The 1,101,786-nt window shown below is 38.2% G+C and overlaps 5 protein-coding genes, 2 long non-coding RNA genes, 1 other non-coding gene and 4 pseudogenes across 20 annotated transcripts; 6 read left to right on the plus strand and 6 right to left on the minus strand.

Annotated features, from left to right (window-relative positions):
- Positions 1–8,545: 8,545 nt before the first annotated feature.
- FBN2 (fibrillin 2) lies at positions 8,546–294,383 on the plus strand. Its single transcript, XM_033181363.1, has 65 exons — positions 8,546–9,434; positions 10,309–10,391; positions 16,037–16,135; positions 19,026–19,121; positions 28,085–28,180; positions 87,958–88,155; positions 105,391–105,516; positions 142,060–142,185; positions 155,871–156,023; positions 156,683–156,916; positions 158,214–158,351; positions 171,688–171,807; positions 172,716–172,841; positions 173,728–173,850; positions 176,255–176,377; positions 181,906–182,058; positions 184,730–184,783; positions 186,407–186,532; positions 189,260–189,385; positions 193,869–193,988; positions 200,551–200,688; positions 201,566–201,616; positions 202,099–202,224; positions 206,006–206,233; positions 207,125–207,250; positions 212,568–212,696; positions 213,541–213,666; positions 215,529–215,654; positions 216,074–216,196; positions 216,356–216,481; positions 216,803–216,928; positions 218,606–218,728; positions 220,966–221,088; positions 222,830–222,955; positions 233,455–233,577; positions 234,170–234,292; positions 239,646–239,807; positions 240,493–240,561; positions 241,023–241,148; positions 242,641–242,766; positions 243,355–243,507; positions 245,559–245,627; positions 246,812–246,937; positions 247,124–247,249; positions 247,673–247,798; positions 255,722–255,838; positions 257,383–257,511; positions 257,977–258,096; positions 261,222–261,347; positions 261,969–262,121; positions 262,899–262,964; positions 263,591–263,716; positions 264,286–264,405; positions 265,418–265,540; positions 265,999–266,130; positions 272,214–272,339; positions 273,666–273,872; positions 274,859–274,984; positions 277,678–277,800; positions 279,118–279,234; positions 279,831–279,959; positions 281,663–281,782; positions 288,636–288,867; positions 290,375–290,546; positions 292,465–294,383. The coding sequence occupies exons 1-65, from the start codon at positions 9,181–9,183 to the stop codon at positions 292,837–292,839; spliced, it is 8,739 nt and encodes a 2,912-aa protein (XP_033037254.1). The 5' UTR covers positions 8,546–9,180; the 3' UTR covers positions 292,840–294,383.
- Positions 294,384–372,632: 78,249 nt separating this feature from the next.
- Positions 372,633–478,339, minus strand: SLC12A2 (solute carrier family 12 member 2). Of its 2 annotated transcripts, XM_033181364.1 has the most exons (27): positions 477,424–478,339; positions 449,026–449,145; positions 447,698–447,773; positions 447,303–447,398; positions 431,404–431,543; positions 428,476–428,586; positions 426,927–427,035; positions 424,049–424,176; positions 423,865–423,949; positions 420,843–420,994; positions 414,875–414,982; positions 413,720–413,843; positions 412,509–412,610; positions 411,163–411,318; positions 409,800–409,899; positions 404,512–404,623; positions 400,110–400,250; positions 393,980–394,086; positions 389,989–390,068; positions 387,106–387,231; positions 384,658–384,705; positions 383,099–383,221; positions 381,119–381,230; positions 379,253–379,339; positions 377,708–377,843; positions 377,361–377,428; positions 372,633–375,778 (listed from the first exon to the last, which is right to left on the minus strand). In XM_033181364.1, exons 1-27 carry the CDS (start codon positions 478,168–478,170, stop codon positions 375,643–375,645), a joined length of 3,630 nt encoding a protein of 1,209 aa, XP_033037255.1. In that variant the 5' UTR covers positions 478,171–478,339; the 3' UTR covers positions 372,633–375,642. The 2 variants fall into 2 exon arrangements, with proteins under 2 accessions (XP_033037255.1, XP_033037256.1); XM_033181365.1 differs by lacking the exon at positions 384,658–384,705 and having other exon boundaries at positions 372,640–375,778.
- LOC117065927 lies at positions 450,551–452,562 on the minus strand (annotated as a pseudogene).
- A 31-nt stretch (positions 478,340–478,370) lies between the features above and the next one.
- On the plus strand, positions 478,371–629,474 carry LOC117065928. 5 transcript variants are annotated; one of them, XR_004430104.1, is made up of 5 exons: positions 478,371–479,142; positions 489,614–489,671; positions 502,402–502,505; positions 506,043–506,117; positions 627,555–629,474. It is a non-coding gene; the product is annotated as an uncharacterized LOC117065928 (long non-coding RNA). The 5 variants fall into 5 exon arrangements; XR_004430103.1 differs by lacking the exon at positions 627,555–629,474 and adding an exon at positions 561,379–561,859; XR_004430106.1 differs by lacking the exon at positions 627,555–629,474 and adding an exon at positions 527,775–528,233.
- LOC117065929 lies at positions 479,964–487,191 on the plus strand. Its single transcript, XR_004430107.1, has 3 exons — positions 479,964–480,182; positions 485,311–485,458; positions 487,138–487,191. It is a non-coding gene; the product is annotated as an uncharacterized LOC117065929 (long non-coding RNA).
- CCDC192 (coiled-coil domain containing 192) lies at positions 627,262–868,558 on the minus strand. The gene is made up of 7 exons (XM_033181366.1): positions 868,398–868,558; positions 863,684–863,735; positions 826,681–826,788; positions 773,774–773,905; positions 772,885–772,941; positions 695,334–695,466; positions 627,262–627,593 (listed from the first exon to the last, which is right to left on the minus strand). The coding sequence occupies exons 1-7, from the start codon at positions 868,514–868,516 to the stop codon at positions 627,307–627,309; spliced, it is 888 nt and encodes a 295-aa protein (XP_033037257.1). The 5' UTR covers positions 868,517–868,558; the 3' UTR covers positions 627,262–627,306.
- LOC117065924 lies at positions 787,121–789,570 on the plus strand (annotated as a pseudogene).
- Positions 846,404–846,480, plus strand: LOC117066317 (annotated as a pseudogene).
- Positions 868,559–914,043: 45,485 nt separating the features above from the next.
- CTXN3 (cortexin 3) lies at positions 914,044–966,403 on the minus strand. Of its 6 annotated transcripts, none has more exons than XM_033181367.1 (5): positions 966,311–966,402; positions 954,921–955,412; positions 923,272–923,624; positions 919,230–919,336; positions 914,044–915,252 (listed from the first exon to the last, which is right to left on the minus strand). In XM_033181367.1, the coding sequence occupies exon 5, from the start codon at positions 915,151–915,153 to the stop codon at positions 914,908–914,910; it is 246 nt and encodes an 81-aa protein (XP_033037258.1). In that variant the 5' UTR covers positions 915,154–915,252; positions 919,230–919,336; positions 923,272–923,624; positions 954,921–955,412; positions 966,311–966,402; the 3' UTR covers positions 914,044–914,907. The 6 variants fall into 6 exon arrangements, with proteins under 6 accessions (XP_033037258.1, XP_033037259.1, XP_033037261.1 ...); XM_033181368.1 differs by lacking the exon at positions 966,311–966,402 and adding an exon at positions 962,679–964,020; XM_033181370.1 differs by lacking the exon at positions 923,272–923,624.
- A 50,692-nt stretch (positions 966,404–1,017,095) lies between these two features.
- Positions 1,017,096–1,050,004, minus strand: PRRC1 (proline rich coiled-coil 1). Of its 3 annotated transcripts, none has more exons than XM_033181373.1 (9): positions 1,049,807–1,050,004; positions 1,044,020–1,044,141; positions 1,042,681–1,043,070; positions 1,040,774–1,040,934; positions 1,036,788–1,036,890; positions 1,033,594–1,033,757; positions 1,027,911–1,028,014; positions 1,024,299–1,024,401; positions 1,017,096–1,020,481 (listed from the first exon to the last, which is right to left on the minus strand). In XM_033181373.1, the coding sequence occupies exons 2-9, from the start codon at positions 1,044,120–1,044,122 to the stop codon at positions 1,020,272–1,020,274; spliced, it is 1,338 nt and encodes a 445-aa protein (XP_033037264.1). In that variant the 5' UTR covers positions 1,044,123–1,044,141; positions 1,049,807–1,050,004; the 3' UTR covers positions 1,017,096–1,020,271. The 3 variants fall into 3 exon arrangements, with proteins under 3 accessions (XP_033037264.1, XP_033037265.1, XP_033037266.1); XM_033181374.1 differs by having other exon boundaries at positions 1,049,796–1,049,960; XM_033181375.1 differs by having other exon boundaries at positions 1,049,918–1,049,956.
- A 4,954-nt stretch (positions 1,050,005–1,054,958) lies between these two features.
- Positions 1,054,959–1,056,150, plus strand: LOC117064611 (annotated as a pseudogene).
- Positions 1,056,151–1,082,094: 25,944 nt separating this feature from the next.
- LOC117066277 lies at positions 1,082,095–1,082,198 on the minus strand. Its single transcript, XR_004430255.1, has one exon. It is a non-coding gene; the product is annotated as a small nucleolar RNA U13 (small nucleolar RNA).
- Between the last annotated feature and the right edge of the window lie 19,588 nt (positions 1,082,199–1,101,786).

Genomic DNA, 1,101,786 nt, shown 5'->3' on the forward strand with positions numbered 1-1,101,786 from the left:
TAAGGGTCCCCTTTTAGAAGGGAGGGGGAAATATGTCAGAGGTGTTTGAATCAGAGCAACTCCATTCTGAATAGAGACTGGATAAAATGAGGCTGAGACTTGCTGGGTTGTATCCCCAGGAGGTTAGGCATTCTTCATCATAGGATGAGATAAGAGGTTGGTGGAACTGGTTTCACAAGATACAAGTCACAAAGACCCAGCTGGTAAAACAGGATGCAGTAAAGAAGCCAGCCAAAACCCATTAAAACCAAGAGGAGGAGAAAAGCAACCTCCGATTGCCCTCACTACTCAGTATATGCCAATTATAATGCATTTGCATGCTAAAGGACACTCCCACCAGCACCATGATGGTTTACAAATGCCATGGCAACGTCCTGAAGTTACCCTATATAGTCTGAAAAGTGGAAGAATCCTCAGTTCTGGGAATTCCCTATCCCTTTCTTGAACAACACATGAACAATCCACCCCTTGCTTAGCAAATAATCAAGAAAGAACCATAAGCATACTAGTTAAGCAGCCCATCCTGCGCTGCTCTTTCATGAAGCAGCCATTCGTTTCTTTCTTTATTTCTCTAATAAATTTGCTTTCACTTAAAAACAAAACCAAATAACCAATATTTTGTCTGTTGATTTTCTCTATTGCTTTCCTGTTTTCAATTTCTTAATGTCTGCTGTAACTTTTATTTCTTTTCTTGAATTTATCTTGTATTAATTTGTTCTTCTTTTTCTTGTTTCCTAATGTGGAAGCTTAGATCATTGATGTTAGATATTCCTTCTTTGCTAATATATGCGTTAAATGTTATAAATGTCGCTCAAAGCACTGCTTTCTCTGCATCCTGAAAATTTTATTTTATTTTATTTTATTTTTTTGAGATGAGTGTCACTCTGTCACCAGGCTGGAGTGCAGTGGCACGATCTCGGCTCACTGCAACCTCTGCCTCCCGGGTTCAAGTGATTCTCCTGCATCAGCCTCCTGAATAGCTGGGACTACAGGTGCGTGCCACCATGCCCAGCTAATTTTTGTATTTTTTTAGTAGAGATGGGATTTCACCATGTTGGCCAGGATGGGTCTCTATCTCTTAAGCAGATGTCTTGATCTGCCCGCCTCGGCCTCCCAAAGTGTTGGGGTTACAGGTGTGAGCCACTGCACCTGGCCCTGAAAATTTTAATAAGCTCTATTTTCATTTTTATTTAGCTTAAAATATTCCTTAATTTCTCTTGAGACTTCCTTTTTGGCATGTTTGTTATTTAGAAGTTTATTGTTTAACCTCCAGATAGTTAGGGATTTTTCCAGCTCTATTCTGTCTTTTGTTCCTAGTTTAATTCTATTGTGATCTGAGAGCATACTTTGTATGATTTCTATTCTCTTAGATGTTGTTAAGGTGTGTTTTATGGGCCAAGTTGTGGTCTATCTGGGTGAATATTCCATGCAAGCTTGAGAGCGTATTCTGTAGTTATTAAATGAAATATACTATGAATGTCAACTAGATTCGGCTGATCGGTGGTGGTACTCAGTTCAACTATGCTGAGCTATGCCCTCATTGGTTTTGTCTGCTGGATCTTTCAATTACTGATAGAGTTGTACATACAGTTTTAATAATTATCAACATTTTGCCATTTCATTTCATCTATTAACCGCCTTTTTTTAATTGCATGGGATGAAATATCTCTACTTTACATTGACAGAAGATGGGTAAGAATCTCTCAAATTTCTTTAAAAGGGTTTTATCATTAATATTTTAAACGTTTTAGAAAGCATAGATTCACAGAGAGTTGCACAGATAGCACACAGAGATCCTGTTTACCCTTTAACTAGTTTCTCCCAATGGTTATTTCCTATGTACAATATGAAACCATGAAATTGACACTGGCACAATGTGTATGTATAGTTCTATTCCATTTTTCACATGCACAGATTTGGGTAAGCACCACCAAGCAGTTAGAGAATTATTTCCTCATCACGAAGGTCTCCCTGTGCTACCCCTTTAACTTATCACAGTATACTAGTATTAGTATTTTGCCAGTATAGAAGCCTTACCAACTTTTATGTGTCTTTACCTTCCTCTATTTATAAAATAATTTTCTTAAATATTTCTTATATATACCTGAGACAATGTTATAATTGTATGTGAAACATCAAGCACAAATTAGAAAAATCAAGAGAGATAACATTTATCAAAACTACTCATACTTTTCCATATATTCCCTTTTTTGTTGTTCTTTCTTCCTTCTTGTTTCAAGAATCCTTTGGTTAACATTTTATTTCTGTTTAAATAATTTCCTTTAGCCATTATTTTAGGGTAGATCTGATGGAGACAAATTCTTGTTTTCCTTCATCTAAAAGGGTCTTCATGTGTTCTTTATTTCTGAAGGATATTTCCACTGGGTATAGAATTCTGGGTTGACAGTTCTTTACTTTCAGCACTGAAGAAATGGGTGCCACTCCCTTCTGGCTTCCACAGTTTTTGATCTGAAATCTGCTATCACTTGAATTGTTTTTTCCAGAAAGGACAAGTAAAGTGTCCTTTCTTTTGCTGCTTTCATGATTTTTTCTTTGCCTTTAATTTTCAAAACTTTGACTATGATGAGTCTTGATGTGAATGCCTTTGGGTCTATTCTGTTTGGGACTTGTTAGGCTTGTTGAATCTGTATATTTATGCATAGTACCAAATTTGAAAATGTTTCACCATTATTTATTCTCCAAGTAATTTTTCAGCAGCTCTATCCTATTTCTCTTCTTTTTAAACTCTGATAATCAAATGTTAGATATTTTGTTATAGTCTCACAGCTCCCTAAGGCTGTTTGATTTTTCAGTGTATATACTCTTCATTGTTCAGTTTGAGTGATTTCTATTTTTCTATCTTCAAGTTCACTGATTCTTTCCTCTGCTCTCTCAATTTTGCTGTGACACCCATCTACTAAGTTTAAACATTTTATTTTATTTTTAAATTCTAAAATTTCCGTTTATGTCTTCTATTTCTGTGCTGATGCTTTCTACTTTCTTTCTTTTATCACTTGTTTCACTTGTTTCAAGAGTTTTACAATGGCCAACTGATGCATTTTTATCATAGTTGCTTTAAGAATATTGTCAGACAATTCTAACATCTGTGTCATCTTAATGTTGATGTGTATTGATTTTCCTTTTCGCATTTAAATTAAGATCTTCCTGGTTCTTTCAGTGATAAGCGATTTTCAGTTGAATCTTGGAATTAAAAAAAATTGTGGGTAAATAGTAGGTGTATATGAATCTTGGACATTTTTGACTTTATTTTATGAGACTTTGGAGTATATTTAAATCATTTGTTTTAGCAGCCTCCTCTGATACTGAAATGGTGGGCAGACAGGGCAACAGATGCCTCATTACTGCTAGATGATGGTAGAAGTCCAAGATCTACATGCAGCCTCTGTTGACACTCTTGAGGGGAGGAGTAACTTGTTATTACTGGGCAGGGGTAACAGTACAGGGTCACTACTCAAGCTCTTCTGTACCACCCTGGCTAGGAAAGTGGTGTTTCATTACTGCTCTTAATGTAGTTTCCCAAGATATTCCATGACACCTGGTGGAGGTGGGATGGCTTCATTACTGCTGGGCAGTGAGAAGATTCCTGACCGTCTACTAGGTCTCTTCTGATACCATCCCAGCAGACAGGGGCATCTCATCACTGTTAGATGAAGGTGGAAGTCCAGCTTCTCCACTGACACCACTGGGAGAAGGTGGCTCATGACTGTGCAGAGGGATGAAAGTCTGAGCTTTCCACTTGGCTTTCTCTGACACTATCCAGGAGAAGGGGAGGGATACCTCATTACACCCTGGTAAGGATGAAAGTCTAGGCTCCTTACTTGGCCATAGTTGGTAAAGGTGACTACAGTTTTTCTCTGTGGTTTGGTTAGGGCAGTTATTGTCTAAAAGGGTTCTGTCTTTCTAGGCTATTCCTTTCTTGTCTTTTGGCTAGAGAGGGGAGGCATTCTTTGGAGGCTTTCTTTGATCTGTTGCCAATGGCATTTTCAAATTGCCAGCTTTCCTAGCACCCATTCTGGAATACGTAAAGCAAAAGGCAACTCAGGAATACCACTATCATGTCATTCCTCAGGTCCCAAGGTCACTAGCAGGGTAACTAGTCTGCCTTCTCCTCCCTACCATTTACGGTCTTCTTATGCGTGCATGCTCTCTCTCTCCACATATACTTATTTATGTTTAGTTAAGTATACTTGCCAAGAGGAATAAAGTACATCTAATCCACTCTGCCTTTGTTCTTCTTGCAGTATTTTGAATCAAATCCAGGCATCCTATCATTTCATCTATAAAGACTTTAGTAAGTATAATATTAGCCAGTATATTAAAAATATAACCGTGATATCATTGTCACATCTCCTAAAATTAAAAATAAATCTTTAATATCTAGTAACCAGTGTTCACTTCAGTGTTCTATCACTACATAACAAATTACCCCTAAAGTTATAGGTTTAAAAAATTATTTTGCCTTAGCCTTTTATGGGTCAGGAACTCAGAAGAGTTTGCCTGGGCAGTTCTTACTTGGGGTGTCTCATGCAGTTGCAGTTATATATTGACTGTAGCTGCAACCATATAAATAAGACTTACTAGACTGGATGATAGCATCAAAAATGTTATTTTACACTAACATTCATATCAAAATCCCAGAGAAGGGGCAACCATTGCTTTTGGTGGTTTGGCCATAACAGTTCCCCTCTCTCTCCTCTACTGATGTCATTTATTTGAAGAACTTGGTCTTGTGGTATGTCTCATTCTAGATCTGGTTACCTATATTCTTAAGGCATCATTTAATATGTTTCATGGTCCTCTATTGTTCTTAAAAACTGTGAGTTAAATGTGAAGACATGGTTACAATCAGGCGCAGTTTTTTTGACAAAGGTATTTCATAGGTGGTCTGTGTACCTCCTATTGCACCACATAAATAAAAACATAATGTCTGGTTGTCTTACTTTTCAGAAGTTAATAATCAGTAGGTTCTGGTGGTAACAGCTTGACACATTCGTTAAAAAGTTCCCAATTGACTTTTCAACGCACGGCTACTCAAGTACATTTATATTTCGGACCAGATAATGCCTTGTTATGGGAGACTGTCCTGTACATTGTAAAATGTTTACCAGCATCTGATACTCTCATCACCACTCCCACACGCTGTCTTGTTGTGACAATAAAAAATGTCCCCAATTATTGCCAAATACACCCCGAGGAGAAAATGGCCACCAGTTGAACACTTCTTAACTAATGGTTTTAGCGGTTGTTGAAAACCGTTGCCTAGGTCCATTATTTTATTAGAGCTTACAAAGCAGTGATTTTTCTAATTCCATCTTTCCTGCATTTACAACTGTGACTTTTTTTTCAAAAGAAATACTTTCTCTGAGTCTTTCTAGCAAAGGAAGAATGACTGGTTAATTTTATTTATCAATGTGTTTAGAATAGTGAACTGTGCCCTAACAAACTCCAAAAATGGCCAACTAATTTTTGTTTGGAGTATCATTTGGAAATCTTGAATATTTACACACTTCATATATTTCTATCTTTTGCTGTCATTTTTTTTCTTTTTTTTTTTTTTTGATGCTCAAGTTTCCCCATCCTTAACCAGTGAGATCTCTTTCAACATAGCTCAGGTTTCCGTTTGACATGACCTTAATAGTCAGATAATTTCTTGCTTTCAGGCATGACAAGACAGATAGTCCATACTCACTTTATGCATTTCCTTTCCCAGACTTGGAATCCACCACTTGCCCAAGGAACCCTGATTCCTTTTACTTTGGAAATGGTATTTAGGACCCACAATCTGGTCACAATGACCTTATGCTTTTGGTTTGTCACTATTTCTAGGTCTTTGGAACATAGTTCCAAAGCTAGAACTACAAAACTAAGTATATTTAGAAAGGTTTAGCTTCCATCATTGTTTCTTCCCCCATGGTCTCCCCTTCCCCTACAGATAACCATTTTTTATTAGATTTAGTTTATACTTCTCTTTTGTTCTGTTAAATCTATAACACACACATATTCCTAAAAGGTGGCATACAATATTATACAGCTTTTGTTTAAAAAACCATGTAAAAATAGACGTAACACAAAATTTACCATTTTAATCATTTTAAAGCATGCAATTCAGTAGCATTAAGTACATGCACAATGTTGGACATCCGTCACCATTTTCCATTTCTAACTTTTTCATCATCCTAAACAGACCACTTCGTACTCATTAAACAATAACTCATCCTTCCCATTTTCCTGGACCTCCTGGTAACCTTTATTCTATTTTCTGTCTCAATGAACTGCCTAGTCTATCTGTACCTTGCTTTTTTTTCTTACTTTAGTAAACTGTATATGCTAGAGATCACTCTCCAAGAGCATACAGAGTTTTTCTTCATTCATATTTGACAGCTGCATAATATTTCACTGAATAGATGAAATCTTACACAGCAGTTGCTTATTCATGGGACGTTTGTGTTTCTAGTCTTCCATTATTATAAATAGTGCTGCAATGAACAGTCAAATAAATGCATTCACCATTTCATTTTGTTTTTAATCTATGTATCTTTTATATAGATTCCTAAAAGTGAAATTGCTGGATCAAAGGGTGAAGGCATAGGCAATTTTAGAGCATTTAGATTTAATGTGATGGACAGGAATGAACCATGATCCCATGTAAGTGTTAAAAAACGACAACAACAACAGATGCAGGATGTTTTAAATGGTATGACTAAAACACTGCTTTAAACCAGGAGATAGTTATGTTAGCTCTTTTAGTTAAAATAATTTTACTTATTTGAAGCAAAGTACACGAAAATAACTCTATTGCTCTTTCTTTGGATTTTAACAAATAGATGTCTCACATGAAATTACGTAACTCTCACCTTTTCTTCTGCTTTATGAGAATATTGTAACAAGGTGTACTACCTTAAGACCCTTTGACTACATGGAGAAATAAAGGAGGGAGTTATGCCAATTACTGGGGAATTTCGGCTGTCAAACAGAAGATCTGGGCAATTTGGGCCAGAAATATATATATAATATATATGTGTGTATATGTATGTGTGTATACACATACACACACACACCTCTATATATATGTACAACATTTTCCCCTTTAAACTAAGCTTTTCTAGGCTTGAATAAACCAGACACTGTTCTCTCGTACTGTTTCGCAAACTGTGCTTGGATGCTCTCTCCTTGTTTTCAGGAGTGTTTTATTTTTAAATTACGATATTCCACTGAATGAGAAATGACCAGGGCTTCACAGAGATTTCATGAAAGGAGGGCCACAAAGGAAAACCCCAGGGCAGGCCGGTGCAGAGGCACTCTAAGAGGTACAGAGGGTTGCACCAATTGCTAGGATTCAATCATTAATCTGAAGGGGTCCAAGCCAGGAACCAAGGGTATGCCCCAAGCCTCATTTACCCGCCTTGTCATCACCCTGCCCGCTAGTACATTTCAGGGTCTCTAACCCCTCCCTGCATGCAGGCCCAGGCACAGTCCTGCCAGGTCTCACACCAGAGCACACCCCAGTACGAACTCCCCAGGACCGCGGCGCCGGCTGGCTGCCTCGGTCCCCCGCGGCCGCGTGAGCTCCCTCTTGGTGGCGGAGGGCGCATTTCAATCTGGAAACGCCCAGCCCCTAATTTGGTCTCTCAGACTGACGCCGCTCCCGGTGGGGCGGTGTGGGTGGGAGGGCGATGGGGAGGGTCCGTCCTTCTTGGATTGAGGCTGCAACCAACAGCCCAGTGAGCCTCTATTCCTGGCTGACTGCGAATCCCCCTATCCCGGGTCAGGGTCCGGGACCCTACAGAAAGACCCGTTCTCATCCTCAACCTGGCGGCTTCTGTCCGGCGGGGAAGTTCAGCTGCGGGTCAGCTCAGCTGCGGGCCAGTCAAGCCTGGTGCGCTTAGGGACCCTAGTCCCTGGTCCGCGGCCGGGCTAGGCGGAGGGGGAGGGGGAGGGGAAGGGGCTGCCTCCTTTCCCAAATCCGGTCCCTAATCGCCCCATCCCCCGCCGTCTGCTCGCTTTGTACAGGCAGTCAAAACAGAGCTAGCGGCCAATTGACGGGGACGGGAAGCAAAGCCGCCTAGCGCCTCGCCCCCTCCAGCCGGCCCCCCGGGCCCCTCCTCTCGGCGCCCAGACCTTGGCCCTCCCTCCCCTTTCCCACTTCTCTCTTTGCCCTAACCTCGCCCCCATCCCCCGCTCATTTCCTCTCGCACCCGGGCTCGCCAATCCCTCTTTCCAAGTCCCTCTTCCAACCTGGCCTTCCTCTCGGGCTCGCCCCCCTTCTCCCCAATCTCCGTCTTCTCCCCTCCTTTCGCCCTCCTCCCCTTCCTTCCTCTTCCCCTCACCCAACCCTCGCTCCCCTCGTTCCTCGGCCCCTGATCTCTCCCTTATTCTGTCCCCGCCCACTCTGCGCCGGCCTCTCAGTCCGGGTTGAGCCCCACGTGTGGACGGCCGCGCCCCCACTGACAGCCACCGCCCGCCGGCCCGCCCAGCGCCCCGCCGGGCCTCTAAAACCCCCGCGCCGCGCCCTCCACCGCCGCATCTTTTCCAGCGTCCAGCGTCCCGCCCTCTCTCTTGCTGGCCGCACGCCCCGGCCCCGCGCACCTCCGCCCGGCTCCGCAGCCGCTGCCGGCGCTTCGTTACCCTGTGGGACTCCGAACGAGCCCAGAGGGAACCCTCCTCTTCTTTTGGGGACCACTTTTGTTTGCTTGCCTGTTTCTTTCTGGTGACTTTTGCAGCTTTCCAAGATCCGTGCCCGAAGCGCACGGGAATCCGCCGAGCTCTGCGTGCAGGCCCTTTTTTCTTTTGAGGTTCACAGTTTTTTAAATTTTACGCCAGGGCTTTGGTAATTTCCTCCCCCGCCCGCTGGCGGTCCTGGAGTCGCTCGGGGCTTTAGGCCGGTTATGCAACGTGTACCGCTCAGGGCTGCGGGCTGCACCTCTGCCGCGCCTCGCCGCCCACTGCGCTAGACCCGGCGCCCCGCGTCTGGCTTCGCGGGCAGCCAAGGGGCCGGTGCTCTGTCGGGGTCTCCAGCTAGAGCAGGCACCCCGAGCCCAAGGGAGTCCCCGGAGCCGACGAAGGGCTTATTAGACCTTGACTTTTTTCTGAGCATCGCAGATTTTGTCTTTGATCACTCTCTCTCCGCGGGTCTAGGGCCGCGCGCTTTCAGCGCCGGCGATGGGGAGAAGACGGCGGCTGTGTTTCCAGCCCTACTTCCTGTGGCTGGGCTGTGTCGCGCTCTGGGCGCAGGGCACGGCCGGCCAGCCTCAGCCTCCTCCGCCCAAGCCGCCCCGGCCCCAGCCGCCGCCGCAACAGGTCCGGTCCGCTACAACAGGCTCTGAAGGCGGGTTTCTGGCGCCCGAGTATCGCGAGGAGGGTGCCGCAGTGGCTAGTCGCGTCCGCCGGCGCGGACAGCAGGACGTGCTCAGAGGGTAAGTGGGCAAGCGGCCCCGCACCTAAGGCTCCGACTTGGGGGAGGGGGGAATCCTCAGTTTGGCGGCTTTCCGGCCCACTCGGTCCCTGACCCTTTTGCTGGAGCCTAGAGCTGCAGCCCCCTTCGCCAGGACATCCAGGAGCCAAAGACCCCCAGGAGCGCGTCCCCCTTTTCCGTCCCAAAGCCGTAGCTCAGCAGGCGGAAAGCTCTCTCTCCGGGGGTCGGGCGGCGGATGGTTAGGGGGGCCTGGGGATGCGGATCGCAGAGCGTGCGCAGAGCCCGCGGTGCGGGAACAGGTTCTGAATGTCGGGCGGAAGGCGGGCCTGGGTCCGCCTGCTGCAGGGGCCGGAGGAGCCTGCTTGCTCTCCTCCGTCGGGGGCGCAGCTCGTGAGCCTTTTGTTTGAGGACTTGTGCAGGGTTCACAGCTCACCTTCTAATCGTCAACCCGAGCGCTCCACCTTGCGACGCGCTTTCCTTGACACGTCGGGGCCAAAGTAACAGTTGATCAAGAAGGAATGGATTCGGAAAGGAGGGCAAGGATTCTTTGGAACGCAATGGTCCCTTTGTTCTCTGCATCTGGAAGCTAGAATAGTAGCAAATTATATGTTTCCATGTCTCTTTTCGCCCTTTAAAAAGGCAGGCAAGGGACGACAGATGAAAGGCAGTGTTTAGACGTTTCTGACCCTCCTGCATTCCAGCATCTAGCTCTTTTGCTTCCACGTCTGCCTCCCAATCCCCAAGAATTTGAAGTGTAATTTTGATTTGTTTTTTTGTACTGAAATCTACTCGCTCGGGGCATTGCTTACGAAGACCGTTTATATGTTACTGCACCCCTCTCCGTATCTATGTGTGACCGCGCTTGTCCATCACAGGCCCAACGTATGCGGCTCCAGATTCCACTCCTACTGCTGCCCTGGATGGAAGACGCTCCCTGGAGGAAACCAGTGCATTGTCCGTGAGTGCTTGGCAGGGATCGCAGCTTGGGGCAGCGAGCTCGGCCCTATCTCCAGCCGACCTCTTGCGCTCAGCCATTTGGACGCACAATTGCCTTTAAAATCAAGTGATCACATTGCACCGATAATCGGGACGCGGTCCCATTTGAATAGTGGGGAAGACTCAACCGGTTTGAGTCAGTTGAGACTTCACTTCTAGACTCTGTTGAAGGGCAATAATGATAAAGGTTTCAAAGATAACTGAAAGTTTTATCTTTCTGTCTATTAATACAAATTGGAAGAGGAGTGGAGCAATTATTGAGATAACTCAAAACCACTTTTTCCGTAAAAAAATCCAGATAAGACCACATGTTGTTATGCAAATTATCAAGCTTTTAACTCCGAGTGAGGTTTAGGCCTTATGAAGATCAAGGTTTCTTAGGCATTTATATAAAACCGCTTTCTTATTTCTGGTTTTATCTCAACAACTACATAACCTAGATAGGAAAGGAGCATTCTCACGGATTTAGTGTTGACCTAAGTTAACAAACTTTTAACTCTTTCAGAGCGGCTTGACTGTTTTTTTTGTTTTTTTGTTTTTTTTTTTTTACTTTTTGGAAGACATTTGAATTTTAGAGTTTCCAGACCCCAAACCTCAATAGTGTGCAGTAGATTTCCAAAGTATGAATCTTAGACCTTGAAAAATTCTGTATCTCTGACCTTAAAAGTTTTGATTATTTTATTCTGTTTCCAAAGTGTATAACCAATTCTCCACTTTCTAATTGGAGAGCTCATTAGTTATTAGCCTCATAGCTGTAAATTTGTGACTTGCAGTGTGACTGGCCTTCTCCTGTGTGTTTATGTAGCACAACCACATTTGTCTTATTGGGAGGAGAGCCAGGTATCATAGACAGCACGTTCATTTAGATCCAGTCTTGACTTTAGATTGACCTCCATGTTCTCCAGGGAAAAAATAATTATGCAACTGTGAACAGAGAAAAAGGGCAAGCCGCACTAACCAAGGGATAATAAGGATGTAGTAGCATTTCTGACTCTATATTTATTGGTTTTGTGGGTTTGAGATAGATACTTAATGTAATTTCTGGGCAGTTTTTTAAAAAGGGATGAAATCTCAAGTGTCATAAAGACTAATTTCTTCTTATTTTTTCTACCTTAAAATCCCACTATCTCCAATGGCAAAAATAGGAAAAACCTGTATCATTTAAAGTGACTTATAAATATTTTAAACAAATCTTCTGATTATCATAGGCCTTTGCTTTATTTTTTAAAAGAAAAAGTTCTGCATTCTTTTCTTTCCAACACAGAAGTCATATGTGAGGCATTAATGGAGGGTGCGTTTACTCTTTCAGGCCAGTAGGGCATTACCATGGCTGCTTTAAACTTACACGGTTTTTTAGAATCCTGAAACAGCTGACGTCACTCATCGCACACCTGCCATACTAGCTGGGAGTGACTTAGGCACTGCGGAAAGTCTGACTCACTAAATGTAATGAGTGTGGCTGCCATTATTGAGTTGGAGAGCAGCCGAGGAGGACGGTTTGGTTCATGGTACGTGTTGAAAATCTGTAAAGTCAGATTTTATTGGATCAGTGTGGAATGGGAATTCCAGAGAGCACAGCCTTCCAGAATATTTGCAGTAGAAATATATGTATGGCCCACTGATCATTGGTAGAAGATCAGCTTTGAAAATCTTAGGGTAACAGTGACTATTGTAATCCGCATTTTCCGATACTGGAAATATTTGGATGCTTGTGAGATACATTGGAATTTGCATGTATCAGAGATCTATAAAAAGAGTAAACTTTGAAATGATCTTTATATCTACAAGAAACATTTATAGCACTTGTATCAAGAAGTGTCTACAAAAATACTTCTCATAAGCACATCTAAAAATTCTAGTACCTAAGATTATTAAATAGTGCGCAAAACAGGAAGAATGTAATACCTTTATATTCTATTGCATGAGTCTCATTTAACGCTAGCAGCCTGCATTCAATTCAGTAGTTCATTTAGTCTGACATTTAAAATGATCATATGTAGAGGTAATAAATGAAATAAACCAATATAAACTCAAAATCAAGAATTTTAATTCCAGGCCTTCCTGATGATAATGAATTAAATAAATTATTATATTTATTGAACTTATCTGTATCACGCCATTTAGCAAAATAAGTTATCTGAGACAATTTACAAAAAAGAAAATAAGTAAAATACAAACAGAAAATCAAAACCAAATATTAATTTTCTCATACATTTGTACCTCAGCATTCTGTTAATATAGAAAAATAAAAAATGGTCAACTTTTTTGACCATTTTTTGACCATTAAAAAATGGTCAACAGAATTTTAATGTTTGACTTTGACAGGCTTTATAAGGAGAAGATATTGAAAAGAAACTATAATTCTCCAAGTTCTGGAAACCCAATGCATTTTGATTTGAGTCTCTATGTCTTGTTGGTATTGTTCTTAGTTGTAGCCTAGAAAAATTGCTGAAGTACTTCCAAACTTGCAAATATTCATTTCCAAAAGCGCGGAATTGACTTTCTCACCTTTTTTTTTTTAATCTTCTTAGAATGTGAAGCAATGAAAAAATTTACTTATTTATTTATTGTGAAATTATGCAATGAATAGTGTTTTGATCAATATAATAACAGTGGGATGAGGTTGGCTGGATTAATAACATTTGAGACCTGAGGAAATGTCAGAGCATTCCAATATAACTCCCTTATGTTATGCTACCAAATGAAAAAACTGGACTCAGAAAGGCTGTGGGTTTTTCTGGAGCTCACAGTGGATCAATGGCAGAGTGACAACTCAACTTCAGACCTTTTGGGTGCTATGTATTCTTTACCTGGCCATGTGACTTCTCACAGCATCACTGAAGTCTCAGCCCCGAGGTCCTGTCTCCCTCTCCCTCTGGCATTTCTAGGTCTCATCATTTTAGTAATTGTGGGAGGGAGAGATACTCAGTTAAGTGTACCATAGTCTGAGGCCTGTGTGGGGCAAAAGGGCCTCAGCATTCTTGCTTCTTATTGGCTCACAGATACAAAGTGTATACCTGTATCCTTGACGGATAATTGCCTGAGAACGATCAGTCTGCAGCCCGTTAAACCTTCATTTGGTTTGGAACCTGGGTGGGGGTACTTTGAGTCTCCTCTCTTAAGCCTAGACTAAATATTGGCCTTCTAGGGGAGGAGAGAAATTTGAAATAAAACAATGTTTTAACGCACATTTGTCATTGGAAAGTTACTGGTGATCAGAAACTGTAGTATATTTTAAGAAGTAAGAGTCGACTCCATGGCAGGAAACGTATTCTTACCTAAAAGATTTTTATCTTAAATCACAGTATTTGACACATTCACTTTTTATTAATTTGAGACAGGATCTCGCTGTCACTCAGGCTGGAATGCAGTGGCATGATCACAGCTCACTGCAGCCTTAACCTCTCGGACTCAAGCCACCTTCCGACCTCAGCCTCCTGAGTAACTGGGACTGTGGGCACATGCCAATGTGCAAGGCTAATTTTGTAAAAAGAATTTCGTAGCGATGGGGTCTGCCTATGTTGCCCAGGCTGGTCTGCAGCTTCCGGGCTCAAGTGATCCATTTACCTAGGGCTCCCAAGGTGCTGGGATTACAGACATGAGCCACCGTACCCAGCCCACTATTTTCATTGATAAGAAGTACTAATGCTGGTAGTAGTGTATGGATGTCAGAAGGCATCTTGGGGAAGAAAAACAATTAGTTTACTTCTTCAGGAAATGCTCTTTACATTGTTGAGGGTCCTAGACCTCTTTGAAAGTTGTGGGACCTTTTCCCTAGCTACAGCCAGTTTCAGGGCATTTCCAGACTTTCTTCTTGTCTTTATATATCCAGTCATGGCATGAGCGTTAAAGTACACAGCTCTTGTGCTGACAGAGAGAATTCAATTATGGTTATAGAGATAAATCTCTCAGCTCCTAAATGAACTGTCTCTAAATATGGGAGAGACTTCCCATTCGAAGGTACTTGCCTACAAGTTTGGAGTATCTGTGGTATGTACTGTGTCAGTGGGCCTAACATTCTTTGCTGTGATGACCCTCATACCTTTCTGTTCATTGGAGGTCACAGCTGCAGGAGGCTTTGACTCTCCCCACCATAAAAATGCCACAGAAGCTTTTCTGAGCAGCAGGAGTAAGCTAGGTTGTGGAGAAAATATGGAAGGAGAAAGGCTGTAGGAAGGAGAGAGGAAATTATTGAGGGGACCAAAGATTGATCACAGGGTACGTCAGATACCAGCCCAGAAGGAATGTGCATGGAACGCTTGAGGCTTGGCCAAGTCATTAGGACCAGAGCCTCTGGTTCAGCCAATTTCATGTTCTCTGTCTCCTGTGAAGGCTTTTGCATAGTGGGCTGTGGTTTCTCTGTTCCTGCAACTCTCCCAACTACCTAGAATCAAGACTGTCTTCTCTGGGTGAATTCTGCATTGTAAACTCTCAGTCTTTAATGAAAGAGACAACCTGTATCGATAAGACAATTGAAGATTTAGGATTATGCAATTTTTTTCCTTATTGCAAAGCTTTAAATGTTTATTATAAAAACAATAATCCATACATAAACCCATCATGCAGTGAGGTCCAGGGCACTATTTGGTGAAAGTTCTTTTAGACCTTTTAAAGTCAGTAAATACATACACACACACACACGTATTTTAAACTTAAAAGCCTGTACTTTATTTTATTCTACCATGTTTTCATTCTGTAATGTTTACTTACGTATGAATTTATTTTTATTTATATTTTTCCATAAGTTATTGGGGTACAGGTGGTATTTAGTTGCACGAGTAAGTCCTTTAATGGTGATTTGTGAGATTTTGGTGCACCAATCACCTGAGCAGTGTACGCTGCACCATATTTGTAGTCATTTATCCCTCACCCCCTCCCACTCTTTCCCCCAAGTCCCCAAAGTCCATTGTATCATTCTTATGCCTTCGTGTCCTCATAGCTTAGCTCCCACATATCAGTGAGAACATACAATGTTTGCTTTTCCATTCCTGAATTACATCACTTAGAATAATAAGTCTCCAATCACATCCAGGCCTCTACAAATGCTGTTAATTCATTCCTTTTTATGGCTGCATAGTATTCCACTATATATATATTATATATTTCACAGTTACATATGTGTGTGTGTGTGTGTGTGTGTGTGTGTGTGTATGTAACAGTTTCTTTATCCATTTGTTGATTGATGGGCATTTGGGTTGGTTCCACAATTTTTCAATTTTGAATTGTGCTGCTATAAACATGCATGTGCAAGTATCTTTTCTGAATAATGACTTCTTTTCCTCTGGGTAAATACCCAGTAGTGGGATTGCTGGATCAAATGGTAGTTCTACTTTTTCAGCCACTGTGGAAAACGGTGTGGAGATTCCTTAAAGGATTTATGCAATTTGAACCAGCTTCATTTGTTTACATGTTATCATAAGGATACCTGTGAGACTTATTCCCAAGTCTACAATGGGTAATTTTATTACATATCTGAAGTTAGACATTTACATCATATATTTTATCTTAGTTTTTCAGACTTTTTACTTTTAAATACAGCTTTCTTGTTTTGTAAACTATGGTTTATTACATAGTTATTCATTCATTTTCCTATTGTGCTTTCTACAGCGATTTGTAGAAATAGTTGTGGAGATGGATTTTGTTCCCGTCCTAACATGTGTACGTGTTCCAGTGGGCAAATATCACCAACCTGTGGATCAAAATCAAGTATGTTTCTTACTTGTGGCCTTTTCACTGCATTTTTCTTGAGCTTTGGAGTAAATGCTAAAGGTCCTTCTCAAAAAGGATATAAATCCGTGATTATTTTCCTCACATACTAGGTGTGTATTAATCATTAATCTTTAGAGTAAAAATCTTCAGTGACTTAATTGTCGCCTTAAGTGGGTGATGGTTTTCAATAAGAAAAATGCTTTAATTCTGGTGCAGGAGCCGTATGTCTATGCAGAAACAGTTTAAGAATTCAGTGAAGAAGTAACTCTTGGTGAATAATAGCTATGACCTAACTAGGTTTTTACTCTGTGCCGGGGGGGAGGGGGGGGGGGGGGGTTTTAAGTGTTATTATTTTAGTTAATCCTTACATCAACGTTATGAGATACTGTTAATACCCCATTTTACAGAGTAGCAAAGTAAAACACACATAATTTAATTAACTGGCCCAAGGAAACACAGACTTGAATCCAGGTATTCTGATGCCTAAGTGTGTAGTCTCAAACACTAGGCTATATTTGTTGCCTTTGCTTAACAGGTGTTTTGTGGGCTATCTAAGGGGGAAGGAGAAGAGAACTCAAAGGCAGCATATGTTTATTGAGTACTTACCAGACACGTTACACATATGGACCTATTTTGCTTCACATGTATTAACTGCCAACACCTACATAAGGTAATTATAACTGTGGACTATGATTGTGTGATTCATGATCCAATTAGAAATTGTTGGGTCCTTAAGGTTGAAGATTAATCTTTTAGCCTGGTATTTAAGATAACATTATAACAAGGCAGAAGCAAGATTGTTTATTTAATTGCTCAATAATTAAATAAATGCTTTTTAAAGTCTTGCCTCAAACTAGTGTGAAGTCATTATATTTTTAATATGTATTTCTTCAAATTTTCCCTTAACGAAGGTAATATAGAGTATGTCTGACTCAGGAATAAGATTCAAGCTTCATACAACAAGTGTCATTGTCTTCTGATGAAAACTCTCTTAATTTCACTTTCTTTGAATCTGCCATTTCCCTAGCTTTTTAAAACCTATCATTCAAATTCATCATGATTTCTTGACCACTTTAACCAGAACATTTCATCCCCAACTTAACCTGAACCTTTCTCTCTTGCTTGATTGCCTACAAGATACTGTTGCCCATATATTCATTATCCTATCCTTAGTTTTCTCATATTTGCCTTTGGCAAAAAACCCAATCCTAGAGGAATTTTAAGATTCAGTTTCTTAATTCCTCTACCTGGGAGCTGGGACATTCTCTGGGCCACTCTTTGTGGTATATAATTTAGCATGGAATCTGTGCATTCATTTGGCCTTGGGCAATGAGTTCCTTCCATTTCATCAGGAACTTTTCTAACCCCCTCAATCATCATCCTGTGGGACCTTGTTAAAGCTTTTGGCACTATGAATCACTATCTTTTTGAAATGCTGTTTTTCATTTTTCTTTGAAACACCCTTGACTTTTGTAATTCCAGTGGCCCTCAGTGCTCCTTTTCTTGATCATTACTTTTTATTCTCTTTTCTGTATCTTCATCAGTCTTTCATTCGAGGTTTAGTATTCCTGAGTACTGCCCTCCCTGGGTGAACTCATTGACATATATGTTTTCAATACCTACCAATATGTTGATAACTCATAATACTTATCTACACTGGAAATCCCACCACTGACCTCCACACTTATATGTTCTCCTTCCCGTTTGACATCCCCCCTCAAGAAATAGCAAGCAATTGAAACTTAGTAGCATGTCTAAAAGGAAACTGAATTTATTGCTGACCACAGGCTACTTGAACCACAGTTCCTCCTGCCTGGGCAAATGGCTCTGCCATCCAGCCGGTGCTTAAGTAACTGCTGCTTCTCTTTCTCTATGTCGACTCTTTGAACAAGTCCTGTAGGCTTTATGGGAAAATAATTATCTCAGATTTACCTTTTCTTTTCCATCTCCACTGCTACCATGTGGTGCAAGCTGTCCTCATCCTTCTCCCAGACTCTCGCCCTCTTCAAATCCATTCTCTGCAGAGCAGCTAGAGTCATCTTTTAAAAATATAGATTACATCACTTCACTCCCTCATTTAAATCCTTTCAGTGACTCCCTGTTGCATTTGGGATATAATGAAAACCCTTTGGTGGCCGAGGACGCCCTGTGTTAGCTGATCAGCCTCTGCCTGGGTCTCCAAGATCTCTTCCCTGTCTGCCTCTTTTTAACCACAGGAATCTCTCTGTTCTTCAGAAGAAACCTTTTACCATCCTAAGGTCTTTTGATTTGCTGGTTCTTCTCTCTCTGAAGTTCCTCCTTGGTACTTTTAATATCTGGCTCATTCTCATCCTTCATATCTCAGTGTAAATGTCTCCTCTAAGTGGTCTTGTCGGGTGCTGGTATCTAAGCTCCTTCTTGGCTCCAGGCTAGTCTCCTTCACAACGGTTTACTTCAAACAGTTTATCACAGTCTATAATTACTTTGTGGTATTTGTTTACCTGTGTTTTCCATAACTCCCTGTCGGAATTTCAAGCTCTGTGAGGATAGCCTTCAAGTCCATTATGACAGTACTGCACTGAGCTGGGCACTCAGCTCCTGCATTCTGAATGGAGACAAAAGTACCTCCTGCTTGCCAGAAACTATGCTGCTAGTCACCTTCTGTTTATTTTTTTTTAACATTGAAAGTGTTTTAAATGCATCCTGAATAACATGTTATCACAGATATGCCCATGTGTGCACTTATAAAGAAATAATGAATAAAAATATGTTTGGGTCATAATATTTCCTTCTGTAAGATATAATTGTCATTGAATTGGATAATTGAGTTTATAGTTTTATAATCTCTCACATATACTATAGTTTTGGTGACTGATGTTTTTACTTTTTTTGTTATTGCTCTTTGCAGTTCAGCAGTGCAGCGTGAGATGCATGAATGGTGGGACTTGTGCAGATGACCACTGCCAGTGCCAGAAAGGATATATTGGAACTTACTGTGGACAACGTAAGGGACATTAGAATCAACTTTATTTATTAGAAATCATTTGATTTTCTGGATATTTCCTATTAAGTTATAATTTAAGGTCTCATAAATCCTGTGATCTTTTGGAAAAACAATTTTATGTAGTAAACCTTACCTTAAAACTGAATTTCTAATTTTTATTCTGTAAGAATTTTTCTAATTCTTTTAGAATTTTGTGCTTTAGAGCAGTGATGTTCTTGAATAGTAACCAGTCAACAACTGGTAACTAGTGCTTTAGCAAATGTGACAATCTCACAGATTTTCTGTGATTTATTTGTCTTCCTTTATCTGGCTCCATAAGACATGTATACTTTCCTGAAAAAAAAAAAATGAGCAAGTTTTCTCTGATGTATCTCTTTCCTTTTTACTTCTTCTTTCCCTCCCCAGTTCTCTCTTTATACCTATGATTTTTTAGAACTTCTCAAAGTTAACCACAGGAGAACCAATCTGATGAATTATCCTTTGTTCAAATATGTTTAATACTAAGATACAGGGTGATGAAATGATTTTTAAAAATCAGATGTTATTGTGAAACAGGGAGCTTTAACCCAGCAAAGCTGGTCCCTTCACTGGGGAATGCCCTGTACGAATCAAGAAATAACCTTTTAGCAAGAGTGTAAGGATTGTAGTTTCTGGATTGTGACACATCACTGGGGAACATTTTGGGTAGTATTCTCTAAACTGGGATATTTGGGGGAATTCACATATTTTGAAGTAATGTCACTTTATATGACATTAAAGAAGTGTGATTTATGAAATTGAATCACAAATAATAAGTCCCTTTTTACTTTATTTGCATTTTTACCTGATTTAGACTGTAGGTTCTGTGCTCATCTTCAAGGCTTCTTTAAGGATTGCTGGTCTCTTTTTCAAACATAGAAAAACCAAGTCTTAGGTGTAAAAGAATATCTAGCTTGTTTTCAGTTAACATTATTTTATTTTTGTTGCAATAAAACATTTTTTTAGATTGTGGTAAAATATACGTAACAACATTTACAATTTTAACCACTTTTAAGTGTATAGTTCAGTGGCATTAAGTCCATTCACACTGTTGTGTAACCATCATCGCCATCCATCTCTAGAATTCTTTTCATCTTGGAAAACTGAAACTCTGTACCCATTAAACAATAACCCCCATTTCCCTCTCCCCTGCCCCTGGCAACCATCATTTACTTTCTGTCTCTATGAATTTGACTACTTCAGTTATTTCCTAGAAGCATAAGCATGAAGCATTTGTCCTTTGGTGACTGGTTTATTATACTTAGCATAGTGCTCTCAAGGTTCATCCATGTTTTAGCATGGGTCATTTCATATTATTTCATTATATGAATATACGACATTTTGTTTATCCAGTCATCTTTTGATGGGCATTTGAGTTACTTTCACCTTTTGGCTATTGTGAATAATGCTGAAATATATGTTTGGGCCCTTGCTTTCAGTTCTTTTGGGTGTATACCCAGAAGCGGAATTGCTGGATTACATGATAATTGTATTTTTAATTTTTTGAAATGCTGCCATACTGTTTTCCACAGAAGCTGCACTGTCTTCCATTCCCACTAGCAGTGCACAAGGGCTCCACTGTACATGCTTGCCAACCCTTGTTGTTTTCTTTTTTTCTTTGAATAATAATAATCATGCTAATGAATGTGAAGTTGTATCTCGTGGTTGTTGCAGTAATTTCCAAGGTTTTCTTCTAGTTAAGGTGATTATGATGATTATAGCTTTCTATTTATAAGTCCTATAAAGTTTTCTTTAGAATAATTTTATGTAAAATAGGAGTATCCATTTAAAGAAAAATATTCTGTTAAGGTCAGGGGTAGGCCAACTTTTTTTGTAAAGGTCAGAGAGTATGTATTTGATACCTTGCTTTCTCCATTGCAAATACTCAACTCTGCCATTGTAGTGCAAAAGTGACCATAGAAAATACGTAAATGAAAGAGCTAGGGTGTGTTTCAGCAAAATTGCATACTTTATAGATGCTGGAATTTGAATTTCATACAATTTTCACTTGTGACCGAGTATTATTTCTTTGATTTTTCAACTACTTAAAAGTGTCAAAATTCCTCTTAGCTCATGGGAAGTACAAAAGTAAGCAGTGGCCCAGATCCAGCCTTTGGGCCATAGTTTGCAGATTCCTTGTGTGGGTGATTCTCAAGTATGACAAGAGGAGATTGACTGAAGTTTGAGAAATGGAGGATGAATAGGAGGCAAGAATAGGAGGGGACCGATGTATTAACTTCTGTAGGGTAGGGTTGGCCAGGGGAGACCAAGAAAGAACTGGACAACAGTGGAACAGATAAATGCAGCAGAGTTTCTTGTTCCATGGATGATTCTTCTTCTATATTTTCTTTGTACATTCAAGTGTTTCCTACATTTTCTACAACAGTCTTCTATTTATAACCAGAAAAGAAAGACAGAAGTCTATCACAAACACAGTATTCATAAAAAGATAGATTGATATATATTTTTAGGCCTTAGAAAAGTGTTAGGAGATCTGATTGTAACTCTGTTTTGCAAAGTTCCATAACCAATGAAGAGACACATCTATCCTTGTTGAAACACATCCTTTTGCTCTGTAGAGGGAAAAGTGAAAATTAGAATCACAGCAGAAAGAGCCTTGCCTTACCTCAACTGATCTTCAGAGTATTTGCTCAAATCTATCCTGAAATTAGCTGTCTTCCGTCTGAATTAAGCTGCTCTCCGTGCCTTGGGCATACATGTGTACGTATGTATGAGGGTTGTACAGAACACGCTCTAGTGGGTGTGTCTCTTGTTCTTCACACAGGAATGGGAAGGCAGGGGATGGAAAGGACTTTACTCTTCTAAAATGCTTTGATGTTCTTCCACCCCTGTGTCAGATCATATTTATGTTACCACATTTTCCAGTGAGAGGAAAGGCAACGTAGAAAATCAGCATATACTGAACATTTGTTCTCTAGATTTCTTGTGGGATGACATCTTCCTTGTCTGATGTTTATCTCAGGGGTAATAGAACATATGGGGGAAGCAAAAGGTGTAACAAGCATAATTTATTTGTCAGCAATTAAGAAGGTAAAGGTCGGTGAAACCCCATCTCTTCTAAAAATAACAACAACAAAAAATTAACTGGGCATGGTGGCGGACGCCTGTAGTCCCAGCTACTTGGGAGACTGAGGCAGGAGAATGGCGTGAACCCGGGAAGCAGAGCTTACAGTGAGCCCAGATGGCGCCACTGCACTCAAGCCTGGGCGACAGAGCGATACTCCGTCTCAAAAAAAAAAAAAAGAAAAGGAGGTAAAGATGTGATAACTAATAGATTATCAGCTCAAGGAATGGTGTAAGGAAGATGTTTTCCAAGTCGTCTTATATGGAAAGAGTGTTACAGTACTGAAAGCAAAGAAGCAGATGAAATATTTTTCAATTTATGAATCCAGAAAAGTCTTGGAAATAGGATGCTTGCTAAAATGAACATTATAACACATTTAGACTGCTTAGCTGCTTTCCTGGAAACAGACAGCACTTCTTAGAAAGCATTTTTCCATTTCATTCAGCAATGTTGATTAACTACTGTGAACAGGTAAGATGATACCCTGGCCGCATATTCTGGTAGAAATGACAGTGAATACTAAAAAGGTAAATACCTAATCCACATTTAGATAGTGAGAAGTTTTAGGAGAAGAACAAAGCGGGCTAAGGGGGAAGAGAGTCTGGGTCAGGATTAGCAGTTGTCTGCTATTTTACATCGGGGTCTCTGAGAAGGTGACATTGAAACACAGACCGAGTCTGTGCTTTTAAATCTATGGGAAAATTATTCTGGACAAGGGAAAAGTAAATTTAAAGGACCTGTAGTGGGAACAGACTCCATGTATTTTGGAAACAGTAAAATCCATGTCCCTGGAGTAAAGTGGGGAAAGGGAAAATGGTAAGAATTGAGTTTGGAGAGGGAGTTGTAGGGCCTTGTAGGCCAAGGAACAAAATTTGGACTATAGCTTAAATATTATAGGAAGACATTGGAGCATTTTGAGCAGTGGTGTTCTGTGATCTGGTTGACATAAAAAAAAAGTCACCCTGTCTGCTGTGTTGAGCCTGGATTATAATAGAGAAAAGGAAAGGGCCATGTAGGAGGCTACCACAGCGGTGCTAGTGAACGATGCTGCAGCTGTAGTCATTGAAGATGTGGTAAGTGGTTGGATTGAGCTTGTATTTTGGAGGTATACTCTGATGGACCAAGCATGGTGGATTAAAAAACATAGAAAAAGTAAAGATCAACAGTGACAAGGAGAGAGTTTTGGTGCAACTCCTGGATTAATAGCGATGTCATTTCCAGATATGGGAAAGATTGTATAGGGAGTGGGTTGGGTAAGGAGTGGTGGGGCTGAGGGCAAGAGTTTTGTTCTGGATTCATTATATTGAGAAATCTGTCAGACTTATAAGTGCAAAGATCTATGAACTCTGATCTTTCGAGAGAGGCTGGACATGGAGATAAAAATTTGGGAGTGTATAGACTGAATTATTATATAGATAATATTTTAACCATAGGCCTAGATAAAGATCATTAGGAAGTTTTTGTAGCTAAAGAAGGGAGTTGAAAACAGAGACCCAGTTCAGTCCAACATTGTGAGATGGAGAAGAGGAAAAGAAGCCAGCAAAGACGAGTGAGAAAGAATGGACGTGAGGATGGAATGAAAACTGAGAGAGTGTGGTATCCTAGAAAACAAAGGAAGGAGGCAGCACAGATAGTAAAGATTTATACCTTCCTATGTCGGACAATAGGCTTTTGTTTCTTTCCTCTTGTTAACATTTTAACTTGGTTTAGAATGCTATTTTTCTAACACATTTGTGTAGAAATTACAATCATAATTTCAGACTTGACTTATGCCCAAGTGTCTGCATCTCTGCTGAGTTGTAAAGTAGTCTAATAAAAACGTGTACTTGACGTGTTACCTAGCACAAAGTAAGTGCTCAGTAAATATCTGTTGAATAAAAATGTTCTCTAAATATCTGAGCTTCTACAGTATGCAACCAACCCACACAGGGAAAATAGTGTGTTTTCCCCTTCGAAGATTTTGGAGGGCAGCTGAGAAACCAGCTCATATTTCTATCTGTAGTACATCTTTTGCTCTCTTGCCTTTCACGCCACGGTCATGCTAGGTGTAAGCATAGTTTTCTTCCTGAGTGGTCAGCGTTCCTTCTGTGGTGGAAATTTAGGCATTTTCAATTTTTTTTTTCTGACTCCAGTTGAAATGTAAGTTGCTGTTTCCATTCTTTTTTGTTACAAAAAATTTTATTTTGTAAAATACCTTTCATCATAATTTATTTGAAAAAAGAAAATTCACTATTTTTGTTTTTTTCTTCTACTTTTATCTGTATTTCCTGCTTCTCTTCTTTTGCTCTTTAATGTAAACTTCGGCTGCTGCAGACATCTTGTCTTACAGAACATTTTTGTACAAATGTTCTGTAGTTAAAAGAGAAGGGAATTAAGAATGTAGAACACCTTCAGCGTGCAGCCACTATGCACTTTGTCTCATATGCTATTTTATTTAGTCCTCAAACGTCTGTAGGGAAGGAACTGTTAAGTCCCTTTTTGCAGACCAGGAAGCTAACAATCAGAGAGATGGTGTGGTAAGTAAGTGCTGGGGACAGCAGAGCTCATTATCTGTTCACTGCACCATTCTGCCTCACGAAGTACTTGAAAAAATGCTGTGAAGTGTTGATGTGCGAGAGTTTGCTGAGTTTGTGCAGTCTATCAGATACCACAGTAGGTGACGGGGATTCAAAGGCAAACAGATCTGGTCCTTGTCCTGGGGGAACCCACTCTCACATGAGAGACAGAAATACAAGCAAATGGTTATATCAGTGGCCCTTGATCTTTTTGTTCATAGGATCCCTTTACATTTTTAAAAATTATTGAGGTCCTCAAATGTCTTTTGTTTATATGAGTTCCATCAATATTTATAATGTTAGAAATTAAAATTGAGAAATTTAAAATATTTATTGATTCATTAAAAAAACAAGAAACCCATATTACAAGTTAAGATAAATATTTTTTATAAACAAAAACTATAATTTGCAAACCTCCAAAAATCTTTTTTTTTTTTTTTTTTTTGAGACGGAGTCTTGCTCTGTCGCCCAGGCTGGAGTGCAGTGGCCGGATCTCAGCTCACTGCAAGCTCCGCCTCCCGGGTTCACGCTATTCTCCTGCCTCAGCCTCCGGAGTAGCTGGGACTACAGGCGCCCGCCACCTCGCCCGGCTAGTTTTTTTTTTGTATTTTTTTAGTAGAGACGGGGTTTCACCGTGTTAGCCAGGAGGGTCTCAATCTCCTGACCTCGTGATCCGCCCGTCTCGGCCTCCCAAAGTGCTGGGATTACAGGCTTGAGCCACCGCGCCCGGCCAAAAATCTTTAGTGAAAAGGGAGGCATTGATAATCTAACCTAGACAGATTAGATTAGCTTTAATTGGTAATGGGCCAGCTCTTTCTAGGAGAAGCTCAAGGTTCATCCAGCCTTGTTCTACCTGGGAATTGGAAACTCTGTTTTGGAAAACCTGGGAGAAGCCCTTCCTCCATTTACCGGAGGTTGTGTTCTGAGTGTTACAATTAGTGTGTACGGCTCTTCCCCAAAGGCTGGCATCGTGATGAGTGATGAGAGAACACGTGTGGGAAAATGACTGTAATATAAATTTCCTACAGCTCAATAGCATTTAAAGAAAATTCCACACATTTTAATTGATCGTATTACTTTGGACTTAGTATTTTGCAGTGTATGCTTTTAACAATTGATTTTTTAAATCTTTCTTTTAAAAAAATTTAATTGTATTTTAATTTCTGGGATATATGTGCAGGACATGCAGGTTTGTTGCATAGGTAAACGTGTGCCATGGTAGTTTGTTGCACCTGTCAACCCATCACCTAGGTATTAAGCCCTGCATGCATTAGCTATTTATCCTGAAGTTCTCCCTCCCCCTGCCCTCCCCAGACAGGTCCCAGTGTGTGTTGTTCCTCTCCCAGTGCCCATGTGTTCTCATCGTTCAGCTCCCACTTATAAGTGAGAACATGCGATATTTGGTTTTCTGTTCCTGTGTTAGTTTGCTGAGGATAATGGCTTTCACCTCCATCCATGTCCCTGCAAAGGACATTATCTTGTTCCTTTTTGTGGCTGCGTAGTATTCCATGGTGTATATGTGCCACATTTTCTTTATCCGGTGTATCATTGATGGGCATTTGGGTTGATTCCATGTCTTTGCTATTGTGAATAGTGCTGCAATGAACATACGCGTGCATGTAGAAATCTTCAAATCCTGGCAATTGTTTCTAAGGAATTACTGCACAGAATGCTCTGATAGGTTTTGTTTTTTCCCACCTTCGCATCCATCTTTATTTTTTCATGCTCCTTGTGGCCTTTTTTCCTTTTCTTTTCTGCTTCGTATTTACTTATATTTCAAGTCTGCCCATATTTCAAGGCAGTGATGAGTGGGAAGTGCTATATGGGACTCAGCTGGAGACAGATGAAGAAGCAGAAAGATGTGGTTCCTAGGGAGCTGTACTCGTGCAGTGACACACAGAATCATGCCTTTAATTAAAGTGTAACTGTCAACAAATACCTCTGAGGCCATTGGCACAGTGATTCTTTAAGGTCAAGATCATCTTTTATTTCGAAGTGCGTTTTGGTCTTCTGACCATTATCAGCAGAACAGAAATCACTCCATGCATTCTGGAGATGATAGGCAGTCTATCTGGTTCAACATACCTGATAAGGAAATAGCAGCATTACTGTGCTACTGGATATCAGTATACTTATTGAGTTTCCCATTTTTGATATGTACCTCACTTGAAGTGCTTTGCCCCCCACTTTCCTTTAATTTGAATAATCAGTGTCCTTCATCTCCATTTATGGACACAGGTCATAGAATATAATCCTCTAATTCATTTGTGAGGACAAATGTTTCAATTGGGTGGGTAGATTGGGAGACATACTCTCAGTATCAGTATTTTCTCCTGGAGGAGACATGATTCTTGAATTCAGCTCTCTTCATTATGGATCATGGGAATACTAAGGTTCCAAGGATTCTAGGGAGTATGATCTTTTAGGCTGAGCCGAGCTGCAGTGCAGAGCAGTGCAGTGCGGAGAGAGGAGTGGTTCAAGTTGACTGGCTCCCTCTGAGCTCATGGAACCCTAACTCCTGATCTCCCAGATCACAAGGCTAAAGGAGCAAAAGAGAGTGTGTGTTGCGTGTTTGTCAGCATAACTTTGAAAACATTTGGATTGTGAGTTAATTTTATATGAAAGAACATATTATGCTTACACAGTTTTTTTTTCCCTTTCTTTTCTTCTATGACCTGCACATAGTCTACACATTGGTTACTTCTTTTGGCATTTTATAGCTAACATTGATGGCATTTCCCCCCCTTTTCTTGGTTTTGCCCTTCCAGCTTTACCTTTTTCCCCCCTTTGCTTCCTTCTCTGAATTTTGCTTTTTCCCTTTATTAGCATATCATTTTTATTTTTTCTTACTACATTTTCTCCTCCTGCTCCTTTCCTGTGCTGCCTGGATCAGCCTCTTTCTTCCTTCATTTCCACATATTTTATTCATTCCTTACCGGTGAAAATATAGATTATAGGGTTAGTAGATGGAAATTGAGGGTTGAGTAGTTACATTCTCACTAAATGAGCATGAGAGCCAGTGAATATGATTCTGATTTAAAAAAAAAAAAAAAACCTTTTACCAAACACTTGCTTAACAGTGTGATTTACATGATGTGTGTAAGCTTTTGTCTGAATATACTTAAATATATTTACTTAAATTTAAGATGTGAACTTTAACCTGTGTAATTTACACAAGTTGCAGTTTAATTTAATGTAATTTACTGTAATTTAACATAAGATCCTTTATGGGCAGCATCACTGCACTACTATATTGTGCTTGGGGACTGGCTATATAATGAGCTTCTTGCTGTTTTTGTATGCAGCTGTCTGTGAAAATGGGTGTCAGAATGGTGGACGCTGTATCGGACCCAACCGCTGTGCTTGTGTTTATGGATTCACTGGTCCACAGTGTGAAAGAGGTAAGAAGACAAATGAGAACCTCACTTTCTGAAGAAGTCTATTTTATTGTACAAATGTGCAATTTTTTGTTATTCAATGAAGATTCTGCTAATGAAATCGTATTTTTACTCTTCTTTGATTATGTCTCTAAGTTGAATGGTAAGATTTTGAGACGTAACTAATAGTGGCAGAAGCATGTCAACTTTTTCCACCAGTGAACTCAGTTTGGGCAGCCAACTCTGGTGCTATGGCTCTAGGGTAATTTTGAGTGAGTGGCTGATGGCAAATTCTAATAATGTGCTTAATTCAAATTAGGAGGCATTGTTGAAAGTACTGCTTCTGTTAAAAATGAAATAGTGTCAGAATATCCTTGGCTGCAAACCCTACAAAATCTGACATAAATTGTCCTAAGCAATAAGGAAATGTATAGCATTTCACAACAAAAAGTCCCAAGCTAGTGGGCCTCAGGTAGGATGTAATCAAGGCTTTTACCCTGTTACTCTGTTTCTCTTGACCCCGCCCTCCTTTATGTTTCACTTTTTATCCTACCGTGAAGTTCTTTGTGCTTGTAAGATGGCTGTCAGCAGTCACTCAGGAAACATGTTTCCTTTTCACCTCTTGAGACAGAAAACATCACCTCCAACTGTGGACCAGCAATAGCCTCCAGAGATACTTTGTATGCTGCATGGCTTAAGCTTGAGTTTTAAAATGGTTCATGGCAAAGTGGGTGGTGGTGGTGGTAATATGTTTGATGTAGACTTACCAGGACCTGTCCTTGCAGCAGATGATTTAAGCTTCGCCAGATTCACATGGAAGGGATGATTGGGTATCTGAAGCCAATAGAGCTTCCTTTGGATAAGAGAAAAGGGGTGGAGGGATGGATGCTAGGTAGGCATCCCACATTGTCCAACTTATTCATGTAAATGGTCAGTCAAGCCAATGTGAAACCAATTTACTTTGATTTGAATAGCAGTTAAACTCATGACCTATAGACTGCTGAAAATCTCTGGCATTGATCCCTCATTATGGATCATGGGAATATTTATGTTTCAAGGATTCTAGAGAGTGTGATCTCTTAGATTGAGCTGAGTTGCAGTGCAGGGCAGTGCAGTGGCGAGAGGGGAGTGGCTCAAGTTTGCTGGCTCCCTCTAGGCCTGCGGAAGCCTGACTCCTGGTCTCCCAGGTCACAAGTACAAAGGAGCAAAAGAGTGTGTGTGCTGTGTGTAAGCTACCTAAAATAATGTCTTGATGGTAAACAGCTTCATGACATATCAAAGAATTTAAACGTTATAAAATGTGATCAGTAATTAGCGCTGATCCATAACAGTAAAAACAAGGTTGAGCTAAAAGTAATGTTACATAATCATTCATTGTTATTTACATCCTCAGTGCATTTTTCCAGAGCTTGTTGTGGCATCAAGTTGTACAGAACTTTCTTTATTGTGAAACTAGAATATATGAAATTATGTCAATTAAATATTACAGATAAGTAGGGGTCAAGGTTTATATATGTATAGAGGCTTAGAGTTGTGAAATAAGCCTTATATTTTAAAAATTATACTCATTACCCTGACAAAACTTCATCTTGCTTTTCAAGTTTAATCTTGAGAAGAAACTGAGAAATTACAATTATATGGTGAAGTTTGAAAAGTAAAATATTTTTTCACATACACTTGGATGTATATATACATCAAGGTATTTTTATTAATTTTAATGTAATTGAGATTTCTTGGAACTGAAGTACATTCCACAAATGATAGAGTTTAATGTTACATTTAGGATGAATTTAAATGTCTTTACCAGATGCTTTTATTTGGGAAAGAAAAATTAATTATGAAATGTTAGCATGAAAAGATAAATTATTCAGAATGGAATAACACACATTTCTTAGATAACGCTAAGTTTATTTGAACATCGTAGAATGTAGAATAAATTTAAAATTTCAAACATTAATTGGTAGAGATGATCTTCATTTTTCTGGGAGTCATGTAAACTTTGTAGCTCTTTCATCCTGAAGCAGATTTCAAAGTCAAGTTGTAATTGGCAAAGAAATTGGGTGAGTAGTTTCAACTCAGAGGCTTCCAGGAATTGCGTCATTATTCTTCAACAGTTATTCATTCATTAGATTTGTTAGTCCTCATTAATTTCTGAGAATTCAATAAAGACTTCCATATATTTTACATGTACAGTAGCATGTTTTCAGAAAAAAATGTAAGATTAATTAGCTAATGGATTACCCTTAGGGATATTTTTTAAATGTTGGTTTGTTTCTTAAAAGTCTTACTACTTACTACCCTTCAGATGCAAGTTCTAAAGCTTCGTTTCTTCCAAAGGAATTAGCAAGTTCCACTCTTAGATAGCAACCATGAACTTTAGTATTTTAAAGAGATGTTTTACATTGAATTTATACATGTGTAATAACCCGTTCTACTGAAAATGAAGTTCATAATTTTTTTCAAGAAACATTGTGTCTGTGTAGACACAAAAAGAGTAACTCACTTATGTTGAAGTTAGTGAGTAAGCTCATGTGCCCTATTAATGTTTGAAGTTTACATATATATTTTAAAATTACTGAATTTCAAAATATATATTCTTTGTTCTCTTAAAAAAAAGACCCTTGTAAAATCAGAGATATTTGTTCCTCCTTAATGTAGAACACACAATTTCCCTTTAAATTGGCCTCCTGGGATCAGTCATATGATAAAACGTGGCTGCTTTTTCAGCTATCTGGGCTTTTGGCAGACTGGTATCTAGACCCAGAGACTGACTAGTAACCAATGGCTGGCATGATTATGGTATTTAACTTGAGTCTGGGTACTGGGTAACCTGAACTTCTTTGAAGTTCTCTTTTCACACTTGCTAATATGTACAATGACCTTTTATACTTAGCATCAAAAAAAAAAAAAAAAGAGTTCTTGTGACAACAGGCTAATTGTAAAATGCAGGCAGCTCATTTGTGGCCATGGCATATGAAGGTACTGAATTCTTTATGTATCTCTTTCCAAACAAATGTAATTTGAAAAAAAGATAAATATCTCACTTAATATACACTTGAGATTAAACAGAAACGGAGTCAGCATTCGATGTTGAGACTCGATGGGTTTTTTTCCCTGATACTTAAAATGTACCTAATGTTTTATCAGTAGAAACTTGGAGGGGTTGGGTAGACAAGAAATACATTTACCTAAGGAGTTTCTGAACCAAATAGATGATTACTTGATCACAAATGTGGCCTGTCTAGAGTCCTGCTTTCAACTTTTTTGACTTAAAAGATTGTTGAAATCTTCTTTTGTAATGGAATTTTCCTTGAGGTTTATATAAGGCCCATCTGTTAGAAGTATATCCTAGACCCTTTTAAGTTATACATAAATTACTACTACAAATGGTTTTTATCATGTAAACATGACTTCCCTAAAATAGTATGCAAATTGTGTAAAATTTCAAATAATCTGGTGTTTAGTAACATTTCCTTTAAAGTGTACATTTTTTAGTACAACTTAAAGGAAACAAGGACTAGAAAATTACTTTTTAATTATTGACACTTTAAAGAAAAATGACTTTTGTTAATCTGTATCTTCAGTGAAAAAAAAAAGGTGAGATCAAGTTGCAAATGTTAGAGTTCAAAACATCTAAACTTTCAAGCCTTCATGTAAAATGAACATAGATTGATTTCCATTTAGGTTACCTTTTATGAAATCATCCAGTTATAGAAACTAATGCGTGAACCCAGGTCTAAAAGCGTGCTGAGAAGGAGTCACTCCATCTCTGCCTGAATATCTCTGGTCAGGGGCTCTCACTCACTCACCCCATCACAAAACAGTCCTGCTCATCATCAGAGTCCTGCTTGCTGGAACTATGCATTATTCTGCTGCTGTCCAACGAGGACGTTTAGCAGATGTGTAAGATCCCATATAGTCTAATTTAGTGGGAAGATGATGATGACAACTTCTCTAAAAGGAGTCAACCACCACCTGCCACTCAGGTGTCCATGCTGGCAACTTGGCATCTAATTGTAAACTCTTCAATTATTGCATAGGTTTTTATTCACTCACCCACACTTCAGGAAGTAAAGTAACTGTAGTAGCCACTAAATCTACTTAGACCTTACCCAAATCCTCCAAGAGTAGTTGTTAACATGGACAAATTTTGGTTTTCCTTAATTCTGGTAATACTGTAGACCCAGACTCAAGTTTGTTTAGAAATAACTGATATACTTGTTAACCCAAAGGACTTGGAATGTATTATAAAGTATACAGGGTGATTGTACAGCTTATGAATATTCAAGTAACATAGCAAATTAGTAGTATGACCAGGAATATAGGGAATATGGTGAAGAGAACAAGCTGGTATTACATAGAATTCTGTACACAGTGAATTTGATACTTTCAAGAAATGGATAAAGAATGTTTTTAAGAAAATACGTTCCATTGTAGTTTTCTGTTTTAAAATGTAATGCATGTTTATTATAAAATAATTTAGAAATAAAACAAGATGAAAGACGAGAATCCAATTATTCATAACTCCTACACTTAGGATTAATACCATTAACATCTTGGAGACTGTAACTTGAGCCATTTTTCTACTGCACATGCATGTAGTGTTTACAAAAAATGGGATCTTTCCATTCTTACTAGAATTTGCTCTTCTGTAACGTGAAATGTCCTTATATCTTGCTTCTCCTTTTGTGTTATTAAATATGCTACAGATTGTTATAGTTGCACTGCACGTTGTAATAACCCAAAAGGAAAAGCAAGATATAAGAGTAAGATATAAGTGCTTTGGAGTGTTTGTTTACTTCTATTTGCCTTTTTAACCACAGATTAGAATACACCAGAGTGTAACTAAACTAATTTTTAAAATATTTCATATTTATTCATCCAATATTTGTTGAGTACTGTTAAAGTATTAGGCTAAGTACTTGGAACTTGAATTATAAGAAAAACCAATATATACTTCTTTTTTTTTTTTTGAGACGGAGTCCCGCTCTGTTGCCCAGGCTGGAGTATAGTGGCCAGATCTCAGCTCACTGCAAGCTCCGCCTCCCGGGTTCACGCCATTCTCCTGCCTCAGCCTCCTGAGCAGCTGGGACCACAGGCGCCCGCCACCTCCCCCAGCTAGTTTTTTGTATTTTTTTAGTAGACGGGGTTTCACCGTGTTAGCCAGGATGGTCTCGATCTCCTGACCTCGCGATCCGCCCGTCTCGGCCTCCCAAAGTGCTGGGATTACAGGCTTGAGCCACTGTGCCCGGCCTGAAAAACCAATATATACTTCTTTTTTTTTTTTTGAGACGGAGTCCCGCTCTGTTGCCCAGGCTGGAGTATAGTGGCCAGATCTCAGCTCACTGCAAGCTCCGCCTCCCGGGTTCACGCCATTCTCCTGCCTCAGCCTCCTGAGCAGCTGGGACCACAGGCGCCCGCCACCTCCCCCAGCTAGTTTTTTGTATTTTTTTAGTAGACGGGGTTTCACCGTGTTAGCCAGGATGGTCTCGATCTCCTGACCTCGCGATCCGCCCGTCTCGGCCTCCCAAAGTGCTGGGATTACAGGCTTGAGCCACTGTGCCCGGCCTGAAAAACCAATATATACTTCTTATTAATGAGAAACAAATTATTGAAAAACTAGTCATCTACTTTACACACGAGGATGCAATAAGACACAGTAAATACCATAATAGGAGTAGGAACAAAAAGTAGGAGAGCTCGGAAATGCTCCCTAATGCAGGACAAATTACAAAAGTCTTTCTTTCAGTCAAATGAATGTAGAATGGAAAAACATAGCTTACTACAGTGGGAAAAACAGTATCAGACTAATTCCTGTGATATATCATGATTAAATCTTATACTAACATTATTTAAACTCCATAATTCATGACCAATTACCTTAATTACTAAGCTGATATTTATTTTGCAGAAATAAAATGTCTCTCTTTTTCTTGCGCTCTGAAGTTTTAGTAGAATGAAAATTACAATAAGCAGAAAGAGAATGTTACCAACTACAGATGTCAGACTCACATGTACCCTCAGGCACACACACACACATATTTCTGCACTTGTGAGGCCGTTAAGAAGAGCACTTTATAACCTTGCACTCTCTAAGCTAAACTTAGCCTTAAATGGGCATCAGAGAAATACCAAAAGATCTGTGGGAACTTAACTTTTTGGCACTGACTCAGATGATACCCTTATCTTGAGTGCCATTAAGAACAGAAGGGAAAGAAAATTAGAGAAGAAAAAGCGACAGTGGGAAGTGGAAGAAAAAGAGGGGAAGAAGAAAATGAAGACTTGATAAGAAAAGAGAGATGTAATGCTAGATGAGAAGTGGAGACGCTTGGTGTTGTATAAAGGAAGGACTTAAATCTGGGAGAAAAATCAATTCACTGATTGATCTATCTGGGAGAGGCCAGGCTTTCACTTCTTAATCCTTGATTTAGGCTTTTGCTGTTTAGATCAGTAAAATAAGATTGAACTTTTGGCAGCCCAGTAGATCCTGATATTTTATTCTCTTTTGAACAAAAGCAATGTGTATTTCATTTATTGCAGCTCTTTCTTTGATTTTGGTTTATCTACCTAGAGGCAGGGAAACCTGCAATATGAAATACAAAGGCTAGAATATTTTATATTTTTATCTCCATAAATATTTTTTCTGTTTTCCTGTTCTAACATAAGATTAAAAGACATTAGAGGTTAAAAAATTGGTGTAGAAACGAGGCAAAACCACCAGACACACAAATTAAATGTAATCAGATGTGATTATATAGAATTTACTCAAAAGTAATTAAATCAGATGTGCATGTATATGGCGGAAGTGATGTAACAAATACCATATATTTCAAAAATTACAAATTCTTAAATAACACCTGTCTCCAGGGGTTTCAGATAAACAGTTGTGGGCCCATAATCACCTCATAGATTCATTGGAAAGATTAAAAGCAATAATGTGGTAAACACCAGACACACAATAGGCAGTGTGCCTGACACATGGTAAGCTTCCACCAAGTGTTACTTGTTGTATTTTTAGAACGCAGGCTGTAGTTGAAATCAAAGCTTAATATTAAAACCTGTGTAACTTTAGAAATGTGATTGCCCTCTCTGATGCCTGTTTGTACATATATAATACATATCTATTATGTTAACTTTGAATCATTTTTGTGAAGATTGAATGATATAATGCCTGGCATCCAATAAATGATATAAATAATGGTCATCAATGCTAATATCTTTTTAAGAGGATTCCCCCGTTATCAAAATGATAGATGTGGTGGCTGGTTATTAGAAATAGAATATTTGAAAATGGACTCTCAAGGGAGAGACAAAAGAATGTTATGACCTATTTAAGTCGTACAAATAAGGCTTAATGATGTTTTTATTGACAGTGGAAAGACTTGGAATAAAGTGGATACTTTAAGAGAAGTTCACAATCCTGAGATGAGATTTAAATGAGAAAGGAAGTGCCGTGGCCTGTGTCCAGCACCAAGTTAACTGCTCAATAAATGATCAGCTATGATTTAAAAAGTAAAGCTGAGATCTGATATGCTTTTTTTTTTTTTTGAGATGGAGTCCCGCTTTGTTGCCTAGGCTGGAGTGCAGTGGCGTGATCTTGGCTCATTGCAACTTCTGCCTCCTGGATTCAAGCGATTCTCCTGTCTCAGCCTCCTGAGTAGCTGGGATTACAGGCTTGCGCCACCACACCTTGCTAATTTTTTTGTTATTTTAGAAGAGATGGGGTTTTGCCATGTTGGCCAGGCCGGTCTCAAACTCCTGACCTCAGGTGATCCACCCGCCTTGGCCTCCAAAAGTGCTGGGATTACAGACGTGAGCCACCGCGCCTGGCTTGATATGCTCTCTTAGATAACATAGTCCTGTTGGGAGAGAGAGACTATTTCAGGATCTCTGGGACATCAGTTGTGAACAGCATAAGTTTCACTATTTTACCTTTTGTGGGATTTTTGGTAACATTACAGATTGACTGGAAAATATTGTATATCATTATCACGACCTTGCTTTTTATGCAGTTGAATTAGACCCTACTTGTTTTGACATGTTTTTATTGTAAATATCAGTGTTCCTATTAGCAGTTACTCATTACTTAACTGGTCTTTTGAAAATGTTTTAGTTTGCCCTTTTCCTCTACACAAGTTATTATGCTAAGCATTTTACAATGTAACTTATATATATGTGGAGTTTACTTAAGCCAAGTAGTTGTAATCTATAGATTTGCATATTGCTGAATCCGAATGAAGAAGTAGGTCAGAGAGTTTTTCAAACAGTACAGAGATCAGTTCATCTGTGATGCTTTCCTTGACCACCCTACCTTCCTACCCCCATCTTATTTATCTGGCAAAAATAAGGCAGTCTGTCCTTTTACCTGCCATATATCCATTCCTCTAGAATAGCTCTCTTCATTGCGTTGTGACTGTGTATTTGCATGGCTGTGGGCCTCTTAAGAGCAGAGATACTTATCTAAAATTGCCTTTGTGTGTCTTATACTCCACACAGTGCAGCATAATGGAAGACACATCATACCTGTGACTGCATAAGCATGGGGGATTCCAAGTAGAAGAAATAGGATGAAAATAAGTATAGAGATAATAAAGGTCCTTGAATGTTCACAGAGACTTAATCATTTAGTGTGGTTGTAATACACAGTTAGTGAAAGGAAAGAGTAGGTGATGAGGCTGGAAAAATAGACACGGACCTTAATTTGCAAAGTCTGAAATTCTGGAGTCTAGAGGCTGCCCTCTATACCCTCAAGTAGACACTGAGTAGAGGAGCTATGAATGACTTGTATACTTGAAAGCGGTTCTCCACAAACGTCATTCTGGAGTGGCAAGCAAAATAGAATGAAAGTTGGAATCTCTTAGGGAACTCACTGCATGTCTGCTAGATTAAATGTATATAATATTTCACTGAGATTATGATTTATGTGTACAAAAATTAGATGTTTAATATAAATTGGAAATTGTATAATTTGGAGGGAAGATAACATTTATTGGACTTTTACTATGATAACTACTTTAGAGGAATTAATGTTTTTAACAACCCAAAATATTTTTTAGCATAACACTATGAATAAAAAAACGGAGGCCTAAAGAAGTGAAACAGTTTTCTCATGTTCACTCGGCTAATAAGGGAAGAAAGTAGGATTGGCACACTGGTGGTATAACCTCAGAACCTATATACTTATTCTCAACTTTGATTCTGGTGAAACAAGACATTGCACAAGTAATGTATTTCCAGTCTTTAGAACTATATTGTGTCAGTTCAGTATGAGTACTGATAACAAAGTACATGATGCCATTGAATTAAAGGATGGCTTGCCGTTTAGGGATTATTTTCTTATCTAGTCTAGGCAATACACACACATGTATGTATATTTCAGACTATGACTCTGAATTCATAGGCTCAGAACTTCTTTATGTATATAACCTAAAATGTTCGAAACTCATAAAGCTTAAAACAAAATTCAGACTTCTGTGTTTAGCCAAGATAGACTAACAGGAATAAATTAGCCTTACTGCCTGAAAAGAACAAAATACACAACAGAACATATGAAAATGTGGTTTTCATGATATTGGACACTAAGCAACAAAAAACAGTGACGCGTGAGAGAAGGGGAACAACAATGTGAACCGTTTTGACTTCCCCAGCTTGCTGCCTGAAAGGGTTTTTCCAGGCTGTGCTACAACCTGGAAGTTTGCCCCACCTGTGGCCCACGGGCTCATGCAGCCCAGGAGAGCTTTGAATGCAGCCCAACACAAATTCGTAAACTTTCTTAAACCATTATGAGTTTTTTTTTTTCTCTTTTTGGTCATCAGCTATCATTAGTGTATTTTATGTGTGGCCCAAGGCAGTTCTTCCAGTGTGGCCCAGGGAAACCAACTTCTGTGCTACGGAGTGAGAAAATCCAGGCACAGCCTAGCAGACTTCCTAAGTTCTGGGGAGATCAAGATGGCTAGAGTTCTCAGGGCAGAATCCTGGAGAGGAAACAGGTATATAGAGAGAACTCTGGACATACACAGAGGCTGTCTCTCAAGTTTTCAGCAGAGTACTGACAATCACATTCATGTGAGGAATCTATCTGAGACTGGAGAAGGAACTGCTTGAAAGGAGTGAAAAGAACAATACTCAGAGTGCACGTAAGCCTGGAAATACTGCCTTCCTCTCTAACCAGATTACAGGGTCACATAATTGGTGGGGCATTGGTTAGAGTACTCAGAAAGGTGTTGCCTCAATAGTGGAGAACAATTAACTATAGACTAAATGCTCCTCTGGCTGTGGAGAATACATTTTAAAAGCAACAACTAAAAGGATTAAACATCTATCTAGAAAGTTTAAGAATATTTATAAGAATACAAAAATATTAAGCACTAAAGTAAAAAAAAAAAAAAATCCCAGTATATGTTATCTAATCAACTATCTCCAATCAAAAATTTTGCATAAAGAAGCAGGAGAGCGTGATCAAAATGGAAAAATGAAATCAACTAAAATTCACACCAAACTGACAAAGATGTTAGAATTAACAGATTGGAAGATGAAAGTAGTTATTGTAAGGTATTCCTTATGTCTCCAAAGTTGGAGGAAAGATTAAAAACGTTAAGTAGAGATGTGGAATCCAAATTGAACTTCTACAGATGAAAACTACAATGTCTGAGGTGAAAAATTTTCTCTATGGGATTAATGGGAGATTAGACATTATAGACAGAAAAACTAGTAAGCCTGAAAACATAGCAACAGAAATTATTCGAAATAAAGCACAAAGAAAAAAAGGCTTAAGAATATAGGAGAGCATAAGTGAGCTCTGTGACAACTTTCAGCAAACTGAATACATAGAGTTAGCAAAATAATAGATGGCAGAAAAAATATGTTTGAAGAAATAATGGTCAAAGTTTTTCCAAATTTAATCAATGCTATAAACTGACAGGCCCAAGATCAATGAATCCCCAAACAAAAGAAACTTGAAGAAAATTAAGATACATCGTAATTAATCTCTCAAAACCAGGGATACAGGGAAAATCTTAAAGTAGCCAGAGAAAAGAGATACATTTTGTATAGAGGAAAAAAAGATAACAATGACAACAAATTATTTGTACAAAACAGTACAAGTAAAAAGGAGAGTGGAACAGCGTATTTAGAGCACTAAAATTGAAAAAGACAATTCTGCCGGGCGCGGTTCAAGCCTGTAATCCCAGCACTTTGGGAGGCGGAGACGGGCGGATCACGAGGTCAGGAGATCGAGACCATCCTGGCTAACACGGTGAAACCCCGTCTCTACTAAAAAAAAATACAAAAAACTAGCCGGGCGAGGTGGCGGCGCCTGTAGTCCCAGCTACTTAGGAGGCTGAGGCAGGAGAATGGCGGGAACCCGGGAGGCGGAGCTTGCAGTGAGCTGAGATCTGGCCACTGCACTCCAGCCTGGACGACAGAGCGAGACTCCGTCTCAAAAAGAAAAAGAAAAAGACAATTCTCTGCCTAGACTTCTATATTTAAGAAAACGTCTTTCAAAAACAAAAGTAAAATAAAGTTTTTTTCCATTGTGTAAAAGGGAAGAATTCATTTTTCCCGTCACCTGCGCAGTAAGAACTGTTAAGGCAGTTCTTTAGGCTGAAGAACAATATTGCCAAATAGTTTTGAATATTCTTTGAAAAATATTGAAAGGAATGAAAAGTATCAAAAAACATAACTATGTGGGTAAATATATAAGACTTTTCCTTAGTATTTTAATTCTCTTTAGGAAACAATTGACTGTTTGAACAAAAATTGATTATAATGTCCTGTGGGGTGTATAGTAGATGTGGTGGTAAAATATATAAAACAATAAATAGCACAGAGGCTGGGATGTGCCTATACTATATGTCAAGAATTATGTTACTTGAAGATAGACATTGATAAGTTAAAGATGTGTAGTGTAAACCTTAGAGTAAGCACTAAAAATACAGAGTAATGATTAAAAAGCCAACAAGAAATGATAAAATGGAATAATAAAGAAGAAAGCAACAACAGTAGGTAAGGAGAACAAATGATAAATGGATAGCTAGAAAACAGACAGTGGTAGATTGAAACCTAGCCATGTCAGTCATCACAATAAATGTAAATGGTCTCAACACTCCAATTAAAAGATAAAGATTGTTATGTAGGATTTAAAAAATCCAATTATATGCTGCCTATAAGAAATCTATTTTAAATAAAAGACGTTAAAAAATTAAGACCTAAAAGATATAAAAATAAATAATTGGCTAGTAGTAATCAAATTAAAGCTGGAATAACTAAATTAATATCAGACAAAGAAGATTTCAGAGCAAGTAACAGTATCAGGTATAAAGAAGGCCATTTCATAATAATAAAGAGGTTAGTTAATCAAGAAGATGTAATGATTCTAAGTGTTCTCTCACTTAATAGCATAGCTTCAAAATACATGAAATAAAAACAGAACTGCAAGGAGGTGCAGACAGGTCCATAATTAACGGAGATTTCAGTAGCCCCTCTCAATAATTGATAGTAGATAAGGAGTCAATACGGGCATGGAAAACTTTAGCACTGCTGTCAATCTACTTGACTTATTTAATATTTATAGAATACTTCGCCACACAGTAGCAGATAATATACATTCCTTTTTATTGCACATGGAACATGTAGCAAGAAAGATCATATGAAATGAATATGAAGTAGATAATGAACAACTCTAAAGCAACAATAAGGTGAATAATATCTTGGAAGATATATATTGCCAAAGCTCAATGAAGAATATAGTTGGCCTTTTGAATTCATGAATTCCATACATGTAGATTCAGTCATGGATCAAAAATATTTGAAAATAACAATAAAAATTACAATACAACAAAAAATAATATGAACTAAAAAAGTTTAGCAGTAAGACAGCCATTTATATAGCATTTGCCTTGTATTATGTACTATAGATAATCTAGAGATTAAAGTATATGCGTGGATGTGTGTATGGTATATGCAAATACTACATAATTTTTTATCAGCGACTTGAGCCTCTATGAATTTTGGTATTTCTGGGCATCCTGGAACCAATCCCCTGCAGATACTAAGTGACTGCTGTAAATAACATGAATATCCCTGTATCAGTCACATAAATTGAATGCGTAACTTAAAGCCTTCTCATGAAGAAAACTACTGGCCCAAAAAGCTTTACTGGTGAATTCTACCAGACATTTAAGGAAGCAAAAATACCAATTCTATGTAGATTTCTCTAGAAAGTTGAACAGGAGTTAAAACTTCCCAGCTGCTTCTGTGAGGCCAAATTACCTTGATACCAAAACCAGAAAAAGACATATCAAGAAGAAAACAACATATAAATATAGATCATGATATAAAATTTCTCAACAAAATTTTAACAAATGTATTAATAATATGGTAAAAGGATAATAGATCATAGCCAAGTGAGATTTATCCTATGATACTAAACAACAGCATGTTTCACTATATGAACAAATTTTTAAAAATCAGAGTATTCATCTAAATATAGCAGACAAAGCATTTGACAAATTCTGATTCCAAAATCCGTTCCCAAAGCTGTCAACATGATAAAGAATAGAATAGAATTTCCTCAACATGAGAAAAGGGCATTTCCAAAAAAAACTGTAATACAGCGACAAAGCAAGGATAGTCACTGTCATCACTTCTACTGAACTTTGCACTGTTTGGTCCTAGCAAAGGCCATAGGCAATACAAAGAAATAAAAGTCATATATATTGGAAAGGAGGAAGTAAAATTGGTTTACTTGCAGATGACGTGATTGTCTATGTAGAAAATCCGATAGACTACAAAAATCTACTGGAGCTCATAAGTAAGTTCAGCAAGGCTGCGGGATACAAACTAGTGTCAGTTGCATTTCTGTATCTAACAATGATCAGTTGAAAGTCTAAGTTAAAAATGATACCATTTACAGCATCATATTTATTAAGTAATACTCATGGATAATTCTGCAAAAGATGCACAAGCCTATGTGCTGCAAATTGCAAAACATTGCTGAACAAAATTAAAGAAGACTTAATAATTGAAGAAATACACTGTGTTCATTAGTTGGAAGACTCAATATTGTGGGGTGTCTCTTCTCCCAAAATTGTTGCATGAATTCAGCATAACACTGATCAAAATCACAGCAGAAGTCTTACCAGCAATGTATGAAGTCCAGTAGAGCAATATCTCATTGTGATTTTCAACATCATTCATCATTAGGGAAATGCAAACTAAAATCACAATGAGATATCACTCTACTGTATGCATTGCTTGTAAGAATGTACATGGTACAACCATTTTTGAAAACTGTGTAAAGTTTCTTAAAAAGTTAAGTATATGCATATTATATTATTAGGCTATTTCACACTTTATTTGCCCCAGCTAAATGAAAGCTTATATTCATACAAAAACTTGTACTCAAAGGCTTGTAGCAGCCTTATTTGTAATAGTGCCAAACTGCAAACAGCCCAAATGTCCATCAGTGGATATATCAAGAAACAGGTTGTATATTCATACAATGGAATACTTTTGTTCATTGAAAAAGTAATGAATTATTTATATGTACATTATGAATGAACCTTAACGTATTTAGGCTGAGCAAAAGAAGACAGTTGAAAAAGAGTAAATACATTATGGTTTCATTTTTATATAATTCTAGATAATTAAAACTATTATGATAACTTGCAGAGTAGTGGTTGCCTAGTGATGCAAAGGTATGGATAGGCAGTATAGAACAATGACAAAGGAACTGGTGGAAACTTGTAATAGTGAAGGATATGTTGTTATGTAGATTGTAATGATGATGGGTTTATACATGTGTAAAACCATACATGTACACTTTAAATATATGATGCTGATTGTATGTTAATTATACCTCAGGAAAGCTGTTAAAAAATTGAACAATGAAAGTAATTGTTTCTCCTTTTGTGTAAGTTGGTTTAGGTTTTGGGATTAATGCCTCTGGCCACATACACTTTTTATGTACTTGTGGTTAGGGAAACACAGTGAGGGATGCTTCCAGAATTGTTGTGCACATCTTTTTGGGACTTGTATTTGGGGATATTGAGAAAGCAGTATTACTAATTATTGTCTGCATAATCAGTATGAATTTCTCAAGAAGCAGATGGCCATTGTATTAATCTGTTCTGCCACTGCTAATAAAGACATACTCGAGAATGGGTAACTTATAAAGGAAAGAGATTTAATTGACACACAGTTCCACATGGCTGGGAGGCCTCACAATCATGGCAGAAGGCAAATGAGGAACAGAGTCAGATCTTAAATGGCCTGTGGCTTTTCTAGGCACAAAGTACAAGTTGTTGTTGGTGAATCTACCATTCTGGGGTCTGGAGGATGGTGGCCCTCTTCTCAAGCTCCATTAGACAGTGTCCCAGTGGAGACTGTGTGGGGGCTCCAACTCCACATTTCCCTTCCACACTGCCCTAGCAGAGGTTCTCCATTAGGGTTCTACACCTGCAGAAGACCTCTACCTGAACATCCAGACATTTCCATACATCCTCTAGAATCTAGGTGGAGTTCCCAAACCTCAATTCTTGACCTCTGTGCACCCACAGGCCCAATACCATGTGGAAGCCGCCAAGGCTTAGGACTTACAACCTCTGAAGCAACAGCCTGAGCTGTACTTTGGCCCCTTTTAGCCACAGCTGGAGCTGGAGCAGCTGAGATGCAGGGCACCATGTCCCAAGGCTGCGTAGAGCAGGGTTTGAGTGTGGGGGGCCAGGAAACCATTTTTTCCTCCCAGGCCTCCAGGCCCATGATGGAAGGGGCTGCCATGAAGGTCTCTGACATGCCCTGGAGACATTTTTCCCATTGTCTTGGGGGTTCACATTTGGCTGCTCGTTACTTGGGCAAATTTCTGCAGCTGGCTTGAATTTCTCCCCAGAAAATGGTGTTTTTATTTTCTATCACATTGTCAGGCTGCAATTTTTTCAAACTTTTATACTCTGCTTCCTCTGGAATGCTTTGCTGCCTAGAAATTTCTTCCACCAGATACCCTAAATCATAGCTCTCAAGTTCAAAGTTCCACAGACCTCTAGGGCAGGGGCAAAATGCTGCCAGTATCTTTGCATATCAAGAGTGGCCTTTACTCCAGTTCCCAAAAAGTTCCTCATCTCCCTCTGAGACCATCTCAGCCTGGACTTTTTTTTATCAAATCCATTCAACAAGTCTCCAGGAAGTTCCAAACTTTCCCACATCTTCCTGTCTTCTGAGCCTTCCAAGTCTCTAGGAAGTTCCAAGCTTTCTGACATTTCCCTGTCTTCTTCTGAGCCCTCCAAACTATTCCAGCCTCTGTCTGTTACCCAGTTCCATAGTCTCTTCCACATTTTCATGTGTCTTTACAGCACCACCCCCTATCTGATAACAATTTACTGTATTGATAGTCTGTTCTTATGCCACTAATAAAGACATACTCGAGACTGGGTGATTTATAATGGAAAGAGGTTTAATTGACTCACAGTCCCATATGGTTGGGAGGCCTCATAATCATGGCAGAAGGTGAATGAGGATCAAAGTCATGTCTTACAGACAGCAGTCAAGGGGGCTTGTGCAGGGGAACTCCCCTTTATAAAACCATCAGATCTCCTGAGATTTATTCACTACCATGAGAACAGTATGGGGGAAACTGTCGCTATGATTCAATTATCTACACCAGGCCCCACCCTTGAAACATAGAGATTATTACAATTCAAGGTGAGATTTGGGTGGGGAACAGCCAAACCACATCAACCAGGAAGTCAGGAAATGTAACTAGAAAAATAGTCGGGATATATTTTTTATAATTTCTTGTCCTATCACTTTTTCTCCAAGAGTTAAAAGCTAAATTTATGTTGAACAAAGAAAGTGTCATAGTGTATAAAGGAGAAGAATTTTCTGCCTGCTTATTTTTGTTCATTAAAAGCTTTTGTTCTTACAAAAATTAGTGCCAATTTTTTAAAAAAATTTTTATTTAGTCTTTCAATATTACATAAACTGCTTTCTAATCTTATTTATTTTGTAAAATTTTAAAATCTGATTAAAGTATTTAGGCCACCATTTCTTGATTTACCAACATTATACAATCTCTGTTAACTCTCCACCATAAGGGGAGTAAGTATGATATCTTTAATTGTTGCTTTTTTTTGCCTCACCTATAGATTGATTCAATTTTTGTCAGTTGATTTTTCTAGGCTCTGCTTGAGTGTATTCTTATTGTGTATAATGTTGACTTGTTGCTTTATACTTAAATTCCAACTTGGATAGGTTTAACTTGTTTGTACCTTTTTCCCTTTATATTTCTATATATATGATCCAATTATTTTCTGGCATTGAATGTGCCATGAAGAAGTCTGACTCTAGCCTGATTTTTCTTCTCCTAAGTCACTTGCTGTTTTTTCCTGGATGCTCGAAGAGTTTTTACTGTATAATTATGTATATTTTTTGTTCTGTACAAATTTTAGTGAAAAGCATGTGATCATTTGATTGGAGTGATAGTCTTCTTCCTTAATTTCGGAGAAACGTTCTATTATTTCTTTGAGCTGTTTGTACCTTTTCCCCTCCATATTTCTATAGATATGATCCAATTGTTTTCTGGCATTGTATGTGCTATGAAGAAGTCTGAGTCTAGCCTGATTTTTCTTCTCCTAAGTCAATTGCTGTTTTTTCCTGGATACCCAAAGAGTTTTTACTTTATAAACATGTATATATTTTTTTGTGTACAAGTTTTAATGAAAAGCATGTGATCATTTGATTTGGAATGACAGTCTCTTCCTTAATTTTGGAGAAATGTTCTATTGTGTCTTTGAGTCATTTTTCTCCATTTTTAGGTTCTCTACTTCAAGTATATTGATTTCTTTTTTTTAGACTTTTGATCTTTTATCCACTCTTTACTTCTTTTGATCTTTATCAGTAACTCTTTTTAGCTGTGTCTGTTCTGTTGTTTTTGCCAATTAATGTAATGATTTTATAATCATATAAGATATCTTACTTTGTTTTTAGTTTATTTAGAAGCTTCTCTTTTATTTCACTCTTTTGTTTGATCATTTAGACTTCATTTAGCTCTTTTGTTACTGAATTTATTTCCTTATGTATTTATTAACAAATAGTTTTGTAATACAAAGAAATCATGCAGGAAATCATTTTCCTACAGTGGAGTGTTATTTTCTCAATCTGCTTTGTGTATTAGGAAAAAATTATAGTATGTTACATAGTTCCTGACCCATTTCTTTTTGTCTTTTGCTTGCTCGAAATGGGCATTTGCATTAATTTGGTAAAGATAAATTTTTCATTTCTTCCTTTCAAAATTACCTAGGGATTGTTTTCCTTCCTTAGCTCCTGTTTGAGAGCCAGGAACTTCAGGTGCATTATGTTCTGAGCCCCTGTGAGGAGAGGAAGTGCTCAGCTGGGATTTGGGCAGCAGTGATGAAAGGATCTGAGCTCTGCACTTTCTCAGGTTGTTCTTCACATGTCTTGGGTCAGGATCACTCCCTCCTGTCATGGAAGTAATCCTTTTCAAAGAGGATATCCGTGAAATTTGAATGATTGCTCCAATTTCAGCTACAGTACCTGATGCACCATTGCTATCAGAAAATCATGCTTGGTGTTAGTTTTCTGTATTTGTCTCATCATTCCTCAGCATTAGTGTCTCTCTTCCTTATTGTGATTTTAAGGGGCTTCACCCCAGCCTGCTGCTCCCTGAGAATCCTTTGTTCTTATGTTTTTTGTGCTTAATGCTGAGGATCACTAACCCTGTGTGATGATGATCTTTCTATCTTCACGGTCCAGTTTTCTCCCATCTGGTAGAGATCACAATGATTGGGCCTTTCTATTTTGTTTGTTTTTTCTAATGTGATGTTATGTGGGTAGGTAGGGATTTTAGTCCTATACATTTTTCCTAATTTATCCATAAGCTAAAGATGAACTCAGCTCTCCAGAAAGACTTGTGAGATTTCTCATGATTTTGACTGATCGTCCTCATTCCCCATATCATTTGAGGGAAGAGGGGTTATGACATTCTCTTCTCTTTCATTCCTTGTCTGTTGTTTTTCAAACATGTCAGAAATTTGGGCCTACTTCTTCTTTAGGTGCTGACAGTAAAAGTGTTGTTACTTTCATTTGACCTTTGTTGTTGTTGTTGATATTAGCTGTGGGAAAGGGAGATTCTGTGATATAGTTTTACTCTACTGTATTTTCCAGGAATTTTTTTTTTTTATCACATTTAAACAGTTTTTGACCTGAAATATATCTAAAGTCACACAGGAAACCAGGAGGAGGGCCTTCCAATCACAGATGATATATTTTGTGATACTGCAGCTGACATTTAAGACTCATATTGTTGCAGTTTAGTAAGTGCATGTTACTCAATCAAGAAACATTAATTCTCTGGGTGCCTCATCTTCTGCGAATTAAAGACTGTGTTTCCCATGACCATACTTAATGTCGTAGTCTAATGCATGCAAACTTCTTCCATATGGGCAAAGCTTTATGTTTGTGAATGTCTTCATCTGATTTAGAAATAGCATACAAAGCACATTCCAAATCTTGGACAAGATCATTTTCATCTTAAAAAAAAAAAAAGAATTAAGTTCTGAATGTCACAGTAGAGAGTTTAGTTAGAATTTAACAGATTACTGTGTTCTTGAGCATGTCAATTTACAAGTAAATTCATGTTTGAAAAATGCGGACATTGGGCTAGATCAGTGTTTACTCATCTTTCTTGGTCATAAGAATCACCTGAATATTTTCTTCAACAATATTGATTCCCACATCTGTTTCTTGGGGATTCAAATTCAGTATTCAAATCACTGAATACAGTGATTTGCAGCCATGATTGCTTATTATCATCACCAGGGAGTTTTAAAAAATCTTGGCACTTTAGGCTTCATCCCCTAACAATTACATAAGAATCTCTGGAGCTTTTTTAAAGCCCGCAAAGTAATTCTACTGTAAGGTGAAGTTTGTGAAACATTGGTATAGCACGAGGCCCTTACAAAGTACCCCAGGGTATTTTTTTATAACTAGCTAGGCTTAAGAAATCATTTATTAAAATATCTCTAATATTTTATCCAATAATTCCATTTTCACGTTGAATAGTGCCTAAAATGAAGCCACCCGGGATATAATTTACTACTAGATTATTTTGAAAGATTTATAATGTCTTAAAATTCTACTACCAGAATAGATTTTGCCTCTCTCTGATGAGGCAACATTGGATTTGGAATAGACAACTTTATGTTAAGGTTTTCTCCATAGCTCATGCTTTTAAATCCCAATGATCTCAGGAAGAAGTGCATACTCCCGGCAGGGGGCAAAATTGAGCCAACAATGTTTATAATAGCTTCAAATCTTGGCTTGGTTACTATGTGGTAAACTAAGAAATAACCCAAATAAACTTTAAAAATAATATGTAGAATGACTTGTAGATGAATGGGAAGCTTTATCTAGTTTTTTAAAAAGGAAAATCCTACTTGTTTGAAGGAAATTAATGACAAATCTTGCTAAAACTAAATCTATATCTTAATCAGTTATTACATTACAGATTTGTAGATTATAGTAAGATTGTAGAGATCATAGTGAAATATATAAAGGAATGTAACCCTACACACTTTTTTCATACTACTTATATTATATAATAACTTCTCTTTTTTAGAATAATTACTGACATTCATAAGTATTCATTTCTTACTTCACAGTTACGTATTTTCTATTGTTCATGACTCTACAAAACTATAAATAAGTATAATTTATTTCCCTGCATTTGAGTGAAGCCAGAGGAACTTGATCTCTGTCTTGTAATTATGTCAGGAATGATTTGTGAAGGAGGTGGTATCTGAAGAGTTGTTTGATAAAAAGACAGTTTGAGGGCTTGGTTGGTGCTGGGGAATACCAAGGGCCATTTTTTCAGGCACAGAGCACTTGACGATAAAAACCTAGAGCTGAACTAGACAAGATCAAAGAACAACTGGGCAGATAATGGAGAAGGAGTTGGAGGAGTGAGGAAGGTACTTTGGGGAATCCCAGTGGAAAGTGCTGTATTCATTAATTATCCCATGACTGGTGAGATGTTGGGGATTTTTACTTCCATTGGCTGTTATGCATGAACAAAAAAAATGTGGGATTTTGCAAAAGCCCTAGCCAGGCTCTTCAGTAACTTCCAGGTCCCTGTGGGGACATGCAGGAATCACTTTGGTGGTGTCAACCTCCAGAATGGTTTGAGTTTGAATGGTCATCTCTTTCTGGAGTCCCCAAAGGAAGCAAATGTGCCCTGCCCTCTGCATTCCCAGTAATGTGTCTTACACACTACTCCAACTCTGAATTCTGTCGTGCTACTCTCCTCTCTCCATCTGATGTCTCACAGTCTTCCTCAGGACAGAGGGGTCGGACTTCCTTTTGCTTTTGCTTTTCCTTTTCCTGGTGTCAGAGGGTGTCAGAGAGGGATAAATTGGTTGAGGCATGAGGGGTTCTAAATTGGGAGTTATTTCACCAAGTATATTCTGGCATATATATTTGGTACAATGCATGGTACAAACGGCTAATAAATTTTTTTCTGTTACTTGGTAACTAGAATTATGAGACAGACTCACCTAATCATTCAGTTAAAACTGGAGATTTTGTGTTAATTATTTTAACTATCACATTACCAGGGATATTGAAATATGGCTCCATCCTTTCCACCAGCTCAGAGACATCACTGTAAACTAGAAAAAACACCCCCTTTTTAAAACCCTTTACTGCTAGAAATTTGTCATAATAAACATAGAAATCTAGATTGACTGTACTTTGAATCAACTCTACCTGGAGACTGCAGTATGCCTTTCCTTTTACACGCTGGTTCTGGATGGTTCAGGCCACCTTCTTGAGTGTTACGATGACAATAAAGCAAATCCTTAAAATTACTTAACCACTTTGTACAAGTTTGAAGTATACTGGTTGCCCCCACTGCTCATCCATTTGGGATTAGATTTGTGATTATTATCAAACCAGATATTAGAAATTCAGCTCTTAGTTCAAAGTGGCCCAAGAAAATGTAATCCACAAATCTCTGAGGATCTAGGACTTTTGGTGTGTACTCATCCATGGCACATCCACGTGTGTCATTGTTAAGTTTTCCTAAGTCTGGTGGTGTTTGGTATTCCAGGTGTTGACATGTTATCAGGCTGCCCTAGAACTCCTGACCATCATGATAACTCAAAACAAGGAACCTATTTCTATACCTCACTCCCAGCTGTTGAAGACACTTAGGAAAGGATAGCCCTCAGTCTTAAATCATTGTTTAATTTATTCTTTTTCTATTTCTTTCTTTCATGGAATATCTTTTTATTTATATTTTTAAACATTTATTTCAACAATGTCTTATACATTTCAGAGCATAGTTTTGTACTTCTTTTGTCAAATTTATTTCTATTTTCTTTATAGTGCTATTGTAATAGAATTGTTAGTTTTATTTTTGAAACATTTATTGCTAGTATATAGTAATACAGTTGAGTTTTTTGTATTGATGTATCTTGCAGCCTTGCAGAACTTGTTAGTTCTAATAGTTTTCAATGGATAATTTAGGATTTTATATGTATTATATATTAAATATATTTTTTCATAATATATTTTTTATAATATATATGAAATATGTGTGTGTGTTTGTGTATATATATGGCATGCCATCTACAAATGGAGATAGTTTTACTTCCCTCATTCCAACATGGATGCTTTTTCTTTTCTTTTCTTGCCTAATTTCCACTGGCTGGAACCTCTAGTACAAATGTTGAATAGAAGTGGCAAGATCAGATTTCCTTGTCGTATTCTGATCTTAGGGGGAAAGTAACAAGTATTTCACCATTAAATATGATATTATCTATGAGTTTTTTGTAGAGGCCCTTTATCATACTGAGGAAGTTCCCTTCTACTCCTAGTTTTTTAGTGTTTTTATCATGAAACTTGTTCTTTTCTGTGTGTGTTGAGATGCTTGTTGTCATTTATTCTGTTGATATGGTGTTTTACAATGATTGATTTACATATCCTCAAATTCCTTGGATTAATCCCACTTGGTCTTGGTATATAATTTTTTTAATATATGGTCGGAGTTGGTTTGCTAGTATTTTGTTGAAGATTTTTTGCTTTTGTATTTACATATAATATTGTCTGTAGTTTTCTTTTCTTTTGATATCTTTGTATGATTTTGGTATCAATGTAATTGTGACCTCATAGAGTGACTGAGGAAGTGTTCTTCCCTCTTATTGTTTTGGAAGAGTTTGTGAAAAATTGATATTAATTGTTATTTAAATGTTTGGTAGAATTCACCAGTAAAGCCATCTGGACCTGGGCTTTTCTTTGTGGATAGTTTCTGTATCCCTAAGTGAATCCCTTTACCTATTATAAATTAGTAATTAGAAAATAATTACTAATTAATTGGAAAATCCAATTTTCTAATTACTGTAGAGTCACTTTTGGTAATTTCTATCTTTCTAGAAATTTGTTCATTTCATATGTCTGATTTGTTGGCAGACTTGTTCACTTCATGTTCAGAGTATTACTTTATTATCATCTTTATTTCTGTAAAGTCAGTAATAATGCTGCCTCTTTCATTCTTGATGTTGGTATAAATAATTTTAGTCTTCTCTTTTTTGTAGGTATGGGGTCAGTCTAGCTAAAGGTTTGGCAACTTTATTTGCCAGAGAACCACCTTTTGATTTTGTTGATTTTTCTCTTATTTTCTATTTTCTATTTTATTAGTATCTTCTCTGATCATTATTATTTGCTTCTTTCTGATTGCATTAGGTCAAGTTAGCACTTTTTCCAGAGTCTTAAGGCTTTTTATCCTCAATTGTTCTAATAAAAAGTCAGCTGTTGACAATTGTCTTTTTGTCTTTAATGTTTTTACTGTGATATGTCTACATTTGGATATCTTTGCATTTTTACTACTTGAACTTTGTTAAACTTCTTGGAGGTATAAATTAATAATGTGTTTCATCAAGTTTGGAAGTTTTCTGCTGTTTCTCTGAATATCTTTTTCTGTTCTTTTCCTCCTCTTCCTCTGATACTTCCATTATTGTATATTTTTGGTGTACTTAATGGTGCCCCACATTTCTTTGAAGCTTTGTTCACATTTCTTCATTCTTTTTTATTTTTTTTCCTCTGCTTTTCAAGTTGTATACTCTCTATAGATCTATCACCAGAAAGTTCACTGATCCTTTTTTTTGTGAGTTCCAATCTACTCTTGATTATCTCCAGGGAATTTTTTATTTCAATTATTGTGCTTTCTAACTCCAGAATTTCTCCTTGTTTCTTTTTATAGTTTGTCTTACCATTGATAATATTCTCACTTTGACAAGACATTGTCAGTAAACCTTGTTTTTTCAGCATGGCTTCCTTTAAGTTTTGGGACATATTCATAATGACTACTTTGCAGTATTTGTCTGTTAAGGCTGGTCCTATGAGTTCTCTTTAAGGGCATTTCTATTGCTTGCTTTTTTTCCTGTGTACTGTGGACACACTTTTCTGTTTCTTCACATACCATAGTTTTTTGTTGAAAACTCTACATTAAAATAAGATACTGCAGCACCTTTTGGTACTGCCCCCACCCCAGGGTCTTGATACTGTTGTTTAATTATTTTGTTTAGTGCCTTGGCTGGACGGTCTTAGTGAAGTCTGTTTCTTCTGCAGTGGAAAGCCTCTTATGCTGCCCCCCAGAGACACAGTCTTGAACATGTGCCCAGTTACACTGGGATGACAGTGGTTTTAACAGTGCTCTTTTTTACTGTTCCTATCCCTGATCTCTCTGTTAAGCTGTTGGCTTATATTGGTATCACACCTATCTGTTAGGCCTCACTAATTTCTGACTGATTTCTTAATTGTTTTTTTTTTATAATGCCCTGGGGCATAAATTGCTCCATAGTCTGATCCAGTTAAATCCAGGACCCTTTGCAGAATAAATTTTTGGGGCCAGTCTTTGAGCCTCTGACTCCAGAAAGACATCTTAGCTGTCTCTTTGTCTAAACTAACTGGCCATGGCGTAGCTGAATGCCCTCATAAAGCTACCAGCCTCCTTTTAATTGCCTACCATCAAAATCTCCATTTCCAAAGCACTTTCAGATTTGAACTTCCCTACTTTATCTATTTTAAATAAAATCAGTTCCTTTGGAAAGAGTTTTGAAGGTCTTTTTTCTTATGGCTTGTCTTTCTCTTTGGGCAAAATCTCTGAACCACTCCTCTGGACTGAAGGTGGAGACAATGGTCTGTCTTGCAGTGACACTACTGCTTTAAGAATAGGATGCAGGGTAGGGCTGATCACCTCTAGTCTTCTTGGCTTGCCTCTCTTCTGAAATATCTGTGTCTCCAGCTTAAACTCTGAGTCACAGACCCATATTTGCTATTGCTTACCTAAACAAAGCTGTCTGTCCCATAGAAACCTTGCATATGACATGTCTTACATTGAACCTGCTGTCATCCCCTGGTTTTCCCTCTGTATTCCTCATGTCAGATAGGGTCATTAGCATTCACCCAGTCATCCAAGCTAAAAATCTCACAGTAATTCCTGACACTTCTCACTCCACCGCCATAACAGATCTGTCACCAAATCTTGTTATCCTACCTCTGAAATGTCACACTAATGCATACCCTCCTCTTCAGTACGATGCTAATTTAGCCCTAGTTCAGGTCTTTTTTTCTTTCTTAGGCCATGTAGCAGTCATCCTTCCAATATCATACAGCCTTCAGAATTTATTTTTTCCTACATCCTTCTCAGTTAAATAATTTTTGAAAGTGCTAACATAAAATGTTTTCATGGATCTCCTGTTAGTATGTAATAAAGTCCACATTTCTTAACTTGATAGAGAAGGCCCTTTATGAAGGATTATACCCCATTAATATTTCTGAACCCTAGATTGTGAGGATAATATGCATTAGGGGAGTTGTGAGGTTTCGATGGCATGATATATGTCAAGTGCTTACCCAATGTCTGAAACACTTGAGTGCTCAGTAACTGTTAGCTGTTATCATTATTATTATTCTTTCTCTCTCATAACTGAAAATTCCTTCAGCCTCCCCATCCCTAACACATACACCACTCCAGCCACCGTAAACTGATTTTTCGTTTTTTCCAAATACACCTCTGATTTTCACCCCTTAGCCTTGTACTTGGTGCCATCTCTGCCTGGATTTCCCACTGGAGTGCATCATGTTTGTAACTAAGGATTGAGAGTGAGTCCCTGTCTTGGAATCCTCATTACACTTACTGTGTACATTTGGCATTCAGTGTTTCTGTATTTGTCACTGTTCTTGCCTTAACAGACTGTGAGTTCATTAAGGCCAGTGGTCATGTTTTATTTGCCTTTGTATCCCTAGGTCTTTACTAATTAAGATGGATAAAGCCTTGTAGCACTTGCACAGGAAATTTTGGTTTAGTGTACATTTATTTTTATTGCTAGTCTTTGTATTCTTTCTCATTACATGGTTTTGCACTGAGCATTGATTTTGATTTTTTTTTTTTTTTTTTTTTTTTTTTGTTTTGGAACGGAGTCTCGCTCTGCCCCAGGCGGAGTGCAGTGGCGCGATCTCGGCTCACTGCAGCTCCTCCTCCCGGGTCCCGCCATTCTCCTGCCTCAGCCTCCGAGTAGCTGGACTACAGGCCCCCGCCGCTACGCCGGCTATTTTTTTGTATTTTTAGTAAGATGGGTTTCACTGTGTTAGCCAGGATGGTCTCGATCTCCTGACCTCGTGATCCGCCCGTCTCGGCCTCCAAAGTGCTGGGATTACAGGCGTGAGCCACCGCGCCCGGCTGATTTTGATTTTTTATGCTTTACACTTTAATTTTAATCAAAATAAAATTTTATCTAATCTGCCAGTTTCCCCCATATACCAATAGGTACATCAATCTTTTCTCTCTTTCTTCTTTCTTTCTCTTTCTTTCTTTCTTTCCTTTCTTTCTTTCTTTCTTTTTCTTTCCTTCCTTCCATCCTTCCTTCCTTCCTTCCTTCCTTCCTTCTTTCTTTTTTTTTTTTTTTTTTTTTTTGAGACAGAGTCTCGCTATGTCGCCCAGGCTGGAGTGCAGTGGCGCGATCTCGGCTCACTGCAAGCTCCGCCTCCCGGTTCCGCCATTCTCCTGCCTCAGCCTCCCGAGTAGCTGGACTACAGGCGCCCGCCACCGCGCCCGGCTATTTTTTTGTATTTTTAGTAGAGACGGGGTTTCACCGTGTTAGCCAGGAGGGTCTCAATCTCCTGACCTCGTGATCCGCCCGCCTCGGCCTCCCAAAGTGCTGGGATTACAGGCTTGAGCCACCGCGCCCGGCCCTTCCTTCTTTCTTTCTTTCTCCTTCCTTCCTTCCTTCCTTCTTTCCTTCCTTTCTCTCTCTCTTTCCTTTTCTTTTCCTTTTCTTTTCTTTTCTTTTCTTTTCTTTTCCTTCTTTCTTTTCTTTTCTTTCTTTCTTGATGGAGTTTTGCTCTTGATGCCCAGGCTGGAGTGCAATGGCACGATCTCGGCTCACCACAACCTCCGCCTCCCAGGTTCAAGCGATTCTCCTGCCTCAGCCTCCCAAGTCGCTGAGGTTACAGGCATCTGCCACCACACCCAGCTAAATTTTGTACTTTTAGTAGAGACAGGGTCTCGCCATGTTGGCCAGGCTCGTCTTGAACTCCTGACCTCGGGTGATCCACCCACCTCGGCCTCTCAAAGTGCTGGAATTACAGGCGTGAGCCATCACGCCTGGCCAGTATTTCTATATTTTAACAAAATTTTGACCCTGTTTATTAAATGTTGTAAAAGGTCTCTGACATCATAGAAATATTCCCACGATAGTTATGTGGCTGCCTCTTTGTATAGAATAGGTGTGCTCTAATTCAGAGGTCTCGTTAATCATATGTATTACCTACATGGCTCATTTCCTTCTGACTTTTAGAAATAGTAGGCTATTGGACAGTGAAAAAAAAAATGATTCTTGGGTCTGGGTGTTTACCCTCTTTTAATGAGGATTATGTTGGGTTACAGTGAGTAATAAAACTATATTCAAGGAAGAACAAGAAGAGTTCTGGGAGAAGAAAATAGATTGAATATATATTAATACTATTTTCACTAAATAATTGCAGAATAATCTGCAAATTATGAAGACACATAAGCACCCTCAGAAAGGCACTGGAATGCCTTTCTAACTTTGACAAAGTGAGAGGGAGGGAAAACTTAACCCTCATTTAGGTATGAATCTCAATATCTGTAACTGATTTTACAAGAGGAGAAACTTTATTCAAATTATAGCATAATAACTGAAGAGAATTTAAAAATCATAGATCAAAATCACAGAATGGTCATACTGTTTATTAGAAGGAGTACGAAAAAGAGAGAATAGCTCAAAAAAGTATTTTTTAAAAAGGTCTTTCATTAATTGCCCCAAGCGAATATAAATATTTGAATAATCGTGGTTCTGGTTGAAGAAAAATACCCTTGATTCAAAGATCAGCCATTAAATTTTAATATGGTGGTAGATTTCCTTTATTTATCAAGGTAGACTTTTTGTTGACTTGTTTTTGTCATTGCATTTTTCCTCTTTATGCTTATTAACATGAGAAAATTACCCTCTTCAGATTTTGGAGCAGCTATGGAAGAAATAAAGTTAATTCTGCTAAAGAGTAAGGAAGCTTTTCTATCAACTAAATGTCAGCATTGTGTCAAAGCCATAAGCTTACACTGGGTTGTGGTAATGTGAGTGACAAGATAGCCCTAGCAGTCTTCTGTTGCTCCACTTCCTGTGTGGACAAAACGTGGTTACTCCCTAAGCTCGGATACCATCTGACCCTGCAAGGAAGGATACCAGCACTGTTTTTGTCAGTAACCTGCTTTTGTTCTCTGCCAGTCACAGAATCTCCAGGTCTATCACTGCCTAGAGAAAAGTTTACAATGTTCTAAGAAGCTTTTATTGCATTACCGAAAAGTTGTCTGATAAGAAAATCCCAATTATACTTTTGAAAGTAAATGGCTTGCTGTCCTTTTCAAAAGTTTTTCAAGATTTTAAAAGCCAGTTTTAAAGCTAGTACAGACTGTGTGTGTTCTTTATTAATTGTAACTCAAAAAAGAAGTCCTTTACCTTTTTAGAAAATTAATTTTCTCATCTCTCTACCTGAAAATCTGTAACATTAAGTTTTCTCTGTTCACCTCGTATTATTTTTCTCTGAACCTAAGATGCTATCCTCACAAGTTAAACATTTGGAAAAATTACATATAATGAAGGCTTTTCTGAGCATTGGATCAAATAACAATTATGGAAATAGATCAGAGCAACTCAGGAGCACTCTGTACTTGGAAGGAAAAAATGCATTCCAAAAATTCTGCATTACTAGTGGTTAAGAAATTGATGCGTAACCTCTTCGTTTCTCATACAAGCCACTGATCAGTAAAGTAGAAATTTTACTATTTATTGTTCATATATTTGTTACTGCTAATATTAGGAACAAAAAAGAGATGAATTTATTTTTTAGATTTCAACATTTATTAAGAATTTATTGAACATGTACTATGTGCCAGAGACTTTGCTAGATGCTCAATATTTTCCTTGTTCTAAAGTTAAATTTTAAAAAATTGTATTACCTGGATGTAAATGGATAGAATTCGAAATAAAATATGTCTCCCCTGGGGACATAAACCTGTACAATCACATATGCATTACTGTATATACTTGATACTACAATATGAGCGTTAGAGTTGATGTTTTCACTTCCTAGTACATAAAACGTTTTCGATTATAGAGGTGTAAACTCTTGTTTTACACTTTTCATTTAAGAGAATAAGTTGTGGAATTTTGAGGAACAGGTTGGCTATTTTTATGATTCAGTTATCTTGGTTCGCTTTGCACTTGCTGTGGCTTCCATGATTTATGCCAACAGTCTTGGTTTTGTCTCCAGCAGAAATGCCAGGGGAAGTTCTCATGACCTCTCTCACCATCAGTATGGCTAACATCTGTTAACACAGAGTTGATACGAAGTTGGATAGTTTTTCTTTTTAATACTTGATCTGAGTACGGCTCTGATCTCAGATTGTTAAAACAATAAAACTACTTTTTATATGATTTATGTTTTTTCTTATTATAAGAATAATACATGCTTGTTGTATACCTTGTGGAAAGTGCCGATCAGTAGTGGGAAATGGTTGAATTCTTATCTAAGTACTATAATACCTTTCCTTTAATGAGCACCTTCTATGTTAAGGCTCTTTCCATGAATGATTTCACTGAATTAGTGTCAAGCAGCTAGTAAATGATTGCACTGAGATTTAAACCCAGGTCTGCCTCACTCCTACATATGTGGTCTTTATACTGTAGTCTATAGTACATCTGTGGATGTATGCTCCTATATCTGTAGTCTTCATCTGTAGTCTATGCAATATTGGCTTCCTGGTTATAAATTATAATAAGTGAATAATCACAAACACATCCTTTTCCTTTATGTTGCTGTATTGCTTTGGATATACCATCTAACCTCTGAGGTCTTCTATTTCCTTAGGGGTTGATTGAGTATAATAATTACACTTTCTTCCCTGTACGGAATTAATGAATCATTTTTCACAGAGTGGTTAGAACAGGGTCTGATGCATATAAGTATCTTATAATTGTTTCCTAATACTTTTATTATTACAAAGAATCATAATTCCTTTCATTTAAAAAATCATGTTATCATTTCTCATTCATGAATTCAGGACATACTTACAAACACATTTACCAGAAAGCCTGAATACATTACAAATTCTTAAGTAGACTAGAAGGAAAAATGTTTAAGTGACAAAATACAAAAATAAGACCCTAAAAGCATGTAAAAGAGAAAAACAAATTCAAATAAGAAGAAATAGCTAATTAATTTCTATAAAGACAAAAATTCCAAGTAAAATCTGACCAAAAGTGTTTTGTGGACTGTCATATACTTCTTGATGGGTGGGAATCTAAACTAAATTTGTAACAAGTGTGATTGCCATTATTGACTTCGATCTAGCGTGACTGCAAAGAAATATTCATTTCTAACAAACTTGTCTTAACTTGCTTCCTAGAACTGGCATTTTGCCTTGTCTAAAGGTAGAACTTGAAATTTTATTAAGCTGAGACCTCCAGTCATGCTAAACTCTACCATAAGATGTATGGTAGACTGAAACTTACTGACATTTCATGGTTGATATATAGTCCCTGGCAAAAGGGTGGCAGCTGACCAAGACTGTGAGCACAGCAAACCTTAGTACCTTACACCCTGGCAGTTGGACCAGAAGATTTAGTGTTTCAGTGAATGCCAGCTTAAAATTCATTTTTGTAATAGATTCTTGAGTCTGGGTTTATTGAAGCATGAACTCCCAAGGTTTTATCCTGGCAACAAAAGATACGTGGAAAATGAAATAGTCATAAATATGACTGAAACATTTATTAAATTGCCAGTAGGAAAGTAAGGACCCTAGCTTAGTATATGTGTTCTTTACGACTTCAATAAAATATCATTTTTTATAACTCCTATGACTTTTTATATGTTGGCTAAATTTAAGTCTAAATTCTGTTTACATGAACTGTATCTCTGAGTTTATCTGAAATGGATTTTTGTTATAAATCAAGAAATCTCCTTTAATGATCTCTAAATTTAGGGACATAAGGAGTTATGACTGTAATGTAAAATATATAGTTTATATGTCATATGAATGCTCAAATTTGGAAATTTTACATTTGTTATAAGAAGTTATTGTGCTGGCTAACTTTTTATTATCGTTGGGTTTTCTTTGCGTAGACATGTTGTCTGTGTATCAAAATTTATAAAGTACTTAAAGTATTATTTTAAATTAAATAAAGTGAAACATTCATTGATTCTTCAAATTTACTAAGAAGCTATCATCTGCTAGTCACTGTGCTAGGTGATAGAGAAACCACAATAACCACATTTAAAATCCTTTCTATATGTACTTATAGTCTTTTGGGGAAAATTTAAAACAAATATATTTTTAAAATGTATATTGTGATAAGTGCCCGAATAAAAGAGGGAGGTTTTGGAGATACTGATTTAAAGGTATTTCCAGTGATTGTGTAAGAAATGTCACTCTAAAGAGAGACCATTTAATCTGAGACCTTGTATTAGTCAGTATGGCCTAGGTTATGCTATCATAACAACCAACCATAAAAATCTCTGTGGCTTGTTTTACTTAATAAACAAAGGTTAATTTCAGTTCATCTTACGTAGCCAAGTGTCCAGTGTAAGTTGGCAGGGGAACTTTGATCGTCATAGTTACTAAGGGACTTGGAATGAAGGAGGCTCTATCTCAACACATGCCTCCATGGCTACCAAAGCAAAGAGCCAGATGGTGACTTGCACATTGGTCCTTAAAGACTTTGGCCTGGAAGTGACAGTTCTGTTTTCATATCATTGGCCATAAAAAGTCACATGATATGGCCATACCTAATTTTAAAGGGGGCAGAAATGTACATTGTTCTATGTGCCTGAAAAGAGAGGAAAATTGGATTTTGGGAAGAGCACTAATGACTTGTATAGGCCTGAGGAAAGAGAAGGAACTAGCCATTTTAAGTGTTGCATGAGTTCATGTCCTTTGTGGGGACATGGATGAAGCTGGAAACCACCATTCTGAGCAAACTATCACCACGACAGAAAACCAAACACTGCATGTTCTCACTTATTGGTGAGAATTGAACAATGAGAGCACCTGGACCCAGGGTGGGGAACATCACACACCGGGGCCTGTCTTGGGGTGGGAGTATGGGGGAGGGATAGCATTAGTAGAAATACCTAATGTAAATGATGAGTTAATGGTGCAGCAAACCAACATGGCACATGTATACATATGTAACAAACCTACACGTTGTGCACATGTACCCTAGAACTTAAAGTATTAAAAAAAAAAAGAGTTTCAGGAATAGAGTTCTTGTAAGAACTCTACTTGGTAAGGGGCCCTGCATAGTCAAAGGTTCTGAGGTAGGAAAGAGGTGTGTTTTGAAGACATACAAGAACAGCAGTGAAACTAGACTGTTGTGAACAATAATTTTGTATACAGTTAAATGTTGATTAGGAGAGACATTATTTTGAATATTTTTCTATCTTCCATTAAAATATTAATATGGTAATGGTGACTAATATGCTGGAAATATTTTTATAATTATCATTTACTTTAATTTTATGATTAGTTGTCAATGAGGCTGTCTTTATAGATTGTGGAAGTTTCTTATATTGTATTCCATTTATGATGGAGGTGCAGTGGTGTGGAATGTCATTATATACTTAGTTTCTAAAGGACTCTCATTTAATGTTAAGGCTTCTGCATTTATGAGAATTATGTTTTGTTTCTTCTAAGATTTGACTGGTTTATGATAGCCCTGAGAAGAAAAAGAGGTCTAAGGAGTAAAATTTGCAGGGTAAAAAACTATAGGGCAGATAACCATAACATTCTAAACATACTTTTATATATGGGCATTAGTGAGATATGTCTGATTTTTTTGCAGCTAAACTCTGAGAAATGCCTCCAAATAAATCCTGTACTTAAATGATAAGTCTGATTTAGTCCAGGAAAATAGGACAGAATTCCCCGTGATCACTCAGTTGTTTAGAAGTTCTCTGTTCTTAATTAAGAAAGGGATCTTTTAAAGTATAATACTTTGGATAACTTTAAAAGTCTGGAATATAATAAAGGCCATTTCAAGAAGTCTTTTATGTGCATACCACTCAAATTCAATAAAAACTTTAAAAAATATTGCTTCAGATCACTTCTTGCCCTTCATCCCTTTCTCTTTTAAAAAGAGTATAATAAAAAAATAAATAAATAAAAATAAAAAAGTAAAACTTTAGAGATAAAACAGAAATCCCTATGTTCTTTTCAATTCCTCCTTTTCCAGAGGTGTAACCGCTCTCATGAACTCATAATGTATTTAGTACATGCTTATACATTTACTGTATCCAGTATTTCCCTAAATATTGTATATCATTGTTTTATATTTTTAAGGAGCATAAATGTTATCAGTCTCCATGTATTATCCAACTTGCTGTTTTCATTCAACATTGAGTTTGGGATCTTTTCTTGTTCAAACGTATTAGAACTAATTTATTCATTTTTAACTACTGTCAAAATTCTATTGCATAAATGATTCTATTGCATAACTATACAGCAATTTGCATATTCATTCTTTCACTAATAGACATTTAGATTATTTTTCACTTTTCACGATAAAAAAATACTACTGTGAATATCTTTTTAAGTGTTTCCTTGTGCAGGCCAGTCATGGTGGCTCATACCTGTAATCTCAACACTTTAGTAGGCCAAGATGGGGGGATTGCTTGAGCCCAGGAGTTGGAGACCAACCTAGGCAACATGGCGAGACCCTGTCTCTACAAAAAATAAAAAATTAGCTCTGCATGGTGTTATGCACCTGTAGTCCCAGCTACTTGGGAGGCTGAGGTAGAAGGATCATTTGAGCCCGGGAAGTTGAGGCTGCAGTGATCCCTGTTCGTTTCATTGCACTCAGGCCTGGGCAACAGAGCCAGACCCTGTCTCAAAAAAAAAAAAAAAAGTTTCCCTTTGCATTTATGCAAGAGTTTCTTTTAACTAAACATCTAGAATGGAATGTGCCAGGTTATATGCATATGTATCTTCAACTTACTAGGTATTGTCTGTTTGCTCTCCCAGTCACATGCTCATGGGTGTGATCATATCATCACTGAAATTCGGTGTTGTTAGGTTGAGAAGTTGGGCTACAGAGTGCACAAGAGCCTGGACCCTGAGTCTCAGCCCTGTTGCCACCGAATACTGCATTGACCTTGGGCTTTACCATGCCTTTCTGTGTCTCAGTTTCCTCCACTGTAAACAGAGTATAAAAATAGTCATGCCTTATAAGGTGTTCTTGAGAACTACATAACATAAAATATATAAAGAGCTTAGACTAGTGCTTGCCACATTTTTTGACCTGAGAGATAGGTGTCTAATGAAATCTCATTCTTGTTTTAATTTTGTTTCTCTGAAGATAAATTTGCACATCTTTTCATATACTTACCAACCATTTGTATTCTCTTCTGTGAATGTCTGTAAATATATTTTTCTTTTTTCCTAAAGGTGTTTGTCTTTCTTGTTGATTTGCATGCTTCCTTATGTATTCTTGGCATTAATTTTTATGGAAAACATTTATATTTGTTTCTATGATTCAGCTATCTGCTCTTAGACTGTTGCTGGCCTTTGAAGTTTTAGTTAAGGTAATTTTCTTATACAAAACATTTTAGCTTTAACTAATTCCCGTTTTACTAATTTCTTCCATTATGACTTTTGCTTAGAAGCAAGGATCTAATTTCTAGGTATGTGAAAATAATTAATATCCTTCATCTAAGGCTTAAGTAATAACTTAGAAGGACTTGGTTATCGGTATTACTGAGAGAGATATATGAATGAGAATAAATGTATTCAAGTATGGATGATTTGTGAAAAATAGCTATAATTCTATGAAAATCTGTATTAAAAATGGAATGGAATTCTGCATTAAATAATTGGTTTTTCTCTCATTCCTGTCTCTTGCCTATTCCATATGTAATTCGCTTTCTGGAAGTATATTAGACAGCCCAATCCATCATAGACTTCCATCACATATGTGGTGGAAAATGTTACAACACAGCACTCAAGTCAGACACCAGAGTGGGATTGATATGCTGTTAAGTAGCCTCTACTGGCAACCAGATTTATCTCCTCTATAAAGAGGATTATGCTTTTGAAGAGAATTGCTATATACTTTAAATTTTTTTCCAGCTATTATCACTTAAAATAAAATATTTTAAGAACCATTGATTCATGTGAAATATGAAAATTCCTTGACATTCCACCCCCCACCCCCGACTACCAACCAGACAACTCATTTTCAATGCTTGAAATACTTTTATGGGTTCAAAGTCATTACATTTTATGTGTCCTGTGGACTTACGTGTCCTGAATATTTCATTAAGATTTTAACATAGAATTAGTGAAAATTCAGAGCTTGAAAATGGGCAGACTTTAAGCTTTCCTGAGTCTGCTGCCCCCAGTCTAACAGTTTGCTTTGGGACTGTCAGCCTCTTCCAAGATTTAAAAAAAAAAAAAAAAACTCAGCCAACCTTTGGGAGTTTTCCAAAAGGCTGTCTGTGATTTTCAGCTGGTATCGTTTCTCTCCGTAACTTGTTGGATGTCACCTTTCATAAACTGCTTTTTGTTCATATCAACCCTAAATCAGTGTGGCCCATCTAATTCCCTGTTCGTATCTTTTGTTGCATTATTATTTATTTTTATAATTTCAGCTTTTATTTTAGATTTAGAGGCTACATGTGCAGATTTGTTACCAGGGTATATTGCAAGATGCTGGGGTTTGGGATACAATTGATCCTGTCACCCAGGTACTGAGCATGGTATCCAATAGTTAAGTTTTTCAACCCTTCTTCCCTTCCTCCCTCATCTGTTAGTCCCCAGTGTCTATTGTTCCCATCTTTATATCCATGTGTATCCAATGTTTAGCTCCCACTTGTAAATGAGAACATGTGGTATTTGGCTTTCTGTTTCTTCTTTAATTTACTTAGGATAATGGCCTCCAGCTGCCTTTTTATGGCTGTGTAGTATTTCATGATGTATATGTACCATATTTTCTTTATCCAGTTCAACATTGATGGCCACCTAGATTGATTCCATGTCTGTTATTGTGAATAGTACTGTCATGACCTGGCTGGTCTCACATCTTGGTAAGTTGGTATGAATATGAGACCAGAGCAGTTTTTCACATTATAATGATTATTAAAAAATCTTTACTAAAATAAGTAGTCATACCTTTGTAAGGGTTAAGCCTCATTTAAACATTAATTATTAATATTTGCAGGTGACGTGGAAAAGATAAAAGATGGGACTCTAGTAGAAAATATTAACATACCAATTCTAAATTGATGTTAATATATCAATTTTAAAATTCTAATCTAAATGCAGACACACATGCAAAAAATGATAGCTCCCCATGAACTCCACCTCCTACCGACAAGTGAACAGACTGAAAAAATTAAATTCCTATTGCAAATAATGTGTCACCTGTATCAGTTAAGGGTCTTGGTTGCAAAAAAGACAAAACCCAAATCTGGCTCATTGAATTAAAAATAATAAAAGAATGCATTGGGTAGATCATCGAATCTTCAGGCAGTCTGGAGAAACAAGCTTAGAGAATAGGTGAGAGTGAGGGGAAGCTGCCAGCAGAAAACACGGGAAGCTAGTCCCTGCTTGGTCCTTTACGGCCTTCATCGTCCTCTTGCTGGTGGGGGGCGGGGGGGCGGAAATTTCCAAATGTATGTCTTTGCATCAGTTTCTCCTACCAAGACTCAGACAATGGAAATATCCTCCCGATAGGAGGAAGACTTGAATGCAGAACAGAACTGGTAATATCCACGTTTCATCTCCGTAGCTCATCATATATTTTGACTATGGTTTTTATGAGCTCTATACATCCATTTTTGTTGAGAGTTCAGCTTTAGAAAAGGAAGCAATATTGAGAACAATGTTAGAACAATCCTATGGATCTCAGCTATTCAGACTTCCCAGAAATTGAAGTAGAGCCTTTCTAGTAAGTAACAGTTTAGTTTGCCCCCAAAATGTATAATTACACGGAAACCCACCATATGAGATTTGCCATTTTCTGTCTCTGTATGAAGGCGTGCATTCTGTAATTACCTAGGAATGGGAAGAATCTGCTTATGGAATAGAAACATGGTAGTTACAACTGTTCTGTACCAAAAATGATAAATGTGAGATGTGTGAGATTAATAGAAACTCAAGTGAGGTGTTTCTTCTTTTTCCAGTAAACATTTTCTAGTATTTTTTTTTGTAACTCATTAGGGACAGAAGATATAAATAGATAATACAAAGAATAAGAATCATATTTCTCTAATTTTTGGAGACAAACAGAGACACATACTCAACCTAGCAAACATCTGGTTGGAAATTTAAAAATTTAGTTGAGTATCAGGATGTTTTTCTATATCTGGAATATTAGCGAAGTTTGCAAGCATATGGACGCTCAACTGGGGTTTCTTTTGATGTTTATCAATAGGTAGTCAGAGCCTCTCCCATAAGCTCACATACTGACAAACTTGTACTCTGTGCCACAATCCCTTCCTACCTGGGCCTGCTCTCAGTGGCATGAGGCATAGTCTCCTGGCAAAAAGTTAGAGGCTGCAGGTAGATAATCTGAAAAACAGATAATGTCACGGCTGATCAGAAATTGATGACAGCACTTCTGCTGGCAGGTCAGAGCAGTACTGCTGGAATAAAGGCTAACTGTCATGAATCAAAAGGGGTCTTTTACAGACCACAGAACTGGATAAACGCTATGCTTTTGTATTTGTCCATTGTACTTCCTGGCGAGGTAAAAGGGGAATTTTTTTTTTCCCTGAGTAAAAATTATGTGGGTCTGGTATTTCTCTTTGCTAAATAATTTATTTCTGGCTGCACAGTATTAATTTTCAGGCTGTGAAACCTGGCTTTGATTCCAAACAGATATTTGGGAAGTAGGGAGCTTGAATAATAGAGAAAATAACTCCGTGAGGAAGTATATTATTTCTTGGAAGGATCCTGCTATCCATTTAAGTGGTTTCTTCCAGCTTTCACGTCCAAGAAAGTTGTATCCATATGTAATTATGAGGATCAAAGCCACAGTGAGGTTTATGTAGACTTTTCTGCCTCTCTCATCTTTAGTCTTGCAATGTCACTATCATGACGTAATGAAATAACGCGTAAGAAAATGTTTTGGAAAACCAGAGAGTGCTCCAAAATGTTAGTTTATTATTTTTTTTTTTTTTGAGACGGAGTCTCGCTCTGCCGCCCAGGCTGGAGTACTGTGGCCAGATCTCAGCTCACTGCAAGCTCCGCCTCCCGGATTCACGCCATTCTCCTGCCTCAGCCTCCCGAGTAGCTGGGACTACAGGCGCTCGCCACCTCGCCCGGCTAATTTTTTTGTATTTTTTAGTAGAGACGGGGTTTCACCGTGTTAGCCAGGATGGTCTCGATCTCCTGACCTCGTGATCCGCAAAATGTTAGTTTATTAATGGCCACAATAATCACAACTAACAGGTGCTGAGGATTTATTTATTTATTTATTTGGGAAGGAGTGTCTCTGTCGCCGAGGCTGAAGTGCAGTGTCGCAATCTTGGCTCACTGCAACCTCCTCCTCCTGGATTCTCCCACCTCAGCCTCCGGAGTAGCTGGGATTACAGGCCCCTGCCGTCATTCCCGACTAATTTTTGTATTTTTGTAAAAGCCAGGCATTGTACTCATTACTGGAGAGTTTTATCTCGTGATACGCACACGTCTACATCATACAATATAAGTAAAGCTCTCCTGTTATATCCATATTACAAATGAGGAAACCGACTTAGCCTATTCAAGACCATAGGCATGTAGCTGGTGAAGCTAGAATTCTGGCTGTGAATCCAGAGCTGTCTGACTATAGCCCTGTGCTCTTAGTTACTGTGCTAAGTGCATATGTCTATAATGGCAGAGACACAAAATATGACACCTTACCTGTTGAGATTCCCAGATAGAAGATAAACTGCTTGAAAGGTTTAATACCATGTGGAGTAAACATAGATGCTCCACTTCATTATGATATATATATATACACACGTACATATATACACATACATATATACATATATACACATACATATGCATACATACATATATACATGCATATATATACATACATATATACATTATATATTTTATATATATATAGAGAGAGAGAGAGAGAGAGAGACAAGGTCTTGTTCTGTTGCCCAGGCTAGAATGTGTGGCATGAATATAGCTCACTGCAGCCTTGAACTCCTTGGCTCATGCAGTCCTCCTGCTTCAGCCTCCTAAGTGGTTGGGATGACAGGCACATTCTACCATGCCCAGTTAATTTTTTAATGTTTTGTAGAGATGAAGTCTTACTGTGTTGCCCAGGTTGACTTTAAACTCCTTGCCTGAGGCTATCCTCCTGTCACAATATCCCAAAGCACTGAGATTACAGACATAAGCCTCCAGGTCTAGACCATTAGTAGCTTTTAAGAAGAAACTTATGTGAATCTTTATCATGTTTTTTCAGCTGGTTCAGCCATTTATTAGATTTATAGTCTTAGGCAAGTTACCTTATCTCACTGTGCCTGAGTTTCCTCGTCTCTAAAGTGGGCATAAGGATAGTACTTATTTCATAGTGTTGTGATGATTAGAAAAGTAAAAATACAAAAGTGTTCCTATTTCTCCACATCCTCTCTAGCACCTGTTGTTTCCTGACTTTTCAATGACTGCCATTCTAACTGGTGTGAGATGGTATCTCATTGTGGTTTTGATTTGCATTTCTCTGATGGCGAGTGATGATGAGCATTTTTTCATGTGTCTGTTGGCTGTATGAATGTCTTCTTTTGAGAAATGTCTGTTTGTATCCTTTCCCCACTTTTTGATGGGGTTGTTTGTTTTTTTCTTGTATATTTGTTTGAGTTCTTTGTAGATTCTGGATATTAGCCCTTTGTCAGATGAGTAGGTTGCAAAAATTTTCTCCCATTCTGTAGGTTGCCTGTTCACTCTGATGGTAGTTTCTTTTGCTGTGCAGAAGCTCTTTAGTTTAATTAGATCCCATTTGTCAATTTTGGCTTTTGTTGCTGTTGCTTTTGGTGTTTTAGACATGAAGTCCTTGCCCATGCCTATGTCCTGAATGGTACTGCCTAGGTTTTCTTCTAGGATTTTTATGGTATTAGGACTAACATTTAAGTCTCTAATCCATCTTGAATTAATTTTCGTATAAGGAGTAAGGAAAGGATCCAATTTCAGCTTTCTACTTATGGCTAGCCAATTTTCCCAGCACCATTTATTAAATAGGGAATCCTTTTCCCATTTCTTGTTTTTCTCAGGTTTGTCAAAGATCAGATGGCTATAGATGTGTGGTATTATTTCTGAGGACTCTGTTCTGCTAGTGGGATTGCAAACTAGTTAAACCATTATGGAAAACAGTATGGCGATTCCTCAAGCATCTAGAACTAGAGGTACCATATGATCCAGCCATCCCATTACTGGGTACATACCCAAAGGATCATAAATCATGCTGCTGTAAAGACACATGCACACGTATGTTCATTGCGGCACTATTCACAATAGCAAAGACTTGGAATCAACCCAAATGTCCATCAGTGACAGACTGGATTAAGAAAATGTGGCACATATACACCATGGAATACTATGGAGCCATAAAAAAGGATGAGTTTCTGTCCTTTGTAGGGACATGGATGCAGCTGGAAACCATCATTCTCAGCAAACTATCGCAAGAACAGAAAACCAAACACCGCATGTTCTCACTCATAGGTGGGAACTGAACAATGAGATCACTTGGACTCGGGAAGGGGAACATCACACACCGGGGCCTATTATGGGTGGAGGGAGGGATTGCATTGGGAATTATACCTGATGTAAATGACGAGTTGATGGGTGCAGCACACCAACATGGCACAAGTATACATATGTAACAAACCTGCACGTTATGCACAGGTACCCTAGAACGTAAAGTATAATAATAAAAAAAATGAAAAAGAAAAAACAGAAGGGGGCGGAAAAAGCCTTTTGGTTTATAAGCCATTTGGAAAATTCTATTCATGAATACTAATTAAGGTAATAGCAAATTACATATATAATAAAAATTAAATATGAATAACAGAATAAAACTGCATATATATTATAGTTACAAATTTATTAATATGCACAAAATATACAAAAAATAATATGCCAAAATATTAGCAGTAGTTAGCCCTAGGTGATGTGATTAATTTACTTTTCCATTCTTTATATTTCTTACTATATCCAACTTTTTTGCCATGCTTCTGTAATCAGGAAAAATTACTTCATAAAATAGCAAAACCAAAGTCATGTTAAAATAAACCTGATCATTGCTCACTTGTGGAAAAAAAATAAAAAAGAAATAAAAAGAATTTAGCCTCTATATACCCTTAGGTTTCCTCACTGATAAAATGCAGTCCCATAGGAAAACACAAAGGAATTGGGCATAGAATTGCTGAGAAATACACATACATTAAATACACATACGTGCATAGATGAGTAAAAATCATAAAGTTTATAGAGTGGTCATATGAAGTCTTCCTGGTATAATAGAAAGAACCGTTAGAAATCAGAAGAATTTTGAGTTCTTACGCAAGCAATTTAGCCTCTATTAACCCTTCGTTTTTCTCATTTTTAAAATGCAAACCCATAGGAAAACACAAAGGAAATGGGCATAGAATTGCTGAGAGATACACATATGTTAAATTTACATGCATATAAAAATAGTTTTTCAAACACCTTTTATTTTGAGGATCAGATACAAATATTTTTATTTTTTCTTGACAGTTAAAGTGTCTTGGTCTCTTTCGAACGCTTCATATTTGTGGTTTTGATTCAGTAATTTAAAAGAGATGGGAACTTCCATACCAAAGACACATTGAAGTTGCCATGATGAAAATTGACACTTATTCGCTTAATAACTTTGATAAGTAATCTAGCACTATTGTCCTTTTCTACTTGGGTGGAAAATAGACATTACCTAACAAAGAAGATTCTTCTCTCACTTCTTTGAAGTCCCATCAATTCTCATGATAAGCCATTTAATTATTTGGGGGAACACTGATTTGAAATGATCCATACTCTTAATATAAACACAGGACCTCTAGGAGGTAGGTTTGGTTGGTTATCACATTTCTATATTATTGCAATGTTGCATGCTATTTTAAGCATACTTAAATGAGGCAGACTTTTAATTTAAGAAAAATATGATATAAAAATAATAGAGCCCTTGACTTTGGGAAATCTATCTTTATGTTTTCGTTGTCCCTACATTATTATGAAAATACCAAGCATCAAATAATAATATGCACCGGTCCAATGTTACGGAAAATTGAAAGTACCAAAATACAAAACAATATAAGCAGACTTGATATATTTAATTACCTTATATGGAACTTAGATTAGAAATTTTCAAGCAACATAGCAGCACTGAACCTCACTCTATATACATATATTCATATTTTGTGTCAGACACTTGAGGAAAAATCCAAAATTTAAAATTTAATATATGATCACTCTAAGAAATACATTTCTTTTTAAATAAAAAAATTGTAGAACAAAAAAAAGAAAAGTAAAAATATGTAATATATTTAGAGTAGTGATATAATATTACTATATACATGGATATATGTGTGTATATACATATGTATATGCATACACACGTGTCACTGTTTCCTCTACCCTGCATTGCTGACAAAGGCCTACACAGGAATATAAGACCATGTGCTTTTTAACATCAGTTATAAGACGTCAGATTTTGGGTTCTATGTGACCTTTGGTATAAAGAAGAACAATGCAAAAAAAAACAAAGTACCTTTGGGACTGTAATCACGTACAAATAGTTTCAATACTATTATCCATTTAAGCAATTGTTTGGCAACTGCTAAGAAAGTTTGAGTGCTACGGTCATGTCACAAGATTCCAAAGTTCTCCAAGGTATTTATGGTAGTAGTGACGTCATCTGGAGGAAAGCCAGTTACACAAAAGATATTGTTTCATGAAATCTATTTCAGGCAGCCGTGTTTGAGGATAACAGCAAGGGACCTGATAAAGTTAGATAAGTGTTTGCCAAAGTGTGTTGCATCCCACACTTGTCTTCAGGAATGCTATTAAATAAAACTATTTTATGAGCAAATAAATTTTGAAGGCTGCCTACTATAACCTCCTCTTGGCAGTTAAGAATGCACAAGAGTACATTAAGGGCCCCTGAAAGTCATGTAGTTTCACCCAATTCGGTCTTTTTTCAACTTCTGATATATCTGACCACAGAATCCTGTTTTGGCATAGTTCTCCTAGTATTCTGTAGAACTGATAGTCCATTGACCACATTTTGGGAAATACTGAGTTAGACTATATTTCTGGATCTAAACTCAGCAGGTGCATTTTGTCCTGACAAGACCTTGACAATCTGAGTTAGACCATATTTCTGGATCTAAACTCAGCAGGTGCATTTTGTCCTGAAAAGACCTTGACATATCAGATTCATCAGTTGTAGGCATTTAATAACCATTTTATGTTGTGTCTACAGGAGAATTAGTCAAGAACCCTAAACAGTTATGTCAACTCGTTTTGACTTGGGGCCAGTTGCTGAAACTTTCTGGATTTTATTTCCTTATCTGTTAATCACATATCAGATCAAACAATTTCTAAGGTGGTCCATGTCTAAAGGTTACTAAAAGAAAAACTTACATAATACTTTACATTTCTGAAAATGCTTGTATACATGCCTCATCTAAGATGAGCTAGATGACTTTTTAAAAGCTGATCACAAAGCCCAATGCCTACCCAGCACTGCAGATTATATTGGAACTTTGCTGAACAATTAGAGTTTACCTTCCCTAGGTAGTGTGTGTCTAGCTTCTTAGACACTTGTCCAGTATTGTCTTAAGTCCAACAGCTCCACTGCAACCTCCCTCAGCATTGCAGGAATACTTATTCATAGTTCATCCACTCAGAGAAGAGAAGCTAAATGCTGATAAGATTTGAAGTGGCTTGGGCTGTAATGCCATGAGTACCTACTGAAGAGAATTTCCATAGCTGAGAAGTACTTGCACACAAGAAGTGAAAGGTCTGAATCCAGGACAACATTCAGCAATCTGAGATGTTGTGATTCTATTTAGAGGTTGTATCAAAGTGGCCAGCGAAGCGTTGAATAGACCAGGCTAATTTATCAACTGAATAAAAGAGTTACAGTCTTAAAACAAGAGAAGGGATAAATGAGTACAGTAAAGAACATTTAATTCAGTGCAAGAACTATTGATCAAACGCAGATAAACTCCCCCAAACTCCCTCACATCATGATGATCCATGCCGCTGGGAGATGGCAGAGCGAGATGGTTAAGAGCATGGATTTTGGTGTCAGATACACTTGTACTTCAGACTCTGGGTCTGTTATGCATCATCTGTGTGACTTTGAACAATTTTATTTAACCTGTCTAAGCCTACTGTCATCATTTGTGGAGGAAAGCTATTCATGCTGACCAAATACAGTTATTATACAGATTAAGTAAAATGATGGATATAAAGTCCTACACAAACTTCATGGTTGGTATATATATGTATATAACAAATAATAAAAGAAGTCATTATAGCAGATTCTTGTCTCTAAAACTTTTATCTTTAAGTGTTTTATGGTGCTAGCCAACTTGTAATTCCAGAATGCCTTTTAATTGTATTGCAGTTTCTGTCCAAATCTACCCAGTTTCAACCATAACTCCTTAAAGAATCATTGCCTCTACACCAAATGCTGTGATATTCTCCATTTCTCTGTGGCGTTGGGAGACAAATACTCCAATATGCATTGAAAGAACTTTCTGGGATGATGGAAATGCTCTTTGTGCCGTCCAGGACAGTGGCCACTAACCATATGTGGCTCTTGACCACTTGACATGTGGCTAGTGTGATTGGGAAGCTGAATGTTTACTTTATGGAATTTAAATTTTAAGTTTAAATTTAGAAAACCACATGTGACTAGTGGCTACTGTTTTGGATCACACAGCTACTGTATATGATTAAAAAAAAAACCCACATTAGTGTGAGATTTTATAACTGCTACAATTGTCAATGTCATGCCACATATTCTGCAGTTGAAAAGCTGTTTTTGATGCTTTTTAAAAAGAGAGCACAGGGTGTTCTTTTCTGGTGATAAGTCATCAACCACATTAGTTAAAACATTTCTACACATAGACTGGAAAGTTTCCCATTTTCACACTGTGAAAGACAAAATATTCTGTAGAAACCTCAGGGATCTATTGAATTTCATTGTAATAATGGTGTGCTGTGACTAAGGACTTGATCTCCTGTGAAGCTAAAGGTTCCATGAAAACAGAAGTAGAATATACATTCTCTGTTTATATGGTACAAAGTTGTAAACCTGTCTATTAAGACACGCTTTTTAATTGTGTTCTTTTTTTTTTTTGTCTACTTGCTCTGTCAAATTTGACTTATATATCTAAAAGTTTTTGCTCTTTTTATTTCACTCTATTTTTTAGTTAGATAAATCTTTTATTCTCTTAATGGATTTTAATTTTAATCCCTATAATACTCTTTCTTGACTCAGTTTAATACTTTTGGAATTACCTTTGGAATTCCATTCTGATGTTGATTATTGCTACTTCCACTTTCTTTTGTATTTTCTTTGGTTTTTCTTCGCCCTTCTGTTTATTTTCCACTCATTTTATTCTGATGGTTTTTTATTTATTTATTTATTTATTTTTATTATTATACTTTAAGTTCTAGGGTACATGTGCATAACGTGCAGGTTTGTTACATATGTATACTTGTGCCATGTTGGTGTGCTGCACCCATCAACTCATCAGCACCCATCAACTCGTCATTTACATCAGGTATTACTCCCAGTGCAATCCCTCCCCCCTCCCCCCTCCCCATGATAGGCCCCGGTGTGTGATGTTCCCCTTCCAGAGTCCAAGTGATCTCATTGTTCAGTTCCCACCTATGAGTGAGAACATGCGGTGTTTGGTTTTCTGTTCTTGCGATAGTTTGCTGAGAATGATGGTTTCCAGCTGCATCCATGTCCCTACAAAGGACAGAAACTCATCCTTTTTTATGGCTCCATAGTATTCCATGGTGTATATGTGCCACATTTTCTTAATCCAGTCTGTCACTGATGGACATTTGGGTTGATTCCAAGTCTTTGCTATTGTGAATAGTGCCGCAATGAACATACGTGTGCATGTGTCTTTATAGCAGCATGATTTATGATCCTTTGGGTATATACCCAGTAATGGGATGGCTGCGTCATATGGTACATCTAGTTCTAGATGCTTGAGGAATCGCCATACTGTTTTCCATAATGGTTGAACTAGTTTACAATGCCACCAACAGTGTAAAAGTGTTCCTATTTCTCCACATCCTCTCCAGCACCTGTTGTTTCCTGACTTTTTAATGATTGCCATTCTAACTGGTGTGAGATGGTATTTCATTGTGGTTTTTATTTGCATTTCTCTGATGGCCAGTGATGATGAGCATTTTTTCATGTGTCTATTGGCTGTATGGCAGCAAAAGCCAAAATTAACAAATGGGATCTAATTAAACTAAAGAGCTTCTGCACAGCAAAAGAAACTACCATCAGAGTGAACAGGCAACCTACAGAATGGGAGAAAATTTTTGCAATCTACTCATCTGACAAAGGGCTAATATCCAGAACCTACAAAGAACTCAAACAAATTTACAAGAAATAAACAAACAACCCCATCAAAAAGTGGGCAAAGGATATGAACAGACATTTCTGATGGTTTTAATATAGACAGGATAGGGCTGAGTTTTGTCATTTTAATCAGATCTATTGATGACTTCATTGTTAGATTAAAAGCTAAGCTTATTCATATTTATTGTGATTTCAGTACATTTTATTTTATTCGCCTCATTGTAAGTATATAAATCATTATATATTGTGGTTTTTCTTTTGTCATTTTTATTATCATTTTGGTTTAATCAATTATACTTCAGTTGTCTACTTTTACCACCCTTCTTTAATTAAGAAATTCTGTGTCCTTTATTGAACTAGTGGTTACCTTCTTATCTTTCACCCTTATATTGAAACACCTGTACCTCTGTTACAACTTTTGTATAATGTCTAAATTGTACAAAATGCCACCCCAAGACATTTTACTTATTCACTTATCCTGGTCCCAAACTGAGATGGTAGGAATAATTTACTAACGAGTCTTCATATGGCAGATACTTTTCCTATCTCTCAGTTCCTGTCGTTATCATTTCAGGCTATTATTAAGTTTTATCTTATCACATGGCTCTTTTGTTTCAAGAATCCGTTCTAAGAAGTTAAAAATGTATAGCCTGTGAATGTTATTTCACTGTATTTTAACTCTCAGGATACACAGGAGAAAACGAATGCTAGCCTATTTAATCTTTGTAGGTAGATTATTCTTTCTGGAAATGGAAGGATTTTTCTCTTTTACTTTTATTTTCAGAGTTCAGAAATTCAGAGATCTCATAAAGCTTTTTCCTTGAGTATATCTTTTTTATTATCATCATTTCTGTCTAGGATGCCGTGAACCATTCTAACCTGAAAGTGTGAAGTTATTTTTCATTTAAACTTAGGATATTTTTTCCCATTACATCTTTATTACTTCTCTACTTGTTTTTTAAATCTTAGTTTGAAATTCATATCATTTGTATTCCAGTTTCTAGGCTCTATGTTGTGACCTATTTATTCCCACTGACTTCCAGACAACTAATTTAGCTTAAAGCAGTGGCCATCCCTTTTTCTGCACTTCTGTTGAGTCTAAATATTGAAAGGATTCACTCTCCTGAACTTAAGGGAGACTTTCTTCTTTTAATTTTTGTCTGTGACATGAATTTTCTCACTAGCAATACTAGTAGGTTATATGGGTTTCCTTGACAATAACACATTTACAGCTGTATAAAATAAGGTCATTTTTATTTTGCAAAGCAGGTAACACAGTACTAGGACCTTTCTGTTGAGATGAGACCGGGGGATGTCCTTGCTCTTGTGACTCTCCTGGTGCTAATGTATAAGAGACAGATATGGCATAAACGTTCTAATTCCAGGAGCCAGGAATGGTTCACTTCCTTACAGACCACTGCCACCACTACCACTGGGCCATCAGTGCCAGCAGGGCCACTTGATCATTACTGTTCCTCATGCAGCAAATAACTTGGAAAGGACTTCCCCTGTGCATTTCAAATGGATTTATGGATAGATGCTACCTGTGTCCTCTTAGAATGTCCTAAGGTCTAATGGTCTTCTAACTTGTTCTTTAGCATTTCCCTAGAACTCTCAAGTAACAATAACTCCATTAATGAATCACATGGCATTTGTGGGCTTACCAGGAGAATCTCAGCACATTTGCTTAGACGTTGTACTGGAAATTACATGTCAGGACAGAATCATAGAGAGAGGTTTTTGTTTTCCTAATACACATTAGTTTCCTCGGAAAGGTGTCATTTACTAGGTTTGATTGACTCAGTAGCATGTACTTGGCTGCTTACATCATTCAGGAGGCATTGATTTGGGCAGACATTTCAGTAAGAAAATAGTACACGGAATCCGTGGGCTTTGTCAGCAAAGTATGTGTAACATTTTCATGGCAGCCACCGTAATCCAGTCTTGTGACCTCATTATTTTTGGACCAAAGATATATAAGATCTGTTCAAGCACCTTGTTTCTATTGGTTCTATTTCTGACTTTGTTGATAATGGGTAAATGTTTTCTGAGTTCGTGTCACTTTTCCCTGAAATACATTCAGGCCTACCTAACGATAGTACAGATTTTTCTTAGATACCATAAAATGTGGTACTTTTAAATTTGACTTGCTTATGATCCATCTTTTTGTGTTAATTGTTTATATCTCTGGCCCCCTTATTACATGTCCAAATATTTTCATCTCTTTAACTTTCTTCTTCAAAAGTGACAATATCCTTCTGCTTAACTAATCTTACTAGTTTTTAATCTTCAGCAATTTTTGTTGTCCTGAAAGTAAGTTAATTGGTTTTGCTCTTGGGAGAGTGCACTTTTAGGTTTATAGGCCGTGAATTTGAGGACCACATCTTTGATGGCCTTCACCCTTATGAAATGTGACATCAAAGATAGCAATTTTGTTTGCATCATTGGCCAGCACCTAATTATCATTACGGCCTCTTCATTCTTAAAGTGCCCTTTGATGTCAGCAGTAGCCTTGTGCTTTGAAAGACTGCAGAGAAAGGTGAAAGCAGCCCTTCTTTGCCAAACCCACATTCCACTGAAATATTACATGATGGTATTAGGTTAGAAATAAAATGCAAAACAACTGTGGTAATTAAAGTAATTACTCATTTATTTGCAGAAACGAAAGTCTTTGATGTTTCTCTGAATGCACAGAGATAATTTCTCCCTGATGTAACATGGCTAGATGGAGACTCATCTTTGGGAGAAACCAGAGGAAAAGCAAACCTGGGCACGCTAATTGGGAGTTAGGAAATTATCCATGGGAGGCAGGAGGAGGCATCTGTGGGGTTGTGACAATACTCATTAGTATGGTGAAGGCAAAGTTACCAAAAGCTGAGAATGCAGATAACCCATGTGTTGGGGTGAAGGAACACAGTGTAGGGGTAAAAGCACACAAGCACTTGGAGTGAAATGGATCTCAAAGTTGAATCTCACTTTCACTTTTCTTTAGCTTTAGGAGTCTCCATATATTACTTAATCTGTGACTTCTATTTGTAAAAATGGCAAAAATACTTTTGGCACGTAGGATAAAAGGATATAGTATATTAAAAGGGCCACTACAAAGTCATATGTACCACACTGTTAATTTTTCTAGTTTTCAATAAATGGGGACAATGAGTTGCTGTCACAATTCAACAACAAGATACTGTTTTTGCCCATTAAATGAATAAAAATTAAACTCTTTGCTTCTACTCTGCATTGGAGGCGGCATGAGGGTACAGACTTCCCGGGCACTACAGATGACAGTGTAAATTGGTGCCATATAATTAGAGAGCACTTCTGCAGTATTTTTCAAGCTGGACAGTTGACCCAGCAGTTCCAGTGTCAGGAATTAGATTGCAGAAAAACTTGCCAAAGTATAGTCAATAAGTATGCTCAAGAGTGCCTATGTAGCACTGTGTGCACTTGAAATCAATTGAAAACAATATAAATATCCATCACAAGGGGCGTGGTCAGTGTCACACGTGACTGTTTCCACGCCCTCCATGATGACTCTGCATCCAAAAAATACTCAAAGTTTATTTTTGTGTTAAATATTCATTTAAATATATTGTTAAATATTGCTTTATTTAAATATAGTTTCAAAAGTCTCCTTACTCACAGAGCTTTCTAAATATTTATTTTTAAAATGCAGTAAAACACACATTGCATAAAATTTGCTGTCTTAATCATTTCTTTTTCTTTTGAGATGGAGTTTTGCTCTTGTTGCCCAGGCTGGAGTGCAGTGCTGCGATCTCTGCTCACCGCAACCTTCACCTCCCGGGTTCAAGCGATTCTCCTGCCTCAGCCTCCCGAGTAGCTGGGATTACAGGCATGTGCCACTATGCCTGGATAATTTTGTATTTTTAGTAGAGATGGGGTTTCTCCGTGTTGGTCAGGCTGGTCTCAAACTCCAGACCTCAGGTGATCTGCCCGCCTCGGCTTCCCAAAGTGCTGGAATTACAGGCGTGAGCCACTGCACCTGGCCTATCTTAATCATTTTTGAGTTCAGGGCATGAAGTACATTCACATTTTTGCACACCCATTGCCCTCATCCATCCACGGAAGTGTTTTTATCTTGTAAAACAGAAATCTCCTTACCCCTTAAACAAACAGCAAGCCCTCATTTTCCTCCCACCCCAAACCCCTGCCAACCACCATTCTACTTTCTGTCTTTATGAATTTGACTACTCTGGATACCTCGTGTAAGTGAAATCATACAGTATTTCCCCTTTCGTGACTGGCTTATTTCGCTCAGCACAATATGCACAAAGTTCATACATGTTGCAACATGTGTCAGAATTTTCTTCCTTTCCAAGGCTGAATAATAGTTTTTGGTACGTATATACCATATTTTGTTATCTATTCATCTGTCAGTGGACGCTTGAGTTGATTCTATCTTTGGTTATTGCAAATAGTGCTGCTGTGAACCTGAGTAGATAAATATCTTTTCAAATGCCTATAGTCTTAACAGATTTTAGTAATCACTTTAAGAGATTTTAAATAATATTTGGTTCTATTTTCATACCTAGTTTATGAAACACTTCCATGCCCTTTGAACTGTTTTATTTATTAAATACATCGGATATCTTTTTTAAGTACTTTCTTAGGTACTTCAGTTGTGCACCTTAAAATGTACTCAACTCCTAAAAGCTAATAAATTAAAAACTACATGTATAAATACTCGAACTTATAATTTTGTAAGACCTGAAGCTTACTTAAATGATCCAATTTTATATATATAAACATAGTGACAATCATCATAACTCTAAATAAGTTACTCAGTACTTTATTTAAAATTGTGGTTAAAATTTAAAATTGTGGTTAAAAGGCAGTCTCTCTCATGCATTAAAAAGAGTTGTTGGCCGGGTGCGGTGGCTCAAGCCTGTAATCCCAGCACTTTGGGAGGCCGAGACGGGCGGATCACGAGGTCAGGAGATCGAGACCATCCTGGCTAACACGGTGAAACCCCGTCTCTACTAAAAATACAAAAAAAAAAAAACTAACCGGGTGAGGTGGCAGGCGCCTGTAGTCCCAGCTACTAGGGAGGCTGAGGCAGGAGAATGGCGTAAACCCAGGAGGCGGAGCTTGCAGTGAGCTGAGATCCGGCCACTGCACTCCAGTCCGGGTGACAGAGCGAGACTCCGCCTCAAAAAAAAAAAAAAAAAAAAAAGTTGTTTTTTTTTTTTTTTTTAAAGACGGTTTCATGGAATAAGCCAAATGTTTTCAACCATTACAGATACATAATATTTGCACAGATTTCTTAAAATAAAAATATTAATTTAACGGCTTTGATTCTCTTAAACATTTTTGTACTTAATTCTAAAATTTCTGAGTTTAAAAGATTCTTAACCTCAAGGAAGGCAATTATATCAGTCATCTGAGTTTATTTAATCTAAAGATTTAGACCGAGCATGAAGTCTGGAGCTGTAGACATCCAGGGCAAATCTTACTGACATGAAGGAAGTGTTTTTATTGCCCCGTATAATTTTGGGTACTGCCTTCTTTGCTTGCTCTGTGATTAGAGATTATATTATATCTGTGATTAGAGATTTTAGATTCTCGTTAGAACCTTATCATTGAAATATATGGAATCTCATTTATAACAAGAACAGAATTGCTGTGTCAAAAACTCCACTGCTCGAAGAAATGAGTCTCCTAGCCAGGATCTTCAGATTAAGTTACACATATTGCACAATTCTTTATTTTACATATTTATGTCTGTAACTCCTATACAAGATGATCACTTTATTGCATGTTGCGTTTCTTGAGTTACCAAGAACATAAATACCTTCTTGCCTAAGTTGAAAAACCATGCAAGTTGATAGGAAATCCTACATTTTTAAATGTGCTTTCCAAGATCAGGTAATTCTTTTCTGTACCAAAGTGATAATGATACCTTATGGCGTTACCTGACTTGCAGTTACAGCATAGAAGGTCTCTAACATTGTCATTCCATTGCACAACTCCAGGGAATTACGTTTACATTCAAGTATGTGGGAAGCTTCTAAGTTACGCAGGGCACAATCTATGCAGTGGTACACTGTAACTGCATTCCACTGACAGTCACATAAATGATATTGTAGCCACATGGGCAATTGATGTATTCTTGTCCTGCTGGCTGTTTTCCCATCTCAAATAGGGCCTCATGGGGACATCTAGTCCGTTGATCTCACTGCTTTCTTTCATTTCTTTATCTGGCAGTCCTTTTCTTACTTTCTGCCTTGTCCAGCATAGATTCCATGGTCTATAATTTCAAAATATGCTAACATTCTACCCTGAGCTTCCTTGCCATTCTATTTTTTCCCCCACATCTGACAGATAAAAGCAAAACCTTGGATGAACCCTGATCTCTGAATGAGCTCAGCTGCCTAGAGTTGCTGGAAAAAGTCACAATAAAAACCTTCTTTCTTAACCCCAAACCCCTTACTAGACTCTGTCTGTCTTTACCTTGAGGAAACTTCTCCAAAGGTTGTCTGGTTGTGCTCACTGTCTTATTTCTTCATCTCCAGCCACTTCCTTAACTCTCTCCAACGTGACTGCAACTTCCCATCACTTCACCAGAAGATCTCTTGCTAAGATCACCAATGACTTGCAGATACATGGAACCAGCCTCCTGCTATTTGGTTGCTCAGCAGCATTCAGTACTGTTGAGCCTCCTTTCTACAGCATATGCTTACTTTGTCCTGTTGGAGTATAATCTCCTGTTGCTCTCCCATCTCTCTGGCTGTCCATTTCCTGTTTCCTCAGCGGCCTCATCCCCTTCCAACCCACCAGCAAATGCTGAAATTCCTCAAGGCTCTATCCTAGACTCGTTTCTGTTTTAACTATATTCTCTCACTCCAAGGGATTTTATCCACACCCATTACTTTGAAAACTACCCAACTCACATGACTCATTAGTGTGCATCTTCAATCCATATATTCTAAGTTGTATAACTGCATTGGATGTCTCCTGTTGGGTGTCTAAAGGCACCTCAATGTAACATGTTGAAAAATGAACCGAAAATCCTGATTGTCTTCTATTATCAGTATATCAGGAAATGACACCATCAGCCATCCTCGTAAGTGAACTAAAATCCTGATCCTACTTTTGGTATCTCTTTCTTCCTCGTCTTCCACATTAACACATTCACCCATTTATTTTTTGAATTCAGGAGTTTTTATTCCAAGCTCTGTTCACTTGTACAATTTCTGGTTCCACTGTATCTTGCGTCTTGATCATGGATTTCTAAAAGATTTCCTAGCATCTACTCTTAATACTTTCTGTCTGTTCTTTACACATAAGCCAGATTGATCTTTTTCAGAATACAAATATAAGCATGTCATTCCATGCCAGAAAGAACTGTCCCTCCATTGAACTTTATTTTATTTTTTTTATTTTTTATTTTTTATTTTTTTGAGACAGAGTCTTTCTCTGTCGCCCAGGCTCGAGTGCAGTGGCGCGATCTTGGCTCATTGCAATCTCTGCCTCCTCGGTTCACACCATTCTCCTGCCTCAGCCTCCCAAGTTGCTGGGACTACAGGCGCCCACCACCATGCCCAGCTAATTTTTTTTGTATTTTTAGTAGAGACGGGGCTTCACCGTGTTAGCCAGAATGGTCTTGATCTCCTCTCCAGCCTCATCCTTCACCGAGCTCCTCTCTTATATGAGCCACACATTACCCTGGGTGCACCTTGCTTCCACCGTTTCATAGGGCCTTTGTACTTTATGCCCTGTTGGCCTTTTCCGTTTCCCCCAACAAACTGTAAATTAACTCTAAACGGTCAAAGATGTTGGTGCTCTCTTCCCTCACTTTCTTCTGTATGTCTCCTTTCCCCTCTCTTTCTCATTCACCATTTTCCCCTCACTGTTATAGCCCCAGAGCCCAGAACAATATCTAGTATATACTAGTCACTCAATAAATTCAGTTGTAGACTTAATTTCCAAGTTATACGATTAAGAGAACACTCAAGCTTCAGAACACTGTATATAAATAATTCAAAAAGGTAAATGTAAGAGATGGTTAACTGTGGTTTTATTTAGAAAAAAGTATCACAAATCTCAACATGTTATGAAAAGGGCATTTTATTTTTTCTGTATGGTTTGGATTTTAGCAAGTGTATTATATTTTATTTTAAGAATGTCTAATTTTCTAAACTTACATTTTCTATAAACAATAATGCTCAACTTTGGTTTCCTAGCATGATTTATCATCTCTATATAAAAAGGACTTGTGAAATTACAGCAAAATTCCCAAGCAAATGTGTTTATTTAATGTAAAATGTGAACATAGATTATAATAAAAAAGATAGAAAACAGCAAATATTAACAAAGATGTGGAAGAACTAGAACCGTCATACATTGCTGAGGATAATATAAAATGGTGCAGCTATTCTGGAAAATAATTTGGCAGTTTCATAGAAAGTTAAATGTATATTTGTCAAATAACAGTTTCTTAGAAAGTTAAATGTATATTTGTCAAATAAGTAGCTTCACTCTTAAGTAACTACCAAGAGAAATAAAAACATGTATCCACACCAAGACTTTCATGCAAATGTTCATTGCAGCATTATTTATAATATCCCAAAAGTAAAAACAACCCAGATGGCCATAGACTGGTTAACAGATGTGGTATAGCCATACAATGGAAATTTAGTCAGCAATTAGAAGAAATGAAGTACTGATCCATGCTACTGTATGGTCCTGATGAACTATGCTAGGTGAAAGACGCAAGACAAAAAAAGACCATGCGTTGTATGATTTCACTTACATTAATTGTCCAGAGAAATAAAATGTATAGTCACAGAAACTAGATGAGTGGCTCACGGAGGCTGAGACGGGGAATGGACACAAGCTCTTTTTGGGTGATGAAAATGTTCTAAAACTGAATTGTGGTGATGGTTGCTTCATTCAATGAATTTACTAAAAACCACTGAATTTGACACTTAAAACAGGTGAATTATGGTAGGTAAATTACACTTTCCTATAGTTATTGGAAAAAGCAAAACAATGGGCAGCCAAAGTTCTTGATGAGCTTGCTAACTGCACTAATTGTTTAATGTGGATGAAAAGGGAAATTGCATAAGCAAATTAACATGCCTAGGCCGGGCGCGGTGGCTCAAGCCTGTCATCCCAGCACTTTGGGAGGCCGAGGCGGGCGGATCACAAGGTCAGGAGATCGAGACCATCCTGGCTAACACAGTGAAACCCCGTCTCTACTAAAAAATACAAAAAAATTAGCCGGGCGAGGTGGCGGGCGCCTGTAGTCCCAACTACTCGGGAGGCTGAGACAGGAGAATGGTGTAAACCCAGGAGGCGGAGCTTGCAGTGAGCCGAGATCCAGCCACTGCACTCCAGCCTGGGCACAGAGCAAGACTCCGTCTCAAAAAAAAAAAAAAAAATGCCTTGTTGCACTTAGATATTAGAAAGTCGAACTAGCAATATTTGTGTTTCACAGCCTAATTTTTAACAAAATTTTCTTGGTCACATCATAATGTGGAACATAACTGTTTATAGGTCACTAGTTCCAACATACTAAGTGATAAGCGGTTTTCCCCTTTTACGCTTAGTTAACACGCTGCAAATATGCTTGTGACTATGAATGGTTAGCATGGTATACATCAGTATTTTTCCCACAGTGCAACTTTTATGAAGAGAATGCATGGCCAATCAAAATTGATTAAGGTCTTTTAAGGACTCTTTTGTCCATAATTAAACTGCAGGTAGAGTTTGGGACAGGATGTTTTAACCCTATCAGGAAATTTAAATGCTTCTACAGTATCTAGTATTTGTTCTTATTTTATATGATAGTAATTCTTGAATTAGTAGATAAGATTGTAAGTTTAAATTTTAAAGTATTTAGTTACCAACCAGAAAGCAAATTGTCATCATATACAAACATAAGTTCACCATCCTGGCTAACACGGTGAAACCCCCGTCTCCACTAAAAATACAAAAAATTAGCTGGGCAAGGTGGTGGGAGGCTGTAGTCCCAGCTACTCAGGAGGCTAAGGCAGGAGAATGGCATGAACCCAGGAGGTGGAGCTTGTAGTGAGCCGAGATCATGCCACTGCACTCCAGCCTGGGCGACAGAGCGAGACTCCCTCTCAAAAACAACAACAACAACAACAACAACAACGAAACAACAACAAAAAACAAACATAGGTTCAACATATTTTGTAAGGAGTAAAATGTAAGCAAAGCAAATAAGAAATGGTCAACTCTATTCCTGCCAAGGGGAAGGCTGCCTTAATTAGTGACTTCAACAAGAAAGGTCATTTGCAGAGGACAAAGAGCTGTCCTTGTCCAGATATTCCCCTTCTTCACAGAGACTGTACTGAGAGGACATAATTTTAAGATGTAGTTAAGGGAATGAATCTACTGACAAGTTGGTTTATTTATAGATTTGGTTATGAGGGAGACTCTGCAGACTTTGTTCCTGGAATCCTAAAAGTGCATAGAATGTGAACATGGGTATTCGCACATCAATCTAAAAACAATATGTGTTTTTATATTTTTTTGCAAAAAAAAAGACTTTTCCCCACGTGTTCAGAACTTGATATAACTTATAATTAGGAATTTAATATTTGTTTAAAATGGCAAAATATGTATGTCTGAAGGACAACAGGATAGATTTTAAAAGTTTGCAACCTGACAATTTGCAGTATAGGAAGTGTGCGTATTTCTAAGGTTGACATATCTTCACGTATACTCCAAAGATCTTTTTCAAAAATGAGACTTGCAGCCAGCACATCTGTTGTTCTTATGCAAGGGATTAAGATGAGCTATTTTTGTTGAAGTTCAGCTGCAGAGTAACAATGTTAAAATGGCTTGCCAAAAAATTACCTATTCTCGATTTTGTTTCTTTGTGTTGAACTTTTAAACTGTTCTTTGCTTCTATCCGAGACAGCCTCAGTCTTCTTGAAAGCAAATTGAAGTTTTTTGTGGTTATAAGGTTTTGGTTGTTGTACTGCAGCATTTATATGGTATCTAAGGCTTCCTAGCTTAGCATTTTGGATGTTAAATTATATCCAAGTTTGATTTTCCTAGAAACAGCTTTTCATGAAAATTATACCAACATTATTGACTCTTCCTTCTTTAAATGTCAGATAGTTTTGTTCTCATAAATCTCTGAATTAAATCTGTGTAGCTTTCCCCTTGGAGTAGAAAAATATCATTTGTGTTAGACCTTATCAAGAAGCCTGAGTGGTATTTTGTATTCCCAAGGATTAATAAACTGCATTGATACAATCCCTGTGTGTAAGGAAAAACACACAACTTTTTCACGTATTTCTGTTGTGTTTTATAGCAAATGAGAATAATTGCATTGGTCAGTCCTCAGAAAACTGACCTTTCTCTGATTTCTTGTCTCTCTCAAAATAGCAACAACAAAAAAGCTGAAATTTAAAATTATTTAGTTCATGATTCCTTTCTGTTTTACCAATCATCCAAAATTTCACTGAAGTAAATCCTAGAAGAAAGGAGGATAGAGTAGAAATACCCAGTACTAACTTTCAAACTGCCTGCAATCTAAATCAGCCCCTCTGAAACTCCCAGGTGCATGTTAATGCACTGTCTTGTTAAAAATGCAGAACCCAGGTTAGTGGGTCAGGGGTAGGGCTTGAGTCTGCATTTCTACCCAGTCCCAAAGTGATACTGATGCTGCCAATCCATAGAAACCTTGAAAGGCAGGGATCTAAATTGACTTAATATTCATAGAAGAATTTGTCTATGTATCACACATGCCATACATTTGCTAAGGCTTTTGTTATGACCGTAACAGAGTTGGACAATATACAATCACCTGCTAGAGAGGAGCGATCATATAATATTAACTTACCCATAAAGAATGCATGATATGTGCCTATTCATGAGGTCTTCCTAACTTCGCTACTCGTAGAACTAAACTGACTGACACAGAAACAGAAATCAGATTGTTAGAACTGAATATAGGCAGTTTAGACTGCCCAAATATATGTGATATGGAAGAAGCATATCTTTATTGATTCATTTTAATTTTCTAAATTCTTGTTCACCTCATCAGAAAAGAAAATCTCTGCTAAGTAAAGAGGAGTCATTAATGCTGATGCCTTCAGGGCCCAGGAAGGGAACATCAGTGAATGTACTGAGCTGGGACTTAGTGGGTGACTGGGGCTGTGGTGTCCTGGAGAAAACACACTTCATCCCACCAGTGCTGTGTGGCATGGCAGGTCTAGCATGATCAGAACTTCCAATTTTTCAAGAAAAGCCAGAAATACAAATTTCATGTGGAATTTCCCAAGTTTACAATGTTGGCTACTAATTTAAATTCTGTAAAAGTATTATTCAGGCCAAGAAGACACATCTGTATCCCAGACACAGCCCTGAGCCACCCATTTACAGTGTCTAGTGTGGAGTACATTGAAATCTCTTAAGGTACTTCTCATGACTGGAAAATTATGAATTCTTAACATGAAACTCTCTAGCCTTTTGTCTTTGGACACTTTGGTCAGAAGAAATAGTCTCTGTTTTATGCATTTGGAGGCACTAGTATAAGATTAGTATATGATCATAAAACCTGTCTTTCTTTCTTCTCTCACATTCCAGATTACAGGACAGGCCCGTGTTTCACTCAGGTCAACAACCAGATGTGCCAAGGGCAGCTGACAGGCATTGTCTGCACGAAGACTCTGTGCTGTGCCACCATTGGACGGGCGTGGGGCCATCCCTGTGAGATGTGTCCAGCCCAGCCTCAGCCCTGCCGGCGGGGTTTCATCCCCAACATCCGTACTGGAGCTTGCCAAGGTGAGTCAGCTGTCTGCCTGTGAACACCATCGCAGACATGCCACTTCTCTTTTTACTGGAGTTGGAGAATCTGGCACTGTGGATGGTAGCTTTTAACAGAGTATCGATTTCCAATAGTGGCCTCGTTAACAAGCCTGACCAGAGAAGGTTTGTCTTTTAGCCACCTAATAAATAATTGTTTCAACTCTTGATATTCGTGGAGAAGAGAAAGAGATGAAGAATTGGGGGAAATGTAATAATACAGTGTAAAATATTTAATACAATCAGAGGATGAACCACTCTATTTTCATCTAGATGGCATGACTCCTCCCTGAACTATACACATGTAAATACCCAGGAAAAACCTATTTTTTCTCTCCTTGTCTCATTCAAGTTATGAGAACCTGAACCCAAGTAACAAGGAGAAGAAAACCACCTAATATTTGCCCTCGGTCATTGTGAATAGTGTCTTCAAAGACAAAATGTGAACTCTCTCCATGATTGCAGTTATTACAGAGTTTGTAACCTGGATTGATCGTAATCTCTGGGTTTTGACACTCCCTAACTACGTTCATGACACTGATTTCTATATTAGGACCAGATCGGGGCCCTAAGGATGCTACCTTAGTAGACTACGATCCAAGTAGCCAAACATTGTTACCTATTTGCTGGTTAATTATTTTAATTAATTTTCAGCGGCCGCAATTCTTACCTTTTTCTAGCAACTTCTCTGATATCGTATGTCTTAAATCCATTTTTAGAGCTCGGAAATGGTCTCCTAATGACTTCTCAAATGGCGGTTGCCTTCATATTGCATAGCAGTAAGATCACAGGAAAATATAAATGATTTTTGTATCATTCACAGAAATATTATTATTCATATTTGAGACTTGGAGAGTTAGGGTTATTTTCTATAATTAAAACATGTACAAACTTAGATCCAAAGTCTTTCAAATTGATTTTAGTAAGCTGTGTCACAAGTGAAGATGTTATCTATTGGGCCTGTGCGAATCTTATGTTGTAGAAAGTCTGTCCAGTGTCCTAAATCTTAAACGAGAATTATAGCTTGGGGAGTGCATACGTAACTTTAGTTCGTTGAATAATAAAATGTGAGTGTTCTGCATAACTTTGTACATGTGTCCCTGACAGCAGCATCCACAGAGTTTTGCTAGTGTTGTGGTTTTATAAAAGGTATATTTTTTAAATAGTCTATTTGTAAAATTGTTTTGAATCAGAACTACGGAGATACCTAGGGGATGACTATATAACTCAAAAATTTACCAACTTTATATTTAATCACATATGAAAACTCACTTATGTAGGCTGTGGACTTAGAATAGTTCATTTTAGTGATGAACACAGTTCAGGCCTTAATGATGAAGATTGAGTCAAATGCCATTTTTAATGTGTTGTTTACTACGGATAGTAAAATTCTATCTTTTGGTATGAATATTAGACTGATTATATAGAGTTCCTGATAGTGCAACAATTTCTTCTATAGGAAGATATTCTATATTATATTCTATCTGTCTTTACTGTGTTCCATATAGTCTTTACTAAATCTTAATATGTAGATTACCATGTAATTTACATATTATAATCTATAGTGGATATAGATTATTACTAAAAATAAAATACTATATTGATTTGCTAGTTTAATAATGATTGGATTTACTGTAGTACTAATTTTTGTTTGCTACGTTCTAACATACTAACTGATTTTCTTTGTTGTTTTTAATTCTCTTTTGGCTAGAATGTAAACTGTATGAGTGCAGAAATCTTTTTCACTTACTGATGTCTCAGACATCTAGAACAGTGCATAATATATAGTAGAAGCTTAGCAAGTACCTTTTGAATTAATAAATGACATTAAGATTGAAATACTTCAAAACCCACTATTTCAGAGAAAGAAACAGGTCAGGTTAAGAAAAGCCTTTAGCTTCAACCAAAACATTCCAAATTATTGACTTTCCTCATGTTCTGTATTTATACTTACGCTTTTTTACTTTCATACTTTGTCAGAGGCCTAGTGTTTTCCTAAATATAATTATAAAAAATGTGTCATCTGATCTCAAACTTTCTGAATGTCCTTTAGGCTGTAGTAATGTATGAAGGATTACTTATTTCATTTTGTTTATGCAGCAAAGATAAGTTTCAGGCTCCATTTGCCTAAAAATCTAAGGAATGAACACAGTAACAGGAACAAAATGAAATTTGCCACATGATTAAAATGTCTGGAAAAGCACATTGAAAAATTCTGCTTTATTTCAAAATCGTGGCATAGTCAGAAAGTTCTCAATTAAATACTAATCTATAGTTCAGGCTATTTTAAGACATCTTACTGTGATTTCATTTTTTCCCTTTAAATTCCTAGACTGTTTCCTGAATACTTATGCCAAATTAATTTGGAAGAGATGGGGCATGAAAAAATAACACATCAAAACATGGTACATATATGTCATTAAAAATAATAGTGATCTTTTTTATAGGATGATTGAAAAGTTTTATAGAGTTAAAAATAAATTTCAAGCATGTGGATAGCTGTAAATAGCTTAACACTAGCTCTAAATCATGGTTCTTTTGAAATTCCGAGGATAATGATATCCTGTAGCTGATGCAATTAGTTGTGAATGAAACATGCTCTTGTAATAAACAGGGTAGCTGTGGAAAATGAGGGACAACAGGAAATTAAGATAATACTTAAAGAATTAAGCTGCGAGAAAATCAGTAATTTTATTTTATTTAAAATAAAATAAAATATTTTCCAGAAAAGCAAATGCTGAGGGATTTTGTTACCACCAGGCCTGCTCCGCAAGAGCTCATAAAAGAAAAGAATAGATGTGCAGAACGTGCAGCTTTGTTACAAGAGTATATGTGTGCCATGCTGGTTTGCCACACCTACTGACCCATCCTCTAAGTTCCCTCCCCACACCCCACAACAGGCCCTGGTGTGTGTTATTCCCCTCTCTGTGTCCACATGTGTTCAATGTTCAACTCCCACTTTTGAGTGAGAACATGTGGTGTTTGGTTTTCTGTTCCTGTGTTAGTTTCCAGAGGATGATGGCTTCCAGCTTCATCCATGTCCCAGCAAAGGACATGAAATCATCCTTTTTATGACTGCATCATATTCCATGGTGTATATGTACCACATTTTCTTTATCCAGTCTATCATTGGTGGGCATTTGGGTTGGTTCCATGTCTTTTCTATTGTAAATAGTGCTGCAGTAAACATATGTGGGCATGTGTCTTTATAGTAGAATGATTTATAATTCACTGGGTATACACCCACTAATGGGATTGCTGGGTCAAATGGTATTTCTGGTTTAAGACCCTTGAGGAATCGCCGTACTGTCTTCCACAATGGTTGAACTAATTTATATTTCCACCAACAGTGTAAAAGCATTCCTATTTCTCCACAGCCTCGCCAGCATCTTCTGTTTCCTGACTTTTTAATAATCATCATTCTGAACAGTGTGAGATGGTGTCTCATTGTGGTTTTGATTTGCATTTATCTGATGATCTGTGATGAACTTTTTTCATATGTTTGTTGGCCACATAAATGCTTTCTTTTGAGAAGTGTCTGTTCATATCCTTTGCCCACTTTTTGAGGAGGTTGTTTGTCTTTTTCTTGTAAATATGTTTAAGTTCCTTATAAATTCCAGATATTAGACCTTTGTCAGATGGGTAGATTGCAAAAATTTTCTCCCATTCTGTAGATTACCTGTTCACTCTCATCATAGTTACTTTTGCTGTGCAAAAGCTCTTTAGTCTAATTCAATCACATTTGTCAATTTTGGCTTTTGCTGCAATTGCTTTTGGCATTTTTGTCTTGAAGTCTCTCCCCATGCCTATGTCCTGAATGGTATTACTTAGGTTTTCTTCTAGGGTTATTATGGTTTTGGATTGTACATTTAAGTCTTTAATCCATCTTGATTTTTATATAAGGTGTAAGGAAGGAGTCCAGTTTCAGTTTTCTGCATATGGCTAGCCAGTTTTCTCAGCACCATTTACTAATTACTTTCCCCTATGCTTGTTTTTGTCAGGTTTGTTGAAGATCAGATGGTTCTAGGTGTGTAGTGTTATTTCTGAGGTCTCTATTCTGCTCCGTTGGTCTATATGTCTGTTTTGGTTCCAGTACTATGCTGTTTTGGTTACTGTAGCCTTGTAGTATAGTTTGAAGTCAGGTAGCATGATGCATCCAGCTTTGTTCTTTTTGCTTAGGATTGTCTTGGCTATACCGGGCCTTCTTTGATTTCATGTGAAATTTAAAGTAGTTTTTTTCTAATTCTGTGAAGAATGCCAATGGTAGTTCAATGGGAATAGCACTGAATCTATAAATTACTTTGGATAGTATGGCCATTTTCACAATATTGATTCTTCCTATCCATGAGGACTGAATGTTTTTCCATAGTTTGTGTCCTCTGTTATTTCCTTGAGCAGTGGTAATTGCTCCTTTGTAATTCTCCTTTAAGAGGACTTTCACATCCCCCGTAAGTTGTATTCCTAGGTATTTTATTCTCTTTGTAGCAATTGTGAATGGGATTTCACTCATGATTTGGCTCTCTGTTTGTCTATTATTGGTGTATAGGAATGCTTATGATTTTTGCACACCGATTTTGTATCCTGAGACAGTTTAAGGAGATTTGGGGCCGAGACAATGCAGTTTTCTAAATATACAATCATGTCATTTGCAAACAGATACAATTTGACTTCCTCTCTTCCTATTTGAATCTCCTTTATTTCTTTCTCTTGCCTGATTGCCCTGGCCAGAACTTCCAATACTATGTTGAATAGGAGTGGTGAGAGAGGGGATCCTTGTCTTGTGCCAGTTTTCAAAGAGAATGCTTCCACCTTTTGCCCATTCACTATGATATTGGCTGTGGGTTTGCCATAACTAGCTCTTACTATTTTGAGATGTGTTCCATCAATACCTGGTTTATTGAGAGTTTTTAACATGAAGGGATGTTGAATTTTATCGAAAGTCTTTTCTGCATCTATTAAGATAATCATGTGGTTTTTGTCTTTGGTTCTGTTTATGTGATGGATTACATTTATTGATTTGTGTATGTTGAACCATTGAACCAGCTTTGCATCATGAAGCTGACTTGATGGTGGTGGATAAGTTTTTTGATGTGCTGCTGGATTCAGTTTGCCAGTATTTTATTGAAGATTTTCACAATTTGTTGTTGTTGTTTTAGCAAGTTTGTTGTTGTTATTGTGGTTGTTGTTGTGTCTCTGCCAGGTTTTGGTATCAGGATGATTCTGGCTTCATAAAATGAATTAGGGAGGAGTCCCTTATTTTCAGTTGTTTGGAACAGTTTCAGAAGGAATGATACCAGCTCCTCTTTGTATTTCTTGTAGAATTCAGCTTGAATCCGTCTGGTCCTGAGCTTTTTTTGGTTGGGAGGCTATTAGTTACTGCCTCAATTTCAGAGCTTGTTAGTGGTGTATTCAGGGTTTCAACTTCTTCCTGGTTGAGTCTTGGTAGGGTGTATGCATCCAGGAATTTATTCATTTCTACTAGATTTTCTAGTTTATTTATCTAGAGATGTTTATAGTATTCTCTGATGGTAGTTTGTATTTCTTTGGGGTCAATGGTGATATCCCCTGTATCATTTTTTATTGTGTCTATTTGATTCTTCTCTCTTTTCTTCTTTATTAGTCTAGTTAGCAGTCTATCAATTTCATTAATTTTTTTTAAAACACCAGCTCCTTTTTTTGGAGAGCTTTTCTTGTCTCTAACTCCTTCAATTCTTCTCTGATCTTAGTTATTTCTTGTCTTCTGCTAGCTTTTGGATTAGTTTGCTCTTGCCTCTCTAGCTCTTTTAATTGTGATGTTAGGGTGTCAATTTGAGATCTTTCTAGCTTTCTGATGTAGGCATTAAGTAATATAAATTTTGTTCTTAACACTGCTTTAGCTGTGTCCCAGAGATTCTGATATGTTGTCTCTTTGTTCTCATTAGTTTCAAAGAACTTCTTGATTTCTGCCTCACTTTCAATATTTGCCCAGGAGTCATTCAGCAGCAGGTTGTTCAATTTTCATGAAATTGTGTGGTTTTGACTGAGTTTCTTAATCCTGAGTTTTAATTTGATTGCACTGTGGTCTGAGAGACTGTTTGTTATTATTTCAGTTCTTTTGCATTTGCTGAGGAATGTTTTACTTCCAATTATGTAGCCAATTGTAGAATAAATGGCACTGAGAAGAATGTATATTCTGTTGATTTAGGGCAGAGAGTTCTGTAGGCATCTAGTAGGTCCACTTGATCCAGAGCTGAGTTCAAGTACTGAATGTTTTTGTTAATTTCTTGTCTCATTTATCTGTCTAATACTGATAGTGGGGTGTTAAAAGTCTCCCACTATTATTGTGTGGAAGTCTAAGTCTCTTTGTAGGCCTCTAATAACTTGTTTTATGAATCTGGGTGCTCTTGTATTGGGTGCGTGTATATTCAGAAGAGCTAGCTCTTTTTGTTGAATTGTTCTCTTTATCATTACATAATGCCCTTTTTTGTCTTTTTTGATCTTTGCTGGTTTAAAATCTGTTTTGTCAGAGACCAGGATTGCAACCCCTGCATTTTTTTTTTGTTTTCCATTTGCTTGGTAAATATTCCTCCATCCCTTTATTTTGAGCCTGTGCGTGCCTTTGCATGTAAGATGGATTTCCTCAATACAGCACACCCACACCGATGGGACTTGACAGCTTATCCAATTTGCCAATATGTGTCTTTTAATTGGGGCATTTAGCCCGTTTACATTTAAGGTTAGTATTGTTATGTGTGAATTTGATCCTGCTATCATAAGGCTATTTGGTTGTTTTGCACACTAGTTCATGCAGTTTCTTCACAGTGTCATTGGTCTTTATATTTTGGTGTGTTTTTGCAGCGTCTAGTCCTGGTTTTTCCTTTCCATATTTAGTGCTTCTTTCATGAGCTCTTGCGGAGCAGGCCTGGTGGTAACAAAATCCCTCAGCATTTGCTTTTCTGGAAAATATTTTATTTCTCCTTTTGCTAATGAAGCTTAGCTTGGCTGGATATGAAATTCTGTGTTGAAAATTCTTTTCTTGAAGAATGTTGAATATTGGACCCCAATCTTTTCTGGCTTATAGAGTTTCTGCTGAGAGGCCCACTGTTAGTCTGATGGGATTCCCTTTGTAGGTGACCTGACCTTTCTCTCTGACTGCCCTTAACAATTTTTCGTTCATTTCAACCTTGAAAAATCTGATATTATGTGTCTTGGGGTTGATCTTCTTATGGAGTATCTTAATGGTGTTCTCTGTATTTTCTGAATTTGCATGTTGGCCTGTCTTACTAGGTTGGGGAAGTTCTTCTGGATAATATCCAGAAGTATGTTTTCCAGCTTGTTTCCATTCTCCCTGTCTCCTCCTGGTACTCCAGTCAGTCGTAGGTTCGGTCGTTTCATGAAGTCCCATGTTTCTTGGAGGCTTTGTTCACTCCTTTTCATTCTTTTTTCTCTATTCTTGTCTGCATATCTTATTTCTGTAAGGTGATCTGAAGACTCTGATATCCTTTCTTCTACTTGGTCGATTTGGCTGTTGATACTTGTGTATGCTTCATGAAAGTTCTCATGCTGTGTTTTTCAGCTCCCTTAGGTCGTTTATGTTCCTCTCTAAACTGGTTATTCTAGTTAGCAATTCCTCTCACCTTTTATCAAAGTTCTTAGCTTCTTTGCATTGGCTTAGAACATACTCCTTTGACTCATCATAGTTTTTTATTACCCATCTTGTGAAGCCTACTTCTGTCAATTTGCCCATCTGATCCTTCGTTCAGCTCTGCACCATTGATGGAGAGATGTTGCAGTCATTTGAAGGAGAAGAGGCACTCTGGCCTTTTGTGTTTTCAGCATTTTTTCTTTTCTTTTCTTTTCTTTTTTTTGAGACGGAGTCTTGCTCTGTCGCCCAGGCTGGAGTGCAGTGGCGCGATCTCAGCTCACTGCAAGCTCCGCCTCCCGGGTTCACGCCATTCTCCTGCCTCAGCCTCCCGAGTAGCTGGGACTACAGGCGCCCGCCACCTCGCCCGGCTAGTTTTTTGTATTTTTAGTGGAGACGGGGTTTCACCATGTTAGCCAGGATGGTCTCGATCTCCTGACCTCGTGATCCGCCCGTCTCGGCCTCCCAAAGTGCTGGGATTACAGGCTTGAGCCACCGCGCCCGGCCTAGCATTTTTTCATTGATTCTTTCTCGTCTTCGTGAGTTTGTCTAGTTTCCGTCTTTGCAGCTGCTGACCCTTGGATGGGGTTTTTATGGGGGCCTTTTTGTTGTTGATGATGCTGTTGTTGTCACTTTCTGCTTGTTTGTCTTTTTATCAGTAGTCAAGTCCCTCTTCTGTAGGGCTGCTGCAGTTTGTTGGGGGTTCACTTCAGGCCTTATTCATCTGATTTGCCCCCATGACTGGAGATGGCACTCAAGGAGGCTGGAGAGCCACAAAGATGGGTGCCTGCTCCCTCTGGGACCTCTGACCTCTAGGGGCACCAACCTGATGCCAGTAGGATCTCTTCTCTATAGAGTATCTGACAACCCCTTTTGGAGGATCTCACCCAGTTGGGTGGCTCTGGGAGCAGGATCCGTTTAATGAAGCGGTTTGTCCTTTGGTGGAGAGAGTGTGTTTTGCTGGGGAGAAACCCACTTGCCCGGGCTGTCCAGATTCCTCAGAACTTCCAGGAGGAGAGGCTAAATCTGCTGATCCCCAGAGACTGCAGCCACCCCTCCTGCTAGGGTCTCAGGCCCAGGGAGATCCAAATTCTGTTGCTGAGCCTCTGGCTGGAGTTATTGGAGATCCTGCAGGGAGGCTCCACCCACTGAGGAAGGATGGGTCAGGGTTAGACCTGAAGAGGCACTCTGGTCTCAGACTGCGACAGCCAGTGTGTTGGGCTGTGAGGAGGAGTCTTGGGACCAAGCCATCCAGCCTCCCTGGCTCCAGCAGGGGAAAAGCACAGCTGGGAGCTATAGAAATGGGTGCAGCCCTTCCCCCTACCCAGGGAGCTTAGTGTGTTCAGCAGTTGCTTTTTTTTTTTTTTGCTGCCCCTCCCCCAAGGAGCTCAAAAGGCTTAGAGAGCAGACAGCAGCAGCTGGTGCTGGTTGCCACAACCCTGCCGGGAGCTCCACAGGCTTAAGCAGATTCCTGCTGGGAGGCTGTAATAAGCTGTACCTTCCCGGATTGAGACGGTAGGCCCCTGTGGCGTGGGTTTGCGAAGTGGGATCCTCCGATTCGTGGGTGCGCAGTTCCGTGGCAAAAACAGTTTCCCAGGCTGGGTAGCACACTCACTCATGGCCTCCCTTGGCTGCAGGGAGGGGGTTCCCCATCCCCGTGTGACTATGAGGTGGGCCACCACACCACACTGCTCATCCTTCTCTCAGGATCACGCCAGCCTTCTAGTCGTCTTTGATGAAAGAACCGGGTTACCTTGGTTGCCGCTGAAGGATTCACACGCTTAGTATGTTTTTTCTGATGGGAGCCTCTGAGCGGCGCTACTTCTAGTCGGCCATCTTGGCCCCACGTTTTATTTTAAACCGTTGTCATGCTAACGTTCTGAACTTAAGCAGTGTCAGAAAAGTGTGCCCTCCTAGGATGCTGGGAAGTCAGTCATATCAATTCTTGATGGCTTTAATATTGAGAGCCATTTGAGTTTTAGCCCTTGTGTTTAATCCGCATTTAATCTCCACTTTCTTCCATTTTATACACTGAAGGACCAAAGTTAACTCATATAGGACTTAAAATTTAAGCTATCGTAAAACGAGTGAATTAAAAATGTTAAAAGTGTCATTAAGCCCTTTTCCAATATTATTTATGAACTTTAAATATATCACAAATTGCCATGTGCATGTGATGTATAATTTTCTTACAAAGTTTCTTCTTTTTTTGTCTTTAGTCTCATGAACCTACCCTAATTAGGAGTGATATTTTGCTTAAGATTAGTACTTGGCTTTGGATCTTTTAGGTTTTCAAATGAATAGGGTGCTCCTGAAATTTTTAAAAATATATTAAAATTAAACTGGCATAATTATTAATTTGTGCCATGTGATATTTAGGGATTAGGCTTTTAAACTACTTTAAATGCTTCAAAACTGAAGATATGGCAGAAGAAAATTGCTTGTCATCTCTTGCTTTATCATTGATGATAGTAACATTGATGCCAAGCCCCTGCTGCATTCCAGGTAACATGAAATGCACAGGAATTCACATATTTGACACGGGCCCTAGCTAGGACACAGGATAAGGTCATGAATAAATAAATAGCAAGACAGACCCTAAATCGATTTCTGCAAAACAAATGCTGGTGTGTGTTCTTTTCGTATGGCGTTAGTGTACCAGAAACAATTTCTTTAGTCTCACTGCATGTAAGAAGAGTAGAGGAGTTTAATCTCGGCTGAAATCAGGCACATGTTGCTAGCTCCTCAAATGTCGAATGAGCAGAAGATGCCCTGAGTAGAAAGTTATTTCCAAGCCTTCTACATAGCCAAAGTAAAAAGGAAATTGGCTATTATCTGATTTATTTGATTAGAATAAATTATTAAAGATAGTTACAGCCAGAACAAATTCATCTTGGCTGCCTACATTAACCAAGTTAACGAGATCATTATAAAGTCTAACTTTAATTCATGCTGTATTAACACAAGCTATTCCTATACAATTAAAAAACTTTACTTAAAGCAAACTCAATTATAGAAACTCCTATTTAAAGGTAGCAGAATATTCACCTTCTTCTAACCCCACAAAAAACTAACATGAAAATGAATACTAAAGAACAACACATCATTCTAAAATAAAATCCTGTAACAAAAGCAGTGATGAGTATGTGCGGCTGTTGGGAAGTCACTGGGACAGGGAGGGTTTTCTAAGCGTTTACTCTGAGTATCATAATCCTGAAAGGTGTTTGAAACTACTAAGAGCAGAGAGCTAAGGCTGTGGATGTTCTATTGGAGAGGAGGAGATGTTCCCGTAATAGACAGATCTACTTCAGACCCTCACAGTAACAGAGGGTAATGGAAGGAGAAACTGTGGGGGCAAGCCATTTCTGAGTATTCTCCACCCAGTCTTCCAGCCCAGAGACACTCCTTGAGTGAAGTACAGGAGGGTGGAAGGACAAAGAGGAAGTATGTATGTAAGTGTCACACCAGAAACTGACAGTTGAAAATTTATGCTCAAGGGAAGAAAAAAGTTGGGGGAGGAGTTTGGTGACAAACTCAGGACTATGCCTTGTAGAAGTTTCAAACCAATGCATTTCCTTTGAGCCTTCCCCACTCTGCATTTCAGCAGGAAATGGCTGCATTGAGAGATGAATAATAAAGAGAAAGGCCTGCATATAAAAACTAAAAGAAAAAAGAAAAAAAAAAACAACCATAAGCAAAAGGCAGATAGGAACATGCTTCAAAGAATTACTACCCAAATAAATGCAAAGTTTGTATACTTCTCTCTTATCTCAAGGAAATTAAAAACAATGACGGAACCATCAATGGTGGAACATCAATAGAGAGGCCAGAGTGGATGCCAAGAAGCCAGTTATAAAGTTTCTGCAGTAGTCCAGGTGCTATTTGATGGAGGCTGAGACTGGGTAGTAGCAAAGGAAAGATTTGAGATATTCTTGGAAAGTAAGCAGTTGTTGCTGATGAGGTGATATGACATAAGTGAGGGGAACATGCCAAGTTTCTCTCTTAGGCTTCTGATTTTAACAGCTGGAACATGATGGTAGCATTTGTTGAGATAAGATCGAGATAGGACCATGGTCTATTCTTATTACAATTTCAGGCTCCTGCAGATATCAAGTTACCAATATATACTTGTTTTGATGATCATTTTAACATTTGAATTTTGTGTATCATACATGAGTAGATATTCAGCCAGAATCAAGCCATATTAAATGATTGCCAGGACACCCCATATGTCTCAGATTCCAAATAGAAATAGACCTATTCTTTAGTTGTGCTGTCCTTAAAGTTAGACGTTTTCATAGAAATAAAATATTATGTGTTAATATCTACAGAGTATATAAATAAGAATTTCTCTTTACTAATGGAAATAATAGGCATTGGGGACTCCAAATGTAGGGAGGCTGAGAGAAGGGATGAGGTCTGAAAAATTACTTATTGAGTACCTATTGAGTTTTCACTATTTGGATAATGGGTTGAGTAGAAGCCCAAACCTTACCATTATGCAATGTATTCACTTAACAAACTCTCACTTGTATCCCTGAAACTATAAAAATTAAAAAGAAAAAACAAATTCAATGTAAAAAAATTAAAATTAGAAATGGATCTAATTTGGTAACAAGAAAAGTTAAAAAACACACTATGAAATATAGTAGTAATTTCTATGTCCCACGGTTCCTACACATATAAATTAAATGAACCATTTTTATATGCCTATAATACTGCATGCACATAGTTTCCATATTTGGACATGAACTAAAAATAATATATCATCTAATAATAATTTATGTAATAAAATAAGTTTAATTTTTTAGAACAAATTTACTTGGAGAATTTGGAGAATAAATGAGGTTATAAACTAGAATTATTTCTGCTTTGTTACATTGTTTTTAACCTTAATAGACATGGACTGATGTAATTGCATAAAGTATAAGTTTCAAAATATGTAATTGTGTTCTATAAAATTGTTACATATGATTTGGAATAATTCAAAATTTAAAGAAATAGTAAGTTTTTGCCTGAATCGAAGGAATAAGCCAAGATACATCTGTACAGTCTGGTCACTGGAGAATTAATCAATCATTAGTAGTTGCTTGTGATAGGACTTTGCAGATGTAGAAATTCTTGCATAGTTTGAAGGCTTGAGGCTTGCTTTTTTATAAAGAGCATATCTAATTCCAAATTGGTTATTTCTTGGTTATTTCTATATGATTTCTTTTAAATTTTCTTTTTTATTTTAACTGCTAACTTGATCTAACTAAAAGAAGTTAATTCTACGTAACTGCAGAGTCTAGGAGACTTCAGAAATAAGGGTTTCGTTCTCCTAAAAAAAATACTTTTTAGGCAGTTACAAAATAAATCCTATGATGTTGGATTGTGTTTCTTTTTGAAAAATCACTGAATCTACTACAGTCTGTATGCAGCATACAATTTTATGAATAATATTAGGGTTTTATAGACTTGGTCTCATTTTTCAGCTTTTACCATGATATTTTTTCTCTGATTTATCTGCCAGGAGAATAAGCTTCTAGAGCTCTTTTATACCACACTGTAATGAGAATGGGAGTGTAGTACATTTAAAAATGAGGTTTAAGGCTGTGCGCAGTGGCTCACTCCCGTAATCCCAGCACTTTGGGAGGCCAAGGCGGGTGGATCACCTGAGGTCAGGAGTTCGAGGCCAACCTGACCAACATGGTGAAACCCTGTCTGTTCTATAAGTACAAAATTAGCTGGGTGAGGTGTCTCATGCCTGTAATCCCAGCTACAGGCAGGAAAATCACTTGAACTGAGGAGGTGGAGGTTGCAGTGAGCTGAGATTGTGCCATTGCACTCCAACCTGGGCAACAAGAGCAAATATAATAATAATGTCTCAAAAAGTAATACTAATAACAATAATAATGAGGTTTAAAATGTGCTGAATTAGAATGTGCAGTATATAGATTTCTTGCTATATATTGTATTCATAGTTGATGTTTTGTTTACATCATATATCCTTTAATAAGACACTGAAATCTACTTTAATTCAGTACAAAAATACTTTGGACTGTTGTAATTAGTTCAATAGATATAGCTAATAGGAGGAAGAAATAATTTGTAGGCTTGAATTCACTAATTTACACACTGAGATATACAGAGCTTTTGAGCTTACCAGAAAATAATAGAGCAAATTGATATGTACTGACACAGAGATGTGTTCACGAAATATTTTATAATGAAGAAAAACAAGATGCAGAAAAACACATACTGTGGTTTCATTCTTGTTAAATAAACAAACCACCATTCTGAATATGTGTGTGAATAAAAGTAAAAAGACAGAAGCAAATTTATATCAATGGTTATTTCTTTAATTTTCTGTTTTCTGTATCTTTAACATTTGTTGCAATGAGATATGTTATTTTGTAATTAAGTATATAGCATTAATAAATCTATTATGTAAGCTTGTAACTTTGAATAGATTGTAACAAATTTGTGTAAATTTACATATTTTTATATACAGTGTTTGTTATAAAAATCGACTGATTTTTTACTTGTATTTCCAAAAGCCAGGTTTTATAGTAATTGATTATCTCTATTGTTTGTTTTGTATTTTTTCATCATTATTTTATTGATTCCATTTACTTTGGGTTTAATTTGCTCTTCTTTTTAAAATGTCTGAATATGGAAACTTAAATCACTGATTTAAGAAGTTTCTCTTTTTATACTATAAGCATTTTAATGCTATACATTTACCTCTAAGCACCATTTTAGCTGCGTCCTACAAATTTTGATATGGTGTTTCTTCATTTTAAGTTAATTCAAAATATGTTCTAATTTTCCATGTGATTTCTTCTTTGACCCGTGCATTATTTCAAAGTATATTGCTTAAATTTCAGGTATTTGAGGTTGTTCCAGGTTTTTTCCTTTATTACCTTGCAGTTTAACTCTGCTGTGTTTGGGGAACATATTTTGGATTATTTTAACTTTCTTTTACATTTAATGAACCTTTTACATGGCCTCAGAATATAGTCTTTCTTTTCTTTTTTTTTTTTTTTGAGACGGAGTCTGGCTCTGTCGCCCAGGCTGGAGTGCAGTGGCCGGATCTCAGCTCACTACAAGCTCCGCCTCCCGGGTTTACACCATTCTCCTGCCTCAGCCTCCGGAGTAGCTGGGACTACAGGCGCCCGCCACCTCGCCCGGCTAGTTTTTTGTATTTTTAGTAGAGACGGGGTTTCACCGTGTTAGCCAGGATGGTCTCGATCTCCTGACCTCGTGATCCACCCGTCTCGGCCTCCCAAAGTGCTGGGATTACAGGCTTGAGCCACCGCGCCCGGCTGTCTTTCTTAATAAATATTCCATGTGCACTTGATAAGAATGTGTGTTCTGCTTAAGTGAGGTAGCATTCTATAAATGTCAACTAGGACAAGTTGGTTGAAAGTATGGTTCAAGTCTAATATATCCCTGATGATTTTCAGACTACTTATTCTTAGTTAAGAGAAGAATGTGGAAATTCCACATACTTGCAGGTTATTTATGTTTTCAATTTACCTGCTGAAATTACCCTTACTCCGGGTGTTTAATGCTGTATAATCATGCATAGACAGCATTATCATATCTTCTTGATGAATTGACCCCTTTATCATTATGCAATGTCCATTTTTATCCACACACAATATTACTTGTTGTGATGAGTACTACTTATAGTATTAACATAGCTATTCCAGATTTTTTTTTGATTGAGTTCTTAACATATCTTTTTCATCCCTTTACTTTTTAAGATATCAAAGTAGTTATCTTGTAAGCAACCTAAAATGGGTCTTGCTTTTTAAAAATCTGACAGTCAGACTTTTTAATGGGATTTTTCCTACCACTGACATCTCATACAGTTATCAATTTTATTGTGTTTAAATCTGTCATTTATTATCTCATGTCTGTCTCACCTATTCTTTGTTACTCTTTTTTTGTTTGCCTGACTCTTAGATTAATAGTGTATATTCTTGTATTGCAATTTATCTCCACAATTGGATTATTAACTATACTTCTGCTTATTTTTTTAGTGTTTATACGTATTTAACTTACTACATTCAAATAATATAATGCCACTTTACTTATAATGTAATAACTTTACAATGGTACCATTTATCTCTTCAATTTTTCATGTTATTGTTGTTATACTTTTTACTTCCATGTGTTATAACATCCAAAATACATTATTGTTGTTGTTGCTTGGAAAAATCAATTCTGTTAAGGTTAATTAAAAAATTAGAAAATATACTTTATCAACACATTGCCATTTCTACTGCTTTTCATTTTTTGTGTGTAGGTTAGAATTTTAATCTCACTTTTATTTTGCCTGAAGAACTTCCTTTTACATTTAAAGTCTGAAAATTCTTTATTAACGCTTCATGAATTTTATTATGTCAATACTAAGGATTTCTGTTCCTGCGTGGATGAAATTAATAGGCAGTTTAAAGGATAGGATGATAATTTCAATGTCTAAAACTGAAATTTTAAATTTAGAGTAAGAAGACAACAATTCCAGTATAAGAGTGTTCAAGGAATATAAATAGACAACTTTACATGAGGAAATAAAAAAGCTAATAAGCATAGGAGCTAGTAATTAGAGAAATGAAAAATAAAGTAATAATATTCCTGTACAATATTAGGCCAAAGAAAATTAGGATATTGGAGACCGGAAATAGGATATTACACACCTGTAATCCCAGCATTTTGGGAGGCCAAGGTGGGCAGATCATCTGAGTTCGGGAGTTCGAGACCAGCCTGACCAACATGGAGAAACCCCGTCTCTACTAAAAACACAAAATTAGCCAGGCATGATGGTACATGCCTGTATTCCCAGCTACTCAGGAAGGCTGTGGCAGGAGAATTGCTTGAACCCAGGAGGTGGAGGTAGCAGTGAGTCGAGATCGCACCACTGTACTCCAGTCTGGGCAATAAGAGCAAAACTCAGTCTAAAAAAAAAAAAAGAAAATTAAGATATTGGATAGTAATATCATGTATTGGCAGGAAAGAAGAGATACAGGAGTCTTCATGGACAGTAGAGTTGTATAGACTGCTAGTGGTGTGAAGACTCCTGCAGGCATTCTGAAGGACCACTGAACACTATTCGTATTAGTTACATGTATACCCTATGATCTAGTAATTCTGCTCTGGGTCTACAGCAAAATGGTAAAGAGTCTCCTTGAGTCCTCAAGGTCCATAGTCATTCAGCTCCACAAAAAAATGTAGTGGAGGCATTCACTGTACCATTCACTGAGGTTTTGAGAAGTTAAACTAAGTGCCCATGATCAGGAGAGGAAACATATTAAGAAGTGTTCTGCAGTCAACTGAAGGAACAGATTGTCCACATAACAGTATGGATGGATCTTAAAAACAAAATTCTAAAAGGAAAATTAAGAAACAAACTAAGATATATAACTTGATACCATTTACATGAATTAAAACATATGCATACAAAGGTGTTTTACTTCTCTAACCCCACCTCTTGAGAAAAACTGAGTTTCTTAGAAGGAAGTTTATATAAAATTTTTATAGTAAAAAAAAGTATAGATATTCTGAAAACCAGTGTCATCTGTGTTCAAATTGTTTTCTTCTTGCAGATGTTGATGAATGCCAGGCTATCCCAGGGATATGCCAAGGAGGAAACTGTATCAATACAGTGGGCTCTTTTGAATGCAGATGCCCTGCTGGTCACAAGCAGAGTGAAACTACTCAGAAATGTGAAGGTGAGTCTCTCTACTTTGGGAAACATGCCTAATTGTTGACTTTAATGCAAGAAAAACGTGACTTCATTTGAAATTTTGAAGACTATTGGTCACAAATAAAATTCTTTATCTACTATGAAAGCGTAAGTTTAACCCTAGAGTAGTTTTGTATTTGTGTATTACAGCCTTAGTGGGTTTGATTTGAAAAGAATCAATGAGCATTTGCATCTCCTTTGTTATCTTAATTGTGTTGCAGTGAGAATGGGAGTAATCCAACCATTTATATTTCTCCTTAATAAAGTAGTTTTCCATTTCACTTATGAAGTTATATCAAAAATGAAAATTGAGATAGAGATAAGAAGTCCAAGTGAAATACAGTATATGTGTAAATGATGTGTTAGTAGTTGGTACCATGTCATATATTATAAAATGAAATATTCTAATTGGTATACTGAATATTGTTTGGCCACCACATTTTTTAAAATGGATTATTGATTCAGGAACAGTTTGGGAATTACCACCACAAATATCTTAATAAAGAATAACTTACTCAAATAAAGATATTAAAAAACCTAATACTTTTCTGCAATATTAAATATGGATTATAATATTGAAATGTAAGTTCCATTAGCAGTCCTTAAATAGAATAAATTTACTTGTTATATATATCTGTGATCAAAACCTGTATCATTTTTATCAAATTCAAGAAGTTTCTAAGTGCATGTAGCTTCAATGATCATGGATATTTAGAATAGTTTTGATGATTCTAGTAGTTTTGATATAATGTTTATCTTTTTAGTTACGTTACTTAAATAAATTTATTTCATCTAAGGTGGTTTTCTAAAGGCAATAGAGTATAACTGTTCCCATTTTTTTGTGACAAGCATTATCACCAACTCAAATTAAGTCTTTTGCTCTTTCTCTTTCCAAAAGTAGTTTGAGTTATTTTTTGTTGATTGGTTGTAAACAGCTGCGTTCATCTTTGTAAAAAAGAAAATGGGAAGAGGCAAAATCTAAAGTTTAATTATGGAAGATAAACAGTAATATGAACTATATTATTTCATAGGAGGCAGAATGTGGGTACATACGCCATTGTTTCAACGCCAGAAACCATAATCTTATAAATCCTTGGGACATGTATTATCCTATGCTTTTTTTTTTCATTTGCCCTGGTTCATGTATACTAAGCTCCAAATTAATTGTTATAGTTATATACATTTTACATAATTACAGATTAATTTCATGCTCCCTCTAAGAAGAAAGTTTTTAAAAAGTAGTTGATTATTTTAAGGACCAAATAAATTCTCTGTGAAATTGTTTACAGGAATGCCCAAGTATCTTATACCACTTAAATACACTGTCGATAGTCAAAGTCAGCCTGTAGTGGAAAGGTGAAAGTAATATTTGGAAGACGTGAAAAAATATCTGAATTACCTGAAGAAGCACAAACAGTAGACCAAAAACTCAGGAATCTGTAGAAATTCTGGGTTATGCCGCGTTTTCCTGGCCACTTTTTGTATTTTTTTCTCTTGGTTTTTTGTGACTTGATTGTGTTGCTTAAAAAAAATTTTCTCACTCCCTTTCACTTTTTACTTCTAGACTAATATCTAAACTAGATGTACTTGAAAACAAAGTTTGATTATAGATGAGAAGGCACAGCCACTGACTGATTATAGTAGTTGTGACATTTCTAATGCACATGGAACCATGTATTTCTTCTTAGTTAAAAATGGAATGAGGCTTTTCTGTGTTACATTTCATCAAAGCAACATACAGAGCCAAGCCAGACATGGGAGAAAGACAGTGCAAGTCTTTATTCACCACTTGCCTATGTTCTTTAGGAAAGAGGGACATTGATAGCATATAGGCACCACCCACAGCCCTGAATCCAGTCGTGCCTTTCTTGACTTCCTGCCCAGGCAGCCAAATCCATTTAACCATTGCCCAGAAATAATTATGTGATTTAATATTTGGGATTGGTGGGGAATAGCAGAATTGGAAGAAGTAGTGGTTAGAATTTGAAATATAAAGGTTTTATGAAGGCCTGACTTGTGTATTAAGTCATATTTATTTAAATATCTCTTAAAAATGGCTATTTTCAATTTTCTTTGGGTAATACTGTTTCTTTATATAAAAGAAGTGGTATTTGCTTATATAAAACTATTTAATGTAATCGGTAGTATAATACATCGGGAAAAACTGTGAACGGTTGCCACAGAGGCGGGTTTTGAATTGTAGTCAGTTTTATGGATAATGTAGTATCTGTAAAAATCTTGCCATAAATGTAATGTTTGCTCTAAATAAAAATGTAACTATTGCAATTACTTTTGATCAAGTATCAAAGGTAAAGTATTTTAATTTATTATGTGAATTACAGTGTGAATATAAAACATAGTACTATTGGCAGATTTAAGATGATGTTCTTCCTGTTTTTACTGTAGCACGTTTCATACTTCTGTTCAGACAGCAATGAAATTATCTTAAAAAACCTTTTTTGGTCTTTAAGTTACTAGATCTGTTCAGAAATAAGAAAAGTAAGTTCAGTATTTTGGATCTGAGTGATTAGGAAAATGGTGATATCCTTAACAAGAAACTGCAATTAGCTTATTAATCATTAAACATTATGTTATTGATATTGTATGTGTGTATTTGTTTGTTAACTAGCTCACTCCAACCCTTGAATAAGACCCTTGAGGGCAGAGCCTCTGTCTTTAGTGCTGTATCCCAGAGCCTAGAACAGTTTAGTTGGCTCCAAATAAATATATGTTTTAATTGGGAGTAGGATATATAATAGGTTAATTTATTTGACTTGGGCTGAAAGTCGAAATGCACGGTAAAATGTGGGCCCAGAGTTAAAACTGAATTTGGAAAGAAGCTACTGGTCTTCCCCAAAGGAATTTTTGCTTCATCTTACCATTTTTCATTTTGTTAGTAATTTACTTTTGCTTTGGTTGCCATTGAGAGACCAAGAGCACATACACATTTAAATGCCGTTTGAAATGTTTAGATCTTCTGTGTCATGGTTCCTCTTTGGTCACCTGCAGGTAATGCTTCTGAGGTCAGGGACCTTTGCTTTTTAGCTGAAACAAAGAAATGTCTTCTGCTCATTCACTGGGATGTCTTCTTAACAGAAATCTTATTCTGAAAGGCTTGTTCTGCCAAAAAAGTTAAGTTTGAGTATATATAGTTTTTATTTAAAATGTCATAATGTTGGAGGCAGCATTCATCTCCTAACTTAATGTTTGAAACATATCTGTCATTATCTATCATGGAGGCTTATGTTGTTTCATTCTCCTGCGACTCTTTTTTCCCCTCATATTCAGATATAGACAACTAGGTAAGCTGTAAATCTGAACTCAAAGCAGAAGGAGATACGCACTTCTCCCTTTTCCTGTCTCTCTGTGTGTGTATGTGTGTATATGGTGTGTTTGTGTGTGTGTTTGTCTGTTTTAAGGAGAACCAGTTATTTCCCCCCTTTGCTCAATTAGGGTCCCGAATCTCAAAAAAACCTCTCATGATGCTCACTGCAGCCATGTTTATTTCTGCTGTGCCAGTTTGGTTCCCAAATCTAATTTCCTAATTCTGTATTACAGCGGGTAAAATGATTCTTTGGTGGAATAAACCATTTCTTCACATGCAAAGAGAAGGTTGTTTCAGTTAACTTCCTCTGTTCAAATATCCATTAATTTAAATATCCATTTAATTTAAATGAAGAAGGGAAGGAGAACACATCACTATAATATGAAATGGTACATTAGAAGACGGCTCAGTGTTTTCCTTTTTTACAATAAATTATTTTCGTTTGAATTTCAGTCCATGTGGATAAAGCACAAGCAGGAACCAGATGTCCTTGTGTGATCCCCCCTTCCAGACTATACCTTCGTTAACATTCCTTGAGCTAGTTATTCTTTCCTGGCTTACATGGGAGGCAGAAAAAGAGCATCATTGTATTGGAAAGTTTCCCTTCAATGGCTCTTTATGTGGCAGAGAGTTGTTTGCAATTTATTTTGAAGAATTTTCAGCTTTGTTCCATTAACACAGCATTTTGTTGTTTGAGATTTGTGACAACACATATATTTATTTATGCTCATGAAACTCATAAAAGTTGTTGGCACAGTCTCCTCTGCTGCTGTTCCAACTCTGCTTAGATAAACCATGGAAAATAAACTTTCTGTACTAAACTGAAAAGTACTTGCTCTTATTCATATTACATAAAGTATATTAATTTTAAAATAAATAATAAATAAATAAATAAATAAAAAATCCATTAACATTCTCAAGGGGAAAACTTCACATTAAAATGGAGAGTGAAGCAAGGGGATTGCTAACACTGGAAACAGATAATACTTTTTGGGTCATAAATTTATATACCATGAAAATCATCTTAGCTTAATTTATAACAGTATAGTTAAAACATACGTATTCCCTGTCTCTTGAATAAGAAAGTCAGGGTGGCTATGCTCAAACCTGCTTTCTGCCCCCATCACAAATAATTTATTCCTCACTTATCATATTGTATCTGAACTACTTTTTTTTTTGCCTGACTCTGCCAGCAGGATATATGTACCAAAATGAAATTAATAAAAGCTGTATTGGCCGGGCGCGGTGGCTCAAGCCTGTAATCCCAGCCGAGACGGGCGGATCACGAGGTCAGGAGATCGAGACCATCCTGGCTAACACGGTGAAACCCCGTCTCTACTAAAAATACAAAAAACTAGCCGGGCGAGGTGGCGGGCGCCTGTAGTCCCAGCTACTCGGGAGGCTGAGGCAGGAGAATGGCGTGAACCCGGGAGGCGGAGCTTGCAGTGAGCTGAGATCCGGCCACTGCACTCCAGCCTGGGCGACAGAGCGAGACTCCGTCTCAGAAAAAAAAAAAAAAAAGCTGTATTAATTGAACATCTAGACAATATTTAAACTACTTTACATGAGTTATCTTATTAAATCTTCATCACAGAGCTGTGAGGTTAGTTACTATTATTAACTCATCTTAGAGATGAAAAAACTGAGGCACAAAAAGGCCAAGTAACTTTCTTAGGATTATATGGATGGGAAACAGCAGGGCCAGGATTCCGGTGTGCTAGGTTGACTCCAGAGCTTTTGCTCCTAGCCAGTGCTATTAAGCAAACAAAGGTGTTGGATGACTAGAACAAAGATACTGCAAATGTTTCCATAGTTTTTTTTTTTTTTTTTTTACTGGAGCTACTGGGTTTAAGAATCAAAGCCTTTTTTGACTTTTTCTTATTTGTGCTAAGCAGAAATGACACCACTCAGGGTTACTGTTTTCCTCTCTTCATGTAAATAGACAATTACTTGTAATTCGATGAAAGTTCTTTGCACTAAGGAATCGCTTTTTATGATACATTTATGTTGGGAGGCAGAGCAAAGAGTAGTTTGGAAATTTAGTGCAGAGTCATTTGGAGAATATATATTAAGAGTTAAAGTATGAAATGGAAATGTGAAGTATATGCTTGTGTAAACTATTTGGGAAGGGCATACCAGCAGTGATATTTTTAGTCTGACTTTTAGAAGTCCATGCTGTGTTTCACAAATGGAAATGTCGCCTCCAAGAAAGTGAGACCAGCGGGGAAGAGTGATAGGAACTCCAGAGGGGCAGCCAAACAGCAGCTCAGAGCTGACATACGAGGCAAAATGAGCACTTAGCACCTCCTAACATATTTATCAGAAGTTGCCAATCTAAACTATTTCAGTTTCTTCCCGCAAATGGCGTGCACTAGTAAAACACATGTGTTAAGCAACTTGGACAGCACCTTGACAGTATTAGTTAACTAACAGCAATATTTCATGGGGAATTACTGAAGTGACATCACTCCTTTAATTTCAACCTAAACAAAGCGGTTTACATGGAAAGTTGCATGCATAGGTTTCTATAAAAGTCTAGACCAGAAAGAGTTCTTTATTTGAGGCACAGTGGGTAACATCATTGTCATGAACAAGAAGTCTGTGGAAAAATACATATTCCAAAAGAAAATTATTCAGCAAAAGGTAATCTTTGGCATGTGAAGACAGACTTTGATGTGGATTGTGAATCTGGAGCAAAGTTTGAAATATCCAGATGACATTTTAACTTTTTAAAAATCAATTGTATTTTCAAACATTTTTATCCCAGTAACAAGAGGAAAATTATAGAGAAAAATTGCAATTTAAGTTTTCAGTAAAATTCAGGAAATAAATTTGGGGAGGGAAGAGAACCTGGCCAGCAATCTGAGATTTGGGACCCAAATGTCCATCTGTGCTCCTGCTGCACCCCATAAGAATTGTGTCATCTCAAGGAATTAATGCCTGCATCTTTACAGTAGGGATAATAATGGTCTTTTCTCCTTAAGGTTTTTATGCATAACATATAAAGCATTTGACACTTTGGGTCTTCATTAAAGACAAGGATAGCAAACATTAATTGTGGAAGAGTTCTGATGTCTCATTTCAATGATGACTTTTAGTACAGTTTTTAATAAAGAAATTCTTTAAAGAAGCTAACAGAAATCTTGAAAATAACAAAGTTGACCTACTAGAGCATATATTTGCCTAGTCTGATGAAAGTATTAACAGGTAATGAAATCACCCCAAGTCTATCATGAGATGAGAAAATGTGGAACTAGGGTATCCATTAATTCCTGACTGGTCTCAACCTGTCTTTATTCCCCTGCTCCGGTTCCACCTAAATTATAGCAATGGAGAGTTAAGACCCAGAGGGCTTGATTTATTTAACATAAGACAGTGGTCAGGAAATTGCACTTTGATGGATTCAGGAAAAAAAATCCCAAATGTTGAGAACCAATGTTGTTTCCCCATTGCCATTGTATGTTTAAATTCTTTTTTAAAAATTATGAAAAAAAAAAGTATGGTAAAGTAATTCACATGATTCTTGCAGTTCAGTGTCTGCTAAAGATGACCTGGAAAAATTGAGAGCCTCCAAAACATCTTTCTCAGAGACAAAAAATTAGATGTGTGTTTTTTTTTTTTTTTTTTTTTGAGACGGAGTCTCGCTCTGTCGCCCAGGCTGGAGTGCAGTGGCCGGATCTCAGCTCACTGCAAGCTCCGCCTCCCGGGTTTCCGCCATTCTCCTGCCTCAGCCTCCCGGAGTAGCTGGGACTACAGGCGCCCGCCACCTCGCCCGGCTAGTTTTTGTATTTTTTTAGTAGAGACGGGGTTTCACCGTGTCAGCCAGGATGGTCTCGATCTCCTGACCTCGTGATCCGCCCGTCTCGGCCTCCCAAAGTGCTGGGATTACAGGCTTGAGCCACCGCGCCCGGCCAGATGTGTGTTAATGATAGGAAAACCTATTCTACCCTGAATGAAAGGATCAGATGAACATTTTGCTGAACTTTGCCATTAGAGGAAAAAGGTATCTGCAGTGTTACCTCCCTTTCACTTACTAAATAATTGCTCAATACATTTTTATTTTGCTTAACATATAACAGCCATTTCATAGTGGAAATGAAAAAACAATAATTCAGGCCAAAATAAAATGCAAGTTCTATAATACTCATATGTATCTTTATATTCTGTTGACAAAATGAGGAAGAAAGGAGGAGAGGGACAGGGAAGAAGGGTAGGAGGAAGAGAGAGAAGGAGAGAGAGAGACAACCTCTCTCCATCTCACAAATTACCTTGGCTCAGTGCCTGAAAGAAATTAGTCTACTCTAAAGAAATTCTGCTATAGTCAAATAAAAATGTAACAAAACTTGAAATGTAATACCTAGATCCAAGACTGCAATTCTTGCCAGTGCTGTCACTTACTGCCTATGTATATGTGTGTGTGTGTATATGTATACACACACACACACACACACTTTATTCACTGCCAGGCATTGAAAAATGTATGAAGGTCTGTAGAAAAATGTTATGGGCTGCCATTTCTTTTAGATGCATCCTTGGGAGTATATTATGGCAGGATATAAATAAACAAAGCTGTGATAATGCTTGAATTGCCTTTCTTTCTTAGTCCCAGACTAAATCTCCTTATCTTAATGCAAACTTTTCTTATTTTAATATAGTGTTTCTCATCCATACTTTGCCTTTACTGGATTTTAGTATGAATAATTATATTTTAAGGATAATATGAAGGATTCTGAGAATTTTAGTTCTAGTCACCTGCTGTATTTGTCACAAGGTTAGGTAAATGGTTTCTCCATGTCCCAGTAGTTGTTTTGCCTGCTTCCAGAAGACAGCTATTTAAAAGAGCCCTTATTTCAGAAGACATAAAATCAATATAAATAAATAAATTTAGTTATAGTATGAGACGGTTTCTTTTAATGTCATTTGGTTATTGAGTGAGTTGCTATGTTTTTATGTAAGCTTTAGTTTTCCTAGAGGGCTGTGGTTTCATAGTTTACATATTACTGTGTATTTTCCAGTTTAATTATGAAACTATCTGCGGTATATTTTTGTCCAAGTCTAGCAGCAGCTAACATAGGACAAATGAAGCGTTGGGTTGCAGGTTTGTGCCTTTTGGTGAATGGCAGAGGAGAATTTGGGCATTATTAACCAACAGCTGTATGCTATCAAATTAAATTTTGCATGGCTTGATTTAACTAGCCATATAGCTGATGCTAATCTGAAGCATAAACATATTCTTCAGCTATAGGTTTCATCTTCCAAATTCTCAGAAATGCTACCGGGACTATGTGACTATAAACCAAAGCTTCGCTGTTCCCATTAGTAATAGAGTGTTATAATAATCTATTATGTCTTATTACATAGAAGAAAATTGCTTTTTGTGTTGTTCTTAACTGTTTTAAGGATTATAGTAAAATCCCCTTATGTTGCAAAATCAATATTAAGTATTTGAATGTTATAACAAGTTTGTAAAAGAGAGTGTCGTAAAATGATTTATCTTTTTAGTACTGCAGTCTAACTTCAAACTTGCATGTTGACCGTTATTTTCCAATCCTCTGATAGAGGAAGTAGGCCTTCTTTTAGAAAGTGGTTTCCCAGATAAGTGTTTGGACGAACGGAGGTAAGATGGCGCACTTCCGGGTTCTTCATCACCAACTTTTCCCGTGCGCGCAAAAATGCAGCCAGTGCCCAGGAGGGTGCAGACCAACCGGGCATGCGCCAGGTGATGTCAATCCGAAGAGACCAAGATTTACCTGGTCGCATCTACGGAACGCCCCTGACACGCCCGTGCCCCGCCTATTGCCCTCCCACTCCTAGAAAAGCTGCTCCCGGCAGACGCCCCGAGGGAACTTCCTTAGTCCCCACTCTTGTCGGGACTGCAGGAACTTCGTCTGCGAGCTTCACCGGGCGACTCTCTTGGCCTCCTTTGCCGGAGGCCGACAGACCTCTCCCTACCCACCTCCTTCCCTGAAGCTAGGTGACCAAAATAAATTTGCAGTTTTGCTCCTACCCTTGCCTGCTCGCTGGTTCTTTTGTGCCCGCTCTGGTGGTCTTAGAAAAACAAATCAGTTGGTGCTGAACCCGGGAGGAGACCCCTCCTCGGGCCTCTAGGGTTGAGGAACCTCCTCCTGCTTCCACGCCGTGGACGGACCAGGACCTGAGACCCGCTTCCCTCACTCTCACGGCCTCTCTGGGGAAAGTGCCCTTGTCTCCTCTTTACCTCCCTCGGCCAAAAATCCTGCGCAGGTCCGAGGCCCACTTTTGAGCCACCATGTGGCTCAGGAGACCCGTTCAGGACGGAGACGTCCGCCTGAAGGTAATCTCCACCTTGGCTCCAAGAGCCTCCAGTCTGTCTCTGCTGGTTCCAAAGGACGCTTTGAAGCCAGGCAGAGATCCACTTCCATTTCCATTGTGTCCCTTGTGTAAGTAAAGAGGAAACAAATGGGAAACCCACCCGTCCAAATTTCCAAAGAGCACCCCCTTAGGGTGCCTCCTAGCCAATTTAAAAACCTTACAGCTCGAACAAGACCTTAGGAGGAAGCGGTTAATTTTCCTTTCCACTGTGGCGTGATCGACCTCAGCAATTTCTGCCAGCGGCTAGGCAAGTGGTCCGAAATTAATTACATACGAGGCTTTTGGGCCTTACACTCTCGTCCCGACCTGCCCTATACTCCTCCTTCTCTCCCTGCTCTCTCCACCCCCTCCCTTCCTGCCCAGACTCCTCCTCCTCCTCCCATCCAGACTCCTCCTTCCTCCTCCTTATCTACTAGTAATCCACTTGGTCCCGTACCTCCTTTGGGGCCCCCAACTGGCTGTCTTGAGTCCCCTATCTCTGCTCACACCCTCCTACAGTGTTAGCACCTTTGCGAGAGGTAGCTGGGGCGGAGGGGGTAGTCAGAGTACATGTCCCTTTTTCACTGGCCGATCTTTCCAAAATTGAGAAGTGTTTAGGTGATTTCTCAGCTAATCCTACCATATACATAAAGGAATTTAGATACCTTTGTCAGGCCTATGACTTAACTTGACATGACCTCCAGGTTATCCTAACCTCTACCCTAAACTGACTGAGGTTCTAACCCAGTATACCCGGTTAGATCCGGCCTCCCCCACAGGGACCACCATTTTGGCGTCTTATTTCATTTCTCAATCAGCTCCTGACATTCGTAAAAAACTTCAAAAGGTAGAGGATCGTCCTCAGACACCAATACAAGACCTAGTTAAATTGGCCTTTAAGGTCTATAACTCCAGAGAGGAGACAGCTGAAGCACAGCGACAGGCTCACCTTAAACAGAAAGCACAGCTCCTAGCAGCGGCTTTACAGCCCAGTCGTAACCCCAGGCCAGAGAGCACACACCCCGCAGACTCCAAGGCTACAAAAGGAGCCTGTTATAAGTGCGGCAAGGCAGGACACTATGCCAACAGGTGTCTGCAAGGTCCCCGAGCCCCAATGCAGCCTTGCTATAAGTGCAAGGCATCAGGACATTGGGCCAGTGAATGTCCTAACCCTCATCCACCAGCAACCCCCTGCCCTGCTTACCAGCAGGGAGGACACTGGAAGTCTGATTGCCCCACCCCGAGAACAGGTGCCGCGTCTCCACGTGACCCCCTTTCCCAGGATCCTGGGAGCTCCTTCCAGATCCTATATCTGGACGACAACAACTGAAGGTGCCGAGACTCGGGGACCCCCATCACCCTCGCCGAGCCGCGGGTAATACTCCTGGTAGCGGGTAAGACAATTTTTTAATCGACAGTGAGGCTACCTATTCTGTTTTGCCGTCCTTCTCTGGACCTAGCCTCCCATCCAATATCTCTGTAGTAGGAGTAGATGGAAAGCCATCCACTCCACTCCTTAATTGCCGCCTGGCCAACAACTACTTTGCGCACTCGTTCCTCATTATACCCTCATGCCCTACCCCCTTACTAGGCCGAGAAATCAGTTCAACTTTCCCCCACTCGCCTCAAACTTACTAAATTTTCTTAACTATCTCATACTCCCCAACCTTGCCAGGACCATCCTTCTGGGTTTTGCCCATATTCCAACAAATGCTTCCATTCCTCATTCCTATACTAATACTGTGCCTTATTTTATTCTTCATCCGTACGTCCAAATACCAACCATAGGCCCCGACCTTAACGACGCCCCTTAACAGCAGGAAGTAGCCAGACAGACCACGGCGCCCCTTATCACTATTATCAATAAAAGGTTGGACTGTTTGGACGAACGGAGGTAAGATGGCGCACTTCCGGGTTCTTCATCACCAACTTTTCCCGCGCGCGCGAAAATGCAGCCAGTGCCCAGGGAGGGTGCAGACCAACCGGGCATGCGCCAGGTGATGTCAATCCGAAGAGACCAAGATTTACCTGGTCGCATCTACGGAACGCCCCTGACACGCCCGTGCCCCGCCTATTGCCCTCCCACTCCTAGAAAAGCTGCTCCCGGCAGACGCCCCGAGGGAACTTCCTTAGTCCCCACTCTTGTCGGGACTGCAGGAACTTCGTCTGCAAGCTTCACCGGGCGACTCTCTTGGCCTCCTTTGCCGGAGGCCGACAGACCTCTCCCTACCCACCTCCTTCCCTGAAGCTAGGTGACCAAAATAAATTTGCAGTTTTGCTCCTACCCTTGCCTGCTCGCTGGTTCTTTTGTGCCCGCTCTGGTGGTCTTAGAAAAACAAATCAATAAGATCCTGACCTGCCATTGTTGCGTAAACCTCACCCAAATGCTCTGATTTCCAGTGTCATTTCTTTAAATTGGAGCAAACCTCTAATGTCCTTTTTTTTAAGGCACCTGATATGGTTTGACTGTGTCTCCACCCAACTCTCATCATGAATTTTAATCCCCATAATCTCCACGTGTTGAAGGAGGGACTTGGTGGGAGGTGATTGGATCATGGGGGTGGTTTCCTCCATGCTGTTCTCATGATAGTGAATGAGTTCACACGAGATCTGGTGATTTTATAAGGCAGTTTTCAGTGCTCTTGCTCAGTCTCAGGCTTACTCACCTGCTGCCATGTAAAATGTGCCTCTTCTCCTTCCGCCATGGTTGTAAGTTTCCTGAGGTCTTCCCAGCAATGCAAACTAGGAGTCAATTAAACCTCTTTATGAATTACCCAGTCTCAGGCAGCTCTTTATAGCAGTGTGAAAACAGACTAATATAGCTCCCTAAATGCAGGCCAAAATAAAATACTAGTTTTATTAAAACTTTTTTTCACTTATTACTATTAAAATAAAATTTATTTGTCCACAGACCACCTAAAATCATCTAGCCAGTCACTAATTGCAGTCTTTCTAGATCCGAACACTAAATGCAGTCCTTCTAGATCAGGGCTTCGCAAACTTTTCTGTGAAGAGCCAGATAGTAAATATCGTAGACTTTTCAGGTCATACTGTCTTTGTCACAAATAGACAACTCTGCCAGTGTAGTGCAAAATCAACCATAGACAATACAATGAATGAGTGACACTGTATTCCAGTAAAACTTTACTGACAAAAACAGGCAGTGGGCTGTAGTTTTTCAACTCCTGTTCTTGATTTCACTATTCTTACTCTGTATTTGAAATGGTCTCAATTTTACTTAATTTTACCACTATTTTGTCAGTGACTGGCTAGTTGATTTTAAGTGGCCCATGGACCAGTAGGTTTCATTTTAATAGTAATAAGCTATAAGAAAAAATTTTAAGAAAAAATATAACTAGTGCATCAAAACTATATGTTTTTGAATGTTATTCCTAAAGATATTATTGATTAGCCCAAAGTTCATGTTAAATTTTTTAAGTGAGTATACATGTCGAAATATATTAAGAGAGATGTAATTTAAGTGATTTAGGGTATCACAATAGGTATGGAGGTGAAGTTTTTAAATGATTGGCGTTTGGGACATATCATTGTAAGATTTATCATTATCATTATTATTACAGTTGTCCCCCTCATCTGCAGTTTCACTTTCTACAGTTTCAGATACCTGCTGTCAACCACAGTCCAAAAACCTTAACGGCAAATTCCAGAAATAATCCATATGTTTTAATGCATGCCATTCTCAGTAAGGCAATAACATCTTGTGCTGGAAACGTGCATCTTCCATTTGTCCAGCATGTCCATGCTGCAGACACTCCTTGCCTAGGAGTCACTCAGTAGCTGCCTCAGTTATCAGATTTACTGACACAGTATCTTAGCGCTTGTATTCAAGTGACCCTTATTTTACTTAATAATGCCCCAAAGTGCTAGAGTAGTGATGGTAATGATTCAGATATACCAAAGAGAGAGTGTAAAGTGCCCCCTTTTAAATGAAAAGATGAAAGCTCTTGACTTAATAAGGCAAAAAAATCATATGCTAAAGTTACTAAGCTCTACAGTAAGAACAGATTTTTTTATCTGTGTAATTGCAAAGAGGGAAGAAGAAATTTGTGCTGGTTTTGATGTTGTACCTCCAACTGCAAAAGTTATGGGCACAGTACATGTTAAGCACTTATTTAAAAATGGAAAAAGCACTAAATTTTTGGGTAGAAGACATGAACAGAAATGTGTTCCTGATTGACAGCAGTCAGGTTCAGTACCATGCATGGCTTCAGGTATCCATTGAGGGTCATGGAACAAATCTCCCAGAGAAGGAGAGACTGCTGTATTAGAAAGCAATTTTAATTCTCAAAGTAAGTGTTGTCAAGCAGGAACTCAGGATCTTGTTATTTTTGACAGAAAGTTCCAAAGGGAAAGGAATGGCCTGCTAAGATAACAATAAATTTGGCTCTACTGTTTGTAGATCTATCTTACGTATTCCCAGTTATCACCTCCTATTTTTTCTACTCTTCGTTATATTACTTCTCTTTCTAATCTTCTCTACTATTGTCTATACTGCTGTTAAAACCTGGGCATTCCTGAAATCAGAAGACATGAAATTCTCTCAACATTATCAAAATCATTTCAGATTGTTCTATGTTTATGAGTTTGTCTACCTGTATACTTCATGGGATGTGAGTCAGTGTGGTACTTGAAGAGAAGTTCATGCTATTGCAATCGGTATTTTGTTTTGTTTATTTATTTATTTATTTTTGAGATAGGGTTTCACTCTGTCACCTAGACTGGAGTGCAGTGGCGGGATCTCAGCTCACTGCAACCTCCACCTCCCAGGCTCAAGCAATTCTCCTGCCTCAGCCTCCTGAGTAGCTGGGAATATAGGCCTGTGCCACTACACCCAGCTAGTTTTTGTGTTTTTAGTAGAGACGGGGTTTCACCGTGTTGGCCATGCTGGCCTTGAACTCCTGACCTCAAATGATCCACTCACCTTGGCCTCCCAAAGTGCTGGGATTACAAGTGTGAGCCACGGCGCTGGCCTGTATTTTATTTTTTCAATATGATTTTGCAAGAGAAAACATATAAGCAACTACTGCTATAGGCTTAGACATAAATAGGTTCTGTTTTAGATATGAACGTGAACAGGAAAGGAAGTGCTTTAAACATAGTGCTGTTTGAAATGTGAATGTAAAACATAATAATGAAGTAAGCCAAATATAACTAAAAAGTAAAGACTTAAATTTTAAAAAGATAGAATAATAAATGTACAATAATACAGCATAAGAGAATTCTTTTATGTTCAAAATCCAGAAATTATAAAAGAAAATAACTGATATATTCAACTACATAAAAGTTAAAAAAAAAAGAAAAATGGAAAAACTTCTACTGGCAAAGACATCAAAAAGAATATCTAAAGAAAAATGCCAAAGAGAAAATATTTGCAAGTAACATTGAAGGCAAAGGGCTGAATTAAAGGCAAACTCCTAGAAATAGGTAAGAAAATGGCTAACACCTAATAGAAAAATGACCGAAATATTAGAAGGTAACACACAGGAAAGGAAATATAATAATTTTAAAAAGTGCTTTAAATGATATGTGAAAAAAGTCTCAGAGGTTGCTTTCTTGTTTTGTTGAATTCTAAGGGAACAGATTTGTAGTCCTTGAAGATGTTTTGTAATAGAAAACTTGAAATTTGCAAAAGAAAAAAAGTTCTCATTTATGCTTTAGTGAAACCATACGGTAAAAATTTAATTGTAGGCTTAGAAATTCATTAAGCTTAATAAACTCATAGCATATCACCTTTCACAAATTAAATTATCATAATTTTTCTCCCACATGGAATGCTTTTCTTTATTTACTATGATAGAAAAAAAATTTCTCATAATTAACAAGTAAAGCAAAACAGGAAGTGTAGTATCCTGGCATTAATATGAGATTATACATTTTAAAATATTTCTTCTATATCTTTATTTTCCTTGTAGTTTCAAGATGGAAGATTGTTATTTTGATGTTTCTTTCCATAAAGTATAATGTTGCATTGTTTATAGATCCTTTATGCTAGTATATGTAAACACTATTAGTAGTGGCTAGTTATTAATATTTCTATCTGGAATTAAAAAATGGTGTGGATTTCATGAATAAAATATATTCTCAAATCTGTTTCTCTTTAAGAAGATAATTAAAATTTCATTTGCCTTTTTTTTAGGAATACTACTGTACTGTAAACCATTGACTTTAGTATTTGTATAGCCGGTGGGCAGTAGGAGTGGGAGGAGGAAGAATGGAAATGATGAAAGGAAGGGGAAGACTATTTTGCCTTTAGTAGCCCATTGCTCACCTCCAAGCTGTGTAAAAAGAGAATCCTTAAGGAGATTGAAGAGAACGGTATTGAGGATCTTTTTTGAAAAGTGTCATCCATGAACTAGAGTGTGGGAGAGGGAGAAAGTAGGGAGTACAGCCTGACTCCCACCTGGAAAGGCTGTTCTGTGTTTCCAGAATTTGAAAGGCAGAGGACATGTGACTTTCCTGTCTGCCAGGTGAGGGCCTCACAGAAAAGAGATGAGTTGAATTGTCCTGAGAGGGGCTCTGTCCATGACGCTACCTGGAGGGTGGCTGATCCCAGCATGAGGATGAGATGTCAGGAACCTGGGGTCGATGAGAGTGGCCAGGTAGAGGAGTTGTTATCCCTGGAATCATCTGTGAGAGGTGAGAGACCTGAGGATTGGGAGGATTCTCAAAATATTAATAAAGTGGCAGGGAGGCTTTGGACCTGCCACACCCAGACAGCACTGATACCAGAATCATTCATACAAAAATATATTTATGGAGTTCCGGCACTCTTCTAGACCCTGGGAACAGAGTAATGAACAAAACAAATCAAAGTCTTTGCTCTCATAAAGGCTACATTATAGAGACAAGAGACAGTCAGTGAACAACTAAAGTCTGTACTATGTCAGAAAGAAAATAAAAGAGGATGAGAGCCTATAAAATGCTAATGTGGTATGGAATTTTAAACAGGCAACCAGGGAAAGTCATTGACATGGCCTTATTTCAGCAAAGATCTGAAGGAAGTAAAGTGATAAGCCAGGGCTGAATTCCTGATGGGGTCCAGCAAGCGCAGTGCCCCTGAGGTAGAGGTACCCCTGAAGGGTCTAGGGGACGACATTAGGAGCTCCGCCAGTGCGACTGGAGCTGAGCACTAAGGAGGAGACTAATTAGTAAGAGATAGGTTTAGAGATGTAGTCCAGGGCCAAATGGGGAGGGGCTTTGCCAGCCACGGTGCATACTTTGGACTTTTGTTTGAATTCTCAAGGATGGGAGCCATTAGAGGTTTTCAGTTAAGAAGTATAATATTCTGACCTTCATTTTGGAAGGTTTACTCCAGCTGCTGGATGGTAACAAGATAATAAGGGAACAAGTGGGGAAGCATGGAACCACTTGGGAGGCTCCTGCAATAATCTAAGTGAGAGTTGATGGTAACTTGGACCAGGGGTTTTTGTGGTAAAAGTGATGAGAAGTGGTTGAATTCCAGATGTATTTTGAAGGCTGAGCCAGCAGAATTTGTTGACAGATCAGTTGTGGGGTAGGAGAGGAAAAGAATTGAGTAATTTCAAAGCTTGTAGAACTGAAGGTTGAAATTACCATTAACTGAGATGGAGAACATCTGTGGGGAGAACATAGCGAGGGGAAAGTTATCAGGAATGTTTACCAAACCAAACTTGGGTTCACCTGCCCAGTGCAGCTAAGCCAAACACTGGCATGGAGATTGCAGCAAAAGAAAATGAGGCATTTATTGCAGGGTGCCCAGCAGGGAGAATCAGGCAGCTCGTGCTTCAGACCTGAACTCTCCAACGGCTTGTAGGTAAGGATTTCTAAAGGCAGGGAAGCAGAAGTTACAGGCAAAGTCATAAATCAATACATGGAGCGTATACATGGGTTTGACTGAAAGAGGCTAGGTATCTTGAACCAGGGGCTACAAAACCATAGGTAGAGTCAAATATTTTCCAATTTGCGATTGGTTAACAAAGAGCAGCTTTATTTAAAATTCTGAAATCAGCAGAAAAGAATGTTAGCTCTGGCATGCGGGCATGGCTTTCTCCAGGTCCCTCAAGAAGAACTTTAGAACAAACAATGGCGGTCAGAGTGCAGTCCTCAGTTCCCTTTGGTCTGAGGTCTGTGTGCTAGCAGATCCTTTTGGTGGGGGTCTGGGTTTCTGAAAAACAACACAGGGATATAATGCTAAGGTACTATATTTAGTTTCAATAGAGAACAAAAATCTCATTTTTCTAACTTCCTTGGTTATTGTTTTAAGCTACGATAACCTTCTTTCTTATTAAGTGGCTCATTTACTTCTCAGGACTAGCTATGTGCATGGACTTTCTCTCGAAGGAACTAAAGATTATCTTTTATTTCCATGCTTGGTGGGGTGGTGGTGGGGAGCAGGGACGGCAGAAGCTCAGGCCCCTACAAGGGGTCCCTGCTCCGTCTCAGGAGCTCAGTTTTAGAGGGTTAATTTGAGACATCTGTTAGACATTTAGATAGATATTTGTAATTGCATGTATGAGTCAAATTCAAGGGCAAGGGCAAGGTTGGCAATATAAATTTGGAAGTCTTCAACTTAGAGTTGGTCTTTAAAGCCATGAGACTGGATAAAGTCAGTCAGGGGAGGCATTTTGATAGACAAGTCCAAGTGCTGAGCCCTAGAACATTTCAACATTTAGAGGTGCAGGAGATGAGAAAGCACCAGCAATGGAGTCTGGGAAGGAAAAGTCCAGGAGATAATAGCTCCATAATCAAGAAAGATCTTTATTCCTGGTACCTGTCCTCTCACTTCCTTACTGCAACCTTGAAAGTGCTCATAGTAGTTACCAGCTAGAAAGAAAGGACTAGAAAGATGGAAGAAAGAAGACACCATGCCCCTTTATTACCGAGGGCTTCTGAGCCTGGGGGATGCTCACCCTAGGAAGAAGGGAAGCTTTAACTGAATGAAAGATTAGGCTGTTAGATTTCAGTGGACATTTTGTTTATCTGAAGGGGATGGGAAAACCTTTGTGAATTGTATGAGATTTCCTAGGGTCAGGAGAGAATATGCAAAATGACTGTGGGAGAAATAGTTGCTTTCTGCTTGCACTCTATCAGATTCAAATACCCATTACCATATATTCTCTCAGTTGACATGAAACTCTTCAAAACACTTTCAGCTTCATGACTTACCATCCTAAGTCTACAGGCAGAAGTTTAACTTTTGCATAAATCATCAAACAGCAGGTGCTCATAGTAACTTAAGAAAAAGGGAATTTCAAATATGAAGGTTTTTGAAGTCTCATTGAAGACCTCTGAAGTGTTTGGGTGCACTTGAGAATTGTCCAGATGTGTAATGTGAATGTGTCTGTGCTGTTAGAGCACAGTTAGAGTGTGGTCCTAGTGAGGGTCAGCCACAGAATTGGTAGTCTCCCCGTTCAGCTATTTTGAATTTGTCGTTTTGCACAGAGAATGCTAGCGAATGACTTGTTGGATTTATGCAATTCCATCACCCCACTGGGAAGATAAAAGTATGTGGTTTACACGCAAAGCATTAGGAGTGACTTCTCTCTGCTCATGCCTTCACACATACACAACCTACTTTATGCATATATACATATAGGTCTGTGTAGTTCAATATATGCAGCTACTTTTTAAATTTAAATAGGGTACATGTGAATGTAACCTGTCAAGAGAATAAGGAAATCAATCAATAGTAAGAAAATTTAACTCTATGAATTTGAAGATTAACATTCTTTATAAAAAATTGCACATGTATGTGTTTCAGTGAATGAGGGTACCATTTTCATTGAGTTTATTTCTTTTTATAGTAATAAGTATGAAAAACACAGAGGCTAATGCTCATTTATATGCTAATTCTATGGTGGAATGTAGGACGGATTTCTTTTTCATTTGGTGCCATTTATTTAGAAGATACAAAATAAATGATTTTTAGATGCATCGTTAGAGTAACGATAACAGACCAAGACTTCTTAAATTAATGTTCTTACTGCATTATGCCAAAACTCATTTTAAAATCCTCAGGATTTTATGATTATACTTTCATGTACTGATACTTAATGGGAAAATATTAAATTTTCCCTATTAAATACTACATTCCAAGTTCTAAATTCTTGCAGCTTTGCCGAGTTCAAATAAGTATAGTAAATTTAATTTCCTGACTTTTGCGTTGCTGAATTTTTAGATTTTACCCAACATTAAGGGAGTCTTTCAATTTAACTTCCCTTTATTTAAAATGTTTAGGGCAATTATGAAAAGTGAGGAAGATTGGAGGAAAGAAATACTCTGGAGGACATTATTTTCACAGCTTGCCACAATATATTGTTAAAATATATTCCCCTGCAGAAGCTTAGTGTCATTATGTTAAGTCTTCAGTATTTTAAAACATAAATAACTTGATCTCACTTGTCTTAAAGGTCTGTGTTTTATGTTTGAAGTTTGTCCTAATGTGTCTTAAATTTGGACTAACAAAGGGTGACAAAATACTTCCACTTGAACAAATTACCTCCCCCCGAAAAAGAGAGAGGGACAGAGAGAGAAAAAAAGAAAAAGAAAAAGAGAGAAAGAAAAACTACTGCTGGCAAATGGCTATGCTTTCCAAGAAATATTTGCTTTGGAATGCAGACCAAATATTTAAACTCATATTGTTTGACTATGTTACTAGTAACTTTTATATATTTTGAAATAGAGATAGCTTTCAGACTGTTAAATGTTAAAAAGCACTGTGATGGAGCTGCCTCTTGCCACCATTATTACTTCATGCCTGAGTTACTGCAAATTAGTGTTTAGAAAGATGCAGTATTGATGTCAGGCCAAAAGGGAACCATTCATTACTTTGCTGCAGTAGTAGCCTTTCAAAAATGCAATTATTCAGCCTAAGTGAACAAAAACTCTTAATTAAAAAGTTCCCTTAGTTCCCATTAATGTTAACAAAGACTATTTTCAGTGTATTTCCTTAGACTAATAACAATAGAAAAGAGGGACAAGAAAGAGTATATATTGTACTATAGTAAAATCCTGAAATAATGCAAAAATAATGATATAATGTGACAGACCACAGGCTTTTATCCTCTGCACAACCCTTGGTGTTTTCCATCATTCTAAAAAATACCCTTCCCTTTCTATCTTCTCCTTGGGTAACTGCCCTTGCTCTTCCTTCTTGTTCACATCAAACTTTGGAATTATCCCTAATCATTCTCTGTTTTCTTTCTTCTGATTTACTCCCGAACCCATTCTAATCTAGGGATTATTCTCACAAGTCAAGTGAAACTAATTTCATTGATGTCACTAGATGGACTTTTGCATTTTTTTATCTTACCACAACATCCCTGCGGAGAAATCATGTATAAGCAGCTGTCTCCCAAAACTATAATGCAGCTCTGTCTTCTGAGTTACCTACGTTTGTATGCAGCCAACTGCCAGCCACATATACTTTAAACATCCCACAATTATCTCAAACTCAACATACACAGACGGAGTCTTCAGCTCCACTACACCCACCCCACATGTATCTGATCATCATTTCTCATGTTCATCATGACAGTAATTGGCACAATTATTCATTCCCTTTCCCAAGTTATAAACCTGGGTACAAATCACCCATTTTATCACCAAGACATTTAGATGGAGTCTAAATATATTTCCTAAATATATTTTGAATTCATCCACTTCCCTGCCTTTGTCACTATTGTCTCTCTTCTAGATTTCTGAAACAGCTTTTCTTTAGGACTCCTATCTCCTACATGATCCACTACAATCCTTTCTCTACACTGCAGCGCAACTACCTTTCTAGATCACAAGTTTAGTCATGTCACTTTCCTACGTGGATCTCCTGTTTAAAATTCCTGCCTGATCATTCTGTTCACCTCTCTAGCCTAACTTTTTTCCACTCATTCTGATTCAGACACAGGTAGATTTATTTAGTTCCTTCAATAAATTATGCTTTCTCTTGCCTTGTGATATGGTTTGGCTGTGTCCCCACCCAAATCTCACGTTGAGTTGCAATAATCCCCGTGTGTCATGGGAGGGACCTGGTGGGAGGTTATTGAATCATGGTGGTGGATTTTCTCAGGCTGTTCTTCTGAGAGTCAGTAAGTCTTATGAGATCTGGTGGTTTGATAAAGGGGAATTCCCTTACACATGCTCTCTTGGCTGCTACCATGTAAGATGAGACTTTGCTCCTCCTTTGTCTTCTGCCATAATTGTGAGGCCTCCCCAGCCATGTGGAACTGTGAGTTCACTAAACCTCTTTTCTTTATAAATTACCCAGTCTCGGGTATGTCTTTGTTAGCAGTGTGAGAATGGACTAATACATCTTGCCTTTGTGAGTGCTCTTCCCTCTGCCTGGAGAAGAATATTCCGTTTGATTTTCATGGCCTGTTTATCTGTTTCAATTTAACTGTCAGTTTCCCAGGGAAGTCTTTCCTGGCCCCTTTCTCTTCTGCATTCTCTCACTATCTTGTACTATTTTTGCTGTAGAATTTATCCCACCATGTTATCATCAGGTATAATCCCAGTCTCTTGGCCACCACTGATGGCTTCTGGAGAAGGAGTCCAAGTAGTTTCAGCTTAGCTCACTGCTTTTCAATAGTATTTGTGGTCCAAAGAAATATTTATATTTTATTTTGAAACCAACTGCATCTTTTTTTTGTCTGTTTTTCTCTTGTTATATGTCATCTGTCAGTGCTGTGTGTTTGGGAAAAAAGGATCGTATCAAAGCTCTTTGACTGGAAGTCAAAATCTGCATGTTTAAAAAGCTGTCCATGTGATTCTTACACACAGTAAAATTTTGTAACATCTGTACTCTATTTTACTCTCTTGAGAAGAGTAAAAGATATCTGACATGAACTTACTCAACCTCAGTTCTATTACTACATACTCATTTTCCATTTCCCCTGTCTTTGATGAAGTGTCTTCACATTTTTCCAGAGCAGAATGTTCCAGCTCTGCACATTAATTCCATCACCTTTCTGTACTCCTTTTAACTCTTGCCATTAGTTAGTTCATTTTCTAGTAGGGATCTCTTCTCTTTCCTGACTCTTCCTCTTTACCTACAAAGCCATCCTAAAACACATTAACCACAAAACCACTCTTTCATCTCTTCAGTCACTTTTCACTATACTATTTCTCGCTGCCTTTCTTCACTGCAGATTTTCCCAAATGCTTAGTGTATACCAGTGAGCTCAAGTTTCTACTTATTTCTTATCCTTTTGTAAAATTGCTTGTATTCCCTAGAATCCCTCATTGCATTTGGTGTTCTTGCTTATTGTTTCTTAAATATTTTTCCTTAACATACTAGTTTCCTTTTGCTGCTGTAACATGTTGCCACAAACTTTGTGGCTTAAAACAACAGGTTTATTGTCTTACAATTCTAGAGATCAGAAGTCAGAATGGCCTAATCAAGCCCAAATCAAGGTGTTGGCAGGATTCATTCCTTTTGAAGTGTCTAGGGCACAATCCGTTTTTTTTGCCTTTTCAAGTTTCTAGAGGCTGCCCTCATTCCTTGGCTTGTGGTCTCTTCTATCTTTAAAGCCAGCAGTGTAGCATCTTCAAATCTGTCTCTGAATCTCACACTCCATTTCCTTGTTCTACTGATAAGGATTCTTGTAATTTAATTGGATAGAGGACCAGATAATCTAGGATTTTCTCTGCATCTCAAGATCAGCTGATTAACAACCATAATTCTCTTTGTCATGTAAGCTCACATACTGATAGGTTCTAAATATGATATCATTGGGTGCCTATTATGCTGCCTACTGCTATTGACTTCCTTAAAATGTAATAGCTTTTCAGTAATACTGGTGATGCTGTTTTAACTTTACTTTATCTTCACTTGCTTCTTTTCTTTCATATGAATATGTCCCCTTAGGACTTATCTTTAACATTTTTCTTCTCGTGTGATCTCTTCATTTTATATTATTCATCTCAACTGATTTTATCCATGTTGATGGTTTCAACTGTCTAATATACCCATAGATTCCAATCACCTTGCAAAGACCTCCTCTAGACAGTCAACAGTTTTTAGATATTAGTAACTCAAATTATTGATCAGGAAGCCATTAATTTTCCCAGAATGTATTTTTTAATTTACTGATTTTATTAATATTAGCTCAATAATGAAAGTTACTGCTGTTTTCCCCTATTCTTGCTTTTACTTTCAGGATATTTTTTCATGTATTCTTTTCTTTCCCTGTCCCACCTTCATTAGCTGGAATTGAGACCATGCCATCATCCCTACTGTCTCTGACCTATCAGCCCTAATCATCTTTATCGACACTAATAGATGTCTTTGCCTAAAGTGAAGTTCTGATCACTCCCCTTGCCTGCTTAATGATTCGGTCACTCCTCTTTGCCTATAATGCAAGGACAGATTAAGGAAAATGGCATTGTAGGCGCGTCACTTAACTTTCTGGTTTTATTGTTTTCTAAGTAAATGCCCTCAGGTCATGGGAAGCTGCCCATTTCTCATCCATGCCTTGTAATTGGCTACCTCCGCACTTTAGCTATAATATTTCCACTGTCTGGAAGAACTCCACCCTCCTGTCTCCCCTGCATACCAAAGTTTCACCCCATTCTTTAGGGGCCTTTATCAGTCAGTTACTGTGTCTGCCAAGAACTTTTGCTGATTCTCATGATTGAATTGAGATAGCATGTTGTTAGTCTTCTTTGATGGAATAAATCATATTGTGCCTTGTTTCACATTTAGGTATTTGGTATGTGGCAAATCAAAGGCCTTTCTAATTAGCAATTACTTAATGAGTTCATGAATGAATACTATATGCCCAATCAATATCTGTTTATTTGATTTCTTTAAAGAAGAGAGGTTGAGAGTTTTAAACAATGAATAGCATCATTTTCATTAACTATTGTTTATCTTTATTTCAAACAAAATATTTATTTGAGAGATATACCCTTTTATGGCCATTTAGTTCACATCAGTAAGCTAAATTTTCAATGTGTTTAAATTTCAGTCTGATTCAGCCTTTTTCTATAAAAAATATCTTTGATCAATGATTGTACTATAGGTAAAACTAACATTTGCTTATCGAAGCTGAAGGTAAAACAACGATAATTCAAAAATTTCATAACTATCCTTGCCAGCTTTGTATGGAAAAAAAATCAAAAGAAGATCCTGGGGATTACGTTTGCCCCCTTTCCCACAAACAAATTCTGTATTAGAGGAAAAAGTTTTTATGTTAAGTGGCTGGTCTGGAAAAGTTAGTATGTCAGCTTTCTTGGTTATAATAAGAATGTAATAAGTAAGATCTCTTCCAATGGCTGATGGTTCATGTTAAATTAGAAAACCTGAATTCAGTTAAAAAGAACATGGAATGGGAGGAGAAGGCTTCCAGAATGGTGATATACGTACCTTGGTAGACTCTCTCCCAAGTAAAATGAGAATTTAACTCATGAAATACATTTTTAAAAAAAATACCAACAATATAAAGTCTCTGAAAATTCAAGAAAAAAATCCAGCCCCATATAGAAAAGACTATACATCATTGTCAATTATCAAATTTAGTCCCATATAAAAAGAATTGTACATTGGCTGGGCATAGTGGCTCACGCCTGTAATACCAGCACTTTGGGAGGCCAAGGTGGGCGGATCACCTGAGGTTGAGAGTTCGAGACCAACCTGACCAACATGAAGAAACCTTGTCTACTAAAAACACAAAATTAGCCAGGTGTGGTGGTGCATGGCTGTAATCTATGCTATTCAGGAGGCTGAGGCAGGCGAATCACTTGAACCCGGGAAGCAGAGGTTGTGGTGAGCCGAGATCGTGCCATTGCACTCCAGCCTGGGCAACAAGAACAAAACTCCATCTCAAAAAAAAGTAGAAGAATTATACATCATTATCAATTGAGAATTATCTCAGGAATGCCAGATTGGTTCATCATCTGAAAATTAAATCATGTAATATATTATTTAAGTAAAAGACAAAAGCCATGGTCACCTCAATATATGCAAAAAACCAAAAACATTTGAAAAAAACCCAATACCCTTGTATTATAACAATGATCAGAAAATTAAGAATAGAAAGGAAAAAAAATAAGAATAGAAAGGAACTTTCTCCACTTGATAGAGGGCATCTATGAAAAACTACAACTAACAACATACTTAATGGTGAAAGAATTAATGCTTTCCCTAAGACTGGGCACAAGATGGATGTCTACTCTCACCATTTCTCTTCAACATTGTACTACAGGTTCTAGCCAAGGCAATTATGCAATTAGGTAAATAAAAGGTAACCAGACTGGAAAAAAAGAAGTAAAACTATCTCTACTTGTAGACAATACATGTTTAGTGGACAAAGTAACAACTGAAGTGAATAAGGTATCCACTAAAGTGGCTATGGTGTTCTCTAAAAACTGTTAGAACCAATGAATGATTTAAGCAAAGTTGCAATTGTACAAGATCAATATACAAAAATGAATGTTATTTTTACACTGGCAGTGAATATTCTGAAAATGAAATTAAGAAAAGAATTTTATTAATAATAGGATTAAAAGAATAAATGGATTAGGAATAAATTTAGCAGAGAAAGTGATTTGTACACTGAAATCTGTAAAGCCTTGTTAAATTAAGAATGATCTAAATACATAGAAATATACACCATGCTTAAGATTGAAAGACTTAATACTGTTAAGATGGCAGTACTCTCCAAATCAATCTATAAATGCAACACAATCTCTGTCAAAATTGAAGCTTGCTCTTTTGCAGAAATTGAAGAACTAATCCTAAAGTTCATATGGATCCAAAATACACATTTTTCATACCAGCACATGGAATATTCTCCAGGTTAGAGACCATATGTTAGGCCACAAAACAAGTCTCAACAAATGTTTTAAAAGTCAAAATCATACCACATATCTTCTCGGATCGCAATAGAATAAAACAAGAAATCAATAAGAAGAAAAACATTGAAAAATTTACAAATACATGGAAATTCAACAACATGCTCCTAAATGACCACTGAAGAATGAAATCAATGGGTCAATGAAGAAATGAATAAGGAAATTTAAAAAATTTCTTGAAACAAATGAAAATGGAAACACAACATACCAAAACCTATGTTATACAACAAAAGTAATGCTAAGAGGGAAGTTTGTAGCAATAAATACCTGGGTTAGAAAAAGTACAAATATTTTAAATAAAACAATTAATGATGCACCTCAAAGAAATAGAAAAGCAAGAACAATCCAAACCCAAAATTAGTGGAAGGAAAGAAATAATGATCAGAGCAAAACTAAGCAAAATAGAGACTGAAAAAACAATACAAAGGATCAACAAAATGAGAAGTTGATTTTCCTGAAAAGATAAACATTATCGATAAACTGCTAGTTAGACTAATCAATAAAAAAGAGAGATGACTAACAAAATTAGTTGAGATGAGTAAACAAAATTAGAAATGAAAAAGGAGACATAACAACTGATACCACAGAAATGCAAAAGATTATTAAAGACTATTATGATCAATTATACACTAACAAACTGGAAAGTCTAGAAGAAGTGGACACGTACAACCTACCAAGATTGAATCAGGAAGAAATTGAAAACTGGAACAAGCTAATATAAGCAATGAGACTGAATCAGTACTAAAACATCTCCCAAGAAAGAAAAGCCCAGGATTGGATGGATTCACTGCCAAATTCTACCAAACTTACAAAGAAGAACTGACTCCAATTCTCCTCAAACTATTTCCAAAAAAATTTAAGAGGAGAGTATTGTCCTTAATGTATTCTACAAAACCAGACAAGGACACAACAGTGACAAAAAAAACTACAGGCCAATATTCCTGATAAACATGATGTAAAAATCCAACAAAATAGTAGCAAACTGAATCCAACAGCACACAAAAAAGATAACACAATCAAATGAGATCCAGAGATGCAAGGATAGTTCAACATATGCAGATCCATAAACATTATACATGACATCAACAGAATGAAGGACAAAAACCGTATGATCATCTCAATAGATGCAGAAAAAGCATTTGATAAAATCCATCATCCCTTCATGAAAAATCCCTCCACAAACTGCATAGAGGGAACATACCTCAACGTTATAAAGGCCATGTATGACACACTCACAGATAACACCATACTCAATGGGGAAAAGCTGAAAGCCTTTCCTCCAAGAACTGGAATAAGACAATGATGACTACGTTCACCACTTAGATTAAACAGACTACAGAAGTCCTAGTCAGAGCAATCAGATAAGAGAAAGAAAAGGCATACAAATTAGAAAAGAGGAAGTCAGATTGTCTCTCTTTGCAGATGACATGATCTTATATTTAGAAATCCTAAAAATTGTACCAAAAACTCTTTGTACCAAAGAGTTGTACCAAAATCCTAAAAATTGTACCAAAAATTGTACCAAAAAGATCTGATAAATAAATTCAGTAAATTTTCAGGATAAAATAATCAACATACAAAATCAGTAGCATTTCTATACACAAATAATGAAATAGCTAAAAAAAGGAACTCAAGAAGGTAATTCTGTTTACCATAGCTGCAAAAACAATGACAAAATACCTAAGAATAAATTTAACTGTGGGGGTGAATTCTTCCATAAAGAAAACTGCAAAACACTTATAAAATAAATTTAAGAGGACACAAACAAATGGAAAGACATCCCATGCTTATAGATCAGAAGAATTAGTATTATTAAAATGATCATATTACCCAAAACAATCTTCAGATTCAGTGCATTCCCTATCAAAATATGAATGCCATTTTTCACAGAATTAGAAAAAGCAATCCTAAAATTCCTATAGAATCAATGGAGGCATCACACTCACCTGACTTCAAAAATATATTACAAGGCTATAGTAACCAAAACAGCATGGTACTTGCATAAAAACAGATACTAGACCAGTGGAACAGAATAGAGAACCCAGAAATAAATCCACCTATTTTCAGTCAACTGATTTTTACCAAACGTACCAAGAACACATTGAGGAATGGACATCGTTTTCAATAAACGGTGCTGGGAAAACTGGATATCCAAATGCAGAAGAATGGAACTAGACCCCTATCTCTCACCATATACAAAAATTAACTCAAGATGGATTAAAACCTAAACATAAGACCTGAAATGGTAAAACTACTAGAAGAAGGTATATGGGAAACACTCCAGGACATTGTCTTGGCAAGTATTTTATGACTACGACTCAAAAGCACAGGCAACAAAAACAAAAATTGACAAATGGGACTCTATTAAACTAAAAAGCTTTTGCACAGCAAAGAAACAATCCACAGAGTGAAGAGTTAGTCCTGTTAAGTTGAATAAAATATTTACAAACTATGGGGCTGGGCGCAGTGGCTCACACCTATAATCCCAACACTTTGGGAGGCTGAGGCAGGCAGATCACCTGAGTTTGGGAGTTTGAGACCAGCCTGATCAACGTGGAGAAACGTGGAGAAACCCCGTCTCTACTAAAAAATACAAAATTAGCTGAATGTGGTGGCACATGCCTATAATCCCAGCTACTTGGGAGACTGAGGCAGGAGAATTGCTTGAACTGGGAGGTGGAGGTTGTGGTGAGCCGAGATCGTCCCATTGCACTACAGCCTGGGCAACAAGAGCAAAACTCCATCTAAAAAAAAAAAAAGTGCAAACTATGGAGATTCTCAGAAGGTCATACAAATGAAAAAATGCTCAGTATTACTAATCACGAGAGACATGCAAATCAAAATTACAATGAGATATCATCTTATCCCAGTTAAAATCACTATTATTAAAAAGACAGAAAATAACAGATGCTGGTGAGGATGTGGTGGTACCACCCTGTTGGTGGTAATGTAAATTGGTACAACCAATATGGAAAACAGTATGAATATTTCTCAAAAAATTACAAATAAAACTCCCATGTGATTCAGCAATTCCACTACAGAGCATTTATTCAAAGGAAATTATTATATCAGAGGGACACCTGCACCATCATGTTTATAGCAGCACTTTTCACCAGAGCAAAGATATGGAATCAACCTAAGCATTCATCACTGGATGAATGGATTAAAACAATGTGATTTTATATACACAATGAAATACTACTTGGTTATAAAAAAAGAATAAAATACTGTCAACTGCAGCAACATGGGTAGAACTGGAGGGTATTTATGTTAAGTGACATGAGTTAGGCACGTATAGAAAGTATTTTATGATCTCATTTAGACGTTGATAAAAATTGATCTCGTGGAGTGAGAGAGTAGAATAAGAGTTACCAAAGGTTGGGAAGGATGTTTGACCATAGTGGAGGATGAAGAGAAGTTACTTAATGGGTACAAACATACAGTTAGATAGAAGGAATAAGTTTCAATGTTTGATAACAGAGTAGAGTGACTATAGTTAACAACAAGGTATTTTATATTTCAAAATAACTAGAAGAGAGGACTTGAAATATTTTTAACACACTGAAATGATAGTCAAGATGTGAGGGATACCCTAAATGCCTTGACTTGATCATTACACATTCTATGCATGTAACTAAATGTCACATGTCCCATAAAAATGTACAAATATTATATATTAATGAAAACTTTTTTAAAAAGTTCACATGAAAATTCAGAGGCAAATAATATAACGCGTGGGACATATGTAAAGAATTTTTGTAACTCATTAGTTAAAAACATAAGTAACTTAATTAAAAACTGGGCAAAGGAATTGAACAGATATTTCTCCAAAGATGATATGCAAAAGGCAAATAAGCACATGGAAATGGCTCATCATTATTAACCATTAGGAAAATGCAAACCAAGTTATAATATGATACCACTTCACACCTACAAGCAAAAAGAAAGCAGATAATAATGAATGAAGGTGAGGATGTGGTGTATATGAGGAAAAACCCTCATACATTGCTAGTGGGGATGTAAATTATTACAGCTGCTTTGAAAAACAATTTGTCAGTTCCTCAACAAGTTAAACATAGAATTACCATAGGACTCAGCAATTCCACTTCTAGGTATATATCTAAGAGAAATGAAAACATATGTCTACACAAAATGAATACCTGAATGTTCATGGCAACTTTATTTATAATAACCAAAAATTAAAAAATGGAAATAACCCAAGTATTCATCGACTGATGAATGGATAAACTGTGGTATATCCACACAACAGAATATTATTTAGCAATTAAAAGGAATGAAGTGCTGATACATGCCCCAACATGAATGAACCTTGAAAATATAAACTAAGTGAAAGAAGCCAGACACAAAGAACCACATATTTTATGATTCTATTTATATGAAATGTCCAGAATAAACAAATGTATAGAAACAGAAATGAGATCAGTGGTTGCCTAGGGCTTGGAGAGGAGTAGGAAGAATGATTGCTAATAGGCTGGAATTTCCTTTGGGGGGATGAAAATGTTCTGAAATCAGTTTGTAGTTATGGCTGCATAACTATAACTTGTGACTATACTAAAATCATCTGAGTTTTACACTTTATATGTGTGAATTGTGTGGCATTTGAATCATATCTCAGAAAAGCTGCTTATAAATATACAATAAAATTCTGAGTACAGTTGATACACACCACGCTTTTGAAATCTGAAAAGAGGAAAGCAGACATCAATTTTCCATTGCAATTTATAATATTGATATTGCCTGTTGTCTTTAGAAAAACTGAAAATAGGTAGCAAATTATTGCACTTAACACTTCAATCATGAATTTTCCTAATGTCAAACAGAATACAAATAAGTAGAAGTTCAGTGTATGCAAAAATATACTTCCTTTTTTCTATATCAAAAAGACATTTTACAGAATATTCCAAATATGTATAGTTCTTGGTATCAATGGAAACAAAATGTTCTAAGAACACGTTTTCAAAACAAAATTTCTCGTTTTATTTATACTAAGTTTCTGTAACATAATTGTTACATGGACGGCTTTTTTCTGTGACATGTACCTATAAGAATGGACATGCTCTCTAGGGTGTTCTTAGAATTCAGTGATATCCGAGATCACGTTATCACTACTTATCAAATTATTCATTATATTCTGTTTAGTGTAAGATTTACAGGAAATGTTGGTTGACAAATACGAGGTTATGTGGTTTGGCAGTCAGAAATCTGTCAGATGGTTTTGTTTAGATTGGATTTCCTTTTTTAAAAAAAAAATCTATGTTCAGAGTCTTCACATTACCAAAGACCTCCCAGTCTTTCTCTTTTTTTTTGCCCTTTGAAGTCACACTTGACAATCCCCCTGTTTCCACAGTGATCTTCCTCCGCCTGCATTCTTCACATTCTTCCTCCTTCCTCCATGATCCTTCCTTCCCAGACTCCTGTTCTGCTTTTCTTCCTCTGACTTTTTCTTAGATGTTGATGAGTATCATGGTTCCCTCCTTCAATTCTGGTCTTTTCATTTATCTGCTTTGGAAATCTCATATGTTGCCATAACTTCAAAGGCAATCTTTATACTTGGTGATAAACCACAAATGTCCATCTTTATAACTTACCTCTTTGCTAAGTTTCATACCCAAATTTTTAGCTCTGTAGATTAGAATTTTTACTGGTTTCTTTCAAACATCTCAGGATCAAAATGTCCAAAGCTCAACTTAACTGTAAAACGTGTTCTTCCATTTGTGTTCCATTCTTTGTTAATAGCACTATGTCATCATCCTTGTCAATGAAAATACTAGCATGAGATTTCTTTCTGGTGGCAAAGTCCTTCCTGTTGATTTTTCCTTCAAATTATCTCCTGAATATATGTTCCCTTCCTCATCATAAAGCCTTTACTTCAAGCTCTCGACATTTATCCCTGGACTGTTATATCATCTGTCCACATTAAACACAAGGACTGTCTTTCTAAAATATTGATTTGCTTATGTAATTCTTTTGTTTAAACTCCTTCATAGACACTATTCATCACCTTCAGAATAAAAGCCACAGTCCTTGGCTTGGCTCTTCAGGATTTAGTATAAGCCTAACTAGCTAAGCTTATTGTCCATCCATTTCCCAGCTATTCTGGTACACTCTGCGTTCTTCAACTGTGGTGTATTTTCAGACCCAGTTGCCCATGCTGTTTGTTGTTGTTGTTGTTGTTTATTAGTTGGAAGCTAACTTCACTCCACTGGCCACACAAATTGGTTCAGGACTCCAGGCCTATACCAATCAGAACATTTTCCTGTCCAGAGGAATCATTCAAAAATTAGCATGTGACCCAATTCAAGACATTAGGACAAAAGAGATGATTTTCTGGGGGCTTCTGGAAAAGGTTTTCTTCCTCTCAGGACAGAGCACTGGAAGAGACACTCTCTTCCACTAGATGTCCCAGTCAAAGGAATAGCCTAAACCTGCTGTATGCATTTTGCTCCCATCAGGGAAGGCAGCTCAAGTCAAAATACAGAGGAAGGCCTAACTGAACATATCTCACAGAAACTGAGCCAGACACATTGGTTGAAACCACTTCTCGACTTCAGATATGACAGCTATTAAATTTCTGATTTATATCAGTTTAAATCAGTTTAAAGATATTTGCAGACCAAAGCTACAAACTGATATAGTTTCAAAAAAGGTCAAGGAGAGATGGGTGGCAGTTTATTCAGTGTGCAGAACATGGATGCAACCAATTCCCATTGTTAAGACTCTGCTTTTTCCCATGAGCAGACTTGTCATCTTTAGGCACACTTGTTTATACATAGGTAACATATGCTTTATATTTGTGGAGATACTACTTCCAAATCTGATTATGACATACAGTATTGAAGAACTAATATTCAAAAGAGCTAAATGCATGTATCCTTCTGAACATAAGTGTTAATGCTAAACTTAAATTGATGGATAAACACTGTGGTACAGACAGGAGGCAGGGAAATCCTGGGTCAAAGACAGGGGTGGGGTCCCTGGCAGGGCTCCACCCTCAAGCCTGGACCTGTGACCCTAAATGAGAACATGAATTCCTGTTTTCCTGCCCAAATGTTGCCTTTTCCAAAACCACCCTGGTCTGCCACACCCCCTACCCTGTACCCATAAAAACCCCAAGCTCCACTGGCAAAGGAGCAGAGCAGAGCACCATGGCAAGGTAGGAGAGAGGAAGCGTCTGAATGTTAAGAGGAGAAGAGGCAGCTGGACATCAGAGACTGCAGTTGGAGAGGAGTTCAGGTAGGGATGGCCAAACTGCAGGGGAAGATGATCTTCCCACCCCATCCCCTTTCCAGCTCCCCATCCCACTGAAAGCCACTTCCATTGCTCAATAAAATCCTCTGCATACACCATCCTTCAATTCCTTCACTTGACCTGGATGCCAGACAAGAATTTGGGTCACACTAGGCACTGAGCTTTTTAACATTTAAGCCATCTGTGAATGGCAAAGCTACAAGAGCATTGTTTGTAACAGACACCTTCTGGGGCTCCGGAGGTCGCCAGCAACACCTAGACACTGCCGTGGGCTGGTACAGGATTTGTTCTGCCAGCATCCGGAAACACTCACCCTGGCTCCTGCACCTGCTCACCTATGTGCTCCCCTCCCACAAAGGGTTTGAGGATGGCAGCCAAGTAAACAAGCCACCCCTGTCTCAAGTCCCGCGAGAGGCTCAAGGGAACTCTCCCGCCTCAACTGGGCATCATTGTATTAAAATGCAGGGGTTTTGGTCAGTATTTTGGGGTTTTGTTGTTGTTGTTTTAAAAAAGCACCTTATTTTTTGATTTTTAAAATATGGTAGATGTCTAGGACAAAAATAAAAGCATTTCTATTTTTTATACAAAAATGGAGAGTCTTTTATATATAATTATTTTGAAGCTAACCTTTTAGGGTTCCTACTCAATTATAAGGAGAATTGTGGAACACATAGTTTTTTTTTTTTTGGCACAATAAAATTTTTAACACAAAAACCACAAATTTTATGTCATTCCACATGTTCTTCTGTGTCCCAGATTTTTTTCTCCAAAAAAAGAAAATGCCAAACATCTTTTAATTTTCTATTCTTTTTATTGTCAGGAAGAGTTTTAAGACTAGGGCATAGGGAAGTTCTTTATTATGAAAGGAAATTCCTAGAAATAAAAGCCAATGTTTAAATGAAGAAGTTGAGTCTCTTAATGTTTAATATTTTGCATAAATCCTGGGCTCCATAAGCACCTCGATAATTCATATAATTTTAGATGTTAAGAGAGTGAGAAGGCAAGTTTTAGTTCTTCACTTTTTTAATGCTTGCTTTATCTTGTATCCTTCTTTTCTTTCTTTTCTTTTTCTCTTCCTTATCCAGAGGTGATGATACGTTTATGTTGTAATTAAAGTACAGCTGCTTAGTTTCATCTCTTCTGAATCCATGCTCAGTTGTATTAAGATGCACTGCACTAAGATAGCAACACAGGATGCAACAGGTTCTAATTTTGCACACATGGTTTTATTTTGTTGGATTAAGTCTGGTGGCAGCTCTTTGACCACATTTTGTATTTACTCCTCATGTAGTCAATTCATGTTAGAATTCTGATCTCTCTTGGGAAATTGGTAGATTTTTGATTTGTACCTCTGTGTTTTCAGTGGCTAAGTGTTAAGCCTCAAATGAAGATACTGTTTCAGAGAATGTCTGAATCTGGTAACTTTTTTTATAAGAACATGCCAAGAAAACACACATGTTTTTTATTTCATGATAAAGTTATTTGTCATGATAAAGCTTCTATCATGATAAAATTATTCATCATGATTAAAGCTTCTTTCATGATAAAGTTATTTCATGATAAAGCTTGTAGGCAAGAGTGACTTGTCAGAATAAATGGAAAAAAATAATGAATAGACCAATAAAAGAATGTAAGAAAGGCATTGGCAACCTTTTTCTTTTTAAGTGTGGGATTAAAAATATTTTATGTGTTTGTAATAAGAATATAATTATTTTTCCTTTTTTATTGGACATTTTAAAAAACCAAATGTAACTGAAAAAAGAGAAACTGAAAGTCAGCTTACTTTGACTTTTCAGTAATTATCTATATGTATGGCTCTTATTGTTGTTTGTTCTAGTTACTGGCTTTTGCTACCTCTGTTCCTTAAAAAAGACGGCCACCTCCCAGGATTTTGGCTGAATTTTTCTCACAATGACTCATTTCCTTTTTAAATGTATTAGCAATTAGCTCCCAGTTATCCCTAATTGCACCTTTGTTAGACTTTCCACCTCTCTCTGCTTACTGAACTAGAAGAGAAGTACATTAAAAGTTTATATAAATGACTGGGTTTTCTGCTTTAGGGATAATTTTTAAGAAAGCAGACTTTTCATTAATGGGAAAGGAAATAGACTATTTCCAGCATTGAGTATGCTGAATGGGTAACTGTAGGGAGGTACAACAGGAAAACTGGACACTGCCCAAAGCCTCCCAAGGAGGCTTTTTTGCCTTTTACCATGTTTCTGTATTATTTTAGATTAAAGTTATTCCCAGAATGTCAAATACACCCATATTCAAATGTAAGTACAAAAACATGTCCTGAAGCCAAGTTTTAAAAAAAGTTATTTGCCACTCTTCATTGCTTCAAATAGTGTGAAAATTAGTTATACATTTTCAAATACAGTTATTCTGTATTTTAAAATGTAATCCATTTATGTGTTTTTTAAGGCTCTAGTAGGATAATTCCCTAGTTGATATAGAATGGAAACTAAAACATTGACATCTTTACTTATTTCCAATTTAAATTGCATTTTTAAAAAAGGATATGGAGTTCTGCTTTAGTTGGCCTTGTTTTAACTGCCATGGGAGTTTACTTTCATCTCAGTTCCCATAGATATGTGTGAGAAATTCTTTGGGGCCTGAAACAAGAGTATCTTCAGGGTTATATGATCTGACCTAATCAACCATGAATGCTCTCAGACTCTTAAAAAAAAAAATCTCTTTTAAAAGCTATTTAATGAAGGCCTTTCTCAATCATCTTCTCCTTCTTCCCTTGATTAGACATTGATGAGTGCAGCATCATTCCTGGGATATGTGAAACTGGCGAATGTTCCAACACCGTGGGAAGCTATTTTTGTGTTTGTCCACGTGGATATGTAACCTCAACAGATGGCTCTCGGTGCATCGGTAAGCCTCGCATTTTGAAGGCTCAATACACTGGGTCTTTATAATGACAAAACAGCCCAAACAGGCATGAAGATGGCAATGATTCTAAAATATTGAGGAAATGGCTGAATGAGTTGTTTAATGTAAACCGTACCAGTATTGAGGGACTGATAGACCAAGTATTCTTTGCAAAGACTTCAGTTTCAGAAGCCAACTGAGTTTGTTTTATGTTGTCAGAGTCATTTTGGGAGTAAAGAAAGACACAAAGGCATGAGAAAAATTTTTTAAAATCTGCTTTGGGAGACAGAATACAGTAATTAAAGGTTCTTTTGTTGCTATGAATCATGAATGTAGTCAACATCTTATTTAGTTAGAACTTGTTTATTCTATTGAAAATAGTTACTATACAAAAAAGACACCTTTAATTTTGTGTTTAAATATATTCAAATTAAAACCATGGTATACTCTCCCTTATTTATTTAGAAAGATGAAATAGTCCTTCACAGTCATGGCAAAGGTAATCTGTTATTGAGCAAGGCTTAGACACTTGTCTTATTGTGAGCATAGAGATTATGAAGTGTCTTTTGATACATAATCACAGCACAGTGAGCTAACCTCACATTTCTCTTCCTGAGCATTTAACCTAGTCTGTTCCAATTTTAAGCTGACAATAGGTAGAAAGAGAGGAAAACAGATGCACTGTTAGCTTTACTGGCACTAAAGATTCATGTAGTGCAGGAATTAGGGCAATTAATCCAATACTTAAAGAATGGTGTTGTTTTGTCCACTAGAGGGTGACGGTTTGGGCAGTGTCTCTCTCTCTCCCCAAGCCAGGCAATTAGTATGTCAGCAAGCTAACTGCCAGAATCTCTGTAGGTCTTCATGATTCCCTAATGATTCTCATGCGCCCAAGAGAAATGGGTTGATGAGATGGAAATACAGAGTCGAGGATGTAAGCTAGAAGTCCTAGGCCACCAATAAAAGGACTGTGGCCTGAATGTATTTGATTAAATGTACTGATATATCAGGTCATCCAACAGTAAACATAAGAGATACACATCCTGCCTTCAGAATGCCATATTGTCATCATAAATAACAGTAGAAGCCTAGTAATAGAAGAAACAGTGGTAGTAGTAAAAATAACAGCTATCATTTAAGATATTACACACACCATGTGTGAGGCACTGGGCTTCTCCACTACCTCATTATCTCATAGCTGTGAAGAGTCAGGCAAGCTACCATCTTCTCTATACTTCAGTTTCTTCTAATAAGTGTCCAGTAAAATATTCTTCATTATTATTCTTATTAAGAGGAGCAGGAGGATATGCCTGCTTTGGACCTATATAATATGTCATATGGTCCTTATAGTAGCCCTGTGAGATAAGTATAGTTACTCCAAATTTACAGATCAAAGAAATATGTTTAGAGAGGTTAAGTGACTCACACAGTGTTTTTCAGCCAATAAATGGTGCCAGGATTCAAATCCTGACCTCTCTGACTCCAGCCTCTGTGCTAGTGTGACACTGAACTGCCACTTACCCACTTTAAGGCTGTGGAGATGCTGTGGCCAGATGTCAGGGCCTCCAGCATGAGTGGTTTCTTCACTGTCATGCTAACAGCCTGCTTTGAGAAGTAAGATGTCTGTTGGGCGTCTCATGTCATGTCTTTGAATGAGAATTGTTTGTGTTTTACAGATGAATCAGAGTTCCTATCTTGCATTAGGTAAATCATTTTTTTGTGAAATATTAAGTCTCTGCAACTGAGCAAATAAACTATTCTAGGGTCACTGTGGCCAGTTGGCTCACGGCATAGTAAGTTTGATTCATTTAATATCCTAGTTCCCCCTTATCCACGGTTTCACTTTCCATGGTTTTGTTTTCTACAATTCCCACCGTTATTCAAAAATATTAGCTGGAACATTCCAGAAATAAACAATTCATAAATTTTAAATTGTGCACTGTTCTGAGTAGCACGGTGAACTTTCACACCAGCCCGTCCAGGATGTGACTCCTCCTTTGTCCAGCATGTCCATGCTGTATAGGCTCCACACCCACTAGTCACTTAGTAGCCATCTCAGATTTCACACTGGCTGACAGTATTGCAGTGCTTACGTGCAAGTGATCTTATTATACTTCATCATGGCCCCTGAACTCAAGAGTATTGATGCTAGCAGTTCGGATATATATAAAATGAGAAGCCATAAAGTACTTCTTTTAAGTGAAAAGGTGGAAGTTCTCTACTTAGCAAGGAAAGAAAAGAAATCGTATGCTGAGGATGCTGAGATCTATGGTAAGAACAAATCTACCCATGAAATTGTGAAGGAAGAGAAAGAATTTCATGTTAGTTTTGCTGTTGCACCTCACACTGCAAAAGTTACAGCCACAATGTGTGATAAGTGTAGTTAAGAAGGAAAAAGAATTAAATTTGTGGGTGGAAGATATGAACAGAAACGTGTTCAAATTGAAAGCAGTTGGATTCAGCACCATTCAAGGTTTCAGGCATCCACTGGAGATCTTAAAACATACCCCCCGCAGATAAGGGAGGACTACTGTATAATTTGGCCGTCAGCTTTCTATTAAGGTTGAAAATTACTGCCACTACCTACACTTGACTTGATTTTCTTGAACTCTATAGGAAAATAATATATTTATGCACACGTGCATATGCGAACACAAAATTATCAGCTTGGAATAGGTATAGATTCAACTCTGTAGGAGAAACGTCACCATGGGAGTCATCATTGAACACTGCTGTCTGGGTGCTGTAGAGCCTGGCTTCAGGAAACTTGTCTCCTAGAATATCACTAGAAGAAATATGACTGGAGAAGGAAGTGAGGTTATTATTGTGAAGTTTGGGAAATACCAAATATGGCACATCTATTTTATTTGGTAGTCAATGTGGAGTAATTGAAGGCCTTTGAGAACAAATTGGAATGCGGGGTTGGGGGCTTGAGAATAGAGAGAAATGAAACTAGTTATGAGGCAGAATTTGCCAAAATAAGTTTCAGTGTTTTACTTCCCATTTCTAAATTGTTTCTCTTTATTTTCTCACTTACATTTCAAAATCTTTCTCTAGTCAAACAAAACTTGCATTCATATTTTTGTTTTGCATTGGAAAAGAAGCATGAATCCTCATTTTATTCAGATAAGACTAACATACCTAATGATTTACTAAGGTGGTTTTTCTTCAATGGAAGATTTGATTTACCATGAAATTAAGATAAACTCTTTTTATCTCTTGCCTCCTTATGTTATAAAGTCCTAAGTCTCTACTCAGACATCCAGAGCCCTTTACACCCTGACCTAACTTGTATTCCGGACTCATCTCTAACCACTTGCCTCCTCATACGCATATTTCCCTCATTGCTGTACACGACCACACTGCCATGCCTTTGCCGACAGTACCCCCTCTGCCTGAAGCATCTTGATTTTCCCCTTCTATGCTCATTAAAATCCAGCTCATCCTTTAAGTCCCAAATTAGGTATCACTTTTCTTTTTTTTTTTTTGAGATGCAGTCTAGCCGTGTCATCCAGGCTGGAATATAGTGGCGCCATCTCAGCTCACTGCAACCTCTGCCTCCTGGGTTCAAGTGATTGTCCCACCTGAGCCTCCTGAGTAACTGGTGTTACAGGCATTCACCACTACGCCGGCTAATTTTTGTATTTTTAGTAGAGACAGGGTTTTCCCATGTGAGCCAGGCTGGTCTCGAACTCCTAACCTCAGGTAATCCACCTGCCTCGGCCTCCCAAAGTGCTGGAATTAAAGGCATGAGCCATGACCTCTGGCCAGTATCACTTTTCCTTATAGCCATTTCACCTAACCTGCATTTTCTTCTTGGGCAAAATTAATCAGCCCCACCCATAATATGTTTCCATTTGCTTCATTTTAGGGTTCACTGCATTGTCACAGGTACTTGTGCGTTACTCACTGGCTAGACTGTGGGCTGTGTTAGGCCCTGTCTTATGCAGCTTCATGGACCCTGGGCTTTATGTAATAAGCATCTTGCATAAAAGTTTGTGTTCAGTAAATATTTTCTGAACGAACAGAAAAAAACAATGAATGAATGAGATGATATTGATGTAAGAACTTCGTGTTGATTATGCAGCCTTGCAGCCTTTGGCATCTCTTTGGACATGATGTTGTGCCACTGAATACGGTCCTGGATGCTCATAAGGCAAGAGCTAACTTGAGGTTCGGAAAGCTAAGTCCTGCGCTAACCAGAAGTCCCATTCATTTCACTATCAACATCCTGAACATTAGGAACAAAGGGGGGGTCTCTAGGGAATGGAGAATGGCTCTCCAGAATTACAAAACCAGTGTTAGAATTAAGTAAGCAGCTTAAAAATGTTTTGAATAACTGTGCTATATTTGGAATATGTATGTGTTTTCCATACATGAGAAAAAATTAATCTAACATTTTAATGTGAATGAGATCTTTGATTTTTAAAATTCCGAGTCTGTATTTTCTCAGATTAAATTTATTTGGTTGAATTATATATGTTGGAGATATTCCCACGCTATTTATTTTCTAACCACATGTATGCTAATGATAAAGAGTTGGATGACTTAGAGCTTTTTTCATACTAAACTGTGTGTTATCTGCAGCTTTATTCTGAGAGCTCACATGTGCTGAAAGTAACATTTGCTGAATGTTGCCTTAATTCCTTATTCTAGTTAACACAGACATTCTGAGTGTATACCACATGATAAAGCATCAATAAACTTGATCCTGTTTCTTTTGTGTGCCGGAAAACAGTTTCACTTGGCAGGAGAGTTTAACTGGGCAATTTAATTATAAGACACGATAATTTTCCGCTTTCATTGTATACTAAATATAAAAGTCAAATTTCTGATTTTGTTTATCTATTTAGTGTGTTTAACCATCTTTTTAAATATCCAGGAAAGAACTTTTTTTAGCATAGAGCACTAACATATGCCAGTTCCCCCCCAAAAAAGGAGTTAAAACGTGCCTAATAATATTTCTCTGAAAAGCATTTTAAATAGTAATACTTAATGAGCCTTAAGTAATTTTGGAAGTAACTCTCATGGTCATGTCCAAGGAATGATTAATACCTAATTTCCACATTGTTATATAGGCACAGAAGAATGGCTGGCAGCCAGCAATAAATAACGCATTGGCAAAGAGCAGTGAGCAACTTCTGTGTGCAGGATAATGTGTCTGCTGCTATTGTGTACACAGAGTGAGAAAGGACCCTAAGCACAGGACCCAAAAGTGCCAGTTAGGTTCAGAAAATGAGATTAAGCATTTAGAAATTCTTCCAGTAATATGATGGTGCCGCAGCGTGCTAAGGCATTTCCTCAAGCCTTCCAAACGTGTTAGTGCACAATACTGCTGTGGAGTATTCTTGAAAAAACAAAACCTGGCCGGCACGGTGGCTCATGTCTGTAATCCCAGCACTTTGGGAGGCTGAGGCAGGTGGATCCAGCCGGGCGTGGTGGCGGGCGCCTATGGTCCCAGCTACACGGGAGGCTGAGGCGGGAGAATGACGTGAACCCGGGAGGCGGAGCTTACAGTGAGTGGAGGTCGCACCACTGCACTCCAGCCTGGGTGACAGAGTGAGACTCCGTCTCAAAAAAAAAAAAAAAACCCTGAAAACATAATGTGAAAAAATGTAATACTAATATAAGAAGAAGTTTGAGGCAGAAGTGATGACCAGTGTATTTTTTTTTCATTTTTCAAGAAAAGAGCAAGGTACACAATTATTTATGTATTACGCAGCACTTTATGTAATGCTAGGTGTTGATTCCACATGCGTGTGTGCATTTGAAACAAAACACCTGGAGAACCCAAAATTCCTAAAATTATTTAACTAAAGGGGGAACCAGAAATGAAAGAGTATACTAAATAGTGCTTTAGTTTTAGCTTCAGAATTATATAAAAGCTATTGGTGGGAACGAGGATATTAGTTTTAATTAAGAAAGGAGTAAGTGTCTTAGAAAGAGAAGTTTTCCTTACAGTTAGGAAGAAGCATGTCATTCACTATTTTAAAGGAAGAAATAAACCTGGGATACACAGTGGTTCCTTTTCATTACTCCGAGTTCTGTAGTTACTCTTGAACAATGTAAGCATGAAAGTATTTTCAGAATAGTAAGAATCCGCAGAATCAATCAAGGGGAACCCAGGCTGGAACCAGACCATCAAAGGGCTGAGTGCAGGCATCCAGTCTCAGGAGACAAAGCATGAGACAGTGGCTGCTATTTTTCGAACACCTACTGTCTATCACTGTTTTTCTGACCTGGGCTTACCTCATTGGTGTTTTCTGGCTGAACCCTTCATTTTTTAATGAGCAAACCTCATTCCACAGGGGACATTTATTTCAAGGTACAATCCCCAATTTTTGCCAAGTTTTCATCACATTGTATAATTAACCATTAGTTCTCTAAAATCAAGTTTACACTAAATGTCAAGCCATGAAACAAACTCTGATAAGTGTACCTTTATTACATTTCAAGATAGATTTATATTTTAATCAGAGGAGATGAATTACTTCCTTTTTCTCAGTGCGACTGTAAATATGACTCCTTATAAGCCTTGTTCAGGAAATGTAGTAAGGGCGATAGAAAATGATTAGAGGAATAGACTTGTTTTCATTACTTAGGACACATCAGTTCTACAGTTAAACATATAGCAAGCATTAGATGTTAAACATATAACAAGTTAAACATATAGCAAGCATTAGAAGAATTTTGTTTTTACAGCTTTTCATCTGCCTTTGCCCCTAATGATTCCCTGTCTCAAGGGATAGTGTGCCTGGACAACTCTTATTTCTATCAGGTGACTTTTTTATTTCTAATATTCTTCCACATGATACAGTTTAATACAGTGCTTTCTAAGGGCCATGAAATCTCATACAAAGGAAAGGGGTAATTCCTAGGCTCTGATTTGCTTTGTAATATGCCTTTTTGGAGACCTTAACTATGAGACGCTACACCAGTATGTGTCTCATCCTGGTAGGTTTTGGCTGAAGGAATGAGAAGTAGATTGCTTGCCTCCTTGTTGTTACTAGAAAAGGCTAATTGTGGAATTTATGAAAAAAGGTTACAATTTACTTTGCAATCCTCTGTTGCTGCCTCTTCATCCTCTCACCTCTGGCTTAGTTTCCTTCAGTACATATATTATAGGACTGACCAGCGGTTTCCAAACTGTGTAGAACAATGGTTATTATTATTATTATTATTATTTGAGATGGATACTTGCTCTGTCGCCAGGCTGGAGCACAGTGGCGTGATCTTAGCTCACTGCAACCTCCACCTCCTGGGTTCAGGTGATTACCCTGCCTCAGCCTCCCATGTAGCTGGGACTACAGCAACGTGCCAACATGGTAGGCTAATTTTTTGTATTTTAATAGTGACAGAGTTTCACCATGTTGGCCAGGATGGTCTCTTATCTCCTGACCTGGTGATCCGCCCACCTCGGTCTCCCAAAGTGCTGGGATTACAGGTGTGAGCCACTGTGCCTGGCCAGTTGTGAAGTTTTTTGATTTAAAGACCTCGCTTTAACATAAAAAAATGTACTTCAGATCCCCACATTATGATAATTTAGTATTTGTGAGAGCATACATAATGAAAATGTTCTTGGGTATTTAGTAATAATTGTAAATGAATTTGGAGTTTATTAGCTACAGTGGCATATTCATAAATGTGAATCATGGTAGTACCAATAAACTGCAAAGTATTACTCACGTTGTAATGTTCAATGTAAATATGCATTTGTGAACCCCTCTCAAGATCATTGCATACTCACAAAGTCTCAGGACTGGTATAGAATGGATTACTGATAAGTACTTGCAACATTGTGCTTGACATTTGTATTAGTCTGTTATCTTGCTGCTGAGAAAGACATACCAGAGACTGGGAAGAAAAAGAGGTTTAATTGGACTTACAGTTACACATGGCTGGGAAGGCCGCAGAATCAGGGCAGGAGGCAAAAGGCACTTCTTACATGGCAGCGGCAAGAGAAAATGAGGAAGAAGCAAAAGCAGAAACCCCTGATAAACCCATCAGATCTTGTGAGACTTAGTCACTATCATGAGAATAGCATGAGAAAGACCAGCCCCCATTATTCAATTACCTCCCTCTGGGTCCCTCCCACAACATGTGGGAATTTTGGGAGATACAATTCAAGTTGAGATTTGGGTGGGGACACAACCAAAGCATATCAGCATTTTTATACATATTACCTTATTTTCAATGTGAGACTGTATTTGGTCCATGAGTTGTTTAGAACTATAGGATGTTTTCTTGTTTATTTTGTTATTGATTTCCAACTTCATTTCATACATTGTGGTCCAAGAATATTACCAGTTGATAGCAATTCTTGGAAATATTCTGGTGCAGTATTTGCTTCATGGTTTAGCAAATGATTTATTTTTATAAATCTCCCCTATGGACTCGAAAAAGATGGGTATTCTCCAAAACTGATGGATGCTAGATTGTAGATATATCCATTAGATCAAACTTAATTGTACTATTCAATTTTTCTTTGTACCTACAGAATTTTGTCTACTATATCTATTACCGAAAAAGTCATGTAAATTTTCCACTGCGGAGGTAGATTTCTCAGTTTCTCCATGTAGTCTTGTAAATTTTTATTTTACATAGCTTGATGCTGTGCTATAGGTGATAAATGTTTAAAAGTATCTGTCATATTTTCCTGGTGAATTGAACCATTTTAAAATTATGTATTGACTCTAATTTTTTCTTTATTATTGGTCTATTTCTAACTATTTTCTTTGGGTTTATTTTGTATCACATTTTGTGAGTGGTATCAAAAGCAGTAAGTATATACCTACTATGTATTTTTCCTCTCAATCTTTCCTCTTCCTTATGTTTTAAATGCATTTCTTTTAAACAGTCTGTATCTATTTTTTGTTTTATTTTTACAGTCTGTAAATCTTTGTCTTTTCAACGGAGATTTAAATCCATGTGTATTTATTATAGTACTGATAGATTTGCTTTTATATTTACCATAGTCCTTGTGCTTCCTATTTATCTTGCTTTTTTTTTTTGTATATTTTCTCCTTTCTTGGTTTCTTTTAGATTTATTCAGGATCCCCCCGACCTGCTGCTGTGAACTCGATTCTCTTTCTCCTATTTGTTAAGAAGTTATATACTTTATTTCTGTGGCTTCAGTGGCTATCCTAGCTGTTTTAAGATGCATATTTAAACTAAAGTCTAAAATTAATGTATATGTTTACCTATATATAAACAATAAAAGAATATTTAAGTGATTAAACTTTGATCTTCCCTTCACAACTCTTTAAAATCTAGTATATTGCCATTCCCTATATGTGACAACTTAATCATTATTGTTTAATATGTTAGTACTTATTTATATTTAACCCATAAAAAATTATTTAAAAATTTAATATTTTTTGCTCATCATTTCTTCCTATATTTCAATCCTTCCATTGGGATCTTTTTTCTTTTGCCTGAAGTACCTCTTTCAACATTTTCTTTATCAAAAAACTCTTGGTAGAAAATTCTGGTTTTGTTTTCTTGAAAATGACTATCATTTGCCCCCTGAAAACATGATTTATCACAGTACATAATTTTCAGTTGACAGTTATTTTATCAGAGTATACTAAGATATTATTTCATCATGTTCTGGCATCCATTGGTGCTAAGAAGTCAGCCATTGACTTTTTAAAAATACCATTTCTTAGCAGGTGATCTGTCTTGTTTTTCCACCTATTTTTAAGATCTTTACTTTTGTAGCTCTACAGTTTCACAGTGGTATGTCTAATTGTGGATCTCTCTTTATTTATCCTACTTTGAATGTATTGGACTTTTTAAATCTGAGGTTTTACAACATTGCTAGAAAGTTCTAAGTATCCACCAAATACTGCTTCTTTCCCATTCTGCTTATTACTCTTCCTAGTACTCTTATTAGATGTTGTATTAGTCTGTTTTCATGCTGCTGATAAAGACATACCTGAGATGGGCAATTTACAGAAGAAAGAGGTTTATTGGACTTACAGTCCCACATGGCTGGGGAGGCCTCACAATCATGATGCAGGGTGAGAGGCATGACTCACGTGGTGGCAGACAAGAGAAGAGCTTGTGCAGGGAAACTCCCATTTTTAAAACCATGAGATCTCTTGAGACTTATTCACTATCACAAGAACAGCACAGGAAAGACCTGCCCCCATGATTCAATTACCTCCCACCAGGTCCCTCCCACAACATGTGGGAATTCAAGATGAGATTTGGGTGGGGATACAGACAAAGCATATCAGATGTACACAGGTGTACATCTAATTAGCTTTTCATTCTCACCTTCATATTTCTTGACCTCTTTTTAACATTTCAAATTCTTTGTCTCTGTGTGCTAATTGAAAATAATATATTCGTATGTATCTGCCAACTTAGTAATTCTCTCTTTATCCATGTGCAATACACTTGTGTAATATATTCATCAGATACTTTATATCATTTCATTTATAGAAGTTTGAGCTCTTTTAAGTCTGTTCCTATTCATTGTTTATGGACCTTTTCCTCTTGTTCATATCTTCGGACTTGAATTGCTTTAAACCTATTAAATATAATTGTTATTAATTAATATTTAATTGTTAATAATTTAAAATAATAACTGTCAGAATTGGTCTGACCGTTTCAATATCAAAAATATGCTAGTTACTTAACTAGTTTTTGTTTCGTTATGTTATAGTGTATTTTCCTGTTAGCAGCTCTTTTTTTCTTGGAACTTTATGAGAATTTTTTGAGACTTTTCATTAATATTAAGTCCTCTAATTGTGTTGGCTTTTGTGAGTTGCTTGGAGTATCTCTATCTGAGAACCTCTTTATGTTATATTCTTCCTTTGAAGTTCTTCAGACCAAAAAACCTACTATGAATTGAGCCATCAAAGCTATTGATGTGAGGAAGACCTTGTGGTTACTGATTCTTAGGAAAGATCTTTCTTTTTCCTCCACACAGCATCAAGGTAGAGACAGGCAAGTTTCTTAGTTGCCTCCATTACCTTATCTGTATACTATATCCATAAACTAAGGATATGGCTCTTTGGAACCCTACCTTACGAGGGAGTTTTTTCTGTTATGTATTAGGGAAGAGTGGAATCTGGGCTTTTTATGTCTTATGCCCTGGGCCCTGTGAAACTATCAGAGTTGAAATTCACCGTTTCCAGAGTTTAAAAGTAGCCTAAAGGTGCAATTGGTTGTTCAGATACCTCCTAAGATTCTCATTTCACCTCATTTGGGGACTCTGTTTTATCCTTCATTCCATGCAAGCGGGATGATATATTTTTCAGTATTTTTTCACATTTTATCCAGGATATTTTAATTGAGAGGAACATTCAGAGTAGCTAATTCACCATGAAAGCCGCAAGAAACAGAGCATATGTTGTTTTATTTCATTCTCCCACCAACCATGTTCTGTACAGAGGAAGAGTTAAATATGGTTGAAAATCAAACAATTAATAATATTTGAATGTAAAACTAGGACTCTTGACTCAAGGCTAGGGTTTTGTTTTGTTTTGTTTTCAAATTCTATATTACAACCTCCTTCTTGTAGAAGCCTTGAAGAGATAAATATATTCATCCTAACTTGTAGGACTGATTGTGTTTTATAATGTTAGTGGTTATTGTTAAGAGTTTGGAACTTTCTTATCTTAATTTACATCCTGGTCTTGAGGAGGTAGTATATGATACTTTGGGTTCATAAAATGAATATTCCAAAAACTGTTTCCTTTGATTATTCTTAGGAATAGAAACTTAACTGTGAAATTATTCCTAATGACAGCCTGTCCAAATCCAACTCAAGTTTTTGAAATTTCTGCAGTGCCTTTAAGTATGTATGCATACATCACATTTAGTGCTCGGTTTTGGGTCATACTGGGACTTTGGGGGAGAAATAGAAGGAACTGTTCGATTCTTATACAGAGTATATTAAAGGTAATTCAATTATTTTATGATAGTTTAAAAGCAACCTGAGGCATGCTATATATGGGCCATTAGAGGACATAATATACTTACTTTAGACTCTGTATCCAGTGCTAAAAATTTTAACTTTACCTGTTAATGGAATTATAAGCAGTTAACAGTTTCATCTTCATTATTGATATGCAGATCCTGATTGCTGTGATACATCTTTCTTCTTGTGACCATAGACAAAACAACTTTGAAAGCATCTTGATAGGGTTGAATAATATGTTGTCAATTAAGCTCACTTTTTTTTCCATTGGTTACTGTAAAGGCAGTTTCAGTTAAAACCTGTAGAGTTTACAGATGATATTGATAATTTATCCCTATGCAACTTTGCATTTTATGCAGCCTTTTGCAATCATCAAACCTGTCTTCTAGGCTTTATCTGATCATTTTGATCCATTGTGTATCCTGCTGTCAGAGTGATCTCTATTATAGTCATATTTGATCATGTCACTTCCTTACATCAAATCCTACTGGATAATGCACAGACTCTTTACCATAGCAGCCCTGCCAAACTGCGTACCTCTGAATGGTCACCTTATTTTGCCTCTCAATACCGAGTTTGGCACAATCAGTTTTCCCTAGTTCTTGAAACTGTCTCTTCCAGCTCTGGCTTAGAATGACATATATGCACTGACAATTCACAGATATGTATGTTAAGCATGACTATGCTTCTTCATTCCAGGCTCATTTATTTAACATTCCAAATGTAACATGTTTTAAAGAGGATCCTTGTCTTGTGTTCTCTAATCCTGTTTCTTCCCTTGCCATCCCCATGTCAGCTGTGTAAGTCAAAAACTTAGGAAATGACTAAGACTCTTTTTCTTCCATATCCCACACCCAAGCAAGTTCCTATTGGCTGTACCTTCAAAACATATCTGCCCTCTGCTCAGCCTCATCATCTCCACTGCTGCCACCCTCATCAAAGCCACCATCATCTCTCACCTGAATGTCTTTCGTGTCTTCCTTACTGTTCTCTGTGCTCTCACTACAGTTCTCATAGCAGCCAAAGAGATCTTGAAAATGTAAACCATTGTCTTCTCTCATTGTAACCATCCAGGAAATCTCCAAACCCTCCACTCGAAATCCAAATGAAATCCCAAGGTCCTTTCCTAATGGCCTATAGGACCATCCGTGATAGCCTCTGCTGTCTCTCTGAGCTCATGCTCTTGCACTTTCCTTTCCGCATGCTGTTCCCTAGTCTTAGTGGCCCATCGTTCTTCACATGCATGAAGCACATTCTCTTCTTCCTCAGAAGCTGCTCTTTCCTCAGATACTTCTATGGCTCATGCCCTCATTTTAGTCAGCTGCCTTCTCAAATGTCACTGTTTCATGTTGCTTCTGATCAACTTTTATAAAATAATCAGTCAGATATTGCTGCATTACAGACAACCACAAAATCACAGTGACATAAGACAGTGCGCATCTCCAGGCTGAGGATTGGGACTGGGTGATTGCTTTCCTTCAAGCTTCAGAATTGCCCAACTTTAGCTCTTACTATGGTCTGTCCTCCAATCTGCTCCACCTCTTTCATTGTTCTGTCCCTGGCTCAATCAATGTTTGCTGGCCAAATGAGCAAAGGAAGGAATAAATGGACAGAAATTAAGAGAGTGAAGAAAGGAATAGATAATAGAGATTAAGTAGTATGAGTCACTTCACCTACATTCATCTCATGTGCAGTGATTGTTGTAAGAACCTGAGGTAATTCTGCCATATCTTCTGTTTTACTTTTACATGCACAGATCAGAGAACAGGCATGTGTTTCTCGGGCCTGGTGAATGGTCGCTGTGCACAAGAGCTCCCGGGGAGAATGACGAAAATGCAGTGCTGCTGTGAGCCTGGCCGCTGCTGGGGCATTGGAACCATTCCTGAAGCCTGTCCTGTCAGAGGTTCTGGTACGTGGCTGGCTGTCAGTCTCCTCGGCACAGACACTGTTAGGAAAATTAGTAACAGTAATGTATTTTGCGCTCTGGGAGTCCAAGGCAGGTGGATCGCTTGAGTCCATAAGTTCAAGACCAGCCTGGGCAACATGGCGAAATCCCATCTCTACAAAACATACAAAAATTAGCCGGGCATGGTGGTGCATGCCTGTAATCCCAGATACTTGCGGGGCTGAGCTGGAAGAATCACATGAGCTTGGGCAGTCGAGGCTACAGCCATCCATGATCATGTCACTGCACTTCAGCCTATGTGACAGAGTGAGACCCTGTCTCAAATATATATATATATATATTTTGCTCTTTTTCTTGAAGTCAAGTCATATTTGTCTTCCTTTGTGTGTTTTCAATATGACTTGAGTGTTTTTGTGGGGAATGAGATAGCATTGTTATTTAGGATCAGTTTTGATAATACCTAATATAGTAACATCAGACAGATACCTGAAAGCTGTTTAACTTATTTTTGTCCAAGTGTTGTTTTTTAAATTATTTTGGATGTTAGTATTTCAATTCAGTTTTTAAACCTCCTGATCTTTCATCCAGAGCTCAAATATATTTGCTTTTGTTATGCAGAAAGACATTCACCTGTGCTTAACTTCAAGTTTCTTTTCTTCTAGAGGAATATCGCAGACTTTGCATGGATGGCCTTCCAATGGGAGGGATTCCAGGGAGTGCTGGTTCCAGACCTGGAGGCACTGGGGGAAATGGCTTTGCCCCAAGTGGCAATGGCAATGGCTATGGCCCAGGAGGGACAGGCTTCATCCCCATCCCTGGAGGCAATGGCTTTTCTCCTGGCGTTGGGGGAGCCGGCGTGGGGGCTGGGGGACAGGGACCTATCATCACTGGACTAAGTAAGTGGTCAGTTTTCCTGTGGACTCTTTAGTTTGCTGCCTCAAGTGATATTATAATATCTAACATAATTTTAATCTTTCAGAAGGGTTGTGTGGACATACTTGCACGTATGTGTATGTGTTTGTGCGTGTGTGAGAGAGAGAGAGACAGAGGGAAACCTATTTCAGGGTCTGATACGTAGTAATACTAAATTTGGGGAAATGTAATAGGAAAATATTACTTTTCTGTTCTGTAAACTTTCTGTTAAATTAGAGAAAAGAATGTGTGACCCAGGTCTTTGAAAATACAGAGCCCAGTAATAGTCCAATCCAGTTGACACCACCAAAAAGCATGTTTTTGGTTCCAGTGAATTTCATTTGGCTATTTAAAGCTGCCCTGTTCATGCACCCCTTAACTTATTTTCCAGAACCATTTCTCAACTGAGATAAACTGAATGTCTTGCTCTGTGCCGATCCAAATATTGTAATGTACATATCTTTCCTTTCCTCACCCTTTTTTGTGAAATTGCTTAAGAAATTGAAAACCGTGGTCTTCAGACCAGAGTTGGCATTTGTGTACTTGACATTTAACTTCGTTCTTTTTAAATGCACTCCCTTGCTAATAATATTTAAGGATGTACTACAGTGTTATGTTTATTCTTTTTGGCATATTGCCAATTTGCTATGTCTGAATGTTCAGCAGCGTTACAAAGGAGAAATGGAAAGCACTCAAATATAGGGTAGAACATACCTGTAATTTTAAAAAGACATCCTTATGGGCAGTATTTTCAGATCTGTAACTTAACAAATACAAGTTGCAAGCATGTGTCTCAGTAATATTTTTTAGATTCTACACATTAAAATTTTAATAAAATAGGCCGGGCGCAGTGGCTCAAGCCTGTAATCCCAGCACTTTGGGAGGCCGAGTCGGGCGGATCACGAGGTCAGGAGATCGAGACCATCCTGGCTAACACTGTGAAACCTCGTCTCTACTAAACAATACAAAAAACTAGCCGGGCGAGGTAGTGGGCGCCTGTAGTCCCAGCTACTCGGGAGGCTGAGGCAGGAGAATGGCGTGAACCCGGGAGGCGGAGCTTGCAGTGAGCTGAGATCCGGCCACTGCACTCCAGCCCGGGCGACAGAGTGAGACTCCGTCTCAAAAAAAAAAAAAAGAAAAAAAATTTTAATAAAATAGAAAATAACATGAGCTTATGATATTCACATAATTAATTTACTATTAAATGTCCTTTAAAAATCAATTCAGAAAAGTAATGCATGTTGTAATGATTAAATATAATTGTGCTTTAATTTTCCATAGCAATTCTGAACCAGACAATAGATATCTGTAAGCATCATGCTAACCTTTGTTTAAATGGACGCTGTATACCTACTGTCTCAAGCTACCGATGTGAATGCAACATGGGTTATAAGCAGGATGCAAATGGAGATTGTATAGGTAAGTTTGTGATTCTTTAATAATCCTTCTTAGTTTTTTTAGTAGCCATTAGATTACAGGACCAAATTGGAGTGAATATGATTTTTTTAAGTGTCTTGAAATAAAGCTAATTTCCAAACTGTCTCTTCTGTATGTATGCTATTCAGTGTGCCCCCTTAATCTACGCTGAGCTAGATCACTTCAAGAATTTCCTACCCTTTTAAGTCCTAAATATTGTGATTTCTGTCTCTGACTCTCCCTTTCCTTCTGCCTTAGAATTGCTTACTCTTAATATAAACCAAAAATAAAAAGAAATCTATGTAACAATGAATATATTTTGAAAACAATTCATCGAGCATGAATCCATTTTTAAAAGATGACAAGACACCAATGGACTAAAATCTGATACGTCAGGGCAGTAGTTTTCAAATACGTTGATCTCAGACCTATTTAAACTCTTAAAATCATTGGTTATCTCTACTTTGATAATAACCTAATTAGAAATTAAAGATGAAAATATTAAGACATTTGTTGACTTATTCAAAAATAACAACAATGAATCCATTGCATGTTAATATAAGTAACATTTTTGTGAAAAACTACAGTTTTGAAAACAAAATGTGCGGAAACAAGTGTCGTTGTTTTACATTTTTGCAAACCTTTTTGATGTCTGCCTTAATAGAAGCCAGTTGGATTCTCATAGCTGCTTCTGTATTTAAGTTGTGGTGATGTTTTGTTTTGTTTTGTTGAGGAATGAAAATCTATCCTCAAACAGATACATAGATGGAAAAGAAGAGGAATATCACATAGACTTTTCAGATAATTGTGATTATTATTTGATATTGCACTAAAACTTATAAGGAGTAATTCTTAAAGTTTAGTTAACCGTGTAGAATCTGCAACCATATTAGTACACTTTTTGTACTCTGTTACATAAAGTCCATTGGTTTGTCTAAAGCTTTGAATGGATTTTGTAACATGCATTAGTCATTTGAAATATGTTGATGCACCGTATTATGCATATCTTTCCAAAGTTGACATATTTTACTAGGTATTATCAAAAAATCATATTTGAGAATATCACCATCAGACTCATAAAAATGCCTTCAAATTGCTGGGAAACTGTCGAGCATACAGTGTTAAATAATCTTTCTGAATTCTGTTATTTTTAAGCTTGGATTTTTAACATTAGCATCAAATATACAGTCTGTGGCTTTTCTTAAAGTGACGGGCTCACTGGATTATTTTCAAGAAAATGTCTGCCAGATTAATAACTCTGAATAGCTATAATTTGTCAGTCATTCTTCAAGTAAAAATAGTATTCTGCAGAAAAAGCTGCTAATGGAGTGCACAACTCACACAACTGCACAGAAACTTTTCCTTGAGACAGGCACTTATGGTGCTTCAGTCAGCAACAATGTATAATGCACATTTTGTCACAGAAATATTTTTAAAATGTATATTCAAGGGCCAGGATTATTACTAATTTTATGGCTTCACCAATTATATTCTTCAGTGAAAATGGCTTTTTCAAATGCCCTGTGAGTTCATGGCATTGACTGCTAGGACAGTTTGGTGCCATTGCCTTAATCTGTGCAACCATCATTACTCTTGTGCCATCGGAGCAAGTGTTAACATGATTTTAAAAAAAAGTAAATAGCATCTTAATATGATTGTGAAAATAGTTTTGAATCAAACTCACTCTGAAAGGATCTCAGTGGTCTCCCAGAGGCCACACCTTGCGAACAGCTGCTATAAAGAGTCCCCAACTTTCTTGTAGGTCATATACAAAAAGTTTAACAGTGAGAGTTAGTCATGGTAGGCTTGGAAGTTCTGATTCCTTAAATGCCATTTAAATTGATTTGTGCTCAGTAACTATGATCTGTATGCTAGCAACGTGGTGAAAGAAGAGACCATCAGGAACATCCAATCTAGCAGCAGGATCTGCAGTAGTTAGGGATTACGTTAGTGTCTGTGAAGGATAAGGAATTTTCCCATGGAGTTAAAAAAAAAAAAAAACTCAATAGAGAAGGGCCAAGATGGCTGAGTAGAAATAGCCAGGAAGAGCATTTCCTACTGACAGACCAGACCATTAAGAAGACTTGTACACTCTGAGAGGATCTTCAGAAGGAAGGCATTAAGAGTGTATGGAAGGAGTACACAGACCGGGACTAAAGTAGGAGGAAGCTGGGAAGCCTTCACAGGGATGCCAAGCATCAGGACTCTTCATGACCCCGAGCAGATCCTGGGGAAGGGGTGAGTTAAATAGGTGAGGAGTGGCCCACTCTTAGCAGGGGTCTCTGGAATCTTACGTGCAGGAGATCCCACAACCTCCATGGATATTTGAGCTGATAGGGAGAGCTGCTTGGATAGGTGGCAGGGACAGGATTCCAGCCTGTGCAGAGCCCAGAGGGTTGGCACCAGAGTGGCTATGATGCACATACCCCAAGGCTTGCTATCCTCTTTTATGGGGCTTTGGCCTTGGTTGGCTATTGGACCTGGACAGAGCAGAGCAGTCTTGCCCATGGGACAGGGCCAGTCTGATCTGAGTGTCCCCCATCTGCCAGTCTCTCCCAGTGTCCCTGCATGGCTGTGTCCACTTGGAGCACAGCCTTAGATGCCCATCTGGGGCTCTTCCCAGGGGTCACCACCATAGCTCCTTTGCCAGCAAACCCTGCCTAACCATTGGAGAACGTCAGCAGATGGGCTTCTGCCAACATTCTTCCACCTACAGCCTCTCCCCACAACTTTGCTGACATGCACTTGCCCCCAGCCTTCCCCCATTGTTTTGCTGGCACATGTGCACATAGTCCTCATCACCCCATCACCACTGGCATGTTCTTAAGAAGGAAGCAAACTCATCTGATAGAGCTGAAAAACTCACTACAAGAATTTCATAATACAATCAGAAGTATTAACAGCAAAACAGACCAAGCTGAAGAAAGAATCTCAGAGCTCAAAGACTGTTCTTTAATCAACTCAGTCAGATGAAAATAAAGAAAAAATAATTAGAAAGATTAAACAAAACCCCTGAGAAATATGAGATTATGTAAAGAAACCAAACTTACAACTCATTGGCATCCCTGAAACAGAGGAGAAAGAGCAAGCAACTTGGAAAACATACTTGAAGATACTACCCACGAAAAATTCTCCAACCTTTCTAGAGAAGTCAACATTCAAATTCAGGAAGTCTGGAGTACCCCTGTGAGATACTATACAAGATGACAAACTTTAAGACATACAATCATCAGATTCTCCAAGGTCAACAAGAAATAAAAAATTTTTAAAGGCAACTAAAGAGAAGAAGCAGGTCACCTACAGAGGGAACCCCATCGGGATAACAGTGGACCTTTCAGCAGGAACCCTACAAGCCAGAAGAGTTTGGTGCCTATATTCAGCATTCTCAAAGAAAAAAAAATCCCAACCAAGAATTTTATATTCAGCCAAACAAGCTTCATGCGTGAAGGGAAAATAAAATATTTTTCAGACAAGCAACTGCTGAAGGAATTTGCCACCAGACCTGCCTTACCAAGAGGTCCTTGAAGGAGTGTTAAACATAGAAATGAAAGACTGTTATCAGCCACCACAAAAACTGACTTAAGTACATAGACCATTGACACTGTAAAGCAACTACACAATCAAATCTGCATAACAACCTGCTAAATGCAATGGCAGGATCAAATCAGCATATACCAATATGATCATTGAAAATGAGCAGGCTAAATGCCCCACTGAAAAGGCACAGAGCGGCAAGATAGATAAAGAAACAAGATTCAACTATACGCTGTCTTCAAGAGACCCATCTCACATGCAGTGACATCCATAGACTCAAAGTAAATGGATGGAGAAAAAGCTACCAAGCAAATGGAAAACAAAAACAGTGGGAGTTTTGCTATTCTAATTTAAGACAAAACAGACTTTAAACCAACAATGATCAAAAAAAGACAAAGAGGGCCATTACATAATAATAAAGTTTCCATGCAACAAAAGATTTCCCTATCCTAAACATACATGCAGCCAACACTGCAGCATCCGGATTCATAAAACAAGTTTATAGAGACCTACAAAGAGATGTAGATAACAACACAATAATAGCGGGAGGTTTTAACACCCCACTGACAGTATTAGACAGATCATTAAGGCAGGAAACTAACAAAGATATTCGAGACTTCAACTCAACACTTGGCCAAATGAACTTAACAGATATCTACAGAACAGTCCACCCAACAACAACAAAATATACATTCTTCTCATCTGTAATACAGCACATACTCTAGATTAACCACACACTTGGCCATAAACAATTCTCAATACATTAAAGAAAAGTGAAATTATACCAACCAAACTCTCAGACCACAGCATAATAAGATATTTAATAACTAATAAAAGCAAAGATACAACACAACAGACTCTCTAGGACACAGCTAAAGCGGTGTTAAGAGTACAGTTTGTAGCACTAAAATCCCACATCAAAAGGTTAGAAAGATCTTAAATTAACAACTTAACCTCACACCTGGAGGAACTAGAAAAATTAGAGCAAACCAACCCCAAAGCTAACAAAAGAAAAGAAATAAACAAATTCAGAGCTGAACCGAATGAAGTTGAGATGTGAAAAAACATTCAAAGCATCAACAAAACCTAAAGTTGGGTCTTTGAGAGAAGAAATAAGATTGATAGACTGCTATCTAGATTAATAAAGAATGAAAGAGAAAAGATGGAAATAAACACAATCTGAAATGACAAAGGGGACATTATCAACAACCCCAAAGAAACACCAAAATCCTCAGACACCTCTATGCACACAAACTAGAAAATCTTAAAAATACCTCTGTGCGCACAAACTAGAAAACTTAGAAGAAGTTATAAATTCCTGGAAGCATAACATCTCCCAAGATTGAGCCAGGAAGAAATTGAATCCCTGAACAGACCAATAATGAGTTTTGAAATTGAATCTGTAATGAAAAGCCTACCAACCAGAAAAAGCACAGGACCAGAAGGATTCACAGACAGATTCCACCAGATGTATAAAGAAGAGCTGGTATCATTCCTATTGAAACAATTCCAAAAACTTGAAGAGGAGGGACTCTTTCCTAACTCATTCTATGAAGGCTGAATTAGTCTTATACCAAAACCTGGCAGAGATACAACAAAAAAGGAGAAAACTTTAGGCCAATATCCTTGATGAACATAGATGCAAAAGTCCTCAACAAAATACTAGAAAACAGAATCCAGCAGCACATCCAAAAACTAATTCATCACAAGTAAGCTTTATCCCTAGGATGCAAGGTGAGTTCAGCATATGCAAATCAATAAGTGTATTTTATTAGAGATTTTATCTCTGATTTCTTTCGGAGACAAAGAAGTCAGAGACAATGCAAACAAATGGAAAAACATTCCATGCTCATGGATAGGAAGAATCAATATTGTTAAAATGACCATAGTGCTCAAAGCAATTTACAGATTCTAGCTATTCCTATCAAACTATCAACATTTTTCACAGAATTAGAAAAAACCTGTTTTAAAATTCATATGGAACCAAAAAAAAAAACAAAAAACAAAAAACAAAAAAAACAGCCTGAATAGCCAAATCAATCCTAAGCAAAAAGAACAAAGCTAGAGGCATTACACTACCTGACTTTAAACTATACTACAAGGCAACAGCTACCAAAACAGTATGCTACTGGTACAAAAACAGACATATAGATCAATAGAACAGGTTAGAGAACCTAGAAATAAAGCCACATACCTACAACCATTTGATCTTTGACAAAGTCAACAAGAGCAACCAAGAAAGGACTCCCTATTCAATAAATGGTGCTGCAATAGCTGGCTAGGCATATGCAGAAGATTCAAACTGAATCCCTTCTTTTCATCATATACAAAAATTAACTCAAGATCGATTAAAGACTTAAATGTAAAACCTAAAACTATAAAAATTCTAGATGAAAACCTAGGAAATGCCATTTTGGACATAGGCTCTGGCAAAGATTTTATGACAATGACTCCAAAAGCAATTGCAGCAAAAACAAAAATTGACAAATGAGACCCAATTAAAGTAAAGAGCTTCTGCACATCAAAAGAAACTATCAGAGTAAACAAACTACAGAGTAGGAGAAAATATTTGCAAACTATGCCTCTGACAGTGTTCTAATATCCAGAATCTATAAGTAACTTAAATTAACAAGCAAAAAAAAAAAAACCCTCATTAAATAATGGGTAAAGGACATGAGCAGACACTTGTCAAAAGAAGACATATGTGCAGACAAAAAGCATATGAAATGCTCAGCACCACCTCTCATTAGAGAAATATAAATGAAAACCACAATGAGATACCATATTATACCAGTCAAAATGACTGTTATTAAAAAGTAGATGCTGGTAAGGCTGTGAAGAAAGGAATGCTCATCTACTGCTGGTGGGAATGTAAATTAGCTCAGCCACTATGGAAAGCAGTTTGGAGATTTCTCAAAGAATTTAAGACAGAGCTACCATTCAACCCAGCAATACTGGGTATATACCCAAGGAATATAAAATGTTCTACCATAAAGACACATGCACATGTATGTTCATCACAACACTATTCACGATATAAAGACATGGAAGCAGCCTAAATGTCCGTCAATGGTGGACTGAATAAAGAAAATGTGGTACATAGACACCATGGAATACTGTGTAGCCATAAAAAAAGAATGAGACCATGTGCTTTGCAGCAACATGGATGGAGTTGGAGGCCATTGTTCTAAATGAATTAACACAGAAACAGAAAACCAAATACCGTATGTTCTCATTTGTAAGTGGGAGCTAAACATTCAGTACACGTGAACACAAGGGGACAAGAGACACTGGGGCCTACTTGAGAGTGGAAGGTGGGAGGAGGGTGAGGATCAAAAACCTTATCAGGCACTAGGCCTATTACATGAGTGATAAAATAATCTTTACAACAAACCCGTATGACATGCAATTTTCCCATGTAATAAACCTGCACTTGTACTCCCTGAATGTAAAATAAAAGTTGGAAAGAAAAAAATATATATATGTGTATATATAAAACATATCTTTCTCCCTGGCTGAGTTCTGAGCCAATTGAGGGGTAACTAAAGAACCCATTTCATATGGAGTTCTAAAAATTTTGAAAATTAAAGCTGTGTGTACTGGCTAGGCTTGCTTAGTTTGAAGTCTTAAAGAAGCTGGTCCTGATCCTAAGATGTACTCCATGTTTGCACACACTAGTCAAAGCTGGGATTAATACTCCCAGCTTTGGATCCATGTCAAAAAATCCAACTATAATTTCATCTAGAGCCTTGGTTTTTCCAAGTAGATTTTTGGTCCCCAGGTGCCACTTGAATGTTTTCTCAAGTTTTCCCAGCCCATGCACCCTGTGTTGAAGAATAGAGGGATTCTAAGCCCTTATTTCTAAAAGGCAAGGAAGAAAATGAAGCTCTTAAAGGTATGCCGTAAAATGGCCACAGAGTTCCTCAAACAATACCTTATATCATAGGTTTTCATGACTCCTAAAAGTCTGTAAGCCCAACAAGACAAGGCCATATCTTTTTCTTGGTTAATCATGATGGATGTGTTGTGCAGATTTTTAAACTAGCTTTATTGTGGTTTAATTGACATATATACATATGTAAAGATTTTTCATGTAAAGATTATTTTATCACCCATTTAATAATACATGCTCCATATGTATATATTTGAAGCATGTAACTTGATAAGTTTTGATGTGTATATACCAATAAAATCATGACCACAATCACGTAATGAACATATCCATCAGCCTCATAAGGCTTACTTTTGCCCATTATGATCTCTCCATCTTGCTCCTCCTTTCCTCCATCCCCAGCCCCCATCCTGTCCCCAGGCAATCTCTGATCAGTCACTGTACATTAGTTTGCATTGTGTAGAATTTTATATAAATGAAATCATACTGTTACATATATGCCTTTTGTCTGATTTCTTTTACTCAGCATAATTATTCTGTGATTCATCTGTGTTATCATGGGAATAAATCATTTATTTCTGTTTTTTGTGGAATAATATTTTGTTGTATGGATATAGCACAGTTTATTTATATATACCCATGTTGATGGGCACTTACTTTGTTTCCAGTTTCTAGCTATTACAAATAAAGCTCTTACAAACATTCATGTACAATTGTTTGTATAAGCATTTTAGTTTTGGTATATACCTAGGCGTGGAGTGGCTGGATTATGTGAGAGGAATATATTTAATTACTTACAAAACTGCCAAAATACACTATTTTACATTTCTAGCAGCAGTGTATGAGAGTATCAGTTACTCCATAACCAAGCCAGCGCTTCGTATAGTCAGGTGTTTCCATTTTAGCCATTGTAATAGGTATGCAGGGGTTTCTCATTGTGGTTTTAATTTATATTCTCTAATGATTCACATAAAAAGATGTTGACCATCTTTTCATGTGTTTATTTGATCTGACACTTCTTTGGTAAAGGGTCAGTTCAAATCTTGGTCCATTTTAAAATTATTTTCTTACTGAGTTTGGAGGGTTCTTTGTTTATTCTGGATATAAGTCTTCATCAAATATATGATTTACACGTTTTCTCCTAGCCTGTGGCTTGCCTTTTCTTCTTGTAACATACCTTTTGAAGTGCTGAAATTTGTAACTCTGACAAAGCTTTATTTATTAAATTTGTTGTTTTATGGATCATGCTTTTGATGTTGTGTCTAGGAAATCTTTGCCAAATCTAAGGTCACAAGGTTTTTCTTCAGTGTTTGCTTCTAGAAGTTATCTAGCTTTAGGCCTATGATCCATTTTGAATTAGTTTTTTAATATTGTATGAAGTTTGTTTTTTGTAGTATATTAATAACCATCACCCTTTGTTGAAAAGACTGTATTCTCTCTATTGAATTGCCTTTGCACCTTGTTGAAAATCAGTTGCTCCTATATATTGGGTCTGTTTCTGGACTCTCAGCTCTGACTCACCCACTTAGGGACTTGCTGCATCCTGCCCAGGTTCTCCCTGTCTGAACCATGATCTGAAAACCCTCCTAAAAGCCATAAGCTGAAATAGTCATGATATTCACTGTATTTGTTTTCCATCTCTTAGGAATCTATATTCTTTGTTGACTGATGTCAAGTTTCTTGAAAATCATGATTTCTTATACTTTGTCCATTTGTTTGTGTATTTGAGGAAAGAGGATAAATCTGTCTTGGCTGGGAACAGAAGTGTCCCCTATTTTCTTAGTGCAAAGATTGTGGAATGAAAAAAATGGGAACAAAAACGCCAGCTGGTAAATTTTTATATAAGTCTAGGCAAGAAATTATGACAGTAATGATGTAGAACTACAGAAGAAAGGATTCAACAAGTGCTTGGGAGGTTAATCAGTGGAATCTGATGACAGATTAGTTGTGGGGAGTCAAAGAGTAGAAAACTACAGTGATACACAAGTTTCTGGCTGAGCAAAACTGGACATAGAGTGGTGTTGTTAACATGTATAGGAAGGTGCAGATTGGGAGAAAATAGTTGTGGAGTCTTTCTTGGACATGCTGAGTTTTAGGTGTCTTGGGTATTTAATTATAGAGCTCTAATGCTAAGAGGAATGTCTGGGGTAGAGTTACAGATTTAGGAGTCAACAACACACAGGTGGCCCTTAGAGCCATGAGGATGAATACTGTGTCCCAGGCTGAACAACAGGACGAGTGAAAAGATAACAGGAATACTACAGCTGGAATCCTATGAAACAGCCACATTGAAGGCCCTTAGTCTAGCTCAGCTCAGACGCACCTTGTTCTAGCTCACAGTGTTAGAGAGACAGCAAGAGAGAATTATATTCCTGAAGTTAAGAAAGGGCACACTTTCAAGAGAAAAGTAGTGTCAGGTGTTAAATGCAGTAGAAAAATCAGAGGCAGTGAGGAAAAAAAATCTGTTTGATTTGGTAATTAAGGGGGTTTTATTAACTTTGAAGAGTGGTTTTAGGATGATAATTGAGTCATTTTGAGGTTATTTTATTTATTCATAATATTAACATACATATGTTTCATTAACCAGCTTAACCCTAAATAACAGATTTGAGTTCAGGTCTTCCATTAAACAATATAGATGAGAGGCCAGGTATAGAGAGAGTTAGTATCATTATTTTGCCAAAAATGTCTAAGTACACTATGATTATAAAAGAAAATGTGGGCCAAATACGATGTTTTGGAAAAAACAAGCATTTTCAACTAGGTACAGGGCTACAAGGTCAGAGTTATTAAATTAGGCTTAGCTCAAATTTTGACTGCACAAACCTAGAGGGTATCAAAGAATCTATATGAATGGTATGCCCTATGGTTGTACACTATATAACCATATGCAGCCTACGTAGCTTAGCTGATACCACCTGAAGTTTCTTTAAGTGATAGATATAGCTCATCATTTAGCCCTGCAAAGTTAAAGCCCCAGGAGCAGGCTTGTCTTTCTGACTACTGTAATTCATAGAAACATAACTTAGTAATGGAGCACATTTTCAGAAAATGAGTTTTAATATTTTTAATCCTATACTCTAATGTCAATTTTTGATCACTTTGAATTTATAAACAACAAATTCAGTTTGTAAACAACACATCAGAAAAAGTGAAGAGGATATTAATTAACTAATGCTTTAAATTATAAGAGCCCAAGATAACACTAGTAGCTATGTCAACTGTGCTAATGTTTTGAGGAATAACAAACTGCCATTGCTATTTGGGAACTTTTATGAGATACCTAATGAAGCAGTATAACTTGAAAGGCAGTAGATTTATTAAGGGGTCAATGACAAAGAAAATAGAATTGGGTCTATTTTGCTGTTATGAGAATTGCTCCTGATGCCTGAAAACAGTTACATTTCCCCATTATGTTTTTCTCTCTTTTTCTTGAGAATTCTACTTTAAAATTAAAATTTGTAACTCTCCTAGTATCTGTATAAGTCAAACTGCTATTAGCAATGGTTTTAATTCAGGTCACTCTATTTTGTAGTAGTAAAAAATAATTTAAATTTCTATTGGACTACAGGTAATCCTCGAGCCCTTGCAAATATATATATATTTTTATATAAGTCTAGGCAAGAAATTATGACAATAATGATGTAGGACTGCAGAAGAAAGGATTCAACAAGTGCTTGGGAGGTTTTATATATATATATAGAGAGAGAGAGGAGGTTTTATATATATATATATATAAGCCTTTTCTAAGTTGGCATATAAAGTATTTTTCAGGGGAAAATATTTCTTAACCATATAGTAGTATTTGAGAAATTAACAATTTTGATAATCAACATTCTCCATAATTTAAAAATTTATTTTAGGAGGTTAAGTCCCATGAATTTTGTTTAAAAATACGCGTCCCCCCAGTGAAAACATAGTAAGAAGTCAAAATGTACAGACCGTAGTATTTAAGTACTTTCTGTTCCTGTAAACAAGACAAAACGAACATGATCAGTTGGAGGTCCAGGACTATGAGACTCAGAATAAAGAGGAGACATGAAATGTTCATTTCAGAAGTTGGCAGTGGTCATTTGTGATTAGTCTAAAACTGAAAATCCCAGAAAACAAACAAAAAACAACAAATGGGTTTTAAAGTCATATGGAATTGTAAAGTCACTAATTGGTTTTTTGGTGATTGTTTTCACCAAAATTAAGTGAATGATTACATCTTCTCTGTGCACTAGACTCTTGGTGAGTCCCTAAGGGGCTTAGGAGACAGAAGTGAATTATGGCTGTAATGGCAAAATAGCTGGCAGAGCTGCCATAGTAACAAGGAGCCTTAGGAGCAGACTCTCCAGGGGAGAAAACAGTCCTGCAAAGTGACGTGACTTTCCTGAAACTACCTAAAGAGAGGGGAGTGGATGCGTGGTTTCTCATGTTCTTCAGAGCTTTATGTTGAGGCTTCTGTAAAGATAACAACTACAACACATTTTTAATTGTTGCGTTTCAATTGTGTAACACAAAATTGAAGTGATCTTCAACACTGCTAACTGAAGGTGGTATTTCGTGTTGGAAAGTCTATTTATTATACTTGATATGCTTGCTAATGCTCTCTCTCTTTTCTCATTTTGCTTCGTTCCTTTGGCTCAGTAGAATTGATGGTATCAACCAAAACTTTAAATGTAAGTGAGTCTTTTTGGACTGAAGGGGTCCTTGGATGGATGGAAAAGGATTTAGTCTTGTTATTCTTTGTTGTTTTTATTTTATTTGCTATGAAGTTTATTTCCTTTACCAGAAAGGGCTTAATTGCGTTCAGTCTGAGTGTTTACATAAATGAAGTTGGTGGGTTTGATACAGTACAGTTCCTCTTTTAAGAACATCTGTGAAAGTAGGAATCTGCTTATTAAAATGGTAAACCTGTGAACTGATTTTATTGTTATGTTCTCCAATTTAGCTGAAATTGTGTATGTTATTGGCTTCTACACATATATGAAATGACAAATCATTATGCCCTCACCAACTAGCCAGGCTTTTAATTTGCAAGGATTGAAAATAATATTTAGTGGGCATTGCTGATGAATTAAACTTCTTATACTGGCACACGGGATTTCTCTGGGATTTAACTAGTCCGGACTGTTAGTCTGTCATTTGGTTTTTCAGCCCCTGAATTCTGCAATGGGTTTGCATTTAATTAGGCTTTAGGAGACCTTGAATGGAAAGCATGACTTTCTCACTTTTTGGTCACGACTAGTAGTTGCATAAAACTTCATTTTATGCAACAAATCCCTGTGCCAATTTTAGAATCCTGAAGAAAACTGAAACTGCTAAAAAAAAAAAATAGGCTTTGTTTTAATGTTTTCATTTTCTACTCCCTCATGTTTTTTTACTTCAAAATATTATCCAAGCTTTAGTGTATATATAGTTTTATACATAGATGAGTTCACCAAAAAAAAGTTATACCAAAGACATTCCATAATCCATCAATCTCTTTCTTTAAAACTAATAGCAGTGACAACATGTAACATAAATATGTATCTTTGGAATCCTTTCATTGTTCTTCTGACACTTTACTAAGCCTTAGAGAGGTTATTAACTTGCCCACATTGGTGTAAGCAATAAGCATTATAGCCTGTTTCTCTTTTCAGGGCCCATCCTTTTAATCATTGGCCATTATTCCAACTGAAAAATCTTTAATTCTTGATTAAAGCAAATTCCCATGGTACTCTCTAAAAGGTGATATTTTTGTAAATCTTTAGACTGGCCTCTGAGTGTATTTGAAGAAAGGAATTTTCATTAATTTATAAATACTTTGCTATTTAGACTATTACCACTGACTGGCCTTCTCTCAAATTTTAGAGGGCTAAATGTACTTTAAACAAACCTTTCTACAAATGGAGTGAAGTCTATAATGGTTTCTTTTGCTGCTCACAGATGTTGATGAATGCACATCAAATCCCTGCACTAATGGAGATTGTGTTAACACACCTGGTTCCTATTATTGTAAATGTCATGCTGGATTCCAGAGGACTCCTACCAAGCAAGCATGCATTGGTAAGGCAGTTTGCTTTCACATATGAAAATGTTTCATGAAATATAGTGACCAAGGCTGTTGAGGTTAAAAGCAAATTTATTAAAACATGGAATAAAATAAATGTTGTTACATTATTACAGATTTATTTATAGTACCCTCAGAGATTCTCCTTTTAAACATAAACACTGTTTGCATATGTAACCCAGGCAACATGGTATCTGGCTTCACAAAAATTCAGTTTATCTTCCTTCCTTAGATCAGAGCTTCCTTTCTCCAAGTAACATCAGTAACCTTCTCTGATTAACTGAGTTTAAGATTTATAGTCATTTTCAACTACTGTTTTCTTTGAATCCCACACATAGTCCAACACCAAGTCATGCCTGGTCTTTATTCATAGCTTCAGTGCTACACCCACCACCCTGGTCCAAACGCGCTACCTCATTGCTGATTCATCTCAGAATTCTTTTACCGGATGACTGCCTGTCTTCTTTTTCATTTCCTATTCATCCACAGGTAGTTGCTTGAATCAACTTTCCAGCAGTTTTCATTGTATGACTCTTAATCTAGAAATTCTGTAGTTACTTTACACTTATCCAACATCTTGTTCTGACTTTTAAGGCCTTCATCCACTATGTCAAAAACAGCCGCAACCAGTAATTCCAGCTGTCTTGCCCACCCTTTCTTAGGCTTACTGGAGACCCTCTTTTTTTTTTTTTTTTCCTTTCTCTCTTCAGCTACTGTAAGAGCTGTAAAATTGCTTGCACCTACCTATCCAAAAAAATTAAAAAAAAAAAAAACTGCTGAGAGACAGAAATTTTGCTAAAGAAGCAACATGATTTTGAATATTTAAAATTCCATTTCTTATCTTACTGTGTTTATCTATAAGTATTGTAAAAGAATAATGTTTGGCCATTCTCAATCTTCCTAGATATTGATGAGTGCATCCAGAATGGGGTTCTTTGTAAAAACGGTCGATGCGTGAACACAGATGGAAGTTTCCAGTGCATTTGCAATGCCGGCTTTGAATTAACTACAGATGGAAAAAACTGTGTTGGTATGGAAATTGCCTGCTCCCTTGCAAAAGATTTTAAAAGGATATACATTTTTATTTAGAACAATATACTATTTCCATGAAAGCTCACACACCACGTATGTGAGATCTTCAGGTAACTTAGGTAAAATGTAAATGCATTTAATATAAGACTGTTAAAGCAAAAGGACAGGTTTTTTTGGTGGAGGGGAGAACAGGGTCGGGAGAGAAATGTTATAACAATGAATAATTTACTGCTTCTGAAAATTTCCTGTGTGTTACATGTTAAATTGTAAGTAGCAGTTGTTCTTCATAAGTTTAGACGATTACTAGTCCCTACTCTATTTCAGGTATTGGGGTTACAACACTGACAAAATAGAAGAGGTCTTCCCATCCTCCACTAACTAGAGGAATATAAAAATGCTGGACATATGCACTACACAAATCTCTAAAATTGTGGCCTGTGATGTCTAGCAGTGCAATGGATACCAATATACTACAGAAATATTGTTTACAAAGCAACACACCGTATTCATCTACTAATGAAAGTCCAAATCATTCCATTTGCAGTGAGGTCTGCCATTGCCTTATTTTCTTACAAAATAAACACTAAATTATATTATCTTTTTGGTACACAAAGTAACACACTACTCATGGTTTTTGTGGTTTTAACAGGAACTAAGCACAAAATGTATTTAATTCTTGTCCTTTATATCCGTATACTGAAGGTCCTTTCCACTCTCCACACTATTTTCTCTCATTCCATTGGTGTTCTTTTTTTAAAAAAACTAAAAACCGTGAGCACATGGCTCATTTATGTAGTGGAATTTGACTGGGGGTTGTTTGTGGAAGAAGAAGGAATTAGTTCCCTCAAGGCCAGTGTTCAAAGTCACTCTCTCCTCTTGCGCAGATCATGATGAATGTGCAACTACCAACATGTGTTTGAATGGAATGTGCATCAATGAAGATGGCAGCTTCAAGTGCATCTGCAAACCAGGATTTGTCTTGGCTCCAAACGGACGTTACTGTACTGGTATGTGTGGCTTTCAGATAGGAAAATGACCATGATTGAAACCACCTTTTTTATTTGAATGAACCATGGAAGAATTAACTTCAACTTCCTCATGTGGCTTTCATATTATTCACATTTCTTGCTAATTCAATAAGGCAGGTGTCTAAAGCTTTCTAGAAAAACATACATTGTAGTCTAGGGAACAGTAATATCTTAAATAATAATGGTATAGGAAAAATTCAGGGACTGACAGATTGGTTTAAGCAAGTCTTGTGGAAAACAATGTAGAAATAATTTCTCTCAACTGCTTGGCTGAATAAAAAAGAAGAAGAAAAAATCTTGAAAGGTTTTTGTTTTGTATGCATTCTCAGAACTAGATTTTCCACTGTCATTCATTATGGGTTTAGCATTACATCTTTTCCATAAAGCTAATATACAGATCATTTGTAACTGTATCATTATCTAAAAATCTTACATTGATGTAGTGAAGACATAATCTTAATATTGCAATTAATTATTTTGTTTATGAAGCCATTTTGAAGACCAACCTCTAGTGATAACTTAATAAGCTAAAGATATGCCTCTTGGAAATAAATGAGACCTTATTATGTTTGTACTCACAATTGGAATTTAATAAAGTGAATACATTTTGCAGCTTCTACTTAGAAGCAAATTTTTCTTTTTCTTTTTTAAATTTATTTATTTTTGAGACAGGCTTTTGCTCTGTCACCTAGGCTGGAGTGTAGTGGCACGATCTCAGCTCACTGCACCTTTGACTCCTGGGCTCAAGCATCCTCCCATGTAAGCCTTCCAGGTAGCTGAGACTACAGACATGTGTTCCCATGCCCAGCTAATTTTGTTTTATTTTTTGTAGAAATGAAGTCTCACTATGTTGCTCAGGCTGGTCTCAAACTCATGGGCTCAAGCAATCCTCCTGCCTCAGCCTCCCAAAGTTCTGGGATTACAGGCATGAGCCATCGCACTTGGCCAAATTTTTGTTTTTCTTTGTTTCCTTCTTTAAGACAAAATTAACTCCATAAATGATGTTTTGCCTTCAATTGCACAAACTTAATCTAAGTACCAGATAAGGATCATGCTCAATTCCTATAATTTCAATGAATTACAATGAAATTCTAGGGACATTAGAGATTAAAAAATTGAGACTGAATTCTTATGTTTCTGAATAACAAATAGATTTTTGACTGTCCAAGGAGGAGGAGTACTGTAGTTCTGATGGTTGAACTCATGACTGGGATGTCATCTCAGGGTTAGCTGATTTGGATTTAACACAAGATAGAAAATTGCCATTGTGCTGCAGTGTGTAGAATTATATTACACTATGTGACTTTATTTCAGCCTTTTTAAAGAAGTGGCTCAAGCCTGTAATCCCAGCACTTTGGGAGGCCGAGACGGGCGGATCACGAGGTCAGCAGATCGAGACCATCCTGGCTAACACGGTGAAACCCCGTCTCTACTAAAAAATACAAAAAGGCCGGGCGCGGTGGCTCAAGCCTGTAATCCCAGCACTTTGGGAGGCCGAGACGGGCGGATCACGAGGTCAGGAGATCGAGACCATCCTGGCTAATATGGTGAAACCCCGTCTCTACTAAAAATACAAAAACTAGCCGGGCGAGGTGGCGGGCGCCTGTAGTCCCAGCTACTCGGGAGGCTGAGGCAGGAGAATGGCGTAAACCCAGGAGGCGGAGCTTGCAGTGAGCTGAGATCTGGCCACTGCACTCCAGTCCGGGCGACAGAGCGAGACTCCGCCTCAAAAAAAAAAAAAAAAGAAACTTCAATATTCATCTAAAGATGACTTTGACCTCACCAGTTTCTGCTTTCTGGAAATTAGTTCTTATTAATTATTTAATTACAAATGTTGTGAAGATTTTCAGTATTCCTGAGTTGGCAGCTCTGTGTTTGAAGTCTCCTTCATCTTTTGGGGAAGACATTTAATGCTGGGTTACATTTGATAAATTCAAGTGGATTGAAAATTAGAAGACATACCTCAAGTTATTTTGTTATTATGAAATGACCAAATGAATATCAGCATAGGATCTACTTCTAGTTAAAGTGTCTGTGTGTGAAAAAAGTTACAGAAATTTACCTTAATTTTTAAACAGTTTGTTTTACTTAACTAATTTGAATTATTTAACATTAAATGGGATCACCAAATAAATAATGAAAAAGAAGATTGTGAGGCTTTTTTTTCCTCAATGGGTAAAGTAAAGCAACTTTTACTGTCTTTCTGAAATGTGTTGAAAGGATTGTATTTGCATATAATATCTGTTACCACACTTCTTTGTTCTTCACAAATTATAAAGTTATAAACAAAAGGTTGGTAGTATTGAGCAGTGGCAGCAAGTAAACTCTGTAATAAAGTTATATTTACCCAGTAACTACTTGACTTCTGTCACCCACTGTGCAGATGTTGATGAATGCCAGACCCCAGGAATCTGCATGAATGGGCACTGCGTCAACAATGAAGGGTCCTTCCGCTGTGACTGTCCCCCAGGCCTGGCTGTGGGCATGGATGGACGTGTGTGTGTTGGTAAGTGAAACATTTTACAGTGGCCCCACTGTGCAAAATGACCTTTGAAAAGCCGACAGATATTTCTATACAATGGAATAATATTCACTATAAAAAGAGTACATACTAAAACATGGATAAACCTTGGAAAGATTACGCTAAGGGAAGGAAGCCAGTCACAAAACACCATACGGTATATGATTCCATCCATGTGAAATCTCCAGAGTCGGCAAGTCTGTTGAGACAAAGTAGATTCGTGTTAGGACAGAGAGGATGGGGGTGGTGGGAGGATGGGGTAGGAGCTAAAAGATATTTTTGAGGTGATTACAGTGTTCTAAAATCACCTGTAGTGATGGATGAACACATCAGTAAATATGCTAAAAACTATTAAATCGTACACTTTAAAGTGATGTATTCTATGATACATAAATTATATATTAACAAAACTTTTTTTTTAATGGGCAGGAACCCCCAGATAGCCCCCTTCAGAACCTTCAGAAGTCTCTGATGACATGCAAGTCAAAAATGCTGGAGAAGAAAAAAATATATTTTTAAACCAGCATACTTGATAGTATTAGATAACTGAATCCTTAACACAGTGCATTTCAGTTTTATAATTAATAACAAGTAAGATATGTAATGGGAATTATAGTTATAGATAAGTAAACTCTTGGTTTTGCCCTAACAAAACTTAAAATATAAATATTGGACTTATATCAAAAGCTCGAAATGCTTTTAGTTACTCTTCATCACCATGCAACTAGCTGCAGAAGCAAGAGAATAAAAAGTATGAGCAAGAATATATATTTTATTCTAAGCCTTTCAGATTCCTCCAGGATACTTTTGTCAAATTGATCCCATGAAAAACAATCAGAAGTACCAGGCCCAGCTTTGAAGAGGCAGGCAAAACAGAAGTGTCACTGGTGTTTGGGAACCCCAACAATATATCCCAATGATAAGGATAGCAGAATGAGTGGTAAAAATACATTTAATGCAGTTTTCTCTCCAAAAATGCTTTCATGAGGCTTCTAGGGTGAATTAGCCATTGTATACCCTCTATTTTTCATGTTGTACATTAAAACATAGAAATAGGATTTCAAAGTATATTTGAGAGCTACAACATTCTTAGACATAGTTAATACTTTACTCCTACCGATGAGAATCAAAACATTTGGATCCCAAAGGTGGAGGAGAAAAAGTAGAGAATTCACAGATGGAAATAATCTGTTCACTCAAATTTATCCACTCTATCCAGTCAAAGATTTATTTCACCCTACAAAGTGTCAGCACTTTGTTCAGGGATATTTCAAATACAGCAACTAGAAGAATACAGCTTCTTCCTGCGTACAGAGCTAAAATATTTTCAGTTGCTTTAATATATTTACTTGCTTTTTTCCTTTACCTAAATGATTCTGTTGAGATCTACCATGAGTACAAAGCCAGTTTTGGAGGGAGAAATTATTTTTCTCTTAAGTAACCAACATGTGATTTGTTGCTAGGAATTCAGTAAAACATAAAATTTCATTCTCTTGTTCACATCTAGGAAACACATTGGAAATTGTCATAAAGCCTCCTCCAGTTTTTCATCATTGTGGTCATTTAAACTTTTTAAAATAAAAACATGATTTGTCATGTGTATAAAATTATATATTATTTCTATAAAGTGCTAGATGTTTTCTTCACATCTTTTGACTTGATGTCACTTTTTAGACCCATTGATTCTTTAAGTTTGAGATGAGGTCTGGTGCAGTGGTTCATGCCTGTAATCCCAACACTTTGGGATTCCATGGTGGGCAGATCACTGGAGCCCAGGAGTCCAAGACCAGTCTGGGCATCATGGTAAAACCATATCTCTGCAAAAAGTACAAAAATTCGCCAGGTGTGGTGGTGCGTGCCTATAATCCCAGCACTTTGGGATTCTGAGGTGGGCAGATTGCTTGAGCTCAGGAGTTCAAAAGCAGTCTGGGCTACATGGTGAAATCCTATGTCTGCAAAAAATACAAAAATTAGCCTGGCATGGTGGCACATGCGTGTAATTCCAGCTACTTGGGAGGCTGAGGCAGGAGGATTGCCTGAGCCCTGGAGATGGAGGTTACAGTGAGCTATGATTGTGCCATTGCACTCCAGCCTAGATGACAGAGTGAGACCCTGTCTCAAAAAAAAAAAAAAAGAAAAAGAAAAAATAAATGAATCACTGTTACGAAAAACTATTAGGATAAGCATTTTAATTTTAGATCTCTTTTTGTTTGTTTATTTTTCTTTAGATATTAAGATGTGTTTGGGGTTTGTTTTTTTTTTCAGTTTCAGGTAATTAGGCTACGATTTTAACTAGTATGTTGAAATACAACTCACCAGCAAGTTTATAAACAAAAGGCAATCATATCTTTATCTTTCCCATTGATTCAAAATTTATTTTTAAGTTTATTCAATGATGCAGTTTAGTAAATAAGGAAGAAAAGTCAGGCCACATGATAACTACTGAATATTCTTAAGTGACAAAAAAATTCTAAGATGACAGCAAGATACAGGACCTAGCTGTTCCTCCTTTCCTCTTTTGTTGTTTTGAGAATTAAATAAAGCTTTGAATGGTGTGTAGCACATAACGAATGCTCACTAAGTTAACTACTATTGATATTATTATTATTAAATTAGAATAGTGGCATCATATCTAGGTCATAGTCTTAAGAGTTGCTGCTGTAAGTTATAAATAAAAGTTGATATTAATGAAAGAAGAATAAAATAAAGTTAGCATTTTGCATCCATACATATTTTACTCATGGTATGTAGAATCTGTTAATTACCTGAGGAAATTTTAAATCTTTCCATTTTTTAAGAAAGGCCGGGCGCAGTGGCTCACGCCTGTAATCCCAGCACTTTGGGAGGCCGAGACGGGCGGATCACAAGGTCAGGAGATCAAGACCACGGTGAAACCCCGTCTCTACTAAAAATACAAAAAATTAGCCGGGTGCGGTGGCGGGCGCCTGTAGTCCCAGCTACTCAGGAGGCCGAGGCAGGAGAATGGCGTGAACCCGGGAGGCGGAGCTTGCAGTGAGCCGAGATCGCGCCACTGCCCTCCAGCCAGGGGGACAGAGCGAGACTCCGTCTCAAAAAGAAAAAAAAAGAAAGAAAGAAAAGGGACTGGGCACGGTGGCTCACACCTGTAATCCCAACACTCTGGGAGGCCGAGGCAGGCGGATCACCTGAGGTTAGGAATTTGAGACCAGTATGGTCAACATGGCTAAACCCCGTCTGTACTAAAAATACAAAATTAGCCGGTCGTGGAGTGCACACCTGTAATCCCGGCTACTCGGGAGGCTGAGGCAGGAGAATCACTTGAACCCAGGAGGTGGAGGTTGTAGTGAGTCAAGATCATGGTAGTCAAGATCACTCCAGCCTGAGTGACAGACGAAGACTCTGTCAAAAAAAAAAAAAAAAAGAAAGAAAGAGAAAGAAAGAAAAGGAAGGGAGGGAGAAAGGAAGGACATGCAGAAATCTGCTAACATATGGAAAAGGTGCATTTAGGTCCAGTCTGTCACCAGAGCATTCGTGTGAGCATATTCTGATGGTGCTACTGGTATTGTTCCTCTTACCCTATCCTGTGTACAGTGGTTCAGTTACATTTGAATAGTATACCATGAGCTAGGTTGCCAGTTTGGAGTCTTTGAATGGGAAAAGGTCAGTAGGGAGATAATGAGTTATCTCAATTGATTGTTCACAGTATCAGTTACGGATAGAACTCCTTGTTCTACTTTTCCTCCCTTCTCACTGCTGCACTTTACTAGTCTTAGAAAAAAAATAGAAGAGGGAAATAAGGTGGTCACCACTTTTTTTTTTAAGTACTTCAGGGGTGTCCTAGGCACTGTGCTTAGTGCTTAACAAATATACTTTCATTTACTATGCAAACTGTATCCTTATTTAATGAATAAGGAAGATGTTAAGTAATTTATGTAAGATCATCTTGTGGGGATCTGAACCTTGGGAAGTTTATGTCCCTAAAACCCACGCATAAGTTATGCTACTTTCTTTGTCATGAAACTTCTGGTGTTGGGCACTCTAAAGAGATTAGTTCACCTGCAATGCAAACTACCATAGATAACATGTCTCACTCTTCCAGTGAGCTCCATGGGCCTTTTATCTGCTTGCTTCTAAAAATTCTGCATGGCATATGCTCTTAAACCCAAAAGCAGAAATAACTTTGGCTGTTCATGGATGCCTTCCAAGATCATCAGTAATGCCCAAAGAACTCACAAAAATCATATTGGAAATCATGAACCATGTTGTATTTGTGCAAATTTGCCTTCAAGTCAAATCTGTGCTTGTGTGTAACTCAGAGGATACACTGCCAAACTCAGCCACAGCAGAGGCAGCACAGGGTTCTCTGAGTTGACTCCTCAGGGATGGGGTTGGTGAATCCCATGGCCTCCTTCCATTTAAGCACACACGTATCTCATTTTTAATGCAGCCATAAATCACTGTTTTAATCAAAAATGCCCCCAGGCCATAAGAAATTACTGGATGACCATTTTGCATAACAAGCAGATAAAATTTTTTTCCAGCAAATTGTGAATAGTTACAGGTATTTATAATAGAGGTTATCTCTGGTAAAATTGCCAGGTCAGTATGCTGCTTAAAAATTGTACTGGTTCTTTGCCCTTTATGATCTGAGTTTTTTATAGTTCACCGTTTACTGTCTCATAAAGTTGTAGGATATTTTATGAGAATTAAGAGAGAACTAAGCAGAATATGCTTCTTTGAGGTATAGCATTACTTACTACAAAGAGGAAGAGTTTTGGAAGTCACATAAACTTTGTCTGAACCCCAACTCAGGCACTGGATATTCAAGGACTTCAAACTACATAGGTAGCTGTGAACTTCGTCTTCCTCGTCTATAAAATGTATGTAATGACCACTCCTATAGAGCTATTGACCTGACTGTTCAATGAGATAATGTCTGTAAAGCAATGAGCACAATGCCAAGAGCACATATGGTAATTAACTATTTTTATAACTGGATTTACTGAGTGTCTGAGGTTAAAACAGTCACAAGCAGTATCCTGGGGGTTGAAAAGAAAGGCCTCCTAACTTGGAAAGTGGGAGTAAGAAATCTCATGCCCAAGCAGTATCACCTCAAGGTAGATTAACTTCATTGCACTTCATTGTTCATGAGAACTTCCAAAATTGAAATAAGAAGTGTCATTTTGAATATAGCATAGGCAGTGATTAGAGCTCCAAGTATTCTTTATAACTGTGGAAATATCCTAGGTTCCATGAAAGGTTTGTAAGGATACGTTGGACAATGGATACTGTGTAGCTCATAAAACTTACTAAAGAAAACAAACTAGAGTTGGTGATATGCATCCATTCTTTTCCTCACTCAGAAAACATTTGTTGATTTCCTAACACTATTAGATGTCAAAGATGCACAATAAAAGTCTCAGATGCCCTTGAAAAGCTTCCAATCTAGTGGCCGCTTAGGTTAAAAGAAGCCTTCTGTTTCGAAATCTCTTTGTCTCTATCACTGCCTCAAGTCATTGTTTTTGTATCTCTAGATACTCACATGCGCAGTACCTGCTATGGAGGAATCAAGAAAGGAGTATGTGTGCGTCCTTTCCCCGGTGCAGTGACCAAGTCCGAATGCTGCTGTGCCAATCCGGACTATGGTTTTGGAGAACCCTGCCAGCCATGCCCTGCAAAAAATTCAGGTAGTCATATATGCCATTTTCAGAGTTGATAAAGAATCAAGAAGTGCAACCTTAGATGTTTGGCCAAAGAGAACATCAGCTCTTAAGTGTTTCATCATTAATTTTAACTGAAGAAAAGAAAGCCAATCCTGTATTGATATGTGAGGCATATAATAAGGAGATTTGGCTTGTGTTTATATATGATTTCTAGGCCGACAGAACACAGTGAATAAAAAAATCTATTTGCTGGCTGAGTGTGGAGGCTCACACCTGTAATCCCAGCACTTTGGGAGGCTGAGGCAGGGAGATCACTTGAAGCCAGGATGAGACCCTGTCTTGGCAGAAAAAACAAAAAATTCTTAGTTAGCTAGGTGTGGTGGCACACACCTGTAGTCCCACCTACTAGGGAGGCTGAGGTACAGGGGATCACTTGAGCCCAAGGGTTTGAGGCTGCAGTGAGCCATCATTGTGCCACTGCACTCCAGCTTGGGTAACAGAGTGAGATGCTAACTCTTTAAAAAAACAAACAAAAATCTATTTGCTTATATATTTATGATTATTATAAGAGGTTTTTTTTTTACTTGAACATGATAGCCTCAGTTTCCTTGATCTGTGCTGTCATAGTGAAGACAAATAGCATAAAATTTACTTACCACTTTCAAGGTTATAAACACAACAAGAACTCAATTTGATTTATATATATATATATAAAGATCTCTCTCTCTCTATATATGTCTTGACACCAAGTGGTCTCAAGTCACAGTCTCAGACAGTAATTCCAAACTCTTAGGTCAATAAGATTGACTCTTGTCTATTCATACTCTAACTAAACCCGTATTGAATATATATTGAATATATGTGAGTACAGTAGGGATTCTAACATAAACACAGTCTGTGTTTTTCCTTCAAGTTTTGAGTAGTTGAGAATACAGGCAGGCAAATGTATAAATTACAGTTTAGTGTGATTAGCACCTTAAAAGGTTCATAAACAAGTATGGAGAGAGCACAGAGGAAGGAGCAATTAGTAGCCCAGGGAAGCTGGGAAAGACCTTACAGAAGGGGCACGTTTAGTTTGGTCTTGAAAAAAATGAGTAAGAACTTTCCATGTGGAGGATACAGGAAAGCATTCCTGCAAAGGAAATGTCTTGTAATTCTCCTAAGCATCCCAAATGGAGTCTTCATACATGGAAATAATGATTTGATGCATTTAGAAGAATTACTGAGTGTGACTTTTTTTTTAAAAAAAAGAAAGATAATGAGGAGAACCTGGCTCTAAAAGGTACCAAACTGAATTATGCATACTATCAAAGAAGTTCAAAAATTGGTATAAGACTAGACAAAAAGCTAAGTGAACTAATGAAATGAATCTAGAAACCTGAGTATGAATACGAATTAGGATATAACAAAGCATTTTGGAGCAGCAAGGAAAAAGATTAAATAATAACTATCGTTGATAACTTTTGGAAAAAAATAAGAAGTTAGGTCCCTACATAAAACATTAAAACATAATTTTCTTATAGAATATAAATTATTTTTTATTTTGTAATGGTAGAAGACTTTCAAAGCAGGCCTAAATAGTAAAATACACAAGTAAACTGGAAAAATATTTTTATGTATCATTTCTTAATCTTTATGGAATTTACATTAATCAATAAGGAAAGCTGAAATCCGCTATAGAAAAAAGAGCAGTGTGCACAAGCAGGATTTCAGAAAGTAGAAATGCAAAAGGAAGAATACCATGTAAAAAGATGCCCACCCTCCATAAAATTAAAAATAAAATACAGTGCCATTTTTGTTTAGCAGATTGGTATACATGATTGATTCTTCCCAGTGATAATGAGGGTATTAAAAAAATGAATACTGTCTTATACTGCTGATAGAAGGGTAATTTGGGGACATTTTAGGAGAGGAAGAACTATCTAAAACCTTAAAAGGGGTATAAACTTTGAGAGTTTTACTTATAAGAGATTATCCTAGTGCTATAATTAAACTTCATATTATTTATGATAGTTGCTAAAAGTTGGACAAACCTAATTTCACTAGTAAGAGATTGATCGAATAAATGTGGTACCTCTACATAACTGAGAAAACAATTTTAAATGGCCTATTAAATGGGACATTGACATGACATGCCTGTGATAGAGTACCCAGCAACCAAGTCTGCTTCTCCACTTACAACTTCTGTGACCTTGGTCAAGTTACTGCACTTTTCTGTGTTCCCCTTTTTCTCACTTGTAAAAAAGAAAATACAGTAGTATTGAGTTTGTGGTATTGGGAAGATTAACTAAATTGTTAGATGTCAAGTGTAGAACAATACCAGGCACTTGGTAAGTACTATGACCTACATTTTGGCTGTTATTATTTTATTATGGAGGAAAAAGTTAAATATCAAGCTCTGTAAGACCATTTATATTTTTCTTAAAGTTTCTTTATGTAGAAAATATTAGTAACATTTGTACATATTATTAATATTCAGGATGATTATTACAAGTGATTTTTATTTACTCTTTTATGCTTTTTTATGAGTTCAGAATTTTATAATAATCGTGTGCTAGAAAATGGTAATTTTTTCACTTTAAAAACTAGTGCACAAATAATTCTTCCTAATGGTAGTTTTGGGGTTATGAAATGACTTGTATATGGAATAGGTATAGTTAAGTTTTTAATTCTTCTATTTCTTTTTGTCATACAGCTGAATTCCATGGCCTTTGTAGTAGTGGAGTAGGTATCACTGTGGATGGAAGAGGTAACTCTAGTTAATCTCAATTTTATAATAATGATATGACATAATTGTATAGGTTTATAATTATAATATTAATATGATTATATTTAATATGAAAATGTAATATTATAAAATAATAAGATTATCTCCTAGAGCAGTGGTTATAAGCTAGATGATATTAAGTGATACGTAGATGCACATTTTCATCTTGGATAAATATTTATCTGTTAAATATGCATTGTTAAAAATGTCACTAACAAACTACCCTCCTGATTTCATGCAATCATTGCTTAAGAAAAGAATAGATGTGACATTTAAGTTAAAAAAAAAGAGTGAGTCAATTTTATGAGAAAAAAGTAATGGTGCAGATGGGGTTAGAAAAATAAACAGTATTCAAGAGATATTGGATATGGATCAAGTTTGAGATATACTGGCTGAAATAATTTGTTAAGACTATGTATACCTAAGAATAATAAAATGTTTCCCTCCAAGTAAAGAAGTAAGATTCACTAAAATTTTTCTTGCTTTCAATTTTGTATTATGGTTAACAAAATTCCAATATGGAATCTTGAACACTTAAGTACATATGTGTTTATAATTTTTAAATTCTTGTATATTTTAGTATACATATAGATTCATTTATACATTAATAAAACGGGTGTTATTAATCTTTATATATGAATATGTATATATAAGAAGAATACATATATATATAACTGTATTATATATATGTATTCTTCTACCCTTGTGTTTGAAAAGGCTTTAGTCAAGTTATAGATGGTAGGCAGTAATGTTGAATCTTTATAATAAACATCCAAACCAGAGTAAAAAGTAAACTTTTACAAGGATGTTTTTCCCAAGTATAAAATGAAAGACATTTCCAAAGTATTTAAGGTCTTCCAAATTATTGAAAACAATAGCATCAAAATTTGAGCTTAGTGACCAAAATTTGATTTTGGGCTTACTCTTTCATTATATTCCCTGACAGTATAGCCTCTCCAGCAGAGCCAGTCACTATTGGAAACTACTTGATCATTCATACAAGCACATCAGTGCACAAGTTCCACTGCCCCTCAGTGATACAGTAGTAGTAGTCATGTTCGTGGCTCGTTATGAAACATCATGTTCTGAAGCATCCATGTTTAAAGTGTCCTCTCTGTTAATTTCACATATCAGCAATGAAAAACACTTATTAAATATTACTTGACCACATTAAAAGTAATAAAATAGAAATATCCCATACCTTTGGGGACCATAAAATTATGTGGGCCACCCTAATAAATCCCTATCTTTTAATCAGATAGGTACAATATCTATCGAGTCAAGTTTTCCTTTGGATTTTGAGCCAACCGCCTTTAAATTGTCTTTATTAATTTTATCATAAATGCTGGCATATTTCGTGATTTAACTCTTTGAATTTTTGCCAGCTTCTTTCATTTTTCTTTTGATTTACCAGTGAAGCGTCCTATATCTCTCAGTTTTATTTTCTTACTCCTTGTTTTCAGTTCCTTTTCCTTTCTGAAAGGCAGGCAAATTGTGAGTTTGCAGAGTTAAACACTTCATATGTTGAAGGGTCTTTATTAGACCTGCATTTATCAACAAACAATAACATGTGTAGGAGCATTAAACTTGCAATATTTAATGCAGATATCAATGAGTGTGCTTTGGATCCTGATATATGTGCCAATGGAATTTGTGAAAACTTACGTGGTAGTTACCGTTGTAATTGCAACAGTGGCTATGAACCAGATGCCTCTGGAAGAAACTGTATTGGTAAGTTATTTGTTATATTTATGCAAGAACCTTTCATATAGTTTAATCCCATGGATTATACTAGAAGTAAAAACACAAATAAATGACTAAAACTAAAAACCATACAGTTTTTCTTGTTTTCTTCATATTATACATTGATAGGAAAATATCAGAATCAAACAAATTTTGTTACATAGTAACAAACTTCTTGGTGGTACCTATTCATTTTTAAAATATTCTTTTCCCAAATTAACATACTCAGTTATTAGCCTGTTGTTTTCCTGAATATACTTTAATCCTGTAATTTTTTACTAAGAATTTGACTTCAAAAATTAACAGGTCAGTATGGATAAAAGTAAGTCAAGAAAATAAACTGTTACAGGTTGAGAGAATTTTGACTTCATAAAGAAACAACCAGTTGCCACAATATACCTAAACATGACAACTAAGACAAAGGTATTTCCATTTCTAATTATAAGAGAATGATGGACGAAACTCAAGTATGTAATTTATGTTTAACAAAAGGAAGAGGAGGAGGATGAAAAGGTTTAACAGTCTTTTATTGTTTTCTGTTAGTGCAAGATTTTCCCATAAAGCATTTGGGTGGACTTTTATAAAATAAATGTTATTCAATCCATCATTGTGCATGATAGTTTTACAACTAATCACTGATGGCTTTTACAACCAAGTGTTAATGAGTATGATTAGGAAAGGAAGAGATTTTTCTGTGTTTCTGATAGTGGCTTTTATTACTGAACATATTTGTTTGATTTGGAGTTGAAGACATACATACGATGAATGTAAAAGCTCTATTTATATTATGTGCTATAATAGTACCAGGCAAAGATTATTGACCATTTCTAACAATATGCAAACTATGCCAGCTTTTATTCTCCAGAAGTGAAGTCCAAATTTCCCCTTTTTACATGGACACCAGTTATGTGGTTAGGTGAATCACAACCTACCCTAACAACCTCATTATAACTTGATTATTTCTATAAAAATCCTATTTTCAAATAAAGTCACATTCTGAGATACTGGGGTTTTAGGATTTCACCATATCTTTTTTAAAGGACACAATTCAATCCATAGCTTAGAAAAATGGGTTAAAAAATTGTGATGCAGGCTAAGCACAGTGTCTCACTCCTATAATCCTAGTACTTTGGGAGGCTGAGGTGGGCAGATCACCTGAAGTTAGGGGTAGACCAGCCTGGCCAACATGGTGAAACCCCCCTCTACTAAAAATACAAAAATTAACTGGGCATGGTGGCACGTGCCTGTAATCTCAGTACCCAGAGGCTGAAGCAGGAGAATCACTGGAACCCAGGATGCGGAGGCTGCAGTGAGTGGAGATCATGCCACTGCACTCCAGCCGGGGTGACAGATCGAGATTCCATCTCAAAAAAAAAGAAAAAAGAAAAGAGAAAAGAAAAGGAAGGGAAGGGAAAGGAGAGGGGAGTGGAGAAAGCAAGCAAGAAAGAAAATTGTGATGCAGTCACAATTTGTACAAATATTACACTATTATGGGAAAAGCTATGGTAGTCCAGTGCCTAAAATATAATGTTAATTTTTAAAGTATCAAGATTCAGAGTTGGAGCAAAAACAAGATCAAGAAGGGAAAAGATCAGATAATACACAAAAGAATATTATCAGTGATGATGGAATTACGGATGTTTTTCTGATCTGTTTTCAAAATCTCCACAGTATCAGTATATTATTTAATAAGGGAAAATTATTATTTGCAAGACTAGAAATATAACTTTAAGTAAAAGAGCTCTTCACTCTAAACTACAGTGTTCATATCTTTTTGTCACTACACTTGCAAAATGGAAGGATAGGAAGGTTAAAATGTGAGGCCAGGTGCGGTAGCTTATGCCTGTAATCCCAGCACTTTGAGAGGACAAGCTGGGAGAATCGCCTGAGGCCAGAAGTTCCAGAACAGCCTGGGCAACATAGTGAGATCCCATCTCTAAAAGAAATTATTTTAAGTTGGCCAGGCGTGGTGGCACATGCCTGTAGTCTTAGCTACTTTTGGAAGGCTGTGGCAGGAGGATTGCTTAAGCCAAAATGTTCAAAGCTTCAGCGAGCTGTGATTGCACCATTGCACTACAACCGGGGCAACAGAGTGAGATCCTGTGAGCTTCCTAAACTGGAGGTTTAGATGATATTCTCTAGGCTGTTCTGGACTGCTAAAAGAGTATGCAAAATACATCGTTTTAATTAATAACTAACTTTCTGAGATAAAAGCATAATGGAAAAAGATTAATGAATGTCTTTTTTTTAAACTGCTGTTTAATGCATTTTTTAACCATCTGGGACATGAAGACATAAGGCTTTCTTTTGAAAAATTTTAATAATAAAAAATGCCTTCTGTTACTTTTATTATACATAAGCAAGTATACAGGCAAATAAATTTAACCTTTTGATATATTTTATGAATGCTTTAAAAATGTATCTAATATAATATCATTACAGGACTAAAAGCAAGTGAAGTAGAGATGTGCCTTTCCAAGCTAGCACATACTTTCCAGGGATTTAAAAGCATCTTAAAATTAGCCACTAGCATAAGAATATCCCATTTGAATAAAACTAAATATATTTTGCTTAGGATGAAGAGTGCGCTGTGATACAGACTATGTCACAGAGAAGAAAGAGGGAAATAAAACAAATAACAAAATTAAACATTGCTGCCCACTATAATACATGCTTAAATATGTGTATCTCCTATCTTCCAATGGTTGCTTTCAGACATTGATGAATGTTTAGTAAACAGACTACTTTGTGATAACGGATTGTGCCGAAACACACCAGGAAGTTACAGCTGTACGTGTCCCCCAGGATATGTGTTCAGGACCGAGACAGAGACCTGTGAAGGTAAGAGCTGTCTTCCTTGCCTTATTTGTGAATAGTGAGTACCTGGAGTTGTATAAACATCAATTACAGTGATGAAGCAATGTAGGGAAAAGGATATTGTTTGAATATTTTATTTTATAATCTCGTTTAGCTAATCTGTCAGTTTTTGAAATAGTAAAGACCTAACACAGTTTACAAACACCATCAATTTTGTTCCACTCAGACAAAATATCAACACACATTTGGAACAAACATTTTAAAGTGGATAAAAAAGAAACTAACTGGAAGAAGCCATATTGTTTTACTTGCTGAAATAGAGTGTCAGATAGTTGTTTACTGTGTTTTCCCCTTTTCAGAACCACTCTGATCCATTAATGTAGGAACGTGAATTGTAATGGAAAAGTTAACTCTTAGGCTTTTAATTTATGAAATGATTTATATACTCAAGAGGTTCGCCCACAAAATATTTGAAGCCTAAGTAAAAATGATAACTTTAATGTGTTTTTAGTCTAAGAGAATTGTCCTTTCCATTTGATAATTTAAAAGTTGTCATTTGGGTTTATAGACCATAAACTAGTGTTTGAAAGCTTCTTTGTTTTCTTCTAATCACATATTTTTGCAGTGAAAGTTACTTAAATGAGTTGAATGGTTAGAGAAGTCTTCATTTTCAGTGAGATACTGGCTAAGCAGTGAGTACACTGAATTATGGTTTTGTATCTTGATCAAAGTACTGTATATTTCAGAAAAATCTGTGGTATGAATACTAGTCATTGTTCCTGTTTAAATCTCACTGTGTGGGCCTACAGAAGGGTCCCATAACAGTCTCAAATCCAATTACTACTTTGGAATAATAACTTTTAAGAAAAGATTTCATCTTTGATGATTGTGGAATAGCTCCCCCCCTTTTTTTAATCTGTTAAAGTATTTGTTTTTTCCATGATGCCACAGCCAAGAAAACTGCCGTAGTAATATTATTCAAAAAGATGTTAACATTCTCTCTTCATCTTACTGTTTAACTTCAAAGCATTCTTGTGAACAGAAACCAGTTAGGACTATAGAACAAGATGTCAAAACACAAATGACTCTGCTGAACTCAATGAAATGCAATTACAAAGTGCAGTGCTAACTTTGAATTGAATCGGAGGGGCCACTAGAAAACAATAACTAGCCTAAAGAAAAAAAAAGAAAACTTCAGCATAAAATCCCCTTTTTCTAAACTTACTTCTGGTGACAGTTTCCCCTGTTGTCCAACATCTTTGCAGGAACTCCTCAAAGAGGAGTGTTCATTCCATTCCCACTGAAAATACTTAAAGATTTGTCTTCTCCATAGATGAGAAGGGGACACACTTAAGAGTTTGGAATATCTTTCAACAGATTATGAGAGCCCTCTTTTTAAATCAGCTCTGGCTTCTCAAATGTATTCAACTACAGAGTCTCTATTTTCTAGATGCCACTCCCATCTCTCACACCAATTCTTCGAAATGCTCTGAGAAACGTACTTTATGAAAAAGTATCCTAGCCATATTTCCTCTGTGATTTCTTTGGAAAGATGGAAGAAGGGATTTTAAAGGTTTTTGTTTTTCCTGATTTTCTACACTTCCTTCCTACAGTCTTTTTTCAGTTTTGTCTGTTGTCTGTTGTCTGTTGGAGGATAAGCTTCCGTTAAATCTCAGGAAACTTAGAAAGCAAGAGCAGGGTAGGACGCCATCTTGATTTAACTAGGAAACTGATGATTTTTAGACTGGTTTCCCTGTCTAGGAAAATACTTTCTGATGCTATCGTGTCTCTTACACGATTTAGTTCCTAATGTGGAACTAAATGGATAGTGTCTCTTTCTATTTGCTATGCACACTGAATTACCAATGATTATTTATAGACGAGTAAGATAGAGTACAAAAGTTCTGAGAGTTGAAACACCAAAGAAGTTAAAATCAGAGACTTTCCTGCTTACATGAACAGTTAAGAAGAGTAGGAGCTGGTAGTGTTTAATAGTGTAACATAAGGTGATTATGTAAATATTAAGGCACTTTCATACCAAATTAGGCAAGAGTGAGGGTTAGAAAGAGTAATCTTCACTTATTACAAGCATGCTTATTCTTAAGCTGAGAGATTTATTTAATGAAAAAACAATTTTATGTCTGTCATTCATAGGAAAGAAGTTCATGTTATGTAAATAAAGAAAAAATTATAGACAACTCTTTTGGCTCCAGCCTTATCTGAAGGAAATAAAAATGATTTATCATGGGAAACCTAACCAAATAACTGTTATTTCTACACTTTCTTCCTACTGTTATTTGCATTTCATTAAGAGTTTTGCAAAGAATAGACTTGAAGGCTACTAATCTCTTTTTCCCTTGAGTCACTTTCTCATTTCCACCGTTGCATTCAAACAGTAAATGTTTCTGTCTGAAGCAGTTCTCTTCATTCTCTTCCTTCTGAATTAATTTCCAAAGACTAGACAGGGAATTATTAGCAGATTCATTGCAAATCTGAGCTTTTTCTTGTATATTTGTCTTGTGCACTAATTTTGTTTGTCATTCATGTTTTCAACAGACTATTTTAAATATATAACAAATAGCATTAATAATAAAGAGAGTAAAGTTCTTCTATATTTAAGATTGAAGTTACAGAAACTTTGTTTTTTTTTTTTGTTTGAGCTCTGAGAGTCTGTGAAAGTTAAAATTTTTACAGCAAGCACTGTGGTTTAGATTGTGTTTCCAGTGACATAACTAGTTAAATGTAAACCAGATGTGCTTTGAAGTTTATTTCCAGGAATGTACAGTGAACTGTTTCAATTCCTGGTTCCATGACATTTATAACATAACAACATATTATTTAAAGGAAAACTAAATAGTTGATATTTGTAGTTGTCAGTGCATATGTTTATAGTTTCTGAATTCATAATTGCTTAATTTAAAATAGAGATTTTAAAAACACACAGTATTGAAATTCTTCTTTTTTCAGGCTTCTTACAAATGAAATTAATAGATTTATATGTGGTATGTCCTTAGATTAGTTATCTGCTTGTTTTATGGTTAACTGGTTTCTTTTTTACATTGTGTTTTTATGAAAGAGTTTTTGTACTCTGGGATTGATGTTTTCATTAGAAATCTGTGCTATATTTACAAAATCTCTTCTTTTATTTTTAAGAGGTTTTCTCACTATAAACAACCGGAAAGCAAAATACATTCATATTCCTTCAAACAATTTATATTTCAAGAATTAAATTAGCACCTGGATATTCCTTCAGTAGTGTTGAAGTAACAAAGAAGGAGCTTACCTGTTTTTCACATTGATTTTTAAATTTGCATGTGAAGTCCACTGACAAAAAAAATCAACTGTGAGCCTCACTCTTTCAGGATTAAAGTCTTCTAGCCATTTGTTTACATGCTTTCCTCAGCATAGTAATGTGCTTTATAATAAATTCAAAGAAATATTTAGAGAAAGAAAAAGTATTCTTGTGAACTTAGAAACCCCAGTGTTCAATATAAAATGCCTTAAGAACTATTGACCTGTTTCAGATAATTAACTTAGTAAAGAAAACTGTGTGCCACTTCTTAAAAGTGTACCACTTTAAAAGTGGTTGAATTGACACTGAAAATGTCTTTAATTTTGTTTATAGTACTTTACCTGAAGCTTGTGTTTCTTTTTCATTAACTCATGTGTTAAACTATTCCACATTACAGGCTTGACATTTTCTCTAATCACCACTTGAGAACATAGGCATAGGGCAGTTCTGCTTACTTCTGACCTTCAACAGGAATTGTTTAGATTATATGATTTCATGTATATTGAATTACATTTGATTTGAATATTTCATTCAGATCAAATTAATGATTGTAGAGGCCGATTTAAAGCAATTATTTCTACTTGATCAAGTTTTCTAATTTTTATTTTACCACCATTAGTTGTATTAAAAAATAACTAAGCAAACTAAACATGTAAATGTGAAGAGCTAAAGACAGAGAAGGTGGATAGGGACTAGAGGAGAGTTATGTACCAGAGGAGAGTTATGTACCCACCATGAATGTTTCAGTCCTTATTTTCTGATTCGTACCCGAGAGCTTGGAATTAAAGCAGCATTGTGATATTTTGCTTCTAAGATGGACTTTTTAAGTTTTTCAGAGCCCCATTAAACCATAAATGATCAAAGCAATCCACTTTTGTTTGTGCACAGGATGTTGCACCTGGAATTACATCTTATTCTGTGGGGAAAAAAATCTAATTTATGTAAAGTTGTGATGACGTATTGAAGAAGCATGTAACTGAACTCTTTCCCAATAGGCTGATTGCTGTGGTCCTACTGAGTTCCCAATCCTATAGATGCGTATCCACAATGTAAAATGCATGCCTCCATTCCCCATTCACTTTATGCTTCATAGATCCATATTAAAATTACCAGAGCCAAGTTTACCAGACATTCTGGCATTGCATGGCTTGTTGGAATAATATTTTCCAGAAACACATGGCAGTTCTAACAGAATATTTTCCTTCTGGATTGTAGATATAAATGAATGTGAGAGCAACCCATGTGTCAATGGGGCCTGCAGAAACAACCTTGGATCTTTCAATTGTGAATGTTCGCCCGGCAGCAAACTCAGCTCCACAGGATTGATCTGTATTGGTAAGATTCATACACAATACTGATGCTTCAATTTCACTGCTAAGATCAGCACAGATCTCAGGCCTTACTACAAATAAAAACAGAATATGAGTCCAAAAAGTAAAGAATTACGTATTACATTAGTTGTTTTTACTCAATATCAACATAGAGGTAAAACATAATAGCATTAATTAGGCAGCCTGTTCAATTTTTGTTAGATTCTAGAAATCTTCCTTTCATATAAGTAGATATATTATAACTTATAATCATTTCCATACCACACACATATGCATATCCGTTACCCTAAAAATGCCTTAGGCAGCAATATAATCAAATCTCCACTGCATACTTTTTTTATAAACAAACTTCGATGGCAAACAAAAAATGTGATGAAATTTGGATTCAGTTAACAGGACAAGAATTTGAAGCTTTTAAACACATAGAGGGAATTTATTATTTTTTCTTTTTTTCCATCAATCATAAACTTCTGGGCTTCAAGGAAGAGAAGATAACTGCTTTCTTGCTTTTGGAAATCTCTAGGGGAAATTATTCTAAAACATCTAAACTAGCATCTTTCAATATGTCTCAAAACATTTAAAGTCACTTCTTGATAATGACATAGGATGTATATTAAGGAAGATTGATCTGTTACTGCAAGGAAAAATCCAGCATGTAAAAGGGAACAAAACTGTCCCAGTAATTTTTCCGTACTTCTAGCATCTGTGCTTCCATTCACTAGGCCTACACAGTTCACATCATTAGCTAGTATCCACCTTTAAGGGGAAGTAAATATATATTCCAAATAGGAAGATATTTCAGTTTTACATAGTGCCAAATTAACTGACAGTTTTTATTATCTAGCCAAAATGAATCTTTAGTTTCATATTTGTCAAAGACAATAGTTTTTTCAGTAGCATGTCTGATGTTAACCATATTTAGCTGGATGCTAGAGTGTCTGTTTGTTATATAAAGACAAATGACCAAGTCCAGAATTATCAATGAAAACCTTCTCTTTGGAAACACCAGCTCCTCGTTTCCCAATGAGGTACAGCTGGTGAAATTTGAGCCTTGTTCAGCTCTCCATATTAGGCAATAGACTGCCATCTGCCTGGGGCATTACTTTTTTTCTTATAGAATTCCGGGCTGGGTTGGTGGGGGGGCCAGCGGGGTGTGTGGGTTGGATCCAGTAAAGCAGAAATATTTTTGCTAAGCCACAATTTCCAATTGAGATGGAGTCATTTTATTATGCAAAGGAAATGAATTCAGCATTAATCAATTAATGTCTCAGAAAACTAAATCTGCATGCCACTTGAGCATCAAAGATACTTCGTTTTTGCCTCATCATGTAGACTTCCATTATTTTGGCCTTTTGCCCTTATATTTATTAACCAAAGAAGAACAAAGACTTTTTACCCCCAAGTCTTTATGTCATTCTTCCAATTGCCAACAACTAACCACCACCATATTTTTCTCAGTCAATGTATTGTGTGCTTTCATTTATTATGATTAAATTTGAATAGCCCAGTGTAGAGCTGCTCAAAATGCAATTTCCCTAATATTTTTAAATTTTAGACATTATTTTATATACTTTTTTATTAAAAAGAGAATTCTAGTTGAAAAAGAAAATAACAAATAGTAAAATATACACAGGAAAAGCCAGGAATGTATAATAGGACTGTCAGTGGCTCTCATCAGTGGTTAGCCTGCAACTTTCTCTTCCACAGGGCCCAGGTCATTACATTTTGAAATTTCATGGTATGATTACTGATTTAAAATTACGTTATATTTGAATTAGTTGAATATTATGAATATTTAAGGATTTAGAATCTATTTTTCAAGCTTTCTAAATATAAATTAATCTTAAACTGTTCTGCAAACTGCTTAAGGAAGACTATGGTGTTCTGGTTGAATATGGTTAAAGGTAATAGAATGATGCATTTGATTAATCTTTCATGCATTATACTGCTATGGTTTGATGGTTCTATATAATCCAGACCAGTTTCCCTCATCTTTGGCTTGGGTCTGCACTCTGTCTTCAACTTGCGTGGACATATGGCTGTGACCACTCTGCTGTCAAATCCAATGGTCTCTTCTCATTCCTCACCTTAGATTATTAGCAGTATTTGTCACAGTTCATTACTCACTCTTTCTCAAGAAATTTTGCATTTTTGGCTTCCCAGGCAAAACTCTCTTCTCCTTTGACTTTTATGGCTCATTTTCTCTTTGCTTTACTGAGTCCTCCCTATCCTCCTAACCTTTAACCTGAAGTGTTCCGCCAGTCCGTCTTTGGACCCCTGTTTGTCTTTCTACACTCATCCTCAAGAACCTCTGTATTGAGTCTCACATGTGTCACTCTAGTTGATAATGGAATTCTAGGCCTCAACCTTGTCACTGATTCCAGATTTGTGTTGCCAACTGTCTGTACAGTGTCTCCACTTGGATGGCTCATCAGTATCTCAAATTCCCATGTCTAAAACCAAATTCCTGTGTACTGGCTTGAACCCGAGTCTCTCAGGAACATTTCCATCTCAGCAGATGGCAAATCCGTTCTTCTAGCTGCCACCCCTCAAAACCTTGGCAGCATCCTTGATGTCTTTTTCTCAAGCTGCACATGGAAGTCATCAGCAAACCTATTGATTGCACTTGAAGTTTATCCACATTTCAACCCCTTCTCACCATCACCACACCAACCCCCAATCCAAGTCACCATCATTTCTCTTCGTAATTACTGCTGTAGCCTCTACCTTAACTTCTTTTCCCCGTACTATAGTCAGTTCTCCACATAGTCACCAGACAACCCTTTTAAAACATAAATCAGAGCACATCATTCTTTGTCCAGGAACCCTGTCTAGGAAAACCTTGGCTTCTCATTTCATTCAGTAAAAGCTCAAGTCCTAGCCGAAGCCTGTGCTCCCCTCATGATCTTGCCCCTGCTTTGCCTCCCGCCCCCTCAGCCTGAGCCAGACTGGCCTACTTCCTGCTCCTGCATCAGACACATGCCCACCTGAAGTCCATTGATCTATCTGGCAGGAATGTTTTTCACTCAGATTTGCAGGGTTCTCCTTATGTCTGTATTCAGATGCCACATTGTAAGTCACGATTTCCCTGACCATCCTAGATAAAATAACAGTTTTTCTCCTGTTTCTACCCTTAAGCTAATCACCCTGCTTTATTTTTTGAGAGTTCTTAACTAACTCCTGACTATCTACATCTGTATCTCAGTTGTGTATGTGTATAGGGGCAGGGGTGGGTATATACACACAACAGTGGGTCAGTGGGGAGAGAGGGAGGGAGGATGGAGGAAAGGAATTGGGGAGAGAGAGAAGAGAAGGGTGAGCCTGGAGGGGGCTGCGGGGGACTATCTGGATTTGTAGCTTTTCAAGTGTTGATGCAGCACCAGCCTAAAGAATCACAGTGCTACAGAGTGAGGGCTCTGCAGTCAGACTGCATGGGCTTGAATCTTGATGCTGGCACTCTACTAGTTGGGTGACCTTGGGTAAATTGGTTGACCTCTGTGTGCCTACATTTTCTCATCTACAAATTGTACATAATTCACAGGGTTGTTTTAATGAGTAAATAAATACATACAAAGCCTTCCAGTTCCTGTCACTATCTTGATAAATCTTAGCAGTAACTGTTGTTAATCTTACTTAAAATGATGACAACCAAGGTGATAAATCAGAATTAGTCCGGATCAGTAAAAGATCATTTAAATACACAGTAGCCTTACACAAGCATCTCTGTTTCCTCTGTGCTATGGAATTTACAGGTATAAATCTGTAACAAGCCTGTAGTTTGAGACCTGACACAAATGTTTCTCTGCAGTTTTATCCAAACTCAACATTTCAGCCAGAGTGAAAAAGCAAAGTGACTGTCTAACTCTTTTTCATACCTTTGCCCCATAACTTTTTATTCAGTACAGGAGAGAATTGTTTTGTTTCAACCTCTGTCTTGGTTGGTTGTTGGTAACTTCCTGTGTTGCCTAGAGAATCAGAAATTACTATTTCTCCCACCATAGGCCCATTACAGTTTAATTGTAATTCCCTTTCTATGTTTGTGGGGGATATTTTTGTTGTTTTTGTTGTTGAATTTAGAAGTAAAAACTTTTTTTTTTTTTTGGAAGACAGGGTCTCACTCTGTCACCCAGGTTGGAATACAGTGACACGATCTCATTGCAGCCTCTGCCTACCGGGTTTAAGCAGTCCTCCCACCTCAGCTTCCTGAGTAGCTGGGACTACAGGCATGTGCCATCACTCCCAGCTAATTTTTATATTTTTTGTAGAGATGAGGTTTCACCATGTTGCCCAGGCTGGTCTTGAACTCCTGGGCTCAAATGATCTGCCTACCTCGGCCTCCCGAAGTGCTGGGATTATAGTCATGAGCCACTGTGTCCAGCCAGAAGTAAATTTTATCTGTACATATTATTAAAATGAATTTTCAAATAAATACTGTAGGAATACACTTATTCTTTGTTTTCTTCTAACTCTTAGTGCCACAATATGCTATTGAGGTTTTGGTAAAGTGTTTTCCACATCACCCGCATCAGAATCACCTGAGGAGTTTGTGAAAATTCAGATTCCTGGGCTGCACACCTGGAAACTTATGAATCGGCATTTTAACAAGCGCCTTGGTAATATTATGCACACTTAACTGAGAGCCACTGCTCTACAAGGAAAACATGACATATGATTTGTTTTAGCCAATTAGTATTTGCCATATCAGCTTTGACTGGATTCCTTATCACTGCTTCAAAATCAGTTGTCATTTATTATTTGTTCATTTGAAAAACTTTTCATTGCGCCACCAAAAATATACTAACCATTCATTATTCCCTTTAATCCACATACAATAAACATTTTAAAGTGCATAATATTTCACTGGGTACTCTACCATTCAAAAGGAAGAACTTAAACTTTATGTGGAGTCAGTCTAAAATGTTAGAAATGGTTATCTCTAGAGGATTTCAGGTGATTTTTACATCTCCCCCATACTTCTCTATTTCTTCAAATTGTTTACCGTAAGTATGATTTACTTTTTGAACTAGAGATAAATCTACACACACACGCACATTTTTTAAATGCCTGAAATAAAATACATCAGATATTAGCCCTGGGAAAGCATTAGTGGGGGTTTTGTAAGTGTTTATTCCTTCTTTGTTTTATAGGGGTTTTTTTCTTTTAAATTATTCATCAAATAATTATCAGTTGGAGAAATTTTGGCCTCTGTATAACAGAACATACATTGTGTGTGATTATTTAGTAGGGACTTAAGGGAGAAGGAGATTGAAGGATTTTATACAATAGAATCTTAAATATCAAAGCATTTGTCATTAAGGATAAATCTTACGAATACTTTTCACACAAGTAATGGTCTTATCATGTTGTTATAGTATGTTAAAAAAGAAGAAGGGTGGGGCGCAGTGACTCATGCCTGTAATCCTAACATTTTGGGTGGCCGAAATGGAAGGATTGCTAGAGGCCTGGAGTTCAAGACCAGACCAACAGGGGCAAAATGGCAGTGCTCTATGTTTCTGAGTATCAGCGTAAAATCTTGGACAGCTCCCCTTAGAATATCAATAGATAGGCTGGACGCGGTGGCTCAAGCCTGTAATCCCAGCACTTTGGGAGGCCGAGACGGATGGATCACGAGGTCAGGAGATCAAGACCATCCTGGCTAACATGGTGAAACCCCGTCTCTACTAAAAAAGATACAAAAAACTAGCTGGGCGTGGTGGCGGGCGCCTGTAGTCCCAGCTACTCGGGAGGCTGAGGCGGGAGAATGGCGTGAACCTGCGAGGCGGAGCTTGCAGTGAGCCGAGATCGTGCCACTGCACTCCAGCCTGGGCGACAGAGCGAGACTCCGTCTCAAAGAAAAAAAGAATATCAATAGATATAATTATATTAATTACTATATTATGTATGAGAGATATATGGTACATATTACATATATGTAATAAACCATATTTGAATGCAGGTACATGAAAGTGTTTTCAAAGGATATGCTATTTAAAGTTTTTTTTTTTTTTTTTGAGACAAAGTTTCTCTCTTGTTGCCCGGGTTGGAGTGCAATGGCACTCTCTCGGCTCACTGCAACCTCCACTTCCCAGGTTCAAGCGATTCTCCTGCCTCAGCCTCCTGAGTAGCTGGAATTACAGACGCCTGCCACCACGCCCGGCTAATATTTGTGTATTTAGTAGAGACGGGGTTTCACCATGTTGACCAGGCTGGTCTTGAACTTCTGACCTCAGGTGATTCATCCATCTCGGCCTCCCAAAGTGTTGGGATTACAGGCGTGAGCCACTGCGCCCGGCCCCGCTATTAAAACTTTTAAAGTATCCTTTTTTTTTCTTTTCTTTTCTTTCTGGTGGAGATGGGGTCTTGCTATTTTCCCAGGCTGATCTTGAACTCCTGGGCTCAAGTGATCCTTCTGCCTCAGCCTCCCAACATGCTGGGATTACAGGCGTGAGCCACTTTGCCTGGCCCTTCTTTTTTAGAATACTGTAACAAATGCCTTTTCGTATACACAGATGAATTCTATTTTCATCAGAGGTAAGAGCTCCCCAACCTTTCCTGTTCCTTTTCAGACAGCCTGAAGGGGACCTGTTGGCTCAACATCCAGGACAGCCGCTGTGAGGTGAATATTAATGGAGCCACTCTGAAATCTGAATGCTGTGCCACCCTCGGAGCTGCCTGGGGGAGCCCTTGTGAGCGGTGTGAACTAGGTAGGAGCCTGACTGGGGGGCTTCTCGACTTCTCCTTGGAAAGCTTCTCCTGCCGCTAGGACACATCTTTCACTATGTAGTTCCTTAGTGAAGAAGACCTGAGATCATTTACCTTTGCTAAAATGTTATCTTTGCTGGCTAATGTTTTTTACCTCTTAAAATGTGTATTTGGTTTATCCTGGTACATAAGCAGGCCTTCTAAATATTTTATTCATGGAAAGGAATCAGCTAGAATCTGCTAGATGACTGTATCCTCCAGTATCCTTGTTTGTGTGGTGGCTGTTTTCCTCAAATCTTTTGCTTACTTTTTTTTTTTTTTTTTTTGAGACGGACTCTCGCTCTGTCACCAGGCTAGTGTGCGGTGGCGTGACCTCGGCTCACTGCAACCTCCACCTCCCAGTTTCAAACGATTCTCCTACCTCAGCCTCCCGAGTAGCTGGGACTAAAGATGCCCGCCACCACGCCCGGCTAATTTTTGTATTTTTAGTAGAGATGGGCTTTCACCATGTTGGCCAGACTGATCTCCAACTCCTGACCTCAAGTAATCCACCCATCTCGGCCTCCCAAAGTGCTGGGGTTACAGACTTGAGCCACCGCGCCTGACCTGTTTACTTTTAACTCAGTTGTCAATGTGACAACAAAAAGAAATTGTAGGAAAAATTATGAGAATCTCAATACAGGCCAATACTGATGGAGGTACCAGAGAAAGTCATGTGCCCTACTGAATGAAGTGGGGACAGTGATGTCCTTGGACCCTAAGACCCCGCCTTGCAGTTTGTATTTAGTTCCATTTTGATTCCATTATATTTCTTCTTGAGCATAACATGGTTGTATTTTATTCTATAATGAAGTAAAATTTGTCCTGTTGTTCTTACAGATACAGCTTGCCCAAGAGGGCTTGCCAGGATTAAAGGTGTTACATGTGAAGGTGAGAGTATCCTTCCTTGGAAGATACTATACATCTTTAGAGCAGTACATAAAATTAACATTCACTCTCAAATTTTGGAGATGTTTATCATTTTCAGAAACCTTGACATTTCAATAAAAATACTCAATGTAATCAACAAGTGCTTTAGCATAATTCTCTTAGGAAACAGCTTAGAGTTTCCCATTTCTCCTCTTTATGGAGTTGTGTAAATTTCATGAATACATCGCTAGACTTTAAGGCCCAGAACAGCTGGCAAAGGCACATGTCTGGGCTGTCTTTCATGGAGAGACAAGGCTGTGGTCATTTGCATAGCTGGTGCCTAGGAAAGCGGGTGGCTGGGTTGTGGAATATTTCTGTTTAACTCAAGTAGTAATCCACGTTGTGTTGAATGTGGATTGAAAATGCTATACATGAAGTAGGACCACACCTGCTTTTTCTGTTTGTAACATCTTTATTCCTCTGCTGGCTCCATTTCCCTGCAGATGTTAATGAGTGTGAGGTGTTCCCTGGCGTTTGTCCAAATGGACGCTGTGTCAACAGTAAGGGATCTTTTCATTGCGAGTGCCCTGAAGGCCTTACGTTGGATGGGACCGGCCGTGTGTGTTTGGGTAAGATTCACGCCCTCATGTATTCTATGTGTAAAACAAGCCATGAATTTCCTTCTTTAAGCAGTGGCTAGTCCAACACCACAGAGTTTGTACTTGAGAAAACTTACTTTAAATGAGATATTTAGGGAGAAATCACTAGATGCTGTTTTAAAAGTGAAATGTATTTAAGTGAAATTGTTTCTGTTTCATGCCAAAAGTTGGTACTGCTCAAAAATCTATCTCAAAATCTTCCATTTCTTTAACCAGATAATTAAGGCAGGTTCAGTCTTTCACACTGAGTTAATGAGAGTAAGGATATGTTGAACACAGAAGGAAAGTTGGAGACTAGGATTTTAAAAGTATATATCTGTCAGCTCATTGCAGCTACACTCTGAATACAATGGGTAAAGTCATCGGCAAAGATACGTTGCTTCTGCTTAAAAACATTCAATAATCCTGGTCCTTCCTTTACTGCTATTAGAGTTTACATTTTCTTAATACTTTATTTTTTAAAGATCTGTAGTGATGAATCTCTTTCTTTCAACATAGTATTATAGGAATGGTGATTTGACCTTTTTCTTTATTAGTGTCATGGTTGACTGAACTTGAATTTCATGATTGAAAAATACATTTCTATTAATTTTCATTGTATGTAACAATTTTTCATTTACCTAGAGATTTTTTTTCCCCAATAAGCTACGGAACAGTAAATTTTTAGTTTATAAAAGGACTTTACATAGATTTGTATTTGAAATCAGGCATGTAGACAAAGCATAACTAATAGTGGTGTTATATGCAATGATCTTTAAAGTATTTAAATATCTCAGTGATGTTTAAAATTTACTGGTAAGAAAAAAGTTTGCAATACCATACAGTTTAGTTATTATAATTAAAACAGATTTCATTTTTAACTGAATTTTGATAGCACATTTAAATCTGGGTTGAAAGCATTACTGTAAAATCATACAAAATTATTTAGAAAACATAATATCCAAAGTACAAAAATAAGAAAATTTCTTTCAGATTTTTAAGTATTTTAAAAATTATCTTTAAGTGATCTACAATGTTTAGAAATAAATATCATTTGAAAATGACAAAATATTCCCCCAAAACTAACAAAATTTTAAAAAAAGAAAATGACAAAATAATAATATAATACAGTCAAATGACTAATGAAATCAAGTTATCTTCTATAACAAAATACTGTAATATATGAAGATATATCACTGATTGTAAATTATTATTAGGCAAAATAAAGTTTCAATAACATTGTTCAAAATTGTGACTGGGAGTGTACTTTGGGAAGCTGAGACAGGTTGATCACCTGAGATCAGGCATTCGAGGTCAGCCTGGCCAACATGGAGAAACCCCATCTCTACTAAAAATATAAAAATTAGCTGGGCATGCTGGTTCATGCCTGTAATCCCAGCTACTCGAGGGACTGAAGCAGGAGAATCGCTTGAACCTGGGAGGCGGAGGTTGCAATGAGCCGAGGTCGCACCACTGCACTCCAGCCTGGGCGACGGAGTAAGGCTCCATCTCAGAGAAAAAAGAAAACAAAATTAAAGCATTTTTTAATATTCTAAGATAATATATTGGATTCTTCATCCCTGTACTTTGCTTCAATGCTTTTGTCACTGCTTGAATTATGCTACATTAATTAATTCTGTCTGGGGATGTGAGAAAGTTTCAGGAAACAACTGGCACATGAAAATGTAAAGTATTCTGAGAACTAAAGTTGTGGTAAATGCTTTGACAGAACCTCATGTGAATCAGGCATCCCAAACTCAGATGCTTGCAGGAGCCAAGCATGTAAGATACCCGTGAGTGAGGCGACAACAGGAAGCAGTGGGGACTGCAGCAAACTGCAGAGAACATGGACCATCCAAAGGTTTCCAAATTGATATTTTAATTTCCATGCAAGGACAGTCGCAGCATTGAGAGGCCTTATTGTGGCCAGTGTGCTGACTTTTAATTCCTGATATAAACATTCATAGAGTTCTCAGTAGTGTGCTTTTTAATTCCTGATATTAACATTTATAGAGGTCTCAGTATTAAAGAAAGGATTACTCTTCCTAGCTATTATAAGTTTTTACATGCATAGTTTAAATGCCTTTCCCCTCTCACCCCAGTTTATTCCAATGAGCTTTGAAATGGTACATTTTTAGTTTGTCTTGGGCTTCTTGAGCAGGTTCCTTCAGTAACCTCACAGTGTGACTCAGGCCAGAGTTCTTAGGCCAACTGTACTTATATAAAACTTTCACATCTTGGAAAGATTCTTACTTACCTGCTGACATTATGGGATGGAGCCAGCTATAAGGAGACTAGCCCCTCGGAGCCCTGTGATAATGAGACTCTGGATTACTATCACACTTCACACTGGCAAAGCATGTGGCTTTTTGGTTTGTGTTAATGTAGATCTGTAAGACAGAATCGCCATCTGTGGATCTCTACATTCAGTCTGCTGAATCAAAATAAAAATTTACCACAATTATTTTTTCTTTAAAAATAGTACTTTTTCTCAAGTACCTGGGATTACAGGCGCCTGGCACCATGCCCAGCTAATTTTTGTATTTTTAGTAGAGACGGGGTTTTGTCGTGTTGACCAGGCTCATGTAGAACTCCTGACCTCAGGTGATCCAGCCGCCTCAGTCTCCCAAAGTGCTGAAATTATAGGCATGAGCTACCATGCCACGCCCAGTCTGGGCAACGGAGCGAGACTCCATCTCAAAAAAAAATAGGACTTTTTAATTCCAGTATTCAGAAATGTAACTCTGTGAAATTCTAGGTTAAAGGCAGTTACTAAAGTTGATGTTACCTTTGGTTTAGAAGTTGAAAGAATCAGTATTGACAGTAACTACAGTAGTAAACATTAATTTTTATGTGTACATTTCCATCAGGGATCTCCTTCCTCCATTAAACAGTTTTCAGCCTCTGGAAAGGATTTAATGTCTTAAAATGTTCTTATCAAAGAAATGTTATTTGATTAAGGAAACTTTTCCAAACTCATTATCCATATTTGTAATTAAACAGCCAAGTGCTTTACTATGATTTGAAAATAAATCTATTTGCTAACAGATGAACATGTTATTTATAGACCATGCTGGTCTACTCTACTTTTAGATGTAGGTGACTGTTTATACATATTCTAAGGTCCTGGCTAGCACAGGCTAAGCACTGAAATGCTGTTCTGTTTTGAAGTTGGAGGGAAAATGTGACATTTAAATAAATAATTGACCCCTTACACATAATCCAGGGAAAAACCATGATGCAAAAAGGTAAATTTGGCAGGAGAAAAAACAAACAAACAAACAAAAATACCTTAAATGCAATAATATTATAACACTTCTTTCTTTTGTAGTGATTTTAATAGTTGTAACAAATTGGCAAATAGATTATACCCGATCATTAACTGTTTATGAACGGGATCTGACAGGGCTGCTTAAAAGGCACCTGAAGCAATTCTTTGAACAGGAAAGATTATCATTAAAATGATCTTACTTTTTCTAAAGTGAACAGTACAAAAAAGGAATCAAAACATGAAGTAGTCATGTCACGAGAGGACCTTTTCTTCCTGAGGGTTTCTTGTGAGAATTAAGAAAGACTGAAGAGGGTCTCACCTTTGTTCTCCTTAAATTACTGTCATTGTGGAGTCCATGCCAGGAGGTCAGGGACTGTGTCTTGCCCACCAGTACACCGCAAGGGCCTTGCGTGATGCCTGGTGCTGAGCAGACGCTTGACATGTGACTGTTCGATGGGTGTTTCAGCTCATTCTCACCCTGTGATTTCACTCTCGGTGTAGATATCCGCATGGAGCAGTGTTACTTGAAGTGGGATGAAGATGAATGCATTCACCCCGTTCCTGGAAAGTTCCGCATGGATGCCTGCTGCTGTGCTGTCGGGGCGGCTTGGGGCACCGAGTGTGAAGAGTGCCCCAAACCTGGCACCAAGGAATATGAGATGCTGTGCCCCCGCGGGGCTGGCTTTGCTAACCGAGGGGATGTTCTTACTGGGCGTCCATTTTACAAAGGTAACTGCCTGCGGCCAGCACCTTGGTCCTTCTTCACCAACAGGAAGCCTTCCACATTTTCTGAGAATTGGTTTTGCTTTAAACATTTAACTTCCCACTTTATTTTCTCAGTTAAACTTACGTTTTGTGACCTATGTTCTGTCCCAAGAGTATAAATCCCCTCTATAAGAGGGCATTGAAGTAAAGAAATAAAACAGATTGCTTATCTTGCTCTTCTACCCTTTGTTCCTCTTCAACCTGAGATGTCGCCCTGATAGCTACATCTATAGCAAGGAGTTACCTATCCCCACTTATCTTTATAAAACAAGTAGTGAGAAATAAAGGGATCAGAACTCTTTCTTAAGCATATAGGATCTTTGGCCGGGTGTGGTGGCTCACGCCTATAATGCCAGCACTTTGGGAGACCAAGGTGAGTGGATCACCTGAGGTCAGGAGTTCAAGACCAGCCTGATCAACATGGTGAAACCCATTCTCTGCTAAAAATACAAAAATTAGCTGGGTGTGGTGTCACGCACCTGTAATCTCAGCTACTCGGGAGGCTGAGGCAGGAGAATCGATTGAACCTGGGAGGTGGAGGTTTCAGTGAGCCGAGATCGTGCCATTGTGCTCCAGCCTGGGCAACAAGAGTGAAACTCTGTCTCAAAAAAAATAATAATAATGTGTGTGTATGTGTGTGTGTGTGTGTATATATATATATATATATATATATATGATCTTTTTCACTATATTGAAGGTTCCTGTGTGTGCTAGCAGTGTGATCACTGAAACATTTAGTAGCCCTGTTTTTCACTTGGTGCATTACTGTTGTCCATGACAGATTTTTAACTTAAAGTGATGGACCTAATCATTTATATCAACCAGCTCTACATTCTGGCTTTATTCTGCTTTTAGACATCAATGAATGCAAAGCATTTCCTGGGATGTGCACCTATGGGAAGTGCAGAAATACAATTGGAAGCTTCAAGTGCCGTTGCAATAATGGCTTTGCTCTAGACATGGAGGAAAGAAATTGCACAGGTAAGATGGTTCTGCTGTTTTATTTGATAAACTCTGTCTGTCTTTCCTTTACTCTGTTTGAAAGTACCAGCCTAAAAAGCTCATCCTCTCATTGAGAACATAAAAATTTTTATTTATTTATTAATTTTTTATAGAGAAAAGGTCTCACTTAGTCACCCAGGCTGGAGTGCAGAGACGTGGTCATGGCTCACTGAAACCTCAAACTCCGGTGTTCAAGCAGTCCACCCGCGCAACTGGGAGCACAGGTGTGCATCATCATGCACAGCTGATTAAAAAGTTTTTTTATTGTTGTTGTTGTTTTTTTAAAGAGATGGGGACTCACTTTGCTTCCCAGGCTGGTCTCAAACTCCTGGCTTCAAGTGATCCTCCTGCCTTGGCCTCCCCAAGTGTTGTGATTACAGGCTTGAGCCACTGCATCCAGCTCTGTAAATTTTTATTTTTGTTTCTTTTCCCTACACGTAAACCAGTTCTCCAGATAAACTCGTGAGAGAACTGCAAAATAGCATGAAAATGCTCTTTGTTTTATATTTATATTACAGCATACAAATAATGATTTTCAAAATATATGATGACTAAAGAAATATAGTCATTAAATCCACAAGAATTATATAAAATTGAGTAGTGTTCTCGTAAAGATTTTAAGGTTTGTGACATACAAGTTATGACTTCTTTTCCTCATCTGTGAACAGGTATCTTAATATTAGACTTCAGTCACCATCCATACCCATAACATTCTCTTTTAAAAAGATGAGAAGTTCTAACTTTTTCTATTAGTATATACCATGTTGTTCCAGATGCTTGAGCTGTGCTTCAGGATCTCGTTTTTAGCACTGTCTTTGTTCGTATTCTTTGTGGGATTTCCCCTTATCGCCCTCGCTCCTGCCTGCTCCTTCTTCCTGACCTTACAGCAGTGTCTTTCCTGGCTCCTTCCTGTGCCTGTTCAGCTGAGGCTATCTCTGAGCTTTTCACAACTGTCCATCTGGCCTTCTGAAGTCCTGCTGCCTTGAAGTCTGCTCAAGCCCTGTCTCCAGAGCTTCATCCCCTTACCTCTGTTTTCTCCTCTCTGGCTGCTGCCCTTTGCTGGGAGAGTCTGAGGAGCGCTGCCTGAGATTCCTACATTCTCTTCCCAGTCCTCGAAGCTGCTTGGCAACACTCATGTTCACCTCCATTCATCACTTTCTGAGTTTCTCTCAGTGCTGCATCTAAACCTCTTCCCTGGCTTACATGCCCTCTCATATACAACCTGCCCCCATCCATTCCTGTTCTCCTTCGTTGAGAATAAATCTGATTGCCTGCATCCTTCTCACACAGCCTCCTCTCTAGTGATAAAATCTCCTTTATCCCACTGAGCACAGTGGCTCACACCTGTAATCCCAGTACTTTGGGAGGCCGAGGCGGGTGGATCACCTGAGGTCGGGAGTTTGAGACAAGCCTTACCAACATGGAGAAACCCCATCTCTACTAAAAATACAAAATTAGCCGGGTGTGGTGGTGGTTGCCTGTAATCCCAGCTACTCGGGAGGCTGAGGCAGCAGGATCGCTTAAACCCAGGAGACGGAGGTTGTGGTGAGCCGAGATCGCACCATTGTACTCCAACCTGGGCAGCAAGAGCAAAATTCAATCTCAAAAAAGAAAAAAAGAAAAAAGTCTCCTTTATCCCCCACTCCCTCTCCTCCAGTGACAGAGAATGAGGGGTAATGCTCTACCTGGATTTGGGGTTACCTCCTCTTTTCCCTCCTTCCCAGCTCCTGCTCTGGGTTTTCTCAGCAGGTTCACTCCTCTCTCCTCTTGCTAGCATCTCCTCCTCTTCTCTGCTCCCTATTCCTCAACTTACACACAGGTTCAAAATATCTCCTCAGCCCTTGTTTTCTCGCAAGCTGCCATTCCGTTTTCCTGCTGTTAGGTCTCACCCCCTCTTTCAACCAGCCATTTGTTTTGTAATTTTGACTTTTGCCCTCTGTCACCCAGACACATACACGTATAGTCATCTACTCTTGCAAAACATCTTTGTAGTGTTAAAACATCTCTCCTAGACCTCTCTGCTTGCCAAATCTCTCCTTGAGATTTTCTTTTCTCTTAGTTTCTGCGGTATTTTCCGGTTTTGATCATCCTTCTATCTTGATGACGTTTCTTCTCTAACCTTTACAGATTATTCTTGCCTTTCCCATCCTTGGGTGTTGCCAGAGTCCTCTACTCAGCATTCTTCTGCCTCTCAGAGTTTCATCTGCCATCATGACTTCAGGGATGGCCTCTGCTGAGCTGAATCCCAGATCCTGTCTCTAACTCTCTCTGTTCTTCCTGAGTTTCACTCCCACATTTATAACTTCCTGTCTGGAAAGTTTGTCTTTGTTTTGGTCTTTCTTTGTTCCTCCCCCTACCCTGTACTTTCTCCTACTAGGGACTTCCCTGTATGCATTAGGAGTATAATTTTGAACAGGATTGAAGACCCCAATTGAATTTTGACATCTCTGTCTCCCAAAGTAAAAAAGTTATGCAAATTCTTTTGTCAAACCGGCTATTTCAAGTGCCTGTGATATTTCTTCTAGACTGAGACAGGTTAAGCTCCTCAGGAAACAGACTCCAAGGCAGAGATGAGCATTCAGGAAGTTTACTGGGGCTTGCTCTTGGGATGAACAATGAGGAAGGGAAGAGAGGAAAGCAGAAGTCGGCAGAGAAAGAAACTGGGCTGTGATGCAGCCCCACTGAAGTCCTTAGCCCATGCCACTGGGAGTTCTGGAACTGGAACAGTCCATCAGAGTTGCCTTGAGTAGGGCATGGAAGCCATGCACTTAGGTACCTGCAAGACCAGTCTTGGGATACAGCTACCCAGGGAAGCGGGAAAGAGGTCCTCTTAGGATAGTGGACATCTGAGGGCTTTCTGCCAGCAACACTGCCAATAGCTGATGGGGCGGGGGAGTAAGTCCTTCTTTCCTGAAGAGGGACCTGGGTGACATGTCACAGTATCTACTATATCACAGACTCCTTCAGGATCTCCCAACCTGTTAAGTCCCCACAGTCAAATCCTTCACTGCCACAACCACCAGGTTAACCATCCAAGCAGGGCTGGATTGTGTAACTTCCCACTGAACAACTTCCACTGGTATAGGCAGTCCTGGTCCTGGATAAAGAAATTCGGGGTTCTTCCAGTCCTGACCGCACCTCTTCCTTTGTTGTGAAATTAGTCAAGTTGCTTAATGTCTCTAACACGTTGACAGGGCTGCATTGATCCAGATATAATGTGAAGTTCTGTGGAAAATTGTTGGCTGTCAACTTCACAGCAGGAAAGTCCAGTCTCCTCCCGTGCTGCGGGCTTTTAGTGATCCTATGGGTCCCTCCTGTACCCACACTCATTGTCAGCCTCTCCAGTCCAGCCAGTCTGTGGCTTACTGCTCCCTGAAATGCTTCCTTTCTCTTCACTGGTGCGCTTCATCTCTTGCCTATTTATTCTGTATCTTTAAAGCTAGCATTTCTGTACAACCTTCAAGAACCTATTCAAAAGCCCACACCCTCCAAATTACCAAGTCTTGGCAGAGCAGAGAAGTTTATATAAACAGAGAGAGAGAGACAGAGAGAGAACATGCACTTTCCATGAGACAGACACTGTTCTCAGCACTTAACAAATATTCATTTAATTCTATGAAGTAGATTCTATGACAAATAAGGAAATTGAGGCACAGAGAGACTAAATGATTTTCCCAAGGCCCTGTTCTCAGTAGATGACAGACTGGGATTTGTAGCCAGGTATCTGGTTCTAGAATCCATACTATTTATACTATGAAACTCCCACTACATCACATTAGCCAGAGATTGTCCCTTTTCCACCCTAGAACACATTCCTCATATGGCTCTTAATACCAGTTCCTAGATACTGGTAGATAGAAAGGAAATCAATAGACATATTGTTAGCTACTTAATTGAATCAATGAATTCTGTTAAGATGTTTGTTTAAAAGGAAGTATTTACATTTTTTTCTCATGGCCAGTAACGAGGGAAATAAATAAAGGCTCTTGTAATTGGAGAAATAAATACAGAAAAACTAAGTAAAAGCTGGCAGAAAGCAAAGACTGAGACCCCCCTCTCAAGAGAACATGCACAAATTATGCACTAAATCCTGTGATTTTAAAACTTCAAAATTAAATTCATCAAAATAAAGAGATCGTGGTGGAACATTTTTCCCTAGTGACAGATTTTTAGATTAAACACTTTTGATTTTTGAACTAAAAGGTTTGTAAATAGGCCATGTTTTCTTAAACGTATTTTATATAGACATGACTTCTCTATTAAAAATCTTCGTTATAAGCGTAGGAGATTTCTCAGAGAACCCTGTATTTCAGAGTATAGATGCTGACGATTATTTACTGTAATATATAAAAAGAGAAGACAAACTCACCCACACAGTCCTCACACGATGGTGACAGCTCATGTCACCAAAGGGCTTACTAAATCGATAAGCTCTTTACATCTGAATATGACACAAAAACACAAATTGGGGCACACACCATGGCCCTGCCCTATCTGTGCTTTCTGACTCAGTGTTGGTCCATTGTGGCTGCCTATCTCTCTGGGGTCTGCCAGTCCCTCCTGCACAGAGACGGGGGCCCTGCCTTCACACACTCCAGCCTGGGGTGGCATGGGCTAGTGGAGTAGACCAGCACTGTCTTCCAATCACACCTGAGGTCATGGGGGCCCGGCTGCCTCATTTACCACCTGCCTCATTCAGCCCATACCACAGTTGCAGGGTTCATCCTTCTGTTAACATTTCTTTCTTTTTCTTTTTCTTTTTTGAGACAGGTTGTGTCTCTGTCACCCAGGCTGGAGTGCAGTAGCACATCATACATCATAGCTCACTGTAGCCTTCACCTCTTGAGCTCAAGCAGTCCTCCCACCTCAGCCTCCCCAATAATTTTTTTTTTTTTTTTTTTTAAGAGCTGGGATCTCCCTGCATTGCCCAGGCTGGTCTCAAACTCCTGGCCTCAAGCAATCCTCCTGCCTGGGCTTCCCCAAGTGCTGAGATTACAGGCATGAGCTACCATGACCCCCTCTTCTGTTACTATTTCTAAGCCACCAAAAGAAATCCACAAATCAGAATTTTTGCAGGTGAAAAGGCACCACTTGCCTGTTGGTGTGACAGTTTTGGCAGTTGGGGAAAGGAATGTGCCTCAGGCCCTAGGCCCTTCTATCTGGATCTACTCAAAATATATACCCTTGTACTGTTAGCCACCAATTTCCCCAACATTTCAAGCGTGCAGCACCTTCACGTGGAAGGCCAAGTCTGTCTCATTCAATTTTTAAATTTCTTTTAAACCCTGTGAATTAGACATCGACGAGTGCAGGATTTCTCCTGACCTCTGTGGCAGTGGAATCTGCGTAAATACACCAGGCAGCTTTGAGTGCGAGTGCTTCGAAGGCTATGAAAGCGGGTTCATGATGATGAAGAACTGCATGGGTAAGCACCGTGAGCTCTTCCTCGCCAGGTTGGAGCCATGCTAGCACAGACTCATTCCTGTGCATGACCTTTGCTTATCTTTGGGCTGTGAACGGCATGCGTGGCCAGGATCTTTGGTGAGAGAGAGGCAAGATTTAAATGTCAGATGTGGTGAGAGAGAGAAGAGATTTAAATGTCAGACAGGAAATGCGCTCCTGGACAGCTCTTAGGGAGCCCCAGCCTCTTGGCACCTTCATGGCAATGAGATATTCAGATGGGATCCTGTTTATTCATAGAATCTAAAATCACACAGACTAGTTACTTAGGTGGGACTCATTTAAAATGCATGGCATCATGTGGTGGCCCCAAGATTTGTAGTCAGTCATGCCCATCCCAGGTTATTGCTCTTATTTGTGTACTCTTACAAACCCTTTTGGTATTCCCAACCTTTTAGCCCACTGTTTAATTTTCAGTACAATATAGGACTTAACCTCATAGGATATAGTAGGTTATAAATCTAAGATTTTCCTTCACTCTGATTAGTGTTATAGACACCAGAATAACTGACAACAATATATCATGAGTCTGGGGTGATATAAAGCAAATATTATTTATTTCTACCCCTTATGAGGCTGCTCATTTCATGCAATTAAATTTCTTGAAAGCTTACTGCCTTTAAGAGTAGAATGTTTAGTTTTTCTGTTGGTTGTAGGAAAAGTGAGGAAAGCATTATCCCATCTCCCATGAGCATATCTCTTACACTGACTCACACTCTCCCATCAGATAGTATTCTTTCTCCCACGCTGTATGTGTGAATATTTTTCCCTCAGAGTTCTTTAATGGATCTCACGTTTTTACCTTTCAGACATTGACGAATGTGAACGTAACCCTCTCCTTTGTAGGGGTGGCACCTGTGTGAACACTGAGGGCAGCTTTCAGTGTGACTGCCCACTGGGACACGAGCTGTCACCATCCCGTGAGGACTGTGTGGGTGAGTTTATCTCCTCAGCACATAAACCTGCCCAGCACAACTGGTAAAGGGCAGGGATCAGTTCTGACAAACCTGTTGTTTGAGGAGCACATGAAATCTAGCTTATTAAAAGGTGGAAATTGAGATTCCCTACATCTGGACACAGGCTGTGTCTTTAGTGGAGGCTTGGGTGACACTCTCGAATGAGCTGGCATTCCTCTGGTTGGCCTCTTTTTTTATTGCAAGCCACGTGATTGGTGAGGAGCCCTGTGGATGTCCCTGTGGTGTCATCCGCCATTAGGAAGAAATGGGAAAGCTGCCCTGTGCATTGTACACCTTTGCCCAGCGTCTTCCCAGCTACTCAGGCAGACTCTGCTCTGCGCCCCTGTGCCTGCTCACAGAGCAGCTTGCATGTGTGTGAACACGGTGCTCCCTTAACCCACTTCTCAGGGAAACACTGGGTTCCTTCCTCTGCCCTGAGCTCTGTAGGGATGCCAGAAAGGATATAAGAAGGCTAATGACTGGTCTTTGGACATTGCAACCTATTGCTTTTCATAGTACATGAAGGTCTCTGGAATTACTATGTTCCTAGTATACTGGCTTTAAAACTTTGATTTAGCCAGAAAGCATGTTCTTCACAGGAAATCTTTCTTAAAACCATAAGCAAATAAGACAGCCTAAAATAGAACAGATTGCACACTAAATTTCAAATCATAATTTGAGCACACCTTTCTAATACGTATATATTTATTTATAAGCCATATGTATTGCTTTGCTAGTATATGAGGTGAATTTTTAAATAGATATTTTAAAGTGATAAATGAAAAGGTTTTTAATGTTCTTACTTCATTTTAATAGTGGTATAAAAGGCTTTTTCACACTAATAATTCCAGAATATTTATTCATGGTTGTACATATTGAGGTACAGTGAGTCACAGATCTAAGTTTACTTTGTTACTTAGTTTTCATGGATCTTACAGCTTAAAAGAGTATAAAGGAACAATGCAGAATACAAAATGTATATTTCTGTGTAATATACACTTAGTGATCATAAGCATAAACCCATGCCATATAATCTTGGTTATTTTGAGAATTTGGAATGAATTTCTGGTTATATCTGATTATATTGTCACTGTTTTTTATGTTATCTTACGCCCGACAAGTAGTTTACATAAGGAAGCATATCACTCTGCCATTTTCTTCTGTTATCTTGTGCTTACATTATTGGTACTAGTTTATTTTTAAGGCACCTGCCCATATTATAGGGGTTAGTTTATTTTAAAACAGGCAGTGTGATTTGTTAGATTACTATCCTGACACACGAAACATAACACAGTGTAAGCAGTGAAAGACGTGAAGGCCTTGTTGTCATGCCTCTGTCTTGTGGAACCATCAGTCTTCCATCAGGATACTTCAAATCATGTAGGCAACACTTCACCATCTAATATAGACCAGGTGAGCATGCCAGTGTAAGTTCGTATATTAAGTAGTATTTAGCTTCAGTTCTGGCATGTGTGCAATCTGTGTGGTCTAACATGATATCACTAGCCACATGTGGCTATGTAAACTCAGTTAAAATTAAATAACATTAAATATTCCTTAGTTATACTGGCCATATTTCCAGTACTCAGTAGCACATGCAGCTGTATATTAGACCACATAGATATGGAACAGTTGCATCACTGTAGAAAGCTTTGCTCAACAGTACTGTTGTAGATGGAAATAGAGACTCCAGCATTTTCTTCCAATCCCCCAGGAGAACATTTCACTTCCCCATGAAGTACACAAACCCCTTTGGAGACCACTGCTCTGGTGAAGCACCTTTCTGATGGCTGTAGTGATTCGATATTGTATAAAGCATTAATTCTTTGTATCTTTTATAGATATTAATGAATGCTCCCTGAGTGACAATCTCTGCAGAAATGGAAAATGTGTGAATATGATTGGAACCTATCAGTGCTCTTGCAATCCTGGATATCAGGCCACGCCAGACCGCCAGGGCTGTACAGGTAAGGGGAGACCAAGCAGGCCTGAAACTCATATGTCTCAAATCAGCCTAGGAAAACTTTTGGCACTGAATTATAATGAAGCTTATGCAAATCCTTTGTCCCGAAAATGAATGTAAGACTGGGGGCAGATCTCAGATATTTTGTTGGTCTTGCAGCAGACTCACTCATCTTAATGTAGAAAATGCTCTAATCCCCATAGTTCTTCTATTTCCGAATTATTTAATCTTAGGGTACTGCAGTTAAACATGGAATGCTGCCTAAAATGAAGTTAAAAGAACTAAGAAGGATGATGTTCAATCAGCACACATAGTGGGGAGAAAAATTCAAAGCCACATTAGCATTATCTGTTTAAAAAGAAGAAAACTCCTTTTAAGGAAGCAGACCTAACAAGTAATGTGGTTGCGTTGCTGTTTTCACAGATATTGATGAATGTATGATAATGAACGGAGGCTGTGACACCCAGTGCACAAATTCAGAGGGAAGCTACGAATGCAGCTGCAGTGAGGGTTATGCCCTGATGCCAGATGGGAGATCGTGTGCAGGTATAGAAAGGAAAACACATAGGCTTTGTACATCTAGTTAATTTTTTCTTGAAAATATGGCTGCAGATATTACCAAGTGGAACTAGATAGAAAACGAAAGCATTTGAGATTGATGAATGACATTTTTATTTTCATTTGATGCTAATTTTGTATCATCAGACATTGATGAATGTGAAAACAATCCTGATATCTGTGATGGCGGTCAGTGTACCAACATTCCTGGAGAGTATCGCTGCCTCTGCTATGATGGCTTCATGGCTTCCATGGACATGAAAACATGTATTGGTGGGTATCATAAGAAAGGATAAACATTTATACACACACGTGCATACACACATGCACACACAAGCATGATAAAAGGAAGGCTTTTTCAGTTGTTATTTTAAAAATTCAAATCATTTTACTAGAAATATAAAATCTCAGGAAGAATTACTTTTAAAAATCTCTAAAGGCAGATAGTATATTTATCTGCAATACGATGATTTGCAGATGGATTATATTTTAGATCTCACCTGTGTATTTCAGTATTATGCTATTCAGTGTAGAAGATAGCTTTTAAATTACTGTGATGAACACCTACTAAGATATTGAAAATAAATTTTCTAGATGTGAATGAATGTGACCTAAATTCAAATATCTGCATGTTTGGGGAATGTGAGAACACAAAGGGATCCTTCATTTGCCACTGTCAGCTGGGTTACTCAGTGAAGAAGGGGACCACAGGATGTACAGGTAGGTTTCAAGTTTGTGTTCTCTGTGTTTCAACTTCTCAGATGTCAAAGGCCAACTTTCAGCATCGTTTGTTTTCTGGCGTCCCTTAGGCCGGTTACCTGCCACCAGGCTGTGACTGTGTGTGGGATGAGTGTGTGACCCATAGCATGTGTGATGGATTTGGCTGGTCTCTGTGGTAGCACACTGTCCGAGCCACCCACCGGGAGGCTGACTGTGGGCTGTGACAGAGAGTGAGTGAGTGAGTGGGAGTGCAGTCCGGTTCCCGTGGCCCTGACCGCTAATGGTGGCTCATGCAGCAGCAGTCACTTTCTGAGTATGACTGCTGCCCACATGGAAGGCATTCATGAACAAAGAGCACCAAAAGACCCGGGATCCCAGTTGCCGTTTACCTCTGCACTTCTTTTAAACTAGTAAAAATCAATCTTAAGTTTCATTGAGATCCTTTCCCTTTCTTCCTTTCTCCCATATTTTCCTTTCTTGTTTGCTCTTCTCTGTTTGCTTTTGTCTTCTCCCTGCCCAAATTGCCTTTCTCTTTTTTCTCTCTTCACTTTCCTTCTTTGCTCACTTCACCCACTTTGTCTTTTGTTCCCTTTCTCTACTAAGTAGTTTTAGCCTTTTGTATGCAAGTGGGGCTAGGATGTGCCAGGGTCAAGGTTTTGGGTCATGTATTCCTCAGTTGTCAATTTAAGACTTATGTATGATATTTTTTCAAGGAGGTGGTGGAAGACTTAGAAGGCAACCCAGCCCTTAACCTGACCCCTCCATTAAGGGACAGATTATAAAAGAAGGTGTTCTCTGCATGTTCACCACTGACAGGGTTGATGTGAAGCCAACAGAGAGAGAGACAGAGAGAGAGTGTGTGTGTTTGTGTGTGTGTGTGTGTGTGTGTGTGTGTGTGATTTCAGCATCTATAATATGTAATCGTTGAACTAGATGGGACACATTACTATTTATAGTCAAGAAAGCTTTGGAGAACCAAATCTACATAGGTTATACATACATATATAAGGATATGTGTGTGTGTATACAGACAAACAAATACACACACGCACACACACTGGCGAAAGCATCTGGCTGCTTTCCAGATAACATTCCCAGTGAATATTTTTCTATAATCTCAAATAGAAGAAATAAAAATAAACACCTAAATTATAGTTTTTTAATTCTATAAAATATTTATATTGATTTTTAAAATGACAAATGATCATGTAATTTTAAAAAGAGAATAAACTATTACTTTTTTTAAAAGGTTAGATTCTTCATGAAAAATATGTAATAAATATCAGTAGGAAGGAATAGCACTGTCTATTATTGGAAATAAGATTTCTCTTGATCTGTAATCGAATGTCCTCTTTATGGAGCTGTGTCTGAGTCTGGACAGGGAAGAAGGCCCCAGGATGACACACGTACCTGCCAGGGAGCAACGCTGCTGTGTCTTATCTCTCTTCTACTGGAAAGTGGCTGACAGTTCTTTCTAGGGAAGAACTCATTTTATTAGGATCATGAATTTTCCAAATCCTCTTGCAGTCTACAAAACTTAAGAATAAAAGTTAGGCTACCATTTTCTCCACACAGTTGCATCTTTACTTTAAAGTGTTACCTATACAAAAATATACCTGGAAGTAGAATTAATTAGTTTGTATTTTTATTTTTTTCTTATCAATTATGGTTTCTCAGATGTGGATGAGTGTGAAATTGGTGCTCATAACTGCGACATGCATGCTTCATGTCTGAATATCCCAGGAAGCTTCAAATGTAGCTGCAGAGAAGGCTGGATTGGAAATGGCATCAAGTGTATTGGTGAGTTTGCAAATGTAAAGATCCTTTGCTAAGGCACAGAGTTTTGAAGTCTCTTTTTGGCACAATTGTAGAATCATGCTCTTCACTTTTATTAATTCCCTTATAAAAAGGCTATCTTAGTTGCAAGGTAATTCCTGCCTAAGAGTTTCCTTTACCCTTATCAAAATTTCAACAGTATGCCTTGGCACCTGTTTTTTAATGTGTTGTTGTTCAGTAAAAAATTGATATGCAGCTGGCGATCCAAACACAGCTGTATGATGAAAAATGACTAGTATGTTCCTCCAATCTTTTCAAAGAAGTAATCAGTGAGATTTAAAATCCAGTGAAATAAATAGAGAGCAATAAAATATTTTTTCAGATAACCTAAGTTTGTAGTAAGTCAACAATACCAGCATCTTGTTAGAAAATAGAATTCTTCTTACAGGAAATTCTAAATGCTTTCTCGGATTCCAAGACGTCTTATTTGAAGAAAAAAAATGGACAATTTTTCCAAGTTTTATGGTTCTTGAGCCAGTCTAAGAAGAAGTATTTTATATCTGAGAGGCAAGGGACTAGAATATATCCTGAGTGTCATTCACAGTTCTGTGTAATAAGCTTAGTGTTTCACTTGCCTTACAATAAAGCATTTTTCCAACCGGCAAGAATTTCCAGGTCAATTTAAAAGAGAAAAGAAAGCAAGCTAAACTCATGTCCCCCGATAACTTACAAAAAACGTATAGACCCACAGTAAGGATTAAAAGATAGCTTTAAGATCTCTTACCAAAACTATAAGTTAATTTGAATATATACTTTTTTATCCATTCAAATATTTCATACTTATCAAAAGTTTATGTGCTGACTATAGAATGTGAAGTATCAGAGCTTCCAAATAACTACTAAATAACACTTGCAATGGCTTAGTGAAGCGCCAGCCTCTAGTCCAGCCATCTTTCCAGGGTTACTATCATAGCTTTTCAACCATGCCCTCATTCCCATTTTTGTAGCCCCATGTGCCTACCCCTTTTCTCTTTTCGGCCTCCCATTTTGGTGCTTCTTGTTCATCTGTCATTTTGGCTAACTGTTGCAAAACAGCCTGCCTCTGATACAAGACATTCAGCTGTGTCCAGCCTCCTGTGCTCCAAGATGTCACCCAAATTCATCCTCTTCTTTACATCTTCTTTCCTCTCCTCTAGTCCCAACCAGAGAGAGCAAAGAGAGTCTCTCTGTGCGCTCTCTCTCTCTCTCTCTCTGTCTGTCTCTCTCTCTCTCATGCACCCTCGCTCTTGGTGTCTGCTGAATGTTAAAAGAACCCCCCTCTGGTACGTTGGCTTGTTCCCTCTCTGGCCCTCCTGCAATCCATTCTCCACGTAGCAGCAGGAGCATGGATTCGATCTCTTCATAGTCTTCACTCTAGCCCATTGAATTCAGGATAAAATGCATCTTCCCTCCCTTGACTGTGGGTTTCCATTGTCTTTCTAGCTTAATTGTCCATCACCCTCCATCTGGTGTATTCTGCTTTGCCACTGTAACCTCCTTTCATTTCTTCAGTCACACTGAGCTCATTTCCTCCTTGGTGTCTTACCATGCACTCCTCCTTCTGGAAGGAATACCCTTCCCCACCTCTGTTTAGCAAGTTAAGCCTTTCTCATCCTCAGGTCTGACGTTTACTAAAAACTACTTCCTCAAAGGGGGCATCTTTGTTCCTGCAGCCCAAATAGGATGCCCTTTTTATTCTCTCATGACACCTTGTAACTTTTCTTCATGGCACATGTAGCAAGATTTAATTGTTTTCTGTGTTTAACATCTGTCTTTTCTACTAGACTAAGGGTTCCGTGAGGTCAAGAATCATATATCTGTTTCCTCATCTATTAAATAAACTGGAAAACTCTTTGTTAATTTTCCTGTTCTGAAATTCAGTATCACCTTCAGAATTGATCCTTTTACTGATAAGGAAACCACTAATAAAATTCACCCTCAGTAGAAGTCAGAATGAGATCTAACACTAGTTTGCTTTAAGCTGTTAAAAAAAATTCATGTTGACTATATATCTCACAAAATGCTTGAGTTCATAATTTTGGCCCACATTTATTGTATGGACATTGGATATTGGGTCTGAGAGCTTAGTGAATTGGAACTGTGATCCTGCAAACTGAAACGCATGCCATTTGTCCAGTTTATATGTAAATTAAGGCAAACGTTCCTTCCAGGTGCTTAAATGTTGCATTTTCATTTCTGAACTTTTTTGCTGTGTTCTGCAGATCTGGATGAATGTTCTAATGGAACCCACCAGTGTAGCATCAATGCTCAGTGTGTAAATACCCCAGGCTCATACCGCTGTGCCTGCTCCGAAGGTTTCACTGGAGATGGCTTTACCTGCTCAGGTGGGTGATAGTCCTGAGGTGTGCTCTGATGGGATAGTCATAGAACACTATATGCTTCCTTATTTGAAGAAAATTATAGCTAGAGGAGACAAAAGTAACTACTTCTTTTTTTATACTTGACCTGCAGGTGACTATGTATCTTTCTCTTACATTAAACACAAAAATCTGAATGACTTTCCAGATATATTATTGAAAGTTTTCAAATAAAGGCATTTGTAACAATCATGTACTGTTAATGATTTGCCATTTTATCTTACTTATTTGTAACATGGTGGTTAAAAAAATCCCAGCCTTTGTCTGGATCAGACTACCTGGATTCAAATCTTGCCTATGCCATTTTTTGCCTGTAACTGTAAGTGAATTGCTTAACTTATCTGGCCTGATTTAAAATGAAATAGTAATAATACATTTTCTTTTCTTCTTTTTTATTCCTAAATGAATGGCATGGGAAAACTGTTCAGCTTTTTGAGATAGAATATATGACCTGTCTGATCACTGCTATTTAATGTGTTTATCAAAGTCTCAGTAGTTTATCACATGACATTGAAAGGATTAAATGAAATAATACAAATAAAGGACTTAGAAGAACACATCACAAAATTTCAGTAAATATTAGCTTCTATTTAGCTTCTATTCATTCATATTCTTTGAAGATAAAGCATCCTCTCATTATATGCATGTATAAGACTAGATAATCTTGCTGGACATAAAGTTGAATAATTTTCAATTTATAAAGTTTAAGTGTTTCTCAATTGATTTTCAGTACACATTTTAAACCCATAATTAAAGGATAGACTAAATTATTTTCTAATTGTTGACATCAAAAATGCAGCCTCATCATTTTCAGATGCCTGTTTAAGGAAATGTGTTTATTCAATTGTAAAGCTTCATTACTTGTAGCCCTAGATATTGCATCTTTCCTGGCATTTCGCCGCACTATGGTGTCAAGGAAAGAGCATGGCTTTCAAGTCAGACACATCTGCAATCAGATCCTGACTCAGTCAACATGTATTATTACCTTGGTGTGGCTCTGTCAGCTTACTTGGATGCTCTTAGCCATAGGTTCTTCCCCTCTAAACCTCAGGAGATTGGTGAATTCAGTGAAAAAATGCATGTCAGGCAACCAGCACAGCACATGGCAAATGACACCCTCACTAAACATTGGTTTTTCCTTCCCTCTTATTCCACTTGATATAATTAAATTATCTTTAAGGTCTATGAGTAATGTCTGTTTGTGTAATTAAGATAGAAGTATTTGTCATAAGATTATGACATGAAAGAAACTTTTCCCATTCCCATAGTGTCTCTAGTTTGCTTTAAAACACTTGAACTAGTGAAAAACAAGTTGTTTATTCGAATACTGTAATTTTCTCAAAGAATGATCACCATTTTAAGGTTAATTCCAGTGTTTTTCATATCTAAATAATGTTGGCATACCACTGACAAGAGAAGGCAAATGTGAGAGACGTCTGCATTTCTCCTATGAATAATATTACAATTGAATGTTAGGGTGCAGGTTAAATAGCTTTTCTTTAATTATATTACAATTGAATGTTGGGGGAGCAGGATAAATAGACTTTCTCTCAGGTTGATACCCTCCTTTAAGTGAATGTGATTAACTGTTGTTTCATGTTAATGAGCATTAAGTCAAGCCAGTAAAACTGATCTATTTATAGGGCAGGGAGAAAATATGTCATGAAATTTGGAACTTGACAGAGATGGAATTTCCTTTTTTGTGCAGATGTTGATGAGTGTGCGGAAAACATAAACCTCTGTGAGAACGGACAGTGCCTTAATGTCCCGGGTGCATATCGCTGCGAGTGTGAGATGGGCTTCACTCCAGCCTCAGACAGCAGATCCTGCCAAGGTGGGTCACCAGGATTTCAACTCATTTTCAAGTTGGATCAACCACAGCAAATGAAACCACAACAAGGGCTGGAACAAGCCCCACCTGGAAGCAGAATACGTAGCACATGCTGCACATATAAAAGTCGTTCGTTTAAGCGTGGATTATTTTGCCGAATGAATAATGATGAAGGCAGCTTTCATCTCTTATGAAGTTTTCCTGGCCAAGAGCCAGTAGTTGGAAGTTTGGCTCATTCTTTTTTCTTTTTTAACCATTTTTTCTCTTCTTTCTTTTTTATCACTAACTGAATGACATGTGGAGAAACTATTCAGCTTTTAAAATATGCTCCATTACTTGTCTCAACCACCACTATTTATTGTGTTTATCAAAATCATAAAAAACTCATTTTTGGCATTTACCTTCGTGGTTGAGACTTCTGTCTGTATGTCTGGGAATGGAAGTCCTCTTCAGGGATTCAGCAAGGGCTGTACTTTTGCTTAATACTAGTGGTTCCTTATTCTAAGTGATGGCATCATCCCCCTTTCCTAGAAATGGGTCTTTGTGCCTAGTATGATAGGCAAGAAAGAAAGAATTTGGATTTTCCAAGAAAAAGAATTTGGATTTTCTATTAAATTAGAAACTCAATTCACATTATATATAGTTTGAGCCATCATTGTGTTATGAATAGGGACTATATGAAAATATAAATGAAGAAAGGAGAGATTGAAAATAATTTATACACCATAGGGCTTCAGCAGAATTTATGATTCACAGAAAACCTTTTAAAAAACTCAGTTTGGGCCGGGCGTGGTGTCTCACGCCTATAATCCCAGCACTTTGGGAGGCCAAGGTGGGTGGATCACCTGAGGTCAGGAGTTCGAGACCAGCCTGACCAACATGGAGAAACCCCGTCTCTACTAAAAATACAAAATTAGCCAGGTGTGGTGGCTCGTGCCTGTAATCCCAGCTACTCAGAAGGCAGAGGCAGGAGAATTGCTTGAACCCTGGAGGTAGAGGTTGTGGTGAGCCGAGATTGCGCCATTGCCCTCCAGACTGGGCAACAAGAGTGAAACTCTGTCTCAAAACAAAATAAAGCCAAAATAAACAAACAACAAAGAAACCCAGTTTGCCAGTCATGCAGCCTCATAGAGAAAAAAAAAAAAAAAACTAACTGCTGAGCAAAAATGATAAACTGCAAACAGATTTAAAAACTTCCCCCTACATCGGTATCTAACCAAATGAACAGAAATGGCAAGTACTGGCACACGTGCACGCACTCACACACACACAAACACACAGTTCATCAGTGTCAACCAAACGAGACCAGCTGATACACCCTGCAGTGGTTCAGAGTGGAGCCCAACTCTGCTCCACCATCAGAAGTGGCCCTGAAGAAAGAAAGTGAGCCAGAATGTCATGAAATTCTTCAGAAAGAGCAACAAATGTGGTGAGACTCAGAAAAAGGGGACGAACAGTTGGCCCTAGGGAAGATGAAGTTAGAAACTGAAAACATTCATATTTCTACGTTGACCCACAATATTGGGCAGAATCTAATCCATTTTATACAAGGTGACTTAGGGTAAGTTCCTTTTTTTCTCGGTCCTGGTTTCTTCTAAGCACTGAAGTTTAGTAGTAGAATTAATGGAAAATGTGAATCAATGTAAATGTGGAATGACATGATTTATTATCTACATCAGTTTGACAAGAGTTAGTGGGAGAAGGAACAGGTCAGCAGTAGCCACTTTCACCAACGTAAATTGTTTATACCTAGACAGGATTTTTCCTTCCTAATTGTGTATTACTTTATGGGTGGCACAGGCCCTTTCAGAACTTCCCTTTCCCCCAAGATGGTGCTAAATAGTTACTGTTTACTATACTTCCTTCACATCTAGTTTTCTCATATGTCATTACCACAGAGAGAAACTCGTAACTGACAGGGCAGCTGAGGGTTGGCACACCTGTAGTTCACCCTCAGTTGGACCCTCTGCTCCATTCAGCTGAATGCCATCTTTTGAAATCCAAAAAATGTAATTCCATGGTTCTGGCCATTCCCCTTGTTTTTCTCTCCTCTCCACAAGGTCTGGCTCATCTGGACAGTTTTTTTCTGAATTTGCTAATTGAATCCATTGTTGTCTACCCATCTTATTATAAGTACATGATCCTCCGATGAACATTTTCCACCACAAAGTCTCAGAATTTCTATAGAATTCAAAAAATTATTGAAGTTGGCCATTTCCCAGTAATCTCCACCAAAATGAGGGAATATAAAACCTGGACGAACCCCTGCAGGAACATGATAGAGGACTCCGTTGAATGGAACAGACCTACATACAGACCATTTTCTATAATTTCTAAAGAGAAAGTGAAGGCCAAGTTCATCAACCTAGAGCCCACAGGAGCTCTCCCCATTCTCAATCTTCTCTCCCTCCACCTTATGAAACTTTGGGCGACTGAATACAGCTTTAACGAAACCGAAACCAGCTGTCTTCCACATAAGCTCTGATAAAGAAGGAAAGATACCAAGCGATGTTATTTAAACCGTGCTAAAGTAAACAGAAGCTCTTGAAAGAGCAAGCCAAGTAGTGTGTATACAAGCTGAAAAATAAACAGTAGCAACTATACAGGCATCCTATGAAAACAAAACGAAGAAAAACACAAAAACAGCTAAAGAACCAACCCACGATGGAAGAAAACTCCTCAAGAAATAAAACAAATTTTCCATAGGTACTTTATGCCATATATGATCTTAATAAAATCATAAATGTAGTTGAACAAGCTTATGGAGATTATAAGAGCTATAGAGTAAAAGGGAGATTGTAGAATCAAGGGAAATAAGAAATGGGGACCAATACAGCAAAATAAGAGGACTATTAAATAAAAACAGCAAAAACCAGAAGACATACAGATGAAAATGTAATTGCTAGCATAGAGAAGGGGCCTGAGATAATAACAGTGGAAAAAAGAGGAAAGAGAAATTAACACTATTAGAGAAAAGACAAAAACTATAAACAGTATAATTGGTGTCGCTGAAGAGAGCCCAAAAAATCAACTAGAAAAAAAAAAGTACTAAACAACCAAACATTTTCGTGCAGTCAAACAAAGAACGGAATATACAAAGCCCAAATTGTAAGACAAAGACTTAGATTTACTACATTTGTCAACTTTAGTCATAGGAGAAGGATTGAAGAATTCAGATAGAAAAGGCAACACATCTCATGTGCAAAGACACATAGGCTCAAAATAAAAGGATGGAGGAATATTTACCAAGCAAACAGAAAGCAAAAAAAAGCAAGAGCTTGCAATCCTAGTCTCTGATAAAACAGACTTTAAACCAACAAAGATCAAAAGAGACAAAGAAGGGCATTACATAATGATAAAGAGATCAATGGAACAAGAAGAGCTAACTAGCCTAAATATATCTGCACCCAATACAGGAGCACCCAGATCCATAAAGCAAGTTCTTAGAGATGGCAATCCTAGTCTCTGATAAAACAGACTTTAAACCAACAAAGATCAAAAGAGACAAAGAAGGGCATTACATAATGGTAAAGAGATCAATGCAACAAGAAGAGCTAACTAGCCTAAATATATCTGCACCCAATACAGGAGCACCCAGATCCATAAAGCAAGTTCTTAGAGACGTACAAAGAGACTTAGACTCCCACACAATAACAGTGGGAGACTTTAACACCCCACTGTCAGTATCAGACAGATCAACGAGACAGAAAATAAAGGATATTCAGGATTTGAACTCAGCTCTGGACCAAGTGGACCTAATAGAGATCTACAGAAGTCTCCACCCCAAATCAACAAAATATACATTCTTCTCAGCACAACATCGCACTTATTCTAAAATTGACCACATCATGAGAAGTAAAACACTCCTCAGCAAATGTGAAAGAATGAAAGTAATAACAAACAGTCTCTCAGACCACAATGCAACCAAATTAGAACTCAGGATTAAGAAACTCACTCATGGCCAGGCACAGTGATACATGCTTGTAATCCTAACACTTTGGGAGGCCAAGGCTGGCAGATCATGAGGTCAGGAGATCGAGACCATACTGGCTAACACGGTGAAACTCCCTCTCTACTAAAAATACAAAAAACATTAGCCAGGCATGGTGGCATGTGCCTTTAGTCCCAGCTACTCAGGAGGCTGAGGCAGGAGAATGGCTTAAACCCAGGAGGCAGAGCTTGCAGTGAGAGCCAAGATGACGCCACTGCACTCCAGCCTGGGATGACAGAGCAAGACTCCATCTCAAAAAAAAAAAAAAAAAAAAAACGAAAAAGAAAAGAAACTCACTCAAAACCACACAACTATACAGCAACTGAACAACTTGCTCCTGAATGACTACTGGGTAAATAACGAAATTAAGGCAGGAATAAAGAAGTTCTTTGAAACCAATGAAAACAAAGTCACAATGTGCCAGAATCTCTGGGACACAGCTAAAGCAGTGTTTAGAGGCAAATTTACAGCACTAATTGTCCATGGGAGAAAGCAGGAAAGATCTAAAATCAACACTCTAACATCACAATTAAAAGAGCTCGAGAAGCAAGAGCAAACAAAATCTGTAGCTAGCAGAAGACAAGAAATCACTAAGAGCAGAGCTGAGGAAGATAGGGACACAATAAACCCTTCAAAAAAAAAATCAGTGAATCCAGGAGCTGTTTTTTGAAAAGATTAACAAAAGAGATAGACTGCTAGTGAAAAAAGAAGGGAGAGAAAAATCAAATAGACACAATAAAAAATGATAAAGGCAGAGATATCACCACTGATCACACAGAAAAATAAACTACCATCAGAGAATACTATAAACACCTCTATGCAAATAAAGTAGAAAATCTAGAAGAAATGGATAAATTCCTAGACACATACACCCTCCCAAGACTAAACCAGGAAGAGGTCGAATCCCCGAATAGACCAATAACAAGTTCTGAAATTGAGGCAATAATTAATAGCCTACCAAACGAAGGAAGTCCAGGAACAGGTAGATTCACAGCCGAATTCTACCAGAAGTACAAAGAGGAGCTGGTACCATTCCTTCTGAAACTGTTCCAAACAATAGAAAAAGAGGGACTCCTCCCTAACTCATTTTATGAGGCCAGCGTCATCCTGATACCAAAACTTGGAAGAGACACAACAAAAAAAGAAAATTTCAGGTCAATATCCCCAATGAACGTCGATGCAAAAATCCTCAATAAAATACTGGCAAACCAAATCCAGCAGCACGTCAAAGAGCGTATCCACCACGATTGAGTCAACTTCATCCCTAGGCTGCAAGGCTGGTTCAACATATGCAAATCAATAAATGTAATAATCCATCACATAAACAGAACCAATGACAAAAACCACATGATTATCTTAAAAGATGCAGTAAGGCCTTCAATAAAACTAGGCCTTCATTAAAATAGGCCCTTCAATAAAATTCAACACCCCTTCATGCTAAAAACTCTCAATAAACTAGCTATTGATGGAATGTATCTCAAAATAATAAGAGCTATTTTTGACAAACCCACAGCCAATATCATACTGAATGGGCAAAGGCTGGTTCCCTTTGAAAACTGGCACAAGACGAGGATGTCCTCTTTCACCACTCTTATTCAACATACTGTTGGAAGTTCTGGCCAGGGCAGTTGGGCGAGAGAAAGAAATAAAGGGGATTCAAATAGGAAGAGAGGAAGTCAAATTGTATCTCTTTGCAGATGACATGATTGTATATTTAGAAAACCGCATCGTCGTTGGCCGGGCGCGGTGGCTCAAGCCTGTAATCCCAGCACTTTGGGAGGCCGAGACGGGCGGATCACGAGGTCAGGAGATCGAGACCATCCTGGCTAACACGGTGAAACCCCATCTCTACTAAAAAAATACAAAAAACTAGCCGGGCGAGGTGGCGGGCGCCTGTAGTCCCAGCTACTCGGAGGCTGAGGCAGGAGAATGGCATAAACCCGGGAGGCGGAGCTTGCAGTGAACTGAGAACCGGCCACTGCACTCCAGCCCAGGCAACAGAGCGAGACTCCGTCTCAAAAAAAAAAAAAAGAAAAGAAAACCGCATCGTCTCAGCCCAAAATCTCCTTAAGCTGATAAGCAATTTCAGCAGTCTCAGGATATAAAATCAATGTGCAAAAATCACAAGCATTCCTACACAGCAATAATAGACAAACAGAGAGCCAAATCATGAGTGAAATCCCATTCACAATTGCTACAAAGAGAATCAAATACCTAGGAATACAACTTACAAGGGATGTGAAGGGCCTCTTAGAACTACAAACCACTACTCAAGGAAATAAGAGAGGACACAAAACAAATGGAAAAACATTCCATGCTCACGGATAGGAAAAATCAGTATCATGCAAATGGCCATACTGCCCTAAGTAATTTAGAGATTCAATGCTGTCCCTATCAAGCTACCATTGACTGTCTTCACAGAATTAGGAAAAACTACCTTAAATTTCATATGGAACCAGAAAAGAGCCCGTATAGCAAAGACAATCCTAAGTAAAAAGAACAAAGCTGGAGCTATCCTGCCACCTGACTTCAACCTATCCTATAAGGCCACAGTAACCAAATCAGCATGGTACTTGTACCAAAACAGAGACATAGACCAATGGAACAGAACAGACCCCTCAGAAATAACACCACATGTCTACAACCATCTGATCTTTGACAAACCTGACAAAAACAAACAATGGAGAAAGGATTACCTATTTAATAAATGGTGTTGGGAAAACTGGCTATCCCTATGCAGAAGACTGAAACTGCACCCCTTTCTTACCCCTTATACAAAAATTAACTCAAGATGGATTAAAGACTTAAACGTAAGACCTAAAACCATAAAAACCCCAGAAGAAAACCTAGGCAATGCCATTCAGGACATAGGCATGGGCAAAGACTTCACGACTAAAACACCAAAAGCAATGGCAACAAAAGCCAAAATTGACAAATAGAATCTAATTAAACTAAAGAGCTTCTGTACAGCAAAGGAAACTGTCATCAGAGTGAACAGGCAACCTACAGAATGGAAGAAAATTTTTGCAACCTATCTGTCAGACCAAGGGCTAATATCCAGAATCTACAAGGAACTTAAACAGATTTACAAGAAAAAAACAACCCCATCAAAAAGTGAGTGAAGGATATGAACAGACAATTTTCAAAAGAAGAGATTTATGTGGCCACCAAACATAAGAAAAAAAGCTCATCATCACTGGTCATTAGAGAAATGCAAATCAAAAGCACAGTGAGATATCATCTCATGCCAGTTAGAATGACAATCGTTAAAAAATAAGGAAACAACAGATGCTGGAGAGCATGTGGAGAAATGGGAACACTTTTACGTGTTGGTGGGAGTGTAAATTAGTTCAACCATATGGAAGACAGTGTAGCGATTCCTCCAGGATCTAGAACCAGAAATACCATTTGACCCAGCAATCCCATTACTGGGGATATTCCCAAAGGATTATAGATCATTCTACTATAAAGATACGTGCACACATATGTTTATTGCAGCACTGTTCATAATAGCAAAGACTTGGAACCAACCCAAATGACCATCAATGATAGACTGGATAAAGAAAATGTGGCACATATACACCATGGAATACTATGCAACCATAAAAATGGGTGAGTTCATGTCCTTTGCACGGACATGGATGAAGCTGGAAACCATCATTCTCAACAAACTAAGGAACAGAAAACCAAACACCATATGTTCTCACTCATAAGTGGGAGTTGAACAATGAGAACACGTGGACACAGGGAGGGGAACGTCACACACTGGAGCCTGTCAGAGGGTGGGGATTAGGGGAGGGATAGCATTAGGATAAATACCTAATGTAGATGACAGGTTGATGGGTGCAGCAAACCACCATGGCACGCGTATACCTACATAACAAACCTGCACATTCTGTACATGTATCCCAGAACTTAAAGTATAATAAAAAAAAAAAAAAGAAAAAGAAAGGCAATTCATGAGCTAAACAGAAATATCCAATACCAAAAGACATTAGATCCATGCCCACAAAATTCTGAAGAAATGTGAAAAATATTATACTTAATTATAAAGATAATAAGCACTTTCTTACACATGAAATACGTCAGGTAGAAAACACCTGTGTTTTCATAAAAGTCCCACCCTTCTTGGAAAAAGAATAATCAGTAATGAAACACAGCCAATCAAGAAACAAATGGAGAAGTTGTAATAAAACCATTATTGATCCCTTTAAGTAAATATTTAGTACTAAACACTGTGGAAATTATGGTAAACTGCCATAGACATTGAAAAAGTGAAAATGATAAAAATAAGCATTTGGAAGGATATATGAGTGCTAATTTTCTTATAATTTATTGTATAGAATTCATTAATACTGTCTAAAAATTACATTTCAACTTTAGCATAAAACCAAAATATTTTTAGTATTTTTTATTCTTTTCTTTTTTTTTTTTTTTTTTGAGACGGAGTCTCGCTCTTTTGCCTTGGCTGGAGTGCAGTGGCCGGATCTCGGCTCACTGCAAGCTCTGCCTCCTGCGTTCACGCCATTCTCCTGCCTCAGTCTCACGAGTAGCTGGGACTACAGGCGCCCGCCACCTCGCCCGGCTAGTTTTTTGTATTTTTTAGTAGAGATGGGGTTTCACCGTGTTAACCAGGATGGTCTCGATCTCCTGACCTCGTGATCCGCCCGTCTCGGCCTCCCAAAGTGCTGGGATTACAGGCTTGAGCCACCGCGCCCGGCCTCATTTTTTATTCTTAACGTTAGAAAAGTATTTTAAAACTGTTGAGATGATGGTAAATTTATCTGATGCATACAAATTGTTTTAGCTTCACTTTCTAAATATGTATATAAATATCTGAAATGATCTTAAATGATTCTTTCTAGATGGAAACATTTTTGAGTAATTGTTTTGCTATTTGTTTTGTGTATTATTTGAATTTTTGAATATGTATCTATTTTACAAAGGAAAGACAGTAATCTTTTAAAATACCTTCTTTATACAACAATTACATTACTTAGGTGAAAGAAATTTCTAATAAAGTTCATTTAAAAGTAAAATAGATTGGGCATGGTGGCCCGTACCTGTTAATACAGCACTTTGGAAGGCCAAGGAAGGAGGATCACTTGAGCCCAGGAATTGGAGACCAACCTGGGCCACATAAGGAGACCCTGTCTCTACAGAAACTGTATAAACTAGCTTGGTGTGATTGTGTTTGCCTATAGTCCCAGCTACCTGGATATCTGAAGGGGGAGGATTGCTTGAGCTCAGGAGGTTGTGGCTGCAGTGAGCCATGATCGTGCCACTACTCCAGCCTGTGTGATAGAGCAAGAACCTGTCTGAAACAAACAAGCAAAAAAATGCACACTCAGAAGGCTGATAGTACAATTCCCTTTTTGAATATAAATTAACACAATTCAATTGTAATCTAGCTTAAAGAATTTTTACTCATTTATATAAAGAGAATAACTTTCTTACCCCCAATACAATAAAAAATACCTTTGCACATGGTAAACTGTGAACATGATTGGAACCATACGTTAAATCTAAGATAGTTGAAACCAATATCTTAACTATAATGAATGACCAAAGAAGTCTTGTTTAGACTTAAGATATAACTGTCTGATGACAGCAGTTTAGGATGACTTGTCTAGTCTAGCCTAAAATGACATGCCTGGTCTGCATTCTCTGAGTGTTAGGCAATTTTTATACAAAAATGTCCGTCCTCTTTTGAGAGTAGAAATTCAGATTATTTCCACAGCTATACATACACATTGATTTTCACCTGAGTGAGGAGTGATAACTTCATATTTATTAACTTTGAGTCACAGCCTCATGGAAGACTATCATAAACTTTTCATAAATGAATTTTTAGTCCAATTCAGTAGAGATATTTTAATGAAATTTACTAGAATATGGGGTCAATGGACCATCTTACTAACATGAAATTAGGGAAGAAATTTCTTCTCTGTTTAAAACTACTTTATAATAACAGAGAAGATTGCAAAATAAAAAGGAAGTAAAAACTAAAGAGTTAATTAATATTTATTTAATTAAATTTAATTAAATTAATGAAAAAGTTAATTTTAATATCTCCAATATTTAAAAATAATTATGTATTTGTTTTTTCATAATATAAAACATTTATCAACTATAAAATATCTGCTGTTTGCACTAATTAGTTAGAATCTTTGAATTTGCTTTTATCTTTTTTTACAATTTCATTTCTTTGACATGTTTATATTTAATTTTTGTATTTTTTGTGCTTTGAGCCAACTCTTCTTTATCATAATCCAAGTCATTTAAAATACTAGACACTCATTTTACCAAGGAAACAATATTTCTTTTATATTTTAGTTCCATAGGTGAACATCAGTTGCTTGCCCTTTGCACTTACCTATCTAGACAAAAAAAAAGCTTTACTGAATAAAAACATCTGAGGGGGTAGAAAAATGCACTAATGTTAGACATTACATTAAAATTTTAAAATGTCTTTGTCAATAAGAGATTGCTATTTTTTTTAAATCTTCAGATATTGATGAATGCTCCTTCCAAAACATTTGTGTCTTTGGAACATGTAATAACCTGCCTGGAATGTTTCATTGTATCTGCGATGATGGTTATGAATTGGACAGAACTGGAGGGAACTGTACAGGTATGGTCAGTTATGGGCTAAGTTGTGTTCTGATTCATTGAAATAATATTCTGTGCTAATCATAAAAATTCCTGAGATTTCTGCTTAGCTAATCTATGCATTAGGTTACACATTTTTCTGAAAAAGAAAATTATATTCAGATACGTTTATTTGTAGCTATGGAATTGATGCAATTTTATGTAAATAATATTAATTGTTATCTATATAATTGTCAATATTAAATATCTGAAATGAAACTAGTAAAATGCCTCTTTGTATGTATGTTCATGTATATGTATTATATATACATGTATATTTGTGATTTTTGTTAAGCAAATAGTGACATAATTTTTTCTTCCTCAGAGTTGCAAATTTTAATTAATTACAATGTATTTATCAAGGATACTAAATGCTGTCATAAATACTGTGTGCTTGATATGTGGAACCTGTTTTAGGTATATATCAAAATTTAAGATCTTTATTTTATTGTGTTGAGTCTTTCTAGTGATCTTTAATCTACTAACTTTCAAAAATTCCACCAAATTCTTTGGAACAGCAGTATTCCTAGCAAAAGTAAAAATGGTAACCTGGGCATTTTCAATGCTTCTCCTAGATATTGATGAGTGTGCAGATCCCATAAACTGTGTCAATGGCCTATGTGTCAACACGCCTGGTCGCTATGAGTGTAACTGCCCACCCGATTTTCAGTTGAACCCCACTGGTGTGGGTTGTGTTGGTAAGTAAAGCTATATGAAACAAATAGAATGATCAAGTTGAATATTCAAACTCTCTTGGTAATGAGCTGTGATGAATGTTTGCTATAGTTAACTTAAAAACAAAACATTATATGGTCGCCTTTATTGTGTTTGTCTTCCAAATCAGCTCCACCTTCCTCCTCTCACAGACTTGATATCCAAGGCACAGAGAAGTGCAGTCATTTGTTCAAGGTCTCAGAGCTTGAAAATGGCAGAGCTAAGGCAGTAGCCGAGGTTGCCACCTGGCTCCTTGTCCAGTGTTTGGCCAGGATAACCCAGAGTGGTGGTATAGCTATTAGAATATCTATTCTGCCTACTGGAAGGGTCATATAGCGAAGTAAATGAAGTGATGAGAAGCAAGGAATTAGACAGATGGATTTATGAGCCAAACCATTGGATCAGAAGTTGAGAGATGACAGGGAGGAGGAGGAGGCAGTAAGGAAGGTTCGGAATCTGTGGTCAGCACCTCTGATCTTTAAAAAACAATTGTCCAGCTTTTACTATCTGCACTATTCCTGTGTTTTCCTAGAGAAGGAAATGGTCTGGAAAATTTTCTGGAAGTATACAAAAAAAGGGAGGAGTGGAGAATTCCTTGCTTGAGTAGAAATCTGCCTACTGTCCTCAGTGTCAGTTTTTGGGCCTGCAGCAAATGGGAGGAATATTTACTGCTGTGATTTGTACCCACCTTATATACTGTTTTCAAGTTTTAGAGAATACTTTTAATTGTCATTTATGGCTACTCCAAGTTCTGCGTTTTCCATTCAAAATAATTCATTTGGTAAAGATTGAGCGCTTTCTGTCTAAGGGCTGGAGTTGCAACAGTGAACAGAACAAGCACATTCTCTGCTTTTGTGTTTACATTCTACAGGCAGGGAGATAAATAAAAGCAAGAACAAACAGAATTGGCACTGGAGGTGGTTGGAGGAGAACTGCCATGTTATATTAGGAATGGGGGAGTCAGAGCCTTTAAGGAGGGGACAAGCCAACTGGACCTCTGAGGGAAGCCACCAGTTAAAAGGAGCAGGCAGTACAAAGCGCCTGTGGTAGGAGAAGACTGTGCATTAGAGACATAGCACAAGGCTGTGTGCAGCAAGAGAGGAATGAGTGGAGGGGTCAGGGATGAGGGGAGGAATCAGAGGAGCAGTCACCCAGTTCACAAAGTGATTCTCAACCCAGACTGCATAGTAAACTCCATTTATAACCTGGAAAATATATTGATGCCTGTTACACCCCCAGAAATTCTGACTCACTGGGGCCTCAATATTTCTTAAAAACTTCCTTGGAACAAAGACTGTGAATAGGCAACTCATAAAAGAGAATAGTCTAAACGTTAACAAATGTAAGCAAACAAATGACCAAAATCATTAGGAATAAGAAATCCAATTGAAACAATTATATAAATACCACTTTACACCTCATATGCTGGCAAATATTAGGAAACTTCGATAATGTGAAGTATTGATGGGGACATGGGCCTTGGGAGCATCCTGTTCTGCTGGTAGAAGTGTAGACCAGGGCAGCCCCGCAGAGAATATACTTGCACAACAATACACTGATTAACTGTCAATGTATAATCAATGTTAGTTTTTGAGTTTCTTTTTGGAGCAATTCTATTTGTATGGATTGACACTTTATTGCTTTCATTCATTCTTAGTTCCAAAAAACAAAGACTCATTCTATCTCAAAAGTGCCATAGGAATCTATTGGACCCTTTCATAAGTCTGAAACATTATAAAATGTTAAGAGATCTTGTTTTTCCTTTGTCTTGAAACATTTTGGCATTTTATCATCCTAGCTGTTATTTTTATCATTGTTCACCATTATGCCCAATGGATACAACAAACAGAATAAAATAATAAGAAGTGGAAAATTATGGCATCACCTAGAAGGAACATGCATTAGTGAAATAAAATGTCACTGTTGCATCATCCTTCAGTTTCCTTATTATATTGCCCTAAGGATTGCATCATTTTCTCAAGAAAGTACAAGAGAAGACTGGAGACATCTTACTTGAAATCTTCTTTTAGCATTTATTGAACACAGTTGAGAATTTAGAAGTCTTTACTTTCTGGCCATAATTTTGGCAAAAAGAAAAAAATGACAGTGGAAAATATTTCACAGTTATTAGTTGAGTCAGGTGACTAGAGAGACAGAGAGCAGCTCTTTCGTCTAGATTCTAAAGGTGATGGTGAAATGAATCTAAGCACAATCCCCGACTAAGTGCCTTCAGAGACGAATATCCTAGGTGAATTTTTTCAAACTTCAGAATCAACAAGTGAATGGACAGTGTATTTCTGTAGACAAAGGAAATGAAGTATTCTCATCCACTTAGTCAATAAAAAGAACTTCAACCCACAGTATTTGGTAACAAGAACCTGAACCATCCCAGGTTCGTGGATTCTTTCATATTTTCATGATGTTTCTGTACCAAAATTCAATTGATATGATTCATAAGCAGACAAAGATAAAGGCAGGTATGTATAAAAGGTTATTGGGAGGAAATATGTGATGTAGAAATGCAGTCACTAGATCGATTATTTTAATTGGTGTTGATAAATCTAAAAATGAAAACATTTTCTATTTGGTAGCCTTTAAAGAAGACGGCTGTCCTCTCATCAACAAAATCATGAACTGTTAATGTTTTCAAAAATTCCTTTGGCTATTGCATTTTTATGAAGCAAGAACAAGAATAACCGAAATAATGATAAGCTAGAACCTATTAGAGATGTGTTTGAAACCTGGAATTGGTTTTTACAAAATGGATATATTCCAAGTTCATGAATGACAGTTGATAAGCAGTTAGTTGCATTCAGAAGATCATTTTGAGTAGAATATCTTCAAAACCAAGAAAATACAGATTAAAAAGTTGAGTTAGCTATGATTAAATTCTTATTAATATTGATAATAAAGTTGTTTTCAACTTTTTTCTTCTGTATATTAGTTTTTATAATATACCTTTCTTCTGTAAATGGTTTTTTAAAATTACTTAAAAATAGTAAAAATTAAAGGGTTCATTGGATGTAGTTGGTAAATGATGACTATTTTTCCTGACTGAAGGCTAAGTATAGGCAAACCCTGTAAATCAACAATTCCTTTTGTGGCTCTACGTGCCAATGGCATTAACTCACATGCCCATACAGAGACACATATATGATGTTCATTGCAGCATTCTTTGTGGTGGTAGGGTTTTAGAAACCATTTTTGGAGAGGAGGGGTTTTTTTTAAAGGCAATTATGCACCACGAAGCTGACAGACTGGAGGTTCACAGAACAAGCATGACTAGAAAAGTTACAAAAATGAAATGAGATGTATGACAAAAGACATTTGTGTAAATTTAAAATGAACACATTAAAACAAAAATATTTATTTTGCAGGAGCACATGTAAAAAGTAGTAATGTTAAATACATTTGGATGATCTGGCAGGGAAGGAGAATGGGAATGAAGAATAGGGATAAAAGAGAAAGGGAGGGGGAGGAGAGAGAAAGAACAGGTGAATAAATGAGGAATAAATAAACCTAATTAGGCCAGGCGCAGTGGCTCATGCCTGTTACTCCAGCACTTCGGGAGGCTGAGGCAGGCAGATCACAAGGTCAAAAGATCAAGACCATTCTGGCCAACATGGTGAAATCCCGTCTCTACTAAAAATGCAAAAATTAACTGGACGTGGTGGCAGGCACCTGTAGTCCCAGCTACTCGGGAGGCTGAGGCAGGAGAATCACTTGAACCCAGGAGGCAGAGGTTGCGGTGGGCCGAGATCGTGCTGCTGCACTCCAGCTTGGCAACAGAGCAAGACTCCGTCCCCAAAAAATAAATAAATAAATAAAAATAAACCTAATTAGAAGGGGGACCATGAGAATCTTGCCGCATCTGAGATTCAGCAACAAAAACAAAATGCAAAATCAGAGAAAAAATAAAGGAAAATTAGTTTTTTTAAAAAGCCCAAATGATTCTAACGTGCAGCCAGGGATGAAAATTACTCTGTAGACTGCTAAGAACTCTAGATTTTATTCTGGTTGAGAAGAGAAGCTATTGGAGGTTGCCTGACCTAAGGTAATGCTATTGAAGGGTCACTCTGGCTTACAGAAGGAAAAGTAGACCATAGTTTAGTCAAGAATGGAAGTTGAGAAAAGAGTTAGAAAACTATTACATTAGACTAGGTAAAGGGATAATGACGATGGCTGGAACTCAGTAGTGATTAAAAAAAAAAAGATAGTAGTGATAAGAGGCAGTGGTAAGTAGACAAATTCCAGATATTTTTGTTTGTTTGTTTTTTGTTTTTGTTTTTGAGATGGAGTCTCGCTCTGTCCCCCAGGCTGGAGTGCAATGGTGCAATCTGCACTCACTGCAAGCTCCACCTCCCGGGTTCACGCCATTCTCTTGCCTCAGCCTCCCAAGTAGCTGGGACTGCAGATGCCCGCCACCACGCCCGGCTAATTTTGTGTATTTTTAGTAGGAACAGGGTTTCAACAAGTTAGCCAGGATGGTTGATTCCAGATATGTTTTGAAGGTTGAGTAGACAGCCCTTATTACTGGATTGAATAAGGAGTCAAAAATGATGTCAAAGCTTAGGGCCTGTGCAACTGAAAAAAAAAAAAAAAAAGAATTTCCTTGTATTGAAAATGCAGAAGACTGGGAGAGAAGACAGCAGATTTTGTACATGGAGGAAAGAGCATTGACAATTTGATTTTAGATGTGTTAACTTTGAAATAACTATTAGATGTTTAAGAGAAGAAATGAAATAGGCAGTTGGCAGAAGGGTCTAGAGTTCACGGGAGAGATGAGATACAGAACCATACATTTGAGAGTTCTCAGCAAAAAAGTAATATTTAAACCCATAGACTCAATGGAATGATCTGGATGATAACTGTAGAGATAAAGAAAAGCCTTAGATTAGTTGATCCCTTAAATATCTTCTCTAAGTTTGTTACAGGCTATCTTTTCCAAAATCTGCAAAGTTAACTATGCAAGTTGAAACTAAACCATTGGATAAACTCATGATATAGATTAATTATACAAAAAATGTGTTGTATTCATATTATTGGAGGTCCAGTATGTCCCAAATGAGAAATGTCTTACTATCTTGTCCATTCCATGAGTATAGGAAAATATGGTCTGTGTGGATTTCTAAACATAGGAAAGTCTGCCATAATTGGCTTCCTCTGACTCAATCTTGAAAAAACTTAAAGCAGGTGATTGCTTGATAGTAAGGATTAAAAGGAGCCTTTCATATTAATGTACAGAATTTGAATTTTATCCTTTGAGTGACTTTTCCCTAAAATGGAATCCTTACTATGTAAGCAAGGGCAAGTGTAAGCTCCTTTGTTGCTCTACAGACAACCGTGTGGGCAACTGCTACCTGAAGTTTGGACCTCGAGGAGATGGGAGTCTGTCTTGCAACACCGAGATCGGGGTGGGCGTCAGTCGCTCTTCGTGCTGCTGCTCTCTGGGAAAGGCCTGGGGAAACCCCTGTGAGACATGCCCCCCTGTCAATAGCAGTAAGTACAAAGCTGAAGAAGAGGAAGAAAACCACCTGGTGTCTAAAGATTCGTTGCAATTTTATTCCTGAGCTGGGAGTAAGGAGTGTTTAGTGAGGACAAAACAAAAAAATTGAATTTGGACTACTTTCAGTGATCACACTGAAACCAGCCAAGAGTGTTAAAGGATTTGAATTCCTCTCTTCCTATGTTTTATCATGATATGTTAAAAAAATAATTTTTAACCGTAATCGTGTATGAATAGTACTAATATGAAATCTCCATGATATCACAGATAAAACATATTCCTGATTCTTCTCAAAGGTTATTTAGTTCAGCTTCTTAGGTGTGTTGTATTCCTGAAGTCAATTATAGAATGCCTTAAATTGAAACATCTGTTCTGATATGAACATGAACCAAAACCTGTATTCTCTAAATTTAATTTACTAGCTAAAAGAACTGCAAGGGAATTTTTTCTTTAATTGAAAACAAATGGTTCGTGTTATTCTACTGTGTATGTGATTAATAAAATATGATCTTTTATGTAAAATATGTAACTTTAAATGTATATGAAAGTACACTAAGAAAAATTTGGATACATCCCTTAGGATGAGTATATTGAGCCTGTCATTTGCTGAATGCTTGCTCGTTGTCTCAGCCACTTGGACATGGGTATCAAACCTCTTATTTTTCTATTGTTTTGTAGCGGAATATTACACCCTGTGTCCCGGAGGTGAAGGCTTCAGACCTAACCCCATCACTATCATTTTAGAAGGTGAGCTAATCCCACTGTCACCCAGACTTAAACAAGGTAAAGAGTTAATTTTAGAGAAAAGCTGATGGAAAAGTTAGGGCAGAGCAGTCCCAGCAAGATAATTTAGTAAAATTACAGATGGACTTTAATTACTAAAATGTTAAACAACCACTTTTATCAAGCAGTAATGATCCATCCCAGTGATTTGATGTCTGACTGTTCTGCAGAGAAACTCTTTCCCATTGTCCCCTACCTTGAATAATCCCCAACTTATTTTATTCATTTTCTCAGATAATGGTAAAAGTTCCATGACAAAGCCGAGAAGATACTTGAGCAGAATAAACTTGCCATCTAAATGTGCATTCATTTGGATGCATAGAAGTCTGCTGATTCTTACAAGATCACAGTTTTGAAAGATCTAATACTAACTCTTATCCTTCATGAAGGTGTTTGTTTTAAGTGCACTGTCTCCCCTTTTGTAGACATTGACGAATGCCAGGAGTTACCAGGTCTCTGCCAGGGTGGAAACTGCATCAACACTTTTGGGAGCTTCCAGTGTGAGTGCCCACAAGGCTACTACCTCAGCGAGGAAACTCGCATCTGTGAAGGTGAGATGAATTTGATGCCTAAAATGCTCAGTGCTGTTCCAAATAAAATGGCTGCTGAGGCCTGGGGGGAAAGGCCCATCCTCAAATTCTACAAAAGGCTAAATTAAGACTGGTTCATAGCTTTTTTCTTTTCATATCAATGTGGCTAAGTTGTATGATGATAGACAAATTAATTTACAGCTCATTGCCGTAATTCACTGTATTTTTCTAGGAGACTTGATTAAATATAAGTTGGGAAAATGGGGTAGTGTGAAAACCTACAATATTAAGAAGTAAGTTATTAGTGAAAATACTGATAAGCATTACATTTTACATAGGAAAAATTGGTAAGCTTCAATGTGACCATTAATTTAATATTGATCAATAATTTTTAAAGGTTGGACTATATGGTATGAAGAAGTTCAAAGGTTATGCAGCTGCCATTCTTGCTTCTGTCCCCTCACTTTATCACACGGTATTTCAATTGTTTTAGGGTCCTGTCTCACCACTAAACTGGAGGCTTCTGGAGGCATGGTCCACATCTTACTCATCATTACAGCTACAAGTTCTAGCTTACAGTAGAATCTCAATATTTAATTGTGAAATGAATGAATCCTTCTAACTGAATATTAAGCATGTAGCGTAATTATTTCCATTGTAACTTTTCTTTTGGAACACATTCGATAAATGCATCTGGAAGAAATAGGATATAATAAGGAGAACAACCAGCAGCTGTACTGCTTTAAGAATCTCTGAATTGTTACTAATTTGAAAGAAGCTACAAAGACAAAGGCTTTCCCAACCTGCGTTCACTTTAAAGTTGGCATTAAAACTTAGCCTAAGTGGCCGGGCGCGGTGGCTCAAGCCTGTAATCCCAGCACTTTGGGAGGCCGAGACGGGCGGATCACGAGGTCAGGAGATCGAGACCATCCTGGCTAACATGGTGAAACCCCGTCTCTACTAAAAATACAAAAAACTAGCCGGGCGACGTGGCGGGCGCCTGTAGTCCCAGCTACTCGGGAGGCTGAGGCAGGAGAATGGCGTGAACCCGGGAGGCGGAGCTTGCAGTGAGCCGAGATCCGGCCACTGCACTCCAGCCTGGGCGGCAGAGCGAGACTCCGTCTCAAAAAAAAAAAAAAAAAAAACTTAGCCTAAGTGACATAGGACGAAAGCAGGCTTTAAAGAAATTCCAATTGAAGAATGTGAATTACAATTAAAAAAAAAAAAAATATATATATATATATATATATATATAGGTGCCAAGGAAATTATTTTTTGCCACTTCAGAATAATTTCTTTTGATGATTTATATTTTTTAATATGGGGATTTTTTTCTTTTGAAGAAAGCTGTATCTGTGTTATATAAATGCGTATTTGGCATATTTTCTTTATTTCTAAATTTCACATAAATAGGGATTTAGAGAATCACTTATGCTTTGTTCAGTCATCTAAGTAATATAAATTCATTGAAAAAATATATTTATTAATTAATGGATATTCTTGCCTACTCTAGATATTGATGAGTGTTTTGCACATCCTGGTGTGTGTGGGCCTGGGACCTGCTATAACACCCTGGGAAATTACACCTGCATTTGCCCACCTGAGTACATGCAGGTCAATGGAGGCCACAACTGCATGGGTAGGTAAAGAACTCTGAGATTAATTAGAGCACAGTTGTCGACTTCACACCTAAAGCACTTATGTCTCAGAACTATTGTTCAGGAAGTTTGAAAGTTAAATCTTCGTGAATTGAGATATTTCAGAATCTTGTAAGTTGCTGGCTTAGTATCAAGTTTTTGACCTTTGGATATACATTTATGTTTTTAAAAGCTTGAGTCTAATGTAGAAAATTTCCTCAAATGTTATATATTCGTAAATTTGTCATCTCCATTCATATAGTGTGAACATTAATATACAAATAAAATAACATTTAAATTTTAATGCTTAATTTTTTAAATTAAATAAATGATTTTGAGAGAAAAACAAATATGTATTAACATTGTCTCCAAAGAAAATTATAAGTGAAATCCTTTATCTAAGGATGAAGGAGAGATGTTAATCTAAAACTGATTTATGTTTAAAGACTTACTTTAAGATAACTTCAAATGACTTAGAAGGTTTTCAGAGTTGTGTTCATCAGGAAAGCTTGATGTCTACAGCAGTGTGGGCTTCATTATAAACTGCTCGTGGATACAAATGGCTAGCTTGTTTGTTTTTCTTTATGTAGACATGAGAAAAAGCTTTTGCTACCGAAGCTATAATGGAACGACTTGTGAGAATGAGTTGCCTTTCAATGTGACAAAAAGGATGTGCTGCTGTACATATAACGTGGGCAAAGCCTGGAACAAACCTTGTGAACCATGCCCAACTCCAGGAACAGGTAAGCACTTGGCTCGTGCTTCCGCTGACTGCCGTGTCAGTGGTACATGCATACATGTAACAATATAGTCAAAGTCAATGCGTGCTAAAACTAGAGATGCTCAGTTCCGAAAATATTCAAGAGCATCATATGGCTCTATTTCCCAAGTGGCCCTCTTTGAGATTCACACGCTAACTTCTGAGATATTATGTTGAATAGGCTTGTGAATCCTGAAAATAAGATCCATTGCTGAAGAGTTAGAGTTTATAGCATTAGTCCATTTAAACTCGGTGTCTTAAACTATGCTTGTCAATTATTGATTTATTCATCCAACAAATATTTCTTGAGCAAGTACTGTATGCCACTGTGCTAGACATGGAAGGTGTAATATTTGGAAAAAAACTAAATTCAAAAAGTTCGTTTTTTTAGTTCAGTCATGGAAAATATGCAAAAAGTGTTTTATGAGCAAATTTTACATTAAAGCAACCCATTGTCAAAATGTGCCTTTACGTCTTCTTCCTCAGACATCAATGAAATTTTTAGGCAAAAAATAGAGCTTGTCTTTACTTGGTCATGTGTTTTACAGAAGACAGATTCTTGTGAAAGAAATAGTGAAAGATAATAGAGATAAGACCAAAAATGCTTGTCTTAAAATTGCTGTCCATCAGGTTCTCTTTTATGACCTGTAGAATGGCAACTTTTAATAACTATAGATACTAAGAGTTGAACCAGTAGGCCAAATAAGAAACGGTGATTATATATTTGTTACCAAATATTACTTAGGGTATTTGTATTTAAATGTTTCATTTAATGTGTTGATGAAATGAAATTAAGGAGAGAAATGGTGAAAAGCAGCACATAGACCTTTTTCAGTGACTCGAATTCACTGGTCAAATGGATTTTCTTAGCCTTATCTTGCCATTATTATGTTCCATACAATTAAATAGAAACATTCCTACAATTCTCAACTTTAAAACTCCATAGTTACAAATTGAAGATCATTGATTTGGGGAATTAAAATGGCACTTTCTTTGTGAGAAGAAGCGAAAGCTTAGATTTGAGAGACAGGCCTGTATTTAAATCAAAACTCTTAGGATACTTATTGTAGAACCTCCTGCAGAGTATTTATCCTTTCTGAAACTAATTTCTCATGTATAAAATAGGAATAATAAATAATTGCAGTGACTAATTCATATGGTTGCAGTGACAATTAGGGAGATTATGCATATAAATTATAATTTATACATTGCCAGACAATTAGAAACCATTAAATTGAGCATCTATTGTCTTTCTCCCTGTTCTCAATACTCAGTATATATTGGTGGATGAAATATACAGCATCCCTGACCCAATAGCACTTGGAATATAGTATGCAGTTCAAGTTTTACCTAATACTGTTTTCAGGAGTTTTACTCACTTGTATAGCATTGAGTGTCAGAAGCATTTTTCATCTTGCAGATTATAATTCTTTTAAATTTCCATTGATTTGGTGAATTATGTGTGAGAATACCTCTTATAGTCCCTATTTTATTTCATAATGCATTGTTTTTGATTATTCGAATTTCACATTCCAACCAGTAGACACAGTAAAAAAAAAAAAAAAAGACAAAATTCGTATCTCATTCATTATTCATTGTTTACCTATTTCCCCTCTACAACATTATTTTTGCATGTCTATACCTTTGTGCAATCTGTAATTCCTTTTTCAATTTGTACTTCTCTTTTTTTAATCTTTATATATTGGATTTTTTTAAAGCTCTGCGTATCAAAAGAAAAGGAGTATTTAAATATCTAAATAAACATTTTGAATCTTATAATGATTTACTTGCCTTCAGATATCAGAGCAGTAAAAAGTTAATGAGAGTAATAGAAATAACAATGATAATAATGGTAAAGAATGCCTAGATCCACTCCTAGTAGAAGCTAGCATTGCTATCAAATAAATATAATTGAAACCAAAATGTCTGGTTGTGAATAATGTAAAATATATTTGTTTGTGAAAGTAATACAAACTGTTATTTTGAAGGAATTTGAGAAATTTAAGAGTGCATTGCTTTGTTTATATTTTAAAGCTGACTTTAAAACCATATGTGGAAATATTCCTGGATTCACCTTTGACATTCACACAGGAAAAGCTGTTGGTGAGTTTTTCCAGATTATGTTTGTTTTAATACATACGTGTAGCATTCCGTAAAAATCTATGTTTTTAAAGTTCAAGAGTACCGCAAAACATAATAATCTGGATTCCAATCTAATATAGTTAGATAAGAGAGAAATAACAGGCTTACAGACTCTAACCAAGTATTAATAATGATACTCCATCAGCATAGTCTGGTGATCGGGTTATGGTAGTTATGTGACTATCTGAATATTTGCCACATCCACCATGCTAAAGCTTCAGTTGTCCTTGTCATGCACTTTGTATTACATGACTCTAAATAATCTACCTTATTTTAACCTTTAGTTGCTATTTTTTAAGTACATTTTTAGATTTTTGGTGTATTTTTGCAGTTTCCCTTTTTACTGGTCTAAATATAAATTTGCAGACTTATTTTTCATATTAATTAATTCCTTCTAAATGTACATTGTGTTGCTCACTCTAGTTTCCTTCCTCAAAGATTCGGTAAGCAATATCTTTTTTTTTTTTTTTTTTGAGATGAAGTTTTGCTCTTATTGCCCAGGCTGGAGTGCAATGGCACAATCTCAGCTCACTGTAACCTCCGTCTACTAGGTTCAAGTGATTCTCCTGCCTCAGCCTCCCGCGTAGCTGGGATTACAGGCACCCACGACCACACCCGGCTAAGTTTTTGTATTTTTAGTAGAGACAGGGATTTCACCATGTTGATCAGGCTGGTCTCAAACTCCTGACCTCATGATCCACCCGCCTCAGCCTCCCAAAGTGCTGGGATTACAGGCGTGAGCCACCACACCTGGCCTAAGCAATATAATTTTAAGTCTCCATTATGAATACATGATAAAACAAAATACATGCAATGATGAAAATATAGCTTTTTAAACAAATGACTAGCAGCAGTTAGGGTAACCTGAAGAAGAGGTTTGATTGCCTAGGAAGTTCATTTGCTATATTGACTCTGAAATTACTTGGTATATTTTATCAACTACTTACATTATTTCCATCACTGTTTCTGTTTTCTGGTATATATGTTTTTATAAACCAAAAAAATTATCTATGCCAGTATATAATTGATTTTTGTGACACTGAATATTTGTTCTCATCCCAGGGTACATGTACCATTATTCAAGGTTATATGGTAAGTACATTAAGCAGAACAACATATATTTGACCAAATCTGTTCCGTTTCAGACATTGATGAATGTAAAGAGATTCCAGGCATTTGTGCAAACGGTGTGTGCATTAACCAGATTGGCAGTTTCCGCTGTGAATGTCCTACAGGATTCAGTTACAATGACCTGCTGTTGGTTTGCGAAGGTAATCTGAATAACGTATGTCCTTTATCCAGTATAATTTGGTATACATAAATAGCATTTAGATGGTTTCTGATTTTTACTATTTCTTCTAAAATTTTTCAAGAATTGATCATCAAAGTGTGACATGAATGTAACGCTAATACAATAATAAAAAGGACTCCTTAAAATGGAACTGTTGCTCTTTCAGATATAGACGAGTGCAGCAATGGTGATAATCTCTGTCAGCGGAATGCAGACTGCATCAATAGTCCTGGTAGTTACCGCTGTGAATGTGCCGCGGGTTTCAAACTTTCACCCAATGGGGCCTGTGTAGGTAAGAAAGAGGCTGACTCATTCTTTGGCACTGAGCACAAGATTCCTTAGATTTCCTATCAAAAAATACTTCAAGAATAATTTCAGAAAGATTTTCTCAATCTGTTCATTTATAGTGAACCTATTTCACCATATCTTTTATTTTGTTAAGAAAATAGGTCTCTTCAATGGATTTCCCCAGGATTGGACCTGAAACAAAATAATATCCTTGAGATACCAAAAAAAACATAAATAATTGCATGATTTAAAAAGAGGGTTGGATAAGTTAAAGCCTTGCTCATTTCGATTCAGCTATTGTTATGGTTCATTTTCAGCCTGTCTGTAATAATTAATAGCAGGTTAGAGAAACACAACTGTGAAAAATGAAGAAATCTTAATAAAAATCAGATACATGTAATATGTTTTGTTTGTTTGTTTGTTTTAGATCGCAACGAATGTTTAGAAATTCCTAACGTTTGCAGTCATGGCTTGTGTGTTGATCTGCAAGGAAGTTACCAGTGCATCTGCCACAATGGCTTTAAGGCTTCTCAGGACCAGACCATGTGCATGGGTAAGAAGGACATATGGCTCCAGGGAGTGAAGTGGGGCTGGGACTCCAGAACAGATCACAGTTCCATCAGGTGCCATGAGTAACTACTATGTGTCTGTCAGAAACAATCTTGCAGAAAATTAACTAGGTCAAACTGTTTAAGTCTTGATTCAGTATAAAATTTGCAAACAGGGACATACTGCAATCTGGTCTTCAGTTCAGTGATTCACAGCTTTTTCTCCAGAAGATGTTCACATGGCTTGACATGCACTCTGAGTCACTTGGGCTTGTGTGGAACTTACCATGGCACCCGCTGCCCTTTACCTTCATGTTTCTCCTCAAGACACCATTTTGGAATGCAAGAGAGTAGTAAGAGTGACAGCATTAAACTTAATAAATTTATACACATATGCACATACTTTTTAAAAACAAATTGTTGAATACCTGGGATTTATGTACAGATTTTCTGTTTTATCTCTTAAAAATCACTTTAGGAGCAAATATAGCCAAACTCTTCAAAAATTCCGAGTAGCTAATGTAATGGGTAGTCAAGTGATAATAGTGCTTAGTGAGTTCTTGCTGAGCTGATGATTAATAATTTTTTTTTTTTTTATTATACTTTAAGTTCTAGGGTACATGTGCATAACGTTTATATCATGTATAACTCCCCAATGCAATCCCTCCCTCCTCCCCCCTCCCCATGATAGGCCCCAGTGTGTGATGTTCCCCTTCCCGAGTCCAAGTGATCTCATTGTTCAGTTCCCACCTATGAGTGAGAACATGTGGTGTTTGGTTTCCTGTTCTTGTGATAGTTTGCTAAGAATGATGGTTTCCAGCTGCATCCATGTCCCTACAAAGGACGCAAACTCATCCTTTTTTATGGCTGCATAGTATTCCATGGTGTATATGTGCCACATTTTCTTAATCCAGTCTGTCACAGATGGACATTTGGGTTGATTCCAAGTCTTTGCTATTGTGAATAGTGCCGCAATAAACATACGTGTGCATGTGTCTTTGTAGTAGAATAATTTATAATCCTTTGGGTATATACCCAGTAGTGGGATGGCTGGGTCATATGGTACATTTAGTACTAGATCCTTGAGGAATTGCCATACTGTTTTCCATAATGGTTGAACTAGTTTACAATCCCACCAACAGTGTAAAAGTGTTCCTATTTCTCCACATCCTCTCCAACACCTGTTGTTTCCTGACTTTTTAATGATTGCCATTCTAACTGGTGTGAGATGGTATCTCATTGTGGTTTTGATTTGCATTTCTCTGATGGTGAGTGATGATGAGCATCTTTTCATGTGTCCGTTGGCTGTATGAATGTCTTCTTTTGAGAAATGTCTGTTCATATCCTTTCCCCACTTTTTGATGGGGTTGTTTGTTTTTTTCTTGTATATCTGTTTGAGTTCTTTGTAGATTCTGGATATTAGCCCTTTGTCAGATGAGTAGGTTGCAAAAATTTTCTCCCATTCTGTAGGTTGCCTGTTCACTCTGATGGTAGTTTCTTTTGCTGTGCAAAAGCTCTTTAGTTTAATTAGATCCCATTTGTCAATTTTGGCTTTTGCTGCCGTTGCTTTTGGTGTTTTAGACATGAAGTCCTTGCCCATGCCTATGTCCTGAATGGTACTACCTAGATTTTCTTCTAGGGTTTTTATGGTATTAGGTCTAACATTTAAGTCTCTAATCCATCTTGAATTAATTTTCGTATAAGGAGTAAGGAAAGGATCCAGTTTCAGCTTTCTACTTATGGCTAGCCAATTTTCCCAGCACCATTTATTAAATAGGGAATCCTTTCCCCATTTCTTGTTTTTGTCAGGTTTGTCAAAGATCAGATGGCTGTAGATGTGTGGTATTATTTCTGAGGACTCTGTTCTGTTCCATTGGTCTATTTCTCTGTTGTGGTACCAGTACCATGCTGTTTTGTTACTGTAGCCTTGTAGTATAGTTTGAAGTCAGGTAGCGTGACGCCTCCAGCTTTGTCCTTTTGACCTAGGATTGTCTTGGCAATGCGGGCTCTTTTTTGGTTCCATATGAACTTTAAAGCAGTTTTTTTCCAATTCTGTGAAGAAAGTCATTGGTAGCTTGATGGGGATGGCATTGAATCTATAAATTACCTTGGGCAGTATGGCCATTTTCACGATATTGATTCTTCCTATCCATGAGCATGGTATGTTCTTCCATTTGTTTGTGTCCTCTTTGATTTCACTGAGCAGTGGTTTGTAGTTCTCCTTGAAGAGGTCCTTTACATCTCTTGTAAGCTGGATTCCTAGGTATTTTATTCTCTTTGAAGCAATTGTGAATGGAAGTTGATTCCTGATTTGGCTCTCTGCTTGTCTGTTACTGGTGTATAAGAATGCTTGGGATTTTTGCACATTAATTTTGTATCCTGAGACTTTGCTGAAGTTGCTTATCAGCTTAAGGAGATTTTGGGCTGAGACGATGGGGTTTTCTAAATATACAATCATGTCATCTGCAAACAGGGACAATTTGACTTCTTCTTTTCCTAACTGGATACCCTTGATTTCTTTCTCTTGCCTGATTGCCCTAGCCAGAACTTCCAACACTATGTTGAATAGCAGTGGTGAGAGAGGGCATCCCTGTCTTGTGCCAGTTTTCAAAGGGAATTTTTCCAGTTTTTGCCCATTCAGTATGATATTAGCTGTGGGTTTGTCGTAAATAGCTCTTATTATTTTGAGGTACGTTCCATCAATACCGAATTTATTGAGCGTTTTTAGCATGAAGGGCTGTTGAATTTTGTCAAAAGCCTTTTCTGCATCTATTGAGATAATCATGTGGTTCTTGTCTTTGGTTCTGTTTCTATGCTGGATTACGTTTATTGATTTGCGAATGTTGAACCAGCCTTGCATCCCAGGGATGAAGCCCACTTGATCATGGTGGATAAGCTTTTTGATGTGCTGCTGAATCCGGTTTGCCAGCATTTTATTGAGAATTTTTGCATCGATGTTCATCAGGGATATTGGTCTAAAATTCTCTTTTTTTTGTTGTGTCTCTGCCAGGCTTTGGTATCAGGTGATGTTGGCCTCATAAAATGAGTTAGGGAGGATTCCCTCTTTTTCTATTGATTGGAATAGTTTCAGAAGGAATGGTACCAGCTCCTCCTTGTACCTCTTGTAGAATTCAGCTGTGAATCCATCTGGTCCTGGACTTTTTTTCGTGGGTAGGCTATTAATTGTTGCCTCAATTTCAGAGCCTGTTATTGGTCTATTCAGGGATTCAACTTCTTCCTGGTTCAGTCTTGGGAGAGTGTAAGTGTCCAGGAATTATCCATTTCTTCTAGATTTTCTAGTTGATTTGCGTAGAGGCATTTATAGTATTCTCTGATGGTTGTTTGTATTTCTGTGGGGTCGGTGTGATATCCCCTTTATCATTTTTTATTGCGTCTATTTGATTCCTCTCTCTTTTCTTCTTATTAGTCTTGCTAGCGGTCTGTCAATTTTGTTGATCTTTTCAAAAAACCAACTCCTGGATTCATTGATTTTTTGGAGGTTTTTTGTGACTCTATCTCCTTCAGTTCTGCTCTGATCTTAGTTATTTCTTGCCTTGCTAGCTTTTTTTGAATGTGTTTGCTCTTGCCTCTCTAGTTCTTTTAATTGTGATGTTAGAGTGTCAATTTTAGATCTTCCTGCTTTCTCTTGTGGGCATTTAGTGCTATAAATTTCCCTCTACACACTGCTTTAAATGTGTCCCAGAGATTCTGGTATGTTGTATCTTGTTCTCATTGGTTTCAAAGAACATCTTTATTTCTGCTTCATTTCGTTATGTACCCAGTAGTCATTCAGGAGCAGGTTGTTCAGTTTCCATGTAGTTGAGCGGTTTTGATTGAGTTTCTTAGTCCTGAGTTCTAGTTTGATTGCACTGTGGTCTGAGAGACAGTTTGTTATAATTTCTGTCTTTTACATTTGCTGAGGAGTACTTTACTTCCAATTATGTGGTCAATTTTGGAATAAGTGCGATGTGGTGCTGAGAAGAATGTATATTCTGTTGATTTGGGGTGGAGAGTTCTATAGATGTCTATTAGGTCCGCTTGGTGCAGAGTTGAGTTCAATTCCTGGATATCCTTGTTAACTTTCTGTCTCGTTGATCTGTCTAATGTTGACAGTGGAGTGTTGAAATCTCCCATTATTATTGTATGGGAGTCTAAGTCTCTTTGTAGGTCTGTAAGGACTTGCTTTATGAATCTGGGTGCTCCTGTATTGGGTGCATAGATATTTAGGAGAGTTAGCTCTTCCTGTTGAATTGATCCCTTTACCATTATGTAATGGCCTTCTTTGGCTCTTTTGATCTTTGATGGTTTAAAGTCTGTTTTATCAGAGACTAGGATTGCAACCCCTGCTTTTTTTGTTCTCCATTTGCTTGGTAGATCTTCCTCCATCCCTTTATTTTGAGCCTATGTATGTCTCTGCATGTGAGATGGGTCTCCTGAATACAGCAGACTGATGGGTCTTGACTCTTTATCCAGTTTGCCAGTCTGTGTCTTTTAATTGGAGCATTTAGTCCATTTACATTTAAGTTAATATTGTTATGTGAACTTGATCCTGTCATTATGATATTAACTGGTTATTTTGCTCGTTAGTTGATGCAGTTTCTTCCTAGCCTCGATGGTCTTTACATTTTGGCATGTTTTTGCAATGGCTGGTACCGTTTGTTCCTTTCCATGTTTAGGGCTTCCTTCAGGGTCTCTTGTAAGGCAGCCTGGTGGTGACAAAATCTCTAAGCATTTGCTTATCTGTAAAGGATTTTATTTCTCCTTCACTGATGAAACTTAGTTTGGCTGGATATGAAATTCTGGGTTGAAAATTCTTTTCTTTAAGAACGTTGAATATTGCCCCCACTCTCTTCTGGCTTGTAGAGTTTCTGCCGAGAGATCTGCTGTTAGTCTGATGGGCTTCCCTTTGTGGGTAACCCGACCTTTCTCTCTGGCTGCCCTTAAGATTTTTTCCTTCATTTCCACTTTGGTGAATCTGGCAATTATGTGTCTTGGAGTTGCTCTTCTGGAGGAGTATCTTTGTGGCGCTCTCTGTATTTCCTGAATTTGAATGTTGGCCTGCCCTACTAGGTTGGGGAAGTTCTCCTGGATGATATCCTGAAGAGTGTTTTCCAACTTGGTTCCATTTTCCCCCTCACTTTCAGGCACCCCAATCAGACGTAGATTTGGTCTTTTTACATAATCCCATACTTCTTGCAGGCTTTGTTCATTTCTTTTTCTTCTTTTTTCTTTTGGTTTCTCTTCTCGCTTCATTTCATTCATTTGATCCTCAATCGCTGATACTCTTTCTTCCAGTTGATCGAGTCGGTTACTGAAGCTTGTGCATTTGTCACGTATTTCTCGTGTCATGGTTTTCATCTCTGTCATTTCGTTTATGATCTTCTCTGCATTAATTAGTCTAGCTGTCAATTCTTCCACTCTTTTTTCAAGATTTTTAGTTTCTTTGCGCTGGGTACGTAATTCCTCCTTTAGCTCTGAGAAGTTTGATGGGCTGAAGCCTACTTCTCTCATCTCGTCAAAGTCATTCTCTGACCAGCTTTGATCCGTTGCTGGCGATGGGCTGCGCTACTTTGCAGGGGGAGATGCTCTTATTTTTTGAATTTCCAGCTTTTCTGCCCTGCTTCTTCCCCATCTTTGTGGTTTTATCTGTCTCTGGTCTTTGATGACGGTGACGTACTGATGGGGTTTTGGTAGAGGTGTCCTTCCTGTTTGATAGTTTTCCGTCTGACAGTCAGAAGGACTGTCTGTTGGTCTTTGGAGATTGCTTGAGGTCCACTCCAGACCCTGTTTGCCTGGGTATCAGCAGCAGAGGTTGCCGAAGATAGAATATTGCTGAACAGCGAGTGTACCTGTCTGATTCTTCCTTTGGAAGTTTCCTCTCAGGGATGACTCCACCCTGTGAGGTGTGGGGTATCAGACTGCCCCTAGTGGGGGATGTCTCCCAGCTAGGCTACTCAGGGGTCAGGGACCCACCTGAGCAGGCAGTCTGTCCGTTCTCGGATCTCAACCTCCGCGTTGGGAGATCCACGGCTCTCCCCAAAGTTGTCAGACAGAGTCGTTCGCCTCTGCACGGCCCCCGCTGCTTTCCCTATTGGACCTCAGCTGTGGGCTGTCCCCAGAGGTGGAGTCTACAGAGACAGGCAGGTTTCCTTGAGCTGCTGTGAGCTCCACCCAGTTCGAGCTTCCCAGCTGCTTTGTTTACCTACTTAAGCCTCGGCAATGGCGGGCGCCCCTCCCCCAGCCTCGCTGCTGCCTTGCGGATCGATCCCCGCAGACTGCTGTGTTAGCAGTGAGGGAGGCTCCGTGGGCGTGGGACCCTCCCAGCCAGGTGTGGGATATATTCTCCTGGTGTGCCTGTTTCCTTAAAGCGCAGTATTGGGGTGGGAGTTACCCGATTTTCCAGGTGTTGTGTGTCTCAGTTCCCCTGGCTAGGAAAACGGATTTCCTTCCCCCTTGCGCTTCCAGGTGAGGCGATGCCTCGCCCTGCTTCAGCTCACGCTGGTCAGGCTGCAGCAGCTGACCAGCCCGATTGTCCGGCACTCCCTAGTGAGATGACCCCAGTACCTCAGTTGAAAATGCAGAAATCACCGGTCTTCTGTGTCACTCGCGCTGGGAGTTGGAGACTGGAGCTCTTCCTATTCGGCCATCTTGCTCGATTAATAATTTTTCAAAGACAGATGGGCTGGATGCCATGAAGCTGGGACTGAGTATAACTCCTTAAGTCTGATGTCAGCCATTGGCTCTGCCTCTGCTGTAGAGTTTTCTTTCTGTGCTTTGCGCTTGAAGGGGGAAAATCAAATTTAAAACTTGGCTACTTATAATTAGCATGTTCTCAGTGTAGAAAAGGCTAGGGCTGTTCAGCTACTCTTTTGATATTCAAGATATTATCTATGTGAATATTAAAATCAGATTTCAGTACCACAGGACTGGTTTCCTTCATGACACATTCATACAACAGAGAATACCTGGAGTGTGTCTCCAGGTTCATCCATTGTCTCCTAAGCATCCTCCCTTTGGACTTCTCCCATAATGGCAGGGAAAATTCTCCAGGTGATGCTTATACAAAGGAATATACAGGATCTGGTCTTACTTGCATGAACTCCCTAAGAATGCTTGCTTATACATGCTTCTTCTTGCCATACTCCCAGAGAGAGTGTGGTTTACCAAAAAAAAAAAAAAAAATGTGAGATTTATGATTCGGAAATTCATATGGGGAAGATCTGTCTACTCATAACAATTCTTCCATGATAAAAACTAGTCGGATTCTTCAGTAAGACCTCCCTTATACAGACCTTCCTTCCTAAAGAGCAATACCAACCCCCACCCTTTTTTTGGTGTAGTAGAGTTTCAGCAGACTGGAATTCATAATTGGGGAGTCTGCTGTCTCATATGACAGATGACCTTTCTAAATATTTTCTTAATTCAGTTTTTTGGAAGGCTAATAGTGAATTCTAATAAACTTCAATTTGGATTTCATTACTTCATACAATTAAGTAAACTGAAGTTTATCTTTGTTTTCCTGCTCAAATTAAGGGATTTAAATTTCTGTGTAAGTGTTTATAATGCCTTTTATAATGAAACAAATTGTTTCAATATTTTAGAAGAACACTTTTATTTACAATTATTCAGCAGACCTGCTCATTAATACATCTCTGCTAGGGGGATGCTCTCTCCTAGGCTATGTCTGAGTGTTATCTCACACAGTCAGTACCTGTTAAACTGTATTATTTTCTTATAATTTTACAATTTTGATTTCTTGTAATTTTGATTTTTCCCTATCTCATACTCATTTTCCTCAAGGAGATATGAGTTTCTAGTACTGAATTAGGAAAATCTAAGTAATTCCATAGTTTAAACATATAAAAGGGTTAATAGCCTATTTTTTTCCAGTTAAAAATTTAGTTTTTTGAGCCAATATTTCTTTGTAGATGTTGATGAGTGCGAGCGGCATCCATGTGGAAATGGAACTTGTAAAAACACTGTTGGATCCTATAACTGTCTGTGCTACCCAGGGTTTGAACTCACTCATAATAATGATTGCTTGGGTAAGTACTTCATTCAGTCCTTTATTGCTTCTATTTCATTTCCACACAATGTGCTGAAATAAAAAACAAAACTAAAGACCAAAAAAAAAATTATATTACTAAAATTGCAAATATGTGCCAAAAGATACATAATGTCATTGACTGGTTTCTAGTTAACTGATACCACAGTATTGGCCTAAATTGTCACAAGACAATATGCTCTTGACCCCTTTTGTCAGTCAACCAATCAATTCAGGAAAAAAGGTCCTTCAGATCACAGTAAACGTACTGGGACTGATTGATGGTTTGGGGTATTTGTATTCCCTTAATGAGATCAAAAATAGACCATTGTCTCAATGTTATTATAAGTATTTCATTTAAATCCATTCTGGATTATTTACATTCAAGTACCAGTAGCCTCCTACTTCCACTTGTCATGGCTTGACATTTCATTTTCCGTCAACTTTTGAAGCCAAGATGCCTTCCCCAGCCGCCCCCCCAAAAAAAAAGAAGTGACTAGGTTTCTAGATTAGCCCTCAGAAATCTCTCCTGTGCGCAGTACAGGACTTTAGCCTTTGGCCCACAGCAACATACAAATGTGAAATGGAAACCAATAGTGAGCGGGAGAGGGTCCTGAAGTAGTTGGAGGAGAGAATAAGAGAAATGACAGCAAATGTTTATTCCTTGTTTACCGCGTGGCAGGAACTGCATGGGTAGTTTACAGCATAATGTGTTGTATTTCGCATGGCCCTGCAAGGTATGTGGAAGAACTTAGGTTTTCTACCATTGTGGGACTATATCAGAGCTCATCCCCACCTCCTCATTTAACCCAACATAAGTTCCTCTCTGTTTTCTTTATTTTTCAAAATTCCACAATTGTGAAAAAAAATAGAGCTAATTGGACATTTTATTCAACTGCTGCCTTCTTGACTAGTTTCTTAGAGCCTTTGTACAGTCAGGGAGAACTAAAAAATACGGACATGGCTCTGATCAAAGTACAATCTTCAAACGACCCAGGAAATTACCCAAATGTAATCAACCCTAAACTTAAATGAAAACTTAACAGTTAGTGTCTTTTTTTTAAAAAAACTATGTATTATATCAGCAATTCCAGTGTTTTTAATATCATTGGTTTTCCTGTAATAAATAAGCTCATTTATTTGTTCTCTGAATATGGTCAGCTTGGCTCCAGGTAAAGTATCTGCAAATTAGGCAATCAGATTAAATCACACATATCCCCCAGCCTGTAGGAAAATAAATATTTTTCAGTTAGAAAGAATGGAAAGCTTCACCTTAAACCTTGATTTTTATCTGGTTCGAAATTCATGAGTTATATTAATATCAAAAATGAAAAAAATGTATCTTTATGGTTGAAAAATAGTAGGAATCTATGGGATCCTATTAATTAAATGATCCTTATGATATGTGCCATTTTTCTCTGTTGATGAGGAATTGTAATGTGGGATTTCTTATAAATGCAGTAAGTATGTTTTTAAGTAGTGACTTGTGAAACAATATATGTGTTAAGAGCTCTTTCTGAAAAACGGACTCCTGTTTGCTTACAGACATAGATGAGTGCAGTTCCTTTTTTGGTCAGGTGTGCAGAAATGGACGGTGTTTTAATGAAATTGGCTCCTTCAAGTGTCTGTGTAATGAAGGTTATGAACTTACCCCAGATGGCAAAAACTGTATAGGTAAGTATCTAAATAACAAGCAGTCTTTATGGTGATTTTTTTTTGTTTTTTTTTGTTGTTGTTGTTGAATGATGATGTGTACCTCCCCTCCTTTCACTTAAGAATTCATTAATATTTCATTTAATCATCAGATCACATGATCAAGATAAACTATGATGGAAAATTTTAGTATAAGGTATCAACAATGGGAATGTCTCATAGGCAATGTTTTTACTGGGCACAGAGCTTGAGGCTGTCCATGTCCTAAGAAAAGTAGGCAAAGGAAACAAATCAAGAAAATTAGCCACTTGCCAAATAGGAAATATCCAAGTGTCAGAAGAGTATCTCTGGGAATATGTGTTCATGGTGACCCAGTAGATCACAGGACCCAAGTTGAGTTCATGTTAATATCATTTGGCAGACAGATAAATGTATGCAACAATTATCTCATGCTTAAATTATTTTTTCTCTTCTTTTTCTCTAAAGACACTAATGAGTGTGTCGCCCTTCCCGGCTCTTGCTCTCCTGGTACCTGTCAGAATTTGGAGGGATCCTTCAGATGCATCTGTCCCCCAGGGTATGAAGTAAAAAGCGAGAACTGCATTGGTAAGACTAACATTTATTCTGAGGCCCACAAGTAGCTCAGTATAGTAAGACATGGTGAAGACTCTGGAAGCATACTAAGTGCCAACCATTGCAAGCGTGCTGACCTAAAGAATGAAACATATAGCTGCCTACATCTCTTTTACTGAACCATCAGAAATGATGGTGAGAATAAAAAACTTGGGGATGTAGGATTTTTTCATCACCAGAAGTCTAATGCTAGTCAAAGAATTTTCAGCATATGCTAATCTTTTTTCCAAATGTCAACAGAGACTTTCAGTGAATTTAAAGAGTGTCTACAAAAATTGTAATCTTTGACACCCAGTTTTAAAACAGCTATTAAAGGTGTCTAGAGTCTTAGAAATGTGAAGCAGAAAAATCTCGACAGTGCTGTTGAGACATTCTTTTCCTTGGGAAGACCTCATGTCAGAGCAGAAAATATTAATCCATTTGTCATAACAGATGTTTTTCTGTTGAAACTCTTCCAGCACACATGAACTCTGTAACCGCATCAAAAGTGGGTCCCCGAATTGCCTAGTGGACGTGATGAAGTCCCACCTTTTTTACAGTTCACTTTATTTCACTTTTATACAAATTATTTTTTACAGCCTCGTTGAAATTCAGAAGCACCAGCATCTTAGTGTGGTTTTTCTAACATGAAAAGATGCTAAGGATATTTTTTTCGCCTTTGAGTTATCCGATTTTTTATAATTCTGTCACCCTTGGCAAGATTCTACCTAAAGATATATCATTCTACTCTTCATATTTAAGGGAGTTAAATAGGGCAGAAGGAAGCAGTTTACTTCATAGAATTTAATTATTCTTCAGACCACATAATTAGATATCATGAGTATCCCCTAGTCATTCTGATTTGTATAGTTCATTATAAGATTGTCTAGTGTCTTTAATACTTAAAAATTAATAAACAATAATACTAGAATCATCTCAGTAAGAAGTTTCTTGAAAAGTTTAAGATCCTGTTGTTCTTCCATTTTCTTTCCTCATGCCCAATCTTGATTCTTCTTTGTCTCTATGATCCTTCTCTTTATGGAATGCTAATTAAAGTAGTGTGTGAGCCACTAGGAGGGAAATAGAAATACACATGCCTCCTTGTATGAGGCAGTCTTGGCTACCTTTCCTCTTAATGAAAGTATGGATATATTTTATTAAGATATCACATATTATTATTTATTAAGTTTCAGAAATATTTCCTTTTCCTTTATCTGTCATTAGCAATGACACTAGTTTGCGTCTCTGAAAAAATGGTTCTAATTTATTACTTTTTTTTTTTTTTGAGATGGAGCCTCACTCTGTCACCCAGGCTGGAGTGCAGTGGCACTATCTTGGCTCACTGCAACCCCCACCTCCTGGATTCAAGCAATTCTCCTGCCTCAGCCTCTGGAGTAGCTGGGATTACAGGTGCCCACCACCATGCCTGGCTAATTTTTGTACTTTTAGTAGAGACGGGGTTTCACTATGTTGGCCAGGCTGATCTCGAATTCCTGACCTCAAGTGATCCACCCGCCTCAGCCTCCCAAAGTGTGAAAAAAGGTTTTTTAATTAACTTACTTCACTATAAGAAGATTTTCTTCAGACTAGTATCTTTTCTACCAGTGTTTCCCAGATGACATTCTAACATGACCACACACACACACATACATCAATATGTGTATACATACCCTGCACAGATATAAATTCATTCCTACGTTTAGTGGGTATTACAGTGAACATTTGGCACCTTTCTAGGTGCTAGAAATACAGGAACATCATCTTTGCTTTGGGGTAGCTTGCTACCTAAGGGGAGAGACCTATTTTGTAAATAAACCTGTTTTGTGAAGACGTCCTTATAATACAATGTGACAGACACTGTACTGGAGGTCCATTCAGGAGATGGGAGCACCGCAGGAGGCTAGGGATCATTGTGGTAGTTGTGAGAGGGTAGCAGTTCAAGGAAGCCTGTCACAGAGGATAGATGATTGTCTAGGTCACTCTTAAGTGTTGGATAAGAATTTCCTGATCAACCAAAGAAAGAGAACAGAAGAGGCTATTTGGAAACGTAGGTAGCATGAGCACAATAAGGAGCATAGAATGGCTGGCTCAGAAGACTGAACTCAGGCCTGCGGTCAGTGTGGAGCCATTGCAGGAGTTGTTGTGTTTTTGTTGTTGTTGTTGTTGTTGTTGTTTGAAGGGATGAGTTGGTTTCTGCAGTTTTTTGTCATTTTATAGAAGGGTTGTGATGACTCTTTTGTTAAACTTCTCCCAACATGAACTGAGAACGTGTATGTGCCAGATACCGTGCTAGGAGCTGAAGGTTCAACAGCGAGCCAGACAGACATGCCATGTCCTCATGGAGCTTACATTCTAATGTGCCTGAAAAGTAATATTTTTTTCATTTGGTTAAAACATTCCATTAAATAAGTACTTCCCACAAAAAATGATGAAAAATCACTAGTGAGGCACGCATGCTTATTTATTTTAAGGAAGTGTTCTAGGGAAACGGGGAAATGATAACTCTGTCAAAATATGTCTCAGCCCTCCAGTTCCATAGGCACAGATTTTCAAATGTTATCAGATGGACGTTTTAGAAAGGCACCCCTGGTGGCAAAGTGACAAGAAGACAGGGAGATGTAGACATCAGTTGAGAGACTGGTGGCAAATGATGATGGCTATGGAAATACTGAGAAGATAGAACTGGCTGCCACGTTCTGCTTGCATGTGGAGTGAAAAAAGGAGAGAAATAGGGGTGACTTGGGGATCCCAATTTGGATTACTGAGAGAGAGGTATCAGGGAGACGGGGACCAGTTCGTAGAACATTTGGCCACATGGAGCCTGCAATGCCCATGAGACGTGGAGTTGTTCATGTCAGGTAGGCAGGTAGACATACATACACCCCTAAAGATCAAAGACAGGAAGGTGGACATGGACTTGGGACTCTCTGGCACATGGTTGGTTGAAATTGAATATAACTTTTGACTTCTGAAGCAATAATAGTTTATGAATAAATTAAACATACAACATAATGTCATCTCTCGTCTGAAATATCAACTGGCTGGTGGACTATGAGAGTATGGATAGTTGTTTATTTTCAAGTGTTGAATGACTAATAAATACTCCCCCTGTTCTGCAGATATAAATGAATGTGATGAAGATCCCAACATTTGTCTTTTTGGTTCCTGTACTAATACTCCAGGGGGCTTCCAGTGCCTCTGCCCCCCTGGCTTCGTACTATCTGATAATGGACGGAGATGCTTTGGTAAGATTTGGAATGACTTCAGTGACACAGTTCACCCTTAGAAACTTTAAAGCTGGATTGTAAACCATCACGCTGGTATTAGTCCTAACAAAATACATGTCTATGCTAAAATATATCTGCAAGTTAAAAATTTAGGTCTCAAACATACGCAGGGAATTATTGCCACTGTTTCTACATTTTTATAAATTTTTTTACTAAAAGAAAAATTCTTATTCTGATTTATCAGTATGACTATGTTAATTTTGTTGTTGGCATAGCTTTTTTATATATTGGTGTATGCATTGCTTTTGGTGTGATGTAACTTACTGAAAGTTACCTCAATTGTTTTTCTTAGGCCATCATGCAACAGTGAGAAAAGAGACACTGTGGAAATCATTTTGATACTGAGCATGATTTCTCGAATTTCCTTAGCACATTATAAAAATATTTTAAGCATATTAAAAAATTAAATAATTTTGTAGCCAGGTCAATCTAAATTGGCAAATGAAATCAGCAATTGAAGATTTCCAGACCTGTCTTAACTGTTGATCTAGTCTTCATCGCGTGTTCTACAATGAGAAATGTTCTGTCCAAACAGTGTTACAAAATAATTCCATCTGTAATGTTTGCTTTTTTGATTAGATACTCGCCAGAGCTTCTGCTTCACAAATTTTGAAAATGGAAAGTGTTCTGTGCCCAAAGCTTTCAACACCACAAAAGCAAAATGCTGCTGTAGTAAGATGCCAGGAGAGGGCTGGGGGGACCCCTGTGAGCTGTGCCCCAAAGATGATGAAGGTAAGAGCAATGACATCAAACAGCACTTTGTGTACCAGTTTTTGAATATTTGCCAGAGTGGCTTTAACCATGTAATTTATGAATATTTTGAGGGTGAGGTAATCTCCTTGTATATAAGTTTTGATGGTTCATTGAACAACCTAGCCTGAGAAACTTCTTTCAGCTTTTGAATAAGACATGTCTGAGCACAGGTGGTGTTACCCTTTTATTTCATTGCCCACCTCCAAGGTTAGTATTAGTTGCTTTCAGAAGTATGAATTTGAGAGGTCCAAGGCAGGAGAAAGAAGGGAATGGAAATTATATTCCGAGTTGCTGCAGGAGTCCCATGTGGGCATTGTATCGCAGGCTGTGGCTCTCAGAATGTTACATTAAATTCTGAGAAGCTGAGTCAGCACAATGGCCCTTTACAGGAAAAGATCAATAGCCTCAGATCTCATTGGCACCCATAAATTATAGGATAAATCCCAGCAAACTCCAGCTGGCTTGGCCTCTAGGTTAGGGATAGCTTCTGAGTGTGATGGGCAGGGAAGGTCTCTTTAGCTGCTCAGCTTTAAATGAGCAAACAGAAAGAACCAGGAGCACTGAGCAGGTGGCACCCTAGAAGGTGGCCCTCACTAAATATGCTTTTGAACTAAATCATAAAAATAAAAGACTCTTGTTATAGCCAGCTTTGTAACAGAAACATAAGTATAATTTCATGTATATTGTTCATCCTTTCTTAAGTTCTCTGATAATTTCAAGTCTTCAATAATGGAGAATTTGTATTTTTCTTTGTAGTTGCATTTCAGGATTTGTGTCCATATGGCCATGGAACTGTCCCTAGTCTTCATGATACACGTGAAGGTGCGCTTTGATTTTATTCCTGTATTCTTATTTAATACAAACATATTATTTTACATTTATTTTATAACTCATGCTAACTTTTCTATATAACGTATAGTATATTGTACTTAATGGACATATCTAACCCTTATTTTGTATCATATACATTATACGTATATCGTAAGACTATATCGTGATATATGAAATACATTACATATTTCTCTGACAAAAGAAGTATTTGCAATTCTGTGTTGAATAGACATACACAGTAGTGGCATATCTTTTTATTTATTTATTTATTTATTTATTTATTTTGAGATGGAGTCTCACTCTGTCACCCAGGCTGGAATGCAGTGGTGTGATCTAGCTCACTGCAATCTCTACTTCCTAGGTTCAAGTGATTCTCCTGCCTCAGCCTCCCCAAGTGGCTGTGATTACAGGTGTGCGCCACCACACCTGGCTAATTTTTTTTTGTATTTTTAGTAGAAATAGGGTTTTGCCATGTTGCCCAGGCTGGTCTTGAGCTCCTGACCTCAAGTGATCCACCTGCCTTGGCCTTCCAAAGTGCTGGGATTTGCAGGCAGCCACCATGCCCAGCTGGCATATCTTTTTATATGAGGAAATTAACGGGCAGTTCTATATTTTAGATGTCAATGAGTGTCTTGAGAGCCCGGGCATTTGTTCAAATGGTCAGTGTATCAACACCGACGGATCTTTTCGCTGTGAGTGTCCAATGGGCTACAACCTTGACTACACTGGAGTACGCTGTGTGGGTGAGTGTTGGCTCCACATTATACAATTTTAAAGTTCTATTTTATTTCTCATATTCAGTAAAAGGTCTCTCAGGCACCCTGGGTGATGTTAGGATTTACAAATCCAGGATAAATAGCTAGTAGTGGCACCTTCTTCACCAGTCTTACATTTTCCAGTCAGACCTGATTTACATGAAGATGGAGAGAGTTACCAACCTCTGTCTTCAACCAAACATACAAAATCTTATGTGTCCTAGAGACTTACAATTGCCAAAATCTCTCATTGGACATGAAATCCATTTTACTCTATGTTCTTCCATGCCTGCTTTTGAAGCAGAGGACCACATTCTTCTTCTGAATTTGTCATCTTTAGGGCAAGTGTTGCTGCCTGGGGGCCAGAGCATTGCACACTGATCCTTCAGATCCTCTGCACTGCATAACAGCCAGCCAGCCAAGGCCCAAGGGATGCCAGGGTTACGTGTGCCCTTCTCAGATCCTGGAAATGAGTGAGGGCCAAGCGTGGGTCTTCCTGGGCATGCTCCTGTTAAACTAAAATGTCTTTGTGGCACTTTCTTGTTATTCTTTTTCAGATACCGATGAGTGTTCAATTGGCAATCCGTGTGGAAATGGTACATGCACCAATGTTATTGGGAGTTTTGAATGTAATTGCAATGAAGGCTTTGAGCCAGGGCCCATGATGAATTGTGAAGGCAAGTGATCTATGTCTTAAATATTACTTCTTCTTGACATAGAAAGTTTTTAATGTCTTAATATTTATTTATATAGTTTCTGATATTCTGCTGGTGAGCATATGGTGGGCTTTTTTGTTTTTTGGGTTTTTTGTTTGGTTGGTTGGTTTTTAGTTTTCCTTTAGTACAGTTACAGTAGCTGCTGTAAAGCCTTTGTCTGATCATTCCAGCATCTGGGTCATCTCAGGATTGGCATCTCTTGATTGTCTGTTCCCTTGAAATGGAGTCACGGTTTCCTGCCTTTTCAGTATATTGGTTAATGTTGGATTTATACTCTGGATATTGTGAAAGATACGCTTCAAAATCAGTTATATTACTCTGAAGAATATTGATGTATTTGTCTTAGCAGACAGTCATCTCTAGTAGGCACAATAGCAGACTCTCAGGCTTGAGAAGGGCGATGTCTCATCTATCAGTTTGTTAAAACTTACTCACTAGCATTCTTGATTTTGCCCCACACATGCATAGTACAGTCATGCCACTTGAGCTGACTGGATGAAAAACACGTAGTGTTTCTCCTTCCCTGGCCTTCTTCTTTCCAGGGTTCCCCTCTCTTTAGCAGACTTGGTTGCCCTAAGATTCCCTCCCCTGGTTCCTCTGGATGGAATCTCAGAAAGTTTCTACTGGAGAGTTAGCTACCAGATGACAGCACTGCCAGGCCATGGTCATCTGGAGGGTAATTTCAGAAAGAAAGAAGCCAAATCAATGTGAAATTACTCCCTACTGGTTGTTTGCTCTGAGTTTCAGCTCACCACTAAAAACTTCAGGTAGTTTTTATATTCTTCCCAGTGTTTATAGCTGTTATTTTTGAAAGATGAGTTTGTTAGGTACTGAATTCTGCATACCAGATGTGTAATAAGTTCTACTATTCTATTGCTTTCTGTGTGACCACCAAGTAAATGACATCAACATTTAGTTATATAAATAATTAGAACTGTAAGCTGAGCACATGCCTCTCCATTTCTTTGGTCAGATATCAACGAATGTGCCCAGAACCCACTGCTGTGTGCTTTCCGCTGCATGAACACGTTTGGGTCCTATGAATGCACGTGCCCGATTGGCTATGCCCTCAGGGAAGATCAAAAGATGTGCAAAGGTAAGGCCACAGACATGGGAGTAGTTCGAACCTTATTTGTCATGCTGGAGATACATTTTAATAATTTTACAGTTCTCAACTAATTTCTTCTAGAGCTTTACAGAAATATACATATGACAGCATTTTGCTAGTGGAATTCCATACCTAGAGAACAAGACACATGATGGTATTTTTGTAAAATCAAGTCAGAGATAAGATGGGTTGAGAAGCCCACTATTGTCACACTCTTGGATTCTTATTAAAGCAAAGATTGCCCTTCCCTGAACTTCTTATCACTATGAGCAGTACTGAATCTTACTCATCTGGAATATAGCCAGTAGCTGACAATGGCTGGGCTTCTCCTTTCTCTGTCCCACCATAAGATTACATGTTAAGTGTCAGAAGACCACACCTATGACTTAAAAGTACTAAACTACAGCTTGCTCCAGATAATTTCCTATTTTTGTTTTTTGTTCTAGATCTGGACGAATGTGCTGAAGGGTTACATGACTGTGAATCTAGGGGCATGATGTGTAAGAATCTCATCGGCACCTTCATGTGCATCTGCCCTCCTGGAATGACCCGAAGGCCTGATGGAGAAGGCTGTGTAGGTAAGCAATAAGGGAAGGTGTCTGCTTATATAATGCCTCCACTCCCAGCCTACTTAATGGCACTACTCCCACCTCATCTTAACTGCAAGCGAACTATTTTTCCAGATGTGTTAAGGCAGTGGTACAGCTAGCTTTCTTCCATCTCAGGGTCTCTGCTAATATAATAGGTTCTGGATTGTGGCATTTATGCCTGCTCAAGAATACCTGCCCTTTCGATTTTTCATATTTTAAAGAAAATTGTAAATAAAACTATATGTGTTCTGTAGGTACATATGTAACCAAGTAAATATATAGAAAAACATTTAAAAAGATAAACTAGGGTGGTTCTTTTATTAATTCATAGAAGGAAATACTGCTAGGGAAGACATTGAGATTAGAAGTAACTAGTCTGAGGTGATTTTAGATTTAAAATCTGTCAATTTTAATTTTTTCACAAAAGAGTGAGTTTCTGAACTATTCTGAATTACATGTGTCATATAAAAAATAATATATGCAACAAATTATAATTGGATTTTTTAGTTTCTTTCTTTTCTTCGTTAGATATTTCATTCAAATACAGTACTTAATAAAGTTAAAAATAGACCTACATAGATGTAGTTATGCAGTGGTTCTTTCAAAAACACTATTCTTCCAAGATCTATTATCTCAGAAGATTAACCTAAACTCCTAAGTCATAACGTGTGTTCCTCCAAGTCTAGCACAGGGCAAAATGCTAATAACTATGTATGGAAGAAAGGGAATCAGCATTGTTAATCATCCTGTCTTCTTACTGTACATGAAATTTATTTTCATTTATTTCTCTTTTAATTTATTTGAATGAAAATAATGCATGTATGTGCTGTTTAATCAGAGATTGGCTAAAATACTTAGAAATGTGTTTTAATTTTTGGGCATATAAATTTCTTATTTTTATAACTAGCTGAACTTTATATTATACTATCTTTATTACATTTGAAGATGTGTTTTCGGGGTGGAGGGAGTAAGCACTGTGATCAGATTAAGAACACAGGTTTCTAGTTGCGGATCTGTCATAAATGATCTAGATGACTTGAATGTGATTCAGTTCCCTGTTTGTCAGTTACTTCATCTGCATACAGTGAGAAACCTAGTCTGCATGATTTATAGGAGTGGTGGTGGCGTGTTTTGGGGAAGGGTGTATCTGCTCTAGTTCTAATATTCTATCATCCTCTGAACTTACTTTTTCAAAGAAAAGACCCAGGGCAGAATTCTACACTTGTATTCTTTTCATTGTTAAACAGCACTACAAAAGATACAGGTTCTGAAACTTTTCTGATCCTCAAGCTTTTCATTATACCATGCTGACAGCTGAAATGTCTGTCTGAAAAATTTTTTTGATCATCACAATACTCTTTGTAGAACACTTTCATGCAAACAATATGTTTTCACAACTGGCAATTCCAGTTTAAAAACAGCAAAAATATTATTACAAACAAAAAGTATTTACAAAAGTCAGGATGAAAAATAAAGCCACAAAAACAATCAATAAAAATGCCAATGCATGAAATTGGAATCAAACAGAATTAGCCAAAAAAGTCGATTGCAACAGAAACTAAAAGCATTACAGTTAAGGGAATTAAAGTTATGCAGGAAATCTAAAACCTCTTTAATGAAAACCATAAACCTAATCAGAGACGGAAACTTGACTATGCAATATATTATGCCTCAGTAATTATTTCTTAAACAAATAAATGAATCAAGAAATCTGATAAGTAGAACATTGTTTTACCAAGATCATTAAATTTTCTTCTTTAGACTTTGGCAGACTGTCCCAATTTTTGTAAGTTTATCCAACCATCTTTGATTAGAAGATCATAGACATAAGCAAATGAGAAAAGTATGGAGTGTTTTTGTAGAGACTCATTTCTACACTGCAGTGTGAAGATAGATAGACACAAACGAGAAAATACTGAGATGCTATTTAATTATCAACAAACTAGTCTCCTAGACATGGCAGCTGCCAGAGGTGAGGCAGGAAGAGGAGAAGCAGCAACTATCAGAGATTCTAAGGCTTTTAGAACTTTATCAGAGACACGTGACTCCCTAAATTACCTGGAAGCCCGAGCATAGTGCCCCAGGGATAGAGAGCATGACAGATTTGGTGAGAGGATGTTCATACAACAAATATGAATTGAAACTACACATTAGGCCCAGTGTAGCACCTGTGACCTGCTACACTATTTTTCAGTGAGTAGCTGAACTGGAGAAAATTGTTCAAAGATGAATAATTACACAAGACCAGTGTAGCTGAAGTTTGTGCAGGAGAGTGCCATGAAGTGGGTCTGAAGGTAGGCAAGTGCCTTGGAAAGGAATTTGGTTTTATGCTCAAAGTGTTATGGCAGAGTGACTTGGAGTATGAGCCCTGGGGACGGACTATAAATGTTAGCAATCTAGGTTCGTATCTGCTAGCTCTGTGACCCTGGGCAAGTTGGCTTAAATATGTGCCTCAGATTCCTCATGTAAAAACAAATAGGAATTTTGAGCACAATTCCATAGGATTATTCACGTGAAACCCTTAGTACAGTGCTTGGCATAGATAAGATTTCAATTAAGTATTAGTTGTTATTTTCTATTTTACATTTTTAAAGATATCTGGCTGCCTTATAGGTAATGGATTTTAAGGAGGTGGTAGCAGAAACAAGAGTTTCATTTAGGTGACCGTCTTAAACATCCAGGTGAGAGAAAAAGGAGGCTCAGATTAGGGCTACCGTAGTGTGGAAAAGGAGTGGACAGATTCAGAAAATGTGTTGGAAATAATCAACAGATTGGATTGCTGATGGATTGATTGAATATGTATAAAAGATATGTCCCAGGATTTTTGCTTGAGCAACTAAAGTAAATTAGCTTACTATAATAATTTACTTGATGCTACTATTAGCTGATATGGAAAAGATTGTAAGAAACAGATTTGGTTGGGGACACAGAAGAATGAAAGTTCTATTTTGGTTGTGTTCAGTGTCAGATACGTACTAGCTTTCCAAGTGGGAATATCAAGTCAGCAGACATATTCATGAGCCATAGATGTAAATTGCTAACAAATAGTGTTTGAAAAATTATGGGATTGACTGAGAACACCAAGAGAGAGATCCTGGAGAGTAGAAGGAGCAGGGCTCCTTCCCAGGAGACTGGACTCTGGTTGTTCCAGTATTTAAAGTGACTAAAAATAGTAGGAGACTAAGAAAGAGTAGCCAGCAAGATAGGAAGTTCTCCATGTCCATGTGGTGTCCTGAGAACTAAAGTGGCCATTTTTGTATGATGCTACTAAGATGTAGAGTAACATAGAGTTGTAATTAGATTTGGTGACTTCTTCAGGAAGTTTCAGTGGAGCACACGACATTAAGGAAACAATCAGTGATAAGGAAGCAGAATTTATTGTCATAGATCATTCTTCCAGAAATTTTGTTCTGAAAAGGAGTATGGCAGGAGCTAGAGGGGTAATAGGTGAATAAGAGAGTTTTTTGTATTGTTTCAAGACGAAAGTTACTAGAGAATTTATGCTGAGGGAATGATTCCTTGAAAAGGGAGTATTGTGAAATCTGGGAAGGCAATCTAGAGTACCAGTATAAGAGCTGGCCTCGGAGAAAAAACAAAGATAGTTTAGCTGTTGGAAGAGGACAAAGGGTTGAAAGTGAGGGTACAGCCAGGTGGTTCACAGGGGAGAGATGTCTGATGTGTCTGAGTGTGTGTAGTGTCATTTTAAAAAATGGGAGTGTGAAGATACTAAGAAGCATAGCAGGATTGTTGAGGGAGGATCACGTACCCATTTGAGATTTGAGTCTTGAGTCTTGAGTCTCATTAAAATGAGGCCTGTTTTCCTCTAGCCTGTCATGCTGCACTGGATTAGACATAGAGTAGGTAGAAGTAGGGGCACATTGGACAAGAGTGATGGACAATGGAAAGGTCAGTAATTGGCAATCCTGATGCAGCCCACAAATTGTCAGAGGGTAGAAAGTATAATGCCGGAAATCAACATTATTTAGGTAGAGCAACATCACTCCAAGATATACCCTATTGAAGTTACAAATTTCAACAGGAAAAAAAAAAAAAATCAGGCCTTTTTTTTCAACCTCTTCTCAGTAATTCTTAATGCCAATGTCAATAAAGCAAAATTAATCTAAGAATTTGAAGCACAAATTATGTGTACTACAGCAGAAGCTTTATTATACATAATCAAACTTGGAAGAACTCAGGCAGTATATCCTGAGTTCTTCCAAGAATGCTTTTAGTTCAAGAGCCCTTTTTGAAAAAAAAAAATTCAGACAAATCAAATATAATTCAAAATCAGGGTGAATTACGTTAAGGATAGGATTAGATCAAGGCAACAGACCTTGCACCCTCAGATTCTAGAAATAATAAACTAAAAAACTTTTTAATTCATAACTCATTACTTTCCTATGTACCTTTAATTTCTGAAGTTAAGTGGTTTTTTTCTAAAAGAGGAAAAAAAATCGCAGGAGGCACATCATGGTGAATTTCAAAACACTAAGAAGAAAATGAAAATCCTTAAAACTTCCAGAGAGAAAAACCAGGTTTCCTAAAACTGAACAGTAACACTGGGTTAAAAAAAAAAAATAAATAAATAAAGGAGCAATATTTTGAAAGCATTCTAAGGGAAAATAATTTTGAACTAAAATTCTATACTCAAATCAAAAGAAGACATGGTTGGAAATCTGTTTTAGAATATGTATACCCCTCTTAAATAATTACTGAACTACATATGCTAATTTTTTTAATTAATTCAAGAGGAAGAAATAATGTAAGTGGAACAGTGGTCAGCCAAGAAACCAGTAAGCCTCATTAATTTAAACAGACGCTGATGGCACACTAAAAGTCTAACAAATCAAAACTTCTAGATAACATCAACATGGCAGGTGGTTCAGGGAGAGAGCAGAGATAAGGAAATTTATGCAAAGGTGCTTACTGTGGCCCAGAGCTTTCAAAACAGATACTTCTTGGCATTGATAGAAAATTATTCATTAAGAATGTGTATTGAAGTTGTTCAGTGGTTTCCACTGTAAGAATAGAAAGAAGACTGTAACTTCCAAATATGAGTTCAGAGGGAAAAGGAGGGCATAGGAAGAGGACAATCACACAATAAATATAAAACAATATAAAATGGCAGGTAAAACTCTAAATACATCAGTAATCATGACAGACGTAAGTGGTTTAAATTGCTGGTTAAAAGATAAATGTGTTTTTTAAAATTCAGCTAGGTTCTCTTTAATAGAATTGTAGTACCAAAATTGAAATCTGAGATAGGTTGAAAATAAAAATATTCAAGGCAAATGCTAATAAAGGCAAAGTGCATGCAAATATAAGTGGCAGTAAATTTAAAAAGTGTTTAAGTATAAACATGAAAGGAGCAAATTTTCAAAAAGACGTAATTGTCATGTGCTCTCTTACGCTCCTAACAACATAGCTTTGAAAAAAACCTCAAACAAAATTTACAGAATATCAAAAAAGCACAAAAAGTAAGGATATAGAGAATTTTAATAAAAACAATTTTGTTGAAGTAGGTTTATTTATCACCAACCAAAAGAGCAGTATTACTTAAATTTCCTGTCCCATTAACTACCCTCACAGACCACAGTTGTTCCTGTGATTTTACTCAAAACCAATTTAGGAGCTTGTCCTTTATTCCTGGCCTGTGTGGCTTTTACTCTACCCATCATCCCTACCCAACCTCCACTACCCCTCTCCCCACCCTTTCTCCAATATCACAGAAACTGAATTCTTTTCCCCAGAGTTCCCATCCTTGCCTCATGTCTCAGGGCAATTCTATCCCTTTTGGAGGCCAATTTCCAATTCTATATGTTAAACACCATCCCTCCTCTGCAGAGGATAAAGAAAAGAAAGAAGAAGAAAACGTTATCTTAAGAAAGAACCTACCTAGAAGGATGAAGTAAAGCTAAAAATAAATTAATATTCACACATTCCCATTTTTAATCTCATCATATTAGTATTTTGGCAAAGAAGTGTTAAATAAGATATAACCCATTAGAAGATAGCTTGTAAATTATAATTTTACAGTTTTCTCATTATTCATATTGTTTGTTTTCCTAAAGATGAAAATGAATGCAGGACCAAGCCAGGAATCTGTGAAAACGGACGTTGTGTTAACATTATTGGAAGCTATAGGTGCGAGTGTAATGAAGGATTCCAGTCAAGTTCTTCAGGCACTGAGTGCCTTGGTAAGTTGACATCCAAATATATTATACTTGGTAGATAAAACATCTGTTCGTGATGTCATCACAGAAGAGCTCCACTTATATATTCTTGTCTGCTAAACAAATCCCCCAATCTCAATAATCCACATGCTTCTTCCTAAAGGTGCACAGCTATTAAAATGATATATTTGTACGTGTGTGTGTTATATGCACATCTATGTGTAATGTAAATAACAATCTTAAATAGTCTTTCTAAGATTAAGATTAATTAAGCTCTTTGGAAAATTTGGCTTCAGGAAAACTTACATCAGAGGATGACTTAATTCCCAAAGAAAATATTTGCAATATGAGGTAAGTTCTGCCACAATTAATGCAAAATAAATGCCATATTTCAAAAATGCAGGGAAGGTTAATTTTTATATTGTGGTACAGAAAAAAATGTTTTACAAAACTTCTTTATGGGAAATACAAGTCTCAGACATTATATTGTATTTTAATGCTAAAATGCATGCATTATAAATCAGTGTAGTTAATTATGGCAGCTGTAAAAAGTATGCTATAGTAAAATTCAAGGTAAACAAAGAAATAAGAGCAGTAAACTGACTCATCACTTGATTTAGGAGTATTTCAACTATATCAGATTTTTTTCTGAACGATGTCATATGCTTTAAATTCTAAGAAATTTTTGATCAAGAAAACATTTTTTTGTTTATTGTTATCTCCAATCTATACCTTGACTAACTTCAGTCTTTTAGGAAATAGGAAAAGTAACCTACATATAAAGTGTAATTTTCCGTTCATGTTATTAACAGTTTTGCTAGGATTGTTTATAAAACTATATTAAAGATTTAATTGACTTTTATATCTGAAAAAAAATTTATATTTTTAAAAAATCTACTCAGTCCAAATGTTTGAACAGTCTCTCAGATGTAGAAAATATGAGATATCAGATTGAATAAGTACTACGCTCATAAAATATAGCCTAGAATTTGCTTTCCAGAAACTAATCCTGGCACTCATTTGCTTATTTAAAGGAAAATAATTTAATTTGATTTTCCTTTCCCTTCTATTCTACAGAAATGGTAGTTCACTATCATTTAGTTGGCAATGGATTAGAGGAAAAAATTTATCTATTTCTAAATGATAGTATCACTTTTTGTCAAATTTAATAAACTGTAGTCTGTAGTGAAAGAATATGTTATGAACTTAACTACCAGCAAAACTTTGTCATCATTAAGCTGTCTTAATTATTCCTAAGGAGGAGATTCTTGACTGCCCTGCTTAATTTGAAAGCCAGGATAATGAAATGTCAGTTCCGCATCCTTAACTCTTCCTACTTTGCCATTTCAGACAGTCGACAGGGACTCTGCTTTGCAGAGGTATTGCAGACAATATGTCAGATGGCATCCAGCAGTCGCAATCTCGTCACTAAGTCAGAATGCTGCTGTGATGGTGGGCGAGGCTGGGGCCACCAGTGTGAGCTTTGCCCAATTCCTGGAACCGCCCAGTACAAAAAGATATGTCCTCATGGTCCAGGATATGCAACTGATGGAAGAGGTAAGGAGCTGAGGAAATGTATTCATATAATCAGCACATTAAATTTTATGAATTCAGATAAATGTGAAGTAAAAGTGAAAAATTCATACAGTAAAAAGAATAGCTAAAATGTTTATACTTTGATATTTATATTTGATGTGTGTTTGCATATATATGTATATAGAAAGAATAATCTTTGCTAATGCTTTAAAGATTTTAGGAGTTAATCTTCCTATCAGACCTAAGGGGTAGAATGTATTACTCCCATTTTAACAGATGAGGAAAAGGAAGCACAAAGCTGAGGTAACATTAAGTAATTTTCCCAAGATCACACACTTTTTAAGGTATGGACCCAGGAATGGAACACATCTCTCTGACCCAAAGGCCATGCTTGTAGCCCCCAAACTATACTTGCCTTATTTAAATAAATATCGTTTATTTGAATGCACACAGGGACTTATTCTATCTGCAATGTCTTTAGAGACTAGCAAGTCTTATAACTGATTAGTCCTTTCCATTTCTTGTACAATCGATATATTAATGTCCTAAAAAAATACGACTTTCCTCCATTTACTGTATGAATTCCTAACCTTGTGCATGACAACTTTGCTAACCAAAGCCTTTCTTCACAAAGCTTTTCTTCAGAGTCTATTGCAAATGTGAATTTGAGGCCAATCCAAGGGAAATTATCACAGATTCCAAACTAGTTGGACTTTGAAGGGGTAGCTTTCTAGATTCCCCCCAGAATAATTCATGCTTAGATTGCGAAACGGGTAGTCTTAAACAGGGCTTTCATCAGAGCCTTCCTTTATCTCTTCTCATCACTTGAGATTATTTTTCTGTCACATCCATGTTGCTGTTCACCTGAATGATGAACAGGTGCTCCGGTGCTATTGCGAATGTTTGCAGTTATCTTATCTCCATTTCTTAATTTCTCTTCAATTCTAACCAGTTTTACCCTTGCATATATGTTAACTCCTGATTGTTTTTGTTGTTTTGGTCCACAGATATTGATGAATGTAAGGTAATGCCAAACCTCTGCACCAATGGTCAGTGCATCAACACCATGGGCTCATTCCGATGCTTCTGCAAGGTTGGCTACACCACAGACATCAGTGGAACGTCTTGTATAGGTAAGGATGGGCACCTCTATGTCTGGGGATTTGGGGGCTAATCAACTACTGTTTCCTACAAGTCACTCATTATCAGTAAGTGTCTTTATTGTGGAGCTTTGGAATATACATTTTATTAAAATGATGCCATCCTCTCGATAATGTGCTTCTTAATCACACAGCACTTGGCCTTTGTCCAGTGATGTAGGATGTAGAATTGTTTACGTCATCCAAAAAAAAGTCTGTTCAATCAGGGAAACAAAAATTACAAATACGTACTTTCAACATTTTATATGTTAATTTAAAATTGAAAGTGCACATTTGTTTGTCACTCTTTGAATGAAGGAAAAGGGCTTTTTCTTATGAATATGTGTATGTTAAGAGAATGTTTTCCGTGTTTCTCTTTGCTATTTTTTTGCGTAAAGTATACCAAGTAAGCATTACCTAAATAAAATTTCCAGCTGCGGAGCATTCTCAGTACAGAATCCTTCTACCGTTTTACAATTTATTTTTCTTATTCAATTTGTTATTGTCTCACTCACACCAATTTATGACCATCATGGGGCAGAAAGGACTTAAGACTTTCGCTGAGTCTTTCCAAAGTATCGGGGGAACCCACCCCGGATAATTCAACTTGGGTTCTTTTCTATTTCCCTAAGTGTCGGCTGGTCTGAGAAATAAAGGGAAAGAGTACAAAGAGAGGAATTTTTAAAGCTGGGTGTCCGGGGGAGACAGCACATGTTGATAGGTTCCATGATGTCCCCCAAACCGCAAAACCAGCATGTTTTTATTAAAGATTTTCAAAAGGGGAGGGAGTGTACAAATAGGGTGTGGGTCATAGAGAGATCACATGCTTCACAAGGTAATAAAATAATTACAAGGCAAATGGAGGCAGAGCGAGATCACAGGACTAGGGCAAAATTAAAACTGCTAATGAAGTTTCAGGCAGACATTGTCATTGATAACATCTTATCAGGAGACAGGGTTTGAGAGCAGACAACCAGTCTGACCAAAATTTATTAGATGGGAATTTCCTTGTCCTAATAGGCCTGGGAGCACTACAGGAGACTGGGGCTTATTTCATCCCTTATCTGCAGTCATAAAGGACAGATGTCCCCAGAGTGGCCATTTTAGAGACCTCCCCCTAGGAACACATTCTCTTTCTCAGGGATGTTCCTTGCCAAGAAAAAGAATTCAGCAATATTTCTCCTATTTGCTTTTGAGAGAAGAGAAATATGGCTCTGTTCCGCCCAGCTCTCAGGCAGCCATACCTAATGGTTAGCTCCCTTGTTCCCTGAACATCACTGTTATCCTGTTCTTTTTTCAAGGTGCCCAGATTTCATATTGTTTAAACAATTTGTGCAGTTAACACAATCATCACAGGGTCTTGAGGCGACATACATCCTCAGCTTATGAAGATGACAGGATGAAGAGATTAAAGTAAAGACAGGCATAGGAAATCACAAGAGTATTGATTGCAGAAGTGATAAGTGTCCATGAGACTGCAGTAAAGACAGGCATAAGAAATTATAAAAGTATTAATTTGGGGAACTAATAAATGTCCATGAGATCTTCACAATGTATGTTCTGCCATGGCTTCAGCCAGTCCCTCTGTTTGGGGTCCCTGACTTCCCGCAACACCAAAGTATTCAACTTCATTTTTATTAAAGAAAAAAATGTTCTCCTTTATATTTCATTAGCTTACTTGATATTCTATCAAATTACCTATGTCAATAACAAATACACCTGGCATTAAAAGGTTAAGAAAACCCAGCTGACTTCTTTGAAACAGAAGAGCATGAGTAATAGAGAATAGGCCATTAATCATGAGCATTCAGCATTCTGTGGGCATCAACATCATATGTTATGTGGAGGAAATGGAGATTGTCTGCTATCACTCAGAGTCTGAGTAGGAAAGAGATGGCACATTTCAAGGAGGACAATTCAAGGAGGGTCTAACAAAAGGACTGTCTATACACGTGTGAGCAGCGTATACAAAAGCCAGGAGGCATAGTGCTGTGTGCTGGAGCTGTACTACCCCTGGGCCAAAAAAAAAGAGGCAGAGGTTATTGGAACCCGAAAAAAGAAAGTTGTGCTCAGAAGAGTGCCTTGAGAGGACCTGTGACAGCTGATCCAGGGACTCAGCCAGTCTGAGCCTATCTTGCAGGGAGGGAATTGAGGAAATAAGGGCCAGATAGAAGAGAGCAAGGGAGAGCCTCTGGATGGAGTCCGTAGAGCTCCGACTCCTGGGCCTGAGAGCAGGGTGGACCAGGGTGAGGACTGAATCTGAAGGGGAAAGTGGAAAGTTTCCAGCACCATCTGTGATCCCACAAGATGCTTAAGGGAACCTCCGTAAAGAGAGTTTAAGAGAACTTGTGCCACATCCATGTGTCAAACATACAGAAACTCTTACTAAGTTTATGATTCTCAGGGTTGTAAACTAAAGTGTATTAATCTAAAGAATTTAGTAATTTTGAACCCAGACAGTTGTCTAGACATCATAATATTTACCCAAGATCTGTAGATTGATTTACAAAGTAAACCCGTATGTTACTTTAGAGAAAATCATTCTGTGCATCATTTCTTTCTGGCTATATTCCACTTTAAGTTGAAGAGGAAAAACAAAAAGAATGAAGTGAGAATATGGAAGGCGGAAAGAGTCCAGTTGTTTTTTTTTTAACCAGTAATTTAATCTTCGCATCACTTTTACTTAGACCTTGATGAATGCTCCCAGTCCCCGAAACCATGCAACTTCATCTGCAAGAACACTGAGGGGAGTTATCAGTGTTCATGTCCGAGGGGGTATGTCCTGCAAGAGGATGGAAAGACGTGCAAAGGTGAGTGAAGAGTCTCTGACAATCGTGACCCTTGTCTGTATCTTTTCTTTCAAGTGTAAGTATTAGATTATCAGGGATTATGTTATGTGCATCACCTTCATTAAAAGGTACCTTCCTAGTGGCCATGTTATTGCTCGAAGAAAAACTCTACCAATAGGCTCATTGCAGGAGGCAGAGAGGATTAAAACCCAAGTTAAAACAGTTTGCTTCGTATAGAAAACTACACAAATTTTAAAAAATAAAATATAACAAAAATTTTGGTGTGGGAAGAGATAGAAACAAATCACTGAAACAAGATTTTTGTTGTGGTTGCTTATCTAAGCTTTTATTTTTCTAAGCTACCTTTATTATGGGTTTACTGTGAAAAAAGTGAAAATAAATAGGTAAATTTAAATTTTTTACTCAGGTAGTATCAAAAGTAATTATTTATCCAGCTAAATTAGATCATTAAAATAGCTTCAATACTATACTCATATATTTGATTTTATAGTAAGCCTCATCAGAATGAAATTAATGGACTGCAGAAATTTTTAAAATACAGATTATTCTCAATAAAATGAGGTTTTATTTCCAACGCATATCAAAAAAATAAAATAATAGCAAGCACTGCTTGGATCTGTTTAGTGAACTGATATGGGTCCGTGTTGTACATTGTTTATAAATGAGCATGACTAAAGCGTTTTTTAAGCTGTAAAATAATGAATTAGTCTTGCCTACATCTTATGTGGTACATTTATTTTAAATATAGTTTCCAAATTAAGTTTTAGTATAGCCAAAATCAAATTTTGAGTTTTTTTATTAGTAGAGTCTAAATATCAACACCATTTATGACTAGAATTACAGATGCTGTATTTTGCTTCCTCTAATATTAATGCCCGTGTTTTCATCTGAATGTGGAAACTCTTAGTGTTTGTGTTAGGACCTTCATCAGTTTCTAGATTGTTTCGTTTTTATTTAATCCTTCCTTTAACAGGAATAAGTAATCAGCCATGTACTATACTGCATTCAATGCAAGAATTGTAACCTTTGGATAGTAGCTTTGAGAACAGTTCATGGAAACTGCTATTATTCTGCCATTCAGTTTCTTATGTTATATATTGCCTTATTTGCCCTATCATCCTAGCCCATAATATTTATTCTGCTTAAATATGTAAAAAGAAACTGTTTTCCATACGCCTGTGGAAATCTACGAAGCTTCCAGCAAAAATGTAGACAAAATGCTTCTAATGGAGCATGTGCATCTCCTGTGACTTCACAAGAAAGGAAACATAGCCAGATAATCTCCTGTGGTTTTCATTGGCTTCTCTCTAATTTCAGACCTTGATGAATGTCAAACCAAACAGCATAACTGCCAGTTCCTCTGTGTCAACACCCTGGGGGGGTTTACCTGTAAATGTCCACCTGGTTTCACACAGCATCACACTGCTTGTATCGGTAAGACAAAATTACAAATGGGAAATTTTACAAACTTCCAGTAAATGCATAAAAATTGTATTTAAAATTATAAACAGAAGAATGTCCTGGTGCTTATATTCATAACCAATACCCCATAATGAGTGGTCTAAAGAAGTTGCTCATAATATAGATATTTTCAAGAACAATATCCAAAGGGGGAAAAAAAGGCCTTTGTAGTCCAAGCACAATGCACAGTAGCCATATTTCAAGCAGTGCCTTTATATCACATTCTCAATATAACCATGGTGTTCAAAGTATGATTGAAGGCTCCCTGTAATTTAGAACATGTTAACAAACACACTGAGCTTTTATTTTAGAAGACACATGTTAAGGAACTTTCCGTCAGTGTGCCCTCAATTACCCCAAAATATGCTCTCATCTCAAACCTCTTGAAATACACTGTTTCTTACCACTTTTGTCTTTAATATGATAGTGAATTTTGGTATAAATTTTCCTAAAATGCCATTTTCACATCATGAAACTTAGGTTTTCATACATTGCTTTTTACCTCACATGAAATTTAAGACATGTCATAATTGGAAAGTTTGACGCTCTGCTTCTTGATGCTTTGCCAGACAACAACGAATGTGGGTCTCAGCCTTCGCTTTGTGGAGCGAAGGGAATCTGTCAAAACACTCCAGGCAGTTTCAGCTGCGAATGCCAAAGAGGGTTCTCCCTTGATGCCACCGGACTGAACTGTGAAGGTTAGTTGATTTGCTCAAAAATTCTTAGTCTATTAACAGTAAGCCATATATATTTTTAACTTCCAAGACACTCAATGAGAAATTGGGATAATCTCAAAAAAAAGAAAAAAAAAAAGTATTGAACAAAATAGGACCCAGCAACTGATTCCTGGTCATAAATTTCTGTGTATCACTTTGGGGACAGAGGGAAACTTAGATGCAGTGAAACAAAAATTCTGTGATTACGAATTGACTTTTAAAGTGACTGTTGACTAATCATGGATCTGATAAAGAATTGAGTTGAAAAAGAATTCTGTGCCTAATATGGTTTACAGTAGTGTACAAGCATACCAGAAAAATAATAATAGTTGACCTTTGTTCCATGATTCTTAAATGTATAAGAATTAAATATCAAAAGAATCTGTCACCATAGAGAATTGAACAAATGTACGGAACATGCTAGGGTGAAATGATGGCTGTTTCTATTTTTTATGGCTCAAGCTCCTGCTTCACTCCTTCACTTTCCTACAGTGGACCTTGGTCTCCTCTTCCTGTAAAATCCAAGGGAACATTTAAGTGGGAACAAAATAAGAACATGCTTGCAGTTAAGAAAAATTTCATATAGTACTTCACTATATTGCAAGTGCTAGTGTATGACAAGAAAAACGTGTTAGGATTAGTGTCTTATAAAACACCCATGCCAGGATCATGAGACTGTATTTATTTCCCTTACATTCTTAGATCGTATTGCAATTTATAGTTTTCTTGATTTTAATCACCCTTTTAACATTAACTATTCTTAGAAATATATGATTTGGATCTCTAGAAATATATTTAAAGTATTTAATTTGCTCTCTATAAGTCTTGTGGGACTTTTATATGTATCTCATTTTCAGCAAAGAAAAATTCAGTGTTTAAAATGTCAATTTTAATATTTTATCTTTCAAATCATTGACACATTGAAAGTATTCTGAACCTACAGCTGTTTGTCACATGCGAGTTCAGCCTGTGACCATCCCCATAAGATACCATTTATTAATTATCCATGTAAATTTGTTACACACCTCAGACATGCCAATTTTATTTTACTCTTTATGGATAGATTTCAAAGATTCAGTTGTCATTCCAAAAAAGCATGCATAAATAAACAAATTATTCCACATGTATAATACACCACATCTTGTCTAAAAATAACATATTTAAATCCCCTTAAGAGGGATTTGCATCTAATTAATCTTGAATGGTAATAAAAATTTTTACGTGCAATATAATTATACTTTTTAGGTATCTCTGTAATGCTTCTATCCTCCCCAAAATGAGGATTATATCTTAGTCACTTTCAAACTTACTGGAATATGCAATGCAAATATATTTATATATATATGATTTACCAAATAAATCATACCATATGCAGTTAATTAGTTTAAAAAGCACACCATTTGTAGTTGCTGTGGTTGACTTGCTGAAATTGAGATGTTATTCAGAGCACTGACGTGCCGTGGTCTGGTGGAGAGCAGAAGAATGAGGTGGTCTCTTATCTCAGAACTGTTCCTCCCACCACCACTGACTGATAATCATGTGACCTGGAAAAATGACAGACTCTCTGTGTGTCATGTCTTGTGTGTTTGTTCCCATGATAACAGTTACCCCAGGTTTCGTTGGGAGTGCATTTAAAAATAGTAGAAGAAAGTGACATGAACGTTTTGCTGGGCTTGTTTTTGCAGACGTTGATGAATGTGATGGGAACCACAGGTGCCAACACGGCTGCCAGAACATCCTGGGTGGCTACAGGTGTGGCTGCCCCCAGGGCTACATCCAGCACTACCAGTGGAATCAGTGTGTCGGTGGGTGCACTTTTCTTCCTGAAAGTATCTCTGAATAAGATGAACAAATTGTGAGGGTTGAGGTTTCAGTATAGCCTTTGAATTGTAGACTTTAAAACCAGGCCTTAAGACTGATGCATGGGGACTCATTCTGCTAGTGTGTATGTTTGAAAATATCTACAATAAAAAGTTTGTTTTTAAGTACATAAACGTTAACTAGAGGTTTCTTTATTTTAACTTTCTGCTCATTTTAAGTTTCTGAAGATGATGTTAAGAATCACCATCTTTGTTTGCCAAGGTCAGCCACTTTTTTGTCTGTAATTTGATATCTTTAGATTTCCCATCCATTCCCCTCATACGAATCTAAAGGAATTCATGTCAACTTAATGAGGACAGTCCATGTGTACTCTCCTGTCACATAGATTTAATAAAGGATGGGAAGTGTTTTAAGGTCAAAAAAGTACCTACTTATAGCAAATGCTGTTGGCAACTCTAGACAGAAGTGTTTGTAAAATAAAATACATGGGCTCTCAGCTCTGTTCCTTGCATTGATAATAGTCACTGAAATTCTTTTAAGGAGCGATTGATCAAAGAGAACATTATTCTCTACTTGAATAGCCAGCTGACTTACTTAGCATATGCCTAATTTCTTTGCTCCATTTGAATGCCCTTCACAGACCCTCCAACCAACACATTTTGACACTAGATGCTGGCATAACCGAGCAGAAAGGGGCACTGGGGTCCTGCAGAGAAATACCAGGGTGCTTCCTGTTTCTGTGTAGTAATTAAAATTACTTCCCAGGTTATTCACATATTGAATTATTGTGATCCACTAGATAAATTAGTCTTATTGTATCATTTGTGGTCTTCTCAAAAGAAATTTCTGATGACAGCGTAGTGAATTAAGAACAAAAAATTCAAGATAAATTTCAATGGAGAGAAAACCATGCCAGGTCAAAGACAGACGCTTTACCACACCACGAATATACACTCATAGGAGGAAATGCAAAAACCAATAAGTGATCAAAAGTTAAAGGCAAGACAGTTTCAAAAAATTATTAAAATTACTAATTAGGCAGTCAATCAAAATAACTGTATAAATTTAATTCACTTTTTTTCCTCTTCATAGAAAAAAGAATGTTGCAGAACTCCTTATCCCTGGATTTATTGATTCATAAACAAAGGCAAAGTCTTTAGAATATCAGGAACAGTATTTTGTACATAGCTACTAAAATAATGTAAAACATTCTGTAGGTTGCCTGTTCACTCTGATGATAGTTTATTTTGCGGTGCAGAAGCTCTTTAGTTTAATTAGATCCCAGTTGTCAATTTTGGCTTTGTTGCAATTGCTTTTGATGTTTTCATCATGAAGTCTTTGCCCCATGCCTATGTCCTGAATGGTATTGCCAAGGTTTTCTTCTGGGATTTTTTTTTTTTTTTTTTTTAAGACAGGATCTCGCCCTGTTGCCCAGGCTGAAATGCAGTGGCATGATCTCAGCTCACTAAAGCCTCCGCCTCCCAGCGTTCAAGTGATTTTCCTGCCTCAGCCTCCTGAGTAGCTGGGATTACAGGAGTCTGCCACAATTCCTGGCTAATTTTTTGTATTTTTAGTAGAGATGGGGTTTGACCACGTTGGCCAGGCTGGTCTTGAACTCCTGACCTCAGGTGATCCACCCGCCTGAGCCTCCCAAAGTGCTGGGATTACAAGCATTAGCCCAGCCTCATGCCCGGCCTCTTCTAGAGTTTTTATGGTTTGGGGTTTTACTTTAAGTCTTTAATCCATATCGAGTTAATTTTTGTATAAGGTGTAAGGGAGGGGTCTAGTTTTAGTTTTCTGCATATGGCTAGCCAGCTTTCCCAGCACCATTTACTGAATAGGAAATCCTTTCCCCATTGTTTGTTTTTGTCAGGTTTGTCAAAGATCAGATGGTTGTAGATGTGTGGTTTTACTTCTGAGGTCTCTGTTCTGTGCCATTGGTCAATATGTCTGCTTTGGTACCAGTACCGTGCTGTTTTGGTTACTTTAGCGTTATTGTATACTTTGAATCTATCTGGTCCTGAGCTTCTTTTTGGTTGTTAGGCTGTTCATTACTGCCTCAAAGTTAGAACTTGTTATTGGTCTATTCGGGGATTCGACTTCTTCCTGGTTTAGTCTTGAGAGGGCGTATGTGTCTGGGAAATTATCCATTTCTTCTAGATTTCCTAGTTTATTTGCATAGAGATGTTTATAATATTCTCTGATGGTAGTCTGTATTTCAGTGGGATCAGTGGTGATATATCCCCTTTATCATTTTTTTATTGTGTCTATTTGATTCTTCTCTGTTCTTTATTAGTCTGGCTAGTGGTCTATTTTGTTAGTTTTTTTCAAAAAGCCAGCTCCTGTATTCATTGATTTTTTGGAGGGTTTTCCATGTCTCTGTATCTTTCAATTCTGCTCTTAGTTATTTCTTGTCTTCTGTTAGCTTTTGGATTAGCTTGCTCTTGCTTCTCTAGCTCTTTTAATTATGATGTTAGGGTGTCGACTTGAGATCTTTCTAGCCTTCTGATGTGGGCATTTAGTGCTATAAATTTCCCCTAAACACTACTTTAGCTGTGACCCAGAGATTCTGGTACATTGTCTGTTTGTTCTCATTGGTTTCAAAGAACTAAAGAGCTTCTACACAGCAAAAGAACTATCATCAGAGTGAACAGGCAACCTATCGAATGGAAGCAAATGTTTACAATCTACCCATCTGACACAGGTCTAATATCCTAATATCCAGAATCTGCAAGGAACTTTCTGACACAGGTCTAATATCCAGAATCTGCAAGGAACTTAAACACATTTGTGAGAAAAGTACCAACAACCCCATCAAAAAGTGGGCAAAGGATATGAACAGACACTTCTCAAAAAAGGACATTTATGTGGCCAAAAACATATGAAAAAAGCTCAACATCACTGATTATTAGAGAAATGCAAATCAAAACCACAATGAGATACCATCTCATGCCAGTCAGAATGGCAGTTATTAAAAAGTCAAGAAACAATAGATGATGGTGAGGCTGTGGAGAAACAGGAAAACTTTTATACTGTTGGTGGGAATGGAAATTAGTTCAACCATTGTTGAAGACAGTGTGGTGATTCCTCAAGGATCTAGAACCAGAAATACCATTTGACCCAGCAATCCCATTACTGGGTATATACCTACAGGAATATAAATCATTCTACTATGAAAACACATGCGCATGTATGTCTATTGCAGCACTATTTACAATAGCAAAGTCTTGGAACCAACTGAAATGCCCATCCATGATAGACTGGATAAAGAAAATGTGGTACATATACACCATGGAATACTATGCAGCCATAAAAAGGAATGAGAGTATGTCCTTTGCAGGGACATGGATGAATCTGGAATCTGGAAGCCATCATCCTCAGCAAATTAACACAGGAACAGAAAAACAAACACCACATGTTCTCACTCATAAGTGGGAGTTAAACAGTGAGAACACATAGACACAGGGAAAGGAAGGGAATAAACACATGGCAGGGCCTTTTAGGGGGTGGGGGGCAAGGGGAGGGAACCTAGAGGATGGGTCAATAGGTGCAACACAGCACCATGGCACACTTACAGCTATGTAACCAACCTGTACATTCTGCACGTGTATCCCGGAACTTAAAGTAAAATTTAAATAAATAAATAAAATAATTATATAAAACAATTTTATTATATTGTAATGTTTATAAAATATGAATACCATGGACTTCTTGGTTAATTCCATAGACCTTAATCCAAAAGAATGATTCTCTAGTATTTCATATTGTGACAGCTTAAACAGAATTTTTTTTAAGGAGAACATCAGTAGAAATAGGAACATGCATGGAGTGCCGATTTAATTTCAAAGTTTTTCAGTTTCCTGAAGTTTTTGTTTCTAAACATGTAGCACAAAACTAGCTGCACAGGTTTCTACTAAATGTGGAAGTTCTGTTTAAAATAGTCTGACTTAAAATCAAGATGGTGTGGTGTATCCCAATTCCCCTTTATGAAATCCTGGGGTGGGCACTTTGACAAGGTAGTCACCCCCAGAGCAGCTCGCACTGGAGTCCAGCCGGAAGCCTGTTTGCCTTCTAATCAGGAGAAACTCCATGAGCAGAGGAATAAATGGTTTCAAAGATGAGTCTAAAACTAAAAATACATGAGCAGATATCCCTAATTGCAGGTATTAATTTGTAAGCTTGTTCTACTAAAATGGGTACCTCTAAGCAGCAGGTGCCTGTGTATGACATATCAGGGATTTATTTCAACAGATTCTAGATTCTTCTGGGCAGCGTTGAGGAATCCAGCTTGTCTCTGATAAAATTGCTGACTTTCTTCCCTTGAATTCCTGTAACGCCATTGGATTTTTAACTCAAATATATGGCAGAAATAGGGTGAAATACCCCTTCAGGAAACTAATAAAAGCAACAAGTTAGCCAAAGAAAAAGAATGAGTATAAAACGCAAATTTAAAAGCCACAAACATTTTTTATCTGTCACTACTTGTGTGAATATCTTCAGCCATTCATGTGATTGATGGGGGAATACAGAAGGAAGCATTTCAGACAGATTTCCTCAGGGCTCCTTGTCAGTGGTCAACACTGTTAGTCAATGCATCAGATAGTTTAAACCGGCAAAATTGTAAACCTATTATGTTACTAAACCTACCACCAGTTGGAGAAGAATGAAAGTTCTTTGAAAGTGTTAATGCTGAAAAAAGCTTTCAATTCAAACTAACACTTCAGGGAGTTTCCTGCCAGTTGTCACAGAGAATTTACAACATTCTGGTAGATAGAGTGTACAGATGTAGGGAACATTCTCAACTATTTATAAGCATTAGAGTTATTCCAATACAATTATTCAGAATTGGAAATATGTAAATATTAACATTTGCATATGAAGAAAAATTATGTCTTCAAATATGAAGACTTTGTGTTTTAGTAACTTCCAGTTGCTTCTATAGCCTGTTCACAATAATTCATGCATAGTTTAATGAGGCTTGAATCAGTTCAAAGTATATGTCAGACAGGAATATATTTATTTAAGTCTATAAATTTTAATCATGATACACATTTATAGAATATAAATATGAGATATCATGGTGCTTGCAAAAATGTTACATATTTTTAAATATTCTTGTGATATGTTTAAATGTAATTTATTCAGTTAATTATTTTTGCCTGGTAATTTTTCTTCCTAACATAATATCTAATGGTATATTCATGGCAGGATCATTTTATTAAATTGTAATCTAATTTAGATTCCCTGTTAGGAGAGAAACACTGCATAGGAATGTCAGATCTAATTATAAAAGCAGACGAGCCTTTGTGGCAGAATTCCAAGTCTTTTGTATATAGAAATAAAATAGCAGTTATAGTTACATCATATGTAGCCAAGCTACTGAGAATTTATTTATTGTATCTGCATTCTTCCCCTGCCATAAAGGCTAAGAATTTTCACATATTAGATAATCAGCATCTTTTATATTGAGTGATTAAGAAACCTACATTTAGTGGTCTCCTTTAATTCTGAGACTATCAGAATCATGATACAAAAATGTACCTAATAACATCTACCCTTTGAGTAACTTCTGTCCTGTACTTAACGAAGTTTAATTTCCTGTTTGGGAGGCCTCTTTACTGAGAGCCCGTGTGCATCCTCCAGATCTCACTAAGCTGCTGCAGATCCCTCGCTTCCCCACTAGGTCCTGTGTCCTCCGCGCACGCCTACTTGCACGTGGGCCTGTTTCCCTACGTGGGCTGAAATCTATGCTTGTCACATATTAGGTAAACAGACACTCTTTGCTCCACACGGAGTCACAAGAATTGAAAGAATTCCATGGAACAGATGTGATTTGTTCCCAGGGTGAAATTTGGATTATAAAAAAAGCCCAAAGAAGTCAAGCCGCGTGCTGTGTATCAACCAGACAGTTAAGGCAAAATTATAATCTCCGAAGTTGAAAGCATAATCAGACTTTGATTTTGTAAAAATGATCATAGCAACTGAAAGTATAACCTATAATTATCCAACTACCAGGTATTTATAGTATAGTGTTAGTCATTAAGCGAGTCAAAGCTATGTGCTGGCTGATAGCTGGATGCAAACCTGCCTCAGAAGGCGCAGTCTGCACCCAGTGGGTTCTCAAGCATTTTAAACGGAACTAGTTGTTAGTTCAATTGATTTAATTAAATAGTGTTGATTTCCATTGTTTTCATTTAGGGTTTATGCATTTTTTTTTTTTTTTTAATGCTTTCTCCTCCTATATAATGAAGGTTTGGGGAATTGCTGGGGGAATGGATACAAATACTTACAGGGATTTTAAAAAATTGATATATCATAAACTTCTCCCTTTTAAAGTGTACAGGTAAATGGGTTTGTAGATTCTCACAAAGGTACGCAGTCACTGATACTACCAGTTTCAGCACATTCTCATCACCTCCGCAAGAAACATGGTGCGCAAGAGCGGTCATTTCCCATTTCCCCCACCTGCAGGCCCTGGCAACTCGTTTTCTCTCTATCTCTAAGGATCTGCCTGAGATACAGGCTTTTGGAGGAACCTTCTGTTAAGAGAATAGAAGAGTTATTCACTAGGCAAACTGCAAACATCTGTCCCCAAGGGCTGCAGACATATTTAGAAACAGTACAAACAGAAAAGAACAAAGCAAGGGTTTTTTAAAGCCACAATTTAGGGGAATTATTTTCATTAATATGCTTTGCAAATCAGTTGTCAGAATAAAATAAAATACCGTGTTAGAGTTATTTCTGCCATAAAATCACAGGCACTTGAGACTCCAGACTTGTTCACATTTTGCTCTTGCCGGCTTCCCCGTGTAAGAGTTTCTTTCTCCGTTTCACTAGATGAGAATGAATGCTCCAATCCCAGTGCCTGTGGCTCTGCTTCCTGCTACAATACCCTGGGGAGTTACAAGTGCGCCTGCCCGTCAGGGTTCTCCTTCGACCAGTTCTCCAGTGCCTGCCACGACGTGAATGAGTGCTCATCCTCCAAGAACCCCTGCAATTACGGCTGCTCCAACACGGAGGGGGGCTACCTCTGTGGCTGCCCCCCTGGGTACTACCGAGTGGGACAAGGGTAAGGCGGCCTTCAGCCTCACCACCCAAGGAATACATGGTTCCTGAGTGAGTTCAGGCCACCCACCGCTGCAGGGAAGAGTACAGTGTCTAAAAGCCAAGCCGCAGAAGCATTGATTAGAGCTCTTAGGGTATGCAGATAAACACCAAGAAAGCACACACGGACTCTGCTCAGGGTATAGGATTACTTCCTTTGCGATGAGCATAAAACTTGAATTTGTATGTAAATATCACTCTTTGCTCCTGTTATTAAGGGCCTGAATTGATTCAATCTGACCCAAGGCCAGAGACAAGCAGACGTTTAAAAATCCGGCTCACATGTTGCCATGGATACCTGGGCTATGAGGTAGAAGTGGAAATGGCCTTGCCGCAGGTTCTTCTACAGTTTCTGGAAGGTGCTAGCACAATGAACACTGAGGAAGGAGTTTGTCCCTTTGCTCGTGTGGATTTTCTGTTGCCCAGAGAGAGGATGGTGCCTAGTTTGATGTGGTGCCACTCAGCACAGGCCCGGCCCACAAGACAGGCTTGCCTCCAACTAGGCACACTGTCTCAAGTTCCATGGGCTGTGGCCTAGGTGCTGACCATTTGCATCCTTCCAGGAAGGCCGTGGTGCTCAGTAACAAAGAAGATGGGCATTTAGAGGTCAGTCCAGGTTGCCTTCTTTGAAAGGAGCATTGTGCAAGGCAGGGACTGAAAGGAATGGACCAAGTCTGTCCAACAATAGTGTATGACAATACTTAAAACAAAAGGCTTGGTCTAGACAATGGTCATTTAGAGCCAATTCATTGACTCACTAACCAAAATACAAGTTCAGAAATCTCAGTTTTTAAAGCAGGGAGCTTTGTTATAAGCAGCAAATACAGGCTTCAGGCCCCTGAAACAATGGAACCTCTCTTAGTGTTCTCTTTGGAAATTCATACCTTGCTTTTACCTTCTGGAGTTAATTATGCTCAGTACTTCAGTCTAATTAGGATTGAAAATTGGGGAAGCACGGGGTTCACCCTCAGAAGAATTTCTGTGTCAAAATAAGGGAAAATTTCATCTATTGTGTGTTAAAGAATTATAGGGGATGGTGGCTAATCCCTGTAATCCCAGTATTTTGGGAGTCTGAGGTAGGAGGATCGCTTGAAGGCAGAAGTTGGAGACCAGCCAGGGCAACATAGCAAGACCCTATCTCAACAAAATATTAAAATTAAAAAAAATGAGTTGGATGTGGTGGTATGTGCCTATCATCCCTGCTAATTTGGAGGCTGAGGCAGGAGGAGCTCTTGAGCCCAGAAGTTCGAGGCTGCAGTGAGCAAGATCTTGCCACTCTACTCCAACTTGGGGGACAGAGCAAGACCTTGTCTCTAAAAGAAAAAGAGTTGCAAAGAGTATTAGGGTTTTATGTTTATGAGTTTAGAGTTTGCTCTTTTGGTTTCGTGTTTCTGAAGAATCTGCTCTATCACTGGAAAACTATGGTCAAAGTCAGTGATAAAATCTAACAATACTTTGCTTTTTGCAAATAGCCACTGTGTCTCAGGAATGGGATTTAACAAGGGGCAGTACCTGTCACTGGATACAGAGGTCGATGAGGAAAATGCCCTGTCCCCAGAAGCATGCTACGAGTGCAAAATCAATGGCTATTCTAAGAAAGACAGCAGGCAGAAGAGAAGTATTCATGAACCTGATCCCACTGCTGTGAGTACATCCCACTTTGTGTCGCCACAAAATTTTATCCATATGGAGTCATGTAAACAGTGCAGTTCATGTCGTTTTCAGCCTCATTCAAGTTAATCATACCTTGAATTTAATGGATAAATTAATGGACCCAGTATGGAAAAGACAAGTACATTAAAATGATTGAATTATTAGATCAAAACACAAAGCTTGGGAGAAAAGACTTTAAGATTCACAGTTCCAGAGCATTTTCTTTTGTTGAAGTTTTTGATTTATGCGGGAGGGTATGTCCATCTAGGAAAGAGCTGTTTTTGCGTGATTCAAAAAATGAAATTATTTTTAATTTGTTCAGTTCTGTTTTATAAATGCATAGCATACAAGACTGATTTTAATTTTCACTAGGGAAACCAAGTAGGTCTGATATTCTTTGATTTATTTATAAGACAGCTGTTCCTGCATTAAAAACTTTTGTCTTCCAAATCACTTGTATTCTTTGAGGAACTGAAGTTGGAAATGGCCTGCCTCTGATACTTCCTTTCCCTAATGGTATTTCGGCAGTGTTTAAAGGGGTGGGCTGCAAACTACCTGGTTTTGAACATAATTCCCTGGCCCTCCCTATCTATTACCTCTGTTACATAGGGTGTGTTTATTTAACTTCTCTCAGCCTCAGTTTTTTCACCTGTAAAATGGGACTAATACTTACCTCTGAAGGCTGATGGAAGGGTTAATTGAATTGAAACGCGTGAACTGCCTGGAACAATGCCTGACATATATAACCCACGTGTTCAGTTCCTGTCAATGATGAATATCTCATATCTAGAGATCTTGGTGATTTTCCCAAAGATCTGGGACAGCATGAGGTCATCACTCACCACTCTTTGCAGTTAATATGACTGAGAAATTACCCCACCAAAAAGCCTAATCAACAGCTAGCTGGCTGTGTGAATTGGACGACTTGCTTCAGTTTTATGGGCTTCAGAAACTTTGTCTATATGACCTGACTTCTCTAGCCAAAAAGTTTATGATGCTATTTTATAATAATGAATAAGCCAGTGTTACATTTACCGTAAGTAGACTAAGATACCCAACTGATGTTTAAGTATGACAGTTGAGATATTCATCAAGTTCCCAAACTACAAATCCAGAAGTTCTGCTTATAAACTTTCCCATTGGGGTACTAGGATATAATCCTGCCCTGAACACTGATGGGCACTTCTGGGTCACCATTGCCAAGTTCTTACTTAGCAGGTACCCAATCAAAGCACTGTGGTTTTTATCCTATCTTACTTAAATATCATTTGTACCCCTCGCAACCCTCTGAGCAAAAGTCAGACTTGGTTTATCTGGACCCTGCCCCACTGGCTTTTACCAAAGATGCTGGTTGGAACTGGAGCCCTGAGAAGTCTGCAGATCACTCACTCTGTGTACCTCTGGTAGCTCCCAGTAAACTCACTCATCATTCACTCACCTTACAAATCAAAGCCCAGCCTTCAGCCAGAAGAGTCCCCTGGGCGCAGTCCCTGCTGATGCTCAACAGTAGTACTTCTCATTTTGACTTCAGAAAAAAAAAGAAAAATCATTACCTAAATTTTCTTTTATAAAAAGTATTAATTAGCACCATATTTCATAAACTCATCAAAAAATCTTGAAATGTGAACACTCTGTAGGCCCAGTCCTATAACTTTAATTACGTCGTTAAGGCTGAGTGAGAAGTCATAAAGATTTACAGGGCATTCTCGATGGAATTGGCCTTTTCTTCCAACTGACAAAAATGTACAATAGCCTCTTTCACAGCCACTGCTGGTAAGGAGAGTGCAGAAAGCGGGAGTGGGAAGCCACAGCCTGTCCTTGTGACCAAAACCCCTGCAGCTGATCTTTTTCTAGTCCTCTGCTTGTGCTGTAGAAGCTTGTTCCAAATCATTTCCTGCTCTTCCTCAAGGTTGAACAGATCAGCCTAGAGAGTGTCGACATGGACAGCCCCGTCAACATGAAGTTCAACCTCTCCCGCCTCGGCTCTAAGGAACACATCCTGGAACTAAGGCCTGCCATCCAGCCCCTCAACAACCACATCCGTTATGTCATCTCTCAAGGGAATGATGATGGCATCTTCCGCATCCACCAAAGAAATGGGCTCAGCTACTTGCACACGGCCAAGAAGCAGCTCATGCCCGGCACATACACACTGGAAATCACTAGCGTCCCTCTCTATAAGAAGAAGGAGCTTAAGAAACTGGAAGAGAGCAATGAGGATGACTACCTCCTAGGGGAGCTTGGGGAGGCTCTCAGAATGAGGCTGCAGATTCAGCTCTATTAACCCTTCACAGACTTGGGCCCAGGCTCAAATCCTAGCACAGCCAGTCTGCAGAAGCATTTGAAAAGTCAAGGACTGATTTTAAAGAGGAAAAATAATAATAACTCTGTTTCTGTCCTCCCTGTCTTAGACTTTGAATGTTGACCCTCACAGGGAGGGATAATTTAGACTCTGGTATGGCCAAAGATTTGAGCACAAAGGCAACCGTGGTTACTGTATTTTTTATATAACTTCATTTTAAAATATATTAAAAGAAACCTAAATGTTCAAGATATCAGCATATGGCACTAAATGCACAAAAATAATGTGAGCTTTTTTTTTTTTTCCTGTTAGCAGTCTATAACACTTTGGGTATTTTGCTATAGTTGCTAATTAAAAAAATATAGATGTTTATTTATTTTTAATGCAGTAATATATGGAGAAATGAACAAACTATGTAAACAAAAAGGGAAACTCACTTGTTTTTCTTTAGATTTATAAATTTGAGCTATTTCTTTTAGAGGGGCTTTTTAAAAATCCAATAGATACAAGAGATGTTTCCTTTGGTTTTCTGCCAGTCATCCAGCTGATACACACCTGATGATTTTAAAGAAAGCCACACAGAGCTGAATGGGCAGTGTAATCAATAATTTAAAAGACATGAATGTCATTAGATCCTTTATAACGTAGATCGAAGCCAAAGCAGCTCATTTGTGACAACATTTCACATCACCAGACACACCAGGCAACGGAAGATGAAGCACAACCACTGTAGCAAAATACCTTGACTGCTTGTGAGACCATTAGCATTGCAGGCCAAACCGTACTGTATTTCCTTCTCATAACCTCAAGGAACCACATGTGCTACCCACAACACCTCATTCTTACCCAGGGTGCGCTGCGTACTCATGGTACTGTAGGCAGCTGAAGAACCGCCGTTCCTTTGAAAGGGAACACCTGGCGTTCTGTAGTGTTTCGTGCTGTCTTAGACAATGGTGCATTTATTATGTTCAAGTTATTTCAGGATTGCCATATGTGCAAACAAATCATGCAATGCAGCCAAGGAATATATGTTGTTGTTGTTTTAAACCCATTTTTTTTTTAGAATTTTCATTAATACTGTAGTTATACACCATATGCCTCGTTTTATAGCCTATTGTGTATGAAAGATGTTTGTACAATGAATTGATGTTTAGTTTGCTTTAGTCATTTAAAAAGATATTGTACCAGGATGTGCTATTAAGAGTACGTACCCATTATTCTTCTCAACCCAAGAACCCGTTCCCCTGGACCAGTGACCAAACCTCATATGTGAAATGGCCAAAGCACAGGCAGACTCCCGGTTGTTCCTCTCAAACCTGTGCTGACCAAAGATGAGTAACCAGTCATACCCAGTGTTTTGAGGTTTTATTGTTTTTTTAAAAAAAAACTAAAAAATAAAAGGAACAGTGTAAATTTGTAATCAAGAGTTTGTGAGGAAAAGCTTATGGTTTTTGGTTTTGTTTGTTTTTGTAGGTCTATGTATCAAATATGACACTTTTCTTGCAATAAAGCTTATTTTGGGGTAATTTTCTGGCTGAAAATTTTATGAGACCACAACCCCTGCTGTATTTGTGGAAGGGGCTGGGAGCTTTGCCTGTGGGAACCTGTATGAAAGTAACAGACAGAGAGCCAGACACACAGGAAAATAAAGGAATGCTGGCAAATCTGTGAAGCAAAGCCAACGTGTGTTCAACTGATGATTTTGATTTGAAATTACATTCAAATAGAAGGACATAAAGTCATTTACTTCTGCATAAATTCTAAACTTCCTGGGACCCATCTTTCTGGAAACTTCAAAGAATTCACTTCATGCTAATGCCCCCTTAAAGTATCCATGAGGAAGTGAAACATTCTTTTAGAGAATCTTACTTCTTTAAGGTAGAAATTTCCCAAACTCAAGTTTTTAAGCAAAGGTAATAGTGGGCATACCCCAGGCCAAGAGGCATCTTCAAAAATAATCCAAACCTCATGTCTTAAAATGGTGTACACTTTATTCAGTGGAGAAGTGGATAGATTTAACAAAGTATTTAACATGAACTCTCTTCTGATAACACTGCTGAAACAGGCACAGAAATGTTTCCGAGACTCTTAGAGATTAATACATGGTTTAAGAATTTATGTGCTTAAATTTTTTATCCAAGGAATAAGTAAACAAGGAAATATTGTGACTGATCTTAATGCTGTTCTTTGCCAATCAGAAATTAGCTGCATGGAGTAAGAAAAGTATTTGCCTCAAGGCATCCTTTAAAACTTAACATGCGTATTCAGTTTCATCTGGCATCTATTACTGGTACAGCATGAGCACCGTAATATGAAATTACCTGGAACCAAATTTGACTCTAGCCTTGAGAGTTGAGCAACAACATTGAGTTTATCTTCAACTTGCTCCTAAAGGAGTTTGAGAATCCACATCCTTTAGGTGCCTTACATAGAAGATCAAAACTTGATGAGGGGTTTACAGAGAATAATGACGTAGAAGAAAATGACCAATGCAAGACACTCCCAGGAGGAAATGTCTCAGGTACCTTTGGTAGCTTTGTTGCCATTTTCTTACTGTGAACACTGAGACAATCACGATGAATTTGTCTTTCTAATAATGAACTGTTAATAACACTTTCTGCACTATTTTGTCATTCCCATGAATGTCCCATTTGCCCCAGAAACTACCCTGGCTAAGTTACAGAAAATCTTGCAGGAGAGTAAAGTGTGATATAAGCCCAGACACATAAACCAAATCCACTGGGCACATGCATTAGTTAATAAGCAATAATTTGGTCTTTAGCTGACATGAATTCTTTTTCTTCTTATATTTAAATTTGGAGTTTTAAAAAATGTAGCTCTGTTTAGTACCTTTTGCTTTTGCTACTTACTTGTAGTAGATAAAAGTTGGGTATTTTTGTGCGTGAACATTGAATAAAATTCAGGGACAAAACGTTTAGAGTTACACTAAACTCAAACATCTGCCTTTTTGCATTATCTAGGAATACTAAACAGGATAATTCACACAGTCTTTCTCTTTTAAATACTCCAGGGTTTTATTTTGCATTAATTGCCTTCCTGGTTCACAGAATAAACACTTGGGGTTGAGGATGGGAAATACAACTAAAAATTTTAGAGCATCAGTCTACTGGAGTCCTACAAACATTTAAGGAAACAAGGTAATTCATATATCACATTGAAGCATGTGAATTTGCTGTTATTTGGCCATGTTTCACCTAAAAAATGGCAATTTTATGTGGTTCAATTTAATAGTTCAGAAATACGTTCCTCAAGAATAGACTGGAAATCTGAATATATCCTTTCTCTTCAAAAGACAGTAATCCATTCACTCCTTTCTATGCCATTGTTGGATCATTTGTACTCCTAATTTACAATAGTCCACAAGAAAATATACACAATTTATTCAAACAACCACTCTTTTTCAAGCTCTAAAACATTGGAAAGAGTAAATCACACACTTTCGGGACCTCAGTGGGATTATGGAAGCTGTTCAAAAGACAAAGACAAGTCCATTGGGAAAGGTTGGAATATAGCATAGTGTTTTGTGGTTTTTTGTTTTTGTTTTTCCTTTTAAAAAGTAAAGGAAAAACTTGAGGAACTTTTACTTCTTGAGAGAGAAGAAAAGATGGAGATTCATTGCCACCCAACAGGAAGTAAGGGTGTCAACCATGTCTGCAATCTCATCCCAGCCTGAATATTGGTTCCATTTTTTCTTTAAACACACTTGCTTTCTCAAATAGATACAAAGCCATGATTTTCTTGATCAGCAGGAAGTACATGTTTCTGATCCCATGTCCTTTAAAATTATTTCAGTGTACAGAGCAGTGGAGTCCTAAAATACAATGTGAAGAAAGTTCTCTGAAAAAGAATTTGAAGAAAATAGACTTCATTCCAGTGAATAGTTTGCAAACTGGGAAGATAACAGTTTCAGTGTAAAACAAAGGTGTGTTCCAGAAAACCGAAGATTCAGATTTTATAGTGAAAGGGCGTGCCCAGGTTCCCAATCAGGTTCATTTATGCAAACGAAGTATTCAAAATTGCTTAGTTCTGACTGGTTGACACAGATGAGTCCTGATTTGTCAAAATAGCTGAGCCCTGATTGGCAGGGGGACAGGTGAGCTCTGATTGGTTGGTTTCCAACTCCAAAACCGGAACTCTCTGTCAGATGCTTCTTTCAAAGGGTTGATGGAAGCAGAGTTTCTGGCCACAGGTTATTTTGGCACCTATAAGGTATCCTTTCTGTGTCGGATTGTTTTGCTAAGCTAAATTAAATGATGGGTGTTGATTAAATATCTAGATCATTTCCAGGCAAGATGTAATTCCCTGTATGCCCTGGCCGACAGAAAGCATGGATTACCCATGGATTCCCCATGACTAACTGAAGCGAGTTAAAACCAGGCAACTGTGGCTGGGTGAAGGTCATGTACTTTGTGTTCTTAGAAAGATGTAAATGGATCTCCCTGACTATAATCAAGCCAAACCGGTTTCCGTCGTAGGTGCCAAGATAAACTGTGGCCGGACAACTGATCCCTACTGGCCCTTTGAAAGGAGCAACTGACAGAGACTTATGGTTCTGAGCTCATCTACCCTGGCCAATCAGGGCTCAGTTGTACTGACCCATCAGGACTCAATCAGAACAAGTTTGAATACTTTATTTGCAAAAATGGTCCTCATTGGGAACCTGAGTAGGACCTTTTGCTATTTCGAATCTGAACCTTCTCTTTGTGCTCTGAAACCACCTTCATGTTACACCAAAAGCTGCATCTTCACAGTTTGCAAATTATTACTGGAATAAAATCTCTCCTCCAAATTCCTTTTCAGAGAATTTTTATTCACATCGTCCAATTCAATTCAATCATTCAATTCACCCACTCAAGCAGTATTATCTTGTAGTTAAAAGAAATAAACTTTCAAATCAGGCAGACCTGAATTTCAATTCCATCTCCATGGACAAGTTACATAACTTTTCTGAGACCTGGTTTCTTCCCTAGGATGATCTTTCCTTACACTGTGGCTGAGAGGGTTGAATGAGATAGTGCAGGCAACGCCATCAGCATAGGGCCCAAGCAGATAGCACACATTCAGTAACTGTCAGCTGCTCTTCTTCCTCCTTCTACTCCTCTTACTACCGTCACTATTAAAAGAATGAGCTCACATATCCACACAAAGCTCCTTTCTAAGCATGGCTCGGAACTACTGCTTTGTCATGGAATTGTAGGAACACATCCAGATAAATGGCAATCAGGAAAATTTTCTAAGTGGTCTGAACCTTTAGAAGTCCTGACGTGGTCATGAGTGTTTATTGTCTCCACATCACTCTGCCCTTAACAGAATTGTGGGCAACAGCCCTGATAGGTCAAGCTACAAATGCAGCGGGAGCCCTCCCATCTATAGACCCCCCAGGAAACGAACCAATAAGGAGAATATGGGCATCTGATCATCCCTTTGAGATGATTTAGTGTCGTTCAATGTTGGCACTAGAAAGGCTTTAGAGGGCTGGCACGGTGGCTCATGTCTGTAATCCCAGCACTTGGGAGGCCAACACGGGTGGATCACTTGAGGCTAGGTATTCAAGACCAGCCTGGCCAACATGGTGAAACCTCATCTTTATAAAAATATAAAAAATAGCCGGGAATGGTGGCGGGTGCCTGTAATCCGAACTACTCAGGAGGCTGAGGCAAGAGAATCGCTTGAACCTGGGAAGCAGAGGTTGCAGTGAGCTGGGATCACACCACTGCACTCCAGCCTGGGCAACAGAGTGAGTAAGACTCCATCTCAAAAGAAAAAAAGAAAGGGCTTTAGAAATCCAATCCTGTTTATAGGTTTACAAGTGGGGAAAGTAAGGCCCAGAGTTGTAACACAGTTCATTGCAAAGCTAGCTTCTATTCAAGGTGAGACAAGAATCCTGGTTGCCTAGTTGCAGTCTGGTTCTATTCATATTTCCACTACATGGTAAGCCTATTTGGATCTCTTTTAAACCCTAAGATATAGGCCAATTCCCATGGTTTTGGCTCATCTTGAATCCAAAAATATTTTCCAAGCACGATTCAAGCACTGCTTTTTGTTTTGTCTCTCCCACTGTCTGTGTAACTGCTCCCAATCTCGTATAAACCAGAGATTTGTGTATGCACTGAAATGCCAAGATATTGGCTGCTACATAGTAGGCCCCACCCCAATCCTGTACTTCTGTAAATACATATTAGAGCCCTGGCTCTCAAAGGGTTAAATATTTTATTTAAACCAGACCTTCAAAACTTTAAAAACACATACACATTTGTTTTACTAAGAATGCTTAAGGAAAGTACACTAGTTGCTTGTATTGCTTAATTGTCATTTTTTTTTCCTTTTCCTGAGAGCCTAAAAGAGATATTACTAGATTAAGTTGGCTTACTTTCGAAAGAGCCAAGAACCAATGGCTCCCATTAGTCACCCCCATTAGGGCTGCAGCTTATATGTCAGGATGTAGTATAGACATTTTCCAGAAGAAAACAGGAAAAATGCTTTACATGATTTTTAGAGCAAGCTATAGGGAAAGTTAACATTAATAGCCTTTGCCAGACACCTACTGCTACATGTGTGAGTTCCATTAATGAAATAACAGTAGAAGCTGTGAATGGTCAGTTGCTAATAATCTGTCCAAAAAAAAAAAAAGTAGGCTTTTGGTATGCTTAAGTTGCCTGGGTTTCCACCCTAAGGCCACCCCCTTCCTCCCACACTACCCGACCTCAGCTTCCCTACACTGATGGAACCTACTCCTGTAGGAGAGGATTTAGAGCCTCAGGCTTGTGCGTTTGTGATCTTCAGGCCTAAAGCAGGGTCCTAAGACCCATGACCATGTATTAGAACTTGGGACTTCACCCTGTTATGAGCCTGTGTCTTAGTCATTCTGGTAAACTTCATAGAGCCAAGGACAGAAAATAATAAATGAATGAAGGGAGGGAGAGGATTTTGACTCTCTTCACAGTGAAGACTTATGGACCAACACAGGAAATTGGACCTCGTCCAAGGAGTGGGTGGTATCAGAGTCACGATTTTACTAGAAACCCTCAGAACAGTTTTCTGGAGATCATCCTGGAGGTATCTTCTCGTCTTCTAGAAGGACTTTCTTGATTTATTCTGCTTTTCTCCACCTTTCTAGAGAACCCCTTAGGTCTCCCCCAATATGAGAGAAGATTGAACAGTCTGTTGAAGCAAGCTGGCTGCAATCTTGACTTGTCCCATGAGGATATCCTTGATCCAAACCTGGACGGAGGTTCATACTGCTTCTGTAGAATTTGGGGTTTGGGAAGTGGTACAGTAATTTCTCTTCCAAGAGACATTACACAGTTCTTATTTCTGGAACAACTTGATTAAATGAGAATCTGTTGGGTATTACCCAGACCTAAATGATTTTCCCTCCAAAACCTTACAAATAATCAAAGAAACAAGCAAGACAGCCAGCCACAAAGAAACAAGATAACCACATGTTATAAGATAGCGTGTGCTTAAGGGCCATAGTGGATGTCTCAGACAAATGACCCTGGACTCTTAGAAAATGGAGTGGTCAGTGAAATGCAGAGTGATGGGAGATTTCCTGGAAATGCTGGGGCTTGAGCTGGATCTTATAGAATGAGGTAGTTTTGGATACATGGCAGAGAGTAAGAACGAATTTCCCAAAAGATAGAACAACATGAACAAAATGTTGTAAGTCATAATGTGAATGGTATATTGGAACACAAAGAAGAGTTAAATCCATGGGCCTGGCGGGTGCAGTGGCTCACACCTATAATCCCAGCACTTTGGGATAACAAGGTGGGTGGATCACTTGAGGCCAGGAGCTCCAGACCAGCCCAGCCAACATTGCAAAACACATCTCTAATAAAAATACGAAAATTAGCCGAGCGTGCTGGCATATGCCTGTAATCCCAGCTACTCGGGAGGCTTAGGCAGGAGAATCACTTGAACCTGGGAGGCAGAGGTTGCAGTGAGCCAAGATGGTACCACCGCACTCCAACCTGGACAACAGAGCCAGACCCTATCTCAAAAAACAAAACAAAACCCATGGGCCTTAACTGATGGTACCATGAAGGAAAAAGATGATTAGGAAGGGTGGGGTCCGGGTATGAAGATCACTGAAGGACATTCTAAGCCATTTAGACTTTATCCTGTAGTCCATAGCTAATGAGGAATCACTGGTGTATGGTTGAGAATAGATTAAGGAAAGACAGTCTAGAACCAAGATCTGGCAACTTCCCACATCTAGAAATACAGAAGGAGATTTGTCACAACATCTGAGAGAGAGAGAAAGTAAAGAAGTAGTAGTAAAATCAGAAGACAGGGGCGATGTCAAGGATGCCTAGATAGAAAGATGTATTACTCTGTTCTTGCATTGCTATAAAGAAATACCTGAGACTGAAAAATTTATAAAGAAAAGAGGTTTAATTGGTTTATGGTTCTGCAGGCTGTATAGGATGCATAGCGGCTTCTGGGGAGGACCCAGGAAACTTTCAATCATGGCAGAAGGGATAGCAAGCATGTGTTACATGGCCAGAGCAGAGCAGGAGGAAGAGAGAGAGGAGGGGAGGTGCCATATCATTTTGTTGTTGTTGTTGTTGTTTTGAGACAGAGTCTCACTCTGTTGCCCAGGCCGGAGCACAGTGGTGTGATCTCGGCTCACTACAACCTCTGCCTCCCAGGTTCAAGTGATCCTCCTGCCTCAGCCTCCCAAGTAGCTGGGATTACAGGCATGTGCCACTGCACCTGGCTAATTTTTGTATTTTTAGTAGAAATGGGGTTTCACCATGTTGGTCAGGCCACACGCTTTTAAATAACCAGATCTCCTGAGAACTCTATCACAAGAATAGCAGGAGGGGGATGGTGCTAAACCATTAGAAACCATCCCCACGATCCAGTCACCTCCCACCAGGCCCCACCGTCAGCCTTGGGGATTACGTTTCAACATGAGATTTGGGTGGGGACACAGATCCAAACCACATCAGAAGGTATTTGAGAAAAACATCTTGAAAATTTTTTGCTAGTAAAATGAAATCTTCTCCTTTCCCAACCGTATCTATTTCTCACACCCTCCAATCTTCAACTCTTCCTTCACTTTAGTCACTTTGTTGCAAGCAATGACAGAACAGTGTACGTGATTCTTGCCCATAAATTAAAATGAGAGGTAGCATGGGAGAGAAGGAAAAGAGGGTAGTCTTTGGGGCAAAAAAAAACAATAGAGTTTGTATCCTGGATGCCACTCAGTTGCTGTGTGGTATTAGTCAAGTTATGTTCAGTTTTAAGTATTTTTTTTAACAACATACCACCAGTTTTGTTTTGGGTAACTACTCACCACCATTACATAAAGTCATACTAGGACTAAAGAGCTTCTGCTCTCCTGGGTTGGATTTCTGTATCCCTGGAATTTGAATTTTGAGCAGAATAATACAAGAGCAGATAACAGATCTTGCATTCATCCAAGCAGCACCCTAATCAAACTATGAGTCAGTTCTTGCCATCTAGACCCCAGAAGCTGACCCATTCCATCTTCTTTCTAAGCCTGATTTTTCAGTTTTTACAAAATTATCTGAGCTATCCCACATCCTTGGAATCAATTACTTTTATTGTCAAAATAAGTTGTTGCTTACATCCAAAAAACTCTAAACAATATCTATCCTACATTAGGATTGTTTTGAGGTTTAGAAATATAGGATACTCTGGCCGGGTGCGGTGGTTCATGCCTGTAGTCCCAGCACTTTGGGGGGCCAAGAAGGGCGGATTACCTGTGGTCAGGAATTCGAGACCAGCCTGGGCCACATGGAGAAACCTCGTCTTTTCTAAAAATACAAAATTAGCCTGGCATGGTGGCGCATGCCTGTAATCCCAGCTACTCAGGAGGCTGAGGCAGGAGAATTGCTTGAACACAGGAGGCAGAGGTTGCGGTGAGCCGAGATCACACCATTGCACTCCAGCCTGGGCAATAGGAGCAAAACTATGTCTAAAAAAAAAAAAAAAGTTAAAAAAATTTTTTAAAAAAAAAGTGAGAAATATAGAATACTCCCACCCTCCCACCACGGGACCTAGAATGTAGTGTCATAGACTGCTAGCTTCTCTATTGATGTCACGAAGGAGCCCTGAATTTTCCCCAGTCCCTTCTTCTGTGTCCCCTATTACTGTGAATAACTAAGCCAGGATGGTTCTGCAGTTCACAAGAATTTTGTCACCTTTATTTGTTATTTCTTGCATCCTCCCCAACTCTAGTTTGGGAAGGATGGAGTTAGGTAAGGCTGTGCTCGACTTAGTCCCAGGAGAAGTAACCCACAGCCTGGCCTCCTGTTTCTGGAGCCCTTGCTGGAGAAAGCTGGCCTGTTCTGCCAGGGACTTTGCTCTTTGCATTTCACAAAGGACCTAGGAATGCCAAGAGAAGAACCACTCATGAGCCCCAAGGATTATGCCCAACAGTCCCAAGAAGGGTCAAAATAGCCCAGCTAAGCAGGAGAAAAATAAATCAAATGCTGTAGCTTTATGTCAGCCACTTGAATGAGGTGGGTTTCTTTCCATGCTGTCATCCTTTGCTCTTCCTGCAATACCCGGCTAAACCCTTCCATGGGCTGATTGAGTACATACATGTGAAGCTTTGTGTGGAATAAATAATTACACAAGACATTTTTGGAAGAATAAATGCATTTGGCCTAAGAAAACCAATTCACATCTCAAAGAGCCAGCTTCTCCAAATGCCAGTTCTGTCAGCTAACTTTCTCCAGCAACCTGGCAGTTTAATTCTTCACCCTTGTCTCCTTGGCCACACTACACACAAATGGTTTTCAGAGTAGGGAAAAAAATGTTTTCCAGTGTCTGTTTTAAATTTGCTTTTATCTACTTTGTGTGTCTAACTTTGTCCTCATATTTGTTTTACAGCAAAAACAAAATAGAGGAAAGATATCAACCATGTCCCCAAAAGTTTATACAAGTTCCTTGTTGCTGTTGATAATAAAAGCAATTCTGTTTTATAGCATAGATCCTGTCCATAAACTACAAACATCCGCTTCCCTCTCTGTCTTCAAATCTCTTTCGAGGGCTGATGAAGGGATAGCCAGTGACATTGTGAGGGTCCCTCAGGGTCCTTCTCATAGCAGGCATTTCTATACAGTCTATCTGTGGGACCACAGAGGCTGTGAGGAATCTAATCGCCCACTCACTCTTTGAAGGAGGGAAATGAAAACACACTTTGATCAGAGAGAGCCAGGATGAGATGTTTCCCTTGGCCCAGTCCTGATTCCATCCGTTAGCTGCTCCTCCCTTACAAGCCCTAAAACAAGTCACGCCTCCTCACGTAACATATATACCTGAGTATGAGACAACCTCAAGTATTTTCCCAATTGAGACTATTAAAAAGAGAAAGAAAGTGAGTTTGGGGCTGAATTAAAACTATACATTTTATAAATTGTATAAAATAACTTTTTACTTTCCATGTATCAATATAATTTCACACCTATTTGAAAATTACATCATATCTAAAATAATATGATTTAAAATGTTTTATGTTTCTATATTCATATTTTATAAGCCAATTTTATTTAAAGTCCTTGCATGTATCTTTGACTGATGCCTGTTCTGCACTTTTTAAACCACTTAACACAGATTTCCAAACATGCTATTTCCACTGTTTACTAAATTGTCTGATATACAGCACTTTTCTAGTGAGGCTGTACTGCAATTTTTTCAAGCTACAAGTGCTCATTTGCATAGCATTAGGACAGTTGATTATTTTCATTTATCTTATAGATTCAATATCTTTACAAAGAAACCACTCACCATATTGGCTTTTTAAAATGATCGTTAAAAAGCTTCTGTAAAAGATGATCTGAGACTTGCAATTTTGATATTGTACCATGAGAATAATTACTAAATCGGAAGTAAATTTATTTGCTTTAAAATGAAAATAGACAAGGCCTTTAACAATCACAGTTAGCATTAATTGGGGTCATCTCAGAATAACGTATCTTCTCCAAGACTGCATTTTATTCACAATGAAGTTACTGAGTGAAAACCCCATAAAATAAGGAACTTGTAAAATTAACACATAAAGCAACATCCTGCAATATATGCTTGATCAAATACAGTATCATAAACTTAACATTTATATACATTAACAGGTAAACCAAAGAACAGCAATTAAACATAATGTTCATATACACCAATAAGTCAACAAAGAAACAGTAATTTCATGGTTGGAGGTTATTAATATTATTTCATATGTTTAATGAGAAGAAGGTTTTTTGGCTTATTTCTTTAACCAATCTGAGAATCTTTGATTTTTTAAAATAACATTTGCTGTTCATTTTTAATATAAAAATGACCAAAAAAATTCACTGTAGATTCAGGAAAAAATAAGTTGTGATAGGCAAACTAACAGCCATCTCTCTAAAATGTCCACACCAAAATCTCCAGAACCTATGAATATGTTTCCTTACATGACAAAATGGACTTTGAAGATGTGGTTAAGGATTTTGTGATGATGGATTTTGAAATGAGGATATTATCCTATATTATCCAGATGGGCCCAGTGGAGTCACAGGAGTCCTTAAAAGCAGAGAACCAGCCAGGCGCGGTGGCTCATGCCTGTAATCCCAGCACTTTGGGAGGCCGACGTGGGCGGATCACGAGATCAGGAGATGGAGACCATCCTGGCTAACACGGTGAAACCCTGTGTCTACTAAAAATACAAAAAATTAGCCGGATTAGCCGGGCGTGGTAGTGGGCGCCTGTAGTCCCAGCTACTCGTGGGGCTGAGGCAGGGGCATGGCATGAACCCGGGAGGAGGAGCTTGCAGTCAGCCGAGATCGCGCCACTACAGTCCAGTCTGGGCGACAGAGCAAGACTCCGTCAAAAAAAAAAAAAAAAAAAAAAAAGCAGAGAACCTTTCCTGGCTATGGAAAGAAAGATGTGAGGACAGAAAAAGAATTAGAGAGATGCAGTGTGAAAAGGACTCAACCCATCATTACTTGCTTTGAAGATGGAGAAAGGCGACTGATTAGCCTCCTGTGGCTACTGTAACAAAACATCACAGACTATGTGACTTAACATAATAGAAATTGATTGTCTCACACTTCTGAAGTCCTGAAGTCCAAAATCAGGATTTCAGTGGGGTGATACTCCAAAATCTGTAGGGGAGAATCTTCCCTTGCCCCCTCCTGGTCTCTGTTTGTTTGCCAGAAATCCTTGGCATTCCTTGGCCTGCTGCTTCCAACATGACACCCTTCCTTTGTATATCTGTCTCTGCGCCTCTTCTCTTCTTATGAGGACACCAGTCATATTGGATTAAGGGTTCACTCTACTATAATACAACTTCATCTTAGTTTGCACCTTCATTACATCTATAAAGACTTTGTTTCCAAATAAGGTCACTTTCACAGATACCAAGGATTAGGACTTCAACATATCTTTTTGGAGACACAATTCAACCAACAAAAGGGGCCATGAGCCAAGGAATGTGAGTGGCCTCTAGCAGCTGGAATAAGCAAAGAAACACATTCTCTACCAGAAGATCAAGAAAAGAACACAGCGCTACCAACACCTTGATTAAAGTCCAGTGAGACTCATGTTAGACTTTTGACTTGTAGAAGTGTAAGATAAATTAGTGTTGTTTAAGCCACTGAGATTGTGGTAATTTGTTACGACAGGAATAGAAAAACAATACATAAGTACTCAGAGTTTTTATAAAGAATTATTATGAGGCCAGGCATGGAGGCTCATGCCTGTAATCCTAGCATTTTGGGGGACCAAAGCAGGTGAATCACTTGAGGCCAGGAGTTCAAGACCAGCCTGGTCAACATGGTGAAACCCCGTCTCTACTAAAAATACAGAAATTAGCCAGGCACAGTAGTGGGCTCCTGTAATCCCAGCTACTTGGGAGGCTGAGTCAAGAGAATCACTTGAACCCAGGAGGGGGAGGTTGCAGTGAACCAAGATTATGCCACTATATCATTACAGCCTGGGCAACAGGGTGAGACACCATCTCAAATATATATATATATAGAGAGAGAGAGAGAGAGAGAGAGAAAAGAGAGGCTTTTCAGCAAATAGTGCTGAAATAATCAGATACTCATATGTAAAATATGAACCTTGACCCTTTTGTCACCATACACAAAAATTAACTTCAAATGGATCATGGATCTAAAGGTAAAAGCTAAAACAATAAAGCAAAATCACAAAAGAAAAAATCACACTGCCAAAAATTATAACTTCTGTTCATCAAAAGATACTATTAGGAAAATGAATAGGCACACCACAGCCTGAAGTGAGAAAATATTCACAAGACATTTATCTGACAAGTTTTATTGCCTGGGATGCATAAAGAACTCCTTCAACTCAAAAATAAAACAATAACCCGGCCGGGCGCGGTGGCTCAAGCCTGTAATCCCAGCACTTTGGGAGGCCGAGTCGGGTGGATCACGAGGTCAGGAGATCGAGACCATCCTGGCTAACACGGTGAAACCCCGTCTCTACTAAAAAATACAAAAAACTAGCCGGGCGAGGTGGTGGGCGCCTGTAGTCCCAGCTGCTCGGGAGGCTGAGGCAGGAGAATGGCGTGAACCCGGGAGGCGGAGCTTGCAGTGAGCCGAGATCCGGCCACAGCACTCCAGCCTGGGCGACAGAGCGAGACTCCGTCTCAAAAAAAAAAATAAATAAAATAAAAAATAAATAAAAAAATAAAAAATAAAAAAAATAAAAAAAAAAAATAACCCAATTGTATAAAAGAACAAAAGATTTGAACAGACACTTCACAAATGAAAATATGCAAATGGCCAATAAGCACATGAACAAGTGTTCAACATAATTAACCATAAGTGAGATGCAAATTAAAATTACAATATAACGACACACCGACCTGAATGACTAAAATTCAACACACTGACAACACTAAATGTTGGAAAGAATATAGAACAGTAAGACTTATGTATTGTTGACTGGAATATAAAATGTTAATAGCACTTTGGAAAAAGTTTGGCCCTTTCTTATAAAACTAAATATACACCTATCCTATGACCCACCAATTCCACTCCTGTGTGTTTACCCAAGAAAAATGAAAACATATCCACAAAAAAACTTGTACAAGAATGTTCATTGAAGCTTTGTTCATCATAGCCCTAAACTGGAAAAATCCAAGATATTCATCAATAAGTGAATGGCTGAATAAATAGACATATTTCTATAACATAATTGTACACAGCAATAAAAAGTTGCATACTACTGATAAATACAGCATGGATGTATCTCAAAAATGTGATGTTGATTTAAAGAGCCTTACATAAAAGAGTACTCACAGTATGGCTTCATTTATAGACATCCTAGAACAAGCAAAACTAATCTAATAGGGAAATAAATTAGAACACTAGTTATTTCAAGTTTGGAGGGAGAGGTTGCCTAGAAAGGGGGATAGGGAGTTTTTTTACTCCCTCCAGTGCCAAAGTTCAATATTTCCATAGAGTTTAAATGGGTTTAAATGGGTATATAAATTTGTCAAAACTCAGTAAATGCATGTTTAAGATTTAGGCATTTCATTGTATGGACATTTTACACTTGAGAAACTGTAAATAACTGTTGAAGTGTTTAGGAGGAAGTACATTGAAGTCTACAATTTACTTTGAAATGCATTTTTTAAATGACGCTGGTCTTTCCTAACGTCACTGGAAGTACGTAGCACATGTGTTGCATTCTATTTATGGTGGCTATCACAAAGTTCTACTCAGGCTCAAGGGGAAGGAACATAGACTACATCTTTTAGCAGGAATGTAATAGAAATTTTAGCCATGTTTTAAAACTACCATATCTTGTAATACACCTCAGCAAAGGCAGTGTCTTCAAAGGCAACATAGAATATTAAACATTTGAAAACAATGAGTTTTGGCTGCATCAGTGTGGGGCAGAGGAAAGAGCACTGGCTCAGAAGTAATAGAGCTCTGCTATCTCTCAGCTGTGTGGACTTCAATCAGTCACAGAGCCTCAGTTTCTTCATCGATCCATCCACCCACCAACCCATCCATCCTCCCACCCACCAATCCATCCATCCATCCATCCATCCATCATCCATTTACTTACTCACCCAACCATTCACCCATCCACCACCCACCCACCCGTCCATCCATCATTCATTCACCCATTCATCCATCCACCTACCCACCTATCCATCTGTCCGTCCATCCATCATCCATTTATCTATTCATCCATCCAGCTACCCAACTGACCACCAACCCATCCATCCACCCATCCTTCCTTGCATTGCTTTTATTTTTATTCTTATTTTTATTTTATTGAGATGGAGTTTCACTCTTGTCACCCAGACTGGGGTGCAGTGGTGTGATCTCGGCTCACTGGAACCTCTGCCTCCAAGGTTCAATCGATTCTCCTGCCTCAGCCTCCTGAAGGGTTGGGATTACAGGCACCCACCACCACGCCTGGCTAATTTTTTGTATTTTTAGTCGAGACTGGGTTTCACCATGTTGGACAACCTGGTCTCGAAATTCTGACCTCAGGTGATCCACCCTCCTCGGCCTCCTGAAGTGCTGGAATTACAGGTGTGAGCCACTGCGCCTGGCCCCTTTCATTGTTTTTAGTGGACATTTGTAGGATGGCTTTGGCTGCTCTGCATCTTGATTGGGCAATTCCCTACCACATATATCTGAGTGGAAAGCAAAGAATATCACCCTCTACTGAAAAGGCCTTGTATTCAAACAGACAACAACTCAGCCAGTCAGCTGCACCCACCAGACAGTGGGGAACCCATTCTGGTGGTGGCTACAACAACAAGTTCCTGGAGCAGCAGTGGCCCTTGTGCAAGCTTCAGTGTTCTGATATTTGGTGGAAGGTGGGAGATCCTCATCACAGTGGTTTTGTGGCATGATTTGGCCTGCAGTTCTTACTTCCTAGCCTTCTTTATCCTAGTGATTTTCTAAGCTGGTCTCCCCATCCTTTCTGGTATCTGTAAACTATCCTATATCCTTTCAATGCAGTATTTTATAAAAATATAAGATGGTTTAATGAGTGAATGTAGGATGGATAGATTGACAAATATGTGATGAAGCAAGTATAATAAGTGCCTATGGGAACGTTTAGATAGTGGGTATATAGATGTTCACTGTAAAATTATTTTAAATTTTCTGTACATTCAAAAATTTTTATAATAAAATATTGGGACACATCACCTATAATCCCAATCATGCAGATAAATCCATAATTACTATTTAATGTATGTCCTTCATCTTTTCTTCTATGACATAGCTCTCTTAAAGTTAATATAGCACTTTTCTTTCTTTCTTTTTTTGCTTTTTTGTTTGTTTGTTTGTTTGTTTGTTTCTTTTTGAAACAGGTTCTTGTTCCGTTGACTAAGCTGGAATTCAGCGGCACAATCACAACTCACTGCAGCCTCAACCTCCCAGGCTCAAGTGATCTTCCTACTTCGGTCTCCCGAGTAGCTGGGACTACAGGGAATGCCACAATGCCCAACTAATTGTCGTATTTTTTGTAGAGACAGTGTTTCACCATGTTGCCTAGGCTGGTCCTGAACTCCTGACCTCAAGTGATCTGCCTGCCTCAGCCTCCTAAAGTGCTGGGATTACAGGCTTGAGCCACCGCACCCAGCCACACTTTTTAAAATGGCAATATATTCAGCAGTGTGTACCCACCAAGCCTCACTGTTGGTCGTGATCTTAGAAGGGAAGAAGAGACACCTCCCAAATCACCACCATTGCTTTTTCCTATAGAAGTTAATTGAATGATTCTGACCCTCTCCTGTCACACTTGACTTGAAATGCTGTAGGCACTGCCTTCATTAGGTATGAGCAAGTGACCACTTCTCATCCCTTCCACTGCTAATGCCTTGGATAAACCCACTGTCACTTCTCAAATTGTATTCACCATCATTTACTTCTTGCCCTAAACATTTAGCATTCAAACCTATTAAACCTCAATCAAAGAGGCCTTCTCATTTCTCCAGGAGCTCTCTGTGAGCTACTCCAAACAAAGGTCTGCCCTACTCATCAGGGGGAGGCATGGGAAGCAGTTTTCCCCCAAATCGCCAGCATCCCTTTTGTGCCCATGGTTCAACCTACTCTTCTCTGATCCAAATCCTGCCATTTTTATATGGTGAATTTTAAGAAATAAAAATACATTTTTTCTAGATATGTAGAGGAAGAGCTCTTTTCAGCAGCCCCAATGCCCAGAGAAGCCAACTGAGTCACTGGGCAACTGGTCTTGAATAACATAATAACCCTCCTGGAATTTGGCTTTGTAATCAGACATAAGGAAAAATAGTAAGAAGCCCTCAAAGAAACCTGACCGTGCTACATCATTTTACAGCTGGTGAGGAAGTCAATGTTCCTTTTTACAGTTGGATCTGTTTCAATCTTCAGCTACTTGGAAGAAGAAGCAGACCACAAACAAAGATCATTTTTCTTCTTAAATACTCTAGTTTTAGAATTTTCATTTCTCTGCAAAGAATGAGTCTCAAAGTCCATCAACTTACAGAGATGAACTAGAATAGAGTGTTCCCGTAGCGTACATTGAGGCAATGCTTGTGGTTTGTCACTTTTACATGTTAGAACACCCTCCTTTCATTGAATGAAGATGGAAGAAGTCTCTGGAGAGAAGACTACTAGTCAGGCCCAGAAGGGAAATACTAGCTCCCTCAAATATCTGATAACTAATTTTGAGTTCATATAAAGCTGTGAAGTACTCCAGAAATTCACAAAAAGCTAAGTGCAAAGCTTTCTAAACCAAGGCATCCCACACATCAGGGTAAAAAATTCAAACATAAATTATAGTAAAACAAATTACAACATTAAAGATAGTTTTGTAATGTGTATGAAGTACGGCAAGATAACATGCCACCCAGCTGAGTACAGCATAAGTTGCTGACTCACTTAGCCACTGGTTATTAAAATATTTGCTGTTTAAGACTCTGCATTTTGGGGGGATTTGTTACATAGCAAAGACTAACTCAACATAGCATTAAGCTTTTCAGCAGCCAACACAAAAAGGGAACTCTAGTCCCTTACACAACTCAAAGTGTTAATGCGATAAAGCAATGCGATTGTTGGTGAGAACTTCAAGTGTGATTTCTTGTGTTCCTCAAGCTAAACCCTGTGGTCCAAATGAGTAACTTTGTTTACAAATCCTGGTGCCCATTCCATTTTGCATCAGTCTTTGTCATGTCTATGTATGGAATATGGAACAACAACTTTCTGCTTATTTCTATTGCATATCAGATGCAAAGGGAACTTAGAACTGAATGAGGCCTCTAAGAACATCAGTTCAAAATTCAAGGGGTGATCCTGACTCCTCTCTTTTCACACTCTACGTCAACTTCTGTAGGCACTGCCTTTATTATACATAGTCAGGTGACCAATTCTCATGTCTTCCACTGCCGGTGCCTTGGCTAAAACCACTACCATCTCTAACTCAAACTATTGCAATAACCCCCCAACTGGCTTCTCCTTCTTCCACTCTTGCCTCTGCTATACGCAGTAGCCAAAGTGGCCCACTAAAAATGTAAGTCTGATCACTTCTCTGACCCAAACCTTCTAGCAGCTTCCCATGTAACACAGAGTGAAAACTGAAATCCTTACAATGGCCCACAAGGCCCTTTGTGATCTCCCATCCTTCCCCAACTCTCTAACTTCTCTGCTATTACTCTTCTCCTCATTTAATCACTGCTGCTGTTGCTGACCTTCTTGCTATCCTTGGAATATATCAGGCTGACTTCTTCCTCAGGGACTCTAGATATGCCCCACCTGTAACTCTTCCCACCCATAGCCACGTGTCTTGTTCTGTTTAACTGTTACCTTGTGAGAAGCCTTCCCTGATGATCCTTTATTTTAAAATAGCAAATCCTCACACCTTGCCCAACACTTCCTCTTCTATTAATCTTCATTGTACCTGTAATCATCTGATATCTTACATATCTCATATCTATATCTTCACTCTAAAATGTCATGTCTGTGAGAGCAGAGGCCTTATTTGGTTTATGCTCTACTGGCATGACCTAAAACAGTGCTTAGCACATAGTAAGCAATGAAATATTTCTTAAATGGATAAATTAATGAAAGTTGAAGTTAAAATGTAGCACACCTAGGCAGTAAGACCTTTTCTCTCCAGTCCACCATCTTCAGTAAGTACTCTTGAGTATGTACTCTTTCTTGCTGTCTTCATTTAGTGAAAAACTGAATTCATTTACTGTATTAAGTACCTACAATGTCCTGAGGGAAAAAATTAAGGTCTCAATACTATATAACACATATGCTAGGGGAAGGGTTGATAATAAGAAAAGTAAACAAAAAATATCAACCAGTGACAAGGACTATGATGACAGCAAACTCAGTGATGACTCTCAAGGAGAATTGCTCAGGCAGGGCTATTTTAGATACTACCGAGGAACTGAGACCTAAATGAGAAAAAGTCAGCCATGCAAAAACCTGGGGAAAGAACGTCCAGGCAGCATGAGCAACAACTGCAAAGGATTCATAGTAGGGTTGAACTTGAAATGTCCATGGAAACAAAAGGTGAATGTAGTAGAATGCAGAGAAAAGAGAAGGAAAGAGAGAGAGGGGTGATGGAGAGATGAGAGATGGCAGAGCAAGAATCAAATTATATGAAGGGATATGAGGCCTTGATAAAGAGATTGAATTTTATTGATGTTAAATCTTATTTTGAGTGAAATGGAAAGCCATTACAGGGCTTTAAGCAGGAAATGGATTGATCTGATCTTGGCGTTTAAGGACCCCTCCAGGTAGATCCTCTGTGCCATGGAGAGGCAAGGGCAAATGTGGGAACAAGAGAAGAGATCACTGCAGTCAGTCAGGGCAGAAACAATGGAGGAGGTGGAAAGGAGAAGCTGCTGGATACATCTGACGTGGGGCCCACACAATCTATTAGTGGACTAGATATGGTATATAAAAGAAAAATAAAGGAGAAAAGGTTGACTTGGGATAAGGAGCTTACCTGAAGGGTGACTGAGCCTGCCAAAGACTGCCATTGTTGTCCTCTACCAGGAGCAGAACAGACTTTCTCTATGGGAAAAACCTTTGCTATCATTAACCCCAAGACGTTGTGAAAATACCAGGAAATTTCAGTGTGTTGCTTTTTAGTTGCCCTGGCAGGAGCTTCACAAATGGCAAAGAGTCTGTTGGAACAAATTGCTCTAAACCACCATATATTTCTTGCAAGCTGAACACTTAAATTGTCCCCTCCATCAGATTGCTGAGTCCCATTATGATAAGTTTGCCCACCAGGAAGTCATTGCCCTAAAGTATAGCCTGGTTTAGAAAAAAAAATTGTCTAATAAATGAACAGAAAAAATATTTTCTCCCAATTGCAATTTCCAATGATGATTCACAATATTCGGAAATCATGTGGGCTTTACCAAGCTGAGAAAGAAAATCCAATTCAGACACAAGATTTATCCAGGGGCCACTTTGCTCTCAGGCTCCTTCTGTGCTCTCTACATCATTTCACATGCGAAACATGAGTCAGGCCCTTGGAAACAACGTGCCACACCTCACCCGGTTCCCCACATCCTTTAATATACACAAAGAGAAAAAAGAACATTTAAGAAATTTGGGCCAGTAAAACATCACCAATCATGTAGTTATTATTTCACAAAAGAAAAGGAAATAGGCAAATGGAAAGATCTAGCAATATGCAAAATAAGTTATAAAAATAGTAACTCACAAAAAAGGACATGCATTAGGAAACAAATTACTAATTCAGTACTTAGTAAATATCCTTGTACTCTGCAATTCTCACTATCTCTTTCTCTAATCCTGGTTTTTGAACCAGCAGCAAAATGGACCCCTCCAACCTCCTCCCAATGAAAGAGGCATTTCTTCCAAAATAGATGATCGGAAATTCGCTCCAGCTCTGATAGTCATGAATCAGACCTGTCACAAGGATGTTTCAAAAAACAGAGCTATTCAAAAGCTTTCCTCAGGGGAAACACTGAGTGGAACAAATGAATCTCCAAAGCTCTGCCTGAAAACATAACACTCTGCACACATGCTGTAAGCATAGACCCAGCCTCATGCCAAGCAGCACTTAAACTCAGCAGTCAGGTCAGTCACCCAAACAACCCTCGCATTAAAAGCATGCTGCGGAGAATGCTGGTAAAAAGTGTGGAAAACCACAGCAAGAGCCCTCCAGCTATAGAGACAAGAGTCTAAAAATAAAACTGCACCTATCAAAATGAAGGATGAGAAACAGATAAGAAAATAACGAGAAACAGATGACAATGCTATTTCACGTTGTGGTGTTGCCCTTTCTTATTTTTTTTAAGTTTTGAGTTTTTGCGTTCGAAAAAGATTTTTACATGGGGGGTTTTGAACACTTCTCTGTGCATTCTGCCTCTGCAAAGGAGTCAAAATTATTTGTGAAACTCTGAGAGAAGCTCTTGGATTATGTGTTGTAGAAGACTCAGGCCATCTGACTACATTCAGAGTTCAACTATGAAGAATTCCCCCAAAGGCACAGGAAGGCTCTTTGCAGAAGGGCCAGAGGGAGGCACTTCTGCCAAGTCTTGATTAGAGATCAGATTTAGAAATGATGGTCCTTAAATAAAGTAGCAGAACACCTGGCACAGAACCCCTCAATGGTTTCATGGCTTGCTTTCTTCCCCCAGAGTTAACCATTAAAAAACTCATGTACAAAGATGTTAACTTGTTACCAGTTTCAAGGAGAAGTCACTGTTAAGACCGAAATAAATTGTAGCTCCCCTTTACAAAATCTAAAAGAATATTTTCTCCTGGTTGGCATAGGAAAGTAAAATTTACTTTATTTGCTTTTGGGGAAGGGGGCACACTTCCTTATCATTTCTAAGTGTGAGAACTTTTTGAAACGGTTATTTAAATTTTGAGAAAAAAAGGAATGTGTGGGTTTTATGTGGCTAAATTCTGGGCATTCTAAAAAAAAATGAACTTTATCATTAAGTAAAGAAATTACTATCAACTTCTTAATTAGACATGAAGAGACCTTTCCTATTTCACACCTGGGCTGAACGAGGCCGTGTAAGGGAGTGCAAAGACAGTGAGTGAGCTTCAGAGTTAGACAAGGGTTCAGGGTTCACCTTTGACACATATTGCCTCCATGAACTTGGCAAATTATTTCACTTCAGTAGCAAAGTAGGAATACGATTTACATCCTGAAAACTGCTGTGGGGGTTAAATAAAGTAAAGCATTTAGAACTCCTGTCATGGAGTCAGGTATAGAGAAGGTGCTGGGCACATGTCCACCTCCAGTCCCTGCTTGCTCACCACTGCTTTACCCATATGTAATGCTCTTCCATGTTCAGGACACCCAAATGACAGATTGCATCACTCACTTCTCTCTGGATAGGGAAAGTCTAGGTTACAATATGTGGAGCAGATTCCTTTGGTGTGACCTCCAACTATCTTTAGTGTTATGTGTCGAAATGAAGTTACTCAGTGAGTTGGCTGATATTTTCTATACCTCAGTTATAGGATCATTGCCAAACATCACTTAATCCCACCAACCCAGAAATGTCAGCTCCATTTTCCAATCATGCCAGCCCCTCCCTCCACAAGCCCTTCAGGAAAAGAAAATGTCTTAGGGATGTACCCAAATAATGCCTTGATCAAAGGAAAGCAAAGGATAAGTCTTGGGAGCCAGAGGGCTCTGCTCTGATCAAAAACTGGTCTGGGCTTCCTTCTTCAAAAGTTCATTTTGAGTAACTTTTTAGAATTATGAATTATTTTTCCTCTTGAAATTCTTGGTTCATCATTTTATTTTTATTTATTTATTTATTTTGAGACAGAGTCTTGCTGTGTTGCCCAGGCTGGAGGGCAGTTGCTCGATCTTATCTCACTGCAACCTCTGCCTCCCAGGCTCAAGCAATTCTCCTACTTCAACCTCCTGAGTAGCTAAGACTGCAGACGTGCACCACCATGCCTGGTTGAGTTTTATATTTTTAGTAGAGACTGGGTTTTACCGTGTTTCCCAGGCTGGTCTCGAATGGTTTATTTTTTGTAAAAAGATACTTTTTTTTTTTAAAGGCATATGCAAAAGAAGCCAAAGTTTAATACCTAAACAACATAACTGGCTTGGAAAATGGAGAGTAACTGAATGAAGCCAACCAGTAAAGAGAGTATTGGTATGTACATATGTACACATGAGCTGGGATCAGACAACACCTTTGGTTAAAATCAGAGACAAAAAGAGTAGAGGAGGATTAAGATGGTAGATAAGAGTCAGGACTAGCTTTCAGCTCCCGCTAGGATGAACAGAGCAGCATGTGGAGACTCACATCATGAACTTTTGCTTCAAGAACTACTGCCTCAACAATACCAGGAAATCTGAGAGTCCGCAGACCCTTCGAAGGAAATGGATCATAGCTGCAGGCTCCCTGAAATGCTGAAAACCTGTTGAGTCTGCTTGCATTCTCAACAGGGAGGCTAGTGGTCTGGGGCAAGTTCTCAGCTCTGGTCATTGGCTGCCTGGAAATAGACTGGGTGTTGTTGCAGGGGCACGGTGGGAGTGAGACTGGCCTTTAGGACTGCAGTCTGCATGGGAACAGAGTAAGGCTTGCAAATGCCGGCTTTCCCCCCACTTCCCTGGTGATCTGTATGACTCAACAATGGCAGCCATCATCCCCCTGGGAATATAACTCCACTGGACTGGGAACCACACACCCATCCCTTACAGCCATCGCAGCAAGCCCTGTCCAAGGAGAGGCTGAGCTCAGATACGCCTATCCCTGCCCCCATCGAGTGGTCTCTCTCTATCTGCCCTGGTAGTTGAAGACAAAGGTCACAATCTCTTGAGACCTCTATGGCCCTGCCCATCACCTGAGAAACCTGAATACTTAACCAAGTGTCCCTAGGGCAAGTTTGCATCCTCCTTATAGGGCTGCAGCTGACACACTCTTGAAAGTACCACCTCCTGGCTTGAGGCCAACCAATGCAAAATGAGCACACTAAACAAAAACACAACCAAAGACCCTAACAGAGTTCACCTCACTCCCCTGCTACCTCCACCAGAGTGGGTGCTGGTATCCATCACTGCAAGACCTGAAGACGGATCACAGCAGTCTGCAGACACTTCCCAGTACCAGCCTCAAGCCTGGAAACTCTGCTGGGTGGCTAGATCCAAAAGACATAAACAATCACTACAGTTTGGCTCTCAGAAAACCCCACTCCTAGGGGAAGGAGAAGAACACCACTTCCATGGGGTACCCCGTGGGACAAAAGAATCTGAACAGAATCCCTTAAATCCCAGATATTCCTTCTGACATAGTCTATGCAAATGAGAAGGAACCAGAAAAACAATTCTTAAATAATGTTCTTTAACACCCCCAAAAGATCATACCAGCTCACCAGCAGTGGATCCAAACTAAGATAAAAATCTCTGAATTGCTAGAAAAAGAATTCAGAAGGTCAATTATTAAGCTAATCAAGGAGACATCATAGAAAGGTGAAGTCCAACTTAAAGAAATTAAAAACATGAAACCAGATATGAAAGGAAAATTCTTCAGTAAAATAGATAGCATAAATAAAAAGCAATCACGACTTCTGGAAATCAAGGACACACTTAGAGAAATGCAAAATGTACTGGAATGTTTCAGCCATAGAATCAAATAAGCAGAAGAAAGAACTTCAGAACTTGAAAACAAGGCTTTTGAATTAACCTAATTCATCAAAGACAAAGAAAAAAGAATTTTAAAAAATGAACAAAGCCTCCAAGAAGTTTGAGACTATGTTAAACATCCAAATCTAACAATCATTGGTGTTCCTGAGGAAGAATGGAAATCTAAAAATGTGGAAAACATATTTGAGGGAATAATTGAGGAAATCTGTCCCAGCCTTGGTAGAGACCTAGACATCCAAATACAAGAAGCTCAAAGAACACCTGGGAAATTTATTGCAAAAAGATCATCATCAGCTAGGCACATAGTCATCAGGTTATCTAAAGTCAAGACAAAGGAAAAAATCTTAAGAGTTATGAGACAAAAGCATTAGGTAACCTATAAAGGAAAATGTATTAGATTAACAGCAGATTTCTCAGCAGAAACCCTACAAACTAGACGGGATTGGGGCCCTATCTTCAGCCTCCTTAAACAAAACAATTATCAGCCAAGAATTTTGTATCCAGTGAAACCGAGCTTCATAAATGAAGGAAAGACATAGTCTTTTCCAGACAAACAAATGCTAAGAGAATTTGCCACTACCAAGACAGAACTACAAAAACTGCTAAAAGGAGCTCTAACGCGTAAAAGAAATCCTTGAAATACACCAAACTAGAACTTCCTTAAGGTATAAATCTCATGGAACCTATATAACAATAACACAATGAAAACAACAACAACAACAACAACAACAAGGTATTCAGGCAACAAACAGCACGATGAATAGAATAGTACATCACATCACAATACTAATATTGAATGTAAATGACCTAAATTTTCCACTTAAAATGTACAGAATGGCAGAATGTATAAGAATTCACCAACCAAGTTTCTGCTATTTTCAGGAGACTCACCTAACACATAAGGACTCACATAAACTTAAGGTAAAGTGGTGGAAAAAGATATTCCATGCAAATGGACACCAAAAGCAAGAAGGAGTAGCTATTCTTATATCAGACAAAACAAACTGTAAAGCAATAACAGTTAAAAAAGACAAAAAGGGACATTATATAATAATAAAAGAACTAGTCCAACAGGAAAATATCACAGTTCTAAATATACAAGCACCTAATGCTGCAGTTCCCAAATTTATAAAACAATTACTACTCAACCTAAGAAATTAGATAGACAGTAACACAATAATAGTGGGACAATTTAATACTCCACTGACAGCACTAGAGAGGTCATCAAGACAGAAAGTCAATAAAGAAACAGTGGGCTTAAACTATACCCTACAACAAATGGACCTAACAGATATTTACAGAACATTCTGCCCAACAACTGCAGAATACACATTCTAGTCATCAGTACATGGCAAATTCTCCAAGATAGTCCATGTGATAGGCCACAAAACAAGTCTCAGTAAATTTAAGAAAATCGAAATTATGTCATGTATTCTCTCAGACCACAGTGGAATAAAATGGCAAATCAGCTCCAAAAAAAACCCTCAAAACCATGCAAATACATGGAAATGAATAACCTGCTCCTGAATAATCTTTGGGTCAACAATGAAGTCAAGATGGAAATTAAAAAATTCTTGCAACTGAGCAATAATGGTGACACAACCCCCAAAACCTCTGGGATACAGCAAAAGTGGTGCTAAGAGGTAAGTTTATAGCATTAAATGCCTACATCAAAAAGCCTGAAAAAGCACAAAAGATAATCTAAGGTCACATCTCACAGAACTGGAGAAACAAGAACAATCCAAACCCAAACCCAGTAGAAGAAAAGAAATAATGAAGATCGGAGCAGAACTAAATGAAACTGAAACAAACAAACAAACAAGACATTCCAAAATGAAACAGAAACTTCTTCTTTAAAAAGATAAATAAAATTGATAGCTCATTAGTGAGATTAACCAAGAAAAAAAGAGAGAAGATCCAAATAAGCTCAATTAGAAATGAAACAGGAGCTATTACTACTGATACCAAAGAAATACAAAAGATTATTCAGGGCCATTATGAATACCTTTGCATGCATAAACTAGGAAACCTAGAGGAGATGGATAAATTCCTGGAAATATACAATCCTCCTAGATTAAATCAGGAAGATACAGAATCTCTGAAGAGACCAATAATAAACAGTGAGATTGAAATGGTAATTTTTAAAAATTGCCAACAAAAAAAAAAGTCCAGGAACACAGATTCCTGGCTGAATTCTATCAGACATTCAAAGAAGAATTGGTACCAATCCTATTGATACTATTCCAAAAGATAGAGAAAGAAGGAATTCTCCCTAGATCATTCTGTGAAGCCAGTATCACACTAATACCAAAACTATGAAAAAATTAAAAATAAAAAAAAGGAGTAGAGGAGTCCTTTCCTGAGATTAACTTTAAAAGCCACAATGTCTCAATATTGATTTAGACATTGTAGCTAAATCAATACTGAAAGCTGTAATAACGTGTTCCCTGGGGAATATGGAAAGTATTTACTGTGGGGTTCCAGCAGAACTATGGGGCAATATGAAGTTTAAATAGCATTCCCAAATATTTATTGCATTTTCTAACAGATTCCATAAGCTGGCCCTGCCTGGGAGGAGCTTGTATCCTCATCTGTATATCGCATCCTTTGTGGTATGTGGGATCCTACCCTCAGTGCAAACCAGGGAGACCACCACGCAAGATTCGGAACGCCCATTTTTGGTAGCATCAGCACCCTTCAACTTTTACCAGACTGTGTTTCTAAGTGGGCCTAGTGGAAGCCAGGGTTGTTCGAGGAATTTTAGGGACAATTATTTGTTCCTGGGAAAGTTTAATTTGTTCAATAAGTGGGATTGGAACAATGCCACCTACAACAGATGCTTTAGCAAAGAGGGACAGTAAAACAAATGATTGCTCAAATGTGTGGTGTCTGCAGAGAATCTGGATAAGAATTACTGGTGTTTAATGACCTAATACTGGCGAGGTCAGCCAATAGCACAGTTTGGAAAGAATCAAATGCCAATTCCTTGGTGCAAATGAAGCATAATTAAGACTCAGCACAGTGAGGTCCTGCATGCGTTAATTGTCCCAGGGCTGGCATTAATATCTCTAATAAATGTTCATAGCAGATTTTAAAAAATTATACTTTTAAAGAGAATAGGTAATTGGTGTTAACTAATAAGCTAATTTCACTTCTTTCCCCATGTTTATGGAGGTAAATAAGACCCTAAAAATGGTGCTAAATGAGGCCCGTTGCTGCAGTGAGTTTGGTAGGGCCAGAGTAGGTCAGATGGACAAGAATGCTTCAGAAAGACACAGGCCTACTCAGAGCAGGGATTGGCACTGCTGCCCACCCTCAAAACCACAGACCACATAGGCCCAGGGTGGGGTTAGCCTGGGCCCCACCTACCAACAACCAAGGAGTCATAAGTGTATTAGGAGTCACTGACATCTTCCAGAGGAAGTGAGTCATTCCCCAAGCTAGCCAACAACTTGTAAGTCAGTGGGTCAGCCTTCTTCAAAGAGCCAAAAAAGTAGGTGTAGCTATATTTGTCCATCACCACAGCCAGGCAGGGGGTGCATGTGTATTATGAAGTCATAGAATCTACCAAGTATGTCATTGCTAAGGATTAGTATAGATCAGCTGCAAAATATGTAGGTGGCCATGCTATGTGCCCACTTCTCACACACGTGCAGCACACACACACAGACAGTTGAATGGTCCTTGTGCTAAAATAGCTTGGTGAAGAAGAAATTATAGTGAATTTCTGATTGCTTACCATGAATTCTTCTTTTAGTTCTCCTACTTCTTTGGGTGTGTGACTCTGGCAAACTATTTGTTGTTGTTTTATTTTGTTTGCCTCATATGTATAATACAAGTATTGGCTCCAGATCATTCCTATGGTCCCTTCTAACTTAAGCTGAGTTTATGAGTCTATTTCTTGTTCCAATTATTTTTTGTCTTATAGCTCAAACCTTACAACTATTTAGACTTTTTGCTCATTTCAATAGATCTCATACTATAATATTCAGAGTGAATATGGGTGAAGGGATAAAGAAATGCATATAGGCTACAATTCTTCAAGGGGCTACAGTTCGGCGGTGGAAATCTTAGAAGAACAGGCATGATCCCAGCCAAGGAGTATATTCCTATCAAAGCTATCTAGAATATTTCACTCCCTCCTTATGGCAATAGGCCATACTGCCTAGGTCCCTGAGCATACATCTAAGCATGCCTGTTCCTTTTAGCACAATTCTCCTTCCCAGAAAAGCAGTATCTTCCCTACTTCCTGAAAGGCTAAGACATCCAGCCCCAACACCCTTTAGAAGGTTTCTCCCTTCCCTATCCCACCTTCATTCTCCTAATCTACCTGTTTTCCTGAGCTACCACCACCAATAGGCCAAAGTAGGACACTAGAATGTCTCTCTGTTCCCTTAGCTTTCTTCAGGGGACATTTAATAATGAAGAGTCGCACCATATCCAACTGGCTACAGAAGAGAGGGAAGTAAGGTCTTTATTTTTTCTTCTCATAGTTGAACACTCAGCTCTTTCTTTTTGATCCCTCCTGCCACATACTCTTTCGATTACATGCATCTGTACCATTGTTTTCTTTTAGTTTAAAAGTAAACAAGCGCCAGAATGTGGTGGCACACACCTGTAATCCCAGCACTTTGGGAGGCCGAGGTGGGTGGATTGCTTGAGCTCTGAAGTTTGAGACCAGCCTGGGCAACATGGCAAAACCCTGTCTCTACAAAAAAATACAAAAATTAGCCATGCATGGTGGCAAGTGCCTATAGTCCCAGCTACTCAGTAGGCTGAGGCAGGAGGATTGCTTGAACTCAGGAGGTGGAGGTTACAGTGAGCAAAGATCATGCCACTGCACTCCAGCTGGGTGACAGAGCAAGAACCATGTCTAATAAATACATAAATAAATAGATAAAGTTAACAGGTTTCTCTACCTGGATTTCCAGACCCATTCCATCTACCCAAATTACAATGTTATGTACTGAGCTCTTTAAAGTTGTTGGGAATCTTATAGTTTGAGAAATCTATCAAAGTAACTGTCTTAGTCTCTTGTCTGTTACTTAGAATACCTGAAACTGGGTAATTTATAAAGAAAAGGAATTTATTTTCTTTCTTACAGTTATGGAGGTTGAGAAGTTCAAGATCAGGGGGCCACATCTGGTGACAGCCTTCTTGCTGGTGGGAGACTCCCTGCAGCATCCCAAAGAAGCACAGGGCATTCATTACACGGTGAGGGAGTCAAGTGTGCTCACTCAGGCCTCTATTCCTCTTTTTGTAGTCAGTAGTCCCATCTCATGATTTCCCATTAATCCATTAGCCCATTAATCCATGAATGGCTTAACCCTTTCACGAAGGCAGAACTCTCATGATCCAATCATCTCTTAAAGATCCAACCTCTCAATACTGCCACACTGGGGGATTCAATTTCAACATGAGTTTTGGAGGGGACAGATATTTAAACCATAGCAGCAACTATGGGCATGGAACGAGAAAGAAGGTCAGACCAACAGTGAATGGTAACTAATCCCCAGGCCTGTGGCTGCCTCTGTGAATGACTTCCTTTACTCACCTTGCTAGGGAGCTCCAGGGCTTCCAAGAGGCTCAAATGTGTCAGTGACTTACTATCTGAGTGTCAATGGAGATGCCACATTGAATAAAGACTTGTGGATTGTTGTAATAACTAAAAGGAAAATATTATAAGGATGCCAGTCAGCCTCTCATGGAGATGGGAACCATGAACCCAAAGGCATTCCGTAGTTGGACCTTGACCTCTACCAACATGGAGACTGGTGGTTGAAGGCGTTACTTGACTCTGTGGAATTTCCCTTTCTCAGAAATCAAGGCAAGAACTTGATTTGGAGTACAGTGTACAGCACGCAACTTCCCATGCAGGCTGAACCTGTTATATAAATCTGCACATTGCCAGTGACTTGGCAATTGTTTTCTTTATTCCCTTTCCTTCCTGGACAGATTCTGAGACATCTCTATTGCTGCAATAAAGCATTTTTTTTTTAAATGGAAGTACAATTAAAAGATGCATTCAGGTGAAATGCAGTATTGGAACTTCATAACGCGAAGATTGTTTTTGTTCTCTGTTTCATAAAGAGACTTCAAAGCCACATTATGTCATATTGTGGGTGAAAAGGGGCTGTGTTCAAAAGGGGAATTTCATTATTAACATTACCATGGTTAGCCCAAGTGCCAAGATTAACAAACCAGCCTAACCCTCTGGCAATTCATTGTCATTTAATATATATTTAGAGCCCACCCTCTGTGAAGGAATGGGGAGAACACACACGTGGCCCCTTCTTCACTGGACTTTATGGCCCAAAAAGGCAAGGCCCACATCTGGCATGTCTTTTCCATGAGAATGTAAAAATGCCATACAGGCATGGACCAATCATTTTAAGATCCTATCAGCTTTAACGTTTGATAGGTATAAGCTCTGTCTCTTTCTACTCCACGTTGAAACACTTTATGAAGAATCAAAAAGAAATATCAGTATTCTCCTTTTTGTTTCTCTGGCATTTAATTTACTGTCCCTCCTCAAAAGCCAGTTTCATGACGGGCACTCTGCTAGGCACAGGAATTCAGAGCGGAGAGATTTATGAAAGGAGCTCTCAAAATGCCCAGACTAGAAGGGATATCGTGGCATAGGGCAGAGGTAAGGCAAATAAGGCTACAATGAGGTGTTCTGAGCCAGATCCTGAAGGGAACAGCTATGGAATTTGGATACTGCAGAAAAGAGGATGTTGTGTATAGAGTTGGGGGCAGGGGTGAACTTTGGCAGCGAACTTGGTAAGCCAAGGAGGAAAATGGTCACGTTTGTCATTCGGGTCAAGCTTGATGGATGGGTGGAGGGTAGCTCAGAAGAGCTAAGACAAGAGGCAAGGAGACCAGGGATTAAAGCTGTTGGAATGGCCCAGGCAGAAAGGGGAAGGATTGAACTCTCAGGGGAGAGGAATCTAAGTCTTTTGACGAGCTACCCAGGCAGATCTTCAGCCTCCTTCCATTCTCTTTTCTCAAATTGGCCAGGCTGAGCACTTGCCTGCAGTGGCTACACTGCGTCTTCTTTCACAGTCACCCATTCCTTACTTCATGACAGAAAGGCCTCCCTCTCACCCACCCAGAGCCTCACTATGGTGTCATGTCTCGGTGTGAAAACACTCTGGGGGAGAAGAGAAGATGCCAACAAAGGTACAATCCAAGACATAGGTATCAATCTCATAAAGAGATTTTTCCAAAAACATTTACTTCTGTGTTCTTTAATGCAAATGTATTTTATATAAATTGATGTTTATTAATTACCCAAATTTATAATATATTTATGTTGTTTTGGTTCAATTTGTACTACTATTAATGTCAAAAATAACTCTTACCAGTATTTTAAAATTACATGTAGACTTACGATCATGTAAAAAAATGTTTCTCCCAGCACTTTGGGATGCCAATGAGGGTAGATCACCTGAGATCAGCAATTTGAGACCAGCCTGGCCAATGTGGTGAAACCCCATCTCTGCTAAAACTACAAAAAATTAGCCGGGCATCATGGTGGGCACCTGTAATCCCAGCTACTCAGGAGGCTGAGGCAGGAGAATTGCTTGAACCTGGGAGGCAGAGATTGCAGTGAGCCAAGATCATGCCACTGCACTCCAGTCTGGGCAACAAGAGAAAACTCCGTCTCAAAATAAAAAAATTATTTTTTCAACATTTCAAATTTCAATTTATATACTTTGTGAAACAGAAGTATAATGCGGTGATCAGTAAGAGACTTTCAAGTTTAAAAATATATTACATTGGGGTAAAACTCTTGGAGGGGGTAAAATGGAAATGTGAATTTAAAGAGAAAAAGGAATGATAAAAATCAATTGTTAAAGATGCACTATGTGTGTTGGAGACGGCACAAATGTTTCTTATGATTAGGCATAATTGAAGCCTGTCAGGCTTCAATAAATGAACCTGTGATCAATTAAGTAGCTGACCAATCATTACCTCCTCCTCCTTACGCTTGTTACCCAATAAATACAAAGGGCTGTAGCACCTCAGAGACTGCCTTTCTTCACTAGAAGTAGGGAGCTGTCTTCTTCTTCCCCATGCTAGCCTTTCCTTAAAACAGTTTTTGTCTCAAGTTTTCATTTCTACATTCATCTCTTTGTTCAGTTTTGTAATGATAGTCTCAAGCAGTAACAGCAGTAACTGCTGTAGTGACTGTCTCAAGTAGTAATAGTGGCAGTCAGCCACAAGTGGCGCCTGGACATGGACACGAAGGATGTCAGGGGCAAAAAGAGACTTGAAGAGACCTGAAGGGACCTGAAGAAGCCTGCAGGTATAAATAGAGATAAATAGGAAGAAATAGAGATAGAGACAAATAGAGATAAGTAGGTAGAGATGAGATTAGTAGGTAGAGATTAGGGAGACAGAAGGGGAGAGAGGAGAAGGAAAAGACAGGGACTTGCAGGAACTAACAGGTACCATAGGAACAGAGAGTGACAGATAGAGATAAAGACTGGCAAAGACTAGCAATATAAGGTCAGTGCCCTAAAGAGGTACAAAAGTAGAGGCTAGCAAAGACTAGCAGAAATTTGCAGGGACAAATAGGGTCCAATAGGGACTTGAATGAGGAAGGTCTGCTTGAGCAAAACAAAAACAAAAACAAAAAACTAAAGCCCAGAGGAAAAATACTAAAACCGACTGGATGAATGAGAAACCCCGTTACAAGTCTACCAGCAGCAACTTAAGGTCAGTGTTCTAAGAAGGTACTGGTCAGTGCCCTAGAGGTACAAAGAATGGGAAGTTTTTGAATCAGGGTAACATGAGGAAGAATTTGGTTATTTCTTTTCTTTTTTTTTGTTTGGAGTTTGGTACATACCATCTTGTTATTTCAGGGTTTGAGAGAATTTTTTGCCCCACCTACAGCACCTATCGAAAGTGGTGAACAGGAAAGGGAGAATGGAAATTGGCATGTACTGTTGTCTTTTGTGGCTACAGAAAGGCTAACTGTAGCTTTGGCTTTCGTGGATTGTAAACGTGCGCTGGCACCTGTGAGGTGTGCAGAGGACTTGGGAGGTTTTCTCGGAGCTTGTCAAGATGTGGGAACTCAGCTTCATTGCTCTGCAGTATTGACTCAGGCAATGGCTAATTTGGTAACTGACAGATCTAAAAGAAGCCAAGGGTTAAGCCCTAAAGTAGGGAAGAGTTATTAGTGTAGAAAAATTGGATGTTTCAAAAAAAAAAAAAAAACACTGCCAGACCTCTGGGCAGAGGGGACTTTATAATGCAGCTGAACAGAAAAAAATGCTAGGACTTTGCCCTCATTGTAATAAAGGAAATCATTGGGTGAATCAACGCCACTCAAAACTTCATCAAAATGGCACCCCCCTGTCAGGAAGCGAGAAGGGGGCCTGGACCCGGGAACCTCAAACTCTGAGGGCATTCCCCATCCAGGCCACAACTCCATTTCAGGGGTGGGTTTCCAGAGGCACATGGATTCCCTCTCACCAGGAACACCTGGGAACGCAGGAGTAGCTCTCCTAGAGAACAAACGACATTCATTGAAAGAAACAAACTCACTAAGATTCCCACTGGTATTTGGGGACCTTTGCCAACAGGATACATGGGATAGATTTTGGTAAAAGCTGTCTTAAGTTACAGGCCCAGGAGTTGTTGATTCTGATTGTGAAGGAGAGATTCAGGTAGTGGTAATGTTCCAAGATCTTTGGGTTTTTGAACCGAGAGAATGTGTTGGTCAACTGTTGCTTATTCCCTGTAAATTGTATCCTTCTCTACGTAAGAAGCAAGAAGGTCAGGGATTTGGTAGTGCAACCAGGAGAGAGATTTAGCTATCATAACCCATAGCATCTGGTGGACCCACCTGAACAGTGCAAATGGAAGGTTTAAGGATTGCTTTTTGCTGTACTGTTGTACAAAAAGGATAAGCCTCAATTTGCTTTCTCTGTGCCTTCTGTTAACAAGAAACAGGCTCTTTCTGATTATCAGTGGAAAGTTTTACCCTCGGTAATTAACCAAAGAGGCTTGTTCTGTCTTGTAATGATGGTCTCAAGCAGTAACAGTAGTCACTACTGTAATGAAGGTCTCAAGTAGTAGTAGTGGCAGCCAGCCACTACTCCTCCTTTGTGATTTACACAAATTCCTCCTTTGTGATTTACAGTTCTATGGGTTTCAGCAAATGCATTCACCGCCACAATCAAGATGTAGAACAACTTCACCTGCAGCCTCAAAATTCCCATATGCTGCTGCGTTGTAGACAATTCTTTCCCCTAATCCCAGTCATTGGTGACCACTGATACGCTCTATCTACTTATAGTTTTATCTTCTCCCAAATATCATTTAAGTGGAATTATACAATTTTTGAAGTCTGGCTTCAACCATTTTATTATGCTTATCAATAACTCATTCCTTTTAACTGGTGAGTAGTATTCCATTGGATGGATGTATCAGTTTATTCATTCACTGGTTGAAGGACATTTCAGTTGTTTTCAGTTTTTGACCATTATGAATAAACATTTTCTATAATCATTTGCATACTGGTCTTTGTGAGGACATAAATTTTCATCTCACTTGGGCAAATACCAAGGAGTGGGATTGCTGAGTCACATGGCAAGTACATGTTAAACTTTAAAAGAAACTCCAACTGCTTTCATATCATTTTAAAGGCTCTACAGTTTTACATTCCCACTAGCAATGCATGAAATTTCCAGTTACTTAGTATCTCCACGAACACCTATTGTCAGATTGTTTTTATTTTAGCCATCCTTCTAGCTGTTAAATGGTATCTCATTGTAGTTTTAATTTGTATTTCCCTAATGATGAACATGTTTTCATTTGCTTATTTGCCATCCATACATCTTTTTTGGTGAAGTGTTCAAATATTTTGTCAAAACATTGTGTTTTCTTGCTACAATTTTGAGAGAAACAAGTCCTTTGCCAGATAAGTCCTTTGCCACATATGTGATCTACAAATATTTTCTCTCAGTCAATGGCTTGTCTTTTCTTCCTCTTAGCAGTGCCTTTCCCAGTGCAAATTATTTTCATTTTGATAAGGTCTCATGTATCAATTGTTTTTCTCTTATAGATTGTGTTTTCGTGTCACATCTAAAATCTCTTTGCCCTCACCCACGATTGCAAAGATTTTCTCCTATGTTTTATCCTAGAAGTTTTCGTTTTCGGTTTTACATTTAGGTCTGTGATAATTTTGAGTTAATTCTTGTGTAAAATGTGAGTTTCAAATGTTTTCACAGGACATCCAATGGTACCAACACCATTTGATGAAACATGTATTTTTAAAATGGGTGATGGGCTGGGCACAGTGACTTACACCTGTAATCCTAGCACTTTGGGAGGCTGATCACTTGCAGTCAGGAGTTTGAGACCAGCCTGGCCTAGATATTTGAGACCAGCCTGGGACAAAATGGTGAAACCCCATCTCTACTAAAAATACAAAAATTAGCCAGGCATGGTGGCACAAACCTGTAATCCCAGCTACCTGGAAAGCTGAGGCACAAGAATCTTTGAACCCAGGAGCTGGAAATTGCAGTGAACCAAGATAGCACCACCACACTCCAGCCTGGGTGACAGAGCAAGACTCTGTCTCCAAAAAAAAAGTGATGGTATCAACACTAGTTTTTAAGTTTCATTGGATTCATTTTTAAAGACTAACAATGAATAATAAAGTACTTTTATTTTCAAATGTCAGTATTCATAATATGTTGGAAATTATATCCTTTGTAAATGTTTGAAATTATGATGAAACACTTTAGAGGAAAGTTGGATCATGTTCGGGGTTACAAAATTTTTCATAAGTATTTTAGGAGTTATAGAAGCCACAAAAATAAAAAAAATCTGCAGCTCACTTTTAAGCATTGGCAGAAGAAATAGAGAAAAAGAAAAGGATGTATTAAGCAGTATTCCAACTCCTAAGGCTAGTGCTTTGGCACTAGCAGAGAGGAAGGTTGGCAAGAAGGAAGTAAAAAATGACTCCCTGGTTTCTAATGTTGGTGGACAATGAGTGGTATTATCACCAACCAAATTCAAAAGAAAGACCAGATTTGGGTGGGAGAAAGAAAATAAGCACATGTTGTATTTGGGGTACCTTTGGATAAAAAATTTTATGAGGTTTGAGTTTTATTTATAATTGGGTAGGATGTTTTACTTTCTATTTTTTCTTTATATGTGTGTGGGGATGTACATATTTGCATGTGTGTGTGTGCTGAAGGATTGATTTATGTTGGATTATTTCTTCGAATACAAATTAATGTTTGACTCAGACTAGTAGTATAGAAGTTCCTGTGGTGCAGTAGGAAAGCAAAGACTTGAGACACATACAGTCTTGGACTGTGAATCCTTCTTCCTCTGCTACCCACTAGCTGTGTAGGCTTGGGCAAGATACCTTACTTCTCTAAACCTCAGTTCTTTCATTGGTAAAATGGCTATAATAACCACTTGAAACAAGATATTAAATGGGGCTTTTCCTTTCTTGAGATTTCAATCAAGAACAAAGAATGACAGGTACTTACCCATTCATTCTACTAAGAGGGACAAGATAGATTAGACTGATTTCCATTAGATCGTATGCCATGTAAGTTAGTAGGTCTGGGACTATGATGATGCTCAAGTATAATTTTCAAAAACTTATAAAACAAAATGTTATGAACATATGTCAAAGGTCTTTTTCAAGTTCAATTAATGAGGAAATCAGATGTTACGAACGGTTCAAAGAACACACAAGAAGATAGACATTTACAGGTAATTTAGTAAGGGAACATTAGTATCAAATTGTTCATTCAATACAAGACGAGTTACGGGCCTACAGGTCCACACACTGAGACCTTTGGCATTAACTTTTCCATAGGACAAACTATTTGTGTCTCTCCCAGACAAAAATCTACAAGTTAACCAGTAAATGAAAAGTCAAAGTTGCAAACTCAGTACTACACTGAAAGAGAACATCCTGTCGTCTCTTCTATTTCAAAGTTTCAGATAATTTTTCTGATGAGGAGGAGAAAAACCAGTTTGAAAGAAGCCAGTGGTGCTTTCTATGGTTAAAAGTTGTTAAAAATGCACTTGGGTGTGCAAAAAAAAAAAAAGCCTATTTTTTCTGTAACTCAATTTTTATCTTGAAGCACCATTCTGTGAGATGGAAAGAATTTCACCATGCCACTTCCAGATACAGTCAGCCACTTTGATGACTTTTGTTAAGTTTTAGGTTTAAATTTGGTCAAATACAAGATTGTGCACATATAGACACAAGATCACCCACACAAACTCAGCACCAACACCCTAGCATGGAGATAGAAGAGAGCTGGAGCATACACCCCAGCTTGTGGCATGCTAGAGGAGAGCGGTCCACTTCTTACTTCCAGCTGTCCTGGTTGATTCCTGGCAACAGCTACAACCCTCCTACCATTACCCTTGGCTGCCACCATTCCAGTTAATATTTCACATGGCCTTACATGTCCTGGGATTCTGGCCTCCAGTTGCCAGGTCCATGCAGGTTACTCTGGGTCCTTCCTCCCTGCCAGCCGTGGCCACAAGAGTTGCAGACTCCTTCTGCTACCTTCTACACCCTAATCAAAGAGCTACCAAAAATTGCGGGTGTTTTCTCATGGCACTTTGGTGGTTGGGGCTGAGCCTCCTGGAGCCCTCTGAACTTCCCTTTGCCTATTTGCTTCATGAAGTACACACTGGATAGAATTTCCTCTCAAGGCTGCACTCTGGAAATCAGTCACAAGGTCACTTTGCTCTGGAACCACCAAACCCATTGGAGATACTATTCCTTCCCAATCTCTGGCCCAGGAGATGTACGGATAGGCTTGCAGTTCAGAGTCCCCCTCCCTTTCAGTCACTACCACATGCACACTCAACTTTAACTCTTTTTCTCTCAACAATTTCTCCTCCCTAAGTCCCCAGCCTGAGGGAATCTTTATTTAATGAGGATGGTGGATAAGGGTGGGTCCTAGTTGGGGCTAATTGCCTCGATCTCCTAAGGCTTTGAGATTGAAAGTCAGACTTTGCTGTCCTTGTTTCCCAGATCCCTCTTGACACCCCTCCCTATCCTGAGGGATAGTGCCAGGTTGTGGCCTCAGCCCAACTGGCAAGGATACAGTAGCGGAGGGAGCGGGGGAACCCCAGTGAATACTTCGCATGTCCTCCTGCTGCGTTAGTTTTATGACATACACTCTAGGTGTGACCTGCAATATTCCAGTTTCCAGGAAGACCTGCCTGGCCCACAGTCTAATTGCATCTGGCCCTGAATCATCTTCTAGTCATGGGTTTGTGGGCACAAGCTCATCTGAGCACATTAAAGCTGGCTTAGGAGGCAATGGGCCCAGGCCACAAACCCCTGGCCTAAGGCAAGCTGCTTGGCTCCCACTAGGAGTCTCGGCAACCCAGGCCTTCCTGCCCAGCAGGGGAGCGGGAATGGGGAGTGAGAGCTAGGGGAGGCTGATCTCCCGTGCGCGCTGTCCACATCAGGGTAGAAACCCTGCCAGGATCAACAGCGTGACTCCTGGCCAAACCCCTGCCTGGTTCCCTCAACACTGTGGTCACCAAGGGCCTGTGTTTTCTCTGAGCTATGGGGTTTAAAAATGACCTCCTGAGGTCTGGCACACAACTGAGTTCTTAGAGGAAAAAGGACAGGGAGGTGACGCCTCACTCCGAGGGGTTATGAAAACGGAGCCGGCTGTTACTCCGTGGGAATGGTGCTACAAAACCATCAGCACACACTCAGTGTTCACTCAGTAAGAGGACTCTACAGCCAGTGACATGACATCAATCATGGACATGTATTCTCTGAAAAGACCTGTAGACCATCGAAAGCAAACCTTGCATTTCATGCACATGCACACTCTCCAGGAAATCAGAGCACTGTCCAGAGACCGGCCACAGTGATGCCTCCCCTTCTGCTCTGTCCTTTTCTTTGCGTGTGTTTGCCTTCTGCTGAGCTTTAAAAGGCATGTGGGTGAGGTTTGTCTTATTTAGAAAATCAGTAAACCACTGACCTTCAGGGCTTACTAGTCTGAAGTCTGGACCAGCCTGGATTGCTGCATGTGGCCAAACTGACAAGGAGCTGGGCCTATGAATGGGGTCAGGCATGAGTCAGGGAGCCAGTGGCCCTGGTCAAAGTAAATTTGAAGTGCTCAGTACCACAGCTGAGAGCCTTCATCTGGACCAGGGTGCTAGGCGGAGCCTGACAAAACCATGTGTCCCAATAGTGGGTTTCATGGTGGATAATGACAATCCAATCAGAGTCTCCTTGGAAAAGTTTGCACCTGAGCCATACTTAGAAGTCAAGGTGGAACTTGGCAGAGCAAAGACGCTGAGACCTAAGAGTGAAGGGGCAATGGACTCCTGATTATGAGTGGAAACAAGACCAGAGGCGTCTTGGGTCCAGCCAAGTGGTTGAGACAAGGAGGCCTCACTCTGGTTTCCAGGTGGCTCCTGACTCTTTCTTCCATACGTAACTGAGGGAACCTCCCTGTAACCTCTGTCCCTCACAACAATCATAGCAGCATGATTTTCATGCTTCCAGTAACCAAAATGTTAACCTTGTGACTCTGGGGTTTCATTTTAATAACAATCTTTCTAAAAAATACACCTTTCTGACTTCTAAAATGCTGAGCCCACATGCCCTCCAGGCTACTTTGTTCATCGCTGGTTTCCTTGGCCTGAACCATGCACTTCCATTACCTTCTCCCACCCCTCTGCCTCTGCTGAGAGATAGTCTCTTAACTCCTCTCCTTGCCTTTCTTGTTTTTCTATCTACCACCTCTTGTGACCTTTTCTACAGAGAAAGCTGAACTTCTATACTTTTGACCAAGAGAAAGAAAGTCTCTTAAGAAAACAAGGAGAGCCCCGGCCAGGCCCTGTGTGTTGTGTACTCTGCCCTGGCCGTCCCCTGCTGTCTACCTCTCCATAGAGTGGAAAGTCTGCAGGCTCAAGGGAACATAACCCAGAGCCCTCACCTTATTCCCCATCTCAAACATGATCCCCACAGTTTTTCACTCCAGTGACCCCACAGTCAGCTTCTTCCCTGGGCCCTTCCTCCAGCAGGCAATCACAATGTTAGTATGTGCATTCCAAGGGCCAAGGGGATAGGAGGCAGGGGGCGCTGGTTTGTGAGGGGCATGGACAGAGCCTGGATATGTGGCCTGGGTGTCTGCACACATGCATGTGAGGCCTCTTGGGCAGCTGGGAGGTGGTTCTTCCCGCATGTTTGTGTTCTGGGGTAGAAACTTGAGGGTTCTGGGGACCCGCATTCTTCCCAGGCCATCAGGAAGGCATATTCTTCAACTTAGGAGGATAGAACATATTTTATTCAATAGTTTTTAGCTTGACTTCTTACCTTAAAATGATAAATTATTATACAGGACCTCCATTTATAACTCTTGTTCCAGACCTTGCAAAGCTGAGGGATAGGTCTGGACTCATGTATCAGATTTGGGGTTTTATTCAACTAGGTTTGTCCTCTGTTTTCCTGTGAAGACTCACAAACAATCCTGAAATGAATTCAAGGAGATGTGGAGCAGTTTGATTGGCCTAGACTTAAGATTAAAAAGCACATGCGAACTTTACCTGGGAACAAATTTGCAGCCTCTCCAATTTATCATATACAAGTTCTCAAAGAAAATATGTTTGCAGGCTTTTGGTATGTCTCCAATTCATCAAACTTAAGTTGTCAAAGTCAAGATATTTCAGAAACAACTTTTAAAGGACTTTTTTATACTTTGATCGTTGAGCTTATCTGAAGTATCACTAACTTCACAAGTATATCCTCGGGGAATTCTTTCTACCCTGTTGATGATTGAGAAGGATTTGATGGGCTCTACTGAGTTGTCCTGGATAAGGCACATATATTCGGTACTGCAGAGACTGGGCGAGTTTCCTGGTACTGGTTGTGGATGTGAGTTTATCCACCGTCACCCAAGACCTCCCAGTGGAAGGGAATCCTGATAGTTTCTAATGCCATACATTATTATGGACACACAATAAATAACAGTTTGCCAATTAAAAAATGTATTGCCTAGTGTCACTAAGGGAAAACTGTTTCTATGACATGAACTTAAGGGTAGAATAGCTAAGAAAAACGTATGATTTATGAGATGAAAGTTTGTGAAAACTAGTTTTTTTTTTTTTTTTTTTTTGCCTGAAAGTTCTCTTGAATTTGCAATAATCTTACTAACAGATAAGCAGATAGACCTTTGGAATCCATATGCCATATTTTAAAATTACACACATACACACACTGGATCTGATTATTTGGGGTAAGATATAGGACACTCTAAAAAGAAAGTATTTCCTCCGACCCTAGAGGGCTTCCTTCTTCCGCATTTGTTAAATTTATGTATCTCGTGTAGATTTCGAAGGTTCATTCAGAAAACTAAACTTGTCTTTATCTCGACTGGCTTTAGAAAAGAAAAAAATTTCTTTTTATAGTTCAAGGAGCCAAGCAGGCTTGAAATTGAATTCTGGCCAACCCACTGACTTAACTGTGGAACCTCAGGAAAAGTACTTAAACTTCCTGAAAGTCGGTGACCTCATCTGTAAAATGGGGGTAATGATACGTGTCTCACAGCTGTCTCTAAGAATTAAGTAGTAGCAGCCATACAAAGTACTTGGCACAGTGCCTAGCTCATAGTGACACTTGATCATGTATCTGTAATATTATTGCCATTGCTTTTTTATGATTACTTCTTGAGATTTGCTGCTGTTGAAGTGTATTAACTTTGCAATTTGTCTACCATTTCTTTCAAACAAATATTTGGAGTACATTTTTCAAAACTGATAATTTGGTAGGTTCTTGTCAGTGTCTGCCTGCCTTCTCAGATGAGTATATTGGTGGGCCAGAGCAAATGGTCTTGGATTCGTATCAGTTCCTTCCCCACACCTACTACTCCGGCCATACAGCCTCAACACCCTCCACACTACATTGCTAACACAACGGAATCAAGATTTCAGCCCCGAATTTTCAATGCTTACCACAGTTCACCCGCTTCCAACAGCTGTTTCCTCAAAAACAAGGGCAACATCGCCATCTACTGTTGCCACACAATCACTGAAGAGAAAATTGCTCTTAACAAAGTAAAGAAACTGGAACATTTTTGTTTGACACCTTGTAAAATGAATCATTCCATTTCTACTTCAGCTTCCAGAAGAAGCCCTATTTTTACAGAGGTTCACTGTTTGAACACCTCTTGGTGGGACCCAAAAGTGGCTCCAGATTGAGCATGGGCCCTGGCGGCATTTAGTCAAATTTCTTCTCTCAAATTTTGTATCATGTGTATCTTCGAACTGTCACCCTCAACTTACTTACACTTAAAAATGACTGATGGGTGGCAATTTGTGTGTGGTTTGGCATCTGCACTCTACAAATTGGAAGGACAGTGGGGGCACAGAAGTGGGAGAAGAGTGAGAAATAGTGAGAGGACAATCTTTGCAGTTACTGCTCTAAGGGGTTTTCCTGGATTATCATACGCGTGTAAGAGAGTGAAGTCCACTCCCTGGACCAGTCCCCTCGTGCCTCACTACCAAGTCTTAAACCTGTCCCCACCCCACAGACAGCTGACAGCAGTGTCATCTAAACGTAATTTTTTCCCTCTGCCTCAACTGTGATTTATTATTGCACGCTAACAAATGGCCATCCAAAGCTTTTTATTAACTGTAAAGTGGTTTTGGAAGCAGTTTGTATGAGGCAAACTTTGCAAAAGCAAGCCCTTAGTACTGCACCAAGTCGGAGAAAAGGTGCCCTTTTGTACATCATTTTTGTGTACATTCTTGTCTGGCTTTCTATTTTTCCATCACCTCACTCGGCACAGGAAAGCATCTTTCATCTTGGTATGACTGTCTTCCACACTGCAGCATTAGTTCAGTCTCTGGTGGACTGTTCTGGCCTCTGGGTGTGTTCCTCAGATGCTAAGCAAACTGTAAGACTCCTGTGTAATAAGCTGAGAGGTGACAGTTCATTTTGCACAGACAATAAAATAATATAAACTGCCTTTACGTCATACCAGAATTAGCTGCACACTCCCTCACAAAGAACAAGACCCCCTTTTCATGTCCCAGGCAGGAAGCAAAGTGACTTAGAACAAGTGGGATTTTTTTACATCTTTGAAAGTGTGTGTGTCTCCGCCACAGGACCGGATGCCAGCCCTTAGATTCCAGCTCCTTTCGGGGTCATCTCCCTCTTGGAATCAGGATCAAGGTGGGCAGAGTCTATGGTCAGGCCACAGAACATTCTTGGGAGAGGCACCTTGGATTACTTTAGCACAAGGGACTTTCCAAAACCAAAGTTATTAGGAAAAGCAGAATGGAGAATGTTTGGAAAAAATGCTGTTAACACCTGATCCACACTTTCTTTCCTTCCCCTGTGCCGCTCATAATCACTTACAGACGCTGAGGTGTGTAGGAACGGACAGGCAACCTCAGCCTGCAGAGACCCCAAGACATGAAACTGTGGAAGCCTCACCTTGGATCCTGTTTCTTGTTTGACTCTAATTATGCATTTAAATTTGGGGGGAAATTTTAACAAGAAAAACAAAACATAATCCCACTAGTGTTTTCTTTTTTGCATGCTTCATTGTAGTATTCTGCTCTTTCTTTCAATTACACAGAGACCTGCTAAAATCTGTTGCTATGATTTTAGACTTGTCTATTTCTCCTGGTAGGTCTGTCAACTTTTCTTTATATATTGTGAGACTGTGTAATAAATGCATGTAAATTATTTATCTATTTTCTTTTTTATGGGAGGTTTTTTATTTTCCAGCTTTATTTAGGTGTAATTGACAAAATTGTATAAATGTTAGGTGTACAGTGTGATGATTTCATATGTGTATATATTGTGAGATAATTATTGCAATCAAGTTAGCTAGCTATCCCTTCACCTTGTTACTTTTTTTGTATAATGAGAACATTTAAGAGCTACTCTTTTAGCAAAATTCAAGTGTACAACACAGTACTGTTAGCTATAGTCACTGTGCTGTACATTAGATCCCCAGAACTTATAACTGGAAGTTTGTACCCTTTAACCAGTATTTCCCCATCTCCCCCGGCAGGGCCCTGGCAACTACTATTCTATGATCCATTTCTATAAGTTTAGCTTCTTTTAGATTCTGCATGTAAGTGAAATCATACAGTATTTACCTTTCTTTGTCTTAATTCACTTAGCCTAATGTCCTCGGGTTCATCCATGTTGTCGCAAATGTCAGGATTTGCTTTCTTTTTAAGGTGGAATAATATCTCATTGTATATACATACACAACACAATTTCTTTATCCCTTCATTATCAGTGGACACTTAGGTCTTTTTCATGTCTTGGCTATTGGCTGCAATGAACATGAGAGTGCAGATATCTCTTGGAAATACTGATTTCAGTTCCTCTATCATATATGCTATTAAATGCATGCAAATTTTAAGTTAGTCTATCTCTCCCTGAAACCTTTTATCATTCAAGAACAACTTTATTTTTAAGTAATGCTTTATGCCTGAAAGTTTCTTTTGTCTGATATTAATGTAGCCCACACCAGTCTTCTTTTCTTTATACTTTTATCAGGTATACTCTTTCATCATTTTAATCTCAACTATTTATTATTCATATTATTTAGATGCATCTAAATAATATACTATTATATATAATATACTATTATATATTATATAGAATATGCTATTATATATTATATATAATATACTATATACATTCTATATATACTATATATAATATATACTATATATTAATATACTATTATATATATATATAACATACTATTTATATTTAGACGCATCTAAATAATATACTATCTTTAGATGCATCTAAATATATGATATTATATTTAGTATATATAATATAAATAGTATATTATTTAGATGCATTCATATTCATATTATTTAGATGTATCTCTTGTTAAACAGCATATGGTTGGGATTTTGTTTATCTAAACAAGCATTCTTTTTTCTTTTACTGGAGGATATGACCCATATAGATTTAATGTAATTACAGTTTTGTATTGTGTTTGTTCCTTCCATATTTCCTTTTTGGAGATTGCTTGAGTTTTTTTTTTTTTTTTTTTCACCTTTTTCCTTCTCAATTTGGAAGATACCATTTTTTTCCATAGAGACAGGTTTCACTCTTTGCCCAAGATGGAGTGCAGTGGCTCAATCATAGCTCACTACAGCCTTGATCTCCTAGGCTCAAGAAATCCCCCAGCCTTAGCCTCCTCAGTAGCTGGGACTACAGGCACAAGCTACCATGCCTGGCTCTTTTTTGTTTTGTTTTGTTTTTTACTTTCTTGTAGAGATGGGGTCTTGTTATATTGCTCAGGCTGATCTTGAATTCCTGGCCTCAAGTAATCCTCCCACCACAGCTTCCTAAGTAGCTGGGATTACAGGCATGAGCCATCATGCCCAGTCAAATTTATATGTTAGTCATTGATTTAAACTGTCATTTTCTAAAAAATCCACATGAGAAATTATTGCTAGTTAGGGTCAACACTTAGTAAGTTTTACCCATATATTAGCCATTTTCTTTTCTCTATACGTATTGTCATATCTAAGCCATTCTTTCTGAATTTATATATTTCTATTCTCAAGAACAACAGTAGGGATTTTCTTTTCTGAGGACTGCTGGTGAAGAACTCAGTTGTTTTTGAGCATGCCAGGAACCTTATCTCCTGTTCTGTGTGCCCTTTGAGGTTCAGAAAGAGTTCCAGGAGCAAAGATTATTAGATAAAACATTTTTGTTTACAGGGCCACCATTTACGTTGTGGAGTTGTGCTCCCTGAAACATTGTCAGTTAGATATTCAGTACTATCGCCATCACTTCCTAAGCTGTAGAAATAAGTCAGATTCACTACAAACACATTAGTATATATTATCATGTTATGATGTTTCTTAATTTAGTTGTAAGTGGCACCTCAAATTTGCTTTAATTTGTATGTTTTTGAATTTGTGCTGGGGAGAACATTTTTTCCTGGATACTTTGATTTGCTTTCTTGTATAAATACGTTGATAATTTTTTGAGGGATGTTTATATTGACTCAGCCTTTGGTAATCTCTCCAGACTGTCCACTAGTACCAAGTAAACTTTTGTAGATACCGGGTCTCCCTATGTTGCCCAGGCTGGTGTTGAACTCCTTGGCTCAAGCGATCCTCCCGCATTGGTCTCCCAAAATGCTGGGATTACAGGTGTGAGCCACTGTACCTGGGCCCAAATAAACTCTTAATCAGCACTCAGGGTTTCAGCTAGAGGAGGCAAGAAATAATGTTTTCCTCATCTTTAAAGCAAAAACAGGTAGACATATAAATGGAAAAGCACCACAAAACTACCCTTCATTGTCAGTATCATTGTGGTAAACAGACCCATGAGCATAGCAAAGTTGATTACAGATTCATTTTAACACAGTTCATTGAGAATCAATGATGTGCAAGGAATTGTTCAAGGCAATAGGGAGGCAAGGAGCTTGTTCTCTTGGATATGTGGCAGGAGGAAGGGAAGAATTACCTAAAATAAGAATAGCTGCTTTCTAGCTCTTCATTCAGCCCCATCGGATAAAAGAAAGGGAAAGGGGAAGAATAGAGCCTAAGAGGCTATTCTTAGAGCCTAAGAGGCTATTCTTAGAGAACTCTAACCAGAGTTGGTTAGAGCCAACTATTGGCTCTAACCCAGCTGGCTGCCTCCCCTGGCTGGAGAAGGAGGGAATTGCCTACAGGTGGCAGGTGGGGTCCAGGTTGTTCTAGGCCTTTGTTCTGGTCAAGTTGTACTGGAGAGCAGGAGGGCTGTCCTCCTCAGAACTCTTGATGGGAGCAGGCTAGGAAAGCACTGCAGCTTGGTGGGCCTTGCTGGAAGTTGTTTACCCACTCAATTGGGTGTCACTGTGACATTAGACATTGATACTAAGGAGTGTACTATATTTGCCAGCTTTTGGACTGAGCATGGGTGTCTTGCTTACCTTAGCCTCCTGCTCTGAACTCTAGGCCTCTGAATGTAGTAGACAGTCTGTCTCAATACTACAGACCATTGTCTTCTGAATGCCAGCTTAGCTTTCAACTTGGGTTTTTTGTTTTTTTGTTTTTATTATACTTTAAGTTCTAGGGTACATGTGCACAACGTGCAGATTTGTTACATATGTATACATGTGCCATGTTGGTGTGCTGCACCCATTAACTCGTCATTTACATTAGGTATTTCTCCTAATGCTATCCCTCCCCCCGTCCCCTCCCCACAATAGGCCCCAGTGTGTGATGTTCCCCTTCCTGTGTCCAAGTGATCTCATTGTTCAATTCCCACCTATGAGTGAGAACATGCGGTGTTTGGTTTTCTGTTCTTGTGATAGTTTGCTGAGAATGATGGTTTCCAGCTGCATCCATGTCCCTACAAAGGACACAAATTCATCCTTTCTTATGGCTGTATAGTATTCCATGGTGTATATGTGCTGCATTTTCTTAATCCAGTCTGTCACTGATGGACATTTGGGTTGATTCCAAGTCTTCGCTATTGTGAGTAGTGCTGCAATAAACATACGTGTGCATGTGTCTTTATAGCAGCATGATTTAGAATCCATTGGGTATATACCTAGTAATGGGATGGCTGAGTCAAATGGTATTTCTAGTTCTAGATACTTGAGGAATCGCCGTACTGTTTTCCACAATGGTTGAACTAGTTTACAGTCCCACCAACAGTGTAAAAGTGTTCCTATTTCTCCACATCCTCTCCAGCACCTGTTGTTTCCTGATTTTTTAATGATTACCATTCTAACTGGTGTGAGATAGGATCTCATTGTGGTTTTGATTTGCATTTCTCTGATGGCCAGTGATGATGAGCATTTTTTCATGTGTCTGTTGGCTGTATGAATGTCTTCTTTTGAGAAGTGTCTGTTCATATCCTTTGCCCACTTTTTGATGGGGTTGTTTGTTTTTTTCTTGTAAATTTGATTGAGTTCTTTGTAAGTTCTGGATATTAGCCCTTTGTCAGATGAGTAGATTGCAAAAATGTTCTCCCATTCTGTAGGTTGCCTGTTCACTCTGATAGTTTCTTTTGCTGTGCAGAAGCTCTTTAGTTTAATTAGATCCCATTTGTCAATTTTGGCTTTTGTTGCCGTTGCTTTTGGTGTTTTAGACATGAAGTCCTTGCACATGCCTATGTCCTGAATGGTATTACCTAGGTTTTCTTCTAGGGTTTTTATGGTTTTAGGTCTAACATTTAAGTCCCTAATCCATCTTGAATTAATTTTTGTGTCAGGAGTAAGAAAAGGATCCAGTTTCAGCTTTCTACTTATGGCTAGCCAATTTTATCAGCACCATTTATTAAATAGGGAATCCTTTCCCCATTTCTTGTATTTGTCAGATGTGTCAAAGATCAGATGGCTATAGATGTGTGGTATTATTTCTGAGGGCTCTGTTCTGTTCCATTGGTCTATATCTCTGTTTTGGTACCAGTGCCATGCTGTTTTGGTTACTGTAGCCTTGTAGTACAGTTTGAAGTCAGGTAGCGTGATGCCTCCAGCTTGGTTCTTTTGGCTTAGGATTGTCTTGGCAATGCAGGGTCTTTTTTGGTTCCATATGAACTTTAAAGCAGTGTTTTCCAATTCTGTGAAGAAAGTCATTGGTAGCTTGATGGGGATGGCATTGAATCTATAAATAACCTTGGGCAGTATGGCCATTTTCACAATATTGAATCTTCCTATCCATGAGCATGGCATGTTCTTCCATTTGTTTGTGTCCTCTTATTTCACTGAGCAGTGGTTTGTAGTTCTCCTTGAAGAGGTCTTTACATGCCTTGTAAGTTGGATTCCTAGGTATTTTATTCTCTTTGAATCAACTGTGAGTGGGAGTTCATTCATGATTTGGCTCTCTGTTTGTCTGTTACTGGTGTATAAGAATGCTTGTGATTTTTGCACATTGATTTTGTATCCTGAGACTGCTGAAGTTGCTTATCGGATTAAGGAGATTTTGGGCTGAGATGATGGGGTTTTCTACATATACAATCATGTCATCTGCAAACAGGGACAATTTGACTTCTTCTTTTCCTAACTGAATACCCTTTATTTCTTTCTCTTGCCTGATTGTCCTAGCCAGAACTTCCAACACTATGTTGAATAGGAGTGGTGAGAGAGGTCATCCCTGTCTTGTGCCAGTTTTCAAAGGGAATGCTTCCAGTTTTTGCCCATTCAGTATGATATTAGCTGTGGGTTTGTCATAAATAGCTCTTATTATTTTGAGGTACGTTCCATCAATACCAAATTTATTGAGTGTTTTTAGCATGAAGGGCTGTTGAATTTTGTCAAAGGACTTTTCTGCATCTATTGAGATAATCATGTGGTTTTTGTCTTTGATTCTGTTTGTATGCTGGATTATGTTTATTGATTTGCGAATGTTGAACCAGCCTTGCATCCCAGTGATGAAACCCACTTGATCATGGTGGATAAGCTTTTTGATGTGCTGCTGGATTCGGTTTGCCAGTATTTTATTGAGGATTTTTGCATCGATGTTCATCAGGGATATTGGTCTAAAATTCTTTTTTTGTTGTGTCTCTGCCAGGCTTTGGTATCAGGATGATGCTGGCCTCATAAAATGAGTTAGGGAGGGTTCCCTCTTTTTTCTATTGATTGGAATAGTTTCAGAAGGAATGGTACCAGCTTCTCCTTTTACCTCTAGTAGAATTCGGCTGTGAATCTGTCTGGTCCTGGAGTTTGTTCGGTTGGGAGGCTATTAATTATTGCCTCAATTTCAGAGCCTGCTATTGGTTTATTCAGGGATTCAGCTTCTTCCTGGTTTAGTCTTGGGAGAGTGTAAATGTCCATGAAATTATCCATTTCTTCTAGGTTTTCTAGTTGATTTGCGTATAGGTGTTTATAGTATTCTCTGATGGTAGTTTGTGTTTCTGTGGGGTCGGTGGTGATATCCCCTTTATCATTTTTTATTGCATCTATTTGATTCTTCTCTCTTTTCTTCTTTATCAGTCTTGCTAGCAGTCTATCAATTCTATTGATCTTTTCAAAAAACCAACTCCTGGATTCATTGATTTTTTTGGAGGGTTTTTGTGTCTCTATCGCCTTCAGTTCTGCTCTGATCTTAGTTATTTCTTGCCTTCTGCTAGCTTTTGAATGTGTTTGCTCTTGCTTCTCTAGTTCTTTTAATTGTGATGTTAGGGTGTCCATTTTAGATCTTTCCTGCTTTCTCTTGTGGGCATTTAGTGCTATAAATTTCCCTCTACACACTGCTTTAAATTGTCTCAGAGATTCTGGTATGTTGTATCTTTGTTCTCATTGGTTTCAAAGAACATCTTTATTTCTGTGTTCATTTCGCTATGTACCCAGTAGTCATTCAGGAGCAGGTTGTTCAGTTTCCATGTAGTTGAGTGGTTTTGATTGAGTTTCTTAGTCTTGAGTACTAGTTTGATTGCACTGTGGTCTGAGAGACAGTTTGTTATAATTTCTGTTCTTGTACATTTGCTGAGGAGTGCTTTACTTCCAATTATGTGGTCAATTTTGGAATAAGTGCGATGTGGTGCTGAGAAGAATGTATATTCTGTTGATTTGGGGTGGAGAGTTCTATAGATGTCTATTAGGTCTTCTTGCTGCAGAGATGAGTTCAATTCCTGGATAATCTTGTTAACTTTCTGTCTTGTTGATCTGTCTAATGTTGACAGTGGGGTGTTGGAGTCTCCCATTATTATTGTATGGGAGTCTAAGTCTCTTTGTAAGTCTCTGAGGACTTGCTTTATGAATCTGGATGCTCCTGTATTGGGTGCATATATATTTAGGATAGTTAGCTCTTCCTGTTGAATTGGTCCCTTTACCATTATGTAATGGCCTTCTTTGGCTCTTTTGATCTTTGATGGTTTAAAGTCTGTTTTATCAGAGACTAGGATTGCAACCTCTGCTTTTTTTTGTTTTCCATTTGCTTGGTAGATCTTCCTCCATCCCTTTATTTTGAGCCTATGTATGTCTCTGCATGTGAGATGGGTCTCCTGAATACAGCAAACTGATGAGTCTTGACTCTCCAATTTGCCAGTCTGTGTCTTTTAATTTGACCATTTAGTTCATTTACATTTAAGGTTAATATTGTTATGTGTGAACTTGATCCTGTCATTATGATATTAGCTGGTTGTTTTGCTCGTTAGTTGATGCAGTTTCTTCCTAGCATCGATGGACTTTACATTTTGAGTTGTTTTTGCAGTGGTTGGTACCGGTTGTTCCTTTCCATGTTTAGTGCTTCTTTCAGGATCTCTTGCAGGCAGGCCTGCTGGTCACAAAATCTCTAAGCATTTGCTTGTCTGTAAAGGATTTTATTTCTCCTTCACTTATGAAACTTAGTCTGGCTGGATATGAAATTCTGGGTTGAAAATTCTTTTCTTTAAGAAGATTGAATATTGGCCCCCAATCTCTTCTGACTTAGAGTTTCTGCTGAGAGATCTGCTGTTAGTCTGATGGGCTTCCCTTTGTGGGTAACCCAACCTTTCTCTCTGGCTGCCCTTAACATTTTTTCCTTCATTTCAACTTTGGTGAATCTGACAATTATGTGTCTTGGAGTTGCTCTTCTCGAGGAGTATCTTTGTGGCATTCTCTGTACTTCTTGAATTTGAATGTTGGCCTGCCTTACTAGGTTGGGGAAGTTCTCCTGGATGATATCCTGCAGAGTGTTTTCCAACTTGGTTCCATTTTCCCCATCACTTTCAGGCACACACCAATCAGACATAGATTTGGTCTTTTCACATAATCCCATATTTCTTGGAGGCTTTGTCCATTTCTTTTCAGTCTTTTTTTCTCTACATTTCTCTTCTCGCTTCATTCATTCATTTGATCTTCAATAACTGATAATCTTTCTTCCAGTTGATCGAGTCAGTTACTGAAGCTTGTGCATTTGTCATGTAGTTCTCAGGTCATGGTTTTCCTCTCTATCTGTTCTTTTAAGGTCTTCTCTGCATTGATTATTCTAGTTATCCATCCATTCTTTTTTCAAGGTTTTTAGTTTCTTTGTGCTGGTTACATAGTTCCTCCTTTAGCTCTGAAAAGTTTGATCAACTGAAGCCTTCTTCTCTCAACTCGTCAAAGTCATTCTCCATCCAGCTTTGATCCATTGCTGGCGATGAGCTGCGTTCCTTTGGAGGGGGAGATGAGCTCTGATTTTTTGAATTTCCAGCTTTTCTGCTCTTTTTCCCATCTTTGTGGTTTTATCTGCCTTTGGTCTTTGATGTTGATGATGTACTGATGGGGTTTTGGTGTGGGTGTCCTTTCTGTTTGTTAGTTTTCCTTCCAACAGTCAGGATCCTCAGCTACAGGTCTGTTAGAGTTTCCCTGAGGTCCACTCCAGACCCTGTTTGCCTGGGTATCAGCAGTGGAGGCTGCAGAAGATAGAATATTGCTGAACAGCGAGTGTTGCTGTCTGATTCTTGCTCTGGAAGCTTCATCTCAGGGTGTATCCAGCCGTGTGAGGTGTGATGTGTTGGTCTGCACCTAGTTGGGAATGTCTCCCAGTTAGGCTACTCAGAGGTCAGGGACCCACTTGAGTAGGCAGTCTGTCCATTCTCAGAGCTCACCCTCCGTGCTGGGAGAACCACTGCTCTCTTCAAAGCTGTCAGACAGGGACTTTTATATCTGCAGAGGTTTCTGCTGCTTTTTGTTTAGCTATGCCTTGTCCCCAGAGCTGGAGTCTACAGAGGCAGGCAGGCATCCTTGAGCTGTGGTGGGCTCCACCCAATTCGAGCTTCCTGGCAGCTTTGTTTATCTACCTAAGCCTCAGCAATGGCGGGCGCCCCTCCCCCAGCCTCACTGCCACCTTGCAGTTGGATCTCAGGCAGCTGTGCTAGTAATGAGGCAGGCTCCATGCGTGTGGGACCCTCTGGGCCAGGTGTGGGATATAATCTGGTGTGCCATTTTCTAAGACCCTTGGTAAAAGCGCAGTATTAGGGTGGGAGTTACCCAATTTTCCAGGTGTGTGTCTCAGTTTCCCTTGGCTAGGAAAAGGAATTCCCTTCCCCCTTGCACTTCCCAGGTGAGGCGATGCCTCACCCTACTTCAGCTCTCGCTGGTCAGGCTGCACTCGTGGACCATCAACTGTCTGACGTGCCCCAGTGAGATGAACCCGGTACCTCAGTTGAAAATGCAGAAATCACCCGTCTTCTGTGTCACTCATGCTGAGAGCTGGAGGCTGGAGCTTTGTATTTGGCCATCTTGGGCACCACTTCAACTTGGGTTTAATATTTTTATGCCCTCTCTGCCATCATCTTAGGTTTATAGAAGTGAATATATGTCAGATGTTTCTAAATAATACAAAAACTTCTTTCTTTATAATTTTTTTGCAGTTTAAAAAATATATTTTTATTGGTACATAGTAATTTTACATGTTTATGGGGTAGCTATGATATCTCAATAAATGCATACATTGTGTAATGATCAAATCAGGGTATTTAGAATATCTATGACATCCAACATGTATCATTTCTTTGTGTTATAATCTTCATGTGCAATAATCAATAAACATAAACAGGATTTCTGGTTCTCATATGGGCATGGAATTATTACAAAACATTATTAGTTGTAATAGGTGAGGCTTCTAATGAATGAGGAATTTCCTAATCTCTCTCAACCACAGATTATTATGAAATAGAGTACAGGCCTCCACCTCCATCACTGATACGCCTTCTTTTGGTGAAAGACAAGAAGATTGGCATTCTGCCCTGCCCTGCCCATCACAGGAGATCTGGCAACCAAAAAACAGGTACTATTGGTACTGCCTACTGTCTCCCATCACTATCCGCCATAAGTAAGAACTAAAAGAAAACATTTATTTTTTAAATGGAACTACTTGAGTTTGATTGAGTTAAGAGCTAGATGGAGAGTTTTGGTTCCATTCTTCCTTTTGTGTTGACAGACACTGTTAATACATACAATTATATTTATCATAGTCCTATTGAAGTATGAAAATATGGTTGAAACAGTTTTTAAACTAAAAATGATGACCTACAGCAGAGTGCAATTACGAAGAAGGTTTCAATACCCAAGCCAAGTAATGGCCTTCCCTCTCTGACCTTAATTCCCATGTTTAGAAATAGGCCAAGTGCAGCACACACTGTACTAAATTGCCTTTGACTCAACTTTCATTATAATTATGTTAATTAAAAGAGTTGCAGAGCCAAGTTGGGCTTCTTAGCTCTCAGCCTTGTAAAGTTTATAAAGTCCCTAAAATAGTATAAATTATCTACCACAAATACTTATTTTGGGACGGGGTGGGTGAGGTTTTATTTTCCATATTCTTTAGGATAAACACTTAAAAAAAAGTTTATCTGGTTGATAAATATTCATTTTTCCTTAGGGTTAGCACTAGAATTTAATTACTTGATCTTCTACCTCAGTCATGACTCCTTTTCTGAGACTCTGCTTCTCTATCAAGCATGTCCAACCCATGGCCCGTGGGCTGCATGTGACCTGGCATGGCTTTGAATGCGGCCCAACACAAATTTGTAAACTGTCTTAAAACATTATGAGATTTTTTTGTAATTTTTTTTTTTTTTTATTTACCAAATACTCAGTTTATTTGATGTATGCTATCTCATTTAGTCATTATCTCTTCCTAGGGTGGTATGTTTTCTTCTTTATTTTATTTTATTTTATTTTTTTTATTATACTTTAAGTTCTAGGGTACATGTGCATAACGTGCAGGTTTGTTACATATGTATACTTATGCCATGTTGGTGTGCTGCACCCATCAACTCGTCAGCACCCATCAATTCATCATTTATATCATGTATAACTCCCCAATGCAATCCCTCCTTCCTCCCCCCTCCCCATGATAGGCCCCAGTGTGTGATGTTCCCCTTCCCGAGTCCAAGTGATCTCATTGTTCAGTTCCCACCTATGAGTGAGAACATGTGGTGTTTGGTTTCCTGTTCTTGTGATAGTTTGCTAAGAATGATGGTTTCCAGCTGCATCCATGTCCCTACAAAGGACGCAAACTCATCCTTTTTGATGGCTGCATAGTATTCCATGGTGTATATGTGCCACATTTTCTTAATCCAGTCTGTCACAGATGGACATTTGGGTTGATTCCAAGTCTTTGCTATTGTGAATAGTGCCGCAATAAACATACGTGTGCATGTGTCTTTGTAGTAGAATATTTATAATCCTTTGGGTATATACCCAGTAGTGGGATGGCTGGGTCATATGGTACATTTAGTACTAGATCCTTGAGGAATTGCCATACTGTTTTCCATAATGGTTGAACTAGTTTACAATCCCACCAACAGTGTAAAAGTGTTCCTATTTCTCCACATCCTCTCCAACACCTGTTGTTTCCTGACTTTTTAATGATTGCCATTCTAACTGGTGTGAGATGGTATCTCATTGTGGTTTTGATTTGCATTTCTCTGATGGTGAGTGATGATCAGCATCTTTTCATGTGTCTGTTGGCTGTATGAATGTCTTCTTTTGAGAAATGTCTGTCCATATCCTTTCCCCACGTTTTGATGGGGTTGTTTTTTTCTTGTATATTTGTTTGAGTTCTTTGTAGATTCTGGATATTAGCCCTTTGTCAGATGAGTAGGTTGCAAAAATTTTCTCCCATTCTGTAGGTTGCCTGTTCACTCTGATGGTAGTTTCTTTTGCTGTGCAGAAGCTCTTTAGTTTAATCATATCCCATTTGTCAATTTTGGCTTGTGCTGCTGTTGCTTTTGGTGTTTTAGACATGAAGTCCTTGCCCATGCCTATGTCCTGAATAGTACTACCTAGATTTTCTTCTAGGGTTTTTATGGTATTAGGTCTAACATTTAAGTCTCTAATCCATCTTGAATTAATCTTCGTATAAGGGGTAAGGAAAGGATCCAGTTTCAGCTTTCTACTTATGGCTAGCCAATTTTCCCAGCACCATTTATTGAATAGGGAATCCTTCCCCATTTCTTGTTTCTCTCAGGTTTGTCAAAGATCAGATGGCTGTAGATGTGTGGTATTATTTCTGAGGACTCTGTTCTGTTCCATTGGTCTATATATCTGTTTTGATACCAGTACCATGCTGTTTTGGTTACTGTAGCCTTGTAGTATAGTTTGAAGTCAGGTAGCGTGACGCCTCCAGCTTTGTCCTTTTGACTTAGGATTGTCTTGGCAATGCGGGCTCTTTTTTGGTTCCATATGAACTTTAAAGCAGTTTTTTCCAATTCTGTGAAGAAACTCGTTGGTAGCTTGATGGGGATGGCATTGAATCTATAAATTACCTGGTGCAGTATGGCCATTTTCATGATATTGATTCTTCCTATCCATGAGCATGGTATGTTCTTCCATTTGTTTGTGTCCTCTTTGATTTCACTGAGCAGTGGTTTGTAGTTCTCCTTGAAGAGGTCCTTGACATCCCTTGTAAGTTGGATTCCTAGGTATTTTATTCTCTTTGAAGCAATTGTGAATGGAAGTTCATTCCTGATTTGGCTCTCTGCTTGTCTGTTACTGGTGTATAAGAATGCTTGGGATTTTTGCACATTAATTTTGTATCCTGAGACTTTGCTGAAGTTGCTTATCGGATTAAGGAGATTTTGGGCTGAGACGAAGGGGTTTTCTAAATATACAGTCATGTCATCTGCAAACAGGGACAATTTGACTTCTTCTTTTCCTAACTGGATACCCTTGATTTCTTTCTCTTGCCTGATTGCCCTAGCCAGAACTTCCAACACTATGTTGAATAGGAGTGGTGAGAGAGGTCATCCGTGTCTTGTGCCAGTTTTCAAAGGGAATTTTCCCAGTTTTTGCCCATTCAGTATGATATTAGCTGTGGGTTTGTCATAAATAGCTCTTATTATTTTGAGGTACGTTCCATCAATCCCGAATTTATTGAGCGTTTTTAGCATGAAGGGCTGTTGACTTTTGTCAAAGGCCTTTTCTGCATCTATTGAGATAACCATGTGGTTCTTGTCTTTGGTTCTGTTTCTATGCTGGATTACGTTTATTGATTTGCGAATGTTGAACCAGCCTTGCATCCCAGGGATGAAGCCCACTTGATCATGGTGGATAAGCTTTTTGATGTGCTGCTGGATTCGGTTTGCCAGTATTTTATTGAGGATTTTTGCATCGATGTTCATCAGGGATATTGGTCTAAAATTCTCTTTTTTGTTGTGTCTCTGCCAGGCTTTGGTATCAGGATGATGTTGGCCTCATAAAATGAGTTAGGGAGGATTCCCTCTTTTTCTATTGATTGGAATAGTTTCAGAAGGAATGGTACCAGCTCCTCCTTGTACCTCTGGTAGAATTCAGCTGTGAATCCATCTGGTCCTGGACCTTTTTTGGTTGATAGGCTATTAATTGTTGCCTCAATTTCAGAGCCTGCTATTGGTCTATTCAGGGATTCAAATTCTTCCTGGTTTAGTCTTGGAAGAGTGTAAGTGTCCAGGAAATTATCCATTTCTTCTAGATTTTCTAGTTGATTTGCGTAGAGGTGTTTATAGTATTCTCTGATGGTTGTTTGTATTTCTGTGGGGTCAGTGGTGATATCCCCTTTATCATTTTTTATTGCGTCTGTTTGATTCCTCTCTCTTTTCTTCTTTATTAGTCTTGCTAGCGGTCTATTTTGTTGATCTTTTCAAAAAACCAACTCCTGGATTCATTGATTTTTTGAAGGGTTTTTTGTGTCTCTATCTCCTTCAGTTCTGCTCTGATCTTAGTTATTTCTTGCCTTCTGCTAGCTTTTGAATGTGTTTGCTCTTGCCTCTCTAGTTCTTTTAATTGTGATGTTAGAGTGTCAATTTTAGATCTTTCCTGCTTTCTCTTGTGGGCATTTAGTGCTATAAATTTCCCTCTACACACTGCTTTAAATGTGTCCCAGAGATTCTGGTATGTTGTATCTTTGTTCTCATTGTTTTAAAAGAACATCTTTATTTCTGCTTTCATTTCGTTATGTACCCAGTAGTCACTCAGGAGCAGGTTGTTCAGTTTCCATGTAGTTGAGTGGTTTTGATTGAGTTTCTTAGTCCTGAGTTCTAGTTTGATTGCACTGTGGTCTGAGAGACAGTTTGTTATAATTTCTGTTCTTGTACATTTGCTGAGGAGTGCTTTACTTCCAATTATGTGGTCAATTTTGGAATAAGTGTGATGTGGTGCTGAGAAGAATGTATATTCTGTTGATTTGGGGTGGAGAGTTCTATAGATGTCTATTAGGTCTGCTTGGTGCAGAGATGAGTTCAATTCCTGGATATCCTTGTTAACTTTCTGTCTTGTTGATCTGTCTAATGTTGACAGTGGAGTGTTGAACTCTCCCATTATTGTATGGAAGTCTAAGTCTCTTTGTAAGTCTCTGAGGACTTGCTTTATGAATCTGGGTGCTCCTGTATTGGGTGCATATATATTTAGGATAGTTAGCTCTTCCTGTTGAATTGATCCCTTTACCATTATGTAATGGCCTTCTTTGTCTCTTTTGATCTTTGATGGTTTAAAGTCTGTTTTATCAGAGACTAGGATTGCAACCCCTGCTTTTTTTTGTTCTCCATTTGCTTGGTAGATCTTCCTCCATCCCTTTATTTTGAGCCTATGTATGTCTCTGCATGTGAGATGGGTCTCCTGAATACAGCAGACTGATGGGTCTTGACTCTTTATCCAGTTTGCCAGTCTGTGTCTTTTAATTGGAGCATTTACTCCATTTACATTTAAGGTTAATATTGTTATGTGTGAACTTGATCCTGCCATTATGATATTAACTGGTTATTTTGCTCGTTAGTTGATGCAGTTTCTTCCTAGCCTCGATGGTCTTTACATTTTGGCATGTTTTTGCAATGGCTGGTACGGTTGTTCCTTTCCATGTTTAGGGCTTCCTTCAGGGTCTCTTGTAAGGCAGGCCTGGTGGTGACAAAATCTCTAAGCATTTGCTTATCTGTAAAGGATTTTATTTCTCCTTCACTTATGAAACTTAGTTTGGCTGGATATGAAATTCTGGGTTGAAAATTCTTTTCTTTAAGAAGATTGAATATTGGCCCCCACTCTCTTCTGGCTTGGAGAGTTTCTGCTGAGAGATCTGCTGTTAGTCTGATGGGCTTCCCTTTGTGGGTAACCCGACCTTTCTCTCTGGCTGCCCTTAAGATTTTTTCCTTCATTTCAACTTTGGTGAATCTGGCAATTATGTGTCTTGGAGTTGCTCTTCTGGAGGAGTATCTTTGTGGCGTTCTCTGTATTTCCTGAATTTGAATGTTGGCCTGCCTTACTAGGTGGGGAAGTTCTCCTGGATGATATCCTGAAGAGTGTTTTCCAAGTTGGTTCCATTTTCCCCCTCACTTTCAGGCACCCCAATCAGACGTAGATTTGGTCTTTTTACATAATCCCATACTTCTTGCAGGCTTTGTTCATTTCTTTTTCTTCTTTTTTCTTTTGGTTTCTCTTCTCACTTCATTTCATTCATTTGATCCTCAATCGCTGATACTCTTTCTTCCAGTTGGTTGAGTCAGTTACTGAAGCTTGTGCATTTGTCACGTATTTCTTGTGCCATGGTTTTCATCTCTGTCATTTCGTTTATGACCTTCTCTGCATTAATTAGTCTAGCTGTCAATTCTTCCACTCTTTTTCTCAAGATTTTTAGTTTCTTTGCGCTGGGTACGTAATTCCTCCTTTAGCTCTGAGAAGTTTGATGGACTGAAGGCTTCTTCTCTCATCTCATCAAAGTCATTCTCTGACCAGCTTTGATCCATTGCTGGCGATGGGCTGCGCTCCTTTGCAGGGGGAGATGTGCTCTTATTTTTTGAATTTCCAGCTTTTGTGCCCTGCTTCTTCCCCATCTTTGTGGTATTATCTGTCTCTGGTCTTTGATGATGGTGACGTACTGATGGGGTTTTGGTATAGGTGTCCTTCCTGTTTGATAGTTTTCCTTCTGACAGTCAGGACCCTCAGCTATAGGTCTGTTGGAGATTGCTTGAGGTCCACTCCCGACCCTGTTTGCCTGGGTATCAGCAGCAGAGGTTGCAGAAGATAGAATATTGCTGAACAGCGAGTGTACCTGTCTGATTCTTCCTTTGGAAGCTTCCTCTCAGGGGTGTACTCCACCCTGTGAGGTGTGGGGTGTCAGGCTGCCCCTAGTGGGGGATGTCTCCCAGCTAGGCTACTCAGGGGTCAGGGACCCAGCTGAGCAGGCAGTCTGTCCATTCTCAGATCTCAACCTCCGCGTTGGGAGATCCACGGCTCTCCCCAAAGCTGTCAGACAGAGTCGTTCGCATCTGCACAGGCCCCCGCTGCTTCCCGTTGGTCTTCAGCTGTGCGCTGTCCCCAGAGGTGGAGTCTACAGAGACAGGCAGGCTTCCTTGAGCTGCTGTGAGCTCCACCCAGTTCGAGCTTCCCAGCGGCTTTGTTTACCTACTTAAGCCTCAGCAATGGCGGGCGCCCCTCCCCCAGCCTCGCTGCGGCCTTGCGGATAGATCGATAGATCGCCGCAGACTGCTGTGTTAGCAATGAGGGAGGCTCCATGGGCGTGGGACCCTCCCGGCCAGGTGTGGGATATATTCTCCTGGTGTGCCTGTTTGCTTAAAGCACAGTATTGGGGTGGGAGTTACCCAATTTTCCAGGTGTTGTGTGTCTCAGTTCCCCTGGCTAGGAAAAGGGATTCCCTTTCCCCTTGCGCTTCCAGGTGAGGCAATGCCTCGCCCTGCTTCAGCTCTCGCTGGTCAGGCTGCACAGCTGACCAGCACCGATTTTCTGGCACTCCCTAGTGAGATGACCCCAGTACCTCAGTTGAAAATGCAGAAATCACCGGTCTTCTGTGTCGCTCGCGCTGGGAGTTGGAGACTGGAGCTGTTCCTATTCGGCCATCTTGCTCCGCCCCCGTAATTTTTTTTTTTAAGCTCATCAGCCATTGTTAGTGTTGGTTTGTTTCATGTGTAGCCTAAGACAGTTCTTCCAACGTGGCCCAGGGAAACCAAAAGATTGAGCACCCCTGCTCTATATTATTGTTTGAGGCAGTGCTTCCCTGCCCCACCCTTGTTTCCTGGCAGACATATCAGAAAAGTATCTCGGGCCAGGTACAGAGGCTTATAACTATAATCCTAGCACTTTGGGAGGCCAAAGCAGGAGGATCACTTGGGGCCAGGAGTTTGAGATCAGCCTGAGCAATACAGCAAGATCACGTCTCTACAAAAAATTTTAAAAATTAGCTGGGCATGGTGGCTTGTGCCTGTAGTCCTAGCTACTTGGGAGGCTGAGGTGGCAGGATCACTTGAGCCCAGGAGTTTGAGGCTGCAGTGAGCTCTGACTGCACCACTGCATTCCAGACTGGACAACAGAGCAAGACTCTGTCTCTTAAAAAGAGGAAGCGTGGCAAAAACGTACCTCTGTCAGGCTCTGTGAGCCCCTCAGGAAGGCTTTCATACAGGGGTCAGAAGATTGGGGCTATGGCTACATGAAAGGCTTTGGTACAGGGGTCAGAAGACCACAGTTATGGCTGACTAAGAACCACTTAGTAAGCTTGAGGGTTAAGTAAGTCTTTTAGCTTCTCAAGCCTCAGTTTCCTCATCTTTAAAATGTAGATAAAAATACTATGAACATCTCCCAAAGTAAGTGGGGATCAAATAAAGTCATGTGAAAGCTCTTTGTAAACACTGTCATATATATTTCCAAATCCCAGATTTTGGGGAATCCAGTTATGGCACAGTCTAGTACTGGTTAGCATTTGATATGGTTCGGTTCTGTGTCCCCACTCAAATCTCATATTGAATTGTACTCCCATAATTCCCACATGTTGTGGAAGGAACCTAGTGGGAGATAATTGAATCATGGGGATGGTTCCCCCATACTGTTCTCATGGGAGTAAGTCTCGCGAGATCTGATGGTTTTATAAGGGGTTTCTGTTTTCACTTTTTTCTCATTCTCTCTTGCTGCCACCATGTAAGAAGTGCCTTTCGCCTTCCGCCATGATTGTGAGGCCTTGCTAAGCCATGTGCAACTGTGAGTCCATTAAACCTATTTTTCTTCCCAGCCTCAGGTATGTCTTTATCAGCAGCGTGAAAATGGACTAATACAGCATTCTTTCAGTTCCAAATGCCAAAAACACAATTCAAGCAGAATTAAGGTAAACAAATATAGATTGGCTCAAAATACAAAAATTGTATTTCTACACACTGGCAATGATCTATTCAAAAATATTAAGAAAACAATTCCATTCACAATAGTTTCAACAAGAATAATATAGCTAGGAATAAATTTAACAAAAGAATGCCAAACATACTTTGAAAGCCACAGCATGTTGTTGAAACAAACTCAAGAGAATCTAAATAAATTGAAAGACATCCATGTTCATGGATCAGAAACTTAACATGAAGATAGCAAAAATCCCCAAATTGATCTACAGATTTAACATAATCTCTATCAGAATCCCATGTGACTTCTTTGTAGAAATTGACATGCTGATTTCAAAATGCATACAAAATTGCAAGTCAACCAGAATAACCAACACTATTTTAAAAATATAAACAAAGTACATGCACTCACATTTTCTGACTTCAAAGCTTACAATAAAGCAACAGTAATCAATACAGTGTGGTACTGGCACAAGGATCAGTGGAATGGAACTAAGAGTTCAGAAATAAACCCTTGTGTTTATGATCAACTCATTTTCGTTTTTCAATAAGGATGTCAAGGCCATTCAATAGGGAAAGGAGAGTGTTTTCAACAAATGGTGCTGGGACAGCTGGATAACCACAAGCAAAAGAATGAAGTTCAACTCTTATATACAAAAATTCATTTTAAATGAATTAAATACCTAAATATAGAAGCTAAAGCTACAAAACTATTAGAAGAAAACGTAAGGACAAATCTTCACGGTCTTGCATTTGGCAATAAATTCTTGCATTTGACATCAAAAGCTCAAGCGCAAAACAAAAGGAAAAGTTCTGATAAGAAATTTGTATCTAGAATACATAAAGTAAAATGGGCAAAGGATCTGAATAAACATTTCCCCAAGGAAGATACACAATGGCCAATAAACATATGAAAAGATGCTTGACGTCATTAGTCATTATTCATCAGGGAAATGCAAATCAAAACCACAGTGAGATACCACCACATCTACTAGGATGGCTAGAATAAAAAAGTTGGATATTAATAAGTATTGGCAAGGATATTGAGAAATCAGAGCCCCTCATTACAGTGTGGGTGGGAATGTAAATAATGTAGCCACTTTGGAATACAGCCTGGCAATTCCTCAAACAATTAAACATAGTCATATGAGTCAGTGATTTCATTCTTAAGGTGGAATTCTAGTCAAGAGAAATTCCACTCAAATTCACTCACGAAAAATAAAAACATATCTACATAAAAACTTGAACACAAATGTTTGTAGCAGCAATATTCCTAATAGACAAAAGGTGGAAACACCCAAACATTTACCAACTGATGGATTAACAAAATGTCATATATCCATAGGACAGAATATTATTCAGCCATAGAAAGAAATGAAGTACTGGCATACACCATAACATGGATGAAACTTGGAAACATTATGTTAAGTAAAAGAAGCCAGACACACACAAAAAACCATATTATTCTGTTTATATGAAATATACAGAATAGGCAAATGTTGAGAAACAAAAATTTGTGCTTGCTTAGGGCTGGGAAGGATGGGAACATAGGGGAGTAAATGGAAGAAATGGGGGCTCTGAGGTGAGGAAAATATTCTAAAATGACTGGTGATAGTTCCACCTGTGTATATATCTGTGAATATATAAAAATCCATTGAATTATACACTTGAAGTGGGGAAGTTGTATATGAATGATACATCAGTAAAGCTGGTTAAAAAAACGTATTGGCTTACATTACGAACAGTCCGGGGTCCACAGCCCTTGTCACTCCCACTCCCAGCTCTTCTTGCCTGTGTTGGTTTTCTCACTTGGTGGCAGAGATGATGACTAGTAGCCCCCACCTGACCTTTCACCACTGCGTTAGTTCAAGCTGCCATAGCAAGATACCATTACACTGAGAGGCTTAAATTACAGAAATGTATTTCTCACAGTTCCAGCAGCTGAGAAGTCTGAGATCAAGGTGCCAGCAAGGTTTGGTTCCTGTGAGGAGAGTCTTCCTGATTTGCACCTGGCCACCCACTGTGTCTTCTGTCCGCAGTGCATGCCTTTCCTCAGTGCGTGCATGTGGAGAGGGAGCAACCTCTGGTTTCTCTTCCTCTTCTATGGACACTCATCCTGTGGGATCTAGGCCCTATCCTTATTACCTTACTTTAATTACTTCTGTAAAAGTCCCATGTCCACATATAGTCACAGTGGGGATTAGGGCTTCAACAGATGAATACTAGGGGGTGGAGAGGGTACATGAATATTCAGTCCATGAAAACCACGTTAGCAATCACCGTCAAAAGCACACTTCCACACCAAAGGGGCTAGAAGCTAAAACTAGAAACACACTTCTCTCCCAAAGAGGCTAGAAGCTGCAGCTGCCTGCCCTTAGCCCAACTTAGAGCAAGATTTGTTTAGGGACCAATCACTTTGACAACCCAGGCCAGAGTTATATAAACACCATCAAAACCTGAGTGGATTAGCCCCACCCCAACCAGAGAGAAAGCGGCTCATCCCAAAGGGAAATGTTGAGTCTCATCAAAGACAAGGGGCAAGATGAGGCCAAACAGTAAATTCCTAGCACACAATGCAAGGTCCACAGTCAAGGAACCTGCATCCCAGGCTTAGATGGGGCAGAGACCGCCTGTGTGTCCAATGGCTAGTCACCAAGGTGTATACCCTGTGCATTAGTCCATTTTCATGCTGCTATGAAGAAATGGGTAATTTATAAAGAGACTGAGTAATTTCTAAAGCAAACAGGTTTAATTGACTCAGTTCCACATAGATGGGGAGGCCTCAGAAAACTTACAATCATGGCGGTAAGGGGAAGCACACACATCTTACATGGTGGCAGGAGAGAGAGTGAGCGTGGGAAGGAGGAACTGTCAAACATTTATAAAACCATCAGATCTCGTGAGAACTATCACGAGAACAGCATGGGGGAAACTGCCCCCATGACCCAGTCACCTCCCACCAGGTCACTTTCCTTGATATGGGGGGATTATGGGGATTACAATTCAAGATGAGATTTGAGTGTGGACACAAAGCCAAACCATATCACCCTGGTACCCCCAGATTAGAGCACTAGGAAGATGAGAAACAGATGTGAGAGCACTCAAGATCCAGAACTCACAGAACTGAGGAGCTAGAAGGGAACTTTTGGATCCCCAACTCCCTCATTTGGCAAATTTTTCAAAACTAGTCTACAAAAGTAGATGTAAGACAACTTGATATGATAATTAAAATTGATTTCACACCTAGACCTGAAAAAGACAAATTCATGTACATTTGCTAGCTGTCAGAATTTTAAGCAGGTGACTTCATCTCTTCATTTTACGATTAAATTGCCAATAAAAAATCATCTCATAGGACTGCTCTTGAGAAAATGCAGCAGACTTTGCAAAGCAGAGATCAGAATGCCACACTCATGTAACTCAGATGGGCCATGCAGATGTGAGGTTCCTGGATTTGAAATATAAGCAGCTTTCTCTGGAGCCTGACATCTATCTCCAACCGAAGGAGAGAATTGAGCAGGAGATCCTCACCTCCCTATGATTAGAATGTTTGTGTTCCTTCCAAAATTCATGTAGAAAGTGAATTCCCTGTGCAACAGGATAACAAATGCATCCTATAGGAAGGTGATTAGCACCTTATAAAAGGCTAGAGGAGGGGCAAGTTCGTCTCTCCTTGTCCTTTTTGCCTTTCCTCCATGTGAGCTTTAGGGTTCGAGGTACCATCTTGGAAGCAGAGATGTGGGCCCTCCCTAGACATTGAACCTGCCTCCAGAACTGTGAGAAATACATTTTTGTTCTTTACAAATGACTCTGTCTCGGGTACTCTGTTTACAGCAACACAAACGGACCGAGACGCCCATCTTGTATGAGGTCCTGTCATGCCAAGTATATGGGATTTGGAGTCATTCTGGTCACAGTTTGAACCCTTGTTATGCCATTTTGAGACTGTGGGCCTTGGAGAATCTGTTTCCTCTTCTGTAAAATGAGGTGACAATTCCTACCTAGCTTGGGGTACAGTAAGATTAAATAATGCATGTCAGATGCCTGGCACCTAGCGGGGATCTAGCTCATCTAGAACCTTCCCCGCTCTTTCCCCTCGCTTGTGAGTGGTCTTGGGTATCCTGAAATCATTCGACCCCGCGGTAGGAGTTTGTTTTGCTTGCTTGAAACCGGCCATCAATCAATTCCTCTGCCTGAGTCCATGTTAGCCTGAGACCAACTGGAAATTTTTTGCCTCTGAGGAAGACAAGAATGTGTTAAAAAGGAAACCAGAGAGACTCCTCCGTGGGCTCCGGAGGGCGCGACGCCTGCCTCCTGCCTTCTCAAAGCGCATTATTCGCGTCACTACCCACTCAGGCCACACGGGGGAGCCGCGGGCCGGGCAAAGGCGAATCCTCGCGCCCTCCCAGCGCACACCTGCCTGGCGGCCGCGGATGCCAGCTGCCGGCTGCGGGCTGCGGGCTCCACGCCTGGGCCAGGAGTCCTCACTCTGCGAGTTACACTGAAATCAAAATGAAGTGGAAAGACGTGGCTTTAAAAAGAGAAAAATATTTTCAAGCACGTGGTTTTTTTCCTTCACTCCCCTCTTGTGAAATCTGAGAAATGTCAAACAGAAGAAAGGAATGAAGTAAATCAGGATTACAGTTAAACTCGAAGGCAGGTGGTGGGGGGTAAAAGGGAGGGAGGAAGGAAGCAGGAAGAAGGATGGATGGATAAATGGGTCTATTCTAGGATCCTTCTGTTGGTGTGAACTTGAGTTGGGAGTGACCCGGGTTAAGCAGAAATGGGATTATGCGAACTCTGAGTCACGTGTCTAGGAAAAGGATCTCTTGAAAGACTGGAGGTTTTAACAAATAGGGATTTGTCTCCATTCGTGTACTTTTCGGCACTAAGTTTTCTCAAAACAGCGGACACCTGTGGGACTGAATTGTTCACTAATCCTCAAAGAATAAAAGCAACCTAGAAGCATTCAAAGGGCAGTTAAGATAACAGTCTGAACTTGGACAAGCAGGTGGCCAATCAATTCTTAAGCAAATACTTAGACACCTAACTAAACACTACCTTCCTTTTTTTCCTTGACTTAAGCATTTCGAACCAAGCCCCACCACCTTCCTGAGCCAGGGTCCGCAGGAGCTCCAGGGACATTCCACGTGGTTTGCCCTGGCCTAAATAATAAGTATTCACTGAATCAATAAGCACTTTAATAAATGACCCTCTTCAAATAATCATTCATCTTAATCCTTAGCATGAAGGAAATAAGTGAATGAATTGAAATGGTTATTGTAAGGTCTCAAGAATTCAAGCATACATGAAACATGCCATGCAAGTATTAGTATGTAGTTGTTACAACTAGAACACTCAACCAAATCACATGCTTCAAAAACCTCCAATCCTAATAAGGCTCCTTGTCTATAACCCCTTTGAGCTATTTCCCTGTCACCAGCAGTCTTCCCCCTTTATAGATTTAATCTTTTCATTCATTCCTTCATGAAGAAATCCTGTATTGAAAACTCCAAGGTGCTCACAACTAAGATAAACCACTAGAGGTATGAAAGTGATTGTCAGTTACTCAATCTAATGGGAAAATCAAATAAATGACAGTGGGATGGTCCAACAGATCAGGCGGAAGGGGTGCAGGAGGAGTGTGGTGATGGGATGTTAGAGGAGTTTTACAGAGAAGGTGACTTTTGAGCTGTATCATCAGGAAACAATAAGACTTTGCTAGTTGGAAAAAGTAATAATTGCAGTTTTCCAATTCAAAATGTATAAAAAGCATGGGTTTTTGAGGCACACAGTCCTTAGACACTTGACAAGATAAGGCATTAATAGTGGATGTTCATTTGGCTTTTTCGCAGTGATAAATTCATTTAATTTTAAAATATTTTGGCACTCCCCTTTAGTTCTACAAATGTGCTGTTACTATACTACAGCTATCAGTGAAGCAGCAGCACGTAGGAGTGGGAGCCAGGGGTTCACCTAATACCTTAAATATCTGCCATAATCTCTTGATAGTCCTTCCCTCATCAGTGACGAGTAAGTGGGAAACAAAATTACACGACCCATAGTGTTCATAAGAGAAACCAAGCCAGTTATTTGCTTCATTCATTCACTTACTCATTGACTCAGACATTAAACAATATTAATTGCTAATTATGTTGTGTGCCTTGTCTAAAGTTACTACCCACAAGGAGCTCCAGATTGGTGTAGACCACAGAACAAAACCAGGTAACTCAAGTGTGTTACCAGGTGACACCAGCATAGTGAGGACATGAAAGAGCCAAGCCGGTGAGCACAGAGGGGCACAGCAGAGAGGAGGGACCGTAACCCAGCCCTGTGGCATCAGATCAAACTTCCTGGAGGAGGTCTTTCTGAGCTGCTTCTTGAAGAGTGCTGTATTTTCCTCTAATCTGGTCTGGAGGGCTTTCCCTGGAGAGTGGTTATAAATTCTAGTCCTGCCCTGATGGGGCTACAGGAAAGGCGGTCAGTCATGAGTATTTACAGTGTGCCTTTCATGGGATACTACTTGATTCTGGTCGATGGCCTCATGCCTAAGTGTCTGACTCATGACCAGGTGTCCCTCTCACAGGAAACTTGTTTATATTGGCAAACTCCCTTATGGCTCTTGTCTGACCTGTGCCCAGTTTGTTCTTACCAAGATAGCCACTCTATAGGAGAGCTCTGACTGGGAGAAGAGTTAGGTTTGGCTGTGTCCATGGGGTGAGACACAGGAGGCAGCACAACAAACACATTAATTAACAAAAGCAGTGCATTACTTAAGAGAAGAGGGCAGCACACCTTGCCTCGCAGGGCCAGTGGGATGGGGAGAGCTGCCCAGAACACATGCACTCAACCAAGGAGTAGGGAGCAAGAGAGAGAGAACCTGTGGGACTGAAGCTTTTGTTGGGGACCAGGACATTACCCAAGCAGTTTCCCGTGAGTAGTTCTACTTGGTGGGTTTGGAGCAAGCAGGTACCTGTCTCGTGCAGTCACACTGGGACTGGTCACTACGGCATATCTGCACAGTCCATGTTAGGTACGTGGGTCAGTAAGGGGATTCAAGTAGGCTGCATTGGGAGGTGGTCCCATAGGGAGGTGGTCACCAGGAGGCAGTTGTATAAGGCAATGTGTAAGTCCATTGTCATGCTGCTGATAAAGACATACCTGAGACTGGGTAATTTATAAAGGAAAAGAGGTTTAATGGACTCACAGTTCCACGTGGCTGGGGAGGCCTCACAATCATTGTGGAAGACAAAAGGCACATCTTACATAGCAGCAGGAAAGACAGAATGAGAACAAAGTGAAAGGGGTTTCCCTTATAAAACCATCAGATCTTGTGAGACTTATTCACTACCATGAGAACAGAACGGGGGGAACCGCCCCCCATGATTCAGTTATCTCCCACGGGTCCCTCCCACAACACATGAAAATTATGGGAGCTACAATTCAAGATGAGATTTGGGTGGGGACACAGTCAAACCATATCAGGCAGATATCTGGACTGACCAGGTTGGGAACTGGGAGGAGGTGTAGAACTGGAAACTCTTGTCAAGGGTGACTGAGCCCTGCTTCTGGTATGACAAAGTTTAAGTTTCAGTCCAAGTAGATGCTGCAGTAACATAAAATTATGCGCTCATGACAAGGAGGAAAGTCAAAGACAGGCCAGCCAGAGAGAATGGCATATTCTACTGCCTGGAAGCAAAAGAGAGCACTGTGCAAATGGTTAGTCTGACTGGAGTATACAGCTCCGGGCATGGCAAGTGGTGGCTGAAAATGAACCTAGAGAGGTGTGAAGGGCTCAGTTCATGCTGAAGAACTTGGAACACATCCAGGCAAAAAGGGCAGCCAAGGAATGGTTTTAAGCAGAAAAGTGGTAAGATCAAATCTGTCTTTTGAATTTCAACCTGACTTTAGTATAGAGACAGGTATAACATAGAAGGCAAGAAGACAAATTAGAAACCTTTTGCAATAACGTGAGGGAAAAACAACAGATCTTGGCTAACCAAAAAAGTCCCAGTCTGAGTTACAGGGCCAGAGTGATGATTTGGATTCAGTGTTAAGTGGCCACTGCCTGGGTCTGCTGAAGAGCTAGCAAAGAAGCTAGTAGGGAGGCACAGTATAAAAATGATAGATGTAACCGAATTTCCTGTGGATGCACCTGTCATATTCAGGGGAGGACGAGGGTCCCCTCTGCGGAGGTGGACGGGAGACTTCAGGAGGGGGCTTTGGGAGAGACTTTGAATAATGCCCAGATGCATTATTTGAATCAGCAAAAAGAGCCCACCTCTTCCCTGTGCAGGAATTCTCCCTCTGCTGCCCTAGCTGGACTCTGGACTCCGTTTCTTTCCATCATATTAGGCTTAGGGCAGGCCTGACATGACCAGTCTCAGTGTTGGAACCCTGAACTGATGTCATGGCTAAAGGGTTGGTGAATTGTAGGAAGGTTTAAGATATTGAGGAGAAAAATGTCTAGGACAGGGTGATGAATTGCACATGAGCAGTGAGCAGAAGGGAGGAGCTCTGCAAGGTGTCTGGATTGGTTGAGTGCTGTCCTCTTACTCTAATTCAGGAGAGGGGAAGAAAAGAGTTCATAGCAATTAACACTGACTAGATGCCAGCCAGTTGACATATTTTGACTTACTGAAATCTCACAACATTTCTGAAGGGGATCGTAGTGTCCTCATCTTAGAGTTGAGCAGCAAGGCTCAGAGGGGCTAAGGGAAGTGTCTGATCCTAGGGAGCTGCAGAGTCAGCTTCAGGAATCCACAATCTCTCTGGAAAGCCACATCAACACTTCTCTTGTCTCTCAAAGCTGGACTTCTGGTATTTTTATGCTCAACGTCTTCTCTCAAAAACGCACAGTCTCCTGTAGTAAGCAGAAAATAACCTACTCATTGAACTAAGCTGCTGACTTTTTACCTCATCACTTTTTTGGAAGTTCAAGGGATATTTCTTGTTTATTAACTGCTCCAGTTAAGTTCATCTAACAGAACATGTCAGCTCTGGGTGCAATCTGAGCTTCACATGCAGCTTCCTGCCAATGAGCTAATTTTCTGCCACGGTTAAGAGAGTTACTTTGATGTTTTGGAATAGTTAAGCCTCTTGGAGATACAAGCATGACTTTTCCTTTATCCACAAACTGTTATTTGCAAGACAGTGGAACCTCTTGGAAACCAATGAGTATCTTCATAGATTCATATATAAGTACTTTTCTGAGATTATGAGAAAAATACATATTCCATGTGATTTAGGTCATTATTTCTAACAAGTGGAGAGTTAAAACAGAGCACTGCTTCTCTTCTTTGGTTTCTTCAACCATGACACTTGAGAAAATTAATGGAAGTGATAAATAAATCCAAGAGTGTGTGGCCTCCAGGGAACAGAAACAAATCAAGAAATGGCTATTTGACAGGTTGTATTATTATTCATCTGATGACTCTTATTTCTTGATATACAATGAAGAATGTCAAAGAAAAGGTAGCAAGCTACCCAATTCATGCAATAAAAGCAAATGTAAACCTTATAACTAAATGATAAATACAGCAGTCTTGTTTCAACATTATCGTTATAGTGGACAATATAAATGTTATGTACCAGGCACAGTTCTAAACCTCTTCAATAAATTGTCTTATTTAAACCTTATACTGATCAGTAAGAAAACTATATTCCCATTTTACAGATATGGATACTGAGGCAAAGAAAGGTTCACTTGCAAATGACAAGAAGATGATTAGAATTTGGGCAGTCTGGCTTCAGAGCCCGTGGCTGCCATCTTAAATACACTAGGAATGAACTCATGTATTTTAAGGGTAGCTTGGTTGACCCCAAGGGTAGCCTAGTTTATCTTGGTCTTGATAAAGCAGCTTTTGCCTTTCCTACCAACAAAGTGTTGATAAAAGATTCTTAGTCATTTTTGTGACATGGCAAGGGAAAGAAAGTACCTTCACCACTGTTCTCCCTCAACCCCTCCACACCCCAACTCAGCAACTTAAGAATAAACTTATTGTTAACCCCTATAATCTTCATCAGTCCTTAAGGTGGTCTTATGGCCTGGCTCTTACAACCAAAGATGAAACCAGAAGAGCACCTTTTACTCTTTGGGGAGCTGTCCTTTCCCTACTTGGTGTGTTCAGGTGGACACAGTACCCTATCCCCCGACCTAGGTGATTGGTCCAGGGGTGGACTGATATACCACTTTAGATATAAAAATAGAAATTTAAAAAAAGTTTAGTCATCACAAATAGTAATTAATCCATTACATGTAAATACAAATAACTTTTTTGAAAGAAAATAACTATTTTCCAAAAATGATTAGTAAGAAGATAGGCATTGCTCTGCATGTTTTCAAATCTCTTCAACATTTGGCTTAGTAGAAGACAGCCAGATTCTCATAGCTTCATAGATCCCGTTAACCATTGGAGCAATGAGGTTTCCACATGTCAACTAACTTCTGGAAGAACCACTGTACACTTGGCAGAGAATGAGTGAAAAAGGCAACTAACATCTTAACATTGTAATGAAAGTAGTTTTGACTTTGCAGAATCCCCTGAAGTTCCCATGTCACACTTTAGGAACCACTGCTCTAGGAAAATGTATCCATTTTTGACTTCACTACTTACTATTAAGGGCTTAGACTCTAAGAAGTTACATGTTTTACTGTAGACTTCATCTGCTAGAGATGTAAATATTGTCTGAACAGTATAAAAACCCCACAGGTTAGGATCTGTTTCTAACTCGGCAAACATTTAAAAATGCCATACATCCTATTCCTTTAATTCTCCTTTGAACCAGTTTTGCCTATTGGTTCTCTAATGAGTTGAACATAATCTTTGACTTATTTACTCCTTTTGTATACTCATGTTTTAAACTTTTGTAACATGATAGTTTGACATGCAGTTGGCTATTTCTGGAGGTTTCACCAAGTTTTCTGTAAGAAAAGGTTAAACTTCTAGCTAGGCTGGCCCTTGTGAAAGTAGAAAGGAGACAAGTGATTTTGCTAAAAGAAACTCGCTCTTCAGCTAGCAAACATGACTGGATGAGATTAAACAATCAAAGGCCTCTCAGCATTCAAAAATCCCAACACTCAGTCTTGATCCACAGGAGTAAAGGGTAGATTCAAAAATCATGCACAGGATGGGGATCAGGAGAAGCCTGAGAACCAGGAGACCCCGATCATCCCCTTCTAAGCCCCTCCTCTTATGCATACCCTTCTGGGCAAAAACAATCCAGTGGAGTTGCAACTTACATGTATTGGAGTGAATTATACACGTTCTGTTGGAGAGTAGTGGTGGTGGTGGTAACAAGAAGGCAATGACAATTAAAATACTCCAGTTATTACCAAAAAAAAAAAAAAAAAATTAGCTGGGCATGGTGGCGGGCACCTGTAATCCCAGCTACTTGGGAGGCTGGGGCAGGAGAATGGTGTGAACCCAGGAGGCGGAGCTTGCAGAGAGCCGAGATCGCGCCACTGCACTCCAGCCTGGGCAACAGAGCGAGACTCAAAAAAAAACAAAAACAAAAAACTCCAGTCATTCCGTTTGCCCTGAAGAAAAAAGTGGTATGAGATGAACCTGTCATTCCTGCCAGTGGTGTTGGCTCCCTCACTGTGGGATCCTAGAATTTACTATCTGTAATATTTGAACAACATTGTCCTAACTGCAAGCCAGCTGTCTCAGCTGGTACACAACTTAAGAAATGATGGAAGGAAAAACTAACTGTGCTAGACTCATTGAGAAACAGAACTGTGTGGTTTGGAAGTGATAAGTGATTTTCAAGTGCAATGCTGACTTCCTATGATGACTTTAGAATGTGACTTTGCCTAAATTGCAATTCCACAGGAGGTATTATGACCATCATAAAGTATTGGAGCAGGAAAGAGAATCTCTGCCAGATCACTGCAGTCAGTAAACTGAGAATTAGAAAATAGGCTGTGTTGGTGCTAAAAGAAAAAAAAAAAAAAAAAGAGTTCAGATCAGGGATCAGACTTCCAAGGTTGCTGGAGTTGCTTACCCATCCTACAGTACCCAAAGTCAGTTCAACAAGTAGCTGGCTAGTCAAGGGTGTTGCCACAGAAAACCTCTAGCCTGGCAACAAGCTTCTGAGACTTCCCTAGAGTAGTCCTCAGACCCCTCGGAATACAGCAAGTGTGCGCCCCCAGAATGGGAATCCTTACATGCGGCCATGGAAGACAATCAGTAAGCTGATGATCATAGAGCAGAAGCCAGGGAAGTGGTGACTCACCATGGAACCCACTTTAAGGCCAGGGTTTCCTCTTCTCCCCCTTTCCAAATGAGTGTTCTTTCAGTGACTCTCCTATTTTCTCTCCATAACTATATGTAAGCAGGGAGCAGTCCAGCTGAGTGGTTAAGAGCACAGGGATCAGTGATATTCCCTGACTCTGGACCCTGGCTTTGCATTATATGAACCTGGATTCACTCCTGTTATCTGAGAAATGGGGATTACAGAATCTACCTCCCACTTGTGAGGATTACATGAGGCAGAACATGCCATGTGTCCGGTACACAGAGGCCTTCAATAACCATCAGTCATTGTAAGGTGTTTTAGGGGTAAAAATATCATTTGGCCAATCATAGGTTGCTGGATCATGAGGAGCCACATCTGGATTTGATCATCATAAATATTCCGGACTAAGACAAGTCCCTGTAACTAGAGACTCCAAAAGAGGCAGATGACTCGATTTTCTCTGATTTTTAGTTAAATGTGGGTCAGCACTGTTCTTTAGGGCACTCCCGGGGGTATCTACTGGTTTGGTTTTCCCAACCTCCCTTTAATTTTTTCAGAGACGGGTTCTCACTGTTGCCTAGGCTTGAGTGCAGTGGCAGAATCATAGCTCATTGCAGCCTTGAATTCCTGGGCTCAAGTGATCCTCCCATCTCCTGAGTGGCTGGGTCTACAGGAGTGTGCCACCATGCCCGGGTTATTTTTTTGTAGACACAGGGTCTCACTATGTTGCCAAGGCCAGTACTGAAATCCTGGTCCCAGCGATACTCCCGCCTCAGCCTCACAAAGTAGTAAGATTACAGGCGTGAGCCACTACACCTGGCCTCCTTTCTTTTCAATAATACAGTCTTTTTAAAATGGAGAACCTACTTCAAGTGGGCACAAGATTCATGCCTAATCAATGGCATGGCTGAATTGGGGGGATCCCAAACCGAGCCCATTGGGACCCTTCCCTAGTCTTTTCTGCCAAAGCTTATGAGGAGACACCACCTTTTTACTGCAGTTGTTAAGCCATCAGGACTGAGTATGGTTTTCTCAGAAGCCACAGGGCACACTACACGATGACAGTCTATGGGAAGAATTGTCACACTTAGAAAGACAAAGCAGACAGAAGGAAAGATGAGCCCTAAGGACCCTGTTCAGAGTCCCTGCTTACACTCACTGAAGTCCCTGAGCTCAGCTGCCTTCTACGGCTTCCTTTTTTTGTTAGCCTGCTTTGGGTTCTATTCTTGCCACTGACAAAAGACCTAATATAAAAGGGAAACACTGAGGAATTTGGAAAGGAGATAATCATTTGAATTCACAGCTGGTGTTAAGGGGAGATGGAAATACATGTAAACCATGAAAGAAAGGACAAAAAGAAGTGTAAAGAAGGCAGGTTATATTGAGAAGTAGCCTACGTGCAAGATTTCACGTAGAGATTATGCGGTAGCAGTAAAGTATGTGTTAACAAGCCCTGCCACTGATTCTGAGGCACACTAAAGTTTGGGAACCACTCTTCTAATCAGTGTTTCAATACATAATACACCTGTGCTTCCTTACCAATTTTCTGAAAAAACCGAAGTGCAAAATTTATGTTAATAATACTAAACTCACAGGGGCATGGACAGTAAGCAAAGGATAATCTTGACTGATGGAAAGACCACAGAGAAAACAGACTACCTGAAAGAGGTAGATTATTAGAGCTCTGAGACCGGCACCGCGTAGCTAATAGAAGGTGCTGGTTATGTCAACAGATATAAAAATTCAGAAAAAAACTACTTCCATTCTTCACAGTTCACTATTTCCCAAAAGGAAATATGACACTAAGACTTAAAGGCACGTATTTTGCAATTCATAAACCTTTTCGTGGAGCATCATTTTTCATCTGTCACCAGCCACCTCCTTCCCAAACTGTCCTTGTCATCTTCTAAAGTTCTTAAATAGTAACACTTCTTAGGAACTCAGAGGGGAGTTTTCATGGCTTAAGCAAAAATGTTATAACTTAAAAATAACCTGTGACTTTCTGGTTATTCAAATAAATGCCTATAGATTGCTCCTTTTCAAATTGTGACTTCCTTGAAAAATGGCTCACCTGAAGCTTAATTTAGAATGTAAAAGAGTAAATGTAGTATCTTCTAGTAGTTATACACCTTTATATGTACCTTATATAAATTATGAACAGTGCCTACTTAATTTTAAAACTGTCTTTTTTGGTATATCTTAGAGAGATAATAGCTGGATATAAAGTCACCCTATAAATTGCTTCCTTTCTTATGATGAAGTTAACTCTTCCAGGATAAAACCTCCACAATTCCCTACCTCAAAAGCTTCAGCAGTATTCTAACAAAATTCTGACAAGTATTGAGTCAGGTTTTGGCATTCCATACCAGTGGATCCCGACCCTGTTTTGTGGATCAAAAAAGGAAGCTTATTTTCATTTGTAGCTTTGCGTAGAACACACTGGTAATTTGTATTCATATCCTAGAATAGTGGAACAAATGATGTGTGTTACTAATACACTATCATTTTGGGGAATGAGTTCCTGATCTGTGAGGACAGCAGCCACAAGGCAGGCTGCACAGCAGGAGGGGACAAATGCAGAGGCATTCACATTTTCCCTAATAGTTTCAAACTTTTACCGTGTCTGAAACAAAAGGGTAAGGAGAAAAAAAATGGGCTGAGGTTCTTAATGCTATCATTTAACAAACTATGTTAAATGCCCATCACATAAGTAAAACAGGTCCATCACCATTGCCACCAGATTCCATACAAGACAATGAGACTTAGATTCTTAGGTATTCGAGTACTACCAAAAACAGTATGTCAAGTTGGTAAACCCACCAACACACTATTTATTATCTGAACTAAACTAAATAGTACTTTCTACTGAGCATATACTAGAACTTGTACCATCTTTCCCCAAAAGTTAAACATTAAACTACCATCTATTTCCTCTGGCCCTACAAACTTCCTATAGGTACATAAACATAAAGAGGGAAGCATATCAAATGGATTTATCTTTTCTTCCTGATGAATGAACAGCAGAAACCTGCTGGCTCAAAGATGAATGATGTTCTTGTTTTAAAAACTGTGGATGGTCTGATATTAGAAAATGTCACATACATAGTTGCCTTTAAATTATCTTTTAGCTTTCCAAATAAGTGAATAGTGGCCTGAATAGTGGCTTGAGAATAAGGAAGACGACAAACAAAAAAATGGATATTTACATTTTGTTTTGAACATATTAAGGCAGCCTGTAGCCAACCTATATTTCTAACTATAATTTGCCTTACCTGAAAACACATTTACTCAGCGGACAGGGGTGAGTAATTTGGAAACGACCAATCTATCCCAGCCATCTGTCTTATGGATCAGCCAGCAGTGAATGCACAATGAAGAAATTCCTGGGGATGAAAGACCTGGGCTCTAGACCAACAACCTTCCTTGATTTACCACATGACCTTGGAAAACTCCCTAAACTGCTCCAAGCTGCTTTCTCAAGAGTAGAAGAAAGAAACAGCTGTCCTGCATATATACCATACCTACAGTCATGTGCAGATGAGAAAATGAAAATGCTTTCTAAAACTCTAAATGAGCTTAGATAAAAAATCTTTGGAAGGAAAGAATCAGATGATATTCAGGGACTATGAATCGCTTTTAATCTTCTAGTTTCCTCACTGACAAATGAGAGATTTGGCCCAAAGATAAAGCAGAATTAGAAAAGCCAGGTCACTTAAAAAAAATCCATAATGAGCTGCAGCTCAGATGGTTCAGTCATACTGTAAGTATCAATAGTGATTACTGCAAAGGTTTAGGAATAGTGAACGACTTTTCCGGGGCATGAATATTAAGGTAAAAGCTATTTAAAAAATTCAGAAATGAAAACTTATAAAATAGATAAAATATAAGAATGGACATTAAATAGGTTGAATGAATCCACTTCCTTTATTGCAGTAACCTCTGTACAAAGCAGCAACTGCAATACTCAAGGTTAAAACATTAGAAAAGCATTTGTGTGACAGTTATAGTACAGTATTATCAAAATATTACATTTTCAAACTTAGCAGATAATCATCCACCACAGCTCAAATCTTTAAATTATTTCCATAGTCTTAAAAAATATGTAATGTCAGAATGCATATAAAAAAGAATGTAAAAGGAAACCTAAAATACAAATGGAATAATGTAACAAATAAATAGTTGATTTCAGTAACTGTTAATAATCAGCTTAACACCACCATTCTCTTTAAACTCACTGAATTCTTACTTAGAGGAATAATGAACTGTCAAATGCCATGGCATAATTATTTATTTCCAAGCTATCACCAATGATTAGAACTAAAAAAATTTCGTACAAAAATCAAAATTTAGCATAAATAAAGCTATTTTTAGCTTCAACACTAGCTAGCATCTCTAAGAATTGCTGAAATAAGTACTATAACAACCTTGCAAATTTTCGACCTGATGTCTAGTGTTAAGTGAAAGTAATGCGTTTTTTTAAGTGAAAAGCTTCTTACATTATTTCACAGACAGTATCACCCACCCCACATTATGAATATTTAGATACATTTTATGTACTTTATACACACATGTATGACGCATGACATTTGGTTCCTGTAGTACAGATCACAATGTTGTTTTCCTGAATGGGAAAAACTTAAAAAAAAGTAAGTGTACCTGTGCACATTTCAAGATAGCAGCACTCAGTCCATGCCCTATTATCCATTTTTAAAGTTCACACGTTATTGTTTACTGAATAATATAATATTTCTACTGTCTTTACCCCCAAACATTGCAAAACCTGCAATGGAACAATGCTGTGAGTTAAAATGTAGAAATTTTTTTAAAGAAAATCAGTTACTTCATTTTCTTAATATTCTGAATTCAAGTTATCAGATCTCTATACCTAGCTCATACTCATGCAGCAAAAATGCTGCACACCACTGAAAATAATGTTATAGATGTCTATCAAGATTCATGAAAACCAGCCGGGCACAGTGGCTCACGCCTGTAATCCCAGCACTCTGGGAGGTCGAGGCAGGCAGATCACAAGGTCAAGAGAGACCATCCTAGTCAGTATGGTGAAACCCCGTCTCTACTCAAAATACAAAAATGAGCTGGGCATGGTGGCGTGCACCTGTAGTCCCAGCTACTAGGGAGGCTAAGGCAGGAGAATTGCTTGAACTGGGGAGGCGGAGGCTGCAGTGAGCTGAGATCACGTTACTGCATTCCAGCATGGCAACAGAGCCAGACTCCGTCTCAAAAAAAAAAAAAAAAAAAAAAAAATTCATGAAAGCCTGCATAAATTTTCCATCACAGAAACGTGTATCGACTGACCCGCTTAACAGCACTTTAGGCGAACTATTCTCCATTTTTGAACTGGAAAATTGTGTGAAATTACAGCATGCCCTTCAAATGATCACCTTTGTTCTCTATGAAACCTGTATCTGTTAATCTGATTTTGAACTTGTTTACTTAAACAAAAGTTTGCCTAATGAATCTTGATCACTTTAAAATGCAAAATACCAGCAACATAAATTTCATTATATATACACATATGCATCTGTGTATGCATATACATATATATACACACACACATACAAATATGTAGACATCCCTTGAAATGTTTTCAGGAAATCCTTCCTTGAATTATAAATGAAAAACTTCACATTAATAATTTTATATAAAGCTTTTAGTAACAGTACATATGCACTGTCAAAATTGTACTAGTAGACTATGATGTCAAAACAGACATTTCAAAAGCACAAACTGGCAGTTTTTCTTAACACAAAAGTTTTAAAGTATTAAGAATGGATTAAATTTTAATGTTCAGAATAATCTGTTCAAACCTGAGTGTATTAAGACTAAGTGTACTTGACAATTGAATGAATTAAGCCTAAAAACATTTCTCTAAGAAACCAGTGGTCCATTTAACCATTTGATGAAACATTATTTTAATGACTTATAAAGGACAGTACAGTATACTGAAATTCCACTTAAATATTGAAATATTCTATTAAATGACATTGCTTTGTCTAAATTTCCTCCATAAAATCTGTTAGCATTTCTTAAAAGTCCCTCAGATCTGAGGGAAATTCTAAATTAGGACAGTTTTCTCTCCAAATAAATATAAATGATCTTGAGTATTTCTGTTTAAAGAATGACGTTTTTAAGCATGGTATACAGAAGGATGGGATGAATCTTTAATCTTCCCTAAAGTTTCAAGAGATAATAATATAGTGATAATAGCCAATCAGAGGGGTGAAAAAGGCATTTGGGGGGCTTCTTTTCCTAGCTCTATATTAACATATACTCATATAAACCTTACCATGGGGTCACTTTTTGGTTACCATTTCCCCTTCCCCATTTTTCATTAACCTGCCCTAATTCTCACCTTTAATATCTAACAGATACCTTTATAAAATTAACAAAACACATACAGTACTCAACACTAAATGGTCAATGGAAGAAGACAAGCAGTGTTCATTTTGTTTTAAAGTGGAAGAGACTAGAAATAAAAACAACAGTTGAAGGCAAAGTTTGACATTCTATAAATTTATAAAAGAGGATATATGGATGAAATTTGGTTAATTTCAGAAGGCACCTCAAGGCTAAAGGCTTTTTGTACTTCTTTCATCAATCAAAAAGTTAACACGCTTTTATTGCTATTCAAGTAGCAAAGGAAAACTACTCTCACAAACTTCAGTTCAACAGAGAAGAATCACCATTAAGATTGAGATACGGAATTGACTAAAACCGAAGTCTCCATACACATATCAATGGAGCAACTTTCCTGTGTGCTTTCAAATTAATGAAATCGTGAAAGAAAAGTCACTATTCGCCATTGTGATGTTAATGTGTCATTGAAGATTTCAGTTACTACACTAGGCACTGAAGTACCATTCTGGAGGGCTGTCCACTGTATAGAACATTTATGAGTAGAAGGTAAGGACACTCTGATGATTCCCACGAACTAGGAGGATTGGTGGTAGGTCCTTAGATAGAGCTTCTAACCATGCCATGTAGAGAGCACTAGACACAGCACCTTTTCGTGCAACTGGGAGACTCCTGGTATCAAAAAGAGAAAAAAAACCTGAGCAATGCATTTACAGAATAAAATGTAGCAAAAATTATAAAGTAGATTACAATAAGTTACAGAATATTTCTCAGTGCAGGAGAACTCTGCATATAGAATAACAACCATAGTTGTGTTGCTTAGCGATGGAGACTCATTTGTTAGAACTTATTGTCAGGCAATTTTGCCCTCATGAAAACATCATAGGAGTACTTACATAAACCAAGACGGTATAGCCTACTACACATCTGGGCTATATGATACAGCCTGTTGCTCCTAGGCTACAAACCTGTACAGTATGTTACTGTAGTGAATATCATAGGCAACTGTAACATGATGGTAAGCATTTGCATAGCTAAATATAGAAAAGATACAGTAAAAATATGGTTTTTTGTTTTTAAGAGAGATGGGTCTTAATACATTGTCCAGGCTGGACTCAAAACTTCAGGTCTCAAGCAATCCTCAGTCTCCCAAGTAGCTGAGACTACAGGTGCATACCATCGTGCCCCCAGCTTAACATACGGTATTATAATCTTATGGTACCACCATCGTACATGTGTATATAAAAGACTATAATCTTTCAACAAAGATTTTTAAGAATTTGTTCATAAGAACAGTAAATATTTCTATAAACCACAGTATCTCTGATATATAACACTAAATCCTAGATTTCCCCTTCTTTAATAAGAATAGAATTCTTTTAGGTGAAAGGTATGTTTACTATCAAAATTTAGAAAACGGAAGCTATATATGGTTAAATGCAATTTTCATCTTATCTCAGTTTTAATTTCTATTTATGGATGGTGGTAGCAGTGACCAGTTGCTCTGTAAGTTTTTCTCTAAATTTCTGTTCTAGTGTCTTTTCCATTACAGGTATTTACCATCAGCAAAACTTGAAACTTTCTGATTTATTAAATGCTTGTTAAACTAACAATCTTTTGATAGTTTTTTTCATTATTTGGCTTTGTCTGTGGGGGAGAGGCCTGAGCTTTCCTATCTAAGGACACATGTTCCAGAAGTGAGAAAACGTGGGCTCAAAGAATATCTAGCTAACCTAGTTCAGTAGAGGAAGAGCCAAAGTAGGCATTTAGCATCTGTATTTAACTCAAGGACAATGTGTCGGTATGTAAAATTTGTGTGTGGAAAACATAAGAATGGGAATCCAGACAGGAATCACTATTCAAGTTTAATCTGCCAAATAACATTTTTTGGGTTATTTTCAAGAGGAAGCTGTCTGGGGTCCAAATTTTAACGTAGGACCCTCCTATCCACACATACTTAATGGCTATGCTGTAGTGTTTACAAAGATGAGGAATTTTGAAAAGGTGAGAAGAAGTGTAAACAAAAGGTTCCAATATAACCTATTACGATAAAAAAAATTACTTGGGATTCATATAAGCTTAAGGTTAAAGTTTTTGTCTTTCTCCATATGCTTAAAGCATAGTATATTTTTACAAGTTTGTTTTTTCCTCCTTATAACAACTAAGTCAATATGGGTGTTATATAGATATGTAGTTGGAACAGAAATTAATTCAAAGCATATTATCAGAAACTAGCAAGAAAATCTTTACTTACATGACGATAATATTAGCTGTGCTTGAATGTTCCTTTAATAATTCATTTAACCTGATCTGCCGGTATGTCTGAAATGAAACAGGACAAAGTCATTCCTAGACCATTTGGAAATACGAATTTATAGTTCATAAAACTATAAGGAGACAAAAAGAAACGGAAATGAATTTTAGTGTAATAAAAATATCTGTTCTTTTTTTAAAAAAAATTCTTTCCGCTAACCTCAAATAAATCTATTTTAGAGTTCATTTATACAACTGACCCCTCCTATATCAAATTTGAAGTTCTTGGTTTTCATGTCTTTTATTATATAAAAGATCAATGAAAATAAAGCAGAAGAGAAAGAATACCTTGGTCTTATAAAGTTCAAGTTCATTATCTGTTATTCGCCACGGTTCATCTTCTTTCATTTTATCTGCAATATCCTGCTCTTTATCATCTTCATGAAGTCTGTATGGCTCAATCATTTCCTCAAAAGCTATAATACTTTAAAAAACAAAGAATTCTCACAACTAATCTTAAGTTACATAACAAAGATCTTAAATATTAAATTAAAACTTGCAAAGTTAGTGCCTCTCATTTATTATGCTCCTCTCCATACCCCAACCATAATAATCACTTTGGCAATTTATTTCAAAAACAGCAATTTCTAGTCTCTGAAACTGATGAGAAAATTAGAACCCATATGGACAATACAGACTGTGCATCCCTCATCTGAAATCCAAACTGCTTCAAAATCTAAAACTTTCTAAGCACCAATATGATGTCTAATGGAAATGCTCAGTGAAACATTTTGAATTTCTGATTTTTGGATTAGGGATTCTAAACCAGCATGTATAATGAAAACGTTCCAAAATTTAAAAAAAAATCTGAAATCTGAAACGCTTTTGGTTGATCCCAAGCATTTGGGATAAGGAATCTCCAACCTGTAATAAAATTGCATTTTTAACTGCTAAAGCTGATCTCCCTGTATACCCCTCCTCCCCCTATGGCCATTTTCTCTCAACCTAAATATATTTTACCATAGTAGCCAAAATGATACCTTTGAGCAATAAGTCAAATTGTGTTACTACTATGCTCTAAAACACCCAAAGGCTTTCCCAGTTATCAATGAATAAAAGTAGTGTAAAAAATTGTGGTAGAACATTTTGAAGGGGAAAAGGGCAGACACTAAAAATTTAAGGAAATGAAAAATTAATTTTTACATCCATATACTTACCAATAAAATAACATGAATGGCATTCTAATCCTCTATGAACATGAAAAACATATTTTTCAGTATCAAATCTAGTATGAAGCACCCAGTACACAGTTTTACAATAAAAGCAATCTCACCCTGATTACAACCTTACAAATTTTACCTTACTGTTTCCTATCTAAAAGGAATTCTTTATATCAGCTTCATATTGATTCAACATTAATCTAAGAATTAAAATTATATCAGGTAAAATAAATACAAATATCATTATAACCTGTATATACCATTTTCAGGTGGAATATTCCAAAGTCTTTCCTAGAAGAACTCTGAATGTAACTATTGTAGGCAAATGTTTAGATTTTCCTATTTTAGCAATAAAACAAAACAGTGGAAAGTAATAGGTATGTAGAGCAGGGACTGAGTGGTTATAACGACTGCAGGCAGGGGCAATGGAAATGAACCACCTTTCAGAAATCACATGTAAAGCTGTAATTTAAATCCTCTCTGAATATTGAAAACTCTTTAGACTTTCTTTAATATCTGATATATGCATACCAACTATCAATGTTAGATTTTTAAAATATTGACTTCACATATAACTAACAGCAGGAAAGTAGATCTCTGGGTTTTAATTAAGTTCAATCTGTGTCTGAGTAGGCCATCTATAAAAGGATCAGAAATTTGTAGAGTAACTTACTTTTCTTTCTTTGGTTTGGTATTGATATCTCCTAGGACCATAATGTCAGAAAAGTCTATTCGGAACTTGCTAAGCAAAGTAGCCATCCTACAACAAAAATTAATAGAATTAAGATACAAGTATTTTCATTCTATATTGGGCTGAATCCATATATCTGAAAAGCATGATATACAGAAAAAGTCAGTCTATCATGTGCTAAACAATGTCCATTTGAATTAATTCACACCATTCATTCACAAGGCAGACAAATTCACTGAGTACTTTACTTTCTGAGTAATCACTGAGTATTTTACTTTCTCTGAATCTCTCCTGAGTAATGGACAAAGAAAGACATTAATAATTAAATTTAAATGGTAGCTAATGTTTCTTAAATTTAGTGAAACTATATTGATAAGTACATAAATTTCAATAAAAACTAGTAGACAAATATTTATTTTTGGATTATTCTTCCATCCAAGAAGAATGCTTATCTCAGGGCCCAAATATGACCTGTGGGCCATATTGAAGATATAGTTGATGGCAGATTAAGTTCATAGCATTTTGGGGGAGGAGGGAACTGAAACAGGACATAGAAAAGGAGCATCAACAGGCCTGATTTTTCAGTAAATACCTTTCTGAAGGCATAGCTGGCAATGAAACATTGGTGGCAACAATAGAACAGTTGAAGTGCACATATAAACAAAAAACAAAATGTAATTTTATTTGTAATAAAAATGTTTTTAAATTGAGATATGAGAAAAAAGATCTACAGGTTTGATTATTAAATTTATTATTAGTATTTCTTGCATAATTCACTATTTGAAATGAATAAACACCTAGTTGAATTCCAGGACCTATCAGTTAAGTGCCTACTATAAAACATGCTAAACATAACAGGGCCCACAAAACTTAAATAAGAAAATAAATATAATACCTGCCAGAATGTGATGAGTGGTAGGTATTAAAGTACATTGTGATTCCGGAAGGAAACATAACAACTAGATCTGGGGGTAAGGCAGGAGAAATAGGAAAGGCACTACGAAGAACTGAGCTGGGTTTTAAAGAGTGCAGTATTTAAAGAGATAAAAGGAGAGGCAAGTGAAGAGCTATTTACAGGAGATGAGAGTAGGCAAAGGAGTAGAAGCCTGAAGTCACATGCATGCTTAGAGCATATGGAAAAGTATACTGAAGTATAAGGCATACTGGGGGAAATAGAAAAATAGAAAGGGAATGAGAGGACAGACTGTCAAGGGCCTTGACTGCTACATTATAACAATTAGATTTTCTATGGCAGGTAGCAGGAAAGTCGTTAAAGTATTTTGGGTAGAGGAATTATATGGTCAAAACTCTGAAAAATAAAACTGGGTTTCAATGCTTCTAAGTACCCATGTCTTTGATCCATAATGTGTACAATATACATGTTACATGTCAAAGACAAAACAAGAGTACTTACAGAGCAGGAGAGAAGTACTGAAACAAGAACTATAATTGTGACAGTATATTCAGAAAGAATCGGATGAATGACAATGGCATCCTGCATTTTGTTGTCTCGAGTCTACAACAAAACGTATCCCATATACAAATAGGTAATGTTTGTATATGATTAAAAGAAAACGGTTGCTTAGCACTTTAAAGTTACAAGTATTTAAGAAGGACCTTCTAAAATGTTAATATGTTAAAAAAATTACATCTAAGTAAAATTAAGTATCTACTAGTTAAACATGAAGACTAAAGAGAACAAGGTTATATTTAAAATTTTTAACTTCAGTAAAGAACAAAGCAAGATAATAGACGTTTTCTGGATTGTCTAATTTTTATCCTATCAAATTTATACTGTAACAATGAAGTGCTACTAGACGCATGCCCTTCAATGTGAAGTAAACTTACGCTCTCCGGTCATGGTCTATTCTGTTTATTTTTCCACCAATGAATACTCTGATCTTACAGTCTTTCCATTTTTTCTTGGTAGTCAGAAGGTAAGGTATCAATAAGGTCAAACCTGAATTATAAAAATATAATGAATCATTTACTAAATGCTAATTTCTTAATCAGGAACATCAATTTAGCCTCGAAACACATGTCTACTACACCACCATATAAAACAAAAACATTCTTTCTGTCCTTCCTTGATAATTCAGTCAAAAAGCCATTAGCAGACCTGAGAAAGAAGGGACTCCTAATGGAGTCTGATCCCATTCAAGGAAGGTAGCCAAATGGGATAGTGGCCTGGTAAAGTCAGGAGATTAGTCACGTACAACAGGATTGAGAAAATAAGTGTATTTATTGACCTTAGCAGGAGCCATGTTTAACAATGAAATTAGAAATATGAAAAGGGAGAAGCTGGACTGAAATTGGTTTTTGATCTCCATTTATATCTCCACACACACATATACAAGGAGTTCCTGGCTCTGTCCATTGAGAAGGCCTGGGAACAGTGACACTCTAGTAGACACAAGCATATCCAATGCCCTGATCTTTGTTTCTAAACACTGTTATTCAGTAAAAGGAACCAGCAATCCTTGGATAAAGGGTTACTTTCACGGCTATGAAGGGAAAGTGCAAAACAATAAAACTGAGCCTGGAACATCTTCTTGTGTTGGAAAATAACTCAAAAGAATGACTGGGACATGATAAACAGAAACAAATCAGCCTAAGGAGGATTGTGCTGGCGAAATATGGGACAATTGGAACATCAAAACAAACAAAAGTAACAAATTTTATTCTGGCATAGTTTGGATATCAGCCCCTACTGAAATCTCATGGTGAACTGTAATTAATCCCCAGTGCTAGAGATGGAGCTTAGTGAGAGGTGTTTGGATCATGGGGGTTGGTCCCTCAAGGTTCGGTGCTTGTCTTTGTGATAGTTCTCATGAGATCGAGTCATTTAAAAGTGTGTGGCATCTCTGTCTCCTATGTCTCTCTCACTCCTGCTTTCATCATGTGTTGTGCCTGTTCCTGCTTTGCCTTCTGCTGTAAGTAAAAGCTCCCTGAGGCTTCTCCAGAAGCTGAGTGATGTCAGGACCATGCTTGTGTGGCCTGCAGAATCGTCAGCAAATTAAACCTCTTTTCTTTACAAACTACCCAGTCTCAGGTATTTCTTCAAAGCAACACAAGAACAGTCTAATACATATTCCACTGAATATCAATAAAATAGGAATCAATGAGTCCACACTGATAGAAATAAAGAGAAAGCTCTTCCTTACAATAAAATGCCAACTAATAAATGAGGAAGAAACGATGGAATAGGAAAATCATCATTTGGCAACCACAACAATAAACATCAATGGATGCTAAAGATAGTGGCGAAGGCTGTAAGAATACTGTATTTACATAGTCTCAGAGTAATTCCTCTGTGCCATCCCCAATATCTGTAATTATAAATGTGGGGGGGGGGGGAGGATAACTTTTCAGTGAATAAACGTGGTAAAAATCATATATTACTCAATGGTTAATTTCATCAGTGATGGGACAAATCAACATCCTGTGCCACCTGATGAGATGTAGACAGAAGAGCACAGCATCACTTCTGTGATATTTCTGCCAAAGATAGATAGACAACCTAAAAACTAATTAAAATAAAACATTAAAATAGTGCTTCAAATTGGGTGACAGTCAACAAAACGGTTCATAATATTAAAAGTTAAGGTCATGATGCTCAAGGAAATACTACTGAACAACCTCCGCATTAGGGATACTGAAAAGACCAGACTGCTAAATGCTGTGTCTGATTCTGAAATGAATCCTTTTGCTTTTGGAATTTTGGCAAAATTTGAATGGAGTCCACGAGTAAAGAGTGCCTGCCATTTCTTACTATTTTCACAATTTTACTAAATTTAAAATCATTTTTAAAAAAATTAATAACCTTACCTCCATCATCAAAAAGCCACCAGACATCAATAGTATTCTTTCCTTGTTTTTTCTGAAACTGTGTACTAGCTTCAAGAAGCTTTTGGTCAGCTACATTTAAAGGCACAATAGGGCCTTTGGATTCTAAAGGATTAAGCAAAAAATAAAATGTAAGCAAAGTAAATATTAAAGTCCCTTCTGCTGAATTCCTATCGTTTCCTAATTTTTGTATATTCAGATGTTTATACTACAGACAATTCAGACAATTGTATATGGCATCTACCATAAACTTTCAGTTGTTTATAATAAAAGTTTACTTTATAAATGGCTAGAGAGAAATAACTCCTTACAATAGCTAAACCAATCCAAATTATCTGCCTAATTACTAATATTTTCAAGCATTCTGAATGAATGTAAGAGAATCATAAATAACAAAAAATTACACTGAGCTGCTAGATTTTGTGTTTTGAAAAGCTGTTTTAGTCAAACTGGACAAATCAAGTTTATACTTGTTCTGTGAAACTATTTCTTTGGTAATCTGGTATCTCAATAATTTAAAGCTCACAACTTTTTAAAAGACAAAGTTGTTATCTGTCATAAAAATGAAAGATGGGAGTTGAAGAACATACTAACACATTTTTACAATGATCACAGTGAAACCTTAGTCTAAAGAAAGACTTCTAATTTTTACCTATGTTTTGTCCCCAATAGGTGGAACCCAATTCTAAAGCCATATAACCACCACATCTTTCTCTGAACCACAGAAAGATGGTGGGAGCTCCTTGGAAGGGCACCCATCTGCTGCAGGCCTGAGAACAGTACACCAAGGAGTTCCCATTTATATTCCCAGGAGTCAAAACAAAACGAAACAAAAAACAGCATTGATTCCGTGAGCAAGCAAATGACTACCATGAAACTCCTACACCAAAATTTTAAAAGCAGAAATCCATACGAGGACATCTGATTACTTCTGCAGAATGTCACTTTTCATGCTGCTGTGATATATGCAAACATGACAAATGATTTTGCACGATGAAATAATATGGCTACCAAACCACACTGCTCCATAACTCTCACCTCTATCTCCTTCTCATAAAATTCATGTATGTTGACATGACTGTGTATCTCCCAAACGCAGCACGACTGTGAGAAATATTGTAATTTTTGAAATGAAAAATACATTAGTATCAAAATTGAGGACTTGGCTGGGTACAACTGATGGTAAAGAATGCAAGTGACACTGCAAATAAAACCTGTTTCAGTGTCCCTACTTATCATCTAAACCATGCAGTTTAAATTAAGAAAAAAATTAATACCGGCTGTCTGGGTCTGAATATTTCAGAAATGCTACGAGGATTGAAAAGAATTTGTCTGTGATATAACTCCATTTCCTGGGAAGGCTTACCTCTTTTAGACTAATAATACTTTTTCTAATCTGCATTCACAGAACTGTAACATTACCTCACCATGAAAATAAAAACCAAGGTTAAAAAAAAAAAAAAAAAGAAGGGAATAAGGCTGGAGTTAAAGAGTTTACAGTATGAAAAAGGGATTAAAATAAAATGATGAAAAATGCCTGCCTTTTTTCAACAGTGGTTGAGTTGCAGTCTTGCCATCCTCTTCCTCAACTAGATTATGTTTAAAAAACACAAAAATATGTTAATTGCCTTTATATTAATAAAATAATAAAAATGTAACTAGAGCACATTTATAAACATAGTAGGAAGCAACAGTCCACTGAAAAATAAGACTGAAGATTAATATTTTCTGCACTGAGTGCTGAAGCTTCTAAAAAGCACACATATTTGAGACCCCGCCCCTACAGGATGACTAACACTTCTAAATTTCTGTAAAATTATTTTATAAATTTCAGCATGTTTTTAAAATTTTTACACTTTCATACTTGAGAAGATGTTGAACTGTGGCTTATAAAGTATAAATGACATTAAACATTGATATTGCAGATAATACATAAATTTTAAACATGCCACTGCATCACTGTGCAAATAACCGAAGAGCAATTTTAGAAACATTTAATGGATATTTGTTGTTTGTAAAAAATTAATCACCACTTGAAATATTAAGAAATTTGATCAGAGAAGTATTTTTGCTTTATATAAAACGCCAGGTTATACAGGAGTGATTTTTCTCAAATATATAAATGTATATGTGTATGTATATATTTGTGCATATATTTATCCATTTATATTTAAAAATATCTACAAATATTTTTCTGGCATTAAAAATTTTCCTAATCTCATTCTGTTCCCTTAATATAAGCTTGTATTAAAATATTTGTTTACAGCATATAAAACTCCGGACTTGGACAGTAGAGTATACTGCAGTGGGCTCTGGAGTTAGACTGCAAGATTGCAATCTTCCCTCTACTCATTTTACTAGCTGAGTGAGCTTTCGTTACTGAACGTGCTTTTCTCATTTGTAGAAAGAGGTGTTAGTACCTACCTCTTAAGCTTGTTATACTAATGCAAGTATTAATGCACTAAGCTCTGGGCCTGGCAGAAAGTATTTAAAGGGTGTTCTTTATGACTCCTTGCATGATGTATGCTTCAATAACCAAGACAGACACAGCTAAATACTGCAGATTTATAATAACTACACAGTAATGTCTCTAATTCTGAATACTTTTTAAGATGTATACTTTTCTATAATATCTATGCTGCTGACTTTGAGAATAACTGACTAAACAGAAAATAAGCACAAAGCAAACGCTAATTTCTTAAACTTGTAATGGAAAAAGAATCAACTATATTTAATTTTATAGCATTCAATATTGTTCTTATAAAGCAGATATTTAATGGCATTTGTCTTTGATAATAAAAATTATAACTATGGATATGCTGCATTTGTTTAAAAGAGCTCAGAAATGTCAAGGAAATCTTGACATTTAACAATTATAAAGTAAGTTAAAGGCATTTAGATTTTTACAATAAAAAGGTAAGTAGAAATGTACTGGCTCACTTTCCTGTTCTATAAAAATAATGATTTCATAAGATTGTAACATATATTAATTAGCTAATATATGGGTAACATCCACTATAATGTGGGTGCATGGAGTAGATGCTTGATATGTATTACTTCTTACCCTCCCATTAAACTTCACCTATTAATTCCCAACAGATTCTGTAGAAAAAGAATGTTTGAAGCAAAAGAAAAAAACAAAAAAGAGGAAATGAAAGAATGTATACTGCAAACTAAAATAAATGCTGGAATATAACAGTTATCAGAATCAGTTTATAGAATTTTGAGGACAAACAAAATAAATTATAATCAAGCCAGCAAAGAACCAAAAAGGAAAATGGGTGTGAACTAAACTTTACTAATACTCTATGCCAATAAGGTAAATAAGAAGGAAAGAAATAAAAAGCAACATTACTGCTTCTAAATAATATAGAAGAGATAAACTGCACAAAGACATGATTGGTCCAAGGTTACAATTTCAGAAAAAGAATGGGAAATACTTTGCAGGAATCAAAAGTATGCTATAGTCTGATGATTTACTCTGCAGATTTTTTTCTTGTTGCATGTCAGCTAAGAATAGGACAGATGGAGATACTAGACCGAACAGAGGTAGGAGAGTGAGGGTGGGAGAGTAAGATTTGGAAGTCATCCTTCTTTTCTTCTCAAACATGACACACAGATTTGTGGATGAAATTATGTGAAAGTTTCATGAGTTTGTTACTTTAAAATTACCATATTCTTTCCAAATTCAGATTTAACCTATGCTTCAAATTAAAATGTTTTATTTAAAGCAACTATAAATAAAAACACAGAGGCCATATTAGTAAATATTTGGCATGGTTTCTGTCTGATGATCTACTCTAGTACCTTACACAGCTAGTCATTTTGTAGCCATTTCTGAAAGCCATAAATTCTACCTGACCAGCAAGAAATGACCAGTACAAGTTTGAGAACAGGTTATTTTTATAAGACATATTATATAATTAAAAATATTTCTCCCAAATTAAAACATTACTATTAATAAGACTTATTGTTTGAATGAAAATTACCTTTGTGTGTAACCGGTTTTTCACTGAGTGGTTTGGAAGTATCTAAATCAGATTTTTTACTATACTCCACACTTACTACCACATCCTTGGTGCCAGGTGATTTCTCTTGTGATGACAGTAATTCTTCTGTAGACACAAAATTATTTAAAATAGTATCTAAGTCATATTTTAACTGTTAAATAAGGCATTATGGTTTAGTAATAAAACTATTATGAAAAAATAACTTTGTTATAAATGCCTTCTTAAACAACTATGATAATCTGTTTGAAATGACTATTCATTTAAATACGTAAACCACAACTAGGTTACAGGTTGAATATTCTGATCTGAAAATCTGAAACTTTTTACATACCTAACATGATGCTCAAAGGAAATGCTCAATGGAGCATTTCAGATTTTGGATTTCTGAACCAGAGATGCTCAACTGGTAAGTACCATGTAATGCAAATATTCCAAAATCAACCTCCTCCCTCCAAATTCTGAAACCCTTCAGGTTCCAAGCATTTTGGATATAGATACATAAACTGTATTTGAATTATGAGCTAGAGAATTAGTAATGAGTACAAGTCATAGAACAGTAGAATCTGGTAGACAGTAATATATAGTATGTGAATCAATTCTGCTCTCAAAATCAGTACATAAAAAATGTAAAATGTAACAACTGTCCATAGATATATAAGATGACAGACAATACTGAAAAATTATACCCACTACTATAAAACCAAGACCACCGAATACAGTCTTCCTAAGTTCATGGTGAAAGTACCATTTTTTTCCTTTTAAAGTAGTTTTTCTTCATTTTCTCTTTTTGTCAGTTAGTAAAGATTTAACTTCCACCACACACATATGTATCACAAAGACAAATATAAAACTGATAGTATGTCCATAATCCTCATCACTTTTTTGTGTAAATGAAGAGAGAGAAAAGAAACTACATGCCAGCACTATGCTAAGAGCTCACAGGCCTTAATCTCCTTTTTAATCTTAACAACCAACCTGTAAGGTAAATACATTTTAACAGATAAGGAAACTGAGGCTTGGAAGTCACCAAATTTTCCTAGGCTACAGAACATCTAACAGAAAAGGCTGAGATTTTTAAAGCAGATTTGCCTGACTCCAATGCCTATGCCCTTAATTCTTATGCCCAGTCAAATTCCTGTTTTAAAACTTAACGATGAATAATAAGGTATTCAAAAACATTTCACAATGATTATAAATACATGAAAATACTTTCTAAAAGTTTCAATCACATTCAAACTTCAGTAAATGATAGAACTATATAATTTATTCATCAAACTGTGATATGTGAAAGGGAACACTACTATTTATGTTGAGTTAACAGGTATAAGGCACTCTAAACCTCAATTCTGGTAGAGCAAGAAATAATTGAATAATTTGCCAAACCTACTCCAGATTACTGAAAATGCATATTTGGTTACATGGATAAAGACCTCAAAGTGTTTCTTTCAAAACTGCAGACTGCCCTTAAAGGGGTAAAGAGAGGGAAGATTAAAACAATTCAATACAGAAGCAGATGCCTCTTAAGTATTTAGGCTTAGCTCATTCTGATGATTTGGTTAATTAACTAATAGGCGTAATATGTTATATATGTAAATTTTCTTAAGCTTATAATTTCTTAAACTACCAGAAAATCTTCAGAGAATATAAAAATCTTCACAGTTGGTTTTTTTTTTTTTTCCTGCTTTGTTTTGTTTTGAGACAGTCTTGCTCTTGTCGCCCAGGCTGGAGTGCAATGGAGCAATCTTGGCTCACTGCAGCCTCTGCCTCCTGGGTTCAAGCAATTCTCCTGCCTCTGCTTTCTGAAGCACACCTGGCTAATTTTTGAATTTTTAGTAGAGACGGGGCTTCACCATGCTGGTCAGGCTGGTCTCAAACTCCTGATCTCTGGTCATCCACTCACCTTGGCCTCCCAACATGCTGGGATTACAGGCATGGGCCATGGTGCCTGGCCATAGTTTTTATAAAGTTGGCAAAAGTAGTAATTATACCTTACTTAGGCTTTAATCTTCACTTCCAAAAATGCTTTAAAAGTTACACACTATATTATTTACATACCATTCCTGACATGTCAAAATTATAGTAATGATGGGAGACAAGAAAAGTACATAGAAAGGGGGAACACACAGGGAGACGTCGGTAGTGACAGAACAGTTCTGTATCCTTATTGCAATGGTGGTTACACAAATGAACACATAAGTGGCACACAACCACACACAAGAGTTGTAAAACTGCTGAAATATGAAAAAGGTCCGTGGATTGTTCCAATGTCAATTTCCTGGCTTGGATACAGTACCTTAGGGTAAGGCAAGATATTACCATTGGGGGAAACTGGATGAAGGGTACAGAGGACCTCTCTACTATTTTTTTGCAATTTCTTGTGAATCTATAAATATTTTTAAATTAAAAAATGTTTCTTTAAAAAAATTCATTAGGTCTGCTGAAGATAGAAAACATGACAAAGTTTAGGCTTCTACTATCAATATGACTCTGTATAAAGCATACTTTTATAAATATGAAAATGTCTAATGATTTAGTGGTCATTTAAAAATTTTTCCTCAGGCTATTTTACTTATGTCTTTAAAAAACCTGGCCAACAGACAAACCTAACTAATGTCTGCCTCTCCTAAGCTTATCCTTTGGATTGAATTTTATTCTCTCCAGTAATAATCACTAACCATCATCCAGGCTGGTACAAAGAGAAAACACAAACTTTAGTGGAGCCAAACAGATGTGATCTTAAAATGCCATATAATAAGTCCATGACACATAATTATTAAAAGTAATGACGAGTTTGTGAGAATATAATTTTCTAACAAAGTAGTTTATTTTTTTAATAAAAAACTTATTTCAAGCAAAATTTACCTTGTCCTTGAAGATGAGATATATCCAGACCTTCTTTTAGGCGAATAACCACTACTCCATATTGTATGTCAAAGGCATCACTAAAAACAAAAAACCAAACAAAAACAACAAAAAAAAATACAAAAATTTGTGTTATCCTCTATAAAATAAAGATAATAGTAGATGATCTCTAAAATTACTTTCAGCTGTAAATGTCTGATTTTTAAAACATGCTTTGAAAATCACTAAATCACTTGTTGAGATATGTATGTTAGTTTCAAATCCCACAACATTCCCTTCTGTAATACCCTTGAAAACTACTTTTCAGATCTTTGCAGTACTGACATTATACGTACAGCAGTGGTTTAAAGCAGCAGCAGTATTTTTATCCTTCTAAGTTAAATTATAGAAAAACTACTTTCAGAATCCCGCTATATTTATATTTGGGCTTATACCATTAAAACCAAGAGAAATACATGAAGACACACACACAAAAACCTACATGCTACTGCGAATGATAGCAGGTTCCAGGATATGAAGAAATTCTTTTTGAAAAGACTGAGGGAATTTTAACATAATTTTTAAATTTTTACAAAACTGATTTGAACAGTGGTTCAAAGATTTTACATTCATCTGCAAATACATATTTACCTCTCCCTTTTTTTTTTTTTTTGATAGAGTCTCGCTCAGTCACCCAGGCTGGAGTGCAGTGGCGTGATCAAGGCTCACTACAACCTCTGCCTCCTGTGTTCAAGCAATTGTCCTGCCTCAGCCTCCCAAGTAGCTGGGAGTACCGACACGTACCACCACGCCTGGCTAATTTTGTATTTTTAGTAGAAATGGGGTTTCACCACGTTGGCCAGACTCCTGACCTTGTGATCCACCTGCCTCATCCTCCCAAAGTGCCGGGATTACAGGCATAATCCCTTTCATTTTTAAAAACACAATTGAGAGCATTCTATACACACAGAAAATACATTAAGATTTCCAACACAGTTTTAAAACCAGGCTTAAACCCTGGAATCTCAGTTATGAGCATAAATCTTCATTTTAATCCAAGTTTTTCTCAAATCTACTGAATTAATTTTAAATTTTGAAGCGTCATGTTGTTCTCTGAAAGTGGTAACAGGCTTAACTTTCATCTTTAATTATTATTTTTCATTGCACAAGTAATAAGTATTCACTGTAGACACATTAAAAACGATATATGAAGATATAGCTATATGAAATTAAAAAGGCTAAAATCCAATAAAATGGTCAAATTATTACTCTTAGTGACAAATGGAAGAATGTGTTCAGGATATAATATATGGTTATAAAAGGTCTTTTGTTTTTAAATCATGGAGAGACAATCTGGCCACATTCCTAAGATGAGCTAACTAAAGTTAAAAAAGTCACTGGAGAAAGAAATTTAATAGGCAATATTAAATAGATGGATATATGATAGATGATATAGACAGGTAGATGCATGGATAGATGGATATGGTCTTTGAGAGAAGCAAAACAGAGTTTAAGGAATTAATTTAAGGAATTAATCTTTCTCAGCTGTATCTTGAAAGATCTCATTAATACTAGAGGAAAAAATAACTACAGGTATTTGAAAAATTGGTTAATCGGCTAAATCAAAATCAATTTCTTTAAAGCTAGGGAATATAGCTCCCCAAGTTTACTGTTGATTAAAATGAATAAATGTTTTTGTTATAAGCTATAAAAATTGATTTGCAGCTTCAGATCTTATATACTACTAATAAAAACAACATATAAAGCATACCTAAATTGCACAAGGTATTTAAAAATCACAGCTAAAACATCAGTGGAAGTGCAACAAGATAAAGAATGAGGAGTGTCACTGCTTTGAAACTGCTATTACTTTACATGGTTCTAAAATCAGAAAGTAGTATTTCACCTATCCTTTAACTGCTGCCTGATGTACAGGAGTCATGCTCAGAGTAATACTCAACTTTTCAGAACACTCACTCACTTTACCCCCTAGAAGGTCAGAGTCAGAAAGATCCCTTCCAGTGTTCCATTATGAGCAACTACACCTAATAATGTGACAGGCATATGAAATAATTTGTAAAAAATGTCACTTTTTCTATTTTTTAGGACAATTACTTCATCTCACTGCTCTTAGGTCTTGAGAGAGAAAAAGCATAGCCCACGGCTCATGGGTTTCATGGCTCATGGACCACATTAATCTTTCTGTCCCTAATCCCTATATATACAGAATACAGAATTAGAAAGCCACAACGAGGTTTTGCTTACAAAAAAGTTAATAAAACCAAAGCTCAACAGTAGTGACAACATGCAGCAAATCAGCGGTTTTAATTTTACAAAAAGCATTTAACAATTAGTTGGTAAATCTTGTTTATCATATATATTACTAATCCATATAAAGAGGTCCTTTAAAAAGTAGAGTATGAGATCCAGCTGCTTCCTCAAAGACTTTTCAAATGTCACTAGTAAAACCATCACATGTGAGACAGGTAAATATATGCGGTTATAGCCAAAGATACAACAGGAGTTCCAGCAAGGAAGTGACTCCAGTGAGAAAAAAGGGTGATCAGATCAAAATTCATAGAGAAAATAGGACTTACACTTTAATCTTAAAGCTACTTTGTAAATAAAAGTGTTTTGTTTGTTTTAAAGGACAATTTTAAGAAGTGGACAGTTCTATTTCATCAGTGCCTAGGATGAGAAAAAAACCTCCTCAAATCAAGTATGGCATAGTGGAGAGGGAACGCTTATCTTCAGTATAAACAAGATAAACAGGTTAGGCAAATCTTAGAATAGTAGGAAAACAAGTACTTTTCAAGATTAAGAAGAAAATCTGGCAAAAACAAAACAAAAAAAGGTTGTTTTTTTTTTATTAAATAACTCGGTTTCAAGAAGCATGTGGTAGATTACATTCAACAGACACATCCACAAAAATCCACAAACAGAATACAACCAGAAAGACAAAGTAGCAAAAGAATAAAAAAGAACACACTAAGACCAGGGGTCCCCAATCCCCGGGTCATGGACCAGTGGTGGGTGGGGCCTGTTAGGAACTGGGCAGGCTATGCAGCAGAAGGTGAGCCATGGGCAGGTGAGCATTACCACCTGAGGTACACTCCCTGTCAGATCAGCAGCGGCACCAGATTCTCAAAGGAGTGCAAACCCTTTTATGAACTGCACATGTGAGGAATCTAAGCTGTGCGCTCCTTAGGAAAATGTAATGCCTGATGATTCTCAATTGTCTCCCATCACCCCCAGATGGGACTATCTAGTTGCAGAAAAACAAGCTCAGGACTCCCACTGAGTCTACATTATGGTGAATAGGTAATAATAAAGTCCACAATAAATGTAATGCGCTTGAATCATTCTGAAACCACAGCTCCCACCACTACCCATGTCTGTGGAAAAATCGTTTTCCATGAAACTGGTTCCTGGTGCCAGAAAGGTTGGGGACTGCTGCACTAGACAACCCAAAAAACAGAAGTTACAGTGAACTCAAACTTAACTCTTCAAGATGGTAGAAAAATAAAACATGTAAGTACATTTAAATAAAAGAAATGTAAATAACTTAGTGAATGAACCAAATGATGAACTGCAAAATTTGTTTGGAAGGGGACCAAGCCTAAACAGGGGTGAAACACCCTTCCTCAGCACATTATAATGACAGAGTTTAGGAGGTGATGGGTCTGACATTCGGGAACTCTGCTCAGCAACAGCTGCAGGGATAGGAAAAAGTTTACAAACTTAAATGAGAAGCCAGAGTGTATACATGTATACATATACATACATAGGTATGTGTGTGTGTGTATATATATATGCACGTATGTAAAGAGACAAAGATCAATAAAAAATTGTTAATAGATTATCAATTTAAAACCCAGATGATCTGTGTGATTCTTTTTGTTCTTATATTTCCATTAGAAGAGACATGAGAAACAGGCTCCAAAAATTAGGGCAAGCTTTCAAAATTAACATTTTCTAAATGAACTGTATTACTGAATTAAAAAATACTTACTGAAATAAGTTTATATACATATCCACATCCCTCATATCTGCTTGCAACCAATCTTTCTTAAATCCAAGGACAAGTGTGTTTGGCTTCATACGACCAAGACCAGCAGCCTAAAATATAGGGTCAGTATAACTTTACAGATATATTATTTTCAACAAAATATTTTCTGAAGTGATAAAACTGCCCTCCAAATTGACAGCTTCTATAGACACTCTCAGCAAACATTCTTCAGCATTGCATATATGCATATTTACTTATAAATTACATATACTACTCCACTGATATTACCTATAAGTAAACATACACAAAAATATAATTTAAAAACAAAATACTTGAAAAGTTCTAAATGTACATTTTTGTACTTTTAGGATCTACCAAAATTTTCATATTTTTACTAAGAGAAATAGAATATAATTTTAAAAATTATAATACAGTGGTATTCTCATTTATATATTTTGATAACAGCCATTAAAAACTACAAACAAAAGTCCAAATGAATGCAGTTCTGAATCACATCAATACTAAAATCTGAATTTGTTCTACCAATCATGCAAAAGTTTTTGCTGACATTTGGCTAATTTCCTTCCTCAGTTGTTCCATCAATTTTTCTTGTAACCTCATCAGGATTTGCAACTCAGTATGTTTAACAATAGGGAATCAGTTTCGGGGTCTCCCTTCAGCCCTTCCTGGATACCAAAATCTGCAAATGCTCAAGCCCCTTATATAAAATGGCATAGTATTTGCATATAACCTACATATATCCCCGCTTATTCTTTAAATCATCTCAAGATTACTCATAATAGCTAATACAATATAGTTATACTGTATTTTTAAATTTGTATTATTTTTATTGTTGTATTATTATTTTTTCAAATAATTTTAAGCCATGGTTGGTTGAATCTGTAGATGTAAACCTGCAGACACAGAGGGCCAAAGTATCCCCCCAAATCCACTACAATCTAAGATTTCTAAACACATCAGAAAATTCTGTTTCCAAGATGGTGTGCACACACATTTTAGATTTTATTGTAGAAAAAGAGAAATAAAAAATTGTCATTTTAACCATTTTTAAATGTACAATTCAATAGTATTAATTATATTTGCAATGTTATATAATCATCTATTTCTTATATATCTATGTTATATATCTTATATATATCTATTTCTTATACATCTGTTATATAATATACTATTTCTAAACATTTTTCATCACCCCAAACAGAAATTCTATAACCATTAAGTAATGATTACCCATCCCCTTCTCCCTCCAACCCTTGGTAACAGCCACTTCTGTCTCTATGAATCTGCCTATTCTAGACATTGTATGAGTGAAATAACAGTATGCGTCCTTGGCATAATGTCTTCAAAGTTAATCCATGTTGTAGAACTTCGTTCCTTTTTATGGCTGAATAATATTTCATTTTACGTACACACAACACACACACCCCCCACATTTGCTTATCCACTCCTCTGCTGGGAGACACTTGTACCTCTTGGCTATTGTGAGCGACGCCGCAATGAATCTTTTTTATCTGTCCCTTTTGTTGCTCATGCTTTTGGTGTCATATCTAAGAATTCACTAACAAATCCAATGCCGTGAAGTCTTATTGTTATGTTTTCTTCTAAGAGTTTGATGGGTTTTGCTCTCATGATTCATGTCACTGATTAAATGTGTATATATAGTGTGAGGTCACATAGGATTATCTGTGACATACTTATATCATTTTTTGAAAAAATTAGTTCAAATATTTATCAAGTGTTGACCTGCTACTTGGGATAATTAGGACAGAAGAAATATCCCTAACTCTGTAAAGCTTACATCTGTTTTCAAAGTGTTCCATCCATGTACAGACTTCTTTCAAGAAGTAAATGTTCCCCCCACTCAATAATGAAAGCACCTTTGACTTGAAGAGGCAGATAAAAATATTCATTTTAGTTTTTTAAAACTATCTTAACCACACAGCGTATTTTTAATTGGGGGTGGGGAAGGAATTGGGGAGTAAAAGAAAACCAAGAATATCTTTAGGTTGACAGCTTTTTAAAGAACTAAGCCATAAGATAACCAGTACCTTCTTAATGGTACAAAATACTGTCAGGTCACTCACAGAAATGTGTTATAATCCTGTAATAATTAAAAGGTTTTATTTTTATAAAGTTAACAATAACATCTTGCTGTACTCTGTGTACTTATATTTTCAATTTTGTTATTGCAATAACTTTCCCTTGAATGACTGAAACTTCATATGTATCACTCTCATCCCTAAATCCTTTGCAAATTCCAATCAAAGTAGCTATTCAGTCAGAGGTAATGTTTTCAGTGTCCAAATAACAATATGTTTATCAATGGAGTAATTTACTACTGAAAATATGTCTTCTCCACAACACACTTCTTTACTATGTGATAGGAAAGGAGTTCTTCATGGATTACATAATTGAAACTTATTTAGCAAAATGCAGTCAGTTGAAGCTTATTACACTAGTTTCAAACATTCCCACTGTGTTATTTCTTCAAATCTTTAGCAATGTTTCCTGTGCATCTTAAGTCAAAATTTGCTGACCAAAAAAAAATGTATTTAGTTTTGCTATTTAAATATGAAGGTTTAAAACTGAGTTGATAATCAGGTGGCTATTGCGTTACAAAAAATTTAAAGGGACAAGGAAATTACAAACATACAAAACAAGAAAATTAGCAGTGCTAATGTCCTTTGCTTAAAGAGGTCTTTAAGCAAGCTATTTGGTGATAAGATTGTCTCTTCCTTAAAATAGTGAAGTCTTAGGCTGGGCATGGATGCTCCCGTCTATAATCCAAGCACTGTGAGAGGCTGAGGCAGGAGGATTGCTCAAGCTCAGAGTTCAAGACCAGGCTGAGCAACATGGTGAAACCTTATCTCTACAAAAACTACAAAAACCAGTCAGGCACGGTAGTGCATGCCTATGGTCCCAGCTACTCAGGAGGCTGAGGTGGAAGGATCACTTGAGCCCAGGAGGTCGAGGCTGCAGTCAGCTACAGCTACTGCACTCCAGCCTGGGAGACAGAGTGAGACTCTGTCTCAAAAAAAAAAGTTTTGTTGTGGAAGCTGGATACTTACACGCAGGTTTAATGATAAATAGATGCTTAAGATTATAATTAGTAACTAGAAAGATGAGGGGATAGAGAAAAATTGAGGGTAAGTCCAGTAAAACAAATAACATCTAAAAACAGCAGCTCTACAATATACTAAAAGTTACTGTACAAACAAATTAATGTAAAAAATTCTTTTGACCAAGGTAATAAACAACTAAAAGACATTTGACACTTTGTGTAACAGGTTTCCCAACGGTAGAAAGGAAAGAGAAATACTCTCAGTGGCAACTTACACTAACAATTTCAGTTACTAGTTCTACAGAGGCAACTGGCACCTATTCGTAATAATATTTCATACAGTTCCTCAGACAGCTCTGCTAGAAAGTCAGTCTCCTAAGTATCTTTCTCAAAACAATATTCTTCTATTTATCCTAAAACTTTGCCGCACACTGATACAGTTGTCATGGCCGACTGCAGTAAATATATTAGGCGGATGAGAGTAATTTGGAGGATGAATTCTAGCTCCTGCCAAATTTACAAAAGAATCATTTATACCACTGAGACTTCCTAGAGCAGTGATTCTTAAAGTATAGTCCCTGAACCAAATTAGCAGTATCACCTCAAATTCTCTTGGAAGTGCAAACGCTGGGCCCTCACCCCAGATCTGATTCATTCTGGGGTGGGGTCTAACGATCTGTGTTTTAACAAGTCTACTAGATGATTCTGACGCATGCTGAAGTTTAACAACCACTGCTCTAAAGAAAAATTTTCATTTATTTCCTTCCTAAAATGTATTGCTTCTATAAATTGGTTATCAGAATGTTCCTATAAATTATATGAAGGAAACAAGATTTACCTACTAGAAATAACCATATGACCCAGTGTAGCATTCTACCTATTTCAGTATTTCACATACAAAAAGGAATAAAGTATAAAGTAATAAACACTCATATATCTACCACCCCATTAAGAAACATCAGAAACACAGTAAAGCCTCCAATGTTCTTCACGTTCTCTTTGCATTTTTACTATGTATTCTATCATTTAGGAATTCATACATGTAAAATTTACTACTTTTTAAAATATTTAAATCTTCATATTGTTCCTATACTTTTTAAACTTGCTATTTTTTTTCCTAAGCACTGTTCCTGAGGTGTATCCATGTTGATAGCTCCCCTTCACCACTGCATAGAATTCTACCCTACATCTGTACTGTTTTCATTTCTGTGACTGATGGTTGTTACTTCCAATTCTTTTTCACTATTACAAACGATGTTGCCATGAAGTTTCTTTTTCTTTTTTTTTGAGATGGGGTCTCGCTGTCACCCAGACTGGAATGCGCTGACGTGATCTCGGCTCACTGCAACCTCTGTCTCGGGGGTTCAAGAGATTCTCTTGCCTCAGCCTCCCAGGTAGCTGAGATTACAGGTGTGTGCTACCACAACTGACTAAGTTTTGTATTTTTAGTAGAGACAGGGTTTCACCATGTTGGCCAGGCTGGTCTTGAACTGCTGACCTCAGGTGATCCACCTGTCTCAGCCTCCCAAAGTGCTGAGATTACAGGAGTGTGCCACTGCGCCCGGCCTGAAGTTTCATATAGCCTTCTTCACATGTGCAAAAGTTCCTGTGAGATGCACACCTAAGAACAGAGCGTCCTAGAATATTCAAACCAAATTTGCAGGACAATTTGCCAGGTTGCTTTCATATTTTGGACAGCGTTGTTGTCCAATTTACATTACCACAGCAGTTCAAAGATTTCCAGTTGCTCTATTTCAGGGGTGTCCAATCTTTTGGCTTCTCTGGGCCACACTGGAATAATTGTCTTTGGCCACACACAGAATATACTAACACTAATGATAGCTGATGAGTTTAAAAAAAAATCACAAAAATAGCTCATAATGTTTTAAGAAAATTTATGAATTTGGGTTAGGCCACATTCCAAGCCATCCTGGGCCACACGTAGTCCGCGGGTTGGACCAGCTAGCTCTATGCCACTTCTAACACTCTGTATTGGCAAACTTAATTTGGGGTCAGTCTAATGGATATGGAATAAGAGTATATTGTGCTTTTAATTTTTATTTCTGTCATTTAGTTTTCCTCTCTGTACATATATTTTGCTTTTTTTTTTGTTACTGACATAGTATTTCTGTCTGTATTCTGGACCATATCTTTTGTTGATTACATGTCAGGATCACTATCTTCCCTTGGTCTCTGCTTCCTTTTCTTATTTTCATGTTTTCTTTAGAATCTCAAAATTTTAAACTACAAAACTACTGAACTCAACTTTTGGTGCCTCACTCTTCCCTAGCTCAAGGTCATAAAATTGTTTTAGAATTTTTTTCTATAAACAAAACAAACTGGCCTTTTAAATTTAGGTGTTTAATCCATCTGGAGATGTGTTTTGTGTGGTTTTCATAAGGATCCAGTCTTTTTTTCACGTAAATAATGAATTATTCTGGCCCATGCTTTCAATAGCACCTCTGTCATGTATGTTAAGTTTCTGGTATTTTGTGCCATTCATCTAACTGTCTATCGCTATATTTTGTGCTATTTTTTCTGTTTTGTGCCATTCATCTAACTGTCCATCGCTATATTCAATACCACAATGTCTTAATTACTACAGTTTTTTGACAGGGCTTTCTTTCCTATCAAGCAAGCCTACCCTGTCCGTTCTTCCTGGATTGCCTTGGCTATTCTTAACCCTGTGCTTATCAAGTTCTAAGAAACACACAACAAAAAGGGATCAGAAGACAATACTCTGAGTCTCCCACCTCTACTTTAACAAAGTAGCTCCACAATTACACAGTTAACACAGAACAACACAATATTTCTACGGTCCCTTTAATTCTGAATTATACAAATCCTAGTAGTTTACTTTCAGTGTCTCATGCTCTACTGATCGAACTAGCCAGGCGACCCAAAGTAGTTTACTTTAATAAAGACATAAAAAAAAGATTTATCATTTGTATTAGTATGAAGAATGAAATCTATGAAATCTAGAATTAAAAAGTGTTAAAAAGCTTATACAAATCTAAAATGTAGGCATTTGAAAAGCATTAACAAAGTTACCTGCATCAAATACTGTGCACCTTCTCTCAAGTCATCTGCATGTACTGGAGCGTAAAATGCCTTCATTTTGTTCTTAATAAGCCATCGCTGATATTTGGCTTGATCGATGGACATCTCTTTCATGGCTTGTCTTCGAGGACCCTGTGAATAAAAATATTAATAATATATTTAATTAAAAAGTAATCTACTTCACATTTACATAAACCATTCATCCTGTTATACTGGCTTGAAACAGGTGACTAAATGTAGGGGCGGAAAAAGTATAACAATAGCATTTTATTTTCATGTAGTCTTTTTAATACATAAGATTAGAAAAAAGTAGAGTTGATGGAATAGCTAAGGCACAAGGATGCCAGTAGAAAGAAGAAACACAGACTTAAAAATAAATTAAGTTTCCATTCTAAGTAAATGAAAGAGGTTAGAAGCTATTGAAAATGAAGAGATGGCCGGGCGCGGTGGCTCAAGCCTGTAATCCCAGCACTTTGGGAGGCCGAGACGGGCGGATCACGAGGTCAGGAGATAGAGACCATCCTGGCTAACACGGTGAAACCCCGTCTCTACTAAAAAAATACAAAAAATTAGCCGGGCGAGATGGCGGGCGCCTGTAGTCCCAGCTACTCGGGAGGCTGAGGCGAGAGAATGGCGTAAACCCGGGAGGCGGAGCTTGCAGTGAGCTGAGATCCGGCCACTGCACTCCAGCCCGGGCGACAGAGCAAGACTCCGTCTCAAAAAAAAAAAAAAAAAGAAAAAAAAAAAGAAAATGAAGAGATTATACAGAGTAAAATAACCACCTTCTATTTTTCTACAGAAAGTTTCCCTAGTTTGATTTTCGTTACTCCCAAATGTCTGTGTTATTAATTCTAACTTGAGAATATCACTGAAAATCAAAGTGAGCTATATAATATTAATGCATTTTTCTTCAAAATTCTGTTAAAGGATGAAATAACAGGAGAAACTAAATGAGCTTTGTTAACTCATAACTCTATTTTGATCCTTGTAAGCAATACACAAAATGTTTTATACACAAATATATAAAACAAAAATCTAAAAATAAGCTTAAGAGAACACACCCTAAATGTAAATAAGTAAAAATATAATTTACCTTTTGTAGTAGGGAAATTGTCTCATTTGTAAACGTCTTATGCTCAAGCCTTGATTTAGCTGATCAGCTCAGAGACAAACTAGAAAACTCCACAAGTCCCAAGTGGGGTCAGTGTCTCCAAGAATCCTTCCACCACCCTAGACACACACACACACACACACACACACACACACACACACACGCCCTTTGACTTTGCCATTGTATAAGCAGAACAACCAGCTGGGGATGAGACATGAGGTATACAACACGCGCTTCTAGAACCAAAGCAAGATGAAGAACAGAACTTGGGAGAGAAGCTAATCCAACAAATACCCCTATTTCTTATGCAGCACAGGTAAGCCATCATCCAGTCTGTTCTTAACAACCACAATGCCAAAAACTAAAAACTACTTTCTTATGCAGCACAGGTAAGCCATCATCCAGTCTGTTCTTAACAACCACAATGCAAAAACTAAAAACTACTTTCTTATGCAGCACAGGTAAGCCATCATCCAGTCTGTTCTTAATAACCACAATGCCAAAAAACTAAAAACTACTTTCGGATTTAAAAAGTTCGTCATTTTTAATAGTTCTCTTCTGGCTAAAACAAAAAAGAATTGGCAACTAAGTGTTTGAACTTAGAAATTCAGCATTCATTTTGCTCTTCTTACATACCAGAGATACTACTTCCCCCTGAAGATATTTATCACAATTTGTCTATTTTTTCCAACCCCCGTTTTTTTTTCTGTTAAGTAAATGTTCCCAAGTGTTATTGGGACTTTAAAACACACACACACACACACACACACACACACACAAGTTCTGCAATACATGTGCAGAATGTGCAAGTTTGTTACATAGGTATATACATGCCATGGTGGTTTGCTGCACCCATCAACCTGTCATCTACATTAGGTATTTCCCCTAATGCTATCCCTCCCCAAACACCCCCACCTCCTGACAGGTCCTGCTGTATGATGTTCCCCTCCCTGTGTCCATGTGTTCTTATTGTTCAACTCCCATTTATGAGTGAGAACATGCAGTATTTGGTTGTCTGTTCTTGGGTTAGTTTGCTGAAAATGATGGTTTCCAGCTTCATCCATGTCCCTGGCAAAGGACATGAACTCATCCTTTTTTATGGCTGCACAGTATTCCATGGTGTATATGTGCTACATTTTTTTTTTTTTTTTTTTTGAGACGGAGTCTCGCTCTGTCGCCCAGGCTGGAGTGCAGTGGCCGGATCTCAGCTCACTGCAAGCTCCGCCTCCCAGGTTTACGCCATTCTCCTGTCTCAGCCTCCCGAGTAGCTGGGACTACAGGCGCCCGCCACCTCGCCCGGCTAGATTTTTGTATTTTTTTAGTAGAGACGGGGTTTCACCGTGTTAGCCAGGATGGTCTCGATCTCCTGACCTCGTGATCCGCCCGTCTCGGCCTCCCAAAGTGCTGGGATTACAGGCTTGAGCCACCGCGCCCGGCCAATTTTCTTTATCCAGTTTATTACTAATGGGCATTTGGGTTGGTTCCAAGTCTTTGCTGTTGTCAACAATGCCGCAGTAAACATACATGTGCATGTGTCTTAATAGAAGAATGATTTATAATCCTTTGGGTATATACCCAGTAATGGGATTGCTGGCTCAAATGGTATTTCTGGTTCTAGATCCTCGAGGAATCGCCATGCTGTCTTCCACAATGATTGAACTAATTTGAACTCCCACTAACAGAGTAAAAGCAATCCTATTTCTCCATATCTTCTCCAGTATCTGTTGTTTCCCGACTTTTTAATGACCGCCATTCTAACTGGCGTGAGATGGTATCTCATTGTAGTTTTGATTTGCATTTCTCTCTGATGAGATTTTTTTCATATGTTTCTTGGCCATATAAATGTCTTCTTTTGAAAAGTGTTGTTCAGATCCTTTGCCCACTTTTTGACGGGGTAGTTTTTTTCTTTTAAATTTGTTTAAGTTCCTTGTAGATTCTGGATATTAGCCCTTTGTCAGTTGGGTAGATTGCAAACATTTTCTCCCATTCTGTAGGCTGCCTGTTCACTTTGATGATAGTTTCTTTTGCTGTGCAGAAGCTCTTTACTTTAATAATATCCCATTTATCAATTTTAGCTTCTGTTGCCATTCCTTTTGGTGTTTTAGTCATGAAGTCTTTACCCATGCCTTTGTCCTGAATGTTACTGACTAGGTTTTCTTCTAGGGTTTTTATGGTTTTAGGTCTTACGTTTAAGTCTTTAATCCATCTTAATTTTTGTATAAGGTATAAGGAAGGGGCCCAGTTTCAAACATATTAATGAGAAAAATAACAGTGAATTTTGACTCCATAAGTATCAAAAAGCCAAACCACTCTATAAGGACAACACAGTTTGTTAAAATCTACTCATAATGAATAAGAAAAACAATGAGAGCTCAAAATTCAGTATCTGTTCCAAAATGCTACTTCGAGACCATTTAAGGGCAAAAATATTTTGAAAAAAACAACTACCTGAAAAAAAAAAAAAAAAGGTTTGCTTGTCAAATTATTTCCAATCTAGAAAGCCCTATAAATTACAAATTATATATAGCATAAAAATATTTTAGTATAAAAAAATTATTTCACACCTGTCAGAATGGCAATTATTAAGTCAAAAACAACAACAACAAAAAAACACAGATGCTGGTGAGGTTGCAGAGAAAAGAAAACACTTATACACTGTTGGTGGGAATGTAAATTATACTTCAGCCACTGTGGAAAACAGTATGGCTTTCTCAAAGAGCTCAAAGCAGAACTATCATTTGACTCAGCAATCCCATTACTGGGCATATCTCCAAAGGAACATAAATTGTTTTACCATAAAGACACATTCATGTACATGTTCATCGCAGCACCATTCACAATAGCAAAGACATGGAATCACCCTAAATGCCCATCTGGATAAAGAAAATGTGGTACATATATACCACGGAATATTATGCAGCCATAAAAAAGAATGAGACCACTTCCTTTCCAGAAACATGGCTGCAGCTAGAAGCTATAATCCTAAGTAAACTAACACAGGAACACAAAACAAAATACCCCATGTTCACTCTTATAAGTGGGAGTTAAACATTAAGTACATAAAGATACAAAGGAGGGAAAAACAGACACTGGGGGCTACTGGATGGGAGGAGGGTGAGGATCAAAAAATTATCTACAGGGTGCTATGCTTATTACCTGGGTGACAAAACAATCTGTACACCAAACCCCTGTGTTTAGCTATATAACAAACCTGCACATGTATCCCTGAACCCAAAATAAAACTTTAAAAAACTTGAAAAAGAAAACAAAATTGATACTTACCATATGTACATGGCCACAGATCATCAAACCAACATTTTTTGTGAAATCATGAACAAGATGAAGTAAAGCTGGACGTGAGTTTGGAGCACCTGTCATAACAAGACACTGTGGCCTAATTTAAGATGAAAAGACAAATTTAGATAAATTTGTGTTTCTGGCAACAAGAACATGATTTTAAGTTGTTTCTCTAAGAAGCTTTCTGATTCAACTGTCCTTAAAACGCAGGCCACAGGATCCTCAAAAATAATATTTTTAACCTGGACTTCTTGGTACATGAGAAATGCAGAAACAAAATCCTGGAACAAACATCATGCCAAATGTCCCTCTAAAATAACAGGTAATATTATACATCAAGATTCTGCTAGGTATTACAGAAAGAAATTATCATGCTAGTTAAAAAAATACATAACAATTTTTCATTTTCTGAAGGTAATACTCTATTAATAATTCTTTCAGAGTTTGCGAAACTTCCTGCGAGCACAGCTTTGCCTTCAAATATGTAACAATTTTTCATTTTCTAAAGGTAATAAATATTCTATTAATAATTCTTCCACAGAGTTTGCAAAACTTCCTGCAAGCACAGCTTTGCCTTCACATACAAAACAGGTCACTTTCCTTCTCAGCTTGATCACTTCATAATTACTACTACTTCATGGTATCAGCCCTCTCTAATCTAGCTTAACATTAATCACTGTTGTCACGTGAGTAAAATCACCTATGGTGAAAAAAAGATTTCTACTTTAACTAGAAATTTTAATTCTAGCTATCAATAATGAAAGCCAAAACTGAATTCAATTGCCTTTGCAAATGTGAGACAGTGGCATGCCTTTCATATATTTGTAACTCTTGATTTTCAGTGACTAGAAATGGAAATCACTGATATTTAATGAAAAAAATATACAGGTCTCCATTTGGTAGGTCCAAACAGGTTGGCAAAAATTCTTTAAGACAAGGATTTATATAATCAAAATAAACTATAACAGAAAGTGAACTGCAGACTACAATTTCTGACTTAAACATTAACTTTTAGAGGAGTCCTTAAAATAAGCATGAAAACCTAAATAATGACTTTTCAAAAAATACCATCTTACTTAGAATTTTAGCAAATGAGCTGGTAAAGCAATTCTGTCTGGGAGAGTTGCTTTGAGGCAATCAAACATGAAATCATGCTCCAGGCTTTCTGAGCTTTAGCAAGTTACATAACTCCTTAGCCAGACAGCATATTTCCTAGTCTTCCTAGAAGCTACATGTGGCCCAATGACTAACTTATAGCCCGTATGTTCCTATTTCCAGGGCATGTCCTTTAAAAAAGGAAGCTATGCTGCCTCCATACATTATTCCCCCTTTCCAGAAAGCTAGACTATGGATGCGGTGATGACTCTGACCACATGAACAAAAACAGCTAGGGAATGACAGACTGATAAGGAATGTGGGTCCTGAGTGACCAAAGTACAGCAAATCTGCTTACCTGCCACGAACCATCTCTCTACTTCTGGACAACCATGTGACACCAATGCGTCTCTTGTTTGAACCACTGTATTTTTCAGTCTTTTTGTTACAGTAGTTTAACCCATACCCTAACGAACAGAATCCATTATTGTGAGAAATTAACTTGTAGCCCCTACCTCTACTAAATAATAAACCACAAAGATATAATTTGCTACAGTTTTATCATACCAAAAATGGTACAGTACAAAGTTTATTAGGGATGATTTTGAGTAACAGCAGCAGAGTGCACATCTGCCTTGATTTTATCTCCTTTCTCAAAGCTCTCCATGACATAGAGATTTTTTTAAAGTCACAAACCACAAAAATATCTAGAGCACAAGTGCATTGAAATATTGAAAGCTAGAAAGCAACTGGAAGAAAAGTAAAGGATTTGACAAATCAGGAAAAAATGAAATCTGAAAAGCACATGAGAAAGCTATGAAACTACCTGATTTTACATCTAAAAATCACCAAAATGCCTAGGAGTTAGGAACAGTAGGTCCCTCTGGACATGGCAGAACAGTGTGTTAAAGAAAGTAAAAGTTTACACAAGAAGTAACTAGATGGATCTAAATCATTTCCATCACTGTGATAGGTCACTGTCCCTGTCCCTTCCCAACCCTACTAAGCTGGGGCTTATTTGCTGGAGAGAGCCCCTGGTCTGGGAGTCACCAGCAACAGCTGGGGGCAGAAGTAAGCTACTTTTAATAGGAGAGTTTAAAGAACATGTATATACTGAACCCTGAAACCTTTAAGCTCCTTTCTCCACTTGGCTCCCAGAATGCTCTACCTACAAGCAGAAGATTAAAAGAATCTTTTCTGGAAAATCTAATCAGATCAAAAAGAAAGCCTTTCTTTCCAGCAAAGCCACATTAATCCACATTAAGGATTTCAACTGACAAGCTCCACTCACCAATGCCGAACTTCCCTGGCCAAGTATTAGAGATACTTCATTTCAGACAAGGCTAAATCCCAAAAATTAAAGAAACAGTAAACAGTAAGAAACTACAAGGTGAAGACAACAAAAATCGTTCAGCAAGTTTGGTGAAGGTTAAGACGGTGATGAATATAGTTAAGAAAGAAGAAAAATTATTACTTTTGGGGAAACAAAAAAGCTATGTAGCAAAGAAAAAACAGTAATTTAATTTACTCCATGGCTCAGCTGTTACAGCAGGTTTAAAAGTCTTAAAAATAGAAATATCAAATATGATTGATATAATCAAAATCATGAAATAAAACATACTGGGAGGATGGGGTATAAAGGTAAGGATGCATGCATGTGGTAGGCATATACAGATGAAAGACATCAGTCGATAGTACCCAAAATTAAAAATCAAAAAGTACAGCAGTCCCCCCTTATCTGCAGCTTTGTTTTCCATTGTTTCAGAATATAGAACATTCTATAAATACACAATTCATAAGTTTTAAATTATACATCATTCTGAGCAGTGTGGTGAAATTTCTCAACATCCGGCTCCATCTGGCCTGGGACATAAATTCTCCCTTTATCCAGCGTCTCCGTGCTACAGATACTACCTGCCCAATAATCTGTACTGGTTATCAGATCAACTGTTGCATATCGCAGTGCCTGTGTTCAGGCAACTCTTATTTTACTTCATGATGCCCTCAAAGCACAAGAGTAGTGATGCTAGCAATTTGAATATACCAAGAAAAACTGTAAAATGCTTCCTTGAAGTGAAAAGGTGAAAGTTCTTAGTAAGGAAAGAAAAAACATCATATGCAGAGGTTACTAAAATCTACAGAAAGAAAATGAATCTTCTAACTGTGAAATTATAAGGAAGGAAAAAGAAATTCATGCTAGTTTTGCTTCTGTACTTCAAACTGTAAGAGTTGCAGCTGTAATGTGCAATAAGGGCTTAGTTAAGATGGAAAAGGCACTAACTTTGTGGATAGGAGACATGAACAACAACCACAAAAAGGTGTTCTGACCCATGACAATGAAGTTGAGTACTCTCTGCAGTTCCAGCTATCCACTGAGGGTCCCGGAACATAACCCCTGTGGGTAACGGGACTACTGTGCAGCAACACAAGCATGATATTTATGAAGTAAATAATATGGTTACCTGTAGTTGTGAGACAAAGAGGGATATGAGCAGCAGGCAACTAATGATTTTCATGACAAACCTTGCAGACTAGCTTTTCCTCTTTACACAATATTCATGTATAATTCTCGTAAAAATTAAAAAGCCAAATTGGGCTAATTTTTTTTTTTAGACAGGGTCTCGCTATTGCCCAGGCTAGCATGTAGTGGTGCAATCATGGCTTACTATAGCCTAGACACTTCTAGACTCAAGCGATCCTCCAGCCTCAGTCTCCCGACCACAGGTATGCACCATCATACTTGGCTATTTTTAAAATTTTTGGTAAAGACAAGATCTCACTATGTTGCCTAGCCTGGTCTGAAACTGCTGGTCTCCAACTCCTAAGCTCAAGTGATCCTTCTGCCTCAGGCTCCCCAAGTGATGGGACTGCAGGCATGAGCCACCATGCCCAAAAATAATTTTTTTTTAATGTTGCCTTTACTACAATGAGCCAAAGCAACAGGGTTTTTTTGTTTGTTTGTTTTTTAAATTAATGGCAAATAAACAGACTCTTGGTCATACTCTCAGTTCTAGGATACAACTTTTTACATAAAAAGAATAATTTCTATTTTCTGTTATCTTTGACATCACTATCCAAAATATGCTGAAGTGAAAAGTTTTCCTCTCAGGGCTCTCATTCCTCCTTCTCCATTTCTGTCTACACTAAAGCTGAAGACCTGCGTGTGGTCTCTGAGAACTCTTTTATTCTAGCAAAAAGGAAGAGGGGAATTCGAAAAAGTAACAAAAAAATAAACAATTACTTTGACTGGGAGGGAGACTGGGTAGAGCAATTCTTTTGACACTTATCTATGTTTCAGCGTTTCTTTAAACATAGGAAAGATTTGTGTTTATCATGCAGAAGCCAATAAGGAGGGATTACTCATGACTAAAGAAAGTTTATACTGAGGGTTAATAAACTATTAGAAAGATAATATATTCTTTTTTTGGTTTTTTTTGAGATGGAGTCTCACTCTGTCGCCCAGGCTGGAGTGCAGTGGCATGATCTTGGCTCACTGCAACTTCTGCCTCCTGGGTTCAAGCCATACTCTTGCCTCAGCCTCCAAAGTAGCTGGGACTACAGGCATGCGCCACCATGCCTGCTTAATTTTTGTATTTTTAGTAGAGACAGGGTTTCACCATGTTGGCCAGGCTAGTCTCGAACTCTTGACCTCAAGTGATCCCCCAGCCTCAGTCTCCCCAAGTGCTAGGATTACAGGCATGAGCCACCGTGCCCATCCAAAAAGGTAATATATTCTTAAAGTCATTTATTGAGGAAAATAGTAATAAATGCTCTTTAGTATAAGCACTGATTCTTTGTCACTATAAGTTGCTTCCAGTTAATCATTGATAAGACACAACTAACAATTTTAGTATGTTGGTAATGTACAAAATAAGGCATGTCAAAAAATCTTTATGAATCTCATACAGTTACATAACTTTAATGGCCATGGAGAAAATAAAACTTTGACTTGATGATAAGCATCATTTAAAAGTCTTCAAGTGAGAAAACTCCAAAACCCTCATAATATTTTTTAAGGTAGATGTTAATTTTTCTCTTTGTACAATTTTGTTCTTGAATAATTAAACTGCCCAAGTCCAATTAAAAATGTGAAATGCACATGAAAATGTCACTGAAAAATAAGAACTGACTGGCCAGCAAAAAGAAAATGCTTCCATGTTTCCTTCTTTATCACATACCTAAAGTTTTTCACGTGGTCTTCCACTCCAGTAAGACGAATTGAATGCTGCAGTGCATTCAGGTAAGTCAGGGCTTGTGTAGAGGATCCCCAATTCACATCTGTGGAAAGATAATGTTCATGCAGCATTAACATCAGTAATAACAACCAATCAATAGCGAATCTGAGGCACAGAGAATTAAACATGCTTTCACATTTAAAAAGTCAATTGCTGAAATACACTATTGTACTTTCAATAGTTCACATATACAGCAAGATATTAAGACTGATAATCTGAACTATAATTCATTTAAAGAAAAAGTATAATTTAGAAAAGACTGAGATAGGGCTGCAGACATGCTGTGCATACAACTCTAAAAGAGTTTCACAAATCAATATGTTAAAATTATTGTTTGTATAGCCAAAGGTCTAAAGGGAAATGAGTAAATTTCTAATTGTTAAGAAATACTTGTTTATAGTACTTAACTATCTGGGTTATTTGAACAGGAAAATTTTATTTCTTATTGAATAAACAACTTGAACTTCAAATGATTTTAGACATTTGTTAATTTATAGACTTCATAGGTACGTTAGAGAAATAATTTCTTCTAAAATGGTTTATTTCATTTCTGGAGCTACCATTTTAATCTAAAAGCTCATCATTTTATATCTGGATTACAAAATGTATTCTTACTGAAACTACTCTTGTAATCTCTTCCCAATCTATTCTATTAAGCCCAAATGAAGACTTTCTCATCAGGTCTTTCTTGTGTCACAGGTTATAATGCTCAATACTGGGACCAATCCTAACATACTCTAGCATCATCATCTTACATGGAGATACATTTAGCTGTTATCAATATGACATACTAGGAAATCACTAATCATTGCCCAGTTAAAACAAGTTTGTCCAATTTCCCCTGCTACACAGTATCCTAGTGGGAAAGACACTATGTCTTCCAATATTTTGTTAACTCCATGTTATTCAATACTGTTCTAAGACCACAGTAGGTTATATATATAAATAGCCTAGCTTATTAGGCTATATAGCTACTACAGTACTGTAACTGGATCCTTTCAAAAGATAATTTTAAAATATAGTGAGTGCAGCAAAATGTTAATTATATGCATTTATTATTTTTCTACAAATAGGATCAATTTAATTTATGAGTAAGAATGGAAACCATAAGAATAAAAAATCTCAAAGTAACTGTTTTATTAAAACTACATGTATTTGAAAAAAATAAAACTTTTAAGAGTTTGGAAATAACGTATTTTAGGTTTTATACAAAGTAGCTTTCAAACATCCAAAAGATGATGCTTAAAATGAAAAATAACTTCTAGATGTTTTCTAGCTTGGGATACAAACAAAAAAGGCTACTAACCTGGTTTTTTGTAGGTAACATAAATATACAGCCCAAGGACTATCACATATGTTAGCAGTGCAGCCCACCAGTTAATGACAAACATCACTATGCAACAAAGAATTGCTCCAAGAAGTGATATCCACATGTTGTAGTATTTGAATGCAGGACGCCATCCTAACAATAACAAATAAATAAGTCACGCAAATACTTCATCTGCTTTACATAATGGTACATATGTATTCAAAAAATAACATTCTTTAGGGCTGCCACACTTGAGAGGACTTTAAGCATTAAGTATAAGTCTAATACTGAAAAGTGAAGTCAAAGACTATTATTGATCACAATTGAATTTGACAATTCTTGATGACTATGAAAAGGTAATATCTATTTCCACATTACTGTATCCTACTAGTTCTGTATTCAATAAACTCTTCATTAAAAGAGTAAATCAACCTACCTTAGGTGAATGTTAAAAACTACAGAAGGTTTAAAAAGAAAAAAAAGGTTTCAAACTGAATCCTTAGTAGTAACTAGGCTTTATTTTCTGGTTCTAGGATGACATATCCATCGTCTAATGAATATATAAGACATTTCAAACAAAATGTTCATAAAAATTATTAAAAACATAATCAACATGCTAGAACTAAGAGCCGACTACAGAAACACATACCTTTCCATTTAGTGAAGTATTTATGAAGGAAGCCCACTTTAAAAAATGTTGAAGACCATGTTTTTAAATTTTCATTGGTAAGTAGTTCCACAGGCAAAATTATTTTAAAAGATCATTTCAATAAAATTTATATATTTAAAGTAAAAACCTGATGCTAGAATGTTTGTGTCCAAAGTTCTCATACTTTATCTTCCCTGTTCTCAGACTTTCAAATCTTTAAAAGGAACAATGCTTTTGTTCCTTCAGTTCCTTTCCTGATTTGCAATGGTAGTCACAGTTTATAAGAAAAGTCTCATATATTTACAGTTGATAGAGACCCCTTATGTCAGAATTTTACAGAATTCACTATATTACAACCATTTTCTTACAGGTAACCTACATCATAATGATGTTCTTAGAACTAAAATAGAAATCAGCTAAAAATTGAAAAACTAGTTTTTTAAAAAGTAACAATTTTTCACATTGTTATCAGAATTAGAGATTAATGCTACCAAACGCTTTGAAGACAAACAATATTATCAGTAAACTTACTGATAAAGAGATCTTTGAAGACTTACTTTGAATTAACTATAAAGGCAGACTTGGCATTAATGAACTAATCCCACACATAATATCTTTTAAAATGTGGCAATACTTTTATTTTCTTTGAAATCAAAAATAATATTTATAAACTTTTTTAAAAATGTAAAATTACCTGGAGATTTTGCAAGTGATGCATGGAATACTGAAAAATTGATCAATGCATATGATGCAAGGAAGAAGTTTGAGATAATTGGAGCAATAACATTCAGTTCAGCTGCAAAACAAACGTGTGAGATTTATTGACGTATTAGACATTTAACTTTTTAAAATTATGAAGTATTTCAAACCTTTAGTTAACAACACAGCACCCCATAACTACCATCCAGATTTCATAAACATTTAGATTTTGCCATATATGCCTCATATACTTTACTTTTCAGGAATCCAATCCTATGCAAACTATTGAATCCCCTTTATACTTTATCTCACACTTCTCCAAACTTGGTATATTCTGTCCAGTCATATATAGTTTTATGATATATATAGTCTATATGCATCATATAGTACTGTTCTGCGTGTTTTAAAAGTTATGTAAATAGCATACCATATGTATCATTCTGAAATTTGATCTTTTACATTTATTTTTGAAATTCATCCACATTGAAATATGAAAACCAAGTTTATTCCTTTAACTGCTGCATATTTTTCTTCTATTGATCTAGGTTGTTTTCATTTTTCACTATAATGAATAATACTAGAAACATTATTGTATATGGCTCTTTAAGTATATATACAAGTTTCTACAGGGCACACACCTAGAAGGAAAACTGCTGATCACAGAAAAGTTTACGAGATATTGCCCATTTGTTCTCCGAAAGTGGCTACACCAAATACACATCTAATGGCATCAGATGGGAGTTAGTTTCCACATAGTCCCACAACACTTGGTGGTACATCAGCCTTTTAATGTCAACGAGTCTCAGAGGTTAGACAAAATTCTTTAAACCTTAAAAAGTCCAATGTTGTCTTTAGCAGTGGAAGACCCAACAGAGCTCACTTGTGATCAGAGGCAGAGTGCCAAAAAAATAGATCACCAAAGGCACTGATGTCACAGGGGACATTGGAATCCTTTTCCTTATGCCATTGTCACATTTGTTTTAGGAAAAATAACCTAGGAATTCCCTTTAGCTCTAATGAGAACTAGGTAATGGCAATAATTTCAGCAAATATGTACTGAGTGCTATTAGTTACAGTACTTTATAAAATTTCTTTGATTACAAAGAGACAGTATACCAAGATAACATTGTTAATAATTTAATAATTCAATGTCTAGAATATAGATGCACCAAAAATCTACAATAACACACCATTTATATAACTAACCAATTAAGATAAATCCAAGTGCAATTAAGAATGTTAAGATGTAGCCACGAAGAGGTTCGTTATTTTTCCCATAACCTTTGGCAAACATCTGGAAAGCTGGGTAGATGTTGTCCTTACATAAAGCCTAATGAAAGAAAACATTAAAATGAAATATATTAAAATTAGATATATAGATTTGCTGATAGTTCTAATAGGTTAATCAGGATTGAGACTCAAGTTTCTAATTCTTGGTCATCTCTTTTATCCTGTCCCACATACTGCTTCACCTACAAAATGTAAAGGAAATTCAAACATTTCAAACATCAGAAGGATGCTAGTCAAAATTTCTATCTGCCTTACCCTATCCCCATGTTGAAATTAAATTTTATGAAGAAGAAATCAGAGAAGCAGGCATACAAGTAAAAACAAAGTTGAAAGCTTGATAAATATGATATAGTTGTGACCTATTTTAAGAAAAACAAGCCGAAATCTTAAAGCAGATAAAAATCCTGACTATAAAACTTAACTACCTTTCTTAAAACATTGCTGAACACTGTCTTAAATGATATTTTCTACCTTTAGTATACTCACTGGCTATAAATACAGCATTAAGAACAAGACTGCAGAATCAACATTCATTTATTTGATTTAGCAATAAAAAGTACTTCCCATCAGTATTCAGCTGTTTAATGCTCACTAAAAGGAGATAATGTCTATCCTATACATCATTATACCCTCAAGTAATGTACACAATGTGTAGCACATGTTTGGTACTTAAATATTTGTAAAATAAAATATTTAGGTTGACATCATACTGACTAGAACAAAGATATTTTGCTACTTCCTATTTGCAGTCTTAGACTGCATTCCTATACCTTAGACATCTTGAAAATGTATGCTAAATATGTTAAAAAAGCAAACATCCAGCACTTCTAAAAAGACAACTCAGACTATACCTTGACAGCAGGCAAATGCACAAACGTTTATATAAACAAACATATTCACGTTCATTCATACACGTAAAATTATGTATGTCTTTATGTACACATATATATCATATATATGTATATATATGGTTGACAGAAACAAATAAATTTGTAAATAGCAACAATTCCAAATTAAGAAGCATTACTTTAACTCTCCCTTTAATAAAGCCTGTAATATAAAAACACTTACCTGAAATATTTTGGGAGCACTCACAAGGGATGCTAATGCTGAAGAAAGAGTGGCTGAAAAGATACCTGCAGAAATTAATGGTGTAAATCCTGACACCATACTCATTACCTTAAATAAAAGTGACAGAAATAGAAAAATAAATCTCACAATTCAGAAAAAACACAATATTATGTGGTCACATTTTGAAGGAGGTTAACACTGGGATAATTTTATAGTAATAACAACAATGCTATGTGCATTACAAATATCTGAAACAAATTTACCACTAGCCCTTACCTTAAGAAAACTTTTCCTTCGTAAAATGTTAAACACACACAATGGTAGAGAGAAGAGAATAATGAACTGCTAACACCCACCACCTAATTTCAACAATGATCAATGTAGGGCCATTCCCCACAATATTTTGAAACAAGTCCCAGATATCCTTTAACACATAAATATTTCAGTACATATCTCTAACAGGTAAGGACTTTTGAAAACTTAACTATAATGCCACTGTCACAGCTTAAAAACTTAATAATTGCTTAACAGTACCACAAAAAGGCAAGTCAGCATTCAAATTCCCAAAATTACCCTTTTTTATCTTTCAAAAATAGTCTGTTCAAATCAGGATCCAAAAAAAAAAAGTTACACATTATATTTGGTTTATATGTCTCTTCAGTCTTTTTCAATCAACAGGTTCACATTTCCTTTTCCTTTTATTATGTTTCTATCATTTCTCTCATGGAGATCTCATGCTCTGGATTTTTCGGACTTCATCATCATTCTGTTGCTTAACCTATTCTCATTTCTGTAATTCTAGTAAACTAGTACTATCTAGACAGTTAATCAAAATGAGGTAAAAGTTTTGGCAAGAGTATTGCATAAGTGCCATCATGTACTTCTATTAGGAAGGCTGTTTCTTATGTTAAGATAGTATTGTGGTTAGACTATTTTTTTCTAAGCCTTTATCTTTTAGAGCTAAATGTGGAAATATTTCCAGCTGAAGATATGATCTAAAGTCTAGGGTTTTGCTCTAAATAATCTGGGATAGGAGGAGTTACACAGGAAACAAAATTAATCATGCATTGATAACTGATAAAGCTGGGTATTATAGGTATTAGGTGTATTATATTGCTTTCTCTATGTACATGTTCAAATATTTCCTCTTAGAAAACTTTAAAAAAAAAAAAAAAACACCAACAATAAAGGACTGATCACCAAGCTCATGAATCAGGTAAGTTCAAACTGAGGGGCACAATTCAAAACAACCTGGTTCAAATGCTGAAACTGTCAATGTCATAAAGATTACTGTGGGCTAGAAACTCCCCTAGATTAAATGATTTTAAAATGACACAATAACTAAATACTATGTGTGATCCTAGATGAATCTTGGACTTAGAGAAAATACTATAAAGGACATTACTGGGACAAGTGGAGAAATATGAACATAGGATATATATTTAAATAACAGTATTTCATCAATGTTTAATTTCTTAAGTAGGATAACCATATTGTGCTTACACAAAATGCGTTAAATACTTCGAAATGATTGTCATGTCATGATGTCTATAACTTATTTGAGGAGAAAAAGACTATACACATACACATACAAAGCAAATAGGGTACAATATAAACTAGTAAATATAACTGAAGGATAAGTACACAGGTATTCACTGTGTACTTCTGAATCTGTGAAACTTGTCAAAACACAAAATTAAAGTGGAGGAGTTGTGTGGTGGATTCAACTATTGTCAACTTGAGCAGCTGTGAATGGTATTATAAATTTCCCAGCAGTGAATGGTGATCATCACTCAGATTATTTGCTTCATTGGTAGAGATTTTATCTTTCATTTATATGACTAAGAACATGTCAACTGAGACCAAAGAGATAAGGAAATCAGGTTTTTTTTTTTTTTTTTTTTTTTGAGACAGAGTCTCGCTCTGTCGCCCAGGCTGGAGTGCAGTGGCCGGATCTCAGCTCACTGCAAGCTCCGCCTCCCGGGTTTACGCCATTCTCCTGCCTCAGCCTCCCGAGTAGCTGGGACTACAGGCGCCCGCCACCTCGCCCGGCTAGTTTTTTTTATTTTTTTAGTAGAGACGGGGTTTCACCGGGTTAGCCAGAATGGTCTCGATTTCCTGACCTCGTGATCCGCCCGTCTCGGCCTCCCAAAGTGCTGGGATTACAGGCTTGAGCCACTGCGCCCGGCCGAAATTTAATTGTTTAAACCAAATGAAAAGTTAGCAACAGGTACAATCCCTGTCCACAATGCACAAGCCTGATTTCACGTACACATAAACCACCCTGTTGACTAAACATCTTTCCCTAGATCTTCCATTAGATTTAAGGTTGAATATGAAGAATACATCTCTGAAGTGTTTTAAAGACAGTAGCACAGACTTCTAACAGTGGGGAGAAAATCTGAAAAGATTATTTTCTACTCAGCCCTTTAATAACAATTTGGTAGTTATATATATGCTGTGCATTTTTCATAGTCACTATTTTTTCATGGTAATGCTGGATTACTTAGAACTGACAACCTTATCTTTAGGGAAGGAGATTGTGAAGGACAGATGAGTCAAGATTAAAATGAATAAACCTAATTTCTGCTATACAGCCTCATTAGATCACACAAGATTCTACATCTGTTGTAATGATCTCAAAGTTAAATTAAGTACAAAGAAAGAGGTAAGTAGACGAAAGTAGAGAAAGACTTTATGATACATTCTGCATTGTAGGAGTAAGGCAAAACTGACACCACCAGCATTACTATAACCTCTTCTCTTCCATGTTGAGGAAACAATACATTTTCCCTTCTTCCATCAGTTATAAATTGAAGTAAATTATGATCCAGACTTTTCACCTGGAAATACTATGTTTTGGGGCCTGCTATAATAGTTTTCCTGTTTTCTAGTAAATAGTTGAACAGTTATCCAATAACCTCTGTACTTCTCAACATGTAATGGTAAAATATCAGCAGCAAGGATAATAATATTGAATGTAAATAATATTAGTGTCAACGATATACAGTGGAAACAGATGAAAAAATGACCGTGTTGTCTCTAAAGGGGAAAAAAAGACAAAAGTCTAATAAAAGCTAAAAGATAGCAAGTAAACAAAATGAATGGTAAAAGTCTGTGTGGGGGTGTGTGTTGAAGATGATTTGGGATTCAAGAAAATCTTCATGGAACTAAGTCGCCTTGAAGTCAGGCGGATTTGGACATGGAAAAATAAACCACAGGAGAATTCCAAGCAGAGTGAAGCAATGACTAAAGGAAGAGAGTAGGGTATGTATGTGTGCGTGTACAAACACACTCAGTGCCTGGAGTCCAGTGGGAACAGAATGCAGTGAGGCTTAAGAAGAGGGATGAAGGGCTCTGACTGATTTAGACTAAAGCTCGCATTTTGTTTATTACGCAACAGTGAGTCAAAGGTTTCAGAGGACATTATAATGTAGAAATACAGCAAGCAATATAAGACTATATATACAATTTAAAATTTAAGAGCAACAAGATAACCCAAATAACTTTATTTCCTGAAGTAGGAAAAGGTGATTGTAAAGTGTGACTTGTACAGATCTTATGATGGAGACTCCAACTTACATACTCCTCAGTTAAGTCCTATCCACCATTCTTCATTATCCAAATGCCAAGGCATTGACATTTTCACAAGATTTTCCCTCATGGTGTATCACTTTACAAAGTATTTTTGAAAACTTTACTTACTTTAAATTAGAAAAGCAGCTTTACTTATACCAAATTCATCTTTGCTTGAATGAGTCCATACTAGACTTGATAAAGACAACAAACTTTTCTATCTTAAGGCCACACAGAAATCTGACTGGTATTTTCAGTCACTGGGCAAAGACCAACGTTTGTGCCTTCCATACACAATATCAATGTCAGAATTGGCCTGAATCATTAGCTGGATATGAATACTTTCTTTCATTCCTACAATTCTGCCTAGTCTCATGACTAGAAAACACAAACTTCTATTACATAATTGAGTTCAATATTTGTAACCACTGAAAGTACAGTAAAGTGCTTCAAACTAGATAATAAAAAATAAAAACAATGCCCTTACAAATTTTAGTTAAAATTGTATTGTAAAATTTGCAGACTACATAAAACACAGAATTTTAAATACATTAAAATCCAAATTATTCTGTTTATACAATACTGAAAAAAATTACAAAGCAAAATTTTTATTTTTCTTTGGAAATCGGCAGAACCATGTACTCTATGAATTTACAATAGAATATTTTGATTTAATCTCCTGAATCTACACCTTTGTGTTCTTTCTACCATCCTAGGACTTAACAAACAACTTAAAATTATCCTCCAAATTAATTTTAGTAATTTATTTTCCCCTTACATAATCTTTTCTGTTTCTAAAAACGCATAAATCTGGCAGACTAAAATTTCATTTCATTTTCAGTACCTTAATAGAGGTAACAATAAACAGCAGAACTGACAGCCTCCAAATACTTGAGAAGTACTACTAACCTGTCCAGTTTGTATGTTTTAGAAATTCACTAGCTTTCAAGTATCCATTCAGAATTAAATCCTGTTGTTAAATGTTAAATGGTGATTTCATGCTGAATGACTTTATATGATCCGTATCTAATAAAGTAACACTACTATTGACACCTATCAATACTTTTATAAAGGCCATTTATATATAAAGCAATTATGAAGACTACACTAATTAGAAAACTGAACTCAATTGGTATGGGTTTAAATTGCGCAAAATAAAAATACTTAGTTGTAAACTTAACAAAATACATACAGGACACGTATGCTGAAAACGACAAAATGCTAACTGAGAAAAAATCAAAGACAATACAAATAAATGGAGAGATGATGTTTATGAATTGAACACTCAACATAGTCAATTCTCTCCAAATTGATATACACCAGTTTAATGTAAATTCCTATCAAAATCCCAACAAGACTTTTTAAAAATAAATGTAAGGTACTTGGGTGATAGGTGTGCCAAAATCTCAGACTCCATCACAACACAATTCACCCACGTAACCAGAAACCACATGTAACCCAAAAACTACTGAAGTGATAAAAAAATTAAAAAGTAAATAAATTTACACACACACACACACACACACACACACACACACACAAGGTTATTTTAAATTTTTATATGGAAAGACCAACGAACTAAAATAGCTAAAACAATTTTTTTAGAAAGGCTAAAATGGGAGGAATTAATCTACCTGACCTCAAAACTTACCATTTAACTACAGTAATTAAGAATGTGTGGTACTGACACAAGGACAGACACAAAGATCAACAGAACAGAATCAAGAACCCAAAAACAGACCCATACAAATATGACCATGTGCAAGATGATTCCATGCTTTCTAAAGCAGTATATTTACATACTACATATATAAATACACACACACTCATATATATGTTACATGCTGTTATAAAAACATTAACTTCCAGGGGTTCTTTGCTCTTGAACATCCTCAGATTTTATCCATTCATATTTTAGTTTGCCCAATTAGATATCGACAGTTTTAGGGGAACATAAAGAACAACCGGCCAGGTGCAGTGGCTCACACCTGCCATCGCAGCACTTTGTGAAGCCCAGGCAGGTGGATCACTTGACATCAGGAGTTTGAGACCAGCCTAGCCAACATGGTAAAACCCCATCCTTACTAAAAATACAAAAATTAGCTGGGCGTGGTGGCAGGCACCTGCAGTCCCAGCTACATGGGAGATTGACGCGAGGGAATTGTTTGAACCTAGGAGGCGGAGGTTGCAGCAAGCCAAGATAGCACTACCGTGCTACAGCCTGAGGGACAGAGCAAAACTCTATCTCAATAAAAAATTAAAAATTAAGAAAAATAAAATAACAACTGTCTTTCCTTCTATGCTACGGCTATATTGTGAATGGTCAGATTTGATAGTAGTCTCACCCCTAGATAAATACAGAATGTCTGTATATTACAAAGCCAATGCTCACCTGGAAGTTGTTCATTAGGCCATAGGAACAAGGACTGATTTCACAAGACGAAAAATCAAAGTTTAATTTGCAGGCTGCAGAAGTACAGTTTGTTAACTCTGTGACAATAGTGTCATTAACGTTTCCAGTGGCATCTCGAACAACACAAGAACCTAAAGTTGTGACAAGACACAAATGACAAGAATAATATACTTAATATCTACATTCATTTCAAAATTACATATATATATATTTATAAAGAAACCAAAGTATTGACTATATATCTACTCAATTATAATAGCATACATTGCATTTACAGTTAAGACTTTACCTGGAACAGAATTTGTAAAGCATCATGGTCCCCAATATTTGGTGAAACTGAATCTTTTATAAAGAATAGTATTTACACATAAACACTTAAAAATCATGTAAACAGAGTTGTGGAAAATGGTATATTAGCAAACTATTTCCTAGCCTATTTGGTAAAGATGTCCTTAAGTAAATATGAAAACACTATACTGAAAGAGTTCCAAACGGCAGTGATGTTTTCCTATACTCCAAATATTTATACTTGAATGTGGCTAAAAATCAGACTTCAGGTAATACCACTCTTCTGTGAGGGAAAATAATTTGAATATTAATGAATTATAATTATATTTAAATCTCTGTCTCAAATATGATTACCCTAAAAAGAAGAAAACACATGGTATCTAAGATTTGCTTAAAAATAACCCGTAGAGCAGAGTGACTTGGAAATAGATGAAACAAGATTAAGCATGTACTAATATTTTTGCTAACTGTTTTGAAGCTGCATAATAATTATTGAGCTAATTTGAAAATGCTCCCTACTCTTCCATAAAATTGAAAACTTCTGTAATAAAATATTTAAAAAGTGACCTTGAAGCAAGCTTTATTATTCGGAATAACGTGTAATGCACAACTAATGGTAATTACCGTTCCTTATACTTTAAAGATTTTTACTTTCTGAAGCACTTTTTCAGTATTATTTCATCATATATTGAGGTAAAAATTACATGCATGACAGCAAAAATTGAATAAACAGAACTAAGTATGAGAAGGGAGGATATTTTAATGACTAGGCAGACTATACAGTTCCTTGTTTTTCCATTTTTTCATCTACCATTCAGAACAGTCCTTGAAAAACCATGTTTCCATAAAGGTACCTCTGAAACAACTGGCAAATGAGGGGAGTACAGAGCCTTGCAAATCCCCTCAGCCCTAAAGTAACTGTATTTTCATGTGCTTTGCATTCTGATAGTCTATGCCTGACATTTTTTGGGGAAAAAAGGTTCCACTGCTTTGAACTTAACAAGCACTGGTGTAGAGGCAGCCTTTACTGGCCTAGCTACTGAACATCAGCATCAAGGGGTTACTCCTATTGTTCCAAGGGCTAATGTAGACAGAATGAAATGCGTACGAGGGCTAGCAATGTTAGAGGGTAAAATAAAAATAGAAAATGTTCATTTGCTATAACAAACTATTTTACAAGCTAAAATATAATCAATTATGTCACTTTAAGACTAAATTTACTTTAAATAATGTATAGAAGCATGCTAGGAACTTTTAGGGGAACCCATATATTTTGCTAAACATATATATTCATCTGTTTTTTCAAAATAAATTTCAGATATTTGTCTATGAATTCTAAGGATAAATGAAATCCAAATTCGTTTGTAAATGCCAATTCAGGCTGGGTGTGGTGGCTCACGCCTGTAATCCCAGCACTTTGGGAGGTTAAGGCGGGTAGATCACCTGATGTCAGGAGTTTGAGACCAGCCTGGCCAACATGGCGAAACCCCATCTCTACTAAAAACACAAAAATTAGCCAGGTGCGGTGGCAGGTGCTGGTAATCCCAGCTACTCAGGAGGCTGAGGCACGAGAATTGCTTGAACCCGGGAGGCGGAGGTTGCAGTGAGCCAAGATCAAGCCACTGCACTCCAGCCTGGGCCAGAGAGTAAGACTCCATCTCAAAAAACAAAAAATAAAAAACAAAAACAAAAGGCAGTTCAGCCCACCCTGATATTATTAGTATTTCTGTCATGTAGTGACATTTCCAAATTACATTTAAGCAACTAGAAGCAGAGTTTATAAATATAAATCTGCTATTACTTCCCAGCATATCAGTGAATATATAGCAAAAATGAAATTTTCTTACCAAATCCAATAGAAACCTCATATTGTGTAGCCTATGGGCTTGGAGTTTATGATTCTTCACATTAGTATTAAACTAAGATTTACTTTTGCATTATGCTTAAGAAATTTAACTGTAAAGCTTGACAAATGCAAACCATATGTAAACTAATAGTAATTCATAGAAAATAGCCTTAAAGACTTTATTTAAAACAAACAACAAAAAAACCTTCTTTGCCATGAAAACAAATATCTAAAACAAATGCCACTATCTTTGGTAGTGAAATCTCTGAGCTTCTATTTTCTCATCTGTAAGAAAAGGTTTAGAGAATGACCACTTAAGTCCTTTCAAGCTCTAAAATACCATGATCCCATGAAGTAACAACATGGTTTTGAAATCATTTTCATTCAATCTAGTAAGAATTTAGTAAAACTTAGTATGTCCTATTCTTTGAAACCAGTGTTTTTATAGTAAAAAATTGCCAAGCATTGCTTAATAGCCTTGAAAGAATCTTCATATACTATTAAAAAAAAAACCATCTTTAAAAAAGTTCAGAAATTTGTAGCAGTAAAATTCATTTACTTCTACATATGAATTGTTTTCGATAAGTATATCTCAGTGGAATGAGTTTACAGATGCAATTTCATGTAATTTTCTAATTTACCATAATTAATAAAAATACTGGAAATGCCATAAAGCATTTGGTGGTTTAGATAATGTCTATAGAAGTCATTATTAGTTTTCTAAAAACTGTTTTTGAATTATAACCAATTCCATGTCTTTTTATTGAAATATTTCTGAATTTATAAGTTAGCAAATGTCATAAAAGTATTTATAGTATGTACATCATGAAATTTCTGCAACACATAAAGAAATGTAAAACTATTTACCTACAGATACTGCAATTCCTACGTAAACCAATGTAGTAATTAAAATGGCTAGGAGAGTTCCTTTGGGTATGGCTGATTGAGGATCCTAGAAGACAAGAAGATTTTTTAAAGTCTATCTGTAAAAATAAATATACATATTCCACTTTTAAAATATATAATTGATATAGCACTTTATAATACTTACTGCAAGATCACCTGAGATATTTGCTCCAGCCAGAATACCAGTTGCAGCAGGAAAAAAGATGGCAAATACAGAAAAGAAAGTCTCTTCCTCTCGAAAATCTGGCCCAAAGTTCTCATTAAATATTTCAGCTGTAGAAAACAAAATATTTTCGACAATTAATGGAGAGCAAATTAGACTACAATAATTGAGGTCAAGAGTAATAGGTATATATGACCCCTAACTTTTCTTCAGTTAAAGTAACTAGTAAATTTTTGCATATTTCCTAGTTCAAGTATTTGGTGTTCTTTTCTTGTATGAGACAACGGTTTACAACCAAAATGATCATCTGATCTGATTCATGTACCATTTTTGTATACCTCGCCAATTACATTTCAAGAGCCTCTAACTGAATTGTTATGACTAGCCCAAATGCAAATCAAAATATGGATAATCCCCTAAATCTCTGAGGTAAAAGAAACAAGAAAGGAGGTAGAAAAACAAAAGGGGGCATGGCGTGGTGCCTCACACCTGTAATTTCAGTACGTGGGGAGGCCAAGGCAGGCAGATTTCTTGAGCTCAGCAGTTCGAGACAAGCCTCGGCAACACAGGAAGACCTTGTCTCTATAAATAATTAAAAAATTAGCCAGGAGTGGTGGCACATGCCTGTGGTCCCAGCTACTTGGGAGGCTGGGGTGGGAGAATCATTTAAGCCTGGGCAGTTGACACTGCAGTTACCCATGACCATGCCATTGCACTCCAGCCTGGGTGACAGAGTGAGACCCCATCTCAAGGAAAAAAAAAAAAAAGGAAAACAAAAGCAACATCATAATAATATAGAATCAATTTTTTGATAGCTTCCAACTTACATTACTATCTGTATAGATTTTGGTCCACAGCTTTCTTTACTATCCAGTGACCTATTGATTTTTGACCAATAAAAGCTTCAACTAGACCTATCGTTTTCATCTACGACTCTAAGATAACCGATTAATTGTATTGTATCCATCTATCCATTCGATACTTGAGTAGCTACCATGTGTCAGGTCCTGTACTAGAGCTTTCTAGCATCTCGAAGTACTTAAGAGATGCAATATAAACAAGTTAGACATTGTTCCTGCCTTCATGGAATTTAAGAGTCTCAATAGCAAATGACAAAATAAGAAACAGGTAATTATAAACAGCAGTAAATATTCTGATGAAAACAGGGAGTTGAATAGCAAATGAGAGAGAGAGTCTAATTCAATGTGGTTACAAAAGGCTAAGCAAATATAAGGAAGGAAACAATACTTAAGCTAAGAGTTTGCTGAGCAAGAATCAGTCATGTGATGATCAGGGAAAAAGAGTACACCAGAAAAGAGAAACAACATGTATGAAGACCCCAAAGTAGAAAAAGGTTTAACTCTTTTGAGGAAATAAAAGAAGATAAGACTCTTACAGTAAGGGGAAGAATTAAATGAGAATGGAATGACCACTGAGGGACAGAGTATGAATATTTTATAAAGGTTAAATTTATCCTAAATAAAATGGAAAATCAAAGTAGGGTCATAAACACACAAATGACATATACTATTAAAGTGTGGACAATGGACTGAAAGATTCAACATCTGAAACAGGGAGGCTGATTAGGAGGTTGCTGCAGAGGTTCAATCTAGAGATAGGAAAATAAATGCACTGATTAGAAAAGGATTAAAATTAATAGGAGCAGGTAGGATGGGAAACACTAAGATCCTGGTTTCAGTTACTTAGATGGAAAAGCTTGAGAAGAAATAAGCAGGAGAGACTTCAAATAATCAGTTGGATATATATTTATGTTAGAACTTCAAAGGAGAGATTCAGGAATAGAAACAGGTCAGTCATCTTAATAGCATTTTGAGTCATGAGAATACACACCACCCAAGGGACAGTATATAGTTAGAAGGTCAGCACTATAATAGTTGTACAATTCTGCATTTAAAGGGGGTAACAGGAGTAATAGTCATAGTGACTAGCGAGTTAGGCACCTAGGGTATCTGACATCGAATAAAATAGACGTGCTTCAAGAAGGAGAAGGAATGACTAAGAGAAATGAAGCAGAGTACAAAAAATTCATAGCGGATCTAGCACCATCTTGACTTATTTTGACCAACAAAAGCCAGATGTGAGAGGGGTTAAGGATGAAGCCATTTGGTAGAAGTTTGACAGGGCTATGAACAGTCTCAGAGTATTCTTCCACAGATCACTTATTGACTGCAAAGAAAAAAACAGCAACCTCACAATAGAGAAACTGTGCAGGTAAAACCTTAACTAAATCATCAAAACTAACACCACTAAGTAATGGAAAAAACTGCATCATGCACCCTCCAAATGTGGTGCACTAAGAAGGAGACATGGTTCACTTATGTTCCTGACAAAAATGAATAACCCGAATCTATCTATAAAAACAAATAAGACAAACCCAACTGGAGAGATCTCCTAAAAATCAAATGGCCTGCACTCTTGAAAAATGCAATTATACCAAGAAACTAGTATTTCTAGTTGCTTTCACAATCTTAGGTGCTTCTAAATTACTGTGCTTAAATATGCTAAAAGAATGAAAGTCATATTAGAACAAAAGTTAGAAATTCAGTTACAAATTCCCAAAACTAGTAGAGAATAAAATCTCCTTTTCTTAGTAGCACTGCTTTCTCTATATTCTATTGCCTTTTGTTGCTAATAATGAAAAAGAAAAGATGTAAATAGAAGTAATTTTTACTCCAACTGTACAGCATACATAAAGGGGACAAAACTAAATTGTAAATTAGGATGAATCACCAAACCATAGTCAATTCTGTTACAAAATATCTAAAATGTACAAAATTTAATTGATAACAGAATTCTATAAACAGGTACCCTTAAAAAATATTGAAACTTTTTTACTTACATTTATAGCCAAAAAACCCTTTTGACTTCTTGCTCTCCAGTGGGATAAATGTTCCTATGACAAAGTCACCAATAGCAAGAAGTAGGATCACCAAAAGAACAATCTGAGCCTGCAATTTTAAACATTAAAAATTAAAATCAAGAATCTTGTTTCTGTATCTTGATTCAATTCCCCTAGAATATAACTTCCATGAGGGAAAGAATTTCTGTCTTGTTTTGCCTGATTCCCCAGTGCCTTAAACAATGCCACATGCCAAGTCGCTGCTCAATAATTCCTTGTTTAATGAACAAAGAGATCTTTAAAGAAATATCTGGGGGGAAAAAAAGATAGTAAAAGTGAGATCATGCCGTATTTCTGAAATGAGTTAAAGATGTGCATGCCCTCCCACAAACCAAAAAGCACTGTAAATTCCAAAACACTACAGGCTTTCATTCTAGATCATTCATTCCTGTCTCTTCCACCTTAACATTACAATCTTGACATAGAAAACATGCTGAACACAAACACAAGTCTTATAATGGTCCAAACATAATGTTGAGTGTGTGACTGCTACACGAAAATAAGAAAAAGTACAGAAAGAAGATGACAATATACAGGAGGGAAATTCAAGTAGCAATGGGAATGGAAGGAAAGAGCAATCTATGAAAACTACCATTTCCCCTTCTCCACTCTTAACCTCTCAATAAAACTGAACACTCACGAAAAACGGTGTCATCTGTGGGAAAAGGAAGTACATATACACTAATCATGTCCCAGGTGGTATAAAATTCTATTATTTTCATACAGTACATGTGCAAAATGTGTAAATAAATGATTTAATTTTATACTAATATGACTTTACAATAAAGTACAAGATTGAAAAAATTACTCTTTCAGGCTTTCCTAATTTTTGGTTTGTTAAACATTATCATATCATATATAGCACAAATATGTGACTTTTATAAGGTCTTTAAAGTATGTAACTTTTATAAGGTCTTTAAAGTAACGTGGATATCCATTACTTGGGAAACTACAGCTGTGCTATGATGCTCTAATTCTCAAAGAGACAAAAACACTTCTGGGTGCTCTGCTTATGGGTAACGTGACTTTAGCAATTTTTTCCAGAAACAATGATACTGGCTTTGGTAGTCATAACTTCTGAAATTTCAATAGCAAGAATAACTTCTCTAACCTCATGTGGGCAATGACTTTTACTTACTGCCCATGTTTAAGTTGAACTTTTAAATAAATTACAAAGCCAGATGTTTAATTTGGAATAACACACTGACCTGTGCATTTTTACATACTGCAAAACTGGAGAATGGGCGAGATGGTGGGAAATTCAAAATTTACAAAGTACTGTGTTTAACTAGATCCTAGGTTGAGTGTTATCTCCAAAGATTCTCTGCTTGGTCAAGTAGAAAATAACCTTATATATAAACTTTTGTGAAAATGGCCACCTAGGTACCATTAGAATCTGGAAATACTATCATACGTTAGAGTGTTCCCAAAACATAAGCTCTAAAAGTTCACATACTAAATATTTACAGGTGTTCCTATCATAACTTACTTTTGCTTCCCACTCCATTCCAGCTACTGAGATACCTAAAAGAATCACCACTGTAATGGCTCCAATAATTCGGATATCATTGATTTCATCTATCATAAGTATGGAATGTTCCTAGAAAAAAGAATCATAAATATAATAAGCAATACTAGTTATTTTTATACACATTCACACTCCTTTTGAAACATTTTAGAGATATTATGGTGCCTTACCTGTAGAAGTTGAATAAATGGTTACTTAAGAAATAAATGGAAGACCTGAAGGAACAAATTACTATTTACCACTGAGGTGTCATTCAAGCATCTGATGACATAAATGTGTGATTACTCACACTTCTATATTTAATATAGACTCAATAAATCAAAAAAGGAATTGCTAACAAGAAAGTTATAATACTGCTAATTAGAATTTTAAGTTATATAGCACAAATTTATTTTTTATTTATTGTGATTAGTGAGCTCATGCTTTTAATGGTCTTGTACACTGCAAGAGAGTAAGTGATGAGCACACCTTCCTGCTGCTGTCCAAAAACACACAGTTTCCACTCTGCAAACAAAATTATTTGTAGCTTAATATCAATGGCATTTTTAAAAGATTCTCATGTAGGATAAAATTAAAGATTATGATATCCCACTTAACTAAGTAAAAAGCGATTTATCAATTACTACCACTTCTCAAATAAGGTAATAAAAGGCACAAAAAAACTAAAACATAATTTAGTTGTTTTGGTAACTCAGGATGATATATATATATATATTATGCTGCAACTGACAAAAGTATAGATTATAATAATCCTATAAATTTGCTTCTTTTTAAAAAAAGCAATCTTGTTAATGCTTTTCAAAAGAAATTCTTTCATAAAAATCAACTACAAGGGAGGAATAAGATTGCTTGAATTCCAGATAAATGACCTTAATACAAATATCAGGGTGGAAAACCCCCTAGATCCAAAGATGCTTTTGATAACCGAAGGCATAGAAAGTGTTAATATTTAACCAACACAGTAGGAAAAGTCATTTCCCAACCTTGTCCAACCTTCAAGGGTCCCATTAAATTTCATAAAGTAGTACATACTTTTTACTTTGCAAAAAAAGTTTTTAGTTTTTTGATATTTGATTTCAACATCTCTTGAATTAATCTGATCTTTGAAATTCTCTATAGCATCTGGATAATCATATCTGAGAATTACTTGAAAAAAAAAACGGTACTAGTATTAATACCTATTGACTGGCTTTTAGATTCATGGACCATGATTGCAACAGAAGACTACCACTATACCTCAATATTTTATATAATAAATGTAGTTTAAAATGTTTTAAATTTCGTATTTCTCTAAATTAAATTTTCCATAAAACAAAAACATGCATAAACTCTAATTAAATACTCTGATAAGCATTCACAGAGTAAACCTTAAACTTTGACTCTCAAATAAAAATATACACTAAATTAAACAATGAAAGAATATAAACTCTAACGGTTACATTGCTTACTCATGGTATTATAACCCTTCTTTTTCTTCATCCCTTTGGTGTACACAAGTAAAGGTCAATGTCAACGCAGGTGTCAATCCTTCTCAGATTTTATACTTCCTTATGTACCATTTACTACTGTAGAATAGTTACAACCTAACCTAACATGAGCAATTTATAGGTGTCACTTGAGGTTCCTTTCATTTAATAATATTTGAGGAATCCTATTTCACTCTTACTTCTTTAATTATACTCCAGAGCAATACAGTCACCTCTATTCGGATATACTCATGGTTCTTCTAGTTAACACATGCAAACTAAACTGTCCTGTGTTCTCCATCACATGGCAAATGGCATTATCTTCCATCTAACTCCAAAAGTCAGAAATGTGTGTATACACTTGACATCCTATTTCTCTAATTTCCCACATCCCATTAATTATCAAATCCACTCATTCAAATTTTTTAAAATCGCCCCAATTCGCCCACATCTCTCCCGCTCCACAAGTCACTGTTTTAATATAAGCCACCATCTCCTCTCCCAGGATACCCACAACCTTTGAAATGGTCTCTGTTTCCAGTTGTGATTCCTCAAGTCCATTATCTGTACCATGGTCACATACTTCCCTATGTCCCAAATCTGAGCATGTCACATCCCCCACTCCCAAACAAGACCCTAACTTAAATGGAAATAAGACCCTTCTCCTGATTATTTTTTCTCTCTCCAGTCTTAAATGTCTTGCTGCTTTGTGCTTGAACCATACAAAAATGTTTGTATTTTTCTTTCTTTCTTTCCTTTTTTTTTTTTTGAGGCAGAGTTTCACTCTTGTTGCCCAGGCTTACCGCAACCTCTGCCTCCCTGGTTCAAGCGATTCTCCTGCCTAAGTCTCCAGAGTAACTGGGATTTGGCTCCCCAGTTCAAGCGATTCTCCTGCCTCAGTCTCCAGAGTAACTGGGATTACAGACATGCACCACCACGCCAGGCTAATTTTTTTATTTTTAGTAGAGACGGGGGTGGTCTCAAACTCCCGACCTCAGGTGATCCGCCCACCTCTGCCTCCCATAGTGTTGGGATTACAGGCATGAGCCACCGCGCCCGGCCATATTTTTCTTAACTCTACCCTTTAAAGGCCTTTCTTTCCTTTTCTTCCCTATTCCCCTCATACCACTTCCACCTTTCCAATTTGCTTGCTAACATCTAGACTTCCATCCTTGGAGAGCCCTTCCTTGACTCCCTTGCAACCCCAATTTCTGAAAAGTAAGTTAAGTGCTCCCCACTTTGTGTTGCCACTGCTGACATTCTAATAGTATTTTAATCTTTGCCTATCTCCTGTACTAAACTTTTTGAAGGACGAATCTCTTGGTCATCGTATCACTGCTTTACCACCCTCTAACATGGTGATTGGCATATAATCCCTCAAAAAAGATTTGGTAAACGAATGACTAAAAGGAAGGTGAATTACCTTAAGCAACTCCACCACAGTTTCTGCAAATCCAACCACATACATAGCAACTGCAACAGCGTTGGCAAAGGCGAAGATTAGACCAATTGCACCACCAAATTCTGGCCCGAGACTTCTAGATATTAAATAATACGCTCCTCCTAAAACACAAAAAAAAGGTACTAAAGTTAGAATTTAAAAAGCCAAATTATCCTTTAATTACACAAGAGTTCACAAAGCAGATGCCACCAATAAGCAGAGCAATTAAATAGGCAAGTGAGTGACTATATTTTCAGAAATACTTAAAAAGAATATTTCACAAAACACCTAACAATTCTCAACATCCAGATAATGTTCCCCATATCAAATATAAAATCATCCTACTTGAATTCCCATTTTCTCTTTTAAAGTTTAGATTAAAATGGGTCACAGCCTCCTCCCCCTCACAGATCCCAAGAGATCATTTCCCAATGATTTTCTAATATATTTAATCTTAATGTAACTTTTATTTTTATGCTTTTTTTGTTTTTAGACACAGTTTCACTGTCGCCCAGGCTAAAGTGCAGTGGTGCAATCTTGGCTCACTGCAACCTCTGCCTCCCAGGTTCAAGTAATTCTCATGCTTCAGCCTCCTGAGTAGCTGGGACTACAGGTGCGTGTCACCACGCCCGACTAAGGTTTTTTTTTTTTTTTTTTTTGAGACAGAGTCTCGCTCTGTCACCCAGGCTGGAGTGCACTGGAGTGATCTCGGCCCATTGCAGCTGCCACCTGCTGGGTCCATGTGATTCTCCTGCCTCAGCCTTCTGAGTAGCAGGGACTACAGGTGTGTGCCACCTTGTCCGGCTAATTTTTGCATTTTTAGTAGAGATGGGGTTTCACTATGTTGGCCAGGATGGTCTCAATCTTCTGACCTCGTGATCCACCCGCCTCAGCCTCCCAAAGTGCTAGGATTACAGGCGTGACTAATTTTTGTATTATTAGTAGAGATGGAGTTTCACTGTGTTGGCCAGGCTGGTCTTAAACCCCTGACCTCAAGTGATCTACCCACCTCAGCCTCCCAAAAGTGCTGGAATCACAGGTGTGAGCCATCACGCCCAGCCTTAATGTAACTTCTAAATCACAGTTGGTATGATTTTAATTACTTAATTATGGCAATTTGCTGGAAATGTGAATACCAAAACCAAAAACAAAACAAAAGTCTCACAACAGCATATAATGGTATCCCAAAAAGATATAGTTTGTATCCTAGTAAATCCTGTCTAAATGGCAGAATAAGCAAAGATATTAAACAAGCTATCAAGAAGCAAGTTACTTTTCTAATTTAAATAATAAATCAGTATTATGATTCAGAGTCAATCTAATGCTTACCTGAAGTCTCTAAGAGGTCTTCTAAAATTCTAATTTAAATTTGGCTATTAGGTCATAATCAAAACTTGGTTTTAATACTACTGAAGTTACATAAAGCTATATACATATTTCTATAAACTGATGGAATACTTGAGACCATATAGTGAAATGTCATTAAACAGCTGAATATTTGTTTCTTCACCCAGTATAAAGAAGGTAAATGTATCAACAAAAAAATCCTACAGTTAAAGTACTAAAGATGCAAACTTCATTTTGGAAAATGCCTGTAACAGGTTTTATAGTTGATTCCTATCAATTTGCTCAAAATATTCTATACTTTAAAACCCATCCACTATAAAACTTCCTTAGTTTTCATGACCCTGAAAATTAAAAAAAAAGCAACCCAACCATTTAACATTAGCCTCATGATTTTATGAGATAAAAATGACTTAAAATTTTCTATGAAATATTCTTGAACACTAAAAACTCCAATTAATTTATATAATAATTTTGTCAAAGATCTTAAAATGAATATATTACATCACATTATAATTAATCACAAGGAAAATCCTTATAATAGTATAATTATCAGCCTTTATTTAACATGTTTTCAAAATTAACAAATTATTTCATCTACTCCCAATAGCAAAAATGAATTAAAACAAAGTTTATCCTGATTTTATAGATGAGAAAATGGAGTCACAAAGACAGGTTACTGAAATTAGTCAACACTCCTGTCTTTAGTTGTTGACAATACAAACTTTAGAATCAGAAATATGACCAACAGGACCTATTAGAGCAAGAAATTCATGTTATGTGCCTTAAAGTTTTGATTTTATAAAATGTTAACTGAATTTTCTCAATATTTAAAAGTCTTTCACAAATACAGAAACTTAAAACGTGAAACTCACATTTTAAAAGATTTGTATTGTTTTCAAGAAAAAGGAAGTGACACATGCATAAGAATATAAAAACTACTGCACATCATCTTCTATTATTTCTTATGAAAAGCAACAGTTATTTGCCCTATTCCCTCCCACTTCCATTCCTATTTCCTAGAGGTTATTATTATTATTATTTTTAAAGATCTACCACTCTGAAAGACTGTGGTATTTTTTACTAATCAGCACAGACTAGGTATACACCTTATTTTGTTAAATACTACACATTTAACTTAATTCTACTAAAGTACTGATGTCATCCTCATTTTACAAATGAGAAAATTAAGGCTCAGGGAGGTTAAGTAATTTGGCTAAGGTCATGGAAGCAGCTAAGTAAATAACTGTATTTAAACTCAGATCTCCCTGACTTAATTGCTTACCAGTACAATATGTATGATAAACTCTTGTAAATCAGCCTTCCTGTTATCGCTAAAAATGCTGAAGACATTAATAGAAAATAAAAATTATTTTATTAAAAAAAGCTATTGATCAAGCAAACACAGATGTCAATATGGAAAGAAAGTCCTGATGGGGTCTCAGAATTTGGCCATAAACTACTCTAAACCCTGACTGTAAAGAACATAATTAGTCAGATGCTAGAGATACTAAGTAGTGAAAATACTGAGTTCCATCATTATTACATCTTGATTTGGGGATATATGCCCCTGTAACTCTTATTAAATCTCCAATCAGTAATCAAAAACCTAACTAGGCTAATCAAAAGTCCAACATTAAAAACTGATATCAGTCATAAAATAAGTCTCAATTTCAAAAACCTGAAATGACACACTGTATATTACTGACCATAACAGAACTATATTAGATGCATGAAAGATCCCTAAATGTTTAAATTATGTAACACACTTTTAAATAAATCACAAAGGAAATTAGAAAGTATTTTGAACTGATTTGATAATGAAAGTGCAACATAAAATTAGCGAGATATATCTAACATAGAAATTACAGTAAAATTTGTTTTAAATGCTTATACTAAAAAAATGAGGATGTATCAATAATCTAAGCTTCTACCTTGAGAAACTGGAAGAAGAGTAAATAAAATCTAAAACGGAAAAAATAGTAAGAAGAAAACCAAAATTATTCTTAAATATTAAAAAAAACTGGTAATAGCTAATTAAAAACAAAGAAGAAAAAAAACTATAGGCGCAGATCACTTCACCAGTGAGGAAGAAATAAGATCAATTTTACACAAACTCTTTCAGAAAATAGAGGAAAAGGGAACACATAAGATGAGTATAATACTGACATGAAAACCTAATAAGGTTATTATAAAAAAAAGACAATTCCAGGCCGGGTACAGTGGCTCACGCTTGTAATCCAGCACTTTGGGAGGCCAAGGTGGGCGGATCACAAGGTCAGGAGATCGAGACCATTCTGGCTAACACGGTGAAACCCCGTCTCTACTAAAAATACAAAAAATTAGCAGGACATGGTGGCTGGTGCCTGTTGTCCCAGCTACTTGGGAGGCTGAGGCAAGAGAACGGCATGAACCCTTGAGGTGGAGCTTGCAGTGAGCCGAGATCGCGCCACTGCACTCCAGCCTGGGCGACAGAGCGAGACTCCGTCTCAGACAAAAAAAAAAAAAAAAAAAAAAAAGAAAAAATTCCAGACCAATATTCCTTATGATCATACTCAAAAATGTTAAAGTCTTAGCAAGTAAAATTTGACAGAAAGGATAACATCTCTGACCTAGTGAAGTTTATCCTACCAAAGGTAGGTTGTTTTAGATGCAAGGAAAAAAAAAAAAAAAAATATATATATATATATATATATATGTAGGTTGTGATAATAGAATAAGGGAAGAAAAAATACATACAGTTCAACAGATGCAGGAGAATCATGACAAAATTCACTATCCATTTATGATAAATATGGTCAGCAACTCAGAAATAGAACTCAATCTGACAAATGACATATTTTAAAATCTTATAGTTAACAGTGATATTGAACTCATTCCAAGACTAGGAACAAGGAAAGGATGTTTATTCTTACCACTTCTAGTCAACATGGTACCATAGGTCTTAGCTAGTTCAACAGTCAAGAAAAAGAGGAGAAAAAGTCCTGGAGACTCTAAAGAAAAAGTAAAAACCATCTCTATTCACAGATGACAAATCATGGCTATTGTGAAGAGCGCTGCAACAAACACGGGAGTGCAGCTATCTCTCCAGTATACTGATTTCCTTTCTTTTGGGTATATATACAGCACTGGATCATATGGTAGCTCTATTTTTAGTTTTTTTGAGGAACTTCCAAACTGTCCTCCATAGTGGTTATATTAATTTACATTCCCACCAACAGTGTACAAGAGTTCTCTTTTCTCCAACATCCTCTCTAGCATTTGTTACTGCCTGATTTTTTTACATGATTTGCATTTCTCTGATGACCAGTGATGCTGAGTGCCTTTTCATATACGTGCTTGCCATTTGTATATCTTCTTTTGAGAAACGTCTATTCAAATCTTTTACCCATTTTTAAATTGGATTATTAGCTTTTGTTCCCGGAGTTGTTTGAGCTCCTTATGTATTTAGGTTATTAATCCAATTTTTTGGCAGAAATTGGCATCCTAAATCAAAAATTTATATGAAAATGCCAAAGATCTAGAAAAGCCAAAACAATTTTGAAAAAGAAAAGTTAGAAGACTTAGATTTACTATGAAGCTAATCAATCAAGACAAGATAGTACCAGCATAGGATAAACAAACAAATCAATGCAACAGAATTTAGTCCAGATGACAGACAATTGATTTTTCAACAATGGTATCAAAAACAACTCAATAAGAAACAGTTGTTTCAACAAATGGTGCCAAAACAACTGGATATGTGTACAAGGCTGGGGGCAAAAAGGGTAGGAAGAAAAATTACACTCTCCATCTCACATTATACCTCAAAATTAATTTGAGATTGTCCACAGATAAAAATCTGAAAACTAAAACTATAAAGCTTCTAGAAGAAAATACAGGAGAATATCTTCATGGCCTTGGGATAGGCAAATATTTCTACCATGAACAAAGCACTAGCATAAAAAAAAGAGAGAGAGAGAAATTGGACTCATCAAAATGGTAAACGTCTGTTCACATGATTAAGAAAATGATAAAAATGGCAAGACAAGCCACAGATTGAGAACGAATACACACAATATATGTCAAATCTAATAACATATCTAGATATACAGAAAAATCTACAAATCAGTAACAAAAGGACAACCCAATTTTTAAATTGGCTAAAGATGTGACTACATCCCAAAAGAAGACAGTACAAGTGGCCAATAAATACATAAAAAGATGCTCCTCATCCCTGAACATCAAGGAAATGACCCAAACTCCTCCTCGCCACCTACCACCCTCTCCCTACACTTCCACTGTGGTCCCTATGTGTAGCCTCATAGAATCCTCGTATTAAACTTCTAATTTCACACACAGTAAGGCTGAGATTCAGAAAGGTCTGTGACTTTAAGCCATAGGTGAAGAGTAAAGCTGTGAGAAGACTAAAGCAATCTGTTATTTAGTTCCATAACTATAATCAAAACTAAAACGATTGCCTCACCTATCTCTTATTATCGTTTTAAGAGTTAAGTAATTTAAAAACCTTTGGAAAAAATAAAGCCCGATCACAATTCCATTTTAAACTCCGGCAAAATACTGAAATTATTTTCCTTGCTGTGATGTTGTGATATAAGAAGAGATATGTATTTGGTCTTCATTCAAGGTTACTGCAACAGAGCTTATAAAACCCTTGGAATTTACTGATAAGGTGAGGGAAGCATCTTTTGTTATTTAAAATAAGCCCCTTCAAACCTGAGTTTATGCTAATAGCTAGCTGCTAGAAAAACAACTATGTGATTAGAGGGTTAGTACTTTCAATAACCCCATTAACCACCCCAGCTCCCACCCCTCACACCTCAGGGGGAGAAGAGAAGGGAGAGGGACTAGAAACTGAGCTAATCATTTCATGTGTCTGTTGGCTGTATGGATGTCTTCTTTTGAGAAATGTCTGTTCATATCCTTTCCCCAAGAGAAATGCAAATCAAAACCACAATGAGATACCATCTCACACCAGTTAGAATGGCAATCATTAAGAAGTCAGGAAACAACAGATGTTGGAGAGGATGTGGAGAAATAGGAACACTTTTACACTGTTGGTGGGATTGTAAACTAGTTCAACCATTATGGAAAACAGTATGGCAATTCCTCAAGGATCTAGAACTAGATGTACCATATGACCCAGCCATCCCACTACTGGGTATATACCCAAAGGATTATAAATTACTCTACTACAAAGACACATGCACACGTATGTTTATTGCGGCACTATTCACAATAGCAAAGACTTGGAATCAACCCAAATGTCCATCTGTGACAGACTGGATTAAGAAAATGTGGCACATATACACCATGGAATACTATGCAGCCATAAAAAAGGATGAGTTTGCGTCCTTTGTAGGGACATGGATGCAGCTGGAAACCATCATTCTTAGCAAACTATCACAAGAACAGAAAACCAAACACCACATGTTCTCACTCATAGGTGGGAACTGAACAATGAGATCACTTGGACTCGGGAAGGGGAACATCACACACTGGGGCCTATCAGGGGGAGGGGGGAGGAGGGAGGGATTGCATTGGGGAGTTATACATGATATAAACGTTATGTACATGTACCCTAGAACTTAAAGTATAATAAAAAAATAAATAAATAAATAAATAAATAAATAAAAAAAGAAACTGAGCTAATCATTAATGGCCAATGATTTAATCAATCGTGGCTATATAATGGAAAACTCTATAAACAAAGGGGTTTAGAGAACTCAGGCTGGTGAACACAGAGGTGCCAGGAGGGTGGCACTTGGAGAGGTCATGGAAGCTCTGCATCCCTTCTCCCATACCATGCTTTATGCAATTCTTTTATTTGGCTCTTTCTGTGTTGTAGTCTTTATTATAAACTGATGATAGTAAGCTGTTTTCTTAAGTTCTAGGAGCCGTTTTAGCAAATCATCAAACCTGAGGAAGGGGCTGTGGAAACCCCCAATATATAGCCAGTTGGTCAGAGGTACAGGAGGCCTGGAGTTGTAACTGGCATCTGAAATGGGAGTAGTTTTGTGAGATGGAGCTCTTAACTTATAGGGTCTGCATCAACTCTGGGCAATTAGTGTCAAACTTGAATCGAATTGTTAGATACCCAATTAGTGTCCAGAGAGTTGGGGAATTGGTTTGTGTGGGGAAAACCCACACATTTGGAGTCAGAAGTGTGTAAACAAGAAACAGATCCTAGTCGTATTGCTATTACCTAAAGTGCAGAACTTCATGAATGGTGTAAGAGTCACAAGGGTTTTTGCAAAGATGAATGGAATGGCACAGAGACTAGAAATAGACCCACACTATAGGGTCAATTAATTTCTGAGAAAAGCACAAAGGTAAGTAAACAGAAAAGAGATCATCTTAACAAATGGTGCTGGAATAACTGGATATCCATATGAATCTTGATTCACATTTCACAAAATATACAAAAGCTAGCTACAAATGGTAATACATCTAGCTGAAAACCTAAAGCTGTAAAACCTCTAGAAGAAAACACAGAAGAAAATCTTTGGGACCCTGGGCTAGGGAAAGGTTTCTTAGATACCACTCCAAAAGCATAATCTAAAAAGGAAAAAGTGATGAACTGGACATAGCTAAAACTATGAGCTGCTCTTCTAATGATGCCATTGAAGGAATGAAACAAGCCATATACTCAGAGAAAATAACGACAAATAATTTATCTGGTAAAGTACTTGTATCTAGAGCGTCTCAAATCTCAATAGTAAGAACTCCCAATATAATAAATAACACTTCAAAATATGGGCTACAGAATTACACTTACAGCGCTTCAGAAGACGCCCAACATCTTCAGCCATCAAGGAAGTACAAATGAAAACCATCATAAGATACCACTACGCACATACAAGAATGAAAAATAAAAAGGACAATACCAACTGTTGGTGATGATACAGATATGGAACAAGTGAAACTCACTGTTGGTTGGAATAGAAAGTGAAAATTTTGTGAAAATAAAGTTTTCTTGGTGTAGTCAGGAAAGAATCAAAGGGTGACAACAACGAAATACATTCTAGTACCCTGGTTTACAAATAAAAAATAAAGACCTTGCCTATTAATGTTTGGCAAATTTTCTCTATTTTGTTGCCATTATTTTATCAAACAGGGAAAGGCAAAGTGACAAACAAGGCATCTTCCAACCAGGATTAGGTGTTACCTATTGTAAATGATCACCAGAATAATTCAATTAAATTTTAAGATACAAGAGGCAAAGACATATAACCCTAATTCTGCAGCAAACAATTTTGGAACCAAGCTGAAGTATTAATAATAATAAACTGCATAAACTGGCAAAACTGAAAGATCACCAATGAGTAAAGAAAAAACCCATCCTGAAAATTCCATTACTTGGCAGATTCATATCTGAGCTATTCATAGTATGCAAATAGTGTTTTACTGAACTGAAAACATAATGTTATGTTAAATCTAATAAACCTCATAACACAACTGTGTTGTTGTATTATACAGCTGCTTCCAACACTTCATTGATCTGAAAAGTTACAATTTCAAAGAAATTCGCTATTTAAAAAAGTAACTATGGAGCTGAATTCTAACTTAGAACTCCTTGCTTGATAATTGTAGGAACTAATAGTTATACAATGGATAAAACAAAAAAAATTTGATGATCTATGATAACCTGATTTTTCAAATACAGAAAGCACTTTCTGTCACAGTATGTGGAAAAAGTTTTTCCTTATTTCCAATGTTTTCGGCTTTATCTATTTACAAAAATGAGGAAGTATTCAATTATTTCAGAGAAAAGTAAAACAGAAATGAGTACATAAAAGTAATTGTGACTTATGTAGACATTTTAAAAATTCAGCAGCAGAATGGCATGAAAATTAATTTTGTTAAAAAATGAATATAATTGAGTTTTTGTTCTCACTATCCATGTAAATGTTAAATGTGACTAACCACAATGTTGCATTACATAAGATAATGTATGTCAACACCATGGCATCATGCCTAGCAGTTAGGTCTCAAAAAAATAATAGCTACTATTATTATCTGAACATAAGCTCTCCAAGAACATAAGAACACAGCATCTTGTCTTTCACTGTTAAAAACCCAGTGTCTGTCACAAAATGCTCGACAATTGTCTGTTGATTGACTAAACTACAAGTAACACAAAACTTCATCACGTAATAGGCAAGTTTATGTTGATTTTAGATTTTGGAAACTTCAGAACTACCTATCTGAAGTTTTATGTAACCAAGCCTTTTATCTGAAAAGGTACTGACCTCTGCTTTTAACTAAGTCAACTAAATGCCCCCAAACAAAAAGTGATTGAGGAACCTTTCCTTTCTATTGCTCAGTTCCTATAATACAGTATGAATTAAAACCAAGAATTTATAGTCTTCATCTTATGAAAGGCTGCCTGCAGTTGCCCTCTATTCTGTGAATGAGTCTAAATTCACGGATTAATTAAAGAAGGGACAACTCTGTGTAATCTAGGAAATGCAGATCTGAGTCAAGGTGGCTGCTGGCCAGCACCATTCAAGTTGCAAAACCGGTTGCAAAGATCCATGAAAATTCTATAAAATCCAAGCTCTCAAGAACACTGCCATGATTCGTAGAACAGGAAAGGGCTCTAAAATCCCTGTAGCCTGCAATAATCTGAAAAGCATTAATGTGTCTTGCAGGCAGGGACTATGACAGAAATAAACTCCATCAGTTCCTTGGCACTGCTATTCTTACCCTGTGGAAGGCAGGCAACTTAAGTGATGATTCTCTAACCTGCTTCCAGTAGCTTTAAATACCCCAAATTGGCTGGGCGAGGTGGCTCACGCCTGTAATCCCAGCACTTTGGGAGGCTGAGGTGGGTGGATCACGAGGTCAGGAGATCGAGACCATCCTGGCTAACACAATGAAACCCCGTCTCTACTAAAAATACAAAAAGTTAGCCAGGCGCGGTGGCAGACACCTGTAGTCCCAGCTACTCAGGAGGCTGAGGCAGGAGAATGGCGTGAACCTGGGAAGCAGAGCTTGCAGTGAGCCAAGATCACGCCACTGCACTCCATGGGTGACAGGACAAGACTCTGACTCCAAAAAAATAAAAAAATAAAAAACAGTATCCCAAATCACTACTAAAACTGAACTAGGCCTGAAACTAAGCATCTTTTATTTTCTACATTTTGACTTTTTCAGAAACCTTGCATGTTTCCATTACATGAGACTTCAAAGTTGGACATTATTACATTTGTTGACAAGTTAATAACAAAGTACAACTTTCCTAGATTATCTGTTTAATCTCTAAAATGTGCTGTTAAAGCCAATGTTAAAATTAATTAGTAATATTAAATCTCCCCTATGGCAATAAGTACACAACACTAGGGAAAGTTCACTGAATTCACACACTTCTGCAAAGTTGCAAACATGTAATTTTTGAGATGAGAATAAAACATTATTCAATTAATAAAACATAAATACATGTTATAATTCAGTTAAGAATCAAGATAAACAGGCATTATCTCAAATTAGTTAACATTAATTTTTTAAAACTATGCATCAAGTTTAAAATGGGGCTCTTTGAATGAAAATTACTAAACAGTAACCACAATGTTCCCCAACCCTTGAATAGTATTTTAAGAAAATTTATTTCCTTATTAATTCCCTTAATAGTCAACTTTCAGTCTACAAAAAGTTCAGATGGGTTCACCAGACATCACTTTTCCCACAGCATTTCTCCGTTTCCTTTTAAGACACCAATCCTCTGGGTAATTCTAGCTCTATTACCGTCCTCTCCAAGAAGCCCTTACAAGGTAGGCCGTCAAAATCAAGTCCTCAGCAGTTGAGCTGTAGGAAATCCAACTCAGCGATTCTTGCTACCACCAAGAAGTGTAGTTTATAGTTTATAGCTAAAATGGCAAACAAAACTCATAACTATACATTGAATCTCAAGTTTGTTTTAAACTATTAACTCCCCTCTCCATCTTTTTTTGAGCCTTGAATAAGGATTCCTTGGCTCCATAGAGATTCCCAGTCTGGAATTTTTTGTCATCACCCTATGCTGTCATTTAAGAAGTTCCTTTCGGCCGGGCGCGGTGGCTCAAGCCTATAATCCCAGCACTTTGGGAGGCCGAGACGGGCGGATCACGAGGGCAGGAGATGGAGACCATCCTGGCTAACACAGTGAAACCCCGTCTCTACTAAAAAAAAAAAAAATACAAAAAACTAGCCGGGCGAGGTGGCGGGCGCCTGTAGTCCCAGCTACTCGGGAGGCTGAGGCAGGAGAATGGCGTAAACCCGGGAGGCGGAGCTTGCAGTGAGCTGAGATCCGGCCACTGTGCTCCAGCCTGGGCGACAGAGCGAGACTCCGTCTCCAAAAAAAAAGAAGTTCCTTTCTCCCCTGCATATTCCTGCATATTCTATAAAATGCTTTCTGGAGATACTGGCATAATGTGATTCAGATTTAATTTGCTGGGAAACAACACTTCACAGGTATTCTTATCAAGTAAAAAGCTTTACAGAAGTTGGAATTTAAAAAAAAAATTTACTTCAATAGTTTTTGGGGAACAGGTGGTTATTGGTTACATGGATGTTACTTAATGGTGATTTCTGAGATTTTCGTGCACCCATCACCCAAGCAGCATACACTATACCGAATGTGTGGTTGTGTGGTCTTTTATCCCTCACCCACCTCCCACCCTTCCACCCGCATCCCCAAAGTCTATTCTATCATTCTTATGCCTTTGCATCCTCATAGCTTACCTCCCACTTATAAGTAAGAATATATGAGATTTGGTTTTCCATTCCTGAGTTACTTCACTTAGAATGTTGGTCTCCAACTCCATCCAGGTTGCCACAAATGCCATTATTTCATTCCTTTTGATGGCTGAATAGTATTCCATGGTGTATATATACACCACATTTTCTTTATCCACTCACTGGTTGATGGGCATTTAGGATGGTTCCATATTTTTGTAATTGCGAATTCTACTGCTATAAACATGTGTGCGCAAGTGTCTTTTTCATATAATGACTTATTTTCCTTTGTTTGGGTAGATACCCAGCAGGAAGACTGCTGGATTAAATGGGAGTTCTACTTTTAGTTAAGGAATCTCCATACTGTTTTCCATAGTGGTTATATTAGCTTACATTTCTACCAACAGTGTAAAAGTGTTCCCTTGTCACAACATTCACACCAACATCTGTTATTTTCATTTATTTTTTTAAATTATGGTCATTCCTGCGGGAGTAAGGTGGTATCTCATTGTGGTTCTAATTTGCATTTCTCTGATAATTAGTGATGTTCAGCATTTTTTCATATTTGTTGGTCATATGTATATCTTGTTTTAAGAATCGTCTATTCATGTCCTTTGCCCATTTTTTGATGGGATTGATTTTTTCCTGCTGATTTGAGTTCCTTGTAGATTTTGGATATTAGTCCTTTGTCAATGAGTAGTTGGCAAATATTTTCTCCTACTCTGTGAGTTGTCTGTTTACTCTGCTGATTATTTCTTTTGCTGTGCAGAAGCTTTTTAGTTTAATTAGGTCCCATTTATTTTTGTTTTTGTTAAATTTGCTTTTGGGTTTTTGGTCATGAATTCTTTGCCTAAGCCAATGCCTAGAAGAGCTTTTCCAATGTTATCTTCTAGAATTTCTATGGTTTCAGGTCTTAGACTTAAGTGTTTGATCCATACAAAGTTGGAATATTCTAATTCTCTTTCCTCCTTCACTCATTATGTAGAGTAATTATCTGAAGAACGAATCTCATCGACTTCTTGGTTACCTTGAGTTCAGGAAAGAAAACTTTCAGGAGTTTGATTAAACACTATTTATTTATCAATTTTCATAAGATGGTTCTCTAGTATGTTTCAAAGGTGAAAAGTGAGATTTTTTGGTTTGTTCCACTGTGAACTTATGGATTTACATCCATATTTTCATATATTTTCATCCAAGTCAGTTATCATCATCATTGTTTTTCAAATTATCCAAACTTTAGCCAGTGTTAGCTCCTTTAAGTTGACTCTTAGGTCCTTTTGACATGAAACTAATAGTGTTCAATACTTTTGGATCTGAAAAGTTGTCTAAGCTCATTTCCTAACCAGATAAGGAATCAATCTTTTCTCTGAAGTCCGCTGGTTCTTTTGAGTGGAAATACACAACATGGGCACAAGAATTGCTTATTGCCGCTGAGTTGGTCATTTACTATAGGTCACTTTAATGGAAAAAGCTAAAAAATATGTACTTTCAGGATACATTTTAAGACTAATACTTTCAATTTAGAATCCTGAATACAGGTATAATGTGATCTCCGTTTTATGTTTGCATCTACTTTCTCCCATGTGGAAAATACTTTTTTCAGGATAGCAAAATAAATCATGTTAGGGGTTTCCAAATCTGAGTCAGATACAGGAGACAGAAGGGGCTTGAAGTGAATAAAGAATCTCTAGAGAACACTCATTGCAGACGATGCAGCTCATATATATTCTATAAAGGCCATCCAGATGTCCAAAGTCACTAAGTGAAAAATGAATACCTTCTAAGAAAGCTTTATAGTATTTGGTCATTCTTTAAATTAATAACTTTCTCTCTTATCTTCTATGGGTTTCATTATTTCAGCAAATGTATCACGTTCTCGATTGTATGAACACCTCATAACAGAATTTCAAGTGGTTTTTACCTTCTAGGTTCTTCCTTTGTGAACAGATTTTTCAGGAAACTCATGTAAAATTACAATATAGAGTCATTTTTTGGGACAGATCTGTGTGGGTTCCACATTCTCATACTTTCCCTGGCACTCCAGGACAGAAGACTGTACATGAAGTCTATGAGGGAAATGTATTTGTAAAGAGAGATATACATAGATAGATAGATAGATAGATAGATAGATAGATAGATAGATAGATATGTAAACTACCAATGGTATTGAAAAATGAAATGGCTTTTTGGTCACAATCTTGCAAAATCTCTACCTTCCAAAAGTCTGATTCAAATGGGGGAAAAGTGTGAAGTTAATGTTGCCAGTGGCTTCATGCCCCATTCCTTTTGAGGCTCACAGCCTAGATTCTAAGGTCTGAGGAAAAGGATAAATTATCTGATGATTTGTTGATCCCCTACAAATACGTAACAGCCCAGTCCATTTCTCTCCCCACTTTCATTCCCCAGTTGTGGCAGAGAGAAATGACACATGGAGTACCCAGTTCACGAGAAGCCAAAAAGTATCTCTCAGTACTATCTGACTAACTCTGCTGAACATATCCGCATCGTATATCCCAACATAGCTCAATCCAGGCTAACAGAAGCAGAAAACTTCAGTCAACAGTGATGCATGCTCGGCATAGTCATAATCATATTGATACAAGATACCAGCCTCCAAGGGTCTTAGTGATTTGGATCCTCTGGTGTCTAAAATATATAAAGACGATGGTGAAAAATCAAAAGCTCAATCTGGTTCTCTCTCTCTTTTCCTCCCACACCCAAATACTTGATGCAGGTAAAATGGAAATTGTGTTATATAATGTCAAACAGGGATATTCAAAACAGTTGAGGCAGATGAAACAGATCTTTTCTCAGTTGATTTGCTACCATGACTTTACAGGTGCTGGCAGACATTCTGTCTCCTTTCTCCAGGGATCTTCTTACTCTGACTGAGGAATTTTGATTTGGAAAATGGAATTCTTTTCTTCTTGTTTTCAGGGATCCTGATTCCATTCTCCTGTACTCTTTTAGGTCCTCTTCCTAGGGAGGGTAAAAATCTCACAAGGCAGATCTTGTAGACTCTAAGGAGAGGTCTCATAGTGCCCACAGAAAGCTAGACTTGAAAGTATGAATTTGAAGTCCCAGGGCCAGGTGCAGTGGCTCACATCTGTAATCCCAGCACTTTGGGAGGTCAAGGCAGGCAAATCACCTGAGGTCAGGAGTTCGAGCCCAGGCTGGCCAACATGGCAAAACCCTGTCTAGTACAAAATTCAGCTGGGCGTGGTGGTGCATGTCTATAATCCTAGCTACTCAGAAGGCTGAGGCAGAAGAATCACTTAAACCTGGGAGGCATAGGTTGCACTGAGCCAAGATCATGCCACTGCACTCCAGCCTGGGTGACAGAGTGAGACTCCATCTCCAAATTAATTAATTAATTAATTAACAGTACCAGGTATAGCTCACACAATGCTATTAGATCATGGGGAAGGTAGTACTGCCTCAGTTTCCCTCAATAGGGGATGGAGGTGGGGAATGAGGTTACCCCATTACAATGTTGAATAAATGCCAGGAGCATGTTGCTGAATGATCCAAGGGCAAGCCTTGGAGGAGGCAATTAAGAAGCAGCACAGTGGATAAGAGACCAAAGTAGATGCTCCATTCTTGCTACGAGACACTCTGAATAACTTAAAGCATACATATATGAGTTGATATAAAATTTTACATTCAAATATACTAGTCTGGAAGTGCTCAGTAGCAACTTTCTTGTCTATATAGACTTAATATGTTGCTTCAGTTAAAGTAAAAAATAATTAAAAATACAATTTAGATTTCTGTTTAGTAAGAGTAATCTGATGATGACGATACAAAAAGATTCAATTTACCTCCTCTTACAAATCCATTAGTTGCTATTGCTGAAGTAGACAATCCTGTGATAGTTGTCACAACAGTGGCCATCATTATTACAAGGACTGATAGACCTTTAAGGAGAAAAAAAAGATCGTGAGAATACTTACACTCTTGTTGAAGCCTGTCGTTACCTAAAACTGGTTGGTCTAAGAATGCTGAATTTACATTTTAAGTTATAAATTACCCAATTTTGATCTCATTTTAGAAAAACCAAATCAGAATTATAAAAAAAGGAACATTAAGACAACAATCTGATATACAGGAAAACATAGTTCAAAATGACCCTAATTTCTTGAGTTTTATGAGGTTAAGAGCTCAGACACAGTTATTTTGCTTATTCTTAAATCAAGCAGGATATAACTTCACTTACCTATTCCAGCTTGACCCACAATCCATGACAATCTAATGAAGAGCATCACACCCCAAATGTTTAACATACAACGTACCTAAGAGGGAAAAAGAGGCCATGTCACAGAGGAAGAATAATCAAACATTATGTAGTAAGCATTAAACCAGCCAAAGTAGAAGGACATGCATAGTTTTAAATCTAACTCCTACTCCACCCTTTTCTTTAACAGTTTTTTATAAAGAGCTTAATAAGAGCTTACTTTTGAGCTAATATAAACACAGTGTAACATATAAGAGTGTGTACGAAAATAAATGCACTCATCACAATTGTGTGAAGCAGCAGAAGCAACAAGATACGAGAAATATTTCAAAAATTCAGCCCTTTAAAAAAGTAGTGCACATTCCCTTTTATCAATACAAGTTTAACTTTTGCTTATTCTTTTATAACATCCTCACTTCATGATTTCTTCAGCAGATTTAAGTATTACATAATATTTGTCAATACAAAATGCCAATTGTTCATGTTTTAAATTTTAATTATTTGTAAAAGTTTCCTCTATTTTCACTTTTATTTACTAAGTTCATACACAGAACACAGTCTTCTAAAACACTAAAATCTAAGAATAAGCAAACAATACAGTAACCTGAAGCTTCACATTCACCTTATGGATTAGGCAGTAAAATTACTACTAGCACTGTGATCTTTTTTCCCCTCTATTTCTCCCTGAAATTCCAATACAACCCCTATTAAGTGCTTCCAAAGTCCCAATGAGAAGGCAATCTAGCCTATTTTAGTCAGATGGTTAGTGCCTATTCAAACACAGAAAAACAGAAGTAAATCTGAACCTTAACCACCTAAAACTATGCAGCAAAGTGAATTCAACACTTAAGTATTTCTCCTGTATTCCTTTCTTGCTTGTTAACTTCTATATACTTCTCCTCAAAACATAATGGGGGTAGTATAAAAGGAAGTAGACATATTTCAGCTCTATTCCCTGCTCAGGCTTCTTGATTCTGATGCTCCCAATTTGATAGTCTTCATACTAAATTTCTGAAAAGTGACAGTGCACGAGAATCGCAAGAGGCAATGAAATATAATTTAATACCATCAGTAACACATTATATAGAATCAAGGATAATTTGGCAAAATAAATGGCATATCTCCTTTGCTGAATTTAATATCCAAAAGCAAAGGAGATACAAGCTATTAATTTGGTTTTCCACAGCACTCAGATAAGACAGTTAACAAAGAGAAAAAAAGAGTTCTCTTGAGAACTGGTAAGAAAATTATGACGATTTTATAACCAACAGATATGCTGTAACTACAAAATTAAGTCTATATATACATACTAATACACCCTTGATCCAGCCAAACTTCACGACTCCTTTACTTTCCGCAGTATATGTGACCACAGCATCTCTGGTTGGAGTACTTTCTTCCCCATTTGCAAAGCCATCCTCAAACGGTTCCTGGTTATAAAAACAAATATGGATTATGCTTAACATTTAAAATTTAAAATCACTTGATAAACACAAACATAACTAAACACATCTAACCATATTTAAGAGGGCATAGTACAGATTTCCAAGAATCAAGCGTTTCCAAATATTTTACCCCAGGAAAGGACAAAGCAGTAAGCTAGAAGAAAACCTTAATTACTGAGATTTCTTAAAATTTAAGTCTCCCCATGACAGTAAATCCATTTTAATAATTTCAAATTCTAGCTACACTTTTCATAGTGTCTGGAGGAAACAACGATTCCTGTTTGCTAATTACAGGGTAGCAGTTCAGACCTCATCTCTCAAGCCACAAATTCATATCACCTAGTTGCCAACAGTCCTACAACTGAAATTTCATCATTAACAATTTAAAACTCTTCTTCATCACCAATGAATATGGTTTTTTTTACAGTCCATGACAGCAGGAATCCCATGGATACCAAGATTCCTTCACAGCTCCTCTCTTTACTCATTCCTTGTCTGCAGTGACTCAGTGCTCTTCATTGCTTTCCCTTGTAGTTTTTGTCGAATTCAGATATGTACTGGTTAACACAATGAATTTGACAACTAGTGTTTCCTTTTTAGGTGTTTAGTTTCACATCTGATTCCATAATTCTTTGTTCTCTAACTTCTCTTTCTCTTTCAGCGCTTCTTGAGTTTGTTCTATCCCAACATATGACACATTTTCAAAGCAGTAACCGAGCCTTAAAAAGGTCATGAAAGGAAAGGGGAGATGGTTTAGGAAACAGATGTTCTGGGTTTAGAATTAACTCTCTAACACCATCCTGTGGTTCTTCCTCTACCCACATCTAAAGAGCAGAGAACATAATATGGCTATATTTCAGATGTTCTTTAAATGCAGAAGAACCAACTAAATTTTTAAAACATGTTTTCAGTACTTCAAATCCTTTAGTGAATTCTCTGTCTCCATATATATACATATATTTTTAACAGAAATGAGATGCAGCAAGTTCTGTGCTACCACAGTACAAAATCTACATGATAATCGAAACTCTCTTTTCCGTTAACCAACATCTGTCAGCCAAATAGATTCACTCAATTCCATTTAATGCAATATTGCTATATGCTTTATTAAAGTACTATCAACCTAGATTGGCTCTTAGATTCCATATTTACATGTTAATTACTGTTAATTCTTTGATTTTTGAAGCAATAGAATTAAAAGCCAGATACAATAATTGTGTGTATATATATAATTTTAATAAAGGTGGTTTTATTATAAAATTCTAAAAATGTAAAGTACAGTCATGAGAATATTGAGTAATAAGTAGAAACGTATCTTCATACTGCAAATAATCACACAGCAGATTTTATATTGTCCATGGAGTTAATACTTAAAAAAAATTCTTTTTAGTTAAGAAGAGTCTTCAGAGCACCATTATTTTAATAGAAGTTATTCTGCATATCAGAGTTCATCTTTGGTCTTTTTCCTGTGGCAAGTGCAAGGGAAGAGGTCGTTCTCCGTCTGTGGTTCTACCCTTTTCATGCCCTTTCAGATTTGGGGCTCACTCACTTGTAAATTGGGATATTCCTGGAAAAGTTTGAAATAATAATAGACTATGTTAGCATCCATGAGATTATTTCTTGCAAATTCTTGTCTGGCTTTTGCTATCTTTTTGGCCTTTTCATCATCATCTTTTGCCCATTTAAGTTTTTCTAGCAGATTGCTCAGGTTGCTCTTAACTGGAATGTAGTGTTTCTAGGGCTGCGGCTCATTGTAAAAATGTTCATAGTAGATGGAGTCTTGCTTCACCACAGCACTGTCACTAACTAGTAAATATGGCAGGTGATAGATAAGCTGCTACGGTGCCATCGATATTTATTTGATACTTATGCTCGAAGAAATCAAAAAATGAAATGTGTTTCACAATGGGACCACACAGGCTTTCATCATGTTTAAAGAAGAAAAAGTTGGTGAAAGCAGTGTCTATGAGTTTCGGGTGTTTTCTACGGAGTTGAACCAGCTCAAGTCTCTCTTTGTGACTGTCTTGCCCTCTCTAGACAGCTGTGGAGTTTTTTCCCAGGGAGGACCCATGTTAGCTTGTACAGACATCATACCCAGACTTACCCAGCCCATGGTTTCGAGAACAGAGTCAGTTAAGTCTTAGGTGGGCATCACGATATCCTTGGAATCTGTGGAGCCACATCAGGAAAAGATCGGATGGATGTTTGAACTGGATTTCTTTTTTTCCAAAGCAAAGGCCAGTCTGCCAAATTAACAAAGAACTCCGTATCTGGCATCTTCATCTTTCTAGTCAAAGAAAGTAGTATGGCATCCATGAAAATTCTAAAACCTCCATGTTCGCAGGGCGCGGTGGCTCAAGCCTGTAATCCCAGCACTTTGGGAGGCCGAGACGGGCGGATCACGAGATCAGGAGATCGAGACCATCCTGGCTAACACTGTGAAACCCCGTCTCTACTAAAAAATACAAAAAACTAGCTGGGCGAGGTGGCGGGCGCCTGTAGTCCCAGCTACTCGGGAGGCTGAGGCAGGAGAATGGCGTAAACCCGGGAGGTGGAGCTTGCAGTGAGCTGAGATCCGGCCACTGCACTCCAGCCCGGGCGACAGAGCGAGACTCCGTCTCAAAAAAAATAAATAAATAAAACCTCCATGTTCACCGTGAGTCTTGATACAAACTTTGTTACCTTTTAAGGTGTAGTGACACAGGTTCTTCCTCTGTCCAAATCTTTTTGGGATTTCTACTGCAATCTTTTCTGGATCCACAGTAGGGAAATGTGCCAGATATCTCTGAATCTAAGCAATGGTTTCCGGGCGAGCAGTTCATCCCCCATAGCCAGGCTGCACTATTCTGCAAAGGACAGTCACAATTCTCATGGCAAACTGGCCCTTTTAAAATACATGGGGATTTGGCCCCATTTTGACCTTGGAATTTAACTTCCACCTTTAGATTTTTGTAGCTTGCACACATTCTGTATCTTACTATGAAGGACCCATCCTTTTGGTCTAAAACCTGGACTCTAACTCTAGTGAATTGCTCCTCTGGTGCTGAGACTTTCACCTGGAAGACTTTTTCGCCTGGAGAAGACGTGAAGTTATTCCCTGATGTATCCACTGTCTGAATATAGAAATAGCGGGTGGGAAGGACGACGTCTGCTTTTAGCCCGGGTCTCCATATTTCGCTCTTCTCTTGGCTCAGCTGCCTTTCTCCGCCCAGTGAGTGCTGGAACTGTCCCCAGAAAGAAGCAATAAAGCAGCAAAACGCTAAACATTTACAAGATGGACTCTCGAAATGATCCATGGATAAATGGAGAAGTGTAAGAGGTGGACAGAAGCAGCTGAGGCTTTGGCAGGGGCACACCAGCTGATCGCAGCGACTCCAAAAGGTGCTGCCTGGCACGCAAGGCAGGTGCGCAGGTCTCCGCCACCCCAGGACAATCACAGCCTGTGCCCCGGAACGCCCGGGTAAGGGTTGCCAGGAGTTCTGCTGACCCGGCCAAGAACCGCTCTGCTCCTCTTTCTCAGGACAATGATGAACTTAAGTATATTTTTTGAAAATTATTTTAACTAGGCTTTGTAATGGTGAGAAAATAATTAAATTTTTAATTAATCCTCATGTTTTCATTAATAGACAGTTATAACTTCAGCTATGTGAAATACATGGAAAATGAGTTATTTTAAGATAACCAGGAATTCAAATATGAAGTTTAATGTTAAACATTTATGACAGTAGTTCATACATTTTTCAAGCGATCCTAAAAGACATTAAATATTTTCCTTACAGCACACAGTTTCATAACTATTATCAACCCATGATTATTTTACTATACTAGAAAAAGGATGCCTCCAGGCTTACGGAAAATGGAACCAACCCCATAAAAATTTAAAATTACCCCAAATTTGCAATTGTTTTTAAACTTTATTAAGCTTTATTGAGATATAACTCAAATATCACACAATTCACTAGTTAATCATTTAGTGTACAAGTTAGTCATTTTTAGTGTATCTACAAAGTTGTACTCTTATTCCCAGCATCACTACAATAAACTTTGGAATATTTTTATCACCCCAAAAAGAAATACCTCAATTTCCCCTTCCTTCAGCCCCTGCCAATCACCAACCATTTTCTGTCTCTATGAATTTGCCTATTCTGACATTTCATATAAAGGGACTCACACAATATGTGGGCTTTATGTGTGGCTTCTTTCACTTAGCATGTTTTCAGGGTTCATTCACGTTATAACATGTATCAGTACTTCACTCCTTTTTATTGCCAGATAATATTCCACAGTATGGATATGCCACTTTTTTTTTTTAATTAATCAGTTGGACATTTGGGCTGGTTCTACTTTTTGGCCATTATGAATAATGCCGCCAAGAACAGCTGTCTAAAGTTTTTGGGTGAAAATATGTTCTCATTTATCTTGAGCATATACCTAGGAGTGGAATTGCTGGATCACAATATAATTCTTGAAGTGAGTACTTCTGGTCATTTTTCTCATCTCTTCCTTTGTATGAGACTGCAAACTGTCACTTCCCATTTCAGCAAATACGCCTCCCTATTGTTAGCCCTCTTCCTACTTAAAATGAAGATGCCTATTATTCTTCTGCTTGCTGGTATGAACATAGAAACCAGTAATGGTTAAAGTTGAAGTTGTTAGAAGTATGCATAAACCAGCCAACAAACATATGAAAAAATGTTCATCATCATTGGTCATTAGAGAAATGTAAATCAAAACCACAATGAGATACCATCTCACACCAGTTAGAATGGTGATCATTAAAAAGTCAGGAAACAACAGATGCTGAAGAGGACGTGGAGAAATTACACTGTTGGTGAAAGTGTAAATTAGTTCAACCATTGTGGAAGACAGTATGGCGATTCCTCCAGGATCTAGAACCAGAGACCATTTGACCCAGCAATCCCATTACTGGGGATATACTCAAAGGATTATAAATCATTCCACTATAAAGACACATGCACACGTGTGTTTACTGCAGCACTATTCACAATAGCAAAGTCTTGGATCCAACCCAAATTTCCATCAATGATAGACTGGATAAAGAAAATGTGGCACATATACACCATAGAATACTATGCAGCCATAAAAAAGGATGAGTTCATGTCCTTTGCAGGGACATGAATGAAGCTGGAAACCATCATTCTCAGCAAACTATCACAAGAACAGAAAACCAAACACTGCATGTTCTCACTCATAAGTGAGAGATGAACAATGAGAACACATGGACACAGGGAGGGGAGCATCACACATTGGGGCCTGTCGGGGGGTGGAGGGGTAGGGGAGGGATAGCATTAGGAGAAATGCCTAATGTAGGTGATGGGTTGATGGGTGAAGCAAACCACCATGGCACACGTATATGTAACAAAACTGCACGTTCTGCACATGTATCCCAGAACTTAAAGTATAATTTAAAAATAAGAAGTATGCATAAACAGTAAAGAAAAAAAATATGACTAGGGGCCTGTGGAGCTCAATCACAGTAACAACAAACCTCAGCTGTACTTCTACAACTGTTTAATGTGTTTCAGGCAGCAGAGTCAGGGACAATCCCAAATAATAAGAAATTACTCTGAATAGGGATCGATGATTCAACTGTTCAATTATTCAAATAAAGTCAGAAAAAGGAAGTCTGCCAGTTAATTCAACGAACTTTAAAGAGGAGTTCCTTAGCTTTCACCATAGAATACATAGTGCTCTTCAGTTTTTTAATGAAAGTAGACTTTAAAATATATAACCTCCAAGTATTACAAGAAAATATAATGTCTATAATATACAGAAAAAAGGCATCTCTCCTCCCATCTACGTTAAAAGAAAACTAAAGTTGTATGTACTTAGTACGCTAACTTTTCCAAGGCTAAGATTTCATGTGGGTGTCTTTTTAACAATGCAAAAGTATGCAGGCATCCAAAAATTTCTGCTGTGGGTGTTTACCAGAATTCCAACTCAAAGTTGAAGAGCTAGCAATAATTTTGCAACTAGCTTTCCATCATACTACACACAACTATGTTATAAGAACAAAGTAAAATTTTCCAGTATTTTATTTTAAAATAAAGGTATGTCCACACAAAATAAAAAATGTATCTTCCCTATCATCTTCTGGCAGATCTATTTTTGAAAGTGTTTTAGTTATCTCTAAAATACAATTCAAAAGTCAAAAGCAAATAACTGTTTTTATTTGTAGTTCAATTAGTAGACTTAAATATAATAAAATTGGGTTCATAGTTATACTAATTTCCTGAAATACCAGGAAACCAAAGTGGAAGATACATCTTTTGTTTCTTTAAATTCGTTTCAGAGAAATAGGAGAATTAGCAGGTACGGTATTTGGCCCACACACACACACAAAAAAATTTAATTTAAAAAGTATAAAAACTGTATAATCAAGGAGGTTCAAGTGTGCAATTATGAACTACAAATTATGCTGATACAAAGGTACATAAAAATCTTCACCTGCCATTTTCACAGAAATGATAGATTTTTGGTTTTTACTGTATATTCCACACTAATGGATAAACAGTAGAAATTGGCAACATAAATGATTTTATGGGTAATGTTATATTAAACGAAGCTGTCCAAATTTAGTTCTATTCCAGAAAATAATCTTTCAAAAAGTAGCATTATGAATATTTGAAGTCTCCCAGCAGGGACTGGTAGGAGAGAGAAAAACGGGGAAGAAAGGAAGAGATAAAGGAAACAATGGAAGATCCAGATATTTAGGCCCTCAGTAATCAAAAAGGAAAAGATTCAGTTGAACATGTTGAATTTGAGGAGCTATGGGACAATGAGTCCTATCCAGCAGTTAAAAAATGTATGACTGGAACCTAGGAGAGGAGCCAGGGATAAAAAGCTAGTAGGTAAAGAAGTTATACAAACAGATGAAAAGAAAAACAGAAAACATAGAAAGCTGAACACTTTTCTGAGTATGTGGAAAATACAAAAAAAAGATGGAAACTCTGGTCTCCATGGTCATTACTTCTTTGCAGGATGTAGAGAAAAGGATAATTTTTACACTATGGATGATCTCTTCTCTCCCTAGTACATTCAAATTTCCACCTCAACTTGATCATTCCCTCTCCTTTAATCACAGTTAACTTTTTACTGCCCTCTGACTCTAGCCAAAGTTTCTAATAGTGCAGCACATTCTTAAATGCAAGCCAACCTGGCTTCCCCTCACCACAACACCAAAATCGTTTTGTTAAGACATCCAATGACTTCTCGGCTGCTAAATCTAATGTGTATTTTTCAGTCTCTGTCTCACTGAACTCCTACAGTAGCATCTGACACTGTTAGCCACTCCCTTCCTTGCAACAACACACTCTTCTACCCAGCAATTAAGTGGTAGGCGTTCCTTCAGCACTTGGTCCTATACCCCTCTCCCTTGCTCATGCTGTTATTTTCTATGGTTATCATACCAGACTCATAGCTTTAAATATCATGTATATGTGTTAAGTCATAAGTGATGGCTTAGGTTCAGTCCTCTTTTGTGAGTTTCAGCCCTGGATATAAAACACTGATCTTACCACTTAGGATGTTTCATTACATTTACTACTCTAATCCTCACCAAAAGACAAAAAGAACTTCTCAATGTACTATAAACAGTGACTTCTGTCAAAATGGAGAGGGAAATAATTTTTTCTTTTTGGATCTACTTTTAAATTCCTGATGGTTTCCTTGAAAACACTTAAGTCCATTTTCCAAACGATAGAATTCCACATATTATAATGAGTCAAGGTAAACTATTTTAGGTATCTATTTTTAGGTATCTATTTCCCTTATTCCTTTGTTCCCAACTCTGCAGAAGCTAAGGGCTTCTAACATGGTCCTCATAAAAAGGACAGCAGAAGTTCTGCACTGGATAGCTCCAGAGGAGATTTTTAAAATTCTGTATTTTGCAGAAATATCTCCCAGGGTATGCAGCATCTATGAAACTGCTATACAGGATTGTTACAAACAGCTGTACCAGACTACCTTTAAAGAAGAATTGCTATAGTGTCCAGAAAATCCACCTGAGAAAGCAAACATTTTTTTTTTTTTTGAGATGGAGTCTTGCTCTGTCGCCCAGGCTAGAGTGCAATGGCGTAATCTTGGCTCACTGCAACCTCTGCCTCCTGGGTTCAAGTGATTCTCCTGCCTCAGCCTCCCAAGTAGCTGGGATTACAGGCACCTGCCACCACGTCCAGTTTATTTTGTATTTTTAGTAGAGACAGGTTTCACCATGTTGGCCTGGCTGGTCTCAAACTTTCCTGACCTCAAGTGATCCGCCCACCTGGGTCTCCCAAAGTGCCGGGATTACAGGTATAAGCCACCGCACCCAGATTCAAATGTTTTAAGTATGAAATTGTGTACTAGATAGAGTTTTGTGTTATTTAACTTTGGAAGTTTATTTGGAGGCTATTCTGGTAGAGAGGGTAGGTAAAACAGGCCAATCATTCGGTTTCTACATTATCTAGGATTTTTTTCCAATTAAACAATCCCCATTAGCAGCTCGAGCCAGCATCTCCTTTTAATCAATGTTCCAGGTCAAACTAGGTTCTTTCTTCCCTTAGATATTTTCCCACTGCAACCTCTGGACCCCTGGGTTTACCTGTGCATCCATGCCTTTTTCACGAAGCCTTGAAAAATAGTGTTATCCCAAGGAATTCTTTTGATCTGTCATAAATATGTTGTTACCACACATAGTACATTTTGACATGATTAAAGAAAAGGCAAATATTAGTCTGTCATAGAAGTGACATTCCTATATTTTTCCATAGACCATTTTCCTATTTAATTTTCCTTGAATTTCATAATACCCCACCAAACTCTTATCTTTTAAGTTAGGTAATTGAGGGCTCTAACTAAAATACTTAATTTGATATAATGTTCTTTTCCTGCAATACTGGTTTTAAAGTATTTTCTCCTGAGGGACTTTTGGTTTGCCTTTCTCTCTGCCTGTTAAATGCACTTTGAAGATGGCTGCCTCTTTCTCATCCTTTAGGTCTTAGTTTAAACGCAGCCTTCTCCTTCCCAAAACACCTAACATATTGTTTCTTCTTAGTCCCGTTTATTTCCTTTGTGACACATATCATACTCTGTAGTTTTCTTTTATATGTACTTGGTGTTTTGTAATCTATGCATTCCCTCAGTAAGTATTAAAATGGAAGGTCCACAACAGCACAGATCTTTCCTGTCATTTTTATCAAAGATACGGTAAATGAATATTGAGCTTTCATGAGGAATCTGTTTTCCAAATAATGTCCTGAAATAGTAGAGTGAAATGAGTGTCTGTTCTCAAGTCAGAGATAGGCTCAAATCCCAGCTCTGCTACTCACTAGCAATGTGTGCTTTGGCAAGTTATTTAATCCCTCTGGTTCTCAGTTCCAACATATGCGAAATGGGGATATTATCCACTCAATACTGTCTGAGAAGACGAAGTGAGAAAATACAATAATTGTACAGAATACAAAAACTCTCCTATGTTCCTGGTGAGAATACAAACTGTTAAAACAATTTTGAAAGAAAAGCTTGGGCATATTTTCAAGTTGAAAAAATGCATACCTTTATCCCAGCAATTCTACTCCTCAGCATATCCTTAGAGATATACAATACTTCTATGAAGCAAGATACTTGTATAAAAACGTTTATATCAGCACTGTTTAAAATTGCCAAAAACTAGAAACATCACAAACATCCTTAACTGTAGAGTAAAGAAATTGTAGTATATTTATCCAATCCAAGATAAATAGCAATTGAATGAATTGCAGAGTGGGCACAGCGGCTCATGCCTGTAATCCCAGCACTTTAGGAGGCCAAGACTGGTGGATTGTTTGAGCTCAGGAGTTCAATACCAGCTTGGGCAACAAGGCAAAACCCCATTTCAATAAATACAAAATAAAAAAAAAAAAACAGTTAGCCAGGCATGGTGGCACGTGCCTGTAGTCCCAGCAACTTGGGAGGCTGAGGCCAGAGGATCACTTGAGCCCAGGAGGTTGAGGCTGCACTGAGCCGTGGTCACACCACTGCACTCCAGCCTGGGCAACAGAGTGAGACTGTCTCAAAACAAGAAAAAAAAAAAAAAAAAAAGAGTGAATCACAAAAAGACACAGTATAAATAAATGAGTGTCACAAACTAAGAGTGAACAAAAGATGTCAGATTGAAAATATGCTATACAATTCCATTTACATAAATTTTTAAAGCAGGAAAAACTAGACTAACAGTCTTCAGGAATACACAAAGGTGACAAAAATCATTAAAAAAACAGTAACACCAATACCCAAAGAAGTGATCACCATAAGTCAGGGCAGTGGCTATTTTGTGGAGGAATTAGAAGGGGGTACACACAAAATTTCTAGGATGCCAGCAACATTCTATTTCTTGATCTGGGTGGTGATTACATACATGTTCATTTGATAACTTATGTTATACATTTATATTTTATGTTCTTTTTAGATTCCACAATAAAAAATACTTTTAAAACATTGAGAAAATGTGTTAAATGTTTAGTACACTGCCTGACAACAGAGTTAGCGCTCAATGAATTTTAGCTGTTGTTATAAACAAATAAGCGATCTACTATTGCAACTGCCTATACTGTGAGCTTAAAACTGGATGTTGAAAAAAATACATAAAAATAAATACTGTAAAACATTACTAATCTAGACGCTACTACATAGCTTCTTATAATTTGATATTGGCAAAGTTTAAGATTACCTCTAAAAGACTTTAAAAAAAAGGACTTTCGCATAGAAATATGAAATCACCATTCCGCATGGTGGTGTTAAAGGATTTATCACCTACACCATCTGCCAAGGCAACAGGGTATAGCACAAGAATGTGGATTTAATGACCAATGGTCACAGTACTAGAAATGTTTCACAACTTCTCTGACACTAAAAATTTAATAAATGATAAACTCTTTCCTATTTGCCTTAGTGGCACTGATACACACTTTACAAAAGGAATGTCTAGGGTTAATATGAGATTGCCTAATCTGAGAACAGAAACAAAACTTCAGCGCCCAGCATTATTTCAGCAAATTAAATGATGGTTAATGACAGCCGGCAGAGTGGGGATCTTCATTTTAGGGCACTGTTAACATACAAAAATGTATTACTTTCTTGGCAGGTAGCTTATTGTTGATTTAAATAAACCCAAAATTATATTTCAAAAATGTTAAAGTCCACCAAAAAATGCTATTTATTTACACCCTACAAACTTCTGAATTAAAATGTTATTAAAGATATTTTAAAGATCAAAATTTCTTATATGGTTTAACAGCATCTGCTTAATACTAAAGTAAGTCAAAGTGTTAAATTACTATCATGAATCATAGCTGATTTAGCAACTAAAAATATGTGCATACATATGCAAATTTCGACCCCAAAGTGGCTGGGTTTATTCTAACAATTGTTCTAACAATTTTTGTTTTAATCAAGTACTGGCCAATTATATCATCCCAAAGCTACCAACATTTCCTATCCGTGCTGTCGGTGATTGGTGTATTCAGTGTAATGCTCCCCATACAGACTACTCTTTCAAAACAAAGTATTGTTTTACAGGAATCCAATCTCCTCTGGTTAACAATGCGCTATTAATATCCAGTGGTATTAATGCAAAGCTCAAAACTCAAGTGCCACAGATAAAAGTGGATGGTGTGACCATGTGACTTTACAATGAACCAAGTCAGAACTGCTGATTACAAAGAATTCAGTCCTCTACCTAGCCCATCATGTTCTTTACTAACCATTCAAGACTGAATTACAACAAAATGCATTAGAAATAGCAATGCTTCAAATCCCACACAACTTGCTAATGTCAATAAACTAAAAGCTTGAAAACATTTTAATTAGAGTCACCAGAAAACTTATACCTTCCAGTATCAATTAATAACTGTGCAATTTATATTTCAAACTATTTTAAAGATGAACCAAAAGTTGATAAGAAGATAGAGAAGTACATGTCTAGTAGCATCATATATGGGTAAAACATTGGAAAAGCAGTGTGTATGAAAACCATGTAATTAAAAACTACATTTTAGTATACACCAGGATAGATAAGATACACTTGATTTTTCATGTATTTCTCACAGGAATTTATGATACTTCTCACTATGAATACTGGCTGAGTATCCCTTGTCCTTTTTGCATGGGACCAGAAGTGTTTCATATTTCAGATATTTTCAGATTTTGGAATATTTGCATTACACCTACTGGAGTTCAGCATCCCTAATCCAAAATGCTCCAATGTGCAGTTCCTTTGTGCACCATGTAAGCACTCAAAAAGTTTTAGATTTTGGAGCATTTCAGATTAGGATACTCTACTTCTATCACCTTTCCCATTTTTCATATAAGGAAACTGAGGGTCAGAGGTGAAGTCCTTTTCATAGAGGTCCCACAAACTATTAAGTAGAAATGCCAAGAGTTAAATCCCCTTGAGTGCTACATAATGATGTTTCTGTCAACAATGAACTGCATATACAATAGTCCCATAAGATTATAATGGAGCTAAAACATTTCTCTCCTACTGATGTGGTAGCCATTGCAAGAGTATAGTGCAATGCATTTCTCACGTGTCTATGGTGATGCTGGAGTAAACAAACCTACTAAGCTGACAGTAATATAAAAGCATAGCAGATATAATTATTCATAGTATATAACACTTGATAACAATAATAAATGTTACCAATTTATGTACTTACAATTTTTATCATTTAGAGCTTACTTCTACTTACTTAAAAATAATAATAACTGTAAAACAGCCTCAGGCAGATCCTTCAGGAGGTATTCTAGAAGAAGGAATATATAGTTATTATAAGAAATGACAGCTCCATGTGTTATGGTCCTTGAAGACCTTCCAGTGGGACAAGGTGTGGGGTGAAAGACAGTGATATGGATGATCTTGAACCTTTATAGGCTTAGGCTAATGTGTATGCTTGTGTCTTCGTTTTTAACAAAAAAAGATGTTTAAAATAAAAAAACTAAAATTTTAAAAAACAGAAAAAGGTTTATAGAGTAAGGGTACAAAGAAAATATTCTTGTACACTTGTACAGTATGTCTGTGTTTTAAGCCAAATGTTATTACAAAAGCATCAAAAAGTTTTAAGCAATCTAAAAGTTTATAAAGTAAAAAGTTAAAACAAGCTGAGGTTAATTTATTATTGAAAATATATTTTTAAATAAATTTAATGTAGCCTAAGTTTACAGTGTTTGTAAGTCTATAGTAGTGTACAGTAAGGTGTTAGGCCTTCACATTCACTCACCACTCACTCAGAGTACCTTCTAGTCCTGCAAGTTCCATTCAATAGTAAGTATCCTACACAGGCGTACCATTTTATCTTTTACGTTGTATTTTTACTGTTTAGGTTTTTATGTGTGGATATGTAAATACTTATGTTCCAACCATGTACAGTAACATGCTGTATGAATTTGTAGCCTAGAAGCAACAGGCTATACCCTATAGCCTAGTTGTGTAGTAGAATATGCTCTCTAGGTTTGTATCATTATGCATAATGACAAAATCACCTAATCACGTATTTTTCTAAAGTATATCAGTTGTCAAGCAACATATGACTGTATGTGGATGGAAAAGAAACCAGAGTAAATGAAAAAGAAGCAAAGACAGGAAAGAAAATACTCATGATACATGTAGCTGCACTTTGTCAGATCCCTGACTTTGCTGCTTTTTAACTGAGAGCCTTTCTCAACTGTGGATAGCTTAAATGGCTGAGAGTAAAGTCCTAGTAACTTGAAATATCAGGAAATAGAGCCCAACGTCAACAGAGGAATTGGAAATTAAGTGAAAAGCCTCAGAAAAAGTAGAATGATAGCAAGGGTAAGCCCCCGAATCTCTGCAAGCCACCAAATTACACAAGGGGCCAACCTAAAAATAAGTAGCTGGAAATCATAAAATACAGAGCAGAGATATCAGTTATTATATGGGGAGGGGAGTGGATGGGGTGGAAAGTCTGCAGTTTGAGCCTAGATAAAAAGTGCCTTTTAGAAAAAAAAAAAAAAAAAAACCTAACAACAATAATCTTCAGAAGAATATTTTTAAAAACCAACCCCAAAACCAAAGTCAAATATAATGTAGTATCTGCATGGCCAGTTTCCATCCAAAAAACTGCTAGACATCCAAATAAACAGGAAAATGTAATACACACTCAAGGAAAAAAAAAAACAAAAAAAAAAACAAAAAAACAAAAAAACAAGCAGTCATTAGAAATTACCTCCATGTGGCCCACATGTTAAATTCAGGAGACAAAGACTCCAAAAATAGCTGTAATAACAGTTAAACAAAAGCAAAGGTAAATATATCAATGAGTAACAGAGATAGAATCTAACAGAGAAATGCAAACTATATTTTAAAAGTTAGAAATTCTAGACCTGGAATAAATTTTTAAAGAAATTCATGAAAAGAAAAATTTGAAATGAAAAATTCACTAGGTGGACTTAATAGCAGAATGGAAATGGCAGAAGGAGTAAAGGTGAAAAACATCAACTTATAGATTCAAGAAACTTAAACCAACAAAGGATACACAAAAAGAAAAACTCTTGAGGCACAAACTGCTGAAAGCCAAAGGTAAAAAGAAAATCTGGAAAGCAATGAGAAAAATAACATCTTACACAGTTAGCTGACTTCTTACCAAAAACACCAAAGGTCAGAAGACATTGAAATGGCATACCAAAAAGGCTGAAAGAAGAAAGCTGTCAACTAAGAAGTCTATAACAAGCAAAGCTCTCCTTCAAAACACCAGTAAAATAAAGACATGTCTAGATAAACAAAAACTAAGAGAACTTGTTGCCAACTGTCCTCTATTACAAGAAGTGCCCAAGGAAGGGAAGCAGTCTGATAAATAATGAATATAAATGAAAATATTTTAAAACCATACATATTTTTTCTCTTTTTTTTTAAAGCCATGTAACTGTTGAAAGCAACAAATACAACACATTTATCATCTAGATGACAAGAGCACTAAGAAAAGACAAAGTCCTGTGTTTTAAAATTCCTATATTTCAGCTGAAGAAATTCAATATTCAAAGTAGAGTAACCACTAAAAAATAATGCAAAGATATATAACTAGACATTCAATAGAAGAATTAAATGAAATGCCAAAAAATCTTAGCACAAAAAAATGGCAGGAAAGAAGAATTTGGGAAACAAAAAACAGGTAATAGGAAATAACACGATGTCAGGCCTAATTACAACCAAATCACAATAAATGTAAATGGACTAAAAAGTGTACAAAGAGCATGAAATGGCAAGTTATGGTACACATACTTTAAAGTATTATAATTATATGAATATTCTATAGGTGGCATATGAAACTGATTATTTACAAATGTTACCTAATGCTAGATAGGGAGAGTAGCATATAACATTTTAGTTTATAAATGTACACAAATGCAAAAAGGTTAAGGGTTTGAGGTATTTAAGTTACCTTCCCTGTTTCTCAAACTTTCTATATTACTTCCTTTTCCTCATGAAACAACAAACATTTGAAATAAGCAAAGTACAGTGAAATTCTTTGAATAAAATTTTAAAGCGTTGGTTTTGAAAAAGGTTAATCCTCAGACTCTTAAAATTGAATACTCTAGGAAGGCTTGAGACTGAAATTTTCCTAAATTGTATAGTTCACTGACTCTTTTTTGTATTGAGATTTAAAACATTGTTAATTTTGTTAGCATTATGCTAGATGAAGATATTGCAATGATCAAAATTCAGCTCCTGTCCTTACATCTACTCTAAAGGGTTATCACAGACTGCTATTTTCTGATAACTTTGTTTCTGCTTTTCATTATTTTCTTATCTTCTGTTTCTGCAAGATGCCTTAAAGCCATTTATTATGAACACCTATTTGTTGTTATTGCGGTTATTTTGCTTAATTACCGGTTCTTAAATTTGTTTCTGATCAGCAAATCTGCCTGATAATTGAGACTGATACAGGGGAGGCAGTATAATATTTTCTCTAAACCCAATCTTGGGCAAATCTCTAGAAATTTATAGGTAAGTTAGTACTGAGGCTATGTCCTGACCAGCTTTGCCAAAAATATTTCTCCTTTACAATACTTATTTGCAAATGCTCTGAGTACACAATTCTCGTGACGGTTTCATTTTAAACCAAAATAATGAGATTCAAATTGGTGATTAAATAAACAAAAAGCAAATTCACATTTTAATTTTCAAAGGAAAAAATCCTCCTATAGAATCAGTAATTATTTACCATAACATTAGTTTCTAAAATATCAAGTCTGGTAAGTTATGCCCTAAACCATTAGGTTTTATTTAAAAAAAAAAAAAAAGAGGTTAATATCTAGACCCAACTGTTCCACAATAACTCATCAGGATTTGAACTTATCACTTCGTACTTGTATGTCTGATATCCCTACAACATCTGAATAGGACTGTTAATAGCAACATACCATGTTTTGTTCATACTTAACGAGTAAAAACATAGATGTTTTTCCTAATACCTCATCTTTCCTAATAACCAGTGTCTGCTACTAAATAATTGGGTATTAATATCTATTACCTTTCCTAATAGCCAGTGTTTACCACTTACAAGTTGATATTAGCTTCTGAGTCTGTCCATCTGTCAACTACCTACCTTGCAAGGCTGTTGTGCCCAGGTTACAGAAAACTCCTGAAACATACCAGATGTTTAACAATTGACAACTTAATTTAATTCAGTACACAGTTATCTAACAGTTAAAGCCAGAACTTTGATAGACAGTACTTGTCTATATCAGGGTATTTCAAAATTGAGAATCAGCACATCAATGAAAACAAATGACTCTGCACTCTCAATATGGTAATCAAAGACTCAACATGGTCTAGGACACCAATTCTCAAACCAGGTTATTTAACAATTACCAGGAAAACTCTAAAAACCACAAACACTCTAAGACAGGAGTATCCAATCTTTTGACTTCCCTTGGCCATATTGAAAGAATTGTCTTGGGCCACACAAAATACACTAAAATTAATAATAGCTGATGAGTTTTTCTTTTAATTGCAAAAAAAATTTCATAATGTTTTGAGAAAGTTTACAAATTTATGTTGGGTCACATTCAAAGCCATCCTGGGCCACATGTGGCCCACAGGCTGTAGGTTGGTCAAACTTGCTCTAAGAGGTTGAATACAATATACTTTGCCTGTTTATAAAAACAAAACACTACACAAACTCTTTGGGAAAGGGGCAACAGCCATTTTTCCCCAGGTGGTTCTTTTAGAAATTTTGGAATCACAGGTCCAAAAGAAAAATACAAGGATAAAGAGACCTGCCCTACCGGGTATTAGCTTGAAGGCAAACCACAGCCTTGCAAAATGAGACTGTCACTCCAGGACCTTCTAAAAAAGCCACCTACTCCAACAACTGAAGACCAAACACAGATATGTAACTTAAGAATGCTTTGGAAACTAACATTTCTAACAATACAATATTAAATTTTCACAGGCCCAAAACTCCACTCTCACAAAGAAAACAGATTCCATTGATTGAAACACTTCATTGAGAACCTAATGTTCTAGACATCTTTATTTAAGGAAGGATCCTATGCAAAATTAGAAGAACATTAGATTCTCTGATGACTTTCAACTAGTGGTGACTAACCTGGAAGAAAAGGAATAAAGAAAAGAATGAATGAAGGAAGGAAAAAAGTAATTTTAGATATCACCTCCCTTGACAGCACTGTCTATCCTTCTGTGACCATGGAAATCTTTGGTATCTCAATTGTCCAATGATAACAACTAGCCAAATATGGTTATTAAGTACCTAAAATGTGACTCAAGTAACCAAAGAACTGAATTTTTAACACGATGTTAATTTAAAGTTAAATTTAACAGACACAAGTTACTAGTTACTGCAAAGTACAACCCATATTATATTTAAAAATTTATATCATACTTTTGGAAGATATGGACAGGGGATGGCAGAGGAAATATAAAAAACTAAGATTCCGTGTATAAGAAACTTTCTTATTAATTTTTGAAAATTTTTCTACTAGGAAGAGATACATCCATACACTAGAACTGTGGAGCCTAAATCTTTTCTATTTTATATTCAATGAATATAAAAACATTTGTCATAAGTATTTTAAAAAAGAAAAAAAGTCACCAAAATAACAAGAGCTTACGCAGTATTAAACTATAGGATATTGAAATGAATGCCAACTGAGACTCAGTAATGCCTGCCCCAATTTCCAGTGCTAGTTCTGCATGTCTATGATTTTGGTCAGGTCATTTAGTTCTTTGGGGTCTTAATGCCACATATGCAAAACAGGGCAATTTCTCTGCCAAACATCCTTTACAGAATCTAGACAACAAATATAAGGTAGGTAAGATTCTTTTGTACCACATTAATATGTAAAGAATTAGGCCTATTATTCAGTATGTATCAATTGAGCGTCTACTGTGCCAGGCCTCTACTAGATAACAACGACATAATGGTGATCAATCACAAAGTCAGCTTCTCATGGAGCTTGAAATTAGCTGAAGGATACTCAAGCAACCATGTTAATAGATATACTACCACTAACTAAAGCCATTAAGGGAAAATGAGTTTGTTCTAGACTGGAGGATGAAGGCCTCCTCTCGAAATAAGGACTGAAGTGAAATCTTAAACTGAAAGTTAACAGTGGGTGTATGGAAAGGTGGAAGGGAGAGGAAGAGTCCATGGAGAGTACTATGTACAAAGGCCGCACAACCAAAGGAATTATTGTGCCACTGGGGAAGTGAAACACTGAAGAGGCAAACCAGACACAGACAATGCAGGGAGCATTGGGCAACAATGATCAGTTTTGTTTTGGGCACAATAGTGATGGGAAAGCATAGTGAATATAAGAAGTCCAGTTACAAGGCTATTGCTGCAGCTTTGTTGGTGCAAAAGTCATTGTGGTTTTTGGCATTACTTTCAATGTCAAAAAACGCAATTACTTTTGCACCAACCTAATAGGATGGTGGCATCTTAGATGAAAAGAATATTTAGAAATTCAAGTTGACCGCACTCAGTGATTGGATGGGGGAATGAGAGCAAAGTGGCAAGGATGACTCACAGGTTTCTCACTTTTGCAGTATGATGAATAGTGGTATACCATTCCGAGAGATAAAGCACACACTGGCAGACGGCCTGGATTCTTTTGTTTCTGGAGGGAATGGGAGGAAATACTAAGTTTGTGAACTTGAGTTATCTTTGAGACATTAAAACAAAAATGTCAAGCAAGCATTGGATACCCAGAACTCAGAGAAGGAGTGTGGGTAGAAGACGAAATTTTGGGAGTCATTGGACTACAGATGATGTGGCATAAGGAGAGAAAAAAGAGGAACAAGGAAGAAGACAAGTCCAAATAAAGCCTTGAGGATGTTCAGGTTAGAGAAGGAGGTGACTGCAAAGGATGCCAGGCTGAAAGAGCCAGAAAGGCAGAAGGAAAACTAAGAAGCCAAGGAAGTGACCAAAAGACTTCAAAAGAACACCAAATGCTGCTTGAAAGCCGAACACTGCTTAAGAAAAAAAAAAGACTTTCTGAAATTTGTGATAAGAATGGAGATCACTTGTGACTTTAACAAGAACTATTTACGCAAAATAGAAGCCACACTACAACAGTTTGAGTGAAAGGTAAGGAAGGAAAGACAGTAATTATAATCAATACTCTCAACAAGTCTAGCTGAGAAAGGAAGGAAAGAGCTTGTACCTGGAAAGCAATGAGAGTTACATAAAATATTTTGCTTTTTCTGTCAGATAGAAGCCACTTGAATTTCTTTAAAGGAAGTAAGCTATTGACAGGAACAGTTAAATATGCAAGAAGAAAAATGAAAATCATAGGACCTCAGAACCAAACTGCAAAATACTGTTTACATCTACACTGTCCAATATAGTAACCAAAGGTAACAGGGAGCTACTACTTCAACACTATTGAAATGTTTGTCTGAACTGAGATGTGCTGTACTGTATGTGAAAAACACACACAGGGTTTCAAACTTTTGTACATAAAAAAGAAATTGAGATATCTCATTATAAATGTTTTAATATTCATTGTATCTGCAATGTTTTAGACACAGTGCCAAATAAAATATATTATAAATTAATTTTGCCCACTTCTTCACTTTTTTAAACGACATATATAGTTCATATTATATTTCTGTCAGACAGCACTGAGAAAGACCTTAAATGGTAAAAAGCCATAATCACAACGAGTGCTAGTCAAAACTTGGGATTGAGGTCCTCAGCCCAGTCATGCTCTGTGAACTTTCCTACCTCTTTCCAAGACCGTCAGCCCTGTAGCTCAATTCTTGAATTGCAGCTACAAGTTTTAATCACCCCCCTTCCTCTCATCTCAGCTACTGCAATGGTTCCATTAAGATGATAACGGGCTTTTACCAAAGGGGTAGTGATTGATAGAATGAGAGGTGTTCAGATACTGGATGTGTTTCAAACATACAATTGTTGGGATTTGCTGATAGTTTGGATGGGGGATGTATGGACAGGGTAATACCTATTTAGAATGGAGCTGATATTAATGGAGAAGTCTGTGGGAAGGGCAGGTCTCAGATGATTAGGGTCCTCTAAGTCTTTCCCCACTGGAATACTCAAGCCTGCCCTGCCAAACCACCTATGCTCCCCTACAGAAGTCTCCAAAATGGCTAGCATATCATACCAAATTTTGTTTGAAACCAAATTGATGGAAGAACTAATTCACACTGACCCAACAAAGAACTATCCCACAGGTTTCCAGAATTCTGAACCTAGATGAGTATCTAATTTGTGACTATTCAGAAAAAGCACACAAGTTTTTTTTTTTTTTTTTTTGAGACGGAGTCTCGCTGTGTCTCCCAGACTGGAGTGCAGTGGCAGGATATCACTGCAAGCTCCACCTCCCAGGTTCACGCCATTCTCCTGCCTCCGCCTCCCGAGTAGCTGGGACTACAGGCGTCTGCCACCTCGCCTGGCTAGTTTTTTTGTATTTTTAGTAGAGACGGGGTTTCACCGTGTTAGCCAGGATGGTCTCCATCTCCTCATCTCGTGATCCACCCACCTCAGCCTCCTCAAGTGCTGGGATTACAGGCGTGAGCCACCGTGCCCGGCCAAAGCATAGAATATTTTTAAAAAATTAAGGCAGAGAAATTTCTGAGTCCAATGATACTACCAATGTACTAGCCATAATCAGCTTCTGCTGAGAGTCAACATTCCACTAAGCTATTTTTGCTTTTCGGCTTTTCTCCGTCTTCCAACTAGAAACCTCCAAGTTCTCTATCAGCTCCAAGTTTTTCATAATAGCTTTAAGCTAGCATTGGTAGAGATCCTAGTGAAAATGGAAAAAGACAAAGGAGGCCCTCAGCAGATAGAAGCTTTCATGGTTTAAATGAGACACCACTAATATGTTTTTAACTTCGGTATTTTAAGTCATTTTCCTTGTTGCTCAACCTCAGTGGGCTTTCACTTTGTGGAATCAACCCACTAATTCCCCACCCCTTTGTACAGTATTTGAAAGACTACTAGTTTTCATGGTTTTACCTGAAGAACAAAAGCACATTTTTATGCTAAAAAAATTAAAAGCTGTTTTCTGAAGTTCTACTATTTAACAAACCAGTAGCTGCAATTTTACCTGTGTGCCTCATTGGAGAACTAATTTGTAGAATGAAACCTTGAGTCCATCTCCCAAACCTGCCCTTCCCACAGACTTCTCCATTAATATCAACTCCATTCTAAACAGGGGGAAAACCCTGGTATTACTGTCCATACATCCCCTCATCCAAAACATCAGCAAATCCCAACAATTCTACCTTTGAAACACATCCAGCATGTGAACACCTCATTGTAGCAATCACTACCACCTTAGTAAAAGTCATTATCATCTTAACGGAACCATTACAGTAGGCTTCTAACTGGTTTCCTGCCTTCTACTCTTGCTTCCTTACAGTATATTCTCTACACAACAATCAGAGTGTTATTTTGAAAACATAAGTCAGATCATGTCAAATCTGTGCTCAAAACCCTACAACGCCTTCCCCTAAATCACTCAGAGTAAAATCCTAAGTCTTTATCATGATCTGCAAGGTTCTACACTATTTGGTCCTCACTATACCCTGACTTTCTCTATCACACTCTGCCTCATCGATTTGGTCTTGCTGACCTCCCTGTCTCTCAATCACACCAAGCACACTCCCATCTCAAAGTCTTGGTATCTGCCATTCCTCTGCCTAGAGTGTCCTTTCCCTGGTATCTGCATGGGGGTCACCCCTTTCTAGAGCCTGCTCACATATCAGAGGTCTTCCCTAACAATGCTAAAACAGTACCACCCAGCCATCATTGAGCCACCTTTAATTTTCCTAGCCCTGCTTTAATTTTGTTTGTTTATTGTCTCCTACCACTAGAATGAAAGTCCCATGACTTCGTTTTGTTCACTGCTATATCCTCAGCATTTAGAACAGTGTTGCTGTTGATGTTCAATAAGGATTTGTTGAATAACTGGGTTCACATTTATTTCACTTCAGCATGGAACTATACTATAGACTTCCCAAATATATATACATACATATATATATGTAACATAATGGAAAATCAATGAAAGCAAACACACTCCACACATAAGAACCAAGAAACTCTATTTTGGTCCTTTAAATTCTAGTCTTACAGGATTTTTAAATGTGTGAACATAAATACACATAGAGAAGATATTAATTTAGCAGTGTACTGATTTTCGCTACATTTTAAATCCCAAAATTTATCTTTCCTTCTACCCAGGAAATTTTTATGCTAAAAATTAAAAGCTGTTTTCTTAAATTCTACTATTTATCAAAGCAGTAGCTGCAATTTTACCTGTTCACCACATTGTAGAACTACTTTAGTCAGTGTACACCTGGGGGAATGCATATAGTATTATGAGTAAGCTTGACTTCAGTGGCAAGTGGCACGGGTTTAGTAGGGTAACGCCCCTGGCAAAACTGTGAAATCAGCCAAATTTGACTTTGCCACATGTAAATATTTCTTATCAGGGTCCCACTTTTACCCAGTTCTGGACACTACCCTACTCTTCCCCTCACCCTCAAGAGACACATTCTTGTTCCTCCAGGTTGATTTTCAATGACTAAAGCTATACACTGAAATGATTAACAGTGTGTGAAATTTCTTGACTAGGCATCAACACAGCCCACTCAGAGAAGCAGCTCATGGTTAGAAGAGATACTATAATCATTTAGTGTTTTACTTAAAGTCCTTATTAAGTGACAGGAACTGCTCACCTGATTTGTACATCCCATGAACAAATCTTTATTAAGTGCGTATTCTCTGTATGAAGATGAAAAAAAGACATATACAGATGCTAGTGAAGAAGTCATAATAATCAATATTTACATCATCCCATCTCCTCATTTCTGTCATTTATATAATCATTCAACTCTCAGGAGTTCAAGGTAGAGAAATGGTGGTGGTAATCCCCCAGGGGTCCCCCTCAACATCTTTGTTATCTTAGAACAGGTCTAAGACATAGAAGAGATAAAAAGAGAAGAACCTGCTGTTTCTATGTCCTAGCTTTAAAGTCAGAAAAACCTGGATGTGAAGTCCAAATCCAGCTGTACTACTATTTTTTTTAGACAGGGTCTTGCTGTGTTGCCCATGCTGAAGTACAGTGGCTGTTTACAGGCATGGTCACAGCGCACTGCAGTCTCAAACTCCTGGGCTCAAGCAATCCTCCTGCCTCAGCTTCCCAAGTAGGGACAACAGGGTCTTACCTACCGTGGTGCCTGTCCCCAGCTGTACTTTCTGTAAAAGTGGCTCTTAAGCAATTTCTTGTTTCTTTTCTTTTCTTTTTTTTTTTTTTTGAGATGGAGTTTTGCTCTCGTTGCCCAGGCTGGAGTGCAATGGCACAATTTTGGCTCACTGCAACCTCCACTTCCTGGGTTCAAGCAATTCTCCTGCCTCAGCCTCTTGAATAGCCAGGATTACAGGCATGTGCCACCACACCTGGCTAATTTTGTATTTTTAGTAGAGACACCGTTTCACCATGTTGGTAAGGCTGGTCTTGAACTTCTGACCTCAGGTGATCCACCCGCCTTGGCCTCCGAAAGTGCTGGGATTACAGGGGTGAGCCACCACACCTGGCCAATTTCTTCTGTTTCTATTAGCCCATTTCATCTTGAGTAAAATGTGTATAAGACCTATTTGTTAGGAGTTAATGAAAATCCAACAAGCAAAGTGACACCATGAAAGACAATATAGTTGCTCCCTTGACCTTTCTCCTTGTTAACAAGAAAGGTAAAAATAGAGGAACCATATAGAAACCCTTGACATACCACCAGCAAAAGGCTCTAAAGCCTTGGCCCAAGGACAATTGCAACGATAATGCTACCTTTAAAAACAAAAATACTAGAAATTACAGTTTACTGGTCAAAATAGTAAAACAAAAACAAAAGCAAAAAAAAAAAAAAAAAACAAAAAATAATTTTAATAACGCTTTAAATTCAGTAAGAGCTAGTATGGATTGTCTACCACTCCACTTTCCGCATTTGATGATCTTGCATTCCATCATACATGTTGAAGATGTCCATCAAATCCTTTCTTGTTACCCTCCACCTTTTATTTCTTCCTGTAGGGCCAAAAATCCATACTTTGATTTTTTCCCTCTGTGTGTGTACATATATACATTTTTAAATCAATTCCTGGCATCAGCTTTGAAGAGTTTCTGCCTTTCTAAAAACTATTTTCTCTCAGCTTCCCCCAACACTGCTCTCCAGGCTATTTGACAGTATGGCAGCTCTTCCTTAATTTCCTTTGCTAGTGGTTCCTCAATCTCTAACAGACCTTTAAATAATCTCGAAGTCCAATGCCAGACCCTATTTTCTGTTCTCTTATCTACCACTCTCCCTAAGTAATTTAGTGCATGACTTTAAGCAACTAAACCTTTATATGTAAATATACATGTGTATGTGTGTGTGTATGTGTGTGTGTGTGTGTATCCATGACTCTTGGAATAAGCTGTCTTTGTCTTTACAGGCTACTCAAACAGAATAGTCTCAAATACAAACTTCTCCCAACCACTGAACCTATTCCTCCTCCAATCTTTCTCACCTCAAGCAACGGTACCAACATCTATTAAGTTTCTCAAGTTCAAAATCTAGAAGTCAGCTTCTATCTCACCCGCACATCCAATCCTTTCTGCCACCAACCTTTACTATCTGTCACCCAGATCACAGTAATCACTTGAGTCTCTTTGCTTCCATTCTTGCCCCTGCCAATCCATTCTCCACCCAGAGCCTAAAGATGTTAAAACAAAATGGATCAGGTGGCTACCCCACACAAAATTCTTCAATAGCGTCCCACTACATTTATAATGAAAAACACTGATCTCCTTTTAGTTATGTGAATATACCACTTTTTCTCACCCCATTACCTTCACGTACGCTGTCCTTTTGTTCTGGACTGTCATTCCACCCAATCATCAACTTACCCTTCAGGTCTCAGCTTCAATGTCATACTTCTCAAAAAAAAAAAAAACGCCTTCCCAAAACCCAATTAAAATTAGGTCCTATTACATCTTTACAAGTATCCTTTTCTTTCATAATACTTAAAAAACAGTTATTAACTATGTCATTTGTCCAACTATTTTGTTAATGTCTGTCTAGGCAGAAGCAGTAACTGGTTTGCTAATCACCGTGTAATCCCACAGTGTCACAACCATGTTGTCAACATCTAAGATACCCCCTTCCCCAATAACTATTTAATAAATGGAGAACTCATACCTACTGGTCCTAGAATGGCTATGCAATATAGCAAGATGCACCAAGGATATTTATCTATTCCCCTACAGTTGGACATCTAGACAAAATACTTTTAAAGTCAGTGATGGATAATGAAAGGAATTCAACTGGAGGAAAGACAATCTAGTCCTTTTCCCTAACAAGTTTCTGAAGTCTTTTACTTCTTTTGTTCTTCTACAGTTCCCAACACAGAGTTAGTCCCATGGTAGATAATTACGCACTTAGTAGACCAAAGTAGAGTATATGCCAATCAACCGACTGCTAGATTAGGTGTTATAAAAATTCTAAATATTATAATACACTGAAGGCTAGAAGCATTAGAGGTGTTAGAGAGGTGGAAGTCAATTTAGACAGAGTAAGGGACAACTTCTGGGAATCCAGCCAACTTGTTATCACCCCTACTGTCTGCCCCTCTTTCGACAGTGGTGTATAGTCATAATTGTACTACTCAACACCCATTTCTTTAATCAATCCGCTAAAATTCTAACCAAAATTATCTTCAACATGTAGTTATTAGTTAAGCCAATAAAACAGTGGCCATAAAGCTTATGAGTAGCAGAAGGTAAAAAACTATAAAGAATTAAACTACCTGTTGCATAAATGAAACTGAACATTTTACATACTATATTCATCTAATAACATAAGAATTAAGAGAATGTAAAATTGAGATCCTAGAGTCTTCTGAAGGGCCAATATAAGAGGGAAATAACAACTAGCTATTATTTTCCAGGCACTGAACATGGTCATTTTTATTGCGCTTTTTTTCTAATCTTCATAATAACCCTGAAAAGCTGAAGCTGAGAGGTTGGGTGATTTCTTCAACTGCCGTAAACTAACAATACAGGTGTTGTTTTTTAGACACTTTGAACCAAAAAGCCAAGCAAAAAACACAAAGACACACAAATCTAAAGTTTTGGAGAACTTGAAGTGCTTTGTTATTGAGATAATTTAATTCAAAATAGCAAAAACTTTCATAGGAAGCATATATGCTCAAGATATATACCTTTCAACAGGATGTCTTTCTAAAACTTATGAGTAAATATAGATCACTTTACTGCTCACCTACTTGGCTTTGGTAAAATAAATCTAAAATATATCTGTATAATATTTTCATTAGTAAATACTTCCTAAGAAAAGGAAAATTGCCAGCTTCATATCTACTTTTGTCTACAATGATTTTTGAGTTTTGGAAAGAAAAAATAGACTTGATAGAAACTACAGAAGTATGAATAAAAAATGTTTTAGACATTGTTTTGCTTCTGATTATGATAAAATACCACAATGGAACAAGAATAGTATTATCTAAAGCTAAATGATCTCAGGCTTTTAAACAATCAATAAGCTGTGAGAGTTGGGACCTCTGTAATTACCTCTGTGTGAATGTTACATTATCAAACACTGGGACAAGTACAGTCTTGTATGAAATCACTGTATGAGATCAAATAATCATATCCAAAAGAAATCACATACTGGATTTAAACTTTTCCACACTGTGATCATTTCAACCTATGTGGTACTACGCTCTGGCATTTACAAAATTCCATCAATGTAGTCATTACACACTTGTAAAGGAAGACTTCAAGTAATTCCGGCTCATAAAAAAGTTAAACATTAATGAAATTTCAAAAGCATAAATGTTATCTCAAAACAATGATATCAAACACTGAAGAAATAACAGTCTTATGTGACCATAAAAAAACAGAATTACAAAAATCAATGAGTTTATGGGGATGGTTTTCTGTTTACAAAGTGTAACTGCTTATTGTAAAGACCCCAAAGGTCTTCCTAGTCATCTTCTACAGAAAAATCAATTCTCCCGTTTCCCCTTTTTCTTTAAAGACCACCCCCTCCCTAATTTTTTAAATATACACCTCTCCCAAAACGTTTTCATTGCAAAAAAAAAAAAAAAAAAAAGAGTTATGCCACTATCAGGAACAGAGTGTCCCAAGATTTAAATTTCTATGATCCTTTGCATATTCAAGATTGCAAGAATTGAGCTTTAATAACTCATAGACCATAAACACACCCTGTTAAGATTTTCCTTCCAATACCAACATTCCCACTCTTGGGATCCCTAATAGGCGTACATAAGCCACACAACACAATCTTTTAAAACGACACAGATGGTAGATGCTCTCCAACCTCTTCCGAGAGAGGTCCTCACCTAAACCTCCTGCACATTCTCTTCTCAAGGGCCCACAAACACAACTGTCATTCAGAGGGATGGTGACTGTTAAGCGTGGGTGGGAAAGAAAGTGCACACGAGATACCTAACTGGATGGGGAAGGCTGTTAAAAGCAGCCCTCCAGTATCAACTTAACTAGCCAAACCCGCTACAAACTTTTTAAGAGATGAAGTTACATTCCTCGGCAATTCCACCCTTGACAGCTGAATCCAGAGATGCCAGCAAGTCGTGCGTGTCTACTCCTGCCACCTCAACTCGGGAAGAGTCTGCAGCCACATCCCGCGGTCGGCATGCACCAGGGGCTGGGGAAGAAGGGACGGCCGGGCGAGCTCACCTTTTCCAGCTCGTCGTGGAGCTCCGCCAGGCTAGGCCGGAGCAGCTTCTCGCCCAGCTGCGCGGCTGTGTGCCGGTAGTGATCGATCCTGGGCACAGCGTCCATGGTGTTGTGGCCGAAGGTGCGCAGGTAGTAGGTGTTGGTGTGGGTATCATAATAGTAGTGCTGGTGGTGCCCACTGCCGCCGCCGCCGGAGTGCAGGCTGCTGCCCTCGCTCAGCACCGTGTCCCCGCCGTTCTGGAAGCTCACGTTGGGCCCGTCGCCACCGACCCCGGCAGCATCCGACAGGCTGTCTTCAGCCGACGAGGAGGCAGCCGGGTCCACGAAGTTCACGCGGAAGCGGCCCTTGGCTTCCTCGCTGCCTTTAGCCGGCCCGCTCTCGCCGCTGCCTTCCCCGTCTGCAGGGGTCGGCTTGGCCCCCGCCCCAGCACTAGCCGCCGCTGCTGCCGCCGCCGCCGCAGCAGCAGCGGCCCGCCCGGCGTTCTCGGAAACCAAGTCCACCTGGAAACGGCTCTGACTCGGGGTGGGCCCCAAGGGTCTGCCCAGCCCGTCCCCGGCCGCCGCAGCGCCCTCACCGCGGACCCCGCCGCCGTCCCGACTCGCGGGCGCAGCATCCTCCGGCACCGAGGGCACAGCCGTGCCGGGCAGTTCCACCCTGGCGGCGGCCAGCGCAGCGGCTGGCGGCGTCTCCCCGACCCCGGCCAGTCCCGGGGCGCCGGAGGAGGGCGCCGTGGGCACCGGCTCCATCGCTGCCCGACCCCCGGCGGAACTGCAGAGTCCGGCGGACGTCTCCGGCAGCACGCCCTCCGCACCCCCGGCCGGCGGTGGCCACGGCCGCAAGGCCGGGTGAGGAAGTCTTTCTCCCCGCCGCCTAGCCGGGACGGCACAGACGCCGCTGGCAGCCAAGCGAACGCGCGAGTGTGGCGGGCGCGGGGCGGGCCCCGCTGTTTAAAGCCTCGGCGGGGCTGTGGCTGCTGCGGCTCCGGCAGCAGCACGCGGGAGGCGGGGCCGGAGGCTCATCCGCCCCTCAGCCCGCCCACCCACGGTCCCGCAGCGGCGCGCGGCTGACGCTCACTCAGCGATCCGGCCCTCCGCTGCTCCTGCGCAACCCCACGCGAAAGCGGCCGGTGCCAGGATCGCGGCCACCCAGCCCGCGCCCGGCCTCAGGCAGTGCGGACAGCACGAACGGCGCGATCTGGGACAGGCGCGGCCGCGCTCCGCCTCAGTGATGTCGCCGGGAGGATCTCTGCGCCGCTACCTCCTCTTCCGTCGCCCTCCTCCCACGCCTTCACCTCCCTCCCCCGCCGCGCTCTGCGGCGAAAAGGAGCGGGCTCCCAGCCCGCCTCCCTTCTCTTCACCCGGGGGCCGCGCGTCAGTGAACCGGCAGCCCAGGCAACGGGGCTGCGGACGGCGCGCGGGCCCTGCCTTGCCTCACGCCGGTAGCTGATGCTCCCGCGGCAGCTGCCACCCCAGCGCCCCAGCCGCGACTTCAGAGGCTCTCGCCCGCTGGCTTTTTTTTTTTTTTCCTCGCCTTTGATGAACTCGCAGTACTTGGGTTGAGCCCGAAATCTCGCGAGATGCTGCAGGCGTCAGTGCCGCTTCCCACTAGGCGCGTGGTACCCGAGGCCGGGCTGGAGCCGCAGGCCCGCAGCTATTCCTGCGGGCGATGCTGGGGGCTTTCCGGTCGGGGCGGCAGCAGCTTCCGGAGCCGCGGGCGAGGTGGGTTCTCCACCCGGGTTTGCTCTGGGCTCTGGCACGCCGCCGCGAATCTCAGCTCGTAACTCCGGGCCTGAACCCAGGGGAGGTAGGATTTCCTCTGTGCGGCTTTCGAGCAGTAGACTTGCCCTGCTCAGCAGACCTAGGTTGGCATAACCAGAGATTGATTCCAGTTGTGATGCAGTGGGTGTCTCCACACTTCTGATGACACCTTTATTTTAAAAACTGGTGTTCCAAGGTGAGAAGGCAGCCTCGTTGAGACGTCATGTTGTTTCAAGATGAGTTTTCATTTAAGGCATTTCCAGAAGTGATATGAAGCTCATCTCTCAGAATACAATGCCGGCAATAACTACCCGTGAAGTCCTTACCAGGAGGTTTCTGCGTGATTTGGGTTGTGCAGAATTCCTCTGTTTATATAGAAACAGAAAGGTACTCATCTGCAGGTCTAGTTTCTCTTCGGTAAAATGTAAGGGAATATAACTGTTTTCCCACTTTCTCAGCAGCAGAAATTTTTAAATCTAGATTATGCCCAAAGCCCTAAGTAAAATCAATGAATGGCGTCCTCCAGTCACTTGGTTTTTATTTATGTACTTTATTTGTTTGTTTGGTTTTTTGTTGTTGTTGTTGTTGTTCTTTTTTCTTTTTTTTTTCTTTTTTTTGAGACGGAGTCTCGCTCTGTTGCCCAGGCTGGAGTGCAGGGGCGCGATCTCGGCTCACTGCAAGCTCCGCCTCCCAGGTTCAAGCCATTCTCCTGCCTCAGCCTCCTGAGTAGCTCAGACTACAGGCGCACGCCACCACGCACGGCTAATTTTTTGTATTTTTAGTAGAGACGGGTTTCACCGTGTTAACCAGGATGGTCTGGTCTCCTGACTTCGTGATCCGCCCGCCTCGGCCTCTCCAAGTGCTGGGATTACAAGTGTGAGCCACCGTGCCCGGCCCTTGTATTTTTAAACTTGACTTGATGGAGACGAACGCTATTGTTTGCTGAGCACTTGAAATATGATGAAAGAGCCACAGAGTTGGCAGAACTGTTTGCAAATGCTGTAAGTAAAAGCTGCAACCAGGCAATTTTCAAAAAATTGTCATAAACATTATCTTACTTGAACTTCACAACTTTTCAGCCTATTATCTCTATAAGATGGTGAGGGAAAAACAGCTGTTGCATCAGGATTTTTAAAGCTCCTTTTGAGCTTTAATGATAACCACAAAATGAGGATTTTTAAAGCTCCTTTTGAGCTTTAATGATAACCACAAAATGAGGCCACAAAAATGAGGCGGTCCTTTAAGCAGTGCAGTTTTCTGCTAGGGAATTGCTGCATTAGTAGATGATCTGTGCAGTACCTTTCAACTCCACGACGAATTCTGCCACTATTGGAACTCAACATTAATTTAGTTGAATAAATATTGAACAGCTACTGTGAGCTACTCTGTATTTACGGGATATAGCAGTGAGCAAAACGGACAATCCCATCTCTCATGGAGTTCATTCTAGTGAGAGAAACAATAGACAAGATAAATAGGTAAAATACATAGCATCCAAGTAGTGAGTACTAAGGAAAGGGAAATGGAATATTTGTGTGAAATGGGGATCATACATTTTCCATAGATGGCCTCACTGAGAAAGTAACATTTGAGTGAGGAAGTGAGTGATGTGAATTCTTGGGGAAAAAAGGTGTCCCAAGCCGAGAAAAACCAAAGAAGACCCAAAGGCAGGAGCATGCCTAGCATGCTCACGGAATTGCATGTAAGCCAGTTTGGCTGGAACTTGCTTAAGAGATGGGAAGAAACAAAGGCAGTTACATCAGAGAGCTTAGGATATGTGACGTAATAGATTAGAATGTTTAGCACCTTTTTTGGCTATTAGATACACTTGACTTTGAGTAGAATGGTGTGTTAGTTCAGGCTGCCATAACAAAATACCATAGATTGGGTGGCTTAAACAGTAGAAATGTATTTTCTCACAGTTCTTCAGGCTGGAAGAATGAGATCAGAGTGGCAGCATGATCAGGTTCTGGTTTTCTTTTTGGCTTGCAGACAGTACCTTCTCAGTGTCTCCTCACATGATAAAGAGAGCTTTGTCTCTTCCTTTTCTTCTAAGGGCACCAGTTCTGTGGGATCAGGGCTTTACCCTAATCACCTCATTTAACCTTAATTACCTCCTTAAAAGCACCATCTCCAATACAGTCACATAGATGTGAGGAGAGGATTAGGGCTTCAACATACTACTTTGGCGGGGTGCACAACAGTCCTTGGCAGATGGTAAGTTGTTGGAAGGTTTCAGTAGAGGAATGACATCTGCCATTTTTAAAGGATTGATCTAGCTGTCTTGTAGGTAGGCAAGGGATAAGTGGTTGAGTCAAAGAAGCAAGGAGATGTGTTAAGAGTTGTTACAGCAATCCAGGAAGTGATGGTAGCGCTTTGACCACAGTGGGTTGCAGTGGAAATGGGGAAAAATAGTTGAATTCTGGGGACATAATAGAATTTGCTGATGGATGTGAAGTGTGAGGGTCCAAGGGTTTTGACCTGACCAGTTGGAAGAATGGTATTGCTATTTCCTCAGATGGCAAAGGAGGTTAAAGGAACAGATTTGGGTTGGATGAATATCAGGAGCTTAGTCTGAGATGTCTGTTGGAGGAAACACACAAATGTGTGGTAATAAAAAGTAGTAGTCACTCATATAAATGTGTAACTGCAAACAGAAGTTCTAGGAGGGAGGAACATGGTATAAGGAAAAAGCAAAATAGGCCAGACTTAGTCAAGACGGAAGTAACTTTTTAACAAAGGTCTAAAGAATATTAGGACCAAACTGTAACTTGCAGAGAGTTTCAAACAAGGGAAATATTGTGGTCAAATGCCCTCATGGAGTGAGCAGGGACTATCAAAGAAGCTTGAAATCAGTTTGGTTAAAGCATAGGGAGGGATTAGGGAGCAAAAGTAGTAAGAGATGAGTCTATATTACTATAAAAGCATTACTGGGTTTCCAGATCGATAGGGGCACATGATCAGATTTGTGCTTATTAAAACTCTCTAGGCCTGGCAAGGTGGCTCACGCCTGTAATCCCAGCACTTGGGAGGCCAAGGCAGGTGTATGACTTGAGCTCAGGAGTTCGAGACCAGCCTGGGCAACAATGGTGAAACCCCATCTCTACCAAAAAAAAAAGCACAAAAATTAGCAGGGCATGGTGACATGCACCTGTAGTCCCAGCTCCCTGGGAGGCTGAGGTGGGAGGATCACTTGAGGTGGAAGTTGTAGTGAGCTATGATTGTGCCACAGCATCCAGCCTGGGTGACAGAGTGAGACATTGTCTCAAAAAATAAATAAATAAAAATAAAACTAGTTATATTATGAGCAGAAGAGCGGATAAGAGGAAGAGTAAGCATGGGAAGGCAGGACACAATGTCACTAATCTAGCCGTGAGTTGATAGTAGTAATTTATGTCCTGGGTACTGTCCCAAAATCTATACATTCATAATCTTACTGAATTCTCACAACACTATGAAGAAAATCATAAGATTACATCCATTTTACAGATGAAAAACTTGGTTAAATAAAAAATAAGTAATTCCAACATTAATGACCACATAAAAGACCTACAAAGGGCAGGTGGCCTAAGCGATAAGAAGAAAATCAGATGAAGGCATTTGAAAACAGGATCATCTATGTTAAATTGGGCCAAGAGGCAGAGAAAAATAAGTTGAATATATATTGACTTTAGTAACATGTATTAGCCAACAAAATGAGAGAGTAGTCCAGTAAGGGGAGGGCCACAAACATTCCAGGAGATATCAAAATGTAGTATGTGAAACTTATGAAAAATTTCTCAGGAGAGGTCTCCTCTACTTAATTGTTGGCAAATATTTCATTGTCAGACTTACCAGGTGTCAGTTTAGAGACTAACCTTGAGAACAGACTTGCTGTCAGTGCCATGGTGGGGACCTGACTTTCTTTGCTGTATTTCCTTTTTGCCACAAGGCCAGCCTTTGACATTGTGTGTGTCTGAGTACTTAATCATATGTATTTCATGTAGTTGGAATTTTAGGATTAGAAGTGACTTGCATAGTTATTATTCCAAGCTTCTCAATTCACAAATGCTAAAATGTCCCGAAAGAAGACATAAATTATGTTAGACCTACAACTTCTCGCATCTGCAGCATCAGAATATGTGAAGTGCAAAGCCATGTAGAACCTTTGAAATCAGCTCCCTTTCCCTTTTTTTTCTTACAGTGAGTTTTAGTTAGACATGCTGTGCCTACATTCTGCATGGTTGTGGCTTTGCTGTTTTATTAGATGGCATTCAGAGTACAAATTGAGTAAATGGTATTTCCCTTGAGAAATAATGTGATTCTCCTATTACAGGAAAAAGAAAAAAGTTACCCTAAAGAAGCATTTTTATAGGCCTAGCACAGTAGCTCATGCCCATAATCCCAGCACTTTGGGAGGCCAAGGCAGGCAGATCAGATGAGGCCAGGACTTTGAGACCAGCCTGGCCAACATGGGGAAACCCCGTCTCTACTAAAACTACAAAAATTAGCTGGGTGTACTGGTGCGCGTCTGTCATCCCAGCTACTAGGGAAGCTGAGGCATGAGAATTGCTTGAATCTGGGAGGCAGAGGCCACATTGAGCCAAGACTGCAGCACTGCACTCTAGCCTGGGCGACAGAGTAAGACTCTGTATCCAAAAAAAAAAAAAAAGCTTGTTCTTTTTTTTTTTTTTTTTTTTTTTTGAGACGGAGTCTCGCTCTGTCGCCCAGGCTGGAGTGCAGTGGCCGGATCTCAGCTCACTGCAAGCTCCGCCTCCCGGGTTTACGCCATTCTCTCGCCTCAGCCTCCCGAGTAGCTGGGACTACAGGCGCCCGCCATCTCGCCCGGCTAATTTTTTGTATATTTTAGTACAGACGGGGTTTCACCGTGTTAGCCAGGATGGTCTCGATCTCCTGACCTCGTGATCCGCCCGTCTCGGCCTCCCAAAGAAAAAAGCTTGTTTCTATAGTAGATGTTATGATTTTGCTTTCTTACCTAAGTCCCAGTCACCTTCTTCTTTAATTAAAAATATTATAAAGATTTTAGTCATAGAATTAAACATTAATTGAAATTGTACTGTGCTTTTCCTCTAGAAAATATATAAATTCATATTTTTAAATGTTGTCTTTCAAAAGAGACTGCTCAAGTGTTTTTGCTTACCCAGGTAATAAATTCATGACAAATGCATTTAAAAGACAGTCTTTTTCTTTCTTATCCCTACTTTTGTCTACACATGTATTTGTTGTAAAGCTAGTCAAGGAAATCTTTTCCAATTTAAATTCTTTATTAGAAAAGTTATTTGTGATTACTTTTGTACTTCTGACAGGCTATGGATATTTGCAAACTTCAAAGTTCAAAATTGTTGTCAAATATTAATATTTGAAGGAATTACTTGCATATAATAGCTTAGTGATTACACACATTGGCTCCAGCACCAGACTGCCTGGATTTGAATCTCAGCTCCATCAGCTCCACTATTTGTTGTGTGATCTTGGCCTAGTATGACCTCTGTACCTCAGTTTCCTAATCTATAAAATGAGGTATAACAATGGTAGCTTTTTTTTGTCTTTTTCTTTTTTTTTTTTTAAGGCACGGTCTCGCTCTCTCACCCAGTCTGGAGTACCGTGTTAAGATCACAGCTCACTGCAGCCTTGATCTACCAGGCTCAAGCGATCCTCCCACCTCAGCCTCCTGAGTAGCTGGGACCACAGGTACCGGCCACCATACCCAGCTAATTTTTTTGTTTTTTGTAGAGACAGGGTTTGGCAATATTGCCTAAGCTGGTTTTGAACTCCTGGACTTAAGCAGTCTGCCGGCCTGGGCCTTTCAAAGTGCTGGGATTACAGGCGTGAGCTACCATACCCAGCTTTCTTATGGAGCTATGAGGATTACATTAAGTACTATTCGTAAAGTACTTAGAACAGTGCCTGATAGTATGGTAAAGCCTAATGTATGTAAACATTAAATAAATGCTTAAAACTTAATGTTTTATTCAAAAACCAAACAGTGCTAAGATACAACCTTTAGGTCATATCTTTTCTTGCAAGTATGTCCTGTTTTGTTTTTAACTTTGCTTTTTGTTTTGCTTTTGAGAGATATTTAGGTAATTTTTTGAATAGTATATAAGCTGTTTTTTTTTTGTGTTACAGATTTTTAGGGCAGTTTTTTGTGTCATTATGTTGCTGCTACATATTTGGAAGATGGAACAAGCCCAGACAAAGGATGATTCTTTTTTATTCATCTTAAATCCATTTTTTTTTTCCTTCGTCTGAGCCCCTTAAAACTAATGTGTTACTGGTAAGTTGGTGTGTGCCTGTAGTCCCAGCTACTAGGGAGACTGAGCCAGGAGTATTGCTTTAGCCCCAGAGTTCAAGACCAGCCTGGACAACATAGCAAGACTCCCATCTTTAAAAAAAAAAAAAAATCTGTACAAATATGTTATAGGAAAGTTTTGTCTGCATTCACTACATTGCACTATACTTTAAAAAAAGATTTAAAAGCTTGGGAGGCTGAGACGGGCGGATCACGAGGTCAGGAGATCGAGACCATCCTGGCGAACACGGTGAAACCCCGTCTCTACTAAAAAATACAAAAAACTAGCTGGGCGAGGTGGCGGGCGCCTGTAATCCCAGCTACTCGGGAGGCTGAGGCGGGAGAATGGCGTAAGCCCGGGAGGCGGAGCTTGCAGTGAGCTGAGATCCGGCCACTGCACTCCAGCCTGGGCGACAGAGCGAGACTCCGTCAACAACAACAAAAAAAGATTTAAAATACAAATACTGACATTTAACACACTTGTACTGTCATCTTAATAATTAGTTTAATTGGCCGGGCGCGGTGGCTCAAGCCTGTAATCCCAGCACTTTGGGAGGCCGAGACGGGTGGATCACGAGGTCAGGAGATCGAGACCATCCTGGCTAACACGGTGAAACCCCGTCTCTACTAAAAAAATACAAAAAATTAGCCGGGCGAGATGGCGGGCGCCTGTAGTCCCAGCTACTCGGGAGGCTGAGGCAGGAGAATGGCGTAAACCCGGGAGGCGGAGCTTGCAGTGAGCCGAGATCGCGCCACTGCACTCCAGCCTGGGTGACAGAGTGAGACTCCGTCTCAAAAAAAAAAAAAAAAAAATAATTAGTTTAATTGCTCCCCCTTTATGGAGTCAAATATAACGCATTTCCTAAGTAATTGTATACTTACATTTTCCTCAATATTAATGAAAAATCTCTAATATTTTTATCCTCTTATATTTCTTAGTGATTAATCCATTTTGACTTTTAAAAAGCCATAAAAATAACATTTTTATAATTATTTTAGATGCCTGAAATTTTTTAAAAATCATAGGTACGGAAAAGTTCTTAAAGGGTTATGTAATAAGCCCCTACTTTACACAATATTCTACCTTTGACACTTTTGTTTTAAGAAAAGAATTTTTAGTAACACATCCTAGTGGTTACAAGTCCTTATTACATAGCATTGGACATTAATAATTACTCAAATACTTTTTCAAGAATAAGATGTTCTTCCTAATGACTAAATTAAATTATTCTCATAATAATTCAATTTTTTGGCTTCTTATCCCGTTCTTCAGAGGTTATGGTAACCCATAAAAGTGTAAGGTTATTTTCAGTTTTATTTTCTAAATGATTTCCTCTTGCATGTCATTATAGGACCAAATTTCTAAATATGTAATTACTTTTATTACTTTCCTCTGGGCCCTTTCCAAGTAATTTAATCTTCCTTTAAATGTGGGCCAAAACTATTAGGTTCAATATTGCAGTTTTTAAAAACATGATTATGAAGGTAAAGACAGGTTGTTACAGTTCATGTAATTGTTTTCATTTAAAACTGAAAGTACCAGCTGACTTTGAATATGGCCCTGAGTGTCAGCTCTTCTGATTAGCCAAGAAATGTTTCTTGTTTTTAAGAGATTTGAACTAAAATTCCATTGTAACCAATTTCTTTTTCTTTTTTTTTTTTAGACTGAGTGTCTCTCTGTTATCCAGGCTGGAGTGCAGTGGCATAATCTCGGTTATGATCTGCTCCTCCACCTCCCGGGTTCAAGTGATTCTCCTGTCTCAGCCTCCCAAATAGCTGGGATTACAGGTGCTCACGAACAGGCCTGGTTAATTTTTGTGTGTTTAGTAGAGATGGGGTTTTACCATGTTGGCCAGGCTGGTCTTGAACTCCTGACTTCAAGTGATCCACCTGCCTTGACCTCCCGAAGTGCTGGGATTACAGGCTGAGACACCCACCACGTCTAGCTGAATTGTAATCAATTTCTAAAGACATAAAATTCTTAATATATATTCTATATTATATAGATATTAAATTATTGATATATTGTCCATATTATATAATTCTTGATGTATATTCTATAGCATAATTCTTGATATATAATAGGATATATATCAAGAATTTAATCTCTATAAGAAGTCAAGTAATTAATTTTTATAATGTCTTTCTAATTATAAAGTAATACATGATTAATATAGAAGTCATAGGAAAAAAGCAAAAGGAAGTAACACTTAATAATGCCATCACCCTGAAATAACATTTTCCTGTTTATGGTATTACAAAATGATTTATTGTATGTTTTATAATTTTTAAAACCAGTAATGTGAACATTTCTGCATATATGAAAATGGATATTTTGCAATTGCATGATTTCTAATGGCTTCATAATATTGCATCATGTGATTTATCATAATTTACTGAATCTATCACCTATTTTTAAACCCTTTTTATTTCCTTTCTAAATAAGAGCAAGCAGTGCTAATTGGATATCTTTGTGTGTATATCTTTCTTAATTGAGTATTTCCTTAGGATAAATTATTAGAAGTGAAATAGCAGGGTATGTATATTTTTAAAACTTTTGGCACACATATCAAAATTGATTTTCAGAAAGGTTATTATCAGTTTATCCTTCTCTCAACATTGTGTTTGAATGCCTGCCTTCCACTAACCCTATAAAGTCTGAGTAAAATCTTTCTTCTTAATCTTTGTCAATCTGATTAGCAAAAAAAAGAAAAAAAAAGATAGTTTAATTTGCAGATCATTGGCTCCTAGTGAAATTATAGTTTTTAAAGTTTATTAATCATTTATATATTTTTATTTCTGAATGGCCCATCGATATCTATAGTAGACCATTACTGTATCCTAGAAGTGTGGTTTCCATTCTGGCTGGTTGTGGTAATAGCATACAAATTTTTGTTGTTGTTTTTGTTTGGATTTTGTTTTGTTTCTTTGGTGAGGTGGGGGTAATTTGTTTACTGGAATTACCTCTCTGTGTGTAGTTTTGGAAGGACATAATAGAGGAGCTTGCCTACCCCAGCCAAATTGTGAACATATGACCAAATGTGCCAATCTGGCTCTCATAAGTGTTTTGAATTTTGGGTGATGTGATGCAAAGTCAGAAAAGTAAGTCCAGTTGTGGGACTCTCAGTTGCTTATATCTCACTTCCTCCCTCCCTGGGGAACTGCCTTGCCTGAGGGCAACCCAAGGCCACTGACTGGCTGATGGTAAAAATAAGGGGCATTGACTCTATTTGGGAGAATTCTAAAGAGCTGTTACTTCAAAGAACACCTTGTAGGATGGACTGAGGCTTCAGCTGCATCCTCACTGTGAGTCTGCTTCTTCCTCTGCCCAATCCTGCCTTCCTCATGTCCTTATAGTTGTGTCTCCTGAGAGCACTCTCCATCAAACTTTCTCCATGCCATTTCTGGATGCTTTCTCTATGCCATCTCTATGCCACCTCAGTCTGTTTCTAAGGAACTGCCCATTCCAGTGGCAGTACTCAGGGAAGACTGTATGGTAGTTCCTGCCACTAGCACGCTCTGGAACTACTTCCCTTGTCCTGCATCTGTTTCTTCTTCCTTTTAACTTTCCCTTACTCTCACAGTAATTCACTTCATCTAAGTTAACCAGAGTCTTGGTTTCTGTGGCTTACAACCAAAAATCAGTATTAATACAATGTTCTTTGTCATTTTACCCATTTTAAGAGCTTTTTCATGTATTATGGACAAAAACCCTAAGCGAAATTGGTTTTCTCCAGTTAGTCAGTTGCATTGCAGTTTTGTTTATCATAGTGTCGACATTCAACTATTTAGAAAATTTATTATTGTAAGTATCTTGGTCTTTGTGTATGTGTGATTTTTACCTTTGATGTAATGCAGGGATCCCCAGCCCCTGGGCCACAGAACAGTACCATTAGGAACCAGGCTGCACAGCAGGAGATAAGCAGTGGGCAAGCATGGGAAACTTCATCTGTATTTACAGCCACTTCCCATCACTCACATTACTGCCTGAGCTCCAGCTCCTGTCAGATCAGCAGCGGCATTAGATTCTCATAGGAGCGTGAACCCTATTGTGAACTGCGCGTGGGAGGCATCTAGGTTATGTGCTCCTTATGAGAATCTAATGCCTGATGATCTGTCACTGTCTCCTATCACCCCCAGCTGGAACCATCTAGTTGCAGAAAAACAAGTTCGGGGCTCCCACTGATTCTGCATTGTGGTGAGTTGTATAATTATTTCACTATATATTACAATGTAGTAATAATAGAAATAAAGTGCACGATAAATGTGATGTCCCAAAGTCATCCACCCTCACCACCCCAGTCCGTGGAAGAAAATGGTCCCTGGTGCCAAAAAGGTTGGGGACCGCTGATGTAATGCATATGTAATGCATAGAGAGACCTTTAATGTCACATGATCATATACATAACAATTCATGTGTACATATTTTTAAGATTTTATCTTTATCCCCTAATTCTTATGACAAAGATTTTTGCCTTGACTTATGAAAATCATTCAACTGTTTCCTACAAATAATTTAACTGAGTATTTAGACTTTTACATTAAAATTTTCTATAACAATATCTTCAAATTTCAGTGCTGAAATAACAGACATTTCTGTTTTACTCAGACAGCAATCTAGAAATGACCTGTCTGAAGCTGGCCAGGCAGTTCTGCCATTCTTGTCAGGAGGCTTCTACGTCTGATTTAAAGATGGGAGCCTTCATTTGTTGCTATTATCTAGTCAGTGAGAAGGAAAAAGTAGAGAGTAGAAAACAACTCCCTATCACACACACATGTCAAATCTTATTGGTCCAAATTTAGGCAGTTGGCTGTACATGGCAGATTGGGAAATAGTCTTTTACTGGAATCCCCCATGATGACAAGTTCTGCCCATTGGGAGAAACCTGTGTTTTCCCGTGCTATAAAGGTTATAAAACATTTTTAATACTAGTATTAAAATGGTATTGTGTTAAACATGTAACTGAAACTGTTCCTACAAGTATTAAGTGAAAATTAACACATGGCTAACATTTAAAAGAAATGTTCCTCTTACAAAATGGTTTGTGTGTGCGTGTGTACCTGTGTGTGCATGTATGCTCTAACAATTCAAAACTTCATTCTCCTTCACCACTGCTACCATATGTTTAAATGTGGAACATGAGTTAAGAAGATTTTGGTTTTGGCCAGGCACGGTGTATTAGTTCATTTTCACACTGCTGATAAAGACATACTTGAGACTGAGTAATTTATAAATAAAAAGAGGTTTAATGGACTCACAATTCCACTTGGCTGGGGAGGCCTCACAATCACGATGGAAGGCAAAAGGTACGTCTTACATGGCGGCAAATGAGAATAAGAGCCGAGTGAAAGGGTTTCCCCTTATAAACCCATCAGATCTCATACGACTTAGTCACTGACAGGAGAACAGTATGGGGAAACCGCCCCTATGATTCAATTATCTTCCACTGTGTCCCTCCCACAGCATGGGGGAGTTATGGGAGCTACAATTCAAGATGAGATTTGCCAAACCCTATCACTTGATGTCTCACACCTGTAATCATAGCACTTTGGGAGACTGAGGCAGCAGGATCACTTGAGCTCAGGAGTTTGAGACCAGCCTGCGCAACAGGGTGAAACCCCATCTCTGCAAAAAATACAAAAATTAGCCATGCATGGTGGCACACAGCTGTTGTCTCAGCTATTTGGGAGGCTGAGGTGGGAGAACTCATTGAGCCCAGGAGATAGAGATTTTGAGATTTTAGTGAGCCAAAATCATGCCACTACCCTCTAGCCTGGGTGACAGAGTGAGACCCCATCTCAGAAAAAAAAAAAAAAAGGCTGGGCATGGTGGCTTACACCAAATTCCAGCACTTTGGAAGGCTGAGGCAGGAGGATCACAAGGTCAAGAGATCAAGACCAGCCTGGCCAACAATGGTGAAACCCCGTCTTTACCAAAAATACAAAAATTAGCCCGGTATGGTGGTACACGCCTGTAATCCCAGCTACTCGGGAGGCTGAGGCAGGAGAATTGCTTGAACCCAGGAGGTGGAGGTTGCAGTGAGCCAAGATCATGCCACTGCACTCCAGCCTGACAACAGAGTGAGACTCCTTCTCAAAGAAGAAAAGGAAAAAAAAAAAAAAAAAGATTGTTTTGTTAAGTAGTGGTTTTTAGCCTCTTGACATGCTTCTTTATACTTCTTAGAGGTTTCTTTGTGTGAGGCTAGGTGAATATGAATAATGATGATAGGAAGGATATATTAGTATGGTTGTCTAAGAGTATTTGCAGTTTATGAAATATATCAGGAAATGTTCTTGAAAAGGAATGGCTAAATCTAATTTAGGAATGAATATTAAAGGTTTAATAATGAAGAAGTAATTAGAAGTTCCATCTTCTAATCTAAATGCAGAATCTCTTCTCTGTACTGGTACTAATTTTTATTATGATGGTTTGGACACAGTTCCATATTCAGCATCTTTGTACTTTATTTTTGAGTTATAAATGCCCAAACCTTAAAATTTATTCTACAAGCCTAAGGATGATTCTTTTGTATAGATATACCATTGTACAAATATGCCATAATTAATATAGCCATTCTAATGTGAATTACTATTTTAGTAGTTTCGAAGTTAGCTTTTATTTTTTGCTATTGTAAACACTCCTGCTGTGAACATTTGTATACACATACCATGGTGAATATATGAGTAGATTTCTCTCTAGGGTGTATATTTAGTAGGGTATTGCTGGCTCATGGAGTATGTATATCTTCACCTTCAATAGATAATGACGCACTGTTTTCCCAAGTGGTTGAACCAAGAATGGCATTATTTTAAGATTCTTTACCATAACTTCAAGTATTTGCTTAAAGTTTCTGGAGAAAGGGAAAAAAAAATGAGTTTTACTATGGTATTAGATTTTATTATGAAATGAATTTTAAAATAACATCTAAAAAGAATGGAAACCCATTTTTTTGCAGTCATTATTTTGAAAAGGTATCTCAATGTGGATGATACGAATTCTATACCATACATATTGAATGACTGGGCCCATGAACAATTATCCATGTGGTTTCTTTTCTTTAAAATACTCTATTATTTAAAATTATTTAAAATATGTTATATATGTACAAATTTTTTACATATATGTGGCAAAATAAAAGTTTAAATCAGTCATAAAGATATAAAATGAAAAATGAAGTCTACTAATTCCTCTCCCTAAAGATCTGTTTTAGCTGCGTCATTGTTTCCTTTGTTTCCTGAAAAAAATTATATATATTTCTTCATATAAATAAATGGATCATAATGCAAAAGGTTTTTTTTTTCACTTTTTTAACACCATGTATGATTCTTTCTGCTCAGTGCTAAATAATATTGAATTGATTGGGTATGTAATAATTTATTTAGGCAGACTGATGGAGATTTAGATTATTTTCTGTTTTTTGTTATTACCAGTAATGGATCAGTGAGTACACTGGAAAATGAACCTTGTAATTTTTGAGAGTATATTCATTAAATTCCTAGCTATAAAATTACAGTTGAGACAGTACAAGCATTTTGAATTTTGATATATATGGCAAAATTGCCCTCCAAAAAGTTGTTTTAATTTACATTTCTATCAACTGCTACTTGCCAACATTGTGTGTTATCAGAGTATTTTACCTTTACTGCTCTCACAGTTGAAAAGTATAACTTATTTTAGTTTGCATTTATTTAATTATGAGTGAAGTTGAGCATGATTTCATTCTGTCAACTGCCTGTTAATATCTTTTGCCTGTTTTTCTACTAAGTTGCATTTTTTTCTTAGTGATTTGTAAAACTTGTAAATTAAATAAATTAATATTTTTGTCTATTATGTGTTGCAAGTATTTTTCCCACTTTATGGTTAATTTTTATACTTTGTTTATAACTTTTTGTACATAAATTTTAATCTTTGTGACTTTCAGGTTATATATAATTTCCAAATTGCTTAGAAGCCCATTTCCTGTATTGCCCTTTGTCTTGTAAATGTATAATGATAGGTAAATTTAGTTTACGTATAACTCAGCCTTTTTTCTTTCTTTTTTTCAAAGAAGTCTGTGAGAACACACCTAGGAAAAAATTCACTGTAGACAGATGAATATGATAAATCTAATGAGTTTGGGCTGTCAAAAAAAAATGTGTTTAACATTTAAATGATTCCTATTTTCTTTTTCCTTCAGGCATCCTAAAAGTCAGTAAGTGGGAAAGTTTTATTAGTAAAGAACATTATCTTACCAGACATAAAGCAATCCTTTTCTCCACCCTTCCTTCAAACTGCTGGTTCTTACCTCACCTAAAACACCGTATCAGAGACTAGCAGATGTTCCAGCAGCTCTATAAGATTTATTTGGTTAAATGTCGGCATGTGATAAATGAAATGAAATGAAATTGATTTATGTGGACTTTTTCTATATTCTAAATTTGCCTTGGAAATCATATAATAAATATTTTAATAGAACAGTTAAAATATGATTTTATCAGAACACTTAAGGATGTATAAATGAGTTAGTATATGAATGTATAAAAATAGTCCACGTGAACCTAGCCCATACTTAGTTCTCAGCTAAAATGACTTCTAGTTTAACCCAAACTATAGTAAAGAGACTGAACAAATCTAAACAGCAGCACTAAGTAGTGAAGAGCAACTAATCATGCAAGACTTTTTTAGTTTATATTCTTCCTATATGTTATAAAGTTACGTTAAAATTACTCAGGAAAATTATGTAGTGGAACATCACATCTTAGCTGCAGCTTTTATTCAGTAGTCTAGAAACTCAAAGCTACCAGACCGTACTTAGTTGGACACAAGAGATTCCATATTGTCCCCAAAGTAATCTTGCTTTCTCCAGAGCTCTCCAGCTCAGGCCTATATTAAAGCAACATCAGATCAGTTCTGACTGGATTTCATACTGCGAGTTAAAAAGGTGTCATGTTAGAGAATTCTGCTAACTGTCCCATGTCTGACATTTAAAGATGATCTAGATTTTCTTAAAGATTCCCAATTTTACAGCTGTTTCTAATAGAAGCAGATTTTTAAATATTTAACTGAATGTTACATAGTTTGCATCCTTGTAAACTTTCATCTTACAAAAGAGTTCTTTAAAAAAAAGTCGTAATTTTTAGAAACACTGTTCCATTTATAATGCTGCCAGAAAACTGCTTAGCTGGCTCTACTTCTAGATGTTAAATATCAACTATAATACTTGTTAAATCAATACATTTTAAAATGTTCTTACAGTGTTTAAATTTCTTCTGTAAAATGTGTATTTCTTATTAAATCCTGGGATTGAAATTATTTATTTATTTATTTATTTATTTATTTATTATTACTATTATTTGAGATAGAGTCTCGCTCTGTTGTCCAGGCTACAGTACGGTGGCACTATCTTTTCTCGCTGCAACCTCCGCCTTCCAGGCTCAAGCAATTCTCCATCCTCAGCCTCCTGAATAGCTGGAACTACAGGCGTGTGCCACCACACCAGGCTAATTTTTTTGTTTGTTTGTTTGTTTGTTTTTTGAGACAGAGTCTCGCTCTGTCGCCCAGGCTGGAGTGCAATGGCCGGATCTCAGCTCACTGCAAGCTCCGCCTCCCAGGTTCACGCCATTCTCCTGCCTCAGCCTCCCGAGTAGCTGGGACTACAGGCGCCCGCCACCTCGCCCGGCTAGTTTTTTGTATTTTTTTAGTAGAGACGGGGTTTCACCATGTTAGCCAGGATGGTCTCGATCTCCTGACCTCATGATCCGCCTGTCTCGGCCTCCCAAAGTGCTGGGATTACAGACTTGAGCCACCGCGCCCGGCCTAATTTTTGTATTTTTAATAGAGATGGAGTTTCACCGTGTTGGCCAGGGTTGATCTCGAACTCCTGACCTCAAGTGATCCACCTGCCTTGGCCTCCCGAAGTGTTGGGGTTACAGCCAGCTGTACACTGTGCCTAGCCAAATCCTGGGATAATTTTAAAACATTTTGGACTGTAATAATAAAATTTTGTAGAACATGATATAGTTTATGCATCCACCAAAGAAAATGTCGAGTTACCAAATTAGTTAGAAGATGACTATAGAGTAAGTTATCACCTGGCCCCTACCATAAATCAATCCTTCTTCATATCAGAAGTTTTTAAATAGCTGAATAATAGTTTTTTAAACGTTAAGATTTTAAACTGCCTTTAGAAATCCCTATGAGGTGATGTAACTATTATTTCCTCCACGCTTTAAGATAATACTGAAAATACTTTAGCACTTGGCTCAGATGAACTTTTGAAATGATACACCTCATAAAATCTGAAGGTCATTATAGATACAAATTTAGATTATTGGATCACAGTGCTCCATGATTCTCTTGTATTTCTCTATATCTTGTAATCAGAGGCATTGACTTTGTTCCAAACTATCTTTTCTTAAATATTTGTAACTTGTAATAGCAAACAGCCTTGGAAGATTGAGATAGTGTCTCCCTGCAGAGCAAAGAGCAGGTGTGCTTACTGTCCATTATAAAATATTTGGGTGCCCTAAGCTCCTTATCATCTCCTGTAACGAGCTTCTGTGCATGCTGGTGTCACCTGCCTCTCTTCATATTACCTGGTGGAAATTGGGGCATAAGGAATTGGTACTAATGCTGATGTTCTGATGACTGCTATTGCTGTAAATAACAAAGTCATTTGTTTCTTACGCTGGATTATCCTGTGTCCCACTAGCATCCATGAAATTGTAGCAAGCTAATTTACTAGTCTGCAAGTAGGATAAAACTCTCAGACCTTTACAGGTCTTGGCAAGATAATATAGGATATGCCATCAGCAAACTTTTTCTGTAAAGGGCCAGATCGATAATAAATGGTTTCTGTCACATATGTTTCTTTAATTTTTTTTTTCAACCCTTTAAAAATGTAAAGCCCTTCCTTAGCTTACAGGCCATCCGAAACCAGTCTTTTGGTTATATTTTGTTCATGGGATATGTAGATTGCCGAACTCTAATGTAGATCATGGGATCAAATGACTATTCTCCACCCCTAGCAAGTTCCCCAGAACTTCTCTCAAAATTATGATGGCTTGCTTTTCAAACATGCTTTTCTCATGACTACAATAAAATGAAACATGTTTTGTTGCACGTCTGCTTGAAAATAAAATATGACTGTAAAATTAATTAGATAATAAAAAGAAACAGTAGTATCTTCCTAAGTGATTTTTATATAACCTCAAGATAATTCAGAGGGCAAAATACAATTAAAATTGCATCCAAAAAGAAAACAAGAAAGGAAGACAATATAAACAGAAAGCGCTTCATAAAGTGGTAGATTTAAATACAAATGTATCAATAATTACATTAAATGTAAAAGAAGAAAATCATTAAGTGACAAAGTCAATGTTGTACTGTTTACAAGCATGATGTTTAAATTGTGAGAATGCAGAAATATCAAAAGGATAGAAAAATATGTCAGCACTAGCCAAAGAAATACTAGCATAGTTATATGTCAGATACATTTATAAATGTTCAAAAAAAAGTTTTCAATGAAAATATATATATTTTAAAATTTGATTTCATAAATCAAATTTACATAAAGTTAGATGAAGCAAATGTCTTAGTCTCATTTCTGCTGCTGTAACAATATCATAGACTATAATTTAGGAAAAGAAATATATTTGTCTCATAACTCTTGGGCTGGGAAGTTTAAGAACACGGTGCTGGCATTTGGTGAGGGTCATCCCATGGAGGAAGGCATCATGTGGCAAGCAAGACAGCACTCGAGACAGAGAGGAAATCTGACCAAACTCATCCTTTTATCAGGAACCTACTCCAGTGAAACTAACCCACTTCCATCATTATGACTTTGATCTATTCATGAGGGCTCTGCTCTTATGACCTAATCGCTTCTTAAAGACCTCACTTCTTAATACTATTACAATTGTAACTACCTAATGGGTTCATTTTGCCCACTGTCCAGATAGAGCCTATTTATCAAGACGTGGGAATTGTAATAGAGAGTTTAATACATGTTAGATCAAACTAAACAGGAGATAGGAATTTTATTATAACTTAAATCAGCCACCTGAAAATTTGGAGGCTATTTGAGGATAGGTTGACAGGCAGGGGGTTAGGGATTAGGAAATGCTGATTGGTTGGGGATTCAATCATAGGAGTGTGGAAAGCAGCCCTCCTGCACTGTCTGCATCTGTGTGAGGGCCATAAGACTGGTTGAATCCAGAATTGCAGGTCCACATGGGGCTATCTGGTAGAAGTGCAAAAGCCTGAAAAGACATCTCAAAAAATCAATACAGGAGTAATCGAAGAAGTTAACAAATCTCATGACCTCTGGAATAATGGGTAGTAATCTTTTATACCTGTATTTTAGCAGGATTCAGGCCCTCTCATCTTCCTAATCTGGTGGCCTTTCGTTCATTTTATAAAGGTGGGTTAGTTTGGGGAAAGTGTTATTTTCATTTAAACTGTAAATTAAATTTCTCCCAAAGTTAGCTTGGCCCACACCCAGGAATGATCAAGAGCAGTTTGAGGTTAAAGGCCAGATGGAGTTGGTTAGATCAGATCTCTTTCACTGTCATAAGTCTCTCAGTTATAATTTTTGCAAAGGCAGTCTCACAATGGCAATTAAATTTCAACATGAGTTTTGGCAGGCACATTCGAACCATAGCAGCAAACTATAAGGTAAAAGCATTTGTAAAAATAAAATGTACACTTTATAATGACAAAAATACTAAGCCACTATGAGGGTATAAAATATGTGTATCTAATTATATAGCATCAATGTATACAAAGTATTACTCTGAACTGGGTCATGTGCACACTACGAGGACTCGCTATGGTTTAGAAGAGTCAGGGTCAGCCTCACCAGGAACTCATAGCATAGGAGATAATGATTCTCCAAAGGGATGTATGCTGGTGAACAAACTGAACCACATCATGAAGTCCTTTTCATCTTAGCATCTTCATCTATAGCAGTGCTTTTCAACTTAGGCTGCCTATTAGAATCAACTAGTGACCTTTTAAAAAATACTGATGCAGAGACCTTCCCTAGACCAATTAAATCAGAATCTTGGAGGAAGGGAGGAGGGCATTGATATTATTGTGTAAGATCTCCAGATTATTTTACTATGCTGTTTCAGTGTTGAGAAGCACTGAGTTACTATGTAAATCATCGATGTAATATTTAGGGCAGTAAATAGCAAAAATATTTATACATATTAATCTGTTTTTCCATGTGAGTTCTGTAGTTACCCAACATAAAAACTGTTGTTTTTAAAATTACGGATCGTTACAACCTGTGGTTCCACGTAAAGATTTTAAAAAGAGAAAAGTGTAATCCTGCAACAATTGGTTAACCCTTCTTAATTTAGAGGTACCTTGATAAGTTCTTGATCATCAAGGTAATCAAGTTAACTACATTACCACATGCAAAACAGTCAGCTGGTTCACACAACTGCTTTAAACCCATAGGAAATTGATACATTAGCATTTCCTAGATTAGAAATTGGCTAACACCATTATCAATGATATAGGTGATAGATGGTGTTCTAAAAGGAATTTTCTGAAAGTTACCTACTGTCTCATTAGTTATAACTACATTTTAAATGCTATCTCTTTCTCAAAAGCCAAAGCTACCCTTCTGGAAGTACAAAGGATCAGACTTCAGGCAGGACTTCACGTGCTGTCACGTGTCAAGTTCTATAACTTCAGATAACTTGACATGGCAACAGCCATTTCTGAGTTCTAATACCATTTTAGTAGATAGATGCTATTGTACTAATAGATGCTAATATTGGGTTAATCCAATATGTTATGCTCACCCTTTGTAAGGAGTAAAAATGGCCATTCTCTCTCTTTTTTTTTTTTTTTTTTTTGAAACGGGGTCTTTCTGTGTCACCCAGGCTGGAGTGCAGTGACAGGATCTTGGCTCACTACAAGCTCTGCCTCCCAGGTTCATGCCATTCTCCTGTCTCAGCCTCCGGAGTAGCTGGGACTACAGGCGCCCGCCACTACGCCTGGCTAATTTTTTGAATTTTTTAGTAGAGACAGGGTTCCACCGTGTTAGCCAGGATGGTCCCAATCTCCTGACCTCGTGTTCCGCCCGCCTGGGCCTCCGAAAGTGCTGGGATTATAGGCATGAGCCACTGCACCTTGCCTTTTTTTTTTTTCTCTCTCTCTCTCTCTTTTTTTTTTTTTTTTAAGACAGGGTCTTTCTCTGTCACCCAGGCTGGAGTGCAGTGGGGCAAACGTGGCTTACTGTAGGCTCAAGTGATCCCCCTGCCTCAGTCTTCCAAGTGCCTGGGACCACAGGCATGCACCACTACACCCAGCTAATTTTTAAAAATTTTTTGTAGAATAGGATCTCACTTTGTTCCCCAGGCTGGTCTCAAGCTCCTGGGCTCAAGTGACCCTCCTGTCTCAGCATCCTAAAGTACCGGAATTACAGGCATGAGCCACCATGCCCAGCCCTTTCTGTCTTTTAGTGTTAGTATAACTATACAGTTGTAAGCAGCAGCGTGGCATAGTGAAAAGTAACTTTTAGGATCAGATATGCCTGGAATTAAATTCCATATTTGCTGTTTATCAACTGTGTGGTCTTGAACTGGTTAACTTGTTAATGCCTCACTTTCCTCCACTGTAAAATAAGAATACAACTCATCTTGCAGTGTTGTGAGGATTAGGAATGATAGCTGTCAATCTTCTGCCATTTTGCTTCAGAATTTTACAAAATTGTAAAAAAATGAGTAAATATATTCTCCTTATAAACAAACTTAGAATTACAAAATATGAAATTATTTGCTGACCCTATCCCTTCCCATCTTGCCAATAGTAACCACTAATATTAGTTTGGTGCATACTGAGAGACTAAATATACAAACGGACAAGGACCAGACCATATATGTCAATAGAACTCAGACACACAACCTCTGCAGCAACCAGCCTGGGAAGCCAAACCACAAGCTCTGATACAATTGGTTCAGAAGTGTCAGTGCTTGGTCAATGACTGTCAGCTTTTAACTCAGAACCAACAAGACAAAGCCAAATGTACTCCCCAAACCAACCACATAAGATGGCTCACTTGTAATTACCCACTTCTAGCTTCCCAAACCAACAGTTTCAATTGTAGCATTTGTGAGTCTTCCCTCTTTTCGGTATAAAGCTTTTCATTTCTGCCTTGGCTGCCTGTGAGCATCTGCCAAACACAAGTAATGGTGTTTGACTCCCTTGTTTTAGTAAGTAATGAATAAATAGCCTCTGATTGTTCTCATTTTGGGTGGTCTCTGTTTATTTCCATGGTATGGTTCCAGTCTTTATTGTGCATATACCGATGGACATTTATATGTGTATATCCCTGGGAAATATATACCATTTTGTGGATTTTTAAAAACAAAAATGTTACATGTAATGTTTTATATCTTGATTTTTTTTCTCAAAAATGCCCTAGAAATCTATGCATGTTAATTCATCTCCATTGTTTTAGCTGGAGGGAGGTGGTAGTATTTGTCTTGGCGTCTTTAACACAGCTCTGTGGTGCTGCCTACTTTAGTGCTTGCTTTCCTATCTGTGTCTTTCACAGAGACATTCTTTTTACCTTTACACCCCCATCCTACTTCCCTTTCACCCTCATCCCCAGCTTACTCCTTTAATACATATCCTTTGAACTGCAGTCGACTCACTGTGAGGTTGGCTGGCTGTCTTCTTCTTTCATGGCTGCTAGTAATGACTGTTCAGTGGCTGTTTCTTCAGCTGGGCAAAGTTAGACCATGTCTGGGAGTTCAAAGGCATTGGTCTCTGGTTGGTGTATGTCCTGTGTATTGCCTGATCAATTTCTGCATTACTGACTGTGAGAAACTACAAGTCTTACTCATGCTGGATTCTTTCACCTTGAGTCAGTCTTTCAGTTGTATGTAAGAAATTTTTTCCAATGAATTAAACATACCAACCTTAGAAACTAGCTTGTGAAGGAAGTAAAATAAAGTTAAATGCTCCATTTATCTTTGCTTTTACCAAATAATTTAGGTAAACCTTGCAGTCACCCAAATAATGCCCCTCCTGGTAAATACCAAAACATTCAGAATTAAGACACCTAATTGTAAGGTCTAAGAAGGATCACTTTTAAGATCTGCCCGTTTGCATGCCCGCTAAAGCCTCTAGACCATATAAGAACAATTTAATGAAGTGATACTAGTGTAGACTCTGGGATAATATAGCTTGCATGTGTTTTTTGTGGCTTTTTGTTTTTGTTTTGTTATGTTTTGTTTTGAGACAGGGTATTGCTCTGTCTCCCAGTCTGGAGTGCAGTGGTGTGATCTTGGCTCACTGCAACCTCCACCTCCTGGGTTCAAGTGATTCTCCTGCCTCAGCCCCCAGAGTAGCTGGGATTACAGGCATGTGCCACCACACTCAGCTAATTTTTGTATTTTTAGTAGGGATGGGATTTCGCCATATTGGCCAGGCTGGTCTCAAACTCCTGGCTTCATATGATCTGCCTGCCTTGGCCTCCCAAAGTGCTAGGATTATAGGTATGAGTCACAGTGCCCAGCCTAACCTGCATTTGAATCTTCATTCCTCTGGTTTAATGAACTTGGGCAAATTTTGTAACTTCTTTGAGTCTAAGTTTTCTCATGTTTATAATGAAGATGAAATTACTTACCTTATAGGGTTTGTTGGGGAGGCAAATCTTTTCCTCTCCCCTCTTAGGTTCAGTTCTTGAGGTCCTGGGAATTAAACTTAGATAAAACATAGATTTTTATTCAGGCGGGAGCACACAGAAAAATGTGACTCTAAACTTAGTTGTTAGATGGGAATTTATATACCTAACTTAATAGGGGAGAGGTAACTTAATGAGGGAGAAGAAGGAGGGAGTGAAGTCTTCTATGTAGGGAAGAACAAATGAGTACTTAGGGGAAGAAATGAAAAAGAAGAAAGTTTGTGATAATGTTTGTTTATGCAGGTACGAGTGGTCTTCTCTGTCTTCTTTCTGGCCAGTAAAATTCTCTGGAAGAGGAGATTTATAGCAGCCTCACTCCCAGTAGTTTCTGCATTTAGTGAGATAAGGTAAGTTCTGAGAAGGCGTTTTTCTGCATCTGTTGAATTTCAAATGTCTTTAGAATAATCTTTATATCAATTCTGGGGTTCTCGGTGAGTCCCCACAGGTTGTTGTGAGAATAACTAAGGTCATATGGCAAAGCTGTTAAGTTAGCCCTTCACAAATATTTGCTTTTTTTATTATTTGAAAACTAGTCTTTCTGACTTGACACCAGTAGCAGATGGGAAATTATGGTGATTTTTATTTCTAACATTGATCCATTTTGCAGATCAGCCAGTCTGCTGAATTCCTGAGTCAGCATTTCCTATGTAGTTACCCAAGCGCTGATTCATTGCTTTTTCTCATGTTCAATTAAACTCCTCATCTAACTTTTCCAAATCAATTTCTCCCTGATTGTTGACTTGCAATTGTCCTAAATAATTTGAGCAACTCAAGAAAATTAACATCTGCTGAGATCTGTTTCTACCTTTCCTAAGTTTCTCTTCATTCCCTTTTAATACCCAGGGATGTCACTCAAGGCTCTTTTTAAACCTATATCAGCTTCACCTCATTTGGCTTTTTGCACATCAGAGGTGAAACAAAAGAGTGAAATCTTTGCTTGTGTAATCCTCTCATGTCATCAATTGTTTATAAATGTTTAGTATTTAAAGGGCCACTAAGGGGCAGTGGGGAAAATGCATCTTGTGGATGGATATCATCGTTTTTTGCTACTTAATAATGTCATGGACTTTCATATGAGATTTCTGTAGCTGGAATGAGAAAAATCCTAATAAGTTTAGGATAGGTCAGAAGATTTGTGCAATGGAGTGAATGTTCGTGTGCTTCCCAAATTTCATATGTTGAAACTATAATCCCAGTGTGATAGTAGTTGGTGGAAGGACCTTTGGAAGGTGGAGCCCTCATGAATGAGATTAGTGCTCTTAAGAGACCAGAGAGCTAGCTAGCTGTCTTTCCACCATATGAGGGTACAATGAAAAGTTGACAGTCTGCAACCAGAAGAGGACTCTAACAAGACCCTCAGCATGCTAGCACCCTGATCTCAGACTTCAGTCTCCAGAACTGTGAGAAATAAATTTCTATTGTTATGTCACCCAGTTTATAGTACTTTGTTATAGAGGCTCAAATTGACTAAGATAATTTGGATATTAGGTTATATTGCTTGCAGGAGGTATGTAACTTCTTGAAACATGTAAACTGTCTGCGTTGTGTTCTGCTGCCTAAATCCACCAGATAAATATTTGGTTTACTTTGCTTGGGAATACCGTTACTCAAAAATATCTTAGATGTTCTCTATACAAATGCAGAAGAGTAAAAACAGGCTAATTATTTCCCCATTTTATATTAGTAATTGCTATTTTATTTGTTAGTGTTTCATTATGATTTAAACAATTGGTATAGGTATATTAATATAATTATTTGCTAGTTGCTAAAAAATATATGCTGCATCTTATGAAAATGTATTTAAAAAACACTTGAATTGGTCATTTGACATGAAAGCATCTTTTGATTTTGAATTCAGAGACTAAGTTGCCAAAAGAGGAAAATATTTAATGCCGTTCCCTGAAGACTAGTAGTTTATTATTGGTGGAATCACAGGAGGGAATAAATTTAGAGCTGAAAACGACTCACTGATTCTACAGTATACTTGAATAAAATAAGATCACTGTCCATTTAGCTGGCCAAATAGCTTGGCACAATATGGAAGAAGGAACTAGTTTGGCAGCCTTGGAAAATATGAGTATTATAAAAAATTGTAATATTTTTAATTAAACAAACCATCAATTCGTTTTAAAACCAGGATATTTCCTCATTTGATTAAGTTTTTTAATACTAGAAAATTAGAATTGTGACTATGTGTATCAGAATAGAGATGAGCTTTAGGCTCTTTTTGATATGGAATTTGTTCCTGGTTTACTGGCAGCTATTTCAAGAGTTGGGGTTCTAGAGGACCTTTTTCTTAACTTTTCTCTATCTCCTAGGAAAGAATTTGAACCCTAAAATGTCATTTAAAAGAGTGCCAACTCAAATTAGAACATCATTTACAATAAAAGACAGTAGGTAAGGTTTACAAGTGTAATTACCTGGGTAATTCAGGATAGGAAGCACTAATTTTTCTAAACTGTCAAAGATAATTAAGAGGTTATGGAGTCAGTTAGCCTAAATTATCCCAGTGGTTCACTGTACAATTCAAATATACATGGTGACTCTAACTCCATACTTACAATTTTAAGGCTTATTTTGGGGAAAAAAAAAAAAATGCCTTTGCAAGCTTTAAGATACATTACTTAAAACTGCAGAGCCTCTTCTTGAAGACCACTGAAGCTAACTAGCATATATTTCCTTGCTTGATGAGGTCTTCAAGAGCCTGATGATTATTCCTAGGTTCATGTATTATACACAACTAACCATTTGTCCCATAGCACCTTATTTTCTCCAGCTAACAGATGAATAGTCTAAAAAATCTGTTCTCTTAATTGAACAACTGTCTCGCTCAGAACTCACTGTGATGAAGCCAATTGTTCACAAGACAGAGAAGTCAGGAAAGGGCCTGACTTCTGAATGACTGATGATCCATATCTTAGCACAGAGAGTTTGACATAAAAGGGTCTCATGAACTCTATGTAAGGCAGGTAGGTGGCCTTGAAAGCCTGATCAGAAGTGACACCTGGATGGCCTGTCCCTTCTGGCCTGCTATTCAAGGGGAGAGGTGATGCAAGAGCCCAGTAAGGAGGCCTGGCAAAGGTGAGGCAAGATTCATTTCTCTTGGGGTATTGGAACAGAATGAAAAACAGGACCAAGGCATAAGCTCAGTTAAACAAAACAGCGCCAGAGACTCATAACCAAGATTGAATTATGTTACCACCGACACCAAGTAGCCACACAGAACTCCTCTCCAGCTTCCCCAAACCTGCTTTTCTGCCTTTCCCATTTCAATAAATGATGCCACCATCCATTTTCCCCTGGTCTCCCATGCTAGACCTGTTACTTTTTTATCTCTCAGCTCCAAATATCTGCTGTCTGCTTTCATAATAAAGTTTGACTGCATATTAAAACTGTAGCAAAAAGCATTGGCCGACTAAAAGCTGGTTTCATTTCCTTAAGGGTTAAAAGAACTTAGTTTTACAAATATGGGACCTATCTCCACACTTTGAGGGGGGTCGGAAATATTTGTTTTATGTTCTGAGGTTACAAATAAGGGGTGATACTCCTCCTCATAGATTTATTAGAATCTCCCTTCTAATACTAAAACTAAAAGGGAAAATTCCATATTAAAAGAGGCTAATTGTTTATATCCAGCATACAGATATCGGCTAGAAAACTTTTATTTTTGAAGGAAAGTACTTATGTAATTTCCAAACTTAAGAAAAATAATGGGCTTTGCTCTTTTTTTGCTGGTTAGTTTTTCTAATTACTTGAGCCTTCTGGCAAGAACATTGAAATGAGAATTTTCTCAGTTTAGTCACCTTTTGTCATATGTGAAAAATGAGTTACTGACATTTGTCAATCAGTCTTTGCCTTATTCCTCTGGTTGGTGTGAAACAAAGTGGTGTGGAGAATTTTAGACTGCTGCTGCCGTTTGTGCTCCAAATGATAGCATATTCCTGATTTTCAGTAACCAGGTAAGGATGGACTTTTCTTGCCTGTGCTACCAAATATCATTCCTAATAAAACACCAAAGTTTATTATCACGTGGTAAACATAGAGAAACTCTATTCAAGATTGGTGCACATCCATTTGTAATTAAAATGAGTTAATGAGACTAAGCATTCCAAATGTCCTGCTTCACAGCAGGTACTATGGGGAATTGAGCTCATTTGGTAATATATTTTGTTTGTGTCTGGTTTCTGATGGGACTGATGAACTATCCCCTTAAACATTTTTATTAGCACATAGTATGTGTCAACTCTTGGGGTTGATACCATGAAGAGTAAGGTACAATCTCAGTACCTAGAAATGAGTCTACCCGAATAGAGACTCTTTTTAATGTTTTCAACCCATTAAAACATGTTTGAGGGGATTCTACTGAAGAAGCAATGGAGACATCCATTGGAGGTTAACAGTGTTCCTTTGAGTGGTGTGTTTATATGTGCTTTTATATTTTCCAAGCTTTTAGTTTGTTTGTTTTGCAGAAAATGTATTTAATGTTGTATAAGTGGGAAAATAAAGATTTTTTAAAGTGATAAACAAGGATTTATATTCTTTTTCACAGTAGAATGCTTAGTGAGTATTTGTTAAATGAATGAGTATATTTTTCAAATTCTCTAACATTTTTCCTAGTGTCTTTAAAAACAATAATGGCATTTATTTTAGGTCTAAATAACTCCCCAAATTTCCTTTAAGGGAGGTATTCTGAAAACTCTATCTTCAACATTTGAAAACCCCTGATGATAAGTAAAGAGCCTGATAAATTCTGTGGATGTTATATTGCACCCAAAGGATAAAGAAGGTGAATTTGTTTTCCCCTTCTCATTTTTAGAACATCCTCGGCCGGGCGCGGTGGCTCAAGCCTGTAATCCCAGCACTTTGGGAGGCCGAGACGGGTGGATCACTAGGTCAGGAGATCGAGACCATCCTGACTAACACAGTGAAACCCCGTCTCTACTAAAAAATACAAAAAAAACTAGCCGGGCGAGGTGGCGGGCGCCTGTAGTCCCAGCTACTCCGGAGGCTGAGGCAGGAGAATGGCGTTAACCCAGGAGGCGGAGCTTGCAGTGAGCTGAGATCCGGCCACTGCACTCCAGCCTGGGCGACAGAGCGAGACTCCGTCTCAAAAAAAAAAAAAAAAATCCTCAAAATAAACACTATTTGCATATAGGAATCTAACCTGAACTGATATGAATTGCTAAAGTTTTCCAAACTATCTTGATGGAATAGATTAGAGAAGAGAATGCAAAAAAAAAAAAAAAAAAAAAAAGTCTATCAAAGTTGTAGGGTGTAAAGATAAGTACATGTAATGAAAAGCAACCTTAAGTTAGTGGAACAATTTTATCTTAATCCAGGGATGGAAGATTTCAAAACATAGTCTAGTTTAGATGGATGGACTGTGAGGGCTAATGAGCCCAGTGTTCCAACCTTAGATAGTCCATTCACCTTCTTTATTTTTTTTAGCCAGTGACTGTGTTGCTAAACTGGTCAAACTTCCTACACAGAGGTTCCATGGTCTTGAGGAAAACCATGTAATAGAAACACAATATAATCAGGAGAAAAGAGTTCAAAATATAAGCTTTAATAATGGTGGGTGGGAATGCTTTGACGTCAATACTGGGAGCAGATCCAGAGAGGGCTGGTGGTAGTTGTTGGTAGAATTCAAGAGAGTTAACTATATGACATGAATTTTACTAAATTGGTCAATTTATTGAGAAAATAGAACTGGAAATATTTAATATTTTCACGAGAAAATTGAATGTGAATGTTTGAATGATTCATTTAGCAAGTGTCTTAATTCTGCTGAATGGATATGTGTTACTGAGACAGAGTCCTACTGAAGAAACAAGAGAACCACACAACAAACTAAATAAAAGATGTATTATATGCCTTTTACGAACCAGTCAAGTCCTCTTTCTGCCATGTCTTGCTCTAGAAGCTGCTGTAATAGGTTTGATCTAGCATCTTGTTGATACAACTGGACAACAGTCACCTAAACCCCAAACATTTACCTACCACTGCCCATGTCTTTGTTTTCTATTTGCTTGTCTCTTGCCTGTGCAGAACTTCTCTAATGCCATGGTGAAGGCCAGCAGAACTGCTCAGACTCATGCACGTGCAGTCAGGAAGTTCAGGGGAGGTATTACCAGCAGGGTCATCTTTAACCAATGGAGGCCAGGAACTTATAAATAAATATTTTTTCTTTTCACCTCTCAGGTGGATTTTCTGAGATGCATTTCATAAGATTCATTATAAGGTCCTGGTGAGACCTAGTATCAGTTACCCATAGTGGTGGCCAATTCAATGAGGCATTTTTGAACTCATTCTCCCTCCTTCTCTGTCCTACTCTCTTAGGCTCTCAGTTATGCTTCTTGGGATTATTGCCCAAATAAACTACCAATATGCAAGCTTATATCTTAGCCTTATTTTGAAAGACTAATGTCCGACCAAAGGCGGGAGAAATCAATGTGATAATGAAGCCATAGCCTAAGAACAGTAATTGCAAAGAGAAGTGAAAAGATAGATTTGAGAGATAGAATCTATATAAGAATGGTAGTACTTAGTAATGAAACAATGAAGACTGACAATAGTCTGCTCAGATGGTCCAATAATGAGTTCTATCCTAGAAGAGGCCATAACTTTAGCGGGATGCCCAGTAGGCAGTTGGAGCTAAAATTCAGGAATCAAGTGAGAGTTGAAATCTTGAGGATGAATGAGTTCTTTTTTTTTTTACTTTGAGAAGTGAGTTCAGTGGCATGATCACAGCTTATGGCAGCCTTGACCTCCAGGACTCAAACGATCCTCTTACCACGGCCTCCCAAGTAGCTAGGACCACAGATGCATGCCAGTACTCTTGGCTGATTTTTTAAAAAATTTCTAGAGATAGAGTCTCCCTATGTTGCCCAGACTGGTCTTGAACTCCTTGGCTCAAGTTGTCTTCCCATCTCAGCCTCCCAAGATGCTGGGATTACAGGTGTGAACCACTATGGCTGGCCATGAATGAGTTCTTGAGAAAGAAGACTTTATGAAGAGACAGCCAATGGGCTATAGACTGAATTTCAGACAATGGTCAGATTTCAGAAATCCAGAGAAAAAGGAAAGGACAGCTACTGAGCACTCAGGAAAATAGACAAGTTTAGAGCTATGTGTAATGGTGGATAAGTGGGAAAAACATACAGTTCCATTCCACCATCAGGTCAGAGACCAGACTGAAGAGGCTCAAGATGGAAATAGAGAATAGACAGTGAAGAGATGGAGACAGTAATGGAGATGGTTCACTGAGCAGATGAATGCAGAGGGAGATAGTTCACTCTTGACAAGTAACAAGCTTGTTAGGAATGAACTAAAGGAGAAAAGTTAGAAGCATGTAGATCCAAATGTAGTAATTTTTGTCAGGATTTAAAAAATGGAAAAAAAAAACGAATGGAGAGAACTTTCATATAAAAAAATTCCAATTTTAAAATTTTCAAATAAAATTTACTGAAATTAATCATTGGTTACACAGAAAATTTACACGCTTATGCATTTTTTATACTTAAGAACACTTATTTTTAAAAAAGATGAACACTCAAAAGCACTTCCTCTAAGATGTTGGTCCACAGAACGACATTATTGAAAAGTAGCTCTCTTCTAGAAAATATTGGAAGAATTCCACTTGAATAAATATTGCATAACTCAGTGCCTACTTTTACATACCCATATTTGTGTTAAGCTAATCCTAGTTTCTAAAAAAAGGTTGTTGTACTGTTGAAAAGCATTTCTGAAATACTGCCAACCCCATCTTGTGATTGAAGTTTTTTGGTATAAAACAGGTTGGGGATGAGATGCCAAGCAGGTATTTAGAGAGAGAGTTTGAATTTGATCTTTTTATATATGAATAAATCATGGTTTAGATCCCCAATCCCCAGGCTACAAACTCTTGATCTGAACTGGGAGTCCCCAACACCCTGCTGGTCCATGGCCTGTTAGGAACTGGGCCACACAGCAGGAGGAGAGTGAGGGCGAGTGAGCATTATTGCCTGAGCTCGGCTCCTGTCAGATCAGCAGCGGCATTAGATTCTCATAAGAGTGTGAACCCTGTTGTGAACTTTGCATGTGAGGGATCTAAGTTGTACGCTCCTTAGGAGAATCTAATGCCTAATGATCTGATGTGGAACAGTTTCATCCTGAAACAATCCCCCACTCTTCCTGTCATGGAAAAATTGTTTTCAATGAAACTGGTTCCTGGTGCCAAAAAGGTTGGGGACTTCTGGTTTAGATAATCTGTTTCTGCAAAAATGTTTTCAATATGCAATCTGGTCATTTTCTACTTTTTCCATTGAATATTTTTTTTCTGGTCATTTTTAACCATCTACTTTAAATATAAATGTCATTTTATCATAGTGTGCTTAGATTTTAGCATCCATTATCCTTCCAGGGTGTGTTTATTATCTGTTGGACTTTCACTTTGGATTAAACAGTTACTATATGAGTGAAATTTGAGACAGTGACTAGCTGCCCAGAGAATGAGTGAGCCTTATAAACTACATATTGTTTATTCAGTGCGTTGTTATAAACCTTTTGTTTATCCACATAATACAACTGTGACAAACTATAATTTACAGAAGGGTTTTTTCTTGTTTTACATTCTCATGACTATCATATCTGGTTTCAACTGATACTAAGCAATGGATGAGTTCTCTGTTGCTTTTTAACTTTTATATCAATAAGGAACTTGGATTTCTTGTGTATTAACAAATACTACATAGGCGCCAAGATGAGGAACAAGAAAAAATTAGGACAAATAAAGATTCACACCAAAAAGAAAATTAAAATAATATATGGAATATTTATCAATCTGCAAGTTGAGTAAGCAAAAGTAAGAGATATTAAAGTTTAAAAACAACAGAGAACTCATCCATTGCTTAATATCTATCAATTGAAACCAGATACTATGATAGCCATGAGATCTTTTTTAAAAGGAGGGAGTAAAATGTTCTGCAATTCTATCAGAGAGAACCACTGTTGACATTTTTGTTTACATGATACTATAATTATTTGGAATGCCTATATATAAATAATTTAAAACATGAATGGTATCATTTGGGAAGGTTAGCAAATAACCTTCCCAAACTTGCTTTTTTCATTAACATCTATTACATATGTATAATCCTACCCTAATGTTCTTCTATAATATGATTCATATTCTTAACTAACCCTTTAGGATATAGCACTATGTTATTTCTGTATCAGATAGAACTTTTATTTTCAAGTAATAAAACCCCCTTGAGCTTAACAAATATATTAGAAAAACACAGGAATATCTTGAGGAATCAAAGGACAAAGATGGAGCTGAAAACATTCTCTTGACTTCTATGTATGCTTCTCTCTGTTTCTGATTCATTCCCTGCCTCTTAACCAACAGTTTTCCTCTGCTTCTTACTACATTGATGAAAACATGACCAAGACTGCTCCCAAGTTTATATATCATAGGTCCAATTATCCTGAGAAAAACAAAATCAGTCCCAATCCTTTCTTAGCTCCCTTCCCCACTCACGATTCCAAATTTTCAGAATTATCAGATGTTCACCTTGGCAGAATCAACTGGGGCCAAGGGCTGATGTTTGATGAACGTGGCTGCCGTGTGTTACCCTATGGCCATACAAGTGATCAGGAGAGGCTATTCGGAAGTAAAGGAGAGACTGGACAAACAACCTGTAAATACTATCACATTCTCATTACTTACACTCATTCTTATTTGGAGATATTTGTTGCAATAAATTGGCACAGTTAAACTAGTAAAAGGAAATTCTTTTTGGTTCATTCATTAGTGAGGATAGTTTTGTGTAAGATTAAATTTGCTTTATCTGACAGTGGGCTGTAACTCCTTCCCGTGTTTTTGAACTATGGACCTACAAAAGAGATATCATCTGCCAAAAGCACTCTAGTTTGATTGAACTGGAAAATTATCTATTTTCAAAATCATAATAGAAAATTATATGATGGAAAAAGGTCTTAAAATTTGTTGACTGTTCTCAACTAAACTTACTTCTGTGTAACATCATCTTTCTCACATAATAAATTTTATGGTTATTATAGGAAAAGTAATTCTAGTGTTTAAGAAAAGGACATTAATTTTTACAGAGAAAAAAATCATAACCAACTTAAAGTAAATCCAAATTTTCTGTGGATACTCATTATACAACTAGAAATGTTTCCATAGGAGAGTAAAATCTTCCAGTCAAGCACATTAAAAACTTGTGAAGGGAAAGGAATTAATAGTATAGAAGGCCCAAGGCAAATCAGGTGTTACAGAATTTCATCGGTTTTCTGTTTTCTAGAAATGCCTACATTGTTACCTAAGACTGGAATCTCTACATTTTGTCAGTTCTCCTATTCTCTACTGTAATAGTTACCTAAGGCTGTATAACAAATTGCTCCCAAATTTAGCAGCTTATATGACAACCGACATTTATTACACACAGTTTCTCACGGTCAGGAATCCAGAAGGGAGTTAGCTGGGTGGTTTTGGCCCAGGGTCTTTCATAAAGTTGCAGTTAAGCTGTCAGCTATAGCTACAGTCATCTGAAGGCTTCAAAGCTCACTCATTTGGGTGTTAAAAGGGAGGCTTATTTCTTTACAACATGGGCCTTTCTTTGGGGTTGCTCATGACACAGGAGCTGGGCTTCCCACAAAACAAATTATCTGAGAGAAGAGGGGGTGGAGCAGAAGATACACTGTCTTTTATGGCTTAGTCTTGGGAGTGACAAACCATCACTTTGGCCATTTTCTGTTAGTTGCACAGATCAACCCAAATATAATGTGGGAGGGATGACATAGGATGTGAATACTAAGAGGTGGGAATCATTGGAGGTCATCTTAGGGGTGGGCTCCCACATATACCATCATCAGATGTTAAAAATTGTTCTCATAACTTGAGATATAGTTGCATCTTTAAACTCTGATTCCCTTCTATTATTTCTCTTCTTGGTATTCACAGTAATGTTACAAATCAACTCTAATTTTATAGTTTTAGCACAGAGCCTACTTTAAACAAAAACAGGCCAATTGAATATTTATCTGTATTCAGGCTATTGTTCATTCATTCATTCAACAATTACTTATTGAGCTCAGGGCAATGTACTTTCTTTATTGTACTAACATGTCACCCCTGTGTTGTATCCCCTTCTTTTTTTAATTTTATTTATTTTTTTAATTATTATACTTTTTTAAAATTATTATGCTTTAAGTTCTAGGGCACATGTGCACAACGTTCAGGTTTGTTACATAGGTATACATGTGCTATGTTGGTTCGCTGCACCCATCAACTTGTCATTTACATTAAGTAATTCTCCTAGTGCTATCCCTCCCCTAGCCCTCCACCCGCCGACAGGCCCTGGTGTGTGGTGTTCCCCTTCGTGTGTCCATGTGTTCTCATTGTTCAACTCCCGCCTATGAATGAGAACATGCGGTGTTTGGTTTTCTGTTCTTGTGATAGCTTAGAATGATTGTTTCCAGCTGCATCCATGTGCCTGCAAAGGACATGAACTCATCCTTTTTTATGACTCCATAGTATTCCATGGTGTATATGTGCCACATTTTCTTAATCCAGTCTATCATTGATGGACATTTGGGTTGGATCCAAGTCTTTGCTATTGTGAATAGTACTACAATAAACATTCGTGTGCATGTGTCTTTATGGTAGCATGATTTATAATCCTTTGGGTATATCCCCAGTAATGGGATCACTGGGTCAAATGGTATTTCTGGTTCTAGATCCTTGAGGAATTCCCACGCTGTCTTCCACAATGGTTGAACTAATTTACACTCTCACCAACAGTGTAAAAGCATTCCTATTTTTCCACACCCTCTCCAGCATCTGTTGTTTCCTGACTTTTTAATGATCACCATTCTAACTGGCATGAGATGGTATCTCATTGTGGTTTTGATATGCATTTCTCTGATGAACAGTGATGATGAGCATTTTTTCATATGTTTGTTGGCTGCATAAATATCTTATTTTGAGAAGTGTCTGTTCCTATCCTTTGCCCACTTTTTGATGGGGTTTTTTTTTCTTGTAAATTTGTTTCAGTTCTTTTTAGATTCTGGATATTAGCCCTTTGTCAGTTGGGTAGATTGCAGAAATTTTCTCCCATTCTGTAGGTTGCCTGTTCACTCTGATGATAGTTTCTTTTGCTGTGAAGAAGCTCTTTAGTTTAATTATTTCACATTTGTCAATTTTGACCTTTGTTGCTTTGGTCTTTTGGTGTTTTGGTCATAAAGTCTTTGCCCATGCCTATGTCCTGAATGGTATTGCCTAGGTTTTCTTCTAGGGACTTATGGTGTTAGGTCTTACATTTAGGTCTTTAATCCACCTTGAGTTAATTTTTGTATACAGTTTAAGGAAGGGATCCAGTTTCAGCTTTCTACATATGGCTAGCCAGTTTCCCCAGCACCATTTATTAAATAGGGAATCCTTTCCCCATTGCTTGTTTTTGTCAGATTTGTCAAAGATTAGTTGTAGATATGTTGTGTTATTTCAGACACCTCTGTTCTGTTCCATTTGTCTATATATCTGTTTTGGTACCAGTACCATGCTGTTTTGGTTACTGTAGCCTTGCAGTATAGTTTGAAGTCAGGTAGCATGATGCCTTTGGCTTTGTTCTTTTGCTTAGGATTGTCTTGGCTATGTGGGCTCTTTTTTGGTTCCATATGAACTTTGAAGTAGTTTTTTTCCAATTCCGTGAAGAAAGTCCATGGTAGCTTGATGGGGATAGCATTTAATCTATAAATTACCTTGGGAAGTATGGCCATTTTCAGAATATTGATTCTTCCTATCCATAAGCATGGTATGTTCTTCTATTTGTTTGTGTCCTCTTTTATTTCGTGAACCAGTGGTTTGTAGTTCTCCTTGAACAGGTCCTTCACATCCCTTGTAAGTTGTATTCCTAGATATTTTACTCTCTTTGTAGTAATTGTTAATGGGAGTTCACGCATGATTTGGCTTCTGTCTATTTTTGGTGTATAGGAATGCTTGTGATTTTTGCACATTGATTTTGTATCCTGAGACTTTGCCAAAGTTGCCTATCAGCTTAAGGAGATTTTGGGCTGAGACAATGGGATTTGCTAAATATACAATCATGTCATCTGCAAACAGAGACAATTTGACTTCCTTTTTTCCTAATTGAATACCCTTTATTTCTTTCTCTTGCCTGATTTCCCTAGCCAGAATTTCCAACACTATGTTGAATAGGAGTGGTGAGAGAGGGCATTCTTGTCTTGTGCCGGTTTTCAAAGGGAATGCTTCCAGTTTTTCCCCATTCAGTATGATATTGGCTGTGGGTTTGTCATAAATAGCTCTTATTGTTTTGAGATATGTTGCATCAATACCTAGTTTAGTGAGAGTTTTTAGCATGTAGGGGTGTTGAACTTTGCCGAAGGCCTTTTCTGCATCTATTGAGTTAATCATGTGGTTTTTGTCATTGGTCCTGGTTATGTGATTGATTATGTTTATTGATTTGTGTATGTTGAACCAGCCTTGCAGCCCAGGGATGAAGCTGACTTGATCATGGTGGATAAGCTTTTTGATGTTCTGCTGGATTTGGTTTGCCAGTATTTTATTGAGGATTTTCACATCAATGTTCATATTGGACTAAAATTCACTTTTTTTGTTGTGTCTCTACCAGGCTTTGGTATCGGAATGATGCTAGCCTCATAAAATGAGTAAGGGAGGATTCCCTCTTTTTCTGTTGTTTGGAATAGTTTCAGAAGGAATGGTACCAGCTCCTCTTTGTACCTCTGGTAGAATTTGGCTGACTCCATCTGGTCCTGGACTTTTTTTGGTTGGTAGGCTATTAATTATTGCCTCAATCTCAAAGCCTGTTATTGGTCTATTCAGAGATTCAACTTCTTCCTGCTTTAGTCTTGGGAGGGTGTATATGTCCAGGAATTTATGCATTTCTTCCAGATTTTCTAGTTTATTTGCATAGAGATGTTATAGTATTCTCTGGTGGTAGTTTGTATTTCTGTGGAATTGGTGATGATATCCCCTTTATCATTTTTTATTGTGATTATTTGATTCTTCTCTCTTTTCTTCTTTATTAGTCTTGCTAGCAGCCAATTTTGTTGATCTTTTCAAAAAAAACAGCTCCTGGACTCATTGATTTTTTGAAGGGTTTTTTTGTGTCTCTGTCTCCTTCAGTTCTGCTCTGATCTTAGTTATTTCTTGCCTTCTACTAGCCTTTGAATTTGTTTGCTCTGGCTTCATTAGTTCTCTTATTGTGATGTTAGGGTGTCGAATTTAGATCTTTCTTCCTTTCTCTTGTGGGCATTTAGTGCTATAAATTTGCCTCTACACACTGCTTTAAATTTGTCCCAGAGATTCTGGTACATTGTGTCTTTGTTCTCATTGGCTTCAAATATCATCTTTATTTCTGCCTTCATTTCATTATTTACCCAATAGTCAGTTCAGAAGCAAGTTGTTCAGTTTCCATGTGGTTGTGTGGTTTTGAGTGAGTGTATTAATCCTGAGTTGTAATTTGATTGCACTGTGGTCTGAGATACAGTTTGTTGTGATTTCCGTTCTTTTACATTTGCTGAGGAGTGTTTTACTTCCAATTATGTGGTCAATTTTAGAATAAGTGCGATGTGGTGCTGAGAACAACGTATATTCTGTTGATTTGGGGTGGAGAGTTCTGTAGATGTCTATCAGATCCACTTGATCCAGACATGAGTTGAAGTCCTGGATATACTTGTTAACCTTCTGTCTCATTGATCTAAGATTGATAGTGGGGTGTTAAAGTCTCCCATTATTATTGTGTGGGCATCTAAGTCTCTTTGTAAGTCTCTAAGGACTTGCTTTATGAATCTGAGTGCTTCTGTATTGGGTGCATATATATTTGCGATAGTTAGCTTTTCTTGCTGAATTGATACTTTTACCATTTTGTGGTAGCCTTCTTTACTCTTTTGATCTTTGTTGGTTTAAAGTCTGTTTTATCAGAGATTAGGATTGCAACCCCTGCTTTTCTTTGCTTTCCATTTGCTTGGTAGATCTTCCTCCATCCCTTTATTTTCAGCCTATGTGCATCTTTTCACGTGAGGCGGGTCTCCTGAATACAGCAAACTGATGGGTCTTGACTCTTTATCCAATTTGCCAGTCTGTGTCTTTTAATTGGGGCAGTTAGCCCATTTACATTTAAGGTTAATATTGTTATGTTTGAATTTGATCCTGTCATTATGATGTTAGCTGGTTATTTTGCCCATTAATTGATGCAGTTTCTTCATGGTGTCAATGGTCTTTACAATTTGGCATGTTTTTGCAGTGGCTGGTACTGGTTGTTCCTTTCCATGTTTAGTGCTTCCTTCAGGAGCTCTTGTAAGGCAGGTCTGGTGGTGACAAAAATCTCTCAGCCTTTGCTTGTCTGTAAAGGATGTTATTTCTCCTTCACTTATGAAGCTTAGTTTGGCTGGATATGAAATTCTGGGTTGAAAATTCTTTTCTTTAAGAATGTTGAATATTGGTTCCCACTTTCTTCTGTCTTGTAGGGTTTCTGCTGAGAGATCCGCTATTAGTCTGATGGGTTTCCCTTCGTGAGTAACCTGACGTTTCTCTCTGACTGTCCTTAAAATTTTTTCTTCATTTCAACCTTGGTGAATCTGACAATTTTGTGTCTTGGGGTTACTCTTCTCAAGGAGTATCTTTGTGGTGTTCTCTGTATTCCTGAATTTGAATGTTGGCCTGCCTTGCTAGGTTAGGGAAGTTTTCCTGGATAATATCCTGAAAAGTGTTCCCTTTTTTTTTTTTCTTTTTTTTGATGGAGTCTCTCTCTGTCACCAGGCTGGAGTGCAGTGGCATGATCCCGACTCACTGCAACCTCTGACTCCCCAGTTCAAGTGATTCTCCTGCCTCAGCCTCCCAAGTAGCTAGAATTACAGGCATATGCCACCACATCCAGCTAATTTTTGTATTTTTAGTAGAACCGGGGTTTCACCGTATTGGCCAGGATGGTCTCAATCTCCTGACCTCATGATCCACCCACCTCGGCCTCCCAAAGTGTTGGGGTTACAGGCGTGAGCCACAGCGCCTGGTCCTGAAGAGTGTTTTGTAACTTGGTTCCATTCTCCCCATCACTTTCCAGTACACCAATCAAACATATATTTGGTCTTTCCACATAGTCCCATATTTCTTGAAGGCTTTGTTCATTTCTTTTTGCTCTTTTTTCTCTAATCTTGTTTCTCACTTTATTTCATTAATTTGATGGTCAATCACTGATATCCTTTCTTCCACTTGATTGAATTGGCTATTGAAGCTTGTGCATTTGTCATGAAGTTCTCGTGCTGTGGTTTTCAGCTCCATCAGGTCATTTAAGGTCTTCTCTACACTGTTTATTCTAGTTAGCAATTCATCTAACCTTTTTTCAAGGTTTTTAGATTCCTTGAGATAGGTTAGAACGTGCTCCTTTAGCTCAGAGAAGTTTGTTATTACCAACCTTCTGAAGCCTACTTCTGTCAGCTCATCAAAGTCATTCTCCACCCAGCTTTGTTCCATTGCTGGTGAGGAGTTGCAATCTTTTGCAGAAGAGGCACTCTGGTTTTTGGAATTTTCCACTTTTCTGCTCTGGTTTCTCCCTATTTTTGTGGTTTTATCTACCTTTGGTCTTTGATATTGGTGACCTACAGATGGGGTTTTGGTGTGGATGTCCTTTTTGTTGATGTTGATGCTATTCCTTTCTGTTTGTTAGTTTTCCTTCTAACAATAAGGCCCCTCAGCTGCAGGTCTGTTGGAGTTTGCTAGAGGTTCACTCCAGACCCTGTTTGCCTGGGTATCACCAGTGGAGGCTGCAGAACAGCAAATATTGCTGCCTGATCCTTCCTCTGGAAGCTTCATCCCAGAGGGGCACCCACCTGTTTGAGGTGTCTGTCAGCCCCTACTGGGAGGTGTCTCCCAATCAGGCTACACAGGGGTCAGGGACCCGTTTGAGGAGGCAATCTGTCTGTTCTCAGAGCTCGAATGCCATGCTGGGAAAACCACTGCTCTCTTCAGAGCTGTCTGACAGGGACATTTAAGTCTGCAGGAGCTGTCTGCTGCCTTTTGTTCTGCTATGCCCTGCCCTCAGAGGTAGACTCTAGAGAGGCAGTAGTCCTTGCTGAGCTGCAATGGGTTCCGCCAAGTTCAAGCTTCCCAGCCACTTTGTTTACCCTGTGAGCTACTCAAGCCTCAGCAATGGTGGACGCCCCTCCCCCTGTCAAGCTGCAGCATCCCAGGTTGATCTCAGACTACTGTGCTAGTAGTGAGCAAGGCTCCATGGGCATGGGATGTGCCCAGCCAGGCACAGGAGGGTATCTCCTGGTCTGCCGCTTGCTGAGACCATGGGAAAACTGCAGTATTTGGTCAGAAGTGTACTGTTTATCCAGTTACAGTCTGTCATGACTTCCCTTGGCTAGGAAAGGGAAATCCCCTGACCCCTTGCACTTACCAGGTGAGGCAACACCCTGCCCTGCTTCAGCTCACCCTCTGTGGGCTGCACCCACTGTCCAACCAGTCCCAGTGAGATGAACCAGGTACCTCGGTTGGAAATGCAGAATCACCCATCTTCTGCGTCGATCTTGCTGGGAGCTGCAGACTGGAGCTGTTCCTAAGTGGCCATCGTGGAACCTGACTAGTATCCCCTTCTTTCTAAAAAAACAGGTTTATTGAAAGATAATTCCTGTATTATACAGTTCACACATTTAAAGTCTAAAGCCTCTCTTTTTAAACTTTATTTTTCAAGACAAATGGCCTGACAGTATCTAAAATTGGGGACTGTTCTTGTGAATCAAGATATTTGGCCACTCTATGCACTTCAATAACAAAGTCCAACCTTAAGATTCCATAGATACATGTTCTATTAGGGCACACAGGAAGACACAGATGCCTTCTTTATTCTTCCTGTTATAACTCCATAGAACTCCAAAAACCTAGAGGGATATTGAATATGTAGCAAACAGGATCAAACAAGTAACTTCAGTGACATGCAGACCTATTTACTTTTAGATAAGTTCTCCAATCACATCCCTATCATTTTATCCCTGAGAACTTATAAACCAAGCCCCAGTAGTGACTATAAAAGGCCTGTTACCAAATTATCAGTATACACCCAAGTGCTGCAGCTCCAAATAATCAGGTCACAAGGAAAGGAAATTATATTTTAACTATTGATATTCTAAAAAATTAAAAGATGCTTTCGTATGCTCTTTAAAAACAATCATGACCGGGCACAGTGGCTCACGCCTGTAATCCCAGCACTTTGGGAGGCCAAGGCAGGCGGATCATGAGGTCAGGAGATCGAGATCATCCTGGCTAACATGGTGAAACCCCATCTCATTACTATTAAAAAAAAAAATTACAAAAATTAGCCAGGCATGGTGGTGGGCGCCTGTAGTCCCAGCTACTTGGGAGGCTGTGGCAGGAAAATGGTGTGAACCCGGGAAGTAGTGCTTGCAGTGAGCTGAGATCCCGCCACTGCACTCCAGCCTGCAGCCTGGCAACAGAGCAAGACTCCGTCTCAAAAAAAAATCATAAGCATAAAACAAAGCAGATGTTTATCTTAAGGGAAATGTGATATACATTCTTTTATTTCTCCCTTTGGGATAATTTTTAATTGTTAAAAATTATATAACTAGTATATTTACACTACAAGAAATTAGAAAATACTAAAGCCAAAAGTACAAGAATTATAAGAACTCCTGATGTTATTATTCAGAGATATCCTGTGTATAAGTTCTGGGATATATCCTTCCAAATACTTCTTTTGGTGTATACTTACATAAATTGTAGCTGGTATATTGCAAGCTTAGCTTTAACAGTCTATAATTAAAAACTAGGCTTGTATGAATATTTGACACCCAGATTATTTCCAATTGTTGTGTAGTCTATCTATCCTGATCTCCAACAGGTATCTATCACCTTCTTTCTTCCCTGCCCTGGCTCCCCTGGGTCCATGTTTACTATTGTGGCTCCTGAAGGAACCTTATCATCGCCATTGCTAATGGTGTCCCCTCCCTCTGTGAAGGTTCTTATGGTGCTTACAAGACTGACAAGTATCTTGTGGGCCTCAAAACAGCATTGCCGTGTGCCATGACTCTCCTTTAGCTTCTTAGAGCTCAGTTCCCTATCAGCAATCCTGCAAACAAACACGAATGTTTATTCATAAGAACAAGTGATGTTTTTAAGACCATGAGATCTTAAGCTAAATATATAAAATAAAACATTTGTCTCGAAAAGACTAATACTTGTCACACAATAACAACACTTAGCTTACCCATAAAGCCAGACTCTTATGTGAACCTCTTTGTGCTAAAACACTCAAGTTTTAGGGGCTCACCATCTCCGGCATCTATTCAGATGAGAGATCAGCTTAATACTTACATCATTAAATGGCCTATGGAGGATTTTCAGATCAAACAAGCAATAGTCTACCCTAAAAGCAGATCCAATAACTGCAAAAGAAGCAACAGTAAAACCCAGTTCACTTCTTTGACAATTTTGTAGGTTCTTATCTTCTCCAGCCAGGTTTCAATTGGCCAAGTTTCAATAAAGGTGCAAGTTCAAAGTTCTTGCCCCTGATTAGCTGTCTCAGCTATTAACTCTGGTTCCTCTGAGGAGGGTCTTTACTATAGGTTGGGAATAGCAAAGGGGAAATTTTCCATTTTAATGCTTCAGGCATATGTAGACTTTTAAGTTGTTGCAGTGTGGATATATTTATATATTAGTGACATTGGAGGATCACGAGTTCAGGAGATTGAGACGATCGTGGCTAACATGGAGAAACCCCATCTCTACCAAAAATACAAAAAAAAATTTGCCGGGCGTGGTCATGGGTGCTTGTAGTCCTAGCTACTTGGGAGGCTGAGGCAGGAGAATGGCGGGAACCCAGGAGGTGGAGCTTGCAGTGAGCTGAGATAGTGCCACGGCGAGATCTCCAGCCTGGGCGACAGATTGAGACTCCATCTCAAAAAATAAATAAATAAATAATAAATAAAAATAAAAATCTGCCAGTGTCACCACCAACAAAACAAAAGTAGAGATCCAGCCCCAAACATGTTGAAGCATTCAGAGCAAAGCTCATGGTGTATCTCTTTTTAATGCACTGTTACAGAACTGGTTACCTCTTATAGGACTCTGTAAAAGTAAGATGCTGTTCTTGTTATTCTCAGATCTTATAAAACCCACGTCACTTAGGATTCTTATGGTTGCATATAACAGAAACCCAATTGAGAACACTTAAGACAAATGGAAAATTTATTATAAGACTGTAAGTGTCAGTTATGGAAACCTGCTACTGCAACTTATCCAGGCCTCTAGTATCTTAATGGATGGGAATACTGCAGGTAACTGTATCAGTTAGCTAATGCTGCATTTCAAACCACCCTTATAAAAACCACGATTTACTATTTTTCACAAGTCTATGGGTTGACTGGGCAGTTCTGCTCATCTGGACTAGGATTGGGTGATCTCAGGGGAGCATCTCCTTGTCTCTTTAGTCAGTTGGTGAGTCAGCTCTCTCCTGGCTTTTTAGGATGATGTTGGCTGTGGCTCCATAGCTATGCTTCTTATCCTTCTAGCAAGCTAGCCAAGCATGTTCTTAGGGAGAAGATAAAATTTGTAAATATGCAAGGCTTCTTGTGATCAAGACTTGAAACTGGCACTCTGTCACTATTGCCAAGTCACAAGTCCAACCCAGATCTAAGCAGTGGGCCACTGGTTCCACCTCTTGTTGGGAAGACCTGAGTCATACTGTAAAGGGAGTGGCATACAGGAAGGGGAATAAAGAATTGGGGACAGTTATGCAATCTGTCTCCTGTAGTAACCCAGGGAAGGATTGCTTATTCTTTTACTGCAGACCAGCTTTGTCTTTTACCTGGTCCATGTAGTATGGTAGTAAATGGCCACTGCTACCAGCTTCCAAGTTTACTTTGTTTTGAGATGGAGTCACCCAGGCTGGAATGCAGTGGCATGACCCTGGCTCACTTCAACCTCTGCCTCCCAAGCTCAAGTGGTCCTCCCATCTCAGCTTTCTGATTACCTGGGACTACAGGCTTGCACGACCACACCTGGCTAATTTTTTGTATTTTGGGTAGAGATGGGGTTTTGCCACGTTGCCCAAGCTGGTCTCGAACTCCTGAGCTCAAGAGATCCCCCTGCCTCAGCCTCCCAAAGTGCTGAGATTACAGGTGTGAGTCACTGCTCCCGGCCCACGTTTATATTTTTGCTGTTCAAGAAGATAGTCAGGCTAAAACTGAAACCTCTACCTACACTGTATAGCTTGGCAGAGATCTCAGTGGCTCATCTTGAGTCAGATGCCCACTCGCCATTCAATAAACTATGATCTAGAAGACAGGGTCATGTGGATGTTTCTATTACAGCCATACAGATGGAAGGAGAATAGAGGATAATTATCAGAGAAGGAAATAGCAACACAAATGTTATTCAAATATAATTACAGAACTTACAGGTGGTTCCGATGTGTCTTCAATTATTTTAGGAGAAATATCCTTTTGCAGCTATGCCTTAGGTCATGTACAAAAGAGGAAGATGGATCCCTGTGCTAAGCAAGAGCCTGGTTCTAGGATGAGACTGCCTATGCTGGTATTTCCCGTCTACTACATCCTAACTATGTGACGTTGGGCACTTTCTTGACCTCCTTGTGATGCAGCTACCTTATTAGTAAAATTGGGAAGAAAATGATTCCTGCCTTGTAGATTGTTGTGAGGATTTAATTAGCATATGGATAAGGTATGTGTAACAGTGTCCATATATTAGTAAATGCTCAAAAAATGTTAGCTATTGATATTGTTATTACCATCAAAGAAAAAGTGGTGAACACCAAGTATAAAATTCAGCAGTATAGCACTTATCATTCCTCTCTATTTACCCTCATTGTCCAATGTATTTGCTAGGTGCTAGTAAAGATTCTTAGTTTGAAATTAAATTTGTCACAGGATATCCTTATTGGAAATCCCAGATACGTGTTTGCCATTCTGATTATTAGTCATCTTTTTAAAACATTCCTCCAGGTTTGTGTGTGTATGCTCACAAAAGACACAAAGAGTTAAGTCAAAATGTACGAAGACCAGGAAGGCGAGTCTATCAGTAGCAGCAAAATGAAGATGTGAACCATCAGAAGTTTGGGGATCAGACAGTGACCTTCTGCTTCAGGCTATAGTAAATCGGAAAGGCACAGAATTTTGAAGGAAGAAAAAAGATTCATCTTTATATACTTTTTCCCTAACTGCTACACAAAGCCCCAAAGCCTAGACATGTTAATAATTATATGACCAATAGTCCTAGCCAAAAAGAAAAAGAAAAACATTTAAATATTGAAAGATTAATTGTAGATAATTTAAGTCATATGAAATATAATGCAAATAGAAGCTTAGCAACCACCAAATCAAGAACTTACTTTAGCAAAAATAAGAACTGTCTGTTTAAATTTTTAAAAATTTGTTATGTAATTATTTTGAAGATCGGATTGTATCAGATAAACCCAGTCTAAAACTACATGCAAAATATTATGAAAATGTATTAAAATAGCTTCTTCTGTTTTATTTACCACACCTACATTCTTTGTGCATATTCACATAGGAAGCAGCAAGAACTCAAGCAGGCAATTCCTTTATCTTATCAAAAATAGAAGCCAATAGTTGTAATGACTCACTTGTTTCCTTCTGCTTTCAATCCTTATCTTGGGACCACAGATTGCATTAGTTTGTAAGTAATTATACATCTTTTGTGAAGCACTTTGAAATGGTCTGACCATGTTTAGAATTCCCAAGCAAAACTAAGTTTGTGACTGAGCCCTATCTCTTTAATGCCACACTTCATATGATTTTGAGATCTTGCACAAGTCACTGACAAAAAATCAGAGCCAAGCACTTATCTAAATTGAGATTTTCCTATAGTTCAATCGATTTGTCATGCTTTTCTTCACTTCTAAAATATACTATGAGCATGTCTTACTATAAATTCTCGGTAACGTGAGTTTCATGTGAGTCTGTAAACAGAGTGACAGTCCTGAGCCTTCACCTACATTCTCAATTTCAATAGAAGCAGATCCATCCTTGAAAATACAAAACATTTGTAAACTGATGGTTGCTTTTCAATTGAAGGTTATCACATATCATAGACACTACCCACTGATTTACCTCTGTTAAAGGTGAAAAATGGGAATTGGATCCAAATCATGGCAAGAGAGATTTGTGCTATAAAGATAAATTTAAGGAAGAATTAAAAATACTAAAGATGATTAAAATCTACTAAAAGATCTCAATTTTGATTATATTTGAAAATAGGATAAACAGATGCATTTTGTATTCCAGTTTCTTCAGTCTCCTTTCTGATACAGAGTTGGATGAGTCCCCTACATATTGCATCTATTTAAAATTATAGAAGCACTTTTCTGTGAAAATAAAATACAGTATCTTTTCTTATTTTTATGTTTCTAACGAGCATTACTTTAAAAATTGTATTCACATTCAGACATAAGTAGTTCTTAGGGAAGATCAAAAAAAAAAAAAAAAAACCACAGGCTTACATTTTCATTTTTGTCATGCAAGTTCTTAGGTAGTCAACTAAATATATATTTAATCATATCAAGGCACCCAATTGAGCTATCATTTCTAAACCATTTTCCAGGTCATATAAAGGACAAAGATATCTTCATTGCACACTGTAAATATTTTGTTTAAAACATCAGGTAAGATTGGATATAATTATAGTTTTCTTTATCAAATTTAGAAGACTGTGAACCACAACACACATTCATTCCACTAGTCATTTTAATCAAGTCTGAAAAGCATAGGGCAAACATCACTCCAATCAGTTGTCATCTAGACCCTGGGGACAAATATGCTTAAGCAATGCTGAATTCTCTTGGACGTGAGAAAAGAAACAATTGTGAGAAGAATCTGCACTTCCTTGTAGTAGCCCCTGCAAATTCTTGAATGTTGGCCATCTCCTTTCACTAGAAAAAAAAAAAAAGTGAGGCAATTGATGAATTTCTGTTAATTCTACTACTCCTACAACAATAGCAAAACTGATGCTATTTTTTTGTATTATTACTTGAAAAAACTCCTCTAGAACAACCATATTTCTTTAAATATATCTGGGCAACTGAATCCCAGGTTTTTCTTCTAAGTTTTACAAACACACACTATCAAGATATGATAACCATACCAGCACGTTTCCTGACTCTTTTCTATCTTGTCTCTAATTTTGATTATATTCTACTCATAATGAACATTGACTCAGATAAAACATAACATCATTACTGAAGCATACTTTTAATATCTTACCATGATAGTCTTTATACATTAAAATTTTTTTTTCTGGTGAAGAGAGGAAGATGGACCAGGAAATAGGAGACCTAGATTCAATTTTCTGCCTGTGACCTTAATTTGTAGTGTGACTTTGGGCACCCAGGGTTGCAATGTGCATGACTGTCTTATCAGTACTATGAGGGTAATTAAGCTAAAAGATCTCTGGGATGTTTTCCTCTAAATTACAATATGCTAAAGTTACAATTTAAACAAATGTTTTAAAATATTTGTTTATTTGGTATACTCAGGTAAATATCCCTTTTTTTGTTTTGTTTTGTTTTTGCTTTAAAAACTATAAACCCTAGAAATGGTAGCACTTATGGTATAATTTTAGTGGAACTTTGAAGAGGATCTTTACTGATGTTAAAAAAATTATAACCGTACATCTCTTCTGAAATGAGTTTTTGGATTCAGCATGATTATTTTATACTTGATGAGAATTCAAATATAGAACCAGTAATTACAACTCAGAGTTATACATGGCATAAGTTAAATAATGAACAAGTCTGCAAATGTATTACTAAAATAATATTTTTGTGGATTTTCTTTGTTTGTTTTACAAACCCTACTAATATGCCCTCTGAATTTACCAATGCTTAAACTTTTGGAGAATAAATTTGGCATTTTAAAAAACTTTATTCAGTTTATTAGAAACTGTAGAAGTAAAAACACTCTAAAGTTGAGTTAGATTTCATTGTAATGCAAAGTTTTGACGTTAGCCATTTCTGTAACCTGCAGTGTTAGTTTTCTGGTTCAGTAACCATTAACTTGCCATCTTAAAACTTATTCCTCTTTTTATTCTTATTAAGTCCCCCGCTCCCCTACCTCTACCCAACCACTCACCCTGCCTCTCTGTACCATTGATTTATGATGCAGCTCACTCTGACCTTTCTCCACCAGCTGCTGACCAGGCACTGAGACATCTCAAGGGAATACAAAATACTGGGGGCCCGTGGAATCAGTGCAGTCTGTCTAGCTATCGTCTACCAAATTTCTCTCATCATTGGCTTTAGCTACAGAGCATTCTTTCATTGTCAGGTACATGTTGATGTTGATGTTGTATAATAAATACAGTTAACATCATTTTATATCGACACCAAGTTTCTATTTCTTACAGATTTTACCCAAATCATCATCAGTTTATGTATTCTTTCTTGACCCTCAAACAGTTACCTGGAAACTAATCTAAATCAGAATCGTGCATCAGAAACCTTATAATTTATTAACTTTGCCTCAGGGTTTTTATTACCACTTTCCTTAATTCTCAGCTGATTTATATTGGTTTTACAATTCTGCAGAGAAAATGCCAGATTATTTGGAAGATAATAGCACAGTTTCATCAGCTGCGGCATGAATACAGATAAGGAAAGAAAGAACTATAACTTACAGAGCACCTGATTTATAAGCAAAAGACAAGCACTTCAGACTGATTAGACAACTGTCTTCACTTCTCTGAGGAAAATCTTTGGAATATAGCATCATAGTCTCCTAACTTTAGCATACTGATGTGGACATCAGAACAGGTAACTTTTAGATAAACAAAGGGTATGAAGGGCTAAAAATCAAGGGCATTCTGAATCATACTTCGCTTGAAATTACAAGTTGAGCCATGATGAATACTCTAAGATAAACTAAAAATCTTTGTTGAGAAATGTAGACAAGAAAGGAAAGTTAGGTAATCAGAAAACCCAAATATGTAGACATTGTTCAAAAGCATACCTGAACTAACACTGATGGAGCTGTCTTTGTTTCTTTAATTCCCAGATGTACTTACAAGCTATATACTTGCAATTGGTATCATATTTTATGTGTGACATTCATAGTTAAAACATTGTCATGATGTAATCACTTGCTCTTGGAAAAGAAGCTAGAGAGAAATAAAGTTTTGGGAACTTTATTTCCTTTTTAACTTTTATTTTAGGTTTGGGAGTACATGTAAAGGTTTGCTGCATAGGTAAACGTGTGTCACAGGGGTTTGTTGTACGTATTATTTCATCATCCAGGTATTAAGCTCAGTACCTAATAGTTATCTTTTCTGCTTCTCTCTCTCCTTCCATCTTCCCCCCTCAAGTAGACCCCAGTATCTGTTGTTTCCTTCATTGTGTTCATAAGTTCTTATCATTTCTATTCCACTTATACATGAGAACATGTGGTATTTGGTTTTCTGTTCCTGCATTAGTTTGCTAAGGATGATAGCCTCCAGCTCTATACATGATCCCACAAAAGACATGATCTTGTTCTTTTTTATGGCTGCATAGTATTCCATGGTATATATATACCACATTTTCTTTTTCCAGTCTGTCACTGATGGGCATTTAGGTTGATTCCACATCTTTGCTATTGTGAATAGTGCTGCAACGAACATTCGTGTACATGTGTATTTATGGTAGAATGATTTATATTCCTCTGGGTATATACCCAGTGATGAGATTGCTGGGCCAAATGGTAGTTCTGCTTTTAGCTCTTTAGGGAATCACCATACTGCTTTCTACAATGGTTGAACTAATGTACATTCCAACCAACAGGGTATAAGTGTTCCCTTTTCTCCATAATCTTGTCAGCGTCTGTTTTTGTTTTTTGTTTTTTGGTTTTTGGTTTTTGGTTGTTTTTTTTTTTTTTTTGATGTTTTAGCCATTTTGACTGGTGTGAGATGTTATCTCATTGTCGTTTTGATTTGCATTTCTCTAATGATCAGTGATGTTGAGATGTTGAGCTTTTTTTTTATATGCTTGGTGGCCACATGTATGTCTTCTTTTGAGAAGTGTCTCTTTATGTTCTTTGCCCACTTTTTAATATGGTTGTTTGTTTTCCTCTTATAAATTTGTTTAAGTTCCTTATAGATGCTAGATATTAGACCTTTGTCAGGTGCATAGTTTGCAAATGTTTTCTCCCATTCTGTAGGTTATCTGTTTACTCTGTTGATAGCTTCTTTTACTGTGTGGAAGCTTTTAAGTTTAATTAGATCCTGCTTGTCAGTTTTTCCTTTTGTTGTAATTGCTTTTGGTATCTGTGCCATGAAATTTTTGCTCATTCCTATGTCCAGGATGGTATTGCCTAAGTTGTCTTCCAGGGTTTTTATAGTTTGGGGTTTTATGTTTAAGTCTTTAATCCATCTTGAGTTAATTTTGTATATGGTCTAAGGAAAGGGTCCAGCTCCAATCTTCTGCATATGGCTAGTCAGTTTTCCCAGAACTGTTTGTTGAATAGGGCATCTTTTCCCCATTACTTATTTTTGTCAGCTTTGTGAAGATCAGATGGTCATAGATGTGCTGCCTTAGTTCTGGGCTCTCTATTCTGTTCCATTTGTCTGTGTGCCTGTTTTTGTACCAGTACCATGCTGTTTTTGTCACTGTAGCCTTGCAGTATTGTTTGAAGTTGGGTAACATGATCACTCCAGCTTTGTTCTTTTTGCTTAGTATTACTTTGGTTATTCAGTCTATTCTTTGGTTCCATATGAATTTTAAAATAGTTTCTTCTAGTTCTGTGAAGAATGTCATTGGTAGTTTGATAGGAGTAGCATTGAGTCTGTAAATGCTTTGGGCAGTATAGCCATTATGATTATATTGATTCTTCCTATCCATGAGCATGGGATGTTTTTCCATTTGTTTGTGTCTTCTGTGATTTATTTGAGCAGTATTTTGTAATTCTTGTTGTACAGATCTTTCACCTCTACGGTTAGCTATATTCCTGGGTATTTTATTCTTTTTTCTGTGGCAATCGTGAATGGGATTGCCTTTCTGATTTGGCTCTTCGCTCTTGGTTTGGCTGTTGTTGGTGTATAAGAACACTAGTAATTGGGACCTCTTTTTAAAAACTATGCTGAAATGCAATGCATTTATAAAGAGAAAAAATCAAAATATTGAAAAACACATAATGTTAACCAGCTAATTTCTAGACTTACTTTTAAATTACATGATCACTCTTTTTAGCAAATGTACCACATTTAATTTTAAGTCTGATAGATTTTTGTCACCATACTGCTGTATTCTGCTAGTGAATGCAAATTATTTAATAGCCTGCCATTAAATTCTTTAATGAATTCATCATCTAAGATTAAGGTGCTAAATGTTCACTCTCTTGCTTGGTGGGTTTTCTCTAATTTAAACAGAAAGATTTTACAAACAACAGACAAGTTCCTTCTAGCTTTGTAAATGAGTCAATACATCAATACAAAAATTCCTTGCTTCTGTTGAATTATTCATACTACTGTCATCAGATTAACAATTCTGCCTTAATTTCGTAGCTCAACTCATTTTTTTGTCACACAAAGAATTTGAAAAAGGCCTTTGTTGTAGTAAATGAGTGATGTTGAATTGGTTTATCTTTAAGGTCCTTTTAAGGTTTCTACAATAAAACATTAATATTTTCTTTTTCTTTTTTTTTTTTTTTTTTTGAGACAGAGTCTCACTCTGTCACCCAGGCTAGAGTGATCATACATAGCTCACTGCAGCCTCAAATCCTGGGCTCAAATGATCCTTTCACCTTAGCTCCTGAGTAGTTAGGACTACAGACCCATCCAAACAACTGTGAGGTAGTATCTCTTTGTGGTTTTGATTTGTATTTCCCTGATGATTAGTGATGTTGAGCACCTTTTCATACACCTGTTGGACAGTTTTAGTCTTTGGAGAAATGTTTATTCAGGTCCTTTGCCCATTTTTAAATTGGGTTATTCAGATATTTTTGGCTATTGAGTGTGTGAATTTCATGTATATTTTGGATATTAACCACTTACCAGACATATAGTTCACAGATATTTTCTCCCACTGTGTAGGTTACCTTTTCATCTTGTTGATTGTTTAATTTGATGTAGTTTGTCTTGTTTATTTTTGGTTTTGTAGCCTGAGCTTTTCCTATCCAAAAAATCATTTCCAAGGCCACTATCAAGGAACTTTTTCCCTATTTTATTCTAGAAGTTTCATGGTTTCAGGTCTATGCTTAGGCCTTTAATCCATTTTGAGTTGATTTTTGTGTGTAAGATAAGGGTCCAGCTTCATTCTTTTGCATGTGGAGTAGCCACCATCTTGACAATCCTTAGAAACTCTCTGTAAATTTCAGGGGTGAAGATGAGGGGGTAGGATGGGAGTTAGGATGCAAATTCACAGGCAGGTATCCAGAGAAAATCCTTTTATATCCTTGTAGAGATCCCAACACTGAGACCTTTCCTGGGAAAATTCCCACTCTAAAAATTGTATGTGTTTTAATTAAAAACAGTCAAATCTTATGTATTGGTTTTTATTGCTGCTTTAACAAATTACCACAAACAGTGGCTCAAAACAGCACAAATTTATTATAATTGGTTCTACAGGCCAGAAGCCAGAACCTAGTTCTCACCGAGCTAAAAATCAAGGTGTTGGCAGCACGGAGTTCTTTTCTAGGAACTTTCTAGTTCCTTTCTAGGGGAGAATCCATTTTTTTCCCCCAGTTTCTAGAAGTTTATATTCCTTGGTTCATTTATTAATACATTTTCATACTGCTATGAAGTACTGCCTGAGACTGGGTAACTTATAAAGGAAAGAGATTTAATTGACTCACAGTTCAGCATGACTGGGGAAGCCTCAGGAAACTTGCAATCATTGTGGAAAGCAAAGGGGAAGCAAGGTACCTTCTTCAAAAGGCAGCAGGAAGGAGAAGTGCCAGGTGAAGGAGGAAGAGCCCCTTATAAAACTATCAGATTTTGTGCGAACTCACTCACTATCATGAGAACAGCATGGAGGAAGCCACCCCCATGATTCAGTTACTGCCACCTGATCTGGCCCTTCACATGTGGGGATTATGGGGATTACAATTCAAGATGAGATATGGGTGGGAACGCAAAGCCTAACCATATTAGTTCATGGCCCCTTCTCCATCTTCAAAGCCAGTAACAGTGGGTCTAGTCCTTCTCATGCTGCTATCGCTCTGGTTTTATACAGCCAGCAAAGGTTCTCCACTTTTTTTTTTTTTTTTTTTGAGACAGAGTCTCACTCTGTCGCCCAGGCTGGAGTGCAGTGGCTGGATCTCAGCTCACTGCAAGCTCCGCCTCCCGGGTTTACGCCATTCTCCTGCCTCAGCCTCCCGAGTAGCTGGGACTACAGGTGCCCGCCACCTCGCCTGGCTAGTTTTTTGTATTTTTTATTAGAGACGAGGTTTCACTGTATTAGCCAGGATGGTCTCGATCTCCTGACCTCGTGAAGATTCTCCACTTTTGAAGACTCAGGTGATTAGACTGAACCCACCTGGATAATCCAGGATAATTTCCCTGTCTCAAGATTCTTAAATTTATTCACATATTTTTTTATTTATTTAAATTTTATTTATACAGAGAGACAGGGTCTTCCTTTGTTGTCCAGACAAGTCTTGAACTTGTGGGCTCATGCAGTCCTCCCACTTTGGCCTCCCAAAATTCTGGGATTACAGATGTGAGCCACTGTGTCTGGCCTTATTCACATCTTGAAAATTCCTTTTGCCATATAAGGTAACATATTCACAGGTTCCAAAATTAGGCCATGGACAATTTTGGGGAGGTAATTATTCTACCCAGTACACCTTGGGAGGCATTTATTTGCTAACCTTTTTTCTTTCTTTCCTCTCCCTATCTGTACTGATACCATGGATATTCTATCTTCACTTCACTTCCTTCTCCAGGAATTTCATTTATTCTCATACATTTGACATTTAAAGAGGATGACTTTTTACTACCAACAAATGACAAATTGAGCACTTTTTGTTAAAATTTCAGTTAACAATGTGAAGTCAGTAATCTGTTACTTATTTTCATTTATATGACATGTATGTTAGTTATTAAAGAGGCAAAGGTTTAGCTAATTTAGCAGGTTGTAACAACTATGTATAAACTGTGCTTATTTCCTTATTAGCTAAAAATGTTGACATAAATAAATGAAACTTTTAAATCTAGAATGCCTTCTGACTGGGAGAAGGACTGATTTTCTGTTAGAGTCAAGCTGGTTTTCAAAGTTGCTACTCACTTGACTATCCCTATGTAAAAATTGTACTAAAATTTAAAATTTTTAAATTTAAAAAATATTACAGGGATGGGAGCATGGGATAGGTAATGGAAGGAGATGAGAGTCTTGGGTAAAATTATTACCGTTATGAGTTGTATTTGTCATACAGCCTCTGGTTCATGACTTTTTTATTTCAAGTCACTAAACTCTACTCACTTTAAAGCTAATGTTGCCAGATAAAATTCAGCACATTCAGTTAAATTTGAATTTCAAATAAATAATAAATAACTTTTTAGTATAAGGATGTCCCATGCATTATTGCAATATTTGGTTAAATACTTCTACCAAAATTGCTACTTACCTGAAATTCAAATCTATCTGAGTATTTTGAATATTTATTTGATAAATACGGCGATCCTATTTGTAACTAAAATTTTCGTATCTCTAGCAAAGATCAAGTTAAATTTGTCGTCAATTGTTCTGCTAAATTTCTAAGCACTTGAATTAGGGGTGGGATGATGAAGCCATTCACCATTTAGGGAAACAAGCTGAGTGCCAGCCTTTCTTCCTCTTCTTTCTTTTAAGGAAATTTATGAGCAATAAGTTTTCTGGCTTCTTACATTTCACTTTTTCTATTTGAATCACAGGCTGTCCAATTCAGAAACATTTGCAAGAAAATAGAAGACAATGTACACCAACCTTGGAGTATCATTTTAAATAAAGATGAGATTAGCTTAATGTAGTACAAGAACATATTTTTATCAACTTTTCAAAACTTTATTTTCAAAACACTATTTTTAAAGTTGCCACAGATCAAATTCCATTATCACTACCAGCTCTAAAGAAACTGTATTACTTCAGTTCTCGTCACCAGTTGAAATTTTTGTTATATCAGATGTGGCTTAAAATGGAGAGGTGGCTGGCTTGTTGCTCATACATCCTTGGACTGTCCAAAATGTTAGTTGATTAGGGATTTTTTGGGAGCTCTTGGATCAAATTTCTTTCTTCATTTTACCTTTGCCATCAACCCTAATGCCTTTTACATCTACATTAGTACATTTTAGGCTTCTCCACTTTGAGATCTTTCACTCTCTAATTTTGCACAGGTTCACTTTCCCAACATATTTTCCATATATGGGTGTGGCATTAACCCTGGATTTTATCATCGTAAATTTCCCAGAGTAAATGGAGCCATTTTTCCTTTAGGACCACATTATTATAGCTTCTGTCTTCTCTACTTCTTTTTTTTTTTTTTTTTTTTTTTTTTTTTTTTTTTTTTTTTTTTGAGGCGGAGTCTCGCTCTGCCGCCCAGGCTGGAGTGCAGTGGCCGGATCTCAGCTCACTGCAAGCTCCGCCTCCCGGGTTCACGCCATTCTCCTGCCTCAGCCTCCCAAGTAGCTGGGACTACAGGCGCCCGCCATCTCGCCCGGCTAGTTTTTTGTATTTTTTAGTAGAGACGGGGTTTCACCATGTTAGCCAGGATGGTCTCGATCTGCTGACCTCGTGATCCACCCGTCTCGGCCTCCCAAAGTGCTGGGATTACAGGCTTGAGCCACCGCGCCCGGCCTTCTCTACTTCTCTATAAGGTCACTAGTCTTACTTCACCCAGTGAGTCTTCCTTGACCACCTTGCATTTATTCCCTGCTTGACTTCCATTCTAACCATTCCACACTACAGATCACCTTCCATCATGAAAGTAATGACCTGAGCATCAGTTTCGTGACCTCACCAACTTTCTTCTTTGGCACCTGATCCTTGACAAAAAGAACTCTGTTAAAAGATAGAAGATGCTGTGGGCCAGATCCACTGCAAAGTCAAGTGTGTCATTAAAAGGATTATGAGTATGTCTAGAGTCAGACCAAAGTATGAGAGGCATACAAAATCCAATCAGGACTAAAAGAATGCAAACATTTTGCAGAGTCCTATCAGACAGTAAGGAGATTAATGAAATCAAGTCACAGCATGAAGGAAGTTAATTGCAGTCATAGTAAGGATGCACAATTCTAGCTATCCCAGTTAGGTGATTAAAATTGGTTTGTGAGCTGCATAGACTTGCTGACACAGTTTGTATAAAACAGGTGCAATCTATTTTGTGATTCTGGAAAAATCATGGAAGTATAGATTTCAAGTTCCACTCTCTGGTCTTAAATTTCTGAACAATAAATAACTATCAAGATTTTGGAACTTTGATTTAACAACTTCATTCTATTAATAGTTGAGATGGTAAATTTCCTTCACTAAGTAAATCTCTTGAAACTCAGGAAAGTTTAGAATTAAAATGGATGCAATGAAGTAAAATGAAACCCATGATATTTAGGCTTTTATATAAAAGCATTTTACACAATCATTAGGGAAATATGTGTGTTATTTAATCTAAGAGATTACGCATGTCACTTTCATTTGAAATATGATTTGGTTTAGATATGTGACTTAAGTGAAAAAGTATAATAGAATTTGAATAGATTGTTAAAATCAGTTTCAGAATATGAACAATCATGATTCATATTTTTATAGATACAATTAATTAGCTCTATAGAAGTGATATAGGAGCTGTGGAAGGCCTTACTTTTTAGGGTGTAAGTGTGCCTGTGCAGACACTTGAAATGCTTGCAAAAAATCAAATCTATTAAATTTGTAATTTAAAATGTGGCAAAGTGTAATTAAGTATTTAAACATAATTACTTACATGATTGTAATCTGTTCAACATGAATCACTTGAATTCATGTTCAGTGAAAAAGAACAATAAAAGAACATCTGAAAGTGATTATCCTTATTTTATACAAAAGTATTAGATTTTTTAAGTGAAAGATTTGGATGTTGACCTCAAAGGTTTAAGAAAATCTTACCTTTAAAAGTATCTGAATATTAATTTGAAATCTAAATAACTATAAATAGCCCTTTCTGAACACAAACTGAAACACTCAACCTAACCCTTAACAATTGCACTTCCCTACTTTGTTTCCACTGTCAGAATATGCTAAACACTTTTTTGTTTTACTCCAAATACTTCTTTTTTGTCCAAGCCCAGTTGAGGCTGTGCCTCAGATATTAGAATATATTTCCTAAAATGCAGCTCTCAATGATTGCTTCCTGTTTTGACATTTCAGTACCCTTTTTCTCTTCTTTTATTCAGTTTAGCCTTGATTTAATAATTTTTCATTCAGAACAACTCAACTGTTAATCCACCTAAAGGAATATATTTGCATCTTTATGTGTTGTTGTTTGGTACTGGGTAGACCAGTTGTTTACATCAAATCCTTTACTGAATGATTAAGGTATTTCAACAATTCATCAAATTTTTGCTCTTTACACTTTCTTGAGGTACAATTTGCATGCCATAGTTTTTCCCATTGAAAGTGTACAATGCAATAATTTTTAGTAAATTTAGTAACTTATTAAATTACTAGTTGGGTGCAGCAGTTCAACAATACTCTCAGTGACCATTGCTCTTTATATCTTTCCCTTCTGCCACCCTCAGTGATTTGATTTTCTTTCTAAGGTTTGTCTAAAACAAGTTTGCAGTATACCTGTGATAGCTCCAGGAACTGCATCTTCAAAGTAATGCATTCACAGCCAGAAGATATAGCCCTTCTCACTGTTTCTCTTTTTATTAGGGATCAAAATTCCTTCCAGAAATCCCCATAGAAATTTCCCTTACATTGTTTGATTGATACTAGGTCACATGCTTATTCCTGATTTGGTAACCCAATGGGTTACCATATTCACTTAGACCAATTATACTCTATACCCAGCCTTCCTCACCTAGCACTGGGTGAGAAATAGAAGGTATATTATTTTAAATCTCACTATTATCATGATTCCTTTGACAATCTTTAGAATTCATGTTGGCACTGTCAGTTTATCTTTCTAATCCTCAGTTTCCTGCTCGATAAAACAAAGGGACTGGATTTAGACGAGGGTCAGGAAAATCTCTGAAGATTCCTTCCAGTGCAGACGACTTGCTGATCCCTTAAGAGTTTTTCACAGTTTCCCTTATCCATTCCAGTGGGGCTTGTAGGGAGCCTAGCTCCCTTCTGATTTGATTCCGGGAACTACAATCAAGGTGTAGAGATGAGGAATAAATTTTTCTTTTCATTTATCTTTAGCCAAGTGTACTTTTTTCTGCATCTGACTTTGCTTGGGGCCATAGGCTTGTATTATCTTGTATTATAATGTACTTCTATTTAGATAGCACTGAAAAAATTGAAATCAGGGTGTTCAGTGTTAAAACCCCTGGTTTAAAGTATGTCTTTGTGGTTTGGCTTATCTGTTATTTTAATTAATTTCTTTTTCTTGTTCTTGCAGTCATAGCAATTGTCTGCTATTTTAAAACACCATGATGCTTAAATATTCCAGCTGCTACATAGGACAGGTGTCTGACGATCCTCAGCACAGTAGTCGAAAAATAGAACTTGAGCCTGGAATACATTCTCTGGCATAGCCATAATCAATCACCAGTATAATTAATGTAAATAGACACTGGATAGCTTTTTTTTGAATTCCAACGCAGCACAAAGAGACTTTCATTGTTTCCAAAAAGAAAATGTTTGAGATTAAAATCTAGAGTTTTATGACTTAGAGGAAATTTTATAGCTTACTCCAAAAAAGGGTAAGGCACAAAATATTCTGTGCCAAAGGATGCATATTTGGCATTTTTCCTATGAATCCCTTAGTGTAAGTGGCATGATGAGATTTTTTTGGTTTCAACACAGATAATGTGTTGAGGTAGTGCTGAGGCTGAGAGGTGGGTGGGATGGGTCTTGGAGAAGGAAAATATTTGTTTTGCAAGGTTTATGGAGAGCTGATGCAGTAGTGAGGCTAAGACGAGGGGCGTTTACTTGCTGCTTATATTGAGTTCACTAACATCTGCAGCACTTTACTTGCATTATCCACACCATTACCACGGGAAACCTATAAAGTAAGTATTCCTCTCCTCATTTTACAAATAGGGAAACAGAAGATTTAGAAAATTTTCCAAGCTCACAGAATTATTAAATGGCAGAACTAGGACTCAAACCCAGGTTTGATTAATTTTAGAGACATGCTTTTAACCACTTGGACGCTGGCAACCATGGAATTGTTGGTATGAAAAAATCGTATTCTTGAGGTGTATTATCTATGGTCTTAATATCAGAGAAGTGCAGTTGAGTCGCTATTAAAGAATGTGGTAAAATTTTAAAATGGATACCATACAAAGGTATAAAAATAATTATAAATATTCTGTTTGGGGTTAAAGGTATCAAAATAGCCATGCTCAGTGGAGGGGTAAGGAACTCTTAGCAGAGATTGATTAATTGGGAGATAGTTAATTAATGGGGAGTTAATTGATTAATTGGGATTGATTAATTTGGGAGTAGGTGGGAAGATAGGAAGTTGTATAAAATAAGGGAGAGATAACTTAGTACCTGGAAAAAAAAGAAATGGAAATCGGTAGAAGCTAAGAGTTCAATGGGAAAAAAAAGGAATAAAAGAGATTGGAAAGGAACAATGAATATAGCATGGAAGATCCAAGATGACGGGAGTTCAGGGGCTAATTACAGCAGTGGGAAAAAAGCAATGTGTAAGCTGGAAGCCAGAGATAAGAGCCAGGTAAATGAAGAAGTTGGGTCCAAACAGGAAAGAATTAGAAAGACTAGAAGGAGCAGGAGCCATGTGGAAAAATATCATGTAGTACTTTTAAGCTTGACCTGTCATCTATAGCAAAACCAGCAGGCTTAAGTACCAAATTGACCTGACTGAACTATGTTGAAATGTACTGTGGTTTTATATCCATATGCACTTGGTCTGTGGAGTTGTGGGAAAAGCATCAGTGAGTAGGAAGCCCAAGGATTTGGGTCAAGTGTTAAATATGCTATTTACTGTCTAGCTGTGTGACCTTATATAAGTCACTTGCAGTCTCCGAGCCTTCATGTATTCATCCATAGGATGACTTGTTGTTTATATTAAATGGGATGTGGTATGTTAAAGAGCTGAATGCATAGTGATACAGAAGTACTTTCTGTAATCCTATTTTTTAAATATTTTAAATGAAAAATTAACTTATAAATTAAAAGATTCAAAAGGGACAAAAAGGTATACAATGAAAAGCAATTCTTCCCACAAGTAACTCTGTCCTACTCCTTAGGACATTCACCATAAACAGATATCCTGAATTCTTCTAGAAATATTATATATAAAATATCCTTATTTTTCTTTTTTACTATTTTAAAGGGGATAAACTAAACTTTGCTTTTTTTCATGTAATAATATATTCTGGAGATCATTTTCTAAAAGCACATGTAAATATACCTCATTATTATAAAGGTTTGAAAATGTCAATTTATTTGACCTGTCCCCTCTCGATAGATAATTAGATTGTATTCATCTCTTTGGTTATTACCAACAGATATTAAGAACTTACCATGTACATATAGCCTATTTTTTAGCATTGTTAGACAAAGTAGGCATATTCCTTCCCATCCAGGAACTCATAACCTAGTAATTGTAGTTGGCTGATAGCTCTTTGCCTATACACAGGACCTAACACAACCTCTTGAATAAACATTCCTCTTACTCAGAAATGCCTTTTCCTATTTCCATATTGCAACTTTGCTTACAAATTTCCAATCTGTCTTTCTGTTTACAGAAGATATGCAAAATTCCTTTTGTGTGATCTCTTTATATCTCTTGATTTTCTTTTGTGTTTGCTACCAAAGGGTCTGCACATAGTGAGAAGATTGTGCATGATCTGTGAGCTCTACCGCACCTAGAATTAGGGATCACCAATATGAGAAAAAAAAATTGGAGGTACAAATAATATTATCATATATAACTGGCATATAAATTACAGATGTGTCTATGACTAAAAACCTTGTGGATATAAACCAAATGCAGATAAATATAATAAAATATATAAAATATAATCAAATAATGATAATGCTATTCAAATGCTTCAAATTTGCACAGTGATTTATTTCTTAAAATATGTTAACACGTGAGCCCATACACTCAGATCACTGGAAAAATAAACAGATTCTTGCAAGTGCTTTGAAAATGAAACTTTTTTTATCATTTTAATTTTGAAGAAATAAAGTTAAAATAAACTTTAGAATTTTAGAGTCATAGAAATTTAGTGGTAGGAGGAAATTGACAGTTTAATCTAGTGGTTCTTAAAAAGTTTTATGGGTCTTAGATCCCTTTGAGAATCTAATAAAAGCTATGTTCTCTTTCCCAGAAAAATAAAATTTATGATATACTTTTGAAGAGTCTGTAGATGCCCTGAAGCAAAAATACAGCAGTATTTTGTTTTGTTTTCAAATAGCTTTATTAGGATGTAATTTACATGCCATAAAATTCATCCATTTTAAATGCACAATTTAATGAATTTTAGTATATTTACAGAGGTGTCCAACCACCACCACAATCTAATTTTATAACATTTCCATCACCCAAAAAAAATTTAAGTCCGTTTGCAGTCACTCCCCATTCCAACTTCTAGCCTTACACAACCACTAATCTATTTTCTGTCTCTCTATATTTGTAGCTCAGAGTTTTAAAAACATTTTACTTCTATTAACAATAAGAAATATGTTTAACACCCAACTCACAGATAGAACAAGTTTGTAGACAAATACTCTTGTTCTGTGCAATGTATTCTCACATATTCCAATCCATTACAAAAATTGATTTTATGACCAACCAAATGGTTACAAACCCAGTTTGACCAACCCTGTCCTAGAGAGTCTACCCTAACTGAAAACCCAGCCCAATCTAACCCTGAAGCAGATGGCTCCTTTGTTTAACAGATGAAGAAACAGGTCCAGCAATGTGACTTGCTCAAGACAAAAGCCAGGTCATAATGCTATTCAAATTCTTCAAATTTGCACAGTGGATTAGAATTCAGTTCTTTTTTGTCCTAGAGCACTTCATTATTTGTTCTACTCTTGATTTCCATGACCTAAAAACAAGCGCAAAAGGGGTTTATAAGAAGCCACAACAAATTGATATGTGATCAGGAGAAAAAATATTTAGTGTGTTATGGTTTGAGGCAGGAGAGGAGAAACTTGATTCTTCCTGGGGAAGTTGGGTACATGGATGGTGAAGCAGTATGGGGCTGCTCTGGACCACAGGAGGAAGGCACACCTGCTGCCAGGTGATCAAAAAGCACGCCCTGGAGGCCACAGCTTGAGGCTAATTGCCCTCCATCATGTTCAGGTTATTAGAGTTGAAGCCAAACATCCTTTTCCACTGAGATCTGTCTTGTGGCTCTATTGCTCAGGAGGTTCTGGCATGTTTATAATCTTCTGCAGTGACTCTGCAGTCCCAAAAGAAGTTCTTTCGTTTGCTTTCTGTGGTGCCTGCAGGCTGTCAGCCCATCTGCATTCAGAGCATATGCCTACAGTGCATCTTCATTCTTGTCTGCCTTTGCTGTGGGTTGAAATGTTCTCTCTCCATATACTGCTGAATATTCACTGTGATGCTTGTGAAACCTACTGCCTTCCATTCATATTTTGGATAGCAAGTAGCAAATTGGTGGGTAATGGTAGGTGAGGGGTTAAGAATTCAGTTGTTTAGCAGATAATCACACAAATGATTGAGAATAACAGTGAAGACGTCAATAAAGGAAAGGTATAGGGCCCCCTGAGAACATATAACGGGTACCTGGCCAGGCCCGAAGAGTGATGAAGTCTAAGCTTTTGATCATTATAGTTTATAAGATGGAAGACAGGCATGCTTTACATTTATGAAGGGCCCCAAGACCCTCATTTTTTAATTTTAAAAGTGTCTACATTTTCCAAAAAATAGGTGAAGTACAATGAGAGCAGCTATCAGCTTCTTTGGGCAGAGAAATGTATGATTAACCTTTTTTTTTTTTTTTTTTGAGCAAGGCACTTGTGGAGAGAAGTCACAAAGGTTGAGGATTCCATTTCAGATTTCAATCCTAGATTGAAGAGGAATGGGGCTAAGGGGGAGACAGAGAAAGTACTGTTTATCTTCTTGCCAGAGGGAAGAACCAGACACGTGGGAACTAAATGCAATCTAGCTTGAGCACAGTGTGAAGAGACTTGGGGAATGAAAAAAAGAAAAAGAAAGAAAGAGCATGCAAAGTTCTTGTAGAAAATTAAGAAAACAAGAAAACCAGGAAATACAGGATTCCAGCATGGTGAAAGAGAACTGACAATTGAGTCAGGAGAATAGAAAGTGAATCCCTGTATGTGTCTATATGCAGATTTGGTGTGACCTATTTCTTGTCCTTCCCCAGCACAACAGTTGGTTTGGAATGCCTAAAAAGACTTGCTGAGCTCATTTGTTGGGAAGGAAAGGAATTCTGGAGGATATTTGGGCAATAAGGTCCTAGCGGGGGAAAATCCCAGACAGACTTGAGGCATTGTCATTCTCCTTTTCCAATTAACTTCTCTGACTTTAGATGAGCAATAAGTATTTAAAAGGTTACCAAGATGGAATCCAACAATGGGATGTCTCTGAATCATGGTTGTCATTAATAGGAAGATGAATTTTAGGCTACCAGTGGCACACGTCTTATTAGAATGGAGAATATATTTGCCTGGTCTAGAGTTCTATGAACTGGACATGGGAAGTATGAAGAGAAGATGAAGAGAAACACCCAGACTGTCTATGGAAGAGCTGGTTGACAGGAAAACATTATGGGAGCTTCTCAGGTTTTGACAAGTGAAAATAGGCAGGGAAGCGAAAAATAACACTGAAGCCTTAAACATCCATCCCTTATGTGATATGGACCTAGCAAACAAGATGAACAAAATAAGCCTAAGACCATAATCAGCAAGCATGAATTCAGATGCATCACTTGGTCTACTGTGCCAGAGCCCTCAAGTGGAAAAGTACAGTGGCAGAGCCAGGAGAGGGGAGAGGTGACATGTGTCAGGATGCTACATCCCTGGAAGAAAATCCTTCTACCTGCTGGTGCAAGCACACTGCAGAACAGGAGAAAGGATGAAAAAAAAAAAACAAAAAACAGAAAAACAGTCCATTGTTTTTCAAGTAGAGTGGAGGCTCTCTGATGAGATAGATAAAATGAACCATGCATTCCTGAAGCAGATTCTAAAATTGTCACAGAAAAAATATATATACAGTGGTGATAGAGAGTTTCAGCCAGTTGATCATCTGCATGGATGTCTCAATAGGCCGAAGTTAACCAAGTTCTTATCTGGCTTTATTCACAACTATATTCACCAAAAAAGTCAGTTACGTAAGCAAGTGGTATTATCTGTCATCCAATGTAAATAATTTCATGATGTTAGTCCATTTGAACAGTATGTTGATCTCCTTTCCACCTGGAGAACCATAAGACTAACAAGAAAGTTGCAACGCTCCCAGAATCCAAACAAAACATATGTCTGATGGTTGACTAAAACAATAAAATAATCTAAAATGTTATTTTCCTAATTTAGTAAATTCTTTTCTAATTGTCATTCAGATAGCTCTGGAGTCTTCACTCCCCTTTTTGCCTTGTAATGGAGGAGGTTTATGATTTTCCATTCATATTACATGAAATGCAGAGAAGAGAGTAAGGGGCACTGAAGGAAGGAAAAATGGTGTACAAGACACGATTCTTCGAAATAGTATTTCAGTAAGATGAGAACGTGAAGAAGCCAGTTTGGCTGTAGTTGGCTATAGTGCTTAAGAAGGGAAGTAGTGGGAAGTAATTTTGGATAGATAGTTGGCAGTCAGATTGTGGAAGCCTTGAGCGCCAAGCTAAATTGTTTGAATTTTATATTTGGGGTATAGGAAGTCTTAAAATATTTGAGCAGAAAGTGTCAAAATGAGAATGGTTTTTAGGAGTGCTAATTTGGGTGCAATAGCTAGGAAAAATTTGTGGGCCAAAGTGATTAGGAGATACTAAAAACAGGATAAACCAGATAGGAGAATATTACAGTAGAGCAAGCACAAGTTGAGGAAAGGCTGAACTAGATTGATGATAGTGCCAATGGGAAAGAGAGATTATGCAAAAAAAGAATTGTTAGGGCTTGGTAAAGGACAAAGAGAGAGGTAAGATTATGCTGAAGTTTTGGGCCCAGGTGCTCAGGATAATGAAAGGGATGACTGAAAACATTATTGATATATGACTTCTTGGTGATGTCAGAAAACCCAAGTGTAAAAGTTTAAGAAGCAATTTAAGATATGGGAGGGCAGGTAAGGTCAGAATTTGGAGATATAAATATAGATTTTGAATTTATTTTCATAGGGAGGTAACAGCTGAAGCTACAATAATATGAGCTTCACCTAAAATATCCATGCCATTAGAACTATTTTTACCAAATTATGTTTTCCAGTGAATATGGTCTAAGGTAATTTTTCATGTTTGTTATAGCCAGAGTTCAGTTTTTTTTTTTTTTTTTTTTTTTTTTATTTATTTATTTATTTATTTTTTATTATACTTTAAGTTCTAGGGTACATGTGCATGACGTTTATATCATGTATAACTCCCCAATGCAATCCCTCCCTCCTCCCCCCTCCCCATGATAGGCCCCAGTGTGTGATGTTCCCCTTCCCGAGTCCAAGTGATCTCATTGTTCAGTTCCCACCTATGAGTGAGAACATGCGGTGTTTGGTTTTCTCTTCTTGTGATAGTTTGCTAAGAATGATGGATTCCAGCTGCATCCATGTCCCTACAAAGGACGCAAACTCATCCTTTTTGATGGCTGCATAGTATTCCATGGTGTATATGTGCCACATTTTCTTAATCCAGTCTGTCACAGATGGACATTTGGGTTGATTCCAAGTCTTTGCTATTGTGAATAGTGCCGCAATAAACATACGTGTGCATGTGTCTTTGTAGTAGAGTAATTTATAATCCTTTGGGTATATACCCAGTAGTGGGATGGCTGGGTCATATGGTACATCTAGTTCTAGATCCTTGAGGAATCGCCATACTGTTTTCCATAATGGTTGAACTAGTTTACAATCCCACCAACAGTGTAAAAGTGTTCCTATTTCTCCACATCCTCTCCAACATCTGTTGTTTCCTGACTTCTTAATGATTGCCATTCTGACTGGTGTGAGATGGTATCTCATTGTGGTTTTGATTTGCATTTCTCTGATGGCGAGTGATGATGAGCATTTTTTCATGTGTCTGTTGGCTGTATGGATGTCTTCTTTTGAGAAATGTCTGTTCATATCCTTTGCCCACTTTTTGATGGGGTTGTTTGTTTTTTTCTTGTATATTTGTTTGAGTTCTTTGTAGATTCTGGATATTAGCCCTTTGTCAGATGAGTAGGTTGCAAAAATTTTCTCCCATTCTGTAGGTTGCCTGTTCACTCTGATGGTAGTTTCTTTTGCTGTGCAAAAGCTCTTTAGTTTAATGAGATCCCATGTGTCAATTTTTGCTTTTGCTGCCGTTGCTTTTGGTGTTTTAGACATGAAGTCCTTGCCCATGCCTATAAGAGTCTGGCTTTTTTAAGCTGAAAGATATTTGGCTATTAAGAGGTTTGTGAAATCATTGTGACAGAGGGAGCTGAAGAAACAGGGTCTAGGATGAGCTTCCAGGAATGGCTCTCAAACCTTATTAGAGAACTGGGCATCTGGGTGAGCTGCTGCCACCTCCTCCATCAGGGCCAGGCAGTCCCTGGATCAGGAAGCTTGGGTCACTGCGGCTGACCATGAGACAGTGCTGCCTCCAGCACAGACCTTTCTAGGAATATGTACGTTGAACTCTACCTTTCTCTTCATGCAAGTCCTTCTGAATTTAAACCTAAAACCTGAATGTAAAAGGACCAAGAGATGTGGTTTTTTAGCTTTCCAGCTTCTGCATGCTAGAAGAGTTGACCTAAATATTGAGTAAACCAATCCATAATATTCAACACTGTGTCTCAGCCTCATTTCACAGTAAATATCTAGAATCACGTTGAACTTCGAGAGTTTATATGATTCTCTTAATCAGACCAATGACACTGCAATGCTGATCTTTCTGTGGGCACAATATCATGTTATTCACTGTGTTTTCACCATATTCTTTATAGGGCTAGTAGTTCAGGGATGACAATAAAGACCAAGAATCAGAGGTTGCGTCCAGTCTCAAAAGGAAAGCGTGCCATCATTGATTTATAATGCCTGCCTAGGGTGGGGAAAGGGAGGGGAGGAGGCAGTGACTTCTTCTATTTGCCACCTCCATACTAGATCACTGCTTCATTAGTGACATACTTATTGCTTTGTCTGTCACTGTAGAATACTTTCCTTACATGTTAGAAGAAACAGACACTATAACATTTTGGCGAATAGTTTTTTTGTCTTTTTTTTTTTTTTTTTTTTTTTTACCAGTAGTTTTTTTTCTGGTAGAAAACTAGTAGAACACATACTAAGTCCTGAGTACCCTGAGTGTACTATGTGATCTTAACTATTTTATTTTTTAACTGTAGATTTATCCAATGTTGTCTTCCCCACCCTCTCCCTCAGTTCCTCTATGACTCATCTGCTGATTTTATCTTATCTTTTTCCTAAGCTGCTTCCTTGGAAGGATCAGTCCCCTCAGTAGAATGCTTTTTGGAAATGCCATCAGTGCCAGGCAGTGTGGGGCAAAGCCAGAAATGTGTGCAACTTTCAACTTCCAAGAAAGGGAGCATCAGTGCTTGAGGGGGCGAACTTTTCTGCTGCTACCAGGAGACCTGGGTGATTTAATCTTAACTTTTCTTTTTTTTTTTTTTTTTTTTTTTTTTTTTTGAGACGGAGTCTCGCTCTGCCGCCCAGGCTGGAGTGCAGTGGCCGGGTCTCAGCTCACTGCAAGCTCCGCCTCCTGGGTTTACGCCATTCTCCTGCCTCAGCCTCCCAAGCAGCTGGGACTACAGGCGCCCGCCATGTCGCCCGGCTAGTTTTTTGTATTTTTTAGTAGAGACGGGGTTTCACCATGTTAGCCAGGATGGTCTCGATCTCCTGACCTCGTGATCCGCCCGTCTCGGCCTCCCAAAGTGCTGGGATTACAGGCTTGAGCCACCGCGCCCGGCCTAATCTTAACTTTTCTAAATGTCTCTCTCTTCCCCTCTTTACTCATCTGTCAAGGTTACCTTCTTTCTGACACTTCATTGATGACCTTCTCCCAGCCCCACTCTAGACAAAATTAGCCACTCCTTTCTCTGAACTGTCTTATAGAGTACACCTTCTGCTGTAGCAAATAGCATATTACATTTTGGTTATTCATGTACATGTCATTTTCAAATCGAGCTATTCAAAGGCAGAAACTGTCATCTATAAACCACGATGTATGGAGTATTTTACATATAATATCTCATTCAGTTTTTACAATAAACCTAAGAGGAAACAAGCTCATAGGGGTTAAATATCATGCTCCACTGAAACGTAATTACACAGCAGAAGTAGGGCTTGAAACTAAGTCAGGATTTATATCTATACCTAGCACAGTGCTTAGCATCAGGTGTGTAGAGGGTCAATAAATGCCCAAGTAAGTAATTAAATGTACACACTGTATGTTACAAGAAAGTCTTTTGGCCATGGGATGAAAACAAGTCCTTTCAGTTACTCCCACAGCTGTGAGTATGCTGCAGACTTTAATTCAAACCAGACCTTAATACCTAGAAGAAGGATATATCACAAAGCCAAATTACCGGGAACAATGCTGTAACCACCTCAGTTAAGGTCATCTGCCGAGTTTGGCCTTCCCAATGATGTTGTTGACATCAGAAAAATCGTTTAAAGATTCAATTTAAATGTTAATACTGCATTGTCAGAAACATACAAACATGAAACAAGAAAAAAAAGCCTTCCTTCCGTTGTGTGAAATGAGCTTTGTCATGCCTTGTGTTCAAATGGAAGATTTTCTTTTGCTAAATATTAAGACCCACTTCATAAACTTTGACAGAGCTATGCACTTTTCCAAGTTTACATAGTTTGCATGGTTATCTTTTGGTACCACTATCTCCAGTGTTCCTAAAGGAGCTTCTTGCCATAATTTGAATGAATAAAGATCTTTTCAAACTAAGATGGTTTTAGATCTAATGTTTTATGTCTGCTGGCATTATTCATGAATGGCATCCAGGTGCCTGAGCTATTTTTTGGCTTTCCTTTTCTGCTCCAAAGTGGGTTTTTCCATCAATAGGTCTTCTTCCACATTTACCATCCATTGGGGTGGAGGTTGGGAGTGGCCGTGTGCTTCCAGGGTGCTGTGCTGGGAATGCTGGATACTATTCCCCTGTGTTCATGAGCTCACACTGTTTCCATGTGTCACTGCACACGTGTTGGATCCTGGTGGAAAAATAGTTTGGTTCAAATGGAAATAGCAGGAAGTAGGACAGCTGCATTTCAAAGCTTTTCATTTCCTTTTCCTCAGCATCCAGCATATGGCTCACAATAGGGTTACTGAGTGTATGGTTCTGCAGTTTCTCCCTGTCTTTACTTTTCTCTTTTGCTCCTTTGCTATCACCACTCCTAACCTTAAAGCCAACTAGTGTTCCCAATGTCTGTCTCTTGGGAATATTAGTTTTATCTTAATAAAAATTTTCTTAAAAATCTAAACTCAGGAATTCTACTCATATACCCTCAGATTCTTTTTTTAATGTGATCATCCACTGTAAGACTTAAAAAATATATATTTTTGGGGGGGGAGTGGTGAAAGGTTTGGGAAGAGGCAGTGTGATTTATGACAGTCTTGTGGTAGCAGGAGTGGAGAGATTTGGTTTCTGGTCTTAGTTCTGCCTCTACCTAAATGACTATTTCAGACAAGTCATTTAAACATTCAGGTTCTGTAGAACAAGAGAGTTGAAGGTTAAAGAGATAATCTTTAAAATCCTTTCCAGATTAAAAAAAAAAAAAAAGGCCGGGCGCAGTGGCTCAAGCCGCTGGTAATCCCAGCACTTTGGGAGGCCGAGATGGGCGGATCACGAGGTCAGGAGATCGAGACCCTCCTGGCTAACACAGTGAAACCCCGTCTCTACTAAAAAATACAAAAAAAAAAAAAACAAAAAAACTAGCCGGGCGAGGTGGCGGGCGCCTGTAGCCCCAGCTACTCGGGAGGCTGAGGCAGGAGAATGGCTTAAACCCGGGAGGCGGAGCTTGCAGTGAGCTGAGATCCAGCCACTGCACTCCAGCCTGGGCGACAGAGCAAGGCTCCGTCTCAAAAAAAAAAAAAAAAAAGATTCTGGGATTTTATTCATCTGGTTTTAGATGATTTTTTTTTTTTTTTTTTTTTGGTTTCCCAGAATTTTAGTGAAGTAGAATTTAGAGGAGGTACAAAGTGTGAACAGAACTATTTTTATATGAGAAGAATTTTCTACCATAACACATTCTCTATTGATTTGTGGTTCTATACTTTCTCTGTGAATTGAATTTTTCAAAATTATCCATAGTTCATAATATATTTATAGCCATTGGAATATAATTATATCGATCTAAATGACCCTCAGATTGACCACTAAATTGTTCCTGGAGCTATCCTAGTTTATTGAAAACAGGGCCTTAGTGTCTTCCTGAGAAGAAACAGAATAATTTATTTTAAGAAACTTACTGGAATGGATCAGCCTCAGAGTTTGTGCTCAAGATTCTAGCTTCTCCTCACCTCCTCCCCACCTTTATTTTTATAATGTATTTACTGCTTACCTTCAACAAATCGATTAATCTTTCTGGGCCACAGGCTACCCAGTTAAAGAACAGTGGTATATTTCAAAATTATCTGGAGTGTAAGGGCTACCAAGTTAAACTCTGTAACATGTTTCAGGTAGTCTGATAAAAACCGATAAAGACAATATCTTATTTTAGTCTCATTTTCTTCTTCATGCTATTAAAGACATTCAATATGAGAAATGCTATTTCTGTTTTCCAAGTAGAATTTTTGAAAACGCTGACTATAGTAGCAAATATTTTAAAAGTCCATCAAGCATTTATTGATCATAAGCATTAACATTATTTATTAAACTTCAACTCATTAGCATTGCATTTTTTTCTGGGCACTATCAAATTTCCTTTTATATCTTGGTGATTAAGTGTATCCTATATCTACTAACAAGAGGGTGACTTCACTTTGTGCCAGACAGAAACTCAAATTCTCCCTAGAGACTTTAGATTGTTTCATTTTATGTACAGTGGATCAGAAGGGCCCTTTTCTTCATTTTATAAACATGACTTTTATCCAAATATCTTTATTCCCTGGCCTAACTGAGCCATAGGTGTCCTTTAAAGTTGAATAGTACCCATTATTGATAAATATAATCTTTATGAAGATATTATTAATAATAATATAGGAATCTGTTCTTTACATTTGGATTTCAAATCCACATGTCTTTGCAGATTAAATACCTATATCCTTCCGTGAATAGTTTAAAACATCAAAGACTTATTTTGCTTTGAAATGGCCAACATGTTAACTAACCACATTATTAGCATCTAGATCCTTTATTGTTTTATTTTTTCACGGTTTTCAAATTTTACACCAATTCTATGTAACAAACCTGCACATCCTGCACATGTACCCTGAAACTTAAAATAAAAATTAAATTCTGCTAGGTCAGTGAGATGAGCATTTTACCTGCCAATGTGTGGTAGCACAAGAGTGAATTCTGGTTTAGGGGGACCTGAACCTTACATAATTGGAGGTGGGAGAGGACTCTCTAAGAAAAAGAACACAAAGTAGGTATGATAGTTATGTATATGTAGAAAAAGAAATCACACACACAACTTTAAAAGAGCTGACAAATACTACAAATTAAATTAACTTCCTGAAATTAAACTGTCCTTTTCCCAGTATTTTGGGATGTAAGCTCTTTGATTACCTCTTTACATGTCAACAATTTTTAAATTTTATATCATTTTCTATAAAGAGACTAGAATAAACTTTTCTCTAGCATGGTTGATGCAAATTTGTTTCTTATTGTTAGTTGTTTACAAAAGGTTTTTATTTCTACAACCCATGATTGATTGTGTAAAATTATGGATTTCTGTCTGTGGATTCTGAACCTGAAATTCTATTCACTTTAAGGAAAACCTAACTCTGACCAAGTGCCTGGTCTTTTTGACTTTGGAAATAATGTTCTTTATATCCCTGGTCCAGGTGTGAACATTCCCTTGGGGCACCAGTGCATGGTGCTGATGTGGCAGTATCTGATGTCATTTAGTAGAAGTAAGGCCTCTCTTTTTCCCCCTCCCCATGTTTCCTTTTGTTTGTGGCATCCACAGAGCCTGGCAGTACACTTGGTACACAGCGTGTGGAGAAGTAAAAAGATAGGGTCTTTCCAGGGTTCAAATCCTACTTTTGCCCTTTGACTTTTGGAAAATTAGTTTATGTTTATGAGGCTCAATTGTAAACCCAAGTTAATACAAACCTTTAAAAGTTTCTGTGGGAATCAGAGAACTTATATACGGACGTTGTTCCCAGATAGTCCATGACAGAAAGAAGAATACATGTAAATTACATGTAAATTAGTTAATTTTTGTGAGTCTTGGTTTATTCATTTATAAAGTGAAATTATTAACATTTATCTTGAAAGGTTGTTTTGAGGATCCTAGATAATTCACTTAAATTAATTAGCACAGTTCTTGGAATATAGACAGCATTAATCAATATATCAGCACTACTTGTGGGAAAGGCTCTTAGGGCTCACAAGATATTCTGGTGCTCTTCTATACTTCCCAGCCCACCTAGAAGTTTGGTTAGTGTCATGTGAATAGCTCTAGCCAATGAAATATGAGGGGAAATTAGCATTTCTGGGCCAGGACAATTAAATGCCAGTGTATTTTCTGCATCTCTTTCCACCTCTGCAGCAGGAACCTTGGCGATGGTGTAGCTACAATATGCAAGGAAATTGCATCCCTGAGTCATTATCAAATGGGAACTTCTCAGGAGAGATCCTAGACTGTATTGAACTTTGTATGAACATGAATAAAATTTGATTATCTTACGCCACTATGATTTGAGTTTGTTATTTTATTTTATGGTTACTGCGGTTTGCCTAGCATCATCCAGTCATTATTGTTGTTGTTGTTACTATTGAACAGAACTACTCAAACTTTGGCAATTTTGGTGATACATGGAACTGAAGTGTTGGCACCTACCCTTAGGTAATGGAGACAGTAAAATATTCCTGTTGCAAATCAAACCTCTAGTTCTTTCACAAACATAGATTCCAAGAAAATTAAGTGAAAATAACATAGAAGGGAGAAAAAAGTGTATTAAATTTTCCATTTGGCTTACCAGCTAATCCTCTTTATTAGGCTACCTTATTTCCTTGAAACCCTTACTCTAAGAGTCAATGCATATTTTCATGACTTATAATGTCTCTTTATCAAAGTTTTAGAAATTATGTTTTCTCTCTTCTAAATTTCATTGGTTCAGCAATCCTCCAAGACATTTTTTTTTAAAAAAGGTCTAATCAGAGTTGTGTACTATCTCTTCCAATAGGAATAAATCCTGTAATCACTGATTCTTGGCCAGGCGGCTGGTGAGTTACATTTAGCATTAAGGCATTAGCAAGCACTGGCAGAGTGAATATGTGTGTTTTTGGTTTTGGAGGAAAAACAAAACTATTTGGTAAACCTCTATTAAACACTTTTTAGTGGTTTAATTCTAAATAGGGTTCAGTTTACCCACTTCTCTTTGAAGAGACTACTGGAAATCCTAGCTTGATGTGCTGTTTCCTGAACCCTGTGCAGTTGTTACTAGGGCTTCCAGAAGTAGACATAATTCAAGAGACCAGTGCAAATTATAGAAAGAAAAGTAACATCGATGTCAGGTTGGAAACAGGTATGAGGCTGCAGAGAAGTGGTAAGATCACAGTGCAAGAGGTTGGGAAATAAGGTAGGATACATGATGGTTTAGGAAACAGGGCCTGGACAAAGAAAGTGCTGGATCTTGTTCTTTTTGAATGCTGGTTATACACCTGAAAAGGGAACAGGCAGGTATCAGTACTGAGGGGCAGATCATGGGCTTAAGGTTGTAGAACTAATTTAGACTCTCAGTCTAGTTATAGAAAGATGATAAGACTTGGCACAAAGAAACATCAATATTCATCAACTTGGATGACGTTGTAAAAGAAACATGGCCGTGGATTTAAATATATATATGTTCATGGATTTTTAAAAAATTAGTAACATTTGGCAGCATATTGAGGTTAAGGGGGTTTCATAACCTTAATCTAAGTATAAACAGATGTTTTTGCTGCTAACTTATATATGGACCTTGTTCCCAGATACTCCATGACAGAAAGAAGAACAAAGATTAAAAGAACACACACACACATGTAATGGGGCTCCTGAAATCTCCAGCTGAATCCTTTTATTGCAGAATATTTGGATAGTGATATCAGGCAAGCCTAACTTGAGAGGACTTCTGGGTAATGGTGAGATGAACATACATTCTGAAAGATTTGAGGGAATTGACATAATGAATTGCAAATATATTCCAATATGAAGAAATGTGGAGGAAGAGGCTAGAGAGCAGGTGCTCTGAAAGCAAGGAGGAGTCTTCATGCTGTCTCCTGAGCAGAATTATTTTCCAGATTTCTCTAAAACCCTAGTTTACTAACACTAGCAACAGACAAGTAGTTCCCCAGTCAAATAAGAAATCCTCCTGGAAAAGGAGAAGAAAGTCCTCCCTTGAGGGCTTCAGCAATGTTCCTATCTTCAGGAGCAGCTCCCTCCAGCAAGAGACCTGTCTATGATTCTCCCTTGGGTCAGTGCAGTCTGGTTAACCACCTGCTGGGCCCGCTAACTACCTCTCTGCTGATTTGCATCCTAAGCAATGACTCTCAAACTTTGGCTGGCATCAGTCACTTGGGGGGTTAGTTTGTAAAAGCACACATTGCTGACCCCACTCAGAGTTTCTGATTCAGCAGGTCTGGGGTGGGGCCCGGTAATGTACATTTCTAACTAGTTCCCTAGAGATGCTATTGCTACATCTTGAAGAAATGCTGCTTTAATATATACAAATATTAAAAGTGTTTTTAAATAGTTGTTTATTAACAAATATAGATCATTTTCTGTAATCCTGGGGTACACTTACTAACCACTTTTTACTGCTAGTTGCTGAGTGTTTAAAATGTTTCCAAAGATCTCTGAATCACAAAATCTCAGAAGCTCAAGTGTTGGGCATTACCTTATGGAGCCAGATTTTCTAATTTTATCTTCTTCTTCCTTTCTTTCTTTTTTTTTTTTTTTTCTGAGACAGAGTCTTACTCTTTGCCCAGACTGGAGTGCAATGGCATGATCTCAGCTCACTGCAACCTCCACCTCCCGGGTTCAGGCGGTTCTCTTGCCTCAGCCTCCCAAGTATCAGATTACACGCATCCACCACCATGCCCAGCTAATTTTTGTATTTTTAGTACAGACGGGATTTCATCATGTTGGCCCGGCCAGTCTCGAACTCCTAACCTCAGGCGATCCACCTACCTTGCCCTCCCAAAGTGCTGGGATTACAGGCATGAGCCACCGCACTCAGCCCTTTCTTTATGAAGCTTTAAATACAATTTCACTCTTTATGCTGCAACTCAATATCTCTAAGCTTTGTGGTAAAAAAATCAGTCTTCCTCTCTGGCCAACTGATTATCAGTAAATGATTTGTTTTTTCACCTTTTTTCTTCTTTATAGGTAAGGATGGTGGTCTACAGAATACATTAACTTTTATAAAAAACATTGTAAATGGACAGGATATTTTTAGAATTGGTCCTACTTATGATCATCTCCCTTTTCAAAAATATCACTGCTCAGTGCTAGCTGGCTTTCTGTTCTATTTTTTGATCTTATATTGTTTTCCTGTATGGGTAACATGATATAATTCTTGCAGATGAGGATCCAATTTATTTCTTCTTTTTAGTTCTTCTGAAAATTCTTTTTTTTTTTCTTTTCTGTAAGTTCATAACATGTTAGTATCAGAGGGACTTTCTATCACAAGGTCTCCTTACTTCCTTTTTATCATTTGTTTACATTGTATTTTTAAAATTGTGGCAAAATATACATAACATAAAGCTTACTCTTTTAACCTTTTGAAAGTGTATAATGGAATGTTATTAAGTATATTTTACAAGGCTATGCTATCCATTTTCAGAACTATTTCATCATCCAAAACAGAAACTCTGTACTCATTAAATAATAACTTCCCATTCTCCACTCTCTATGGCCCCTGGTAACCTCAATCCTACTTTCTGTCTCCAATAATTTGCCAATTCTAGGTACCTCATACAAATGGAATCCCACAATATTTGTTCTTGTGTCAGGCTCATTTCATTTCATTTATCATAATGTATTCAAGGTTCATCCCTGCGTGCTCTTATAATCTGTATTTCTTATTGGAGCTTGCATTTTTTCTAGAGTCCTTTTCCAAGAGCAATCTCTCCTTTTTATTTTATAATCATCTTCCCTTTTTTTAAACTTTTTTTAACTGAGTCTACTTATGATAAAGGTATGGGTTCTGGAATTGTTTCTGTTTGGCCTTTACCAGCAGGTGAATAGAATTCTGTGTGCTGATTAGTTATTCTGTGGCTCGTGCAGAGTGTCTCTGAAATCTCTGATGTTATCTTATTCCTTAGCCGGCCACAGCAAGCAAGAGTTTTCCCAAAACATTTTAGGAGTCTCTTAGAATTTCTTCAAGAGGTCTCTTTCCAGTTCCTTCTGGAAGTAATCTGTAAAGCTGAGGGCCTTAGAAATAGGGAGAAAAAAACACCTATTAGATGCTGTATTGAATGGACCTTACCTGCAAGGCAGTTGTTTCTTTAGCATTCTGTCATTAACATGGTTGTTGTTTTTTTCTCATATATTCAGTAAATAAAATAAGTAGATGCTACTGTTATGAAAAAGTTTAAAAGAAAAGGAGAATTTTTAAATCACTAACTTTATTTTGTTTCATAAACCTTTGCCTTACATCTGACAAGGCGGCAAGCACATGACTCTCTGCCAAAGACAAAAATAAATAAATAAATAAAATAAAAAATCAACAATCTTCTGATAGATGTAGTTAGAAGAGAGTGACATCTTTCTGTTACCTATGAATTCAGCCTGCATATCAATTTATAATAGTTGAGGAGAATTAAAGGTTGTCTCCAAGCAAAGTAAATAGTAAAGACAAAACACTGGATCAAAAGAAACCCAATGACAGTGGATTCTTTTTTCATCACTGCAAGTCACACTAACTTACAACTGCTTGAAAACAAGGCTGTGCTCAACTACTACCCAACAATCAGCTGGATAATATCAAGCATCCAACTAATTAAAAATAAAGATCTCATTAGTGTATCTTTGTGTGTGTGTATTTTCTATTTTTAGTTATTTAGTCTCCAGTATACACACACACATATACATCAATATATATACAGACACAGACACACTGTGCACACATGATTTGAAGACATCTAAGTAGCCACTAGTTCCTTCTTTTTACCTTCTTTTAAAACATTGATTAGTACTAATTAGTGAATGATGTTTAAGAAAATAGTATTTTTAAATTTCATTTTGTATATGATAGACTCTATCCAATTAGAAAGAAAGAGACTACATGTTATTTTTACTGGATTTGCAATTTAATGGACCAAGCTTGGATTCCTTTCTGAGTTCAAAATTACTTAAGCAAAATGGGAAGCACAAATAGCATTGTGTATACCTTTTATAGGCAGATAAAATAGAAAGTACTTTTACAGAACCATCAGCCTTACACATACATTTTCCTCAATTCTTGATATTACATTTCCTGTCCAACATTATGCATTCAGAAAGTTATTTTTAAAAAAGGGCTTACACTACAGAACCAAAGAATGAAGAGATGATTATAAGGATGGAGCTTTAACTCCTTTGCCTTACTTGAAACTCTGCTAGTTGAGAACTTGAAGCATCCAATCCATGTTGCTGTTGAATTTTCCAGAATGGAAATTTTTAATTGATATTAAAAAGAAAGTTTTCTATTTCTAGTTATTTATTCTCTAGTACTGTAAGTACCACAAATTCTTTCATTCAAATATAGTCAAACAAATATTTGAAGGAAACTTTGTCATGCCCTGATTCCTAGTTGAAGATTAGTAAGCAGAGTTCCTTCTTGCAAAGTGTTACCAAAAGTAAAAGAGGAATAAGATGAATATCCACATATGGTTAAGGTAAAGCAGAAATGCCAAGGTATGGCACAAAGTTTTAGTCAGGGAAGAGATCAGGTGCCCTTGGAAGGATAAGAAATAATTTTAGGCCAGGTGCAGTGGCTCACGCCTGTAATCCCAACACTTAGGGAAGCCAAGGTGGGCAGCTCACTTGAGGCCAGGAGTTCAAGACCAGCCTGGCCAACATGGAAAAACCCTGTCTCTACTAAAAATACAAGAATTAGCTGTGTGTGTTGGCACATGCCTGTGATCCCAGCTCCTTGGGAGGCTGAGGCAGGAGGATCATTTGAGCCCTGGAGGCAGAGGTTGCAGTGAGCCGAGATGGTGTTACTGTATTCCAGCCTGGGTGACACAGCCAGAGCGAGACCCTGTCTCAAAACAAAAAAAGAAAGAAGGAAAGAAAAAGAAAGAAGGAAAGAAGGAAAGAAAGAAAGGAAGGAAGGAAGGAAGGAAGGAAGGAAGGAAAGAAAAAGAAAGAAAGAAAGAAAGAAAGATTTTAGATGGTAGCATCTGAGATTGGTCTTGATTCTCAAAGTTTAGTGTGCATAAGGATGAAAGAAAGAAGAAAGGAAGAAAGAGAAAGAACGAACGAAAGAGAGAGAGAAAGAATGAACAAATGAACGAACGAGAGAGAGAACGAATGAAAGAAAGAATGAACAAACAAGAGAGAGAAAAAAGAAAGAAAGAGAAAGGAAGGAAGGAAGAGAAAGAAAGAGAAAGAAAAAGAAAGAAAGAAAAAGAAAGAAAGAAAGAAAGAAAAGAAAAGAAAGAATTTAGATGGTAGCATTTGAGAATGGTCTTGATTCTCAAAGTTTAGTATGCATCAGGATTACCTGGAAGACTTGTTAAAACACAGATCACTAGGCCCCATACTTAACATTTTTTATTTAATATGTCTGGAATGGGGCCCAGAATTTATATTTCTAACAAGTTCCTAGGTGATTCTGTTACTGCTTTTTCAAAGACAACTCTTAGAGAACCACTGCTTTAGAGAGATTAAAAAGGAGTGGAGAATGTTCAGCAAAAAGAAAGAAAATGAGCAAATTTGAGAGGCAGGAAACTGAAGGGTACTTTAAATAATAATAATAGTAATGACAAACAACTAAACTTTTTTGAGTGATCTCAATTTTGCCAATGAGGAGATTAAGTTTCAGAAAGGTTAAAGAATGGGCTTGAAATCACAGAGCTAATTATTGGCAGAGTCAACAGTTCAGAACCTTATATCTAATTGCCATGATTAATAGTAGGAGTTAGTACATCTTGATTGATGCTGGCATTTTGTGAAGCAGTAATGAAAGTTAAGGCTTAGGATACAGGTTGCAGTTGTATTTTAGAGGGCTTAAGTGCCAGGGTAAGAAAGTTTATACTTAGGATATCAACAGAGATATATTAAAATGTTTTGAGCAGGATTAATTAATTGAGTAGCAATGAATGTAATCAAGAGAGAGAAAATAATGGAAGCCTAGTTAGAAGCCTTTTATAAGAGCCCAAGTAAAAGGAAAGGAAGGAATAAACTAGGGCATTTGCAGTTGGAATGGAGTAGAGGGTATAGAGGTAAGAGCTATTTTTGTAGGTAGACTGTAGTGGTGATTCCCAATCTTACCACCAACTGTGATTCCGTGATCCAAAAGATTTGGTTTATGAAGCAAACTATATTTAACTAAACAAAGATAAACATGTTCCATTTGAGATTAGTATTTTTCCCATTATGACACAAATCTAGATTGTAACTAACAGTTCATAATCACCAAATATTAAAAAAAAAAAAAGTCACAGCACTGTCCTGGTTGTGATAAGTACCAAACTTGAACAAGGGAGCAGAAATTTTAAAATATTTTACTGCTTTGCGTATCAGATCCTTGTTACTATGCCCACATCCAAGGTCAGTCACGTGATCAACATTTTAGATTTAAGTCTGATCTACATTCATGTTTCAGGTATTCTTCTGATGCTATCAAAAGACATTGTAATGTTTAAATAATCCTTAGGCAATAAGTGTTACCATACTGATATAAAATAATTTCAGGCTGGTCATAGTGGTCCATGCCTGTTATCCCAGCACTTCGGCAGGCTGAGGTGGGTGGATCACTTGAGGTCAGGCATTCGAGACCAGCCTGGCCAACATGGTGAAACCCCATCTCTACTAAAAATACAGAAATTAACTGGGCTTAGTGGTGCACACCTGTAATCCCAGCTACTTGGGTGGCTGAGTCATGAGAATCACTTGAACCCAGGAAGCAGGGATTGCGGACAGCTGAGATTGCACCACTGCACTCCAGCCTGGGTTACAGAGCAAGACTCTTGTCAAAAAAAAAAAAAAAAAAAAAAAAATTCAGCCAAAGCAAAGAAACCCATGTGGCTTTATTGGTAAATATGTAATTTAAAGTAGGTATTTTAAAATTGAATGTATCTTTCCTGTCTTTATGGTTCTAAAACTATAGGATTTTGCTACCTGATAATGTGTGTGGGGTCTAGAAGTCAAGGAAGACTCTCTAGGTTCAGATCTGTTTTGGAAGAGGGTGGAGTGTTGAACAAGACAGGAAGGTCGGAAAAGAACCCCTCTGGGAAGAGTTGGTGCTGAAGATAAGATGGAGGGAGAGAGGCATGTTGGGCTGTGGGTTTAACTCAGGATCCATGGCAGAATATTGCTACCAATCAGCCATTATAAAAACAAGAAGAATTGAAACTTTTTGGAGGCCAGAAAAAACAATATTTCTCTCCAATGTGAAATATTTTAACCTGAAAAACTTCTAGATGCAATTTTCAGATAAAATAGGCCTATTCTAATGGTGAAGTAAAAGCTCCACTTATACTTTCTGTCACTGCTCATGGCTGTAAATCCCACGGGAGGAATGCCATGATTTCCTTTAGACATAACAGTCGTAGCCCACAAATAAGCCGCCATTAAAGAGTCAAGCAACAGGCCTCCAGTAGCTGCAGCTGGAGAAAACACTGGATAAGGTGATCCAATTTCTGCACAACAGGATCTAGTCTCTCCTCCATAGTAGCATTTAGTCTGGAAGATAGTCATTCTCATACTGTCAAAAGCCAGGGTGCCAGAAAAGGGAATCTTTGCAGAAGCAAGTATTTTACAGAGGACCTGAGAGAATGTCTCTCCCTAGGTTTCAGTATCTATTCCATAGCAAATTAGGAACAACAATAGCTAGAGTTATAAATACAATTCATCATGTGTATTTTGAAATTGAATTTTGAGCAATTAGCATAAAAATACTGAATATGCATTGCAAATTAGCATGCCAACCTTGCTAAATGAAATAACAGCCCTGACATGTACTTAAGTAGAAAGTGGAACTACAAAAAAATGGAGGAATATCAGTAGATAACATGTAAACCAGGATGATGAAAAAAGAGGACACAAGTAAGATCACCATGGGTATTATTCTTTTTTTTTTTTTTTTTTGAGACGGAGTCTCGCTCTGTCGCCCGGGCTGGAGTGCAGTGGCCGGATCTCAGCTCACTGCAAGCTCCACCTCCCGGGTTCACGCCATTCTCCTGCCTCAGCCTCCCGAGTAGCTGGGACTACAGGCGCCCGCCACCTCGCCCGGCTAGATTTTTTTGTATTTTTTAGTAGAGACGGGGTTTCACTGTGTTAGTCAGGATGGTCTCGATCTCCTGACCTTGTGATCCGCCCGTCTCGGCCTCCCAAAGTGCTGGGATTACAGGCTTGAGCCACCGCGCCCGGCCACCATGGGTATTATTCTTAACTACATATAGCTAACTGAGTCACCATTCTCTAAGGAGGAAAAATTAGAAGGAGTGCTGAAAGGGAATAACTCCAGACTGTTAATTACTTACAGTGAATATATGTTTGCATATATTTGCTTAAATTAGCTGTTAAGGAAGCTCTATTTAATTTATTCCTCAGTGTGGGCTGAGTCATCAACAATTATACTTTTCACTTTTTACATAGAATCCAGGACAAGAAGAATCTTCCAAGTGTTGCTAACCAGAACTGAGCAGATCCAAGTAGCAACTGCAGCCAAGCCATTAGTCCATGTATGGAGAGACTAGAGAGAGCATCCCCGCGTGGTGATGCCTCAAGCTGCAGGAGCACTCGACCAGAGTCCGTGTAGCCCTTGGCATCTGATGAAGCTGATGAAGCCTGGGACAAATGGAAGTTTTAGCAATGAACCGATAGGTCAAGGCTAACCAGAAAGAATGCAGCTGGGTCATGCAAGCTATCCTACCTTGTAATTAAAAGGGTTTTCTGTGTGGTTACCTGACGTAGTTACTAAATGGCTTGCATGAAATAACATGCAGCATTCTGTACTCACTGTGCAATGACCTTATATCATCACCCTACAATCAAAAGACAAAAAGAAAATTCAGGGTGAAGCTTTTAACCGCAATTTGTAGCAAAGATGTTTGGAATAAAAACACATTGCTTGTTACCACTGGCTCTTGTGTTAATCACCTAATTGCAAATTGGTATAGATTTTTTTTTCTCTTCCCACAGGCATTCAATGGCTCAATTTTTTCCTTCCTGTTTGGAGGCTTGGAAATAAGACTAGTGAACCCATAGTTCAAAGATGGAATATAATATAAAAATGGAAATGTTCTGTAAAGCAGTGTATACGTCTTTATTCACAGAAAAGCCTATCAAAAACTCCACGTTCTGGAGAATACATTTGCTGCCTTTGAATATTGCTTTCCTTTTACCATGGTCCATTCTGGCATTTTGACCCTCGTTTCTTAAAGAGAAGAAGACTTAAATCCACACTTCGCTTACTATATTCTATAGGTGACTGTCACCTTCTACTAATGGAAATGACAGTAACCACTGGTTGTTTGTGGCATCAAGAGAACAGTCTGCATAGTCATCCCTGGCACCTAGATCTGTGCCATTCAAGATACTCGTACAGAACATACAGCCTTCTCAGGTGGATGAGAGAGCTTAAGTAGACTAGTGTGAAGAAAGCTAGTTAGCACAGTGTTCTACCAAAGGAAAGGGATAAATGAACATATGGGGTCCAGGCAGTTATCGTCTTACGTCTTCCTTCCTCCTCCTTTTTATTTTTAAACTTCCCTCAAATGCAAAATCTGTTTGTTACAGAAAATTATATCTGTAGTGATGAAAGGTATAAGGAAGCAAACAAAAATTACCCTTTCCCTCAGCTTGAAATTAATGCAAATGCTATGCATTTTAAAATTCTTCCTTTTTCAAGATTATTTCTATTTTTCTATACTTCTGAATATATTTATTTCATTACATAAAATGAATGTATATGTTCATCAGTCAGGAAATATTTTGAGTCTATAAGAACTAGTTTCGGCAAAGACAAATTTCAGGTCAATACGGTGTAGAGATTACAGATGATCCTTTTATGAGCGATTGGAAGGAAAAGAAAATGCAGAATTGGTCATCTCATCCAGTTGTCACATAACATAGGACCAGGATATGTGTGTGTGTGTGTGTGTATATATATACACATATACATATACATATATATACACATATACATATCTGATTTTTATGTTTTTTTTTGTTTTAGTCTGGTTGAAATACTATGTTCACCTCCATTTTGGCTGTATTCCCAGAATCTTCTTTTTCATAGCTCTGGGTTATAAACTTCAACTAATTATCTTAATGTATTTATTTTATCTTTTAGTGTATTTAATTCAAAGTTTATGTTTGTAAAAAACAAACTTGTCTTATAAAATGTAACCTTGAGGGAAGAGACAACACACATCCAAATAATGAATAAGCAGGGTGAAAGAAAAAAGAAAAAGCTGTGACTGTGGCTTGAGTTTGCAATCTCACCTGCTCAGTTAAAAACCCCTTACTTTCCGAACCACACAAAAAGAACTATTTTTTGTTTTGTTTTGTTTTAAAATCGCAGCTGAACATAACACCAATGAAATAATTTCGTTCCTAGCAGCTAAAAAAAAAAAAAATCTAGTGTGTCTAAATCAAAGATTTTCCTCTTTCCTTTTTATAATGGGCTGAACTTGTCATCATGTTGTAATGCAAAGGCTTTCTAAAAACTAACCTTATTGAGTGGATAAGGTGATAAACCCCATTGGCTGTGGTTGAAAATGTAAAAACTGAAATGAAAATGTTGAAGGCAGGAAACAGGTTTTTGTCGATAAATTCACATGGGATGAATGAATAAATTAAAATTTATCCAGTTTAGGCCTTCTAGCCTTTTGCAAATAATCACAGGTTAACCTGGCTCCCAGACTGATTTTGCTAGGATACCCTTCAATCAAGTGTCTTAGCTTAAGACTAAACCAAATTCACCCAGCCTTTAGGTACATATAAACAGGTCTGAAAAATTTGCAGAGGAGGTAAGGACTATGTTGTGTTCTTGAGTCTTCTGAGCAAAATTTTATTTCTGGAAAAGAGTTTGACCAATACTATAGAAAAGGGGTGGCACTGTGTCTTCCCCCTCAATTTAATCCTTAATACTCAGACTAATCCCTGGTACATATATGTAACAGGTTCAGTAACTTTGCCAGAAAGTGGACTAGCAGCTTCAGTAGATGATAGCCTTGGCTGCAAGTATTGCACTCTCAGCTAGACACGGGTGGTGGCTACTGCCTTTGGTGTCCTCAGTAGGAGGAAATATTACCCTATAAAAAGGACAGGTGAAGAGGAACACTAGCCAGGTGTCACCAAGAACATTAGTTTGTGGAACACAGAGGAAGAAGTTCTTGAGAAGCCTCATACTTCTTAGCAGAAACAGAAGCTGAGTCAGGAAATATGGTTTTGTGATCATTGTTTTGACAATATATTTATTCTCTGGCTGTGATGACCTAGGAAACATGGATTTTCCACCAGCTTAGAGTTTCTGCTAGAATAAAGATGACTGAAGTGGGTGAAAAAAATATCTGTGGCATTGAAACATGATTATATATGCATTTTAGATAATATTTATAGTTGAGATTTAAGTGAATTGGTCATATATGACTGATCTGCATGGTTTAGTTGGATGTTGGGTGGGAAATGTGACATTAGAATGTTTACCAACAGATAAAATGTGATTTATTAAAACTATGTGGTGTGAAGAACATTATTAAATGCCATGGAAGGTTGACATTAGAGGGAAGCAAGACATGTGTGGCAAATTCCTACCTCTACTGAATGTATCCATATTTTTATAACCAGGACAATGCAGTTATGCAATTGCCTTGCTTATGGGCTAAATGACTATCAGTAATCATTAAGGGTTGTTGTAAATGATAAGAATGTCTTTCAAGCTTACTTTGAAAAGGCTCACTATTGCTGAGTCTCTATAAACAAGGGTTTAGATAGGGATTTGGAGCCCAGATAGCTGGTAGAAGAGGTCCAAAGGACAGTGCCATACTTCAGGAAATATAGCTTATCAGGAGAGTATGCTGGATGCAAGGGCCTTGAGTTTTGTTCACTGCTGCAGCCATAGCTCCTAGAACAATGACACTCACTAAGTATTTGTTGAATGCATGAAAAAATGGATATGCAGTGGGGGCATCTCAGGTGGCTCAGGCACCAGGGGAACCAACCAAAAGCAAATTATGTGAGCATGACTTAGCTTCAACTGAAATTAGAAGTCATCAAATTAGAAAAGGCCATGCCATCTTCCCCAGGAAGCAAGAAAGACAGTTCTGGTCCGGGGTTAACTAAGAAATATTTAGATCAAGGGCCACTGAGAAAAATTGGTAACCTAATGGACTCTTCATCAGCTATTTATGTCTGTTGCCAAATAACAAAGTTATCCCAAAAGGTATCAATTTAGTTTGGAACCCAGGAGCAGCTTAACTGGGTGGTTCCAGATCAGGGCCTCTGATGAGGATGCTGTCCAACTATTGGCTAGGGCTGCAGCCATGTCCAGGCTTGACTGGGGTTAGAGAGTCTTCTAAGCTCACTCCAATAGTAGATGGTGGGCCTCAGTTTCTCATTGGCTGTTGGTAGGCTGGCAAGTTCTTGCCATGAGAACCTCTCTATAAGGCTGCTCAAACATGGCACATTGCTCTCTCCCAGAGTAATTGATGACAGAGAGAGAGAGAGAGAGAGAGAGACAGAGAGAGAGAGAAAACCTGAACAGAAGCCACAGTCTTTTATAATCTGATCCTAGTAGTGACATCTCATCACTTCTGTATTCTGTTGCTTGCACAAACCAACCTTGGAACATTGTAGGAAAAGACTATTCAAGTGTGTGAATAACAGGAGGCAGTGATCTTTGGGGACCATCTTAGAGTCCAGCTACAGTAGTAGCTATGGAGACTATTCCAAAACAGTGTGTCCCCCAATAGAGGAAAAGTGAGCCAATCCTAACCCTAAAGGAGTTTATAGTCTATGTTGGGCTATAGAAATTTTTGAATAGTTATTTAAAAATTAAAAAGTAAGCTGTCAACAAGTTCAAAATAAAAACCCCAAATCTCTCTTATAGGTTTCCACTATAATATTTGAACTGGAATTCTGACTGCTCTGAAACCTATCTAATTTGGGGCCTAAAGTCAGAAATTTATTTCCAGTCTATTATCTCTGAATCAGTCTCATCTGCCCAAACTGTCAGGAGAAGCAGAAAGGAGTCATCTTTTCAATGCAGCTTTTATTAGCTAATTTTCTAGGCAGGACTGAGGGTAAATCCTTTTTGTCACTCCAAGCCCTCATTTTCTGGCTTACCCAACCTCTGTTTGACGTTAGGATTATCTTCACTGTAGAGGCTCCCTCAAACCTCTAGTACAGTCTTTATTTTTAAAAAGCTGTATTTCTGTTTAGAGAGCATTACATCCACTCCAGTTTTATAGCTTATGCAAATAATTCAAAAGTCATGGCAAGTGAGGACATGCACCTGCGTCCTGTTGCCACTAGGAAATGTCTGCTTCAAGCAGTCAGGGCTCTTCTGTGGGCCGAACACAACAGACCATCACCTGTGTGGAGTGTTTTTGTCTTCTCAGGGCTTGGTGAGGTGTTGCTCTTGGGGCTGCTGCATTCCACAGAGGGAGAAGATCTGCAAAATAAACAGTTCTGGACTAAGAACTATAAGATCCATATTCGAGCACACCAATAGACTCGGTCCCGGATTCAGCTTGGGTAGCTTCTCCTATGTGGATGAGGCTGGATGAGCAGCACTCCATTATCTTTCACCAGAGCCAGGCTGGCTACACCACAAGGAGTTAAAGCTTTCTCTCTGCACACAGAGAAGCAATACCGGAGCAAGTGAAGCTCTAATTGCTTCTCTAGAGCCAACAGGGGGATCGGTAGATGCAATGACCTAATAGTTTTTTTCCACAGCTATTGTTCTGATCGCATGAGAGCTATTCGTAGTCCTTGTAATACAAATTTTCCAAACCATGGCAATTGTCATGATATAGGCTGAACTAACCTTTAAGCCATTTTGTTCCTTAGATCCTTGAAGCCACTGGACAATGAAAGTGCAGATTGCTAAACTTCAACTGGTTTATAAAATCACATGGTAGATAACAATTACGATGGTCTTTTCCGTTGCTTAGATAAGCTCTGCTGGTATGGATTAATAAACTTGATCTCAGCATTCCAATGAGGGAGTGGCTTTATTAAACCACCAAGTTTGACTCTAGCAACATAATTCTTTACAACAGAGTTAATGTAGGAAAATCTGATTCTTACTTAAAGGGATAGTGAATTTATTTATCAAAATTTTGCTCTAATCTAAATTCTAATTTGCTTAATACATAGTCTTCAATAAACCTAATCATATGGACATTTTCAAATTATAGGTGCTAATTACAGAAGCCATTTCTGCCAACTTTCTGGGGGCTAAGAAAATCATGATTGAAAGGACAGTTTTTACTTAGGTCCCTGATGAGAGAGCATAAGTAATGCCTTCATTTAACACATGGCAAAGAAACAAGTAATTGTGTTTGGTTGAACATATTCTTCTACTTCTCTATTCTTCTTTGTTTCTGATGGTTTATTTCTGACAGTTTTCTCATTGGCATGAGGTAGAAGTACTTGTCAAAAACCAGTCTACTTAGTATAATCCAGTTGCCAAGGAAATTACATGAGGATTGTCCTACCTTTAACAAAATGTACTTAACCGTTGCACATAATGCTCCAAGAATTCTAGCTAGAGTGGGACAGCAAGAGGGTTGCATTTGGGAGTATGGCAGCAAAATATCCCTACAAAGGCTGTCTTGTCCCATGGACAGGTACTTCACCATTAGCACCATGACTTTGAAAAATGCATCACTCGTTTGTTATCAATGCCTTCACAGAGAATACTTTATATTCATCTGCTAACATTTAATAAGCACTTACTGAATTTCTACTTTGTGCCAGGCAGAGAAACAGGCACACTTAACAGCAGATGTGTAGCACAGTTATTAATTGCATGGATTTTGGACAATGATTGCATGCGTTAGGTTCCTATTTCTGACGTGCTAATTGGGTAGTGTTGGGAAAGTTATTAGACTCCTCTGTGCCTTGGCTTCTTCAACTTTAAAATGGGAATAATAAAAGTATCTATCTCTTGGTTTGAAGTGATGATTAAATGAGTTAACAAATGTACTACATATAAAACAGTGTCTTCCATAAAGTTATGCTATATTTTAGTTATTATTGGTGTTATTATTATTAAAAATATAGTCGCAATAAACTATTTTTGCCTAAATTTCTCCCTGTCCACTCTTTCTCACAGTTATTTTTTGTTAAGTTTAAAGTCAGTTTTCATGAGAGCTTCAAGAAGCACAGCACTTTGCAATGTGAGACCCTTATTTTATAGATGAAAACCAGTCCTGGAAAGGTTATATGAATGGCTCAAAGTAAAAAACTTGGTTGCAGTGCCAGGATGAGTATCCTATTGTGCCTCCTATACTTTAATTTTTGCTTAAAAGTCAGTATGGCATAGCTTTGGGGGCCTCTCAGACCTTGGCCAGAGGACCCCAAGCTCATTCTTCTCACGCTACCACCGTCCTCTCAATAAACCTGCATTCTTCCTCTCTCTATAACAGCCAGATATTGTGGCCTTGAATCTCCATTCCAGCCACTTTCCCAGTTCCAGGCATTCTTGTTTCAAGCATTAATGCAAAAACAAACAAACAAAAAAAACGGTGAGTATTTCTGCCCTTTGCTATGCATCAGTCATTACATTGGTGACAGAAACCAATCCAAATTAGCTTACCCCAAAAAGGAGATTTATTAGAGCTGAAAGAAGACATGAGCAACAACCCTTGAGAGGTCTTCAGAAGACTAAAACCAGGAGTTCACATTCCATCAGGATTCTCATTCCATCAGGATTTCTGTCATCTTCTAGAGAAACAGAGTGTTGCCCTAATTATTCCAGACCAGCTCTTCCCACATGCTAGGGACTTGGCCACCAGTAGCTCCAGACTCACCATCTTATGGATTTCTGATTATGTGACACAACAGGTGTGGCTTGAACTATGTGCCCATCATTGCTGAGGAGAGGGGTAAGGTATTATAATTGGCCCAATCTGAGTCATATGTGAATCCCTGAGGCTCTGGGTCTGTTTTGAGTGGAAGGAGGAAAAAGGTACAGGGAAGAGAAAACATATACTCTGATTAGCTTAATCTGAGCGAGGTGTCATTCATGGCTCTTTACAGGATCATGTGATATACATGTCTGTGGAATCTAGGTCTCAAATTAATTTGCTTGAAAGTAGGGAAGATTGAACACATGCTCCTGTGAATATTCTAAATACTCTCTGTGTATTATAGCACGCATCCTGGATTCTGAGATTTCTTTCCTATTTTGAGTGTTCACTGAAATTCTGTGGGCAGTAAAGCAAAGGGGAAAATGGAATTACCAACCATCCTTTTCCATGACAAAACTGTTTTTGGCATCTGCCAATCTGGGGTTTAAGAGACAAACAGAGCCCTCATGCAGCAACTTGCCCAATATTTATCATTGCTTATAATTTTATAAGAGCTTGTATTTGGCCATACTTGCTTTTGGTAACATATTTAATAAGTAATAGAACATGAACTAGAACTGAATCTTTTTGTCTCATTGTCAAATATTCTTTCTATATATTTTGCTAAATTGAGGCAAGCAAGGGTATTTTTAGTTGACAAGCAACAAAGGCATTGAGTACAGTGTGCCAGGAGTCTGGCTTAGTGTATACATCAACATGCATTTGTTGAATGAATGAAAGTATCTTTGCTAATGTCATAGAGTAAAGCCTTAACAAGGGGGAAAGAGAAATGAAGATGTGTGCAATGATGAGGCTCCACTAAATTCTCTTGACACGTGTCTACCAGGGCTGGCATGCTTCTTGAGTACTGGCTGAGGGAAGGTTTTCCTTGTTTTCTTTCCTGATTCAGATTGCCAGATCCTTGTGTTTGATTTTAAATTGAGATGACAGAACATCCTGTTTAATTGGATTAATTCACAATTATTCTTTTTGTCTTCTGTTCTATAATGCAAGAGTTACTTTTTCATACCTGACCGGATGCTAAACATGTCCTTTATGTGTTTGAGTTTGTTTATTTCTTGCAAATATGTTTCGCAACTGTATTTAACAACCAAATCAATTCATAGGATTGGGGTGGAGGAGTAGTGAACAGAGTGAAATTCTACAAGCTCTTTTCTTGGCTATTAATTAAATGATTCATTCTATATTAAGTATTACTGAAAGCAATTCTTACATTGTGATTAATTAGATCAATCATAACGTTCTCACTAGGAGTTTTTGATTTCCAAAATCAGAACTTGACGCAAATACAGTTTTGCAAAGAACCTACTTCTGTGTCAAAACTGGGAAACCGCTGATCAAATCCCAGAGAAATTAGAACATAAACCTTATGCTCCATAGTTATCAGTAAATCCAGTTTTAAAAAATGACACCCCATGACCAAATAGCCAATAATAGAAGTACTTAATAATTGGCAGCAGCGAACCCTTTTGAACTTGGAGATTCCGTCTGCAGTTTTCCCTTTGAGGTCCCAAACCCCTTACAAATAAATGATTGCACTTTTCGTGGAATGGAGGGGCTGGCCTAGTCTATAAGCAGTGAAAAATTCCCATGTGCCATCTTGTGGAGCTGTTGAATTGCTCATCAACAAAATTAATCTGTGACTGCTTACATGGGTCACTCAATGTGCCAACTCACACATTACATAAATGTAAATGTAAACACTGAGCTTACAGATGCTGGCCTTGTACCTAAAAGGTAAAAGGAAAGTTAGTCTACACTTAGGGTCTTATTCAATATTTTATTCTTATGTAAACACATTCACATCTCTTGGCCATCCTTTTGTTTTGAGGAATTTCCCCCTAAAATCTTAGTGTAGTCTTCAGTAGTCTTATCAAAGCATATGCCATGTTTGGGGTAACTTTTGGATTCTTTTTACCGTCTTTGTCTTCCTATATAATTTTACTTTGCCTTTCCTTCTTTGTTCCTATCAGTCTTCTTTACATGAATCATTTCCATAATTTCCATAAATTCCTGAGTGCTCTTGGTTTTTATGCATTCTTTGCATTCTTCTTCCTTGAATCTCATGGCATCTCTAAAGAGATCTCTTTGGATGACAAGTGATGAAAAAGGGAGGTCCTTATTCCCATTGGCACTGTTAGGTTGGCTTTCAGTATCCACTGTCTTAGTTTTTCTGGCAGTCATTCTGATAATACCTCTATGTGTACAGAAAACTGTTTCAGACGCTTTTCAAAACAATGATAAGCTCTATAACCATGTCAGTGTCCCAAAGTGTCTAAGCATTGATTACATTTTTCATGAGCTAGATTTTTCTATGGGCAAAGAAAAGTTTGCCCTCTAGTCTTTTTTAAATCAAGCTCCAGAGCTAACTTATAGTGAGCTGCTTAGAAGTGGAAGACCCTAGCCATTGCCTGACCCTGGGGCCCAAGTAGATCATGCGTGCGTTTGACTGCAAGCCACTTGGGGTCATTAACAACTCCAGGTGTGGACATCCTGTGTATATTCAAGACATTCTTCCCAAAATCTTAGGTAAAATTGCTTGTTGCCCATTAAATTTTATTCTTTTTGTCTGTCTTTTGTGAATTCCTCCACAAACTTGGTATGAAATTAATGCCACCATTATCTTATTCATTTCAAATAATCTTTTTAGTCTCACCTGTTTTTTTTGTTTTTGTTTTTGTTTTTCGTGTGTGTGTGTGTGTGTGTGTGTGTGTGTCTTTCAGGTCTCTAAGAACACTAGGAATTTACTTAGTCCAAAGATTGGGGACAATGGGAGAGTTAGGAGCCTGGCATTAATGTATAAGCAAGGAGAGAATTTGAGTCTGATCAGATTCCATTGCCTCTGGCTGTCACAGGATGTCACTATTGATGACTGCTCTCAAGACAAGTGGTGTGTGTCATAGCTATGATGGTTCTATGGTTTAGGCTGATCTAGACCCTGCCTAGGCCTTAGAGGGAGTCCAGTACCACCCCACCAATGCTAAACTTGCTTGGCTCTTTCCTATACAGCACATTAATAAGCCCCAGGTTTGCTGGGTTGGTCTGGTCTGATATTTGTCCGCTCATAGACCCAAAACAACATCACCCTTCTCTCACTGAGGATCCACTCAGTTTGATTTCGTTCATATTGAGAAGATTTGCTCACCTTCTTTTCTGAGGATGAATACTTTCAGTAACTGAAAAGTGTTTTATCTTCTGAAAAGGATTCAGAAGTGATTCCAGGGTACTGACAGCTACTCTTCCTTTGTTTGGGAAGGATTACTGTCCCCAGGGTACAATCTTCAGTGAGATAAAGGTGGTTGGTGATTTTGTGGTGCTTTTCTAGATGACTTAAATTATAGTTTGTTTGTTTCCTAAATTGTGATATTTTTGAAAGGACACTAAGAATAATTATACCAGAACTCCAGTCATAAACAAGGGAAGCTAGGATGTTTGGTTATTCAAAACTTTTTTCCTTAGAAAGGAAAGAGAAAGAGAAATGTAATGTATGGTGGACCTTCTACTACAAAGGATAAAAGGCTACTAACTTTTTAACATGACAAGAAAAATCAAATACCATTCACTGAAGGAGAACAGGAAGAAAAAATTAAAGTTTGTCTTCAAACAAAAATGGATATTATACTGATAACACAAAGTCCCATAACTAGATTTTCTTTCTTTATATAACCAACATTTATTGAGCACCAACTGCATACAAGGTCATACTGGCCATGGGGGATGCATGTATGAATAAAACATTTCCCATCTCCTGTTTTGAATAAAAAAGATTTTAACTTCTACATCTGTTGTTACTCTCTGAAACTGCTAGTGTTACTTGTATTAAGTGATATTAAGATTGAAATTTGGTCCAGGAATTTATTAATTTCTTCTAGATTTTCTAGCTTATTTGTATAGAAGTCAAATCCCTGAAGAGACCAATTACAAGTTCTGAAATTGAGGCAGTAATTAATAGCCTACCAACAAAAAAAGTCCAGGACCAGACGGATTCACAGCCGAATTCTAACAGAGGTACAAAGAGCAGCTGGTACCATTCCTTCTGAAACTATTCCAAACAATAGAAAAAGAGGGAATCCTCCCTTACTCATTTTATGAGACCAGCATCATCCTGATACTGAAACCTGGCAGAGACACAACAAAAAAACAAAATTTCAGGCCAATATCCCTGATGAACATTGATGCGAAAATCCTCAATAAAATACTGGCAAACCAAATCCAGCAGAACATCAAAAAGCTTATCCACCACAAACAAGTTGGCTTCATCTCTGGGATGCAAGGCTGGTTCAACATATACAAATCAATAAACGTAATCCATCACATAAACAGAACCAATAACAAAAACCACATCATTATCTCAATAGATGCAGCAAAAGCCTTCGACAAAATTCAACAGTCCTTCATGCTAAAAACTCTCAATAAACTAGGTATTGATGGAACATATCTCAAAATAGTAAGAGCTATTTATGGCAAACCCACAGCCAATATCATACTGAGTGGGGAAAAACTGGAAGCATTCCCTTTGAAAACCGGCACAAGACAGGGATGCCCTCTCTCACCACTCCTATTCAACATAGTGTTGGAAGTTCTGACGAAGGCAATCGGGCAAGAGAAAGAAATAAAGGATATTCAAATAGGAAAAGAAGAAGTCAAATTGTCTTTGTTTGCAGATGACATGATTGTATATTTAGAAAACCCCATTGTCTCAGCCCAAAATCTCCTTAAGCTGATAGGCAACTTCAGCAAAGTCTCAGGACACAAAATCAATGTGCAAAAATCACAAGCATTCCTATATACCAATGACAGACAAACAGAGAGCCAAATCATGAGTGAACTCCCATTCACAACTGCTACAAAGGGAATAAAATACCTAGGAATACAAACTTATAAGGGATGTGAAGGACCTCTTCAAGGAGAACTACAAACCACTGCTCAAATAAATAAGAGAGGATACAAATACATGGAAAAACATTCCATACTCATGGATAGGAATAATCAATATTGTGAAAATGGCCATACTGTCCAAAGTAATTTATAGATTCAATGCTATCCCCATCAAGCTACCAATGACTTTCTTCACAGAATTGGAAAAAACTACTTTAAACTTCATATGGAATCAAAAAAGAGCCCGCAGAACCAAGACAATCCTAAGCAAAAAGAACAAAGCTGGAGGCATCACGCTACCTGACTTCAAACTATACTACAAGGCTACAGTAACCAAAATAGCATTATACTGGTACGAAACAGACATGTAGACCAATGGAACAGAACAGAGGTCTCAGAAATCACACCACACATCTACAACCATCTGATCTGTGACAAACCTGACAAAAACAAGCAAAAGGGAAAGGATTCCCTACTTAATAAATGGTATTGGGAAAACTAGCTAGCCATATACAGAAAACTGAAACTGGACCCCTTCCTTATGCCTTATACAAAAATTAACTGAAGATGGATTAAACAGTGAAATGTAAGACCTAAAACCATAAAAATCCTAGAAGAAAACCTGGACAATACCATTCGGTACATAGGTATAGGCAAAGACTTCATGTCTAAATCACCAAAAGCAATGGCAACAAAAGTCAAAATTGACAAATGGGATCTAATTAAACTAAAGAGCTTCTGCACAGCAAAAGAAACTACCATCAGAGTGAACAGGCAGTCTACAGAATGGGAGAAAATTTTTGCAATCTATCCATCTGACAAAGGGCTAATACTCAGAATCTACAAAGAACTTAAACAAATTTACAAGAAAAAAACAAACAACTCCATCAAAAAGTGGGCAAAGGATATGAACAGACACTTCTCAAAAGAAGACATTTATACAGCCAACAAACATATGAAAAAAAGCTCGTCATCACTGGTCAATAGAGAAATGCAAATCAAAACCGCAATGAGATACCATCTCACGCCAGTTAGAATGGTGATCATTAAAAAATCAGGAAACCAACAGATGCTGGAGAGGATGTGGATAAATAGGAATGTTTTTACACTGTTAGTGGGAGTGTAAATTAGTTTAACCATTGTGGAAGACAGTGTGGCGATTCCTCAAGGATCTAGAACCAGAAATACCATTTGACCCAGCGATCCCATTACTGGGTATATACCCAAAGAATTATAAATCATTCTACTATAAAGACACATGCACACGTATGTTTATTGTGGCACTGTTCACAATAGCAAAGACTTAGAGCCAACCCAAATGTCCATCAGTGACAGACTGGATAAAGAAAATGTAGCACATATACACCATGGAATACTATGCAGCCATAAAAAAGGATGAGTTCATGTCCTCTGCAGGGACATGGATGAAGCTGGAAACCATCATTCTCAGCAAATGATTGAAAGAACAGAAAACCAAACACCACATGTTCTCACTCATAAGGGGAGTTGAACAATGAGAACACATAGACAACAGTGAGGGGAACATCACACACCAGGACCTGTTAGGGGATGGGGGGACTAGAGTTGGGAGAAATACCTAATGTAGGTGATGGGTTGATGGGTGCAGCAAACCACCATGGCACGTGTATACCCATGTAACAACTTGCACGTTCTGCAAATGTACCCCAGAACTTAAAGTATAATTTAAAAAAAAGAATTGTTTTGTGTGTCATAGAATCAGCATTGGTGAATTCCTTCTTTGTTATTGTTTTAAATTTCCTTTTAAAACAAACAGCAGTTGAATTAAATGGGTTGAATTGGGAATATGCCAATATTTTATTCTCCTTAAAATTAGACAATGTGGTGACTGAAAAATAGGCATCCTGGCTTAGTCTAAGCATCAGGCATTGATTGCTCTGGCTGCATTCAGTGTAAATCTTGTCTAACCTTAGTCTAGTTCAAAAGACAAAATGCTCTCAGTTAAATTTGACAGAAGAACCTGTAAAAACAGGAGGCTTACATTTTACCTCTGGATAGTTTGGAGTAACTTGTGACATATACTCTGTTCACTTGGCATAATTAGATTCAACATTGTTAAAATGTCTGGATTCATAATCACAGCTCTTGGGAACATTAATAAATTGCGGAGGCCATTTTGTTTGCATTCCACAAAGGATGATCTTTTTGTAAAGCTTGCTGTGCAGGGGAGATTTTTGGGCTCTCTTCCAAGATGACTCAGCTCTTGTCTGCCTGTTCTATGAATTGATTACTTGGAAAATAATGTAAATAACAACTGCAGTGGTAAATTACAAGTAGGGACAGCAAGCATTCTGGATATCTAGCATGCAGAAAAGCCCTGCCCATTAAGGCAGGCATTTAGGTCAGTTGCTGATGCTATGGAGGCAGATGTTATGGGAACATTGTAGTGTACGTGTGTTTGAGCATATCTTGCTCAGGGGTGCTGGATGTGCATCGTGTTGCCTTCACCACAGGCACTGACCACAACCAGGTATCTGGAGAGGATGGAACAAGAGTAGTGCAAATTTATAATCATTTCTGAAAGAAAAAAAAAAAATACCTCAAAGCTCCTCAAATTCTACAGTATACCATGTGGTTAAACAGCTAATTACAAGCTGCCTATGTTTTCCTTAATTTGTTCCACATGTGATAGTCTTAGCTCCCCAAATAGACTGTTACAAGGTATAGTCCCTGACAAAGCTGGGAAGCATGAGGAGCTGGTTTTGGAAGTCATCCCACCCACCCTATCCTGGTGTCCTCCACCACCCTCCCCATCAGCCCCCAGAAATGCTATTGTTATATCCCCTGTCCCCTAATAGGACACCGTGCTCTAGGCCTACCCAGTGTGACGTTTCCAATTAGGCAAATCTGTTAGAATTCCAGCTCAGTACTTACTGTGTGACCTCTGGAAAGTTCCTTATCCCCTTGTTTCCTCCCTGCATGGAGCTAAAAATACTGGATGGTTGTGAGGATTAAACAAAGTAAGGTATTAAAATGGCTTAAACAAGGTGTAGCACATGTAAATAGTGTAATAAATGCTGCTCCTCTTTGCTTTTCCTCAGTTGAATTCTGACCATACTCTACACTCACTGAGACTGACTCTCAGGAGTTACATCTGTAAATGAGAATTATGTATTTTAGAGTAGAAAAGGCTTTAGAAGTGACCCAGGCTGGAAGTTTTTAAGGAGTGTTCTCCATGGCCTTGGGTTCCCCTGGGACATCCCGAGGAAGGCTGCAGTGTTGCCCAAGGAACAGAGCTGGTAGGGCTCTGGCTTTTGACCTCCTTTAACCAGAGAAATACTGCTTTTATCAGTGTAAATAGTGAGAGTTTCATAAGATTTCATTTTGGGAATACAAAAGTGTTCTGTTCCTTGCCCCCACCCCTCAAAAAAAAAAAAAAGAGTTTGAAATGCTGCGTGGGCCAATACTTCATTTTATGGATAAGGGAAATGAAAAAACTCAAAGACGTTACAGATTCAAGCCTTTGCCTTGTTCTTTCTACCCCACCAAGTCCTTGGACTCTCCCTTCTTGGAGCACTTCCTTTAGCGTTTGACCAGACTCTACATTGAACTGTACTCTTGCAAGCTTTGTTCAGTAAAGATTTATTAAATTCAAATTACTGCCAAAAGTTTCACAACTGTTCATGATTGAAGCCCCTTCTGTGACGGCCAATATAATCTAAGTTTCATTTGTTCACTTTTTGAAATCCAATATAGAGAATTACTCAAGTAATACAAAAATATGTGCTATAAACGTTCAAACAATGCAGATGTGTATAGCATAAAAAACAAAAGTGCTTCTTCATCCATCAGCCCTCCCATAAGTCAGGTCAATTAACGTCCTACCCTACTGTGGAACCGCTGTTAAAATTTTAAGACATTGAAGATATTACTCTGAACCTACCTACATTCACATTCACAAATAGTTTCAGTTTTCTCCATATAAAGAAAACCAAACTCCTTATATTGTTTTGTGACTTGATTTTTTACTTCTAAAAAGTCATAGAGATATTTCCGAGTAAGTCCATATATATCAATATTACTCTTTAAAAACTCTTCACAGTATTTCCATTATATTTCTTGGGGTGAATGTTACCAAAAATGGGTGACATTTTCCATTACAAAAACCCCCTTGCAATGAATATTCTTGTATGTATCTTCATGTACACATTTGAAAGTGTTGGGCAAGGTGGCTCACGCCTGTAATTCCAACACTTTGGAAGGCAGAGGCTGGCGGACCACTTGAGGTCAGGAGTTTGAGACCAGCCTGGCTAACATGGCGAAACATGTCTCTACTAAAAGTACAAAACTTAGCCAGCTATGGTAGTGCGTGTCTGTAGTTCTAGCTACTCAGGAGGCTGAGGTGAGAGAATTGCTTGAAGCCGGGAAGTGGAGGTTGTAGTGGGCGGAGATTGCGCCACTGCACTCCAGCCTGGGTGATGGAATGAGACTCTTGTCTAAAAATAAATAATAAAAATAATTAATAAATAATGAAAGTGTATCTTTAGAATAAATACCAGGGGAATTTCACAGTCAATTAAAAATCTTGATAGATGTAGAGAAACTGCGAAATTTCCATATTCATTTATATTACTGTTATTACTCTCAACCAATACAAAATATTTAAACTTATGTATTTTTCTCTTTTATTATATTTTAAATTTTATATCTTTAATTTTTCCAGTGAAAAAGATTAAAGTGATTTATTATTTTATTTTGTAAGTGTTTATTGACAGGGTTGAATGTCTTTGCACATGTTATTTCATTTGTATTTTGTTTTGTAAATTATCTCTTTATATCACTGCATATTTTTCTATTGGGTTGTTTGTCTTTTTCTTATTCATTTACAGCTTTTAAAATGTATTTTTGACATTTAAAAATATACGTAATATATTTTATTTTAATCCTTTGTTATGTATATTACACATTTTTTCTTCATTTATTTTTTAACTGTTAACTTTTTTATGGTCTATTTAATATATAAGATTTATATTTCTATACAGCAACATCTGTCAATCTTTTGCCTTATGCCTTCTGCAAGCCCTGTCAGATTTTCCTTCCTAATTCAAACACTTCACTCTTCTTTCTGTCATTCTTGCCTAAGACACTATTTTCTCTTGCCAAGACCACTGCAAAAGCCTCATAACTGATCTGCCACCTTCTATTCTTGCCTCTCCACAATTCATTGTCCATACCTTTCTTATTAAAAAATATTTATGAGATATTACTCTGTTTAAAATTCTTTAATTAATTCACATTTCATTTAGGATAAAATCCAAACTTCTTGCCCCAGCTTGCTTTCTTACTCTAACTTACTCTATTTTACAGATCCTAAATGGTCTAACCTACCTCTCAGACTTCATCTTATATGGGTACTATGCTTCAGCTACATAAGTATTTAAGTTTCTCAAACAAGCTAAATTTAATCTTAGCATATGTCCTTTGTACTAATTAATTTCCCTTAATAAAAAGTGTTCCTTCCAACTCTTTGAAGGACTTGCTCCTTCTTGCCATTCAAATATCAATTTAAATTTAATGTTTTCAAAGAAAATTTTCAGCCAGAAATAGCCAAAGTCACTCTTGGTCATCACACCAAACTTTGATTCTCACCATAACACACATTTCACTAGTTGATTCTCTTTTTTTCCCAGCTAGTTGTTGGCTGCATGATCAGTCTATTTATTTTATATATATCTAGCCATCTACATATCCATTCATCTACTTCTCTTTCTATCCACCTACTTATGTATCCATCCATTCATCCATCCATCCATCCATCCATCCATCCATCCATCCATCGCTTCTCTTGGATCTTTTGACTAATATTTTTAAAATGTATTTATTGCCTTTTAAGTAGGGTTTGGGGAGGGAGTACAGATACATATGTATGATTAATTGTAGGGTGGCCATATAATTTATCATCCAAAACAGGATACTTTTGAGGATAAAAAGAATTATAATTATACTGGGACAAGAGGTGAAACCTGGTCTCAGGCACGTGATTATCTAATTTAATACCAGCAGTGTCTTTATTTAAATTATGGAAACTTTATAAGATTTTAATATCTGATATGTTTTATATTTCTTTATTCTTTATTTAATAAGGCTATTGACTTTTCTAATAATTTTATTCTTCCTGATGAACTTTACATTAATATTATTAAATTCACATATCTCTATGTTGGGATTTTTTTCTTGGAACTGAGTTACATTTGGAGCAGAAATAATACTGTCCAGGAATATGATATATGGCATTGGTCAGAAAGGACATTTTTAAGAAACATAATATATATCTTTATTTCATTTAAAAAAATCTTTCAGAGCATGTGATAATTTCTTCATATGTGCCCATGTAATTTTTGAACTTTTTTCTAAATTATTTTATATTTTGTAGTGCTGATGTAAATGGGATTTTTTCCACCTTTTTGCATTTTTTTAACGTTTTCATGACAGAGTCTTGCTTTGTCACGAGCTTGGAGTGCAGTAGTGCAGTCACAACTCACTGCACCCTTGACCTCCCTGGCTCATGTGATCCTTCCACCTCAGCCTCCTAAGTAGCTGGGACTACAGGCACACGCCACCATGACCAACTAATTTTTGTATGTTCTGTAGAGACAGGGTTTCATCATATTGCCCAGGCACTGGTCCTGAACTCCTGGGCTTAAGCAATCTACCTGCCTCAGCCTCCCAAAGTGCTGGGATTATAGATGTCAGCCACTGTGCCAGGGGCTCCACTTTATTTTTGTACCTATTACTGTTGCTGTGTAGGAAAGCTCTTACTATTTGTTTAGTTCTTTAACAACCATTTGAAGCCCTAGCTCAGATTTTTTTCTTTTATTTCCCTATTATTTGTGCAGGAAATATATTTGTGCTTACAGTGGAAGATGACGTTTTTCAAAGATGTCCACAATAGCATCTGCCATCACAAATGCTCTTCTAAATGTGACCCTGCCACTTTTCCACCAAGAACCACCTTCCATTGAATCTGGGCTTAGTGACTCACTTGTAGCCAGGAGAATACAGAAGCAGGGTTTCTGTGTGACATCTGAGGCTATTCATCTCCTGCCTAGTTCTCTAGAACACTGTCCTTCTGGATGCTCCCTTTTGGAAGTGCTCCTCAGAATGCAGATGACATGCTGGGAGAGGCCCAAGCCACATGGAGAGGCCACATGTAAGTGTTCTGGTTTAGAGTTGCAGCTGGTGTTCTAGTCATCCTTGTTCAGGCACCAGACATGTGAGTCTTCTTTAAGCGTCTAGATGATCCCAACCCTGGTCATCATCTGTTCTTCCTAGCTGAGGCCCCAGACCTCGAGGGGAAGACATAGGCCATTTCCACTGTGTCCTGTCTAAATTCCTGATGCTTGGAATCTATGAAGTTTGGAGTTGTTTGTTACACAGCAGTAAGTAAATGAAACACTCATAAATCAGTGCAAAGAATAAGGAGTCATAATACCTCTGCTATTGGTTACCCTTAAGACCTTCATCTTATCAAGTAAGCTTTCTTGGACTCAGGTTGCCTTATCTGTAAAGGAGTACAGTGTTATTTGACCTTCCAAAACCAGAGAGAATTGGTGAGAATCAAGTGAGAAAATAATATGAAAGCACTTTGTGGAAATGGATATGAAATAAATAAATAAGAAGAGCTGCATCAATATAAAGACTATCTTTTGAGTCAATTATATGCATATTTTTCTAAATCAAATAGGCTTAACGATTCCCTAGGTAGAGCTGGCCCCGTGCTGCAGGAAAAGTGATTCTGGCCCCTCAGAACATAAGCTGTATTTCCAAAACATGAAAAGAACTCTCTGCTCTTGATAAATGACTGAAATTCCTTCTGAGAAAGGCAAGATTTGTGTAGTTCCATTCAGAATTGAAGAAATCCAGATATCTCAGACATGACCTTAAGTAAAATTAAAACTGCCAGAGAGTATCTCACCCTTGTTGAGGTTTTTCTTTACAATCTAAGGTTAAAATCATCATTAAAAATAATTGAAACTGCTTGTTGAGAGAGCTGCTTACTGTGTTACTCCAAGGCAAACCAAGGCATTGGCCAAAATGGCTTAAGTCTCCAATGTGAAATGCCAGAACCATCAGTGATCAAGCCAAGCTCACTAATTTCCATGCAACCCAAGTAAATCAGAGTTAGATAAGAAAGTGTTTGACCTCTGCAAGGGCACTGAGAGAGATCTCTCTCTCAGTATTTCCACTCTGTTTTCATGTGAGTCTAAGAAAGAAAAGTGTTGATGCAGAAAGTATAAAAATTTGAGCTTCCTGATTTATGCCTAGGTTGTTCTCAAACCCAACCCCTGCTCGTTCTCTTTTTGACACTGTTAATTATCCTGCACCTAAAACAATTTGAGCATCCCTTTCAGTTGTCTGTCTTGTTTTTTCCTTTAAGAATTTTATAGCTGCACGTAGGCAAATGAACAGAATATAGTGCTTAAAGACAGTATGATCTACTTACCAGAAATAACTCAAATTCTATTATGCACAGTTAACAGCATTAACTTCATCTATCTACCTTCTGAAACCCAGAAATGGAGTAAACAGGGATAATAATATTTATTTCCTCATGTTATTGTGAGGATTAAATGGTCTTTCATGTATGGGGGAACAAAGTCATGTTAACATCTTTATCCCAATTTCCCTGGCTCAGATCCTCTTCAAACATTGCTGCTGAACATCTTGACACTCTCCTTCCTCTTTCCCCATTCCCTCTAGGTATTTCTGGAATGTCCTCTGTGTTTTCACACATGCCCATGTGAGGGTCTCAACCCTTATAAAATTTGGAGTAAAAGAGTCCCTTTAACTTCTTCCTTCAACCCTTTAGCCCATAGGCTTCAGGCTGGAGATTAGACATAATTTTCTCTATAATCCTATTTTCCTTCTCCCTCCCAATCTACATTTGTGTTCAGATTTATAACTTAACTATCTCTTACTTGTATGCAAATAAACTCATAAAATATACTCAGAAATCACCATATCTTGCAGTTTCTAAGATTAGCTAGACCCTGAATTCTGATTTGGACTGACTGGGGCACCTGGCATGTAAGAATCTCTCCATTACAAGATCTAATTTTACCTTCAGAGAGGCTCAGTGGCATATCCAAAATCACAGAGTCAGGACTCCAAGTCAGGTCTTGTGACACCATAGAACCTCTTCTGTATGCAACAGCTGGAGTTAGACCCTGGAGCTAGATTGCCATCTTCAAAGCTGGGATCAGTGCTTTCTCATCAGTGATACTGGACCAAGTCTATTCAGGGACAGAAGACTCAAAGTCTATTTTGTGGCTTAGCCTAGCTGTTGCCCTCCATGATTCTGATCTATAAAGGTCGTTCTGCAAAATCTATGATGCCTTCCTACTTAGTAGGAAAAATCCCATCTTTATTTTTCACCCTTGACAAATACGTGAGTGCACTTTTCATGAGTAAATACTAGTTATTTGTGTTAAATTCCTATTGTGTACTCAAAATTTCCATGTATGGGCAGAGTCACAGCTTAAGTTAAACCTGCCTCATAGGATTTTGTATTCAATATTTTTCTCTCTCTTAAACTTTTAAAAAAATCCTGTAATAATTATTGGAGAACACTGGCAGAGACAGCTAGGTAGTGCTGTCACACACATACATACAGAAACATCCATACATACAGAAACATAAAAAACAACAGATTTTTAGTTATTCTACCAAAGGACCAGCCCAGTTGGCATCCAGATTCATGTACAAGTGACATGCAGTTAGTGCTCACGGAAGTCAGCTGAGATAGCCCAGCCAGCTTATTCCTATGGACCACCCCCATGTAATTCCGAAAACCAATAGGTTGAAAATCAATATAGTGTTGATTTCCTGCCAAGAAACGAATAACTGTTTCTTGCATCGTCAAAAGAGATCAACTAATAATGATCTCTCAGAGTCCCTTTTATGAGGGAGGCTTGCAGGCTTCCGCAAGCCACTGCCAGACATTTTCTACCTCTTGGGAGGAGCTGGCCTATAGACTCAGAAAACTATCTGAAGCTCTTGGCTCTGCTCTGTCAATTCTTGAAGAGGTAGGGAAGTCATAGCACATTATTTTGTGTAAGAATAAAGGGGATTCAGTGAATGGAAACATCATATAACTACTAAATTATAACCAAGATTGTCATTATTAGATATGTTTGCTAGAAAATGTCTCCGAAAGAATCCCTTTCTGTTCTTCCTCATTGTTCTTATTTTGATTTCACTTCATTTCTGTGTCTTTTTATACCTCTTGGGCAGGAATTTATACCAAATTGAAACTTGTATCAAAAACCATAACCACCAGACTGTCTTGCTAACCCTGAACCAAAGATAGATCAACAAATAAATATTTACTTAAGGCATGGGCTAAATGAAAGAATTTATTTTTCTTTCTTTCCTCTTAAAATTCTAATGAATAGGTTTGAAATGGAATGACCTTTTTTTCCCCTTAATCGAGAACACCACAAAGTATTCTCAGAAATGAAGTGAACAAAATTTGTGATTTTTAAAATTCCAAAGTCTACAATCAAAGGGAGAGATCTGGGGTCACTGCCTGGGAGATATATTTATTACCTGAGATGTTGGGCAGATGATTAAACTTTTTATAGGCATGTCTCATTTCTTACCCGTCTTCCTTGTCTTGTCCCTTAATTTCAGGAAGTTGATTACTGAAACTTGGGCTGACCCCTATACTCTCCTGGTGCTGTCTATATGGGCACGCATGACCCGTGGAGTCTAGAAACTCCTTGGAGTGGGTAGGAAACCATTAACCAATCAAATCTTTGTTCTGTGCACTATTATTAACTCTTGAACCTTAGAAGGCAGATTAGATACTGCTCCAGCTTTCCAAAAGAGAGAGAGACAGGAAAAAAAAAAAGTCTGATTTTCAAAAGGTATTATAGATAAGCTCTCTCTCTTAAGTTTAAGCTTGGGTTATTTAAAATAATTACTATAACACCTGTACTTTCCTTTATTTTCTGTACCAGGCAAAAATAAACCCGAGGACTACTTTGCACACTGAAATGTGCAGGAAACTGAGACCCTGAATTCAGCCTAACATTTGCATCAGCACTTAAATGAATGGCAGCCTGGCAGCCCACATTAGAGCCTTCTCCTCTCAACTAAACATGACAGGAAATTACTCCCGGCACTTTGGGGGACAATTGTTCCTTCTCACCCCATTTATATATACCAAAACTCCCGCAAATATCACCTATATTGATTTTAGTTCAATTTGTACTAGAGATAAAGATGGGTATTTTAAAGTAAAAAAAAAAAAAAAAAAAAAATCCTAGATTAACTTAGTTAATCTTTAGCACAACCTCATGAGGGAGGTTCTGTTACTTCCACTTCACATGAGAAGGAAGTAGAGGCATAATGTTTTACATTCCCTGACTATGTAGACTCTGTGATGGCCTAATTTGTTTTGTTTACTGCTGTTTTCTCAAAATCTAGTATGGTTGGCACATAATAGGCGCTCAATAAATACTCGTAGACTGAACTATGCATGCATGCATGCATGAATGAATAAATGCACAAACAACCCCAAGGTCACATAGCCAACTGGGACCTAGAGAGCTATTTAACCCCAATGCTTATGTCCTTGGTGACCTCGGCACACAGGTGATTCAGGTGGTATGCCTGCACTGTGACCTCACTCTACTCAAAAGAGGAAGAGGCTACCTGCTCATTGTCATAACTATTATGAAAACACCAACCAAGGAAGGACCAGATTTCGGTTCTCCTAGGGTTGTCATAGCTACTTGTTTGGGTTTGATATGAACAATCTGGTGAAGCAAAGAAGTAGGTAGTGTAATGGAATCTGATAGAACTCTTAACTGCCTAACATGTACCCTCTCTCTGCTCCAGTTCCATCATCTGGAAAATAGAAATAATTATATTTACTTCATGAGGAAATTGTGAGGATTAAATTTTAAAATATAGATAAAACACCTAGCATCAATGTCTTGTACATAGTGGGCATTCAGTAATAGTTTACCTTTTCCTCCACCCATCTAACCTGAAGCTCTATCCCCATTTTTGAATAGGCAACACAATGCTCTGCTCTCTTCTTTCAAGCATAGTGGAGAGGGAAAAAGCCTGGATTTTTAGTACAGACGGGGTTTCACCGTGTTAGCCAGGAGGGTCTCGATCTCCTGACCTCGTGAACCACCCGCCTCGGCCTCCCAAAGTGCTGGGATTACAGGCTTGAGCCACCGCACCGCGCCCGCCGGCGAGGTGGCGGGCGCCTGTAGTCCCAGCTACTCCGAGGCTGAGGCGGGAGAATGGCGGGAACCGGGGAGGCGGAGCTTGCAGTGAGCCGAGATCGCGCCACTGCACTCCAGCCTGGGCGACACAGCGAAACTCCGTCTCAAAAAATTAAAAAATAAAAAAAAATTAAAAAAGCCTGAAAAAGAAGATTTGCCCTAGGGCATAGAGGATGAAAATCTACTCAATTTGTACTGACTGTTCCTCTGCAGGTAAAACATTCCCTTGCAGATATTTCAGCATGTGTTAAATACTCTGAGATAATTCTGGCATTTGTGGATATAAAATAAACGCCAAATTGACGTTGTGGATGCTGAAACAAAGCCTAATTAATTAATATGAAACACTGTAGGTAATATGTAGCTGTTGTGAGGTTAGGGAAGGCAGCCTTTTCAGAATTTTTATTAAGAGAAGGAAGGATTCGAATTAAGCATTACTAAGGATTCAGATCTTAAGAAAACTTGCTTTTTAAAAAACGTACATATGAAGCTTAAAGTATCTTTTACAGAAAAAAAGGAGTGGCTTCCGAAATGGGATTGAAATGCCTTTGAATGGTTTCCTTGAATGCAACATCAGATCCTTTTTGGGACTGAAGAGGAAGGGAGGCATCGGGAAAGAAGTGAAGTGGGGATCAGTGAGGCAGGCCTTAGGAAGCTCACTGGAAGAGTGGAGGCACCTGTGTCGCTGCCTCTGGGTCTGATCTTCATCCCAGCTGAGCCTTGCAGTGGAAAGTATTTTGAAAATATGCTTTAATTTTAAAAAAGAAGGAAGGAAGGGAAGGAGCGAGGGGTTGAGGGAGGAAGGGAGGAAGGGAGGAAGGAGGGAAGGAGGGAAGGAGGGAAGGAGGGAAGGAGGAAGGAGGGAGGGAGGGAGGGAGGGAAGGAGGGGAAGAAGGAAGGAACTGCCTGTTAAAGCACCTGCAGCAAAGTCCTGAGAGCAGGAGCTTGGAGCTGCCACTACTGCTTACAGTGTATTGTTCTGAACTACCAGCACGATGAAGTCTACATTCAGAAAAAAATGTTACATCCCAAACGGGACACTCAGCCAGAACTGAAGCAAAGTTCCCTAGACCGGGAAATAAGCTCTTCCTTGTTTTCTTGTTTCCTTTCCTACTGTCACCCAAAAGTTTAGCACCATTGTTTCATTTCTGTAAAATGTCTTGGAGATTTGAACAATGGAAAGAAGGCCTTTAGTAAAATGTTTTCCCCTTAAAACAAGGGGTAGTAAGGCCAGATTTAGGAATAGGAGTTTAAAGATAAAGCAAATATGAAGTCCCATTTGTCTTCTCTCTTTCTGCCTCCTGAAGGGCCATAATAAGTAGCCATATGAGGATGGATGCCGACTGTGTTTGTATCTCATTTCCGTGGATACTTCGCATGTCTTCCTTTTGCCTGTCATCTTCTTTTATTCTTGTCTTTATTTATCTTTTTTACTATTCCTGCTATTTTAATTTCCATTCCATCGAATTCTGCTCCAGTCTTCTTCCCTTTTTCTGTCTTACAAATACGTTTATACAAGAATTTCTGAGAATGACAGGTTTAGAGATACCCCTTCTTCATTCTGCCAATGTTAAATTCAAGATATTTTTATTTTAGAGTTTATTTAAAAGAATATTTCTCTGAAAACTTTTCTTAAAAACTGGAATGCTCTTTGAGATAATTTGATACAGATTGGGGTGTAGAAAAATGAGGGCTGTGCTTCTGAGGCAGGAGAATAGGGCCTGGAGGCCAGGAACCTAAGGACTTCCTAGAACAAAATCAAATGGAAACACATCAGCTAAGACAGGAAATAGCCTCTTCATTTACATAGGGCATACACTAATAAATGACTTTGCAACTTCACTTTAGCCTCTTCATTTACGTAGGACACATAACAAGTAACCAGTGGAAGCCTCTAGAGGATATTTAAGCCCCAGAAAATTCTGTAACTGGGCTCATGAGCCCCTGTGTTCAGGCGTGCTCCCACCCTGTGGAGTGTACTTTCATTTTCAGCAAATCTCTGCTTTTGTTGCCTTATTGTTTCCTTGCTTTGTTGGTGCGTTTGTTCAAAATGCCAAGAGCCTGGACACCCTCCACCAGTAACACTTCCCAGCACTGAAGATCTTGGTAGATCCCAGACAAAGTAAAATATGTTTGCCTTTAGTTAGAATAACATACCATAATAACTCGAGAGAAGATTGTAGTATAATTTATAGGTGACCTAATGTGTTTTCTGTGTGGATGATAGCAGACTAAATTATGAACCCTGAACCTTCATAATATGATTATCAATCTTAATAAGAATTCTAAGTGTAACTTGGAACTTGTTGACCAACCTCTTCTGGTCCCCTCTCTCTCCTACACTCCCCAGCCTCTGGTAGCCACTGTTCTACCTTTCCTTCCATGAAATAAGCTTTTTTAGATTCCACATATGAGTGAGATCATTTGATGTTTGTTTTTCTGTACCTGGCTTATTTCACTTCACATACTGTCCTCCAGGTTCATCCATGTGCCTTCTAATGGTCATTGAGGTTATAGTTAGAAAGGAAGAGTTAGTTCTAGTGTTCTAGTACACAGAAGGGTGACTATAGCAAAGCACAATGTAGTGTGTATATTTCAAGATAGCTAGAAGATATTTTTAATATTATCACCACTAAGAAATGATAAATGTTTAGGGTGATGAATATGCTTATTACCCTGATTTGATCATTAAACAACATATATATGCACTGAAACAACACACTTGTACCCCATAAATATGTGAAATTATTATGTGTCAATTGAAAAATACACATTAATTTATACAGAAAAAATTCTAAAGATCTTTCTATTATTCCTGTCTCAGTCCTGGGTGCCTAAAATCAACTTTGAATTATTCATGCATGGTTAATCCAACACCATTCCTATTATCCAGCACTCACTTCCTTCTATAACATATTTAGGAAGTGACAATGATGCAAAATTCATAATACGGTCAATATAATATAATTATAGGTCAAATATTATTTTATTGCCAGAGTAACTATCTTTAAGAATCATACCTTTTTTTTCTTTTCTAATAACCCTATTGTCTTCTTTTTTCTACCCATCCTGACTTGTTCATTTATTCCATAAACATTAAGTACCTACAAGTCATTCAGCTATATGCTGGGCCTTAGAAACACAGTAAGTGAACAGATCAACATGGCTAGGTCATCCCAGAGCTTAACATTTACTTGTTTCTTTAAGTGGCTTGGTTTTTACTAGACTTCAATGACTACAAAGAAAAAAAAAGTTCATTTCTTGACTTGAATATTGATACTTTCAAACATAGCAATGCTAGACTCCCCAGTAAATCCTTTTTTTTTTTTTTTTTTTTTTTTTTTTTTTTTTGAGACGGAGTCTCGCTCTGCCGCCCAGGCTGGAGTGCAATGGCCGGATCTCAGCTCACTGCAAGCCCCGCCTCCTGGGTTTACGCCATTCTCCTGCCTCAGCCTCCCAAGTAGCTGGGACTACAGGCGCCCACCATTGAAGGCTGCAACAGTTTAGTTCGTAAGAGTATACCTTGAAATCAACAATTTATCAAGTTTTATGAAGTACCTATAGAGTGTGAACCATTGAATGTAAGATATTCTACAAATAAAACCCAGATGCAATCTTTGAGGAATGTATAGAGATGCACACATTTTCACTTTTTTCTGCTTTTGAGTTATTAAAAAAAAATAGAGGTATCAGCTGGGCACGGTGGCTCAAGCCTGTAATCCCAGCACTTTGGGAGGCTAAGGCGGGCAGATCACCTGAGGTCAGGAGTTCGAGACCAGCCTGGCCAACATGGTGAAACCCTGTCTCTACCAAAAATATAAAAATTAGCCGAGCATGGTAGTGGGTGCCTATAATCCAGCTACTCAGCAGGCTGAGGCAGGAGAATTGCTTGAGCCTGGGAGGCAGAAGTTGCAGTGAGCAGAGATCAAGCCACTGTATTCCAGCCTGGGTGAAAGAGCAAGACTCTGTCAAAAAAAAAAAAGAAAGAAAGAAAGAAAAAAGAAAAAAAAAAAAAACTAGAGATATAATTTACATATAATAAAATTGGTAGACGTTAAATTTTCAGTTTAGTGAATTTTGACAAATGCATACAGTTATGGCACCTACACTTCTGTTAAGATAGATAATGCTTCTATCATCCCAGAAAGTTTCCTTTGTTCCTCCAGTCAATTCTTTCCTTCCCCAGTACCAGAGAACCGTCACTTTTCTCATTTCTCTCACTGTGGATTAGGTTTGTTTGTTCTTGATCTTCATATAAGTGGAATCAGATAGTATGTACTTTCTGTTTTTTTCTTCTAAATATTATTTTTGAGATTCATCCATATTATTGAGTATATCAATAGTTTGTTTCTTTTTAATTCTGAGTAGGATCCATTGTATAGCTATACCACAATTTGTTTATCCATTCAGTTATTGATGGACATTTGGGCTGTTTCCAGGTGACCTTTTGGTTCACTGACCAGACGTCTGCAATGGCTCCCTATCAGAGAAGGAGGGAGAAGGGGTTAGTGTAGAGTTGGGTATTGAAAAGGTGGACAAAATAATAGGACAGGTGGTGGAATCTCAGATGTCAGAAAGACTACCACAGAAATGGCAGACGTAAGTCTATCCTGAGGAGGAAGGAATTCAGGGTCAGAGAAGGGCTGATGGAATGGAAGAACATGGAGCTCCTGAAAACAAATGTGTTAAGTGGTGGTAGAATTGTCTGATTATGGGCAATGAAATGACTGAAGCACCATTTCTTTTTCTATAGGAATTTTTACATAGGTAGGGCTGACCTAGCCCTAGTCTAAGGTTGTGGACATTTTAACTATCAGAAGAAGGATTAGAAATCTATTTTTGGAACCGTGCCAGAGAAGTTGTTCTAGCGTCCTATGAACTCCAAGTTTCTCTATATCTCTCATACGTAGGTCCAGCAATTTTACAAAATTTAATCAACTGTGCTGTCTTGAAAGTAATTGCTTCCTACTGATAAGTTAGTTCTTCTCCTTTGGAAAAATGCTTTCTCAATGGTAACTGTTTTACATTTGGCATGGCTTTCATATTACATTTACTTTCACCTAGAAGCACAGCTCTATATATCTTGTAGAAGATGAGATACCAAAAAATAGAGGAAGAAAGGGAGAGAGAAAGCAAGACATCTGGCATCCCGAAGGGGCTCTGGAGGAATAACATATCCATATGAGCTACCAGAGTATTGAGAAGTCTCATTTCTAAACTCTGGTATCTCTCATATTCCTCATGTCTTCATGGCTTAACTAAAATTTGCCAGTAGTCACTGAGCAAATTTCATCATTTGAAATTCGATGCAGATTCTAATTTTCCCTCACGTTTGCCATAAATACACCCAATTATTCTGCCAAAACACAGTCTCTTGTGGAGATAAATTTAATAAGAAGAAAGAAAAAGGAGAAATTGAACTTACTCTAGCTTTGGCTTGATTTGCAGTAGACCTCTGAATCTAATCATTCTTTAATACTAGCTGACTATGTCAATTCACTACAAAAAGTTAATAATATAATACTTCTGAATCAGTGTTTGACATCACAACTATAACCCAATTGATTACTTGGCTAAATATTTTCACACCTTAGTCAATGGCTATTGTCACATTTTCCATCCTATTTTCTGCTTGGCTTAGGACAAGTGGCTTATCAGTTGTATCTAATTTTAGGCTTTTAGAATCTTCCTGGAGTCTATTATTATCATCTATTATTATCTATCTATTTTCTATTATTATCCTCTAGAGTCTATTATTATCCCTCCAACTTCAATTATTCTTCTTTTAAATTGTTTCAGGCCAATGGGCAAGTCTCCTAATCTCTGGAGAAGGGCATGTTCTTGTGACCTAATTCAGGACTCAGGAAATTGTACTGTTCAATTTAATAACGTTGTAGGGGAATGCATGGTATAAAAAGCACTGCCCTCAAGGCTGTAAGCGTCTAGTTGAGACAAGACATGTGTGTGAAAAAACAGCTAACACAATAGGTTATTAAGTGCCTAATACAAGTACTTGACAATATGTGCTGTGAGAATTCAGAAGCAGGAGAAATCAGTGTAGGCTGGAACACTCAGGAAAAATTTTGTGAAGGGATAGAGACTGGAGGATAAATATGATACCAAAAGGAAGATAAAAGTGGGGAGGGCAGGCCAGGTTGAAGGCACAGCACAAGTGAGGCACTGAGGTGGAAAGACTCATGGTACTTGGGAATGATGGTTAGCAGAGAAGGGTTAGAGAGCAAGCTTTCAGTTCAGAAATGGGAGATAAGTTTGGAAATCTGGGGTGGAATAAACAGTGGCAAATCTTGAATATAACTGATCCAAGGAACTTGGAATTTGTTGTGTGGGATGTAGGAGGCTATGTTTAAGCAGGAAAGAAACATGATAAATTTAAACTTACTTTTTATTTGGTTCTCTATAGAAGAAGGATTGCTGTTAGCTTCTGTCTTCCACATATTAAAATTTTAATGTACTAGATGCTAATTATTAGATTATGTTCTTCTCTTCCTGGAACTGGATGCATCTGTGAATCCATCTCACATTCTTTTAAAGGTACATTCACCTGCACTTTGCCAGGTATTTTAACCACAATTCAGTTACTTGAAAATACACTATAGCCTTTGTTTTTCTGTCAGAGAAGTTCAGGTAAGAGCATCTGACTCAACTGTCAGTCATTAAGCTGACTCAACAAGTCAGTGTCTGTGAAGCATGAACCATGGACTCCTAATGCTCCACATTTAGTTTTCCTTTATTATTTTCCTATAGAAAACATTTTCAGATTTAACAAACTTTATAAGAACATCACAAGTCAGTTTCTTTTGGTGCTGTAAAATGTCTTTCAGAGAGATGATACTAGTAAAACTCAGAATGCCCTATTGAGAACTGCTTGTGTCTTAGAAGCAGTTGAAAATTGTCTGACACTGAGTTTTGACAGGAAGAAGCAGGGCAGTGAAAACAACTACATACACTCTTTGGGACCTGCTATTTTTCTGAGTGACTTCACATTGGGAGTCCTAGAAATAAGCAACCACTTGGTCTCTGCTAGAGAAAGATTCCCTTTTATTTTGACCAGCGCTATACAAACCAGGTCACTGCATGTTGTATTCAGGGCTTGACAAAGCCCTGCTTTCATTCTGATTGGAGGCTGATCTCTATTCAGGACCTTTGTTGTTGATGGCCATCAAATAAAAAGAAAGGGATCTGGCGTTGTCCAGGCCAGGATGGGCAGAACTGGGAAGTGGAAGTTTCTTAGTCCCAAAATGGGGCATTCATCTGGCGCAGGCAGTGCCCCTTGCTTCCTTGTTTCCTAGTTTCCCCCAGCTTTAGATCCCTGAAAAATGTTAATCCTACCGTGTTAGTCAGGGTGTGACCCACTTGTGTAATCTTGTGGGATTAAATCACCGGGATTTAAAATACTATACTATGTAAGGAGGCAATATATTTGAATAGTTGGTCTTTTGTTGCAGGAAAAATTGTATTATGCAAGGAGCCACCTTTCTGCCTATATAATTTATTTGTGTCTAGAATTGTAGAGTCGACTGGGATTTTACAGATTATTTAATTCAGTTATCCCATTTTACAAATGAGGAAATTAAGGTTCAGAGATCGCAACCAATATGGTGACCAACCAATCATGCTGGTTTGCCCTGGGCTAAGTAAGATGTTTCCTGGGATGCAGCACTTTCAGTGCTACAACTGGGAAAGTCCCAGGCAACTAGGAATAAGTTGGTCACCCCAAAAACCAATTACCTAACTCAAAGTTTCACAGCCTTTACTGACACATTGCAAACTAAAACACATGCTGACTTCCAGTACAAAGCCTTTTTTAGGACAGCATAATACAATCAAAATACTTTCTCATTCATGAGCCACATATTAAGACTCTGGAATACTATAATGGTCAGGTCGACTTTATGTTCTAGATATTTATGAAAGTTTTCTCTGACTTCTGATTTAGGCCATCTTATTCCTAAGAACTCAGCATTAGTACATACATTTTTAATCTAATTTAAATTTAATAAGGATAGCAGGCTATTTTTGTCTTTATTGAATGGAGAAAAAAAATAAATGCAGTGTATTAAGGATAGCCAAAGAGAGCATTTGTTTTGGATATTAGTTTAGGACCATAGTTACTAGATCTCAAACATACGAGGCTTCAGTTAAAGGCAAGAGACAATGAATAGGAATTCTGTTTTAATAAAAGTTGGGAAGCAGTGACGTCAATTGATACATGTAGCTTTCAAATTGCCTCGTTAGTTTACAGGTACAACCTGGGCAAAACTTTCTGACTCCTTGTGAAGAGGGTAAAATGCTTAAAAACCCAGGTTGATAAAAATTGCTGAAGCTATCCTAAGACGAACCTTCTTTTATCTACTTCTTAAATATTGGTGAATCATTGGATTCCTCTTGATCATGGTTTTCTTCATATGCTACATGCTGTTTGCAGGCATACTTGACCATGAGTTCAACTCTGTTTATTACAGGGTCAGGCAATGTGCTGCCTGCCTGCCACTGCACCTCTGGCCTAGGCCCATGGCATGTATTGCTGATTTGTCCTGGTACTCTTTCCTGCCCATCCTTGACTTGGCCTCACAGTCCTTCTGAACATGTGTCTTCAATATGACACTACAAACTGATCCAAATTGGCATGAAAGATGAAATCTATTCTTGGACCTACCATTAATCAATCTTAGACCCAGATAAAACCCAAATTGAGGTATCTAATCCAGGCCTCCTCCAAGCTGCCTATCTGAACGTCTGAAGCCCATGTTCCATCTCTGTCTAGATGACTTAGGGATGACTCCGTTTCAACATGTTCAAACATCAACTCGTCTTTACCCTTCAAATCTGCTTCTCTTGTGTTTTCCTTACTTCTGCCATTTAATTAGTCACCAAAGCCTGTACTTTATTCATTATAAACATCTCTAGAATCCTTCTCATGCCTTCTATCCCTGCTGCCACTGCTTTATTTGGGCTCTTGCAAAGCCTACTTGCTGGTATCTCCAACTTCATTCTCCACTCTTCCTTCCTCATATCTACAAGAGGGATTGCTCCCAAAACCACAGATCTGACCGTGGCCATTCCTTTCCTCAGAAATCCCTAGAATGGCTCCCCCGGCCTTCAGAATAAATATAGTTCAGGCCTCATAATTCAGCTTATAAGATCCTGATTGTTCCTTTGTGCCTGTCTTTACAGAAGTGCTGACTTCCCTGTTTGTATATTTGCTGAAGATTTAACTAATTTATTTGTCTTTTAAAAAGACAGTATTAGTTTGTTTTGTTAATCAAAGCCTTATTAATCTTCTAGTTCTCTATTTTGTAGTTATCTTCTTTTATTCTTTATTTATTTGTATTTATTTTCCCTTATTAACCTTCTTAGTTGAAACGTAACTGCTGGAGGGGTTTTTCCTGCCCGCTGCACAAAGAAAGACCATGGCATTGTAGTAGAGAAAGAGTTTAATAGACATGAGGCCAGCCACACCATGTGGGAGATGGAGTTAGTACGCAAATCATTATCCTCCAAAGCCTTTAGGTTAAAAGTATTTCAAAGGCATTTTTGGGGAAAAGGGTGAGGATGGCTAGGCTTGCGGCTGATTGGTTGAGTCAGAGATGAATTCATAGGGGGTGGAAGCTGTCCTTCTGCTTGCTGTGTAGCTTCTGGTTGGGGCCACAGGAGCAAGCTTGGGGGATCCCAAGTGGAGTCGTGGGTGTCAGACATGCAAAGAAACCTGGAAAGATATCTCAAAAGGCCAGTCTCCAGTAGTGGTGTTATTTGTAAGAGTAAATGGGGAAGTTGCATGTCTTATAACCTCTGGAATACCACCTGACAATCGTTCATGTCTGGACCTTAGCAGGATTCAGGCTCCTCTCCCTCCCCAAAGCTGATGGTTTTCCATGAGCTTTACAAAAGCAGTTAGCTCTGATCTCTTTCACTGTCATAATTTTCTCACCGATAATGATTTTTGCAAAGGTGGTTTCACAAATACTTCGTTTTCAGTTTTATTGTTCTCTTATAAATGTTTTTAGGAATGGATTTTCTTCTGTGTATTGCTGACACGAACAGGAGACAGAAATACTGAGTAGAAGAGGGCGGTTCCTTGGCAAAGGCCCCACCCTCAAGCCTGGATACCTGCAGCCCTAAATGAGAACAGGCATTTCTGTTTGGGACCCAAAAAGTTGCCTTTTGACTGGCCACGCCCCCTATCCTGCCCCCATATAAACCCCAAACCCCAAGCTCCAGAGCACACCGGCAGGTGAGGAGACGAGGAGGCAAGCCGACTGACAGCAAAACAACGTAGCAGAGGAAGAGAGAAGAGGAGGGACGCCAGGACACCGAGAGATGTTTGGCTGGGGGCAGTCAGAGCGGAGTCCAGCCCCTGGGCGGCCCGACTCCAGGTGAAGATCACCTTCCCACTTCATCCATCCCCACCCCTCCAGCTCCCCATCCATCCTGCTGAAAGCCACTTCCACCACTCAATAAAACCTCACATTTATCCTTCATGCCAGCGTGTGACCCGATTTTTCCGGGATGCTGGACAAATGCTCGGAATACAGAAAGCTGTACCCTGGTCCTTTGCCCTTCTGAAAAGGCAGAGGGTCCACTGAGCTGGTTAACACTCTAGCAGTCTACGGTGGCCAAGCAGAAAGAGCTTTGTAACACCCACCTATAGACGCTACCCCAAGGCCAGAGTCCAAAGCCCTCACCCCAGCCTCTGCACTTGCCTATCTGCATGCTCCCCCTCTCGCAAGGAGTTTCAGCAGAGGGGCTACTGAACAGGTGAGCCACACCCCTGTCGCAGGCCCTGCAAGGGGAATCAGGGAGCTCTTCCTTTTCATTGCTTTGACCACATCCTATAAATCTTGTTCTCCTTGTCTTTCAGCTCCAATTTGTTTATACATTCAGTTTTTACTTTTGACTTTACTCATGATTTATTATAGAAAGATGTTTAACAATTTTTAAGCAAATGGAATAATTTTTGCTCCTCTTTCGTTGCTAACTTATTATTCATTGGAATTAGAAAATTGTTGCTGAAGGGCAGGGCGCGGTGGCTCACAACTGTAATCCCAGCACTTTGGGAGGCCGAGGTGGGCGGATCCCCTGAGGTCAGGAGTTCGAGACCAGCCTGGCAAAGGTGGTGAAATCCCGTCTCTACCAAAACTACAAATATTAGCTGGGCATGGAGGCGCGCACCTGTAATCTTGGCTACTCGGGATGCTGAGGCAGGAGAATCGCTTGAACCTGGGAGGCAGAGGTTTCAGTGAGCTGAGATCGTGTCATTGCATTCCAACTTGGATGACAGGGCAAGACTCCATCTCAAAGAAAAAAAAAAAGAAAATTGTTGCTGAAATAAATTCTGCATTTTGAAATGTATCAAAAGCGTGTGTGTGAATGTATGTGTTTGTATGCATAGGTATGTGGTCAATTTTTGTAAATATTCTATGGATCTTAAGAAGAATGTATATTCTCTTACTCTGGAGTATACTGTTCTCTTAATGTGTATTAGGTAAAATGTACTTATTATAATATTATATGTATGTGTATATATAATCTTTTAGAAAGGTTTTCTTTTTTTTAATGGTACCTTTTCTGAGTAAGGACACGCTCTCCAAATCTTTACCTGGTTCTTTTCTTTTAGTGAGAGTTTGGCTAGGTATAGAATTCTAGATTCAAAATTCTAGATTCAAAATGACCTTTCTCCAGTATTGTAATGATATTGTTCCTTTATTTTATTTGCAGGTAAGAAGTTCAATGTTAATCTGATTCTGTTTCCTATTGGTATACCCTTTGTTTCTGTGAAGTGTTTTAGGATAGTCTCTTTATTGTTTTTTCCAAAATTTCATCAAGATAAGCCTAATGGGCTTTGTTTTTGGTTTTGATTTGAGGTTTTTCATCTGAAGATCTGATAAGGACATTTTACTCTATTATTATTTTTATTTCTTCTCCTTCATCCCCTCTCTTCTGTTTTTTAGAATGCCTACTAAATGGGTGAATATTCTTCTGGGTCTCTTCCTCATGTTCTTTAGGTTTTCCCCTATATTTTTCACCTCTTTGTCCTTCTGGACTACAGAGTAGGAGAATCACTTGGCTCTATTTGCTGCCTATTTGACTCTTTAGCTGTGTGCATTTTTCTGTGTGAGTCGCTAATAGATTGTGATCATATTTTTTACTTTGGAGATCTCCCTTGTTGCTTTTTCATTTCAATATATTATTTTCTTTTGAACACAGTATGTCTTCAAACCAATCTGAGGAAATTAATTATTCTTATTTTGAAGTTTTGTTTCATTTCTTATGTTTATATTCCTTTGTAGTTTTCTTTCATTTGCTTGGATTTTGTTATTTCCCCCCGGGTTAATTTTTCTACTTGTTGAGTTTAGAACTTTGTTGTTGTTATTGTTATTATAGTTGATATATTTATGGTTGATTTTCCTCAAATATTTAGATATTCTGGTTATCTGTTCTTAGCTATAGATGTGAATCCTAGCCCAAATGAAAATCACTGCTCATAGGCTGGGTGTGGTGACTCATGCCTATAATCGCAGCACTTTGGGAGGTCAAGGTGGGTGGATCACCTGAGGTCAGGAGTTCAAAATCAGCCTGGCCAACATGGGGAAACCCCGTCTCTACTAAAAATACCAAAAATTAGCCAAGCGTAGTGGCATGCACCTGTAATCCCAGCTACTCGGGAGGCTGAGGCAGAAGAATCACTTGAACCCGGGAGGTGGAGATTGCAGTGAGCCAAGATTGCGCCATTGCATTCCAGCCTGGGCAACAGAGCAAGACTCTGTCTCAAAAAAAAGAAAGAAAAAGAAAAAAAATCACTGCTCATGTGACACAGAAAGAGGTTCTGATTACAGGAGCCCTGGAAGCTTATGTAGGGGAAGTATGAATGAGATCATGCCAAGAGCCCCAGTCCCTCACAGTAACCGTAGGTTGTAATACTGCTCTGCTCTGCTTCTCCAGCCTCAGCTACTCTGGAATTTTCTGTGCCCCAACTTTCACTTTAGAGAGGTGTTCTCATGGCTCGAATCTGGAGTGTGTAGCTCTAAGAAGTAACCACTCCCTTCATGACATCAGGGACATGGGTGGACACTGAGGTAAATGTTTTGAAATCCTTTAATTAGTCACCTTACTAACGGTCTTCATCCAGCTCTTTCCCCTAGTTCCCACTGGTTCTGCTCTTTGGATTATTTGGGGGCACAGTTGGGAAAACATACTCTGTTTGACCTTCTGTTTCCTCTATATGAGGTTGTGGCTTCCTCAGCTCTCTTAGTTTCCACTTTCAGTCTAGTCTGAATGACTCTATATCCTCTAGAAATTTGATTGGTGGCATCACTTTCAAATTTCCCACTCTATTACGGATTCACTTTTTATGGGTGTATATATATGTGGCTTTCTGTCATCTTAATGGGATTTCTTTCCCCCAGAGTAAACTTTTGTATCCAGTTAGCCAATGTGAACTGGAAAGCCAACTCTTTGTTTAGGACTTCAGTATATAACCAGGACTTTTCCTTTTTATCGTTTCCTCTGTTGAAGGATTTAGAACAGATGTCTCAAATGAGGTCAGAAGTATTCTGAGCTATGTCCCAACATGCCATTTTCTGCTTTATGATTAGAGTCTCTTGCTGAGGCGCATGTCAGATGTCTTCTACTTCAGGGTGAGAACTTTGGGACCACCTTTATCTCAAAGGCTCAAACTTTGAGCATGTTTCTCAAAATCCACTTTACCTTTATCTCAGGAAGTATCAGAAACTTTATACAACAAGAACTCCTGGTTATTTCATCCCATAGTCTCCAAGGATATACAGATTAGGGCCCCTCAAATTCACTCATGTTTGTGTAACGTTTCTCACCTTACCTAGACTTTCACACTGGTATTTCATTTGAGCTGCTTGACAATTTTCTTGTAGTTATAGAATATTATCCTCATTTGGCACATGAGGAAATTGATTCAGATAGGTTCTTTGGCAAATTATACAAATATAAAATGGAAAAGCCAGTTCATAAGCTCCAAAATTCTTTTTCTGAGTACAGTGTTTTACTTCTATACCTCCTGTGGACTGTGGTATAGAAAGAAAGCTGAGGTGAGATCAGTGACTTTAGACCAAGATTGGTTTTAAATCTAGATATGTATCCTTGAGGCTAGACAGTAATTGAACTAGACTCTAAGAGTTTGATTCAATAGTCACTGAGAAGAATATGTCTGCTGGTGACAGATTAAATTTTTATATTATTTTAAAAAGTCGTAGAACTAGCTACTCCTTAGCTACATAGGAATTTCATGAATTATTTCTTTAAGATGCTTGGTGACCTGTGTTCACTCCATATTTCTGTCCAGGTTTACTTTATTGGGGGTATCAGTTATCTATTGCTGTTTAACAAGCCCCTTCCATGCCCCAGGCTTAGTAGCTTAACACAGCTGCCATTTATTATTGCTCCCAAATTTACCAGTCAGCCTGGTAGTTCTGCTGATCCAGTCAGGCTTGGCTAATCTCTGCTGGGCTCACTCATGTGTCTGTGGTCAGCTTGAGGATTGACTGGAGGCTAGCTGTTCTATTAATGTGTTTGGTCGTTGGCTGGCTTGCTACTGGCCAGGACGATGCCTCTTATCCAGCAGGCCAACCCAGCTTTATTCATGTGGTGGCATCCAAGCTCCAAGAGAGCAAGTGGAAGTAAGCCTTTTGAGCTCTAAGATTAGAAGTGGTACAATGTCACTTCTGCCTTTTGTTGGTCACAGTAATTCACAAAGCCAGTCTAGGTTCAAAGAGTAGACAGGGAGTTGCAAAGTCATATTGAAAGGGCCATGAATACAGAAAGAAGAATTGCCATCATTTTTGTAAACAATCTACCATACCTGGCCTTTGTACACGTGCCTCAGTTGCTATGAGTGTTGGCTGCCAAAGGGTCACAGATGCCTCTGGCTATGAACTGACTTGTGTCACCTCAAAGTACGTATGGTGAATCCCTAATCCCCAAAGTTATTGTATCTGGATATGGGGTTTTCAGGAGGTAATTAAGGCTACATGAGATCATAGAGGTGCGGTCCTAATTCAATAAGGCTGTGACTTTATACAGAGAGAAAGAGAAAGAATTTTTTTTTCTCTCTCTCTCTGCCATGTGAGGACACAGCAAGAAGGCAGCAACCTGCAAGCCAGGAAGTGGACCCTCATCAGAAACCACCTGTGCTGGACCTTGATCTGGGACTTCTATTCTCCGAACTCTGAGGAAATAGAGCTGCCCCGTCTGTGGTATTTTGTTATGGCAGCCCAAGCTAACAAATACACCTCTCCACTTTTGGAGAATTACCCTGTGTTGAAGGGGACTGCCTTGCCCTAGAGATTATGCCCTCATCTCTCATGTGGGAGGAAGGAGGTGCAGCTCATAGCAAATGGCTCATGGATGTGGGAGTATAAAAGGCTGGTTCTCAGTAGGCAACAATTCTGTATGATTTAAGCCCCAGAGCCTTCGTATGGATCAAGGCAAGGCTTGGTTTTGTCTGAGACCATGTCCTTGCTCTTTTATCCCTCTCTAGTCTTACTTTCCTCTCCCTTTTATAGGTTTTTCCTGATGAGGACTCTCTCAGTAATTCATAGGCACCCAATTCCCTGACTCAGGACCTATTTCTAGGGATCTCTACCAAGACAGATGTTTTATGATCATAGGATATTAAAAGACAGCACTTGTCATTAGTACATATTTATAAGCAGAGTTGCATATTTTAGCTTAGTTGCAGTCTGTGTGAGATTTCAAAATGCTATTCTACACTTTGATAAAAATAACAATGCTTATTAACATTTGCTGAGTGCTTACTAGGCTCTCTGCTGAGCATATAACATATGATCTCATTTAATCTTCACCATGACCATATAAGATAGCTATTGTTACTCTCAGTTTTTATACTTTCAGTGTTTTCTAAATCATTTTGTATCTGGGATTTTGATCTATGATTCTTTGCTCTAGCAACAAAAGACTTCTAGGCCTGCATAAAAATAGACTTTGGCACATGACATTCAGGAAACACCTGATAAGTGTCACAGACAAGACAAATTGGCCTTTCTTCAACTTGAAAAATCAGGACTCTCTGGATCCATTATTGAACAGTATTGACGGTGAAACCTAATGGTCTGTGAAATGTTCCTGTTCAAAACTCTATAATTGTGGTGTGCTACTTCGGTGTTTCAAAGTGCTTTGCTAAATAACACATTTGTGGGTCTAGGCATGTACATCTTAGCTTTTAAAAAGTTTTACCCTCTCAAGTTTCCACTAAGTAAGGATCATTCATACAACAAACATGTCTTAAGTTTTTATCACTGCTTGTTAAGTACTTCTCTCTCTCTATATGTGTGTGTGTGTGTGTGTGTGTGTGTGTGTGTGTATGTGTGTTGTGGGCATCATAGGAAGATAAAAAATGAGTCCATAGTAACTGTTCAAGTCAGTGAATCCCTAATTTCAGCAGCTGCAGCAGGAAATAGGAAATCTTATAAAGGGAGGGTCAAGGAACAGGCATCAGTTCTGTGTTAGTTGCGTGGCAATGCTTTGTCTTTTTCAGTTTAGGTGGAAATGGCCTCTGGCTCCAAGGGAAAATCCAGAAAGGAAGATCAGATAATACTGTGTTCAGCATGGTCCTAAGCCAGAAACCAAGGCTTAAAGGACTCTCCTCAATGTTACGCAGCTAGGAAGTGGTGCAATCAGAAATTGAACATGGGTGCACCATTGCCTGCTGAAATAGCAGGAAATGAAAGAGTAAGCAACATAATGGATGTAAAGGGTGCTTCCTGGAGAGCTGCTCATATGGTGCAAAGTTTCTTCTACAGTGAAAGCAAACTCCAACAGGTGGCATTCCATGTAGCTTTCATGATTCCACCTACCTGAACTAGATAGATCCCTGTAAGTTTATTAAGGGGACTGTAGCTGGATTTATAAAATTAAATTAGTTACCCAGAAGTAGAACAGCCATTTGAAGAGAAGGGGAGCTTGAGCGACAGACGGAATAATGAATGTGTCTCTGAGTCTGGTTGGTTTGAAATGTCTGCTAAAACTGATGAGAAAATGCTAAGAGGCTTAAACCTTGGAGTTTTGTAAAGAAAGTTTCTCTGGAAAGTAAATAATAAAGCCATAATTCTTTCAGTGAAAGACACAGAGCCTAATTTAACAGGAGATTGGGTACCTTGTTCTGCAAGCAACCGGAGATTGAAGGCTGCCACTGGGCATTCTATGAATTCCCATGGAGTGGGGGGACTCACTGGCATCGAGCCCATGAGTGGTCCACCTGTTTGCATACCACAGAGGAAGGATCCACATGGATAGCTTAAGTTCCCCCAAACCATTTATTTTATCTAAAAGAAACACAGTCACCCCAGAGGCTTATAGATGTGCAATCTAGTCTCTCTTTTAAAGGATTTTTACGTATCCTTGTGTCTTTAAAGGCAAAACTAGCAACTGCTTTTTACATCTGTCCAAGCTAATCTTTCCCTGCTTTAAGCAGGCAGACAGGAAATGCAGTTTGCCTCTATTACCTAACATGCAGGAGGTATATAAAAGAAAGAAATAAGAAAAAAAAAAGTGAGAGCATAAGGTAAATGGATTGAATGAGATCAAAAAAGGGAAATAGGAGCCTGGTGAGCAATCCTTGGCAGGGGGCCCAGAGCAGCTTCAGGAGAGGGACAGAGCCCAGCAAGAGCATTTCCTGCTTTGGGTTAAAAAAATAAATTCAACTATCCTCTATGAGGTGGTCTATTTATCCTGTGAAGCATTATGTCATTAATTTGAAAATTACAGGTAGTAATAAAAACAGCAGTTATTTTTTTAACACCTAGATGAATGGGCCGCTCTCTGTTTCACCCACTGCACACCTGCGTTATTTTAATATTATCTGGTGTGTGGGTAGCTTCCCAGAAAGTTTCAGCCTGCATGAAAGCTTGAACAGCCTTGTCGCATCTCTAAAACTTCTTACATTTTCTATATACTTCTATTTCCCTCAGCCCATAATCTTCCCTAGAAACTAAAGGATAATCACCATATAGGCTAAGAAGCAGCATTTTTTTTTATAATCATAATAATTGCTGGAATTAACAAAATCCTAGATTGTCTTCTGTCATAGCATACCCAAGTGGCTTCATGTTTTGCCTGCCTTTCAGCAGTCATCACTTTCCCTCATCCACAGGACATTGGAATACACCTTGCTATCATTCCGCCTGGTCTTTCTTCAGGAAGTGGATGAGTCTGGCTTTCTCTTTTCACATTGCCAGCTTGAAAAACCTTGGACTTAGGGGAATTTGCCTTAGATGTCTAGCTATGTGATTATAAACTGTTTCCCATGTCAAAGTTTCCTGATGCTTATACAACCTATAAGACCACAGTCCTTTGAACTCTGGGCAGGTGTATGGTTTTACAGTGCAATATTTTAAGAGAATTTGTTTTAATCTTCCAGCTAAGCCTCTTTATACACACAGGGCTGCCAAGAGAACAAATGCAATTCACTTACAAGTTGTTTGCCTAGTTAACAGTAAGTACGCAAATCAGTTTCCTGTTCACACAAAGGATTTTCTTGTGTTTGAAATCTTTAACCAACAGTACGTTGGCTCGGATTTTTACGGAGAATTCACAATGTTAATTATCTATAGCGCTCTGTGCACCAGGATGTGAGGTGACTTAGTAAGCAACTGGTTAGTACCAAACAAGTAAGTTGCCTGAGTTTTTGAAAAGGACCTTTGTGTGAATGGTGAGGAGGCACCACAAAGGGCCCACATGGAAACAGAGGTTCAGCATGCATTGAAAGGCATCAGGAAGTTGGAAGACAGCACAGAGGAAGGGGAAAGGAAAGCTTTATTGTAAGGATAACATTAAGACAAGGGATTATAAATCATTATTTTTTCTCAGGGTTTTTGCTCAAGGTTTTCCTCTTATGCTTCCTTTCTTGCATGTGTTTCTTCCTTTTTCTTTAAGAAAAATGAAGGCATTCACATCAATAAGCATTTTCAAAGAGACTTTTGAGTCTTGAGTCTTAATGTAATCGGACTGCATTATCATTAAAAGACAAGTTGTATGCCGCATCAGTAACAGAAGCCCAGCAGCCAGAGCCATATGGCAGCATTGCTACTATGTACAGTACAACACAGAGATATTTTACTGTAGGAGCATAACCTCCCCCCACCCATGTATGCATTTATGTACTTTATTCTCATTGCCAAGCTCTTTAAATATTTTCTCTTCACATATTTACCTAAGGCTGTTTCCCTTCAGCCCAGAGAAGTTAGACATAACTTGCACATTGCCCTGGGGTAAGAAAGATGCTACGCAACTAGAATAACAAAGGTAGCATAGTCTTGATTCTTAAGCAAAATATGCTGGTTTAGAAGGAAGACAAAAAAATCAGAAGCATCCTTATAGAACTAGTTTCTCTTATGGTCAAATCTGGGAAATGGGGATATGATGGAACCCTTTCTGAGTGTACATTTTGGAAAATAGAGTGAAACTTATAACCACGGTTTGAACTAGGCAATAACAGTTCTCAGGGAAATGATCCCTTCTCCCACGCCACCCTGATATGGCAGCTGACAGGTATAGATGAGAACTGGTGGCACAGTGGATCCAGGCATGAGAGGGCCACAGTCTCCTCAGTTTTATGTGCCCTTGAAGTTGTGGGCAAAGACATGTGAAAAGTTCCCCCAAACCCCTAGAGCATGTCACTGATCCAAGGTAAGGAGAACCATTGTGCTACGTAGGTCTTGTTGTGGCAGGAATGAGATGTTGCATTGTTAGCAGGGGGTTGAAGCTACCTGCTAGCAGATGGATGCCAGGATGCTACATGGGAGCCAGGCCAAGGTCTGCAGCTCCTCCAGCCACCATGGGAATAAGCACCACACTTCATGTGTCTGCCCAGGACCAGATAGGATGAGTCACACCTGGAGCAGGAGGCCGGCATGGGCCTGACACAGATATGGACACCTGCTGCCCACTGCTGCAGGGCTGCCATCTGCTTACATTCTCTCGCAGCGTATTAGGGTCAGCCCCAGGAGGAGGATACATAAAAACGATTCATAACAGGCTGATTTTTTTCTTCTACTAAATTTTATATTTGAGATAATTGTCGATTCACTTGCAGTAAGAAATCATACAGAGAGATCCAGGTACCATTTACCCAGTATTCCCTAGTGGTAACAGTTTACAAAACAATGTAAACCACAGCCAGGATATTGTCAAGTTATAGAACATTTCCATCAACACAAGGAACTTCACGTTGCCCGCCCCCCGCCTGCCTTTTTTTTTCCAGATAGAATCTCGCTCTGTTGCCAAGGCTGGAGTGCAGTGGTGTGATCTTGGCTCACTGCAACCTTCAAGCGATTCTGCCTCAGCCTCTTGAGTAGCTGGGACTACAGGTATGCGCCACCATGCCCAGCTAATTTTTGTATTTTTAGTAGAGACCGGGTTTCACCATATTGGCCAGGCTGGTCTCAAACTCCTGACCTCATGATTCACCCGCCTCAGAAAGTGCTGGGATTACAGGCATGAGCCACCGTGCCTGGCCTATGTTGCCCTTTTATAAACACATCTGCTTCCCTCTCCAGCACTTACAGCTGGCAACCCCTGATCTGCCGTCTATTTCTATAATTTTGCTTTTCTGAGAAAGTCTTTATTTATTCTTCACTTTTGAAGAATAACTTTGCTGATATAAAATCCTAGGTTGGTGATTTCCCTTGTTCCTCCCATAGGTAAGGTATTTTTTCCTCCTTTGACTTTATTCAATACTTTCTCTTTGTCTCTGCTTTTTTTTTATTTTAATATAATATGCATAAATATGTATGGGCTATTTATTGATTTTTAAATTTATTATTCTGCTTGAAATACTCTGAGCTTCTTGGATATGTGATTTGATAACTATCATTCACTTTGGAAAGTTCCCCACATTACTTCAAATATTTTCAGAGTGTCTAGCTATTTTAGTACCTTTGCCTTCACATATAGATTTTAGAATAATCTTTTAAATAGGTAAAAAAAATTGCTGAGATTTGATTGGCATTGTATTGAACCTGTATATTAATTTGAGGGGAGTGTCACTATATTGGATCTACTAATCTATAAAGACAATATTTCTCTCCATTTATTTAGACCTTCTTTGATTTTTCAAATTAGCATTTTACAATTTTCACCCTACAAGTCCTCTGTGTTTTGTTAGATTTACACCTAAGATATTTTTGTAAAAAGTGATTATAATGACAATGCATTTTTTATTTTTGGTGTTTTTAATTACATGTTCATTGTTACCGTATAAAAATACAATTAATTATTGTATTTTTTTGTATCCTGAGACTTTGTTGAACTCATTTATTAGTCCTAGAAGGCTTGCTTTTTGTTTTGTTTTGTTTTGTTTTGTTTTTGTTTTTGTTTTCGATACTTGGGATTTTCTCCAACTTTTCAAAGAGGGACAGTTTTTTTTCTTCTTTTCCAACCTGTAATCCTTTCCTTTCCTTCCTTTCCTTTCCTTTCCTTTCCTTTCCTTTCCTTTCTCCTTTCCTTTCCTTTCCTTTCTCCTTTCCTTTCATTTCCTTTCCTTTTCTTTCCTTTCCTTTCCTCTTTCCTTTCCTTTCTTCTTTTCTTGCCTTATTGCACCAGTTGTGATTTCCAGCATTATGTTGAATAAGAATGGTGAGACTGGAAATCATTGCTTTGTTCCTAATCTTAGGAGGAAAGCAATCAGTCTTTCATTATTGAGTATAATGATACATGTAAGTTTTTTTTATAAATGCTCTCCAAAAAGAGAGTAAGTTCTTTGTAAGAGAATAACTTGATTAGCTTTCCTTCTATCTCTATTTCTCTGAGAGTTCTTAGTTATAGATATTGAATTTTGTCAAGTGTTTTTTCTTTATCAATTGATATGGTCATGTAAATTTTTTAGCCCATGAAAATGGTAGATTACATTGATTGAATTTAGCATATTGCACCAGTCTTGTATCTCTGAAATAAATTCCACTTGATCATGGTGTATAATTATTCTTCATTATTGTTGAATATCATATATTTTCATTTTACAGAATTTTTTGAGCCTATATTATGAGCTTTATTGGCCTTAATTTTCTTTGTCTGGTTTTGATATCAAGGCAATACTAGTTTTATATAATACATTGAAAAGTGTTCCCTCCTTGTGATGGTTGATTTCATGTGTCAATTTGACTAGCCTAGTCTATGGTAACCAGATATTTGGTCAAACATTATTCTAGATGTTTCTATGAATATACTCTTTAGATTATAGTAACATGTAAATCCGCAGACATCAGGTAAAGCAGATTACCCTCCATAATATGAGTGAACCTCATTCAACCCCCTATGAGGGAGGGAGAATTCTATCAACAGGCTACCTTTGGACGCAAACTGCAACATCAGCTCTTCCCTGGGTCTGTAATATCCTGGCCTGCCTTACAGATTTTGGGCTTGCCAATCTCTGCAACCATATCAGTCAATTCCTTAAAATAAATTCCCTCTCTCTTTCTACAGTAGGTAGATATATTCTGTTTATCTGGATAATTTTGACTAATGTACTTCTCTTCTATATTCTAGAACATACTACATACAAATGGTATTAATTTTCTCTTCAAATATTTGGTAAAATTCGCTGTTAAACCATTGGGCCTGGACATTTCTTTTCTTGAGATCTCAAGCGATTAAACCTTAATATTGGAACTGGGTGGAGCTCACAACAGCTCAAGGAGCCCTGCCTGTCTCTGTAGACTCCACCTCTGGGGACAGGGCACAGCTAAACAACAACCACAACAAAGCAGCAGAAACCTCTGCAGACGCAAACGACTCTGTCTGACAGCTTTGAAGAGAGCAGTGGATCTCCCAACACAGAGGTTGAGATCTGAGAACGGACAGACTGCCTGCTCAAGTGGGTCCCTGACCCCTGAGTAGCCTAACTGGGAGACATCCCCCACTAGGGGCAGACTGACACCCCACACCTCACACGGTGGAGTACACCCCTGAGAGGAAGCTTCCAAAGCAAGAATCAGACAGGCACACTCGCTGTTCAGCAATATTCTATCTTCTGCAGCCTCTGCTGCTGATACCCAGGCAAACAGGGTCTGGAGTAGACCTCAAGCAATCCCCAACAGACGTACAGCTGAGGGTCCTGACTGTTAGAAGGAAAACTAACAAACAGGAAGGACACCCACACCAAAACCCCATCAGTACGTCACCATCATCAAAGACCAGAGGCAGATAAAACCACAAAGATGGGGAAAAAGCAGGGCAGAAAAGCTGGAAATTCAAAAAATAAGAGTGCATCTCCCCCTGCAAAGGAACGCAGCTCATCGCCAGCAATGAATCAAAGCTGGATGGAGAATGACTTTGACGAGATGAGAGAAGAAGGCTTCAGTCCATCAAACTTCTCAGAGCTAAAGGAGGAATTACGTACCCAGTGCAAAGAAACTAAAAATTTTGAAAAAAGAATGGAAGAATTGATAGCTAGAATAATTAATGCAGAGAAGGTCATAAACGAAATGACAGAGATGAAAACCATGACACGAGAAATACGTGACAAATGCACAAGCTTCAGTAACTGACTCGATCAACTGGAAGAAAGAGTATCAGCGATTGAGGATCAAATGAATGAAATGAAGCGAGAAGAGAAATCCAAAGAAAAAAGAAGAAAAAGAAATGAACAAAGCCTGCAAGAGGTATGGGATTATGTAAAAAGACCAAATCTACGTCTGATTGGGGTGCCTGAAAGTGAGGAAGAAAATGGAACCAAGTTGGAAAACACTCTTCAGGATATCATCCAGGAGAACTTCCCCAACCTAGTAGGGCAGGCCAACATTCAAATTCAGGAAATACAGAGAATGCCACAAAGATACTGTCTGAGAAGAGCAACTCCAAGACACATAACTGCCAGATTCACCAAAGTTGAAATGAAGGAAAAAATCTTAGGGGCAGCCAGAGAGAAAGGTCCGGTTACCCACAAAGGGAAGCCCATCAGATTAACAGCAGATCTCTCAGGAGAAACTCTACAAGCCAGAAGAGAGTGGGGGCCAATATTCAACATTCTTAAATAAAAGAATTTTCAACCCAGAATTTCATATCCAGCCAAACTACGTTTCATAAGTGAAGGAGAAATAAAATCCTTTACAGATAAGCAAATGCTTAGAGATTTTGTCACCACCAGGCCTGCCTTACAAGAGACCCTGAAGGAAGCACTAAACATGGAAAGGAACAACTGGTACCAGCCATTGCAAAAACATGCCAAAATGTAAAGACCATCATGGCTAGGAAGAAACTGCATCAACTAACGAGCAAAAAAACCAGTTAATATCATAATGGCAGGATCAAGTTCACACATAACAATATTAACCTTAAATGTAAATGGACTAAATGGTCCAATTAAAAGACAGACTGGCAAACTGGATAAAGAGTCTGGACTCATCAGTTTGCTGTATTCAGGAGACCGGTCTCACATGCAGAGACACACATAGGCTCAAAATAAAGGGATGGAGGGAGATCTACCAAGCAAATGGAGAACAAAAAAAAGCAGGGGTTGCAATCCTAGTCTCTGATAAAATAGACTTTAAACATCAAAGATCAAAAGAGACAAAGAAGGCCATTACATAATGGTAAAGGGATCAATTCAACAGGAAGAGCTAACTATCCTAAATATATATGCACCCAATACAGGAGCACCCAGATTCATAAAGCAAGTCCTTAGAGACTTACAAAGAGACTTAGACTCCCATACAATTATAATGGGAGACTTCAACACCCCACTGTCAACTTTAGAGAGATCAACGAGACAGAAAGTTAACAAGGATATCCAGGAATTGAACTCATCTCTGCAGCAAGCAGACCTAATAGACATCTACAGAACTCTCCACCCCAAATCAAGAGAATATACATTCTTCTCAGCACCACATCACACTTATTCCAAAATTGACCACATAATTGGAAGTAAAACACTCCTCAGCAAATGTACAAGAACAGAAATTATAACAAACTGTCTCTCAGACCACAGTGCAATCAAACTAGAACTCAGGACTAAGAAACTCAATCAAAACTGCTCAACTACATGGAAGCTGAATAACCTGCTCCTGAATGACTACTGGGTACATAACAAAATGAAGGCAGAAATAAAGATGTTCTTTGAAACCAATGAGAACAAAGATACAACATACCAGAATCTCTGGGACACATTTAAAGCAGTGTGTAGAGAGAAATTTATAGCACTAAATGCCCACAAGAGAAAGCAGGAAAGATCTAAAATGGACACTCTAACATCACAATTAAAAGAACTAGAGAAGCAAGAGCAAACACATTCAAAAGCTAGCAGAAGGCAAGAAATAACTAAGATCAGAGCAGAACTGAAGGCGATAGAGACACAAAAACCCTCCAAAATATCAATGAATCCAGGAGTTGGTTTTTTGAAAAGATCAACAAAATTGATAGACTGCTAGCAAGACTAATAAAGAAGAAAAGAGAGAAGAATCAAATAGACGCAATAAAAAATGATAAAGGGGATATCACCACCGACCCCACAGAAACACAAACTACCATCAGAGAATACTATAAACACCTCTACGCAAATAAACTAGAAAATTTAGAAGAAATGGATAATTTCCTGGACGCTTACATTCTCCCAAGACTAAACCAGGAAGAAGTTGAATCCCTGAATAGACCACTAGCAGGCTCTGAAATTGAAGCAATAATTAATAGCCTACCAACCAAAAAAAGTCCAGGACCAGATGGATTCACAGCTGAATTCTACCAGCGGTACAAGGAGGAGCTGGTACCTTTCCTTCTGAAACTCTTCCAATCAATAGAAAAAGAGGGAATCCTTCCTAACTCATTTTATGAGGCCAACATCATCTTGATACCAAAACCTGGCAGAGACACAACAAAAAAAGAGAATTTTAGACCAATATCCCTGATGAACATTGATGCAAAAATCCTCAATAAAATACTGGCAAACCAGGTCCAGCAGCACATCAAAAAGCTTATCCACCATGATCAAGTGGGCTTCATCCCTGGGATGCAAGTCTGGTTCAACATACGCAAATCAATAAACGTAATTCAGCATATAAACAGAACCAAAGACAAAAACCACATGATTATCTCAATAGATGCAGAAAAGTCCTTTGACAAAATTCAACAGCCCTTCATGCTAAAAACGCTCAATAAATTCGGTATTGATGGAACATATCTCAAAATAATAAGAGCTATTTACGACAAACCCACAGCCAATATCATACTGAAGGGGCAAAAACTGGAAAAATTCCCTTTGAAAACTGGCACAAGACAGGGATGCCCTCTCTCACCACTCCTATTCAACATAGTGTTGAAAGTTCTGGCTAGGGCAATCAGGCAAGAGAAAGAAAGAAAGAGTATTCATTTAGGAAAGGAAGAAGTCAAATTGTCTGTGTTTGCAGATGACATGACTGTATATTTAGAAAACCCTATCATCTCAGCCCAAAATCTCCTTAAGGTGATAAGAAACTTCAGCAAAGTCTCAGGATACAAAATCAATGTGCAAAAATCACAAGCATTCTTATACACCAGTAACAGACAAACAGAAAGCCAAATCATGAATGAACTTCCATTCACAATTGCTTCAAAGAGAATAAAATACCTAGGAATCCAACTGACAAGGGATGTAAAGGACCTCTTCAAGGAGAACTACAAACCACTGCTCAGTGAAATAAAAGAGGACACAAACAAATGGAAGAGAATACCATGCTCATGGATAGGAAGAATCAATATCGTGAAAATGGCCATACTGCCCAAGGTAATTTATAGATTCAATGCCATCTCCATCAAGCTACCAATGAGTTTCTTCACAGAACTGGAAAAAACGGCTTTAAAGTTCATATGGAACCAAAAAAGAGCCCACGTTGCCAAGACAATCCTAAGTCAAAAGAACAAAGCTGGAGGCATCACGTTACCTGACTTCAAATTATACTGCAAGGCTACAGTAACCAAAACAGCATAGTACTGGTACCAAAACAGAGATATAGACCAATGGAACAGAACAGAGTCCTCAGAAATTATACCACACATCTACAGCCATCTGATCTTTGACAAACCTGAGAAAAACAAGAAATGGGGAAAGGATTCCCTATATAATAAATGGTGCTGGGAAAATTGGCTGGCCATAAGTAGAAAGCTGAAACTGTATCTTTTCCTTACTCCTTATATGAAAATTAATTCAGATGGATTAGAGACTTAAATGTTAGACCTAATACCATAAAAACCCTAGAAGAAAACCTAGGTAATACCATTCAGGACATAGGCATGGGCAAGGACTTCATGTCTAAAACACCAAAAGCAATGACAACAAAAGCCAAGATTGACAAATGGGATCTAATTAAACTAAAGAGCTTCTGCACAGCAAAAGAAACTACCATCAGAGTGAACAGGCAACCTACAGAATGGGAGAAAATTTTTGCAATCTACTCATCTGACAAAGGGCTAATATCCAGAACTTACAAAGAACTCAAACAAATTTACAAGAAAAAAACAAACAACCCCATCAAAAAGTGAGCAAAGGATATGAACAGACATTTCTCAAAAGAAGACATTCATACAGCCAACAGACACATGAAAAAATGCTCATCATCACTGGCCATAGGGAAATGCAAATCAAAACCACAATCAGGTACCATCTCACACCAGTTAGAATGGCAATCATTAAAATGTCAGGAAACAACAGGTGCTGGAGAGGATGTGGAGAGATAGGAACACTTTTACACAGTTGGTGCGATTGTAAACTAGTTCAACCATTATGGAAAACAGTATGGCGATTCCTCAAGGATCTAGAACTAGAAGTACCATATGACCCAGTCATCCCATTACTGGGTATATACCCAAAGGATTGTAAATCATGCTGCTATAAAGACACATGCACACGTATGTTTATTGCGGCACTATTCACAATAGCAAAGACTTGGAATCCACCCAAATGTCCATCAGTGACAGACTGGATTAAGAAAATGTGGCACATTTACACCATGGAATACTATGCAGCCATAAAAAAGGATGAGTTTGTGTCTTTTGTAGGGACATGGATGCACCTGGAAACCATCATTCTCAGCAAACTATCACAAGAACAGAAAACCAAACACCACATGTTCTCACTCATAGGTGGAAACTGAACAATGAGATCACTTGGACTCGGGAAGGGGAACATCACACACCGGGGCCTGTCATGGGGAGGGGGCAGGGGGGAGGGGGGAGGGATTGCATTGGGAGTTATACCTGATGTAAATGACGAGTTGATGCGTGCTGACGAGTTGATGGGTGCAGCACACCAACATAGCACAAGTATACATATGTAACAAACCTGCACGTTATGCACATGTACCCTAGAGCTTAAAGTATAATAATAATAAAAAAAAAAAAAGAAAAAAAAACACAGAGATACATACTATTTGGGAGGGAAATGGAAATATCTTAAAAAAAGAAACCTTAATATTTATAGGTCTACTCGGATGGTCTATTTAATTATTGGCTGAGTTGTGGTCATTTATATTTTTTGAGGAATTGGTCCATTTCATCTAAATTGTCAAATTTAGGTTTATAGGTTTGTTTCTAGTATTCTCATATTATCCTTTGATATTCATACTGATATATCTGGTTACTGATATTGCACACTGTGTCTTCTTTCTTGTAGTCTTGGGGAGGTTGTCAATTATATTGATTTAAAAAAAAATCCTAGGTCTTTGTTTCATTGATTTTCTTTATTGCTTTATTGTTTTCTACTTAATTGACTTCTTTTTATTATTTCATACCATCTGCTTGCTTTGGGTTGATTTTGCTCCTCTTTTTCTAGTTTCTTTAGATGAAACCTTAACTATTGATTTGGGACTTTTCCTCTTTTATAATATTTACCTTTGGGGCTTTAAACTTCCATTTCAGCACTTCTATAGAAATGTCCCAAAAATTTTAATAGTGGTATTTTCATTTTCTTTTAGTTCAATGTACTTTTAAAATTTTTATTGGGACTTCTTTATCACATGGCTTACTTAGAAGTATATTGTTTAGCTTCCAAGTTGGAGATTTTCCTATTATGGTTCTTAATCGGTTTCTAGTTTAATCTTATAGTGGTCAGAGAACACTATCTATATGATTTCAGTTCTTTTAAATTTTTTTGGCCCCCAAAAAATTTTTGGCCCAATTGTTTTATGGCCCAAAATATGATTTATCTTGGTATATGGTCCATGGGCACATAAAAAGAATGTGTATTATGGCTGGGTGCAGTGGCTCACGTCTGTAATCCCAGCACTTTGGGAAGCCAAGATGGGCGGATCATGAGGTCAAGAGATCAAGACCATCCTGGCCAACATGGTGAAACCCTGTGTGTACTAAAAATACAAAAATTAGCTGGGCGTGGTGGTGTGCGCCTCTAGTCCCAGCTACTCGGGAGGCTGAGGCAGGCGAATCGCTTGAACCCAGGAGGCGGAGGTTGCAGTGAGCTGAGATTGCACCACTGCACTCCAGCCTGGGCAACAGAGCGAGACCCCTTCTAAAAAAAAAAAAAGAAGTAGAATGTGTATTCTTCTTTTGTTGGATGGAGTGTTCTGTAAACATTGATTAGATTTTAGTGATTAATGGTGCCATTAAGTTCTATATCCTTGTTGATTTTCTGTCTAGCTGTTCCATCAGTTGTTGAAAGAGGGGTGTTGAAATCTTCAGCTATAATTTTGGATTTGTTTATTTTTCCTTTTAGTTCTCTCAGATTTTGTTTCATATGTTTTGCAGGTCTGTTTGGTGTATATACCTTCAGCATTGGTATGTCTTCTTGGTCGATTGACCTTTAAAAATCATAATATAATATTCCTCTCTCATGCTAGTGATTTTCATTGCTCTGAAGCCTATTTTATCTCTTGTTAATAGAGCCACCCTTGCTTTCCTTCGATCACTGCTTGCATAATGCATCTTTTTTTATTTAAAAAATTTTAACCAGTCTATGTTGTTACCTTTGAAATGAGTTTCTTAGAACTATATATTGCACATTATATAGTTTGATATATAGTTTTGTCTACTCTACCATTATCTGTGCTTTAATCTGTGTATTTAGGCCATTTACATTTGCATGTAACCACTGCTGTTACAGGATTTAACTCTGCATTTTGTTTCTTGTTTTCTGTTTGTTCTTCTTTTTCTCTGTTTTCTTTTGTCTGTCTTTGTGTTATTTGAACATTTTTGAAATTCAGTTTTGATTCACTATACCATTTTTAAAGTATATTTCTTTGTATAGCTTTTGTTCAGTGATTACTTTAGGTATTACATTCTACACACACAAGTTATTAAAATCTACTGTTGGCCAAGCATGGTGGCTCATACCTGCAATGCCAGCATTTTTGGAGGCCAAGACAGGTGGATAGCTTGAGCCTGGGAGTTTGAGACCAGTCTGGGCAACATACTGAGACCCTGTCTCTACAATAAATTAAAACAAAACAAAACTAAATGCCAGGAGCATGAGTACACAACAGTAGTCCCAGCCACTTGGGAGACTGAGGTGGGAGGATGCCTTGAGCCCAGGAGATCGAGGCTGCAGTGAGCTGTGATTGAGCCACTGCACTCCAACCCAGACGACAGAGTGATACCCATTCTCAGAGAAAAAAGCAATCTACCATTGGAGATGAAAAAGTATTGCAAGATTTCAAATATATATATTTTTCTCATTACAGCCTTCACCTCCTGGGCCTAAGTGATCCTCCCACCTCAGTCTCCCAAGTAGTTGGGACAACAGGTACACAACAAGCTAATTTTTGTAATTTTTGTTGAGTTGAGGTTTCACCATGTTGCCCAGGCTGGTCTCAAACTCCTGGGCCCAAGCCATCTGCCAACCTCGGCCTCCCACAGTGCTGGGATTACAGGTGCAAGCCACTGTGCCTGGCCCTCAGTGAATTTTTAATGTTAGTTCTCTTAATCACGTGTGGATTATTTTCAGGCTGAAAGGTATATCAGTGCCATTTCATTATCTAACCCACTGTGGTTCTGTAAAACTGTTTCAAAGAAATGGAACAGAGTGAAGACTCTTATAAAATGCTCTCTGACACGGAGGACAATTAAGTTGCTTATTTTGTGAAGCCACTGTACTCCACCATAACTCTGGTCACCAGAAGAGAAGGAAGAAGCATTTGTGAGCATCTGATTGCTGTAAGACACAGTATGGGTGTGCTTTCCCAAGTTATCTCACTTTAAGGAAAGTTCTAATCAATCTCATTCTGGGGTAATTTTCACCAGGCTCATAACAAACTTCACTGTCTCAGTGCTGACTGGAAATAATACAACAATTTTAACTCTCTCTTTTCATTTATCCGGGTAAAGTGCGAAAGAAGTTCAGATCAGTAGTGTCCTGTTTAGTCTTTAGCTATTGTAGTTAATCGTGCCTACTCAAGACATCTGGGAAAACTCTAATCAAACATGTAGGACAACTAAAGTAGTACAAAGAAAAAAATAACATGTATCTCGATTTTCCACTTAGTCATGTAACATATGTCATTTCGTCCAATGATTTGCTCTGTAGAGAGCTCACTAAATCAGTATAATGTTTGTTTGTGTGTTGGGACTTAGGACTTACAGATTTACCACACATTTCCCTATGGGAAAAAATCACAACTATCCCAACCTATTAAGGGTTATTATTAGTACTGATGAGAAAAGATGTTTCTTGGGATTGATTCCCTGGAAGATATTTTCCATGCATTTGGTTTGTAATGCAACTATTTTATTTTCCAATTTTAATTACTAAAAAAGGAAATTTACATATAGACACAGGCTCTCTTTTAAAAATTTAATTCCTTTTTCTCAGTAGAGATTGAGTTCTCTAGTTCTTGCTGAAAAAGTAGCAGATGGGAATAAGCTCTCTCAAATTATACATCACTCTAGAGGCCTATTGAATTTCAATATTGGATGGCGTCTCAGGCAAGCGTCACTATGATCTGATGCTTGAAACAACTCCCATCATTATAGTTAGCCCTTCCACAGCCTGAGCTCCTGACTCACAGGCACTCTGACATCTTTACAAGGTAACTACTATATTTCACAACTGTGGAGCAAACACCAAGAAGGAAAAACAATATTCTGTCTTCAGAATCTCAGTTTATTAAAGTATGTAGCAACCAGCAATCTAGAGAACAACCTCATGGAATGGGTCTAAGTTTCTATGGCAAAATAGTATGACTGGGTATCCCAGAGGATAATCGGATTAATTTAAGTTCTTGGCATCTTTGCTACACTGGAGGTCAGGCAGAGAAGAAAGGAAGCCATGGCTCTTCTCTATACCTAGACCGACCTTCAGAAATCTGAATCTGCATACTGAAGCCCTAGACCTTCATCTAAGTGCCTGAATCTGCAATCTACTGCAGATGCTAAATGACCTGGCTCTCTGAAGGTTATCTGCCCCTACAAAGTAGCATTCATTCTCTCCAGAATGTCCAGAGCATGGAGAATTAAAGAAGAGTTCCTTCTAATCACTTTCAAATATATTTGTAAGAGAAACTATGGCATAGAAAACCTCTCCTCCTGATTTCTTTTTACTGGCCATTACTTGAATCTACTATTTAATACACTTAAAATGTATAGTAAACATCTCTGAGGCAATAACAAGAAACTATATGATTCTATGCGTAAATTTGGGCTAAATCTAGACATCTGACATGATTGCTAAAGCATATGATATGTACAAACTCAGAATAAGTATTCAGTAACGGTTTCTTGAGTGAACGAGTGAATATATACTCTGGCTATCAATCTATTTTAAAAAACAGAAAATTTTAACAAAAATGACAGCGTGGTGAGAAGATTTCTACTTCAGCTTATAGTGGTACTGCTCTGTAAATCTTTGGAATAGTAAAGGATGTTATGGCAGAGAAAGAAACTTTGTTTTAGCTTAAACATTCCCATATGAATCCAGGCATGGTGGCTCATGGCTGTAATCCCAGCGCTTTAGGGAGGCCACGGCAAGAGGATTGCTTCAGGCCAAGAGTTCAAGACCAGGCTAGGCAATAAATTGAAACCCCATCTCCGCAAAAAGTAAAAAATTAGCCAGGTGTGATGGCATGTGGCTGTGGTCCTAGCTGCCAGGGAGGCTGAAATGGGAGGATTGCTTGAGGCCAGAGGTTCAAGGTTGCAGTGAGCTATGCTTTTACCACTGCCCTCCAGCCTGTGTGACAGAGTGAGATCCTGTCTCAAAACAAACAAACAAAAAAGAAATATAAAACTTTGATATGAGTTATCAGCAGCTGGATTTCTAGAGTTATGACTTTAATTCATCTTTGAAGATGCCTTCCTTTCTATTAGAAAGTCACAAAAATGGTCATTTAATTATGAGAATGCAAATACCTACTTCTTGAGATGGAAGTCACCATATACCTGAGTACAGATACACAGATTGAGATACTAAGCAGTCTGTAAAGTAGTGTGTATAGAGAACATTTCCTCCTAAATATAGATTTTTATGCGACTTCTGGTATCCCACGGAGGGTGTCATTTAGGCTTGAATAACCCAGGTTCTAGGACATATGGTTGAAATCTGTGAGATCAGGCCACTGACCTTAAAGGGAAGTTATGTGGGTCTCTTGCCTTCAGAAAATGCTGGTTCTGGTAGTAATCACTTACCTATTTAGCTATGCTTGTGATGTGGGTAAAATGACATTTTGCTGTCAGAATTCCCCACCACATACAAAACAGATTGAAAAAGTAAGATTTATAAGCTGTCTTGAAGTCATGAGAATGAGGCAGTGGGCTCTTAGTAACTTTCTTTAGGTTTTCTTTTCCTTCTTTATTATACATGTGGAAATGTGTATTAATGTTAAATGTAGGATGTAATGCACTCATTTTGAATGTTTGTTTTAGACTATAAATCAAAAGTTCACAACCACAGCATACCAAATCAGACCTGGTATACACAATTGAGAGCATTTCAGGCAGGGTTTACACACCTATAGGACCAGGCAGGCAAGACAAATGCCTTAAGCAGCCCTGCATAAAACAATAGGAAATGGTGGGACCTGGAGCAAAACGTAGAGTGCAGCCCCTACCCTTCTTAAAAACATTTCCTTTAAAACAAAACAAAATAAAACAAAATAAGCAAACAAAAAACAAAACACTGTTCTGTGCCAAACCAAACAGCTGGTCAGTTGAATCTGGACCACTTTTTGGACATCTATAGAGGAGCAACATGAGAAAGAAGATACCCATGGAAAACTCTTTTTCTTATAAATGGGATGGAGTCTGACTTGAGAAAGGGGGTATAGGCAATAAATAGCTTTGTTGTCTAACTGCACAGGAGTGGTGAGTGATAAAATGTATACTGGCCTGGGGGCTACAGATCCTGATTCTGGCATTTTCTAGTTGTAAGGTTAGGACTAGTTATCTAGCTAAAATCTTCTCATGATGATCAAATAAAATAATCTATTTGAAATGTTTTAAATTACTGTAAATTGCTGTGTAAATATTAGTTACATTCCTATATACATAGCTGACGGCTAGTAAATGCAGGTCCGGAACAAGATAGTGGGCATCCATGATGGGTGTTTGTTGTTCCTTTCACTATCACCATATCAACTTTATTTCAATAGGAGCTAGGCAATAAGGTGCACTTTTTTATTGCAAGGCCAAAGATTATATTATCAGCATTTTTCTTTTAATAATAACTCACTGTTATCGTTACTTGGACCTCATATGACCAAGGGCTGGTTCAGGGCTAGTTCTTTCTCTTCCATTCTGCTATCATCCATTGCCTGTGATATAATCATGCTATATGAAAAGGGTGATATTAGATAATGAACTGTTGGTGAAGCTTATTTGTGACATTGAGGAAAATGGATTAAAGAGTTATTAGATCACATGCCATGTGATTTTCCCATCCAAGAACAGAAAGATTGGGTACTATTGGAATTGTGCACTAAGGGTCATTCTTTGTTAAACAAAAAACAATAGTAAACTGTAGAGATGGAAATGGTCAGATAATTAAATGTCATCCTGCCACAAGCTCATGTTATTGAAAATGTACAACACCATGCTGAATAGGCAAAAGCTGGAAGCAGTCCCCTAGAAAACTGGAACAACACAAGGATGTACTCTGTCACCACTCCTATTCAACATAGTACTGGAAATCCTAGCCAGAGCAATCAGTCCAGGGAAAGAAAGAAAAGGCATCCAAACAGGAAGAGAAGAAGTCAAACTATCTCTGTTTGCAGATGATATGATTCTATACCTAGAAAACCCCACAGTCTCTGGCCAAAAGCATCTAGATCTGCTAAACAACTTCAGCAAAGTTTCAGGATACAAAATCAATGTATAAAAATTGTTTGTATGTTTCTATACACCAACAACATCCAAACTGAGAGTCAAATCAAGAACACAATCCCATTCACAATAGCCAAAAAAGGAATAAAATATCTAGAAATACAGCTAGATACAGAGGGATGAAAGATCTCGACAATGAGGATTATAAAACACTGTTCAAAGAAATCAGAGATGACGGAAGCAAATGGAAAAACATCCCATGCTCATGGATAGGAAGAATCAATATTGCTAAAATAACCATACTGCCCAAAGCAATTTAGAGAATCATTGCTATTCCTATCAAACTACCAATGATTTTCTTCATGAAATTAGAAATAAGAACTATTTTAAAATTCATGCGGAACCAAAAAAGAGTTCAAATAGCTAAGGCAATTCTAAGCAAAAGGAACAAATCTGGAGACATCACATTACCTGACTTCAAACTGTACTACAAGGCTACAGTAATGAAAATAGCATGGTACTGATACAAAAACAGACACATAGACCAATGGAACAGAATAGAGAGCCCAGAAATACTGCCACAAACCTACAACCATCTGCCCTTTGACAAAGTTTACAAAACAAGCAATGGGAAAAGGGAGCTGTACTCAAAAAATGGTGGGACACTAGCTATCTTCAAAAAATGTCTGGGTGGGATAACTAGGTAGCCATATGCAGAAGATTGAAACTGGACCCTGTCTTTACACCATATACAAAAATCAGCTCAAGATGGATTACAGACTTAAATCTTAAGACCTAAAACTATAAAAACCCTGGAAGATAAACTAGAAAACACAATTCCGGATATAGGCTGGGGCAAAGATTTCATGACAAAGACACCAAAAGCAATTCCAACAAAAACAAAAATTGACAAATGGGACCAAATTAAACTAAAGAGTTCCTGCACAGCAAAAGAAACTATCAGCAGAATAAACAGATAACCTACAGAAAGGGAGAAAAAATTTGCCAACTATGCATCCTAAAAAGGTCTAATATGCAGAATCTATAAAGAACTTAAACAAATTACCAAGCAAAGCACGAACAACTCCATTATACAGTGGGCAAAGGTGATGAACAGGCACTTTTCAAAAGAAGATATACATGTGGCCAATAAACATGAGAAAATGCTCAACATCTCTAATCATTAGAAAAATGCAAATCAAAGTCACAGTAATATACAATCTCACATCAGTCAGAATGGCTATTATTAAAAAGTCAAAAAAATAAGACATGCTGGTAAGGTTGCAGAGGAAAGGGAATGCTTATATGCTGCTAGTGGTCATGTAAATTAGTTCAGCCATTGTGGAAAGCAGTGTGGCAATTTCTCCAAGAACTTAAAACAGAAGTACCATTTAACCTAGCAATCCCATTATTGAGCATATACCCACAGGAACATAAATCGTTCTATCATAAGACACATGCACACATATGTTCACTGCAGCACTATTCACAATAGCAAAGTCATGGAATCAACCTAAACGCCCATCAATGGTAGACTGGATAAAGAAAATATGATACATATACACCATGGAATACTATAGCCATAGAAAAGAATGAGCTCATTTCCTTTGCAGCAACATAGATGAAGCTGGAGGCCATAATCGTAAGCAGATTAATGTCAGGGAAAAGAAAACCAAATACTTGTTCTCACTTATAAGTGAGCTAAACTCTCACTTATAAGTGGGAGCTAAACATTGAGTCCACGTGAACACAAAGAAGGGAGCAACAGACACCAAGGCCTACTTGAGGGTGGAGGGTGGGGAGAAGGAGAGTGTCTGGCTTGGAAAATGATTTCTTTGGGAAACTGAAAAGAAGAGCTGTTTTTTGTTTTGTTTTGTTTTACCATAAAAGTCCTAATTTGATTAGGTGTGGGAAACTTCACGGTGAGGCCTGTCTTTTGCCGTGAACTTTGTCCCAGTGTACTTGTTCTTCTATTTTAAAAAGGTTATTTCCTACTTGAACTTGATTCTCCTCTTTTAGCAGGAAAGTTCTCTTGTGTGTGGGAAATCTTAATAAAAAATGTTGTTGTAAAACCATGGAGAAATAATAATAATTATTTCTTTATAATTTGTCTGTTCTTTTTTGTTGTCTAATTTCAAATTATGAGAATCAGGCTTTGAATCTCAAACATTTGGTTTCCTAAGTCTTTTTAAAATGTTAAAAAAATTTTTTTAGAATAGTTTTGTCTTTGCGGTTCCTATATTTGATAATTGCCAAATAAACATTGTTTTTACTTAAGCCTATAACATTTATCAACAATTCTCTTTTTATTGTATTAAACCAAAAATTATTTATTTCAGTGTAATATAGAAGAAAATGATTGGATTTTGAAATAAGCAGAGAGAGAGTATAGGAGATAATTAGAATTGGATTAGATTCATTCTTTTCCAGAAATGCTCTTAGAAAGTACTATAATTTATCTGCTTTTGCTGAACTGAATACTAGAGCAACCCCTGGGCCAGTTACTCCAATGGCTTGCTTTTCTGCTCATCTTTAACAAGGTTATTGCTATGAGTTCAGCTTTCCATGAAAGTATTTGGAAGTCCACTAATATAATAATGAAACTAAATTGTTAAATCCAACATTTACTTAAATTGGTTAGAAATGTTACATATTTAACTTTCTGTCTGAGAAAAGTTCATGCCTGGTGAAAAAGGAGAATTAAAACTATGTATATAGTTCTGTAAATGTTTTTATACTGTTAGGGAATGGCTTGTGTTACTCTTGTTAAGTACCTTATTTCCTGGATTTTCAGTTATTTTTGAATCAGATATATTACCTGATGATTTGCTCAATTTTCATTAAAAATAGGATCATTAGCATATTAATTTCTTTGTTATATTTATACACAATATTTTAATGATCAGTGTGAACTGCCTCAGCAACCCGATTTGCTCTAAGAAAATGAGATTTGTGTTTACAGTGTCGGCTATAATCTGATTTACAGTTTGTCTGAACCAGGTGTTTAACACAATTTGAAGTTTACTACTCAATTCTCTAGAGGTCCGGCAGAACATAGAAATGAACTTTGGGGCATACGATTGCAAAGAGATTTGGCTGGGAATGTGAATTTTTCCACTTTAAAATTTTTCAGGTTGGGCACAGTGGCTCACGCCTGTAATCCTAGAGTTTAGGAAGGCCAAGGCAGGAGGATTGCTTGAAGCCAGGTGTTCGAGACCACCCCGGGCAACATTCCAAGACCCAGTCTCGATAATAAACGAAAACAATTAGCTGAGTGTGGTGGCTCATGCCTGTGGCCCCAGCTACTCCGGAGGCTGAGACAGAAAGATTGCCTGAACCCAGGAGGTTGAGGCTGCAGTGAGCTATGATCACACCACTGCACTCCAGCCTGGGCTGCAGAGTGAGACCCCGTCTCTAAATGGTATTAAATTAGTAAACAAATAAAGGAAAAGAATAAATTTCTCAGAGGCTAATAACACTCCTCCCATCCCCTCACCTCCAACCCTGCATACTTAAAAATTTCTTGTTACTAAGATGTCCCTAACAGAGATTAGTCTATTCATACCTCTGGGCCAAATTTCCTCCCCACTTCTAATTTGGCAGTAACCTAGACCTGAGTCAAGATCAGCTTCTTGTAAAGATGGTTTTGCAGGGTAATATGACCCTTGATGCTTTCTTCTTCGATGGCTGGTCCTTAGATATTTAGAGGTGATAGGCTCAATTAATTATTAATACCAGCTCTTGCTCTGCTTGTTACTTTATCTCCACTGAGAGGCCGCTTTCCTACGGAGGGCTACTCAGGGCATTAGCCAGGGGAAACTGATCTAGAAGTTGACACACAGCTATCTGGAATGTGATGAAAATTTCTCTGTCTCTCCCTACTTTCCTATAGTGAGACTGGGATATCTCATTCCCAATATCCCACGAGATTAAGACAATCTTTGGTCAAATAAAGAGATGGAAACTTGGTTAGCATAATAACACAGGAAAATTGTGGAGATGACAGTTTATCTTGCAGATGGTCCACTCTTAACAAAGGGAAGGATTTAAAGCTTTCTCCTACAAATACACAGTAAGAACATGCTAACCCTCAGTCTCACTATAGGGTCAGGGGCAATGGGCCCTTCATGACTGCGACAGGGACACCTAGGCCAGAGAGATAGAAAAGATCAGGGAAATCATGGGTTTTGGGGAGGTGAGAAAAAGGAGGGACCAGCGAGAAGGGATTTCTGAAGTGGATTCTGTAGGGACTGAAGTGTACCCTATGGAAAAGATAAAGAGGTATTTTTAACTACTTTCTGGGGTAGTGTACATTCATGATCAGTAAGCTGGTTTCATTTCTGATATGGAACTGCACCTGTACATACTTGTAGCCATTGTAGGCAAAACTGGGGTGAAATACAAATATGGGAAATGCTTGCTCTGGTTGAAAACAGAAGCTACTGATAGGACCCATTTTGGGGTTTTTTTGGTGGTGGGGTAACGAACCTCTGGAGTCAATATCAACAAGTTATCTTGTGTGAGTCAAGAACCCAATTAATTCCTTTTTTGTTTTTGAAAAATCACATTTGGAAAATGTGTTTTGTAGGTAGTCGGGATCCGCAATCAGATTATGCAATAGGTAAATAGTGTAGAAGACTCACCCCAGATTTCAAGGAGAAATTCTGCTTCTGGAGATTGTCTATCAGTCTGGGAGCAAAAGTATAATAGGTCTGCTTGAAGCCATCCTTAAGCCAATGTGGCCTAAAATGTAGTTTCTGGAATAAATTCATCAGGAATACCACATGTATTTATTAAAATGCATATCCCTGGACCCTAAACTAGAGGCCAGGAATATACATTCTTGCTGATTACTCATGCTCAGTATGTCTGAGAACCTCTGCTGAAGCAATGCTGATCACGTTTACCCCACGTTCACCCACTTCCCTTCTCCCATTTCCCATCTCTCAATACAATCAGCCTTACTTTAAGGAGATCCTTGTGTGTCTATGAACTTCTGGATGGTGAAAATGGTGATTCTCATGTTTGCTGTGATTTCTAACATCTATAATTGTGCCTTCCAGATAGAAGAGTATTTGATGAGGATTTGTTGAACTAGTTGAATTAAATTGAGAACTAGCATTATAGTCATACTCATGAGACAGCTAGAGCTATTTGCCTGGGTCATGCTGTACCAGAACAGTAAGAACTAAGGACCAAAGTCTTCCTCACAGTTAGTGCCTAGCTGCTCCCTTTGAGTGGGAAATAGTTTATCTGAGGGGGTTGAGTGGAAAAGGAATATGATCTGATTTCTTTTATTCCATTAATTACAGGGCAGATCTCCATTATTCCTGCCAGTGTGTTGCACTGTTCACAGCACATTGGTACAATCATAACAGAAGATTGTATTTTGCTTTGGTTTTAGTCTTCTTCCTAAGGGAAAAATCAGTGTTGTGTTTTTTCCCAGGGAGATGCTGTACTAGGACACTTTTCCCAAAGGACTGCAGCTTTGATTCACCCATTTTTAATTTTTTTTTATTGCTTTAGTTTTATTTCCTTTCTATCCTTGCTAATGTTAATAAAATGCATGCCATAAAGAAATCAACTCCTGAGGACATGAAAGGACAGACCTCATGGCTATTTACTCTGCTGACGGCTCCTGCTCTTATAGCTCCTGCTAAACACCCGCGCATTCACCAGTTTGAAACTGGCCCTCTGCGACAGCTTTCTGTTCACAATAGAGCTGCATACTAAACGGGGTCGGTGCCACCCCTCCCTTGCAGAGTGACAAATCTCTGGTAAGAGGATAATGCTAAGTTCTTTCACCATCTGTCTAGTTTTGTTTTCTTCCCTCCCCCACTGCTACCAGGAATGTCTAAAAACATAGTATTCTACAGCTGCGTGGTTTACGTGACGATTGCTGTCCGAAGGGGAAACATGCAGTGTTTGCTCCTGAACATTTCCTTTATTTTGTTTCCTTCCAATACGGACATTATAGTATACAGTCAAACGCATGAACTTGAACTTGAGTTTGTCACCTAGGACACTACTTGGGATTGGACTTTACCTGGATGGCACTTAATAAACTTTTATTGTTTTCTTACTGGGAATCTTTACAAATTCTCATCAGAGACCACAGGAGGGATGTCATCAGTTGAGAAAACTGGGGCTTCTGGTAAACATCCTGGAGGGTCCTTGACCTCTTGGGGAGGATGGAGACTCCGCTCAGCTTCCAGCTGCTGAATCTTCCTTTCCTTTTCCTCTAAAACTTCTTTCAGCTGAGTGATCCTCTCAGTCTGAAGGGAAACCTGGGTCGACAGTTCCATTATCAGGCTAATTTTTCTATCACCTTCTTCCACAGGTGGGAGACCTCCACAGAACCCTTCCAGCAAGCTGTCTTCTAAAGCAAACAAGAAAAGGAACGTCTGAGAAGCTTTGATTAGATTTCCCAGAAGCTGAAGTGAGGAAAAATGAAAAAGCTTCATTTCTCACGTTCTTAAAAGAGAGCACAGATGTTGCGTCATCTGGTTAGATACCCTGAGAATAAAATCTGGATCCAGTGAGAGGAAAGATTCTGGGTGCTCATGAAAAAAGAAACAAAACAAAACTTGGGAGCCTCTTGAGAGTGTTCAGAATCAGCTTTTGCCAACTCTTGTTTATATGCATTTAACTTTCAATTAACCATGGGAATGATTCATCCATCCATGAAAATCCAATCTACAAACAACAGCCATCCCAAATTTCATGTTATTCTTTTCCCTCAGAATCTTTCACAAGAGCAATGATCAAGTAGAATTATGCTTTGATTTGAATTTTAATTCAATTAAAATAAAAAATGAGATTTGGGCACAGAGGCTCACGCCTGTAATCCCAGCACTTTGGGAGGCAGAGGCAGGCAGATCACAAAGTCAGGAGATCGAGACCATCCTGGCTAACACGGTGAAATCCCGTCTCTGCTAAAAATACAAACAATTAGCCAGGCGTGGTGGCGGGTGCCTTTAGTCCCAGCTACTCAGGAGGCTGAGGCAGGAGAATGGCATAATCCTGGGAGGCAGAGTTTGCAGTGAGCCGAGATCACACTACCGCACTCCAGCCTGGGCGACAGAGCAAGACTCCGTCTCTAAATAAATAAATGAATAACGAAAAGGTTGCCATGCCCTTTCTGGGGCAAGCAATAATGAGGAAAGACCAGTTTCTTAACCCAAGTCAGCTTTAGAGTCGGCAAGGGTGCAATTTGAGGTGATCCAAGAAAACTCTATTAGCGTGGTATTTCCCATACAGATTCATTTCTTTTAGGCCTGAAGTCTTTTTGGCACTTCTTCATAAAATCACAAATACCTCTTGGACATGAAAGCTTATCCTTTATCAATTTCTATCAGTTAACCCTTCAGATGAGGATAAAGGCCTGAGTAATTAAGGACAGAAAGAGGTTCCAACAAAGAGATAAAAGATGAGTGGCCATAAGGAGTCCTTGAAAACACACCTCTCTAGCCCATCAAAAAATGTAGCTCCTTAAATTCAAGTCCATCTTACTAGCCTTTAGCAGTACCCTACCACTGTCGAAATTTCCAGCATTAAATGTCTCTGAGCTATATAAAAGGCAGACTTAGGTGTAAGTAGGAAGAGATGTCAAGGGCTTGGGTATCATTTCAGCACTAATGGAGCTAATGGCATGTATGAATGAACCTGATGCATGGCCTCCATGGTAGATTGTTACAATTGAGGTCCCGAATTTATGAGATTCCCAGTGAAAACAAATCTCACAGCTTCACCTGAGAGAAACATTACTGTCAGTCTCAGATACAAAAGCCTGCTATTATTAGGTTCCTACACACCTGCTGAAAATGGATCACCTTTGCTGTAGTAGTGCATGCAGGCAAAAGAGCATAAAAATAACCCATTTCTCAACAAATAAAAGTAATTGACAGTCATCATGTTCCCAAGGGATCAAGGGGTAAAATCTTTGGCAGCACATTGCATAGTGGGCAGGGTGCTTTTGGCTTCACAAAAGTGTTAAGAGGAGACAGACATCAAGCTATTCTCTGCTCTTAGAAATTATTGACACCTTACTAACATTTCAGAACCCATGGGGAAATTTTTGTTCTGAATTTCTGTTAGAATATTTAAAATTATAACAATATTGAAGATGTTGGTTTGAAGGCGGGGACTGGTGGCTCATGTCTGTAATCCTAGCACTTTGGGAGGCTGAAGCGGGTGGATCACTTGAAATCAGAAGTTCAAGACCAGCCTGGCCAAATAGTGAAACCTCATCTCTACTAAAAACACAAATATTAGCTACGTGTGGTGGTGCACACCTGTAATCCCAGCTACTCGGGAGGCTGAGGCTCAAGAATCACTTGAACCCGGGAGGTGGAGGTTGCAGTGAGCTGAGATTGCGCCACAGCACTCCAGCCTGGGCAACAGAGTGAGATTCCATCTCAAAAAAAAAAAAAAGATGTTGCTTTCAGTACCTTTCATAAGTTAACGAGCAATGGGAAAACATCTCAAATTTCAAAAGAGCATTCAGTTCATTGCCTCTGCGATAAGCCTGTACTTTCCAGCCTAGGAGAGGGAGTCCATATGGCAGGAGGCCTTTCTCATCTCCAGATATGCCAAGGTCTCACCTTTCCTTTCATTTGGCTGGAGCTGTGCTGTCCAATACAATAGTCACTAGTCACATGTGACCATTAAGCAATGGAATGTAGCTAGTCTGAATAGAGATGTGCTTTAACGTAAAATACACAGTTGACTGGAAGATTTAGTTTAAAAAATGTTAAATACTTCAAATTTTCTATATTGCTTATGCATTGACATATTTAGAATATATTGTGCTAAAGAAAATGTATTTTTAAAATAATTTCACTGACTTATTTTTATGTCTTGAAAAATGTGGCTCCTAGAAAATGTAAAATACATGGCTTGCATTTGTGGCTCCCATTATATTTCCGTTGGATAATGTGCTGGGCTAGCATTTCCTTCCAGATGAGCACTTTCTGAAACCCAGGTGGATATATTACCTCGAGATGGCTCTGGTTAACCTGCACAGATATTATTTGAGAGGGAGGATTTCTGGTTCTCAACCATTGGCACAGAGATCATTTTTCTGTTACCCCAGAGGATGGAGTCATGGAAATCAAAGTTTGACAAAAAGTGATGACTGCCAATTAATTTTATTTACTGAGGAATGGGTGACTTCTTGCCTGAATGCACTACCACAGCAAAGCTGCCCCACCTTAAGCAGGTGTGTAGGTATCCAGGTAGCAAGCTTTTGTATCCGTGACTGACAGCTCAGTCCCTAAGCTACTCCTTAAACTACGTAAGAAACTGATTCAGATGGGTTGAAGTGAGTTTCATCAGGAGTGGGAGAAGGAAAATGGCAGCAAAGTGCCCAGGGAAGATGCCAAGGAGGGGAGCAGTGAGCAGCGGGGGATGCAGGGCCTCGGCAGGGGGCAGGGGTGGAGGGGGGTGCATTGGAGCCTCACTGTGCCTGTCTGACATCTTCCTCTTTGACTTCTCCTTCCATCTTTTCTCTCCCCAGTTTTTCCTCTGCTTTTAGAATGAGTTGTTTTTAGTGGATGTGTACAATGAAGAAAAAGGAGTTTAGTGCCACCCCTGGTCAAACTGGTCAACAAGTTTTTAGACAATGCAATATAGGTAGAGTTCACCCAGCTCTAATGATACAGCAGCAAAAATGCAGCAAAGTGGCATTGCGTAGGCAGTCAGGGTCACTAGCACCACATCCTCCTTCTGGAAGAGAGTATTACAGGGAGACAGTAGAAAGAAAATGAGAGGAGAAGCGGGTGTCTAGGCAGCTTGGGCTGTTATCACAAAGTACCACAGATGGGGCGGCTTAAACAAGAAACATTTATCTTTTATAGTTCTGGGGGCTGCAAGTCTTAGATCAGGGTGTCAGGATGGTCAGGTTCTGGTGAGGACTCTCTTCCTGGCCACCTTTATGCTGCGTCCTTATGAGAGGTGACAATGTGCTAGCAGCTCTCACTCTCAGCGCCTCCTCGGCCTAGGCGTCCACTCTGGTTTCGCTTGAGGAGCCCTTCAGCCTGCCACGGCACCGTGGGAGCCCCTCTCTGAGCTGGCTGAGGCCGGAGCCTCCTCCCTCTGCTTGTGGGGCAGGTGTGGAGGGAGAGGCACAGGCGGGAACCGGAGCTGCGCAGGGCACTCGCGGGCCAGTGCAAGTTCCGGCAGGCGGGGGCACGGGCTCGCCGGGCCCTGCACACGGAGCCGCCAGCTGGTGGTGCCCGCCAAGGGCAGAGAGGGGCTTAGCACCCAGGCCAGTAGCTGCCGAGGTTGCAGCCAGGTCCCCCAGCAGGGCCGGCCCGCCGGCACTGCACTCAAATTCTCAAATTCCTGCAGGGTTTAGCTGCCTCCCTGCGGGGCAGGGCTCAGGATCTGCAGCCCGCCATGTCTGAACTGCCCCCTGCAGTGGGCTCCCGTACTGAGTCTCCCCCATGGGCACCGCCCCCTGCTCCATGGCACCTGGTCCCATGGACAGCCCAAGGGCTGAGGAGTGCAGGCGCAGCTCGGGACTGGCGGGCAGCTCCACCTGCAGGCCCAGTGCAGTATCCACTGGGTGAAGCCAGCTGGGCTCCTGAACTGGATGGGGACTTGGAGAACTTTTATATCTAGACTGAGGATTGTATGTGCACCAATCAGCACTCTGTATCTAGCTAACCTAGTGGGGACTTGGAGAATTTTTCCCTCTAGCATTCTGTGTCTAGCTCAAGGATTGTACATGCACCAATCAGCACTCTGCATCTAGCTCAGGGTTTGTAAATACACCAATCAGCACTCTGCATCTAGCTCAGGGTTTGTAAATACACCAATCAGCACTCTGCATCTATCTCAGGGTTTGTAAATACACCAATTGGTACTCTGTATCTAGCTAAGGTAGTGGAGACTTGGAGGACTAGCACTCTGTGACTCTGTGTCTAGCTCAAGGATTGTAAATGCACCAGTCAGCAGCACTCCGGACGCGCTACCTATAAGAGCTATAACACTCACCACGAAGGTTTGCAGTTTCATTCCTGACAGTGAGACCGTGAACCCACCAGAAGAAAGAAGTTCCAGACACATCTGAATGTCTGAAGGAACAGACTGCAGACACACCATCTTTAAGAACTGTAACACTCACTGCAAGGGTCTGCAGTTTCATTCTTGAAGGCAGTGAGATGAAGAACCCACCAATTCTGGACACACTCACATGGCAGAAAGAAAGAGACCAAAAGCTCTCTCATGTCTCTTCTTATAAGGGCACTGGCTGCATCACGAAAGGTCCATCCAAGCCTAATTATTTCCCGCAGACCCCATCTCCAAATGCCATCTAGGCGGGGGCTAGGGCTTCAACACAGTAATTTTGATGGGGACGTAATTCAGTCCGTAGCACAAAAGGAGGACAGTCAGATAAGGAGTAGAGTAGATGCTGAAAAAAGAGAGATGGCATGAGGATTCCCACTGTATTGTTCTCATGTATTAAATGAAAATGCGAATAGACAACCTAAAGACATACTAAAAATAAAAAAAATTCTCATACAAGTATATTTTACTACTAGTCTATTTACGCATGTAAAATAAATCTTTTGTTCCATTTCTAAACACATTACAACTAACGTGTTTAAAACTCTTCAGCAAAGTAGGGGACTTCAAGAGCCTCATGTCCTATTTGTATTGGAAAGTGCCCAAGGCCACCGCAGTGAGTTTTCTAGAATCGCCCACTAACCATCTCCCTCCTTTCCCCCCATCTAGTCTCCCTCATCTGTAACAGGAAGTGATGTGTGTCCCCAAAGTCCTGACAGCTCTACATGTCCCACACTTCACACAGCTGTGGTCTCTCATAGGCTTCTGCTGGCAGCTCAGTCTTGCCACGGTGGTGCTCCCTGAAGCCTGGAGGTGCTGTTATCTGACCAGATCATCTCAGCCTTAACCTCACACCCACAGGATCCAGGAAACCCAGAGATTGCAACAAGAAAGGCTCTTCTTTCTTGAGACAGGGAGGAAAAACCTGATTAGCAACAATGAGGGTATAAACTCATCACTTTTGCCACTACTGCAGGGGTTTTTACAGTCATACATCATTTTTCATCATTTTCCCTCTTTCTACCATTACTTAAAAGAGATGTAAGGACTGAGAATGAGGGTTTAGCGTCCTTGCAAAAAGGCTACAGGGGATGGCCGGTGGGAGTTCGGCAGGGTTAGAAAGATTTAGTGAGAGAAGAGGCAGTCCCAGCATTCTGCCTTTGGCTGACCCAGGCTGTACCCACTTTTCTATGTCAGCCTTGAAAGACCAAAGGCCCAGTAGAAAATACATTGCCTTTGGCCATTTCTAGCTTCCTGTTCTTCATACCCTCAAAACCTTCATGCTCTGAGAAAAGTGACATGCGCGAGTTACATCAAAAATGACTAATAATGGCTAAATAGATAACAACAGAGGCGACTGTAGTTGAAGGAGTACCTTAAGAGACTGAGAGTTGTGTCATGCGCATCCATGTGAAGAGACCACCAAACAGACTTTGTGTGAGCAGTAAAGCTTTTTAATCACCTGGGTGCAGGCGAGTTGAATCCAAAGAGAGAGTCAGCGAAGGGAGATAGGGGTGGGGCCGTTTTATAGGATTTGGGTGGGCAGTGGAAAATCACAGTCAAAGGGGGTTTTTCTTTTGAGGGTAGGGGCGGGGGTCGCAAGGTGCTCAGTGAGGGAACTTCTGAGCCAGGAGGAGTTTTACAATGTAATATCATCAGTTAAGGCAGGAACCGGCCATTTTCACTACTTTTGTGATTCTTCACTTGCTTCAGGCCATCTGGATGTATACGTGCAGGCTTGGGCTCAGAGACCTGACAAGTTGACTATATTTTTGGGGTGATCCAGTCTCACCTGCTACCCATTATAGGAATTATTTCTGTAACATCTCTTTGATTCTTTTCTTTTTCTGAAACAGTTTCGCTCCTGTTGCCCAGGCTGGAGTGCAATGGCGCAATCTTGGCTCACCGCAAACTCCGCCTCCCCGGGTTCAAGCGATTCTCCTGCCTCAGCCTCCTGAGTAGCTAGGATTACAGGCGTGTACCACAACACCCGGCTAATTTTGTATTTTTAGTAGAGACGGGGTTTCTCCATGTTGACCAGGATGGTCTCGAACTCCCAATCTCAGGTAATCCACCTGCCTTGGGCCTCCCTAAGTGCTGGGATTACAGGTGTGAGCCATCATGCCTGACCTCTCTTTGATAATTTTCTAAGCAAGTGGCTCTCAGTCACTGGTGTCCCTCCAGCTCTTCAGAGGTTGGCTGCCAATTGTAATCAATGAGTTAAAAATCTGCATTTTGTGATCACTGCAGTTGCACACTGTTACAGAGAGACCTGACAGTGGGAATGCCGCCAAACATAGACTGGGAGGACAGTAGGGCACCACTTGTTGCTAATCAGAGCAAGAAGCAGTGGTTTCATATTAGGTCAACAGACCTAGAATAAGTGAAAACATTGCTTCACGAGTCCAAGAAGTTAACATTTTTCTGTAAACAGTGATACTGGGCTGAAAAGTGACCCAATGAATAGGAGAAAGAGTTCTTTTAGATTTTCTAAATACTTCTTGCTAAAAAGGATTGTCCCCGTTTTGATTTCTTTATGGCTGCCACCAAAAAATATGTGTTAAACAGAGAAATGCTGAGAAGCACTAATCTAATTTCTGATCCAACTACTTCTAACAACGGGAAATATACTTGTTTCTAGCCAGATCCCAGGTATCCTCCATAGTCATCTTCTTGTTCATTCATTCATCCAATAATTATGTTTGGGAACCTGCACATAGAGAATAAATAAGATAAAATGTTGGCTCCCAGAGCTGCAGCTTCACAGTGGAGTAGGGGAGGGGCAGCACTGAGTTAATGAAATTCGGGATTAGCCTAAACAAACACCTCAGCTGGAAGTTTACTTTTCTCTCTGCCTTTCAAGCAAATGACTAAGGCTGCCAGGTATTTACTGAACAAGAAAGACTCAACAAGGATCACCGGTGGGTGAGGTGATTAAATACCTCATTCCACCAGAGCCACCCAGGATTGCTGTTTGGCCTAAAGGACAATGTCAGCTTCCTCCTCTGTATAAATGCCCATCACTCTGACTCACTACGCGCTGGTTTCAAAAGTTGTGTTTTATTTGTCAGCAACCACCACAGAGTCCAGGTTCACCTCTTGCCATACTTGGACTTGCACAGTCCACACACCTTTAGGATATATTCTTTAGAAATATATCCCTCCCACTTAAATTAACAAACCTAAACAAAACAACTTTTTAGGTTTTCTATCCTTCTCTAGATTTTTACACTGAAAGTTTGCAAATGGCTATTCTCTGAAATAAATGATTCACTTTTTTTGTATTGTAGTACAAATATTTGTCTTTTTGAAAATCAAATAAGTCCTAGGTCTTGAGGTTTAATCTATCTTACCCCTTTTAATGTTTTTATTTGTAAAGAGGCCAATCTCTGTAGTGCCAAATGACTGACTTCAAAGGTACTTTGATTTCCTTCCACTAAAGCTGTGAACATTTAGGATCCATCTGAAGTAGGCATGTGTTCATTGATTTGGAAAAAGCAAGCAGCATTATAAGAATAGAATTGATTGGCAAAGAGGTTTGGTCACTAAAAAGAATTGAAATGTAGTATAATATTAGCTAGGAATTTTTTATAATATTTCATAATGAAGATCAGTCTTATAATAGTTATATTTTAGAGGAAAAATTTGAAATGCAATGGCACGCTGGAGGGAATATACATTTTCACCTAGTAGCAGGCCCAAACCTGAGAGTTTAAGAAGCTCTGTTTCTGTGAGTGATTTAGAAGGGAACAATACTTAGTTGAGACCATGATGGAAGGGCTGCAGCCTGAATGACATGGGGTAGTGCTCCTGAGAGTAGCGGATCAGAGAGCCTGTAGAACACCCAATGACAAGGAAAACAAGAGGCAAGAGAGACCATGTAGGAAGCAGTTCTTGCTTACTGCTCATCTGGGCCTCAAGAATTTGTGGTGCCTGCATACCTTAGTCTGCTTAGGCTGCCTTAGTTTATAAACAACATAATTTTATTTCTCATAGTTCTGGAGACTGGGAAGTTGAAGATCAAAGTACCGACACGTTCATTGTCTAGTGAGGACCCAATCCTCATAGATGGTGCCTCCCAGCTGTGTCCATACATGGTGGAAAAGCCAACAGGCTCCCTCAAGATTCTTTTATAAAGCATTACTCCCATCCATGAAGGCTCTTCCCTCATGACCTAGTGACCTCCTAAAGACTTCACCTTTTAATAGCAACCCACTGGGGACTGGATGTCAACATGTATTTTGGAGGGCCACAAACATTCAGACCCTAGTACTCCACCAGTCTCCAGACCACAGTGAGGGGTCTGGCTGCTGAAGACACTTCTAGGACTTGTTTACTATTTAGTGAACACATAGAATGAATGAAAAACACTTGTCTCTAACCACTAGCATCACTCATGTGGCAATTAGATGCTCCTACTGTGAGAGGTGTGTGGGAGCTAAGCAGACCAAGAGAAATACAGATTCCTATCTTCCTTCTTATGCTCACTCTGGCGTATACTCACTCCAGTACCTATTCTCATCATTTATTTAAGTGGTAATTCCCTCTCGCCTTGTATTTAAGTATTACAATAGCTTCTTCTCTGGTCACCCTGCTTCTGCTACTTTAGTCTGGTTTCAACTCTGCACAGAGAGGTTCCATTAATATATAAGTCAGGTCTTGACATTCTTGCCTACAATCCTCCAGTGACTTTTCATCTCATGCAGACCAAAGTTTCACACTGACCTGCAAGGTCCTATGTGATCTGGGACCTCTTTACTTCAACAGCACATAACCTATTCCTCCTTCCTCCTCTCCAGTGTAAATGCAACATTTCCTCTGCTACATTTCCACAATTCTCCTTGCTGTTTTACCAGGCCTGGCGTGTTCTTATCCCAGGGCCTTTGCATTTGCTATTTCTTCTGCCTGCACAATTGTACACCTGATGCTTACATGGCTAGCTCTCTCAATTCCTTCAGGTCTTCACTCTCCAAAGTCACCTTCACACAATGAAGCCTTCCCTGGCCATCCTACCTACAATTTCAACCCAAGCCCCATTGCTGAACACTTCACATCCTTGTTTTCTGCCTTGTTTTTACTGACATGCTGCATCTGACTATTCTAGATTTTGTTTTTATCTTGTTTGCAGTCTCTCTCCCCTAGTGGAATGAAAGCTCCATGAAAGCAGAGCTTTTTTTACTGTTTCGTTCAGTACTGTATCCCCTGTGCCCAAAATAGTGCATGGATTGTAGTGGTGGTAATTTGTCAAGTGAATAAATAAACGAAAGTTAAGTGCATATATAATACAAATCACTTAAGAGAGCATCGGTCCAAAGGTTACAATTGCTGTATCATTAGGATGGATACAACAATATCCTAGATTCCCTCCCCAGGAGTGTTTTTCCTTCAAATAATGCTTTCACTACTGCATTACAAAAAATAAACTGGTGGCCAGGCGCAGTGGCTCATGCCTGTAATCCCAGCACTTTAGGAGGTCGAGGTGGGCAGATCACCTGAAGTTGGGAGTTTGAGACCAGCCTGACCAACATGGAGAAACCCTGTCTCTACTAAAAATATGAACCTCGCTGGGCGTGGTGGCGCATGTCTGTAATCTCAGCTACTCAGGAGGCTGAGGTGGGAGAATCACTTGAACTCGAAAGGCGGAGGTTGCAGTGAGCCAAGATCGTGCCATTGCACTCCAGCCTGGGCAACAAGAGTGAAACTCCATCTCACAAAAAAAAAAAAAAAAAAAAGCACACACACACAAAAAAAACTGTTGTCATTTCATTTCATGTAGCATTGCTAAGTTTACTACTTTTTTGATAGAAAACAGAAAATTAGAAAATTGATCCCCTAGATGTCTTCCCAATCTGGGATTTAGATTTCTATAAGCTGTAAAAATGGTTCCCCAAGCCTGGCACTGGGAAATATCTGTTAATATGGAGAATCCAAGATCTCATCCTTGAAATTCTGCTTGAGCAAATCTAGGTGGGTGCCTGGGAATCTATATTTTTACAGAGCTTCCGAAGAAAGTCTGATGATCAGCCAGGTTTCTACAAGTGAATTCCTGCTGACATGCAAGATTTATGGTGAACCAAGATTTGGCTAAATCCTAACAGGTGGGCCAGAAATCACCAGGCAAGCCTATTCTTGACAAGGCTGCCATATGCACAGCTGGAGGAGGGAGAGCACATCTATTGTGTTGGCTACTTGACAAAGCTCTGCCTTTAAATGTTACTAGCTGATTGAATGCATCCATGGTCCTTGCAACCCAGCCCCCCTGCTTTAATTCGCTTACATCCCAACAATATCTCGCCAGTTCCAATTTGGCTAAATTATCTCCAGAACATACAGAAAAAACGGAGTGGTCAGGGGTTTGTTTCTGTTTTTGCTTCCATTTCTGTTTCAGTGGATGAATAGATTTATTTCCTTAGACTCTCTTTTCCTTCCTATGGGTAGTGGGTGGAAAGAAGGGTGAGCCAGAGGGAGAGGAAGGAAGAGATTGGACTTTGGGATGGAAGCACAGTGACTCCCCAGCTTCCATAGAAGTTTAACAGTTACCACCACCATGCAGGGAGGAAGTGAATCCCCTCATCCTGAGAATCTGAATCCAGGCCCTTATTGAAAGATGTGTGCCTACATGTCTTTGCTAGCACAGGTAAGGGTGGCAAGGTGTTGGTCGTTTGTGCGGAAAAGCAAGTGATGATGTCTCAAAGATGATGCAGCAAAATGAATATAGGCTTGTGGGAGGTGGGGGCAGGCCCCAGTGGCCAAACATTGTCTGGTGGGTAGGGTGCAGTGCGTATCCCATCTTCTGTCTACTCACCAGTAGGGCAACATGTTCCATTAGGTTTGAGGGTAGGACACCCTAGGCTAACTTACTTAGCTCATCAGTTCCTTTCTGGGGCAAGGTTCCTTCCCACCCACTGCAAGGTCTCAGGTCACATCAGAATATTTCACAGAAGGGGTTCTTGGTAAGGTTGAGAAGACTGTTAGCATAACCATGTACCTGAGGTCTGCCAAGAGGAAGTCAATCTGAGCAGAAGAAAGGGTTTCTGGAATTTCTCTTACTTCCTCCTATGAGCAGGACCTGAAGTCTCCTCCTATAACTCTGGTTTCTTTGAAGAGAATAATGGATAGAATGCAGTGACTGGCAGATTGGCCAGAAACCACAGGGTAAAAATGGACCCTGGTGGGAGGTCAGGAAATTCCAGGAGGGAGAGACCATGAGATTGAATGAAGGGAAGAAAGACAGAAGATAATAGATGAAGCACTGCTTCTATGTTTATCTGAAAAGGAATCAGTATGGACTCAAAGTCAATTGAAGGTACAAAAGTAAAGATGATTTTACATCTTTTTATTTTTGTTTATTTTAGTTTAGTTTAGTTTAGTTTAGTTTGAGACGGAGTCGCACTCTGTCACCCAGGCTGGAGTGCAGTGGTACAATCTTGGCTCACTGTAACCTCCACCTCCTAGGATCAAATAATTCTCCTGCATCAGCCTCCAGAGTAGCTGGGATTACAGGCATGTGCCACCACACCTGGCTAATTTTGTATTTTTAGTAGAGATGGGGTTTCACCATGTTGGTCAGGCTGGTCTTGAACTCCTGACCTCAAGTGATTTGCCTGCCTTGGCCTCCTAAAGTGCTGGATTACAGGTGTGAGCCACCGTGCCCAGCCATTTTACATCTTTTGGACTGCATGTTGCACTGGTGTCAAATGTGGGACTTTTTCAAGTTTTTCTTCCTGGTGGTGCACAAGGGTTAGTTCAGGATACCTCCTTATGAAATAAGGAATGCCTGAAGTCAGTGTCTTTTGGCCGGAGCTTAAAAATGTGTGCATAAGACATAATAAACTGCAAAAGATACTACAGCAGCGGCAGGTTCACACAGAACTTATTTTTGTTGTTCATTTATTTTGTCCTGAATACTAAAAATGATGAAATCAATTGCTACTAGTACCAGCCAAGTGGGATCATCACATAATTCTCAGAACATATTCTCTGAGTGGTGGTCACTCTATCACTTAAGAATGACATGGCTGAAATTTGTTATTGAGATTTTCACTTATATAAACCATAGAGCAGAGGAAGCTCCATCCATAATCCTCAGCAAACTTGGAAGAGTACTTTAGAAATAGGAAAATGTGGTAGGCAGAATAATGACTTCCTGTCCACAAAGATGTCCAGAATAATACCCCCCAAAGATATCCTCAAAACCTTTGAATATGTTGCTTTATATGACCAAAGAGACTTTGCAGATGTGATTAAGAATTTTGAGATGGGAAGATAGTCTTGTATTATCTGGGCGGACCCAATGTAATCACAAGGATGATAAAAGGGAAGTAGGGGGTCAGAGTCAGAGAAAAATATCTGAAAATGTCACAGTGCTGGCTCTGAAGATAGAGACAGGGGCTACAAGTCAAGGAATGTAAGTGGCCTAAAGAAGATGGAAAGGGCAAAGAAAGTTCCCCTAGAACTTATAAAAAGAACACAATCCTGTTGACACCTTGATTTTAGTGAGCTGACACCTGTTGGACTTTTGACCTCCATCTATAAGAACTATGAAAGATCACCAGCCAGATGTGGTGGCTCATGCCTGTAATCCCAGCACTTTGGGAGGATGAGGCAGGTGAATCACCTGAGTTCGAGATCAGCCTGACCAACATGGTGAAACCCCATCTCTACTAAAGATACAGAAATTATCCAGGCATAGTGGTGAGCGCCTATAATCCCAGGCACTCAGGAGACTGAGGCAGGAGAACCGCTTGAATCTAGGAGGCGGAGGCTGCAGTGAGCCAAGTTTGCACCACTTTACTCAGAGTGAGACTCTGTTTCAAAAAAAAAAAAAAAAAAAAAGGAATTATAAGATCACAAAGTTGTGTCATTTTAAGCTACTAAACTATTATGCTATAATTTGTCATAGCAGCAACAGGAAATGAATAGAGAAGGGAAAAAAAAACAAAGAACATCTGAATAATGAAGAAAATCTACCCATTATAGGAGAGCCAGAAATCTCATTTAGTGCATTGTCGCCAGTGGACTTTGATTTCAACTAAGGGCAACTGAGGGTTTCCCGACATCCAGAGAGATCTGGATTACAGACCCTCCTGCCTCCTCTGGAATCTTAAACCATTATAGTTCCTCTTCTTTGTAAATGTTAATCTTTCTACTGGCTCCAAGCCATGAGCATTTAAACATTTAATTGCTACCATTTTAAACAGGAAATCAAATTCTTAGGCTATTTAATGCCTTTTCAGCTATTACTCTGTCACTCTTCTCCCCTTCACAGTCAAACCTCTTGGATGAGTTGTCTGTGCTGTTCCCCTTTCCTCTACAGTAGTCCCTGCTCATTCTTGGGGGATAGTTCCAAGACCCCCCGTGGATGCCTGAAACTACAGATAGTACCAAACTTCATATATACTATGTTTTCTTCCCGTACACACATACCTCTGATAAAGTTTAATTTATAAATTAGGCACAATAAAAGATTAACAAAAATAACTAATAGTAAAATAGAACAATTATAACAATATACTGTAATAAAAGTTACATGAACAGGATCTCTCTCTCTCTCCATATCTTATTGTACTATACTCACCTATTTTCAGACCATGGTTTACTTCACGTAACTGAGACTGAAGAAAGCAAAACCATGCATAAAAGGGGACTGCTGTATTTTTCTTATGTCAACCTATTACAATCTAATTTTTGTTTTCAAAAGGGCCTTACTACACTTGGCCTTACTGAGGTTACCAATGTCACCAAATCCAATGGATTTGCTTCAAGTTCACCTACTTGACCTCTAAACATTTGCTCTGTTGACAGTCTTCCTCAGAGCACTCTTTCCTTCATTTTGGTAACAGGACACTCTTTTTCTCGAAATTTTCTGCCTACTCTTTTGGTCCCCTGTGAGCTTTTCCTCAGAGCAATTACTGCCTGGAGATTCTTGAATTCCTGGTCTTAAACTTTCTTCTCCCTCTCTATAAGTCATTTCATTGCCCCCTGTGGCCTTGGTTGCAATCTATTGGTATGAATAATGCCAAATTTACAACTCTAGGTCGGACCTGAGCTCTAGACTCTGAAGTCCTACTGAGATATCTTATAAGCACCTCAGATGTAATACGTCAAAAACTGAACTCATTACCTAACCTCTGAAGTTTCTCTCTTACCCAGTTTCTCCATGCTCTTCATCTGTCTTTTCACAAAGTTCTGTTGATTTAAACTTCTAAATACCCTTTAACTTTGTCTAATTATCCCCACCCCCATTAGGTCATGCAACATGCTCCTGCAACTTCCTTCACTTCCACATCCTTATAATTCTCTTTCACAAAGTATGTTCTCAATCTCTGTGCGGTACTAGTTTATCGAGGACATGTCCAAATCCCATGTTTCCTCCTCAGTTTAAGTCACTTTAGGAGATATAATAGCCACAAGGAAGTAACAAGCTGATGAGGAGTCACTTATCAGATTGTTAAAGCAACTAAATGTGGCCTGAGGACTCCATACGTCTACATTTGAGTCCTTGAGGACAAACTGCAACCTAGCTTAATAGGTAGGCAAAAATTGAAAATCTAACTTAGGAGTATGCACCTGTAACGATAGCTGAGTCTTGGCCAATTGCAGCGGCAGTACTTCAACCACTCATGCATTGCCGAGTGTTCAAATTGTGTTCAAATAAGGCAAAGGTGGAGCTGTAACCATTCCTGCTGTTCTGTACCTCACTTAAAATTTCTGTATGTCCCATTTCCCTTTTTTTGTCTATAAATCTTCCACCACGTGGCTGCACTGGAGTCTCTGAATCTGCTGTGATTCTGGGGGCTGCCCGATTCGCGAATCATTCATTGCTCAATTAAACGCCTTTTAATTTCATTTGGCTGAAGTTTTTCTTGTATTAAGATAATACAAATGGGCTTTGTAGTGGCACGCCTGAGCACTTGGGCATTTATTGTTGGAAACTACAGGGTTCAGTTCAGAAGATACCAAGGGAAAATTAGGTTTTGGGGAGAGAGCCATGAAAGTGGTTTGAGTGAACGAGAAGCAATAGCAGAGTTGAAGTGCTGAAAACTAATGTCAAAGTGGGAGGGCCCTTGCACACTTGAGAGGAAGAACTTACAAAAGCAATGACTACTTATCAATCTTCTCCAATATGAACAATCAAATCTAACTTTATTTTTATCAACTTTCTTTCACTTTTACTTTGTGCTACTTGCTTTTAGTTTAAATTTTACTGTAATAAAACAACAGTAAGAAATTGACTCAAGGATGGGCTGAGGGACAGGGATGTCCCTGCTAAGCTAACCTGGCAGCATAAAAATGCCCTGTTCTTGAGGACAGCTTGTGGAATACTCTTCTTTCAATTCCTCCTCCTTGTGGAATGCCATTCCAATTTTATCAGCTTGATTTTACTTTTTTCATATCAAGATACAATTTCATCTTGAAATTACAAAAGATAATTCCAAAGTTATAGAGAAATTCTCCAAGAGGGGACTCAAACAAGCTTTTTTTAGTTAAGGAAATCTTCTGATATTCTACTATAAATGTTAATTTTCATAGGTTTTTTTCCCAATAGTTACCTACTTTATGAGGTAAGTAATATTCCTTGAGAACGTTATTAAAGCTAATGGTAACAGAGCTATTTTCAGGTTAGACTCAAATCCAAGGCACTTTAGAGAGGCATAAAAAATTGTCTAGAGGATGGATGGAATACTCAGCAAAATGCTTGTGTTGTTGTATATAAGTTTCATTGTATGTATTTGAGATGTGTTGTACATTAATAACAGAAAAACAATATAATTTTTAGAGATGTCAAAAACTTCCATGGCTATGATTTTTTTTTCCCGTAGCTTCCTCCCCCGTACTTGTGAGATAGGAGGAAAGGGCGGGATAAAAAGAAAGTGAGGGAAAGATAAACATTTACAGAGCACCTATCCATGTCATTTTACTAAGAACTTGTTCAGCAATTACACCAAAGCCGAGTAAATATTTGCATCTTATTGCTACTATTACAAATGATACCACCAGAATCTTTGTATAGATAGGAGCACCTATCCATTGTTCAGATAGGTCTCAAACATGCAGGCAACTTTTCAACCACATCACTCCATCCTGCCTCTACCGTCAGGTAAATCTATAAGTCATGGAAGTCTTGTCCCATTAGTATCTCCTACTGATATGGGATCACAATGTACCCATGGGGGTCATATGCTAAGCACTTCTCAATTGTTTATGGAATATTCCTGGCTTTAAAAGATAAAGCAACAAGCCAGGTGTCTCATTCTTTTTTGTTTCCATCTATTATTAATTTCTGATCTAGCAAATGCTAAGAATCTTAGGAATTGGCAGCACGGTTACCATTAAGACTTGTGGACATTTGTTCTGGCCGCTTCCCCAGATGACCCTCCCAGGATTTTCTGGTTCTAACCACCTGGATAAACAAAGGCTTAGGGCACACATTCATTTTCAGCAGGCCAATTTTCTATTTCATCTCAGGCTTAAGATATAGAAATTATTTAAATTTAATCTGCATTATGTATTCATTGGTCACCTTAGTTCTTCAAACCACTTAAATCAAACCATCAAATGACCGTGTGCCAAAAATGGTGAAAGTACTTGTTTCCTCTTTAGGACTCAGATTAGCTTTAATCAATTAAGTAACGTAATATTTTACTTGAGGTTAGCCTCAAAGAATCAATATTGTCTGTGAATATATTGGTCAGAGTGATTTAGCTCCAAATAACAGGATATGTGACTATCAGCAACTTATACAATGGGAAGTTTATTATTGTACCTAAGGTGAAACCTGGGGGAATTCCAGGCTTAGCTCATTTGGTAGCTCTGGGGAGCCAGGTTGGCTTCTCTGGGATTCTTTTGTTTCTCCTCTCTATTTGCAAGGTGGTTACATTCTTCACAAGGCATTGTCTGAAAGTTGGAAGAGAAAGTCCTGTCTTGTCTCATCTTTTTAAAAGTTAGGAAAGCTTCCGTGATGCTTGCAACAGAATTTACCTCATATTTTTGTGTGTGTATGTCTATCATATTCCTAAAGCAGCCCTTGACAAAGAAAAAAAAATCATCACTGTGATTGGTTAAGACTAATGAAAATTAGCATTCTGAAATGGGTGGGGGAGGACCCCTAAAATATTGTATGAATGAACTATGAATAAAATTGGAGTTCCGTTGGCAAGGAAGAAGAGTTATCTTTTGTGTAGGTGACTAATAGGGTCTGCCACAGTGAGCAAAACTTTTCTTTATACCAAATGTCAATAATAGTGTATGATTCAGTACTGTTTTTGTTCAACAACCTGAAAGCCCAACTCCAACTGGCTTACCTAATAAAGAGAATGTATTGGATTCAGAGATAGCTTCAGGCAAGTCTTGAACTAGTGGCCTCAATAATGAAAATGTGGCTTCTTTTGGTCTCTTTGCTCTCCCTTTACAGTGCCAGCTTCTTCCTAAGTCTGATACTATTCTGGTACTCAGATGGCTGCCATTATATTCTACAGAGAATTCTTCTCTTTTCTGTCTAGTGTCAAAGAACGTTTCTACCTGTATTTATTGACTACAGAAAAACAGGCAGCTTGTCTTTCCCGCTAACTTCAACAAAGACTCCCCACATCCCATTGGCTCATTTAGATGACAAGGCTCATCTCTGAATAAGTGAGTGAGCTATGTAATTGATGTTTAAGCTTTCTCTCCTCCTTGCTTTGTTTGTCTGTTTGTTTGTTTAAGACAGGGTTTCACCCTATTGCCCATGCTAGAGTGCAGTAGTGTGATGTGTGATCCCAGCTCACTTCAGCCTCTACCTCCTGGGCTCAGGTGATCCTCCTACTTCAGCCTCCTGGGTAGCTGGGACTACAAGCGTGTGCCACCACACCAGGCTAACTTTTTGTCTTTTTATGTAGAGATGGGGTTTTGCCATGTTGCCTGGGCTGATTCTGAACTCTGGGCTCAAGTAATCTGCCTGCCTTGGCCTCCCAAAGTGCTGGGATTACAGGCATGAGCCACCGCACCTGGCCATGTTTCAACTTTCAACGTTGCAATGTACTTAAGCAATGCGATTTATAACAGAAATTAAAGGAAATCAGGAATACGAGTGAATGTAATAATGCATAAATAAATAAATAATAAACAAAGGCCCCTCCCCATTATTACAAGTCTCATTTTGTTGTCATTTTCTTAGTAAGAGTTTTAAGAAACTGAATAATGTTATCTAGAAGATAGCTTAAAATAAAGCAAATCATAAAAATCAAACTTATGGAAAAATCTAGGGAAAGTCACAACTGTATCAAAATTCTAAGCAGAATAAGAAGCTGGTTGTTTTACATGCAATTCATTAATTTTGACGAACATTTAAAAGTTATTAATTGTAACATGTTGCTATTGAGGAAATTTAATCAATTATTATTTGGCTAGAGAACTAACACAGAATCCAATTCGTTGAGATCCAAATTGGCTTTCATATTTATCATCTGAAGAGACTAAAAGTCTCTTCATCATCAATATCAACACAAATAAGAAGAAATATTTTTAGTAGCATGTACTTTTTAGTGCACAGCGATGTTTAATGACAGAAGTGTCAGCATTTCCATCGTGTACTACATACATCACAAAGTTTAAAAAATTATTTATATGTTCTAAGATACACTCTCTGGAAAGTGAATACCATCCGAGAGCCAGGGAATGAATTACACGACCCAGTGAGGAGAGAGAAGGCAGCTCCCAAAAGAAGCAAGAGGAGATTCAGGGCCTACACTCACATGGATGGCCACTACAGTGATTTCCTGAAACCTTGGACAAATCAGCCCCTCCTTGTCTGTCAGTCTCTTCATTTATAAAAGAAAAATGTTAATCCATAAATTAATGAAATACTTCCCTGACTCTACAATTCTATGATTGTATTAGGGACTTTGGACTTATGAGCATTTATTCTAGACTATTTTAATACTTAATGCCTTGTGTTGCTAATGCACATATGGACATTTAAGCTTCTTATGCCTTGTATAACAGCTCACTCTGCATCCATGTTGCCAGATAGTGGTTACATGGTAAGTGCTAAATTCTTGTTGAGTTAAATTGGAGGCAATGATGGTGATTATGAGTGTCTTCTTTAGTAGTTGAATGGGCTGGAGTGAAGTTTATGTAGTATACTAATGTCATCATGGCCCCCAAACTACTTAACTACCTTGTCGGTTCTTTTTTCCTTTCCTTTCTTTTCCTTCCTTCCCTTCCTACTCTTCTTTCTTTCTCTTCCTTCCCTTTCTTCCTCCTCTATTCTTTCTTTCTCTTTCTTTCTTTCCTTCCTTTCTTTTTTCCTTCTTTCTTTCTTTCTTTTTCTTTCTTTCTCTTTCTTCTTTCTTTCTTTCATTTTTCTTTCTCTTTCCTTCCTTCTTCTCTTTTATCCTTTCCTTTCCCTTCCTCTTTTCTCCTTTCCTTTCCTTTCTTTTTCTTTCCTTTTTTCTCCTTTCTCCTTTTTCCTTTCCTTTCCTTTCTTTTCCCTTTTACTCCTTTCTCCTTTCCTTCCCGACAGAGTCTCACTCTGCTGCACAAGCTGGAGTGTAGTGGTATGAGCATGACTCACTGCAGCCTCACCTTCCTCAGCCTCCCAGGTAGCTGGGACTACAGGTGCACACCATGATGCCTGGCTAATTTTTGTCTTTTTGGAGAAATCAGGTTTCACCCTGTTGACCAGGCTGATCTTAAACTCCTGGACTCAAGTGATCCTCCCACCTCAGCCTCCCAAAGTGCTGGGATTACAGGCATGAGCCACCAAGCCCAGTCGCCAGTTCTTCCTTACAGAGAAAAAGGACCAAACGTGAGCAAAAATAACTTATTAATACTTCTTTAGCAGCCAGGCGTGGTGCGTCTTGGGAGGCCAAGACGGGTGGATCGCCTGAGGTCAAGAGTCTGAGACCAGCCTGGCCAACATGGTGAAACCTCATCTCTGCTAAAACTACAAAAATTAGCTGGGTGTGGCGGCAAGCACCTGTAATCCCAGGTATTCAGGATTTGAGTTTGTGGGAGAATTGCTTGAATCCAGGAGGTGGAGGTTGTGGTGAGTTGAGATCGTGCCATTGCACTTCAGCCTTGGCAACAGAGCAAAAACACCATCTCAAAAAAAAACTCTTTAGTTTTTTTTAGCTTCCTAGAAATTATGATAATTGATGATGACAATGATAATCATCATTAATGATGATATATCTGCAAAATATAAATTCTGGGGTTTATATTTTCAGAAACATTCTGTGATTTATCCATTGGTGATAAATCACAGAATTAAGTATTTGTGTATGAGCATAAATCTCTCAAATGGGTAAAATAAGAATGTTGGCAAGTTAGGGTTTTAATTAAAACTGAAAAAAACTATTTATAAAATGGTTTTATATTAACAACTGGTATAAGAAATGTGTGAAAAGCAAATAGGACATCTTAAATTATCAAATTCTCCTCTCTCCACAAGGATGGTATAGGAGTACAGGTGTGTGTATTTCTGCATGTATAGATGTATGTCTGTAGGATCCAAGAATCACCAGAGAGGAAGTATAAGGATGTGCCACAGAAAGTAACAGAGAGTGAGTGGCTGCTAGCCAATGGGTAATCCTTTACCTGGTCTTACCCTACCTGAAAGTGGCATTCTCTGTCAAAATAGTGCATCTATCCACTGTAGTATAGAGCAGATAGAGGGACAGAGGGACACGGAGAGAGATGGCAAGTGATTATCTTGTAAGATAGAATAGCAGAGGAAAAGCTACAGGAAGGAGCAGTCATCTAGTCATTTTGGAGAGGATGCTTTGGAAAAGAGTAACACTCTGAAGTCTCAGCACTTTCCTATGGAGTAGCAAAGTCCAGTTAACTGTAGAAGCTCTGTGAGAATGACGCCGTGCTCTGAGGAAAGCCTTTTGCACAACTGCAGATAGAGATACTGAGAATCTGCTTTGAGTACCGAAGCACTGAGACAAGAGGGTGACTCTACCACTTACGGTCTGAAACTGAGACAGAACAGGATAAGCTGGGAGCCGTGGATCCATGGCAGTGGTGCAAAATATGGATGGGTTCTGGAAGTTTTTCTTCTTATCCACAAATTTCTTAATGAATAAATATTGGACATTAATACTATAAGTACATATTTTGTTCAAGGTAATTTAAAAAAATTCTATGTAGTTCATCCTGTGATATGGTTTCAGGGATTCTCACCTTAATCATCTCGACAAGGTTCTGAGTCAAAGAACTCTTCAGATATTGTCAGAGATAGTCATGGGAACCAGGTGAAAGCACCTGACTCTGGCAGTCAGGTATCCAGAGCAGTCAAACTGGATAAGTTGCATCATTTTCCAAGAGCTGCTGGAATAAGGCCTGATCTAATCTGGAGGTGTTACATATTACGTGTTCATAGATACACACACACACATACACATGCACAATATATACACACACACATACACATGCATATATACACACACATACACACATATACACATACATACATATACACACATGCACACACATATACACAGACATACACACTTATACACATATATACACACAGAAACACACAGACACACACACACAAACATATACACACATATACACATATGCATGCACATGCACATACATATACACACACATATACACACACATGCACTTACATAGATATACACAGAGACACACACACATACACAAACACATATATACACACACACATATAAGCCTGACTAGGAGTCAGGAGGGACCAGCTAAAATAATACATTCAGCTAAATGCAAAGCTGTTAACTACCCCCTCCTCATCAATGCTACACTTTTATATAAATATAAACCAATATAAAAGTTTGAATTTACTAAAAACTAATGGATTAACATCAACCAAGAGAAAAGTGTAAATGGAGTAATGCAAAGTAGCATGTTTGAACAGGACTCCTTCATTGTGGGACTTTTTTGAGGTTGGGACACATTCATTCATCCCACAGAGAGTGTAGTGTATACAAGTCTCTAAGTTAGGCCTTGGGGATAAAACAATGACTAAAAACCAGTCCCTACTCTCAAGGAGAAATGCAAATGCTTGATTCTTTTTATGTTGCTCATGCAAACATGGTTTGTGTCAATAATGTGTTAATTTACTCAGTTTCAAGATACAAAACTTCAGCTGTTCTCAAATAGAAAAGGACACTCCATGATAAAAGTAAGCACCTTGAAAGGTAGGGACATATTTCATTTAATCGGGCTTCACTTTATTGCACTTTGTAGATATTACATTTTTTTTCTTTTTAATTTTTTACAAATTGAAGGTGTCTGGCAACCCTGCATTAGGTGAGTGTATCAATGCCATTGAGTTTGTTTTGTTTTGGTTTTTGCTTTTGAGACAGGGTCTTGCTCTGTCGCCCCAAATGGAATGCAGTGGAGCGATCTCAGTTCACGGCAGCCTAGACCTCCTGGACTCAGGTGATCCTCCCATCTCAGCCTCCCGAATAGCTGGGACTACAGGTGCCCATTGCCACACCCAACTAATTGTATTTTGTAAAGACGAGGTCTCACTATATTGCCCAGGCTAGTCTCCAACTCCCAGGCTCGAGTGACCTACCCACCTAAGCCTCCCAAAGTGCTGGGATTACAGGTGTGAGCCACCATGCCCAGTTTTAGTGCCATTTTTTCAACAGCATGTGCTCACTTTGCATCTCTATGTCACATTTAGGTAATTCTCATAATGTTTCAAACTCTTTCATTATTATTGTATCTTTTATGGTGTTTTGCAATTGATAATCTTTGATGTTACTGTTGTAATTGTTTTGGGGTGCCATGAACTGCACCCATATAAGAAAGGAAACTTGATTTACAAATAGTATGTGGGTTTTTACTGCTCCCCTGACTGACCATTTCCCCATCTTTCTCCCTCTCCTCTGGGCTCTCTATTTCCTGAGACACAACAATATTAATATCAGGCTATTTAATAACCCTTAAATGGCTTTTAAGTGTTCAAGTAAAAGGAAGAATTACACATGTTTCACTTTAAATCAAAAGCTAGAAAGGATTAAGCTTAGTGAGGAAGGCATGTTGAAAGCCAAGCTAGGCCAAAGTTTAGGCCTCTTGCCCTGGTTAGCCAAGTTGTGAATGCAAAGAAAAGTTCTTGAAGGGAAATGAAAGTGCTATTCAGTGAAAACATAAATGATAAGAAAAGAAAACAGCCTTACTGCTGATATGGAGAAAATTTTAGTGTCTGGATAGGAGTACAAACCAGCCACAACATCCCTTTAAGCCAAAGGCAAATCAGAGCAAGACCCTGACTCTCTTCAATTCAGTGAAGGCTGAGAGAGGTGAGGAAGCTGCAGTAGAAAAGCTGGAAGCTAGTAGAGGTTGGTTCATGAGGATTAAAGAAAGAAGCTGTTTCCATAACACAAAGTGCAAACTGAAACAGGAAGTGTTGATGTAGAAGCTGCAGCAAGTTATCCAGAAGATCTAGCTAAGATAACTAATGAAGGTGGCTATACTAAACAGATTTTCAATGGCAACAAAACAGCCTTCTATTGGAAGAAGATGCCATCTAGGACTTTCATAGCTAGAGAGGAGAAATAAATGCCTGGCTTCAAAGGGCAGGATGACTCTTGTTAGGAGCTAATACAACTGATAATGTTAAGTTAAAGCCAATGTGCGTTTACCATTCCAAAATTCTAGAGTCCTTAAGCGATGCTAAATCTACTCTGCCTGTGCTCTATAAATGGAACAACAAAGCCTGAATAACAGCATATCAGATTATAGCATGGCTTACTGAATATTTCAAACTTACTACTGGGATCTCTACTCAGAGAAAAATTATTTTCAAAATGTTATTGCTCATTGACAATGTACCTGGTCACCCAAAAATTTTGATAGAGATGTACAAGGAGATTAATGTTGTTTTCACACCTGCTAACGTAACATCTATTCTGCAGTCTGTGGCTCAAGGAGTAATTTTGACTTTTAAGTCTTATTATTTAAGAAATGCATTTTATAAGGTTATAGCTTCCATAGATAGTGATTCTTCTGATAGATCTGGCCAAAGTAAATTGAAAACCTTCTGGAAAGAATTCCCCATTCCAGATATCATAAAGAACCTTTGTGATTTGTGGGATGAAGTCAAATTATCAATATTAACAAGAGTATTGAGGAAGTTGATTCCAACCCTCATGAATGTCTTTGAGGGGTTCAAGACTTCAGTGGAGAAGGTAACTGCAGAAATGGTGGAAATAACAAGAGAACTAGAATTAGAAATGGAGACTAAAGATATGTATCATGCAATCTCATGATAAAACCTCAATGGATGAGGAGTTGCTCACAGATAGAAAGTGTTTTATTGAAATAGAATCTATTCCTGGTGAAAATGCTGTGAACCTCGTTGAAATAACAACAAAGGATTTAGAATATTCCATAAGCTTAGTTGGTAAATCAGCAGCAGGGTCTGAGAGGACTGGCTTCAATTTTGAAAAAGTTTCTACTGTGAGTAAAATGCTACCAAACAGCATCACATGCTACAGAGAAAACATTCATGAAAGGAAGAGTCAATCAGTCCAGCTAACTTTATTATTGTCTTAGTTTAAAAAATTGCCACAGCCCCCCAAACCTTCAGCCACCCTTATCAGTCAGCAGCCATCAACCTCCAGGTAAGACCCATCTGTCATAGGGGGATCCAATCTTCTGGCCTCCCTAGGCCACATTGGAAGAAGAATTGTCTTGGGCCACACATAAAATACACTAACAATAGCTGATGAGCTAAAAAAAAAAAATTACAAAAGAAATCTCATGATGTTTTAAGAAAGTTTACCAAATATTGCTGGGTGCGGTGGCTCACGCCTGTAATCCTAGCACTTTGGGAGGCCGAGGCGGGTGGATCACGAGATCAGGAGATCAAGACCGTCCTGGCCAACATGGTGAAACCCTGTCTCTACTCAAAATACAAAAAGTTAGCTGGGTGTGGTGGTGCGCACCTGTAGTCCCAGCTACTCAGGAGGCTGAGGCAGGAGAATTGCTTGAACCTGGGAGGCAGAGGCTGCAGTGAGCCGAGGTTGCGCCACTGCACTCCAACCTGGGTGACAGAGTGAGACTCTGTCTCAACCAAAAAAAAAAAAAAAGAAAGTTTACAAAGTTTTGTTGGGCTACATTCAGAACTGTCCTGGGCTGTATGTGGCCTGCGGCCACATGTTGCTCTATTGGCAAAATGATTAGGACTTGCTGAAGGCTCAGATGATTGTTAGCACTGTTTAGCAACAAAGTATTTTAAAATTAAGATATGTTCATTGTTTTTTAAACATGTTGTTGCACACTTGATCAACTACAGTATAGTGTAAACATAACTTTTATATGTATTGGAAAACCAAAAATATTGTGTGACTCTCTTTATTTCAATATTCACTTTATTCTGATTCCCGGGAACTGAGCCTGCAATATCTCTGAGTTATGTCTGTATTATACTAACTTAAAATGTAAAATATATCCCTTAGTTTTCTATTGTCGGGAGTAATGTAATTTGAATGACACATAAGTCCTATTTTCCTTTTATAGGACATAAAATTATATTAATAGTCAGGAAAGGAATCAATTCATGTTCAAACTTGGGCCCTTCCAATTGATTGTTGTATGCATTTGGCAGAGTTACGTAAACGTTCTGTGCCTCAGTTTATTCATGTGTCAGTTGGCCCATCGGTACATCAATACAGTATCTCGTAATGTTGTAAGAGGCTCAAGTGGGTTAATTCATGTTAAGCTCTTAGAATAGTGCCATGACATAGTAGTTGCTCAAGAAATGTTAACTACTGTTATTATTGTCTGTACACTATTCCCAAGCACATTCCCCAAATCAAAGTCTTCCATCTTCCTGTAAATCAACTGATATTTTTTGTTTAGTAGAATAGTCAAGTAAAAGTTTCCATTTGTACAGGTTCACAATCTCATAGTTCTATTTTTTAAATCCTCTGGAAAATTTAAGTTTTTCCAGAGGTCATCTGGTGGCAAAATCTGACCTGACCTAATCTCAATTCATTTGGCAGCAAAACCTGATCTGAACGGATGGGAGGCTATTTATAGTATTTATACATTCATGTAAATATTATTGTATTTGCTGCTAGGATATTGTTCCAGACTGTACCTGGGTTACTTTTCACATCTTAAAAAGTCCACATTCTGAAACATATTTGGCCCCCAAGCTTCAGATAAGACATTATAGACATACTAGTCAGGGCAACAGTATAGAAGAAATTTTCACATGTAGCTCTGCAAGGCAAGATTTATTAAGCAAGAATGTGAGTTTCTCCATTACAAACATCCTGAACCAATCAGCTCTCCACATCCAAAAAATGTAAGCCTGATTTTCTCCATGACATTCATTATCACTAGATCAGTCTTTCCTCCTACTCATTCTCTCTGCTATAATTTCCGAGGAGCATTTATTTTGGTTTTGGACTATTTACCAAGTTATCATAATTCTGCCTTTCTTCTCCCCATTCTTTTAATCTCTACCCCCCTCCACTTTTATTCACATTCATACAAATATATCATAAAATACCAGTCAAAGCAAACACAAACTGTTAGGCATAGCTCTGTATTCCTTCACGCCTGTTCTTGATTGCTATTTCCATCTACCTCCACATGAGGTAAGTCAAGGAATCAGGATGTTTGGGTCTTGCCACGCCTATTAACTCCAGCACATGTACTATTATACATGAACTACTGGTTGGAAGAAACTATCTTTTCTTCAGGCAGTTCATCTGGTTTTATCTCAGGAGGTTAACAACAGATCCCAATCTAAAAGACCTATTCTTGCTAACTGTTCCTAAGATCTCCAGAGATGTCCAGGAGAAAATTTTTCTAAGGCTCTTTCCTCTTTATCTCCAGGGATTCTAAATGTCTTTTCATATATTTTAAAATTTTCAAATAGACTTGACCTCCACATCAGCTTTAACCACAGTAATAGCAGCTGGGTTTAAAAATCTGATCTCACTTCCATTTCTACTAAAAAGCAGCAGTCTAGGTAGAATTGAACCTAAAAATCCCTTTTCCAGGATATTCAGGATATTTTCTTTCTCTATGGTGGTCAGTGAGGCCTCAAGATGTAGAACCACTTAGTTACTAAGGTGGCCAACAATGAAGAGGTAAATGTAGGTTTATCACAGGTGGTAATCTGAACAAATGGAACATTCAAAGCCCAGGGAGGAGAAGACACAATGTTTTGGAAAATATGGTAAAGTGGCATCTGCATTTGAATCCTTCCTAGACCTTCCTTTTCTTACTGTGTTCCTGGAGCTTCTCTGGGCTTTAGTTTCTTGGTCTGTAAACTAGGCATCATAATACATGCTTTTGCAGAATTACCCCAGGTCACAGCTAAAAAATTACAGAGCTGGGACTTCAATTCATATCTGCTTGACCCCAAAACCATTTGTCTTGTCCTTGAATCATGCTATCTCTAGAAAGTTCACATATAAACCAGAACATTTCCTCTACGGCTGAACAATACAGCTAGCTGTCAATATGGCGCAGAAAAGCTTTTGTACAGTTTGACTTTTGACAATGGTACCATGTGTTGGTCGGGGCCAGTGCAGAACACACCTACAGTGTCACCCACCCTAATTAACATCGTGACGGGTAGAGCAATGTGGAACTGACTGTGTTGTACTCTATGATTAGGTGTAAGCCTGGTTTTGCGGTACATACAGCAAGCCATAGGAAGTTTCATTAGAAGCATTGTGGAACTCATTGAGAGTTGAGTGGAAGAGAAAATCTATAGCAGAAATTTCCCATTGCTTCAAATATCTAAACAGAGAGTGAAGAGTTCCTCCTCCCCAGGCAATCTTGCGTCTCTTGGATATAATAGCTCCAACGAACACCTTCTTATCACCACAAGGAATCCACCTGTGATAAGAAGCTGCCTCCCTTGCCGAGAAACCTCCCACTATCACAGAGGCTCAGTGTTCTCCTGTGATGTCTGCAAATGCAGAAGCCTTTGGCTTCCCAGAGTAAGCTCTAAACATCTTTAGTATAACCTCTAAACATTACAGAAAAAAAAAAAAAAAGTGTAAAGTACAGCTAAACCCAGGAACCTATTCTCACTAGAGATAAGGAACACAGCTATACAACCCATTGTTGTACTCTGTTAAGGAGGACTCATAATTTATGCTCTAAGGGGAGGCTACTGGAAGAATAGCCTGAATATACTGTCAGTAGTGTTTCCCTGCTTGATGTTGTTTCCTTGTTTCCTGACAAAAAAAAATTTTTGGGCTGGGAGCGGTGGCTCAAGCCTGTAAGCCCAGCACTTTGGGAGGCTGAGGTGGGTGGATCACGAGGACAGGAGTTCAAGACCAGCCTGGTCAATACGGTGAAATCCCGTCTCTACTAAAAATACAAAAAAAAAAATTAGACAGGCATGGTGACGTGCGCCTGTAGTCCCAGCTGCTTGGGAGGCTGAGGCAGGAGAATCACTTGAACCCCGGGAGGCAGAGCTTGCAGTGAGCTGAGATCACACCACTGTACTCCAGCCTGGGCGACAGAGCAAAACTCTGTCTCAAAAAAAAAAAAAAAAAGGTGAGAGGTGGAAGATAAATAAGTAAAGAACTTAAAATAACCCAAAAACAATTATCTGGGCATGATGGTGTGCTGCCTGTAGTCCCAGCTGCTGAGGAGACAGAGGCGAGAGGCTGGCTTGAGCCCAGAAGCTCAGGGCTGCAGGGAGCTATGATTACACCACTGTATTCCAGCCTGGGTGACAGAGTAAAACCACCCTGTTTGTACAAAAAAAAAAAAAAAAAAAAAAAAAAAAAAAAAAAACCAAAAGTAGTATAAGGCAAAAGATAGAAAATTGTTGTATATTATCTGTCACTGTCTTTTTCAAGTTTACTGTACATTGTTTAGTAAGTTTACTGTACTCTTTTATGGACCTAGAAGGAAAACTTGTCTATTTGTATATCTATATCTATCAATAAATATATCTAAATTATAGAGTGCATGAACTTATGGTGCTGAGAAGAATATAATACATGCTTTTTCAGCTTCCTGTGATCACTTCATAGAAAAGGATGCAGGATTTGTCCATTAATATTACAAGTAACCTGTAATGTCTCCAGAGCCATGAGGATTTCAGAGACTTATATACCAACAGCAGGTTTAGCTCCCAGCTTCTTTTCAGCCATCATAACACCCCACATTAATCTTAGTGTTTGCCTGTCTACATGTCTTAGTGTTTGCCTGTCTACATGTCTGTTCCCCACTCTGGCATGACAATTCCCTGGGGTTAGAGATACTGTGTTACCTGTCTTCATGTCTCCAGGGCTTGAACAATTCTATGGCCCACAATGGATGTTCCACAAATATTGTTGGCATACATACACATATTGTGGGACTCAATGCATGCCTAGTGAAATTTATGCCTAGTGAAAGCAATTTCCATTGCAGGATTTGATAACTGGACTGATCGGAATGGGCATTTTAGGTAGCTATGAATATTTTGTGTTCTTATTGGATAATAGTGTTTACATAGCTTGAAGGTCACATTTTACATAAAAGTAAACATCTCAGTTGGTTAATATCAGTCATTCAGAGGAAGTTTGTTTTTATGTCTAATAAAATTACACAATGCATGAAGCTACAGGAAACTCACATTCAGCCTATCTTCATTTTCCAGCTAAATTAGGCTCCCAGAAAGGAAATATGCTTCTCTCTCACAGTCTGCCACTTTTAAACAACCTCAAAGGCCTATTTCCCATGGGTTATACTTTGGCAGGACACTGCTGTTAGCCTGTATATGGGGTCATGTGAAATACTGTGATCTGGAGAGTCAGTGGTCCTCTACTTGCTACTGAATACCACCTTTCCTGTGGCTCCTGCACGGGAAAAGAAATCTCCATGTTTATTGCAGCGGGGAAATAATGGGACTTTTTGGGGAATTGTGTTACATTCAGTTATTTACACTTCTACATATTTATTCAGTTCTGAACAATTACTAATTCAACACTGGGAGCTTATAGTTGTATGGATTTCCCTAACTACACACCCAACCATTTAAAGCACAGCTGGCAGTTTCCTTTTATATTGCACCAATCACTTGCTAGTAACGATGGATGCACTAACCAACAAATCTGAGAAAGCCAGCCACATTGGTTTTATCTGGATGTGAATTCTTTGTATTAATTAATTTACTTAAGAAGTCAGTCTAAAGAGCTGCCACCCATTCTTGTGTGTTGAACTTTTGCAATTTGTATTTAGTGAAGATGCCAAAAAGCTTCGAAGGACCCATCAAGCCGTAATCTTGTTTAAAGGTTGATAAATAGAGGATTTTAAATTCATCATCTTGACAGCCATAAAGGCATATATTATTTTCAGATGATAAATAAGACAGGAAGAGTCTAGCCTCTAGCTTCATGCAGAAGATGCAGATCTGAGGCTTTGGAGGTTCAGAAAGGTCAACTTTTCTTTGCAGCACATTCTGATTGTTTTCGTCTTCTTATAGGCACTTGGCCTGTTTTGTCTAAGTTTAACATAAGCCTTTTTCACACAGGTGCTTTTCTCGGCATCCACAGAGGAAATGAGGGAACTGTGCCAAATTAAAATGAGCACATTTTGAAAATATGGAAATTTGATCCTTTTATTGATTCCTTTTCATAGAAGAGGCAATAAAAGCCATTGTAGAGATGAATTGAGATTGTGGTCTCCCTTAAGAATTAAAAAATACATATATAAACCATTCTGTCAAGATTTGAACACTTCTATTTATCTATCTTGACCAGAACATTTTAAAAAGAAGAATTTCTCGTTAGTCCAGTAAACTTCGGTGCATCATTGTCTTAGCACTTTGTAACTAAAGCTTAAAAATAAAGTAACACTATTAGAAAGTGCCCTGGAGCAAGCTCAGAAAATATGAATGTTGCTTCTGATGTTTTTTTCCGTTAACTAGCAATGTGACAATGAATGAATTGTCTCACTTTACAGCTGTTGATATTGGAACTATTGTATACTAAGGACACAAAAGACTGCAAATTAGGTAGTCAGTTAAAAAGTAGCAAACATGGTAAAAATAGAAAAAGTTTGCTTTCTTTCTAAATGCAACCCATTATGAAGAACATGTTTATCTAAATCTAGTATGGAATACCTCAAAATTTAATTGATTTCTTCTTTTTATTGATCTCCTATAAGAAGTGAACTTAAACTTGCCCATTTAGGGTAACTCGGTCCTTGCAGTTTGGAACCAGAAATGCTCCTACTTCTTGTAACCAGTCAACATAAGGTATTGTGAAGGGTCTTGAAAAGTCCTCAGGCTCTGTGTGGTGAGGCAGTGAAATTGGCCCCAAACCCACTTGGGTGTGTATCTCCCTGTCCACTGCTCTCGCCCAGGAGTTGATCTTGTGTCTGCCTTCACAGACCTTTCTCCCTATTCTGTCTTTGGCTCCTCCTTCTAGCAACAGAAAGGTAAGCATTTTCTTTATATCACATCACATGACCTCCCTTTCTTCTCCATGCTGTAATCTAGGGCCAATTCTTCAAGCTTGTGTTCTTGATATACATTATAAATTGAACACTAATAAATTTACATTTCATTGGTCAAAAAATGGTTGAATGTTAAAACATTTTGTGCAATTCAACCTATGAAGATATGATTTTGAGAGTCTGAGAAAATCATTTTTTCTCCTCAAAGCCTGATTTTCACAACTATTATTTCCCTACAGAGCTTAAAAATCTCAATTTGAATGCCAAAGTTGAACAGTTATTCTTTGTACTATGCAGTGTTTACTCTTCCCTACCCTGAGGAGTAACCCTCAGCCTCCCTCAAGGTTTACACTTAATGACAAAAGGAAATGTGAGGGAGAAATAAAAATAAAATAAAATTACCAAGTCTATAAATTATATCAGAGGATATTTCAAAATATTAGCGCTCTACCAGTATAAAAATTCAACTCAGGAACAAATATAATAGTTTTAAGTTTTTCTTGAGCACGTGGTGCCAACATGATTATATTTTAGCAGGAAGAAGTGATGTTAAACTTTATTTCTAATCTAATTTGTTTGAGATTTTTATTGTGTTTTGAGAAAGTAAAAGAATGACTTGTAGAATAATACCCCTTTACACTTCTTTGAAAATGAAGATTTAAAAAAACTGTGTTCATGTAATTGCATTTCATTTAGTTCTGAGTAAGAACCTGCAGACTTCTAAATTCCTAAAGGGAGAAATTGATTTGTCCCATATCAAAGAGCTGTTAAATTATATGACCAGGGGAAATAAATGTGTTTGGATTACTAGTATGTTTTGAGCACTTCCCCCTCCAAAATAATCATCTATCTGGAAACAATAAAAGAAGCATGAAGCTAGCTGTCCCAGTGCTGAACAAGCTGTGAGATGTGTGTGGTCAGTGTGTGTATAAGACGAGACATAGATGAGATGGGTCCTCTACAGGTGAGCACGATGATGGCATTTCTTTAATGGTTTATCCCAAACCATTAAATTGTGGTTGTAGTCTTAGAAAGTACCAACCCTGAGTAGGCAATAATCTTCCTTTCTTCACAAATACACTGCTTGTTTATTACAACCTGATTATGACCCACAGAGTTTATGCACCATTTCTGTTGGGTCTAGATAGGCAGAATGCTCTGGGTTATCAAATTAAATAGTTGGATTATCAGTTCATATGGATTCAACTAATTTTACAAAGCGGCTAAAGATTTTTGTAGGTTTTATTTTGAGACAAGAGTCACCAGCATACCAAAGATTTTTGATGATGACTTAATTTTTGATAAATAACAAATCTCGTTATGTGAGCTACATTACTTCTACCAGTTTCGGCCACTGGTAATAGACAGACATAATGAAAATGTAAACCCTTTTGAAGTAAAATCGAGGCAAAAATCCTTAATTACTTGAAATAGCTGATTAAGATAAAGCAAAACCTTTGAAATAGATGTCAGACTTCAACATTTATTTTAAAAGCAAAACTTTGAAATAGATGTCAGACTTTAACATCTATATATATTAGTCTCTCTGCTGAGAAAGGAAATAAATAATTGGAATAGTTTGTTATGTCTAAAATTACTATAATTGATACTAATATTGGGTCACAATAACTGAAGAATTATGCAAATTTTTAAATGTAAATTACTTGAGATAACTTTATTTTTATTTATTTATTTATTTTTTGAGATGTAGTCTTGCTCTGTCACCTAGGCTGAAGTGTAGTGGCATGATCTCTGCTCACTGCAAGCTCTGCCTCTTGGGTTCAAGCCATTCTCCTGTCTCAGCCTCCCAAGTAGCTGGGACTACAGGCACCTGCCACCACGCCTGGCTAAATTTTTGTATTTTTTAGTGGAGACGGGGTTTCACCATGTTAGCCAGGATGGTCTCGATCTCCTGACCTCATGGTCCGCTGGCCTTGGCCTCCCAGAGTGCTGGGATTACAGGCATGAGCCACCGTGCCTGACCTTGAGATGACTTTAAAACCCAAATCTGAGATTTTGAGTTAGGTAAAATAAAACACTTCAGTTTGTTTTAAAACATAAAATTTGAAAAAAAAATACCCCTATATAAATGAATTATGTTATTTATTTGTTTGTTCTGCTTTACAGAGACTAAACTTGCGGCTAACTTGTGGGTTTGTAGGACTTTGTTCACAGATATGACTCCTTGTTACTTTTTCCAATTTCAAAAAAGGTAGTGGTAGAGCTTTGCAGCAGTAAAAAGCTGTGATTTTTTTCGAAACCAAAATGAACTAACACTTCACACCTGTTAGGATGGCTATTGCAAAAAAACCCAACCAAACCAAAACACCAAAAAACAAAAACAAAACCCTCAAAATATCAATTGTTAGCAAACATGTAGAGAAAACTGGAATCCTAGTGCACTGCTGATGAGAATGTAAAGTGGTTCAGCAGCTGTGAAAAATGATGTGCCAGCTCCTCAAAAATTAAACAGAACAACCATGTGACCTAGAAATTTCACTTCTTCCTACGTACCCAAAAGAATTGAAAGGAGGAACTCAAACAGATATTTGTTTCTATTGGGGTTTTTTGGAGACAGGATCTTACTCTGTCGCCCAGGCTGGAGTGCAGTGGTGTGGTCACGGCTCACTACAGCCTCTAACTCCCAAGCTCAGGTGATCCTCCTGCCTCAGCCTCCCAAGTAGCTGGGACCACAGACACGTGCCGCCATGCCTGGCTAATTTTTGTATATTTTGTAGAGTCGGAGATTCCCCATTTTGCCCAGGCTGGTCTCGAACTCATGGGCTCAAGTGATCCACCCACCTCAGCCTCTCAGAGCGCTGGGATTACAGGCATGAGTCACTGTGCCTAGCCTCAAATAGATCTTTGTACACCTGTGCTCATAACAATATTATTCACAATAGCCAAAAGGTAGAAACAACCCTAATGTCCATTGACGGATGATTGGCTAAACAAAATGTGGTATATATATACAATGGAAAACTGTTCAGTCTTTAAAATAATGCAATTCTGATACATGCTACAGCATGGATGTACCTTAACATTTCCTAAGTGAAATAAACCAGATACAAAAGGACAAATACTGTGTGATTCCACTTGTAGGAGGTACCTAGAATAGTGAAATTCATAGAGACAGAAGGAAGAATGGTGGTTACCTGCAGGTGGTGGAGAGATTTTATTGTTCAGTGGGCACAGGGTTTCAGTTTGAGAGAAGGAAAAGTTGTGGAGGTGGATGGTGGTGGTGATGGTTGCACAACAACGTGAATGTACTTAATGTACATTGTATTTGTACAATGTACATTATTTGTATAATGCCACTGTATTGTACACTTGAAAATGGTCAAAATGTGAATTGTATGTTGCATATATTTTATCACAACAAAAAACAGTTGTAAAAAAGAGAAGCTGATTTTTGATGAGATAAATCCAGCTTGCCTTTGACAAAATCGCTGCTTTCTACCTGCACTTAGATTTTCCCTCAGGAATGATATCTCTCTCCCTATTGGCTACCTGGCATAAATTAGTTAATCTCTGCAATTCTCAGTTTTCTCATCCATCAAATAAAGGAGTGAAATTGGGTAATCTCTTTTTTTTTTTTTTTTTGAGCTGTGATTCTCACCTTGGATAATTAAATGGAAAATATTAAGCCATTACTTGAAACAGACTATGCTTTTGGCTTACTTTTTTTTTTGCATTCCAATTCTCTTAGAAAAGAAACATAGGCTGCGAGTTTACTTTTCATGTCAGTCACACCTTTTGATAGCTGTAAGTATGCTATTTTGCTAAAGTTTATTAGTATCTTGTCAAACGTCTTAAACGTGAGATATTTTGAAAAGGGGCAATTTTCATCACATAAATTGTGAACTTGACATGAAAGCTTAGTATCTGCATCAGCAATACCAGTCAATGACAGAAAAAGTATTACTTCTTAATAAAATGCAAAATTTCTTTTTGTTTTCTAAAGTAAAATTCATCATTATATGATGTAAACACCACAAATAAAGGGAATAGTCACTTAAATTATATTCAATGTTTTTTTAAGTGCTATATAAAAGTACGTATCTCCTTATTATGCATAGAGGGAATCCGAAGCCTAAAGATGCGACTTCATAGAATAAGAGAGACTGAATTAGAAATTAGTTTTCACATTACACTTGATAGGTTGAACATTTTGTCTCCTGAGATAGCCTTATTCTAACTCATTAGGATAGACTAAGTTAGTCTACAGAAACAAATCAATCTGGAAACTTCAGTGGCTTAAGACATAAAAATTTATTTTTTACTCATGCAAAATCTGCTGTACTCCCAGTGGTCCTCCAGGCAGCAACTTTTCAGCAGAAGCCCAGAGATTCAGGATATTTGCATCTAGTAGCATTAACTACCTCAACGTGAGTCTTCCAATTTGCCCAGGTGGGGAAAGAACAAGCCAAACGGTTGCGCAGAGGCTTTTCATTGTCTGAGCCTGGAAGGTGACATCTCTTACCTAGGCTCACAATCCACTGGTCAGAGAAAACCACACAACCTTACCTAACTACACAGACACTGGAAAAGGCAGGTGATGCGGATGTATTCAGTGAGCATTAAATGCCTCTGCCAGGCCAGATGCAGAGGCTCAAACCTATAATCCCAGGCAGGCAGATCACCTGAGGTCAGGAGTTCGAGGCCAGCCTAGCCAACATAGTGATACCCTGTTTCTACTAAAAATACAAAAATTAGTCGGGAGTGGTGGTGGGTGCCAGTCATCCTGGCTACTCAGGGGCTGAGGCAGGAGAATTGCTTGAACCTAGGAGGTGGAGGTCGCAGTGAGCCGAGATCGTGCCACTTCATTCCAGCCTGGAGAACAGAGGGAGACTCAGTCTCAGGGGAAAAAAAAAAAAAAAATCTCTGCCAAAATGAGGATCTTCAGTCTGAGCAGTTGTAAGTGGTCTGTACAAACCACGTGCTAAGAATTTAGACGACAGAATGTATGAAGGTGCAGGAATAGCTGGTGTATTACTTTATTATTGGTGCTCTAACAAATGACCACAAACAGCAGCTTAAACAACACACCTTCATTATCTTACAGCTCTGGAGGTTGGAAGTCCAAACAGGTTTCACTGGGCTGAAATCAAGGTTATGGTAAGGCTGTCTTCTTTGTGGAAGCTTTAAGATAGAATCTGTTTCTTGCCTTTCCCATTTTCCAGAGGCTGTCCATATTTCTTGGTTCGTGGCTCTCTTTCTCTATCCTCAAAGACAGTAATGCTGCATCTCTCTGGCCCTTCATAATCTATCACATCTCTCTCTGGTAATAGGCAGGAAAGGTTCTCTGCTTTTAAGGACTCAGGTGATTACACTGGGCCCACCTGGGTAATTTCCCCATCTCAAGATCCTTAACCATGACCACATCTGCAAAGTCCCTTTCGCCATGTAAAGTAACATATTCACAGGTTCCAGGATTTAGGTGAAGACATCTTTCAGGGGACGGTCATTATTTTACCCATAACAGCCACTTTTTGTCATGATGAAATTCACTCTCATTTAAATTTAATGTCAATAACTGGCTGTCACCTTGAACAAAACAGTTTTCAATAAAAGCTTTCATTTCTTTGGATTTTATTTCTTTTTAAAAATTATTGGCTCAAGTTTTGGTCACCTAAAATTGGACTTCAGACCAAGTTTTTGACATTTGTATTTGTGATGAACAGCTATTTTTTGTTTGGTAATCTCCCCTTTTCTGTTCCCAAGCTATATGAGTTGGGAGCAGCTGACCTTATTGGAGGCTCCACTGGTGCCCACATGAAGCAAACATACCCATCCAAAGCTTTTCATCATCCAGCCATAATGATTCCTTCAAAAAATTCCTCAAAGACTGGGTGCGGTGACTGACCCCTGTAATCCTGGCACTTTGGGAGGCCGAAGCGGGAAAGTTACCTCAGGTCAGGAGTTTGAGATCAGCCTGGCCAACATGGCAAAACCCCATCTCTACTAAAAATACAAAAATTAGCTAGGTGTGGTGGCGGGTGCCTGTAATCCCAGTCACTCAGGAGGCTGAGACAGGAGAATCACTTGAACCCAGGAGGCGGAGGTTGCAGTGTGCCAAGATTGTGCCATTGCACTCCAGCCTGGGCAACCAGAATGAAACTGCATCTAAAAACAAAAACAAAAACAAAAACAAAACAAACAAAAACTCCTCCAAAACAGTGAATTACAGAACTTAGGCAGGATTGCTCTGAAAGAGGAGTTCTTATCCCACTGGGGTTACTAACCATGTACAGTGTACATGTGGAGCTGCTGGTGTCTGCCTCTTTACAGCAATGGAAGAGTATGCCGGAAAGTTGAACCATTAGAGAGGAAATCAGGGTTGGGAGACAGATGGATTCCTGACTCCCATTAATCTTCTCCAAGCATCTGGAACTTGCCATGCCTGAGAGTTTTAATAAAAAAGCCTATACATTCCCTTTTTTGTTTAAGCGAGTTTAATTTGGGTTCCTGACACTTGCAACCACATGAGTGTTGACTGACAGACACAATAAAGTTAAGCTCACAGCTCCAGAACAATTCCAGGCAATTAAGAATTTTGACTGACACTCTCAAAGCCATTGCTGAAGCACTAGGGTACCTCACAGGCTCGACCTGCCCAGAGTAACTGGTGTCATCGTTTATAGAAATACCACTGCTAATTGCCCAGGAGGTTACTCTATGACACATATGAATCCAGAAAATTTTCTGTAGCTAGGGCAGGCAGCAATCCTTCTGGGCATTTACTTCACACTTTATAGTCATGCAAGCTGTTGAATGCTAGGCTGAAGACTAGTCCAATATGAGATTCATCTCTTGACTTTCAGTGCCAAGTATGATATCTCATGAATGCATGCAGATAGGAGGTATGTGAAAACCGGGGGTGATGATCAAGTAAGGAACATTTATGTTAGTTAGTTAAAGAACATTCCCTAAACTAAATGAAAGCAGGAAGTGTTTTTGGTTTTGTGTTTCTTTGTTTGCTTTGTTTTCTTTTCTTTTCTTTAACAAACATGTTGTGAATGTTAGGACCCAGATTCAAGAATGGAAAAAAAAAAACAAAACTGTTTTATAGCTTCCTGTTGTTATGCTCTCTCTAGATTATATGGTTCTATTTTATTTTTTTATTATTACTATTTTGAGATGGAGTCTCATCGTGTCACCGAGGCCAGGCTGGAGTGCAGTGGCGGGATGTCGGCCCACTGCAACCTCCCCCTCTCAGGTACAAGCAGTTCTCCTGCCTCAGCCTCCCTAGTAGCTGGGATTACAGGCACGCACCACCATGCCTGGCTATTTTTTATTTTTTAGTAGAGACAGGATTTCACCATGTTGGTCAGGTTAGTCTTGAACTCCTGACCTCAAATGATCCACCTGCCTTAGCCTCCCAAAGAGCTGGGATTACAGGCGTGAGCCACCGTGTCCGGCCTGTGGTTATTATTATTAGAAGAAAGATTTGTGTTCCTCGACAATAACTGTCTTATACACACAATTTATTCATCACAATTTATTTGGGATTTATTTGGAATCCCCGTAGTACTGAAATTTAAAAGATCTTATTAAAGTTGCAGAATACAAAATAGTATTTGGACTGTAAAAACTAGCATAAAATAATACTAGCAGCAGCCTCTAAAATATAGGGAGGACCAGAAGCCTTTAAAATATAGATGAACATTCAAACATGTGTGGAATGGAAAGAGATGAATGGTAAAGAAGGCCTGACTGGTTTGGAGCATGAAGAGAAGATTCTTGGATGCCATACTTTTCCATTATGCTTTCTCTGAAGCAAGTACAAAAATAACTGTCTTCTCTTCTCTCCATCCCTCAGGGATTATTTAATTATTTTTATTTTTAATTATGTTTGCTTTTCATATCTAAACTAATGGGAGGCTCTCTGAGTTTCTCTATTTGTTTTTAAACTATATTTTTTTACTTTTCTAAACCAGTCAAATCCTGTAGGGATGTGAATATAGTTTTTACAAGGTGCTCCTCCCCCTCATATATACAAATGAAAATATAAATGAAAAAGAGGTGTGGTAGTAACTGCCTAATCCTTCCTTTTTTTCCACCCTAGGTTTATTCAAAATAACTGCAAATCATTGATAATTATTATTTAGGAATGATTTTTTAGGATATTACCTAGCAATGTCACGATTTAACAAAACAGTTTAATTTCTTAAGAATATTTCAGTGAAACAAGGTGGAATGAATTTCATCATATAAACTTCATGAAAAGAAAGAGTTCTTTTTTTTGTTGTTGTTTACTGTAAGTAGATACCCAATTGTACTACATGGAATAAAATTGATTATAATTTAAGTCATGTCCCACTGTTTTGACTAATTTATATTTCAACGTATACAGACTTAAACAATTTTTTGACCAAATTATGTGTTCTCTAGGGGAAAAAAAAGTTTTATTCTGAACCCAGATGTTAATTTTTTTCTCAAATTGGTCTTTTCTTCAGAAGAGGGACTGTTTAGTAAGACCCGAGGTACACAGCAACTGTATTTATTTATTTTTCACTCCAAGAGATTCTGATACAACATAGCAACTTTTATCCAGTAGTGAGTTAATGAAAAAGAATTTTTAAGGAAACCAAATTCAATAGGAGAGTTTGCCATATCCCCCTTACTTGTTACCTAGGCCTTTAGGAAGCCAAACCACTCTATCCTTGAGGTCATGGCTCAGGAACATTGTCAATTTAATTTAATTAGAGGTGCATTTGTGATCATGTTTTATAATGTTTAATATACTTTTCTCTTTTGTCTTTTTGAATCAAAAAATCATTTGTGCTAGTCTCATTTAAGTGTCTGGCCAAGGAGAAATTGAAATTTATTACAAAGAAAACACCAACAGGCTATTTTCACTTTCTGACCTTCGAAATTGGGTTATATGGCAAACCACAGATGACAGATCGTATTTTCCAAAGACCACAGTACTATGTCCCATCTCACATGTTTTTCCGGAATGTGAACTTGCCACATCCCATTAACAGATGGAATCTCATCCTATCTCCTTGAATCTGCACTGGCCTTACTGACTTTCTTGTAATAATAGATTCAACCCAATTCCATTTTCCATGTACGTCTGAGTTTAGGAGGCTACCCTGCTTTAAAGGTGTAGCATGTCTAAGAGGAACAGATCCTTCCAGGAAAAGGAAGGAGCACCTGTGGTGCTGGGGATTTCCATATTTTTTTTCAACAAAATTTTGTAATGCTATTGCAGTCTCAAGGCAATGAGAAAACTGAGGCAGAGCCCAAATACTAGGATTAGCAAAGCTGGGATTTGATCCTAGCTTTTCGGATTCTTTCCACTCTGAACTCTTTCTCCTGAGCACGAGATAGTCAAAGGAAGTGTTAACATGTGTCCCACAAACGGTGGTTAAAACTGCACATGATGCTAAACACTGGTGAAGGCAGGGATTTTTGGAATCAGCTTGGCAGTCTTCTTTGGGAATCTGAAGGTATTAGTTAAGCATCAGGGGAAACAAACTTGAGGCAACCACAGAGGACACCTGAGGACCCACACGGAAATCGGGACCTGTGTCCCCTTGTGATGCCCGCTGCCATTCCTATGGGACAACTGTACATTCAGGGTATTTGGGTAAATATTTGAAGATAAACATGCAGTTTGTTTTGAGAATTTGGTGTGATTTTGAAAACACAATAAAATCGTGAGTCTGGTCCTGCAAGATTAAGATCAGGTTTGAGTCTCCATGAAGCTTCCACAAGGCCGCAAATGAGCTTAGAATCAGCAGATTCACTGCTGGGTGATTGGGTTTGAATGGACAGCTATTTAAGCTGTTTTGTTTTGGTGTTTTTCTCATCAAAAAATTCTTTTCCTTTTTTTTTTTTTTTTTTTGGTGCAGTATGATGATGTGTACTTTATGGGTGGCAGTTGAGAGGCTGTGTTATGTTCTTTAAGTTCAGGAGCAGGCCCTCTGGCTTGCCAATCTTGAGGCTTTATGATTAAGCCAGCCCGCATGTTGTTCAAGAAACTCTCCAAACATTTCCTCTCCTGCCAACATGTGCATTGTCCAGGCTGATGAGGAGCTTGGTCAACAGCCTCAGAGCAGGGCTTGGGTTTCTCTTCGGATGGTCCCTTAACCTTTCGACTGCTTTTCTTGAACACATTTCTCTCCTCAGACAAATGTCTATATAGAGAATGGTCCCTGTTTGGTCCTCTTTTCTCCTCTGTATTAGAACATTTCTTTCGCTTTACTGAAAAGAAGCTCCCCCTCTTCACCCCTCCAAAAATGCAAAACAGAGAAATAAAGACATAATTTCTAACTTTTGCTCTGGAGTTCAAAATTAGCAGCATTCTATAACATATGAAACTAAGTTTCAGAAGGTGACTGTGAGGCATTCCTCATTCATAAAATGTATTTTCTTTCTAAACAGCTAGTTGACTCAAAGAAACTCACTTTCACTGTAACCACTGCCCTGAAGCCGGAACAGGTGACAAAGAAAAGGCAAAACTGAGGTTAGGGACCCTTGTTGGCAGTGAAAATCTGTCCTCATTAGATATGACCTGTGTGCTTTAGAGCCACAGGGGTTACTTAGAAAACCATACTTTTGTCCTAAGTACAGAATTACTACGTATTTACCCTTGAACCGTTTCAGTCACAGTAACCTCTGTCTTTCTCCCTCCCTCTCTCGCCCCACCTTTGCTGTACGACACTGCTGAGCACAGAGGGTGCCATGCAGGGATGGGAATGGGCACCCTGGAAGGCTGCTTTATCCATATCTCGGCATTTCATGGAGTCAAAAAACCTTTTTGCATGCTCTGCTGTGTTCATGCTCAGCTCCTTCTCTTGTATTCCACCTCTCCCTTCCTCTTCCCTCCTCCTCACACCTGCGAAGCAGGACCACTGCTAAAAGTAGGGCATGATCTCAGTTTTTCTTTTTCCTTTTTAAAAATTACTGCACCTACAAACAAGCTTTCTATTATATAGGAAACTCTGAATCAAGGAACTAAACCAGCTCCTCTCCTTTATTAACAGATATTTGGGCTGGGCGCAGTGGCTCACGCTTGTAATCCCAGCACTTTCAGAGGCTGAGGCGGGCGGATCACTTGAGGCCAGGAGTTCAAGACCAGCCTGGCCAACATAGCGAAATCCCCTCTCTACTAAAGATACAAAAATTAGCCATGCGTGTTGGCGGGTGCCTATAATCCCAGCTACTTGAGGGACTGAGGCAGGAGAATCATTTGAACCCAGGAGGTGGAGGTTGCAGTGAATGGAGATTGCGCCATTGCACTTCAGCCTGGGAAATAACAGCGAAACTCTGTCTCAAAAATAATAAATAAAAATAAATAAAAAATTTAAAAAATTGGACCCTATTAGGGTCTCTTTCAGGCCATTAAATATACTCCAGCAAGTTTTTAAGCTAAGCAGTTCTTAAGTTCCTATGTTAATCATAAAGCCAAAGTGAGATCTTTCACAGTGATTACTGTTATAATGCCCAGTATGTTAAGCTTCTCATTTGATACCAGGGAGAGTCTTACTTACTGAATAGAATCAGGCCAATTAATTACTTTTGCAGTATAACTTACAGTCTAATATTATAAAGGTTACTTTTGAAGTAAACTACATGAGAAGTTGAAATGTTCTTAAATATTTTCACATTCTCAAATGATTTTTTCAAAAGTGTTTTCATAAAGTAGAACATCTATTCTAATGCAAAATTTTAAAAGAAAAAAAAAAGAGAATCCTCTCTAAAGGCTAATTCCTAAGAGGAAAAATGAAAAAAACCCAAAATGCTGTGTATGCACTTTTTCTAAAATTGCATTATTCCATATATACACAAGATTCTTTTCCATTGAATAGTATTGAAAATCCTCCAAGGTCCTATTTCTTCCTCTAAAAGTGGCCTGATTAGATATGCCTGCTTTTACATCAAGAATTGTTCTGTTATAAGCACTTAGAACCTGAGAGCCTTAACTTTCACCTTCAAAAATATCCTACTGTGAATCCAACTCAATGCTTCAGTGAACTTTCTTGTCCCTTTATCTGGTGCTACTTTTGCAGCGTTTCAATATGAATTAATTGTGGAGAGACATTATATCCCTTTTTGGCATATCCCTCTGTCTTATAAGAGATTGATTTTTTGTTGTTGATTTTTATTTTTGGGGGACTGAATATAGAAATTTTCACTTTAAAATTGCCTTAGGTAAAATAAAGTGATTTTGATATAATGTAGGATATAATATTTAGTTCATTAGATGGAATCAAATAATAGTCAAATGTGAGGAAACTACTGTGTAGCTATTTATTTTGCTTGTCTGGTTATACCAAAGTCTATTTAAAAGGCAGAGAAGATGAAAAAACCTTTTTTTTTTTTTTAAAGAGACATTAGAGAAGAAATACAAAAGTTGACCTGTAGTTTTAAGCTAAAGCTATAAAAACTTCTGGTACATTTGCTCCATAAAGGAAATATTTTTCAATTCCAAGAAAGCATTATTTAGAAGGAAGAACAAAGTCAGTAGAGTCTGTAGAAGATACTCTACACTAGTAACCTAGTCACCATTATAAAAACATTCTGACTGAGCAATTACATTTATGGAATTGGTCCTTTGTACTATACCAGTCATTATATCTTCTTTGGGTTTTTCTTTAATAAACCACAAAACAGGAAACACAGAAAATGAAAAGAATCAGCTGGGCGCAGTGACTCATGGGCCAGGTGTGGTGGCTCATGCCTGTAATCCCAGCACTTTGGGAGGCTGAGGCGGGCAGATCATCTGAGGTCAGGAGTTTGAGACCAGCCTGACCAACATGGAGAAACCCTGTCTCTACTAAAAACACACACATACACAAAAAAACCAATTAGCCAGGTGTAGTGGTGCACACCTGTAGCCCCAGCCGCTCAGGAGGCTGAGGCAGGAGAATTGCTTGAACCTGGGAGCCAGAGGTTGTGGTGAGCTGAGATCATGCCATTGCACTCCAGCCTGGGCCACAAGAGCAAAACTCCATCTCAAGAAAAAAAAAAAAAAAAAAAAAAGAAAAAGAAAAGAAGAACAAAATGAAAAGAATCAGGAGCTACAAGCAGGAATTTTCATTCTTTGAATGGAGGGGAACTGAGTACCATGATTAAGATCTGAAGCTTAAGATGAGAATTGAAAAAGTGAAAGTGACTTTTAATTTTAAAAAATTATTATTATTATTATTATTATTATTATTTGTAGGGACAAAGGTCTCACTATGTTGCCCCAGCTGGTCTCTAACTCCTGGTCTCAAACGATCCTCCTGTCTGGACCTCTCAAAGTGTTGGAATTACAGGAGGGCACCACCACACCCACCTGAAAGTGACATATTACTCTGATGGGTAAGTGTAATCAATCTCTTGTGATACTTACTTAAAAATGCAAATTCCTGCATCTCAACACAGGTGTACTCATTCAGAAACTCTTCAAAAAGGACCTAGGGACTTAAATTCCACCAAGTGGACTCTTATGTATGTTAACATTCAAGATTCAAATAAAGCCAATTTAGAGATTTAAAAAAATTATACAAAACCAATTGCCTGTTAATAATTAGTCCTCCTTCTAAGAACATTCTAAGAACAAGCTAAGCAGCAACTGATATCAGTAATATTTTTGTCTGAGTTGGCACTACTTTTTTTTGTTTTTTTTTTTTTGAGACAGGATATGGCTCTGTTACCCAGGCTAGAGTGCAGTGGCATGATCTCAGCTCACTGCAGCATCTGCCTCCCAGGCTTCAAGTCATACCCCCACCTCAGCCTCCTGAGTAACTGGGACTACAGGCGTGCACCACCATGCCCGGCTAATTTTTGTATTTTTAGTAGAGACAAGGTTTTGCCGTGTTGGCCAGGCTGTCTCGAACTCCTGGCCTCAAGTGATCCACCCACCTCGGCCTCCCAAAGTGCTGGGATTAGAGGAGTGAGTTACCACACCCAGCCCTACTATTTTTTACCTAAGTATTTAATCTCTTGTAAATCATGCTCTAGATTTTACTTTTGTGCTTATTCATTTCTTAGGGAATACTCATTAAAACACACACTCATTCAAGACTTTCTGAAATGGGAAAAGGCATAGTTGGCTTGGAGATCTGGATTCTGGAGCTAGCTTCAATCTTTTGATCTCTCTGGGCATTGGTTTTTTTTTTTTTTTTTCTGTAAAATATGAATTTGGACTAGAGCAGGAGCTATGAAGGCAGTGTCAGCAAGCAGGATCGGCCTGTGTAATCCCATCAGAAGTAATAGGAGATGGGGCAACTGGAGAGAACTCATTGCATTAAAGGGGTGGCCACTGTTCAGCTCTAACCAAAGACTGCCATGCAAGAATTCAGGCCCACTGTCAGAAGAAGGTGGTGGGGGGGAGGGAGACCATCAGGAAGAATAGCTAATGGATGCTGGGCTTAATACCTAGGTGATGGAATGATCTGTGCAGCAAAATACCATAGCACACGTTTACTTATGTAACCAACCTGCACATCCTACACATGTACCCCTGAACTCAAAATAAAAGTTAAAGGAAAAAAAGAAAAAGAAAAGAATTCAGCTCAGAGTTGCCAGATTATCTAACTTTTCAAAGGGAGCTGGAAATCTTGTTTTTAATGTGAAATCTCTTGATTGTTAAATGGTTGAGACTATTGCAAAGTATCTAACATATAGCATGGGCAAATACTTTAAGGAACAAATAAAACACTTTGGTTGGCTGGATTTCGCCTGTGGGCAAATTTGTGGCCTTGTTAACAACCTTTCTAGTTCTAAAACCTTACATATTTCTTCCTTTTCTCAGCTATTTAGATCTTATGTTACCATACTGGTGACTCTAGGTACCTGGAAACAGTGCAAGTAGCAACTTGGAGAAGCTAGTTACTTAGCATTCCTTTATAGATTTAGATTCTCATTCATTTTCAAAGGGACTATCCTGAGAAGGTATTCAGTAGAATCTGGCTGTGGAAACTTACATTGTCCATTCAAATTTAACATGTCACAACTAATGACTACATTTATACAAATGAGTTAAAATTAGATAGGACTAAAGTATCTGAGCAATCAGATTGCCCATGAGTCATTAAGTCTATCCTGTAAGTAGTAGGGCCTGTATTTCCATGTCATATACACCTGCAAGGGAGATAGGTAATTAGAAGAAATAAACATTTCAGCTTTGTCTCACTCTTTTACAAATCATAAAGGCTTAAGCAATTTCCCTTTATCTTTTTGCTATAATTCATTCAGTCTTTAAAGCTTTGGATTATTTTTTCCCCAAAGTTAAGTTAGTTTTAATTTGGCATGATTTTTTTTTTAATTTCAACTTTTATTTTAGATACAGGAGGTCTGTCTTAAATGTTAGATAAATTAATGCGATATTGCTGAATTTTAAAAAATAGGCCATTGTATAACTTATAAAACCTGGTTTGGTATACATATATGCAACATTGACACCCCATCCCCACACATACTTAAGTATGAAAGATTCAGTTCAGAAAGGTTCCTTGGGCTGTATATATAAATGTTTATTAGATTTCTGCCCCTTGTGTTAAACTATCCTTTGTCATGTTGATGTTCTGGAAAAGTTAGTAAGTTCCAGTTGGCATTTTATAAAATACTGACTCATTTGATATTTCCAGATTATCAAAGGCCTACATGTTTATAGAAGAGTGTAATAACTCCTCCCCGCCACCTTTTCGGAAGAGGTTAACTGACTGGGGATCTCTAAAGGTATATTGAGAACACACCTGGATTGTAGTGGGTGTACTTGTTCTGTCACTAATCCCAGGACTATGGGCAGGAAGACCTAGCATTTGTTGATTCTCTATGTGTCAGATGATTTATATGTGCATTGCTCCTAATCTCACAACCACCTTGCAAAGTAGCTATTTTGATTCTGATATTAAAGTTGAGGAAATTGAGGCTCAGAGATAGTAAGGGACTTGTCTGAGTGACTGAGCTGGGATCTGGTCCTAATTCTGTATAATTCCAAATCCATATTCTGTTCATTACTTCCTGGTGCCTGCCAGTGTAGTTGGGTGGAGAGAGGGTTGTCTGGACCCCAGTTTTCTCATCTGTAAAACATGAGATTGGACAAGATGATCACTAAGGTCTGCTTGACTTCTGACACCGATACTGATATTTTAGGGCTTTCTGCTATGGAGACCATGACTCATTCTTAAGCGAAACCCCCTTTGGATGTTTTCAGATATCTCCGATCCTGGCTGAGATTTTCAGACAGGATGTTGACAGATATACTTAATATTAATCTTGTCTCCTGTGATATTTGGATTACTGCCAATTCTGTGTCACTCAAGACAATGGGGAGCACTATTTTCTCTGTTCTTTTATCTTTATACAAACCTACTCTATACTGTTTCTCTTCCTAACCCTGAGCTATGTGTTTCTATTTAACCAGCTCTTGCATTTAAAAATAAAATAAAATATTTATTTGCACATTTGGCCAACTATAACACAGATTTCTGAGTACTTTATTTAAATTCATAATTATTCAATTTATCTCTAGAACAATGTCACATCTTCATAAAACTAGTCAACAATGAGAAAATGATGTCAGAGGACTGCACTGCCAGTTGCCAAGTGAACTATTAGAGCTCATAAAGATAAAATTTAAAATTCCTTCCACATCACCTACATACTTGATGTGTACATACACACTTCTGATTATAATGGAACCACATTTTGAATTCACATAGATTTTTTTTTTTTTTGAGATGGAGTCTCGTTCTGTCGCCCAGGCTAGAGTGGAGTCACGCCATCTCGGCTCACTGCAAGCTCTGCCTCCTGGGTTCATGCCATTCTCCTGCCTCAGCCTCCCGAGTAGCTGGGACTACAGGCGCCCGCCACCACGCCCGGCTAATATTTTGTATTTTTAGTAGAGACAGGGTTTCACTGTGTTAGCCAAGATGGTCTCGATCTCCTGACCTTGTGATCCGCCCGCCTCGGCCTCCCAAAGTGCTGGGATTACAGATGTGAACCACCGCACTCGGCCTCAGTTCACATAGATTTTTTTAAAGGCATTTTGAATCCATGCTACAGCTCAACTAATGTCAGCATCTTAGATACTAAACCAGTTTCTCTATAAATTTAGAAATAACCACATCTGTATTTTTCTGTTCTGCTAGTGCCATCCAGGAGTTAATCTTCCTCATGTAATCAGAATTACATGGTAAGAAAACAACAAACAACAACACCTTAATTATCTCAGGATTGTCTACCTTTTCTTTTGAAATCATGTGTTTCTATGATGTTTAGTGTCTAATTTTAAGGCTTTCTCCACTGCTCCAAGTATATGCTAGCATCAGATAATTTACAATTTGATTATGACATAAGCACTTAACAATCTTCAAATGATAATTATTGTAACCAACATTCTTTATAGCCTCTCGGCTTTTTTTAGGCTTAGTAATTTGTACAACATCTTTCATTTCCATTCCTGTTAATAGTACTCTGCTAAAAACCCAAAGTTTTCTGCCCGTCTTTATGCAAGGCAACAGTACTGGGTACTGTGGGAGGATACAAATATGCTGAAGATACAATATATACCCTCGAAGAGCTTGTGGTCCAATGGGAAGAAATGGACAAAAATTGTTAGATAAGCTACAAGATAGCAAATGCCATACATAAGAGCACTGTTAGTTGAATACCTTCATGTAGATGAGGTGGAAAGAAACAGAATGTGGTAGATTAAACAGCAAATGAGAGGGAGGTGAAGAAGTGAAGATACTGTGTGGAGATAATCTTTTCAAAATGTTGACCTTATTCTAAGGTGAGAGTGGGACAAAGAGACTGATAAATGAGGCATCAAAGGAAGTTTTTGCAGAGATGTGGAATACCAACATGTTCCTATGCAGATAGTAATGAGATAGTAAAGAGGAGTGTATGATGCATGCATGAGATAAGGCAAATATGTACATCACTGGAAAGGTGAGAATGATGAGTCTGGAGCACTAGGTGGAACGAGAGACCTTGAAAGGGAGGAGGGATACTTTTTCCACTCTAATAAAAAGCAATCAGGAGAACACAAGTGAAGAAGCAAGGATTTAGATTTGGTAGCGGAAAGATAAAAGATAAGAATCCCTCACGGATGGCATGTGACGCTCAATGAGTCATAAGTAAGGTCATTTTCGGCTGGGCACAGTGATGCACACCTGTAATCCCAGCACTTTGGGAGGCCAAGGCAGGTGGATCACCTGAGGTCAGGAGTTCAAGACCAGCCCGGCAAACATGGCAAAACCCTGTCTCTAGTAAAAAGTACAAAAATTAGCCAGGAGAGGTGGCAGGCACCCGTAATCTCAGCTACTCGGGAGGCTGAGATAAGAAGAACTGCTTGAACCCAGGATGCTGAGGTTGCAGTGAGCCAAGATTGCGCCACTGCACTCCAATCTGGGCGACAGAGAAAGCCTCTGTCTCAAAACAAACACATAAGGTCATTTTCCTGGGTGTACATACAGGGAATGAGGAGAGAAGTTTGAAGAGAAGTGTGAGGGTACAGAATAGTGAGAAAGCAATCTATGGGGAAAAAATCATGGCTGCTTTGCTGAGCAAAATTATATGCTCATCTGAGATCTATAACCAAGCAAACAAAGTGAGACCAACCAGGTAGCAGTGGAGAACAGAGATAGATAGCTTCCACCAGATGTTTTGTTGGGCAAATGATGGAGACGGGGAATATGAGTATAACAAAGGAAGTTTTAAGAAATAAATCTAGAAATAAATGTTGAGGCCAGTTCATGGAGGGCCCTGAATGTCAGGCTAAAATATATAAATTTTATTTCACAGGCAATGGGAATCCATGGAAGAATTTTTGACTATGAAAATGATGTTCCCAAAGCTGTCTTCCTACATAATTAACCTGTCTTAAATGTAAAGCATTGAGTTGGTTAAAGAAAATAAATTATGAGACTACCTGCAAAGGACCAGAGATTAGATAAAGGTAAGCCACAGTGGACTTCAGCCAGACCACTGAAGGTTAAATTCCTAAGCCTTTCCTTTATTATTTATTTTTAAATGCAAGGTCTCTCACTGTCATTCTGTTGCCCAGGCTGGAGTGTAGTGGCATCTCAGAAGACTAATCTTAGGTTTTACAATAGTGATGCTTATCTACAGGAGCGACTGGGAAAGTCACAAAATCACATCTCACTGCAGCCTCGACCACCCAGGCTCAAGTGATCCTCCCATTTCAGCCTCCTGAGTAACTGAAACTACAAGCATGCACCACCACACCCAGCTATTTTTCTTTTTAAATTTTTATAGAAATGGGGTCTCACTGTCCTGCTTAGTCTGGTTTCAAACCCCTGGGCTCAAGCCATCCTCCAGCTTGGCCACCCACAGGGCTGGGATTACAAGTGTGAGCCACCTTACATGGACAAGAGATCTTCTAGGGTTTTTATACTATTAGGTCTAACATTTAAGTCTCTAATCCATCTTGAATTAATTTTTGTATAAGGAGTAAGGAAAGGATCCAGTTTCAGCTTTCTACTTATGGCTAGTCAATTTTCCCAGCACCATTTATTGAATAGGGAATCCTTTCCCCATTTCTTGTTTTTGTCAGCTTTGTCAAAGATCAGATGTCTATAGATGTGTGGTATTATTTCTGAGGGCTCTGTTCTGTTCCATTGGTCTATATCTCTGTTTTGGTACCAGTACCATGCTGTTTTGGTTACTGTAGCCTTGTAGTACAGTTTGAAGTCAGGTAGCATGATGCCTCCAGCTTGGTTCTTTTGGCTTAGGACTGTCTTGGCAATGCAGGGCCTTTTTGGTTCCATATGACCTTTAAAGCAGTGTTTTCCAATTCTGTGAAGAAAGTCATTGGTAGCTTGATGGGGATGGCATTGAATCTATAAATTACCTTGGGCAGTATGGCCATTTTCACAATATTGATTTTTCCTATCCATGAGCATGGTATGTTCTTCCATTTGTCTGTGTCCTCTTTTATTTCACTGAGCAGTGGTTTGTAGTTCTCCTTGAAGAGATCCTTGACATCCCTTGTAAGTTGGATTTCTAGGTATTTTATTCTCTTTGAAGCAATTGTGAATGGAAGTTCATTCATGATTTGGCTCTCTGTTTGTCTGTTACTGTTGTATAAGCTTCTGCACAGCAAAAGAAACTACCATCAGAGTGAACAGGTAACCTACAGAATGGGAGAAAATTTTTGCAATCTCCTCATCTGACAAAGGGCTAATATCCAGAACCTACAAAGAACTCAAACAAATTTACAAGAAAAAAACAAACAACCCCATCAAAAAGTGAGCAAAGGATATGAACAGACATTTCTCAAAAGAAGGTATTCATATATCCAACAGACACATGAAGAAATGCTCATCATCACTCGCCATCAGAGAAATGCAAATCAAAACCACAATGAGATACCATCTCACACCAGTTAGAATGGCAATCATTAAAAAGTCAGGAAACAACAGGTGCTGGAGAGGATGTGGAGAAATAAGAACACTTTCACACTGTTGGTGGGATTGTAAACTAGTTCAACCATTGTGGAAAACAGTATGGCGATTCCTCAAGTATGTAGAACTAGAAATACCATATGACCCAGCCATCCCATTACTGTGTATATACTCAAAGGATTATAAATCATGCTACTGTTAAGACACATGCACATGTATGTTTATTGTGGCACTGTTCACAATAGCAAAGACTTGGAATCAACCCAAATGTCCATCAGTGACAGACTGGATTAAGAAAATGTGGCACATATATACCGTGGAATACTATGCAACCATAAAAAAGGATGAGTTTGTGTCCTTTGTAGGGACATGGATGCAGCTGGAAACCATCATTCTCAGCAAACTATCACAAGAACAGAAAACTAAACACCGCATGTTCTCACTCATAGGTGGGAACTGAACAATGAGATCACTTGGACATGGGAAGGGACAAGGAACATCACACACTGGGGCCTATCATGGGGAGGGGATGGGGGGAGAGGGGAGGGATTGCATTGGGAGTTATACCTGATGTAAATGACGAGTTAATGGGTGCTGACAAGTTGATGGGTGCAGCACACCAACATGGCACAAGTATACATATGTAACAAACCTGCACGTTGCGCACATGTACCCTAGAACTTAAAGTATAATAAGAAAAGAAAAGAAAAAGCATATTAAGCAACATGGTACAAAGACACAGTTCCATTAAGGTTTATTCAATATCCATCTATCCAACACCTTATGACTATCAAGCATCAGGCACTGAGATAGGCCATGAATACAAAGAGAAATAAGACATCATCTTCATTTCTCTTCAAGAAACCTACAGTACATTGATAAAAAATGAAAAGGAAAAAGATATCTATAATAGATATTCTGATTGTCATATGCATAAGGTTTATGGGTGTATAACTCATGCAAAGGTCAGGAAAAGGATGGGAGGTGGTAGTGGTGATGGAGACAGTCACAAAAGACTTCCTTTAAGAAAGATCTGAAGACAAAGCAGATGGGGTGGAAGTAAGGGTTAGGACAATCTAGAAAGAGGAAATAATGTGACGCCTGCAGGTACAGAGCAGAGTGATGCCTTGGGGGAGAATTCCCTGTAGTTGCATAATGGCTAGAGCTACTACTATCACAGTTCTTTTTTTTTTTTTTCTTTGAGGCAGAGTTTCACTCATGTTGCTCAGGCTGGAGTGCAATGGCGCGATCTCAGCTTACTGCAACCTCCACCTGCCTCAGCCTCCCAAGTAGCTGGGATTACAGGCACGCACCACCATGCTGGCTAATTTTGTATTTTTAGTAGAGATGGGGTTTCACTATGTTGGTCAGGCTGGTCTCGAGCTCCTGGCCTCACGTGATCCGCCCACCTCGGCCTCCCCAACTGTAGGGATTACAGGGGTAAGCCACTGCCACCAGCCTTACATTTCAGTTAGGTTTGGATTTTGCTCATCGTATGTGGATTTTAATTCTTTAGTATATTTATTTATTTTGTTTTCCCCTTCCTTGATTCGAAGTTCAATCAAGATTTTTTTCACTCTTGCTTAATTTTCATAAACACTTAATTTTAAAAGAGTGTTTACTATAATGGATGCATGTAATACATCCAGGAATAATACAAATAAAATTTAACCAAGACAGAAATAGACATGTGGTGGGTCATGTGTGTAATTGCAGCATTTTGGGAGGCCAAGGTGGGTGGATCACCTAAGGTCAGGATTTGGAGACCAGCCTGGTCAACATGGTGAAACCCCGTCTCTACTAAAACTACAAAAATTAGCAGGGCGTGGTGGTGGGCTCCTGTAAGCCCAGCTACTGGGGAGGCTGAGGCAGGAGAATTGCTTGAACCTCGGAGGCAGAGGTTGCAGTAAGCCAAGATGGTGCCACTGCACTCCAGCCTGGGGACAGTGCAAGACTCTGTCTCACAAAAAAAAAAAAAAAAGAAAAGAAAAGAAAATAGAAAAAGAAATATACATGAGAAATAAGTCATTTAAAAGGGATAAGAGTGTTTACTTATTCATTGCCTTAGATTAAATTAACCAAAAGGAAAGCTGACATAATTGAGGCAATAGAAGACTGGTAGATCAGTTTTCTTCAGGAATGTTTTCAAAGGATGAAAGCTTTTTTATACAATATAAATGAAAGCATTCGACAGCATGTGCTCATGAAAAAGGAAAAAAGAAAACCTCAAACCAGTTTCCATTCCCATAAGCATTTATTCTGATGTGAATTCTTAGCATCTTGACACTGCTTTATTGATGAATAAATTAAGGTAATTTATTTTGTTTGCCATTATTTCCACATACGTATCTTTGTTTAGAACCCACAGCTTCTGCTAAATAAATTGTCTCCCTTTGGCTTCAGATCAAAAACAACCTCAAAAGAAGGTCATCTTTGCTGAAATTCAATTATTGACTCTCTCGGGACTTACAAGGAAAAGTTATGGCTATGAAAAAGAAAAGATTAGCCCCTTATATCTGGAAGTTTTGTTTATAGCATCAAGATAGATGGATTATATAAGTTCTGGTTTAAATACTTTGTCTTCTTTTGCTACAATTAATAAAACTAAGCACTGATTCTCACATTCAGAGTAGTCAGCTGTGTATTTCCCTCAATTTCTTTGACAATCTCTTAGATTTGTGGAGTTAAGTACATTCTATTAAAAGTATATTCAATTCTAACTTTTGCTTCTATGACTATGTGACACTTAGTTGTTAACATCCATAAATGAGAACAGTTAAATAAACATGGCATTTCCATACTCGCATCCAATCCTATTTGAATTAGAAGTAGAGTGATACTAGATCTAGTATTCAGGAGCATGCTCCCATTTCTAATATCTTTGAGTATGAATATAAATTTGTATGTCAGAATTTATCCCAAGTGATGTCCTGACTTTTTTTTCCTGTTTTTGTTTTTTGTTTGTTTGTTTTTCTTTATTTTTTTATTTTTTGAGACGGAGTCTTGCTCTGTCGCCCAGGCTGGAGTGCAGTGGCCGGATCTCAGCTCACTGCAAGCTCCGCCTCCCGGGTTTATGCCATTCTCCTGCCTCAGCCTCCCGAGTAGCTGGGACTACAGGCGCCCTCCACCTCGCCCGCTAGTTTTTTTTTTTTTTTTTTTGTATTTTTTAGTAGAGACGGGGTTTCACCATGTTAGCCAGGATGGTCTCGATCTCCTGACCTCGTGATCCGCCCATCTCGGCCTCCCAAAGTGCTGGGATTACAGGCTTGAGCCACCGCGCCTGGCCCTGTTTGTTTGTTTTTGAGACAGAGTCTCACTTTGTTGTCCAGGCTGGAGCGCAGTGGCGTGATCTCGGCTCACTGCAACTATTGTGTCCCGGGTTCAAGTGATTCTCCTGCCTCAACCTACTGAGTAGCTAGGACTGCACCAATCACCACGCCTGGCTATTTTCTGTATTTTTAGTGGAGGCATAGTTTCACCATGTTGGCCAGGCTGGTCTCGAACTCCTGACTTCAAGTGATCCACCCATCTCGGTCTCCCAAGGTGTTGGGATTACAGGTGTGAGCCACCATGCCTGGCTGTCCTGACTTTTAGATCTAACAATATGATCACAATAGATATATAAAGTATTAAAATTTGAAAATTAAAAATATGTATTTTAAAGGAGTTCTTATGTTAAAAGCTTGTTAATCTTTAAAAAATAGTAAATAAACATTATGAATTAATTAATGCTATACATAATTTAAAAGGAAAATGAATAATGTCTGGCTGTGGCAAAACCTTACAAAAATGAAATAAAAGCATATTGAAAGTTAACTACATTTTGTCAGAAATTTTCCAGAGGTTTTGGCACTCACCCAAAGTTACAAAAACCTATTTACTCTGAACAGCCATCAAAACTGTTCTGGTCAGCAGGGATAAAGGGACTGGAAGGCATTGTCAAATAGGTTGACATATTGTGAGTCAACTTAGAGGATGATACGTTTGTGTGAAGTCAGAATCCTATCACAGACAGCCTAGTGTGATAAAAATTTTTGCTATCCTATTGCCTTATACATTTGGGGATTTTCTATTTTTTTTTATTTTTTTGAAATGAGTCTCTCTTTGTCACCCAGGCTGGAGTGCAGCAGCATGATCTCAGCTCACTGCAAACTCCGCCTCCCGGGTTCAAGTGATCCTCATGCCTCAGCCTCCAGAGTAGCTGGAATTACAGGCCTGCACCACCACACCCAGCTAAATTTTGTATTTTTTGGTAGAGTCAGGGTTTCCCCATGTTGGCCAGGCTGGTCTCAAACTCCCTATCTCAAGTGATCCGCCTGCCTCGGGCTCCCAAAGTGCTGGGATTATAGGCGTGAGCCACTGCACCCAGCCTTTTTAAGAGTTAAGTCAATACAGATTATAACATAGTGATTCTATAGAGCTAAGTTTTATCCCCTTGATCTGTCTTGTAAGTACTTGTTCTGCCTTTGAGGACTGGTAACAATTCTTGTTTTCTTTCATTCCTGAAGCATACAGGTATTTCTCTTGTCATCTCTCTTTGCATCCTTTCATTTCCTTGGCCTCAGCAATCTACCTTTTTGAATTACAATCAATCAATTTACAGTTTACCCTTGAACAACACAGCGGTTAAGGTTGCTGACCTCCTGCACAGTTAAAAATTCACATATAATTTTGACTCCCCCAAAACTGAACTACTAATAGCCTGCTGTTGACTAGAAGCTTTACTGATAACATAAACAGCGGGTTAACACAAGTTTTATGTTATACGTATCACATACTGTATTCTTATAATACAGCAATCTAGAGAAAAGAAAATGTTATTCAGAAAATTATAAGGAAGAGAAAACATATTGACTATCCATTAAGCAGAAAAATGGATCCAATATCTTCATCTTCAGCATCTGAGGAGGAGGAGGAAGAGAAGGGGTTGGTCTTGTCATCTCAGGGGTGGCAGAGGCAGAAGGAAATCTGGGTATAAGTGGACCAGCACAATTCAAACATATGTTGTTCAAGGGTTGACAGTATAATAATGCAAGTTCAGTCTGTGGCTGAGGGCTCCTCCTTCCTTTGTTTGCCAAGTTCTATTCAAAGTTCTCTAGAATAGGAACGAGGTTCCTTACTTATTCACCAGGAAAGCCATGGAAAAAAAGTAGCCTCTGGAACATGTCTTGACCATCTTTATGGAGCAGACGCTCTATCAGTGTGCCCAGATTCAGATGATAGCTTGGCATAGCAGAACTTCCAGGTCTTAGTGGAAAACTGGGGAGTCAGGGGACATTTATAGCCACAGTTTCTGGGATTAAGAAAAGCACGTGCAGAAGAGCAGTAACATTTTCAGTCTTGCCAGACCCGTTTCTTATGCTTGGCTGAGTTAATAATACACTTTTCTGGGATCCAACTGCATACGAGGCAACTAAGGAAAAATGAATGCTATTCCTCTTACATTTTTTCTTTTTAATTATATGTTCTTTGGCAAATATCAAATTATGGCTTTATTTAATTGAGGAATTTAGAGGCATAGTAGGGTAATCTGGTCCACGCCAGTGTATCTTTAGAATACCATAGTAAATTACCATATGCACATAGATTACCATAATGCACGGAGGTTTATGTCTAATATACATATTAGATACATATAACATTATCCTGCTGGCCAGAAATAAATCCTGTGCCGTCAAACAGAAGTCTCCTGCTTGTCCAGCAGAATTTGGTTTTGTGCATCCTTTCTAAATTTGATTTGATGAGCTCAAGCTCCCTAAAAATATCTACTCTTTCCTCCAAATGTATTCATATGACCAATGTAGCTAATCTCTATCCTTAAGCTCCTATCATGAAACACTGAGTTACTAAATAAAATAATAGTGAGGTTTCTGGAGAGCGACAGGAGAGAACACCATTCACTTTTTCTTTTCAACAAGTGGTTTATACCAGGGACAGCTGCTCCACTATTGACAGCTGGCTGACAATTGTTTGCAACCCCAAAGTCTCCAATTCAGCTTATGTTGACAAATTGATGTCCATCTGCTGATGTTTGACAAAGGAGTGCCCAAGACTGTTCTGCAAATATCCTGGAAGGAAGTATCTTCCTCCCCAGCTCCAGTCTGAGCTATTTAGCAGCATTCCCAAGCAGTACATGCCCTTCAGGTAATCAGAGCAGTCTCTGTAGTTAAGAAGGAAACCTTTGAAATTGATCAAGCTCCAATTCCCTCGTGCCTTGTCTGACATTTAGCTGGTGCTTGCCTCTCTGGATACAGAGGCAAGAAGACTTTTTCTTTTTTTTAAACAAACAAACAAAAAGTACCATTCCTAAGGAATGGACAGAAGGAAGGGAACACCATTTCCTGATAATGGTCTAATTCCAAAATTAGTCTTATAAAACAAAGGAGGGACGGGACCTTGACATCATTGAATTCCCACAGCTGGTGCAGTTAGAAAACACTGGACCCCAACCAAAAATTTCAGAGTAGATCTTTTTGCCCTTTGTTAATTACAAAATAAATAGATTTCCAGACCTCTCACAAAGGAAGGACCTAAATAAGTAGTGTAAAAATGAGAGGGAGAAAAAAGAAGAGAAATTGTGTACTTTCCTGACAAGATAAAGCAGTGGATAGTTCTCTTCCCCAAGTTTATAAGGTTTAACTAAAAACAGATTAGAAGGCATGGTGAGAGGTGTATTTTGTCTTCTATCCAGAAAGCTTCCTCATCTTCTTTTATCTGGTAACACACTCTAGCCCTTCACCTCTGGCACATGACTCAGGTGTGGTCCAGGATCATATCCCATTGCCTTGGCCACAGTAATTGATCTAAGGAGTAAGAAAGTGATATGAGCAGGGGCAATCAAATTCCTTCTCTGAGATTTCTTTGTAGACTGAGAAGGAAGCTCTGTTACCTGGAGTTGGGTGTGAATTAATGTTCTTTGATTGCAAGCACTATAAACCAGTGTTAACTACCTAAAGAAAAAAAAAGAATTTATTCTTTGATATAATGTAATGATATAAGATAGCTTTCTGTTTTTTTTTTTTTTTTTTTTTGAGATACAGTCTCTTCCCTCTTCTTTCAGTAACAGAAATCATGCCTCTGTTACTGAAAGAAGGGGGAAGTGGTTCTGAGCAGGAATGGTAAGTGTTCACTATACAGGATTAAGACTGGACAGCCAAGGGATCCTTTCCCTTTCTGTACCTGCAGTAGTCTACATGGGGTCAACAGGCAAGGAGGGGCCAAGGGAGCAGTCTAGAAAGCCTGCGGTTCAGCCTCCTTACCAGCCTGAAGGGCTCATACATCCCTTTCCTTCAACTAGTTTCATTTTAGTTTCTGTCACTTGCAACCAACAAAGTCCTGATCAATGCTTAGTTTTTACCTCAGTGCTATTTAAGCCTATAGGTCTCTAAAATGACATTTTGAAAATCACAATCACACTGAATTTGTACATATTGAATTAGGCCACAGCCTTCAGCTGGAAGAAGTAACATTTCTTGGGATCTTCTGTGCAATAAATCTCTAAGCTCTGCAGGGACTCCTGAAACAGATGCTTATCCTTGTGGAAACTTCTGAAATCAGGAAGAAGACTTTGGTTTAGGGGTCTAGTGGCTCTATTTCAGGAAAACACTTTCAGTGGACAAAGGAAGAGATAACTAACAGGCAATCTCTGAATGAGACCTATAGATTTTTTAATATTTAACTTTTTAATTAAATATAAGCTATATGAGGCAAATATTAAAACTTCTTAGAAATTTATCATATTTAGAAAGTACACCTTTAGTTGATCACTCTTACGCTCTCTTATTTTTTTCCTGCTGTTATTTGCTAGTGTGTATTGGTCTAAATGTAAAATATACCATCTTGGAGTAGCTTCTGTATCTGAAAATTCAGTGGTAGTGCTGTAAAAGTAAATTCCTTCCTGCAAATCCTGGGGTAATGATTCCTGTGGGGGAGACATCTCTTGTGATTTTGTGTCCGGAATTGGTGGGTTCTCTTTCTCACTGACTTCATGAATAAAGTTGTGGACCCCCATGTTGAGTGTTAACAGTTCTTAAAGATGGTGTGTCCAGAATTTGTTCCTTCAGAGGTTCAGATGTGTCTGGAACTTTTTCCTCCTGGTGGGTTCATGGTCTCGCTGTTAACAGTGAAGCTGCAGACCTTTGCAGTGAGCTCATAAAAGCTGCGTGGACCCAAAAACTGAGACACAGCAAGATTTACTGCAAAGAGCAAAAGAACACACCTTCCACAATGCAGAAGGCTATTCCAGCAGGTGCCCCCGGCTGGCTGAGGCAACCTGCTTTTATTCCCTTATCTGGCCCCACCCACATCCTGCTGATTGGTCCATTTTATAGAGAGCTGATTGGTCCACTTTACAGAGAGTTGATTGGTCCATTTTGAAAGAGAGCTGATTGGTGCGTTTACAATCCTTGAGCTAGATGCAGAGTCACAGAGTGCTAGTTAGCTAGATACAGAGTACCAATTGGTGTATTTACAAACCTTGAGCTAGACACAGTTCTCATTGGTGTATTTACAATCCTTGAGCTAGACACAGAGTCACAGAGTGCTAGTCCTCCAAGTCTCCACTAGGTTAGCTAGATACAGAGTACCAATTGGTGTATTCACAAACCCTGAGGTAGACACAGAGTGCTGATTGGTGTATTTACAATCCTCCCGCTAGATAGAAAAGTTCTCCAAGTCCCCATCCAGTTCAGGGGCCCAGCTGGCTTCACCCAGTGGATCCTGCACCGGGGCTGCAGGCGGAGCTGCCCGCCAGTCCTGAGCGGTGCCTGCACTCCTCAGCCTTGGGCTGTCCATGGGACCCGGCGCCACGGAGCAGGGGGCGGCGCCAGTCGGGGAGGCTCAGGCCTGCGCGGTAGTCCACCATAGCGGGAGGAGCTCAGACATGGCGGGCTGCAGGTTCCCTGCTCTGCGGGGAGGCAGCTAAGGCCCTGCGAGAATTTGAGTGCGGCCCCTGCGGGCCAACACTGCTGGAAGACCCCGCGCAACCCCTGCAGCTGCTGGCCTGGGTGCTAAGCCCCTCACTGCCCTGGGCGCGCTGGGCCGGTCCGCCAGCCGCTCCGTGTGCGGGGCCCGCGGAGCCCGCGCCCACCGAGCCCGCGCCCGCTGGAACTCGCCCTGGCCCGGGAGCCCGCACGCAGCCGCGGTTCCCGCCCATGCCTCCCCACACCTCCCCGCAAGCAGAGGGAGGAGGCTCTGACCTCAGGCAGCCCAAAGGGTGCCTCCCATGGTGCTGTGGCGGGCTGAAGAGCTCCTCAAGCGCTGCCAGAGTGGACGCCGAGGCTGAGGAGGCGCTGAGAGTGAGGGCTGCTAGCACATTGTCACTTCTTAATTTTCTATCAAGGCAGTAGCACCCTTGGACATAGTAGAGAGTAGGGAGCAGAAAGTGGAAAAACACTGTGCTTTTGACTACATATCGACCTGAGCTCCATAAAGTCTGATGATGGTGAGTAGTGGTTTTTAACGAAGTCCCAGCAGCTGAAACAGTGAAATTCCAAGACCAGACTAGTTCCTTTCTTAGAAAACCCTAGCTAGACTGGGAAAACAAATATCTGTGTTCAGTGGTGAAAGAAGGTTACCTGTAGAACTCTTGGTCAAATAATTGGTTGCTAGTATGGCGAATAACAGCTTTGAAAAAGCTAGGCTGCGAGAAATTAGAAGAGGAAAAGGTGGCATTGTTCAACAGACCTACACACAAGTGGACAGCTATTCAAGCCTAGTCTTATTCCAGTAAATATTAACATGACCTCTCTCTAAACGCTTGGAATGCTGCCAACTCAAGATTTTATTTAGGCCCAATGCACTTTCTTTAAAACACACTTACACTTGACAGGGTTTTTAGTCAGTGTTAGGATTGCTTTAATCACTACTTTTTTATTTTCTAATGGAGATAATGTTCACATAACATTAAAATTCACCATGTTAACAATTTTAAAGTGTACAGTGGCTTTACTGTATTAAAAATACTGTGTAACCACTGCTATATCTCATTCCAGAACATTTTTGTCACCTCCAAATCCCTCTTTTCCTAACACCTAGTTGCCACAGGAACTTTGATCCTAAGGAAGTTTGCAGGTGGAGAGGTAAAAAGAATATTGCAAGAGAGAGAAGGTTTGAACTCAGTGTCTAGGAGTGAGCATCATGATAAAAGATTCACTTTAAAATATTGATGAAAATTGGCTCTGGGGTGTTGGCAAAGAAATATATTTCCAGACTTTCTCAAGAATGTAGGACAGCAATAGTCTGATACTTAAAATAAATGGGGTAAGTTGTCTAGTGTTTAAAAAGCTATGTGTCACTGAAAAATCACTAAAATGTGAATCCTATTACAGGCTTCCCCTCAAAAGTGTAGCTGGCTTGAGTCAGACATTGAGTCTGGGATAAGCCTACCCTGGGATGTACCAGCACTACCTGGGGAGTATCTCCTTAATGGGAGTAAAACAAAGAGATAACTTTTGAGTTGCCAGGACTTTCATTGGGATAATGGGGACATGCATATGTAGGCTAGACACCTTATTTGGTAGCTGTGTGTATTAAGAGAGAAAAGAAAAACAAACTAAAGGAAAAAAGTTCAGAAGGATGCATTCCGTTAAGTATGCTAGCTTGAAATCTATAAACCAAGTTCCTGATGTTCTGGTCAAAGGCAGGCATTTTCATCAGATCAAGTAACTACTCATGCACCAACAACAGGACACAGTCAATAAGGTCTTTTGCAAAGTAACTGTCCTTCTAAGCTAAAGGAAACAAGGATTATTGTTGTTTTTTGTGTGTATGTGTGAGAGAGATGGAATTTCGCTCTGTCATCCAGGCTGGAGTGCAATAGTGCGGTCTCGGCTCACTGCAAACTCCACCTCCCAGGTTCAAGCAATTCTCCTGCCTCAGCCTCCCGAGTAGCTGGGATTACAGGCACCCACCATCACACCCGGCTAATTTTTGTGTTTTTAGTAGAGATGGGATTTCACCGTGTTGGCCAGGCTGGTCTTGAACTCCTGACCTCAGATGATATGCCTGCCTCAGCCTCCCGAAGTGCTGGGATTACAGGTGTGAGCCACCACGACTGGCCACAAGGATTGTTTTAAAATTTAACCTTAGGTTCCTGCGTACTGAAGTGTACCAAAAGGTGAACTCAAGCTTTGAAGGGATACAATAGGTGTTTTATTGAGTTCTGCTGAATAGAGCTGTAAGCATTTCAGGTGTGGAAATGATGGAAGGAATCTGCCTTGGGTTGTGATTATTTGAACAAAGTAAAATTAACAAACAACACTCAGGCTGTAAGTTTCCCGCTGTGCCAGTTTTGTAATAAAAGTGCTTTTCTTTTCAGCTGAACTTTCCATCGACTTAAATCGTTTATTTCTTTGGAGGTAATTTAAGCACACTGCCAATGAAATAGTTTACTGTGTTTATGTTTTTAAAAAAGAAAGAAGTTTGATAGCACACTATTTCATTAATTTGAATATGAATATGCCTAAAAATATTCCTAATATTCTGGAAGATCCCTCTGATCCCTCTGATTGGAAGACCTGAATGGCAGACCTGAATGACCTATAGGCTGCTTAGAAAATGAACCAAATAAGGAAAAATCACACAGAGGTAAAAAGGAGTTCTAACTTATTTGGAAACATTCCATTAATCTGCTTGTTAGAACTGTAAGCATCAGTTTGTAACTATAACAGAGAAATAGCTGAATGCTAATCTAGGTAACAAATGTCACTTAGAATCAACACTTTTTTTTCCCTTCTCGCCATATAATTGTTAAAACAAAGCAAGCCTTCAGAGTAGGTGACCATGTATCACTTACTGAAGGCTAGAAGGGAACTCCTTTTCCAAAGTGGTTCATTCTCTATTTATTATGGGGTCTGAAATTATACCATTGGAGATTTATTTCTTAGATCATGACAGTCTTTTGTTCATTGAGAAGAATCGACTTTTAAAGTACAAATACCCATGGTATGGGTGGCTCATTAAGTATTACACTATATATATGTATATATATTTTATTTTACTTTTTGAGACCCGGTCTCACTCTGTCACCCAGGCTGGACTGCAGTGGTGGGATCTCGGCTCACTGCAACCTCTGCCTCCCAGGTTCAAGTGATTCTCCTGCCTCAGCCTCTGGAGTAGCTGGGATTACAGGTACCCACCACCATATCCAGCTAATTTTTGTATTTTTAGTAGAGATGGGATTTCCCCACGTTAGCCAGGCTGGTCTCGAACTCCTGACCTCAGGCAATCCATCCACCTCGGCCTCCCAAAGCACTGGGATTACAAGTGCCAGCCACCATGCCCGGCCTACACTACATTTTAACTTGACCACTAGTTGAAGGTGTATTGGAGATGTTTTTTGTTTGTTTAAATTTATTTTCATTTTAATTTTTGAGACAGAGTCTTGCTCTTTCACCAAGGCTGAAGTGCAGTGGCAAGATCTCAGCTTACTGCAACCTCTGCCTCCCAGGTTCAAGCAAGTCTCATGCCTCAGCCTCCCAAGTAGCTGGGATTACAGGAATGCACCACCACGCCTGGCTAGGAGATACTGATTTTGCCTATCACTCTTTTCCAGTAATGAGATATTCCTTTAAGAAAGTGAATTTCTCTTAATCCAGCTCTGTGCTTTTGGTGGGAGCTGCTAGCTGGAGCATTCTCCTTCCGCATGTTTACTTCCTCTACCCTGCCACCCAGTGGTGGGGACATGACCATGGTTTGTCCAACCTTATTTCCTCAGCCCTGGCCACAAAGATTGGTTCATATCCACAGATGGGTACCCAACCTAAGGTAGGACTGAGTTCTTTCTTGTACTTTCCAACTAGAGCTAGTGGAAAAATGCTTTCTTTCTTCCCTGGAGATTATTTGATAAGGAGGGCAGCCCATAGCTGCTTGTGGCCATATTTCCATTCTCTTCTGACATCTAGCTTGAGAGAATCAAGTCTCAATGCAGAGAGAAGCAGTGATGAGTGACACAGAAGTTTCCTGATGGTACTTTAGACTGGAATCCATCTGACTCTAAGGCTAGTGCAGTGCTCTCTCTTGGTTTATTTACATGCGCCAGTAAATCACCCTTTCTCCTTAAGCTGTTATGACTGGAGCTCATTTGCAAACAGAGGTCTGAAAACCCAAAACAAACTTTTTACAAGATAATCAGGGGAGTGGTGGTGTTCTAGGTCCAGAAACGTGTGTGTTGGGGGGTGGGTCAGCCCTAATTGTCCTGTGATTAAATAGGGGTCATTATGTGTTAAAGTTACTGGAGATCTTTTCAGACTTTATTCTGAAGTGAATTCAGAGGCCAAGGTTACCAAGGTTTCTGAGAATGATGGTTAATGTTATGCTGGGACCACAATGGCCTTGACAATCTCCCGGACCATTGAATTTGGGTGAGGCTGCAAGGGACCTGCGGAAGAGCAAGATTGTGCAAATATTTGACTTAGGATCTTAGTGCTACATGTCAGTCAACTGAGTCAGTTTCCCTACCAAATAAGAGAAGCAACATGTAGCTCCAAAAGAGAATCACTGTTTTGATCCATAATGGATCTTACAATGACTGGCTTTATTTAAATTTTAAATTTACATCTGTTCATGAGTAGCCATGTTTTTCTCTACAGGTAGTTAAAAAAACCACACACACAAACAGAATAATGGGCAAAAAAAGGGTAGGATTTAATGTTTTCTTCCCTCTCCCAAGCCATTAGAGTCCTAGTCCCTCAGTATTATTTAAATTTTGCCCTCTCAAAATATCCAAGAGACAAAATTGTCATTAGACAGTAAGTAATATTGAAAAAATGAAACTAAGAAGAATTAGAGACCTTGCGATTATTTTTCTTTGCACGGGGTTTAAAATGCAATTGAAAAGTTGAAAGCTTCTCTTAAATGAGCTGGGAAACCTTCTCTAATGTGCTCTACAATCATAGTCAGTTTCTTCTAATGAAACCAGTGAAAAATCTGGCTAATGCCTCAGAATAAGGACTTTTAAATGGATAATATTCTCTAATGGATTTTATTCTTTTAGGCTTCATGGTGGTAAAAGCAAATTTACAAACTGCCTTTATGCTGTTTTATTGAAAGAAAAAACTGTGTTTCAAGTTCACAGTGTTATGTGCATTTGCATCCTGGGAAAGCACTATTCAAAATTGAAAATGAAAATCAAATTCATATGAAAAGCTTTACCATGTAGTCAGGGTGCTGGGAGTGTCTCCCTTTCTGCAACTACACTTCACCTGCTTCCTCTTCCTCCATTTGGTTCTGCATTACTCCTCTTTTTCCACAATTACTTGTGAGTAATAAAGGAAGGCAGAGTAAGAACGATGACATGTTCCTGGCTTTGCAAGAGTGGCACACATCAAAGGAAGACATTTTTCCCAGGGAACCACAGCTTTGCAAGAGATCCACCAGGCAGGAATGAAGTTTGATATTATTGTGACATAGCAGAGTCAGCAGAATGCCCTGAGTCTCCCAAAGATGGGAAAGGCACAGTAGGGTACAGTCAGCTGCTGCTCTAGAGGCTAACTCTCCAAGTGTTGCTTGTGCAGTGGCAGGGTAATGAACATCTCTAAGCCTCTGCTTATTCTTAGGGAATTCGTAAATGTGCTTACCTTAGAGGTTATTCTTAGAATTAAGTAGACATGGAATGCTTAGCAAAATACCTGGCCCATGGTACTGTATTAAATGTTAACTAGTGTTCTCGCTAAAATAACAGTCTGAGATTTGGGGGTTTCTTGTTTGTTGCCTAACGGTGTGTTTATAGTTTGTTAGCTGGAGAAGTCTTTTTTTTAAAAAATCAGAACCAATGTGGCTATTAACAATTTTCTGAACTACCCAGATTTCATCTCCAGCCAGCCTTCCCTGCTTGTTTCTGGTTCATTTGCCTATTGGAAAAAAAAAGATTATCTTCTCTTCCCCGTGCCCTAGTCTGTCAGCCTGTGTTTTCAGACAGCTCTGTCTCACTCCAGAGCCCAGTCCCTGCAGGCGCCTGCCTTCCTTCTTATGCCCTGCCCTCCCCCTACTACCACCCAGCTTGTCCAGCAACACTTCTCAGATCTATTTCAGTCTAGCTCTTCAGCCTCAAAGACTTTCCCTTAATGAGCAAACCGCTTATTCATTCTCTGTCCCTCTCAAGGTGAAAGTGAATCCAGCCTGGAGTCAGTAGCTCATGTGCTGTATCTATTGGTGCCACACAGAGGTCAGGCCAGGCCTGTGGCCTCGTTTTTTTTGCTTTGTTGCCAATACAACTACATACATGACCCAGCTGATGGGCCAGTGTGGCTCTGTCACGTGGTAATACTGACCTCTAGGGGCTGGCTTTCCTTCACATAGAGTCTTTATCTTCTCGTTGAGTTCCAGAACCGTGATGGCAGCCTCTTGCTTAGCTGTTGCCAAATCAGTTTGTAGCTTTTTCACTTTCTTTTCATGCTTCAGTTTCTTAAAAAAATAAAAAATAAAAAAGTAAGAGTTTCCATCACTGGGGACAGACGCATCAAAGAAATAAAAGGAATGATGTCTGAACAAACACTGCCTTTGAAGCCTGCTTAGATGAAACAGTCCCTGTTTATCTAGATTGAGTCCTGTTCGAGGTTTGTGAAACAGTGTATGTGCTCCTGTCAGAGCGTTTGAACCCTCAACCAAAAAAGCCCACTCTCTACATCATAGTATCTTTTATACTTTTGAAGAGTTTTTATCTGGGTCAGAACCCTGTTGCTTATAATAGAGGCAATTAGAAGAACTCTAGTTGCCAGTTGGCATTTGCCACTGAGGTACTAATGCCTACTAGTATCAGACTTTTTTTCCCCATCTGTAAGTAGACTCATGTGAAATAGAGCCTTGATTCTAAGTCATTTCCCCCTCAACACTATAATGGTTTGCTTTCAGATACACTCTAAAATGTGTGATGTGACCACCAAATGCTGGTGTTTTCTGATATTTAGTATGGGATCCATATGGGGAAAGTGTCAAGGGTAAGAAAGGGTCAAACATAAGAATGGTTTTGAAGCAGTAGTGAACAGGAATGCCTTGCTCTAAAATAATTTGATTTAGGAGATCTAAATCTTTGGGAGAGCTGCATCAGGAACTTGTTACATAACTGAAGGATTCACCTTGAGACTTCATGACTCAAAAGTTCCTTTTAGGGTTTCAAAGTAGATTTGATTCTTTAAAATTGGGTTTATCTGCTACTTTGGAGAAGCTGTCTGTTGTGAAAGGTGTTGCATTTGTACTTTCGTGTTGCTTTTGTATAGCTACCTTTCCATTGAAGAGCTCACCTTGCCAAGTCTTTGTGTGCTGGTAATTAGAAAGCTCAGAAAATGATCTACTAACATTTCTTATCAGACATAAATCTTGAGATAGGGAAGGGATGGTTTTTGCTCACTAGGGAAGATCATGTTCTTCCCTGGTCTCTGAAGGCAGTATACTCAGGCAGCAGGGAATTTCTCTACTCTTTGAGAGTAACACCAGTAAAATCAATTTATCAAAAATGGTCTTAAATAGAAATGGGCCTCTCATTTCAAAGACCCCTCATTTCACTTTTTGCTTTGTTGCCAGCACGACTACATACATCATCCGGATGATTTATGAGATCTAAACCTTTGGGAAGTCACTCAGATCAGGTTATCTTCTAGACCCCAAACAGGAAGATCAGGACTTCACTAAAGCTTAATGGCATAAACACGGCTAAAAGGAATGTGTTACTCGAAGGAGAACGGTAGGCATGGAACTTCTTTAAGGGGAGTTAGAGGGTAGAATTAGGCAAGGTTCAGCCAGCACAATCCAGGTGAGATGTACCCTGAGCCACAACGCAGAGGCCTGGTTTTCATGGCAGTACTTGTAAAGAGGTAGTACTAATTATTAGGATGCATCCTCTGGGTGTCAGGCACGATGCTGGCCAGATGTTGAAACATGAAGACTGATGAAGTCTCTGCCTCCAAGTCATGAAGACCTTCTAACGAATTCCTTTCTTCTGAGCCTCTATTCACTAAAAGGCTTCATAATTTGGCCTGTCGTGTGTACCTTAGTTCAGGAGAGACCGAGCTGACCAAGAAATATGTCTGGGTATTTGGCAGCTGGACAGCTGTGTTTTTCAATTATTAAGTTGGCATTTTAATATATACCTCTGTCTCTTGTGAGCTGGTTTGGGTCAGCTTGTTCATGAGGATCTCATCTATCCCAGGCCTGCAGTGACAGCACCTTATGAGGTCCTGGATGGTCACCATTGACCTTTTCCTCTTCAATACTCTTCCATGCTCAAATTTCTACACTTTCTTTTTACAATTTAGAACTTTGGAGATATAGAGTAGGAGGAAGGGTACAGAAATGAAAATTGAGAAAGTGGAGAAAATGAGGGAAAATAAGGCAAGAGAGATTGTGAAGGGAGTGCTAGAAAGTGTCCTGAAAGAACTAACAGTAGTATGTGTGCTGAAATGTTAAGGACTAGGTGTGCTAATGAGAGCAAGTTGCAATGAAATGCATAAATAAGACAGTTGGATAGAGAAACAATAGATACCTGATAAGATGAAGAAGATAGTAAAATATTCATTGTAGAATCTATTTTTTGACTTATATGGGTGTTTACTATATAATTATTTCAACTTTTTTGTATGTTTGCAAGTTTTCATTATAGGATATTGGGAGAGAAAGAACTAAGATTTATCTTCCTTACATTGCCCCCCCTTAATTCTTAATAAATGGTATTCAAATTCTCAAATCATGTCACAACTCTTCACATGCAGATATGCATTTTTCCAGAAACTTTTCTCAAAGTATGTATTGACAGTAAATAAACACAAGAAAAAATAAATGCAGTGAGGTGAGAATTAATGAACAGTCACCAGGAGTGTCTGTCACTAAGAAAAAGGCTTACCAAGCTACATTTTCATTTTGATGGAATAATTTGATGAATAGAATTCAGGAACTCAGTGCACAGAGACAGGGTTTCTCAATATCAGTTAAGAATTTCACCTTTCTAGGTACACATTTTAACTCTTTTTAAAAAAATATTCAGTTACCAGAAAACACGTTCCTGTCTGTCTTTTACGGTAATTATATGTTCTGTCTCTTCTATTATAATATTTGTATATTTACCTTATAATCTGAGAAGGAAATTGAGACTATTTAGTTTGGAGAAGACATTACAGTATACAGGGCAGTCATGGCAGTTGACTTTAGTTACCTAAGGGACTATTCAAGAGGAGCGGAAGCTGAGTCAAACAATGTTGTTTTCAAGATAACATGAAGAACAATGGGTAGAAACCATGAGGAGGCAGACGTTGGCACAACATGAGAAAGAACCCTCCAACAGTCAGAGCTGCATCCAGAACAGGATAGGATGCATCCTGGCAAAGACCTCCTGCTCTGGGAAAGATCAAGCAGGGACTGGATGGACATCTTCAGACAGGCCCTTGGTGACCTGTGGGACCTGGGTTGAGAGGTCACTGGAAGTTGGGCTTCCCTCAACTCCTTCCACTTCTGGCTTTCTCCAGCTCCCTGAGGGGCACAGCACATGAGTAAATGGACATCTCAGCCCTCAAAGCCTCCAGGGTTGGTGTAGTTGGTACACTTTAAAGATAATTCTGGTATTTGTGAGAAGTTGGATAAGAAGGCCAAGAAAGCCTGTGGGTCCCTTAGAATTCAAGGATGATGTGAATCAAAATGTCACTTTAATATTTAGCTATAAGGGAGGGGAAAATTAAATTTAAATTAAAAATTGGATAAAAGACTTAGATTGGCTGTCTAACGTTTCTGTTGAGACCTTTTGATTACTCAGATACACTTAAAAATAGTTCAACATCTTCATCTTTTTTTTTTTTTCTTTTCTCCAGAAAGAATTGCTCTCTGCTATTAATTCATAGCTTTAACCAAGCCCTTTGGGCATTTCAAACAATTCAATTTGCCAACATGTTTTTCTTAGTCATAGACATCAAATGATTTCAGCAACAATAATATTTTCCTTGCTGTTTGGTGTTCACTAGCCAGGCAACCCAAATGTCATACTTGAATCTAATGCAGTCTGTTATGGTCTCCTTAGTAACTAGGAACTCTCTTTGGTGATTACTGAAAGGATAGGAAGGCTTTATAGCTTGGAGGTAAATTCCTATTACTGTGCTCTTTTCCTACTTCTCCTACTGGGTAGAAAGAGGGAGGAAATCATGTATTTGTGCAATGTTTTGAAAAGGAAATATCTATTCGTATCATATTGCTGAATGGCTTGCATTATTCCAAGTTAATGAGAATTAGAAATAACCAGGGAACTATTCATAGAAGAGGGTCAACACAAAGTTGCCAGCACTGTTTAAAATTTCTGGGTATTTCCACATACTTTAAACTGTGGCAGTTACCCAATTGCCTGGCCCATGACATTTCTAAGCCTTAGATTCATGTCATAGGACTACTGTGGGGATCCAAGGACATAACATAGAAGTGACAGCACCCAGCACTATGCCATGTAGTAGTTATGTCTTTCTGGTTTTGTCATTACTCTTAAAACACATAAGAGAAAGTTTGAACTCTTCACTGAAACACTAAGCACCTTCTCTAAGGATACTTTAGAGGATACTAAGGATAGAGAAGGTATCTTTTCTAAGCACCTTCTCTAAGAATACTTTAGCGTTTTAGTGAATAATTGAAATGTTACAGAAAATAAAATGGAAGTTGTCATACTCTACAGAAAATAAAATTTATACTTAATTGAAAGCAAGACATTTCATTTCTTCTTCTTTTTTTAGAAATTAAGTTTTCTGCATGATTGCATTGATCTCCTCCTCACTTTGGATGGGTAGACAAAACTTAATGTTCTGAAAACAGACATGCAAATAGCCTTGATTCAATCTCCTGCCAGAGCTGGCCCAGTGCCTAGGCAAAGTCGGTGACTGCCTGCGTGTAATGATGTGAGGAGCACTCCAAGGCACTGCCTCTTGCTCCTCACGGCAGCTCTCTCTTGGGCCTGCCAGGGCAGAGCTTCCTCCCACTTTGTCTGAAGTTTACTCTGTCCATCCCAGCCTCCATCACTTAAGAGCCTGTATAACAAAGGGATTTTGTCTTCAGTGGCCCACTAAGAAAATGCTCACTGCTGAAGACATAAAAGAGAATTTGGTTTGAATACAGAAGGTATGCAAGTGTTCTTCCTTGCATTTCTCTTCTAATAGCCAATCAATAATAGTAATGAAAGTTATAAATAGTGAAAGAATTTGGATACAACTTGTCTTTAAAAGTCAATTTTATATGTTTTGTATTCATAATACCCTCAGGAGAATATTTTAAAGTCTAGGGATGTCAAATGTGTGTCATGTATGTTCTTTTTCAGTTCATGGCAGGCCTTTGATTTGGGGATTCTTTAACCCTGTGTTGCCCCCGTGGATTCACAATCGTTTAGTCACACTTTCAGCAGCCACAGCCCATTGATGAAACCTGTCATCTGTGTTAGTATCTCTCTATGTAGACAAGGAAGTTGAGCTGCAAGAGAGTTCAGCTGGACCTAATCCTTGTTGTACAGTGAGTAGACAGCTAAATGGACTTGAACCAAGGTCTTTTTATTCCAGATGTTGATTTTTTTTCCAATGACAACATGAGTCTGCACTAATCAATAGCATCATATTATTATTATTATTTTTAAATTACTTAAAGGTAACCTAGAAAGGCAATGTGACAGCTTGGTTATAAAAATTTAGCATTGGCCGGGCGCGGTGGCTCAAGCCTGTAATCCCAGCACTTTGGGAGGCCGAGGCGGGCGGATCACGAGGTCAGGAGATTGAGACCATCCTGGCTAACACGGTGAAACCCTGTCTCTACTAAAAATACAAAAAACTAGCCGGGCGAGGTGGTGACGCCTGTAGTCCCAGCTACTCGGGAGGCTGAGGCAGGAGAATGGCGTAAACCCGGGAGGCGGAGCTTGCAGTGAGCTGAGATCCGGCCACTGCACTCCAGCCTGGGCGACAGAGCGAGACTCCGTCTCAAAAAAAAAAAAAAATTTAGCATTGAGGTGTGCTGGTGAAGTGTGATGGCATTTATTGCATGAGTTGCCAAGGTATCCCTAGAGAACCTAGGAAATAAAGGGAAGATTTGATGAACCCAGCTAAGGGCACTCTGAGACAGGTATTGTTCTTTCCCTTTAGTATCTTTCCTTGGAGTATCCTGAATTGGTTCTTGTTATTGTGACCATTCTGTTGAGTCATCTGAAGTGACAAAGAATGGATCAGATGAACCTTTCTTACAAATGCCTCAAATGAAAAACATCACAAATATAAGACATAGCTTTTTCTTATTTAATTTGATAAAGTTTTGGGGAGCTAGTTGATACACAGACCCTTAGGACTCACCCTAACCTTGACCCAGAGCCTGATCCCACTGGTAGACACTTGATGGCCAACAGAGTCAGATCTTGGAAATCAAAGCTAACACCTTTCAGTTCTTTGCAGAAGCCCTCCCATCTGAGTCCCGACTCATCTTATTTCATGTTGCAAAATGCTATAGAAATATATTTTAGTTACTCCTGAAACCCAAGGTTTGGGATGTATAATAAAAAGAAAACAAAATCCCAGTAATTCAACCAACAACCTGACTCACTATAGGGGAAGAATTTGCCTATAGTTGGAGCCAAATCTCAGTTCGTTCCCTCTGCAGGATAAATAATTATTAGATACAGAAGTGGCATTTGACAATAGATGTTCCACTTTCCAGGATGACAGTATAAGTGTTTGTTTAAGAGAAACTACGAATTAATACAAGATAAAGGGATAACCTTACACTTGGGGTGAATTCCAGTGATAAGATAGAACTTTCTAATAGTAGAGTTGTCCAAAAATTGGAATGTTTTGCCTTAAAATACAGTGCCCTTCCCTCCCCTGCATGTGGTAGACAGGCCATTGCTGGGAGTGTTCCAGAGAGGTGCTAACAGTTATTGGTCACCTACAATATGCCAAGCATCATTCTGAGAACTTCATATGTACTAGCTTCTTTTATTTTATTTTATTTTTTTGAGATGGAGTTTTGCTCTTATTGCCCAGGGTGGAGTACAGTGGTGTGATCTCAGCTCACTGCAACCTCCACCTCCCAGGTTCAAGTGATTCTCCTGCCTCAACCTCCCAAGTAGCTGGGACTACAGGCACCCACCACCACATCCAGCTAATTTTTTGTATTTTTAGTAGAGATGGGGTTTCACCATGTTGGCCAGGCTGGTCTCGAACTCCTGACCTCAGATGATCCACCTGCCTCAGCCTCCCAAAGTGCTGTTATTACAGGCATGAGCCACCACGCCTCATTTCATTTTTGTAGCAAGCCAATGAGGGAGAAGTATTACAAATCCTGTTTTTAGTTGCAAATACTGAGACACAGAAAGATTTAAGTATCTTGCCCAAAGTGAAATGGTGAGTCACAATTTAAATCTCTGCGCTCTATCTCCAGACTTTGCTTTCTATCATAATGTTGTGCATGCCTCAGTCAGTGTCTTACCCAGTGTCCTACATTGTGGGGAGTTTTGATAAGAGGGCATTTCAGATTCTTCTTTTTTTTTTTTTTTTTGCCAGACTCTTGCTCTGTGACTACACACCCACCGCCACTCCCAGCTAATTTTTGTATTTTTCGGTAGAGACAGGGTTTCATCATGTTGACCAGACTGGTTTCGAACTTCTGACCTCAAGTGATCTGCCTGCCTTGGCGTCCCCAAGTGCAGGGATTACAGGCGTTAAACATCACACATGGCCAAGGCATTTCAGATTCTATAAATTTATTTTAAAGCAAGTGAAAGCAGTGTCTAACCTCTGACCATGAAGTCTTATAGACATCGACTTGACCACTCAGTATGAATTAGAGTCACATGGAATCATCAAATCTTGGATGACACAGAATTGGATGCCCCCTTACAGGATAAACTGTCCAGTGTTTTGAAATGGAGAAGTAGAAACAGAGAAAAATGAAATAATTTGCCAAATTCATGAATATAAAGTCCCAAGAAGCAAAAATCAGAGCCAGATTTTCTGATTCCTTGTCTTATTGCCCCCTTTCCTGACCCCACATTATGCTGCTCCTTGGCCATAAGAACTGAAGAGCAATGGGATGGTTATGTCATGGGAATCTGGAGTAGGACCTAAGATTTTTTAAGTGTAAGGTTCCAGTAACAGAAGCAGCAAGACTTTTTGGCAAGCAGGCTTCACTTAAAGCCCCCTTTATAGAGAGCCAGGGAAGACTGGACTCAGGCCCCTTTACGTAGTATACAAAGACAGGAAGAAAGGTCCAGGAAGTTGATAGAATGGTCTAGGCAACTAAGATCTTGCTAACTTGTAAAAAAAAAAAAAAAAAAAAAAACAACAAAAGCTGGATCAATGTCTACTAGCAAACCTGTTTTCACAGAGCATTATGCTATATGCCATATTCCAGCCCATTTCTGAGATTAAGGAGGTTCTACTTGCAGATTCTTTTCTTTGGGTAATACTGCCGCATCTTTTTACCCAGTAAACATCAATGAAGTTGATAATCAAGATTTTTGAGAAAGAAAGAACCTATCGTACAATAAATAAGTTTTCATATTACTGGCTGAGCATAGCAAAGAACAAACCTGAGAGCTCAAGCAGGTTGTGCGAAGAGAAAACGTAGACCAAGGAGGAGATCTGGCTTTACCAGATTCGGTCTTAGGATCTGAATCACACCCTGAGAACAGAGAGAGAAGTGCACTGTCACACCTAGCAGTGCCTGGCAAGAAGCTGTTTTCCAGTCCAATTCCCCCTGGGGACAGAAAGCACCCAAAGGGCCAAAGCTGTATATGAAGCAATTGCAGTTTCTCAGCCCTACCTCTACAGTTGTTGGTATAATATCATTTGGCAAACATCTGTAAGAAGTGCCGTGAGTAGAAGAGCACAGAAACCAGAGAGGATAGAATTTACAAGTGGTGAAAAAGAATTCCCATACCTGCTTAGTGAAAGTGCTGCTAAGCTCTTCTAACATGATTACAAAAATAATGAAGAGTAATAACTTTATAATCGGTCAGATACTTTGCTTTTTCTGTGTCCGGCACTCTCTTTGAACTTGACTGAAGCTGTCTTCCGAAAGAAAATTAACAGCGATTGGCCATCTGTGACTTATCTGGGATCAGAAAGCACAGGCATGTGTTCAAGGACTGGAAAATTGAGGTACTGAAGCACCAAGGTACTTAATTCACCTTTAGGGTTTTTGGTGTAGTAAGGAAAACCTAATTAAATTAATTTTCCCAATGAATATTCTTCTTCTTTACAAACCCCACTCTGCCCCGAAAGCAGTGACATTACATGCGATACAGGTTCAGTGACGTACAAGAACTGGCCTTAAAACAACTTACAATGATAAAGAAACCAAAGTAGAGAAAAGGAAAATTATCATAAGAGGAGAAATGATGCTTATAACTGCATGAAATAGCTCACACACTGTACAGGAGAAATTAGAGAAAACAGCCAAGTGGGAGGTTTTCTGTGACATGTTTTATTTTCTCATAAAATACAATATTTTTTTTAAAAAACTGCAGCTTTCTTGTGGCAGAGTTAATTTAGACATTTATAGAAGAAATGTCTAGGTTTAATGTGAAATGGACATGATCTCATATAAACATGTTTTCCATGTTAAAAGCAAAGGAGTATGTGGGTGACTGTTTTGAAAACTGCTGAGTTGCATGGTATTAGTTAATAGTGTTACTGATATTAAGACTTTAGAATATTTATTCTTTATAAGTAAAACTTCTGAGAAAGTAATTGATTGTTGGCAATGAATCATGTAAGCACATGACTTCACAGTATTATCTGTAATTTGAATATTATATAGCTGCAATTAAATGAGTCAGTTCTTTAATTTTTTCCATTGCTTTCATCTAGTATGTGTCTGGAAACAGAAAAAAAAAATGGTTTTGTAGAGGCAAGAATCTCAAGCTAAGTTTTTTCCTAAGAAAATGTAAAATTTTCCATTGACTTCATTAGAAGCAATATGTGATAGTTAATTTGACTAAGGACATTTAAACGCATATGGAGAAATTACTAAAAATTAAAGCATCAAACTTGGCTTCTGGCTCAAGATGTGGTTTTCCTTCTTGACTCTTTTACTTGAAAGGTAATATTCACTAGAATATCAAACTGACTGGGCAATGTAAGAAGTTAGAATAAGTTGATGAAGCAGAGGTTTTTTATTCCTTGGGGTACACATAACCACATAGTATTGCTGAGCTATAGAACCGATGCTATATGGTCTGCACATGCTGAGAACAACTACTTTTATCTAGAACTGCAGATAGTGTTCAACAGTTTAGTTGTTATTCCTACCCTGAAAGTTCTCTGTTCTTGATTTTCCTCTTCTCACTTACCTGCTCTAACACAGGGAGCACCATAGTATAAAAAAAGGCTCGAGGGGACAGCAAGTGCCACTACAATTCTATCCTGTTCTTTATTTAGAGAAACCAAGTTCCTCAGGGTACTATAGGCACAAAGCAAAGAAAGGAGTTGATCTGCAAATAAATTACAAACATGTGATCTTGACAACGATAGATATAACCCAGCGATCAAAGCTGAACTACCTTCAAGTTCATTTGCCCGATAGCTACAAGACAAGGTCACTTTGGGGGTCTCCTTGCCAACATATTTTATAGTCCCTCCCAATTCCATCCATATTCATACAATTTTATAAATGTGTACTGAAGATATTTGATCTAGTGTGGATGACACTGTAGTCTGTGCCCATTTGATGACAAGAAAACCATGTCTCCATGTTTCCAATATTGAAACAAAATCACTCCTTGTTTTTCTGAGTTAAAACCTTAGAGTCTAATGGTCTGACAATCATTAGCTTAACCTCTCCCTTCAGCTTTCCTGCAGCTCCTGTCCTTGACCACTAGGGCAACCTACACCCTAAACCTTTAAAAATGATGGAAAAAAGAGCAGTAGTCGGCTACAGCTGAAAACTTCTTTACTTAAAGCTGTCAGTCCTGCTCTGTGGAAGTAGTTGAGCACCTGGGGAAATGGTCTGAATTTCAAGCAGTATTTCACTCTAAATCAAGTTTCATTTCTCATACTCAACATCTCAGCTGTGATTTTAGTTACTTTTTTTTGTTTTATCCTTCTCCCCTATTCAGAGAAGCTTTTTGTTCATGTTATGAAGCCATGTTTCATAGGTGGAGAGACAAGAATATTTAGATTTATATGTAGTTATTTTTAATAGTCCTTAGAACATAAGTTGAATTTCAGAGTGTGATGTTGCAAGTGAATTGGGTTATATGTAAGCAAGGTGAGGTTGCCGAGACATGACCCAATAAAAGAAGCATTTGATACTTGTAAATAGCATGTAAACAGAGAGAGAGGAAAAGGCGTGGTGGTGATGTGAACTTTTACTCTGGAGATATTAGTAAGTTTCATATTGCATATTTTAACAAGCCTAAACAAATGCCCTTGCTCTAAAACAAATAATCACATACAGATTATTCTTTGGTTTTTTGGATTCAAGGACTATCTTGTTAATTTACTCACCAGCAAGGTGTCTTAACTAATTCCATTACAAATCTAGCATTGAAAAGACAGCACATGAAACTGAACTCCCAAGCAAGGATCTTTAAGTAGATCTCAATATCCTATCTGGTAGCCCTCTAAGCCTGTTTCCATCAACACATGCTCATCTCTGGGAGATATGCAGCGATAACAGGTAGGGAGGGAACTTGTGGATTTGGCTTAAAACCACTTGCCTCATCTCTCACTAGTGACTTGTGGTGTCACAACTTCCCAGAGTCTGAGAATGTAAAATTTAGGAATAATCAAATGAGTTGTTAATACAGAGGAGTTTGAGGATTTCCCAGTGTAGATAAATGGTGAGTTTCCTGCTATGGTCCTGACCCAGAAATCTCAAGGGAGTCCAATTTAATCAGTTATGTTTTGAACTTGAACTTTCTGATCATCCTTTGTAATAGTGGGAGCAACAATGGCCTGAAACAAGACCACTCAGATACGAAGATGTTTGGTGCCCAGAAATACATCCTTGGTAAACCCTGGATTGACTCTGATTTCCTCTAGGTAAGAGTGAGGCTGACCCAAGGCCAGCCAAGCTTCTGTAAAACTAAAGCTCAGGAGATGCACAACAAATACATATTGTTTGACTGTTTAAAAGAACAAACAGATGAATAATATGCTCCTTAATTTTGCTCATATATTATGCGTCAAAGTTGAAAGTGACCTCTACTTGCTCTAATTTCAGTTGTATAGTGTCTTATCTAAACTGACAGTGTCAGTTATTCTGAGTCACAAAGGAATTTGACTTTTCAACTGGAAGACTTTTTTTTTCTTTTTAATTGTGATTTAAAAGTGCATAACATAAAATTTACCATCTTAACCATTTCTAAGTGTACAATTCGGTAGTATTACATATAGGCACATTGTTGTGCAACCAGTTTCCAGAAAGTTTTCATCTTGCAAAAGCTGTCCAGTACCCATTAGATAACAACTCCCCATTTCTTCCTCCTTCCAGCTTCTGGCAACTAAAATTCTAGTTTCTAGTTCTATGTATTTGACTCTTCTAAGTACCTCATATAGGTGGAATCACACAGTATTTATTTTGAGATTGACTTATTTAACTTAGCATGACGTCCTCATTCATAATTTACTTTCCAGCAAGGCATCTTCTCTAATTGCATTACAAATCTAGCACTTTATTTATGTTGTACCATGTGTCAGAATTTGCTTCCTCTTTAAAGCTGAATACTATTCCATTGTATATATATGTATTGTTTACTCATTCATCCGCGGATAAATACTTGGATTGTTTCCAGCTCTTGGTTACTGTGCAGCAGACATTTCTTGAAGTAGTGATCATGGTAGCACAATACTTACAATACTTGCCTTTTCCAAATTGACTGAAACTTTTTACCTTTTAATTAAAAATTTCATTCTCTCTTCCCCAAAATACTTACTTTTTGTTTCTGTTGCCAAAGACACATAGGCTTCAAAGTGGGAAAACATTTTGAAGCCATCTCAGATCTTATTATATGATTCTGGTAGGACAATTTCTATCACAGATTTCTAAGTTAAGCTTTCCTTTTGTGTCTTACTTAGAGCCTTCCTCTTTTTTTTTTTTTTTTTTTAATAAAGGAAGAGTCTATACTACTGTCACTATGACTTATAATGCTTTTATTGGGAAATGCAAAACCTCAATGACAGAGCCAGGCCTAAAGTCATCAAGCAGACATCACTCAATGCATTAGTATAAGAAATAGGAAAACTTTGATAAATATTCAGGAGCTGTTAGAAAAGAAATTACCATCAGACAAGCTAATTCAGTGGTGAGCTTTTTTCAATCTTCTACTCTTTTGAAAAAGTTGTGCTAAGGTTTCCCCTATTGTTCTACAGTTTGGGATTTGCACATCAGATCTATCTGAAGAGTCTTTTAAAAATACACATGCTCCAGATTCTCTCCAGTCCTACTCAGTCAGAGTTTGGGGGAGTTTGGGCATAAGACTGTAATTTAGGCCGGGCGCGGTGGCTCAAGCCTGTAATCCCAGCACTTTGGGAGGCCGAGACGGGAGGATCGCGAGGTCAGGAGATCGAGACCATCCTGGCTAACACGGTGAAACCCCGTCTCTACTAAAAAATACAAAAAACTAGCCGGGCGAGGTGGCGGGTGCCTGTGGTCCCAGCTGCTCGGGAGGCTGAGGCAGGAAAATGGTGTAAACCTAGGAGGCAGAGCTTGCAGTGAGCTGAGATCCGGCCACTACACTCCAGCCTGGGCGACAGAGCGGGACTCCGTCTCAAAAAAAAAGACTGTAATTTGACTTTTAGGCTTTCTGGTTGGTTCTGATATGTACGACTGTAAAGATCAACTGTCAACTGGAAGAGTATCTTGGGCAACAGCCAGGTGCTAGCCACAAAAGCTGTGAGTGTCCTCGCGGACATGTGTATGCTTGTATACGTGAGGTCACTGAGGCCAGCATGAGTGTGTTGGGGGAAGCAGGGATGGCAGTAACTCCAGAATGTTGCAGATGGGGAGGTTCCCATGAGAACTTGGTCCATGTAACATACCTGCCTTTTTCTGTAGAAGGCCAGTTTCAGCTTTAGAGGGAAAGAGATTTGTTGAAGCAAAGGAATTGCAGGTTTTTGAAATTATAAATATTGCAGTGCAGTTAATGAATTTGTAGAGTATAGCAGCTTCCTTTCTTGGGGTAGATATGAAGAAATAGTTAGCAAAGTATCAAACTGCACCAAGTCATTCAATGCTCCAGCACTCCCTCTGTCTCTGACTCGGAGAAAAAACCCCAGTCCTTCTGATTCTTATTTCCCACTCACAACTCCCTTAAAACTCCTTGCAGATTAAAACAACTAAAAATGTTTCCATACCTGTTTTCACACTCAGTGCATTTTTCAGTTATTTCAATGACTTTCATAGGCTTCAAAGAAATCCAGCAGGAAAAAAATCTAAGTCCTTTTTCTAACTCCATCAACAACAGAAAAATTTGAGGCAAATGCCTGGATGTTCACTTTCTCCAAATGCCAAATGGAATTTTTAAAACCACCTCAGGGTTTACATACTCATGAATTAACTCAAATGCTTTGAGCCTCAAATGTTCAAAGTGAGGTGTGGAACAGAGAGAATGAAAAGAATCCTTTAAGAAAATTTTTTTTTTTTTTGAGACGGAGTCTTGCTTTGTCGCCAGGTTGGAGTGTGGTGTCACAATCTTGGCTCACCGCAACCTCCACCTCTCAGATTCAAGAAATTCTCATGCCTCAGCCTCCCAAGTAGCTGGGATTACAGGCACCTGTCACCATGCCTGGCTAATTTTTGTATTTTCAGTAGAGACGGGGGACGGGGCTTTCCTATGTTGGCCAGGCTGGTCTCGAACTCCTGACCTCAGATGATCTGCCCACCTCGCTCGGCCTCCCAAACTGCTGGGATTACAAGCATGAGCCACTGTGCCTGGCCAGGAATTTTTTGGCATGGTGGTACATGCCTGTAATCCCAGCTACTTGGGAGACTGAGGCAGAAGAATCGCTTGAACCCGAAAGGCGAAGGTTGCAGTGAGCCGAGATGGCACCATTGCAATCCAGGCTGGGCAACAAGAGCAAAATTCTGTCTCAAAAAAAAAATACCCACGATGTTAAAAAAAATAAAAAAAATAACCCATACTTCTTAAAATGCTTTAAATCTTTTCTAATCCCTGTGCCTACTTAACACACAAACACACATCCTATAAAAGAAAGAGAAAACTTGTCATCTTTATGGTATAAAATATCTCAGGGATTTTTGCTAGCTAACCTAATTTTTGTCCATTATGGGAAAAAAGTCTTATGGGATCTTGAAGTATTCTGTTATTCTAACGTACGAAAAGAAGGAATCTTGATGTGTTATCTGAAAAGGCTTAATGGGAAGTATAGTTACTAGACAGACTTTAATTATTTGTGTGGTTTCTGTTTATTCCTTCTGTCCCAGACTGGCATCACACTGTACATATTTTTAAGGAAAGAAATGGTGCATCTAGTCACTTCTCTATTTTCTCAATAGCTCTCTTTATTTCTTGATGGGACTTTTATTGCTATCTTTTATGATAGAGTAAGTGGGAGAAAACCTATAAATTAAATAAGGAAAGTTCTACTAGAAGTGGTATTTAACCTGGGAATGTCAAGTGAGCATTTAGCGAGAATTGAACATTTCTGTTGGACTGATCCCAATTTTCCAAGTACATGACCTACTAAAACACTTTTTAGCCTAAGACTTGCATGTTTTTCTCACTGGGTTAAACTTTCCAAAGCAGAGAAAATTTTAAGAGAGGATACAGCTCATTAGAAAGAGCTTGTTTTTCTGCAATTCTCAATAATTTAGTTCCATTCAACAAACGTTTATTGAGTATGTACTATATGCCAGATGCTGCGTAAATAAAGCAAAAGGAAATAAGCATAATCCCTTTCTTTTGAAGCTTTTGTCTTATGGGGGAAACACATATATAATAAATTTTCAGTATAACGTTTTGTGACAGGCTTTATGTAGGGTGTTCTGGGAGCACCAAGGCGAGACTGGGTTTCAAGGAAGGTTTACTAGAGGAGATATTACCTGAGCTGAGTCTTGAAGTACTAATAAATTAGGCAGGTTAGGAAAAAAAGGGGTACAAGGAGAAAGTCATTCCAGTATGCACAAGACTGGAGGCTGATAAATAGCATTGTCTAGGTAAGGAACCACATGAGATTAAAAGAAGGCAAAAAGGCTTGGTCATGCAAAAGAATCAAATAAAATGTAAAAAACTATAATAATGGAAATACATATGTGTAAAACCATAGAAGAGGTATAGCCGACAAGAGACTTAGTCAAATTGATAGATGATGTGGGGAAAATCATGAGAATCCACAGAAATGAAGAAATGAAAAATATGGAAGGACATTTAAGAGACATGGAGTAGAGGAGGGAATCTTCGATAAAATCTAATGTGTTTTCCAGAGAAAAAGAAGAGAGAATGGGAGAGCAGGTATATTTGAAGTAAAAATGGTGGGCAAATTTCTGGAAATGAAGGAAGGCACAGTTCCTCAGATTTAAAAATTACATTGAGTTCTGGTAAAAAAACAAAAAAACAAAAAACAAACAAACAAAAAAAACCCTTTAAAATGAACGTCCTGGGTCCTGTTCCTACAGATTGATTCACCAGAGCTGAGGTGGAAGTCAAGTGATCTATATTTTGGAGAAACTTCCTAGGTGATTCTGTTGCACAACCAGTTTCCAGAATCCTAGAAGTAATTCTCCAACATAAGGACACGTATGAATCATATGGGGGACTAATTAAAATACAGATTCCTGTGTCTGACCATAAAGACATTAGACTTGAGAAGACTCTCTCAGAAAGTTGAGTTAAGTTATTTAACAAATAATAACAAAACATGTTTGTTAATATTTAAGAAAAGAGTGAAAGGTAAGCTATAAATTATAGCTTCTTCTACAATTCACAGTTTGTCTATATAAACATCTCAGGCACAAAATAACTCTTGGATTTCTCCTCAAGGGATAGCTCTTTCTCCACACTAAGGAAAAAGGCAGTTGGGAACATTAGTTGTCACAAGAATATAAGCTCCATGAGGACACTGGCATTGTTTGTTTGTGAACAGACAAATGCTCCAGAAAGAGCTTCATGATTCATTTTTAAATTTAGTACATCTATACTTAGCACAATTTTTAAGTGATAGTGTTTTTTTTTATAAGCACGCAAAAGTGTCAAAGGATTTGAGCCCCTTGATCATGATTTAATGTGACTTTATTGTATTGTTTTTCTTATCTTATGAAATATTAGCTGACTCCTTTGTTCTGAGTACAGCTGTAAATTGTGTACTTGATTTTGTCTCTTTCCTCCATTTTTCTAGCTGTGAAATGGTCATATGAGTTCACACGGTGACTGGGCCTTGCTTCTTCTCTTTGTTCTTTGTAAGTTGGTGCTATGAGTGGGTAAATGCCTCATGCAGTAATGTATGAAGCCATTATTTGTTTATCACAGATAAACTTAGCAACCCGGGGAATACTGGGAAAAGCAAGACAATCATAATCTCCTGCTTTATGGTATTTAGAATCTAGTTATGGAAATAGACTTAAAATAATCACACAGATGCAGTCAGTTGCCAACTGTGACAAGCATTATGAGGGAATGACACATGGCGTTCTGAGAGCTTATGATAAGAAAAGTGACCTCATTAAGGAAGTTAGGAAAGATTTTCACAGTTGAAGGGAAACTTAAGGATAAGAGGCATTCATTAGGTAATGCAGGGAGAAAAGAGCATTAAGGCAGAGGAAACACTGTGTGTAAGGGTCTTGCAATGGAAAGAGAAATGGTGAGAACCAGGGCCTGGATGAAATCCAGTGGGCCTCGGGCAGAGAGAGTGGGAGTCTGCAAAGACAGACAGAAGCCTGGTGTGTGAGGTTAAAAGCAACGGGAGGTGATTGTAATGATTTATGCAGGTGGTCAATAGGATCAGATTTACAATACTAATATTTGTAGTAGTGAACATTTAGTGCATGCTGTGGGCTAGGTATTGTTCTAGGTGTTTCATATATATTAACTCATTTACACAAACAGCCCCATGAAATAGATATTATTGCTATTCTCATTACACATATAAACAAATGGAGACTTAGAGCTGTTACCCTGCATGACGGGTAACTTTATTTGTTAACTTGGCCAGGCTACAGTTGTTTGGTCAGACAAACTACTGTTTGGCCCAGTTGTTTGGTCAAACAGTAGCATAAATGTGCTGTGAAGGTATTTGTGGGTATGATTAACATGTATACATGTTAATCAGTTGACTTTAAGTACAACACGTTACCCTTAATAATGTGGATGGACTCCATGCAATTCTTTGAAGGCCTTAGAAGCAAAGACTGAAGATTTCTGAGGAAGAAGTAATCATGCCTCAATAAAGCAACCTAGAAACTCTGCCTGAGTTTCCAGCCTGCTGGCCCATCCTGTAGATTTAGTACTGGAAACTGCATCAGCTAATTAGCCTGCATTCCCAGTTTACCGGCCAGCCCTACAGCTTTCAAACTTGCCAGCCCCCACAATCATGTGAGCCAATTTTTTAACATAAATCTCTCTCTCTCTCTCATATATATATATAAAATATGTATGTATGTATATCCTATTGGTTGTGTTTCTCTCTGGAGAACCCTAATACACTCTAGTTTCAATGTAGAGAATAAATTTAAGTAGGACAGAATGAATCCAGGAACACCAGGTAGGAAACTAATTCAATAACTTAGTCATGCTATGATGAGACCAGAGTAATGGTGGCAGAAGCTGAGAGAAGAGGATGGATCTAGAGACATTCAGGAGTTAACATTAACAGGGTATGGTGCTGGTTTGGATAAGGGTGGGAAAGGTGAGGGAGGTACTCAGGATGAGTCCCAGTTTTCAGCTTACAGCTCGGAGGACTATAATGGTACACACTGAGTTGAGTAACCCTATGTAAGGATCACTGACATAAGGTGGGTGCAAGTTTACACGTGTTGGTATCAAGGAGATGTAGCTCTATTTGAAGAATGTTGAATTATTTGAGTGGCTTTTGAGATTTCCTTGAGAATGCAGGCATATTTTATTATGCTTTTTTCAGATACCACATTTTTCACAAATTGAAAGTGTGTGCCAATCTTATGTCAAGCAAATCTATCAGTGCCCTTTCCAACAGCATGTGGTAACTTTGTCACATCTTGGTAATTCTAGAAATATTTCAAACTTTTGCATCATTACTATATCTGTTATGGTGATCTGTGATCAGTGATCTTTGATATCACTATTGTTATTGTTTTGGGGCACCACAAACCATATAAGACACCAAACATAATCGGTGGTAATAGTGTGTGTGTTCTGATGCTCCAAACAGCCATCTCTGTTCTCCCATATCTCTCCATCTCTTTGGATTTCCCTATTCCCTGAGACACAAGCATGTTCAAATTAGGTCAATCAATAACCCTACAATGGCTCTAAGTGTTCAAGTAAAATGAAGAGTTTCAGGTCTCTCGCTTTAAATCAAAAGCCAGAAATGATTAAGCTTAGTGAAGAAGGCATGTTGAAAGCCAAGATAAGCTGAAAGCTAAGCCTCTTGCGCCATAGAGTTAGCTAAGTTGTGAGTGCAAAGAAAATGTCCTTGAAGGAAACTGAAAGTGCTACTCCAGTGAACACATGAATGAAAAAGCAAACCAACCCTGTTGCTGATATGGAGAAAATGTGAGTGGTCTAGATAGAAGACCAAACCAGCCACAACATTTCCTTCAGTCAGAGTCTAGTCCAGAGCAGGGTCCTAACATTCTTCAATTCTAGGAAGGTTTAGAGAGTAAGAAAGCTGCAGAAGAAAAGTTGGAAGCTAGTAAAGATTAATACACGAGGTTTAAGGAAAGAAGCTGTCTCCATAACATAAAAGTGTAAGGTGAAGCAGCAATTGCTGAGGTAGAAGCTGTAGGAAGTTATCCAGAAGATCTAGCTCAGATCATTGATTAAAGTGGCTACACTAAACAGCAGATTTTCAATGGTGACAACACAGCCTTCCACTGGAAGAAGATGCCATCTGGGACTTTCATACCTAGAGAGGAGAAATCAGTGCCTGGCTTCAAAGTTTCAAGGGGCAGGCTGATTCTCTTGTTAAGGGCTAACTGCAGCTGATAACTTTCTCATTTATCATTCCAAAAGTCCTAGGGTCCTTAAGAATTATGCTAAATCTACTCTGCCTGTGCTCTATAAATGGAACGACAAAGTCTGGTTCATCTGTTTACAGCACGCTTTACTTGATATTTTAGGCACACTGTTGAGACCTACTGCTCAGAAAGAAAGACCCATTTCAGAATATTACTGCTTATTGAGAATGCACCTAGTTACCCAAGAGCTCTGATAGAGATGTACAAGATTAATGTTGTTCTCAAGCCTACTCACATAACATCCATTCTTCAGTACATGGATCAAGAAGTAATTTTGACTTGCAAGTCTTACTATTTAAGAAATACATTTTATCAGGCTATAGCTTCCATAGATGAGGATTCTTCTGATAGATCTAGGCAAAGTAAATTGAAGGCCTTCTGGAAAGGTTTGACCATTCTAGACTGTTAAGAACTCTTGTGATTCATGGGAGAAGGTCAAAGTATCAACATCAGCAGGAGTTTGGAAGAAATTGATTCCAACCCTCAAGGATGACTTTGAGGGGTTCAAGACTCCAATAGAGAAGTAACTGCAGCTGTGGTGCAAGTAGTAAGGTAAGTAGAATTAGAAATGGAGACTGAAGATGTGACTGAATTGCTGCAATCTCATGATAAAACTTGAATGAATGAGTTGCTCCTTGTAGATGAGAAAGATTCTGTGAACATTGTGGAAATGACAAAGTAGAATTTAGAATATTACATAAACTTAGATGATAAAGCAGTGGCAGCATTTGAGAGGATTGACTCCAGTTTTGAAAGAAGTTCTGCTATGGGAAACATGCTGTTAAACAGTGTGGCATACTACAGAATCTTTCATGAAAGCAAGAGTCAATCAGTGCCGCAAACATCCACCACCACCACCACCCTGACCAATCAGTAGCCACCAACACCGAGGCCAGGCCCTCCACCAGCAAAACAATTACCACTTGCTGAAGACTCCGATAATTGTTAACATTTTTTAGCAACAAATTATTTTTAAATTAAGGCATATACATTGTTTTTGTTATAAAAGTTATAAAGGTTGTTATTAAAGTTAGGCTCAAACTTATGTTTACATTGTTATACAAGTTATGTTTACACTATTCTATAGTTTATTAAGTGGGCAACAGTCATAAAGCCATAAAGCTATTGTACACTTAATAAATGATAGAATAGTGTAAACATAACTTTTATACGCGCCGGGGAACCAAAAAAAATTACTGTGACTCACTTTATTGCATTATTTACTTCACTGTGGTGGTATGGAATCAAACCTGCAGTATCTCTGAGGTATGCGTTTATGTGACTTGGAATTTGGCTATATGGGTGTGGTGCTTGGTCAAGGAGGTCTAGGTGACTAGGTTAGTCACCCCTTATCTGCAGCAGATACTTTCCAAAACCCCCAGTGGATGCCTGAAACTGAACGCTATAGATATTTCACTGTGTTTTTTCCTATACTATACATACACACCTATGATAAAGTTTTACTTACAAATTAGGCACAGTGAGAGATTAACTATTATTAATAATAAAATAGAAAAAAATAACAATATATTGTAATAAAAGTTATGTGACTGTGGACTCTCTCAAAATTATCTTATTGTACTCTACTGTGGGTAACCAAAACTGCAGAAGGCACAACTGTGAATAAGGGGGTCCTACTGTACAAATCAGGAAGTCATCTGCAGATAATGGTAAATGAAGGCATTTAATTGAAGAGATTGTCTCTGGAAACACCAGAGAGTGAAAAGAGAAAAAATGCATAGGATTGAGCTGTGAGGAAATAAAGGATTTAATGAAGGATCAAGAAGGATGAGCCTCCTGAGAGAGAATGAATGGAACGATAGGGGTTTGGAGGAAGGAATCAAGAGAGTGTTATGACATGGAACCCAAAGGAATAGTGTTTCTAGAAGGGTGTGATCAACAGTGCTGCATGCTGCTGAGTGGTCACAGGCAATAAAGGTTCAAATGGTTTCATGATGAAGGTGCCATGGTGCCTTTGGGGAGCTGGGAATAGAATCATTGAAAGGGTGGGGTGAAAAGTGAGTGATGCATAAACACATAAGCAGACATCTTTGAAAGTACACAACACCTGGACACAATGATTATCTCTAAGAAGGACTATGGGGCTGAGAAAAGGATTGAGAGGGAGAATTCTAACTCCAGATTCTTTCTTTCCTTTCTTTCTTTCTTTTTTCTTTCTTTCTTGCTTGCTTGCTTGCTTGCTTTCTTGCTTGCTTGATTGCTTTCACAGAGTTTCACTCTGTTACCTAGGCTGAAGTGCAGTGGTGTGATCTTGGTTCAATGCAACTTCTGCCTCCAAGGTTCAAGCGATTCTCCTGCCTCAAGCTCCAGAGTAGCTGTGATTACAGGTGCCCATCACCACACCCATCTAATTTTCGTATTTTTAGTAGTGACGGGGTTTCACCATGTTGGCCAGGCTGATCTCAAACTCCTGAATTCAGGTGATCTGCCTGCGTCAACCTCCCAAAGTTTTGGGATTCAGGCATGAGCCACCATGCCCAGCCTCCGGATGCTTTTTATGCTTTGAATATTGTACAGTGGGAATATATTATCTATTAAAATTGTGAAATTAAAAAAAGGTGGCTGAGTTTAGCAAATGGAATCAGAAAGCGTAGACAACTTATTAAGAATTCTTGGTTGGGACAGGGGTATGTGTTTGAGAAAGGGAAGAATTTTAACATTTTTTACATTATTACATATATGGAAAATAATGTTTCTAAGGGATACTGAGGATCCCATTCTGGGTAGTATATGGGGCATAGATAGTCCCTGGAATGAGGTGGTAGTCCAGTTGCTGAAACTTCCACTGGTGTTAACTTGGTAGAATATTCTGGTGGACGGTAAACATCTGGGTTGGTGCAAAGATTCAGACTCTTTCAGCATGGGAATAGCAGCATTTTAAAACAATGAACTGGTTGGCTGTGATGAAGCCTACAGAGAATAATGGGTAACTGATGATAGTTACCAAACAGTTAAGAACTAAGTGTGAGGACCACCAGGCATCTTTAGTAGCTTACAAAGTGTCTCCCCCTCCTGTTATGGTAGAATAGCTGCAGTGAGGAGCAAACTCAGAGTTTTATAGTCAGAGTTGCTAAGCTTCAAAGACAACAGAGGGCTCAGCCGAGGCTCTGGTTGGGACCACCTAGGACCCCAAAACATGAGATGGAGACATCTGGGTGGACACCACGGAAGTTTGTGGCTCTGAAGGCTATCTTGACCTCTCAGAGTGTGTAAATGTGACTGTGTGTTTCACATAACAGCCAATACTTCCCCCATGTGAGAAAATACTGCAGAGGCCTCTTTTCCACAGGCTGAACAGGTGCTCCCCTTAAGGGCTACACCCACCTTTTCTCCTGTCTGTCATGTAAAAACAAGGTAATAATCAAACATATGCTTTACGCATAAAGAAAACAATTGTGAAAATGGGAATACATTCAATCAAATGCAAAATCATGCACTATTTTATATATACCTTCAACAGGATGAACTGTGACTAAGCCAGACTGACGAGAATAATTGAAGGGGAAGTCAAGGAGAGGAGGCATGCGTGATAGGCACTAGTATTTGCACTCTGGGGTTGGTATCATGGAAAACATTTTGAGCACAAAATAAGAATTATTAACTTCAGCAGAGAGGGGACCATAAAACTAGTGTTCAAGTTTAATTTTAGCTGTTGAGTTTTGAATGGTTATAAAACTGGTTTAATTTTTTATTACCATAAATATTTACAACCCTCAATATATCACAGAACACCTACAACCCATTCTTGGAACACACAATATTCTGGCAAACCAGTTGGTAAACTCTGAGACAGAGTACTAGCTAGACAGATGTGTGGGCTCAATGTAAGTCATTTTTCTTAACTGGGAGCAATGTAACCATGTTCCAGTGTTGACAGGAAGGATCTAGTTAAAAGGGGAAATTTAAAAATACAAGAAAGAGGCTGGGCACGGTGGTTCATGCCTGTAATCCCAGCACTTCGGGAGGCCGAGGTGGGCAGATCACAAGGTCAGGAGTTCCAGACCAGCCTGACCAACACGGTGAAACCTTGTCTCTACTAAAAATACAAAAATTAGTCAAGTGTCAGGTGTGGTGGTGCACACCTGTAATTCCACCTACTCAGGAGGCTGAGGCAGGAGAATCACTTGAACCTGGGAGGCGAAGGTTGCAGTGAGCCGAGATTGTGCCACTGCACTCCAGCTTGGGAGACAGAGCGAGACTCCGTCTCAAAGAAACAAAACAGCAACAACAAAACAAGAGACACATGGATAGTTGATATATGAATAGTTGATATTAAGTATCATAAATAGTTGATATTCCAAGATTCCTGAGCTAGTGAGAGAGGACTTGACCCAAAGCTAGGTGAATGTTGGTCTCGAAGAAGTAGGTACACAGGTTTCCATGGTGGTAGGAAGCTGAATCGGCCTGTCTGATAACATTTTAGAATAGTTTCCTAATCCCTGCTCAGGGTTCTTAGTTGTAAATCATAGACACCAATTTAATAAAAATAATTTGCTGCTGAGAAATTTGGAGAATGAGATTGGGAAACAGGCCAAAGACAAGGGAGATTTACAGAAGCCAGGACAAGCACCCAATCCTTTGGCAGAACTAGAGTCCCAGGTGGCCCAGATTGCAAAGACTCCATGGTGGCACCAGGGACACATGCTTCCTATTGTTCCTGCAACCTCTGCCTCTCATGCTTTGTTTTTTTGTTTGTTTGTTGTTGTTTTTTGAGACGGAGTCTCTCTCGGTTGCCCAGGCTGGAGTGCAGTGGTGTGATCTCAGCTCACCACAACCTCCGCCTCACGGGTTCAAGTGATTCGTCTGCCTCTGCCTCCGGAGTAGCTGGGATTACAGGCGCCCGCTACCATACCTGGCTAATTTTTGTATTTTTAGTAGATATGGGGTTTTGCCATGTTGGCCAGGCTGGTCTTGAACTCCTGAGCTCAGGTGATTTGCTCGCCTCGGCCTCCCAAATTGCTGGGATTACAGGCATGAGCCACCGCACCTGCCCCTCTGCTGCTTTGGAAACCAGAATTTTCTACTGCCCCAAGGAATTCTCCCTGCCCTTTCCTGTGCCTCTCAAACTCTTAACTCACAGTGCAGGGAATGTACATCTGACTGATCATATTATTTCATCCAGGCTGCAAGGGACGTTGGCCTGCTTCTATGGTGGGCTCTGCTTTCCTTGAAGACCTATAGAATGGAGAATTTCCTTATTATAAGTAAGGGGTTCCAAATTCTGGGAAACTAAAATATCCACCAAGATGTCTACTGCATGCCATGGAGTACCTTTGTGAGAATCAGCAAAAGATGCCCATTGAGAAAGATGCATTCTTGTGCATTAGCCCTGCAAGTACCTTTAAGAGGATTTTTAAAATTTCTCTTTCTTTGGGGGGATCATTTCCTGAGTCAAGGCTCTCAGTTAGACCAGCAGAATGTAGCTGAATTTTAGTCCCCACTTGCCCCTGAGCTGGGTGCCCATGTCCAAATATATGCAATGTTCCTGGTGGCTCTACATCTGCCAGAGATAAAGGGATTAAATGTGATCATGAAACCACATGCAAAGAAAGAAGCCACAGATTCAGGCGGCAGCACTGATCCCAAACTCTATAATCCATAAGGCCTTTATTTTACAACCAGCCTTAAAGCCATAAACTACTATTGCTTTACAGTCAGTTAGCAAATGTTATCAGAAAAGGCAGATAAACCCTCTTCTATTTCTTTTGTTGTTGTAATTCTCCAAGTGTGGATCTGAGTAAGTATAAAAGTCTGGTAGGTATAATAAATGCAATTGATCTTGTTTTCACTAAAGAGTTGAAAGGTCTTATTTGGGTTTTCTGAGTCTTATCCTGAAAGATTCTTCTTCACACACACAAAAATGTTCTCAGGTGGAAAATCCTGAGCTGTAAGTCTTGATTTAGTTTAGAAAACAGGACTGGCTTTAGGAAAAGGTATTACTGAGAAGTTGAAGATTTGTTCCTGCTCCCTTGGCCTTGTATCTCTCCCCACCTCTTTATGAGCCTTACAAATCTCTAACCTAAGTCAAGTATAAATTACTCATTTGGCAACATTTCATTTTTTTAAAAGGCTATAGGAGCCTAAGGCCATAAATATGAACCTCTAATGATGGTATTTAGGTACTTGTAGGCAGTGGAGGAAGGTTCTCTCAGGGCAGATGAAATCACTCTCTTGTCCCAGTAGAGCCAACTCTTTCTACATTCTGGAATTCCTGAGGCTATCTTCCAGACGTTCTCTTGCACAGAGGTGAGTCAGCCTGGACGGACCTCTGGAGATCACCCTAGATCACAGTGGCCAGTTGAAGTCAGCATCCAGCCCCTGTGGCTTGTGGACTGCTGAGTTGGGAGTGCTGAGGAGGTGGGAATCCTGGCTATAGAACTGGGGAGAATAAGGCAGTCTAGGCTTACTAGTTTCAAGTAAATTCAATGTCCTTTTTTTTTTTTTTTTTTGAGACAGTGTCACTCTGTTGCCTAGGCTGGAGTGGAGTAGCGCGTGATGTCAGCTCACTGCAACCTCTGCCTCTTGGGTTCAAGTGATTCTCCCACCTCAGCCTCCCGAGTAGCTGGGATTATAGGCACCCGTCACCATGTTCTGCTAATTTTTATATTTGTAGTGGAGATGGGATTTCACTACATTGGCCAGGCAGTTCTCAAACTCTTGACTTGAAGTGATCTGCCCACCTCAGCCTCCCAAAATGCTGTAATTACAGGTGTGAGCCACCACACCTGGCTATATAGACAGGATTTCTAATATTTACACAGAAGCCTTTCTCTCTGAGTAGGTGGCAAACTGCTCCTTTTATATAGTTTATCTTTGATGTAAAATTTACATAACTAGTGTCTTTTCAAATTTAAATAATGGATACTGCCTTTTCTTCCCAGAACGACCTAAGTGTCTCTGAAGTAATAGTGAGAGCTAATGCTTATTCAGTGCTTTCTGCATGTCAGATACTATTCTGAGCACTTTACATATATTAACTCATAAGAATATGGTAAGAATTTTATGTGGTAGAGACTCTTATTAGCCTTTTTATTTTGCAGTAGAGGAAACTAAGGCACAGAAGATAGGTCAAGGTGAGTGGCAGAGTTTAGGTGAGAAGTCACATCTAGTAAGTGGCAAAGATGGGTTTTGAATCACTGAAGAGTTATCCGGCCTGAGCTCTTAATAGCTATTGTTGGACTGGCTTCAATAAGGAAAGCTGCCCAGGCTCTCCAGGAAGAAAATATGAAGGCTAGAAGTAAGGTCAGGAATTGGATAGCCAATGGATATCAGGTAAACACAGACCAAGAAAACAAAAGTACAGAAATGCAAACAGGCCCAGGGAAGGAGGAAGTTCCAAGTTCACTCTCAAGTTGGGCAATGGCTAAATCCCTCTGTGTTCCATCTGTTGTGAAGTAGTTTTATGACCCTCTGAATAAAAGGACTGAGCCTGTGTGACCAGGTGAAGGGTTTACTATGATACTGACTCCAGGAGGGTACAGAAATGCTTCACAGACTGCAACCATAAGAGAGAACCAGGGCCAGGCTTAGGAGCAGCAATGATAAGAAAACTGCAGCCACTCAAGAGTTTGGTTACCAAACATAGAGATTAAAAAACAAAACAAAAACCACTGTCATCCCAGCATTTTGGGAGGCCGAGGCAGGTGAATCACTTGAGGTCAGGAGTTCAGAGACCAGCCTGACCAACATGGTGAAATCCTGTTTCTACTGAAAATACAAAAATTAGCTGGGTGTGGTGGTGGGCACCAGTAATTCCAGCTGTTTGGAAAGCTGAGGCAGTAGAATCGCTTGAATTTGAGAGGTGGAGGTTGCAGTGAGCATTTATTTATTTAAGATGGAATCTCACTCTATTGCCCAGGCTGGAGTGCAGTGGTGCAATCTTGGCTCACTGCAACCTCCACCTCCCAGGTTCAAGTGATTCTCCTGCCTCAGCCTTCTGAGTAGCTGGGATTACAGGCACCCACCACCACGCCTGGCTAATTTTTGAATTTTTAGTAGAGACAGAGTTTCACCATGTTGGTCAGGCTGATCTCAAACAAGTTCTGCTTTTTAAATAAAACTTTTATATTTTGCCAATCAGAAGGGTACAAAATGACATACAGCTATTTTGATTTACTTTAGTTATGAGGGAAGTCAAACATCTTTTCTGTTTATATTTTATGTCCATTAAATATGGACATACTGGGTTTAAACATTAAATTGGCTGTTTTCTCTTCACCTTCTATCATGAAGTTCCATATCTTTTATAAATAGACAGGTCTTTAAAATAAATACTGTCAGCAGCAAAAATATAATGGACTGTTCACTACATGAATTTCAAGGGAAGAAGCTCCTTGGAAGATGAGTTAATAATGGAGGAAAAATGTGAAAAATAATTTTGATTTTATCAGATGGCTAGGTGGCAAGGATATTCTAAACAGAGGAAACAGCATGAGAAATGGCATGAGACTGTGAAAGTATGGGTCCGCCTCCAATGGGCAACAGTGCATGGTGGCAAGTAATGAAACACAAAGCATAGCAAGAGATTAGATTGTGCACTCTTAAAGGCTGCACCGTGGAAATTTGTTCTGTAGAATATCATGGATCATACTTTTAACCATTGGATGGAAATTAGGAAATAACACTGGATTGATGGGGAAAATAAACATGGGACCAGTTGAGAGATGATGAAGGCCTGCACAGAGGGGGACTGAGGGAATGCTGAGCAGGGAAAATATTAATCAACCTTTTTCCAAGATAGAATTGATAGAATGTGGGAACCCATTAGTTCTAGAAATGGAGACAAGGGAGGAATCACTGATGTTTCCCTGTTTTTTTGCTTTATTGACTAGGTGAATGGAAACACCTTTAATTAAAATAGGCACTATGGCCGAGCACGGTGGCTCACGCCTGTAATCCCAGCACTTTTGGAGGCTGAGGTGGGTGGATCACTTGAGGCCAGGAGTTCGAGACTAGCCCGGCCAATGTGGTGAAACCCTGTTTCTACTAAAAATACAAATATTAACCGGGCATGGTGGTGAGCGCCTGTAATCTCAGCTGCTTGGGAGGCTGAGGCATGAGAATCGCTTGAACCTGGAAAGCGGAGGTTGCAGTGAGCCGAAATCGTGCCATTGCATTCCAGCCTAGGTGACAAGAGTGAAACTCTTTCTCAAAATAAAAATAAAAGTAAAATAAAATAGGCACTACAAAGAAAGATAACATTCTTTTGGGGGCGTAAAGGTTGTGTGGGGTGAAAATGGGTGCAAAATCAGTTCAATTTTAACATTTAGATGCCTATAAGAGGTCAAGGAGAAGATTCGGCCTTGTTTCATGTATTCATTCATTCAACAATTTATTTATTTATTTATTTGTTTGTTTGTTTGTTTGTTTATTTTTGAGATCAAATCTTGCTCTGTTGCCCAGGCTGGAGTGCAGTGGTGCGATCTTGGCTCACTGCAACCTCTGCCTCCCAGGTTCAAGCAATTCTTTGCCTCAGCCTCCTGAGTAGCTGGGACTACAGGCACCCACCACCACCCCCAGCTAATTTTTGTATTTTTAATAGAGATAGGGTTTCACCATGTTGGCCAGGCTGGTCTCGAACTCCTGACCTCGTGATCCACCTGCCTCGGCCTGCCAAAGTGCTGGGATTACAGTTGTGAGCCACCAAGCCTGGTCAAACAAATATTCTTTTATTATTGAATGCTACTTATCTAGGCCCTATTGTAGATTCTGGGGAGACCACTGCAGGAAAGACAAAGTGCTGGCTTTTATAGAGGTTACGTTCTACTGAAAGTATCTAGAATATTAATTTCAGGACAAATTTATGATACACAGGAATGATATCTTACTCCTTCGGTACAGTGAGGTACATGGAAACCCTTTGTACAGTTAATATGTATAGCACATACATGTCGCTCTAGACTCAGCTTAATTTTTTCATGCTAAAGTAAGAGTTATACCTTTTTTTAAAAATTGCATTCTGTTGTTTCTGTCTATCATCTATTTGAACCCAAGGTCTTGCTCAGCAATAGAATCTTCTTTTATAACAAAATTCACATGGGAAACTAGCAAATACACTGAAATGATTTGCTTGATGACACATTTTTCAGATAAATCAGTAAACTGTGTATGTGTGTGTGTGTGTGGTGTGTGTGTGTGTGTGTGTGTGTGTGTTTTCCTCTGAGCCTCACTTGTCTTATTTGTTCACTAAGGGGCTTGCAAAACGATCTCAAATGCCACCTTCCTGAGCTTGGTCAAGTCTGTCCCGTGTGGTTTCCTCCTCCTATTACTTCAGCTCTCTCTTCAATGCTATTCACAGCTATAAATATGCTTAAGACTTTCCTTTCATACAAACAAGTCAACAAAAGAACCACCTTCTTACTGCACATGCCCCTCAAGCTCTCATCCTGTGCTCTCATTCATGGCCACATGTCTTGAAAGGGCGGCCCACTCTTACTATTTCTACTAGCAGTCTCCCACTCACTCCCTGACTCTCCTCCTGACAGCTCCAGTCTCCATGACTGACATGAAAGCAAGAACATTTCACATGGCTTCTTGGCTAGTAACAGCCATTTCTTAAAATAAAAACCGCATCTTTCTTGCTTTGCTTAGATGGTGGTATTCACTTGTTTTTTTCCAAATGCTGCTTTTTCAAGTCCATCCAGCTCCCTCTTAGTACTTCAGGGTTATTTGTTCTTTCACACATGACCCTTCTTAAGAACAGAGACTAAGAGTGCAATCTTGCTATCTTCAAAGAACCACAAAGGGAAGGGTGGCACCCTTTGGTTTAAAAAACAATAAACAAATAACAAAAGTCAATTCCAGTGAAATGGTGGCACAAGGCCCTGTGTGGCTTCAGACATTATTTCCTCCTCTTGTCTTCCCAGGATTTCTTGGTATTTTAGGGACACCTGCTGATGGTGTCAGATGCCAGAATATTGCTGGCACCACATGGTACAAAACAACAAAAGAGCAAAGACAGGGCACTGTTAGCAGGCTGCCACTGTGAATGCACAAAGAGCAGCCACACCATCCGCATCCTGCTGCGTCCCCAAAACATCTCACTCATCCGCCACACAGCCCTGTCTCCTCATCCTTTGTCTCTGCTAGAGGGAAATCCAGCCTAGCGCTGGATGAGAAAGATTCATCGGGTTGCTCAGAGTGACCTGGGCAGGAGCAGACACCCTCACAAGGGAGGCGTGAGCAATCCAAAGAAAAGTGGCTTAAGTTAAACCAAACCCTGAATCTGTCTGGAACTCGGGCTCTATTCTACTCAGCTCTATTATTGTGATAGTTGGCTTTGTAGTCTTTGTCAAATCCATTTCTGCAATCACCTGTCTTACTCATCACAGTATCTTTCAACTAAATTGTCTCTAAATTCTGTTACCTCATTAACAAGTTTAATCTACTTTGAAAATTAGACTTTGAGGCAAACAGGGATGAAATGATTAAGCTAGCACAGCTTCAGGTATAAATTTTCCCTATCAGAAATGTATTCATTGCCTGCTACAGGATCTGTCAAAGCACATATTCAGTTACTGATGGCTCACAAGATTTTTCCTGTCTTATTAGATGCCATGGAACAGGGCAAGGAGAAAGACACAAAAATGGGGGCATAAAGGCAAAGAAATATACACTGGCAGACTCTTGAAAAGGGACGATGTTTTGTATTTTACATTTTTTTAGGGATGGGTTCAACACAAATTAAACTCTGTAAAAATAGCCAGTCCATGTAATGTCTGGTAACCCAGGAATGCACACCTTTCTAATGTGCTAATATAAAGAAGATGAAAACAGTTAAACTAGAATATGGTTTTAAATTTGTTTAAGCTACTTTTTTCCCTTCTTACATCACCTAGAATGTTATCAAAGCTGATGGCATAAAGGAAGGGGAAAAGAAGGAAATCGCCCACATGAAAACCTGCAGACCTTGGGTAGGATCTGGTAATATATTTCTTGTCTCTGGCTAAGTCAAGGGTTATTCTTGGGGCTGGGCGAGGTGGCTCACGCCTGTAATTCTAGAACTTTGGGAGGCCCAGGCAGGCGGATGACCTGAGGTCAGGAGTTCGAGACCAGCCTGGACAATATGAGGAAATCCTCTCTTTACTAAAAATACAAAAATTAACCAGACATGATGGCACATGCCTGTAATCCCAGCTACTCGGGAGGCTGAGGCATGAGAAGTGCTTGAACCCGGGAGGTGGAGGTTGTAGTGAGCCGAGATCACACCACTGTACTCCAGCCTGGGTGACTGAGCAAGATTCTGTCTCAAAAACAAAAAATAAATAAATAAAATAAGAGTTATTCTTGGATAATTACTGTGTAAATGATAATAGAATCAACAAAGGCTTAAATCCCTGGCAAAAAAAATGAAGTCAGTAAGAGATTTAAAAAAAGAAAACAAACTTTCTTGACTGAAATACAGCCCAGGAAATTAAGGTGATGAAGCGGAAAGTGTACACTATCACAGATGCCATGAAACTCCATTTCCTTGCACTTTTTGCCATAGGCAGTGTGTCCAGGAAAGCTGCTCCCAACAGGCCCTGTATTGTGGAAGTTGTGACAGTCTCTATTTCCATTTTCATTTCTTTTGATTGTTTCCTCACCCAGAGAATTAGGGGATTAGCCAGTTGCATCTAAGACATCATAGCTCCAAGTTCTAAGATTTTAGTATAATCGCTGAGGCAATCTAGAGGGGTGAACATGTTGGCCACCTCTAGACCAGTTAGCTTGCAGATGTGTAGCATTCATTATATTTCAAAGTTTCAATTAGTTGTCAATATTTAAAAATTGGCATATTTTGTAGAAAACTACACATGTATAATTGCTCTTGAAAGTAGCACTGTCTACATCGTTTTTGAGATCCAGTGCAAAACAAAAAGCCCAGGTACCTTTTGTTCAAAAATTACTAAGAATTTCAACCAGACGCAGTAGCTCATGCCTGTAATCCCAGCACTTTGGAAGGCCAAGGTGGGAGGATTGCTTGAGTCCAGGATTTCAAGATCAGCCTGGGGAAGATGGCAAAACCACATCTTTACGAACACTTAAAAAATTAGCTGGGCATGGTGATTCACACTGGTCATCCCCACTACTTGGAGGCTGAGGTGCCTAGAAGGATCCCTTGAAAACAGGAAGTTGAGTTAGCAGTGAGCTATGATAGCACCACTGCACTCCAAGCTAAGCCACAAAGTGAGACCTGTCTCTAGAAAAATTAAAAATAATAATAATAAAAAAGAATTTCAAGATAGGGACAGCAGAGCATTAAACCAGGTGTGGGTCTTTCTGAGCGCTGGCCCTGGGGCACTGCAGGGGATGCATGCCCTGGAAGCCAGCCCTGCTAGAAAATTCAGAGGAGCTGGCACCTGGGCCCATTTTCCTCACAAAAATCAATGGGAGCTGAGTGGTGGCTCCCCCTTTAAAACAGAGCCTGTCTTCTCTGGGCCATCACGCCTCTGTCACTCCCTTTTCTGTCCTCATTGAGGCCAAGCAATTAGTCAACATTCATCATTGCACTTACTCAATGGATTTTTCACTGCAGCTTCCCTGAGCTCATTTACACAACCTGCCTGGTACCTATAGAAATAAGAGCTATTCCCTCTGGTCGAAAGATTAAAACTGCCCCCATACCAAGGCTTGCTTACTGATAACTCGTTGGGTGACCCAAGGCTTGGGTCATGGCTCATGACCATGGGAGCCACCCATACACAGGTTGGACAACTCCTTTTGTTCTAAGACAGTGTAGTCAAGAGTGAGTATATGTTAAGAAGCAGCTCAGTATGGACCACAGGGCCTCCCCACTGCAGGACTTCAACATGCTTTTCTTGCTCCAAAGGGGTTACATGGAGTAATGCAGACTAGGAGACAAATGAAGCTTCTCTCATTCTAGTATTCAAAGAAATCTACCATTTTATGAAAACTTGAAATATTTTGTTCTAAAATGAAAAAGATTTTAGAAAAGATTAGAAAAAAAATTGGCAAACACAGATGCCAATCTGTGATTAAAAAAATCACTCCTTGTTTGCAAATCAACACCCACACAAAATGTTGAACATCAGTCATTCCCTTCAACCCCATCTGATGCACGTCGACGAATCCTTCCCCTGAGAGAAAGTTATGCACTTTGGCAACTTAAAGGACAGATTCAAAGCTCTCAGCTCTTCCAGGTTATAATATACCCCAAAATAATGTGCTTTGTTTTCTTGAGCCTCAAAATTCACCATGAGCTAAAGGTGTATTTCAGACCCCACTGTGGCTGTTGCTCTACACTCTAATACTAATTTGTCTCTTAAGGGTACATAACAAACTGAAGAAATGTCTTTCTGCTAACAGTTCCTTTTCCGCTTCGTTTGACATGATGTGGTTCCTGGCACTGTAGAGTATTTCAATTTTTGGGACCATTTCCAGGTCACATCTTATTTCTATACAAGATTTGTTCTATACAAAACCTGAAAAGGCTCAATGGTTAGGGTTCTGATTGACTTGTTTTGCCAGATTTCTCCCACTTGGTCAACATTTTTACCTCATTTCCTAGCTGAAGCCTGTGCCAGCGCTTTTATATTCATTGAACTTAAAAACCCACATGGTAAATATTTGGTAGAAACTTTATATGTGAGTAATTAAAAACATAATAGATTTAACCTTTAAGTGAGCAAATATGATGAAACATATTGCTTTTTAATGCTTTTAGTAACTCTTTCACTAGTTTTGCTCTTAAGCCAAGATAATGATTAATATTTTACATTTAGTCATAATAGGTCTTTTTCAAAAAGTGCTTAACTTCCTGGAGTCTTACTGCAGCTCAAAAAAAGTGAAATAATTTAACAATTTAATAAATAAATTAATAATTTAATAAAATAATTTTAGCACACCTTCATTTTTGTACTTGTCTTTATTCTGTTCTATTGACATTTATGCAAACTATTGTGGGCACATAAGTTGCATATTTTCCTATATGTATGTCTTTATTTTGTTTACTTGTTTGGAATGTTCTAAGAAAAAAGACTGCAAATGTGCTTTTTTTCTTTGAAGCTTTATTTCTACTTCACCCATGCAACTACAGGGCTCTCTGTGTCCTGTGGTTACTCAATAAATATTAGGGATACAGAGATAATTTGACGATAGTTAATACTTAAGCCAACCTCAAACTTTCTTCCACTTCCTCTTTTTTCTCTCAACCTTATACATTTAACTTCTTACCCAGTTATTTAAGAATGTCATGTCCAAGAATCTTATGTAATGTTGCTTTCTAAAACAATGGCTGTATTTTCTCCTTGTGGCTCTCATTCCTAGCCAGCAAGGGCAGCAGACTCTGGCTTCAGGTTTTCAAGATAGCCACCCTCATACCTCTCAAATTTCACCTTCAGGGTCTTTGCTAGCCATCCTAAGTGAGTCTGCAATAATGGCTCACATTTGTTAAGTGTTTATTAAGTGTCATATGCTCTTCTGAGACCTTTACATAGATTGTTTTATTTAATTCTCCCAAAACTTTACGAAGTAGGTACAAATATTACCATAGTTCTTTGAAGCTCTGATGCATTTTTTTTTCATATCTATGAAAAACATTTGCCTTAAGAATTGACCTTAAGATGGAGTATTGGCAGTAGTTTTAAAAACTCTTACTTGTACATAGAAGGATGGTATACATATATCTCTCACAATCCATATAATCTTAGTTTGATGAAATACAGTATCCCTATTCAATTGGCAAGGATACACAGCTCAGAGAAGTTAACCTAAGGTCATGAGACTGTACAGTCATTCCAGAGCCCAGTCCCTTGACCACTTCCCTGCAATGTAGTGTAGTGGTACTTGCCACTTTTCTCCATAATTATATTTTTATAAAAATATTCAAATTTATTATTTTAAAAACCAATGATTATTTTTACTTTGTGATTTAAAAGTTGACCTGTATTCATTATAAAAACTTTAAAAATAGAAAATTTAAGAAAGAATTATAAATCACCAGAAATTCTACTAAGATTACTATTGCTAACATTTTGGTGTGTTTTCTTCCTGGCTTTTGTTTTCTTATACACAGTAAAACATACTTTATGACATTTGTACCATACTAATATAGCATTTGTAGTGATGTGGTTATATATCCCTCTCTTTTCACTTAACATTGAATGATGACCATTTCCCCTTGTTATTATGTGTTCTGTGAGAACATGACTTTGAATGGTCATCTACTTCATCTTATGGAGTTGTACTATAATTTAACACTTAGTTTGTTTCCAGGTTTTTACCTTAAATACATGTAATAAGTACCCTTATTATTACCTTAGCATTCCAAGAACTGTTTGTACTTATTTTTAAGTTATCAGGCCTTTCTCAGTTTATCAAGAGAATTAAGAGTATATACCTTCCATATGGAGGAAGACCTGTGAGTCTTAAGTGTCTGAAAAATACAGGGTTCAGGTGAAAACAATTTTTCTAAAGAGAACAACAGCTTCTTGTGGAGCTGCTACTTGGCATTGTTCGGCTTCTATGGGAGGGGATTTTATTCTCATGTGAAGACGCCCAGGCTGTCAGTGTGTTTGAGGCTGAGTCACGCTAGTGACAGTCTTTGCTGCCTACCAGTTCTGGTCACACCACTGAAGTACAGTCTACACACAGGATGCTGCTTTCACAGTGTTGAGGAGAGTGTGGGATACATGGAAAGAGTGAATATGGAAATTGGGGTCTAGGCACTCTGATGTGTACATTTTTAGCACTTTTGACTTTCTGAGTCTCATTTTCTTTTTCACCTCTTCTCAGTACTAACAACAGGCAGGTGAAATGTACAAGTAACCATCATAGCAGAACTCAGTCTTTAAAAAAGGCTTCAGTGGCCTAAGAAAAGGACGTTTAAGAGAGACCATGGGAAGACCGCACATTCTTGACAACCCATCCACCTATCCTCAGAAAGGCATTCTGTACCTATTAGACCTTGAGAAAATAACCACTGTCAATTGTGACTTTTATGTGCTGAGTACATACATGTTTACTAATATAATTAAAATGCATCTCGAAGATTAATGTCCCCTGAAGACTAAAAGGTATTATTTTCTCAGCATCACCAATTAAAAGTCTTTAATAACATCTTTCCATTTTCAGTTGAACAATTTAGAACTCTTTAAGTGACCATGACCATAACTTTCTCTAAGTGAAACAAAAATACAGTATTCTTGTTATGTCCTTATTAATACTCATGCCAACTATATGTGACATTGGGCTAGGTGCTGTAGAAACTAGGCTTCTTGCTTTCCTAGAGGGTACAAATTGAGGTAAAGTTTGAAGGCATTATAGGAGTCAGGGAGATGAAAGAAGAGTGAACAGGGTTGTTTACCCATGCAGGGTTGAGAGTTGGATAGATAACGTCTTGTGCATAACCAATACTTAATAGAGAATTCACATTTCAGAATCTATGTTACGGAATCTGGCCTAATTTTTTTTTTTTTTTTTGAGATGGAGTCTTGATCTGTCACCAGGCTGGAGTGCTGGAGTGCAGTGGTACAATCTCAGCTCACTGCAACCTCTGCTTCCCAGGTTCAAGCAATTCCCTTGCTTCAGCCCCCTGAGTAGCTGGGACTACAGGCTTGTGCCACCACGCCTGGCTGATTTTTTGTATTTTAGTAGAGATGGGGTTTCACCATGTTGGCCAGGCTGGTCTCCATCTTCTGACCTCACGATCCTCCCACTTCAACCTCCCAAAGTGCTGGAATTACAGGCGTGACCCACTGTGCCTGGCTGGAATCTGGCCTCTTATTCATCAGTACAAAATTACGAAGATTTGTTTTCAGAAAAATGGTGCCCATTTCCAGGTGGCTCTTGCCCATAGTAAAGTGTAATCCCGGTGTGCAAAGTGTTTACATTCTGATATGGTTAGGCTTTGTGTCCCCATTCAAATCTCATACTGAATCGTAATCCCCAGGTGTTGAGGAAGAGACCTGGTGGGAGGTGATTGGATCATGGGGGTAGTTTCCTCCATGCTGTTCCTATGATAGTGAGTGAGTTCTCACAACATCTGATGGTTTTACAAACATCTGGCATTTCCCCTGCTTGCACTTCTCTCTTACCTGCCACTATATAAGATGTGCCTGCTTCCTCTTCCACCATGATTGCAAGTTTCCTGAGGCCTCCCAAGCCATTTAGAACTGTGAGTGAATTAAACCTGTTTTCTTTATAAGTTACCCAGTCTTGGGTATGTGTTTATAGCAGTGTGAAAAAGGACTAACACAGTAATTTAATATCTCAGAAAGTAGAGTACTGCCATAAAGATACCCAAAAATGTAGAGGCGATTTTGGAACTGGGTAACAGGCAGAGGTTGGAACAGTTTGAAGGGCTCAGAAGAAGACGGGAAGATGTGAGGAAGTGTGGAGCTTCCTAGAGACTTGTTGAATGGCTTTGACCAAAATGCTGATAATGATGTGAACAACGAAGTCCAGGCTAAGGTGATCTCAGATGGAGATGAGGAACTCCTCGGGAAATGAAACAAAGGCACTCTTATTATGCTTAGCAAAGAGACTGGTGACATTTTATCCCTGTTCTAGAGATCTGTGGAACTTTCAACTTGAGAGATATGATCTGAAATTGGAACTTATGTTTAAAAGGAAAGCAGAGCATAAAAGTTTAGAAAATTTGCAGCATGACCATATAATAGAAAAGTAAAGTCCACTTTCTGAGGAAGAATTTAAGATAGTTGCAGAAAGTTGCATAAGTAACAAGGAGCCAAATGTTAATCACCAAGACAATAGGGAAAATGTCTCCATGGCATATCAGAGACCTCCATAGCAACCACTGCTGTCACAGACCCAAGGCCTAGGAGGGAAAAATGGTTTTGTGGGCCTGGTCCAGGGGCCCTCTGCTGCTCTATGCTGCCTTGGTACTAGGTGCTCTGCATCCCAGCAGTAGTTAAAAGGGGCCAACATACAACTAAGGCCATTGCTTCAGAGGTCCTATCCCTGAGCCTTGGTGACTTCCACATGGTGTTGACCCTGCAGGTGCACAGAAGTCAAGAATTGAAGTTTGGGAATTTCTGCTTAGATTTCAGAGGAGGTGTGAAAATGCCTGATGTCCAGGCAGAAGTCTGTTTCAGGGGTGAAGCCCTTGTGGAGAATCTCTGCTAGGGCAGTGCAAAGGTGAAATGTGGGGTTGGAGCCCCCCCACAGAGTCCCCACTGGGGCACTGCCTAGTGGAGCTGTGAGAAGAGGGCCACCAGACCCCAGAACAGTAGATCCACTGACAGCTTGTACCATGCGCCTGGAAAAGCTGCAGACACTCAAAGCCAGCCTATGAAAGCAGCTGGGGCAGGTGAAGATGTACCCTGCAAAGTCACAGGGGCAGAGCTGCCCAAGGCCATGAGAGCCCACCTCTTATATCAGTGTGGTCTGGATGTGAAACTTGGAGTCCAAAGGAGATCATTTGGGAGCTTTAAGATTTGACTGCCCTGCTGGATTTTGGACTTGCATGAGGCCTGTAACCTCTTCATTTTGGCCAATTTCTCCCATTTGGAATGGAAGCATTTATCCAATGCCTGTACCCCCATTGTATCTTGGAAGTAATAACTTGCTTTTGATTTTACAGGCTCCTGGGCAGAAGGGACTTGCCTTATTTAAGGTGAAACTTGGGACTTGGACTTTTGATTTCGTGTTGAAATTAGTTAAGACTTTGAGGGACTGTTGGGAAGGCATGATTGGTTTTGAAATGTGAGGACAGAAAATTTGTGAGGGGCCAGGATTGGAATCGTATGGTTAGGCCTTGTCTCCCCACCTAAATCCCATCTTGAATTGTAATCCCCAGGTGTTGAGGAAGAGACCCGGTGGGAGGCAATTTGATCATAGGTGCAGTTTCTCCCATGCTGTTCTTGTGATAGTGAGTTCTCACAAGATCTGATGGTTTTATAAGGGACTCTTTCCTCTTCACTTCACACACACTCTCTCTCTCTCTCTTGCCTGCCACAATGTAAGACATGCTTGCTTTCCCTTCCACCATGATTCTAAGTTTCCTGAGGCCTCCCCAGCCATGCAGAACTCTGAGTCAATTAAACCTCTTTCCTTTATAAATTGCCCAGTCTCAAGTACTGTATGTCTTTATAGTAGTGTGAAAACAAACATATGCACATTCTAATAAAGGGAGAGAGATTTCTCCAGAATCACCATAAACCAAACTGCCATTTGAGGAGGGCCAAAAGAGATATCCAGCATGCAAAGGAAGAAAACACTGTGTGTGTCCTCAGAGAAGACTGTGAGAGTTGATTAGGAATTTAGAAACTGGGCAAAAGGAACATGCCGAGAAAAGTAGAAAATAACAGAGTGAATTTGGGAAACCTTTCAGATTTTGTGCGACTGCTGAACCATATGGAGTATTTCCTGATGTGTAAACTGGACCAATTTTATCCTTAGTATTCCAATTTCAATAAATATATAGTTTATTTGAGAATCTCTCTAAATCTCCTGTAAAATTTGATGTCATTTTTCTATACCTAATACATACCATAGGACCAAATAGAAAGAGCTTTAGCTTAAATAATTTTCTTTTCATCCTGACTTTTAGCTTAAATAGGATTTAAAGACACGACCATTACTTTTATTTTTTTCTCAAGTTGCATATGCTTTCTGAGACAGTTTATAGACTGGCTGAAGAGAAAGAAAATGTTTTGGAACAATTTCGTTCATGTCAAGTTTACTAATAACTTAAAAATCTGCTTTTCTAAAAAAAAATCTGCTTTTCTCTGCTTTGTAAAATACACACACACACACACACAGGCCCATTTGTACTACTGGCACACTTAACCACACCCTGGCCCCTTTTCCTTTTTATTATTGCGCAATCACATTTTCTTCACTCATTAGATGATAATGTTTTTGCAGATTCAAAACACAGTTGTTTTACTATTCACTGGAGAGTTTAACAATTAGCAGCTGACACTCGGGGAAGGTATTGTTTGACAGTGCCCAGGAGACTAGTGTTTGCACACAACAGTTGTTCCCTTTAAAAAATTCTCTGGGTGAGAATTTTGGTTTATTTTTCAACATGAAATTCTTGTCTGTAAAGATGCCATGAATACAGCATGTAATACTATAAAACACATTTGTATGTCTTATAAAGTTTGTCTAAGCACTACAATTGATATTTAAGTTTTGCTTTTGTTATTGTTATTTTTTCCTCCACTCATCTTAGGTTCATTGGTTGGGGCCCTATAAATTAGACTGACATGAGACAGATTAACAAACAAAACAGAAGTTTATTTACAGATCCATCTGGACACTGTGCATGGGAGTATTCAGTTGATGAGTAACTCAAAGGAGTGGTTAGAATTTGAACTTGCATAGTTTAACAAAAGAACAATAAATTTTTTAGACAAGTGATGAGACAAAGGAAAAGGACTTTGAGTTTCTAGGGCAACAAATTGTGGGAAGGTTAATATATGGGGGAACTAATGAAAGATAAGGCCTGGTTAGTAATCTGTTTTGTAGGTTCCTCAGTGCCATGTCTGTGCTGATAAGGGTCTAGGCACATCTCTGGTGATTAACCTCTGTCATTCAGGCAGAGAGGGGAGTCAGAACACCTTTATCAATTTATGTCCTGCTTTTAGACAAATAGGAAGAGGGAAGAGAGGCTTTTTTGTAGCTCAATTGCCCTCAGCTCAAAATAATTCTTATGTCAAAGTGGCATATTTTGGGATGGCATATTCTCTTACCTTTCATAATTATGATTTCCATTTTCTTAAGCTGATCTCTAATTGTCACTTAATTGTGGATGCACAGTAAACATTGTGTAAGTTTTTTGGTGTGTGATAGAAGAGAAATTTTCAAGTTCCCTGTCTTGATTAAAAATTGAGACATTTTCTGAGACAGAAAATTTAACTGAATTGGTTTTTATACAGCTTATTCTAAGACTTATTGCTAACTGCAGTGATCTGATCTTGCAAATCTAGAAAATATAGGTTTTCTATTAATAGGTTTATTAATTCTAGGAGCACAAACAGGTCATCTGCAAAGAAATACTAGCTTTCAAGCACAGGTACCCTCTGAAGATGAACAGAAATACAGCTTTGCTTTGGTAAAGAAAACAAACAAAAGTATTATCCTTCTACCTAAACAACCATTCAAATAATGTGAAGCAATTGCTATATGTATGATGGCAAGTAGTATAAGAAGGGTACATGGAACATAATGTCCCTGTTCTCATGTAGTTTACTATTTTATATTTATAATATAATACAAACAGAGACCAGAAGAGATCAAATAAGTTCAAATCAGTATTTATTTAGTGAGCTCTGAATGTGCCCTCCATTGGACAATAGGACAGTGAATCAAAAGCCTAAAAAATTTTGAAAGTGATGAACACATAAAATAATTGTGATGAAATGCAATTTTAAAAAAATAATTCAAACAATAAATAAAAATGATAGAGTAGAGGTATAAATTACATGCCACAGGATAATTAATTACCTGATTATCTATTGTCAACTCATTAGTGAAAAGAACAAGGCCCTCATCTATTAGAAGAGGGCTAAGCCTTTTAATGTGGCCACGATTAAATTTTTCCCTCAAATTCTATCAGCCTACAGAATAACTCCTTTCTTTGGCTTAATGGGGAATATTATAATTGCTTGAAAAGGTTAGCTATTCTGGCTACAGTTTCAATATTTAGGAGATTGAAGCCCCAAAATAACCCACAATAGACAGGACTTGCTGACACATGTAACATAGTTTAAAGATGCCCAATGCTCCAGGGCATTTTTGTTTTGTTTGGTTTTTAGCTAGATGTGAACAGTTTGGGTTTTGATGATTTGGTTTAGCTCTTAATGTTAACTTATTATATATTAAATATACATGTATGCACGTGTGTGTGTCATATTTATTTACTAAGTTTTATATCCACTTTGTTCTAATCCCTGGTTCTGTTTTCCTATTTTTTTTCCTCCAGAGACAATCACTATTTGGAATTTTGTAGTTTTTTCCACGTTTTTTACAAAGTGATTACTCTATTTTGTTCCACTGGTTCTTTTACATATCCTTTATCACAGGCATGGTTTATGCCTTTATCATATGTCTTTAAAAATTTTCACATTAATGTGATTATATTGTCCAGATCTTTTTTCAGCGATTCTCCTGGTGTGGGAGTTTCTTCAGGGTACATACACAGAAGTGGGATTGCACAGATAGAGGAAACGTACATTTTCATCCGGATCAGAGTTTGCCTCATGGCTCTAGAGTGATTCCGGCAATGTAACTCTTACCAGCATTTTGCAAGACTTCCTATTTTTCACTTCTTCTCTAGTATTTGAAGCCTCTTCTATTTTATCCATTCAGATGAGTGTGAAATTGTACCTCATTGTACTAATTTCTGTTTTCCTGAATACTGGTGAGATTAAAGATATTTTCATATATTTACTAGCTATTCAGTTTTATTTGTAACTTTTGCTTTCTCATAACTTTGCTTATTTTTCTACTGGGTTGTTCTTTTTCTTTTTTAAAATTTGATTTGCCAGGGTTCATATTTTTTCTATTACTTTAATTCCTTCTATTTATTTGAATTTACTATGCTATTTTTATCTTGCATTTTAAATTAGCAATTTAACTTATTTACAATTTTTAAAAAGTTGGAATTAATGTTATGATTTTCCTTGTATCTAAGTTTTATTTCACAAGATTTTTTGATATAATATTTTTATTATGTAAGTTATATATGTTTTCATAATGTGAATTCATAATGTGAATTATAATATTTAAAGATCATATGTTAATCAGGAGCATGTGTACATATGTTTGTATACTTTCAAGTGTATTTTTAATTATGTTTATATTAATGAATTTGAATATGCTATAATAGTTGAATTTGTATCATTAGGGATTACCTTTATGTATTCATTTTGTTTATTTCCAAGACTCTTAATGATAAGTATGTCATAACCAGTGATTAATACTTCAATAAGTTGTTTCCTTATTGGCATTATATGATTATTTTCTTATAACAACTACTTAAAAAACACACACATGTAATATAGGCATTGAATTTTGTTGGAAAGAAAGTAATGTGAGAAAGCTCAGACTATAAAAATACCCAACATGCAACATGGGTTGTTAATTCAATGATTGGAGAAGTGCACGCACACACACGTGCACACACATACATACACATGCACACACACACAGTTTTGAAGATTTTAAAGATTTTAAAGTACAATTTATTCTTATGATTACAGACTTGATTTTAAATGTTTAATTTTTACTACAATTAATACCAACACCTTATGAAGTTAAAAAACATAGCTTTTCTTGATTTTTAATAGGATAAGAATACAAAATCTTCAAGATAGAAGACACAGTATTTTAGGAGAAAAATTTGTTTTGGGGGCTTAACCTCCAAACCCAACTGGAATTAGAATGCCCCTAGTACTTATTTACAGAAAACATGACTGAGCTGCAGCTTGTACAAATTTAGAAGTGGCAACCCTCAGAATTAACCATAAATAACTCACCAGCCCTGGAGGTTTTGCCTCTTTGCTAAGCTTGCTAGGTGAGTTTGCTGAAAACAGAGCATTAACAGATACTCAATTAGGATTTCCACAGGTTGCCAAAATATGTTCTTAAGCTGTGGTTTAACATTCTGTGTTTAGAAACATTTACATTTTTACTTTTTCATAAAGAAGAATAGTTGTATTTGTTTTTTAGTTCATTTGTAGATTATAAAGTCATAGGGGTAGAAGGAAACTTTCCTTTTTTTTCCTCAAAAACCTTTAGCATTGTTCTTAATCTCCTGCTTGCTAACTTGAGGCAAGAGAACGTTGTGGGCCAAACTGTGTCCCCCACCTCACAAATTCATATATTGATGTCCTATCCCTCTGTACCTCAGAATGTAGCCATATTTGGACATAAAGTCTTTAAAGAGATATTTAAGTTAAAATGAGATCTTTAGAATGGACCCTAACCCAGTCTGACTGGGGTCCTTGTAAGAAGAGGAAATTTAGGCACTAGACATGCCCATGTACAGAGGGAAGATCATGGAAGGACACAGCAAGAAGCCTGCAAGCCAAGGAGAGAGGCCAGACCTCCTGGAACCTTGATCGTGGACTTCCAGCTTGCATAATGACGAGCAAATACATTTCCATTGTTTAATTCATCCAGTCTGTGACATGTTGTTATGGCAACCCTCAAAGACTAACACACAAGGTAGTCATTCCTTTTCTTCAGTCTCTACAAAAATAAATGGAAACCACTGACCTTAGAAGACTGGTCAGGGCAAGAATGTATCTACCAAACTCTTGACTAAAAATCGACCAGAAAAACACACACACTTGCTACAGGAATCCTTGATTTTTTTTGAGACTGTGAAAGGCATCTGGGTATCTTTTGTATGTGAGCCTTGCACTGTTTTTCTCCCTTTGCTATATAAGGTGTATCATGACCTGACAATGTAGACTGTTTTAAAAACAATTCTGAGTCTTAGAAAATAAATTTAGAATGAATAAAAAGTAGGTAATAAATATGAGTTCACATTTTATTTTTCATTACATTTCACAATGCAAATTTTTGGGAAAATGGATAACTTACTAAAAAATAGAGTACATTTTTTCCTTCACGACTCTACTCAAGCCACCGGTATGTTATTCTCATTTGTTAAAGATCCTTTGTCTGTGTTTATGTTGTTATTAGTAACAGTTGTGGGGACAACAGTTGGGGAAAGATACTGCCATGTCCCTGAGCTGTATTTAATTGACTCCATAAAAATCAACAAAGACACAAAAGCACTAATTCTGGAAATTAGTAAACTGGGAATTAAGTAACCTTTAAAAAATAGACCAATAAAAACCCACTAAGATGTTGTACTTCTTCATGCATCTAATTTTCTTTGCAAATATTTTATGAGATTAGAACTATTTCTTTTTTGTATATTAAAACTGTATTTCATGGTGTTGGTGTTCTTCACCTAGCTCCTCCTATAGCAATCTCTTTTGTTCCCTGCTATCTTTTCTCTTTGATTCCCAGCAACAATGTTAAAAATAAACAAACTCATTAGAAATTATAGAGCTGTCATAGATATTTGAAAGACAAAGGTGAGAGATGATGTTTTCCCCTTTAAAGATTCCAAAGGATGTTTATAAAGTTAATTACCAAAAAACAATTCTAGGAAAACATATAAAAGAGGACCTAAATTTCCCATTTGTTTCCTTGACTTGTATTTAAAACTGTTTCCAATCCTGTTTGCACTTTCTTTTTCAGATCTGCATTTTCAACTTACTTTTGACCACCACATGTACTTAGATATTCCAAAAAGCAGTGTGTTCAAAATCAAATTCAGCCTACTCCCCAGCCTGCTCCTCAACAGATTCCCCCGTCTCCATGACTGCTGCCACCTTCCACCCTCTGACCCAAGCTCTTGGAGCAGCATACTGGGTTCTCCCTCTAGACATCTCCCATCTCTCACCGTCCCACCCGCATGGCTTCCGTGTCTATCCTCATTACATCTTCCAAAGGAGAGCCAGTATATGCCCCCAACCAGGTTTGCTGCAGTAGCTAACCTTGGCCCATGCTCTCCAATCCTCTCTCCACATTGCTCCCAGTCTGTTTCTGTAATATAAATCTGACTATATTGAAAATCACCTGATGGCTACCAACTGCTCTTGGCAATGCCTACCTCCTTACCCTGATTTCTGGACAACTTTCTGTTCCAAGAAATGCCCTTATTCCTTTTCAAGGGACTAAATATAGTACCCTTCTCCTTGATATTCTCACCTGGATTCCTATGGGCACTTCATATTTCCACTTACATGTCATTTCTTCTGAGAGACCTCCCCACCTGCTCTCAGGCTTAATTAGGAGCTATTCCCACATGTTGTCACAAAGATGCATATTTACCCTGTCTTAGCATGCTACACTCTGCATTGCAAATGTCTGTTAATTTGATGGTGTCCTCCACTGGTCTGAAAGTACCGGAAGAGACACAGGCAATCATCTTTATGTTGCTTGTCACTATGTGTGCACAGAGCCTGGTGCATAACAGATGATGACCAAGTATTTATTAAATGAACAGGGAAATAGTAATTAGCAAACAAAGATCATGCTACTTCTAATGAACCTCTTCTTTTGTCTTTTTGTTAGTAGTCTACCAGATGACTCTAAGGTGTGATGCACTTTTCCCTATGGTTTCTAATTACTCAAGAGAAGTTTAACCTTTTCTCGAGGCCACATATATAGAACTTGAAGGATGTTTTAAATTTCTTGAAATGATCGGGTGACTGTTGAAAAATGAATCATGGAGTCAAGTCTTCAAATTCTTAGTAAATGGCCAGGTGCGGTGGCTCATGCCTATCTTCTTAGCACTTTGGAAGGCGAGGTGGGGGATCACCTGAGATCAGCAGTTTGAGACCAGCCTGGCCAACATGGCGAAACCCCGTCTCTACTAAAAATATGAAAATTAGCCAGGCATGATGGTGGGCACCTGTAATCCCAGCTTCTCAGGAGGCTGAGGCTGGAGAATCGCTTGAACCTGGGAGGCAGAAGTTGCAGTGAGCCGAGATCGCACCACTGCACTCCAGTCTGAGCAACAAGAGTGAGTCTCAGTCTCAAAGGAAAAAAAAAAAATTCTTAGCAAATAATGGGTAGGAGATTGCTGACCTTGGTGAAGGATTTTACAAGGGGAGAGCTGAGGTATATACCTCTCATTTTTCTGTCTAGGTACTGGTGAGACTGCACCAGAGAAGTAGGAAGTTAGCATTTGACCAAATGATCCAGTTGAAGAGAAGCATTAGTTTATTGTTTTGACATTTATATGTTGGTCCAGTTATTTCAGGACAGCCCTTGCACATTGCACAGCTGTGTCTGAACAGGGGAGAAGTGCTGAGTTAATGACAATAGACAGCACAAGGTGTTCTTCCACAGGCCACACCTAATTCTTCCACACTAATTAAATATTTAAGAACAGATTGGTTCCGTATTTAAAGACACCATAAACCATGTCAGTATAAATTACAAGATCTTTAAAATAAGACATTTCCAAGACTTTAGGCTAATCATTCACCATTAGAATAATAAAAATAAGCTAATTTTCTAAACAGCTGAGATCTGTTCTTTTTCTGTCAGGCTTTATTCCCTAAGGACACGGTGGATGTTTTGTGTGGCCCAAGAAAAGCAGATGCTGGAAAAAAGCACCAGAAACTGCCCTTTGAAGTTTGCTACCAAGATCTAATGTCTTGACAGACTAAATGCATATTTGGTGCCTACTGAGAAACCTTTACTCCTTTTGCTCTTCCTCAAATCAATGAAGGACAAATTGCCCTCTCTGAAAAAGGTTTGGCATTTTGGGAATTTTCCCTACTTTGTGTAATTTTTTTATTCTGTAGAGCTGGCCCAGACAGCCCTACAAATATCACAGACCTACATCTTGGAACGCAGGCCTGTATAGGTGACATAATTCATCCACTACACAAATCACGATTCATTCAGCATTTCCATATTATCTTGATTTGTCATATTTTAAAAATAAATATACACACAAGTTTTACTATTTGATTTCAAAATATCTGGAGAAAAGCACACTGATGAAAACATTGTTCCTCTTTTAAAAAATTACTCTATTAAAGTTATCACCAAGGCGTGGTCAGAACATTGGAGGTGGAGAAGCTTGAGAGATGGTCTTTATTCTTGTTCTCCAGTAAAACGATTTCTTTCTTTTTAAAAAATATTTTTATTTTATTATTTTTTTCAACTTTTATTTTAGCTTGAGGGGGTATATGTGCAGGTTTGTTACCTGGGTATATTACATGATGCTGAAGTTTGGGATATGAATGATCCCATCACTGAGCATAGTGCACAATAGTTTTTCAACCCTTGCCCCCCTCTCTCCCTCTCCCATCTGGTAGTCTCCACTTAAAAGTGAGATCATGTGGTATTTGATTTTCTATTCCTACATTAATTCACTGAGGATAATGGCCTCCAGCACAATTTCTTTATCCAATCCACCATTAATGGGTTGATTCCATGTCTTTGCTATTGTGAATAGTGCTGTGATGAACCTACATGTGTTTTCTCAGTAGAGAGATTGGTTTTCTTTTGGATATGTACACCCAATAACTGCATTGCTGGGTCAAATGGTAGCTCTGTTTTAAGTTCTTTGAGAAATCTCCAAACTGCTTTCTACAGAGGCTGAATGAATTTACATTTTCACCAACAGAGTATAAGTTTTCCTTTTCCTTTGCAGCCTCACCGGCATCTGTTGTTTTTTTGACTTTTTAACCATAGCCATCCTGACTCTTGTGAGATGGTATCTCACTGTGGTTTTAATTTGCATTTCTCTGTTATTAGTGATGTGGAACATTTTTTTATGTGTTTGTTGGCCACTTATATGTCTTCTTTTGGGAAGTGTCTGTCTGTTCATGTCTTTTGCCCACTTTTTAATGGGGTTATTTAGTTTTTGTTTGTTCAATTGTTTGAGTTCCTTATAGATTCTGTATATTAGACTTTTGTTGGATGTGTACTCTGTGAATATGTAAATGGATCTACTTCTAAGATCATTACAAAATTCAGTTCAAGATTACTGTGATCTTCACCTCAGCAGGAAAAATGGATTAAACCTCTGAAGAACCAGAGACAGTCATCTCTAGAGGACATGCATTTCAAATTCACTTAAAGTCAACCCTTACTAACATCTTGAAATACTCTTATGAGATAAATGGCTGCCTATTTCATCTGTGATTCTGAAAATGCACAGGTTGGGTACAGGACAGTCACAGATGGACTAGTTATTTCACTCATTTAGTTTCCCTTATGCTTGAATAGTCTCTTTGGCAATCCAACTATGTCCCTTAGCAAAAGGCTTATGTGTACTCCTCTCTAACTTAAACACATTGTAGAGTATGCTGTGGATTAAGGCAGTGGTTCTTGACCTTTCAAATAAAATTGCAGCCTACATCAGTGATGAAGAATAAAGTAAGTCAAAGAAGTTCTAATCCATTTCTCTGATTCATTCTGCCTTTCCAATTGAAAAAGAACCCAGTGACAACTAAGAAGAAAAAAATAAACAATTTGCACTTTGAGCTTATACATGCATTGTGCTATAAAGAAGCATCTTAGAAAACAAAAATCAATATATTAATTTTATCACATGTATATTGATGGCATGTAACCACTTAATCTTCACAGATTCAGTTAGTACATCTCATCAATGAGTTTCATTAGCCATTTGGTAGAAGTGGGCTGAAGTGGTAGTATGGGGACTGTACACATCTTTAATATGAATGATTCCTATTTAAACCTTAATATGCACATATCATAATGACTAGTTATTTGAAAGATATAGAACTTGGGGATAAGTGGTAATAAAAATAAAACAAACTAAAAATTAAATTAAATTAAAAATGAAACAGATAAACTTGAAATACTATTAATACTAATACTCATCAACCAAATATCCAAATAATGTTTAACCTAATGACTCTCAATACATGACCAAATAATTCTCAGCAAATTAAATAAAAAATGATAAAGCTAATGTAACATTCATTTATAATTTAAAACCAAAAAACGCAACAATTAAAAACCAAAAATCAACTACTTGTTCATGTTCATAGAATTAGCTTTCTAGTAGTGCCAAGCATTGCATTAAATATGGAATATCTTCTTACGGAACATCTTCTTCCTTAAATTTTAACAATGTGCTAAGTTTAGTTGATGAGCCTCAAATATTGATAATCTATAATCGTTCATCTTCTATTTAACTAGTAAAAATCTTTGGCCCTCCCTAAAAGTGAATGTATATATATTGTACATAAAATGTACATCATTGGCTATAAATAAAAGGAAAAATGTGTACGTTTGGAGCAGTTAGAGACTCATCAGGAGGAACCTCCCAGAATTACCTAGGTATATGAACCATTCTGGAAAACCCAAGTGTCATGTCCAGGAGACTGCTTCACCCACTTATTCCATGAATGGAGGGATATAAACCTCTAAGAACTAGAGAAACTCCTGATGGAGCATAGTGGACTGTCCTTGAAGTACTGGGATGCTACTGAGAGGTTCCAGTCTTGCATCAGCTTTGAACAAAATGGTCTCTAAGGCTCCTGCTGACCTGAAAGTCACCATTTATGACTGATGAGGAGATATTTCTACTCAGAGTTTTAGCTCTAAGTTGTATTTCAAAAGTTGTACTCTTGATGTTCTAAGACAGATACCGCTAATACAACTTGTTAGTTTCTAGACTGGGTCTCTGAACTGTTACTCTGTGCCATTGTGGTTGATGTGTTTTTATATTAATGTGTTTTAATAGATTAGAAAATAAGTCAATGCTATTCTCAAACCTTTTCTAAGTGACTCTCCATTCTTAGTCAATACTCCTCAAAACTCTTTAAGAAAACACTTGAAGATGATACCTTAATTTTTTGTTTTATCAAAAAACAAAATCTGGTCAAAGAGTTCAACAACGCTATTGTGGTATTCCTGTTTAGGTATCCAGATTTTCTTAAAGATCAAGCTCGTGTGCTTGAACAACTACCAAACTAGTCTTCTCCTATACTAAGAACTTTTAATCCCTTTCGTTGTTTCTCTGTAAACAAGCATGTTTGGATTCAAGGATTTGTCACCAACGCAACCTCATTTATCTTAGCACAGGTGCTGAAAAATAGGCTACTTCATAAGGAGCTCTGTGACTTCCTGAATATTCTCTTTTCCAAGACAGAGTGACCCCGGGAGCCTGAGGAGAGAAGGCAAGGCATGCTGAGGTGATCCTACATCATGCACAGCCCACAGGGCTCCCATGCTCCAGCAATCACAATGGATTTTTAAAGAGACTCTGACTTCATCTTGATCTACAAGGCAATTTCTAAATTTAATGATATCCAAAATCTTCCCAGCTGTATCTCTGCCCTTGGGTCTGTGAAATTCCATGCAAAAAGTGTTCAGAAAGCACTCCATTCAGTGAAAGATTTAGGGAGTTTTGGAAATACTCAAACAAAATCTGTTTAATTTATATAAACCTTCAGTGAGAAAAGCATTAAGAATGGAAGTTTAGAAATAAAAATTTTCCACATTATTTCACAGGTTCTGTTTCCTTACTGGATGTTGCCTGTTGCTTTTATAAATAATATTCCCTCCAGCTGGCACGCTTAAACAGGATCCATTCAAATGGATTTCATGGGACATTGAGCAATTCCGGTACCTTTCTCAATCAAAACTAAAGGTTGTATTATACCCTCTATCCTTTTTCTTTCCTTTCTAATGGCTAAGAAAGAAGTTGTTGATATTATTGTTAGTGTCTCAAGGAAACCTTAGCACAGCTGCTAATTGTTTTCTTAAGGGAAGTACGTCTTTTAACCTTCATCCTGTCCTTGAAGATAGGCTCCTTTAGGCCTAATATTTCCCTAAGGGCAAGCAGTAGTAATAGAAGTTTTTGCCCTTTCATTAGTTTGCTCTCATTTCTTTCCTGAGTGTGCTTCATGGTTAGAAACCTTGCTATTGGGTGGAGGTGCACACACAGCTGATGTGGCCGCTGGTTGGTCTGTTGTGCTAGGTGACATGAGGACTGCACATTTTGGAAATGCCCATGATTTCCATCAGCAAAGAAAAATTGGTCAGTTGGTAACTAATGGTCCAATCAATAAGATTCTTTTGTGTAGGCACAGCTGGGACAGAAAGCCTTTCACCAATTTTAATAACACTTCCGAAACACGATTGTAGAGAGGCACTAAGGAAAATCGTTTGACCTCTTTGCGGCCTACAAGAAGGACTCTCAGGGTGACCCTACGATGACTCTGGAGGTCAGAGAGGGAATGAAGCTTTGAGGACAGCTCTTTCCAATGAGAACAGTCCCACTTGTTCAGTGATTTTTTAGATATAAGGCAGAAACTCCAACAAGGCTTGAAAATAGAAATTTATTGGCTGGTACAGGGGAAAGCTGGCCTAGTAGAGTTTAACAACCTTTAATTCATAGGTGGAGAAAGGGTAGTTCACTAATAAAATAGTCTTCAGTGTGGGAAATGAATAAGTAAAATCAGTGGGGAGAGAAGAATATGTTAAGAATCTATTAAAATGTGACACCAAATCATGTGGCATCATGGAGACTTCTGGATGATCCCAAGGGCAAATGGATCAACCTGGAACTCAACAATCAAAAGCAGAGGGATTCTCTCTGTTCCAAGACCTGGGCAGATGGTAGAGGAAAGAGGCGTGGTTGTAAACAGCTCCAGGCTCTGTCAACATTACCTGTGCCCACAGATTTGAAAAGACGGACTTTACCCATACAAAGTGTGGGAGAGACACCTGTACAATGAGATTACTGTTGCTGCACTATTGCTATCAGGAAGTACTCAGAGGAGAAGCACAAATCAACAAAATCCCATGAGAGATGCTTTGGCGGGGTAGCAGTTTTGCCTGGGTTGCCCTCTTGCCATGCAGAACGGATAGGCAGGGTTATCTTCATCAGAGTAATGTGGCGTTTTTCCGGATTTGGGGCACTTCTTGAGGGGCATTGAGAGGGCCCTGGTTCTTTCTCTCCCTGGAAACCTTGTCTTAAGGCCTGGAACCACGAGAAATATCCAGCCTACAAGGTAGACATGGTCTTACCCTGAAGCTGGGTGTCACTCACTGGGCCTCAGGGGCCTGGGGACTTGGGCAGAGCCTCCAACCCTGCAGCAAGAACACTTCATGCTTGAGGGCCATTTTATCTGTTATCCTTTGGAAATCATAGTCTGCAGAGACCTGTGCCCTGATATCTTTCCTAAATCCTCCAAAGGAACGATCTTTCCTAAATCCTCCAAAGGAATGATCTTCCTGGAGCCTCTGAGGGAGCGTCCTTCCACAGTTGCTCCTAGAGCTCTCTTCCTGACTCCCTGCACATCCTGCTCTGACATGCACTCACCAGTGAGGCCTTCCTGACCACGTGGAAAAGAACTGCACACCCTCTCCCAGAACCCCTCCCCATTTCATAGTCTGTTTTTCTTTTTAGCCTTTCAACCATCTGATATTTCCTGCATTTACTAGTTTATTTGCTTATTGTCTTTTTTTTTTTTTTTACCCCACTAGGACATAAGTTCCTTGAGGATAGAGATTTAGTCTATTTTGCTTACTGCTATGTCCCACCATAGGCATCCTGTAAATATTTTAGAAAGGAATGAATGAGGTTTTAAGCAATGCTGTTAACTGTTTCTAATCTCTCTGTTTTCTAAGACCCATGGGCAGATCGGACCCCAAAAGCGATGATAGATAGAAAAGGTTTTCTTCAGAGGATACAGCCTTAAAGCAGCCATGGTCCTGAGCCTCAGGAGTTTATGAAGGGACAATGTGAAAGGCCCTTTGCTCTGAGAAGAGCAAACCGTTTTCAGTGTTTTCTGATTACGTGTCTAAGGCAGGAATCTACCAAGCCCAGAATGCTGTCCCTGGAGTTGCAGTGGCAAGTTCCTGTTTCTTAGGCAAAAAGCATAAAGATTAAAGGTAGCCTAGGAAAATGCCAGAGTTCAGTAGTTACTAACCTGTGTATAAATTTTAATTTATTTAAATCTTCCCATTATTGTCCCTTGATTTAACTTTTTGAGCCAATAGAGCTTGTGAGATATTTACAGTTAACTTCATAATTGAGTTGTATGGAAAGATTCATAGTTGGCTGGATGTTATGTTAGCCCTTCTGTTCCACACTTTCTGGGTACCACCTTCTATCTCAGGGTCTTTATGGCAGTTATAGTTATTCTGCCATGGAAGAAATAGTCACCTACTAGGAAAGGGTCTTCAAACATCAATGGGTCTAAGGACCACCTGAGGAGGTACTTGATCTCCCAGGTTCCCTCTTTTTCTATAACTCTGAATTCCAGATGCCAGGGACTATAGATTCTGAGCTGGGCTTTAAGACTTCCTGCAGGATGCCTGGGCAAACTCTTAACTTCAATATTGGTAAAATGGAGATAAGCTCATAAAGTCCACAAAAGCCTAGTTACCCCATAACAGATTGGAAGCTACATTAAAGATCCCTAAAGTATTTAAAAGGGACTCATGGGATCCTTAGAAAGTTGAATTCTCCAATCTCTTGTCAACTTTGAATCAAGGCAGAGGGCTGAGGTGACTTTTTGAATTTCCTGAAAAAGAGGCTGTCCCCGAGATGAGTTTCTCCACCAACCACAGGATACTTTATATAAATCATAGCACCTTCTATTGTTGACAATATAACTTCTGTCAGTGGCAACCTGAAGCCAGTTCTTTTAGATTTGTGAAAGCCAGTTGTTAAAATTTCAGGAAATTGTGAACTGGTCAATCTAACATCGGTAGCTCAAAAAGGACCATGTCGAAAGGATGCATTTAAACCACAGAAATAGGCAAATACTATAAATCAGCCACCCTTCCACCAGAGCTAGTTGCTAAACATTTACCAGCACATCACTAGTCCTTGGTCATCACTCAATGTTACTATGAACTCTGCTTGCCTGAGCTTCCAGTGTGTGTGTATATGTGATTGTGTACATGTAATATTTGGATACTATAGGGATAGGAGGGAAAAAAGGGTGTTTGAAAAGGACTAGCCAGATGGAGACCAGAGAGCATGGGAAGATGGAAAGTAAGATCTCAAACTTAATGAGCCGTTTTCATATTAAAATATATTTAGATTAAATTAATCCTTGGTAGACATTTCACTAGTTTAAGATTATGTAATTTAAAATCATGTGATAAATATGTCTATGACTAACTAATAAAGGAAACAGATGATACATATATTTGAAAAGTAATACATATAGATCACATTTTTGTAAAAATAAAAAATCAACTTAAAAGAAATGACATGCATATATGTGTTTTTCTATGTTGTAGTGTATAGAAAGTATGATGTTAACATAGGGAGTGAGAAAGTAGGAAGAAGGAAGACATTTTAAAATTTATTTATTTATTTTTGTATTAAATATATTTTTTGAGATGGAGTCTCACTCTGTCGCCCAGGCAGGAGTGCAGTGGTGTGATTTCAGCTCACCTCAACCTCCGCATCATGGGTTCAAGCCATTCTCCTGCCTCAGCCTTCCCAAGTAGCTGGGATTACAGGCATGTGCCACCATGCCTGGTAATTTTGTATTTTTAGTACAAGCTAGGTTTCTCCATGTTGGTTAGGCTGATCTGGAACTCCTGACCCCAGGTGATCCACCCTCCTGGGCCTCCGAAAGTGCTGGGATTACAGGCGTCAGCCACCACACCCAGCCGACATACTAAAATTTATATACCTTTATATTATTGACCTTCTGGCCAAATATTCATTGGCTATATTTTGTGGTTGCAGAGCAAAGGCTGAGTAAAATTGTTTTAAAGAATAACCTATTTAGAAATGCAATAAGAATGAAATGTCACAGATGTACAGAAAAAGTTCTAAGGGAAATTATCTTCATTCAGTCTCATACACAAAATTCACAGCATTATCTGCTCAAAATAAGAACATTTTAAAATAAAACAATCAGTAAGAGTATGAAGATGAAATACTAAGGTTAAGTTTCAATATTAGAGATGTACGTGTGTGACAGAGTCTGTGTGCATGCATGCTTTAAAATACTTTGTGAAAACAAACAAGGATAAAGATATCATTGAGAATGAAAACTAATGCTGCCTGTGCAAGTGCAAGCACCGTATAGACCACGGACTATTCATTTGTGCAGAGGAGCAGGACTCTAAGCCTCCGTCTGCCTAAAGTATGACAAAGACGATTCCCTAACCTTCGACCTGCTGTTGAATCTCCCTGTAAATTGTTTGATAGGGATTGTGGTGGCAGTCTAAGGAAAGAGCAAACTTCTTCATGAAAGGATTTCAGAATCTATGATGCAATCTATACAATAAATTCAATTTAGAAGTAAAGACATCTGAAAAGAAACAACCATCAGAAGGCTTGGCTCCCATGCTAACCTTCACTGTGGCATTAAATGTTTGCTAAGTTGTAAGCTTCTTTCATTTTAGGTCTTTAAAGTCACATGATGGAAGTGACCACCCAGACTCAAAAAAGAGAACATATTATCATATCACTGACTCTACCCTGCCAGATAAGGGCAACCTCCCTACAATCTCAAATATTCCTGTGGAAATAGCATGGTTATTTACCCTACCTGAGAACCGCCTGTATTTGGCATTCTGACTAGGGAGAGAGTTAGAATACAGGGTCAGGAACCTAGAGCAGAGTCTGTTGACATCATTATGTGGTGACAACCCAACCCCTGAAGTTCTTTTGGGGAGCTTCTCCACCTGGGGTTAAGGATGGTTCCTCTGAATTCTCATAGTAATTTTTGACAGCCACCATTATTCCACTTGTCATATGTGCTATAAGACCTATATATGGGGTCTCTATGTAATCTCTTCCTGATAGCAGTGATTACAAACTTTGGTTGCATATTAGAATGACCTGAGGAAATGTTAAAAGTCCCAATGTCTTGTCTGCACTCCAAATCAATAGAATTTTGGATGTCTTAGAGTAGAACCCAGGATTCATTAAAAAAAATGTTTCCCACTTGACTTCAATGGTAGCCATGGTTGAGAACCTCTGCATTAGATGGCAAAGTCCTAGAGGCTCAGTCTTTAGTATGTCAACCCAATGCATAAGACTGTCTGATGTTAAAATTTTGCTAAATTAATGGATTTATATATTCAAATTCGAGTGTTTTAGACTCTTATCAAGTGACATTAAGAGGTAGCAATTTATTCAAGAGGGCAAGCAGGTTATAAGCAAAAAAATTGTAAATATCAAGTTGATTAAAAATCACTAAGCCCATTGATTTTAGAGCAGTGATTTGGGAAAACACCATACTGGGTTTTTTTTCATATACTTTATTCTGAAGACTCTTCTGATAGTAATTTGTACTATTTTTATGGATATTTTCTAAAGCAAGTTCATGAACTTTGAAGAATTGTGGATTTGTATGAATACTTCTACAATCTCATAGCTTAGGAGGTTTATACATGTAAAGACTAGATGCAATGTTTCTAAAAGTGTGGTTCAGAGATCAGTTGCATCCAAATAAAAATACATGTTTCCAGCCTTCATCCTAGATATGCATTTAGATTCTCTGAGAAATAATTTAATAATCTGTTTTCATTTTTATTTTTTTATTGATATAATATTCATCCTTTTAAAGTGTACAATTCAGCAGTATTAGTATATTCACAAAGTTGTGCAACTATCACTACTATCTAATTCTAGAACATTTCATAAACACAAAAATAAATTCATATCCATTAGCAGTCACTCCCTCACTCCTTATCCATCTCACCCCCTCAAGTCAATGGCAACCAGTACCTATTCTGGACATTTTCAATCAGTTGAATCATACAGTATGTGGAGTTTTGTTTTTGGCTTCTTTCACTTAACACAGTATTATCAATGTTCGTCCATGTTGCAGTATGAACCAGAATTCTTTTTTTATGGATAAATAATATTTCATTAGTTGAATATATTACATTTTGTTTATTCATTCATCAATTGCTGGACATTTGAGTTGTTACTAGTTTTTGGCTATTGTAAATAATGCTGCCACAAACATTTTTGTACAAGTTTTTGTGTGGACATATTTTCATTCTCTGCAGTATATACCTAGGAACAGAATTGCTGGGTCATATTTTAACTCTTCTACCTGTATTTTAAATAGGCCTTTCAGGTGAATCTAACACTCACTAAATTTGAACCACTTTATTAGGGTGTCACTATTTCTTCCAAGGCACTGTATCTGCGATCCACCAACTGCCAACGGGTGTGACATTGCACCCGGTAAAAGGTGGAAAAGAAAGCCCGTCACAGCATCCGATCAATCATGATTCATAAACAAAATGTTAACAGTGTGAATAACTAATAATATCACATTATCACCTTTGTTTGACAAATTTAAATCCAGATATACTGAAGGACAAGGTTTAAAGAAACAAATAGCATGGAATAAGTCAATCATTAAGAACTCTAATATTTTCCCAGCCTACAGTTGAACTTGCCTTGATTTTATTTTATCTGAGAACCACAAACTTACTGGGTGTGATAGAAATATACCATTCTTTTTGCCTGCCAACCATCTTTGAACACATATCCTAAGCTTGGTTATTTCCCCACCTTGAGACCTCACTTTCTCAAAGCAGAAGACTCCCTTGCATCCTCAATGCAGGCTTGAAACATTTATGCCAGAATTCAGATAAGAATAGCTGCTATGTGCTCTCTGTTCACAGCAGATACACCCTGTTTAGAAGTAAAAGTTCTAGTGGAGGCTTCCAGTGCCCAGAGCCAGAGGTACCAGCTAGAACTATACAGCAGTGGGAGGCTACCTGGGGAAGTTCTGTGGTGTGATTTGACCATTGTTTCAGCTTCCATTTCCAAGTCTGGTCCACTGGCTCTCCTGGAGAGTGACAGTTAGCCATGGCCTTCACTTAATACCTATTCTGCTTAAATTGGTATTTCTGTAAAACAAGAACATGATTGATATCACAGGACTCTACCTTAGAAGCCCCACTAAAGTTAAACTTTAAGTACAAGCTTATCCCAAATTTGTTTATTAGCTTTAGGGTCCTAGCAAATCTCTGTCTGCCTCCTTTGCAGAAAATCCCCCTTTTCTTGGCTCAATGGAGCAAATTCCCTCTAAAAAGCTTTACTGATGCAATTTGAACCCTTTGTAATGTTTAATGCTAATTATAAGATATTTATCCACACAATAGTATGTTGATTTCTAAGTCACTCTCTCCAGAACACTAACTCTGAATCATGATTTCTTTGCCAAATCCATCATAATCCCCTCCCCACCTCATCACCTTTCTCTAACACATATTAATGTACCTCACCTTCTTTAAAGTACAGAGTCTAATAGCTTTATCTAACCAATGATGGATGAAAACTTTTAGAGACAAAATATGGATCTGTGATTTTTGTACTTTCTATATACATACTGTATATTTAATAACACCTGGTCCCAAATATAGTCAATCATTGAATTTGACAAATTCTCTTTCTTGTATATCTCTCGTTGTTTTTTTTTTATTTTTACTTTTTTGAGACGGAGTCTTGCTCTGTCGTCCAGGCTGGAGTGCAGTGGTGTGACCTTGGCTCACTGCAAGCTCTGCCTCCCGGGTTCACACCATTCTTCTACCTCAGACTCCCAAGTAGCTGGAACTACAGACGCCTGCCACCATGCCCAGCTAATTTTTTGTATTTTTAGTAGAGACGGGTTTTCACCGTGTTAGCTAGAATGGTCTCCATCTCCTGACCTCGTGACCCGCTCGTCTTGGCCTCCCAAAGTGCTGGGATTAGAGGCGTGAGCCACCGCGCCCGGCTGGTACAGCTCTCTTTAAAGAAACTCCGTAGACTCTTGTGGGCAATCTGGAAGGCTTAAGAGAAGATTGTTTCTGTGAAGCTGAAGGTAGAGTCCATGCAGCAACTCTGTGAATTTATACGAACCATGTAAAACCTGATTTTCCCCACCCGCTATCATCCCCAGCTGTGCCACTGGCAGAGCCAGCCTCAAGATTCCAGATTTTGAGTCTCTTTGATCACTTGCTTCTAAATGAAATCCAGCAAGAGAGAAGCAGGATTTTACTTGCTGTTCTGACATTTCACCATCTTCCTCAGATTTAGTTTGCTCTGATATGTGGGCGTCAACAGAAAATGGCACACAAATATCCATCAACTCTTTCTAAAATATGGTAAAGTTGATGTGTACAATAGCTCCCAGGTCACACAGCCTATAAATACACCACATAGATATGAAAATATGCTCCTGAACCTACAGTTTCAGATAGAGAAACACCAGCCTAGAGTCTTACTACTGAGCATTTTTAAAGCTACACATGGTCATTGCTAAAAGAGAGAGATCCTTCTGTCATAATATTTATTCATGAGAGGTGCAAAGAATTATATTTTAAGGTTAGAAATTTTCCCAACACACACTGTCTTGACAATAAAAATAAACAAAAACCCATCCGTGAAAACTAATTAAAATATATTTTTAAAAATTCGCTGTACTGAAGATGTTGAAAACAACTGTTTACGATCAACAGTGTTTAAGACAACACAGGTACGTAGGACATGAATGGGAGAAGAGTGGGAGCTGCGCAGCTAGAATTTCATTGGCACAAATTTCCAAACATGTCAGACTTGAAACTGACCAGCAAGGATTGCTTTGCTGGGAAGTCATTCTAAAGTCTAAATTCTTATTCTTAGATCCAGGGCTGAAAGGCAAAATAAATTCTTCGGGCAACACAGTTTTGGAGAAGTCATGGAACGATCTCTCAAAATGTTACTGAGTCTTTTCCCAACTAAGCTTTTAACTATTCCAGTTAACTAAAAACTAGATATTTATGGACATTAAACATGCTACTGTTTAGGCTACAATCTCAATCCTCCATTTCCATTCAGTGAAGCCTTTATCCACAACGATGACTTTAACTCAAAATGGTAGCCTTGTAACGGTTACCATGGCAGAGCTTTTTGGTTACTTTGGTTACCTCTTGAGCTCCACACTCCGGGGAATGTGTGTTTTGTGCCTGGAAGAGCATTGAGGGGGAAACATTCCTATGGGCTCAAACTGGACATAACTTGTTTTTAATGCTTAATGCAAACATTTAGTTGTATTCTCATTAGCAATTCCACAAAGAAGAACAACGCCTCCTATTCTGATTTCCACCTATTCCCTCTGCTGAACTTCCAGTCTCACAATTCACATTGTTCCTGCTTCCACTCCCACCCTACTGCCCTCTGCATTCTCCCCTACTCCTGAAGCAGCCTCCCTGTTTGATCCTCCAAACCTCCTCTTGCTTTTCATCTCAATCCTTCCTCTAAACCAGTTCTTCTGTGAGGGAGACAATAGCAATTCACAACCAAGGCTTCCCGCACCCACTAAACCTGACGGATGAGAAACTGGCTTGTTAGGATCAGTAACATAGTTGAAGAATGAATAATTGATAACTATTTATTTTGATTTTGCATTCCTTTGTCTCTTCTTGGATTTTGTGATTTATTGGTAGCCTTCTATGAGAAACTCAGGCCCTTCTCAGTTCCTAAACCGCAATATTGTCATGAGTTTTTAATGGAAAAAGTTGAAGAGGTGTAGAGTTACTATTTTAGTTTTTCTTTGTTTTTAAGATGATTCATATTTAAACCATTTGTGGACTCTGACCTGGCTATCCTTCTTGCAGAAATCACACCTGCTTGAACAAGTCTGTCTGAATCATTTTTTAAAATATGGTCACTAATTATTGTTACAGATTCTGAGACTATGACAAAACTTTTCAGTCATAAAGTCTCAAGCAAACTCTTCCAGGTCCCTTTTTACTCTCTGTAGTCTCCCGACGGGATTTATGCCAGCCCTCAGTAAATGGCACATAAAAGAATGGGAAAAGATTGGGCAAAACATTGAATTATTTGTATTTGAAACACTACAAATGATAAACATCTGCACGTAAGCAGTTACTTAAATAAGATTTAAAATTAGAAACAACTTCCTTTTATTATTTTGTGAGAGAGGGGATTGATATCCTCAATGATTTTTAGGAAACTATACAAAAATTTACTTGTTTAAATTTTCAAAAATTCTGAGTTTTTTCATTCAATTTGCTTGAGGGTGCTTCTAGAGGAATTTCTGACAAGAGAATTTGAGAGTGGAAAGGCTAAAGCAGAAAAACAACAAAATAATAAAATAGGGACAGTTACATCCCATCCTTGGCCCCCGCAATCAGGAAGGTGAAGGGTAACATCAAAAGGGTCTCATGGAAAAGTGTGCGCCATCAGGCCTTTCTCTGCTCTGCATGGGCTCCCACTCTCAAGGGACACAAATGTCTCCAGGAACATGCATCCAAAAATGGATGTCAAAGAAACCGGTAACATCAGCTGCATTTGATTTAACACTGAGCACAGGAAATATGCGTCATAAAAATTCCCAGTTGGGGCATTTGGTTATGGGTTCAAGCAAGAGTTAGAGAGAAACAGGTAGGAGGACATTCTCCAGGAAGCTGAGAAAGTAAAGGTTAGGGCAGCAAAGCTGGAGGAAAAAGAGTGTGGTCAGAATTGCCTTGAAACATCAAAGATTGTCTTTTTCAGTTGCAAAAGTCGTAAGCAGTAATTTTCCATTCCCCATGGCATTGGCCTCTGCCTAAGCAACCACTGTGTTCTCACTCAAGTGAAGGTGAGCAGAAACGCCCCATACTAATTCCTCCTTTGGCAGAAACAGAACAGTCTCCTACATGCTCTCCTTGTGCCCAGAAAGAATGAGTGAGTAATTCCTTGGGCTCAACAGGGACATGTATTTTTTTGAAGACAGTGAAATAATTAAGAGTTAAAATCAATAAAATGGAATTTGGTACCAAAAAAATATATGCTTTTAAACAGTTGGATAAATGTTAAAGTATATATAGCAAATGAGGGTCAGGACAAGGCAACAATAGCAGCAGCACCAATGCACTGATAATCATCATCCACATTAATGAGGGCTAGCTATATCCCAGGACCACTTTCAGCTCTTCACCAGTGTCATCTCATTTAATTCTCACAATAATTCTGTTGAGGTAGGTTCTACCATTATTCCATTTTACAGATAATCATGATGCTGAATATCCAGAGCATTCTCTCACAAAGAATGTGGTTAAAACTTACCACTGAGCAAAATGTGGAAACGTTTTGTTGTTTTATTTATTTTGTTGTTTTATTGTTTAGCAAGCACTTACATAAGATTGACTGTGTTGTAGGTACCAGTCTAAGGACTTTATAAAAATTAACACATTTAATCCTCGTGACAAATCTGTGAGCTAGATACATTTAGTATCCCCATTTTGCAGTTGTGGAAATAAAGCCTCAGAGGGATCAAGCAATCTACTCACAGACACGCAGCTAGTAACTGGTAGAGCTGGGCTCTAAACCCAGGCAGTCTGTCTTGAATGTTCAGAGGAGAAAATGTTCTACACATGCAGTTTATACTCAAGAATTTCTTAAATATTTAGTCAACTTATCCAATTTACTGGGGCAGGGAGCAGTGTGTATGGAGGGGGTAGATAGTGTGAGGAGAGGCTGGGGAGAGGAGAGACAGGCATTTATCGAGTCTCCCTTTTCTTTTCAGACCTTGCCCGTGACTCTATCACGTATCATGATTATTGGTGTAAGTACTCATATTTCCTCTTATGCATGTTACCACCTGGTAAATCTGATGATGATAAACTTATCACTGGGGAGTAAATGATATCTAACAGGTGAAAGAATAGGCAAAGTCCATTTCAGTGCTAATAGCTAATGCTTACAGCTTTGATTTTATTTTACCTAATAATTTTAATATTTCTTCACATTTGTGAACAAAATAAATTAAAATATATCACATTTTGACTCAACTATCTAAGCACATATTTCTGTCTAAGCATTTCTGTTTAAGCCTTCCTATCTAAACATTACTAAGTACACAACCCTCTTAAAAAAATCCCTTAATTTTCAAATAAGTTCAGACTAAAAACATTAACTTCTTCATAAAGAAGAATTGCTGCTACTATATTACCGGCACTACCCCCAACTCCCATGCAAGGAGAGGAAATTAACTTTTGTGGTAGAGTTTGAGCATCTGGAAAGCCTTTGGTTGGGAAACCTGGTCTCATTAATAAAACAACCTGAAAATGCCCCAACAAGGGAGGGAATGGAGATTGGTGCTTTGAAAAGGAAAAGGAAGTAGAAAAACCTGAGGGGAAGAAGTTGCTTCAGAATTTAGAGCAGATTAAATATTGGGGGTTCTTAAGACAGCAGAGAGCGTACTCCACTTGTATACAGGTCCTTTGGGTAATAAGACCTGAAATAGGCAGTTATATATAGAGAGGCCTGATGCTGAGTGTTGTATATAGACAAGGAGCTGCTATAAACCCTCTGTTAAAGCTTAGCAGTGAACAAAAAGAGCCACAAGGCTTTGAATGGGCCCATAGGCATGGGCATGGAGCAGAGGGAAGGAAAGTCACAACTGACTAGAAGTTAGTGGCCCCAACTTTTGGCAAGTAAAGTTACTGTGGTACTTCTGCAAATCCCAGGAAGGAGAGAGGACCACCCTTCCTCCCAAATGACCGAAACTGAACTTTCTGCTAACAATGACACATGGAGCCTGAGTCAGATTTGATTTTATTAAACAACAACAAAAAAGTGACTTTTTTCCCTTGAATATCATAGAGCAAGACTGTACGTTCTCTTTCATATCTTTGTATTGTCTTGTATTTATTGCATAAATTTTAATCTCCAGTTTAACTTGGCTTAATAATAATAATAGTAATAATAAGCCAATTTCTAATGTTCTTCACCCTGGAATCAAATTGTGAAGAGAGATCCAAGAGAAAATAAATCACTTAAAAGACTAACATGGCGGAATCTGATGGCTGCTTAACAAAAATCATGTTCCACTCTCCTTCCTGGGTATACAGATAGCCTACCCTTTTCAACATTCCTTGTAATTAATGTAGTCTTATGACTGAGTTCTAACCAATGCACCACTTCCAGGTATGACCAATTAGAAATTTTCCAAGCCCACATCTCAACAATCTCTTCTCTTTTGGTCAATTGGGATAGAGATGACCCCAAAATGACCTTGGATCTTACATGTTGAGCACAGCAGAAGCCCCAACAGTTTTTATCACAGAATGACACTAAAGAACAATGAATGGGCAGAGTCTGCCCACCAGCACATCCCACAATGGACTGTTATTTGAATGAGAAAGAAATAAACTTCTATTGTGGTAAGTACTGAAATTCTGGGATCTGTTTGTTACAAAAGCTTGCATTATGTAACTAGCAAACTTAAAGTGACTGAAACAGCCACTACAAAACCTAATTCTCCCTCACTTACAATCAGTCGCCACTTATTCCTGTCCTTTTTTGAAGAACGTCTTTCAAATTGTAGAACAGATGTAAGAGAATAGCAGCCTGAATATAAAATCCAGTGTAAGGCTCATGTTTAGGCTGTGAATAAATATATTTTGTTTGCCACACAGAGCAATCTATTTTATTCAAATCAGTTAACAACGTTTACAAATGAGAAGATTTCACACCAAAAATCTGGATTTTCATTGTCTGAAAAATCAGTGATCTTGGGCCTTATTCTCCTTTTTATGTGAGTCAGGCACCCTCCGGACCCACATGGCTGGTTCTGGCCATCTTCCCTCTTCTACATTACTTACTTGGCCTTCGACTGCAGTTGACTTTGCCAGCTGGATTATCATAAATAGCTGGGGATTAAAACTATATGCAATACTAGCTAGCCTAGAATTACAATAAGGAAAGATTACTTTAACTATTTACTTGTTATGTCCTTGGGTTCTTTTGATGGAAATTATAGAAATAGCCAAATAAAACCAATTATTACATTTGCTGGTCTGATATTGCTCAAGAGTTTTTCCCCCACTATGTCTTTCAATATTCCCTATATGAAATTCAACACAGAATCTCGTTCTAGGGTTAACTCAGTAGAAATAAATGGTAGCATCCTGTAGAATCCCCCCAACACACTAATTATTTATTTGATCATTTTCCTTGATCTGCCTTTGGCTGTTAGAAAGATAAAAGCCATATTTATGTTTCAATTCTATTGCATGGGAAGTTAGAATTCACACATGTGTATCCTGTTTGTTTTCCCTGATATTTCTATTTTATTTAAATATGTATTCTCAGTTATGGCTCTTTAAGTGCTTTTTAAAAACTCAGCTATTTCGCATATTTGCTTCTTATAAACAATCTCAGATCCTTTTTGAAATTAGAGTATAAATAAATACAGTTAAATTAAACATTATAGTTAATATTTAACAACAGTATAAAATTGTATCAATAGAACAGCAAAAGTTTAACATTCATAAAGTAACAGGCTATATCCAATTGAGATGCAAATTTTTATTTGATTTTGTTTCTTCCTTTTTGAAAATAAGATAAAATTATACATAAATCTCTTAATATCTTTTTTGGATGATTTGCTACAGAGAGATACACTTAACTGTTGTTGCTTTGCTCATTTTTAAAAATCAACATTAAATCCAGGTATATGGCATTTACACATTCTCTCATTTACTCCATTCTCATTCATTGAAAAAGGCATTTACTGAGCACCTCCTGTGTGTCAAGAACCATATGTGAATAAAGTCAAGTCCCAGTACCTGGGGAACTCAACTGATGGAATAGAATAAAGAAAAAAGAGATCCATAGAATATGTGCAAGGAGAGGTTGGCTTCTCACTGAGAAGGCAAGAAAGGCTTGTCCTTTAGGGGAGATGAGTGCCAAGTGTTGAAAGTAAGTAGTGGATGAAGCAGAGGGAAAGACTCACTCTGCAAAGAGATGGAGGCCTGAACCTAGAGGAATTCCTAGTGAATTCCAAGTCCTCAAATGAGCACCGTCGCTGAGTGTCAATTAGCAGTAGAGGGTAGAGTGAGAGTGTCAGGAGACCTATGGGCAACCACCGAGGGTTTTAAGTGAGACTTATGTAACTGAATCCACAGTCCATGGAACTGACTTTGCAAGAACCACTCAGGGCCAATATGGATCTGACTACTTCCCTTAGGATTCATTGATTTCCTTTGAGACTGTACATTTCAGAAAGGATTTATGTATCTTGAATAAAAAGGTAGATATACTAAGTGAGAAACCACTAAAATAAGAACTCAAAAGATGTGATAAAGAGAATTTAAGGGCAGAGAAGTAAAATGGGGCAAGAGGGAAGGTTCACACAATTCATGCCCGAGTGTAAAGTACTCACTTGTTAGAGGTAAGGCAAAAGTTTGGTGTAGTCTTTCTGATGGTCAAAATAACCATTTATAAAAACAAAAATGCATCCATGAAATAAAACCAAGTTCAGTGCTCAGAGGAAGCAGCAACATTACTGTTGCAGAAAGGCATACTAACTAATAGAATAATAAATGTCCTCAATAATAACCTGATAGTAAACACAGTAGTAAGCTTCACAGGGCCGTTTCTTATAAAATCCTCCCACAGTAAGTCATGAAATTCAGACTACCCGCTCCTGCCTGCCATTCAATAAAGCAGCTCTAGGGCACCTTGGTGAGGTCTAGGAATGTGGCTCTCTGCTGATCTCACTTAATTCAGGAAGGATTTTAAGTTATATATCTGAAAAAAAGGACTATATTTTAAATAGTCCTGCTTCTTTTCACCTAAGCTTTTTTAAGTTAAGCATTGAGCTCAAATATTGACTCCTGATCATCCTAGGAGTGGAGTGAAGCACAGAGTTCTCTGGTAGAAATGGCCACCTTGGTTAGGGGTAGAACAGAAATCTTTTGGCAATGATTTTCTTGATATTTCTTGAATTGAAGGACGACTCATATTTATTCATCCACTCATCCATTGATTGACTGAAGGACTGATTGAACAATTGATTGACTGAACAAATACTAACTGACAATCTACTACTCAGAAGGCATAGTGAACTAGACCCAGACTCTACCCCCAAGAAGCTTATGATCTAACGGGGGATAAAGAAAGAAACAGACAATTAAATGATAAGCAGATAGCTCTGGGAAAGGTTTAAGAAGACATTGACCATGGAAAGGAATGTGCTGAGAAAGTACTGACCTGACAGGACGTGGCAGGATTCTTTTCAGAAAGCACTTTTGTCTTTGATTAATATACTTCCTAGTATTGTCTATAAAATAAATAGGCAGCTAACATGAGGTGCCTTATTTTATAGAATTATGAACTATAATCTCATAAACTGGGGAACAGTTACTGTAAGGGATAACTCGATTTTAGAATAACCTGTTAATAGATTTATTGAACACTTACTATGTTCTGGGCACTCTGCTAACCACTTCATGTGAATTATTTCACTTTACAACCTCCAAAAACCCTATGGGGCTAAGTAATGTCACCTTCTTTCTACTGACAGGAGGAATAGAAATAGAGTAACCTTTGCCAGGTTCACAACTGGTAGCAGGGCTGAGGTCTAGCCCAGTGTTTCACTTCCCAGTGCTGTTTTCCTCTTTGGCGTGGATTAGGCAGCAGGACCAGAGGCCTTTTAAAACCCCTCATGATTCGCATAAATAGCTCATCTTTCTGCTCTCTGTAATGGAGAGGTATGCCTCTCAGTCTTCTTAGAGTAATTTAAATTTTTAAGAACAATCAAAATATGATTTCTATTAGATTCTTACAGTAATATTAAAGGGTGAGTTCTGAGTGAGCCTCGATGGCTGGAGGTTTATATAGATAAATGTGGCTCAGGATCAGAGCAGGGAAAAGCTGAGACTGTCTTACATTGTTCCCATCTGATTTTTCAACAAGTAAATAGGGATTGTAGTGATGATCTGTATTTGAATATGAGAACCTCTAAAATCTGTATATTCCTTTGATAGAATATTGACGTGAGAAGTCTAAACTTATTAAGTAAGAAACTGAAATACATGTTTGAAGAAATGTATGGTTAGCTAATAGGTATTTATTTAAAAAAAAAGTCTACCCATTGTATCTAATCAAATAGCTAAGCAAAGACTAGACACATGCGAGGGTAGCTGGGTGGGTGGCTGGAGGGGGTGGGAGCAGGAATTGGTACAGGTGGTTGTTAAGCTTAAACTTATTCATTATCTATAGAAAATGAGGAAACAGGACTTAGATCTGACCAGAAAGGGGAAAATAAGCCTCCTGGGTGCCAGTCAGGGCCCTTGTGTGATGTAATGAACCCAACTCAAACTTTAAGTCCCTGCCCCTCCATGTGTCCTCACTAGTAAACCCAACGACTAATTAGTAGCTTCTAGAGCAATTTATTGCGCCTTGGCTATTTTATGGGGAAAAGAAAAGATAATATCCTGGTGGGGCTCCAAAGTGTCACTTTGAATATTGCCTCAATGTGTTAGAGATTAGCTTTTAACCACATCTAACTGGGCAGGATCTGTTAGTGGCTCATAGTTCAGAGAGTGCTGATTCTATCTAGGTTAGGAGCAACCTGCTGATGTGAAGAGAGCTCAGATCCCCTCCTCTTCTGAGCGCACAGAGAAGCTTGGCAGCAACACCCACTAATGGAATTTGAAAGCTTCTGCTATTCTTCTATGATATTCAACCTTTCCAGATTCAGCATGGGAAAGATGGGCCATGGGGTAAGCACATAAAGGGTTAAAATGAAGGGCTAAATGATCATCCAGTGCAGATAATCTAACCAAAGACGGTGGGATACAGAGAGGGGCTCATTTTAATATAATGAACACATGCAACAAAAATATTCCCCAGATTAATCTCAGAGCAATCATTCAGTACCACCTGGTTCTGTTCATAAATAATCACCGGGGAATTTTCCATTTAGACTAATGTACATGTGGCACTAAGAGAATGGCCCACAGGAAAGGAATTTCCCCATTCCTCATTGGCACAGGTAGAATTCTATTATAACCACTGATTAACTCTGCCATGTGGTCTGAGTCTGCCTCATGATCTTTTAACACTAAAGTTAAACACTAAAGTGCATTGGCATATATATGCAGCAAAAATCCTGACTTGGAAGTGAAATTCAGCTTTAAAAACAGGAGCCTTACAGTCAGAACATCTACATGCATGTCTGCTGTGCTACATACCAGCTGTTTACTGTGAGCAGGGCTCTTTGTGTCTTTGACTCTCACTTTCTTCTTCTGATCGAGGAGGGGGAGTGATACCTACTACATAGGATTATTGTGAAATATGAATGACACGATGTGGGTGGGAGCATTTAGGAAGCTGTATACTGTTATGTGACTCTAAGGTGTGATTAACTGCTGTCACTGTACAGTAGAATTAGTCATGACAAGCCTCAGGAATGAAGTGATGCTTCTAGAGCACACAGAAGTGTGGGGTTGGGAAAGGGAGGGCAGGAAGATCATTCTCATTTGACTCATCAGTTGAACAGACACGTATTGTGTGCTGCAGTATGTCTCCATGTCTCAATCCCCAGCACTGCCACTAGGAACCAGGCTGGAGAAGTATCCCAGCACAAGGAGCATGAGGCCCGTGAGGCCAGCTTCATCTGTGAGATGCTGGTCGGAGACGATGTCCTGGTCAGAAAGTAGGGGTCTATGCTGGAAGTGCTAGGGGCTTCACTGGACAGTGCAGTGCATCTCAGATGTTACCACCATCACAATCACCTACAGGACTTTAAAAACTCTGCATCCTTTTCCCAGAGTTTCTGATTTTAGCAGAATGGGATTAGTCCTCAAAATCTGCATTTCGAAGTCCCAGGTGATGCTAATGTTTCTGGCCCAGGAGCCACATTTTGAGAACCACTGGGATAAAAGAAGAATGATGAGTTCTCAGTTATATATATAAACAACTGACTCTGATTCTGGCTAGCTTAAAGAAAAAGAATTTACTGGAGGGTTTGTGGGTAGCTCCTAAAATCAATAGGAAACAGATTCAGAAATGGAGAGGATCTAGGACAGTTCTGGTTCAAGCAGCATAAGCTACTTCACCATCATGCCTGGGCATCCCTGGTAGAATGTACCAGCTCCAACTGTTTTATCTCTCTTTCCTCACCTGAATTTAATGTGCTGAGTCCCTGGAGAAAGAGTCCAGTTGGCACATGTCCACTCCTCAGCTAGTAGCTGACGGAGTTCTTTGAATGACTGGCCCTGGAAGATTGCACATAAAGGGAGAGATGCAATTGTAAAGAATATCTGGGTATTATTGCCAAAGGTGTGTCAGTGGATGCTTAGGCAGCAAAACAAAACACAACCAAACCCAAGGAAACAGGCCATGTCCTCTGTTATGGTAGGAACAAGTCAATTAGCAGAGGGCCTGGAATTCTAGGAGGGAGCAGTCCGCTCTTGTAGATTCTTAATTTAGAAAATAAAATGGCAGTTGATAGCTTCTTTAGAGGAGGAAAGGAAGTTAAACCAGCACTTTGGGAGACCCCTGTCCTGGGTGCTTCCCATGCCCTGAGTTCCTCACCCTGACCTTTCAGGCCTCAGTGGATCCTTGGGACTGTGGTTCAGGATCTTCTGGTTTCCAAAATTCACTCATCTGTCCTACACTTTTAAGCATGCTGTACAATTCATTTGAAGGATTCCCTCATCTGGATGTTTTTAACTATTTAGTTTATTATGAAATGTATCAAACATACAGGACTGTATAGAGAATAACATCACACTTGAGTGCCTACCACCCAATTACCCAGATTTCCATTTTGCAATGAGCCCATTGAATATTATAGAGCTTTTGGCCCTTGTCAGGTCTTGTGGGTGGCTGGAAACTGAGACATGGGATGGCCATTGAAATGGAGGTAAAGAGGGGAGGCAGACATCTGGAGTACTGCAGATATTCAGGTCATCAATGAAGAAGTGAAGAGATGGGGCTGAGCATACTTATACCTGCCAATACTAAACATAGGCAACATATGGATTCCATAATTTGGAAGGTATTAATTTTAAAATCTTTTTTTATTAAGATACCTATTCCTAACTCAAATTGCCTTAACATGAACAGATATCTTTAAGTAAATATAAACATTCACTTCAAATATTTGTTTTATCCCATGTAGGTCGTTAAACGGATAAGTAATCATGGGAAGGAGTGATAAAGATGCCCAAGGCAGCTTAGCCCGGTGGTGGCTCAGGCTGGGTGCCCACATGTGCACTGGGAGGGGTAACCCTTAATAATTTCTTTAGAAGTATAAGTTGTGACTAGGCACTGTAAATTTAATGGGATGAGATTTTAATTTTCAAAGTATTAGCAAATGATAACTCTGAAATGTTAAGGCTTTCATTTCCTCTCCATTTCATAGCTATCAATTTAATTAAACAATAATATTATTCAACTATTGAGTTCTAGAGCAGTGAACTCTGAATAAAAGCAAGCCTAGACATTATGTTGTTAATTTTCATGTTAAGACCATGTTTCCTTTAGAAACTCTTTTTATTTTATGCGAAATAGAAATTTCCAGCAACTGTGTTTTCTTTCTCTGCTATTTTTTCCCTTCTGTTTCCACTCTAAGAGATCCTTACCTTTTGTCATTTGCATGTTATATCTTGAAAGTGTCAGCCTCATTAAATTAATGCCTGATGTAATATTGACATCTTCACGGAATACAAGCCTTTTTCATAAAGTGATTTTCCCTGATATATAAGGATGCTCCTACAAATGCCAAAATAATTTTATTTTTATTTTAGCCATTTTAACAATTCATTTCAATAAAATCTGTACAAGACATCGAGCCAGACACTGTGGGAGTCATAAAGATAAACAGACGTATTTCCTCAGGAACTTGCAGTCTTGAAAAAGAGTACACATCAGATCATTCTCTTGTGGGGCATAGTGTGAAAAATGACTGAAAAGAGGCTCAGAGAGGTGCTGTGAATGCACCAAAGAAGGAGAGATTACTTCTGGATTGATAGTCAGGAAGAACTTCCTGGGAAAAAAAGGCTTGATAAAGAATGGGGAAAGTCTGGCAAAATCAATGGCAGGAACAGGTATTCAGGGTAGCAAGGAACTACAAGCAAAGCTGCTAGGGCAGAGATGCAGGGTGCACTTGGGGGTCGCAGTTGGAGATGGAGACGAGGCAGGAAAGGAGGTCAGGTCCCCACTGTCAGCATGATAAACACCATGGTCAGGAGGTTAGACTTTATTCTGGGATAATGGACAAGCATTGTCTCACTCAAGGCTTTGGAACGAAGGAAATGACATGATCAGAGTAAAATTCAATGCAATTCAGCAAAATATATTGAGTAGCTACAATGCACCCAGCTCTGTACTTAGTGTGGTGCATTCAGAGACACATTCTTAGTGTTGCCTTCAATGTCCCTGGAGTCTAGTGGGGGGACGGATATATAAACAGATAATGTCAACAACGTATAGTATATTGAGTTCTGTTAAACAAGCGGGAGGCCACTGGCCTGAGGTTCTCTCCCTATTTTGAGTTCCTACTTAACAAACTGAAATCTAACTTAGGAGTATATTTTTTGTAACAGATAGTTGGGTTTCAGCCAATCACAAGCAGCTGAACTTCAGCCAATCACAGGCACCCAACTGATCCAACCACACCCAAATAAGGCAAATACCTAACTTAGGTAGCCAACAGATAATGTCTTTACTTTGCTTCTGTGTTTCGCCTATAAAAGCTTGCTACTCATGCTGCTGGATGGAGCTCTCTCAACCTGTTCTGGTTCTGATTTCTACCCAATTCAGGCATCATTCTTTGCTCAAATGAACACTGTTAAATTTAATTTGCCTAAAATGTTTATTTTAACAGCTCAAATAGATGTATCTAAAGGAGGCTGTGAGGACCCACAGAAAGTAATCTGGGGACTAAAGGAGAAGTTGGTACCTAACTTGAGTCTTGCAAGGACAGAAAAGAGTTATTTGAATGAAGAGAAGAGAGAAGGATATTCCAGTTTAAGAGTATACTATGAGAAAAATCACAGAACATCAAATAATACTGGATGTGTAAAGAAAGACAACAGTTCATTCTACTAGTAGGCTCAGCATAAGGCAGAGAGAGGGGAGTGAGGGAGAAGAGAAGATGAGGGGCAGGGACTATGCTTTGGAAACTTCACTCAGGATGGAGGCACAGAAACCAGGAGACTATTATAGAGGTCAGTCCCACAGGTGTTACATTAAGGAGGCACACCTCAAACAGAAAGTCCAGATTTTCCATGGGACTCTCACTTAAAGGGGTTCGACTATATATTTTTCCAGGCAACTCTTATTAATACTTCAAGTTATTTCCTAATCTTCAGCATCCTCAGAACTCTCATCTCTTATTCCAGAAGAACCCTCACCCCATCTTCAGTGTTCCATTCCTACCACCCTAGTTTCTTAATCCCCTTTCTCTTCTCTGCCACTCCAGCAGATCACATTCACCCTGTGAGTGATATACTTTTGCTCTGTTTGGTTTTCTGCACCCATTCCAAATCTCTACACACAGATTTGTATCCTCTCTCTTCTCTGCCAATAGGGCTTGGTGGTGTCAGAGCAAGTGGACTACTTTGCAATGGGGAGTGAGGTTGTGGAAGGCTCTGAATTCACTCACAAATGTTAACAATTTGGGGACAGTTACAATAATTAAAATATAAGATGATCAGAAAGAACTAGAGAAGTGGCAGTATAATGGAATAGAAGACATGAAAGTGAGATAACTTGTACAAACATACTCAGGGCCTGACAACTAACCAAAGTAGGACAGAGGCAGAGAGAGGTAAGATTTTAAAATTGCTTTGTAGTTTGAATCTAGAAAAAAATAACAGTAGTGTGATATTATCCACCATGGCTGGGGGATACGAATAGAGAAACGTATTTAAGAGATAATAACAGAAGATGATAAAGTTGGCTTTGTATATGCTTAGCCTGAGGTGTCGGCAAGATGCTCAGGTCGTATTTAAGAACTAGAATACTTCAATCTGATGCCATGTACCAGCCATCTCTAAACCTGGGTGTTACAAATCACCATTCATAATCAAACTCTTCTGGAAAAATGACCGACAACAGCCTGTTCTTGGAGATTGTTTGTACATGGATAACTCTTGCAGGAAATAAACCCATTTAACTTTGCTTCCAACACTCTTTCCTAACTTTTGTTGTTTATTTATTTATTTATTTATTTTCAGAATATCTCTTAGTATCCTATGGAATGTTTTTTTCAGGGACAATGTGCTGAGCAATGCTCATTAAAACACTACAGATCTCTAATCAGGGGAGACTTAAGATAGAAGGAACTTGTTGTGGGAGAAGGCAGTTTGTTTGCATGGGAGTGAGAGTTGAAGCATTATGAACTGCTGAATCACCAAGAGTGAACAGAAAGAGAAAAGGAGGTTGCAGATAGAGCCTTGATAAACACCATTTGATACCTCAAATGGCACATAGAGAATATAATTTGGAGAGACAGCAAGTTGTAATAGCAAAATCATGGGTTTCAGAGTGTGACGAGTGATCTAATCTTTTTAAGATTCCATTTTCTTTCTGAAAATTAATGACTACCTTGTTGGCTTGTGTTGAGATTTAAAATAGATATGTGAAATATCTTCCACATAGAAAAGACATAATCCACTTTCAATAAATACTATTGTTAATACTGTTTTCATTTAAGTTTTTCTTGACATATTGAAGCAAAACCTTGATGAATACACTGCTATATTGAAACCTGAATGTTGGACAATTGCATATGAGAAATCTCAGTCATTGGTATCAATACCCTAATACAGGGAAGCAATCCTAGTTCAGACAAGCCTCAAGCAGTAACAGCATGGTACAGGAATAGCAACCATAGTAACTAGGCAATGAAAGGAGACACCATAGGAATTTCCCTAAGGCACCAGGAACTATGATTTTTTCATCTCTTTTTCACAAAGAGATGCTGGAAGCTAATATCTGAGCCTTAGTGAATACATTTGCCCTCCACATAAAATCCTGAGCTAAAAGCCCCTTCCATGTGAATGACTGTAGGTATCAAATTGTCATGACAGAACATCCTCTGACAATAGTCATTATCTGGCACCCTCAGGGGGAGACCAGGGGAAAGGCATCTGTAACAAATTACTGGCTAATGAGACATATTTCTGTCTAAATACGTCACAGTGCTACAAATGCAAGCCTTAGTCATTTTCAATATTGGACAATTGAGCATACAAGCCCAAAAAAGACTCTGAATTTAGAGTTAAAAGCTCTGCTAACTGCCACAGCAGATTAGCTTTTCTCTTCTCCAGCCCAAAAATGGGGACAATTACCAATATTTTACCCAAGTCAGTTCATTCCAAACCCCAAAGGAATTTGTTGACAACTAAGAGACATTTGTGCAGTCACCAGAATGTATTATCTTACAGTCTTTTGGAGGGCAATCTCATAGGTCTCAGGTCTGTCTGAGGAGCCTGGTGTAGTTAAGATTGGTCATTAACGTGATTGGTCAGCGTCTTTAATCAAGAAGTCATTCCATAACAGCCTAGATGTGGATGAAAAAGATGTCCAAAAGGATGGCAATCAAGTCTTTGAGGAGATGTCTAAGGCATTTGTTGTTCAGATCCTTGGGAAGGAATAGTGGCAGGGTGACAGATTTATGGTCACAGACACACAGGGCATGGTGGCAGGAGATGCTCACATGTTGTTCTCTGAGCAAACATAGGCTAGTGTGTAAATGAAATTTGCCATAGAAATTCATGGAGTCTGTCTCAGGCGAGTACTTGCAGGAGAAAATGGGCAACTATGCACTCTGATTGGTTTATATAGTCACTTGCCTAAAATCACAAGGCTGGGGCAGAGTGAATATATATATTTATACATAAACATAATATATATTAAATATATGTTATATATATATATATATGTATGTATAAAAAACAACGTTACTTAATGTGTGTCCTGAAGACTGGCAGCATCGGCATTGTCTAAATCTAGAATCACTCAAAAGTGCAAATTCCCGGCCCCACCCTAGGCGTGCAGGAAACAGAATCTGAGTAATTTGTTTTAAGAAGCTATCAGGTGATTCTTACATACAGTAAAGTTTAAGAAGCACTTCTCTAGAACTTTATCTGATGGGTCGATAATTACCATATCTCTCCACTTCCACCTACTCACCCAACTAGGCTGGCTTCTTCATCTTTCTGCCCTGAGTTTCCAGTTCTCTTCTCATGATAGCACCTGATTAGGCCATGTGATTATATGTAAGAGCTCAGTTTGGAATTTTTGTCATCCACAAAAATCAGAATTTTAGGTATGAAAAGAAGCTGTGTAGATGCAGTAAAACTACTCATTTTTAGCCTTGTGATTTGGTTTGCACCAGGCAAAACTCATTTATAACTTCTTTCCAGTTTCTATTCATTTCCAAGCTAACAATGACATAAATAAAGGGATGAAAAAAGGAGGCAAACACTTACCTGGGCTGTTAGTTGCTCCTGGGAAGCTTTTACTTCAGCTTGCAATTTCTGGATGCACTGAAAAGGAGACAAGTTTAGATACTAAGTGTGTAACTCTTTCTTTTACATACTCAACCTATTGCAGACATAAATGTGTATCAGTTTTCAAATCTTGTGAATGGCAGCATTATTTCAGCTACAGGTTTTGAAAATCGTCATTGGAGAAATCATCCCAGCATTCCTATTTCTCTTCTATTTTATGAAAGAGCCCAAAATAAAAACACACAAATACATTAAGAACTAGGATATGCCTGAGTAAGATAATGTTAGTTTGACATGCTACGGTTAATGCAAACACCCCTGTATCATATATATATCATATATATTGCATATATATTGCATATGTATATATGCCTCCACATGAGAGCATATTCATATATTCCAAGAGCAGATGCAATCCCTTTGGACTTAACAAGAGCTAAATTTGTATAATGATATATATATTAACACTCAGATATTCAGAGATTAATCATTTCTTATAAAGTAATTGATTAAGAAACATATGCCAAATGTTATGATCCTCTTGTTTTACTGCACAGAAACACTCCAATGTTGATAACTAAGAGACATTTGTGCAGTCAATACCATTTATAAAATAAATAGAATATTCAGCTAATATTATTCAAAAGGATACATATCAAACAAACTTTAAAACTACTACTAGCAAAATAAATTTTATGTCAATATTGATCAGGGAATAAAATTACTTTTAGCAAACAAAAATATTGTTATTTACCATTGTGAACTTAAAATGAACTTTTAATCCAGACTGAAATGGTTTTCCAGGATTATCAGTTCATATAAAATCAGGTAACTATTAAAATAAAGACGACGCTGTTCTACTACATACCTGGTTTTTCACAAGAACCATTTTTTCATATGGTTCCCCACTGGCTTCCTTGTGGTCCACAGCCTTCAGTTTTTCCTCCAGCCGGGATACTTGTTCAAGCAGTTTTGACTTTGTTCCTTCAGAGACTAAAAGCTAAAGATATTTTCTTTATAAGAGTATGTAAGTACAGTGATGTTTTAAAAGCTTCTTTTAAAAATTCAACTTAGAAATAATTTATCTTCCACCAGTATCTATTAAATATGAAAATAGCTTCTGGAGCATTCCTCATAAATGATAAATTAGCATAGAGAAAGAAGGAAAAATTGATTTTATTTATTGTTTATAACTAAGATCTTTCTGAACAAGACATGAAATCACCGAGTTACAATGGAGAATATAGAAGTACTAGAAATAGAGAAATTTCTAGTGCAAAGATCTCAACACTCATCTCCACTGTGTTTCAAGATTGCACTTTATTTTTACAGCTGAATCTGAAACTTGTAGTGTGATTTATATATGGTCCTTGAAACTTAACTCTTGGGGGGCTACAGCTATCTAGAAAGAGTGGGAGTTCTGACTCCCCTGAATGTTCGCCATAGAAGCAGCAGGGTGCATGGAACTGGGGTATATGCAGGAATTTCAAGCTAAAGTCTGATCAAAGGCAGATCTATGCTAAGCCACGGCCAAAAAATTCCTAGCAATGACTTTGCCTTTGTTTGACTGTTTGTAGATTCCTCTTGAGGAAAGTGGTAGTTTGATAGTCCTTAGTCTCTAATTCCCTTGGAGAGTGCCTGTACTAACTTCTTCTTTCATTCTGACAGCTATTGTGCTTTTTCTCTATAGTTCAGCAACAATCCTGAAAGACTCCCTGGAGAGGGACACACAAGTCTGTATTCACTGCAACTCAGCTCCCAGGGTATTCTCTGAAGCATGGATTATCTCTACATTTCTTTTGCATTACTCTGAATGTTATTGCAAGGCAAGTTGTCTCATCTTGAAAAAACTTAATTGTCCTTAAATTTTTAAAGACAATATATCAAATGTGGAAGCATGAAGAATTCAGTCCGCCAAGGAAATAAGCACGTTCTCTATACTGGCCCATCATACATACCAGCGTATCATATATACTGTGAGCACATCATACATACTGGCACCAAACCATCCAGCCACACACTCATTCACTGGACAAATGTTTGTTCAGTTGCTTCCTCCACAGCCATTGTGTTACGTGCCACAGATTGAGAAAGTGCAAAATAAGGGTTAGAGGGAACACACATGTTACAAACTGCTGGCCATGCCTTTTGGCTCTTGGTGGCCTTGGAGACCTGCAGTGCTCCTCATGATCACTAACACGTGTTTAACTCCTGAGTCCATGGTGGTTTGGGATTGCAGTCTGGCTTCTCTGCCTATCCTTCTATTTTATTAGAGACACAGTATAGTGTGATGGTTAAAGCCAAGGAGTCTTGTGTCTTTATCCTTTGGGTAAAAAAAACCCCTCAGTTTTGTACAAAAATTAGCCAGGCATGGTGGCAGATACCTGTAGTCCCAACTATTAGGGAGGCCAAGGCAGGAGGATCGCTTGAACCCAGGAGGCGGAGGTTGCAGTGAGCCAACATCACGCCATTGCACTCCAGCCTGGGGAACAGAGTGAGACTCTGTCTTTAAAAGAAAAAAAAAAAAAAAATCTCAATTTTGCTGTTTGCTATCTGTGTGATCTCAGCAAGTGACTCAACCTCCCTGGGCTTGAGTTTTTTAATCTGTAAATAGCGATGGGGATGAAAAGAATACTACTTATCTCATGGGTTGGTTTTGAGGATTACATGAGTTTAAACAACAGAAACATTTAGAACAATGCCTGGAACATATCAAGCATCTAGCAGCTCTTATTATAATTATTATTCTACCTCTTCTAGATCACAGTAGGTGTTTTTCTGCATTTTATCTAAATATTTATCAATTTTGTGTGTGTGTGTGTGTGAGATAGAGTCTCACCTTGTCACCTAAGTTGGAATGCAATGGCGCGATCTCTGCTCACTGCAACCTTCGCCTCTTGGGCTCAGGGGGTCCTCCGACCTCAACCTCCTGAGCAAGTGGGACTACAGGCTCACACCACCATGCCTGGCTAATTCTTTGTATTTTTGAGATGGGTTGTCACCATTTTGCCCAGGCTGGTCCCGACCTCCTGAGCTCAAGTGATCCACCCGCCTCGGCCTCCCAAAGTGCTGGGGTTACAGGTGTAAGCCACTGTTCCCAGCCTATTTATCAAATTGTAAAACAAAAACAAAATATCTGAAGACATCATAATCTTTATGAGCTGCATACCCTCAACTCAAACTATATTTGATTTGTTCATTTCCTATAACCACTCTAATGTTCAGAGAAATCTCCTGTCTATGTCTGGAATTATTTTTTTCTCATATATAATCTCTCTAAGTCGGGTCCATTTTACTCCCATATCTGTTTGTTATGTGATCCATCGTTACCATTTTATTGTCTTTCTTTTAAATCTACCTTCTATTGTTTGAAAGCCTCTATTCGTTCACTCAAAAGACATCATTTATTCACTCATTTGTTAAAGAAATAAATTGGACATTTGTTATATGTAAGAATTTGTAGATTAAAAAATGAAAACAATGTTGTTCCCATCCTCAAAAAACTCATACTTTAGCCAGAAATCAGATCATTTAAAAATAGCTATTATATAATGCAAAACTATATAGGTGAATAAATAATATTAATAGTAGTTAACATTTCTTGGGTACTTATTACATGTCAGACAGTCTGCAGAGCCTTTTGTTTTCAAATTTATTTTAGTATCTCAATTTATCTTCAAAACATCCTGAAGGTTCATTCTATTATAGCTCCCATTTTGCAGATAAAGAAGTTGAGTTTCAACAAAATTATATGACTTATCAAAGGATATAGCAAGTAAGTTCTGGAATTCAACTTTTTAGTAGTGGACATCATCAGGTTTGACCCTCTACACCCAAATTTGACCCCAGCTCCAAAATAGGCCCTGGTCATCATGACAATTCTATCCTCTTTGCTGTTGATTGGTTCAGGAATCAAAGCATAAACTAATCATAGCCTGGCTTTCCTGTAGCAACAGTTATCGTATAAGGAGATGTGACCTAATTTGGGTTACTCATACTGCACAGAATTGGAGAGTGATTTGGAGAAGCACTCTCTGTCACCGACCAGACGTGAATGCTACTACAGCCATCCTATAGACATCAGGAAACCAGGCATACTCAGAAAGGAAGAGTAAACAACAGAAAAAACTTAAGTTCTTGATGACATTATTAAAGTGCTTTATTAATCAATCTTGAAGCACACCCTACCCTCCAACTTGCACTTAGTGGGTCAATAAATTCCTTTATTGTTTAAGGAGTTGAGTTTTCTATTACCTGTTGCCAAAAGTATTCTACGGATATGCTGTTTGGTATCAAGGTTCCATGTTCTTGGCCACGAGTAAGAAAAGTTTATGAAAAACAGCAGAAACTAAAATCTATTTGGTAGATATAGTATACTAGGCATGCTGCTGGGTGCTACATATATAAATGTTACCTTACGTCACTGCTCAAAACCCTCTCAGCAATTTTCTTTATATTTTTTTGTTACCATCATCATAAAGATTGAGAAACTAAATGCTTTAGTGGTGAATTAACTTGTGTAAGATTCCAAAGCTAATAAGAAGAGGTTAGATTTAGGCCTTCATTTGTCTGCCTCTATTCCTGGTTTTATATCATATCCAAATCCTAACTCAGACTGCCTGTCACAATGAAGCCTGTGATGTTTTTTTCCTTACCATATGGACTTCAGCAATATTTCTCAGGATCTTAACTTATATACTTAAAGGAATTTTTTCTAATATCTTAGAATTCTCTCTAACCCACCATCTTGCTTTCTTTTATATAGACACTAACCCCTTATTTCCTCTCCTTTTGTAATAAGTTTCTTACTGAATATTTCTTTGACTCAGATATATCTAGCTCAGGTTCAGCTTAATTCTAAGAAATGTTGACTTAGAATCAGGATACCTATGCTTTAGTCTTAATTCCACAACTCACTGACTCTATAACCTTGGTGCCTTTAATAGGATTTTAAAAATAATTTCAACTTTTTTTTTAGATTCAGAAGGTGTATGTACATATTTGTTACATGGGTGTATTGCATGATGCTGAGGTTTGGGGTATGAATGGTTCCATCATCCAGGTAGTGAGCATAGTACCCAACAGGTAGTTTTTCAGCCCTTGGTCCTCTTCCTCCCCTCCCACCTCTGGTAGTCCCCAGTGTCTTTTGGTCCCATCTTCGTGTCTATGTGTACCCAGTGCTGAGCTCCCACTTATAAGTGAGAACATGCAGTGTTTGTTTTTCTCTTCCTGTATTAATTTGCTTAGGGTAATGGCCTCCAGCTGCATCCATGATGATGATTTCATTCTTTTTATGGCTGTGTAGTATTCCATGGTGTATTTGCACAACATTTTCTTTATTCAATCCACTATTGATGGGCACCTAGGTTGATTTGATGTCTTGCTATTGTGAATAGTGCTGCGATGAAGTTCATAGGTCTTTTTGGTAGAACAATTTATTTTCCTTTGAGTATTTACCCAGTAATGAGATTGGTGGGTTAAATGATAGTTTTATTTTAATTCTTTGAAAAAATCTTCAAAATGCTTTCTAAATTAGTGGCTGAACTAATTTACATTCCTACCAACAGTGTACAAGTGTTCCCTTTTCTCAGCAGCTTCGCCACCACTTGTTATTGTCTTTTTAATAATGGCCACTCTGACTTGTGTGAGATGGTACCACATTGTGGTTTTGATTTGTGTTTCTCTGATGATTAGTGATGTGGGGCACTTTTTCATACGTTTGTTGGCTGCTGCATCTCTTCTTTTGAGAAGTGTCTGTTCATGTCTTTTGCCCGCTTTTTAATTTTTTTAATATTTCACTTATTGAAATGTTTAAGTTTCTTGTAGATTCTGTATATTAGACCTACGTCAAATGCATAGTTTGAAGATTTATTCTCCTACTCTGTAGGTCATCTGTTTACATTGTTAATAGTTTCCTTTGTGGTACAGAAGCTCTTTAGCTTAATTAGGACCCACTTTTCAATTTCTGTTGTTGTTGCAGTTGTTTTTGAGAGCTTAGTCATAAATTCTTTCCCAAGGCCAATGTCCAGAATGGTATTTCCTAGGCTTTCTTCTAGGATTTTTATAGTTTGAGGTTGAACATTTAAATCTTTAATCCGTCTTGAGTTAGTATTTGTATACTGTGAAAGAAAGGGGTGTAGTTTTATTCTTTTGCGTAATAGGATTTTACTATGCTACGTTGTTATACCTTAGTAGGATAGTTATCTAGTCATATATGTTCAGATTAGGTTGCAAATTCCCCAGAAGGATGGATGAGGAATTCTGTCAAAATGTACAATAAAATACAGTCAAATTGGCCAGGGACAATCTTTGCTAAGATTATTCCATTTATTAACTTTTAAACTGTGAGTCTTAATTCTCATATGTAACATCACTTCACAAAAGCAAGATAAAGGGATGTTATTTTTTCCTCCTTACATGGACAAGTTGTAGCAAGAACTAATAATTTACTATTGGATTCTATTATATAATAGTGAAATTGTTTATCAACATAGGACAATTTATATTCCCCATCCTCACTGCAAATGGGCAACAAACACACCTGATAATCCAGAAAAAAAAGGAGAAATGAGACTAAAATAAGTTACACATCTGAGAATTTTTTTAAAAATTTAAGCTCTGTGAAAAAGATTGTGCTCTACTGCTTAATCACAAGATGTTAGCTGCCATCTTAAATTTACTCCATTGTCCTGATAGGGGTTTTCAAGCTTTTTAAAGTCTAATTCTCAATTTGGGATTCACTTAGGCATTCTGCCTAAATTCACATTTAATTATGGGATAGGAAACAAGACATCAACATAAATAAGGAAATTCAAGTTAACAACTGCAAGATATCAGAGTTGAATTTTTAAACTCTTGGGCATAACTTCCTTTTCATTGCTTTTTAAATGTTTATTTATTAATAAAAACTTCTTGTTTTTAGAGACTGCCTTTCTTGAAAGAGCATAGAAAAAGAAAGCTCAGCCTATTAGTTTCATGTATTTGCTTACAAAAAAGAAAGTAGAAATGCATCCATTCTTTAAATGACCAATTTCTATATATTGTAATTAGCCACCTTTGCTGAAATATATAGTTTACATGATGTTGGGAAGCTAATATTCTACATATGATACCTTGTGAAGACCAGGACTCTGTTCCTTCCACCTGTGGTCCTAACAAGTTTGGAAGGAGGAGATCATTAAAAAAGAATGAACAACATTCATCTGAAAAATTATGTACAGCGAGGTAACAATTGTCATATTATAAATTTGAAGCTCTGCAAATCTACTCAGAAAATTCAACTTTCAATATTTACTCCAATGTCCAATAAAAGAACACTATAAAGTTATTGCAATATATTAAAAGTCAAAGGGAGATAAACTATATCTATTGTACCATATTGTTGCAGTCAAGAAAGGGTACTGATATATTTTGGAATTATATTTAAGTAAAACTGAAAATAAAATGATTTGAACATCACAGCAGATGACAAAATAAGAAGTTCTAGGAATTGGTCCTTTCACAAAAATAACTACTGAACTGGCAAGAACTGTCAGAATCAATTATTTCAGAACTCTGGAGTGTAGCAGGACTCTTTCAGCTTCCATAGAAATGCTTGATGAAGAAAGACACTGGAATACAAGGAAATTCCTGTCAGGTCACTGGCTGCAGAAATATTGGAATAGAGACTTCAATGACCATACATGATAAGGAATATAGTCTTTGCAACATTAGTTGAAAAAGTCATTGAACAAATGGATGACAGCAGTCTTCAACAGGCAGCAACAACAAACCTTGGGGTAGGAGAAGAATCTGATTTCTAGAATTATGACATTATAATATATAAAATGTTAAATTCTCAGCAAAATATTATAAATCTTACAATGTAAAGTACGGCCCATTCATAAGAAAAAGAAGACACTGACAGACACCATTCTTCAGGAAGCCTAGAGAGCAAATTCCAGACTTACTGGACAAATAAATATGTTCGAAGAGGTGAAAGAAACCATGGGCAAAGAAGTAAGGAAAATCAGGAGAGCAATGTATGAGCAAGTTGGGAATATACATAAGGAGACAGAGATTATAAGAAGGAACCAAGTAGTACTGGGAGTGGTGGCTTATGCCTGTAATCCCAGCACTTTGGGAGGCCAAGTTGGGTGGATTGCTTGAGCTCAGGAATTTGAGAGAAACCTGGGCAAAAAAGTGAGATTCCGTCTGTATTAGTCCATCCTCATGCTGCTAATAAAGACATACCTGAGACTGGGCAATTTATAAAGGAAAGAGGTTTCATTGACTCACAGCTCAACATGACTGGGAGGCCTCAGGAAACACAGTTATTGTGGAAGGGGAAGCAAATACATCCTTCTTCACATGGCAGCAGCAAGAAGTGCCGAGCAAAAGGAGGAAAAGCCCCTTATAAAACCATCAGATCTCGTGAGAACTCACTATCATGAGAACAGCAGTGTGGGGTTAACCACCCCCATGATTCAATTACCTACCACAGGGGGCCTCCAAAGACACATGGGGATTATAGGAACTAAAATTTAAGATGAGATTTGGGTGGGGACACAACCAAACCATATCATCATCTCTATAAAATATACAAAAAAAAATTAGCTGGATGTGGCAGTGTGCAGCTGTAGTCTCAGCTACCCAAGAGGCTGAGATGGGAGGATTACTTGAGCCCAGTGGAGGTTGCAGTAAGCTGAGATTGTGCTGTTGCACTCCAGCCTGGGTGACAGAGCCAGACCCTATCTCAAAAAAGAGGCAGAAGCAGAAAAGGAGAAGAAGAAGAAGAAAGACAAGGAGGAGGAAGAGGAGAGGAGGAGGAGGAGGAGGAAGAAGAAGAAGAAGAAGAAGAAGAAGAAGAAGAGGAGGAGGAGGAGGAGGAGGAAGAAGAAGAAGAAAAAGAAGAAGGAAGAAGAAGACAAATAGAAATTGTGGAGTTGAAAAGCACAACGGCTAAAAGAAAAAATTCACTAGAAGGGTTCAATAGAAGATATAAGCTGGCAGATAAAACAATCACCAAACTTGAAGATAGATGTCTTAGTCATTTCAAGCTGCTATAACAAAATACAGTATAGATTGGGTGGCTAAACTAAGAAACTTATTTTTCACACCTCTCAAGGCTAGATGTCTTATTTCAGGATGCCAGCAGAGTTGGATTCTGTTGAAGACCCTCTTCCTGGATTACAAATAGTTGCCTTCTTATTGTATCTTCAAATGGAAAATAGAGATAGAGACCTCTAGTTTCCTCCTTTTCTTATAAGGGTATGAATCTCATCATGTGTGTTCCACCCTCATGACCTCATGCAAACCTGATTACTTTCCAAAGGTCCCGCTCCAAATACCATCCCACTGAAGATTAAGACTTTAACATATGAATTTTCGGGGACCCAAGCAGGTAACCAAAACACCACAATACTGGCATAAAAGCCCCAAAAACAAAACAAAACAACAACAACAAAAAACCACCAACAACAAAAACGAAACAAATACACAGACAAATGGAACAAAATAAAGAACCAAAAAAAAAAAAAAATTCACACACTTACAGTCAGCTCATTTTTAATAAAAACGCCAAGAGCATACAAAGGATAAAGGACAGTCTCTTTAATAAATGGTATGAGGAAATCAGGATATCCAATGCAGAAGGATGAAAATAGAACCCCTTCTTCCACCATATACAAAAATAAAAAGAGTGGGTTAAATACTTAAATGTACAACCTGAAACTATGAAAATACTAGAAGAGAACATTGGGGAAATGCTTCAGGTAAAAGCACAAAAACCACAAGTAAAAGCACAAGTGACCATAGCAAAAATCGACAAATGGGATTGCGTCAAGCTAAAAAGCTTCTGCCCAGAGAAAGAAACACTTTAAAAAGTGAAGAGACCACCTACAGAATGGGAGAAAATATTTGCAAACTATCCAGCTGACAAGGGATTAAAGTCCAGAATATATAAGGGACTCAAACAACTCAATAGCAATAATAATAATAATAATCCAATCTGAAAATTAGTAAAAGATTTAAATGGATATTTTTCAAAAGAAGACATACAAATGGCCAATAAGTACATGAAAAAGTGCTCCACATCACTAATCATTAGAAAAATGCAAATCAAAACCACAATGAGATATCAACTCACCCCAGTTAGAATGGCTATTATCAAAAGAACAAAAGAGGACAAATGCTGGTGAGTATACACAGAAAGAGGGATACCCATACACTGTGGGTGGGAATAATATATAATATATAGTAATATAGTCATAATGGAAGACATTATATAGGTTCCTCCAAAAACTAAAACTAAAACGACTGTATGATTCAGCTATCTCACCGTTGGGTATATATCCAAAAGAAAGAACATACTATATCAAAGAAATATATGTACTTCCATGTTTATTACAGTACTATTCACAATAGCCAAATACAGAATCAACCTAACTGTTCATTAACGGACGAATGGATAAAGAAAATGTGGTATATATACCCAACAGAATATTATTCAGCCATTAAAAAGCATGAAAGCCTATCATTTGCAGCAACAGGAATGGAACTAGAGGTCAGTATGTTAATTGAAATACGTCAGGCACAGAAAGACAAATATTATACGTTTTCACTTCTATCTGGGAGCTAAAAAAGCAGATTTTATGGAAGTAGAGAGTAGAATGGTAGTTACCAGAGGCTGGGAAGAAAAGGGAAGAGGAGAGGATAATGAGAAGTTGGTTAATGGTACAAAAATAGATAGGAGAAATAAGTTCTAGTACTCATTAGTACAGTAAGAAAATTATGGTTAACAATAATTTATTGTGATCAATATAACTAGAAGAAAAATATTAATGTTCCAATACAAAAAAAAAATGTTTGAGTGTTGGATGTCCCGATTACCTTGATTTGATCATTACACATTGTATACATGTCTCAAAATATTATATGTACCCAAAATACGTATAATTATGATCTGTCAGTACAAAATATATCCCAAAATGGCCCCCAAACCCCAAAATACAGGATGGTAAAGGCACAAGGTAGATATTCCCATTCCAGAAGGGAGAAAAATGAAAGAAGGAAGAGGTGATGAGTCCCACATACGTCCAGAACCCATCACAGCAAATTACACTAGACTTTAATGTTCAAGAATAATCTAGAATAATCCTTTTTCATTTGATACTCTGCCCTCCAGGACCACTGGAGTGGAAATGTCACCCCCACAGCTTGGCAGAGATCCACCCATGCTGTGGCTAGGTTGAGTAGGACTTGTGCCCACCCAGCCCCACTGCATGGGGGTTATGCCCAAAGGCTCTCAGAATCGTGGTCTCTCCTCCAGGGTTCTGTCAGAGAGAAACTAAACCCCAAGGGCTCTACCATGTGAGGATCTTGCTTTCAAACTTCTTCCAGGTAGGGTTGTGCTACATGGCTCCAGGTGACCTCACCCTCATGGCTTTAATTGGAGGATATTTGGCCTGTTGAAGCTGAGATGATGTCCCTGATAATCTCTGAACTGCCTTTGGGGCTATTTCCCCCATCTTCCAGAATAGCACAAGACTACTGAATAGCTTTAGCATCCTGTCCTGTAGCCCCTAAGAAGTCTGGGAAACTTTTTTCATTCCCCCCAACTTTCATCTCCTTCAGTTCAGACTGGCAGTGTTCTTGGTGGAGTACTGATTAGGTCCATGTTTCACACCCATACCAATCTCCTTAACAGACAGTTGCTTGGCCACACCCTTGGTATTCTTAAGACTTTGCTTAGAAACATCTTCAGCTAAATACCCAATTTTATCACTCACAAGTTCTAGCTTCTGCAAAACACTAGAACACAAAGATAATTTAGCCAAGTTCTTTGCCACATTACAAAAAGGATTGCTTTCCTCTGGATTGCAATGGCATGTTCCTCTTTTCCATCTCAAACCTCATCAAAATGGCCTTTACTGTTCATATTTCCACCAACATTCTGCTCATGATTATTTATGTCTTCTCTAAGAAGAAGGAGGATTTCTCTCCAGTTCTCCTATTTTGGTCAGGCCTCACCAGATTGTCTTCAGCAGCCCCTTCATGGAAATATCTACTTTTTAAAGCATGAAGCTCAAAACTCATTTTAAGGTATTTGTTACAGTAGTATCACACTTCTTGTTAACCAGTTTATTTTAGTCAGTTCAGACTTCTATAACAAACATCACAGACTTGGTGACTTAAAGAAAAAATATTTCTTACAATTCCAGAGTCTTAGAAGTCCAAGACCAAAGTGACAAAAATTTCAGTGTCTTGTGAGGACCCTCTTTCTGTTTTACTGGCAGCCCCTTATTTTGCTGTATCCTCACATGATGGAGAAAAGTAGAGCTCTTATCTCCTCTTCTTATAAGGGCAATAATTCCATCATGAGGATTCCAATCTCATGACCTTAATTCTCTCCTAAATGCACCCCCTCCAAATACCATCACATTAAAAATTAGGAATTCAACATATGAATTAGAGGAGGTGTAAATATTCAATCCATAGCAATATGGCAATTGGAATTACCCAGTCTGAATAGCAGAAAGAAAAAATAATGAAGAGAAATAAACAGAACCTAAGAGGCCTATGGGACACTCTTAAGCATACTAACATACACATTCTAGGAGTAAATAACTGCAAAAGATACAGAATCAAAAGGGAGCACTAGAAAATACCAATCAAACACAAAAGAAGGTAGTATTGGAGGAATTGAGGAATAAAAAGGATATAAAATATATAGAATATGAAAAGCAATGTGACAGAAGTATATTCTTTATTATTAGTAATATTTTAAGTGGCTTAGATCCCCAATTAAAGACAGAAAGCAGCAGAATAAATTTTAAAGTGTGATCCAATTATATGCTGATTATAAGAAACCCACTTTAGACTCAAAGAAACAAATAGGTGGGAAGTAAAAGAATGAAAAAGATGTTGCATGTAAATAGTAGCCAAAAGACAGCTAATGTGACTATAGTCGCATAGTCAAATAGATGTTGAATTTTTTTATAAAAAATTTTTATAAAAGTGAAAGAAACACATTGCATATTGATAAAAGTGGCAATTTGTCAAGGAGATATAAAATTATACACATAAATGCACCAAACAGTGGAGTCCCAAAATATATGAAGCAACTATTGATAGAATTTATGAGAGAAGTAGACGCTTCTGTGAGAATAGTTGGAGACTTCAATATCCCACTTTTTTTTTTTGAGGTGGAGTCTCACTCTGTCACCCAGGCTGGAGTGCAGTGGTGTGATCTTGGCTCACTGTAACCTCCACCTCCCAAGTTCAAGAGGTTCTCCTCCTCAGCCTTCCAAGTAGCTGGGATTACAGGCATGCATTATGATGCTCAGCAAATTTTTGTATTTTTAGAAAAGACCAATGCCATGTTGGCCCGGCTGGTCTCAAACTCCTCACCTCAAGTGATCTGCCTGCCTTGACCTCTCAAAGTGCAATATTCCAGTTTCATAATGGATATAATATCTACACAGAAAACAAGAAGAAAATAGACTTGAATTACACTATAAACCAGCTAGACATAACAGACATAGTATGACAGATAGAACAATCCACAAAACAACAGAAAAATATACGTTTTTTTGAAGTGCACAGAAACATTCTCCAGGGTAGACTATAATTTGGTTCATAAAAATAATTATCAATAAATTTAGAAGGAATAAATTCATTTAAAGTACCTTCTCTCACAACAATAGAGAATAAAGCTGAAAATCAGTAACAGAAGGAAAACTGAAAAATTTTCACATACACAAAAATAACACACTCTTAAACAACCAGTGGGTCAAAGAAAAAATCACATGGCAAATTAAAAAATATTTAGAAACAAATGAAGACAAAACATAGCATACAAAAACTTATGGGACGAGGTGGCGGCAGCAGGAGGAGGAAGGCCGGGCTGGCAGGAGAGGAGAAGGTAGGCGCCACATCACATGCAACTCCAGGCAGGGCAGTCCAGTGGCTGAGGGATGCAGCCAGATCTTGGTGGGATGGGGGTCTTGCCAAGGCCTAGGTCTGGCGACTAGGTGGAGGCATCACGGGAGCCTTTTGGATACCACGGAGATGTGTGTTTGTCTGTAATGTATTTCACTCTCTACATTTAAAGGACATTCTTTCCAAACTGCTGTGAATAAATTTGGAATGATACTGCATATTTTAATCTAATGGAGAACTAGCTGCACTTTAAATAAGGATTGCTGCACTGTATGACTTTAGAACATCCCTCACGATGTCATAAACCTGGAGCCAGAACCCCCAAGGCCTGAAGCAGATTGGTCTGGACCAGATCTGGGACGACCTCAGAGTCACCATCCAGCAGGTGTACATGCTGCACAGCATGACCAGGTCCAGATACATGGAGCTCCACACTCATGTTTATAACTAGTGTACTAGGGTACACCAGTCAAACCAAGCACGAGGAGCTGGAGTTTCTAAGTCAAAAAAGGGGCAGACACCTGAAGGAGCTCAGTTTGTTGGCTTGGAATTATGCAAACAACTTAAGTAATTTTTGAAGAATTATTTGACAAGTCTTCTTAAGGATGGAGAAGATTTGATGGACAAGAGTGTACTGAAATTCTACACTCAACAATGGGAAGATTACTGATTTTCAAGCAAAGTGCTGAATGGAATTTGTGCCTACCTCAATAGACCTTGGGTTCACCGTGAGTGTGACAAAGGATGAAAGGAATGTGTGAAATCTATTCCTTTGCATTAGTGACTTGTAGAGACTATTTAGGTCACTGAATAAACAGGTAAGAAATTCTGCTTCAAAGCTGATCAAAAAGGAAGAAAATGGTGAAACCATCAATACAAAACTGTGAGTGGAATTTTAGTCTTACATGGAATTGGAGCTGAATGAAGATGATGCATTTGCAAAGGGCCCTACGTTAACAGTGTATAAAGAATCCTTTGAATCTCTCTTTTTCTTCTGTTACAGAGAGATTTTATTCCAAAGAGAGCACTGAATTCTTGCAGCAGAACCCAGTTACTGAATATATGAATAAGGCAGAAGCTTGTGTGCTTCAGGAACAATGAAGAGTTCAGGTTTACCTTCATGAAGGCACACAAGATGAATTAGCAAGGAAATGTGAGCATGTCCTCATTGAAAAACACTTGGAAATTTTCCACACAGAACTTCAGAATTTATTGGATGCTGACAAAAATGAAGATTTGGGACACATGTATAATCTTGTATCTAGAATTCAGAATGACCTAGGAGAACTGAAAAAACTGCTGGAGATGCACATTCATAATCAGGGTCTTTTAGTCATTGAAAAGTGTGGAGAAGCTGCTTTAAATGACCCCCGTGCTTGATGTTCAAAAAAATGCATTGCCTTGGTAATGTCTGCATTTAACAATGACACTGGCTTTGTGGCTGCTCTTGACAAGGCTTGTGGTTGCTTCATAAACAACAATGTGGTTACCAAGATGGCCCAGTCATCCAGTAAAATCCCCTGAGTCACTGGCTCACTACTGTGACTCCTTCTTGAGGAAAAGTTCCAAGAACACAGATGAGGCAGAACTAGAAGATACACTCAATCATGTAACAGTTGTCTTCAAGTACCCAGGGGACAAAGACATGTTTCAGAAGTTCTATGCAAAAATGCTGGCCAAGAGGCTCATCCACAATGACGATGCAAGTGATGATGCCAGTAACCATGTCAATTTTCAGCCACTGTGATGGCTGGCATAGAAAGCTGTGAATTGCCGATAACTACGTTCCCACCCTAAGGGAAGGCAGTGAGTGACATTGCTGAAGCCAGCATGTTCTCTAAGTTAAAGCAAGCTTGTGGTTTCAAGTATACCTCTAAACTTCAGTGGACGTTTCAAGACACTGGTATGAGCAAAGATCTGAATGAGCAATTAAAAAATCACCTGACAAATTCAGAACCCCTAGACTGAGATTTCAGCATTTAAGTGCTGAGCTCTGGGTCCTGGTCCTTTGAGCAGTCTTGTATGTTTGCCTTCCCTTAGGGTTGGAATGTAGTTATCGGCAATTCACAGCTTTCTATGCCAGCCGTCACCGTGGCTGAAAATTGACATGGTTATATCAGTTGTCTAAAAGAGAATTAGTAACCAACTGTTTCACAAACAGATATACTTTGCAGGCATCCACATTCCAGATAGCAATCCTGCTTCAGTACAACACAGAAGATGCCTTGGTCCTGGAAGATGAAAATGCAAATGCTGATGAGGTGGAATTGAAACCAGATACCTTAATAAAATTATATCTTGGTTATAAAAATTAGAAATTAAGGGTTAACATCAATGTGCCAATGAAATGGAACAGAAGCAGGAACAAGAAACCACACACAAAAATACTGAGGAAGACTGCAAACTACTGATTCAGATGGCCATCATGAGAATCATGAAGATAAGGAAGGTTCTGAAACACCAGCAGTTAGTTGATGAGGCCCTCACTCAGCTATCCTCCAGGTTCAAACCCCAGGTCCCTGATCAAGAAATGCATTGACATTCTAATTGAGAAAGAACATTTGGAGCAAGTTGATGGTGAAAAAGACACCTATAGTTACTTCACTTAACCCTCTAGGAAGGGTCTGATTTTGTGTCCTGCAGCAAATAGTTCATGTTGGAAAGAATGGAAACAACTCAAGTTTATGGCAGCCAGCCTGCCACCATTGGACCTCCCTTTCTAAAACTGAGACCAAGACTCCTATCAGCTGTTCTTAGATTTACATTGGAACTGCTCAGGATAGATACATTTCAAATCTGTAAATACAGACACCAATGCCATTTACCCTAATTTAAGAACAGAAAAGACTGAACCTCCCATGGTGAAGGCTGACTGCTACTGCATTTGAATAAAGACATGGGCTCCCCCATTAGCAGCTGTTGTATTGGCAGCACTTGTCATGTTGGCAGCACTTTGAGAGCAAGTCTGAATGGACCCATGTGTAATCTGCTATGAAAACCCATTTGTTTAGTGTATTTCATTTTTAATGTGTGAAAATAAAGAAAATTAAAGGATTTCTTATTGAATGGTACCTCACATCTCAACACTAACTAACATTGAATGTAAATGGCCGTATTGCTCCACTTAAAAGATACAGAACAATAGAATGGATAAGAATTCACCAACCAACTATTTTCTGCCTTTAAGAGACTCACCTAATACATGAGGACTCTCATAAACTTAAGGTAAAGGGGTGGAAAAAGGCATTTCATGTGAATGGACACCAAAATGAGCAGGAGTAGCTATTCTTATATCAGACAAAATGAACTTTAAAGCAACAGCAGTTAAAAAAGACAAAGAGGGACATTATATAATGGTAAAAGGCCTGTTCAACAAGAAAGTATCACAATCCTAAATATATATGCACCTAACACTGGAGCTCCCAAATTTATAAAACAATTACTTATAGACCTAAGAAATGAGATAGACAGCAATACAATAGTAGTGGGGAACTTCAATACTCCACTGACAGCACTAGACAGGTCATCAAGACAGAAAGTCAACAACAACAACAACAAACAATGGATTTAAGCTATACCTTGGAACAAATGGACTTAAAAGATATACATACAAAATTTCAGCCAACAACCGCAGAATACACATTCTATGCAACAGCTCACGGAACTTTCTCCAAGATAGACTATATAATAGGCCACAAAATGAGCCTTAATAAATTTAAGAAAATTGAAATCATATTAAGCACTCTCTCAGACCACAGTGGAATAAAACTGAAAATCAACTCCAAAAGAAACTTTCAAAATCATGCAAATATATGGAAATTAAATAATCCGATCCTGAATGATCATTGGATCAAAAATGAAATCAAGATGAAAATTTGAACAATTCTTCAAAGTGAACAACAATAGTGACACAACCTATCAAAACCTCTGGGATGCTGGGTGCAGTGGCTCATGCCTGTAATCCCAGCACTTTGGGAGGCCAAGGAGGGTGGATCATGAGGTCAGGAGTTCAAGACCATCCTGGCCAAGATGGTGAAACACCATCTCTACTAAAAATACAAAAATTAGCTGGGTGTGGCGGCATCTGCCTATAGTCCCAGCTACTCAGGAGGCTGAGGCAGAAGAATCACTTGAACCTGGGAAGCAGAGGTTGCAGTGAGCCAAGATCATGCCACTGCACTCCAGCCTGGGTGACGGAATGAGACTCTGTCAAAAAAACAAAAAACAACAGCAACAAAACTACCTCTCAGATACAGCAAAGGCAATGCTAGGAGGAAAGTTCATAGCCCTAAAAGCCTACATCGAAAAAACTGACAGAGCACAAACTGACAATCTACGGTCACACCTCAAGGAACTAGAGAAGAACAAATCAAACCCAAACCCAGCAGAAGAAATGAAATAACAAAGATCAGAGCAGAACTAAATGAAATTGAAACAAACAAAAAATACAAAAGAGAAATTAAACAAAAATCTGGTTCTTTGAAAAGAAAAATAAAATTGATAGACCATTAGCAAGATTAACCAAGAAAAGAGAAAATCCAAATAACCTCAATGAGAAATGAAATGGGAGATATTACAACCGACACGACAGAAATACAAAAGATCATTCAAGGCTATTGTGTACATCTTTACATGTAGACTAAAAAACCTAGAAGAGATGGATGAATTCCTGGAAAGATACAACCCTCCTAGCTTAAATCAGGAAAAATTAGATATCCTAAACAGACCAATAACAAGCAGCAAGATTGAAATGGTAATTTAAAAATTACTAACAACAAAAAAAGTCCAGAACCAGATAGATTAACAGCAGAATTCTACCAGACATTCAAAGAATTGGTACAAATCCTATTGACACTATTCCACAAGATAGAGAAAGAGGAAACCCTCTCTAAGTCATCCTATGATGCCAGCATCACCCTAATACCAAAACCAGGAAAGGACATAACCAAAAAAGAAAACTACAGACCGATATCCCTGATGAACATAGATGCTAAATCCTTAACAAAATACTAGCTAACCAAATCCAACAACACTATCCAAAAGCTAATCCACCATGATCAAGTGGATTTCATACCAGGGATGGTTTAACATATGCAAGTCAGTAAATGTGATGCACCACAAAAACAGAATTAAAAACAAAAATCACATGATTATCTCAACAAATGCAGAAAAAGCATTTGACAAAATCCAGCATCCATTTATGATTAAAACTCTCAGCAAAATCAGCATACAAGGGATATACCTCAATGTAATAAAAGATGACAAACCCACAGCCCACATAATACTGAATGGTGAAAAGTTGAAAGCATATTCTCTGATAACTGGAACCAGATAAGGATGTCCACTCTCACCACTCCCCTTCAGCATCATACTGGAAGTCCTAGCCAGAGCAGTCAGACAAGAGAAAGAAATAAAGGGCATCTAAATCAGTAAAGAGGAAGTCAAACTGTCACTGTTTGCTGATATGATTGTTTACCTTGAAAACCCTAATGAGTCCTCCAGAAAGTTCCTAGAATTGACAAAATAATTCAGCAAAGTTCTTGGATACAAAATTAAGGTACACAAATCAGTAGCTCTTCTATACACCAACAGCAACCAAGCAGAGAATCAAATCAAGAACTCAACCCCTTTTACAATAGCTGCAAAAAAAGGAAAATACTTAGGAATATGCTTAACCAAGGAGGTGAAAGACCTGCACAAGGAAAACCACAAAACACTGCTGAAAGAAATCATAGACAACACGAACAAATGGAAACACATCCCATGCTCATGGATGGGTAGAATGAATATTGTGAAAATGACCATATTGCCAAAAGCAATTTACAAATTCAACACAATTCCCATTAAAATACCACCATCATTCTTCACAGAATTAGAAGAAACAATTCCAAAGTTCATGTAGAATCAAAGAAGATCCTGCATATCCAAAACAAGACTAAACAAAAAGAACAAATTTGGAGGCATCACATTACCTAATTTCAAACTATACTATAAGGCCATAGTCACCAAAACAGCATGGTACTAGTATAAAAATAGGCACACAGACCAATGTAACAGAATAGAGAGCCCAGAAATAAACCCAAATGCTTACAGACAGCTGATCTTTGACACAGCAAACAAAAACATAAATTGGGGAAAGGACACCCTTTTTAACAAATGGTGCTGAGATAAATGGCTAGCCACATGTAGGAGAATGAAACTAGATCTTCATCTCTTACCTTATACGAAAATCAACTCAAGATGGATTAAGGATTTAAATCTTATGTGCTTTCCTGAAACTATAAAAATTTTAGAAGATAACATTGTAAAAACCCTTCTAGACATTGGCTTAGGCAAGAATTTCATGACCAAGAACCGAAAAGCAAATACAATAAGAACAAAGATAAATAGCTGGGACTTAATTAAACTAAAAAGCCTTCGCAGGGCAAAAGAAACAGTCAGCAAAGTAAGCAGGCAATCCACAGAGTGGGAGAAAATCTTCACAATCTATACATCTGACAAAGAACTAATATCTAGAAGCTACAAGAAACTCAAACAAATCAACAAGAATAAAAACAAGCAATCCCATTGAAAAGTGGGCTAAAGACATGAATAGACAATTCTGAAAATGAGACATACAAATGGCCAACAAATATATGAAAAAATGCTCAACATCACTAATGATCAGGGAAATGCAAATCAAAACCACAATGCAATACCATCTTACTCCTGCAAGAATTACCATAATCAAAAAATAAAAACACAGTAGATGTTGGCATGGATGCAGTGATTAGGGAACACTTCTACACTGCTGGTGAGAATGTAAATTAGTACAACAACTATGGAAAACAGTGTGAAGACTCTTTAAAGAACTAAAAGTAGAATTTTTTAGTTCTACCATTTGATCCAGCAATCCCACTACTGGATATTTACCCAGAGGAAAATAAGTCATTGTACGAAAAAGATACTTGCACATGCTTGTTTGTAGCAGCACAATTCAAAATTGCAAAATTGTGGAACCAACCCAAATGCTCATCAATCAATGAGTGGGTAAAGAAACTGTGGTCTATATGTATATCTATATCTATATATATGATGGAATACTACTCAGCCATAAAAAGGAATAAATTAATGGCATTTGCAGCAACCTGGATGAGATTGGAGACTATTATTCTAAGAGAAGTAACTCAGAAATGGAAAACCAAACGTCATATGTTCTCACTGATATGTGGGAGCTAAGCTCTGAGGATGCAAAAGTGTAAGAGTGATACAGTGGACTTTGGGGACTTAGGGGAAAGAGTGGGAGGGAAGTGAGGGATCAAAGATTACAAATAGGGTGCAGTGTATACTGCTCGAGTGATGGGTGCACCAAAATCTCAAAAATCACCACTAAAGAACTTACTCATGTACCAAACACCACCTGTACCCCAATAACCTATAGAAAAATTAAAACTTTTTTTAAAAAGGACAACGGAGATTGAGAAGAAAAAGAAATTACTACTTTAACATCAGTCTCAGGTTGATGACAACTTACTTATTAAATGCATAGGTTCTGCATTGGGTGATGGTATATAATTTTAAATAGATCCTCATATATGTTTGTTTATATATGCACATATAAAATCTATCTATATATATAGAAAAAAACCTTATGCGATGCAATAAAGGCAGTGCTCAGAAGAAAGTTTATAGCTGAAAATGCCCACATTACAAAATGAAAAAGATGTCACATCAACAACCCAACAAAAGGAATGATATAATAAAGGTTAAAGCAGAGATGACAAGCTAGAGAATAAAAAAATAGAGATAATCAATAAAACCAAATATTGGTTTCTTGAAATAATCAACAAAGTTGATAAGTATTTAGCTACATTGCTAAGAAAAACAGACAGTAGATGTAAATAACTAGAATCAGAAATGAAAGTGGAAACAATACTTCCAACTTTACAGAAATAAAAGGATTATAAGATACTAGTATGAACAAATGAGTGCCAACAAATTAAATAATTTAGATGGACTGAATAAATTCCTAGAAAACATAAATTACTAAAACTGACTCAAGAAGAAATAGAAAATGTCAATTGACCTACAACAATTAAAGAGATTGAAATCAGTAAGAAAAAAAAAGAAACAAACAAAACTCCCAACAAAGAAAAGCCCAGAACTAGTTGGCTTCACTGGTATATTATACATTTCAAAAAGGATTAACACTGACATTAATATTACTCAACCTCCTCCAAAATACAGAAGAGAAGGAAATTATTCCTAATACAATGCCCTAATACTAAAGTCAGACAAAATAGTACAGGAAAACTATAGCCTATCTTTATGAATATAGATACAGAAATCCTCAACAAAATACTTGCAGACTGGATCCAACAGCACAGTAAAAATATACTCCATAACCAAGTGGGATTAATCTCAGATGTACAAGAGTGGTTCAGTGTCTAAAAGTGGATTGATGCAATAGATCACATTAATAGAATAGAGGAAAAATACTACATGGTCAATTCAGGTGCAAAAAAAGATGACAAAATCCAACACCCTTCCATGATAAAAATACTCATCAAAGTAGGAAAAGAAAAGGAAACTTCCTCAACATGATAAAAGACATTTATGAATATTCCACAGCTAACATTATACGCAATGGTGGAAGACAGAAAGCTTTTCTGGTAAGGTCAGGAACAAGACAGGATGTCTACTTTCATCACTGTTACTCAACCTTGTACTGAAAATCCTAGCTAGAACTATGAAATGAACAAATAAGATGTTCACATTGGAAACAAAGAAGTTCAACTATCTCTATTTGGAAACGACATAATTCTATTTTAAGAAAAATTCCAAGCAACACACACACACACACACACACACACACACACACACGAGCTAATAAATAAATTTGGTAAAGTTGCAGGGTATAAGATCTTACTAGTCTGTTCTCCTGCTGCTAATAAAGACATACCCAAGACTGAGTAATTTGTAAAAAAAAAAAAAAAGAGGTTTCATGTACTCACAGTTCCACGTGTCTGGGGAGGCCTCACAATCACAGCAGAAGACGAAGGAAGAGCAAAGGAATGTCTTACATGGCAGCTGGCGAAAAGAGAGCTTGTGCAAGAGAACTCTTATTTATAAAACCATCAGATCTCTTGTGATCTCTTATTCTCTATCATGAGAATAGTATAGGGGAAATGGCCCCTATGATTCAATTATCTCCCACTGGCTTCCTCCCACAACATGTGGGACTTACGGGAGTTACAATTCAAGATGAGATTTGGGTGGGGACACAGCCAAACCATATCATTCCACCCCTGGATCCTCTCACATCTTATGTCCTCAGATTTCGAAACCAATCATGCCTTCCCAACTGTCCCCAAAGTCTTAACTCATTTCAGCATTAACTCAAAAGTCCACCATTCAAACTCTCACCTGACACAAGGAAAGTCTCTCCTGCCTATGAGCCTGTAAAATCAAAAGCAAGTTAGTTACTTCCTAGATACAAGGGGTGTCCAAGCATTACATAAGTACACCCATTCCAAATGGGAGAAATTGGCCCAACTGAAAGGGCTAAAAGTCCCATGCAAGTCTGAAATCCAGCAGGGCAATCAAGTCTTAAAGTTCCAAAATGATCTCCTTTGACTCCATGTCTCACATCCAGGTCAGGCTGATGAAAGAGGTGGGTTCCCATGGACTTGGGTAACTTTGCCCCTGTGGCTTTGCAGGATACAGCCTCCCTCCTGGCTGCTTTTATAGGCTGGCATTGAGTGTTTGTGGCTTTTCCAGGCACAGGGTGTAAGCTGTCAGTGGATTTACCATTTCCGGGTCTGGAGGACAGTGGTCCTCTTCTCACAGTTCCACTAGGCAGTGCCCCAGTGAAGACTCTGTTTGAGGGCTCCCACCCCACATTTTCCTTCTGTGCTGTCCTAGCAGAGGTTCTCCATGAGGGCACTGCCCCTGCAGCAAACTTCTTCCTGGACATCCAGGCATTTCCATACATCCTCTGAAACCTAGGCAGAAGTTTGCAAACCTCAGTTCTTGACTTTGGTGCACTTCAGGCTCAACACCATGTGGAAGCTGCCAAGGCTCGGGGCTTGCACCCTCTGAAGCCATGGCCTGAACTGTACCTTGGCCCCTTTTAGCCATGACTGGAGTGGCTGGAATGCAGGGCACCAAGTCCCTAGACTGCACACAGCAGAGGCACCATGGGCCCAGTGCATGAAACCACTTTTTCATCCCAGGCCTCAGTGCCTGTGATGGAAGGGGCTGCTGTGAGGACCTTGGACATGCCCTGGAGACATTTTCCCCATCATCTTGGTGATTAACATTTGGCTCCTCATTACTTATGCAAATTTCTGCAGCCTGATTGAATTTCTTCTCAGAAAATGGATTTTTCTTTTCTGTCACATTGTCAGGCTGCAAATTTTATGAACTTTTATGCTCTGCTTCCCTTACAAAACTGAATGCTTTTAACAACAGCACCCAAGCCACCTCTTTAAAGCTTTGCTCCTTAGAAATTTCTTCCGCTAGATACCCTAAATTATTTCTCTCAAGTTCAAGATTCCAAAAGTCTCTAGGGAAGGGGCAAAATGCCATGGTCTCTTTGCTAAAGCATAAGAAGAGCAACCTTTGCTTCAGTTCCCAACAAACTTCTCATCTCCATCTGAGACCACCTCAGCCTGGATATAATTGTTAGCATTTTTGTCAAAGACATTCAACAAGTCTCTAGGAAGTTCTAAACTTTCTCACATTTTCCTATCTTCTTCTGAGCCCTCCAAACTGTTCCAACCTCTGCCTGTTACCCATTTCCAAAGTTGCTTTTAGACTTTTGGGTATCTTTACATCAGCAAGTCACTAATGGTAGCAATTTACTGTATTAGGCTGCAGTCACGCTGCTAATAAAGACATACCCCAGACTGGGTAATTTATGAAGAAAAGAGGTTTCATGGACTCACAGTTCCACATGGCTGGGGAGGCCTCACAATCATGGCAGAAGATGAAGGAAGAGCAAAGGGACATCTTACATGGCAGCAAGCAAAAAGAGAGCTTGTGCAGGAAAACTCCCATTTATAAAACCATCAGAACTCATGAGATTTATTCACTACCACAAGGACAGTATGGGGGAAACTGCCCTCATAATTCAATTCAGGTGGGGACACAGCCAAACCACATCAAAGATAAATACACAAAAATCAGTTCATGTTTCTATACACCAATGTTTTAAAGTGTAGGTTTTATTATTATTCAGGTGTGGTGAGGCTAAGAAATCAGGAGATGATTGCCATTGAAAAGGTAGTCTGTCACTCACAGTTCCCAAGAGGAGGTAGCATGCTACACCACAGGGGGCACACAGAAAAGCACCGGAGTTGGTCAGGAGGCAGAGGGAGAAGGGGAAAACATGAGCAAGAGCCCTTGTTGTGGTTTCATTAAGAAGGGACGAATAAATCAAGATAGGCAAGCATTGGATTGGCTAGTTTGAAAAATTTCAGCAAACTTGGGAACATAGGGGCTTATCCCTAGTTGTGTGGTACCAGAACTTAGGGTGATTAGAGCAGGGAAATTGTGGCCCTGAGTTTGAGAACCCAATAGAGGAGGTAATGAGAGTGTGGGCTTTGGACTGGTTACTTTCCATATGAAAGGAATGCTCCCAGGAAAGTTATTTGCTATTTCTAGGAATTGGCTAGCCCTGGGAAGGAGCGGTAGTGTGACCAGGGTCACCAAGGCCTCAGATGTCAGTGTATCAGAAATACACGGAAAAAAAGGCATGATTAATACAACCAGAAATGAGCAATCTGTAAAGGAAATAAAATAATTCCATTCACAATCGATCCAGAAGAATGAACTACCTAGGAATAAATTTAATCAAGGAAGGGAAGCACTGGTACAATGCAAACTCAAAATGTTATGGAAATAAATTAAAGAAAAACTAAATACATGGAAAGACGTCTCATGTTCATGGATTAAAAGTCTTAATATTATAAAGATGGCAATATGCCACAAAGCAACCTACAGATTTAATGCAATCTCTATTAAAATTACAATGGCTTCTTTTTTTCAGAATAAGAGAGCCAATCCTCAAAATTCACATGAAATCTCAAAGGATCCAGAACAGCCTATGGTATCTTGTAAAAGAAGAAAAGTTGGACGACTCACACTTCCCAATTTCAAAACTTACTACAAAGCTACAGTAATCCAAATAGTATCTGAATGGAATAAGGATAGACACATAGACCACTGAAACAGAACTGAGAGTTCAGAAATCAACCCAGAGATCTATGGCTAATTGATATTTGACAATGGTGCCAAGACAGTTTAATAGACAGAGAAGAGGATCTTCAACAAATGGTGCTGGCACAAATGGATAACCAACATGTAAGAGCTTAAAGTTGGAGCCCTATATTACTTCATAAACAAAAATGATGTTAAACTAAATCAACGACCTAAATATGTAAGCACAAACTGTAAATCTGTTAGCAGAAAACACTGGGGTAAATCTTCATGATCTTGAATTAAGCAATGGATTCTTTGACAGCAAAAACATAAACAAAAACTTTAAAAATAGTCAAATTTGACTTGGCCAAAATTAAGAACTTGTGCAGCAAAGAATATAATCAAGAAAATGAAAGGACAACTTACAAGATGTGAGAAAGTATTTGCAAATCATATATATGATAAAGGTTTATCATATATGTATGCAGAATATATAAAGAACTCATAATTCAGCAACAAAAAGACAAACCACTCATTTGAAAACTGGGCAAAGGACTTGAGTAGACATTTCTCTAAAGAAGACACGCAAATGGCCAAGAAGCACACGAAAAGATGTTCAACATCATTAACCATTAAGGTAGTACAAATCAAAATCACAGTGAAATTCTACTTCATATCTACTATTATGACTACAATTTTTCAAATGGAAAATAAAAGGTGTTGCTGAGGATATGGAGAAATAGAAGCCTTTGCACATTGCTGGTAGGAATGTAATATGTTACAGGCAATGTGGAAAGTAATTGGTGACCGATCAAAAAGTTAAACATAGAATTACCATGTGATCTAGCAATTCTACTTCTACATATGTACCAAAAAGAAATGAAAACTTATATCCACAAAATATGGCATACAAATATTTATTCATAATAGCTAAAAGTTGGAAACCAAATGTCCATCAACAGAGTGGATAAACAAATTGCATTATGTACACACAATGGAATACTATTCAGGCATAAAAAGGAAGGCAGTACTTATACTTGCTATAACTTGGATAAACCTCAAAAACATTTTGTTAAGTGCAAAAAGTCAGATACAAAAGGTCATATTAGATAAATCCTTTCATCTGAAATATCCAGAATAAATAAATCCATAAAGACAGAAATCAGATTAATGATTTTCAAGGGATGAGAGGAAGAGGGTATGAGGAGTGATTACTTAATGGACATAAAGTATTCTTCTGGGGTGATGAAAAAGCGTTGAAACTTGAGAACGTTGGTTGCACAATATTGGGAACACACTAAATGTGACTGAATTGTATATTTCAAAATGATGAATTACAAGTTCTGTGAATTTTACCCCCATTAAAAATAGAAAATAAATAAAATGAATTTTTTAGGTTTAGCAAATTGTTAGCATTACATCCACTCGTTGAATGTTACCAGAAAAAGCATCACAAAATTGGATTCACTGGTTTCATTTTGAATTAATAAACACAAACCTCAGGTGGGTACTCCACAATACCCTGAAATAAAAATACCACTATATTTTTCTCCTAGTAAATTGACGTTTCTCTTCTGTGAGGTAGCTATTTGTTTCCCTCAACTTTCTCCTCAAATATCATTTCATACTTCCCCTCTCTTCAAAAATTCTACCCACCCCAAATGACAACCTCAGTAAGTCCCTGAAAAAAATAGAAGCTGCCAGATAGCTACTCCCTCACCTTCCCACCAGTTAATCTATAAACCTTACTGCAGCAGATACTGATCATCTATTTCCCATGAGTGTTTTCCCCTTTTATCTCTTGCTAACCAAAACCCAACTTGGATTAGCTAGCATCCATGTGTTCAGGAGAGCCTGGCCTTGTCCAGCCCTGAGACATGAATCATGATTGAACTAAATCAGTCATGTTTGTTTCATTTCCAGGTATAAGAGATCATTTCTGACATGGGCATGCAATATACAGAGGCCCCCAGAGCTTGAGGAGGATTTTTACCAGACTTTTAAGAAGCTGCACAGGAAGAAGCACATCTCCTTTTTATCAGGATGTAGTTTTGACTGCTTATTGCTTAGAATTACTGCCGATATCTTGCAAGTATGACACAACCAACAAATAGAGAGGATAGAGCAAAGGAGGGTAGAGCAAAGGATCTTGGTAACTTTTTTATTTTTATTTTTTTGTGACAGAGTCTCACTCTGTCACCCAGGCTAGAATGCAGTGATATGATCTTGGCTCACCTCAACATCCGCACCTCCCCCACACAGGTTCAACTGATTCTCCTGCCCCAGCCTCTAGAGTAGCTGGGATTACAGTGCATGCCACCATGCCTGGCTAACTTTGTATTTTAGTAGAGATGGGGTTTCACCATGTAGGTCAGGCTGGTCTTGAACTCCTGACTTCAAGTGATCCACCTGCCTTGGCCTCCTAAGGTGCTGGGATTACAGTCATGAGCCACTGCACCTGGCCCTTGGTGACAGTCTTGAGCCACTGAATTAACCAACTCTGAAACTGGCCCACCTGTAGACATATTGTTATATAAGATGATAGCTGGCATTATTGAAACAGCAAGTTAGGAAGGGATCCCTGGCAAAACTCCAGTTGGCCTGTGCACCGGAAGGCATGCACTGGGACTGAGCCACATAGTTCACACCCTTTGCAGAAGGCAGGAGCTTGCCCCTCCTCTTCCTGTGTGGAACCTGGGATTCAAACACAAGGCGGGAGGGAAGCACATCAACAGGAACTCTGGCCTCACAGCGAGTCCCTGTTTCCCCTTTTTTCCTTTTCACCCAATAAAACCCTGCTGTATTCACCCTTCAAACCTGTGAGCCTAAACCTTCCTGGCCGTGGGACAAGGACCCTATCTTTAGCTGAACTAAGGAAAAGTCCTGCAATGTTATTACATTACTTTAATTGGGAGTCTGTTATTTGAAGAGGAAAACATCCTTACTGAACAAATAGAGATGATATTCTTCTGCTTATCAAAGGCCAGCCACTGCACTTGGCTTTGACTCCTATCATGCCTACCTGTCACAAAGCCTTTACTTCGGTAATTTCTGTACCCTACTCCCCAATCCACTTCTGCATTTTCTAGTGTAGTCTTTCTGAAAGATTCCACTCAGCGTATAAACATGACATAGACATTTCCATGAATGAAAGGTGTCCACTGAACTCTCCATTGCCTCCCTCTCCATTATCATCCCATACTTTTACTTCTTTTCCAAAACTTTGTAAAACAATCACCTTCTCTTACTGTTGTCATTTTTTGTAATTGTACTCTTTTGAAAAGGCACATAAAAGTTACTGGCTTATATAACTAAGGAGTCAGAAATAGGTATTGTTTCGCATAAACTAGATTCCACAAACTCAAACAAGGTCATAGTATTCTGTCTCTTCCTACCTCCAAATCTTAGTGCTGCTCCTATGTGTTTGCCTTGTTATTTCCCAGTGCAGACAAGCTGTCTTCACACAGTAGGAAAAATGGCATCTATAGACTTCCAGTTTCACGGCCTTAGTAGTAAGACACTTCATCTTCCAGTTAAAATTGAAAAAAGACTCTATTAGATCATATAACTTCTCCTGAATCAATTCTTATGGTCAAGAAAATGAGATATTATAATTGAATGGACCTAGATCTTGTGCTCAAAAGTCATTCCCTCTAGCCAGGAATACTGTGATTTACAGCCACAGAATTATTAAAAGATTGGAATGAGAAAAGAGCCGTTCTCCAAATAAAGCAGACACAAAAATGGAAGCCAATTGCAGTCCACCCTTGCCCCCTGGGTGTTCAGCACAATTAAATCCTTATACCTATACATAATATGCATTTCCTAAAATGCTCCTGCATAATATAATGCATCTGTTATATGTTAATCCAAAAATGCATTCACTGCCTCTCAAAAGGAGACAAACCAAAATTGTATCAAGTTACTGCCTTTAGCTCTACATTCAGATCTCCAAACTATGTGCATTCCCTCCTGAATCAGATCCAGATGAGAATCGTCATGATATAGCATCTAAAATTAAATAAAGAATGTACCATCCCTAATATGCCCAATATACAGAAAAACAGGACAATTAGGAGCAAAGGGAAATCACTTACAGTTGTCACCAGCCATCGCAAATTCTATTTGCAGATTCTATTAGTCAGAGATAGAAAGGCCTCACTGTCCTGGCAGTGCAGTGAGTGGAGGTAGCTGAACAATTTGACTGTTTCTGACCTCTGAGAGCTTTCTTTGTCCTTTACTTCCATCGCCATAGCCAAGAAAAGAGCTACAGAGAATTCCTTTGCGGGGGAGTTGTACTAAATTCCAGTTTCAGGTATGTCACCAATTTATCTATTTGTCAAGGCCACTGCAGTTATATTATAGAAACTCAGTGCAAATATGTTTAGGTTAAAAAGATAACTGAGCTACGTTTAGTGGCTTGCACCTGTAATGTCAGCTACCTGGGAGGCTGTGGTGGGAGGATCATTTAAGCCCAGGCATTCAAGGCTACAGTGAGCTATGATCATGCCACTGCACTCTAGCCTGGGCAAAAGAGTGGGGCCCAGTCTCTAAACAAAGTAAAAAAATAAATTGGTTCATTTAACTGGGAAGTAGAGGCTCCCCTAGAACCTGAATCTCAAATTAGAGTTTTAGAAATCTCTCACTCTACCATTGGCTCTTTGCCCATTCTTTCTCAGTCTTTCTCTTTTCCTTCCTCCCTCTTTCTGTTTCTATCTCTATCTCTATATCTTTCTCTTACTATGGAAAAAATTTTCCAGTAACTGGAAAGAGGGCTGCCAGCAGCCTAAATTACATTCCTCTCCCAACCACACTTCCAATCTGACTTCTGCCCTCCACTATGTTATAGAAATGGATCTTGTCAAGGTTTCCTCTGATCCTCATTTTACCAAATGCAATATACAATTTTCTGGGCACCTTATTCAACCTCACAATAAAGTATTACACATTTGATCACCTCATGCCCCTTGAAACACTCTCCTCTTTCTGTTGCAAGGACAGAATTCTCTGGATTTCTTTCAGATTCTCAGTTTCATTGGCTGGATTTTCCTCTTCTTCAAATCTACATATTGACATCTGAGGATTTGGTCCTGGGCACTCCTCTCTGCCTTATCTACACTCTTTCTCTAAGTAATCTCATTAGATACCACAGTTTAAATGCCAGTCACATACTGATGACTCCCAATTTTCAAATGTACAACCACTCAGCTTCAGACACACACACACACACACAATCCAACAACCTATTTGATATTGTCATTTGAATGTATACCAGGCAAATCAGAATTAATGCATTTAAGATGAACTCCTCATAATCTATTCCTTCCCCAGACTTCCTTCTTTCAATACATGGCACCATCCGTCCATATGTTTAACACACAAAGACAAAAGACTTCTCTTTTTCTCACCATTCACCCAATCCATCACTTGGTGCAATTATTAAAACCACCCCATTAAGTAATGGGAATTTCCTATTTATCTCCTCTGACTGTCTGTTCTCCAAAATTTTCTCCTCCACAACCCACACATTTACATGCAGCAATTAATATTGCAGAATAGTTCTCCACTGTCACTCAAAAATCACTGAAAAACAAATTAAGTCTTGCCAGACCTTGTAGAGCTCATGCTACAGAGAAAGGAAGGACTTAATTTAAAAACAAAGCATTCTCTCATGCCAAATGCTTTGCAAGCTGAACTGGATTAGTAACACAAATTATGAAATTTCCTGGCAGTAAATAACAGAGGCAAGCACTTTAAAAATTATCTATCCTATCTGTGGAATGGGCAGGAAGCCCTATATCTGAATGTAGATTTAGCTCACAGAACGGGTTTAGTCTCATTTCAATTTTAGGAGTTAAATAAACAACAAAATCTTTACCTTAACCCCATCCTAGACAGAAGAGATTTCTATGTTTATTAATATTTTTTTGCCTTTAATAGCTTTTGTAGTCATTTCTAGGTTTATGCACATAAAATAGATCTCCAAGGGTCTGCTTAGAAGTGTAATTATCTCCTGTATTTGTCTGCTATGGCTGCCATAAAAGAGTACCACAAACTGGGTGGCTTAAACAACAAAAATTTATTATCTCACAGTTCTGGAGGCTGCAATTCTGAGATCAAAATGTCAGCAGCGATGACTCCCTCTGAGGGCTGTGAGGGAGAATATATTCCAGCCCTCTCCTAGCTTCTGATGGTTTGCTGGCAATCTTTGGCATTCGTTGGCTTGCAGAAGCATCACTCTGGTCTCTGCCTTCAGGTTCACATGGCTTTCTCCCTGTATGAGTGTGTCCAAATTTTCATTTTTTATAAGGACACCAATCAGATTAGATTACAGGCCCATCCCACTCCAGTATGACCTTTTTTTTTTTTTTTGGAGATGGAGTCTCTCTCTGTCACCTAGGCTGGAGTGCAGTGGCAGGCTCTTGGCTCATTGCAACCTCTGCCTCCTGAGTTCAAGCGATTCTCCTGCCTCAGCCTGCTGAGTAGCTGGGATTACAGGTGCGTGCCATCACGCCTGGCTAATTTTTGTGTTTTTAGTAGTGAAGGGGTTTCACCATGTTGGTCAGGCTGGTCTCAAACTCCTGACCTCGTGATCTGCCCACCTTGGCCTCCCAAAGTGCTGGGATTACAGGTGTGAGCCACCATGCCCTGCCAGCCTTATCTTAATGAATTGCATCTGCAATGACCCTTTTAAAAGATAAAGTCATGTTCTGGGGTACTGGGAGTTAGAACTTCAACAAATTAATTGGGAGGTTGACATATAATTTAACCCATAACACCCTCACGTTATTTTGGGGAAAATGATCCTTAATAAAGGATCATTTAATAAGCCTTAATAAAGGATCATTTAAACTCCAAGTGAAAATAGAAATATTTACCACCAGGTCAATCAATAATTGAAATACAGAGTTGGGGACGCAGGCAAAGAGGTTCCTAAGTTTCCTTTAATCTTTGAGAAAGTTCTCTAGGCCTTAAGAGTAGATAAGAATACCAGAAAGAAATGAAAAGACATGGGAAAGGTGAGGCGATCAATCATTGACTTGGCTATAAAGGGCAACCGTTAGACGTAAAGGTCAAAAAGCAATAATATTGGGTTCTAAGAAATTAAAGTCAACATGAGATTGGGCATAAAGTAATTACACAGAAATAGAGCTACTGCAAAGCAGACAGTTCTCAATCCACAAATCTAAGTGTACAAAAAATAGCACATTTTTTACTTTCTGTAAATCTTATTTATTTCAACGTTAAGTCCTCACCTCTAGTTATACAACCGTTCTCGAAGATCTTCTCTCCCCAGTGTAGTTTACCCACCTGGGAACCCTATATATCCCCAGGGCACTGGCAATACCGTTCTCATCCCACCAGAAACCCTTGTCTGGAATCCTAGATTCTACATTTCACAGAGGCCTAGGACACATTCCTAGGATACCACAATCCCTCTAACTGTCACATTCTCAGAGCATTTTCATGGAACAGGGTACAGGCTTCCCATGCTGGTGTGACTCAGAGAGACGACTCTCTACTCTCCAGTTTGGTGAAGAGGCACTCTGCTATCTTTGAGTCTCTCTCAGGAGTCTCCCTTTCTCTCAAGGCCTTGTTAGTCTCTTTGATGGGTTTAGGCTTTTGGAAACAAAAATTAGGCAACTTCAGTGAGAGTCCCTGAGGTTAGGAAATACAGAGTCCCCTACTCTGAATGAGGAAGGCAACTCTTCCCAGATGAATTTTAAAGCAGGAAGTGATTGTTCCTACTGGAATGGAATCTCAGTTCCACTTACTGCTTCTTTAGAGAGTGTATGGGTTCCAAAGAAAACACAGAATACTCAAGATGAGAACAGAGGAATAGAGATGGGGAGTAGGAGTGGACAAGGACAACACACACTCAAAGCGGCAGGATGATCCAGCAGTCCATTGTGTTACTAAGGGAAACAATCTGAGATAACATATTTGAGGTAGTTCAGGTAAGTGAAACTTTAGAGTTCGTACTTTTTTTTTTGGACACAGCACATAAGCACATACACAGATAATAAGGGACTTTGAAGTAAGAAGTAGACATCTTGGATGGGGTAGGACAAGAATAGAATAGAATCCACAGAAGTCCCATGGCCTGAAATTAAAATCTAGAAAAGGTTAGAATTGCTCCCTTATTTATATTAGGTAACTGGTTTTTGTTTTGTTCTGTTTACCAATTCCTTAGAGAGGAAATTGAATTTGATTGATTGATTTCATAATCCATTATATATCCTCTCTAGAACTTTTTTTTCTATATGTGCCTGCATATTATACTCTGTGTGATCAGTCATTCTCAACAAATGCCTCTCTGCTGTTCACGACATTAAAGAACACTCCCTGGAGGTATTTTTCCTTGACTGAGCAGATCAGACTCAGACCACTGACACCAAGACTGCTCTCCATCTTAGGCAAAATCAGAGAGAAGCCCTTGCCCTTTCCTCCCTTAAACAATTCTGAAAAAGGCATTTATCTGCCTGTGTGTGCTATAAATTTAAAAATCTTCCTGTCAGAATCAGAAATGCAGTGTCAACGTAGGGCATAAGTGAGTGGGATGGGTCAGCATAGGGCATGTTGTGAAAATAGGCTTAAGAAGCTGACGACAGGCAGTAGAGGAAGAAATTCAGTGAGCAGGGAAATACAAAACAGGCTCAGCGAGCTTAGATGCACAAATACTGAGGATCAGGAAGAAAACAAAGAGTCTCCATAATATGGACAATTTCTTTTTCATTCATGGTCTTGTGGAAGTATGAATAAGGAACACGCTCATTTCATTGATATTCTCCTACTAATTGAAGGACATTTAATGATATTCTTGTCAGTGATAGAGTGACGAACTGTTCCAGTTACCAGCCACTGATAAGGCTCCCCTCTTTGGAGGCCTGTTTAGCATTTATTATTTTGGACAATTCTTCTTCCAATGTGGCCAAGAGAAGCCAAAAGATTAGACACCCCTGGGTTAAAGGATCTGACATAGTATCCAAGGATTACAAGATTCAGAAGATCTAAAAAAGGAAACTAAAATCATCCGAAACTTGGATGAAGAATCTATAGCATAAGTGGTAAATTGAGCCTGCATGGAGTCGTCCATAAGAAATGAATCATTTTTAACATCAAATGATTCTAATATAAGACAGTTGGGTAATCAGAGGTTACACAGTCACCTGAAATTTGGGATCAGTCTTGAATCCCACTTTCCCCTCAACTTCTACATTTAATTAATCATCAAATCCAACTCATAAATATATCTTGTCTCTGTCTTCTCTCCACCAATAATTTAGGCCTTTATCATTTCCAAACTGGATTTTTATAAGATCCTACAAATTGATATGCCTGGTTTTGGTCTCTCAAATCTCTCCTTCTCAGTACCCTCATTGTTTTGTCTCTTGAGCACAGATCTGAATGTGTCTCCTTCAGTGGCCCTCCTTGTGTAGGAGTCAACTCCAAGTGTGTAACGGAAAAAAACATGGGCTTTTACATAGAAGGGACAAGTAATGAATTCTAATTTGACTTTGGATCTCAGAGGAGTTACTGTCTGAGCTTCTTCCATGGGTTATATGGTGTAGTGGGAGGCACAGACAAACCATTATTATTGGTAGGAGGTGGGAGAGAGATTATGAAAGCACCTAAGGACATCTAACCCAAACTTGAAGGAAGAAGAAATGCATTTTGGAGGGAATGGTATCTAACTGATGATCTGAAAAGTCTCTTGGGATTCTTTGGATAATGGGGAAGGGAATAAGAGGAAGTGGAGAGAGGCACACCCAAGATGGCCAAATAAGAGCAGCTCCAGGCTCCAGCTCCCAGCGTGAGTGACACAAAAGACGGGTGATTTCTGCATTTTCAACAGAGGTACCGGGTTCATCTCACTGGGGTGTGTTGGACAGTCGGTGCTGGTCAGTGCTTGCAGCCCAACCAGCTAGAGCTGAAGCAGGGCAAGGCATCACCTCACCTGGGAAGTGTAAGGGGAAGGGAATTCCTTTTCCTAGCCGAGGGAAGCTGAGACACACAACACCTGGAAAATCGGGAAACTCCCATCCTAATACTGCGTTTTTCCAAGGGTCTTAGCAAACGGCACACTGGGAGACTATATCCCACACCTGGCCCGGAGGGTCCCACACCCACAGAGCCTCCCTCATTGCTAGCACAGCAGTCTGAGATCTAAGGTCAAGACAGCAGCGAGGTTGGGGGAGGGACGCCCGCCATTGCTGAGGCTTAAGTAGGTAAACAAAGCCGCTGGGAAGCTGGAACTAGGTGGAGCTCACAGCAGCTCAAAGAGGCCTGCCTGTCTCTGCAGACTCCATCTCTGGGGACAGGGCACAGCTAAACAACAACAACAACACCAACAAAGCAACAGAAACCTCTGCAGACGCAAACGACTCTGTCTGAGAGCTTTGAAGAGAGCAGTGGATCTCCCAACATGGAGGTTGAGATCTGAGAACAGACAGACTGCTTGCTCAAGTGGGTCCCTGATCCCTGAGTAGCCTAACTGGGAGACATCCCCACTAGGGGCAGACTGACACCTCACACCTCACACGGTGGAGTACACCCCTGAGAGGAAGCTTCCAAAGCAAGAATCAGACAGGTTCACTCGCTGTTCAGCAATATTCTACCTTCTGCAGCCTCTGCTGCTGACACCCAGGCAAACAGTGTCTGGAGTGGACCTCAAGCAATCTCCAACAGACCTACAGCTGAGGGTCCTGACTGTTAGAAGGAAAACTAACAAGCAGGAAGGACACCCACATCAAAACCCCATCAGTACGTCACCATCATCAAAGACCAGAGGCAGATAAAACCACAAAGATAGGGAAAAAGCAGGGCAGAAAAGCTGGAAATTCAAAAAATAAGAGCGCATCTCCCCCTGCAAAGGAATGCAGCTCATCGCCAGCAATGGATCAAAGGTGGACGGAGAATGATTTTGACGAGATGAGAGAAGAAGGCTTCAGTACATCAAACTTCTCAGAGCTAAAGGAGGAATTACGTACCCAGCACAAAGAAACTAAAATCTTGAAAAAAGAGTGGAAGAATTGATAACTAGAATAATTAATGCAGAGAAGGCCATAAAAGAATTGACAGAGATGAAAACCATGACACGAGAAATACATGACAAATGCACAAGCTTCAGTAACCGACTGGATCAACTGGAAGAAAGAGTATCAGCGATTGAGGATCAAATGAATGAAATGAAGTGAGAAGAGAAACCTAAAGAAAAAAGAAGAAAAAGAAATGAACAAAGCCTGCAAGAAGTATGGGATTATGTAAAAAGACCAAATCTACGTCTGATTGGGGTGCCTGAAAGTGAGGGGGAAAATAGAACCAAGTTGGAAAACACTCTTCAGGATATCATCCAGGAGAACTTCCCCAACCTAGTAGGGCAGGCCAACATTCAAATTCAGGAAATACAGAGAACGCCACAAAGATACTCCTCCAGAAGAGCAACTCCAAGACACATAATTGCCAGATTCACCAAAGTTGAAATGAAGGAAAAAATCTTAAGGGCAGCCAGAGAGAAAGGTCAGGTTACCCACAAAGGGAAGCCCATTAGACTAACAGCAGATCTCTCAGCAGAAACTCTACAAGCCAGAAGAGAGTGGGGGCCAATATTCAACATTCTTAAAAAAAAGAATTTTCAACCCAGAATTTCATATCCAGCCAAACTAAGTTTCATCAGTGAAGGAGAAATAAAATCCTTTACAGGTAAGCAAATGCTTAGAGATTTTGTCACCACCAGGCCTGCCTTACAAGAGATCCTGAAGGAAGCACTAAACATGGAAAGGAACAACCAGTACCAGCCATTGCAAAAACATGCCAAAATGTAAAGACCATCGAGGCTAGGAAGAAACTGCATCATCTAACGAGCAAAATAACCAGTTAATATCATAGTGGCAGGATGAAGTTCACAGATAACAATATTAATCTTAAATGTAAATGGACTAAATGGTCCAATTAAAAGACACACACTGGCAAACTGGATAAAGAGTCAAGACTGCATATAAAACTGATGTATTCAGGAAACCCATCTCACATGCAGAGACATACATAGGCTCAAAATAAAGGGATGGAGGAAGATCTACCAAGCAAATGGAGAACAAAAAAAAGCAGGGGTTGCAATCCTAGTCTCTGATAAAACAGACTTTAAACCATCAAAGATCAAAAGAGACAAAGAAGGCCATTACATAATGGTAAAGGGATCAATTCAACAGGAAGAGCTAACTATCCTAAATATATATGCACCCAATACAGGAGCACCCAGATTCATAAAGCAAGTCCTTAGAGACTTACACAGAGACTTAGACTCCCATACAATAATAATGGGAGACTTCAACACTCCACTGTCAACATTAGACAGATCGACGAGACAGAAAGTTAACAAGGATATCCAGGAATTGAACTCAATTCTGCAGCAAGCAGACCTAATAGACATCTACAGAACTCTCCACCCCAAATCAAGAGAATATACATTCTTCTCAGCACCACATCACACTTATTCCAAAATTGACCACATAATTGGAAGTAAAGCACTCCTCAGCAAATGTACAAGAACAGAAATTATAACAAACTGTCTCTCAGACCACAGTGCAATCAAACTAGAACTCAGGACTAAGAAACTCAATCAAAACTGCTCAACTACATGGAAACTGAATAACCTGCTCCTGAATGACTACTGGGTACATAACGAAATGAAGGCAGAAATAAAGATGTTCTTTGAAACCAATGAGAACAAAGATACAACATACCAGAATCTCTGGGACACATTTAAGGCAGTGTGTAGAGGGAAATTTATAGCACTAAATGCCCACAAGAGAGAGCTGGAAAGATCTAAAATGGACACTCTAACATCACAATTAAAAGAACTAGAGAAGCAAGAGCAAACACATTCAAAAGCTAGCAGAAGGCAAGAAATAACTAAGATCAGAGCAGAACTGAAGGCGATAGAGATTCAAAAAAAACTCCAAAAAGTCAATGAATCCAGGAGTTGGTTTTTTGAAAAGATCAACAAAATTGATAGACTGCTAGCAAGACTAATAAAGAAGAAAAGAGAGAAGAATCAAATAGATGCAATAAAAAATGCTAAAGGGGATATCACCACCGACCCCCAGAAATACAAACTACCATCAGAGAATACTATAAACACCTCTACACAAATCAACTAGAAAATCTAGAAGAAATGGATAATTTCCTGGACACTTACACTCTCCCAAGACTAAACCAGGAAGAAGCTGAATCCCTGAATAGACCAATAGCAGGCTCTGAAATTGAGGCAATAATTAATAGCCTACCAACCAAAAAAGTCCAGGACCAGATGGATTCACAGCTGAATTCTAACAGAGGTACAAGGAGGAGCTGGTTCCATTACTTCTGAAACTATTCCAATCAATAGAAAAAGAGGGAATCTTCCCTAACTCATTTTATGAGGCCAACATCATCCTGATACCAAAGCCTGGCAGAGACACAACAAAAAAAGAGAATTGTAGACCAATATCCCTGATGAACATCGACGCAAAAATCCTCAATAAAATACTAGCAAAACGGATCCAGCAGCACATCAAAAAGCTTATCCACTATGATCAAGTGGGCTTCATTCCTGGGATGCAAGGCTGGCTCAACATACGCAAATCAATAAACGTAATCCAGCATATAAACAGAACCAAAGACAAAAACCACATGATTGTCTCAATAGATGCAGAAAAGGCCTTTGACAAAATTCAACAGCCCTTCATGCTAAAAATGCTCAATAAATTCGGTATTGATGGAACGTATCTCAAAATAATAAGAGCTATTTACGACAAACCCACACCCAATATCATACCGAATGGGCAAAAACTGGAAGCATTCCCTTTGAAAACTGGCACAAGACAGGGATGCCCTCTCTAACCACTCCTATTCAACATAGTGTTGGAAGTTCTGGCTAGGGCAATCAGGCAAGGGAAAGAATAAAGAGTATTCAATTAGGAAAAGAAGAAGTCAAACTGTCCCTGTTTGCAGATGACATGATTGTATATTTAGAAAACCCCATTGTCTCAGCCCCAAATCTCCTTAAGCTGATAAGAAACTTCAGCAAAGTCTCAGGATACAAAATCAATGTGCAAAAATCACAAGCATTCTTATACACCAGTAACAGACAAACAGAGAGCCAAATCATGAATGAACTTCCATTCACAATTGCTTCAAAGAGAATAAAATACCTAGGAATCCAACTGACAAGGGATGTAAAGGACTTCTTCAAGGAGAACTACAAACCACTGCTCAGTGAAATCAAAGAGGACACAAACAAATGAAAGAACATACCATGCTCATGGATAGGAAGAATCAATATTGTGAAAACGGCCATACTGCCCAAAGTCATTTACAGATTCAATGCCATCCCCATCAAGCTACCAATGAGTCTCTTCACAGAATTGGAAAAAACTGCTTTAAAGTTCATATGGAACCAAAAAAGAGCCCGCATTGCCAAGACAATCCTAAGTCAAAAGAACAAAGCTGGAGGCATCACGCTACCTGACTTCAAACTATACTACAAGGCTACAGTAACCAAAACAGCATGGTACTGATACCAAAACAGGGATGTAGACCAATGGAATAGAACAGAACCCTCAGAAATAATACCACACATCTACAGCCATCTGATCTTTGACAAAGCTGACAAAAAAAAGAAATGGGGAAACGATTCCCTATTTAATAAATGGTGCTGGGAAAATTGACTAGTCATAAGTAGAAAGCTGAAACTGGATCCTTTCCTTACTCCTTATACAAAAATTAATTCAAGATGGATTAGAGACTTAAATGTTAGACCTAAAACCATAAAAACCCTAGAAGAAAACCTAGGTAATACCATTCAGGACATAGGCATGGGCAAGGACTTCATGTCTAAAACACCAAAAGCAATGGCAAGAAAAGCCAAAAATGACAAATGGGATCTAATTAAACTAAAGAGCTCCGCACAGCAAAAGAAACTACCATCAGAGTGGACAGGCAACCTACAGAATGGGAGAAAATTTTTGCAGTCTACTCATCTGACAAAGGGCTAATATCCAGAACCTACAAAGAACTCAAACAAATTTACAAGAAAAAAACAAACAACCCCATCAAAAAGTGGGCAAAGGATATGAACAGACACTTCTCAAAAGAAGACATTCATACAGCCAATAGACACATGAAAAAAATGCTCATCATCACTGGCCATCAGAGAAATGCAAATCAAAACCACAATGAGATACCATCTCACACCAGTTAGAATGGCAATTATTAAAAAGTCAGGAAACAACAGGTGCTGGAGAGGATGTGGAGAAATAGGAACACTTTCACACTGTTGGTGGGACTGTAAACTAGTTCAACCATTGTGGAAAACAGTATGGCGATTCCTCAAGGATCTAGAACTAGAAATACCATTTGACCCAGTCATCCCATTACTGGGTATATACCCGAAGGATTATAAATCATGCTACTATAAGGACACATGCACATGTATGTTTATTGCAGCACTATTCACAATAGCAAAGACTTGGAATCAACCCAAATGTCCATCAGTGACAGACTGGATTAAGAAAATGTGGCACATATACACCATGGAATACTATGTAGCCATAAAAAAGGATGAGCTCGTGTCCTTTGTAGGGACATGGATGAAGCTGGAAACCATCATTCTCAGCAAACTACTGCAAGAACAGAAAACCAAACACTGCATGTTCTCACTCATAGGTGGGAATTGAACAAGAAGATCACTTGGACACAGGAAGGGGAACATCACACACTGGGACCTATGTGGGGAGGGGGGAGGGGAAGGAATAGCATTAGGAGATATACCTAATGTAAATGACAAGTTAATGGGTGCAGCACACCAACATGGCATAGGTATACATATGTAACAAACCTGGACGTTGTGCACATGTACCCTAGAACTTAAAATAAAAAAAAATAAAAAAAAAAAAGAGTAAATGAAGAAAGTTAGCAGAGAAATTCTAGGCAGAAATTCTAGGAAGAGGTGTAGTAATGAAAATTTGACTCTAAGAAATGAGGCCTTTGTTTTTTCTAGATTAGAAAGGTGAGAGAGGATATAATACCTTTAAAGAACTGAAAGTGGTGTCATAGTGGTATACAGGGAGTGGTGTAAGGTAAAGCTGGAGAAACAAGCAGGTGGGTGGATCGTAAATGGTATTGTAAGATCTGTTAGAGGATAGATTTGACCCTGACAGTGAAATCAGGCTAATTTAAGATTTAAAGTTGAGAGATATGAGGTCTTTGTTACAGAACCTTCATTCCGGTGTAGTGTTGAGGAGTCATTAAACAAGGGCCATGATGACGGTAAAGTCAGGAGAGGCATTGCAGAAGGTGGCCTGGACACAAATGATGATAGTGGAGATAGAGGAAAAAAGATGGACTCAAGAGTGATTTGGGAGTCATCACCCATAGTACTCAGCAATTGATTGCATATGAGGCATGAGGAAAGAATGAAAGCAGCACAGGGTGGCTGGCGGCACTGATAACTGGCCTAGGGAATGTGGGAGAAGGAACAGGTTTGGGGCAAGAAGCAGGTAAGTTGAATTGCGGAGACTGAGAGCTTGAGTTGTCTGTGAGAACGTTAGTGGAGTTGTTCAGTACACATAATTAGGTCTGGAGTCAGGGAAGACCTGGACTAATAGTGAGGACTTAAGGCTTTTCAGCAGATTGTGTACCCTAAAGTCAGATCACCAAGGAGAGTGTGTAGAAGGAGCAGACAGGAGGACTGCAAGCCCACCAAAGATCTTTCATCATTTGCAAAATGGCATATACAGTTTTCCAGGACTGTTTGGAGAAATACATGAGCTAAAATTCACAAGAGTACCAAACAGAATATCTAGCTCATAGTATAAACTCAATAAATATTTATTGAATGAATAATTGAACAAAAGCATATACGTAACTTACTAATTTATTTGTAGACTATAAGCAAAGGGAAAGTTCGTCAAAGAAAATCTCATGAACAAAGTACAAGTTAAGCCCATACACAAAGACACCTCCCGCTAACAGCAGAGCCATGACTCTTAAGGCATGAGGTTTTTGCTTTTTCCAAGAGGAGAAAGTCACATTTATTAGCACCGGTCAGCTATTTAAAACTGACCTCTGTTTGATCTTGACATTTACAAGCAAAAGGAAGTCTTTAGTTATGTAACAGGCCAACAATCCACACATCCCGACTGCAACAATACACTACAGAAACCGATTTGTCATTGTGTTTGACCCTATTCAAAACAACACCATCTCTTCACCAGCTTCTAATTTTTTTCCTTGCATTCTCTGAGGCTACCAATTTATACCAACAACCCAGTAACAAGATGAAGATGAACATCTGCTTAAATGAGAAGTTGTTGGATTTTGTTTTTTAATATGGAGGGAACTTCTCTGCTGTAAAATCAATCGGAGCTCTGGCTAGCCAAATTGTTTAATGAAGTTCCTGATAACTAGGTTTCATGTTGATAAGGAACCCATTCCAGGTCAAACAGACTGCTTGTGATTTTGTGGCATTAAAGTACACTTCAAAATAGTTCTGAAAACAAAAACTCATTCACAAAACTCATGATTTCAGATTGGCATGTCAAGCATAATTTCTGAGCATTTGCAGAAATGAATACTCCTACCAAGGGCACATTGTTTATTTCAAATAAACTTGACATCAAAAGATCCACTGTTGCATATAAACAATGAAAAAAAAAACAGAACATTTTTTGGACAATCTCAGTATGCATCAGATTACTTTTAGCTACTCAATACACAAATTCAGTATCTAAAAATTTGCTGGTATCTTTGTTCCTTCTATTCCTAAACATAAAGAAAAGATAGACTGGACACTAAGATGTATTAAGAGAGAAATAATGGGAGTTTTGTTAGGGCCTTAGGCATAAAATGATTCATAATTTCTTGCTGATTAGAGTTAAACATAGCATATTAGATTTTTTTTGTGGGGCGTTGTTCATTTCTAGTCCAAGCTTTATAACAACACACATAAATATATCTGAAGAATTTAGGATAAATATTAGCAAAATGGTTAAAACTCTCAAGAGAAAGTAAACTGTTAAAATCCTCCCGTTTCTTTGAAAACGCCATCTTGAAGAGAAAACCTGAGTCCCAAGAACCTTGATCTAACCTAGAGCAATAATTTGGCCTTACCTTTTATTGTTTAATATCAAAAACAACAGGAATAACACACACACCCCAACACACACACACACGCACATACACATACACACAGATCTACAGTCACCAGCTTCTCAAGGACAAGGGCCCACAACGTTATTCTCAGGAACCAGACTTCCCAATGAGATTTAAGGTCAAGTGTAGTCCCACAGATACCCTTTAGCATGGCCCAGCAAAGTACTTAACACCGTCTGAAGCGCTATGTATTTTCAATGTTTATTTGTTTTCTGTTTGTGTCCTCCAGTAGAATGTCAGCTCCATGAGTCAGGGATCTTATTAATCTTGTATACTGCTGTATTCCCACTTCTAGATATAGTACCTGGCATATAGTGAATCCTCAATAAACACTTGTTATATGAACAAATGAGTGCTGGCCAACAAAAACAAACAAACAAAAAAAAACAAAGAGACAAACTAAACTTGGCTTGATCTTGAGTTTGAACAGTGTGCAAAGCCACAAATGCCCCAAATTAGGTTCTTGCAATAAGCCAGAATGGGCCTGAAGGGGAGCAGGACGTTGGGGAGCAAGTCAGAATAGATACAAGTCTTTTTCAGAATGGAATGCTTCTTTTGCATTTTTGCCCCCTCTTGAATTTCCTTTAACTTTCTTTTTCATTCTGACAACATACACATAATATTTTCTTTCTTCAACTGCAGATTACAGGTAATTTATCCCCACCTCTTACATTCCAGAAGTCTCATCATATGACTCCAACAAGGAGAGGTATCTTAGAGTTCAGCTCTTGCCATCTTCTGCTAAATTGAGACTTGGTCTTCTGTCTTGCTGAGATTATCTCTGTGAACTATAACATGAGACTCTTGGAGCAATATTATTTTGTCATTCTTCCTACATCTTTTCTTTTTTTCTTTTCTTTTCTTTTTTTTTTTTTTCAGATGGAATTTCACTCTGTTGCCCAGGCTGGAGTACTTGGCACTATCTCCACTCACTGCAAGCTCCGCCTCCCAGGTTCACGCCATTTTCCTGTCTCAGCCTCCCAAGTAGCTGGGACTACAGGTGCCCGCCACCACGCCCGGCTAATTTTTTGTACTTTTTAGTGGAGACAGGGTTTCACCATGTTAGCCATGCAGCTGGAGAACACAGGACAAGGGCGAAAAAGAAACTCAGCCTGAAGGTCTGGGTTAGCATCTGGTACTGAAGCTAGATGGGAACTTGTTATAAATGCAAAGTTTTGAAACTTACCTCAGATCTATGAATCATAAACTCTAGAGATAAGGCCCAGCAATCTGTTTAATAGGCTCTTGAGGTGCCAGTTTGAAAACCTAGGCAAATTCTTCTTGTTCGATGTTGCTGTGTAAGAAATGTCTGTTAAGTGTCTTTCGTCTATGACCACATGTTAAGAATAGGGGCTTTGAATTTTAAAAATACTTTGGTTCTAATTCTAGATAAATGATTTTTATTAGTCTGTTCTCATGCTGCTAAAAAAAGTCATACTCAAGACTGGGTAATTTATAAAGGAAACAGGTTTCATGGACTCACAGTTCCACATGGCTGGAAAGGACTCACAATCAGGGCTGAAGGCAAAGGAGAAGCAAAGGCACGTCTTCCATGGCAGCAGGCAAGAGAGCTTATGCAGGGGAACTCCCACTCATAAAACCGTTAGATCTTGTGAAACTTATTCAATACCAGGAAAACAGTATGGGGAAAAATGTTCCTATTATTCAATTATCTCCACCTGGCCCTGCCCTTGACACATGGGGATTATTACAATTCAAAGTGAGATTTGGGTGGGGACACAACCAATCCATATCACAATTTATTGACTACATGACATTTGGCAAATGACAATGTTTTTTATTCTCATTGTCCTCAATAGCAAATTGGGTTATTGTGTAGCTAAAATGAAATGTTTATAAACCTCAACATAACACGTGGAAAACTGTACATGCTTAATAAATGTTAGTTCTTTCACTCTCTATCATTTATAATACATTGCCCCAGGGATCTGGTCCTAGGCATGTATTTCTGCAGGATGCAAGATTAGACACCCTCTTCCACCTCCTTTTATGTCTCCATTATTGGTTCTATTATTCTTTAAGATGAGAAAGAACCTAAGGCAGAGACATCCCAGAGGAAAAAAATAAAGAGAAAGGAATTTTCTTTGCATATAACTTAACTGTTCAGGTTAGCCATAGAGTGAGGATACAAGAATGCTCTGTTCCTAGTTTTATTTTGGGCCTTAATAGGCCTTAATAAATGTCTCTCTCATCAGGTCAGGGGAAAAAATGCCCAACTCACACATGAGCTATTACTAACAATCAGAAAAATATCACACATGCTTTATCCAAAAGTTGGGAAATAAAACTATCACGTTTTTCTCCATTGAAATTTATTTCCATTTTGAGTGCAATAAACCTCTCTTAATGGAAGGAAAGGGGGTAAAAGACCAAAAAGGGACCCCTTGCTGTATGCCTCATCCCTACCTGGCAGAAGCAATGATAGGAAAAAGAGTCAAGTTTCCCACCCAGTTTTCCACCTCCTATCCCTTGCATCAAATCATGAAATCTTCTTTCTAGGAAGTTTTTATGGCATAGTTAATATGAAGGTTCTTCAGAGATATCATAGAAGTGCATATTTTGAAAAAATTATGCATGGATTTCAAAAATAGTTTACACCAAAATAAACTCATACTAACTTGTAACACATGTGAACAGGATCTAGTTTGAGGTACTAAGAAGAAGAAAACAGTTTGAAAAGAGCCTCTATCAGAGGAACATGAATTCTGCTAAAATAGAAGCAAGAACAAACATCAAATTTATGTGAAGCTTGGGTGAAAGAATGGTGAAATGATGCTTTACAAAAAGTTTATATACACAATGCCCCAAAGAAATCAGCAGTTTATTTGTAGATAATTTTTTTAAAAAAGTAATGAGATCATGTTGAAGAAGCAGCTTGTGGCAGCAGACCATTTACATCAATTTTTGAGGAAAAATGTATCTCATTTATGTCCTAATTGAAGAGGACCAAAATTAATAAGAGAAACAAGAGCCAACACCATAGCTATCTCAATTGGTTCAGCATACACCATTCTGACTGAAAAATTAAACTTGAGCAAACTTTCTACTTGATGGGAATGGGTGCCAAAACTGTTGTGCCAAGATCAGCTGCAGACAAAAGTTGATCTTTCAATGGAAATTTAAACAAGTGGGATCAAGATCCTGAAGCATTTCTTCAAAGAATTGTAATAGGAGATGGAACATGGCTGTACCAGTACAATCCTGAAGACAAAGGACAATCAAAGCAACGGCTACCAAGAAGGGGAAGTGGTCCAGTCAAAGCAAAAGTCTGGTCAAGAGCAAAGTTTTTTAAAATTCTCAAAGCATTCTACTTGTTGACTTTCTGCAGGGACAAAGAATGATAGCATCTGCTTATTATGACAGTGTTTTGTGAAAGTTAGCCAAACTTTAGAAGAAAAGCACCCAGGAAGGCTTCAGGAGAGTCCTTCTCCACCATGACAATGCTTCTGCTCATTCCTCTCATCAAAAAGGGCAACTTTGCAAGAGTTTGCACAGGAAATCGTTAGGCATCTTCCTTACAGTACTGATTCGGCTGCTTCTGCCTTATTTTTGTTTCCTAGTCTTAAAAAAACCTTTAAAAGGCACTCATTTCTCTTTAGTTAATGATGTAAAAAAAACCACTGTATTTAGATGGTTAAATCCCCAGGACCCTCAGTTCTTCAAAGTGGACTAAAGGGCTGGTATCATCACATCAAAAGTATCTTGAACTTGATGAAGCTCATGTTGAAAAATAAAATTTATATTTTTTATTTTTGTTGTTTAATTCCATTTTTCCATGAACTTTAAAAAGTCTTCTCATATGTGACTATATTTTGCTAGGTATGGTACCCAGAAGATATATGAAATGAATTCTGACTACATAGTTCTTACTGGATTCACCTCCTGACACCCTCCCTGCCTAGCTTGCCAAGGAAAACAGCTCCCAGTCTGTACAAAATCAGATAATCGGCAGAAACAGACAAAAGTTCCAAGAGATGAAGCAGAAAGGAAAGACAAGGTTAAAGAACTAAAATCCCTTTACCAGATGAAGAGATGAGAAAGAGTAGAAGAGAAACTGGATAGTAGAAAAGCCAGCCAAGTTAGGACAAAGGGAGCTTGGGTAGGGGGGCAGTGTGTGTGTGTGTATGTGTGAGAGAAACACTTTTGTGGTAGGTTGGGACTCGTTAATTTATGTGGCTCAAGGCATAAAGAGAACTACACAGTTCTGTTATGACCACTGGTAGGAGTGAAAATAAACAGATATTTTTGAGAACCTATTGTCTTAGTTCATTTGGGCTGCTATAACAAAATACCATAAACTGGCTAGCATATAAACAATGGAAATTTCTTTCTTTCTTAAAATTCTAGAGGCTGAGCAGTCCAAGATCAAGGTACCAACAGATCTGGTGTCTTATGAAGGTCTGTTTCCTGGTTCACAGATGGCAGCTTCTTACTCTGTCTTCACATGGTGGAAGGGGTGAGGGAGTTCCCTTGAGCCTCTTTTATAAGGACACTAGTCCCATTCCTGAGTCAGTCGTCTCAAGAACTTATCATCTACCAAAGATCCCACCATCACATACTATCATATTGAGGATTAGGTTTCAACATATGAATTTGTTCTTTTTGATGGGGGGACAGAAACGTTCAGCCATAATACCTACAAAGGGACAGAAGGACCAATACCTATCCCATTTAATCCTCACGACAGCTCTATGAAACTAACATGTTTACACCCTCCTAGATAAGACAACTGTAGCTGGGGAGACAAAGTGGATTGCCCAAGGCCATAAAGCTAGCAAATAGTGGAACAGGAACAAAGCCTGGGCTCTCCCTGATCTGATACCTGGAGCTGGGAACCAGAAGCCATTGATAAATGAGAGAGACTCTGGGCTAACACTGCTGCCAAAGGGAATGTTGCCTCATAAACTCTACATTGGCGTGTATCTGGATTCAGGCTTCATTGCAAAAGTATGGATTTTCTTGACACTTTCTTTTGTCTCAGCACAAAAGCTGTATGGTCTATTTGCTTGTGTATGGTTGTAAACAGCAGTCCACCAGAGTCCTCTTCATTGTCCTCCTATATTCACTGGTGATAGAATCCAGCACACATGAGAAGACTTTTTTTATGGGCTTCTCCAGAAACCCTTTACTTCTCATATTTCTTTCACATTCCTAACAGCTTTTCTCCCTTTGTTATTCACTCTTTTTCTTTATCTATTACCCAACATCCAGGCATTTAGTTTTCCTCCCACCTGATCTTAACCTATGGGAAATATAATAAAGTAGTTCCTTAAGCAAGACTTGGTAATATGTTGAGTGATTTATCATTATAATCCAGGTTAGAAGTTGGGGCCTAATGACACTTTCTCACTCTACTTTGGCTGAATTGCTGCAGTCAGTTATTTCTCAAAGTCTTGACTAACCCAGATGATAAGTCTTAATTGCAAATTATTCTAATTTCATGTTTCTTTTATTTTGACATTAGTGACTTGACTGCAGAGCAGTAAAGAACAGTTGTAAGCTAAAGTGAAGCCCAACAAAGAATTCTATTGACTGTGTGACCTCATCAGAGGAAGTGGCCACAACCTTCTTGTTTGTTGCCTATTTCTATTTTTTTCTTTGTAACATTGGACCTTGCTGAAGGATTCCTTAGAAATGTCCAGTTTGCATAAACCGAGGCCCAAGATCAACAGATGATTAATGTAGGTAACAACCCTAGGCACCTATACTTTCCATTCTGAGTTAATTCTATGTTCTCAGAGGCAAAGCTAAGAGATAAGATCTTGAATAACAGTGAGATTAACCATTTTCTCAAAGGCAGGATCCATTGTTTGATAATACTGCAAGCTTCCACTGCTTCCTTCCAGCACAAATCTTGGTTCTTCTTGTTTCTTCCACACTCCTCACCTCATTATACTCCACTGGGACAGCTCACAATTTGGGTTACCAGTAAAGGCAAGGTAGCATTCCCAACATCCTTGTGACAAATCATAAATTAATGACATTTAGAAGAAGCCTTAACATGTATAGCAGGCAAAAATATTCCTTCAACACACACACACACACACACACACACACGGATTGAGAGAGTGTGTGTGTATGCGTGTGTGTGTAATCATTGTCTTTAACACTAAAGGCAATCTTTCTGTAATCCCTTAGTGGCACGACCTGGTAAGGAAGACAGTGGCACCCAGTGGACAAATGTTTGATTGTTTGAGACAGGTGTTCCATTCTGAAATATTCTCAAGAACTTTCTTAGGAAATATCAGGTTCTTCCCTTTCCCTATCCTCTCATCCATGTTTTTAATGTCGACTTAAATTTTAAGATAGGGGACAGAGGACTGTTCTTAAAGTTTTTATCTTTTCAAGGAAAAGACTAGACTCAAACACTGGAGAAAGCAAAAATTTTAGGATTAAATCCTGTGACAACTGTGTTGATTGACCCCTCTCAACAGTAACAATGAAGACAGCCAAATCTCATAAAATGCTCAAGTTAATTAAAAATGTAATATCAAAAATGCCTGCAATGTGCTTTACATATCATACTCTCCCTTTCCTCAAACCATGGCCAACTTCCAATTAAACTCACTTGGTTATGCAAATTTGACAACTTCAAGAACAATACTTTAGTACAATTAACACATACAGATCCTGTAACTTAATGCTATTGTGCAGTTTATCTTGGAGTCATATAAACACCTATTTTCATTCTTCATATCTTCCAATTTTTCTATTGTCTGTGAGCTACTTGGGTAGAGAAGCTCTGACTTATATGTCTTTCCTGCAAAACACCTAACCAGCATCTTACTTATGGTAGGTACAAAAAGGTTGTGAAATCCAATCTCCATTTTATATATTTAATCTGCTATATTACTGAAAAAATAAATACATCTAATTGGTTGGTGTTATACAAAGAGATCATCCAGCTAAGAATCTTAAATATTAGGAGCTATCCGTGAAAGCACCTTTGTAAATTATAACCGAGGAAATTATGACAGTGAAAGAAATAAGACCTAACCGACTCTATCTTGCTTTTAACCCTTAAGCTGTCCTTGTTCATTCCCGGTCATAGGCCAAACTATCTGTGGGAAGGAATTCAGTTCACGGTTTGACTCTGAAACAAAATCGATAACAGCCCTTTCCCAAAAAGAACCCTGCTCTTGCCTGAGGTCCAATCTGCCCTTGCAGAACTACCAAATTAGCTACAAAATTAGAAATTACGATTGAGGAGTCATGCAGCCTGTGACTCTGAGAGTCTGAACCTCCCCAAATTGCTCCTGGGGATAACATCACTATTGTAAAGTTTAAGATCAGTGCTTCAGATACTTTGCAGACCCTGCACTTGATGGATCAGCTGACACCACCCAGCCCAACCAGTTCTGCCATCACACCCAAGAACAGAAGACATTAAGAAAACCTAACTTCCATCCACTATGATTCCATCTCCAACCTGACCAACCAGCACTCCCCACTTCCCGGGTGCCTCCCCGTCAAATTATCTTTAAAAACTCTGATCCCTGAATGTTCAGGGAGACTGATTTGAGTAATAACAAAACCCCGGTCTCCTGCACAGCCAGCTCTGTGACTCCGTGATTTACTCTTTCTCCATTGTAATTCCCCTGTCTTGATAAATCAATTCTGTCTAGGCAGTGGGCAAGGTGAGCCCAATGGGTGGTTACATCTGCATTGGATAAAATAAAAATATTTCATTAAGAACCAAAGAAATGGGTACTTTTTTTTTTCTTTGAGACGGAGTCTCGCTCTGTTTCCCAGGCTGGAGTGCAGTGGCGCGATCTCAGCTCACTGGAAGTTCCGCCTCCCGGGTTTATGCCATTCTCCTGCCTCAGCACCCACCACCATGCCCTGCTATTTTTTTTTGTATTTTTAGTAGAAACGGGGTTTCACAATGTTAGCCAGGATGGTCTCGATCTCCTGACCTCATGATCGACCCACCTCGGCTTCCCAAAGTGCAGAAATGGGTACTTTTATGAGTGAATTGAATCTTACTGATTCAAACGAGAAATCATGAAAAGCCATTTGATTACCAAAAAAATCCCATATACCTTCTTAGTGTAACCTAATCCCAGCAGGGGTGCCCTTTTTTAGTTATCCATTGAAAAATCCTTCCCAATTTGGAGACTCTGAAATTCTTAGTTTTTTGTTGTTGTTGTTGTTTTGTTTGTTTTGCTTTGAAATGGTACCTCATGTTTATCATTATATTCTTGGTAATTCTTAATTTTGCCACAGTTCAAGGCTTGTTTCTGTTTGTTTTAGAAAAAAAACAACAACAACAACAGTTGGCAGGCTAGAGCTATGGCTTGAGGCTGAGATGGAAACTTTTCCAAAAGGACAGCACATTTTTATCAACTGACACAACTCCCCTGTGACCCCTTGCATCAATCGCATTTAGTCAGTAAACAATAAATACATGCCAAAGTAAGGGATGCACCTTTTTTGGTAAGCTGAAAAAGAAATGAAGGGCATTTGTGTGTGTATCACTAAATTATATATTAATTATACTTTTTCTCATAACACAAGGCACCTTTCCTCCTTAGTTTCCGCTAGAATTCTGATGCAATTAGCTTTTACTGTACAGAGAGACTGCCTTTATTAAAAGTACCTTAAAATTCTTTTTTTCCAAAGTATCTAAAATATACTTTTATCTAAATATATCAATCCAGGAGAAATTAATGAACATTTCTAACATTGCAGGGCCTCCTCCATCCTTTTCCCTTCACTGACTGTCACCAAAAGAGAGCACTGGGGGACCCAGGGTCCAAGCAGTTTGTCTTCTGGGGCCAAGCCTCTCTGACCGGGGAAAGGCAACAATAGTTGCACTATTTGCAAAGTAGAATCTTATTGGGAAATGTTCCAGCCCTGGTCTGAGCTTTACTGATACTAGTAAAGCTGGTTTACTGCCTCTGAAATCATGGACCTGCTGTACATGCAGAGCACTATAAGGTGACCAGGCCACCTGGTGCAGACCAGGCTCCACTTATCATCTGCTGCTTTGCTTCTGTAAGTTTCAGACACCCAAGAGGGATGTCAATATTTGAAAAACTCTCTTCTAAGTAAAGTTTCCTAAAAATAAAAGAAAATTACTTCTGCATGACTCCAATAGGCTTTATTTTATCTTTGAGCTTATCTATTTATAATGCAAATATGCTTTGCTTATTCAGGAAAACCACTTGGTTAAAGAAGGTTTGCCTAACTCATGGCCTGTGGTGAATGAAAGTCAAATAAAATATAAAGATGAAAAAAGTTTTAAAGACTGAAGAGTTCCATACAGACTAAAGTAGGCACTGTTAGGTCTAAAATGAATGGAATGCTGTGTGCGTGTGTGTGTGTACATAACTGCAATGTGTGTGTGTGTGTGTGTGTGTGTATCAGTAGAGGCAGAGGTTAAAACGTGTTTACATTCACACTTGCCATGCTGCACACTGAGGAACATTTGTTTCCAGTTCCCATAACAGGTGTTACCTGTTCAGATAAAGCTTTAGCCTTTTCTTCTGCTTCTTTCAGACAAGTCTCCAATGACTCAAGTTGGGCCAAGGTAAACGCCATCTGTCCAGTATCCAGGGACACTTTCTTTAAAAAAAAATCAATTATTACTTTTTGACAGGGATAGTTTGAGCGCATCTCAAACAATCTTATGGACTAATGATAGGCCTTGATAAACTCACACAAATCCTCCCCTTTTCTTTTTTTTTTTTTTTTTTTTTTTTTTTGAGACGGAGTCTTGCTCTGTCGCCCAGGCTGGAGTGCAGTGGCCAGATCTCAGCTCACTGCAACCTCCGCCTCCCGGGTTTATGCCATTCTCTCGCCTCAGCCTCCCGAGTAGCTGGGACTACAGGCGCCCGCCACATCGCCCGGCTAATTTTTTGTATTTTTTTAGTAGAGACGGGGTTTCACCATGTTAGCCAGGATGGTCTCGATCTCCTGACCTCGTGATCCACCCGTCTCGGCCTCCCAAAGTGCTGGGATTACAGGCTTGAGCCACCGCGCCCGGCCTTTCCTCCCCTTTTCTTAACAAGGAAATAAAATGGCAAAATGTTTTAACAATAGTTTTATTTAAAACATAGAATGTAAAAAGAGTAAAAAAAAATGATGACAATGAACAGCTTTAGAAAGTTAGATTAAATAACTGTCATTGGAATTTGATTACTTTGAAACTTTTATTCTTACTTCAAAAGGTTAGATTTAAAATTTCACATTCCTGATGGAAGATGTCACCTAGAATGCCTGTGTTTTTAACATTCACCTAACAGTAGGAACGGAGTCAACTGAGCTCAAAGAAACCCTGTTTCCTCTCATCTTCACCTTCTCAGCACATGTCATTAAAGCAAAGATACCACATGTTTTAGACTCATATCATTCTTCCCCAGAGCCTGGCTAATATGACTCAAATTAGCAGATGTGTAGACTCTGCCCCTCAAATTTTTTCTTTTTCTTTTTCTTTCTTTTTCTTTTTCCAGGCAGAGTTTCACTCTTGTTGCCCAGGCCAAGTGCAAGGGCACAATCTTGGCTCACTGCAACCTCCACCTCCTGGGTTCAAGCGATTCTCCTGTCTCAGCCTCTGAAGATTACAGGCACGCGCCACCACGTCCAGCTAATTTTTATATTTTTAGTAGAGACGTGGTTTCACCATGTTGGCCAGGCTAGTCTTAAACCCCTGACCTCATGATCTGCCCACCTCCACCTCCCAAAGTGCTGGGATTACAGTTGTGAGCCACTGCGCCCAGACTCAAAATGTTTCTAAAGTTACTTTTTCTCAGCTACAAGCTGAAGAGTACACAAAATTGGTATGAAAACATCAGGTACAGGCCCTTGTGAGACTAGAGCACTTCCTTGCTACTCTTTTGCTATTGTAATACTTAATAATTACAAAGTAATACAAAAAGTTGGAAAACCTTGTACATGCTAGGATGATGACCTTCCTATAGTTTCTCTGGGTGCATCCTGTTTTCCTGCGAATACTCCTGCTGCAGCTGCTTCCAATTAATCCCATAAAGAACGAACTGCATTCCTACATATCTTATAGATGTAACTTCTGTTTTATTTTTTTCCCTGTGGCTTATGAGACCACCGATTTTACATGTGTGCATTTCCTGACGATACAATAGAGCCATCTGGTGGTAAATGGAACCAGGCATAAAAATACAGCATTCATTCCGTTTCTGTACTTGTTCATACTATATGTCGAACCTTGAGTCTCTGCCACTGGCCTCTGATATAAACAGAATTCTATGGGATGAGAGGCAAAAAAAATTTCTACTTCACCAACAGCCTGGCTCAACAGTCAGGTTCTGCCACTACAGGGGCATACTCACCCTCAAAAGTTTGCCTTTAGGGGAGGAACATCTTAGGCTGGAATGGTGATACTAGGAAGTGAACCAATTGTCCTCGGATCCCTGATGGTTCCAGTAATTTCAAAAATGGGTTCAAAAATTCTCAAGAAAAAGGTCTTTAAACAAAATTCTTGTGCATTTACACTTAGAGATGAATACATGCTGTAAGACGTTATATGCAGAAATGGGGAATTGTCATGAGGCCAAACTATTTTTAAAAGATTGGGAATCCCTGATCTAGACTTCTATTTCCAGGGAAAATTTTCTTGAATGTTTGATCTCAAGAGGAACTTTTTAAAATTTGTGTGAGTAGACTCAGCAAGATCATCTAATCCATTTCTCCAGGGCTTCTCCAAACACCCAAAATTTCCCCAGCCGAGAACAACAAACATTTCCATAAGACAAAAGCATTATAAGTCAAAGCCAAATGAAACAGGCATAACTGAGGACTGTTATTAAATAACATAGGATTTTTTGTACAGACAAATTTAGGGAATTGTCATGTGTTTTAGGACAGGGAAAGACCTGAGCAAACCATGGAGAATGCAAAGTCAGTCTTTTACACCCCTACTCCAGCTGTAGTGAGCACGCCCTGCTCTCTGACATGCCTTTCAGCTTCTGCCACTCTCTTTTTTTTTTTTTTTTTTTTTTTTTTTTTGAGGCAGAGTCTCGCTCTGTCGCCCGGACTGGAGTGCAGTGGCCGGATCTCAGCTCACTGCAAGCTCCGTCTCCCAGGTTTACGCCATTCTCCTGCCTCAGCCTCCGGAGTAGCTGGGACTACAGGCGCCTGCCACCTCGCCCGGCTAGTTTTTGTATTTTTAGTAGAGACGGGGTTTCACCGTGTTCGCCAGGATGGTCTCGATCTCCTGACCTCGTGATCCGCCCGTCTCGGCCTCCCAAAGTGCTGGGATTACAGGCTTGAGCCACCGCGCCCGGCCAACTTCTGCCACTCTCTTAAGGGAAAAAGCTTACACAAAAGCAGGCACTTTTTAAATAGGAGGTAACTCCATTAACAGAACAAAGGCAAACAAAAATGAAGTCAAGAACAATTTCAAAAATAAGTAAACACATGAAGATAGAGGTTTGGGAGGTGGATATGTGGTTTCAAAGACGAAAAATGTTAGATGTACTCAGTCGTTGTCCCAGTTTTGCAAGGTACAATGTCAGAAGGGCAGAAAGATAGGGCTTCCATTATTAATTTTATTTTACTTCCAGGTACATGTGGACACATGCAATTTGTATTAATGAAGAAAAAGAATACTCTCAGTGGTTAAAGTGGTTGCCAGTGAATTATATTAATCAACAGTCTATGACATCAAAATGATGAAAATATAGGCAATATACAGGTGTTTGGGAATTGAACCTGTGTATGGATTTCCAAATGGTAAATTCCAACAATTTAATAATAATCCCCATTGTGAATTTTTATTTTTTGTCTTAAAATTGTCTTCCTAAATATAAAGTTATTATCTAAATACAGATACCTAATGTAGCCAAGATGATCAATCTAAGATGATACTAAATAACACTAAAAATTCAATGAACTCTTTGATTATAGTAAAGACACCTGACTATTATTATGCATGGATGTTGAGGTTGATAGTTTACTAATTGAACAAATCTTATATGACATTGTAAGAGTAGACTTCGTTCTGGTTGCAAAGGTTTCTCATTTGATAATTTAAAGGAAAATTTACATATTATTTTCTAATTTTATATTTCTTGATTTCTTAATCTATTCCAGTACCTTCTCATTATCCTCTACCTTGTTGTTAAGGCTTTATTTCTCTGTCCTAAAATGACAGCTATACAAACCCTTTGACCCTTAAGGACTGGCTCAAGGTTTCTGATTGATCCAACTTCATGTGCCATATCTAGAAATGTTCCTGTCTACAGAAGCCAGACAGGACTTTGCTGAACAGTAAGTAGAAGCCTGATAAATAATTGTTGATTGATTAAAGGCTCGGCAGTCAATGAAGATGGTTGTACCAGAACGAGCAGTCCTTCATGCTGAGAGGCTATAACAGTGACTTCTTTGAGCAATACTTTTCATGCATCTGACCTGGGACATTGACAGGGATCAGAGCCACAGAGAAATGCTGCTTGCCATGGTCAGGGGCCAGACTGTGCAGATGAGGACAAGAATGTGGTCATGAGGTAGGGTTGTTGTAAGAACTGAATGAGGTAAAACAGATAAGTGCTTTGACAGATGAAGTGCTCAATAAATGTTAATAATTCCACTATCCCAATTCCTTTAAAGAGAATAATTTGGTATTAAGACTCTCTAGCTTATTTTAAAACCCAAGTAAAAGAAAATACCCACGGGGACACTTTAATAACAGCCAGTAATCAAACGGCAGTGGGAAATCAGTCAAGTTTGTAATTGAGAACAGTTAATGTATTAAATATGTGCATGTACATTTATTTAAGAGCAAGAGTTTTAAATAAAAGTGTGGTTATGGCAAATTTCACCTTTGTGGAAGAGCATTTTGACATAGGTCAGTTTTGGAGAATTCGGTTTCTCTAAAATCTGAAGCTTCTCATATGTCAGGGCTCTAGCAGCAGCCCCTGCTCAGTGGCACAGTAACTTCCTTCCAGATAAACACATTTTACAAATATCCTGTTTGATATCTATGCCTTACTGCTGCCCATTCCTCTCTCCTTCTGCTTGACAGGCACCTATCACCCTATTCTTCCTTACCCTTCTGCAACCTACTCATTTTCTCATGCAGAGTCAAGTCTGTCCCCAGCTGATCATCTTCTCCCCCCCCACCACCCATGCCTCATCCCCTCACCCTGGACACATTTATTTCATCTCTCCCCACTCCCCTTTCATGATCAAAATTCACGTCACAGTGATAATTTCATCACTCTCATGTCCTTTTGTGTTTAGCGTTTGCAGTAGTTTCTTACACTAAATTACCCATTTCTACTTAGGCAAATATTTAAAAACTCAGTTTTCCTGGTTCTAATCCATTCCAGTGAAAACAGTATTCCTGTGTTTGGGTTTGCCTCAATAGTCACCTAAGAAGATATTTAAATTCAAAATGTGAACAAATTACAACTAGTTGTCGAAATGCCCATCAATATGGCTGAGCAGGACGTGGCTCCAGGAGAATGGTGGCCTGGATTGAGCATAGCCTAAGGAGCACTCTGCTTGTAATCTGGAAGGTATGGTCTATATCTGACTTGATTCTAAGTGATCATGTGACTTCGAGCCAGTTGCTTCATTTGTCTGCGTTTCAACATTTTCATCTTTAAATGAAGAATGTATTGATAAAGCCCAGGAGGAAATAGATGGCTACTTCAGTGCAGAAACTGAGGAGAGTTAAATGAAGGGACGATTTAGAAGGTGTGGGTAAGATTAAAGGAACCAACAAGGGTTGGCAAGACATTCCCTGAAAGTACAGGTGCCCTTTGCCTTATCTTGACCTGAAGATGTAGGGGAAGAGCAAAACTGATAGGTCTAGAAAGAAAGCTTGAGGAGAGGAACACAACCATGGCCAACTATGTCTAGGCAGTTGTGGTGGTTGGAAAGAAGTAGGGAGGGGAAATGAACCAGCGGAGTCAATAGCCTGACCTTAACTCCTCTCATCCCCTGTTCTCCTGTCTGTGTCTTTCTCGGGCTGAACTCAACAAGCCAGAGGTCAAGAGAACCCGAATAAATGTCCAGAGAGATCAGTGTTCCCTGAAAAGATGAGTTGGGAAGGGTGGAGAGTGGATAGGGAGGAGGAAACAAAGAAATCTCAGCCCAAAGGGGTTTAATTATATTAGTGGTTCCCAAATGCCACCGCATAGATGAGTGTTGGTTTGTGATAACATTTGTGCCAGCCAGTAACAAAAGGACAAGGCAAACTTTTAAAGAGAACATTGTGAATTTTTCATGAAGCCAAATTGATTCCTCTTTAAAGACTGTCATTTTTTCTGAGATTATAATCATTCTACTGTCTTTGGTGTTAAGAGGATATTTCTTTAACAAATGATGGCGGTGTATGGAAATTATTGTGTTTTAGTGTCTTGAAAAAAACTGAAAAGTTGGCAAACCTATGAGAACTAACCCTAATTATTTTACGTGTGAAAATTCTTACTGGCTTATGAAATCTAAGTATAGAGACCTCCTATCTAAATGATCCCTGTTAAATTGTGAATTGAATGTTTTATCAGGTGGCCTTTCCAGATCTAGAGTCCCTGAATCACCCTGGACCTAGTCCAAGATGCATCTATATTCTATATCAACTTATCTGCCTTAGCAAGGTTCCAGGATATTATTTTTTAAAGAAATAAACACATTCCTAAAGGTCAACCTTTCACCCTGTGAAAGATTTAACTACTTGTCCATTTCTATAGCCTCACTCATAGACTAAAAGAAAAAGATATTGGAAAGAAATTGTTGACTCAGATTTTAATTTATAAAAAGGTTGTTGGCATGGAAGTTAAAGAGAAATGACCACGTGACATTTGATAGTTTCATAAATAACTTTAAATAATGGCTAATCCAAAACTCTTAACATGCCAGCTCTTATTCCAGTTCAGCTCAAAGCAATTCAATTCAAGTTCAAAAAATATTTATTGAAGGCTCACTATTTGCCAGGCACTATACTAGGCAACGGGGAAATAAGGAGTAACAAAGCAGACGTGATTAATATGCTCACCAGGAGTCTTAGCCTAGAATTTCTCTCCAATACAGAAATCTTGGAATTGGGTTTATGTAAAAATGGAAAGAATGTCACAAGTTTGGTGGTTAACATTTTTATGCTCACTCATAATATACTGCTTTATGCTTTAGGGCTTTGTTCCTTCCTCCTTGATGAAGATTCTGGTTAGAATCTGATAGAAGGTGGTAAGAGGCAGTTCTAATCTGTTTTCAAATATTCCAGGTCTATCTCTAGTAATATTGCTTTATAGGCTCTTAGAGACCTTGTATAAACAGCATCAGAGGAGAAAAATGACCTTGCAAAAGATGGATATCTTCCATGGTTTAAATTAAAGTTAATAGTAAAATAGGATCTGGGCTAGAGGAGTCCTGAATTCGAGTTCATATTATATTACATATGTTACAGAATCTGTTCTGTGACCTAAAATAGCCCTCTATCATTTGATTTATGAGCAACACAGACTCCTTTGAGTACCTGATAACATCTGTGAATTCTCTTATCAAAAAAAAGTATGTGCACAGCTTGCACACACACATACAATAAGCACATGTGCACATAATTTTGTGTATGCGTTCAGGGTGTTTAAGCACCCTTCTCAATGCCATTCATGTAGCCCACATTAAGCAATCCTTGTTCAGAGGGAATATCACGTTAGCCAGCTTTAATTTTTATTCAAAAATAAATTGCAGGCTGGGTGTGCTGGCTCAAGACTGCAATCCCTGTATTTTGGGAGGCTAAGATGGACAGGTATCTTGAGCCCAGGAGTTCAAGATTAGCCTGGGCAACATGGTGAGACCTCGTCTTTGCAAAAATTAAAAATAATTAGTAGGTGGTGGTGGTGCGTGCCTGCAGTCCCAGCTACTTGGGAAGCTGAGGCTGAAGGATTGCTTGAGCCTGGCAGGCGGAGACTGCAGTGAGCCGAGATTATGCCACTGCACTCCAGCTTGGATGATAGAGCAATAACCTGTCTCAACAACAATAACAACAACAAAATTTTTTAAAAAAATATTTGTTTTTAAATAAATTTTCAGTTAAGTGGGATATCATTTGCCATTTGTAAAAATGGTATTTTTTGTGTGACAGGATTATTTATTTTCTCACTCATCATGTGTAAGTTTAGATTTTGAGTACTTTGGCATGTTGACCAATTATGTTTTCACTCTCCAACTGAATTTTAGTGTTTCAGGAAATGCACATGCCTGTAGGACTTTCATGTCAGCTCATGAGTAAAGTGATAGAATTGATGACATTTCATTGCCCAAGTTGATTGTGGCTTTTCAAAGTTAGTTTTGTTATATAAATTTTGCTATACTGTGTAAAATCAACAGCAAATGTTTTATGATTGACAGTGTTCAGACTGGAGGTAACTTTTTTCTACTAAAGAGTTTCAGATTCTAAATAGGCGAATTTTAAAAAATTTAAAAAATCAATTACAATGATAAGAACTTCAATATTCCAACAATGCTATTTCCAAAACCTAGCAAGGAAATCCTTCATTGAACTTGAAGTTTCATAGAAACCTTTTTCATGAGAAACCCTTTCATTTCCTCCCAGACTGGCATTTGCAGATTCCCTTCTTTACCAAGATCTGAAGGAGAAATGTGTTATGCATCCTTTCATATCAGATAAAAGTTTAGCAACAATTTCCATAGTGCATTCCAATATGATAAGGCACAGAAGACAGATGGAAAGGCTCATTTTGCTGTGAATTTCCACTTCTTTTAAGGTCTTGCAGTCAAAATGCTTCTAAGAGGCATGTCAAAAATATTGGAGAAGAAAGCATAGAACAGCCAACTGTAGCTACTCAGTGGGCCTTAATTTTCCCATCTGTGAAATGAGAAGACCATTGTACGTCATTCAACTTGACCTCTGCACTGGCCATTTGGTGAGCTGTTTTGACTGTCCAGTGTCTTTCTCTCTTTGGAGAATTTCCCATCCCATGTACCCTATCTTCCAAAGTTAAAAGCCAGGAGCTCCTTCCCAAGCATACTTCACAGCCAAGGTGTAGTCATTTGACTTAGACTCCACCAAGTCAGACACACCAGCATGAAACTTCGATGTGGTTGAGAATGAAATGAAAAAGGTGCCAAACAGCTTGGAATCTGGCTTGGTGGATGGGGTCATTCTGTTTTCAGGGGCTACAGTGACAGAAGACTTAGAAGTAATATCTCAGATTCAGGGAAAATGACAGGTTATAGGTCTGGTGGCAGCAGTAACAGGTTTGCCCTCAGAATCTGCAAGGTAATTGGGTGTAGCCTCCAAGGTTGATACTCTGGCTCTCCTAAAGAACCTCTGGCATATCTAGTATTTCCCAAAAATTCTTTCCCCCCTGAATCCGAACTAGTATGGGTTCTGTTGATTTCAAATATGAATCTGACTGATGCAAGCTCCTTGACGTAATTATACTTATTGTTTGTGTGACTTTAAGTAAGTAAGTAATTTAATTATTCTGAGCCCCCATTTTCTCATCTATAAAAATGGAGGAGGTGATAACTCCAGGGTTTGCTGTGATTATTACATGGGGTAATTCAGAAACTTACTTAGTATAATGACTGGTCCATAGTAGCAAGTAAAAAGAAAATTCTCTCTTCAAGCTGTAGATTTTATGGTCCTATGATGTAGCTTCTGGGAGTTCCCAGCCTAGGAGAGAGTCTGGGAGTTGACTGTAAGGACCAGAAACTCTTGGCTTTATGTGAATATACCTCCTAGCCTGGTTACTTCTTGTTAGAAAAGGCACATCGTTATGCATAAACTAAGAGCAAAAATTCAAAAATGCAAGTGGGTAGGGCACAATCTTGTATCCTCCCCTGCCAGCAAAGGATAATTTTTACTTGGTCTGCTCCATTTCTTCTCTTCCTTGACCTTCTTTTTAAAAAATTGTATTATTTTATTTTAAGTTCCAGGGTACATGTGTGGGATGTGCAGGTTTGTTGCACAGGTAAACGTGTGCCATGATGATTTGCTGCATCTATTAACCTATCACCTAGGTATTAAGCCCCACACGCATTAACTATTTACCCTGATGCTCTCCTTCCTCCCACCACCCTCACCCTGACAGGCCCCAGGGTGTGTTATTGCCCTCCCTGTGGTCCTGTGTTCTCATCATTTGGCTCCCACTTATAAGTGAGAACATGTGGTGTTTGGTTTTCTGTTCCTGCGTTAGTTTGCTGAGGATAATGGCTTCCCGCTCCATCCACATCCCTGCAAATGACATGATCTCATTCCTTGTTATGATTGTGTAGTACTCCATGGTGTATATGTACCACATTTTCTTTATCCACTCTATCATTGATGGACATTTGGGTTGATTCCATGTCTTTGCTATTGTGAATAGTGCTGCAATGAACATATGCATGCATGTATCTGTATAACAGAATGATTTATATTCCTCTGGGTATATACCTAATAATGGGGTTGCTGGGTCAAATGGTATTTCTTGTTCTGTGTCTTTGAGGAATCACCACACTCTTCCACAATGGTTGAACTAATTTACATTCCTACGAATAGTGTAAAAGTGTTTCTTCTTCTCCATAGCATTGCCAGCAGCTGTTTTTTCTTGACTTTTTAATAATTGCCATTCTGACTGGTGTGAGATGGTATCTCATTGTGGTTTTGATTTGCATTTCTCTAATGATCAGTGATGTTGAGCTATTTTCCATACGTTTGTTGGCCACATAAATGTCTTCTTTTAGGAAATGTCTGTTTATGTCTTTTGCTCACTTTTTAATGGGGTTGTTTTTCTTTTTCTTCTACATTTCTTTAAGTTCCTTGTAGATTCTGGATATTAGAACTTTGTCAGATGAATAGATTGCAAAAATTTTCTCCCATTCTGTAGGCTGTCTGTTCACTCTAATGATAGTTTCTTTTGGTATACATAAGCTCTTTAGTTCAATTAGATCCCATTTGTCAATTTTTTATTTTTGTTGCAATTGCTTTTGACATTTTAGTCATTAAATCTTTGCCACAGCCTATGTCCTGAATTGTATTGCCCAGATTTTCTGTTTGGGATATTATAGTTTTGGGTTTTACATTTAAGTCTTTAATCCATCTTGAGTTAATTTTTGTATATGGTATAAGGAAGGCATCCAGTTTCAATTTTCTGCACACGGCTAGCCAGTTCTCCAGCACCATTTATTAAACAGGGAATCCTTTCCTCATTGCTTATTTTTGTCAGGTTTGTCAAAGATCAGATGGTCGTAGTCTTATTTCTGAGTTCTCTATTCGTTCCATTGGTCTATGTGTCTGTTTTTGTACCAGAACCATGCTGTTTTGGTTACTGTAGGCTTGTAGTATAGTTTAAAATTGGGTAGCATAATGCCTCCAGCTTTGCTCTGTTTTCTTAGAATTGTCTTGGCTATACAGGCTCTTTTTTGGTTCTGTATGAATTCTAAAGTAGTTTTTTCTAGTTCTGTGAAGAATGTCAGTGGTATTTGAATAGGAGTAGCATTGAATCGATAAATTACTTTGGGCAGTATGGCCATTTTTATGATATTGATTCTTCCTATTTGTGAGCATAGAATGTTTTTCCATTTGTGCCCTCTCTGATTTCCCTGAGCAGTGGTTTTTAGTTCTCTTTGAAGAGGTCCTTCACTTCCCTTGTTAGCTGTATTCCTAGGTATTTTATTCTATTTCTAGCAATTGTGAACAGGAGTTCATTCATGATTTGGCTCTCTGCTTGTCTATCATTGGTGTATAGGAATGCTTGTGAGTTTTGCTTATTTATTTTGTATCCTGAGATTTTGCTGAAGTTGCTTATCAGCTTAAGAAGCTTTGAGGCTGAGATGATGGAATTTTCTAGATATACGATCATGTCATCTGCAAATAGAGACAGCTTGGCTTCCTCCCTTCCTATTTGAATACCTCTATTCCTTTTTCTTGCCTGATTGCTCTGGCCAAAACTTCCAATACTATGTTGAATAGGAGTAGTGAGAGAGGGCATCCTCGTCTTGAACTGTTTTCAAGGGAATGCTTGTAGCTTTTGCCCATTCAGTATGATACTGGCTGTGGATTTGTCATAAATGGCTCTTATTATTTTAAGGTATGTTCCATCAATACCTAGTTTATTGAGAGTTTTTAACATAAAGTGATGTTGAAATTTATTGAAGGCCTTTTCTGCATCTATTGAGGTAATCATGCAGTTTTTGTCTTTAGTTCTGTTTATGTAATGAATTACATTATTGATTTGCATATGTTGAACCAGCCTTCATTCTGGGGATGAAGCTGAGTTGATCATAGTGGATAAGCTTTTTGATGTGCTGCTGGATTTGGTTTGCCAGTATTTTACTGAGGATTTTTGCATCGATGTTCATCAGGGATATTGGCCTGAAGTTTTTTTTGTTGTATCTCTGCCAGGTTTTGGTGTCAGAATGATGTTAGCCTCATAAAATGAGATAGGGAGGAGTCTCTCCTTTTCAATTGTTTGGAATAGTTTCAGAATAAATGGTACCAGTTCCTCTTTGTACCGCTGGTAGAATTCAGCTATAAAACTCTCTGGTCCTAGGCTTCTTTTGGTTGGTAGACCATTTATTACTGCCTCAATTTTAGAACTTGTAATTGGTCTATTCAGATATCAACTTCTTATTGGTTCAGTCTTGGGAGGATGTATGTGTCCAGGAATTTATCCATTTCTTCTACATTTTCTAGTTTATTTGCATAGAGCTGTTTATAGTATTCTCTGATGGTTGTTTATATTTCTGTGGGGTCAGTGGTAATATCTCCTTTATCATTTTTATTGTATCTATTTGATTCCTCTCTCTTTTCTTCTTTATTAGTCTAGCTATTGGTCTATCTATTTTATTAATTTTTTCATAAAAGCAGCTCCCAGATTAATCGATTTTTGGAAAGGTTTTTTGTGTCTCTATCTTCTTCAGTTCCACTCTGATTTTGGTTATTTCTTGTCTCTTGCTAGCTTTGGGGTTTATTTGCTCTTGGTTCTCTAGTTCTTTTAGTTGTGATATTAGGATGCCGATTTGAGGTCTTTCTAATCTTTTTTGATGTGGGCATTTAGTGCTGTAAATTTCCCTCTTAACACTGCTGTAGCTGCATCCCAAAGATTCTGGTACATTGTTTCTTTGTTATCATTGGTTTCAAAGAACTTCTTGATTTTTACTTTAATTTTTGTTATTTACCCAGGAGTCATTCAGGAGCAGGTAGTTCAATTTTCATGTAGTTGTGTGGTTTTGAGTGAGTTTCCTAATCTTGAATTCTAATTTGATTGTGCTATGGTCTGGGAGACTGTTTGTTATTATTTCAGTTCACTTACATTTGCTGAGGAGTGTTTTACTTCCAATTATGTGATTGATTTTAGAGTAAGTGCCATGTGGCACTGAGAAGAATGCATATTCTGTTGTTTTGACATGGATAGTTCTGTAGATATATATCAGGTCCACTGGATCCAGAGCTGAGTTCAAGTCCTAAATATCTTTGTCAGTGCTCTGTTGCTATGATCTGTGATCTGTCTAATATTGACAGTGGAGTCTTAAAGTCTCCCATTATTATTGTGTGGGAGTCTAATTCTCTTTGAAGGTATATATGAATGTGCTTTATGAATCTAGTTGCTCCTGCATTGGGTGCATATATATTTAGGATAGTTAGCTCTTCTCGTTGAATTAAACCCTTTACCATTATATAATGCCCTTTTTGTCATTTTCAATCTTTGTTGGCTTAAGCTCTGTTTTGTCAGAAACTAGGATTGCAGCCAGTTTCAGTGGCTCACACCTGTAATCCCAGTACTTTGGGAAGCTGAGGCAGGCTGATCACCTGAGGTCAAGAGTTTGAGACTAGTCTGACCAACATGGTGAAACCCTGTCTCTACTAAAACTACAAAAATTAGCCAGGTGTGGTGGCATGTGCCTGTAGTCCCAGCTACTCGGGAGGCTGAGTCAGGAGAATTGCTTGAACTCAGAAGGCAGAGACTGCAGTGAGCCGAGATCATGCCAGTGCACTCCAGCCTGGGTGACAGAGCCAGACTCCATCTCCAAAAAAAAAAGAAAAAAAAGAAACTGGGATTGCAATTTGTGTTTTTTCCTACTTTCCATCTGCTTGGTAAGTTTTTCTCCACCCTTTTATTTTGAGTCTATGTGTGTCTTTGCACATGAGATAGTTCCCTTGAATACAGCACACTGATGGGTCTTGACTCTTTATTCAGCTTGTCATTCTGTGTCTTTTAATTGGGGCACTTAGCCCATTTACATTTAAGGTTAATACTGTTATGTGTGAATTTGATCCTGTCACCATTATGCTAGCTGGTTATTTTGCAGACTTGTTGATGTAGTTGCTTCATAGTGTCATTGGTCTTTGTACTTCAGTGTGTTTTTGTAGTGGCTGGCAATGGGTTTTCCTTTCCATAGTTAGTGCTTTCTTCAGGAGCTCCTGCAAAGCCCGATTTGTGGTGACAAATTCTCTCAGCATTTGCTTGTCTGAAAAAGATTTTATTTCTCCTTTGCTTATGAAGTTTAGTTTGGCTGGATATAAAATTCTAGTTTGGAAATTCTTTAAGAATGTTGAGTATTGTCACCCCAATCTTTTCTGGCTTGTAAGGTTTCTACTGAGAGGTCCTCTGTTAGTCTGATGGGCTTCCCTTTGTAGGTGACATGGCCTTTCTCTCTGGCTGTCCTTAACATTTTTTCCCTTCATTTTGACCTTGGAGCATCTGACAATCATGGGGTTGATCTTTTCATGGAGTATCTTACTGGGGTTCTCTGGATTTCCTAACTTTGAATGTTAGTGTGTCTTACTAGGTTGGGAAGTTCTCCTGGATGATATCCTGAAGTATGTTTTCCAACTTGGTTTTGTTCTCCCCATCTCTTTCAGGTACCTCAATCAGTTGTAGGTTTGGTCCTTTTACATAATCCCATAGTCCTCAGAGGTTTTGTTTTTCCTTTTCATTCATGTTTCTCTAATCTTGTTTGCCTGTCTTATTTCAGCAAGATAGTCTTCAAGCTCTGGAATTCGTGTCTCTGCCTGGTCTATTGGGCTGTAGATACTTGTGGTTGCATTGTGAAATTCTCATGTTGTGTTTTCAGCTCCGTCAGGTCATTTATTTTCTTCTCTAGGCTGCTTATTTTGGTTAACAGCCCCTATGGTGTGTCATTGTGGTTCATGGCGTCTTTGCATTGGGTTAGAACATGCTGCTTTAGCTCAGCAGTGTTCGTTATTACTCACCTTCTGAAGCCTACTTCTGTCAGTTTACCCATCTCAGCCTCATCCCAGTTCTGTTCCCTTGCTGGAGAGGTATTGTGATCCTTTGGAAGAGAAGAGGCACTCTGGCTTTTTGAGTTTTCAGCATGAGTTTATGTAGTTTTGATCTTTGAGGCTGCTGACTTTTGGATGGGGATTTTGTGGGGACTTTTTGCTGAAGCTGTTGTTGCTTTCTGTTTGTTTCTTTTTCTTTTCTTTCCTTTTCTTTGAAATGGAGTTTCACTCTTGTTGCCCAGGCTGAAGTGCAATGGTATGATCTCGGTTCACCACAACCTCCGCCTCCCGGGTTCAAGTGAATCCTGCCTCAGCCTCCCGAGTAGGTGGGATTACAGGCACGTGCCAGTGCGCCTGGCTAATTTTGTATTTTTAGTGGCGATGCGGTTTCTCCATGTTGGTGAGGCTGGTCTCGAACTCGCAATCTCAGGTGATCGCCCGCCACGTGGCCTCCCAAAGTGTTGGGATTACAGGCGTGAGCCACCACTCCCAGCCTGTTTTTCTTTTAACAGTCAGGCCCCTCTTCAGTAGGGTTGCTATGGTTTGCTGAGGGTCTATTCCAGACCCTATTTGCCTGGGTCCCTCCCACACTTGGAGGTGTCACCAGGGGAGGCTGCAGAACAGCAAAGATGACTGTTCCCTCCTTCCCCTGGGCGCTCTGTCCCAGAGGGGTACCAATGTGATGCCAGCAGGAATGCTCCTGTATAAGGTGTCTGGCAACCACTGTTGTAGGGTCTTACCCAGTAAGGAGGCATGGGATCAAAGACTTGCTTAGTGAAGCACTCTGGTGGCCCCTTGGTGGAGGGGGTGCACTGTGTGGGAGGAATCCCACTCATCCAGACTGCCTGGATTCCTCAGAGCCAGCAAGGGAAAAGACTAAGTCTGCTGATCCCCTTACCCCGGGAGATCAGAGTTCTGTCCGTAAACCCCTGGCCAGAATGGCTGAAATTCCCACAAGGAGGCCCTGACCAGTGAGGAAGGATGGGTCCAGGTCTGGCCTCAAGAGGGAGTCTGGTCATGATCTGCCACAGCCGCTGTGCTGTGCTGTGGGGAATTCCTCCTGGGCCCAAACCGCCCAGTCTCCCCTGCACCCACAGGAGAAAATGGCAGACTGGAGCTGCAGTGATGGCTGCTGTCCCTCCTCTGGGTGACCTTCTTGTTAGACAGGCTCTTTGGGGCTTTTGAGATGAAGAGAGTGTGGACTGGGACTAACAGAGAAAGTTTTTCAAAGACTTTTTGAGGAGAAAACTTGGGAAAAGTCCTATGAGATGAAAGCTTACAGAGAAGAAAAGGGGGACTAAAAAGTAAATGTGTCTCTGAAGTTTTCCCCCACATGCTGTTCAATTAATGCGATTTAACCCTCCATATAGCATCGGAGTTCATTGGACTCAATTATAGTTTTGTTTCTTTTTTTGAGCAGTTCTATCTGTGAAAGTTCATATTTTGTGAAGTTTATTATTTAATAGTCTTACAAAGAACAAAGATAACATATGTTTATTTTAAAATAAAATTTATTCTATCTTGCAGTTATCACACAAGTCCATTGAGCCTTCTATAAAGCTAAGATATATTGTAGGATCTTAGTGATCTTCTTTTTCTAACATGTTAAACATTTTGCTATTTTTTTATACTAGGATTTTTTTTTCTTATTCATCAATTGTTTTCGACTATGACTTAAAAAAAAGACTGAAGAGAAAAACAAAAAATAATGGAACCTACTAGAAAGACAAATACAATAGTGAAATTAATAATCATCTTTGAATTTTATACTGCGTTGCCGAAAGTATTGCATCATCTTTCAAGATGGTGCAGAAGAGGGGACACCATGTGTATAGTATTTTTAGCTTTCATTGAACACAGTTGAGAACACTGAGTTTTTCTTTTTCCATCTATAATGACCAAACAGAAGAAAACTGACAGAGGGAGACATTTCACAATTCTTAGACAAATCAGAAGATGAATATAAAGAGCTACAGCAAGCTCTCTGGACCAGCACTGTCCCATAGGGTGGCCACTAACTACATGTGACATTCAGGTACTGAAAATATGGTTAGTTTGCCTTAAGATGTGTTTTAAGTATAAAATACATACTGATTTTGAAGCTTTAGTACAATAAATGGGAATGTCAGATATCTTATTAATATTTTTATATCAATTATATGTTGAAATGATAATACTTTGAATATGTGAGATTAAATAAAATGTATTATTAAAATTTAATTTCACCTGGTTACTTCAAAATTTTCTATTTTGCTACTAGAAACTTCTAAGTTACATATATAACATGAAATATACTTCTGTTGGACAGTGCTACTTTACACACTAATGTTCATAATGGAATCAATCATGTAAGTGAAATAGACTATGAATCTTTAGATCATGATTTCCTACAAACTTTAATAAATTTCCCCAAATTCATGAATCAATGAGTAATTCCCAACCTGTCTCTATGGAAAATAAAGAAAATAGGGTACTGTCATACAGGACAGACTGTATCACACCATATTTTGCAACAAGAATTTGGACTTTGCTCTTTTGCTAATTGAATATATGACAATATTCTTTTATCTTTTATAATGTTTGTGTGCCAAATTTTTTATTTGATATAAAGAGTTTTGCTATGTTTAACTTTTATTAAAATTTCTAATCAGTTTTTCTATTATGCCTTTATCCTTCTGTAAATTATTTGAAAAATGACTTTAAAAATACAAAAATTTAGATGGATTTCTTTAGTTGAGATGGTGAATGATGATGACTATTTTCGTAGTATACACAAGGGTAAGTACTAGAATATTTGAAACTTACCTTGCAGGTACTAGAGTTTCCTTTTTTGGGGGAGGGGGAGACAGAGTCTCACTCTGTCACCAGGGTGGAGTGCAGTGGCACTATCTTAGCTCACTGCAACCTCTGCCTCCCAGGTTTAAGCAATTCTGCTGCCTCAGCCTCCCACGTAGCTGGGACTATAGGCGCGTGCCACCACACCCAGCTAATTTTTGTGTTTTTAATAGAGACAGGGTTTCCCCATGTTGGCCAGGATGATCTTGATCTCTTGATCTCATGATCCACCCGCCTCAGCCTCCGAAAGTGCTCAGATTACAGGCGTGAGCCACCGTGCCAGGCCTAGACTTTTTTTTTAAACCACAAATCAGTTCCAACCATTTAGTACATTTGGATTTCAGCATTACGTGATGAGTGGTAACAAAGCAAGTACTATGGAAGTCTTCTTTCTAGATATTCAATAACATAATTATCAGAAAAGAATGTAAGAACACATTAGGAGACAAAAACTCAATGCTGCTATAATTTGGAAGAAGAAAGATTAATAGGATTCAGAATGCAGTCACCACAGACATAGATGTTTCTATTTTAAGGAAGATTACAGGTAGAAATAGGCCCTAGAGAAAGCAGGTTGTTCTAGAATTTATAGCATTCTCCTTAGGCATTTGAGGCAAGACCTTAATATATAAAGGATATTGTATTGTAATAAACATTTATAAATATTTTTCCATCACTTACTTTGAGTATTTGGAAATACTTCTTAAATGGGTTGAAAAAATGATAAGTGATAACTTTTCTTATGAGATACAGAATTTTCAGAATCCAAATTATTTTGTCATCTTTGTGTGTTAATGCATAACCTCATTCAAGGAGACAATCAACTTTGTGAAGAAGCAAGCTCTAATCAAACTTAGAAAAGCCCTCATTTCTCTGAACCTAAGTACAGATAGTACACCACATTGATTGAAATATTTAAACGTATTTCAAAATAACCAATGGACTCTGATACCTGATCTAACATAAACGGTTTAGCTATTGACATGAAGACCTGGGGCTATTATATCCAGCAGCAAATTTCAATTTAATGAAACTATCAAAATAAATTAAACTGATGTTATGAAATCTGCCCGGTGAGACTGAGGGCAGCCAGAGGTCAGACTTTCTTCCTGAGAGGCTGCATCCTTGTGCTATTTACCCTGCTGCCACCTGCACTCTCTGCCAACTTCCCCAAGTATCCAGAGAAAGCCACTCAAAGGGAAAGGCTAGATTGAGTAATTGTCCTAACCCCTTGGAAGGATATCTTCTCTTAAGGAAATTTTAGTTTTGAAAAGTAATTTTCTTCAGATCATAGCAATTGAAGTGTGCTCTCAAAGTCAGACTGATTAATTTTGATGGTCTCTCCACTTTCACCACTGTTATTCAACATAGTACTAGAACTCCTACCTAGAGCAATGAGATGAGAATGAAATAGAGAGCATCCAAATTGAAAAGGAAGAAGTCAAACTATCCTTGTTTGCAGATAATATGCTCTTATGTTTGTAAAAACCTAAAGACTTCATAAAAAAATAGCTGTTAGAACTGATAAACAAATTTAGTAAAGTCATAGAATACAAAATCAACATACAAAAATCAGTAACATTTCTATATGCCAACAGCAAACAACCTGAAAAAGAAATCAAGAAAGTAATTCCATTTGCTAGAGATAAAAATAAAATAAAATACCCAGGAATAAACTTAGTCAAATAAATGAAAGATCTCTACAGCAAAAACTATAAAACATTAATGCAAGAAATTGAAGAGGATACCAAAAAAAAGGAAAAAAAAAATCCACGTTCATGGTCTGGAAGAATAAATATTTTTAAAATGTCCATACTGCCCAAAGCAATGTACAGATTCAATGCAATCTCTACCAAAATGCCAATGAAATTCTTCACAGAATTAAAAAAAAAAAATCCAAGAATTGTATGGAACCACAAAAGACCCAGAATAGCCAATGATGCCCTGAGCAAAAAGAACAAAACTGGAGGAATCACATTACCTGACTTCAAATTATACCACAGAAATATAGTAACCAAAACAGCATGATACTGGCAGAAAAATGAAAACAGACCAATGGAGCAAAATAGAGAACCCAGAAATAAATTAATCATCTACAGTAAACTCATTTTTGACAAAGGTGCCAAGAACATACATTGGAGAAAGGACAGTCTCTTCAATAAACGGTGCTGGAAGACTATACTTTCAGGGATTATTTCTATAGTTTATTACTAGAGAAGATTCTCTGAACGTGTAGAGCACCGTAAAATACTGGCAAACCGGATTCAGCAGCACATCAAAAAGCTTATCCACCATGATCAAGTGGGCTTCATCCCTGGGATGCAACGCTGGTTCAACATTTGTAAATCAATAAACGTAATCCAGCATATAAACAGAACCAAAGACAAGAACCACATGATTATCTCAATAGATGCAGAAAAGGCTTTTGACCAAATTCAACACCCCTTCATGCTAAAAACGCTCAATAAATTCGGTATTGATGGAACGTACCTCAAAATAATAAGAGCTATTTATGACAAACCCACAGCCAATATCGTACTGAATGGGCAAAAACTGGAAAAATTCCCTTTGAAAACTGGCACAAGACAGGGATGCCCTCTCTCAACACTCCTATTCAACATAGTGTTGGAAGTTCTGGCTAGGGCAATCAGGCAAGAGAAAGAAATCAAGGGTATCCAGTTAGGAAAAGAAGAAGTCAAATTGCCCCTGTTTGCAGATGACATGATTGTATATTTAGAAAACCCCATTGTCTCAGCCCAAAATCTCCTTAAGCTGATAAGCAACTTCAGCAAAGTCTCAGGATACAAAATCAATGTGCAAAAATCACAAGCATTTTTATACACCAGTAACAGACAAACAGAGAGCCAAATCATGAATGAACTCCCATTCACAATTGCTTCAAAGAGAATCAAATACCTAGGAATCCAACTGACAAGGGATGTAAAGGACCTCTTCAAGGAGAACTACAAACCACTGCTCAGTGAAATCAAAGAGGACACTAACAAATGGAAGAACATACCATGCTCATGGATAGGAAGAATCAATATCGTGAAAATGGCCATACTGCCCAAGGTTATTTATACATTCAATGCCATCCCCATCAAGCTACCAATGACTTTCTTCACAGAACTGGAAAAACCAGCTTTAAAGTTCATATAGAACCAAAAAAGAGCCCGCATTGCCAAGACAATTCTAAAAGTCAAAAGAACAAAGCTGGAGGCATCACGCTACCGGACTTCAAACTATACTACAAGGCCACAGTAACCAAAACAGCATGGTACTAGTACCAAAACAGAGATATAGACCAATGGAACAGATCAGAGTCCTCAGAAATAATACCACACATCTACAGCCATCTGATCTTTGACAAACCTGAGAGAAACAAGAAATGGGGAAAGGACTCCCTATTTAATAAATGGTGCTGGGAAAATTGGCTAGCCATAAGTAGAAAGCTGAAACTGGATCCTTTCCTTACTCCTTATAGGAAAATTAATTCAAGATGGATTAGAGACTTAAATGTTAGACCTAATACCATAAAAACCCTAGAAGAAAACCTAGGTAGTACCATTCAGGACATAGGCATGGGCAAGGACTTCATGTCTAAAACACCAAAAGCAATGGCAGCAAAAGCCAAAATTGACAAATGGGATATGATTAAACTAAAGAGCTTCTGCACAGCAAAAGAAACTACCATCAGAGTGAACAGGCAACCTACAGAATGGGAGAAAATTTTTGCAACCTACTCATCTGACAAAGGGCTAATATCCAGAATCTACAAAGAACTCAAACAAATTTACAAGAAAAAAACAAACAACCCCATCAAAAAGTGGGCAAAGGATATGAACAGACATTTCTCAAAAGAAGACATTCATACAGCCAACAGACACATGAAAAAATGCTCATCATCACTGGCCATCAGAGAAATGCAAATCAAAACCACAATGAGATACCATCTCACACCAGTTAGAATGGCAATCATTAAAAAGTCAGGAAACAACAGGTGCTGGAGAGGATGTGGAGAAATAGGAACACTTTTACACTGTTGGTGGGATTGTAAACTAGTTCAACCATTATGGAAAACAGTATGGCAATTCCTCAAGGATCTAGAACTAGATGTACCATATGACCCAGTCATCCCACTACTGAGTATATACCCAAAGGATTATAAATCATGCTGCTATAAAGACACATGCACACGTTTGTTTATTGCGGCACTATTCACAATAGCAAAGACTTGGAATCAACCCAAATGTCCATCAGTGACAGACTGGACTAAGAAAATGTGGCACATATACACCATGGAATACTATGCAGCCATAAAAAAGGATGAGTTTGCATCCTTTGTAGGGACATGGATGCAGCTGGAAACCATCATTCTTAGCAAACTATCAGAAGAACAGAAAACCAGACACCACATGTTCTCACTCATAGGTGGGAACTGAACAATGAGATCACTTGGACTTGGGAAGGGGAACATCACACACCGGGGGCCTATCATGGGGAGGGGGGAGGGGGGAGGGATTGCATTGGGAGTTATACCTGATATAAATGATGAATTGAGGGGTGCTGACGAGTTGATGGGTGCAGTACACCAACATGGCACAAGTATACATATGTAACAAACCTGCACGTTATGCACATGTACCCTAGAACTTAAAGTATAAAAAAAAAAAAAAAGGTGCTGGGAAAACTGGATATGCATATGAAGAAGAATGAAACTAGACCCCTATGTTTCACCATATACAAAACTCAAATAAAAATGGATGAAAGACTTAAATCTAAGACCTCAACTATGAAACCACTAAAGAAAACACTGAGGAAACTCTTCAGGACATTGTTCTGGGCAAATATTTCTTGAGTAATACTCCGTAAGCACAGGGAACCAAGCAAAAATGGACAAATGGGATCACATCAAGTTAAAAAGCTTCTATATAGCAAAGGAAATAATCAACAAAGTGAGGAAACAACCCACAAATGGGAGAAAATATTTGCAAGCGACCCATCTGACAAGGGATTCATAACCAGAATATATAAGGAACTCAAACGATAGAAAAAAAAAAGCTAATACTCTACTTAAAAATGAACAAAAGATCTTAATAGATATTCCTCAAAAGAAGACATACAAATGGCAAATAGGCATATGAAGAAGTGCTTGACATCACTGACCATCAGAGAAATGCAAATCAAAACTACAGGAGATATCATCTCTCCCCAGTTAAAATGGCCTTTATCCAAAAGATAGGCAATGACAAACGCTGGCAGGGATGTGGAGAAAAGGGAACCCTCATACACTGTTGGTGGAAACGTAAATTAGTACAGCTACTATAAAGAACAGTATGGAGGTGATATGGTTTGAATTTGTGTCCCCACCCAAATCTCATGTTGAATTGTAATTCCCAGTGTTGGAGGAGGAGCCTAATGGGGGGTAATTGGACCATTGGAGCAGATTCCCCTTTGCTGTTCGCATGATAGTGAGTGAGTTCTCGTGAGATTTGGTTGTTTAAAAGTGTGTGGCACCTCCCCCCTTTCTCTCTTCCTTCTGCTCCAGCCATGTGAGACATGCCTCCTTCTCCTTTGCCTTGTACCATGATTGCAAGTTTCCTGAGGCCTCCACAGCCATGTTTCCTGTACAGCTTGTGGTACCTTGAGTCAATCAAACCTGTTTTATCTATAAATTACTCAGTCTCAGGTAGTTCTTTATAGAAATTCGAGAATGGGCTAATATAGAAAATTAATACTGGGATTGGGTCATTGCTATAAAGATACCTGAAAATGTAGAAGCAGCTTTGGGACTCAGTAATGGGCATAGGTTAGAAGAGTTTGGAGGGCTCAGAAGAAGACAGAAAGATGAGGGAAAGTTTGGAACTCCTAGAGACTAGTTGAATGGTTGTGATCAAAATCCTGATAGTGATATAGACAATGAAGTCCAGGCTGAGCTGGTCTCAGATGGAGATAAGGAACTTATTGGGAACTGGAGTAAGGTAACTTTTGTTATGTGTTAGCAAAGAGGCTGGAGGCATTGTGCCTCTGCTCTGGGAATATGTAGAATGGTGAACATGAGAGAGATGATTTAGGGTATCTGGTAGAAGAAATTTCTAAGCAGCAAAGCATTCAAGATATGCCCTGGCTGGTTCTAACAGCCTATGGTCATATGCATGAGCAAAGAAATGATCTGAGACTTAAACTAATATCTAAAAGGGAAGCAGAGTGTAAAAGTTTGGAAAATTTGCAGCCCAGCCATGTGGTAGAAAAGAAAAACCCGTTTTCTGGGGAAAAATTCAAGCCAGCTACAGAAATTTGCATATGGAAAAAGGAGCCAAATGTTGATAGCCAAGATAATGGAAAAAACACCTCGAAGACATTTCAGAGAAATTCATGGCATCCTCTCCCATCATAGGCCTGGAGGCCAAGGAAGGAAGAACGGTTTCGTGGCCAGGCCCAAGGTCCTGCTGCTCTGTACAGCCTTGGGACATGGTGCCATGCATTAGAGCCAATCCAGGTGTAGTCATCTTAAGGTTTGTATCTTAAAGGTCCCAAGATACCTATTGTTTCAGAGAGTACAAGTTGTAAGCCTTGGAGGCTTCCATGTGGTGTTAAGCCTGTGGGTGCAGAATGTGAGAGTTGAGGCTTAGGAGCCTCTGCCTAGATTTCAGAGAATGTATGGAAAGGCCTGGATGTCCAGGCAGAAGTCTGCTGCAGGGCCAAAGCCCTCAAGGAGAACCTCTACTAGGGTAGTGTCGGGGAGAAATATGGGGTTGGAGCCTACATGCAGAGTCCCCACGGGGACACTGCCTAGTGGAGTTGTGAGAAGAGGGCCACCATCCTCCAGACCCTAGCATGGTAGGTCCACCAATAGCTTGCACCATGCACCTGGAAAAACTGCAGGCACACTCAATGCCAGCCCATGAAAGCAGCCATGGGGGCTGTCCCCTGCAGAACCACAAGGGCAGAGCTACCCAACGCCTTGGGATTCTTCCCATTTCATCAGTGCTGCCAGGATGTGAAACAGGGAGTCAAAGGAAATCATTTCAGAGCTTTAAGATTTAATGACTGCGACTGCCCTGCTGAGTTTTGAACTTGCATGGGGTCTTTAGCCCCTTTGTTTGGACTGATTTTTCCCTTTTGGAATAGGAGTATTTATCCAATGCTGGTACCCCTATTGTATCTTGGATGTAACTAACTGGTTTTGATTTTATGTGCTCATAGGCAGAAGGGGCTTATCTTGTCTCAGAAGATACTTTGGACTGTAGACTTTTGAGTTACTGCTGAAATGATTTAAGACTAGGGAGACTGTTGAGAAGGGTTGATTGTAATTTGCAATGTGAGAAGGATATGAGATTTGGGAGGGTGAGGGTGAAATGCTATGGTCTGAGTTTGTGTCCCAGCACAAATCTCATGTTGAATTTTGTGATCCCCAATGTTGGAGGAAGAGCCTGGTGGGAGATGATTGGCTCAAGGGGGTGGACATCCCCCTTGCTGTTCTCATGATAGTGAGTTCTCATGAGATCTGCTTGTTTAAAAAGCATGTGTCACCTCCCCACTCTCTTCCTCCTGATCTGGCCATGCGAAACATGCCTCCTTCTTCTTCAACTTCCACCATGATTGTAAGTTTTCTGAGGCCTCCCAGCCATGCTTGCTGTACAGCCAGCAGAACCATGAGCCAATTGATCCTCTTTTCTTTATAAATTACCCAGTCTCAGGTAGTTCTTTAGAGCAATGTGAGAATGGACTAATATAGGAGTTTTCTCAAAAAAGCTAAAAATAGAGCTACCACATGATTCAGCAATCCCACTGCTTGGTATATATATAAAAGAACGAAACAAGCATATTGAAGAGATACCTGCACTCCCATGTTTATTGCAGCACTATTCACAATAGCCAGGATTTGGAAGCAGTCTGTGTCCATCAACAGATGAATAGAAAAAGAAAATGTGGTAGATATACACTTTGGTGTACTGGTCAGCCATATGAAAGAATGAGATCCTGTCATTTTCAACAATATGGATGAAACTGGAGGACATTATGTTAAGTGAAATAAACCTGTCACATAAGGACAAACTTTGCATGTTCTCACTCACTTTTGGGAGCTAAAAATTAAAACAATTGAATCCATGGAGATAAAAAGCAGAAGGATGGACAACAGAAGCTGGAAGGGGTCTGTGTGGGGAAGTGAGGATGGTTAATGGGTACAAAAATGTAGTTGGAGAAAATGAATAAGATCTAGTATTTGATAGCGCAACAGGGTGAGTACAGTCAACAATAACTTATTGTACATTTAAAAATAATTTTAAAAATATAATTGGATTGTTTGTAACACAAAGAAACTATAAAAGCTTGAGTTGATGGGTATCCATTTATCCTGTTGTGATTATTATATGTTTATGCCTGTATCAAAACATTTCATCTCATGTGCCCCATAGATATATACACCGACTGTGTACCCATAACAATTAAAAATTGTAAAATATTTTTAACAAGACGATCCTCAAAACATGCTTCCCCTTGCCCAGTCTTCCTGATCTAAACATTCAGTTTCCAGAGGATGAGCAAGTTGCATATAAAATTTGATTTTATTCAAAATGTTAGTACAGAGTAACCCTTAAACTCTACGGATATATATTTCTCTCCCCTTTTCACATTACCAAATTCCCTTCCTTCTATACATACAAACTCCTCAACACCCTCATAGAGAATAAAATATGCCAGCACTACACAGCACAAATTAGTATGCTTGCCTCAAATTATGCCAGTTGTTAGGAACTTTTTGCCATTTGAAGGAGCCAAATGGAGAAAAAAAATGCCATGGGTATCTGATGAAACAAATTTGGAGACACTCAAATGCTTCCATTTATAGAGGTTCTTTGCACCACTGGTGCCTCTTGGGGAAATTCTGAAAAACATTCTGTCTGTAAACAATCTGTTTCAGTGCCACATGTTTTCTAAATTTCTTTGCCTGTTGACATTTTACAAAATTAAAAGAACACATTTGCATGAAGACAGGACCTTTTGTTTCTTATACATCTACACTATCATATAAATTAAAAATGAAATAGGTCATCTTGCCCAGTTGTTTGTGAAGGATCATTTTCTAAAGGACACTTCCCAGATATTTGGCCAACCTCATTTTAAATCACTAAGATCTTTTTTATGGCCTCTGCTCTCAAGTTAAATAGCACTTATTATTAAAGTGAGAACTTCTGGAGATAATGCTTCCTTCTTAGGTTTAATTCTGTCTTTTGTTTCTTTTTTTTTTTTTTTAAGTCTAACTTGATATTGCTATGATTTTCTGGTCTCAAGATAGTTCTAAAACTTTTCCCAGGCACATAATGTGATTTTACTTCCACAAGCCTGAAGTTGTTGGGCACCATGTGACTTCTTTGGCTGATGAAGGAGTGCAGAAATTATATGCGTAACTTCTGGATAGAGCTCTCACAATGACAATTTTCCCCCTCCTTCCCATTGCTGCCCAGATTGCAGAAATGCATTCCCAGATGAAGTGTCCATCCAGAGAGTTCTCTAGAGGCCTTCTGCTTCCCAACTTTAATGGGTTTTATGAAGGAGAAATAAACTATTAAGTAAATAAAATATTAAGACTTTAGTCAATTGCAGCAGATAGCATTCAAAAAATTAATGATAATCAAATTAAATTAATTGAAATTTTGATCTTTCTTGATAACAGGCAAAAAAACCATCCCTATTACAAGGATACTATTGCTATTACCTTTCTATGCACTGCTTGAGCTGAAATCTTCAGAAGCATTTTTCTGTAGAGAATTTAGGCTACACTATTTAAATTGGGTGAATATAGTCACATAGGGGCAGGGAACAGAATGGGAACAGGAGAAATAATGTGGATAAATAAGATCTGGGAAAATAACATTACTTACCTTTAGCAGAAGAATCTAGAAATAAAGATTCAATTTACATACTATTTGTGTCCTTTTGTGGCAAAAAGTAAATTCTTAAAATTGAATATACGAACATTGCAATGATTTGTTAAATAAAATATTTTGCTTCCCTAAAGTTTGCAAGCAGATATTCATGTAATTTCTTTTATGTATTAAGAAAGATTTCTCTAAAGGGCTGTCAGTTACAATGACAGTTTCTATTCATATTTTTTTGTCTTGCCTTCAGTGATAACACTATCAATTTCTATTCACACAACCTCCTTCATTAGGTTATGATTTATTCTGATCTTTGTGATTGTATGAGGTTAGGGTTCCAGGAAACAGAGTCTGAAAGAGAGATTTGGCTGCAGAAGGCTTATTGCAGATAGCACCCATGAAAGAAGGAGAGAAGGAAAAATACAGTAGAGGCTTCAGCCAATTCCAAGGGGAGATATGGAGCTAGGCTAGCCCTTCAAAACTGTTCCCAATCAAAGCAAGGAGGTCACATCTTATGGCCCTGCATCGGAAGTCATTGAATGAAGGTTAATCCTATGAAGAAGGAGGTGGGGCAGGTAATTCTGGTAAATTGCAGCTCCCTCAGCTGAGGGGAACTTCTAGAGACTTAGCTGTGAGTCATCAGCAGCCAAAAATTAATTCAAAATGGATTATAGACCTAAATATAAAAAGAGAAACTTCCTGGGCACATACAACCTATCAAGAATAAAGTATGAAGAAATAGTAAACCTAGACTGACCAATAACAAATAACAAGATTGAATCAGTAATAAAAATCTCCCATCAAAGAAAATCTCAGGACCTGACAGCTTCACTGCTGAAATCTACCAAACATTTAAAGAAGAACTAATATACATTCTTCTTAAACTATTCCAAACAATTGAAGTGAAGAAAATTCTTCCTAACTCAGTCTATGAAGTGAGCATTACCCTGATACAAAACCAGGCAAGGACACAACAAACAAGAAAACTACAGGCCAATATTCCTGATGAACATAAAGGCAAAAATCCTCAACAAAATGCTAGCAAATCCAATCCAACAGCACATCAAAAAGACTATTCATCATGATTAAGTGCAATTCATACCAGGGATACAAGGAGAGTTCAACATTCACAAATCAATAAACATTATTCATTACATCAACAGAGCGAAGGCCAAAAACATATGATCATTTCAACAGATGCAAAAAAAAAAAAAAAAAAAAAGCACTTGATGAAATGCAACATCCCTTCATGATAAAAACTCTCAACAAATTTGGTATAGAAGGAATGTGCCTCAGCACAGTAAAGACCATATATGATAAGTCATATTTAATATCATACTGAATGGAGAAAAGTTGAAAACATTTTCACTAAAATCACAAGACAAGGATGCCCACTTTTACCAATTTTATTCAACATAGTACTGGAAGCTCTAGCCAGAGCAATTAGGCAGCAGAAAGAAATACAGGGCCTTCAAACTGTAAAGGAGGAAATCACATTACTGTTTACAGATGACATGGTCTTTTGTATAGGAAACTTCAAAGACTTCACACAAAAACAGATCTTCACAATAAAAACTACCAAATACTGATGAAAGAAATGGGGACACAAATAAATGGAAAGATTTCTCATGTTCATGCACATATATTAATATTGTTAAAATGTCTTCACTATCCAAAGAAATTTACAGATTAAATGTAATCCCTATCAAAATACCAATGGCATTCTTCAGAGAAATAGATAAAACAATCCTGAAATTTGTATGGAAGCACAAAAGACCCCAAATAGCCAAAGCAATCTTCATCAAATAGAACCAAGCTAGAGGCACACTACCTTACTTCCAAATATACTGCAAAGCAATGATGAACAAACAGCATGCTACTGGCATAAAATACAGAAATCCACACATTTACAACCAACTGAGCTTCAACAAAGTTGCCAATAATACACACTGAGGAAAGGACTGTCTCTTCAATAAATGGTGCTGGAAAAACTGGACATCCACATGCAGAAAAATGAAACTAGTCTCTTATCTCTTCCAACTTACAGAAATCAACTAAAAATGGATTAAAGACTTAAATGTAAACCTGTAACTATGAAACCACTAGAATAAAATATCGGGAAAATGCTTTGTGAGATTGGTATGGGTGAGCATTTTTTGAATAAGACCTCAAAAACACGTGTAACAAAAGCAAAATTAGACAAATGGGATTACATCAATTTGAAAAGCTTCTGTATTGCAAAGGAAGCAATCAACATAGTGAAGAAACAACCTACAGAATGGGAGAAAATATTCACAAAGTATGCATCTGACAAGGGGTTAATAACCAGAATATATAAGGATCCTGAACAACTCATTGGAAAAAAAAAAAAAAAAAAGCCTAATAATCTGATTAAAAATGAGCAAAAGACCTAAACAGACATTTCTCAAAAGACAAATTGCTAACACATATATTTTTTAAATGCTCAACTTCACTAATTGGGAAAATGAAAATCAAAACCACAATGAGATATAATCTCGCCCTAGTTAGAATGGATATTATCGAAAAGACAAAAAATAATGAATGCCAGTGAGAGCGTGGAGAACGGGAGATTCTTATATATTGTTGGTGGGAATGTAAATTAGTACAACCACTGTGGAAAAGAGTAGGGAGGTGCCTCAAAAATTAAAAATAGAACTACTGGCCAGGCACAGTGGCTCACGCTTGTAATCCCAGCACTTTGGGAAGCCAAGGCAGATGGATCACTTGAGGTCAGGAATTGAAACCCTATCTCTACTTTTAAAAAGTACAAAAATTATCAAGGTGTGGTGGCATATGCCTGTAGTCCCAGGTACTCAGGAGGTTAAGGCAAGAGAATCACTTGAATCTGGGAGGCAGAGGTTGCAGTGAGCCAAGACTACACCACTGCACTCTAGCCTGGGTGACAGAGTGAGATTCTGTCTATAAATAAATAAATAAATAAAACTACCATGTGATCCAATAGCCCCACTACTGGGCATATATGCAAAGGAAATGAAATTAGTATGTCAAAGAGATGTCTACACACTCATGTTTATTGCAACACTATTCACAATAGCAAAGATATGAACTCCAACTAAGTGTCCATCAATGGATGAATGGCTAAAGTAAATGTGATTATTTACACAATAGAATACTATTCAGCCACAGAAACGACTGAAATTGTGTCATTTGCAGTAACACAGGTGGACCTGGAGGACATCATAAGTGAAATAAGCCAGAAAGACAAATACAGCATAATCTTATTTATATGTGGAATCTAAAAAAATTGATTTCATAGACTAGAGAGTAAAATAGGCGTTACCAGAGGCTGAGGAAGGTCATGGAGATGGTGGTATAGAGGGATAAATAAAAAGTTACAGCTAGATAGGAGGAATAAGTTCTAGTGTTTCACTGCAAAGCAGAGTAACTGCAGTTAACAATAATACATTTATATATTTCAAAATAGCTAGAAAAGAGGTTTTTTGATGTTCTTAGCAAAGAAATGATAAATGTCTAAAGGAATAGATATGCTAATTATCCTAATTTGATCACTACACATGACATACGCATATTAAAACATCATACTCTACCCCATAAATATGTACAATTATTATGTGTCAATTAGTTTTTAAAAGATGAAAACAACAGGAAAAAATTTCTAAAAGTATAACATTCCTAGAACAAAAATTAGAAAAAATATTTTGTAACCTCGGGCAAAGATTTTTTTAGATCAGATGTCAAAAGCATGGTCCATGAAAATACAAATTGGTAAATTAGATATCATCAAAATTAAAAACTTCTGTTCATCTACAGGCATTACTAAGAGAATTACAAAACCAAGTACAGACAGGAGAAAATACTTGCACAATCTATATGAGATGGAGTTTTGCTGTTGTTGCCCAGGCTGGAGTCCAATGTTGCGATCTCGGCTCACCGCAACCTCTGTCTCCCGGGTTCAAGTGATTCTCCTGCCTCAGCCTCCTGAGTACCTGGGATTACAGTCATGCACTACTATGCCCAGCTAATTTTGTATTTTTAGTAGAGACTGCGTTTCTCCATGTTGGTCAGGCTGGTCTCGAACTCCCGACCTCAGGTGATCCGCCCACCTCGGCATCCCAGAGTGCTGGGATTACAGGCATGAGCCACTGCACCTGGCCACAGAATGACTAAAATTTTAAAGGCTGACCTTCGTAGGCTTGCAAAGAATGTAGATGAACTAAAATTTTCATGCATTGCTGGTGGGGATGTTAAATGATACAATGACTTTGGAAAACAGTTTAGCAGGTTTTTAAAAGTTAAAAGTACACCTACCATATGAATCTACCATTCCACTCTTGTGTATTTTCCCAAGAGAAAAGAAAGCATATGTCTATACAAAGACTCATGCATGAATATTCATAGAAGTCTTATTTTTCAGAGCCTAAACCTGGAAATAATCTAAATGTCAGTCAACAGACAAAGGATTGTCTTAGTCTGTTGTGTGCTGCCATAAAAGAACATCTGAGGCTGGGTAATTTGAAAAGAAAAGAGGCTTATTTGGCTCATGAATCCATAGTCTGTAAAAGAAGCGTGGTGTCAGCACCTGCTTGGTTTCTGGAGGATCTCAGACTGCTTCCACTAATGGTGGAAGGAACAGGAATGTGCAGATATCACAGGGTGACAGAGGAAGCAAGGAGACAACGCAGGCAGGTGCCAGACTCCTTTTAACAATCAGCTTATTGAGAACTCACCCCCAAGGGAGGAGGATGTTAATCTATGCATGAGGGATCCACCCCCATGACCCAAACACCTCCCATTAGAACTCCCTCTAACACTGGAGATCAAAGTTCAACATGAGATTTGATGGGGACAAACAAGCCATATCCAATCTGTAGCAGGGATAAACAAATTGGTACCTCCAATACAATGGGAAATTATTCTGCAATAATAATGAGTTATTGAGTTATCTACAACACAGATACATTTCAAAATTATTTTTCTAAATGAAAGGAACCAGTAAAAAAGGGTACATTCTGTATGTCTCCATTTATAAAAATCTCCAGGAAATGCTTGAGGGGTGTGGGCAGGTGGGGAGAGGCAGGTGGGGGAATTCCTAAGGCGCATGAGTAACTTTTGAGGGTGGTAGATAGGCTCATTATCCTGATTGTGGTGGTAGTTTCACATGGTATCAAAACTCATCAGCTTGTATACTTTAAATGTGTCAATTATGTCTTAGTAAAGCTGAAAGAGAGAGAAAGAAAGGAGAGGCAAAACAAAAAGTTTTAAGATGTAATTTCTTACCTATTAGAATGGTAAAAAAATTAACCTTTTTCCCAGAACAGCAACAAAGCTTTATTTAAATATAGATACATATACAATTCTATATTGTTCTCATCTTAACAATAAAGAGTGATATCTCCTTTAAATCACTTATTTAAAACACAAATGATATATTGATAACCTTGATTCATTAACAATTTGAAAGTTTGTTCATCAAAGGAAAGAATCTTTTGAAAGTCATCTTAGAATGTTAAAATTTATAGATACCAGAAATATGGTCAACTGTATGTTTCCAGCAAAACTAATAGCATATTACACTAAGTATTAAAAGAAGAACAGGCCGGGCGTGGTGGCTCAAGCCTGTAATCCTAGCACTTTGGGAGGCCGAGACGGGCGGATCACGAGGTCAGGAGATCGAGACCATCCTGACTAACACGGTGAAACCCCGTCTCTACTAAAAACTACAAAAAACTAGCCGGGCAAGGTGGCGGCGCCTGTAGTCCCAGCTACTCGGGAGGCTGAGGCAGGAGAATGGCGTGAACCGGGAGGCGGAGCTTGCAGTGAGCTGAGATCCGGCCACAGCACTCCAGCCTGGGTGACAGCGCGAGACTCTGTCTCAAAAAAAAAAAAAAAAAAAAAAAAAAGAAGGAACAGAATGATATAATTGACACAACTAAGACACTGCTTGCTTTCCCCAACTTATCAAATATAACATCTTTTAGCTACTTTAGGTAACTTTGTAAAACTGACTTTTTATATAGTGGGCTATGATTTGATCTTACCAATTAAAAAACCAGAAAGTGCTTTCATTATCTTTGGCACTTAAAATCGTGATTCTTTAATAAAGTCATTACTAAATTACTACTTGAAAGTTAAAGGGCTTATGGGATTTTATAATAAGCCTAGTTTTGCACACTGAGTAAAATACTTCATATATATTCTAGAGCTAATGAAGTCACACCCATAGTCTTACTTTTAGATGTGCCACCCCACATAACCAATGACATTATATGTTTTACATTGCTCATTTCTATGCATCTAGATTCTCAGAAATAGTTCAGAGGGAGCGGTCCTGATCCTATTTAGGCCAACCCTTCTTGCAATAGAATTATTATTTCCTAAACAGTTTCAAATGAGATAATTTATATGCACTAGCTATTCTGTCAGAAGATGTTAAAATGCAGCAAAAGCAATAAACAACATTCAAATTCTCCAGCAGGCCCATGGTATAGATAGGGTTGAGATAAATGGGAACTACCTGGCACCTGAGAGTAAATTTAATTAAAGTCTTACTGGATTATCCCATCAGGTTCCTGCGACAAAGTAAACATATATTCTTTGATCACTTAACATCCGGAGCTCCTTGAATCTCCCCAAATCTCAATTTCTAAACTGGTAATAATAATAATAGGAAGAAAATTATCAGTATAATAATGACGATGCCAGACACCACCCTCATGTGCTGCTCTACAGATTCAGAGGGACAGGGAATTTCAACCACCTGCTACTATGCCTGGAGCTCAGTCTGTTTGTTTTATTTCAAATGATATAGATTGAGAGCCATTTTGATGTCTGAAATTTTGAGAGATTATTAGAGCCCAGTCCTTTCTCTAGGAATGCACAATTTACCAGCAGAGTTCAAAAGTCAAAGTAGATTCAGAGAATGGTGCACTAAAGGCAAATAAAGAACCACCAAGACACAATGGCAGAGAGAGCAGAGTTAATTCTGCTTGGTGGTCAAGAAATCTTCAAAGACTTGAAAAGATTTTCTCATCTCTGTCTTCTCGACCAAAACTAAAAGCAATTATTTAAAAGAGGCAACTGAGATCCACCACCTGCAATTTGGTTCCTCATGGTTCACAGCAGAATTCATTCTGCTGAGTTCTGTGCTCTGTGAGTTCCATGACTTAAAAGGGACTGTGTCGTGAAGCGAGGCAGCAGTAATCATGGATATCACTACCACCTTGAGGTCTCTAATCGCAACTCCCTCCAGCTAAATGTATTTCTTTAGAAATATTAAAAAAAAAAAAAATCAGAAACTGAAGCAGAACCAGTTCCTTCAAGCCCCAGGGATCCCAACCTTGCCAAATGTAAATTGGAAGATATGGATTTGGAACTGCAGGAAGCTAATTGGAGCCCTGGGTAGAAATCCTAAAGGTAGTAGGTAATTGGCACCTTGTCCTTTTCAGTATAGATACTGCCCACGAGAGGGTTACCTCTAGGGTGCTGGTTGATTAGCATCCTTAAAAGACAGGGCAGTTCAGTAAAGATTGCTGACCTGAAGGGTCCCATGTACCAAATTCAAGGGTCCCTACCAACCAGAGAACAACTATTTTCATATGGTCCAGTGAGGCACACTCTTTGGGCAACAGTATCATAAACAGCTCCATTAAATGAAGTAAAACTTCAGTATCAGGTTTTCTTAGCTTACAAAAAGCAACATGAGATTCAATTATCACTAGAGTTAGAAAATACATTTTTAATTGAAACCAGACTAATTTGATTTGCCTTTGGTTAATATTTGTTCAAGAGAAACTCTCTTTCTGAAAATTATTATACATTTGAGAGCTATGTCCAGTTTGTTTAGGCCCAGGTAAAATGAACTACACTGAGAAGAGAGATGTTAACATTTTATGATCAAAACTAATTGCACAGAAGTGAGATTCTAGATATATAACTCACAAGAGAATCAATTGTTCTTAGCTGGTGATAAGGTTTGGATCTGTGTCCCTGTCCAAATCTCATGTTAAATTATAATTTCCAATGTTGGAGGAAGAGGCCTGGTGGAAGCTGATTGGATCATGGAGGCAGTTTCTTGTGAATGGTTTAGTACCATCCCCTTGGTGCCTTGGTGCTGTTCTCATGATGGTGAGTTTTCAGGAGATTTGGTTGCTAAAAAGTGTGTAGCATCGGCGCTCTCTCTCTCTCTCTCTCTCTCTCTCTCTGTCTCTCTCTCTCTCTCTCGCTCCTACTCCCACTGTGTGAGATGCCTCACTAACCCTTTGCCTTCTGCCATAATTGGAAGCTTCCTAAGGCCTCCCCAGAAGCAGAAGCCACTACACTTCCTTTATAGCCTGCAGAACCACGAGCCAATTAAATATCTTTTCTTTATAAATTACCCAGTCTCAGGTATTTCTTTAGAGTGGTGCAAGAATGAACTAATATAGCTAGTGATGCTGGGATTGCAAGGGAGCGGTAGGCCAAAACTGCTGAATCCAGAAAGAAATAGAGAAATTAAAGAACAAAGTCCCCTGGCCCGCAGGGAAGCCCAGTGGAATGCTATCAATTCCAAATAACCATGCTCCTGTGCACTCTCAGGCACTTAACCATTTTCACATCCCAAAAATCTTATTTGAAGTAGACTAGTTAAGTCATTAGCTTCATTCTACAGATGAAAAGTAAAGTTTGGAGAGTTTAAATGACTTGGCTGTCATCACACAGGTTGGAGATGGCAAATTTTGGCCTCATTCCAAGTCTTTTGATTCCTAGTCTGTAATTTTTCTCCATACTACACTGCCTCTATATTAGAGCTGAAAAGATTATTCCAGAAATATCTCTGGTAGAGTCCAGAGGGTCTTCAACCTGAATCAAAGGAGATTGGGGAAATATAGACAGCTGTATTTTTTATTTGTAAAGAGAAATCCTCAAACTTACATGAAAGTAGAGAACTGGTATAATAATTTTCTATGTACCCATCACCCAACTCCAGCACCTCTCAGCAACCCACAGTTTCACTGAAGGCCTAGGGAGGGACCCAGTGGTGCTCAGGTAGAAAGGACCCAGCTTTCCCAAGACATAATGGAGCTCATGGCGGAAGAAGTCTTCAAGGTTCAGAGTGACTTACTTGAAAGAGAAGAAAACTAGATATATCTGGAATAGACTGTGATTTAAACCTAAGTCTAGCTAAACCAAATAGTGTGTTGTACCCAATGTGTATCATTCATGTGTGAATTCCAGGATTTCCTCATACACAAGCTGACACTTCAAAAAATAGCCCAGGATGTCTACAGTATTGTAGGGCCACAGAGAGCAGTGTGGCATTTATTACATGTCAAAATAAGAAAGGCCATGCCACACCACGCCTAACTTTTCCAAAGCTCCAGTAACATCCCATAGTTACCACTCCACTCCACTTTACCTCAATCTTCTACTTGGAAAACAGCTTTCTATGTTTTATTTCTAAAATCTTTACTAGTAAAATGTGAAAACTAAACAATATCAAGAAAACATCAATATTAATTAAAGAAGTTAGTTTCATGACCTACAATGATTTTTTAAATAAAGGATTAATGCAAACTTCATTTCTTACCGATACTTTGTTTTCTTGTTGTATATCTGACTCTGAAGTTCCAGACGTCATGCTGAAATAAAGTAAAAGTTTAGAATTCCAAAATTTTATTTCAGGCACTCATGTGCACACACACACCCCCGCACCTACAATGAATAGATCATTACACTGTAACATTTAAAGTAAATTTTCTAAAGTATTTCCTCCAAATGTCAATTTCTGGACATTTCTAAAGGAAATAAAAATAGTGGAATGTAAACTTTACTCACAGAAGATAAAATAGCCTTTAAAGGTTCTCTTGAGAATAGTACTCTGAACAGTACAATCTGTTCTGAAAACCTGAAAAATCTGGTATTTCAACTGAAAAAAAAAAAGTGGAGGGAAGAAAGCATAACCTCATAAGAATCAGTAGATGTGGAGAATTCTTTGTCTCCTACACTGTTCTCTCTCTCTCTTCTCTCTCTCTCTGTCTCCTGGATCATTTCCATTAGCTTATAAACATGTTGTTATTTATCATGCCTACAGCCTTCTTACTACTTTAGTTTCCACTTGATTATACTAACCTCTTTTGCTTTTCAGGTTACAGAAAAACGATATTCTCACTGTCTCCAATTCTTCCCCTTCTATTTTTCTTTCTTTTTTTCTAAAGCCACTCTAATTAGACTAGTGCCACCACTAGTACCATTTCACAGAAACTGCACTTGTCCAATTCACCAAAGATCTCTGCATTCTTATACCCAGTGATTATTATTCACAACTCACCTTAACAGCTTTTGACATGACTCATCATTCTCTCTTTGAAATACTTTCTTCACTCAGTTCCCAGCACATCCCAGGGCCCTGGAATATTTTTCTCTAAGTCTATCCACTTGGCTTACTCTTCCTTCCTTCTTGTCTTTTCTCAAATGTCACCACTTCAGTGGGACCTACCATATGTTTCTTATTTAAAATTTAACCCCTCACCTCATCACCATACTCTTTTCTCTGTGATAACTTATCACATTCTAACATGCTATATAGTTTGCTTATTTATTATATTTTTTATGTCATCTCCCAACTGAAAATGTAAACTCCTTGAAGATAGGAAATTTTTTCTGTTCTTTTTGTTACTCTACCCTCAGCCTCTTAAAGAAGGATAGGATGGTCAATAAATATTTGTTGAATAAATAAATGAATTATCTAATAAACCTCATAGATTTAATAGGTTCCTTTCTGTTGTTGCCAATCAATAAAGCCTTACATTTTTCCCCCCCCGAGATGGAGTCTTGCTCTGTCACTCAGGCTGGAGTGCAATGGCACAATCTTGGCTCACTGTCTCCGCTTCCTGGATTCAAGTGATCCTCATGCCTCAGCCTCCTGAGTAGCTGAGACTACAGGCGCCCACCACCACGCCTAGCTAATTTTTGTATTTTTGGTAGAGCCAGGGTTTCACCACGTTGGCCAGGATGGTCTTGATCTCTTGACCTCGTGATCCGCCCACCTTGGCCTTCCAAAGTGCTGGGATTACAGGCGTGAGCCACCGCGCCCAGCCAATAAAGCCTTACTTTTAAATCCCAGGGTACTTTTATTATTTCCTATCCCACTATCTTCCTCATGAATATATAGTTTTATTTCCATATGTCTGTGCACATTTCTCTCTTTTACTTAGTTTTCAAAAAATTTGAAATCATTTACAAATGTTCATAAAGTAATCAGTGACTACTGAACAAAATTAATTAAGTTCTCTCTTAGAGACACTGGGGCTCTAAGAGATGTAATTGCTTTTCTCGCATGACACCCTAATCAGCAAAAAAAAACAGTATTTTGGTACTTTCTACTTGACAACACCTCTTTATCATGAAATGGAAAACAAACTCTTGGTCATCACAGTTACTGGACAAACCAACAAATGGCTTTAAAGGATCTTATAAACTGAGCCCTCTAACAAATTTTATCTTCTATCAGTGAAACTCACGAAACGGATGTTTTCCCTCAACTGAATGGCCTAATAGTCCAGAGTGTGTGTTTATCCTTTTCTTAGTTGTTTCCTCCAGCCAGAACACTCATACTCTCTTCTCCGCTTGTTGAAATCTTACATGTCTTCACACCCTAACTCAAATGCTGCCTCTCCCTGAAGGCCCTCTGACCCTACCAGTCAGAAGTATTTCTTGCCTTTATATTGCGCAAGCAGGTTTTGGGCATCCACCTCTTGCAGCCCTTATTATGGTTCATGATGTATGTGAGTATTTCTCTACCTGTGTTTTGCATGTCTCAGCAACACCCTCATAGGGGACAAGGGCTGTGCTTCGTGTATTTTTTATGCTGGGCAAGAAATTTATATTCAGTCGCCGAATGAAACCAAACAAAACAAAATATGTGAGTGCAATACCCTTATGTGCATACTCAGATGTGCCACAAATGCATCACAGAAAGTACAATTTGAGACTACTTTTAAAAAATAATGCCTGAAACAAAACTGGTGATTTAAAAATGAGAGCTTTGGCTGCCTGACAATTATATTTAAAGGTCATGAGTCATGGCCTCAGAGTAACCATGGTAACCCACATACACAGGAGAAGTCATGTTGTACAATAATGAAGGGGGGAAGAAAGCTTTAGAAAGCCTATTAGCTTTAAGATAAAGACAACATATAATTAATAAATGTGTTTATGAAGTTTGTTTTTTATTGCATTGCTTTCTTACTTTAGGGTTCACTGGAAACCTGGAAAAACTTTAAATTTCTACTGGCAGGGAGTAATGAGATGACATATCAACCTTGCATAGTTTTTTTCTCAGTGCGTTATAAGAACGTTGAAGTTTCCTCCTTTAAATGAAATGTCTTTCTATCTGGTTTCTAAACTTTTTACGTCATACTTTTTATGTCAAATTGGAGGATTAATTAGTCACCAATTAGTCTGGGTGAATAAAGGATTTTAATAAAATTGGTGAGGAAATACAGCTATTGAGCACTTAATTTTTATAGGAGAGGATTTCCTGGGAAAATTCTGTTTTGTTCCTTAGATTAATTACATCCAGGGCCTAACTCTCCCTTACTTAGACAACGTAGGAGCAAGTTCCCATTCAGTTTATGTAAACTGTGGAGAAGGTCTCTTTCAAGGGCATGAGAAGAGAAAAGTGGAAGGCAAAGGAGAAGGGAAGGCAAACAAGACACATGGGACCAGTTTGTTCCTGCTTAGAAGTGAAGAAGCTGAACTGAAGTCACCTACAGATCAACAAGAATAGCGTGACACTCCCCGGCCTCCTACCTCAAAAGCCCGGCTTTCTACCTGCACAGAACACTCAACTCCACACACCAGGAATAAAAAACACTAACAATAATTTACAGAGAGAGCAAAGTCCTGCTTTTCACTTGGTTTTTCTGCTGATTGTATACTGGGCTATTCATTTGGAAGTTGTTCATCACAGGGCATTTTTCCTCCATTTGGTAACTTTATGTTCAACTTTCCAACTGCCTACATATTGATATGTTATCTCTTCAGCTGCTTTGTTCTGGGAAAGTAAAAGAAAATGAGTGTTTGCTAAATTTCATTAGCTTTAATAAATGGAAAAAGCCTTACTCCCTCCCATAGATTATGTAATTTTTGAGGCTTATGGAATCCTTTGTACAAATAAACAACATTTTACATAAAATCTTAGATTTGTGAGTTTCTCACATCATCCACAGACCATAGGCCCAAGGTGAAAAGCAAATAAAAACAAGGCTCGCACATTCACATAAGGAAAACACGTTTTAAAACTTAACAAAGCAGGCCAGGCACAGTGGCTCACGCCTGTCATCCCAGCACTTTGAGAGGCCAAGGTGGGCAGATCACCTGAGGTCAGGAGCTCAAGACCAGCCTGGCCAACATGGTGAAACCCTGTCTCTACAAAAATACAAAAATTAGCCAGGTATGATGGCAGATGCCTGTAATCCCAGCTACTCGGGAGGCTGAAGTGGGACAATCACTTGAACCTGGGAGGCAGAAGTTGCAGCGAGCCAAGATTGCTCCATTGCACTCCAGCCTGGACAACAGAGTAAGACTCTGTTTCAAAAACAAACAAACAAAAAAACAAACCAAACCTTAAAAAACCAGAACCATGGTTTCATGTGAACATCCCACAAGGATACTGCCTTATAGGATGTAGCTCCTGCTACAGAGATGTGGTCAACTCTCACTCAAGATTTAAAAGAAAATTGTAAATGGAAGATATTTCCACATTTGAAAGGCAAATGAGTATGGTGTCAACATGCAAAATTTCTAGTAATTAAATGCAGATCAATTAGAGAAGTGAACTGTACTTCCATATTTCTAGCCAGCATTGATCTAGGTTTTTTATGTGGGGAACCTGTAGAGGAAGAATGACCCAGCTTTTTGTGTGTGCATCTCTTGGCAAGAGGGTAGTGAAGATGACATTTCATTTCAACTGTAAGAAGGCTGGCTTCAAACCCTCCCCCTTCCCACATCAGCAAAATGGCTGTGGTGGGTGAGTGTGTGATTTTTAGAAGACCAAGTAAGGGACAATTTATTTGTTCAACAAATATTTATTGAACTCCTACTGTGTGTCAGGCCATGCCCTACGATCTGGGAAGATGGCAGCTTTCAAGATGGGGTCACTCTCCAGGAAAGGATAAAAAATCTGTCTGTTATTATTCCCCAGACTTTAAAGAAAGATTTTCTTTGAAGTACTGAGTGAAAGCTACTTTATCCAGGAATTCCCATTAATTATTTTGGGATGAGAGGAGCTGGGCACTCACCTGCTTCTCTCTGAGGTGTCAGACTCTGGGACCACAGATTTCTTGCTATAGCATTGTCCCATCTCAAGCCAGGCCCACTGGGATCCCTTATCCTTGGGACAGACATCAACAGGCATCATTCCTTAGAGTTTTAGAATCCCTGCTATTGCTCTGCTGTCCCTTGTTGCTAGGCTACCACAATGGCTGTGGAAAAGACAGTTAATTTCCCAAAGAAAAAAATCTCGATTACAAAGCCGCAGTAACCTCTCAAAACATCTCACAAATAAGATCCAGGCATGAGAATAGGTGAAGAATCACCACATAGTCATCATTTCTGTAAAACTCATTCAAAGTGGAACAGAAACAGTGGTTTTCTGCTCAAACCAAGGCATGTTTACATCCAGAACCAATGCTAAGGAAACAGCCACACTGCTGTCTGAGAGGGGTGCACACCCAGAAATGTATTGGTTTACAGGCAATCAGTGATTTCACCACAAACCAACCCCTTATTGTGATGATCTGCTTTCCCTGGGACCCACCGGCCACAGACAGAAGACCCCACCTGGCCATATTCTCATGAAAGCTTCTTTCCTAACACAGGATTGTACAAGTGATTCATTGTGCCTGAGTAGCTGGTATTTTGCTCATTGTTCACCTGCAGCCGCTGCTCCAACTTCCCTGTCCAAAGACACCACCTACTTTCTCCCAGCCAGTTGCTGCATCTCTCCCTGGATGCCTTTGTAGACCAGGTGAACCTGTATCCACTTCACTTTCTGCTCTGACAGGAAGTACATGTAGGATCCCTGCAGTCAACAGCTAAGAATCACTCCTGGATTGTGGTCTGTATGTGCTGGAGTCACCCAACCTAGTCACACTGCTCATCCTAAAATAAATTGGATTGGCATGACAGCAATGTTTCTAATCACAGAATTTGTTTCTAGGGTTAGAGCATTATAGAGCAAGTAACTACAATAGTAACAGGAATGAATATTAAGACTTATCTATTAAAGAGTATAATTAGCATTTACTTCTTCAACAAAACTTCAAGTGACCCAGCCCCTCAATAAAACAACCCTATGAATAAAATTAAGAACTATTGAGCAGTTGTTGTTCTGGATAGAAAAGCCAACACTTAATGGGTAGTTGTGGAAAGACAAGGATTGGGCAATTGGCCTAGCATGTAGTTAGCAGCCTGTTGGGGATCAGAAATCATCTTACCTCTCTATGCTTTGGATTTGTTACTTTAAGAAAGAACCAAATTAACCAGGCGTGGTGTTGGGCGCCTGTAGTCCCAGCTACTCGGAAGGCTAAGGCAGGAGAATGGCATGAATCTGGGAGGTGGAGCTTGTAATGAGCCAAGATTGCCCCACTGCACTCCAGCCTGGGCAACAGAGCGATACTCTATCTCAAAAAAAAAAAAAAGAAAGAAACAGAAAAAAAAGAAAGAACCACTTGAACTATTTCTGTCATCCCTTCCAACTCTAACATTTTGTTCTGTTTCTTTAGTGTTTGGACGAACGGAGGCAAGATGGTGCACTTCCGGGTTCTTCATTCTCCCCCCCGCCACCAACTTTTCCCGCGCGCGAAAATGCAGCCGGCGACCCGGGAAGGTGCAGACCAACTAGGCATGCGCCAGGTGATGTCAATCCGAAGAGACCAAGATTTACCTGGTCGCACCTGTGGAACGCCCCCCGACACGCCCGTGCCCCGCCTATTGCCCTCCCACTCCTAGAAAAGCCGCTCCGGAGGGCCACCACGCGCGGCCTCCTCACAGCCCCACTCCTGTCGGATGTCGGGACTGTGGGAATTCTCTCCGAGAGCCCCACCGGGGGACTCTGTTGGCCTTCTTTGCCAGAGGCCGACAGACCTCTTCCCCACACCTTAGGTGACCAAAATAAACTTGCAGTTTTGCTCCTACACTTGCCTAGTCACTGGTTCTTTTGTGCCCGCTCTGGTGGTCTTAGAAAAACAAATCATTTAGCTCATCTCATTAAAAGAAAAAAAGACAAAAACCACAGACCCACAGAGTAGACTACACTTTAGTGCATTTTAGAGGAAATGTCCAGATGTTCACCGTGTAGTTGCAGTCATAATATTTTATAAAAGAAAAGTCATTTCAATAATGGCTGGTGAAAGGCACTGTAGGCACTAATTATTTGTAATGGTTATTAATCTTATCATACATCTAGCTGATCAAAAAGAGAGGTGGAGAGATATGGCTAGTACAAAAGCAGACTTTCAAAAAGTCCTTGAAAAACAAAGTGACTCTTCCATTCCCATTTCTCCTTTAAAAAAATACTGCATGGGAGGATTTCAGAAAGTGGTGGTGAGGAAATTGGCTGGGTCGTTAAAGGCATATTGACCTACAGAACTCTAAACATGCTAACTAATAAAATTAATGGTATTGTTCTTTTATAATTAAGGAAAAGTACTTATGAAAGTCACTCAAATGATTTTATTTTAAAAAGTTGAGCTGTGTTTAGAAAAACTACATTTTCCCCCTCTAAATGTAAAGAAAACAAGGAGGTATTATAACAAAACTTCTAGAAATACATATAAATCATTGACACTTCCAGCATTAACATTGTTTTAAATCGAAAAAATGCTGTAAGCTCATTGGGGATCTTGTAGATTATTATGTACAATTTAAAAACTTACCTTGTGGCCTATCAAAAATATATCTTTTCTTAGAATCAGAAATCATATAATGCTTATATAACAAGGAAGAATCTTAAGAATATGCATATTTTCTGTGTTCCACAGCTTGCGCTTATCAGGATGTTTTATCTAACTTAGGTGAGTAAATATCAACAGGATCAGAAAGGAGAATGGAAGGGAGAACATTGCAATGAGAAAAGGGCAAGACAGAAGAGATAACAGATTTACAATGAATTGGTGTGACTGAGGAGAGCAGAGAAAGCTGCAGTGGTCCTTTGGAGTCTCTGCTTAGAAAATAGCCCTTCAGCTTCATCTGTCCGCTCACTCTTTTGTTTGTGTATTTATTTGTTTATTCACCAAATATTTATTGAAAACTCACTTTGTGCTAGGCAAGGTGCTCAGCACGAATGGAATCGATGCTGTTCCTGCCCTCATGGAGCTCATTATTCCATCACGCTATCATTCTAGTAGCCACTAATGTCTTATTGGAAAAAATTAATGAAGCACGTTTGGGATTCCCAAAAAGCTCTTCTAACTTAACAGATCCCAAGCACTGAAAAAATAAAAAAATAAGTAAATAAAAGTAAACAGGGGTACTTCCTAGGTTTTCCTCCTGGGGAGTTAGAATCTCGTAGAGAAAGATGACCGCTCTTCCCAAAGTTAAGCTGGGAAAGTTCACTGTGTTCTCGTTGTGATGAACACGTGGTGACTGTGCTCATGTCTGAGAGTCTAGATGAGTGTGTCTGTGCTAGGGGAGGACAAGAGGAAGGGCGAAAGTGACAGAGAAACCAAAGGAACAGCACACAAACAAGTACAGGTCAGGCCATGAGCGACAATAGCCAAAAAGTCTTTCAACTGATTGCAAAGGCTTTCCTCTGTTTCTCTTAAGAATTAGCCAGGTCGCTTGTCATTGTTTTTCTGACCTCTTCCCTGTGTCGCTGATTGCTTGACACAGTGGGTCTAATTATCTCCAGACTCCCAGCCTGTTTTAATGAAGAGGGATGTTTATCTGTATAAGCAGACAGACTTGTCTGTCCCCTTGGTCCTAAAGTTTTTTCTTCGGAAACCTAGGGATGAAACTGACAGCTGTTAATGGATCAGCCAGAATGTAAACTTTTCATTTCTGGCTTGTTTGTGGCAAGAAATAAACATTTCTTCTCCCTCCTTACTGTGCTTTACTGCATTGAGCAATTGTCATTTGAAGATTCCTAGCAGTATTTGATTTTCCTGTGAGAATGGCCTCTCTCCTCTCATAGTTGGCTTTGGACTAACAGTAAATTCAGTTCCCTAGCCCCCACCAAATAACCTTTGGTGGTGCAGACCCTGTCCAGACAAAGGACTACACAGCGTTGAACTTGGCTCATCAGCAACTGGATCCTGGGTCTTTGAATCTCAAACAGTTAACATAAGAAGGAAAGAAACAGTTGAAGTTCTAGTTATCTGTTTTATAATTTATCCCACAAATATTTATTAAGGCTCAGTTTTGCCACAGACACTGTTCTGGATGCTTATATGACAGTGATAAGCAGGACAAAGTTGCTGCTCTCATGAATTTCATACTGTAGTTGGTAAAGGGCAATCAAACAAATACAGAAGATAATTACAGACAGACACAAGTGTTATCGAGAAAATAAAACGATATCATAAGACTAGGACCAGGAGGTGACATAGAGCAGAGATGTGAAAGATGAGAAGAAACCAACTTTGGAGCGCTTGCAGGGAAAAGTGTTGCAGCCAGTGATTCAGTCCCGTCATCACAGAAACATGCTCAAGTAGCACCATTTAAAGACAAACAAACCTCCCTTGACCTCATCTCTTTCTGTGCTCCCTTTCGTGAAACATTCTTCAGAAGAGTGGCTTATTTTTCCATTCTCTCTTCAATCTCCTCCAATCGAATATTCATAGACTCTTCTGAAACAGCTTTCATTTGGTCGCTGCCAACCTCTATCTTGTCCTTAAACAGCAGCATTCTGACCTAAATTTTCCTGTTATAAGTCTTGCTTCTTAGTCTCTGGAGTGGTCTTGGTTTCTGCTCATTTCTAAACTTAACTCAGCTTTCTCCTGATTCCATGAGCCCCAGTATGCCAACAATTAATTCCTTTTTTCTCTTCTAGCCAGAATTGCTTCCTATTACTTCCTATGAATAAATGCCTAGTTCACACACTTATATTTTTCATATTATTCTTGATTTTTACCCAGGAAACAATTGTTCAACTTACAGCACAATCTCTATTCATTCTTTTACTTATATACACTGTTTTCCTTAAAATGTTACTACTGTGTTGGTGAGTACCAAATTATGGTTTTCCTAGGATTGATTTACCTTTCTTTATAACATTCACTTCTTGACAGTAGATCACTTATTTGGAAACATGTATCATTGTCTCGTGCCTATCACAATGCAAGCCATTAGAGATAGGCATGGCTCAAAACAGTCATGGTTTCAAGACATATTTGTTAGACTGCTATCCTCACCAAGAAATGTCTTCCAGGTTGTTTCTGCTGTCAGAATGTTTTAAAATATTCTTCATGTCTTTTCTAATGCTTTGCTACTCTAGGTTTTGTGGAATCCAGGTTCTTTATGTCCCTAGTTTTGTCTCCAATAACATTTCTTAGAAATTTATTAGCTGTAAAATTAAATATAATTTATCGAAATATTTCATTTAAAAATCATTTTCATGTACTTTCAATAAAGAATCTTGTCTCAAATAAGTAAAAACAAACAAGACAGTAGGGAATCCTAAGAAGACATTTCTCAAAAATCATCTTCCAGGATTTTCTGATGGCTTTTTGTCAAATGGATGAAGATATTTTGATGGCTATTGTACTGTGAAGGATGTTTTCAGCTACAAGTAACAGAAAAGGTGACTAATGGTAGTTAACTCATAAGGGAATTTGCTGGCTTATGTGACTAGAAAGTCCAGAAGTTAAAGGTACTTCAAGGTTAATCACTGATATTATCAGCATGTGGTATCTTTCCATAAACAGTGTGGCTTCTTCTGAGGGCTGGCTTTCCTTGTGGGCATAGAGTGGCTGCCAGCAGAACTGGGACTGCAGATGACTTTGTTCATGGCCAGAGATAAAGACAGAGTTGCTTTCCATGACCTTAGAACAGAAGTCCTGTTTTATTCTAATTGACTGATCCTAAATAGGTGATCACTACGACTGAGGACATGTTGACTGGCTTCCATTTGAAGTATATACCCACCCCAAACCAATCACTGTGACAATGAGAAAGGATCCATCAGAACTCACCCTTAGAGCTGCCAGTGGGATCAATCCCACTCAAATTCCAGGGCTACTACATAGAGGGGAAGGGTAAAATATATATGGGAGCTCTAACACTATCCAAAGCAGGTATATATTTACATATAATTTGTGTATAATTCACATAAATTTCTCATTTGATTATTCAACCATAGAAATAATAATGATCATATCTTACTAATATAAGGTGTTGCCATATATACATGTTTTATATCTTTTTGATATTATCTAGACTAGAAAAATATTCAATAAGATTAATTTATTTTGCAACAATTGCAGTTGTTTCTCTCTTTCTTTACTTCTATCCTTTCTTAATGAGGTATAATGTACCAGTAAGGAAAACAAAAAGTTAAAGGGTGAAGAGAACAGTTAAGACTTTAATCTGAAAAATAATTTCAGGATCACTTTCTTAAACAAAACTATAAACTTAATAAACAGTAACTAACTAGTTATACATATATAATTTATTTTCACAATGTAACATTTATATTACTTTCAGAAAATTACCAATCACCTTGTAGTTGTAGTTTAGGAATTATTTTGAAATGTTAGTGTCTATCAATGTATTTAATTTATAAATGATATCCACATTAATCTCTCTGTCCCCTCAAATAATGAATCTTTCCTCATATTTACCTTGATAGAAATAAAACAAAACGTTTTCATCCAGCTCCAAAGTTGACTGGAACCTTCCTTCATATTTCAATGTAATTAATTTCATTGGTTATTCTTTTATTTTATCAGCACTTTACCAAACTTTATTAATAGTTTGTGACAGGCACTCCACTAAGCACTGAATATGTATGTATGTGTGTGTGTGCATGTATGTGGTGTTTGCACAAATGAAAAGGAATTTAAGAGGTTTCTGGAACCCTTCCTGAAGCCCATAGAACAAGGAAGGAGAGATTGGAGATTCAGAGTTGAGGTACAGACTAGAGAGAACAGGGATGCCATAAAGGTACATATCTTGCCTTTACAAAGTGCTAATGCCAGGTCACTGAGCAGCAGGAAAAGAGTTCTCAACTCTGGATGCCAGAGTCTGAAAACAACTGACAAGTCACATCTTTAACCTGGAGGTCACATCTTCATCATTATTCTTCACCAAGAGGATAACGCTTTGGGACTCAATGTGAATGTGAGTTAAAAGTCAATGACAAGTAGGAAAAACAATCAGCACCATCTGTACTTATTCAATGCAGGGAATGTTTCATCATTCTAGAAGTATTAATCATCATGCACTATCCGTGTGGTTAATGCCAAACATGGTGGAGAAACGATTCCTCCTAGAAACTGCCCATTTCAAAACTCAACAGCATTTGACTCATAAAAAACATATGGAAACTACTCGAAATTAAGTTTATCTCAAACAACAGAAAGTATAGAGGAATGTTGTGTTTGTAGTTTTAATTTTGGGAAGAAAATGAATTGTTAACTGCAATGTAAGCAAAGAGCAATTTGATCTTGGAGAGGTTTAATGTATGGCAGGTTAGAAACAAGAAAAAAATATATTTTTTTAGTAGACAAGCTCAAAAAGGCAAACAGTTTTATCACAGTTCTTGGTTTTAATTAGAAACGTTTAATCTGTATCACACAGAGAAAAAATGCTCCAAACCTACCTGACACATCTCAACCAGTGAAGCATTGCTTGTCCTTGCAAGATATTGATGATTATTTTATTTTTCTGTGAATTTTGTGAAATGCTTGCTGAATCTAAAAGCAATTCAGTAATGTCAAGTCCCAGAAACTAATAAGACAGAGGTGCTTACCTACTTTCAATATATCATTTTTGTCACTTATTGTTTATAAAGTATTATTTTGGCTATCCTGGATAGAATTAGTAAGAGAAGTTACATGAACAGCAAATCCCAAGATAGGGTAGAAATTATAGGTAAAATAAAGAAAAAAATTCAAGGGAATGAAAGAGGAAAAGCAGGCCGGGCGCGGTGGCTCAAGCCTGTAACCAGCACTTTGGGAGGCCGAGACGGGGGATCACGAGGTCAGGAGATCGAGACCATCCTGGCGAACACTGTGAAACCCCGTCTCTACTAAAAAATACAAAAAACTAGCGGGCGATGGGGGCGTCTGTAGTCCCAGCTACTCGGGAGGCTGAGGAGGAGAATGGCGTGAACCCGGGAGGCGGAGCTTGCAGTGAGCTGAGATCCGGCACTGCACTCCACCCGGCGACAGAGCAAGACTCCGTCTCAAAAAAAAAAAAAAAAAAAAAAAAAAAAAAAAAAAAAAAAAAAAAAAAAAAAAGAAAGAGGAAAAGCATGATTTAGTGCCCTAACAAAATCATTCTTAATTTTTAGTCACAATAATATAGTATTATTTGCTTTTATCTAGATGTTCTAATAAAAAACAAAATAGCATTTGAATTAATTTTTAAATTTTAGTTGCTAAATAATTTTTGGTGAACTATACCATGAGCATAAAGAATAAAAATCTAACATTTTAAACAAACAGCAGATACACTGCCATACATCCTGCTTCAGAAGCATATTGTTTATATGATAAAAATGTCATATATGTTATTACAAGGATTTACTATTTGTGATTTATCAGATGATTGTGCTCAGCCTTCCAGGAACCATCTTTCATTCTGTGCTACCAAAACAGACAATTGACAAATATTTAGCAATAAAATATCTTCCTTGCAATAAGAAAAATATTGACAAAAAGACAACTTTTCCAGAGAAAGACCATTCTTTACGTAGCATACATCAGTTGCTTCTTTAATCAAGAGACAGTTGGATAAAGAGGAGGCTTTCTGAGGCTGCTCCAAGAACAAATGCATCTTCATGATAGAGTGGTTCCCAAAATAAGCTGACATATTTGGCTGCTGTGTGTGGGTATATTGAATTTCCTGAGTGATCCTGCTGTCATTTTACACATGTCAGATGCACCAGATCAACAACCCAACCAACTGCCAGCGTAGGTTGTTTCTCAGTACCACGATGGGAATTGCTTTTACGTGCCTCTTGATTTACCTAATGCCATTAAAGCAAACAAACGAATGTAAATCTTGTAATAAAACAGATTATTAGTTAAAAAAAAAAAAAAAAGGTGAAGCCAACAATTGGGCTCCCTTAGTTGAAGTCTGGAGACATAAAGATCGAATTGCAAATGAGATGGTAACCTAGGTTATCCTCGGCTAATGTTCAACTTCAGAAATGAAATTTTAAAGATTATATAATAGCTAAACTACATTTCCTTAAGATCTCATATCTTCTGAAACCGATCTTTAAACTCAGATTCAGAAGGTGTCACTGGGATTTAATCTTATTAAAAGAAATATCAAATTTTGGGGCAGGGAAGTCTTTGGAGTCTGTTAATAATTTGATGTTTTAAATACTAAAACACCATGTTGCAATAACTTTAATACAATATCGAGTGTTGGAGTGAAACTGAGTGTTTAGTTGTAAACTTACCACCTTGCTGACTCATTTTAAGATTCAAATGCCTGTTAGATCTTGATATGCTGGGAGAATAAGTACTTTATAGAAATTTCTAAAAGATGTTTACTGAAAATACAGAGTTTTAAAAAAAATGCTCTAGAAAAAAAGAAAAAAGATGTTTTCTGGCTCTTTGGTACAGAAGAAACACAAAAGAAAAGTAATTAATCAGACTGTGTAATTTGATGTTTCCACCTGACACTAACATTAATGGTACTCCAGTGACAGTTTATTTACTGGATACGAAACTGCTAGGTACAGCATAGTTAATACACCTAGGCTTAAAATAATTTTATTAGCAAACATTTTGACATATGACATCTTTCAGATGGAATTAAACATTAAATTTAATGTGAGGTACTTCATTAGAAGTTACCTTACATACATTTGACTGTATACAACAGGTAAATAATGGTTGAGCTATTGGCTCAAACGCTTAGCCACTTCATTAAAAATTTCTAAAAAAATTGTAGGGAAGGTCCATATATCCTTTTAATTATACATGCAGTTTGGTGCATGTAAGGATTTGTGCATTTTGGTAGAAAACAGATACGTAGCTATTATCAGATTTTCAAAAGAATATGTATTTTAATACATTTTGAAAATTACTCCTTTAAAAGAATATGTTTCTCTAGTGTAATACTTACCCCTCATTACCAAACATAATTTGGTTTACAAAATATTGATTTAGTTTATCAGGACTACATCTATATTACAAAAGAAAGCGTAAGAAAAATGATGCTGAGGGGGGTGGAGCAAGAAGGCCGAATAGGAACAGCTCCAGTCTCCAAATCCCGGCGCGAGTGACACAGAAGACCGGTGATTTCTGCATTTTTAACTGAGGTACTGGGGTCATCTCACTGGGGAGTGCCGGACAATCGGCGCTGGTCAGCTGCTGCAGCCCGACCAGCGAGAGCTGAAGCAGGGCGAGGCATTGCCTCACCTGGGAAGCACAAGGGGGAAGGGAATCCCTTTTCCTAGCCAGGTGAACTGAGACACACACCGCCTGGAAAATCGGGTAATTCCCACCCCAATACTGTGCTTTAAGCAAACAGGCACACCAGGAGATTATACCCACACCTGGCCGGGAGGGTCCCACGGCCACGGAGCCTCCCTCATTGCTAGCACAGCAGTCTGCGATCTATCTGAAATGGCAGCAGCGAGGCTGGGGGAGGGGTGCCCGCCATTGCTGAGGCTTAAGTAGGTAAACAAAGCCACTGGGAAGCTCGAACTGGGTGGAGCTCACAGCAGCTCAAGGAAACCTGCCTGTCTCTGTAGACTCCACCTCTGGGGACAGGGCACAGCTAAAAAATAACAGGGGAAGCAGCAGAGGCCTGTGCAGACCTGAACGACTCTGTCTGACAACTTTGAAGAGAGCAGTGGATCTCCCAACACTGAGGTTGAGATCTGAGAATGGGCAGACTGCCTGCTCAAGTGGGTCCCTGACCCCTGAGTAGCCTAACTGGGAGACATCCCCCACTAGGGGCAGTCTGACACCCCACACCTCACAGGGTGGAGTACACCCCTGAGAGGAAGCTTCCAAAGTAAGAATCAGACAGGTACACTCGCTGTTCAGCAATATTCTCTCTTCTGCAACCTCTGCTACTGATACCCAGGCAAACAGGGTCTGGAGTGGACCTCAAGCAATCTCCAACAGCCCTACAGCTGAGGGTCCTGACTATTAGAAGGAAAACTATCAAACAGGAAGAACACCTATACCAAAACCCCATCAGTACGTCACCATCATCAAAGACCAGAGGCAGATAAAACCACAAAGATGGGAAAGAAGCAGGGCAGAAAAGCTGGAAATTCAAAAAATAAGAGCGCATGTCCCCTGCAAAGGAGCGCAGCTCATCGCCAGCAACAGATCAAAGCTGGTCAGAGAATGACTTTGACGAGATGAGAGAAGAAGGCTTCAGTCCATCAAAATTCTCAGAGTTAATGGAGGAATTACGTACCCAGCGCAAAGAAACTAAAAATCTTGAAAAAAGAGTGGAAGAATTGATAGCTAGAATAATTAATGCAGAGAAGGTCATAAATGAAATGACAGAGATGAAAACCATGACACGAGAAATACGTGACAAATCCACAAGCTTCAGTAACCAACTGGACCAACTGGAAGAAAGAGTATCAGCGATTGAGGATCAAATGAATGAAATGAAGCGAGAAGAGAAACCAAAAGAAAAAAGAAGAAAAAGAAATGAACAAAGCCTGCAAGAAGTATGGGATTATGTAAAAAGACCAAATCTACGTCTGATTGGGGTGCCTGAAAGTGAGGGGGAAAATGGAACCAAGTTGGAAAACACTCTTCAGGATATCATCCAGGAGAACTTCCCCAACCTAGTAGGGCAGGCCAACATTCAAATTCAGGAAATACAGAGAACGCCACAAAGATACTCCTCAAGAAGAGCAACTCCAAGACACATAATTGCCAGATTCACCAAAGTTGAAATGAAGGAAAAAATCTGAAGGGCAGCCAGAGAGAAAGGTCGGGTTACCCACAAAGGGAAGCCCATCAGACTAACAGCAGACCTCTTGGCAGAAACTCTAAAAGCCAGAAGAGAGTGGGGGCCAATATTCAACATTCTTAAAAAAAAGAATTTTAAACCCAGAATTTCATATCCAGCCAAAGTAAGTTTCATAAGTGAAGGAGAAATAAAATCCTTTACAGATAAGCAAATGCTTAGAGATTTTGTCACCACCAGGCCTGCCTTACAAGAGACCCTGAAGGAAGCCCTAAACATGGCAAGGAACAACCAGTACCAGCCATTGCAAACACATGCCAAAATGTAAAGACCATCGAGGCTGGGAAGAAACTGCATCAACTAACGAGCAAAAAAACCAGTTAATATCATAATGGCAGGATCAAGTTCACACATAACAATATTAACCTTAAATGTTAATGGACTAAATGGTCCAATTAAAAGACACAGACTGGCAAACTGGATAAAGAGTCAAGACCCATCAGTCTGCTGTATTCAGGAGACCCGTCTCACATGCAGAGACATACATAGGCTCAAAATAAAGGGATGGAGGAAGATCTACCAAGCAAATGGAGAACAAAAAAAAGCAGGGGTTGCAATCCTAGTCTCTGATAAAATAGACTTTAAACCATCAAAGATCAAAAGAGACAAAGAAGGCCATTACATAATGGTAAAGGGATCAATTCAACAGGAAGAGCTAACTATCCTAAATATATATGCACCCAATACAGGAGCACCCAGATTCATAAAGCAAGTCCTTAGAGACTTACAAAGAGACTTAGACTCCCATACAATAATAATGGGAGACTTCAACACCCCACCGTCAACATTAGACAGATCAACGAGACAGAAAGTTAACAAGGATATCCACGAATTGAACTCATCTCTGCACCAAGCGGACCTAATAGACATCTATAGAACTCTCCACCCCAAATCAACAGAATATACATTCTTCTCAGCACCACATCACACTTTTTCCAAAATTGACCACATAATTGGAAGTAAAGCACTCCTCAGCAAATGTACAAGAACAGAAATTATAACAAACTGTCTCTCGAAACCACAGTGCAATCGAACTGGAACTCAGGACTAAGAAACTCAATGAAAACCGCTCAACTACATGGAAACTGAACAACCTGCTCCTGAATGACTACTGGGTACATAACAAAATGAAGGCAGAAATAAAGATGTTCTTTGAAACCAATGAGAACAAAGATACAACATACCAGAATCTCTGGGACACATTTAAAGCAGTGTGTAGAGGGAAATTTCTCCCACAAGAGAAAGCTGGAAAGATCTAAAATGGACACTCTAACATCACAATTAAAAGAACTAGAGAGGCAAGAGCAAACACATTCAAAAGCTAGCAGAAGGCAAGAAATAACTAAGATCAGAGCAGAACTGAAGGAGATAGAGACAGAAAAAACCCTCCAAAAAATAAATGAATCCAGGAGCTGGTTTTTTGAAAAGATCAACAAAATTGACAGACTGCTAGCAAGACTAATAAAGAAGAAAAGAGAGAGGAATCAAATAGATGCAATAAAAAATGATAAAGGGGATATCACCACAGACCCCACAGAAATACAGACTACCATCAGAGAATACTATAAACACCTCTATGCAAATTAACTAGAAAATCTAGAAGAAATGGATAATTTCCTGGACACTTACACTCTTCCAAGACTAAACCAGGAAGAATTTGAATCCCTGAATAGACCAATAGCAGGCTCTGAAAATGAGGCAATAATTAATAGCCTACCAACCAAAAAAAGTCCAGGACCAGATGGATTCACAGCTGAATTCTACCAGAGGTACAAAGAGGAGCTGGTACCATTCCTTCTGAAACTATTTCAATCAATTGAAAAAGAGGGAATCCTCCCTAACTCATTTTATGAGGCCAACATCATCCTGATACCAAAGCCTGACAGAGACACAACAAATAAAGAGAATTTTAGACCAATATCCCTGATAAACACTGATGCAAAAATCCTCAATAAAATACTGGCAAACCGGATTCAGCAGCACATCAAAAAGCTTATCCACCATGATCAAGTGGGCTTCATCCCTGGGATACAAGGCTGGTTCAACATTCATAAATCAATAAACGTAATCCAGCATATAAACAGAACCAAAGACAAGAACCACATGATTATCTCAATAGATGCAGAAAAGGCTTTTGACCAAATTCAACACCCCTTCATGCTAAAAACGCTCAATAAATTCGGTATTGATGGAACGTACCTCAAAATAATAAGAGCTATTTATGACAAACCCACAGCAATATCATACTGAATGGGCAAAAACTGGAAAAATTCCCTTTGAAAACTGGCACAAGACAGGGATGCCCTCTCTCACCACTCCTATTCAACATAGTGTTGGAAGTTCTGGCTAGGACAATCAGGCAAGAGAAAGAAATCAAGGGTATCCAGTTAGGAAAAGAAGAAGTCAAATTGTCCCTGTTTGCAGATGACATGATTGTATATTTAGAAAACCCCATTGTCTCAGCCCAAAATCTCCTTAAGCTGATAAGCAACTTCAGCAAAGTCTCAGGATACAAAATTAATGTGCAAAAATCACAAGCATTCTTATACACCAGTAACAGACAAACAGAGAGCCAAATCATGAATGAACTCCCATTCACAATTGCTTCAAAGAGAATCAAATACCTAGGAATCCAACTGACGAGGGATGTAAAGGACCTCTTCAAGGAGAACTACAAACCACTGCTCAGTGAAATCAAAGAGGACACTAACAAATGGAAGAACATACCATGCTCATGGATAGGAAGAATCAATATCGTGAAAATGGCCATACTGCCCAAGGTTATTTATACATTCAATGCCATCCCCATCAAGCTACCAATGAGTTTCTTCACAGAACTGGAAAAAACGGCTTTAAAGTTCATATGGAACCAAAAAAGAGCCCGCATTGCCAAGACAATCCTAAGTCAAAAGAACAAAGCTGGAGGCATCACACTACCTGACTTCAAACTGTACTACAAGGCTACAGTTACCAAAACAGCATGGTACTGGTACCAAAACAGAGATATAGACCAATGGAATAGAACAGAACCCTCAGAAATAATACCACACATCTACAGCCATCTGATCTTTGACAAACCTGAGAGAAACAAGAAATGGGGAAAGGATTCCCTATTTAATAAATGGTGCTGGGAAAATTGGCTAGCCATAAGTAGAAAGCTGAAACTGGATCCTTTCCTTACTCCTTATAGGAAAATTAATTCAAGATGGATTAGAGACTTAAATGTTAGACCTAATACCATAAAAACCCTAGAAGAAAACCTAGGTAGTACCATTCAGGACATAGGCATGGGCAAGGACTTCATGTCTAAAACACCAAAAGCAACGGCAGCAAAAGCAAAAATTGACACATGGGATATGATTAAACTAAAGAGCTTCTGCACAGCAAAAGAAACTACCATCAGAGTGAACAGGCAACCTACAGAATGGGAGAAAATTTTTGCAAGCTACTCATCTGACAAAGGGCTAATATCCAGAATCTACAAAGAACTCAAACAAATTTACAAGAAAAAAACAAACAACCCCATCAAAAAGTGGGCAAAGGATATGAACAGACATTTCTCAAAAGAAGACATTCATACAGCCAACAGACACATGAAAAAATGCTCATCATCACTGGCCATCAGAGAAATGCAAATCAAAACCACAATGAGATACCATCTCACACCAGTTAGAATGACAATCATTAAAAAGACAGGAAACAACAGGTGCTGGAGAGGATGTGGAGAAATAGGAACACTTTTACACTGTTGGTGGGATTGTAAACTAGTTCAACCATTATGGAAAACAGTATGGCGATTCCTCAAGGATCTAGAACTAGATGTACCATATGACCCAGCCATCCCACTACTGAGTATATACCCAAAGGATTATAAATCATGCTGCTATAAAGACACACGCACACGTATGTTTGTTGTGGCACTATTCACAATAGCAAAGACTTGGAACCAACCCAAATGTCCATCTGTGACAGACTGGATTAAGAAAATGTGGCACATATACACCATGGAATATTATGCAGCCATAAAAAAGGATGAGTTTGCATCCTTTGTAGGGACATGGATGCAGCTGGAAACCATTATTCTTAGCAAACTATCACAAGAACAGAAAACCAAACACCGCATGTTCTCACTCATAGGTGGGAACGGAATTATGAGATCACTTGGACTCGGGAAGGGGAACATCACACATCGGGGCCTATCATGGGGAGGGGGGAGGGGGGAGGGATTGCATTGGGAGTTATACCTGATATAAATGACGAATTGATGGGTGCTGACTAGTTGATGGGTGCAGCACACCAAGATGGCCCAAGTATACATATGTAACAAACCTGCACGTTATGCACATGTACCCTAGAACTTAAAGTATAATAAAAAAAATTTTTTTTAAAAAAAGAAAAATGATGCTATAAAATGAGAAATATATGTGTATTGAATATGAAGTTGAATGGGCTCAGAAACTTAGGTATATCATTAAAATATATGACTATGTCTCCATTTTTATACATAATTTAAGAGCACATGGAAAATAGCAATATATGTAGAGCTCCTATTTATTGAGCTCTCATAAAGTACAAGATTTAGTGTTCTACTTATATTATTCCATTTAATTCTTACAACTCTGGTAACAATTGTTATGATTATTGCTCCATTTCATGTGAAGAAGATGATACTTACAGAAATTTAATAATTTTCTTAAGATCCCACAGCCAGGAACTAGAATGACTGAGAATCAAATACAGGTCTTTTTGGAGCTAAAATTCATACTCTTCATCTCTATGCTATAATCCATTACCTACATCGCTCCAAATACATGTTGGCTATCGTAGATCATGAAGGAGGGCACTCAAGTTCATCCACTGAATATGTCAGAGAAGCCTAATGATCACAATATATCCTTCTGGGAACTAGAGAAATGGCTATGATCCCCTCTTCCTTTCATCCCACTGCCTCACATCTTTTCAGGAACAGATAGTAATATTACCTCAAACTTCACCTTTCTCTGCAGTCACTTTCTGTTGACTGCAAGGGACATGGCAACTTAATTCAACAATAACTAATTCAAGGATTGGTTTCTCTTAAAACTCATATTAATTAAAATGGTGTCATTTATATAACAAGACTGGCTGGTGTTTTTCTGTGTGGTAGATGAAAGAAAATATATTTTTAGAAAAAATATTTTAGTTGAATTCTTTTAATATTTAAAATTTACATGATGAACTTCAAAGTCTATTTTAAAATTTTATGTCAATTGACAAAAGCTTTCCAGGGATCCCTTATGCAGGCATATCTTTGGATGTACCCTGAAGGAATGGAATGAAGATTTAAATTCTTCATGCTGCTTATGAATGGCAGAGTTAAATTTCTGTCACAGCATCTGTATTTGAATAACTAAATCATGCTGCTGCTCTTAGAATGTTCTGGAATTTACTCACACGAAGCAATAAAAATCACAAGGGTAATGTGTACAGCAACACTTTTCACACTTTTTATCAATGAATTTTAAAACAATCCTTCTGAGATTGTTACTAATGAGAAAACTGAGATTCAAATAGATTTAATAGGTACCAGTGCTAGGTGGAATCCCATTGTTCTGATTTCAAACCATCGTTCTTGTTCTCCATCACCATGCCTGGCATATCTGGTCATTCTGAAAGTCATCAAATGGAGAAGGTAGAAGTGAAACCCTGCGTTGTCCATTCTTACATATTAATCACTTCTCAAGGAAAATCCAGGAAGGCAGTTTTCTTATGTTAAATTATCATCTTACTACTTCAGTGTTCTGTAATGAGGACTGGAGATGCTCTAAGTGGGTCAGTCCCCATCTTCTTTCTGAGATGTAGATTCTGTTGAAGTTTGCATTGAAGATAGTGCTTTTTCTCTGTACTCAGGAAAAGTAGATTAATTTCTTAACTCCTACATAGGAAACATCATAAATTCTAATTTTTTTGAATTGCCAAAGCTAATAATTCTCTTGATATTTAGCATGGATTTTTGGACTTCTCTTAACTAATCAAAATAAAGTGCTGAAAGTTCATACTAGGAAGAAGAATCTGACTTTGGGCCAGAAGGGAAGTAAATAATCTCTTTCGTTTAGAACACAATGTGTGGTTACTCAAAAGTGGCTTGATTAGGGTACAATTGCGAATGAGGTGATCTATTTCCTCTTCTCCATCCATCTATTTATTCTGGGTTCTCCCCCTGACCCACTTCAGTCTACCACTAACTTTCACCTTTCAAATTCCTGTGTTGTCAACCTCTTTTATATGAGAATAAAATAGAAATAGCTAAGTATTTGGTAGATAAAACCATGAATCTGTTTTGTTCACTACTGAATTCAATATTTTGTGAACACGTGGAAACTTACACTTAGTGAACGTATGAAGAAAATCCCAATAAGGTGTTATTAAATTTTAGCTCTATCTCTTAGGACATTTAAATGAAAAGAAAATAATGTTACTCTCCCTTTCTCAAAGGAATCTCTTGAGGTGATATTTAATGTGAAGGCAGGAGTCAAGGAGTACAGGAGGTGAAGGTAATGTGGGAAGCAAGAGAGGCTTTCTCTTTTTTCCCTAAATTACAATTTCTAGGTCCCTGACAATGCCTTATAAGCAGAGGGCCAAATGAGATATTCATGGATAATTCCCTTATGTTCATAAAATGTCTTAAATCTTTAACTACTTTCACCCACATTAATACAGAACTGCTGAGAGACAACTGTTATTATTCTAGGCCAGGACACTGAGGTGATTTCAAATCCTCTTAAGACAAAATGGGGGTGCCTTTATATAATTCCCAACCCTCCCAGGGAACATTTCTCAGGGGAATTATGCATGCCAGAATTTAAAAGTAAGATATTTATCTTTTATTTTTAACAGAATCTAGATGAGTCAGGACACAAAGTAAGCATATTCTCAAATATGTATATATAAATACAAGTACATGCAAATAAATTGTTATAAAATTTCCCATGTTTATCATGAAATCAAAACAGGAGTGTACTTAAAAACCTCAGTGTTAGTTGAAGAGTAAAGTGTTGAGTATATATCCAATAAGTTCTTTAACAAAAACAAGACACAAATACATCAAATACATCAAGTAATTAATAAGGCAAACAAAATCTCATTACAGAAAATGTTAAGTAAATGTAATTATTTATTCTTCTTCCAACACCATCTTTCAGACTAAGAAACTTACAGTTCATCTACAAGAGCTTTTATCATCTTTCTTTGTCAAAAATAAACAAACGTAAGACCAAAAGTTCCATTTGGTTACACTGAAATCACCCAATTGCCATACAATATATAATAACTCATGATATGAAATTTCAACATAAATATTTAACCCATACACTATAAAATAAAAGCTAGAGTCACATTTCTGTACATCAGAAACTTTACATCATAAACGTTGGAGATACTGGAATAATAGAATGGGTATAGCAAGAATGGAATGGGTGTGGCAAGAATGAGTATGGCAATGGTCATAATCAAGGTGTTAGCCAGACCTAGGGTCTCATCTGAAGACACAAATGGGGAAGGATCCACTTATATGACCACATGACTGTTGGTAGAAATCATTTCATCATGGGTTGTTGACCATTGCTTGCTGGCTCTTGGCCAGAGGCTATCTTCAATTCCTTGCCAGGAGGGTCTCTCCAACATGGCAGGGTATTTCATCAGAGCATGCAAACTAAGAAGGCAACAGAGAGAATCTGCTAACAAGATAGAAATCATGAGACTGATCACAGAAGCAATATTCCATTCCCTTTTCCATGTTATGCTGGCTGTACAAAGAAGCAAATCACAGGGCTGGCTGATACTCAAGGGGAGGAGACTACAGAAGGTTGTGAATATCAGGTGCTTAAGATCCTTGGGCACCATTTTAGAGGTTGCCCACCACACTGATGCACTTGAAAATGATGTAGAAAATGACAAATATTTTAAAATGGTAAAACTGTAGTTTCTGGCAAAGTAATAAGAAAAAAAATAATGTCTAAGAGCTATTTATAAAACCTCACCTTAAAATATTTTTTCAAACTCAAAAGAGAAATAAAGATTTAAAATACTATATAAAAAGAAATACAAATTAAAACATTGTATCATTTTCATATGTCAAACTGGAAAATATTGAACATTTAGCAGGGTGCGGTGGCTCATGCCTGTAATCCCAGCACTTTGGGAGGCTGAGGCAGGTGGATCACGAGGTCAAGAGATCGAGACCATCCCGGCTAACAAGGTGAAACCCCGTCTCTACCAAAAATACAAAAAAATTAGCCAGGCATGGTGGCGGGCACCTGTAATCCCAGCTACTCGGGAGGCTGAGGCAGGAGAATGGTGTGAACCTGGGAGGCAGAGGTTGCAGTGAGCCGAGATCACACCACTGCACTCCAGCCCGGGCAACAGTGCCAGACACCGTCTCAAAAAACAAAGAAAAAAAATTTAGTTGTTAATATCTATTGTTGGCAAGGGCAAACAGGTACTTTGCAATCTACTTATGTGGTTAAACATCTCTGAGGGCAATCTGAAAATATCAAGATTTGCATACCCTTTGACTTATCAATAGTACTTTTAGATATTTATTTTATAGAAATAATTAAGCCAGAGTTCAAAGATTGATGTACAAGAATGTTCGTTGAAGTGATATGTATACTGCTAGAAAAATTGGAAGTTATTTAGTAGTATGTCAGGAAGGATTGGCTAAATAAAATATGTTATGACAACTATAAAATAAAATACCTTGTTGCTATTAAAAATGATCATTCATATGTATTGTCAAGAAAATATATCTTGATATATTTCTAAATGAAAAGAGCAAACTATCTATATAGAACTGCATTATCTATATAGAATTGTATGTATATATGCTGGTGTGTTGACACCCATAGGTGCAGAGGAAAATGTGTGAAAAGGATATCTATCAAAATATTGAGAGCAATTATCTTTGACTTATGGGTAACAAATTATCTTTATTTTCTTTATACCTTCTTTATTTTCCAATTTTTTATCTTGAGTATATTTGTATTTCATAATATTAAAAAGCAATAAAGCTATTTCCAAAATAATCTTTAAAAGTGTTTCCTCCTATACCCTTATATAGGAATGTTTCAAGCTTTCATTATTATATCTGTTAATTGGAACAGTATAGCATCATAAGATCCTTTCACACTAAATGTATTTTCCTCTTCTATTGATAAATGGGTATGTTCCAAGTCTTGGCAAATTACATTTACTTAAAAAAAATCCCTCCAGAATTCTATATACACAGAAATGTTATCTATCAAAATGGAACTGGAAATTAACTGTCAGATGTCTTCTTTTTTTTTTTTTTTTTTTTTTTTTTAGACGGAGTCTCGCTCTGTTGCCCAGGCTGGAGTGCAGTGGCCGGATCTCAGCTCACTGCAAGCTCCGCCTCCCGGGTTTACGCCATTCTCCTGCCTCAGCCTCCCGAGTAGCTGGGACTACAGGCGCCCGCCACCTCACCCGGCTAGTTTTTTGTATTTTTTTAGTAGAGACGGGGTTTCACCGTGTTAGCCAGGATGGTCTCGATCTCCTGACCTCGTGATCCACCCGTCTCGGCCTCCCAAAGTGCTGGGATCCTGGCTATTCTGCAAGAATAATTCACTGAGGGACTAGCATTGAAGATTTGGATTTGTCAAATAAGAAAATAAATTTTTGGTTGCCATATATAATTATTCACTTATTATTTATTCTTTATACCCTCACTTTGGAGCATCCACTAGGTTTCAGGCATTGAGCTAAGTGCTAGCAACGAAACAGAGAATCAGAAACAGTCCGTGCCTGCTCTTACAGCCTAATAAAGACAAATCAAATAACTTCACTGCTGATGATGTCTCAGAGACCACAGTCTAGAATTCTTCAACCCCCAATTCATGAATCAGGGAAACAGAGTTTTATACTCTTTTTTTCTTTACCTGTATTGATTGATAACAGACCCAAATTCATTTTTCTCGACTATTTTGTCATAGGCAGAATTCTATGAGGGCCCCCACAATCTTTCCCACTGCTGTTACTCCTATGATTCTGTTATATAATATGGTAAAAGGGATATTACAGACATAATCAAGGTTACTAATCCATTAAGATGGAAAAATTATCTAGCTGGCCTAACCTAATCATACAAGGCCCTTAAAAGCAGAGAGTTTACGGCAGACAGTTAACATACGAGAACGAAAATTCAAAATGTGAGAGAGATTTGATGTAAGGGAGGCTCTCTCTTGCTGAGATAGAGGGGGCTATGAGGGAAGGACCTGAGGACATTCCCTAGGAGCTGAGAGCAGTCCCCAGATGACAGCTAGCAAGAAGGCGGGGCTTCAAGCCAACAACTTGATTTCTGCCTTCACCAGAAAACTCAGGCCATCCCAAACTTCTGGTCTACCAAATTCGGGGTGTTCTGTTACATAGCAATAAAAAGGTAATGCACATTTTTTCCACCTTGTATGTCATTCGTGGGGACTAGTTAGCACACTGCAGTACAACTGGAGCTGAGATTCATGGATTTCAGTTACCTTCTTTATTGTCCCAATGTGGAAATTGAAGTCCAAGGTTTCTAGCAACATTGACCTTTTTTTGTCTTTTTTAATTAATTGATTTATTTTTTATTTTGAAACAATCTCAAACTTCTAGGAAGCTTCGAAGTATAGTACACATAATTTTTTTTCAGGAACCATTTGGGTGCACACACTGATGACATGATGTATCATCACCTCTAAATACTTCAACGCATTTTTTTCTAAACAAGGGCATTCCCCTACATAATTAAAATTCAACCATCAAAATCAGGAACTTAAGGTCACTTCATCTCTTGGAACTCAGTCAACTTTCACAAAGTACCCAAATAATTTCCCTTAGAGCCAAAGCTCCATTTTGGAGTCATGTGTCATGTTTCGTTAGTCTCCTTCAACTGGGACCAGTTTTTCATACAATCCCTTGACTTTCAGTACCTTGAAACTTGACGATTACAAGCCAATTATTCTGTAGAATTTCCTTCCATTTAGATTGTTCTGATTTTCCTTCATGATAGTTTTGTACTTTTGTAGGAATGTTAAAGAAATGATCTGTACTCTTCCCACTGATTACTATAAAGTGGCACACAATTTCATTTTGTACCAATACTATTGATGTTAACTTTGTTACAGTGGTGTTGCCAAGGTCCTCCATTGTGAAGTATTTTTTTTTCTGTGTAATTAGCAAGTATTTGTGAGAACATAATTTAAGACTATGTGAATATCCTATTTGTTATCAAATTTTTAATTTATTCTTGCCTAGTAATTTGATCAACATGGACTCATGGTTTATTATTTTATGCCATGTTTTATAATCTATTGCTATCATCATTTATTTTGGTACTCAAATCATCAGAAATTTGGCCAAAAGGAACCTCCCGGAGTTGCTTCAGTGTTATTTTGACAAGTTCCAAGTCCCTTTATTCTTTCAGCACTTTCTTACTTTCTGATACATCAAGATGTCCTGGAAAATTTGGCCTTTTCTCTGAGGAGAACTGTCTCTTTTTAGTAAAAAGTGATATTTAGGAACCAAGATCTAGACACTTAGCTTACTCATTGCTTTTAGGATTTTGTTGTCCCTAGGAACACTTGCTTTAATATCTCCAAAACACTGTGCTCTCTGCTTCCCCATGATTTTTGTATATGCTATTCCCTCTAGGTGAATGTCCTTCCTTCTTCACATAATGAACTCTTCCTGCTCCTCCTTTAGGTCAAAACTTAAATCCTGCTTCTTCAAGGAACGCTTCCTATATGCCTAGATTGGTTGAGGTCTACGCCCATAGCATCATGTTCTTTTTGAATCTATAATATAGCAATTATTTGGAAACATATACCTCCTGTCTCTAGGCTAACAAACTTTGGAGAACAAAATCTGATTTTGATCAACATTGTATCACTAGTGCCTAGCTCAGGTCCTAGCATATAGTAGTTCTCAACAAATATTTATGGAAAGACTAAATGGGTGAGACAGTGAATGAGTAAATGAATGAAACCAGAACTAGACCCCAGTGCTTTCCTAACTATTCCACAGTGGACTCTTAGAATTTTAAATGGTATTCTATAAATTCTTAGACATATGGCACAATTTTATTCTTTCTGACAGAACCCTGAATTTTTGCACACTGGGTCAGACAATTTTCCACATTATTTTTTAATTTAATTCTTCTTGAAATGGATTCAGACAAAAGTGGAAAACCGAGTGCCCTCTGAGAAGGTCATAGCATTTGCCACTATTGAGTTAATCACTTGGGCTTATTCTCCATTAGATTTATTTGTATTCTGAGAAACTTTACTAAGTTGTAAGATAATTAAAAGTTACAGAAGAATATTTAATTTGATCGCATAATACTAAATCTTCACCACCTCCTGGGTCCCTAATTAAATCTTGTTTTTACATGGTGCCTTGTCCTTGAATATGTGTGGCTCTGAAAGTCTCAGAAAGGGAATTTATGATACAGGAAATCCAGGAACTCACTTTAAAACAATGTGGAAGTCTAATAGTCCTACCATTGTCTGTACAGGAAGGCCAAACATACAATTGTCTTCTTAGCTTGATGCTTTTATGGTTTTTCTCTTGGTTTTGAATCAGACCTAGACTCAACAAAGACCCACCTATGGTTTCTGCCTCTTCCCAGCTGTAACTCCAATAACTGTGCTCGCGCATTATGTCAGACCTTTTGGCATCATTTGAAGCATTTGATTATTGAATTCTGTTGACTGGCTAGAAAGAAAGTGGGGTCAGAAGGGCAGGCCTAAAATAGTTATAGTTCTTTCAGTCCTGAGAGATATATTCAGAGAGTTTTTAGAAGGTTTTTTTTCTCATTTTACAGTTTCTGAGATGGACTTCTGAGACACTTGGTATTTTCTCTTCCATTCATTGTATGCACTGTTTATTACAAAAGCCAGAGAATCTCACAGCAACTTACACAATGAAAAATGATTATTCAAGATTTCTCCTTTTGCCTGACTTGCACTGTGGTTTTCTTCATTCTAAGATATCTGGCAAAAGTGAACCTGTTTGTTTTGTTTTGTTTTTTTAACCTGGTTGAAAAGAACTGCTGGTAATTCTAAAAAAAAAAAAAAAAAAAAAAAAAAACAGCATGACAAATGAAGACAACATCACACATGAATTAGGAATCTCTCCTTTGTTCTTGTGAGGCTACAGTGAAACGAAGATTCTTAGACATACTGAGGCTCTTGTAACTTGTTCAGTACGTCACACCAAAGAGTCTATAGCAATTATAAACTCAAGAAAAATGTCTCTACTTTGCAGCTTCTTTTCAGTGGCATATTTTCCTCATTCACTTAGTTATGTTTCAGGTGGTTTGGAATTCGATTATGACTCATATAATGTGATTTTTCTAAAGAACATTTACTATTGCATCACATCTCAAAAATAATTGAAATGGATGCAATTCATGGATGTGACTTAATTAACTAGGGCTTTTCCCTACACTGAGAAAATGATAAGGTGGGCTTTACTAAACAAACTAAAACATCCCAACCAAGACAACTCAGTATTCAAAGAATCAAAGGCAAAGAATCAAAGCAAGCTTACAAAAGTCTCCTCTAATTAGAAGACTGTTTGAAAATACAATTTTCAGCTTTTAAGTGAAAAAACGCTGAGCTGCTAGCCTCACCACTTTCTACACAGAAATCCATTTTAATTGTTGTATCACTTCTGAATTTTGGAAGGAAAATTGGCAGTGTGTGTGCCATTTCTAGCAAAGGGAGAAAAAAAAAAGGTAATTGTGTTTCTGTACACCGTGCCTTCAGTAATGGCCTGGAAGATGGAACTGCAAAAAGACTCTAGGACTATATTTCATTTGTCAAAATGAATGTCGGATATCAGGTCATTCCTAATATTGAGTAATATTCTCCCAGTGGGGTAGAGCACCTCTCTGTGCCAGGCATTAACAGAGCAGAACATGCTGACCAGAGGAGACTTGCAGGTGATATTTTAGCCTAGTCAAGTGACGGCCTCTGACCACAAAGAACATTGGCTGGGGCTCTGTTAAATTATCCAAAGAATTATCAAGTATCTAGTATATTTATCTGTACAGAAATCCTCTTTAACATCCCACCAAAAGCTACATAACTTAATATCCTATGAATGCCATATTCCTGGGAGGAAGCTAAAATATCTATTTATCTACTGGGGTGGCTGAGTAGGGGTGATGTTATTATAGCAAATGTGTACATTTCTGGCGTAAATATTTACTTAGCTCTGCTGGTCAACAGCTGAGTCGTTTCTCTGTTCTCCCACTTGGAGTCATTTGATACCCAGTGAGGATCATCTCCCTTGGAGGCTGCAGTGTTTATCTTCCAAGCACTAATCTTAAAATGTAGCTCTTGATTCAGGCGACAGCGAGCCAGGGGATTTCTGAGCATCGTTCCTTCTCTTATTGAGTCTTCCATAGGGACAGTCACTTTTAAAGAGTATAAATAATTGAGCTACCTGTTTCACTGTAAACCACAAATATCATCTCTGCCAGATATGGAAAAGCCCATACATATTTAAAATATAAATTAAATTTTAAAATATTCATATATTTAGGAAATTTCAATTGTTCTTCTAGCTTTTAAACATGTTCATGAAAAAATTATTTTTTCAAACTATTTACAAAAATGGAACAATTTATGAAGTCTATGAAATGCCTGAAAAAATTATTTCAATTAAGGTACTTTCTTACATAGAAAATTACATCACCCTATAGAATTAGGAATGAAAATTTGCTAGCTCTTTTAAGGTGGAAACTATTGTAACCTCAATACCTAGCAATTAGTAAGTGGTTAACAATAATTTGTTGAATAAATTAGTAGATGAAATATTAACAAAATCAAGGTTGTATTAGATAAAAAGTATAATCAAATAATAGTACAATTACATAATTCTTTAAGTGCTAGATAACATGATTTTGATTTATCTGGTGGAATTTTTAGTGGTTTTACCTTCACCTACAATAAAGGCATCCTGGGAAATTATTATGATGATTGGCATGAATAATGTATAAAATTGTTCCTCTAATCTCTATATTCATGCTGTACTGGTATTATCTCTCTCTCACGCACATGCTCTGTCTTGCTCTCTCTCCCCATCTTTCTTTGCACATACACAGAGGAAAGACCATGTGAAGACACAATGAGGAGGCAGCCATCTGCAAGCCAGGAAGAAAGACCATCTTGCTGACACCTTGATCTTGGACTTCTGGCCTTCAGAAATGTGGGAAAATAAATTTCTGTTGTTTAAGACATCCGACTGGTGGTATTTTGATAGCAGCCTGGGTTGACTAGTATAATTCCAGAGGGCAGAGCCAACAGCCATAGAGACTTATTGCTAGGCCTTAAGACCTAATTAAGGAATTTCCAACATTTGCCCAGTTAGACTTCAGAATTGTTATGGATCAGAGACTCCTTTGTGCCCGCCCCTGACATTTTCCCTGTTTTTGAAGGAATATTTAGTGTTTATCCTATACCTGTTTCACCATTGTATATTGATGTGTGAGAAGCAGAGAACCTGGATTTTTATTTTCACAGGTCTCTGTAGTAAGAGAAACTCCATAAACGGAGCTGAGCTTTGGAACTAACCCTGAGAAATCTCATCCATACCCGGACCTGATTTAGTTGATGAGATCCTGGACTTTGAGCTGATGCTATAATGATATGAGACTTTGGGGACCTTGGGAGGGAATTAATGTATTTGGAATGTGAGAGAAATGTAAATTATTGGAGCCCAAAGTCCAGACTATGGTAGGCACCCTCTAACATGGCCCCAAATGATACCCTCCTCCTAACTTATTCTAAAAAAATAGACATACTTCTAAAAAATAGAATATAGAAAAGCAATGGTCTGTCATCTGAGATTGGATTACAAAAAGACTGTGGCTTCTACCTGGAGTTCCTACCTCAATCACTCTTTAAGGGAAATCTCTTCCATGTTGTAGAGTTTCCCTATGGAGAGAACCATGTGGAAAAGAAAATGATGTCTTTGGACAACAGCCAGCGAGGATCTGAGACCTGCCAAGAATTATATAAATGTGTTTGTGGAAGTAGATATTCATCTAGCCCAGCCTCGTATGATTGGAGCTCCAGCCAACAACTTCATGGCACCCTTGCAAAGCATCTTGATCCTGAGAAATTCACTTAAACTTTGCCCTGACTCCTGACCCACAACTTTGGGATAATGAATGTCTGATGTTTTCAGCCACTAAGTTTTGGTCATCTTTTGTGCCCTGGAAGGTAACAAATATATTTGTTATCATTGTGTCTCTCCTTACAATTTTTTCAATGTACTCTTAAGTTTGCCTCCCTTCCAATATCTGCTTTTACCCTGAGTTTTAGTCTATTAATCTTTTACATTGGCTTAGAGTAATTATCTACTTAATTATCTATTATAATTTTATTTATAGAACATATACTACATATTACAATAAATAGTAGAAAAAAATTTAGCTTGTTATTATAGAGTATTTTAAATATATACAAAAGTAAAGTAAACAAATATAATGGACTCCCATGCACCTATCACCCAGCTTCAGCACTTATGGTCAATATTGATATAACACAACAATATTGACACAACAACCCATAGTCAATATCATTTCATCTCTATGGTTACCCATTCCTCTCCCTCAGATTATTTTCAAGCAAACCCCAGATATATCATTTATTCTATAATATTTTTAGTATGTATCATTCTTTAGAAAAACATTTTTAGGTTATGAGTTGACCATATAAATTATATCAAGGGGTATTCTGGCAACAGAGATAAGACCTTCAGAGCAAGTATAGCCATTCTTGTTAATATTCTTCTACTCAAGGATATGAATAAACTATTCTATAGAAGAAATGAACAGGAATTTTGGGTTAGAGATTAGCAAGCTGAAGAGAGAGGGAAGACAGTTGAAGGAAGAAAGGGAAATCCAACAGCATGGCAATAGGCTGAAGCCAAAGTCAAATATATAACCAATGATGATTAACTGCAATGAGAATGATTAGGTGACTTTTAAGACCAAGGCTGTCTAACGCTGAAGGTTAGATTACCTCAAATATGTTGCCTATTTTATATAATTCTCCTTTAGTCCCCCAAGTCCTTCAGAAAAGTCTGCTATGCACATATTCTAGACTCAGAGGTCTTTAGTAGTAAACAGTTTGGACAGTGTAAAGCAGAGTGAAATATGGCCTTACAGACAGGAAGTGAAAGGTTGAGAAGAACTTTATAATTCAATAGAGCAAGAACTAGAAGTCAGAAGCGATCAGAAAAAATGCAAGTGACATCCCCCCACAGATCAAACCCAACAGGAATCAGTGTAGCTATGGGAAAATATGCTAGTTTTCCGATAATATGTGAGAAGATAGTTCAATAAACTTTTTGCTTCAATACTAAAGGAAAAGTGACTCTAGGAATCTGGAGAATATGTAATTACTTCAAGAGGCGGCCATTTTGATTGCACACACAGACACACAGACTCACATACAAATGTACCTCCTGTTGATGAAATCAAGAACAACACCACTAGTGAAGCCTATTGTAATATCTATAAGATTGTGATGCATTTTGTAAGAGAAAAAAGAAGAGAATCAACTTTACCACCTAGTTCTACTATCAGTGAACTACCAGATACGATGATGTCCAGATATAAATGGATGGCCACATTGAGTACATCTGCAGAACACAGATATGGTTTTTCCTCCACTAATTACTCAAAGTAGGTTATTAAGAATACAAAAATAGAAAAAGAATATTATACTCAACTGGCATGAAAAAAAAATAGTTTGTGTTTTTTTTTTCCTAGATGGAGTCTCACTCTGTCACCCAGGCTGGAGTGCAGTGGTGCGATCTCCGTTCACTGCAAGCTCCACCCCCCGGGTTCAGCCATTCTCCTACCTCAGCCTCCCGAGTAGCTGGGACTGCAGGTGCCTGCCACCACACCTGGCTAATTTTTCTTTTTTTTCTTTGTTTGTATTTTTAGTAGAGACGAGGTTTCACCGTGTTAGCCAGGATGGTCTCGATCTCCTGACCTCGTAATCCACCCGACTCAGTCTCCCAAAGTGCTGGGATTACAGGCATGAGCCACTGCACTCGGACCAAAAAAAGAGAGCTTTTAAGTCAAGTCAGCGGATTACAGTTTTGGGGTAAATAAGAATTATATTGAAGAAATTTTTTTATCAGTTGTAAAAAAATCTTGTGGTAAATAAAATCCAATTTACTATGTCTCAAAACTTTTTTTAAAAAACAGGAATTTCGGTTTCTTTGTTTCATATAATCAAGGCTGCGTGAGACAGAGATAATTTTATGTAAGAAGTTCCTATCCTGGTCTTAAAAACGTAGCCTTTTTTTGGTAACAGCACTCATGATTCACAACTCTACCCACCCATAAAACTAGGAATTTTCATCTCAATCACCTAACTCACTATACTGGAGGAAGACTTTTTCTTGGATTTTATTGTCAAACACAGAGGGATATTACGAAGTAATTTCCTCTCTATTGCCTACAGCAATGATAAAACCAAAAATGTGTACAAGAGTAAAATGTGATGTCAATCAAAACACAATCAATTTTACCATATATAGAGGGGTTTTTTTTTTAAATAAAAATATCTTTCCGGTATAAGTATTGACTTGTCCTTGATTTCTGAAAGGAGGGTAATATTGCAGGATATGGTTGAAGGATGACTATTATTTCATTTCTCTCTCACAGATGAGCCATTGCAGATTTAGAAGTTATAAATTGCCATCTCCCAGTAATCCATTGTATTAGTCAAGGTTCTCTTATAGGGACAAAACTAATAGGAGATATATATATATATAGTATCTATGAGATATATATATGAGATATATATCATATATACACACACACATGTACACACATATATACTTCTCTCTGATATTCCAATCACCTTCATCTTGCTCATCTTGCCGGGGTCTCCTTATAGCCTCTCTCCTCACCCTTTTTCTCCCTAACACTTAAGATCCTCTACAAGTCTTTTCCTGATCACACTGTTCTTTTGCATTCTCCTTCTTCTCCATGCTCTTCTAGTACACGTCTTAATACACCACATGACTCAGCATTTAGCTACACACTTTTATTGCTCTCTGAATGTTCCATGTGGCAGTTTTGTCTCCCCAACTAGAGGACTCAAGGGCAAGGATTTTGTGTTATTATTATGCATTACCAGCAAGGACTTTGTGTTATTATTATGCATTACCATATCCTCTCTTGCTTTGCTGTGTCATGGATGTTAAATAAATAAACATTAATAGATTGAAATAACTAAGTTTCCAATTAGGCTGTCATTTTGATTAAAAAAATTACAATTGAGGCCTAAAATTTTTAGAATGTTGCTGTCCATTCCAGCATTCACATCCTCTATTTGAAATATAACATAGCTTAGTAGTTAAAGCCACATTGTCTTGAATCCTAGCTCTCCAATTTACTAGTTATATGATCTTGAGCAAGTAACCTAAATGTCCTCTGCTTAGATTTACTTTCAATAAAATAAGAATAATTATAGTATCTAGCTCACAGAATACTATGAGAATTAAATAAATTAATTCATGAACAGCATATACAAGACCTTGTATTCAGAAAGCACTGTACAAATAATGACTATTTTGCTATGGTTGAATGAAAATCATAGCTTAGATTTCTAAATTGGCCACTTACACAAAATGTTGGCTGGTATTGACTTGAAGAAACCAAAGGCATTTTAAGCTCAGTTTCTAGATGACAAATAAATAATCTGTTTAAGAAGATATGGATGGTGGGGTCTGAATTAAATGACAGGAGGTTTATTTCAAACACAAGGCAAGAATGATCAAAGTTAGCCTGTACCAAAAGCCTGAAATGTTATTCTTCCCCAATCTTAATCATTTTTTAGATCCTCACCTAACAGTTTAGATCAAATTGAAAAGAGAAAGTTGATATTAGGAGCAAACCTAATATAATAACCTGGTGCTCTGGGGTTCATATGCCTCCATAGCCTAAGACGTATGTGGCTAAGCTGACAGAAATGATGTTGATCTTGGGAGAAATACATATAAACTACATCTGTGTGTGTGTGTGTGTGTGGGTGTGTAATATGTATATACAGTATATACAGAAAATTTCATATATATAAAATAAATGCAAAATTTCCTGAATTTATGAGGTGTAAAATATATATACAAATATATTTTATATTTATCTCACATTTCATATACATATATATGTATGTATGTGTGTGTGTGTGTGTGTGTGTATGTATTTGAAATGTGAGATAAAATGACTAAAATCAAAACCAGGCCAAGAAGGCAGCTAGGTAATAACATTAGTTCCAAATAACTGTGCAGCTTAGAATGTTATTTCCCTTGACATCCTCTGCCTATGTTTTCTCACATGTCAGTGCAATATAACTAAACTAATTTGCCTTGTAAAAGTGAAGTGAGCAATAACAAAAAAGACAGTGAAGTGTAATACAAATAACATGAGTTTAGAAGTCAAAATACATTGGTGAGAATCCTACTTTCTAATAAAATACTTGCAGAAGTGTGTAGTTTGTTCAATTATTAAGAGCCTTAGGAATCAGGTAGGCCTGCTTTTGAATCTGAGTTCTGCCACTCCAAAAGCCAAGTCTCCATGAAGTTCTTTGGGCCTCAGTTTCCTCATTATAAAATAGGGACAGGAAAACTTCTTGGAGACCTCAAAGAAAAGTTAGAGAGTATTTAACTTATCCATCCATCTGCCATCACTCCTCTTTACACCCTCAACTAACCTGGTTGGTTAGAGACCAGGTAATTTATTGAGCCATTTTTACTAGTGGTAGGTTACTGTGCACAAGAAAGATGGATACATGGGTTGGGTGCCGTAGTTCATGTCTGTAAGCTCAGTACTTTGGGAGGCCGAGGTGGGAGGATTGCTTTCATCCAGGAGTTCAAGACCCATCTGAGGAACACAGTAGGACCTCGTCTCTCCAAAAAAAAAAGTGAGGTGGTATGCAGCTATGGTCCCAGCTACTCCAGAGACTAAGGCGGGAAGGTCACATGAACCCAGCCTGGGAGGTCGAGGTTATAGTAAGCTGTGATCACGTGACTGCACTCCAGCCTAAGTGACAGAATGAGACTCTGTCTCATAAAAAGAAAGAAACATGTGCACATGAGTGTGTCTGTCTCTGGCATGTCTCCTTTAAACTGCTGGATGGTGAGCTGAGTCATGGTCTCCCCAAGAGGAATGAAGAGGCTCATGCATTTCAGCCTTTTTATTAGGCTTAAGTTGGGGTTCAAAGCAGAACCCAGAAAATGTAAAGGGTACCACACTTACTATTTTTCATGTCCCTTATGCATCTGTCTACTTCATAAGAGCTTCATTAGGAAGCAAGGTGTCTAAGGTAAGTTAAAAACAGGTCCCTTGATTGTATTATCATCTAATAATATCCTATCTCAGTGTAACTCCTAAAATACATTTACAATGTTTTTTATAAAAATGAAATGAAATAATGGTCTTAAAGCACTTAACAAAGTGTCTGACATATAGGAGAATAAGCAAGTAGCATGTATTAGCGTCTATCATTTTGTTATTACAATTAGAAAACAAAGATTTAGAAAGATGGAGTCATTTCTCTAAAGTTACTTAGTTAGCTATTGAAATAATGAAATTCAAACTTCAAACACCCCTCTGTTACCATAACTTTCTTCCCATGCTTCCATTTTTCTCCTGCCTTATGTGCCTTCCGAATCCTGGGTAGACTCCAACTCAACAATCCCTCACTCAGGCACTGTCAGAACTGGCTCTCCTCCCAGCCTTCGACTGTGACCCTTTCTCCTTTACCAAATTGCCTTCTTCCTTGAGCCCTCCACTTTCAGGGTTGCTCGAGGCTTTCTCCTCTCTCTGTATCTCTGCACTTGTAACCACATTGAATATCACCATTTCTGATGTTCATGTTCTTAGAATCAGTTCCCAAGGCTGTATCTCCATTTTGAGTTCTGTCTTCCATGCTGAATAACCCTACCTTTACAGCTGCCTGCCACATATCCCCCAACAGGGGTTTTACTGGCCCCTTTAAGTAAAAATGATGGAATCATTACTTGCTCATCCTCTCTCCCTACTCTCTTCCTCAATCATACGCATCTTCTGATATTTCCAGTTTTAATAAAGGAGTCACTGTTCTTCTTTTAGACTCAATCCCTCAGATTCTCCCTCCTTTTCTTCCAGTCCAATTCATACAATTTGCCATCATTCTAGAGCTGTGCTGAACAATACGGTAGCAACTAACCATATGTGTCTACTAAGCACTTGCAATGTGGCTAGTCTAAATTGAGACCTGTAAGTGCAAAGCGCACACCAAGTTTTGAAAACTTAGTACAATAATCAAGAATATAAAATATCTCACTAATATTTTTAAAAAATTGGTTACATGTTGAAATGACTGAGTTGAATAAAATATGTTATTAGAATTAATTTCTTCTATGTCTTTTTATCTTGCTTTAATGTGGTCATCAGAAAGTTTAGATCACATGTATAGATTGCTTTCTATTTCTACTGGACGGCATTGTTCTACATCATTCTAGTCTTCCTTCTCAACATTTAAAAAATTTCTTTCATGCTAGTCTTACTATTATTATCTATTTCAAGCTTCTTATAATGCATTCTAGCAGATTTCTCTGCCTGTACAATCTCCCTCCTCCAATTTGTCTCATCCAAACTGTATTCTGTCTCCAAATCAACCTTCCCAATGAAAGATTCAAATAAAACCACTCTCTACTCAAAAATAAAAAACAAAAACAATTACTCCTCCCTGTTCTTCACAGAAAGTCCAAATTGTTACAGCCCCTTCTCCTTGCTCTTCACAGAGGAGCTATGATGCTTTAGGATGGCAAAGAAATGCACAGCAAGATGAAGCTCTGTTTAGCTGGAAGAACTTTACTTTATGTGTGTGTGGCGGGGGGTGGGGGGCGTGTGTGTATCTGGTGAGGGAGTCACATGGCACCTCCCAGCGACTTTGACTTGACTAAGCCTAGCTCAGAAAAAGATATCCTTCACAGGGATTTTATAACCTGGAATAGTACATCTTCTTTCATGTATTCCCAAAACCACCAACCTGTTGACCAAAAACAGGAACCTATATAATAAACAGGCTAGAAAGAAAGGTTTCTGATGCTCCCAGAAGGCCTTGACTCCTCCTCTGAGATGCCAAGATTGATATCATTGTTTCTTAAACATCCAAATATCTAAATTTTACCCACCATTGGGACTGGTTTCTCTCTGAGAAGAGCAAGAAATCACCAGACTTTCCTGAAGTAATTAATTGGAGCAACTGGAAATACACAAGAAGAGTAACAAAACTTCATGCAAATATCTGGCCATTCAGTACTATCTTCTGAGTGTCAGAAGATGGGTAAAGCAGACTCAAAAGGTTTTGCTTTTCCAAACTACAATCAAAATACTGTTTTAACATTAGATTTTGTTATGATCATTAATAGTTTTCCAGGTAATCTCAATCTGATATTCAAAACCAAATCCTACTATTATTTTCTTCATCATGAACCCTACATACGAGCTCATCATGATTACTGTTCATCCATTACCATGCATACTAAATCTATGCCTTTGCTCAGGTTATGCCCCTCGCATGAAGTGCCATATAGAATGGTAAAACTTGAAAAGAAGTTGGAGATCATCTAGCCCAATTCTTCATTTTATAAATGAGAAGCTTGAGGTACTGGAGTTCATGAAGTCAATTTCTGATAGAGGCCAGAACCCAGATCTGCTACTTTCCAGTCCTGTACTTTTTTCACCACATAATTTATTTTTCTTGTTTTTTTCTGATTTTGCATGTTAGAATTCCCCCTGTTCTTCAAGATCTAAGATAAAAGGCACTTCCTCCACAGTGTCCAACCAGCAGTGACCTACCACTCAGCCTGTTTGCTCACACTCAGTCTGTAACCTGCTAGATGTTTATGATCCTTAGCTCCTGTCTTGGATCTTAAATCAGTTAAGTGAGGGTGATGATGCTATCTGAGACAATGTGTGTCCACCGAGGAGATGCCTTCCATATAGGAAACTCTCTATGCCTTTTTGTCAAATAAATAATTAAACAAAGGAACAAGATGTATCAACTTAGAACCTTGGCAACTAAATCTATAGTATTAGAAAATGGATGCATGAAAATGTAAAAACAAACATGCAATGATGCAATCCATTCTGATTCCCTTGAACAAAAAAGCTTCCACATACATTTTGAAGTTTGCTATTGATTTTTAAAAAATAATTTCACCCCTCCTCTTTAAGCCTGTCTTCTAAGAAGAAGAGAATTAGTGAGTTATAGCAGAGACTGAGTATTAGGGATTTAAAGATTAAGTCTGGAAATCCATGTGTCTCCTTAAAACACGCAGAGTGCCATTTCAGCTAAGTGAAGAGAGGCTTCCAGCCAAAAAGACCCAGTCTAGTTAAATTGAAAAAGAGTTGGTTAGTGTTTGCCCATGAATATTTAAACATAAAATAATCTATCACCTCAATTCTTCTGTTCCAGTATGTTTATTAAGTAAATGTTTATTATACTAAATGCTATTTCAAACTGGATGAGGGAGAGGGAATGAATTTTTAAAAGTAGGAATTTTATATATCTCATGTATGGGATCATCTTTTAAAAAATCAATACATTTCTATTTTTAAATATGTTGTTTACGTAGGACTCAAGGGAGGGTTAGAAGGAAAAGCTCAGCCCCAAATGAAATTAGTCCTAAGGAAAATACACACACACAAACAAAATTCACTCACAGAGGGCCTACTAGTGATTTTTTAAATGAGACACAGAGGGTAGACAGAAAAAGGCAGGAACAGGCCCTCTATGTTTTCAAACTTAAGAGTCAAACCAATGAAGTTTATCACAGCCAGTGGTTAGCGACCATGGGGATAAGCAGATATTTAGACACTTGACTTAATTCAATTCACTTCAACGCTATGCAGCAAATCATTATTGAACGTTTATTATATGCAAGGCAGTGTGTTGGCTAGGAAATATAAGGTAATTAAGGATGATTACAACTAACTTCTATCCTCAGAAGTTTTGGGCAGTATGGATACTGTTCATAGATCAATTGATATGAATATCAACCCCGTCCCCACATACAGGCTTTAGCACTGGTTCCTGGGAAAGAAGGGGTCTCAGTTACCCAGAGAACTGTTTCTAGTCATCACTTAACATATTTAATTTGTCTTCCTATAACTTAAGATTCTTCATTTGACTTAAATCCAAGCATTTTCTCTAAATCTGCCTTAAAGACATTTTCAGAGATGAAGCTATGAGTAGTTCTGGAATCTGAAGACCTCACTCAAAACATTAACATATTTCAACAACATTTACTCATATATCGTATTTTACTAAATTCTATGAAATGCTTTAACATTATATTCACTGAAAAACTAATGGTAATTTTGTTTCTAGAAGGTAAAATGCAAACCAAACTTAAATGGCATCTTGGGCAAAATTTTATCAAAATGTTAGCTTCTTCAAAAGTTACTAAATAGTCAATAGGTATTCATAGAAGCAGAACCTTTTCTGCTCCCCAACTAGAATGTACATTCCTTAAGAGTAGGTACTCTGTTTTTTATCTTTGTAAAGCTAATGAGGGTCTTACACAGTGCCTGATACAATGGGCACTCCGTATTGCATGTTCAGAATGAATGAATTAATAAATAAAACATAAGGCCTGGCAGTATTCAGAAAGCTTCATCTCTTAAATTCTAATTATCCACAAAGGTAAGCAAAGAATGATTCGGTAATATAGAACAAAAGAATGATTCGGTAGTACAGAACAATCCAAGAAACCAGGCAGGTCTTTTCCAGGGCCAAAGAGGAAAGTCACCCTGAGAAGAGGAGCTAGGGCAAGATGGCAGCTGACCACAGGGTCTACTCCACTTGACCTCCCAGAGATGTCCTGTAGGGTGCACAAATTGCAGACATCTCCCCAGAGGTCTTGTTTCCATAGAAACTTCATCACCAAAAGCTATGCCCCATAACCTGATATCCTGTAAATCTGTCCAACATACTGAGTAGAGCTATCCAATTCCAAAGAGTCATTGGAATTTATTGCCAAAGATTTCTTTGTAAATGTTAGAGAACATATCATTCTCATATTTTGCCCTCCTTGGTGAGATATTTAAATAAACACATAGTTTCATTCCTGGACTCACTAGCTGAGTATTCTTTGAAACTTCAGTTACATATCACTCTAAGGAACAGTGTGACCTCTGTGAAAGCTCAGGCTTGGAATTCTGTGAGGAGGGTAATCACAAGATTAATGTTTTCCCTATTTAAATCTAATTTTGAACTAAAAATAGCTGTAAAAGCCTCTACTTATCTTAGAGGGGGAGGCAGGCTGGCAAGGGGCAGGGATTACACTGCTACAGAACATCCACAATAAATCCTCCATGTTTCAGCGTTGAATATGTTAATTGGGGACCAGGAAATAGCATTTGTCATATGTGCAATGTACCTTCCTTTATCAATAAAATATGTGATTATTTTGTTTTTGAAACACAAACATAAATTCATTATTTTCAAAGAGTCATATTTTGGTATTTAATATTTTTGCAGGATTTTAAGCACTCCCAAATCATTTATTTATGTGCTGAATAGTCTCACTTATTATTTCCATGCTATGAAAAACGTGAAATAATTTAATTGACTTTCCCAAGGTCACCAGCAAAGCAATGATGAGAAACCTGAGAATGAATCTTTTCTTCTTCCAAATATTTTGAAAGTTGGCTCATATAAAGAAAAAAATATGTATGATGAAAGAGCACTTCTGGGAATGAAAAAAAGAAACTTGGTCTCTCAATGCCTAGAGGTCTGTGCTAGTTCCAAAGATAAAGCTTTTATTTTAAGCACAGAGCTCAAATTAATCTTCAGTCTAACCAAACATTTTCTTTGTTATATTCTGAATTTGGAAAAATAAATGAAACAATCATAAAGAAAAATTTTATAAAGTTTGCCCTTATTAGTCTAATACTTAATTCCAGAGTTTTGTGCTCTGGCACATATTTAAATAATTTAGGATTTCAGCAAGCTACCCATGTAAAAAATATCTCGTGTAATGTAATATTTATTGAGCCAACATTTATTGCAAACTTATTAGATACTATTCTCAGCTTCCCATTTAGTTCTTGTAAAAAACTATATGGAGCTGATGCTATTCATACCATGCCCATTTTACAGATGAGGAAATGAGGTATAAAAATATTAATTTTCCCAAGGTCACAGAAATTGTGAGGGTTGGAGGCTGAATGCAAGCAGGATGAGTATCTACCCAAAACAAAACAAAACTGTATACTGAACAACCACACAGCCCTGTCAAAAGCTACTTTTTAGCTAATAAATTCTCTTTTCCTGGAGGTTTCATTAAAATGCCAATAATAACAAGAACAACTTCAGCAGAATGTTAATGTAATTTAGTGTTTCCTGGAAAACCTTATTTCTATTTCTAGAATTTTCCTTATTCCTGTAGTTTTTTCTATTTTCTTGAAGCCTGGTTCTATTTTGTAGATAGGAAGGCATTCATGGCAAACTGAATTCAAATTTCTACTTTGCTTCACATGGACCATGTGACCCGGGGCTTACTATCCAAGTTCTTCAAGTCTCTTTCATATTGGTATTCAGCAAATTGTCCCCAAAATTCTAGCTATAAATGTTTATTAGGAAGTAAAACAGAATTTAGAGATTAGCCCAAAATTAATTTACAAATGAAAAAAAACATGAGGCCCAGAGAAATTAAATGTTTTGTTTGTTTGTTTGTTTGTTTGTTTGTTTGTTCGAGATGGAGTCTATCCACCTCAGACTCCAGGCTGGGGGACAGTGGTGCTATCTTGGCTCACTGCAACCTCTGCCTCCTGTGTTCAAGCATTTCTCCTGCCTCAGCCTCCTGAGTATCTGGGATTACAGGGATCCACCACCATGCCCAGCTAATTTTTGTGTTTTCAGTGGAGACAGGTCTCACCATTTTGGCTAGACTGGTCTCGAACTTCTGACCTCGGGTATCTGCCCACCTCAGCTTCCCAAAGTGCTGGGATTACAGGCATGAGCCACCACACCTGGCCAAAATGAAGTGATTTTCAAAAACCTCTAAGCTAACTCCTTATGGAAACAGTCATGAACCCAGGTTGCCAGAGTCCCAGGCATGCACTCTTTCACTACCCTGTGCTATCTCTAGCTGGTGAATAAATAACAGATAATCCCTTCCAGGAAAAGTTTTCCTCAGGCAAATAAGGCATGATTATATATAACCAGTTACAGTGCTGAGCAGAGATGTGGAGGTGTAGTCAAAAGTCTTTTCGGTGCTAGTGAATTTTAAGACCTAGACAACATGTTCAGAGTCCCTTGTTGCCACTCAGTGTTGACTTCCTCTTGCCCATTTGAATCCACGACATTTTAGCTGAGCTCTGGAAGCTACACAAATATCACTTTGGTGGTTTCGTTTTGAAGCTTTGCTGCATGACTGGTATAAGTTGTCATGCATCATAGGTTCGCCCTTCTTGAACATCTCCATGGAACACCTCCATGGAGCTTTCCACCGGAGCAGTTGCTTACAATTACTGCTGCCAACTGACTTCTTATGTGCCCTGAGATCTCTGTGGCAAGGCCCAGGACTCTCTCTCTCCTGGCTCAGATATGTTCAAAATTTTATCATTAATGTAAATAAATAAATAGAAGGGTTGCTGGGCCAATTTACAGGTGATACAAAGATGGAGACTGCAAGGAATATGATAATGAGGGAGTCAGGTATAAAAAGTCATGTGGTTTTCAAAACAAAGTGATAATGTGATTCCCCTCATTTTAGTCAGACTACCTATGAACTATTATTTTCCTTTCTAGGTATCAAGGAGATGGTCAAACTGAAGAGCATCCAGAATTTTTGATAAGAATAAGAGATAATTCAAAGCATGTGAAAATTATATAGGGTGGTTGAATGAGCTGGAATTGTTTATCCTGGGGGAATATGATAACCGTCAAGAACAATGAAGGATCTGAGATTTTACCCTACTTGCTGGATAACTAGTTTGCCACAGTTTCATGAATGCTAGCAGAAGACACAAGACCTCTGGGTCAGAGACAAAGGACAGTTTATCATTTACAGCAATCACAACACTGAGTATCAGCATTTTCCTGTGCCAATTCCTTAAGCTCCAGTCCCCACAGGGCAAAAAAAAGCCAGATGGTGCTTGCGCACACAATGGGCTGCATTACAGGAGGGGAACTCTGAGCTTAGGAAAACCCAGTCTTTCATAATGGACTGCAAGCAAACCTGCCCAGCCAATTTTAGGAAAAGGGAGATACTATCTCTAAACAAATCTCTTTGAAAAGAACAAAACGTTGTCAGTGCCTCTGCTGGAAAGACATGCAGAAACAGCAATGATCCGTGGAGTGTGACTTTCAACAATAACTATATTTTGAGAGTTGGCATGTTAACGAGTATTAGAAATCTCTGTCACTCCAGAAGACAAAACAAGATTCAACTGGCAAAAATTTCAGAAAGACAAATTTGGGATTGATAAAGAGATATTTTATAAACAACAGAACAAGCTAAAAATGGAATGGTCACTTTAAGACCTTAGACATGTTAAGGAAGAAACCAGGCAGCCACTTGTTGTTGACTATTGAGGAAAATATTAATATACCAGAGAATCACTGAATGTAGTGGTTATATCAAACTTGTTCCAGCACTCCAATTATCAGAAAGTAGAAGGAGAAAAAGAAGTGAAGTAACTAGGAAAAAAGGCAGAACAGAAAAGGATAAAGTGTACTTTCAAACTTGAAATACTTAATTGTACATTTTCTGAAGTCACATCTATGTCCCAAGAGGATCCAGATAACTCTTTGATAAGCCATAGACAGAGCAGTATCCAGAGCCTTTATAAACTTACGTTGTAATATCCCTTGTCAAGCTTCTTCAGCTAAGAAAAACAGCTCAATAATCTACTTGGAAATTTTAAAAAAAGAAAAACAAAAAAAGAAACTAACTTTGATTCTTTTTCCTAGATTGATTATCCTGTGTTTTGAGAAACAGAATCTTTGTTAAGGCATTCTCTACAATCTAACTGGAAATACTTCTCGTTGCCTGGGCACTTAAACTGAAGCTTCAGAATATTGCAAAAGAAAATACAACATCCATACGACTTTTTTCAGAAACAAAATATGTCTTCCCTCATCCCTGCCAAAAGAGACTATTTAAGATTATTATAACTTTCATGTCAATTAACAAATGGATATTTTTATTTATGGTTTTATCAACTGGCCCTTCTGTTTGAACCCATTTGCACACCACATATGTAAGTTGCTACAGCTACAACCAGTGGGTAGAGAAGTGGCCATGGTCATACCATATGACCTCTCTGCTTCTCTGTTTCTTTGTATGTAAAACGAGGAGGTTGAAATAGATGACAGTAATGTCTCTTTCCAGCTTTTCAAACTCCAAAGAACCCAGAAAGAGCCTCTTTCTTAAAAGCTGACATAAGTTTGGTGCTCTAGGACTGGTCATAGGGCCTAGAAGAGAATAAGGGTGGAAATCTCTTTGAAAAGATAGTTTAAAGGGAATTTCTCTTACTCTGAAGCACAGAGAGTAGAGAAACATCAATCAGGATACTGAGAAAAGCTGTGGGATGGAGGGATCTAAGATGATCTTGAGGTGCTTTAGAAAAAGACATGAGTATAGTTTATAGCAGGAAACTGAAGGCAAAATTTCCACTGTACTAAATGCAGCTGGGAACTTTATTACAAAAACATGACCTTGGAAAGGACTAAAGACTGGCTAAAGTATTGGGCTTGGTTCACCTGACCAGAGCAAGATGCCAAATGGGGAGGCCTCATGTCCTCAGAGCACACCCCTCTCTGAAAATAATTCGTTAATTCTTGTTAGAAATGGGAAGTACAAATGAAGTTTAGAGGGTTCTCCTTTTCCATCTCAAAACAAAACAAAAAATATCTCTTCTGGAGTAGGCCAGTTGGATCCTGGATCGCATACACACGTATAGTCAGTTGGGTACTTTCTGGAGATCATGGCTCAACTCTACAACTTTTTGATTAATCAATAACTGAGACACCCATCTTACATAATTTTTCTTGGTCGACAAACATCTCACAAATCATATCTTAGGTTTTATTCAATGTTTTGGGGCTTAGACTATTTATTGAAAATAACCGTGTTTCAATATATTTTACATGTCAATTCTGAAAGTTGACATCTTGAAACTATAAGGTTTTTTTAAAAAAGTAATTTATGGTGAACAAGTGAAATTTCTCATTGTACCAAATTTATCAATATGTTCACATTAAAAAAAGCTTCAGTGTTTCAGTAAAACACTGTGCAATGAATCCAGTATAAAAGGAACTTGAATACATATTTTTTTGCATACATAAACATCTGCTCTCTCTAAATTTTGCCTCCTAAAATTGTTTATTTTGCCTCAGCCTTAACCCTTAAAAATAGCAAAAGAATTGCCTGTCTTGAAATGTTTATTAATGTTTATTAATTTAACAGCACAGTCAAGTTAGGCTCCATCGCACCCAAGTTAAACTTGCTTTACGCAGTGTTTAAAATATTTTAAAAGGTCTCTTGAAGGGAGAAATGTTGATCTAGAGCTTGGGATCCCTGGGGGAATAAAACACAGGGTTGTGATTTCGAGCTCAGGCTAAGAATGAGGTTGCGCATTTTCCTGAATCAAAAGGCAGGTCTATTCTAGAGAGTGACCTTGGGAAAGTCCAGGGTTTCTTTCCCCCATCCTGGGATGCAGATATACTTCATAAAGGCCAGCTGCACTCATTATAAATATCTAGTGAGATAGGCAAAGTGCTGCACTGTAACTCCTTTAGCCAGAAAGCCAGGAAAGAGAGGGCTTATGTGACCTTTTGAGAATAAGTTGTTCACTCCAAGAAGCCCGGAGTAATTAAAACAGAGAGTTAGCACTTCTTTCGGGGGGATCAATTTACTGTGAATAGCCCAAAGCTTTTTTTCACTTGTGATGGTACTCTTGCTCTGGACAAGGGAGGAGGCAGGAGAACCAGTGAGGGGAGGTTGAACAAGGAGCAGTAATCTAAGAAGGGAAAACAAAAATAGAGTGGGAAATAAAGGGAGGAGCGAAAGAAGGGCAGGCTTTGGGAGGCCCTGTGGCACTTGCAGGCAATGCCTGTGCTCAATGGCCTCTTAGGGGGCAGGTGGCTATTTCAGTGTGTTCCCATTATAGAAATGGATCCTAGTGTTGCCCTGAGGAAGGGCACGGAAGCTGGAACTGACACACCACTCCTTAGGTCAGTTTTTCCTCGTGAATCTAAGGTGACTCCCACCCTTGATTTTTCTGTTTAGGACCCTCTGAGGTCTAGCTCTGCCTTTGTCCTTCCCGTAGGAGCTCCAGCTACCTCTCCAACTCTCTACTCCAGTCAGGCTGCACTCCTGCCTTGAGCCCCACACCCAAACCTCTGTTTCCTTATTCTATGGTTTTCCCTCTTCCTTTCTTTTGCACATGTCTAAACTACCTCCATCAACTACCTCCATCATAGGTCAAGATCTATTTTATTTCATAATAATAACTTACATTGCATTAAACTTTATGCCAAGCACTTAAACATGCACAGTTATACCTGAGCCATTGTCTCCTGGACATTTCTTTAATTATTTTGGCTACACTCATATTTCCTCATGTTTTATCTCTTGGAGCATTTGTTCACTAACCCAACTCTACAGAATCAACCCCTAGGGATGAAACGCTGTAATAATGTCCACTGTCAATAAATTCCCCAGGAAAAATTGGAGTTAGGAGTTAGGGTGACCCAAGCTGGTAAAATTTTGACTAGTGCTGTTTATATTTTTCCATATTATATAATAAATTTTTTGTCATGATGATGTATAACTTTTATAACGAAAATTAGCTATTGTGCCACTGTACTCCAGGGGGCGAAAGAGCAAGATCCCATCTCTTAAAAAAATAAAAATAAAAATAGAATGTCAAAAAAAAATACATCTCTTAAAAAAATAAAAATAAAAATAAAATGTAAAAAAAAATACAAATTAGCACACATATTAAGCTCCCCAGTTGATTCTGATGATTTGGGAACCATCAGGTCCATGTTAGTCATTTGAACAATGATTCAGTCATATGCCTTTTTAAATGTATTCTCCATCCAACAAGGTAGAAAAGTATTCAACATTAAGAACTGGCCCTGTCTTTTTTCTCTCTCTCTGGTGCTAGCAATTCCAAGCTCAAAGCAGGAGTTCCATAAATACATGAGTGGGTTTGAACAGACTCTAACAAAAATACGAAAAACATTAATGAGGACACACACGACACAGTACATTTGGGGGGAAAAAGAAAATCTTACAATTAATAGGTTAAAGAAGTGTGCCTTTTATTAATTAAAAAAGGTAATGACTAGCTGAGGAGAAAATTGGAAGACAGAGATTATAAATACAGCCTAACAGGGTTGGTTTAGGCTGAGTTATCTGCAGGATTGGTTTAGATACAAGCTTTTCCTTCCAATAAAAGTTGAAATAAGAGGTATTCACATCTCCCTTTTTGGTGGTCTTAAAAACTATCAGTTTTATCTGTGCAGGAAAATTTATAGGCGCTCTTCTTGAAATGGGAGAGGGATGAATTAGATGACCTTTCATGCTGTTAGCGCTTTTCTCCTCTCTTGGAAAAATGTTAAGCCTCGGCACTCAGTACCAGGTAGCACCCTCAGTGCATTAGTTCTGGTGAAATAAGAGAGGAAGCATTTCTGTTTCTTGAAAAGTTTTATTTGGTGACTATATACAATCATAAATACACATTCCTCTGAAGACTATAAAAGTCTTCTCCTCTAAACAATTAACTTTTCATTAAAAAAAAAAATTTGAAGCTGCACTTGCAGCCTATTATTTAAATCATTTGTGTAAAGAGTAAATTCAAGTAATGTATAGCTACCTCTACACATGTTATTAATATGAATACATATAATGTAGTTGGCTTGGTAAATAGTTTTTAAAACTCTGTAGCCTTTGAATTAAACTTTACTTGAAAAACAAAACGCAATTCTCACTCACATTTACCAAGGACAGAACCATCTCTTAAGCTTTTTGCCATTGCTTCCCAATGCTCCCTGCTTTAGGAGAAAACAAGGAACTACTTTGGGTCCATTCAGCGCAATCTTCCTCATTCTGCTCAGGACCCAGATAGATGCGCATGAAATAAAACAAATATAAACACAATTAGAGCAAGGAAATCTCTTCCTGATCTTGTCACCAGATTCATATGAGATCCTTTCTAGTCTTTTATACTTTAGTCAGATCAGGTGGTGTTTGTTTGATGGCAAATCTATGTCAGTATTGACACTCTTGGTTTCACAATCACACAAGTTTAAGAGTATTCATTCATTGAGCAAACATAAAAATTTAAACCTTCTTATGTTGGGTTAGTTATATAAATGTCCATTTCCAACATCCTCAAATGCCTTTAATCCAACTGCATATTTATGGAATAATGGATTATGGTCCTGGGACCAAATATTGTTTAAATTTGATTTGTTGAGAACACTACATAAAGGGAATCCTCGCCAAGACACAGAGCACTTCATCTCCTCAGGAGGAGATCCCACGCCATCCCTTCTAAGCAAGGGCATGGTCGAACTGTCCTTTCTCCAGGCCTTCAAGTCCATCAGCCCAGGTAGAGGTTGGCATGCTTCGATATGGATCCAAAAGAATCCGGAAGCACCGGACAATGAGAATGCCCAAGAAGATAAACAACAAAATCACAAAAACAAATGTCGTTTTCTGCTCCAGGGACATGCTAGAATCTGCTGATATGTTCCCAAGGGGCACTAGGGATGAAGGGATGGGCTGTCCTCCATCCATGGTCCAGGGAAGCCAGAGCACAGGATATCCTGCTTTCCTTTTCTTCCATCATCAATCTGCAGTGGTCATGGTGGCTGCGCTCTGGAGAGGCTGAGTTATCTGCAGGGAAAAAGGAAGGGAAGGGAATACCTATAAAATAGCAGCCTTATTTTTTAGGTTCACAGTCCTATTTTTTAGAGAGAAAAAGAAATCTGTAAATCAGCTTTCTTTTTCACCAGAAATACTCAATTCTGTATAATTACGGGGAAAGATATTTTACTCTTGCATGAAATTACCAGATTGTTCTCAGAAGAGCCACCTGGGGCCAGGCGGGATAGGCGGGGAATACAACTATAATATAGAAGATAAGAAATGTGCACAGTAATATTGACCTCAGGGTGTGCTGTCAACTTGACATCCGAACCCAGCCTCCCCTGCCAAATCTCCTTCAGCTCTGCTCCACTAATATTACTCTCACGTTATTCTTATGATAGCACCATTGAGCGAGCCTCAGCCAGCACCGTGGCTAAACTGACATACGTTAGCCACTTTGCTGCGAGCTTCATGAAAGCAGGGATCACTGTAGCCCCAGTGCAAGGAAACTGAGGTTAGAAAAGGTGCTTAAAATAGAAACCTTCTCCAGGAGCGTCAGGTTCTGGGCTCTGGGCTCCACTCTACTGCAAAATAAGTGTGGGACCTTGGAGAGGTCACTAAGCTGTAAAAACGCAAGTAGAAATGCCTGCATCTTTCATGGTGCTGTAATTAGGATGAAGAGCTGTGAAAACCCTTTGAAAAGTATACAAAAAAAGAAAAACAAACAAAGCTAAGTGTTGCTTCACCTAAGTTACAACTAAGGGAGCTATGCTGCTTCTCCTTTCCTTTCTACTGCCTGAGCCGAGGGAGAACGGAGGTATCTCAGACTCCCAAACCATCAAGTTACTGTTGCTTCTTCTTTTTTCCTCGGAAAACAAAGACCAGGTTCAATACTTGACCCTTGGAATCACCTAGAGAATTAAGCCAAGAGAAAGGAATTGATCGATGCATATTTTCAAAAGGATAGTTTTCCTTACAGTGGTTTCCTACCATTTAAGACTATTTGGTACAAAGGAAGAGAAGGAAAAGGACAAGCTAACACTATTTTAATTTTACTGGTGGAAAAACTTAGATATATAGATATTACTGTATAAATATACAAGTAAATATTACCATAGAAATATACAAGTATATACATGACAAGTATACACAGAGGTCATTAAAAGCTTCAGATACTGAAGTAAATCTACTTAAATCACATTGTAAACAAAAGTATATTCATTAGACACTACTGTAGAGAAAATTAAATAACATTTATTTTGAATTCATTTATAATAAAAATTACACAGCACAGTAACTAGTTACGGAAATTAACACGAACACAAAATAAATTTTGTTCAATGAAAATAAACAACCAAATAAAAATAGAATACGTGACCTAAAGTATCAATACAATGTTTCTTCAGTTAACTTATAATCATTGCCTTCAAGTACAGCATTAGTAATCATAGTATAACAGTCTGCATTATATTGACACTTCAAAGTTTATAAAATCACAGTTTAAAAAACAGTTTATAAGGGGGATCTCAGCCAGGATCTGGGAGGAAGGAGTTACCAGTTGGGTAATGCATCATTTTTGCAGCTCTATCACTTTGAATTTTTTTAAAGGCTAGAACAGTTGCAAAACTCATTTATAATTCACGTTTGTTTTGAAGTAAGATTGGGATAAAAATTTGACTGCATTTTTCATAAATAAGCTCTTTAGGAATTTACAGTATGCTAATGCACTGGCTTTTGTTTTGGTTTGCTCGTTTCTAAGCACCCTCCCAGCCTTGGGTATTAATTCCTTGTGGGCCAGGAAAGGAGGGGCAGAAAGGGAGGCCAGAGGCTCCAATGCAGGTCTCCTCAGCATATCAGACAGGGCCCACTGTGTCCACCAAAAAGATTCAAACTATACTTAATCATATGAAACATAAAATTCTCCAAGGACTGGGCCAAAGAAAAGCCCACTGATGACAGAGGAGCAGATGCTGAGGCCATCCCTGATGTGCTCCTTCTGCTTTTTCATATCCTACTGAGGATCCTCTCACTGTGATCCCTGCTCTCTTGCTGGATTATCAAAATCTCATTCCATGTCCTTTTTCCCTCCAGCCCAAATGAGGTCAGAGTCCTGTTCTTTGTCCGTTCTCAACAGAGCTGAGACAGGAAGTTCTTTTTTTTTTTGAGATGGAGTTTTGCTCTTGTTGCCCAAGCTGGAGTGCAATGGTGCGATCTCGGCTCACCGCAACCTCCGCCTCCCAGGTTCAAGTGATTCTCCTGCCTCAGCCTCCTGAGTAGCTGGGATTACAGGCATGTGCCACCATGCTCGGCTAATTTTGTATTTTTAGTAGGCTGGGATTTTTCCATGCTGGTCACGCTGGTCTTGAACTCCCAACCTCAGGTAATCTGCCTGCCTCAGCCTCTCAAAGTGCTGGGATTACAGGCATGAGCCACTACGCCCCGCCATTTTCAGAAAGTTCTTTAGGAAAACACCACATAATCCAAAAAGGAAATATAAGAAGAAAAAAGACCACTAACGGTATAAATTGACATAAGGATTTCTGGATCTGTGAAATCCAAAAAATCAGGTAACAACTAGATAGAGAACCTTTTGAGTCCTTGAGAATGACCTCCTCAGCACAAGCAGGCTGACTAGTACGGGGATACTTTGCTCAGTCCCTCCCTTCCCACCGGGGGTCTCCACTTGATGAGCAACATTGTGAGCCCAGGAGCAGTCTTCCCCAGCCTTCTCTTCCATACAGGGCAAATGCCAGATCCTTCTCTCCTGGATCAACTCTCATACTTTCTAGGCTTCACCCACAACTCAGGATTTAGAGCGAGCAAACCATTCATTTGGGGGCTGCAGTGATAGGCAACCATTCCAGAAACTCCAGCAAATAACTTATTCATCCTGATTCAGATTATCTGCCAGATCTGCCTCTTCAACCACCCTGGGAATGACTCTGGGACTCAGATTCCGCATGAGGATGCCAAGTATTAGAATGATTTTTAAAATCAGTTTTATTTTGAAGTTTTACCATCCTCTACTGATTAAAAGGAAAGGTACAAAGGAAGGGTTAGCCCTCTTTGCATTGAGAAGCCTCCTAAACTATAACTATGTGTATTCTCCAATGTCTTCATCACCAAACCTTTCCTAATATACCAAATTATGAGCAAATAGAGGTCAAAGAATTTTTTAAACTCTGTAGCACATTGAGAGTTGTAAACCTCTCATCCCCCAGCACACTGTGGTGCCTAAGTTCCTATAAAAATAACTGCTTTTGGTCAAAGTGTCAACGTCTCCTATTAAATTGCAATATTTTACCTAGGAAAGTGGCACATTAATGTGCTAGCAGGAATTTGTGAGGACTATTCCCGCCTGAAGGAGGGAGAAATGTGGTAAGTAGAAAGGCGATTGAAGGAAGACTTTGTTGGGAATGAGGGATTCCTGGACAGGACAGGAAGACAGGCATGGTGGTGTGAGCAGGGGGCCCACTGGAGAGCCTTGGGGGAGGGATGAGGGATGGTGGGTAGAGACAATCAGGAGATGGTTGCTAAAGGGATAAAGAGATCCAGAAACCAGTGCTGACTATTTCACAATTTCTCCCAGGACTGATTGAAACCCCTGGAAGAGTCTGCTTGATTTTAAACCTGCAATTAGCTAATCAATAATTTACCCATATAGAAAGCTCCAACACCATGTATAAGTTGAAGGACGCATCAGCTATTATAAGGTGGATAAAAAGAAATAATTGTAATCATTTTGCTGCCACAATACAAAAATATCTCAAGACATGTACATTTTTTAAATGACTGTCTTGCAGTAAAATGTCCCTTTTTGGTAAAAATGATTCTTAGAAAATGTGCAAGGTTGCTTTTAACTGAATAATGACATCTGTCTTTTAGATGACCAGGGAAATCTGCATAAGTCTATTATTTCAAAGGATTTTGACACTACCTTCAGAAATCTTCATAATAACACATGGCAGCTATTTTAAGTATAAAGAAGGACCACAGTTACTCACGGCCGTATTTTAATCCTGACAGACGTTCCCCATCACACAGTACATCTGTGTCTTCCCTTTGTCAGGTCCATTTGTGGGTGCTCAGGAAATAAAGTCTAATTTTAATACTGAAAAATTAAAGAAAACCATAATTAAAAGATACCCTTTTCAAAAGTCATATAATACATTCCTTTGCTCGAGTCAAGCTCCCTTGTGATATTGACAAAAACAGAAGACAACCATAATTACTTATGAAGTCCAGTGGGCACAGTCATTGCAGCCACGGTCATTCGCACTCTCAGCTGCTCACTTTAGTTTGAGTAATTTTCAAAGTGGCTTTCCTCTTCCCTTGCCCATACTTCCTACACACTGCATCTTGATTCATCTTTCTAAGCCCAGATCTCACCACTTCTTCCTTCAGAAAACCTTTGCACCCCAGTGTCCACAGCCCATTAATCCCCTTGTGGGCCTGATGCCCAGATGTTTTCTGGACCACAAATTAGGACCTACGCTGACAATGGAATTTTTAAGATTGGAGTTTTATTTTTATAAGTTTAAGAAGGAGCCAACACCAAATCACATTTAGTTCTCAGTAAAATGGCCAATGTGTTGATCAGAATAAACTTCCATGTAACTGAGTGTTGGACACCTGTGGAGAATGTCCTCATTTTGTCTATTTTTCAACTTGATCCAATACCTGCTGTGCCCTGAATGCCTCCAGGTTTCCTACCTCATAATACTTGCTTCCTCTCCTTCTTTCCATCTGTGGAGACAGAGGAGGCAAGCATAATGAGGCAGCATCTTTCCTCTTCTTCTTTCCATCTCTCCCTCCCTTAGGGTTCACACCAAATACCCACTTCTCAGTGGGGCCTTCTTTGTCTGCCTTCACTAAGGCAGTGTGTTTTCTACTCCATTTCCAGAGACATCACCAGTACTCTGTGGCAGCACTGATTACAGTGCAAGTCTCGACGGTGTTTATCTCCACCTTATACAATAAGCTCCTTGAGGAATTATTTGCTGTTCTGGGATCATTGCCTTTTAAAATATAGGTGAAATCAAATCTTCAACCCCTTAGAGTCCAGGGAACTGAATTCAAAATCCAAGGCGCTAGCTAACTGATGCAGAGAGGAAAAACAAAAGCACAAGTCATCCAGCTGGACTGAGGTGCTGGACCATCACATTTGAAGTAAGTCTTGTTTTAAAGAATCACAGCTAGTTCAAGTCACAATGACACATTAAAACCACAGATCTTGTAATTTGAAGAGCCATAGTTATTTGGCTCTTTACATTTTCCTCGACCTCCGTGTTGATGGGTGGATCTGAAATATAAAAGTCAGCCAGAGATAGACAGTTACCCTTTTATTTAAGAAGTCCATTTTTTCTTACCTAATCTACTTTGTGGTGGGGAAGGGCAGCCATTTAAAATATCCTGAATCCAAATGTCTTACACGAAAACGATTAATGTCAACATGTACCCTTCTCAGACTTGGATCCCTTGGACATTTTATTTCATTTGCATCTCATTATACAATTTCACAGTAAGGAAAAAATACTTTCTCTTAAGAAAATTATCTTAAAGCAATGACATGTCTCTTTTCTTTCTTTCTTTCTTTTTTAGTGACAGAAACAGAATTACTTAAGTGCATTGGACACCTTGTTCTGTGGAGCCACACACAGGGACTTGATTCTACATGTCAGCAACTCAAGAGCCCCCCCTTTTGCAGCAGGGTGCAATGATCAAATGAATAGTTACTGCACCTGTGTAGTCCTGCCTGGCACGTAGTGGGGGTTTGATAAATAGGTGGGGATGAATGAGGGTTTTCTCTTTACACCATTTTTGTGCAAAATGATACATATTTTTCATTTCTATTATGTGATCAAGCACACTAAGGTATGAAAATTATAAATAAACAGCCAAGAATTATAAAAATCAGTTACCAAAAAGGTAGCGCCCCCCACCCCCACCACCCCACCGCCAAAGGATGTTAGATCCCAAGTTTTTCACTGGCATGTTGGAATGAACTGAAGGTGTGGTCCCTCAGGTGTTAATGGCCTGTAGGGCACAATGAAGCAATGCTGTCTGTATTTTAAGTACTCCTAAACCACGTAATTGAGGTACCTAATTTTTAAAACTTCTGGGTCAGAAACCTAGTTACGTGACTTGACGTGGTTTCAAAAGTAGGTGTCAAAACAGCCCATCCATTGAGCAAGGACACTCATGGGCTTGTCCAGTTTCCATTCACATGTGACGGACAGGACACTTTATCCTGCAAAGATATACTATGAACCTTATTTATATTTATCTGGCAGACTAGCGAGACCAATCTGTAGACTTTAACAGGAATGGAATTGCCTAGCTAGGCAGGACTGAATTTGCAGTGACTGGCAGAGACAAACTTACTCAAAATGCTGCATTATTCTGCAATAGTTCTGAAGTTAACTGTGGAAATGTTAACATGGCTCTGAATGATTCAAATAATACACATCCTGATACTGAGCCTAAATAGAATCCCTCTCTACTTTTAGCACTAAAGGAAGCCTGGGCTGCATTCCTGTTTGTATAACTGTAGTCTCTCAAAGTACATTTCATTCTCCAACCCACTCACCCACCCTAGATGTGTAAATCTCTCAAATGATCCTATTATCCATCCCCACCACAATTGTGAGCCATCTGCATAAGCCACCTCATTATCTAAGCAATGGAATCACCACATAAGCAAATATTATTCCCCTACAAATCTTTTAGAAATTCTGTGTGTTATTCTAGTGAACAGTAAATTCAGGATATACACACAAAGATACAAAATATTTCATATACATTCAAATAATTCATGGCCCTCTTGTTTACCAGCAAAGAACTTCAGGTAAAGATTTCCTGGCTCTTTCCAGGTGTTTCATAGATTTTAAATCCTCCCACTCCCCTTGTTTTTGGCTCATATAAACACACGGCAATGTCTATATGGTTTTTTTTTTTTCCAAGAACAGTCTTCCTGTTCCAATTCAATAGCCCTGATGCTTCAAAATTCACAGGAGAACTAAGGGTAAATATTATTTTATACTCTCAAAACATAGACTCAAGTCTACTAGGGAAAAGCCTACGAACAATGATTTTATAAACATGAGGATGTCTTCAGCTACAAATGTCAACAGGCAGTTTCAGAACTGTTGCCAGCCCCCACTGCTGCACTGGGAAGTCTGTTCTCTGCTTGTTCCTGCAAAGTCAGCCTGCAGACACGTCTGCTTGGGCTGGGAGTGGACCCTGTTATTCTCAACTCGCTGCTGCTTGTAAGCTCTGGGTCAACAGGAGACCTTTCTCTTCAGCCTCAGCCCCAATCTCAGCTTTACTTCTTCTCCATCTTCATCTTCCTCCTAATATCTGCTTGAGGAATTTTTAAGGGACTGCAGGGCAAGGCTGCTGCCTAGCTGAGAACGTCAGAAAATACCATGAGAGTGCTCAGTCAGGAACCAGTGGTATCAGAAGGCACCCTTAGCAAACTGGAACTTTTAGCTTCAAATAATAAGCCCTATTGCTCCACCTGGTTTTCTTTGTCTTTCTTTGTGTGTTTCATAGTGAAAACAGCTACTTGCTGATACCTCAAAAGGCTAGTGCTGCACACAGCTTATCAGCCAAGGACAGTCAACGCTATCAATAAGAGTGGTTGAGTTGTGATCCTTTGTAAACAAATCAGAACATCCTTGTTACATTTTGGAAGGTTGGACGTTTTAGGTGACTGAAAAAAAAATATGATAATGGGCAAACAGCTTTCAGAAATAAATTACTGCAGCTTAGGAAAGAAAAAAATACCTGTTTTACTACTTCTTCATCCAGTATCAATAACATTATAAACTTAACCATGCTTTAAAAATAAAGGCATCATTACATTTTACCCCCTCTCTTCTCAACTTTATCCAGCAACTGTTTAATTAGACTTATCTAACACCTAGATCTAAATTCAGAACTATGATCCGAAAGGCATGTATGCGATGATTGCTCATGCATCAATTGTAAAGTTAGAGAAAAGCATTTAATTAGCCCGTCAAAGATACAGGTTGGGTCAAGTACCTGGCTCTGGCTGAACAAACACTTGATCCATGTCCTGGTGGAACAGTTACAGGTAGTTACGAGCCTCTTTAGTTTCCATTCTTCCCGACCACGCTGTGTGAAAGCAGTAGACAGTGGTAGCTGCAAGGCAGTTGATGGCACACCCCAGGTCTAAAGCTGTTGTTTCAGGCTTAGAAACTTCCCATTAAAACCCCGAGTTAAAGGAGCACCGTCTTTCTGTATGAGGCATCGTTAACGGCCAATACTGCTGCTTCTTTGAGGTGAGCCATGATTTCAGTTCTGCCTCAGCAACTCTTCAGAGGATTCTGCTTCAGTGAGTAGAGGCAGTATCCTAGCAGTGTGTCTGAAATCATCTTCAAGAAAGCATTAACATTCAAAAGGAGTACCGGGGGGGAGGAAAACATCACTGGGCATTCCCATACCTTTTCAAAATCAAAGCCATAAATCTACCAGTGCTCTGTCCTCTTTATTGATTGTTGACACTATTCCTCTTTGGGAGTGTCAATTAGCACCTCGCAGCAACCCTTCATATTGATTATAGTTGATGACCTTCAGGCCAACTCAATTAATAGGAAGACTTCTGGGGAAGGGCATCAACTTAGCATTTGGGAGAGAAAGAAAAGGCTCATTTTCCTAAAGAAAACGAAAGTGACCTTTCCAAAAAGCAGCACTTATGGGAAGGAAAGAACCATTTAAAAAGAACAAAATCATAGTTTCACCACCTGTCACCTGGTTATAAATTAGCTGGGCAGTAGGTTGCCAGGTCCAGTGTCTCTCTGAGCAGCCTGCATAACTGTGGCATTGGCAAAGCCCCCACCCCACACAGGGCACCTGAGACCACTTGATGAATAAAGAAGATTGATTTTTGTTAGAGAAAGTTGTTCTCATTCTACAGATTCTAGTTACCTGCTACAATGCTTAAATTACTTTCCTTGGATAAATAAATTTTCTAAATAAATTTGGAAAATATTTTTGGCTAAAATTCTTCATTAAAAAACCACTTCTCTAAAAAGAATTCAGCATAATGCTTAAGACGGAGCATCCTTGTTTTCTGGCAACTCACCACTTTCTTTGTTGAAGTGGAAGCACAGTGAGCGACAATACTCCCACCCACCAAATGATAGGGTGCGTGATATTTAAAGCTGCCTCTGACTGTGCCTGTCAGCTACGCTGTCTCCTCAGCTCTTGTGAGCAACCGGCCATTACCCAAAGGCTCTAGGAAACTGGAACCAAGCTCATTTTCTAAGAGGGAAACCCCATCTGCTCACAACAGACCACAATCCTGGATAGGATAGGCCTCGGACCCAAAAGGAACCTTTCAAATCAAATGCTAAATGTTAGGATCGAATGCTTGATGTTACAGTCTAAACTCAAGAGAATATGCAGGTTCTTTCCCCATTTGTTTTCCTAATTTTTAACTGAATTTTCTTTCCAGTTCATTTTACTTATCCTATTTTCAGACACACAGATACCACACACCGTAAGACAATGGGACACATGAAATCCAACCGAGCATGATCATCCTGTACTCACTGGCATCCCTCTTGCATTCAGTCAATGCTGGCAGAGGGAATGCCTGTCTTGGCAACGCCAACAGAGTGTGGTTGAGGAATCTTTCCGACCCCACCCTCCTTCCTATACTTATCATTCCATGCGGTGAGAAAATATCATAGATAGACATGAGCCTGGGTGACTGTAGCTTGCCCTGCCAAAGAGGCCTTCTCGGATATTGTTTTAGCCTACAGACTTGTAGAGGTAGAAGGGAACCTGAGAGGGCCTGTGGCTGTCCTTTAGCTACTCTGCAGGCTGAAATCATCCCAGAAAGATGAGTGCCTTGCCTATTTTAAAAACTCTCCAGGGAAGTAGATTCCATAACTTCCTCTGACAACCGCTATTTAAACGAACTCCTCCACTGCTTACTTAGTCTGAATGGGTTGGTGCATTTCTTTTCATTCTGTCCTTGCTGCAAAAAGTCAGGCACTAACCACTCCAAAATTTTGTTAGAATGCCCTTTCCCTTCAGGGAGGCCGAACTAGATAAACCAAAGAGTATTTGATGAAGATCTGGTGTTATGCTTGGAGCCAAATTTAAATCTCTCTTCTTAAAGATAATTACAATTGAAATGATTAAAATCAGCCCTTCCCCTTATGCAGCTATATTATGCAAATCATCATGAATTCTAAACCAATGAATAAGGTTTTACCAAAGTTCCATTTGAACATTTTATAGTAGATCCTATTTCTTTCGTCTTTAATAATCTATATATCTCTTCTCGGAATTCTTAAAATTTCTGCTCTCTGATGCAACTTTAAATAGGAAGCCTAGAATACTACACCGAGCTGTACACAGCTCAGATACACACGGAATTGTGGTGAAACAGGATGATTTTATGATGTATAAATGGCTATATATGCTGTACTTCTGCTTACCCATTCTGATCCAGGGCCACTCCTGGGTGTAATTTAATCTTTCTCTTTAGTTACACAACATCATGAGTTAACATTAGTTAGAAATCTACTTTAAGAACTTCTACATTTTTATTTCAAGCCTCACCTTCAATGTTCTTGAATTTACAATTATTTCCTAATTGTCCTATGATGCACTTTTCCATGAAGAAATAGATAATGAATATGAAAAAAAGACTCTATAAACCATCAGTCTTCATGCTAGTACAAGGTTGTATTATTATTATTACTGTTTCTTTCTAACTGCCTAATTCTCAAAATAAAATTGAACAAAAACGCTATATAACCTTCAAAATATAAACATGGTTCTTATCAATAGACTCTTTGTAAAACTCTTTTCTTCCCTCCTTTGTGTATGTTCTTTCTTTCACTTATCCAGGGACCATTCATTAGCTCTCAATGTCAGATACGTTCTGTGTTAGGTGCTGCAAAGAATAAACAATACGAATACTAGGTCCTGGCTTCTGTTTGTTCAGGTTGTGCACTGAACAACTCTAGGAGGTTCCTTGGTAAACAGGGCCCTGAGGAGCTCCACTTCTAGCGATGGTTGCTGAGCTTCTTAACAGACTGGCCCACTTCCACTAAATTCCAGTTCCTAACCTTCCCAGCTTCCCCCTTCACGACTCACCCAGCAGACATCTGAACTGTATCCTTACCTTTCTACAGGACCTGATTTCACAAGGTCACCAGTGGCTTCTGGTTGCCTCAAGCCAAAGAGTCCTTTTAGGGTTCATCTTCCTTGCTTTTTGGCAACACTGAACATAGCTGAACACTCACCAAAAGGAAGGTTCAGAAAAACAAGACATGGATTAAAGTGAGTGGCGGGAACAATTTTCTCAGCCCTTAGGGTCCCTCTCCCTTGGTGCCTTCTCTCTTCATTGCCTCTCTTTTGTACTCTGGGGTTCAGGCCAAATAAAATTCATGCAACTACCAGCAAATGGGAAATGAAGGTGGAAAGACAAACAGGCTAGGATACACATTAATAACCCCACCACTTGTTAATTCATTAAAAAATAGTGCTAGTCAGTTTATGTGTGTTATTTTAATTTCTGTCTTCTTCTTTTAAAAAAATAAATATACCAGGCAACATAAATCTTTGCATTAAAAAAAAAGTCAAGATTAGCTCTATTTCTAAAATCTCTCTGATTTGCCAGGTCTAAGTTTATTTATCCGTTTGCTATCTTCACAGATCAGTGAACATTCAAAGCTTAAGGGAACAGTGGGAAAGGTTTAATGATATTCACACCAAGCCTATACATTGGGATCTATATTTAAGAGTTATTAAAAGCAAGCAGTTTAAAGTCCAACTGCAGATAGGCAGGCTCCTGGTTTGATCTTTTCTTGAATGCATTTCTGTATACATCATATCTGTGTAACGCTAAATGCTCAATTAGTAGCTGATACATCTAGAATAGAGAAGCCTCAAAATGAAGATGAGAATGCCACAACGGAGTGGAAATGTATGCGCAAGAAAAAAACACTGACAGAATTTAATACTTGTGAGGATTATAGATTGCCCTACAAAATTTTGTTCATCCTTTCCTGGGTAAGCCAGAACAATAAAGCATATAGCCAGGAAATGAATCATGCTGCCAAAAAAGCTGATCTCCAACCCTAAGAAGGAGCAACTTCACAAAATATACAGCAGTAGTTCTATTTAGAAGCAATATTTGCAACATTTAAGTTATTAATTCTAATTACAGTATAAAAGTATAAGGACGTCACTACGGATTATTCACTGTTCAAAGGAAATACTTTGGCTTTAACAGCCTGGTGGGTAAATTTATTCTTTTAAAGTGACTTGTACAATAATAACAATTTTCTTAATGGGTCTGAAATATTTAATGCCTTTAAAATGTCATACAAAGTGCCAATTAGAGTTTTATACAAATCATTCCTCTATATTTTTATGCTGTCATTTTGGAACTGTTCTTTCTCTGTTCAACAGCTACATTTTAGAAAGGAAACTATTGCATGGACAATTTGAAGACTGAGCAGCTTGGAACATTAAGATAATCGAGAAAATGAAATAGAAGGTACGTGGGAATAACTGACCTGTTAGCCCGACCTTAATACCTAACAAAATTCTGGAACTGAAAATCTTTCCACTGATAAATCAATTTTGAAAACACCCAAAGGAGAAAAAAATCATAGGAAGCAGTTAAAAAATGCTTGTTTAAAAAAGATCATGAAAACTCAATTTCCATTTCTGATATGTATACTTGTAGAATGGTGGACAGGAGTTTGAGGAAGTGGTAATAAACAGAAGTTGTGATGGATGGGCATTGAATGCAAATTTCAGCCCCCTCGATGCTACATCTTATAGATGATGTACTTAAATGCTGCTTGCAAAAATATTTAACCTTATAGATATTTCAAAATTTCAGTGGGAACCATCAAGAGTTTCAGTTATGTAATATATGATTAAAGTAAGCAGATATTAAGGTTTTATCTATCTCTTCCAAACTTTGATAGGAGGCCTATCATCTATAATTTTGCCTATAATATATATTTCATATTTATGTATAATAAGTATGTAAATATTATAAATCACCTGTATTTCTGTTCTACATAATATTAAATTATCTTATGAGCTTGTTAAACATGCATATTTAGCCAGGAGATGGGGAGGGGAGGGCAGGTAGGCCTGGGTAATTTAACTCAGTAAGGCCAAGAACCTGTATTTGGAATAAGAAACCTACATGATTAATGATGTAGGGCATATGAAGTCCACACTTTGAAAAATTATAAAGTTAAATGATTGTTTCCCCCTTTTGATTATTTGGCCATAATAAGCAGTTTAACTGTGTGGGGAGAGAGCCTTTCGAATATCACAGACTTCTGTGAAAAACTGATTACATCCATGAACCCGCCGTTAGAAAAATGTATATGCCCTGCATTAAGAACCTCTGCCTGGAATTCCCATTCAAAATACATACATCTCTTCTTCCCTTCCTTTCTCCCTTTCCTTGTTTCCTTCCATTAAAGTGGTAGTAAAGAATGACTGGAATAAAGCCTATAGGAGGAAGACAACAGAATAGAACAAGAGGCAGAGAGAAGCTTGGTCTATTTCTGGGAGAGGGAAAGCGAATGGAGGAATGTTGAATGGAGATAGAGCTTAGAAAACATGCCGAGGCAGCTCCAGCTGAAAAGGAGAGTGACTGCCCAGCTGGAAAGACTATGGTCAGGAAGGAGAAATGAAGCTAAATTAGGGAGAGGTGGAAGCCCCATGGACAAATGAACGACGCATCACATTCCAAGGCTGTGGAGGCAGCCAGTGGGTCAGGAATCCTGATATAGCTGCTGGGACAGGTGGTGGTAAGATTGAGCTCAGTTATCAATTATGACAGTAAGAACATCATAGAGAATGTCAGCGCTGATAAAAATGCAGGAATGATGTCAACATCTATTATTAAGAAAACAACAAACAAGAGAATTAAAAAGAGCAACTGTTAAAATTCCTTCGCCCTGGGTTTAGACCTTCAAGATAAGGGCAGTGCACAGGTTTGCTGCTTTTCATTATAAACGCTTTTATGCAATGTGATTGTTTAACCATGCACATATTGACTAACTATGTGCAATTTCGCTTTGCAAAAATTGTCAATATAGTGTGGGCAAACCGTTAAAAAATAAAACCTCACCTTTAACCAAGGCAACAGTCTCATATAATAGCATCTTAGGTACCAACACCAAATGAATGGATGATTCTTTGAGGGAGCTTCTAGAACATTCAGAGTCTTCCCTCTAGGGTTATGGTCTGCTTTGCATATAAGTAAAGCTAATCTTTCTTAGTTCTCCTCAAACATACTATGTACACTTAAAATGTAATTTATTGTAATCACATGCAGTGCAATAAAATCTAAACTACTGCCCTTGTTTTTCCATAGCAGGCAGACATGATCTGTTTTTATATGTGTTAGCTATTTATTCAGTTATATAGCTAACTTCTATTTAATTATTTATTTTTTCATTTATTTACGTGCGTATATATTTATACCCCATTACATTTCAGAAATGTTTGAAGAAAGCTATGTAGTAGATTATATGTCATTAGCTGTAGCAGAATATCATGTTTATTATGTGATATTCTGTAATTATGTATCTATGTAAAAAGTCATGCAATTTTTTCATTGATAATCTAATAAAAGGCTGGATGTACTTGTTTTCAAATTTTGAAGAATAAAATCCTTTTAGAATGATTGTTTGGCTGAAACGCTACCCATATTTAATCTAAAAAAAACTGTGTCCCTTATTAATTTATTTTTGCAGTAATTGTACATAGACAAATGCAATAGCACATGCTTCAATATGTTCAGTGTTTTTTACTAACACAAAGGTGAAAATGCTGGATGTTAAATTAATACGAACTGGATACAATTCAGAAACAATTTTCAAAGAGCTTGTGAAAAAAGCATCTTCAATCTTCATTTGAAATGCTCAAGAATAACACTTTTAAAAAACCTGAGACAGAGTAAGTATTAGCCAAGTCTTACTTCCATTTTTTTTTTTTTTCATCCTCATGAGAATGTCCTTCAGCACTGCTTTTAGGAAGGGTCCTTGCTTTTGTTCTCCACATTTTTCTTAATTCAAAAGTGGATATTGGGTCAATGAGAAAAATGAACATTAGGTATTGCCAATAGCTCTGAGATTCATGCTGCATATTATAAATATGGTTAGGGGATTGGATCAAATGCCAATATAATATTCAGTGAACTATTGATTACTAACGTGTAATCTAAGGAAAGCTGTTTGCAAATGGGAAAAGGATGAAGAAAAATCTCTCCATGGTTGCCTGTACATGCCTACTCTCCTACGCCAAGGCAGGATGCAGACTGGGCCATTCATCATTAAGTAGTCACCTTTTCCCTGGCCCTGCCTTCGAGAATTGGCCTCTATGCCCTGAGATGAGCTCTCTCTCTGGCTTCTAGGGCTCTGTTTTGGTTTCCCTCCAGGGATGGAATCTACAACTTGTCTCTCTGTCTGGTATAGTTTCTTGCATCTCTTTTTTAACCTTCCTTATTCTGTAGTCCTATCACTCCCAAAACAATAAATTTCTCCAAGATGTTTCCCTTCAAGTACTGTCCATTCAAAGACTATGTGGCTCAGGAAAGTAAATACAACAAAGAGTAGAACGTATTTTTGCAATTTCAGTCAACTTCTGTTTTTACGTCTTTCTGATGTCTAACATTGGAAAAGCAACAGTAAAATAATATTAATATTAATATTAATACCACAATCACAATAACAAAACTCATCAACCTTGTACCTTTGGTATTCTTAGACACTGAACTCTTATAATGGCAAGAATTGGACCCTCTGATATGTGATGCGGAGCATTTTTTCATATACCTATTAGTGATTTGTGTATCTTCTTTTAAGAAATATCTGTTTAAGCCGGGCGCGGTGGCTCACGCCTGTAATCCCAGCACTTTGGGAGGCCGAGGCGGGCTGATCACAAGGTCAGGAGATCGAGACCACGGTGAAACCCCGTCTCTACTAAAAATACAAAAAATTAGCTGGGCGCGGTGGCGGGCGCCTGAAGTCCCAGCTACTCGGGAGGCTGAGGCAGGAGAATGGCGTGAACCTGGGAGGCGGAGCTTGCAGTAGCCGAAATCGCGCCACTGCACTTCAGCCTGGGAGACAGAGCGAGACTCCGTCTCAAAAAAAAAAAAAAAAAAAGAAAAGAAGGAAGAAGTATCTGTTTAAATTTTTGCCTATTTTTAAATCAGACTGGTTTTTTTCTGTAAATGAGTTGTTTGAGCTTCTTAAATATTCTGGTTATTAATCCCTTGTTTGATGGGTAGTTTGCAAATATTTTCTCTTTTTCTGTGGGTTGTCTCTTCATTTCGTTGATTGTATCCTTTGCTGTGCAGAAGCTTTTTAGCTTGGTGTAATCCCAATTGTCTATTTTTCCTTTGATTGCCTGTGCTTTTGGGACCTTATGCAAAAAAATGTCTTAAGAATTTCCTTAATTTTTTTTCATGTCTTTAATCCACTTTGATTTGATTTTTGTGTGTGGTGAGAGGTACAGGTCGAGTTTCATTCTTATGCATACAATTATCCAGTCTTAACGGCACCATATATTAAAAAGACTATCCTTTCTCTATTGTGTGTTCTTGGCACCTTTGCAGAAGATGAGTTGGTTGTAAATGTATGAATTTATATCTAGGTTCTCAATTCTGTTTCATTGGTCTATGCATCTCTTTTTATGCCAGTACCATGCTCTCTTAGTTACTATAGCTTTGTAGTAAATTTTTAAGTCAGGTAATGTGATACCTTGTTCTTTTTACTCAGGATTATTTTGGTTACTTGGGTCTTTTCTGGTTCCATATAAGTTTTAGAATTATTTTTACTATTTCTGCAAATAATGTCATTGTTATTTTGATAGGGATGGAATTTAATCTATAAATTGTTTCAGGTAGTATTGTCATTTTGACAATATTAATTTTTCCAATCCATGAGAATGCAATATCTTGCCATTTTTTTCGGGTGTCCTCTCTTCTATTTCTTTCTTCAGAGGTTTATAGTTTTCCCATTATAGATCTTTTACTTCTTTGGTTAGGTTGATTCCTAGGTATTTTACAATTTTTGTAGCTATTGTAAATGGGGTTGTTTTCTTGATTTCCTTTTCACATGATATGCTATTGGCATGTATAAATGCTACTGAGTTTTGTGTGTTGATTTTGTATCCTGCAACTTTATTGGATTTGTTTATCAATTCTAACAGTTCTTTTGGTGGAGTCTTTAGGTTTTTCTAAGTATAAGATCATGTTTTCTGTAAACAATGCTAATTTTACTTCTCCCTTTCCACTTTGGATGCCGTGTATTTCTCTCCTGCTTAATTGTTCTGGCTAGGACTTTCATTCTTACATTGAATAATAGCAGCAAAAGTGGGCATCCTTGTCTTGTTTGAGTCTGGCAATAACAGATGCTGGCTAGGATGTGGAGAAAGGGGAACCCTCATACACTATTCATGGGACTGTAAATTAGTACAGCCACGTTGGAGAACTATATGGAGGTTCCTCAACAAACTAAAAATAGAACTATTGTACAATTCAGCAATTCCCCTGCTGGATATATATTTAAAAGAAAGGAAACCAATATATCAAAGAGATATTTGCATTCTGATGTTTATTGCAGTACTATTCAAAATAGACAAAATATGGTGTCAACCTAAGTGCCCATCAACAGATGAACTGATAAAGAAAATACTGTATGTATACACTATGGGATATTATTCAACCATAAAAAAAGATGGAAATCCTGTCATTTGCAGCAACTTGAATGGAACTAGAAACCATTATGCTAAGTGAACTAAATCAAGCACAAAAAGACATATATCTTATGTTCTCACTCATATGTGGGAGCTAAAAACATGTATCTCATCAAGATAGAAAGTAGATTGGTGGTTACCAGAGGCCAAGAAGGAGAGAGGGGAGAGAAGAAGGAAGAAAAAAGAATATAAATGAATTTTTACCACTGAACAATATAGCTAAAAATAGTAAGAGTAGTAAGTTTTATATATTTTACCTCAATAAAAAATGAATTTAGAAAAGAATTTGACCTTTTACAGGTTTTTATCCAGTGAAATGTGTGTGTGTGTGTGTGTGTGTGTGTGTGTGTGTAATTCTTTTGACTCCCAGTTAGGCTGTAAGATACATGAGCACAAAGAAAGCTGAGTTTTCTATTAATTTATTTTTCACTTGACTGATTGTGATTTTAGGAGAGGTAACACATCTATCCACAGACCTCACTCTCTGTTACAAATCACTGTAAACAATCAAAGCAATTGGATTTTTTTTCCAGTTGTTTTCTCTTGCAACACCATTGCTATACTTTGCCTGTCATAATAAAATAAGTCTAAACTGGCTTAATCATTAATTAGTAGTTTCCAATGAGCAGTCTTCATTTGTGTCAGACAAGATATGCTAGATAATGCTATGATTTTTAAAAATATTTTTCAGTGGCAAAAAATAACAAAAGTTTATTTTTTGAGACAGAGTCTCGCTCTGTCACCCAGGCTGGAGTGCAATCTTGGCTCACTGCAACCTCCACCTGCAGGGTTCAAGCAATTCTCGTGCCTAAGGCTCCCCAGTAGCTGGGATTACAGGTGTGTGCCACCACATTCAGCTAATTTTTGTGTTTTTGGTAGAGACAGGGTTTTACGATGTTGGCCAGTCTTGTCTCAAACTCCCAACCTCAGGTGATCTGCCTGCCTTGGCTTCCCAAAGTGCTGGGATTACAGGTTTGAGCCACCACACCTAGCCACATAAGTTTATTTCCTGTTACATGTTCATGAAAGGTCATTCAGGGACTCCTCTCCTATGTCACCATCATCTTTATTCCAAGACCCAGACAGAGAGGCTGGATTCTACCAGATAAGGAGGTAGAGAGAAAAGATGGCATGGTAAAGCATGTGCTGGCTCTTAAGGACTCTACCAGTGGCTCAAATTTCACTGGACAAAGCAAATCTCATGACCACATCTGGATTTAAAAGGTTAAGAAGTATAATCTTTCCCTAGGAAGGAACATGGAATACTGTCAAGCAATGACATAGTCTACAATTATATTTAACTAGAGTGTTACCATTTACAGAATGACTCTTCATAGATTATGTCCCCAAGATAACCTTTCTTTAGCATAACTATCCCCCATCTCAGCATACATGAGCTGCATCCTACACCAACACTATCTTCCAGTCTTTGCTCCATTTCCACCTGTACTTGCTTGAACCTCCTGCTTCAGCCTCCTTGTCTTCTCTTTGCTTCTAGCCTCATGTTGCCTTGTGGTGCCTTAGTTTACCTGGTTTCATTAGCCTCTGGTCTACTAGGTCCTGTTTCGGATTACGTTTTGTCTCCTTTCTAGCTCACCACAATACAGTTGTCTGTTTAGCATGTTGCTCTTCTCATGCCACTCCAGAACTCTAGATCTTTCCTAATGGGCAAGGGCACAGTCTGACACTTCCAGATGTACTCCCGTGTCCTGGCTCCATCCCTAAGGGATCAGTTATTACAGCCAGTACCTCACAGGAACCATACCATCCCAGGACACAAATATTATCATGGTAATTTTATAGCCACATAGACAAGATGTGAGGAGGTTAAATTATTTACTCAGGAACACAAAGATCACATTGAAAACATTTTTGCCCACTTCTCGCTCTTCTGCAGTGTCTAAAAGAAAGAACGAGGGGTGCATGTCCTCTGGACCTCCGGAGACTGCATCATGGAAAACAAATATAAAATGAAAGAACCATGGTAGGTCTCAACGTAACTCAAAGTTTGATAGGGACCTCTAGAAGAGCAATGACATTCTTTTCTCAGCGAGTGGAGACGGTGGATGTGGACCTTGAAAGAGACTGCATCAGATTTGGAGTCTGAGAATTGTCTCTCTGGTCTGCAGAAGCATTCCAGCAGATGAAGAGTAAGTGTGGCCTGGGTGAGCATGAAAGGTGGGTGGTAGGGAGAGAGCTTGATCTCCATAATCAGGCAACCATTCTTTGGGTCTGAGATCCTTAGAGAAAACGTATTTAGGTGGCTCTTTTTCATACTTCTGACCTACTTCAATATTCAAGAATAGATTGCTAATCAGAGACTGTTTCTGTTTGTCTTTTCTGTTTCTCGTGTGCCATCTTTTATTGTTTCATTGCTTTCTTCTGACTGGATAGTGCCTCTGAAATCTTTCTTCTAGCCACCCTGATCTCCCCTAACCCCTTTGTTGGACGCATGTGGAACGAAGACTTTTAAAAAGCAGCAACATTTCTAATGAGGTGTGACTGTTAGACTACTGGGGACCCCACAAGGTGTAAACATTGCTTAATGTTTCTGCTTCTTCGTTCTTCTCTGAGGACAACACAAGCCTGGTGCCTTCCTGAGAGCAGACAGAGAAAACTCCTCACAAAAAAAAAAAAATAGACAAATAAACTAACCCAAAACCCCACACCTAAGGTCAGTGTTCTCCAAAAAAACTAGCCTGTTCACATTCTTGCATGGATTTAAAGAGTTTTCAGGCTAACATGAGTCTCGAATTGGCCACCGTGTGGCAAGAGCACTAACTCAACAAGTGAACAGTTGAGACCCCTCAGGCCCTTGATATCCACTCCCACCCCTTACACAGTTGAATTTTCTCTTGAGTTAAAACGTTGCATTACTGGTGGCTCCAAATGCAGCATAGCACTGGGTCAGAGACTGGTTGGAGGTTAGGATAAACTGTCTCACTTAAAAGTCTAAAAATCATTACCACTTGATTTAAAGAAGAAATTTTTGTCAATATTTTCCATGTTTATGTTTTCCATTATAAAATCATATCTCAAAACTGTACTCTAATTAGTGTGGAACCAAAAGACAGCTCCACACTCCCTCTCAGTGATGTTGCACTGCAGGAGACATCAACAAATAAGGCAATCAATGCTTTGGTACTTTAAGGATATTGAGTTCCTTTATTTCAGGAAGAATATTTTTGAGTCTCGAGCTGAATTACAACTAGAATGCAAACACACTGCAATTTGCAAAAAAAAAAAAAAAAAATTCATACAATTTTGGACGTAAATCGTTCAAGGCACTGCAATCTCCTACTGAGAAAAGAGGATTAAGAGTTGCTTGAAGACTCCTGGGCCCTTTGGTTGTGACCTATGGGATGCAAAGTGGTGCAAGGATCCTAGAGATCTGCATTCTTACACTGGCCATGGGGCAAAGTTACCCTAAGCGAGTCAGCTCATGGGTCTCACTTTCTCCAGTTGTTAAAATAAGAACACCCTAAATAGACCAAAAATTGTATGATTCCATCCATAAAATGTCCACAGGAAAATACTATCACTCTCTTCCCGAGCATGGCTGAGCTTTCCAAAATACTCAGCCTGTCCTTCAGGATAATGGGAGCAAGTGCAAGCCTTTTAAGAACCCCACCTTGTCAGCAAAGAATAGATCCACCAGGGTGTCAAGAGGAATATCAGGAGGGAATTTTCATCTGGAAGATGCGACTGATTTCTGGAGTTCCCATGGACACTTTTTAGTAAAATATCTTGCCGTATTGCCTTACAGTCTACTTCTGTCAAAGACAGAAGGAAATAGGGGTAGCATCCGCAGAGTTAGAAGTCAGTTGTTGAAACCTGAGGGGTGAAGGCTCTGAAACATGGTGTGAATGGGCGAGGCATATTTTCATTTTGCAGGAACTTCTACTCAGCTCTAATGTTTGCTCAGTACCCGCTGGAGGGTAGGGGTCGGGGTGGGAGGTAGAAGAGAGAATCACATCTGCCGTGGATGAAGCACAATATCAATTTGTATACACAATCCTACCATTTAAATTGAAAATATCAAATATCCAGAAATATTTTCTACAATCATTTGAGTATCAAAATAGCTCAGTGTTGTCTGTTGGCCAATCATAGGGAATTATACCGTTACTCTAAAATGCTTGAGCTTTCTTCTTACTGATAAACAGTGTGAAAGAAAACTTCAATTCTACAAGCATGTTTTCATAAACACAAAGAGAACTAATTCACATCCACCATGATCTGAGTAATTGGTACAATTCAAATATAGTGGCTGGTGATAGCACTGGCTATTTTCCTTTCAAAGACTGCTATTTATATAATGAAAACAAATCTGATGCATTGCAAGCATAAGCATATTTTGTGAGGACCTAAATAAAGAGTCATTTCAGGGTGTAATTAGAAACTGTGAAGCCTTCATCAGTGTTTCCAGTGGAGTTTCTTGTGATGCTTTGCTAGGTGAGTTTTTGCTACTAGGATTTCATCTTAAATGATTGATTAAGTACCTATATATTCAAGAGTCTCTACCACTTTGGATTTGGTCATATTCAACTATAATGTAATTTCAAAAGTACTTCTATTGTTAGCAATTGTCATTTGTGCTGGCTTGTCCAGTTTGCTGACATATCTCTTAATGACCTCCAGAAACCACTCATCCACTGAGGTCTATTCCTCAATCAGCATGGCCGTGTCTCAAAATGACCCTCCCTGAAATATACAATCAGCAAAATCTTAATATAAATAACTCATAGCAGAAATTTTGCTTAAAAAATTAAACAACTAGATTACAGACATATAAAAGAATGAGATTCTAATGGTAGCCCGAGAGTTCATAGTTAGCAGCAACGTAAGACATAAAGCAATTCGAATCATTGCATTGTTCTTCTCATCTTACCTGTACTCTTGTATATGTAAAATGAGGATAATAATAGAACTTACCTATCCCCAGAGTTGTAGCGATTAAGTACGTTAAATTTATATAAAAGAGCTTGAAACAGTTTCTAGTGCACAGAAATCTAGGCTATCATATAGACTATTATGTAATGATAAATATTACTTTTATCTTTTTTCTTTGGATTGTGCGGATTGCACACATCTTCCCATGATAAATTATAGTTTTTTCATTTCATCGTAACTCCAGTAAATTTAAACACAAATATAATGTTAAAAACTATTCCCTATGCTCAAATTGGAACTGGAACACTGCACAAATATTGAGCTATCTTCTAGATCATGCACGTATATTGTTGTTATTTTTTATTGGATTTTCATTTATATGCCAAACATCCTTAAGGTGCTTTAGATGCTATGATTTATTTAGTCCTTATAAATATATTAGATACTAATTTTTATAACTCTGCAGCTAAGGAAGCTTAGATAAAGACTGACTATGTAACTTTCCCAATATCACACAGGTAAAAAATTATCAACAGAAGATTCAGATGGAGGCAGCTTGATTCTAGAGACCACTTGTTTATCCTCTATTATTTTTTGTTATGAACAGAAAGTTCCTCATTTCAATTCCTGAGTTAACAGCTGTCATTGTGCAATAATAAACAAGTCACCATTAAATTATTTTCAACTGTATGTCAGCAGAATTGCCCAAGCTTAGATTCTTCACAGAGGCACAATTTTGTTTAATGAGCAACATTTTACGTATGTCCTAGATCCCTAGTATAATATCAATGAGAAGACTTACACTCGCCCAGAAGTCCAGAATGGGTTAGGGCATGTAGCAGGCCTTGCATAAATATTTGGACCTATGTGATACCATTGGATTGTGAGCACTACAGAATTCATTTGGAATGAGATGATTTTTCTATTCTAATCGAGGACTCGTTTTCCCTGCTGGTACCTCTCCCTATACCTTACATTTGGGCAAGTCTGTACTGAGTTAGCTGGAAAAGTGAAGAATCAGGATCATCATTCTTAAAAGCAAGTGCTTTCTTCCCTCTTTTTTCTCTTTTTTGAGACATTAGCCAGTAGACAGGACATTCAGAAACTTTACAGAGAAGTAGATCATGGAAAATATCCATCCAAAATTCTGTACTCCAGAGCCGGGCTCAGTGGCTCACGCCTTTAATCCCAGCTCTTTGGGAGGCTGAGGTGGATGGACCACTTGGGGTCAGGAGTTTGAGACTAGCCTGGACAACATGGTGAAACCCTGTCTCTACTGAAAATACAAAAATTAGCTAGGCGTGATGGCGGGCACCTGTACTCCCAGCTAGTTGAGAGGCTGAGGCAGAAGAATCACTGGAACCCGAGAGACAGATGCTGCAGTGAGGCACTGCCCCCTAGCTTGGGCAACAGAGTGAGACTCTGTCTCAAAATAAATAAATAAATAATAAAATAAAATAAATTCTGCATTCCTACCAAATGATGATCGGATCTCATGAATAAAAACGGCATGCATTGGGATTAAGCATTGAAAGTCTCCTCAGCCTCAAAGATAAGAACCCAAAATGACTAAGCAGGCAAAAGGGAAGACACTGAGAATTTGGAGTCTGTTATGTGGAGGAATCTTGGGAAGCATTTCCTCCCTCCTCATCATTATTTTATATTTGAAAGCCGAGACACAGACTGTTATTCAGCCAGAAATCTGCCAAGCCCCCACCAGGGACTGTAGAAAATGCTCTAATTCTATTAGTAATGTATATATGTTGATTGAAACTAAGTGGAAGATTTTAAGTATAAAGCAATCTTTTCCTCTTCTATGAATTCCATTTTCTTCTTAAGCCTCATTCACTGTGGGAAAAGCCATTTCCTTCTGACTCACTATAATTGTGGAGTCACCTTAGCTTGCATTAGTTGTGATAATTAAATACTATTGATGGAAAAGAACTCCACAAGTATGAGATGTCTTCAAAATATTAAGCACTAACAATTGATTGTGGAAAATGTAACTGCAGTTAATTAGGGCAATACTCTCTTCACATCGACATTTAAACTTTTACCGTTTTATATTCTGATTCAAGAGCCAGCAAATTTTTCCTGTAAAGCACTTCGCAGGCCAGTTGGTCTTGGTACTTACCACTTAACTCTGTTGCAGTATGAAAACAGCCATAGATTAGGCATGAACAAGTGAGTATGACTGCATTCCTATAAAAATTCATTTCTGGACACTGAAATTTGTATTTCATTTAATTTTCCTGTGTCATAAAATATTATTCTTCTTTTGACTTTTTTCCTCCAACATTTAAAAATGTAAAACCATCGACAGTTTACAGGCCATAGAAAAACAGATGATGACTCTATATATTCTTTGAGGACATCAATCATATGTTCCTCATCTAAATGAGTGATAATCAGATGCTTCAAATATCAGTAAGTTATAAGAATGCTAAGGGGTCACAGGAACTTGCAAACCAATACAAGGAAGGAGAAAGAATAGGGAAATAAATAATTGAAATGTCATACCCTTAAGAGTTGCTATACTGTACATACACTATATAAGGGTTGTACACTATACAACCCTTAAGAGTTGTACTATACTACTTGTAAAAACATTTCTTGATAAGCTATTTGGAAACATTGACTTTATTTTTTACTTTTAAAATTCGGGTCACAGTTGAACATGGATTGCTCAGCAGTGCTTCAAGAGGCTGCTGCTTTGCTGTGATTAGCATCAGAGCTGAAAAGACAGGATTTAAGCCATGATTGTTAATGGAACTAACTGCTTCTCCTATTATCATTCTGCATGGAAAAGAGAGAGAAAATAAATCCAAACAGAAAGAAAAGATCTCATGCTTGTTTGTGGATTTTGATGCTAGCCCTAGTGTTAAACTTTTTCAGAGTAATTCAAATAAAGCTACATCTTTCTGAACCTAGGAAAACCCTTGAGAAAAAGAGATTCCTTCAGAGTTGCAGGGTGCTGCTGGGCCCCAGTTGGACTACTTTAACCACACTGAACTCGACTGATAACTTGTACTGAGTTTCTCTGGTGCCCAGGAGAGATATGGGCTCACTGCCAGTTCGGAAAGTTTCCTACTTGCCACTACCCTCATCACCATGGACACATCGTTTCTAAATGGATAGTGAGATCCCTAGTAGAGTTCCAAGGTATAAAACCAGATTATTTCACCTTCAGATTTACATACTTTAAAAAAATCACATCATAGGAACTAGAATTTATTAACACAGTAAGTGCTTAGCCACAAGTCTCAACGTCTCCAAAACCTGGGCAACACCAAAGAGATATAGACTCTATACTACTTATGTCCCAGCAGGAAAAAATCTTAAAATCTCCAGGTTGGAATAAATTTTGAGTAGCATCCCACATTCCCCAAAATGTATCAGAACAATGCTTAGGTCGTTTCAGACGGAGGAGTTTGTAAAAAACATGTAGAGTTTTTTCCTCCCTTTGCACTGGTGATTAACAAAAGCATAGAGGAAATATGCTGCAGGAAAGGCAAGAAATGGAGATGATTCATTAAAAGCCGATCAATGAAAAAGCTTGGTCCTGGAATTCTCCTCTAGTCTACAAATTGGAGTGAAATATAAATGCAGTATGGTTGATGTCATTCAAGAGCAGTTTTGCACCTGCGGCTTTTTGCTTGGCACAATATAGGCTCAATTCCTGCCCTCTCAACAAAGTGAGCTCTCCTTTCCCCTTCCCTAAGCCAAACCCTTCTATTTTCTCTCTGTAAACAGCTCCTCCAACAACACATCTACCCTAAAGAGTTACTCACTAGCCCTGAAAAAATGTGGGGATTTCTCTTCAAATCTGTCTGCTCTAAGTACGTATTCTTATTATTGTTAGTGTACTTACTACAGGTATCTACCACGTACTCTACCTATCTCTCTCTCTCTCTCTCTCTCTCTCTCTCTCTCTCTCTAGATACCAGATATATACCATAGATATCTACCAGAGTAGAGTGTATCCCCTTTAATGATATAACATGAATATTTATTAATTCAACTTAACTGTTAAATGTATAACATGTCAACAACTTTTATGTATTAGATTGAAATTCGGTGTAGAGCAGGGACTGGATTTAACTTCTTTCGTGTCTCAGAGTTGTCCTTAGATATTGCCTTCAGGGCTGAGCCTTTGTATTGTCAACTCACACGCTAACTTCTGAAAGAGCCTTTTGGATTTCCCTGCATCAAATAGTATGTACCAACTTACATCCTATTCCCCGGGATTCTTCTCTCAACTGCTAAGAAAGAGTTGTGATAAATACGATGATGTTAACGGATATTAGTGACAACATATCGCTTTCTCTGAAATTCTGTACTTTAATCAAGATTATATTAAAGAAAATCAGAATGTGAGAAATGAATTTATATCAGAGCTGAAATTTCAGGTCAAAGAGGGAGAAATTTTTCAACTTTGGCGCTTCATCAAGGCTATCATATATAACCACCTAGGCATTCTTCTCCTCGCCAAACCTAAATAGCCCAGCTCAGAGAAGTACTCAATATAGGTTGAGCATTGCTAACCTGAAAATCCAGAATCTAAATGGCTCCAAAATTCAAAAGTTTTTGAGCACAGACATGGCACCATGAAAATTTTACACCTGTCCTCATGTGACAGGTCACAGTCAAAAGGCAGGTGCACAACACACAGCTTATCCAGTGTTCCCAAGGGAAAAAATAAAATGAACTTCAGACTGTGTATAAAATGTATATAAAACATAAACGAATTTCATCTTTAGACTTTGGTCCCATTCCGAAGACATCTCATTATGTATATGCAAATATTCCAAAATCTGAAAAACATCCCAAATTCTGGTCCCATACATTTTAGAGAAGGGATATGCAACCTGTATATAATAGTCTTGATAATAATGACTATCTGTACAGATTGTAAATGAAAAATGTTTATGGCAAATAATATATGCAGCAAAATTTTAAGGTTATGATTATCAAGGGCCTCCACATAATAATTATACATGAGAAATCTCTGGTCTACCTTTACATAATAATACTATATGTCTGAATTTCCTCAAGTTGGACATATGCTTGATCTATATACATGAATTTGTGAGCATAATTAGTCAATTTGTGAATTTTTACCCACTTATATTTCCAATATGAAAACTTAAATTTAAAATTTTTTCTTGTATCAACAGTTTACCATTAATATGTCACTAGCTGCAAAAGTGCATTTCAATTGGCTCATATTACAACTAGTCTTAGTACACGTTTCTGCATGTGGTCTTTAATAAACTCATAAGCAAATGTTTCTTAAATATGTGCTGCAGCTGAAGACAAAACAATGGGCAATGGCCATGTTAAGCGAAAGTAGTTAGCAAATTCAAAAATCAGTGGTTAATCTATATTCCTCTGGTTAAAAGAGCAATTTTCAGGGTAAGCAAAGCCATTTGCCTTTATTTCAGGTATAAATATTTCAGAGTATTAACTGAACTTTGATCATTGTATTTAATTCCTCTGAGCATTCAAAATTTTAATGAAGGCAAAATATTTCTCATTAAAAAGACAAATGATTAGCAGTAAAAATACACATTTAAATGAACTCTAATTCATAAATGTATTTAGTTTTCCCTGGATGCAAGTAATAAGAATTGCTCTTTTTTTTTGCCAGTGGCATAAACATGTATTTATGTAGATCTAAGCTTTAAGGAAAGATTTAGAAATGTCTTCAGAAAAAGTGATATCATTACCATAAGTATATTTCATATATATAGCCACAATATTTTAAAGGGATGGTTCCTCACATTTTTAATTATAGTCACTGACTTTTCTGATTAGAGTAGCTGTTTCTACTGGAATTCAATACTTATGGTTTACAATGTCTTCATTTATTTTGCAGATTCATTTAGAAGGCAATTATTTTAGTAATCACTTTATAGCTGAAGGTACTAAAACTGAAGGACTTAAAAGTCTCTCTCTCTCTCTAATACAAAGGATACAAAACCATTTTGTGTCTCTCTCTAAGTAAGGATACAAAACAATTTATTGGCTGCAGAGCAACTAAGAACATTGAGCCTTTCTGCACAATGATGCAATGCTGAAATCTGCCCTGAAACAAATTTTCACTTTGTGCCTAAATCTTAGGAGACTTTATTTATTTATTTATTTATTTAGTATATGTGCTGCCGAAGTAAGTACTTTTTTTTTTCTGGAGATGCAGTCTCACTCTGTCTCCAGGGTTGGAGTGCAGTAGGCGATCTCTGCTCACTGCAACCTCTGCCTCCCGGATTCAAGCAATTCTTCTGCCTCAGCCTCCCAAGTAGCTGGGACTACAGGCGCCTGCCACCATGCCCGGCTAATTTTTTGTATTTTTAGTAGAGACAGGGTTTCACCATGTTAACCAGGATGGTCTTGATCTCCTGACCTCGTCATCCGCCCTCCTCAGCCTCCCAAAGTGCTGAGATTACGGGCATGAGCCACCGCGCCCAACCATTCTTAGGATACTTTATCCGTTCAGGCTTGTTCTCTGTCAGTGGATGCATTTGTGGATCAACAGACAAGCTCATGGATATCGAAAAGAGAAAGAGTGAAAGCTTTAACATATCCACTTTCATTCCTAGGTCCGTCACCAGACTGAGGGGGCAGTGGCAGTGGGATAGGGGCATCCTTTGTTCAGGCTTAGCTCACATTTTCCTAGGGTAAAGGGGCCCAGTCTCCTTATATATAATTCTGTCAGTTACTTCTTACAGAAGCCCTGTTAACTAGTTTGTATTATTACGTTCGATGTACTATCAAGGTTGAAGTGATTAGGTTCACAAGATTGAAAGGATCGTTAAACTCCAAAATACACATTCTTTTAGTAACAAATCAACTTTTAGTTTTTAAGATGGGGCTAGAAAAAGTCTCTTTTACATAGAGCACTAATGATTTATATTTTCACATTAGGAAGGCAAAATTGTCATTTGGAAGACGACTTATGTTATTTCTGAAGTGTTTAGATTCCAACAGGATGGGAAGGGGAGATTCTCTGTCACCATGAGGCACCCTTGCAGGCCGGCTGTCTCCCTGATTTTGATCTTTAAAAGGCCCATGAGGGCAGAAAAGTGCTAATAGTGTTCCCTTTCTCCCTTGTGTGAAATCTGAGAAGGAACCCTCAGAACCTAAGGTGTTGGACCACGGGGTAGAGGGTGTCACCTCTTGACACTGGAACTCTGGGCTTAGACTAGAAGATGAGGCGACAGCTCCTCGGGGAATTTTCCACTGCAGCGGACTGCACACTGGCAATGTGGTGGAGTTATTCAGGGTTTTCTTGTCCTTTTGTTTCTCTTTCTTCATCGGCACTCACACTAAAGTACAGAAAATCACCAAGATGTACTCGTGTATGTGTGCATTAATACTCAACGACCTGAGGTAAGCCTGAGGAGAGGTGGGCTACCAGGGGCAGACGAGGGCCCAAAGCAATGCCATGTACATTACTGCTTCTATCAGTACCAACTCTGACAGGAGTGGGTGCAGGTGTTTAGACATGCATGAGAAGTGGGAAGAGTATAACACTTCAGTTATGGATTTCATGCCTGTGATTAGGATGTGAAAATAGTATTTGTAGAAATCTCACAAAAATTTTTTCTAGACAAATTGTATTCCAAAAACATAGTTCACCTAAATGTCTTTGATAAGAGTTAAAATGTTAGAATAGATATTATTAGTGGCTTTTGTGGGTGTGTGATATATGCACACACATATATAATCTTACAAAATTTCTAGCATATTTAGAGATACAAAGAAAAACAACATAAGTTCAAATAACAGAGATACAATGTGTATTGATATGCAAATATATATGGCCTGATTATCCAAACCATCTTATCTTGAAATTGATAAGGACATTCAGCTTCCCTACATAACTCACCCAAAATTTCCTGACTAAAGAGTAATCAGGAACTTGAAATCTTCTCAACCACCTGACTTCTTGAGTTTTTTTGTTAGATTTACAATTTGTATTCCAAATATAGCATTTCATCAACTCATTCTTTAAAATCCAGTCCCAGGGGACACTGCTAACACCAGAGTCACGCAGTAAGCAGCGATGCTTTGCTGCCTGGGTATGCACACACAGACAGACATGCAGACACTCACACACACACACAAAAACACACCTCACACACACAGACACACACCTCACACACAGGCACACAGACACACACCCCACTCACACAGACACACACACAGACACACACCCCACTCACACAGACACACACAGACACACACCCCACTCACACAGACACACAGACACACACCCCACTCACACAGACACACACCCCACTCACACAGACACACCCCACTCACACAGACACACACAGACACACACCCCACTCACACAGACACACACACACACCCCACTCACACAGACACACACACAGACACACAGCCCACTCACACATACAGACACACAGACACACATCCCACTCACACAGACACACATCTCACACACACAGACACACAGACACACACCCCACTCACACAGACACACAGACACACACCCCACTCACACAGACACACACAGACACACATAGACACACACCCCACTCACACAGACACACCCCACTCACACAGACACAGACACACACCCCACTCACACAGACACACAGACACACACCCCACTCACACAGACACACACCCCACTCACACAGACACACACAGACACACACAGACACACACACCCCACTCACACAGACACACACAGACACAACCCCACTCACACAGACACACAGACACACACCCCACTCACACAGACACACACAGACACACATAGACACACACCCCACTCACACAGACACACCCCACTCACACAGACACACACCCCACTCACACAGACACAGAGACACACACCCCACTCACACAGACACACACCCCACTCACACAGACACACACAGACACACACAGACACACACAGACACACACCCCACTCACACAGACACACACAGACACACACCCCACTCACACAGACACACACAGAGACACACAGCCCAATCACACAGACACACACGCCACTCACACAGACACACAGACACACAGTCCACTCACACAGACACACATCCCACTCACACACACACCCCACTCACACAGACACACAGACACACAGTGCACTCACACAGACACACATCCCATTCACACAGACACACACAGAGACACACAGCCCAATCACACAGACACACACACCACTCACACAGACACACAGACACACAGTCCACTCACACAGACACACATCCCACTCACACAGACACACACCCCACTCACACAGACACACAGACACACAGTCCACTCACACAGACACACATCCCACTCACACAGACACACACAGAGACACACAGCCCAATCACACAGACACACACACCACTCACACAGACACACAGACACACAGTCCACTCACACAGACACACAGTCCACTCACACAGACACACATCCCACTCACACAGACACACACCCCACTCACACAGACACACAGACACACAGTCCACTCACACAGACACACATCCCACTCACACAGACACACACAGAGACACACAGCCCAATCACACAGACACACACACCACTCACACAGACACACAGACACACAGTCCACTCACACAGACACACATCCCACTCACACAGACACACACCCCACTCACACAGACACACAGACACACAGTGCACTCACACAGACACACATCCCACTCACACAGACACACATCCCACTCACACAGACACACAGACACACACTTCACTCACACAGACACACAGACACACAGTCCAGTCACACAGACACACAGACACACACCTCACTCACACAGACACACAGGCCACTCAGAGAAACGTTCCCGTGCCTTTCCGGATGGGTTCTGAGTGTATCTGCTCCTCTCAGTCCCACCACTGAACACTGCTTAACCCTGGGTGAGAAGGAGAAGAAAGAGACAAAGAAAAACCCTAGGTTTCACTGAGATTTTACCCAAAACAGACTGAGGATAACTCTATAAGTAACACAGATTACTTAGAAGTAAATAGGTAATTTTCTATTAGGCAGAATGGAAACAGAAGCCGTTTTATTCCAAGTTCAGAAGTGAAAAATTTTTTAAGTTGTGCTTACTTTGCACACCTCAGGTTTATGACTACTCATGACATAACTAACCATGTGACTTTTTAAAATTTCATTTACAATGTAAGACTCAAAACTAATATTCAGAAACTCTGGGAATACAAAATGATGTTAAAATTACTGAGTTGCACATAAAGAAGGAATTTTGTTGAGTGAATGTAAAGCAGGCTGCATTAATAACTCTTAACACCTTTAAAACCAAAGTGAGATATATATGTTAATTCACATGCTTGTAAAGCTCCTGTCTGATAGCCGATAGCATCATAATAGTCTTGTCCACATTGCTTATTTTCAAGTAAATAAAGGATTAGGGGATATATTTTCTAGACAAACCAAATAGATGATACAGAATCATCCATGACAAATGTTTTCTTCAAGATAAACCACAAAAGATATCAGCTAAGAAATGTGTCTTTTAAATCTCGTATTAGGATTTGGGACATAAAAATAAAACGGGAATTACTCTGTCATAGGGAAAATGCAAGTTCTCTACAAAAGCAATCGATTCAGATAAAATGCAACTGAAATATTTCTGATCTTTCTCAGTCCTCTGAAAACAAATATGAAACAATTTTCTAATAAAGCAAAAATTGCCTTTGAACTTCATTAGTAACTTTTATAAACATAAGTAAATTATTTTCATTGCATAAATTTCCATTGCTTATCATTATTTTGTTCATCTAATCCCAATACCAAAACTAAGAACAGAATACTTTAATAAATTGAAAGGATTAAATTTGGCAGTAAGGTTGAAATTGTCTTGAGAGCATGTATTATTAATATTGACTGAGAAGAAAAGACACTCACTTGGGATGGGATGGAGGCACGTTCCACTTACTGAGAGTCAGTGCCCCTGATGGGGCAACCACTTGTCCTCCTGACATGCTAGCTAGCACAGGAAGAAATAACAATATCTTGTCTATGATATTCTCAAAGACATTAATCAATACTAATATCATTCCAGATACTTACATATTCTAAACAACTGTCCTTAGTTAAACTAAGTCGCATTAATTTATATTTTTAAAAATCTAAAACAATCTAATAACTGCATATTTTTATGACAAAATTGCTAAATTCTAGGTCTTAAGAAGATTTATATATGTAGGGGCATGCTCTTAGAGTAGCCCATGTGAGGAATGGCTCCATCAGGCAACCTCCAGGGATCAAACTGAGAATCACAAATTCATACAGAAATCGCTTAGTTGCTCCATTGTGAAAACAAAAGTTCTGTGTTCTTCAGCACAGTTCTGTTACACAGGAGCAAGGGATTTCTTCAAGGAAAACTGAGCAACAGATCTTGTCTTATATCATAAGAAGCCTATTTTGCCCACTAAGGAAAACTGAGCAGATCTTGTCTCTACATAACAAGGACCCTGCTCTTGCCCACTACTCCATCTGGGGTGGGGGACCCCAGCCTTCCAGATATTCTGCTGAGAGTGTCCATTTCCATGATGCATAATTATTGTGACCTCTTAAAAAAAGTAGTGACCAACTCATTGCCAGAAGGATACCCAAACCTCAGTAATACAAGATAGAGAAATAGAAATGTAGAAACCATACTTTAAATATCTCATCATTCATTCTCAGTCATACACCATTATATGGATCTCATCAATAAATGCAGTGGTTTCTTTGACTTCTACTATACCTGTCTCTTCACTATGAGGCGAAGGCTGGCAAGAGAGAAAGGACCCTGCGCTGTCCTTGGCTGCAAATTTTCCAGCTAACACTGTGCACAGTCTGCCCTTTATGGTTGCAGCAGAGCAGTCTTATTGAAATTCCTGCTTGTTATCGTCCTAGGGGTTTTCTTTTTCCTCTCTTCTGTGTGTTTGACTTCCTGGTTCCTGTGTTCCATGTTTTTCTCCTTCTTGATTTGTTCTCTCAGTTTCAGTGGATCACATCTTCCAATAGTGCTCTGGAAAAGAATGCCTTACATGTTTGATAACAGTATCTGTGTTCTATCCTCCCATTTGGTTGATCTTTTACCTCTATATTGAATTCTACATAGGAAATAATATTATTCCTGAACTTTAAAGGAATTCTCAATTCCACTAGCTTGCAGAGTTCATTTGATTTTTAGTGCTTTGTATGTGATTTGATTTTCCATCTGGAAGCTTTGAGAATCTCCCGTTTGTACCCAGTTTTGAAATTTCACAATGATGTGCCATAGATAGGCCTATTTCCATTCATTGTCGAGGCCTCCTGTGGACCCTTTCAATCTGGAAACTCAAGACCTTTACTCTTGGGAAAATGCCTTCAATTGTCTTCTTGATGATTTCCTATCTTCAATTTTCTGTGTTCTTGCTCTTTTTGAACTTCTATTATTATATATTAGATTTTCTTTTTTTTTTTTTTTTATTATACTTTAAGTTCTAGGGTACATGTGCATGACGTTTATATCATGTATAACTCCCCAATGCAATCCCTCCCTCCTCCCCCCTCCCCATGATAGGCCCCAGTGTGTGATGTTCCCCTTCCCGAGTCCAAGTGATCTCATTGTTCAGTTCCCACCTATGAGTGAGAACATGCGGTGTTTGGTTTTCTCTTCTTGTGATAGTTTGCTAAGAATGATGGTTTCCAGCTGCATCCATGTCCCTACAAAGGACGCAAACTCATCCTTTTTGATGGCTGCATAGTATTCCATGGTGTATATGTGCCACATTTTCTTAATCCAGTCTGTCGCAGATGGACATTTGGGTTGATTCCAAGTCTTTGCTATTGTGAATAGTGCCGCAATAAACAAACGTGTGCATGTGTCTTTGTAGTAGGGTAATTTATAATCCTTTGGGTATATACCAGTAGTGGGATGGCTGGGTCATATGGTACATCTAGTTCTAGATCCTTGAGGAATCGCCATACTGTTTTCCATAATGGTTGAACTAGTTTACAATCCCACCAACAGTGTAAAAGTGTTCCTATTTCTCCACATCCTCTCCAACACCTGTTGTTTCCTGACTTCTTAATGATTGCCATTCTAACTGGTGTGAGATGGTATCTCATTGTGGTTTTGATTTGCATTTCTCTGATGGCCAGTGATGATGAGCATTTTTTCATGTGTCTGTTGGCTGTATGAATGTCTTCTTTTGAGAAATGTCTGTTCATATCCTTTCCCCACTTTTTGATGGGGTTGTTTGCTTTTTTCTTGTATATTTGTTTGAGTTCTTGGTAGATTCTGGATATTAGCCCTTTGTCAGATGAGTAGGTTGCAAAAATTTTTTCCCATTCTGTAGGTTGCCTGTTCACTCTGATGGGGGTCCCTGAATAGACCAATAGCAGGCTCTGAAATTGAGGCAACAATTAATAGCCTACCCACCAAAAAAAGTCCAGGACCAGATGGATTCACAGCTGAATTCTACCAGAGGTACAAGGTGGAGCTGGTACCATTCCTTCTGAAACTATTTCAATCAATAGAAAAAGAGGGAATCCTCCCTAACTCTTTTTATGAGGCCAACATCATCCTGATACCAAAGCCTGGCAGAGACACAACAAAAAGAGAGAATTTTAGACCAATATCCCTGATGAACATCGATGCAAAAATCCTCAATAAAATACTGGCAAACCGGATTCAGCAGCACATCAAAAAGCTTATCCACCATGATCAAGTGGGCTTCATCCCTGGGATGCAAGGCTGGTTCAACATTCGCAAATCAATAAACGTAATCCAGCATATAAACAGAACCAAAGACAAGAACCACATGATTATCTCAATAGATGCAGAAAAGGCTTTTGACAAAATTCAACAGCCCTTTATGCTAAAAACGCTCAATAAATTTGGTATTGATGGAACGTACCTCAAAATAATAAGAGCTATTTATGACAAACCCACAGCTAATATCATACTGAATGGGCAAAAACTGGAAAAATTCCCTTTGAAAACTGGCACAAGACAGGGATGCCCTCTCTCACCACTCCTATTCAACATAGTGTTGGAAGTTCTGGCTAGGGCAATCAGGCAAGAGAAAGAAATCAAGGGTATATTAGATTTTCTATACTGTTTTCTAAGTTTATTATTCTCCTTAGACCTGTTTTCTGTCTTTTTCTCGTCTTGTTCTCGGTTCAGGGATGCAGTGTCTTCCGAAACTCTTTGGGATATTCATAATAGGTGTTGGAAGATTTCTTCTTCGTCAGTAGCTTTTATTTTCTTGCCAAGTTGTTTTTTTCCTTTCTGTTCTGGTTTTTATCTTCCATCTTGGGGTCTTCCCCGATTAGAAACTCTAAATACGTATATGAGGCTGGTTGACTTTAAGCTTCACTGTAATGTAATCTGGGTAGCCCGTTTACTGGAAAATTGTGATGTCAGTGACTTTAGGTCTTTTTCTTAGGCTGTTCAGACTCTTCAAAGTAGAATCTTCCTGTCTTCTACATGAGTGACAGAAGCCTATTGGAGTATCTAAGGACTCAGGAATTTATACACAAGAATTCGCCTAAGCCTGTTGTTGTCAGTATGGTTAGAATATCTCTCGTCTGGGGTCCGGTGGTCTCAACTCTCATCACTGCCCCTTCCCTGGCCTCCTCATTGTGTTGTGGAATACATTTGAAAAGTGCTGCCTTAAAGTACTAAGTACAAATGGCTCACTTCTATCTCATTGGCCAGATACAGTCATTGACTTATTAACTGCTCAGAAGAACATATATTATTTCTGCTATGTACAGATGGAAAAGCTGAATCTCATCCATGGCAGAGAGTTTTCTAAGCAGTGTGAGCTCCCTTATTTACCTGGGAACCCTGATAATCAACTTATTGCTCAATGAGTTGCCCTTTTCAGATTCCAGTATCCAGGAAGTAGAGTCAGCAAACTGAAATTAGGTCAGGGCTTGTAAACAGTAACTATTTGAGATTCATGGCAAATGTTTAAGGTAACTACAACCTAAACTTTCACTTCCTTTTAGTGTCGTTAATTAACAATAGCCCTCTTCTTCTTAAAGAAATTAGCTAAGGGAGACAGGATGAAATATACATGCTGGTGATAGTCATTAGAAATTCTCATAAGCTCTTATCTTTGAGTCACTTATGCACTAATTTTTCACAGCAAACAAATGCTCATTTTCCATACGGCTTGCCTTATTTTCCACATTTTCATTTACTATGCCTTTTCTCTTCTACTTGTCATTTTCTATTAGTGTTCTTTATTTTTCTTTATTTGCTACTTCTCCAACTCATTTTCCACAAGTTTCTTTTTCCTGTTTACTCAGTAAATTCAAGATCAGTAATATTTCTCACCAACTGAGCTTTACAATCACCAGTAAATCAACCAATAAATTATTTTTAAAGTATACTGTGTATGTGTGATGGAAGAATGAACAAGACCAGGAGATAAAGCATGAGAATATAGAAGCCACCTTCTTGAATATTCTATGGTTGCAAGATTTTTCCACACAAAACAGTTACATCATTACATCAAATGTACATAAAATGTAACATAAAAATGCAGAAGATGTGTCCTTGATTAAATTTCCTCCAGCTGGTGCTTTGCTCTGACACTGACATTGTTAGGGATGATTAGCATTCCACAACATCCAAGTTCACAGTGTCAGTGGGCTGTCTGTGAGCTTGTCTGGATGAATAGAAAGTCATTCTAATCCTGTTAATATCATTAACAAAAAAATAACATGCTGGAAAGATTTGGGTTTGAACTTCTGTCTTTTATCTGCTAAATTTCCATTTTAAATTTAATCAGAACAGACATACTTCTCATGCTGAAAGCAGCTCAGTAATAGCTGACATTTATTGAATATTCACTACAACCATGCAGTGTACAAAGAACATGCCTTATCACACTTCATCCTTTCAAATCCCTGTGAGGTACCTGTGATTACTCTGCATATTTTACAAATGAGAAAACCAGGTCTCAGATTAATAACGTGCCGAAGGTCACATAACTGGGAGACTGTAGAATCTAGGCTTCATGGCTCCAGTTTCTATGCTCTTAAATATGATGCTTCCGTATTTCCAGTATTGGATAGAATACACTCGTGAAATAAAAATAAAATCCTAAACTTCCCAAGCAACTGAACAAACCCCATTGGCCAAGGAGACCCCAGAAAAACTTACAACTAAGTTTCCTAGGCATGAAGGGATGGGAGGTTGGTCAAGCCTCATTACACATCCCCTTCCTTGATAACTACCATTAGACTTTTTTTCTCTCAAAGTTAAACAGAAAGCAGCCCTAGAAAACAAAGAATGGAAGACTGGCTCCTCCTCTAAGTTCAACCAACCACCTGACACCACTACTGAACTCCTTTCCCCTTTCATAATTTGGACACAGCCACTGACTAGCATTCCTTTCTGATAAGGGACCGCCAACCACAGACTGGTTCTGGCCAACCCATAGAGACCACTCACAAGGTACATCTGTGCCCTCTATTTCACTTTTTGATGTATACAGCCTAATTTTACTACATTTTAATGTTGTCTCCGCCCCAAAGTGAACATGGAACGTATGTAACATACATGTTTGTTTACCATACATGTGAAACAATCCTCTCATGAATACTCCTGGCCCCTCCTATAGCCTGTTAAATATGTATGTCTAGCTGATCTGCCTAGCATAACATTTCTGTGACACTTTCTCTTCCTCAAAGTGACTGCTTTTGGTTACTGCAAGAGGATATGCCTGTCAGGCTGCAGGTTGCAACCCTTTATATGATACAAAGTTCTTTCTTTCAAATTTATAGATTTCATGATTTCAACTTGATATACTTTAAAATATGAATCCATTAGAAACTCAAGATAATAGCTATCTGAATTTCTCAATGTTGCTTTATTAAGAAAAGATAATCGAAGAAATAAGTCATCCAACGCTATAAATATCAAAGCATTATTCACATCACAAAACGTTGTAAGCATTAGAATCACTGCTTAATTAAGAATTCATTAACTATTCATTGTTGCATAACAACTTACCCCAAAACTTGGTCGCTTAAAACAATACTAATCATTTCCCTTCACAGTTTCTGTGAATCAGGTAGAAATGGCTTGGCTGGATAGTCATGGCTCTGGGTCTCTAATGAGTTGCTCTCCAGTGTCAGTCAGGATTATAGTGTCTGAAGCCTAACCGGAACTGGAGGATCTGCTTCAAGATAGCTCAGCCACATGGTAGCAATGTGGGTGGCAGTGGCAGCTGTTGGCAGGAGGCCTCAGTTTCTCTCTAAATGGGCCTCTCCACAGAGCTGCTTGAGCATCCTCAAAGCATGGCTTCCCCACAAAGTGAGCAATCCAAGAGACCAAGGTGGAAGCTGCAATGTCTTCCATGACCTATTTTCAGATGTCATGTGCTGTCACTTCTATCATATTCTCTTGGTCTCAGAAGTTGGCTATGACTCATTGTAGGCGAAGACTCCACGAAACAGTGAATACCAGCAGGCAAGAATCACTGGGGGTCGATCTTGAGGATGGCTACACAAAGAAAAAAAACTTTTTTGTTTGATGAATACTTGGAAAACCACAGTGTGTGGGAGGTGAGGCCCCCAAGGTGTTTTCTAGGTCATCCTAGTCAGTGCTAGAGCAGCTTTCCAAGGGAGTGGGAGTCTACTGTTTATAGGCCTTTGGTTTCAGAGAGTAGAATAGGCTAGCTGAACATGAGAGCAATATTACTCCAGAAAACAGAGAGGAATGAAGGTAAAGGAAGCCAAAAATATTTTTCTCCAAAATATACTTCTTTGGCATATTTTGAAATGGCTATTCAGAGGGCCTGCACATAGGAATACCTCTTTGCAAACCCTTTTGTGGAGGAGATTTGCATCTGTAGGAAAATCTGCACTGGTGAAATAAATAGCCAGGCTTTCTTGTGGTCCCACACCTTGATCTGATCTAGTAAGGATTGGCTCATGGGAGAGGGAGACTAAGAGTCTGACACCTTTGGGGGTCTCACAGAAACTTCTTATCTCTGAGAGCGGCCACCTGTGAGATTTCACCTGCAGAACAAGAGCACCTTTGCAAGCCAGGACTATCCTCTATCTTTCTCCCACAACCAGTCTTTCCAGGATCCAAGTCCCCATTCTTTCTCTAACCTCAGGATGGTATAAACTTTACCCATCTGGCCCTTTCTTTGAGCTTTCCGATTTTATCTGACTCCCATGCACACATGCGCACATTAATAAATTTTGTATGCCTTTTCTCCTGTTAGTCAATTGATTTTCAGAGAACTTTCAGAAGGTGAAAGGGAGGTTTTCCCTTTGCCCCTACAAGGAGGAGGGAAGAAAAAGAGTAGAAAGATGAGGCAGACAGGGAGAACATTTTGGCAAAGTTCTGAAATATTTAATGAGAAATTTTATTTCATTAAGTGTGTGTGTCTGTGTGTGTGTGTGTGTGTGTGTGTGTGTGTGTTGGGTGATATGGTTTGGCTATGCCCTCCCGCCACCACCACAAATCTCATCTTGAATTGTAGCTCCCATAATTCCCACATGCTGTGGGGCCTGGTGGGAGATAAAGGAATCATGGAGGCGGTTTCCCCTGTACTGTTCTCATGGTAGTAAGTAAGTCTCATGAGATATGATGGTTTTAGAAGGGGTTTCCCCTTTTGCTTGGCTCTCATTCTCTCTTGCCTGCCACCAAGTAAGATGTGCCTTTTGCCTTCCACCATTATTGTGAGCCCTCCCCAGCCACATGGAACTGTGAGTCCATTAAACTTCTTTTTCTTTATAAATTATTCAGTCTCGGGTATGTCATTATCAGCAGCATGAAAATGGACTAATGCAGTGGGCAACGCCAATTCATTTCTGTATATTCTTACTAAGTTTTTGCTAGCACCTACAATAATTGTAAAGTACTGTGGAATTGCATTTGTTTTTGATATGCAAGAAATGCTGAATTATGGTTTAAACTGAGCATGGACTGAAAAGGAACATTCCACCCAAGACCCCATCACATCTAGGGAATACAACTCTATCATTGTCCTGTTAAAACTGGACAGAGTCTCTCTCTCTGGAGAAACTATCTCACAACTTATTTTAAAAGAACGATATATTCATTGTTTTCACAGTGTAATCAAGGATACTTTAATGAAGTATTAAGGGAAAAAAAGACAGGTCAATGGGATACTTCAGTGGCTGATTTTGAAGGCCGTAGAATCTCTTTCATTGGAAATTTCCAGCAATTAGCTAGAAAAAAAAGAGATACAAACAAGTGTTCATTCTTGCATTACCCCACCCCGATTATCAACTCTCTTCATTAAAACTATAACTTGAATTTACTTTGTACTTTGAGAGGAGCTGAATCAGGTCACCTTGAAATTTCTGTCGGCTTTACATTCCTATACTTTTCTAGGTAATAATTGATAGAGAAATGCTTAAAATAGCATGCAGAAACATGTTATGAATATAATAAAAATTTGTCTTTCTGGGGGTGACATATGCATTTTAAAGTTCCCATATGTAGATGTTGACTAGAACCAGAGGCTTTTTTTTATTCTATTACTGTCTTGTTTCATGTTTCCTTATGGTGTATGTTTTACATCACATTTAGAAACGATTTTCAAGTTTTTCATGAACTTTTTTGTCCTTTAAAAATAAGAATGTCCTCTTTCAGAGACTGTGCATTCGCCATGATCAATTGTTTCCTTATGTTTGAAAACCACAGGTGATGTCTGAGACCCCATCATGGCAGTCTTGACAATGAATTGGTCTGAAACTCCCTGGTGTATTTACCTCCAAATGCCTATAGATTCTTGGTAAGTGTTTTAGATTAATTTTGCCTCTTTTTTTTTTTTTTTTTTTTTTTTTTGAGACGGCGTCTCGCTCTGTCGCCCAGGCTGGAGTGCAGTGGCCAGATCTTAGCTCACTGCAAGCTCCGCCTCCCAGGTTCACGCCATTCTCCTGCCTCAGCCTCCCGAGTAGCTGGGACTACAGGCGCTCGCCACCTCGCCCGGCTAGTTTTTTGTATTTTTTAGTAGAAACGGGGTTTCACCGGGTTAGCCAGGATGGTCTTGATCTCCTGACCTCATGATCCGCCCGTCTCGGCCTCCCAAAGTGCTGGGATTACAGACTTGAACCACCTCGCCCAGCCAATTTTGCCTCTTTTAATTAATGAACAATTCATTACAAATTCAGATTACCAACATGACTTGGAGCATAATATATTCGTGTTACAAAAATTGTCTCCTGGGCCCAGCACAGTGGCTCACACCTGTAGTCCTAGCACTTTGGGAGGCTGAGGTGGGCAGACCGCTTGAGCCCAGGAATTCAAGACCAGCCTGGGCATCCTGGTGAAACAGCATCTCTACAAAAGTGATGGTGTGTGCCTGTTGTCCCAGCTACTTTGGAGGCTGAGTGGGGCGGATCGCCTGAGCTGCAGTGAGCTGTGATTGTGCCACTCCACTCCAGCCTGGGCAACGGAGAAAGAAAAAAAAATTTTTTAATTAAAAAATAAAATAAAATTGTCTTCTGAAATAGATTTGAAAAAAGAAAAGCAGCTTTAAGTTTAATAGAAAGTATAGCTTCAAGTTTGATACATGGTATAGGCTGTCTTCCTGCCTTCCTCTATTTTCATGTAAGACCGTTTACCAGGGAAAAGAAAAAATTATTGTTGGATAAAGTCACTTAAAAGGTTTTGCCATCAGAGGTTTCCAGAATCAGGATGAAATTTACAGTTAATTGTCTATGTGCAAAGAACTGATTGCTCAGTTACCCAAACAAAATTCTCCCTTTTGATAAGCACCTATTGGCCAATTCCTCCACCTATTTGTATCTTACACAGAGATTATAAGAAAGAAAATAAAACTAAATATCCAACAAGAAAAATAATCTGCTATTTGGGAAAGAAAAATTAAATTTTATATTAGCAAAATTGTTGCTAAGGGATAGATTTGCCAGATAAAAAGCAGAATATTCTATTAAATTTGAATTGCAGATACACAATGAATACATTTTTAGCATAACTATGTCCCAAATATTTTACTGAGTGGCCTATATTGTCACTTGCTAAATCTGGTAACCCTGCTAAGGAGTTTTGAGGATCCTTCATTTTCCTCCTCCTAGTTCTAATGATCGTGAAGTTACCTAAAGAAGAATTAGGACAGTATATTGCTCTGGAGGATGACATGTTTGGCAGAGAGATAAAATGTCTGTTTTCTAACCATTTAGTATGGTTAGAAACAAATGGCCAAATAAATAGTACCAGGAATGATTTGTTAGCATGTGGTCAGTCTCACACAAAGCATGATAATAATTTTAAAAGACTGGAAGCTCTGACTTGCAGCAAAGCCCTGACCCTGCTGCTCCTAGCTCAGTAACTGCAGGCATGAAATTTCATTGAAATCACAGTTTTGTCATCTGGAAATAGGTATCTTCATACTTACACTACATGTCAGTCATGAAGATAAAGTAAAGTAAAACACTTGGCAAGTGGCAGTCACCCACTAAATGTAGACTTGCCTTATTTCTCTTAAAAATAGATGGAAGAGCCTGAGACTCCAAGACTCTGAAGGAAGAAATGCCACCTGCTACTAAACTCCTTAAATTACCTGGCCTGCTCTAAGTTATAGGGATAAGAAGAGACAACTTGTTAGAAAGGTTAACCTGTTTTAAAAACAAGGTAACTGAGGAAGGGCTAATCACAACAGAGCCATGGTGAATTGTATTTAATCCGTGGTTTTGTTCTGTTTTTGTTTTTGTGTGTTTTCAAAATGTGATAGTCACCATCCTCACTGATCAAGAGCAGCCATAATCAGGTGAATTAAAAACATCTGGAGACAGAGGTTTCTCCCTCAAAACACAGTGATGAGGACAAGGAGTAGAGCAAGGCCTTACAAGTCAGGGCCTCATGAGAGAGCAACTAAGGCCAGGGGAATCCAGGCGCCTCCCAGAACCATTGTGTTTGGGGAATGCCATGCATAAATAGAGCAATGAGCCCATAACACAGGCTGCTGCGTTTTATTGGTGGCGTTTTAAAATAATCAGTATCTACAAAGAATCTCAGAAGGCTACAGAGGCCCAGGCTACTTTTGTTTATTGAAAAGGAAGAAATGCCAACACAGAAAAGAAGTGTTAGGTAAACATTTTAAATGTTCAGTCCTGACTATGTACCTCTGCAACTGCCTGGATATGCCAATTTGGAGGTAATGTTAGTGAAAGGAAGCTTTTGGCCACAGCAGAGAAGAGGGCTGTAGTCCATTTTCACACTGCTATAAAGATACTACTTGAGACTAGGTAATAGATGAAGGATAGAGATTTAATTGACTCACAATTCTGCATGGCTGGAGAGGCCTCAAGAAAGTTACAATCATGGCAGAAGGTGAAAGGGAAGCAAGGTATGTCTCATATGGTGGCAGGAGAGAGAGAACATACAGGGGAAATGCCAGACACTTATCAAACAACCAGATCTTGTGAGAACTCCCTCACTATCACAAGAACAGCTTGGGGGAAACCACACCCATGATTCAATCACCAACCACCAGGTTCTTCCCTCGACATGTGGGGATTACAATTCCAGATGAGATTTGGGTGGGGACACACAGCCAAACCATATCAAAGTCCAGTGGTTCTCAAGGATAAGGGTCTCCCCAATTAAGAGCAGAGCAGGCAATGCAATTCTATTTAGGAGTAATTTCTTTTCAACATGTTGCTGTAACTTGGATAGATTTTCTTTATTTTTATTTTTGAGATAGGGTCTCCCTCCTTCACCCAGGCTGAAGTGCAGAGGTGCAATCATAGCTTACTGCTGCCTCGAGCTCCAGATGCATGCAATCCTCCCACTTCAGCCTCCCAAGTAGCTGGAACTATAGGTTCATGCCACACTGCCTGGCTGGTTTTTGTTTTTGTTTGTTTGTTTGTTTGTTTGTAGAGATGAGGGCTCCCTGTGTTGACCAGGCTGGTTTCGAATCATGGACCTCAGGCATTCCACCCACCTTGTCCTCCCAAAGTTCTGGGATTACTAGTGTGAGCCACCACACCCAGTGAGATTTTCTTGTTTTCAAGGATAAATTAACATTACTTAACTGATGGGGTACTGATGAAATCAACATTGACATTTTTATGATTTTTGTTTGTTTCATTTTGCACTATCTATGCTTTTTTCAGTCCATTATCTACAACCAACATCAGTTTCTAAGCTGCCCTTATTCATATACACTGGTGCCACCTTGCTAAGCAACCAAGGCAACTAAAATGTTCCATCAGAGTTCCCCTGCCGATCTTACACTTTTAAAAATCTATTAAAACATCAGAGCTGAAATCCAAACTGCTTCAACCTGTATTCCAGCCTATTGGAGCAAATTTTACTTAGTTCAGATCATTTGTTCTGAGAAGCAGAAATGTTAGATAACATATTCTCATTCTGAAAAATTGTCTCAGAAATCAGCGACAAAAGTTGCTAAGAAATGCCATAAATTCTTAGAAGACAAACTCAAAGTAATTTGTTTCCCATAGAATCTCGATGAGTTTCAGTTAGTAATTTATGGAGATGTTTTCCTGCATCAATACACTGTAGTTTAGTGAATAATAACCAGGTAGCAAAAATATTGAAAAACAGATTACAAAATAGTGCCAAGTAGAACTTTTAGAATCTTTCCAAGTAAAGGTGACTTAGAGAAGTTATGGCATCATTCTTAGAGTGATGAATGAAGCTCAGAGAGTTTAATTATTTTTAATGTACTTACAAATATATAAGTAATGAATTAATTACAAGAATCTATAAGTTGACTTGATTTTCATATATAACTAAAGACTATATTAAAAGGAGAAATTTTCTTGAAGTTGCTTACTTCTAACCAAAAGCATATTGATAAAGTTTGGGATTTTTTTTTTTTTTTACTTGACAGGTATTTCTTGCCACACTTCTTAGTGGTCAAAGAATGACTTCTCCAAGATAAACATTGACACTTGTTTTTTAAAAAATGTTCACCCTTTTTCCCTCCAGCCCAGACAAGGCTCAAATGCACTGCTGCAACTTCTGTGCCATGGGCCCTTCCTGTCCCATGTTTCCCAAGGAAAGACAAGTCTTTCTTTCCCGGATACAGATCTGAGGATTGTGGTTTCCTATTAAATATCATTTATTTTTATGCCATCCATATAACTATCATTCAAATAAAGGAGAAATGCTAACCCATGGGCATCAAAGTGTCATCATTTTCTTTATTCTTTTCTTTCTTTCTTTTTTTTTTTTTTGAGACAGAGTCTTGCTCTGTCACCTAGGGTGGAGTGCAGTGGCGCAATCTCGGCTCACTGCAACCTCTGCCCCCCGGTTCAAGCAATTCTCCTACCTCAGCCTCTTGAGTAGCTGGGATTACAGGTGTGCGCCAACATGCCAAGCTAATTTTTGTACTTTTAGTAGAGACGGATTTTCACCATGTTGGTGAGACTGGTCTCAAACTCCTGGCCTCAAGTGATCCACCTGCCTCAGCCTCCCAAAATGCTGGGATTACTAGCATGAGTCACCACTGCACCCAGCCCAAAGTAATCATCATTTTAATTCTCTCATGAAACATACGATCTTTCAGGTTCGAAATTCTCATTTCCTCTGTGTGATGGTAAATAGTAAGTGTCAACTTGACTGGCTTGAGGCATGCCTCGATGACTGGTGAAGTATTGTTTCTGGGTGTGTCTGTGAGGGGGTTACCAGAGGAGACTGACATGTGAGTCAGTGGAATGCTGTCAACGTAGACAGGCACCATCCAACTGGCTGCTGGTGCCATCAGGGCAAAGCTGGTGGGACAAATGAGATACTCACTTTGCAGAGCTTCCTCTGTCTCCTTCTCAGGGCAGCCACTTTTCTCCTCCTGCCCTTGGATGTCAGATTTGAAGTTCTTCAGTCTTTGGACTTTGAGACTTGTGCCAGCAACCTCCTGGGGCTCTAGGGCCTTTGTCCTCAGACTGCACTGTCAGCTTCCCTGGTTTTGAGGCTTGGACTGAGTCACTACCAGCATCTCTCTTTCCCCAGCTTGCAGGTGGCCTATTGCGGGACTTCACCTTCATAATTATGTGGGCCAGTTCTCCCTAATCAACTCATATATTGGTTCTGTCCCTCTGGAGAACTCTGACTACTACAGTCTCAAACACATAGCAAGCTGTGTCACAAAAACAGAATATTACATGCCGAATTTTGTCCTTCCAGAATTCATATGTTGAAGGCCTAACTCCTAGTACCTCAGCATGTGACTGTACTTGGAAATAAGGTCTTTACGGGTTAATTAAGCTACAATTAGGTCATTAGAGTAGACCCGAATCCAACAGGACTGATGTTCCTTAAGAAAAGGGAATTAAGACACTCACAGGTAGCAGAAGGAAGACCATGTGAATACCAGGGAGGAAAGGACAGCTGCCTACAAGCCAAGGAGAGAGGCCTCAGGAGAAACCAGCCCTGCTGACGTCTTGATCCAGGCCTTCAGAATTGAGAGAAAATAAATTCTGCTCTTTAAGCCAGCCTGTCTAGCGTACTTTGTTTCATCAGACATAAAAAACGAATCCAGAGAATAAGAACTAGATTCATGGCCCAGCTCTGCAATTTACTTGGACAAGTGACTTAAACCCTCAAAACTGTAGGATGTATATCTCCCAAATGGAGATAATGCTTTCATTTAAAACTCTTAATAGGCTCATGGTTTTAAATTCTGCCTCCACATCACTGACTCTAAATGTCTTTCTCCTGCCTTTCCCCTAAATCTATGCTTATAGCCACATGCCCCTTCACATCTCCACTAGGACATTTAAAGGTCATTGCAGATTGAATATGGCCAACCCAGAATTCCTGGTCTTTCCCAACAAAAACTCAATTCTCCTTAGTAAGTGGCAACTCCAACATTCTAGTTACTTAGGTCAACAATCATAGAGTCATACCTGACTCCTCTTTTTACCTCATGCCTCACATCAAATTCATCACCAACACCTGTTAACTCTACCTTCAAAACATATTCAGGCTTATGAATTGACAGACAGATCAATGGAATTGAATAGAGAGCACAGAAATTGACCTATTTTCTGTATAAATCTAGTATATGTGTGTGTGTGTTGGGTGATAAGGTTTGGCTGTTTTCTATATAAATCTAGTGTGTGTGTGTGTGTGTTGAGTGACACAATTTGGCTATGCCTTCCCGTTATAACACCTCATAATACCTATGAGGTATTATCTCAAATCACTGAGGCAAAGATAGTCTTTTTTTTAAAAAAATGGTGTTGGGACATCTGGATAGCCATTTGGCAAAGATGAAATTAAATTCATTACTCATACCATACATGAGCATAAACTCCAAATGGACCCAAGTCTAAATGTAAAAAATAAAGTAATAGAATACTAGATGAAAGCATGGGTAACTGCCTCTTTAACCTCCATGTAGGTAAAGGCTTTCTAAGTGGGACTTGAAATTTTGAGCAATAAGCACTATTCACAATAGCAAAGACATAGGATCAACCTGAATACCCAACAATGGTAGACTGGATAAAGAAAATTTGGTACATATGTACCACTGAATACTATGCAGCCATAAAAAAGAATGAGATCATGTCCTTTGCAGGGACATAGATGGAGCTGGAGGTCATTATCCTTAGCAAACTACCGCAGGAACCAATAACCAAATACTGCATGTTCTCACTTAGAAGTGGGAGCGAAATGGTGAGAACACATGGACACCTAGAGGGAAACAACAGACACTGGGGTTTTCTGGAGGGTGGAGGTTGGGAGGAAGGAGAGGATCAGGAAAAACATCTAATGGGTACTGGGCTTAACACCTGGGTGATGAAATAATCTGCACCACAAACCCCCATGACACAAGCTTACCCATGTAACAACCCTGCTCTTGTACCCCTGAAACTTAATGCAAAAGTTTAAAAATTCCAAGCAATAAATGAAATCACAAATAAATATAACTATAAGAAAATACATTTTTTGCATGGCAAAAACATTGTAAATAAAATCAAAAGACAAATGACAAACTGTGAGACAATATTTGCAACATATCTCTCAGGTAAATCCTTCATATACAATGAATTGTTTTAATTGAGAGAAAAAGAAATCTATAGAAAAATAGACAAAAGACACAAACAGATGATTCACAATAAAAGAATCTAAAATTTATCTTAAATATATGAAAAAATGTTCTATCTCATAATAAGTGGAATACAAATCAAAACTACACTGAAGTACCATTTCTGACTCCTCAGATTGGCAAAAATTCAAAAGCCTGATAATACAGCCTCTTGGTAAGGCTTAGGAACAACAGGTACTTTCCCATGTTTCTGCTGGGAACGTAAAGTGACATTGCTCCTTTGAAGTCAAAGTTAGTAATATTTACAAAATTACTTGCCAATTTACTATTGTCCCAGTTATCCCACTGCTAGGAATTTATTCTGAAAATACCATCAATCATTACAAAAATACGTATGCACAAAGTTATTATTTGTAGCATTACTTGTAAATATAAGACATTGAAAACTTCCTAAATGGTCAAGCATAAGAGATTGGTTGGATAAATTATTGTTCTACACACAATGGGATGATCTACAGCTCTAACAAAAATACTGAGAAAGGACTGGGCACAGTGACTCAGGCCTATAATCCCACCACATTGAGAGGCTGAGGCAGAGGATTGCCTGAAGCCAGCCCGGGAAATATAGCAAGTCCTTGTCTCTACATAAAATGTAAAAAGTACCTGAGCATGGTTGGCATGTGCCTGTAGTCCCAGCTACTTGGGAGGCTGAGGTGGAAAGATTGCTTGAGACCAAGAATTTGAGACTGCAGTGAGCCATGATCATGCCACTGCACTCCAACCTTGGTGACAGAGTGAGACCCTGTCTTTAAGAAAAAAAAAAAACAGATTGAGAAAGATCTCTATGAATTGATGTGGAATAATTTTCAGGAGATATTTAGAATGGCAAAATTTGCATAATAAGAGAGAATAAGAAAGTACGCATCTGTTTTCTTATCATTACAAAAAATCAAACGAAAGAAAACCCACAAGAACAGCAAATCTAGAAAATGGTGAAATTGGCTAGAAAAGGTAGTGATGCTATAATACAAGAGTAGTATTGCAAAGTATATACTCAGAGAATTTTGACTTTTAAAAGCATGATAATATCCTACACATTCAAAAATAAAATTATATCAATAAAGACAAGGGACAAAAAGCAAAACAAAGCAAACCAAAACAAGTGAACCTGACTATGTCATGTGAATACCACAGCCACACAGAAAAAAAAAAAGAGAGGAAGGGAGGAACAGGGTTGGCAGATAGAGCGAGAATTTTTTTTGAAAAAGACAAAAAACAAGACACTTAGTTAAATTTTAATTTTAAATAAGTAACACAAAATTTTAAATACAAGTATGTCACCTGCAATTTGTTGCCACCCAACACCCCATCTCCTCCCTACCTCTGTGGCCTCATCTGGTATTTCTCACTCAGCTCCCACCACATGAACTTTCCTGTTTCTCGGAGGTGCCAAGCAGTCCCCGCCTCCGGGGCTTTGCGCAGACTGATAAGGCTCTTCCTCTTCACCTCTTTAGGATTCCGGTCAGAGGTCACCACAATTGAGAGATCTTGCCTGCCTATCACAGTCCTTTTTTCTCTTACTCTGCTCTATTGTTGTTTACACCAAAACCTACTAGAAAATGTATAAATACATCTGTGTACCATATGTGTGTGTGTGTTAGCATGTCACATAGTTAGTACTCAATCATCATTTGATGAAGGAAGAAAAGATATTGGTTGTGCCAGTTGAGTGAGTGCAGATGCAAAGCCCTGGACCCTCTGCAAATGTTACTTCCCATTCTTCACCCACTCATCTTTGCATAAAGGGCCTAGAACCTGAAAACCAGTCAAGAAATTCAGCAAAATAGTGCAAAGGGAGGTTGCTTTGCCTCTAGCACTCTGTAACTAATCAGCTCTGCTTCAAGGGCCTTGAGGAGCTATTTTTCTTCCAGTCAGAGCTCTTCCATTTAAAATGGTAATCCCAGGCCTCATATTGTATTTTCTCCTGTACAAGGATATGAAGGTCACCCACTTAGCCAACTCTTCAGTCCATGCGAAAATGCATTTAGAAGCAGCAACTAAGGCGATATAAAAGTGAAGATGAATTGAAGTTATTTATATTCAGTAAAAATCTGTTGGAGGAGTAAGGTAAGAAAAATGTGTCTTCACAGCAGGATTGCTTTATACACAGTTAAGGAAAACCCATGAGCCACAAACCACTAAGCAAGATTACAAACTCACTTTATTCCAGAAGCTGCTGAGCCAGGTAAGGGGTGGATGAAGGATGGTAAGGATGTGCCTAAGGTGCTTCCAAAGCAGAAGCACCAAAGTGACTGAGGAAAAAACTTGAAACAAGTGTATAGGTACACTACCTCAAAGTGATAGCCAATGGGAAAAAAGGAATTCGATGAGCTCATTTTTATGCTTACTCTACAGATTAGTTTTGGTTTAAATTTGCATCACAGAATAAAGAAGCATCTTAATCTTTTCTGGACTGACACTTCGAAAGGTGTTCATTTGGCCCTTTGTTAGATCACATTCCGCTCACCTGCAAATGTACACTTCACCTTTCTTTGGTCAAAACTTCACCTTTCTCAGTAATGTCTTTTCCTGTGACCCAGTGAACTACCTTTAGAACGTCATAAAGCTACCACCAGCTGGATGTAATCTTGATATTACTCCAAGATAAAAACTTCAGTCCTTGTAACTTCTTTCTTTTTCTTCTGAGTCACAAATGATAGAAAAAGTATTAATATTTTACTTCCTTGGATATCTGCATTTAGTTTATGTTGACACCCTTGATGTCATTCTCTATGTGCTAAAATTTAACCCCTGGTGTTTATAAGCAACACAATGGGTTACAGTGAAATTATGACAGTGTAGGGCCTTAGCATCTTATAAAAGTATTATTCTTATTGATAGCTGGATTACCCAATATCATTATTCCAAAAGTTATTTTACATCTACCAATACTAAGTTTCACAAAAATTTGAACCATATTCTTCGTGATTCAAGGATTGAACTTTTAATCCCTTTATAACTGAAGATGTTCAGGCAATTAACTTGGATTGTACTTGTGTTTTCCTGACTCAAAATAAAATGGGTTTTTGTATCACTTAATAACAGTATTTTTCACACTATTGGTCATGAAATCAATTTAGTGGGTCATAACAAGCATTTTCTTAATGAAATAGAATACAATAGAAAATATTAGAGTATAGCTATAGGATGGAAAGTATTTTTCATAAAACTTTGGTTTCAAAAGTATGTAAATATGTATCTATAATATGTATATGTGTTAGGATGCACTATAAAATGTACTCCAAATGATAACAGTAAAAAAAAGCATGAAAATCACTGATTTAATATTTGTACTTTCACAAGCAATTAGCAGGTACCCATTGTAACAGATAAAATCCAATTCTTAGATTAACTAAAAATGAAACATCACTATACATGTGAACTCATTTCAAGATATGTGTCCAAAAACGTTTATGTTTATCAAGAAAACTATGTACTTGACTACAAAGAAAATTCTCCTGACTTCTTGAAATCAAATCCCTAACTCACTTTATAAGCTGAGAAGTAAAACCAAGCAAACACATACACAAAAACTCTTAGTTACCTTAAATGAACTTTTAAACTAGGACTTAAGATGACTGTGCTTTGGTGGCATTTGGATGACTAATGTGAAAGATTTTTGTTAAAATGAAACGTAGACATATTTATTAGGATTTTAAAATCTTACAAGAGGACTTTTCAGGGCTTACTTCATTATGACAACAACCTTGCTGAGCCACCAGTTAGGGGAATGACATCTCTGGCATCTTAACGAGTGATGTCAAAGACGGGTGGTGGATGGAGGTGCCCTGGTCTCAACCCTTGTTCCGGAACCTTCAGTGGCTGCCTGTGTGAAAATTCTGCAGAGTCAGACTGTGGAGGGAGAGCAGCACAGAAGTTCTGTGGAAGTCCACACCAGCAGAGTAAGATTCTAGCATGGGGGCTGCTCGGGGACTGAATGGAAAATCTAAGAAGTTGCATATGCGGATTTGCCCATAGGTACTCTGGGGGCAGTGATGGCCGAGAGTGCTCCTTGAGACCCACTGAGATGACTCCAGGCTTCTGAAACAAACTTGCAAAGGGGGGGTCATCACTTGTGCCATTCTGCGATGGTGAGTGGCCTGACTGCAACCAGTCAGTCTGTTTGGCCCTCTGAGAATTAGGGTACCATTCAACGTTCTCTGCTGGAGTTTTAAGGATTCATTTGTGCTTATCTCACTCCCAAGAACTCCTTTGTTGAATGCCCCCCCTTTTTTTATATATATAGAGGATCAGCACAGAATGTGGCATCTGAGTAAGAACTGAACAGTTGACAAAAGCATCTGCATCTTGATTTAATGCTTTTGAAAAAGATGTGCTGTAAAAATTAATCTAGTCCATCCATAAGAATATTTGAAATTCATTGACCAGCCTCTAGAAACCTTCACAAGTCATTTTAAAAAGACGCAGACTATAAATGGAAAATGTTTTTGCTGGGAAGAAATCCAAAAAAGTAAAGCACTTGTAAAATTTATATCACACCATCTAGATCTTTCTGTCCTCGTTTTCTCTTGCAAACAGTGGGATAAGTTTAAAAGCTAAGTTCCTAAGTCCAAACTCCATGAATAAACTTTTACCAGAGACCCCTATGAGACAAGGTGGTATAAATATTAGAATTGTACCAGTAGTTCCAGCTTAAACTGCTACACTATCTTTTCATGCCTCTTTCCTCATATATGAAAATAGTCTGCCAACTCTAGGGCATCCTGTGGATATGTTGTTGAAAAGAAAGCCCAACTGGAAAAGTTTTAAGAACTACAGAGCGTTTGCTTACTATGGTATACAGAACAATACTTCCCCAAAGATATGCACACATACTAACCTCCAGAACCTGTGAATACGTTTCCTCACAGATCAAAAAGAATTCGCAGATGTCATTAAGGACATTGAGATGGGGAGATTATCCTAAATTACCTGGGCAGACCCAAGTAATCACCATGGTCCTTACAGGAGAGTTGCAGGAGTTGAAGTCAGAAAGAGAAGATGTAGAAGTCAAAACCGGGGTTAGAGAAGATGGAAGATGTTACACTACTGGTTCTGAAGATGATGAAAGGGAACATGAGCCATTGAGTAAGGAATGCAGGCGGCCATCAGAGGCTGGGAAAGGCAGGAAATGAATTCTCCCTTCAGAGGCTTCAGTAGGAAATGACACAGCCAGCACCGTGAGGCTAGCCCAGTGAGACTGATTTCCAATTTCCCATCTTTCGAAGAGCGCGAGAATAAATTTGTGTTGTTTTAGCCCCTATGTTTGTCGTAATTTATTACAGCATAAGTAGGAAATGAATACACTTATTAAACTCTTTATAAAGGAGGAAAATAAAGGATGAAGCCTTCTGTCTCACTTTTACTTTGAGGCAAGTGTGTTTGATTCTTAGAATAGCCTCAGGGTCTCATCCTCCTCCAACCTAAAACTGGCTTTCGCCTGAGCACTTTCTCCTCATCATATTCATCCGATTCCACTTATTCAATGGTGAAAAATGGAAGTCAGCAAATTGCCTTACTCTCCCAAATAACATGAAAAATTATATGATGGAAAAATTCTTTGACATAACTCCTCAGAACACACCGTTAAAGAGGTAAGAATCAGAATATATAACTAGTCAAATAAATACAGATAGTATGCTTGTTAGAACATATGTAAAATATGGAAGCTTTATAAATAAATCAGGCTTCTATGAATGCTATCTTAATTTCCAGAACTCCTCATACTCATTTTCACTTCCTTGGTTTGTGCAAAAGTTTCTAAAACAGAAAAAATAAGAGAGAGGGGCATTTATTTTGCTTATCTCTGTTCCTATTTTTACCACTATTTTATTACCAGGTAATTTTTCACATTGGATATATGTTTTACCATTTACTTTGGACTAGATCAGGTGACTTAACTGAAGTTCAAATCAATCTCATTTCAGCAATATGGTAATTTAGTTATTTTATTTTAAATTGAAACTTGGTAAAGTATTTTCTCTATCATTAAAACTTCAAGAACAAATCTGTGTAGTCAAACAAAATTTATTCTCCAAACTTTCTTTTTTTTTTTCTTATTTTAGAACTTATCAGTAAATAAAGGACTCCTTCTTAGACTCGCATCCACTCATGTCAGTAGTCCTTCAAAGTAGGAAGGGTAAAATACAAATGTCCCTTCATTTTGACCTTCTATTAACATTGTACTTTCGTGTAACAACAACAACAATAAAAAACTACTAAGAAGGAAAGTAAAAGTCATATTCTCTGCAGTTTGACTTTCTGCAATAATCTAGGAAGCAGGTATATTTCTTCAGGTTCGGTGAAAGTGCTTACAAAACATAAAGAGAGCTCCTGAAAAGTCAAATTTGCATAAGACTTGAAATGGGAAAATTTGAATCCTAGAATTCAAGAGCTTGCAGGAAAACCTAGGATGTTATTACTTCGTCTTATCTTGGCTGTAAGTTACTCTTTTACAAGTGAAACTGAGCCCCAGAGTAAAATACAGCCTGAGGTACAAAGAGTTCACACAAGAAAGTGCTCACCCTGCCGGGCGCGGTGGCTCACGCCTGTAATCCCAGCACTTTGGGAGGCCGAGGCGGGCGGATCACAAGGTCAGGAGATCGAGACCATGGTGAAACCCCGTCTCTACTAAAAATACAAAAAAATTAGCCGGGCGCGGTCTTGCAGTGAGCCGAGATCCGGCCACAGCACTCCAGCCTGGGCGGCAGAGCGAGACTCCGCCTCAAAAAAAAAAAAAAAAAAAAAAAAGAAAGTGCTCACCCTAAAAACTTGCAAATAAAAAAGGGCCACACAGCAAGCTGGCAGCGAAATGAGAAGCAACCCCTCAGGGAAAGGTCAAGAGAGGATGTGGAGTGAAAAATCTTTAGGGAACTGTCACTGTCTGAAAAGGAAAGTGACAGAAGTGACAAATTTCAGAGAGTCAGAGGAGAACAAAGGATGGGAGTTGAAAAACATAGACTAGAACCACCTGCCTTCTTTTTTTGAGAGACAACTCAAGGTCATTTCCCAGGAATCCTTAGGAATTCTCCCCCAGATGTAAAAGGGGAAATGTTGGGCTCAGATTGTTGCTAACTGGGGAAAGGTGCCTCCAGAAATAAGGTGGAGCTGGGAGGACAGAGATCTGGGTTGTCTGAACTGGCAGCCCATGGCCCTAACTTCATCACCCAAGCTCCTTGAGGGTTTTTTTTTCCTTCAGGATTAAAAATAAAAATGCATAAAAGTGTCGTGCCAACCAGTCTCATAATGATCTCCTGCATGATAGTGACCAAGCTTAAATTCACACATTACAGGCACGGATATAGACACACACACACACACACACACACACACACAGAGTTCTTAAGCTACTTCCCAGTTGGTGTCAATTGGACATGTACATATAGAGACTTTTAGTTCTTCCTGAGCCTGGGGATCATGGGGACCTTTACCCCGGCACACAGGGTATCACTGGGCATCACTGGTAGATATCCCTTTCTCTCCTCTTTCTTTCTCCCTCCTTCATTTTGTCCTTTTCCATTTTCCCTCCTAATCTTGGCTTTAAGGGTACTAGGGGGAGTATCTAAAATGTGTATTAGCACTGCTGATAATATTCAGTAATTTAAAAGATTCCCAAGACTTACCCGTTACAGTGTTTTAAGCATTGTGAGAAACAATGCAACTCTAGTCAGAGAGCTCCAAACTTGCGGTCATATGGAGGCTGAACTGAGAATAGTTCTGAAGGTGCTCAAATAAATATGCAAACCTATCTTCTGACTAGTTCCTCTAGCCTCAATGAGATAAAGAGTTGAAAAGCTTCTCTTTAGAGATTAAAATATGCAGTATTTGTTCAACAATGAAAATGCTTTTAATATCTCCAAACTTGGCACATAGCTTAAAATATACAGATATTCATCATTTACTTTAAGATAACTTTACATCTTTGAGGTTTTAATCACTTCTTTTAAAAGTTATTTTTAAAGATGTTCACTTTTGATGAAAGCACATTACAATTTCATTCTGTAACAACAGTTTTCCATCAAATGCTTTCTTCTTTAAGTTGTGAAAACAACATTGATTATACCGCCAAGCACTGCTAAAAAATGTTCTGCATCATAAAAGCATTTGGAGTCCCATTTTTTATCATCTAAATTGTATATTGTACACTCCATAGCAACATATCATAAACTAAACAGCCTTTCCTATTTAAACCAAGAGATATTTTATTAAAACAATCCAGAAGACTTTTTGGAAAGCATAATTTGATAGATTTCTAATCTAAAACTAATCTTCTTGTTCCCCCAAGCAAATACTAATGGTGTGCTTGCCTTCATAGTTTCATCCACCAGTTTGATAAAGTTGGTCACTTAGCATGGCATTGAGAGAGATTAGGCTGAATGACAAGGATGCTAAAAGTGTAGCAAATCACTGAGGCATCATGGCTGGTTTATGTTTCCCACATTTTATTACACAGAGGTAGTTGTGTTTTCCTCCTAGGAGTCATCAAATAAACTTCAGAAAGACAAACCTATTAGCATTGACCAAATGAATCCAGAGCTAACATAATTTGCCTACCGAATTATTGCCAGTTTTGAAACTGAACTTAAGGTACAAAATTCCCATGGTGGTGACCATATTTCTTCAGGTAAGTAAGAGTAGGGAAAGTATTTCTGTGGCCTAAAATTGAAGTTCAAAGCATCCTTTCCTAATACTGCTGCAAAAAAAGGGATTTACTATTGGCTCTGTGCATTATGATATGAAAAATATAGGCTGAGAATGAACCAACACTAGTGTAGAATTCATTCAACTGACTTTTCTAACAGGAATAACTTTTGTTTACCTAGTGTCTCTTAAACTCTCATATAGCATACTTATTAGAAGCTAGTAATGCTGGGTTTGGTAACTAGGTCTAGTTTCTTACAATTGATGAAATAGTCTGAGCTGAACTTAAACACTGAGTGTGTGTATGTTTGTGTGTGTATATGGTACACATATATATTATACATGGTATTCTTATATATGGTACACATATATACAATGGTATCACTAAAAAGAAGCCAATGATTTTAGTTATACCATTGTTTTTTAGTTCTTTTTCATGGGATTTGTTACTATCAGAAAATATAAGCTTTACAGCCTTTGTACTGTCAAAAATGCCCATGTTCTTATAGATCTTGTCACTTCTCATCAAGAAGTGGAATCTATGTCCCTTCCCCTTGAAACTGGGTGGCCCCAACACAAGTAGAATGTGGAAGATGTAATGCCATATGACTTCTGAAGCTAGATTAGAAAATGCTGTGTAGTTTCTTCCAGTCTCTCTTGGGACCCTCACCAGTGGAGCCCTAAGCCTCCATGTAAGAAGTGCCAGGCTGCCATACTGTGAGAAAGACCAAACTAGGCCACACAGGAGACCAAATGGAGAGGAAGACTGCATGAGCAGAGAGAGCTGCCTGGCCAGTCCCCAGCTGCTTCAGCCACCACCTGACTGCACTCACACAAGGCAGTACAAACAGAACCTTCTCGCCAAGCCATTTATGAATTTCTGACTGAGGGAAACCAGTGGGTCAGTAATTATTTTAGTTGTTTTAAGCCACTATGTTTTAAGGTGAGATGTTACACAATATTGGATAACAGTAACAAACTTTCACCATCTACCTTAATTAAGGGGCTTCTTTACTAAGGGGACTTGCTGTAGATCTTTAGTGTACTGCCGTAATGCCCCCTCCACTTCTCTCCATTCCAGTCAGAACTACAGAACTCATTCTACCAGGTGAGAGGAATGTGGGCTGTTAAGGGCTCACAGCTGTCTCCCTTTCCAGGGGTTGCCTTCAGCCAAAGGAGCTGCCTTGCCAAGGTACAACCCTCCCTTAGGAGAGCCCTCTTCCAATGACTGGTTGATAGAGGAGTCCAAGACCCGGCCTCCTTGCCTTAATGCAGGCAACACAGAAAGGTCATCACAGCTCCAGAGCCCCTTGTGGGATAAGCTCAAACCTCAACTGCAACTGTGTCACACACAACTTCTTCCTCTACTCAGTCTTGCTTCACTTGCTCCCTTACAGGTGTTGTTCTTGAGAGTGGGCCTCAATAACCTCCCACACACAAATCTCCATTTCAAAGGCAGTTTCCAGATAACTGGAACTAAGACAGGCCACAAACCAAAGTTAACTGCCAATAAAAAAAAATCATAAAGTCAGGCTAAGAGATTCTCTAAGTCTCTGGTTTTCCAGTAAGCAGCAATAATATTGAAAGATACATTGATGCTATGAACAAAGCTTCCAACCAACTGATTAGCATCTGTAGACTAAGATGGTTTCCTTAACAGTCTTTACAGCATTTTTTTTCTTATTCTTACACTTGCTGGACATGATCTAATTTGCCTGACCAAAACCTATTTTGACCTTGGGAAGGCCTGACTATGCAATGTTTCAAAAGAGAGTACGTTAAAAATAAAGCCATTTTTTAAATGGATCTGCATTAGCAATCAGACACTCAAAGCAAGACTACAACCCATTTCTAAATCTTGGTCTCGCATATGTGGCAGAATTTAAGAAGATATCTGTTGTAATTATCTAAAGAATAAAACTTTTAGAACAAAGCTCATGAGACTTGACAGTGCCTAGTTCCATTTTTCCTGGAAGTGAATGTTTTATTTCATATTTTATCTACCAGTCATCTTTCAGAAGGATTCATTATTTCACAAGGACTTAAAAGAAAGACAGGGTTCAGGGATGATTGCTAGAGGCTGATGGTATGGAGACAGCTCAGTGATTTAAACCACAGGACATTTATTTTTCAAACCAAGTCCTATCTTCTACTTCAGGCACTTTATAATTAATTCATAAAGACAAGCTTCAAACTTCTTTCTCTCACTTGTTTATCCTGTGTTTACACGCTCTTCCATATCTTCACATGACCACAGCCACCACCAGGAACTACTGATTTCTCAAAATTTTCAAAGTCCTATCAAGACACTAGAGACAGCACTAAAGATCATTGGAAAGTGAACAGGAACACACGCTTACTGGCGTCTCAGTAATCTGCAGTGTCATATGGAATTGTTCTGTCCTTCCTTACCAGCTTGGGAAGCAAAATGAGGCACTATTTTTTAAAATATTCAAATTAAATGAAGCTATCAATCCACCCATGGAAGAAAGTGTTTCTTCCATTCCTGGGGGCTTCCTTCCCAAAGAAGTTCTAAGACCCAGAGGTATTTACTTTGTCAAAGGGGTCAGTTTTGATAGCAGCCCATTCAGGAGAGAAAGTGGGACATCTTCCCTGATCAGTCAAGTAGTTTATGCTCGTCAGTGGTAGTGGCTGTTATCACTGCTGTGTTAAGGTAGCCCTCACCAGTGCTAACCTGACAGGAGTTGCTCCCCGCTCAGGGGTGAACAGCAGTGGTATTTTGTTCATCTAAGATTGCTGTCGGCCATACAGCTCTCTAGAGACATAGCTCCCCACCCTACACACAAACTCAGTCACCATCCCAGACTACTCGTGATGCTAAAGTGGCTAGGTCAGAGGTGTCCAAGCATCCAACACATGTTTTGCCTAGAATGTCATCCCTCTGCTGAAACACCACTTACTGCCATGGCTAAATTAGGGCACTCTCCTCGGAAAATGACTCCACTAGTGTCAAGGGGATAGGCCAGATCTAGAGAATAGTGCTGCTGCTGACAGCCTGGCCTGGCTGTCAGTAAGAAGAGATCCAAAGTGGTTATTGACCTTTCCTCTTTCTGTTGACTGAATCACTCCAACTTCCTTTCCCAGCAGGAAGTTGAAGAGATACAGTGTAGCTATTGACTTTCACTTGGCTTTGAGGGAAAGTCAATAACCACACTGGATCTCTTCAACTTTCAGCCTCAGGGCCCCTTGATGTCTTGACCCAGAATGGTTCTCAGTGAGCACTCTTCCTGTCTCATCTCATAGCTTGCCATCAACAATCAAAGCAGAGACCCAACCCCCAAACATACATATGTTTGATTTCCTATAGCGTGTAGGGGTAGCAACCAGGGGTAGCAGAAGTTATAAAATAACGTCATTGCACAGGATTTCTCTGATTCTCCATTGGGTCAGGAGGAACTCTAGCACCTCTCCCTTCGGAATGCAGCTTGTTAATAACGGGAATTCTCAGAGAGGTCGTGCCCATGTTTTGTGAAGTCCTTCTCTGTGTTTACAGCTATTAGTGCTGCTCACTGTAGAGTTGTCTCTTGTCACAGTGATCTTCAAAGGCAATTGTAACCCATTGTCAGCCATCATTGACAATGTTCACTAGAGGCACAGCACTGCGGACACACACCAAAATGTTGCCCCTGCAGCTCCTACCTAGCCAGGGCACTAACATAGGACAAGGCCACCGGCAGTTCCCAGCAAAGTCACATCAAGGCAAGTACTGTCCACACTGAAGGAGTGGCCATCCATCAAAATCAACTCCAGAAGCCTGGATCGCTGGCATTTCATCTTCAGGAACTCTTAAGCTTCATCCGCCATCTCACTTCAGCTCCCTCCCTTGTACACAACCCAACACCTCTGGGGGCAATTCTGGATCCACACAGTGCTTCCTCAGAACTCACTTTGTGCAATCCATGCAGCACAACTCACTCTGCTTTCAGAGCGTCTTCTTGCCTAGCAGATGCTCTGGTCATCATGGAAACTGCACCTGGCAGGCTCACCTACTTGTCCCCCAGGCATGCTCATACAAGCCTGTATCTTGGGCAAGTGCAGCCCAGCCTCCTGCTGCGACCTCTGCTGCCAGCATTAGGCCCCATTTACTTTATGGATTAAGAGATGGCTGATGGCTGTTGGCTCAGACCTCTGGAGAGAGGTTGAGATCAGGCGGGTTCTGTCCAAGTGTGTGCTGAGATTTCTTCAGCAGGACTAAATCATGCATTAAATTTCAGTGGGGTGAGATGGGAAGCCACCAGGAAGTTTTTTGAGGAAGAGGAGGAGGAGTGTTTAGGGATCACAGCTCAATTATAACATTTCTATTTTTCTCCAGTTTTACCACTGAATACCCCTTTGCTTACCTTTTAGGACCGACATTTTCCTGCAAGGACGAATAACATCGTGTTTGTTGTATGACGAGAAAGACTCTCTAAGAAATCAAGTCATCTGTTTTATGATAGCCTCCTCCACAGGCAAGGGGGATTTAGAGAACAATCAAGTTCTTGGAGGAAAATATTTCAACTTTCTAAAATCCGTGAAAGGGAAACTGTCAGCTCTATTCCTAAGGACTCAATTAATTAAAGTTAAGTCTCCACAAACTCTGCCAAATACCAACTCCAGATTACAGGGCGTGAATGCACATTTCTGTTTGACCTCTTGTTACCAGTTGAGTACCTGGCAGATTTGTGAAAAGTAGCTTTGTGTGCTGATCTAACAGAAACAGGTATTAACTAGCAAGGAAGGAAAATAGAGTTCAAGGACAACCTCAAGCTTTTAAAGTTGGTGACTTTTCCTTTCATCTTTTACCTCTTACTGCTTCTCTTTTCAAAGTGTTCAACTTTTACTTTTTCATCTTTTGCTTTTCTCTCACATTTGTGTTTCTTGAATATCTTCAATGGTCTCTTCTCATAGGGGTGCGTCTGGGATGATGAACTGCTTTGAAGTTTGCCTGGTTTGGGTCTCTCAGCTAACAATACCCTTCCTTTCAAGATGTTACAAAGACACAATGCGATTCTGTTGTAAAGTTCCCAGTTTAGAGCTGGGCACAGAGGAGCTCGGAGCAGGTGGCCAGTCAAGGTGGCAGATGTCAGCTCACTGTCTGCTCACCGGCTGTCAGAGTTGGATGCCCACATTGGAGAAAAGGTAGTTTTGTCTTCTGTGGAGACCCAGCCTAGTGCAGGTGCTTAATGTGGCTCTGCAGCCCTGGACCTTTCCCAGGTCAACGCAATGGGGATGTTCAGAGTCTGAGATTTCTCCTCTGCTTTCCAGCTTCCAAATCCTCTGTTAAAAGGGAATCTTCAGTCTAAGCGATTATCATTTATTTATATCTTATTAGAAATTGGTTTAGTAGATTACTTTCGCAAGTAAGTAAAGCAAACAGGTCACAGAACAGGGAAGTTTAAGAATGCTAGGCTCCCACAGAGGGTTTTTAAGAAGTAAAAGAAAAGAAACACTGCCAGGTAAGCTGGGAAGAAGAAAGTAAATGAATTGAATTTCCATTATGTAGCACAAGAAGCCAATTAAGTAGGTATTAAACCCCCACAATAAGCACATATTATTTTTGGATTTTTAAATTGGATTTTTAAATCTCCATTGACTGTGGAGACAACATTCAAAGTCAAGACAGTCTCACTGGTCTGCCGTGGTACCTCCCTGGAGTCCCGCCTTTCACTTATATTGAGTTTTCCCAAGGAAGCTGCAGCTTATAGAGAGGCCACCACCTCTTAGCCTGGGGAGGGATGGTCTCAGGGTTCACTCTACACAGGCCTGGGACTGGATGAGAACTGCTGAGGGTCTAACTGGATATGTTTTAAATCAGATGCCTCGCAATAATATTAAAGATAACTAACAAAATAACATTATTAGTTCTCGAGGGCTTCTGCTATACCAGACTCTGTGCAAAGCACTTTACAGACATTGTCTCAGATAGAATGCAAGTTAAACAGAAACCATCATTGGTCACTGGTATTCAACCTCTTCCTTAGAACCCAAAGCCACACAATCTAAATGTGTGTTCAGGTCACAGAACCAGCTTATCAATTGACCTAGAAACCAGTTTTTTTAAAATTATTTTTCTCTATTAAATGCTTTCAATTCATCCTAAGGAGTTCTTTGGTTTCTCTCTCCTTTTTTTTTTTTTCTTTTGAGATGGAGTTTTGGTCTTTTTGCCCAGGCTGGAGTGCAATGGCATGATCTCGGCTCACTGCAAACTCCGCCTTCCGGGTTCAAATGATCTTCCTGCCTCAGCCTCCCAAGTAACTGGGATTACAGGCATTCACCACCATGCCCAGCTAATTTTGTATTTTTAGTAGAGACGGAGTTTACTCCATGTTGGTCAGGCTGGTCTGGAACTCCCAACTTCAGGTGATCCGCCTGCCTTGGCCTCCCAAAGTGCTAGGATTACAGGTGTGAGCCACAAAGCCCAGCCTAGGAGTTCTGTGGTTACTAATCATGCATAGATAACAAAAGCTGTAGTCACCTTCAAACAGTATTGAGCTCAGTTCAGCCAGAAGTTACAGAGTTTGTCTGTTCTGCTAGAGAAATAAAACTTCAAATTCATTCAAAGTCAAAACAAACGTCTTTCCCCTGCTATCTTGTTGCCTTCCAAGGAAATGCTCTCTCCCTTTGCTCTGTCAACTCAACGCTGATTTAGTCACAGTTTCTAGGCTAGGATGGGGTGTGCAGGCACAAGGTCATGCTGCCTGAGTGGCTCCTTGAAGCTCCTCTCACTTGACTCATGTGGTAACGGTCTCCACTACCCCATAGCAAGACATGGAGTGAGGGAAACAGGGAGAAGAGAAACACCACAGCATTCCAAACTGCCTCCAAAGAAAATGTCTAAAAACTCTTCATCAGTTTCACAGAACTACGCCATCTCCTTAGCCTGCCCTGCAGATGGGGTCTAACATCTTTGGCACCTTGTCTTTTACTCTCGGGCTTGGGCTCAAGCGAGACAGCAGAGAGTCTTTTGAATTCCTGTTATGCTCCAGTGAGGATACACATTCATACTGCCACCTTTTTATTCCACCATTCATACCTCCTGAGAAATGCTGTGCTTTCTGAGAATCAAAGTTTCTCGTGTTGTTTGGCTGTTTTGTAGCAAACAGCACACCCCACTCTGGCTCTCAGGTATCATGACTGGGTGCAAATCCCTGCTCCCTGGACAAAGACTAAGCCACACAGATTTTCACACTTTTGAGGCTATGAAACTTTTTTAGGTTTTTAATAGTTATCCCATCTCCCTTCCACCTTAACAATTTCCAGAACGTTATACAGTGGGACTGGAAACAATTCTATAATTGTTTTAAAGTCCTTTGAAAATGTCTTGAAGAACCCAGGATCTCCATTCAACCTGTTTTTAAAAAATCCTCTGTCCTTGTCCAGCCGTCTTCTCCAAACTGTAACTATAACCATGTAAGACTTTTCTTCTTCTCTCTTCAGAGATGATGTGGGCTGGGCACGGTGGCTCACACCTGTAATCCCAGCACTTTGGGAGGCTGAGGTGGATGGATCACTTGAGGTCAGGAGTTTGAAACCAGCCTGGCCAACATGGTGAAACTGTGTCTCTACTAAAAATACAAAAATTAGCCTGAAACCACGTATCTACTAAAAATACAAAAATTAGCCTGGTGTGGTGGTGAGTGCCTGTAGTTCCAGCTGCTCAGGAGGCTGAGCCATGAGAATCACTTGAGCCTGGAAGGCAGAGGTTGCAGTGAGCTGAGATCACACCACTACACTCCAGCCTGGGCAACAGAGTGAGATTCCGTCTCGAAAATACAATTAAAAAAATAAAAAATAAAAGATAATGTGAAGCCCATACAATGTGGGATTAATTTTCTATGAGAACAGATATGAAGATAATATTTTCGACAACATGTGCTTTTCCATTATCAACAATAAATATATATTGATCCATCTTACAGTGGCTCCTGAAACGATGACAGGATAAAGAATAATGATCAAGTTGTAGTTTGAATTCTTGTCATTCAGTCTCAACTAAATTTAGCTAAATTTTATTTTATTTTGTTATACATTTATTTATTTATTTATTTATTTATTTATTTATTTATTTATTTTTGAGACAGTGTTTCACTGTTGTTGCCCAGGCTGGAATGCAATGGCGCAATCTCGGCTCACCGCAACCTCTGCCTCCCTAGTTCAAGTGATTCTCCTGCCTTAGCCTCCGGAGTAGCTGGGATTACAGGCACGCACCACCACGCCTGGCTAATTTTGTATTTTTGGTAGAGACAGGGTTTCTCCATGTTTGTCAGGCTGGTCTCGAACTCCCAACCTCAGGTGATCCACCAGTCTCTGCCTCCCAAAGTGCAGGGATTACAGGCGTGAGCCACAGCGCCCAGTTAAATTTTATTAAAAAAAAAAGAAAAAAAAAAAGCTTCGCGTGTTGCCAACTGCTTGATGAAATTTCACTGACTCTTCTCATTCATCCCTACTATTAAGAATTAATATTAGCCTGAGAGTCAATATTGTGAATATACACATAGACTTTTTTTAACTGTGTAATATAATATAAACACCATTATTTGTGGTAGATAAATTATAAAGCCAAAGACCTGGATATACATGTCCACGAGCTCTTTCTAGAAGACAGCAGGCTCTTGATTAGAATCCTGTTTAAGTCAAATTTGCTGCCTCCCTTACTTCTACTGGTATAGATCACAGAGCAATTGTGAAGGTTGAGGAGGTTGCCTTCCTGAGGAAGAAGCTATTCATAAAGTTGAAAGCTCATCCAGGGTAGGGCTGCCTACTACATAAACTTCCTTTTAACAGGCCCTAGAATAGTATGCTATTCCAGTTTTTGATACATGATGCATATTCCAGCTTTTGATACATGATTCTCATTTGTAAAATATCACTAATATGTGCATATTACAATTTTTGATACATGATGCTTATTTGCAAAATATCACCACTATGTGTTCATTTCTCATTCTGAAATCATGCTAGGAATATGGTAGAACCTCCACGGAACTGATGAAGATGCCACAGGTGTTGTCTTTGGAGGCAGTTTGGAGTGCCGTGGCCAGCCACACACATTCAAGCTTAAACCAACTTTGCAGGACTGGTACTTCTCACCACCGAGGCCTCAGTGGCAAGGTCTTCTCTTCAGAACCCCCACTGCACCTCTCAATCACATTCCCCTCTTCATAGCCACCAAGGGATTTATCACTGTTTGAAATGATCTTGTTCATCGTTTCTTTGTTCACTTGTTTATTGTCTGCCTCCCCAACAGATGTTTAAACTCCCAGAAAACAGGGATCTTGTTATCATTTGCGGCTGCATATCACGACCTAGACTAAGGTCTGGCACACAGTAGGCACTCCATAAATGAAGTTCTGGCCAGTAACCAGAGGAAATTTGAATAAGTTGCCCACCTAGGCCTTGGGTTTTCATCCACAGAATCAAGGCACTTCTAGGTCATTGTTAAAGTCCCTTCTGACTGTAAAAAACTCTTCAAAGTATTAATATCCTTACACTAATATTAAATATTAATGTTTGTATATTTTGCCTTTGTCACAAATTTAATATATTTATATTTTATAGGTTTAATATACTTAAATGTAATAAAGTATGTATATATTTTATATTTTATAAATAATATGAATACAATCAATATTATGATATTAAATATATTTAATATTTCAATTTACCTTAATAAATTAAAATTATTGATGAAAGTAGGAATGGGGCACATAGTTATTGATCTCCACATGTACCTATTATAATTGGCCCCCATTATAGTTATTGGTCCCCACTGAGGGAGCATATAGTTATTGGTTCCCGTTATGGTCCCCATTATGTAATTGGTCACCAATTGCAATATATATTCTTAGCCTAGTCTCCTTGTTGTCTGGAAATAATTTTAATATCCAATTAATCTCTTCCCATTAGTTGGTTATTTTTCCTTAAATATTTTATCACAAGCTATTAAATCCCTTCTGCAGAGTTACATTGCCAGACTTTACAGTCCATCTCTCTATGGCAGAAAAGCAGCGCTCTATTCTGTGCTCGAGGAATCCCTGAAGAAACCATAGAGATGAGGTTAGGCAAAGCTAACAGTAGAAGACACCAGTGCATTTAGCCAGGATTATATACAACTACTGGAGGGACAAAGACAAGGAAAGGCATAAATGAGATCAGATCCACAGACCCAAGCAGCAGTAGGAGAGAAAGACATTCTTACCAATGCCTGAAGACTCCAAGACCCATAGACATTATTAATAGTGAAACTCACAGCCAGCCATCTTTGTCATGACATTAGCACAGGGACCTAGACCGTGCACCTGATATAGTAAGTACTTTGGAATGATAATAATAACTAAGAAAACATGAGGCTGGAAAGCCATCATTTCAACTCTAAGATAACACCCAGAAGTTTCTGAAATGTCTTATGTAAAAGTGCAGCAAAGTGAAGAAATGCGTTTCTGCTCAACAGTCAGTCTTTTTAGCTTGTCAATCAGCATGTACAAACACTTGCTTTGAAGTGGCAGGAAACATCAACAAAGAAGCTCATTTAAAGTAAGAGTTTTATGTGGGTACCTACTATGGTTTAGAGCCCATTTATTTACTAGCCATAATCAGCTTTCTACTTTCCAGAGATCATTTTTGCCTAGAGTTAATCTGTAGATAATCCGGATTAAGGAGTTCCAGCCTCTTAATAAGGCTCACCCCCACTTGTTTGTGTGACAGGTGCAGTATTAGAAAAACAGAGTGATTCTCTAACGTCTCCCCTCCCCAGCTTTCTAAGAAAGATTGGAAGTCTAGCTGAACTGCTAGATTCCTCAGCCCTTGTCTCATGGATGAAGTAGTGGGTAGAGTAAAGAAGCTGAAAAAACTTGGAGATACTGTATTTATTTACATAAGAAAAGGCTTGAGTTCTCCAAAAGGGAAAACTCCCAAAGCAACAGCAAGGAGAGGAAAAAGCAAGCCAGAGAATCGGGAGCTTTTAAGAGAAAGCCAGGGGGTCCTGGAGCATTTAAGAGAAAGCCAGTGGGTCTTGGGAGGAACTGGAGGAGCCGGAGCCGATGCTGGCAGTGCGGGGCTTCAAAGAGCTGCATCGCAATGGGGTTTCCAGGCTGTTCCATTCTATGTTATATGATGTAACCCCCTTCAAACGACTTCAGTAAAGACTCACATTATGTTTCAAGGCTTGTGGAACGAAGCAGAAGTGTTCTTTTCTTATGTGTTATTGTCTTGGCCTGGTTCACAAAGCAGGAATCTGATAGCCCAAATTATTGGAGTGGTGGACAGAAAGGTCACATACAGCAGTGCTGGCATTTAAGGCTCTGCTCTCTTGCATGAAAAGTGACTGAAATGGCACAAAACCTGGCAAGTGCATTTAACCGCAACCCGCATGTGCTTACAAGCATGGCTGATGGACTCCCACCTGAGTGCTGCTCAAGTCTGCTCCTCACTCCTCAGCACCTCAGGTGGATGCTAAGGCTCCAGCCAGGCATCACTGTAGTGACCAAAGAACACTGCCATGTCTGCCGTCCACCTCTCCAAGGCTTCACAACCTCACACAGACCCCACTATACTGCTCTCAGGAAGAAATACCCCCAAATATGTATGACTGTCTCTGAAATTGTGCATGATTCGTTTTCTTCCTTAAATTTTTTTCTATATTTTCCAAATATGCTGTGTTAAGCAAATCATATATGGTTTTGGTGCAATTTTTAAAAATTGGCTTTTCATCCCCAGTTCCTTGCACAGAGCACCTAAAACCCTTGGAAGTTCTTGAGTCATAGCTGTATCTTTTGTTATTCATGGTGCACCCCTTTGGATCACCCCAGAGTTTATGCTAGTGAGATAACTTTGGGTGGGGCCCCTAGATAGTCTCCCATGGGTCTGGTCACCAGAAATATCAAGTGATTACAGAGTTGGAATTTTCATCCCCATTCACAGACCTCCAGGATGCTGGGGAATTGGGAGTGGCTGGAGATTAAGCTCTATAAAAACTCTTGAACAAAGAGATTTGATGAGCTTCTGGGTGGCTGAGCACGTGAAAGTGCTGGGTGGGAGGGGCATTCTGAAAGGGCTGGAAGCTCCGAGTCCCACCTCCATATCTTGCCCAATGCGTCTGTTGATTTGGTTGTTCCTAAGTTGTATTCTTTGTAATAAACCAGTAAACATAAGTAAAACGTTTCCCTAAGTTCTGTGAGACATTGTGGCAAATTATTGAACATGAGGAGGGGGTTGTGGGTACCTCGGATTTATAGTTGGTCAGTCAGAAATATTAGAGACCTGGACCTGTGATTGGCAAGTGGAGGCAGTCTTGTGAGATTGAGTTGACTCCAGATAGTGTCAGAATCTAATTAAGTTGTGGAATACCCAACTGGTGTTTGGAGAGTTGAAGAATTGCTTGGTGTGGAAAACCCTTGCACATCTGGTGTCAGAAGTGTTGTGCGAGGATGTAGAAAAACAGAGTGTATTTTCCCAATGGTTACAGTCCCTTGACATACACATGTGTTACTTTAAAAGAAAGAAAGCAAATCATCTTCTTAATTATAATAGTGGTAAACAACGGGTCTGGCCACTTACAGTTGCTTATACAATCAATCTCTCTGGACGTTTCTTAGAAAAATCAATGACTTTGACTTTGGTAATTTGGAAGTCAGCTTTCTTGGTAGCATGAAACTGTTAAATAGTCTATACATTTCTCTTCCTTCCCTTCTCATCCTGGAGGTCTGTGAGTGGGGATGAAAATTCCAACTCTGTAATCACTTGTTCTTCCTGGTGCTTCTGTATTCCCCGTAACAAAGGAATTCTATTTACCCTTCTAGCTTTCTCCCTGCAGATCCATTTTCATACGGCCATTCTCTAGATCTATGTCAAACAACACACACTTTGACCATGCTCACTAACCTGCAATATTTCCTTGTTATCAGCTGAATTAAAACCACACTCCTCGGCCACGTTATCAAGGTGGTCCATAAACTAGCCCACTTCGCCTCTCAGAACTCACCAACCACAGTTGACACCACTGCCTAATCTAGGCCCAATATTACCCCCTGCCCTACCACAGAGACTCCTCTCAGCCCTGTGCACATTCAGGCCCTATCTGTTCCTGTTGGTCTGAAACCCTCCACCCTACCCCCCACAACTTCTCTCCACTGCCCACATCCACTAGACCTCAGAAGGTCCAGCTCAGGCATCTCCTCCTCCCGTGCACCCTTTCCTGTTGGCAATAGTCCATACCATGCCCATAACTACAATCTTTAATTCCTGTGAATTTGTTGCTTACACTATTTGCAGCTATTTATCTGTGCTCTGATACATTTCATAGTTGTTCCACACAATTTAGTCCTTTAGTATATCAGTATGACAATACTATTTTGATGCTGCCATTGTAGTGGGTAAACTTAGGTGGCAGGTCCTCCCTGGAGGGGGCCTTGCCAGCACCCTTTGGCAAGGAAGCTCACCTGGTTCAAATGGCCAGTCCATCTGGCTTCCAGAGATCCATCTGCTTCAGAATTCCAGTTTAATTACCTTGGAAGGGCTCTTATTAAGATTGTAAAAAGACAACAATAAAAAAAAGTAAAAAGACAACCAAGATAGATAACTTAAGAAGCAATGGTTTCACACTACAGACAGGGTCGTGCTCCAGCCCCTTAGCAAGGGGCAGCTGGAGGGAAGGTTTATTTTCTTTCTATTTATTTACTTAATTTTTTTTTTAAGATACAGGGGGTATATATACTTGTTTGTTACATGGGTATATTGTATACAGGAGGGGTTTGGGCTTCTAATGTACCCGCTACCCAGATAGTGAACATTGTACCCAAAAGGCAATTTTTCAACGCTTCCCACACTCTTTTGGAGTCCCCAGTGATAAATGTTTATTTTCTGCTTCTGATTTGATCTGTGTCTTGTCTCCTGGCTGTGTGAAAGTCCTCTGCTCTTTCATTGCATGTCTCACATTTTTTCATCTTCAGTTTTGAGCCACATCACAAACTGCAGATAATTCTTAGCCTCTTTTTGCATTTGCTCAGGCAACTTCTTGTTACTGATTAACAGCGTGGATGCTGGAGTCCCACAATCTGGCTTTCAATTACAGATGCTCCACTTACCAGCTGTGTAAACTGAAGAAATTTCTTAAGCTCTTGGTGCCTCATCTATAAAGTAGGAATAATCACGGAACACCTCTCACATGATTTTGTGAGAGATTAATACATACAAAATGTTTACGCAGAATCTAGCCTCTAGTGTGTGCTGTCTGTATGAATTTGCAGTACAGCCCTCCATTCTATTTCCTTAGCTATAACTAACTATTAGCCATTTAGAAGACCCATGTAAATCCTAAAACATCGGAAGCCTGACTCTTGACTTTTAAAAACTGCTTGTTGTAATTGCCTAAGAAAAATCTTTCTGTGCTTTGCTGGAAAAAAGAAAAAAGAGCCACAGTATGAATTAACTAACTGCTTTTGGTGAGAAGACAATGGCTTCTGGGCTGAGTGTTACCTCAAAGAGTTGTTCTCTATTAATCTACTACAGAGTTCAGCAAACTTTTTCTGTCAATGGCCAGATAGTAAATATTTTGGGCTTTGCATGATGTAAGGTTCGTATTGTGACTGCTCAACTTTGCCATTATAGTGCAAAAGCAGCCATAAGCAATATGCAAATGAATGGACACAACTGAGGTTCAATAATACTTTATTTACAAAAACAGGAAGCTTGCTGGATTTCACCTGCAGGCCCTGGTTTGCAGACTTCTGCTCTATTATTATCAACCCTGACTTTCCTAGCCATGTGATGATTAGAATAGCATTTCCCGGGTGGCCCTGTTTGTCAAATGTGAGCAAGCTGACCCCGCTGGGAGCCAGAAGAAGTGAGAGAAGCCAGTCCAAGAAAAAAGCCAACAAACTCGGAGAATAGGAGTGAGAGAACTGCAGAAAACATCTGAATTGTATTGTAAACACTTGAATCACATCTGAATCAATTTTGCAGAAACCCACCTTCTCTTGGGGTTTTATGGTTATGTAAGTCAGTAAATTCCCATTCTTGTTTAAGCCAGGTTGTGTCAGGGGTTTTTTGTCATGTACAAAACCACAGTCTTCTACTGACACATCATGATTACTGCTATATTAAATACATCAATGAACATTTTATGGCAAAATCTCTCAGTGTTCAATTTGTATTTTATATCTAGTGAAAACTTTTTCTGGGTTATTTAGAAAAGAAAATTTAACAACTAAAGCCCATACTGAAATGAATTTAGAGCCATTCATCTAAAAATTTCTAAGATACTTTAGACATTCTAAAGTGCTTGGGGACATTATCTTTCAAGTATCTATTACTCCTATTTTGTTTATAAAGCTCTCTTGTATTTTGGTTATATTGCTTCTGGCTCTTCTGCTATTTTACATAATGAACACAAATAAATTCACCCATCAATCTATAACCCCTCAAAGGTCTGAATCTAGATGAGAAGTTCCCAGATAAAAACAAAAGACGCATTTGCACTGCCTTCATAAATCAATTTCTTCTAGTAAGATTTATTTAATGTCTGAGAGTCAGTTTTAAACATAAAACTCCAGAATGCTGAGGCCACTGTTTTATCTCCTGTCTAGAACAGACAGGGTAGTACAGGGTTCTTAGGCAAAGTATTCAGAAATGTCTTTCAAGTCCATGTAAAGATTCTCAATCTCGAACACTAGAAATGGGAGAGACGAGCATCGTGGCTTATACCTGTTGTCCTAGCTACTTGGGAGGCTGAAGCGGGAGGATTGTTTGAGCCCTGAGTTTGAGGCTGCAGTTAGCTGTGATTATACCACTGCACTTCAGCCTGGGTGACAGAGAGGGACCCTGTCTCTACAAAAACAAAAAATAAAATTTAAAAAACAGTGGAAATGATAACAGCCTTACCTCTTAGCATTTAACCCAAGGATAGGCACAGTGCCTGTGAGGTCTCAGTATATGGCAGGAACACTTTACACAACAGACACACTCCCTCACTCACACGTGCTCACACATACCCTGAGACACTCACTGTGCACACAGACTTGTTCATCACCACTGGAGAAATTTATGAAAAAATAGTCCTTGTGTTACATATGAGTTCCCATACCCGTCAGACCTGAGATCCCACAGGGACATTAGCAGTGGGATTTTGTTCATGATATGAATGAGTTTTCTACTGCTGCTGTAACAAATTATCACAAATTTATTATAGGAAAAGCAGGAAAAGAATGCTGTCTTGTGTTGTTTTGCTTAAACAACATAAATGTATCTTCTTACATTTATGTAAAGAAGTCTGACACAGGTCTCACTGCACTAAAATTAAGGTGTCAGTTGGGCTGTGTTTCTTTTGGAGGCTCTAGGGAAAATCTGTTTCATGTTTTTCAGCTTCTAGAGGTGGCCCATAGCCTCTGGCTCATGGTTCCCTTCCATCTCCAAAGCCAGCAATGGGAAGTTGAGTCATTCTCACATGGAATCACTCTACTGTATTTTCTTTCTCTCTACTTTTCAGGTCCCTTGTGATTACACTGGGCATACCACATAATCCAGTATAATCTCCCCTTCTCAAGGTCAGCTGATTAACAACATTAATTCCCCTTTGCCATGTATAACATAGTCACCAATGCTAGGCATTAGGACAGGAATATCTTTGGGGGCCATTATGCTGCCTTCCACAAGGGAAATAGATAAGGAAAAAATAAGCAAAATACAATGAATGACAGGTGGTGATAAGAGCAATGAAGAAATAAAGCAAGCCAGGATGTGAGGCATGACGGGACATACTATGTGTGGTTTTATACGGGTCGGTCAGAGAAGGCCTCATGATTAACGGACATCAGAGTAAAGATCTCTAAGAGGTAAGGGAACTAGCCATGAAACTTTCTTCATGGGGAGTTTTCCAGGCAAAAGGAACAGTCACTGCCAAGAGCCCAGAAAAAATCATGCCAGGAGTAATGAAAGAACAGGAAGGAGACAGGTAGCCAAAGTCATCTGCGGGAGGGAAGGAATGAGACAAGACAAGGGCGGAGAGGGAATGGTGAGCATCGCGTCAGGCTTAGAAGGCAATGAAGAATGACTTTGGATTTTACTCAGCATGAGATTGAGGGGTTTTTCTTCTCAGTATTTTTAGAAACTTTACTTTAAAGTGATTTTGGAAGAGTTGCAATAACCTAGAGTTTCCATATCCCTTTTACGCAGCTTCTTCTAATGCTGACGTCTTACGTAACCATGGCACGTTTATCGAAAGTAAGAAATAAACACTGGTATAAAACTATACAGACTTTATTCAGGTGCCACTGGTTTTTCCACTGATGTCCTTTCCCTGTCTCAGGATCCAATCCAGGAGATCGCGCTGCACTTAGTTGTCATGTCTCTTTACTCTCCTCCAATCTGTGACAGTTCCTCGTTCTTCTGCTTTTCATGACCTTGACACTTTTGAAGAGGACTGAGCAAGTATTTGTAGAATGTCCCTTAATGTCAATGTGGTTGATGTTTTCTCACAGTTACACTGAGGAAGTGCCCTTCTCATTACATCTTGTCGTGGGGTACATGATATCACCATGGCTTACCACTGGTGATGCTGGCTTTCACCACTAGGTTAAGATGACATCTTGCCAGGTTTCTCCGCAGGTAGTTACTATTTTTTCTTTTCCATGCTTTGTACATAGAAGTAGGACTCACTTCTAGGAATCCAGCCCACACTCAAAAGGAAGAAAATTAAACTTTATCTTTTAGAGAGAGGAGTATCAAATAATTTGTGAACATAGATTAAAATTACCACAGTAATTAATGAGTATTTTTAGAAGAGGTACCTTGAGGCTATGAAAATGTCCTGCTTCCCCTTAAAATTGTTCCCACTAATTGTAGTATCCATCAAAGGATCCCAACTGTAGCCAGTGGTGTTACACTGGTGATTTTTTATTTCCTTCATTCCTTCTATGTTTAATATTTCTAAGGAAGATTTACACCTTCCCCCTTATTTGTTGATTTACATCAGCATAGACTCATAGATAATTATTTTTTGAGTTACACTCTAATATTATCATTACTTGTTTTTTTCCCCATTTGTTCTGGTTTTGGATATTGGGAATTATTTCAGATTAGCTCCTGCATCCATTTGAGATGAACGTTTTGTTAAATCTTGTTTTTAATGTATGCTCCATCTCCTGGTACTATAAGATGCCCCAGGCTCATCTTCTGTGTTCCCTGCCCTCACCTTGGATTCAGCCATTTCTCCAAGGAGCCCTGGTTCATTTTATTGGAACGTGGTATCAGGGAACCAAGATCTGGAGGCCTGGTGTGGTGGTTCACACCTGTAATCCTAGCACTTTGGGAGGCTGACGTGGGCAGATCACTTGAGCCCAGGAGTTTAAGACCAGCCAGGGCAACTTGACAAAATCATGTCTCTAGAAAAACAAAACAAACAAACAAAAAAAATTAGCTGGGCATGGTGCTGTGCACCCATAGTCCCAGCTACTTTGGAGTCCCACCTACTCAGGAGGCTGAGGTAAGAGGATCAATTGAGCCTGGAGAGGTAAAGGGTACAGTAATCTATGATCACACCACTGTACTCCAGCCTGGGTGACAGAGTGAGACCCTGTCCCAGAAAGAAAGAAAAAAAAAAAGAAAAGAAAAAAGAGAAAGGAAGGGAAGAGAAGGGAAGGAGATCGGAGTGCAGGTCATTGAAGAGATTTGAGCAAATGAGAGAAACACTCCAACTTGGGTTTTTGAGATTTTTTTTTTTATGCATTGCAGATGTATTGAGGTATATTTGCATACCATACAATTTGTTCATTTGAAGTGGAATTCAGTGGTTTCTAGTATATTCACAGTTTTGCAAACATCACCATAATCAATTTAGAACATTTTCATCACTCATAATAAATGTGTACCACATTTATCAGTTAATGGACATTTGAGTTGTTTCCACTTACTTTGTTTGACTTTTTTTGATTTTGTGCTCTTTGAGATGAAATTCACATACTATGCAATTCACTTTTTTAGAGTGTGCAGACCAATGGTTTTCTTGTAAATTCCAGAACATATTCATCACCCTAAAAAGAAATTAGCAATCATTCTTAATTTATCTTTCCTTATGTCTTGGCAATTACTGATCTGTACTCTTTTTTTGTGGCCTTGTTTAATTCTGGACATTTTATATAAATTGAATTATATAGTACATAACTTGATTGGCTTTTTTCACTTAACATATTGTTTTCCAGGCTTATCTATATTATTATAGTATGAATCAGTACTTCATTCCTTTTTCCCCAACTTTATTGAGGTATACTCGACAAATAAAATTGCATATATTTAAGGTGTGCAACATGATATTTTATGTATACGCTATGAGATGATTACCACAATGAAGCTAATTAGCATTATACATTACCTCACACAGTTACCTTTTTTCTTTGTGATAAGATTTAAGATCTACTCTCTTAGCAACTTTCACATATATATTATATTAACTACAGACACTATACTATACACGATACTGAACTTATTCACCTTATAACTGAAAGTTTGTATCCTTTCACCAACACCTCCTCATTTCCCCACCCTCTCACCTCTGGTAACCATCTTTCTATTCTCTCTTTCTATGAGTTTATCTTTTAAAGATTCCAATTGTAAATGAGATCGTGCAATATTTGTCTTTGTGTGTCTGGCTTAGTTCATTTAGCATAATGTCCTCCGGTACATTATTCATGTTGTCACCAATGCCAGAATTTATTTGTTGTTTAAGGTTGAATAATATTCCTCTGTGTGTGCGTGTCACATTTTCTTTATCCATTTATCTGTTAACAGACGCTTAGGTTGATTCCTTATCTTGGCTATTGTGAAGAATACGGCAATGAACATGAGAGTGCAGACACCTCTTCAGGATAGTAACTTAATTTTCTTGCACTATATATCTAGAAATGGAATTGCTGAATCATATGGTACTTCTATTTTATTTTTTTTGAGGATATTCCATACCGTTTTTCATAACAGCTATACCAACTTACAGTCCTACCAACAATGTGTAAGACTTCCTTTTTCTTTATGTCCTCACCAATCCTCATCATCCTTTTTTGATAATAGCCATCCTACCAGGTGTGAGGTGATACCTCATTGTGTTTTCGATTTGTGTTTATCTGATGATTAGTGATGTTGAGCACCTTTTCACATACCTGTTGGCCATTCATGTATCCTCTTTGGAAAAATGTCTATTCATGTCTTTTGCCCATTTTTAAAATTGGGTTATTTGGTTTTTTGCTATTGAGTTGCATGCGTTCCTTATATATTTTGTATATTAACTTTTTACCAGATATATGGTTTGGAAATAATTTCTTTCATTCCATAAGCTGCCTTGTCATTTTGTTGATTGTTTCATCTGCTCGGCAGAAAGGTTTTAGTTTGATGTAGTCTCTCTTGTTTATTTGTGATTGCCTGTGCTCTTGATGTCACATCCAAAAAATCATTGCCAAACTAATGTCATGAAGCTTTTCCTTTATGCTTTCTTCGATGAACATTTAAGTTTTTAATCCACTTTGAACTTATTTTTGTATATGGTATGAGATAAAATATACTTTCATTCTTCCACATGTGGATATCCAGTTTTACCAACATGTTTTATTCAAGAGACTATCCTTTCCCCATTGCACATTTGGCAGCTTTATCAATGATTAATTGACCTTATATATGTGGGTTTCTTTTCGAACTTTTTAATCTGTTCCATTGCTGTATGTGCCTGTTTTTATGCCAGTACCACATAGTTTATAGTTGTTGTGTTTTTAAGAGACAGAGTCTCATTCTGTCATCCAGTGTAGTGGTATAATCCTAGCTCACTCACTGCAACTTCAAACTCCCGGGCTCATGCAACCTTCTCACCTCGGCCTCCCAGGTAGCTAGAGACTGCAGGCATACACCACCACGGCTAGTTTAGTTTTTTAGGTGTTGGGGTTTTTTTTTGGTTTTTGTTTGTTTGTTTGTTTGTTTTCTTTTTGGAGAGACAAAGTCTCACTATGTTGCCCAGGCTGGTCTCAAACTCCTGGCCTCAAGCACTATATGGTTTTGATTACTATACCTTTGTATATAATTTGAAATCAAGAAGTATGACGCTTCGAGCTTTGTTGTTACTCAAGATGGCTTTGGCTATTCAGGGTCTTTTGTCGCTCGATATGAATTTCAGGATAGTTTTTTTTCTTTCTGTGAAAAGTGCCAGTGGAATTTTGATAGGAATTGCACTGACTCTGCAGAACACTTTGGCATGGACATTTGACAATATTGATTCTTTGGTCCATGAATACAGAACACCTTTCTGTTTCTTTGTGTCTTCTTTCATTTCTTTTGTCAATGTTTTATAGTTTTTATTGCAGATGTCTTTCACTGCCTTATTACATTTATTCCTAAGTATTCAATTCTTTTTGATGCCATTATAAATGCAATTGTTTTCTTTCTTTTTTCAGATAGTTTATCGTTAGTTTATAGACAAACAAGCAATTTTTGTACATTGATTCTGTATCTTGCAACTTTACTGAATTCATCATTAATTGGTTGTTCTTTTTTTTTTTTTTTTTTTTTTCACAGAGTCTCACTCTGTCACCCAGGCTGGAGAGCGGTGATGTGATCTTGGCTCACTGCAAACTCTGCTTCGCTTCCCAGGTTCAAGTGATCCTCCCACCTCATCCTCCACAGTAGCTGAAACCACAGGTATGCACAACAATGCCCCAGCTAATTTTTGTGTTTTAGTAGAGAAAGGGTTTCCCCATGTTGGCCAGGCTGATCTCGCGGCCTCCCAAAGTGCTGGGATTATAGGCATGAGCCACTGTGCCTGCCCAATTCATCATTAGTTCTAACAGTTTTTGGTGGAGTGTTTAGGATTTTCTGTGTATAAGATCATATCATCTGTAAACAGAGGCAATTTTACTTCTTCTTTCACATCTGGATACCTTTTATTTCTATTTCTTGCCTAATTACTCTAGAACTTTCATTATTATGTTGAAGAGAAGTGATGAGAGTGAGCAAACTTGTCTTCCAGATCTTAAATAAAGTCCTTCAACTTTTCACCATTGCGTATAATGTTACTTAGGGGCTTGTCATATATGGCCTTTATTGTGTTGAGGTACATTCCTTCTATACCACATTTGTTGTTTTTATTTTTTTATCATATGAAAGGGTGTTTAATTTTGTTGAATGCCTTTTCTGCATATATTGAGATTACCATACTTTTTTGTCCTTCACTCTGTTAATGTAATGTATAACATGTATTGATTGACATATGTTGAACTATCCTTGCATCCCAAGAATAAATCCCACATGATCATGATGTATTATCCTTTTAACACTTAATTCAGTTTGCTAGTATTTTATTTTGGATTTGTGCATCTAGGTTTATCAGTGATACTCTCCTATAGTTTTCTCTTCTTATAGTGTTCTTGTTTGAGTTTGGTATCAGGGGAAAGCTGGCCTTACAAAATGAATTTGGAAATGTTCCCTCCTCTTGTATTTTTTTCAAGAATTGAGAATTGGTATTAGTTCTTCTGTAAAGGTTGGATAGAATTCACCAGGGAAGCAATAAGGACGTGGGCTGTTTGAGGGGAGATTTTTGATTGCTGATTCAGTCTCCTCAGCTGTTATTATTCTGCTTAGATTTTTTTCATGAGTTAGTCTTGATAGGTTGTATGTTTCTACAAATACATGTTTCCTCTAGGTCATCCTGTTTGATGGCTTATAATTTTTCATAGCAGTTTAATAATCCTTTGTATTTCTGTGGTATTAGATGTAAGGTCTCTTTCATTTCTGATTTTCTTTCATTTTTAATTGAGTCATCTCTCTTTTCCTCTTATTCTAGCTGAAAGTTTGTCAATTTTACTTCTCTTTTTTTAAAAAAATCATCTCTTCATTTCATAGTTCTTTGCTTTGTTTTTCTAGCCTCTATTCTATTTGTTTTATTCCTGATTTTTATTATTTCCTTCCTCCTACTAACTTTAGGTTTAGTTTTCCTTCCTTTCCAGTTATTTGAAGTGTAAGATTAGCCGGTTTATTTGAGATCTTCCTTTTTCATGTAGGTATGCATTACTCTAAACTTTCCTCTTAGGATTAGCTTCTGCTGCACCCCATAAGTTTTGGTCTGTTGTGTTTCTATTTTTGTTTGTCTCAAGATATTTTTTAACTTCTCTTTTGATTTCTTCTTTGACTCATTCATTGTTCGGGAACATATTGTTTAATTTCCACATATTTGTGAATTTTCCAGTATTTCTTCTGTTGTTAATTTCTAGTTTCACACTATTTTGTTTAGAAAAGTTGTGTGACATGATTTCAGTCATGTTAAATTTTTTAAGACTTACTTTGTGGCCTAACATATGACCCATCTTGGAAAGTGTTCTGTGTATACTTGAGAAAAATGTATGGCCAGCTGCTGTTGGATGGAACATTCTCTATATGTCTGTTTGATCCATTTGGCTTAAAGCCCAGTTTAACTCTGATGTTTCCGTATTGATTTTCTGTCTGGATTATCTATCCATTGTAAAAGTGGGGTATTGAATCTACTATTAGATTGCTATCTATTTCTCGATTCAGTTCTGTTAATACTTGCTTTATATATTTAGTTTTTCCAATGTTTAGTGCATATATATTTATAATTGTTATATCCTCCTGAAGAATTGTCATTATATAATGATCTGCTTTGTATCTTATTACAGTTTTTGACTTAAAGTCTCTTTTGTCTGATATAAGTAATATTACTCCTGCTCGCTTTTAGTTTCCACTTGCATGGATATCTTTTTCCACTCCTTCACTTTCTATGTGTGTCTTTAAAGCTAAAGTGAGTTTCTTGTACATGGCATACAGTTGGGTCATGCGTTTTTATACATTTACTCACTCTATGTTTTTTGATTGGGGAATATAATCCATTTATATTAAAGTAATTATTGCAAGGTAAGGACTTATTGTTGCCATCTTGTTAATTGTCTGCCGGCTGTTTTGTAAATCCTTTGTTCCTTTCTTTTCTTGCTGTCTTGCTTTGTGATTCAATTATTTTCTGCAGTGGTGTGTTTTGATTTTGCCTCATTATCTTCTGTGTATCTGCATAGGGTTTTGCTTTGTGGCTACCATAAGACATCTTACAGTTATAACAGTCTGTTTTAAGCGGAGAACATCTTACCTTCAATTTCATACAAAAAGTCTACACTTTTACCCCATCCCCACAATTTGTTTTTGATATCCCAGTTATATCTTTTAATGTTGTGTGTTCAGCAACAAATTATTGTAGTTGTAGTAATTTTTAATATTTTGTCTTTTAACCTTTATACTAGAGTTATAAGTGATTCACACCTCACTACTGTCATTTTACTCTAAATATGACTGTGTACTTAGATTTACCAATTAGTTTTACACTTTCATATGTTCTCATGTTACTATTTAGCATGCTTTTATTTCAGTTTGAAGAACTCCCTTAAGCATTTCTTATAAGACAAGTCTAGTGGTGATGAACTCCCTCAGCTTTTGTTTGTCTGGGAAACTCTTTCTCTTTCATTTATGAAAGCGACTTTGTCAGGTTTACATATCCTTGGTTTTTTTTTTTTTTTCTTTTCTTCTCAACAGTTTGAATATACCCTTCTACTCTCTCCTAGCCTATAAGGTTTCTGCTAAGAAATATTCTGATAGCCTGATGAGAAATCTGATAGCCTTGTATGGATTACCTTGTATGAGATAAGCCTCTTTCTGCTGCTTTTAAAACTCCTTGATTTTGATTTTTGACAGTTGATTATAGTGTGTCTTGGTTATCTCTTTTTCAGGTTAAAACTTATCAGAGATGTTTAAATGCCACATACCTGGATGTCTGTATGTTTCCCCAGATTTGGGGAGCTTTCAGCTGTTTTTAAAAAAACAATCTTCCTGCCTCTTTCTCTTTTCACCTTCTTAAATTCCTATGATGCAACTGTTAGCACTCTTACCTGTGCCACATAAATTTTGCAGACTTTCATCATTCCTCTTCATTCATTTTATGTTTTTTCTCTGACTGGATATTTTCAGATGACCTGTCTTTGTATTTATAGGTTCTTCTCCTTGATTGAGTCTGCTGCTGATGCTTTTTATTGCATTTTTCATTTCATTCACTGTATTCTTCAGCTTCATAATGTAAGTTTAGTTTTTTATGATTTGTATCTCTTTTAAAATAAATTTTTAAGAGATAGGGTCTTGCTATGTTGCCCAGGCTTGTCTTGAACTCCTGAGCTCAAGTGGTCTCACCTCAACCTCCTGTGTAGCTAGGAATACAGGAATGTGCCACCATACACAGTTTTATGATTTTTGTGTCTTTATTGAACTTCTAATTTTGTTCATGTATTGTTTTTCTGATTTCACTGAATTGTCTGTCTGTGCTGTCTTATAGCTCACTGAGCTTCCTTAAAATATTCATTTTTGGCTGGATGCAGTGCTTCATGTCTGTAATTCTAGCATTTTGAAAGGTTGAGATGGAGGGATTGCTTGAGGCCAGAATTTAAAGACCAGCCTGGGCAATATAGTGAGATGCTGTCCCTACAATTTTTTAAAATTATCTGTGAAGGGTGGGACATGCCTATAGTCCTAGCTACTCAGGATGCTGAGGCAAGAGGATTTCTGGAGCCCAGGAGTCCAAGGATGTGGTGAATTATCATCATGCCACTGCACTCCAACCTGGGTGACAGAGCAAGATCCTGTCTCTGAAAAATAAAATATATATATATTTTTTATTATATATATATATATAATTTCAAATTTTTTGTCAGGCAATCTATAGATCTCTAATTTTTTTGAGTTGGTTAGTGGAATATTTTATTCCTTTGGTGGTGTCATGTTTTCTTGATTTTTCATGTTCCTTAAAGTTTTGTGTCATTGTGTTTTCACTTGAAGAAGTAATCATTTCCTCCCATCTTTACTGACTGGCTTTAAGAGAAAAATGCTTTAACCAAACAGCCCAGCTAGGGATTCTGAGGCTCTCTCAGACCTTTTCTATCAACGTGCCCACTCTGTCCACCTTATTTCCTCTTGGTAGGGGGAGAATTCTTAAGATTGTATGGCTTATCATGACCCCATGAAGCCAAACTGGGTGCTAAGAGCCTCCTGTTTGTTTTTGCTATGATGGCACCTTGAATAGCTTGAATTTGTATGCCTTCTTTCAATCCTGCAGAGTCAAGCCAGCTGTCCTCATGAGATTTTTGTGCTTGCTATTGCTGTCAGCAGGCATGCACTCAGAGAGCCAGCCTGTGGTGGTGAGAAGATGAGGCACATAGAAAATTTGGAGTGCCCATGGGGTAGTGGGTATGGGATCCATAGCTGAGGTGCCTCAAGTTGTTTATGAGTCTGCTTCCTTGATGGAGTAGGCAGAGCAGTTAGTAAGGTCCATGACAGCCTTTCTTCCCTGCTCCCAGCATCTTCCAACCACTTATTTATTCCAATCATCCCAGTGTTGTGGGTGGGTTAAGAAAGAAGCAGTCCTCTTGGGCAGCATGCGATGTGACCTGGGGAGCCAGGTACCCCCTCACTAGAGTTTCATTTTTCCTCATGGGAGAAATCATGGTCCGATAAGGTCTCTCTTGGCACTGAGCTGTGCCACCTTGTGAAAGGAGTGAGGCAGATAACATGAAACTGTTCTTCACACTCTTCAATGCACTTATTCTTGGATTTTTGCTTCAGTGGTGTAATGGAATTTCTCAGTTGCACTCCTAGACTCCAACAAAGGTACTCTTAACTGTGGGTATTTGTCAGAATGGATTTTTCTGTAGGGGAATGATGGTGGAATGTTTCTATTCTACCACTTTGTTGACATCATTTCTTATATTTGTAAAGGCTCCATCTTGTGGATGGGTTGAAAACAGCTACATGGAGATGATTGTTATAGTAATTTAGACACCCTTGACTTTAATCTAGGAAAGCTGTTCAGTGATACAATCATGATGCAGTGCCTCAAGTTGCCTTTTCATGAACCACCACACAGATCACAGCTGTTCTTCAGTCATCAAACTTTTATTGAGCCCCACTGTGTCCCAGGCACTTGCTGCTCATATGGATATAAAGAGGTTTTTCTTCTCCCTTGTGTATCACAGTCTGGTGTAACAGGTGCAACAGTGTGATAAGCACTGAAGTAGACTTGTGAAAAAGGAAAACCATGAGCACAAGAGGGAATAGCTATTTTTATTTAAAGACAGAAAGCAGGACACAATGTCAAGAGTATAATTCTAGTCATAAGGTTGAAATCTTGTTCTGCCACGTATTAGCTAATGATTTCAAATCTTTGTGCCTCAATTCCCTCACCTGGAGGTGTTGAAAGCCCATCCCACTCCCACCCCACCCACCATGGTAGAGGCAATGCTGCATACACCATGTAGTTTCATTTTCATCCTGGACACAAGAGAAAAATACGTTTCCTGGTTACCTTGCAACTAGGAAGGACTATATATCAGACTTACGGTCAATAGAATGTGGGGGAGGTGGTGAGATGTCACTCAGAGACTTGGCGCCTAAAATATCCATGTAATCCTTCACATACTCTCTCCCCTCTCTGCAAAAGACTCTAGGATAATTTAGCCACATCATAAAAGGAGTGCCCAACTGCTTGGAGATGATCTGCCCAAGACAGCTACCCAGCCAGGAGCATGCACATCAGACTCTGCATGAGAAAAACAAATACATGGTCTCATAGCAATAGTGATGCTACTTATTATAACAATTAGCCTGTCCTGATTAACGTACCACCTCTAAGATTGCTAAAACACTTAAATGAGATAAAAAGCTCATGAAAAGCCCTCAATAACCTAGAGGTTATTATTATTATGACTGCCATGACATACAGAGAGGAACTCACTATAGAGCAGGAGCTGAAGGGATTCGCTGGGTGGATGGGAGGTGACAGAGGGAGTCAAAGTTTTGAGCAGAGGGTAACAAAATGAAAAGTACAGAAAGAGTGAGAAAGTGAGTTTAAAAAAATTTGAAAAGCAAAAAAAAAAAAAAAAAAAAAACTGAAGTGAGACAATGGGAAGCAAGAGCTGTCCAAATAGCGGACAGGGCAGCTGCTCTGGAAATGTGTCCTTGCGCCCCTGCAGCGTCAGGTGTTTCTAATATTCTCTCTTGTCTGTTCCAGATCTAGATTGAGAAACAGGATGCTAGGCTTTTTCATTTGTTTTAACCTGATGGAAAGCTTCTTCCTGGATGCTTGTTTTTAGTACTTGAAATGTATTTCTTTTATTGCCTTCCGGTCATAGGAACAGTCTTAATGTACTATAGGAAATGGAAGGGAACAGAAAGCTCTGCAAAGAAGAGGCCATCTCAACAAAGGACAGAAGCATTCTTTGTCTCTTTGGGTTGTGAAGGAACAAAGGACAAATGTGTAGAATAGGGCTTAAAAAAGTGCAAAGGATGCTTTTTATTAATATCTCCTCTGAGCAACACAGTCATTTGCTTAGACTTGGAAATGTCTAAGGGTTCAACCTGTGGCCGTGCAATGAGTTTTCTCTGTTCAAAGCCAGCTGGTGGGAACTGAAGCAGCCTTGACCTCCTTACCACTATCATCAAATTGGCTGAGGCGCCTCCTAGAGGAGAGTCCTAGAGCTTGAAAGGGTATTACCTGTTTGTCCTTATTAAACTTACTAAAGTTACCTTAACCAAAAAGTTATTATTCCGGGGCTCCTATAAATGTCGTTGAGCTTTGGAAATGGCTAAGTTATAGCTTTTGTTTATGATTAAAGGGAACCACCTATACAACTAGAAAATTGACATGAAGCTGACCGAACCAAATCAACCTTATTTATTACGGAAATCTTATCCAACAGAAAACCACATCAGAAAAACTATAGTAGTTAGTGTTTCTAGGTAAAAGGATCACCAGTGCCTGAAACCCAGGAAACAGTTAAAACAAAAATAAAAACAAAATATGGAAAAATAAGGGGATGCATGTGAAATTTATTAAACCTTTACAGTGAGATGTTTCAGCTCTGAAAATTCTCCTGTCCTGGTCTTCCTCTGTCACCTCCTGGCCTTGATATTTTCCCAGATTTACTGTCTACCAGCAAACATTTGGGAGCAGTGCATCCTGCTGAAGGACTGACTTTGACCAAGCCCTAACTACAATGCAAGCTTCTAAAGCAGCTTCATGTGTATAAATTAAACTGCATTAGCTCATTGTGCCCTTTTCCTGAGAAGGAAATCACATCTATTTACATGTATCTGTAAATCAAAACCTGCTTGTCTGTGGTGTTCTTGTGGACATGACAAAACAAAACCCAGGCCGGCTTGGCTTGGATGAGGGATGAGTACAAAAAGAGATCTATTCACATCTTTGGACTCCAAGAGAATCATATGGTCCAACCAAGGTCAACTAGTTGATCACAGCCTGATTTCACAGGTTAGTTTTTAAAGGTACATTGCATAACTATTGTCAAAAGTGTTATTCTCTCCTTTAAAATCAACCCTTAGAGATACGAAACAAGCATAAGAGAAAATGTCAAATCTGATTGGTGGTGGTATCTCTTTAAGATATATAATTTGTATTATCTAGTGAATTGACTGTTACATCTAATCAAAAAAAGCCTCTTATACTACGGGATTTTACTCACTCCTAAGACATTGCATGGAGAGCTTCTTGCAATGTCCACAAATATCATCAACATTTAAATTGACAAACTTCTCTCATGTCTTAGCTGGCATAAAGTCTTTTGGGGGAAATTTTCTTCCTTCTTTTTTTTACTTCTTTTCTTTTGACTTTCTTCCTTTCCCTCATTTTTTTCCTCCCTCCTGTATACCTTTGTTTTTTTTGTTTTTTGTTTTTTCCTGCCTGTTTTATGACAGAAGGGGAACGAAAGAGATCTATTGAGCACCCACTTTGGTGGTAAGTGGTTTCCAAGTATTATTTTATTCATCAGTACAGCAACCATAGGATTCCTTCCACTGGATTAATCTGAAATATTCTGTCATGCTTCCAATCAATCCAATTTCAATTCAGATTTGTCTTTTTAAAGTAGTAAAGGCAGTTAATTAAGTGTATTGTTTTAAGATGTCCAAGTCCATAACATACTCAATGTATAGACAGCTGCCCTACCTGTGTGATCTAGAGAGCATACAATTTGTCTTTGATATAAAAACACACAAAAAACCTACTCTTTCTTTTGGTTCTGTGATGTGTATGCAAGGTTTTATTGGTTGTCCTGTGTGTCTCTCTCTCTCCTCCTCCTTCCCCTCTTCTTCCACTTTCTCTTTCTCTTATGTCATACCCATCCACGATGACACACCTGCCCTTCATTGCCTCATGCCCATGGGCAGCTTATGGTCTTCCAATGGGTGAGATCTGATGTGGCTACACAGACTTACTGATCCAAAGCAGAGGGAGAGGTCTGCATTCTTTTCCAGAGATTTTACTCACTCTTCTCCATGTGCTTTTTCATACCTATCAATCTCTTTCTCTATTGCTTTATCATACTTTCTTCCACTTTTTTTATCATATTGAGAAGATTAAGCTTCAAATACGCTTTTGGCCAAATAAACTTTAAAGTGAAGACAGTTTTACTCTTTGCCAAAATAGTTTCTAAGATGCAGTTGGGGAAATTAACATTCGGCTGGGAGGCGTCACACCCTCATGCTCAACAAGCGTTCTCCACTGGCTTTTTAATGGTAGTAACAATCCACAACTGTTGAATTATTTGCCCATTAATCTTCACAAAAAATAAGAGGAAGGTACTATTTTATCCTCATTTTATGGTAAGGAAGCATAGAGAGGTTATATAACTCTTTAAGGTTGCACTGGTGGTAAACAGTGGAGCTAGAGCATGGCCCTTATCTATCTGATCAAAAATCCATATCTTTCCCTTAAGCCACACTTTTACATGTGCCGAGCGGACTCCGAAAGGTTGCTCTGTCAATAAACATCTGCACACACATGCCCCACGTCCTTGAATTCAGCCCCACAAGGGCTCCACAGTGCCTTGTTTACAGGTGGTGATGATAGTAATAATAATTGTTGCTGTCGGAGATGTGACGGCTGGCTGGTCGTGTTCATAATGAAAGTTCACCTTCCCGCCACCTCCCCTAGAGCCCAGAAGATCATGGTCTCAGGCCATTTTTCTTTGGGCTCATTTACAAAACAGTCATAGGTAAAGAAAGGCAGATTTATTAGAGAAAGTATGCAGATATGTTGCAAGGATGCAACAAGCAGCACAGCAGAGAAGGGGCTATCTGCAAAGATGCAGGGGCTGGAGGGAAGTTTTGTAAGGTCATGCTGGAGAGGGCTGTGTGCAAGTAAGCTTGTGCTATGCTATATGCTAAGACTATGCTGCGGTCATTTTTAACTGTCAGCCCTTTCCTCTCCAGGTGCCCAAGGGAAATGCTGTGATGTTCTTAGCCATTTTGCAACCTGTATGCCTTCCGTTTCTGGAGTTGCAAGATATTGGCTGTGGTTTTTCACACAAAAGGGTTGCAAGTGGGGTTAGGTCCTGGGTTAGGTCCAGTCCGTGTTCTACCAGCCTGGCTCCTTCCCGGTTCCTTTTAACTTATTGATTTATTAGGGCCCCATAGTTACTGCTTATACTGAATTTAACTGTCATACACTATTCTAAATGCTTTTATATATATTAGCTCATTTTACAGATGAAAATGGGGCTCAAAGTCAAATACTCATAACACAGGTGTTTCATGCTGTTGGGTGGACAGAAATCTTCCTCTTTGCCCACTGAGGGATTACTAAAAATGAATGAATGAAAGGCAGATTAATACAAGAAAAAGGCATACAAAATGTATTTAAAGTATCCAGGGGAAATCACAGTAGAGTGATTACCCAATAACTCAATGAGGCCCAGATGCTTTCATACCCTTCTTCAAAGGGGAAGGGGAGATAGTGATGAAGGAGTAACCAATTTTCCATGGAAGTGAATGAGGCCAAAGAAAAATGGTCTGAGATCATGTTCCTCTGGGCTCTGGGCTCTGGGCTCTGGGGAGGTGGCAGGAAGGTGGACCTTCATTATGAACAAAGCTTGTCTTATTATACAGATAAAGCCTCCCAGGTAATCTTAGTAGCTGCCTTCAGAAGATAGATGAAAAGTTTGTCTGGGTGTGGTGACAACTCCCAGTCTCTTCTCTTGTTGTTAATCTTTCCTGGTTATTTGATGGGACTCCTAAGGACAGAGTCTTAAGACAATTGCATTTCTTTTGGAAAAAAAGCTTCCTTAGCCAGATAAGGAAATTTGGGACAGAGTCCCTTATGGTGCTTGGGAAAAGAGAGGATAAGAGAAACAGGTGCGAGGGGGAAGGACAAAGAGAGACCTTGGTTCTGAGGCCTACTTCTGAGACCTTTCCATTTTCTTTCCTTCAAAGCAGTCAGCATGCAAACTTACCATATTTTGTGGTATTGTTTTCTGTGCCTCAACAGTGCAAATTAAAGGGGCTGTCCTTGATTCAGAAAGTCTCTTCTGTATTCCAGAATTTCTCAGAGCCTTTTCCTATGCACTCTAAATTTTCTAGATGTATTTGATGAAGGGATCCTTTGTTTGGATAGAAGCAGAGGGTTATTGTTCTCCCATACATCCTCTGGGAGATGCCGGTCTTGGCAGTCACAATTTTTCCAGGGTATGCAAGTGAATTAGTTTATCAGACTTTTTTTTTCCTATTCTAGAAGGAAGCAGCAGATCTGGGGACACCGTGTGGCAGGGAAGGGTTGTCACCAAAGGGTGGTAACAATGCTGAGAGAGGGGAGGGGAGGATGGTGGTGCACTTGGGTAGGTGATTTAACCTCTCCCAGCCTCAGGACAAAGTGGGTACGGTGATGCTTCCCTTGTGGTGTTGCATCAGAGATAATGATGGTTCTTGGTACAGGATATGTGCATAATCAGTAGTGACTGATATTTGTTATCCTGTTACCTCTTATAATAAGCAGTATGGCCTTGGGAAAATTTTAAAATCTAGAATAGCCTTCATTTCTTCCTCTACAGGACAGAAATAAGGGTTCTACATCAGATTGTTGAGATGATGGGGCCAGACATGTAGGGGCTTTTCAATATGGGATGCTGAGTTGTTTTCCTCCAGCCAGCCCCAGCTCACACGGGGAGCGCCCCTCCGACTCACTTGCCTCAGTTCTGGAGAAGATGCACAGATTCCAAGAGCAATTGGAATTTATACTTCTTAATCGTCCGTTGACCTTCTATTTGGGCCGATTCCTTTCGCCTGGGGTCAGGAAGCTCATCCATCAGGACTCACATAGTTTGTAAGGAGACGTTGGGTTCATTTCCATTTTTAGGGTGTACATTGCAAAACCCACTATGACTGAAATGACTGAAGATCTTACTGGACAACACACAGCAACTGCCGCCACACAGTCAGGAATGTGCCTTTTTCCCAAGGCCAAAACGTTGTGACCTCTCAACGGGGACAAATTATACCTGACCTGATATTGGGTATGTCTGAGGTGGACAGAGTCTCTAATTCTATTCAGAACATAGCACCTGTCAGCAATCAATAGAATCAAATGGTCTGGGGTGAATGTTCACTTCCTCCTTTTTTTCCTTTGCCAAAACATAACTATGGGTTGAGGGGAAGCATCACAGATGAGAAACAATGAGCCCGGTCTTCCCGGTGTAAACCCAAGCAAGGGCTGGCACAGTGGGTCAGTCCCCTGAGGCAGTCAGTAGAAACCAGACTGTTGGCAGCTTCCTTATAACACTTTGTGCAATCCCATGAAGAGAAGAGTAACATAAACTAAATTCCCGGGCAGCTTTTCTTTGTAAAACTTCAAGAGAAAAACTCAATCTGCAGGTTTTCTAGAGACATACCTATACTCTACATTGAATGGGATATTTTAGCTTACGGGGGAAGACTTCCCGTTGATAACAACCATTTTCATTTGTTGCAGGATCTGAAATAAAACCATGTGAAAAAATTCCTATAAGGTTTCACATATTACTCAGCACAGGGCAAAAGCCAGATAAATGGTAGCAAAGTTAGTGCCATCATGTAATCTGGTGAAAAACAAGATTTATTCTCCCTATCTGCAACGTTAATTAGAGCTCTGAATTGAATGAAAATTCTGAAAGCGCTAGAAAGTCAAATTTAGAATGCTCCTTTCAGCAGCAGAAATGGGGTAAATAAGAACAGGGACACTAGTGGAACTACCTTATTACAAGCCATTTCCATTTGACATTTTGCTGTATTTGAAGAATGTTTGTGGGCATTGACGCCTACATATTAGACATTTGCTGCGCAGCTGGTGCCCTCTAGTGGCAGGGTGAACAGTGTTCGGTCACTAAAGCTAAAGAAATCCATTCTTCCTAACTTAACCAATCCCAGATTTATGATAAGGGAAGAGAAAGGGGAGAAGCTGGGGGGCCAGAAGTTGTCTGTCTCTCTGTAATTCAGAAGGCAAATCTCAGCAGGCATCCTTTGGTCTCTAAGATAAGGGTTCTTAAATGCGTTTGAAGTTTCACTTTTCTTTTGGAGAAAGGACATTTTCTACCTTGTATCTCTGAGAACTTCCCTACTATGGGAGCTGAGTTTTTAAAGGCCACCTCAGGTAATACAGCTATACTCCAAAATTCACACAATTCCTCTGCCCTCTGGAAGGCCATGGAATAATGAGGCAGTGGATTTTGGTCCCATGGGGAATCCTGGAACCCATATCCCACAAATACTGAGGGATGACTATAAATATACACATACAGTATGGCAGATACAATATGATAGAGTAGATTCCTGCAGGAACCACGGAAACAGACAATCCAGTTCATTTCTCTGATCTCATATTGAATGTACCTCTCCTTCCCACCATGATCTCATCCATATTCACTTGCATATGGCATAAACTGATTTTTTTTAACTAATGGAAGCCTATTCAGGGATCAATTATTACTTCATGGAAATGTTCGTCGACCATTCCCTACTTTCCTACTTAACAGCAGGGGGAAAGTGTGTTTTTACTACTAGGTAATTTAATCATTTTTTCCCCTCTTACCTCCTATATATCTACTGGGGCCAAGTCAGCTGAAAAAATAAAATCATATAACAAACTGCCACTTCATCATCTTGTCTCAGAAACTCCCGCTGGCAGCACACATTTCATATACCCCAAATGGGGTGTTCTGAAACAGACAGGCGAATTCCAGCTTCCCTAATTTACTGCCCTCCTTTCCATAGCATCAGATTCATAAAACATGGCCTGGGTGGCTGGCTGTCTCACTGTCTTGAGGCTGAAGCAAGGCACAGGGGACCAGGAAGGAGACATTAGTTGCCAAGTCTCTGCTGACAAGAATACTTGCTCCCACCCTTTTAGAGCATTTAACATAAGCAAAAGAAACAGGGGGAAAAGACTGGGCTTGCCAACAAACCATTACGCAAATCTAAAGACGTGGTATTAGGTTCTGCTCCTGTAAGTGTTCTTTCCATGACTAGTCCTATGAATTGGTGCTTCACCTTCAAAACTATTTCAGTTTTTATGTCACAGAAGAGACTTGAGAATCCAATGAGCTATGTTTATTAGAAACATTTGAACATTTTTCTACATGTTGCTTTCATGTTAAATAACATAGTGATACGGGGAAATTAGAGGAAGAGTTTGAAGCGATTGCATTAGGTTCTAATTTTCCACCAAGTGTTTGCATGGATCCTGGACAAACCAACTCTGCAAACGCAAAAGGAAACTAGTTTTTTTCACTCTTTGGGAGAAAGCACAACTGAAACAGCCCAATTATAGGGAAGCAACAAAAAACGCTGGGTAACCTACTTGACAGACAACTGAATTTAACTCTAGTTTCAATATCTAGATACACATTAAGTAGCCTCCCCTGCAATCCCAGCCCTTGAGACCATGCCACCTACAACCATCATCATGCTCCTATTTTAAAGCTCCCTGGGGATTTAACAGGTATCTATACGTTTGTACAGTCTGTTATTTTCCGAAGGTCACAACTGGGAGCCCAAAGTGAATCCCAACCTCTTATCCTACCTTCTTTGGTCGGGGTTTTAAGAATTGGGTGATTTTACCAAAAAAAATCCAGATATCTGAATTCTCTGGGGAAAAATCAAGTGCTCTGGCCATACCCAAGTCCTCCATCCCACATGGCAACCGTTGGCTGAAACGGAGCATGCCTTTCCCCTGTAGCTGGGGTATGCCTCTTCAGAGAAGTCTGTGTGTCTTCTGCTCACTCACTTCTATTGCTTGCCTGACCCCTACAGGCCTTTGACTTTTACACGGTGGTTTACAAAGGGCTTCTATGTATGGTGGTAATTAGTTTCTAATGGTTATGAGTAAGATAAATAGCAAGTTCAGTCTGCTCTGCTACAGCTCATGTTTCTGTAACAATTAGCTTAAATAAAATTGGTAAATGGGTGAATGTTGTTTGTATAACCTAGAAGTCTTTTTGGTTTATGTAACTAAGTAGCAGCTCCTAAATGCAAAATCACAAACACTCAATGCCCATCAGCCCATGTTCTTCTTTCTGGCTTAGAGGAGCCTCCGGCTTTGTCTGGAAGTGCTCAGTGCACAGTTCTCCCTGATCCTTCTGTATTTTGCTCTTTTTCCATAGCTCAGCATGCTCAATCCTTTATCACTGCCTTCTCTGTCCATCAATCTACCTTCACCTTTTTTGTTCATTAAGGTAAAGGCCTCTTATTTTGGTGTATTAGAAACATAAAGTGCTGTAAAATTTGCGCTAACATTCTAATTGAGGTCATTACCAGTTTTGTTAGTGCCTGGTTTCAAAGTTATACAGGTTTTTATTGATCTGTCCCTAATCCCATCTTTCCCCAAAACTTCTGTTATCTCTAGCACAAAATTCTACAGGAAGCAAGGGTTTTCAGAAATATGTCTGTCAAATTATAATATGGTCGAAAGTACTATTGAAAAACTAAGACCTTCACTCCATAAGAAGGACCTCGAGTAGAGGTTGGCATGTCTCATGGTAAACCCAAAAGTTAATTCTCCAGCATTAAAACAGGCAATTGTAAGCAGGTGGCTAGCATTTCGGGGCTACATTTCATGAAAAATCCCTGTTTTTAAACATCAGAAGCACATTCAGTGTGGGGAGATGTTCATAATAAATAGACTCAGAGGAACTAAGTATATAGATTGCTTCATTTATTTCTCACAACATTCTTATGCCTGTGGTATCAACACCTCTGTTTTACTGATGCAGAAACAGGCTGAAAGGGATGAAAAACTTGCTTGAAATTTCATTCCTGCCAAATGGTGAGCACAAGTTTCAAATCCAAGGTTTCTAAACCTTTAGCTCTTCCATCCTTTAGTAGTTTCCTGCCAGAAGTTGAACAGGTCTATTGGGCTGTCTTCTTTAGATCAATTTCAACCCCTTTCTACAACATTATGTGATTCAAAGTCCTTTAAAGTCAGACTTTATGTGGTATTTTTAAGTGTTTTTATTAAAAACATTAAAACATTTATTAACAATTATACTGCATAGTACATGAAGAATATGGCCTATGGGGTCAAAGAGATTTGAGTTCCTTTATTTAAAATATATTAGTTTTTAATTTATTAATATTTATCATTGTGCGAGGCACTGAGGTGTAGTGGCAGACATGACAACATGGTGCCAGTGCTCAGCGGGCTTATATTATAGTGGTACAACCTTTTGTCAAACGTGTGAAACAAAATTATTATTACCTATTTTAAAGGACTACAAAAATAAATTTGGAACTACATATATAGTATGGCATCACACAGAAACCATTTGACTGTTAGCAGTTGTTATTGAATTGATACAATAATACTAATTACACAGAAGCAGAAGAGGCAAGCAGATTGTAAGGTAAGTAGCTGCTCCAGCACAAAAGCCGCCATCAGCAGTCAACAATTATTCACCCACCTGTGACTCCCTCCTCCCCAATGAAAGCCTCAGAGGTGTGCAGGTACACAGGCTGAGGTGTGACCTGGCTGTATATGAAAGCTAATTCCTCTACAGTCCCACTTGTTCTGACACATTACATTGTAAATGAACTTACTTGGAACGTAACAGATTTCTACAAAGAACTATTAAAGTTCTATTAAATCGTAATAGATTTAAAGTTCTATTAAATCATAAACCCTATACCTCCCCCTCTCCCAGCCCCTGGTATGCTGAAAAGCCCAACAGCCATCCTTTAAAAAACAAAGTTAAGTTTCACTTCTAGCAAGGACGAACTAGGTTTTTTAGATTCAACTCTCCCAGCAGAAACAAATGAAAAAGCCAGATCAATATCATATAAAAAATGTCTGTTTAAAATCATCAAAAAGCTACCAAATAAAATGAGAATTTGTGGGACTAAGGTCCAGGAGAAGAGAGACAACAAAGGGCATTAAGCATGGCACCATTTTGCCCCCTAGGAATACTGTGAGAAATGAAAACAGTGGCTGAAATGGTAAGAAATCGAGAAGAGATTTTGACAGATTCATAGGACTATGGAGATAGAAACTAGAGTGCAGGGCCTGCCCCAGGTTTCAGGGTTTCAGGTACAAACCAAGAGTAAGAGTACACCAAAAACAAAGCAGTCCAGTCCTTAAGAAGACTAAAAACACCTTAAATTATTTTGATGTCTAATGAGATTAAACAAATATACCCCTAACCTAGTTGATTGCCAGAGGCAAAAATGCATGCTCACTGAAGAAAAATAATGTCAGAGCCTCAAATTACCTCAACAGCTGTTCATATACAATGTCTGGCCCTCAACAAAAAATAACCAGCCCAGCTTGGGCAACACAGGGAGACCCTGTCTCTACAAAATTTTTTTAAAAATTAGCTGGCATGGTGGTCTGCACCTGGAGTCCTAGCTACTCGGGAGGCTGAGGCAGGAGGATCGCTTGAGCCCAGGAGTTTGAGGCTACAGTGAGCTACGATTGTGCCACTGCATTCTAGACTGGGTGGGCAATGGAGTGAGATCCTGTCTCTAAAAGCAAACAAAAAACCCCAAAATCCTCAGCAATTACCATTACAGGAAGACAAGTTTTCACCAGAAACCAAGAGATGAGAACAGGTAATAGAGAAACTGGGCCACAGGAAATTTGGAAGATACAGTTATCAAACATGGGCTTTACAATAACTAGAATTAACATTTTTCAAGGAATTAAGAAACAAAAATGGAGAATCTCATCAAAGCATGGAAACTATTAAAAAATCCAATGGAAATAAATTCTAGAACTGAAGAATAGACCAAGAATTCAACAGATGAGTTCAATGGGAAAGTAGACACAGGTGAAGCTAGAACTTGTGAAGCAGAGGAGAAACCAGAAGAAAATACTCAGACTGAAGTTCAGAACCAAAAGGATAGAAACAGAAAAGAGGCATATGGGAAAAAGGGAAAACGTCTAGCATATGTATAATTACAGTCTCAAAAGAGAGGTGATACAGAATTTGGCAGCTGAACATTCTAATCACATCACAGCATTACTGATGAAATCCAAAGGCATAGACAGAAAATCTCAAAAGCAGTCAGAGAAAAAGGGTGTATCACCTTCAAAGCAACAATAAGACTGATCATTGGTTCATGAAGAGAATCAATAGAAGACAGATATTGATAGGTGGCCAGGCCTGTAATCCCGGAACTTTGAGAGGCCAAGCTGGGCAGATCACTTGAGATCAGGAGTTCAAGATCAGTCTGGCCAACATGGTAAACCCCGTCTCTACTAAAAATAAAAAAAATTAGCCGGGCCTGGTGGCAGGCACCTGTAATCCCAGTTACTTGGGAGGCTGAGGCAGTAGAATCACCTGAACCCGGGAGGCAGAAGTTGCAGTGAACTGAGATCCCACCACTGTACTCCACCCTGGGCAACAAGGGCAAAACTCCATCTCAAAAACAAAAACAGATATTGATAGGCTATATAATGAACTAGAACTCTATATCCAGTGAAAATATCATTCAAAAATGACTGTGAAATAAAAACATTTTCAAATGAAACAAGAAAGCAAGGATGTTCATCACCATAAGATCTACAGTAAAGGATGTTATAAAGAGGTTTTCTTCAGGGTAAAGGGGAAGTAATCACAAGAGGAAGCTGAGAAACACAGGAATAGACAGCAATGGGAATGGTAAAATGTAGGGAAATATAAATCAATGTTGACTCTAAACAAAACCAACATTGTATACTGAGACTTTTAAATACATTTAGAATTATTTAGAGAAGGGTGAAGAGGGAACACACATGGTAGAAGATTGTCAACTCAGTTAATGTGTCCAATAAATCCAAGGATGGTCCTTTCAATAAATGATGTCAAGACAACAGGATATCCACTTTGGAAGGGAACACTTTTAATTGAACCCTTATTTCACACCACGCACAGGCATACAAAATAATTCCAGGAGACTTTCCCATCTCACCTGTGAAAACTAAAACATAATAAAATTTTTTATAAGTCAACATAGAATGTCTTTAAGAACTTGGGGTAAGAAAAGGTGTTTTTAAAACAGGACAAATTGCACTAACCATAAAAAAAGAGAGCGATATCACCTGTATGTTATGATTTTAAACTTTTGCTCGCTGAACAATATCACTACAGAAATAAAAAGTGGAGACATCAGCAACTCATAGTACCTAGAGTATACAAAGAACTTCTAAAAATCAGTTAAGAAATAGAGAAAACTCAAGGGAAAAATGGGCAGGAAACCTGATGCCTCACAAAGGACATCCAAATGGCAAATGCATGAAAAGTTGCTCAACTTTCTCCTTAATGTCAGAGAAAAGCAAATTAAAACCACAATATAATTAATTTTAAGAGACTTCAAGTCTTTTGACAAGGATACAGTGTTTACAAGGATATACAGCAAGTAGAAATAACATCATAGTAATGATGGGAGGGTAAATTTAGGCATAGTTAGAAAATATTTTGGCCATACCTAGTAAAATTGACATATGCATACTTTATGCCCCAGCAATTCATCTTATCTGTATTTCCAACACAAATGTCACATATGTGGATCAAAAGAATTGTACAAGATAACCAGGGCTGTATTCATTACAACCAAAAAAACTGGAAACAACCTAATTGTTCAGCAACAAAAGATAAATACATTGTGTTATATTCAGACAACAGAACACTATAACTTGCATAACATTATGCAAGACAAATAAGCAAATACCACTATATACAACACAAATGATTTATGCAAACGTAATGTTGAAGAAAAGAAGTCAGGGGTAAAAGAATGCATCTTAGGATTCCATTTATATTGAATTCAACAACCAGCAAGACTATCTCTGTTAGAATTTAAGGTATTGGTTATCTTAGCAGGGAAGGTGGGGACTGTGATTTCAGGAGGTCTAACGGTGCTCTGGGATGCTGGTCTATTTTTTTTTTTTATTGGAGCAGTGGTTACCTGAGTGTACCCATGTTGTGATAATTCATTTGTGATTTATGTGGTTTCCTACATGTACATGTCAATAACAAAAGTAATTTTTAAATATTTTAAAAGACATGCGTTCAGTACCTTGCTTGAAGACTAGTTTAAGAAGAAATTTTCTTCAAATACCTTCCTGATGTCACTAGAGAACATTTGTGGCTTTCATCCTAAAAATGATACTCAAACCTAGTTAATGGTTTCTCAAATTGGGGAGGATATCCAAATGTCAAGAACATAGTTTCATACCAGCAGGAAAGCCCAAAGCAGCCCTGTCAAACTCAAAAGAAAAATATGGAGTAGAAATAGTTTTCACTAAACATAATAGTGTAAGATTAAAAGTAAACTAAGGAAAAGTCCTCATGCCATTATTTGAATTCACTTACAATCAACAAATATAGGATTAATTATGTACCCATAACTTCCTGAAGTAAATATTCAGGATGGTGGGAAGAGACTGGTTCCGCAAGTCACGTACTGTTTAAATTCTCTGTGGTTCATTTGTTTTGTGATATTGGGCAAGTAGTTTAATCTAAGTTTCAGTTACCTTATCTATAAAAACAGGAGTAAAAATATCTGCGGGCTCAATAACATAATGTTGGTTTAAGTTTCTACTCCAGTGCCTAATAGAAACTTACATGTTTGTTTCTCACTCCTTACAGCTTTTTTTAAAGAAAATTTTTAAAAAAATTCTTAAAAACGAGTGTTACCGCTATTCTTAAGAAAACGTGAGATTTTTCTTAAAATAAGCTCACTTTAGTATAATTTATAAGATTTCCTTCCTCTGTAAATTTTTAAACTTCCTTGATATCGTTTTGTCAATTTTGTTTCTATTGCCAACATATTTTTTTTTCCTCCAGTTAATTCTGAAATTAAATATAAGAAACAGGGTCTTTCCCAGGTCCTGAACTGGTATTCTTCTGGTCTATTTAAAACAATATTATTGTCTTCTGATAACCAACCAAGAAACCCCACCCAGCAGCCCCTTCCCCCAATCAATATTCTGTTGTTTTCTGGTATCTCCTGCTCCCCTGCCCCAAATTTGGCCAAATCAAGACAAAAATCTCTTAGCCTGAGATCATAAACTCAAAATACCAAATATAGTACAAAATAAACGGGGGGGGGGAAACAATACAGCCACTATACAAGACAGTTTGGTGGCTTCTTACAAAACTAAGCATTCTCTTATCATACATCCAGCAATGGCACTCCTTGGTATTTACTAACCAAATGAGCTAAAAATAGTCCATACAAAAACCTGCACACAGACGTTTGTAGCAGCTTTACTCAAAATTGTCGAAACTTGATACAACCAAGATGTCCTTCAGTAGGCAAACAGGTAAGTAATCTGTGGAACATCTGGACGATAGAATATTATCGAGCACTAAAAAGAAATAAATTACCAAGCCATGACAAGACGTGGAAGAATCTTAAATACGTATTACTAAATGTAGGGAGCCAATCTGAAAAGGTTACATCCTGTATTATTCGACTATATAACATTCTGGAAAAGGCAACACTATAGAGACAGTTAAAAGATTAGTGACTGCCAGGGGTTGGGGGACAGAAAAACATGCAGTGTTTTTAGGACAGTGAAAATCTCCTACAATATTATAATGATGGATACATGTCATTATACACTTGACTAAACCCACAAGAATGTACAACACTAAGAGTGAAGCCTAAGGTAAACAATGGATTATGGGAGATGACAGGTCAATGCAGGTTCATCGATGGTTTATTGTTCATTGATTATGGATCAGTCTGGTGGGGAGTGTTGATAATGGGGGAAGAAGCTATGCATATGCAGGGGAAAGGGATATATGGGAAATCTCTGTACTTTCCCTCCTTTTAATTAATTCTGCTGTGCACTGAAACTACTCTAAGAAATAAAACTACTCGAAAACCCAATACTCAAGAAGTGTCCTCATGACCATAGGCATTAACTTCTTGCCTATTACCTTTATCTCCAATGTATCCTCTCCTCTAAATATTTTGAGTTCTTGGACCCTGAAGTTAACAACTCTAGTATATGTAAATGTTACAGTTCCACTAGAAATATGGTAGTTAAGTTGCTGTTGTGTAAGAATTCTTGGCAGCCAGTAACAAATTTAGATAAAAAACAAATATGTGTCCTTTCAATATAAACTAGCATTTAAAAAAAATCACTATACAACTTGGGAAATAAGTCAAAGCATTATTTATTTATGACGTATTTACATACTTACAAAACTGATTTTACCCAATACATCATCCTGTGTAATATCATAAAATGAACACCATATCCAGGGAATAAAAATCCATATTTCTTAATAATTTATGTATAGCTCAACAACTTTTAGAACACAGAATATTATCAATTTGGCTTCACGAATTACAAAGTCCTATTTATAATTTTTTCTAGCCAAGGAACAGAGTAGATTCAAAAGCATATTAAAGTAATTTAGTTAACCCTGAGTAATTACTAACTTGCATAATTTTGAATGGATGTATACAACACACCTTCATCTGCACTTTTACTTATACTATCACACTATCTTTTTGTCTGTATTTATCCACCTCAATTTTCAACTTCTTTAATCTTCAGAAGAAAGAGGAACAAAGAATAGGAAAGTAATAACAACAGAATAGGATGAGGAAACTACTAGCACTGCCTAAACATTCAGAAGTCTGTGACACAGTTTAGGTCTAGGGTTATCTCAAAAACCTAACAAAAGGAGGATCCCGAACTGAATAATCTGAGCACCTTGTCAACTGAGGCTGATATTAAATTACTTTTCCTGCATTCTGTTTCCTTTCACACTAATTAAATATATGTATACAAGCTTATAAAATGCAATAATTTGGATTAAAATACAAAATTTTATATACAAAATATAAAATACAGGAGCTCTTCGGAAGAAAAAAAAAATCACAAAACAACCCCAACAGTGGTGAAGAACTATATTAAAGATGGCTTTTCCTAAGACAGAGGGAGAACAAAAGCAAATAGCACTCCCGCTCTGCCAAGGCTAGAGCAGGAGTTACAAGGAAACGGGCAGGAAGAGAACAGAACACTTGGGCTAGATGATGAGTGAAGGAAACTGGCCTCAGATTGATGATCAGCATATCTTATGCCCACACCACCATCAAGACTATCTGGCTAAGCTGCCATGGTGTGTTAGAGATAATGAGTTACTTTTCTTGCCCCTTTTACAACAGGGAAATCTAAGGACAACAAAATAAACAAAAGGCTGAGAAAGCTGAGCATGTGAAGTCAGTCATGCTCTGCTGCTTTTCAAAAACTCTGGGCCAAAAACAGAACCAGAGAGGCCAGACCAGTTCATGTATTTCTCTCTTCCATGTGCCCGTCTCTCATCTTTCTCACCCACTCACACTGTTCCGAGCAGAAGGCTTATTACCAAGCCACCACGGGCAGGAAAATTATCTAGCTTCAACCAAGCCACGGTAACTCTGCCACTGCTCTTTGGGGATTCTAGGAAAATAATCATCTAATGAAATGTCAATGTTTGTGATTCTATGAGAACAATTCTCAAAACATCAAAAAGACATTTGTGACTTGGTAAAATAAAAATCAAAAAACTAAGATATTTTTAGAATCTGTAAAATTTCCTTATGATAGGAGGGAAAGCAGCAGAACGATTTTAAGTAAGGACATGCTTCCCTTCAGTTTGTAATGAAAGACTGTTTTGTCATCATGCCATTGCCTTGATAAAATAGTACTAGAAAAGGATAGCTTTTAAAATAAAGTATAGAAGCAAATGGTAGAGAAAGGCTTCTTGTACTTGAAGGAAGGAAAAGAAACTATTCTGTCCCTGTTACTCCTGGACAAAAGTGCACCAAGGAACCTATAACCTCTCTCTGCCGTCTCTGAAGACTTCTAATGACACAGAAGTCTGATATTCACTGAATAGTCATTATACAGTGCTTGAAAAGTAACATATATTTAATATTCAAATTTAATATTCATTCTTCTTATCCTCAGGTAAAAAAATAGCAGAAACCAAATAATGACTTGAAGTGGCATTAATACAAAACAAACCTGATACCTAAAAACAGTGCAGGACAAGAGCTTCAACAGCTTTTATAAAACTGCCAGAGACTGTGCTAATTCTTTTACATCTAAAGAACTGTATAGAAGAGTAAAAAAATTAAATTACATTTATATAAGAAACTATCTTTGAAAAAGTTATTTGAACTTGTATATACAAAGTTCAACAGTATTAAGAAAAAAATTTATTTAATTATGATTTATGTAAGTCCAAAAATGATAAAATATATTATTTGAGGGGAAAAGGCTTCCACTAAATAGAAACACAATAGACCAAATAAACTAGACTGAATATAAAATAAGTTTCTTTGAAAACATCCATAAAAAGTAAAGGCCAAATGGCACAAAGTTAAAAAAGTAATGCTTAAGGCAAACCAAGTAACCTTAATTAAAGTAAGAGACATACTATCCCATAAGCAATAAAGTAACCCCCTCTCAAAAATTTCTCTATTAAAATGTTTAGAGAGTATGAGTGGAAGCAGAAACAATGGCTGTTGTCAGAGTTTATTCTTGGAAATACTGAACAGCATTATACAAAAATAACTTGAATACTTCTGATTTAAAATATACTTGAATCATTTGCCCTTTAGCTGTCATATAGCAATGAAAAAATAAAATGTATTATCCCAATGTTCATAGTATAAATCTGGGAATGCCAAAAGTTATGTTTAAAATTGAAAAAGGTATGATTTTCCAGATTATATGTGTACATGATGGCCAAAAAAGAAAATGATCAATTCCATTATTTTGGCCCATATTACTGAAACACGCACGGAAATGTGGAACATCTCCCTACAAGTAAGTGTCTTATAGTTGACTGTTGAGCAGGCTGCTCAGCACCAGCCCTGAGATCGTGTGCACATACAAAAGGCATCAAAGACTGACAGGAAAAGAGATGAAGCCAAAAGAAATCATGCTTTTATAAACATTCAACCAACATGTTCTTTAATAATGTCTTCTTTAAAGAACAAAATAATCAAGTACATGGCATTAAGTTAAATGTCTTTGCACGTGAATTTCCACCTTATAAATTTGGTATGTTAAACTGTGCTGTAAATATATTTGTACATTTTCTTTTTTGAGAACTACGATAGGTGAAATGATATGACTATAAAAAGGATTTGTTTCTTTTTGTCTACTGGAATGACACAATGCCTTTCTAGAAAAAGAAAAATTGCAGCCTACAGGAAAACGATAAAAACTACTGGATTCATTTAGGCTATTCAATTTAGGAAGGAACAACCGCTTCTTTAACACCAAGCTAAAAGTGGAGGGAAAATCTCAGTCTCCTAAGTAAGTCTCCTCTCACACTGTCCTGGGTGGCAGGCGCTGTTTATACATGCCTGCTATTGCTCTGGCTGCACTGTAGATCATCTGCCGACGAGACATCCCAGTAAACGCCATGTGCCAATCAGTCCGGCTGACATTCAGTAAACTCTTTTCCAGGACTTCACCCACTGTCACCAAAAGGCCTGACCACCTCAGATTGTAGTCCTGGGGAGTTAGACTTTGAGCCTATGGAAAGATGAAATTGATATTACTTACAATACGTTTAAAAATATCATTGGAACTAGCTATAAGTGACATTTCAAAGTATTTCATGTGATTTTAAATATAGATTATGACAAACTCTGAGAAATACAGCTAGGCTGCCAATTATATCTAGTTACAATGCTAGAACACAATCAATATAATATTACACACATCTACTCTTGAAAAAATATCCCCATTAATGGGGCTAACAGTCGGAAGGTCTAAGTTCCTATTCTAAATTAAGTGTCACTTCAGGTTAATAGTAAAATTGGTACTAAAATCAGTGCTACAGTTATCTTTTATAGTAATAAAATTGCAACCCGAAAGAAGAAAACTGCAAATTAAGGCTTAAATCCATTCAGAAAAGAGTTGCTCAATTATGGAAATTATCTCTGGAAATGTAATTCACTTATTAATATGTATCAAATAATATCCAGTCCAGGACAACATCAACCACTGATGCAACATTCCTAATTGACTCAACTTGCATTTGCTCCTATTCGTATCATTTATTCATCTACAAAGGAATGAAAGAAGAAGAAACTCATTGCTTGATATCCAAGAATGATATGTTTTTTCTGTTTTAGGGTGTTAGGTATAGTCCAGAGGAGTATAGCCACATCTAGAATGGATCTACACAGTTATACGACTACCAAATGTGCCATGTATTACAATCACCTGAGGAGCTCTTGTTTCTTCTTTTTCTTTTCTTTCTTTCTTTCTTTTTTTTTTTTTTAACAATATCCAGTTTCTCATATCCCACTAAGATAGATAACTGACACACCAAGACAACTGAATTGGAAACTCTACAGCTGGTTTCAAGAGAAACAGTACAGTATTACATACATAAAATAGTTTCCAAGTAAATCTTATGCAAACAGTGCAGCACTTGGGAACCCCTGCTCTAGGCACTCTTTTCCAACGTGTATACCACAGGATCAGTATTTCACTGTATTTCAAAGAAGACAGACAGCAGATACACTGCTAAGGTCCTCGGAGACACCAGTAAAACTGCGCTTCTCCAACGACGGCATGCACATGCATCCCCTGAAGATCTTGTTAAAATGCAGCTCCTGATTCACTAGTCCTGTGTTAGGACCCGAGAATTTGCATTTTAACAAATCCCTAGGTGATGCTTATGATGTTAGGCCAAGGACCACACTTTTTAGAAACAAGGTATTTGATAGTATTGGCAAAAATCCAGACGAGCTGGGGTTTTCTACGGGGGTGGGAATCATTTATACTTAAGTTTAACCAAGTACAAATTGTATGAAATTTATTTCCAGATTTTTACTAATATATACTGATAATTCTAATTACCTGAAGGGCTGATTTCTATTCCCTTAAATTAAAAAATTCCAACAAAAAAGTGTAAAACATTTCAGAATGAATAAAAAGAAACAGGGAGGAGAGTTCAATAGCTGAGGATAAAAAGAAGACATTTCAATGCACACAGTTTTGTATCTTCTAAATTTTAAAACCAAATGACACAAAATAAAACAAACAGAATAAAAAGCAAAGTAAAAAGCAAATAACACCCTAAATACCATTATTCAGAATTAACCACTATTAACAGTTTGCTGTGTATCTTTTCAGGCCTTTTCCCCTATTCTTACTAAAATTTTAAAGCACACACACACACACCCCTGCTAGTAAATGGGATCATACTAGATTGCTGTTTTTGACTTTTACTCAGCAATATGTAATAGCTATCTTTTGGTACTGGTACACACAAGTCCACTTCATTTTTTCATGTCTACTTCTTTCCAGTATATATTCCTAAAAACAAGATAAAAATTGTCCTTTGCAATGGTCAGACATCTAACACAGGAGTCAGCAAACTTTTTCTGAAAAGAGCCAGATGGTCAATATTTTAGGCTTTGTGGGCCAGACATTCTCTGTTGCAACTACTAAGTTCTGCTGCTATAGTACAAAAGCAGCTACAAACAATAAGTAAGCAAACTGGCATGGGCGTGTTCCAATAAATTTACTTACAAAAACAGACGGCAGGCCAGATTTGGCTGTGAGCCGCTGTTTGCTGACCCCAGGTCCACAGCAATGTTAACAGTGGCAGTGATGGGAGCATCCTCATAATTATAACGTTATTTATTAGATCTGAAGTTTGCTTTGATTTTGCAGTACACACATACCCGTCTAATACTAGTTAGCTAAGAGCTATTAGTAGGATTATTTCTAACAAATACCTTCAACTTTATCAAAATCTTTTTTCTCCTTTCAATGCAGATGTTCACGTACTGAATTACATAAATTTACTATTGTTGAACCATTCTGCTGTTCTTGGAACAAATCTTTCATGGTCAGGATACAATGTTCTTATACATTTCTGAATTTTATTTATTAATTTTACCAATGGCTTTGACATTTAGTTCTTTGGACTATATTTCATTTGAAGTTAAAAGAGGCTAGTCTCACAGAATTAACTGGAAAACCCTCTACCTCTATTTCTGATACCTCATACAGCAAGAGAATTATCTCTGAACATTTTGCAGAACTCACTTATAACACCATCGGTACTCAGTGATTTTTTGTTGTTGTTAAAGTTCTTCCATTTTAATGCTTCAATTAAGTGGAATCATATGAAACTGACAATATATAACGATTTCTGACCCTCAAAGGCAACAATGTCATCTGGTTCAACCTAACACTCTTAACTATGGCAAAATTTCTATTTTCCTAGAAAATCCACTCTTTCACCTAATTTTTCTAATTTACTGGCATAACAGTACACATAGTATTCACTTACAGTCCTTTAATCACCTTCATAGTGAAATGAGTTTAATGTTAGTATCTATAAAAAGGTTTTCTTGAACTTCTGCAATGAAATTATGGAATAAAAGTTTCAGTAAAATTTCAAATTCTAAGCATCAATTCTTAGCCCCCTTTCTAAACTGTAAATGTCTAAGTAGGCCAGAGGTTACTTTTAGGGATTATATGAACACATATGCCAAATTTCCATGAAAGTACACACACATGCGTTTTTGTTGGGAAACAGCCCAATCGTTTTCTTAGATTCTCAAATGCCTTCATGTCCCAAATAAGTTTGAAAGGCAGTTTTGAGATGATATTTAACAATGTACAAAGTACAACTGTAACAAAAATTTTACGAAATTAATGACAGAAAGAAGTCAATAGAATACCACTTAAGATCACAGAGATTCCAATGCAAGTATATATTTATCTTCCATTTCATTCATGAAAGGATTAGAGAAAACATACCAAAAAAAAAAAAAAAAAAAGAGGAATAAGGATTATCATATACTTACATTCTCCTGGAAATCGTGTGGATAGGTACACTATTAGGTCCATTTTTCAGCCAAAAACCTAAAGACACGTGCCTATAAGGTTTCTAATGTTGACCTCACTAAAAACACTAAAGATGAACAGGAGGACAATCAAATCAAGGAACAGGAAATGGAGATAACAGTGGAAATGAAATGTGAGATAAAAGGGAAAGCAAACGAAAGGTAGACATAAAACAACTAGAAAAGGTAAATCTTTTCCTGAACGCAGAGCAAAAACAAAGAAAAAAATGAGAGAAATAATGATTAACCATGTAATGTACTGCCTTTCAAAGACACCTGGAAAACAAAAGGAGGAAGGTACCAAAACAACATGGAAGAACCAGGAAATTAAAAAGCAAAGAAAAATACTAAAGAAAAATGACTGAAACAAAATCAAGAACATATTTCTAACAAAAAAATGAACACGAATTTTTATTTCGAAAACAATATTGCAAGTTTCTCTGGAGTATAATGAAAAAGCAAAGGAGAAAACCAACCTGCTGTACAAATTCCAAAGGCACTGGTGTGGCTTGTGTAAATGTTTCCAGATGAATGCCATGCACAGGATCTTCAACCACCAAACAACCAATGTCAAACCATCTGCAGCAGAAATAAGAGTTCAGACGGTTTACATGCCAAATAAAACTTATCGTGAATAGACAAAAAGAGAAAACAAGTACTATTATTCAGATAGAACAGATTTCAAAAAGGAAATCTTTTTCTTATCAACTTGCAAAAGGACAACTCATAAAAACAACAGAAAAAATTACTCTGTATTAATTCTAAGAGGAAAAAATAGAGAATAACCACAAAGAAAAAATAATTTAAAAATACTTATCATGGAAAGCTTCCTTCCCACGGGAAGGGAGAATAATCAAAGTAAGGGTACTCAAATATGCAACAAGTAAATTTACATACATTGTATATGCAAATTGCTTATAATGAGTAATATCTTTCTATTGTCACTTGCTAAAATATGGGAAATTTTATAATACCAACTCTGTCATGAATATATACCCAACTAAGTTAATAACAAATTAAAAAATAAGTTTGCTCAGAGGAAATACTAACAAATACTCTCTTCATTACTAATAAATCCTTCTAATCACAATTTCTGAATTGTTCACAATGAGTCAGTCTTTGAAAACAGCCTCATGAAATTCAGGACACTTCTCTTCATTTAAAAAGACCTACATATTATACAAAATGATAAATTTTAAAAATGACTTAAGTGAAAACAATTGTAGTACCACCCAAATTTTAGCTAACCCAAATCATGAAACAACCAGATACCCTCAAAACATGAATTTAAACAATAAAAGGATATGAAGCAGGAAAATATTTCATGTCTATTTTTAATGTAAATCTAATAAAATGCAATGAAATATAAAATGGATTAGTAGACTTGCATTTACACATTCAAAAAAACCACCAAGTAAACTATAGAGTAACATAAGTAACTTTGCTGAATACTAAAATGGCACTTTATAATGTCTATAATGTTCGTATCCTAAAACTGTTTAAAATTAAAAACATTAAATAATGACATTTATTTTATTTGGTAGACTAATAGATATTTTGTATTTTACTACAACAACTTTCTCAATGAAGATAATGTATTTGTGAAGCCTCCATAAAGTCAAGCTTAGCTAAATTTTATTTTGCTTTATTTTGCATAATTTGCAGACCGTTGTGTCTATGATGAACAACATACTAACCAAGCTTTCAAGTGTGGACATCCTAAAAAGTGTTACTGAAGGTATGAGGAGAGTTTTTCCTATGATGCCAGTGAATGTATCTAAGAACAACGACCTAGCCTTGACTCAGCTCAGACTGACTGAAGTACCCTCCCTTCCTCACAGCCCTACAATTGTGTTTCTTATTATAGAGGAAAGGATGAAACTTCTCAAAATCACTTAAAGACTCTAGAGTTTTGTTTTGTTTTCTAAACAATGGTTTTCAAAGATTACTATGCGTTCAGAGAGACAGCACCATATATTCAAACCAAAAGGAAAAAGGAGACTCAAACAGACCCACAAGTGACTCTGATATTGGAATTAGTAAATGAGGATTTAAAAGTAACTATGGGTCATATATTCAAGAAAAGAGAGGTAAAGATAGTCCAACTAGATTAAAAGATATAGGCATTCAAGAGATAAATTGAATCTATGTTTTAAAAGGTAAGAACTCTATGTAAGAGTTTAACAACACGCTGGAAACAGCAGAAGGCAGGATTAGTGAACCTGAAGACAGGTAAATAGAAAATGCCAAAACTCAAGAACAGAGAGAAAAAAGAGAGTGGGGAAAAGAATCTGACAATGTGAGACACTGTCAAAGGTGAATGGGCACGTAATTAAGGCCCTACAAAGAGAAGAGGGAGGAATGGGCCAGAAGCAAGTTTTGAAGACATAATTGTAGAGAATTTCCAAAACTGAAGATACTAATCCACAGAATCAAGAAGCTCAGCGAATCCACAAAAAAATAACTATGAGAGCAAGCAAGCAAGCCAATACATATAATCATACCATGCTAAAACTGCAAAAAATAAAACAACAGAGAAAACCCTAAAAGCAGCCAGGGAAAACAACATATTATCTTCACAGAGATAATACACAAGAAGATGGAGAGAAGACTTTTTAACAGAAATGACGGAAGCCAGAAAACAGTATCATGACACTTTTAAAGTGCTGAAAGAAAATAAACTGCCGACCTAGACTTCTACATCCAGCAAAAATAAAGGTGAATTAAAGCACTTTCAGATAAACAAAAGCTGAGAGAACTGGTAGTGAGCAGCTCTGAACTGTAATGTATTATCAAAGGTTTAAGTACTTTAGGCTTCCTTTAGAAGAAAAATGACCCCAGACAGAAAAACAGAAACGCAGGAAAGAATTCAGAGAATAAACAAACAAATACTGACTGCAAAGAACACTACCAGTTATGTTTTAAGAGCTTAAAATATATGCAGAATTAAAATACTTAACAATGATACCACAAAAGGTGAAAAGGGGGTGAATAGTATTAAGAGTAGTACTAGTATTATCACAAGTTATAATTTTTATTATAATACATTGAAAAGGCATATTGTAATTTCTAATGTTAATTATTAAATGAACAATAACAAGTTAACAGAAAAAGTGACACAATAATCACTGGATGGTTTCTCAGTGCTTACATAGAAAGTTGAAACTTATCAACCTAGAATTCAGAGCTCCATTTGGCCAAGTTTCATTTCTTCTTCAAAATCCGGTTCAAGCCCTAATTATTCATGAATTTCACCTGACACTATCTCCACAGTTACCTCCACTGAAATTTTACATATTTCCTGTCAGCATAAAATTATGTTTCTTTTTATATAATTACTTAAAACTGCTCATCTGTGTACTACATATATCTTCTCTCCCACTGGCCTATAAAATGCCTCAAAGTTGGAGGATATATTTTGCATATTACAAGCCACAAAATGCTATGCCCATTGTTATTCAACACTGAACAAACAAATAAAAAATCAAAACAACAAAACCACAATGCAATTACCACAGAAGGTAGATTTCAACAAAGGGAAGTTATTTTAACATAAATCAATTAAGCAAATTAAAAATGTTTCCCATAAAAAGCCACCTATTAAAAATACATAGCCCTCAAAAACAATTATGAATTATGCTGTCTGGCAGTTTTTCTAAACTATTATGAGTACAGGAGAGACAGTGCTCACTAGAAACTCAAACCTAGTGAATGCCATCAGGCCTTCTTGCCCATACATTCCATGACTTTGAATAACTATGTGAATAATTGTGTTTGCTACTCATGGTCAGTTATATCCACACAAACTCTATCATGTTATACTTACTGCCATTTTAATAAATAATTATTAACATGATCGCAGAAAGCAGGCAAGACCATCTCCATTTTAGAATTAGAAAAGAGACACCAGGATAGAAATGCCAGCTAAGCCATGCAAGACACACAGCTAGTTAGGTGATATAAGCCAGCATCAAAATATACTTTTCTCTCTGGTCATAAAACAGGAGACACTTTTTGCTAAGTATTCAGTGTCAACTCCCAGACCCAATTATATTTTGCTTCCAAGAGAAACATAATAACCTTCTTACTTGTCAGGCAGCAATTCTGCAATGAAGTTTTCTACTGACACAGCTGTCTGTTTTTCATGGATCACCCCAGTTCGACGCAAGCTATCTATCCGTTCCTGGGCACCCTAAACAGCAATGGCAGAGGTTAGAAACCATTTCAAATTACTAAATATTAAATATACTAATTTATGATTACACAAGTAATATATGCATACATTTATAGGCAAACACATATATACTCACTGTAAACATTCAAACAATACAAAAATATAGAGTGAAAAATGACAAAGTACAATTATTATTATTATTTTTTTTTTTTTTATTATACTTTAAGTTCTAGGGTACATGTGCATAACGTGCAGTTTTGTTACATATGTATACTTGTGCCATGTTGGTGTGCTGCACCCATCAACTCGTCAGCACAAAGTACAATTATATTTCCTCAGTATCAACAGTCTGGGGTACACCTTCCACATTATTCCATATGCTTTATGATGTTGGTTGCTATTGTGAAGTGGATTATTTTTATATTACATTTTCTTATTGATTGTTACTATTAAATAATTTAAGAAAACTGTATTGTTTAATGTTGATCTGGCAAGAGGTCATCTTATTACATACAAAGTTTTTATCAGCTCTAGCAGTTTTGCAGTTAACTCGCTCTTGAATTTTTCAGGTAGACAATCATATCAATAATAAATACGGGAGGCGGAGCTTGCAGTGAGCTGAGATCCGGCCACTGCACTCCAGCCCCAGCGACAGAGTGAGACTCCGTCTCAAAAAAATAAATAATAAATAAATAAATAAATAAATAAATACGTTTTTCTCTTTCTTCTGATGCCTTTTAAATATACAGGCACCAAAATGACCAGTTACTTAAAATAAAAACCTGCAAATGTATACATTGTATACATTACACCACAGCTTATTCAACAAAATAATTATCATTAAAGAAGCAAAACTGAATGGCTGAGAACACTATACAGACAGCTCAAAATCATGAACTGATTATATGTAATAGACAACTAAAAGCTGGATTACTGAGGGAAAAAGTTTCTGTTTTTTGCTTTCATCTGAACCATTTCATAAAAGCTAACCATGAACAATGTGATGAACATGTGTTCAAAACACAAGATAAAAAGTCTGAACAAAAGTAGCCATTGATAATTCTTATAAGGACAGCAGAGTTAAACAGAGAATATCAGATTAAATGGTCAATTCTCATGCAAATGAAAATTAAGAAGGCTAGGATACATCTCGAGAAAACTCAATTTATTTCAGAGACAACTGAAATAAAGAAGAGAAAGTGACAACTGAACGAGAATGTGTAAGACAATTTAAGATATTGGCTTGTAAAGATGAAGATGATAGGATTTAAAGTACAATAAAACCAAGACTCTCTATTTTTGCTCACTCTTCTACCTCTAGTTTCCAGCAAAGTGCCTAACTTAATAGGTGTTCTCAGTAAGAACTTACCACATAAAAAAACTGAACAAAGGAAAAAAAAAGGCTTCTGAAGGCCTATGTGGTCAATGTTAAGAATACAAATAGTGTAAATATGGCATCACCAAATCTAATAACACTTAAAGAGGCAGCTGTTGATTTTGAAAGCAATGTAACAGATAAGATGAACTTAATTATTTATACTGGATGTTACAAATTTGCTTAATTCACTCCTCCCATGAGGCAGTCATGGCTAAAGTTTGATTTTTAAAAAGCTTAAGTAAACGTTAATTCAGTAAAACCGTTAAGGGATTAGTAAGATGTGAAGAGATTCATCCCCGAACCCTTTGAAGGTGGTATCTCAGCTATGCACTACAACAAAATATTACCAGATTTTATGCTTCCAGGGAACAGAGACCCAGTTTGTTCATTTTTCACTATCCTACAGCACAGAGCTTTATATTTCACAGGATTCACAAAACAATTAAAATTAATTAGTTCCTGCAAGAAACAGGATAATAAGCTAGGTAGACAAGTTTTTTTTTTTTTTTTTATAAAATCCGTAAGAAAATGAAAACAGGGTTATATCTGGCCTTTCTTTTTCCTCTGACCACTACATTAATTAAATGTGGCCTCTTTTGGAGTTCCAAATACAGATATTTTAATATTAGTCCCTAACAATGTTTTGAGAATGAAATTTTATTTTTTAGCAATATAAGAGATCAAGAATCAGGTAGTTTAGAGACCATATTAAAATAATCATTTCAGAAATGAAGAACAATACTGTAAGAGCTTATACTAAGCAACGTGGTTGAGTGAATAGTTAAAATTTTATATATCTTCATAAATGCTTATAGATACTATATTTGTTTAATATAAAACTATATAAAACAGTAGTCATAACTACAACTGGCTTTTCAATAAAGTTAATAGTCAGCATAAAAGTTCTAGAAGCTTCCTAACTTTAATTTTAGCTGAACTGATTTACGTCCTTAAATAATTTCCTATGTCTAAAAGGCAACTTAAGTTTAGTTCAGAAAACCCATTTACTTCAAATAAAATCTGAATGGGGAGAACAAAAACAGGTTAAAATTTTATACTCTAAGATTCTACATTATTTTTCTTCTCATTAGCTCCCTCTACTGTTTCTGGGGGAAAAAAAAGCCGACAACTTTACAAATCACTTTCTTATATATTAGTTTCAATGAATTTTAGTTTTGAGCTTGTACTGAAAATTGTGGGAAAAATTCATATGTGTAAATTTGAAGGATAAAAATCAGCAGTAAAATAATCTGTCAAATGCTATTATAACAAGATAAATGCAACTACAATAATTTCCATCAAATAAGGTTACCAACTTCCATATCACATTTATATAATGCTTCACAATTTAGAGAAAACCCTCATTTTAGTCTCTAATTTCAGTGAAATGAACTCACTATTTTGTGTAATAACCCATTTCTATTTAGGATTTTTTTCAGTTTACTCTCTGCAACTAAATCTTGAAAAGTCTTCCTTCTTAGACCTATAAACTCTTTCCAACTTGCAAAACCTCCTGGGAAATCTTGAAACACATTCTCAATCTAAGTATGTGACATGTTCTAGTCTTTCAATTAAAAATCGACCATATAAATGCTTATGGTTTATCATACATATGTCTGTGTATATATATGTGTGTGTATATTTATATGACTGGTTTAATGTACAATTATGTATACATACTTATTTTACCCATTTACTGTATTTTTTTTTCATTTCTAGATTTCATTCAAACCCTACAGCCATCAGTTAGTTTTGCTAAATTTTATTAAGTCTAAACACCTACGACCAAAGAAAATCTTATTGGCAATGTACACTAGGGCTCGAATTCAAGAGAAACCTACTACAGAAAAGAAGCATTTCAAAGTGCATGTGCTTTTGGCAGCTCTGCTGTGTGTGTAAGGACAGACCACTGTCAAAGGTGAAAAGGTAGAAAACATGTAATTTAATTCATATGATATACAATGCATTACATTTACATAGAGTATAACTACTGCCTAATAGCCCCTAATACAGAAAAGTGGTTTTGCAGTGAGTACACATATGTGTAAAAGAAAAGGACTTCATATTCTATTTAAATAAAGTACTAAATACAACTCAAAGAGCACCTCAAACCTATGTAGCACTACCTAGTAGAATTAAAAATAATCTAGTGTCAGTGTGGGTTTGTGTTTAGTGACTAATTATAATTAATGCAACAGACTTTTTCCCCAGTGAAATATGCTATGTCAATCACCTCATTCCAATGCTTTATAGGCATTAAATGAATGCAGGTAAAGGGTCTATGTGCCTGGCTCATGGGATGTTCTCAATAAATGCAGGCTATTATAAGCTCCTTTAAGTAACAGAATGTCATATATGAAAATGCATTTATCCTTAAACATAAATACAGTTGATCCTATTATTTTTGTGGATTCTACATAATTGTGAAGTTGACTACACACTGAAATTTATTTACAACCTCAAAATCGGACATGCACAGAGCTATGAGAAATTTGAGTTGCCTGATGCATACACTCCTAGCTGAGGTTGAACAAGGCAGGGCCCTGTCTTCTTCTTTCAGCTGACATAATGTAAACAGGTATCCTTTTTGGGGTCTATTTAGCACCTCTTTTTTGCATCTTTGTGTTTGTCGATGTTAACTGCTGTTTTCAAATGGCCCCCAAGTGTAGTGCTGGAGCGCAGTAGTGTTGCTAAGCAGAAGATTATGATATGCCTTACTGAGAAAATGAGTGTGTTAAATAAGCTGCATTCAAGCATGAGTTATAGTACTGCTGACTGTGAGAGTTCAATATTAATGAATCAAAAATATGTGCATGTATGTGTATAAAAATGTATTTAAACAGAAGGAAGCATAAAACAAAGTTACGTATTGACAGGTTGGCAAAAATGTGACCAGAGGCCCACAGAGACCTAACCATCATACCTCGCCTGGGAGCAATGGCTCAGTATTCATGAATTCAGTGTGTAGCAACCTTATAGAACATAATTATGTTGAAAAACAAGAACTGTCTGTCTTACAAATAAGATTTATTGATGGATGAGAAGTGGGTAATGAGAGAAGTCAGGGCTGACTCCAAGGTTTCTTGCCTGAGAAAACGGAAGGACAGAACTGCCATCAATTAAGTTGGAGAAGGCTAGAGGGAGCAAATGTGGAGGAAAGAAGTTAAGTTCTAGACATATTAAGTTTGAGATATTCAAGTAAAGTTGTCAAAAAGTCAACTTATATACAAATCAAGAATCTACAGAAAGGTCTCAGGTGGAAATTTAAATTTGGTACTGTCAGCACAGAGATGGTACTTAAAGCCACGGGATAGTCTGAGAGTTAACTGATAAGGAGAAGGTGACCGTCAGAAGACTGGAAAGAGGAGGAATCAGCAAAGGAAGTATAGAAGGAGCAAGCAATCAATGAAGGAGGAAAAACTAAAGTGTGGTATCCTGGAAGTCAAGTGAAAAAAGCATTAAAGAGAAGTGCATGATCAACTGTCTCAAAAGCCTCTGATAAGTCAAATAAGATGGAGAACATTAGCATGAGCTTGAGAGCACTATCAGTGGAGTGCTGGACATGAAAGCCTAACTGAGGCAGACTTAACTGAATGTGAAAAGGATATAAGAAAAGTGCTGGCAACTCTTTGGAGTTTAGCTGCAAAAGGAAGCAAAACAGGTCATTAAGCTACAGAGGAAGGGAGGTCAAAGAATTTGTTGGGGTTTCCTTTGGTTTTTTCTTTCTTTTTCAAGGTGGGAAAGATGTTTGTATGCCAATGAACTGTTCATTTGTTCTTGTATGACTGTATGCTGGTAATAATACAAAGAGAGGAAAATAAAGTATGAAAGAGAGGATGGAATCCTTAGAACTTACACATTTTTAAGCATTATCAATAGGGATAACAAAAAGCTTATGGGATTCAAGGGATATTATCATCTCAGTAATTGATTTGAATGTTAATGCTGGATTAAGATCTCGTTTAGGACTAACTACTCTCCTTTTGTGCTCTCTCAATGTTTCTTTCGCTCCCACAATAATCAAAACCTATCTTAGATTTCTTTAAATTCAAACTCCACTATATCTTCATAATACAATAGGGCTGTCCACTAAAACCAAAGTTCATCGCTATTTCAGTATGGAAAAGCCTATTAGCTCCATAGAGACAACAGATTATCAGAATTATGAAAAAATTAAATGCCAGTTTCTATGTCCTGAAAATGGTGTTCTATTACTCACTTTTAATCCAGCTGCATAGCCCACTGGTTGTGGGGCAATATTGGACTGTCCAGCTTCCCCTACAACCATAGCTAAGCCAAAGACCTCCTGGAAGGCATCTCGGACAGCAGCAACTTTTACTTCTTTATTTGAGGTCACTACAATATCCAATTCACCTCCAGATTCTACAAAGACCAGAGGAAAATTTAAATTTCAAATTAATGAAATTTTCATAATTACTACCATACCAGGTGCTGACATCTAATTTACATAATTATTACCAGTTTCATAAAACCATGCAAGCTACAGATCATTATCTTTTTTACATAGTTGAGAAAACTGAGGCCAACAAAGTTTTGCCCAAGGTAACATATCTACTTAGTACTAATGTCAGCACTTAAAACTGACATTACATATCACAAGCCAGAAATTACATATCTGGCTTGTTAAGTGTAAGTTACACATTTAGTATACTCTATTTATGGAAAATTAAAATAAAGACTTACTGATAGTAAGTGATTTGTCAAAGAGCTGCACAGAAGTTATGCACTAAACAAGGACTACCATGAAATATACTTTTTACCTAGAAAATAGTTTAAATATGGGGTCATCAAGCTTTTTATTAAATATTCCCACAATGTTCTGGGCATATACCACAAATAGAAATCTTAACGTTTCTGTGATACAATGAATTCAAAGCCCTGGTTCTAAACATGGCACTTTCTGATATTTGGCATTAATAGCAAAAAAGATTTTTCATGAAAATTGTTTATAATGTAAAACATTTGTGCCCTAGAAACAAGGCTGTTTTTCCCTAATAAATATCACATGGAACAGTGAAAGGTATTTTCAAGTATTTGGGTTTTAAAAACAATGGATCTCTTTTTCCTGACTGACATAATGTTTCACAGATCACATCTTTACTGGAAACTTCAGAAGTTACTAGAACACAAAAGAAAAGAAGAATATACTTTTTTTTTTTCCACTTTTTTCCTCCACATGGGACACATCTCTTGATCTTAGCTAAGTACTGCTCCATTAAGCTTCAGCTCAAAATGGCTTTTCAGCTTGTGATGAGTAGTCCTGCCATTTCTAATACTTTCTGAGTTTCTTGACACTTTTGAAATTGTTACATCAAGTGATTCCTAGAATATCTGTATAAAAATACCTTAAGACGGCTGGGCACGGTGGCTCACGCCTGTAATCCCAGCACTTTGGGAGGCCAAGGCGGGAGGATTGCAAAGTCAAGAAATCAAGACCATCCTGGCCAACATGGTGAAACCCCATCTCTACTAAAAATACAAAAATTAGCTGGGCATGGTGGCATGCACCTTTAGTTCCAGCTACTCAGGAGGCTGAGGCAGGAGAATCGCTTGAACCCGGGAGGTGGAGGTTGCAGTGAGCTGAGATCTCACCACTGCACACCAGCCTAGCGATAGAGTGAGACTCCATCTCAAAAAAAAAACAAAAACAGAAACAAAAACAAAAAACCTTAAGATTTACTTTGAGTTGTTTTGTTAGATAAGGATGGTGATGTTCTGCTGTCAGTAAAGGTGTCAGCTTTTTTTAATTCAATTTTATTACTTTTTAAAGCTGATTAAGTTAGGACATTTGCTAATAATAGAAATTTCATTTCTGTACCTTTCTTTTTTCCCCTCAGTGTTACACATTTTTCTTGGTGTCATGAAGACTAGTGTTCTGAGAAACTTCCTTGGGTATGAGCTCTGCTTTTATCATTTACTAGCTTCTTTACCTTGGGGAAGTCACTGAGCTTGTTTCTTTGTAGAAAAATACCTGCCATCCAGCCTGGCCAACATGGAGAAACCCCATCTCTACTAAAAATACAAAAATTAGCTGGACGTGGTGGCACACGACTATGGTCCCAGCTACTCAGAAGACTGAGACACACGAATAGCCTGAACCCAGGAGGCAGAGGTTGTAGTGAGCTGAGATCTTGCCACTGCACTCCACTCTGAGTGACAGAGTGAGACCCTTTCTCAAAAAAAAAAAAAAGAAAAGAAGAAGAAAACCACCTGGCACCTCATAGGGTTTGCTTTAAGGATTAAATAAGGTAATTGCTTTCACAGTCTTGGTTGCTTTCACAGTCTAACACAGTACAGCCATTAAAACAGCAAAAGCTCCAAAAATATTGTTTCCTTCATTCAAAATATGTACTTGCAAAGAAAAGAACATATATGGCAGAGTCCAATTTTGAATCCTTTGGACAGTTACAAACACAAAGAACAACTCAGCTGATTTCATGCTTGATTCAATTTTCTACTACAAGGGAAGCAAAGTGGCTAACTATACAGCTTCACCAAGTTGTGTGATCTAGGGTGATAACTTACATCCCTATAAACCTAGGTTCCTCATCCAAAACTTGAGGAAAATACCTACCTTGCAGAGCTCTTATGAGAAAGTGCCCGGCAGAAGCATTCAATAAAGACACTTAACCATTGCTAGGCCTTCTCCTTTGATATTTACTAGACAGTATACTACCAACATAGTCAAGACTTGTGAAAGCTATTGGCTTTTTATTGCCACTGAAATCTCTGTTCAGGTACCTGCTGAACAATTTTGACTTAAAAGTTATCTTTTACAGAATTACTAATAATTGGTCACTGAGACTTGTAAGTGGTATTTTTTCACATATTGGACAAGCACATAAAAATTAAATAACAGACAGTATCTATCAACTGTCTGGAAGATTCTGGATGATTAGTGTTCAGAGGTGGTTAAAAATAGCTTTCCCAATATACCCAGTCATCAGATATTATTAACTAGATTTGCTTACTCCAAAAATATTATTCCTCAATTACATAAACATATTTAATTAAAATAGATAACAGGAGAAATGTAAAAAAAAAGTATGAAACAAGCATCACTTCAAATGTCAGTAGTGAATAAAGTAAAATTCATATAAAGCAATGTTAACCTGTATTTACAATTAAAATCAGCAAGCATACTAATAATTCATGGCTTTTACTCCTTCTAAGATCATTCTGTGAGATTTTCAAAAGTTATTTAATAATGACTTTTTAAAAAGTTGAATTAGTAACACCAAAAACTAAGACTGACAATCAAATTAATGCAAGAACATAATAGGAATTTCCACTGATTACACAATCAGTGGAAACAGAGAATTACAATTAGTGGCTGACATGGACATACACTTTAAAAAAAATGGCAGATACTGGTCTAACTTATGTACATACTGATATAGGGAGCCATGCCAGGGTCCAGCGTTGTAATCATGCTTTCTACTGAATGTTTTGTCTTATCAAGCACAGACTTCACCATAGGATTCCCAGCCACGCCCTGCATAAAACAAATTAATATATAAGTATGCACTCTAAGTGAGGAACACCATGACCATGATTGTGAAGAAAACTTTTTTAAGTTTCCAATGCATCCTAAACCAGTACTTTTGTAAGATATCTAAGGTCATGACAATATCAAATGGCTATTAAGTTTCTTAATGATACTCTCAATTTTTCTTCCTGACTCATAGCAGTGTGCAGACCAGCAGCAATCTACAGACCACGCTTTGAGTAACATGGGTATGGAAAGGATGCTATACTACATATATACATATATATGTGTGTATATACATATATTTATTACATATATATAATTTCATTTCTACTTATTTATATAAAAGATTGGGCAAAACTTGTCCCTTAGGGTCCCAAATAAAGGTCCCAATCAGTTGTCTACATAAGTCCACACTTGTTCCCTAATAAAAAATAAATAAAAAGAGTAAAAACACTTCTCATCTGGGGGCAGAAGAGTTACTTATTACCTTAACACACAACATTTTGCTATCTTCTACTAGTTTCTTCTTTTTCCTACTTTTTGTTTCTCATTTTATACATTCCCAAACTCTCCATTTATAGTCAGATCTATTTCTCTGGATTCTTAGAGCCATTATTACCAGACAGAAGGAACCAAGTCTTGAGTATTCCTTCCTGTGCAGTATTTCACAGAGGGTAAAAGACACTCCAGGGAGCAGTGCCTCCTGAGATGGCATCTGACTAACCGGCCATGATTCCCCATCTTCTAATCTGCCATTAAACTAAGGTGACTCAGGAAAAGATTAGTTCATAAAATTGAAATTTAAGACTGCCAACCAACCATATGCTGAAACATCATGACTTACTACTATTTCTAAGACCTATAAAGTTGAACTGGGTATTACGATTCATGACAAACACACTGACACATGCTCCTAACAAGAGACAAAATGTTGTAGTCTGTATGCAAAAAAAAACTTTTTTAAAGTACAGAGGGGTATTAAAAAAAAAAAAAAACAAGCTTAGAAAAATGCCACATTCCCGAAACATGAAGCTCAAATGCTATAAATCAGTCAACCATCTATCAATTTTAAATCTTTAATATAATAATAAATTATAACAGTAAAATTGCAAACAAATCCTTAGCTGAATATTGGAACTTGGCAGAATGATTTCAAAATTCATTGGAAAAAAAAATTGGGAAAGATGAGTAAGGAAAAATTCAGAAGAAAAGAGAAATCAGCCACTCATACAACTTATACAACTAAATACTGATACACATTTATAAATGCAGACTTGAACTGTCCTTTCTATCTTATCACTGAATGCTCCACATCCCCACGTCAGCAAATATTAGTACAATGAACACAAAGTAAGTAATTAAAACAGTGTGCTCTACTACAAGAACAGGGAAACAGCAATGGACTACAATACAGAGGCCAGAAGCTGATTTTAACACACAATTTCCTAAGGAAGATAAAGGAGTCATAAAAAATCAATGGGGATATGATATTGAAAGACTCCATTGAGTAGTTGGAAGAAAATTAAGTTTGATCTCTACCTCATATAGTAAAGAAATATCAACTATATTAAATGCTAAGTGTCTAAAAAATTAAACGTTAAGGGAACTAGAAAGGGATCATAGAAAAACATTTATCACAGTATCATAGTGGGAAAAGGTCTTTTTTAGCATTAAAAAAGAAAAAAAATGTAAAGAAAAAGAGAGGCCGCCTGCAGTGGCTCACGCCTGTAATCCCAGCACTTTGGGAGGCCGAGGCGGGTGGATCTCGAGGTCAGGAGTTCGAGACCAGCCTGGCCAAAATGGTGAAACCCCGTCTCTACTAAAAATACAAAAAAATTAGCCAGGCGTGGTGGCACACACCTGTAATCCCAGCTACTTGGGAAGCTGAGGCAGCAGAATTGCTTGAATCCAGGAGGCAAGGTTGCAGTAAGCCAATATCGTGCCATTGCACTCCAGCCTAGGTGATAAAAGTAAGACTTTGTCAAGAAGAGGAGAGGAGAGGAGAGGAGAGGAGAGGAGAGGGGAGGGGAGGGGAGGGGAGGGGAGAGGAGAGGAGAGAAGAGATAGAACTGACTTCTGAAACTGAAGAACTTTTTTGTCAAAAAGGGTAATAACATTAAAATGTAAACTAAAAGTTGAGAAAACTGCAATATATGAGAGCATACAGAAAAGTACTCTTACTGTATTAGGAACTCTTACAAATTAACAAAAGAAAATCTTCCCAATTTAAAACTAGGCAAAGAACCAATATTTCACAAAAGAAAAATATAAATGGCTACAAATCATATGAGAAAATGTTCAAATTCAGTAGCAAAGGAAAGCAAATTAAAATGTGGTATTATTTCTTGCCTGTCAAATCAGAAAATATCCTAGTCCAAATTAATAACTACTGCTGGCAAGTGAAAAATGCTATACCAGTGTATTTTGGTATAAACTTCCAAGAGTGGAGTATGTATCAATTTTTTCAAATGTTCACTCAAATGTTCATCAGGAATTAATTCAGAGGAAAAAAAGATGTCCATAAAGATTTACATAAAACAGTGCTCACATAGTTTTTTGGTTGTTTTTTTTTTTTGAGACGGGGTCTCACTCTGTCACTCAGACTGGAATGCAGTATCATGATCACAGCTCATGCAGCCTGGACCTCCTGGGCTCAAACAATCCTACCACCTCAGCCTCTGGGTAGATGGGACCACAGGTACATGCTACAATGCCTGGCTAATTGTTTTAAGTTTTTGATAGAGACTGGGTCTCATTATGTTGCTCAGGCTGGTCTCATATAAAACTCCTGGGCTCAAGCAATTCCCCTGCCCGGGCTTCCCAAAGTGTTAAGATTACAGGCATGAGTCACCATGCCAGACCTATCATTATGATGATTTATTGATAAGAATTACAATTAGAAGAGATCTCTTCTACAACATGGTGACTATAGTTAAAAACAACACATTAGCCGGGCGCGGTGGCTCAAGCCTGTAATCCCAGCACTTTGGGAGGCCGAGACGGGCGGATCACGAGGTCAGGAGATCGAGACCATCCTGGCTAACACGGTGAAACCCCGTCTCTACTAAAAAATACAAAAAAACTAGCCGGGCGACGTGGCGGGCGCCTGTAGTCCCAGCTGCTCGGGAGGCTGAGGCAGGAGAATGGCGTAAACCCGGGAGGCGGAGCTGCAGTGAGCTGAGACCCGGCCACTGCACTCCAGCCTGGCGGCAGAGCGAGACTCCGTCTCAAAAAAAAAAAAAAAAAAAAAAAAAAAAAAAAAAAAAAAAAAAAACAACACATTATATTCTTGAAATATAAAATCTTATATTTAAGGTTTTGTAAGTTTTCTCACCACAAAAAATTGTACATATGTGAGGTATTGCATATGTTAATTAGCTCAATTCAGCCATTCCAGAATGTATACATGCTTCATATATACATCATGTTGTACATAATAAACACATACAATGTTTGTCAATTAAAATAAATCAACTAATTTAGAAAAATAATTACAATTAGAAAATGCCAATAGGCAGAATAGCAAAATAAAACATGGGAAATAAATGCAACAGCGTGTATAGTGAAGCAGCCACAAGAAAAACCAAAATACGTTTCTGAAAAAAATATTTTATGGCCAGGAAGATGTCCATGATATATGCTCAGTAAAAACCAGAAAACACGAAATAGTATCCATCCGACCAGTCACTACTTCAATTTGATTTTAATTCAAAGGAACGTTTACACAGATATCCATAAGCAAGAGACTGATAGCAGCTACAGAAAACTGCTAATAAAAAAGAATTTTATTTTTCCTTGTGCCATTCTGTATTTTCAAAATTTTCTCTAATGAAAACTATTAGTTTTAAAATTAGAAAATTAAACATAATTTTCAAATACCTCTTACCTTAATAAAACCCCAGATCCCACCAGCAGATGCTTCATCCTGACCTCTATTAATTCTAGGGTCTTCTTGCTCCTCTGGGAAAGTAATGGCTGATGTGGTTCCAGTTCCCTGTGCCAGAGATGTCAAACTGGCTTGCTGAGTAATAGGAGCTGGCAAAAGACCTAGTCAATGGCAAAAATTTTAATATGTATAATTTATTCCAAAAACTTTTTCCTATAAAAAGGAGTAGCTCAAACAACTTTAATATTAATATTCAGGCATTTGAAGACTGAGTTATAAACTCAAGGATTAACACAAACCTTTATAAAATGCAAATTAAACAGAATTTCCAAAGAGAAATGTATTCCCCTTTACATAGTCTTACACCAAGTATCCTGAAAATCGACAAAAAGCATATATCCAAAAGTTCTTCAGGTCTGTCCTATTCAGCACTTGGATATGAACAGCTGTAGTTCAGGTCTCTTTAATCCATAAAATTAATTGAGCACTGAAGTTCATCACAAAAAAGCACGCAATTCTTACACGCACTCCACATACTTCATGTTAACTCAAAAAGAAAATTCATATATACATAGACATAAATATAGTACTTGTACTCTGCAGTAAGTTTCATTTGTAAAGGTAGACAGGGAAAGACAGATAATAAAAATCACAGCAAAGTTGCTTCTTTTCCCTAAAATGAGAAACAACAGGCAGAGGATGACAAGCACAAAGTTTTGATAACTCATTTGCAACAATTATTCCAAAGAAACAAAACAAGTAGATGTAACTGACCTAGGAAAGGAAATGACCTAATATCACAAACTTTTGGCATACATGAGGTTTTATTTGTTTTTGAATTTTTACCTGGCTAAAAAAACACTACTCCCTGGAACAGTCAGTCCTGATAATTTTTTCAGTAAAACTTAAAAAAACTCAGACTTCACCTTCAAATTTCTCTATAAATTAACAAATATTAGGACAAAATTTTGAAATTTTCTGACATCCCATACTAATCATCTGAGTTGTATATCACATAAAGAAATCATATACTAAATTATACCAGCCTTATTTTAAAAACTTAAATGGCAAAAACATGCGACAAGTAACTCTGAAAACCAAAGAAAGCAATAAAGAGAACATTAATGCAGAGAAAGTAGGACCCCGCCCAATGCTGATAAAAAAGTAAAATGGTACACCTGCTTTAGAAAATAGTTTGGTGTAGAATTATCATGTAAGTCAGCAATTCCGTGCCTAGGTAGACACCCAAGAAAAATAAAAACCTGTCCATATAAAAACTTGTAAACAAATATTTATAGCAGCATTATCTAAACAGCCACAAAGTGGAAACAACCCAACATTGATTCACTGAATGAACGAAATGTGGTATACATATCCATACACTGGAATATTATGCAGCCATGAAAGGGAAGGAACGAAGTACTGACAAATGCCATAACATGGACGAACCTTGAAAATATTTAAGTGAAATAGTTAAGTGAAAATATTTAAGTGAAATAGTTAAGTGAAAATATTTAAGTGAAATAGTTAAGTGAAAATATTTAAGTGAAAGTTGCCAGTCACAAAAGACCACATATTATATGATGCCATCTATAGGAAATGACCAGGATAAGCAAATCTATATATATAGAAAGTAGATTAGTAGCTGCCTAGAGCTGTGACGATTTGGGGGACAGTAGGGGCTGATGCTAAAAAGTATAGGGTTTCTTTTTTAAAGTGATGAAAAGGTTATAAACTTGTGACAAGGGATGCACAAGTCTGTATGTAAACAAACAATGGAACTGTATGCTTAAATTGGGTGAACTGTAGAGTACATAAATTACATCTCAACAAAGCTACTATTTTAAAAAAGAATAAAACATTAATTAATAGCCATGTATCTCAAAGTATTAAGAAGAGAGAATTACCTGTTCCTGAAGGTGCAGAAAATGATGGCATCAGGGGTGTCTGGGGAGCTCTCCCTGCATGTCCCCTTGTAATGTCGTAAGTTGAACCAACAGAAAATCCTGATATAGGAGGACCCGAAGGGGGTGCAGGTAAAAGAGCGTTTGGGGCAGAAGTTGAAGGTGGGAAGTGGGATACAGGAGGATTACCAAAGGCAGCAGCAGTTGATGGAGAAACAGGAGGTGGCATAGAAGTAACAAGTGGTGGGACAGAAGGAACTGCCGGAGGAGGCACAAAAGGTAATGGCGCTGAAGGCCTCATAGGAGGAAGGGGCGGCTGAGGAGTAGAGTATGCGAGTGGCGGGAAGGACTCCATGGAGGATACGTTTGGAGAAGAAAAAGAACTGGTTGCCGCTAGAAAAAAGTGGAGAGGATAAAACCACAGAATTAGAAATGTTTTTTATTTAGTTTACAAACTGTCTCATTACTTCCTTGCAAAATTTTTAAACTTACCAGAGCATATCATAAGAATTATTTTAAAATGTGTAATTTAAAATATACAACAAATGTAATTGAGTGTAAATGACTTTCAACCCCCATAAGTAAAAGAAGCAGCTGTATGAACCTATGGTATTGTTCGCTTTTGCTTTTTGGTTTGTTTTGGTGTATTTTTAATAAAATAAAGCAATTTTTCATCCCTAGTTTGAGCATATAAACCTATGCCCTGAAGGCTCAGATAGGTTAATCACCACAAAGTCATAGATCAGTAGGCCAAGTGCAGTGGCTCACACCTATAATCCCAGGACTTTGGGAGGCTGAGGCAGGTCTATCACCTGAGGTCAGGAGTTTGAGACCAGCCTGGCCAAAATGGTGAAACCCCCTTTCTACTAAAAATACAAAAATTAGCTGAGCATGATGGCAAGTTTGCCTGTCATCGCAGCTACTCAGGGGGCGGAGGCAGGAGAATCACTTGAACCCAGGAGGTGGAGGCTGCAGTGAGATGAGATCGCACCACTACACTCCAGCCTGGGCGACAAGTGAAACTCCATCTCAAAAAAAAAAAGAAAAAGAACAGTAGACAAAGCTAACACATGATTTTTAGGATATTTTTGTCATAATATAAATGATGTTTTGTAAAATTATGAACATAAAGAACAAAAGTCTACCTAAAGCAAAACACTGTTTTCTTACTTTAAATACAAAAGTCTTTCTACTCTTTAAATTATAAAGGCTATTTCCTTTCATCCTAAAAATTAATAGAGAAGTTTTAATATATGCATTCTTTTCTTAATCGACTCTGAGAAAAGATGATAGCATCTTCACTATTCTCAAAACACATGAGACATTAGACAACTACGTGTACCTAGTGGAACAGGGGTGGAAGACATGGCAGTAGCAGCCAGTCCTGCAGGATTTGGTGGAGGAGTTCCAGGTGGTGTTGTCTCTATTCCACTCTCTTCCATCATTTTTCTTCAATTATGGTTACTGTAAAAATATAAAAATGTAACAAACATTACACAGTAACCAAAAGTATATTTGTAAAGCTTGAATAGTTAGAGAACGACTAAAAAAAAAATCATCAAGAGATAGACGTCCACCTTTACTATTTACAATGCAACTTATTTCCACATGAAGAGTTTGTCCAAACTTCTAAGAAAGCAATCTATATTTAATATCAAACAATCTGTAACATTCCCATGTAGATACTTTATAACTGGGAAATAATCTCATAATAACAACACAACGAATTATCTACTACATTTCAAACAGTAAACTACTAATTTGATTTCTGCCACATGAATGCATGTTAGAGGTAGTTATGCCTGAGCCAGGTGTGGTGTCTCATGCCTATAATCCCAGTACTTTGGGAGGTCAAGACGGGAGGATCACTTGAGGCTAGGAGTTGGAGACAAGCCTGGGCAACATAGCAAGATCTCATTTCTAAAAAATAAAAACAAGTAAATAAACATAAATTTCAATCATTATTAAATTTAAAATAACAATGAGGCTGGGCACGGTGGCTCACGCCTGAAATCCCAGGACTCTGGGAGGCTGTGGTGGCAGGATGGCTTGAACCCAGGAGTTCAAGGCTGCAGTGAGCTATTACTGCACCACTGCACTCCAGCCTGGGTGACACAGCAAGACCTCATCTCTAAAAATAAGTAATTATTTAACGTATTTTTGAAGCCCATCCTCTTCTCTCATAAAGCGCTGTGTACAAGATATCCCCATTAACATTAAAAAAAAAAAAAAAAAAAAAGCCGGGCACAGTGGCTAATGACTGTAACCCTACACTTTGGGAGGTAGGGGCAGGAGGATCCCTTGAGACCAGAGTTTGAGACAAGCCTGGGCACCATAGGAAGACTCCATCTCTACAAAAAATTTAAAAATTAGCCAGGCAGGGTGACACGTGCCTATGGTTCCAGCAACTCAGAATGCTGAGGTGAGAGGATAACCTGATCCCAGGAGGTTGAGGCTGCAGGGAGCAGTGAGAATGCCACTGCACTCCAGCCTGGGCAACAAAGCAGGACCTTGTCTCAATAAAAGAAAATAAAATGTGCTTCATTTGATAAAAACATTAATTCACAATTTTCCTGGTTCACATTTTAAAGCATATCCAGTAACAGATAAACTGCATATCTGAGGTTTTAGAAAAATTAACTATAGCAAAAATGCCATCAGACAGCAGGGTCCTAACAGACGACAATGGATTATAAAATATGAGAAAACTTTCTTTAAAATTACAAATTCTGAAGTGTATCTCAAGTACAGAACCAACTTCTAAATATGCTACATTTGTTTTTAATATTTTGATTCATTTAGTAAGATTTTAGCGAAGGCCAACTGCTTGACGAGCCCTATACTAGTGCCTCTGGAAATAACAATGATTAGTAAAAACAAATAGGATACTTCAGTCTAGTACAGGACACAATCAAATAATAAAACCAATTTACAGTGAATGGTAGCTGAATTATGTGTCCTGAGGGTAAGTTTTGTTTGAACAGGAATATGACTTTTGACTTGGAGGTAAGGAAGGGGTTCTCCAAAGAAGTCACAGATAAACCAGGATTTGAAGGATAAGAACTTCATTGGGAAAGGGAAGAAAGGCAGAGTTCAGAAAATGTGAACATATAGCAAATATATGTACCAACTGAGCTGGGGAGAACAAGATACATTCAAGAAAATCCATGTGAAGGGAGAGAAAGGAAGAATCAGGACTGGAGTGGCAGACAGAAGCCCAGAAGGTGTTCAGCCTTATAAACCAGGTTAAAACACCTGGGTTTTTAAAGAACAGAATGTCATTGTATTAGAAATAAATTTTCAGTGCTGCAAAATAAATAGCACTCGAGCTTGCCTTTCTCAGCAAGGCAATTTTACTTCTATAGACGGGTTCATCTCACAGATGGAGCAATGTCAAGAGCACACGTGAACAATGGAGGGGAAGGGGTTCTTATCCTAATGCAGCTAGTCCGTACTGCTGTGTCTTTCCCCTATGGGCTAGGGTTGGACCACACAGTCTAACCTAATTCCGATTGGCTATTTTAAAGACAGCAACGGTATGAGCCAGAGCAGCAGGGTAAGTAGTTTGGCAGGAAGAATGGTTACAGAACAGGTGACCCAGGATGACTAAGAACAGAGCAGGTGACCAAGGATTACTAAGGTCAGAGCAGGTGACCAAGGGTGACTAAGGTCAGAGCAGTTGATAGAGGCTAGAAGGGGGTTGTTTACTGAAACTAGGGTCAAGGAGCCATAAAGAACTAGGAATTTAAACTTTAAAATGAAGAACAAAGAACAGGGGATCTGAACATACTGATACATTGGTTCTTTGGAGAAGATCTCAGAACTCATTGTACTTAACAATTTACAGGCTAAAACCTATGAAGAGAAATTTACTATATTCTACAATTGTAAGGCATTCAAGCTGAGGGTAGCATAACTGTCTTTTGTTTTAACTGTTTTGAAGCAATTTTAGATTCACAAAAAATGATGTAAAAACAGCAGAGTTCTTGAGTACCCCAAACCCAGCTTCTCTCAATAACAGCATCTTAAATAACTATACTACAATGATCAAAACCATGAAATTGACAATTGGTACAATACTATTAACTATAGACCTTATTTGTATTTCACATTTTTACATTTACTGTGTGTGTATGTGCACAGTTCTATGAAGTTTCATCATATGCACAATCTCATACAACCACCACCTCAACCAGGATATAGAACTATTCCATCACTAAAATGAAACTTCCTCAGGCTATTCCTTTATCTACCTTCCCATCGGCCACAAGTCCTGGCAAACACTGCTCTGTTTTCTATCACTTTCTCATTCCATGAATGTTACATAAATCGAATCATACAACGTATAACCTTTTGAAGTTGGCTTTTTTCCACTCAACATAATGTTCTTGAGATTCATGCAAGCTGCTGCAAATATCAAGTTGGTTCCTTTTTATTGCTGAATAGTATTCCATTGTATAGATGTACCATAGTTTATCCATTTACCTGTTGAAGGACATTTAGGCTGATTCCAGTCATTAGCAATTCATATTTATTTTTTGAAAAGATCTGAACAAAGTATGTAGACTGGGCCACTGGGCAGACAGAGCAGATGCAGAGAGGCCATTAAGGAAGATACAGAAGTAGTTCAAACAGAAGTATATAACAAGCTAGACCAATGATTTTCATAGTGGGAGGGGCTGATTATGCCCCCAACGGGTCACTTGGCAATGTCCAAGACATTTTTTATTGTCACAACGAGAAGGCTACTACTGGCATATAGCAGGAAGAGGTTAGGAATACTACTAAAAATCCTCCAATGCACAGCCTACACGCAAGAATTAAGTGGCCCCAAACGTCAATAGTGCCAAAGTTGAAAAGCTCTGACCCAGACTCAAGTGATGATAGTGGAGATGGAGAAAAGTAAATAAGTTCAAGACAAGATTAGATGGCAAAATTCAGTGACCGACTGGGTATGGAGGCAGGGAAAGGAGGCATGACTTGCCCAACTAGATAGATGGTGATGCCATGCACAAAGATAGGAAACATTGCAAAAGGCCAATGTGTTTGATGTTCTTTCTGGGGGAGTCAGATGGGGGAAATCATAAAATGTTTAGTCTTTGACATGCTGTTTAAGTTCCTTGAAACAAACATCTAAGTAGAGACACTGACTTGGTCTGGAGCTTAGCAACCACACAAATGTGGGTGTCATCAGTGTACTGATAGTCTAACGTCATGTTTTGAGAGGGATTATGCAAGAAAATACCAAGAGATAAGAGAAAATGATGTAAAACCAATTACTGGTTTAGTAAGATGGAAGACAAGCTTGCAGAGAATAAGAGATGAGCAAAAAGAAAGGAAGAAACCAGGAGACTGTGGTGTCCAAAAGCCAGTGTTTCACAGTATGAATGGGCAACAGTATTAAATGCTGCAAAGAAGCCAAATAGGATACTGAGAAGTTCAATGGATTTGCCAAACTGGAGACGAATGTAGGGAGAGTGGTTTTCATGTAAAGAGTGAAGAAAGATTCCAGTGTAAACTGAACCGAGCAGTGGCAGGCGAGACTAACACGCGTAAGACTTTCAAAAAGTTTGGCTTGTGAACACAGGAAATATCTATGGCACTAGGTAGAGAACAGGGATCCAGGGAGGCTGAATCCTTTCATTCAGTACCTATACATCGAAGGTAGATAACCTGAGCCAGAAATGCCCCGTTGGAGATTTTACCACTCCTCAACCAAGGCTACCTCTTTTCTTCATTTAATTTTTTGCTGATCATTCAACTTTCTACTACAGATGCTCCCCAATCCTTACAACGACTAGTAGAAGTCCTACTGTAAGAGAATCCCTAACATTAACAAATGTGTCTGCAAAAGAAACTGTACAATGAATACAAAGCCATTAAGTGGAATCAATAATTTATTTGTCTTTAATGGCTTAAAATATGAAAACTGGCGTAATGGCAATACTGAGGTAAATTTTACATGCATAAACATAGTGCCTCCTACTAAAAAAACCTATTATGATAAAACACCACTGAAGTGTCAGAGTCGGTAACTGTTTTAGGGCTCAAGTCTTGTCACGAAAAGTACTATTTATGTATCAACACTAAAGAACAAGTGAAGAAAAATTTGGAAAACTGAGCTCTGTTTGGCTAGACTCTGTTGTTCCAATTTGTTTGTGCCTTGGTTTTTGTTTAAAAAAAAAAAGTGGATGGCTATTTACAAGTTTACAAGAAATGGAATAGTGAAGCTTTGATAAACTTTAAAGCATTAAGAGCAAATATTGCTGACCTACTCGTGCCACAAGATTGCCTCTACTACCAGACAGTGAGCGTTAGCTAGAGCCTAATCTGACCCCAAAATAAAATTTTATAAATTTTCACTGAATTAAATTGAATGCCAAGATGTGTCACGATTGCAGAAATGCACGTTGTCTCTCAAAATAACTACTTCGAATGACAAAAACACTATTGGCTATAAATTCTGTCAATCCAGGAAACGTGCTATCCTGCAAATTTGACTGAAGCAGGTCCCAAGACCAAACAAAGAAACTAAAGAATGCAAAACCCCTCCCAAGTGGCGCTAAGCACCGATGGGGTAACCTCAGGGAAAATAAGCTTCCTTTCATTGCCGGTCCTGGTGTGATGACTCTCGAGTCTCCTGGGCCTCTCCAGGGCCAGGGCGGCCGAAATCCTGTTTCAGGAGACAGCTGCCTCCCCTCAGGCTCTGCCACGTCTCCAGGCCAGACAGGGCAGGGCTAAGGTCCACCGGCGGTCGCCGCCAGTCTCTCCTGAAGTCAGCGCACTGGAACGTGGGGCCTAAGGGCCAGGGCGCTCCAGCCTTGGTCCTTGGAGAGGAGCAAAGTGTCGCGGGGGCGAGACCCTCGAAACGCGCCCACCGTGCCACCCCCAGCGGAAACTGCTCATCTTGCGACGTGCACTCCTCTCTGCTGCACTCCGCACGCCGCCACAGCTGCGCCCGAACCGCGCGACTAGGGGTCTCGGAAACTACATGGGCGTCCAGTGGCGCCGGCCGGCCCGCCCACCTTCCAGGGACACCGTCCCTCGGGGTCTGCCTCTGGCGCCTGCAAGCCATGCCATGCCATGCCACCCGCCTCATACATGCGCGTCGCAGCCATCTGGTGATCACCTGGGGACCGGGAAAATGCCTGCGTGGTCGCTGAAGGTGGGGTATGTTAGGCAGGTCGGGACGCAGAACTAGAGCTTGAAGCAGACAGCGAAGGTGCGCACTGGAGCTCACCTCGGCGCGTCCCCGCCTACAAGATGGCCACTGGCGGCGCATGCTCCTGCCGCTGCCACGTCGGCCGCGCGCCGCGCCGCGCCGCGCTGCCCCGCCCGCGCCCCGTCGCTCCGCCCCGCATCGCCACGCCCCGCCTGTCCCACGCGCTGTGAACCCCGCCCGGCCGCGGCAAGTTGAACTTAGGTTCCCAGACCTTCCTAACCACGGAGACGTGGTTCTGCCCACACCCTCTAGAGACATTCTCCAAAGGGCTGACCTCCTTTCTGCTTCGCAGCCCCCTTACACTAGAGTGGCACTCTTGTTACCAGGCGTAGCTCACTCATCCTGTGTCACAGCCGCCCCAGGGATAGAGATGAGTTAGCCAAGGTCATCTAGTTGGTCGTCATCTAACCAAGGTCATCTAGTCCAGTCAGCACCTCCAGGAAGGACCTCGCGGCAGATACAGGGGACTTAGCCTGTATAGCCAAAGATTTCCAGATAACAGTGATTATATCAGGAGAGAGGGATTAGGAGAAGAGGGAGAGGGGAGAAGAATAGCAGTTGCTGTACTGATTTTCCCCTCAAGTACGTGTATGCACTTTTTTTAAAATTGTAAAACAGCAGACAAATTATCAACTTTCTTATCATTATATGGTGCACCTAACACAGTACCTGAAATAGTTGGTGTTCAATAATGTACATTAAATAAATTAATTAATGGAGTACAATAGAGGAAAATAAGGAACCTCAAATCAGAGGTCTTGATTTGAGTCTGAGACTACTTTATTGCCAGTTGTGCAGTTGTCTGACCTTCTACAGGTCACTTAGTCTCCATAAGTCTCCGTATTTCTACCTGAAAAGTAAGAATAACACTGTCCACCATCCCTGACTCAGGCAGGTGACCAGAGTCAAATAAAATAGAGCATATGAGAACTTCTTAAACTTTTTTTTTTTTGAGACAGAGTCTCGCCCTGTCGCCCAGGCTGGAGTGCAATGGCGCCATCTCAGCTCAATTATCCTGCCTTAGCCTCCCGAGTAGCTGGGATTACAGGTGCACGCCACCACACCCAGTTAATTTTTGTAGTTTTAGTAGAGACGGGGTTTCACCATGTTGGCCAGGCTGGTCTCGAACTCCTGACCTCGTGATCTGCCCACCTCAGCCTCCCAAAGTGCTGGGAGGCGTGTGCCACCGCACCCGTCGGAAAACATTTTTTAAACTGTTTTTCATCAAAGATATAAAAAATTGTTTTTGTTGTTCTCAATTTTTTTTCAGGAACTCATTTATAGATTTAACATTAATCTATCTCTTGAACTTGACAGTTGTAAGCATTCTAAAACACCTCACTGAAAAGTTAATACTATGTAGCAATACTCTGACTTCAGATCTCACTGTGCAACTACAATGGGTGGTTTTCTTTGGCGGTGACTCCTAACCTCTAAGACTGCGTGTAGGTGGAGGTCCAGGTTAGTGTCTGGAACGTGCTGTTTGGGGTGGTGCTAAAAACAGATACCATCTTCATCCTCTCTGGTGAACACCCTTAATAGCTATAAGGTATGTTGGTTTCTCCATCTTTTCAGCAAATAGTTATTAGTGGCTGCAATGAGCTGAGCATTGGTACTGGAAATGCAGTAATGAACAAGACAGACAAGGTCTTGATACCTAGGGAGCATTCTTTATAATAGGAGAGAGGGTAGGAACAGGAAAATAAAGTAAGTACTGTTTGTGATGTACATTTTGAGGAGTCAACAAAGAGTGATGTAATATTGACAGTAATTGGAGTAGACCACTTCAGATAGGATGAAGGGGCAAGGCTTCTCTGAAGAGGTGTGATGTGAGCAGAGATGTGTAATGCAGCAGGCCTGTGCTTATCCGAACAGAAAGAAGAGCATGCAAAGACTCAAGGAGGGAGTGTGCTTGGCACGTGCACAGAGCAGCAAGGAAGCAGGACTATGAGAGTGTTAAAGAAGAAAGGACAGGGAGTGGGGCCAGATCGTGTCTAGCCTTGTAGGTCATGAGAAAGCCTTTGGTTACATTCTGAGAGAAATGAGAAGCATGTGGAGGGTTTTGAGCAGAGCACTGACAAGATTTGACATCAATTTCTGATCACACTGTGATTACTGTGTGACTGCAGGGCATGTGAGGATGAATGCAGGATGACCAGTAATGAGATGATGGTGGCTTAGTGTCCCTAATGGAGGTAGAGGTGGCACACGGTCTGGATGTATTTTGAAGATGGAGCTATCATGGTTTACTGATGGGTTGGGAGTAAGCTGTATTCGTTTCCTAAGACTATCATAACAAATTACCGCAACTAATGTTTCCGTTGGCTAAAAACAACAGAAATTGATTCCTTCACAGTTCTGGGGGCTAGAAGTCCAAAATCAAGGTGTCAGCAGAGCCTCTCCAAAGGCTCAAGTGGAGAATCCTTCCTTGCCCCTTTTAGCTTCTGATGACTCTAGGTGTTCTTTGGCCTATGCCAGCATACCTCCAATCTCTGCCTCTGTCTCCACATGGCCTTCTCCCCTGTGTCTCTGTGTCTCAAATCTCCTTCTGCCTTTCTCTTATAAGCATACTTCCTTGTAAGTGCATACTCATTCTGCTTAGGGCCCACCCTAAATCCAGAATGATATCATCTCAAGATATTTGTAGGTTTTATGAAGATCTTGTTTCCAAATAAGTTCATAGTAGCAAGTTCCAGATGGGCATATCTTTCTTGGGGGGTGGGCACTATTCAACCCACTACATGGACAATGAGGTATAAGATGAGCTTTGAAGTTAACCTTGGTTTACAGTTACTATATTTTATGTTTTACTTACCACTTTTCATTTGAACTTCAAAAAAACTTTATGTGGCAAGTATTATTATTCCAGTGTTAGAAACGTGGAAACTAAGGCTATGAAAATGGTGCATAGAGCTGGAGTTGGAACCTAGAATCCTTAGGCTGTACCTCAGCTGCTTGTCTGCTTTGTGGGTGGTAAGGTAAGAAGATTTCTTCTTAGGTGGCAGACAATGAAGGGAGTCAATGGAAAATTATAGCAGAACGACGAGCTGCTTAGTTTGTTATTTTTTCAGTCATTGCTAACAACTCATCAAATTCTTCCTTACAGGACGTCTCTAACATATGATAGGATTCATTTGTGAGCTATAATGAGTGAGCAAGTGCTATGGTGGAATTTTGCTTTACTTGCTCACAAACATAGGCAAACAAAAAACTGTTTCCCATCTGAGTTGAGGCTTTTCTTCTAGCCCAAATCAGGTTTATTAGGTCTATTCTTAAATATTCTTGGTTTTTTGTTTTTTGTTTTTTTCGTTTTTGAGATGGAGTCTCACTCTGTCACCAGGCTGGAGGGCAGTGGTGCAGTCTCAGCTCACTGCAACCCCTGCCTCCCAGGTTCAAGCGATTCTCCTGCCTCAGCCTCCAGAGTAACTGGGACTACAGGCACCCACCACTACACCCAGCTAATTTTTGTATTTTTAGTAGAGATGGGGGTTCACCACGTTGGCCAGGATGTTCTCGATCTCTTGAACTCATGATATGCCCACCTTGGCCTCCAAAAGTGCTGGGATTACAGGCTGAGCCACCGCACCCGGCCTATTCTTAAATATTCCTAAGATAGTCCTTAATGTTCATAATATTCATATGAATATGCAAGCATTCAAAAATATTCATATGAATATTTCTAGGCGGATAAGAGATGAGGCTGAGACTAGGCATCTGCAGCATAACCAGGGGTAGAGGCAGAGCTGATTCTGGCTTGAGAAATGATGGGCTCTGCTGGGAGACTAGGCTGTGAGAACAGGCTGTGAGTTATACAACCAAAAAGAACACTTCAGCAGATAACGCCAAGGGTACTGGCTGAGACATAGAGATCAGAAGCCCACACCCACGCTCAGCACTCAACCATGCTGAGGATAAGTAAGCTCCTTTGGCAACCAAGAAGAAGGAGGAGCCTTGTCTCAAATATTGCATAGGACACATTTGTACTAAAAAAAAAAAAAAAATTATTGTTCATCTGAAATTCAAATTTAGGAGGCAAGTGGGCTGAAGCTTAGAGTGTGAGAGGCAATGTAGCGTGGACAAGGACATCAGCTGGCACCAAAAAACCTGGATTGGAATCTTGGCTCTGCTGGGTCACCAGTTAACCTTGGACCTTCCACTAAACACAGTCTCTCCATTTCTTCAGCTATAAAGTGGGGCAAATAGTCATATTAATACCTACCTCATAGTTTTTGTATGAAGATTAAATGACTTAATAGGTGTGGAGTGCTTACCACAGTGCCTAACTCACAGTGTTAGCTCTTATTCTTTGAGTTTAAAATTGCCTGAATATTCATCTCATGATAACTATTTTAAACCAAAAGGACTTTTATTTGGTTGAGTCTGAATTGTAATTTCCAAATCAAGGTTTGTCTGCTTGTTTGCTTTCAACTAAAGGAAATTTAATAAGCTATAGTGGGACCCTACCTCTCAATTTGTCTGGGACACTCCCACTTTAGGATTGTTGTCCCAGCATTATTTTTTAAAGTACTCACCTCTTATTCTAAAAAATGTTACAATTTGGACAATAGAACTTATGGGTTATCCTATTACAGAGATATCAAGAAGTCACTCATTTTTACATGAGTTTAGTGTGAAAATTTCAATACCTGTCCTTTGCCCCCACACACATAATCATCACTAGAATCTATTTTAATTTTCCTTAAAGGAGCAAACTCGGCCTGTGTCCCACTTATTCGTGGCCTATAGCTTGGTGTGTCCCTTTAATACAAGTGGAAACTGTATAGCCAGAAGAAACCTTCCCTAACACTGAAACCAATGGTGAATTTGGTAAACGTCCTGCAGAAGATATGGAATAGGAACAAGCATTGAAAAGATCTAGAAACACTGATGAGATGGTTGAATTATGCATTCTGCTTCAGAGCAAGATTGCTGGGGCAGTGATTGGAGAAGGAGGCAAGAATATCGAGGCTCTCTGTACGGACTACAATGCTAGTGTTTCAGTCTCAGACAGCAGTGGCCCCTGAGTATCAGTGCTGATACTGAAACAATTGGAGCATACTGAGTATCAGTGCTGATATTGAAACAATTGGAGAAATTCTGAAGAAAATCATCCTTACCTTGGAAGAGGACCTGAAGTTGCCATTACTCACTGCAACCAGCCAGCTCCCGCTGGAATCTGATGCTGTTGAGTGCTTAAATTACCAACACTATAAAGGAAGTGACTTTGACTGCGAGTTGAGGCTGTTGTTTCATCAGAGTCTAGCAGGAGGAATATTGGGGTCAAAGGTGCTAAAATCAAAGAACTTTGAGAGAACTCTCAAACAACCATCAAGCTTTTCTAGGAATGCTGTTCTCATCCCACTGACAGAGCTGTTCTTATTGGAGGAAAACCCAATAGGGTTGTAGATTGCATAAAGATCATCCTTGATCTTATATCTGAGTCTCCCATCAAAGGACCTGTATAGCCTTATGATCCCAAATTTTACAATGAAACCTATGATTATGGTGGTTTTGCAATGATGTTTGATGACCACCCTGGATGCCCAGTGGGATTTCCGATGTGGGGAAGAGGTGGTTTTGACAGAATGCCTCCTGGTTGGGGTGGGCGTCCCATGCCTCCATCTAGAAGAGATATGAGCCCTCGTCGAGGATCACCTCCTCCTCCTCCTGGACGAGATGGCCGGGGTGGTAGCAGAGCTTGGAATCTTCCTCTTCCTCCACCACTACCACCACCTAGAGTGGGGAGACCTAATGACCTGTGACAGAAGAGGGAGACCTAGAGACTGTTAGAACGGCATGGTTGGTTTCAGTCCTGATGAAACTTGGAACTGTACAATAGATACATGGAGCCCATCAGAATGGCAGATGGCTTATGAACCACAGAGTGGCTCCAGATATGATTATTCCCATGCAGGGGGTCGTGGCTCGTATGGTGATCTTGGTGGACCTATTATTACTATACAAGTAACTATTCCCAAAGATTTGACTGGATCTATTATTGGCAAAAGTGGTCAGCGGATTAAACCCGTCATGAGTTGGGAACTATGATCAAAACTGATGAGCCTTTAAAAGGATCCGAAAATCAGATCATTACCATTACAGGAACAAAGGACCAGATACAGAATGCACAGTATTAGATGCAGAACAATGTGAAGCAGTATTCCAGAAAGTTTTTCTAAGACTAGTGAAGAACTGAAGGAGTCCTGCATCTTTTTTGTTTTGTTTTGTTTTTCTATCTGCTTCTGTTTAGAAAGCCAACATTCCTCTGCTTCGTTGGTGTTCTGCATTTGAGGTGTAGTGAAATCTTTGCTGTTCACCGATTGTAATGTTTTAGTTCCTTACAAACAGGGTTGGGGGGAAGGGCATCCAAAAACTAACTTTGAAATTTTGAAACAGCAGCAGAGTGAATGGATTTTATTTTTTGTTATTGTTGGTGATTTTTTAAAAATTTCCCCCATGTAATTATTGCGAACACCTTGTTTTGTGGCCACTGTAACATTTGGGAGTGGGACAGGGAGGAAATGTAACAATAGTCCACATGTCCCTGGCATCTGTTCAGAGCAGTGGACAGGATGTAATGCTCTTTTTAAAGAAACATTTTATGATTTTTAAAATAAATTTAGTGAACCTATTTTGGGTGGTCATTTTTTTTAAGACGGTCATTTTAAAATTGTGGCTGAATTTCCCACCTCACCCTGAAACTGAACACTAAGTTTGATTTTCAGCTCCTCTGTTGGATATACAAGTGCATCTCCTCTTGGACGTAGGCAAAATAACTTGGCAAACTTAGTTCTGGTGATTTCTTGATGGTTTGAAAGCCTACTGCTGGGAAGAAATTCCATCATACATGTTCATGCTTACAATAAGCTGGCGATTTTTTTGTTTGTTTTTGCAAATGCTTGCCCCTACTTTTCAACAATTTTCTATGTTAGTGGTTGTGAAGAACTAAAGTAGGGAGCAGTACTACAAGTTGAGTAATGGTATGAGTATATACCAGAATTCTGATAGGCAGCAAGTTTTATTAATCAGAATAACACTTGGTTATGGAAGTGACTGATGCTGAAAAAATTGATATTTTTATTAGATAATTTCTCAATTATAAACTGTCAACTTGCTCTAGTGTCTTATTACACTTTGTAAAATAGATATATATATATACTTGTTTTTCCATTGTATGTAAATTGAAAGAAAAAGATGTACCATTTCTCTGTTGTATATTGGATTATGTAGGAAATGTTTGTGTACAATTCAAAAAAAGATGAAAAAAGTTCCTGTGGATGTTTTGTGTAGTATATTGACATTTGTAATGATAGTTAAAATTCACTTGCAAATAAATAAAACACTCACGATGCTAGATTTGATATGTGCCCAACTTGAACAAGTGTTGATTGACACCTGTTAAATTTGTTGAAACGTTCCTCTTACAAGGAAATACAGTAATATTAAATTGTAAAAAAAAGAAAAAAGAAAAAAAAAGAAGAGCAAACTCAATTATTTTTCTCAAATACATATTTATAAAAAGATCTATGATTCCTTCTTGCTCACATGGTAAAATCTTAAAAACTCAACTTACCCTTGCTTTCCAGACTCTTCTCCTTTTCCTACATCCTGCTCCATATTTCCCAGGCACCCACTGCAAGAATCGGCCCTACCCAAGCCTGAAGCCATGCACCTTTGCCCCTATCAGTCCTTTTACCTGAAGCATGTTTTTCCCTTTCCACCTTCTACTAATAGTTATTCTTCAGTTTTCAAGGACTTACTCAAAGTTTTCTTCTACCATAAAATCTTTTTACATTGTAGTATTGTTGGCTGTACATGCTTATATTCTCTATTCATTTGAGTTCCTTGATGGTGGTAACTTGGGGTTTAGAATACCACTACATTCAAATTTTTACATGAGTGAATACTACAAACATGTTTTGAATTGAGGTGAATTTTCTATTAAGATTCATGTGCAGTACACACATTGCAAAACATCCTCATAATCATCTTTTTTCTTCTCCAAATATGAGTTCACTAAAAATATTCTTGTAGGAGACAGAACAAATGTTTCTTTTGGAAAATTTGAAATTTCCTTTGAATAAGAAACCATGCCACTAAAATTAGTTCTCTGGCCAAGGAATCCCTGTTAATATGCAATAACATATTACAAAGTGTTCTAATTATTTTCTAGAATTTTGTGTTTTTACAAAATTAAAAGTTGGCATAACTTCAAGCAATAACTCTCAATGCATGATAACTCCTAAATATTAATATCTGTAGTAGTGTTTCTCAAGACTTTTAATTTACAGAACATTCCACTTTTCCCTTTTAATTTTTATGATAGTTTAGAAAGGGAAACATAACACAATTGTTCCTACAGGCACCTTCGTTTTCAAGCAATATTTAAAGCTCAGGGCCATGTGCTTTTTCTTTTGGCAATTCAGCATTTCTTTAACGCTTAGAAGTGAAATTTTGACAAGAGAGCCTGTGAGGTGAATGAGTCCAATTTATGTAACTCACCAATCAAACCAACTGCATGGGAACAGCCATTTGGTGTCCTTCTGCTTCCTATCTCATAGACCTGCTTCTAAGCAGGTCAGCAGGGTCAGGTGGAAAATACACTAGATTAGGAATCTAGCACAGCTTCTGCCACTAATTAACAAAGCAACTCTTGTCTGAGGGTTACCTTCTCTGAGCTTTAATTTCCTCCCCTGATGAGTGAGGGATAGTTAAATGATTTCTGTAGTGAGTATTCATTATGGTTAGCTTCCTAACTAGACAAAAGAAAATAAGACATTCTTCCTTATCAACATAGATTAAAAGGCTGACTCTGGGCACACTACCTCAAAGCTAGCCCTGCAAACAAAAAGAAAAGAAAAGAAAAATTCTAGATGAAATGTTAGAAAATTGAATTGGGGCTATAGATGATAATGGTGACGACGAGGATGACTGATGACACATATTGTGACTAAGTAGCCTTGTTTTCCCCACAGGAATAGAAGGGTGGTCCCACTTCAGAAAAATGTATTGGTGATTTAACAAATTTATAAAGAAAAGGAATCTGATAATACTAGTAGATGCAGGTAAAAAATTTGATAAAATTGAACTCCTGTTCATAACTCTTGTTAAACTAGGAATAGAAGCAATCATTAACCTGATAAAGGACATGTAAAAAATAACATAGCCAACACACTTACGTAGTGAGATAGAAGCCTTTCATTTGAAGTAACAATGTAAAAAGAGCTAAAAAAAATTTAAACATGGAAAAAACGCAACTATCCTTATTTGCAGTAAAAATTCCTGTTGAAATGATCCAGTAGGTAGCACTTGTATTCCTTTTCAAGCTCCCAGTGATCTTCACCAGTCCACAGCCTTAAACAACATCTGTATGCTAATGACTTGCATCTCTATATGTCCAACCATAACTTCTCTCCTAAACTCTATAACTGTTTAATAGCTTCACTTTGGTGTCTAAGCAGGAGACTAATTAAAACTCTCAGTGTTTCCCCAAACTATCCTGTCCCTCTTGTACTCTTCCTACTCGATAAATGGCAACTATACTTTTCCAGTTGCTCTGATAAAAAAACACCTTGGGTCAAGTCCAACATCACCAGTAATAAGTCACGTTGAGAGAATGTTTCATTACTTTTGATAAAAAGTAATGAAAATGACACTTTTCCTCGGTGGTCTTCCTCCTTCAAAACCATAATCCCAGTGTAATCATGAGAATAAAGGGATATTCTATAGTATATCTGGCCAGTATTCCTAAAAACTGTCATGGTCATCAAAAACAAGAGAAGCCTGAGAAACTCTCATAGCCAAGAGGAGCCTAAGGAGACAATGACAGCTAAATGTACTGTGCCATGGGAAGAAACAAAGAGTACCCAAATTAGAGCTAAAAAAGGCTATTTGGAGCTTGCTATGGCAGAGGAGTGGCCACCATCACTTGCATTTGGTGGAAACCCAAAGGCAGAGACTCAGAGCACTGGAAAAGCTTCAGAGTGGGAAAAAGAGAAGCTTCAGATTGGAGGCTTTTATCATGGGGAAGCTGTAGGTGGGCCAAACAGAAGCAGGGTTAGGAGTACAGTCATTCATTCAACAGAGATTGGTCAACCACTCAAGTGCCTCCTAAGTACCTGGGACTTAAATGGCTTTCTTTAGTTTTTCCTCGGTTGGAAGCTGCAGCAAAAATTAGGGAAGCTGTTTGTTATTAGGTTCTGGCCATGTGGGGACAATTGCTATAGGGCTTGTTGTTTAGCTTCCTAGACCGGTTGCTACAGGTTTTGGGTCAGAGCTCTGTTTTTATATACGGTCTGTCATTACCCACTGGGTATTCAGTCTCTCCATGGTATCCTGCATGAGATCCTGGAACAGAAAAAGGCATTAGGTAAAAACTAAGGAAACTGAATTCAAGTATGGGCTTTAATTAATACAAATATAGCAACATTGGCTCATTACTTGTAACAAATGTGCCATACTTATGTAAGATGTTATTAATAATAAGCAAACTGGGTATGGGGTATATGGGAACTCTGTACTAGCCTTTCAATTCTTCTGTGAATCTGAAACTGTTCCAAAAATAAATTTATTATAAACACACACAAACACACACACACACACACATACACACACACACACACCTTGGAGACCTCCTTGACTCCTCACTTTCTCTCTCACTCCACATCCAGTACTTTAGCAAATTCTGTCAGTTCCACAGAGGAAACAGTGTTTGACCACCGCCCCCGCCATGCTTCTGCTCCCACTTAGCCCCGACTTCACCCAGTGTCACTTGGAAATCTCACTAGCATTGTAACGGCCCACTTGCTCCACGTCTGCCTGTCTATGGTGCTTTTCTGCAGAGCTTTACCGTGGCCTGCAAGGCCCACATGACCCAATCCCTGGCCCCCACTCTGCCCTCACTTCCCACTGGTCTTTCCCTCACTCCCTCTGTTCCATCGCCCTGGCCTAGTGCTGTTTCCAGCCCCTCACACCTTGGGCTCTTTGCAGTTGCTCCCTCTTGCTGAATTGAGTCCTGTTTCCTCATATCAACCCTGCTTCATTTTTCTTCATAACACTGAGCACTTCCTGATATTACAATATAAATCTATTTGTTACTGTCCATCTTCCATAAATACAAGCTTATTAACTCAAGGGCAAGTTTGTCCGTTTCATTCACCACTGTATCCCCAATGTTAGCCCCAAGTACTTAGTAGGCACTCAGCCAATCTTCGTTAAGTGAATAAATAAATGAATGCACCTAGGATCATAAAGTTTCATCAGTGCACTGCAGTTGCTGATGCTGCAGAGTGCTCTTACCATTCTTTTCCAAAAGACTCATAATTTTGCTCCCATCATATCAAAAATATTATTCCAGAGATAATTTAGTTCTTCGTTTCCTTCACATACATAAAATTCATTTTACTTAGTGTGAGTCAATTAAACTTGACCTCCAAATATGATCTAAGATAGGAACTAAGATTCCTTCCATAATTTATATGCATAGGCATGTGGCATTGCCCACAGCTTAAATTTCTAGAAGCTACAATTCCTGGAAATATTTCAAAGTATTCACACAACCAACATTTATTGAGTAAAACACTATGCTAGAAGCCATAGACCAGAAATAACAGGAACTAATTCCTTCCCTAAAGGAGATTACAGGCAGTAGGATATATATGTATCAAAACACAAAAAATGCAAGAATAAAAAATGCCAGATACTATAACAGAAGTACACAGAAAATGATGGGGAGAACACAAACTGTATGGCATAACTATACAGTGTTGTATGAAAAGAGAAGGGTAATTGGGAGAAGAGTCATTGTAACTGGCAGTCAGGAAACAGATCTGTGTCGGTTTTGTTATTCTCTATATTTGTTCATACACTATTACTTTTTTTTTGAGAAGGAGTCTCACTCTGTTACTCAGGCTGGAGTGCAGTGGCATGATCTCGGCTCACTGCAACCTCCGCCTCCTGGGTTCAAGGGATTCTCCTGCCTCAGCTTCCGGAGTAACTGGGATTACAGATACCTGTCACCATGCCTGGCTAATTTTTTGTATTTTTAGTAGAGACGGGGTTTCACCATGTTGGCCAGGCTGGTCTCGAACTCCTGACCTCAGGTGATCCACCCACCTTGGCCTCCCAAAGTGCTAGGATTACAGGGGTGAACCACTGCACCTGGCCTGGCTATTACTTTTATGGAAAAAAAAAGGCCATTCCTTTTCAAGACTCTCTCTTCCCCTGGGTTCTTGATGCTGCATTAATCTGTTCTCCAACTTCCTTTTAACTTCTGCTTATCTCTTCCAAAATTTATTTTATTTTAGGACTCCCTATCTTCTTATTTGAGAAATACTTATTTCACGTGGGTATCAGGCACTGGAATCATTTAACAAGGGATGGCTGTGTCACATTTTATTTCTGATGTCCCCAGACGCACGCTTATGAGAGCTAACACCAGGGCTTAAACCATGTTCCTCCGCACCAGTTGAGAATGGCAGGAACCAGTACACAGTCAACTAACTTTTGGCTCACAAGAGATTATCACCAGCCACTACCCAACTGCCCCCATCTATCTCCCTTCGCCCCACCACTACATTAGACAGAATGGGTCTGTATTAGTCCGTTTTCATGCCGCTGATAAAGACATACCTGAGACTGGGCAATTTACAAAAGAAAGAGGTTTAATGGACTCACAGTTCCGTGTGCCTAGGGAGGCCTCACAGTCATGGCAGAAGGCAAAAGGCACATCTCACATGGCGGCAGACATGAGAAGAGCATGAGAACCAAGCAAAAAAAGGTTTCCTCTTATAAAACCATTAGATCTCATGAGACTTTTTCACTACCATGAGAACAGTATGGGGGAAACTGCCCCTCATGATTCAATTATCTCCCACTGGGTCCCTCCCACAACATGAGGGAACTATGGGAGCTACAATTCAAGATGAGATTTAGGTGGGGACACAGCCAAACCATATCAGGGTCATACTCTTGGTATATCTCTTTACAAGATGGCAGAGCCAATTGTACATTCTCTGCTTATACACAAGAGAAAGAATCTACATTCAAAGCTTTAACAGAAACACTTGATTCTACATCTCCCTCTCTAATTTTTCTCTAGAATGCCAGTTCCAGTTTCTAACCACATAGAAAGCTCACTATCTTCTCAAATGCAATCAGCTAAAAGATAAATTAATTACCTTATCCATGAAACTATTTTCAGATTTTGCCTTTTTAATTTTACTAATACTGTTATTATTATGCAGTAATTAGAAATAATACTCCACAGCTCTCCCTTCTCCACCAACTACAGTCATCAAAATTCCGAAACTGTAAAGCTTTCTATGGCCTCTTGCATCAGTGGCTTTACTATCCCTACAGCTCTGGTGCAAATTTAAGGCCTGTGCTGGAACTCTTGACCCCAACTCAGATTTCTGCATACCACCACCAGGCTGACCACATGATCCTTGCTTGAAAACTTTGATTTCCCTCACTTGACTACCGGATAAAGTCCAAATCCTTTAGCTTAGATTTCAGATTGTACTAACATGGTCCCATTCAACTTTCAACTCTACTACCTCCTTACCTAAACCTTCCATGGATAGAGTAGATTGCCAATTATTTAACTTGTATTAATTCTGAATATTTAGTTCATTTTAATCTTTTGCTAATCCCAGCAATGCTATATTGATTCTACTTAGATATGTCTCACTTTACACATGTGCAAGTATTATCTGTAGAATAAGTTCTTAAAAGTAGAGTTGTTTGATCAAATGATATGTGTCTTTGGAATTTCAGTGGATATCGCCAAATCATTCTGCATTGATGTCATACCAGTTTATACTCTCACCAGTGAAGTATGAGTGCCTGCTTCCCTACTTCTTCTCCAACTACAGTTTGTTATCAAAGATTTGAATCTTTGCTAATTTACAGGTGTATTTATCATATTAAGAGTAAAATTATTTGATGTGTTTAAGGTTATTTGTGCTTCTTTTTCTGTGATCTCCATCTTATATTATCTTATTGATTTTTAAAAATTAGTTTATGGGAGATCTTCACACCATAAGAAAATTAGACCTATATATGCAATGCAATTCAGGTAGAAGGGTTCTGATATTCATAAATGAATGGTGTTGGGTTTTCTAGGAACCCCAGAAACAAAGCACAACCACCTCTGCTGAAGCTACAGTTTTGTAAATTGTTAGTGCCTAAAGTATTGCTCCCTCCACTTTGCTTGTTCTTTTTTTAAATTACAGCTATAAGATGTACAGTTGACATACAACTCATCCATTTAAAGTATACAATCCAATGGCTTTAGTATATTCAGAGTTGTGCATCCATCACCATAATCAATTTTAGAACATTTTCACCACCCATAAAAGGAATCCCTATTCCCCTTAGTCATCACCTGCCCATACCCCTAGCAGACCTCATCTCTAGTCCTAGGCAACTATTAATCTGCTTTCCATTGCTACAGATTTGCCTTTCCAATTTACCTATTTCAAATGAATGGAATCGGACAATATGGGGCCGTTTATGACTGGCATCTATCACTTAACATATTTTCAAAATGTATTCGTGTATCAGTACTTTATTTCTTATTATTGATGAAAAATATCCTATTGTATGAATGACACACATTTTACTCATCCATTCATCAACTGATGGGCATTTGCATTGTTTCTACTTTTTGGTTATTATGAATAAGGGTGTTGTGAACATTCATGTACAAGTTTTTATGTGGACACGTGTTTTCATTTCTCTTGTGTATACACTTCAGAGTCTAATTGCTGGATCATAGAGCACTCAATGTCAAATCTTTTGAGCAACTGTCGGTCTGTTTTCATAAATGGCTACAACGTTTTATGTTTCCACCAGCAATATGAGGGTTCCAATTACTCTAAATCCTTGTTAACACTTGTTATTATCTGTTCATAGTATTCCTTCATAATCCTTTTTATTTATGTAAGGTAATGTCCTCTGTTTCATTTCTGATTTTAGTAAGTTAAGTTTCCTCTTTTTTTCTTTGGTAAGTTTAGCTAAAGGTTTGTCAATATTGTCTGTTCTTTCAAAAAACAAAGTTCTGGTTTTGCTGATTTTCTTCATTGTTTTTCTAGGCCCTGTTTCATTAATTTCTGCTCTGATCCTAATTTTCTTCCATGTTTGCACTGCATTTAGTTTTCTTTTCTACTGTCTTAGGTGAAATGTTAAGTTGTTGATTTGAGGCCTTTCTTCTTTCTTAATATAGGTATTTACAGCTATATATTTCCTTCTAAGCACTGCTTTAGCTACATCCTGTGAGTTTCATTATGTTGTGTCCTCACTTTCTTTCATGTCAAGTTATTTTCTGATTTTCCTTTCTATGTGCTTATCAATTTTTTGAAGACTGTCCAGTTTGACAACTACCAGCCCCATATGACTACTTAAATTTAAATTAAAACATAATACAATAAAATACATTTGTTCTTCAGTCATACTAGCCACATTTCAAGTGCTAATTAGCCACATTTAGTGAATGCCTGCTATATTGGACAGTGGACAAAAACTTTTCCACCATTTTACAACATTCTGTTGGGCAGCACTGCATAAGTACGCTCAGAGAGGGGAATATTCAAAGACAAAGTGTCAGTTCACGATGTACCTGCCTGCTGTTTTTCAAGTGCCACATAGTGTATAAATGTCAATGCAGTTCAATGCCTCATTTGCTCAATATATTCTCTTATTCACAGTAGTCTCTCGACAGGAATGTTTTTTGTGTTATGCAGCCCCAAGAGTTGATCTTGTTAGATCATCTCTGACATCTTCAACTACACTTTTGCTTCTGCTACTGCTCCTGGTGATTTCTTGCTCATCTTCTCCTACATTGTTTAGTAACTATCAAGCACTAATGTTCATAAAGAAAGGGAAAGCTGGAAGAGTTAATAAATGCTGAGTATCTACCGTGTACCAGGCTCTCTCGGGAGCTTCTTGTGTATTAGCTCACTCAAATCCAAAATAATTCTAGGAGGTAACTATTTTTATCTTTATTTTTTGATGAGAAAAAAAATCAATGTCTAAAATGTAAGGGCAGAAGCCCACACAAATTATAAATGACAGAATCAGGATTTGAATCTTTGTTAGACTCCAAAACTCTCTCTCTCTTGCTTATTTAATTAATAAACTTCATTTTTTTTAGAGCTGTTTTAGGTTTACAGAAAAAATAATCAGAAGATACAGAGGGTTTCTGTTTATCACCCCAATCACAGTTTCTCATATTATTAACATCTTGCATTAGTGTAGTAAATTTGTTACAATTAATGAACTAATGTTGATGCATTATTATTCACTAAAATACATAGTTTACATTAAGTTTCCCTCTGTGTGTTGTACAATTCTATGGGTTTTTGCAAAGGTATGATTCATATATCCACCATTATAATATGGTACAAAATAGTTTCACTGCCCCCAAATTTCCCTATATTCCAACCATTCATTTCTCCTTCCCTCACCCTGAATACCTGGAAACCACTGCTCTTTTTATTGTCTCCATAGTTTCGCCTTTTCCAGAATGTCGTATACTTGGCATTATACACTATGTAGTCTTTTCAGGCTGGTTTCCTTCACTTGGTAGTATGCATTTCATGTTCCTCTATGTCTTCTCATGACATGATGGCTCGTTTTTTATATCACTGGAAAATAGTCCATTGCATAACTCTGTAACAGTTTGCTTATGCATTAGCCTGTTGAAGGACATCTTGGTTGCTTCCAAGTTTTAACAATTATGAATAAAGCTGCTATAAACATTAATTTACACATTTTTGTGTATATATAAGTATTCAGTTCCTCTGGGCAAATATCAAAGAGCATGACTGTTGGATTGAAAGGTAAGAGCATGTTTAGCTTTGGAAGAAGCTACCCAACTGTCTTCCAAAGCAGTTGTGCCATTTTGCATTCACACCAACTTTGAATGAGGGTTCCCGTTGCCCCCACATCCTTGCTGGCATTTGGTGTTGTCAATGTCGTGAATTTTAGCCATTCCATAGGTGGTAGTGATATCTCAATATTGTTTTAGTTTGCAATTCCCTAATAACATATGATGTTGAGCATCTTTTCAGATGTTTATTTGCCACCTATATATCTTCTTTGATGATGTGTCTGTTCAGACCTTTTGCCTATTTTTTAATTTGGTTGTGTATTTTCTCAGTGTTGAATCCTGAGAGTTACACTTTTAAGAAGTAGACTGTGTCTTTCAAGGAACTGGTCCATTTCATCTAGGTTATCCAATTTGTGGTCATAGAGTTGTTCCTAATATTCCTTTATTATCTTTTAATGCCCATGAAATCAGGAATGATGCCCTATCTTTCATTTCTGTATTAGTAATTTGTATCTTCTCTCATTTTTCCTTAGTTAGCCTGGCTAGAGCTTTATCATTCTATTGATCTTTTCAAAAAACAAGCTTTTAATTTCATCATTTTTCTTTATTGATTTCCCATTTTGAATTCCAAAATGCTCTTTGTTATTAATAATTTCTGCTCTTATGTTTATTATTTCTTTTCTTCTGCTTAATTTGGATTAAATTTGCTCTTCTTTTGCTACTTTCTTAAGGTGGAAGCCTTGTATTGATTTTAGATCTTCTTTTCTGATGTTTGCATTCAATACTACAAATTTCCTTTGAGCACTTCCTTTGCTGCATTCCCCAAATTTTTATAAGTTGTATTTTTATTTTATTTCGTTCAAAATACTTTCAGTATTCCTTAGGACTTCTATGACCCTCGTATTATTTAGAAATATATTGTTTAATCTCAAGCATTTTGAGATTTTCTCAGTATTTTTCTGTTATTAATTTCTAATTTAATTCCATTGTGGTCTGAGAGTATACTTTTAATAACTTCTATTCTTCTAAATTTGTTAAGGTGTATTTTATGGCCCAGAATGTGGGTTTTCTTGGTAAATGTTCCATGTGAGCTTGAGAAGAATCTGTATTCTGCTGTTGCTGAAATATTCTATAAATGTCAATTTAGATTCAGCTGATTGATGGTGCTATTCTGTTCAACTATGTCCGTAACGATTTTCTGCTTGCTGGATCTGCCAATTACTAATAGAGGGATGTTGAAATCTCTAATTGCAATAGTAGATTTATTTATTTCTCCTTGCAGTTCTGTCAGTTTTTGGCTCACATATTTTGATGTTGCATTGTTAGGTGCATATACATTAAGAATTGTTATGTCTTCTTGGACATATGACCCCTTTATCATTATGTAATGTATCTCTTTATCCCTGACAACATTTCTTGCTCTTAAAAATCTGCTTTGAATGACATTAATATAGCTACTTCGGCTTTCTTATGATTAGTATTAGCATGGTTATCTTTCTCTATTTCTTTATTTTTAATCTATCTATCTTTAAGTAGGTTTCTTGTAGACAACATATAGTTGGGTCTTGTTTTTAATTTGTTGTGATACTCTGTAAATTAAATGGTTATTTATTTATTCATTCATTCATTTTTCCTCCCACATGTTTTGTTATTATTTGTGTGTATGTGTGTGTGTGTGCACGCGCGCGCGCACGCATGCAATTAGAACAGTTAACATAATACAGTATTAACTATAGGCACTATATTTTACAGTAGATCTCTAGGACTTAGTCATCTTGCATAACTGAAACTTGCATCCTTTAATGAATACCTCACCAGAGTCCAACCCTACCCCAAACCAGCCCCTGGCAACCATCATTCTACTTTTAGCTTCTATGAGTTGGACTGTTTTAGATTCCTCATACAAGTAGGACCAAATGGTTTTTGTCTTTCTTCTTTTTTTTTTTTTTTTTTTTTTTTGAGCCGGAGTCTTGCTCTGTCTCCCAGGCTGGAGTGCAGTGGTGCGATCTTTGCTCACTGCAAGCTCCGCCTTCCGGGTTTATGCTATTCTCCTGCCTCAGCCTCCCGAGCAGCGGGTACTATAGGTGCCTGCCACCGCACCTGACTAATTTTTGTATTTTTAGTAGAGACGGAGTTTCACCATGGTCTTGATCTTCTGACCTCGTGATTCACCCGCCTCAGCCTCCCAAAGTGCTGGGATTACAGGCATGAGCCACCGCTCCCGGCCTGATTTTTGTCTTTCTAGCCAGCTTATTTCTAAATGATATATTTAGACAATAATGTTTCATATGGTTATTGGTATAATTGGATTAATATCTACCATAACTGTTACTGTTTTCTATTTGTTGCCCTTATTTTTTGTTAAGTGTTCTTATTTTTTGTTTCCTTTTTTTGTCTTCCACTCTTTTTCTGTCTTATGTGATTTTAGATAAACATTTTATACAATTCCATTTCTCTCCTGTCTTTGCAAATAAATTATGCTTTCATTTTTTATTTTTTAGTGGTTATCCTAGAGTTAACGATTTACAATTACAAGTAACCCATGTACACTTTCAAATAACACTACACCACTTCACAAGTAATGCAAATTCCCAATGTTTTCCTCCCATCCCTTACAACATTACTATTATTCATTTCCCTATCCCCAAACTGAGTACAATATTGCTGTTATTCTTTAGAATAAACTGTTATCTGTTAAATCAACTAAGAAAATTAAAATATTTTATTTTGCTTTCATTTATTTCTTCTCTAATGCTCTTCCTTTCTTTATGTAAATCAGAGTTACTGACCTATATGATTTTCCTTCTTTCTGAAATACTTTCAAAATATTTCATGCTCAACAGGTCTACTGGATACAAATTCCCCATTTTTTTAATTTGTTGAGAAATTATTTATTTGTACTTCACTTTTGAAAAATAATTTTGCTGGGTACAGAATTCTAGGTTGGTTTTTCTTATTTCAACACTTTAAATATTATGCACCACTGTCTTCTCACTTATGTGATTTCTCTTTCTTTCTTTCTCTCTTTCTTTCTCTCTTTCTCTCTTTCTCTATCTCTTTCTTTCTTTCTTTTTCTTTCTTTCTCCCTCCCCTCCCCTCCCCTTCCCTTCTCCTTCCTTCCTTTCTTCCTTTCTTCTTCTCTTTCTCTCTCTCTTTTCTTCTTTCCTTCCTTCCTTCCTCCTTCCTTCCTTCCTTCCTTCCTTCCTTCCTTCCCTCCTTCCTTCTCTTTCTTTCTTTCCTTCTTTCCTTCCTTCCTTCTTTCTTTCTTTCTGAAACAAGATCTCCCTCTGTCACCCAGCCTGAAGTACAGTGGCATGATCTCAGCTAACTGCAAGCTCTGCCTCCCGGGTTCAAGTGATTCTTGTGCTTCCCAGCCACCTGAATAGCTGGGATTACAGGTGTGTGACACCACATCTGGCTAATTTTTGTATTTTCTGTAGAGATGGGGTTTCTGCATGTTGGCCAGGCTGGTCCTGAACTCCTGATCTCAAGTGATCCTCTCATCTCAGCCTCTGAAAATGCTGGGATTACAGATGTGAGCCACCATGCCGGGCCCCACATGGTTTCTACATAAAAGCCTGATGTAATTATCATTTTTCCTCTTCTATAAGTAAGGTGGGTTTCTTTTCCCTCTGGCTTCTTTTCCCTCTGGCTTATTTTTGTCTTTTGTTTTCTTTTTTTTTTTTTTTTTTTGAGACGGAGTCTGGCTCTGTCGCCCAGGCTGGAGCGCAGTGGCAGGATCTCAGCTCACTGCAAGCTCCGCCTCCCGGGTTTACGCCATTCTCCTGCCTCAGCCTCCAGAGTAGCTGGGACTACAGGCGCCCGCCTCGTCGCTCGGCTAGTTTTTTTTTTTTTTTTTTGTATTCTTTAGTAGAGACGGGGTTTCACCGTATTAGCCAGGATGGTCTCGATCTCCTGACCTTGTGATCCGCCCGTCTCGGCCTCCCAAAGTGCTGGGATTACAGGCTTGAGCCACCGCGCCCGGCTTGTCTTTGCTTTTCTGTGGTTTAAATGTGATTTGCCTGTGTGGAGATTTTGGGGGGATATTTATCCTGCTTTGTGTTCTCCGGGCTTCCTGAATCTGTGGTTACATGTCTCTTATTAATTTGGAGAAAATTCTCTGTCATTATTGCTTCAAATATTGCTTCTGTTTCTTTCTCTTTCTTCTCCTTCTGGTATTCTCATTATATGTATTTATACCTTTGGTAATTGTCCCACAATTTGGGGGTATTCTATTCTGTTTTTATTCATTCTTTTTTCTCTTCGCTTTTCAGTTTGAGATGTTTTTACTATTTTTAATTTTGCCGATTCTTTTCTCAGCCATGTCCATCTACTGATAAGTAATCAAAGGCATTCCTCCTTTCTATTGCAGGATTTTTAATTTGTGTAATAGCATTTCCTTTTGAGTCTTTCATAGAGTTTTCATGTTTGTATTTACACTACCCATCAATTTTTGCATGTTATCCACTTTTTCCATTAGAACCCTTAGCATAACACTCAGAATTCTTTCAAATTCCCAGTCTGATAATTTTAAAATTTCTGCCATATATGAGTCTAGTTGCGAGGTCTGCTCTGTCTCTTCACACTGTGGTTTTCATCTTTTTTCATGCCTTGTAATTTTTTGATGAAAGCTAAATATGAAGAACTGGGTAAAAAAAAAAAAAACTGAGATAAACATGTCCTCAGTGTGAGGTTTTATGGTTTATATGTTTTATGTCTTTAGTGTGAGGTTTTATTTAGTGTGAGGTTTTATATGACTAGGAGTTTGACTGTATTTCCTCTTTTCAGTAACTCTAAGTGTCAGAGGCTAAAGTTTCCTGTGGTGTCCTTGTTTTTGTCTCCTTTATTGTCTTTGGATTTCCCTGGAGACTTCTTAAATCATTGCTGAGGTTTGCAGTTCTTTCCACTGTAATTCCTGTTGTTGTACGGAACCCTGTTAAGGAGAAGGTAAGGTGCAGAGTGAAGGAAATTGTTCTATAGTCCTAAAATTTGCTTCAGTATTTTAGTAAGCCTGTGCCCTGGACCGTGACACAGTCATAAGTTTGTTGTATTTCCTCTTGCACAAAATGACAGGTTAGACTAAATCATATCAGGACCCTCAACAAGTGCTATCTAAATTCTCTGATTGCAATAATGTAATCTCTTAGTTTGGAAATATCTTTGTGTCATTTTTGTAAACATCCACTAGGTGGAGAGAAAATGAGTCTCTCGTCAGTAACAGGGTAACAGGTAGACAGGAAAGGACATTCCCACAGCAACATTTGGATATGCTCAGTTTTTCCCCACAATGAATGCTCTACTTAAAGTGAAACAGCAATCTGAACATTTCGAAGATGTTCTTAAAACATCTTTATTGGAGATTTATTACTTAATTGAAGTTGTCTTATTGCTTCTGGGAATTTTACCAGAGGCCATTAGAGGGAGCTCAAAGCTTTTAAAATAATATATATTTTTCTTTCTCTGCTTTCAGCACTTGATAGTCATTGCTAGCACTTTATTCTTAAGACCCTGAATTTTCCTCTTTTTTTTTTTTTTAAGATCAATTGAAATGCAGGAGATTTACCCTAATGTGTGTACCTGAGAGTAAAAAGAGAATAAATTGCTTTTAATGAATTACTTACTTTAATAATATAAACATGTCATTGCAGTATCGCAGTATTTAGAGAATAGTCTGTTTTCATTTTAACCATGAGAAGAATAAGAAATTACTTTAGAGATCCTCATAAATTAAAATTTTTTAAAAGGAATGAATTGCTTTCTTAAAAGACACAAAGAATATACATGATCTAATACAACACAATCTATAAGCAACATCTTAGTGGCATTTGGGAAAGATTAAATCCTTACTCTATATAGGCAATTTTTTTCGTAACATATGTATTTATATTTTCCTTTAAATTAAATTTTAGGTCACAACTTTTGATCCATAGGGATTTTTTGGTAATTATGTTCTAATTATTTTCTAATTTCCATTATCTTCTTTGATTTATGACTTATTTAAAACTGTTTTAAACTTCCAATTGCGTGAGGATTTTATCTTTTTTTTGATTTCTAATTTTGTTACAATGAGATACAAGAATGGGTCTACATTATGTTGGGTTTTTTTAAGGTTCAAATTTTGGGTACGGGGCGTGTATGTGTGCATGTGTGAGAGAAAGATACAAGATTTTAGCTGTGGCTTTTTTGTTATGTCGATGTTTCAGCTAAATTCTCAGCTTGTCAATGTACATGTTTGCTGGGCATTCTAAGATAATGTGAGACTGGGTTTATAAAACTTAAATCATCCTTCATTTCAAATGCTGTATGAAACCAGCCTAAAGAATTAGTTATGGGATGATAAAGAAGCAGAAAAGAAGTACAGTATTTCTTTAAAGAGAAAGTTGGAGAATCATGATGTTTCTTATCTCCATCTAGATGCAGTGCTAATGCTACTCTCATTTTAATCACAGCCAGGGACACATATTGACAGAAACAATCAAAGAGCAAGACAGATGCTCCCTGGAATTTGAGGACACAGTAATTGGTACGGGGTTCATGAATAAATAAATTCTAAAAGTGAGAGCCAAAGTGATCTGCCTAGAAATGGACTCCACTTTCATAGTCTGTTAGGGCAAAAGTGAATGCATATTTCTCTCAAGATTTTATGGCTACTGGGGAGGAATGTACCACACAAGAGTATTACTTAGGAGAATAGGTAGCCACAACAGTAAGGTGCGCTGCTAGAAGCTAGTATCTAAGCTTAGGATTTGTAAGCTGTATGCATAAGCAATACTACGGGCTCTTTCACAGTTTTTCACAAAACTGCCTTTAAAAGAAAGAGCACTGGGTGTGGAATACAAAGCAAAGCTTCATACCAGATTGTGACCCTGTGAGCCTTGAAAAATTGTTTTCTCCTTAATGTCCCTTTTATATCCTTCCTTCTCTCCCCATTGACCAAAAGCACATCCAGGAAGTGAGAAGGGAGTGTACCAAAAACGATGAAAAAAGCCAACCACGCCCTGCTTTCTCGTTGTAAGTTTTTGAGCCCATGTGAACTGATCTGGGGATGGAGAATCATCTAAAATTGGGTGAGAATGTAGGGTTTGTATTTGACTATGCTGTGTTTTATTACATGAAAATTGATTAGAAGAGCTATAAAACTTGTCAATATTTCATTCAGGAGCAAAGTCTTTAAAAGTTGAAAGATTATTTAGTTTCTCCTTGCACTTTGCAACAAGCTTAATAGTTCAATATACTATTTATAAGGATACAAACAAATAAATCCATATTCTTATCCATATCTATTCCTATATCTATGCTAGGTACACACAAACACACACACACACACACACACACACACACGCACGCATGCCCAAGATGGTTAATTATATTTTTTAAATGTGTTACATGTTTCCCAACATTTGACATTTTCTACTTTTTGTAGAAATTCTTCAAATTTTCTTTACATAGTTTGAAGCTATCTTGTTCACATGGATTCAGAATTATGGCTTACAGGTAAACTGTTTATTTAGTCACATGTTAGAATTCAGTTATCCCTAATAAATCTTTTGCCTTATAGTCTATTTTGTTTGAAATTAATGTAATAGCAACAAACTTCTTTTGGTTAGTGTTTGCTTTTCCATCTTTGAAATTTCTATTATTCTGTATTGTTATGTTTAAGTATGTCATTTTTTTTTTTTTTTAAGATGGAGTCTTGCTTTGTCACTCAGGCTGGAGTGCAGTGGCACTATCTCAACTCACTGTAACCTCTGTCTCCTGGCATTTAGTAAAGGTTAAATCCTTACTCTATATAGGCAATTTTTTCCCTAACATATGTATTTATATTTTCCTTTCAATTAAATTTTATGTACACAATTTTTGCATTTTTAGTAGAGACAGGGTTGCGCCTTATTGGCCAGGCTGGTCTCAAACTCCTGGCCTCAGGTGATCTGCCCACCTCAGCCTCCCAAAGTGCTGGGATTACAGGTGTGAGCCATTGCACTTGGCCCTTTTAAGTACATCTTTTAAATAGTACAGAGCTGGCTTTTGTTATTTTATACAATATAAAGCTCTTTGTCTTTTACCTGGCAAGTTTAATTCATTTTATTATTATTTTTGTTTCAGATTTATTTCTATAATCTTATTTTGTGCTTTTATCTCTACCAGTTTTCTATGCTTCTTTTTCCTTCTTTCTGATTCTCAATTGAATTAATCAAACTTTCTATATTTTCTTTTTGCACCTTCACTAATTCCACTCCACATTGATTTTATTTCTATATTTTATAGGTATACTTCACTGAATAAGTTAGTTTTCATAAAGTCATACAAGAAGCTTAAAAATCAAAGCTTTCATGTGTAGGCTTATGAGGAAAAGGAGCAAGCCTAGCCTTTCTATTCTTAAATCCCACTGCCCAGAAGCAATCAGTTTAAACACTTTAGTTCTGTCTTCTAATAATTATCTTTATTGTCTCTAAATAATATTTTTTTCTGGTGCTTTTTGAATTTTTTATTTTAGACACTGTCTGTCGACTTGCTCCTGTGGTTATTGTCCTGGGACTTTCTTTGCTATTTTCCTGATATTTCTATATTGGATCCTGTGCTTCCTAGACCCCCTGGCTTCTTGTTTCCTAGTCCACCAGCTCGTTTTGGCAAAATACATCCTTCTGTAGATTACTAAAAGTAGATGCCTGGAGGAGAATTCTTCTCAGAACTTACATATCGGAAAATATATTTATCCTACTCTCACACTTGATTATTAGTGAGGTATAAAGATATTAAATTTTAAATCAACAATCATTATCCCTTAGAATCTTAAAAGCATTTTTCTATTGCTTTATCCCTTCCAATATTCTGTTGACAAGTGCAATGTCATTCTCTATCTGGCTTTATTATTTCTCTGGGAAACTTTCAAGTTTATCTTTTAATTGCTCACGTTCTGATATTTCACAGTGATGTGCTTTGATAAGAGGCTTTCTTTTCCTTCATTGATTATGCTTTACACTCAGTGGGGCATCTCCAGTCTACAGTCTCATATCTTTAGGCCCTCAAATGGTTTGTACTGTGTTTTTGATACTTTCCTGTTCTGAGTTTTCTTTTTTTTCTTTCATTTATAAATTACCCAGTCTCGTGTATTTCTTCATAGCACCACAAACAAACACAAAACAAATTAGCAGATGAACAACAAAATAATGTAACTCCCCCATCTGTTAGGCCAGGAGTCCCCAATCCCAATCCCTAGATCGTGGATCTGTACTGGCCTGTGGCCTGTTAGGAACCAGGCTGCACAGCAAGAGGTAAGCAGTGGGCGGACAAGCCCTACCATCTGGGCTCCACCTCCTGTCAGATCATCAGGCATTAGATTCTCATAGGAATCAGAACCCTATTGTGAACTGCACATGGAAGGTATCTAGGCCATGCACTCCTTAAGAGAATCTAATGCCTGATGATCTGAGGTGGAACAGTTTAATCCCCAAACCATCCCCCATCCTCGTCCATGGAAAAATCGTCTTCCCTGAAACCAGTTCCTGGTGCTAAAAGGGTTGGGGACCGCTGTGTTGACTTATTAGATATCACTGGTCAAGCAAGTTTTCTCTTCTCCCCTTCAGCATTTTGGTCATGCTATCTGTGAAAGTACTCAACGAAATCAGTCAGTTGTATAAAATTAATATTTTTGAGAATGCATACCTTAGTGGTTAGGAACACAGGATCTAGAGTCAGACTGCCTGAATTTAAAGGCTGACTCCTCCACTTCCTAGTTTATGACCTTGGACAAATCTTTAGCCTCTATTTTGTCACTTGTAAAATGAGGATAATAATAGTTCTTAACATTAATTCTCCTTGTTGTGAATATTCAATTAGTGAATCATGTGGAGCTTAGAACATTGACTGGCATGTATGCTGGTAGTTATGCAGCTATGCATAAACTACTGGCAAGGCACTCGGTGAGGTATGGAGAATACCAAGCTGAACAGGGTTCTTATAGCAGGAAGACAGGAAATTGATCTTGAGCTAAATATTTGTCAGAAAGTATAGATTAATGATTGAGTGGGAACAGAAACCAAATAAACTTGGCAAAAACCTTGATATAAGCCACTACCTTTGATTTACTTAAGGAAAAGTAGATTTAGCTCTTATTACCTGTATTAATGGGAAGAGCACTGGTGCCAATAATCACAAACAGAAGATGATCTGAAATTCATTTCCATTTGGCTTTGAAAAGCCTAACATTATTATTCAGGGGTCATTTGTCTTCGTATGTCTTACTGAAGTCAATATTAAAATGATTTTTCATTTTATGAAGACAACAGTCCATGGTAGAAGGAAATAGCACACATCTTGGCAGGGAAAAGCCAATTTGGATCATTAATCGGTTGCAGAGAATTCACAAGTTATATAAATACAGACAGAGAAAAACAAGCATTAGTAAAATCTCTCGAGTGAAACAGTAATTCAATATGAGTGTAAAATCATTTCAATTGAAAAAGAGATTAAAATGTAAGAATTTATTATATCATTGTATTAAACTAAATTCTTAATGTGAATGAATTTAAAGTTTATCTTTGTTTCACACAGGTTAGATTACAATCTTTGCACTGTCATAATATATGCTCTCAGGAGATAGTTGAAATTAAGATAAAATAATATTGCAACAATTTGGTTTTTTAAAACATCATCTAAACTCTTTCTGCTATGGAATACAGAAAAAGGTATAGTTTCATATTGAAATAGCTTTCTAATATTATGATAGGATGAAAGATCAATGACAGAACTAAACTATAGAATTTAAAAATTATAAGTTATGATTTATTCTTTTTGTAACCTTCATTTAGGTGAAAATATTTTTGGAAATACAGAATGTAATGTTGATATATTTGTGATTTCCACTCAGAAGACTTGTGTATCTCTATTTATCCCAGCTATTTTATTTTATTTTTGAGATGGAGTCTCACTCTGTCACCCAGGCTGGAGTGTAGTGGCATGATCTTGGCTCACTGCAAACTCTGCCTCCTGGGTTCAAGCAATTCTCTGCCTCAGCCTCCCGAGTAGCTGGGATTACAAGCGCCCACTACCACGCCCAGCTAATTTTTGTATTTTTAGTAGAAATGGGGTTTCACCATCTTGGCTAGGCTGGTCTTGAACTCCTGACCTTGTGATCCACCTGCCTCAGCCTCCCAACGTACTGGGATTACAGGCGTGAGCCACTGTGCCTGGCCATATTTCTTTTTTCTTAGGCTTTTGTTGAAAATAGTGAAGCATTGGCCGGGCGCGGTGGCTCAGGCCTGTGGTCCCAGCACTTTGGGAGGCCGAGACGGGCGGATCGCGAGGTCAGGAAATCGAGACCATCCTGGTTAACACGGTGAAACCCCGTCTCTACTAAAAAATACAAAAAACTGGCCGGGCGCGTGGCTCAAGCCTGTAATTCCAGCACTTTGGGAGGCCGAGACGGGAGGATCACGAGGTCAGGAGATCGAGACCATCCTGGCTAATACGGTGAAACCCCGTCTCCTAAAAAATACAAAAAACTAGCCGGGCGAGGTGGCAGGCGCCTGTAATCCCAGCTACTCGGGAGGCTGAGGCAGGAGAATGGCATGAACCCGGGAGGCAGAGTTTGCAGTGAGCTGAGATCCGACCACTGCACTCCAGCCTGGGCGACAGAGCAAGACTCCGTCTCAAAAAAAAAAAAAAAAAAAAGAAATACAAAAAACTAGCCGGGCGAGGTGGTGGGCGCCTGTGGTCCCAGCTGCTCGGGAGGCTGAGGCAGGAGAATGGCGTGAACCTGGGAGGCGGAGCTTGCAGTGAGCTGAGATCCGGCCACTGCACTCCAGCCTGGGCGACAGAGCGGGACTCTGTCTCAAAAAAAAAAAAAAGAAAAGAAAATAGTGAAACATGATATGAATTTCCTGCTGTAGATATTTTCCACTTTTACCAAATAAAAATGTAAAGGGCCCACTGGAGAACTTGTCTAATAGATTTTTCTAATGGTTTTTTTCCTATTCATTTTGACTATATTAATTCATAGAATTATCTTTAGTAGCAATAAACTCTAAATATAGATAGTAAATCCATTTAAAATATTTATTGGTGATACTAAGTGGTAGACTGCAAGGAAAAAAGAGTAATGAGACATGTAGTAATGCAAAATTCAATCAAGCATCTGTTTGTGATAGTGCAGGAATGCAATGATGTGGGAGTTGAAATGCATTTTATCATTAAGGGCATCAAAATTCAACATGAGAGTTCTGAAACTTTTGAGGGAAATCCTGTGAAATGGGGGCCTGCTAACACAATACTTTCACCCTTAGAATAAGCTATTATGTTTCATACATTTAAACATTCCATTATTTTTTTCTGCCAGAAGTGTGGAATTCTGAACTCCAGCAGACAATGCACAGACACCCAAAGATCAATGTGTTTCTAAAGGATTATATCGCTGTCAGTGCTTCCCAGGCTGTTTATTTATTGTGAGAAACTTAACTCCTTCAAGCTTTTCAGTAATTCACCCCTTTTGTCCATGTCAAGATGAAGTGGTCTCTTGTTTCTAACAATGAACTGTTTGACGATCACATCATCAAAGCCACTGGAAGTGCACAAAGCAAGGAGGCATGTCACACTGTGCAAATGGCCTTCAGCTTGACTGCCATGGCACCGCCACCATTGTGTCACCTAAGTGGCAAAGCCAGTGCCACAGAGGACACAGAGCCATCAGGACAAATCATTACCCAGGATAGGAGAATTCACTTAAAATACAGAGTCCATGACCATACTCATGGGACATATTTTACGTTCATTACTGATAGCAGCAAACCGTGAACAGAATTTTCAACCCTGCCTGAAAGATGACTCGAAATGAAAGGAGAGAATGGGAAAATATAATCAGAGAAGACTGTATTAAAGAACGATCCTTCCCCACAGGGAGAAGGCATATTTCATTTAGTAACAATTCCTCTTGGATTTTGCTTGCATTTGCTTCCTTTGTTCATGAGAATCTAGCAGTTTTAGGCACCATTGAATCCCATGTTTCAAGTTGGTAAATGAGGCCTGTTTTCTTAGAAAGTTGTATGCTAACAGTAAGAAAAGAAGGAGGGGGTGCATTATACAATACTTTCCCTCTCTTTTGTAAGAAAATCCCTATTACAATTAGGCATTTCCTCTACACTTAATCTGTACAAAATCGATTTTATTTCTCACATTGTATTGTCATTTTCATGTAAATGTTTGTATCCTCCATTATCCTGTAAATGCCTCGTGGGCACATACAATGTCTCTCTCATTGCTTGTTTACTTAAAAAAAAATGTGCAAATCTAATATTGGGACATGGTTAACAAAAAGTAGTACAAAAGTATATACAATAAAAAGCAACTTTCCTTCCAACTACAGAATGACTGTCCTTTCGCCAGGAGCAACTACCATTGGTTTTCATGTGCATGTTCTTTGAGAAATATTCTGTACATGTACAAATGTTTGTAACATGGAGGTATGTTACATGATCTTTCCTGAACATTGTTTATTTCCCTTTAACAGTATTTTTTGCCTAACTTTTCACATGAGCCTATGATCTATGGATATGACATATTTATTTTACAAGTTTCTTGTGAATAAACATTTGGATGGTTTCCGGTTGCTTTTGTTAAAAACAAGACCTCAATAAACATACTAATTACATTTTTATGTACATACATGAGTATAACTGGATGTGAAATTTCTAAAATACAATTTCTATGTTAGAAAAGGCTATCACGGCCGGACGCAGTGGCTCAAGCCTGTAATCCCAGCACTTTGGGAGGCCGAGATGGGCGGATCACGAGGTAAAGAGATGGAGACCATCCTGGCTAACATGGTGAAACCCCGTCTCTACTAAAAAAAAAAAAAAAAAAAAAAAATAGCCGGGCGAGGTGGTGGGCGCCTGTAGTCCCAGCTACTCGGGAGGCTGAGGCAGGAGAATGGCGTAAACCCAGGAGGCGGAGCTTGCAGTGAGCTGAGATCAGGCCACTGCACTCCAGCCCGGGCGACAGAGCGAGACTCCGTCTCAAAAAAAAAAAAAAAAAAAAAAAAAAAAAAAAAAAAGGCTATCACTTAAATTTTGTGAGATATTTCTGAACCTCACTAAATTTTACTTCTATCAACAGTGTATGATAGTCTCTTTTCCCCATGACTTTGACAATGCTGTATATCACCAAACATGACCTTTTCCAATCATGTAAGTGAAACATGACATCTTATCTAAATCTGTATGTTTTTCAAAGTAATGAATGAATTTGAGCATTTAAAAACATGTATATGTACTAGTTATATTTTATAAGGTATTTTGCAGTGTAATGTGGTTAGTTTTAGAAAACATTACAAGGGTAGAATGCAAGGCGTATTCTCTGCCTTCAGAGTATAAAGTTCAATTCATCTAATTAAATTACTTTAAGTCCTTTCTATTCTCTTCTTTTCTGATCTGTTTGTCTACTTTGTCATGAACTGACTTTAGGAGTTAAAGTCTCTTACTATTATTACGTTTATCTTTTTTTCTTGTATTTCTTATTATTTTGATTTATAAATTCTGATGTTATATTTATTTTGATAAATAGCTTATTGAACCACTTATTGATATAAGTTGTCTTTTTGGTCTTATTTAACATTATCTACCTGAGTTTAGCAGTCTGATATTAACATTAAATTCCTGATTTTTGTAATATTTTCCAGGTATATTTTACTCACACCTTCACTTGTAACATTTCAAACACTTTATTGTTCATATGTATTTTGTATATCCAACATAGTTGTTTTATTTTTTATCTGTATGTTGTTTATAGTACCTGTATGTTATTTATACTGACATATTAATGTTTAAACTATTTACATTTGTATGTGACGTATGTATTCGATCATTTTTTTGCCATTTTGTTTTATGCCTTCTGTTTTCAATCCTTTTTTAGATTTTAATATTTTGCTCTATGGATGTGTTTTGTTTACTTTTGTGTGTCCATGCTTTTCCTACCCGTTTGGAAGTTTGATTTTTTTTCTCAGTGAAGTTATAACTTGATGTAATTTACTTAAATTTTTATTCCTTTATCAACTTTAGACAGCATCTATAAGAATGTAAATTTCTACTGTAAAAATGAATAATTAATATACTGTTTCACATTTCCCACTGAGATGAGGAATTCACCAAACTGTACCATTGGAATTTTGGTGGCTGTATTATTATTTGTAGTTTTTCTCAATTATATCTTTAACTAATATATCATCTTCTCTTTCTTGAGCTATTCCCTTGAAACAATGTTTTATAACACCCACTATGAAAGGTGTATCAACCAATAAACTTAAGATTGTTTTATTTCACCTTTTCCTCCTCATTCCATCTATCTGTTTTGTTGCTGCTGTTGTTTATTTTTTTCTTGTCAGACAGGTAATGTCCCAAAGTCATAACAAGGTATGAGGGTGGCACATCTCACACTTGAGCATGAACACCCAATCGTCATACTTACAGACTACAAAAGGATTGTGTTGTTGTTGATTTTGAGACAGGGTCTCCCTCTACTGCCCAGACTGAAGTACAGTGCCACAATCATAGCTCACTGTAGCCTTGACCTTCCTGGGCTCAAGTGATTCTCCCATCTCAGCCTTCCGAGTAGCTGGAACTACAGGTGTGTGCCACCATTCTTGGCTAATATTTGTATTTTTTCTTTTTTTTTTTTTTGATAGAGATGGAGTCTCACTATGTTTCCTAGGCTGATCTCGAACTCCTGACCTTGATCCTCCTGCTTTGGCCTCCCAAAGTGCTGAGATTATAGGCATGAACCACTGCCTCTGATCATTAATCTCTTTTTATCAGTCATCTAGTTACTTCTGTGTTGTTGTGGTTTATAACATTTATATTCTATTCAAAAACTTTAATTGCAACTTTTATTTAGTCTTTATTTTATTCTGAAGTCATTTGAATAATAATCAACTGTTTTTATCTTCATTCATATTGAGTGGCTATATTTTATTATTAAGTGCATTTTTCAAAAGAGTTTTTAGATATTATGAAATATCTTCTTAATATCTTCCTGAATTGTTGCATATTTGAACATGTTTTAGTTTTTATGTGATTAATTGATCTAGGTTATCTTTTTCACAGCTGGAGGCTCACCTGCTTCTTGCAAACATAGCGTGTCTGAATGTGGCCACCTCATCTGCTCTTCAATTGTGTGAGTTGGATCTAGGATGCTCTGGCAGTTTCCATATACATTTAAATTAGTTGTACTTTTCCAAACAACGGATTATTAATAGACTTCTTAGGAAGTTCAACCTATCTTTGGAGAGCTCCAAGTTTTAGAGAACTTACTGCCTGAGATGATTAGAAGAAAAAAATACATCTTCTTGTGGCTTCCTCCCTTGACCATGTCCGATTTGCTCTGCCCTCAGCAACACTTCTCCATGAATAGAAGATCTGGGTTATGGCTGCTGTCTAAGTTCATCAAAAGTAATGAAGCACAAGGGATCAAATATAGCTTACTAAGTCAATTTATTTAAACTAAAATCAATTTATTTGTCTACTCTTGGTGGCTGAAACAAAGTTAATTCTTAGTTAATATTTGTTAAATTAAGAACAAAAGAATTATCTGTAGAGATTCTGGAGCATATCCATACTGCAATGTATACTTTGCCAATAAGTAATTCCTATACTCGCTTTTTTATTTTTATAGTAAATGTCAATTACCTTGTACCTATGCTTCACAATGTTGTTTCTGAAATTATATATCATTCTTATATCTTTAAGATCAGAGTCAAAATTTGTGACAAATGAAATACTGTGGATTTGATAAAGAAGAGAGCTTCTCTTTGGTTAAGAAAGAAAGGAACAGGCTGGGCGCGGTGGCTCACGTCTGTAATCCCAGCACTTTGGGAGGCTGAGGTGGGTGGATCGCGAGGTCAGGAGATTGAGACCATCCTGGCTAACACAGTGAAATCCCATCTCTACTAAAAATACAAAAAATTAGCTGGGTGTGGTGGCAGACGCCTGTAGTCCCCGTTACTCGGGAGGCTGAGGCAGGAGAATGGCTTGAACCCGGGAGGCAGAGCTGGCAGTGAGCCGAGATAGTGCCACTGCACTCCAGCCTGGGCAACAGAGCGAGACTCTGTCAGAAAACGAAAAAAAAAGGAAGGAACAAATATAAGGAAATACATTTTTAAAAATGCATTACCTTTCACATTTGACCTTAGTCATCAACTAATATCATGATTTATAACGTCACATTAATTCATGTTAACAACATTCACTTCTAAAATTGCAATAACATAGTTGCTATGGTTTGAATGTGTCCCCCAAAAAGGTGTGTTGGAAACCTAATCCCCAGACTTAAGTCTGATAAGAAACATACACAATCTATTCTCTCTGAAGCCTGTTACCTGGAGGTAGCATGATAAAAGTTTTATCTCAAGGCTAAAACTTTGGTCACCACAACCTCTTTCAACCAATTGAAAATAGAAAAATTTTAAGTCTACATATAACCTGGAAGTCCTCCCCACCTTCGAGTTGTCCCATCTTTTGGACTGAACCAATGTGTATCTTGTGTGTTTTATTGATGTCTCATGTCTCCCTAAGTTGTATATAATCAAGCTGTGCCTCGACAACCTTGGGCACATGTTCTCAGAGTCTCCTGAAGGCTGTATCATGGGCCAGGGTCACTCATATTTGGCTCAGTATAAATCTCTTAAAATATATTACAGAGTTTGACTCTTTACATTGACATTAAATAAATTAATCAAATTGAAGGGTTAAGGCTGTGGCTGTGAATTTGATCTCTTGCTCTCTCTCGCCCTCTCTGCTTTTCTGCCAAGTTATGATGCAGCAAGATGGTCCTCACCAGATACCAGTGCCTTGATTTTGGGCTCTGCAGCATCCAGAAGTGCAAGAAATCAAGTTCTATTATTTATAAGTTACCCAGTCTGGTGTGTTATAGCAGCACAAAATGGACTAAGGCAACAGGGGACTCATTTAAAATATTTTTATCTGTTTTGTTGTTTGTTTTACAATTTAAACACAAAATGTTTACACTTCACACAACAATCTTCCACACTCACCCTCCTATGCACACACACACACACGCACACACACATTTGTCTCTAATTATTTCTTTTCTTAATGCACTCAATGTTTTAACCACAGGGATCTTGACAAAAGTAGGCTAGCAAAAAGGTCTATGAGTCTGAAGGGCTTTATTGTTCTTTTCCCAGTAGTTATTTTTACAATATATTTAACTAATAATCAAATAGAGGAGTCAAAGATAAGCCAAGTAGTCTCCTAAATCCTCTTTTCCAATGTTGGTCTTTCTGCCTGATGAAAGGGCCATATGTGAGTGCCCACTGTAATATGCAACCACTCTAATTTTCCTGCCCTAAACCTTGAATCAAATGCTTTTTTATTATTATTCTCCTTTTTGCCAATTAACACTTTCCCCCATCACGCCCCCGTTAATTTCTTATGCTCATAGGCACCAACAAAAGGCTTTGTAGGAGATTTTGCCTTAGGTATATTTGTCCCTCTAATAAGAGAACCTGTCCTTATTCTGGGGACAGAGGATGGAGGGGAGAGACAGAAAAAAAGAAACATAAGAAAGAGAAAGAAACACATGAAAGAGAAATTTAAAAAACTTTTTATTAAATGCATTGCCTGCATGTTGATGTCTATTACCAGACATTTAAGTCTTCTCTACTCCATCTTGTATCAACTTCTGAAACTTTCAAATAAGAAAACTAGACCTTTGTTCATTGTATGGAATGGGAATGTACTAACAACTTGCTCCTCCTTCTTTTCGTTTTTCTTTTCTTTTCTTTTCTTTTCTTTTCTTTTCTTCTTTTCTTTTCTTTTCTTTTCTTTTCTTTTTTAAGATGGTGTTTCACTCTTGTTACCCAGGCTGGAGTGCAATGGCGTGATCTCGGCTCACTGCCAACTCTGCCTCCTGGGTTTCAGTGATTTTTCTTCCTCAGCCTCCTGAGTAACTGGGATTACAGGTGCCCACCACTGTGCCTACCTAATTTTTATATTTTTAGGTGAGAAGGGGTTTCACCATGTTGGCCAGGTTGGTCTCAAACTCCTGACCTCAGGTGATCCCCCCACCTTGGCCTCCCAAAGTGCTGGGATTACAGGCGTGAGTCATCTCACCCATCCTGCTCTTTTCCTTTAAGATGAAAACATTTATGGATAGATTGGCACTAAATCTTTCAGATAGTAATTTGGCTACAGGCATCAGATACTTTAGACTTTTGTGTGTTCCTTGAGCCATAAATGCCACTTTTAAACATTTTTCCTAAGGAGATAATTAAAGCTAAACAAATGTATTATAGTATTGTCTTATTAGTACTGAAAAATTAGAAGCAGCATAAACATCCAAAGAGACATCACTAAATAAATTATATGGTGAATATATAGAAGAGACTAAAAAAAGCTATTACAAATATAGAATAATATTTAATAACATTTAATGATAAAGAAAAATGTTCAATGAGAAAAGATTTCAAGACAGAACACACAGCATGATCTTTGTGTTGTTTCTTTAAGGAGAACAAAATGTTATTTGTTGCTGTCTCTGGAAGGCAATTTTATTTTCCTTTATCTGGATTAAAATAATTCACCATGGACACGTACTCAATTGGTAAATAAAAATAATTATAAATAGTCATTGAAAAAAATAACAAATAAGATGAATGCATTTGGGTTTATAACATATTCTAAGCACAGGTAAATAATTTTCTCCTATGTTTTAACCAGTTTGTCACCCCCAACAAATGTTTACTAGTCTTACAATTGATTTGACAGTACAGCCTATCCCGTACTTATGATGGCTTGACTTAAGATTTTTCAACTTTAACGATGGTGCAAAAGCAACACACATTCAGTAGTAACTGTACTTTGAGTACTAATACAACCATTCTGTTTTTCACTTTCAGTACAATATTCAATGAATTACATGAGATATTCAACATTTTATTATAAAATCAACTTTGTGTTAGATTATTTTGCCCAACTCTAGGCTAGTGTAAGTGTTCTGAGCACATTTAACATAGGCAAGGCTATGCTATGATGTTTGGTAGGTTAGATGTATTAAAATGCATTTGTAACTTCTTATGATTATTTTCAGCTTCCAATGTGTTTATCAGGATATAACTCCATCATAAGTTGGGGAGCATCTTTATGTGCTCTAAATCATGAGTTCTATGAAGACTTATCAGTCGTAATGCTATCGGGATACAGAATCACTTTTATATAAGCTCTTGGAAGCTGTTACCTCTCTCTCTCAATGACTAGGGTTCCATGTCCATTCTTGACCCTGTAGAATTGCCTTCTTGAGTGTTTAATTAAAATCTTAGTCAAGTCCATAAAATGAATATCCCTGAGACCCTTTTAGAGAACCTCCATTGAGGCCTACTGGATTATTTCCCTGATGATGAGAATAGTTTAGTGGGTTTAAAGATAAACGTTAGCTTTTATATTCCCAATGACATACAATAAGACTAAAATTTGCACATCCAGATTTTGACCCTTGCTACTAAAAAAGTAAGTATTTGAACCTTTTGATTGCCACTTAAGTTTGCAGAGATCACAATGCCAGATATCTAAGAACTTCTTCAAATTCAAGCATTTCTATACAATGCATTCCACTTTAGGCATACATGCTTATAGCCAAGCCAAAAATCAAACTGTGCTCTTGGTATGAGGGCTAAGGCTCAAGTCAAACTGCTGTTTCCCTCTCTGAGTGTTCTCTAACCTGGACATCCCCCAGATGGATCTCTGTTGGGTCAGAGAGCACTCACCAGATGTTCATGGGATTCCTTTGCAAATGGTTATTAATCTGTACTGTTTCTCCTCTGATTGGACATGAGTCCATGGCAGGAGCTTAGGTTTTTCCTTCCAGCTTTGAAGGATATCTACTTCTTCTTGAGTTTGTTTTGAGGTAGAATTTCACTTTTGCATAACCCTTTTGGTTTCTGAGTGAAGCTTTGATATAGAAGAATTCAAAGCCCTGCAACGGAAAGTGCCAAGTTATCATGAGATTGGACTTTCTGCATTTCCTATTGCTGTTTCACAAAAATTTTGTGATGCTAAGAAAAAAATAGCAAATCCTTGGGGCATTATATCTGTGTGGACATGATAATGAATTACATTCTAATGTAATCTTTTAGCTGTGGACTAACTAAAAAAAGTCTAGCCCCAACTGATTGATGCGCTGAAGGATTGTGAAAGAACCTTTAGCTTTCAAAAGTGATGAATGACCATACTCTGTTTTAATTTAAGCCATAGAAATACATTTTTTAAAAAACGCAGTATGGATTACATGTGATTCTGAATTTGTCCAACACATTCTTTGATAGCAGAAACAAAGATGATACCATGTATTGAAAAGTAATAAGACCATTGAACAAGGTATCTGAAAATAATTGCAAAGAAATAAAAGGTTAACAGAGGTATCCAACCCTTACTTCTCTTGGGTTTGTCTTACTAATTTAAGCAACTATTCTGATGCCTTGATCAGAGATAAATGAAATCACATTGCTTAAAATAGAAATGATTTATTGCCCAGCAATGTCTTGACATAAAAGGATTCAGCCATTATTTCATATGTGTTTGGATGAGAGAAACAAGAAAAAAAAGTATAGAATCATGCAGCTTGTATGCGTTTTAGACTCTTTCAAGAAAATAAAGCAGCAGTCTGACTTAAGCAGTATAAGAACATTTACTTACATTTATTTTAATGACAATTTTAATAAATATTTTGAACCTTATTCTTAGGCTGCATATTTTGCATTTTAATATTTTAGAACATTTATTATATTGTATTCTGAGACCAGCAGGTACTGAGAAAAGATGGAGAACATTAAAATTTTTCTCTTGGCTTTGCCGTTGTGCCCTAGGAAAAATGGCTGCTGTAAAAAAGGAAGATAATTCACTTTAGACTGGAAGCTCCCAAAGGGTAAGGATAATTTTTTTACATGCAATATGTCATATGGCACCATAAATATATATATTATATATACAATATATTACATATAATATATTTACATATATAAATATATAAAAATATATTTACATATATTTATATGTTTATATTTTATATATTTATATAAAAATATATTTATATTTATATAAATCATTACATAAAATAATAAAAATTAAACTTTTCAATATGCAAATTTCTTCTATTATTAAAAGAAAAGGAACAGCTGAAATGTTAATCACTACAAATTCCCAGTAATACAAAATGGGTTCTTTTAATTCTAGTGTTAAACTAAGGAGCAAGGACTTTTGGCATATTCAAGAAGAAAGAATGAATCCAGCATTTATTCTGCAAGGCAATTTCACATCCATGATTTGAGGAAGGCATAAAAGTCATTAGACATAGAATTTCTACTTTAGGCTCCCAGTTTCTGGTCTGGCACATAAGGAGCTTGTAAATCACCATTCCATTCTTAAAAGGGTAAAAAGCTAAACAAACTGAAAAACAACAACTGTTCTCAGATCTGTCAGAGAAGTGAGGCCATAGGGCAAACCACTGCCCTCAAAACTGGAGAGACAGACAGGGGGATGCAGAGAATTACGATTTACTGAAGCAGAAACCCAGGAATAGAAGCCTCTGCAGAAACCAGTGTCAGGGTCAGGAAAGCCTAAACTGTAACCGACAAATTGCTGGCGGCTCAGTGTGGACAAGTTTGAGAGCTGGAAACTCCAGGGCGGGGGACCAGTCATGGGGATTCTCAGTGCTTCTGAGAGTTTTACCTGCCAGAGTTGGACCTGGTCCTCACAGTGAATATTACAGAAAAAAAAAAAAAAAAAATCCACTTTTGCTAGAAGGAGAAAATATGGTAATTTTGAAATTTTCCAGAGCATTCTGTTCTGCTTTACAAGTCCTGCCTACAGGACAAACTATTTTATCGGAGCCTAACCTGCTGGAGTTTTATCACAGCTAAACTGATCTGGGGAAACGAAAATATCCAGCTCCGGCCCCCTGTAGCCATCCTGTCTCACCTAAGAGGGATGGGTATACTAAATAGCACCTGTGAAGTGCACAGCTCAAGGATACAGGCTTATCAAAAGATGGAGACTAATACATACCAGGACTATAGAATGCTTCCCCTCCCCCCACACCTTACTACCACTTTACTAAAGGTTTATTTATTACATTTTCTTTACCCAGTACATCCTGCCCACCTTTCAGTAAAAAATTACAAGGCATTCAAAAAGGAAAAATACAGTTTGAAGAGACTCAACAAGGACCAGAGCCAGAGCCAAATATGTAAGGAATGTTGGAATTATTAGACCAGGAACTTTTGAAAAACCTAATTAATATGCTAAAGCTTTTAGTGGAAAAAGTAGATAACATGCATGAACAACTGGATGATGTAAGCATTTGCTGCTGTTGAGAATGCAAAATGGTGCAGCCACTTTGGAAGACAGTTTGACAGTTCTTACAAAACTAAACATACTCTTACCATATGATCCAACAATCATCCTAGTTGGTATTTACCCAAATGAGATGAAAACTCATGTCCATACAAAGACCTACACATGGATGTTTACAGCAGCTTTATTTATCATTACCAAAACTTGGAAATAATCAAGATGTCCTTTGCAGGTAAATGGATAAATAAACTGTGGTACATGTAGACAATACAATATTATTCAACACTAAAAAGCAATGAGCTATCAAGCCATGAAAAACTTGGAAAAAACATAAATACACATTAGTAAGTGAATGAAGTCAATCTAAAGTGGATATATACTGTATGATTGCAACTGTAAGACATTCTGGAAAAGGCAAAGCTATGGAACCAGAGAAAGGGTCAGTGGTTATAGATGTGTGGGAGGAGGAAATGTACAGAGAATTTTTAGTCAGTAAAACTAGTCTGTGTGATACTAAAGTTGTGGGCACATTTTATTTATACATTTGTCCAAACCTATAGAATGCACAAAACCAAGAGTGAACCTTAATATAAATTATGGGTAATGAAGGTGTGTCAATGTAGGTTCATTGATTGTAGCATGTGTACTATTGTGGCAGGAAATATGGATAGCGGGGAAAGTTGTGCATGTATAGGGAGAGAAGGTACATGGGAACTCCCTGTACTTTCCACTCAATTTTGCTGTGATCCTAAAACCTCTCTAAAAATAAAGTTTACTATTAAATTTAAATATGATATTTCACTTATATAAGATCATCTCTGTATTAAAAATAACATTTATTGTTTTTATAGCAGCATTTTCCAAAAAAGGTTGGAAACTTTCCAGAAATTATCTGATAGACATTAAACTTTTCCATCCTTATTTCTTTAATGTGGTCAGCTTCTAGAAATGCCAGATGACACCCATAAGATGGAAGGTAAAGTTATTTAAACAGTGCTCCCCAGAAAGTTCATCTTAGAGCTGCATAGGTTAAATCAGGATTTGGGACTACTAATCTTAGCCTTTCCATGTTTATACCCATGACCTTATTCTATAAGAATCTATTGCATGACATGTCAGCACAGCAATGCATTTTATTACATTTTGCTATTTCTAGGAAATCACATTTATGTCTCTTCTTTCTTGATCCATCAAGAATGATAATTTTGGTAAATTCTAGCTTCAACAGATTATCTCAGTTACTCTTAAGCTATTTTATGTTATTTTCCAGCAGGTCACACATTCACTTGGAGTTTTAAAACATTGTACACTGTATGTGCTATGACAATTCTATGAGGAAAAATCAAGTCAAGATCTTTCCTTTTCAGGTAAATAAACTAGACTCAATGAGATGAATTACCTTGATCAAGATCACACAAGGTATCAAAACTGGAAATCTGTCAACAGCTGAGCCACTTTCACATTGCCTCTTGTTTCTATATCGTTCTCAAACTGATTTACCTATTTAGAGTGCATTCCTTTCAATCCTAGAAAGAATTTGAGGTAGCCACAATAAAAGCCACTTCCACAGCACTGCAAACATACACAATAAAGATAGTAAGGTACAGAGAGAAGGTAAGATTAATAAATATGGAGACTTAAATAATGACTGTGACTAACCATTAAGTTGAGATGAGAGTTCCTTGAGTTCCTTAAACATAATGGCAAAATCTTCTGCGCATTATAAAGCAATGCTACTTGGAAGAGGTAACATGGTTTGTGCATGGCGGGATGAGAGGAAAATGAGAGCAGTTCAAGAAAGGATGGAATGATCCTCTATATCCTAGTAGAGATAAGTCAAATCAACATCTTCAAGTTCTACTTAAGAATGCAGCAGGCTGCCCGTTCTAATCAGCAAAGAAGCAGTGATGTACAAGCATCCTTCTCCACTTCTGCATGCTTCAAGTGGCAAGATGCTGAGAACAGCTGTGAGTAAAAACATCAAGAAGAAATCCACCACAGCCAGAGGATTTGGATACTGGCTGATCACACTCAAAAGGGCTGGGTTCACCAGCCAGCTCTGTCACTGGGTAAGGGGTCACTACATTTACTGCCTTTCTGAGCAGTTACTGATTGTCTCGGATTCCTCCGAGGTTTCCCTCGAATAACTTGCTTTCCCTCTGCCTCTGAACTGATTTCTAACAACGTAGAGCTCTGACTATAGAAGTGGTGAGTCTGGTTTTTAAAAATGAATAATTCAGGATGTGAACAGCCATGCAAATGTTTTCCTGGAAGGCATCACCTTGTGTAGTAACATCGTTATTCTGAGATGCTGTCTTGGCTTAAATCAGTCTGCCTTTAGAACCAGTAACAGCCACAGAGGAAATTTGTATTGCATTATGTAATATAGTAGTACTTCATGTACGTTGCTTTATTGAGCTTCTCAGATACTGCATTGTTGTCATTGTTTTATCCAATTGAAGGTCTGTGGCAATTCTGCATTGGGCAAGTCTATTGGTGCCATTTTCCAACAGCATGTACTCACTTTATAACTGTGTCACATTTTGGAAATTCTTGCAATATTTCAAATTTTTTATTATAATTGTATCTATTATGGTGATCTGTGATCAGTGATCTTTGATATTACTATTGTAATTGTTTGGGGGCACCACAAACTGCACGGATAGATGATGAACTTAATCAACGAATGTTACATGTGTTCAAACTGCTCTACCAACTGGCAGTTCCCTTGACTTCCTCCCGCTCCATGAGCCTCCCTATTCTCTGAGACACAACAATATTTAAATCAGGCCAATTAATAATCCCATAAGGCTTGTAAGTGTTCAAGTGAAAGGAGGAGCTGCATATCTCTCGCTTTAAATTAAAAGCTGGAAATGATTAACCTTGGTGAGGAAGGTGTGTCAAAAGCCAAAATAGGCTGAAAGCTAGGCCTCTTATGCCAAACAGTTAGCCAAGTTGGGAATGCAAAGGAAAATTCTTGAAGGAAATTAAACGTGCTACTCCAGTGAACACATGAGTGACTGACAAAGGGAAAGAGTCTTATTGCTAGAAGAGAGAAAGTTTGAGTGGTCTGGGTAGAAGATCAAACCAGCTACAACATTCCTTTAAGCCAAAGTCTAATCCAGAGCAAGTCCCTAACTCTCTTCAGTTCTGTGAAGGCTGAGAGAGGCGAGAAAGCTGCAGACCAAAAAATGAAGCTAACAGAGGTCCGTTCATGAGGCTTAGAGGAAAGAAGCCATCTCTATAACATGTAAGGGCAGGGTGAAGCAAGAAGTGCTGATGTAGAAACTGCAGCAAGTTATCCAGAAGGTCTAGCTAAGATCACTGATGAAGGTGACTACACTAAACAACAGATTTTCAGTGTCCATGAAACAGACTTGTATTGAAAGAAGATGTATCTAGGACTTTTATAGCTAGAAAGGGAACATCAGTGTTTGGCTTCAAGTTTTCTTTTTTCTTTTTCTTTTTTTTTTTTTTTGAGACGGAGTCTCGCTCTGTCGCCCAGGCTGGAGTGCAGTGGCCAGATCTCAGCTCACTGCAAGCTCCGCCTCCCAGGTTTAGGCCATTCTCCTGCCTCAGCCTCCCGAGTGAGTAGCTGGGACTACAGGTGCCCGCCACCTCGCCCGGCTAGTTTTTTGTATTTTTTTTAGTAGAGACGGGGTTTCACCGTGTTAGCCAGGATGGTCTCGATCTCCTGACCTCGTGATCCGCCCGTCTCGGCCTCCCAAAGTGCTGGGATTACAGGCTTGGGCTTCAAGTTTTCAAAGGACAGGCTGACTCTCTGGTTAGGGGCTAACGCAGCTGGTGACTTTAAGTTAAAGCCAGTGCTCATCTACTGTTCTGCAAACCCTAGTACCTTTAAGAATTCTGCTAAATCTAGTCTTCCTGTGCTCTATAAATGTAACAGCAAAACCTGGATGATGGCATATCTGTTTACAGTATGGTTTACTGAATATTTTAATTCCACCATTAAGACCTACTGCTCATAAAAAAAGTATTCCTTTCAAAATATTACTGCTCACTGACAATGTACCTAGTCACCCAAGAGTTCGGACAGAGATGTACAAGGATATTAATGTTGTTTTCATGTCTGCTAGCATAATATCCATTCTGTAGTCTATGGGTCAATGATCAAGTCCAACTTCAAGTCTTTTTATTTAAAAAAATACATATTGTAGGGCTATAGCTGCCTGGAAAAGATCCATCATTCTAGATGCCATGAAGAACAATCGTGATTCATGGGAGGAGGTCAAAATACTAACATTAATAGGAGTTTGGATGAAGTTGATTTCAGTCCTCATGGATGACTTTGAGAGGTTTCAGACTTCAGTGAAGGAAGCAGCTACAGATGTCACAGATATAGCAAGAGAACTAGAATTAGAACTGAAGATGTCACTGAATTGCTGCAGTCTAATGATATAGCATATAAGGAGTTACTTTTTATGGATGAGCAAAGAAAGTGATTTCTTGAGATAAAATGTACTCATAAAGATGCTGTGAACATTGTTGAAATGACAATAAAGGGTTTAGAATATTATATAAATGTATTCATAAAGAAGTGGAAGAGTTAGAGAGGATTGACTCCAATTTTTGAAACAAGTTCTACTATGGGTAAAATGTTATCAAGCATCATCACATGCTACAGAGAAATCTTTCATGAAAGGAAGAGTCAATCAATGCAACAAATTTCATTGTTGTCTTATATTTAGAAATCACCTCAGCCACTTCAACCTTCAAAAACGAACACCCTGATAAGTCAGCTACCATCCACATTAAGGTAAGATCTTCCACTAGTGAAAAGATCATGACTTGTTGAAGGCTCAGCAGTTTTTAGCAATAAAGTACTTTTAATTATGTTCATTTTTAGATATAATGTTATAATGCACATAATGCACACTTAATAGACTATAGTATTGTATAAACATAACTTTAATATGCACAGGAAAATCAAAACATTTCTGTGACTCACTTTATTGTGATATTATCTTCATTGCAGTGATCTGGGACTTGCAATATATGTGAGGTATACGCATCACATACATTGTTTTTGCATGACAGTTGTTCGCATGACAGTGCTTTGCATGACAGTGTTTTGATAGATTATGCCTAGTCTTTAAGCTTTCACTTAATGGCAATGTGGCTTCTTTTTTTAATATTTATGATATAAAATATTTATGATATTTAATAGTGATTTTTGTCTTAAAAGTATCTACAACATGTAGTGAATTACGTAATGTTTTTATATTGGTTCACTCCATCAAAAACATTCAGTGGAAACCTATCTTATATGTACCATGAGCTGATCTGAAAGAAAAATCAATTTCCTCACCGAAGGAAAAATGCTCTTTTAATAACAAAAAGGCATTTTTCTATTAGTTAATATACCTGGCTTCTCACTCTAGGTTTAAGGGTATTCATTGGCAATCATCTTACACTTTTCTCTAAGAGGGAAAAGAGCAATATTCTAAGCCTCTATCTCCTTTTTTCTTGCACTGTTTTCTCCCTTTCTCCACTTTATAAATAATGCATTGTTTCTGAAGTCCAACATTTCAGAGCCTGTCAAGGGTCTCTCTCAATATCTCAGGCAAGTAAGAAAAATCAAGCCTTCCATTCTGGTGTTTTAAGATTACCTTTTTTGAATGACTTAACTCTAGTTTGTTTTCTGCCAGAAATAAAATCTACCTGCAATACAAATAAAATATTCAGTACACTTTATTTTTACTTAATTTGCAGCTGAAACCAAGGTTAAAAGCCAAGCATTGCTATTTATCAATGCCCAGCTAATTAGTGAGTAAAAAGATGAAAGTGAATCTTTTAAAAACTAGTCTGATATGAAGAAAACAACAGTTCACTAAGCCCTTACAACAGTCGTCTATTTTTAATAGCGTCTATTAATTAGGCATGCATCCTGTGAAAAGTCTCCAGTGGGCTCTAATAAATTTAAGGAACACTGTCTGCGTATACTTATAAACAATGATGTGATTAAATAGCTTTGTGCATGAGTGCATTATTTTTCTGAATGGCAATTCATAAATGAATCCTCATGCAAAGAGTTTATATATTAAAGGGAATCTGGGACCTTTTAGTAAAGCATCCTCCATCTCAGTGTTTGACAGGAAAGCCAACAGAGAGGAGAACTCCTCCAGGGCCAAATCACTCATTGGAAGATCTATTCACAAAAGAGGGAATCCAATTTCCATCATCTATTTCTGGTAAAATGAGTATATCAGAAACATATACACTTGGGGAGACCCAGTTCATGGCATTTTCCTTACTTGAATGGATAAGCTTTGTGGACATCAATTTTCCTAGACATAAAATGAACAAGTAGGAGAAAATCTGCTCTCAGCTCCCTTCCAGCTCCTTCCTTGTATAAAGTCAATATCAGTGGCTTGGGAAGAGACCATGTTCCCCCTGCTTGGACAATCAGAAATCAGGGTTGTGGTAACCTAGTAACGTGCTGAGGCAGCTCATACAGACTTGGGAGAGCCAATTGTTAAATTTTCCAATTTCTCTATTATTATTAAAATTATCATAGTTAGGTGTGGTGGCTCACACCTATAATCCTAGCACTTTGGGAGGCTGAGGCTGGTGAATCACTTGAGCCCAGGAGTTTGAGACCAGCATGGGCAACACAGTGGAACCCTGTCACTACAAAAAAAAAAAAAATAGAAAAATTAGCTGGGCTTGGTGGTGCACACCTGTAATCCCAGCTACGCGGGAGGATTGCTGGAGCCCAGGATGTTCAAGTCACAGTGAGCTGTGATCACACCACTGCACTCCAACGTAGTGACTGAGTGAGACCTTGTCTCAAAAAAAAAAAAAAAAAGAAAAGAAAAAAAGGAAAAGAAAAAAGAAACAAAGTATGTAACTTACAATTCAATACATTATATCTTAAAAGGGAAAAAATACTCAAAATTCTTCCATTTTAATTATTTGCTACCTTTTACTATTAGCTATGTCCTTGAGGTTAGTTGCATCTCTCTGTCGCCCAGGCTGGAGTGCAGTGGTGCCATCTTGGCTCACAGCAGCCTCCACCTCCTGGGTTCAAGCGATTCTCCTACGCCACCCTCCTGAGTAGCTGGGATTACAAGCATGCGCCACCACACCCAGCTGATTTCTGCATTTTTAGTAGAGACAGGGTTTCACCACGTTGGCCAGGCTGGTCTTGAATTTCTGATATCAAGTGATCCACCTGCCTTGGCTTTCCACAGTGCTGGGATTATAGGCTTGAGCCACCCCACCTAGAGCTGGTTGTTCAACATTTACCAGCATACCACTGAAGTCACTAGGCTGAGACCAAGGAGAGGGAGCCTGGTGGATTTACGTAAGGGAATCAGAGTCCCACCATAAAGCAGACTACACAGATGTCTCTATAGGGCGAATTTCACATGAAATATTTTTGCCTGGGTAGATGGGCTCCTATATTCTCTTTAGCCTGACGCAAGTCTGGCCCTGTAAAGAGAGATGGAAGGAAGGAGAGTTGGATAAGCAGAATCTTAGACTGAAAAAGTAGTTCTAAGGTAGTTTAGGTCAGGCCAATGTGGAGTCTTTTAGCCACAGTCACCCATCAAAGGGGTCCTGCACCTGACAAAAATAGACCTTCCTTAATTTTCCCCTGTGCTCAATCATTGCCTGAGAGCAGCCTGTTGAAAGTGTAGTCCCGGTGCAGATGTGGTGTAGGGAGCCACAAAGGCAAAGGAAGAGATGAGAGAAGTACAGGGAAGAAGATGGTGGGGGCTGGAGGGAGAATGAAGACCAGCAAAGAGTCCAACTTGGCTGTGATGGAGGACTCATAGAAGCAAAGAAGGGAAATGTTGAATGTAACATTTCTCATTAAAATGCACTGCTTAGTGTCACCTATTGACACATATAGTGAAAATGCTCTTGACACTCAAAACCTCTAAAGCTGGGGCTCTCAGATTTGTGGATAAGTATCAAAGACCTGACTTGAGCCTTGAAGTAAAAGAAAACATTTTGCTAAACAGGCTCTTTTTATCCTATATCCCATTAGGTTACCAGCTTCCTGAATTTGCCGCTCTCATTCTGAATTATTGCAATTGTAGGATGTGAAAGGAACAATATTTCCCAGTCACCTGAGGTGAATGCTGAGGAAGAACAAAGCCAAATTTGGCATTGACAAAGTAAGAAGAAGCCGTTATTCATTTATTCAATCAATCAATATTTATTGAGCCCTTGCCATGTACCAAACAGCAGTAAACCATACAGAAAAGATCTTACCCTCATGGAGCTTACATTCTAGTTAGAATGGCAAACAATAAATGAATAAACAAAATAATAATACATCTGCAGATACTAAGCCTCACGAAGTCAATCAAACAGGGTAATAGGATATAGAATGATAGTCCTATACCACACAGGTGATCAAGAAAGGCCTTCCTCCAGAAGTGATGACTAAGCAGCAGGCAACATTAGAGTTTTTCCCTTTCCTGTTGAAAACTATAATTTGACTCTCACTATTCCGGCTTCCTTTGCTAAGAAAAATTGCATATCTCACCTAACACAGCCTCCACTTTATATTGACTCCATTCTCTGTTTACCACCTGCTCGAAAGCTAATATGCATTATAGATACACACATTGAAGCAGAATAGCCTGTACTAGTTTCTTAGTTCCAAAAGCCTTTGTTAAAAAGAATCCTCCTAGTATTTTGGGGGATGACAAAAAGTAATTTTTAAATAGTAGTAACTGGAATCTTACAAATGTGTAAACAAGACCATGCAGATTTTTTTTCAAGTTTTACTTTTCTCTTTAAAAACAATAGTGTCTTTTATGTATTCCCCTCAAAGCATAAGTGCAAAAAATAAACAAGTTCTTATACCTTTAGATATATATGACTTACGCATTATTTTCTTGAATTGTTAAATTCTATTCAGTTTTGGAAAATTTGTTAATATACAAAATATTGGGGCCAGAAACACTAAAACTCTTTTCTTTATTGTTACACTGAACATTAGATAACTATCTAATATTTAGATATTTAATTTGAGGCAAAATAAGTATTTTGGCTTGCCTCTACATTCACATGTTGATATACTAATTAAATTATTATACTCAGTCTTATCGTCAAGCCAGGTTTACCAACCATCCATACAGACTAGGTAATAAGAAAGATGATCTCCTTTTCCCATTAACTATAAAATCAATCCTACGACATAACTTTAAACATTGGAATGTGATAACAAATGCTAGTTCTGTCATTCATAATCCTTTGTGACATGATGGATAGAATTCAAGCATTGAAACCAGTGCTGAGCCTCCAGAAGTGCATGTGATATGTAATGGCTGCTGTGTCAGTACAATTTGACCTTCTACAGTCTCTCAATTCCTCACCTTAATTTCAGTATGCATGGAATCTGCAGTTCCCTTCCAAACACTTGGGAAGCAATGTCTCAAGTTGCTGATCATGACTGGACCTCTAGAGAAGACTGTTTTTATTTGTTCTTCTAAGTGTCCCTAATGTCCAAGATGCAGCTAAAGCAAAGCTGGTCTGTACAGTCAGTTAGAAGCCTAGAAAATCGAAAAGCTCAAATGTTAACTCAGCAGTCTATTCTTTGTTTTGTGGCATGTTCAGCAGAGGTTACAAGAAATCAATGGACTTCAAGTTCTGGTCTTAGGTGTTTAAAGATTATCTGTTCCATAAACCTCTCCATATTATATTCCAATCATCGAATATACTATGGCGGATTGGCCACAGTGTGGCATATTTGGATTTTTTTTTTTTTTTTTTTTTTTTTGAGATGGAGTCTTGCTCTGTCGCCCGGGCTGGAGTGCAGTGGCCGGATCTCAGCTCACTGCAAGCTCCGCCTCCCGGGCTTACGCCATTCTCCTGCCTCAGCCTCCGGAGTAGCTGGGACTACAGGCGCCCGCCACCTCGCCCGGCTAGTTTTTGTATTTTTTAGTAGAGACGGGGTTTCACCGTGTTAGCCAGGATGGTCTCGATCTCCTGACCTCGTGATCCGCCCGTCTCGGCCTCCCAAAGTGCTGGGATTACAGGCTTGAGCCACCGCGCCCGGCCCATATTTGGATTTTTCTATTTCTTCATCTTCAGTATAAAAAAGTCCAGGTCATCAACACAGAAGGAAGTACAGCATGCCATAGACCAAGAGCCACACAAGGCTTCCAAAATTTTCAGGTTGAATTGTTTTTTCTGATTCTTTGATAGCAATTCAATTAATTCTGATAAACAGGAACATCTGTCTCACCAGTCCATCCTGGCCAGGTTATCCAGTGCCAGTCCATCATGTAGGTTCCTTCTCTTCTTCCTGTTGCCACTCTCTCTGTCTGGTCTAAACTACTTGGGGTCAGAGATTTGAAGCAGAATGAAATGAGAGCTATTTAACAATCTGCTGTCAAGTAGCTGTTTCTGGCCTGGGAAGAGGGCGAGCTGATGCTACTGCAGGAGAATAGCAGGCAGGTGCACAACCCACTTTGCCAGGCAGTCACCTGCCCTGACCTATGTGGCTTTCTCCCTATTCCTGCTCCCACCTTACACTTTTCCTATTTGATGCAATTATCTTTCCTGTGTAAGCCATACGGTAATTCTGCTTGTACAAATTTAAGTTTGTTTTTCTATCCTTAGAGTTCAGAAATTTGACTAGAATATATTTCCCTCCATAGTTTTATTAATTCTGTTTCATTAACCTGGTAAATCCTGGCCGGGCGCGGTGGCTCAAGCCTGTAATCCCAGCACTTTGGGAGGCCGAGACGGGCGGATCACGAGGTCAGGAGATCGAGACCATCCTGGCTAACACGGTGAAACCCCGCCTCTACTAAAAATACAAAAACTAGCCGGGCGAGGTGGCGGCGCCTGTAGTCCCAGCTACTCGGGAGGCTGAGGCAGGAGAATGGCGTAAACCTGAGAGATGGAGCTTGCAGTGAGCTGAGATCCGGCCACTGCACTCCAGTCCAGGCGACAGAGCGAGACTCCGCCTCAAAAAAAAAAAAAAAAAAAAAACCTGGTAAATCCTTTTATATCTGAAATAAAGATCTGAAGACCTGAGATTCATATTATGGAAAGGCATAGTTTATGGAAGATTTTTTTCTATTATTTCTTTGATTTCTACTTCTCCATGGCTCCTTATTTCTTCTTCTGGATTAGCAACTACTTAAATATTGGGTCTCTTGGACCAGTCTTTTCTGTTTTCTATACTATGATTTCATTTTTTGAAAATTTACTCTTCTAAAACATGAATGCAGTCTCAGCAGTTAACATACAAAATCCTTGTGCAAAAATCACCAACTCCTATACACAAACAACAGTCAAGCTGAGAGCCAAATCAGAAACCCAATCCCATTCACAATTGCCACAAAAAGAATAAAATACTGATGAATACAGCTAACTAGGGAGGTGAAAAATCTCTTCAAGGAGAACTACAGAACACTGCTCAAAGAAATCACAGGTGACACAAACAAATAAAAAAAGTTCTATGCTCATGGATAGGAAGAATCAATATCATGAAAATGGCCATACTACACAAAGCAACTTGTAGATTCAATGCTATTCTTATTAAACTACCACTGACATTCTTCACAGAACTAGAAAAACGTTTTTTAAAATTCATATGGAGCCAAAAAAGGGCCTAAATAGCTAAGGCATTCCTAAGCAGAAAGAACAAAGCTGGAGGCATCACACTACCTGATTTCTAACTGTACTACAGGGCTACAGTAACCAAAACAGCATGGTGG

This window comes from Trachypithecus francoisi, unplaced genomic scaffold, assembly GCF_009764315.1.
Source record: "Trachypithecus francoisi isolate TF-2019V2 unplaced genomic scaffold, Tfra_2.0 Lachesis_group2, whole genome shotgun sequence".
NCBI classification, from domain to species: Eukaryota; Metazoa; Chordata; class Mammalia; order Primates; family Cercopithecidae; genus Trachypithecus; species Trachypithecus francoisi.

What these genes read in the sequence shown, in the direction of transcription:
- FBN2 (XM_033181363.1), top strand. Translation starts at nt 9,181, where the DNA reads ATGGGGAGAAGACGGCGGCTGTGTTTCCAGCCCTACTTCCTGTGGCTG. An exon ending in TGGAACTTACTGTGGACAAC is followed by an intron (nt 19,122 to 28,084) that starts GTAAGGGACATT and finishes TTTTGTATGCAG; the next exon opens with CTGTCTGTGAAAATGGGTGT. An exon ending in ATGAACCTGATCCCACTGCT is followed by an intron (nt 290,547 to 292,464) that starts GTGAGTACATCC and finishes CTCTTCCTCAAG; the next exon opens with GTTGAACAGATCAGCCTAGA.
- SLC12A2 (XM_033181364.1), bottom strand. Translation starts at nt 478,170, where the DNA reads ATGGAGCCGGTGCCCACGGCGCCCTCCTCCGGCGCCCCGGGACTGGCC. An exon ending in GAATGGAGTGGGAAGCAAAA is followed by an intron (nt 427,036 to 428,475) that starts GTAAGTTATGAT and finishes TTAAAATTGCAG; the next exon opens with GCTCAGATTGTTCTTTTGGT. An exon ending in ATCACTTGCAAAATCTCCAG is followed by an intron (nt 411,319 to 412,508) that starts GTAATTTTACAT and finishes TGTTATTGTTAG; the next exon opens with GATGGCGTCCTGCATTCAAA.
- CCDC192 (XM_033181366.1), bottom strand. Translation starts at nt 868,516, where the DNA reads ATGATGCCTGTTGATGTCTGTCCCAAGGATAAGGGATCCCAGTGGGCC. An exon ending in AACAAGAAAACAAAGTATCG is followed by an intron (nt 826,789 to 863,683) that starts GTAAGAAATGAA and finishes TTTTTTTTAAAG; the next exon opens with AAAGTGTCCCTGGATACTGG. An exon ending in AGGAAAGCCAGCCCCTAGAG is followed by an intron (nt 627,594 to 695,333) that starts GTCAGTATTACC and finishes TGTTTGCTTTAG; the next exon opens with AAGACAGCTTGCTGGAAGGG.
- CTXN3 (XM_033181371.1), bottom strand. Translation starts at nt 915,153, where the DNA reads ATGGATGGAGGACAGCCCATCCCTTCATCCCTAGTGCCCCTTGGGAAC.
- PRRC1 (XM_033181373.1), bottom strand. Translation starts at nt 1,044,122, where the DNA reads ATGATGGAAGAGAGTGGAATAGAGACAACACCACCTGGAACTCCTCCA. An exon ending in TTCCACCCCTGTTCCACTAG is followed by an intron (nt 1,043,071 to 1,044,019) that starts GTACACGTAGTT and finishes ACTTTTTTCTAG; the next exon opens with CGGCAACCAGTTCTTTTTCT. An exon ending in TTCTGCACCTTCAGGAACAG is followed by an intron (nt 1,040,935 to 1,042,680) that starts GTAATTCTCTCT and finishes GCCATTGACTAG; the next exon opens with GTCTTTTGCCAGCTCCTATT.